General features: G+C 52.5%; 395 protein-coding genes and 4 non-coding genes across 399 annotated transcripts in view; 202 read left to right on the top strand and 197 right to left on the bottom strand.

The window, feature by feature from the left end:
* Positions 1-2,297, top strand: part of N0V89_010088 (uncharacterized protein) — a gene marked incomplete at both ends in the record, with an annotated part of 2,310 nt that extends 13 nt beyond the window's left edge. Inside the window, one exon of the mRNA XM_056218833.1 lies at positions 1-2,297. This exon is cut by the window's left edge and continues 13 nt beyond it. Within this exon, the coding sequence (XP_056068098.1) occupies positions 1-2,297 (2,297 nt within the window).
* Positions 2,298-4,170: 1,873 nt separating this feature from the next.
* On the bottom strand, positions 4,171-6,353 carry N0V89_010087 (uncharacterized protein; the record flags this gene model as incomplete). The annotated part of the gene is made up of 2 exons (XM_056218832.1): positions 4,171-5,722; positions 5,770-6,353. The coding sequence occupies 2 exons, from the start codon at positions 6,351-6,353 to the stop codon at positions 4,171-4,173; spliced, it is 2,136 nt and encodes a 711-aa protein (XP_056068097.1).
* Positions 6,354-7,779: 1,426 nt separating this feature from the next.
* Positions 7,780-8,859, bottom strand: N0V89_010086 (uncharacterized protein; the record flags this gene model as incomplete). Its single annotated transcript, XM_056218831.1, has 2 exons — positions 7,780-8,153; positions 8,202-8,859. The coding sequence occupies 2 exons, from the start codon at positions 8,857-8,859 to the stop codon at positions 7,780-7,782; spliced, it is 1,032 nt and encodes a 343-aa protein (XP_056068096.1).
* A 492-nt stretch (positions 8,860-9,351) lies between these two features.
* On the bottom strand, positions 9,352-10,122 carry N0V89_010085 (uncharacterized protein; the record flags this gene model as incomplete). Its single annotated transcript, XM_056218830.1, has 1 exon — positions 9,352-10,122. One exon carries the CDS (start codon positions 10,120-10,122, stop codon positions 9,352-9,354), a length of 771 nt encoding a protein of 256 aa, XP_056068095.1.
* Positions 10,123-11,204: 1,082 nt separating this feature from the next.
* On the top strand, positions 11,205-14,105 carry N0V89_010084 (uncharacterized protein; the record flags this gene model as incomplete). Its single annotated transcript, XM_056218829.1, has 4 exons — positions 11,205-11,425; positions 12,362-12,524; positions 12,572-13,788; positions 13,889-14,105. The coding sequence occupies 4 exons, from the start codon at positions 11,205-11,207 to the stop codon at positions 14,103-14,105; spliced, it is 1,818 nt and encodes a 605-aa protein (XP_056068094.1).
* A 368-nt stretch (positions 14,106-14,473) lies between these two features.
* N0V89_010083 (uncharacterized protein) lies at positions 14,474-16,007 on the bottom strand (the record flags this gene model as incomplete). Its single annotated transcript, XM_056218828.1, has 4 exons — positions 14,474-15,241; positions 15,291-15,353; positions 15,405-15,491; positions 15,549-16,007. 4 exons carry the CDS (start codon positions 16,005-16,007, stop codon positions 14,474-14,476), a joined length of 1,377 nt encoding a protein of 458 aa, XP_056068093.1.
* A 1,020-nt stretch (positions 16,008-17,027) lies between these two features.
* N0V89_010082 (uncharacterized protein) lies at positions 17,028-17,899 on the top strand (the record flags this gene model as incomplete). The annotated part of the gene is made up of 4 exons (XM_056218827.1): positions 17,028-17,210; positions 17,266-17,310; positions 17,379-17,831; positions 17,885-17,899. 4 exons carry the CDS (start codon positions 17,028-17,030, stop codon positions 17,897-17,899), a joined length of 696 nt encoding a protein of 231 aa, XP_056068092.1.
* A 675-nt stretch (positions 17,900-18,574) lies between these two features.
* Positions 18,575-20,005, bottom strand: N0V89_010081 (uncharacterized protein; the record flags this gene model as incomplete). The annotated part of the gene is made up of 1 exon (XM_056218826.1): positions 18,575-20,005. One exon carries the CDS (start codon positions 20,003-20,005, stop codon positions 18,575-18,577), a length of 1,431 nt encoding a protein of 476 aa, XP_056068091.1.
* Positions 20,006-21,151: 1,146 nt separating this feature from the next.
* On the bottom strand, positions 21,152-22,423 carry N0V89_010080 (uncharacterized protein; the record flags this gene model as incomplete). Its single annotated transcript, XM_056218825.1, has 1 exon — positions 21,152-22,423. One exon carries the CDS (start codon positions 22,421-22,423, stop codon positions 21,152-21,154), a length of 1,272 nt encoding a protein of 423 aa, XP_056068090.1.
* Positions 22,424-23,236: 813 nt separating this feature from the next.
* N0V89_010079 (uncharacterized protein) lies at positions 23,237-23,593 on the top strand (the record flags this gene model as incomplete). Its single annotated transcript, XM_056218824.1, has 1 exon — positions 23,237-23,593. The coding sequence occupies one exon, from the start codon at positions 23,237-23,239 to the stop codon at positions 23,591-23,593; it is 357 nt and encodes a 118-aa protein (XP_056068089.1).
* A 655-nt stretch (positions 23,594-24,248) lies between these two features.
* On the bottom strand, positions 24,249-25,825 carry ERG24 (erg24, C-14 sterol reductase; the record flags this gene model as incomplete). Its single annotated transcript, XM_056218823.1, has 3 exons — positions 24,249-25,363; positions 25,414-25,712; positions 25,761-25,825. The coding sequence occupies 3 exons, from the start codon at positions 25,823-25,825 to the stop codon at positions 24,249-24,251; spliced, it is 1,479 nt and encodes a 492-aa protein (XP_056068088.1).
* Positions 25,826-26,285: 460 nt separating this feature from the next.
* MRL1 (Cation-independent mannose-6-phosphate receptor CI-MPR) lies at positions 26,286-27,529 on the top strand (the record flags this gene model as incomplete). The annotated part of the gene is made up of 3 exons (XM_056218822.1): positions 26,286-26,626; positions 26,742-27,279; positions 27,371-27,529. The coding sequence occupies 3 exons, from the start codon at positions 26,286-26,288 to the stop codon at positions 27,527-27,529; spliced, it is 1,038 nt and encodes a 345-aa protein (XP_056068087.1).
* Positions 27,530-28,118: 589 nt separating this feature from the next.
* N0V89_010076 (uncharacterized protein) lies at positions 28,119-32,605 on the bottom strand (the record flags this gene model as incomplete). The annotated part of the gene is made up of 5 exons (XM_056218821.1): positions 28,119-28,424; positions 28,508-31,522; positions 31,619-32,101; positions 32,162-32,332; positions 32,447-32,605. The coding sequence occupies 5 exons, from the start codon at positions 32,603-32,605 to the stop codon at positions 28,119-28,121; spliced, it is 4,134 nt and encodes a 1,377-aa protein (XP_056068086.1).
* A 666-nt stretch (positions 32,606-33,271) lies between these two features.
* On the bottom strand, positions 33,272-34,069 carry N0V89_010075 (uncharacterized protein; the record flags this gene model as incomplete). Its single annotated transcript, XM_056218820.1, has 1 exon — positions 33,272-34,069. One exon carries the CDS (start codon positions 34,067-34,069, stop codon positions 33,272-33,274), a length of 798 nt encoding a protein of 265 aa, XP_056068085.1.
* Positions 34,070-35,270: 1,201 nt separating this feature from the next.
* On the bottom strand, positions 35,271-39,812 carry N0V89_010074 (uncharacterized protein; the record flags this gene model as incomplete). Its single annotated transcript, XM_056218819.1, has 3 exons — positions 35,271-35,864; positions 35,915-36,437; positions 37,543-39,812. The coding sequence occupies 3 exons, from the start codon at positions 39,810-39,812 to the stop codon at positions 35,271-35,273; spliced, it is 3,387 nt and encodes a 1,128-aa protein (XP_056068084.1).
* A 1,136-nt stretch (positions 39,813-40,948) lies between these two features.
* N0V89_010073 (uncharacterized protein) lies at positions 40,949-43,200 on the top strand (the record flags this gene model as incomplete). The annotated part of the gene is made up of 3 exons (XM_056218818.1): positions 40,949-41,400; positions 41,591-42,051; positions 42,161-43,200. 3 exons carry the CDS (start codon positions 40,949-40,951, stop codon positions 43,198-43,200), a joined length of 1,953 nt encoding a protein of 650 aa, XP_056068083.1.
* A 1,314-nt stretch (positions 43,201-44,514) lies between these two features.
* RPS7A (ribosomal protein S7A) lies at positions 44,515-45,325 on the top strand (the record flags this gene model as incomplete). Its single annotated transcript, XM_056218817.1, has 3 exons — positions 44,515-44,670; positions 44,826-44,908; positions 44,959-45,325. The coding sequence occupies 3 exons, from the start codon at positions 44,515-44,517 to the stop codon at positions 45,323-45,325; spliced, it is 606 nt and encodes a 201-aa protein (XP_056068082.1).
* Positions 45,326-45,567: 242 nt separating this feature from the next.
* N0V89_010071 (uncharacterized protein) lies at positions 45,568-46,508 on the bottom strand (the record flags this gene model as incomplete). Its single annotated transcript, XM_056218816.1, has 4 exons — positions 45,568-45,790; positions 45,843-46,123; positions 46,183-46,412; positions 46,463-46,508. The coding sequence occupies 4 exons, from the start codon at positions 46,506-46,508 to the stop codon at positions 45,568-45,570; spliced, it is 780 nt and encodes a 259-aa protein (XP_056068081.1).
* Positions 46,509-47,806: 1,298 nt separating this feature from the next.
* On the top strand, positions 47,807-49,673 carry N0V89_010070 (uncharacterized protein; the record flags this gene model as incomplete). Its single annotated transcript, XM_056218815.1, has 6 exons — positions 47,807-47,908; positions 47,960-48,103; positions 48,157-48,204; positions 48,260-48,557; positions 48,607-49,467; positions 49,540-49,673. 6 exons carry the CDS (start codon positions 47,807-47,809, stop codon positions 49,671-49,673), a joined length of 1,587 nt encoding a protein of 528 aa, XP_056068080.1.
* Positions 49,674-50,087: 414 nt separating this feature from the next.
* On the bottom strand, positions 50,088-55,307 carry N0V89_010069 (uncharacterized protein; the record flags this gene model as incomplete). The annotated part of the gene is made up of 1 exon (XM_056218814.1): positions 50,088-55,307. The coding sequence occupies one exon, from the start codon at positions 55,305-55,307 to the stop codon at positions 50,088-50,090; it is 5,220 nt and encodes a 1,739-aa protein (XP_056068079.1).
* Positions 55,308-55,882: 575 nt separating this feature from the next.
* Positions 55,883-60,488, top strand: N0V89_010068 (uncharacterized protein; the record flags this gene model as incomplete). The annotated part of the gene is made up of 3 exons (XM_056218813.1): positions 55,883-56,048; positions 56,107-57,188; positions 57,237-60,488. The coding sequence occupies 3 exons, from the start codon at positions 55,883-55,885 to the stop codon at positions 60,486-60,488; spliced, it is 4,500 nt and encodes a 1,499-aa protein (XP_056068078.1).
* A 928-nt stretch (positions 60,489-61,416) lies between these two features.
* On the top strand, positions 61,417-62,665 carry N0V89_010067 (uncharacterized protein; the record flags this gene model as incomplete). Its single annotated transcript, XM_056218812.1, has 4 exons — positions 61,417-61,748; positions 61,803-62,377; positions 62,451-62,501; positions 62,550-62,665. 4 exons carry the CDS (start codon positions 61,417-61,419, stop codon positions 62,663-62,665), a joined length of 1,074 nt encoding a protein of 357 aa, XP_056068077.1.
* Positions 62,666-68,537: 5,872 nt separating this feature from the next.
* YAT1 (carnitine O-acetyltransferase yat1) lies at positions 68,538-71,479 on the bottom strand (the record flags this gene model as incomplete). Its single annotated transcript, XM_056218811.1, has 3 exons — positions 68,538-68,665; positions 69,054-71,006; positions 71,134-71,479. The coding sequence occupies 3 exons, from the start codon at positions 71,477-71,479 to the stop codon at positions 68,538-68,540; spliced, it is 2,427 nt and encodes an 808-aa protein (XP_056068076.1).
* A 1,220-nt stretch (positions 71,480-72,699) lies between these two features.
* On the top strand, positions 72,700-74,072 carry rhp57 (DNA repair protein rhp57; the record flags this gene model as incomplete). Its single annotated transcript, XM_056218810.1, has 2 exons — positions 72,700-73,055; positions 73,112-74,072. 2 exons carry the CDS (start codon positions 72,700-72,702, stop codon positions 74,070-74,072), a joined length of 1,317 nt encoding a protein of 438 aa, XP_056068075.1.
* A 249-nt stretch (positions 74,073-74,321) lies between these two features.
* N0V89_010064 (uncharacterized protein) lies at positions 74,322-75,380 on the bottom strand (the record flags this gene model as incomplete). The annotated part of the gene is made up of 1 exon (XM_056218809.1): positions 74,322-75,380. The coding sequence occupies one exon, from the start codon at positions 75,378-75,380 to the stop codon at positions 74,322-74,324; it is 1,059 nt and encodes a 352-aa protein (XP_056068074.1).
* Positions 75,381-75,507: 127 nt separating this feature from the next.
* On the bottom strand, positions 75,508-76,852 carry N0V89_010063 (uncharacterized protein; the record flags this gene model as incomplete). The annotated part of the gene is given in 4 exon segments (XM_056218808.1): positions 75,508-76,496; positions 76,516-76,626; positions 76,675-76,707; positions 76,756-76,852. 4 exon segments carry the CDS (start codon positions 76,850-76,852, stop codon positions 75,508-75,510), a joined length of 1,230 nt encoding a protein of 409 aa, XP_056068073.1.
* Positions 76,853-77,085: 233 nt separating this feature from the next.
* N0V89_010062 (uncharacterized protein) lies at positions 77,086-78,791 on the top strand (the record flags this gene model as incomplete). The annotated part of the gene is made up of 2 exons (XM_056218807.1): positions 77,086-77,237; positions 77,291-78,791. The coding sequence occupies 2 exons, from the start codon at positions 77,086-77,088 to the stop codon at positions 78,789-78,791; spliced, it is 1,653 nt and encodes a 550-aa protein (XP_056068072.1).
* A 693-nt stretch (positions 78,792-79,484) lies between these two features.
* On the top strand, positions 79,485-80,353 carry N0V89_010061 (uncharacterized protein; the record flags this gene model as incomplete). The annotated part of the gene is made up of 3 exons (XM_056218806.1): positions 79,485-79,536; positions 79,778-80,191; positions 80,244-80,353. The coding sequence occupies 3 exons, from the start codon at positions 79,485-79,487 to the stop codon at positions 80,351-80,353; spliced, it is 576 nt and encodes a 191-aa protein (XP_056068071.1).
* Positions 80,354-81,304: 951 nt separating this feature from the next.
* Positions 81,305-82,645, top strand: N0V89_010060 (uncharacterized protein; the record flags this gene model as incomplete). The annotated part of the gene is made up of 1 exon (XM_056218805.1): positions 81,305-82,645. One exon carries the CDS (start codon positions 81,305-81,307, stop codon positions 82,643-82,645), a length of 1,341 nt encoding a protein of 446 aa, XP_056068070.1.
* Positions 82,646-83,210: 565 nt separating this feature from the next.
* On the bottom strand, positions 83,211-84,474 carry N0V89_010059 (uncharacterized protein; the record flags this gene model as incomplete). Its single annotated transcript, XM_056218804.1, has 2 exons — positions 83,211-83,652; positions 83,702-84,474. 2 exons carry the CDS (start codon positions 84,472-84,474, stop codon positions 83,211-83,213), a joined length of 1,215 nt encoding a protein of 404 aa, XP_056068069.1.
* An 853-nt stretch (positions 84,475-85,327) lies between these two features.
* N0V89_010058 (uncharacterized protein) lies at positions 85,328-85,843 on the top strand (the record flags this gene model as incomplete). Its single annotated transcript, XM_056218803.1, has 3 exons — positions 85,328-85,336; positions 85,389-85,644; positions 85,695-85,843. The coding sequence occupies 3 exons, from the start codon at positions 85,328-85,330 to the stop codon at positions 85,841-85,843; spliced, it is 414 nt and encodes a 137-aa protein (XP_056068068.1).
* A 945-nt stretch (positions 85,844-86,788) lies between these two features.
* PFK26 (6-phosphofructo-2-kinase) lies at positions 86,789-89,113 on the top strand (the record flags this gene model as incomplete). The annotated part of the gene is made up of 1 exon (XM_056218802.1): positions 86,789-89,113. One exon carries the CDS (start codon positions 86,789-86,791, stop codon positions 89,111-89,113), a length of 2,325 nt encoding a protein of 774 aa, XP_056068067.1.
* Positions 89,114-89,652: 539 nt separating this feature from the next.
* On the bottom strand, positions 89,653-91,378 carry N0V89_010056 (uncharacterized protein; the record flags this gene model as incomplete). Its single annotated transcript, XM_056218801.1, has 2 exons — positions 89,653-90,752; positions 90,805-91,378. The coding sequence occupies 2 exons, from the start codon at positions 91,376-91,378 to the stop codon at positions 89,653-89,655; spliced, it is 1,674 nt and encodes a 557-aa protein (XP_056068066.1).
* A 650-nt stretch (positions 91,379-92,028) lies between these two features.
* On the bottom strand, positions 92,029-93,639 carry N0V89_010055 (uncharacterized protein; the record flags this gene model as incomplete). The annotated part of the gene is made up of 5 exons (XM_056218800.1): positions 92,029-92,418; positions 92,469-92,801; positions 92,851-93,007; positions 93,056-93,565; positions 93,623-93,639. The coding sequence occupies 5 exons, from the start codon at positions 93,637-93,639 to the stop codon at positions 92,029-92,031; spliced, it is 1,407 nt and encodes a 468-aa protein (XP_056068065.1).
* Positions 93,640-94,495: 856 nt separating this feature from the next.
* On the top strand, positions 94,496-95,527 carry N0V89_010054 (uncharacterized protein; the record flags this gene model as incomplete). The annotated part of the gene is made up of 1 exon (XM_056218799.1): positions 94,496-95,527. One exon carries the CDS (start codon positions 94,496-94,498, stop codon positions 95,525-95,527), a length of 1,032 nt encoding a protein of 343 aa, XP_056068064.1.
* A 653-nt stretch (positions 95,528-96,180) lies between these two features.
* Positions 96,181-97,074, top strand: N0V89_010053 (uncharacterized protein; the record flags this gene model as incomplete). Its single annotated transcript, XM_056218798.1, has 1 exon — positions 96,181-97,074. One exon carries the CDS (start codon positions 96,181-96,183, stop codon positions 97,072-97,074), a length of 894 nt encoding a protein of 297 aa, XP_056068063.1.
* A 131-nt stretch (positions 97,075-97,205) lies between these two features.
* N0V89_010052 (uncharacterized protein) lies at positions 97,206-97,643 on the bottom strand (the record flags this gene model as incomplete). Its single annotated transcript, XM_056218797.1, has 2 exons — positions 97,206-97,306; positions 97,352-97,643. The coding sequence occupies 2 exons, from the start codon at positions 97,641-97,643 to the stop codon at positions 97,206-97,208; spliced, it is 393 nt and encodes a 130-aa protein (XP_056068062.1).
* Positions 97,644-98,191: 548 nt separating this feature from the next.
* N0V89_010051 (uncharacterized protein) lies at positions 98,192-99,133 on the top strand (the record flags this gene model as incomplete). The annotated part of the gene is made up of 1 exon (XM_056218796.1): positions 98,192-99,133. One exon carries the CDS (start codon positions 98,192-98,194, stop codon positions 99,131-99,133), a length of 942 nt encoding a protein of 313 aa, XP_056068061.1.
* Positions 99,134-99,778: 645 nt separating this feature from the next.
* Positions 99,779-100,381, top strand: N0V89_010050 (uncharacterized protein; the record flags this gene model as incomplete). Its single annotated transcript, XM_056218795.1, has 1 exon — positions 99,779-100,381. One exon carries the CDS (start codon positions 99,779-99,781, stop codon positions 100,379-100,381), a length of 603 nt encoding a protein of 200 aa, XP_056068060.1.
* Positions 100,382-101,633: 1,252 nt separating this feature from the next.
* Positions 101,634-102,449, top strand: N0V89_010049 (uncharacterized protein; the record flags this gene model as incomplete). The annotated part of the gene is made up of 2 exons (XM_056218794.1): positions 101,634-101,898; positions 101,947-102,449. The coding sequence occupies 2 exons, from the start codon at positions 101,634-101,636 to the stop codon at positions 102,447-102,449; spliced, it is 768 nt and encodes a 255-aa protein (XP_056068059.1).
* Positions 102,450-103,770: 1,321 nt separating this feature from the next.
* N0V89_010048 (uncharacterized protein) lies at positions 103,771-104,629 on the top strand (the record flags this gene model as incomplete). Its single annotated transcript, XM_056218793.1, has 2 exons — positions 103,771-104,097; positions 104,147-104,629. 2 exons carry the CDS (start codon positions 103,771-103,773, stop codon positions 104,627-104,629), a joined length of 810 nt encoding a protein of 269 aa, XP_056068058.1.
* Positions 104,630-105,563: 934 nt separating this feature from the next.
* N0V89_010047 (uncharacterized protein) lies at positions 105,564-106,063 on the top strand (the record flags this gene model as incomplete). Its single annotated transcript, XM_056218792.1, has 2 exons — positions 105,564-105,604; positions 105,658-106,063. 2 exons carry the CDS (start codon positions 105,564-105,566, stop codon positions 106,061-106,063), a joined length of 447 nt encoding a protein of 148 aa, XP_056068057.1.
* Positions 106,064-107,012: 949 nt separating this feature from the next.
* Positions 107,013-110,173, top strand: N0V89_010046 (uncharacterized protein; the record flags this gene model as incomplete). The annotated part of the gene is made up of 9 exons (XM_056218791.1): positions 107,013-107,044; positions 107,133-107,436; positions 107,485-107,943; positions 107,993-108,049; positions 108,163-108,203; positions 108,251-108,444; positions 108,501-108,526; positions 108,582-109,312; positions 109,360-110,173. 9 exons carry the CDS (start codon positions 107,013-107,015, stop codon positions 110,171-110,173), a joined length of 2,658 nt encoding a protein of 885 aa, XP_056068056.1.
* Positions 110,174-111,782: 1,609 nt separating this feature from the next.
* On the bottom strand, positions 111,783-112,296 carry ATG8 (ubiquitin-like protein atg8; the record flags this gene model as incomplete). Its single annotated transcript, XM_056218790.1, has 3 exons — positions 111,783-111,819; positions 111,875-112,107; positions 112,159-112,296. The coding sequence occupies 3 exons, from the start codon at positions 112,294-112,296 to the stop codon at positions 111,783-111,785; spliced, it is 408 nt and encodes a 135-aa protein (XP_056068055.1).
* An 864-nt stretch (positions 112,297-113,160) lies between these two features.
* On the top strand, positions 113,161-114,489 carry HEM13 (Coproporphyrinogen-III oxidase; the record flags this gene model as incomplete). The annotated part of the gene is made up of 2 exons (XM_056218789.1): positions 113,161-113,415; positions 113,467-114,489. The coding sequence occupies 2 exons, from the start codon at positions 113,161-113,163 to the stop codon at positions 114,487-114,489; spliced, it is 1,278 nt and encodes a 425-aa protein (XP_056068054.1).
* A 493-nt stretch (positions 114,490-114,982) lies between these two features.
* N0V89_010043 (uncharacterized protein) lies at positions 114,983-115,603 on the top strand (the record flags this gene model as incomplete). The annotated part of the gene is made up of 2 exons (XM_056218788.1): positions 114,983-115,216; positions 115,307-115,603. 2 exons carry the CDS (start codon positions 114,983-114,985, stop codon positions 115,601-115,603), a joined length of 531 nt encoding a protein of 176 aa, XP_056068053.1.
* A 2,911-nt stretch (positions 115,604-118,514) lies between these two features.
* On the bottom strand, positions 118,515-119,640 carry N0V89_010042 (uncharacterized protein; the record flags this gene model as incomplete). Its single annotated transcript, XM_056218787.1, has 2 exons — positions 118,515-119,474; positions 119,632-119,640. 2 exons carry the CDS (start codon positions 119,638-119,640, stop codon positions 118,515-118,517), a joined length of 969 nt encoding a protein of 322 aa, XP_056068052.1.
* A 515-nt stretch (positions 119,641-120,155) lies between these two features.
* LEM3 (alkylphosphocholine resistance protein lem3) lies at positions 120,156-121,541 on the bottom strand (the record flags this gene model as incomplete). Its single annotated transcript, XM_056218786.1, has 5 exons — positions 120,156-120,322; positions 120,375-121,140; positions 121,193-121,289; positions 121,355-121,391; positions 121,445-121,541. 5 exons carry the CDS (start codon positions 121,539-121,541, stop codon positions 120,156-120,158), a joined length of 1,164 nt encoding a protein of 387 aa, XP_056068051.1.
* Positions 121,542-122,471: 930 nt separating this feature from the next.
* On the bottom strand, positions 122,472-123,647 carry N0V89_010040 (uncharacterized protein; the record flags this gene model as incomplete). The annotated part of the gene is made up of 1 exon (XM_056218785.1): positions 122,472-123,647. The coding sequence occupies one exon, from the start codon at positions 123,645-123,647 to the stop codon at positions 122,472-122,474; it is 1,176 nt and encodes a 391-aa protein (XP_056068050.1).
* Positions 123,648-126,582: 2,935 nt separating this feature from the next.
* On the top strand, positions 126,583-127,701 carry N0V89_010039 (uncharacterized protein; the record flags this gene model as incomplete). Its single annotated transcript, XM_056218784.1, has 2 exons — positions 126,583-126,590; positions 126,801-127,701. 2 exons carry the CDS (start codon positions 126,583-126,585, stop codon positions 127,699-127,701), a joined length of 909 nt encoding a protein of 302 aa, XP_056068049.1.
* A 384-nt stretch (positions 127,702-128,085) lies between these two features.
* RPN8 (proteasome regulatory particle subunit) lies at positions 128,086-129,359 on the bottom strand (the record flags this gene model as incomplete). Its single annotated transcript, XM_056218783.1, has 3 exons — positions 128,086-128,706; positions 128,797-129,068; positions 129,176-129,359. 3 exons carry the CDS (start codon positions 129,357-129,359, stop codon positions 128,086-128,088), a joined length of 1,077 nt encoding a protein of 358 aa, XP_056068048.1.
* A 564-nt stretch (positions 129,360-129,923) lies between these two features.
* N0V89_010037 (uncharacterized protein) lies at positions 129,924-131,214 on the bottom strand (the record flags this gene model as incomplete). Its single annotated transcript, XM_056218782.1, has 4 exons — positions 129,924-130,047; positions 130,096-130,930; positions 130,980-131,015; positions 131,067-131,214. The coding sequence occupies 4 exons, from the start codon at positions 131,212-131,214 to the stop codon at positions 129,924-129,926; spliced, it is 1,143 nt and encodes a 380-aa protein (XP_056068047.1).
* A 673-nt stretch (positions 131,215-131,887) lies between these two features.
* N0V89_010036 (uncharacterized protein) lies at positions 131,888-132,583 on the top strand (the record flags this gene model as incomplete). Its single annotated transcript, XM_056218781.1, has 1 exon — positions 131,888-132,583. The coding sequence occupies one exon, from the start codon at positions 131,888-131,890 to the stop codon at positions 132,581-132,583; it is 696 nt and encodes a 231-aa protein (XP_056068046.1).
* Positions 132,584-133,899: 1,316 nt separating this feature from the next.
* On the top strand, positions 133,900-135,938 carry N0V89_010035 (uncharacterized protein; the record flags this gene model as incomplete). The annotated part of the gene is made up of 3 exons (XM_056218780.1): positions 133,900-134,467; positions 134,518-135,105; positions 135,331-135,938. 3 exons carry the CDS (start codon positions 133,900-133,902, stop codon positions 135,936-135,938), a joined length of 1,764 nt encoding a protein of 587 aa, XP_056068045.1.
* Positions 135,939-136,420: 482 nt separating this feature from the next.
* N0V89_010034 (uncharacterized protein) lies at positions 136,421-137,222 on the top strand (the record flags this gene model as incomplete). The annotated part of the gene is made up of 2 exons (XM_056218779.1): positions 136,421-136,682; positions 136,756-137,222. The coding sequence occupies 2 exons, from the start codon at positions 136,421-136,423 to the stop codon at positions 137,220-137,222; spliced, it is 729 nt and encodes a 242-aa protein (XP_056068044.1).
* Positions 137,223-139,145: 1,923 nt separating this feature from the next.
* N0V89_010033 (uncharacterized protein) lies at positions 139,146-141,465 on the bottom strand (the record flags this gene model as incomplete). Its single annotated transcript, XM_056218778.1, has 2 exons — positions 139,146-139,914; positions 141,290-141,465. The coding sequence occupies 2 exons, from the start codon at positions 141,463-141,465 to the stop codon at positions 139,146-139,148; spliced, it is 945 nt and encodes a 314-aa protein (XP_056068043.1).
* A 6-nt stretch (positions 141,466-141,471) lies between these two features.
* N0V89_010032 (uncharacterized protein) lies at positions 141,472-142,689 on the bottom strand (the record flags this gene model as incomplete). The annotated part of the gene is made up of 2 exons (XM_056218777.1): positions 141,472-142,298; positions 142,404-142,689. 2 exons carry the CDS (start codon positions 142,687-142,689, stop codon positions 141,472-141,474), a joined length of 1,113 nt encoding a protein of 370 aa, XP_056068042.1.
* Positions 142,690-143,264: 575 nt separating this feature from the next.
* Positions 143,265-145,148, bottom strand: N0V89_010031 (uncharacterized protein; the record flags this gene model as incomplete). The annotated part of the gene is made up of 3 exons (XM_056218776.1): positions 143,265-143,547; positions 143,677-144,226; positions 144,785-145,148. 3 exons carry the CDS (start codon positions 145,146-145,148, stop codon positions 143,265-143,267), a joined length of 1,197 nt encoding a protein of 398 aa, XP_056068041.1.
* Positions 145,149-145,744: 596 nt separating this feature from the next.
* Positions 145,745-147,677, top strand: N0V89_010030 (uncharacterized protein; the record flags this gene model as incomplete). Its single annotated transcript, XM_056218775.1, has 2 exons — positions 145,745-147,421; positions 147,477-147,677. The coding sequence occupies 2 exons, from the start codon at positions 145,745-145,747 to the stop codon at positions 147,675-147,677; spliced, it is 1,878 nt and encodes a 625-aa protein (XP_056068040.1).
* Positions 147,678-147,789: 112 nt separating this feature from the next.
* Positions 147,790-149,315, bottom strand: N0V89_010029 (uncharacterized protein; the record flags this gene model as incomplete). The annotated part of the gene is made up of 3 exons (XM_056218774.1): positions 147,790-148,764; positions 148,813-149,181; positions 149,229-149,315. 3 exons carry the CDS (start codon positions 149,313-149,315, stop codon positions 147,790-147,792), a joined length of 1,431 nt encoding a protein of 476 aa, XP_056068039.1.
* Positions 149,316-149,827: 512 nt separating this feature from the next.
* N0V89_010028 (uncharacterized protein) lies at positions 149,828-151,165 on the bottom strand (the record flags this gene model as incomplete). Its single annotated transcript, XM_056218773.1, has 2 exons — positions 149,828-150,947; positions 151,035-151,165. The coding sequence occupies 2 exons, from the start codon at positions 151,163-151,165 to the stop codon at positions 149,828-149,830; spliced, it is 1,251 nt and encodes a 416-aa protein (XP_056068038.1).
* Positions 151,166-151,760: 595 nt separating this feature from the next.
* N0V89_010027 (uncharacterized protein) lies at positions 151,761-153,782 on the top strand (the record flags this gene model as incomplete). Its single annotated transcript, XM_056218772.1, has 6 exons — positions 151,761-151,930; positions 151,980-152,079; positions 152,140-152,752; positions 152,805-152,898; positions 152,957-153,123; positions 153,175-153,782. The coding sequence occupies 6 exons, from the start codon at positions 151,761-151,763 to the stop codon at positions 153,780-153,782; spliced, it is 1,752 nt and encodes a 583-aa protein (XP_056068037.1).
* A 287-nt stretch (positions 153,783-154,069) lies between these two features.
* Positions 154,070-155,575, bottom strand: N0V89_010026 (uncharacterized protein; the record flags this gene model as incomplete). The annotated part of the gene is made up of 1 exon (XM_056218771.1): positions 154,070-155,575. The coding sequence occupies one exon, from the start codon at positions 155,573-155,575 to the stop codon at positions 154,070-154,072; it is 1,506 nt and encodes a 501-aa protein (XP_056068036.1).
* A 2,740-nt stretch (positions 155,576-158,315) lies between these two features.
* On the top strand, positions 158,316-160,081 carry N0V89_010025 (uncharacterized protein; the record flags this gene model as incomplete). Its single annotated transcript, XM_056218770.1, has 2 exons — positions 158,316-158,423; positions 158,477-160,081. The coding sequence occupies 2 exons, from the start codon at positions 158,316-158,318 to the stop codon at positions 160,079-160,081; spliced, it is 1,713 nt and encodes a 570-aa protein (XP_056068035.1).
* Positions 160,082-160,420: 339 nt separating this feature from the next.
* Positions 160,421-161,670, top strand: N0V89_010024 (uncharacterized protein; the record flags this gene model as incomplete). The annotated part of the gene is made up of 5 exons (XM_056218769.1): positions 160,421-160,445; positions 160,635-160,719; positions 160,770-160,869; positions 160,961-161,464; positions 161,515-161,670. 5 exons carry the CDS (start codon positions 160,421-160,423, stop codon positions 161,668-161,670), a joined length of 870 nt encoding a protein of 289 aa, XP_056068034.1.
* A 252-nt stretch (positions 161,671-161,922) lies between these two features.
* On the bottom strand, positions 161,923-163,826 carry N0V89_010023 (uncharacterized protein; the record flags this gene model as incomplete). Its single annotated transcript, XM_056218768.1, has 5 exons — positions 161,923-162,038; positions 162,090-162,177; positions 162,242-163,249; positions 163,343-163,570; positions 163,683-163,826. 5 exons carry the CDS (start codon positions 163,824-163,826, stop codon positions 161,923-161,925), a joined length of 1,584 nt encoding a protein of 527 aa, XP_056068033.1.
* A 658-nt stretch (positions 163,827-164,484) lies between these two features.
* Positions 164,485-165,252, bottom strand: N0V89_010022 (uncharacterized protein; the record flags this gene model as incomplete). Its single annotated transcript, XM_056218767.1, has 2 exons — positions 164,485-165,166; positions 165,215-165,252. 2 exons carry the CDS (start codon positions 165,250-165,252, stop codon positions 164,485-164,487), a joined length of 720 nt encoding a protein of 239 aa, XP_056068032.1.
* A 321-nt stretch (positions 165,253-165,573) lies between these two features.
* Positions 165,574-166,650, top strand: MED6 (Mediator of RNA polymerase II transcription subunit 6; the record flags this gene model as incomplete). The annotated part of the gene is made up of 1 exon (XM_056218766.1): positions 165,574-166,650. The coding sequence occupies one exon, from the start codon at positions 165,574-165,576 to the stop codon at positions 166,648-166,650; it is 1,077 nt and encodes a 358-aa protein (XP_056068031.1).
* A 1,358-nt stretch (positions 166,651-168,008) lies between these two features.
* Positions 168,009-169,967, bottom strand: TPK2_2 (cAMP-dependent protein kinase catalytic subunit; the record flags this gene model as incomplete). Its single annotated transcript, XM_056218765.1, has 1 exon — positions 168,009-169,967. The coding sequence occupies one exon, from the start codon at positions 169,965-169,967 to the stop codon at positions 168,009-168,011; it is 1,959 nt and encodes a 652-aa protein (XP_056068030.1).
* A 3,363-nt stretch (positions 169,968-173,330) lies between these two features.
* UTR4 (enolase-phosphatase E1) lies at positions 173,331-175,218 on the top strand (the record flags this gene model as incomplete). The annotated part of the gene is made up of 4 exons (XM_056218764.1): positions 173,331-173,363; positions 173,754-173,934; positions 174,339-174,656; positions 175,094-175,218. The coding sequence occupies 4 exons, from the start codon at positions 173,331-173,333 to the stop codon at positions 175,216-175,218; spliced, it is 657 nt and encodes a 218-aa protein (XP_056068029.1).
* Positions 175,219-176,411: 1,193 nt separating this feature from the next.
* Positions 176,412-177,971, bottom strand: N0V89_010018 (uncharacterized protein; the record flags this gene model as incomplete). The annotated part of the gene is made up of 1 exon (XM_056218763.1): positions 176,412-177,971. The coding sequence occupies one exon, from the start codon at positions 177,969-177,971 to the stop codon at positions 176,412-176,414; it is 1,560 nt and encodes a 519-aa protein (XP_056068028.1).
* Positions 177,972-178,001: 30 nt separating this feature from the next.
* N0V89_010017 (uncharacterized protein) lies at positions 178,002-178,860 on the bottom strand (the record flags this gene model as incomplete). The annotated part of the gene is made up of 3 exons (XM_056218762.1): positions 178,002-178,412; positions 178,465-178,490; positions 178,563-178,860. The coding sequence occupies 3 exons, from the start codon at positions 178,858-178,860 to the stop codon at positions 178,002-178,004; spliced, it is 735 nt and encodes a 244-aa protein (XP_056068027.1).
* Positions 178,861-180,210: 1,350 nt separating this feature from the next.
* N0V89_010016 (uncharacterized protein) lies at positions 180,211-181,389 on the top strand (the record flags this gene model as incomplete). Its single annotated transcript, XM_056218761.1, has 2 exons — positions 180,211-180,277; positions 180,338-181,389. The coding sequence occupies 2 exons, from the start codon at positions 180,211-180,213 to the stop codon at positions 181,387-181,389; spliced, it is 1,119 nt and encodes a 372-aa protein (XP_056068026.1).
* A 1,013-nt stretch (positions 181,390-182,402) lies between these two features.
* Positions 182,403-182,885, top strand: N0V89_010015 (uncharacterized protein; the record flags this gene model as incomplete). Its single annotated transcript, XM_056218760.1, has 1 exon — positions 182,403-182,885. The coding sequence occupies one exon, from the start codon at positions 182,403-182,405 to the stop codon at positions 182,883-182,885; it is 483 nt and encodes a 160-aa protein (XP_056068025.1).
* A 263-nt stretch (positions 182,886-183,148) lies between these two features.
* On the bottom strand, positions 183,149-185,263 carry N0V89_010014 (uncharacterized protein; the record flags this gene model as incomplete). Its single annotated transcript, XM_056218759.1, has 1 exon — positions 183,149-185,263. One exon carries the CDS (start codon positions 185,261-185,263, stop codon positions 183,149-183,151), a length of 2,115 nt encoding a protein of 704 aa, XP_056068024.1.
* Positions 185,264-185,647: 384 nt separating this feature from the next.
* Positions 185,648-187,098, bottom strand: N0V89_010013 (uncharacterized protein; the record flags this gene model as incomplete). The annotated part of the gene is made up of 2 exons (XM_056218758.1): positions 185,648-186,294; positions 187,044-187,098. The coding sequence occupies 2 exons, from the start codon at positions 187,096-187,098 to the stop codon at positions 185,648-185,650; spliced, it is 702 nt and encodes a 233-aa protein (XP_056068023.1).
* A 3,696-nt stretch (positions 187,099-190,794) lies between these two features.
* Positions 190,795-193,436, bottom strand: N0V89_010012 (uncharacterized protein; the record flags this gene model as incomplete). Its single annotated transcript, XM_056218757.1, has 2 exons — positions 190,795-192,411; positions 192,459-193,436. The coding sequence occupies 2 exons, from the start codon at positions 193,434-193,436 to the stop codon at positions 190,795-190,797; spliced, it is 2,595 nt and encodes an 864-aa protein (XP_056068022.1).
* A 460-nt stretch (positions 193,437-193,896) lies between these two features.
* N0V89_010011 (uncharacterized protein) lies at positions 193,897-195,300 on the top strand (the record flags this gene model as incomplete). Its single annotated transcript, XM_056218756.1, has 3 exons — positions 193,897-194,783; positions 194,844-194,967; positions 195,022-195,300. 3 exons carry the CDS (start codon positions 193,897-193,899, stop codon positions 195,298-195,300), a joined length of 1,290 nt encoding a protein of 429 aa, XP_056068021.1.
* Positions 195,301-195,393: 93 nt separating this feature from the next.
* On the bottom strand, positions 195,394-195,999 carry LOC1 (60S ribosomal subunit assembly/export protein; the record flags this gene model as incomplete). The annotated part of the gene is made up of 1 exon (XM_056218755.1): positions 195,394-195,999. One exon carries the CDS (start codon positions 195,997-195,999, stop codon positions 195,394-195,396), a length of 606 nt encoding a protein of 201 aa, XP_056068020.1.
* A 263-nt stretch (positions 196,000-196,262) lies between these two features.
* Positions 196,263-196,904, top strand: VPS68 (Vacuolar protein sorting-associated protein 68; the record flags this gene model as incomplete). The annotated part of the gene is made up of 3 exons (XM_056218754.1): positions 196,263-196,355; positions 196,414-196,778; positions 196,841-196,904. 3 exons carry the CDS (start codon positions 196,263-196,265, stop codon positions 196,902-196,904), a joined length of 522 nt encoding a protein of 173 aa, XP_056068019.1.
* Positions 196,905-197,397: 493 nt separating this feature from the next.
* VPS55 (Vacuolar protein sorting-associated protein 55) lies at positions 197,398-197,925 on the bottom strand (the record flags this gene model as incomplete). Its single annotated transcript, XM_056218753.1, has 3 exons — positions 197,398-197,531; positions 197,617-197,830; positions 197,890-197,925. The coding sequence occupies 3 exons, from the start codon at positions 197,923-197,925 to the stop codon at positions 197,398-197,400; spliced, it is 384 nt and encodes a 127-aa protein (XP_056068018.1).
* Positions 197,926-198,297: 372 nt separating this feature from the next.
* Positions 198,298-199,115, top strand: PRE5 (Proteasome subunit alpha type-6; the record flags this gene model as incomplete). Its single annotated transcript, XM_056218752.1, has 2 exons — positions 198,298-198,447; positions 198,498-199,115. 2 exons carry the CDS (start codon positions 198,298-198,300, stop codon positions 199,113-199,115), a joined length of 768 nt encoding a protein of 255 aa, XP_056068017.1.
* Positions 199,116-199,681: 566 nt separating this feature from the next.
* Positions 199,682-200,019, top strand: N0V89_010006 (uncharacterized protein; the record flags this gene model as incomplete). The annotated part of the gene is made up of 3 exons (XM_056218751.1): positions 199,682-199,713; positions 199,781-199,895; positions 199,945-200,019. 3 exons carry the CDS (start codon positions 199,682-199,684, stop codon positions 200,017-200,019), a joined length of 222 nt encoding a protein of 73 aa, XP_056068016.1.
* Positions 200,020-200,348: 329 nt separating this feature from the next.
* Positions 200,349-202,990, top strand: MAK10 (N-alpha-acetyltransferase, non-catalitic subunit; the record flags this gene model as incomplete). The annotated part of the gene is made up of 5 exons (XM_056218750.1): positions 200,349-200,424; positions 200,475-200,603; positions 200,745-200,812; positions 200,862-201,328; positions 201,388-202,990. The coding sequence occupies 5 exons, from the start codon at positions 200,349-200,351 to the stop codon at positions 202,988-202,990; spliced, it is 2,343 nt and encodes a 780-aa protein (XP_056068015.1).
* Positions 202,991-203,239: 249 nt separating this feature from the next.
* Positions 203,240-203,589, bottom strand: N0V89_010004 (uncharacterized protein; the record flags this gene model as incomplete). Its single annotated transcript, XM_056218749.1, has 2 exons — positions 203,240-203,348; positions 203,468-203,589. 2 exons carry the CDS (start codon positions 203,587-203,589, stop codon positions 203,240-203,242), a joined length of 231 nt encoding a protein of 76 aa, XP_056068014.1.
* Positions 203,590-204,133: 544 nt separating this feature from the next.
* QCR2 (ubiquinol-cytochrome c reductase core subunit 1) lies at positions 204,134-205,678 on the bottom strand (the record flags this gene model as incomplete). Its single annotated transcript, XM_056218748.1, has 4 exons — positions 204,134-204,229; positions 204,286-205,136; positions 205,186-205,360; positions 205,421-205,678. 4 exons carry the CDS (start codon positions 205,676-205,678, stop codon positions 204,134-204,136), a joined length of 1,380 nt encoding a protein of 459 aa, XP_056068013.1.
* A 296-nt stretch (positions 205,679-205,974) lies between these two features.
* Positions 205,975-208,078, top strand: RPC82_1 (RNA polymerase III subunit C82; the record flags this gene model as incomplete). Its single annotated transcript, XM_056218747.1, has 3 exons — positions 205,975-206,001; positions 206,054-206,110; positions 206,249-208,078. The coding sequence occupies 3 exons, from the start codon at positions 205,975-205,977 to the stop codon at positions 208,076-208,078; spliced, it is 1,914 nt and encodes a 637-aa protein (XP_056068012.1).
* An 844-nt stretch (positions 208,079-208,922) lies between these two features.
* On the top strand, positions 208,923-209,543 carry N0V89_010001 (uncharacterized protein; the record flags this gene model as incomplete). Its single annotated transcript, XM_056218746.1, has 4 exons — positions 208,923-209,027; positions 209,089-209,204; positions 209,263-209,349; positions 209,408-209,543. 4 exons carry the CDS (start codon positions 208,923-208,925, stop codon positions 209,541-209,543), a joined length of 444 nt encoding a protein of 147 aa, XP_056068011.1.
* Positions 209,544-209,911: 368 nt separating this feature from the next.
* Positions 209,912-212,091, bottom strand: N0V89_010000 (uncharacterized protein; the record flags this gene model as incomplete). Its single annotated transcript, XM_056218745.1, has 4 exons — positions 209,912-211,301; positions 211,355-211,442; positions 211,495-211,643; positions 211,787-212,091. The coding sequence occupies 4 exons, from the start codon at positions 212,089-212,091 to the stop codon at positions 209,912-209,914; spliced, it is 1,932 nt and encodes a 643-aa protein (XP_056068010.1).
* Positions 212,092-213,878: 1,787 nt separating this feature from the next.
* N0V89_009999 (uncharacterized protein) lies at positions 213,879-214,330 on the top strand (the record flags this gene model as incomplete). The annotated part of the gene is given in 2 exon segments (XM_056218744.1): positions 213,879-213,887; positions 213,902-214,330. 2 exon segments carry the CDS (start codon positions 213,879-213,881, stop codon positions 214,328-214,330), a joined length of 438 nt encoding a protein of 145 aa, XP_056068009.1.
* Positions 214,331-215,132: 802 nt separating this feature from the next.
* Positions 215,133-216,786, bottom strand: N0V89_009998 (uncharacterized protein; the record flags this gene model as incomplete). Its single annotated transcript, XM_056218743.1, has 5 exons — positions 215,133-215,341; positions 215,408-215,829; positions 215,880-216,224; positions 216,274-216,701; positions 216,754-216,786. The coding sequence occupies 5 exons, from the start codon at positions 216,784-216,786 to the stop codon at positions 215,133-215,135; spliced, it is 1,437 nt and encodes a 478-aa protein (XP_056068008.1).
* Positions 216,787-218,445: 1,659 nt separating this feature from the next.
* On the bottom strand, positions 218,446-219,118 carry N0V89_009997 (uncharacterized protein; the record flags this gene model as incomplete). The annotated part of the gene is made up of 2 exons (XM_056218742.1): positions 218,446-218,942; positions 219,001-219,118. 2 exons carry the CDS (start codon positions 219,116-219,118, stop codon positions 218,446-218,448), a joined length of 615 nt encoding a protein of 204 aa, XP_056068007.1.
* Positions 219,119-220,573: 1,455 nt separating this feature from the next.
* Positions 220,574-222,222, bottom strand: N0V89_009996 (uncharacterized protein; the record flags this gene model as incomplete). Its single annotated transcript, XM_056218741.1, has 3 exons — positions 220,574-220,789; positions 220,856-222,010; positions 222,148-222,222. 3 exons carry the CDS (start codon positions 222,220-222,222, stop codon positions 220,574-220,576), a joined length of 1,446 nt encoding a protein of 481 aa, XP_056068006.1.
* Positions 222,223-223,530: 1,308 nt separating this feature from the next.
* Positions 223,531-224,688, top strand: RFC4 (replication factor C subunit 4; the record flags this gene model as incomplete). The annotated part of the gene is made up of 3 exons (XM_056218740.1): positions 223,531-223,622; positions 223,673-224,516; positions 224,563-224,688. 3 exons carry the CDS (start codon positions 223,531-223,533, stop codon positions 224,686-224,688), a joined length of 1,062 nt encoding a protein of 353 aa, XP_056068005.1.
* A 1,432-nt stretch (positions 224,689-226,120) lies between these two features.
* On the bottom strand, positions 226,121-226,985 carry N0V89_009994 (uncharacterized protein; the record flags this gene model as incomplete). Its single annotated transcript, XM_056218739.1, has 3 exons — positions 226,121-226,627; positions 226,728-226,734; positions 226,981-226,985. The coding sequence occupies 3 exons, from the start codon at positions 226,983-226,985 to the stop codon at positions 226,121-226,123; spliced, it is 519 nt and encodes a 172-aa protein (XP_056068004.1).
* A 77-nt stretch (positions 226,986-227,062) lies between these two features.
* N0V89_009993 (uncharacterized protein) lies at positions 227,063-228,225 on the bottom strand (the record flags this gene model as incomplete). The annotated part of the gene is made up of 2 exons (XM_056218738.1): positions 227,063-228,162; positions 228,207-228,225. The coding sequence occupies 2 exons, from the start codon at positions 228,223-228,225 to the stop codon at positions 227,063-227,065; spliced, it is 1,119 nt and encodes a 372-aa protein (XP_056068003.1).
* A 1,458-nt stretch (positions 228,226-229,683) lies between these two features.
* N0V89_009992 (uncharacterized protein) lies at positions 229,684-236,106 on the top strand (the record flags this gene model as incomplete). The annotated part of the gene is made up of 13 exons (XM_056218737.1): positions 229,684-229,795; positions 229,847-231,278; positions 231,329-232,022; positions 232,073-232,164; positions 232,214-232,790; positions 232,837-233,946; positions 233,998-234,579; positions 234,850-234,880; positions 234,926-235,031; positions 235,085-235,097; positions 235,144-235,891; positions 235,946-236,022; positions 236,080-236,106. 13 exons carry the CDS (start codon positions 229,684-229,686, stop codon positions 236,104-236,106), a joined length of 5,601 nt encoding a protein of 1,866 aa, XP_056068002.1.
* Positions 236,107-236,231: 125 nt separating this feature from the next.
* Positions 236,232-238,474, bottom strand: N0V89_009991 (uncharacterized protein; the record flags this gene model as incomplete). The annotated part of the gene is made up of 3 exons (XM_056218736.1): positions 236,232-237,101; positions 237,618-238,132; positions 238,183-238,474. The coding sequence occupies 3 exons, from the start codon at positions 238,472-238,474 to the stop codon at positions 236,232-236,234; spliced, it is 1,677 nt and encodes a 558-aa protein (XP_056068001.1).
* An 8,220-nt stretch (positions 238,475-246,694) lies between these two features.
* MSS1 (mitochondrial splicing system protein) lies at positions 246,695-248,252 on the bottom strand (the record flags this gene model as incomplete). Its single annotated transcript, XM_056218735.1, has 2 exons — positions 246,695-248,181; positions 248,243-248,252. 2 exons carry the CDS (start codon positions 248,250-248,252, stop codon positions 246,695-246,697), a joined length of 1,497 nt encoding a protein of 498 aa, XP_056068000.1.
* A 499-nt stretch (positions 248,253-248,751) lies between these two features.
* On the top strand, positions 248,752-249,941 carry mak16 (the record flags this gene model as incomplete). The annotated part of the gene is made up of 4 exons (XM_056218734.1): positions 248,752-248,837; positions 248,887-248,938; positions 248,998-249,219; positions 249,270-249,941. 4 exons carry the CDS (start codon positions 248,752-248,754, stop codon positions 249,939-249,941), a joined length of 1,032 nt encoding a protein of 343 aa, XP_056067999.1.
* A 717-nt stretch (positions 249,942-250,658) lies between these two features.
* N0V89_009988 (uncharacterized protein) lies at positions 250,659-251,384 on the top strand (the record flags this gene model as incomplete). Its single annotated transcript, XM_056218733.1, has 1 exon — positions 250,659-251,384. The coding sequence occupies one exon, from the start codon at positions 250,659-250,661 to the stop codon at positions 251,382-251,384; it is 726 nt and encodes a 241-aa protein (XP_056067998.1).
* Positions 251,385-253,946: 2,562 nt separating this feature from the next.
* N0V89_009987 (uncharacterized protein) lies at positions 253,947-256,589 on the top strand (the record flags this gene model as incomplete). The annotated part of the gene is made up of 1 exon (XM_056218732.1): positions 253,947-256,589. One exon carries the CDS (start codon positions 253,947-253,949, stop codon positions 256,587-256,589), a length of 2,643 nt encoding a protein of 880 aa, XP_056067997.1.
* Positions 256,590-257,273: 684 nt separating this feature from the next.
* N0V89_009986 (uncharacterized protein) lies at positions 257,274-258,614 on the bottom strand (the record flags this gene model as incomplete). The annotated part of the gene is made up of 1 exon (XM_056218731.1): positions 257,274-258,614. The coding sequence occupies one exon, from the start codon at positions 258,612-258,614 to the stop codon at positions 257,274-257,276; it is 1,341 nt and encodes a 446-aa protein (XP_056067996.1).
* Positions 258,615-260,209: 1,595 nt separating this feature from the next.
* On the top strand, positions 260,210-261,259 carry N0V89_009985 (uncharacterized protein; the record flags this gene model as incomplete). Its single annotated transcript, XM_056218730.1, has 2 exons — positions 260,210-260,330; positions 260,385-261,259. 2 exons carry the CDS (start codon positions 260,210-260,212, stop codon positions 261,257-261,259), a joined length of 996 nt encoding a protein of 331 aa, XP_056067995.1.
* A 317-nt stretch (positions 261,260-261,576) lies between these two features.
* N0V89_009984 (uncharacterized protein) lies at positions 261,577-263,677 on the bottom strand (the record flags this gene model as incomplete). Its single annotated transcript, XM_056218729.1, has 8 exons — positions 261,577-262,092; positions 262,146-262,395; positions 262,555-262,562; positions 262,615-262,995; positions 263,045-263,108; positions 263,158-263,434; positions 263,493-263,543; positions 263,590-263,677. The coding sequence occupies 8 exons, from the start codon at positions 263,675-263,677 to the stop codon at positions 261,577-261,579; spliced, it is 1,635 nt and encodes a 544-aa protein (XP_056067994.1).
* A 945-nt stretch (positions 263,678-264,622) lies between these two features.
* N0V89_009983 (uncharacterized protein) lies at positions 264,623-265,699 on the bottom strand (the record flags this gene model as incomplete). Its single annotated transcript, XM_056218728.1, has 2 exons — positions 264,623-265,485; positions 265,534-265,699. 2 exons carry the CDS (start codon positions 265,697-265,699, stop codon positions 264,623-264,625), a joined length of 1,029 nt encoding a protein of 342 aa, XP_056067993.1.
* A 2,082-nt stretch (positions 265,700-267,781) lies between these two features.
* Positions 267,782-269,213, bottom strand: N0V89_009982 (uncharacterized protein; the record flags this gene model as incomplete). Its single annotated transcript, XM_056218727.1, has 2 exons — positions 267,782-268,963; positions 269,013-269,213. The coding sequence occupies 2 exons, from the start codon at positions 269,211-269,213 to the stop codon at positions 267,782-267,784; spliced, it is 1,383 nt and encodes a 460-aa protein (XP_056067992.1).
* Positions 269,214-269,618: 405 nt separating this feature from the next.
* N0V89_009981 (uncharacterized protein) lies at positions 269,619-270,552 on the top strand (the record flags this gene model as incomplete). The annotated part of the gene is made up of 2 exons (XM_056218726.1): positions 269,619-269,868; positions 269,972-270,552. The coding sequence occupies 2 exons, from the start codon at positions 269,619-269,621 to the stop codon at positions 270,550-270,552; spliced, it is 831 nt and encodes a 276-aa protein (XP_056067991.1).
* A 523-nt stretch (positions 270,553-271,075) lies between these two features.
* Positions 271,076-272,647, bottom strand: N0V89_009980 (uncharacterized protein; the record flags this gene model as incomplete). The annotated part of the gene is made up of 1 exon (XM_056218725.1): positions 271,076-272,647. One exon carries the CDS (start codon positions 272,645-272,647, stop codon positions 271,076-271,078), a length of 1,572 nt encoding a protein of 523 aa, XP_056067990.1.
* A 450-nt stretch (positions 272,648-273,097) lies between these two features.
* Positions 273,098-274,000, bottom strand: N0V89_009979 (uncharacterized protein; the record flags this gene model as incomplete). The annotated part of the gene is made up of 1 exon (XM_056218724.1): positions 273,098-274,000. One exon carries the CDS (start codon positions 273,998-274,000, stop codon positions 273,098-273,100), a length of 903 nt encoding a protein of 300 aa, XP_056067989.1.
* Positions 274,001-275,294: 1,294 nt separating this feature from the next.
* Positions 275,295-276,162, top strand: SEC22 (SNAP receptor; the record flags this gene model as incomplete). The annotated part of the gene is made up of 5 exons (XM_056218723.1): positions 275,295-275,331; positions 275,392-275,426; positions 275,473-275,582; positions 275,641-276,052; positions 276,100-276,162. 5 exons carry the CDS (start codon positions 275,295-275,297, stop codon positions 276,160-276,162), a joined length of 657 nt encoding a protein of 218 aa, XP_056067988.1.
* A 780-nt stretch (positions 276,163-276,942) lies between these two features.
* On the top strand, positions 276,943-277,764 carry N0V89_009977 (uncharacterized protein; the record flags this gene model as incomplete). The annotated part of the gene is made up of 2 exons (XM_056218722.1): positions 276,943-277,350; positions 277,417-277,764. 2 exons carry the CDS (start codon positions 276,943-276,945, stop codon positions 277,762-277,764), a joined length of 756 nt encoding a protein of 251 aa, XP_056067987.1.
* A 514-nt stretch (positions 277,765-278,278) lies between these two features.
* Positions 278,279-278,995, top strand: N0V89_009976 (uncharacterized protein; the record flags this gene model as incomplete). The annotated part of the gene is made up of 3 exons (XM_056218721.1): positions 278,279-278,385; positions 278,436-278,891; positions 278,950-278,995. 3 exons carry the CDS (start codon positions 278,279-278,281, stop codon positions 278,993-278,995), a joined length of 609 nt encoding a protein of 202 aa, XP_056067986.1.
* A 656-nt stretch (positions 278,996-279,651) lies between these two features.
* N0V89_009975 (uncharacterized protein) lies at positions 279,652-280,533 on the bottom strand (the record flags this gene model as incomplete). The annotated part of the gene is made up of 1 exon (XM_056218720.1): positions 279,652-280,533. One exon carries the CDS (start codon positions 280,531-280,533, stop codon positions 279,652-279,654), a length of 882 nt encoding a protein of 293 aa, XP_056067985.1.
* Positions 280,534-280,897: 364 nt separating this feature from the next.
* N0V89_009974 (uncharacterized protein) lies at positions 280,898-282,040 on the bottom strand (the record flags this gene model as incomplete). Its single annotated transcript, XM_056218719.1, has 1 exon — positions 280,898-282,040. One exon carries the CDS (start codon positions 282,038-282,040, stop codon positions 280,898-280,900), a length of 1,143 nt encoding a protein of 380 aa, XP_056067984.1.
* Positions 282,041-283,564: 1,524 nt separating this feature from the next.
* On the bottom strand, positions 283,565-284,970 carry N0V89_009973 (uncharacterized protein; the record flags this gene model as incomplete). Its single annotated transcript, XM_056218718.1, has 2 exons — positions 283,565-284,352; positions 284,802-284,970. 2 exons carry the CDS (start codon positions 284,968-284,970, stop codon positions 283,565-283,567), a joined length of 957 nt encoding a protein of 318 aa, XP_056067983.1.
* Positions 284,971-286,592: 1,622 nt separating this feature from the next.
* Positions 286,593-287,902, top strand: N0V89_009972 (uncharacterized protein; the record flags this gene model as incomplete). Its single annotated transcript, XM_056218717.1, has 4 exons — positions 286,593-286,598; positions 286,663-287,433; positions 287,499-287,603; positions 287,660-287,902. 4 exons carry the CDS (start codon positions 286,593-286,595, stop codon positions 287,900-287,902), a joined length of 1,125 nt encoding a protein of 374 aa, XP_056067982.1.
* Positions 287,903-288,867: 965 nt separating this feature from the next.
* On the top strand, positions 288,868-290,963 carry N0V89_009971 (uncharacterized protein; the record flags this gene model as incomplete). Its single annotated transcript, XM_056218716.1, has 4 exons — positions 288,868-289,170; positions 289,751-290,644; positions 290,697-290,784; positions 290,848-290,963. 4 exons carry the CDS (start codon positions 288,868-288,870, stop codon positions 290,961-290,963), a joined length of 1,401 nt encoding a protein of 466 aa, XP_056067981.1.
* Positions 290,964-291,851: 888 nt separating this feature from the next.
* Positions 291,852-293,802, top strand: N0V89_009970 (uncharacterized protein; the record flags this gene model as incomplete). The annotated part of the gene is made up of 9 exons (XM_056218715.1): positions 291,852-292,016; positions 292,071-292,188; positions 292,249-292,403; positions 292,456-292,512; positions 292,567-292,659; positions 292,718-293,069; positions 293,122-293,149; positions 293,217-293,312; positions 293,394-293,802. The coding sequence occupies 9 exons, from the start codon at positions 291,852-291,854 to the stop codon at positions 293,800-293,802; spliced, it is 1,473 nt and encodes a 490-aa protein (XP_056067980.1).
* Positions 293,803-295,543: 1,741 nt separating this feature from the next.
* On the top strand, positions 295,544-296,388 carry N0V89_009969 (uncharacterized protein; the record flags this gene model as incomplete). Its single annotated transcript, XM_056218714.1, has 2 exons — positions 295,544-295,694; positions 295,742-296,388. The coding sequence occupies 2 exons, from the start codon at positions 295,544-295,546 to the stop codon at positions 296,386-296,388; spliced, it is 798 nt and encodes a 265-aa protein (XP_056067979.1).
* A 1,125-nt stretch (positions 296,389-297,513) lies between these two features.
* On the top strand, positions 297,514-298,231 carry N0V89_009968 (uncharacterized protein; the record flags this gene model as incomplete). Its single annotated transcript, XM_056218713.1, has 2 exons — positions 297,514-297,773; positions 298,111-298,231. 2 exons carry the CDS (start codon positions 297,514-297,516, stop codon positions 298,229-298,231), a joined length of 381 nt encoding a protein of 126 aa, XP_056067978.1.
* Positions 298,232-298,807: 576 nt separating this feature from the next.
* N0V89_009967 (uncharacterized protein) lies at positions 298,808-299,961 on the top strand (the record flags this gene model as incomplete). Its single annotated transcript, XM_056218712.1, is given in 2 exon segments — positions 298,808-299,770; positions 299,782-299,961. 2 exon segments carry the CDS (start codon positions 298,808-298,810, stop codon positions 299,959-299,961), a joined length of 1,143 nt encoding a protein of 380 aa, XP_056067977.1.
* Positions 299,962-303,373: 3,412 nt separating this feature from the next.
* Positions 303,374-304,803, bottom strand: N0V89_009966 (uncharacterized protein; the record flags this gene model as incomplete). Its single annotated transcript, XM_056218711.1, has 2 exons — positions 303,374-304,075; positions 304,240-304,803. The coding sequence occupies 2 exons, from the start codon at positions 304,801-304,803 to the stop codon at positions 303,374-303,376; spliced, it is 1,266 nt and encodes a 421-aa protein (XP_056067976.1).
* A 3,599-nt stretch (positions 304,804-308,402) lies between these two features.
* N0V89_009965 (uncharacterized protein) lies at positions 308,403-309,175 on the top strand (the record flags this gene model as incomplete). Its single annotated transcript, XM_056218710.1, has 3 exons — positions 308,403-308,553; positions 308,611-308,784; positions 308,838-309,175. The coding sequence occupies 3 exons, from the start codon at positions 308,403-308,405 to the stop codon at positions 309,173-309,175; spliced, it is 663 nt and encodes a 220-aa protein (XP_056067975.1).
* A 1,226-nt stretch (positions 309,176-310,401) lies between these two features.
* On the top strand, positions 310,402-312,366 carry N0V89_009964 (uncharacterized protein; the record flags this gene model as incomplete). Its single annotated transcript, XM_056218709.1, has 1 exon — positions 310,402-312,366. One exon carries the CDS (start codon positions 310,402-310,404, stop codon positions 312,364-312,366), a length of 1,965 nt encoding a protein of 654 aa, XP_056067974.1.
* A 258-nt stretch (positions 312,367-312,624) lies between these two features.
* On the bottom strand, positions 312,625-314,055 carry N0V89_009963 (uncharacterized protein; the record flags this gene model as incomplete). The annotated part of the gene is made up of 1 exon (XM_056218708.1): positions 312,625-314,055. The coding sequence occupies one exon, from the start codon at positions 314,053-314,055 to the stop codon at positions 312,625-312,627; it is 1,431 nt and encodes a 476-aa protein (XP_056067973.1).
* A 430-nt stretch (positions 314,056-314,485) lies between these two features.
* Positions 314,486-315,016, top strand: N0V89_009962 (uncharacterized protein; the record flags this gene model as incomplete). Its single annotated transcript, XM_056218707.1, has 3 exons — positions 314,486-314,637; positions 314,744-314,849; positions 314,939-315,016. 3 exons carry the CDS (start codon positions 314,486-314,488, stop codon positions 315,014-315,016), a joined length of 336 nt encoding a protein of 111 aa, XP_056067972.1.
* Positions 315,017-317,580: 2,564 nt separating this feature from the next.
* Positions 317,581-318,651, top strand: N0V89_009961 (uncharacterized protein; the record flags this gene model as incomplete). The annotated part of the gene is made up of 2 exons (XM_056218706.1): positions 317,581-317,821; positions 317,870-318,651. The coding sequence occupies 2 exons, from the start codon at positions 317,581-317,583 to the stop codon at positions 318,649-318,651; spliced, it is 1,023 nt and encodes a 340-aa protein (XP_056067971.1).
* A 954-nt stretch (positions 318,652-319,605) lies between these two features.
* On the bottom strand, positions 319,606-321,252 carry N0V89_009960 (uncharacterized protein; the record flags this gene model as incomplete). Its single annotated transcript, XM_056218705.1, has 1 exon — positions 319,606-321,252. The coding sequence occupies one exon, from the start codon at positions 321,250-321,252 to the stop codon at positions 319,606-319,608; it is 1,647 nt and encodes a 548-aa protein (XP_056067970.1).
* Positions 321,253-325,986: 4,734 nt separating this feature from the next.
* On the bottom strand, positions 325,987-327,024 carry N0V89_009959 (uncharacterized protein; the record flags this gene model as incomplete). Its single annotated transcript, XM_056218704.1, has 1 exon — positions 325,987-327,024. One exon carries the CDS (start codon positions 327,022-327,024, stop codon positions 325,987-325,989), a length of 1,038 nt encoding a protein of 345 aa, XP_056067969.1.
* A 510-nt stretch (positions 327,025-327,534) lies between these two features.
* N0V89_009958 (uncharacterized protein) lies at positions 327,535-330,727 on the bottom strand (the record flags this gene model as incomplete). The annotated part of the gene is made up of 3 exons (XM_056218703.1): positions 327,535-327,781; positions 327,833-330,189; positions 330,281-330,727. 3 exons carry the CDS (start codon positions 330,725-330,727, stop codon positions 327,535-327,537), a joined length of 3,051 nt encoding a protein of 1,016 aa, XP_056067968.1.
* A 348-nt stretch (positions 330,728-331,075) lies between these two features.
* On the top strand, positions 331,076-332,968 carry N0V89_009957 (uncharacterized protein; the record flags this gene model as incomplete). Its single annotated transcript, XM_056218702.1, has 1 exon — positions 331,076-332,968. The coding sequence occupies one exon, from the start codon at positions 331,076-331,078 to the stop codon at positions 332,966-332,968; it is 1,893 nt and encodes a 630-aa protein (XP_056067967.1).
* Positions 332,969-337,504: 4,536 nt separating this feature from the next.
* Positions 337,505-338,180, top strand: N0V89_009956 (uncharacterized protein; the record flags this gene model as incomplete). Its single annotated transcript, XM_056218701.1, has 2 exons — positions 337,505-337,619; positions 337,681-338,180. 2 exons carry the CDS (start codon positions 337,505-337,507, stop codon positions 338,178-338,180), a joined length of 615 nt encoding a protein of 204 aa, XP_056067966.1.
* An 871-nt stretch (positions 338,181-339,051) lies between these two features.
* On the top strand, positions 339,052-340,854 carry N0V89_009955 (uncharacterized protein; the record flags this gene model as incomplete). Its single annotated transcript, XM_056218700.1, has 5 exons — positions 339,052-339,209; positions 339,271-339,558; positions 339,615-339,745; positions 339,848-340,203; positions 340,252-340,854. 5 exons carry the CDS (start codon positions 339,052-339,054, stop codon positions 340,852-340,854), a joined length of 1,536 nt encoding a protein of 511 aa, XP_056067965.1.
* Positions 340,855-340,896: 42 nt separating this feature from the next.
* Positions 340,897-341,804, bottom strand: N0V89_009954 (uncharacterized protein; the record flags this gene model as incomplete). Its single annotated transcript, XM_056218699.1, has 2 exons — positions 340,897-341,284; positions 341,332-341,804. 2 exons carry the CDS (start codon positions 341,802-341,804, stop codon positions 340,897-340,899), a joined length of 861 nt encoding a protein of 286 aa, XP_056067964.1.
* Positions 341,805-342,136: 332 nt separating this feature from the next.
* N0V89_009953 (uncharacterized protein) lies at positions 342,137-342,624 on the top strand (the record flags this gene model as incomplete). The annotated part of the gene is made up of 2 exons (XM_056218698.1): positions 342,137-342,484; positions 342,508-342,624. The coding sequence occupies 2 exons, from the start codon at positions 342,137-342,139 to the stop codon at positions 342,622-342,624; spliced, it is 465 nt and encodes a 154-aa protein (XP_056067963.1).
* Positions 342,625-342,656: 32 nt separating this feature from the next.
* N0V89_009952 (uncharacterized protein) lies at positions 342,657-344,438 on the bottom strand (the record flags this gene model as incomplete). The annotated part of the gene is made up of 4 exons (XM_056218697.1): positions 342,657-343,053; positions 343,103-344,089; positions 344,153-344,268; positions 344,343-344,438. The coding sequence occupies 4 exons, from the start codon at positions 344,436-344,438 to the stop codon at positions 342,657-342,659; spliced, it is 1,596 nt and encodes a 531-aa protein (XP_056067962.1).
* Positions 344,439-344,721: 283 nt separating this feature from the next.
* Positions 344,722-345,638, top strand: N0V89_009951 (uncharacterized protein; the record flags this gene model as incomplete). Its single annotated transcript, XM_056218696.1, has 2 exons — positions 344,722-345,095; positions 345,155-345,638. The coding sequence occupies 2 exons, from the start codon at positions 344,722-344,724 to the stop codon at positions 345,636-345,638; spliced, it is 858 nt and encodes a 285-aa protein (XP_056067961.1).
* A 1,089-nt stretch (positions 345,639-346,727) lies between these two features.
* Positions 346,728-347,696, bottom strand: N0V89_009950 (uncharacterized protein; the record flags this gene model as incomplete). The annotated part of the gene is made up of 1 exon (XM_056218695.1): positions 346,728-347,696. One exon carries the CDS (start codon positions 347,694-347,696, stop codon positions 346,728-346,730), a length of 969 nt encoding a protein of 322 aa, XP_056067960.1.
* A 2,329-nt stretch (positions 347,697-350,025) lies between these two features.
* Positions 350,026-350,923, bottom strand: EFM5_2 (Protein-lysine N-methyltransferase efm5; the record flags this gene model as incomplete). The annotated part of the gene is made up of 4 exons (XM_056218694.1): positions 350,026-350,249; positions 350,332-350,635; positions 350,684-350,846; positions 350,892-350,923. The coding sequence occupies 4 exons, from the start codon at positions 350,921-350,923 to the stop codon at positions 350,026-350,028; spliced, it is 723 nt and encodes a 240-aa protein (XP_056067959.1).
* Positions 350,924-351,122: 199 nt separating this feature from the next.
* N0V89_009948 (uncharacterized protein) lies at positions 351,123-352,072 on the top strand (the record flags this gene model as incomplete). The annotated part of the gene is made up of 3 exons (XM_056218693.1): positions 351,123-351,206; positions 351,257-351,269; positions 351,324-352,072. The coding sequence occupies 3 exons, from the start codon at positions 351,123-351,125 to the stop codon at positions 352,070-352,072; spliced, it is 846 nt and encodes a 281-aa protein (XP_056067958.1).
* A 178-nt stretch (positions 352,073-352,250) lies between these two features.
* On the top strand, positions 352,251-352,346 carry N0V89_009947. Its single transcript has one exon. It is a non-coding gene; the product is annotated as a tRNA-Ser (tRNA).
* Positions 352,347-353,544: 1,198 nt separating this feature from the next.
* On the bottom strand, positions 353,545-355,115 carry SHM2 (Serine hydroxymethyltransferase, cytosolic; the record flags this gene model as incomplete). Its single annotated transcript, XM_056218692.1, has 4 exons — positions 353,545-354,508; positions 354,562-354,926; positions 354,976-355,026; positions 355,080-355,115. The coding sequence occupies 4 exons, from the start codon at positions 355,113-355,115 to the stop codon at positions 353,545-353,547; spliced, it is 1,416 nt and encodes a 471-aa protein (XP_056067957.1).
* Positions 355,116-355,952: 837 nt separating this feature from the next.
* On the bottom strand, positions 355,953-356,869 carry N0V89_009945 (uncharacterized protein; the record flags this gene model as incomplete). Its single annotated transcript, XM_056218691.1, has 3 exons — positions 355,953-356,662; positions 356,713-356,781; positions 356,836-356,869. 3 exons carry the CDS (start codon positions 356,867-356,869, stop codon positions 355,953-355,955), a joined length of 813 nt encoding a protein of 270 aa, XP_056067956.1.
* Positions 356,870-358,906: 2,037 nt separating this feature from the next.
* On the top strand, positions 358,907-359,227 carry N0V89_009944 (uncharacterized protein; the record flags this gene model as incomplete). The annotated part of the gene is made up of 2 exons (XM_056218690.1): positions 358,907-359,031; positions 359,083-359,227. The coding sequence occupies 2 exons, from the start codon at positions 358,907-358,909 to the stop codon at positions 359,225-359,227; spliced, it is 270 nt and encodes an 89-aa protein (XP_056067955.1).
* A 2,015-nt stretch (positions 359,228-361,242) lies between these two features.
* Positions 361,243-365,867, top strand: N0V89_009943 (uncharacterized protein; the record flags this gene model as incomplete). The annotated part of the gene is made up of 3 exons (XM_056218689.1): positions 361,243-361,587; positions 361,642-363,987; positions 364,065-365,867. 3 exons carry the CDS (start codon positions 361,243-361,245, stop codon positions 365,865-365,867), a joined length of 4,494 nt encoding a protein of 1,497 aa, XP_056067954.1.
* A 3,135-nt stretch (positions 365,868-369,002) lies between these two features.
* Positions 369,003-370,867, bottom strand: N0V89_009942 (uncharacterized protein; the record flags this gene model as incomplete). The annotated part of the gene is made up of 2 exons (XM_056218688.1): positions 369,003-369,752; positions 369,803-370,867. The coding sequence occupies 2 exons, from the start codon at positions 370,865-370,867 to the stop codon at positions 369,003-369,005; spliced, it is 1,815 nt and encodes a 604-aa protein (XP_056067953.1).
* Positions 370,868-371,247: 380 nt separating this feature from the next.
* On the top strand, positions 371,248-374,016 carry COG3 (Golgi transport complex subunit 3; the record flags this gene model as incomplete). The annotated part of the gene is made up of 4 exons (XM_056218687.1): positions 371,248-371,352; positions 371,417-371,634; positions 371,681-373,097; positions 373,147-374,016. 4 exons carry the CDS (start codon positions 371,248-371,250, stop codon positions 374,014-374,016), a joined length of 2,610 nt encoding a protein of 869 aa, XP_056067952.1.
* A 973-nt stretch (positions 374,017-374,989) lies between these two features.
* N0V89_009940 (uncharacterized protein) lies at positions 374,990-375,783 on the top strand (the record flags this gene model as incomplete). The annotated part of the gene is made up of 3 exons (XM_056218686.1): positions 374,990-375,017; positions 375,067-375,420; positions 375,539-375,783. 3 exons carry the CDS (start codon positions 374,990-374,992, stop codon positions 375,781-375,783), a joined length of 627 nt encoding a protein of 208 aa, XP_056067951.1.
* A 6,845-nt stretch (positions 375,784-382,628) lies between these two features.
* Positions 382,629-383,576, bottom strand: N0V89_009939 (uncharacterized protein; the record flags this gene model as incomplete). The annotated part of the gene is made up of 1 exon (XM_056218685.1): positions 382,629-383,576. The coding sequence occupies one exon, from the start codon at positions 383,574-383,576 to the stop codon at positions 382,629-382,631; it is 948 nt and encodes a 315-aa protein (XP_056067950.1).
* Positions 383,577-385,000: 1,424 nt separating this feature from the next.
* Positions 385,001-388,739, top strand: N0V89_009938 (uncharacterized protein; the record flags this gene model as incomplete). Its single annotated transcript, XM_056218684.1, has 3 exons — positions 385,001-387,207; positions 387,263-387,957; positions 388,012-388,739. The coding sequence occupies 3 exons, from the start codon at positions 385,001-385,003 to the stop codon at positions 388,737-388,739; spliced, it is 3,630 nt and encodes a 1,209-aa protein (XP_056067949.1).
* A 123-nt stretch (positions 388,740-388,862) lies between these two features.
* On the bottom strand, positions 388,863-389,991 carry N0V89_009937 (uncharacterized protein; the record flags this gene model as incomplete). The annotated part of the gene is made up of 3 exons (XM_056218683.1): positions 388,863-389,708; positions 389,766-389,897; positions 389,947-389,991. 3 exons carry the CDS (start codon positions 389,989-389,991, stop codon positions 388,863-388,865), a joined length of 1,023 nt encoding a protein of 340 aa, XP_056067948.1.
* An 817-nt stretch (positions 389,992-390,808) lies between these two features.
* N0V89_009936 (uncharacterized protein) lies at positions 390,809-391,846 on the top strand (the record flags this gene model as incomplete). The annotated part of the gene is made up of 4 exons (XM_056218682.1): positions 390,809-391,061; positions 391,114-391,585; positions 391,640-391,720; positions 391,753-391,846. 4 exons carry the CDS (start codon positions 390,809-390,811, stop codon positions 391,844-391,846), a joined length of 900 nt encoding a protein of 299 aa, XP_056067947.1.
* A 929-nt stretch (positions 391,847-392,775) lies between these two features.
* On the bottom strand, positions 392,776-393,627 carry N0V89_009935 (uncharacterized protein; the record flags this gene model as incomplete). The annotated part of the gene is made up of 2 exons (XM_056218681.1): positions 392,776-392,818; positions 393,170-393,627. The coding sequence occupies 2 exons, from the start codon at positions 393,625-393,627 to the stop codon at positions 392,776-392,778; spliced, it is 501 nt and encodes a 166-aa protein (XP_056067946.1).
* A 1,155-nt stretch (positions 393,628-394,782) lies between these two features.
* N0V89_009934 (uncharacterized protein) lies at positions 394,783-395,799 on the bottom strand (the record flags this gene model as incomplete). Its single annotated transcript, XM_056218680.1, has 3 exons — positions 394,783-395,246; positions 395,383-395,392; positions 395,443-395,799. 3 exons carry the CDS (start codon positions 395,797-395,799, stop codon positions 394,783-394,785), a joined length of 831 nt encoding a protein of 276 aa, XP_056067945.1.
* An 810-nt stretch (positions 395,800-396,609) lies between these two features.
* On the bottom strand, positions 396,610-399,468 carry N0V89_009933 (uncharacterized protein; the record flags this gene model as incomplete). Its single annotated transcript, XM_056218679.1, has 3 exons — positions 396,610-396,936; positions 397,113-398,296; positions 398,346-399,468. 3 exons carry the CDS (start codon positions 399,466-399,468, stop codon positions 396,610-396,612), a joined length of 2,634 nt encoding a protein of 877 aa, XP_056067944.1.
* Positions 399,469-401,059: 1,591 nt separating this feature from the next.
* On the top strand, positions 401,060-401,873 carry N0V89_009932 (uncharacterized protein; the record flags this gene model as incomplete). Its single annotated transcript, XM_056218678.1, has 2 exons — positions 401,060-401,389; positions 401,445-401,873. The coding sequence occupies 2 exons, from the start codon at positions 401,060-401,062 to the stop codon at positions 401,871-401,873; spliced, it is 759 nt and encodes a 252-aa protein (XP_056067943.1).
* Positions 401,874-402,277: 404 nt separating this feature from the next.
* On the top strand, positions 402,278-403,956 carry N0V89_009931 (uncharacterized protein; the record flags this gene model as incomplete). Its single annotated transcript, XM_056218677.1, has 3 exons — positions 402,278-402,382; positions 402,428-403,722; positions 403,770-403,956. The coding sequence occupies 3 exons, from the start codon at positions 402,278-402,280 to the stop codon at positions 403,954-403,956; spliced, it is 1,587 nt and encodes a 528-aa protein (XP_056067942.1).
* Positions 403,957-405,922: 1,966 nt separating this feature from the next.
* On the bottom strand, positions 405,923-408,298 carry N0V89_009930 (uncharacterized protein; the record flags this gene model as incomplete). Its single annotated transcript, XM_056218676.1, has 1 exon — positions 405,923-408,298. The coding sequence occupies one exon, from the start codon at positions 408,296-408,298 to the stop codon at positions 405,923-405,925; it is 2,376 nt and encodes a 791-aa protein (XP_056067941.1).
* A 1,331-nt stretch (positions 408,299-409,629) lies between these two features.
* On the bottom strand, positions 409,630-410,184 carry N0V89_009929 (uncharacterized protein; the record flags this gene model as incomplete). Its single annotated transcript, XM_056218675.1, has 1 exon — positions 409,630-410,184. One exon carries the CDS (start codon positions 410,182-410,184, stop codon positions 409,630-409,632), a length of 555 nt encoding a protein of 184 aa, XP_056067940.1.
* Positions 410,185-410,826: 642 nt separating this feature from the next.
* N0V89_009928 (uncharacterized protein) lies at positions 410,827-412,428 on the top strand (the record flags this gene model as incomplete). The annotated part of the gene is made up of 3 exons (XM_056218674.1): positions 410,827-411,514; positions 411,565-411,741; positions 411,794-412,428. The coding sequence occupies 3 exons, from the start codon at positions 410,827-410,829 to the stop codon at positions 412,426-412,428; spliced, it is 1,500 nt and encodes a 499-aa protein (XP_056067939.1).
* Positions 412,429-413,490: 1,062 nt separating this feature from the next.
* Positions 413,491-414,159, top strand: N0V89_009927 (uncharacterized protein; the record flags this gene model as incomplete). Its single annotated transcript, XM_056218673.1, has 2 exons — positions 413,491-413,805; positions 413,905-414,159. 2 exons carry the CDS (start codon positions 413,491-413,493, stop codon positions 414,157-414,159), a joined length of 570 nt encoding a protein of 189 aa, XP_056067938.1.
* A 1,119-nt stretch (positions 414,160-415,278) lies between these two features.
* On the top strand, positions 415,279-417,093 carry N0V89_009926 (uncharacterized protein; the record flags this gene model as incomplete). Its single annotated transcript, XM_056218672.1, has 3 exons — positions 415,279-415,837; positions 415,890-416,027; positions 416,078-417,093. 3 exons carry the CDS (start codon positions 415,279-415,281, stop codon positions 417,091-417,093), a joined length of 1,713 nt encoding a protein of 570 aa, XP_056067937.1.
* A 286-nt stretch (positions 417,094-417,379) lies between these two features.
* On the top strand, positions 417,380-418,096 carry N0V89_009925 (uncharacterized protein; the record flags this gene model as incomplete). Its single annotated transcript, XM_056218671.1, has 2 exons — positions 417,380-417,385; positions 417,716-418,096. 2 exons carry the CDS (start codon positions 417,380-417,382, stop codon positions 418,094-418,096), a joined length of 387 nt encoding a protein of 128 aa, XP_056067936.1.
* An 804-nt stretch (positions 418,097-418,900) lies between these two features.
* N0V89_009924 (uncharacterized protein) lies at positions 418,901-419,470 on the top strand (the record flags this gene model as incomplete). Its single annotated transcript, XM_056218670.1, has 1 exon — positions 418,901-419,470. The coding sequence occupies one exon, from the start codon at positions 418,901-418,903 to the stop codon at positions 419,468-419,470; it is 570 nt and encodes a 189-aa protein (XP_056067935.1).
* Positions 419,471-419,747: 277 nt separating this feature from the next.
* On the bottom strand, positions 419,748-423,008 carry N0V89_009923 (uncharacterized protein; the record flags this gene model as incomplete). Its single annotated transcript, XM_056218669.1, has 6 exons — positions 419,748-420,008; positions 420,094-420,992; positions 421,036-421,196; positions 421,894-422,496; positions 422,548-422,723; positions 422,775-423,008. The coding sequence occupies 6 exons, from the start codon at positions 423,006-423,008 to the stop codon at positions 419,748-419,750; spliced, it is 2,334 nt and encodes a 777-aa protein (XP_056067934.1).
* Positions 423,009-423,551: 543 nt separating this feature from the next.
* On the top strand, positions 423,552-425,090 carry N0V89_009922 (uncharacterized protein; the record flags this gene model as incomplete). The annotated part of the gene is made up of 1 exon (XM_056218668.1): positions 423,552-425,090. The coding sequence occupies one exon, from the start codon at positions 423,552-423,554 to the stop codon at positions 425,088-425,090; it is 1,539 nt and encodes a 512-aa protein (XP_056067933.1).
* Positions 425,091-425,222: 132 nt separating this feature from the next.
* On the bottom strand, positions 425,223-426,795 carry N0V89_009921 (uncharacterized protein; the record flags this gene model as incomplete). Its single annotated transcript, XM_056218667.1, has 3 exons — positions 425,223-425,554; positions 425,623-426,474; positions 426,531-426,795. 3 exons carry the CDS (start codon positions 426,793-426,795, stop codon positions 425,223-425,225), a joined length of 1,449 nt encoding a protein of 482 aa, XP_056067932.1.
* Positions 426,796-428,924: 2,129 nt separating this feature from the next.
* N0V89_009920 (uncharacterized protein) lies at positions 428,925-432,246 on the top strand (the record flags this gene model as incomplete). Its single annotated transcript, XM_056218666.1, has 2 exons — positions 428,925-431,387; positions 431,449-432,246. 2 exons carry the CDS (start codon positions 428,925-428,927, stop codon positions 432,244-432,246), a joined length of 3,261 nt encoding a protein of 1,086 aa, XP_056067931.1.
* A 2,313-nt stretch (positions 432,247-434,559) lies between these two features.
* N0V89_009919 (uncharacterized protein) lies at positions 434,560-435,122 on the bottom strand (the record flags this gene model as incomplete). Its single annotated transcript, XM_056218665.1, has 2 exons — positions 434,560-435,025; positions 435,076-435,122. 2 exons carry the CDS (start codon positions 435,120-435,122, stop codon positions 434,560-434,562), a joined length of 513 nt encoding a protein of 170 aa, XP_056067930.1.
* Positions 435,123-436,985: 1,863 nt separating this feature from the next.
* Positions 436,986-437,668, bottom strand: N0V89_009918 (uncharacterized protein; the record flags this gene model as incomplete). The annotated part of the gene is made up of 2 exons (XM_056218664.1): positions 436,986-437,271; positions 437,325-437,668. The coding sequence occupies 2 exons, from the start codon at positions 437,666-437,668 to the stop codon at positions 436,986-436,988; spliced, it is 630 nt and encodes a 209-aa protein (XP_056067929.1).
* A 1,213-nt stretch (positions 437,669-438,881) lies between these two features.
* On the bottom strand, positions 438,882-440,015 carry N0V89_009917 (uncharacterized protein; the record flags this gene model as incomplete). Its single annotated transcript, XM_056218663.1, has 2 exons — positions 438,882-439,900; positions 439,991-440,015. 2 exons carry the CDS (start codon positions 440,013-440,015, stop codon positions 438,882-438,884), a joined length of 1,044 nt encoding a protein of 347 aa, XP_056067928.1.
* Positions 440,016-440,818: 803 nt separating this feature from the next.
* N0V89_009916 (uncharacterized protein) lies at positions 440,819-442,437 on the bottom strand (the record flags this gene model as incomplete). The annotated part of the gene is made up of 5 exons (XM_056218662.1): positions 440,819-440,904; positions 440,981-441,328; positions 441,385-441,625; positions 441,674-442,137; positions 442,188-442,437. 5 exons carry the CDS (start codon positions 442,435-442,437, stop codon positions 440,819-440,821), a joined length of 1,389 nt encoding a protein of 462 aa, XP_056067927.1.
* A 4,829-nt stretch (positions 442,438-447,266) lies between these two features.
* On the bottom strand, positions 447,267-447,992 carry N0V89_009915 (uncharacterized protein; the record flags this gene model as incomplete). Its single annotated transcript, XM_056218661.1, has 2 exons — positions 447,267-447,903; positions 447,958-447,992. 2 exons carry the CDS (start codon positions 447,990-447,992, stop codon positions 447,267-447,269), a joined length of 672 nt encoding a protein of 223 aa, XP_056067926.1.
* Positions 447,993-449,225: 1,233 nt separating this feature from the next.
* N0V89_009914 (uncharacterized protein) lies at positions 449,226-449,756 on the top strand (the record flags this gene model as incomplete). The annotated part of the gene is made up of 2 exons (XM_056218660.1): positions 449,226-449,231; positions 449,517-449,756. 2 exons carry the CDS (start codon positions 449,226-449,228, stop codon positions 449,754-449,756), a joined length of 246 nt encoding a protein of 81 aa, XP_056067925.1.
* Positions 449,757-450,533: 777 nt separating this feature from the next.
* LDB17 (pre-rRNA processing) lies at positions 450,534-452,154 on the bottom strand (the record flags this gene model as incomplete). Its single annotated transcript, XM_056218659.1, has 6 exons — positions 450,534-451,265; positions 451,311-451,411; positions 451,474-451,702; positions 451,751-451,869; positions 451,923-452,021; positions 452,103-452,154. 6 exons carry the CDS (start codon positions 452,152-452,154, stop codon positions 450,534-450,536), a joined length of 1,332 nt encoding a protein of 443 aa, XP_056067924.1.
* A 1,076-nt stretch (positions 452,155-453,230) lies between these two features.
* On the bottom strand, positions 453,231-457,152 carry MSN5 (karyopherin; the record flags this gene model as incomplete). Its single annotated transcript, XM_056218658.1, has 5 exons — positions 453,231-453,853; positions 453,958-454,702; positions 454,750-456,000; positions 456,049-456,243; positions 456,295-457,152. 5 exons carry the CDS (start codon positions 457,150-457,152, stop codon positions 453,231-453,233), a joined length of 3,672 nt encoding a protein of 1,223 aa, XP_056067923.1.
* A 649-nt stretch (positions 457,153-457,801) lies between these two features.
* Positions 457,802-460,214, bottom strand: N0V89_009911 (uncharacterized protein; the record flags this gene model as incomplete). Its single annotated transcript, XM_056218657.1, has 4 exons — positions 457,802-458,431; positions 458,483-458,801; positions 458,851-459,782; positions 459,831-460,214. The coding sequence occupies 4 exons, from the start codon at positions 460,212-460,214 to the stop codon at positions 457,802-457,804; spliced, it is 2,265 nt and encodes a 754-aa protein (XP_056067922.1).
* Positions 460,215-460,653: 439 nt separating this feature from the next.
* N0V89_009910 (uncharacterized protein) lies at positions 460,654-462,272 on the top strand (the record flags this gene model as incomplete). Its single annotated transcript, XM_056218656.1, has 2 exons — positions 460,654-461,631; positions 461,685-462,272. The coding sequence occupies 2 exons, from the start codon at positions 460,654-460,656 to the stop codon at positions 462,270-462,272; spliced, it is 1,566 nt and encodes a 521-aa protein (XP_056067921.1).
* A 3,712-nt stretch (positions 462,273-465,984) lies between these two features.
* N0V89_009909 (uncharacterized protein) lies at positions 465,985-467,751 on the top strand (the record flags this gene model as incomplete). The annotated part of the gene is made up of 3 exons (XM_056218655.1): positions 465,985-466,516; positions 466,566-466,915; positions 466,966-467,751. The coding sequence occupies 3 exons, from the start codon at positions 465,985-465,987 to the stop codon at positions 467,749-467,751; spliced, it is 1,668 nt and encodes a 555-aa protein (XP_056067920.1).
* A 2,545-nt stretch (positions 467,752-470,296) lies between these two features.
* Positions 470,297-470,997, top strand: N0V89_009908 (uncharacterized protein; the record flags this gene model as incomplete). The annotated part of the gene is made up of 2 exons (XM_056218654.1): positions 470,297-470,302; positions 470,494-470,997. 2 exons carry the CDS (start codon positions 470,297-470,299, stop codon positions 470,995-470,997), a joined length of 510 nt encoding a protein of 169 aa, XP_056067919.1.
* A 2,433-nt stretch (positions 470,998-473,430) lies between these two features.
* On the bottom strand, positions 473,431-474,402 carry N0V89_009907 (uncharacterized protein; the record flags this gene model as incomplete). Its single annotated transcript, XM_056218653.1, has 1 exon — positions 473,431-474,402. One exon carries the CDS (start codon positions 474,400-474,402, stop codon positions 473,431-473,433), a length of 972 nt encoding a protein of 323 aa, XP_056067918.1.
* Positions 474,403-475,095: 693 nt separating this feature from the next.
* On the top strand, positions 475,096-478,306 carry N0V89_009906 (uncharacterized protein; the record flags this gene model as incomplete). The annotated part of the gene is made up of 7 exons (XM_056218652.1): positions 475,096-475,307; positions 475,382-475,474; positions 475,533-475,901; positions 475,956-476,214; positions 476,264-476,504; positions 476,557-476,713; positions 477,103-478,306. The coding sequence occupies 7 exons, from the start codon at positions 475,096-475,098 to the stop codon at positions 478,304-478,306; spliced, it is 2,535 nt and encodes an 844-aa protein (XP_056067917.1).
* Positions 478,307-478,635: 329 nt separating this feature from the next.
* N0V89_009905 (uncharacterized protein) lies at positions 478,636-479,004 on the bottom strand (the record flags this gene model as incomplete). Its single annotated transcript, XM_056218651.1, has 3 exons — positions 478,636-478,876; positions 478,925-478,936; positions 478,988-479,004. 3 exons carry the CDS (start codon positions 479,002-479,004, stop codon positions 478,636-478,638), a joined length of 270 nt encoding a protein of 89 aa, XP_056067916.1.
* Positions 479,005-480,725: 1,721 nt separating this feature from the next.
* On the top strand, positions 480,726-482,047 carry N0V89_009904 (uncharacterized protein; the record flags this gene model as incomplete). Its single annotated transcript, XM_056218650.1, has 2 exons — positions 480,726-480,917; positions 480,971-482,047. 2 exons carry the CDS (start codon positions 480,726-480,728, stop codon positions 482,045-482,047), a joined length of 1,269 nt encoding a protein of 422 aa, XP_056067915.1.
* A 1,543-nt stretch (positions 482,048-483,590) lies between these two features.
* Positions 483,591-484,329, bottom strand: N0V89_009903 (uncharacterized protein; the record flags this gene model as incomplete). The annotated part of the gene is made up of 2 exons (XM_056218649.1): positions 483,591-484,076; positions 484,324-484,329. 2 exons carry the CDS (start codon positions 484,327-484,329, stop codon positions 483,591-483,593), a joined length of 492 nt encoding a protein of 163 aa, XP_056067914.1.
* A 1,961-nt stretch (positions 484,330-486,290) lies between these two features.
* On the bottom strand, positions 486,291-487,274 carry N0V89_009902 (uncharacterized protein; the record flags this gene model as incomplete). The annotated part of the gene is made up of 3 exons (XM_056218648.1): positions 486,291-486,334; positions 486,386-486,909; positions 487,105-487,274. The coding sequence occupies 3 exons, from the start codon at positions 487,272-487,274 to the stop codon at positions 486,291-486,293; spliced, it is 738 nt and encodes a 245-aa protein (XP_056067913.1).
* Positions 487,275-488,904: 1,630 nt separating this feature from the next.
* N0V89_009901 (uncharacterized protein) lies at positions 488,905-490,296 on the bottom strand (the record flags this gene model as incomplete). The annotated part of the gene is made up of 4 exons (XM_056218647.1): positions 488,905-489,308; positions 489,358-489,820; positions 489,953-490,069; positions 490,126-490,296. The coding sequence occupies 4 exons, from the start codon at positions 490,294-490,296 to the stop codon at positions 488,905-488,907; spliced, it is 1,155 nt and encodes a 384-aa protein (XP_056067912.1).
* Positions 490,297-490,535: 239 nt separating this feature from the next.
* N0V89_009900 (uncharacterized protein) lies at positions 490,536-491,261 on the top strand (the record flags this gene model as incomplete). The annotated part of the gene is made up of 1 exon (XM_056218646.1): positions 490,536-491,261. The coding sequence occupies one exon, from the start codon at positions 490,536-490,538 to the stop codon at positions 491,259-491,261; it is 726 nt and encodes a 241-aa protein (XP_056067911.1).
* Positions 491,262-492,465: 1,204 nt separating this feature from the next.
* Positions 492,466-494,469, bottom strand: N0V89_009899 (uncharacterized protein; the record flags this gene model as incomplete). The annotated part of the gene is made up of 1 exon (XM_056218645.1): positions 492,466-494,469. One exon carries the CDS (start codon positions 494,467-494,469, stop codon positions 492,466-492,468), a length of 2,004 nt encoding a protein of 667 aa, XP_056067910.1.
* A 466-nt stretch (positions 494,470-494,935) lies between these two features.
* SEC14 (cytosolic factor, phosphatidylinositol/phosphatidylcholine transfer protein) lies at positions 494,936-496,182 on the bottom strand (the record flags this gene model as incomplete). The annotated part of the gene is made up of 4 exons (XM_056218644.1): positions 494,936-495,628; positions 495,705-495,837; positions 495,891-495,940; positions 495,991-496,182. The coding sequence occupies 4 exons, from the start codon at positions 496,180-496,182 to the stop codon at positions 494,936-494,938; spliced, it is 1,068 nt and encodes a 355-aa protein (XP_056067909.1).
* A 943-nt stretch (positions 496,183-497,125) lies between these two features.
* Positions 497,126-499,531, bottom strand: CCR4 (Glucose-repressible alcohol dehydrogenase transcriptional effector; the record flags this gene model as incomplete). The annotated part of the gene is made up of 3 exons (XM_056218643.1): positions 497,126-497,966; positions 498,015-498,387; positions 498,439-499,531. 3 exons carry the CDS (start codon positions 499,529-499,531, stop codon positions 497,126-497,128), a joined length of 2,307 nt encoding a protein of 768 aa, XP_056067908.1.
* A 1,313-nt stretch (positions 499,532-500,844) lies between these two features.
* Positions 500,845-502,222, top strand: N0V89_009896 (uncharacterized protein; the record flags this gene model as incomplete). The annotated part of the gene is made up of 2 exons (XM_056218642.1): positions 500,845-500,850; positions 500,906-502,222. The coding sequence occupies 2 exons, from the start codon at positions 500,845-500,847 to the stop codon at positions 502,220-502,222; spliced, it is 1,323 nt and encodes a 440-aa protein (XP_056067907.1).
* Positions 502,223-502,857: 635 nt separating this feature from the next.
* N0V89_009895 (uncharacterized protein) lies at positions 502,858-504,177 on the top strand (the record flags this gene model as incomplete). The annotated part of the gene is made up of 2 exons (XM_056218641.1): positions 502,858-503,233; positions 503,684-504,177. The coding sequence occupies 2 exons, from the start codon at positions 502,858-502,860 to the stop codon at positions 504,175-504,177; spliced, it is 870 nt and encodes a 289-aa protein (XP_056067906.1).
* Positions 504,178-505,412: 1,235 nt separating this feature from the next.
* On the top strand, positions 505,413-508,404 carry N0V89_009894 (uncharacterized protein; the record flags this gene model as incomplete). The annotated part of the gene is made up of 4 exons (XM_056218640.1): positions 505,413-505,741; positions 505,776-506,347; positions 506,436-507,182; positions 507,233-508,404. 4 exons carry the CDS (start codon positions 505,413-505,415, stop codon positions 508,402-508,404), a joined length of 2,820 nt encoding a protein of 939 aa, XP_056067905.1.
* A 3,566-nt stretch (positions 508,405-511,970) lies between these two features.
* MP65 (Cell surface mannoprotein mp65) lies at positions 511,971-513,425 on the top strand (the record flags this gene model as incomplete). The annotated part of the gene is made up of 2 exons (XM_056218639.1): positions 511,971-512,037; positions 512,188-513,425. 2 exons carry the CDS (start codon positions 511,971-511,973, stop codon positions 513,423-513,425), a joined length of 1,305 nt encoding a protein of 434 aa, XP_056067904.1.
* A 659-nt stretch (positions 513,426-514,084) lies between these two features.
* APC1 (Anaphase-promoting complex subunit 1) lies at positions 514,085-520,245 on the bottom strand (the record flags this gene model as incomplete). Its single annotated transcript, XM_056218638.1, has 2 exons — positions 514,085-518,377; positions 518,434-520,245. The coding sequence occupies 2 exons, from the start codon at positions 520,243-520,245 to the stop codon at positions 514,085-514,087; spliced, it is 6,105 nt and encodes a 2,034-aa protein (XP_056067903.1).
* A 337-nt stretch (positions 520,246-520,582) lies between these two features.
* Positions 520,583-522,600, top strand: N0V89_009891 (uncharacterized protein; the record flags this gene model as incomplete). Its single annotated transcript, XM_056218637.1, has 2 exons — positions 520,583-520,626; positions 520,674-522,600. 2 exons carry the CDS (start codon positions 520,583-520,585, stop codon positions 522,598-522,600), a joined length of 1,971 nt encoding a protein of 656 aa, XP_056067902.1.
* A 988-nt stretch (positions 522,601-523,588) lies between these two features.
* Positions 523,589-525,456, top strand: smc6_2 (Structural maintenance of chromosomes protein 6; the record flags this gene model as incomplete). Its single annotated transcript, XM_056218636.1, has 2 exons — positions 523,589-523,669; positions 523,723-525,456. 2 exons carry the CDS (start codon positions 523,589-523,591, stop codon positions 525,454-525,456), a joined length of 1,815 nt encoding a protein of 604 aa, XP_056067901.1.
* Positions 525,457-525,579: 123 nt separating this feature from the next.
* Positions 525,580-527,185, top strand: smc6_1 (Structural maintenance of chromosomes protein 6; the record flags this gene model as incomplete). Its single annotated transcript, XM_056218635.1, has 2 exons — positions 525,580-525,597; positions 525,650-527,185. The coding sequence occupies 2 exons, from the start codon at positions 525,580-525,582 to the stop codon at positions 527,183-527,185; spliced, it is 1,554 nt and encodes a 517-aa protein (XP_056067900.1).
* A 791-nt stretch (positions 527,186-527,976) lies between these two features.
* On the top strand, positions 527,977-530,827 carry N0V89_009888 (uncharacterized protein; the record flags this gene model as incomplete). The annotated part of the gene is made up of 3 exons (XM_056218634.1): positions 527,977-528,246; positions 528,314-530,254; positions 530,309-530,827. The coding sequence occupies 3 exons, from the start codon at positions 527,977-527,979 to the stop codon at positions 530,825-530,827; spliced, it is 2,730 nt and encodes a 909-aa protein (XP_056067899.1).
* Positions 530,828-532,396: 1,569 nt separating this feature from the next.
* On the bottom strand, positions 532,397-534,293 carry N0V89_009887 (uncharacterized protein; the record flags this gene model as incomplete). Its single annotated transcript, XM_056218633.1, has 2 exons — positions 532,397-533,264; positions 533,317-534,293. The coding sequence occupies 2 exons, from the start codon at positions 534,291-534,293 to the stop codon at positions 532,397-532,399; spliced, it is 1,845 nt and encodes a 614-aa protein (XP_056067898.1).
* An 810-nt stretch (positions 534,294-535,103) lies between these two features.
* On the bottom strand, positions 535,104-535,925 carry N0V89_009886 (uncharacterized protein; the record flags this gene model as incomplete). The annotated part of the gene is made up of 2 exons (XM_056218632.1): positions 535,104-535,845; positions 535,897-535,925. 2 exons carry the CDS (start codon positions 535,923-535,925, stop codon positions 535,104-535,106), a joined length of 771 nt encoding a protein of 256 aa, XP_056067897.1.
* A 2,188-nt stretch (positions 535,926-538,113) lies between these two features.
* On the top strand, positions 538,114-538,724 carry N0V89_009885 (uncharacterized protein; the record flags this gene model as incomplete). The annotated part of the gene is made up of 2 exons (XM_056218631.1): positions 538,114-538,373; positions 538,433-538,724. The coding sequence occupies 2 exons, from the start codon at positions 538,114-538,116 to the stop codon at positions 538,722-538,724; spliced, it is 552 nt and encodes a 183-aa protein (XP_056067896.1).
* Positions 538,725-539,660: 936 nt separating this feature from the next.
* N0V89_009884 (uncharacterized protein) lies at positions 539,661-540,221 on the top strand (the record flags this gene model as incomplete). Its single annotated transcript, XM_056218630.1, has 2 exons — positions 539,661-539,666; positions 539,745-540,221. 2 exons carry the CDS (start codon positions 539,661-539,663, stop codon positions 540,219-540,221), a joined length of 483 nt encoding a protein of 160 aa, XP_056067895.1.
* A 56-nt stretch (positions 540,222-540,277) lies between these two features.
* On the top strand, positions 540,278-541,015 carry N0V89_009883 (uncharacterized protein; the record flags this gene model as incomplete). Its single annotated transcript, XM_056218629.1, has 1 exon — positions 540,278-541,015. One exon carries the CDS (start codon positions 540,278-540,280, stop codon positions 541,013-541,015), a length of 738 nt encoding a protein of 245 aa, XP_056067894.1.
* A 591-nt stretch (positions 541,016-541,606) lies between these two features.
* On the top strand, positions 541,607-542,283 carry N0V89_009882 (uncharacterized protein; the record flags this gene model as incomplete). Its single annotated transcript, XM_056218628.1, has 2 exons — positions 541,607-541,769; positions 541,829-542,283. 2 exons carry the CDS (start codon positions 541,607-541,609, stop codon positions 542,281-542,283), a joined length of 618 nt encoding a protein of 205 aa, XP_056067893.1.
* Positions 542,284-543,465: 1,182 nt separating this feature from the next.
* N0V89_009881 lies at positions 543,466-543,569 on the top strand. The gene has a single exon. It is a non-coding gene; the product is annotated as a tRNA-Ser (tRNA).
* A 735-nt stretch (positions 543,570-544,304) lies between these two features.
* Positions 544,305-546,099, top strand: N0V89_009880 (uncharacterized protein; the record flags this gene model as incomplete). Its single annotated transcript, XM_056218627.1, has 6 exons — positions 544,305-544,413; positions 544,461-544,691; positions 544,736-544,825; positions 544,876-545,207; positions 545,257-545,676; positions 545,743-546,099. The coding sequence occupies 6 exons, from the start codon at positions 544,305-544,307 to the stop codon at positions 546,097-546,099; spliced, it is 1,539 nt and encodes a 512-aa protein (XP_056067892.1).
* Positions 546,100-546,950: 851 nt separating this feature from the next.
* N0V89_009879 (uncharacterized protein) lies at positions 546,951-548,321 on the top strand (the record flags this gene model as incomplete). Its single annotated transcript, XM_056218626.1, has 1 exon — positions 546,951-548,321. The coding sequence occupies one exon, from the start codon at positions 546,951-546,953 to the stop codon at positions 548,319-548,321; it is 1,371 nt and encodes a 456-aa protein (XP_056067891.1).
* Positions 548,322-548,348: 27 nt separating this feature from the next.
* Positions 548,349-549,570, bottom strand: N0V89_009878 (uncharacterized protein; the record flags this gene model as incomplete). Its single annotated transcript, XM_056218625.1, has 3 exons — positions 548,349-548,540; positions 548,774-549,417; positions 549,474-549,570. The coding sequence occupies 3 exons, from the start codon at positions 549,568-549,570 to the stop codon at positions 548,349-548,351; spliced, it is 933 nt and encodes a 310-aa protein (XP_056067890.1).
* A 562-nt stretch (positions 549,571-550,132) lies between these two features.
* On the bottom strand, positions 550,133-551,032 carry N0V89_009877 (uncharacterized protein; the record flags this gene model as incomplete). The annotated part of the gene is made up of 3 exons (XM_056218624.1): positions 550,133-550,417; positions 550,489-550,711; positions 550,794-551,032. 3 exons carry the CDS (start codon positions 551,030-551,032, stop codon positions 550,133-550,135), a joined length of 747 nt encoding a protein of 248 aa, XP_056067889.1.
* A 3,663-nt stretch (positions 551,033-554,695) lies between these two features.
* N0V89_009876 (uncharacterized protein) lies at positions 554,696-555,462 on the bottom strand (the record flags this gene model as incomplete). The annotated part of the gene is made up of 4 exons (XM_056218623.1): positions 554,696-554,820; positions 554,870-555,064; positions 555,120-555,230; positions 555,285-555,462. 4 exons carry the CDS (start codon positions 555,460-555,462, stop codon positions 554,696-554,698), a joined length of 609 nt encoding a protein of 202 aa, XP_056067888.1.
* A 459-nt stretch (positions 555,463-555,921) lies between these two features.
* UBP2 (ubiquitin-specific protease ubp2) lies at positions 555,922-560,215 on the top strand (the record flags this gene model as incomplete). The annotated part of the gene is made up of 4 exons (XM_056218622.1): positions 555,922-555,934; positions 555,996-558,080; positions 558,165-559,755; positions 559,849-560,215. The coding sequence occupies 4 exons, from the start codon at positions 555,922-555,924 to the stop codon at positions 560,213-560,215; spliced, it is 4,056 nt and encodes a 1,351-aa protein (XP_056067887.1).
* A 609-nt stretch (positions 560,216-560,824) lies between these two features.
* On the top strand, positions 560,825-561,142 carry RPS21_2 (40S ribosomal protein S21; the record flags this gene model as incomplete). The annotated part of the gene is made up of 2 exons (XM_056218621.1): positions 560,825-560,856; positions 560,911-561,142. 2 exons carry the CDS (start codon positions 560,825-560,827, stop codon positions 561,140-561,142), a joined length of 264 nt encoding a protein of 87 aa, XP_056067886.1.
* A 1,252-nt stretch (positions 561,143-562,394) lies between these two features.
* SLM2_2 (phosphatidylinositol 4,5-bisphosphate-binding protein) lies at positions 562,395-563,830 on the top strand (the record flags this gene model as incomplete). Its single annotated transcript, XM_056218620.1, has 2 exons — positions 562,395-562,944; positions 563,001-563,830. The coding sequence occupies 2 exons, from the start codon at positions 562,395-562,397 to the stop codon at positions 563,828-563,830; spliced, it is 1,380 nt and encodes a 459-aa protein (XP_056067885.1).
* Positions 563,831-564,184: 354 nt separating this feature from the next.
* On the top strand, positions 564,185-565,414 carry SLM2_1 (phosphatidylinositol 4,5-bisphosphate-binding protein; the record flags this gene model as incomplete). The annotated part of the gene is made up of 1 exon (XM_056218619.1): positions 564,185-565,414. The coding sequence occupies one exon, from the start codon at positions 564,185-564,187 to the stop codon at positions 565,412-565,414; it is 1,230 nt and encodes a 409-aa protein (XP_056067884.1).
* A 747-nt stretch (positions 565,415-566,161) lies between these two features.
* On the bottom strand, positions 566,162-567,946 carry N0V89_009871 (uncharacterized protein; the record flags this gene model as incomplete). Its single annotated transcript, XM_056218618.1, has 2 exons — positions 566,162-567,757; positions 567,809-567,946. 2 exons carry the CDS (start codon positions 567,944-567,946, stop codon positions 566,162-566,164), a joined length of 1,734 nt encoding a protein of 577 aa, XP_056067883.1.
* A 398-nt stretch (positions 567,947-568,344) lies between these two features.
* On the top strand, positions 568,345-569,802 carry N0V89_009870 (uncharacterized protein; the record flags this gene model as incomplete). The annotated part of the gene is made up of 1 exon (XM_056218617.1): positions 568,345-569,802. One exon carries the CDS (start codon positions 568,345-568,347, stop codon positions 569,800-569,802), a length of 1,458 nt encoding a protein of 485 aa, XP_056067882.1.
* An 81-nt stretch (positions 569,803-569,883) lies between these two features.
* N0V89_009869 (uncharacterized protein) lies at positions 569,884-572,103 on the bottom strand (the record flags this gene model as incomplete). Its single annotated transcript, XM_056218616.1, has 4 exons — positions 569,884-570,478; positions 570,523-570,541; positions 570,588-571,912; positions 572,087-572,103. The coding sequence occupies 4 exons, from the start codon at positions 572,101-572,103 to the stop codon at positions 569,884-569,886; spliced, it is 1,956 nt and encodes a 651-aa protein (XP_056067881.1).
* Positions 572,104-572,467: 364 nt separating this feature from the next.
* On the top strand, positions 572,468-573,612 carry N0V89_009868 (uncharacterized protein; the record flags this gene model as incomplete). The annotated part of the gene is made up of 2 exons (XM_056218615.1): positions 572,468-573,245; positions 573,302-573,612. The coding sequence occupies 2 exons, from the start codon at positions 572,468-572,470 to the stop codon at positions 573,610-573,612; spliced, it is 1,089 nt and encodes a 362-aa protein (XP_056067880.1).
* Positions 573,613-573,895: 283 nt separating this feature from the next.
* N0V89_009867 (uncharacterized protein) lies at positions 573,896-575,192 on the bottom strand (the record flags this gene model as incomplete). Its single annotated transcript, XM_056218614.1, has 3 exons — positions 573,896-574,679; positions 574,731-574,796; positions 574,849-575,192. 3 exons carry the CDS (start codon positions 575,190-575,192, stop codon positions 573,896-573,898), a joined length of 1,194 nt encoding a protein of 397 aa, XP_056067879.1.
* A 27-nt stretch (positions 575,193-575,219) lies between these two features.
* Positions 575,220-575,504, bottom strand: N0V89_009866 (uncharacterized protein; the record flags this gene model as incomplete). Its single annotated transcript, XM_056218613.1, has 2 exons — positions 575,220-575,374; positions 575,423-575,504. The coding sequence occupies 2 exons, from the start codon at positions 575,502-575,504 to the stop codon at positions 575,220-575,222; spliced, it is 237 nt and encodes a 78-aa protein (XP_056067878.1).
* Positions 575,505-576,384: 880 nt separating this feature from the next.
* On the bottom strand, positions 576,385-578,099 carry N0V89_009865 (uncharacterized protein; the record flags this gene model as incomplete). Its single annotated transcript, XM_056218612.1, has 2 exons — positions 576,385-577,272; positions 577,341-578,099. 2 exons carry the CDS (start codon positions 578,097-578,099, stop codon positions 576,385-576,387), a joined length of 1,647 nt encoding a protein of 548 aa, XP_056067877.1.
* Positions 578,100-578,507: 408 nt separating this feature from the next.
* Positions 578,508-579,383, bottom strand: N0V89_009864 (uncharacterized protein; the record flags this gene model as incomplete). The annotated part of the gene is made up of 2 exons (XM_056218611.1): positions 578,508-579,257; positions 579,342-579,383. The coding sequence occupies 2 exons, from the start codon at positions 579,381-579,383 to the stop codon at positions 578,508-578,510; spliced, it is 792 nt and encodes a 263-aa protein (XP_056067876.1).
* Positions 579,384-580,225: 842 nt separating this feature from the next.
* N0V89_009863 (uncharacterized protein) lies at positions 580,226-581,622 on the top strand (the record flags this gene model as incomplete). The annotated part of the gene is made up of 3 exons (XM_056218610.1): positions 580,226-580,346; positions 580,395-581,033; positions 581,081-581,622. The coding sequence occupies 3 exons, from the start codon at positions 580,226-580,228 to the stop codon at positions 581,620-581,622; spliced, it is 1,302 nt and encodes a 433-aa protein (XP_056067875.1).
* A 43-nt stretch (positions 581,623-581,665) lies between these two features.
* N0V89_009862 (uncharacterized protein) lies at positions 581,666-583,103 on the bottom strand (the record flags this gene model as incomplete). The annotated part of the gene is made up of 2 exons (XM_056218609.1): positions 581,666-582,243; positions 582,296-583,103. The coding sequence occupies 2 exons, from the start codon at positions 583,101-583,103 to the stop codon at positions 581,666-581,668; spliced, it is 1,386 nt and encodes a 461-aa protein (XP_056067874.1).
* A 478-nt stretch (positions 583,104-583,581) lies between these two features.
* Positions 583,582-585,663, top strand: KEL3 (Kelch repeat-containing protein 3; the record flags this gene model as incomplete). The annotated part of the gene is made up of 1 exon (XM_056218608.1): positions 583,582-585,663. The coding sequence occupies one exon, from the start codon at positions 583,582-583,584 to the stop codon at positions 585,661-585,663; it is 2,082 nt and encodes a 693-aa protein (XP_056067873.1).
* Positions 585,664-586,779: 1,116 nt separating this feature from the next.
* N0V89_009860 (uncharacterized protein) lies at positions 586,780-588,240 on the bottom strand (the record flags this gene model as incomplete). Its single annotated transcript, XM_056218607.1, has 1 exon — positions 586,780-588,240. One exon carries the CDS (start codon positions 588,238-588,240, stop codon positions 586,780-586,782), a length of 1,461 nt encoding a protein of 486 aa, XP_056067872.1.
* A 2,344-nt stretch (positions 588,241-590,584) lies between these two features.
* Positions 590,585-590,728, bottom strand: N0V89_009859. Its single transcript has one exon. It is a non-coding gene; the product is annotated as a tRNA-Leu (tRNA).
* A 1,099-nt stretch (positions 590,729-591,827) lies between these two features.
* On the bottom strand, positions 591,828-593,354 carry N0V89_009858 (uncharacterized protein; the record flags this gene model as incomplete). The annotated part of the gene is made up of 4 exons (XM_056218606.1): positions 591,828-592,105; positions 592,160-592,365; positions 592,419-592,770; positions 593,087-593,354. 4 exons carry the CDS (start codon positions 593,352-593,354, stop codon positions 591,828-591,830), a joined length of 1,104 nt encoding a protein of 367 aa, XP_056067871.1.
* An 890-nt stretch (positions 593,355-594,244) lies between these two features.
* N0V89_009857 (uncharacterized protein) lies at positions 594,245-595,423 on the top strand (the record flags this gene model as incomplete). Its single annotated transcript, XM_056218605.1, has 4 exons — positions 594,245-594,401; positions 594,450-594,573; positions 594,628-595,006; positions 595,058-595,423. 4 exons carry the CDS (start codon positions 594,245-594,247, stop codon positions 595,421-595,423), a joined length of 1,026 nt encoding a protein of 341 aa, XP_056067870.1.
* A 680-nt stretch (positions 595,424-596,103) lies between these two features.
* On the top strand, positions 596,104-597,854 carry N0V89_009856 (uncharacterized protein; the record flags this gene model as incomplete). Its single annotated transcript, XM_056218604.1, has 2 exons — positions 596,104-596,365; positions 596,827-597,854. 2 exons carry the CDS (start codon positions 596,104-596,106, stop codon positions 597,852-597,854), a joined length of 1,290 nt encoding a protein of 429 aa, XP_056067869.1.
* Positions 597,855-598,395: 541 nt separating this feature from the next.
* N0V89_009855 (uncharacterized protein) lies at positions 598,396-599,427 on the top strand (the record flags this gene model as incomplete). The annotated part of the gene is made up of 2 exons (XM_056218603.1): positions 598,396-598,468; positions 598,523-599,427. 2 exons carry the CDS (start codon positions 598,396-598,398, stop codon positions 599,425-599,427), a joined length of 978 nt encoding a protein of 325 aa, XP_056067868.1.
* Positions 599,428-599,878: 451 nt separating this feature from the next.
* N0V89_009854 (uncharacterized protein) lies at positions 599,879-600,755 on the bottom strand (the record flags this gene model as incomplete). Its single annotated transcript, XM_056218602.1, has 2 exons — positions 599,879-600,665; positions 600,751-600,755. The coding sequence occupies 2 exons, from the start codon at positions 600,753-600,755 to the stop codon at positions 599,879-599,881; spliced, it is 792 nt and encodes a 263-aa protein (XP_056067867.1).
* A 2,172-nt stretch (positions 600,756-602,927) lies between these two features.
* Positions 602,928-604,738, bottom strand: N0V89_009853 (uncharacterized protein; the record flags this gene model as incomplete). Its single annotated transcript, XM_056218601.1, has 2 exons — positions 602,928-604,030; positions 604,132-604,738. The coding sequence occupies 2 exons, from the start codon at positions 604,736-604,738 to the stop codon at positions 602,928-602,930; spliced, it is 1,710 nt and encodes a 569-aa protein (XP_056067866.1).
* Positions 604,739-605,370: 632 nt separating this feature from the next.
* N0V89_009852 (uncharacterized protein) lies at positions 605,371-607,170 on the bottom strand (the record flags this gene model as incomplete). The annotated part of the gene is made up of 6 exons (XM_056218600.1): positions 605,371-605,530; positions 605,587-605,867; positions 605,924-606,453; positions 606,504-606,830; positions 606,884-606,969; positions 607,019-607,170. The coding sequence occupies 6 exons, from the start codon at positions 607,168-607,170 to the stop codon at positions 605,371-605,373; spliced, it is 1,536 nt and encodes a 511-aa protein (XP_056067865.1).
* Positions 607,171-608,976: 1,806 nt separating this feature from the next.
* N0V89_009851 (uncharacterized protein) lies at positions 608,977-610,031 on the bottom strand (the record flags this gene model as incomplete). The annotated part of the gene is made up of 2 exons (XM_056218599.1): positions 608,977-609,094; positions 609,151-610,031. The coding sequence occupies 2 exons, from the start codon at positions 610,029-610,031 to the stop codon at positions 608,977-608,979; spliced, it is 999 nt and encodes a 332-aa protein (XP_056067864.1).
* A 273-nt stretch (positions 610,032-610,304) lies between these two features.
* N0V89_009850 (uncharacterized protein) lies at positions 610,305-611,198 on the top strand (the record flags this gene model as incomplete). The annotated part of the gene is made up of 3 exons (XM_056218598.1): positions 610,305-610,357; positions 610,423-610,855; positions 610,908-611,198. 3 exons carry the CDS (start codon positions 610,305-610,307, stop codon positions 611,196-611,198), a joined length of 777 nt encoding a protein of 258 aa, XP_056067863.1.
* A 709-nt stretch (positions 611,199-611,907) lies between these two features.
* N0V89_009849 (uncharacterized protein) lies at positions 611,908-612,731 on the bottom strand (the record flags this gene model as incomplete). The annotated part of the gene is made up of 3 exons (XM_056218597.1): positions 611,908-612,001; positions 612,050-612,121; positions 612,178-612,731. The coding sequence occupies 3 exons, from the start codon at positions 612,729-612,731 to the stop codon at positions 611,908-611,910; spliced, it is 720 nt and encodes a 239-aa protein (XP_056067862.1).
* Positions 612,732-613,105: 374 nt separating this feature from the next.
* N0V89_009848 (uncharacterized protein) lies at positions 613,106-618,542 on the top strand (the record flags this gene model as incomplete). The annotated part of the gene is made up of 2 exons (XM_056218596.1): positions 613,106-613,241; positions 613,291-618,542. 2 exons carry the CDS (start codon positions 613,106-613,108, stop codon positions 618,540-618,542), a joined length of 5,388 nt encoding a protein of 1,795 aa, XP_056067861.1.
* A 114-nt stretch (positions 618,543-618,656) lies between these two features.
* Positions 618,657-620,460, top strand: N0V89_009847 (uncharacterized protein; the record flags this gene model as incomplete). The annotated part of the gene is made up of 4 exons (XM_056218595.1): positions 618,657-618,750; positions 618,817-618,880; positions 618,934-619,922; positions 619,976-620,460. 4 exons carry the CDS (start codon positions 618,657-618,659, stop codon positions 620,458-620,460), a joined length of 1,632 nt encoding a protein of 543 aa, XP_056067860.1.
* Positions 620,461-622,118: 1,658 nt separating this feature from the next.
* Positions 622,119-623,053, bottom strand: N0V89_009846 (uncharacterized protein; the record flags this gene model as incomplete). The annotated part of the gene is made up of 3 exons (XM_056218594.1): positions 622,119-622,309; positions 622,363-622,569; positions 622,621-623,053. 3 exons carry the CDS (start codon positions 623,051-623,053, stop codon positions 622,119-622,121), a joined length of 831 nt encoding a protein of 276 aa, XP_056067859.1.
* A 1,417-nt stretch (positions 623,054-624,470) lies between these two features.
* On the bottom strand, positions 624,471-626,294 carry N0V89_009845 (uncharacterized protein; the record flags this gene model as incomplete). Its single annotated transcript, XM_056218593.1, has 3 exons — positions 624,471-624,759; positions 624,807-626,191; positions 626,244-626,294. The coding sequence occupies 3 exons, from the start codon at positions 626,292-626,294 to the stop codon at positions 624,471-624,473; spliced, it is 1,725 nt and encodes a 574-aa protein (XP_056067858.1).
* Positions 626,295-628,478: 2,184 nt separating this feature from the next.
* Positions 628,479-633,550, top strand: BCK1 (mitogen-activated protein kinase kinase kinase; the record flags this gene model as incomplete). Its single annotated transcript, XM_056218592.1, has 2 exons — positions 628,479-633,379; positions 633,430-633,550. 2 exons carry the CDS (start codon positions 628,479-628,481, stop codon positions 633,548-633,550), a joined length of 5,022 nt encoding a protein of 1,673 aa, XP_056067857.1.
* Positions 633,551-634,477: 927 nt separating this feature from the next.
* Positions 634,478-635,194, top strand: N0V89_009843 (uncharacterized protein; the record flags this gene model as incomplete). The annotated part of the gene is made up of 1 exon (XM_056218591.1): positions 634,478-635,194. The coding sequence occupies one exon, from the start codon at positions 634,478-634,480 to the stop codon at positions 635,192-635,194; it is 717 nt and encodes a 238-aa protein (XP_056067856.1).
* A 3,158-nt stretch (positions 635,195-638,352) lies between these two features.
* On the top strand, positions 638,353-640,491 carry N0V89_009842 (uncharacterized protein; the record flags this gene model as incomplete). Its single annotated transcript, XM_056218590.1, has 2 exons — positions 638,353-638,808; positions 638,857-640,491. 2 exons carry the CDS (start codon positions 638,353-638,355, stop codon positions 640,489-640,491), a joined length of 2,091 nt encoding a protein of 696 aa, XP_056067855.1.
* Positions 640,492-642,096: 1,605 nt separating this feature from the next.
* Positions 642,097-643,830, bottom strand: N0V89_009841 (uncharacterized protein; the record flags this gene model as incomplete). The annotated part of the gene is made up of 1 exon (XM_056218589.1): positions 642,097-643,830. One exon carries the CDS (start codon positions 643,828-643,830, stop codon positions 642,097-642,099), a length of 1,734 nt encoding a protein of 577 aa, XP_056067854.1.
* Positions 643,831-644,455: 625 nt separating this feature from the next.
* N0V89_009840 (uncharacterized protein) lies at positions 644,456-645,912 on the top strand (the record flags this gene model as incomplete). Its single annotated transcript, XM_056218588.1, has 2 exons — positions 644,456-645,407; positions 645,476-645,912. The coding sequence occupies 2 exons, from the start codon at positions 644,456-644,458 to the stop codon at positions 645,910-645,912; spliced, it is 1,389 nt and encodes a 462-aa protein (XP_056067853.1).
* A 284-nt stretch (positions 645,913-646,196) lies between these two features.
* On the bottom strand, positions 646,197-646,685 carry N0V89_009839 (uncharacterized protein; the record flags this gene model as incomplete). Its single annotated transcript, XM_056218587.1, has 1 exon — positions 646,197-646,685. One exon carries the CDS (start codon positions 646,683-646,685, stop codon positions 646,197-646,199), a length of 489 nt encoding a protein of 162 aa, XP_056067852.1.
* Positions 646,686-647,980: 1,295 nt separating this feature from the next.
* N0V89_009838 lies at positions 647,981-648,116 on the bottom strand. Its single transcript has one exon. It is a non-coding gene; the product is annotated as a tRNA-Asp (tRNA).
* Positions 648,117-651,310: 3,194 nt separating this feature from the next.
* N0V89_009837 (uncharacterized protein) lies at positions 651,311-651,736 on the bottom strand (the record flags this gene model as incomplete). Its single annotated transcript, XM_056218586.1, has 1 exon — positions 651,311-651,736. The coding sequence occupies one exon, from the start codon at positions 651,734-651,736 to the stop codon at positions 651,311-651,313; it is 426 nt and encodes a 141-aa protein (XP_056067851.1).
* Positions 651,737-652,167: 431 nt separating this feature from the next.
* Positions 652,168-653,828, top strand: N0V89_009836 (uncharacterized protein; the record flags this gene model as incomplete). The annotated part of the gene is made up of 3 exons (XM_056218585.1): positions 652,168-652,936; positions 652,987-653,569; positions 653,618-653,828. The coding sequence occupies 3 exons, from the start codon at positions 652,168-652,170 to the stop codon at positions 653,826-653,828; spliced, it is 1,563 nt and encodes a 520-aa protein (XP_056067850.1).
* Positions 653,829-654,557: 729 nt separating this feature from the next.
* On the top strand, positions 654,558-655,907 carry cmk1 (Calcium/calmodulin-dependent protein kinase type I; the record flags this gene model as incomplete). The annotated part of the gene is made up of 4 exons (XM_056218584.1): positions 654,558-654,758; positions 654,808-654,898; positions 654,948-655,278; positions 655,325-655,907. The coding sequence occupies 4 exons, from the start codon at positions 654,558-654,560 to the stop codon at positions 655,905-655,907; spliced, it is 1,206 nt and encodes a 401-aa protein (XP_056067849.1).
* A 1,909-nt stretch (positions 655,908-657,816) lies between these two features.
* On the top strand, positions 657,817-658,646 carry N0V89_009834 (uncharacterized protein; the record flags this gene model as incomplete). The annotated part of the gene is made up of 3 exons (XM_056218583.1): positions 657,817-657,888; positions 657,949-658,443; positions 658,497-658,646. 3 exons carry the CDS (start codon positions 657,817-657,819, stop codon positions 658,644-658,646), a joined length of 717 nt encoding a protein of 238 aa, XP_056067848.1.
* A 293-nt stretch (positions 658,647-658,939) lies between these two features.
* N0V89_009833 (uncharacterized protein) lies at positions 658,940-660,919 on the bottom strand (the record flags this gene model as incomplete). The annotated part of the gene is made up of 4 exons (XM_056218582.1): positions 658,940-660,307; positions 660,358-660,632; positions 660,680-660,823; positions 660,874-660,919. The coding sequence occupies 4 exons, from the start codon at positions 660,917-660,919 to the stop codon at positions 658,940-658,942; spliced, it is 1,833 nt and encodes a 610-aa protein (XP_056067847.1).
* An 821-nt stretch (positions 660,920-661,740) lies between these two features.
* Positions 661,741-667,230, top strand: gpi1 (pig-Q; the record flags this gene model as incomplete). Its single annotated transcript, XM_056218581.1, has 11 exons — positions 661,741-661,953; positions 662,010-663,354; positions 663,401-663,862; positions 663,913-664,007; positions 664,055-664,349; positions 665,337-665,567; positions 665,617-665,796; positions 665,864-666,395; positions 666,458-666,780; positions 666,846-667,076; positions 667,133-667,230. 11 exons carry the CDS (start codon positions 661,741-661,743, stop codon positions 667,228-667,230), a joined length of 4,005 nt encoding a protein of 1,334 aa, XP_056067846.1.
* A 2,853-nt stretch (positions 667,231-670,083) lies between these two features.
* N0V89_009831 (uncharacterized protein) lies at positions 670,084-670,335 on the top strand (the record flags this gene model as incomplete). The annotated part of the gene is given in 2 exon segments (XM_056218580.1): positions 670,084-670,089; positions 670,102-670,335. The coding sequence occupies 2 exon segments, from the start codon at positions 670,084-670,086 to the stop codon at positions 670,333-670,335; spliced, it is 240 nt and encodes a 79-aa protein (XP_056067845.1).
* A 232-nt stretch (positions 670,336-670,567) lies between these two features.
* N0V89_009830 (uncharacterized protein) lies at positions 670,568-671,428 on the bottom strand (the record flags this gene model as incomplete). The annotated part of the gene is made up of 2 exons (XM_056218579.1): positions 670,568-670,967; positions 671,091-671,428. 2 exons carry the CDS (start codon positions 671,426-671,428, stop codon positions 670,568-670,570), a joined length of 738 nt encoding a protein of 245 aa, XP_056067844.1.
* An 848-nt stretch (positions 671,429-672,276) lies between these two features.
* N0V89_009829 (uncharacterized protein) lies at positions 672,277-673,929 on the bottom strand (the record flags this gene model as incomplete). Its single annotated transcript, XM_056218578.1, has 1 exon — positions 672,277-673,929. The coding sequence occupies one exon, from the start codon at positions 673,927-673,929 to the stop codon at positions 672,277-672,279; it is 1,653 nt and encodes a 550-aa protein (XP_056067843.1).
* A 312-nt stretch (positions 673,930-674,241) lies between these two features.
* Positions 674,242-677,178, bottom strand: N0V89_009828 (uncharacterized protein; the record flags this gene model as incomplete). The annotated part of the gene is made up of 1 exon (XM_056218577.1): positions 674,242-677,178. The coding sequence occupies one exon, from the start codon at positions 677,176-677,178 to the stop codon at positions 674,242-674,244; it is 2,937 nt and encodes a 978-aa protein (XP_056067842.1).
* A 2,218-nt stretch (positions 677,179-679,396) lies between these two features.
* Positions 679,397-680,762, top strand: RPT3 (26S proteasome regulatory subunit 6B; the record flags this gene model as incomplete). The annotated part of the gene is made up of 3 exons (XM_056218576.1): positions 679,397-679,551; positions 679,604-679,744; positions 679,793-680,762. 3 exons carry the CDS (start codon positions 679,397-679,399, stop codon positions 680,760-680,762), a joined length of 1,266 nt encoding a protein of 421 aa, XP_056067841.1.
* A 399-nt stretch (positions 680,763-681,161) lies between these two features.
* On the bottom strand, positions 681,162-681,659 carry N0V89_009826 (uncharacterized protein; the record flags this gene model as incomplete). The annotated part of the gene is made up of 2 exons (XM_056218575.1): positions 681,162-681,337; positions 681,512-681,659. 2 exons carry the CDS (start codon positions 681,657-681,659, stop codon positions 681,162-681,164), a joined length of 324 nt encoding a protein of 107 aa, XP_056067840.1.
* Positions 681,660-682,205: 546 nt separating this feature from the next.
* N0V89_009825 (uncharacterized protein) lies at positions 682,206-683,703 on the bottom strand (the record flags this gene model as incomplete). Its single annotated transcript, XM_056218574.1, has 2 exons — positions 682,206-683,637; positions 683,696-683,703. The coding sequence occupies 2 exons, from the start codon at positions 683,701-683,703 to the stop codon at positions 682,206-682,208; spliced, it is 1,440 nt and encodes a 479-aa protein (XP_056067839.1).
* Positions 683,704-685,048: 1,345 nt separating this feature from the next.
* On the bottom strand, positions 685,049-686,806 carry N0V89_009824 (uncharacterized protein; the record flags this gene model as incomplete). The annotated part of the gene is made up of 2 exons (XM_056218573.1): positions 685,049-686,725; positions 686,795-686,806. The coding sequence occupies 2 exons, from the start codon at positions 686,804-686,806 to the stop codon at positions 685,049-685,051; spliced, it is 1,689 nt and encodes a 562-aa protein (XP_056067838.1).
* Positions 686,807-692,241: 5,435 nt separating this feature from the next.
* SUI1 (Eukaryotic translation initiation factor eIF-1) lies at positions 692,242-692,665 on the top strand (the record flags this gene model as incomplete). Its single annotated transcript, XM_056218572.1, has 2 exons — positions 692,242-692,353; positions 692,424-692,665. The coding sequence occupies 2 exons, from the start codon at positions 692,242-692,244 to the stop codon at positions 692,663-692,665; spliced, it is 354 nt and encodes a 117-aa protein (XP_056067837.1).
* A 627-nt stretch (positions 692,666-693,292) lies between these two features.
* Positions 693,293-695,932, bottom strand: N0V89_009822 (uncharacterized protein; the record flags this gene model as incomplete). The annotated part of the gene is made up of 1 exon (XM_056218571.1): positions 693,293-695,932. The coding sequence occupies one exon, from the start codon at positions 695,930-695,932 to the stop codon at positions 693,293-693,295; it is 2,640 nt and encodes an 879-aa protein (XP_056067836.1).
* A 3,853-nt stretch (positions 695,933-699,785) lies between these two features.
* On the bottom strand, positions 699,786-702,307 carry prh1 (Salivary acidic proline-rich phosphoprotein 1/2; the record flags this gene model as incomplete). Its single annotated transcript, XM_056218570.1, has 2 exons — positions 699,786-700,130; positions 700,190-702,307. 2 exons carry the CDS (start codon positions 702,305-702,307, stop codon positions 699,786-699,788), a joined length of 2,463 nt encoding a protein of 820 aa, XP_056067835.1.
* Positions 702,308-702,746: 439 nt separating this feature from the next.
* On the top strand, positions 702,747-705,034 carry N0V89_009820 (uncharacterized protein; the record flags this gene model as incomplete). The annotated part of the gene is made up of 4 exons (XM_056218569.1): positions 702,747-703,870; positions 703,937-704,141; positions 704,209-704,353; positions 704,409-705,034. 4 exons carry the CDS (start codon positions 702,747-702,749, stop codon positions 705,032-705,034), a joined length of 2,100 nt encoding a protein of 699 aa, XP_056067834.1.
* Positions 705,035-705,151: 117 nt separating this feature from the next.
* N0V89_009819 (uncharacterized protein) lies at positions 705,152-706,687 on the bottom strand (the record flags this gene model as incomplete). Its single annotated transcript, XM_056218568.1, has 4 exons — positions 705,152-705,915; positions 705,976-706,255; positions 706,309-706,469; positions 706,516-706,687. The coding sequence occupies 4 exons, from the start codon at positions 706,685-706,687 to the stop codon at positions 705,152-705,154; spliced, it is 1,377 nt and encodes a 458-aa protein (XP_056067833.1).
* Positions 706,688-708,274: 1,587 nt separating this feature from the next.
* On the bottom strand, positions 708,275-709,628 carry N0V89_009818 (uncharacterized protein; the record flags this gene model as incomplete). Its single annotated transcript, XM_056218567.1, has 2 exons — positions 708,275-709,060; positions 709,125-709,628. The coding sequence occupies 2 exons, from the start codon at positions 709,626-709,628 to the stop codon at positions 708,275-708,277; spliced, it is 1,290 nt and encodes a 429-aa protein (XP_056067832.1).
* An 875-nt stretch (positions 709,629-710,503) lies between these two features.
* N0V89_009817 (uncharacterized protein) lies at positions 710,504-711,903 on the bottom strand (the record flags this gene model as incomplete). The annotated part of the gene is made up of 4 exons (XM_056218566.1): positions 710,504-710,880; positions 710,988-711,518; positions 711,566-711,664; positions 711,720-711,903. 4 exons carry the CDS (start codon positions 711,901-711,903, stop codon positions 710,504-710,506), a joined length of 1,191 nt encoding a protein of 396 aa, XP_056067831.1.
* A 351-nt stretch (positions 711,904-712,254) lies between these two features.
* On the bottom strand, positions 712,255-712,686 carry N0V89_009816 (uncharacterized protein; the record flags this gene model as incomplete). The annotated part of the gene is made up of 2 exons (XM_056218565.1): positions 712,255-712,473; positions 712,522-712,686. The coding sequence occupies 2 exons, from the start codon at positions 712,684-712,686 to the stop codon at positions 712,255-712,257; spliced, it is 384 nt and encodes a 127-aa protein (XP_056067830.1).
* Positions 712,687-713,342: 656 nt separating this feature from the next.
* N0V89_009815 (uncharacterized protein) lies at positions 713,343-714,848 on the top strand (the record flags this gene model as incomplete). The annotated part of the gene is made up of 2 exons (XM_056218564.1): positions 713,343-713,699; positions 713,745-714,848. The coding sequence occupies 2 exons, from the start codon at positions 713,343-713,345 to the stop codon at positions 714,846-714,848; spliced, it is 1,461 nt and encodes a 486-aa protein (XP_056067829.1).
* A 1,432-nt stretch (positions 714,849-716,280) lies between these two features.
* N0V89_009814 (uncharacterized protein) lies at positions 716,281-717,009 on the top strand (the record flags this gene model as incomplete). Its single annotated transcript, XM_056218563.1, has 1 exon — positions 716,281-717,009. One exon carries the CDS (start codon positions 716,281-716,283, stop codon positions 717,007-717,009), a length of 729 nt encoding a protein of 242 aa, XP_056067828.1.
* A 3,727-nt stretch (positions 717,010-720,736) lies between these two features.
* On the top strand, positions 720,737-721,287 carry N0V89_009813 (uncharacterized protein; the record flags this gene model as incomplete). The annotated part of the gene is made up of 2 exons (XM_056218562.1): positions 720,737-720,740; positions 720,911-721,287. The coding sequence occupies 2 exons, from the start codon at positions 720,737-720,739 to the stop codon at positions 721,285-721,287; spliced, it is 381 nt and encodes a 126-aa protein (XP_056067827.1).
* A 947-nt stretch (positions 721,288-722,234) lies between these two features.
* Positions 722,235-723,374, top strand: YMC1 (carrier protein ymc1; the record flags this gene model as incomplete). The annotated part of the gene is made up of 3 exons (XM_056218561.1): positions 722,235-722,337; positions 722,519-723,293; positions 723,344-723,374. The coding sequence occupies 3 exons, from the start codon at positions 722,235-722,237 to the stop codon at positions 723,372-723,374; spliced, it is 909 nt and encodes a 302-aa protein (XP_056067826.1).
* An 820-nt stretch (positions 723,375-724,194) lies between these two features.
* Positions 724,195-725,040, top strand: N0V89_009811 (uncharacterized protein; the record flags this gene model as incomplete). The annotated part of the gene is made up of 1 exon (XM_056218560.1): positions 724,195-725,040. The coding sequence occupies one exon, from the start codon at positions 724,195-724,197 to the stop codon at positions 725,038-725,040; it is 846 nt and encodes a 281-aa protein (XP_056067825.1).
* Positions 725,041-725,709: 669 nt separating this feature from the next.
* N0V89_009810 (uncharacterized protein) lies at positions 725,710-726,467 on the top strand (the record flags this gene model as incomplete). The annotated part of the gene is made up of 2 exons (XM_056218559.1): positions 725,710-725,857; positions 725,908-726,467. 2 exons carry the CDS (start codon positions 725,710-725,712, stop codon positions 726,465-726,467), a joined length of 708 nt encoding a protein of 235 aa, XP_056067824.1.
* A 559-nt stretch (positions 726,468-727,026) lies between these two features.
* Positions 727,027-727,559, top strand: N0V89_009809 (uncharacterized protein; the record flags this gene model as incomplete). Its single annotated transcript, XM_056218558.1, has 3 exons — positions 727,027-727,046; positions 727,092-727,263; positions 727,320-727,559. The coding sequence occupies 3 exons, from the start codon at positions 727,027-727,029 to the stop codon at positions 727,557-727,559; spliced, it is 432 nt and encodes a 143-aa protein (XP_056067823.1).
* A 7,207-nt stretch (positions 727,560-734,766) lies between these two features.
* On the top strand, positions 734,767-735,488 carry N0V89_009808 (uncharacterized protein; the record flags this gene model as incomplete). Its single annotated transcript, XM_056218557.1, has 2 exons — positions 734,767-734,806; positions 734,869-735,488. 2 exons carry the CDS (start codon positions 734,767-734,769, stop codon positions 735,486-735,488), a joined length of 660 nt encoding a protein of 219 aa, XP_056067822.1.
* Positions 735,489-739,271: 3,783 nt separating this feature from the next.
* N0V89_009807 (uncharacterized protein) lies at positions 739,272-742,073 on the top strand (the record flags this gene model as incomplete). Its single annotated transcript, XM_056218556.1, has 5 exons — positions 739,272-739,285; positions 739,393-739,539; positions 739,684-740,265; positions 740,321-741,645; positions 741,697-742,073. 5 exons carry the CDS (start codon positions 739,272-739,274, stop codon positions 742,071-742,073), a joined length of 2,445 nt encoding a protein of 814 aa, XP_056067821.1.
* A 4,452-nt stretch (positions 742,074-746,525) lies between these two features.
* On the bottom strand, positions 746,526-746,924 carry N0V89_009806 (uncharacterized protein; the record flags this gene model as incomplete). Its single annotated transcript, XM_056218555.1, has 2 exons — positions 746,526-746,629; positions 746,696-746,924. The coding sequence occupies 2 exons, from the start codon at positions 746,922-746,924 to the stop codon at positions 746,526-746,528; spliced, it is 333 nt and encodes a 110-aa protein (XP_056067820.1).
* A 2,151-nt stretch (positions 746,925-749,075) lies between these two features.
* On the bottom strand, positions 749,076-750,186 carry N0V89_009805 (uncharacterized protein; the record flags this gene model as incomplete). Its single annotated transcript, XM_056218554.1, has 2 exons — positions 749,076-749,963; positions 749,992-750,186. 2 exons carry the CDS (start codon positions 750,184-750,186, stop codon positions 749,076-749,078), a joined length of 1,083 nt encoding a protein of 360 aa, XP_056067819.1.
* An 877-nt stretch (positions 750,187-751,063) lies between these two features.
* Positions 751,064-752,745, top strand: PBP2 (PAB1 binding protein; the record flags this gene model as incomplete). Its single annotated transcript, XM_056218553.1, has 6 exons — positions 751,064-751,345; positions 751,401-751,640; positions 751,689-752,179; positions 752,223-752,373; positions 752,464-752,671; positions 752,723-752,745. The coding sequence occupies 6 exons, from the start codon at positions 751,064-751,066 to the stop codon at positions 752,743-752,745; spliced, it is 1,395 nt and encodes a 464-aa protein (XP_056067818.1).
* Positions 752,746-753,498: 753 nt separating this feature from the next.
* N0V89_009803 (uncharacterized protein) lies at positions 753,499-754,212 on the top strand (the record flags this gene model as incomplete). The annotated part of the gene is made up of 3 exons (XM_056218552.1): positions 753,499-753,557; positions 753,638-754,144; positions 754,191-754,212. 3 exons carry the CDS (start codon positions 753,499-753,501, stop codon positions 754,210-754,212), a joined length of 588 nt encoding a protein of 195 aa, XP_056067817.1.
* A 2,723-nt stretch (positions 754,213-756,935) lies between these two features.
* Positions 756,936-757,898, bottom strand: N0V89_009802 (uncharacterized protein; the record flags this gene model as incomplete). Its single annotated transcript, XM_056218551.1, has 3 exons — positions 756,936-757,504; positions 757,559-757,603; positions 757,649-757,898. 3 exons carry the CDS (start codon positions 757,896-757,898, stop codon positions 756,936-756,938), a joined length of 864 nt encoding a protein of 287 aa, XP_056067816.1.
* Positions 757,899-759,019: 1,121 nt separating this feature from the next.
* Positions 759,020-760,613, top strand: N0V89_009801 (uncharacterized protein; the record flags this gene model as incomplete). Its single annotated transcript, XM_056218550.1, has 4 exons — positions 759,020-759,461; positions 759,648-759,965; positions 760,019-760,208; positions 760,253-760,613. 4 exons carry the CDS (start codon positions 759,020-759,022, stop codon positions 760,611-760,613), a joined length of 1,311 nt encoding a protein of 436 aa, XP_056067815.1.
* Positions 760,614-762,016: 1,403 nt separating this feature from the next.
* N0V89_009800 (uncharacterized protein) lies at positions 762,017-762,971 on the bottom strand (the record flags this gene model as incomplete). Its single annotated transcript, XM_056218549.1, has 2 exons — positions 762,017-762,088; positions 762,159-762,971. 2 exons carry the CDS (start codon positions 762,969-762,971, stop codon positions 762,017-762,019), a joined length of 885 nt encoding a protein of 294 aa, XP_056067814.1.
* A 631-nt stretch (positions 762,972-763,602) lies between these two features.
* Positions 763,603-765,055, top strand: N0V89_009799 (uncharacterized protein; the record flags this gene model as incomplete). Its single annotated transcript, XM_056218548.1, has 2 exons — positions 763,603-763,791; positions 763,853-765,055. 2 exons carry the CDS (start codon positions 763,603-763,605, stop codon positions 765,053-765,055), a joined length of 1,392 nt encoding a protein of 463 aa, XP_056067813.1.
* A 111-nt stretch (positions 765,056-765,166) lies between these two features.
* N0V89_009798 (uncharacterized protein) lies at positions 765,167-768,630 on the bottom strand (the record flags this gene model as incomplete). The annotated part of the gene is made up of 6 exons (XM_056218547.1): positions 765,167-765,607; positions 765,700-765,710; positions 766,241-766,518; positions 766,572-766,759; positions 766,809-767,396; positions 767,449-768,630. 6 exons carry the CDS (start codon positions 768,628-768,630, stop codon positions 765,167-765,169), a joined length of 2,688 nt encoding a protein of 895 aa, XP_056067812.1.
* A 2,488-nt stretch (positions 768,631-771,118) lies between these two features.
* On the top strand, positions 771,119-775,629 carry SMC4 (Structural maintenance of chromosomes protein 4; the record flags this gene model as incomplete). Its single annotated transcript, XM_056218546.1, has 3 exons — positions 771,119-775,351; positions 775,409-775,534; positions 775,585-775,629. 3 exons carry the CDS (start codon positions 771,119-771,121, stop codon positions 775,627-775,629), a joined length of 4,404 nt encoding a protein of 1,467 aa, XP_056067811.1.
* Positions 775,630-776,951: 1,322 nt separating this feature from the next.
* Positions 776,952-777,475, top strand: N0V89_009796 (uncharacterized protein; the record flags this gene model as incomplete). The annotated part of the gene is made up of 2 exons (XM_056218545.1): positions 776,952-777,099; positions 777,156-777,475. 2 exons carry the CDS (start codon positions 776,952-776,954, stop codon positions 777,473-777,475), a joined length of 468 nt encoding a protein of 155 aa, XP_056067810.1.
* A 315-nt stretch (positions 777,476-777,790) lies between these two features.
* N0V89_009795 (uncharacterized protein) lies at positions 777,791-778,393 on the bottom strand (the record flags this gene model as incomplete). Its single annotated transcript, XM_056218544.1, has 4 exons — positions 777,791-777,904; positions 777,958-778,024; positions 778,074-778,214; positions 778,263-778,393. The coding sequence occupies 4 exons, from the start codon at positions 778,391-778,393 to the stop codon at positions 777,791-777,793; spliced, it is 453 nt and encodes a 150-aa protein (XP_056067809.1).
* A 437-nt stretch (positions 778,394-778,830) lies between these two features.
* Positions 778,831-779,240, bottom strand: MDM35 (Mitochondrial distribution and morphology protein 35; the record flags this gene model as incomplete). Its single annotated transcript, XM_056218543.1, has 3 exons — positions 778,831-779,060; positions 779,112-779,149; positions 779,200-779,240. The coding sequence occupies 3 exons, from the start codon at positions 779,238-779,240 to the stop codon at positions 778,831-778,833; spliced, it is 309 nt and encodes a 102-aa protein (XP_056067808.1).
* Positions 779,241-779,498: 258 nt separating this feature from the next.
* On the top strand, positions 779,499-782,015 carry RRP6 (exosome nuclease subunit; the record flags this gene model as incomplete). Its single annotated transcript, XM_056218542.1, has 3 exons — positions 779,499-779,852; positions 779,900-780,105; positions 780,152-782,015. The coding sequence occupies 3 exons, from the start codon at positions 779,499-779,501 to the stop codon at positions 782,013-782,015; spliced, it is 2,424 nt and encodes an 807-aa protein (XP_056067807.1).
* A 1,053-nt stretch (positions 782,016-783,068) lies between these two features.
* On the top strand, positions 783,069-783,965 carry N0V89_009792 (uncharacterized protein; the record flags this gene model as incomplete). The annotated part of the gene is made up of 1 exon (XM_056218541.1): positions 783,069-783,965. One exon carries the CDS (start codon positions 783,069-783,071, stop codon positions 783,963-783,965), a length of 897 nt encoding a protein of 298 aa, XP_056067806.1.
* A 333-nt stretch (positions 783,966-784,298) lies between these two features.
* Positions 784,299-784,888, bottom strand: N0V89_009791 (uncharacterized protein; the record flags this gene model as incomplete). The annotated part of the gene is made up of 4 exons (XM_056218540.1): positions 784,299-784,499; positions 784,537-784,576; positions 784,633-784,647; positions 784,707-784,888. The coding sequence occupies 4 exons, from the start codon at positions 784,886-784,888 to the stop codon at positions 784,299-784,301; spliced, it is 438 nt and encodes a 145-aa protein (XP_056067805.1).
* Positions 784,889-785,392: 504 nt separating this feature from the next.
* POL2 (DNA polymerase epsilon catalytic subunit) lies at positions 785,393-792,190 on the top strand (the record flags this gene model as incomplete). The annotated part of the gene is made up of 3 exons (XM_056218539.1): positions 785,393-786,003; positions 786,054-786,193; positions 786,243-792,190. 3 exons carry the CDS (start codon positions 785,393-785,395, stop codon positions 792,188-792,190), a joined length of 6,699 nt encoding a protein of 2,232 aa, XP_056067804.1.
* Positions 792,191-795,262: 3,072 nt separating this feature from the next.
* On the bottom strand, positions 795,263-795,808 carry N0V89_009789 (uncharacterized protein; the record flags this gene model as incomplete). Its single annotated transcript, XM_056218538.1, has 3 exons — positions 795,263-795,645; positions 795,694-795,722; positions 795,780-795,808. 3 exons carry the CDS (start codon positions 795,806-795,808, stop codon positions 795,263-795,265), a joined length of 441 nt encoding a protein of 146 aa, XP_056067803.1.
* A 948-nt stretch (positions 795,809-796,756) lies between these two features.
* Positions 796,757-798,155, top strand: N0V89_009788 (uncharacterized protein; the record flags this gene model as incomplete). Its single annotated transcript, XM_056218537.1, has 2 exons — positions 796,757-796,927; positions 796,980-798,155. The coding sequence occupies 2 exons, from the start codon at positions 796,757-796,759 to the stop codon at positions 798,153-798,155; spliced, it is 1,347 nt and encodes a 448-aa protein (XP_056067802.1).
* A 2,258-nt stretch (positions 798,156-800,413) lies between these two features.
* On the bottom strand, positions 800,414-802,749 carry GGA2 (ARF-binding protein; the record flags this gene model as incomplete). The annotated part of the gene is made up of 8 exons (XM_056218536.1): positions 800,414-800,614; positions 800,668-801,206; positions 801,254-801,668; positions 801,720-801,992; positions 802,043-802,336; positions 802,387-802,462; positions 802,515-802,602; positions 802,662-802,749. 8 exons carry the CDS (start codon positions 802,747-802,749, stop codon positions 800,414-800,416), a joined length of 1,974 nt encoding a protein of 657 aa, XP_056067801.1.
* Positions 802,750-804,037: 1,288 nt separating this feature from the next.
* N0V89_009786 (uncharacterized protein) lies at positions 804,038-806,072 on the top strand (the record flags this gene model as incomplete). The annotated part of the gene is made up of 2 exons (XM_056218535.1): positions 804,038-805,514; positions 805,570-806,072. 2 exons carry the CDS (start codon positions 804,038-804,040, stop codon positions 806,070-806,072), a joined length of 1,980 nt encoding a protein of 659 aa, XP_056067800.1.
* A 1,055-nt stretch (positions 806,073-807,127) lies between these two features.
* On the bottom strand, positions 807,128-808,583 carry ARP4 (NuA4 histone acetyltransferase subunit; the record flags this gene model as incomplete). The annotated part of the gene is made up of 2 exons (XM_056218534.1): positions 807,128-808,479; positions 808,532-808,583. The coding sequence occupies 2 exons, from the start codon at positions 808,581-808,583 to the stop codon at positions 807,128-807,130; spliced, it is 1,404 nt and encodes a 467-aa protein (XP_056067799.1).
* Positions 808,584-808,849: 266 nt separating this feature from the next.
* On the top strand, positions 808,850-810,899 carry GUP1 (glycerol transporter; the record flags this gene model as incomplete). The annotated part of the gene is made up of 4 exons (XM_056218533.1): positions 808,850-809,123; positions 809,170-809,237; positions 809,284-809,886; positions 809,931-810,899. The coding sequence occupies 4 exons, from the start codon at positions 808,850-808,852 to the stop codon at positions 810,897-810,899; spliced, it is 1,914 nt and encodes a 637-aa protein (XP_056067798.1).
* A 207-nt stretch (positions 810,900-811,106) lies between these two features.
* PUP1 (proteasome core particle subunit beta 2) lies at positions 811,107-811,994 on the bottom strand (the record flags this gene model as incomplete). Its single annotated transcript, XM_056218532.1, has 2 exons — positions 811,107-811,763; positions 811,821-811,994. The coding sequence occupies 2 exons, from the start codon at positions 811,992-811,994 to the stop codon at positions 811,107-811,109; spliced, it is 831 nt and encodes a 276-aa protein (XP_056067797.1).
* A 464-nt stretch (positions 811,995-812,458) lies between these two features.
* N0V89_009782 (uncharacterized protein) lies at positions 812,459-816,617 on the top strand (the record flags this gene model as incomplete). The annotated part of the gene is made up of 3 exons (XM_056218531.1): positions 812,459-812,512; positions 812,566-813,247; positions 813,301-816,617. The coding sequence occupies 3 exons, from the start codon at positions 812,459-812,461 to the stop codon at positions 816,615-816,617; spliced, it is 4,053 nt and encodes a 1,350-aa protein (XP_056067796.1).
* A 232-nt stretch (positions 816,618-816,849) lies between these two features.
* N0V89_009781 (uncharacterized protein) lies at positions 816,850-817,847 on the bottom strand (the record flags this gene model as incomplete). Its single annotated transcript, XM_056218530.1, has 4 exons — positions 816,850-817,257; positions 817,311-817,339; positions 817,392-817,454; positions 817,757-817,847. The coding sequence occupies 4 exons, from the start codon at positions 817,845-817,847 to the stop codon at positions 816,850-816,852; spliced, it is 591 nt and encodes a 196-aa protein (XP_056067795.1).
* Positions 817,848-818,251: 404 nt separating this feature from the next.
* On the bottom strand, positions 818,252-821,041 carry N0V89_009780 (uncharacterized protein; the record flags this gene model as incomplete). The annotated part of the gene is made up of 2 exons (XM_056218529.1): positions 818,252-820,868; positions 820,926-821,041. 2 exons carry the CDS (start codon positions 821,039-821,041, stop codon positions 818,252-818,254), a joined length of 2,733 nt encoding a protein of 910 aa, XP_056067794.1.
* Positions 821,042-822,487: 1,446 nt separating this feature from the next.
* On the bottom strand, positions 822,488-823,473 carry ASF1 (Histone chaperone asf1; the record flags this gene model as incomplete). The annotated part of the gene is made up of 4 exons (XM_056218528.1): positions 822,488-822,863; positions 822,917-823,225; positions 823,278-823,317; positions 823,365-823,473. 4 exons carry the CDS (start codon positions 823,471-823,473, stop codon positions 822,488-822,490), a joined length of 834 nt encoding a protein of 277 aa, XP_056067793.1.
* A 654-nt stretch (positions 823,474-824,127) lies between these two features.
* ATG22_2 (Autophagy protein 22) lies at positions 824,128-826,171 on the bottom strand (the record flags this gene model as incomplete). Its single annotated transcript, XM_056218527.1, has 2 exons — positions 824,128-824,325; positions 824,399-826,171. The coding sequence occupies 2 exons, from the start codon at positions 826,169-826,171 to the stop codon at positions 824,128-824,130; spliced, it is 1,971 nt and encodes a 656-aa protein (XP_056067792.1).
* Positions 826,172-827,140: 969 nt separating this feature from the next.
* Positions 827,141-830,406, top strand: RGR1 (mediator complex subunit; the record flags this gene model as incomplete). The annotated part of the gene is made up of 2 exons (XM_056218526.1): positions 827,141-827,830; positions 827,878-830,406. 2 exons carry the CDS (start codon positions 827,141-827,143, stop codon positions 830,404-830,406), a joined length of 3,219 nt encoding a protein of 1,072 aa, XP_056067791.1.
* A 728-nt stretch (positions 830,407-831,134) lies between these two features.
* N0V89_009776 (uncharacterized protein) lies at positions 831,135-831,511 on the bottom strand (the record flags this gene model as incomplete). Its single annotated transcript, XM_056218525.1, has 2 exons — positions 831,135-831,379; positions 831,436-831,511. 2 exons carry the CDS (start codon positions 831,509-831,511, stop codon positions 831,135-831,137), a joined length of 321 nt encoding a protein of 106 aa, XP_056067790.1.
* A 2,178-nt stretch (positions 831,512-833,689) lies between these two features.
* N0V89_009775 (uncharacterized protein) lies at positions 833,690-834,539 on the bottom strand (the record flags this gene model as incomplete). Its single annotated transcript, XM_056218524.1, has 2 exons — positions 833,690-834,162; positions 834,215-834,539. 2 exons carry the CDS (start codon positions 834,537-834,539, stop codon positions 833,690-833,692), a joined length of 798 nt encoding a protein of 265 aa, XP_056067789.1.
* Positions 834,540-834,782: 243 nt separating this feature from the next.
* Positions 834,783-835,472, top strand: N0V89_009774 (uncharacterized protein; the record flags this gene model as incomplete). Its single annotated transcript, XM_056218523.1, has 1 exon — positions 834,783-835,472. The coding sequence occupies one exon, from the start codon at positions 834,783-834,785 to the stop codon at positions 835,470-835,472; it is 690 nt and encodes a 229-aa protein (XP_056067788.1).
* A 1,506-nt stretch (positions 835,473-836,978) lies between these two features.
* On the bottom strand, positions 836,979-837,944 carry N0V89_009773 (uncharacterized protein; the record flags this gene model as incomplete). The annotated part of the gene is made up of 2 exons (XM_056218522.1): positions 836,979-837,347; positions 837,402-837,944. 2 exons carry the CDS (start codon positions 837,942-837,944, stop codon positions 836,979-836,981), a joined length of 912 nt encoding a protein of 303 aa, XP_056067787.1.
* Positions 837,945-838,689: 745 nt separating this feature from the next.
* Positions 838,690-839,191, top strand: HXK2 (Hexokinase isoenzyme 2; the record flags this gene model as incomplete). The annotated part of the gene is made up of 2 exons (XM_056218521.1): positions 838,690-838,750; positions 838,860-839,191. The coding sequence occupies 2 exons, from the start codon at positions 838,690-838,692 to the stop codon at positions 839,189-839,191; spliced, it is 393 nt and encodes a 130-aa protein (XP_056067786.1).
* Positions 839,192-839,459: 268 nt separating this feature from the next.
* N0V89_009771 (uncharacterized protein) lies at positions 839,460-840,584 on the bottom strand (the record flags this gene model as incomplete). The annotated part of the gene is made up of 1 exon (XM_056218520.1): positions 839,460-840,584. One exon carries the CDS (start codon positions 840,582-840,584, stop codon positions 839,460-839,462), a length of 1,125 nt encoding a protein of 374 aa, XP_056067785.1.
* Positions 840,585-842,119: 1,535 nt separating this feature from the next.
* On the top strand, positions 842,120-843,770 carry N0V89_009770 (uncharacterized protein; the record flags this gene model as incomplete). The annotated part of the gene is made up of 5 exons (XM_056218519.1): positions 842,120-842,195; positions 842,244-842,767; positions 842,817-843,040; positions 843,099-843,181; positions 843,307-843,770. 5 exons carry the CDS (start codon positions 842,120-842,122, stop codon positions 843,768-843,770), a joined length of 1,371 nt encoding a protein of 456 aa, XP_056067784.1.
* Positions 843,771-844,952: 1,182 nt separating this feature from the next.
* Positions 844,953-846,104, top strand: N0V89_009769 (uncharacterized protein; the record flags this gene model as incomplete). The annotated part of the gene is made up of 1 exon (XM_056218518.1): positions 844,953-846,104. The coding sequence occupies one exon, from the start codon at positions 844,953-844,955 to the stop codon at positions 846,102-846,104; it is 1,152 nt and encodes a 383-aa protein (XP_056067783.1).
* Positions 846,105-846,808: 704 nt separating this feature from the next.
* Positions 846,809-848,643, bottom strand: N0V89_009768 (uncharacterized protein; the record flags this gene model as incomplete). The annotated part of the gene is made up of 4 exons (XM_056218517.1): positions 846,809-847,084; positions 847,141-847,629; positions 847,676-848,426; positions 848,474-848,643. The coding sequence occupies 4 exons, from the start codon at positions 848,641-848,643 to the stop codon at positions 846,809-846,811; spliced, it is 1,686 nt and encodes a 561-aa protein (XP_056067782.1).
* Positions 848,644-849,960: 1,317 nt separating this feature from the next.
* Positions 849,961-850,681, bottom strand: N0V89_009767 (uncharacterized protein; the record flags this gene model as incomplete). Its single annotated transcript, XM_056218516.1, has 2 exons — positions 849,961-850,530; positions 850,577-850,681. 2 exons carry the CDS (start codon positions 850,679-850,681, stop codon positions 849,961-849,963), a joined length of 675 nt encoding a protein of 224 aa, XP_056067781.1.
* A 996-nt stretch (positions 850,682-851,677) lies between these two features.
* On the top strand, positions 851,678-852,510 carry NEP1 (18S rRNA pseudouridine methyltransferase; the record flags this gene model as incomplete). The annotated part of the gene is made up of 2 exons (XM_056218515.1): positions 851,678-851,959; positions 852,034-852,510. 2 exons carry the CDS (start codon positions 851,678-851,680, stop codon positions 852,508-852,510), a joined length of 759 nt encoding a protein of 252 aa, XP_056067780.1.
* A 1,353-nt stretch (positions 852,511-853,863) lies between these two features.
* On the top strand, positions 853,864-855,969 carry N0V89_009765 (uncharacterized protein; the record flags this gene model as incomplete). Its single annotated transcript, XM_056218514.1, has 2 exons — positions 853,864-854,030; positions 854,082-855,969. 2 exons carry the CDS (start codon positions 853,864-853,866, stop codon positions 855,967-855,969), a joined length of 2,055 nt encoding a protein of 684 aa, XP_056067779.1.
* Positions 855,970-859,160: 3,191 nt separating this feature from the next.
* N0V89_009764 (uncharacterized protein) lies at positions 859,161-860,901 on the bottom strand (the record flags this gene model as incomplete). Its single annotated transcript, XM_056218513.1, has 4 exons — positions 859,161-860,215; positions 860,271-860,491; positions 860,549-860,642; positions 860,745-860,901. 4 exons carry the CDS (start codon positions 860,899-860,901, stop codon positions 859,161-859,163), a joined length of 1,527 nt encoding a protein of 508 aa, XP_056067778.1.
* A 1,788-nt stretch (positions 860,902-862,689) lies between these two features.
* Positions 862,690-863,890, bottom strand: N0V89_009763 (uncharacterized protein; the record flags this gene model as incomplete). The annotated part of the gene is made up of 6 exons (XM_056218512.1): positions 862,690-863,251; positions 863,299-863,336; positions 863,385-863,407; positions 863,456-863,594; positions 863,659-863,681; positions 863,737-863,890. The coding sequence occupies 6 exons, from the start codon at positions 863,888-863,890 to the stop codon at positions 862,690-862,692; spliced, it is 939 nt and encodes a 312-aa protein (XP_056067777.1).
* Positions 863,891-865,303: 1,413 nt separating this feature from the next.
* On the bottom strand, positions 865,304-865,730 carry N0V89_009762 (uncharacterized protein; the record flags this gene model as incomplete). The annotated part of the gene is made up of 3 exons (XM_056218511.1): positions 865,304-865,390; positions 865,445-865,573; positions 865,623-865,730. 3 exons carry the CDS (start codon positions 865,728-865,730, stop codon positions 865,304-865,306), a joined length of 324 nt encoding a protein of 107 aa, XP_056067776.1.
* A 575-nt stretch (positions 865,731-866,305) lies between these two features.
* UNG1 (uracil DNA glycosylase) lies at positions 866,306-867,341 on the top strand (the record flags this gene model as incomplete). Its single annotated transcript, XM_056218510.1, has 3 exons — positions 866,306-866,637; positions 866,716-867,184; positions 867,231-867,341. The coding sequence occupies 3 exons, from the start codon at positions 866,306-866,308 to the stop codon at positions 867,339-867,341; spliced, it is 912 nt and encodes a 303-aa protein (XP_056067775.1).
* Positions 867,342-869,636: 2,295 nt separating this feature from the next.
* On the bottom strand, positions 869,637-870,176 carry N0V89_009760 (uncharacterized protein; the record flags this gene model as incomplete). Its single annotated transcript, XM_056218509.1, has 1 exon — positions 869,637-870,176. One exon carries the CDS (start codon positions 870,174-870,176, stop codon positions 869,637-869,639), a length of 540 nt encoding a protein of 179 aa, XP_056067774.1.
* A 1,534-nt stretch (positions 870,177-871,710) lies between these two features.
* On the bottom strand, positions 871,711-873,526 carry N0V89_009759 (uncharacterized protein; the record flags this gene model as incomplete). Its single annotated transcript, XM_056218508.1, has 4 exons — positions 871,711-871,950; positions 872,010-873,237; positions 873,283-873,364; positions 873,415-873,526. The coding sequence occupies 4 exons, from the start codon at positions 873,524-873,526 to the stop codon at positions 871,711-871,713; spliced, it is 1,662 nt and encodes a 553-aa protein (XP_056067773.1).
* Positions 873,527-880,400: 6,874 nt separating this feature from the next.
* N0V89_009758 (uncharacterized protein) lies at positions 880,401-881,912 on the top strand (the record flags this gene model as incomplete). Its single annotated transcript, XM_056218507.1, has 1 exon — positions 880,401-881,912. The coding sequence occupies one exon, from the start codon at positions 880,401-880,403 to the stop codon at positions 881,910-881,912; it is 1,512 nt and encodes a 503-aa protein (XP_056067772.1).
* A 4,854-nt stretch (positions 881,913-886,766) lies between these two features.
* On the bottom strand, positions 886,767-887,981 carry TRM10 (tRNA (guanine(9)-N(1))-methyltransferase; the record flags this gene model as incomplete). The annotated part of the gene is made up of 1 exon (XM_056218506.1): positions 886,767-887,981. The coding sequence occupies one exon, from the start codon at positions 887,979-887,981 to the stop codon at positions 886,767-886,769; it is 1,215 nt and encodes a 404-aa protein (XP_056067771.1).
* A 333-nt stretch (positions 887,982-888,314) lies between these two features.
* On the top strand, positions 888,315-888,813 carry N0V89_009756 (uncharacterized protein; the record flags this gene model as incomplete). The annotated part of the gene is made up of 3 exons (XM_056218505.1): positions 888,315-888,472; positions 888,560-888,712; positions 888,765-888,813. 3 exons carry the CDS (start codon positions 888,315-888,317, stop codon positions 888,811-888,813), a joined length of 360 nt encoding a protein of 119 aa, XP_056067770.1.
* Positions 888,814-889,555: 742 nt separating this feature from the next.
* N0V89_009755 (uncharacterized protein) lies at positions 889,556-891,898 on the top strand (the record flags this gene model as incomplete). The annotated part of the gene is made up of 2 exons (XM_056218504.1): positions 889,556-889,633; positions 889,685-891,898. The coding sequence occupies 2 exons, from the start codon at positions 889,556-889,558 to the stop codon at positions 891,896-891,898; spliced, it is 2,292 nt and encodes a 763-aa protein (XP_056067769.1).
* Positions 891,899-892,917: 1,019 nt separating this feature from the next.
* N0V89_009754 (uncharacterized protein) lies at positions 892,918-893,981 on the top strand (the record flags this gene model as incomplete). The annotated part of the gene is made up of 2 exons (XM_056218503.1): positions 892,918-893,320; positions 893,617-893,981. The coding sequence occupies 2 exons, from the start codon at positions 892,918-892,920 to the stop codon at positions 893,979-893,981; spliced, it is 768 nt and encodes a 255-aa protein (XP_056067768.1).
* An 8,623-nt stretch (positions 893,982-902,604) lies between these two features.
* On the top strand, positions 902,605-904,701 carry N0V89_009753 (uncharacterized protein; the record flags this gene model as incomplete). The annotated part of the gene is made up of 1 exon (XM_056218502.1): positions 902,605-904,701. One exon carries the CDS (start codon positions 902,605-902,607, stop codon positions 904,699-904,701), a length of 2,097 nt encoding a protein of 698 aa, XP_056067767.1.
* A 3,206-nt stretch (positions 904,702-907,907) lies between these two features.
* N0V89_009752 (uncharacterized protein) lies at positions 907,908-913,722 on the top strand (the record flags this gene model as incomplete). The annotated part of the gene is made up of 5 exons (XM_056218501.1): positions 907,908-908,007; positions 908,065-908,189; positions 908,245-908,394; positions 908,444-912,355; positions 912,406-913,722. 5 exons carry the CDS (start codon positions 907,908-907,910, stop codon positions 913,720-913,722), a joined length of 5,604 nt encoding a protein of 1,867 aa, XP_056067766.1.
* Positions 913,723-913,953: 231 nt separating this feature from the next.
* Positions 913,954-914,979, bottom strand: N0V89_009751 (uncharacterized protein; the record flags this gene model as incomplete). The annotated part of the gene is made up of 2 exons (XM_056218500.1): positions 913,954-914,734; positions 914,789-914,979. The coding sequence occupies 2 exons, from the start codon at positions 914,977-914,979 to the stop codon at positions 913,954-913,956; spliced, it is 972 nt and encodes a 323-aa protein (XP_056067765.1).
* Positions 914,980-915,691: 712 nt separating this feature from the next.
* N0V89_009750 (uncharacterized protein) lies at positions 915,692-917,169 on the top strand (the record flags this gene model as incomplete). Its single annotated transcript, XM_056218499.1, has 2 exons — positions 915,692-916,720; positions 916,780-917,169. 2 exons carry the CDS (start codon positions 915,692-915,694, stop codon positions 917,167-917,169), a joined length of 1,419 nt encoding a protein of 472 aa, XP_056067764.1.
* A 1,675-nt stretch (positions 917,170-918,844) lies between these two features.
* Positions 918,845-919,413, top strand: N0V89_009749 (uncharacterized protein; the record flags this gene model as incomplete). The annotated part of the gene is made up of 3 exons (XM_056218498.1): positions 918,845-918,917; positions 918,963-919,039; positions 919,093-919,413. 3 exons carry the CDS (start codon positions 918,845-918,847, stop codon positions 919,411-919,413), a joined length of 471 nt encoding a protein of 156 aa, XP_056067763.1.
* A 143-nt stretch (positions 919,414-919,556) lies between these two features.
* SKI3_2 (Superkiller protein 3) lies at positions 919,557-920,472 on the bottom strand (the record flags this gene model as incomplete). Its single annotated transcript, XM_056218497.1, has 2 exons — positions 919,557-920,103; positions 920,156-920,472. The coding sequence occupies 2 exons, from the start codon at positions 920,470-920,472 to the stop codon at positions 919,557-919,559; spliced, it is 864 nt and encodes a 287-aa protein (XP_056067762.1).
* A 320-nt stretch (positions 920,473-920,792) lies between these two features.
* On the top strand, positions 920,793-924,218 carry SKI3_1 (Superkiller protein 3; the record flags this gene model as incomplete). Its single annotated transcript, XM_056218496.1, has 1 exon — positions 920,793-924,218. The coding sequence occupies one exon, from the start codon at positions 920,793-920,795 to the stop codon at positions 924,216-924,218; it is 3,426 nt and encodes a 1,141-aa protein (XP_056067761.1).
* A 532-nt stretch (positions 924,219-924,750) lies between these two features.
* Positions 924,751-925,524, bottom strand: N0V89_009746 (uncharacterized protein; the record flags this gene model as incomplete). The annotated part of the gene is made up of 1 exon (XM_056218495.1): positions 924,751-925,524. One exon carries the CDS (start codon positions 925,522-925,524, stop codon positions 924,751-924,753), a length of 774 nt encoding a protein of 257 aa, XP_056067760.1.
* A 1,742-nt stretch (positions 925,525-927,266) lies between these two features.
* On the top strand, positions 927,267-927,798 carry N0V89_009745 (uncharacterized protein; the record flags this gene model as incomplete). The annotated part of the gene is made up of 2 exons (XM_056218494.1): positions 927,267-927,599; positions 927,661-927,798. The coding sequence occupies 2 exons, from the start codon at positions 927,267-927,269 to the stop codon at positions 927,796-927,798; spliced, it is 471 nt and encodes a 156-aa protein (XP_056067759.1).
* Positions 927,799-928,005: 207 nt separating this feature from the next.
* Positions 928,006-929,628, bottom strand: N0V89_009744 (uncharacterized protein; the record flags this gene model as incomplete). The annotated part of the gene is made up of 1 exon (XM_056218493.1): positions 928,006-929,628. One exon carries the CDS (start codon positions 929,626-929,628, stop codon positions 928,006-928,008), a length of 1,623 nt encoding a protein of 540 aa, XP_056067758.1.
* A 2,927-nt stretch (positions 929,629-932,555) lies between these two features.
* Positions 932,556-933,598, bottom strand: OLE1_2 (stearoyl-CoA 9-desaturase; the record flags this gene model as incomplete). The annotated part of the gene is made up of 3 exons (XM_056218492.1): positions 932,556-933,097; positions 933,179-933,448; positions 933,508-933,598. 3 exons carry the CDS (start codon positions 933,596-933,598, stop codon positions 932,556-932,558), a joined length of 903 nt encoding a protein of 300 aa, XP_056067757.1.
* Positions 933,599-934,731: 1,133 nt separating this feature from the next.
* RPS20 (40S ribosomal protein S20) lies at positions 934,732-935,134 on the bottom strand (the record flags this gene model as incomplete). The annotated part of the gene is made up of 2 exons (XM_056218491.1): positions 934,732-935,072; positions 935,125-935,134. 2 exons carry the CDS (start codon positions 935,132-935,134, stop codon positions 934,732-934,734), a joined length of 351 nt encoding a protein of 116 aa, XP_056067756.1.
* A 343-nt stretch (positions 935,135-935,477) lies between these two features.
* On the top strand, positions 935,478-937,510 carry N0V89_009741 (uncharacterized protein; the record flags this gene model as incomplete). Its single annotated transcript, XM_056218490.1, has 2 exons — positions 935,478-936,619; positions 936,670-937,510. 2 exons carry the CDS (start codon positions 935,478-935,480, stop codon positions 937,508-937,510), a joined length of 1,983 nt encoding a protein of 660 aa, XP_056067755.1.
* An 850-nt stretch (positions 937,511-938,360) lies between these two features.
* On the top strand, positions 938,361-938,761 carry N0V89_009740 (uncharacterized protein; the record flags this gene model as incomplete). Its single annotated transcript, XM_056218489.1, has 2 exons — positions 938,361-938,396; positions 938,552-938,761. 2 exons carry the CDS (start codon positions 938,361-938,363, stop codon positions 938,759-938,761), a joined length of 246 nt encoding a protein of 81 aa, XP_056067754.1.
* A 1,028-nt stretch (positions 938,762-939,789) lies between these two features.
* On the top strand, positions 939,790-940,176 carry N0V89_009739 (uncharacterized protein; the record flags this gene model as incomplete). The annotated part of the gene is made up of 2 exons (XM_056218488.1): positions 939,790-939,874; positions 939,926-940,176. The coding sequence occupies 2 exons, from the start codon at positions 939,790-939,792 to the stop codon at positions 940,174-940,176; spliced, it is 336 nt and encodes a 111-aa protein (XP_056067753.1).
* A 675-nt stretch (positions 940,177-940,851) lies between these two features.
* N0V89_009738 (uncharacterized protein) lies at positions 940,852-941,305 on the bottom strand (the record flags this gene model as incomplete). The annotated part of the gene is made up of 2 exons (XM_056218487.1): positions 940,852-941,066; positions 941,119-941,305. 2 exons carry the CDS (start codon positions 941,303-941,305, stop codon positions 940,852-940,854), a joined length of 402 nt encoding a protein of 133 aa, XP_056067752.1.
* A 1,020-nt stretch (positions 941,306-942,325) lies between these two features.
* Positions 942,326-942,957, bottom strand: N0V89_009737 (uncharacterized protein; the record flags this gene model as incomplete). The annotated part of the gene is made up of 2 exons (XM_056218486.1): positions 942,326-942,741; positions 942,861-942,957. The coding sequence occupies 2 exons, from the start codon at positions 942,955-942,957 to the stop codon at positions 942,326-942,328; spliced, it is 513 nt and encodes a 170-aa protein (XP_056067751.1).
* A 1,167-nt stretch (positions 942,958-944,124) lies between these two features.
* Positions 944,125-945,706, bottom strand: N0V89_009736 (uncharacterized protein; the record flags this gene model as incomplete). The annotated part of the gene is made up of 2 exons (XM_056218485.1): positions 944,125-944,606; positions 944,653-945,706. The coding sequence occupies 2 exons, from the start codon at positions 945,704-945,706 to the stop codon at positions 944,125-944,127; spliced, it is 1,536 nt and encodes a 511-aa protein (XP_056067750.1).
* Positions 945,707-946,139: 433 nt separating this feature from the next.
* On the bottom strand, positions 946,140-948,911 carry N0V89_009735 (uncharacterized protein; the record flags this gene model as incomplete). Its single annotated transcript, XM_056218484.1, has 3 exons — positions 946,140-947,114; positions 947,167-948,712; positions 948,769-948,911. The coding sequence occupies 3 exons, from the start codon at positions 948,909-948,911 to the stop codon at positions 946,140-946,142; spliced, it is 2,664 nt and encodes an 887-aa protein (XP_056067749.1).
* Positions 948,912-949,469: 558 nt separating this feature from the next.
* On the top strand, positions 949,470-950,240 carry OTU1 (ubiquitin-specific protease otu1; the record flags this gene model as incomplete). Its single annotated transcript, XM_056218483.1, has 1 exon — positions 949,470-950,240. The coding sequence occupies one exon, from the start codon at positions 949,470-949,472 to the stop codon at positions 950,238-950,240; it is 771 nt and encodes a 256-aa protein (XP_056067748.1).
* A 1,549-nt stretch (positions 950,241-951,789) lies between these two features.
* On the bottom strand, positions 951,790-956,001 carry VPS41 (Vacuolar protein sorting-associated protein 41; the record flags this gene model as incomplete). Its single annotated transcript, XM_056218482.1, has 5 exons — positions 951,790-952,738; positions 952,791-954,557; positions 954,609-955,618; positions 955,670-955,696; positions 955,762-956,001. The coding sequence occupies 5 exons, from the start codon at positions 955,999-956,001 to the stop codon at positions 951,790-951,792; spliced, it is 3,993 nt and encodes a 1,330-aa protein (XP_056067747.1).
* A 1,460-nt stretch (positions 956,002-957,461) lies between these two features.
* N0V89_009732 (uncharacterized protein) lies at positions 957,462-958,209 on the bottom strand (the record flags this gene model as incomplete). Its single annotated transcript, XM_056218481.1, has 3 exons — positions 957,462-957,738; positions 957,880-958,080; positions 958,136-958,209. 3 exons carry the CDS (start codon positions 958,207-958,209, stop codon positions 957,462-957,464), a joined length of 552 nt encoding a protein of 183 aa, XP_056067746.1.
* Positions 958,210-958,736: 527 nt separating this feature from the next.
* On the bottom strand, positions 958,737-959,482 carry N0V89_009731 (uncharacterized protein; the record flags this gene model as incomplete). Its single annotated transcript, XM_056218480.1, has 3 exons — positions 958,737-958,863; positions 958,915-959,128; positions 959,479-959,482. 3 exons carry the CDS (start codon positions 959,480-959,482, stop codon positions 958,737-958,739), a joined length of 345 nt encoding a protein of 114 aa, XP_056067745.1.
* A 329-nt stretch (positions 959,483-959,811) lies between these two features.
* ACO1 (Aconitate hydratase mitochondrial) lies at positions 959,812-962,678 on the top strand (the record flags this gene model as incomplete). The annotated part of the gene is made up of 6 exons (XM_056218479.1): positions 959,812-960,547; positions 960,641-960,764; positions 960,813-961,309; positions 961,460-961,632; positions 961,813-962,364; positions 962,415-962,678. The coding sequence occupies 6 exons, from the start codon at positions 959,812-959,814 to the stop codon at positions 962,676-962,678; spliced, it is 2,346 nt and encodes a 781-aa protein (XP_056067744.1).
* A 628-nt stretch (positions 962,679-963,306) lies between these two features.
* N0V89_009729 (uncharacterized protein) lies at positions 963,307-964,621 on the top strand (the record flags this gene model as incomplete). The annotated part of the gene is made up of 2 exons (XM_056218478.1): positions 963,307-964,217; positions 964,369-964,621. 2 exons carry the CDS (start codon positions 963,307-963,309, stop codon positions 964,619-964,621), a joined length of 1,164 nt encoding a protein of 387 aa, XP_056067743.1.
* Positions 964,622-964,727: 106 nt separating this feature from the next.
* Positions 964,728-965,507, top strand: N0V89_009728 (uncharacterized protein; the record flags this gene model as incomplete). The annotated part of the gene is made up of 1 exon (XM_056218477.1): positions 964,728-965,507. One exon carries the CDS (start codon positions 964,728-964,730, stop codon positions 965,505-965,507), a length of 780 nt encoding a protein of 259 aa, XP_056067742.1.
* Positions 965,508-966,463: 956 nt separating this feature from the next.
* On the top strand, positions 966,464-967,279 carry N0V89_009727 (uncharacterized protein; the record flags this gene model as incomplete). The annotated part of the gene is made up of 2 exons (XM_056218476.1): positions 966,464-966,822; positions 966,877-967,279. 2 exons carry the CDS (start codon positions 966,464-966,466, stop codon positions 967,277-967,279), a joined length of 762 nt encoding a protein of 253 aa, XP_056067741.1.
* A 162-nt stretch (positions 967,280-967,441) lies between these two features.
* Positions 967,442-970,295, bottom strand: N0V89_009726 (uncharacterized protein; the record flags this gene model as incomplete). The annotated part of the gene is made up of 6 exons (XM_056218475.1): positions 967,442-967,687; positions 967,739-968,815; positions 968,861-968,944; positions 968,992-969,455; positions 969,677-969,704; positions 970,188-970,295. The coding sequence occupies 6 exons, from the start codon at positions 970,293-970,295 to the stop codon at positions 967,442-967,444; spliced, it is 2,007 nt and encodes a 668-aa protein (XP_056067740.1).
* Positions 970,296-970,828: 533 nt separating this feature from the next.
* N0V89_009725 (uncharacterized protein) lies at positions 970,829-972,010 on the top strand (the record flags this gene model as incomplete). Its single annotated transcript, XM_056218474.1, has 1 exon — positions 970,829-972,010. One exon carries the CDS (start codon positions 970,829-970,831, stop codon positions 972,008-972,010), a length of 1,182 nt encoding a protein of 393 aa, XP_056067739.1.
* A 191-nt stretch (positions 972,011-972,201) lies between these two features.
* On the top strand, positions 972,202-973,552 carry N0V89_009724 (uncharacterized protein; the record flags this gene model as incomplete). The annotated part of the gene is made up of 2 exons (XM_056218473.1): positions 972,202-972,324; positions 972,380-973,552. 2 exons carry the CDS (start codon positions 972,202-972,204, stop codon positions 973,550-973,552), a joined length of 1,296 nt encoding a protein of 431 aa, XP_056067738.1.
* A 2,049-nt stretch (positions 973,553-975,601) lies between these two features.
* Positions 975,602-978,717, bottom strand: SRO7 (Lethal(2) giant larvae sro7; the record flags this gene model as incomplete). Its single annotated transcript, XM_056218472.1, has 3 exons — positions 975,602-976,040; positions 976,093-978,569; positions 978,631-978,717. 3 exons carry the CDS (start codon positions 978,715-978,717, stop codon positions 975,602-975,604), a joined length of 3,003 nt encoding a protein of 1,000 aa, XP_056067737.1.
* Positions 978,718-979,157: 440 nt separating this feature from the next.
* On the bottom strand, positions 979,158-982,068 carry N0V89_009722 (uncharacterized protein; the record flags this gene model as incomplete). The annotated part of the gene is made up of 2 exons (XM_056218471.1): positions 979,158-981,618; positions 981,866-982,068. The coding sequence occupies 2 exons, from the start codon at positions 982,066-982,068 to the stop codon at positions 979,158-979,160; spliced, it is 2,664 nt and encodes an 887-aa protein (XP_056067736.1).
* Positions 982,069-983,114: 1,046 nt separating this feature from the next.
* Positions 983,115-985,565, top strand: N0V89_009721 (uncharacterized protein; the record flags this gene model as incomplete). Its single annotated transcript, XM_056218470.1, has 1 exon — positions 983,115-985,565. One exon carries the CDS (start codon positions 983,115-983,117, stop codon positions 985,563-985,565), a length of 2,451 nt encoding a protein of 816 aa, XP_056067735.1.
* A 615-nt stretch (positions 985,566-986,180) lies between these two features.
* On the top strand, positions 986,181-987,560 carry N0V89_009720 (uncharacterized protein; the record flags this gene model as incomplete). The annotated part of the gene is made up of 4 exons (XM_056218469.1): positions 986,181-986,385; positions 986,451-986,698; positions 986,749-987,137; positions 987,197-987,560. The coding sequence occupies 4 exons, from the start codon at positions 986,181-986,183 to the stop codon at positions 987,558-987,560; spliced, it is 1,206 nt and encodes a 401-aa protein (XP_056067734.1).
* Positions 987,561-988,100: 540 nt separating this feature from the next.
* smd1 (Sm snRNP core protein Smd1) lies at positions 988,101-988,692 on the bottom strand (the record flags this gene model as incomplete). The annotated part of the gene is made up of 3 exons (XM_056218468.1): positions 988,101-988,417; positions 988,577-988,626; positions 988,679-988,692. The coding sequence occupies 3 exons, from the start codon at positions 988,690-988,692 to the stop codon at positions 988,101-988,103; spliced, it is 381 nt and encodes a 126-aa protein (XP_056067733.1).
* An 817-nt stretch (positions 988,693-989,509) lies between these two features.
* On the bottom strand, positions 989,510-990,274 carry MTQ2 (S-adenosylmethionine-dependent methyltransferase; the record flags this gene model as incomplete). Its single annotated transcript, XM_056218467.1, has 1 exon — positions 989,510-990,274. The coding sequence occupies one exon, from the start codon at positions 990,272-990,274 to the stop codon at positions 989,510-989,512; it is 765 nt and encodes a 254-aa protein (XP_056067732.1).
* Positions 990,275-990,457: 183 nt separating this feature from the next.
* Positions 990,458-990,992, top strand: N0V89_009717 (uncharacterized protein; the record flags this gene model as incomplete). The annotated part of the gene is made up of 3 exons (XM_056218466.1): positions 990,458-990,673; positions 990,728-990,827; positions 990,895-990,992. 3 exons carry the CDS (start codon positions 990,458-990,460, stop codon positions 990,990-990,992), a joined length of 414 nt encoding a protein of 137 aa, XP_056067731.1.
* Positions 990,993-992,651: 1,659 nt separating this feature from the next.
* Positions 992,652-993,269, top strand: PKR1 (SMK killer toxin resistance protein; the record flags this gene model as incomplete). The annotated part of the gene is made up of 1 exon (XM_056218465.1): positions 992,652-993,269. One exon carries the CDS (start codon positions 992,652-992,654, stop codon positions 993,267-993,269), a length of 618 nt encoding a protein of 205 aa, XP_056067730.1.
* Positions 993,270-993,819: 550 nt separating this feature from the next.
* On the top strand, positions 993,820-994,922 carry N0V89_009715 (uncharacterized protein; the record flags this gene model as incomplete). The annotated part of the gene is made up of 2 exons (XM_056218464.1): positions 993,820-993,942; positions 993,993-994,922. 2 exons carry the CDS (start codon positions 993,820-993,822, stop codon positions 994,920-994,922), a joined length of 1,053 nt encoding a protein of 350 aa, XP_056067729.1.
* Positions 994,923-996,177: 1,255 nt separating this feature from the next.
* Positions 996,178-997,211, bottom strand: N0V89_009714 (uncharacterized protein; the record flags this gene model as incomplete). Its single annotated transcript, XM_056218463.1, has 2 exons — positions 996,178-996,601; positions 996,679-997,211. The coding sequence occupies 2 exons, from the start codon at positions 997,209-997,211 to the stop codon at positions 996,178-996,180; spliced, it is 957 nt and encodes a 318-aa protein (XP_056067728.1).
* A 3,684-nt stretch (positions 997,212-1,000,895) lies between these two features.
* On the bottom strand, positions 1,000,896-1,002,533 carry N0V89_009713 (uncharacterized protein; the record flags this gene model as incomplete). The annotated part of the gene is made up of 4 exons (XM_056218462.1): positions 1,000,896-1,001,693; positions 1,001,773-1,001,889; positions 1,001,938-1,002,038; positions 1,002,086-1,002,533. 4 exons carry the CDS (start codon positions 1,002,531-1,002,533, stop codon positions 1,000,896-1,000,898), a joined length of 1,464 nt encoding a protein of 487 aa, XP_056067727.1.
* Positions 1,002,534-1,003,458: 925 nt separating this feature from the next.
* N0V89_009712 (uncharacterized protein) lies at positions 1,003,459-1,004,392 on the top strand (the record flags this gene model as incomplete). Its single annotated transcript, XM_056218461.1, has 2 exons — positions 1,003,459-1,003,532; positions 1,003,600-1,004,392. 2 exons carry the CDS (start codon positions 1,003,459-1,003,461, stop codon positions 1,004,390-1,004,392), a joined length of 867 nt encoding a protein of 288 aa, XP_056067726.1.
* A 9,189-nt stretch (positions 1,004,393-1,013,581) lies between these two features.
* Positions 1,013,582-1,014,851, bottom strand: N0V89_009711 (uncharacterized protein; the record flags this gene model as incomplete). The annotated part of the gene is made up of 6 exons (XM_056218460.1): positions 1,013,582-1,013,698; positions 1,013,782-1,013,922; positions 1,014,023-1,014,240; positions 1,014,294-1,014,462; positions 1,014,536-1,014,667; positions 1,014,780-1,014,851. The coding sequence occupies 6 exons, from the start codon at positions 1,014,849-1,014,851 to the stop codon at positions 1,013,582-1,013,584; spliced, it is 849 nt and encodes a 282-aa protein (XP_056067725.1).
* A 1,117-nt stretch (positions 1,014,852-1,015,968) lies between these two features.
* TMA16 (translation machinery-associated protein 16) lies at positions 1,015,969-1,016,558 on the bottom strand (the record flags this gene model as incomplete). The annotated part of the gene is made up of 2 exons (XM_056218459.1): positions 1,015,969-1,016,336; positions 1,016,387-1,016,558. The coding sequence occupies 2 exons, from the start codon at positions 1,016,556-1,016,558 to the stop codon at positions 1,015,969-1,015,971; spliced, it is 540 nt and encodes a 179-aa protein (XP_056067724.1).
* Positions 1,016,559-1,016,886: 328 nt separating this feature from the next.
* Positions 1,016,887-1,019,163, top strand: EXO1 (Rad2 nuclease; the record flags this gene model as incomplete). The annotated part of the gene is made up of 3 exons (XM_056218458.1): positions 1,016,887-1,016,899; positions 1,016,949-1,017,096; positions 1,017,144-1,019,163. The coding sequence occupies 3 exons, from the start codon at positions 1,016,887-1,016,889 to the stop codon at positions 1,019,161-1,019,163; spliced, it is 2,181 nt and encodes a 726-aa protein (XP_056067723.1).
* A 755-nt stretch (positions 1,019,164-1,019,918) lies between these two features.
* Positions 1,019,919-1,020,415, top strand: N0V89_009708 (uncharacterized protein; the record flags this gene model as incomplete). Its single annotated transcript, XM_056218457.1, has 2 exons — positions 1,019,919-1,019,942; positions 1,019,996-1,020,415. 2 exons carry the CDS (start codon positions 1,019,919-1,019,921, stop codon positions 1,020,413-1,020,415), a joined length of 444 nt encoding a protein of 147 aa, XP_056067722.1.
* A 2,093-nt stretch (positions 1,020,416-1,022,508) lies between these two features.
* Positions 1,022,509-1,023,588, top strand: N0V89_009707 (uncharacterized protein; the record flags this gene model as incomplete). Its single annotated transcript, XM_056218456.1, has 2 exons — positions 1,022,509-1,022,517; positions 1,022,635-1,023,588. The coding sequence occupies 2 exons, from the start codon at positions 1,022,509-1,022,511 to the stop codon at positions 1,023,586-1,023,588; spliced, it is 963 nt and encodes a 320-aa protein (XP_056067721.1).
* Positions 1,023,589-1,024,070: 482 nt separating this feature from the next.
* Positions 1,024,071-1,024,613, top strand: N0V89_009706 (uncharacterized protein; the record flags this gene model as incomplete). The annotated part of the gene is made up of 2 exons (XM_056218455.1): positions 1,024,071-1,024,079; positions 1,024,119-1,024,613. 2 exons carry the CDS (start codon positions 1,024,071-1,024,073, stop codon positions 1,024,611-1,024,613), a joined length of 504 nt encoding a protein of 167 aa, XP_056067720.1.
* Positions 1,024,614-1,027,283: 2,670 nt separating this feature from the next.
* N0V89_009705 (uncharacterized protein) lies at positions 1,027,284-1,028,721 on the bottom strand (the record flags this gene model as incomplete). Its single annotated transcript, XM_056218454.1, has 2 exons — positions 1,027,284-1,028,583; positions 1,028,642-1,028,721. 2 exons carry the CDS (start codon positions 1,028,719-1,028,721, stop codon positions 1,027,284-1,027,286), a joined length of 1,380 nt encoding a protein of 459 aa, XP_056067719.1.
* Positions 1,028,722-1,032,562: 3,841 nt separating this feature from the next.
* On the top strand, positions 1,032,563-1,033,642 carry SAM4 (AdoMet-homocysteine methyltransferase; the record flags this gene model as incomplete). Its single annotated transcript, XM_056218453.1, has 2 exons — positions 1,032,563-1,032,701; positions 1,032,750-1,033,642. The coding sequence occupies 2 exons, from the start codon at positions 1,032,563-1,032,565 to the stop codon at positions 1,033,640-1,033,642; spliced, it is 1,032 nt and encodes a 343-aa protein (XP_056067718.1).
* A 1,392-nt stretch (positions 1,033,643-1,035,034) lies between these two features.
* Positions 1,035,035-1,037,655, bottom strand: TAF5 (Transcription initiation factor TFIID subunit 5; the record flags this gene model as incomplete). Its single annotated transcript, XM_056218452.1, has 3 exons — positions 1,035,035-1,036,073; positions 1,036,124-1,037,130; positions 1,037,575-1,037,655. The coding sequence occupies 3 exons, from the start codon at positions 1,037,653-1,037,655 to the stop codon at positions 1,035,035-1,035,037; spliced, it is 2,127 nt and encodes a 708-aa protein (XP_056067717.1).
* Positions 1,037,656-1,038,378: 723 nt separating this feature from the next.
* On the top strand, positions 1,038,379-1,038,954 carry N0V89_009702 (uncharacterized protein; the record flags this gene model as incomplete). The annotated part of the gene is made up of 1 exon (XM_056218451.1): positions 1,038,379-1,038,954. One exon carries the CDS (start codon positions 1,038,379-1,038,381, stop codon positions 1,038,952-1,038,954), a length of 576 nt encoding a protein of 191 aa, XP_056067716.1.
* Positions 1,038,955-1,039,701: 747 nt separating this feature from the next.
* Positions 1,039,702-1,040,913, bottom strand: N0V89_009701 (uncharacterized protein; the record flags this gene model as incomplete). The annotated part of the gene is made up of 3 exons (XM_056218450.1): positions 1,039,702-1,040,292; positions 1,040,343-1,040,789; positions 1,040,890-1,040,913. The coding sequence occupies 3 exons, from the start codon at positions 1,040,911-1,040,913 to the stop codon at positions 1,039,702-1,039,704; spliced, it is 1,062 nt and encodes a 353-aa protein (XP_056067715.1).
* A 336-nt stretch (positions 1,040,914-1,041,249) lies between these two features.
* N0V89_009700 (uncharacterized protein) lies at positions 1,041,250-1,041,721 on the top strand (the record flags this gene model as incomplete). The annotated part of the gene is made up of 2 exons (XM_056218449.1): positions 1,041,250-1,041,261; positions 1,041,320-1,041,721. The coding sequence occupies 2 exons, from the start codon at positions 1,041,250-1,041,252 to the stop codon at positions 1,041,719-1,041,721; spliced, it is 414 nt and encodes a 137-aa protein (XP_056067714.1).
* Positions 1,041,722-1,042,014: 293 nt separating this feature from the next.
* Positions 1,042,015-1,043,175, bottom strand: N0V89_009699 (uncharacterized protein; the record flags this gene model as incomplete). The annotated part of the gene is made up of 5 exons (XM_056218448.1): positions 1,042,015-1,042,061; positions 1,042,117-1,042,258; positions 1,042,309-1,042,421; positions 1,042,475-1,043,059; positions 1,043,169-1,043,175. The coding sequence occupies 5 exons, from the start codon at positions 1,043,173-1,043,175 to the stop codon at positions 1,042,015-1,042,017; spliced, it is 894 nt and encodes a 297-aa protein (XP_056067713.1).
* Positions 1,043,176-1,044,219: 1,044 nt separating this feature from the next.
* HPC2 (HIR complex subunit) lies at positions 1,044,220-1,046,058 on the bottom strand (the record flags this gene model as incomplete). Its single annotated transcript, XM_056218447.1, has 2 exons — positions 1,044,220-1,044,487; positions 1,044,536-1,046,058. 2 exons carry the CDS (start codon positions 1,046,056-1,046,058, stop codon positions 1,044,220-1,044,222), a joined length of 1,791 nt encoding a protein of 596 aa, XP_056067712.1.
* A 1,483-nt stretch (positions 1,046,059-1,047,541) lies between these two features.
* nop56 (Nucleolar protein 56) lies at positions 1,047,542-1,049,373 on the bottom strand (the record flags this gene model as incomplete). The annotated part of the gene is made up of 7 exons (XM_056218446.1): positions 1,047,542-1,047,946; positions 1,047,996-1,048,098; positions 1,048,148-1,048,617; positions 1,048,668-1,048,715; positions 1,048,766-1,049,080; positions 1,049,130-1,049,192; positions 1,049,239-1,049,373. 7 exons carry the CDS (start codon positions 1,049,371-1,049,373, stop codon positions 1,047,542-1,047,544), a joined length of 1,539 nt encoding a protein of 512 aa, XP_056067711.1.
* Positions 1,049,374-1,049,724: 351 nt separating this feature from the next.
* CCT6 (T-complex protein 1 subunit zeta) lies at positions 1,049,725-1,051,841 on the top strand (the record flags this gene model as incomplete). Its single annotated transcript, XM_056218445.1, has 11 exons — positions 1,049,725-1,049,766; positions 1,049,813-1,049,866; positions 1,049,917-1,049,957; positions 1,050,007-1,050,028; positions 1,050,079-1,050,120; positions 1,050,171-1,050,191; positions 1,050,250-1,050,423; positions 1,050,473-1,051,168; positions 1,051,214-1,051,517; positions 1,051,568-1,051,758; positions 1,051,809-1,051,841. The coding sequence occupies 11 exons, from the start codon at positions 1,049,725-1,049,727 to the stop codon at positions 1,051,839-1,051,841; spliced, it is 1,620 nt and encodes a 539-aa protein (XP_056067710.1).
* A 653-nt stretch (positions 1,051,842-1,052,494) lies between these two features.
* N0V89_009695 (uncharacterized protein) lies at positions 1,052,495-1,055,458 on the top strand (the record flags this gene model as incomplete). The annotated part of the gene is made up of 3 exons (XM_056218444.1): positions 1,052,495-1,053,492; positions 1,053,540-1,055,111; positions 1,055,164-1,055,458. The coding sequence occupies 3 exons, from the start codon at positions 1,052,495-1,052,497 to the stop codon at positions 1,055,456-1,055,458; spliced, it is 2,865 nt and encodes a 954-aa protein (XP_056067709.1).
* An 895-nt stretch (positions 1,055,459-1,056,353) lies between these two features.
* On the bottom strand, positions 1,056,354-1,057,770 carry INT6 (eukaryotic translation initiation factor 3 subunit E; the record flags this gene model as incomplete). The annotated part of the gene is made up of 3 exons (XM_056218443.1): positions 1,056,354-1,056,567; positions 1,056,617-1,057,212; positions 1,057,267-1,057,770. 3 exons carry the CDS (start codon positions 1,057,768-1,057,770, stop codon positions 1,056,354-1,056,356), a joined length of 1,314 nt encoding a protein of 437 aa, XP_056067708.1.
* A 277-nt stretch (positions 1,057,771-1,058,047) lies between these two features.
* Positions 1,058,048-1,058,952, top strand: img2 (54S ribosomal protein img2, mitochondrial; the record flags this gene model as incomplete). The annotated part of the gene is made up of 2 exons (XM_056218442.1): positions 1,058,048-1,058,159; positions 1,058,210-1,058,952. 2 exons carry the CDS (start codon positions 1,058,048-1,058,050, stop codon positions 1,058,950-1,058,952), a joined length of 855 nt encoding a protein of 284 aa, XP_056067707.1.
* Positions 1,058,953-1,060,826: 1,874 nt separating this feature from the next.
* On the bottom strand, positions 1,060,827-1,062,803 carry N0V89_009692 (uncharacterized protein; the record flags this gene model as incomplete). The annotated part of the gene is made up of 4 exons (XM_056218441.1): positions 1,060,827-1,061,839; positions 1,061,892-1,061,975; positions 1,062,029-1,062,638; positions 1,062,696-1,062,803. The coding sequence occupies 4 exons, from the start codon at positions 1,062,801-1,062,803 to the stop codon at positions 1,060,827-1,060,829; spliced, it is 1,815 nt and encodes a 604-aa protein (XP_056067706.1).
* Positions 1,062,804-1,064,357: 1,554 nt separating this feature from the next.
* On the bottom strand, positions 1,064,358-1,065,276 carry N0V89_009691 (uncharacterized protein; the record flags this gene model as incomplete). The annotated part of the gene is made up of 3 exons (XM_056218440.1): positions 1,064,358-1,064,623; positions 1,064,676-1,065,152; positions 1,065,213-1,065,276. 3 exons carry the CDS (start codon positions 1,065,274-1,065,276, stop codon positions 1,064,358-1,064,360), a joined length of 807 nt encoding a protein of 268 aa, XP_056067705.1.
* A 4,253-nt stretch (positions 1,065,277-1,069,529) lies between these two features.
* N0V89_009690 (uncharacterized protein) lies at positions 1,069,530-1,072,743 on the bottom strand (the record flags this gene model as incomplete). The annotated part of the gene is made up of 4 exons (XM_056218439.1): positions 1,069,530-1,070,574; positions 1,070,659-1,072,500; positions 1,072,563-1,072,617; positions 1,072,674-1,072,743. The coding sequence occupies 4 exons, from the start codon at positions 1,072,741-1,072,743 to the stop codon at positions 1,069,530-1,069,532; spliced, it is 3,012 nt and encodes a 1,003-aa protein (XP_056067704.1).
* Positions 1,072,744-1,073,232: the final 489 nt, after the last annotated feature.

Below are 1,073,232 nucleotides of genomic sequence, written 5' to 3'. Positions count from 1 at the left end.
AGATTATCGCAGCGAGCCTCATATCCAGCCTTGTGCTCCTATTCATCATGGTCGTCGTAGCACGCTTTCTATGGAGCCACAAGTCCTCCAAGGACCGACCGGAAACTGATGGCGAACGGTCTGTTGACCCAGTACAGAAAGAGACATCCCTCCTCTCGCGAGCCCGTTCAGTCAAGTTGTTCTCAGCGCCGAAGAAGGAACGTGGACACTGGGTGCCGACTCTGTCAGGAATCATCAAAGCAGGAGACGAAGGCATCTTTTCCTCCTCACTACTCAACGTACAGCATGTTCAGCATGGTACGCCAGGCGAGCTCTCCCTTCAGGATGTATACGATGCTTTTGCGCATGAGCTGCGCAACCGCCCCGTAGCTGAACGTGGAACCTACACCTCAGAGATCAACAAGTTCCTTACGTCAACAAAGAAGGTGCAGCGGACACAGTCGGTCAGTGCATCACCACCAAGGCGGCCAGATTTATCCAAGCGAGCATCGCGGAAGTCAGTCGATGGTATTCGTAAGTCGATCGATTTGGGAGATCTAGGTATCGGTCGAACACGGTCCGTCAAGAAGTTATCATCACCGAATCTTGTGTCTCTCTCCAACAGTCTACCGTTCGAGGCTGGTGGTCCTGGACCTGTACATACACTGTGGGACCAAGACTTGCAGCACGCGCTTGTCTTTCAAGGACACACGTCAGTTCCAGTGACGGGCCACGAACTCGCGGCATTGTCGGTTGTACTAGGGAGCCCAGTGGATATCAGCCTCGATGCTCAGAACGACAAATGCGATACCTGGGCAAATACCTATAAGGGGGCACTCGGTGTTTCGATCGCGGCAACGGCGACAAGCGATGGATCATATCACATATCACTGGCATCAAACAAGCGGAACGTTTCTCAACTTCCAGCCAAAGGCTCAGGCTACTCCACCTTACACGCTAAGCATCTTGCATCTGGCTCGCTACCTTTCGCGTCTGACCGCAAGACCATCAACAGCATCCTGATTACTCCCGATACACTGTCGCGCTTGAAAACAGGAGAGTCTCTCTATCTTCAGCCAACCGGCGCCGATACCAAAGGTTCCCAGTTCCTTGCCCGTCTTCCCAACGCCCGCGCACCAAACTTCCACGCGTTGGCCCCTTCGAAAAGCGCAAACTCCACATCCCGCCTCCTCCATGCCGTTGGCGACCTTGTCTTCACAGGTGGCTTTACCCCCTTCGCCAGCATCCCTCTTATCCAAACCGTCCGCTTCGTCGCATCCGGCGGTCTCGTCCCAGGCCGCCTCCTCCAGCGCCTAGACGCTCTCGTCGAGAAAGTCCACCGCCAGGCTCCCCACCTCCAGCTCTTCGGACCTCTTCTCGAAAACACGAACGCCCACCTCCGCTTCCGCGTCAACGAGAGACTTTCCAGACTCGCCAGGGGCACCCTCACAGATGAAGCGCTCGCGGACAAAGTCGCGCGCATGAGCCGCTACACTACCCTACTGGAACGCCTCATGGCTCTCGTCCCCGACATGCGTCCCGCGGATGTTCTAGCCGCCGTGCGAGACGGTCTGAAGGCCGAGATGGAGCGCTCGTACGAAGACGCCGTTGCTGCGCATCTCATCGGGGGAACTATCCTTCCTGACTCTACAAGCAAGCGCAACTCGAGCGTCTCAAGGAAAGACACGCGTCGGAGGTCGAGACTCTCGGACAACGACTCTTCTGGGACGGCGTCGCCTGATGGACAGGCGAGCGGAAGACCTAGTTCTACGTTTCCGGTGCATAATCTGGGCAGACAGGTTGAAGACGTGCTGAAGGGGAGCTTGCCTTTGGACGTGCAGACTGTTGTTCATGTTGCGAGACTTGTGCTCGTGGCGTGGACGTTGAGCGTGGAGGGTGTGGCGTGGGGGCAGGGGAGGTTGGGTTCAGGGTGGTGGACCGGGGCGGTTGCCGGAGAAGATGTACATGTGGTGAGTGGTAGAATGTTAGTTATGTCTGTTTTGGGTGGGTTGGATTGGTCCGGATACGGCGTTTGGTTTGCTCGGGGCTTGCATTCACGGCGGCGAGAGATACCATTGCACTTTACGAACAGTATGATTTGCGGGACAAGGCTTGTACAAGTTTACACGGATATAATTCACTTCACCTCGTACTATGAGAGAATCAAAATGGGAGATCTATGGTCGACTGAGGCGACGCGAGGCGTTTCGTTTCTGGTCATTCCCAGCGATGATATGATGATTCGAGTGCGTCGTCCATCAACCGTGGCCCAAGCTCCCGGAGAAGTAAAGCAATGCCGCACCTACAAAAACAGGTAGATACCTGGGGCACAGCGCCTACTTCGACAGCCATTCCCCTTGCACGCCCGGTCATTTTCACCCGCGCCTGATCGATCGATGCCCTCTCTCTCCTCTTGTCGCCGCGCCGATCTCCCGGCCCGCCCATGTCATTCCGTTTCATTTCATCTCGGAACCGCAGCGTTTCCACGCCGAGTGCGCGAGGCGAGCGCTTCCGGAGTTCCGTACCAAAGGTTACCAAAACACCACAATTAGAAAATCTTTTCGAGACTTTGGGACTGGAGTTTATGGGATGCATGAGGAGAGTGTGCGGGGGTGCGAGAAGTGCTTCCGGGGAGTGTTAGTATGGCGCGTAGGTGAGTGGGCTGGAAAGGGTGGATATGCGGATGCGGATGCGGATGCAGGAGGGTGGAGCGGAGGGTGACGGAGGTTGACGTAGCGCGAGGGCGAGGGCGAGGGTTGGCGTTTGTGTGGTGTGGGGTAAGGGTAGTCGTTCTACGGACGCAAGGCTGCAGAGGGAAGGGTACATGTAATTTTACATGGTTGGTGCAATGGTGTAGAATTTATCAGACTGGAAGGCAGACGTATGGGCTCCCATTGGTCAAATCATAGTAGTAACGAGGGTCGAGGGTCTATCTGGAGCGAGCGTCCTCTTGCGTCCAGGTAGGCACGCTATTCCCACCTTGCCCAGACAATCAGCGTGCTGGAACTGAACCTCACGAGTAAAACTGACACACGATAGATCTGTAGCTGCGTCCAGCACTAAAAATGGACGTCGCCTATGAATTGAGGTCGTTGAGATTATCTGCATCGTTCTTAGCAAAGTCCGGAATGATCTGGCGGAGACGTACTCTATTTGCTACTTGGACGATCAATACACTATGTATATCGACGTCAAGTTCCATCGGACGCAGCATGCATGCAAGCGATTATGCATGCACGATCCTTCAAGTCCGTACCTTATCTTAAATGTCCGCATCCTTCTCGTGGGGGCTAAACGAGACCTTGGTATCGGATATGCACGGTCAGAAAGTGGAGTAAATGTTCCGTCTCAGGTTATGAATACATGGGGTTTGATGTGGGCCATGTGTGAGGCGATTCGTATGGCTGGCTGCTTGAGCAAAGTCCGTGGTGAACGGTGGCAAGATGATGTGTTTCGATGCGGATTTATTTTGGGGCTTGCTGCCGTGTATGTAGGGGAGAGCGATGATTTGTGGCGATTCAATTCCGTAGGATGTTCTCGGAAGAAGCATTTATTACAGTTTGAGATGATGGAAGTGCAATTGTCGTATAGGTAGAAGTATCCCGAACCTGCTCACATAACGTAAGGTTTCCGACACAGTTGGCACATTAGACATTTCGAATCCATAGATGCAGAATGGGCCCTCACTAGCCCAAATCTAACCAAATTGCAACGCTTGTAGGCTGACGTTTTAAGAGAGGTATCCACATTGCTCTGTCGATCTGCTTATTCTCCTACTCCATATCGTAAACTATATCTTGGACCCGTCTAACCGTCACTGCACCACCACGCATACCCCACCTGACCCACCTCCGCCGCATATCCGCCTTGCATACTCCATCTGAATCAGTCATAAACTATCTCAAGCGAGCTGACCTGATCTGGTCAATGTGAGGCTGAACGCCAACTCCGCACTTCTGACCGCCACGTTTTCTGACAACCAAGCGGACACTGCGAACGACAACTTTTAACAATAGAACATGGCAATAATCTACGTTTCTTTTCATAATGCATGCAAATTGCCTCGAAAGGGCAAATGTACGTAACAGGCCATGCAAGACCTGATGATGCGCACTAGCCAATGCGCATCTTCCACGCCATCCCTCAGATCCCCACGACCCAGCCTTTCTACAGAGAACAGTGAAGATGCGATCAATCACCCATAACTTCCAACCCCTTACAAACTCCCACCCACCCCATCTCCATACTTCCCCACACCTCCCTAACCCTATCCTCCTCCAGCCCATCTCTCTTCCTCTCTCGTCTCTCCACCGCATCACCAGTCCCATCCGCCATATTCAACCCTTGATTCCGGTCTCTGCTGCCCAGCCGCCTGTGCGTGACACCGTTGATGACGGTAGACGTCTTAAGCCCCTTCCCGTCAAGCTCGCCTTTGACCTCCCAGCCGCGGCGTACGGGGCCGTGCAGCGTGGCGGGCGTGATGTAGCAGCTATCGAGGAGGGAGTGCCAGCGCGAGAGGTACATGCCGGGCCCGTGGGTTGTGCCTTTGCCAGGGCTGTGTTTTGGTTTTGAAGGGGAGGCTGTGGTGTGTGAGGACATTATTGTTTCTAACCTTGACTGCGAAGTCTTCTTTAGCGATTGGAGGTGCTTCTCGTGCTTGTCGAGCAGCTTCTTCAATTGGTCCTGTTTTTCGGTCGAGAGGGTGGAGAAGAGCGATTGGAGGGGAAGAGTCATGTTGCCGGCGCCGTGGGCGGTGGGTTCTTCGGTGGGCGAGTTGTCGACGCGGAATTCGGCGAGGACGGATTGCGCGTACTCGCGATACTGGTTCGCGAGGTCAGGCGCGTTCTTGCAGATCTGGTGGAGAAATCTGTGGGAAGAGGGCATATGCTTCCTTAAAAGTTGGACGTAGTCTTCGACGGTAGGATTGTGTGTGTCCTTTGCAGTATCACTAATGCTAGCAGGACCGTTCGGGCCAGGCGAGCTTGCGCGACTGCTCGGCCTGCTGCCTGTGCCGGAGGGTTTCTTAGGCTTTGACACTTTGACCAGGTCGGTGAGGAATACTTCCGCGTCGTAGACTGTGCCCGAAAGGTCGACGGCGTTGTGCACGGCGCGAATGACGGGGTCAAATGCTGCGACGAGATCTTTCATAGCAGAGGTCAAGACGTCGGGTTGGAGCTTGCAGAGGATCTTGGTGAGCTCTTCACGGTCGCGGATCGAGAGGTAGTTGCTGTAGTATTCCATCGCTACAGTGTGCTGATGTTCGCTGAGAGAAGCGGGATCTATAGGTGGATCTGAAGTCTCGAGGATGACGCCGACGATGGACTTTGATTCTTCTAGCGATATGTTGCGCGCGGCATCGTGTTTGTCCTTTGAAGAGTAGACATATGCCTTTATTGCCTTGAAGACTTCCTTCTTAGGCGGATCTTTGCAGCTTTCGAGTTTCTGGGCGCGCTTCTGGAACTCTGACGTATCCCACGCCATGACCGTGGACATGATTTGCTGCATCAGGTTCATGCCGTCGTTTGTGTTGTTGGTAAGCCCTATCCAATTGGTCACGGCGGTCACCGAGAGCTTCGCGAGGACTAGCCGGACCATGCCATTGACCATTGTTGCCGCATTTCCTACACGCAGTGTCTGTCTTATCATCATGTATGGAATGAGTCGGTGTATATTCTCGAGGAGACGGAGGAGATATTGGCCGTCGGGTGACATGATGAAGACGTGGTGGAGAAATGATGCAAGGCTGCTTATATTAGCACGCTTTACCATCATAAAATTGAGGCGACTCACTTCAACAGAATGAATTCGTGCGCCGCCTGGACCAAACTGGAGTGCTGCTCCAGCTTGTCCGACTTCGCAACCGTCTCGAACAACTCATCTAGAAGGTCACCGTAGATCAGCTCCCTCATCCCATCGTCCCAAGCCTGCAAGACGTCTTCCGGCTTGCTTGTATCGTACTCTTTCTTGCCCTCTTTCCGCTTGCCCACGGGATATCCGCCCAGCATGCCCCTTGCCACATATTCCAGCAAGCTGCTTATCGCCGTCGCCAACGCCTTTCTTGCGCCTATAGATCCCTTGTCGTAGCTCTCGGAGAGCTCCGCATCGCCTAGCTTCTTGACCAGCACGCGCACTTTGTCTTGCCAGAAATCCAGTGCGACACTTTTCAGACCCGGTAGCCGCAGCACAAACTTATTCAGCATGCTCTGGAGCAAAGGCGACGTCGTCTGCACGCCATCGGCCTTGCGGAATGGGAACCCATATTGCTCGATAGCCTTGGGGTATTTAAAAGCTTCAATCTCCGAATAGAGCTGGTGGTGGACCAGGATGTCGAAGAGAGCGTGCGTTTGCGCGGGAGTTAGGGATGGGCTCGACATGGTCCGGGGAGCATGGCGGAGGCAGACGACAGCTTGGATAGACGCGTGCTAGTTGCGGATGTCGTTGATGCTGTGAATGCGGGACGCGTGGGTTGCGCGACGTCATGGTGGCTGGTGTGTGGCTGATGCACGCGCATCCTTCAGAGCACTTGACGCTCTTGAGCTTCCCATCATAAAAATTCATTGCACGTTGTATTGTAGTAGCGTTATCGACTAAACCAGCATCTCTCAGGTTCTGGTAGCAATGTACCACTTGATCTTTGTTGTACTCTCTTTACAACTCCTTCATTTCACCTTCTCGTCACCTCAGGCCCGCCCCGTCGCAATAATAGTAAAGAATCCGATCACTCTTCGTCCAAAGTTCTGTAAAAGAGGTGTAACCGTGGATGTTTGAATACTTTTCGAGGCCTCTACGTCCACAAACGATAGTTCTGATCGCTCTACTTCGTACTCCTCCCCCTCTTCAGCTGTGTACTTAACGTGATTGGCGGCTTCCATGGCTGCACCTCTCCCCTCGCTACGCATGTTCCATCCGTCCTCGAAGTCACAAGGTAGTACCACGCCTGTTCGTGTCAGCTTATATGGCTACTCCTACTGTGGTCTCCCCATACCTTGTTGTCTCAGCTTAGAGTGAACCTTCGCCCAATGGTCGTAATCGATCAAAGCAGGTTTGTTCCACAGGTCCGCAGGTAGCTCGGTCGGCAAGCAAGGTCGACACCGTTGACGCAGTGCGATATAATTTCCGTCTGGGAAGTACTCAAGTTCAGGTGGGTAATAGGCTCCATCACATTGTGGGCTTCGGTACGGGTCCTCCACGACCATCATCCTGCCGCAAACGATAAGTTGATGCGCAGCGATATTTTAACAAATTAATGTTGTAGTGATGCGACCTCAGTCTGTGTGAACAGTCGTATACATCGATGAGTGGAATTCGTCTTCAGTATATACGTATCGTTTGCGATTGCGTTGTCTACAAACGCTGACATTGTGACAGAACAGCACTCAATCAACGCTGCCAAAGTGACGTATACGCAGCATTGAAGTAAGAAAATAGACATATTGCATTGTCATTCAAGTTTCAGATTATCCTCATCAGAAGCGATGGCATTACTCATGGAATACGTCCGCCATCTGAGGCACTTACGTGAAGCAACCACACCCGAGTCACGTTTCGCGCACGGGAGCCTTGACGGTCCAACAAGCACCCGAATAAACACGCCCGGTTACCTTTGGAACCGCAAATGAGTTCACCCAAAAGCTCCGGCCGTTTCTATCTCAAAGCGCTCTCCAAGCCGCGTGTACTCGATAGCTCATACCTTGCGGAAACCGAATTGCAAAGTTTCTTGCGTAAGCGACCGTACTCAAAAACCGCTCTACTACCCTTTCGATGCCTTACCGCACATACCATGTCTAGCGCGCACTTCCTTCACACATACTCTACATCCACGAACCCCTCGTCATCCACGTCCATTTCCCCTTCAACATTCGTGAACTTCACATCGCCTACCACAGGCGAGGCGTCATCACCCCCTCGCAGGTGTGAACGAATCGCGCGAACCCCCCAAATGACCGGATACAGCTTGCCGTCAGGTTTGCGAACGAATAGCTCCTTGGTGTCGTGTCTGAAGATGATCACTAGCTCGTTCCGGGGGATGTGATCCAGTGGATGGAGGGCGGCCTGTTTATCGGCAGCGGTACAAGGTGCCGTTTGGCTGTCATGAGGAGTTTTGGCCAAGGGGTTAGGAGGGAGTCCGTCAATGCGGTCGCACTGATCGATATCGAAGATGCCTGCGAAGAAGTCTATGTACACGTGAGTAAATCGAATGCTAGAAGCAAGGGGCAACTTACCTTCGACACTGGGACTGTTAAGAGGGTTGCTGGACGTCGTACCACCGTCTTCCGCCTTCATTGCCTCTTTAGTCGCTTCCTTCGAGCTCTTGTAAGTCTTGTGGGGTGGTATAGACGCTCCATACACTGCTTCCTTCGAGCTTTGCTTGCGTGCTTTAGGAGGCGTAGATGCCGCTTCCGAGCGCTCCTTGACCATCAACACGACGGCACCCTTGATAACCCAGTACAAGTCGCGATCCCTTCCAACGGTCTCGTCGATAATATCGTCGTCGATCAGGTCACTATGCCGCAGCACAGTGTACTTCTCCTTGAGCAGCTTCAGTGATGGTGTGTGAACGGGGGTTCGCCCGATGTGAACGTGTGGTTTCATGAAGTTAGTGGACGGAGTCTGCTTCTTGTCCGAATCTGAAGGACTGGTTCCAAGCGAGGGCAAGGCGACCGGGGCAGCGGGTCTACGGGAATAGGCAGCTGCACGTGAGCTGGTGGTCTGAGGCGCTAGGTGAGTGTCTGTCGAATAGTATTTGTTGCCTAGGTAGGCACTGTCGGGATGAAGCTTGTACTTCGGCGGAGCTTCTTTGCCCTCGATATGGTCGAGGGCGGTTGTGGCGGCGAACTTGGCCACGTTGACGGCGACCTTGGCCATATGCCAGACACCCATATCGGCGTTTGCGAGAGGGGGTGTGACCCAGTGGTGGAGTGCTCGAGGCGACTGTGTTATTCGTTCGAGAGTTCAATAGGTGTCTCGGAGATGGCGTAGCCGGAGTTGAGTTGGTGTGGCTGCGTAGTTTTTCTTAGAAATTTATGAAGGTAATGATTCTGGGACTTGGCCAAGGGTGAACTAGGAGCTATCGTGCTGCTATAGGGGCGCGTGCTGCTGCCGCTGCGAGCTGAGGCCAAACATAAGGAGAGTGAAAGACTAGACCCGCGATTGGAAATTCACGTAGTTTCGAAATCTGGATTGGCACCACTAATTTGCATAACTGAGATGCTCAAGCATACAAAACATATATATGGCTATGTAGTGCCTTTGCTAAAAATAGCTCGATTAGGTGTATCTCCTGCGTTCATGGATCCCAAGCCTAGTATACAAGACAGATGCTCCGTCAACAATAATAGACAATGTGTGAAAGCGCAAAAATCAAATTTTTCCCTAGATCCAACTTATCCATGCACTAGGCTGGCCATTTCGTCGCGTTTCATGTCTCTCCGCAGTGACCCTTTCAAAGTCATCGTCTGAGCTTGCAGACTTGATGGATGATGCCGGGCTGTCTGGTGTCAGGTTGTCGAGGGCAAGATCTTCGAAATCTTCCCTTGAGTCAGTAAGTTTGGCAGGCCACTCAACTAGCTGGAATAAGACTTGAGGTGCATCTTGCTCTGTGGGGAACTCGGGAAGCGCTACTGAGGCATTGCCCTTCTCAGTGATATATTCAGTGACTTCATTGTCGTGTTCAATCTTGTCTAACGGAATTTTGTCGTTGTCGCCAACTTCCCTGGGAAGCAAGGCTTCTCGATGATTGCGAGAATCATCCTTGATTGGTGCTCTTGGGCTTACTCTATCAACTTGGGCATCTGTATTGGCAAATGTAGTGCAAGCTGTATCGTTGACGTGTTGCTTCGCCAAGGGGACGGATGCTTCAAAAGGAGGTAATGGAAACTGGCGCGACCCAGGCCTCAACCCAGAAAAGATTGTGAGGCCTTGCATAGCCTCAACTAGGTCCTGCGCGTCGGAGGTTTTTGCTGAGCTGTCCTTGTCGTAGGACTCCTGTAATTCAACTGCCTGTTCGCTTTGCGCAGCGCGCAAAGCGTGATGAGCCATCGTAGATTGTCGACGCTCTGCATCGCGAAGTCCAGGGGTGATGGAGAAAAAGCCGCCTTCTCTATTTGACTGCAGATCTTGCAATATAGGAGACGGCGGAGCCATTTTCGAAGGGGTGAGGGTCGATCCTGCCCGTTTATTCCGCAAGTCCTCAGTTATGTGCTGCCCGGCTCCCACTTCTGTCGGCAGGATGAGCAGCGTGTCTCTTGTCCTTTTCACTACACCGTCGACGTACGCAATGGCTTGTTGATACTTATTCTGCGGAGGATTTGGGAGACCCTCGATTTGATGCCCTGGGTAAGATCTTGACTTCTTTTTTCCACCACGCGATGGAAAGATCGAGCGCATTGCCCGTGGTTCGCGTGGAGCGTTGATAGGCGGATATGGCGATTTAGTCACAGCACTAGGGAGATTGCTTGATCCAGGCTCACGATAGGCTTGAGCTGGATTGACTGGTGGTGGCTGCAGTGGGTATGATTTGAAAGCATACTCCTGGAAGACTGTTGGGTTATCGTAGTTATCGTGGGTAGGAGGACGCGGTCTTTCGTGTGCGTGCGACGATTGCTGTCGGCTTTGACTTTGCTGCGAAGTTCTACGATGAGAGGGCGCTCCGGTATTATCGTCGTTTGGTGGATGCATTTTGAGTTTAATCGTAATGAGAGTTCTGGCCGTCGCGCTTGCGGAATTCTACAGAAGCAAGCGCGCAGACTGGTCTTAATGCTATAGATTGTGTGTCTGAAAGGTACGTGAATTACATTGGTTTCAATGGATAGACCAAATTGAATGTATAGCGAGTACAACCTCTCTGTTCTTTTTCGCAATTCGAGACTCGTCTTGCCCATCGTCATGATTCCCGCTTCACAATTCAACGTTGGCAAGCCCCTCATACGATCACCACCCTCCGGCCAGTCACAATGTGCCCTATATCCTCGTGACATACTGGAATTGCTTCTACGCACAGCTCATCTTTGAGTTGTCTCCCGTTTTGTTTAACGAATTCTTTGGATCCAGGGACTCGAAATATCACTATAGTCGAAGCGTGCTACAAATTCATTGTCGAAAAAAGGTGTGCTATGCGAACACAGCTCAATAAGCTGTAAATGGACTAAATTTCTGGCTCCAGTTATGAGATTCTGGAGGAAATATGCTTGCATGCATTACGTTTAACAATCCTAACTCGCTTGTAGATGACACTGGTTACCATCATAGGGTCAAAACACATCGAGATCGCTGGTTGGCATGGAAAGCCTGTGCACAGGGTTCTGGTGGGTATAGATGGCGAAGAGCCAAAGTACTACAATGGAACCCAATGTCGTGGGGAAGAACGCGGCAATAAACTCAACGTATATGGCCTCGGGAGTATTACGGAAGATAGGGCTTTTGCTAAGAATTTCAAGATCGTGTTCGAGTAGGTTTAGTTCTCACTCCATTCTAGCGCAGACGGGGCTTTCGGACATTACTCATTTTGAAGTTGGTTTTGCTTCTGGATCAACTTTCGACGTGCGTTCAGTCGGTGAGTAGCTCAACGATTATTGAGACACTGCATGCTTACATAAACGTATTGTTCAATATGCAGTCCATCTAGAAGGGAATCGTTTTACAGTGGCGGTGATGAGCTGAGCTTCATACGCCGTGCCAAAATTTGATTGGGGGCAGGAAAGGCAACCTCGAGTATCGTCAGCGAAGCGGCTTCAGCCGCACTAACAGCACCCAACGATAAGCACTTAGCGGTCATGGATAGTAGCATGTCATCGCACGCTCGCACGGTTCCACATTGTCCTTTTGGCCCCTTATTCGATCAAGGCCACCAATTTCCTTTGGGGGCAGTACTCGTAACGCTTGTGCCAGGCAAGCCCGTGCGCTCGGGAAAGCTATGAATATCTGACCACCAACTTCCCCAAAAATACGAACTCGAACCCCCTTGTGATCTAGTCTGCAGCTAAGTCTGCATCAAAGCTCTGCCATATATCATATCAGGTGCCGAACGATGCCGTCAGCTGTTTGCATGCTATCGCAATGGTGCTGCAAGCTTGAGAGTGAGATAAAAGAGCCTGCTTCCCAGAGCTTTCATTTCATATCTACATCTCTTACGGCGTCCCAGTGCGCGCGTAATCGCGTGTTCAAGACAATACGAGCCTAGTATTCATTGTCTTTATCCGTCTTTCTTTTCCTTTTGGGTAGCTTGCCTTCGTATCGCCAGGTACTTCACGATGACCATTTCTGGCTCTCTGATTCTTTTGGTCGTGTGTACTACTTGGCTAGGAAAAGCATTGGGGTTTACGATTCCAAAAGAGGCAGCAGATCCCGTACATCGGGCATTAGCCATAAACACAACACGAGCCAGCTTTCTCTACGGACCAGCCGTTGCTGGTGGACCGTTCTACCCAAGTGGATCTCTAGGACAGGCAAAGGTAGCTGCAGACATAGCAAATGAGCAGCTCGAGACGCAACCCAACACGATCTTGGTTGTAGAGGATACGGCGCGCGCTAGTAATTCGACTGAACAGGTATGCTGACTTCTTGATCCTCGCTTATTAGTTTAATGCTGATAGAGATTCTGCAGTTTCAAGGTTTAGACACTTTCGACGAGTATCTGCTCCTGTATCAAGGACAATGGGCCAAGACTTTGCCGAAAGGTCCTGCTCCAGGTGTGCTCACCAATTATACGCAGGATCTTTTCTTCTCCATGGAGCGGCTGGCCAATTCCGCCTTTTCTGTGCGACGGCTACCAAAGTCTTCGAAGCTTCCCTTCCAGGTAGATGCCTCGATCATATCTAAGCTCGCAGATACAAATCTCCAGAAGCTGCTTGAAGAGGGCCGGCTTTTCTATGCTGATCATCGCGCACAAGCATCCCGGCCAAAGACGACAAACAAGTTTGCTGCGGCGTGTGATGCCTACTTTTACATCTCTAGAAAGACGGGGCAGTTCCTCCCTCTCGCTATCAGGACCAACGTCGGATCAAACCTCATCTACACACCAGTAGACGAGGACGCCGACTGGACACTCGCCAAAATCATGTTCAATGTCAACGATTTCTTCTTTGCACAAACATGGCATCTTGCATCAACCCACGAGGTGGTACAGATTACTTGGCTGGCAGCAATCCGAACGTTAAGCGTTGATCATCCCATCTATGCTCTCTTGGATCGATTGACGTACCAGCTCTTCTCCATTCAGCCACTAGCGCAAAGCTTTCTGTTCGATAACGGTACAGCTTTCGACACTCTATTTCCTGTTACCGGTACCGGAGCACGTGATTTTGTCACTGAACTATATTTCAACGGTACTGGTGCATTTCAGGCCGGTTATTTTGAGGCCGATCTGAAGAAGAGAGGACTCATCCATGGCGACGGACCCGATTTAGCCGACTTCCCATACTACGAAAACGCCTCAACGATCCACAAGGCCATGAAGGGGTTCATACGCACCTTCGTCAAATCGTTTTATAAATCAGATCGTGCTGTTCGGGGCGACCGAGAACTTCAAGCCTGGGCTGCTGAAGCCAATGGTCCCGCCAAAGCCATCGATTTCCCGAAAAAGTTCGACAACATCGATGCGGTTGTTGATGCTCTGACCCACATTGCCCATTTGGTTTCGACCGTCCATCACTCTGTCAACACCAACAATCTGATTTCCATTTCTGCTACGTTGCCCATGCATCCGGCGTCGCTCTATAAGCCAGTGCCTACAATCAAGGGAAATACGTCGGTTGCGCAATACCTTCCACCTCTGCAAGCTGCCTTGGCGCAGTTCCAGGTTGACGGGATTTTGTAAGTCTGAACCCTTGATAGACGCCTCGATACTCTTTGATTGTTTTCTTCGCTGACGCAGGCTCTATTGCACTAGTGCGAGGCCGCTTATAGCGAACAGCAACCGCTCTCTTTCCTACATGTTCGACAGCCCGACGCTCCTAGGCGGCACGAACCGTGAAACGCGTACAGCTGCGGCGAAGTTCAAGGAGACGATGCAGTCGTTTAGCAAAGAGATCAAAGCTCGCACTTTCGACAAGGATGGACTTAGCCTGGGAGCACCGTTTATCTGGAGAGCCTTGGACCCGGAAGAAGCTCCGTTTTCGCTGTCGATCTGATCAGATTCGTTGCACCAAGCGGTCAGCAATTAGATTTTACACCGATCGCGTGATCACCTTACGACTAATCATAATTAATCATATCTTACATGAGGTTCTCCCAATAACATGTATCGCAAATTAAATTAATAATGTATCTACCATAAGATGTTCCATGATTCATAAACATTCGATCATGAGACCCGGACAACTGGACAATTGGCTGCACATCTCATGTCCAGGTCGCAAGTAAGCGTGCCGCCTCATATGTACGTGAATCAACGGTGACCATGCTGAAAACCCTTGACAGCAAGAAGCATTGAATATTCAATCAGGGAAGATTGGCCATTGCTTGCCAACCGCCTCCCAAGCTAACGTGCAGGTGCAATTCAAGCTCGCCTGCTAGACATTACTTCATCTTCCTCCAAAACATCGGCCAGTGTCCAGCCAGTCTTCCGGCGATCGTTGGGTTTTGGACTGTCCGGCTCCTTTGTGGCTAGCTTGGAGGTGAAGACGTTGCCAGCTTTGGAAGCCCATCCATACATCGTTCCGTCTCTACCCGAGGTACCACTGGACATGCTTTCAACCTTCTTTTCAGAGTCTGGAACCTCACTTGCATCCATCGTGTTCTCCGGCCGTAGGGTATTCATAGGCTCTGGTTCATCCTCTAGCTCTGGCTCGTCTTGTACCTCAAACTCTTCTAAAAGATCCCATTGCTCATTGTCAAGGTAACACTTCTCGCCGTGAGCACCCTTTTCGGGATAGAGGACTTCGTTGGGGACGTTAGCTTCGCGCTCTGCCTGAGCTGCGTTGACTTTGGCCAGTACGAGTTCGTGCTGGTAGCGCGGATCTTGCTCGCGATGTCGCTCTTCGTCAGCTTTGACCTGCTCTCGCAACCGGGCGAGCATGTCCTTCGGGAGGATTGTGGGCTCGCCTGCTGCTGCCTTCGCTTTGAGGTAGTCGTGCTCGGTGAAATCATCCTCCAAGTTCGGTTCCTTGTCAACGCTAGGACCGATGTCATGCGCTTTCGGAGTCTTGTGCTCATTCTCTGTACCGAGCAAGTTGACATTGCTTCCATCGCTTGATAGGTCTAACTTCGATGAAGACTCCCACCACGCTACAGGGCGGTTGGTGTGTAGGGGGAACACCACCTTCTCCTTCACTCTCTTCAAAAGCGATGTCCTCGATGTCGGACGCATCACTGACCTCATCGTTGTTCATATTCTCGCGATCGCACTCTGGGCCGGCTACCATGCCCTCGGGAGGCTCCTGATGGTCTTCATTAGCACTATTACATCGACATTTGCGAATGGTGCTTACAGAGTTCTTCAATTTGAATTTCTGAACGTACGGAGCCGGCTTCATCTTCTTGACACGATGGAGTGTGAGCTTTGCGGGCGTCGCCGGCTGCTTTTGGTCAGTTTGCGTGGTTCCAGGGTGTTTTGCGATATGTGGGATACTTACTGCTTGAGCGTCGGCTGTATGATCCATGGAGTCGAAGAGCTCTTCATCAGGAAAGCCCTCATCGCCTCCATACATAGCCCTCCACGCCTGAACACCTGCATTTCTAGCCTTGCTCATTGCTTTATGGTTCTTCGGATTTCTTCCTCGGAATGGCGCACGCAGCATGTCATCAGGGATATCATTCCAGTTGGACGAGGTTGCGGGCGGCTGTACGATATTGGTCTTGATTTGTTGCTGCTCAGACTTCCCGTCTGGTATCTTTTCCACTGCCTTAACTGACTTGTTGTCCGCCAGCCCCGACTGTGATGTGGTCCAGCATTGCTCGAGCTGAAGAGACCGTTCATCTGTGTACTTCATGAAGCTGCCTGGATGTTGAGAGCTTAACGTTAAGTCAGGTCGCGATCCAGTGAATCGGTTGGCTTGAGCATCTTTGGGGAACTGAGATCGATCCTGCGCCATGACGCACAAGGTAGTAAGAGCTGCCTTGCTCGGGTTGTTTAAAGATACTGTTTTTTTGCAGCTTGGAGTGCTGTTGAAGAAGTTAGGGTGTACCGTGTGTTTGGTCGAGATTTTATACGCGGGTGGTGATGAATGTCAGAAGCACGGGCAACCCGCCGTTCCGTAATGCCAGATTCGGATGAACTTTCACTTGTCGAACAACCAACCACGTCGTTCGGGTGTATCCAAGTTACTCGGTCCCAAAGTGAAACTCCAGATTATTGCACCGTACTCCGGTCATGTGTTTGTACAGGTATTAAACTACTACAACAACAAATATTCCAAGATTCTAATCAATTCCGCTGCGAATCAGCGAGTACCATCATATACAGGTGCAATAGAGACCTTGAAACATACCAGTCTCCAATGCCATGCTGATTATTCATCTCAGGGACGCTCGTGGATCATCTGTTTGATGCTGCCTACTTCCTTCGTGAATTACATACCGGTATGCAATGCTGTCTGATATGGTACGCGTATGAAGCAAACATTAGGATATACCACTCTACAGCGTGTCCTTTTACACTCCCAGCCAGTTGCAGGTTTGGAAGCATAGATGAAGCTTTGGTCATACACACTATAGATAATCCGTTGAATGACGCCCTTCGAGTACTTCCCATGCGCTAGCCGCATTGGGTAAGTCACTTTCTTGTCCAAGAACTAGCGCAAGAACGGACACATCAACTACACGTTGAAGGTTCCGTTCACGCTTGAAGCAAGTCTAAATGGTTCTATCGAATCGATTACTGTAGGGAACGGGTCGCCATTGCATCGGTCGTCGTTGCCGCACATATCCCTGCGAACGATCCCTTTGACCTCCGTGATCACCCGTCATCTAAACGTCATCAACTATATCCTTGCACCCAAAGACAGTGTATATATGAAGTTTGCCTTTGCGGATTTGAAGATGTATCGATCGAATTGATTGCACGTTTTCAGCTATCTTCACGCAGAGTCGCGCTAACTCAAAATTGACCCAACATGTCTCAAGACAAGCAACAGATCTTGCGCGAACACAAAGTCATCCCCGATGTCTTGCCGGAAGGAACGCAGCTTTCGTACGACCTAAAAGTCAAGTTCCCGGATACCACGCTGGATGCGCCTGGAAAGGAACTTGGTAGAGAGGAGACGCAGCCCGAGCCTGAGCTCTTCTTGAGCCCTCCAGTATGTTCTGGATACTTTAGGAAAGCAGTAACGTCGGTGTGACTGACGAACGTAGCCAAAGGAAGAACGTAGCGACTATGTGCTTATACTCACTGACCCGGTAAGCGCTACTTTGTGCCATGTCCGACACCGTCCTTCTTATTACATACATTCTGATAGTATGCTTAGGATCTCATGGCAAACAACGACCAAAACTTTGGTCAAGTCCGGCATTGGCTCTCAACCAATGTATCTGTGAAGGACGACGGTGGGCTTGTCGTCCAATCCAGCACCCCAAATGACATCTCGCCTTACATCGGACCTGCACCACTCCCAAACTATGTGTCACCTAGGCCTCATCGATACGTCTTCATCTTAGCTCGACCAGCTTCAGGTGGCCTAGATCAGGTCTCCGTGTCAGCGGAAGATTTGCAGAAGTTGCAGGAGCCCTATGCGGCTGCTTTCAAGGGCGCGCAAAAGGAAGATGTGCAGGATCTGAAAGACAGATGGGGTTTTAACGCGCAGAAGTTCCTGGAGATGAAGGGCTTAAAGGTAGAGGCTGCGACGTTCATGTTGGTGGGTGGAACGTTGAAGAGCGCTGCGGCAAACGTGATGATGTCAGGTCAAGCGATGGTTGACAAGGTAAGATTCACCCTCTCAAGGTTTGCTTAGGTGACTTTACTGACTATAAATAGGCTTTGGGTAAATAAACAGCTTCGTTCAAAGTCCATAAAGGCCCAGATTATCACAGTCAACTGCTTATAGGACATTAAATGAAAACGACATCTTTTGATTCGATATGAACAAAACCTCATTATTGCTTCCTTCGAAATCAGCAGGCAGTGTGAACGAATCGGTGATCGCCTATCAACTTTCGAAACGCCATTACGTCCACCATGACCGCCTACTCCCTATCCAGATGCCATATACACTCACGCGAAAACCAGACATCTCGAAACACGTCAATGCCATATGCGCGCCATATGTATGCAGAAACACCGATTCTGGTTGCAGTTGACATAAGTCATAGCCACAGACCGAGATTCTTGAAGCCATTTTCAACTTTCCCCCCACCCCGAACTCATGTTTTGAATTGGTATAACCAAAACTTTAGGATTACTTCGTTCAAGGTTAGCAGGCCGTGCGAAAGAGTCAGTAATCGCTTATCAACTTCCGCAAGACCCTTACGTCCACCACGATCACCTACTCCCTATCCATATGCCACATACGTTCACACAAGAACCTGAAACTTCGAAATAAAGCAACGCTTTAAAAGCCAAAAGAGTATCCATACGTACCTGTGCTTGATGCTGACACAATTCACAGCGACGGACCGAGATTCTCAATGCCTTATTCAACTTTCACCCCTATCCCGAGCCCCCAGCTCAACGTGGAGGCTTGTCCTCACTACCGTAGGTTGAGTCCGTTGCCTCGTCAGCGTCGCCCGGCGCCTTCTCGTGGGCGTCTACGATCTTGAGAACGACGACCTTTTCGAACTGAGGCCATGCAGCAGGGGCAATTTTGGGCTCATGATTCTTCAACGAGGTCATAGGCTTTCGAGGCTGAGGACGACCTTTATCTTGATCGTTGCGCGGACGTCCGGACCTACGAGTTTTGCCACGCAGCTGGGGCCTAGCGCTCTTGCCATGCCACTCTCCAGACATGAGCGTCTCGCCGTCTTTCATATTCTCCGACCCTGCCAACATCTGTTGCGTCTGAAGTGCGGCTCGCTGGCACCACTCCGTTCCAAAGAAGGGCCGATGTTCCTCGCGATCGTTGTAATCTTTGTCATCGAGACGTGCCTTGAGCTCGGGATGCTCTTCCAAGAATGCCAACACCTTTTCTGCATCCTTCAGCGCATTCGTGTTCCCACTCTCGTACTCGCAGCGCTTCTTTCGTAGATCCGCAATCATGCGATAGATGTACTTGCTATCTTTAGGCAGGCAATTCCAGATGGAAAAGATCTCATTCGGGTACATTGGACGCTGGTAATGGTGGTTGGCGATAAACATGTCGACACGGTTGGCGTCGCTGTGCAGACCAAACGCCGTGAGAGCACGCGCTAAGGACAAGGCAGCAAACAAGTTCTTCGGGATGCGGATCTGCTTCATCTCTTCCTTTGGTGTTCGGCACGCGCGGTGCATCCAAGCGATCACGATCTTTACACCAATATGATTGACGTGATGGCGAGGGAAACGAAGTTCTTGACCCACGGGACCACCTACCCACTTCTCGTTGTCCTCACGTTCAAGTGTGCGGAGGAATCGATTGAGCATTTTGCGACCGCAGAACAGAGCCAGCATCTTCTTCGGTACGGCAGCGGCGAACTTGTGGTCGGTGCCTTCCTCAACGATATCGAGCGTAGGTCCGAAAAGGGAATTCTGGAATCGTGCGGGCTGAATGTAGGGCAACAGCGAGCGCAGGCTGTGGTGATCGCGAATCAACTCCAGGTTGGGGTACTCGAGCATATCGCCACCATATTGGGGCATCAAGGGCAGACCAAGGCTCATCATGCCAAATGGCGAGCCACCAGAGGTTGGGGAGTCAAAGTAGCCGCCACCTAGAGGTTTTTCGGCTGAATCCGAATAGTAGCCATCGTCGGTCTCGTGCCACTCGTCATCCAGAGCTATACTATAGTCATCTGGGCCATGGTCGATCATGTTGTTGGGGAATGTCGGCTGAGCACCCATACGTTGCCAATGAGACTCTAAGGCGGAACCAGGAACCAGTGCGGTTGCAAAGTACACCGGTGCAACATTGGGAAGCACGCGGATGTACTCCGAGCCATCCGGGTTGCGGTAGAAGTACGTCGTCATTCTGTTGTTTAGTTGAGGGTGTGGGTGAGGGTGTGAGGGGAGCGATCTGAGAATGCGGTCTTACTTTCAGGCAAAGTTTTGACTTTATAGCCAAGTACGGCGTCGGGTCTGTGTTGATTTGGGTGCGCGCGGCTGGAGCATGGAGTGGTTGAGGGACCAAGCCGATGCGTGGTGTGGTGGGTTATGAAGCAGACTCAGCGATGGTCTCTTGTATATCGCGTGTTGTGCGTGTTGTGCGTGAAAAATTATTAGCGAAAGGATACACTGGCTAAAGATGACGGTTTGCCATGACAACAGCCGAAGTTGCTGGAAGCCAGAGCGCGCTGTGAGTGAAAGTGAAGGTGATCCAAGTGCGGTGCGGTGCGGGCTCACGAGCCTTCGTACCGTATCGGGCAGGCACCGGAACGGGTGAATGCAGAGAGCGCCAAGCATCGATCACGTGTATATTCATTCACTCGCTTGCCGGCCAAGCAAGCAGCTGAGCAAAAGATACACCAGAATGTTCGCCGACACAAGCCCAAATCTAAAAAAGGCCTCTCTACTTCAATGTTCTCTGATACAAGACCCCATCGATCCTTTTCGGCGTTGCGTGTATAGACGATGTTTGAGGTGTGGAAGCCATATGAGTCAGAAGTCCAGGCAGAGATGGTGAGCAACATCGCATACCGCTGGCACGGCTCACAAAGTATGACATCGTACCCAACAGATCTTACGGCACTGGTCAATGCGTCCCTCGTAGCCATCGAGCTGCCATCGGACTCGCTCAAGCATCCCGAGAGTTTCTTAATCTTTCACCATAGATTGGTATAAAATTCAGATAGGGACGACGGATCATATAAATTAAAGATGCAAGGGTTTTCGTTTGATCAGGCCGTCGACGAGATGGCGTTTAAACATGCGGGTCGTTGGCAATCGCAATAGAGAAGGGTACGCTAGTAAGTAATAGGTTTGTAGGTGATAGCACGCCCCGTAAGGTGCTTCTTTCCCGAAAGTGACCCCGCTATCCTGAATAGCGTCTTCCGCCAAATGTTCCCCGTTTCCTTCAAATAGTATCAAATAATACATGATTTCTGCACACCCCAATTGGCTCACCATATCATAGTCCTTATTCAACAGCCAGCCCAGAATCTCAAGAGTCATATCTTTCTAGCGCGTTACGATCTTTTTCAACCAGCGCCCAAGCCGTCCGAAGCGCTTCTTCTTGCTCCCAGTGCGAGCAGGAAGAACGATTGGTGGAGGTGGTGGCGTGGCCATCAGGCTCGAAGATCGGTCTTCTGGATGCTCCACTACATGGTCGCGCTCGACTTCGAGCCCGAGTTGAGCATCCTCACGCGAGGACTGACCTTCTCCATTGCCTCCATGGGGTAAACCCTGCAGGCCATCAAGCAACGACAAGATCTCGCCTTCCAACTCGTTTTCCGAATGCTCTGCTGCATGATTGCTCTCAGTGTCGGACCAGTGTTGAGCATCCGCAGGCGAGGGCAGTCCTTCTCCTCCAGTAGCAGCGGTTTCATCCCCCATATTGTCAAGAAACCATACGATGTCCTCTCCCAGCTCGTTGAACACCCCAGAAGTCCATGGGTGGACCTGTCGCTCTACCGCATTTCCATCAACGACATCTCCACGAGGCATCAATTGCAGGCGCACGGGGCTTTCCAAACTGGAATTATCTTCGGCGCCATGTCGTATTTCCTGGAACTGGGAGCGGCTGATGTCCCTCGCGTCAAGTATAAATGGCCCATTGCCTTCGAGGATTCTGAGCGTGTCTTGATCGTGATTCGGAGGTGCCCGTCCATTACCTGCAGCTTGCGGCTCATGTCGGTATCCTCCTGATTTTCCGGTCATCAACGTGTTGCTGGACGGTAGTGCAAAGTCTCCTACGGAAGATCTAGGATGAGAGTGCGCCTCATATGTATATTCAGCCGAAGATGCTACCAGATCCACCAACGAAGCATCGGGCAGAGCGAAAACGGTCACCTTCCGGCGACGTTGCTTGATAGCGGTACGACTATGCAGCGTTGCCGATTCTTGCACACCTGTACTGCTGAGACGTGGTAGCGATCCTGCAGTGTCCGTCGTCCAGCTTCGATCTTCATCATGGTCACCAGAACTATCTCCAGATGGTGCTGCAATCTCAAAGTCATCTTGGTCGATGAAATCCAGAAGCGTGGTGCACCACTCTTGAAGATCTGAATCCAAGGCAGGGAGCTCATAGGTTGATTCACTAGATCGGGATATGGTCTGCCAAGTTGCTTCTCGAGAGAAGCCTCGCTGCGATATGGGCTCAGAGGAGACTGCGCTCGGAGGATGTGATCCGTGGAGACTGGACCATCGACGCAAACTGCGCCGGTTTTCCGAAGACCCTGGTACAGTCGAACGGCGGGATAGCTCGGGATCAGCAGGCAAGACGAAGTTCATCGCTCGTGAGCGAGGCAACCCGCGACCACGAAGTACCATCTATCCATGTCAGCCAGTACAGTATTGTGAATCAATTCTACGCTTACTGGGCTCTGCATCTTGAGAAATGGATTGAAATAGTAATTGATCTGAAAGATAGCGATAGGTCTGGTGTACCGTCAAGTCGGGTAGTCCAAGGTTTACACAAGACTTGGAGGTCCGAATGAAGAGGGTTGAGAGAGTGGGTGGTGTTGATCTAGGGCTGTGTGTGCTCTCATACATAAACCTAGAAGGGATGAAAAAGATCAGTGTGATCACGTACTGACGCGTCTTCAACACGCTCTGGCAATGCGCGATACAGGAAACTTTCACAACAGCTGAACACGCTCAACCACTTTAATATTCAGAGTTGATTTTCTCGCCAACTACCTTGATAACCCTTTTCCTTTTTCACGCGAAAAGCTCGGATGTTGGCGATCGCGAAATGGAAGATGCACGTGCAGGTGTTAACATCAGCTATCAAACCGAGATACAACAGCACATCGTTAAGTACTTATACACAGCTTCCATATGCAACAAGCCATGCTTTACATGGGACGACTACCTGCATACCTATCCAGCAAACAGTGCACCCCTCTCATAGTGCTGCAGCAAACGCATACGCTCCCACGATAAGTTCACTTCACCGTTTTTCACCGACCACGTCACTGACACGACTTCACCACACCATTCACTGACTATATAAATCATAATGCCACACCACATCTTCTACCATAACCGATTACCCCACAACCCCTACCGAACGTATACTTACATCTCAGCTCCAGCTCCAGAATGTCATCCAACAACACCGCCTCCACACCGACCAAGGCCTCCAAGGCTTCAGCAAAGGCCCCCTCAACACCCACCAAGCCCTCCAACATCACCACCACCACACCACAACTCACTCCACCGGCTCGCAAGGCTCCCTCAATGGACGATCTCGTCGAGCACCTCGCGGACACGAAGGTTGATCACCGCAAGGACGAGCCAATGGACGATCTTGCGGGTGCTTTCGGACAGAAGTGGTCTCCTAACAGCACCTTTAAGGACATGCAGGAGGAGCAAGATCGACGGATCGGGCGGTACGAGTACGGCGCGTTGACGTACCGGCCTAAGGGCAAGGAGGAGGATGCTAGTGGGCGGAAGTAGTGTTGTGGTGGGGGGTTCGTGTGTCAATTCTACGGGAGTGTGAACGGCTACAAGGGAGAATGAGATGTGGAGGAGCGCGGTTCTGATGTTGCATGGCTTATTTGACGGATCGTTCACGCGGCCCTTGCGAGTTATACAGTTCAAGTTCGGGTAGAGAAACGTTGCGGTATTCAACGTGAGGCCGCACATATACAATCCATCTTGAAACCATAGTGCGCATGTCCATCATTGTGCATCACGAAAATGTGAACATGTAATGAGCGCAAGTCTTCAAATCAGCTATCTTCCAAGCTAAATAGCTAGGCACCCTCTCCCCTGCTCCTATCTATATTAGAGATTACCAGAATGCACGTCTTTAACCGCTAGCCAGCGATAGCGTTACACCTGCGTGGATGTATGTCTTCAACCGCGTTCCCAGCGGTAGCATCCCATCCCTATCTATGTTTTGATGGCGCATGTCTTCGATCGCTCAACGATAGCATGGCACCTCTCTCTCCATCGAAGCTCTTCTTGATGCATGTCTTTGATCGCTGGGTAGCGATAGCATCGCATCGTTCCTTATCAACCCTGATGTAATATACACTGATGTACGTCTTCAATCAGATCCAGCTGATCCAATAGCGTTACATCCTACTTCCCCTGTTCCTCATCTAACCTAATAGACATAAGGGATGATTCTGTACGGCACCAACTCGCAGTACCTCTCCCAGTCCTTGCCATATTTCCTGCGGCACTTCTCCTCGTCGCGGCGCTCACGGTGAAGAAGTAGAACAGCAAAGTACACCATGAAGAAGTACGTGACGATCATGCCCCAGCCCTTGGCCTCTCCGGGAACGACGTACTTCTGGTATGAGTTCTGGAAGAAGACGGCGTCTTTAGACAAAGCATCGACGGGGTGTGTCGCTGCATTTCGGATGACGTAGCCAGCGGCAGCGGTGGGAAGGACGTACGACCACGACATGAACCAGTCGCCGAGGTAGTTGATGTGACGCGCGGTGCCCCACCAGCCGGTAATGAGAAGCTTGGAGCCGGACGCAGTTTCGATGTACTTCAGGTGCTTCACGCGCGGGTCGTCGGGGTTGGTGCGGAAGCGGTTCTTCTCGTTGTTGACAGAGCGGAAGATGTAGTAGCCGACTGCTTGGACCGCGAAGATCGGTACCAAGCCGCGGATGCCAAGTTCCACGGGGTAGGTGGCCAGGTAACGCGCTTGCAGGCTGTATGTAAAAGGCACCCAGACGAGATCGCCAAAGGCAAGCATCAGTCCGAAGCCGTCGCTGATGATGTCGATGGTGGTCAGCATGGCGGGCTCCATGTAGTAGCAGTCAAAGACGTAGAAGGCCTGTGCGAATGTAACAAGAATGATAGAATCGGTGACTTTGCCGAAGTTGCGGTACTGTTGCATGATGAAAGCCAGATCAAGAATCACCCAACCGAGCATTCCGGGGCGGATTTCGGCCCAGGTCTTGATGTCAATTTCGCCAAACACGGGGAACGTAATGCGCGGGTTAAGCTCGCGGCCGATGAACCAGTCGTACAACATATTGCCGCTGTGCCCGCCCATGGCAAGCTCACGCAGGCTTGGGTCCTTCGGGTGTTGAACGGTGAAAGAAATGATGTACACATAGGTAGCCAAGGCATAGGAGGTCAGAATATTAGTGGTGAGAAGACCGACGTAGTTTTCCGAGATAAAGGTCCAAACGCGGAATTCGGCGCCTTCAACGATGGTTCCTGCGGCGAGGATGACCAGAATGAATATACCGGAGCCCCAGGCTGCTAATTGTTAGAAATGTCAGGTGACTAGGTAGTAGGACGTGACATACCATTGAAACGGTACTTGAGCCTTCCTCCAGTGCGAAGTTCAGTGCCTTCAGGCTCTTCAGCCGGGAGGAAAGCGTACAGAGCCAGACTGAGTAAGTAGTAGGCAAAGTTTCCTAGGACGGCATTCCAGGTGATTAAGCCTGAGAACCCAGGCCAGCCGACTTCTTTCTTCAGCTGTTCGAAGTCCAATGTTGATGGATGAAGCAGCGATGGTGCAGGACACCCTGAGATGTCATTGCAGAGAAAGGTGAAGGCATAACAAAGTACAGGCAAGAAGAAGGAAATGACGAAAGCACCAGGTCTAGGTTGGGTTAGCACCTAATTGTATGACATTGGAACATGCACTTACGGTCCGAAGAACTCATAGCCATGCGGCTTCTCAGCTGCAGGCTCGGCCTTGCGTTTGGGCGCCATGTCTGCAGAATTCGGGATGTTGTTTTCGAAAATTATCGTCCACACGGAAAGGGGTCTCGGCGACGAACTTTGCTCCAATGCAACACCGTCCAGAATGTAATTTTCCAACCAACCTTCGCGCGCCGCGGAGTCAATGAACAACAGCGTACAAGAGGTTATATAGCCAGGACTTGTAGCAAGATCATGGGACGATGTTAGCCCAGCCGGAGGACGCGTTCCCGCGAGGCTGAGGTAATGACGCGCTCATTTGACGGTTCCCCTGGTTGGTTAGACCGGCGCTAGGCCCGAGGAAGGAGCTGCCGGACAAGGGTCCTGCTGCAACAGCACCAGTGCTCCGGGCAAACCACAGGTGGCCTGGACAATCATCACTCTTGGTATGCTGATGCCTTCCACGTAGCCGACGCCTTTCCCTACTTTCTTTTAGCCACGCTCGCTATTGTCTTCCAAATACCTGCGGAACATGCGGACTTCCTATCTCTCCGCGCTCCTGGCGCTGCTCTGGACAGCAGCGGCCGCGTCAGACAAGAAGGCGCCGAAGCCGTGCACTGCCGTCTCGCCCACTACCGATCGCTTTTTCGATTTGAACCCGCTGCATCGGACGCCGCCGGAGGAAGGGAAGAAGCCGAAGGAGGGCGAGGAGGGCAGCTGGCATGCGCGGGGTCACGACTACGGCGCGAACTTTACTATCAACTTCTGCGGGCCTGTGGTTGAGGAGCTGGACGACGTGCAAGATTTGGATAAGGATCTGTGGAGGAACGTGAGCGCCTTCTATGAGAGGGACGGGAAGCAGTATGCGCTTGGGTAAGTCGAACCTGGAGGATGTTGAGCGGAGGTTCGGGGTGTTATGCGCCTGAAGCTACGCCGCAGACACGATTGTGATCTGTGGAGCATTGTTCGCTGACAACAACTGTTCCAGGCTTGAAAGCTATGAACCTGTCTTCCGCGGTCGCAAGCTGGTCCTGAACTACACCGGCGGTTCCCTCTGCCCCTCATCAAGCGACCGCCGCTCGCCCCATGCCGCTGTCGACCTGTCTTCCCGAGAAATCATTGATGACGATGACGACAAAGACAAGGATAAGGACAAGAACAAGGACGACGAGGACGACGACTCATCGAAGAAGAAGAAGCCTTCCTCGGACGGCAAGCGCCGCAAGACTACCATCATCTCTCTGCTTTGCGACAACGACCCGCTAGTCAAGACCTCGTTTTCCTTTGTCGCTGCCGTAGACGACTGCGTATACTTCTTCGAGGGGCGCTCTAATGCTGCTTGCGGAGGCGTACATATCGAGGAGCAGGCGTTAGGTCCCGGCGGCGTGTTCGGCGTCATCATGCTCATTGCAGTAATGGTCTACTTCATCGGTGGTTGCGTGTACCAGCGCGCAGTCATGCACCAGCGCGGATGGAGACAACTGCCCAACTACGCCATGTGGGCTGGCATTGGACGTTTCATTGCTGTATGTATTACATTGCCCTTCTCTATATACACGCTTGTTACCACCCCTGCTCTCCCGACCCTTTGGAGATCGCGCAACTGACGATACCTAGGACATGTTCATCATTCTCACCTCCTCTTGCGCACGCTTCCTCCCCTCGCGACGAGGCTACAGCCGAGTCTCCCTCGGCCGCGAGCACGGCCGCGGTGGCCGAAGAAACGAAGACGAAAACCGACTCATTGATAACCTCGACGAGGAGTGGGATGATTAAAAGGCTTTTCATTTGTACCTGTGCTGGCATTTGCATCTAGACTTGGATATAGCGGCGTTACTGGGCCGCACTTGGGACACGGAGTCTGACTGGGAACAAATGGGACGATTGATATCTACTTCGAACGATGGGTAGGACCCACGAATATCCACTTTATTGAACTAGCCGAAAACGCGGCATCAGAACCGGTGCTGAGGTGTACATTTGGCCGAAGCTCTAAAGCTTACCATGCAGTATGCCCATGCCATGTCTAAAACATGACCTGGTGTACCTACCACCGAAAAGCAACAAGACCCCATCCACCATGCCAAAGCTCAGTAATAACCCTGTCTGACCACTCCGTATGAATGCCAATTGCACTCCGAAAGGCCGAGCATGAGATAATGCATCCTTACCTCCACATGCGCCTTCGATCGCAGCAGTAACACTATACTGCTCTCCAGAACCTTGGGTATCAATAGCGCGAACAAAAAAATGCATGTGCCAAAACTCCATGTACTTCTTCGTATCAAGTCGTTACGCGTGACCCTGCTCCTCAAGCTGGTCGAATTCCGAATTCCTCGAGGACGTTGGTAAGCAAGGAGTCCGCCTAGAGCTCCCGATCTTCCTCCTCGTCGCCGTTGACGCTTACAGAATGTCGCCTCGAGCCTGATTTAGGCGCCGCAGGTGAAGGTTCAGTGAGCACGGTGTCATCTAGGACGTCGTTCAAGGTCTCGTCGTCCGGTGATGCCTCCTCCGCTGGTGTTCCAGAGGTGCTGGCCGCGTCGTTGTTCTCGAAATGGAGTTGCTGCTCCGCTTCCATGTCTGCACCTGGTCCAGTGTCGTCGCCCGGATCCTCGACGGGGTCGTCTTCAGTCAGGTTTCCGTTCGCGATACGCTCAAATTGTACGTCGATCTAAAGAAGGTTAAGCGTTTGTTCCTTAAATTTCAAATTCACATCACAAAAAGGGGACCACGCAGATGTATAGCATTACTCACCTGCTTAAGCTGAGCCATAATCTCAGCCTTTAAAGATCGTTCTGGCGTGCTAATCATCTGTGCCACCTGCACACCGCCCAGCACACGCATATAGTCGTCGCGCATCGCGCAATATATCTCGTCTGCCTTGTTGGCCATCTCTTCTTTCAAGCCGTTGCACATGCTCAGTAAGGCCATTTCGACCGTTCGGGTAGCGGCTGGGAACATGTTCGGGCTGTTTTGTTGTACGAAGGCCACCATGTGCTCCTTCATACGGTGAAACGATCCGCTACCGCTTTCATTCGTGCAGATATCGTATACTGTCATCATGACGTTGGCAATTACGGGAACGAGATGGCGACTGGCGTCACGTTGTGACTCAGTCATCCGAATCTTCAGCTGAGCGTTGAGGTCTTGAAACATATGCTCGTATGTATAGATCGAGCCTTTGAGCATAGCGAGGTTGGCAAGACCAACTCCGTTCTCATGCGCGCGGTCTTCGACCAATTTGTGGAAGGTATGCAGTATACTCCCTGCTTTCTTTGTGTAAGCTTCGAATGCTCTCGGTAGACGTTGCCGGAAAGCGCGTTCCCAGCCTGTGGCTAGCTTTCTGATGATAGGATCCAGGAGCTCCGCCTTGAAGTCCCGATGGCCGGACTTCGGAGAGTGATAAACGCCGCCTCTACGTACAGTCGCCTTGTATGTTGCCCAGTATAAGCCACCTTGGTCTCTATAGCCCCATGAGTTGGCTATGGTGGGTGCGGATTGGATCGCGTCGCTGATAAGTTCGTTCATCCGCTCAAAGATTTGCTCCTGAAGCTGTGCTTTCATTAAATCCAGACAGGTTATGATAGCCTTCTCCAGACCCTTCTCTAGCTCTCCAAGTCTCTTTAAGAGATAATCTGCTTGTTTGCGCTGATCGGTGTCAGTCATCTTAAGACCTGTACCATCGTTAGAGGCCCAGAGAAAGAACGTCGTGAGGTTTGAACAAAGGTTGAGAAGGAAAGTGCGACAGTTCTGGATTCTTCCACTCTCGGTCAGCGACATGCAGTGGGTCTTCAGCTGAGGAATTTCCGTCTCCTCTTGTGTCCGGAATCCAGGGACGGCCTCATCCTTCTTGAGACGCCCACACATCTTTTGATAGGCCCGGCTGCTTACGCAAAACACCGGCAGGGAACTGGCAACTTCCTCGTAATCGCGTAGTTCTTCATCCGGATTAAAGGCCGCCTCGTCTGCCTCCACTGCAGCCTCTTGGTCCAGCTCTTTGATGCCGGCGGCAAAGTCTTGTTGAATAGCACCTTTCGAGTACTTGTTGCGTCCTTCAATGCATATAGCCAATATTTGCGCCTTGACATCAGCGATTTTGCTTTTCGTTGCTCGAATTGTTGGCCTCAGATCCTGGATCTGATCTTCAACAACTTTCTTCTCATTTCGTGCATTCTTCTTTGTGTTCTTCAGGTCGGCAAGTCGTTGTTCAACGTCTTCCAAAGTCAGCGGCTCTTGGGGAACTTCAATACCATCCGTATCAGGTTCGTTCTCGGATTCGCTGGAGTCATCACCTCCAGACTCAACGTAATCAATATCAGATTCTTCCTCCACCTGCCGTCGCTTTCGAGAACCTTTCCCAGACTCTGACATCTTTCGCTTTGGCTTCGTTATGCTCTTCGGTGGGAACAACGTCTCAGTCTCGACTCTGTCTTTCAAATCTTCCCACGTCTCAATCTCTTCATCGGCTTCGTTAAACGCAGCCTTATAGACTTCCGCGAGATCCTTTAGCTCCGTAATTTTCTCTTCTATCCCCTTAACCTCCTGCTTATGCGCTTGGGCCTGAGTCTCCAACCCCATGACTTCTTCGTCCAGGCCCAAGCTGTCGACAGCCTCAGTTATGGAGATGTCATCTGTCTTCGAGCAGATGAAGGTGACAGCCGAGTAACTTCCGTCGTACTTGAGTTGACGTTTGAATGTGCCGCCGAGTAAATTCTTTGCTGCTTTGTCGTCCACCGCGCGTGTGATGGGGGCGACAATCCACAAACCACTGCACTGTTGGATATATCGTTCCGCAACGGCAGCTCGAGCGGCATTAGAATCGTGAACACCTGGCAAATCCACCACAACAGCACCTGTGGACAGAGCTTCCGATTTCGTGTACAACCGGACAACCTTGATTAGAGGCCAGTATTCCATCTGATTCTTCTGTTGCTTTTGTTGTTCCTTGTCCTTTTTGCTGGTCACTTTCTCTTTGCTGTCGACAAATTTTTGCAACTCAGCATAGAACGGCTCCGGGCGCGCTCGATGTATACGCTTTGTCGTTCCAAGGACGTTGAGCACCGCGTTCTCCCTCATTAACATCTCCACCGTACACTTTTCCAACTCGTCTTTATGGAATCTTGGGTAGACAGCGTGGAATTTGGCCCACGCAATGCCAGCGTCAGAGTTTGGGTCAGCAGCCTCTCGTGTCACGGTTCCATTCTCAGAGAGGAATTCCCGCATAAGTACTCGAAGGTCCTTCTCCCAATCGGCACGATCGATGAACTCGACTTCCGCTGAATATTTGTGACCTGGATCATCGTCCGCGTTCCATGATATCTCCGTCACCACGGCAGTACAAGCACGCATGCAATTCGTCGGAACCAAGCGTTCTTCGTCAAGAAGTGCATTGATAACGCTGCTCTTGCCGGCTCCTGTATTGCCAACAACACCGACAATCGTGCGGCTGCGTTTCGATTGCTCCTTCATTTTGTCGATTTGGTCGATCCAAAGTTTGGCATCCAGGCTAGCGGTTGCGAAATGCGAGAATGTCTCTCTTAGTTTTTCCAGTATATACATAGACCGAGCTACGCCGGCCTCGAGAACATCAACTTTCGATTGCTCAATAACATCGCGAATGTGGCGGTCAATCAGCTGAGTACACGCTTCTGAATCAATTTCTGGAGAAGGATCGCGATCGAACACGTCGTCAGGGTTGAAATTCTCCAAAGGCGGCGCATCTTCAGGATCAGGGCTTCTCGCTGGTGGGGACTGCTCAGGCTTTACCATCTGTATCACCAAATATTAGCATCAAGGCCAAGAGGTGGTGTAGGACTTGAGACTGCGCAACGCGCGTGGTAGGGTATGAGGGTTGAGAGGACTTACTGCCTGCGGAGGAATGCTAGACTCTGTAATCGGTTCTATTTCCGGTGCCGGAAGGATATCCGCTGGCACGGGAGCTGCAACTTCTGCTTGTGCAGGAGGACTAGGCCGGCGAAGAGGTTGCGCAGGTGCATAGGGTGGCACGTCGGTTGTGGGTTGATGAGAAGCTGTGGTTGGAATTGGGACGGAAAGGCCAGGAGAATGATCTTGGATCAGCGAGCTGGGGACATCGCTCAGCGGTGTTGAGTTTACGCGAGTGAAATGGAAAGGCCTAGCTGAGGTTTCAATAGATGGCTTTTCCTGGTCACGCAGTTCCTCCCACGGAGGCAGTGGTCCGTTCCTGTGCGCAGACCCGGGTGTCCGCGGTGATTGCGACCCAGTAGTTTGGAATTGCGGTGCTGGAGGGGGAGGTTGGAAGCTGCGTACGGCTGGTGAAGGCGGCGGGATGGTCCTGTTTGAAGAGGGCGACCGGAGCGCAAGAGCGGGCTGAAGAGAAAGTGTGTGAGTGTGAGTTTATCAACACCGATGCGTAAGTCGGTCACTTACTGGGCGTGCGGGCCTCTCCACTGCACGTAGAGCTATGACCGGGTCGTCGAACGTGCCCAGGTGCCTCATTTGTGTGTCCGGTGAAGCTATGGCGCCCTCGAACCACAAGTCGACGTCGACGCCTGGTAGTCTCGAGATATAGGTCTCGCGGATCTTTGCTATGGTAATTTTCTGTGATCACTTAGTGACTTCTCGCAAATAGGATAGAAGGTGAGAGCCTATTTGGTCCAATTGCCGTGCATAGCACAAAGACAGGTATATAGGAATCATACGTTGAGGACCTACACTGTGAGCTTTGATCCAGCGAAAATCAACATGACTGAGTTCCCCATTTGGATCTCGGTCTGCGAGCAGGACGGCAACGAAAAACCGTCTGGGCGCGAGCGCTTCACCTTCTGGTACTGCAGCTACCGCCTTCTGTCGAAAACGATCCCATTCAGACATAATGAGGGGTGTGAGTTCTGCGTCAGTTGGAATAGGCGTTTGCTGGCGGGGCTCAACAAGGACATGAATTTGCCATCGGCTTTTTGATTCGCTAGGAAAGCGCGATGAGGAATGTAAGTGTAACCGAAAGGGCGACACCGTAGAGGCAGACGCCGTCAGGACACACAGGCGCAGTAGTGGAATAATAGGAATAGGTAAAGAATCGTGCCCACCAGACCCACAGCAGCCTCAGGCAACTCGAGAGGGTAAGTTGGCAGGTGTACGATGCCGTTAAGCTAGCAAATGTGGAGAGCGACGCGTCGCGTTGACCCACAATAGTTACACGCTAGCGCCGCAGATCACGTGCGCGATTTCCGTCCGCGGGTCGTACATTAGAGAATACACGAAGAAAGCATATCAATCAATTCCGAATGCCCATTGTGTGAGAGTTTGTAGTCTAATCATAATCGTAGCGTGCACTTCTTTCGTTGACTACTAACATGTTCAATGACTGGATGCGATTCCAATCATCGCATTGCAGCTAGGTTTACCAACAGTAAATCAGTCTCGATCACCGCATGCTCCCATTCGGATCTCGTCCCTTCTTCCCTAGCCGAATCAAATAGACCACACAGTCAAACATTCGCTGTCACTAACAATTTCTCAAGCATACATCCGCCAGCCGCCCTAATCCACCTTTTTCTGCCCACTAGCACCCAATTCCTCCATCTTAAACTTCGTACCCTTATGTCCAAACCACACCAAATCCATCTTCCCACCCCTCTCCACCGCCCTCTTCTTCGGCTCCCTCTTCTCCACCCTCTCATACCAATCCCGCAACTTCGCGTATTTACTCAAGTCACAATACCCCCTCTGCACCGCAACCTCCATCCCCCAATTCATATTGAAATCACTAACGCCCATTTCCGCGCCGCCAAACCACGGCTTCTCCTCGCTCAGCGCATCATCCAGTATCTGAAACACAGGCTGAAGATCGGACTTGAAGCGCATCGTCATGGGGAGGCCCATGAGGCGATACAGCCAGGACAAGGGCCAAGGAGCGATTTGCCCGAGGATCTCGAAGATGAGTGTGAAGTCGTTTTTCTGGGCGAGCGTGCCGGTTGCGAATTCGCAGAAGAACCTGTTCCTTCGCTTGTCCTCCGGGGACGTCGGCGTCCAGCGTTCTGAGGCGTATTCTTCGTTTATGAATTCGAGAATGCTCTTGGCTTCGGTGAGGACGCCGGGCTCGAATTGGATGAGGGGTGGGGGACTACCGTCTGTTGTTTCCAGGGTCATGATGGGAGATTTGCCGAGGCGGAAGACAGTGAGGAGGTCTTTGTTGTAGGGAACCTTGCGTGGATAGTTCTTGAGGTTGAATTTGAAGGTGGGGTCAACGGCGGAGAGCTCTTCGAGCATCCAGAGGCAGCGGTGAGCCTGGGAGTGCGAGAGGCTGTGGAGGGTGGGAATGGTGGTTTGGGGGGCCATGGTGACGGCTTGGGAGTGAGCAACACTTGACACTTCTTAGACTGGATATGAGAATGTCGTTCAATGCGACTGTCTCTGTTGATTCTGACGCTCGAGATGAGGAGTTGTTGTTACACAAAACGTTCTGCCGCCCGTTCGCGCCGCTTCATACGGCACAGTGATCTCAACACAAAGAGAATCACCACACAATCTGAGCTGGACAATAAGACATTCCGCCATCCGTCGTCGATCCCTTTTATCTACCTTTCAAAACCAACTAACGGCTTACGCCCAGCTTCATAGAAACTTGCTGCGCGACGCTAAGTACACGCCGTTCCTACCTAATGCGGGGTTTAGCTTGCTCCCACAGGGATGCAAGTGGGGCGGAAACATGGCGAAGACCTGGCGGTCAGCGGTTTGGCTTCGTAAACAAGATTGTAACTCCTCTCTATAGCTTGATACTCACGGATACCTCATAACCTTGTAAGTTACCGTAGATGAATATATGCAAACCCAACCAAGCCAGCTTGTTACCTTGTCAGCTCTCAGTAGGTAGTACACTTTTAAGAAACCAAGGAACCAAAGAGAATACGCTAGCTCTATATGGTCTGTGCAGGCTCTCTGATACGTGCGGGAAACACACGCACGAGACGATACCAAGCATATCGCGACACTCTATCATCCCTATTCGCAAACATATGGTGGGCAGCACCACACAAATTGGGAAGATCGACGAGACAGGCGTACCATAACCCAGCCTAGGCCTCCTGGCATTTAAGCGAACTGTGACTCGGCAGTACGTCACCGAAGGAGTTCGACTGCGATACCTGTGGTTCAGTACCGTTTTCTCACTGTAGCACCGTAGAAGCCCCGCCCTAACAATGTGTGGCCGGAAGCAGTATACATGATTCGCTCTTGCTGGATGGCTAATATAGTACCTAAGAAGAGACCAGATCATTAGCCTACTCACCCTGAGCCATGAGTTGTGGCGAGGCCTTCTTCATGTGATGCATTCATGTTGTGTAAAACAGCTTCTACGGAAAATTATGCATATAACGCAGCGATAATACGTCTTAACAAATCGAAACCGCTTTACAAAGCGATTCCTACCCGAACGCGAGCCCCAAAATAAATCCATGAACGTTCGAAACTTCTTTGATACACCGACCCGAGCTCTCCAACGCCTTGCAGGGCCCTCAAGATCCGCGAGCCGGCCCAATAATTAGCTCGTGGACGTTGATCCTCCACCTCCAGAGTCACCGCCCGAGGTCGAACTGCTGAACCCACCGCTTGTAGAGTCGAAATTACTGAATCCACCGCCTGCAAAGTCGGAACTGCCGAAGCCACCACCTGAAGCGTCCGAACTACCGTAAATACCCACCTGCGAAGAGTTAGAATTGTTGAGATCCGTGCCACCATAAGGCGCGCTCATCATCGCCCACGGCGTCGCATGGCCTGTTGTGTAGTGCCATATCTGGGGAGGCAGCATCGGTCCCGCACCAGCTCGTTGTATGAGGTGGCCACGGAAGTACGTACCTGCAGGCTGACCAGCGTAGGGATTCGGAACCCAGCCGTTGCCTTGTTGTGGCTGCATTTGAATCTGAGGTTGAGGCTGTGGCTGCGGGATCTGTGTTTGTGAGGTAGGGCGCGCTTGAGGTACACAAGGGATGGGCGATAATGTTTGTATAAGTGGAGGTAGTGCGGGTGCCATCTTGTTGTAGTCCTCCCATGTGTGCTCTGGGAGGTTGGAGAAGGCTTTTCCGGATGTGAGGAGGAGGATGTAGGAGGATTGGTGTTGGGGGAAAAGATATAGGCCCTGAGCTTCGGTATTAGTAAAGGATATGAAGGGAAATGGAGGCTGCGTACGGCGACAGCACTGAAATCTGGTGCTTTGTCCAGGAAGTCGTTCGTCCCTCTCAACCCTTCCTCTTTCTCTTTGCCTTTCAGGTCCCAGCTACCGCCTCCTTTCACTGTGCGCATGAAGTAACTCCCATCAGCGCCTAAGCTCACGAAACTGGGCGCATCTCTTCCTTCTTCTTTCCATATAGTCTTCCATGCGTCTTGGCTAACGAGTCGGTGCAACAATGCTTTTTCTAATGATGGTGGCAGATTACTCCACGAAGCAGACGTTTTGTCATGTGCATAGTAGGAATCCCACGGCCCAATGCTGATTGATAATGTTGTGAGATCCCGTATTACGCGCGGATGTCCGCAATACAAGTACTCTGTTAGAGGGTTTGGAAGGTTGTAGTGGCGACATACAACCTCTCCGTCATGATCCCGGTAGCTCACAAAGTACGTCCCATTTTCACCCATAGCGAATTCGATGACATCTTTGATGGGAGGCTGTTTCGTAAAGAGTGCTTCGACGTCTGGTGGAAGATTGCGCCTACGTACAGTCAGTATCATTTATCGGAACGTTTGTATCCTTGAATAAAAGTTATCCCAGGATGATATAGACTAGTTTTGGTACGCATGAATGCGCAACTAGCAGCAACGAAAGGGCCGCGCATGAAAGGACTCACCATGCCCAATGCGTAGGACTGTTGAAAAAGTACGCATCCTTCGCCCCTATCACAAACGAAACAAAAACCGGCATCTTGAGTGGGGTTCTATGCGATAGGGCTGGAGCCTAGCGAAGGCGCGGACAGGAGGGAGCGTAAGCGAGGGTCCACGAAGGGGCGCGGCAGCACCGAAGGCACAGCAAAGGGTATCACAGAAAATCAGGGGTATCAGGAATGCGAAATGCAGTAGCTATAGTTATCTAGCGAGTGAAGTGCAGGTAGGATGTCAGACATTTGGGTGCCCGCGTCGTCAGCTTAGCCCCGACACTCGTACTCGCTTAATCTTGCCTGAGACGCTTGGGCGTAACCAGGCAGTGCGCGACTTCGCCCAAGACATTGTGATGTCACACTCTGAACTCATGGACATGTGAAGTTTTTGGTGTAATCATTTTGAACCATGTTGTACATAGGCAGAAAACTAGTGCCCACAGCCGCCCGTAGGCTGAGCTGTCCCAACTCCTAACCCGCGCTATCAGAACATGTGCAGTGCTAAGAGCGAGCGTCGCTGCATGAGATACTAAACCCTATCATGACACGCAATCCTCATCAACGCCATTTCCCTATTGATGCTCGAACATAATAACGCACGCAAACGTAGAGCCTTGTGTAGAGTCCATTTCAGACTCCTCAGTGACTCCAACCCCTCGGAATCTCAGTACGCACTTGGTCATGAACACGAGGAATGCCTACCTGTTTCCCCTTCGCCCCGGCAGTGGAGGTGGCACTTTTGGATTGCCGTGAGCATCGGTGCCTAAGGCCACCCTGCAATCAGGGCAATACCACTTGGCACGGCGTGCGGGAAGTTCGCCTTCCTTTAGGCCTACGCACGCGAAATGGAACCACTCCTTCTCGCACTGTTCATCGTTGGTATCAATAGGATCAAAGATTATACAGGGGTGACTCACATGATTGTCACAAAGAATCATCGACCCTTCGCTGATGCCATCACAAATACAGTATCGCTCTTCGTCTTGATCGATCTCTTCGGCAGGTTCAGACTCTTCCTCCGGCTTCTTCTTCTTCGCAATCTTGTTGCCCTGTGCCCGTTTCACATTCGTGACTGTCATTTGACCATCTTCGCCATGTGAAATTTCCCCTTTAGGTGGGGCTTTCCTACGTGTGCGTGTCCGAGTAGGAGCTGCGGTAGCAGGAGCCGTGACTGCGGACTGGCTGAAAATGCTGTGACGGCGGAGTTCGCGCGAACTCTGTCCTTGTTCGTAAGGTTTGGGTTCTTCGCTCTGAGCCTTGGGCGTAGGTACATGGCCGCGGGAAGAGCTAGGACGAGAGGACCGCGGGCGGGTCGCTTGAACTGAAGTGGGAGCAACAGCTTCAGGCGCGGAAGTAGGTACCTTTAGCTTCTTTTCAGTTGGTGCAGTGGCAGGGGCGGGACTTGTCGGCTTCTCTTTTGGTGGTGCAACCGACTCCCTCCTGGGGCGAGAAGAGGCCGCTGTCACGTTAGTCTGGGGAAGTCCTGCAGAAGCTGCTTGAGCTTCTGTGGAGACTGGAACAGCAGGTGAAGTGACGGCGGGCGTGCCAGGCTGGCTACCTACAGCTAGTTGTGAGATTCCGGGACTCTTCGGTGTACCGGGTCCTGCTGGGGCCAGAGGTACTTGCACAGTGGTCGTCTTAGAAGCTTCGGGGAACGGCATCGCGGTGTTCACGCCGGGCGATAGACCAATAGGTGTGAGGTCCTGTGGTGTGGAAGCTCCACCATTAGTTAATGTAAGATTCAACCGCGGCTTCTTCCGCTCAGGTGGCTTAGTGCCACTGTCTTGCGAGACTAATGAAGGCTCCCTGGTCGCCTCAGCCGGTGTCTCGCCCGCTGGTGGCGGCGTAGAATCACGCTTGCGCTTGTTGGAGAGTTTTGCAGCAGATTTCCTTGAGCCAGCACCAGTAAAGCTCAGCTCTTGCATCCAGTCGGCAGCCTCCTTGATCCTCTTTGTGGTGTTCTCCAGTTCCTGTGCGTCGCGAAAAGCCTGTCGACGCCGACTATCCCGCTTTGACTGTCTTGTGTCTCTGAAATCAGACGTATCCTTGGATGCATCAGCGTCATCGAAATCCGCATATTTGTAAAGCTCGATCGGGGTACGCTCGATGTCCGCGGGCTTTCGGTCGGTGGGAGCCGCTGCAGGCTGCGAGGGTGCAGGTGGGTTCTCCGCAATTCCAGGAGGGACAATCGATCGTATGGTCGGAGCGGCGGGCTCTTCATCAAGAAATGCGTCGCCTGTCTCTTCACAGCGTTTCCTTTCCTTTTCATATGCTTCTTGTCCGCGACCCCCCGCTTCCAGCTGACGCTTAATCATAGTTTCACTTGGAGTCCAAACAGCGTTCTTCTTCATTTTCTTCCTCAGAACAGCCATCTCATACTCGGTGAGCTTGAACCATGGCGCCCACTTGCTGCCAGGCCTGGCGTTTTCGGGCGGGGGCGAGAGTCTGGCAAGCGCGTTGCTCGTGGAAATGCCGGCGAATGAGCTGTGCACGTTGGTGCCAGAGCCTGGAGGCCGCACGCGCACCTTGGGAGGCCGCGGTGCCTTGTCCTTGTAATCTTTCAGTCTCTTGGGTGCTATAGCGAGATCAGCGTTGAATCTCACCTCAGAGTCGTCCGAGTCCGAGAAGCTTGCTGTGCGAATGCGCGCACCAGGCAACGGGACCCGGGACTTCTTGCGATCGCGGGGACGCGCAGTTGAACTGCCGCCAAAGCGACCGTCGAATGTCAGGCGCAAGTGCGGGGTTGTAAAGTTGCGATTCACTCCTCGTAACGCCTGGGGTGATACAGGAACAGGTGTAGGGTCGCGGGATGGTGGCTCTGGCTGCGCCTGAAGCTTCCTCTTGATTATGCCTATGCGATGCTTGTGGCGCTCCGCAACCTCATATAGTCGCGACGCTTCTGCATATGACGATTCCCGGGCGTATATTGCCTTGTCGAGCGCAAGAGCGATCTCTTTACGTAGAGCCACGGGGTCTGGTCGTTCGCCGGCAGGTATGGTGGGGAGCTTGCCATACTTGACGGTGAGCTGGTGGACTGTTTGCGTGGCATCGACGTAGGTCTGGTCAAGATCGCCGATCAGGCGCAACGAGCGCACGAGGTCGGAGGGGAAGAACTCGGTGTAGTCGAGGAAGTCGTTGACGGTGGTTTGGGCGTCTGGATTCGCGACGGGCGGAGGCGTTGCCTCTTCTTGGGCAGCTGCATCTTCAGCCATATTGTCGCAGTCGCATCGCGGGTCGCGCGTCGGTGGAGGATTGCCAGACGGGCGCGTCAGGCGCTCCAACCACGCGTCAATAATGTCGAGTGGGAGAGGGAACGGGGCGGACGGGGCAATCGTGATAGATACGGGCGGGCTAAGATGGCTGCTGCGTGGTCGTCGCTGTTGCATGGGCGCGCTTTGAGGGGACTACAGGACTAACCGCTTTGAGCGCATTGCTTGGCGATGATCGCCAGGTACGCGCGCAGTTCGCCAGCTCCACAACGCCTTTGCGGCGCCGATGCGGGGATGCAATGCCGGAGAATTGCTCACAGGTCGTATGGCTGCTCTGCTCTAGCTTCGCATGGTCTGTATATTCCCTGACCATGCATCAGTCTTCGTAACCTTCGCCAGAACCATTCATTTATTATACCTTTGTGTCGACGTGTCTGATGCGAGCCCGTCAAACCTGCAATGAATTGACCCTCGTCCTACGTCTGGTGCAAGTCATGTGAGGATGCGCTTAGCTTCATCACGAACATGTTCCCTCTAGAGTGTAATATCAACCACATCGCTCGCTGCCTCTTCGTCCTGGTCCTACGGTCTCAAGCGAACACAAATGTCTCGCTCACATGTTTCATGCAAGCTTCGCCTCTACCTAGTTGTTGTCTGACTTTGAGGTAGCTTGCGCAGCCGCCACGCCCCGTCCTCGTACCGTTCTGAGTCAATGGTGTGAGTACTGGCTTCAGTGCAATGCTCACCCTCTGCAACAGACACACCCACCCGAAGGCGGTCAAACAACGCAGACATTCTTCGCTTGAGATTGTCCTCGCATGTTTCCCGATTTCCAGCTACACTTGCCGGTGAACTCAGATCGTGCCTGCCTCACTCACCAATCGCCCGTCACTTAAGTTGGCCAGCAGCGCGCTTTGCTCTTTCAGTCCGCTCAAGCAAACAATCCTGCCCGCGCATTAGATAAAAACACACCCCCGCGTATCAAGTCGAATCGTCCTCGCCCCACTCCACATCGCATTCGTTTGTACTACTGCGCAGCATGGATTCCAAATTAGTTGCTCGTTTGGAGCGGCTCCGTGTGCTTTCGGAGCATGATCTCGCAGCGCTGCCTGATAGGGCCCCCTTTTCCCGAACCCTCCATGGACGATAGACCTGCCCCAGGTGGTGGTGTGGCACTTGTGCCTGAAGCCACTGTCGCTGAGAATACCGAGGATATACCAGCATCGTCTTGCGGCGACGCCAGCAAACGGAGTCTCTCACCTGACGCCACAATGGTCACGGAGGACGCGAAGGCAGATGCCTCTTCCACAAACGGACAGACCGAGAACACTGATCGTAGGTTCGTATGGGCTCAGGGCATAGAGAGTTCGTATAATTTGGGGTCGGATCCTCAGCTCTCGACTCTTCCTGCTCATCCACTGCCACCTACGTTACTCCAGCGAAGCGAGCAAGCGGCACCTCACGAGAAATACTTCACGCCTATTGTCGCTCTCTCAAAGTATCCGTACAAATTCTGCAACAAGGACTGCATGCAAGGCATTGCTTCAGCGTTTTTCGACCAGGGCAAGTTCTGGGCTCGTGAGTGGGATCTGTAAGTTATCTCTAGCTGATGTGTGATCTCATGAGTGGCGTCACCTCTCGTTTGCTCACTGCTCACTCTCACTCTCGCTTTAACTCTTACAAAGTGCCTTGTCAAAAGTTTAAATACCTTGTGCCACCACATGAGCGATACAACACCCGAAACTTTGACACAGTAGTGGACATTACGCTGACACGGACAGATACTATCTCTGGGACATTGAAGAGTCCAAGCCTCTCATCCTCGTTCGCGAGAGCCAGGTCCATGATCTCTTGAAGGAGATCAACTCGCATCTCAAGCTCGGACTCAAGATCACCGATTCACAGCGCGAAGAAGGACTCGTTCTCCGCTTCCCAGATCATCCTCGCTGCCGGCCCCGTTATCTCGGCAGATCGCATAACAGAAGCGAGTACAACAGCATGACGGATCAGGTCCCACTCGTAGGCGTTCACGCCGCTGGCGAATCCGCTACACCCCCGCTAGATGCTCAGACGCTTGAGGATTTCAAGCACATGATCGAGGAAGCATGGGAGGTCACGAAGAACAAGAGCAAAGCCTCAAAGGAGAAGAGCAGAGTAAACCGGTTGAAGAAGCAGAAGGTGTTCACTGATCAGCTCAAGAGGGCTCAGCGTTACCTTGGGCTCCGTCCAGCTGCAACTGATGGTGAGCACTCGTTCTGCACACAGTCGCATAACCATGGGCGGATCACAGTCCAGACCTCTGTTATCGCACTATCTTGAAGGTTTCAGATTGCTAATCTGAATGATCGCAGGACCTTCTGCACCCCCAACAATCCCAGCAGTTGATGTTTCCCGCTCTGCGCCCTTCGCATATGATCGCTCAGTCGTGTTTATCTGTGTCGACGTCGAGGCATATGAGAAGGGCCATCGAAAGATCACAGAGGTTGGTATGGCCACACTAGATACCCGCGATCTGATCCATGTCGCTCCCGGCAAGGATGGCAAGGCCTGGAGGGACTTAATTCAGACTCGCCACTTCCGCGTCACAGAATTTGCTCATCTGGTCAACAGCGAATACGTTGCTGGCTGTCCTGGAAGCTTTTTCTTTGGTGAATCCGAATTTGTGTCTCTCAAGGATCTGCCCACTTCCGTTGCGGCATGCTTCGAGCCGCCATTCTGCGCAAAGCCCGGTGAAACGCCTCACGCCGATAACATCGAGCGCGGCGACAGGCGTAACCTGATCTTTCTAGGACATGATACTCTCACGGACGTCAAATACCTTCAAGACATAGGTTTTGACCCGTTGGTCCTTCCCAACCTCCTCGAAGCCCAGGACTCGGCGAGCCTCTTCCGCGTCTGGCAGCGTGAGGATCAGACCACAAAGCTTGCAAGGATCTTGGAGAAGTTCGACATTGATTATTTCGGACTCCACAACGCAGGAAATGATGCAATGTACACAGTGCAAGTTTTCCTGGCCATCTGTGTGCGTGAAGCGTCTATCAGAAATTCGCCCGAGGTGCAGCAGATCTGGGACGCGAGGAAGGAGTCAAAGATTGCTTTTGAGCAGCAAGAGCTTCGGCAGGATGTCGAGAAGGATGCCAAGGTATGGGATGATCTTGAGGCCAATGGCGATGGCGGTGGGCCAGTCCCCATAGTGATCAAGAAACCTGCGTGGCCAAAGGTCACCCCGCAGACTGGTACAAACGGTACTCCAGCATCCGTCAATGTTGGAGATCGTGATCGAGGAGACGGAAGCAACGGTGCTTCTACTCAGAGTGACCGCGGAGGCTCTGATGGTGGACACAGCAAGGTGGACAATTCAGACGGTTGGGGTGGCTCTGCGGCCTGGTGAAGTAGGACACCATTCGCGAATCAAAGGGTAGCATGGCACGGGCGTATATGGCTTTAGATATCAGGAAATTGGCCTACTGATGGACGACTTCCAATGACAGGCATGAAGAGTAGACTGGTGGAGTCTTCTGACGAACACCAAAGTCATACCAGTAGCTTCTCTCGGGGAACACTGGTAGGGTAGTCAGTATCACAGTTGCTTCTAAGTTCCTGGAATAATTTGATAATGAAATATCGAGTTCCATGCTCGCACTGTGTTGTGACCGCAAGCGAATGCTGTCAGCTGCGGGTTCGCATGCAAAACTATCAATTATTCAGGAATCATTCCACGTTTCGACAGTGCTAACATTAACAGATCTCGCGTAGCGCGAACTATCGTAACGTGATAGAAGGCACATATTTACGGTCTCTCCAGCGAACACATGTCCAGAAGGTAAAAACTTCATTTTGAACCTCGCACAGGCTGAATCTCACCACCACCCACCGCCACTCGCCATGACCAGCGTATGCAAATTTGATATTCATTCAGATAATATCGTGCTAGGTTTTATTCAATAAGAAAAAGCGAGTGTTTTCCATAAGGCATACACATTCGGATTTCACATTATGAATATTGGGTCTAACTCCTTCACATCTCCTTTTTGAAAATAAACTTGTTCGTAAAACCGTTGGCATCTACAGCAAAGAACTCACAGGATTTTAATTCGAGGACAAAGTAACCTTCTAATTCCGTTTTTCACTTTGATGCATGTAAATTTCATTGGTTTGCAATCTCTTCCTAGCCGGGTACTCAATTTCTATAGAGTCACACCCAGCTTGTTGTCTCGGTCTCATGCAGCTGGCGGTGCGTACATCTCTACTGAGCTCTACCGAGACCGGAGATTACTCATTGACTGATTGGGGATTTTGAGTATTATTGTGTTCATTTAGCGGGTCCGGTAACAGCTGCGATCCTCATGGGATGATGATGTCGCGAGTAATTTCGATGCGCAAGCATTGATGGGTAGATAGGTGCAATCTGAGTACCTTGGGTATAACTGATAGGACCAATGCAATGGTATTACAGGATCAAGCTCCTCTCGCGATCACGATGATGATGATGATGATGCGCAACAGCTGCTCGAGCGCGCTAGAGATTGCAGTGCTGATGGGACCGATGGGACGAGGATTGCCAAGCCACTAGCACCTACACGGACTAGCCTCAACTAGCGCCCTCGCTTACCGTGCGCGGCAGGCGCGAATATTGCCCACACGCCATAATTGTTCTTCCAACTCCAGGACACCTTCGATTTCGACACATCCGCCAACCGCCAACATGTCGAACTACACGAAGATCGCTGCCAACAGCCCGTCCAGGAGCTCGCCCTCCGAGATCGAGGTCGCCATCAACAATGCCCTCGAGGACCTCCAGAACAACATCCCCGATCTGAGGAGCTCTCTGCGCCCCCTTCAGTTCGTGTCCGCTCGCGAGGTAAGATGAAGCAATTACCTCTACACAGATGCAATACACCTCTACCTCCCTCGATGCGCTCTCGGACGCCGAAGCCGTCGCACACCACACCATACACACTGTTGAACGAAGAGGCGGTGGGCACTGGGCAGCTTTGCTGACACCAGGATTCTTAGATCGAGGTCGGTCACGGACGCAAGGCCATTGTCATCTTCGTCCCGGTTCCCCTTCTCCAGGGCTGGCACAAGGTCCAGCAGCGGTAAGCTCTAGTCACTCATCTTTTTGCGACGTCTGTGCTAATTCTTCCAGCCTCACCCGTGAGCTCGAGAAGAAGTTCTCCGACCGCCACGTCCTCCTGGTCGCTTCCCGCCGCATTCTCCCCCGTCCCAAGCGCTCCAACCGCTCGCGCTCCAACCAGACCCAGAAGCGTCCCCGCTCGCGGACTCTCACCGCTGTCCACGACAACATCCTCACCGACCTCGTCTACCCCGTCGAGATCGTCGGCAAGCGTCTCCGCACCAAGGAGGACGGCTCCAAGCAGCTCAAGGTTGTTCTCGACGAGAAGGAGCGCGGCGGTGTCGACTACAGGCTCGACACCTACTCTGAGGTCTACAAGCGCCTCACTGGCAAGACCGTCAACTTCGAGTTCCCCCAGAGCGCTGCTTCCGACTACTAGATGTAGATGGTTGGTGGTGTGTTAGAAAAGGGCTGTTGGGCTTCTTCATGGGCTAGGAGTACGGCTTCGGACATGGCATGCGTTATGTGTTCGTAACGAGGCTTCAAAAATGACATGACGTGGGGCCCGCATTGGGGCGTTCAGATACCACTTCCAATTGACTTCTTGTGATTCACTTCAACTGGTATTTGTGTGGAAAATGTTGACTTTGACATGGAATTACGTCGCATATTATCTGGTATCTACTGACGGTCCAACTCAGGGTAGTGTCTGAAGATACCCTTGCTGTAAGGCTTCCTCCTGTCGCTCGACAGGTACTCCTTCAGCTGCCCATGCTCAGGCACACTAGGAGAGAACGTCTTGAAGATAGTCGGCACCTCGCCCGCCTCCTCTCTCGCCTTCATTTCCTTCGGGAACGCAAACTTCAGCCCGTGCACAACCTGCCACAGCGCCAGATCGGCATAGCTACACTCAGTCAGCACTGCATCACATCACGTCTAGTACCGGTCACACATACCTCAACTTGTCCCCAACCAAATACTTGCCCTGCCCCTCCTTGTTCCCCTTGAGCACGCGCTCAAAGTACCCAAGGAACTTCGGGATCCTCGTCTCCCGGAAATCAGTCGCCTTCCTCAACGACTCCGTCTTCTGATCCTCGTAGTATGCGAGCGTGGAAACGGGGTGATGCGTATCGTGTGCCTCATTATTAAGGTCTAGCGCCGTGAGCGCGAGGGCCTGGATCCAAGCTCTCTCTGCTGCGTCGGAGCCAGCGAGATCGAGTTTTTCGCCGAGGAATGCCTGTTATCCCACCAATTTTAGCGTGATACCAGCAATTTTCTTAGAGAGTGTTGGCTTACGAGTATAGCAGGCGTCTGGCTTATGACCAACGCTCCTCCCTTCTTGCCCTCGCCGTGGACGCGCAGCGCAGGTGGCGCCAGGGCGGGCGGGTTGCCGTCGGCATCCCAAGTCGCCTTCTCGTCTTTGAGAGCGAGGATCTGGTGGATGCCGCCTTCGACTTGGTTGGAGACGTCGAGGTAGGGCGTGCGTGTTGCTTCGAAGGTGAGGCGGACGAACTCGCCGCGGCCGGCTGGGGGGGAATGTTAATATCCACATTTTTGAGAGGAGAGGAGGACGTACGGATGCCCGGCCAGTAAAGGAGCTCGTACTTCTTGTCGTTGGACATTGTGGAGTGGTATGTGCGGGTGAAGAGAGAGAAGGGCTGTGTGGGTGTGAGTTTGAAGACTGATGTCGAGCGAGACGGAAGGGAACGGCGGAAGCACCAGCTTCACACCACCACGGGGTAGTACTTACATCAATTCTCTGCAGTACCTTTTGCTGCGGAATACCAGTGCACAGCGCAACAACAATCGCAGATCGTAAGCTCCTCGGAAGCATTCACAAACTATACAGTTTCAACGATGCAGCAGCGGTTGGCCTCCAAGCTCGCGCCGCACTCAACTTATATAGCGCTCCCGCATAACCGCGCCCCTCTTTTGCGCCGGAGTTCCTGAGACAGCTTTCTTACTGCTCCTGGCGTCATGGTGGGGCAAGCACTGGTTGAGGGGCATTGTTGTCTAGCGGGGCGTTGGACCCCTGCCGACGTGGATCCCGACGCCGCGTCGGAGAATGAGAAAGCCATACATCACACTGATTCGCGCTTACACAGTGCGGACATCACGCGGAATATGCCCGAGCGAGGCTTGGTAAGCCTATCGCACTTACAAGTTCATGTACCTCTTGATTGAAAGCGAAGGGCAGGTCATCGGCGTTGCACCAGGCATTTGTCAGTCTCGGCGCGAAGCCTGCAGTACGGGGCTGATGTGTATATGGGGCGCGTCGGAGCTAGAGGCGCGCGAGCAGATCATGTAAGCCAGTGGTGGGAGGATCCAACACGATGGTGATCAGATGGGGTTTAGGCGGGCTTACATGGTGTGGGGATATATCGGTTCACATTGATTGTTCGCCTCCGGTGAGGGGTTACCAGTGCCTGGAAGTACACTGGGATGGTTTGACCTAAACTCTGATTTGCGTATCAGTGTGTGGTTCGTGATCGATGGAAATCCAGTTTTCAATGTATCTCGTGAAGCAAGGGCTGTCAAATGGAGTTGGACTGCAGTTACACGAACAGCATGGCGAGGGCACAGGTACTGGTCTCTCGAGACGTTGCTGCCCACTTCTTCAGCAGATGAGCACGAGACATCTCGCGATGATCGACTGAAACTAAGAGGCGTGGCAATAGGAATACAGCTTTGCAACTCTAACGTGCGAAGATTCGAGAGATTCCGCTCACTTCAGCCTGACATGGTCGAAGATGCTGGCGTATTCCATGTCGATTAAGCGCGCGGCTATGCCTTATGTCATTAGCGCCGCAGCGATCTCTCGCTTCCACCTCAGCTTGCTGCCTCAACCCACGGGGTGGACGTGCCTGCCACTTCGTGCTCCAACATCAACCTCTATATTATTTTCTACGACCTGATAAACATGGTCGGTCTCGGTGCCATGTCTGACTTCAATAGTACGGATTTTGTCGCGCAGATGAGAGGCTTCCAAGCCTCGGACGATGCACGCCAGAAACTCTTTGCGGTAAGCCATTCCCTTCACGAATTAGTTTGGGCCCACCTGATCAACCTGCAGGATATGCTCGAAAGGTATACTGCTTTGCTAGAAGGGTACGAAACCTTGAACAATGACTATGCCTCCGAGAGAGAAATAAGGCGCAGCTACCAGCAGTCGGTAAATCAGATGCAGCGCGAGGTCGCCGAGACCAGACGCGAATTGGTGTGTTGTCCATTCCGCCTTGTGCAACCCAAACCCCAGCTGACGTTCCACAGGAAAATCACTCGTTCGTGCTAGCATTAATTGATGGAGATGGTGTTATCGTATGTTGCGCTCCCTGAATTATTCCAATGGTCCTTGCTGTCTGACACGTTACAGTTTCAGGACGCGTTGCTGCGAGCCGCTGGGAGCGATGGCGGGTCTGAAGCCGCATCTAGGCTTCAGTATGCCCTTCGCGACCACATAATGTCGCTATATGGCAATTCCGGAAATTGGCCTATCATGGTTCAAGTCTATCTCAGCCTCGATAAGCTGGCGCACAAGCTCGCGTCCGTCGGTCTGATCGATAAGCCGTCTGATTTACGAACATTTGCTCAAGGCTTCTGCCTCAACCAATCCCTGTTTTCTATTGTCGATGTAGGTCATGGCAAAGAACGCGCAGACCACAAAATCAAAGGTAAATGCCCTTCCTTTTGATTCTTCATGGGATGCTAACCTTGATACAGAAATGCTCCGCACATTCAGTGATAATCCCACGTGTCGGCACATCATCTTTGGAGGTTGCCATGATGCTGGTTACCTTCTCAATCTTGATCAGTATAAGCACCATGCTGCTAAAGCTGCACGCATCACGCTTCTTGAATCGACACCTGCCTGGAGGGGCTTCGCCGAGCTGCCCAACTTCAGGCGTACTCGATTCGATAACGTATTCAGAAACACAGAGCTACCAGAGTATGGTGGTTATGTGCCGCGTACTATTGCACCAGCCCAGTCTAATATCTCCGCGCCAATGCAGCCCCCAGTTTCTGCCCCAGTTTCTGCCCCTGTTCAACCTATCACCAGGACTATGACGGATCCTACTCCCCCACCCGGATTCAACAACCCTCCTCCCGGCTTTCCGTCTGCACCGCCGGGCTTTAGCAATAGTCCACGTGACACCCCTACTATATCCTCCCCTGCCACGACTGTTTCGTCGCTTGCTGCGACTAACCCAACGCCGGACCCCTCTGATTCCTCCTGGGCTGCCGTCGGTCAGACGAACGGCGTCCCACCTAGTAAGAACGTTTCCATCGCACCTAAGACGAAACCCAACAAGAAATGGGCATATTACAATAAAGAAGAACAGCGCCTCGATGAGCCCTTGTCACCAAAAGACAAAGCAGCTTATGAAGCTATCGAGCAGCGCATGAAGAGGACAGGAAAAAATCTCTGCAACCATTGGCATCTCAACAACGGGAAATGTACCAATGGTGCGAACTGCCACTTCCAGCATGAACCTCCGCTCTCGAATGCAGGCAAGATCGCGCTGCGCTACAAGACGAGGAGTCTCGCTTGTAAGGATCGTTATTGTCAAAATGTTAACTGCTGTAAGTCCAGTTTGTGATTTCCATTCGCTCGGTATGACTCGATGAGATGATGCTAACAAACACAAGACCTAGGCCACCAATGCTCGTTTGAGCGCGATCAAGGCTGGTGTCCCTTCCCCGATACGTGCAATTTGCGACATACGCACGGCATGGACAAGGTCAAGGCCACGCGCTGGGACGAGGATGGCAATTGCGAGGAGTTGTAATGCAAGCTGAGAATTAAAGTATGGGGATGCTCCATGAGCTGAATTGACTTAGAGCATGCTATATGGATGGCGCTGTCTTTATCTTGGGGATGTTACTTATCTCGCGGTGTCCAAAACTTGGAGCGAGATTCTAGAGACGACTGGAATTAAATGCAGATAGTATTTATATATGGTGTTGGGGGCGGAAGGTGCTTATTAAATGCATTATCGTAATAATATACTTATATGACCAAGCACTGCAACAACTATTTCGATAGCCCGTTGCGAAGACCAATACTGTAACCCCGTATACAATAAACAGAGTTGAATTGACCACATACGCCTACCAATGCCAAATCTACCGCCAAAACTAAACCTGAAAGTCTATCGCACTCGAATGCAAAATACGAATGCCCTCATCCATCCCCCACTCTTCTACTCCCCCTTCACATCCCTCACAAACCTCTCCAACACCCCCCTATACGCCTGACTATACTCAATCGCAATCTGACTCTGATACCAAATAAACCTCGCATTATGATCCGCTACAAGATTATGCGCCAACTCATGACAGAAGGTCAAAAACCAGCTATCCAGGGCGCGCGCCCTCCCCGCGGGCGTGCCATACTCGGCGCTATGCATCTGCATGAACCACCCGAGGTTGAAAAACAGCGCGCGGTTCTGATTGAATGCGATGGTGCGGGACTGCTTGTCGAGGAAGATGCTGACTGCGGCGGGGTTCGCGCCGAAGAGAGAGGCGAGGCTGAAGATGAGGGGGAGGAAGAGCGCGAGCTCGGGCTGGATGTCGGACAGGCTCTCGTAGTGGTCTTTTCCGTAGAAGATGTCGACGTGGCGGCCGGAGTAGGGGATGGAGAACGCTTTGTGGAGGTTCTCCCATTGGTCGTCTGTGCAGTAGGCGCCTTTGTCGAGCTCGGTGGGGGGATCTTGGTGGTGTTTCGAGTTGATGTTTTGCTGGTTGATGGGGCGGCAGTCTTTGATGGCGTTTTGGATGTTGTTTTTGGTGACTTGGTTGTTTTCCTTTGTGATTTGGCCGACGTCGGTGGGGGCGGAGGGCCTGTTGTTGAAGCCGAGTTTCTTGGCCCATTGGTTGAAGACGCTCTTTTCTGGGGGGCGCAGGGTGTTGTCGTGCGCGTGGTCGCCTACGGTTAGATCGTCGTTATCGGGGCTGCCGAAGGACCCGGGCATCTCTTTCTCCTTTGGTTTCTCGGGGGTTGCTGGTGTTGCTGGTATTGCTGGTGTTTGACCTAGACCTGGTAGAGGTTGACCTAGACCTGGCAGACAAGGAGGCATCCCTGCGGCGCCTTGCTTGGCTTGCTCAGCAGCATGTTGCTGCTCCTCGAATTCACGCTCCAGCTCCTGCTGCCTTGCAATACGAGCTTCGTGCTCTTTCTTCCGTAAGATGCGCTCGACGTTGATGCCTTTCTCTTGCAGGCGACGGAGTGGCTCTGTAAGGATTCGCTCCAGGGCAATGGCATCGTTCTGCTTCGGTTTCTTAATGAGAAGACGAACTAGCTGGCTGCTGACCTCGTAAACATCGTATGTTGGGGTGACATATAAGATTGTTCCCACACCACGTTTCCGACTAAGGTACGCGGTCCGTCGATGAGAAGTGGCTGCTCGATCTGACAGTGAGTAGCGAATCGAGATATCAGACACGCATTCCACCTTCATGTTCGAGCCGAGCCATTTTGTATCGTGCCGTATGCTCTTCGACGAGGCGTCTCGCTCATACTCGTGGAGGAAGAGCCTACTTCGCTCTAGAATATCGCTGCGCAGACGATGGGCCACACTCTGATCGCGTGTCAAGTTCCCAATGCGCTGCTCCTCCTTTACCTGTTCCGAGATTTTCTTGACCCCAAACCTAGCGTAGAATTCTTCGAGTGCTTCTTCCTGGGGTGCTGCAATAACATAGTCGCGGAATCTGAAGTAGAAGCCCACATCGTCGATGATGACGACTTCACTGGCGCTGTTCAAGGACCACTCGCGTGATACACCAGGCTCATCAAGATCGTCTAGGTTATCTTCTTGAGCGGCAGCAAGACTCTTTTTCTCATCTTTGATATCTCGGTACCCTAGCAGGATGCGGGAGGCCACCAATGTTTTCGCGAGGTCTTTGTCTTTCCATAGATTGTCAGCTTGTACAGCCAACTTGCGAAGAAGATCGAGGTATCGTTCTTGCCCAATCGTGTTTAGGAAACGGACAGGGTTTTTGCAGGTGAGATAGGCGAGGTCATGGCTGCTAGGCTCATGCTTTGCCCCAGCTTTCAGGAGAAAGTTCGTAGCTTCGGCTCCGTACTGAACATAATCTAAGATGCCCCGATACTCTTGATCTTGACCGACGAAGACCGTCTCTGGAGGATCGTGGTGATGGAGACGCATTTCAGTCTTCCCCGATTGCGGTCTCGACCGATCTTCGAAGCCGGCAGAGGCTGCGTCGAGATAGTACTTGCGGAACACCGGAACGATATGTGCCGTAGAGATGCTGGTCAACATTTGTCGCCGCTGATCCAGCTCTCCTAGTCTGCTAGCAAAGTAGGCAAACTGCATCTCAGCGTCAAGCTTAGTCTTCGGCGGGGACTTGATCAGACGTTGAAGACAGTCTTGAATGTCCGGGTTGTGTTGCACACCGAACTTCTCGGCATGCGGTCGAATATCGGCTCTCAGGATGGCGTACCCCAAGCAAGAAGCTCGCTCATTCGTGTAGCACTGGAATGGCCCTACTAGCGTCGGCCAAGGGGCTTGTTCCGTCGGTAGAATGGGCAGAGAAAGGGATGCGAGTTTCTTTGCCTCGGAAGCATAGCCGTGCTTATAGTGATTTTGGATGAAGTAATTTAGGACAGTGGCGTAAAGCGGCCCATTATTCGCCTGCCCAGCCTTGTGCATAATATTCGCAAGGACAATCGAGTCTGGCCACTGCTTCAACCCCAGTCTTAACAACAGTGTGCCTTCGCGAACGCTCTGTTTAAACTCAAATGGAAGCTTCACTTGGACAAGTCCCATAGATAATATAGCCTGATCCGGTGCGTACAGATCCGACGCCTTGAATAGCTGGCCATGTTGCACCGGGGCTCCTTCTCCGGGCAAGAACGGCGTATCTTTCAATCGATCAAGGTCTTTGTTGGGCATCTCATCTAAGACCGAAGCAAAGTATCGGATAAGATCGACATGATTCCATGTAGCTTTCTCTGACTGTGATTTCGAGTCTTGGTTCCGCATGCGATCGAAAACCACTGATAACTCAACCGTCTTCCTCACACCCAGAGCAACGAGGAACTTCTCCTTCGAACCTGGAAAAGCTTTGACTGTAGGGAGGTCGTCAAATAGTTTGACAGTAGGAAAGTACGACTCTTCTGGTTTGCGCATGCCCGTCTTGGTGGGCATGATGGGATGAGGAGTCAGGATATGAACAACAGCCTCCTTCGAGGATCCGTCAAGCTGTTCCCAGCATTTTGCCGTGAGGCTGAGCACTTGAGAAGCAATCTTTTCGGATGATTGGAACTCTTGAAGCTGTGGTGCAGTGGTCATGTGTCGCAGCCAGCGTACCATCGACAACTCGATCCATCCGAACATTTGTAGTTGCTTAGCTGGAATCGATTTCGAATAGCTGAAGGGAATGGTATCCGAAGGTACAGGAAGCGTTGGACTGATTCTTGCTGTGTTAACATACGTGCTCACGTCGCCTAATGCAAGTATTCTCCCTGTCTGTTCGTCGGCACTGGTCTCGATGTTTGCCACCGTAATCTCGAAGAGGCTACGAATGCCAGAACCATCGATTTCTCCGCTTTCTAGTTTCGCTCCGGACCACTTGAGGAACTCTGCCAGCTCATCTTCTGTCAAAGCCCGACTCTCAAGTCCTTTCCGGATATCACCCATGGTCAACTCAGATATGAAACCGCGGCGATGTAGGGCCACCATGAACGTGTAGGCTCTCGTAGCTAGGTCCTGGGGTACCATAGGCACCTCTCCTAGAAAGCTTAGAGTCTCCGCAGGCATTCGTACTAGCTTGCTTGCCATAATGCCCTTTGTCGAAAGCATCTCGATAGAGCGCTCCTGAGAAGAGTTCCAGAAGGCCTCCTCGATCTTTTCCCCTAGCAAGGTCGAAGGGTGCGAAGCGTTTGAGGTAAACTGCTGGAACACATAAATAACTCGCTGAATCAAGCTGTCCATGGGCTCTTTCCCATGTCGTTTCTGGATGTCGGCCATATCCGAGGCGTACAAGATGCGGCATGCCAGACCAGCCACACGTAGTAACTCAATGTTCCACTGGGATATGTACCGCGCATTTAAGTCGACGTTTTCACGCTCCACCGTGGGGATGAGTGAAGGTGCGGAAACATGCGCAAGGACTCCAGTTGTCTGTGCAGTAGGAAAACCAATAAAGATTCTCCCTGTCTTCGTAGGTAAAACTTCCGAGAATAGTTTTGCGGCGAGTTCTGCTGTATTCCCGGTGCCTGTTGATAGAGGAACAGTCGGATCCTGATATGGTGAAGTCAGAATAGCAATCCGTGTTTTGCGAGGTGGTGGTTTCTTCGTAGCACGTTCGATCTCAGCCGCAAAGCTCTTTGATACACGGGTATCGACCTCAACAGTGCAAACTTGGAGGAAAATGACACCAGTAGATTCTCCAGCTATGTCGTGGGTCTCGGTTGAGAATGTATCCGGTGCCTTCACTATGGGCTGAGATTTGCTTGCTTTCGGTGCTGGCGCTGAGAACTTGGAGAAAAAGCTTTTCAAAGCCGTACCAGCATTTCGCACCTCGGTTTGAACCAACTCAGCAGCCCGCTTGGGTGGGTTCTGGGCTGACGCAATGACATTGCTCCACTCCGCATCTATTTGAGAATGCTGTTGAGTCACCTGCGCGACGCGCATGAACCCTCCTTCTGTGTCTGTCCTTAACCCTCTCGGAACTTGCAAATCCGCAGCTGGAGACGTTTTCTTGAAAAATGATGCAACCTTGTGACTGTCGACGTGAAGCTCGAGAGACTGCAGACCCACGAAGGTTAGACTTGTGGCCAGGAATTGACATAGTGTTGGCAAATTTGGAACCTTCGCGGGGTTATACGATGGAGAGGATAGATCAGCTTGCCGATAGTCGAGTGAGAACGTCGTATTATTTGTCCGGTGTTCCTGCGGGACAGTCGCCACTTTCGTAGACAATGTGTTGCCCTTCCAGTAGAATGCCATAGTCTTGTCCCCAGAAACCACAAAAGGTTCATCGCAGTCAGCAAATACACTGTAAAATCCGACACCAAATGCACCAATCTTCGTCTCGTCGGGGTTTCCATCTGCGATGCTTTTGAGACGACTCCAATCTGCAGCTGTGAATGGCTGTCCATTGTTAGATACAATGAGTCGTTTTAAAGTGTGTTGTTGGATGATGTGCTTCAGCAATATTGACTTGTCTGAGCCTTGTGGCGTAGGAACTTCGAGAGATGGGTCGGTCTCGAATTTGATGACGACAGTGCTCGCGCCGGCGTCAGAAGCATTCTGAATCAACTCTCGTAAAGTTGTGTGTTCGCTAGAGTAACGAGCCAGCACTTTGTCTATGAGCGCCCTTGTATTCACGGTAACTTCAGAATCCTGGCCATCGGCCATCGTCTGGTTGCGCAGCCGCGCAAAGTCGACCGACGCCATGATGGGTGCGTGTCTCTTGTACAAGGTGATGATGAAAAGTGTCAAGCGCCCAACTCCATGTGTGCGACCCCAGGTCCCAGAAGATGCGCTTCAAGGAACAGTTGAACGAAAAAGAAGGTCGAGCTCAAGGACAAGGGGACTAGTTGGGTGAATGAGACGGCTGACGTTGTGCTTGAAGCCTGGGTGGCGAAGCAGGGGAAAGCGACAGAATGCAGAAGAACCGATGCTGAGTGCGACGTTTCACAAAGTAAACCCTGTCTAAGCCCTCGCTATGCAAACGATAAATGAAGACCGAGTTAAAGTCCAGATGTGTTGAATGTTATGGACAACAAAGTGACCACGGTCGGCCCCGTTTGTACCGCGTTTTGCCCTGAGACGATCGCGTGGCGTTCTGCACTAGTCTGGACTAGCGTGCTGTGGCTAGAGCGTCAGTGCTCGTGCCCCGTGGGAATCCTCACCTTCACCTACACTGTCCAAAATTCAACGAACCATGCGGATACCTGCGCGCCCAACTCTTTTACAACGATAGCACCTGAAATTCTGGCTCTGGGGGTTCTTTTCGTTCCCATGTGGCGATGGCGGTCGACCCTCTCTCGCCCATTGCGCCTGCGCGCATACGGGCGCTCCTCCTGCCCGTCGGCCGCATCAAGCGTTCACGTTTCCTAAACTTTGTCGAATTCCTGCAGCCACATTGTATGGTGCGCCTTGGAGACATCAGTCCTGATCCTCGGCCAGATAGGAGTACGACCCATCTCGCAACGCGGACACCCACTCAGTCGCTGATCTTGGCATTGCGCAGATATGTTCTCACCTCTAGCATTCCCCAACGGCACCCTTTTATATGACCTGTCGACGTCACTTCCACCCCCTTCGCATTTGTCACTGTCCCCATTTGAGCAATTTCGAGAACCACTCTCAATCATCGGTATTGCCGACGCCTCAGAATATCCTTGGCTTCATCAGTCACGTGCCGAGGCAGAAGAAGATGACACGCCGTCCATGTCCAATTCGCAGGATGATGATAGAGAAGGGATTTTATCAGCCGTGGATGATCTGAAAGAACAGTTCCCGAAGGCTTATCTGCACAGCCTCATGTTGTTTGATTGCGCCTCGCAACAGCCGCATCCTCAACTGCCTCCGGAAACGTTACTCGTGCCCCCGGCTCCTCAAATCAAGATGACCACAATGAAGACACTGATGTGCGATCTCACCGCAACATTACTTGCTGAGATGACTACCCTAGCAAAATCGATACAAGTTTTACCCACTGTAGCCTCACCAGCATCTCAAGCCGGAAACACAGACAATGTGCCCAGCTGGGCTAATGCGGACCCCTCAGCATCTCTGTTCTCCCGAAGGAATTCACAAACCCCCGTTTCGAGTAGACCTGAGTCACCTGTGTCGGCAAATCAGAAAGATCTGCATCGAATGTCCATGCCTGTGCTACCATCGTCCTCTGGAGGCTCACTCGCCAACAATGACCCCAGAGCGGCATCTCCCGCGACACAAGGAGCTCGCACCCCTCCAACAACTTTCGATGAGATATCGGGTCTTGATGCGGCCAATACTCTTCAACGAACGTCGAGTAATTCCTCAAAGCCAAAGAGTGCAGGAAGAGATCGCAGCGCTGATCGAGTGTCCATCCATGGTTTTGGTTCCGGTGGTGCCGGTGAGCGAGCACGCAACAAAGGACGTGGGCGTGTAGGCGTTATTATCGGAACGCTGTACCTATGCGCTGGGCAGTGGCATGATGCTTTGCGAGAACTTACCGAGGCAGCCACGCAAGCACGGACATTCAGTGATCACCTGTGGCATGGAAAAGCTCTGGAGAATATCATGGTTTGCCTTCTGCTGTTCGCATGGTCAGGCATGGATTTTCAGGTTTGCAATACCATACCTTCTACTCGATTGGCGCTAACCCTTCGTTAGATACCCGAGATCTGCTATCCCTCGCACGATAAATCGTCGGGCACCAAATCTCCCCAGCATACACCTGCTGGCAGCATAGCTGATGTAGCCTCTCCAACGTCAGCAAGAAGTTCCACTCACGAAGCCGCCCTTGAGAGCCTCAATACCATTCTTCCTGACCTAGTGAATATGATTCTGAACATCTATACCCGGGCCTCGAATTTTCCAGGGGAATCTCTTCCTCCACTTGCTTTCTCGGAAAGCGTCATACGTTTCTCCAAACTCTTGGCGGCCATGAACTTGTCCGCAGGATATCTGGACTACGATGCGCTGCAACACCTCGTTCAAAACAATCCATTCCGGCAAAAGCCACGGCTTTCTGTGCCACGGCTCGCAGTAAATCCCACAAGGAATGATATCGCTGCCATGCTATTCCGTGCGTTGCCGGGACCCCCCGACAGTTCGGGGATGAGCGGGACCGATAGGGTGGTTGTGTTGGCCGGGGTAGCGTCTGTATTGTCGTCGCTCGAGCTTCAAAGAAAGAAGGCCATTGTAATGAGAGAGTTCATAACTTCCTTGATACCAGGCCTAGTGCAAGCCCGAAAAGTCGGTGCGGCAGAGATGGGAGTGCACCCTGCTGCGGGTCTCGCTGCTCTAAATATGGCTAGTGGGGGCCATTCTGGAGCAGGCGCTCTTCATCTGGGAGAAGGTGAGATCGAAAACGGCATTGATGAGTTCCTAGGCATGCTGGGACGTGTCTACGGGGTCCCCGATACAAGAGCCACGTTCAATTTACCAGTGCTACCCTCAATAACGAACGGCGCAACTATACCCGCGCCAGGAAAATCGAGCCAGGATGCAGTCACAGAGATCTTACGGATAGCTTCTCTCAGATCGTTCGGGAGCCTTGGTCTGAAGGTGGACATTCTACGCATGTGTATCAACTTCTGCGAGGCGTTACCAGACTTTAACGGCGTTCTCCACTTCACTGCGCTACTTCTAAGGATCGCAGGTCCTGGCACAGCCCCCAAGCCAAATAGCACCGATGTCTTCGTCTCGTTACCGCGTGACGAACAAGTGCGACTTTTCGCCAACATCTCTCGCACGGTTGCTCAAGCGAACAAGTTGGGGCTCAAGCATATTGAGACTGACTATTGGGATGACTTCTTGGTTCGTGGTCTTTTCATAATGGAACCACCGATTCCCTTGCGTTTGACCCACCATCGTCCTGCAGAGTTGAAAGTTGCACCATCCAAGGAAGGACCCTTCATCCACAACCCTTGGAACAAGAACCCGCAGGCCAACGCTGTCGAGACTGTGCTTGTTGCCAACGAGGAATACAGATTTGTCATTGCTCTACAGAACCCGTACGACTTTGAGCTCGAAGTCGACTCGTTACGTATAGCTGCCGAAGGTGCGGAGTTTGTTGCGCATGAGGAGCTATTCATTTTGGGTCCTTATCGAACCCAGAAGTTTCCAATAAGTGGTGTTGCTCACGCAGAAGGGACATTGAATATCATTGGATGTTACGTCAAGGTCACTGGGTGTCGTGAGCGTTTGTTCCCGATATTCCCCGATCCTTGGCGACCAGAAAGAGAATTGAAGATGAAGAAAATAGGGCTTAAGGCTTGTCTCGGTGCCCCAGTTTCTCGCCCCACTTCAGCGGTTGGAACAGCAGCAGATGTGCAAAAAGCATCCTCGCCAAAGCCGGAGACGTTGACTTTCAACGTGATTCCAGATCAGCCCGTGGTCATCATCACTGACGTTTCTCTTCCGCAAGGAGCTGTCATGGTGCTAGAAGGAGAGAGGAGGCGATTTACTGTGACCGTGAGGAACACTTCCAATACCACCGCCGTCGACTTCGTTCATATTACATTTCAAGATTCGGCGACGGCAGCTATCCAAGCTGCTACGTCCAATCGGGACCTTCCACCCGCTGAACTCCACGAATTGGAAGTTCAGCTGGCGCAATTCCCCTCTTTGCGTTGGCTTAAGCATGAAAATGAGGAATCCATGTCTATAAAGCCAGGCGATGAGGCTCAATTCGAGATCGAAGTTGTTGGTCGAACACGGCTTACAGATGCGGTCGTTCAGATTGACTATGCTAATCTCGGCAAACGACGCTCGGAGATCCAAGACAGATTCTTCACACGGCAGGTTTCTGTGCCTATATCTGTCACAGTCAACGCTAGCGTTCAGCTACAGCGTCCCGACATAGTCCCACTTTCTGGCGATCTTGCGTGGTCCAGCCAAACGAAGGAGCTGACTATGTCGATGGAAAAATTCGGGAGCCACTTCCAGCAGGCTTTTCATCACATGAAGTCGCAAGAAAACAGTGACGAGTACTGCATGCTCTTACTGGACTTACGTAATTCATGGCCAAACCCTTTGCACATCGCTCTTCAGGTCCGAGGACGACCTGCTAGTGAAGAGAGCAGCATCGATTCATGGGCTGAAGCCCACACGGTTAACGAAGTTATCCAACCAGGCCATATCAACCGAGTCGTCCTCATTTTGCCCAAGATCTACCTCAAGGAACCCTACGCCCCCGTTCCGTCGCTCAACCCAGCGAATCAGCGGCAATTCGTAGTCAGCGCGAGCAAGGTGTCTCCCGAAACAGAGCGCGCAAACCGGGAGGCTTTCTGGTACCGCCATGAGATGTTGAAGCTTATCCGCGGGACATGGAAAGAAGAAGGAGGCGGGAAGACCGGGAGCATTGAGTTGCGCACCATGCGTTTCTCACCGCGCATGGTTGAGGCTATAAAGTTGGGGGATATCAAGATTGAAACTACTCTTGAGGCGGACTTCCCCTCTGACGAGAACGACAACGTAGTGCGACAGCTCGGTCACGCAAGTTTCGAGGTCTCTGTGGACGATTTCTTGACACTCAAGACCAAGGTTCATAACCGAAGTCCTGCCCCAGTCGCACCGCTTCTGCGATTGCAACCTCATCTCGCCGGTCTCCCACACAACATCGCCCTTGATCTCGACAAGCGCTTCTCCTGGACTGGCGTTCTTCAGCGCCGTCTGCCGACGATTGAACCGGGACAGTCGGTGGAGTCGGAGCTCGGCATTGTCGCACTGACAAGCGGTGTCTACGAGATTGGTGCGACAGTCGACGAGGTAGAGCTTCAGCAGACGGTCAGTGACGTGAAAGGGAACAGGCCGCGTAGCGGGACGGCGCAAATGCAGGCTGAAGTATTGGGTGAGCCTAGGTTGCGCTCCTGGCATATGAAGGAGCCATGTACAATTGTGGCGAGAAGGAAAGGGTAGTAAATCGTAGATGTGCTATCATAAAGATTCGCATATAATGGTGAATGCATATACGTCGATTACCAATACAGACAAGAAAACGTGATGCTAGCAGCCTTTTGAATGACCGTGACATGCCTCCTAGACCTCCTGCAGACGTCGCTGCTGCCTCGAAAGCGAAGACCTCCACGAGGAAAAGCATAGACAGTTTCAAACATTTCATGAGTCCATCCATCCATAATAGCCGCAACGGCGCAGCTCCAATAAATCTCGGAGTCCGGTGACAGCACACGCGGCTTACGGCGACAGCTTCTCTTTGCAAAAGGACCGTTCGACACCGAAGAAACACATCACGGGGGCCTCGTGTTGTTCAGCGGCGTGACCTCTTCACATCATCGTTGGACTTATCTCTCACTCTAGCAAGCTGCAGAGACGTCCAGCCGCGCCTCCGGGCTTCGTCTCAAGATCCCGGAGGTCTCACAGTCGGAGGTTCGGGGCAATGTGTGGGGCGTAAATCGCGGCTGGGGCGTAGTTACTTGTCCGGCAACATATCGGTCCACCTCTAACCAGAACACGTTTCCCTACCTCTAGATTACAACGCTTAATAGTGCAGCAAGGACCTGAAGAATAATTTAGGTGTTGTTCGGAGCAAACACGGGCTGTGCGAGCAGAAGAAGGCTTTTCCCATCAGACACTTTCTCTAACAAAACGCGTAAACAGGGATATGAAGTTCAGGGCGATATTCTCACTTTTATCTCCGTAGTGGTAAGCTGGGCACTTCAAAGGGTAACATAAGAATGCCGCTGTCGTCGGTGTGCTTAGACCTCTGCGCGCGAGAGCCCTTTTGTCTTCTTTCCTTTGACCAACTCATACAATCGTTTACTATCTAACATTACACTCGTTTGACCTATCTCGCCCGGAGGCTGTGCCTCGACTGTTGATTCCAACCATGCGTGCTCCAAATGTTGCTCTCTTCCTACTCAGTCTTCTGGTTCTTTACACCATTTCGGCTCCAGTTGAAGAGAAGAATGGTCTTACAAACTTTCTTGACGGTCCTGTGTTCGTAAAGAGCCTGCTCCCTGGTAGATCCGGTAATGGCGAGCATTTTCAGGCTAGAGACTTAATCTCTAAGGAACAGGATATCGGTCCGGATCTGGACAAGAGAAGGGGAGGTAGGGGAGGAAGTCGTTCGCGCACGAAGAAACCTGCCCGCAAAAGGCCTCAGAGGAAGAAGAAGCCGGCGCCAAAGAAGAAACCTGCTCAGAGAAAGAAGAAGCCTAGGTGAGTTCACGAAAAACATCAGCCCGACGTATGCTTATCGTGTGCTCCTTTTAGCACGAAGAGCCCTAAGAAGCCCAACACCCGTAAGCCAACCGCGAAGAAGCCGAAGAAGCAAGCAAAAGCGTGCAAGCCAGCCAAGGGAGTCAAAGGGAAAAATGGCAAGCTCAGCGGACGAGCACAGCCCGCAGGTGAAAGTTGCCCTCCCAAGAAGAAGGTCACCAAGACGCGTAACTACAAGATCGCCGAAAAGGCTGCGAAGAAGGCAGGACACAAGCTAGTATTGGGCGAGTCCTACCTCCTGCGATTCAAAAGTAAACCCGGCCTAGTGAACCATCAGGCACTCATTGTCGGTACTGTGAAGCACCGAAGAGTCAATCCCAACGATGGCGCACTCCACTTTGAAGCTTCCTCATCGGAGCTTACCAAGCCGCTAAATGTGCCAGTGGGCCGGATAGCAGCCGCCAAAGAGAAGTGCCGCAAGATGCATGGTGCAAAATGCAAGCATCGTGGCATCGAAAAGGTGTATGACTGCAAACAAACGCTGAATCACTGGGGGAAGAAGTCTGAGTTTCTGTTTAAGGGCAATGCCGACCCTGAATTTGCTGATCCGAAAACGTTTGTGCAGACAGGTAAGACATCCTTACACGGCCATGCATACCACAGAACTTTCAGAGTATGCAAATCGATGCTAAGTTGTTCCAGGCGAGGCGATCCTTGAGAGGGATACCACATATGACGTAGTCTACAACAACTGTAAGTGCATTGGATTCAATAACGAACATCAAGCTAAGCATTAGACAGGCGGAACTCACGCCAGGAAATTGGAAAACGTTGCTAAGCTCAAGAAGGGACAGGATCCCCTTGTGGATGTCGAACTACAAGACCTGGAGAATTTGACACTAGAGGAGGCCGCATAGTCTTCCGAACGGCGACTTGTTGCACTTCTAGGAAAACAAAAGCATGCAATGATATTGGTGTTGCTTTAGACAGAGAGGGATAACAGAGGAAGCGCTACGGTAGAATTAGAGTGTTTGAAAGAGAGAAGAAAAATGTCGCTTAAATAGGGTGTATGCACACATCATCACAAGCACACCCATCTTCCCACATTAGTGCGTTCGTTTTAATTTCATGTCCCCAAGCACGTCCACATGTCCTTCTTGATGGTATTTTCGGAGGAACAGCCCATGTAGGTACAGTGTCCGAACTTTTAGTCCTCGGGAAGAGGAAAAGGCGTGCAGGCAAAGGAGCATGCAGCAAGACAGAAATTGCTTTCTATGTGTGTTCGGCGCTTAGCACTGATCCATGCGCGACACAAAAGATCGTTCCTTGTTTCATTCGAGCTCGACGTCTGCCTCCACATGACTCATTTTGATGGATATTTCGATACTTTGTCAATTCTCTACGCACATCCACATGTACCCGTACGATCTTCAGTTTTAGAGACACTCCATGGAGCCAGAGATTTTCAATTTTAGTCTCCCGAGAAGGAGGGAAGACTTGTAGTGAGACGAAGTACACTGCAAAGAAAGAAAGATCTATATAAGCCTGAGACGCACCATAACACGGCACAGTAATACAGCCGCCTCACTGTGGCTTTTCGCGCTCCGCTTTTTTCCCATCCATAGTATTGAAGATGTATGCTTTCGATTACGCAAACAAGAAGGCACTTCTGACATTGGTAACGTCCACGGACGTTTGTGGTCAACAGAGGGCCGGTCCAGCTCCGCATGAACGTATGTCCCTTGATTTTCTAGTACACGGAGCAGTTCGAAGTCCCGCATGTGACATGTTGAAGCGAGCTTTAGTCCGTCGACGCCACTTTCTCACATACGTTGTGTGGCCAAATGTTTTTAGTGGTCGAAGTTCTACATCTCTTCTCTTCCTCATAGCCTTCCTCATAGCCTTTCTCATCCTGTATTTTTGAGACGCTCGAAGAAGCGCATAGTATTTGGTGTTCTGTTTTTTTGACCGACGCCCACTCACAGGAGGGAGTGCTCATGTCGGAAGGGCAGACATGCCGTGCCTCTTCCCCATCAAAACGTGAGCAGATGGATTCTAGTCGAGAGACGCCGAGCCCACCCCACCTTGGATCAATGAAACCATTATTGAGTCTTACATTTCCTCCACGTCCACTCGCACATTGTGTCTGCTGATATCATTTTTCACTCCCCGGACGAGCACATTATCTCGGCTTGTCCTGACTTTAAAGCGGCGCCCACTGGAAGACTTCAACGAGGAAGTACAACTTCCACAGGGTCCAGGCTCCTCCCCCATGTAAGGCTTGGAGCAGTCTTTTCTATAGGGGAAACGGTGGACACCTCTGACATGGAGTGGGCGAAGTGACTGTTCAGTCATACGAAAGCCTCCATCTCCAACCCCCACATAGTAGTGTTGGGCGTTCTTTTCTAGCTCGCATGGAAAGCACATCGGATTCTTCGCTGCCCGAATTTTTAATCGACGACTCTATTGATTGGGGTGGCGTAGAGCTCCAGTCTCAAATAACGACACTCGGGGTCACTCCGCCATGTATTCGCTACGTCTTGACTTCAGTTGCGGAGAATGCCAGGCATCTCTCGCATGAACAAGTGGAAGTAAATCGTGAGTCGCAGGCGCCATTCTGCTTACTCTCACATGGCAATAGATCACATAAGTTTCGATTTGACGCAAGGTAACACTTGCTTCTTATGCTTAATGCTTTTGAATGAACTTCCTCTAACGGACATGAGAACGGTTGTGGTCTTTAGCAGGGCGACACCCCATATTAGTTGACGCCGTTTGTTCCTAGTCCTCTCGGCGGACAACATCAAGAGAGACTGCATCCTCTTTGATAATACGATAGGCATTCCGCACAAAGAAAAACCGAACTGTGTTTGCGTCGCACAAGCCTCATTTGACCGCATCGCATAGCGTGATGGTATCTACCTGGACTCCACCTCAGAGAGACACATAGCCGATGGGTGTTTGGTTTTGAAAAGACATTATCGTCCGGAGTTCGAGTGTAAGAAGTGTCCCGTTATGATGAACAATGTGCTTTTCTTCGATCCGCTCAGAGAGGGACATAGCGCTTTGCTTCCCATCTTTGTGACGCCGAGCACTTCCCACATGTATATGAAACGCCATGGTCTGGTCATATAGCTTAGCGTACTCCCACATTAGTTGTATTCTTTGAGATTCTTGATCTGTCCGGTAAAACGCATGGAGCTTGAACAGGTCTACCTGCAGAGGGCGACCTAAAGTTCGACGGCCGTGCAACTCCAAAACCGGGGCAGAAGCTCCCCATAATCGGGAAGTGCATCCATTTCGGTCTGCTCAGCAAAGAACATTTGGTCAAGCTGAGTGTTGTTCAATGGTGATACTCCAAAAAGGTGTGTTCCTGGGATCTTGGTCTCCGAGAAGTAGCGTTCCATACAGTGAAAGATCCAAACTTTTGGTCCCTTCCAGGCTCATATGCCACCTCAGTTCTTATTTCTTGGTAAAGAGCTCCTCCATGAATAGTTTGCATCGTATATGGGTCTTGCAAGGGCAGTGCTTCTTTCGATAGCCACGATCCGGAGATGCACATGCTTTCTTCCAAGATTCTTTTCCAAAAGAGCGACAGCTCATATAACATTGCAGCCACTTCTTTCTGTCGCCAAAGGCAAAGTCCATGCAATGGTATATCTTGGGTTTTGGTGCGCGAGCAGGAGCACATTTTATGGTGGGTCTTTTCTTTTAGAGCACCACTTCGAAGAGACGGCATGATGGCGGCCGCATGATCCTTCAAAGTACAGCAGCTCATTTAGTCCAGTAGGATGTCTTTTTGGTCCGTTCCAAGAAGCACATCGTGGGAAGCATGTGCCTTTTGGAGAACGACACCCACGGCGTCTACCTGAGTGATTTTAGAACCGGAAGAAGAGCAAGCACTCCATAGCGTCGTATGCACGCGCTTTTTTCTGTCCGGTCCAGAGAAGCGCATTCACTGTTGCGTAGATCCTTTGAAAACCTGTACCCTATAGTGAGCCTTCAGTATGGATGTCGCTCCCCAATGAGATACGTTCACACATATTGTTTAGTCCAACCAGCGAAGCACATGGCCCTCAACGTCTTTTAATCGGAAACGGCAGCCCATGAACTACACAGCTGGGGATTTTGATATGCAAAGGGCAGGAACACCATGTAATCGCGAGGCCTCTCGATCTAGTCCGCCCCAGCGAAGAGCATGTGTCTCAACTTGAACAGTTTCGAGAGCGGCAGTCCGTGGCGGTATATCATGGTAATTGTTCGTTCTCGGAGAACAGAGCTCCCCATTTCGTCAATCAAGGTTGGTTTTGGTACATCAGCCGACACAGTACATGCAGGGTTGCAAGGCCACACAGCGACAGCTCATAGTCAGTGAGCACAAGCCTTTTGAGTGCTGAAAACGCAAAGACTCCATGGATTGCATGATGATAGCGTTATAGACCTTTCAGTCAGGCCGGAGAGAACCGCACTCCTGCATCCTGCATCACTGCCTGAAATAGTGAGCAGCATCTATGATATCGTTACGCATGTCTTTCGGTCTCAGCAAGAACACCGCATCGGCATGCATGACGCTGCTCTTTAGTCCGCCGCAAAGCACATACGCGGGTGGTCGAAAATTTTCAGGACCGGCGATCCATCCCTGGATCAGTCTTCGTTGTCCGTGTCAAGAGGGCAAACGAACCATTTCTAACAAACTTTGTGATTTTGATCCGCCAAAGGAGCACATGGAATTCGATGGGTTCATTTTTGAGATAGCCACCCCATTTCGAAGCTTGTTCCTCATTTTGATGCCCAACGGGGAGAAGCATTCCACTCTTCAGCTATTGCTTTCTTCATTCCGTCGTGGAAGGGCATATCGAAGGAGGCTGTCCGCTTGAAGAGCAGCACCCCATGGTGCGAATCCGGTCCATTTTCGGTTTCTGCGAAGAGCCACCCATGGCGACAGGAAACGTCGATTGTTAATCTGCAAGGATCACTCCATCGCACCGATTCCTAGCATTTTCAAGCCAAAGAAACCCCCTCATGAGGCAAATTGAGTAGTTTTTTCCGGACACTCGAAAAAGCACATAAAGTGCATCTTCTTCTTTTGAAAGCAGCAGCCCATGTATAGAAGAGGAGTTTTTTCTGGTTCCAAGGAGTGCCGCTCCATAGTCCTAAAGATTGTAGTTTTGAGTCTCCCAGCAGGGCTCATGTGTCTGATTGGTCGACACTTTTTTCCGGTCTGCGAACAGGAGGCACTCGGTGAGGATGTGAAAGAGAAGAATCGGGCAGTGACTCTCCATGATTCACAAACATTTCCACATTTGTTCCTTCAAGGGGCAGGAACACCCCATCCAAGGCAAACTATCCGGTTTTGTTCCGCCCGAGGAGGCACATAACCTCTTGAGTGCGCCAGTTGGAGAGCGCAGGCCCATCGGGAGCGGGAACGTCGGCTTTTCAAGGATCCAAGAAGCGCCACCCACACCCTAGGCAGCGTGAGACTTGAGTACCAAAGACAAAGCACTCCATTTGATTGCTCGCCATTGTTTTAGTCTGCAAGCAAATCACACTTTACAGGCCTTCAAAGACAAAAGCCTAGAAAAGTCACCCCATGGATGCTGAGCATATTCTTTTTGGTCCGCCCCAGAAAACCATATCTTGAAATTTCGCTGTTTTTCAGAGCACAGCAGAACGCCTGCCGCTGTGGATTTATGTCTCCTGGATCCAGCGCAACATGGCACTTCTCGAATTGGATTTTGGTCCCCAGGACGGAGCACACATGGCCTCCAGTTTTCTTCCTTTCTGATCCACGAGCAGGAAGCATAGATTATTTTGCACAAAGATATTGTGGCAGCGGAGGGGAAGCCAGTCCATACGAGAGCCAGCGTTGGATCTTATCTTCCACAAGAAAGCACCCCATAGTTGCGTATGATGATTAATTTGGTCCCGCGGGAGACATATGTCTTTCGGTTGAGCTTTTGAACTAGCTCAGAGGAAGGTCCTCCATGTTCCGGTACCATCCCTCTTTTGGTCTCCAGCACGAAGCGCCCCATCATAGATGGCACTCCTTATTTTGGTCCGCAGACAAAAACCATGCACATGCCCTGTAGGGCATTGTGACAACAGAAAGAGAGAAACACTCCATCTGGCCACAATGCCAGCACTTTTGGTCTCCACCAGGAGGCACCCCATATATCTTCCTGCGAATCTTTTGAGACCCGCAGAAGGCGCTTGGCAGAGTTTGAGGTTGAAGTCCAGGGGAAGACAAGCCATGACTTGTGAGATTTTGTGTATTTGGTGCCCGAGGCAAGGCACACCATAGAATATGACTTCTTTCTTTTTTTATCCACGAGGAGGCATAATGTTTCTCAATTCCATGTAGTTTTTGTCACCGCAGGAGGCGCGCCTCCATCAAGAGGGCGCCGGACAGTTTTAGTCCCCGTATTGGAGAATGAAAGAAGTGTGTAGAAGTAAATCCACGAGGCAGAGCGTAGGCTTTTATAGAAGTACCTGCGCCCAGGAGGGTTCTAATGATGGGGTTCGGTACCATGGTTCCACGGCATCACCACTCAACCAACCACCAATAAGTCAGTGATGAGCCTCATCACCATTTTCAACGGACACGTGCACAATAAAGCCACTGCATCGCCAATAAAGGTAGGACTTCTCGGTATACACTCAATCTGCTATGCACTGATATCATCCTATTGCATACACATACTCTGACACTGCTTCCATCAATGTAAGCTCCCCACAACACCCAATTCCATCCCCAAGAAGCGCTCAACCGCTCATTCCAATCTGGCCTCCTCAATACTCCGCCAACTTCAGCCTCCGTCCAATGTTCCTTCTGATAACATCGCGCCGGTCGTCGTCGGGCGCTTCTTCCTCCTTCGCCTTGAGCGCGCTCAGCAGCATGCCGGCGTCGAAGAAGCCATCTAAGAAAAAAGGAATCAGCAAATGGAATCCACACCAAGGAAATCGTGACAACGTGGTGCATAATGTGAAAGCGTGTAAAGGTCTTGTCTAATCAGGGTATAGGCAGTGTATATGGGGAATAGAAAAACATATATGCTATAAGGAAGAGACATGAAGAGGGCTAGGAAGAAGAGAAGGTGTTAGGGTATAGCCGCTTCACGACCGCGCGTGTACACTTCCTTGTCCTGAACGTTTTGATCTGCGGACGATGTGGAGAGCTCGCATGCACGGTCGTGAGCGGCTTGAAGGGCGGTGATTGGGGCGGAGTGAGTGGTGCAGCGGGGCGGAGCGTGATAGGAACAACAGGCTCTATTTCAAGGAAAGGGCGAGATGAAAGGGGAGTCCTACAGCCACCAAGACCATCGTCGTCGCTTTCCGTGCTATCCTCAACTGGCACGGGCTGCGGCTTTCCATCGCCTGTGATGATGCGACCACGGCTCTTCATTCTCGAGTTCTTGGGTCGATGGTGATCTTCTGCTTCGCGGGCGCGCGAGACCGTCTTGTCGGCAGAGGTGCCGCGGCGCTTGAGCTGCCGAAGAAGTTTGCGAATTTCGAGGAAGTAGGATTCTAGGGCGTCGATGAAGCGGGAAGTCTGTCGATGCTTAGATGAAGCGCAGATGGAGATGCTGCCATCCTTGATGATATAGCCGATACCGAAGCCGTCGCCTGAGGTAGGGCCGAAACCGAACTGTCTTAGTGAAGGGTTACCACAATTGGACGTGGAAAGAATTGTATTGTTGAGCTTGTCCCAGCCGGCATCAGCGAAGAGGGATGGCATTGAGTGTTGCACAGGAGCTGGAGGAGAACTGCTTATTGATCCGGTCTCTGAGAGCATCGACGAACGCTTTGGTGAGCCGACAGTGGAGTTGACCGCCTCTGGGCTGGAAGGCCGCGTTGAATCCCAGCCGTCACTGCTTGCCATCTCGGCGCCATCCTCGTCGATCGCTCGCTGCCAGATGCAGTAAAGGGCGTACATGTGTCTGTCGGGACCTTGAGCCTTCGCGCAATCCTTAGTTGTCGCGGTGTGCTTCTGGCAAGCTTTCCGTAGGGCGTCAATCTTTGCAGCTGCCGGATTCTCTCCCCAGAACAATTTTACAAATTCTGCGGATTCCTCAGAAACCGATCTTATCGCCTCTGTTCGGCCGTGATAGAAGAATTTGGTCATAGCTGGCTCGTAGACACACTCCATCCTGCCGTACAGGCCGTAGTATGCGGCTTGAAAAGCCATCTGTACGAAGGCATCCGGAGAAAAGCCCATAGATGTCATGAAGTTCTTGCCATAGTGCGGGAACTCTAAGGTTGCGAACTCATTCTGTTGGATCAAATCTGCTAATCGCGTCTCGGCGAAACGCAGAGCAGTGCTAAGCTCTGGTACCATGTCCCACTCCAACTTGTGCGGAGTGGTCTGGACGTCGCCGAAGCTGTCAGGGTCCCGCTTGGCTGGGTCGGGGCTGGTAGACGCCCAGAGACTGGGTGCATTTCCATTAATGGTCCTCGCGAATCGAAGAATGGTATCCGTATAGACGTCGGATGCAAATCGGAGCACAGTGTGACCATCAACACCGGTGTGTTCGAAGTTGATACCTGCACTTCCATTCTTGCAGACGATTATCTGCAGCTTGTCATACCAGCGGTTCGTGCAGGTACCGACTTGCACTCCTTGTTCCACTTTGCTTGAACCGCAGAGCATGTTCATGCAAAGGTCAGCGCCGGTTTGCGGTTCGGTATAATCAAGGCATAGAATAAACAGTGCGGAGTCGACAATGTTCAGGCAATCTGAGTTGTTCGAGCCTTCTTCCCGATGCAGCACATCCCTTAGCCCTGACCACACCTTGCGGTTCTCTGTGCTAAGGACGCCCAATGCGCCTTTTGCGGCCTCTCGGATGGGGATCTGGGCAGCATCATCGACAATCGAGGCTAGATTAAGTGAAATGTCCTTTTCCGTCATGATAAGGTCAGAATTGTCATCCAGAACATCGAACCAGTAGAACTGGCCATGGCATAAAACAGCAATATGTTTCGAGGTGGGATCCTGTCCTATTTGGCATCCATTCTCGGTGGGTATTCTAGCAGTACCGAATAACCTTGAGTACTGATACATGCAAAGGGGTTGGCCGCGAACGGTATCGGGCGGAAGCTCCTCTCTCCGGACTGCGCGTACGAAGGAAAGAGCCGAGACTACTAATGAGGCTGCGCGGGTGACTTGATTGTTGCGAGCCGGGGTGGGATCGTCCTCCAGTAGGAAAAACGGATTTAGATTAAGTACCACCGGGTTGTCAAAATTTAAGTACGAGTCGTACCCTAATGGTAGGTCAGCGCGTGCTCGATAACTGCGTAGTCTACTGCGCGATAGCACCGATTTAGAACATATTGAGATCTTCGGGCAGGGACGTGCATGATATCTCGATGATGCGCATGAGATACTTACAAAATTGCTCGATGTAGTTGGCTTTGCCGTTGGCGTACTTCTTCAACTTGTCCTGGAGAAGCGGACCGTCCGATCTGATGAAATCCTGAACAGCATGAACAGTGTCATGGTGTTCCTTTGGCGTCTGTAGCGGTTTGAGGGCGGCGAGGTACTTTTTGCATGAGCTGTCAAGTTCAGGTATGGGAAGCTTCGGTAGTTTGTCTTGATGGGCGAAAGTGATGCCAGGTCTTGAGTCTGGATTCGTGTGATGAGCGAGGGGGTTCCTTGCTTCGGATGGAAAAGAAGCTTGACTCTCTTTCGCTGAAGCCTCGGACCGGACGGAGCCGTTGATCTCAGAGGAAGACATGGTGGGTGTTGGGTCCGCCAACGTGCCGTTGAGCGAGGAAGGTTTGGTAAAGGTACGGGCTGCCATAGCGCAAAGAAATTAGTTAGGCGTAAAGAGGCGAGATGGAGGTGCTGATAGAGAGTAACCGCAAAGCGGTACGGTAAAAGTAATGACAATCCTCGTGACAGTAGGCCGGCATCGAGGTGCTGGGCGTCGACGGGCGAAGATTCCACTCGGAGCCGTACGGGGCCGGTGTAGGTCTTATATGGCAGTGGAGAAAGGGGAAAGTAACAGTGGGATGATGAGCCTGGGCGAGGCATGTGAAATACACAGAGGTGCAATCACACTAGAGGCAGCATCGGGCGTTACGGAAGATGACCCGCAAATAGACGGAATGGAGCGTATCGTATGGCCAGATGAAGGGGACCAAGGCAGTGGGCGGCAGACTTACTAGTAGTGTAGTGAGCTGATGCAGGCTACAGGCGGACTGTATCCGCAGTCGACGTGATGTCGGGCCTGTTCTGCGACTTGTCAATGTGATCTCCACCTACCTGTCACTCAATGGAACGATGTGACTCGCTGTCGGAGGAACTGAGAATGGGAAACCGGAAAAGCACAGCCGTCTGTTTGGTCGGGCAGGATGGTATCACACAATCTCGGCCAAGAGGATACGGTTACAGAGGTCTGAAGCGCCGAGGTGCTGCGACCCTAGCGACGGACAGCTCTCAGTTGCTGCGGGCGGGCGGAAGTATCAAAGACGTCCGGTGGCGGGCCAGACGCCGCACGGCTAATTGGGCGCGATCGAAGTCTGGGGAAGAGCAGAGCAACGCGTCACCAGCGCAGACGATCAGTTTCAAAGCCTTCGTAGCAGAGTGAGTGGTGATAGGAATGCGGTCATTGTCTCTTTGGGCGCGGGACCAGCTGTTCCAGTTCAGCATCACAGGACGTGGCACAGTGGCGGCGGAAGTCTGCCTGCAGGCGAACGTGCGGGGTAGGTACTTCTGGGCTCGCGTGGCAGTGACGTCCGCGGGGGAAGGGAAGGGCCCGTACAGGGAAGCCGCGTTAGTCAGCATCGACACCCTTCGCGTCAACTTCGCGTCTTGACAGAGAGATCGCGGAGGTGCAACAGATTAGCGCTACCTTCGGTACGTTCGACCAGGAACTAGGCATAGCCTCGCGTATGCGTATGCCTCTCCGCAGAGCCGCTGCGCGCAAAGAATGACCCTGGGCCCCGACGACCCATGACAGACATTCTCCACGTGCTGCCCGACTTCGACACCGCCAAGTTTGCCCATCTGCTGCCCTCGCTCGACAAGGCCCTGATCTCGACAAACGACCTCGTCACACTCGAGCCCGCCGATGTAGCCAAGCGCGCCCAGGTTCCCGCGGGAGAGCTCCGCAAGCTCGTCGACGCCCTTGTGCTCGCCCTGCACCGGCACCTCGGTTTCGGCGCAGAGGAACCTCGCAGCAGCGCATTTCTATCTGCTTCAGGTCATACTTCCGCCGCCCACACTATAAGCACCTTGGACGAAGAGCTCGACCAAGCGCTACTGGGCGGCATCCGTCCTGGCTACCTGGTCGAGGTCACTGGCGAAAGGTATCGATTTCAAATACATACCCTACCTGTGATCTTCATACACTGACCACATTCAGTGGTGCCGGGAAAACGCAGTTCCTCCTTACACTCCTGCTTGCGTCGCAGCTCCCTGCGCCTCGCGGCCTATCCAAGACTGCCGTCTACATCTCCACCGAGGCACCCCTTGCTACCAATCGCCTTACTCAATTACTCTCCGCGCACCCATTGCTCGCCTCGCTACCGCCAAAAGAGAAGCCCTCGCTATCGCGCATACTGAGCATTCAGACGCCCGATCTCGAGTCTCAGGAACACATACTTCGCTACCAGCTGCCGGTGGCTATCCAGAAGCACAATGTGGGCCTCGTCGTGCTGGACTCCGTCGCTGCCAACTACCGCGCTGAGTTTGATAAGATTAGCGTAAGGCAGGGCGCAGCTTCCATGGCGAAGAGAGGTGCCCAATTAGCGCAGCTAGGCGCTCTGCTACGCGGTCTGGCCCGCACAGAAGGAATTGCAATCGTCGTTGCAAACCAGGTGGCAGATCGCTTCACTCGACCTGCGACCCTCATCTCCAACCCTCCTTCTCGGACTAGTAGTCAGAACCAAGGAATCGAACGCCAGGACACGCTGCAGCCGTTGACAAATCAGGGGCCTCACTCAATCCCACCTTCGCAGAGGGAAGACGAGATAATCCTATCGCCAGATCCCTTGGCGCTCGACCACCAGCAATGTTGGTTCACAGGCTGGGGCGACATCCGCTCCGATCCGCCGCACACACTGAAGACACCATCGCTTGGCATCATCTGGACGAACCAGATCGCCTGTCGCATTGCCTTGAACAAGCGACCCGTCTACGCGCGCCAACCGTGGGTTATCTCACGTAACCCCGAGGATATTGGGATTGAAGACGAAACCCACATCTCGAAGTGGCGGCGGTGGTTCAAGGTCGTCTTTGCGCCCTGGGCTCCGCCATCGGAGGGCAGAGGTGTTGAATATGAGGTTGTAAGCAGCGGTATCCGCCATGTAGTGAAAGAGAAATAACATGCTCAAACCCTCAAAGCCTTTATACGAACGTGTCACGCGTGATGTGCTCTGGGAACTACCCGCAAGAAAATCGGCTGGGAGACCTCAGGGAAGCTGTGAAGCAGGCTAGACGAACGAGATTGATGCTTCCTGGAATGATAACGCTGAACCGCAACAGATGCAATGCTCGCCCTAAAATCGAAGTAGAACTCCACCTATTCATCCATTTCCGTTACCAAACCATCATCGACGCCGAAACAGCTCCTCCTACTCGTCCGCAAATATAAACCTCCCCCCTCTCCTCATCGCCTCTAAATACCTCTCCCTCACCTCCTGCATCCCCATCTGCACCGCCCTCTCCCTATCCTCCTCCGCCTCCTGGGTATTCGGAAAATCTACGCGCCAAAACCCCGGCGGCGTCTTCCGCCCCTCATACGCTTTCCTGTGCTTCCCATGCTCCGTCGCCATCTTCCTCGTCCTCGCTTGGAGGACGATCTCGTCCCTCTCAGCTTTGTCCATCTGGGTCAGCCCGAAGGAGTCGTACGCGTCGCCGAGGTAGTCCTGTAGCAAGGCTTCTTCCTGAGAAAGGGGGAGGGTGGGCAAGGCGGTTGCCAAAGTGCGAAAGGTCGAGCCGCAGCAGGTGGGTTTTGTGCAGCCGGGGAGGCAAAGACGGTCTTCGCGGCGGCGCACCGTGTCGGTGAAGGCGTATGTGTAGCCGCCGTTGTAGACGGGGTTAGGCTTGAAGTCTTGGATGCGAAGCTCGGTGACGGGTTTGTCGCGGAGGCGGGTGTGAGGAGCGTGTTCTTTGGGTGCTGGTGGTTGAGGAGCTTTACGTGCGGGTTCGAAGGGACTCATGCACCATATGGGACGGCCGTCGGGTACGAGTTCGGGACGCGGTGCTGGTTCTTGGGTTCTGCGCTGGGCTGGTCTAGCGGAAGGTGTGTACGCGGGCCGGTTGGAAATGGGTGGTGGTGTGGGTACTTGTGCAGCATTTGTCCGTGCTGGTGCGGTCTTTGGCGTCGTCGTGAGGGCATTCTTCATTGGCGATAGGCCGCTCTTAGCAGCTCGTATACGTTCATTGATGTGCGCTCGTGCCAAATTCGGTGGGAGTCGTTTCTTCCGTTCGTTAGTGGGAGGCGGCGCCTCCCCCGATTCTGCGAGGATATTGAACACATTCTCCTGTCGTGCTTCTTCCCTTCTTATCCGCTTGACGGGTGTGGCTTCGTTTGCTCTGCCAGCCACCACATTGGGGTCGATCGGTTGCAAAGCCTCTCTAGGCTCTACAATAGCGTGTCCGGGCTCACTCACCGCTCTCGCATCCTCCATTGTAACCGCGAGGTGAGACAGAGGTCCAGCCTCAGGCATATGTACTTTTTCGGTTGGTTCAGGCTTGATCAGATTGCCGCTGAAGGGAGCGCTGCTAGACCTCTGATTACGCAGTGTTCCGGTCTTGTTAGAGTGTGTAGAGTCCATCCGTCTCAGCCTCTGACGCCGCGGGGTCACGATCGGATTGGGCCCCAATTCCATCGAGATCCATCGTTTCTGTGCGTGAAAGCTGGTGAATCGCAGTTTCGGGTGGAGGGCTACTGTACAACTCTTCCTTGACCCGCACAGGCTTTGCTGGGGTGCCATCCGAGGATCCGTCATTAAACACACTAAACCCTGTAGATGGCTTCCGCTTGCGTTTCAGCGACCGTTCGAATACAAATTCGGGTTCGTCGTCATCGTCGTCTACTAGCCCGGCTGCGCGCGGAGTCGGTTCATTATCTTCCATAATCTCAGGGACTGTTGTCTGGCTTGAGGTTACCTTATCTGAGCTGAAGTGACCGATGATAGCTGCTCTATCGTTCTTTGAGCCGGAAATCGTTTCTCCACGGCCGTTTTCTGTGAGAGGCAAAGGTGATGAACGTCCACCGGATTCAACACGCTCACCACTTTCTTCGTGGTCTTCGTGCTCGTTTGCTTCAGCCTCAACCTGGACGTTCCCTTGTCCTTCATCGCCCACACCAGCCATAGGAGGAGAACGCGCTCGCGCTGTAGCATTCGAGAGATAGGCCATGGGAGCTGGCGACGAATTTTCTTGAGGTATCAGCGACCGCGGTGTAATCATAGCAGCCGAACCTGGGCTGGATGGTATGTGTGGTTTTGGTGCTGGTGCTGAGGTTTCAATCGCTAGGTTGCTTTTCGACTGGATCTTCAGTACTTTCGATTCGGCCTTTGCCTTCTTCTTCTCAATGTGTCGGTCACAATACTCTTGCCAGGCCTTAACACTGTCCTTCATCTCTTTGTTCTTCTGCATGACGGCAACATTCTTTCGCTCCAGGTACTTGATTCGTTGAGCCGCATCTTGATACCGCTTATTGAGCTCATCGAGTTGATCCGTAACTTGGTTGTATTCTGTGATAGACACTGTACCATCGTCCGTGCTGGTGAGTAGCTCTACTACTGAAGGGGGTACTACCGCGGGCCTTCCGGAGCAGGTTCTTGAGACGGTTATTTTCTTCAACAAGGTGGGCCTTTTCAACCACTCCATTGCTAATGTGGTTGTTAAGATGCTGGAGACGGTCATCTTCTGGGATATGTGAGTGAACAATATCGTCTGGAATGTCTTAAGACGTACTCTTCTTGGACTCCGCCTCATGCGTTTCAATCCCTAGTGAAGGTCAAAGATTGAATTTTGGACATGATCAAGGTGACATACGCGTCTTCCACTCCTTCTCGAGATCAGGTGTGATGACCTCATCGTAGACACGCGCCCAGAGCGCCTTGTTGTTCGCCAACCATGCGTCAAAGTCCATAGCAGCGGTCATTACACTGCCGCAGTAGAAGCCGTACCATTCATCGAAACTTTAGCGGGCTGGGATCCCCAAAGCCTAGGAGATGTCGAGCTGGCGTCTGCCTAGCCCGCCCGCGGAACGGACGCGACGCGCAGTCACGCGAAGCTTGGCACCGCCACCTTGCACGAGCCACAAATGCCGGCCTGAATCGTGTGGGGCAACTTTATGGGGACATTCACAATCACCTGCACACCATGAAGAGATCGCGGGAGAATGGCGACCACAGCGAGCGGCCTTCAAAGGTACGCCGGATACCAGCGGTCGACAGGCTCTCTCAACTCCCTACAGAGCTCCTTATTCGTATCTTAGGATGCGTTCCCGTATCATCGCTACTTTTATGTCAGAGGTTCGTATCCGCCACGTCAAGGTATTACAGGATATATGTTGATGCAATAACAGGCTGTCGAAGAAATTCAAGCGCCTCGCTGTCGACTCAGAACTATGGAAGGCTGCATACTACAAGAACTTCGTCTTACCACGGGCCTCGCGTATCCCAGGGATCAAAGACACGAACGCCACCTCCGACCAGTTGCGGTACTCTTCAAAGCTGTCAAAGTGGCTAGATGACGGACATCTTATTGAAGATGGGAGAAAGACGAACTGGAAACAGCAGTATCGATTGCGGCACAACTGGGCACAAGGTCAATGCGCCGTCAGCGAGATTGTGGTTGCTGAAAGTCCACCGGAACCTCCCTTGCTGGTAATGATGTCGCATGGGACTATCTTCGCAGCCGATTCGATATCTGGTCTTCGCGCATGGAGCACTGCCCACGAGCGCGATTTGATTGCGTCCATAGACCTGTCCAGCAGCACAGGTGGTCCGCAACTCCCGACCTCGATGGCGATAGATACATCTGACAGTAGTTCCGGCAACGAAAGAGTAGTTGTAGGCTTTGATAATGGTGTGTTCATCGTCTTCGAGCTTTGGGAGAATGACAGAGTGTTCAAGGTTTTGTTTGAACACGCACCTTCAACAAATGGGGCATTGTCCGCCCTCGCATACTCGTCGCCTTATCTGCTGACCATGACGGAGGACCAGTTGCTCTCTATCTACGTGTTCTTGGACCTCGCAAACTCAAATGCTCTTCTGGCCGCGCCACGGTTACTATACTCATTAAGGTCCCACACAGTATGGCCGCCTGTGTCCTTATCTATACGAACGGCGGCGACAAGTGTGACCGCTGCAATTGCCTACGCTCTGCCAACCTATTTGTCCGGCTGGACTGTGGGCATCCAAGAGATGCGGTTGTCACTTGATGGGAAGCTCTTGGAGTCTCGTTTGGCAACAGCCGCTGACCAAAATCACCATACACTTTCTGGACAACGCTCAATGTCCTCTCCTTCACCTCGTTCATCGTCCCCATTCCCAAGTAGGTCTCGTGAGCCATCGTTGGCCAACATGCCCAGCAACTCCAAACCTACTTCAATGTCATACTCGCATCCGTATCTCCTCGTGGCACATCCGGACAACACGTTGTCATTATACCTCGTTAAATCGAATGCGTCTTCCCTCTCGATTGGTCCCGGAACTCGTCTTTGGGGGCATACATCCTCTGTGTCTGGTGCCCATGTGGGTATGCGAGGCAAGGCTGTTTCGGTCAGCCGTTTGGGCAACGAACTTCGAGTTTGGGATCTAGAAGGAGGGATGGCGTCCTCCGCGAACCGAAAGCGGTCCAGGAACGGCGAGTTGAGCGTCCGAGTTCAACCTTCGAAAGGACTCGAGGCATCCAGTGATACTTCGGACGAGAAGCATAAAAATGGTCTACGATTTGCGCTTGAGCAGCGATTCGATGATTCAGCGATTAGTAGAGGCTGGGTAGGATTTGATGAGCAAAATGTGATAGTATTGCGAGAGAAAGGTGAGGGAAGTCAGGCACTGGTCGTCTACGACTTCACGTGAAAATGTGGAAGTAATCGAAATCAGACTTGAGAGTTGGTTGACATGAGCCTTTGATTTTGAGCCTCCTCGTAATTCGGCATTGCGCTCACACAGCAATTCGGGCCGCAGTAGCCGCGACGTTATGTGGCGGGGCAATCGGTTGGCACGAGGCTTTCTGCATCTTGCCTAGCCGCATCGGCAACAGCCCTAGGATCTGCATACTGTGAGGGGGCGGGACAAGCTGCAAGACAGAGTTTGCGGCAAACAGAAGAGAACCGTACCGTGTAGCCTAAGAAATGAAACAACATATGGTTCAGGAAGCAAACGAACGCTGGTCAAATCAGTATATTGCCCATTACAAGCTGCTAATGCCGCGGCAAAGCTCTCGGGACAGCTTCTTATTCACCACGTTCCAGTTACAGCGCTACTTCCTGATTAGGCTAGTCCACTCAGGCTCGCGCCTGCACTTTGCGGGCACACTGCAAAATATTCTCGTCCCCTCGCTCTGTCCTTCCACCACAACCTCGCGTGTTCACGACTCAATTGGTGGTTTGCTTGTTCAGGCACGAAATTCAGAGACGTCAGTTGCGATATTCACCTTCTCTTTGCAGTATACCTTATACCCCACCTTTCACAGGTCAGTATGCACGCCGCCGCGTAGTTGCCCTTCAGGTACTCATACACACCAGGTCTAACACATAATCTACTCTCGAAATGGACTTCCAAGCTCAATCCGGAGGCGCCGGCGGCCGTGGCTGCTACAACTGTGAGTTGCGCCCTCTTTATGCCCCAGGGTTCCTCGCGCTTGTCGAATTGTTTGCGCACCGCGGAATTCTGTACAGCGAACGTCATGGGTCCGATTCGGCACACCGAAGTTCCCTTTCGGCAACATCATGTGACACAAGCGCGGGACCCGGCAGCAGACTCTCGTCTTGCTTCAATTTGCACACATTCGCATTGCGGCGGCGGCGCACAACCTTTTTCGTGAGCTTTGGCTGATTCAGTAGGCGGCGACCCTGCCCATCGTGCGGCCGACTGCCCCAGCAAGGGCAACCCAACCTGCTACAACTGCGGCGACAAGGGCCACTTGAGCCGCGAGTGCACCGCTCCCCAGGCCGAGAAGAGCTGCTACCGCTGCGGCGAGACCGGCCACATCAGCCGTGAGTGCACCAAGGATGGCGGTGCTCCCATGGGAGGCCAGGGCGGCGGTCAGGAGTGTTACAAGTGTGGCCAGCGGGGTCACATCGCTAGGAACTGCACTCAGGGTGCCGCGGCCGGTGGCTACGGCGGCGGTTACCAGCGTGGAGGATACGGCGGTGGCGGCGGTGGATTCGGCGGTCCTAGGCAGACCACCTGCTACTCGTGCGGTGGTTTCGGCCACATGAGCCGTGACTGCACCCAGGGCCAGAAGTGCTACAACTGTAAGTGGCATGAAGTAATGGACACCTGAATCTAGTGCTAACAAACATCTAGGCGGTGAGGTCGGCCACTTGTCGCGCGACTGCCCCTCCGAGACCACCTCCGAGCGTGTCTGCTACCGCTGCAAGCAGCCCGGCCACGTCCAGAACGCCTGCCCCAACTAGACTATGATCGAGTGCTCGGGCCGGACTGATTTGCATCACAACGATTTACATCTCTACGACCATGGGATCCGGCGTTTCTTTTAGTCAACGAGCTCGATACATCACGATTTCTTTTCCTTGTACATGTTCTCATTTGGCGCGGCTGACACGCCGTCTTTCGACCCTTGCGCACGAAAAGCATCATTCATCGCCCGGCATAATTCGATACGGTTCTTGACCGGCTGGCCCAATCGTCAAGAGGAAGGTTTGAACGGAAACGTCGTCACGAACTGGAAAGATTTTGCATTAGTGGAAACGAATTGGGGAGGAGCGGATTGAAAAGCAGAGCAACGAAGTGGGTTGATGTTAACTTGATTCAAGGCGAACGCTCTCACCGAAGTTAAAAGTTTTGGTGGGGGCAGAGACTCGGTCACGCAGGAATTGGAATGAAAAAGCCTGTCCGCTCATGTTGGATATGGACTCACGTCAAACTCATCGTTCATTTGCAATCGTGATTGTGCTCGCGCCTTGTTCTTTTCTATATTTTTGTGTGCTCTTCACGCACAGTTTCGGGCAACCCACCGAGGACACTGATACTAGGGAACGTATATCGGGATACGAATATTGGGAAACAGGAAACGGAACTAGGCAAGTGTGTTCAAGGAACTGATACCAGGGAACTGAGACCTGAAAGCAAGCGGTGGCCGGGGACTGACGCATGTATATCTATCATTGAGTACGTGGGCACTGAAAAAGCGGTCAACCGCGCTGCACGACTGGCAGGTCAACGTGAGTTGATCTTTCCTACACTTTGCCGCGCCAACGATTCGCCAGACTCAATCCAACTTGGTACAAGGTCAAGTTGAAGTGAAAGGTCCGCATCGTGCACCTTCTCCGCTCCACTTCAATGCTTGAAAAGCACCTTCCCTTCAACGATACGCCCCGCCACGACACTCGCACCCGCCACTCGCCATGGCCGACACCCCTGCCCTCCCAACGCGGGACCATTTCCTCGCCAATCAAATCAGCATTATACAAAATTGCAGTATCTGCCAGGAAGACTTTGACAATAACAAACACGCGCCCGCCCGCCTCTGCGGCTCAGACAGCTGCAATCATGTGTTTGGCGCCAGCTGCTTGACAACGTGGCTCAAGTCTCAAATGCCCCGTGCAAACACATGCCCAATGTGTCGCAAAGAGCTGTTTGTATCGGAGAACGGCGAGTATGATAGCGAAGACAATTATGCAGAGTACTTAGACGATGAGTACGATCGGTACGACGACGATGACATGTATTCCGAGGCCAGTGACACCGATGAGGAAGAGATCGATTCGGAACTAGGCGAAAGGATAATCACGGCTATAATGAATGGCGAGCCTGTCTTGCGCCGCTACGGTGGCGATACACATGGTGGAGGACCTACTAACGTGCAGGAAGTGGTCAACAGTGGCCGCGAGGATGGACGTGCGGAAGACGAGATTGCGGGCGCACGTCCGACTAACCTGGAGGACGTAAACGCACCGTTGCACGACCGTTTCAACCACGAGCCCGAGCAGAACTCCCGCAACGTCGAGAAGGGTCGCGAGGATGACGACAGCGATCCGGTAGCCTGCGGCGAAGAGGTCAGGAATCGCTTAGCTGAGGACTTAGGTGAAGGTACGAGTTTTGCGCCTAGGAACAGCCCGCTGGTAGGATCGATGGAACATGTCACGCCCGTTCAGGTCAACGTAGTGGCACAGGACGTTATGGGCATCGAATCTGGTAATACGGTTCTCGATCTTACCACCAAAGACGGCGGATCCGAGAATCTTGGAGAAGTTCGTGACGAAGGCAGACGGTTAGGCGAACCACTGCTTCCCGTGCGCGAGCCAGTATTTCCTATGGTAGGCGATGAGGCCCAGCTGGACCATGATGAGGATTGTCACAGTTTGAGATGCTGGTCGGAAGCTGCCAACCTTACGTATAAGCTCTGGAGAGAACTCTACGAGACGTGCGTGGTTTGGGACAGCATTCACCCGTTCGACTTGGAGATTGCAATTCACAAGGCACTGCGACACAGCGATCCAACGAGGCACGAAAACACATTCATCGTGTCGACCGAGTTGCAAAAGGTTCTTGAAGTAGCGCGCGATATGATTCGCCAGCATTACAAGAACAGGAAGTACACCGAATTAGACTGCGAAGCCATGAAGGACTGGTTCCAGAGAATGAAGACTGCGATGGGCTGGGAATTGTGCGGTGAATACGGAGGGAGCTGTTTGTTCCAGGCCGGCGATAAGCCTTGTACAGGCCGTTTTGAGAATGGCTGGTGAAGCTCAATACCAGTGGCCTTCACGGCCAAGCACCTGGCAACAATGCTGAACGCGATCCTTTTCTCATACCTGGCAGACGGACGCCACTACATCAACACCTCTCGTCCGCGGCTATGTTTGAGCTTGATTTGGACAAAAGGAAGTCAAGGATTGGAACACCTACAATAGGACGTTGGATTTGGAGGCTGGTTCTGGCCCCATATCACTTCGATGGTACATAGAGCGATACTCTCGCATGGACTATATATCTCAGGGAGGGACGTTGCGTACCACCAAGCATAGCTTTTAGTGTAGATTTTAGCGGAGAATATCCAGCGCTCATGAAGGTCAGCTAGCAATGCGACAACGTGACGCATGCCAGATCTGCAACAGCGCTCTCGACGCAGCGCCATCTCGCATTTATGAAGTCTATATCGAGATAACATGAACCAAAACAGATGCCCTGGTCGACCTTCTTCCACGATACCGACCCAACATAGCCTTTATCTCATCATGTTTTTGCCATCCCAACTCCAATAAAAATGTCGAAATACAATGTCGAAATATCGTACGCCCAATAACTTCTTCAATACTCATCTTCCCCCTCACCATCTCTCTCCCTCTCCCTCTCCGCCTTCGCCTTAGCCATCTTCTCCATCTCCACCTCCTGCCTCTTCTCCTCCGCCCCCTCATTCGCCAACCTATCCGCCCCTTCATTCCCCGTAGTCCCATTATGCGCCTTCACCCACACAATGTGCGTCTTCGCTTTTGCCATCTCCCGTTCCCGTATCCGCGTAAGTATAGGCTCGATCAGATCTCGATTCTCCACGGGTCTGCCCGCCGAGTTCTTCCAGCCTTTTGCTTCCCAGTTCTGGAACCAGTCGGTCAGGCACTTCATGGAGTAGTGGGAGTCGGTGTAGATGCGTGCTTCGCGGTCGATGGGGGCAATGTCGATGGCGCGGGCTATGGCGGTGAGCTCGGCGCGTTGATTGGTTTGTCTTTCGCCTGGGAGGGGACCGTGGTCGTTCCTATGAGAGGATGAGCGAGGCTTCACAGTTGATTTTGGACATGACTGACCTTGGATCATTGGGACCAAACCATATTCCAAAGCCGGCGTATGCACCGAGCTGGCCGTTTCCCTTTGAGGCGCCATCGGTATATATGTCAAGGACACCCTCGAAGTCACCGGTAGGCTGCAGTTTCCGCAGGTTGAGCTCCTCCTGTGTCTTGTACTCCACTTCAGGGCCGTCGGGGCGCCCATACTTGATTCTCCTGTCGAAGCCGTCTTCTGCGTCTGGTGGCAGAGGGCCTGTACCTGGTTCATACTCGCCATTCGTCGCCGTTGCTAACGCTGAGCCGTCGTTTTGTTTTTGCTTCTTTGTACTCTTTCGCGATTCGACTACGGATGATGTTGAGTCGAGATGGCCGTTGAGACTAATTGGCGTACTAGTGGTGTGTGAGGATGCGCCTCCCTGTTGCGCTTCGTTCACGAAGGCTTGTGCTTCCTCCAACGTTTCGAATCGCTTTTGTTTGGCCCCCTTGAAGCCTGTTACTTGCTCCAGAACCGCAGGCCAATCCATATACACCCCGGGTGTGTGACCGACCTGCACTCCGTAATATTTCGTTTTCCCAGACTTTGGGACGCTAACGCTCTTGCCTTTCATGAATTCCTCCGCTTCAGTGAGCATGGAAAACTTTTTGAATATGGGATTTATGAACCCTGAGGTTTGCTGCTTGGCATCGTCCCAGCTTTGATATATCCCTGGTTGGAACCCAACCTTGACAGCATAGAAAGCCGGTGCTGCTCTCTTGCGCTTCGAGCCTGACGAAGCTGACGAACCACCTGCCATCGTATCTTCGGTATCTTCTGCGTCGTGCGAAAATGTGAATTCTTCAATAGGACGCGTCCCTAGGGAGAAGCTGCGGGCTTGCGGAGAGTGGTGGTAAGGGGGAGATCGAACGTGCGTCTTGGTGGAACAAAAAACGTGGCGGCGGGAACAATCGCGAGAGTTTGTCAACCTAGCATGATCAGTTTGAAGCTGAAAGGAGGTAGGTTTTGCCGAGCCCTGGGAGGTGAAGGTGAAGGTTAACATACCAGTGTGCCTCTCGTAGCGCAGCGTAGAAGAGCTGTTGGTGAGCAGCAATTCGCTTGATCGCAGCTCGCATAGGATGTCGAGATGAAAGAAGAGATACAGATGTGGAAAGCAGTTTTATCTAGACGCGGATTCAAGTGAGGGGTTTGCTGGGTTCATGTGGAAGTGACCCAGCGAAGGGGAGGGGGGTGGGGACCTCCGGAAAGATAGCTTGCGCCCGGGCCAGGGGCAATGAGAATGAGGAAGCGGCATGGCTTCGGGAGCAGTGACAATACGAGGACAATTCGGGTGAGTCAAGGTGAACGCATTGGTTTGCAAGTGCAGCGATTCGCCATGCGCTTTGACGTGGGGGCAGCGATGTGAAGGTGAACGCACGACGGCATTTGCGGGAAAGCGCGACCGGGTGCCATTCCGACCAACAATGTCTCCACAGGTCATCGGACATCCATCACACCACCAAGCACCCCAGATTCTCATACCCCGCGCTTCCACCGATCCTGCAGGTACCAACGTTTCCAAGGCCTACGCATTGCCTCCCACGACACAAGGGATCTAGTTGTGAAAACACCGTGGCCCGTTCAATACGCCTACGTCTACCGATCTACCAAGGATGTTCGAAGTACGAGACCACCAGTGTATTAGCCAAGCGTAGGCTGCTAACAATTCCATAGGGACGCCACGCAGCAGATAGATATCATCTACGCTTGCATCGAGCTCGCTCAGTAATACTCTCTGGGCCTGAGCTGGTCGAGATTCGTGCGGCTCAAAGGACGTTCGAGGGAGCCTACATCCGTACTGCCCTTGGCCAGTTCTCCTTCGCACTTATTGTGCTCAAGATCTTCACGGCCGAATTCTACTCTATCGGTGCCTTGTTTGCCGTGTACGGCGCGGGCATACTGTTCACGAGCCTGTTCCGACGCCAGCAAGGTAAAAAAGACAGTGACGTGACTGCAAACAGTAGTACTAACAGCGCATAGGAAACAAACAATTCTTCTCTGAAATAGGCGAAGATGGTTTGCATCGCAAGAAGTTCAGGACGAGTGGCAATGTTGTGTCCGTCTTGACTGCGCTCAGCATGGCAGCATACATTTGCCTGCTTGTCCTCACGCTGAGGCTCGACACCTAATTTGGAAGTACATGCGATGACCGCAGCTCTTCCGCCAGGTGACTTCCTGCGGAGCCTGGCACGGGAATCCGCACGCAGTGGCTCCCAGGAGAGACATACGAGCATTTTGGTCTCTTATTCAAGTCATCTGCCGTTTTGCCCAAGGAAACCGACGCAGCGGACTGCCATTTACTTCATGCCCAGACTGTCTGTGACCAGGCGGCATGTAACCGTGGCCTCGACACAGATTGCACGCCAAGGACTTGGGCGTAGTACCTCTATATTTCTGATGTTGGGTCAACCGCGTCAGAAGGGCCGCTCGATTGCAAGTCAGAGCGTGGAATGTGTTGCGGCGGTGTGAGAGGGGAGTTTGGTCGACAATCGATGAATACTCCGACTTCATGAGCGCACGTTGAGACAGGGTAGTGTATATGCTCTGCGATTAGGTCCATTGGAGGCTTACACTATGCACCTTCGGAGGCCTCTTAGGGCAACCGCAAAGCGTGCGCAGATTGATTAGGGCGGTGAATGGACGCGGGGAAGCTGTTCCCACGCACATCGTAACCTGCAGCGCACGTCTGACCACAAAGGTTACTGTTCTCGGCGGCATGGCTGCATACACGTGTATAAAGAGCAATCCGGCCGGACCGGCTTCCGGTGGGTTGTTGAGACCGCTGGTGGGCAAGCCGAACGGTGGTAGACCAGCGGAGTCATAATTCTTTTTCCACGTCGCCCTTGATAGTCCAACGAAGCGCGGCAGCTGCGACGTGCACCTTCCAACAGAACACACGCCAACCGCACCGCACACCCCAAATCGACGCGCCTCACCTACAATACTCAACATCACCTTGGCATCCTAACGCGGACATAGATACGGTTGCCCTCAGCGGATCCGTCCGCCAGCGTCGGCGTACCTGGTTAGGCTAGCTCCGTCTGGGCATTTCTAGCCCCAGAGCCTCATCGAGCATGGCTGCTCTACCGATCACGATCGCTGCAAGTACACCTCATACGCAAGAACGTCATCCCTCAACTTTCACAAACTCGACCCCACGCCGTACCAGCCAGCACTCCCAGCACTCCCTCATTGCCAAAAACGTGCTCATGAGCAAGCTCTCGACTTTCGAAAACGCTAATCTCGACGGCGAACCCCCGCGTCCCGCATCTGCGCTGCCCACGCTGTCCAGCACGGACAAGACAAAACCTCCTCCACCCAAAAATGCGGCCGAAGAGGGCAGTCTGAAGCCCCTGCCGTACGTACAAGCCCATCATGGACCGCGCCCGGCATTGGCACCATTCTCTAAAGATGGTGTTGGTGCCGCTTTGAGTGACACACCCGCGCCATCGCAACCAGGTAGCCCGCGAATGTCTGTCTCACCCTGCGCAACTACTTATATGTGTCACTCAACTGACGGAAACAGGCTCGCTGCCATGCGCATGACCTCCGGTGGCTCGACACCTCGCATACGTCCTACAACGCTAGACATCCCCGGTTTGACCAAGTCGAAGGTTTCCCCGGACGGCAAGATTGCTCAGCGAGATGTTGGATCAAAGCTCGTCATCGTTATGGTCGGCCTCCCAGCACGAGGCAAGAGCTACATAACGAAGAAAATGGCACGCTACTTGAATTGGCTGCAGCACGACACCAGAATTTTCAACGTTGGTGAAAAGCGCCGTGTGGCAGCGAGCGGTCACGGCATGCGCCTATCATCCGCGGGGCTCGAAAGAATTCCCTCCGGCCTTAGGCAAGCCGTTGAGAACGGAGATACGCTGCCCCAGATAGCCGCTAAAATTCTGATCAACGGCGAATCCTCGGGTGGTTCATACTCTCCACTCAACTTGCCGAGTCCTGCCGGCGAACGCAGCGAGTCAGCTGTAGTAGACGATGATTCGCAGGAAAAGACATTGTCGCCAGCAAAGACCCCGTCTCCAGCCAAGACACCGCGCGTTGAAGTATCCTCACCAGGACCAGAAGCACCTACACCTGCGGAAGGAGAGGAGAACAAGGAAGATGAAACCGATCCAATGGACCAGTCTGCGAGCTTCTTCGACCCTGCCAATAAGAAGGCAGCTCAAATTCGCGAGCAATGCGCCATGGAAACACTGGACGACCTCCTCGACTGGGTGGTAAAAGGGAGTGGCTCGGTTGGTATATTCGATGCTACGAACAGCACTCTGCCACGCCGAAAACAAATCATGAAAAAGATTCGTGAGAGAGCTGGAGATGAATTAAACGTGCTTTTTGTGGAATCGGTGTGCCAGGACAAAAATCTGCTCGAATCGAACATGCGCCTAAAGCTATCTGGTCCAGACTATGAAGGCAAAGATCCAGTCGCTGCGCTGGAAGATTTCAAGAAGCGTGTAGCCATCTACGAGAAGAATTACGTACCCTTAGGTGATTACGAGGAGGATCACAACATGTCGTATGTCAAGATGATTGACGTGGGTCGCAAGATGATCTCGCATCAAGTCAAGGGGTTTCTCGCAGGACAAGCAGTATATTATCTACTCAACTTCAATTTGGCGCCGCGCATGATCTGGATCACTCGACATGGCGAGTCGATGGACAATGTTGCCGGAAAGATTGGAGGTGACTCTGATCTAAGCGCCAACGGAGAGAAGTACGCCAAGGCAATGACACGCTTCATCGACAAGCAACGGAAAGAATGGGAAATTCATCGTGCTGACAAGATCGCGCACACACATTGGCCTCCGGTAGCAGGAGATCACACACCGCCTAATCCCTATTTTGGAAGCGATACTGAGCTGAAGAACTTTTGTGTGTGGAGCAGTATGCTCAAGCGGAGTGTACAATCAGCTCAATATTTCTGCGACGAGGAATACGAAGTCAAGCAGATGCGTATGCTTGACGAGCTGAACGCCGGTTTTATGGAAGGCCTCACCTACGAAGAGATACGAACAAAGCACAAGGAGGAGTACGAACGCCGTCGAGCGGACAAGATTTCCTACCGTTACCCTGGTCCCGGCGGCGAAGGCTACCTCGATGTCATCAACCGAATTCGTCCTGTTATCGTCGAGCTTGAGCGTATGACTGATCACTGCCTACTGGTCACCCATCGGTCGGTTGCTCGCGTTCTGCTAGCCTACTTTCGGGGTTTGAAGCGCGAAGACGTGGCAGACCTTGACTGTCCGCTTGGGATGCTCTACCAGCTGGAGCCTAAGCCCTACGGCGTGGAATTCAAGGCCTGGCGGTACAACCCGGATACGGATGATTTCGACCACCTTCCAGACTACAAGCTTCGACGCGCGAATGCGCCCGCCATTGAGATCTAAGACCTCTTATTCCCTTCACCTTCGCACTCAGGTGATCAGACTGGATTAGGATGGTTCTCGGGCCGTCATCTTTGTATTACTACGAACAACTTCCTTTACCACCTCCTCTCTTTGTGCTGCATATGGAACCAGCTTTATGATTCTTCCCCGCCTTATGACTCATAAGGCATTTTTGCTTTACATTTACGTTTCTTTTCATCCCCTGCATTGCCGGCGTTGGAAGATGTGTCGCAACTGGCAAATGAGATTATGAACTGGCATTGTGATATCCTCAGGCTTGGAACAACAATAGACTTTCTCTAGGGTATGGTCGGTATTAGTAAGACCTTGCCCGTAGCACGGATAACGAAGGGCTCTCAATCTCCTGCTTCCTTTGCACGTTGTGTCACCTCTTTATGCCGTGTGACTCTTCTGTGCATGCTCACGGAGAATACTTGATGTACTAGATTAAGCTGGATTTGGACGTATTACTTGGCTGCATTATGAGCCAACGAAGTTGACAGCTACTTCGACTCGCGTCTTTCCATATTCACACCACCTTACCCCACGATCGACCCAGCCCTCTGCTTCTCCTCGTACTGGTGGAACACGGTCGTGTTCTCCAAAGCCTCACCCTCGAACACATCAATGTGCATGTTCGCAAATTTCCTTGCAGGAACCTTCTTCTCAAAGAGCAGATCTAGCTCGGCAAACGTCCTCCCCTTCGGCTCCGGCAACCTGAAGTACGTATAGATAATGCAGCAGAAGCACAGCCCTGCCCAAAAGAAGCCGGTGAAATTCTGCCAGTTCCAATACTCAGGGTTAAGCATGTACGGCGTGACTACGTTGGTGACGATGGCAACGATGTTGTACAGGTTGCGCCCCAGGACAACGGTCTTGATCGCCAGACGGCGAGTGGAGAGCTCGGCGACGAGGGAGTAGCACACGGTGCCGACGGTGAGCTGGTAGAACGCAGCCCAGATGATCATGATGGAGCCGGTCGCCATGGCGCCTTGCTGGCGGTGCGATTCGGGAACCAGGCCGAGGAATCCCATAATGAAAAGCATCGTGCAAAGTCCGCAGAGACCACCGAGGTACAGCGTTCGTCGTCCGAGCCCGATCTTCATCAACCACCACGCGCCGAAGACACCGGCCATGTTGATGCCGTACTGGCCCATTGCGAAGTCGTACGAGGTCGAAGGCGGGAGGCCAGCTTGTTGCAGGAAGTAAGACGAATAGCCGGAGAAGGCATTGCCGCTGAGATTCTGGATCGCCCAGGCCATGCAGACGATTTCCGTGCGGCGCAAATCGGTGCCTTTGAAGCAGTCCAGGTAGGAAGCTCCTTGGGTGATCTTCTCTTCAAGTGCTGTCGTGTGGACCATCATGGCAATGGTCTCGTCGGCGTCGAAGTTGGTTTCTCGATCTAGGCTTGTGAGACGCAGGAGCGCTCTCTTTGCGTCGTCGATGCGACCTCTGCGGACCAACCACCACGGCGATTCCGGGGCAAGCCATACTCCAATAAGGAGAGGAACAGGCCACATCCACTGCAGAGCGTAGGGGATGCGGTAAGACCATTCGTCGTCGCGGTTGACCATAGATCGAATGACGCCAATACCGATAACCTGTCCCAGGCCCCAGCAGAAGTTGACATATGTCGTGACTGTGAGGCTGTTAGCTTCCCAACATAAATCCTCAGTTTGTGGTACACTTACGGTACCCACGCAGAGCGACCGGGCAGACCTCAGACGCATAAGTAATCGTCAATGTCTGAAAGACCCCCCACGGTATTCCGCACAAGATCTCGCCAACCAACAAATGCTCCACCGTCTGCGCCGTAAAGAAAATAGACGTAAACGCAATAATAAGCGTCAAGCAGGCCATAACCGTATACCTATACCCGAACCTCTCGCTCACATATCCATTAATCATCAACCCAATGATCTCTCCGCAAGTGACACCATTCTGCAACCCCGCCTGCCACGGGGCGGAAATCTCGTAGGTTCCATCCGCAAGCTGATGACCATACTTTTTCTTGAATTGCGGGAACCCAAAGAAGTTCGAAAGGAGGCAAACATCGTAGCCTTCCATGGCAATACACGTCGAGATGAGCAGCGACCACCCCACCGCCTTCGGATACAGCTTGATGCCCTGCCACAAGCTCATCGCATGCTCTTTCTCCGTCGCAAGCCGCGCATCATTGATCACCTTGTCATGCCGCTTTTGGTGCTCGGTCCGGCCGCCCACGGGCTCGTCCACGTCTTGAGGTTGAATCTCCTTCTCGGCCATCTTCTCTCAACAACGCGCAGAGTTCAACAAGACGGTGGGTCGGGTTCCAGTATCCAGGGCAGGGGGAGGCGCGAACCTGGGGAATGGGACATGGTGAGGTTGCACCGAACTTTAAAGGTAGCGTGCTAATTTCAAATTTTTGCGGGGTGAACGTTCGGGACGGGTCTCGTGCGTGCTTGCGGCGTGAGGGGTACGTGATTGGAGGAATGTCGTTGTCACCTTCCTGCTTTTGTGTTAGATCGCTGGGCCGCTAGTGCGTGCTGGTTGCCGAGGGCTCGGCGGGCGGGTACGTGCAGAGTCCGGTATGCTTTGTGGCTTTCCCTAATTTCGAGTGCGTAGGAATTGGCGGTGTGCGGGGTCTGGAGTCGGTAATTGTAGGGTTGATATTGTGTAGTTGACGCGGCAATCGACATTCGACTGAGCCAGGATTGTGGCAATTCACAGGTGTTTGCCGAAGTCTCGGAGAGTTCACGGCAAGACATCGAGGCAAGCTACAAGGTGGATCCATGTGGCTACACTACTATGTCAGAAGTTCGGGTACATTTTTACTCGTCTCACGGTGGTCATTAAGCGTGGATTTGGAGGCTTTTGAGGAGGCACATGCATTGAAGTAGTGCTCTTCAAATTGGACTCTATTTCTACGATAGGTGTCAAGGCACCTCTACTGGCACCTCTTTGCTATGCCGTGTCGATACTTTTTCGTTCGGCTTCTCTGTCTGAGGGATTGGCGACGATACATCCTCGCTACTTCGCTCCACCAACCGCCCTTTATCCCCATGATGACCTTGGGTACCAATCGTCAAGAATGGTACCAACACAACGCCCAAAGCAGCCATGCCTGCCGCGAACCAGAACGTCGAAACATACGGCTGTATAGGATCGTTTGCGTAGTAACCAGAGTTAGAAGGGCTCTGCTGCACTGCATCGAAGATGGCTGTTGCAATACCAAAGCCAACAGCTTGGGACAGACGAGTGAGCGTTTGCAGCAGCGAACCTGCGATTGATTGTTTTTCTGAAGGCATCGACGACATGACGTACATCTACCATTGTCAGCTCCATAAGAAAACCCAGAAGTCCTCCAGGTACTTACGTTGGTGACCACGAACTGAAAGTCGGCACCCACGACTATCAGGCATAATCCCGGAAAGGAGAACGCCCAATACGAATCCCCCCACCGTTGTACAGCTATGAGCACAAACGAGACGACGTAGGCAAAAGCCCCGATGCCCATCAGTAACTTATTGGACACTTTATGTTGGATGAGGGCCCCAATAATATTTACGAGAACACCGCAGACAAACATGGGTAGCATATGCACACCAGTCATGAGGGCATTGTACCCTTCAAACCTCTGGAACCAGAGAGACAGCCAGAACGTGGAGACAGGGAAGCCAATGAAGCCCAAAGATACGATAGCGAGCAACTAGATTGCGGTTAGTAATCGTGGTACAATTATACTGGGAAGGCCTTACGAGTGAAAAGTCCCTGTCTCTCCATATTCTCATATCAATCATGGCGTACGGGTACCTGATTTCCCAGAAGATGAATGCAATGATCAGGAGCGCGCCGAGGATGAGCAAAACCAGAACGTAAGGAGTCTTCCAGCCATTAGGTGCATCGCCACCAAGTCTACTTCAGATTAGTACTGCCCATGTACCCTAGAAATTGCGAACTTACGTCAGAGCTGCACAGAACATGCCGATGCCCAGAATTGTCGTCAAAGTCCCCGGCAGATCCAGTCGCTTGAGCGTCTCGCGATTGAATGTAACCTTCTTCGCATGATCGCTCGGCACAAAAATTGCAGCGAGGATGCTGATAATAAGGTACACAATCGCCAGTAGCCAGAACGCAGCTCTCCAGTTGAAAAGCTCGGTCGCAAGCCCCGAGAAGATGATACCGAACACGAAGCCCAAAGGATTTCCTGCACTGAAGCACCCGAACGCTTTGTTTTTGCGCTGCGATGGTTTGTCGTAGATAGTACCCAGCATGCCTTGAGCAGAGGGTACAGCAGACGCACTAAAAATCCCCAGTATCCCGCATAAAGTATCAAGCGTTAGCCCATCCTTAGAGAAGCCTGCACCAAGGCAGAACACCGCGAAGAGGAACATCGAGCCAATGAACATAGTTTTTCTCCCAAACAGGTCAGCGACACTACCAAAGAAAAGAAGCAAGGATCCAGAAGCAAGACTGATTTTGGGTCAGCAATGGGGGAGTTGAAGTCAACGAATGATGATAAGTACATACGAGGTTGCTGCATTCATCCACGTTATCTCCGCGTTAGACATATCCAAATCTCGTCCTGCGAATGTCGAACAGACGGTCACACTCCCAGACAAGAATGCCGACATAGCTACAGCCATGGTGACCGAAATCACGAACAACACCTCCTGTACCGTCGAACGAAAGCATTCCGGTCGCGCGTTCGGGTCTCTGATTGGTTGGGAGGTTGCATCGACAGGATTCGGCTCCTCAGCGGCCATCTTGATAGTATTTACAAAGGACAATGGCCGACCAACAGAGCCTCAGGTTTGCACACCAGAAACATTATATATGGGTGATTTCTATGACTCGCGCGAAAAAGGATAAATGTGGTTAGTTAGATTTCGTCAGCACGGAATGCGAACCGCTATCGGACAATCCTTCCATCTTTGGAGGCGACCAACACGTGTGTGGGGCGCTCACAGTGATGGGTTTATTGAATTGGCCAATACTGTACACTCTCTCGATTGTGCGAGATCCTTGTCGCTGAACAGAGACGTGGGACTGTCATTTGGTCAGTATACATTGAGCTTGAAAGTGTATGATCAAACCGTCATAGGTATCTTGCACATTCTCGCAATCTATAGGTCGCCCAGGTGTAATCTCAATTTCTGTACTGATCTCCTAGTCAAATCCACCCTACATTCGCGCCGTTACAATTGTTACACAAGGTCAAGCAGGAAGGAGGTGCAAAGGCGTTATTGTAGGGATACCGTGCGAATGAGCACACGTGATTACGTGATCAGTACTCTAACCTGAAGTAGGAATAGTTCCTCATTGTTCCGAATCTCGAATATCTTTCCGAACAAAACCTTAGCCTTCAGCCTGTGAGATTCACGTCCTGCAATTGAGCGCCTCATGTCTCGACTCTCTCGCATAAGGGGCCCCCGTCCTCTATACATATGCGCCGCTACAATCGCAGGCGGAGCAGCGTACCGCTTCCTCCAGCCCGAGTCCTCCAACGCGTCGCTACACCCGCACGACTTCGCACCATACATCCTTGTCGACAAACAACCCGTCTCCTCCACAAGCGCGATATTTACGCTACACGACGGCTTCGGTGTGCCAGAGCCAGACAGTGTCACAGAAGCTCGGAAACGTGGCGTATGGAGTGTGCAGGCAAAGCAGCCGCAGCTCCAGATCGCAAGGGCATATACTCCGCTCCCGAGCATTTCAGACGAGGCGGACGAAGTTGACGGGCACAATTTGCGGTTTCTGATACGGAAAGAGACTGGCGGGGAGATGTCCAACTACCTGCATCGGCTTCCGGAAGGGTCGACGATCGAGCTTCGAGGGCCTACAGTAGAGTACAAGCTGCCTCAGGATGTCAAAGAGGTCATCTTTCTAGCTGGTGGCACAGGTATAGCCCCTGCGATGCAAATCGCACAGGCTTTGCAGAGGTCGCCAGGGAGCACAATGCATCTGCTGTGGGCGAATAGACGAAGAGAGGAATGCGAAGGTGGGCTTAATGATGCGACGGTAAATACAAGTGGGCAGCAGTCTTCATGGTGGAAAGGCTTACTCGGTCTGGAACGAACCGCTGCGCAGAAGCTACCTGTAGGTACGCCGAAGACTGCCAACAAGGGTTTGATCGTGCAAGAAATAGAAGCTCTCAAAGAACGAAGTCGAGCCGCAACCGGGGAACTGAACGTACAGTACTACGTCGACGAAGAGAAATCTTTCATCAAGCCTGGCGATTTGGCAAGGCAAATGCATACCGAACCAGTAGATGGGGCCGGCTCGCGCCTGATCCTCATCTCCGGACCAGACGGCTTTATCGAGTACTGGGCGGGCAAAAAGCTCTGGGTGGATGGACGAGAAGTGCAGGGTCGGCTCGGAGGAATGTTGGCCAAGATGGACTTGAAGGACTGGAAAGTCTTTAAACTTTGAGAAGTACGTTACTTGGAAGATACCCCATTAGATTTTGATACAATGTACAGCATCATGTAATATAGCAGACGAACGATATCATCCATCGATGTCCGACGAAGCCGACTTGGACAAAAAGAAGTTCGAACTAAAATAGAAGAGGAGACGCAAGACGCAGCCGGCGCCGGAGAACGGTGTCACTGTGTCGTGATATCTAGCATTAACTGCGGAAACTTGCGCGAGCTGTTCAGAAGCCTATTTTTGCTGTTAACAATAGCCAAGAACCTTCGCAGAAACTTGGATAGATAATGTCAGAGACACTGGGGTTTGCAAAATAAAGGTAGAAGAGTAGAAGGACGTCGCCCTCGCTCCGCGGGACAATCAACCAATCGAAAACGATCTCTACGAGACACTCTTCCTATCGGGCAATTCGTGAACGCCAAGTATACCGTTTTCCATGGCGTTTCCTACAATCTGCATGAACGATACAACCACCTTCCTAATCTAGCAGTGATCGTGCAAATCATATCAGATCTTCACAATGTCGCGATATACTATTCTACGCACTACCCATGCACCTACATGGACACAAGAAATTGTTTGAATGAACATAAATAACCAGCTTATCGCAAATCAATCATGTAGGGAGGAGCAACCTTTGACCACCTCCCATCATGCGCCTCACCAGCCTCTTCTCCGTTGCTCTTGCAGCTACCACTGCCTTGGCTTTTCCATACACTAAGTCCGCAACTCGCGATTCAAACACGACCGTGGGTCCAGAAAATGGCCACCTCGTAATCGTCGGTGGCAATCTCAAGAGCGAAGCCATCTATCAGCGCATTATATCCCTTGCCGGCGGGTACAACGCCTCCATCGTTGTCGTCCCTACTGCAGGTGGCGAGGCATCCTACGACCAGAACTTCTCCACCGCAATTACCTTCCGCGAACTTGGCGCCACCAATGTAACCGTCTTGCATACCTACGACCCCGCTGTTGCCGACACAGATGACTTCGTTGCGCCGCTCAAGAGTGCCAACGCTATCTTCTTCGGCGGAGGCCGGCAGTGGAGACTCGTTGATGCATACGCCGGGACGAAGACCGAAACAGCGTTTAACGAAGTCCTCGGTCGTGGAGGCGTGATCAGTGGATCTTCCGCAGGCGCTTCTATCATCGGGTCTTTCCTCGCTCGCGGCGATACGTCTGGAAATGACATCCTGGTCGGCGACCATACCGTTGGCTTCGGATACCTCAAGAACGCTGCTATTGACCAGCATGTCCTTGTTAGGAACAGGCATTTCGATATGTTCCAGATTCTGGAGGTGCAGCCTGAGCTGTTGGGTATTGCAATCGATGAAGACACGGCTGTGGTTGTGCATGGGAACGACGCAGAGATTGTTGGGAGTACGTATGCATTGATTTATGATGGGGGTTTTTGGTCGAGGGATGGGAGTGGGGGGAAGTATGATCTTCCGGAGAAGAAGTTTTACTTTTTGAAGGCTGGGGACAAATATGATTTGGGAGCGAGGAAGGTTGTTGAGACGGAGGCGACTGGAGGGGATGAACTTTGATGGTCTAATAGCAGGAAACGTTACATTTGTTCCTATCGAGATTTCATGAAGATGTTCTCAGATCTGAGTCTATGTTGTAAATCCGGTTCTATTGAGGAACATTCCATCCTTTGATCAAGGGTGCAATGCTTTCAAGCCTTCCGTCGCTGCTTCTTTACCCTTGCCTCCGTTGTCGACGCAGAGACTGGCGTTCCAATTGGAGTTCCACCACGAGGAGTAAATGTCCCGTAACCTTGGAAAGGTGGCGACTTCATTGCTGAAATGGCAAAATGCTCACCGAGCCGCTCTCGGACGTATTCCTCCATCTTCTCCCGCTGTAGCTTCATATGATCTGCGTTCATTTGCATTGACTTGTCGACAGTGCTTGCGACCCAATGCTGCAGGTGCCTCAGCTCCGACCTAGTTACCCAGCCGTTCTGAGCCTCAACATCACTGTCGTCATTAGCCGAGAGTTTCTCGATGTAAATGCTTGCGGCAAAAGTGCCGATAAGCGAGATCACACCGCAGAAACCGAAGATGGCCAAGATGAGGAAGAGCTCGTCGTTGTTTTGCGAAGCAAAAGTATTCATGGTGGTATATTCGGGATAAAGTCAACTTTGAGAGCTTTTTTCTTACACCACAGAGTAATTAGTATGACAGGAGGAGCAACTTTTGCATTGTACACTTTCCTAGAGACTAATAGCGCACAATGTTGAAAATAGTAAAAATCGCTCGGGTCGAGTTGGCTGAGGTTACCCAAAATAGTCCTCGTATCTAGCTTCTGTGTGCAATTGTTAGGCAGGCAGGCGCATTTCCAATCATATCTGTTTGGGAGTGTCTCTCTCTCAAACGCGACAAAAGGGACGCACGCATCGACCCGAACTCGAAGTGAAACTTCGAGTCACAAAGTCTATTATTATTTGAAAGACCAATTATGCATATTGTCTAACATAGTGGTCCACGCTCCGAAAGCATTGGTGAAATTCGCACCGTATCCCGCACGTGTGTGCAAGTTTGGATCACTCGAGAGATTTTCATGCTCCGCTCTGCCTTTATAGGTATACGCTTCCCCCTTTGGCCTTTTCTATCAACCCGCCGGTGCGTGCATTGCAACCTCTTTCCAATCGTAACCGCCACCATGAGCCTGTCACGGCTTATTGGTTTCGTCTGTGGTCGTACTCGCCGCATCTTTATCTATATCAAGGAAGAGTTCAATGTCATTCTTCGGAAGGTTTTGATGTACAATGAGGCGAGCCATCTACCGGAGGTACTAGCTACTCACAAGCTGCTGCTAGGCAAGGAGTGCCCTCTTGACGTTCACTTTGGAAGTCTGAACATCCACACTGACCCGCTCTACTACCAGAACGTCGAAAATAGTAGCGCTTATCCTCTTACGTCTTCGAACTACTTACCAGGCATGGATGTCGATCTTGCCTCGAAGAACCGTCCGAACGGCTACGCAAGGATGCGGGACCTAAATCCTTACGAGCAACAAGAGCTTCAGAGCCTCCGAGCCGAGCACGATATAGCCAATGCATCATACACGAGCGCGTCTCCCATAGGCCGAGGCAGTCGATTCGGAGTGCCTGGCATGGGTGATCGCACTGGAGCCCACCGAACCATGGGAGACCGAGCTGCTACCCTGCACAGCTGGGACCATCGAGCGGCGAGGCCAAGTCCATGGGTTGCTCGCAGCACACAGAGTAACCCTATGGGTTGGGGAAATGGACCTGCTTTCAGCAATCTGCGAATTGGAGAGCAGAACACGTCCGCATCTCACGGGCAGACTCCCAGCACGCATTCTCGATATCCACCCGGCATGCAAGTTGATCATGATCGGGATGACTATCGTATGGGACGAACGGAACTCGATGATCTCTACTCACCCAACAGCGTTCGCCGTCATTCGCCAGTGTATCCGCCTGGCATGAACGTTGATCCCCTTCAAAGTGCCCAAAGGGCTTTCGGCGAGATGCACATTGGTGATGAGAGGCTATCAACTTCCAATCCCGAGGGCCCTTTCCTTCCGGGTATGGGTCCCCACCATGTATTTTCCCGTTATGGTACAGAGGTCATGTAGAATAAAGAAGAGAACCGCTCTCGGTGTGGTTCGTGGAGCAAGAGATATGCGTACCCTGCACCTCCGTTGCGAAAGGGCGCTTCTCTTTTGGCCGGGTTATCAAATTACTCGGATTTCTTCTGCTTACCTAGGTAGTTCTGTTGTCTGGTGGGTAACGGATAGAGAATGGCCAGTGCGCTGCGAGAACGGGTGCCTACAGTAGTATCATAATATGGCTTGCAAACACAACACAAAAATGGAACGTACACAAAGAAGTGCGTCCTTTATCTTTTCCATGCCCTTCCCTTGATTTAGAGGAAGACAGCGAGAGTTGGCGTCTGGCGTACAGCACCAGCGCAATAGTATGAAGATACGTCAAATGCGAAGTCAACCAGGTCAGAACATTCAGAGGCTCTTCTCCAATGCTATGTTGAGCCTGTGCACTTCAGCGGTGAGCAGGCACCCATGCGGAACACGTGGACCTATCAACAGTGAGCTCCTGAGCTATCAGAGATAAAGTTGATTTTTCTTTCGCCATCGGTCCCACCAAGCAACCCGAACTCCACTGTGGTGCGTACGCAGGCCTTGTTCTATTTATGCTCTCACGTCACACTCAAGGTTACCTCCCGCCACTCAAGATTGTCTCCACCCTCGACTATCTCAACCATGTATCGCGACAAATTGGCTTTCGAACTCTTCATCGAGAAGATGTGGAACGCAATCGGTATCAGCATCACCGAGCTCGTCAATGACACTTGGCTCGAAGTCCTCATTCTTGACCTGGTCGGCCAACTCGCCATCGTCGTAGTGATTGCTTCGATACTCGCTCTCTGCGTGGGACGCGTCGACTTCATCGGGAATGTTTTTGCGAGTACGGGTCTTAGGAACTTCGCCCCTTCCCACGGCGCGCCTATCCAGGGTAGCGGTGGAGGCGCGAATGGCGGCAACACTTCGGACGACATATACCAAGGAGACGCCGCTGACCACGACGATGATCCGCATGACGGGCACAATAAAGAGGGTGCAAAGCTCACAAACTGGCACCGGGAAGTGCACCTTACCTCGACACCAACGAAAGCTCCATCCATAGTGCCTCGTGCGCAGCCTCAGCAGGACTCCAGCATGCTCGTCGAACACGATGTAAACACTCTAGACCTCCTCAAATATCAGACGCCCCTTCGACAGACCGGCCATGCGACAAATGAGGGAGACACGGACACGATAAGGAAGAGGAAGGAGCAGTTGGACCGGCTTAGGATGTGGTCGTAGCCAGTGCGCTATTTCAGTGCATGTCTGTGTGATGAGAAGTAAGTTTCTGCCAGAAATACGGAGCGTGTCCTTTGGACTGCCAGGAGGATGAATTTGTTTTGACGTTTATAGTGCTCGAAAACAGGTAATCATGTTGGCCTCCGAGAGTCGACGATATGATAACAAGTTGATGGAAGTGAACGACATGCGGCTGTGGCACTTCCAAGATTGTTGGGCCGCATCTGGGCACGTTGGAATTAGTAGAACAAGCCGATAACTCCAGACGTACTCCAGATTAACAAACAAGATCCCGCTCGATTCTCTTTGAACTGTTGTGAAAATAACCCTTGCACTGTCGTTCTCGCTCATCGGACTTTTGCCTGCTGGATAACTCGATGTGTATGTGTATATTTTCCACTCGAAGCCCACGACTCTACTGACAGACCCTGAACAAAGTGTTCTGGGCCGCATAGCAAACGAGAATCCGTACGGTGACTCCGTTCTTTAAGGACCACATATAGTCGAGCTCACCGGCGACTGAAGCAAGGGCAAAGAAGAAGGTAATGTTGAGGGTCGCATAGAGAGCGATATAAAGGGTGACGGCCGCGGACCTTTATCTCATCCTAGACTTGCTCGCTTGGCGGGTGTCCATCTCTAGTACTATTGACGCATCCAAATCGGCTTCATCCTAGCTGCGTGTCCAATGGACTAGAGCTCTTTTTGACAGCGGATTAATGTGTTATTGTCTGCAAAATCTTCTACCTACTTAGGCAATCGTGTGCGGGTACGTTCGTTCGCAAGTGAGATGTTCCGCCTTCAACTGTGGCCTACACGAACCCTCGACATGAAATCGAGAAAAGAGTATCGTATAATGATGGCCACTTATTATTTTGGCCTACTGCTAGCTTGGGTCGTGCGAACGGATACCCAGGTGTGGTACTGACAAACAGAACCAAGGGTACGACATTTCCCAACCAAATATTACCCTCGTCACTCGTCAGTCTCAACCAGGTGCGTTCCATTGGTAGCCTGTACTCATCCACTCCGCTTCTGAGTTGGCTTGTTGGAAAAAAGAAGATAAAAAATAATCACTTTTTACCCTCCAAAGATAGGATGTATTTAAGGAGCCACGCGCCGGTCGCTTGTTGCTCTTTACAGAAACATCACCACACCAAGTTTTCACACTACTCTTCGGACTACCACTCTTCGGACTACTACTCTTCGGACATACCAGAAGTAACATAAGCACCCTCTTAACCTTACACATACCATCATGGGTGTCCTAAAGGCCCTTGCCGTTGTTGGCTTTGCTTGCACTCAAGCTGTTCTCGCCGTTCCCGTTCAAGAACCACAGCCAGCAGCCGACGGCCTCACCGAGCGCGAGTTTTACGCTGGAGACTTGGCGATGACCGAAAAACTCTTGTTTTATACGTCTCTCCCGGATTTCATGCAACATTGGCATGCACAGGACCCTGCCGACTTGTATTGGCGTTCCGATGCATGCTCCCATGCGCCCGATAAGCCATTCGGATTCAACTGTAGGTACTCCGGCCCTTCAATAACTGCCCTTTACTAATAATCTACAGTCAAAGATTCATGTCGCCGCCACGACTTCTGCTATGCGAACTTGTATCGACAGAACCGTTTCACTGACATTGCGAAAGAATATTGCGACGGTCAGTTCCTCGAGGACCTCGAAAACGAGTGCAGCAGCCATGAACATGATGAAATGTGCAGAGGCGTGGCCAAGGTGTATGCGGGCACGGCTGCATTGTTTGGAGGCGATTCCATTGGAAAACACAACGACGTGAAGAAGGTTTGGGACAAATTCGAGAGTATCCAGCCTCCAACCACGATGGTCTGCAAGGACGACAGCGAATGGAGTAGCTCAAGGCGTTCCAGAAAGCGAGCGATCCAGTGCAGGGAGATTCCGATCGACTACAGCAAGTCGACCTATTTCCCTTGCCGGGGCAACAGGGGCATACCTTGCGATCACATCGTCCCAGATAAGAATTACATCTACGAGGATTGCGATGCGAATGGACGCAACTGTATCGTGTCCTTGGCGCCTAGCCCTCCGCAAGATTAATGACAACACCAGTGGTCCTTTGCGGTTGCTGCAGTTGAAGGTCTTGCTCTCGATTCGCAGGTAACACTGCGTTCGACTCGATGGTATTCTGTTCTGTGTTTTTTCATTGGTTCGAACTCTTGAAGCAAGGCTATTCTTCTGGTTCTATGGTTGAAGTCGGGGCTAGGCGGCGTTAGTTAATGGAGTTAATATCTACTTGCCTTATGTACGCATTATTGTGCACCCTTTGCTTGTTGTCCGTGGCCAATTCTTGGGATGTGATGACGTATGTACCTTCTTCCCGTTGAGACAGCAGGAGGCTCCGAGGAGAACACCACAAACCAGTTCGTCGCTTTACATCCGGTAAGTTTATTCTCCACAAATGATGTCGGATGAGCGTGCACGACGTTCGCCGAGCGCCCACTGTGTTGTCGATATTAAGTTGACCCACTCGCCCGGTTTTCGTGAAACAAGCCCAGGCGAATAAAATGAATCGCTTGACGCCGACCATAGCCTTGCCGTGTTTCTTTGCAAGAGATATATGAAACCTGACTGGGGAAGTCGGCGTTCTTGACCGCATGGTTGGAAAGACGATATCACTACAAGTGAAGTGTTGTTGAGCTGGCGTGGAGACGCGTGTGCACGCTAGCTTCGTTGGAGCCTGGTCAACCTCGCCTTTCTCGTCTTGTACTACACAAAACGACCCTGCCTCATATCAAAGCCTTCGAGTCCCATCAGTCAAATCCGTCGCATCGTGTTGCCAGCGCAGCGATGATACAAGACGTCATCGAAAAGTCTAATTCACATCGACTTGGAATACCTCACCTAGGCCGATTTTCTTGACAATGAAGGTCCACCAGAGGCTCCTCATGCCATCGAGAGTTGACTCCAGAGCATGTGTCGATCATACAAGTGGGATCGTGCCTGCACTTGATGACCAGCATGTTGAAACAACGCACCCGCTCTCAGCCCTATCGATGCCTCCGAGAACAGGTCAGTGCCCTGGAACAAGCAGCCGTCCCTTCCACTGACAACGAAGCCTCGTGGGACCGGCAGTGGGACAGGGAAATGAGTGTGGGCATTGAACTACATGTTTGACATGCATAAGGGCTATTCGGCAAGCCATCATCATGTGCCTGTGGTATATAAGGTGCAACCTCAGCGCTACCTTCTAAATTCCTCACAGCATCTTGCAAGTCGCTCTTTTACATTCGTTTTCGACACTTCCGTTCATTTCGTTCTACTTCATCGACTGAAGCCAATTCTTCACACTCTTCGTTGATCTCGAAGCTTAGGCTATCCTTCCCCCACGCCACTCTCTCAAACACCAAACTCATTCGCAATGTCTTTCTCTAAGATCCAAGCCGCCGCTCTCGTCGGAGCTTTGGCTTCCTCTGTCTCCGCTCACGGCCATTTGAACGCCATCTCGGTTGACGGCACCGCATACACCGCTTACGACCCCAGCTTCCAGTACCAGAGCCCTGCTCCGGAGGTCATCGAATGGTCTTGCCCTGAGTGCTTGGACAACGGCTACGTCGAGCCGTCCATGTACGGCGATGCCACCAAGATTGCTTGCCACAAGGACGCCACTGCAGGTGCAAAGGTCGCCTCCGTCAAGGCCGGTGGCAAAATCGAAATACAGTGGACAACATGGCCTGACAGCCACAAGGTAAAATTCATGCAAGCTTCGGCTTTCCAACCCGCGCTCACTATCTTAGGGACCCGTCCTCGACTACCTTGCCAAGGTCGACGACGCGACCTCCGCTAAGTCCTCTGACTTGCAATTTTTCAAGATTGACGAAGCCGGTTATGAAAGCGACCAGTGGGCCACTGACAAGCTCATTGCCAACAACCAGACCTGGTCCGTCACCATACCGGCTGACATCGCTGATGGCCAGTACGTGCTCCGCCACGAGATTATTGCCTTGCACTCTGCACAACAGGAGAATGGCGCGCAGAACTACCCCAAGTGCATCAACATCGAGGTCACTGGTGGAGGCTCGTCCGCTAGCCCCACTGCCACAGCTGCCGACAAGCTGTACACCGAAACCGAGGCCGGTATCATGGTCAACATCTACACCGACGCTTCTAGCTACGAGATCCCGGGCCCGGCGCTGTACTCTTCCGCGGCTAAGAGATTCGTTGCCTTCGTCAAGAAGAGCATCTTCGGTCTTGGCCGTGAGCACCCGCGCGAGTTCTAAGTCCCCTAGACGATACCTGCAGCTTGTCCTAAGTTCTGGTCGGATGGCTTTCATGGGATTCGATCTGTTGCTTGGTGGTGATGAGATAGTGTCTTCTTCACTTCTGTTGTATATACTACCTTTCCAAACCTGCATGTTGGCACGACATACGGCCTCATTCATAGAATACAAATATGTTGCAAGCTCAATGACTTTCAGTGTTTTGCTCATGAGATAGTGACATGGTAATCGTTGTGATGAGGTTATAGCAATCAAACAGTCATGAAGCCGAAGCTCCCTCTGGTGTACATCGAGACTCATTATGGTATTTCCTCGTGCTTGGACTGAATGAATCATATCTCTTAATGCACAGATTTATGGCGACGATGTGAGCGACTGAAAGAGCCGAAAGCACTGTGTCTGGTGGAGGGTAGATTGAAGTATATGTTTGTCGAGGCAAATTACACACTCTCTTAATGCTCCGAGACGAATGCCAGTGCTGCCATGGAAATCCTTGTAGATTTAACTAGATCAGGAAGCAGAAGATTCTATCGGTTGAAGGGTCAGCTCACTAGCAAACGCAAACCCTTAACGGATAAGATACGCCGTGATGGCATCGTAGGGATCTGCATGTTGTATGAAGTAAGGCTGAAAATCGATTGGCCGTGTTGTCGGATAGTTTGTAAGCCCGCGCCATCACGTGGCTTAACGCCTGGGGCTGCACGCGGCGTCACCCGGGCGCCGCTTCCAGTCTTGGTGCCAAATTCACGACGCACTGCTTGGGCACAGCTTCGCCTTTCACCTTTGACCTCCCGCGACATATCCATATTTCCTACGCTCGCTATCTTATGGGCGCATCGCACGACCTGTTCGCCTCACCGATTCGTGAAACCTTCTACTTTCCACCGTCCTATCAGCCCGCTGCCGCGCACCTTCCAGCGCACGCGAGGCTACCATGTTCTGTCTACGGAGCTGGATTCCTGTTCTCTTCTTTCTGTAAGTCTGTCGATGCCGCATATCGAAGTGCGCATATTAATCTTATTGTCTAGGCTACGTACCAATGCCTCGCCCGTCTACCTTGTCCTCTTCATCTCCGCAACCTACTTCCTCAACCGTCCTTGCGTATACTGTTCGCTCCTTCTCTTCATTCTCGTCGTAGCGCTCTTCGATTTCCATACCCCTTGGTTCGAGGCGCCGCTGTCGACGGAAACTGCGGAGTTCGCGCTCAACGGCACGAGTCCGTTCCGGGACACCATATTTGAGACCGCGGGAGTGCTTGCGCAGGCCGCAAATAACACGGCACAGGCACTGCTGAAGGGCGCAATGGATAGCATGCGCAACAAGACGGCAGATGCGGTAGGGGCAAGCGGTTCAGGGAACTATGAGTGGGTAAAAGGTCTGGTGGGTAAGAAAGAGTGGAAGATCGAGTGCCTGGACATTTTGGTTCGAATATAAATATCTTTTGGCTACCCAGCGCATATATAAATGATGAAGGTCTGATTGACCGCGATACCCAGTTGTGAGTGCGGAGTCTCGTTAGGCCATGGCACAGGCGGTTGGCTTCAGCGTTGTTTATGGGCAATGTCAAGGCGCCCAGGTTTTGATACAAGGCATACACCTGGCGTTGGACAAGGCAGTGGGCTAGCAATGGCCATACGTGCCAAATTGCTTGTTATAGTACGCCAAGGTAGATTGGCACATTCGCTAGTCAAGACATCGAGTCCCCGCGGCTCGTGATGAATTTATCTTGGCTAGACGTATTCGTTGGAACGACAATCTGAAACATGCACTGAATACGCTTGTGAAACGTAGTGTATAGTATCTTGTGGTGGCCGGCTTCTCGTGCAGAGACTGACGAGATCGAATTGGATAGCTGGCAGTCGATTTGCGGAAGACACGCCGCATCTATGCGCTCAAACCCTCTCAAACAATACGAGACGTGACCTACACAATCTTCACAAGACCCAACCATCGATCAAGGGCAACGATATTGCTCTATCGATCACTTCCCTATTGCAGTTTAACGCGGGGTGGTTCCTTTTAGCGGGGCAGCTGCAGCCAACCGGCGAACGCGTGCGAGCTGCACCTTCCTCGAACTATCCCCATCATTATCTAATTCCGCGTCCGCACCCATTCCGACCCCTCCAACAAGCTGGCGACCCTCCTTCACATCGCGAGACGTTCTCGCCACGCGCTCTGGAAGCAGCAACTTTTCACACGACCGACCCCTTATTTTCTGTCGACTTCTACAGCATCTACAAGCTCTATCAGAGCCAAAGCTCGCGTCCCTTCTACGCTTCGTACTCGCTCGACCTTTGCATCTGCTCGAATTGCGACGCTTCAACCAACGCCTAGCACTGGAATTAGATTCTGTTCGAGTGAGGCCAGCAGTAGCCTCGTAGCCATGGCATCCGATAGAGATGTTCTGCCCTCCTGGTGAGTAAGACAACCAATGTTCAAGCTGGTCAACCTGCCCCAATTGATCAGATGGAATTGCGTTGAATGATTCTTACCTCGATGCTAGGGCGAAACCCTCCCACTACGACGTTTCCATCCACGACATCGAGTTCGGCGGCAACTTCACCTACCAAGGCACGGTTGCGATCAAGACGAACATCAACAAGGACGATGGCTTCAATGAGCTTGTGCTCAACACCCTTCAGCTCAAGGTCCATTCCGCTGAGCTGAAGACATCCAAGGGAAGCAATGACGCAAAGAACTTCTCGTACGACGAGAAGCGCCATCGCGTAACTCTGGACTTTGGAGAGAAGATACAATACTCCGGGGAAGCTACGCTGACACTGAAGTTTGAGGGAGCCATCAATAACGTTAGATGATTCACGTCCTCTCCTCGATTTCTTACTGACGTGCTACAGATCATGGCCGGCTTCTACCGCTCCAAATACAAGCCCCAGGGCGAGGTGCCAGCTTCTGTCGCCAAAGATGACGAATTCCACTACATGTTCAGCACCCAGTTCGAATCATGCGATGCACGTCGAGCCTTCCCTTGTTTCGACGAGCCCAACCTCAAAGCCACCTTCTCCGTCTCGCTCGAAATACCAGAGGACCTCACTGCGTTGAGCAACATGCCCGAGAAGGAGACTAAGCCAAGCAAGAGGGACGGCTTCCACACTGTAGTGTTTGAGCCTACTCCTGTCATGTCGACCTATCTCCTTGCGTGGGCAATCGGAGACTTCGAATACGTCGAGGCGTTCACAAAGCGACAGTACAACGGCAAGAACCTACCCGTGAGGGTCTACACCACCCGTGGGCTCAAGGAACAGGGACGCTTTGCGTTGGAGAACTGTCATAAGATCGTCGACTACTTCTCTGAGGTATGTCACCGCATCGCGCCGTACTATAGCCTGCTAACATTGTCTCCAGACCTTCCAGGTTGACTATCCTTTGCCCAAAGTCGACTTGCTTGCAGTCCACGAATTCGTGAGTTGGCCCACTGTGAAAATTGCTTGCGTGCAGTCCTTTGACTACTTTGTTAGGCAATTATACGTATTCTCCCCTTTTCATCAAATATTTAGCTGACCATTGCTTTCTAGTCACACGGCGCTATGGAGAACTGGGGTCTCATCACTTACCGGTCCGTCAAATGCATCTATCGATGTGCCTTGTTCTAACATGTCGCAGCACGACCGCTGTTCTCTTCGACCCCAAGACCTCTGCAGACAGCTACCGAAATCGCGTTGCTTACGTTGTAGCACACGAGCTTGCTCACCAATGGTTCGGTAATCTAGTCACCATGGACTGGTGGAGTGAGCTTTGGCTGAACGAAGGATTCGCCACCTGGGTGGGTTGGTTCGCCATAGACCACCTTTATCCCGGTAAGTGCCTATGTATCAGAGACTCATGAAGCTACTGACTTCTAAATCTTGTATAGACTGGAATGTTTGGGGACAATTTGTCGTACGTCGAAAATCCGCAGGTACTTTCAACATCTCGCAATGCTAACGTAATATAGACTGAATCTGTCCAAACAGCATTCCAACTCGATTCGCTACGAACGTCCCATGCTATCGAGGTACCCGTTAGGGATGGTCCAGAGGTTGACCAAATCTTCGATCACATCAGCTACCTGAAGGGAAGCTCGGTCATCCGCATGTTGAGCTCCCACCTCGGCGAAAAGGTCTTTCTACAAGGAGTGGCAGACTATCTCAAGAAGCATCAGTACTCGAATGCGACCACGAACGACCTGTGGTCTGCCCTCAGCAAGGCCTCTGGTAAGGACGTCAACAGCTTCATGGACAACTGGGTCCGCAAGATCGGCTTCCCTGTGGTTACTGTAGCCGAAGAGCCTGGACAGATCGGCCTTCGTCAGCAGCGATTCCTACTTGCCGGAGACGCTAAGCCTGAGGAGGATGAGACTGTCTGGTGGATTCCGTTGGGTCTGCAGACTGGCGATTCTATAACCGCAGCTTCAACGCACAAGACCGCTGCGTTGACGGAGAAGGAAACCACCATCCGAGATGTCAATGAATCTTACTACCAGGTCAACAAGAACCTCACTGGCTTCTACCGGACCAACTACCCCCCAGCACGCCTCGAGAAGCTCGGCGAAGCCCGCCAGAACCTTACCGTTGAAGATAAGATCGGTATCATTGGAGATGCCTACGCCAACGCTGTTGCCGGTTACGGATCAACAGCAGGCTTGCTTGCTCTTGTGAAGCGGTTCCAGGACGAGCAGGAGTACTTGTAGGTACAATGCCCTGTTTGTAACGGAACCATGCTGACTCTCCTAGGGTTTGGGCTCAGATCATCAACAATATCGGCACCGTGCGCAGCGTGTTCTCCGGTTCTCAGGATGTGAGCGATGCGCTAAAGAAGTTCGAGCTCGAACTACTTTCGCCTGCTACTGAGAAGGTTGGCTGGGAGTTCCCTGAGGGCGAGAGCTACCTCGTGGGTCAGCTTCGGGCGCAACTCACTACTACCTCCGGTTTACTCGGCCACAAGGCTACCGTGGACGAGGCTTTGCGCCGCTTCGACCTTTACATCTCTGGAAAAGACAAGTCTGCCATCAACCCATCGCTCCGCAGGACTGTATTCTCCGTCGCAGTCAAGGAACGAGGAGAGTCCGCCTTCGAAGCTATCAAGAACGAGTTCCTCACCACATCATCTATTGACGGCAAGGAGATCTGCCTGCGTTCTATGGGTCACGTACAGACACCGGAACTCGCGAAGAAGGTCCTTGATTTCATCTTCTCTGACAAAGTTGCGATGCAGGACAAGCATAGTGGCACGATCATTCTGGCCAATAACGCGAAGGTTCGCCCCGAAGTGTGGAACTTCATCCGTAATAACTGGGACAGCAAGATATACCCGACTCTATCAGGCAACTTGGTTGTACTTGAGCGCTTCCTGCGTTTCGGTCTGAACAAGTTTGCAGACGACAAGGTTGCGGATGAAATCGCAGCATTCTTCAAGGGCAAGGATAACCGGGGCTATGACAAGGGCTTAGAGGTTATCGATGACACTATCCGAAGCCACGCCAAGTACAGGAGCCGGGATGAGGGTGTCGTACGCGAGTGGCTCAAGGCAAACGGCTACATGCAGTGACTTGAAGCCAGACTTTGAGGACTGGAGTAGACGTTCACTGCATTATAATAAGCGATGTAGAGGTCAACAGACCCAGAAACGGGTACATGTAAAACACGGAAAGACTTTAAGACATACAATCCAAAAGGATCAGCGCAATGCAATGTATCGAACCTTGCAAGTTCCATTATTGGTCATATTCTGATCTCTGTGGTTGATGCTGAATGGCGGATGAGCTTCATGATGAGCGCCGTGTACGATTGCCCTCCGCAGATGGTGGGCCGCATTACCAGCGCTGGTATATCACCGTACCTGATGTTTAATCCACAGCGGTTTCGATAGCGTGTCCCCCGTTGCTTTGCTCTGTGCTTTCCACATCCTTCACTTTGGTCACTACAAGCCTGTTCGACTGCGTCCTTCTCCAAGTCCCCTGGACTCTCTTCCACCAACACGATGGGTATCTCATCTCATCGTCTCCATGTCCCCTCCTTAACCTCTCCATCCCCAATTCCCATGTGCTTGTACTTTTACACCAGCCAGTTTTATTTATTTCTCCCCACCGCTCCCGCTCTCCCACCACAGCCCTACCCTCCGCTTGAACACATCCATCGTCTGCCCCGTACTCCGGCCCTTCTCCCTCTCTTCGCGGTTGATGCGCGTCGCGGCGGCAGCGAGCCCGATGGAGATGGCGAAGATGGGATCGAGGCGTCTGTCTCGCTGTTAGCACTTTGTTGGTCGGGGGGAGAACACAAGAGGGCAGACCTGGAGATGATGTACTGGTATGCCATGGCTGCGGCCGGGGGAATGTGAAGTCCAGACGTGCAGTACGAGTATCGTTGCGACGATAGACTGGACTAGACTTTGGAGAATTAAGCTCGGCGGCGCGCTCTCGCTCGCGGCATGGCGTGTCGCATCGCCCACGTCCCACGCGTAGGGCTGTGCTCCGGCGGGCGGCCTCGGCTCTGGCTACCCCACGATCTACTGTCGCTCGGGCGCGCAGGTACGCAACGCAGGTACTAGTTAAGACACGCAGTAGTCACCGTGTTGGAGCTCGATTAAGCTCCGTTACGTTGGCCTACTGACAAATGAGCTCTGAGATGTGCTTCGCCGCGCGTGCTGTGGCGGGTGACTTGGGTGGTCAGCTTCATGCGATGGCGTCATTGTCTCAGCGGCCAGATGAGCCGCATGTCACGCTGGGCGATCAGAAGGTACCTATGTAGCTGGGTAGATTCACGAGATAGATGGGTACATTCACCGAAAGCTCATGGCCATGTTTCTCGGATCAGGTCCTGTTATTCGAACTATAGGAATGCAGAGGGTCGAGCTACAGTCAACAAGGGAGTCAAGATAAGAGAAATGAGCCATCGCCATGGGATACCATTAAACGGCTGTGTCGGCTCATGTATCCGGTTTGAAACCAAGGGAAACGCAAGATACATAGTAAGTGCGTCCCACGCCCAGCTGGAGCTTAACGAGAGCTGGGCCAGATGTTCCTCCCATGGCCTCTGCCTTCCTTAGTGTGTCAAAGTAATATATAAATAATTTCCCATCGTAAAACCAATAACGCCCTCACACCGCCATCGTGAACCGGGGAGAAAACGCAGGGAAGACTGATGTGACCGGTAAAAGCTCAGGACGACTCGCCGAAGGTGTTCTCACCCGAGTAGCTGCAAACGGTCAGCAACATGGCCCTACCGGGACTATGAATAACGCGCAACTTACGTGATGTAGAGGAAGCCGTCCTCGTCCTTGTGCTCCTCGTATATAGAGGACATCAGCGCGGCAGTCGGGGGAAGCACCTCATCGACGAAGATGAAGATGGCCTTCTCCGGAGAAAGCTTAATTCTCTTGCGGATAACATAGACGAACTGGCCAACTGTGAGGTCTGCGGGCACCAGGTACTTCTTCTTATCGATGGTCGCGATGTCCGACTTCTCGACCTTCTCGCAAATGACCTGCGCCTGTTAGTTTCTATGCGGTCTCGCAGCGTGGGTTCAGAGACGTACGGGAATGCGGTCGTTGTACTTCTGGCGGATGCGCTCGGCCTCAGCCTTGCGCTTCTCGAACGGGTGCTCGTCCTTAAACTTGGAGCGCATCTTGGTGGTATCGGTGACTGTGATGGGTGTGGTGGACTTCTCGGACATGCAGGGGCGGCAGGCTTTATATGAGTGTGCGAGCGGGTCGTTGGGCGGAGTTGGGCGGTAAAGGTGGGTTGAAGAGGGAAGTCAGAGCAGCGAGCGGTGAAGCGGCGTTATGTAGGCAGCAAGAGGCGGGAGCGGGGCGCAGGTGGTCACTACCTCATTAGTCACCCACGCAATCACCTCGCGCCTGCCAGCGGCGCCCTGCCTTCGTCTTGACAGAGACACTGTAGCTAAGGGGCCTAGCGCGATTCAGTCGTTCACAGAGCGAGTTCGTCATGTACAGCACCGCCCTTTGTTTCAAGTGGACTGAGTGACTCTTCGCCGCGAGTATGGCTGTGTGTCCATAGCATCAGCCCCCGAACTCCGAACGAAGTCACTTGCGCAGCTGCTCGTGACCTGCCCGCCTGTTGAGTCATCAACTTCACTGCTGCCGTCTGTTTGCATGTCAAGTACGTTCTGTGCAAGGGACACCATTTGCGTGTCCCGTTAGCATAGGCATCAGCGTTTGCCTCCAAGTCTTGCCTCGGATCACTACCTTAGACTCTGGATAGCTTGAATTCCCAGTACGAGACAAGCCTTCGAACTCACCAACGTGGCATCTAGCATGCTTCTACACACGACTGGTAATGCTACAATGCTGCTTGGTCGCCCTAAGCTATCGATAAGCACGTGATTCGGCGCCCCTCGGTACTCAGCCATAGCTCCATGCGCCGACCGTGGTGTGAGATCGACAACTTTTGCTATTTCTCTCACCACAGCGCCAAAAACGGACTGACCTCAAGTCATCGTTTCATAAATCGCCCCGTCGCTCCTTTTCCATGGTTTCATTGTAGACTTTTCGCCTTCCTTACCACAATCGCTCTCACAATGCCACCCTTCCGACCATCATGCCGCGCCTTTCGAGCTCTCGAGCTCCCCCAGACCGGCGCATCTAGACGCGCACTACATCCGAACTTCTTCACTTCGAGACAGAGCGCTTTCGCACGGAGATGCATGTCAGATGGGCCTCCAAAACCAAAAACAGACCCATTGGAGGAATGGCGGAACCCTAAGCCTAGCAAATGGCCCAACAGGATACGGTTCCTCATGCTGCCCTTCATCGGAGCTATAATTTACTCCATGGTATGTATCCTCATTCGCCAATCTCCGCTTGAAGTCTAACGCTGAAAATAGTACACCGATACAACAATCTACGAAGCCGAGCCTCCATCCATCGCCGAGAAAGATTCTGTTCTCAAACGTGAGAATGGCATCAACGAGCAGTCGCCGATGCGCTTGCGCATGGAACAATTCATAAAACAGCACCAGAAGGAGATCGTTGCCGAGCTCGAGAAGGTGGATGGCAAGAAGTTCATCGTAGATTCATGGCAGCGAGCAGAGGGCGGCGGAGGCATAAGCTGTGTGCTGCAAGATGGCAACGTGTTCGAGAAGGCCGGCGTAAACATCTCAGTCGTGTACGGACGTCTTCCGAAACCAGCGATTGCGAAGATGCGCGCGAATCACAAGGCGCTCGATCCGACCGTAGATTCCCTAGAGTTCTTCGCCAGCGGTCTCAGCATGGTCCTGCACCCGAAGAACCCCAACGCACCGACCGTGCACCTCAACTACCGCTATTTTGAGACCGCCGACGACCAGGGCAATACGAATGCGTGGTGGTACGGCGGCGGTTGTGACCTTACCCCGTCGTATCTCTACGATGAAGACGCGATCCACTTCCACAACACCATCAAGCAGGCCTGTGACAAGCACGACAAGGGCTATTACCCGCGATTCAAGAAATGGTGCGACGAGTACTTCAACAACAAGCACCGAGGCGAGACGCGCGGTATTGGCGGAATATTCTTTGATGACCTCGACGAGACAGAAAAAGACCAGGAACAGCTCTTCTCCTTTGTGCAGGATTGCTTGTCCGCGTTCCTACCCTCCTATCTTCCGATCATCAACAAGAGGAAGGACATGCCGTTCACGGAAGAGCAGAAGCAGTGGCAGCAACTCAGGAGAGGGCGATATGTGGAATTCAACCTCGTGCATGACCGAGGAACCGCATTTGGTTTGAATACCCCAGGTTCAAGAGTAGAGAGTATCCTGATGAGTCTGCCTCTCACCGCGAGATGGCAGTACATGCACGAGCCAGAAAAGGGTAGCAGGGAGGAGAGGCTACTAGATGTGCTCAAGAATCCCAGAGAGTGGGTGTAAATATGTAGCATTATGTGTAGTGGAAACGATACGTTGTAAGAGAGAACCAATGCTCTTGGCAAATGACCGCCCCATAAGTCTTTACAAATTTTTAGCTGATTGTCTGGTCACTCTAGTCCAATTACGGTCACTGATGCGACGAGCTTCGTAGACCGCACCATTTCGTACGCTCGTGTGTGAAGGCGTTTCTAGGCTCGATAAATTTGCACTCCTCCGGACGAAAGACGAAAGTATCTCGGATCGATAGACCGATCAGGGTACAATTGCTACGCCTTGAGGTCGCGGCAAGAACAATGCACACTCCACGCACACAGGATGCCGGTGTACAACTACCACAATTACCAACCATGTAGTGACCACCTCTTTCGCCTTATGACCGTATGAGATACAAATACATAAACACCTCCCAATTGCTCCCACCACTATCACAATCATCCCAACCTTCTCACACTCCCCTCCAACAACACGCTCCCTACTCCCCCTCCCACTCAAAATGAAGCTTTTCCCCATCCTATCCTCCACAGCTCTCTTCCTCAGTGGAGTGCACGCCATAGCGGCAGGACCATCCACACGAGAAGCCATAACCGACACCCTCCTCACCTTCTACCGCTCCCTCGACCTCAAAAGCGAATCCCTCCTCCGCTCAACAACCACCCCCGACCTCGTCTTCGACGGCACAGCCTTCGCCTCCATCGGGGTCGGCGCGCCAGATCCGATGGTCGGGCAAGTGAGTAGCCCATAATCACCTTTTCGTCTTCAAGACTTCAAACCTTGAAATAGTTTCAGACAAATTCCTGACTGACACGTGATCTATCAGGATGTTATTGCCCCGGCCCTCATAGCCTCCCTCCCGATGACCACATCGCACAATCTCGCCAACCTGCGCGTTGTCTTCCATCTTGAAGGTGCAAAGGCGAACGTCACAGCGTACGTGCTAGCGTACCATTATAAGCTTCTCTCCGAGCCGGCGGAGAGTACGAGCAATGTTTATCTGATGAGTAACTTTGTGGAGGGGCTTGCAAGGAGGGAGAGTGGGGTGTGGAAGCTGGAGAGGGTGAGGCTGGAGCCGTTCTTTCAGAGTGGGAATTTGGAGGTTATGGGGTTGGGAGCTTGAGGGGGAGTAGAGGGTGGAGGAATGGTTGGAGGAGCAGAGTGATTTGAGGGTGGGATATGAGGAGAGGGAGTTAGGAGAGGGAGTTAGGAGAGGGAGTTAGGAGAGGGAGTTAGGAGAGGGAGTTAGGAGAGGGAGTTAGGAGAGGGAGTTAGGAGAAGGTGTCTTGTGTGGTTGAGAGAGTAAAAGGGTTGAAGGGGAGGGAGGAAGGTACCTGCGCTGAGTGCGCAGCGCTAAGACAGGCGTAAATCACGGTGTTGGAACCGCAGTAGTATTCGATTGTAGTCTTCCATGCCATCTCGCCGATGAGCCCTATTGTTTTCATGTCAGGAAACAGTGAGGTACTCTTGTGTCGTAGTGATGATATTGAAGCTGAAGACATCCCTAGATCCTTTGGACGTAGTATCGCATATGAACTTAGACTCATCGCGCAAGGCATTAACTATGAGGCATTAATTAGCTTACACGTCAGCTTTAGTGGCAGCACAAAAATAGTGCTTTTTGGGGAACAACGGCCACTAGTTGGAGACTAAAGCTGTGCAACACTCCTTCACCCTTATTCACCATTGAATCACAAATACCGGGAATATGATTGTACAACTGGACATCATCATCATGGCTGGACATCCACAAGAGAAGGATGGATATCTGCTATAGGACGAGGCGAAACATAATCTCACTGCACTACGCACGTATCATCCACGTCCAGCCCGTCATCTTCACCCTCCCTCCTGCTTCTTCCCATCCTCGTGCCCATACCTGCATTCTTGAACGATGCAGTCACGGGACCCAAGTCTGTTTTCGACAATGCCCTTCGCACGCTGTCCGACGGTTTTCTGTTGTCCCCAAGAAAATGCTGAGATGGTGTAGACCCGTTGCTTACGTGCCGGCCTTGAGACCCAGGTCGAACGGTAAGAATCCCAAGTGCTACCAAAGCTGTGACGAGGAGAAGGAGGCCGATCTTCATCCAAGAGTCCAACAGTCTCATCGCCAGCATACCCATCTTCTCCTTCCATCTCAATGTAGGCAAGGCGGCTATGTTATGCTCCTTCTGTTCCATCGTCGGTATGCTGGCCAGGACTCAAGGCTCGTAAGGTGGCGGCGGTGTCTCGAACCTTTCTCCCTGCACAGCGAAGTACTCTCTCAGACTTGTCTGCGCTGTAGGCGAAGGTGGCGTGCTGCGGCTCTCGGAGTAGACGCTGATAGTGTCGATGTCCGAGACAGAAGGGCGTGCTTTAAGCAAGATGAGTGTGTAGCGGAAGATAGAGGGTGGTTTGGAGGAGGTGGTAGCGGTCGAAGAGGTGGAGGAGCCACGGTGGTGGTGGAAGACGGTAGGCATTACAAGGGTTGTCTTCGCGTAGTAGAGTGGCGTAGTTTTAGGTCGAAAGGCGGCGTTGTTTGTATGAATCTCGAATACTGATTGGGGAAGAAATGCGTTCGGCAGTTGGTGGCTGACTGTCGTATTGTCTGTTTCGTGTCTGTCTTTGTTCTCCGTCCAAAACTTATCCAAATATACGTATCAGCCAAAGATGTTAAGAGATATCGCTAATAGATGCCCGATGCACTGACTGCCCGCTCAGTTGGATTTCTCGTTAGATTATTCGCGTCCACGGACGTTGCTGTGTGATGCGCGTCCGATCGATAGCGGTGGATGTCTGAACGCGGAGATGATTGGGTGAAGACTTTTCTTTATACCGCGAAGGTGCACACCTACTCACTCTTGTTTCCTCATGCCTGCCCAACGCAGCTGCCATAGTCGCACAGACACTTCTGCATGCGGAAACAAAGGGTCGCGAGCGGAGGAGGTTGGTCATGGCCGCCGGGGATGTATGTCTAGCCTTATGAGGGGCTTCTGGAACTGACAGCTGTTAGACATTAATTGTCTCAGACATAAATGTTAGCTAGAGATGGGCTAGAGTGTCTATCCTTATGTATGGTAGCATGCAGGTACGCTGTGGAACGCCATATATGAGCCGAGGACGCGGGTCCGAAGCCAGACCGTTTGGACACGGGCTATTGTAGGTTTCATTCATGCGTGGACGTGAGACACATCGAGTAATCTGTCGTTACGAGGGATATCGCTGTCGCGGCTACCGTTCTCGTTCCGAGGGAAGCGACATCCGACGACAGTGAGCGGAGAAGGGAAAACCGCTCCTGATGCGGTGCGTACGATTGTGGCTAGAGAATCATCTTGCGGCCGGTGAGGCCGAGACAAAATCTCGCTGTGATGGAGGCGACAGTCCGATCGATGGTAGTCTCCTCGACTCGAGGTGATGGACAGAGCAAGTGACGTGAGCATCGATGTTCTGGAATGTGGTCGAACACTTCGCGGCATATCTGACGTAGCACAAGATCACTTCCCCCACATTGAGAATGGTATGCATCTGAGAGGCTACCAGTGGCTACCAGGATCATCAAGGGATCTGACAGTATACGGGAACATCGGGCAGGTAAGGGAGACCTCTTAGGAACCTGGTGGTCGGATCGAGGTTGATGGACGTCCACATGTAATTTCCGCAGAGGAATTGGCTATGGGGATATGACTCGTGTGCCGCAATCTGAGTGAAGGGATGGAAACCAGTTGCAGTGGTAGATGGATATCACCATGGGATCTGCATGCAAGCGTCGCAATGAACTGCCGGGAAGGTGTGCCGACCTAAAAATGTAATCATCAGTTGTACTTTGCAATGAAGAAGCTTTGCAGGATACTGCGAGCGAAGATATGCCTGGCATAAAGATAAGTAAATACAGTAAACAAAATCTATCAAAATCCAAGAAGCCAACGCATCGATCGTAAAATATGTGCAATTTACCCAAACCATCCATACATTTTCAGCCACCGAAAGAGAGAGACAAGCACAAAATAAACCGGTTTATACCATCACCAAACTCAAGTCCCTTGCACCTTTTCCTCTTAGTTTCCATCACGGTACAGATTGTACATATAATGCATCCTCTCTTTCTGCAACTGCGTGAACCCCTCGTAACAAGCATCCGTACTATAATCCATATAGTTGTGAATCGGATCATACGTATCACTTCCCTTTTGATTCGGACACGTCTGCTTCTTCGGATCCGTGGGACATCCATCCGTACTCTCTTTCTCATACGGCGTATCGTCGATGTAATCACCTGGTCCATCGCAGGCGTTGCCCTCAAAGGTATGTAGGAGGCCCATCCAGTGCCCGGTCTCGTGCACGGCAGTCATGCCAGAGTTGTACCCGTCCATGGCGCCATCAGGCATGGTGTTTGCATTGACATTGCAGCCGTCGCTGTAGTAGACTGTGGGGTCAGATTTGCCGTTCGCGACGTTCGAGGGGAGACTGCAACGGCCGAGGACGCCGCCACTGAGGTCCGTCTGGAAGTAGAGGTTGAGCGTGCGGTAGGTGCCCTGGCGGAGTGCCTTCTTCATCGCGGTGTCGTCATCTGTTGCGCCAACAGCCCACTTGTCGTTCTGGGTCCACGTGACGTTGATCAAATTGAAGGAGATACCGTAGTCTTTGTATGCTTTGTTGAGCGCGTCGATTTGGGCTTGAGGCATGTCGTTCGAGATGTCATCTTTGCTGGCAGGTGTGGCCACAATGTGGAAGACGGCGTCGACGCTGATGGCGGTGTTGTTGTCTTTTGCGCGGGCCAGGAGCTCGTTGCGCTTAGCCCGCTGCGCAGGACTGCCACCGTTGTTGCCGCCTTCGTGCAGACCTTTGATGGTATTCAAAAAGTGCTCATCAGCGTGCTGAGTGTTGGTGCCGCAGTCGAATGGTTTGGGGCGCGGAGGTGCATTTCCTGCTGCCCCGGCTAGCAGTCCGAGCCCCAGGGAGGCAAGGAGGATGGATTTGAACATGACGAAGCTGGAACCCCCACTATTTGACTGGCTCTGTAGTATCGAATTCCAAATGTCGTCGGATTGAAGCTGTTGTCGAGGCTTGTTTGTTGTGCCCGTGTTGCGAAGTGGTGATCGTGATGTTTGTCCTGGGCATTCTTGCGCAGCTTATATCCTCCTTTTCACTGTGTTCTGGATTCCGGAGTCTCACAATATCCATCTAGGCATATTTCGTCCACCGTCTGGGCGTCTGGCTGGGTCAATAACGTGGACGGAAGCGGGGACAATTGTCTCATGCACCGCCACAACGTTGACAGGCCGAATGTCTTGGGCGGAGTTAGCGGTCAGACAAGTCTGCGAACCATGTGAGCGATTCAATGCAATGATTTCATTCGAGCGATGCATATAGATGCGAATCGATTGGTCGCTGATGTACGCCTTAACTCCAGACACGCAGACCATTGTGGTACAAATACACATCCCGATACCCCGGCCCCATGATTGCGACTCAATTGCAAAAGGAAAAGAAAAGCATCGTATCGGAGATGATTCAGACCACGTAGCTACATTAGGAAGGACGTCCGTGAGGATCATGCACCTTCACCCGGGTGAGCGCGACCGGTCGTTGTTGCGGTGCTCGGCTGATCGTTATTCCAGGACAGGTACGTATGGTCGCCGAGTTTCCTATTGCCACAATTAGCCCGCATCTCTTTTGCACTCGAATATCTCGGCGCCTTACCTTGGCTTAACTAGATGCGTAAGAGTGAAGATGGTGCCGAGCAGTATGCAGAGACCGCCCACAACTACGTAAGCGATGCCGAGGAAGGAGTTTCTGCCACCGACGACTGTGCGGGTCGAGAAGAGGACTTCCTTTTTTCCGCCGTACTTGGTGGCTGGGAACCCTGCGATTATGAGTCAACTATGAAGTTCAGATGGGAATAATGCGATGCGTACGGTCATAGATCTGCAGCCGGTATGTACCAGTCTTCAAAACGTCATCATCGTTCCTCCCAGCTAGCTTGCTAAAGGTAGGTAGACCGGCTGTTCTCATCCATACTTGGAATGCCCCCCACGTGTGAAGATTAGGTAGAGTTGTCGAATCGTAGCCATCCTCGGGGTATTGATCTGCCCAATTGGGTGGAGGAACCACATCAGTGGGCTTGTACTTGGTCTCTCCGTAGAGATCGCCTTCGGAGCTCCATGAGATGCCGTTCTGGGTAAGGTTGTAAGTTTTGTATTCTTCAACATTCAATGCAGTCAAGTTGCCGTAGGTGTCGTTGAACATTGAGTTTGCGATCAGTCCACAGGGATAGTAAGGACGACCGTCCGGAGCGACATCAAGCGGGTCACATTCCCCGGATTTTATCTGTGCTCCGGTTTTGGCGTCCCCCTTCAGTTGATCAACATCGAAACTCTTGACATAGCGACGGTGGTTCTGGTAGAAGTTGTTCAGGCGGTAGTAAAAGTATATGGGGCCCTTGATGTCCTCTGGTACGTTGAACTCGAGTACGCAGACGTTCGCATTCTCCTCCTTTCCGGATTCCCACTTGTACGTATCTTTCGCGCGTGCCCACTGTGGCTTGGACTTCATATCCTTTTTGAAGGTCTGCGAAACAAGATTGGACGGCATATCTTTCAATGGCGAATCCGAACCGATGGGAAGTGTCGTGTTAGGCGCCTCCGTCGCACAGTTGGTGTAATCGAGCGCGATCTCTTGGACCTGGCGGGGTGTCAGCCTACCGTTTCATCCCATAGCCTCACAAAGCGCATACCTGAGAGCTCGCATATAAGAGCAGTCCACCGATGGGCGCGAATATGATGCCGACAATGAAGAAAATGGGAAGGACAGTCTTCGGGGTGAGGATAGGTCTACGGTAGCCTGTCAGCCAATACTCCTCACTTCACACCCTTCAACACCAGGAGCGCCAACATACTGCCATGCTTTCAATCGCTGCTGCCTGAACGCGGTATCTGCATCTTCATCAGCATCCTCTGTCCTTGCGCATCGGCCCGTCGCTGCTCACTCGGGGGTCGTCTGCTCTTTGTCTTCTTTGCCGTCTCATTATTGGGGTCCTGGCTCGATATCGAGTCGGTATGCTCGACCTGCTGCGTCTGCGACATAATGGGCGATCCGCGCTGATCCGCAGCGTGGGCGAGAGAGTGACTGAGGTTGCGGTTGGGGATGTTCGTCGTTGAACGCTGCAGCTGTTCGCGCGGAAGTTAGCTTGGCCGGGGTTGCGCGCCTCGCTCCCGCCAAATTTAGACCGACCAGCCGCTGAGTCGCTGACCCGCGCCACCTTCTGTGCGTTAACATTCCCGAATTTAGGGTTCAGGCTACGTATGTATGCTACATGCACCTAGAAGAGACCAGAAGAAACCAATGATCGTACAGCGTGTAGAACTGCACTGTTCTATTGATGAATTACAGAGCAATTACAAACTGTTTTGGCAACCATCTGCTGTCCATTAGGGGTTGGATGTAAACTGCCAATCGATGCCACATTCACTCATTATGAGTAATACGGGCTTAAGAGTGAAAGTAGTTCACAATTCGCGCAATGGCGACAACACTCAATTCTGCGTCTAAAGCTACGGAACAACACGAGTATCCAAGATGAAGACCGCTAGCCACCCTCCAAGGGGAGCAAAACAAAGAAAGAGACACATAAGTCTGTGGTGTAAGGGGGGTATCAGCATAAAGCATAAAAAGGAAACGATGGAGCGGCGTGATCAGTCTGACGCCGCAGTGATAATGGAGATTCCCAAACCCAACCGAGGGCACCAGCCCATACATGCAATATGCCTAACCCAAGAAAGTGAACGCCTATCGTTCGTAGATCATAACGAGAGTGGGGATGCATCCGCCGTCCCCATGCCCTAAGTAGAGTCGAAGAAAATCAAAAGAAATCCGTTAACGCCATCCGTGTCCGTGGCTGTGAGCCACACAATGTGAGTCGTAACTTGTGAGCAACCAAGTTGGTTGATGAGTTTGAAGTCAATTTGTGTCGTGTCGAGAAGATTGTGAATGCGCATGCCCATGTCCCAGAATGTTTAGATGTGGTGGACGAAATACTTGGGGTCAAACCAGCCAACCTTGTCGTAAACCGCCCAAAGCTTGGAGGCCTTGTTCACGTCAATCTTGCACGCCTGCTGAGCGTCAGTCTTGCGGAACTCCTTGCCAATCTTCAAGGCGTCGATGCGGGCTTGGAAAATGCGACGCTTGCTGCAAAGGTAGGTGGCGCAAGACAGGCGAAGTGTGCCAGCCAAAGGGACCTCAGCCTCGTGCAGCAGGTGACGGTCGGGATCGTCATGAAGCTTGAGAGCTGAGCCCTTCCACTCAGTTTTGAGTGCACTGCTGTTGCCTGCGCCGAGTGTGCTGAGAGGTGGTGAGTAATCCGGAAGCGAGTTGTAGTCGGTGTCATCGCGTGTTCCAGCCGGTCGTGCAGGCTTCGGTGAGGCTGAGCTGGGACCGGCCTCGGAGAAGGAGTCATAGACCTGGGTCCTGGGAGTGCGTTTCTGGATTCGTGGAGTCCGTGGAGAACGAGGGAGGCGCGGGATGCCAACCTTTGGCAGTTTGGCTTGAGACCTCGATGAAGGTGCAGGTGCCAGTTTCTTCAGCGGCTCCCTCTTGTGCACGCCGGCCCTCTTCTGACTAATCTCCCGGTCAAACTTCCGCTCTTGCAGGAACCAAGCGCGGGGGTTCTTGTGGTATAGGTCGTGGACATTGGAGACAAAGGTGACGGCGAGTTCGTAGTCTTCGCGGGCGGGCTTGCTCTTGAGAGCAGCAAAGTCGGCGGAGTTCATGTGCTTCGTGATGAGGTCTTGAGAGGCAGGGTCTACCTGCTCTTGGGGGAACAGTGGCTCGTCGGCGGCGATTGAGCTGCCAGACTCGCTGCGGCGGAAAAGCAGCGGGTCCCGCACATGATCCACGTCCATTCTGTCCATATTCTCTTTCTGTACGCAAGACTCGTAAGGCGAAATTGGTGGAGAAGCCAGGGCGTAGGTGGCGGTGGTGTCGCGCTTTGTGAAGGGATCCTCTGGTGTCCAGGGAAGGATTGAAGGCTTGGATTGCTGCGATGCCATAGAGGCGAAGGAGCCAAACGACGTGGCTGGAATTGACTGTGCGACGGAGCCAAATGACTCGGAGCGCTTCATCTCTGGTGGCGAGAGGAGCGAGGAAACGGGGATCTGTTGCGAAGGCACCCTCTGGTGTGAACTGTTTGCCATGGCAGATTCAATGGGTGGACTGCAGGTGAATTGAGTTGCGAATTGGTTTGTAGCAATGCAAGCGGGCGGCCGCCTGGATATATGTGTCTAGGCAGCAATCGCAGTGTGGGTGTTGGGACTCAATCGCCGGTGCGGACGGTGATTAGAAGGTGGGAAGCGGGCGGTGGCGACTTGGTACGGCCAGCGCTTTATAAGGCAGCGGCCCAGTCAGACTTGGAAGGCTGCGGAACGAGACAATGGGCGGACGAAACACGCTGCAAGACACCAGGCGGAGTTATCAGGAGTGCGAAAGGCGGCTGGAAGAAGGGGACGAGCAGGTTTATGAATGAAAGAGGGCGCTCCAGGCGGCAGTCAAAGGACGTGTGGGCGACAAAGCGGTAGCGCAACTGAAACCAGGGCACACACTTGCACAGGGTGGCAGCTGGCGCAGCGTCCCGTCGTCGCAGTCGCCCATCAGCTGGCCTCCCGGCCGCGCAGGCTGAACAATCACTGGTGAATCGAACGGGGGAGAATGATGTGGACGCGACTGCCACGGCCGCCGAAAGCGCCTTAGCGGGCGGCGCTACTGGAGGGCAGGCGCGCAGGGCACAGGGCACACCTTCCCGAACCGACGCATTCACTCTATCGCTCCCTTCTTGTACAGACTCCAGAGCTACACGACCGCATTGGCGACTCAATTGCGAGCAATGCAGCGCAATGCGGACGCCCTGCTGCTGTCGCAGAGCCATTGGGCGCCCGCGCCCGCTCTCCAGTCCGCAGAGCCACGTTGCTACCTAACCGCGAGGCTACGTGCCTCGCCCAAGGCGCCGTCATCTCTGCATCCCAGATCCCTCTTGTCCCCTCTTCGACGGTGGACCCCAGGACACCGCCTTCGTCATCTCTGTGCCTGACCTGCCCGCCGCAGCCTCCCGCCGGACCTTTGCAATGAATTGCTCCATCCTCCCTCTCCTACCACGGACGGAAGCGGACATTAGCGGACGTGTGATCACTAACTGTACGGACTCCTGACACCTCCTTCGCAACAGCCCGGATTAGCCGCCACCTCGCTCATTGCTCACCTCCCAGGCAGAGCAGCCTGGGTCTCGTGATGCCTGGCGCTCGCAGCCATGGCCCAAGCCACGCGGCGGGTCCTGAAGGGGAGTCACACCCAAGGCGAGTACACGGCGAGCCAGAGATTGATACCCTGGTCGCTCGCCCCCAATGAGCGCGCCGCATCCGCTGAACCTCTGCCCTTGACCCTCGCTGCAAAACATGCCGTGCAGCGGGAGCGACGCTGTCTGCAGCAGGGCCGGTCGCATTGGTTCCTTGCTGCCAATTGCCGTCTGACGCTCGCCGGACTGTGCCATTGAGGGCTGCGCGCTCGTGGGCGCTCAATTGGCATGTGATGGCGGCGACAAGTCTCAGCTGGACGGCGCGACGTTCTGCGGATGACCAGCCAGGCGGTCCCGTGAGTCATGCCCTGGCCGTACGAGCCACCTGAAGGCACCACGCGGTGCGCTCGCCACACCATCTCGCCGTGATGGTGGTGGAGGGGTAGCGGGGTGTGTGTGTCTTATCGTTATCGCGGCCCTGCGCGTGCACCCGCCATCAGAGTGTGGGGTCGATTGATGAATGCAGGGATGCTATTTCAGTCTAATTCTAGGCGCCTGTTCGCTGCGTGCCCAACGCCGCCGCTTACCGAGCCCATGCGAGATGTCGTCTTTGTTTTGCCCACGCGCTCTGCCATATGGAATTGGAATTGGCATTGGGCGAGGAATAGCGTCAATTCAGTCTCACCGATGTGGACAAGCCTTCAATTACTCTCCCATTGTCTTTGCGAAGCTGACTGTGCCGTCGGACTTCAAGTGCTCTCCATCCCGCACCCCTCACTCAATCTTCCGTAACCCCAATATGCGCTCCTTCGCGTCGCGTCTGTCTACTGCCGAGACCCCCCAGACTCTTTGTCAACATTGATCGTCGATGCAATCCACCAATGCCGAACGCCTGACACCTTCAGTCTGTCTCAATACGGGCATCAACTCGATACCCGTACTGTATCATGCAGTGAACCATTGACCAATGGCAGCCAGGCCTACCTTGCCCTCAACAGGCAAGTACCGCTGCTCTTTGACGGACCCGACCGACTCGTGCCCAAAGTGGGGTGGTCTAGAGAACCATAGCAATTGCGCTTCTTCAAAGCGGTGTGCTAGAAGCTAGGCTCCGGCTCCACCACAGAAGAACAACGGCCTGCAAGTCCAAGCGGCTAGAAGTATGACTAGACCAAGCTGAAGGATTCTCGGATAGATTCGAGCCGCTTTTGAGTATCTCACTCACTGCAAACTGCAATTGAAACGTGTCCTTGAATCCAGTCACTGATCTGGTACAGAGCTATGCTAGGCGTTGGCCAGGGCTGCTTCTACAACATACCCCTGCCGAAGGGTACCTTCAGAGGCACAACGATATGCACGTTATGCAATCGCACTGCCCACACGAGTAATGGGACAGCACGCTATGTTTTACGCAAAGAAAATTGACATTGTCTGGTTCAAACCACTTTAGTAGGCTCTCAGATGTCCGAGGTGGACCATTCGTGCGGATACGATTCCGCCTTCGGCCCTACATGTTTTGACTATCCTCGGTGACCGGCAGGCGATACCCCCATGACGCAATTGTATGCTATCTAGCAAAGTCGAGGACGCAATTGCTAGGCAGACCTACGTGACGCACATGACGAGATAGTGTGCTCGTGTTGCGAATGGAGACCTTTGTGACAATCCGGCTCGGAACGCCACACGGGCTTGACCGAACCACAGAACGACCAAAGTAGTCGCCCAGCCTTCGCATATCCAGAAGCAGGATTACACTGCAATGCTCACGCCTGGAACTTGTACCAGACAGTACGTCACGATACAGCCTGCTCAATTACAATTTCACTTCACACAATCATCGTGTCAACATGCCTCCGTCCCTGTTTCCGTCCTAGCGCTCGACGTCAAGATCGAAACGTGGGAGATCTACCGGGCGATCGCAGCATCACGTGCCCGCGCATTGGCCTCACCGCGTGTACGCTAACTCGTACCTTTTGCGTCCCCGCAAACCTGGGGAACTTTATTCCAACCGTCCCGTCGCGGGCCGTCGCCATGCGAATTCGTCCATCGTGAATCCCATCGCCAGCTTCGACGTCGAGCGGCAATATGCGGAGGGAGGAAGCATGTCTGCATACCAGCTTCAGTCGTCTCGCAGATTTGTGACGCAGCTCTTCGACGCACTCGGCGTGCATGCCGGTGGCGAGCACGACGCCGCCGTGGCACGGAACAAGAATCCCCTCGAAGGTGCGGGTAGCGAGGCGAAAAAGCAGATGTTGGCATTGCACGTTGCATTCCCCAACGAGCTGCTGCCTGCGCTGGACCTCCTCGACCGGTCACTAGTGACACGATTCCACATCCGCCGCGACACTCAGGATCAAGCGGAAGGAGCTGCGCCCCAGGACATACGTGGACACGTCGAAGCCCGCCCTGCAGGAACAGCAGGCAACAACGATAACGAACACATCACCGCCGGCCCGCACCCGCATGCAAGGCCGGCCCACGGACTCGGTCGGCCAGCCTCATCCGACGCCGAAATGCGCGAGGCGCCACCCCCGGGTGTACCGGACGATGAAGGAAGAAGCATGCTGCACCATGCGCGGAACGAGGCGCTGGACACGGTGTACTACGTTCGCTCCGCGCAGCAGCGCTCCTCCCGCTATAGCACCTCCTTCGACACGCTCACGTCCTACGAGGTCCGCCTCCGCGCGTGGAACTGCTCCTGTCCTGCGTTCGCGTTCTCCGCTTTTCCGCCTGTGCATCCCGAGCCGTCTGTGCCTATGTACGAACCGGGTCCTGGTAGACAAGCGGAGGGGGATGAATGGAGTTTTGGGGGAGCGAGCCTGGCGGACGGTATACCGCCGGTGTGTAAGCATTTGCTTGCTTGTGTGCTGGCGGAAAGGTGCGAGGGGCTGTTTGGGGGATGCGTGGAGGAGAGGGTAGTTGGCGTGGAGGAAGCTGCTGGGTGGGCGGCTGGATGGGGAGATTGAACGTATACACGATCCATGTGGCATATTGGGGTGTATGAATGTTTGAAGAGAAGCGGAGATACATGCAGGTGAGGATATAGCTGCATTGATACCCAGCCGGACGCAGCACGGCTCAGGGAAAGAAGTAAATGATACCTTTCACTTTCACCATCACTTTATGTTCACGTTCACTTTCACATGAATATCAGCATGACCTGGGGATGAAGATCATTCACATCATGTCGATTCTCTATCATGCCATTATGCCGCGACGCGGGCAAATGCAACCCATCTTTCCGTGAATGGGGCAGCCAGGATGGTGGTATAATACACTCCTATGCGCACATGCAATCTCCAAATGGGCGTCTAAACCCTCTTCCGCATTCTCTCTCCCGCGTCCGCTCATCAGTTCTTCTTTTCCGATTCTTTGCTTTTCTCTTTGTCACCCTCCTTCGCATCGCCATTGACCCCATTCGCCTTCTTATCCTTCTCGCCGTCTTTGCCCTCGTCCTTCTTCAGCTCCTTGTCCTCCGCCTGCTGCTTGTTCTGTATCTTATTCTCGATGAGGTCGTGGAACGCCGTTATCGCGCGGATCAAACTCGACAAATAGATTGCCATCAACTGATCGTTCGTCTTGATGCTCATCGCCCTAGCCAGCTCCGAATTATCCGTCGCGCCAGCTGCGCCACTTGCAGGCCCCACGCCGTTCGTCGCACCCTTGACCGGTGCAGGCTTCGGTGTGGACAGGTTAGGGAGCAAGTTGAACACGTCTTGGAGGTTGCCTAGGATAGCGTGATTGACGGGGAGGTCGCCATCAAGCACCTTTTGTAGGTATTGCCCGATGTCGCGTAGCCGGAGATGCAAGCCTTGCAGCGACTGGAGCTGTGAGGTTATGCGTGTAGAAAGGGTGCCGACGGCAACGTCACGGATGTCGCGGAGGAGGTGCTCGACACCGATCTCTTCTGCTTCTTCGGCTTCGATTAATGAGGGTGTGTGGACGAAGGTCTTGGAGGTAGTTGTGCCGTCCTGTGCCACTGCCATTAGTATTCGTCCTTCAAATAATACTGGCAATATGTTCTTATGCCAAAGTTCATCCCTAGGTATAGAAAGACTCACATCCTTAATCTCCTCCACTGCGAAGTATGCATCCGTCGGTACGCCCACCTCCTTCGGCTGCACGTCGATGATGACTAACAGTGGGTTCGGTGTGTATCTCTTGAACAACTCGTTGATCTCCAAATCCGACGCCCGCAGCTTAGGACCGGTGTGGTACCACCCAATGAGCTTCTCCCGCGCGTTGACCTTCTTGAACATGTCGTTCATCGATTCGACATAGTTGTGGTCCAGAAACCATACTGATGGGTCCTTCTCGTCTTCCTCAAACGGCACTGAAGAGTGATCAGCAAGTTGTGCGTTCGAAGGCCGCTATGTACAACATAGCATCAAGCGCACTGCGGCGGCGAATAAGTTCATGGCGGGGTGGCAGCTCACGTACCAGCGAAGCTGTTCGATACCCTCACGTTCTTTCCATCGTTCTGTCCCAGAAGCACACCGACTACTCGTTTCCGGGTTCCCTTTGCTTGTCGGCCGTAGTGATCTGCTGCGGAGAGGAGCACGAGCGGCGCAACAGAGACGTTGCGGGTCACGAGCGACAGCGTCTCTGCTGTTGTGGCGGGCATAGTGAGAATGTGCGGTTCGAGCAGGCGAATTTGTGTAGAGGTGCCTGCGACAGTAATGGAGACGGGTTTGGTGGGGTGGTGGATATGGTGTGTGTTGTTGCTGAGGCTCTAGCTCTCCGACGTGAGCTGGTAATGCCAAGACTTCTAATCGCCAGGCACGAAAATGCGCAAATGCCTTAGGCTGCGAGCAACACTCACATGAATAGGTCTTGAATCTTCAACGAAAGCAAGAAGGTAAGACGTTGCTCAATGATGATTTGCATTGTATCCGTGATATTGTTGATCTGGTGTTTAACATATTACTATTTTGCTCGAAGCTCTACCCACTCTAGCATAGCAAATGCGTTCAGAACAGTGAATTTATTATAAAATATACACAGCCTATAACACAAATTTGAAAGTGCGTAAGATATAAGACCAGACCAGACCAGCAGCTCTTGCCATCCTTTCAACGCCTTCCAGAAGATCATGCTCGTCAGACCTAATTGTCCATCCCCATGTTATGACCGGCCATTATCCCTCAGTCGCTTCAATGCTCAAAAAATACATAAGACCAAGGAGAACCTAAAGAGTGGCAGTGGGGAAGTAATACTGATCCCAGAGGAACTCGTAGTCCTCAATGACACCACCGACGATGTCTAGGAGTGGCTTGTTCCGCAGTTTCCGTGTAACGGCATGTATCCAGGCCCTGGGAAGTATTAGCTAATGCAACATGGGCTGCGCATGGGATACACACTTGGTAATGTTCTCATAGAAAGCGCCGCGCATCATCCACCAGCCTAACGACCAGCCGCGCTTTCTCAACTCTTCCTTCTCCAACCCTGTCAAGCCTCTTAGTCCACCAGCTAGTCTCTCCTGGAAGTCTTTCTTCGTGAGCTGTCTGGCACCATACTCCAGTCCAACTCCGATCAACCAAGGGCGCCAGCTCTTCCGGTCTCCACTGAAGTGCTGCATGGCCAATGCATAGACGACGGGACGCAAGATGTACAGAACCTCAGCAACTTCACCTTTTCCGCTAACACGGTGCAAAAGTGCCTTTGGCGGCTTGATATCATCGGCTGTGAGTACCTTCGATAGCAAATAGCTCGAAATTTCGGATGCATCCGGTATCTTCGGCATCGATAATCCTGTCCGTGGCATCGTCCAATTCTCCGCTTCCGCCTCTTGCTCCGTCGGGGGAGTGTCCATGCCGTTCGTTGATGCCGATGACTCCTCCAAGGAACTCGGGTCGAGCTCCCTCTGGGGTAGAGGTGGCGATACCAATGGTCTAGAGTTCGTCAACCGCAACAGGAGCAGTCGACACACGGCTTTCACGACCTCCAGTAGCACTATGACGCGCCACCGCACCTTCTCTCCCTTCCTTTTTGCTGCCATCTCCCACAGTAGTTCCGTGTATTGAATCATCTGGAGCACGAGCGCGATTCGCTTGTAGGTTGGTGACCGATCTGTCCAGAACTTTGTGTAGCGGCTGTGGATTGATGGGTGCTGTCGCTGAGCTCCAGGTGTGCGAGCAGCGGCTTTTGCGAGAAGGGAATCATGATACAGTGAGAGGAGTTGGACGCCGCTGTGCACTGCGCTTGGATTAGGTGGTGCTTCGCGACAGCGCATTGAAGTACCTACGAGATTCAGACGCGATCTCAGACTCGCGGAATCGGCCTAATTGGATTAGCTACAAGCGCTACAAGTACACACGATTAGGTTACCCACCGGGAATGATGTATGTTAGCGATCGCAGGGCTGACTCTATCTGCGATACGGCGCTGCTGTTCTTAGCGATGAAGTCGGAATACATCCCGAGCCATTTCGGAGGCAGCGACAGGACCTCGCCCGTCTTCTGTGTCGCCTGCTTGTACATGATCGAAGTACAGCCCCTTCAAAGGGCGCGACAAGTCGTTTGAATGCACGATGGGTGGTGATGCTGGAAGGTTGGGGTCGGGCTAGATGCGCCATCGAGGGGCGTCATGCTCGCGTGGCTGCCGAGGTACAACGTGAACGCGGATCTGCGACCGAATTGACTCCATTCCTTACCATAGCATTGGCTGGCCTATTTAAATCGGTAAGTGGAACATTGCAGGCATACCGGTCAATGCTCAAGGCCATAGGCTACAGAGCCCTTTCCTACTTTCTTGCACCATATCATGTCCATGCCGTGGAAGAAGGGCTGAGATGTGTACCGAAAGGGATAAAGGCGGCCCAACATGTGACCACGCGCGTCGACCGTATTCTACCTTGCCCACACGAGGAAGGCTACTAACATGTATTATCAAGCAGTGCTACATAACAGCCGTAACACAGCAAGGCATCAGTATCACGCCTTATAAAGACACGACTACCGACTGAAAACTCGAAACCGCGTAGTGAATCAAGTTACTCTAGGGTACACCGTACATCAAGTACTTCACGCTATATGCAGCGGCCATAGTTACGAACTAGACTTCACTGCCACCACAATCCGCAGTAGGACGGTTCGCTCTACGCATCTCTCGGCACAGTCCACATTTCTCCCTGTCTGTCAAGAACATCACACTATGGCCGCCTCGGTCCCAGTCCCCGCCATACCTATCCCCGAGGAGCACAAGGAACTCTTCTCATCCGTCAATACCTTCGTCCACGGCTACATGTCCAGCCCTGGTCACGACAACTCACACGACTATCACCACATTATACGCGTCCTCTCTAATGCCCACCGCATTGTAAATGCAGATCCGAAAAGCATATCAGGAGCCCCGTACAACGCATTCATCATCTACCTGGCCGCTCTGTTACACGACGTAGGCGACCACAAGTACGCCAAAGCCGGCGAAGACGTAGAGAACCAAGTCTCACAGATCCTGCTCGAACGCGGTGCAGATGAAGAGCTTGCCAACAAGGTTCAGGTCATCGTAAAGCACGTTGGATACACCAACGAGGTGAAGAACCCGCAGTCGGTCATCAATGTCTTGCAGAGGTACCCTGAATTGGCAGTCGTGCAGGATGCGGACCGTCTAGATGCTATTGGAGCGGTGGGAGTGGCGAGGTGTTTTGCGTTTGGAGGTGCGAAAGGCAATGGGAGACCGTTGGCTGGCGCGATTGATCACTTCGACGAGAAGCTATTCAAACTGGAGGACATGATGAAGACCGAAGCTGGGAAGCGTATGGCGGGACATCGGACGAGACTCATGAAAGACTTTGCAAAGGAGTTCAACTCAGAAGCAGGGCTCACCTTCGAAAACTTGTGGAGGTGAAGGGGTAATTGGAGGTATAGATCTGAAGACTTCAAGGCATCCTTCATAAAATATCACAATTTCATCCTCTTGTTCCTCCATGGATCGTGGTGTACCGCAAGGGGCTTAGCGTACGGTTTGGAGGCAGCCGCATCCGCGCGGGATGTGGAAGCGAAAAACGTCGCTCGCGACTCAAGCGAAAGGGTTGTGAACGCCATCAAATCACTGCTATTTGCACTGATTCTCACAACAAGTCCAACGAAGTTCTGGATGCAGAAACACGTCGTTGTGCACTTGCATGAACAAGCATGTTTCCGAACATTCGTGCTCTTCCCCTGAGTTTTGACCAGTCTCTTCCCTGCGCTCATCAACGCCGGCTTGACAATCAGCGAACGTCCGAATGCACCGCCTCAAACCCCACCGCGAGACGTCACGACGTCCTCTTGCGGAGGGCAAACGCCGGGCGAAGGTTCAGGATCCCACCGGGATCCACAAAAGGCAGGAAGGTGCCCTTTCTTTGTCCGAGGGCCATGTGCTCACTCAGCCCATCCCGCGGTCGGTGGTGATGGCGTCGAATCCAAATGTCGAGGAGTTGTACCACAGTGCGCCGATGACTTACAGCGCACGCTTTATCGAACATGTGCTGGCATGATGACCCGCGTGTATTTTTGGCAGTTCGTGGCACATCCAGCAACCGGGGAAAATGGACCAGCGCACTGGGGATATTGGAAGCTCCACCTTCTAGACCAATCGTGGTGGGTCCGCCAGGGCGCGATGATCAGCTTGTGGCTTGGCCGAATCGGGGCTTCCAGAATATTGTCAACAGTTGATGCTCTCTGCACGCGTCGTTGCTCTTGTTCGTTCTTTGCAGCATTCAAGGTGGACAAAAGCATGTTTGGTGTATCGCACCCAGTTGCTCCGCCCACAATGGATCAGTCCGAACCATCTATCCAGCACCTACGAGCGACAGGTATATTTATTGTTGATGAGGGACTTTCCGCATCCGTCCGCTAGATTGCAGTTGCAGGGCGGAAGGCGACGCCACGCGGCTGTCCCTGCCCGTTCCCCTGCATCGCTCCTTACCAGGCACCATCTCATTCGCTACTTCCCCTTGTCCTAATAGTGCTGCTTCCTCCATAAAAGGTGCCTCCCACGTCACTCCCCAAGAATCATCGCGCTGTCTATCGCTCGCGTCGACCCTCGTTTTCATCTCCTACCTCGTCCACCTCCCTCTGTACAGTTTTTAATCCTAATTTCTTGCTCGCGAACCTCTCCGGATACAACATCCCTCGACCGCTCCGCCTATTCGCTTTGAGTTTTTCTTGTACAGCAACATTATGCGTTTCTCGTCGAGCCTTTTTGCTGCTGCAGCTTTGCTGTCAAGCGCCGAAGCGGCATACAAGGGCTTCAACTACGGAGCCTTCTTCGGAAACAACCAGGCCAAGGGCTACAATGACTTCAAGTACGAGTTCGAGGCCGCCAAGGCCCTTCCCAACACCAACAGCCAGTTCACCAGCGCTCGGTTGTACACCATGATCCAGCACGGTACCACTAAGGATGTTATCACGGCGATCAAGGCTGCTATCGACACCAACACTTACCTCCTTCTTGGCCTCTGGACCTCGGCTGGTCAGGCTGTCGTCGACAACGAGGTCGCCGCACTCAAAGCTGCCATCAGCACATATGGTACTAAGTTTACCAACCTAGTCGTGGGCATCTCCGTCGGCAGCGAGGACTTGTACCGTATTACGCCTACAGCCATCGCGAACGGCGAGACGAATCCCGGTGTCCAACCTGCACAGTTGGTCAAGTACATCAACCAGGTCCGCACCGCGATTAAGGGTACCGGTTTGGCTAGCAAGCCTATTGGACACGTTGACACATGGACTGCTTACGTTAATGGCAGTATGTATCTACGTTTACTCGACTCAAACTCAATATCTAACTTTGCATAGGTAATAGCGCAGTTGTCAGTGCTCTTGACTTCCTCGGAGTTGATGCCTATCCCTACTGGGAGACCCAGCACGCGAACAGCATCGGCAACGCTAACGCAACCTTCTACGATGCTTACAAGCAAACTGTTGCCGCTGGCAAGGGCAAGCCCGTGTGGGTCACCGAGACTGGTTGGCCGGTGTCTGGACCTAAGCAGAACCAGGCTGTTGCTAGCGCCGCCAATGCCCGCATCTACTGGGAGGACGTCAGCTGCTCTTTGATGAAGAGCAACGTCAACCTCTTCTACTACACCCTCCAGGACATCCAGTACTCCACTCCCAACCCCAGCTTCGGTATCAAGCCGGGAGGCGACCTCAAGGCGGTCAGCCCTCTGTTTGACCTGTCTTGCCCCAAAGTAAGCTATACTGTCCCCCTCCTTCTTTCGTCTGTACTATCTCCCCTATTCTTGCTTCTCATGTACAATGTGTTCATCACATCTTGGGTCGTCCGCGCATCGTTCCCTGCAGCTTCATTCAAGGAGCGTCCATTGGCACTGTCATCACAAACTCTACAGCCTGCTGCACCCTACAATTGGATTGCACGGGCTAACGGTATGTGAAGTTCTCCAATGAGACGTCACCCTCGAGCAGCAGCAGCAGCAGTAGCACGGCGACACCGACGATTGGTAGCACTTTGAGCACGATTGGTAGCACTTTAAGCACGAGTCGAAGCACAATTGTGACTGCGTCGAGCAGCCAAACGAGTGCTACCAATCCGGTTTCCCCCACGCGTAGGAGCGTTCACACATCTATCAGAACGTGGCTAACATTTTCTAGTAACTCCCCGACCCATGAGCAGTGTTTTCGTTTGGCCGGCGCCTAGACCTTCAGCCGCAGACAGTGTAGCTGTCAACGGTCCAGCATCTACAGCCGGATCCACGTTTCCCGGATTTCCACAGCTAGATCAACCAAGAGGCCTTACGCCTCCATTCGTAGCACCTAATCTAATCGTGCCCATCGACTCTTCTGATCCAAATAAAGTCATTGGAAACTCGTACACTGCTCAAATATCTTCCACTCGCTCGACTCTTTTCCTTTTTGATGTGCCACTTTCGTCTGCCAAAACATGCAACCTCGTCTTCGCTCTCCCACCTACCTTCGATCCTACTTATATTGCGCCTATGCAGATCAACTCACCTGGTGGCATATCGATCTCTCGTCTCGACAAGCCAGCAACCACCGGAACGAGTGCGAGTTCGGCTACCGGTGGGACGGTTGTGGGTGCTGTGCCGGCACTCCAACCAGGCAACAAGTACACGATTGCGAGTGCGCCATGCGAGGCGGGACAGCAAGTTAGTTACAAGGCTGACTCACTGAACGGGTTGGATATGAGCTTCTTTCAGTTGACGTCGCCGGCCCTGGGTCTGTTCATGGAGACGGCTTGAGTATTGCGAGCGGGTTATGGTGTGATGAGCATGGGATGAGCTTTGTTCCTCGCGATAGAATTCTGTCTCGAGGCTAGTCGGTATACATGTAGTGCTTCTCAATTGCGCCGTTGTTTTTGCCCCCATCTTGACCCGAATCCCGTCACACAAGCATGGCCAACCACGAACCTGAACTCTCTACATGGACGTTCGCTGCCAGTATCATTTTGCGAACACTAGGCAGCATACGTCGTAGAACTTCTTGGGACTCACTCGGTGAATTCAGGATGGCCGATATGGCCGACTTGGCTGCTCCGTGGAAACTCCGTGCCCCGAAAACAACAACAGTATTTATACAGGTGCCTGTGAGTATACATACTGCTTTCAGAGCCAAGTCACTGCTCTACTCTCTCAAAGAAGTATCACTTACCAGTCTCACATATCTGGCTACCTGCTTCTTTCTCACGCCGCCAGCAAACCCTTCACGATCATACACCACCAACATGGCCGAATTCCTTCAAAAGATTGCCCAGACGCCCGGCCTCAAAGCCGTATTCAACTACGAAAACTTCCGCCTCCAGCCTGCCATCGATAAAAAAGCACAAGCTGCCTTCATCCGACCCAATGAGAAACTAGACCATGCGTTCAAGAACTCCATAGCCAAGGGATTGCCGCCCATCAATGTGCTTCCCATGGCAGCGCAGCATCTATCTGTCTTGACGAAGCTCGTTGGCGCGAAGTCAGTGTTGGAAATCGGAACGCTGGGTGTGTACCTTTCGCCTCCCTTTCCGTCCGGGACCGTGATGGGAGGATTAGATGGCTGACTTACCACACACAGGTGGCTACTCCTCCATCGTCTTCGCGCAAGCCGGCGCAAAAGTCACCTCCATCGAAATCTCGCCCACCCACCGGGACGTCGCGCTCGAAAACGTCGCCGGCCTCGACGTCGAGATCCTGCTCGGCGCCGCGCTCGACGTCCTGCCTAAACTCGCTGCCGAAAACCGCAAGTTCGACCTCGTCTTCATCGACGCGGATTTCGACGACCAGTGGGAGCACTTTGACTGGGCTGTCAAGCTGACAAGGTCCGGTGGGGGCGTTTTCCTAGACGATGTGGTGCCGACGATGATTAAGAATGGGGAGGTGGGATTTAAGGCTGATGGAGAGGTGGAGGAGAAGAGGAGTGTTATCGAGAAGATTGGGGAGGATGGGAGGGTGAGTGCGACGTTTGTGCCGATTGTGGCGAATATGAGGCCTGTGATGCCGGATCCGATGATGAATGGGTTTATTTTGGCGGTGGTGGAGTAGGAGGGGGTGAAGTGTGGTGTGTTGGTGAGGGCTGGTTGTGCGAGAGTAAATTCCACTGTTGTTCATGGGGTATAGCAACACAAGTAGATGAGAAAATTTGTGATGAATTTCCCAATAGTAATGGCAATCTAAAGAAAGTGGTATGTCTTTGTGGAAGAGGCATGGATCCGAAGCCTGATTCGCAGAGCAGCATGCCATCCGTCGAGTTCGGTATCTTGCATTCATATCCAGTGTGACCAGGTAGGTCCACGCCCTGTGAGAGCTGCTTTTCATCGGTGGGACATGCTCATCAGCATCTAACGGAATCTCACGATTCTTGAACATCATACTCTCGGGTTCAAAGATCGTTTATACCTTTGTTCAGTCATCAGAAACTGATGCATTAAAGCAAAATAATTCGACGAATTGTGTTCTCGTTGTGACGATAGCAATTCCTGTACACTGAAAGCTCATCGTAGGATTTACCAAACGTCGAGTCGAAAGGCGAACGCTCCCGGCGGAAGGCGGCGTAACAAATGTAAGGCAAGACCGGAGAGAACAGCACCCAGTGGTGCTCTGAAGCCAGCTAAGACAATAGGTGCAGGCATACCCCAGTTTGGACGGCGTGGAACGGTGAGATGTTGGCCCTCACCTGATGCTGTGTCAAATACCCAACTGTTAACATATTCCCTTGATCTCCATACCTGCAGGGATCGGGGACCATGCCTTCGGGGACCAGACCTGCGAGACCAGAAGGCCGATGACCATCGCAAAAATGCAGCAACGTGAGTTGCGTTATAGTCGCACAACTCTAGTGGGACTCTGTTGGGTTCGCACTCACGATCGCGTTCGGAGCCGCAAAGCCGCAAAGCGAACTAGGTACCTAGGTAGTCATACACGCGCGGATCCACGGTGAAACCATTGGGATACGTTCTTCGGTCGCAAAGCATCATCATCATCGTCGGACCTCAACGCCGGCTCCTGCTCGAATTGTAAGAACATTGGTTCCCCCTTATGCGCGCCGACGCGGTGTCTACATGCGCACGGACTTACCGTGAAGCCATCGGGCCGAATTGTAAACATTCTTATCTTGACCTTCCGTCGCACAGCATCCCCATTATCGAATCTCCATCCTAGTCTCCATACGCCGGCTCCTGCTCGAATTGCAAGAAATCATGAGCATGTTCCGCCGCTTCTTCACTTCGCCGGAGCTCAAAAACACCGGCTCGCTTGCACGCGACCTCCTGGCAAGCGAGCGCACCTTTCTGGCCTGGGCTCGCACCGGTCTTGGATTCATAGCTTTGGGAGTTGCTTTGGAAAAAGTCGAAGCTTTCGCGGCCATCTCACCCACTCTGTTCCATCTGGAGGATAGCAGGACCAAATTGGCGGCGGGAGTTCTGGTCGGCAGCGGGAGCTTGTGCGTGGGTCATGGGACCACGAGGTACTTCGCTGTGATGAAGCAGTTAGAAAGAGGCGTATTCAAGCCGAATGTAGCGGGGATCACGATGATGGCTACGATGAGCATTGGGATTGCCGTTGCAGGCACGTTGCTCGTGTTGGAAAATGAGGATGCGAAGAAGAGAAGAAAGAAGGTTGATGCCCAGGGGACGTGAGCGACGTCTACGTTCAGCGTGACAGAACCCCCTGGCTTAAGATACCTTTGAAAGTCGGACATGATATGTGGCCAGGCGGACCTCTTTGGGACATATCCGCTCGGTTCCGGCGTGTTGGCTGTGTCATGTACTCGATGCCAGAGTAAGAAACATGAAGTGCAAACGTCTCATGCCGAGTCCACATTATTATTACTATCATGAGCTCTATTCTTCCAATTGCCACGGCTGCTGCCATCAGGCTTTATGACAAACCAAAAGAGAAGGTGGACAAATGGCCCCTCTATCCCACTGCTGAAGGTGTTCGAAGTAATCGGGAGATGCTCACACAGTTTCAGAGCCACCAGCTACACCAAAAAGGCTTATTGAAACGAGCAGCATTGCTCTTCGGAATCGCAGAGGGCAGAATTTGGCTGTTGTTCGCGGCTGCCTTAGCCGGAATATAACATTCTGATGGTGAATCGACCTTGACAGGAGCTTGTCCCTCAGAAAGCGCGCAAAACACCTGAGGAGTGTTGAAGGACACCGTGGTGGGCGTAACGGTTCCGAATGCTGTGGAAGTGGTGCTGCGTGCCGTCGGGTGGACGCTATATGACCTTGAAGTAGTGTTGACAGCCGTTCTATGGGTACTCCAAGACAGTACAGAGGTTGCAAATGGCGCTGTGATACTATGTATTTTGTTTGACACGTGCGGCGGCTTGTTGATATTGGGATCATCTAGGTCCTGGGGCTCCACGAGCAGTCCCTTTCGGCCGGCCTCAGCTATCGCTTTAAGCCATGCCTCAGCTATCTTCTCGTACCCTTCGTCATTGGGATGCGTCCCATCAACCAGTTCCTCTGCTTTGACGACTGGATGCAGATCGGCGAGCACGATTCGCGCCTTTTTCTCTTGCTTGCGCTTCACCAAGGCTTCGTACTGCGGGTTGACGATTCTCTGGATGCGCTCATCTGCACCTTCGTGAGTGTTGACAATGAGTGTAGAAAGGATGATGGTGACATTCGGGATCTTGTCGAAGAGGTGGTCGATCAACTTGTTCATACGCTCGCCGATCTTGCTGATGGGATAGTCTGGAGGCTCATGGATGATATCGTTGGTACCGGCGCTGTCTCAAGGTTAGTTTATATCTATAGTAGGAGTAGAAAGCCTTACTTGATCAGTATCAGGTTTGGCCGCAGAGGTATGTCGTACTCAGCGAACATGACGACTTGATCCAGGCGCGCCCCTGGATGGCCTTCATTTTCCTGATCAGATCAGCGCTGCTCTTGCCAGCGTGCATCAGGAAGTACGAAAGCTTACGTTATCCGACATCTGCCCAGAGTGCACTGTGCCCACCATATCCACAACTGTATCGTGCTGCTCGAGCAACTCGCGGAGATGTTCACGGTAACCATTGCCATCTGACGATTCCTGGCCCCAGGTAATTGAGGCACCAAGCGGCAAGATGCGCAAGGGAAATTGCGGGTGATGGGGAACAATGGGGTCGTCGCTGCTCGTTTGGTGAGTGTTCGGGAACAGCTCCGCCCGTACTGTAGCGACAAGAAGCGGGATCGCAATCGTGTATATGTATATCGCCAGCCACATGGTGTATGGTATCAAGAATTGATAGCAGACAGCCTGCGGTTCGGCGATAGTGTGTTGAATGGGCGCGAGATCTAGAAGTGGGTGATGGAATGGAACTTCTGTAAAGGGCCACAGGAAGCCGCGACAAACGCAAAATTGTAGCCACACCGCTGTGGCTTGACCAGTCACTCTTCGAACACGCTACTTCGCATTGCCAAATGAGATTTCACTTTGTAGCTAAATTTCCCATATCAGCCAAGTGAGGCTAGTGATGTCAAGGCCCAACGAAGTCTGCACGCCGCTCTGGTAAGCTAGTTCACCATCGAACAGCACACCCGCCGCAGTTCCAAGAGCATCAACAGCCTCTCCGCAGGCAGAGGCAGGTAGTTTCTTGACCCTTGCGTCCATGCGTTATGTCAATTTTAGGCAATAGCACGGCCATTAGCCCCACGATCTTCGCAAGAAGTGATATTGGGCATGATTTTGAAAAACATGCAATTTATCAGTGACTCATTCTCCGTGCAAGATAAGTCTCGCTCTGTACCAGAGGATGAGATCACATATGCTTGATTCTACGCTAAACGCGATTCGTGCAAAGTTTATCTTGAAGTGACCTGTCTGTTAATATAAGCCGAATGGAACAGGAATTGCATTGACGCATAACACATGGAAGGGAAACGATTATCCATTAGGTAGGTGATATTCTTTCCTAGTGGTTCTATTGAAGCTCTTATGAATTCATGCACGCCATTGTATTCCCATTTCCACTTAAACGCCCCACTCATGCAGTCACCTTCCGAGTCGTACCGTGATCATCTTTCCAATATGGCCATCAACAAGAAGCCAAATAATAAGCATATGATGAACAAGTCGTTACATTCACCCACGATCCTCCCACGCCATAGTGTGTGCACTACGACTTCTCAAGCCACCGAAGCACCGCATCCCGAGAGTCTGTGCCAGTCGCTCCCTTAGACTTCTCAGGAACCTTCACGCGCCCCAACTCCGCCGCCACTGCCTCTACCTTGAGTTTTACCCCCTTCTTCTCGGACGCGACCATCGCACCTTCCAGGTGCGGGAAGGCCTTCTTCATGTCATTTTACAGGCGTGCATCGTGGAATCTGCCCTCCTTCCGCAACTTCACTGCATTTGCGACAATGCACTTCCACACCGGATCGTTGCTGTGATTCCGCGTACCCAAAGTGTCGTCCTCGCGGATGCGAGAGGTGGAGATCGCGAGCCAGAGGAAGTGGCCTGACTGGATCGTGTTCTTGCCATCAACTTGATACATTGTGGCGACGATGTCCTTGCAAATGCGCTGACGGAGAGGGAACAAGTAGCGGTCAATTCCAAGGACGCAGCCAGCGTGGTAGATGTTCATCGCATCGTGTGGGCTCTCGATTTTCATGGGTTGCATAATTACTCCACCTTGTGGAGGACCTCCTTCATGTATGGGAGGACTGACGCGGGTTTCGATGTACATGTCCCGGACAAACTCCAGGGCCATCTTCATTCCACTTGGATGGCAGCCGGAGAAGGTCATGGACCGATAGCGCGTGTAGTCGCTGTCCTTCTTGCGCATATTATCTGGGCCATAGCTTCTTCGGTGCACGCATGTGCTCAGCCGCGCGAGCGCACGTTGTGGGAAGCCCTCGTATACGAGCACCGGCTCCTGGTCCTGCCTATTCTTGATGTAGATATCCGGGTAGCCTTGCAGAGGCTCTCCCCAGATCTTTCGGCGAATCTCCTCGCTCGTAAGACGAATGTCACCGGCGTTTGGCCAATAGCCCTCTGGCAAAGAGCGCGGAATCTCAGGAGGCGGAGGTGAGCGACGGGGCGTCCACCGGTCGCGGTACTCCTCTTCAGTCTTGAATGCAGAACGCGGCCTATCACGGTAGAATTCGGAAATTGGCATGATGTTGCCCTCTTAATCGTACTGCGGATTGTCGTGATACATCCATGTACGGATGGTGCAGGAAAACTGGTGGAGGGGCACGCGTCCGCCGTCCGGATATAAAACCCACCACGAACCGTCCTTCATGGTGGTGTAGCAGCCTGTGGACCGGAGCTCGTCTTCCATCTTCTCAACCTTCGACTTCTTCTTCTCCGACTTCGGCTCCGGTTCTTTCTGAACCTGTTCCGCCGCAGAGATGAGCGCCTTGGTCTTCTCCTGCTGCTCCTTGATCGTGTTGAACTCATTCGCGCCGTTGAGGTGGGCTCCCAAGGATTCGGAGAGAATAGAGCTCTTGACTTTCTTCGGCAGCCTGCTCATGAATGCAGCCAGGTTCGCGGGCCGCGCGTCACGCTTAGGAGGCATCTTGATAGCCGGTTGCGTGCAGAATACGCTAGGTCAGTATCTTTTTGTAACGTGGGTGGTGTCGTAGTTCAAGCGTCGACGTTCAAGGTGGCCAGTAACGGCTCGAAGTGGAGTATGTACAGCTGTAGTACTGCTGGGGAGTTCTTATGGTTGTTGTCGTGCGGGCAACGCGACTAGAGCTTTTCAACTATTACTCGCGCTGGTGAAAGCGCAGGTCACTCAACCTTGCTGTGCTTTGGATGGAAGGTGAATTTACACTCGGTGCGGGTCTGATGTTATATATATTTACAGAATCCTTTTCTACAGTCTGATATGTCTGCCGTTCGGTAGCGAATTTTGTCCCATGGTTCAAATTCCACCAGAGCGTCTACGCTGCATCGCGATGGACCCCGCTGATAGGAACCGAGAAACCCTTGGTCGTTCCTGGCGCTTGAGCGAATAAAAGGGCCTTGAACTCCCTCTTTTATTTGCTAAGATTTCATGTTTGCCAATAGCTGCCCCTATGTTCAGTCGTAGAAGAAACCAACATTATGCGTGTGACCTTTTCCAGTTTGACGCACACTCTCCACCTTCTTTCAACCAAGGCTCATCTTGACAACCGAGCCGCCCCAACTCGACCACAGCTCCGGATCATCATTGCTATCTTGCATGAATCGAAGACACCTTATATGTACTTTGACAGGACTTTGCTGCGGGATCTCCTTCAACAACTTGCCCGTCCACATATTATAGATCTTGATAGCTGCCGATGAGTTGACGTCTTGTGCAGCTGCGATAAGCCCGAGGTCAGGCTGTACGGCGATATCTAGGTAGAGATCATCTGGGTTGGCATACTGGAAGCTCACGATAGGCTGCGACCTGTGCGTCATTGTCAGCATGTAACAACGAATAGAGGTGCTATTAACCAGGGCAACGGCCAACATGCGATTACATGGTACACCGAGCCTTGCCGCTATGATTCTTGTTTTGTGTTCGGGCATTACATACCAGTTGGCAGCAGCGGTATGTTTCATCTTCTTCCGCTTCTGGCGACGGTGGAAACCAGGATACTGATCATTGAAGAACTTATCACTGTAGTGCCCTTGCGCATGCTGTGAAAATGTATCTCGCGAGCGAATATCATACAAGAACAGGCTATCCTGCACACCAGCGCAAATTAGTCGTGTGGGGTCGTCTGCGCGTTTCAGTTTTGAAATGGGAAACGGGTTCGTCAGAATATGTGAGTGTCCCTTTGAGCGAGTGTCGTAGAGCAATATCTTGCCGCTTCGCTCACCAAGAATGATAGTAGTCGGAGATAGCCAGTCAAGTGCTAATATGTCGGTGTCTCTTTGTAAAGCGGTCGATGAGTTCCATTCGCCGGTAGGTGAACGCTCAAACAGTAGTAGAGAGGAAGATGCGGCTACAGCCAGGCTTTCTGTGCCTGATTGTGGTATACTGTTCGGTGCGAATGGGACTGTTGGAGCGGCCGCACCCCATATCGTCGAGCAGTTTTTCGGAGTGAATTGCTGGTTCACGTAAGGTCCGTCGATGTCCGGGTCTGACTTGAAACAGGTCAGCGAATAAACACATTATATGCGAAATCAGACATCAACCTGAGTATTCCGTCTTCCCCAAGCTGGACGAGGCACGAGCCTAATCCTATTGACGAATGTTATGAATATCTAGATTGCACTCACCAGATACACCACAGGAGGTCTATCGGACCCAAGTGTAGTCGCAGCTAAGGCTCCAGAGCTCGGTAGGTAGGTCAAGGATGATATGGATGATGTGAGCCTTGCAAGCATATCCCATGGCTCAAAAGAATACTCGTTCAAGCCTTCAGCGACCGAGGAGCCAAACGGCCTTCCGTCTGGCAGAGAAGTGGTTGCCATATTTTCATCGAAATCGGACGCTGGGACCGGGATACCCCTCGGTGGATTTCGTCGGCGTCGTCTAATAGCATTGTCTCCGTGAACAGCATAAAGGGTTTTGGTATTCGGGTCGCGATCAAAGAAGCGAATAATTCCGTGTGCTGGTTGTTCGACGACCTAGTTACAGGTGAGTCAGCACCTAGCAACTGCAAATGTTGTATTTGAAGATTGTGGTAATTTGTTACCATTGTATGCAATACACAGGTCAGTACACACCGTCTTCATCTTCTCCATTCCCGCCACACAAGCATCCGGCCAGATTCCATGCGTGTAATACGTTTTCCGTCGCCCCCCAATCTCCCTGTCTAGACTAGCCATCTGTAGCCCCCATCTGTTGCGGCTGTGTGGTCGCACAATGGTCTCTGCTTCTCTCTTTTCTTGTTGCTTCCTTGCCTGCTTTTCAGCGGTAGACTTTTTCTGCTCCTTCCTTACATTCTGAAGAGTGTATTTTGCTTGAGACGGTGGCGCAGAATGGGTTTTCGTGATCTTGAAGTATTTTCCTTTCTCGACATCGTAGTAAAAGCCTGGAATCACCCGCGGCTCTGCCATTGTTGACGGGGTGAGGTTGAGGACAACCCTGCTGTAGAAGCTAGTAGCACTCAATCTCTTGTCACTGATTTTCCTTCGGAATCGCAAAGTAATGCAAGGAGGGTTCAGTGCACGTGACAAGGCCGACTGAGGTCTCGAGCAGCTGCTCAGGTATGCGTAGCCATAAGTCGCGATCTATGATCTTTGGTAGATGAGGTCACAAGCTGGGCATATGTCAGCATGAGCCTCGAAAGTCAGCAGCGAAAAGCAGGTAGGCGACTCGAATGTCGAATTTCCGTTCGATGTTGTAGTCACTTGCAGTCCATGAACTACCTGCGGCCAAAAAGTTTACGCGAGTCAGGAACACGCGTCTTATCGATAACGCACGTTTGGCGTCATCCCTCGGCATGGCGACGCCACCGGCCAGAGCATCATTCTGACAAAAGTACACCCTGTAGTATATTGGGAAGCATTCCTTCATCCTTGATCCCTTCTTGGTACCTGTGCATTAATCTGACCTTGCCATCTGGCTCATGCTTTCACGACTCCCAGCCTGCAAGCTCACAAACCCCAGCTTCAGACGAACTTTCGCAACATCTATGCGCCTGAATCAAGTCATGGCGCACCTTGATGATTCGACAAATGGCACGAACGGAAATTCCACGCCCGGCGGCTCATACACTCTACAATCCCTCCCAAAATCCAACGTCTTCACCTCAAACCTCCCACCCGACCCCGCCTTTCCCACGCCCGCGGCATCGCACTCCGCACCACGCGAAACACTCGGTCCTCGCCTTGTAAAAGAAGCCCTATACACGTTTGTCCGCCCAGAACCTACAAAAGACCCAGAACTATTGGCTGTGAGCCCGCGCGCACTACGAGACATAGGTTTGAAGGAAGAAGAGGCGCAGAGCGAAGAGTTCAAGGAGGTAGTCGCAGGCAACAAGATCTTGGCGTGGGACGAGAAAGACAACGCGGAGGGAGGAGGCATATACCCTTGGGCACAGTGCTACGGCGGATATCAATTCGGACAATGGGCCGGCCAATTAGGCGACGGAAGGGCGATATCGCTGTTCGAAGCTACAAACGAGAAGACAGGCATAAGATATGAGATCCAGCTCAAAGGCGCGGGGAAGACGACGTACTCGCGATTTGCGGACGGGAAGGCAGTGCTACGGTCGTCGATCCGCGAGTTCGTCGTCAGTGAATATCTTAACGCCATCGGAATTCCGTCGACACGGGCGCTTTCCCTCACACATTGTAGGGGAAGCAAGGTTTTCAGAGAGAGGATGGAGCCCGGCGCGATTGTATCGCGTTTTGCCCAGTCTTGGATACGCTTTGGCACTTTCGACCTCCCTCGCATGCGTGGCGACCGCAAATTGCTCCGACAACTGGCAGACTACACCGCCGAGCATGTCTACGGAGGCTGGGACAAGCTCCCCTCTAAACTGCCCTCAGGCGACCCTAAATCGACACACGCTTCCACTTCCACCGGCGTACCCAAAGACACCACTGAAGGCGAGGCTCTAGAACAAGAAAACCGCTACACTCGCCTCTACCGCGCCATCCTCTGCCGCAATGCCGAGACAGTCGCAAAATGGCAAGCCTACGGCTTCATGAACGGCGTGCTCAACACGGATAACACGTCCATCCTCGGGCTATCCATCGACTTCGGACCCTTCGCTTTCCTGGATACGTTCGACCCTACGTACACCCCGAACCACGACGACCACATGCTGCGCTACTCGTACAGAAACCAGCCGACCATCATATGGTGGAACCTCGTGCGGCTAGGCGAAGCCCTCGGCGAGCTCATGGGCGCGGGCTCGAACGTCGACGACTCCGTCTTCGTCTCCTCCGGCGTAAAGGAAGAAGAAGCAGACGAGCTTGTAAAGCGTGCGGAGGGCATCATCGAGCGCTGCGGCGAGGAATACAAAGCCGTTTTCCTGTCGCATTACAAGGCGCTTATGACCGCGCGGCTGGGGCTCACTTCGCAAAAGGACTCGGATTTTGACGAGCTCTTCTCGGAATTCCTGGACTTCTTGGAAGCGCATGAGTTGGATTTCCACCATGCGTTTAGGAAGTTGAGTCATTTCAAGCTGGGGGAGCTGGAGACGGAGCAGTCGAGGAAGGACGTTGCAGGCAGGTTTTTCCGGTTCAATGAGGCGCCGGGACAGGAGGCGGAGTCTCGCTCGCGCATCGCTAAGTGGTTGGAGAAGTGGGCGGCGAGAGTGAAGGAGGATAATCCCGACGATGAGGCAAGGCAGAAGGCTATGCTTGCTGTTAACCCTAAGGTATGACACCACCCCAACAGACTGTTACTTATGGCCCATTGCTAACGTGACACAGTTCGTTCCCCGTTCATGGGTTCTCGACGAGCTCATCGACCGCGTGGAGAAGAAGGGCGAGCGCGACATTCTGCCTGCTATCATGAAACTGAATCTTGATCCTTTCGAGGAGAACTGGGGCTGGAACGAGTCTGAAGAAGAACGCTTCTGTGGCGATGTGCCGAAGTACAAGGGCATGATGCAGTGCAGTTGTAGCTCATAGGGGCGGGTTGGGGAAAGCTGAGACAGACAGGACAACGTAAGATATCGGGTTACGAAAACAAACGCGTTGAAAACTCAACTTTGTAAGATTGCATTCGAACGTAGTTTGGGGGTTAATCAACACCTCCCACGAGATATTCTCCCACTTCCAGATTTACACCACGCCCAAGTGACCGTGCATACTCCCACCCAAAATTCACTCTCCATTTCGCGCCGGGGTCAAGCACATCCGAGCTTCCAACTCCGCCAGTCCTTACCAGAAGTCGCATACTTGTCAGCGTGGCAATCTGCGTGTACAGATCCGCGACCTGAGGCACCGTTTCCACCAGCAGACTACGGAAGATCGCCAGCAGCCTGTCAAGGGGAAAGGGTGACGGCGTCAATAGATGCCGCGAAATTTTGCGATGCTTCGACTTTGTGACGCCTGCGGTCGCCGAGGGCGCTCTTCTCTTATTCTTCCGCTTGTCGGTGTGCTTCATGAAATATGTGACGTCTGTGCGAGAGGGGTTGTAGCTGGCGAGATAAGCGGCAATGAGAAGGTGTGTCGTATAGTACGGTAGGTCGTGTGCAATCGTTCTGGTCCTTCTCTTCGTGCTGGGTGTCGCTGGTACCACAGTCCCGTTGGTGACACCCGCAGTCGCACCCAAGTTGCTGTTGTCTGCTACGATCTTGTCCAGTACGCTGTCCTCGACCTGGAACAAAGCCCTCCTGTTCACCATGAGGCGCGAATAATCGCGCGTGCCGAATGTACCCTGCACGACGGGCTCGACGAACGGACGCCACAGTCGCATGGCCGCAAGACGAAAGCTAACGAGGTCCCGCCCGGTATGTTTGCTCAGCGCATCGTATACGGTCGCTATAAATCGTCCCCACAGCCAACTGTCGTCTTCAGCCGCGAGATCAGGCGTGTAGTCAGGATATTGTTCTTCGCTCGGCGGCTGTAGGAAGATCTTAGGGGGATGTTGTCCCAGGATGGTAAGAAGGGAGTTGCGGTTGTAGCTTGGGAAGTGGAGGTGCGGTGTTCCAGGGCGGTGGAGCGCATGCGGTATAGGTAGTGTGGTAACCAGAATGATCGAGAGGTTAGGTATCTTGTGTTCTTGTTAGAAACCTGACTGAGCCGAGTGATGTAAACGTACGCTTTCACCAAACCGTGCCAACGCAGGTAAAAGCGTGTGTGGTGCCTCTCTCTGGTTATCGATGCCGTCAAGCACCAAAACGAATTTCCCTCGTCCCTCTAACATTCTACCTAGCGCTACGGCCAAGCTGCTCAGATTCTCTGTCCTCGCATACGGCCTCCGATCTATCTTCTCATCGTAGTGTTCGTCCAGTGCATCCAGACAAGATGCGACAGTCCGCTCTAGTAGATGTCGTCCTGTTATGCATTCCCTCGAGTTTATGGTAGCGTAGGACAGCGAAGAGCGTTTGAGGTAAGAACGTATGATGGAAGACTTTCCGGTTGCCGTAAGGCCGTGAGCGACGAGGAGCGAGGGTGAGGGTAGCCGTGCCTGTGGTTGTTAGCATTTGTCTGGGGTTGGAGTCGGGTATCGCAAACATTGTACAGCGCCGCTAATTGCTGAATTTGCGATTCACGAGATGGGAAATCGGAGTTCAATTGCTCGAGAATCTCATCGGGCAGCATGTCCACGGTGCTTCTCCGTGTTGACTTTGGGCTACGATCAACCTAGATCGAGGGACAAGCGGAATGCGACGCGCTACGAAGTGACGCGCCGCGCTGGCACGTGCGCCCAGCTTTACAGAAGCGCAACAGTTGCCCAGGACTACTACAATGGGTCATATCGATTGTGCGGAGAATATAGAACTATGCATAGTTGAAGCTTTTGATAGTTTTCATGTTCTATTATTCCTTGTAACGGACTATGGGCAGCCAACTGTGAGACTCATAATCCCAAGGTCACCAAAATGAACTCGGCAATTAGACGGAAGGTTTGCATACAGTCAACATAATTGCTGCTCATCATAATCCAAGATACTTTAGGTCCTCCAGAGACACATCTCTACACCGATTGATGATTCCGTCCGGCACACGAGTCCTCTGATTAGGTACAAAATCATGCCGTCATAAGATGCTAAACGCCTACACAATGCTGGTGGTATCCAATTCAACGCCGTCCTCCATCCCGAAAGCGATTCCTAAACATGCACAGTATCCGCAATGCTTGCGGCCGAGTCGGCTTTGGCCGGGAATTCCCAAGCTAGGAACTTCCAGTTCAGCTCGGTCGGTCGCCAGAAGATGCCATGCTGCAGACCTTTTCCAGGGTTGGCGGCATTTCCAGCGGTATCGGCAGTCAACCCTCCCGTCAGAGGCATACGCTTGCTGAAAACACAACGCCTGAATCGAGAGTGTAGAATAGCCATAGTGCACATAACGCAGGGCTCATGCGTAAGATAAATGTCCAGATCCACGCACAGGTAACCGTTGGCCGGGATGTTGTCCTTGTCGTAGGGCGCCTTCTCAACCTCCGTAAGAGGCACATCGCAAAACAAGGATCGGTCCAAACGGGTAGGATCCGTGCCTGCCATTCGAAGTCGTTTCTTGGCTACCATGGCGATGGCACGCTGCACAGAATGGGCCATGACATTTCCACCGCCGGTATGAGCTTCGGCTTCGCCAAGTGGCGAACGCCAACGGCAATCGCCTGCTACGGCAATGACCTCGGACACTCCACGGGTGCGGTCTACGACGACACAGGCGACCTTTTCGCCGATTCCAAGCACGGATATCTCAGCCGCAGCGGTGGAGGCAAGCGAAAGCCAATTGCTGGCTTCGGGCTCTATTTCGGCAGTGTTGCGGGCGACCAGGCTTGGGTGAGGTCCGTAGGGGTTCGTGTTCTTGTACGCGATGGGCCAGTACTGCTCGCTCCACTGGTTTGCTTGTTCGGCCGACGTTGGCGCCAGAGCCGGGACGGTCACATACAGCAGCTTCGGGTATATGTTCATGACGCTGAACGGTGGATTCTTGCGAAGTATGGCGACCAGTTCGGCAGGCTTGAAACATCGGGTTGGGCAAAGCAGGAAGAAGCGCACTGTATCCACATCTTTAGTACTAGACTCATCATCGGATGGCGGAAGCGGGATAAATAAAGATGCAGGGGAGGGCTCGTCATTATCGCTACTGCAACTACCTCTTTGGAGCCTCGCGGGCGGGTAGAACTGCTTCTGCAGGTGTGCCGGCAGGTACTTGAACTGGACGACGCGGCGAAGGTGGGATATCTCGGCAGTCTTGAAGTCAGGAGCGGCGTCTTGGACCGCGCTGGATGCCGTCAGAATAGCATTCGTGACCGGTGTCTGCCCGTGTCGCAACGACACAGACAAGCGCAGTTTTGGCAGGGTAACTCACTCTTTGACGGCATTAGCGAAGCGGGCGGGAATCTCGACGACATAGACGGTGTGCGTCTCCAGGCTGGCTCGCACTTCGTCTTTGGTCCTCAAAGGGACGAGTTGCCCGGTGGCCGCGGCGGGAACAGCCATGGCGGGCTCAAGGTGCGTCGAGATAGAAGAAGCCGAGTTATAATGTGCAGCGGGTAGATTACGTGAACAACGTGTTAACAAGGGAAGAAGCGGTTTCAAGGCAACAGAGGATGCTCCTGTTTGGGGTTATTCTGCCAGTCGCCTTCCTTATGGTGCATGATGGGTGTTGCTGTTCGAAGCCAATTCGTGCCTGCCGTTCGTGAAATTTTGTGGGTGTCGGAACGTTGAAGGAAAGGAAAGCGCGACCGTTCCGAGCCTTGGCGCGCTGTCCTACCCCACGGATGGACAACCCCAACCTCCCCCGCATAAACCACCGAGTCATGCCCGTCGGAAACCTTCATCCTCCAATGGATGTGGCGTGTCCGAGGCTCCCTGTAAAGAGGCCAGGGCCGTCTATCACAACTGCCGATTTGCACCAGTCGCTTTCCTGCATGGCGGCACCAGCACGTGTCGTCTGGGGTCGTCTGGGGTCGGCCGGGGTACGATCAGCAATGATTCAAAATCCAGTCGTGCCCATGTAGGTCTCCAGGGTTTAATTAACTATCCTTTTCACTGTTGAGCTGGTTAAGCCTCTTCCATCGCCCATCCCTACAAGATGGATCCGAAAAGCGATGTCACCAACGTCGAAGATACAACTTCACATCCCCCCAAGCCCCATAATGTGAACGCGCATGTGGTTCCCATGCAGCAAGAGGCACAACAGGACCTCATCCACATTGATCTCACTTGGCGATCATGGGTGGTGGTTTTCGTGAGCTGCTTCGCGTGCGTATACCTAACGCTTTCGCCATTGAACCATGCTTACCTGATTTAGCATTATGGCACAAGTTTATGTTGTTGTGGCAGCTGGAAGTGTGATAGCCTTCATAGTTCGCGACTTAGGCCAGCCTGCTATATCGGGTTGGATTATCCAGGTATGTGGACCATTTGATTGCCGCGCTCTCAACATGAACAAGACTACTGACATCAAATAGGGCCCACTGCTGATGCAAACTGTGCTCTCCCCGCTCGTCGGCCGACTATCTGATGTTCTTGACCGTAAACTGTTCGCATCCATTCCACCGCTTATCGCAGTCGTAGGAAGTATCATCTGCGCCAAAGCTACGTCTATGGACATGTTAATTGGCGGTGGCATCCTCGTAGGCATCACGCTAGCCACGATTTCCATCGTCCAATCGATTCCGTCGGAAATTCTGCCTCTAAAGTACCGTGCATTGGCGAACGGTTTTGCGTTCCTTGGGGGTGCCGTCGGAGGTCTGGTTGGAGGATTGGGTGCAGGCGCAGTGACCAACGCGAATCCGACAGGCTGGCGAAACATCTTCTGGATAATGGCTGGTCTACATGGAGCTACAGCTGTGGGGTTTTTGGCATTCTACTGGCCAAAGAAACGCACCGAGTATTCTCGCATGAGCTTCAAGGAGTATGTCTGGGCTTGCGATCCCATCGGCAGTGTCCTGTTTATTGCAGGTGCAACGCTTATGCTCCTGGCACTCAACTGGGCAGGAGGAGCTTACCACTGGAGTGATCCACACGTGTGCGCTAATCTCGTTGTCGGATTCGTCTTAGTCCTCGCATTCTGCATCTACGGTAAGCCTACCCTCAAGATTCTCGAAGACGATAGACTGATAGCCGCCCGCAGAATGGAAAGGCCGAACGGACGGCATGGTCGCCCATGTATTCTTTAGCAATGGTCCCAATTTCTGGCTGGCAACGTTTGCTTTCGCAGTAGAGGGGTGAGTTCAAATAATTATCCACTTGGTTTGCTGATCATGAGCTTATTATTGCTACCAGGTGGATCTTCTACTCTGCAGTGAACTCGGTCACTCCACAAATAATCCTAAACTTGGGCTTCGAGAGCAACAGCTGGGACATTGCTGTTCGACAAATGTCCTATCAGATCCCATCTCTAACATTCTCTCTTGTTGTGACCTGGTGGGCAACGCAATTTAAGGATCTAAGTAAGTCCACTCTCGCTAGATATGCCTATCTTTGCTAATCTATGTGTGCAGAATCCCCTCTGGTTCTTACGTACGTTATCTTCCTTGTCACTACAATATGCTATGCGAACATTCGACCGTCATGGAATACTCCACAGCTCGTCTTCGCAGTCCTCGCTGGTATTGGCACATCAGGTCCTCTCACTCTGCTGGTTGCCTGCATCCAATTTACCGCACCCCATGCCTATCTCTCCACTGCCACAGGCCTTGCCTTCTCCGCACGCGCCATTGGAGGTGCTTTTGGGTCCGCGGTGATCAACGCTATAGTCAATGGGCGCCTTAACTCCCACTATGCATCTGACGTTGGTTCTGCCGCCATTGCTGCCGGTCTTCCTTCATCTTCAGTCCCGGCCTTGCTTGAAGCCATGGAGGCTGGCACTGGGCAGGTCCCAGGGTCAAACGCGAACATCATGATGGCTGCGTTGGAGGCGAGCCATTGGTCGTATGCGAGGGCATACAGGCTGGGATGGTGGAGTGTGGTGCCTTTCGTGGCGCTGGCAATCGCGAGTGTGGCATGCATGAGCGGTGTGAAGGATCTGATGACGGAGCATGTGGAGGCTACAGTTGAGCGAAATGTTGTAGATGATCACGGCAAGGAGAAGGGCTTGGAAGAGAAGTGAACACGCTTATGTCAGAGGGGCGAATACTAAGTTAGACAGTTGCGTCACTGGAGTAAATTCTAATGTACTCATGCAATGCAAACCAGTTGTGTAAGCAAGATTGATCTATCTGCTACCTGGATTGAACAAGCTTTGTGTTAACCCTTCATGGCGCTTTCCCAACTGGATGTACAGGAACGTCACCGCCCGACGTCAACGAAGTAGTTACCGTAACCCAAATCGACCATAATCATGCAGGGTAATATATAAGCACATCCCTGACTTCGGCCCTTAAGCGGAAGCGGTGTCTAGCCCCGACGGCGGCTCTTGAGGTAGGCCGACTTGGGGCTGGTGCCCTCACCCTCGATCACTCGCCGCTCCTTCTCACCCTGGTTCTTCTTGGCGACGTTGTCGTCCTCTTCTGCCACCTTCTGCAAGCTGCCCTGCTCCTCGCCCACTAGGAAGGCGGAAGAGGATGTCGGGGTGGCTGCATCTCCCATGGCCTCTTCGAGTTCCTCTGGTTCCACAACTACCTCATCGTGTACCTGATTGTTGCCATCTTTCGTCTCTTCGGCTCCGCGGGTATGCTCTCGGTTGATCTCTGCCTTTGCGTTCGCCCAGAAGAGCTCGTCCTCCGGACTAGGTTGGGTAGGGAAGAATATCTTGAGTAGCTTCTCACCGTACCCGGGGAATCGTGTCTCAAGATTCTTCAGAGCTTCCATGACATTGCCGTGGGACAACGATTCGCGGAAGGTGAGGTCGATGGGGCACGGCGATTTGATGACGAGCTGGTTCCGCTTGTAGGCACCGGGCAAAGTGTTCATGTATTGGGCAACGCGGCGGAAGAAGTCTGCAGGACAAGCGGCGGTGATGATGTTGGAGACCGATCCGAGTGCCAGAACCCCGAATAAGAGAGCAGCACCGCGTGTGAGGTGACATGCGACGACGGTGAAAGCCAGCCAGCCCAGCGTAGTACCGATGAGAATATACCCACCTCCGGTACCGAACCAGTCATAGTTGGATGTGCCTGCAACTGCGAGGTCCTCCAGATTGAGAGCTTTGCCGTGGCAGTTGCGGATGATGAAGACATGACGGTGGCCATCGCCGCGCGTCAAGGCATACACGTTCTTATCTCCTCCATCGGCACGGGCGGTGAACTTCTCAGCGCGCCAAGCGGAAAGCTGCGTCGTCAAAATGCTCAAACACATACCAAAGAAGACCAGCAGCAAGATCAATGCCGAGTCCTGGAACAGGTATTTCGGGTGAGAAATTCGGAACAGCTCAACAACAGTGATTGGCACGAACTGTACCCAGAAAGTGAAGTTGGTCAATGTGTAAGGACAACGGTCGCCCACAGCTCGGGTGTTCACCTTTCCAGCCTCGTAGACAGAAATGTTGAGCCCGCCGACGCTATCATCTGTCTCTTTCTCCAGGTCACGCACCATACTCGCCAATACCCAGCTCTTGTTCTTCCGCGACTTCCCAGACTTCATGTTGACAATCTGACAATCGATCTCGGGCTCTGGCATGAGGCCACGCACGCCCGCCAAGACAGGTAGAAGGGAGGTCACCGCATGGCTCAGCCACCCAAAGCTCAGCGGTAGTACGATCTCGTTAGTATCGCAAGATTTAGCGGTTGTTACGGCGAGAGCGGTGCGGAGTATGGGTTCGCCAACGACCATGGAGATCGCAATTAGACAGCCCCACGGGCTCCCAGTGAGGCTTCCGCCGGTGTACATGTAGTAGGCCTGGTACACGATGGTGATGAATATGGCGATGGCGGCGCCGAGGGTGGGGTAGATGTCGGTATTCATTACTTCTATTTCGTGGTGAAATTGACCTTTGACGAGTGCCGATGTGGGGTTTGTCGAAAGAGACAGTGTACCGTACTGTGGTGCTTATAAGCGCAAGCAAGAAGTCGACCCTGGTGGATGTTGCTCGAAGTTGCTCTTCGCGTCGAGTAAGCAGTGTTGAGGGAGTATGGGGAATGAGCGTAAGACCCGCGGCACGGTGTTTATAGACAAGCAGGTCTGGAGGTGAGGCGGTGTGGTATGTGCGGTTTTCCGTATGCGGGTCTCCCATCTGCAGCGTCCCGTGCTGTTTGGGTGAAAGTCGGCGGCGCGTGCCTGGCGCTCTTGCAATTCGCCAGGATTTCTGGCGGTGAACGGGAAGGAGACGTGCCTGCTCGATTCGCGAGGGTCATACCTGGACTCAAGGGTCGCGTCTCCGCCGCAGGCATGATGCTTCTGCTGAGCCATACCTCGGGGGCCAATTATGACTTTCAAGGTCTTCTTCACCAATTCTGCTGACGGTAATGTGCTGTCATCATTGATAGCTGGTCACCGAATCTTGACATATATCCTCTGGTCTTAGAATTCGCTGTGCAAATCGCACGCCCTTTCCCATGGCTATCTCTGCAACTATCCGCTGTACCCACAGCAATTGTTGTTCGTTCCGAAGAAATTTGGCAACGATCTTTAGCGGGAACAATAGCTGGAATGCTGCGTTGAAATGATGCTCATTTCGGAGAAGGAACTCGATTGACCGAAAAATCTCGTGTATGATATGCTCAATGGTAAGGCCCACGTGAGGGAGCAGCATTGGGTTCAATTGCTCTGGCGGAATGACTCCAGCCTTTGCCAGCAACGCTAAAGCTTGCTCTGGACAATTCGCAAGAGAGTGACTCCGCGCCAACTCTAAGACTAGGAGCAGCCCCGCGTTGTATCGCATGACATGTATAGCGGGAAAGTATTCCTTGAAATGGAGTACGGTGTCATATAAAGGTGGTTCTGTTGCGGACGTCTTTACAGTCACCTCGTAGGCAACTTTGGGGTGGCATCGCTCCCAAGACCACCTCCATTGAAAGAAATCGGACAAAACACTAATCAGGCGTAACTCAAGCTGATGGATAGAAACAGTGTGGTCGCCGTTCAACTGAGCTTGGTCGCTCTCCTGTAGTAGTCCTGGGACCTTCGCGAGGATACACCCGATGCGAGCTCCAAGTCTTGTGGGCTCATTTGGTCCAAGGTCGCCCAGAGCTTGCCACTCGTTCTTTTCGAGGAAGACTCGTTTTCTACGCGCTATTGCCCGTGGGATGACTTGAAAGGTAGCCATCTTGCTATAAAATCTTGCAGGCTCTGTCCGGGTCGCATCCGCTCCACGCATCTCTATCAATCTTTCCGAGCCCCCAGCGTGTTCCATCCAACCGCGCCCACTTCCGAATACCGCTAGTTCATATAAACCAAGCAACAACGTAGCAGCGACATTTGCAGGCTCATGCCAACGCGCTGCATCTTCCAGGTTCCGTGCCAGTTCTTTGAGTGCCCGTGAGTAATAGGAAGCGCTGTACGTGAGATCAGGTTCCATCATGCCATGCGAGCGCGCGAACAAAGTTGCGGACAGACAGCACGCGCTGTATAAGACAACGGAAGTTGGGTCTATCTGGATGGCGTGAACTATCCAAGAGGTTACTCCTAGCGGCATGGCATATTCTGATCCTGGAAACAGGAAAGTCGTCACAAACGATATCCAGATGTTTTCGCGAAAGGCGTGCAACGCCATGCTTTGAGGCGGCGAAGGTCTCGCTGAGTCCAAGGCTCGAACCGTTTCAAATGTGCTAACAGGGGCAGGCTTCTCGATTTGCCGTTCCTCAGCCGCAGTCTTGGAAGCATTGCATGGATTTGCGAACCGATTGGTTTCATCGACGAATCTGCTTTGTTTGACACCAGGGGGATATCCATCGCATATCATGTACGCATTCCGACAGCGCTGGCACGTCGGTCTCGCTTCATCACATTTCACCTTCCGCCTTCTGCACGTTATACAGCCTGCAAGTCGTCAAACACTATGGCGCATCTGAGGATGGCGGACACCGCTTACCTGTGGATCTTCCAGGCCTACCACCCATGATCAACGCATTGCATTCGCTCTTTGGAGAAGGGTCATCAGGGGTGCATCCATATCGTTATCATGAACCTGAGGAGCTAGTAAGTTCGTGGACGCATCAACCCATCAACCATGAAGAACGTCATCGCTTATTGCAGAGGAGGAAGCCGGAGTCACACTAAGATGACTTGTAAGGTACATTGACGTTTACGCTAGCGCGCACCTCGCACGCCATCCTGATTGGGCTAGCAGTTCCTAGTCCCTTTCCTCCCATCCGATGCGGCGGATCAACATCATCTACACTAACTCTACCTCCTAGAGGATGGCAATTTCCGAGCTCCTGCGCTAGAAAGCACCTCGCAGTCAGCCAGGACTGGACGGGACCACGAAGGTATAGTAGCTCTTTAGCCCACATCCACTTCATCTTAAATCGCCTTTTGGCATCCATGAGGGGTCTTTGAATTCTCCAGGCGGTGCAGACTAAGCAGGATTAGGGGGATGTGCACTTGCAAAGCCATGCCCCGGAAGGTGCGACATTGCAAAAGCCTGCCTAAGGTCATTGTGGCTTCGATCGAGGATAGATATAAAGCACTGGTCATTGTCCACGAACAGTATCTCTTACTCTGCCATCACCCGGAGACTTGACTTCTTTGCCATCGCTCAGACACTATGCTAAGTCGTTACCTCTATACCACGCTTGCAAGCTGCGTCGCAACAGCTAGTGCAGCTGCTCCTATTGTCGACCTTGGCTACGGACTTTGGCAAGCTACGCTTAATGTAAGCAGGAAGTGTGCGATTCGAAAACGAGCATCTGCTAACGAAGGTCATAGGAAACTGGACAATATTACAATTTCAGCAACATTCGCTATGCACAGCCGCCTGTGGGAGCACTTCGCTTCGCTGCACCTAAAGAACCGCACCTCAACCGTACACTGATGAACGATGGTCAGGACGGTCGGATCTGCATCCAAGGAGAAGTTAGCTGGGCAAAAGAGCGCGCGCTCTTTACGAAGGCTTACTTCTCCAATGCCAACATAAGCGCCTTTCAGCAGATACCGCCTCCAGGCTTCACTGGCAAAGCGAAGCCATCGCCTCAGGCTGATGGTCGCGCAACCGAAGATTGCTTGTTCCTCGATGTTTTTGTTCCAAAGAGTGTGTTCGATAATGGAACGTTAAAGAAAAGTGGTGGCGCTCCTGTCATGATGTGGACACATGGAGGAGGCTTCTACCAAGGCTACAAGGACTCTCAGGGTAACGCCGCCGGTCTTCTTGCGCAGTCCATGAAGAATCCAGCAACTGCACCTGGAATTATCTACGTCGCCATCAACTACCGTCTTGGAGCTTTCGGCTGGCTTGCTGGACCCAGTTTCGCTGGTAGTGGTGCTACTCCCAATGCTGGCTTGTACGACCAGCGCCTAGCATTGGAGTGGATGCAGAAGAATATATATCGCTTCGGAGGCGATCCTAACAAGGTCACAATGATGGGCGAGAGCGCAGGCGGATCTTCCACTTTGCATCAGCTGACAGCTTTCGGTGGAGCCAAGGGCAACGCTCCGTTCTCTAAAGCACTCATGATATCGCCGGCATTTAATCCGAATCCTTACGATGCAGTGCAAGAGCAGACGTTTCAGAACTTCCTCACCGCCGCAAACGTGTCAACACTTACCCAACTTAGAGAGCTGCCCTCCGAAGCCGTCATTGCAGCAAACTCGTTGACCATATTTGAGGCATCATATGGAAGCTCCGGCGGTTTTGGACCTGTGGTTGACGGGAACTTCGTGCCGCAGCTGCCTACTCTGCTGTTACAGCAAGGTCGATACTCCAAGAATGTGGGAGCCGTACTTGCTGCGCACAACACGAACGAAGGGTTTCTCTTCACGGATCCGGCGATACAGAACGATACCGCCTTCAATGCCGTTGTCAACTCCTCGAACTCTTCGCTTTTCCCAGAGGCACAGCCTGCCGCCAAGAATGAGATTGCCAGCTCGCTGTATCCGCCAATATACACCAACAAGACATTGGGCTACAATACCACGTTCTCCCGAGCCGCCACTTTACTTGCTGATATGTTAGTCAGTTGCAACGTCCAAGCCGTGATGGAGACATGGGGAGTGGACCAGTCCCACGCCTGGCTGTTTGGCGAAGGCGCTGGTCTGCATGGCGAAGACAATCCTTACGTCTTCTACAATAACGGTCCAGCGCAAGACAAATACGGCTTTGGCACTGTCAACGAGACAGTAGCGAAGACCATGCAAGAATGGATGTTAAATTTCGGAGCGACTGGCAATCCGAACGGCCCGGGAGTGGTACCGATGCCAGTCTATGGGTCAAACCATGTTATGGCTAGCCTATCGAACAAGGGTGTTGGGATTCCAACGCCAGACCCAGCGTTTGTCCAGCGATGTAATTTCTTCAGAGAAGCATTGTACGTTTAAGACATGTATATCTCATCCGCGGTTCTCATTGGTGGCGTATCAAGGTGTAGGGACATGCGCGCAAGGACATACTCTATCTAGCTCAGCGTCGGAATTAGAGTCTTTGCAATCCCACAATCCATATACAGCGAGTATAGAGTTAGAGATGTGAGTCAATTGATTGAGATAGTTGGGGACATGTCTTAAAGAACACTCAACACGATGTAGAACATCTTGCTTCTCCATCAATTTACAACATTTGCCCAGGTGTCCGGTTTCAGATGAACGGTCTAACCACTATGAAAACTGAAGAAAATTCGGACTTGATGTACGAAAACCACATTATATACCGGCAGTCACATGAAGAAGGACCCGTTCTCGCATGGTAAGGACATTTTCCCCTCCTTCACCTGCGTTTGCCTCGAGAACGGGGCAGTGCCATGGGCGTCACGTGATAGCGCGAGAGCGTTTGCACAGCTTTAATTACCCCACCGCGCGCCTGGATATCTCGATCCCTCTGACACTACATTCGATTCTTGTGCGTCTTTAATTGATAGTACTGACGTCGCAGCAGAATCCACGCACAGTTCTCATCGCAAGTACACACAGGACAAGATGAGCTCTTCTACCAACGAGATCGCAAAGGTCGCCACCGACATGTACGGCCCAGCTCTAATCTTTCGATTTCTCTTTGCTAACCATGCTGTAGCGGCTCCAGCTCCTCTGGTGCCCTGCCCGACATCAATTCTCTCTCCATCGGCGACGATGGCTTGACCACCAACACTCCCTCGGCTACCGCCGCGGGTGAGGTCCGTACTAACCTGTCTGCTTCCAGCGAATTCCCCTTCAATCACGTCATGCGCATGATTGGTCAGTACAATGCTAACTTGGCTACTTCAGACTTCAACTACCAAAACCTCCGTGCCAACCGAACCCGACAATTCCAATTTCCCTTCCAACCGTGCCGCCATGGTTGCCAAAGCCCAGGCCGCGAAGAACAGCAAAACTTTCACCACCCCCTCCGCCTCCGCAAAGCTCTCCGCCCGCCTTAAGACATCCAACTATAAGCCCATCCTGGCCGCGGGTAAGGGCTCTGCGTCTCGCCTCGCACAGATGCAGAAAGAGGCCGCCGAGAAGAAGGCCAAAGAGGAGGAAGAGGCCAAGGCTCAAGAGCAGGAGAACAAGGCGAAGGCGTATTCGTACATGTTGAACTACGCCAACGAGCTACTGCAAAGCCTCCCCGATGAGGCCATTTCGGACCTCCCTGATGACTTCTACAAGCTGGAGCTGAAGGTGAAATTGAAGCTCCTTCTCGAACTACGTGCCAAATATGGAGAGCAGGGTCCTGGAGAAGCTAGCGGAACGACCGTTGGGGAGCTGGAGGAGACCGGCCCCGTTCCTGGAGTAAGTTCAAGTGATCTCTTTTCGGATTGGACCAGGCTAATAGCAAATAGGAGCTTGATGAACCCGAGGACCTCGAGGGGTTGGAGAGTTCTAAGGAGGACTCGAAGGAGCATACAGAGTGCGTTTGTGACGAGTGTAAGGAGTCGCAGGGTGACATGAGTGGAGGAGCTCGTGGCCTCGGCGAGACTGAGCCCCCCTCCATCTAGAGCCGATGGGTTGTTGGTCTGGGAAGAGATGAGTTTCACGTCTGCATTGAAGACTGCGGTATGCACAGCCTTTTGGGTCGTGTTCTGAAAAAGTTTGGCGGATGATATATCAGACGTAGCGTAACGTGTGCGTCATGTTACGTGCGCACAGCAACTAAGCCTCTGGAGAAGGCCTGTCTCCAATTTCCACCGGTTGACTCCTATCAGCCTTCGTATCCATGTCCCATTTCATGTCGCTGCTGTGTCACAATTTCATTCCGCCAAGGTCTTCTCGACAACCTTCAATATTTCCATAAGCTCCTCATCTTTCATCGCTTTTCCCATGACTTGGACATGCGCCGGTAGTCCTTCTAGAACTTTCGGTTCATCTGTTCACGAGTCAGTTCTATACTCTTAAACTAAACTACAAGGGCACGTACACGGCGGTTCATAAGCAGCATCTTCTTTAACGAATGACCTGTCCAGCTCCTCCTCAGCTCTCAAATGCGGCAAAATGCCGGACGGGTACTACCACGCACCTTGTTAGCTTTCACGTCTCTAGTACCCCTCACACAACAACAGAGATACTCACGTTCAGCATATTCTGCAACACTGTAAATGGCGCCAATCCATACGTGTCATGCTTCACCGCCGTCGCCGAGTTTCCAGGCATCAGGACCGCATCCAGCTCATTCTCAACCATCACCTTATGCCAGGCATGCAAAACCTTGAACCGCTCAAGATTCATGTCCCACAGCCCGTCCAGACTTGGCTCAAATCCGCGAATCTCTTCCACCATTGTTGTGCCCAAACTAGGTACCACGGGCTCGCCCGCTTGCTTAAGGTAGGATATGGGAGTTTTCTTGGGGTCGAGAAGAAAGAACTTCCACGCCAGGATAGCGGAGTCCCATATATCGGGTACTTTGTCATCGAGCAGCACAACGGGGTGACCTTTAGCCTTCAGCTTCGTAGCGCAGGAATGCAGCGCCCGGGCTATGGGCGGATGCAAAGGTCTCTTCGGGATACCGCGAATGAGGCCAAATCTCAGGGGCCGCGTGTAAGGTTGGACAGCGCGCCACGGCACGCCCAGGACGTTCTCGTCGAAAGTCCAAGTATCGCTGTTGCAGATTGTCTTCATTGTGAGCTCTATGTCGCGGATCGAGTGGCCCATAGGTCCGATTACAGGCAGGATGGGGCCAGGACTTCCTAGACGACCGGGCGGTACGCCGCCTCCGAACGGGACCCTGCCTACGCTCGGCTTGAAGCTGGCCAGTCCGCAGCACAGTGCAGGTATACGGCACGAGCCAGCTACGTCAGTTGCTAGCCCTAGGATTGAGCCACGCATGGCGAGGAGAGCGCCCTCGCCGCCTGTGGAGCCCCCGGCTGTCATTGAGAGGTTGTGCGGATTTAGCGTGCGGCCGAAGAGGTTATTGTGAGAATCCGCAGTCATCATTGTTTGGGGTAGGTTGGTTTTGCAGTAGAAGACTGCGCCGTGCGAGTACAAGAGGTTCACAAGATTGGAGTTTGAGGTTGCTGGTGGGCGGGAGAGGAAGGAGATGTAGCCGATTGTTGCTTGTGTACCTTTGACGTTGAAGGAATCCTAGGTTATAGGAGTTCAGCTCTTGCACTTCGCAGTGACACTTACCTATGACATTGAATTTCCGAGATGTGAAAAAGAGTAGGGAATACGCACCTTTAGACTGATGGGCAGGCCATGTAACGGACCCATTGGCCGTCCGTTGTACTCAAGATACTCATCGCATTCCTCCGCCCTTGCTATGGCTTCCTTGAAAAAGACCTCTGTGAGGCAGTTCACGCATTGTTGCGCGATTGCCGCTCTCTTGCAAAATGCCGTGACGACTTCCACGCTTGTCACCGCCCTCTTCCGCATAAGCTCGACCAATGCAGCTATTGACGTGAGCTCCCTTGAACAGAGCAGGTTCAGAGGATTTAGCCCGTAAGTACTTACTGGCGTCGTAATTAGAGGTAAGTTCGACTTGACTAGATGTCAGGAGCCCGCATGTTAATGGTACGTCAGTAACGGAGATGGCGGATGCTTCTGTGAATCGCTCAGTCAACGACTGGGGTAGCCTCCACTTCTCTGGGATCTTCCTGAGATTGTCTTCTCGCTTTGAGGCTGCGAGGCCTTGCCAATCTGCGGCAGAAACTTCCGGCATGGTGTACAGGACTTGCTGTTACAGTACAATGAAAGCTAATCTGTCTTAATGTAAGATGCTAGCGTCATATATACTTTGTTTACAATAGGAGAAGAGGTTTGGGGAAAGGGCTACTGTGTAAAGATGTTGCTTTATGGAGCTTTGGGGATCCGGATGCCGTTCCGAGTCGGATTCCGAGATACGATATCGGGTACGACATATTCGCCAGTCAGAAGCGCTTAAAATCTGGATGAACTTCCTACCCTAGTAAGCTTGTTGAGTAAGTCATAATGTTTATTGGGCGTTGTGCAAAGCTTCATAGTGTGCAACGCTGTGATCTAGCTGTTTGCCGAGGACGATGCTCGATGTATTGAATCTGGAAGCACCTCAAATTTCCTGTGAAGGAACATAGATCTATTCCATCCCAGTTCAAAAGTAAATACTTGACTAAGGAAAGAGGAGGCCCCTGGCTTCTTGAGGACCACTTGAAGCTCCTCGCCAGAGGGCGCAGTGGTAATGGACCACAACGATGTACACCGCAAATCTACGTGGTAGGCAGCTCAAACTGCTGCTACTGACTTCACGACTGCCTTGCCAGGTGAAGACCTGCGGACGTTTCCAGCGGTCGCAGTCATCCGGGACCCAGAGTTTGTGTAGGATATGAACTTCGAGTTGAGACTCAATCTCGCCGCCTCTCATGCCTTTCGTATGGTGACCGGCTTTTACGATGTCTGTACCGCTCCTGTGACCGTGGTCGCTCATCGTCTCCGTGTCGCTCTCTACGCCGCTCATGTCGGTCCTCCCGCCGTAGGTGCTCACGACTCCGTGATCGATGGCGTCTCCTCTCGCCATCGCGATCCCTGTCCCTCCTATCGCGCGACCTCGAACGATCCCGTCGCTTTTCTCTCCGATCCCGCGACCTGCTTCTGGACCTATGCCTCCTCCTTCTATCGCGCTCACCGTCGTCCCTGGGCCTCCGTGACCGCTCCTTCTTCTCCCTCCTCTTTTCTCCCTCATCGCCATCCGTTGCTTTCTCCTCAAGAGCCTTCTCAACATCCGCCTCATGCGCCTTCTCCCCCAGAGGCGTCAAGTTTGCGTTCGTCGATGCGCGCTCCGGGACAGGGAGACCCATGGCGCGCAGCATGGCATCTTCTTCGGCTTCTTTGAGTTTGCGCCTCTCTTCTGCGAGCTTCTCGCCTTCTGATTTTTCTCCCTCCTTGTCCTGGTCACCCTTGGCATACCAGTTTAGATCGCGGCCTTGTTGCCACCGGCCTACGGGGGCCATGAGTGAGTGGCCCAGGTAGTTTTCGCGTTGGGTGTCTGCTTTGACATCTTCCCATTTGAAGTCGGCGCGGCCGCCGCTGGAGACATGTTAGCTCAGAAGCATAATTAGTCGAAAATGTACACACCGGCTTCCTTCTTTTCGCACTGTCTGTACAAGATCCATGGTCACGCTGTTGTGTGGTGAGAGGTGTGAGATGAAGTAAAGTAAAGCAAATGCGGAGCAAACGCGGAGGTGCCCAAAGGCGCTCATTTGGAGCTTTGGCCAGGTTCCCCCGCGACTTTTGAACTTCACGATTTCGAACAAAGCTTCCACAATCCAATCGTCCTTCCCGTACTCGTTCTCTCAACTCAATCGTCGCGTACACAGTAAAGAGAACCCACAGAACACAATTTCAACCACCACTAGGCAGTCTACAAGCTACATAGCGCGCGTACATTCCTCACTGACACGCTCACCACATACCCAAATCCCACCGTCCGCGCCATGGTCCCCCAACCAGCGCCCGAAGACGAACAGTTCTTCGATCGCCCCGACCTCCTCCCCACTCTCTCCGCAGCCGGTACCCTCAACTCCAACACAATCCTCTGGTACTTCTACAACTCGCCGTGGTTCGACCAAGGCTCCAACAACAACAGCCTCCTCCGCCAAGTCGGCGGCACCCCTCAGCAAGAACTCATCTTCAACAACCGGCTCGCCTTCGAGGAGCGCCTGCGCACAGACTATCCGTACGGCACGCAATACGTTGTCGCGTACGAGCCCAAGAACGACGGCGAGCCATGGGTGATTCAGCGCCAGGAGAAGAGCGTAGATGAGAACACGGGGAAGACGGCGAAGATCGAGGTCACGGCTACGTATTTTACGCAGGGGACGAGGATTGTAATGGCGAAGAGCGTCCTGGATGTGCTGCAGACGCGCTTGCTGAGCGTGAGCACGCAGCTGCAGGAGCTGATGGAGCTGTCCAAGGACCTGTCGCACTTCAGCCCCGCAACAGGACACACGTACGTGCCGCCGTCGTTCGACCTCGCGAAGGCGAGCAGCGGGAGTCGCGCTGGGAGCCGCGCAGGAAGCCGTGCAGGTAGTCCCGCGCCCGAAGCGTCGCAACAGCCCGGTGTGCAACCCACTGCCGCGGACCCCTTCGAGACCTTCTCAGACGCCTTTTTCCTCCGCTCGCTCGACCGCACGGAAGCCTACTTCGAGGAGTACGTCGACGAGAACCCGCTGCAGGGCGAGCCAGGCTCCTTCGTGCTCACGCACAGCTGGCGCAACACGGTGACGCGGCGCGAGGAAGAGAAGAAGCGCGCCGAGCAGGCTGCCGCGCACCAGGCTGCCGCAGCGCAGGCGGCGTCGCAACCAAGTCAACTGTCCATCTCCACTTCGCAGACGCAGAGCGGTCTCCAGTCTTCCACGTCCACGCCTAAACCCGCCACTCCCGCCACCGAGTCCTTCTCCCGCAAGGCCAGCATAGCAAGCCAGCCGAAGCCGGGCAAGGAGAAGCGCCGAAAGTCAAAGGGACCCGGCAGTCTTGCGAGCCCGGTTACACCCACGGGTCCGCAGATATAGCCTGCCTCCACGCCGACAGCAAGGTGCACCCTTAGACATCGCAGTGCATATCTGGCGGCGGGTGCGTCTGTCTACCGGTGCCGTTGTCGGTGCCGTCGAGACCGTGGACACAGACGGGCGGTGGAGTGAGCGCTCGCGTGACGTGCTTTTCGGATTCCGTTATTTTGATTAAGTGATACCCCCCGAAGAGCACGGCATTGGACGACCGGGTCCTCCATTCCACTCCGCTCAACTGCACCTGCATTGCATATGCGTATGCACGCCTATACCACACCACACCACACCACACCACGCCACGCCACGCCATACATCAAGAGCTTTCTTTCCGCAGTGTAAACACGGTGGCTAGTAGCGGACTCGAGATCGATTTCCGACCTTGGCGCTGTAGCCTAGTAATACTATACGAATGGCTTTGCATCATGCGGCCGCTAGCCATGCCACGAGACCATGTGCACATGTACCTTGGTGGCTGGGCTTGACATTGCGCGTGTGGGTACACACAACGTCGTGACGTTCGTTAGTGGCATGGCGTGATGGGCTACGAGTACACTACTGTCCATGGCCTCATCGACTATCGAAGGGGCTGGCATTGGAGTCACGCGCGTCGCCGAGGATAGGCAGTAATGTATGAGTTTAGTCAATGCAGATCTATCGTTGCTATCTACAGAGTATGCGATCAGGAGCTCAGATGTAAGGTTGTTGGGAAGCATCCACATACCGATACCGGAAAGTGGAAGCGCTGACAAGTGCAACCACGGTAGCTGCTAGTTCTTACCCAAGGTCTCTACCAGTCGCCAGCCTCTGAGATTATTAGCCAACTCGTCCACAGTCACAGCACACTCGCAATCAGAAGACGGTTTTTGAGTGGGTAAATCCCGAAGCACCAGCGCCGCATGGCAGTGATGCTTCTGACGGATACGAGTCTTGACTATCTAATCATCCCTTGGGAGAAGTACTGCGCGCCAAATCAATAAAAACGCCCTTCCCTTCATATCAGATATCAGTTTGAATCATCCCATCCAACCCCTTCCATATGCAGTTTGTGATGCACCCGAGCACTAACAAAGAGATACCAAAGAGTTGCTTCTTAAAATGATACAGTGTGCCAAAGTACATAACATCTATGTACTTCGGCGAGAAGCAGAGAAGTGAGACATGATTGGAAAGGTAATGTGGGTATCGGTTTGGTTCTGAGGAGAGGAGAGTAAGGAAATGGTATCTCTAGCGCTACAAACTCTTGTATGGTGGACGCTCCTTGCATCCTAGGGGTCCTCCGGTAAGATGGTATGTTGAAAAAGGGTTTTTTGTTTGTTCCCAATAAAGAAAGAAAAAAATTCAAGGGATGAAAAGAGTCAAGACTACAAGTGGAGGTCATTCCAACCTCCAACCCACTCAAGGTCACCGATGTCGTCATGCAAAGGTGCATGGTTACGACGCCAGTCTTTACTCAGGCTCCAGGTATCGATGTCCTTGTTTTTGGACTTGGACCAAATATCAGCATTCTCATGCTGGGGGCTGGGGCCCCAATGGATGGGGCGCCTCCAGCTTCCAGTCCGGCTACGCTTCCGGGCGGAGTTCGGAGTTGGTGGCTGCTGCTGCTTGATGGGCTTCGCGGGCGTCTTCACAGGCTTCTGAGGCGTATGTTGTGCAGACTGCGGAGAGCGCCTGCGATCACCAAGTGCAGCCCATTTGTCTGCGGCCGTGCGCTTAGAAGGTGGAGAGTAGCGCGGAGCTGCCGCGTTGTGCTCTTCGAAAATAAAACCAGTCTGCTCACTAACGTGGCTGGTGGAGATTGGACTCGGTTTGGGAGAGCGGCTCCTGCTGTTGTTGACCATAGCAGGATTCTTGAGCTCAGCGAGACCGCCGCGAGGAGTAGAGACACCAGAGCCAGCCTCTGACTGGACGAATGGCTTCTCTTTCTTTGGCGTGAAGCTGTTCTCGATTTCCTCGATGGTGATGTCGTCATCTTCTTCGTCCCAAAGGTCGCTCCAGCTCTTGGAAATGACGTCACGCTTCTTGCCGAACACTGATGCCATGCTGTTGAAGGCCTTGGCTGGGAGTGAGGCGGCAATTGGCATGGGCTTGGATCGAGCAATGTTCATGGGTGCCGGGGCCGGAACATCGAAAGGCTTGAACGAAAGGCCCAGACCCGAATCAATAGACTCTCCAAGACCCGAGTCGACGAAGGAGGCGTTGGAAGCGTTGGCGGGCTTGACATCATACCAGGAACGACCACCATGACCAGCATAGAGATCATCGGGATAGATCTCAGTATCCGGGATGACTGACAACTGACGAATAGGTTGAGGTGGGGACATAGCCAAAGCCTTGGCCCAAGGGAAAGAACCACCCTGGTCGAGCTGAGGAGTCGAGATGGACGGTGTACGAAGGGGCTCGCGGTTGGCGCTGGCAACGACAGGGTCGTATTCATCTGCGCAGAAATCGTCAAGAGTCTCGTCATCGATAGTGAAGCTGATGACACGATCAAGTGCTTCCTTGACAAGAGACAGGTCACGCTTCTCGGGATCGATGGCCAGGCAGTGGATCAAAACCTCGTACGTGTCTTGAGACATGTTGGGGAAGACATCAAAGAGGCTCTGGCGGTCAAGAGCGAAGTCGGCGTACAGGGGATCCGAGACTGAGGGAACAGCAAAGGGATTGCGCGAGAACAGGACGTTCAAGAGGCAGATGCCTATGGCCCAGATGTCTGCCTTGGCGGTTGAATAGCCGGCGCTGGTGGGGTCGTACTGCTCAGGCGCCATGTAGCGATCGCTACCAACAGCAACCTCCCAAGACCAGGCATCGGTAGTAGCAAGGCCGAAGTCACCGAGCTTCATCAAGCCAGACTGTGTCAGGAAGATGTTCTCCGGCTTGATGTCGCGGTGATAGATGCCCTTCGAATGCATGGCTTCCACGGCACCGACAAGTTGATGCATGAAGTCCCGAACATGCTCGGTTTCCAAAGGACCTTTGTTGAGGCGGATGGCTTCGTACAAGTCGCCGTTGGAACAGAATTCAAGAACAAGGTAGACGTGGTTGGTGGTCTCGAACGATTGAAGAAGATTCACAAGGTTGGGGTGCGAGCCAAGACGAAGATGGACACCGAGCTCCTCAGAGCGCTCGTCGATGGCAAAGGCGGTGGGGCAGGTGACAGTTGCGGTCGACTTGGTGATAACCTTGATGGCAACGACTTCCTCGGTTACGAGGTCCTTGGCCTGGAAGACCATACCAAAGGAGCCATGATTGAGGGGCGATATGGTTTCATACCGTCCATTGAGCACAACACCCTCGTAAAGCTGATCGCGCATGCACTCCATAGGGGGACTCTTGGGATAATAACAGGGAGCTGGCCGAGGGGATCCAAAGGTATACCCCGTGGCGGAGCGCGGCAAGGTCGATTGGGAACGCTGACGTGAAATTTCGTAACCAAACAAAAGGGTTGACGGCCGTCGAACCCGCGAAGCGATGATCTAATGGACTTTTAGGTGTTGCAAGCTTCGATGAAGATAGGAATAAATGGCTTATGATGATCGGATCCGGGATGGGGTAAAAGGCACAGAAGAAATGTCGTCAAGTAAACAGGTTGCTAGTTGTAGTAGGTCGCTCCGAGGGGAACTGGTAACAAACGGGCCGTCGGGAATATGCACAGGGGTCCGTAGGCTGCAAGGACAAGGAAAGTCTCAAGAGAGTGTGGTGCTCATTGGCTGTATTAATTTTGTATGGATAACCCGAGTCAACGAGCGGTCGAAAGAAAGGCAGGTCGGAGTGCTGGACGTCCGGGTAAAAGCAAGAGCAAGAGTATCGCTGCGTGAGGTGGAGACGGAGAGAGAGAGTCGTAATACGTGCAAGGCGTAGGTGTAGACAGGATCGAGTGTCTAGGGTGGGTTTGTTGGAGGCGTGAGTCAGCGGCAAGACTCAGTCGACTAGCAAAGGACTCGAAAGGACGAGGATGCTAGGATAGGCGGCTTTCACTGGCGGCAGACGACGGATGGAAGCATCAAACGTCTGGCCACGAAGCTAGGTCGGCGGATCTCGAAGCCGAGGCTGATGTGAGGATCGGAGCTCGGAGGTGCAAGGCGAGGCTGAGGCTGTGTAGTGGGTGATGGCCAGGAGCTTGCTTCCGCACTATCACATCAAAGACCAGCGGCGTTAGGTAGATGGTCCGTTATATGGTCGAGGCGTGGTTGGGTAGATGGAGGCGTGGGTGAGAGAGGCTTGGATGAGGTCGGGTGATGTCGTCGAGCTGAGCGAGGCAGGAGCGTTGCGAGGGAAACGAACGAGGAATGCAGGAGCAGTCGTATTAGGGAGGGAGGATGGTGTGAAGGTGGAATGCGGAAGGGACGCTGGCTGCGACGAGCAAAACGACGACGACGAAGGAGGGCGGATGGTGTGTTATCAGGACATGGCAAGCTTCGGTGAGTGATGGAAGGCAAAGCCGGGCAGCCCCCTTCACTTATGGCACAGCAGGCGCAGCGGTCTGGGAACGAAGGCACGCTTGGCCCGATATGGGGCGCGCATGACTAGCGCGGCGCTTGCCGCAAATGACCAAGCTAGCAGCCAGTGGGTGCTGGAAGGTTCGACCGGGGGAGGTTACGCATGTTTTCGTCCAGGGTGATCTGGACTCGCCCTCCTGCCGCCTGTTCCAGCGATGCGCTGGAACTCTCCACCAGCCTTTGTCCGCGTTGCGCGACGGGCCCACCTGCCATCTGGGAGCCTCTCACGTGTCTCTGCCCTGCTGGGAGCGGCGGGCAAAGACGGAGGCGGGCGATTATGACGCTGCCGCGAGGATGGGCTCGTTGCAAGTCGCAATCGCGATGGCGACGCAACTGGGAACTGGGCACGCAGTGGGAACCCAGAACTGGGCACAGATGCGCAGGCCAGCGAGAGCGCGCGCCGACCTGGCAGGCTGGACGCTCGCGGCGCTGATCCCGCCCAGAAGCGTACTCTCTCTTTGTCTAACAGCGCGGTGCCTGGTCAAACACCACGTCGCACAACATGACAGCTGGCCTCTCATTGGCCTCGGCTTGCGTGCTTCGTTGATCGCAGCCTCTCCTCCAACGCGCTGCCAAACTGCCGCTCTGCCGTTATCGTACCTCTGTCGAGCGCTCAAGCTCATTTCCCACGCCGCCGGCTCGTTGAGCGCGTCGTCGCACCCGTCTTTTGAAGCTGTAGGCCTCAGGGGCTGCTTGGACGAACCCCTCCCACTGAGCACGCAAGCGTTTCAACACGCTGGCGCTCGGAAACCCTTTGGTGCACCCAGCCATGTCGCTCCGTGTCCCCTCGAGTTCCACTCTGAGCACGGCCGGCGGGTAGAAGCCGCGACGTCTTGGACCTGGGGAAAGCTCATGCTGTCCGCCGTCCGCCACTCTGCTGCTTACTTGCCTCGCCCAGCGCGAATCGCTTCGAGCATCGTGGCCTCAGGACACTGGCCGGAAAGGGCATTGCGCGGAGATGAAACAAAGTCGGTGTACAGCCGCCTACACGAATGGCATCGCGGCAAGACCAATCCTCTCCGACCAACTGCACTCGCTGTCCGGCTTCGGGCAGGCGCCCAGCGTCCATTCCTCCGTAGCGCGTCGTGGCTAAGCCTGCGAGTAGTCCACAACAGGAACGCTGCATATTTCCTGCAGCTGGCAGCATCGTGCATGACCTTGGAACAAATCCTCACAGGTACTCGAGGGAAATCCGAACGCTACTAATGCAGGACAACCAGAGGTATCCACCCTGCCCCCTGATTTTGAGGGCGGTGAGAAGCGACAACGAAAAAGGCCCAGACAACACACTGTATTCGGCTTTTATCTAGCCTATAGCATACTGAACAAATCCATAGCTTCACGATCTGAAAAGTGGACTGCTCGTGTGGAGCGGCGGTCCGCTGCAGCAGCCGGGGGCTGTCAAGATGGAACGTGGATCGCGTTAGGAATCTGATACCCATCCAGCTTCAGGAAGTCTGTTTGTTTATTTACTTCGGGATCAATAGGTATAACAACACACACGTGTAAGCGGCGGACTTGGGTCGGGTACACAAGCACTCTGCTGCGCCTGTCCGATGGCATTGCAAGCTCGAAAAACACCGCGACAGGCATTTCTGCACAGCGAACACTGCTCCTGCCCACCGCACTTTCGCCATTGCCATGCTGTCTGAAAATTTTCTCTTGCACGTTCGACTTGTACGCCTTCGCATTCGTGTTTTGCTACCTGGCAGAGCCCTGCTCTACTAGCCCATATCACAATATCACACTGACCGCCTTGCCTTGTGTATTTCCACCATCTCTCAACGCACAGTACTGGACCAACCAGAGCGCGTCGCGGCACACCACCAGTAACACGTTGTTTGTATTTCTGAAAATTTTCCACTCACCGCCCTTCACCGCTTTCCCAATCAACACAGTCTGCGACGACAATGTCTCAAGCAACCCTTAACCAGGCGCGATGGGAAGACTCTCAGGTTGTTCTGCTCGATATTGGTGAGTGTAAAAACACCTGCCCCGCGCCAGCTGCTCGCCGGCAGTTCTTCTGGCGGCGCACTCGATGGAACCGCCCGACGAGCTTCTCTGGCCTGGTCTAGCCAGCAGCCCTCTCGATGCACGACAGACATGCTCGTATCGTAGGAACACGCGCTTCCATCGCGTGCGCGCTGGGTGGTTTTCCCGGGAGCTGCACCCCAGGTTCACGCCACCATGCCCAGCACGTCTTGGGGTCTCGAACCGCCAGTACATGCACGCAACCGTTACCCAAGACAACACTGACGCTGCTGTGTAACGCTTGCAGAGGGAACCATTTCTAGCATTTCCTTCGTCAAAGACGTCCTGGTAAGCCGTCTCTCCGTTTCCTGAAGTTAGTCGTTAGTTTCCGTCGTCGCAACGAGGTTGCTTCCCCGCAGTCAAGAGCGTGTGATCCATCACTGGCCCCAGACGGGCCGCTGTCCAGCCCTCTGTACCTCTCTCGGATATCGTCAAGCCACTCATTTCCTTTCTGGATGCAATCTGTCCTTTTCGGATTCTATCGCCATCTTTAACTTTCCATGACCCGTCACGCGACACCCCAGCCCCAACGGACGGACACTGTCCGCTTACCCCAGGGCCAATTGCTCACCAAAACAGTATCCGTATGCTGTCGACCGTCTCGCGAAGCTTGCTCGCGACTCGTGGCACGATCCGGCCTTCCAGGACCTGATCGCGGGGTTTCCTGAAGAGACGAGACCGAATGCCGACACGCTGCTCGCTCACGTGCAGGACTTGACGCGTAGGGACATCAAAGCCGTGTATCTGAAGCAACTCCAAGGTAGGTCAACCCTGGGTCTTGTTATCAGTACTGGAGCCGTTATCGCAAGCACATCCCCCATTCTTCAGTAGTCGTGACCCTTCACCAATCCGGGGGTTTCCTAGCGATCGTCGCCACGTCATATCCCCGATCTCTGCCTCATGTTAGCGGATATCGGTCTTGGTCATTCGGACCGTCGCAAGCAGCGGACCCTGCGATAATCCGCTTCGCTGTCGTAGCACTCTGGAGACGCGCTGCGTTGTCACGTTACGTAACCCTAGCCCATCCTCGTTAGTGCTTGCTTACCACAGCTATACCGAACATCCTCCTGATTACCAAGTTTCATCGCAAGTGCCTTCCGGGGCCTCCACTGCAACGTGGATTCGCAAACAGTGCTTTCGGCTTCAGTCTGACCACTTCAATAGGCAAATTATGGAAGACTGGATATGAGGACGGCGACCTCAGAACTCCTCTTTTCGACGATGTGATACCCACACTTGAGGCCTGGAAGAATGCTGGCAAAACTCTTGCCATCTTCAGCTCCGGCAGCGTCCAAGCCCAGCTGCAATTCTTTTCCTTCGTCCAGACTGGCTCAACCACACGCGACCTGAAGCCTCTCTTCGCAGCTCACTTCGATCCTACCATCGCCGGGTCCAAACTCGAGAAGGACTCGTATGAGAAGATCTGTAGTGAACTGGGCCAGAAGGCTGCTCAAGTGACCTTCCTCACTGACAACGTAAAAGGTACGTATCAACCTCAGTTGACGTCGTTTGCAATTCTCCCGCGATTTCCCCGTCACTCTATTCTATTCTCCGATTACGCGGAATGTCTACGCGCTCTACCCTGGGCGACTCGCTTGGTGTCTACCTGAAACCGTCTCCGATCAAGCACTGGCCCGTATCGCTCCAACTCCACGGCGCAGCAGCTCCGCCTCTATTAATATGGACCTTACCAACAACGCATCCCAACACCAACACCGGCAAGCAAACCATCTTGTTTCGGAGCCAATCCGCCAAAACACCCCATTCCGTCATTGCGCCCGCCCATTAATTTACCGAAACAAGCCAAGCATCCCAGCTCCGCGTTTGCATTCGCAGATCATTTCGTTTCGACGCTCGCCCAATCACATTCGCGAGCTGCATTATAGACGTAAACAACATGCTGACATGCAGGTGTACAGAAGCAGAAGCCGCAAAGGAGGCAGGCGTGTATGCGCTGCTTGTGGATCGTCCCGGCAACGCGGCGTTGGCTGCGCAGGACAGGGAGCGCTTTCCCGTCATCCAGCAGTTGACGGAATTGCCGTGATGCCGAGCGCAGCTGTCGATCGAAGCGACCAACGTGCGACGTCATGCTACGAAACATCGAGATCACCTCGTTTCGTTACCACGGATACAGATAGATACTCGACGCAAAGAAAGGCTGCCACGACGATATCTCCACTCCAAGCAAGGCAAGGCTACACAGTATGGTTCCAGGAAGGGCTGTGGCATGTTGGTTGGCGCGCTGTACCTAAGCCAGATTAAAGTAGAACCTCCTCTCGTGTAAACAGTTTCAGTTTCGCGGCCAAAGGAATGCATGCTCCTGCAAGATAGTACACATGCCAACCCACCACCAACGACTGCTAATGCACTCCTGCATACGACACGCGACACCTTCTCCACGTAGTTCCACGTAGTGACGTAGCAGCCCTGTCAGGACACGTATCCTCTTTTTCCCCTCTCACGTGCGCCCTTTCTGCTTGTGGTGACGAGATCCCGATGGGCTGCATGTGTATATGTATGCGTATGCGTATGTGTACGTAAACAAACATCCGACCATACCACTTTTACCCGCGACATGCGCGATTATCCTTTCTCGCAACGTGTATCGCTATCTGCGGCGTGAGGCGCAAGAGGTGCGATTATCTGGTGATCTGCTCCGTTGCATGAGGTCATGTGGGGTTGGAAAGAGTGGTTCGGTTGCGAAACGGTTGCGGCTTCAGATGGAGGGAGGGGTGGGAGGATAGGTGGTGTGGACGTCAGGCGTTCTCTGTGTTTTGTGTGACTGCGACTGCGACTGCGACTGCTGGTTGACGCGGCTGGTGGTCTACAAGTTTGGTGTGGTAGGATGAGGTGAGTGGATGATTGTTTGATAGTGTGCTGTCTGGATAGGGGTAGTGATAGTGATACCTTCTATGTTGCGTCTATCTTGAAGTTGGCAGTGTGTTTAATAGCGTTGCTGATCGTTCGCCGTCTAGATAGGGGGCATTTAAGATGGTTGAATGATGTGTCGTGTTTGCGCTGAAATCTTGCTTTGCTGGAAATGGTGAAAATGACTCCATGGGACTGTGATCTTCCGAGTAATAATGCGACGCTGCTACATCGCGAAGTCCATCAGTATCCGCGCCCACTGATTCTCATTTCCGGTAGGCAGTGCTGAAACTCTGGCATAAGAACGTTCACTATATAATTGTATAAAAGAATAATGCATTTGAAGATATGTAACTGATACACTAGAATCTAACAACTGATATCATCGTTCACCTCCACCGCGAGACCCCGCGAGATGTTCTTGTCAACATGCTCCGTCACAGTAGCAGCTCCAGTCTTCATAGCAGCGACGAACACCGGATCTGGCTTCGGCACACCGGCTTTCTCCAGCATCTGCGTCTGCTCTGCAATATTGTCGATACGCTCTCTCAACCCTTCCTTGATCTCGTTCTGCTTCTCACCAATAGTCTTCATGATAGCCCTAGACGCGGCCTCAGCCCAATTATTCAGCGCGTCGCGCTTCGCCCGAACCTGGCTCTCGTCTTTGAGCACCTGGCTGAGATCCCACACGAGATCGATGCCCTTGGAAACATGCTCCACATGCATCGTGCTGTACATGCGAGCGATGGTCTGTAGCAGCTCGAAGTACGCCTTGATCTGGAGCGTGCTACTGTAGATGATCTCAATGTCCATGTCTGTCAAGCGTAGGATCTGCTTTTTGTTTGCATCTGTGGCAAGGCTGGAGACGTCTTCGTCGAACTTCTTGACCTTGTTCTGGACGACCATGCGCACCATGGTGGACAGGGCGCCGAAGAAACTCTTCAGTTTGTTGATTTGGACTTTGAGCTGGACTAGCGTGGCGATGCAGTCTACGAGGATCTCCTTGACTTTCTCAAGCGTTTGTCCTTCGACTTCAAGACCCTTGAGCTTCGTTTGAATGGCGGTAAGTTCTTGCTGTACCTTGAGAGCGCTCTCGGCTGCGGCTTGATAGTTTTGCTGGGAGGATTCAAGAGCCTTCTGGTTGATGGCGAGTTTCTCGGTGGCAGCACTGAGCGCTGCATTCTGAGCCGTGTAATCCGTTTTCGGCACGTCGATCTTAAGGTTTCGCATCTGGGGAGTGCTTGTCGAAGTCCCAGGGAACGACTTGGCGGTGGTGTCGAGCTGGAGAACCGTTGCCTTGACTTCCTTCATATCCGCTTGCCAGGTCTTGATCGTATCTACAGAAGTCTTTTCGGATCCTAGATCGGAGGACTTGAGCACTTCAGCTTTGATGGACTCAATCGTCTTGATCGTCTTAGCAAACGCATCCTTGAGGTCAACGCTCGGCTGTCCAGTACCAAGTCGAGCCGACTTCTCTTGTTGCTTCACATTCGTGAGGAGCCATGTGATGCCATGGGCTTTTTGGATCTTGCCATCTGCATCCTTCTTGGAGTCTTTGAATTTTGTCCAATCGATACCATTGTCGGGACCACTAGTTAAGTATGCATAGAAGTCATTGATGAAAGGTGCAATGAGAGGAGCGGTCGAGTAAGCAGGGTCAGCGGGAGGTGCGACCTCTTTCGAAGCTGCTGCAAGGACTCCAGTTGATTTCGCACCGGTGCTGGCAGCTTGTCCCGCTACTGCGCCAATCATTGAAGACACCAGAGGATTTCCGCCGGGTGCGTTAGCGGCACCCTGGCTTGCGGCCTGACCGAAGGCTCCGGCTATGGATGAGACAGCTGACACGGGGTTCATGCCGTTGATGAGAGCAGGTAGAGCTTGTGCAATAATGGACGGACCTGCTTGGGCAATGGAGTTGATAGCGCCCATAGCACAAGTCTCCCAGGCTGTGTAAACAGATCAGTCAACGATGTTGCTCGGTTTGGGCTTTGTCGACTGCAACTCACCTGATGGCACATCGTCGTTCGCTTTCTGGAATGCATCTTCGGCTTTATTCAAAGACTTGAGCATCTCGTTGGCATACTTTTCTGCACTTTTGATCGTATCTTGAGTATATGTTGATTCGATCTCAGCTTGCAACCTCTTCGAGGTGTTCTCTTCGGACTCAGCCTCCGAGGTACCGTGCTTCTGAACGGAAGCTACATGAAACTCAGTGACACAGAGCAGCCAAATATCGAAGGCCTTTTCGGTATCATCGGCATATTTGAGGCAACTATCGGAAAGGCGTCGAAGCTGGTTCAATTTGTTGTCGAGGATGCGAGCGTAACCAGGATCAGGGAGCTTCTGGGTGCTTCGAATTACTTCAGTGACCTGCACAGAGGTCAGCACACCGTATAATTTGATCAACCTATATCACACTTACAATCTCGGTCAAGTCCCCAGCTGTACCTGCAATAGAGTCCATGTTAGTGGCCGCGATGCTGAATGCCTTCACGCCACAATCGCCGACATATACAAGACAGGCCTTCAAAGTAGGCTTCTGTGCGACCTGCATATGCTTCCAGCCGCCCTGTGGCATGGCCGAGCCTAGGCTTATGGCAGCAGCTTCCTGGCTCGACGAAGCAACATGGCAGGCTCCTAACAGCGACAAAGCAGTGGGTGCAGCGGAGAGCAGGTCAGCCCAATTATACTGGAAGAGCATGCTCTCTCTGACTTCCGCAACGAACTTGGTGCCAGCCTTGCCACTGAACTCGTTTTTCAAGCGCTGCTGGTTCGCTCGTTCGAGCTCCGCCAACGCGTCTGCTTGATTGAGAGCCATAGATAGTGGTGAGCGGACCGGTTTGAAGAAGAGGACGGTATCGAATCTATTGATTGAGGCAACGGAATTGTGGTCAAAAGAGGGCTGGTGAAGGGTTGTGATCGTACTGGCTTGAGTAGAAGAACCATTTATATATGGTTTTTTCTTGAACCTGTCCGTTCAACGTTCCATAGCTGATGGTATTAGTCTCTTCGCATCGCTTTCCTCAGCTTGGAGAAGAGTGAGACTCGCCAGCCATGGCTCTGGCTAGAGCACATGCTAACCGCTTCGCATGTGTGAACGGAGACGCGCATTGGTATTGCCGTGCTTGAGTCGAGACATGGTCTCATCTGCAGGAGCTCGCTTGGTCCAGATGTCTTTGTCCAGATGGAGTCCTCAGCTAGGCTTCACCCCTCTGCAGAAGCACGTTTGCCGTGTCGTTACTGCTCACGCACGATGCTGTCGATGGGTCTGACCTTGCAGGTTCAGCTTCCCCATCTCCCTACATTTGAAGCCTACTGTGGAGCCGCGGATCGGCACGTTGCGTGCGACGCGAGCTAAAACCCTTTGCAACCAATCACGCAACACAGGTACGTGCCATCGTCGCTTCTTTCCGTCCGACAGCCAGCCACAAACCCGTATCAAGTTCTTGAACGGTACATGATACTATGAAGCTCTCGGCCATGGACGCGTCGTAACTCACATTTTGGGGTGGACTGTGGCTTGGCCAGACCGTAGATAGCTGCGTCCTACGATATATCGCCCGAAAGTGTCTTAACAGTTGCGCATGGGCTCTTTTCGTCAACCCTTGACATTAGCTTGTGCTCAATCACATTGCATTCAGCTGGCGATCGGTTCTCTTCGCTCTTTTGGACCCGGTGCTCGGGCTCACTTAGCGAAGTTCGCGTCTTTCAGAGAACGCCCGGCTTCGCAAGCGACAATCAGTAGCTCCAAGTGCCGGCTCCGCCGATTTCTTACCAACACACCGTATCGCTCACAGCTCGCCACATCAGTTTTGTGCGTCAACAATGGGTCCGTGATCGATCAATTCCTGCATGGACGAGCAAGAACTACTGTAATCAGATCACACTCCACAATCCCATCCAGTGAAACCAACCCACTTTCACTCGGCTACTCCGAAAAGAAAGCTCGTGAGCAACAGTCTAGGCTTCTACTCACGACACCAGAATTCTCAATTGGGACACAGGCACTCAATGAGTCTTGTGGCTTGGGGTTGGCCATGCTGGGATGTGGTGCTGGAGGCACAGACACAACATTGAGACTGAGGACCCTTTTCCTCGATGTTTACCTGACTACGGTTTCCTACTCTGTCAGTATCCGAGATCTTTGCACCTACCCACATCGTGCAGCATGGGTGCCGTGTCTTCAACGGAAACAGGCTCTTGGGCCTCTGTCGATAAGTGGAAGAAAACCATGGGTAAGTCGTACTCTGCGCTTATTGAATAGTCAGGAAAACGAACAGGCTAATCTTCCACAGAGAATGTTAAGACCGAATACGATAACTTGGAGAGAGACACGCGCCAGCAGAAATCTGATATGGCAGCGCAAAGCGAAAGGCTTCAGGCCGCTGCTCGAGAAGCCTTCGAAAGGCGCGACAAATTGATCGATGCCGCTTATGAAGCTCTGGAATGCTTTGTACGTGAGCTCTTGACGTATTCCGATGGCAATACAGATATCGGGAGCAAAGCTGTGCCAACCCTCCCTGTGGTTGTGGATTGCTTCAAGCAGCTGGCGGAATTCTGCGAAGGCGTAGTCGACCAGCAGACCCTTGAAGCAGTCGAATCAACACAGGAGATCGGCGAAGATGGGCAGATCGCGGAACGGATCAAGAACGGTGGAGAGAAGTTGAAAGTTACATTGAATGGGTTGGATGCTGCAGTGTCGAAGGCTTGGGAAAATTTCGAAGTGCATCATGGCCACCATGAGAATGCACGAGCGGCTCTTAGGCAAGCCGAGGAACGCAGATCTGTAAGGACCTCTACTGTGTTGCTAGTAAACGGGTCTCATGCTGACACTCTGGAGGGATTTTTTTATGATGTTTTCGGCGACAGCGACATCGACAACGCGGTCAACAATTGTAGAAACAATGAAGACACTTGGCACAAGAGTGCAGACGATGCCTGGGCCATGTGGGACCATCTTCGCAAACTGAAGGATGAGCACCGCTCACTGCTCGACAACAACCTTGGCCAGCTGTGTTCGGAATTGACAATCTTAGTTGACGGTATGCGCGCGAACTACGCCAATATCGGCGCCAGTCGAAAGGTTGACAGAGAGTGTTGGCTTGCGGCTCGGTTGCTGCAGTATCACGTTACGACCAACAACGAGTATACCAGTCGAGACGATGCGTTGAGACATGTGTTCAAATTAGTACACACTGTCAACGACTCAATTGACAGTGACGATGATGTTATTCGTCTGAAGGGAGTTATCGAGAATAATGTTCGTCAAACACTCGGAGATACAAAAGCGGAAGAACTTCATAGGGAGAAGGTGTTCCTTTCAAATCCAGACGAGGTAGACTTTTGATGGTAGAAGCGTACGTTGTATAGCTTGTGCTGCTGCAGGGCAATTCGCAGTTCCAAATCGATAATCTGATTGCGTTTCCTTACCTACTTCCAACTGTGCAAATCGCTTGGATCAAACAGAAAGAGAGCACTTTGTCTTGGAACTGGCTTTGATCGATGGAAAATGACCGCCATCAGCCACCGTGCCGAGTATGTTCAGGCCATGACTACCGTACCAGGTTCAGCGATAGCATAATTGCGCTTTGCCTGCACCCTAGACCATATCGCACCTTCTAAAGGGGCTATTTCTGGGTCAGCTTCATTATAGTTTGTGAAATGCTTTAGCGATGAGTTTTCGGCGAACGCCGCGCGTCTCGATACTTCGGTTGATGCACGCTGTGAATCAATGCAAGCGAACGTGACTAGGCATGCATGGAGATGCTCTTAGCTGGTCAGTTCTTCTAGTGAGCGCTCCAGTGTGATAGATTCAAGGCTAAGCGAGTCACCTGGAACAATCTGGGATAGCAAAAAATTGTGGCATCGCTGTTTGAAGTAATGACTCGTTTGCACCTTACATCTGAAAGGAGAGTCCTGCACACGCGTCTGGGGATATGTTTAGTGTTCGGAATTGCCGATTTCCCCGGCACTTCAACACCAAGCGTACGTGTCCTGGCAGATCAATTGGTCGATGAGACACTTTTTCGGCTCGGTACTCCGCAGTGACGTTGGCTCCGTTCGTATGTACCTTTGTCAAACTGATTTTCGCTTACAGCGCCTTCCTATATGCACCTCTCAGCTGTGCTCGCACAGACACCAGCACTATCACGTCCAAGATCAGGCATATCCAGAAAGGCGGCAGCACCATTCCGGACATCTCTTGGCCTGGCGGCTTCTGAGGTCTAGAGCGTGTGTTGAGGACCCCAGAGGCATATTTAAGCTGCACGTTCGCACTCTGCTCTCAAAGTCATACCAACCCTCGCAATTCCTTCGCATCAACTCCTACATTGTCTCCTCCAGACTATCCCTCCAGAAACCATGGAAAACAATAACGGACCGCTTCTCGGAGCAAAGTTTGGCATCCCTCCTGATTCGGCCTTGGACAGAGAAGCAAAGGCTTTGTTCGCCGCTCGTGCCGTGGCCGGCGGCCGCTATGCAAACGACAACGCCAGACAGGCGGCTATCACCGAAATCACGACTTTCAATGCTGGAGGCTACGTCGTTCCGTGGAAACAAGAACGAGCGGCGCAGCGACCGGCGTTGCCGGCATGGATCGCTAGACACTCGGAAAAGCTTGGTGCATCCAGGGGGTTTCCTACCAAGGGACCACAACAAAACGCTCTGAATGATCTCGGTTATTGGTTGCTGGAGGCAGCGAAAGAGGATTACAATTTGGCCAACGAAGGAGTAATCCAAACATTCAACGGGTTCTTGATCAAGGCTGTCAACGACGGTTTCGATAAGACGGATGTCGGAGGCACAATGAACGGTGAGAAAAATCACGCTGGACTTGTTCCTTAGTACTCTGTAGGAGCCCACAAGCCTTGGGCAGTGAATCAAACAGCTACTCCCAACCAGAAGTGGAGTCGTGATTGTAATCGGTGAATGATGTTTTTTGGTGCTAGATGTTGTGTTTCGGTGCTAGATGACCGCCTCTAAATGCCCATTTCCAGATAGAGTATAGCTACTCTTTCTATTCATTGACCCCGTTTGGCTCAGAAGAATTTGTGCCTGCCATAAAAGCTCAGTGTAATACCTTTTCTCTCATCCAAACGTTCTTTCAGTCAGTGAATTATCACAGTCTGTATGTCTGCCGAATCAAATAGGTCTCCTATTGGATCAGCGTTATAAGATTCGTCTGAGTCTAAAAGAACCCCGATTCGCTCAAAAGAATTGTGGTCTCTGGGAGACTTCCTCAATACAAGTGATACCAACATGTCGTCGTAACCTTTTGTTACAAGGCTCATACGAAGGCACAGGACCGAGGTCAGAGGATTTGTCTGGCCAGGCCCTTCATGGTCCAGAAGATAGTCCGGTCTCATACGCGAACGAGCCTTTGCAGTAGAGACATAATATTCGGTAGATGCCGTCTTTTCCCTGGGGCCCATCTGTTGTTCAAGTGTTCCTTGGGCCACCAGTCCGGATATTCTGAGCGAACCCTGAGCAGATGGCCCGAATCCATCGACTATCGACCAACAGGACTCACAGCTCTCGACGACACTAAAATGCTCGCGGGGTGGATACTCGTCAATGCCTTCGCGCCATTTGCCATAGTTGGTCGCGTCGCTGTAATACACGGGTGATTCAACACTAGCCCAGGACCATGTGGGAGCGTTCAACGGGTATGGTCTTGGCCGCTCTTTTCCTGTAGATACAATCCAAAGAAGATCTTCGTTGAGATCTCGCTCCCAAAGCCCTGCAAGACACCTCGAATCTCTCAAGGGGGCCATTTGGTTGGCCAAGCCGCTGATAGCAGGTAAACGATCTTTCGATTTGGTCAGAAGAAGTGGTGTATAACAGGAGACCATTGTACGCCATATCCGTGCGAGTTTGTAGTACGTTTCTTCATCCGCTTGGTCCGAATCTTCATCCACTTGGTCCGAATCTTCATACTCTTGGTCCGGTTCTTCATACGCTTGGTCCGGTTCTTCATCCGCTTGGTCTGGTTCTTCACACGCTTGGTCAGGTTCGCCGTCGATGTGTTCAGCAATCGCATCAGCATATTCCATCTTGATCAAAGACCCGTCGTAATTACCGTAGGGGTCTCCACACTCGCATTCGATAGAAGATCTACATTCAAAGAACATCTCGTTCCGACCAAAGTGTAGAACTCTGGTCGATAGCATACGTTCTTGAAACACCCACGCTCTGGTCAGGAGAGGGAAGTAGCTTGCGGTGGGGTTCATCCTAGGATATGTTGTGCCCCAGGCAGCATACTTGTCCATGCGCATCTGGTGATCAATCTGTTCTCGGAAATAAAGCCGATAGTCTTCCCCATGTGTGGTCTTCCCACGAAGTTCAAAATCTCGTGTACTTCCGAAGAGACCGCCTTGACCATTGGGCGAATGAGTTGCAGCAATTGTTAAGAACCCGTTGCTGTATACGGAAGCCATCTTAGCCGACTCAATACCCCAATCGCGACCATCATCTTGTATGATGCAGAGAGAGTCGATCCAGATGTAGTCAAACCCAAGTTTTCTCGTCAACATGATGGCATCTTGGAATGTTTTTGACAATTCTCCCCAGGCTATACCCCTTTTGCGTTCTTCGAAAGTTGATTTGGTGGTCGTTGCGATTTGAACAAGACCCCAGCAGTGGCTGAGGCAGATGTATCTTCCCCTTTTTCCTTTGGGCTCCACTAGCTTAACGATTCCGTCGGTGAGGCCCACATCTACAACTCGAGTTGGCAGTTCTGGACGCTCTTGTTGATCGCAATGGCCTTTAGGGTGGTAGTGCGAGACAATGCACCGTGCAATCCAACTCTTGAGAGCGACAAAGGCCCGCACACTATCAGTTTGCTGCGATGTCCTAGGCTTAGTGGGAATGCAGTCCCAAGACTTAGGAATGGGACATCGATTGTCTTGGCTCGCGAAGAATTCCACATAGAACCACTGACTGTCTATCAGGGAAAACGACAGATACTTGTCTGCATGGTCCGTGTGCAAGTCCTCGTCGGCGTATGGATAGTAAAATTTAAGCTCTACGGAAAGTACAGTAGACTCATCAATTCCATGTTGACTAAAGCAACCACGGCTTCCAGACTGTAGGATGCAGCAACAAGGACATGACTTCGCCGACAGTCGCAAGTCTTCTAACGTGAACTTTGCCTCGTGCTGAGCCAAGAACTGGCTTTCCCGTTCAGTATTCCCCTTAAAGTCTTTGCAAATGGCGCACGACATGGTTTCAGGCTTTTCTTACTTAGTCGGTGGAGAAAAGGGTCCTTGGGTTTGAGGGGATGCCCAAGGGTAAGAATATCGTATGATGCTTGTTAACGTGGGAACTTAAGAATATCAGCATTGTTAAACGTTTTCGGCTGCTGCCTAGCTTGTGGCCTTAAAGATTTCTTAGCCTATACACCTCTTTCTCCCGAATAATTGGATGTAACCAGCCAGCATATCATGTCGAGATACGTGTCCGTTGCTGATTGCTCCCCAACTAGGTAACCCGCGATGGCGTCGCGAGAATTTGGTTAACTCTGCCATCTTAGGCTTACATGATGCTAGAATACGGGCTCGTTGCAGGGGTTTGGATATGGCCTCGGCACCAGCAGCGTCTGAAGTCAGCTACTCATCAACCGCAAATCTACCATCAACCTTAACTTCAATCCCCACATCCAGAGGCTCATAATCCCATTCACTCTTCTGCATCCATTCACTCTTCGCCTTCCCAATGTGCACTTTCGACTTCGTAACCGTCTTGTACGGCACAGCCTCCTTCACCAATACCGCTCTGACCTTGCTCGCTGCCTCCTCCTCGCTCAACCCGCCAAAAACCTCCGCGTAGTCTCTGGCCTTGCGGATCGCATGCCTCGCTGCTTCTTTACGTGCCTGGGCCTCTACAGTAGCTCGGGTCGACGGCGTAAGTATCCATTCTAGCGATTTTATTTTTACATTTTCCATAGAGCCGATTTGCGTCGCGAGACGCGCAAGAAGCGCGAAGTCGCGAAACTCGATGCTCAGGTCTGCGAATGCGGTAAATGTAATCTTGTATGAGGCTTTGGAGGAGAAGGACATGGTGCCGTAATCCTGTGCTCTGTCGCGGCCTTGAGAGGTTTCGAGTGTCTTTATTGAGTAGTGCGATATTGCGGCGTTGTTGTTGGCTGAGTCGGTGCTGGTCTCGTACGGGCAGTATGGCGCGATAGCGTCGCAGAGGGAATTCAGAATTGAGGCGACATTGGAGTCGGCCTCTTGTGGGTAGGGAAAGGCATCGACTGCGCGTGTAAGGTGAGGATGCTGCGTTCTGCTGGGTGGTAGGTGGTGCCCGCGCCTGTTACGTGAACGTCCAATGGAGCCATTTCTGAACGGTACTTCTCAGTCGCTCTTTGATGGCTGTAGTACTAAATTGTTTTCCAGTTGTAAGGAAGATGGAAGACGGGATCATTTATTCATGAGGCGCGCACATTTACGCCTTGTCGTTGCCTAAAATAAGCGCAGGACAGATTGACGGTACACTCAAGCTAGTTGCAGCGGCAAGTGGCAGTGCTGCTGCACTTCAGCCTGGACAATTCAACAACGACATTGATTGTATTTAGACAACTACCTAGCACTTCAATACTGAATGAATTACTATAAGCTTATCACACTTTTTTCTATAACGTAATTGGCTGTGCCCCACATATCCTTAAGGGAATACTAGTCTCATATAACTGTTCATTGCTACATGCAATTCATGTTGGTGAGAATGAAATCGCATTTTTTTCTTCTCCACATGAGAAGAGGAGAAAGGGTCGCCTCAGCGCTATCTCTTCTTCTTGTCACCTTGCCTCTTACTCGATACACTTCACATTAGCATGAAGGAGAAGATATAGACCGACGCAAAGTTTGCCATGCCTACAGTCCTAGACAGGATAGTCTATCTGTCGAAGCCAGAGCCACCTCAGCAGAAACATTCTAAACGCGATTACTTTGTACCGACTTCCGGAATAACCTTCTGCAAATCGAACTACAGTTTCTTCGACACCTGTGAAGAGTTGCCTACGCGTAAAGGACACCAAGACTCGGTCCAAGCCCGGCATTGCTGATGTCGAGTTCCCGACTGAGAACCCGAGTTCTACTTTCTTAGTGTTACTAGGCTACCTTTGAGTGCCCATAGGCTACCTTGTGATCATGTCGATGTAACGATAACTTCACTAACGTCTGCTCATTGCCAAATAATGTTCTCGCATGTTTCGTTTCTAATTTCGCCCTCAGACAGTCAAGCTGAGTTCGTAAAAAGCAGCAGCAGGGGGGAATACGCCATGCATAAGGACTGTGAACGAACAGTAGTCGAAGGCAGCGTTTGTGTCCATTATCTCACTTTCGAGGACGGGCACATGGCTCGACCAGTCGGCCATATCGACCATGTCGGGAATGTCGGCCACATCGGTCATTTCAGATAGGCGATCATAGCGCATAAGGAGAGAGAGATATCACATGCAAAGGCAATAGAAAGACCGGCAAGATACATACTCTTTCCCAAAGAAGAGAATCGGGGTCGTCCTATCGCGTTCTAGCCCACGGCAAGAATCGTAGACAGAGTACGATAGACCTTTAAGTAGAGTCAGGGCATTGTTATATAAGTCTCGAGGACTACAGCAGTACCGCACTTCATACACACATTTATTCGACAAGAGCTTCGGTGCTCGGAAGATAAGTCTAAGTATGCTGTGCCCCCGACCGTGCAATACGGAGACCGTAAATCCCGAGCTTGATTGGGTACTGCGTACCTTACAAAACGCGAAAGCGTGCGATATCTTCCAGTACGAGCTAGGTTGGGGTTCATTCTTAGTCACTTGCTTAAGAACCAGAGTATCCTCTCTCGATCCCACCCCTGCATGTAAGTGATAGGTAGGCCGAGGCCAAATGTGAGCGTTATAGTGATCAGCGCGAGACATCGCAGACTAACTTCCGCTCTGGGCTATGCTTCAGGATCTCAACGGAAGTACCCGTTACGCTTTGCTTCTGGCCGAAATGCTGGGATTATTGACGGTTCACGACGCGCGTAATTGCTGACACGAATCTTGTCTTCGTTCTAGGCGCTTCAAATTGACGCTTGATTGGAACATCGAACCATATACCAAAAGGGTATACAATAAGAGGATCTCGCGTGCAGATTCTGCCTCCGCAGCCCTTGTTCGGGGTTTATCAGTAGTACATGCATGGACTCGATTTGACTGCGTTTTACTGGCTTTCCTACGCCAATACTGAACTTCACAGGGCACGACCGACTGTGAATCCCCGTTTCCACCTAGCGTACGCGCCGTTGAAGGATCTTCCCGTAAGGCTGAGCTACAGGGCAGACACTACACTGATCACGATTTCGCATCGTATTGGGGGATCGGCGACAATCCCTACCATAGACGTGCCCAAGCTTCGGGACAGTTATTTCCAGATGGATCTCTATCCTTTCGCCGTGCTTGGCCGTGTTGGGGGCCACAAAGGGTCTCGCACGAGACTCCCACGTCAATCGACCAATCCGCTCACTGGATTCCCACTCCGTTTATCCAACGGTCTCCGCACATACATATCCGAATCAGCGGCACGCAACTCCGCCCCCGTCCGTAAGAAGAACGTCGTGGATGTAATGCCAAATCCGACCATTCAAGCTTTTCACTAATATCAGTGCGCGACCCAAGAGTCATCTACACCTAACGTCTTTTCGTACGATACCATTCCACTACTCCTGTTGAATGAAAATGAGGAGACTTGGGAACTGCACTATGCCGCAATGACTAAATCATCGGCGGTTGCCTATGGATGAACCAAGACTGCGGAGCCACACTGCTATGCTACGCAATGACCGAATGAACGGCATCTACCGCATCAAACGGAGAGCACCATTTGCATAGCGAAGTGAACATGTATAAAAGACCGGACAACTTCCTCTCGCAACTTACAAAATCCCGAAGCTAACCAACATTCGATCATATTTAAACTTCCCCACGCACTTTTCTATGTCCTTACAATTCACCCGTTCCGAAAAAGAAACTCTACTTCGAGCCGACATGAAGTTCTTTGCTATGATTGGAGTGCTCATGGCCTCTGTGGCTGTCGCGACACCGGATCCAGCTCTCCAAGCCGAAATTGCAGCCAACCGAGCCAGAGGCGTTTGCGGACCTATGCCCCCAGTAAGTGAAGCCCCTCTACAACCGAGAGCTTGAGCACAGCCTATGCTATTACAGCGTCAAAACAACACTGAAGACGTTTGGAATCACTGACAGCTTTCAAGTGCCGACCCTGCAGTACTGAAGCCGATGGATGCTGCTGCGATGGCTAGGAATCTGCCTTGCTTTAATGGAGATATGCATGGAATGCTGGTGCGATATGTACCTAAGACACGGACAGCTGCAGGAATGGGGGCCAGTTGAAAGAAGTGTCCTACGCTCGCTCTGCTCAATCTCTTCCTGCCATAAAATTGGAAATGCTCCAACCAATCTTCACATCCATCATTCTGGAAATATGTTCTTCATATGCATGATCTTCTAAACAAGGCCCTTCCTTTCATGCGCAGAGAACCTTCGATTCGTGATCTGTTGGACTCCATTGACCCTAATTCTCATATATCGTCCATCTCCGACTACCTTTTCATAGATGTATAGCTCTCACGTACAGTGGATCAAACCATGATCTGGTGAACGCAGATTGTGTATTGCGCATTGCGCTGCGGCACTGCTCACGCAACTAAAACCTTGCCTCGCATTCATTCAGCCACATCAAACCAACCAGTGTTCTAACCCTCCTTCTACTTTCCTATTGCCTGTCACCCCTCTCCCCCAATCCCTCCTTACCCCCTTGACCTTATCTTCCCCACCAATCCCCGTCTTCCTGCTGGGCTCAGCCTGATGATCCGGCTGCTTCGCCGGATGGTCATCCCCGCTCTTATGCTCCTGTCCTGAGGCACTCGACTGCTGGTCTGTATTCGGGGTATCGCGCCTCACATTTTTGTTGATGGAGTCGGGTTGGTTGGCCTGCGGGTTGGATCCCATGCGCTTTTGGTCATCCGATTGAAATTGAAGTGGCGTGGTGGAGAAGGGGCGTGTGAGGGGGAGGACGCGTGAGGGAAGGAGAATGCGGGTGAGTGGCGGCATTGTGTATAGGGCGTTGATTTGTAGAGTCCCGGTATTCTGGTGTGTGGCCTTTAGAAACTGTTTCTGCGATGGCGATCAAGTTGCACGGAATCAGATGATCATTGAATGTGGTTTCTCTTCGAGGCGTCACTAGACTATGAGTGGAGGTCGTGGTCGTGAGCGCACGTTGATGCGTTGGTGATGTCACTGACTAGCAATGTAGCGACGGAAACCTCTGACAACGTTTCTCATGAACAGGCGATCGCTGAAACGCGCTTGAAATAATGCAGATTCATCTTCCGATCAGAATCACAGATTGACGATGCTTATGAATCTATCAGCTAGGCCTCGCTGTAATGAAGCTTGTCAATGTTCGCCCTTCACCATGTGCGAGAGAACAAGTACATCGGGATAAGATCAACTCTGGGCTAAGTCTCGCTCTGTTGCGAGTACATGTAATTATATATATTTAACATATGGTTGAGCACCCATATCGGCCCAGATTATCGTTCGTATGCGACAAATAACACCGCATATCCTCAGAAAGCGCCTCCCCACCTATGACCCATGGTATAATGCCAGTAAACAATAATTCGTACACCTTTTCCCCGCATACCGTTTCGCAACAACAAACGCCGCCAAAATGCAGATCGTCTTATCGGAATTCTACTCGACTACGTCATCGCCATCCGCATCAAGTGCCTCGCCCCTCAAAGTCGGAGGCAATCTATCGCGAATCGCCTCGAATGCGATCTGGCAGTTGTGTGCGTCCTCAAGCAGGCCGTTGCGCTTGAAAGTATCGATACACACGCCCCAAGCGACGGCCCGCCAGAGAACAGGGCCCTGGCTGCTGACATTCCTCGCCGCCCGAGCACACTTGATGGGCTGGTCGCCCACCTGATTCGCGAAGAACTTGCTAGCCATGTAGTTCAGACACATTGAGACGAATTGAGCATTTCCGAGCCTCTGCGCCCTGTTCGTAGTCGTGTGTATCAGCGTCTTGTGGCCCTTAATTGACTCTTCCTGGGTGATGGCCTGGATGATGCGGAACGCGCAGTCAATGGATTGGTTTGGATGGTTGAGGCACAGAGGCTGCAGCTGCGCGAACAGAATTTGCGCTAGGTAATGCTGAGGGTGTGAGGGATCTCGAATGATGAGCATCCTGTTCATTGCTGCTAGCAGAGCGATGTCTGTATAAAAATTGGTACCGGAATCGGCACCCGGTAGGTCGAACTCGGGGCCTGAATAGGTGCCCAAGGCTGAGTCGAGCGATCCTTTGGCCTGGTCAACCATGCCAGATAGATACGTTAGGGCACGAGCGTAGGACTCCAGTCGTTTAAAGGGGAGTCCAGAAGAGCGCTCATGAAGCATTGACATGGCAGTCTGGGCCGTTGCAATGTCCTCATGGTAACATGCCGCGATGCCAAGAGTATATTTGATATGCCAATCGAGCACCTTGATCCAGTTTCGCTGTTCCAGGGACTTGGGCACCGAGACCGGAAATGAAGAGGAGCGCTGTATAGCAGCTTGAGTGAGAGCATGTCCCTCCTGCAGGTATTTGGTACCCTTGTCTTTAGTCACAACTACCAAGCCACTGAGATAATAGGCCAGCATCCCGAAGTCACTTTGTGGTAACCAAGCAAAGACCAACTCGTCGCGGCCATCGCCGGCCTTGCGAAAGACGCCGCCAGTGTTGAAGGTCAAGTTCGGGTTTGTTGAGCTTCTCTCGATAAGTACGGAAAAGGCCCCGTTGTCAGGTTTGACATTCTGGTCTACCTTGCCCTGCAGAGCTGTGAGCTTCTCCTGGCTGGGCTGCCCCTGCTGAATGCTACATGCAACGTCGATGTAGTCGATCAAAATGGTTATTGAACCCAACTGTTTGACAGAGAGCTCAAGCTGAAGGCTTCTTGCGGAAGCAATGGCACGTTGAGCTTGCTCCAGACGATCTGCAGCACTCGAGCGCAGGTGGATCATGGCTTCCAAGGCACAGCAAGTGACATAAATGGCTCTATCCCCTTGCCGCTCAGCGAGAGCGGCTACTGCATGTAATTGCTGAAGCGCCGAAGATGTTTCTGGCCGCCCAGGGACTTGGAGTGCAAGGGACACCTTCAAGAAACGAAAGGCATACACCCAAACTATATGCTTGAAGGTGTCGGCTTCACCAATGGGTTTATCCAGCAGTTTGAGGGCTGCGCGATGATTGCTCTTGAATTGATAGCGGGCTTGTAGATGTAGCATAGCATACTTCAGATCGGTCAATCGACTTCGGTTACAAAGCGTGATCTGCGAGTTGTTAGCTCTGCCTACTGCTCCTCTCGCCTCGCACCTACCCCTTTCGCCAGAGTCTCTTCAATATCTTGGGTATTATCCGTCTCTTCAACTAGAAGGCTAGCATACCTCAACCTCAGGATTGCCTCGTCCCGCGGTGTCTGGTTGTACTTCTTCAGGACGGTTTCCATGCAACCCATTGCCGTCGCCATGAGCTTGTAGTATTGATCCAGATCAGCGGGCCTCAATGTCATAGCAGCGGTTGATCCGAGACTCCGCGCCGCAGCAATGTACTCATCTGCTGCGGAGAGTATGAGTACCATGAGGTCAGCTGGGAGTGGTCTTGCAGGCGCATGCTGTGGTCTTGTGGGTGTCTGTAACTGCGTGGAAGGCTTGTTCTTGATGACGACCTGAGGGTGCGATCGAGCTTGAGAGGGCGTTTGGATTACGGACGGACTCCGTGACTGAGCGGTTGGTGTGCGAGCGTGGGCAGGCGTCCCTTGTGGCTGCAGCGGCGCACGATGTTGGTTCTGGTTCTGTATGGGAGTATCGACCGGCCGCTGCTGTGTTCTCGGGGTATTCTCTTGAAACGACTGCGATCTGTGCGCAGACTTCGCTGGTGTTTGCGCGGGCCGCTGCTGCTGTCCTCGAAGATCAATGGCCGCGCCGCTGCTTGTGCGCTGAACCGGTACCTGTCCACCGTGACCAGGTATCTGATTTTGCCGCATTTGCGGATACTGCAGCTGCGGCATCATGTTGGGATTTCGCTGCGGCATGTGTACTTGTGGTTGCATGTATCGTGGTTGCGGTGCGGTTTGCGGGGGCGACTGCTGGGTTGGACGAGTTGGGATGACGACTCTCGGATGCATCTGCCCTGGTTGCGCAGGAGGAAAGACCTGCTGCATTGGCGGAGGTTGCGACCCATATGGCATGCTGTATCCATTGGGCGCATAGCCGTTTGGTGGTTGCGACGAAGGCACATGCTGGCCATTTGGATAGCCCTGACGGGCCTGGGGCGGCCAGTTGTACCGTGGATCCATATGGTTGAATATCCGTCTCTTTCAGTCCATCACTGATTGAGGGTGGCTGCTATGACTTCAACATGGCTGCGGTCGCTGCGTTTTCTGGCGGTGGTCAGTCGCGATGCGGTTGAGGCAGGTGGACGCGGCGCGACTGCCGGCTTTGGCGCGCGCCTGAGGTAGCGAATCACATACAAAAGCCGAACCGAGGCGGACTACGACATCGTTGCTGTTTCACAAGCTTTTCTCAAATACAATTATTCAATCTTTCATGCAGGTCCAGACTATTCACCTAGAAGTAGAGAATTCTTTTTGCTTAGACTGAGAGCGTTGGTTTCTGTTTCGGGGAGTTCAGACCACCATTCAGCGTTCGAAGCGACCATTGTCCACCTAAGCGTCTGGTTCCTGGATATCGGACTTTCAATTAGGAAGGCACTCTCGAAAGGTACACATCAGACAGCAACCCGGGACCTCTGTGAAGATGTCGTTCCTCTTCGGCCACGCCAAAACTTCGTACACCCACCACGAAACTCCGATAACCCTTCCCACCAGATCCGGATCCAAGACCTCTTTCGCCGACCTGATAAAGGTTGCCACTCCACCATGTCGACTGAACCCCCTCCTCTTCAATGGCCACCTCCAAACAATGTGGACGGCCGTGAAAGATGACGGCCCCCCGGTGTATTACAAGCGCAAGATCTACGAGTCAACACACTCGGTTTACCCAGGCCAATTCACTGTTGATTTTGTTGTTTCGAAAGAAGAGGGCCTTGCTAGCAAGCTTGATGACGAGCTACCCGAGAGGACTACGTTCTATTCCGAGGAATATTGGACTGCTGTGGGGAGCGATGATAAGAAGCCCATGTTGGTGTGCTTACACGGTCTGAGCGGTGGCTCACACGAAGTCTACCTCCGACAGTGCGTAGCTCCCATCACGGCCTCAGGCTGGGAAGCTTGCGTGGTCAATGGAAGGGGTTGCGCGCTGTCGAAGATCACAACGCCGAGATTGTTCAATGCAAGGGCAACGTGGGATGTGAGACAGCTGGTTGAGCATTTAAGGGAGCTGTTCCCTAATCGTCCACTTTACGCCATCGGGTTTTCCTTAGGCGCGAATATTCTGACCAACTATGTGGCTGAAGAGGGCGAGACGTGCGTGTTGAAAGCCGCTGTTGCATGCTCCAACCCATGGAATCTCGAGATCGCCAACGTAGCACTCCAGAGAAGCTGGCTAGGACTAAGCGTCTACAGCACAGTCATGGGAGGCAACTTGAAGAAGCTGTATGAACGGCACCGCACTGATCTTCTCGAAGCTGAGGGACTCAATGATGAGAAGATCATGAAGTGCAAGTACTTGCACGAATTCGACAGGTAAGCAATGTTGTGGAAAGCTATGTGAATGAGGAGCTGAAGTACTAATGTTCGTCACAGAGCGGTTCAAGCACCAACATGGGGATATCCAACAGAGACTGCCTACTATCGCGATGCACAATCAGCTGATGCAGTTGTTGCTATTAAGATTCCGTTCCTTGCTATCAACGCAGAAGATGATCCGGTAAGTTCTCCTGCCACCTCTTGAGCCAGGCAACCCCCACTAACCTGAACCCAGATATCCAGCATGGAAGCGATACCCTACGAAGAGTTCAAACAGAACCCGTATACTGTCCTCTGCTGCACTAACTGGGGCGGACACTTGAGCTGGTTCCAGTTCGGAGGTAAAAGATGGTTTGCGGACGCCGCTGTCGCGTTTCTCACCAAGCTGCATGATGAGGTGGATATAGATGCATTGCCGGCGGGCAAGAAAGTAGAGGCGAACGGCGAGGTGCCCACCAAGAAGTATCCCATTTTCGACCCGTGTAATAGGAGGTTGGTATTGCCGCCAAAATAGACTGTGGCGAGACGCAATCGTTTATGCTGGGTATCAAGTGCGAAATAGACATAGACATAGAGAACCGAATAGATCATGATGCTCATGGCTCTTTCAACCAAACGACACCCTCTTCTTCTTGCTTTTTGCAGCCTTCGTCGGCGTCTCATCAACCATGGCTTCAATCTCTGCCGTATTAGAATGCCTGCTCTTCCTCTTCTTCTTCAGCCCCTTCTTTGTCTCCTCAAATTTGCTCGCCTTCTCCTCCGCCCTGGTCTCCATCTCCTTCCTCTTGGCCTCCCGCACCTCCTCCAACTGTCGCGCGCGCATGATCTTGCTCTCAACATCCTTATCCTTCTCTGCATTAACCATGCTCATTATTGCCATCATGCTCGCGGGATCGTCCACGAAGGTCTTGCCCTTCTTCTGGCCCTTTGGCTTTGCAATACCGGCGGGGATTATGCCATTGAGCTTCGGTAGGTCCAGTTCTGATTCTTTGTAGACACGCTTCTTTGCCTTGCCGGAAGGAACTCTCGATTTCGACTTCTGGGCGCCACCGGGTTTGGCGAGAGCGAGGGACTTCTGCTTCTTCTTCGAAATGCCTTCGGGTGCGCTGCCTTTCGGTTTCGCGGATTTCTTCGAAGGACCGCCGGATTTTGAACCTCCAGACTTGCCGCCCTTCGAAGAAGATTTGCCTTTTACGGATTTTGTAGGCGCCATTTTAGCTTGTCGTGGGTAAACTTAGAGGTATAGGTATTCGTGCGGAGGAAGTACAAGTGCGCTCGAACTTTTTTGGTGGAGAAGCTGCAGTCGGCGATTGCAGTTGCCGACGTGAGCTTGGCAGGCGCGACCAACTGACGAAGCCTAGCCCAGCCTCACAGGCGCAAGCGCAGCTCCAACATCAGACCTCCCAGCTTGCACGCAGCTGCACGAACACATCACAGGACGACTACGCATAGGGACAACAACACAACAGAAGCAGCATGTCGTCGCACCGCCTATTCCGCTTCCCAAAGCCGGCTTGGTTGAACAGCGCCAACACCCGGACCGCAGGCGTCTACGCAGCCGGAGCTCTGGTACGCAATACCGGCGTTTACTCACGAAATTCTGGACGCTGATAGACACATTTTATAGTTCTCCCTCGGTTTCTTTCTCCTGATCGATGTCGCCTCCTGGTCCCGCTCCCCCATGAACCCCTCCGACCCAGCCGTGCATGTAACCTTTGTGGATTGGATCCCCGGCATCTGCTCGGCGCTGGGGATGCTGGTCATCAACTCGATTGATAAGTCGCGCTTGTCCGCTGACTCCTTTTCGTACTCCGGAAATGGAGTTGCGTGGAAGGCGCGATTGGTGTTGTTCTTGGGCTTTGCGCTTCTGGCGGGTGGACTGGCTGGAAGTGTGGTAGTCTTAGTGCTCAAGTACATCGTGGCCGAGTATGTGTGGCCGACTATCTGGATGGGCGTGGGGAATGTCATTGCGAATGGTTTGGTTATGCTAAGGTGGGTTGAGGCTCCAGCTCCGACACTGATCTATATATGATTACAAGGCTAACGGACAACAGCTCTGCAGTGCTTTGGGTCGCTCAAAACATGGAAGATGAGTATACGTACAATCTGGCACTTTAAGGCGATGGAAGTAGTCCAAAGAGGGATTACTGGGGACAGTTGATTTGGATACGGAAGCGATGAGTCTGCGATGGAGGTCTTAGGCCCCGCAGCGGGTTGCTGGCATACGCGACTTGCAGTGCATGTTGTATGAATATTAGCTCGGCGTTGGGAGTCTCACAGAGGCCTGTGAGGAAGTTCTGCAATTGTGGGCTGTATAGAGATATCTCGATTCTTATATCAAATCCATTCGATATCCAACACAAGCGTATGAATAAGGCCTGTCCGATAAATGCAGCGTAAGGAAAGATAGCTTTACACGAACGCTCAAGATGATGAAACCCATGTGCAGGCGCCAGTCTATGGCGCGACCCAGCTTCCTTCCCAATATCTTATTGACGTCAGCCTGCTACAAGCCGAACAGTGATCCCAGAGGTTAGGCGGTGCTCTTTGCTTGCCTTCTCCTGCGGTATCCTCCGTAGTATATCTTTCATTCGTCGTTCCGGCCTTGTAGTCAGAAATCTTGATCTTCCTGGAAGAAAAGCGTGAAGCTGATGATCGTCCCGTAAATCAGCAGTCCACCCACGACTGACATGACTGCGGCTCCGGCTTGAATAGTGGCGGAATGGTATAGAAGTGCTGGGAGTGCTGTTATATCTGTTAGCACTGCCAACCAGCCATGTAAACGCAGGGCTGGCGCATCGAAACCGTGAGTTCACCCTAGAAGACGTACCAATGCCCATAACAACAAAGAATCCGGTTAAGAACCTCCCAAAATCCACGACTCCACTTCCCGAGCTCTCCATAAAATCATCTGGATTCGCTGCACGCCCGCATATCCAGTTTGGCAGTGGTGCGATCACGTACGTCGCAACGACGAGCAGCGTGAGATAGTTTTTGAAGAGTGCCGCGCTTAATATTACGAGGAGGAAGCCGATGGCAAGGACCTGTTGTTCTTCTGTTAGCCCGTAGCAACATAGGCGCGCATGCGACAAGGCAGTCGTACGAAGGAGAGTCCTATGATCGTCTTGATGCCGGCCATGGCGGGAAACGGTATCGGGATGGGGTACGAGATGATGTTGCGCAAAGGGTTGAGTCGATAGTCCGTATCATGCGACGGCGATAGTGGAGCGTGAGGATGCCTGGCGATGCTCGGAGGTCGCCCGCTGAGCTGCGGTTGCGTAGCGCCTGTGAGGCTGGACTTGTGCACGGGCGCTGTCTTGGCGGGAAGCTACAATGGAGCTTCGTAACATGGGCGCTGCCTACCCTCCCCCGCCAACCGTTCTCTAAAGCTCCCCGCAACACCTCGACGCTTCAAAACCTCCGTTGGAAGCGGTCCGCGCGAATTCTATTGCGGCTATAGGAACCTCTTGAAAATACACGGAATCAACGTCACACAACCCGCGCCGCCGTCATGTTCAGAAACAACTACGACAACGATTCGGTGACGTTCTCACCCCAGGGTCGTATCTTCCAGGTCGAATATGCACAGGAAGCCGTCAAGCAAGGTTCAGTCGTGGTGGGTGTTGTCAGCAAGACACATGCCGTGCTCGCGGCGATCAAGGTACGCATCGCACCTTCTCAGTCCGGAATACCTATATTAATCTCTCACAGCGAAACGCAGAAGAACTCTCGTCCTACCAGAAGAAGATCATTCCGATAGACTCGCACTTCGGAATCGCCCTCGCCGGTCTCGCTTCAGATGCCCGTGTCCTCTCCAACTTCATGAAGCAGCAATCTCTCTCATCACGCCTGACCTACGACCGCGCAATCCCGCTCTCTGAGATCACCTCCCGCATTGCGGACCGCGCACAGATCAACACTCAGCAATATGGGCGACGACCATACGGCGTGGGCCTGCTGATCTCCGGTGTGGACGCAAAAGGACCGCATCTGTTTGAGTTCCAGCCCAGCGGTGTCACGCAAGAAATGGTTGCCTGCGGAATTGGCGCTAGGAGTCAGATGGCGAGGACGTACTTGGAGAGGCACTTGGATAGCTTCGAGGGTTCAAGTCGTGAGGATTTGATCAAGCATGCGCTGAGGGCTCTGAAGGAGTCGCTGTCCCAGGATAAGGAGCTTACGGTGGATAACACTAGCGTGGGCGTGAGTGGCATTGGTGAGGACTTCAAGTTATTCGAGGGCCAGGATATCGCAGAGTGGCTGGATGCTACGTTCGAGAACCGGGAGGGCGGTGGTGAGGAGGGCGGAGAGGCCATGGAGACGGATTCATGAAGAAATTTGGGAGACCTTTGAATAGGTGGTCCCAAAGCTGACCGTACCCAAACAGACCCTCAGACGTAGGGTAGTTGTCCCAATGTGAGCTGAGCCAGTAGATTAGGCTGATGCTCCGAGAGAACATGGTTCACGAATAGGAACTGAATTCGATTGACCTTCATGAATCCCCTCATTTCCTGTGTCAAATCATAGTGAGCGCACAAAGTTTTCGTGCACTTTCACCATTGGATATTTGCCACACATAATTCCAGGACGTTTGACGCACACGATTCGACTTGACATCACCAATTAGCATAAGTCCTTCCCGAGAAGTCAATTAGCCCTGGCTCTGCGAATAGTAAATGGGCTCCTCTCCAATCACGTACAATACAGAGACAGTGCTTTTGTCGGTTGCAATCGCAGTCTAAAGTACAGAGCGACAACTAGACGCGAAGCGGTGCACGTGACCTTGATTTCGCCGAGCCGCATCCCGAAAGTTCGCAAGCTCCGCTCCAACCCTTCACGACCACCAGCTCCACCTTCCCACGACCTCAACGCCCGAAACTACACCCCCGACCATCACAATGGCATTCGCTTGGAAAGCCGCCGGCCTCTCGTACGCTTCCCAACCCTGCACGGCCCGAGGAAATCGCAATTGCACCTGGTTCTGACTGCTTGAACAGCTACAACCGCTACATTGCGGTCGCATCCCGCGCCGTCCGCCGCTCCCTCAAGGAGGACAAGAGGATCGCCGCCGAGCGACGAGGCGAGAGCGAGCTCAGGTTCGCCAAGTGGGAGGTATGTATACTAAGACATCAGGGAGTGGAAGGAGGTTGACACAGGTTAGAACGGCAAACAGGGCGAGGCCAAGAACCTGGCCGAGGCCACCGCTGCTTCGGCGGAGAGCGCAGCATCGTCCTAGATTTGGAGATAAGTAGCAATGGCTTGATGATGGGATACACGGGCGAAGGACACCCGGCGGAGGCTGCGAAGGAGGGCGAAGTGTATATTCTGTACTATCAACGCTGGTATCTTGGAGGAAATTCTAGAAAGCCAATGCACGACAATATCTGAGCCTCAATTGCGCTCTTCGGCTTACTTCACCTGTGATATGATGCTGTGGCGGACGTAGGGCCTCTGTTCGTAGCTCCTCTACAGAGCTTGTTCTAGAGGTGCAAGTGCACCCCAGCGCGCCGTCCTTACTTCCGCATCGGAACCACTCCACTCCCAACCAAAGGGCAAACGCACATCATGGCCGATCCTTCTCTCCTCCACCACGACGCGGCCGCACGCGACACCGATGCGCCAATAGCTTCTAATGGCACAGGTTCGTTGCATGCTTTCACGTCTTGTTTCCATGTATTGATGCGGCTTTAGGCCCCGCCTTTGCATCCGCAGAGAGCTCGAGCTTTGCGCAAACCAGCTTACCACTACGACAGGCACCGAGGCGTGGTGCGCCGCCTCAAATTCATGATGTGACGGAGAAATTTACGAGGGCTTGTCAAGGTAAGTGTTTCAGGCCATTTGGGAAGTTCCGACTTTCGGAATGCCCTCACACCAAAGCCACGATTGTTCATCCACGAACACGTGAAATTACGCTGCCCTGTGTACTTGCAGTCGAAATCTTTCACTAATGTTGTGTTGCAGCCCTCGATGTCGGTCAGCTCATCAAAGATGAATATTTTACGCTTTTCGAATCCATTGGAGCCATTGAGGTAAGATTTTGACAGTGATTCATCTCACTACATCTGACCATGGACGCAGATCATGGACGCAAAGATGGACAGCGGCTTCCTGCAACCAGGCGAGACCTTGGAAGACGACTTTGACCTACTTGCACCTCTCTTGCCCGAGGAATTGATTGGCATCATGGATCAGCTCTTAAGCTATGAAATGGCGTGGCATACAGGCTATCCCCTGTCCCAGACGCTCTTCACTTCAGTCTACATCGACAGACTACTTTACCCAGAACCTAAGACCATCCCTCAAGCGCAGTTCTACCGTGGCGACATTCCGGATGACAAGAGACCAGGCACATTGCTGGACGTGCTAAGAGCGTACTGTTTAGCCCTAATCAAGGGGTGTGACTATGTAATCGCAAAGATCATGGCGAGGGATTACTTCGAGGAGGAGGACTTTGCGACGCATACGTATAACCGAGTGTTGTTTGTGCAGGTGCCGATAGATGTGTTCCTGAGGGAATTGGATGCAAGCGTAGAGATGATTGAGGAGTGAGTCAGATCCTACATAAGTCAAAAGGAAGATCGAAAATATACTGATTATTTCATAGCTCCGATCTCAAGATTGATGACGAACTTCGATCAGCTATAATTGCCAGACTCCATTTCAGGAAGAGTTTCCTATGCGCTCTTGATCCTGAGTGTCCACTGGAGCTTTTATCCAACTTTTGGCCACCTGTACTTCCACATGTCGACAAAGTTAACGATACTCAACATTTGGGAAGGACCGTTCCTGGGTCCTTCAGCACCAAGATACAGCGGCGACTTGCGTCAACAGTACCACCACGGCCGATAGTTGAAGTCGAGTTCAAGGACGCGTTGCAGACATTGAAGCAGCTATGCGCCGATTGCGAAGAAGCAACTCGCTTCAAAGACTTGCCGACAGACCCGCTGGAGTACCAGTCTTTCCTATGGACGTTCGCTTCTCGCCAGCCAGCGCCTCTTACATACTCGCGGTCATACCTCTCGAACATCCTCTTTGACCCCTATATTCTGAATGCGCCTGTGTCATTGCCTCTCGAAGATGTCAAATCATTCGTCTTCCATGAATCTCCCATCTTGGACCCTGCCAACTGGGCGCTTTCTCCACCGCGCAACCCATTGATGCCCAAACCGCCAAGATTGCAGTTCGCCCTTCTGATTGACGAGTTCGTGGAGCGAGTGGGACAGCCCTATCTCGATCTGTGGGTAGCCCTGGGCCAGAATAGGTGTCGTCTCCGCCGAATGCTCACGCACGTAATAATAGCTTGGGATATGTTGCAACAGGATGCTGTATTTGTCGATGCCGATCTCGTGGTTCATGCCTTACAGCTCAACATCGCTGAGGAAGTCATGGACAGCCCACTTCTGACGTGGGTATACATAAAAAAGTTGTGGATGATTGAGAAAGTCATCATCCTAGGCTTCGAACAGGACATATACCTTCCCGACGAACACGCGGGCATGTATTACTTCCTATCACTTACAGCAGGGAAGCGAAAAGACGCATTACAGCGCTGTGCGGAACATCTCTCCGAGCGTTGTATACAATTTGTCCAGAAATCGCGCTATCAGGATACGAATGACACAGACAAGAAACTTGCCTTCATCGACTCTGAACTCCAACAAGCCACGGGTATCAGCGCGTTCGCAAAAGCACTTCACGGTTTCTACGTGATAGCGAATTACCTCCATCTCCTTCCCTGTCCTGGTCGACCTTTCTCTACCGAGGAGCTGCGTTACGAACTGCGCATGAAGCCTTTTCTTACGCTCCAACCGCCCGAGGTCCCACCCTTCGAAGAATTCCAGACTGCGCTCCAACCGTACGGCGCGTATTCCGACCCCAAACCATCAATCAACGATGATCTCAAGCAAGAACACTCGTTACCATGGACTAATATCGACGCTTCACTGAAAGCTGCTAAGGACGCCTTTGCAGACGTTAAGAAACGCGGTGCTAAGGGCGCCAAGGCGAAGGGAGTGGAGCAAGCGTGGAACAAGGAGACGCAGGGTATGTTAGCCAGCTGCGTCGCGTTGGGCGTTGCTGTTGCGGGGCTCAAGAGCGCTGTCAAGAACACTGAACTGGGGCGTGGGCCGCAGTTAAAGGTCGAACTTCCCACGGTAGATAAGAGGTATGTCGGAGGATGGGTGGTGCCGAAGATCGTGAAGGAGTAGACATCTCAGGTGGTGAGCTCTCGAATAGATTTTCCAAAGATGGATAATTCGAATTACGGCATCATGTACACATAGCCTCAGAGATTGAAAGCAATATCTATATCGAGTTGTAATGTCGTGTTACGATTACAAAAAGACCGCATATGGGGTATCATGACCGTGACCGAACGCCGTATTCCATACACATACTTCCTGCACCATCAATTTTCCTTGAGTCGCTCATCCTTCCGTGATATCTCCTCTCGCATCTCAGCCCTTGAACTTCCTTAAACACCCCTCCCTCACTTTTCTCACACTCCTCGCACTCACACCACGCTCGCCTGATCGTTTCGACGCAATACCCGCTTCCTTGATAACCCTGTATCAGTTTAGCATTCTGTTCACTACCGTCTCCCTCATTTCACCCTCTAGTCTTCTTTCCCGAACCGTCCTTCCCTTCTAGGAGCCACGCAAGAGCATGGTGGTGGGGAAACTCACTCCTGCATGAACAGCGCATATTTCAAGAATATCAGAATATCGGCGTTCTTGGAGAGCGGGCGGTTCGCGTGCGCTTTTACGATCTTCTTGACTGTGCCGCGAGGGTAGAGAGTTTGGGGCATTGTGATGCGTGGACGTGGGGAATGACCGTGGGTAGTGTTGATACTGTGTTGATGTACGATAGCGGTGAGCAGCCTGCGAAGATGCGGCAGGATTCGTAGCGCAGCCGGGTGTAGACTCGAGTTGCGGCGCGGTAAGCCTGCGCTATTTGTGATTGTTCGATGGTTGTGATGGACACGATGTTGGTTGGTCTGTGCGCTCAGACGTGCGCGCGGCGCGTTTGCACGTGAAGAGCCGGACATCTGCCCTGGGTACTTACTTGAGTTACTGGTAGTTCGATTGGCCGCTGATGAGAACATCATTCGTGACTTGAAGAGAAGCTGCTTCGTCTCAATAGAATCAGGCCATTTGGCTATGACCTCCCAGATATCAGAATGGGAGGCAAAACATAAGACACAAATTGTGCGTTTGGAAGCAGAGCAACTGACAAATGAGAAATCTTCATATAAGACACTTCTATCTGGGACTAATCACAGGTAATGTTACATCAAGCCCCTGACCAAGCAACGCTTCACACCAGAACCGCCTTCTACTTTAGGTTTGTATTTACACCTTGAGACCGAGGTCTTCCGCGAACGGCAGAACGTGGAGGTCACCGACGGCTGATACTGATGCCTTCTGCTCAAGTAATGACTTGGCGGCCTGCGGATACTGGTCAGTTTACTGTGTATTAAACATGAAAGACTGATTAGACTTACCGATTTGACAGCCTCCTCTGTGACGCCATCAATGGCCTTGGCAACCTCGTCGATCTGGTATGGCTGGTTGTTGCTGATGAGACCGGAGCCAGTGTAGACAAGACCGGCGGTTGTGTCTTGGCCGTATTCGAGCTCCTTGAACTTGGCAGCAGCCTTGGCCTTTTGGAAGAGCTCCTGAGGAATATCGCCGGCAGCGATCTTCTGGATGAGCTCGACGGTGGTCTTGGCAGTCTGCGCGACGTATTCGGCGTTACCAGTGATGGCAGTGTACAGAAGACCAGCGTCAGAGTAGATGGCGCTGGTGGTCTTGACAGAGGTACCGGGCGAGGCCTTTGCGTTTCCGAGCAGCGAGAAACCAGAGGACCACTTGATGCTAGACTGGCCACCGAGCAGCGATCCGAGGACGGCAATCTCGGGCTTGTAGAACTTGCCAGAGGGAGAGCTAGATCCAGGGAAAGCAATCACGAAGGCATTAGCCCTGTCGTGGGCAATGCGCTCCTGACCTCCGTGGTACTTGGTCTGCTCGGTACCAGTGGTGAGCTGCTCGATAGGTGACGCCGGGACGCCATCGAAGAACTCGCTTGTCCACTTGCTCAGTTCGCTGTGCTCCGCACCGTTGGCAACGAGGGCGAAGTTGGGCTTGGCGTAGGCGATCTTGGAGAACCACTCAGCGGTGTCGGCTTCGAGGTACTTGGTGTACGGGTGAGATGACGAGGAAGCGGTGGGGTTGCCCAGACCGCGGTGGAAGGCAAGGCCGTGTGCGGAGTTGATGGCCATGTCGAGCGGGTTGGCGAGGAACTGCTTGTGGGAGAAGTGGAGCATGGGGAGGACCTCCTCGAGGTAGACGTGGGCTATCCAGATTAGCACCATGTTCTATCTGTATTATTCAGGGTTGCATACGGAGGTATTTGGTCGACGCGGCAACCTCGCCGAAGAGCTCGACGTAGTAGGGCAAGTCATCGCGGAGGAACTTGGCCTCGAGAACCAGGGCCTCGCGGGTGTGGTAGGAGGAGAGCTGAGCTCCCAGAAGCTCGGATTCGCGAACAATGCGCAGCGTTGACCGTCTGTCGGTGCTCTAAAATGCAATTGAGCATTAGCAAAGCTCGATACATCTCGTAGGACCTCAATGGCGTACCCGGAACGCAAAGTGCTGTAGGGCCTCGGTCAGGCCGGGCAGCGGCTGGTATCGCGTACCGGCCTTGGCCACGAGGGCGAGAGTCGTGGTTGCACCGGCGTAATCTCTGCTCGCAAACTTGACGCCGTTTGCGTCGCCCGACTGGTACTGGAAGGATCCTGATGCGGGAGCTGCGAGACCGCGGCGCTGCGAGGGACGGACGGCAGCGTGGCGCGCAGCTCTCTGGGCGCCCCGGCAGGCGGTCGATCGAGAGAACATGGTGAAGCGGACGCCGTGCTACGGGGCTGCAATGTGTGAGGAGGCGGCAATGGATGGGATGGTCAAGGCGAAGACACCCGATGAAGCTGTGCAGTTTCCTCTGAATCGCTGACATAACCCGCTTGCGCCATGCCTGATTGGTCGGGCACTCACCACGATCCTCCCCGCCGCCCTCACTTTTTGTTGCAAGCTCCGCTTAGAGCCTCCGCTCACCACCCGCGCAGTCTTGCACGCACCCCAATGCCTCCACGGTAGCACATAAGACACCTAGATATCTGGCAAATATCTAGGCAACCATGTCGTACACTCAGCGCGAGACTCCGGTAAGCTGCAGCACACTGCGCGCTGAATGATTCATGACCAACATGCGACCAGATTCTTGCGGAGCTCTGCACCTTCCTCGTTGAGGATATGTATGGCGAACTTGCAGCGGTACGGTGACCTCCAGAGCACCCGCTTCATGGCGAAAGTCTTGAGTGCCCCATACATTGCGCAAACGCGACGATACTCAAAGCCTTTGTCTTTTGCTGCATCTCTCTCCCAGTCTTGCGCAACTCTGACTCTGTATAGCGCGTCTTCTCAGTCCTCGCGCGCTTTGGGCGGCAGCGGCGTGCAGAGATTTCCAAGGCTTCCTACCTTACTTCGAGTCAAATCAGCCTCGGTCTCGTCATCTTGACCCAGCAGCACCTCGTCTTTCATTCTCCCTCGACCGAGCCCATCGTCTTCTACGACATCGACTGGCAGCAGTCGTATTCCCTAGTCCGTCACGCGAAGATCGCCCATTTTGTTGAGGAACGCTTCGACAAAAAGTCTGCGAATGTCATCTCGAACCTGCTGACATTGGGTCACACTTCGGTTGCGGATCTGCGCAAGGCCTATTTCCCCCCTTCTCAAGGTCAAGAGGAGGCAGTAAACGGCAAGAAAGTGAATGGGACAAAAACCAATGGGGATGCCAGCAATGGAGACACGTCTTTGGTGAATGGGTCGTCGCATGATGAGCACGATGATGAAGTCTTGGGATCGCCAGAAGAGCTTTACAGCATTGTTCAAAATTTAATAGAACACGGCTGGGTTATACAAGTCGCCGAAGCGCAGTATCTATCTGCAGAAGACATGCACAACATTGCGCGCCAACAAGCTCTCAATAACGAATGGGGCGGTGCCGTTCCCACCGGAACCAAAGACAAGGACAGGCTCGCGCATCTCATAATGGCAAACAAACGTCGCATCCGCGATGCGTGGTTGGAGGTTCCGAACTTTTCCTCCAGGAAACGAAAAGCTAACGACTTCGACCACGGCTCTAACAAGCGAACGAAAGTCAATGGACAAGGTCAATATGGCAGCGCTGGCGGTTTCGATCATTCTCCTGAAGATGATCTGGTCATTCGCGTTAACCCAGAAAAAGCAGCCGTGGCAATGCGCAACCAGCACCTCGTCTCTCTGGTCGAGCAGCGCATAAGCTACACTACTGCGCGTCTCTACGAGATCTTGCTACGGTCGCTAGAAAAGAGCATACCTCGTTGCTTTGAGGACTATCCCGACCCGTTCCCTGCAAATATCGAGGACCAGCCACAGTGGGAGCCAAATCCTGATCACGTAGTCAATACCAAGGACATTGCCCAGCGGGCCAAGATAATTGGGTTGGACATCTGCAACGGTCTAGATCCGAATGCGGTTGCTCGTATCACCAAGAATACGGTTAGTAAAGATGGCGTACTCTCTCAGCCTGTGGATCCTTCATCCTTGAGTTTCCACGAGCGCTCAGAGATTGTAGAGGCCCACCTCAGCCTCCTCGTCGATCATCCCTTACGTTTTGTCACCTGGCACGCTCGAGGACAATATAGAGTTGACTTTGACTTGATGGCGAAGAGCTTGATCCAGCAAGAGATTGAGAATACAGTACTGGCAAGGAAAAGCACGGTCGCAATGAAGCTTCTCCGCGCACTCAAGAAGAAAGGCAAGCTGGACGAGCGCCAATTGTGCAACACCATGATGTCCTCTGCCAACGACGTTCGAGGCATTGTCAACGATCTCACTGTCCAAGGCTTCGTGCAGACGCAGGAGATCCCAAAGGTCGATCGACGGGAGGCGAAACTGTCGATGCATCTCATTTGGTACGATGTTCAGCGCGCTCGCGAGAAACTACTACACGATACCTACAAGGGCCAAGTACGGATTCTGCAACGCATTGCCTTCGAGCGCGAGAAGATTGAGGAGCTATTGTCTAAGGCGAACCGTACAGACGTCGCGGGAAACGAAACCAAATATCTGAAGCAGACCGAGCTTGACGATCTAAAGAAATGGAAAGAGGTGCAGGAAAAGCTGTTACTGCAGCTTGCCAGAGAGGATGACCTGGTGGCGGTCCTGCGAGACTACTGTGGACCACTGCTCACTGCTTGAGTATCTACCCCAGAAAGCGCATTATAGCGGTCGAAGTGCTCGAATATCTGTTTTCTGGATATCCCTCAGGTGGGCGTGTATCATATTTCCGAGATGGGCGGCGTTTTGATTGGGTGGTCGCACATTGTGGTCTTGGATTTTTCTACGAAAAGCATTAGGTACGGGAAAGATACCCCAAGCATGGACGGAGTTTTACCTCTCTCTTGTATAGCTTTAGCAGATAGGGGTAGTTACTCTGGCCAAATTCACGTTCACATTCACATCAACCTTCTTGCGTCGCTTATACTCCCTGTATGCGGCCCTTTGTTAGTATATTGTGCTTGCTGCTCTCGAAAACGCGCTGACTACGAGACTCGATTTGATAAAGCCTTGCATGGCATGAAGACGGTCGAATCAAGCAGCTGAACGAACGCCAATGGCGAATTTTGCGTACTGCATTGCTCACCCTAAGGTAACACAGGGTATCAAACTTTAGACATCGCACTGTAACGGCTCATACTCACCGCAGTCACGAGTGAGAGACTAAGTATGATGCTCATACAAAGTTCGCCTCACCAATTCATTTCGACCTCGAGTGAAGAGTCACTTTCCGGTGAAAGACACCTGTGGCTACCTTCGGCACATGCCCGTTTGCGGATCATCCTTCACCTCATTTACGGAGCCTACGTCACCCGTCCTTCAGCTCACTAGCCTCGCCTGGCAGCCATAAAATCCCTTGCTTCCGCTGCTCCAAGCTCTTGCCAGTTCTGTTCTCTCCCATACCGCTCAACCCCTCGCAAGTCCCGAGTCTCTACATCACTTCACACCTCAAACACCACTCCACTTAGCAGGACCAGCCGTCAATATGCGCTTCTTTACCATTGCCTTCGCTCTGGCTTCGGCCACCACCGGCCTCGCTGCCGCCGTCGCTCGCGCAGATGCTGTCGAGGCCACAGTCCCCGTCACCCTTGTGAGAAAAGACCTTTGAACTCTAACAGCCTCTCCAATTGCTGGTGTACTGATAGATATAGATCGAGGCCTACAGCGAGAAGAGCTGGAAGGGCAACCAAATCAACATCGGGACCGACAGGGACGTGACTGACCACCCCGAGACGGATGGCAGCACCGCTACCTGCTTCAACGTGGCGTAAGTGCCTTCCACTTGTATACCGCAATTGTGTGAGGATGCTAATCTCACTTACTAGGCACAACTTCATCTCCTCGCTCACCATGACGCCCATCCTGGGAGCGCCTTGGAGCGGTATGCGGCCGTATGGCTGCAATCTCTATGCGTAAGTACCCCTCTCATCGACAGGTGAGCTTTTGGAACATTGACTGAACATACTATAGCGAGGACAACTGCAAGGGCCAGTCGGTCTGGATCGAGCAGGGGACCTGGGCTGATGTTTCCAAGCTGTCGGACTTGAACAGCATCGCCTTCGACAAGCGTACTTCGTCCCTCAAGTGCTGGCTGAGAGACTCTTAGTAGACGTCTCGCTGCTATGCGACTCTTCAGCGCCACGGCGAAGAGAGTTTGAGCACATGGTGCTATGGCTGAGATGATTACGGATGAGGCATGAAATGGTATGGAGTACGGAAAATGGAATGGAGTCAATGGTGTTCTCGAGCCGTCGTAAAGTCGTCGTCGTGCTCCAGGATTAGTATCTAGCTCATATGGAGGGAAGTGAATACACGAGTGTCAACTAAATTCCTGTTCTCACATGCTGCGACAATGAACTGAGAGAGACTATGACTGACAGTACGACTTTTATGCGCACGAATGCGCGAATACTCAATACCTACCACCAGGCATCGCCAACCGGACCAGGGAAGCTTGTAATTTATTCACGCCCTCTATGCTTTTTCAATGTTATCGAGTTCCATCGCCTCCGCAGTTCGAATACTGCTCCTCCGTCTACTCGCACCCTCTGCGTTTCGTCTACCTTCTTCCACTACACTCTCATGTCTCGATAACCTCCTGCCGCTCCTCTCGCCCCTCTCCGCCTCGTCACTCTCTGATAACACATCATCCCCGCTAGTTTCCGGCTCGATAATTTCGCCGTGGTTCCCGCCTACACTCTCCATCGTGAACGGGCTCGCCGTCGGCGCATCCAACACCCTCAACTCCGCCTCAGTGAACCACCTCGGCATACCCCACGTGCGCATAGGGATATACAGCAAGATAAACACCGGAAACCCAATCGCCGCAATCGTCTGCGTGATCGCGAACGTCGCGCCGAATCCAACCAGCTCCAGCGCGACAAACACCCAAATCGCGGACCGCCGTTCGATGCGCATGAGCGGGTCCGATCGCGGCGTGAGGTGCTTGTCCCGCGCGAGGAAGAGCAGTTTGAGCGTGATACCGTTGCCCTCCAGGGCCTGGATGCCCATTACGAAGAACAAGCCTGCGAGCACGGCCTGCGGGATGAGGTGCAGGACGATGAGGAGCGGGCCTGTCATGGTGCCCAATGTGAGGAGGCCCTGCGCGAGGTTCGAGACGCGTTGTTCTACAACGTGGTCGACGACGCGGCGGGTGTGGCCTTTGTTTGCCTCGTCATCGTCATCGGAGACGGTACGCGTTACGCAGAGGGAAGTTGTGTGGAAGGGTGCTTGTGGGATGAGGCCGTTGGGGAAGGGGATCCCGAGGAGGCCGGCGACGCCGGTGGTCAGGCCCAGGAGGAAGAGGTCCCAATGGAAGCCGGCGGGTTTCCGAAGGGGGAATTCGGTGCCTTGGGCGATGAGGGAGGATACGTTGTGGTCGAACCAGAAGAGGATTGTTAGGAGGACTGCGAAGGGGATGGCCAGGAAGACATCGCCGACGCTGATGTCCCAGAAGTGGATGAACCACCCGCGGTCGATGGTTGGGAAGAAGGCTTTGCTCGTGGGCAACTTGAGGAGCTCGATGTTCGCCATCTTGCCGATGTGGACGAAGCCGGTGAAGAAGACAACTGTCAGGGGCGTCCCGTAGTCTTCGATGAACTTGCGAATGTGGCGCTGGAAGAGGGCAGAGGTACCTAGGATGCCGCATATGTATGCAACACTTGTAACGAGCAGCGCAATGGCGATGGAGAGGTAGGCTGAGGCGTCTGATATCTCCCACTGGCGGGTGAGAACCTGTATACCCTTTTGCAGGTAAATAAATGCAACGTAGAATCCGAAAATGTCACAGGAGAAGCGAGTCACGTAGCGGAGGGCATTGCACGAGTTTGTGATGGCGAGGATCCAGTGAAATATCAGGGACCATCTGCATCATGTCAGCCGAATTGTACTTTCAATTGGGAGATGAAATAAGCTTACATCCCGATCCATGCCATGAAGGCAAAGTAGTTGGTGCCACGGGGTGTTATAATATCGTACACTGTGTAATTGAACACGGTTATAGGACCTTTTTCGGAGCTTAGCCGTTGACCCCTGTTCTTAGCATTGTGATAGCTCACCAGTCACGCCCACAATGACGAGCGGTTGGCATGCGGCCAGCGAGAACACGACAGATGCGAGTACCGACGATAAAAGGACCTCATTGACACCAAAACTTTGGTCTGTCTTCACGAACATGTCCAGACTAAAAGCCAAAGCGGGGAGAATGCTGGTCCACTGTCAGCCTAGGTCTTTTTCTCACGCAACAGCGGCACCACGTCCAGATTGATGGCAATTGCTTCATCTCATCTGGGTGTTCATGTCTTGCAAATGGGCTTTGTGGTAACTGAGTGTATTGATATGTATACATACTTCGCAAAATACATGTACACGGTCGCCGGAACCACGCGATAGTCCCACGCGTCCTTGAAGTCGCTCCAGTAGAACGGCGCTCTTCTCCGTATATCATTGTACATGCCAGCGAACAGCCGCGTCTTCCACCACGCATCCTTCTTCTTGCTCGCGCCCGATCGTCTACTTCCACGCGAGTTCTCGCGACTGAGGTGGCCTTCGCTCGGACTTTGCCATGTTTTCCTCGACCGGTTCGGAGATACGCCGCTGCGGAGGGCAACGCCATGGCTTTGCGTGGGTGCGGTAAGCGCCCCGGTTGGTGCCATGATGGGTAAAGTGAAAAATCTCAGGAAAGCTATAACTCGGCCAGAGCGGGCAACCACCGAAGTTTTATTTGCGCCATGCGGCGGTGAGGTGAGAGACGTCAGGGTCCTTAACCCCGATTATGCATGCACGTTCGTCCAAAGGTCCCGCAAAAACGTGGTGTGGAGTGGAGATCGAGCCGTCTTGAGGAACCGTTGGCTTGGCGCGCGTCATGGTGAGGTTCGTTGTATTCCCCAGCTCTATGATGTATGTCCCTGGGAACGAAAGCGTTTGATTGCTTGAAGCCAAATACTGAGGAGAGCATACCTCCAACCTGGCGGGAGAAAGAACGTCTGGTGTAGCTCTGATACCCACGTAGTACGAGCTGTCATATTATCACGGCTTTCCAGATGCGGTTTAGTATGGGTCTCCACTCAGCGCAACTCTGGCCCCGGCTCCAAAGATTTCTGCCTGAGCATACAATTAAGGATAAAATGTGAGCAATCTCGGTCACTGGCATCGCCTAGCTTGAAACAGCGATTAGTGTCCACAAATCTGGCTAAGAAGAGTATAGCCCGAAGAAGCGTTACAGTATTACCTATAGTACCTACTCTCTACCAATAAGAATGAAAAACCCGAGGGCTGACGGGCGCTGCCACCTCCGCGTTGATTGGAGATGGACCTTTCCTATAAGAGAAGAGCTTGAAAGCAAGCTATGAAAGATCCAGGTTTATCGCAAAAAGAAGAAAACCGTAGCCGCAATAAGTCATTTTCACCCACGAAGGAGACGATATCACGATATCACTTCGGCCTCCAAGCTCGAGTGGGCGTGGCTGAAGATGTCCCCAAAAGAGCATCATCCCCACCGTTTGCCCAATCGGCCGGCTTGTATCTATAGAATGAATGAATCAGCATGGTCAGCAAAGCAAGGTTTCGGATCGAACGTACCGTATTAGGCACATTGTTTTCGTGTCAACCATGGAATTGAGGGCTCCTTGATGGCCTAGTCCCCGGTGGTACTCTTGCATCCAGCTCTCAAAGGTGGCCGATTCCCCATAGTCATTGTCGCGATCCCACTACCACTGCCGCTCCAATTCCTCAGACTCATCCACAGAGGCATATTTCGACCCCGTCGGATGTCTCCGAACCTACTCCTTCACTTTCTGCACGCCGCTGTGGTACCATGGTATGTAGTCCATGTGTAGAACCACATCTAGAGCACTGACGGTATGATTTGTTAGGTCAATCTCGGAATCAACTTCGAATAGCCGATATTGGAAGATGGCCTCTTCTCCGAGAACAAGAGGTACAGCACATTTCTCGAGAATCTCAGACGCATGAGACGGTTTACCTTTGTCCTGATCTCGTCGAACAACTTTTTGGTTTCTGGAGGGTGACAAGAGCTGACACTTCCCTCAGGATAGAGGATTGCCGCACTGTCTCGAAATATTGGGTCACGAAACAAGGGACCATCTCTAGAGATTCCTTTCGAGGCTGCTCCCGAAGTAGGCTCCCAGACATGGGCTTTTCCATCGCGGTCGCGTTGTCGTTTCTATGAATGCCTCGAGTGTGAGGCCAGCCAATGCTCGGCTGAGGAACAGCTTCGAATAAAAGTCCCCTTGAGAGGAAGTAAAAGGTGCCTACCCCGCGATATGAGATTTCGCTGTCGCCAAGAATGTGGCTGCGCAATACCGGTGAAGCCCTTCAAGGATTGTGCGAGGCACATTGATAGGCTGACATGGCCAGCCTCACGACGACATGGTCATGAACATCCAAACGAACAACTACATATCGTCACAAGTACTCTACTATGTCTGAAGTAATTGAAAGAAGCCAGGCCGAGTGCAAGATCCAGACCGCCTCGATGGCATACCGCTGCTGTCCACATTCATGGCAGCTGACGAAGATGCCGCCATCTTCCGCAGCTTCACACGACTTGGGATGCGAAACCTTCTGCATCTACAGAGTCGCCTGAACGAGTTGGAAGCCAAGTTGGACACCATGGACATGGAAGATACACAGGGACCAGATCTACATATGTACCTGCGACGCGGAGCCAAAGCCTACGATTCAATACGTGATGCAGCGGCTCAGTATGAGGCGTGGCTGAAAGGAAGAGGGGAGGGCATATCCGGGACATTTCCCCTCGAGATGATGTTTCCTAAGCATTGCTACGAGCGCGTGAAGGTTCATGAAGAGATTGACACTATTCTTCATCAGTACCGTACTACTATCATCACATCTATCACGCTTCCTAGCTAATATACATCAAGGCCGAGCAACTATCGACGAACACCAGATTCGGTCACTCCCCAAGTCATCGCAAAATGCATTGGCGACCTTCAAGCGGTACTTCAACACCGGTGCCTGACTTATTCTACTTCCCACCACGCCGCGTGCAGATCCTCAGCTACACGATCACTGCCATCCTGTGCGGCATCCTACTAGTTGGTGCCATGGTCTGCCTCTCGCTACTCGACGAACGCTCTTGGAAGCTTAGAATCGCCCTCGTGGCACTCTTCACATTCCTGTTTGCGGCCTTCGTAGCATTATTGACCAATGCGAAAAGAGCCGAAGTGTTTGGCAGTACAGCAGCGTATGCAGCAGTTCTGGTAGTATACGTAAGTGCTGGGTTTGGAACAGGCGGAAGAAGCGATAAAAGCGGCAGCATGTAGTGCGCTATACCGTAGAAGAAAAGCGAACGAACTATCAAGCACCGTTCAAGAATAATAGTGGAGCAAGCAGGGAGCTCTATATACCTTTGGCATCACAACATACCAAATGTTCTCGATGCCTTACAGGAGTTTCTCTAAATCTATGTACTAGAGGAGGCTGATTATTAGCTGAGTTCTGAGTTCTGTTCAATCTGGATTTCTGGGCTGGGTAGGACCTTTGAATTCAGCGCAAACTTGTCCTACTGAGGTAAACAGGCCAATAGCTAGCGATCTATACTACACATCCTGACTGAAAAACTGTCAAAAGAGTACCCAGAGCCGTGGAAGGTGGGCAAGGAAACTTTCGTAAGACACAACCATGTTTCTACCGCAAGACGTACACATCTACTTTACACAGCCAAGCTAATGCTAATACTCTTCGCCTGCAAATACGCATACAGCCCCTCCTTACCAAGCTCCCTACCCTGACCGCTCTGCTTGTACCCTCCAAACGGCGACCCAAGATTCGGCATGAAAGGCGCATTCACACCGACGGTACCAGCCTTGATCTTAGAAGCTACCCTTACCGCACGGCCTGTGCTGCCGGTATAAACCGTTGCTATTACGTGTCAGTCGCTTCACTCACAACTTCAGATCATGGCGTTCAAAACCACGAGAGACTTACCGGACAGTCCGTAACTAGTATCATTCGCCAACTTGATAGCCTCCTCCTCAGTCTCAAACGTCAAGACGCTCAGCACCGGCCCGAAGATTTCCTCCTTGTAGATCCGCGCATCCTTCGCTGGGTTCAGGAAGATGGTAGGCTGCACGAAGGTTCCCTTGTCGCCTTTGCGCTCGCCGCCAACGAGCAGCTTCGCTTCTGACTTGCCTGCCGCGATGTACCCCATGACGCGCTCCAGCTGGGCCTTATCGGCGAGAGGACCGATAAATGTGTTGGGCGAGTTGGGGTCGCCGACGGCGCCGTCGAAGCCTGTGAAGCGCGCTTTGAGGCCTTCGATGAATTTGTCGGCGATGGACTTTTGGACGAAGAGCCGGGAGGCTGCGACGCAGACTTGGCCGGAGTTGAAGAGGAAGCCTTGGGAGTTTCTGATGGCTTGTTAAATCCTGGGAAGGTTGTGAGGAGGGGAGATGCATACCCAGTCAAGGCGCTCTCGATGTCTGCGTCGTCGAAGACAAGAGAGGGCGACTTGCCGCCCAGCTCGAGGGTGACCTTCTTCAAGTTGCTCTTAGCTGCTGCCTCGATAACCCTGCGCCCACTTGGTCCACTGCCGGTGAAGGATATCTTATCGATGTCCATATGCGACGCCATGAGAGCGCCAGTTGTGCCGTCTCCAGAAACAACGTTGAATACACCAGCAGGGAATCCAGCCTCTTTTATCAATCGCGCGATGACAAGCACGCTGAAGGGCGACTTCTCTGAAGTCTTGTAGACAACCGTGTTACCCGTAGCCAATGCAGGAGCTACCTTCCAGGACAGTGTTCTGCCATCAGATCAGCTTGCAGCTCCATTATCACCTCATGAAGACTCACGAAATAGTGACATTCCAAGGCCCAATACCAGCACACACGCCAATCGGCTCATACTGAACGATATTGAGCCGGTTGTCCTCGGAAAGAAAAGCCTGACCCTCAATCTTATCCGCCCAACCAGCGTAGTATCTGAACGTCTGCGATGTGACAGGGACGACGAATCCGCCGGCAATTGAAGCCGGCTGGCCCATAGCTTTTACCTCTTCCTTGACAAGCTCATCCTTGTTGGCATCGATGAGATCGGCGAACTTGTTGAGCAGAGCTGCACGCTTGGCAGCAGGCGTAGCTGCCCATGGCTCGAAGGCCGCGCGGGCGGCGGCGACGGCAGCATCGACTTCAGTCTCGCGGGCGCAGTTGATCTTGCCGACAGACTCGTCGGTGGCGGGATTGAAAACCTCGTAGGTTGCGGACGAAGAGCCGGCGACCCACTGGTGGTTGATGTTAGCAATGGTTACAGAGATTCATAGGAACTATAGGTACCTCGTTGTTGATGAAGTGCGAGTGTTCGACCATGTTGCTAGTCTTGAGGTTCTTTGGGTATCACAAGGCGGAATAAGACAGACAGAGTAATAAGACCTTACAGCGCGATTCCACCGCGCCTCTTATACGCCGCAAGCTCCTCCACAAGCATGCATGCACGATACCTTCTAAATTCTGACTCGCTTCCCTTGTCGCATGCACATCGCAGGCTAGGCTAAAGGTAGCTTTCTCGATTGACCTACCGTAGCTACCGGTCTAATTTTGGGCCCGATTAGTATGCATCTAAGTAATCAAGTGTTGCGCAGAGCCATTCCTATACCATTTGGACGGCGGTATTCACGTTTACGTCCGGTGTGGAAGATCTACAAGAACTGCGGAATTACGTCGGTGTAAAGGCCGCTGGGCTATGTACGCCGTAGCGCCCTTGCGGAAATCGACCGTCCCACTATCTAGCTCTTTTCATTTCAAGCAATGGCTACATGTAGTATGGTGAAGTCCACGATGTAGTCGAGGCAAGGGTTGGGGTACCCCGCCTGTCGCTTGATTCCCTGCCATAAGCGCTTTTTTACTACCGTATTAGAAGCTGACGACAGCGGCAGACCGTCAGCAAGGCCTTCTTCTGGCTTTGACACCCTGGACGATGCATCTCGGATGTTCCAGATTTTAAGCGGTGTATGACTAGGAACTTGGCACAGCCGAGGTGTCCCAATTAGTGACTGATGGTATTTGAAGATCATTCAAGTTACACCAGAGCCGAGGAGCCTGAAGATGCAAAAGCGAATTCTGAACAGCATGATTAGTAGCTTATTGAAGCCGCCTGGTGCTTGGCCGTCCTCAAATGTGAATCAGCTTGTATCTGGACGATGATGTTTGCTCCGACTCCTGCCGAATCTCCAGTATACAATCTCCCCCGGCTCGGAGGCTTGTCGGGTATGCGTACGAAGGATCTCCAGGCTGGCAGTGGCCATTTTCCATACACATTTCGTTGTTGCAAACCCTCCAATCCTCCCGCCTTGGTCCGAAGCCTGTGATGAGGATAGAAATCTCCGAGCCACCACGACGATTGTGTCCCAAGCGTTTTCCTAAACGAGAAAAGCCCAATCCTTCGCCCTCGGCGGCTGCCTATGGAAGAGCGCAGTGGAAGTCCACCCCACGGTGCCTCCCACACGTGCGGAACGGAATGGAAACATCTAGCCATCCGGTTCTATGCGGTCCGATTCCCATCGGGACCTGGATTATAGTTCGGTGCGTGTGCGAAGTAATCCATCCGTACAAGACAGCTCTGTCGCAACAACCTTGGAAGAGCGGGAATCACGCGACGCAGGCACTGTAGCGTGCGGAATCGTTCCGCGGTCGAGTACCATGGTAGATGGCGCATCGTCAGGGATGTAGGTTGAAGTGAGGTGTAATGTCCAGAGTTCAAGGTACTGCAAGGAGTACGATGGCGTGATGACCAAATCGATGGCGGGTGAGATCTTTACCGGCAAATCCTAGCCTATCTGCACTCGCCTGCATGTAAATTTCTCTTATTAGGCATGGTCTCGAGTATCTATCTCCCAGCATCCAGATAACTGCATTTTGTGATTTCAATGACAATATACATTAAGCTATTTAGGTCGTTTCCCACGATCGTTTTGTGTCCCTCAAGACATTTCCGGTGACCTTACCGTGTAGATCCACCATAGCCATCCGCTACACAAACTCCCGATACACCGTCACCTTCTGACACGTGGGATTCTGCGGCACACCCTCGACGCCGATCTTCCAATTCAACGTGTAATAAAGGTAACTCCAACGCGTCAAACAGATGTACCAGTTCTCTACCTTCTGCGGCGTGTCCAGCCGCTGTGGTGGAGTCACCGTGTCATCGAGGTATCTCGCGAGGTACATGCATCCTGCGCTTGTAAATGATACGGATGTGTAGGATTCGTTGCCAGGGAAGAAGGTCGGATTCGAGACGTCGCTGAGGAAATCGTAACTGAATTGTAGGTACGAGGGAACGATGTCGCCGCCGTTGACGGTGAGGTTCCAGACAATCGGTCCGTAGGGGTCTCCATCGGCGCCTGGGACTGTGGGTTCGGCTTGCGTCTGCTGGTAGAAGGTGTCGTAGGAAGTGGAGTTGTTTGCGTGGGTGTTTCCGCTGGGGCAGAGTCCTTCGATTGCAGCGCCTTGGTGACAGGCTCCCAGGGCTGTGAAATGTCAGACGGCCTGTAAATAAGAGGGGAAGATTTTATGAAGAAGACATACTCTGGCCATCTAAAGTGGCATTGTCCGACTTCAGGAAGAGGCGGAAAGGCTTCGAGCTCTGGTCAAATTGAGCAAGGGCACCACTCGCAAGAATTGCGAGCACGAAGATTGACTTCATGTTTTCGGCTGCAGAGGTCTCGCTGCTATATGGCCTTCGTGATCAGGCGTTTCGATTTGGACTAGACAAGAGGGTGCAGTGTGGGCGGAATTAGGCGGTCGCGGTTGATGGTGCTGCGCGTTGGTAGGGTTAACAAGGACACAAGTAAAAGTGAAGAAGAAACAATATATGTAGTCCTACCGAAAAGCCATCACGAGGGAAACTGCGAGGGCGATATTGAATGACGTCTCGCAGGTGCAAGTCCTTGCAGCTTCCTCCGCAACGAGCTACCACGGTTACTTGCATTGGCGTCGAACTACGCTGCTACCCGTATAGGGCTGGTATTGTCCTATAAGTAGCCGACCTATTCAGGCTGCAGCAGTGTACAAGAGCGTTGGCTTGACAGTGGAACTTGCTGAATATTCGAGGGTTCAGGTTTGCGTGAAGCACAGAGGGTGCCTTATTCGGCAGTCTCGTCCACATGGCAGAGCTGGTCGGAAGACAACATCGAGTGGACTCCAAGCGACCGGATCGTGTGGAGACGTACTTACCCCTCTAGAATACAAGGGCCCTGCAATGCGGGTGGTTGTTGCACTAGGATCTGGGCGAAGCTGTGTGCGGGGTCATAACAAAGCCAATTGAACCCTCCATCCTCCTATGAGACCCTGAACCAGATTCCATGCGAGGCAAAGCGACGTCCTTATGGAAATTCTGATGCGGACGAAACCACGAATCGTTGATTCCATGCAGGTACCCACGGCAACCCTCGTGGGTGGCACGCTGCGTTAAGACGGTGCTCGTTGCCGGCGAGACTGTGAAACATGTTCCATCCACCAATGATTAATCGGTACGACGAGGCTGTACTTCCGTTCCACGAACATCGGGCTGGCAGGTGTCAGATCTCATGACATGATAGCGGGGCTGACAATGATGGGTAGCGTACGTAGTGGGCGTCGTCATCATCAGTGATGGTGGAAGAGCTAAGAGCTAGAAAGGCAAGCTGATGTGGCACGGTATGGCATGAGCGCTAGAGAGGTGGCAGAGAACTGTTTTGGAAGTGTTATGCTGAAAGCATCCCTGTGCTGCGGGATGCCTCAATCGCGTTTCCACAAGAAGTGAAAAGGACAAGATTTTGTGGTTGTGCTGCCTTTACCAAGGAGCCGATCCGGACAGGATGCAGAGCTCAGTAACAACATGTATCACATTCAATGACATCACATGCAGCGTCTTATGCCTCCAGCGAGACATTATGTGCTAATTCCTTCCAAAAGCGTGTACATTTACGCTATACAATATGCAACAGTAAAAGCTATGTAACTAAAATGCACCCATAAGAGGCCTAACAAGCCAATGTATCATGGTAATATGATTTCCGAATGCCCAATGTCTCCAAGCCTTTTAACACCGGCTTATGCAAATTGCGATCTAGATCGTGTCGTTAAATATTCAAGGAAATATAGTTGTACAAGGTTAGGCTCAAAATCCATTGAAGCCCATCATGAGCCCAGCGCCGGCGAGCGCGGCACCAGCAGCGTGCCATGGCATTGGAGTCGCGGCGGGAGATCCGAAACCACTTGATTCCGGGTTGCTACCGCCAATTGAGCCTGTGACTGAGGGACCGCCAATGCGGCCACCGCCGCCTTGTACACTCAGAGAGGAGATAGCGTTGGGGACTGATGTAGCGCTGGGTATCTAGTGCAAGGTCAGTCTTACTTCAAATGAATGAGGGAAATGGGGTAGGGCTGTTGTAGGACGTACCCCGTCTGATCCAGATTCAATCTCTTTTACATTGGAGGCCGTGGCGTTGAAAACAGTCTGTGCAAGCCCTATTTGGTTGTTCTCGAGATCGTAGACGACGTAGGCCGATCGCAAGAAGGTGTCGCCAAGGACTGAGATCGAGTCACCGGATGGACCAATTCCCAGGATACAAATAGGCTCGCCCCGCTGGTAACCCATGACCAGTACAAGCTCGTTGAGAGGAACCGAGATAGTGGGACCGTCGGATGAGAAGGTGAAATCAATCGATCCGTCCTGGTTCGCGAGATCACAGTCGCAGATAGCAGCGCCCTGTGAAGAGTCATACTCCGCATTGTACTTACTGTACAACGCTGTGGCGACGTTGTCAGGCAGATACATGAGAGACGATCCGGAGTCGAGAAGCACTGCCACACTCTCGTTCTCGAATATGGAACCCTTGTCGCCGTCCTCGCCCATAGCAGTCAATGCAATGATGAATTCGGCGTATGTGTCTGATTCAGCGATGATCGGGAGCGTGCTGAGAGTTCCGTTGAACTTGTCTGTATCGACGCCGCCGAAGAGGATGCTGCCAGTCGACGCATCCAAGTCATTGAGCCAAAGCGAGTAGGCGTTGGTGTTGATCGTCTTATCATCGACCAGCTTCTGAGGCAGATTCGAGTAGGGGTCCAAGCCTGCACGGTTAACTTGGACCTCGTTGACCCGGTAGCCGATGCCCAAGATGCCCTCCGGAGAGCTCGATGTATATCCGATTCCGAATTGCAGGTCCTCAACTGTCAAGTCCGGGTTGCTCAGTTTGAACGTGTCTGTAGCATAGTCGCCCGATGCGCCCGATCCGTCTACGTACGAAATGTTGAAAACACTGTTCACGTAGTTGTATGATGACGAGTCATTTGCGTTATAGGTGCCCGCTACGGAGCAAGGCTGGCCGATGTTTGAGCATAGGCGGGAGTTGGCAGCATTGACCCAGAGATCGCTGCTGCCTGTGTCAATGTGGAGGCGGAAGTTTTGTTCGGGTGTCCCTAAACTGGCGTTCATGAAGTAGAGCGTCTCGAGGTTGTCCAGCGTCACTTGGACGGTATCGCGCCTACGTAACCGATCGTGTTCGAGAGGGTTTACATTGCGGCGATTGATGTCGAATTTGACCACTTTTGGGTTCTGCAACAGTCAGCCTCTCTTGCGCACACATGGTAAAGTCAAGTCCCATGCGCGCATCCTGGTGCTCTTTGAGGCTGTTGCCAAGACGGGTGCGGGAGGCTCAAGGAAAAGGTATGGGGAAGCCAAGAGGCGCTTACTTCGCGTTGCACAAGCGTGAAGGCCGATGCCGACGTCACCAGCTGCGCGGCCAGCGCCAGCGTTGAGCCCTTCATTGTCGAGCTGTGGTAGGATGGGTGTGTGAGCGACTGCCTCGTATATACAATGCTGCCGGAAGGGGCACGGCGAGATCGACCTGACGCTCGAAGAGTTAGAGGCTTGCAGTGGGGACCGATGTGCAACGCGCGTACCGGGATGCAGCGTACCTGCGACAAGGGGCCAGAAACGATGTGCACAACCCAAACGGCGCAGACAAACGTAACGAGCAACTATCGAAGAGCAGGCAGGAGCAGCCACGGATAGATGAGGCGAGTAAAAGCGCTCGTGTACACGCAACCTGCCCAGGTCTTATGGGAAGGCTGAGGCGAAAATAGCGATGACGCGTTAATCCAGATCAGTTTGGTTTCGAGGCCGGGATGCAGCGGCACTGACTACGCCTGCCGACCATAACATTGGCGCCGGTGGATTTGACCCTGGGCAGGCCGCCATAACCAACGAGCTTTGTGTTCGGTGCGAGCAGGCTTGCGTGGCGCGTGGCGGTGCTCGTGTTTTCGACTTGGGCTGTGACGACTGCAAAGACATGTCCCAATAATCCAAATCGATCCGCTTTACCGCCCCGATGGCGCTACACAATTGTGCATCTCCGGTCGCAGAAGCAATCGCATCTGGTTACAGTTATAAACAGGTGCTCACTTGTCAGCATTTCTGCGCTCGTTACGTATCAGCGCTGGGCACTTGTGCTTCATCCGCGACGTGATCAGGCACAGACAGAAAGCACAAAGAGACATCTTCGTCCTTTTCTGTGCTTTCTTGGTGTGTAACGGCATGACCGCACCATTGCGCCTCCCCAAGTCGCCAGGCCATTCAGTCAGCGTTGCCTAGGCGAGTTGATGTAGCCCGAATTTCGTCTTTGTCTGCACGGAGTTACGCCCTATTCGTACCCAGTACGAGGCGCCAGCAGCCCGTGCTAAGTCTTTACGTGCGAGTGAGGAGGGCAAAAGGCAAATGTCCTGCCTGGCACGCCGTTTTCCAGGAGCTGGTAAATGAGCTGCACACGCTCCAGGCCTCAGATTGAGATCTCCGTGTAGTGGGCTGAGAGGCGAGGCTGTGAATACGTGCGCGAAATTAGAGGAGAGCGTTGTAAGGAGCACATTGGACTGAGGTTGGAGGGCAGACAGAGCGAGGTCGAAAGACGCTATGCAGCAGACTCCAGCTCACTGGGTCGTTGGAACGTCCCTTCGTAGACATCTGGAGGCTCACACGGCAAACTCGGGGCACGTGTGTGGTCGCCCAGAAAGGCCTAGCGCGGCATAGAACGCGCTCGAATCGATTTACGCGTCGTCCCGCGGCGACAACTCATCATCATGGCGAAAGCAGAGTCCTCCAAGGCGGCCGCCAGCAATGGCATCAAGGCCAATCCCAACGCACAAGGAGGTGCTAACTACGAGCTGCCATGGTAAGTTCACACTTTGCATTTACTATCAGAAGCAAGCTGAGACGGTGCAGGGTGGAGAAATACCGACCTGTGTTCCTCGACGATGTCGTCGGCAATACAGAGACAATCGAGCGCCTCAAAATCATTGCAAAGGATGGAAACATGCCGCACGTCATTATATCGGGAATGCCTGGTATCGGAAAGACGACTTCGATCCTCTGCCTCGCGCGTCAGATGCTCGGTGATGCATACAAAGAAGCCGTGCTCGAGCTCAATGCTTCCGACGAGCGCGGTATCGACGTTGTAAGAAACAGAATAAAGGGTTTTGCGCAGAAGAAGGTGACCCTACCTCCAGGCAGGCAGAAGTTGGTCATCCTGGACGAGGCGGACAGCATGACGAGCGGAGCACAACAGGCGCTGCGACGGACGATGGAGATTTACAGCAGCACCACTCGATTCGCTTTCGCTTGCAATCAGTCGAACAAGATCATCGAGCCTCTGCAATCCCGCTGCGCCATCCTGCGATACGCCCGCCTTACCGATGCCCAAATCGTGCACCGGCTTATGCAGGTCATCGAGGCAGAGAACGTGGAATTCTCGGACGATGGCGTTGCTGCTCTTGTCTTCTCAGCCGAAGGCGACATGCGGCAAGCTATAAACAACCTGCAATCGACGAACGCTGGTTTTGGGTTCGTAAATGGGGACAACGTCTTCAAGGTGGTGGATAGCCCGCATCCAATCAAAGTCCAGGCTATGATCAAGGCATGCCACGAGTGCAGGGTAGACGATGCTCTCACAACATTGAAGGAGCTCTGGGATCTGGGATATAGCTGTCACGACATCATCAGCACCATGTTCAAGGTCACAAAAACGATCGATAGCCTGAGCGAACACGCGAAGTTGGAGTTTATCAAGGTACGTGAACCGGCGGGTACCATTTAACAGGTCTAATTATGCGTAGGAAATCGGCTTCACTCACATGCGCATCCTCGAAGGCGTTCAAACACTCCTCCAACTCTCCGGCTGCGTCGCACGTCTCTGCAAGATAAACATGCAACCGCAACTGTTCGCACTTCCTTCGAAATAGATACGAATTATGCATTGCATTTAGCACGGTGTTGGGGCGTCAGTGTTATGTGCATGGTCATGGAAATCTTGAGCGGGTTCGGCTACATTTTGATGCAATATATTCCATACACCGATTTCTTCGCACGTGGTACGGGCAGCACAACATGTAAGGCAAAAGCTGCGAAGTCACTCCAAATTCGCGTAACACACTTGGTCCTGTCTTGAGCAGTGCCTTATGCGGTGTAGTCAGCTCTGCACGCATTGCTACAAAAGGAATTCATTGGGTCAGGTTGGAAGAGAAAGCATCTCATGAAATATTCACGAGCGCATATTCAAGAATACTGCAAAACATGCTTCGGTGTTTGACAGGACTAATGTTGCTACCAGATGCCTCGTTTCCGCTTGGCTCTTCAGTATTTCAAAGCATGCTTATGGATCCGCAGAATTGTCCAATGCCCAAGCTGATCAGGAAGAGACGTTTGTGAGGCGTTTAGGGGACAGAGGAGCGGCGGTCGGAAAGGTCTGAAGGCGGTAGATAATCACTTCAAGGATTGGCTTGCAGGTTCCGACGTTGAGCATTCTTGGAAGTTGGTGCTGTGGGTTCGAAGGGGGAAGTAGAGTCACAATTTGCATGGAAATCCAACCACAAGCACAAATACATTCGGCGATCCAACTGGTGATCATTCACACCCTGTGGGCAAGAAGAGATTGGTGCAATGCAATCTCAAGATGTATGAACAGAGCCAGAGACGGCGCTGCTATCCTAGTACCAAACGAACTTGAGAAGGGCGTCTTACCCTGCCATGCGCGAAACCACGCCCAAGCCTTGCTGTTGTTCATATACCCGCACATCCGTCTAGAGCTCTTACATGCACGCCAGCCAAGCCGCCCAGGCCATAATGAGGGTCCATCAATCCTCCGTCTCTTGCCGCCGTGCAAGCCCTTCAGTTTGAGCCCCTCCCGGCAAGGCCCACCCCTTTGTCCACCTCTGGTCATGACTGAGTCCCAGTGCCTTTGATCCGTCAGTACCTGCCCGCTGTCTTATGATTGGTTCACTGATCCGTCTATGTCTGTGCCCAGCAGGGGCTGGCTGAGCTGTGGGAGCAGGCGGAGTTGTCGTGGAAGCCCGAGTATTCTCGGTGCCTAATTCCGAAGCACCCGCTTGATTCGAGCTTGCGGACGCCAGGGTGACGACAACTTTGTCCGTCATACTTGCGCTCCCGTCTACTTGGCAAGATAAGGCTTTTGGAGACGAGAGCGTGCGATCGGCCGGGTGTATTGTTCGGATCAGGACTTTTACTCCCCCTTTGTTCAACTTCGTTGGTGGAAGTGGATCAACCATTGGCATTGGAGACGTTGGCCGGACTGGTGCCCTGCACTTATCTTTATTTGGGATCCCTGTTCGAGCAGAAAGTTTCATCCCATTAGCATCTGTTGGTTGAGGTGGAACGTCACTGAATTGTAGAATGGATGTAGATGGAAGGCTTTGACTTACCATCTACTCCGTGCTCTGTCTTGCAAACGTCCATGTTCGCCAGATCAAACAGTGTATTACAGTGTGCAGCGTCATCATCCACAACAGCATCGCCTTGATCTGTCGTAGCTGGATCTTGTGCTTTGGCGGGCTCTGCTTGTTGTTGATTGTTGTCTGTTTGCTCACGATCGCCTGCCGCCTCGGTAACAGTGGCGGTGATGGAATCTTCCGGCGTGACCTTGTTGTCAGGCTGGGTTGAGCTGTCTAGGTTTTTTCGCTGAAACGCTTGAGCCCATTCGTGCTGGGGCAAGCCCATAGCGCGCAGAAGGTAAGCTGTAGGACCAGTCTCATCGTGTGCGTACTCTATAGAAACCCTGTCGTCGGGTTCGGGGGGCGAATCGGGCACAGGGGTTTTCTTGCTCGGACGACCGTCAACGTCGCTATCCTCGTCGGAAACATCATCGAATGCATAGGGTTCCTCGATCTAGAGCACATATATGAGTTTGCCGTTGCTGTGATGTCGCCACGAACTTACAACCTTTGAACGTATATAAGCCTCCGCCAGCTGCATCAACAGCGTTAACCCCGAGCCTAAGGCGATGCCCACGCTGAACCAAGTTGCTTTGAGAAATTTCATTGTATTGAAGTTAACGATTGGATAATAATGATGCTTTGGTGAGGTAGAAGTAGCTGTATTGATACTCTAAAGCAAAGTAGCACTAAGCGGCCGCGAAGGTACATTAAGAAAGTGGAAAGAACATAGGGTGTTAATGAGCAGCCAGTGCTGAGAGCGTGCAGGTAGGCAGTCGCGACCGAATAACCGAAGGAACACCGGACCCCATGGCTGTTCAGCATAGCCAGCCTTCAAAGCATTCCTTCTGAACCAGATAGCTCACATCCGCCCCGCCCCGCCGTGAAGTTATACAGTCGACTTTGCCGGCGATTCTGTCATTTGCGTGCCTCGTGGCTTTGCGCCCGCTTTCTTACCCGTAAGATGCTTCCCGATATATCCTCTCGAACCCCAGAGATGGAACGGGTCAACTGCACCGGCGAGTACATTCCTCTTGTTACTCTTCTTTTCGGCTCGTAGGCGCGCCAATTCTTCATCGCTCATGTCCCAAAACTGCGTCTTCTCGTCACGTCCGGTAAACAAACCCCAAATATCGAACGGATCAAAGAGTGTCACAATCCAGGGTCGGTCGTCGGCCCATCCTGGTCCACGGCGTTCTGTTATGCCATCTCTGTCAAGGAATACGGAGTTCGAGCGAGGCAAACGCTTGCCTGGGTGGAAGACATTTAAGAGAGTCGTGTTGCAGAACATGATGACGGCTTCGAAGATCCAGAAGAAAATCTCGTTCTTGTATATGGTACTGTCCCAGCCCTCAGTGTATTCGACCAGACGGTATATGCAGCGAATTGTGACGATGGTAGCGGATACGTATAGGACGTATAGTACGATTCGAAGGTCTCGTGAGAGCAACTTTGCTTTGTTGGCGCGCATGTGGAACTGCGCAGCGAGGATGCCGAAAGAGCCAAACAGCGCTACTTGGAGGGACAGTGATGCCGTAACGAGGTTCGCTCCTAGTTTGCGCTGTTTCGCTGTCATGGATGAGTTCGCCATCCGCCATGCGCCTTGTCCGATGAGTATCTCACAGACAGCATCGAGGCCGACAAACGTGGTGGCGACGCGTCCTGGGTGCATTGGTGCGAGATATGGGATGTAGTATAGGATCCGGGATAGGATGAAGTAGTTTATGAGCGCATAGACGGGCGGACCGGACATGATGAGTACAGTGGAGGCGATGAGATACGTGAGATTGTCCGTATGATACGCCCCAAGCTCACGAATGATGAATCCGGCTATCATCACTGCTGCTGCCCATGGAAGTAGGACAGTCGTCCGCCAGGACCCGTGCTTGATCGTCTGCCAAGCGTGAATGATGCCTGAGATGAAGAAAAGGATTATGAAGACGATAGGGGCAGCTTTAGTTGGCGCGTAATACCAAATGCTCCCCGGTGCTGGATGCGTTAGCTCTGAGAAAATGCATCCATAGGGAACTCACAGTAATCTCCCATGCCCATCTTGGAGAGTTGATGAGACTTTTCTTAATCGCAGTATAGGGTCGTGCAATGGCGGATGCAACAATCAAGCTTGGTACAACGAAGCTCTGCTTGTGCGCTGACAATTTTCAAGCAGCAACAAGCTATATAGCATTCAGATACGATGTAAGGCTCACACAGTTAGCTGCAGACATTCGGTAGATAGTCTTTACAAAACATAGATTGTGCAAAGGCTGTGTACGCATTACAAGCCATCGAACAGGTCAAAGAAGAAGACTGGAAACGCTGAAGTTGCGGACTGCTTGACCTCCTGACGCGTAAATGGCAATACGAGCAATGCGAGCCCACAAGATTCCACAAGGCGTAAAACGCGACAATGCGTGGTGCCACCAACCACCAGGAGGCACCTCGCGAGGCATTTTCGAGTCGCGAGATGAGTTGTCGAAGCTCATTGGATACAGTTACGAGATAGGTAATAGTTCGCAAGAACCGCGCTGTTTTCGACAAAGACAGCCCTGTGACGATCGTTCACCGGCGCCCAGAACAAGCGTGGTCAGTGCGGGGCAGGAGCGCACCGCTAGCACCTTTACGGCAACTTTCGCGCATAAAACATCCAACATACTATGGCTGGGATACTCATTTTGTATTCGGTTGCGGTGCATCCTAGAGAGATATGACATCGTGTCTTGTCCCCATAGGAAGTATCGGTCCATTTACCTGTGCTCCCACGCGCGATTTCGAAGACCACGATTCACGTCGACAATCACATACATGCAAAAGGATTAACCTCGGAAGGGTCACTTGGTTTAGCAAGACGAGCTTCCTGCTGATTGGCTCTACCGTAATGTCCACAAGAATCTTCGTCATTATAGCGACGGTGGCGCCTGGCATGTCGAGACCTTTGCTGGGCTGATCTGTCTCACGATTCGAATTCTGTCGATTGAAACAAAGAACAGAATTTTGCAAGGACCCCGATCTTGCTGGAGAGATCTGTGAATGTACGATGGGTAGACAAGTTGCCAATACATTTCAAGACATCTCTCGTTTTGTAGCCACCCATCGTCCTCGGTAATCAGACACTGAATCTGGACCTTGATGTGATCTTAGCTGTGTATAATGCCTAGCCGAGCTTCCCCTGCGGAGAACTTAGACCTGTGGAGACCACCGGAATCGAGGTCAAACATGAGTTCGGACACTCAAACACAGTTGTAAGCATAAGCCTCGCGCTGCGCTAACAGAAGCCCGGAATGATTCGGGCCTGATTGGCGGGTTAGAGTCTGGCACGTCTGGCTGCCGAAGCCCCACTCTCAGCACGTGACTGGGTTATGATTCGAGTAAGCGTGGCCTTAGCGCGGTCTTAGCGCTCGAAGTCGACACTCGAGGAATCGTGCGAACACAAGCAACACACGCCAAGTTAGACAGACTTCCTCAAACTATCGAAATACAGGACCCGCTTAATCTCTTTGGTGAGCGCGGTTGATGAACACCCCTGGAAATGGTGCGCCAGCTGTGGGTGCCCCAGATGTTGCTTATAAGCAGAAGCAATCCGAAACTGCGATGATGGATGGGCTTTCCAGCTCTAAGGTCACGGGTACGACAGATGACTTTATTTTGGTCTCACGACATACTGATATTTCCGCAGTCGAGTACCACGATCCGTCAGGCCTTTTTTCGCTGGTTCGGGAGCAGCTCGTCTCACGTCTACCCCTGAGGAATCTCCACTGGAAAGCACCAACCCGTCCATTGCGGTCGATTGATTCGTTGCACGTAGATCTCGTGCCAAGCGCCGACACCGCGTCACAGGCAGAGATAGCTGCATCTACGCCAACATCGACCACTACAGATCATGGTAAAGGAGCTTCCAAAGAGCGCCGTCATCAAATTCCCGGTCTGCGCCAAACTCCATACTTGAAGGTGTACATTCTACGATGCGATGATTCTGACACTTACAAGACTACTGCACGGAAGCAAGTTAGGGAATGGGTAAAGACACATACGCCGCCATCACAAAGTAGCTCTTCCGCAAGTAAGCAAGAAAATCATGACGCTTTTGAGTGGATGATCATCCACGTGGTCCTGCCGGACACTCCGGCAGCAAGTCAGCCTCGTGGTTCGGCAAGTACCGCCAGCGGCGAGAAGGAAAAGAGCAACCTTGCTTCTCGATTCACCAAAGGAACCACTACTCTCCTGGAGAAATTACGTGCGGACTTCGACACTGCTTCAAAGTCCGCTCCGGAGAGGGTCGCTCAGGTACGGCTGCAAAAGGATTCCGTTCCACCTCATATGCTCCCTCAGGCACCTGTGACAAGCCCACCAGTCACCGAAGGTCCACAGGAGCAGGAAAGAGCGTGGACTGACGTTATCGTCAAATTTAAACAGTTGATACTCCGATCCTTTGACCAACGTGTCGGGCAATACGAGGACGATATCCGAGAAAAGGACTCCCAGCGCTCGCTTCCAGGTTGGAACTTTTGCACCTTTTTTATATTGAAAGAGGGTCTTGCGAGAGGCTTCGAAAGTGTAGGCTTGGTAGAGGATGCACTACTTGGCTACGATGAACTGTCAGTTGGACTTGATACCGTGATCCGCGAGCAGGCGACGGAAGGTAGCACTGCTCAGGGTGGCGTTATTAGCGACTACTCCAAGGACCTGTTTGAACAGGCTTCAGCACTACTAGACTACTCAAGAAAAGAGCTCGACAACGAGAACGGACAGCAGCCCCAATTCCACGACGATTCGCCGATCAATGCAAACAAGAAAGACTATCGAGGTCAGATACTTTCTAACAATATCTCAGTGTTTGACTTCCGGACATACATCTTCGCACGTCAGATGTCTCTGCTATTGCGTTTAGGTAACTCCCAATCGGCGCGATCTGATTTAGCAACCAAACTACAGCCGCGCCTCAACGCAGATGGACTCCAACGGTCCGTGGACGATAGTAATGTCGGTATCAAGTCGGGAAGCTTGTCTGTTGATTCTGAAGATTTGTTTTCTCTAGCCGAACTTTGTTCACGAGCCCTGAATTTCATCACATTTGCTGGACGCTTGTTGCGAAGCGATCTATTGAATGGGTATGTAGGTCCCTTCCAATTGCTAAAATAGGGGACTGACAATGGAGTAGAGCGAAAGCTCATGAATCACCCTTTCCAGAGCAATTTCTGGACAACATTGTCCGGTCATGGACTTTCTCTGCGTTGGATCAGATTCTACGGGAGACGACTACGTCTTCGCTCCCATTCACAAAATACTTCGGCGATGCGGGCACTGGTTCTTCCAGCAAGACCTTGCCATTTGGCAAGAACGCGAAAGAGCAGAAGATCTCGTTGTCGGAGCCGAAGTCCATGATCCATCCGTCGCGATCGTCATCGCTCAATAATGGTAGACCCCAGTCTGTAGATGTTCCATATGCGCAAGCTCCCGCAAGCGCGCAGACGATATTCGAGAATGGACAGTACCAGGATCGATCTACGCCTCAACAGGAAAGCAGCTTGCCGCAGGTTAAGAACGGTCAGCAAGAACTCGCTGGTACTAGGGCACAATTGCTGGCTATTCAGAGGCGCATATTGGAACATGTAGGAAAGACACTGGGCTGGACTGTTGGATGGACTTCTGTTCTGCCAACACTAGAACCGAAAGAAGAATTCAACGATGTCGACCTAGATGACGATAAAGTCGACTCGAATGAAAAAGACAGCTCAGACGAAGAAGAACCTTCACCTGATAATGTGATCGCTCAAGAGTCCGTCGCTGGTGTATCCGCACCCACACTTAGGAATGCTATGTCAGGCATCGATAAATTTCGTCAATTCTATGAGGTAACCTCCATCCCTTCCGCACCTCAGAACAGCAGCTTACAAAATCCAAGACTCTAAGCGACCTGATCGTGAAACACTACATGGCAGCAGGTCAAACTAAGGCTAGTGAAAGCGTTCTTGGCGATCTAGCTGCCTTGCGGTTGTATGTTCCCCCATACGCCTGCGCCCAGCTTCCTACTAACACAGTCTAGCGAACTCGGCGATGTTGCGGCCGCTGCCATGTATTTCGGACGCATGGCTTCGACGTTTGGGGAATCTAGGTGGAACACCGTCGAAACAACCATGCTCAAGATGTACGCCCACTGCCTGAAGAAGCTGAACCGCAAAGACGAATTCGTACGAACACTATTGGACGTGCTGGCTAAGTCGGCTGCGAGCAAGCGAGCGATCCGTATTCACAAGATGGGGGGAAATTTAGCGGAGCGTTCTCCAATCCCACACGATTGGCTCAATGACGACCAAGTCAACACTTCTGGCATTTTCTCAGAGTTGGTCGAGTACTCGCAGCAGCTACCCTATGATGTCAATGTTCAGATGGCGAAGTACTTCAACGATATTGCAGTGGAACCTTACGTACGCCATTTCGATGACAAAGATGGTTTCCAATTGCGAATTCAATTTAGGCATCTCTTAGAAGATGAGATCGAGTTCGACCAAGCAAGGGTTCGCCTCGTAGATGCCACGGCGCAAGGCAAGGATATTTGGTTGGAAAGTACAGAAGCTGCGCAGGTCAAGAACGGTATTTGCCGAACATGGCTGAGCTCAAATGTGAGTACTGATCTTTTGTTCACTTGCCTCCTGCTAACCTTGCTAGATCAATACCACAGGCGCATATATCGTCGACAAGGTCATCTTGCAAACGAAGCGGATTGCATTTGTGCATGAGCCGTTTACCAAGGCCGAAGCGACAACTCCACTGGGTATCATCACTTCCGTCTCCGCCAGTTCACTCAAGTCTGCGAAGAAGAATCGCGTCCTATGTTTCCCACCCAAGGAAGCCTTCGAAGCACGGCTTTATCTATCTCATTTTATACACATCGACAAGCCCAGGTATATCGAGATCACGTGCTCAAGCGGTTGGAACACAATACAACGGACCGAGATACGTCTGAAGGCCGCATCAGCTGGCCTGCGACTGCGCACAGCCAACGCAATCACGACGTCAGGGAATGTTCAGATCATGGAGAAGCCCAATCCAGGAGTCATACGCACTGGAGAAATCGCCGCGAATACCACCGTGACCTTCCAGATTCCTTACGAGACCGAGACACTGCTACCTGATCTTACGGTAAAGTTGGAGATTGACTACTTCACTGAAAACGGCCAATTTCAATACTACTCGTCTTTCACGATACCAGTTGAGCTACCTCTAGATGTCAACGTTCACGATCACTTCAAGAACGCTTCTCTGTACTCTAAGTTCAACATCAAGACTGCGAGCCAGGTACCGCTGGAGATCACGGATGTATCGCTGGAAGGCTCAGGCGAATACGACGTCAGTGCACCAAAGAGACCAAAGGGTCCTTTCCAGGTCTTTCCGAAACAGCCTGTTGCTGTCACATACAAAGTTACCAAGAAGGGTGTTGAGGCTGGCGGACGTAGAAAGAGCCAGGTTGCGAACAACGGAAGTCTTGCCCTCTCCGTTGAATACCGTTGTCTGGATGAGGAGGTCTTAGAGCGAGTACGCGCACTGTTCGGGCATGCTGTAGAGAACGGCCCGGTCCATCGCTTGGCACGCCTGTTGATCAGCACATTTACGGACCGGTTTAGGCACCGGATCTTGCCTCCTCAATTCGAAAGGATCGCACTGTTGCAGCAGGTTGATATGGGACCGTATGACGAGATGGGCTGGGAAGAATGCATCGAAAGTCTACCGCAGACGGTTCGAGACGACACTCGCAGTTGGCTGCAGAAGTGGTACCAGGTAAATCATTGGAAGACTGTTTGATATCGAATGCTGCTAACCTTTCTGTAGAGTCACAGATCAATCCTTCTGGCAAAGACAGTGGGTTCTGAACCGCCCATCTCCGGTGCTACTCCACCTTCTCCCTACCCGCCTCGGCGCATGACCATCACCGTATCTATACCACAAACGCATATCCTGCACACAGCATCGTTATCGCTAGTATCAGAACAAAATCCATCGTCACACGGCTCAAGAATCGCCGTGGTGGGCCAACCTCTCATGGCCGAACTCAGCATCAAACACACCCGCCGCTGGTGCACCCAAAGCAGCCTTCTATCAGCCGCCAACCTCTCGAACCCTGACGACAGTATTGACTTTATCTACACGCTAGAAGCGAGTCCTGATACTTGGCTCGTTGCCGGCCAGCGACGCGCTCACTTTACAGCCAAGGAGGACGAGACGCAAAAGTTCTCCATTATGCTGATACCTTTGAGACCTGGCACGGCGCTACTTCCCAACGTGGATATCCACGCAAGAATCGCACCTAAGAGCGAAGATGACAAGAAGAAGGATGGAACAGGAGAAGAAGAGCCTCTGAATTGTGAAACGGACTTCCTGACGTATGGGGAGTGTGTTGTGGTAGTGCCAGATGTAAGGAGTAGTACCGTGGGGATAGGAGAGATGAGCTCGCCTAGGAGCGCAGTATGGCTTGAGGCGGAGAGTAGATAGCTCTACATATAATATCCAGGTAGTAAGGCATTAGCGGGGCAAGTGGAATTTTGCGTATTCTGTAATGTGGTGAATGCACATCCCGTCGAAAGAGAAAGAACGTGGGCGGGGTTGGCTCGTGCGCCCCCGCATTTCCGTTTGTTGCACGCGTCGACGCGTCTCGATTCCAATGCCGCCACGATGCGCTTTAAGGCACAGATACATAATATCCATACCTTCACGAGTAAGTATGCGACAGAAGAAGTATTGGTCAAGCTAACTGCTCCAGAACTTACGGCATCCCTCAATTCATTAGGTCCGCTCGCATGGCTCAAGCTCAGCGACGACCAGGTATGCTTCACCATCATACCGGAGCAAGGCACACAGGTGTGGGCGTGAGTTACCATGCTGTGATACCCTTGTGAAGGCACATGTTAATTATCCGCAGTGTGCTCTCCATTGTAAGCCCATCCACGCTTTCCGCTCGCTCGACCTAACCGTGAGAAGGATACCATCTTTGATACGTATGCCGTCCAATCCGCCGCCAACAATATCATCAATCTCGAAGTACCACTTGGTCCGCTCAATCGCGCTCTCAAGTCTGCGTTGAACGCCACGTCGGCTCAGATACGCCTTACAAAGAAGGACAACATACCATTGCTTGCCCTTACCATCTCCACGAGCTCGTCCAGCAATTCGTACTCTGGCTTCCCCACGGGTGGAAACCGCGATGACGATACAATGTTTGACGACCAGTTTGGCGGAAATAGAGAGACCATCATCACCCAAGAGGTGCCCGTCAGGGTGCTGGCCCCCGATACTGTGTCTGGTCTCCACGAACCGCAGACGCGCGAACCGGACGTCCACATCATCCTGCCTCCGCTGATGCAGCTTAAGAGCATTAGTGACAGATTCACAAAGCTAGCCCTGGCAGGGACCAGGACAAGCGCAGGTACTGCGGCGAGCAGGACAAGACTAGAAATGGCTGCCAACATGCACGGCTGCCTCAGGATCAGCATCAAGACTGATGCAATGAACATATCCTCTGTGTGGACCGATCTCGCAAATCCAGAACTGGACCCTGGTCAGGTGGCCAACGGCGACATCGGCATTGCAGAACACCCGAGTACGCGTATGAAGCTGCTGGGTAGTGCAGACGGCCGCAGCGAGGAAGGCTGGGCCTCAGTGCGGATAGATGGCAAGGATTGGGGGAAGGTCATGAGTGTTGGAAGGCTAGGTGGGAGGGTCATTGCTTGTGAGTACACGCCCACGCGATTTGTGTGCATTTCAACCAACTGACACGGAGCAGGCTTTTGTCATGAACATGCACTGATCCTATACGTGTATTTGCCGACTGACGGTGGCGAAGATGAGTCGGTTTTGACGGTACGTTGGCATACCATCCGAAGTTCACGCTCATAAATGTTGCTGACCGCATATCAGTACTACATCAGTTCGTACAGCGCTTGAGCTGTCCGATCGCGCCATGAACTCACGCCTTACGATTTTACGATATAGATACCAACTCACGCGAGACTTAAATTTGCGAGCCACGTAGTATCAATCTATCAAGATTCTGGGAAGGTATCCTTAATTCAGATAATTGTAATACTCTGCGTATCGTGGACCACAGGAACTTCATCCATACTCGCTCCTTCGCCACGAAGCATAGTCGCCTCTGGTGAGCACACTCCTAGTCCAAGTCGTGTGTACACCTGTTTGGACTTATCCTTACAGTCCAATACCAAGAACAACGCATTTCGACTTCCCTCCTCCATCCTAACACCCATCCAGAAGCAGTATACTACTCTGATACACTGTTTCGTGCCGATGTAGTCTTCCTGCTTCATATAAAATGGCAGCTTTTCGTCCATGTCTTCATTGTCTGGAAGATGATAGACTTCGGATGCGTCTCCTTCAAAAACTTTCTGAGACCAGCGCGGCTGTACGGTTCTCCATGCACGATTAAACTCGCCTTCGTCTGGCTCGTAATCCAACTCTACGTCGTACATCCCTTCCCGGCCTGGCGCAAACACAGTGGACCGAACAGCGTTAGAGGTATAAAGCATGCGCAATTTAGCCTCAACAAGTTTCCCGTGCAGTGTGACTGCGCCTCCCCAGAGTCTCATGAACTCTAGATCGTTGTCGTGTCGAAACGATACCTGTTCAACGATTGGGGGGCTGCCAGGAGCCTGCCCTACATATCGCGATGTTGGATACTTGATCGGTCCGGCCACCGACAGCCACGACCAAGACGGTCCTTCAGACGGCCCAGCCGGACGGACCCTCTTTTCTCTGGGACAGGCTCGCTGCCATGTCATGCCTGTAATGAGGCTCTCCTCCCAAAGCCCTGCGAGGTATGTCTTGTTCTTCAACCCACGTCGGAATTGCTTTGCCACGCCTGCAATGGCAGCTACTCGATCTGATGCGAACGTCAGATCCAAAGCAGTGTATTCTTCAATGAGCTGAACCCATCGAGAATGTAAGCCGTGGCTCCGATCACCGTTGGTAATTAGACAATTCGCGTGCTGAGGTTTGATGGGATGTGAAATCGGATTGCGACTCCCGCTTGACTGATAGTATCCACAGTGACAGTGCATTCTTTCATTGCATTCCCAGATCAGGTCGACAGACCCAAAGTGTATAATGCGTGGCGATAAGAGCCGTTCCTGGAGCACCCACCCCCTCGATAGGAGGGGCAACGTGTTGGACGTCCAATAACCTGGGGTTTTGTGTTCTGTGTCTTGCCTGACATAGACGACAGGTGAATCGTCGCTAGCACGGGCTACAAGTTGCTTGATTCTCTGCTCGTTTCCGTCGATCAAGATTTTGGTCTTACCATCTGTCACACAACCTCGCAGGTAAGGTGAAGGTTCGACGAAACAACCTTCGCGTCCGTTATTGGCAACAGTTGCCTGAGCCGGCGATTTCCAATCAGCAAGGTACGTTCGAGATATTACTTTCATAAGCATACAACATACCGCTAATGTAACAGCTGCATGCTCGTAGATACCCGCCATCTTTCCTGATTGCTCGAACCAGTCCTCTTTACTGTCTTGGATGATACATAGCGAGTCGATCCAGATAAACTCAATTCCTAATTTACGAGCGAAAACAATCGCGTCTTGGAACGTTTTCGGCAGTGTGGACCATTCAATGTTCTCTCGGAATAATTCGAGGTTGTCCTTCAATAGCCGGAGCGGCTGTTCGTCGCCCCAGCGGTGACTCAGGGCCGCATACGGTAAATCTTCGTTGCACGTTTCGTACAATTTCACGTCGGATTCATACCAATTCTCATCCGAACAGGCCTGTGCGGAATCGGCTCGACCAATCTTGACGATACGGTCAGGAAGTGCACCATGCGCATGCACATTGCACTTCCGATGCGATTCTTTACAAGCCTTGATCTTATCAGTCACCCAGGCAAGGGAAGCGTCGGAGCCTGTATTGACAACTCCTGGAACAAGGATACTGTTGTAATCGGTCTCGCTGACACCTAGATTGATTCAGACAAGCAGATATCAAGACATCTCCTTACACACATACCAGCCAAAGTACGGATAGCGAAAGCGGCCCAGCTTCTTACTGTCTCTTTTCTATTGGGATAGTCCGACTTGGACTTCCAGGTGATGTTCAATACAATACTTCCGCGTGGAGCCCATGGCATCAATGCCCCCCAGTCGATGGCAGGTATGATGAAAAACGAGCTAATAGCCTCTATATCGATTTCTTCCAGAATGCAGACGATGATACGGCAGTACTTGCAGGTGTGGGCAGACGCTTCAAGGTCTGAAATTGGACGTTCGATCCTCTCAATCTCGCCCTTCGCAGGAAACATGAGAGCATCGTGACAAATAGCGCATGTCATTTTGACGACTTAGGACGCGGGATGGCCCGTCACTTGGCTCACCAACAAAGAGGTTCGACGCAAATAGCGGGGTTGCGGACACAAAGAAGCATCGCCCCCAGCCCCCACTTCGACAACCTTCGCTTCCCGTGTCCATTTCCACCAAGCCCATCCCCAATCTATGTCCTCCACGAATGACAGGAGAACGTAGGGGTTCTCCCCACCCTTCGTCGACGAGGCGCATCTCGCACAATAAGCCCCTTTAGGGCAATGTCGGGGCCAAGAGCACGCTCGCTCGTGGGTACATCGCGAAGTAACAATGGGGCCAGATCTTTGGAAATAGAGGCCAGGGGTCACGCAGCAGGCATGCCCACTCGCGCCGCTACATTGGGTTCCTGTCCATTTACCATGCGCAGTTCGGCCTCCTAACAGCCAACCAGCGCGCACGTACGCCCTGCCAACGGTGTTTATCGCAGACGCCCATTGTGCATATAGCACGTCTGACTGGCCTATCACAGCTCGCTGCTGCCATTGCCCGGATTGGAAACCTTCTAGAAGGTTGGCTGTCAGCTGCTGACGGCCAAGGGCGCCTGGCGGTCCTCGAAGGGCGCAAGGCCGAAAAGCCAAGCTGATACAGGTTTGAGCACGGATGTCCACGGCATTGCGAGAGACTGGGGTACGTTCATGGAGGGTAGCTGGGGGCCATGAGAGAGATGGTATGTGCGGCCACGTTGTGATGTGCAGACATGCTGCGGCGCGTGCTCTGCTATGGGGGATGCCACGTGTAGGAGGATTAGGCAGCTGAGTTGTGTAGGAGACGGAATTGTCACGACCCGCGGATTGAGCCAGCAATCACGAGTTGCAATATTGGTGTACACGCGTCTCCGTCCAAGTTCGTGGTGGAGGCTTTTGTTGCTCGAATCGCGAGACCATTGCAACGATGCGCTGCGTCACCTATGCGCCCCTTTTCTTCGACCACATTGCCGGCCTCATCCGGTTTAAACTAATCACCAGTCACATGTGCGCAAACCGGTCAAACGCCCTGGAGTACCGTCGTGGCAAGAACACATCATACAGGTACCGAGTTTCATGTGCTGCGCCGTTACCTCACTGCACGATTGCGCGGTCAGACGGTTGCCTATCTCTCGCCTGTTCCCAGGGCTACGGACACCGGACCCCGAGCGCTGCACGTCGATGTTTGTTTGGGTCGTAGGGCTGTGGCTGGCTGCTGACTGTGTCTCAGAATCCTTGGAGTGTCGTTCATCCCACTTGTTGGACGACTGTCTATAATAAACGGTCTTGTAGTACAAAGACTCGTCATTCGGAGTTGCGGTCCGGTGGCATGTTCGTATGACTTTACAACTCTTGGTGCTATGTACTGGCTCAATTGGGGCATGTATTGCGAGTTTTGGGGTTGAGGCGTGCAGCGCAGTGGGCTGCGAATACCTGAGGCAATGAACCATGCATCCCTTACTGTAGTCACATCATTGGCATCAGAGCTTCTGACCGTGAACGGGCTTGTCCAGTGCCTTGTTGCGCATGCTGCATGCCTCGCGCTACAAGGACACAAGCACACGAAGCCAGTGGAGATGGAGACATGACCGTGCTCACTATTATGCTTATTTGAAACGTATGGAGAATCAGTGTTGCAAGCATGTGGCTGAAGACAAATGCTGCGGCTGCGCTAAGGGCGTGTAACGAGAGGCGCTTGTAGTGGATGAGGAGATGGAGGCCTGAAACGGCCGACTTCATGGAGGCGAGGTGAGGCGAGGCTGGAGAAGCCTGGGAGTAGCGTGAAACATGACATGGGAGATGATGTGGTTCGGGACGGGCCGTTGCGATGCTATGATATGAGGACTGAACATTGTTGTCATTGTGCATGATATTCAGGAGGTGTAGATATAGAGGCTCTGTGAGTTGTATTTTTAAACACTGAACCACTGCAATGAAGCTTGATCATGCCTCGAACATTCGCTTTTGTACCGTGGTCCTACGGTCTGAGCACAAAACGTCAATGTTGATTTCATGCAAAACTACAAGATGGGCTGCACCAACTGCATATTCAAATCTTAGTGATAGTGGGGAATAAAGCATTTTGCAAACTTTGCACTCTGTCCAATCGTGACGTAAAATATCTCGTTGAGACTCTATGTAAGGCCTTTAAGATGTTTGCAGTGGTCACTTTTCGAAGTTTGACGTTGAGAAGTGTTGCGCCTTTGAATCTCTACAATAGTACAGGCGACGCAACTTCGAAAGAAGGCCTCGCTTTCAAAAGCTCAGATCTAAAGCAACAAAGAACGCAGAGGCTCCGTTGTGGTTGCCTTGGTCGTATGGGCCATGACCAGCTCGTCCGGTTCATCAGATACAGCGTTTGTTCGATGCGATGCGTGAACAAGCGTAGTATCCAATAGTTACCCTACGTAACAAGAACCTACCTCAATGTTCCTCGACGAAATGCCCAACCTAGATACCTATGAACTCCACACCTTCATTCGTCCAGCAAACCGTCCCAAGGCCACCACCTCCTCGACCAGTCAAAAACCCCCAAGAGCTCCTGCAAAACAACACTCAGCCTCGCGCCATACCAACCATCTCTCAAGCACAGCCCTTCCCCAATTGTGCAAGCCTCTCTACAAGTGCACACACTACGCAAACCACTCCGCTCCGTATGGGGCGACCCCGTGCGCGGCCCTCGGCTTCGCCTACTCGAGCAAAACGACGGTTCCCTAAAAGAAGAAAACCTCGCAGATCGGCGGCACTACAGCGCCGATCATCAGCCTTGCCCGCGATTACGTCTGACGGACGAGCCTCCGACGCGCCGTGCCTGTGACGCATCTCGCGCGCCGAGAGCCGACTCGGAGGCTCCGCGTCTGCGCATCGTTGCTTCTTGCGTCGAAACACTGCGGGAAAAGGGTCATAGGGCCAGCTGCGGGTTTGTTTTCCTTGCGCGGTGGAATATTGCGAGAATGGCACGGGCGAATGCTGTATGGATGGTATGTATGTGGCTTGCTGGGATGCAAGGGGGAGATGCAGGGACTGCGGGAGGGTGTGGAGAGATGCGATGGATAGGGCGTCTCGTGTATCGATGAAGAGGGTGCAGTGCAGTGCAAGGCAAGGCAACGAGGCGCGTGACAGACGATGCCTTGCCATTGACGCCGGTGAGGCGCCTTTTCGTGAAGGCATTTGCTGCTTGGAGTACGAGCGCAGAGTTGGGACTCAGTCATTGCCCTCTTCGACTCATTGCGTCGTATTCTTGATTGAGTCAATACTTGGCTCTATGGAAAGAGAGGCAATCGACGAGAACATTCTCCCGCGTCACCTTGCACAGCGTCTTTGCTGTGATCTTTTCGTTTCATCCCGCACGGTAGTGGGCATCATTGGTGCAGGCAACCGAATCGCCTTGATGCACGGGCATGGCGAGTGGAAGCTCAAGCGAAGCCGGCGGACGATGGATCGAACACCTGTTCGTAAACCAACCACCTACGCTAGCCTAGGCTAGCGCTCTATCTGCTCCGACAACAGGAGCTGGTCACGTACCCGCAGAGGCATGTCGGCGAGAACGACGCGCGCCCTATCTGAACGGAACAGAAAAAGCAAAGAACCGGAGACCGGAGGAAGGCGTGAAGGAGATTGAGGGGATTGCGGAATTAGCACGGCGCGGCGGAAGGCGCAACTCACCATTCATGCTGGCGCGAGATCACGAGGATAGAATGACTGCTTCCAGGGCCGCGTTTCCGATCGACGAGAACATGCGGGATGCGTCTGCATGAAGCCCTTGCATTTCCCCGTGTGCTGCCGGTGTTGATGCCGTCACTGTTGATTTCAAAGACGTGACAAAGAGGTGAGCACTGTGAGATACCCAGAACGCACCCGCGATGAGCATAGAGGTAGACCAAAGAGGAATGCAGTTGGACCCCAAAATAACCCTCATCCGCACCACACCTGTTACAAAGCGCACAAATAAGTCCCCTTTGGCGTTAGCAACGTGTGCTTATGCAGCCGAATATCTCGAGAATCCGCGAATCAGAGTAGTGCAGCTGAAGGGTGGTGTGCCAATTGACGGAGCTTGACTTGATTTGGCAAATGGCTGAGATGATTGCTGCGGCGCAGCCAAGCTTGGAAGCGTCAGCCCTACAATGCTAGGGTCTAAGCGCGGCTATCGCGTCTACGAGCATCGGAGGTGGGCCTTATTTTAGCATCTGGTGTGGTATCACAAGCTGAGAATCGACATGGTGGTTGGGATTCGTGTCAGGAGTGATTTGGTTCCTGCAGATGAAGCCTTGGTACCGGATCACGCCGTGGAATCAAAGGTGCGCACCGGAGGAGCGGGTAATGGCGCCAGAGGTAAGGAATGGGGCGGACGGCTGTATCCTGTGCCTCAAATGGGGTAGTGAAATCGGAGGAGGACTCGGCTGTGGAGCAGTCATGTTTCAAAACTTGTACCTGCCACACCATGTTCATCGTATCAATTCACTTCAGCCTTGCTTTTCCCAAGCACTGCGATATTGAATCGATATACCATTGCCTCGGGCTCTCGTCTTCACGAGAATACGGCATGTGTTTGCGCAATGCAGGGGAAATGCGCCGTATTACGTCTTGATACGGACAATTTCCTTGCTCTCGGAGTCGAAGTCGTCCAAACATAGACGTAATCGATACTGTCCACTGTGTCGGGACGGGGAATATGCGCAAGGCTCGTGGCATGGGGTCGCGCAAACGAGGCTCAATCCCGACGCGGGACGATCTGGTATCGATTGCGCTCTGCAGACGTAATCCTCGTGGTCATGACTGATGTGAGAGCGACTTGGTATATTTCCGCAGTGCTCTGTCCCCGGCCAAGGTTGATGATGCGGGCCCCTGCCGTTGCGCGTGCGCACGCAGAGGGAAGTGGGCAGTTCGTGGATTCGAGGATTAGGAACCCGCTTCGGTCCACGTCGCAACATGGATTCTTACCGGTACTGACATCGGAGGATTGATTGGATGGTGTTGATATGAGCTCGCAGAGGCATATTGAGATTATTTTCGGACGCGTAACGTGAAGTCACGATATTTGCTCGCGTTCGCTGCCTTGTTCTTCCACGAAGAGTCCTCCCATACGCCTTGATACCGGTGAAGCGCAAATACCACGGGGCCTCGATGTTCCGTTCAGCAGCTATTGTCTCCTTCATCGTGTGGAATGCTGCGCAAACACGGAGTCGCAGCAGGAACAGTGCTAGCTCGTATTCCAGCGGCCGCCTTCCCGCTCTTGTACAATGTTCTGTTGGAACGAACTGCGCACTGGCGTAGACGACGCCGTTGACAGCTGAGAGGGCTCCGCTCGTGCCCACGACTTGGCTGCTGAAGATGGGTCCTATGCGATGCTACTAGCCGTTCGCACTTCGGCTCGTTCTAGACAGCGCCTTCAAGTCCAATCGTCCGGCAGCCGTTCCGTCGTCGGGCGCGCTGGCGTGGGCGAGGCGTGCTCGGTGCCTTGCTCTGTCGACAGCTCCGCCCTGCGCTGTATTCCGCCATGGCTGAAACTGCAACTTGAGCATCATAATTCGCCGACTTGTGACATGTTGCAGAGCGAAGCTTGTGTCCCTGGCAGCCCGCTGCAACCTCGTACTGTGCTAGCCTGTAGATAGCATTGCACGCGTTGCGCACATGTTCGGTTCCCCTCGCCGCGTAAGCCCCTGCATCCACGGCATCCGTCGCGATCTTGACAAATGCGTCGCACGGCGATAATTGGAATCGCCAGTGCTCGCCTGAAGGTACTTTCAATACGCGCATTCGTCCATAGACTGGCTCGCCGCCGTAGTGCCCGACGACGATCAACGGCGCGCCCGTGGGCTTCCTGTGGCTAGTTTGTGACGAGAGAAAGGATACAATGGTGCTGCCAGTGTAACGGGCGGGATGGCTGAACGCCGCCCATCTCAGCGGTCCCTATTCGCGGTTCCTGCGGGTGCTGGTGGGTGGATGATGCGTGGTATGACTGTACCTCGCATATGCGCGTGCGGCGAATCACGACGGCCAGCGCGCTTGCGAGTGAACGGAGGGAGGATACCCCGGCTCGACTCGACACCCCACGCTTTCCGACCCGTTCGCGATGGGATCGCGAGCATTGGTGTTGGGGTACGTGGAGCGTCGGGTGGTGTCTGCCTGGTCTCCTGGTGGTCCCTCTGCTGCCACCCTTTCACCGTGGACCAGCCCCTAGCACATGAGTGTCGAATAACTCGTATTTTCATCGATTTTGACGCGGGTTTGTGAACGATGCAGTCCATCCCCATGCGGATGCGCTCTTACAGGGTCCGATGCTGCGATGGGCCCTCAGCCAGACGGGCGACGTGCGGCTCCCACATCCCTGCTCGTACACTGCCACGCCCCCATCCCTGCTGCCACGCTCCCCTCGACACCCAGGAATAGTCATGAGCATCAGTGCGCCCAAGTCCACTACCACGGCCATTTTCTCTTCCCGCTAACGCACCTCTGCGCAACGGCAGCCAAGCCCCTGCCCGAGCGCCCCGTCGCAGTGCCTAGCAAGGTCAGGGTCGCTGATGACTAGATGCCTGACAGTGGCTTGCAGCTCGCGAACGTATCGTTGGTGCTTTCCCGCCCGTCCATATGGTTTGTATATAAAAGAAGCCTGGCAGGGCACATGGGGGTCAAGGCAACTCAGTCTCAGTCACAAGCATAATCCAAACGCCTCTTTTTTACCTAATCTTCCGTCTTCAGTCGAGCGTTTCGTTTGTAATCACCTTCAAGCCTGTCTTTCAGTCATCACATCCAACTTCTCGACACTTCCACTGCACATTACCCTTTCACAACTCACCATCAACGCTTACCAATACCCTTCAAATACCACTCGTTGATATCCAACACATCGTCACCACCAACTTCTATCCGAACCCACTTCAACCATCACCGCTTTCCACACAGTCACCCACATCTTAAACACATCACCGCATCAATGGGTCGTGGCGGTTACAACTAAACTTTCGACGAACCTTTCCATTCTCTGAGTCAACTACCTCAGAGGCCACCAACAAGCTGCTGCAACACCCTCATCTTCACATCCAACCAACCACATATCAAACCAGCACCACCGTGACAATGGCCGGACGAGGTGGCTACAACTAAGCCCCCAGCGGCAAACGCTGCTCGCACCAAACCTGCGAACTCTCGAAGCATATTTCGACACCGAACCAAACATGGCTTATTCCCGGCCTCCGCAGGCCAGCAAGACGCTCCGCAAGAAGCGCGTCGAACGATGGCGCTAACAGCACCACCACTCCACACATTTCCTTGCTTCTGCCTGGCTTCGGCCGTGTATTCTACTCTCCTATCCGTCTTTCCTTGTCCTCTTGTACTTGTATTACTGTCCGCATAGCAAGCATTGCGATGGGTGTTTCGGTCTGTCTCTTTCCTTTGTCTGCTTTCAGTCGTTTTCTCGGTAGCATTTGAGCGTGGGAGTTTGATACAATGGGATGTACACGATAACGGTATGGTATGACGGATAACGGATCACGGATTACGGGCTACGGTCGAACTGTTCGACGTATGCAGGCATTTGGGGCGGCGTTTATATAGACGGACGAATCTCGCTCTTCGGTGAGCAGCGCTGGCGGCTATCTGGGATTCTTTAGATTTGTTTTCGGCGTTTCTTGCTTTTTCAATTTGAGATCTCCTTATTATTCTTTTATCTCGTCTCTTCTATCGCTTCGGTGTCTCCTACTTTGGTCGATCTGGCTGCGCCGGGACCAGTCTACCTACCCTGGTGGTAGCTTTGCGGAATCTACTCATTAAATTTGTCTGAAACGCGTGCGCAGTGACTTTCACCCAAGAATTTTTTAAAAGGAATCATCACTGTTCGCCTGCTATTTTCCAACGCAGAACCTGTTGTGGTAAAAAGTTAGCTTCAATAATCCTCGTCAATGATCACCGTCCCAATGCATGCAGCAACGGCACGCGGAATGTGGAGCCGAGACTCCTTCAGGAGGGCGGGACCGAGTCAGTGCCTGCGCCGCAACATCTCCCGCGAATGTCTCACATCGAACGTCATCCACCATAACTGAAGTGGCTTGGACGCACGTGCGAATCCGCGAGGACGGTGGCAAGGCCTGCTTGGGGCGAGAAGCGAGGCTCCCAATATTCATGGTAAGACATCGCGGTCCCAAGTATGGACCGACCTGCGAGTGCTACGCAATTTGACATATAGGAAGAAACCGAATGGACTTACTTCTCGAAAACGACACCTAGAACTTCTTCCACGTCACCGCCTTCGCCACGTCCAGTGATCCTAGACAGTGTATCCGCAGCTAGACGGAGTGACTCTGCAGCAACGACAATGTCAACTGATTCGGAACCTTCGTCACCTTCTGCTGTATCATCCGAATGATCTTGCGAAGGATTCTGCACGGCGTCTAGGAAGGATTCGAGATGCGATAGGCATTCCGACAGCAAGGCCCGCTGCCGCTCAGTTGCACCCAGTGATTCCTGCCAGATTGACGGATCAGGATCTGCTTCAGGAACGAGGGCAGCTGTCATTTCGGCAAATGTATTCAACAAGCCGTGAAGGAAGACCTGTATGCGACCGGGATCTTTAAGGTCTCCACGAGTTGATTGCTTGGCGTCCCAGCAAGAGACGAAGAATATTCGCTCAGTAGGAATTCTGAGGGAAGTATGAACCTTGGTTTTCCAACCTTTCGCCAGCTGTGGGTCGTCCAACTTGTCGACCTTGTTGATCGCAACAACGACGTTGACATTAAGATTGACGCATTGCTTCGTGGTTTCCGCAACTTCTGGGTCCATCTCGGCTGTGGCGTCTTGGACGACAATCAGGACATCGGACTGGAGGGCACGCTGTTTTGCTCGCTTGATGCCTTCCTGCTCAATAGCCCCTACTACCTCTGTGCCCACCAGACCAGCCTTTCTCAAGCCAGCCATGTCACCAATCTTGACGAGCCATCCGCCTAGATCGACTCCGACTTCGACAACATCCCGAGTCGTCCCCGCCTCTTGGGAGACTATTGCAGCTTCGCGGCCAACAATGCGATTGAGCAGGCTGCTCTTCCCCGCATTCGGCGCCCCCAAAAGTGCGACACTGATGCCGCTGCGCAAAAGCTCACCTCGGACCGCATTAGCCACATGAGCTTCTATGAGAATGGATAAGCTTTGGACCTGACTCGCCACAGATGCGCAAAGGGTTGCAGGCGACTCGTCGAAGTGCTGGTCCTCGGAGAAGTCAATCAAAGCCTCTAGCTCTCCACGCGCCTGTAGTAAAAGTGTTCGCCAATGCTCGTACCGCGCCGCGAGTGTCGACGTTGTCCCGCGCACGGAAAGCATGCGCTGTTGCTCGGTCGTAGCAGACAGAGTTTCACCCAGCGATTCGATCTGTGGGAGGTCCATGCGGTTGTTCGCAAAGGCGCGACGAGTAAATTCGCCAGGCTCGGCATACCTAATAATACTGGCAGCTTCCTTGACGCCGGTTGCAGACCCAGCACATTGTGGTATAGCAGCAAGTACTGCGCGGACGATAGCAGGTCCTCCGTGCACGTGCAATTCGAGTACGTCTTCTCCGGTGACGGTGTTCGGCGCAGGAAAGTATAGGACAAGGGCACCGGAGTCGAGCAAGGTAGAAGTAGATGGCGGCGCGTTGGGAGCGTACAGTTTCCGCAGAGTCGCAAAACGTGGTTTTGGTAACGGCTTATCCGGGCAGATACCTTGATAGACCTAGCCACCTAGTCAGAACAAGCAATCGCTACTGGTTCGTGGTCTTCATACCTGCTTGCATGCCGGTCCTGAGACCCGGATTACAGCAATGGCTGCTCTTCCGGAAGCTGTAGATAGGGCATATATAGTCGGTTCATCTGTGATCGGATGGTAAGATTGGAGGGATCGTTGTTGCGTATAGCTCAAGGAGCGCCGTAAATTTCCATTGAAGCCATCGCAGGGAATACATACTCCTGTGCACGGCTGTTTTGAATACACAGTGGCGCAAGGCAATTCGACAGCTATTTCGTACTGGATGAATGGCTCGTATCGAAAGGATGGGAGCTCTCATCACGAGAGCGACTTGACGATGACATTTTGGTGTTGAATGGAGCGTCGATGGTCGATTCCCCACCGCTTGGACCCACCTGCCGCTCACTAGCGTGCCAAGATTTCGAAACTTTTGGATGTTGCCCGCAAAAAAATAACAATCACCTCCGAGTCTGCGGGTTCGACAACCGCCGTGCAAGCAAGATCACGGATTCTCGTCCACATCATACGCGCTATACCACGCTTTCATAATGGCGAGTGACGACCTCGTCTGGAGTGTCATCGGCACCGATTTCTGCAGCTTCAAGCTCAAGACCACAAAAGATCAAGTCTTCTGGTATGCATTACTTTTGTGAACATGCCCTCAGTACGCTAACGAGAGGAAGTCGCAATGAGCACAACGTATCGGGTTTCTGTTCGAGACAGTTCTGTCCTTTGGTACGCTTGACTGCCCCCTCGCCGTCTTCGTCTTACCTGCAACTAACACGACTGCGAAGGCGAACTCGAGATACGCCACAATTCGATCTGACCCGGCAACTGGAGCACTATATCTGTATATTAAGGAAATTGAGAGAGCCCACACCCCAAATAAGTGGTGGGAGCGGATCAAGCTTCCTAGGGACTATACGAAAGCTTTAAGCCTTGTGGATGAGCACTTGCAATATTTCCCGAAGGTCCTGCTCCATAAATGCAAGCAACGTCTTACCAGATTGACTCAGGTACGCAGACTACTCGCTCTCCTGCTATCCCCTACTTACTCTGTTCTTAGGTCAATCTTCGCATCAAAAAGCTTGCGAAGGAAGAAGAGCGTCTTGGAGAGAGGCTAGTCCCGCGTCTGGCGCCTAAGGTCTGGAGGAGGGAAGAGGGCCGAGAACGCAAGGCACTCGCAGCTGCCAAGGTCGAGCGTGCGATAGAACGGGTTCTTATCGACCGCCTACGCTCCGGTGCATACGGCGATCGCCCGCTCAACGTCGAACCAAATGTGTGGAAGCGCGTTATGAAAGGATTGGAGAAGGAAGGCGCGCAGCGGGACGAAGATCTGGACGACGGTGTTGAGGACGAGGACGAAGTTGAAAACGAATACGAAATGGAGAATGGTGCGGCTGATGTTGAGTATGTGAGCGATATTGAGGGAGAGTCCGATGATGATCTCGAAGACTTCGAAGACTGGGTCGGCGGTGACAGTCCGGATGAAGCATCTGACGACGATGAAGATGAGGACGAGGATGAGGAAGGCATTCCAAGCGAGGACGATGATGACCAGGCGGAAGATGATACAGAGGCGCTCAAGAAGACCCTTGCGAATCTCAAGCGCAAGCGACCAGCTGGCGAGCCGCCGAAGCCGAAGAAGAAGCCGGCCAAGGACGGGAAAGGTCCCCGACGCGAGATCGAATACGAGATCGAAAGGGAGCCCGCCGCAAGGGAGCTGTTGCGCGCATAGAGGGGGACTCATTAGCATGTTTATGGCGTTCATTGATTGCAAAGTTGGAATATACCACACGGCCTTGTCTCAAAGCTGGCACAGTTTCTGATGACCTTACGCAATTAGAAATTACATCTTTTTGTTGATCTTCATTTACGGAACCGCCCCACGAAACCATTCTAGCAAACATTCTCAATTACCAGATTCCTCCTTGAATACAGCAGTACAATTTCGTCACCTAAAGTCAGTCCACACGCAACCCTATGATGTCCCAATATAGGCACTATAGCAGTCCATGGCATTCAAGCGTTGAACGAGTATCCTTTCAATAGATCTAGTGGTCTAGCTCTACGTGCACAGTGCAATCTCGTAGCTATACTATCCGCTTTTTGTGCCTAGCGTGTGGCTCTTAATACCCTCTCAACCTAGCATAAAGGTTGTTGCTTTACCGTGTACACCAAGCGCGAATATGTCGCTATCGAAGAGAAGCATTACTCCCCCCAGTCCTGCATGAATACGTACCATGAAGGGGTTCGATGCTCTGCGACCTACACTTCGAAACAATGTAGCTCTTGTAGGTGGTCGAAGAAATTCCAGTTTACGGAAGACTACCTGCATGTGTGACGTCAACTTGCGTCAACCACAGAACCTACCTAGGCACAGTTGTATAATGTCCACCACCATCAACCTTGTAGCACATCCCCACTCCTAAATCGACTACTCGAAATATACGACATGGCACAATCAGCTTCTTTCGACGTCATCGGGACATGTTTCGATTTCAACGTTCCTATCGAAGCCATCCACACACGCCTTGGCCCCAAACTTTCCACCGCAAACACTGATCCAAAGACATTATTCTTCAGCTGGTTCTACGCCGCTCAACGCGACTTCACATATGTGTCCCTCGCAGGCGCTTACAAACCCATCGCCGAAATTCTAAGATTGACGTTCAAGCGTGCATGCCGTATTGTGGACCTGCCTGCCGATGCAGTAAGCGATGAGGATGTTGCTGCGATCATGAAGGCATTCAAGGCTATGACCCCACGTGAGGGTTTGAAGGAGTGTTTTGATGGGTTGAGGGAAGTAGGCTGGGATGTTTATGGCGTTACGAATGGAGGCCTCGAGACGAGTTTGGCGTACTATCATAACGCTGGTATCGACCTTGATGAGAAGCATCTCCTGTCGTGTGATTATTTGCAGATTGCGAAGCCGGATGTTAAGGTTTATGAGAATGCGCAAAATCATCTTTCGAAACAAGGTCTGGGCACCAAAGATGATGGGAGGAGGTGGTTTGTTGCTGCGCATGCATGGGATTTGATCTCTGCGAGGAAGGCAGGTTTTAAGACAGCGTATCTGGACTTTGAGGAACATGACCCGGTGACTGAGGTTTTTGGGGAGTTTGACTTGTATGCGGACAGTATGGAGGATCTTTTGGGGAAATTGAAACAAGTCAGTTAGGTAGAGGCGAGCTTGATCGATAAATGCTTGATGGTCACTAATAGGGCGGGGGTGAGTGAGTATAATTGAGGCAACCTCTAATACATGCGATAGGATCATGCTCCAAGGTGCGGTGAAGTCAAACTAATTGCACGCTGACTCGATCGATCTTCTCCTGGCAGCTCTGCCCCCAAACCGCAAAGCAGCAGATTCCCACGTACCGACAGCCACTGAGCGTCTGTAATAGTGGAAATTGCCCTTTTGTATGCACGGTCTTTGTGACAGGCTCTGAACCAGGCCTCACTATGATGCCAAAAAATGGGCGACCTCTGTAAGGCCAGTAGATGGAATTAGCAGGACCTTGAGGGGGTACAACTAATACGTCTCCAGGCTGAGTGCCGCGGCAGACTCCTATGGCATCTCTTTTGCCACGGATCCCTACGATATCGTATGCGTCCCAAACGTCTTCTAAAACGGCCATTGTGGCGCGTTGAAGATTGTGTTTCGAATCAACATCAGTAGGTGGTTGGTACTGAGGTTGACTCCACGGACCTATAATTGAGAGGATGGAAAGTAAAGCCTCTCTCCAATATCTTGATCCCTGACCTGACACTCCTTCTTGACGCATCTTCTCTTCAAAGCGGTCCGTAGGTAGCCCGTGCGGGCGGAGAAAAAAGGACAATAACACCTCCGAAAGCATACGTATTCTGCCTTCGTCCCAGGAAATGTTTGCCCATTCATGTCGAGTACCTGCACTGTTCAGGTAACCCGCATAGTAACCTTCAAACACCACTGTTCGCGTGGCTGAATCATAGGAGATTTTGCTCTCGGCGAAGTTGTTCAAGCTTAACAGGACGTGATTGTTATCGGGCAAAATGACTGTAGATTTTCGAGCATTGTTCCAGTCAGGTACCCACGACGGGTACGGTACACCTTGGGGGTTCTTTCCCGACAGCGAACCAAAATGTGCGAGATGAAGCCATATGGACTTTTTGTCTTCTTGAAAATAGAATCCTGCTACTCGGGTAAACGTTTCGCTCCAATGTTCGGAGTAGGTCACTGAAGTTATATCTTTTGCATCCTGAGCCAGACCATAGAGCGCGAAAATCCTATCCTGCTCCTCGGAGCATTGCGACTCATGGAATTTCCACAGAAGGGCCAGTAGCTTATGATTCCTGGAATCTTGAATTGAGAGTATCGTACTTAGAGCGGTGCTGACCCTAGGCTCGTTGACAATTAATCCCTGGCCGATAGCTTTCTGTAGACCTCTGGCACCCTCAATGAACCATTGCCATGATAGTTTGTGTGGCCCACAATGCATAGTTATGTGGTGCCCGAGAGCAAGTTCCTGTAAGATCCAACGTCTTTCAAAGTAAGGTCGAATGAAGAAATCACTGATGAGGTGTTCCCAGGACGAACCACATATAGACTCAATAACGAAACGAGCCTCTCCCATTGTGGGTGATGTTTTGTTTTTGAGACCTGTCGCCATCCACTTCAACGCAGTGAACAGCTGGTCAACATTTTGAAGTTCATTCGAATTACCAACCCAAGCGTGTATCTTCACCGCTTGTGCGTATATCCCGCCCATCAATTGTACCTGAACCTGCTTTTCGCGGTCGTTGTGTTGGTCCAGACATATGGCATCGATCCACAAATACCGCTGCTTTTTTGGACTTCGTAAATGGCGTAACAGAACATCAACATTATGGGTAATTGATAAAACATGGTTCTCGTCCACGAGAAGTTGGTGCGTGGGCGTTGGATCACCCCAGCGGTAGGAGACTGCTTCGTAGAAGTTTGGAGTTCCTGCACCGAGTAGAAGATGCTCTCGATCGACATGTGCCAAATATGCTTTCAGAGTGTCATCTTGATTCTCCGCTGCATGTAGGCACAGGATCCGAATTGTTCTCGAGGTTTCCAATGGTCGATAATCGTAGGGGGAAAATGCAATGGTCATAATCGTGGATCGGGCAGCATCTGAGCCTATAGACGTACATCGATCGTTACCGGCTACACTAGTAAGAGAGTCGCGAATCTTCTTACCGAAACGCGAGCTGGTGTTACACCAAAAGTGTAGCCGAAATGATATGTATCAGTTGCTGAGATGCCCCTCACGCTAATGACGTACTAGCTCACATCAGGCCCCCTTGATCGTCGCTACTTTATCCGGTACCTCGCATCCTCAACCATTAACGATGGCATTTCACAATTGTCATTCTTGATGATACATATATATGTTGACGCGTCTAAGAATATCTCAATATTGTTTGTACGAGCTTCTAGAAGGTCAGCCGACCATGCCAGATGCCTGTAGATTGCGCATTCAACATGGTTATGACCGGGTGTTCGGGTAAACCTCTGCTTGATATACTCCTGCTAACTAACCTGCACACTATACCTAGGTCGAAGATTCGGTCAAGACTCGGATGACTTGGCAGATGGCATTCGGTAGAATATGACTCTCTAGTCTTATGTTACGGAGTCAATTACTCCGGTGTAAAGTGTACTTGAAGAGGACCGCGAACCAAATACAATGGCGACAGGTCCACGGGAGTGTTGTACGTTACCAGCTTGCACAACATGGCCTCCAAGGTTTGGAACGTCTTTTGCTTGGGCTTAGCAGTTCTCAGCAGCGTCAACACTACGATTGCTACGCCAATTGAAAGCAGACAGTATACCACGACCACCGGCCGAGAGCGCATCAGCATTGACAGTGACTGGCGTTTCCAGCGCACAGAAAGAAATCCTGATGGCTTATCTTACAGCCAATTCAAACGTTACGTGCTTCCAACGGCCAATGATTTCATCAAAGACGCCAGCAAGCACACAACCCGGCCAGGAAACCTCGGGGGCAATGTCAAATTCGTTCAATCCACGTTCGACGATAGCGCTTGGGAAAACGTAACCTTACCACACGACTGGGCCATCAAAGGCCCCTTCTACGTCGGCGACAACGTTCCTGTAAAGGGTGGCATGGGCCGTCTTCCAATTCAAGGCGTAGGTTGGTATCGCAAGAAGCTTGATTTCTCAACTTCCGACAAGAGCAAGAGAGTCTATTTGGATATCGATGGTGCGCAGTCGTACGCTGCTGTTTGGCTGAACGGCGAGATTGTTGGCGGATGGCCTTATGGGTATGCTTCTTTCCGTCTGGACCTCACGCCATATTTGAACTTCGATGGAAAGAATCAGCTGGCCATCAGACTAGGCAATCCCTTGGATTCATCGAGGTGGTATCCGGGCGGTGGATTGTATCGCAATGTGTGGATTACAAAGGTAGAAACCGTGCATGTTGCACAGTGGGGAACGTACGTGACTACAGAAGCCGTTTCGGAGGCGGAAGCCACTGTGAGGTTGGCGTTGAAGGTGGAGAACACAGGCAACTCCACCCAGTCAGTTGATATCGCGACAGACATTTTTGTCCTGGACGGTGAGACTGGAAAGACTGGAAACAAGGTCGCTTCGTTTCCACACGTCACCCAAGAAGTCGCAGGCAACAAAGTACAAACTCTGAACCAGAGTGCCAAAGTCGAGAATCCGCTATTATGGGGTCCCTGGACGTCCCAGAAGCCCAACCTTTATGTCGCTGTCACACGCCTTTCGGTCCAGAATCGAACCATCGACACTTACGAATCACGATTTGGTATTCGAACGCTCACATACAGCGGTTCTAAAGGCTTGCTAGTCAATGGTGAGCACATCCGCATCCAAGGCGTAAACCAGCACCACGACCTCGGCGCCCTAGGTGCAGCCTTCAATCTGCGTGCAGCAACACGCCAGCTAGAAATCTTGAAGTCCATGGGCACAAACGCCATCCGTATGTCGCACAATCCGCCTGCGCCCGAGTTGCTCGACCTCACAGACCGTATGGGCTTCCTAGTGATGGACGAGATCTTCGATGTTTGGAATAACCAAAAAACTGTCAATGACTTCCACCTTATCTTCGACGATTGGCACGAAGCCGATCTGCGTGCCTTCCTGCGTCGGGATAGGAACCATCCTTCCATTTTCGGCTGGAGCGTTGGCAACGAAGTCTCGGAACAGACATCGAGTTCCACTGGAGGGGTCACTGTTTCCAAACTGAGAGACATTGCGCACGATGAGGAGCCTACCCGCCCCATCACAGCTTCCATGAATGCTGCGCACGCAAATCAGCCTTTCCCAGCCGCGTTGGACTTCTTGAGCTTGAACTACCAAGGCGAGGGCATTCGGGATTCCCCAGCGTACTCGAACCTGAAGGGCATCACCACCAAGCCTGTGTATCCAGACTTTCACGCTGCCTTTCCCAATAAGCTCTTGCTCTCCAGCGAGACCGCCGCCGCCCTATCCTCCCGCGGACAGTACATCTTCCCGGTGCAGAACCTCACCAGCGCACCCGTCAACGATACCTCCGGCGGCAACTCCGCCACGCACCACGTCTCCGACTACGGTATCTACAGCGCAGACTTCGGCTCCTCGCCCGACAAAGTCTTCTCCGCGCAGGACCACGCGCCGTACGTCGCAGGCGAGTTCGTCTGGAGCGGCTTCGACTACCTGGGTGAACCCACGCCTTACTACTCAAGTCGCTCTGCATACTTTGGCCCCATCGATCTTGCCGGATTTCCAAAGGACAGGTACTTCCTCTACAAATCGAGGTGGCTCCCGAACGAAAAGTTCGCGCACATTCTGCCGCACTGGAACTGGCCCGACAGGCTAAGCAAGACGACGCCGGTGCACGTTTTCTCGAGCGCGGACCAGGCGGAGCTGTTCGTGAATGGGAAGTCTCAGGGGAGGAAGACGAGAGGGGAGTACGAGTACAGGTTCCGCTGGGATGAAGTAAAGTATACGCCGGGCACTGTATCTGTTTCCACATTCAAGGATGGGAAGGCATGGGCAAATGCGACGGTGCAGACCACTGGAGCGGCGGCGCGGATAGGCCTGCGGGCAGATCGGTCGGAGATTGCGGCGGATGGGAGGGATCTGAGCTTTGTGACTGCGGATGTGTTGGACAAGGACGGACTTGTTGTCTCAGTTGCTACCAACGAGATTACTTTCTCGGTAGATGGAGGAGGTGAGATCGTGGCTACAGATAACGGTGACCCGACCGACTTCACGGTCTTTCCTTCACACTCTCGCAAGGCATTCGCTGGCAAAGCTCTCGTTATCGTCAAGGGCTCTGGGTCTTTTACGATTACCGCGAAGGCGAATGGTTTGGAAGCAGGCAAAGTGACTGTCACTGCGGCTTGATGATCTAGTAGCCTGGTAGTAATCAACGAAGTGTGTAATCTATGGAACAAGGTGAAGTGTCTATCACAATGGCTTAATGATAGGTTAGCCTGATAGGAATCAAAGATCTTTGCAATTAGTAGCATCAGATAAGACACTCACCGCAGCGGCTTACTGATGAGGTGGCCTGGAAGCACTCAAAGACGTTTGCAATCCGGGAAATTAAGTAAAGTGGTCATGATAGTATTCTCAATGATAAAGCAGCTTGGTAATATTCAAGAATGTCTGCATGGCTTGGATGGACGAAGTTGTCGTCACTGTGCTTCAAAGTTACAGTAATCTGGTAGTACTAAAAGAGTTTTGCAATGCATTACAATTATAGACAAGAACAGCAAAGAAACATCATAGTGTCGTGAACTCATTATCTCATGAACATCCTGTCCTTAACGCCGTACAATCCCAAAAACAGACCCTGCCTGAACTCAAAGCCCAATTGATAAACAAGGAACCCAGAGCAATTCCGCTCATCGAACAAGAAAAAGTGAAGACCCGCTGTATGCAATGAAAAAGCCCGAATGGACTCAACACCCAACGCTATGCTGAAATCAATAGAAGTAACCCGCTGATGCTATCATTTCGCCGTACTTCTTGCCCAGCTTATTCAGCTCCTTCTTCAACTTCTTCTAAGCAAGCGAAGTCAGCATCTCAGAACATCTCATGTTCAAACCCCCCGTACCCATCATCACTTACTTGTACTCTCTTGCCCCGAACTCCAGTTGGAATGTTTGGGATGGGAGGTACAGCAACACCGTCCGGGACCACGGTAACAACCTGCTCTTTCTCGACTCTCTGTGTGGTATTTGTCTTCTTCTTCGTCAAACGCGTAGACTTCTTCCTGATCGACTTCTTAGGCGGGGTGATCTTGGTTCTCTTGGTAGATGGTGCGTCGGATTCAGATGCTCGAGCATGTGAATAATCGGTGTCGGTGTCTGTGTCGGTGGGAATGGGCTTGTATTCGCCATCGGTATCGCCTTCGCGGATGGCTTTGCGTTTCTTCACAATCTTGCCGATCTTAGCATCTGTGGTAGGAGTCGCACTTTTTACTTCTGTGGCTGATTGCGGTGATGCTTCAGAAGCGCTGAAGGAGGGATTGGTCGTGGGGGTCGGAGGTAGATTTGTAGGTAGAGTGGGCAGCGGCGGCACTGGGTTTGGATTGTGTGGACCGAGAACGATTGACAGTTCTTTGCGCGCTTCTTGGAGCTTGTGTTCTAGGTTGGAGACACGCTTGCTGAGTTTCTTCTGCTTATGGAGATCGCGCTTCGAAGGAGTCTTGTAGAGTGCAGGTGTTCGTGGAGTGGTAGCAAGCGTGAGGCCATTGGGCGTAGGCGTAGCGGGAACAGAGGAGGCGAGAGAACCTAGCGAGAGATTAGACTGATTGTTTCCATCTATACGTAGAAAGGAGGACTTACCATTAATTGGTTTCGCCCTCGACGCAGGCCGCACAAAGACCTTGGGCGTAGGCAGGAGACCCTGCTCTTTCGCGAGCCTGTACGCCTCCTCAACTTCCTTCTTGCGGTCATGTAGCGCCTTGTCCGCTGGACTATGCTCCGCCATCTCGCTGCCTGCCTTGCGCTTGCCCAACGAGCTGAAGCTTGCGCCGGCTCCGTTGAACCAGGAGGTCAGAGCACGGGAGAGGCGACTGAAAGTGCCTTCGGGCGCCGACTCAGTTGTTACGTCGGTTGATGTGTTGTAGCTGCTACCAGAAGCGGCGCGTGATGCAGCTGCGGGTCTCTTTTGTGTGACGGCGGAGATGGTTGGAATAGCGGCAGAGAATGTGGGAGCGGGCGCGCCTGCCTCTTCGTTGAAGCGCTCGATCATGTGTTCTATGTTAAGGTCCTTCCACAGCTCGTCTGGCGGCGGGTGGATGCTGGCCCTACTGTCCATTGTGCCTTCCTTGAACCTGGAGGTGTACGCGGTATCTGGTCGTTCATGTTCCTGATCCATGTGCTCGACCGTCTCCACGGGCTGCTTGTCTTTCTTTGGCATTTTGTGCCGGCGCTAGTGCGGCGCTTTCTTGTGTATACCTAATTGCGGGGTATTCTGGAAGGTGTGAGGTTGCAATCGCTGCAAGGGCGGGCGGAATGTGTAGAGTGTTTGGATGTTTGGGGGGAGCGATGGGACGGGCCGACAACGCGACTTTTAGGGAGGGCAGGTGCACGCGCGCCAGGTCACACCGGGCCAGTGCGCCGCTCGTGACCGGGGCAAGTTTACGCGCTACAGCGGGTCACTTCTACATGCTGATGTTCGACATGCTCTCCACTGCGAACGTCGCAGCGCTTCGAGGCGAATTCATCTCTGTGATTTCCAAGGCACTAACAGACCACAATGGGCCCATGCAGCTTGATTGATTCGGCGCTTGTCTTGCTGCCCCGTCGCTGCTTTCGCGTCATCGTGGAAGTCCAACCCTACGCTCAAGAAGACGCGTTAGTTCGGTTCATGCCCTTTAAGGACAACAAGACGCGACTCGTCCTGTAAAGCGGGTGGACTATGCGTAGCCGCGCTTTCAGTGAGAACGCCGCAGCTTCTCTACGAAGCGGTCTGGGAGACCACACCGCTCCACGACAAAGATGATCGGCTCACAGATGGCAATTAGCCATTCTTTTGGAGCTTTGGCGATGCGTAATTAATGCAAATCCCGCTCGACTCATCGGGAAGTAGAAAACCCAGCCAAATGGCTGGTATCATTGGATATCGTAACCACGGCGACTACACATTCGGCTGGAAGGACGATCATCTGCAGCGCGCTATGCACAGTCCCTGCTATGTCAACTGTCTTACATTTGAGACACAGGACAATGAGGCAATGAATAAGTGACTATCGAACGCAGAGTCGACGAGGAAATTGACGGATGTAGGTGCTCCGACTTCTGTCCGATCTACTTAGGGTCTGATTCATTCGTAGAAGTCACTGCTCTACCTGGCGGCCACCAGGCAAGCTACATCAAGAGAAGATGGACCTGATATCCTGGTTGCCGACAGGTTCAAGGATTCAGTCATCCACTTTGACTTTGCTAACCCTTTATAATGGTCGCAGCAACACGGATGTTCGAGCTGCTCCCCAAGATTCTTCGTTCAACTGCCTTTGTACAAAGTAAACTGAAGCAATACGCGGGAGATCTAATTAATTGTGTATTAGGCTGTAAAGGAGAAAGAACTTCGTGTGGCTCGTGTCGGAAGCTGGTTGTGCTTTGCGCTTTGCAAATGCCGTTCACAGCAAAAGAAGGGCCACTGATTCTCTGTTCGTAACGGCAGGCCGCCAAGCTAGCGCTTCCGGTGGATTCTTTCAAAGCTTCTTAATTAGTTATAGAAAAGGCCAAAGCTCAGTAACGCAAGGTGGGTAGTTTGCTGGAGGAGATTGTACCGATCACGTGGCGTCCTGGCGAGCTTCCCGGATAGACTTCACTGCCACAGAGTTGATAGCGCGACTTCACTTCACCGCAGTCAAAAGTGAGAGCTCTTGGCACTGTAAGCTCTGTCGCAAATACCTCTGCGTCGACCGGCTGGCTCTTCACGTCAACGCTCCTTCCGTTCATCACCCCCGCGCACGGCAGGTACAACACAACTTCTCTGATCTATCCGTCATGCCTTCGCTGGAGGATCTCTATATGGGGGCTTCGAATCGAGCTGGGCCGTACGGGCCTCGCAACGCCCCGCCTCCGCCCGTTGGGTCGCCGCCTGCTGCACCGCAACATGCGGGTACAGGTGAGTAGCGCAAAGGGACCAAAGATGGGAGCGTAAATGCTGATGAACCTGCAGGCGAGCATAACCGTCATCTACACCAGCGACGCGAGCGCGAACTCAGTCAGTCTGGGCGCCGTGCTCCTTCACCTTACTATGAGGCCGCAAATCAAGGCCGACAGCCGTCTCTGTCGCCCAACTACCACGACCCGAGGCCAGAGCATCGCCGATACCGCGAACCCTCCCCCAAGAGGAGCCGGAGTTCGACGTCGCCACGACAGTTGTACGAAAGTGAAGGTTCGCGACTGGCCCGCCAATCGCCGTCAGTTCGTCTTGATGTCGAAGAACGCTATCATAGCAAGCGGTCATCAAGCCCCCGCTGGCGCTCACGCTCGCCACGCCGTGACAGCCACCACTATCAGTACAAGGTCCACGACGAATATGAGGGGCACGAGCACAGCGGAGCGCGTAGCGAGTACGTCAATCGCCGTAGGCAGCGTTCACTCACACCCGTCCCCGTGCGTGAGCGACGTATTAGAAATACCGACATTCCCGAGACCGCATATCCCCTTCGCGCCTACACCAATTACATTGCCGATAACCATGCCGCTAAGCGTCGCAGCACATCTCAGAACCATCATTTGCCTGTCTTTCGCAACGGCGACGGTAAGGTGAATCCGTCGGCGTATGGCTCTGTCTTGCAGTATGACTTCGGCTTGTGCTACTGCACCTTCCGGACCATGTACATGTGCGAAATGGGCACGAGATGTCCGTGGAGACATCATCCACTATCGGCGCGGGAAAAGGAGTGGGTCAAGGAGATTGCCCGTGAGAAGGGAACGCACTTCATCCAGGAGGCCGAGAAATCTTGGGCTACTCCCGAGGTACCGGTCCCCGGACACAACATGATCGAGGTGATGCAGCAGGAGCGAGATGCAGATCGACCACGTTGAATACTAGCCGCCGTCGACTTCGAGCAGCTGCGACGAGATAGACGGGTCTAGGAAAAGAGGGAAGGCTCAGCGAAACTTCGCTAAGACGTACATTAGTGTTGCTTGCATGCTTTCTGCGACCAGCGAGAAATCACCATTGACTTTGCTTGACACTGTTTGGCATGGGTACCAGTTTCTGATATGCACACGCATGGAGATTTCATGCTTATCATGGATCATAATGAACGATACATCTCGTCTGTCTTGCTGTCCTTCACTATTTGTCTTTCCGCAAACCACACTTCGATCCTACTTAACGTCTTCTCTACATACGTGTCTTACTCCCTATGCTCTACCGCATCCTTCTTCTCTACATTTGCCACCCCAAGACTTGCCCCCCGTGTCTCCGCCGCCACGACACTGCTCCTCCTCCTTTCAGCATACAGCTGCGCCTCCTCGGTTTCCTCGTAACTGATAAGCAACTCACCGTGCTTATCATACCTATGCGGCATTTGCTTCGCAACCTTAACCACGTCAAAGGGATTCGTCGTCTTGTGGAAAATCTCATCCATCTCCTCCAGCGAGCGGTACGCCGTCTCGGGGAAGAAGAAGTAGACGCACGGCACCATGAAGGCGTTGATGACGGCGAAGATGATGTACGTCTGGTACCCGATATTTGCGAATGCAGGCGGCGTGACCATGACGACCATGAAGTTGAAGATCCAGTTTGCGGTTGTGGAGATGGCGTTTGCGGGGGCGCGGATGCTGAGGGGGGTGATTTCGGCAGGGTACAGCCAGGTCATGCCGAGCCAGCCGATGGCGAAGAAGGAGTTGAAGACGAAGAGGAAGACGGCCTGCGAGACTGTTAGAGAATGGGTGGTTGAAGGGGAGGTGGGGGAATGCGTACGGCGGCAATGCCCATGCTGTCGCTGACTTTGCTTGTGGTGCCGGCTAGGACACACATGCTGGCGGACATGCCTGCTGCGCCGAATATCATGAGGGTTCGTCTGCCGAATTTTTCAATGGTGAAGATGGCGATCCAAGATGCCATCCAGTATTCGGTACCGTTGCATGCGGCTAAGAGACGGCTTAGGAAGGGCGAAAGGCCTATGTTCTGCTCGAAGATAGTCGCGGCATAATACGTTATGATGTTGATACTGAGCAAAATCAGTGTTTGTTTCAAAGTGGGGATGGTACATTGCCTCATGTCTTAGCTAAGCGAAGGGAAGAGTCTTTCCTATATCGTAACTAGATAAAGACGGTCTTTCTTTTGCTTAGCAGAAGACACGCATCCACTTTGTGCCCGGGAGACTTACCCCGAGATCTGTGTATGATTAGCGATGCACTGCGAGGACCTCAAAAGGAACATAACATACCTGCTGAAACATCTGATTGACATAAGCCAAAGCCGTACGATGAAAGTTGCGATTCCGGTTCATCTTAAAGCAGTCTCTGAAACCACCCTTCTGCATCTCCAACACAGTATCTTTGACAGCCTGGAACTCGCTCTGAATCTTCTTATCCTCTGGTGGCAGATCGCTGAGTGCACACAGCACTTGCAAAGCATCTTCTTCTCGATTCTTAAGAACCAGCCAACGAGGAGACTCCGGAAGACCTGGGATCAGAGCCAGGATGAACAGAGCGAGAATGATCTGGAAGGCTATAGGGAACCGCCAGGAGATGGTACTTGGTTCTAAGAAAGAGAAGCCGAGATCAATCCAGTAGCTGAGCATAACGCCGAACACAATCAAGGAGCCCTATGCCTCAATTAGTGCTGTGGTAGTCTACCTGTAGTTCGTCGCATACCTCAATCATGACCATCTGTCCTCGGCGGTGAGATTTACTAGTCTCGGCTTGCCAAGTAGGTACTCTGTAGATCGCGTTAGTTTTATATCAGATGAGCGGTGCAACAGACGGACGTTGATGTGTTCATGCCATTGCCAAATCCTGTGATCCAGCGCCCTACAATGAGCTGTGGCAGGCCGAAGGAGGAACATTGCAATATAGCACCGACGACCATAATTGAGCTACCGACGAAGATTGTACGCTTGCGTCCAAGCATGTTGCCGAGCCATATCGTCGCCACAGCGCCAAAGAAGCACCCGAGCGTATATGCGCCGACCGTGATGCCTTGTATCGTGGAAGTGTAGCTTGCAGTGGTTCCTGCAGGGGGGTTGGCGGTATCAATTTCTGGAACTAGATGCATCCGTTAGCGAAACGCATATACACACTGCGCTCTCATAGGTGCACTCACAGTGTTTCAGAAAAGACCCCAGAGTGAGCAGACCGCCCATTACACCTTGATCTGCGATGCATTAGCTTACGATGAAGACATAGATCTGTCAACGCACCATATCCGAATAGAGCAAAATCAGTGCCTGCAATGACTGCAATGGCAATATTGAGCTTAGTACCGGTAAGCCCGTAGAATTTCTTCATTTTGACTGATCCTAATTATGGACGTTCGTCCACCGGAGATATAACAGTCTTGAAGCAATGCGCCTAGTGGCAGGGAATCAATGAGAACCAGAGGCGAGCGCGATACTGATGGCTTTACCAAGAAGTGGACCTTCTCGCAGATATATGAACTCCCATGATGGCAACCAAGACGAAGCTACTGAATCGCAAGCGACAAAGATCGACTAGTTGCCATTCGTGCTGGGATGCCTGACGATGACGTGAGGCTTTGTGTGGTTGAGCCGCCATGCGGGGTGCAGTAACTCCCGCCGAACGCTGGCTGCTCATTTGCCGAAAAAAGTCGCATCTCAAATCTGATCCCGGATTACCCAACTGGGTCATCCGGCACGTGTCTAGGCGGGCATAGCCTTCGGAGAACAGCTTGCACGTGTCCGGGGAATCCATGGGATAACTCGACTGTGCGCGCGCTAGATGTGAGACCACCGAGAAGGCGCCGTTGGTGACGCATCGCGGTTCACTTTCCCGATGCAAAACGTAGATCGAGGCGGAAGGACCGTGGCGCATACTGTAGAGGATGCTCTGCCCAGTCAGAAGCTGGCTTCCTCAACATTACAGTGCCATACGGTCGAACAGGTCAAATATATATGTGCCTTTCGCTTTTCGGGGTAAGCTCTTTAGGGGCGTCGACTAGAGCGTGGAGAACCGAGTTATGTGGAGAAGTTGTGGGCCTCACCACCGGCTCGGCTTGATCTTTACATCCTTGGACGACTTGGACAAGGCTTGACTGGACTGCCTGGCCACGCATATTGGCCGTTTAAGTGTTGATTCGTGAGTCTTTCATCAGCACTAAGAGCACCTCTCCTCGGGCGAATCATCCTCGAGCTCAATTCCGGGAGGTACAAAGTATCGAACCCGGGCCAAGAGACAGTCGGGACAGAGGCGAAAGCCCCTGACAAGCATGCATTATCAGACTCTCCTTTGAGTGTAGATTTCACTGTCAACCGGGACGAAATCTTGGAATAACGAGTTGGGCTGTAGTGGCAGTCGTGCCATGCGGTCGGCTGTAGATAGCAAAGCCACCTTGCAGGGTTCCGTCGATTGTTCTTCAATGGAGTCGGTATGTTCCCATAGAAGAGATGGTTGCGGGTCGATGCTGAATGGATCCAGGCTGAATTGCGGTAAAGTGTTGAATGTATCGGTCATCGTAGGTAGAAAGGTGTTATCGAGCATTGATGCTGACATTGTCCAGTCCTCGCAGGGAAATGTCGGTTGTTGCGAGTCATAGAACGAGCCAGGGAATTCAGATCCATGACCTAGTCGCCCAAATGGTGTACTGTATGCGTCTGCAGGAAATCCAGCGAAGGTCGTTGCCACGAGGTTATCTGTGGCCGACTGATGTAAGAGACCTAAGCAGGGTTGGTCTTCTATTTCGTCCTTCACGAAGTCAATAACATGGTCCTGCTCCAGATGATGTCTTGATTGCTCTGGATGATACATTTTAGGAGTTGCTTTGGCGAGGTCGTTGCTAGTACTCAATCCAGACGTACGTCGACGAGAAGCTTGCGGTTGTTGCTTTCTGCTGACGCCAACCTTCCGTTTCGTAGCAGAAGGTGGCTGATGTCGAGCGGCGTGTGCTTCTTCGATCAACTCTTTGCCGATGAAATCTTTGAGAATTCGCAATTCTACATCATGTTGGCTCTTCAGATGGTATTCAAGCACCCTTACCCTATGACTCAGGGGGACGCGTAAAAACGTCGACTTCAGCCGTTGCCGATAGTCATCCTGGAAAGCAGGGTCGTTAGCGCGGCTAAAGTCAGTTTCCTCAAGCTCTATTCCCGTCAGTGGGTGCCACTTTTGATTCGATGTGGTCAACTTACTATACGAAGGAATCGGTTCCGCAATCCCAAACAAAGCGGTGTACCAGTTTTGCCACACCTTTACACTGTCCGTGACATATGTCTTCGGCCTCGGACCTCGAGACTGTTCCTTGATCTGTGCAAATGTTCTTTGGCCAACGCCCTCCGCCGGGTAGTATTGTGGCATAGCATTACAGGCGGCTCTACATTCATGTGATCGTAACGATTGCTCGTCCGAAAGAACTTCGGAGCATTTTGCGCATTCGTGAAATACATGCGGACCGTCTGGTCTAGTCAGGTGTTGCCTACCTACTATAAGCAGGAATTCATGGTAGGGTAGGGTAGGGTAGTCGCTTACCTCAGCCGAGACAATGCATGAGGCTGCCTACAGCTCAAGCTGTGTATCCATCTGTGCGGATTGTGCTTGAAGAAAGGACAAACGAATAGAACCTCCTCGTCCCGACCAGGGTCCTGAAGTTCAGGGGTAAACGGACAAGCGCTTGGTCGATCGTGTGACTCTGATAGCTGCCTCTTCTGTGCGACTAATGGTTGTTCTACGTCGAATACGTCGCCCGGAGCTACATAGCCTGAACAGCTGTTTCTCAGTCTCTGATACGCAGGCAGATCTTGTTGTGAGGAACAGTAGTCAATCCCGGTCGGGGCGTCATTATGTGTCGTGGAGGCAGCGGCGGCACGTGCAAAGGGTGCGATACCTTCGGTGCACAAAACGTCGATTCTATTGAGATCATCAGACTCTTCATTAAACACTGGAGTGATCCCGTTATCCGCTGCAGCTTGCTCATTTGAATGACCACTGCGAGAACGTAATGAGGTGAGACCTGCGTTTGGCGCCGATGTCCGGATGGCAGGCTTGAAAGTCGCTGAGCCTCCTGAAGAGGTTTCAACCGTTAACGGACGCGTGGCTGGTGTCAATGGACCAACCAACTGTGAGGCTGGCTTCCCACAAAATCTATGGTCGTTGCATTTTATGCACTCGGGACATCCATTAATATTATGCGGCCCATCACCTGGAGCATGGGGTGTAAGGTCAATAAGAGCCTTCCTGAAAAATGCCCAGAACTACGTACCACATCGACAGCAGTACCACGAAAAAGTACCCCCAGCTTCCTCAATCCGGCAAGGCATAAGGCGGAGGAAAGAAGCCACCCAAGGGGAAGTCGGTTACACGAGCAACTTTGGAAGGCTGAAAGAACAGTCGCGTCTGCAACCATGATGATGAGGCTCTGGCATTTTCTATGAGCAAACACAGACAGCAAGTCCTACTACGGTGAAGTTGTCCCCAGAATTACAGGAAAATGAGTGCATCTGCGGAGGTAGCTGGCGTATTGGAGGTGCCGCTGACTGATTGGATCACGAACCGGTGAGCAATGTACTCTGCAGAAAAGAGGCGACGAGGCGCCCAATCGTTGGTACCATCATGCAACCACCGCGCTCTTGCAGCAACTGGTCGAGTACGCTGGCAAGCTGCCTCGTTGCCTGGAGTGCGCAGAAGAGGCATAGTCGAGAGGCGAGAGCTTCACAGAGACGACTGTTTCTGTGCGAAAGTCTGGGGTTCTTCTACCTCAGGCATCTCTGCACGAAACAACTTCCCCCGCAGTTGTTTGTCCAGCAATCAGTGGCTGTGAAAAGACTTGGCTACTATCACAGGGAGGCGAGCGGCCACGAGATTCCATGATCGTGAATTCCGGTCACCGCCTTTCAGACGCAAAGTTAACGTAGCGTCGCATGTACAGCGATCTTCTCGGCGCAGAACGCGTAAAGATATCGATACCACTGTTGTGCATGAGACATGAACACGCGCTTCAGGCTTTGCCGTGTCGCGGGGTGCGGTAGACGCGTCGAGCACACTAGGTAGGTAGCCTCGCGGCGTGGGGCGTACCGTTCTGTCGGTATCGAGGTACTTTGTCGCATATCGTGGGGAGTTGAGATGGCGTCGTTTGATTTAGAACCTTTCGCAACCTAATTGAGAAGGGTGTGTATCCAAGTTGTAATGCACTTGCTGTGGGTGCGACACCAGGCAGTCATGGGTTTCCAGGCTACGAGACGATTGAACGTGGCCAACCACACGTTAACGACTACAAATAGTCAAACTTTGATTGATAATGTTACAGCCGCTGTGTGTGCGCATGTATGCGCATTATAAAAGCCGCTTTATACAGACTAGGCCATCTCAACCTTAACCTACCACCCTGAAACGCCATTCGCGCGGTACCGCGAGTATGAAATGCAGTGGGCAATATGGATAGTCTCACAACTCCTCCTTGTCCTCCTCCTCATCCCAACCGTCCGTATCCGTATCCTTGATAGGGTCCGCCTCGGCATTCTCAATAGCCTTCAAAAACTTCTCACCGGACTTCTTGTCCGTTGCAAAGAGATGATCCACAACCATCTTCTTGGGCGTCTCTCCCATCCACTGGAACAGCGAGAAGTCCTGGAACTTTTCGGCGCGGAAAATCTCGAGGACCTCGAGAGGCTCGTCGTCGCTCAGGTTCTCAATGAAATGGCCCATGTTCTTGGGTACGATGCCGACGTCTCCAGCCTGGTAGTCGAACGTCCTTGCGTTTCCTTCACCGGCGAAGATGGTCACGCGAGCGCGGCCCTTGATGAAGTAGCTCCACTCGTCTGCATTAGGGTGCCAGTGCATCTCTCGGATTGCGCCCGGCTCGATGTCAAGATGTGCTGCAGCTACAGACTTGGACAGAGGGAAGTTGGTGGAGTCGGTGATGCGGACCTTACCACCGGTTGTGATCATGGGCTCCTGTGCCAGCATCTTGTGAGTGAAATTTAGCTTTGACTTCTTGTATCCTGGGCCATCGGGAATCTCTTTGTCGATGGAATCCACTTGACGACCTTGAAAGATGTACTTCTCCTTTTGAGGGATGGCGTTGAAGACCTCGGGATGGACGCGGAAGTTCTCAGCGAGTACGCTCTTGGGCGTCCGGGCGACCCAGTCAGTCAACAAGAAGGTCGACTCCTCGTTGAAGTTGCCGTCATCGAAGATAAGCAGAAATTCAGTGCCGTTGGGGGCAAGACCTTGCAGGGAATGCGGGTGGCCGGACGGGAAGTACCACAAATCGCCCTTCTCCAGATCGTCGACAAAACTGCCGCCTTCGGTGTCGAGAGCAGTGATGCGAACACTGCCCTCAAGAACATATGCCCACTCAGCTTCCTTGTGCCAATGCAGCTCGCGAATGACACCCTCTTCAAGACGCATGTTAACACCAGCTAGTTCAACACTGGTGGGAAGTTCGCGAATGGTCGTCTGACGGGTCCAGCCGCCTTCTTCAATGCGAATATGCGAGTCTGCGAACGACCACCTCATGTTCTTCATGTTTCCATGATCGGTGCTTGGTGGCCTGATCAGATCTGGGTTTTGGCGTTGTCGCTCTTCGTTTTGCGGGCCCAGCATGGTTGCTCCATCGCCATTTCTCTGTACCCTCATTAGCAATGGAGTTTGGATGTTGGCGAAATTGACTCACCCATGGCAACGGATTGAGCTTGTTTCCGATAGAGTCGACTTTTCGATCATACGGATCGCGATGGTCTGGTGTGTACGGCCGTGGCGTCTTGGACCTGAAGACTCGTGGTGCTCCATTTCCGGCTAGCGGTGCTTGCTCCACTGGAGCGGCCCAGACACCACCGCAGACGCCCAGCAATGCAAGGTACGACGAAAGATACATGACTTTTGGTGCAATTGACTCCAAGCCCGAAGTCGAAAGTCACTGTCCGCCTTTATAAATCATGCCGCAGGCGCCCTGCTTTATGCCGCCGCCGTCCCCCGCTCGCTTCCCTTTTCCCATGACGACACAACCGAGCCTTCCCCTTCTGACGCGCCCAGCCTCCATGTCTAACTCGAGGATGCGCATTCTCCGCTCTTCAAACACTGGTCATCACGCTACGGTGCAAGAACTCTGTCGCCGACCCCGAGATATCCTACATTTACCGCCGGGCTGAGATGGCACGTTAAAGGCACGGCCCCTGCTGCTGGTTGGAGACCCAGCAACACCACCCTTCGGACCTACTTCTGATGCCGAGAGGGCCCTGGACAAGGCAAATCCACAACAACGCGGAACACGGCAGCAACAATGAATAGCAACGCGCAAAACCATCGGGACCGACGCGCTGACGAGGAAACCCCGCTACTGGGAAATGGTCGGTCTGGACCTGCAAAGGATGCGGATGAAGTCGGGCTCGGGACGAAGCTGAAGAAGCACTTTGGTGCCAATGTGAGCAAGAATTGGGCGGATCTCGTCCTGCTGTTTTGCTATGTTATCACGGGGCTGCTTGACAGCTCTGCTGTCTTCATCTGGGGCTCCTTTGTGAGCATGCAGACAGGTGAGCTCCAATTCCCGCTTGTCAATTGGGTAGTAGAGTCGCAATCGACCTGCTATCTTGACGGCAAGATGCAATTGAGCTGGTATTCTGACGCAACGACAAGGCAACACGGTATACCTCGGTCTCGGTCTCGTCGCTCCCTCTGAAGGCATACGCTGGGTTAAAGCGCTCACGTCCATTGCCTCCTTCTGCGTCGGCTCGTTCTTTTTCGCACGCTTCCACCGCTTCCTTTCGCCACGCAAGCGCTGGGTCCTCGTTGCCTCATACACCCTGCAATGCCTGCTCATTGTCCTCGCCGCTCTCATCGTCACCTTCGGCCACGATGAATCCGACGACAAGGAGCGTCTGCACTGGCAGGTCCTCGTGCCGCTCGCTAGCGTCGCGTTCCAATCGAGTGGACAAGCTGTCACGTCGAGGGTGCTCCAGTACGGCGGATTGACGAGCGTGGTGCTCACGAGCAACTACTGCGATCTCTTCTCCGATCCGAACCTGATCAATGTGAACAACGTGGAGAGGAACAGGAGAGTGGCTGCGCCCGTCCTGCTGCTCATCGGCGCCATGTTCGGCGGGCTATGGGCACATAGCTCCATTGGTCTTGCGGGCGCACTGTGGACGGCCGCTGCGTTGAAGGCCGTCGCTGTATTGGCCTGGATTTTCTGGAGCGCCGACCCCGAGGAAGCTTAGTATGGTCGCACAACTCAAATCACGGGAGCCGCACTGTCCCCACATGCAAGCGAACTGTACATCACAAATTGTGGGAGGTAAATACGTGCGGTTACTGGTTGAGATTGTCATACAATGTCCAGGCAATCAGTTTACACGACAGAATTACCTGTCACGTCGTCGTGGAGTGGGGAAGTGGAAGTAGGACCGAGAACATGGTACAGTACGGAAGCATAGCTCTGCATTGCGTATGTAGCTTGTAAGCGCATCGGAGCGATAAATACTTGCACATATGACAATGAAATACAACAACGAATATATGTGTTTCTTTCGAATTGGAGGCTCCCAAGCCTGCGATAAACATCGCCTGGTGTTGCCCATTTGGCGAGAACACATGATACCCATTCTGTAAAGGGGAAACTAGACCTTGCAGCAAGCGGCACACGACGCCAAACGTTCTCCATGCTTACTTCAGCCGTCCTGTCACCAACTCCGGTCGGTCTCAGTGTATAAAGTCATCGATTTCAGAGCGTAAAAACAAATTCTACCCACTCACACTCGTCCTCACAAAAGCCTCCGCTACCCGCCTACTCATCCCATCATCAGCGGGGACCATTGCACGCTCGACCTTCATATCCCCGCCAGCAACAACATCGAGATCATCCGCAAACTTGGCCTCCACGTCCTTCCCCGCAACCCTCAACTTTATCACACACTCTAGACGGTACCCTCTCCATGCACTATATGTTTTAAAACTCGGCAGCACATCCTTCGGCAACGTGATACTCGCTATGCACACCTGGTCTTCAAAAGCACCTTTCTGAGGGGCGAACGTCGCGTTAGCAGGCGTTTGCATTGCTCGAATTTCGACGTTCTTGAGCGTTTCCCTCCTCACAGGCATTTCCGGTGAATTGATGTCGGCTTGAGATGCCACATGTGCGGGTAGAAGCGTGCGGATGCCCGTATACGACCGCACGACAAACGTCATACTCGCAACGGTGATATCTGGAATCGGAAAGTTGTATAGCTTCCCCGGTGGTGGGGCAAGAACGTCCATTGTCAGACTCATCTTGAGGCTCGCACCTGGCATGGATAAGCGCGGTGCGCTGGCCTTGACGCTGAAATAGAAGGTTGGCGCTGCGGTGTTGAATGCATCGCAGAATTGTTCGCGCAGGCGGAGTTTGCGCTCTTTTGCTAGGGCTGCTGTCTGGACGGACAGGTTGGAAGTCATGTGGTGCTGTTCGCCTTTCAAGAGGGTGAGCTTGGAGACTGCGAGGCGCAGTGTCGTGAGTGTTATGGGATAGTGGAAGGTTGCGTTTGGAATGAGTTTGTGAGTGCTAGGATCCGATGTGGAGCGGATGGCGACCAAGGAGTATGCTGTTGATGCGGAGCCCTGGATGTTGGATAGCTTTGACACGCTGCGTGGCCCCATGTACATTGATGGTGGTAACGGATGTCCTGCTTTGTCCTCGAACGGATTCTGATTCGGCCACCCTGTCGTCCAATAGCTCTTCCCTGCTTCATGACCTTGCGTGATGTCGTTGAGGTCCGCAGGTGGAAACTCGCACAAATGCGGAATGAGGAATTCAAACCTTGGTATAGGGGTTTGCGCGCCGGGCTTCAGGTGTGTCGTTTGGAAGACAAGCGGCGTGTGGTTGGTATGCGTTGTTTTGGGGTCCTGGATCTTCGTCGTAGTCTGCCCAGAGAAGATAATGTGAATGTGCTCTTCTGCGGTCGACCAGCCAATGATATATCCTGTTATCCAATCTCCTGGTGCAAACACTTTGGACGGATGGTCAAGAACAAGTTGAAGTTCTGTATTGTGATTTGAAGGCGGCGCCGGAATCGGCGCCGAAGTTTGAGCAAATTGAGCACGAGGTGGTGGTGGCGGTCCAGGCTCGTCGTAAAGCGAATCCGTGTCTGTGTCTGTGTAGTTGTTCGCAGGACCAAATGGAATGAACCCATAATTTGAAGGCCGTGGAGTGAGTCCTGGGCTTTGCAATGATAATCTAGCTGGTGAGCGAGGCCCGGGTGGAGGACGTGGGAAAGTGGCGATGAGTTCCAATCCCAGTGGCTCCTTCCGTTGGGAACGCAGTTCCTTCCGTCGGATGGACATAATCGCACGCAAACATTTAACTGGAGTGCTCAACCAAAGATAAATGTTGTCTCAGTGCAAGAATAACTGAGGTTCAATAAATAGCTGATCAATGCTATTCGAGGCTCATCTGCTTGGGCTGAGATAGAGAGATTGTTCCGATGACAAAATACACAAGGCTAAGACATTCCGTCCACGGGTAGAGCAAAGTATCCGGATCGTATCGTAGACAGGAAAGTACAATGCTGATGAGGATGTGTCGAGTTACATGTCTATTCCATAACGCCGGGACACCCAAAAGCATATGCGACGTAAGCGGTTTCGCTGTCGCAATACTCCAACCCTTCCATCGCTGTCGCATAACAACCCGCTTGCAACACGATATGAAAATTACATGCATAGGAGAATGCCTGCATCCTCAGTAAATCCTCGTTTCTCCATATCGTAAGACACAAAACCGTTGGGGTACTGTTAGTTCTGGCCCCACCACAACTCGGCCTCACTTTCCTTCCAGTCGTCGAAAGCACCTGCCGCGCGAGCCTTGATAGCCTGCTCAGCGGACGCCTGCCAGGTTTTGGCAAGATGGCCATTCTCAAGATCTTCCTTGAACTTGGCGACATCGGTACGGAACAGGTTAAAGTTGAGGCTCACTTCTCTAGGGCGGGCATTCTCGGCAGCGGTGCCAGCCCGAAGGTCGTTGGCGAGCTTGACGTTGATGGTGTTGGAGGGGAGTAACGCGAGGATCTTCAGCTTCTGATCAGAGGTGAGGCAGGTCCAGGCGTTGGCTTCGAGGAGCATGTGGAAGACATCGGACTTCGTGAGTCGACTGCTGGAATTAGTGGTAATGTGAACGGGTTCGTAGATTTTGCTTCCTGCCTTGCGAGGAGCTGCAGTAGCCTTTGGTGGCGAGGGAAGATCAGTGAAGCGCTCAGGCGCCTTTCGGGCGCGACCGCTGGAGCGAGTGCCGACGGGAGGTGCGGGAGGAGTAGCCTTCCCAGCAGCCTTTCGAGCAGCTTTTGGAGCAGTCTTGGAAGTAGTCTTTGAAGCATTCTTTGGGGCATTCTTTGGGGCAGTCTGTGGAGCAGCCTTCTTCACGCGCTTGCCTGGGGCCATGGGGGTTTGAGGATCCTCAACCTCGGCGTGAGCGCGCTTCTTGCTTGCAGTGGAGGTGGACGAGTTAACGGAGCCAGATGGAGATAGAGCACGAGTACCGTCCTGGGAAGGGTCGGGTTTGGGGGCGAGAGTAGGCTCTGCAGCGATAGCAGGGTTCGAAGCCGGGGCTAGCGCGGGCGAGTCATCAACACAGGCGCCAGGGGGTGTGGGGACTGAGTCGGCTGAGGACAGCGGAGAAGAGCCGTGCATATAAGGAGACATGTTCGTCAAGTTGATTTTGATGGGTGTGGTTGAGGGTGATTGTTGGGTTTGGTTTGGGGAAACCGAAGCAAAGTTTGCTGTGGTGGAAGCGTTACCAGAAGAGTCAATCGAGAGTTGGAGTTCGAGGGATGGGTCCTTGGGGGTAGGGAGCCTGTATATGTGAGCCCGTGGCTGGGAAGCGTGCGCCAAGTCCTATTGTATGTATCCGTGCGGCTGCTATTGTCGAGTGAAGGGTGGGTATGTGTACAATAAGAGCGTGCAGCCAATAGGCTTGCCGAATCTAAGATCGAAGGATTTCACCACTGAAAGTGAACGATTGGAGTAGGGCGTGCGACGATTCTCGGCCGCAATATATGGGGGGACTGAGGCGTGTAGTGGGAATGAATAAAAAGACGCGAGAATGCTTTGCCGCGTCGCGTTACAGAAGGGGAAAGTGACAAAGTTGAGATGTGAGTGTCGTCCAGACAGCTCCAATGAAAATTGAGCTCACATACGGTACAGGCAGAGACATGTTGCGAAGGAAGTAAGCGTGGCGACGCTTTGTCGGATCGTAATGTGGGAAGTCAATTGCCCTTCTGTAACAAAAGCAGCCCTCGAACGGCCCCCAACGCATACACAAGAGGTCGAAATCGGCTTCTCAGGACTCAATAGGACGCGAAAAGATTCGGCAAATGATGGCACAATGGCTCAACCCGCTGTAATGCTGATAGGGTGAAAAACATTTGAGCTTTCCAAATGGGCGTCCGCCACGAACGCAGGCTTCGAAGCACAATGACTGGACGAGCCAGTATGATCTAGAGTTCAGAACACCCGCTGTGGAACATTCGCGTTTCCTAGCGGCTTGCGATATGGTGGGATGAGGTGACAAGGTAGGTAGCGAAAAATGTGCCTGGCATCTTGTCTTCAGTGGTCATGCCACAGCAACGCACACAGTGACCACAGCGGCAAAGCGGATGATGGTTCTAGCGTTGAACCACCGGAAGCCGGACGAATGGATTATACATTACAATGTCATGGTCTAATGCTGATGATGTAGCTGGACTGTACCTCGTGCTACTCGTACAACCTTGGAACCTTGGAATGTTTCCGTACCCAAACACCGGCGGGCCCGTGCGTGCGAGCTCTCCACTTGGGTAGCCTACATTGCAGCTTCGCAGCCACAACGACAACTTTCCACATCGACACGTAGCCTCTTTGCAGCGCCCTTCTGCTGCCTCACTCGCCGCAACTACACCTTCCTCGCCCACAAAAACTTTTCCTTTTTGGAAATCCGTCGACGCACTGCGCACACACGATGATTGAGCACACGGTTGTGTCGCGCCTCGAGGGTAGTACGTCACAGCCTACAAAATGCGCCGCACATGGTAAAGGACAGGATTGACGATGCATAGGCTTGGTGCTCTGCGCCTCGCTCGAGACTAGAGAGGTATGAAGCACACCTCGTTTCTGCGCGCCCCGCTCACGCACCTCAGTTAGACCCTGAACTGAACGAGGTCATCAACAAGGCCAAGCTCGTACAGCGCCGTCTCAATCGGAATTCGGAGCCTCAGGGCAGCATCGAGAGCGGAAAATACACATACCAGTACGCCTTGCTTTGGTCCTCGAGCGCCGCGAAGACGTTGCTGACAATACAACGACAGCTACTCCATAAACGACCGTGGAGACCTCGCCTTCCTTTGCATATGCAACCGCGCCTACCCCCGTAAACTCGCATTCACCTATCTCTCCGACCTACAGACCGAATTCGAGAACAACTACAAGCCTGACGCGTACAGCAGCCCCACACTGCGACCGTATGCTTTGAATGGCTTCGACAAGTATATACAGCAGACAAAGGAGACGTATCAGGACGCGCGCGCGACCCAGAATCTGGACAAGTTGAACAGCGAGTTGAAGGACGTGACCAAAGTCATGACCAAGAACATCGAGGATCTATTGTACAGAGGAGACAGCCTGGAGCGCATGGGCGACATGTCGAGTCGATTACGGGAAGACAGCAGGAAATACAGAAAAGCCGCCGTGAGGATCAATTGGGAGCTGCTACTGAAGCAGGTAAGTATAGACACTAGCGACTGCTCGCTGGTACTAACGTTTGATAGTACGGTCCTTTTGGTGCCCTCGGCCTCATCATAATCTTCTTCATCTGGTGGCGGTTCTTGTAGCGGTTCTTGTATCGGGTTGATAAGATGAATAGGTTGGAGGTCCAACAAGGGTCACTGTTTGGAGCTCTTGCGGTATGAAGACAGATGTCTTGTACTATGTTTGATACAGGAACGAGCAGTGCAAAGGCCGGAAGACTTGGCTTCGATGCCATTTCTCATCGTTAGAGGTTGTCGGATAATATACCAGAATATCACAATATACCACAGGGATGTGGTCGCAAAATGCCATCTACCGCATCGCAGTAAACAACGTTCATCACGCGGCCCGGTCTCATGGTCCGTCGTTCTCAAATTTGGCTCAAATGGAACTTGACGTGTAAGCTTCCTAAATCGATTGTTGCAAGAGAGCGATTCCACTTTTCCACGTGGCACTTGTATAGTGAAGTGGCATTAGTCTGGTACGCTCAATAAAATACAGGGCCTCCCGTCTGCGTAAGCACTGGGCAAAAGGACCAGACTAACAACTCCAAACAGTCGTCAGCGTGGAGTGTGAATGCACCGTGCTTACTAGACTCCACTATTAGTGCACAGGGCGTACAACGGTACAACACTGGACGGTACGCCCTGGAGAACTAGACCTCGGAGCGGCACAGCGGTAATGCTACGATCCGACGGCGCGGCGGGATCCTCGGGCGCCCCACAGAGTTTAAGGCTGATACCTCAAGCTTCGGTATCTGGTACGCGTGGGTCTGGGTATATAAGCGGCGTATTCTCGCATTTGACTCTCATTTTCTTTCGGTTATTGGCAGCTTCTACATCTTCGTCGACCGTAACCCTCAAATGTCTAAACCCCAAATCGTGCTCATTCCGGGAGCATGGCACTTTCCTTCCTGCTACTCCCTCATCATCCCGAAGCTTGAAGCAGCTGGCTATACCGTGCACACGACCCAATTGCCCTCTGTTACGGACCACGACCCTCCAAAGGACCTCTCGGCCGATATCGCAGCTGTACAGACGATCGTAGACAAGGCCATTGGGTCCGGAAACGACGTCATTGTATGCCCCCACAGCTGGGGAGGAATCGTAGTGGGCTCCGCCTTAGTCGGATATAGCAAGAATGAAAGGGAAGCACAGGGTGGAAAAGGTGGTGTGGTTAGATGTGGGTACATGTGCGCCTTCATGGCGTCCGAGGGCATGAGCTTAAAAGACGCCAATAAAGGACAACCCACGACGTGGTGGACTGTAAAGGTGAGTTTTCCTCCCAAGATCATGTTAGTACGTATAAAGCGAAAATACGTGCTAACAGCAGCCTAGGACGACGAGTTCTCGCTCTTGAACGACAACGCCCGAGACACTTTCTACAATGACCTGCCGCCTTCCCAACGTGACTATTGGTTCGAAAAAGTCTCGCGCACGCACTCGTTACACTCCTTCGGAGCAAAGGCTACGGGAGAGGCCTGGAAACAGATCCCTACGTACTACCTTCTCTGCGAGGATGATATGGCGATACCGGCTGCGGCGCAGGAAGCGATGACCAGCATGGTGAAGAACATGGGCGGTGAGCTTTGGACTGAGAGATTGAAGAGCTCGCATAGTCCTTTTTTGAGCCATGTGGATGAGACGGTAGCATGGATAAGAAAGGTTGCTGGGGAGGATGTCTGATGTTGTGTTCGGCAATCAAAAGGCTTGGTACTCATCGTGTATGCTGGAACGACTTGAAATGCTTCGCATCCGAGAAAAGGACATGCAAGCAACACTCTCGTCGCTCATTATACCCTCAATTGAACCATATTGAGTCTCACCAGATGTAGGAAAATAACTGCGCATTGATGTTGACACGAATTCTAACGCGCAGTCGGTAGCAAAGGCGGCAAATAACTTGTAGCCGCCAATTTCTACATATTGCTCATGTTCACCGAACGCGCGTTTTTGCACGTGACCCGCGACACTTCATTCGACACCGATCTTCGTAAGTCTCCCAAGGGTCTCTGATGATCTTTCTCGATACATATTGCACTCTAGGTCGCGTCGCACATACTAGCGGGAGGCCCCCACACTCTCATGACAGCAATCAAGAACTCTCGAGATTTGGCCACATGTCGGCTGAAGTGAATGCTCATATATATACTGATGGCAGCTTGCAAAAACCCTGATGAGAGATGCTTCAGCTGCCGCTATGAAGTTCCTCGCATGGACGTTGGCATTGCCATTCTTTGCAGAAGCTGCTCCAACATTAGCCACGACTAGTGAAGCATGCACAATCAAGAACCAAAGAAAAGCTTGGTCGGTCTGATGCACCAGATCATGACCTTTCCTCTAATATATTCACCCAGGCACACGCTCACCCGCATCGAGAAGCTCGCCTACATCACCGCCGAAAAATGTCTCATGACCTTGCCAGCGAAATTAGGGCTCAAAGGACCTCGCACGCGCTTCGATGAGTTCCAAAAAGTACACGTCCTCGCGACAGAATCGGTCCATTTCGTAGGAGCGTTCTTGCCCTTCCACCGGTACCTCATATATGCGCATGAAAGCATCCTCCAAACAGAATGCAACTACACCGGCGCTCAACCTTACTGGGACGAGCCACTTGATGCCGGCAACTTCTCTTCCTCTGTTGTGCTCGATGCAGTGACGGGCTTCGGAGGAAATGGTGCAGGACTGAGTAATTGCGTCAACGACGGGCCGTTCAAAGACTACGTCAATGCTATTGGGCCGTTTCAGCAAATCACGGATCACTGCATTGATCGAAGGATCGACGACTGTGCGAGTGCGCAGGCCGCGTCGAAGTATGTCGACCAATGCATGGCTTCGAGTAATTATTCTACGTTTTGGCCGTGCCTGGAGGGATTTCCGCATGGTGCTGGCCATGGTGGAATCGGTGGACAGGTGAGCGATCATTGATGTTACTGGTAATAGGATAATTGTTAACTTGCTCACGGATGCTGAACGTGTACTCAAGCCCCGGCGATCCCCTCTTCTACCTCCACCACACATATCTCGATAAGGTGTGGTGGGAATGGCAAAGTCGCAACCTCTCTGCTCGGCTCGCCGACATCTCGGGTACGAATCGAGGAATGCTTGGAGGCTTCCCTGGGTTACCTGGAAACGGGACCTTCCCAGGTTTCCCCGGTAATGGAACGTTTCCAGGATTTCCTGGTAATGGAACAGTTCCTAGCATACCGGGAAATGGGAGCTGTGCAGAGTTCCCCGGAGGGCCATTCCCACCGCAGGCGGCTTTCAACTCTGGCGTCCCGCCTACGCGCTTCGTGGAAAGAGATGGTGATCCTGGGGACGTGACTACGCTGGGACATGTGCTCACGTTGTTTGGAATATTGCCCAATGTGACGATTGGAGATGTTATGAACATACAGGCTGGGCTATTTTGTTACGAGTACTTGTAGTGAATTGTGGTTCAAGGCTATTGACAAAGATCAAATCCGAATTGCAAAAGAATAAATCTGGAATTCTGGAAACGTACGATTTGAATAATTAGGTGTCTCTGCTTTCAGTCATCATGGCCTGCAATAATTGACTACATGGGTAGGTCTACGCGCCCCAGGCCCTCCTCTCTACGTCCATCCAGCTCTCGGCCGCATATTCCATATGGAGGTTCTTGACGCCATCCTCGTTCGCCACTGCGCCGCTGATTAGATTATGACTACGGTCACGGACTGAAGTCGGCTCGGTCTTCACCACCATAGGTACTTTTGCAGCCTCCTTCACCACCCGCGCAAGCTCCTCATGCTCCTTGTCAACAAAATTTGTCTTCCAGGCGGCCACAGCTTGCTTGGCCTGTTTACCAGCGCCTTGCCGAGCTGAAGCCAACCGCGAAAATGCCGTCTTGCCCAAACTCCACATACGCTCTGTGGACGTACCATGGCGAGCTTTAGCGGAATATCCGGAACCCGAGTCAGCATGGAAGAGAGGGGCGTAGTCATCGTAAGACGATGACTCGAATGACAGCAAGTTACCAAGGGCACTGTTCTCAGGAGTTAAGTCCATCGGGTGTAAGAAGGCGTCGACATTCTGCGTTGAGCGAAGATAGCCCCGAGGGAGAGGGGAAGGAGGTGGTGACATCTCGTTCTCGGAGTCTTCGAAGTTCTCCAAGGTTGGTCGGTGGGCGTACGCGGCGAGATCCGCCACCCCGGATGTCATATCCTCAACTTGGTTGTAGTTCACAGAGACCCAAGATTCGTCGTCGGTGGAGCTATTCACGGTCTCAAACTCACCAAAGTCTTCATCGTTGGTGGAACCGTCCAGGGACTCAATCTCGGCCGAAGCATCGTCATCAATGTGGGACACCGGATTCTGTTGAACTACATTTGGTTTGAGCTGGCCTCCAAGTTCTCGATCAGCCGTGAATGTGTTAGTGGCTCCCCAAACCTGCTGGGTAAGCTCCACTTGAATTGAGATTTGACCACTTGCCATCGTGAAATCTAGGGTATACGTTCACTCCGGCGAGTGCAACAGATGTGGCTGCTAGATGAACGTAAGAGCATAGCGTTGATATAGGCTAGACATAGGAGAGTGAACAATGTAGCGTCCATGTCAGGATGCATTGCGAATTTCTGCACAACGCTATGATGATAAAGATGTACTTGAGCAGCACACGCGTTGTGCATACACACCGCTTTGACTGAAGAAAGAAATTCTGAATTGATTGTCGGCTAACATAATAAGAAAATGGGGTATCTAAAATGGAGAAGAGGGAGCAAAAGGAATGCGAAAACGTTAGTTTCTACCTCTGTATTACCTATCGTGGAGGGTAGCATAGCACATTGGAATCCAAGTTCTAGCTCTTATCCAGTACTTGATATGGAGGTGGCGCGGTGTCTTCCTCCATTGACGGCGGTGCTTCGGCTGCACTTTCAGTAGCTTTCGCGTCCTTATGAGCTGGGGTTGGGGGTGGTGGCAGAGACGGAGCATTACCGCATGCTACGACCAAGATAGGCCCCTGTATAGGCGTAAAGCGGAACTTCTCCCTAGCACATTCGCCCCAGAGCTCCACTTTGAGCTTTTGTGTCAGTTCTAGACCGTACGTACTGAAAGCTGGGGCGAGCCGTAACGGAACTTCAGCTGTAGTTGCAGTCATGCCGTCATACATCAAGAGTCCTTCGCCCATATTGAAACTCTTTTCCAAAAAGATGTGCTTATCATTATGGCTCTCATCCATGTCGCTGGAGCCGAAGAGTGAGCGAGAAGGTATACGGACCCTCAAGCAGCTAGACAGTCTGACGCTAATCCGGCGGAGATAGACAGGCGGAGGATCGGGGATATCTTTCGAGCGCTCAAGATGGACGAGAGATAAAGACAAAATGACTGGCTGTCCAGAAGTCACCACACTAGGGCATGAGACGTCGATCTTATAGTTGGCGTAAGGCGTTGTGTCTTTATCCTTGTTCCAGCTGTGTTTGATCCTTGCACGCCAGCCTTCGTCCGGATCGTATTCTGGATGCAGTCGATGTGTGCGAGCGATTATGCCGGTTCTAGAATAGATGGTACGAGCGTCTGGGACCTGTGGGATAGGACTTGGTATAGACGGAGATGGTCGGTAGTTGAGCGGGCACCTGACTTCCTGTGCCGCGTTATATCTCCCGCCCGTATAGAGTCTCGCTTCTAGAAAATATTCCACCAGTTGCTCGTTCGACGAACCTCGGTAGTAAGTAGGCGGGAGGGGTCCTCCACATTCGTGCTCAAAGGAAGGATTTGGTAGCCATTTAGAGCCAGGCGATAGTTCTGTGCGTTCGGGCCATGTAAACTCGAAAGGCAGCTCGACTCTGTTATCCTCTGTGACGCCCTGGAGGGCACAGACGATGTCGTAGCTTTGGCCACCTGTGGGCGAAGAATAGAGCTCCAATGTCCGGCTAAAGAACTCTGGCTTTTCTTTGTAGGTGGTAGAACTTTGCCCGTTCGATCGAGTAATTGCGCATTTCATGCGGCCCCGGAACGTGATGTTGACCTGTGGTCATGCATTAGTATAGTATTGGTTTTCGGCATTGGTATAAGGTAGCCTGGGGTAACACAGGGCACTCAAAACACTAACTCTTTGAGGCCTCGAAGTGGCTTTCACTCTTACTGTCCCACGAACCACATCGCCGCTGGTCCAGCACAACCTGGCCTGCGCAGGTACTGAGACGTAGATATCTCGGTTAGGTTGATTCAAGCGGTTTGGCATCTCGAATAACGTGTTTTCTGTAGTTTTCGGGATCAGAGGCGGATCGCTGTTATTTAAGCTTGCAAGCCAGCATTTGAAGTGAGCACCGGGGTAGCCTGACACGAGTCCGTTGCACCACTAGCGTGGCAGCTTTCGAGCCAAGCCACAAATCATCGCCGGTAACACGGCAGCGGCAACTCTGCACAGCCACCACTTCAGCTTGTGTCATTCTGCACAATCGCCAGTTAACAGTGAATACGGTCCAGAATACGAACAAGGCGCAATTCATGTTCAGCATTGCACACGAAACCGGTTTATTAGACAACAATCGCTCCACGAAATAGCCCAGCCTCGGGCGACCAACGCAATCGAGTAGCAGGTCTTGTCTACCTAGGTACATTTCGCGTACGGGCAATGAAAGTGCATATGTCCATCTTATCAAATGTTCTTCCAAAGGTGTATCGAGTTTGATCAGTGACGGGATACGAGCTTGGTCGACCAGTAACCAGACCACGAATGTCAATTACTCTGCACACCACCTGGGCACTCTCAAATTTCCAAACAGATTTGTTTGGGGTGTACCAAAAGTTTGTTTGATTGACCGCTGATAAGCTCTGACCGTGCCAGGACCGAGGTCTCAACATAACATCGAAACACAAAACCCGTAGGAGTCACTGCCTTCTTCTGGAGGTTTTCTTGGAGATTCCGCTCTTTTAGAAGAAGGATCGCATTTCGAGGCTTATGGATTCCGGCACCTGTGGGATATAGCGCTTGGACTGGCTCAAAAATGATGATTCCATGGCCTTGTCTGCTGCCTGCGACGCCGGCACAAGGCCCTTAACACCAGCACCGCAAATGATGATCTTGGATTGGACGGGCATTTCGAAGGTTTCTTCGCCTTTTGAGTAGTGTTGATTGACCAGAAAAGATCTTGCATTTTCGTAAGTTGAGCCCCCAAAAAATCATCACCCATTCACTGTTACATAGAGTATCAACTCGTAGTGAGCTCTTGGAAAGCTCGTAGTGTGGACGTTAAGCGATTGGGAGGATCTTAGCTTTCGGAAGACTCCCATCTGCAGAGCCGCCACTGCACAACGGCCGAAGCGATAACTCGGACTTCCTGGCAGTAGGCGCTCTCGAAAGGATCTGACTTTCTCCTGCGGCCGTTGTAGCGTGACAATGAGCATGCGTATCCGACACTACGCGATCAGCCAGACCCAAAGCCTAGCCTGGATTTGAAGCTTTTCTCCACAATGGGAAGAGTCCTTGGACGGACACGTGCATGGACACATATCATCATTCCTCTCAAAATATCCCAAGCTCGACCCCTTTCTCTCTCGCAGCTTGATCGATGTCGAAGAATTCGGTGTCAGCCTCCCAAGCTTTTTCAAGTAACTCAAGCACGGTCTCGTCCACGATGGCGATATCATCATTGTAGAAGAAAGACGAGCGGAAGCGTGTCAGCGTAGATTTCCAGAGTGGGTTGGCTCTGAGCAGAGGAACCTCGAGGCTCGCTAGTGTATAGGGAAAAACCAGTCCTTTGTTCAAGAACATAGGTTCAAGCTCACCCGCTGTATCCATTTTGCGGACTAGTGCGTCGAGCGATGCGATGAGGCGGCAGAGGACCGCTTCGTTGTTGACGCCATGATCTTCACCAGAAGACGAGGAGCTCATGGTGGGCGAGGCGGCTATGTATCGACACCGCAGGCGACGGCGGGAATCAAGTATGCCAGCATACCGCCAGCTGTCCCAGAGATGGCACTGATCAAAAGTGCCCACGCAGCCCCGCCAGCTCCAGAACAAATCTTCAGCCTGCTGGTTTTTGTCGCGCTGATCGGCCACTTCAGCAAAAACATCCAGCAGACTCCGCGGCATGCCCGTCACAACCTCGATTTCACCAAGGAATTGATCACTGCTCCCGCTCCGTAGACTGCGCACACTCTTCCAGATACCGAGGCTAGGATGTAAGCGGCCTATCAAGAATGATGGCATGTCCATAACACCCAGAACCTCGAGGACGTGCTGCGAGGGCAGATGCACCCGGGGATCTGGCTGCAGACCTGCCAGACTGCCCTTGAGATCGTGCATATCAGCTAGAAGGCGAAGATACGGCGTAATCGGTCTATTCTGGTATAACTACGTAGACATTTCCGGCTCATTAGCACATTTTTCGTCTTCAACTCTAATTTTCCGCGTAATACTTACACACATAGTACAGATGAGTAACCCGCTGCAGATGGTAGCAGAGCGCCTCTCAGAGCCGAGACGCTCTAGGTCGGCGCGAAACGTGCGAATTGAGTGGTCCATACGCTCGATCGCGGTCACTGTCCACCCGTTCTCGTAGTAAGCCTGTAGAGCAGCGCCCACGAGCGGCAAAGCCCTGGACTCCTCCGATGCCGCTTTGAAGAAGACGGCCAGCCAGCTGTAGACTTCTGCATTGCATAAGTGATGAAGGCCTTCGGCCAGAACTAATCCATGGGATATGTTAGTGTGATCAATTATAGCCAAGTTTGTAGTCTTTACGGTGGCACTGTGCACGTACATTCTTCGAATGCGATTTGCTCCTCATCAGAGATGCTATCTGCCCCCGCCCTGCGCACAGCAACTGCCGAAGTTTCCAGTGGCGTCAGTGCCAGCTGTCCAACACGATCTGTGGGTGTGGCATCGTCGTGGATCTCTGTCGTCGTCGATGGTGCCGGCTGTGAGAGCATGCCAGGGTTGCTCACACCAACGAATCGGCCTCTGGACGCGATACCGTCGACCCACCGCACTGGATGTTCATAGCCCCCGCATCGGACATTTCGGTTCGTACACGCCCTGCATTCAGGCTTCTCCTCATCGCACTTGCGCTTGCGCTTCTTGCAATCGATGCAGCCCCCTCTCGTTCTCTTGCCGCTGCTGCTCATCTTCCCAGATTCTTCCATCCACAGCTGTACGATTGCTTAATGACGCTGTCGAGATCCTGGGAAAGGTGAGCGCTGATACTCGAACGCGATTGGACAACAGCATGGGATTGAGAGGAGGATGGAGCAGGAAGAGCGCATGTATTACCCCGATCAAGCTAAATCTGGGGACGGCAGGTTGTTTATCTGGGGTCAAGGTGCCGCCGATTTTAGCGGCCGAGGCGTGCATTAGTCTTATCAAGCGGCACAAGAGCCCCGGCAATTCGATTGTCACGTGCCCTCCATGAAACCTTCTTTGATTTGCTTGTCTTGTCCCTCGACAGCCTTCAAGAAAACTCGATTGGCTATATGTTGGCCCGCACAGGTACTGGAAAGCGCCGGACCCTGCTACACTCGGCGACTAGGCTCAGCTGCGCCAAATTCCGCCTCTGTTCCGCTACAGCTTATCACCCCGTGCCCGGATGCGCAAGGCCTGTACGATGCGCGTATCATCGTATCTGTAACGACATCTAAACGCGCTGCTGGGCCATCGGCGGCTGCACCTTCCTATATTTGTAACGGTGCACAGATAGTATTGTTCGACTAGTCTTCAACGACTGCTGCGGAGATAGTCACCAGAGTATTAGACCTTACGATATAAGTCGTGACCTGTGATGCTGTGGCGGCCTTCTGGGTGATTCATATTTATATCTGAAGTACATTTGATCAGAAAGCGCGGTCTTCCAGTTATGCCTACCGTCAATAACCAAAACGAGGAAGTGTTTCCTCCAGGAACTGTAACCCTCACACAATGTAAGTTGTCTCTCAGGCACCTCGAGATGGGTGCTATCCGCGATCGCTAGAATCACTGACCCTGATATCGTGTTGAAGATCGCGAGTCCGTCGCAAACGCGAAGATCGTCCTCTCCCCCCAGCCATCAGACGACCCAAATGAGCCGCTGGTGAGGCAGTCTAATTTTCACGATCTTCTGCAGCACACTAGCTCACCATTTTCTACAAACAATAGAACTGGTCCACATGGCGCAAGGTGACCAATATTACGCTCATTTTCGGAATGACATTGGCTGTGTTCACCAAGTGAGTCTTTCCGTCTCTCCAACTGCTCCCGCCTAGACAGCAATTCTTCGGATGCTAAGAGTCTTAGCTTGATGGTCCAGACGGTCTTTTGGCAGCAGATGCAAGTCGATATGGGCGTCAGCACCTCAAACCTTAACAACGCGCAGTCTGCGAATCTGGCGGGACTCGCCGTTGGTTGTCTCTTGTTTATCCCTCTGACTGTCAAATATGGACGCCGACCGTCCTATCTCATATCAATCGCGGTTCTAGCTGGAGCTACTTGGTGGACATCGAAAATGAATACAAAAGCTGAGCTCATAGTAACCGCAGTCATTAGCGGCCTGGCCGGCGCTATAAACGAGACTGCTGTCCAAATGACGGTAAGGTCAAATGACGTATGCTCTCTGAGATGCCTTCTTTGCTAATCTTATTCCGCCACTATAGATCGCCGACTTGTTCTTCGTCCACCAGCGGGGCGCCGCAAATGCTGTCTACTTTGGCGCCGTTATGATGGGCAGTTTCCTGACGCCTCTGGCCGCCGGCTCCCAGGCCGCCAGCCAAGGCTGGCGATGGTCCTATTACACTCTCTCAATCTGTCTCACCATTCTCTTCTTCCTCTTTCTCGTCGCCTACGAGGAAACCAAGTTCGTACCCTTGTACGTGGGTTATCCAACCGCGGATCCCACCACCCTTCCTTCAGCCCAGGGTGAGGATCTGAAGACAGCTGGTGGCAGCAACGAGTCTAAGAATCTCGACACACTCACCAAAATGGATTCGCCTTCAGTGTATGCCACGGCGTACACACCGCATACGTATCGTCAGCGCATGCGGCTATGGACGCCAACAGATGAACCGCTGGGGAAGCTGTTTTTGCTGCCGCTGCACGTCGTCACACTTCCGCACGTTCTGTTCACGGCATTGCAATTCGCTGCCGTTGTGGCGTGGCTAGTTCTGGTCATGGCCATGATCTCCATCATCTTCTCAATGCCCCCTTACAGATTCACCACCGCCGGCGTCGGATACATGACATTGGGTCCCTTTGTCGGAAACGTCTTCGGCACCCTCTATGGTGGGCCGCTGTCCGACTGGATTGTCGTGCGTCTCGCTCGCAGGAACGGCAATGTGTTTGAGCCTGAGATGCGTCTACATCTGCTGTGCGTGTCCGTCGTCAGCATGGCCGGTGGATTGATCATGTTCGGTGTCACAGCTGACCGGGTGAGAAATGCGATTTTTAAACCTTCTTATTTATACAGTGGAGAACCTGCTAATACTTATGACAGGGAATGCATTGGATACTTCCCAGTATCGGTGGTGCCTTCTTCGCCTTCGGTATGGGTTCCATCGGAGAAATCGCATTCACGCTCCTGGTCGACAGCTACCGCGATGTACGTCTGAATATACCATGTTCTATGGAAACTTACTAACTGCTCTACCACTGTAGATTGTCGCCGAAGCCTTCATTGTGGTAGCCTTTTTCCGAAACGCTCTTAGCATGGCTGTGCCATTCGCCATGGTGCCGTGGTGGAATAGCATGGGCCTCAGCAACATGTTCATCACAGTTGGGTGCCTGTCCTTCTTTATTGGGCTACTCTACGTACCGTTGCTCCTCTGGGGCAAGCAGATCCGCGTGAAACTGGCGCCCAGGTATGAGGGATTGGTGGCTAAGAAGAAACTCATCGGTTGATAAGGCAATTTCGAATCCACCGACCACAAAGATTCCGAAAGAAAGTCGTTGCGATCAATTTCAAGGGGGGCTTGGGGCATGTCAATGGTACTCTGAGTGAACTTCAATGTCATAATGTTAAATCGCATGGACACTTCGTAGCCTTGCAAGAGAATATCAACACTCCTAATTTGCCTCGATATGTACTCACGATAAAGACTTCTGATGCGTGTTACAACCTATTCAAGCCTGTATTCACTCGAAGCCCGCCCAGTCCAGTGTCTGACAAATGCTTCTAGGTGAATGCCACATGATCTTGGCCTGCCACGTTACCCGGTGGAGTTTCAGATAACGACGCACCTGATAACGTTGAGAGTAGAAGAGTAATGAATTAGCTAAGAAGGAAAATCTGCCCATATACACACTAACACTAACTCCTTCCGAACACTTGTGAACATCGCCACTGCTCCACGGCACCCCCGGAACCGTTCCGCTCGAACGTTTGAAGAGCCAACAATTCCCATCATAGTTTTTGAGTAGGGCACTGCTTGCACTTCGCATGGTCTCATGTTCAATCGCCCCACTAAGTTAGTGGTGGAGAAGCGCTAACATCGCGCTCGCTGTTCCGCGTGGGGCCCAGTCGGGCCACAGAAACGAGACTAAACCACATCGAGTCACTGTATGCGCCGGAAGCCTCCTCGTCTACTTGATCGCTGTTCCTCTCCGGAGGTGTAAGGTTTATCTATCAACATCTCAGCCGCAATTCCGGCATTCAATACCCCGGGTCAGTCGACATCGTGTTCCTTCAAGAGCGAGCTTGAGAACAGATATACGCGGAAGAAAACAAATCAAGATTCCCAGCACTGCTGATCTACCACTGCATCCAACCTCAGTATTCTTTTAGACCTTTTAGGGCGCTTGAGATTTACTGGTAGAGCTGCTTCTCTACCAACACAAATACTCGATATCTGTTTCCCACCCCAAGCATGGCCGTGACCTGGCAAGAACTCGCCGCAGCGCATCGAGCTAGGCAGCAAGCATCCATAAACCCGGAATGGATTTTGTCGCCAGAATCACTCGCGAAGCTCGCGGGCACCGGGCTTCCCGATGAAGGACGCTTGATTGAGCGCCGAGTCGTAGAAAAGTCAGGGCTCCTAACAGACAAAGAGCTAGGGATTACAGAACACTACAGCGTTAGGGCTTTGTTGAATATGATGGCGACAGGCAAACTCAGCGCCTTGGAGGTGACTGTTGCGTTTTGCAAGCGAGCTGCCCTGGCTCAGCAATTGGTAAGCGGCGATGGGAAACCTCTGATTACGATATGACATTTTGATTGCTGATGTTCTACGTGGAACAGACGAGTTGCTTGACCGAGATATTTTTCGAAGATGGCTTGCAGAGAGCCAAAGAGCTGGATCGCTATTTTAGTGAGCACAAGAAAACTAAAGGACCGCTTCATGGGCTTCCTATAAGCATCAAGGTACTTTTGCACGATTGTTGCCCAGATATTGCACTAACCGACGTGTGATGACAGGAATGTTTTCAGGTCAAAGGCCAATTTGGCACTTTGGGCTTTGTAAAAAGCCTTGCAGCAGGGTCGGCATCTTCGAACTCAAATGTGGTCGAGCTGCTGCTTGATGCAGGGGCTGTTTTATATTGTAAGACGAACGTTCCGCAGACGATGATGGTATGCATTTCCTGACATGGTATTCCTCCTCGATGACCGGCTCTCCAATTCCTCCGACTTACGTTGTTCGCATTCCAACACTTCCTGCTTCCTGCTTACTGTTTCTCACTCCCTTTCCCTATTCGAGCTACATTGTCCTTTTCGCTCTGCTATTGAAACATGCTAACTGGATTTGCTAATAGACCGCTGACTCGGAAAATAATATCTTCGGCCGCACTCTGAATCCACTCAGACCTAACTTGACAGCAGGCGGCTCTTCGGGTGGTGAGGGCGCGCTGGTTGCCTTTCGAGGCTCTCCAATAGGTGTGGGAACCGACATTGCTGGCTCTGTTCGTATCCCGTCGCTGTGCTGCGGCGTCTACGGCTTCAAACCTAGCATCGACCGCGTTCCGTATGGCGGCCAAGCTCCCTTTCCCTACCCAATGCTCCGCGCCCCAGGTGGAATCGCCCCAGCTGCCGGACCACTAGCCCACTCAGTCGACGATCTGACGCTCTTCATGCGGGCTGTTGTTGGCAGCAGCACCCCGAATGCCTCACGCTACGACCCCAAATCCATTCCTCTGGCCTGGCGCGAACTTGAGACATACGAAGAGAACAAGAAGCTGACTATTGGCATTCTCACTGAGGATCCAGAGTACCCTCTACAACCACCAGTACGCCGCGCACTTGACGAAGCCGCTGCCCGGCTCACCCGTGCAGGACACCGTCTAGTTACACTGCCTCATAATGCCGCTAGCAGCGCTGGGCTCGGTGGCCGTCTCAGTTTCCAATACTACACTATCCTACCTTCCCCAGATGAAAAGCCATTGGACCAGGTATTGGGCGAGCCACTCGTGGCATCATTAGCTAAGGGTGTGCATCCCTTCACAGGAGGTTTCCCCGTCGATCCGGCTCTGGAACTACCACAACGAATTCATGCATTGACGATGGCGCGCGATGCCTATGCTGCCGCCTGGCATACGCTGTGGCGTAAATACGAGCTGGATGTCGTGTTGGCACCCGGGGCGGCTACGACCGCCGTGCCACATGACTCTTACGGCGTGCCAGTGTATACATGTATGTGGAACCTAATCGATGTAAGTCATCCCAGTATTTATACAAATTGGATACGCGCTGACATGGTTATAGTATCCTGCTGGTATCATCCCATTTGGAAAGGCATCTAAGGACCTCGATCCCCATCCCCAAAAAGCGGTGGGACCCTTCGAGCCCGACTGTAAGTACCGTCCAAGAGTATGCGCAACATAATAAGACGAATGGGAATACTGACTTCAGACAGATGATCCGAACGCTATGGATGGAGCTCCGTGCGCAGTGCAGGTTGTTGCGCCACGACTACAAGACGAGGAGTGCCTGCAAGCGATGCGCATTATTGATCAGGCACTCAAGAACTAAGAAATCTAGCTCGTAGGGCCATCATAGATACATAGGATTGCAACAGATTACGACAGAGTGCGTCAGAATATGTAAAAAAAAATAAAAAATTCACAGAATGTGACGACTACGCAGTACGGCGCCACGGTACAGCAATCGTATGCATGGACAAGGATGGCCGGGTAGGCATCGTTTCCGACATGTGGCGATCTCGCGGACGTACTGATAGGGAAGCACACCAAGCGACCATCGGGATCCATGTTTCAGAACCCTTTAGATATTCGCCAACCGGCTTTAGCCGTTCAGGGAGTGTATCTTACTCAATGACCCATCCGCAATGTCCCTTGAAAGAGGAGATGGTTGCGCTCAATTTTCGAGATAACCGCTCGACCAGCATCGCAAGTCACCTTACTGTTTCGGCATAGTCGAAATCGATGTTTTGCGTTTGTAAGGCAGGTCCATTGCCAAATCTGGGTTTCGCTTATCCGCATGGCTAAGTCCGCCAATGAGCGTCAATTCAGGGTGTTCTTATGCAATGTTTCGTTATCTGGTGATTGGGCCCCGAGACCACGCGTCACGTCTTCGAGCGCTGTCAAAGTCAAGACGGCACAAGCGACCCAAGCAATTTCAAGCTTCCGTCCCGACTGCTAGAGCCCGGTTTGAATATTGCATAGCATGTCGGGATGTGACGCTCGGATAAGTCTGGCAAGAATAAAGATCGGCCACTTGCGGTGCTTGCATCGGTGCTTAAGATAGCTACTTTCCCCCAGCTTCTTCGCATCCATCGTTGGGGATTTGAGAAGCCACTGGAACGCCATCATGAGGTCTACAGGTATTCTTGTGGTGCTAGCCACGAGCTTGCTTCACGGTGCTCATGGATTATTCCCTCTTATGGGTGAGGTTCCACGCATGGGTCTCACTGCGGACGAAGAAGCAACTTTGACCGATGACGCCGTCCCTCTTGTTGGTAACGGAACTTTTTTCCAGCCTATTGACCACAATGATCCTTCGAAGGGAACCTTTTCCACGTCCTTCTGGTATAATGCTACTAACTGGGGTGGACCTGGTTCTCCTGTAAGACAGAAAACGGTATCCTTCTACGTGTGAATCCTGAATAATGCTTTCCAGGTCGTCGTGTTCACCCCAGGCGAAGTCGCAGCCGCAGGATACGTTGGCTATCTTACACCACGTACACTAACTGGTGCTATCGCCGCCGCCATCGATGGCGCTGTTGTCTTGATAGAACGTAAGGATTTATGATCGTAACCTGCAAATCAGACGAACGGACAGCTGATTGTCGCTGTAGATCGATACTGGGGCGATTCGAGCCCATGCGAGAATCAGACAACAACTTGCTTGCAGGATCTCACTCTCCAACAAGCTGTCGATGACTTCGTTAACTTTGCACAAAATGCGCCCATTCCATTTGATCCCAGCGGTTCTTCTAATGCTGATAAGGCAGTATGTGCGCCAAGTTTGAACTTTACAAATAACACTGTTAACCTTGAGATAGCCTTGGGTCTGGGTGGGTGGTTCTTACTCTGGTGCCCTGGCAGCTTGGATTGAGAAGGTGCGTTGCCCTGAAGATAATCTGTTCAAGAAATGGAAGCTAACCATCTCAAAGTTGTCCCCTGGAACCTTCTGGGCGTACCATTCCACTAGCGGTCCCGTTGAGGCTATCTACGATTATTGGGAATACTTCTACCCTATCCAGCAGGTATGTCCAATCGTAATACGAAAGCAAGTGCACTACAATTCCTAATACATTTAAAAAGGGAATGCCGAAGAACTGCAGCCGCGATTATGAAGCGATCATTGACCATGTCGACTCCGTCTTCCGTAACGGTACAGAAGATGAGAAGGCAGCCCTGAAGCAACAGTTCCTCCTTGAAGATCTCGCCCACGACGATGATGCTGCCGTCGCCATTTCATCTCCAATCTGGGCATGGCAGAGCATCCAATTTACCTCCGGCTATTCGCAATTCTACCAGATGTGCGATGCCATAGAAGGCGCAAGTGGTAACTCTAGTGGGAATTACACGTCTGGCTATGGCGACAAGGGTGTTGGCTTAAAAAAGGCGTTGCCTAATTTTGCGGCCTGGTTCACTACCAACTACCTTCCAGGATGTAAGTCCCAGATAGCACCTCATCATTCTTCAAATACTTGGGTGGCTACAAGCGTATACTGACTGGGCGTCTCTTAGATTGTGAGTCGTATGGGTACGATGACTGGTCTGGAGAAATGAATGTACAATGTTTCGATACGTACAATAGTTCGTGGGAACTCTTCAACGACTGGACACCCGATAATGCAGGAGACAGACCATGGACCTGGATGACATGCAATGAGCCTTTCTTCTACTGGCAAACGTAAGTGACGGTCCTCGAATTTGCCTCTACAATGAAGTGTGATGCGTCTGCGGTATACCATACTAATAGCATATATTCTAGTGGCGCACCTGAAGGAATGCCGACGGTCATGACTCGCCTGGCAACAGCCGAATACTATGAGCGCCAATGCTCACTTTACTTTCCACCCGAGGGAAACAACACTTTCCGCAGCGCTCTGGGCATCCGCGAGGACTACGTCAACGACCGCACAGAAGGATGGTTCAATACCGACGCTCCCCGCTTACTGTACGTGAACGGAGAATTCGATCCGTGGAGATCGGGATCCGTCGCCTCCGAGTTCAGACCTGGTGGCCCGTTCAATGGGACCGAGGAGACGCCCGCTATTCTTATTGCTGGCTCGAGGCATTGCAATGATCTCATCATGGGTAATAGTGTTCATCCACCTGTTGCAGCGGCACAGGAGGCCGCCATTAGTCAATTTGAAGCATGGGTTGACGAATGGAAATAGAATGGGAAGTTTAGCCCAATGGACGATAACGGGAAGAGATAATCGGGACTCAAGATACTCGATAGTCAAGCGTAGCCAATCTCGTTCACTTGCCCATACGAACTGTGAACTAGGATGGTGTATTTACTGCCTAGGTCAAGTTTCTTAACGTCTCCAGCGGTGTATCCTGGAGCAGGTGTTGGAAAACCAATCAAAGGTCGAAGACGGTGTTCAGTGTTAGATGGGCTTGGTGTAACGGCAGTGAAGATTTGTAACCTTGGTAGGCATGGAGCAAGACACTTGTTTCCACCTTCATCCAAATTTTTCTGCGTTTTGGACATACCATCAAAGGGGAAAGGAACCCGCTCTGAGGCCCTGGCCTTCCGATCCACAATCCTTCACTTCGGACGTTAGTCCGAAGTGCCATGGCATTGAACGCCCACGCCTTTATGCAGCTGCAATTAGTTATTGATCGGTGAGAAGTCTCGGAGGACTACCGGTGAGTTGCGCTCTGATAAGAAACGGACCTTGAGCACGTTAAGGTCACCAATGTCCAGCGAATTTAGTTTCTTAGCGCGAACCACAACTCCTAATGGATACAATGATTCCATTACGACATTTGTCGCGCCTAAGTCGTACGAATACGACTTTTTACAGTAATAAGGAGGCGGATCATCTTCATAACCACTTCCATATCCTCCATAATCTCATACAGGGAGCGATTACCGGCCAAATTAGTTGTCGAATACGAAATATCTAACGAATATTCGCGCAGTTGTAACTCAAGCTCCCGTACACAGGGCGGGCAGCTTTCAGTAGGGAACTATTCCACCGCTTCAGCATACCCAACCGCAGTTTCACAGCGTCTCTGTGGACCTACCAACGCCGCTCGCTGTATGCCATTCTTGCAAAATGTAGCACAGTCTAGACAGATTTATCTCTGCTCCAGCGCGCTGGTGGGGAGATCAATCGGATCTCGGGGAGATTGTGGGGTACATATAACTAGCGCGAATATCCCAGCACTATATTCCAAACCACAAAGTGGCACGTGGCGAACCTCTCCTCTACAATACTATCCTCACGGGACAATGAGCGCCGAAATGGTGCTTGCTCAAGACTAATGAGACATACACACTCCTGGACTGACAGGGAATTTGAGCAGTGTTCGGTGTCGAAGCGACATATCGCGCATTGTCGGCCGAACGGAGGCTTGCATTAGCATTTTGCGGGGAGCGACCATGTGGTACAAAAGTTGGGGGATTTTCCGAGCTGCGCGTACATCTTGTTGAAGCGAACACCAATTGTTCCGACAAATACAACGTCCCCTCGCTGGTCTATGGGCCGAAAGTCACACAGTTGGCCTTGTTTTCTGATTTGTCCAAGGCGCCAAGGGCCAGTTCGCCCGGATATGAACTGCATCACCCCTGGTTCAGATTGGCTCCTGAGAACAAATTATCCTCCTAATGCCCCAAGTGGCTATTCGTAGCCAAAAACTGTTGTAATCCGAGGTTCCGTGCCGGACTAGAGCGTGCTCCATGTTCATATATGGCATGGCAGGGATAGGTGGCGTTTCGCGCCGCCATCTCCAAATTTTTCCGTCCTTGAAATAATGACAGTTGCTGGTAGCGCGAAAAGGTAATATCACGAAGACTGCGATGAAACTGTATATATACCGACGTTCTTGAACCTGTAAATGCGTTGTTCAAGCTGTTCTACGAGACTACAGTTCAATCACCAAATCCTCAAATATCATATCGACAACATGAAGTTCTCATCGGAGCTATGTGCCACGGCATTGTTCGCGCTCCCTGCGCTGGCTACTCCAGTAATGGAAAAGAGGGCCACACCGACAATTTATCTTGCAGGCGACAGTACCATGGCCAACAAGGGCGCCAACGATGGGGCTACTAACGGTAGGCGTATTACTATCCGGTCATGAACTTCCAACTAATGAATGTAGGATGGGGCGAATACCTGAACAAATATGTCACTGTACCCGTCGTCAACAAAGCCCTGGGTGGCCGCTCAGCCCGCAGCTACTCCAACGAGGGGCGCTTCACTGAGATCGCAGGCCTACTTAAGTCAGGAGACATCGTGGTCATCGAGTTCGGCCACAACGACGGTGGTTCACCAACTTCTAGCACCGACAACGGGCGCAGTGACTGCCCCGGCACCGCCGAAGAAACTTGCATATCCGGCAAAGATGGGTCGACCGTGTACACCTTCGGACATTACGTCAAAGCTGCCGCTAAGACTTTCATTGCTAAGGGCGCAACTGTCGTCGTGAGCAGCCAGACCCCTAATAACCTGTGGGAAGGTGGATCTTTCAGTACCTCGGCGCCCAGATTCGTTGCGTACGCTGCGCAGGCGGGCAAGGAGATTGGCACTGGTGGATCCTTTGTCGACCACTTCCAAGCCGTTCTCAATGCGTACAGGAAGTTGGGTAATACTGCAACGAACGCGCTTTACCCCAACGACCACACTCACACTAGCCCTGCTGGAGCCGATCTGTCGGCGCAAGCTTTCGCGCAAGCGATCAAGTTGAATCTGAATGGGACTACGCCAATTGCGTCCTATCTGAAGTCAGGCAACCCCACTGTATGGTAGTCTTTGAGTTTTCTATGAAGTATTTGCGAGATTTTGTGCCAATTCGGATTCAGTGAGTGAGTGAACATGACCCGCTTGGAAATCGGGACTGCTGCCCTTACGATCACTCTTACGTGGCTGATTTTAGCATAACTGCCCTTATTAAGACGTACCTTTATGGTGGCAATCCAGCCCTTGGCTACGACCGTTTCCCTAATCGCTATGATCGAGTCCGAACTTGCACAATTCCGCCTCCTTTGTGAAGCCAGTGATTTTACCTTGTTGTGAGAGCGGAAGTACTGGCGGCATCATGTGCGAACGCCACCAGAGTACACCCAGTTATAAAGGAATTATCAACACCAGTCGCGTATAAATTGATCGCGATCAAAAGTGCGACCGAATCTTTGGTCGAGTCGTGACGTTACGAAGATACCATATGACGCGAACCCTACTAAGCCTACATGTTTCTTTGTCTTATTATCTATGCCATACAATAGATCTTCTTCATGAATGAAACTTCGACGCAATCCCATGATGGTCAGATCAGAAGCGTAATCATGTGTAAAGATCGTAGATCCATAAATTCTACATCATCACCTGCCGCCATTTGACAACGAGTTGATATTTGCGTGTGTGTTTGACAGTAAAATGATATAATTTACTCCAGCACATAGTGATTGACAACGTAAGAAAGTACCTAGGTAGGGTTATGTGACGCAGTTTCGCGACTGGACGTTGCCCGGTACATGATTTCAAGCTCAACTCGATCAGCATAAACAGATAGTGCAATTATAGACTAGGATGCTATCGGCTGAGTCCACTCCATAGCGAATAGGCAGGTAAAAAACCAACACGGCAGTAAATGCGAGCGTTCCTATCTCACCCTCCCGGGGGTAACGTCGCCAATACACGTTGGCATCGCTTCATTTACAATGGCTTATTCTTTCCTCTCTGCTCCCTCACTTATCGTTACTCACTCACAAAGTAACTCACCAGGTCTCCCTCACTCGATCAGCTCCAGTTCTCTTCGTATACAGGAGCCCCCTTCTCCCTTCTCCAACAGCTTCCTCACTTCTTACGTACAACTTCCATCCTCTCCCTAACACAATATACCCAATCAAATCACAACCACACCAGCCATCGAAGATGAGTGTCTTCAGTTTCTTCACGATCTTGACGATGGCTCTGCTCGGTGCTACTGCCCCTATCGAGCCCAAGGATATCACCCCCGCCTCGCCCCTCCTCGAGCCCCGAACAGACTTCTGCGCTCATGAGCCGCACTGCGCCCTCATCACGTTCGACTTCCAGAAGCAGATCGAGCTCGACAACGAGACCTGTCGCGATCTCAAGGACGGCAACTCGGTCACAGGCATTCTGATCTCTAAGTGCTATTGCACCCTGTTCAAGTAAGTACCTCCAAGCTCCAAGAGACAGGGAAGGAAAGGAGTGAAGAGTTGAAAACGGGTGGATGTTACGGGTGGGAGCTAACGAGGACAGGGAGTATGGATGTGCCGGGGCATTCTGGTCCGGTGGGAACTGCAATGGGCTTATGGGCCCGGACTTCCAGTATCCTGTCAAGTCAATCGCGTGCAGTGGGCAGTGAGGTGTCGGCGGAAGAATGGGTGGGTACATGAGGTGGCGGAAGCATGAATGACTGGAGTCGGTGGGAGTGGCAGAGGCGGGGCTGATGATGAATTACGATCGAGGGTTTCATACTAGCCATTCGGCATATCCAAATCTCAGCGAACTTGCTGGACGGCTTCTGAATGAAGAGTCCTTCGGAAAATCCATCTCTTTACACTTGAACCAGGGCATCATCGAGAGATCCTCTTCGACCGTGTTTGGCATGCTGAGCCAGGGGTGAAAGTAGAGTATGCCGAGCAGAGCTACGGTCTCTTACAGCCGGTTGGGTCTATCTCTTGTAGTGTATGGGCCGGTTTGCCTCCCAATCCTCCCAATCCTTCCGTTTGAGAGGGAGGTAATGGCTTGGGAATGGAAATGTTGTATGAATGATAGTTGAGAACGTGGACTTGGTATAATTACATGGAATGAGGGAGATACTGAAGGGTGTTCCTTCTTGAATGGCGGGTTCTTGTCGAGACGGCTTTTTCTAGACATGTAAGTTTGGACTGTCTACTGAGTCCGTTTGAAACGTAAAAATTCTTCGAGTCTTTCTTGCATTGTTCACCATTGATGCGGTAAAAGATGAACGTTATGGAAGGAAGAATGTCGGTGCACTTGGAAAGAGTGACCCCGCGTCGTGGACGCGTTCTTAAATCCGCACTACGTCCGTGTACGCGCCATTGCCACCGTGAACTTTGATGCATTGGACTTCACCTCTCACGCCTACCACACTCTCAACGCTCCTTTCTCCCACGGTTTGACGTTTCCATACACTCTCTATAACACCGTCACAACAAGCGCATGCGCGTACTTCAAGATGCCCCTCGGTTTCGAGCGCATCAACGAACGCACCCAGCGCCCGAATGCCCACATCAATTTCATTCGGCCGCTGCCCGGTGCGACCGCAAAGACCGCCGAAGAGATCCTCAACCGCGTCGCTGCCATCTGCTATCCCTTCATGAAATCGAACACGATCCTCGTCCAAGCCCTCGAAGAGTTTCCTTTCAACCGAGAGTTCGTCGGTCGCAACTTCAATGCTGGCGAAGTCATACAACTTGTACTACGAGATAGAAACGGCATGTGGCTTCCACAGAGAATGATAGAGATGGTTATGGTCCACGAGCTTGCACATTGCAAGCAGATGAACCATTCTCCCTCATTCTGGAAGGTTAGGAACGCCTATGCTGACGAGCTGAGAGCTCTATGGACCAAGGGATATACCGGCGAGGGCTTGTGGGGACGCGGCAGAGATCTGGACACCGGCGCGTTCCAGCAGGAAGGCGGAGACCCTGGGGATATGCCGGAACACATCTGTGGCGGAACATACGGCCGACGGTCCTCTAGGAAGAGGCGAAGGGGCCGCAAAGTCAATGAGAATCTCACCTATGCGGAGCGTAAGCAGCGCCGGATTCTGAGGAAGTTTGGCGCAGGCGGTCAGTCACTGGGATCAGATGAGGACACTAAGGTAAAGCTCGAAGGAGGCGTCGCGAAGAAGGGCAAGCCTAGAGTGGCGGGTAGCGCCCGAGGTCGAGAATTACGGGCAGCAGCAGCACTGGCGCGTTTCGATACACCAAAGAAAGAGCAGATTGAGGTAAAGAAGGAAGAGACATCCTCAGACAGCGAAACAGAAGACGAGGACACCAATTCACTTGACGGAGAGGCAGCCATCGACGTGGACGGCAAGAAGATGACCGACGAGAAGGGCCGTGCGCTTGTGAAGATTTGTGAAGACGAAGACACGAAAGATGGCAATGCACAGCGGGAGATGGACGAGCTGCAAGTTTTGCATAGGCCGAAGCCAAAGTCAAGCATGCCTGCAAGGTCGTCACTTACGAAGGCGAAGGCTTCTCAATCCTCCGCCCGGTCCCCAGAATCCGCGAAATCGTTGCCCGCCAAATCGAAATCGATCTCAAGCAGCACTCCATCCGCAAAACCGTCCGCTCAAGTTATCCACATCGACGAAATATATAAGCGACGTCCAGCGCAAGCTTCACAGCCTCCAGCTGCCCGACCACTTCCGCCCGCAACCACAACGTGCGCCGTGTGCTCGCTCGAAAACGAAGTCGGTTCTTTGACATGCATCGTGTGTGCTCACGTCCTGAACCCTCGTATGGATTCGAAACATTGGACTTGTAAGAGCGTGGCATGTGAAGGCAGCAGCTACATCAATGCGGGCGACGTAGGGCGATGCGGGGTTTGCGGCGCTGCCCAAGTAGGGCTATGAAGCAAGAAGGTCATCTGATTATTTAAGAGTTTTATACCCAATATGAGCGTTCGTTAATTTGATTTTCATCGTCTTATTCGCTGCTTCCTGTGAGCTGCTGTAAGCCGTTGCTCCTTCCCATTTACACAATGGCGGGGTCGTAAGCAGCATACCTTCCTGTGCGCATTTGCTCAGCCTTCTCCTCTCCATCTATTAATTCTTGCTTTGAAGCTCTGGTAAGAGCCACTGTCGCGACCTTCCCGCGTACATCTTTGCCTGATCTCACATTTGCGCGTGGCTGTCCTCGTCCTTTGGCGATTCGCTGTGGGCAACCCCAGGCTTGTTCTTCCATTGTGCCGCTCCAGTCGAATGTCCGAGGATTGATCCTATTTCTAAAGTCTACGACAGCGCTCCGTAGCTTCCAACACCGAGAGGAGCCAATGCAACCCGATCACGAATCGGTCGAAGCTCACAGTTGTGGACTTTGCAGAACATTCGGCCTTGCGCGGGACATCCCTAAGCGGATCCAGGCTGTAGCGGATGGTCAGTTGGGTCTTCCAGATTTCGACAGATCAGGTGAAGGGGCACATGTCCATAATCCGTACATATCGAAATCGCACTCGCTCACAAGAGAGGCCCTTCTAAAGGGATGTTCTCGCCAGTGCCCATTGTTTCAATGGATCTCCAACTCTCTAGGTCGTAGCCTCACCTCCTTTAAGGCAGAGGTGGCCCGAAAAGGTATCCGTGTACAGCCGCGGTTGCAGAATGTGTCGGGAACACTCCAGGATGACAGTATAGACCATCCCAAGCATAATTTGGATCTCATAGACCCTGCGAGAGGACTGGATGTGCGCATCAGCGTTAAAAGCAACGTCGCCGAAGGGGGTGAACTCACTATCGGGTACGATCCAAACCCAATCATCTTAGACAAACTCTGGACGGCCACTTCCAGACCACAACGGGAAATGGAATACGATGCGTTTGAAAGGGCGTATCGAGGAACGTGGAGGGCACCTCTTATGGGATACACAACCTCAGGTAGGTCTTGAGCCGGTGAAAAATGCGTTGCTGTCTGGGAGACGCTTCCCGAAAGACGAGTTGGAAGATTGATCAAACGCTCCAATTGGACACGCCAAACTGCGCGTCAACTTCCCCAGTATACTCTATTCTAGATAGTGATTTTCCGTTCATGACATCGTCCAAGATCTCACACAACATTATCGACGGACTTTAAAGGCCATGTCGCACGTGCGAAGTTGATTTCCAGCTGACGTCCTTCCTTAGATGACCCCACCGCGTTCTGTATCTTACCGCGTCCGGCCAAATCATCTCTCGACGCTGAAGAAAGCTTCCTCCTCGCTCGTCGCTGGCTCGATGAGTGCACCCATCTGCATCAGAATTGCGCAAGGGGGCCGGGAGTGTTGCCACACAGGGTCATCGATATTGGAACCCGCTTCCCTGTCCGTACGGTCAAGCTCCACTGGACAGAAGAGGGCGAAACAGGCCAGTACCTCGCTTTGTCTTATTGTTGGGGCGGAAAGCAATCGCTTGTTACTACGACTGCAACAGCTCAAGAATTCACGGACGGCATCCCAACCTCTAACATCCCCAGGACGATTTTGGAAGCGATCAATTTGACCCACAAGCTTGGGTTAAGGTATCTATGGGTGGATGCGCTATGTATAATTCAGGACGACCCTGAAAATGTTGCTCGAGAAATCAGCAAGATGGCGCAAATCTATCAAGAAGCTTGCATTACTATCTCGGCTGCTTGTGCCAAAAGCGTCAGTGACGGCTTCCTTTCCCGACAGCGAATGCCGACAATACCACCTGTCAAGGTCCCTCTCGGGTTTCCAAATGGCGTGGAAGGTTGGCTCTACCTGCAGCAGCCTCATGTTTACTCCAGTGTTGAGGATCCCATCCACCTCCAAGCTTGTGAGTATACCAGGCATATTGTATTAAGGCACGGAAAATTCAGGTCATATGTCCAGCACGTTGACATGGTCTCGATGACTGCGTCTCCAAGGGGGGTGGACGGAATACAGCTGCACCATCCGATGGTTTATTGCTGTCACCCTTTCCGAATAGTCATTTACCCCGATGAAGAATATATTGCTGACATTGCCTCCATAGGGACACTGCAGGAGCACATCCTCCCCTCCAGGATACTTTTGTTCGGCACACAGGGTCTCTGGTGGACCTGCTCATCAAAAGAATATTCCAACATCTCGAATACCATTGAAAACTCTAATGCGTACCCGCCCCAAATCATTCCCGGCTCAACAGCAACCACAATTCCGAATCTGACCTCCTGGCGTTCTATAGTCCGTGGCTATACTCGTCGTTTCCTGACCGTCTCAACAGACAAGCTCCCAGCTATCGCGGGCGTCGCCGCACACTACAGCAAAACGTTCAATGGCGCGTACCTCGCTGGCCTGTGGGAGTTTGACCTCATTTATGAGCTTATGTGGTGCTCCACTCGCTCGGATATCACACGTCCGGTCGTCCAACGGGCTCCCTCCTGGTCATGGGCGGCTGTAGACGGCGAGGTGCACCATGACTGGTGTCCTTTAACACTCGGCCCACGATGTCCACATGTTCGATTCTGCACTGCTACACCGACGTCAAGGTCATCTCCATTCGGCTCCGTAGACCATCAGCGGTGTGTCCTCGGACTGGAGGCTCACTTGGCGGAAGTGTACTGGCACGAAGATCGAAAGCGCATTCTCGTGATGCGTCCTGAAAACATGGCTGAATTGGAGATTGGACGGTCGCAGGCTGACGCGCTGGAGGTGAGCAATCACGGTGTTGGCATGAAGGTATGGGCGCTGGTGGTCGAGGAAAAGCCGTGTCGCGGATTGTTGCTGGTGCATGTTGATGGGATTACAATGAGAAGGGTCGGCATATTTTATCGTATTTGGAAGCCGGCCGCATGTCAATTCAAGCGAAGGCTCATCGAGATCATTTAGTGTACGCAATCGGGTAGAACCAGTAAGCGACGATTACAGCATCTGACTCCGTGCGAATGACGCTGGAGCATATTCATCTATATTCTAGCGCTTTATACGTGCTATTCTGAATTTCCGAGAAGTCCACCTTTTAGCTCCCTTGTTTCCAGGAGCAACGCAAACCCCAGTCAGGGTTAAGTCAACATACGAACACCCCTGAGACATCCGCCCTCTACTTCGAGATCATGTGATCCCGCGCCGGCCCAACTCCAATCCACCGCACCGGTACGCCAACGAACTTTTCCATGTACTCGATGTACTTCCTCGCGTTCTCGGGCAATGCGTCCCACGACTTTACGCCCGTCGTTGCTGTCTTCCACCCTGGCAACGTCTCGTAGTGCACTTCTACCTGTGAGAGAATCTCGGTATCAGCGGGGAAATACTCGAGCGTTTGGCCATTGTAAGAATACGACGTGGCGACCTTGAGCTCGTCAAAGTCATCCAGGACGTCCAGCTTAGTCATGTTGATCGCGGTGTAATCGTTGCACGCGTGGCTGTGCTTGACCACAACAAGATCCAGCCACCCACAGCGCCGTTTCCTCCCGGTAGTAACGCCCACTTCATGGCCCTGCTGCTGGAGCTTCTCGCCGACGGCGTTGAGTTGTTCTGTTGGGAACGGACCGGAGCCGACGCGCGTGGTGTACGCTTTTACGACGCCGATGACCTCGTGAATGGAGCGCCAGCCGAGGGTTAGGCCGGTCATGACGCCGCCGAGGCCGGTGTTGGAGGAGGTCACGAAGGGGTAGGTGCCGTGGTCGATGTCGAGCATGAGGGCGTTTGCGCCTTCGACGAGGATGGGGGTTTTCTTCTCTTTGGCGGAGGCGAGGAGCGGGACTTGGTCGACGACGTATTCTTGGAGCTTGGAGCGGTAGTCCTGCAAGGCATGTTAGTCTGTGAATGGACAGGGCCATGTGTTACCCCAGGATGCACTTCGCATAGCCCACTGTAGGTGGACTGATGCGGGGCAAGACATTGTCGTTTGGCCTCTGTATAGGACATCCTGGGTCGACACAGGGTATTGAGCAGCGCCTGGCTTACCTTGTATCTCTTGATCTCCTCCTCAACGTCATACTTCAGCAGGTCGCCGAATCGCTTCTTGTATCCGTCCGCCAGTCTCCGGAGACCAGCCTCAAACTTCTCCTCATTGAAGATATCGCACATGCGCATGCCGCTCCTAGTCATCTTGGTGCTGTACGATGGGCCGATTCCCTTCTTCGTGGTGCCGATCATACCACCACCAAGTTCCACCTCCTCCAAACCGTCGACCAGCTGGTGCACATCGAAGACGACCTGCGCCCGGTCACTGATGTATATCCTTCCATCTGTCTTCAGGCCCTTCGCATCCAAAGCCTCCAGCTCCTTGAAGAAACTCGGCACATGGACGACGCAGCCACTGCCGATGAGGTTGACGCAGCCGGGGTTCACGAGGCCCGATGGCAGGATGTGGAAGTCGTAGGTGACGCCATCGACGACGATGGTGTGGCCGGCGTTGTTACCGCCCTGGGCGCGGCAGCACAGTTTACTCGAGTGAGCGAGGATGTCGGCAAGCTTGCCCTTTCCTTCGTCGCCCCATTGGGCGCCGAGGACGACAGTGACGGACATGTTCGAAGAAAGACGACGAGAGCGGGCGGGGCGCCGGCAGTGTATTTAATTGCGCATCAAAGCGGGGAGTCACGGAGGCGGCCGAGGGGCGCTGCGATTCGGCGTGTCAGCTGTGGCCCAATGAAAATGTTTGCGCTGGGCGCGGTGGGAGTGAAAGATCGTAAAGAGCGGGTATCGGAATGGCTATGACTTGGCCGTGAACGGCATGTCTGGCGACGCATTGGAGACTCACAGCAGGCTCTTTCGTCCTCGGATTCTAGCAGGCGGAGCTTTGAGGTGTTGATGGAGCAATTGACCCCTTGAGTCTATGGATTTTCAAAGGCACAGGGCGTTGAGGCTCAAATGGGGGAAACTTTTTGCTCCGCGATTGCCATGTGCCCCGCCCCCACCAAATGCGGCCGGTGACGCGATGTCGCACATTTTGCATCACCTTGGGCGTCCAATCAGCGGGCAGTGATATGTCTTACGTAAGACGGCGTCCTTTGCACCACATGTTTATTCCGATCATTCTCGTTTGTCGTTCGCTGATACCTGAGATGTGGATTCTCCCTTTTTTCTTATTCGTATGATCAAATCCGTGCTATGTTCTATGTGCACACATCGCAGCAGTCATCTCAAGAATCCTCACCGAAAAGATTTGCGCGAAAGGGCTTGCCCAGCCCAGTATTCCTCTCATCAAGCACTCCAACTTGAATCAAGAAGCATGGTGACCTGCGGGATAATATGCCCCTCATCCGTGTTGACCCGCCCATACTCGCCAGATCGTGCAGACGCCCACTGGATGCCAAACGGAGAGGTTTCGTAGACGATTGTGGGATGGGGTGATTTGAGTTCTGTGGTGAGATTTTCTGACCAAAAGCATGTAGGGATCAGTAATGCTGTTTGAGGTTGACGATATTCATTACATGGCCTACGTGCCAACATTCGTTTGTGAGGCTGACAGAGCTGTATGTAAGCTTCAACCTGGAATTGCGAGGTCGTCAGCGGAAGTGGCAGAGAGGCTGACTTGTTAGAAACACGGCGAAGGCAGATGGCCAAGGTGATTTGATATGGTCGTTCACTCTGGACCTAGGGCTGCTCTCTCTCACTTACAAGTAAGCGAGATTAGAGACGGGCATTCGTACGTCACCACCACGTGTCCCTATACATCTTTCCACCATGCCCTACCATGTCAAGATCTTCTACCCGCAATCTTTTTCTCTTTGCCAAATAACCATCGCCAGTCGCCTTTCGAGTCTTTAGCTCTTACTCAGTACTCTTGTCGACTACTCAGTAGCTCCGATACACCATGAAGGCCCTCTCGGTTCTCAGCTGTATACTAGGAGCTGTCTCTGTGACTACGCTTTCGCATGAGCTTCGTGGCTCGGCACTCCCTTAGTACAACACCCTCGTGCGACGACCCAGACAACGATAGGGTTGATGATACACCAATCCATCTGTTGCATTGGGGTTCTAGCAATGAAATGTTCTATGAGTGCCTTCCTCCGGACACATGTTCAAAGCAAGAGGTAAGTGTTGAGGAAGAGGTCTAGTACGGAGGGCAGAGATGACAGAGTAATGATAGGGTTCGGATCCCATTCATAACCGCATGAACTATATCTGGCCCAAGTGCATGGACGATTTCACGCATGGTCAGGCGGTGCGAATGCACAATACGTGGGAGAATTTGCGGAAAGTGAATAACCAGAACTTGAAGAAGGGGCCCCCGTAAGAGCAGGATGGTGGTCAGAAGCTAAACTTTCGGCTAGGTACAATTGTGTAAACGATCACTCGTTCACTCGTAATACATTCAGTTGTGTAACCGCTGAAAATATACCCATGCGTATTAGACGTGGACATGGTCAGGTCCAGCCTTCGCCTGAGAAAGCTTGCATTCTATTTCCACATTCTATTTCCAGCAGAAATCTATCTTTCTCGTCAATAGGAAGTGTTCCCTTGGCCATGGCATCTCAAATCAGCAGGATGCTGTGCGGAACACTTACCGTAATTGGTATAGTCCCACAGACACAGAGCTTCCAACACCTGTCTTCCAACATTTGCATTCCCGCCCTGCCATGAATCTTACGTGCGTACTTGCTGCGCATCTACATTTGGCCGGGCTTTAACGTCCAGGATTAACTACCTCAGACTCAGCCCTTTGAACTGCACCCGCAAGAAGTTTCGGTACCCGCAAACATTTGCCCGGCTTACGCCCCTTATCTTCCAAACACTGGCAATAAATGGGATTCAGAGGGATGGGATAAGCAATAAAGCCAAGTCTTCTCTCGCCCGGGAGCGGAAGTGCTCTCCGGAAAGGCAAATCAGAGCCCGCCATTTTGGCCCCCGAGGCCGACATGCCTCGTTCATCGTTCCAATGACTGGCCAGCGGTACCTGGTCGGTCAATCAAGCTTACCTGCTCGAGTTTTCCCGTTGCTGTGGGCTCTGTCGTGCCTTCGGTTTGAGCCAACGAGGGATGCGTGCTTATGCTGAGCTTGTATTGCAGAGCCTCAAGCTGAGAGCATGCTACGGCACACTCGGTAGGGCGTTTGCAAGGGTGAGCGCTAAGAAGTCATACCCGCATGGTGCATGTGGCACAGTATTTTCAAGTATTACCAAAGTTCATAAACAGCGCTGCAACATCTCGCTCTGCCGCTTCCTTTGATCGCAAGACCACTTTCCCTTTTAGTGAGTTCATAGACGTTCGACAATGGCCTCACCACGCCCCTCGCTAAATCTGGAAGAAGGCCGGGCAAGTGTGTCAACATCAGAGGAGACTTTGATAAAAGACAAGAGGAGAACCCGAACGCCAACTTTCATCCCAGAGTCATTCATGCTTTCGGAGAGAAACAAACATCGAAGTACGCATAGTCACACTTTTGATGATTACTTCGTAGGTGCAATAACGATTCGGTTAGTGTAATGACTGCTAATTTTCTCGCCTAGCTCGGCCCCCGTGAGCTGGATAGACATTCCAAATGGCCCATGCTTTTCAGAATACATGGAAGCTGTCTGCCGGAGCTAATTCTTCCTCTGCTTTTTGTTGCCGCCTGGACCACTAGCATATGCTTGTTTTCGAGACATGTCCGTGACGGTGACTTCTATCCTCCAAAAGAAAAATATTACGTTGACTGACTTACGATTGCGTTCGCTGCGTAGTAGGCATTTCCTCGACTCTCCTCACTGTGCTTGGATTCATCGTTGCCTTGTCACTGTCTTTTCGCAGTTCCACGGCTTACGAGCGATACATGGAAGGGAGAAGAGCGTGGACGACGCTGACTATGGTGTCGCAAAACCTTGCGCGAAATATTTGGATTAATGCCGTCGAGAGAGAGGAGAACGCAAAAGATGATCTGCTTGCCAAAGTGTGGGTGCTCGAAACACAATAGAAAGTGTGTACAAATTTGATCTATCCTACAGGACCGCCTTGAACCTCATAGTTGCTTATGCACAAGCACTCAAACATCGCCTTCGTCACGAACCTTACACTCATTATCGCGATTTGAGAGATCTAGTAGGACATCTTGACACCTTCGCCAGAGAAGCCACCGAACTCGAGCCACATCGGGATAATGATCCGCCCACATTTTGGGAATCGTGGGGCGAGTATTTAGCCATTCCCATGTTGACATCGAACCCTCGGCAGATCATTAAGCGCGCCAAACATCCACTTGGTAATCTGCCTCTCGAAATTCTCAACCACCTTACGGTCTACATCCATACCATCATTGCTGCTAGTCAATTCAGGGCGAATATCTACCAGACACAGGCCTGTGAGTCTATTGCACCTTCCGAACAGAAACGTAGAGACCAACCAGAGGTACCATTAGTGAACGCAGTCATGACCTTGAACGATATCCAAGCCAACACTGACCGCATTCTCAACACTCCGCTTCCTCTCGCCTATGCCATTGCTATTTCGCAATTGACGTGGGTGTACATCCTTATCCTTCCATTTCAACTATACACGACTCTTGGAATGCTCTCTATCCCCGGAACCCTTTGTAAGCCTAAAGACCCCAGATTACTAGAGTCTAGTAGCTGAAAATAGCTTCAGTCGCCGCATACATGATCCTTGGCTTCGCCTCCATCGGTCGTGAAATCGAGAACCCCTTCGGCCACGACGTCAACGATCTCCCACTCGATGATTTCTGTAACCAACTCGCCGTTGACATCGACATCATCGCTGCGACAGCACCGAAGGACGCTGAGACTTTTGTGAAGAGCAACCAGAATCAGTTAATGCACCCACTAAGCCGAAGTGGGTATGGTCAGTGGGAAGAAAGCAGTATTGAGGAGATCAGGGATGCGTTAAAGAGGAAGAGTTTGCGGACGCAGAAGAATGTGCAACCGGGGCTTAGAAGGAGGAATGATTGGGGAAAGGAGGATGTATGAGAGGGTGAGGGCGAGCGGAGGTGAATTGGCATGAGCAAATCACTTCTTCCGAGGGCATGAAAATTTCATAGAAGACGACGCTACATGCGCATTGTAGACGAATTTCAATGTTGCAGAACAGGAATGGCTTTCGATCAGATCATCTTCATCATTAAAATCTTAATCTACAATTAATCTCAGGCACTGCGTGTTCCAATGGAGCTATTCCAAAGGAGCCATTCCGTCAGTTGATTATCACTGCTTTTTCTGGCCGTAGAACAAATCATCTCGCACAGAGGTATCTGTCAGTGGCTTTGTTACACCAGATAGCAGTACCGATCGGCTATATTGTGCACCACTCGCTGAGACACAGTTCTTGTACGCTACTCGCTAGGTTGATATCAAGCGATTATTCACCAAGCACCAAGCAGCAATTACAAGGCCTAATTACAGGCCCTCTAGACATCACCCTAATGCTCCTTACTAGAAGAAATTCAATTAACTTATCGCACTGAGCTCGTGCTCACCCGCCATCTCTCACTTACTATAGGTTTCTTTGTCAACCTCTTCTTGCGTTCTGTTTATCGACTTGTCTTTTCGTCGTTGGGTAATTGTTTTAGTTGCGACAGATTTGAAAGTTTCTTTTATTCATTTTACTGATTTGTTTTATCTTCAGTCTTACAAGGTAGTCCTCTGGTTGATTTATCGTTCATGGCATCTCTCCTATATACCCGAACCCCTTTTCGACAATTCCTACACCATGGGTAGCCTGCGCCTGAGCAAACCAACTACTTAATTCTTCTCGGAAAAGCTCAGCTCGATGAGGTGATGCCGCAGACCTGTAGTCTCCAGGTTCTCCAATGGCACCAATGGTACAAGGCGTCTACGCACAGTACCTTGCCATTGAGACAGCTTTCTATTACCGAGTTAACTCACGGCTTAGTAACATTAGTATACAGGGGCAGCTCAAATACCACATTTCACTTGGAGCGAGGTCAACTGTGAAATTACTGTCCAACATTGTGCAGTAATGACATATAATTTTCAACCAGCGTACTCACTGGGATGACAGGACAGTGAGAGGCGTAATAGTCCCCGACCGTATATAAAAACTTTCCCTGAAAGATACGCTAACATCGCAATCTCAACGGTCAATACAACCCAACTACGACTCCGGCCCTGACCCTTACCAGCACACTCACTTCGCAAGTCAATTTTTCTCGTCACGATCCGTGTCTACTCCCAATATGTCACAACCGACCCACGTTCCCGGCGCCTGCGCCTCCATTCAGCTCGCTCCGACGCAAATGGGCGGCCAAATCGTCACTCTCAACTTCCCAACTGAGGGCGGCACAATGTACCTTCCAGGTGGCCAAGCCATTACTTTCGCCCCGAAAGACGCCCAAGTTCCTCCATCTAATCGGCAGGTCGCTCTTGTAGACGAAGATGTTGCTCGAGCGTACGGCGTCTACGAGTCAGACTACTCTACTGCCTCCGAGTCGTCGGATTCAGTGCTGACAGCTGTGGAGGACAATGTTTCACCGGCTTCACCGGTTTCAACAGCTGGCGGCCACACTTCAGAGGCTGGTAGCAATGTTTCCGAGGCTGAAGACGAGGTTTCAGAAGTTGATACTGTCGAAAACCCTGACTCCCCGTCCCTCACGGAGACAGAGGCCATTTTTGGGGAGGCCTTCATGAGTGATGACGAGTGGGAGGAATACTATACGTCAAAGGCTTACAAGCACAACAATACAGAGGCTCCAGAGGGTAACGACCGCTCCTCGGCCTCGGACGAAGACATTGATCGAGTCATCGACGTTACACAGAATTCTTCTAGCGAAGACTCGGTCATGGAAGACGCAGATGACGCCTCGGACTCATCCGAAGATGCAGTCGTCGTGCCCGGCCGTAAGAGGGCTACTCAGCACAACACGCCAAAGTCCGTCGTGAAGGCACATAATCCACCTCCTGTCCAATATGACGGTCTCAACGAGGCAGGTGAGTTCGAAGGGTTGTCCGATTCGGACGAGGACTCAGACGAGGACTCAGACAAGGACTCAGACGAGGACTCAGACAAGGACTCAGACGAGGACTCAGACAAGGACTCAGACGAGGACTCAGACAAGGACTCAGACGAGAATCATTCGGAGTACATGCCTGACAAGGGTTCAGATGATGAAGGGGATACACGTGCACCAAAACACCGTACACCTGTGGTCAACTATGCGGAAGAACTTTCAGACGACGAAGAGATGGAGGACGCGGAGGATGACGCTGAGGATGATAATGCTTCAGTCTCGTCAGAGACGTCCGAGAAGACCGTAGTTCCAGAGAAGCATGCTCAAGATGGTGTCGCTTTGGATTATGATGAGGATATTGATGATGATCCCGTGATGCCCAACGGTCGGCGGGTGCGTGCTCGGTCCAACACCTCCAAACCTGTACCGGATGTGGTCACTCCGTCCGGCTCAGATTCTGATGCACCCACCCTTGTCACAGCAGATGCTGACCCCGTTAACGACGAGGCCTCGCCTGTTGAGCTCAACATGGACATCGACATGGAAGAGGACTTCGACCAGTACGTTGAACAAAGCTACTTTGACCAGCTCGCTGGAAAGCGCCCACGGTCACCCTCTGAATGGTCGTCATTCAAATGGACATCGCAACGCGCCATCGACGGGCGCTTCTCCGGAGCCGACCAAGGTCCGGGTAGTCCGTTTGCAAACTTTGATCCAAGCATCCCACGTGGGCCCATGGACGTTCCAGGCAGCCCATTTGCGAACCCCAGTCCCGATGGGCGCGACAACGTCCAAGAGATTGCCGGCGAAATTGGGTTCAAGCGGCACTGGGGCCAACGTATGCCAAACACGCCTACGCAAGATAGGCTCCCGATCCTGACTGATGAGCCCGCTAGGTTCAAGCTTACAAAGGGTGAATTGAAGATGCAAGCCTTGCGCCGCATGCACCGATACGATCCGCAGACTATGGAGCAGTTTCTGGAGATCCAGCCCATTGTCGAGGCGAAGGAGTCCAGCGTGAAGTCGGATATGGCCCGCGATGGGTCCAACGAGACGTCGGTTGAGGGGTGTTATGAGCATGAGAATGCAGCCTTGGAGAGCAATCACGGTAGGGAGTTTCAGGGAGTGAAGGGGTTTGATCAACTGGAGGACAGTGAAGAGCACGGCTCCGCCGAACTTGATGAGGAACTGTGAAGTACTTATTCACTTATCTCTACGCATCGTGGAGCTTGCTTCTTTCCCAAAATGGTATATTTTCTTGTCTATTCTTTGCTCGTGCCGCCTGGTCTCAATCGTGTCATCTGTTGAAATTCCAAAGTGTGTGGATCGAGCACTGTGCACCCTTTAACCTGTGTAGCATCAGCAATAGTGAATCAAGGGATTGAATTGTTCGTACGGAAGGTCGAAGCGAATTGCTAACTGGCTTTGATTGGTGGGGGAGAAAAGTCAAGGTCATTGCTCAACCACTGCAACGTTCAGATTTCTAATCGAATCGTGGTCCCCAAGCATCGCGACCCGCTCAATCTCAAGTCCCAGATAAAGAGAACGAGCTTCTGGCCCTAGCTCGAGCATTGCAAATATACCCTTTTCCATGTCAGGAGCTAGTGTGACCGTATATCGTGGAACCAGCGATTTCCTCCAGCGTTCGTGGCGATACTCAAATGTGGCGAGCTTTACGCTACCAGCACAGATCTCATGCACTTCGGTATGTTCAACGCGCTTAACCATAAATTCATCCATATCCGTTATAGTCCTCTCCTTGTTTGTGACGAGAGACTTGATCTGAAATTTGGTGTACGGTAGGGTCAGAAAGGCACCTTCGACGACGTACTCCCGAGTGCGTCCATACGATGAAGCGGAGAGTAGTAAAGCCACAGTCAGGAGATAGTCGCTTGGTGGCAAGCTTTCCGCAGCGGTAAATATTCCCCATAGCGGCGGAATGATGAACTTGAAGTCGTGAATATCCGCCATGCTGATGTGCCCGTTCAGTAGTTCTAGAACAGGTGTGACAAAGTCCGCTACCCACACTTTCCGTAGCTGCTCGACGAAACTCGTCTCAGTCATCCGACTTCGTGGCACGCGTCCAAGCCACCAATGGAGCACGCTCTTGTGTACGTACGTTCCTTGGCGAAGATGCCCAACGTACACAATCTTGTACGGGTTATACAGCAACTTTTTTATCTCGCTAAAGATCCATGGACGGAGCATGATGTAGTCGAAATCCAGGCGTATATCATCGTAGGCTACAATGACCGGTATAGTCGTGTATAAGTCGCCGAAGCGCGCAACATGTTGAATGAGCTCCCCGGTCGGGAGTGTCTGGTCTAGCGAGATGATGTCGATGAAGAGGAAAAGAATCCCGTGGGCCTTGGCATATTTGATGGCGTGCCCAACATTCAAAGATCGATCCGACGAAGATGCATTTGACTGCGAGAAGTCCCAGCGCCAGCTTAGGACTGCGACCTGAAATGGATCTTCCACGGGAAATTGGATGAAGCGACGTGGTAACGAGGGAATCAGAGCTCCATTTTTCAGCGTGGAAATGTCGACGGCTGCAATATCGATTGCGAGATACCCGCCAGTCTCTAGGGGTCGTGGGCGGATTGCGTGCTCTATGCGATTTTCTTGCACAAGCAATGGTTCTCTTTCTGCGGAGAGGTACTGGTGGCGAAGCAGTCTTCTGGTCTTCAGCCAACAAACGAAAACAACCTCAACGATTCCCTCGATGAGGAACACGACACACAGAGTAGGGTAGATCAGCACTAGCAAGATGGGCCAAATGGTGTAGAGGAAGATGGCTGGGAAGACCTCTGTTTCATCGTTATCAGGGAAGAAGAAGTCGGTCAGTTCAGGAGGCAACAAAATGTCTCGCACAGATGGCATGTTCGGTTGAGGTCTGGAGCTCCATCGGAGGCAAGCTGTTCATGACTGTGCGAATGATGGGGCTGTGTCGCTGCTTCGCGTTTCAAAGAGAGGCTGGTGGTCAGGCGCCCACCCCAAGGCGTCATATCGTATCATGGGGCCAAAGATTAGTATTAGGTCTGCCTGCATGAAGAAGCAGAAGACGTTCGTGAAGTGATGTGACAATGAAAGCTGCGAGATGAATGTAGGAGTGATTCAGGAGCTTGCCCAATGAGGCTACTCGGTCTTGGCGGATGGGGAAGCTGTTGAAGTGCGGAGCTCCATAGCTACAACAAACAACGTCACCAGCGTACCGCACGCCTGCAACATCCTTCAAGCACCTGCGTATATCGCATAACATATCGTTCGCGAAAACATACAACTGAACAGCTCACGCGAGCCAAAGACACCAATGGCATCACGATTCCTCCTGCCGGCAACCCGGACAGCTGCCCGCAGCATCCAGCAAGTGCCGGTCCGCGGCTTCCAGACAAGTAATGTGTTGAGACAGGAGGTGGTCGCGCCTGCCCCAGTCAAGAAGCCCGTTGGCGCCTTCCGTGGAGGGTAAGTCACATTGTGCGCGAGATGCGACCTGGTCCGGACGCATAGGAAATGTTTCGTCAAACAGACAGGGCATGGCAACGGAACTGTGCTAACCAGAATATGACAGACTATTTGGATTCCTCCTTGGAGCGACGACCGCCGGTGCCGGCATGTACTACTACGTTATCGACGAATACCGTGTTTCGAACGAGCTATTGACCGAGGACATCTATGTACGTTGTTTGCCCAACTAGGCCTTACACGTTTGCACACCACAAACAGTGCTTTGCGTGAGAATGAACGGAAATTGACTTGTGTACAGGCATTGCAATCGGCCGTACAGCGAATAGAGGGCTACGTGAAGACCCTCGAGGAGAAGGTGGATGTGCGGAAGAAGTAAGCGACCTTGCGATAATACCATGCGAGGGCAAGTTTGAGATGTCGGAACAACGAGGATGTGCAGGATGGTGGGACAAGTTGCACAACGTTGATATCGAGTGCACCGAGACTGTACTATCAGGTGATCAATTCTCAGCTCATTCTCTGGAGGGAAATGGGGCTAGGCTAACATATACCAATGAACTTTTTTTGAGTCTTCATGCTAACCTGCGTAGTTGCAACTGGTATTGAAAAACCGTGTCCCTGGGTTTCTCGAACGATGCTTGCACGTTACACTACTACATCCTTCAGTTTTGTCCAATCAGCATTTGCGTATACTAACATGGCGAACTTCTCTCGGTGTTCCTGCGCAGGCTAACTCGTATGATTTTCCGATGTCCGTTCCTACCGAAGATCATATGGCTAGGGTCCGGCCGGGGTCCTCGGGCCAACCCGTGTTGCTGCAGCTCATCCGCATAGGTCGCCTGGGCAGAGTCAGATCTGAGGTGTGGAGCTCTACATCTTCACTGGTGACAGGTACTGTCTTTTGGAGAAATCTCAGAGCCGTATGGAGTTCTTGGTGTAAACCCGGGCTACTAAACAAGAATCGATGCGGCAACCCTCGAAGATACGTCTTGCAGGTGCGAACGCCTCGTACAATTGGGTGACTCAAAATGACCACGCGGTGCACAAGTTGGGACAGGCATGCCTTCCGTTGCTATTGTGGGATCCGCTGCACGGGTCGCATCACGCGCATACACCATACCACTTAGGCAGGGCTTGCCGGTACATTAGAGCCCTCAGATGCATCCTGTGCGTGGACGCGCAACTTTCGCAAATCATCTCAATGGCGTCTGGATAGCTTCTTGGAAAACCCATACGTCCACTTTTGGTGCGGACCTGCAGCTAGGCATAGCTTGTATCGATTCCTCCCCCACACGGAGGCAAGCACGAGCCACGACTCTAATCTAGCATGAGATCGATTGTCGAAGAGTCAAGAAGGCGGAGATGCTCTCACCAACAAATATTACCATTGTACGACAGACCCTGCTTGGACACGCTGAGAGCCAATGAAGCGCACCTCAGCAAGTAAGAATATCGCCAAGCCTCCGCTCCGCTCTATGCTCTTCCTTTGAAGGCGAAGTCATTTGATAGACCGCTGTTGCGCTTGAATTCAACCAATCCTCGTGTTCGTCTTGTCATCAGCGCTTCGAAGCTGCATGTTCGCTGCACATATGTATTGGTTCGAAGCGCCTATGAAGAACTCGTGTTAGGCGAGCCCGTGCCTGCGGACAGGACTTGGCACAGGCGTTGCGTACCCGTCATGCTGGGTGTGGGATTTACCTCAGCTGCGGCTCAGGTGGTGGCTTATGCCAAGCCCGTACAACGAGACACTGTTCGAGAACAGCCAACACATGACTTGCGTACGCGCAGCTGTTGGAGTCGTCCACGGACGTCTTCACTCGGTTCTATCCGCAAAAGACGGACTTCAGCAGCACTGCTCCAATCTTGTGAGAGAAATCGGACGTACGTTGCGTTGAAGTGGCTTGTGGCGCCTCACCACACAAGGACCGGCGTCATCGGCTCTCCACGATACGATATACCTTTAGCGTGGAGACGGCGTGAGTCTGGCCACTCACTGTCCTCCACGCACTATCGTTAGACCAATATCTACAGCCTTTTGGTCAGTGACAAGATCGCTGTCAAGACTGTCAGTTTCAGGGTCACAACCTTCTATGAACACAGCCTTCATTGTACCGCACAAGGGCGAGTGTTGACACGCATCGTGAGCACTAATGCAATTATCTTATTAGCCCTATGGCTGCCGTGATACAAGTCGGCGGCAGATTTGACTACAAGGGGCCAGATTCTCTATAAGAAGAGATGGTAAGAAAACAACCTCGGAAGCGATCAAGTTACGCGGACTTACCGTGCGATGTGCCAATTTCACGCTAATCCTCGTGGTCTGATACTGTATGCGGAGCATAGTGGCGAGCTCGCCGACGCAGCAAGATGATAGCTCGAGGCACTCGTCTGCCAACGCACTTCGCTTTTGTTGGTGTGTGCAGAAGAGATTATACGAGAATGTAAGCACCATATGCGAAATATGGAAGCGACAGTCTGGTTCGAGACTTTCGCCAAGCTCACTGACCGATAGTCTGTTCCACTGAACCCTTATGCACGGAAAAGCTTGGCAGCTCCGGACTAGCATCGACCGCAGGTAGTCCTAGCACTGTGTTTCTCCGGGGGCTTGGGATGTAGACTTTGCTCCACTGATTCGGCTCGTCGCTTGAGTCGGTCGCTTAGCCCTTGGACAATTGCTACCTTGTCAGAGCTATGGCCTATTATTGGATATGTTGCTTGCATCGGCCAGTGCCCACCTCAGTTCAATCCCCGTAGCCGTGTTGATCCCACAGTCCAAGGCATCAATGTTGGAAACTCCGTTCCAGAATGGGTAGGATTGCCGAGTATATATTGGATGTCATATGCCATCTTCCCTACAGCAGCAGTCATTATTCCTTCATTTAGCGAAGACAATTTCATTGCAAGCTCGCATCATCTGTTCGGTCTCTTTCGTCAGGCATAATGTTCAACAAGGCGGTCTTGGCTTTGCCACTCCTCTACTCAGCATCACCTGCCTTCGCTACACCTCTTGAACAACGCGAAGCAGCCCCAGGTCTTATAGATGGACTACTCACAGGTGTCCTCGATCCTATCCGACAGTCCATCAAGGACATCTTGACAGGCGTCAAGTCCGGTGTTGCAGATGATGAGGTATCAAGCAAGCCATTGATATGCTTATCGACCGTTGATAAGTGCTGTGTCTGTAAGTATCATGTTCCTACACACTCGTCTATCTAACAATCAGAAAAAGGGTACGATGTCTCCACCGAACTCACAAAACGCTTCAAAGAAACCAACGGTCAATGCAACGATGCTGCCCGTGCCGCCATCCGTTTCGGCTTCCATGACGCGGGCGCCTGGGACAAAGACACCACGACCGGCGGCGCAGACGGCTCCCTCATGATGGACTTCGGTGAAATTGACCGCCCGGAGAACAACGGCCTGCAAAGCGTCCGCCTCCTCCTCCGCGAAGTCCAAGCCAAGTTTAAAGTCGGCTACGCAGACCTCGCACAGTACGCGCACAACCACGCCACCATCTCCTGCCCCAAAGGCCCTCGCATCCGCACCTGGGTCGGCCGCAACGACGCCACAGGACCTGCTCCTGAGGGCAAGCTGCCAGATGTGCACGACACGCCTGACAATCTAATCGCCCTCTTCGAGCGCAAGGGATTCTCCGCGCATGACCTCGCTGCCCTTGTCGGCGCGCACGCTGCGGCTAAGCAGCGCTTCGTCGACACTTCTCAAGCGGGGAAACCACTCGACACCACACCAGGCGTGTGGGACGTCGAGTTCTACAACGACACACTGCAAGAACCTCAAAACCCGGATATCTTTGTCCTCCCTAGTGATAAGGTGTTGAGCGTGCATCCGAAGATTCACGATGAGTGGCTAGAGTTCGTGGGCGATCAGCCGCATTGGAATGAAGATTATGCGAAGGCGTATATTAGGATGAGTTTGTTGGGGGTGCAGACGGATGCGTTGAAGGGGTTGAAGGATTGTACGAGGACGTTGCCGAAGAAGACGAATTTGTAGTAGATACTGGGGAAGAGGAGTCGCGGCATTGAGATCATGATACCAGAGTTACGTTTCTTGTTCATATGTTTTGGAGTTTGGGGGATTGACGAAGTTGGCTTAGGGCTGTAAATGAGGCTATGGGATTACGAAGGGTTTGCACATACTTCCCATCACTCTTATGTTTGCCAGCCTTTCTTAGGGCCATAACTTTTACTATTGATCATCCTCCTTCCACGGATCATGACCCAACGTTGACTCTACAAAGTAGTAGTGACCAGAGGAATGAAGAAGTGACCCAGCATGTGATGAGAAGTATCATTACTCAAGTGCAGCCGTCGAAGAGGAATAAAAGTTAGTTCCATCTACGGCGTGAGTCACTAAACCTTTAGATTGGGGGGGAACCCTTACTTCGGTGTGATCTTTTTGCTTCGCGTGTTCCACAAACATCGTGCATATCAACGCTAAGCGATATGTCAAGCAAGTACACTGCTGGTAGAGGCTTTGCAGAATGCGTGAGTTTATTTGAACTTTTCTACCTTGTTTAAATATTAGGCCAGGAGTGTATGGACAACGGCCCACGATACTGAATATTCGAACCACGTGCAGCGATGTCATAAGTCTCACCTCACACACAACTCGAATGTTTTAGGAAAGCAAACCGTGTTATCATATCCTTCAGCAAGCTATCTATTCACGCACTCATCCTCATGGCAGGCCAACACAACCTCCCACAGAGTTTGGAACGGGTTGGCACTGCGCAAGAGCGGCAAGTGAAAAACCTTGCTAAAAACGAATCATAACCCCAGAGGGAAATCTCGCATGTGAAGCCCAGATGCACGTCTCCCACGACAAATGAGAAGTCCGCATACAAGGTAGGTCGAAAGCTGCCGCGCCTAAGTAACCCCGCTATCACTCATAGTTCCAGATTGCTCTCACTTACCCTTTGCAGACAAGCAGCAAGAGCTTTCTCCTTCACTTCTTCAGCAACAGCCCACGAGCAGCCCACGCCTTCCCATCCCGCTCCTCCCAGTCACCTGGAACCTTAAACTCCCGCATCCACTCAAGAGTGACCCAACGGCGTCCGCCATCTTCACGCTCGTAACGCGGGCCGACTCTACCCTTACGAATGAGGTACATGAAATGTTGCTTGGTCTGGTCATAATCGTGGCGGGAACTGGCGTCCTCGCCCATTCGAAGATAAGACCAGTTGTTGAGATACGCGGTGAGCATCGCCTGGTTCTCTTCATACGTCGGGTGCTTCTTCCGTTCCTTGGTAATGGAGTTTGGACCAGATGCAGATGTAGCATCGTTTGTACCGGAGGGACTGTCGTTCTTCTTCGTTCGGCTGGTGATAGGAACGTCAGAGACAGATGCTGGGCGCTTTGGGCCGGACTCAACGTCATTATTCTGGGGCGCGAGTAGGGAAGGCGGTTGCTCTGTCGGAGAGGTCCGCTTTGTAATCTTGGTTGGCTGTGCGGTCTTGATGGCCGAGAACACGTGTTTGCCAGGGTGACTCCCACCATAAGATGCTTTGGAAATAAGGACAGAGCCTCCAGCTGCCCTACGTGCGGCAGCTGCTGCACCTACGGATGTGTGGTGAGCCAAAGTCATGTCATCGTCCGAGCCTTTGTCCCCGATCTTGTCGCCCCTAGCACGATACTTGGAAACCACGGAATTCCGAGGCCGGATGTCGCCGAAATTTTCCTGATAACTGTGGAAGTTCTTGAGTAACAAAGTAGCACGGCTGTCGAGGACCGTGGAGCCTCGAGGGTCTTGAGTGACCGGCGCAGTGGCATTGTCTGCTCCACCGTTACCAGCCCGAGGACGTTCTTGCCAGGAGTCCTGCGTGACATCAAATGGAGGAACCCAGCGCTCGGGGCCATCAGGGCCTATGTCGTCCGGAAGGTGGGACATTTGCCAGATCAGGGAACGTCCTCCGATAACTTCCTTGCGAGCCTGAAGAAACTTCTCTGTGGCTACAAACTCAGCAGGGTCATCATGGAATAATAGGTCCATGACTCTACGACCACCATGAGTGACTGGGGCAGTGGTGATTATCGCCGGAATTTTACCCGTCTCGACGCGTTTGCCGCGGTTCTGTGACTTTTCGGTAGAAGGAGGACGATCGGCAGCCTCTAAATCAAAGCCGGCAGAGACACGAGGGCCTTCATATCCTGCAATGATGGTATTGTTCGCTGGAGCTTCACTAATTCGGGCGCGTGTGTTGCGAGCCTCTGGCTCATCGAGAGGAGCTGAGCGCTTGGAGACAGAGCTCCTCAGCGTCTTGTCGCGTTGTGGCTCTTTGGTGTGAGTGAAGAGCTGAGCAAGCGAATCGGCGAATCCGTTGTGAATGTGCGGTTGGTACCTAGAATTCCAGTCCTCTCGAACAAAGGTACTGGACGGGTTGCTAAGCTGCGGCTCATCGATCGGATCAATCCCACGGTCGACTAGGCCAGTTGATGTAGCCGCGGTTTTGACACCAGCTTCGAACTTAGACATCGAGTCGGTGCCTGGGAGAGGATGTCGGAAACCTTGATCAGAGGCAGGCTTGAGAGGGGGCGAGTGGGCTTCAGGTGTAGTGTCGGAGCCCTTGTGCTGGTGCAGGGGCCGATCAGACATGACGCTATAGTTGGTACTCAAGGTTGCTGGTGAGATTTAAGTGGTTGTGCGTTTGTGGATGCGGGTACAGCTTAACCTCGATGGGAGAGATTTATAGGCCGTGTGGGGTTCTGTGGCGCGTCAGTGTCAGGTTGAGGGAGCAATAAGAGACACTTACACTTTCGGCAAACAATTGAGAGTGATAGACTCCTGTTTTGTTCTTCGACACCGGCTTAGCTTGAGTGGCTGTGAAGAAGGTGAATTTGAGGCTCAACCAATGCTAGTTGAAGCGGTCGAGTCGCGTGGAATATTAATTCAAGGTAGGTCAATTCGGTCTTTTATTTTCGCATTGTCGGCGTGGTTATGCCTTAGGATCGAAGGTGGCCCGTGATGTTGGACTGCTCGTCGTGAAAGTTTGCAAACAGGTCGAACCTTGGCCAGTGAAAATGCGAGGAGGATCCAGAAGTGCATACAGTGATCGAAAAAAGTGTGAGGATCTCTGATGAAACTAACGTTCGGCCTAAAACGTTAGTGAACAGCTCTGGACTCACGCTGTGTGTAGGTGGTAGCATTTCCTGTGTTGGCCCTGCACGAAGGAATGTGGAATCCCATGAAGATAGTGATGAAGTTTTTGTAATCGAGTAATGGACTGCTAGGGCGGAAAAAGCCGCCTATATGAGCTAGAACTAGTGAAAAGCACCTTCCGTACAGCTCAGGGAACACCTGCCTCAAGAGATAGTGCTTCGCGTAGGCGAATGCCTTTTGTTCATCTCTACTGGAATGTATTCTCCGCTATTCTAGTCTCGCTCGATTCTTGACTTCCTACCCTATTTCGAACGTATCTTACCATGATGACTCCAAGTTTGGAGCGGTGATTCTTAACAAGAGTGTCACTGGCCTTGTCCACTTCCCTTAGTTACACTATAACTAACTGCGCTTTAACATATATTTCCACCATTAAACAGACCTGCTCAGTCTTCTTCTTGTTATTATCTTGACTATTGCACAATGCATCAAACTATGAGATCCTGCTCTTCTTTTCATGTTGATGGCGCCGAGGTGCATTGTGACAATTAATAACCAGGGTCCAATACTAATTTCTCTAGTATCAACGGGAATTTCCCACGTGTAAGATAAGGCTTCGTATGCGATCGAGGAGCCTGATCTGCGATGATGGATTATATCATAATGCACAAAGCCGCCCGCACGCGACCACCCAAAGATGAGCATATCCAGTGACTCGCCTCGGTGGTCCAGCCAAGAATGGTCTCATAATCATTGAGCCCATATTCCTGTGCCAGGGAGTATCTTCTCCCTGAACCTACCAGAAATTTGAAATCAAGTTTGCAGCGTTCACCGATCAGCTCGACAGCGAGCCGCATTCGAGTGCTTACAGTGACCTCCCAGCTCGTGTCACCAGAAGCTTGAGTAGTCGGTACAAAGAAATCACATACTGACCTCCACGACCTAGGCAGACTCGATATCACTGCGGTACGTTCAAATTGAGCGATTATCTAGAGGCTCTGTCTGTAGTTGATTGATATCACGCAATACTAAGTCGTCGCTTCCAACACAAGTCTTGGCCCCCAAACACATCCTTGCATATGCAGTGGCAAAAGTACACTAGGGCCCTTAGATTCCCCACCAACTCTCAACTTTGGCTTTCCTCATCTCTTCATTACCTTCTGTCTCTTCTTGATATACCGTACATAATTCTTGCTTAGCCATTGCATCCGGTAGAATGAGGGCGCTTTACGAATCTCTATCAGCCCACGAAAATCCACATATACGCCTACTCACGCTGCTGCCGGCGAGGTCTGAATCTGATAAAATCCGTTGCTCTGTCTTCAAAGTCGAATTGGCAACCGCGCCACCTTTTGAGGGTCTGTCCTACTGCTGGGGAGACCGTACACACCAGCATCCCATCGAATGCAATGAGCATCCACTTACTGTAACCAACAATCTACAATCAGCTCTCCAGCACCTGCGATACCATGACAGAAACCGCGTACTATGGATAGACGCTATATGCATCAACCAGAACGATTTGGAGGAGCGCTCTGCCCAAGTAGTCTTCATGCGCGACATTTACCGGCGCGCAGAGCGTGTGCTGGTTTGGCTGGGGCCAAGCGCGAAAGACAGCGCGCTAGCGTACAGCACATTGCGGAGACTGAGCAAGTACTGGCCGGAGATGATGGAGCGTTGGTCGGTAGACAGAATGAGCGTGGTCAAGCTCGGTCCGTATCGAAAGACACTGCAGCGGCTGTGCGGGCCGGACGGCGTGGCGCAAAACGATGACATCGAGACAGACGAGCGCTTCCAGCTCCAGCCGCGGGAGTTTGCAGCGCTCCGCGCAGTGCTCGAGCGGCCCTGGTGGACAAGAGTTTGGGTCATCCAGGAGGTCTGCGTGGCGACAACTGTGACGATGCTCTGCGGACATGGCACCCTCTCCTGGGAAGATCTCTCCTCCGGATACGTTGTCGCGATGGGTGCGTGTGGGATGATGGCACGCATCGGCGTCATGCCTTGGAGTGCATGTTGCTCAAGTCTTTACCAGCTCAAATTCGCGTTTGATAGGATGCATCAGCAGGCAAGAAATTCTGCGGGGAAATCGACCGATCTGTGTCTTTGCGCGGGTTCTTCAGCACAATTGACATGCTTCAGATGACGCAGATCACGGGTGCATTCAGAGCTTCAATGCCCCATGATAAGATCTATGGCATCGTGGGTCTAGTAGATCTACATCCAGACGAAGATGGGCTTTCAATAGTGCCGGATTACGAGCTTCCTTTGACTGAGTGTTATCAGAACGCGGCATTGACCATTATGACAAAGTCTGGTAATTTGAGATTGCTTGAGGATGTTACTTTCTCATCACTTACACTGCGCCGACTGGATGGTCTGCCTTCCTGGGTTCCGGACTGGAGCTACGATATGGCCACGACGTGGGAAGGCGTCTCATGGGGCCCAGCGAGTCCCTTTGCGCAGCACCTGGCGATCGCGCAGATGTCCTATGCGCTCTCCCGAGACGAGGTATCATTTTTTGCTTGTGGAGAAGATGAGCGCTGTAATCCACGGGTAGTGGAAGGATCTGTCCTTGTGCTCGATGGGCATGTAGTGGATACGGTCGCGTCGTCTGGTCACATTCTCCATGGGGCATTGAAGGACGATGACGAAGAGAAGTGGAAGCTTTTCGGCGAGGAACGGACTGGATTGACCCTCTTCCAAAAACTCCATCTCTTCATTAATACTTGCCTTCGCGTCAGTGCGTTCGTGGCGGCGCTACTGAGCTGGGAGCAACTGGCTTTTGCGGATCCCTTGCATCCGACGAAGAGTGAGAAGAAAATTTTCCATGAAGTTATACAAGCGAGTGACTACATCCAAAGCCTAGAAACATCTATTCAGATATATGAAAAGAACTGGCGCTTATTGATTACGTGGTTGCGTCGTTTGGCTTTCCTGCGGGTTTTAGGACGGGAGGTTGGGACGCTTACAGCGTACAACTTAGCTATCGGTGTGGTTTCCTATTTCTCTTTTACCAGATCGAGGTCAAAGTCTCATCTCGTAACACTGCTACTGAGCGTGCACATGGGCTGCCGGCTTTCGCGAACGTCTGGCGGACGGCTGGCAAGGGTACCGCACATTGCTCGGGTTGGTGACAGCATCGCGTTGCTAAGAGGGGGGAAATATGCTTCTGTAATTAGGCCGATGGGAGACCGATGGGAATTGATTGGACCAGCGTACGTGGCTGGCATCATGCACGGCGAGGCATGGCAGCCGAGCGCATGCGAAGAATTTGAATTCATCTGAGTGAGTGAGGATACGGATTCAAGAGATGTAGAGCAATGTACGCGCGTACGTCGAAGGTCATTGTCAGTGTGTTTGAATAAGTAGCTGGCAGGCTAGTGATCACTTGCCGTACGCCCGGAAGCATCATCCTTGACCAGAAGGTGACCAAGGAGAGAACCTGGATAGTACGTGCGAAAACACCAATGTCACCGATGAGAGCAGCGAGTCCTTTCCCGATCTTAGACGCAGTGCGAGTGCTAGAAATTGTTCACGAGAAATTCGACTCCTTGAGATGACGGCTTTTTGGCTTGCCACCTCACCGTTTTCCAGCATCATGCTCACCTATCAAACCAATATAGCAAGCCACGCTGCTCCAAGGAACCCCCTAGTCCGTAGGGAGTCATTGTGTTGAAAGTCAAGTGCGGAAGGTAGAGTACAGCACTTGACCACGTGCTCCTTCACCCTTTTACACATTCTCTGTCCTTTAACAACGCTAGGATCCTAATATCAGCAGTCGTAAAACGCTACCTGGTCTATCCAACAAGGAGAGATTGCTCTAGAACTAACCAGAGCGTTTGATTTCCCGCATTAAGCCGCCAGTGTGAGCGTATTCTTGCAGTGAAAGCTGCAATGACTCCCAGCTTGCACGAAGATTTCACCTGAGAACTTTCCCAGTCAAGACCAGTCTCTTGTCCAACTATCGTGTCACTTTCAATACCTCTGGGCAGTGTTCCATAGTTCAGAGAATAATGCTGGAGCTGTGCTACAAAGTGCATTCCCAGAACCCCCACGCTGGCCAGACTTGTTTCAAGACATCTTTCAAGATGAGAGACATGCAGGAATGGAATGAGCGTATTGCATTCAAGCAGTGTAAATACAAGACTCTTGAAGGTTGGTAAAACAGACTCCGCTTCAGAAAGCTGAAAATTCTGCTCTTGTGCCATGCTACTATAACTTTTCTCGCAATCACGTACGGAGCCGCGAGTCGTCCATTAGCGTTGTCTCGGCTGAAGATTCATTGTCTTGATCATTCGGCGTTGTTGACTCAGTCTTGAAGTCAAAGTTTAGATGCAGAACATCCTGACTTGTCCATTTAGTAGCGGGATCATTATACTCATGATGAAGAGTGGCGCATAGTGGTGTTGGAGCAATATAGTGACGCGCAATACGGTCACGAATGAAAGTTTGGCCAGGTTTCCCGAAAAGTCCCATCCTATCCATGGTTGATGGTTCCATTTTAGCAAGGAAGAAGCGGAGCAAAACTTCATCCTCCTGAATAGTCCATTCTTGCGGCTTCTCATACAGACATCTTCTTCTGCTCTCATCGGCTGCTTGCTCTTCAGCTGTGGGAAGGGGAGTCAAAAACTCGAAATGCCCGTTCAGGACATCTTCAATCGTCCATCTGGTGACACGTTGATAACTGCCACGGCTATTTTCGCTACGGCGATTGTAGATTTCCAGAAGCCCGTGGTAAAGTTCCGATCTTGTTGGAAGCTCGCTATGTAGAGCGATACGTTCGCGGACGACGTCGAGGGCAGGATTGCCAAATAAGCCTAAGAGCTGAATATCTGTAGGTTCCATGAGAGCCAGGTGAAGGCGCAGCAAGACTTCGTCCTCTCTGCCGCCCCACCGAAGCGGTTTGTCTAGGAATCGTCGCTGCTTCACCTGGAGAGCAGCTTGCTCTTCATTTTCCTTGATGGCGGCAATGCGCCGTCTGATCAAATGGAAGTTCAAACGCATCTTATTGTGTATAGTGTTTTCGTCATAACCGGCTGCTAGTAGCCTGAGAAGCTCTCGTTCCTTTCGTTCGTCCCAGGGGTCAGTGCCCACAATGCCCTTTTGCAAACGTATATAGCGGTGCTTGGCGCCGGACTTGCGGAAGTTCGGTCCTAGATTATCACTCGTCTCCTGCCATGTGTAGTCGCCGGGACCTTCGCGCATACGGAGTAGCAATAGGTCTCGTTTCGGCGTCCAGATGTGATACCGGACGTGCAATGCGGCCATGTCACGCGTGTAACTGTAAAATCGTAACGCAGAGCAAGCTGGTGTCCTGTGGCCGATATGTGGTGGAATGATAGCAACGAAAGATCAATGAGGTCGGTGATGGATACAAATGCGCGCAAGTAAGGATACAGGAGAGTGAAACGTCAAGGCCAAACGCCAAAAGCCAAAGTCCAATGGTCAGAGACCAACGTCACCATTAGCGGCATCAGCAGCGGCGTTGCTTCCTACATCGAACTGTACGTAGGTGCGGTCGACGTGCCGCCTAGAAGCAAAGCACTTACTTGGTTCGCTAATTATGATAATGGAAGCCACGACCTGCAAGTCACTCGTACACAATGTCATCGAGTTGGAACATTGGAAAGCGCTTCACCATGACTTTTCATTCATTCCATTGAGTGAAATCACATTCTCGGTAGAGCACCGGTAACGCCCAACCATGCATAACAATACGCCTCATTGATGCTCAACACGCTGAATACAACAGTCGGACTTCAAATCAGTCTCCAGCCTCTACCTAGCAAAGCTCAGCTGCTGCCGCCCAGGCGTAGTCGTCTTTCCACTACGCCTCATGCTCTCTAGCGTCTTCACAAGCTGCGCGTGCACCTTGCGGTTGGCTGCCCACCCTTCGCTCCATTTTTTCATTCGTATTGCGGCCATGACAGCCAGGCCAGCTGCCTTCAATGTCGGCTTCTTCGCGTGGATTGAGACATCAGGGGTGATGCCCATCTCTGAGATGAGGTGAAGGTCTTCTTGATTGCTATGCGAGAATTAGCCGAATGATAATGGAATTCAGAGCATGTTCATATACCATTGATTGTAAACCTCAATCATCATGAGGAAGAATCGTTTCTGATAACCAAGGGATTCGCGGAAGCCTTCCGCGCGAACGCATCGTGCACGGAGAAATTGAATCTGCTTCGCGAGACCATTGATCTCTTTTACGTGGCGTTTTTCGAGAGCCTGGGTTTGGGCACCGACATCTATCGCTTCATTCACCGCCTTCTGCTGGACTGCTTTGGTCGAGGCTTGCAAAAGCCGGAATTGGCTTTCCTTTTCGCGAAGTTGCGACTGCAAATCACGGAGCTCGCTCTGAAGGTCTCGCAGCTGCTGCTCGAAGATGGACTTCTGATCGCGTTGTGAGGCTTTGAACTCGGATTGGAGCCGGCGATGCTGAGCATCTTTTTCGCGGATTGAAGATTCAAGGTTCCGGATCTTCTCATCCAGGGCAGTTCCTTGCTCGCGCTGTGTAGCCCTGGCTTCGTTCTGGAGAGAAATCTGCTCGCGTTCCTTGTCGCGGAGCATTGACTCGAGCACTGAGATCTTGTCTTCCAAAGAAGTCTTTTCATCGTTGACTTCGTCTACTTGCTCCTGGAGCACGTCAATCTCGTCATCCAGATCTTGCTTTTCTCGCTCCATCTGAACCTTGAGCGATTCCAATGTCTCCATTCTTTCGGTGGCCAACCGTTGTAGAGTGTCCACCTCGCCCTTACGGACATTCATCTCTGCTCGCAAAGATTCGAGCTCATCGTCCCGTTCTCGGAGCAGGTCTTGCATGACATCGAGCTGGGTGCCCGGCTCATCGGCATGGCTTCGGAGCGCATCCAGCTCTGCGTCGCGTTCCGAGATGGTCCTTCGTGCGTTTTCCAGATCGCGGGAACGGTCGCTCAGCTCACTTTGCAGCTGCTTAAGCTCTTGAAGTGTGTTGTCATGGGAGTCCAGCTTCCTTTGGAGACTCTGTGCATTGCGCTCGCTGGATTGAAGCGAGCTCTGCAAAGTTGCGAGATCGCGCGATAAAGCGTCGCGCTCACGTGTGACTTTTTGCAACGCTTCAATCTGGCTATCCTTGCTGGATAAGTTCGATCGAAGACCATTGATCTCTTGAGTGGCGTCATCTCGTTCTCGACGAAGTCTGTCCAAGTTGTCCAAGTCCCGTTCTTTCTGAGCGAGCGCTTGGCGGAGCTGCTGCACCTGTCGCTCGTACGAAGTAGTTTCTTGCTGCAGGCGTGTGGCTTTTTGGATCGCATCTTGAAGCTGTTTGCGGTAGTCGTCCAATTCATCCGCTTTGATCTCGGCATCGTCGACCCTTGACTGAAGAAGCTGGATCTCCACATTCTTCTCACGTGTAACATCGAGCACCTTTTGGCGCGCATCGCGAGCGGCCTGTTGCGCGAGTTGGACTTGGCCGTCGCCTTGTGATTCTGCAAGCTGTAACCTCTCATGCAATGCGTCCAGCTCGGTTTGCTTTTCACTCTCGAGAGTTTCCAGCTGTCGCCGCAGCGCTTTGGCCTCTACATCCTTCTCCCGTTCGATATTCCGTAGCCGCTCTTCGAGTTGGGATACCGCCTGCTGCTTCTCCTCTTCCACCTCGTTCAATTGCTTCTCTACTTCATCCAATTGTTGTTCAAGCTCGCGCAGCTCCTGGTCTTTGCCTTCCGACGCACTGTCGAGCTTGTCCTGCAGCGTATCGATCTCAGCGTCCTTCGAGCGCGTTGTGGTCTTGAGCTCTTCCTCCAAGACCTCAATCCGCTCAGCTTGCTCCTCGATCTGGCGTTGCTTCTCCTCCGCCTGTGTTCCGCCTGATTGTTCAAGCGAGCGCAGTTGTTCCTCGAGGATTTTGATCTTCTGGGCTTGCTCCTCTAACTGACGGTCTTTTTCCTGAATTGCCCCATCATCGGCACTTTGTGTCCTGAGCTCTCCTTCCAGCTTCTCGATCTTGTCTTCGTATTCGTCCAGTTCCCGGTCTCGATCAGCAAGCTCAGCTCTTGCGTTTTCCAGCTCCGAGTTCACTTTCTCAAGCTCTTCTTGGTCACCGCGCGCTTCCTCTAACCTGTCTTCCAATTTCTCCAATTCAGCAGCACGCTCGTCGGCGATTCGTCGCAATTCGTCCATTTCTTCGCGCATGCCTTCGTCAGCGTGCCGTCGTTTGACCTTCTCGGCGTATTCCTTCAATTGCTGTCTGCATGATTCGAGGTCCTTCTCTGAGTTCTTCAGGGCCTTCATGTGCTTCTGAATGTCGCGTGTCATCTGAACCTTATCCGTTTTCAGGTTGACATTCTCTTCCATTGTTTGCCTGTTGAAATCGGGTCCCATCTTCTTGAGGCCCTCTTCCAGGAAGTGGATTTTAAGTTTGAGGCCGAAATTCTCCTTGTCGATTTGTTCGAGACGCTGCTCTTGGTCAGACTTCCGTAAGTTTATTTGCCAGTGGGAGCGATTTCGCTAGCGCAACGAGCGCCCATCGAATCGGATAGCTACTTACAGCTTCCTGTTCCCTGAGTGTGAGACCTTTACCGTCGTCGAATTCGCCCTCAGGCCGCTTTCGCAGCGCCATTGGCGTGCTCACGTCGCTTGAGTCGGCTGCGAGAGGAACTGGCGTCTGGCTGCCAACACCAGACTCACTGAATGAGCTGGACATGGCGTTCAATGTACTTGCTTCGGGGAGGGGCGTGCCACCCAATTCAAACCCCTTTTTCAACGCAGCTGGCGTAGCGATGCCGCCCTTGATCACACCGTTGACTTGTCGCGTTCGATTGGCAGTTGCACTCTTCATGAGCGGTGTGAACTCGACTTTTCCGGCGGGATTGCGTAAGGCAGCGAGTGGATTTCGTGGTGTTCGGGCGCCATTTGGAGGTTTGAAAAGGTTATCGCGGTCAGCGGGTGCCTGAAAAGACTCGAGTTCAGTGAAGTCGACGCCGGTCGCGCTCATACGTGTCGCGTCGCCGCGCTCGGTGCGCGGTGTATCGAGAAAGTGCGCCATAGCAGAGATTCTCCTGTTAATTCATGAGCAAGAAATATAGGGTATGTGGCGCGCCGACAATGTGGGAGGGACACTTACTACCCTACGTGATTGCAGAGTAAACAAACATAGAACACGTCGGTTGTGGTCCGTGCCGTAGCGTATAGAGTCGCGCTAACTTGGGATGGGAAGGCGTGCCCGAGGTACGGGGACGCGCCTGCCAAGGCTGCATCAAGCTCGAGATTTTTGTAACTCTCCGTCCCAACTCACCGCAACCACCACCATCGTCAGCCAGTACTCCGCATTGTGGTCATACGCATGATCTCCGCTATGGAAATCCCAAAGGACAACTTCAAGTGGTTCGGTGAAGGCTTCGACGGCTTTCCGAAGCGGCTACCCGAAGATGTTGTAGAATACATGGTCTTCATCATCGACTCAAAGCTCTCTGAGGTCCAGAATAGAGAGCGTCTTCAAGCTTTCCAGCGCGCACTAACCGCTTTAGAGAAGAAGTTCTTGAAGGAGTACATTTGGCAACGCGACTCTATCAAGCTCGACCTCGTCCGGGAGGAAGGAAAATGGCTGCTGAAAGGCACCACAAATTATGGTGACAGCGTCGCTGACGAGTGGCTCATTGTGTACTTTATGCGAGAGCTAAGTAAAGAGTTCAAAGACGCTTGGATCAGAATCTACGACACAGATGGCGAGTTTTTACTGATCGAGGCTGCTAACGCTCTGCCAAATTGGCTTAATCCAGAGGTTGCAGAGAACAGAGTCTGGATCAATCATCATCGACTCCTTGTCATACCACTCTCCAAGTACCAGACACCAGCGCCGTTAGGCCTGACCGAAGCGCTGTCGATTGTCCGAGAAACACCCGGGCGGCCCCAACACCATCCTAAGATCGAGAAGGAGGCCTTCCATCGTCTCAACGGCTATCCCAATGCTATATCCACGAATCAACATCATGCGACATTACCGATGCCTCGAAAGGTGGCGCACATCCTGCATCTGAACCCTTCGTACATTTCCCCCGCCGTGGAGGCTTTCTACTTGCGGGACCCGGTTGCGCTACGGTTAATACAGCCTGACAAATCAAAAAGGGCGCTTTTCTTTCCTCCAGAAGACTTCGTAGAGATCAGCACCAGGTTTACCAAGGTTCTTTATGCGCAGCTCCTTGGCCAAAATTGGGATCCGCCTGCTGCTCATGATGCGGCTGTGAAAGACCTCAAGAAGCAAGGCACGACACCAGAGAAAGCCGAAGTCGCCGTGAAACTCGTCGCAGGCCTTGAAATGCTCCTCCAGCACGAAATCTATGCGGACAAGCCGGCAGTCAGAGAGATCCAACTGCTCCTGGAGGATCTGGACACAGGCGCTGATGTTTTACCAACAGATGCTGAGATTGCAGCCTGGCCCAAGCGCGACGATGACGAAGCTTGGTTGAACATCGACTTTGCGGAGTTCGAGCGCGAGCTGGCTGGCAAGGGCGGGAAGGAAGGCTTTGGGGACAAAGACGCCCAGCAGAATTTGAAAAAGATGGTGGAGCGTTTCAACGCGTTCTTGGCGGATGATGAAGCCGGTATCGACGGTGCTGGTGGTCTTGACCCCATGGACATGGATGATGACTCCGACGCAGAGGGTCGCGAGTGGGAGGACCCTGAGGATTCTGACTCATCATCTGACCACAAAGGCGCGGACGAAGAGAGCGATAACGCGGATGCCGATGCCGAATACGCAGAGTACGAAAAAGCTTACGAGACATTCATGACGCTATCTGCGGCTGAAAAGGCTATCTTGACGGATGACGCCCGCGAGTTGGCCCTTGCAGAAGAGGCAGATCGTGAGGAAGACGAGGAGATCAAGAAACTCTCGGATATGATGGAGGCAGAACTGTTTGGCCATGGCGCACTGAACTTGGATCCTGAGCGGGGCCAAAAGAGCGCCAAGGGCCAAGCGACCCAATCGATCTCGTCGGCCAAGGGCAAGGGTAAAGCGGAGGTAGAAGAGCTACCGGAGGAAGGCTCCGACGACAGCGATGGCGATGTATTAGACGAAGACTACAACCTAGCAGAGAATATGCTCAAAGCGTTCAAGGGGCAAGTCGGCACGGCAGGTCCGGCAGGCAATTTGATGGGGTTGATGGGTGTGCAGTTTCCACCGGACGCGGACGACGAGCAGAAGAGTCGAGGGCAGGGCAAGGCTCCGCTACGGTAAGCTTAGCGTCAATCACTATGATACACCTCTGATGCATCACGATGCAAGGCTTCGTGTTGTATCTCAGAATTCGGAAGTGCAATCGACGATCCAATACATTGGCCGAATACCAACAACGTCCATGCATCTACCATTGGTCAGATTGCGGAACCTCTATGCAACCGTCTACCTCCTACGCCCGTCTTGAATGTGGTCTTCTCTATCGTACAAAATTTTGCTTCTCAAGTCTATGTCTACAAGTCATGACCTCTTGTCTAACCGGCTGTTCGGTAATGCGTCAACCAATCCTGTTCCCCAATGGCCGATTCCCGCGCCGCGGCTCCACCAACGCGACAGCGATGATTCACACCTGTACTCGCTTCACTGAGCCTCATTCTGTGACCCTTTGAATTGCTTGGCGACTGACTTTTATGACCCTGGCCCTTTTCCTTTCCCCTGCTCTTGCGCCGATCCCGCCTTCTCGCCTAACTGCTCCCGTTTCGCTCCAGCAAACGGCCATGGGTGCGGCACGCGTGGTACCTGAAAAGGTGCCGTAATGGGATATCTTGCTGGAGGTGGCTGTTGCTGCGGCGCTGGAGGTTGGTAGTGGTGGAACTGTGTGGCAGTGGCAGTGGGTTGGCCAGCTTGCTGCTGAGGTTGCGCCTGAGGCCGTGGTCGTATGGTCTGGTATTGCTGCGCTGTCGAGCTTGGAGTGGATGGCGAGGTCATGGGAGCGCCGGTGGCGGATCGAGAGTACGTGTTGTGCCAGTTCGCTGGGTTGTGGGGATGTTTGCTCGGATCCATTGTTCGCTGGCGGTAGTTGCCTCTTGGAACACCTTGCAAAGTTCAGGTTCGGGATTCCAGGCCTCACGTGCTGGCTGTCGGTTGCTCTGTATGATCGAGTTGCTCGAATGTTGGAGAGAAAGAGGAGCCGACGAGATCAGGGAGATGTGGTGAACAACGTCTCCTGGACTACTGGAGCTTGTGAGGATGGCACTCGGGTTGTCTTTCCCGCTTGATTTGCACGTGCTATCAGGCAACACTTATATGAGATGAAGTGATTTGGCGAGCGGTTGTTGTTGTGTGTGGAGGAGCTGGAGGTATGTACGAGTGCAACAAGTCGAGACTGGCTCATGGGTCGCGCTGCGTATGGACAAAGAAAGCAAGCAACAGCTGGATGATAGAGAACATGCAATACACTGCGAGTCGTTTAGTAGCAATGGTGTTTCTGGTATGGTCAAGGTGCATCCATACTAGGTCTTCGCCTATGCGAATCCTGCGTACCTAGGTATACCTCCAGCCTACTTAAGGCCTCGCACACACCGACAACGTGTACTATTCTGCAATCTCACTAGCCATCGACGTTGCAGCGCAAGGTACGTGCAACGTACGTGCAACGTGCATGCATGAGCGAGGAAGTGCCACGTGTGTACTGATGCGGAAGGTCGCGAGGTAGCAATCCTCCCGCGTAGGCCCGCTCTGTTTTATTAGAGTATCTTGGTATGGCTAACGGTGCGGCTACATCTACCTTGACCGTATCTGGAAAGGAACGCGGCTGATACCCGTGACTCATGACGATGCTTCCAGTGAATGCTCACGCACCGCATACGCGGACTCTAGGGCTCAGGGCTCAACCCCACGCATGTAATACGAGGCTTGCTCACTTATAGTACCAACACATGCACGCCACAATGGCGGACGTCTGTCCGTCCACTAATCCATCATGGCGTCATCACCTCGGCAGTACTGGCAGACTTCTGGAAATCTCTTCGAGACGCCCCCAACGACTCGGCGCCCCTGGACACCCGATCCGGCAGCTGTCGCAGCGCATAGGGCAGCTACTAGCCCAGATATCCCTTGCCCAGCCGGCGTCTAGCTCCGCTCCCATCGGACATGCAGGTACAGGAGAACGGTGCCCCATACCACGCGGTCCGACCCAGATTCTGCGAAGCTCGCGTGGCATGGCCCCGGATCGAGCGAGACAGTTTCTAGAAGCGTTTTAGCGTTTTGGCGTTTCTGAGCCGCATTTAGTCTACGCATGGACATCTTCACACCTTAGCTTGGGGTCCATGGGCTATACCCCAATCTACACTCGGGTCGAACACCAAAAATGGTATTGCATAGCACTCTGCTGCGGTAAAGATTTGTAACCAGCCGGCATAGGGGCGAATCGGATGCAAGCGAGATCTTCAAACGGGCGGATTGGATACCATGTCTTTGTGAGTCAGGGGCATTGAAACGTGCTCTCTTGTCGTCGCACGGCGGTGAACTATGGCCGGCAGTGAGGCTTCGTATATCCGGACCTCATCGTCCTCATCCCTGATGATCATCAAATCTCACCATGCACTAGCGAGACCCGGCGCTGCGGCCATTCTGGCAGGGCCTCGCGTGCAGTAGTCCAGACATCGGGTAGCGAGCACTCCTCTTACCACTGCTGCAGTGCTGCTTACCATGCACTGCCGCCCAGGTACCGTTAGACTAAGCTGTACGAAATATGACGAGATGTTTCATAGTGGCCACGCAGTGAGTTGTTGGTCCAAGCAGAGGCTGTTACACACTACGGACTTCGACTAATTTACTAATCGGGTAATATCAGCACGCGATTGGCCAATCAGAAGACTTCACCACTAGAAAAACCACTAAAGAAAATCTCAAATAGACAAAGCGGCTGTTGGCCGTCGCGTGGCCTCCTTGCTGCGCCGTATGGTCGACCTTTTTTCGGAAACGTATGGGGCCAAGTCTAAGGTACGGTCGGAACGACGTTCCATGGAAGCTCTCTAAGAGGGGTTGATGCCCGACACCTCAGAACTCAGTTGACACTTGATCTTCCAGAGCTAGTTCAACAGTATGCAGTATCTTCGCGTCGCTCTTCACGTGCGAGATCGAGTATATTGATCGCTCTTCTGGTTTATTTGAAAGCGTGGGCTAACGTTATTCTTACGCCCTAAAGACTAATTGAGGAGCTCGTATATATGACCAACACAGGCGTTCTGGATCAGGTTTAAACCATGAAGAGACACATTGTAGTCATCATCTGCAGCCTAGACCTTTCAATCAGCGCCTTATTACACAAGAACCTACCATCTACTACAAATGCACTATAATTATCTGACCCCGGGTGATCCTCGTCGTCTCCCGCCCGCCCGATCTGCCGTGTCACACTGTGAAACCACTACGTTCCCGAAAATCGGCATCATCTTCATGCAAGTCATGATGTGCAACGAAGGAGCCAATCAGCGAGCTCCAAAATGACGCAGATTGCACAAGACAGGATCTTCCTCCAGGATTGACGCGGACTCTCCGGAAGGGCGTCGGAGATTATTATAGTACATTTGCCGGATGAAGACGGAACGTTGGTAGGTGGTGTAGTAGTACACTCGGGTACACTCCGATCACGTGTCGGGAGCGCCGAGATCTCGTGGATCACTACAGTTGGAGGCTTAGATTGGGCAGATTGAATCTTCTCCTTGGTATTACAAATTTCGAGTAGTAGATTGGCGTAGGTACATGAGAATCCAAGGGAGCCACATTCTTCGGGAATCTCCGCGTTTGGGCTGGACGTGTACAATTTGATTGCTAATACGAGGTATACGGAAACCTATTCGAGCACATGACCTTGCGAAACATAACATCACAATGCAAAGTGTAGCGAAAGCCCTGTTCTATTTCTATCCCACTGTGTAACCTTTAATGACAAGCGAGCGAGCAGACCATTACCAAGGTTTGCCACACAAGCATGATGGATCGCTCTTTCCCAGAGGTAATGTGGGCATGGAAGTGTATAAACCAAACATGCTTCTTTTCTCGATGACACGTGATGACTACCTAGGTAGACAATCCGATGAGCAATTTGCCACATTTCCGCTGTCACGTTGACTTCTACAATACTCAGCGGACCTGCTAGCAATTACGGAGTGAGCAAATAAGAGTGTTCCTTACAAGTATATAGTCACTTTTAGCTGCTACGTTTTCAAGGCCATGCGAAATTTCAGAATACTGTAAATTACTACGAGGCCTCGTCGCATTCGGATGATTGGAAGGCACTGTGAAACAGGCTGCTGACTCTATTCTCTTATACCACATTATCTTTCTCACTTTAGACCTGAATTGGATAGTACACGAGATTTTCAGCACTCTGTATAGTCACATCCACGCCGGCCTTAGACAAGGTATGATCATACGCTGTTGGAAAGTATTCAGTGGTATGTTGATAATTACCTAGTTTGCCTATCGTGCAGTGAATTGAGTCCACCCTCACGCCCTTGGAAGACAAGAAAGTATTCAAGAATATCGAGGTGACCGCCGATATCAGTCCTTGTTACTTCAACCAGCCACGGTCACCAGAATGACTCCTTGGATGTACAAACTCGAAATCTTGGTGAAGTGCAGTTGGTCGTCGAGTTTCTGGTATTCACCAAGTTTTCGAAAACACAGTTCATGTATATAAACTCCATCGCCCAGCTCTAGGGATCGGAACCTCGTTATACAAATCGGCAGGGACTGCTACTCTGAACGACATCACATCTACTCCTCCACAACAACGATATATACAAAACTATGGCTGCTTCTGCCTATTCAACTCAGGACACATCTGTGTTTCCCTTCCCAGTCGACCAGGTCCAGATCGACCCCACCAAAACCCCGGAGCCTTACAATAATGGCCTTCGTATTTGTAAGTATAAGCCACATAGTCTGAGAACAGGAATCGAGAACTAACATCAATCCCCCTCCAGTCCAGAATGCGCCTGTCAACTGGGTTGGCAACAACGAGTGTAACCTGCATTCTACGGCGATTATCACTCAATACGCCTACCATGACGTCAAGTTCTACTATATCATCTACGAGGTTTCTTCCAGCAATGGCGCCACCATGGAACATGGCTGGCTTCCCTTCGCCTACGCCGGGGGCTTCCTGGAAGGCGAGTGGGAAGATTACAAGAACGACAGCGAGGAGTTCACTCACTCCGGCATCATCAAGGACCTCCGCGATGAGGCTACTAACTGTTTTGCTGACCTCCTATCCGCATCCATTACCGATGGTGGCGACGCCACCCGCTCGCTCGCGGAAGAGACGATGATTCTGACTCTTTCTGGTCAACTCACTGACATCATGGACAAGCATATCGCAGCCATGAAGGCGAGAGCGAAAGGAATCAAGGAGTTGGACGAAGTTTTGGATGATATTCTGAAGAACAACCCCCCTGGTGCTCAGGGGAGTGCCAACGGCGCTTGAACAATGACGGTCGTACCCTGGACGAACTTGAACAATGCCGGCCGTACCTTGGACGAAAATCATTTACTGGGATTACTGATTTGGGGGTGCTTTTCGATACCTCCAAAGGCTCCACGATGCGAATTAATCATGTACGCAATCCACTTTACCCCCCAGAAGCCCTCAAGAAACCTATATGTTACCTGTTCCGAGGTGCTGAATGAAACATCGGCGGCGCTGTCACCAGCTTGCACCTCTCACGACTACCACAAGTGGAAGGCTCGAACATGGATGGATCATAGCTTTGAAGTTTTGTACTTGTTTTGTTTGCATTGCGGCAAATGGCGTTAGATAAGGAGCTTAAGTTCGACTGGACACTGGCACTGAAATACCTCGCTTTGAGGAAAGCATTGGGAGCATTTGTCGATACATACTCTGCTGAAATTCTACTTGGTAATTTGCGGTTGAAGATACTGTCTTGGTGATTGTTCCACGAGTGTTTGAACAAGCCATCACAGCGTCCAAATTAGCTCTAGCATTCTACACTGCATCCTAAAGCGGCTCATCGCGCGAGGTGGGCTAGCCTCCTTGAGCTAGTGCATCCCCATTGCAGGTCCCACCACGACTCCATCTTGAATATGAATCTCAGGAGATTTTGTCAAAACTATACGCAAAATGATATGGTACGTTCGCGCACCGAGCTACTTTGGGCGGCTGTGGAGTCAGTTTGTCTGATTAAGGACTAGCCATCTCCAGTCACTATAATCGTTTTCCACTTGTAGAATAGTGAGCCGGCAGATGGGAGTGTATAAAGTCGCTGTCTGATGCCTCGAAGTTGCTTTATATCCCATCTGTCTTCTTCTGTTTGAAAGTGCAGCTCTCCTTCTCAGTCATGGTGAAATTGCAAACCTCCTTCGGGTCCTTCAAAGGCATTCGTGGAGATGGTGTAGTCCAATATCTCGGCATCCCGTACGCGAAAGTAAAGGACCATTTGAGTGCACCGGCGACAGTTGAATGTTATGAGGGTGTTGTCAACGCTACGAAGTATGGGTACGTCTTCCACGTAATTCCATTCGCACCGACCGTGGCCTATGAAATTTAACGTATCCAGTCCCCGCGCTCCAGCGGCAGACGCAAGCCTTTTCGAGCAGCAGGTCCTCATCCAACAAGTCATGGACGATGCACCCTCGCCGCCTATGTCCGGCACGGAATGTCTCAACCTAAACATTACAGTGCCCTCATCTCTCAAAACAGAGGCGAGAGAAGCACTCCCTGTCATGGTATTCATACACGGTGGAGGGTATATCATGGGCAGCAACTCCGCGCCGTACTTCGATCCGTGTCGGTTGGCCGCGCTCTCCGTCGAGATGGGCACGCCTGTTATCGTTGTTAGCATCAAGTAAGCCACTATCCAAACCCAGTGCATCAGACACAGCCACTGACCAAGGTATACAGCTACCGCCTAGCCGTCCTAGGCAACCTCACGTCCGCAGAACTCCGCGCCGTAGGATATCCTGGCAACAACGCACTCAGAGACCAGAAGTGCGCTATTCAGTGGGTCAATGGGCATATTGCTGCCTTTGGCGGTGACGCGGAGAATGTGACGGCGTTCGGGGTGAGCGCTGGCTCAGGTATTTCCCTTCGACCGTTTCCTTGTCAGGTTGTGTTCCAGAGCTAATACGGAGCAGTTGCTGTGCTGACGCAGCTTTTCTCGAAGAAGCCGCTATTCAAGCGTGCGATTTCTATGAGTGGAACGCCACTTATGTTGAAGCCGCTGTCCTTAGACGTTGCCGAGAGTACGTACCAAGCCATCATCGCCGCGCTTGGGCTCAACGATGCGAGCGTGGAAGAGCGTATCCAGCGCCTGATATCGATTGCTCCGGAGGAGCTCGTCGAGAAGACAGCGATGAAAGCTCTGCTGGCGCCGTTCCTTGACGACGATGTCCTCCCCGAAGCTATCACGTTTGAAAAGCTTGCTTCTGGACTGGATGTCCCTGGTATGAAGTGGTGTGAGGAGCTCATGATAGGAGATTGTCGACACGATGTACGCCTACCTGACTAATCCTGATTGGTGCAGTACTCATACACACAGGGCAACGTCACCTTCTTCATGGGTCTTGGGTCCCGGACCCAGAACCTCGCCGCTGATCTGTACACCTCTCTCTCAGCCAGCTTGGGGGCTGCTTCAGCAATAGCAGTGTTAGAAGCGTACGGTATCAGACTTAGTACTTCAGACGACGCTGCACTCCAAGCTACCATTGATCTCGCAACAGATATCGTGTACGCTGCCCCCGCACTTTCGTTGGCGCAAGCGTGGCCTGGCAAAACATACGCGTACCATTTCAACGAGGGGAACCCGTGGGAAGGTCAATTCAAGGGTATGGCGACGCACATGCTGGATGCGGCGTTTCTTTTCCACAATTACAATGAGAGAATGGACAAAGGTGTGAAAGACATTGCGAGGGCATTTGCGAGAGCCGTTGTAGCTTTTGCCAATGGGATGGTGCCATGGAGAGAGTTCGATGAGGACCATGGGAGTGTGAAGATATTCGGGGGTGGAGAGGTGGACCGTATGGTTGGGAGCAATGGCTGGGCCAATGGGAGACGAGATACGTTGTTCAGGCTTGCGGAAGAGGGGAAGGTGGATCTGGACGGGCTGAGCGTGGCGTGGGATAAGTTCCTCGCTGGAAATTGAGGTGGATAGAAAAGCCTACTCATATACAAGAAGAGTTGTTCATCATTCAAAGTTCGGTCTCTCCGGCACTTTTTGGTATCCCAAGTCCCAGATGCTCTGGCTCTCCTCACCTATCCATCTCTGACTCTCATTCACCCAGTCCACGCATTTCCTGAAGTAAATGTTCTCCTGCGACAGCTCGATCGTTTCAGCCGTAAGGGTGTCGTCTGCCAATATTGCATCGATGGCTTTCAATGCCGTAGCCATGGGCGTGATGTGCTCCTTCGGCCAGAGCGGCAGGATCTCGGGCGGACAGAGGCCCGTTGGGATGAAGGCCGGGCAGATTGCGTTGACAGTAATGCCTTCTTTGACGAGGATTGGCCCGGCTGCGCGGACCAAACCCACGATACCGTACTTGGAGGCAGTATATTGTGGGTTTTGTGTCATGAAGCTATGCTTGTAAGTCCTTCTCTCTCCGCATGATGTCGGATTGCTTACTATAATCCCGCCGCCGAACTCGTTGCCACAAACTTTCCCTTTCCTCCACCGGCCTCTTTGCTTCGCCTTACGTAGTACTTGAACAACCACAGTCCCTGGATCACTGCCTCGAGATTAACTTGCATGCTCTTGGTGTTCAGGGGTTTGACTAGGCCCTCCGCGTCCACCTCCTCTTTCTCCGTTCCATCATACAGCATCTGTCTGTCGTCGATGCCAGCGTTTGCATGGAAGAAATCGAGGCGATTGCCACCCCATTCGTAGGCTTGTTTGAACAGGCGTGCTTGTGATGGGTACGAGGCGACATCGACCTGGATGAAAGTCGCATTGTCACCGAGCTTTTTGGCGGCTTCGGCGCCAGTAGTAGGATTGAGCTCTGCGATGACCACGCGGAAGCCTTTGCTATGAAGGTGCGTTGCTACGGCCAGGCCGATGCCTGAGCCTGCACCTGTTACTACCGCCACTGGTTTGGACATGGTGGAGGTTCTCGTGAGTTCAGTGTCGTTACTGTTACGCCTATTTACGTTACGGATCAGTCGGGAGGGTCGCCCAGAGAAGCTGGATGTCGACCGAATAAGATCAGATGCACGTTCATATTCAGATGGTGTACAGCTATTAGACGGTAGTTGTGGAGTAGAGACGACCCCACATCACTCCGGCACACTCGCAGCGCGGAAGAATGCCGCTAGCCCCGCACTAGGCCTCATAGAACGATGAGGGGTATCCATTTGACCTCGTACCCCATCTTCCCCCACCCCTGCCTCAATCCTCCAATACTACCAATCCTCAATCGCCAAGCCTTCCCAAAATGCCTACGGCTAAGGAAATCGAGCAAGCCCACAAGACGCTTTTCGAAGCGGGCATTGAAATTCGCCGTGAGGTAGCCGGAAGCGACTACGTTGATGCCGCCCTGCAGCGCTTCTCTTCGGACTTCTCCAAGCCGTTGCAGGATTCGTTGACGGAGATAGGCTGGGGCTGGATATGGAGCCGGCCGGGCCTCACGCGTAGACAGAGGAGCTTGCTGAATCTGGGCATGTTGTGTGCGTTGAACAGGAGCACTGAGCTGGGAGTTCACGTCCGAGGTGCGCTGAACAATGGGCTGAGCGAGGTGGAGATTAGGGAGGCATTACTCCAGGTTGGAGTATATTGTGGCCTTGTAAGTTATACTCTACGATGAAGTACATTCTTGGACACCGTACTTACCTTGCACAGCCAGCCTCCCTGGAAGCATTCAGGGTTGCCGAAGATGTCATCAACAAATACAAGAAAGACGCTAAACCCAAGGCGAAGCTCTGATCAAAACATAACATGAGTCAATATCTACCTCATCAAAAGTTTATCCCCTCCTTTTCTGCTTGTGCGAACTCCTCCTTCATGACCTCCGCCCGTTTCTCACTCCTCGGCACAATCTCACATTCGAACGGTATCGGCACAGAGAAGAAGCCCTTCTCCATTTCCTGCGTCGGTTCTACGAGTTCACCATCTGGGCCTTTCTTCCTCTCGATGTTGAAACCCCACAAGACTCGCGAGATGTTGATGAACAAAGAGCGCTCTGCTACATGTACGCCAGGACACACACGCCGTCCAGCTCCATATGTAAAGTGGTCGCGCTCGTACGGGTCAGGTGCGTTAATGTAATCGGCGGCAGAGAGGGGTTTGTCGAGGTACCGAGAAGGATCGAAAGCCTCCGGGTTCTCCCACAGATCTGGATCGCGATGGATGGCCCTAGTTCCTACTCAGTCGCTGTAGAATCAACATATAGGAATAGACTTACCACCAGTTCAGCACAGCCACCGACCCCTTCGGAACAAAGTACCCCTCGTACCAGTCGTCCTCACTGGTCGCATGTGTCATACCAAACTTGTTTACAGGCCGCCACCTCAGCACTTCTTTGATCAGGCTCCTCACATACGGCAGATTTTGTTCGTCTTCCCATGTCGGTAGCCTTTCGCTCCCAACAACACGATCCAACTCTTCCTGTGCCCTTTTCTGCGCATCCTGAAACAGCGTCATACATAGCATGAAATTGTTCAGCGTCGTCGCCGTAGTCTCCGATCCCGCCTCAATCAAGCCACCGCACGTATACGCCGCAGCCAGGTCGTCAATTCCGCTCTTCGTCGGGTCGTTCAAATAGAAGGTCTTGGTAAAACAATTTTTTGCCTCTCCGGCATCTGTCTCTCTTTTCAGCCTATTCCACAAATCTAAGTACACCTTGCTATCGTGCTCGAACGCGCGGCGTCCATGCGTACGCCAGTTTCCGAGCAGCCGTTCAGGAAGGAACGTCAGCGAGGGGAAGCTGTCGATTGCGTAGGCCCCTGGAGCAGTCATCTTTGTGAAGTTTTCTAGTACGTTATATATCTTCTTGATGAGCGGGTCTTCCCAAGAGGGGATGCGGTAGCCGTAGGTGACAAGCATGATGACAGAGGCTGAGTAGCGCCGGTTCATCATGTAGAAGTCCTTTGGGCTGGTAAGGAAGTCGACGAGCAGTTGTTTCGACTCGAAGTCTTGGACGGGCTGGTACTTGACAGAGGTGTTCAGGTTGAGGAGCGCGTGCGAATGCTTGCGAATGGAGCGCCAGCGCTGGCCGTAAGGCATAAAGAGTTGGCGGCGACCGGCGCTCATGACATCTTGGGCTAGAGGAAATGGTGCACGCGAGGAGTAGACGGAGGATTTCTTGTCCATGAGATCTTTTACAGCTTTCGGGGTCGAGAGCCAGATGTAGTCTGTGCCCCCGAGCTTGGTGTAGAAAATTGGGCCATACCTGGAGGGAAGTCAGTATGCCTTCTCATTGCGTTCATCTATTGGAAATCTTGCAGGTACGTACTGTTTGTGCCACGCGGTGACTTTGTCGCGCACGGCTTCGCTGTCCGCAAAGTCCAGGAGATGACCAATGAAAGGAAGTCCTGGCGGTCCCGGAGGCAATTTGCGTCTTCGCGAGTCCTGTATTCCATCAACGCCCTGATCTTTTTTATTTCAAGAACATGTCTTCAGTGTCATCCAGTTACAATACTTACTTTGATGGAGTTGGGCACGAGATAGAAGTACACCGTCAAGAACAACAGCACCGGCGCTGAAACAAGGAGCACACCCTGTATCAGCAACGAACCCATTATTGATTCTCGTCGAGATTTGATGTCGCTAGAGCTGTGTCGTACGTAGGTATACCTTCTCGATCTAGCTCATCCCCAGACGATGATTGGGGAACTGGGGGAACCCCTCTCCACTTCCCCGCAAAGTTACCTGCAGCCCCACAATCTACCACCTCCTAGTACGCTTTTTGTAAATAACGATCTATCAAGTCGAGATTTCACACGAAGAGAGAGGAAATAGACAAAAAGCAAGACCACATATTGTGGCTGCATTGAGCACATCGACTTTCCGAAGTGGTTTACCATGCCGCTCGAACGCGACGCCGAAGGCCACACCTACATCCGCCATCCAAACAACCAAGTCACGCACTACATCCGCGACTCCTTCGTTGATCCTTGGAAGCCAGCAGAAACTATACTGATACAACACGGTTTTGGTCGCCACGCAGAATTCTGGTACCATTGGATTCCCGTCCTATCACGAAAATACCATGTCATCCGACGCGACTTGCGAGGCCACGGACGATCTAGCTACGCGAAAGAATCCGACAATTACAATCTGAATCTCGATACCATAGTTGATGAAATAGTAGACACTCTCGACCAGCTAGGTGTGGAAAAAGTGCATTTCCTGGGCGAAAGCACGGGCGGAATGTTAGGTGAGATACTGGCTGCGAAGTACTTACCCCTTCTCCACGACTTCATCATCACAAGAACAAAATCTGAGTATCATCTAGACACCCAGAACGCCTGCATTCCCTGACTGTCTGCTCCACACCAACGCACCTCCCGCCTCCAGCCCTCAACCTTTTCGCCTTCAACCACGAGGATTGGCCTACCGCCTGCCGCACGCTCGGCTCCCGTGGGTGGACCGAAGCTCTTTCTAAAATCCCTGGCACTATTCCAATCACAGATCCTAATTACCTCCCCTGGTATCTCGACCGGATTAGTCTGAGCGATGGCGAGGGCTTAGCCCAGTACGCACAGTTTTTGATGACGCTGGATGCAAGGCCGTATTTGGGGGAGATTAAGGTGCCGACGCTCATATTGGCGCCGAAACATAGTGCGGCGACAAGTATGGATGAGCAGACAAAGTTGGCTGGGATGATAGAGGGTGCGAGATTAGAAGTGATTGAAGCGGTGGGTCATGAGATTTATGTCACAGGGGCAGAGAGGTGCCAAAGCGCATTCTTAGATTTCCTTGGGGGGTTGGGAAAATGAGACGTTATGTTGCGAAGCTTATATGTCGGGATCGTAGAGTATTTCGTACCCTTGGAACGTAATCTGAGGGGGGGAAGTTGCTGCGTGTCCAGTGGACGTAGACAAGTTAGATACTGCAATGCAAAGATCATTCCGCGAGAACCTGACATCATTATCACCGCCAAAACCTCACGGCGCCAGAGGCAGATGACAGCACGTCTAACCATGCAGTGATGGGACCATTACAGAGACGCCGGTTCAGGATGCTATTAGAGTCAAGATCATGGGTGAATAGAAAGCCTTCCCCAAGGCAGACGTAGGGGGACTGTGAATCGCTGTTTTGCATGGAGACGGCGACGAGAGGGCGGAGATAGTACTCCACAGTTATTGTGAAAGAGGAGAGCAGCTTTCGGATGGCAGCAACATCGCCTCGGAATGCACTTAAGAAGTTGAAGTGATTAAGGATCGTATCTGCAAACCCTTGTCGGTGGCGCAGTTATAGGTCCAATCCCATTGCTGCGGAACTGAGCTTACTGTCGTCGCCAAGCGGTTTTTACTGTTCGTTCAGCACACTCTCCCCGACCTCGTTCTTGAAAATTCCCGAAAACCAAGGTATTTGTCCTCCTGCATCTGTCTCGTACCCTGTACCTCAAGCCTTCATAAAGGCCACAACATGCCTCACATAATCATCCAACTCGATCTCAGTATTGGTTCGCGTACCGCGCGTCTCTTTGAAGCACCTTGAAATCACCGTTATGATTATCTTGATGAACGAGTCATTTTCGCCATGGTACGCGGTGACCGTGAAAAGAGTTTCAATGTGCATTGTCTTCTGTGAGCTCAATAATATGCCACGCAGCCATTGGCGTGCTGTAGCCTCGGCCACCTCGAGCTGACCTCGGGAATCTTCTCATCACGTGCCCACCGTCCCGCCCAGCAGTTGCGCAAAGGCTTAGTCATATCTAAGCTGGAACAATTTCCGACGTAGTACCTAGGGTTTCTAGCTTAGGATTGCTCGGTTGTGCGATTAAGTCGCCTGATGTTAGCTTGGTAGATTCGGGCTCAGAGTGGTCTTCAATTTGTTCAAGTCTCCTGTTCCACTTTTTTTTTTCATATCATCTTCCCATCCTCATACGCAGGTTGCGGCAGCGGATCCGAAATCCCATAATTCCCATAAAAATCTATCATGCTCTTCCTCTTACTCTGCATCGCCTCCTCCAGATCCTGCGACACGAAGATTTCCATTCCGCCGCTCTGATCGGTTCCCCTATCTTCAGACGAAAGCTTGTAGCCCACACCAGCTGAGGGATTGGGCGACATGACTGTCGAGTTGTTCGTCCGCAAGATTCGCAGCCAACGAGATTCCGCATGCCGCTTGAAGACGTCTTCGAGGTCGAAAAGATCCTGCATTGAGAGCATGTAGTGTTTGCCGGAGCGCAGCTTCCAGAAGAAAAGGACGGACAGTTCGATGTTCTCCACAGCTTCCAGCGATGTCAGTAGCGTGTCCATAGTCTTCATTAGATCTTTTGCAATCCTGATCTGGTCTTCGATACGGTCGTTCTTGGAGAGCACAGTGTAATTCCATTCCACGTAGAATCGGACATGGGTGACAAATTTCAGCATGGGCAGCTGCAGGATATGTGGCGAATATTCGAAATGGCCATTATTTATCCGCGAATTGCGCAGTTCGGCATGTAGTGTAAGCTTGCTGCGGCGGAAATAACTTTGCAAGATCTCGTTTCGCAACTGTCGATTGATCATTTGCAGATTCGGATGTAATCTGTGCTTTTTCGGCACGCCATGGCCGTAGCCGAAGATGTCGTGGCGCCAGGGCTCATGAACCATATCTGCTCCCCACAAACATGTATGCAATTCAGGTCGGTGGCTATTGGCGATGTCAGGGAGCGCGAAGTCGAATATCCGATCCCGTAGTTCTCTCGGTAGTGCCAGCAGGCTTGAGCTCAATTCCCTGGGGTTTAGGTCCAGTAGCATCTCTAGTTCGCGTAGGAGCATGCTTTGTCGCTGTACCGAAAAGTCCTCGCTGCCAATGGACATGACAGAGAGCTTCTTGTCGTTCATGGCGGCCATGTGGAGTCAGACAAGGCTGTCTGTTTAGAAGCGATACCAAGTAAGCCGGTCGTTATAATAGAGAGATATTAAGGTAATCGAGTGCGGGGAATCGTAAGCCCTAGAAGTGATGTGGAAGAAATGAACCGGCGTGGTGGAATCTAGTCGCGAGCAGAGAGGATTTTGACGGTGTCGTGGAGCTCCACGAGGCGGTATGCCGCCGAGCGAGTCATTGGTGGACGCTTCGGCGGTTGGCCGCAGGGGGGGTCGATCCGACTGTTGGTTCCGTAGATCATCACGTGCAAAACGGAGCGGCCCGTGCTTGAGTTTCGGTAGGGTTTTATGCTTGGGTGCGACAACTTCAGCCCCGCCCTGAACAATGGCATCGAACCCTCAAACAGCCCTCGAGACATTGTCGAGCGCACAGAAGACTCCGTGCGTGCTGAGGACGCGACAAGCCTTGACAAGACGCTTGTGTCTTGGTAAATCCCGCAGGAGTGGACGGCAAGCGCACGCGGCAGCCCCCACCCAACATGCAAAGTGCATTGAGGACTTGCGCCACATACAACATGAACTTGGGCTATTGTGTGGTGTGAACTCCTGCATATTGCCTACTTCACTATGGGGCGAGAGAGATGTACCATAGGTACCTAGGTAAGGAGCAGTCTGCGAGCGACATGGTATCCCAGCGCCAGAACGTATGGTCTCCTCCACTCACTCGGAGCCAATTGACGAGGAAGTGATGCAGTGGTTCAGGCTTTCCGACTGTGTTTGACACGCCGCTGAATAGTATTGGATCACGGTACGATGTGTATGATCTTCGCTGTCCTTTAACCAGATCAGGCCTCTGCACCCACTGCTTCCCGTCCGACTCCACCAGCGCCATAACCCAACACCCGGTCATGTTTACGCGTCTCAAGTCAATGCATGTGGCTAGGCTGAGCGCTGTAACATACGTGCAGCACCGAGCATATATCTATACGCTTGCACCAATGATCAAGCTGTTGTACAAAAACTGGGGTGATGATGTGGGCTGCATGCTGGTGGATTTTGCCAAACCGAATCTAAACCAGGGCACAATCATGGAATGTAAAGATAAGGACGCGGGTTGACCTGGATGAGGTAAAGCAGCAAGAACAGACGCGTGATCAATGATATCGTAGGCAAACTCCCTGGCACGGTGGAATCGGCTCAAGACAGCAGTGGGTTCAATTGAGCACCTGGAATATCAGACGAGCTTACATTCCTCGTTGCTATTTCGCGAAATCGTTTGAAGCAGATTTCTGTTGGTGACAGTGTAAATAGCCAACATAGACCGAAAATCTCAGAACGTTTTGTAATGTAAGGCTTAAAGCTAGCAGGAGGACGAGCCATTTCTTCGTTGAAAAATTCCTCACGATCCACGAAAGGACCACGATCACCGTATATTGAATTCCAGAACCCAGGATATCTACCGTTCAGGTACTCTATGATAACGAACCAGAACATATTACACAGTCTAAATGACGCATGACCTCTTGCCATCTATCTACCAACCGCTTTTCACGTCCACACCTCACAATAGAAATCACAGCCATCAACTGATCTCCATCTTCCAGAGCTTTTCCATCGGGTTTCCTTACTTCGAATCTGCTCTTTATCAGCCTTGCCTACAGAGCGCATACAATTAAAACCCACCTATCCTACTATCCATCTGCAACGGAACGTGGCAGCACCCTTCCCATCTTTGTTCTTGGGCAATTGGCTGAACAAACAATTGCTTCTGCTGTATATGATACGATTTGGTATCTGTACGGACAAAAGAGGTGACGCATGATTGGTCCATCTCAAGCCGTTGCGCGCGGCAGTGGCCAACGCAGGTTCCGGCGTGGTGGGCTAGTTGGATACCGTTCATCGTTTGATTGGCAACGTAGGTCAAAGTGTTGTGTGTAGTTGTTTGTAATTGTGGAATGTTTGTTGTCTGAGTAGTGTATGATGCTGATAATCAAAACGGGTACGTACAGCATGAAGACATTTTATAGATAGCACGGAAGCCCAACATGTTCTTGTTATCTCTCTGCATTATTGGGTGGCGTGGCAAATCGCGGTGGTTACACGAGATCGTGAACGTGATGTTGTTGAAGAGATTGCGGCTGAGGTTGCGTGGTTGGAGTTGCGGTGTGGTGACCGGCCGAGATCACCCCACCGAACAGACGATAACGCAACTTCTTCAAATAGGCCATAGCCCTTATCAAAATTATTATACGATCCCATATTCGTACGAGCAGGTTCGATAGTGTCCCTTATCAAGTTTTTTCCTTTTGTCTTTCCCTTTTTTTGCAACGTGTTAACTACCACCTTCCTAACTCTGCTCCACCCACTTCCAGTCCGTGCATTCGAAGTTTGCATAGCACCTGAACTCATTGCTCAGCCCCTTCGAATGCTTGACCTCAAACGTCGTGGTGCGCGTGCCGACTTTGGAGTACAATTTCTGAATCAAAGCCTCCATGCGCTCGCCCGTGCAGGCGATCAATCGCAGCGACCCCTCGTCCCAAGACCTTGCTAGCCAGCGCACAGTCAGGGCAGCTGTAATTCATCAGCATTACTCAAATAACTCTAGGTGATGTAGAGCGGAAGCGAGGAATGGGGAGGAAACGAGGGAATTTACCTTTCGTCTGACAATCCTGGCTCAAGAAAGGCGGATCTACGATGATGCGGTCGAAGCTGGCTTTGAGCTCTACGGGGAGCTTGAGTGGCTGCTCGAAGTCGTAGGGGACGAACTCTTTGAAGACGTTGAAGCGGGTGTCATATTCGAGGAGGGTCAGGTGGGGTTTCGTGGTGCATTCTCCAGACGCAAGTATATTCTTTAGCTGTATGAATGTACTAGGTGCTGATACGACTGCTATCCTCGATTCATTGGTGGCGCCGTCAAGGAGGTGCCGGGCGAGTGTGGTCGCTGTCTCGTCGCTATACTGTGATGCGTGAGTACAAAGGAGCTTTGTTGTAAAAATAGTAAATACCCAGAACTGGCTAGCATTCCAGTCTTCAGTGAAGGCATCCATGCTCAATTTTCCTTCGAAGTCATCTTCAGCCTGCGTCTTCAAGTCCTCGAATTGCTTCTGCCGTGCGTCGCGCTCGCCATAAAATTCTTTCAGCGCGTCCAACGCCCCAGCCGAAAGCTGTCTTCGCTGCTTAGTTCCGCATCTTCCGAACAGGAAAGATACTTACATTGGGCCATCATCTCCATCTAAGGATGCCATATCGCCTTATGTACACGAGCTCACGAGCAATGCGGGGAACCCGAAAAGTGATAGCCCACTGCGAAACTGCCCCTCGGTCTTATCGATAAAGCACATTCTAAACACCGGTACCTCGGCCTGGAGGCCTCCCCGATATGCAAGCATGCGCCTGCCATGGCGATTGCGTGCTCACACCTCGTTGTACAGACTATATTCCAACATGGTAGAGCCGCTGGCAGACCTACCCAAAGTCGAGAAGATGAGTAGCCGCGTCATACGCGTGCTGGGCGGGAATCCAAGCAAGGTACGCAGTATCGCATGCCTTTGTGCGACCGCGCGCTGACAGACGGACAGTTCACGTTGCAAGGTGCGCGGTAGCTCTCCTTTTTAACGGGTTACATTCGTCTAAATAAATTCTAAGGCACGAACACGTACATCGTCGGGCAGGGCGCGCAACGCCTCCTCATCGATACCGGCGAGGGCAAGCCGGAATGGATACAAAGCCTCAAGAGCGTGCTTGAAGACGAGAACATCACCATTTCAAAGGCGCTGATATCGCACTGGCACCACGACCACACGCAGGGCGTGCCCGAGCTCCTCGCGCACTCGCCATCCACCGTAGTCTACAAGCGCGACCCGCAGCCGGGTTGGGAGGACATCAAAGATGGGCAGACGTTCACGACCGAGGGCGCAACGCTGCGTGCGTATTTCTGTCCCGGACATACTACAGATCATATGGCGTTTGTGCTTGAGGAGGAGAACGCCATGTTCACGGCCGACAACGTTCTCGGGCACGGCACCGCTGTCTTCGAGGATCTGGCTACTTACATGAAGAGCCTGGATGGTATGGCTACGCAGTTTACCGGCCGGGCATATCCCGGCCACGGGCCCGTCATTGCAGACGGACCTGCAAAGGTGCGCGAGTACATTGCGCACCGGAAGCAGCGCGAGAAGCAGGTGCTGGATGTGCTCGGGGAGGAGCGCGAGGGCGGCTGGACGGCTATGGATATTGTGAAGATTATCTATAAGGATTATCCTGAGAATCTGTGGGCACCAGCGGAGAAGGGTGTATTGCAGATATTGAGGAAGTTGGAGAGCGAGGGGAAGGTTGTGAAGGAGGGGAATAGTTGGAAGTTGGTGGGGATGGAAGCTGGGAGGCCGGCACTGTAGCCCCACCTATCCACCGAATTTACGGCCAATTGACGCCCAATTGCTACGCCAGGTACCCCACAGTCCTCTATCACCTACAGTGAGAAGTGTGACGCTGTTTTGAGTGGTATATATACCATTAAAGAAAAAAAATATCATCAGTCCATACCAGATTCTGGTCCAGAACCACGTTCCAGAAGTCGCAGTGTCAGAGTGGTTAATGAGTTAGACTTGAATTACGCAATTCAGCTATCTAATGCCTTCGGGCGCGCAAGTTCGAATCTTGTCTGCGACGTTTAAGGTCGACGTCGGTGGTAACCATCTTTTTGGCCTTCGTCCGGAAGGCCTGGACCACGCTTTTTGCACGGAATACCACGTACACATACTCTGAGTAGGGTACCGTAGTTGTATCAATTGCATTGCTGTGTGGGGTGGGAGTTGCGGGAGGAGGGGTGGTCTCGGATGGCATGTCGCGGCTTCCATCTCAACTCGCCCTGCAGGCGACTGTAGGCAGTAGATCAACGTCGTACATGTTCTTTTTACTCTATTACTCTATTACTGTAGAGATAAAAGGAAATTTCAATGTCATGGCATTCGAGAGTCAGGTTGTGCACGGGAGGAATTTGCCCGTTGCTACTCGTCATCCTCGACGGCTGCGAATGCCTCCTAGACGCTAGCCATGCTTCTTTTACTTTATCACGACAATGGAAGATCCACATAATCGCTTGGGCTGTTGGCTGAGTCGATTTTATCGCAGGCGTAGGTCAGTATGCGAAAATCGCTACTTCATTGTGATCACTTCCGGAACCTTGACATAGGGACCAGATAATCCCTTGAATATGTTTGTAGCAACCTAGGAGCTCTCGGAAATGACACTGACGTATGAGCCGCTCGTCAAACTGCATAATACCGAAGCATGGCCCAGTAAATGTACGATCTTCAAATCTTGACTAGCAAGTTACACACCGTAGCGGCGCCTATGGCGAGGCTATAATTATTACAGTAATGGCTTGCCTGGGAAATCGTCGACGCGCCTTGCCGCAACTAAATGTAGGAAGAGCACAAAAGTGCCCGGGGTAAAGGCATCGGCTCCGGCGACTTTCATGTCTGTCGGCACAGTTCATGTACGCAGGTACCGGTGGTCGGGAGTCGGGAATGTATGACACCTACCGTACGAGTATACGCAGTCGCCGGAAAGCTTAGTGCGCTTGTACGCCGAGACGAGCACACGGGACTAGGTCTGATCATGGAATAACGCGAGAATTTATTGTTGGTTTTGCTTAACCGCACATGTTGAATTTGGCAGCTGGCTACATATCATCAGATGCTAAACGTCTCTAGCATCTCTTCCATCCGATCCAATCCGGGAGTATCATTAATCTTTCATTCCATTTCAGCCAGCCCAAACCAAATCGTCATGTTGAACTTTTCGCAAACACCATGTTCTAAACGCCAGCAAATGTCATATACTCATACAAATCGGAAGCGGTAACCTAAATGGGAAGAGGGAAAGTAATAGCCCAGGCAGCGATCTCCTTCTTGAGGCTGTTAATGTCATCAACGGAGCCGCTGGCGACCTTGGCCTTGAAGTCCTTGAGCTTGTTGGCCTCCTTAGGGAGCTCGCTTTGGATCTTCTGAGTGAGCTTGATGACGTTGTCGACATATCCAGCGATGCGCTTGAAGTCATCCTCGCCGAGACCACGCGAGGTCATGGCCGGCGCGCCAATGCGGATACCCATAGGGGTGAGCGCAGACTGGTCACCAGGGGTGGTGTTCTTGTTGCAGGTGATGTTGACCTGCTCGAGGACGGCCTCAACACGCGCGCCGTCGAGCTTGATGGGCTTGAGATCAACGAGCACCATGTGGTTGTCGGTTCCACCAGTAACGAGCGTGTATCCGAGCTCGGTGAAGGCTACCTCGAGTGCCTTCGCGTTCTTAATGACCTGCTGCTGGTAGGCCTTGAACTCGTCGGTCTGCGCCTGCTTGAGGGCCACGGCGAGCGCGGTGATGGTGTGGTTGTGAGGGCCACCCTGGTGGCCGGGGAACACGGAGAAGTTGATGGGCCCTTCAAGGTCGTAGAGGGTCTCCTTGCCAGTCTTTGCGTCGGTCTTGCGTACACCCTTGCGGAAGAAGATCATGGCACCACGGGGGCCACGGAGCGACTTGTGGGTGGTGGTTGTGACGATGTCGCAGTAGGGGAATGGCGACTTGTTTACACCCGCAGCGATAAGACCGGAGATGTGAGCCATGTCCATGAGGAGGTAGGCACCAACCTTGTCGGCGATCTCGCGCATACGGGCGTAGTCGATTTCACGGCAGTAAGCGGAGGTTCCGGCCACAAGGACCTTGGGGCGGTACATGAGGGCATTCTGCTCGAGCTGGTCGTAGTCGATAAGACCGGTCTTGAGGTCAACGCGGTAGGGGAAGGTCTCGAAGTAGGTAGAGACAGCGGAGATCCTGTCGATGGTAAGCACAGTACTCATAATTCGCAAGTAGTAAGCTCTGCGTACTTCCGCTGCGGGGTCTGGTAACCGTGGGACAGATGTCCGCCATGGGGCAAGTCCAACCCCATGAGCCTGTCGTGGGGCCTCATGATGGCCTGGTATGCCTGCAGGTTCGCAGGGCTGCCGCTCAAACATTGAACGTTGACACCCCATTTCTCAGAGTCGAGACCGAAAGCCGCGAGAGCACGCTTCTGGCAGAGCAGCTCGATCTCGTCAATGTGTTGGTTACCGCCGTAGTAGCGGGCTCCGGGGTATCCTTCAGAGTACTTGTTGGACATGGCTGAGCCAAGGGCATCGAAGACAGCGCGGGACGTGACATTCTCGGAAGCGATGAGGAGGATGGACTCGCGTTGACGCTGGAACTCTTTTTTCTACGCCAATTAGTGTTCACTACATCATTAAGAAGGCTGTAGATCATACCATAATCTCATCGACCTGGGGATCCAGCTCGACCAAGTTCTTGTGCATCAACTGTCGTGAGTCAGTAACTATTGTGCTCACGGTGCATTGTGCGGGGCACATACGTCCTTGTGGGACTCTGAGAGCGCGTAGGTAGACATGATGGCTAATGGGTGTGGAATTAAGGAGAATGGGTATCAAGCGGAAGACGGGAGGGATGAGAGCTGCTGGAAAGAACAGCGGCGCGCTCAGTGGAGGGTTTTGCTATTTGAACACCTGCACCAACGCGAGACCAACGGTGACTTTTTTGCGAGGGGCAGCAGCGCTAGGCGATATGCAGCCTGGCGTTCCCCGAATCGGAGCCCGACCCTGTAGTGGGCCTCCGATTTGTGAATGCAGATCCGGCTCGAGCGACCGGCGTGGAGCACGCAAGTCCCGAATGACATCTCTGTACACCAGTAAAGTCTCCGCTGATGTTGTTGACACTGAGGAGTAATGGAAGGCTTATACGCTCGAAGGTGCTGGTTCCCCAGACCGCGCTCCCGACGGAAAGCGCTTCTTCTTGCCCTTGCCGCGGGTAGGCTTGTCCTCACGAATGAGGAAAGCTCAACCATCACTCTCACGTAGCCTTACACCAACACAGTCTAAAGCCGCTAAAAGTTTGGTAAGACGGACTCGACTTTTTTCAGTCTTCGTTCATTCATTCTACATAAATACAGTCCATTTGGGTCCTCCAACACTATCCAATCCTTGTCTCGTCCATCGAATCGAATCCATCAATTGCTTACCATGCCGAATGCACACCAACGCCGAATATGCCAAATATGCTGTCTGAGCAGCACGCTGCTGTCGCATCGTGAAAGGGTATGTAACTAGTCTGAATCGAAGCGTCATAGGCAAAACTGCTCGGCGCCAAATATCCCCAATGCCATCAGCAACTCTCGTATCGTATCGTATTATCCTCCATAAAGTGAATGCGCAAGTATGACTGCAAGCGCTTAGTCGTTGTCGGTCAGGCGGTCCAGCACGATGATGCTCAGTATCATGACCAGCAGTCCGATAGTCACAATGATCAGCAGTACGAAGCCAAACCAGCCGAGTACCATGGCACTTGTTCCGACACCAGCTTTCACACTGCCATTCCCTAGGTCTTGCGCTATTGTTGCTGCTGCGACGGACGCGGTGTGCTGCCAAAGAACCGAGACGAGGACGAAGATGGAGGCGATGAAGATGAGCGCGAGGGCGACTTGAGATACCGGTCTGGACGGGAAGGGCTTGATGTCGACCTCGGAGCCGGTTTCCCTGTCGCGCTCTTCGTGCCAGCCGGGGAATGTCGCGAGGAGGACAAAGCAGAAGAATGCGAGGATGATGGCGACGATGAGCAGGTAGGGGAAGACAACGGCGTCCTTGAAAGTCGATGCAACCCACACAAGGTTGAGCGGGTCTTGGTCAACCGACACACCCTGCACCAGCGCCGTGGCATTGTTGGAGCAGATGTAGTCGCCGCCGTCCTTGTTGATGCAAATGCCAAAGTAGCCAACGCGCACGGCGAGTTGAGCGTTACCGACGATGTTCGCGATAGCTGCGGTGACTCCAGGATCGACTTGCTCTGTGGAGTAGGAGGGCGTGTACTTTTCGTACCACATGGAAATGAGGAAGATGCCGGGTATGAGTGGCGATGTGGAGGAGCATCCTGCTAATAATAATGCTGGAAATGGTCAGTCGTTGCTTGTTATACGCTGGCATATCGGGACTCACATAATAGTATTATAGCAATGGCTATCAAGATCATAAGCACGTGGTGGTAGCCAAGAAACGGTATCATCCCTGAGCAATGTTAGCAATGACTTTTCGTTGCATCGCGAGACAAACTAAACGCACGTTGCATGCTAACAGCGAACCGCATGTTCGCCATGGTGTGCTAATTCTCTTTCTGTCTCGTCTGCTCTGGAATGCGATCCGATCTCCTGGCGCCCAAGAGGGCCGGAGCGCGCGTGCGGTGGAACGCAGTCAGAGTCTGCGTGGGCGTCTCTGCAAAGAATGAGGAGCGAGCGAGTGAATTGCCTCAGTCCTAGGAATGTGGTCGGTTGTGGTATGCAGGTAGCGTGGGTCTCGCGATAGCGTGCGCGTGGTGGGTAGCTTTTGAAGCTCCGCTCGGAATCTCAACTGCGACCAACGACTGTCAGAATACCTCCTGTCGCTAGAGGAAGAATTGGGGGAGAGAGTAGGAGAGAGTGTTTAGCTTGAGATGTGTTCCAGCCTTTGTTCCAGCCCGAATACTTTTTGCTGCGCTGAAAATCGTGAGGTTGGGGTACTTGGTGTGGCTGGGCGAGATGCCAGCCTCCTCGAATTGTAAACACTGGCGCCCGGGGCAACCACCAACGAGAGAACGTCATCGCTCCCAGCCTCGCCAACGCACCAATCATCGGCACCAGCGCATTAATACGGACATTTTATTTCTGGGATTCGCGTGCAGTCGCGCTTCGGTTCCTGCGTTTCCGCGAGCTCGACTTCGGTGTGGAGGTCCATTTCGTCGACACGCAATCTCTCCCAGCCTCTTCTTTCTGCACCGCAACGTGGCATGGCAGTCGCGAGACGGAACTGATATCAACATGGCCAGACCGCTTCTTGCGCAAGGCCATTATTGCTCATCAGCACCGGCGCCTGTTCGTCCAGCTCACGGCCTCCGCGTTGTGCGATATTGAATCTTCTCGCATGTCTCATTGCGCCTCCCTCACCTCGTTGGAGGCTAATCTCGTCTGAGCTGATTTTCTAATGATGCAAACTCTACCAATACCATATACCCACACCCAGCCCGTTCTTCAACTGCGATGTATCTTGCACAACGCATACCGGATCATGCGAACGCCATCTTTTTCTGAGGATAGGATGGATTTGAGGATGGGTCCAGCGTCAATGACAGTGCAGCGGTCGCTAATGTCGAAGTTGACGCAGTGACTCCTGAGGATCTGCTGCCCATTCTTCGCAACGAGCGGCTACATGCCTGCTCACGCCGAACGAACGCTTTCTTCTGTCGGGTAGGCTGCGGATATGGCTCTCATGATAATAGGCTCTGTTCAAGCAACAATGATTGCGCTGCTCGATGCTTCTCAGCCTGCTGCTGGTGTACAACGATCTAGACTAGTACTCTCCTGCAGCGGGAGGGTCTTCTCTACCCGCCCCCGATCCAGTCTTCAGCGCCTCTGTAGCGCGTCATCGTTAGTGGGCAAGCTTGCAACGTGGTCATTCGGATCGTTCCCGCTGTCATATTGAGTAATGCCGCCTAGCTGTGGAGCTGTTCGCGATCGCAACAAAACCTCGATGGAGCAGCACGTCACTGTCAGCTGCACATACAGGCAAAAGGACAGGCAAAAGGCATCAGGCATCTGCCGAAAAGATCGCAATCCAGATGCGGCACCGCGTAAGATCGAATTGCTATCAGTTTCACATGCAGCAGCTGGCCGAACCCTGATTTGACAGGTTGCGCTTGACCGCATCCGTCGATAGCGCCTGCGTCAAGTCGCAACGGTATGACGTAGCGCATCGATGCCCAAACAAACACACGGAGGAAAACGCAACCTCACGCATGCTCTCGTGCAAAGCCGCCAATGAGAGCGACAGAGTTGCTTTGCCATCGAGATCAGAATTATCCGCGCTAGTATTGTACCCAGTCTTCGCCTTCGCTGTGACGTTCAGCGATCGACTTCAGTCATGCGCTCCATCCGCAGAGACTGTTTGTTTGTTCCAGGCTATCAGAACCCTGGAGCTCGATGGAAGCGGCGATGCAAGCCATGACGTACCTGTCATTCAACGGCTGCTGTCGAAGGGACCGAGAAGTACTTAAGAGGTCACCTCTGCCACCCCTCTAGCTCTCCATCAACGCCTACAATCGACTCCTACAACAAAGCAACTTCACACTCAAACCAAAACTTCCACCAAAACAACCATAACTATGTCTGACGCCGGCCGCAAGGATCTCCACACCAAGATCGGTGAGGGCATCACTCCCGACTCCACCAAGTCCACCCAGCAGAAGATGAAGGAGACCGTCACCGACACTGGCGACAAGTTCGCTCGGTATGCTTCTCTTTCCCCCTCATGTCCAACCACGCTAATGAACATCCACAGTGGCACCCAGCCCGACCATGACAAGTCTCTTGGCCAGGAGGCCTCCGACAAGGTCTCCCGCAGCCACGACCGCGAGGCCCACGGCTCCTCCGGCGGCTCCATCCTCGACAAGACCAAGGGCGCTCTCGGCCTTGACAAGCACTAGATGCTACGACTGTACGATGTTACGATGACTGGAGGATGGATGTTCAGGAACTGATCGGTACCGACCTACGGTTATTCGATATATGATACCAAGCCTTTTGGCTAGCTGGAAACAGTAATGAAATAACTCTACAAATCTTGGCGTCCTCTGTGCTGTGACTACTCTGCTGTGTTGTGAGTATACGTTGACTGTGTGGTGTCGGTTGTGCGTGAAAGAACGAGAGCCATGAGCTGTGCATGCGTGTTACACGGTTCATGCCTCATTTGAAGGCTGCCCTTGTTCTCGTGACACTGTCCGCACTTTGAACGCGATTTGCACTTTGAACGCGTTTTGATGCCGCTGGTATCATGTCTACAGTTCGGCTCATTTACATGCAAGTACCGTAACGTGCTAGAACGGAATTAACATCAGCGTCGAAACCAAGTCATTGACCCATGCTCACGTTGAGCTACAATTCTCATGGCAGTGACACTAAGCCGCTTCGGGACTTGTGACTGGCGTGAGAGCAATCATTCGTTCTTTTACTCACGTTTCGCTTGCAAAGACTGTCATGTAGCTTCTTTCGGCCTCACTTCGACATAGAACAGCACATTCGGATGCGAAAGGGGCAAAGGGTGCAAAACACAGACTGTATGTTCTCGTCACTATTCTTGCACTTGACGATAGGCTGATCACGTCGCTAGACGCTTCTAGTGGTGCGCAAGCAGACTGACCAGTCCGACATCAACCGCCTAGCAGAGCAAGAACCATTCTATATTGGACACCTGCCCAGTCATGAGGAAGGCCTAAACTTCATACTTCATATAGTTGACTTTCATTACTGAGGCGGCTGACAACGTTTTTGGAGGCGCAAGGCGAATAAGATACTTGCCCTCATGATTTTCCTGTGTAAAGCAACCGTTTTTTCAAGCAGAAGGGTGTCGAGTTGTACTTCAGAGTCCCAGGATTCGAACATTCTTTGTCGTACATAATCAGCTGGTTGTAGCGCAGGTATCAGTGCTTTGCAAAAGTTGTGACCCCCACCTCCTATGGTTCTTGGTATACCTTTTTATACGTTTTTCGCAATCTATATACTATAGGAGGCTGGTTATTAGCTAATTTCTGTTAAATCGTGGTTTCTAGGCCTGGTTGACGTTAGTATAGGGCACCAGGCTATCAAAACAGGCGTGCCAGAGTGACGTACCTGATAATCAGCCTCCTATAGTAAATAAATTGCTGGAAACTTATAGAAAGGTATCTCAAGAACCATAGGAGGCGGGGCTTTGCAAAGCACAACATCTCGCCGTGAGAAGAAGCGACCGAGGTCGACGGAAGTGACGCCTATTTAGCCGAGACAGATTTGTATACGAGTATCCCGCAATTGCTTGCGTGGCTTGAGCCGAAGCTGGACCTTCAATGAGGATAGACCACAGGTGTAGGTGATTACCTAATCGTTTTAGTACCTAGGTAACTTTCAGCACCCACCAAACATCCACTGTTTGAACAAGAGCACCATCTCACGAACTCTATGATTATACTCATTAACTCAACTGCCGATTTCCCTGCGGCTCGTATATGCATAAAGCATTGGTCGCTTTCTATTATGCTACATGTTCGTCGCCATACTCCGCGGTGCGGAGTACAAATCTGAAATCGGTCGACGGAACGGCCCCCAACTTCACAGTGTTGCTTACCGCAAGCCGCACTGCGCTAGCATCGCCGAGACCCCATTAGCTGCAGTAGGAGATGCCCAAAATACGAATGAGATGGATGGTGGCTGAAGCCAAACGATATTGGGCGAATGCTACAATGATCAGCAACCTCGACCGACATCTACAAGAAGGGGTCGAAGCCCAAACGCAGGCTACGAATGCATTCGACTCAATACAAAGCGCCAAGGCAAATTCAGTATTTTCTGTGTCGGCCTATTGCACATCGCGGAGCCAGGCGAAATACGGGCTTTCGTCCCAAGACCAAGCCCCGTACGATCGGCCTACCTTTGATGTGAAGGTGTGCGTGAACCACCGCCTTCGAATATGGCCGAGAAACCAGAAATCAAACGCATCAAGGAGGAGCTAGATAAGGACACCAGAGATGTATCGGATCTATGGAACGAGGCGCTACGAAACTACAAGGGTATTGTCGGCGAGGGTCTTGTGCCGACGTACACCAGTGTGGGCGAGATGATCAAGACTGGTACAGAGCAGATGAATGCCTTCCATAAGTTTCGCCACGACAGCAAGAAGGTGGATAAGCTGCGCAGCTTGTTCGCATCAAACTTGGATTATATTGAGAAGGGTGCGCAGCAGATCATCGCTGCGGCAACTCCAGCGTTCCCTCCTGCGGCCGCGATCGGGACAGCGCTAACTTACATGCTTACAGTAAGTGTGCCAGATATCGCTAATTGTGAAATCTAAAAGCTAAAATTCGATTAGGCTTGCAAGCAAGTCTCAGCCGATTACGATGTGGTGACAGCTTTCTTCGAAGACATGAATGCATTCCTTCAGCGCATTACAATTCTCGAGTCGAGGCTACCAAGTTATCCGGCGTATCGCAACTGCTTGATGGACGCTTTTACTTCCGTCTTGGAAATGTGCGGATTTGCAACGAAGTACATTCAACTGAAGCGCTTCAAGAAATGGATCTTGAACATGATTCGTGGGCAGGACGACGAACTTGCAGGCGCCCGCAAGAAGATGGACACGAAGATGTCGCGCTTGCAGAGTGCCACGGAATATGCTATTCTCGGCAACACGGAAAAGTTGCAGACAATGAGTGCCGAGTTGAAGGAGAACGAAGAGATGCAGACTCGAATGCTCGAAGAGCAAAGTAAAATGCTTACGACAGTGATAGAGAGTCAGGAAAATGTACGCAACGACCTCAAAGATATTCGAAAGTTGTTGAACGTCTTTCAAGAGCAGCGAAAGGAAGAATCACACGCTGGGAAGCAGAAGAGCGCAATCGGGAAACCACCTACGTCCAACCGCGTCAGGACTTTCTTCTACGACTACATTGACCCTGCTCACGAACATCGCAACATCAAGGAATACTTAATACCAGAGATGTCGAAATGGTTTTTGGAAGAAGATGAGTGGGCTGCTTGGCTCGCGCAAGACAAAGAAAAGGAAACTTCGAAATTGCTCTACATCGCTGGTCCACCGGGCTCTGGCAAAAGTCATATCGCTTTCACTGCTCATGAACGACTTGTTCAGTTGGCGCAACAAGACTCTGTTCGGAACACGTGTGTTGTGCATTACTACTTCCGCGAGACCAGAAATGAGACGAGGTGTTTTTATAACGCTATCAACTGGCTCGTCATCCAAATGGCCGAACGTAACAATCACCTGTGCGAGAAAATCAACATTGAGCTTTCCCGCGAAGACACCGACATCGACATCAACGACTGGAGAGACATATGGAAAAAAGTCATCGCACCGCTTTTTGATAGTTCATCGACGTCTCGCCTACAGATTGTGTTTGACGGTTTGGATGAGCTGGCTCCTGATGGCGTACAACGTCCTGCAGGACTTGAATTCCTGAAGACGGTCGCTGAGTCAGACCTGAACGTCAGTGTTCTGTGCACAACGCGTTCTACCTCCACGGCATCTATATTTTCGAAGCAGCTGGATGAGATTGGAAGTAAGAGTATAATGGTGACGAAGGAAAAGCAGCTGCCAGACTACAAGACTTTGATATGGCATCACCTTGATAATGACGCCAGGCTGAAGAATCTGAGTCAATATATGAGGCAGAGAGTGTCCAGTACACTGGAGGAAAAGGCCGATTGCCTTCTCTATGCGGAACATATCCTCCGAAGATTCAATAACTTGAGCCGAGAGCCGCTCATCCTTCGACACCTGGACCATGAAATGCCTGAAAATCTTGAGAAGCTATACAGTGTCATCTTGTCTGACCTACTACGCAAGACGAACAGTGAACAACGAAAAGCCTTGAAGACCCTGTTCTTATGGATCGCCTTCGCTGTGCGTCCTATTACTCTGTCCGAGGCCATGGTCATCGTTAAGCTCTCGCCAGGGAATCTCGATCTAGAAGAAGAGCTGCAAGATCCTCAACTCGGCCGTTTCCTACGGATTGCTGACCGCATAGAAGAGGTAGACCTGTCATCTCCCTCAGCGGATACTGATCTGGACGACTTGCAGGAGCAAGGAAGTCGTCATGAGAGCGCTTCCGATGATTGGAATCTGCCGCTAAAGTTTCAAGAGCGCTCTATGCGCGACTATTTCCGCGTCGCCAAATTTGACGAGGATCCTGATAGCTTGCGCACTACGGGCTTCGAGGCACACCGGCAGATTTTTGTTACACTTTCTCGGATCCTCTGCGAGAAATCTGACACAGGTATCAGCGATAGGCTGCGTGGATTCGCAGGGAGCTCCTGGTTCATGCATCTGGGCTGGGCGTGGTGGTATAATAAGCTTGGCCGCCCGACAGAAGAGCAAAAGATTGAGCTCCTAGAAGCCATGGCTGCGGTGTTCAATGGTGAAGGTGGATCAAGTGCCAACATTGAGAAGCAAGATATTTATTACGAATATCTCGGTACTAACGGCTTAGAAACGAAGGTGAAGTACTTTGCGGAGGTTGCGAGTGAGGTAGGAGAAGGAAAGCTAAAGGAAAGTACCAGCGCGTGGATCAGAGAGATATCGACCAGCTGGGAGAAAGCTTTCATCAATTTGGCGAAAGCTCACATCGGGAGGTGGTTTTCCGCAACGGATCTGAAGTCTGCTAAGCAGTCATATAGATTTGCACGGAGTGCCTTGGGCATGGTAAGCATCCCTTTATTATAATTAGTGTTCGAGCTGTAACCGAGTTATGGAGTGGACAGATACTGACGTCTCATTAGACTGACCTAAAGCATCTTAAACAAGAGATCGATTACGATGAAGACTCTGATGAAGAGACCTTGAACTGTGAAGAGATCTTAGCCATCTCTAAAGTATTTCCGGATATCACAGACAAGAACGCCTCTTACGCAGTTGCTCTGCTTTTATACGACTCTGAGTACTACATAGATGCCCTTCCAGAAGCCGAAAAGGCCCTCGAATTCGCGTCATCCGACCCAGTCAAGAAATTTCATGCGACTGATCTCCTCGCCAACGTCCAGTACGCGCTTGAAAAGTACGAAGCTGCCCACAGCACGATCACTTCCACACTTTGTGACACTGCAGACATTAATCCAGCTCAGGTCCGCCGTTCACTTGTCACTCGCGCCAAAATCGAGTCTGCGCAGTCGCTGGTAGAAGATGCTATGGCAAGCTATGAAGAGGCACGGCGCGCACTACCAGACACGCCCATGCTGGGTGAGGACCTGCAGGACCAACTTGGCTCCCTCGTTTCCAACAAGTATGATGATCCTGCTGCCATTGTCAACGCAGTCAAAAGCTGGACACCGCTTGAACGTCTCGCTTGGGCAACATGGAAGTACGATGTTGACGGCGAGCAGCATCTGGATTTCCAGCGGGCATGTGGTCGTGCAAAGGAGATAAACTTCATGGTCGCCACCTACAAGGAAATCATAAAAATGCTCGATGCTGTGGATGCCGGCGCACCCATGCGAAAGGAGCTTGCACTTACACAGTGGGAAGTATGTGGGGACTTGGCCGCTGCGAAGGAACTCCTTGACGAGATACTAGACAGGGAATCAGACGGGTCGGACTACAGGTTCACAGGGCAAGACTCCTCCTGGAACATGGTGCAGACCATCGATGCCATTAGTAACGTCCTCTACGAACAGTTCCGCACGACTGCCGATCCCAAGCAAAAAGCCGATATCATCGCAGAAATGAAGGAGGTAACGAACCGGCCGCTACCACGATCGATCTCGTCGTGGAAGTCGATGCTTAACAGCCATAGACTGATCTTAGCACGCATGGTAAAGAAAATGGGGCCCGTCTCCGAGTACCAGAACCTTCTCCAGCAAATATTTGACGTTTGCTATGATTCTTTGACTGATAATGTTGGGTGGAACGACTCGGATAATTTGCGGTCTTTGGCTATGGTGCTCTCGGTGATGGGTGGGTTCAAAAAAGAGGCGCAGATTTTGATATCGGCGATTTTCTCGAACTTGGATAAGACTCTGGATGCAAACGAAGATGAGAAAGAGGGAGAGCAAGATGTTGACGGCGAAGCCAGGCCAGAAATCGATGACCAAAATCATGAGACGCATGACCAGGACCATGAGAAGCAGGATCATGGAGATGACGAGACTGGCGATGGAGACGACGAGGACGAGGACGAGGACACCAGTTCCACCTCCTCCCTCCCCACCGACGAAGGTGACCTGCTAGGCGATAGTGGGTACTTCTGCTACGGAGAGTGCACCGACGGTACTCGCTACCGCGCCTGGAAAGGCCGTGCCCTGTATGTCTGCACCATTTGCGCGGACGTCATATTGTGCGAGGCCTGCTTCCAGAAACGCCAGGAGTACAATGAAGGCATCTCATCTCCAAGAACAAAGGTCGGGGCTGAGTATTGCGGTATAAACCATCAATATCTGAAGGGTCCAGTCGAGGGGTGGAAGGGTGTGAATGACGGGGTAATTATGCTTGAGGGAGAAGAGGGAGTGGGGCTTAAGACGTGGTTGGCGAGACTGAAGGAAGAGCGGTGGAAGGGCGCATGGGAGGCATTCTGGTTGAGGGAGGATTAGCCTTTGGTATTGTAGGCGGTACTCGCATCGTTATTGAATGGTTATACTTTTGCCAAAGCAGGACCGTCCTCCCCTAATGGACTACCATAGCTATCCCTATAGTTATGTCACGTGCGCAAAGACGTAAGCGCGCATGCAGGCTACAAGGCTGACCTCAGGCGCCGATTATTCTGCACATTTTGGCCGAAAAACATAACAGCGACACTATCCCTTCGTCACCTCGGTCGGCGTGCGACAACCGATGACAAAAAGAACCGGTGCTCCGTTCTCTACCATAACACAGTGCCCCGAAGCCACGCCAATACACTTGATCCATGATATCCTACCCCGCAGCCTGCGGCCGAGTCATCCCAAAGGTTCACAACCAGGCACCACTAAGGCTATCCACCTGCCAAGGCCCACCGCGACACAGGCTTCGTCATGGCGATACGACTGATTGATACCAAGACCCTCAGTATGAGCTCTTTCGTGGGGTCTTCTGTTCCGAAATACGCAATTCTGTCCCACACCTGGGGTGCTGATACAATGGAGATCACATTTCAGGACATGATCGCCTTGACCAGGGGATTTGAGCGTTCTAAAAAGGCGAGTTCTGGGTATCGCAAAATTTGGAAGACTTGCCAAAACGCTCGGTGGGCCGGCATTGGATATTGTTGGGTTGACACTTGTTGCATCGACAAGACGAGTAGCCGTGAGCTGAGCGAAGCCATCAACTCGATGTACAACTGGTATCGCGATGCAGTCATTTGTTATGTTCTGCTTTCTGATTATGAAGTCAGACCTATAGCGAATCACAACACACTGGGTGGTTGCAAATGGTTCACTAGAGGATGGTGTTTGCAAGAGCTCGTGGCGCCGCGACACGTGAAGTTCTATGATCGATTGTGGAGATTTATCGGAACTAGGGAAACACTGGCATCTTCTATCTCTACGATCACGATGATCAACACCAATATCTTGACTGGTCAGGTGCCGATCGAATCGCTTCCAATAGCACAAAGACTGTCGTGGGCGGCTAACAGAGAGACAAAGCGAAAGGAGGATATCGCTTACTGTCTACTGGGGATCTGCGACATCTACATGCCAATCCTATACGGGGAGGGATCGAGAGCATTCATACGTCTGCAGGAGGAAATCATAAAACGCTCGAACGACCTCTCGTTATTCGCAACGCGGCAACCTGACACGAGTGGAGGACCGGATCCATTGCAGCGATATCGTGATCTGCTAGCACCTTCTCCGAAGCACTTCGCCCATTGTGCGGACCTTTACTATACGAGCAATGACACTTACCAGAGCAGTGCATATGCCATGACCAACAGAGGACTTCACTTTCCCGAGGCTTATGTGTATTGTGATTATCATTGTGGCGTATACCTCATGGAACTGAACTGTAAGAATCCGGGAACACGGAGTAACGGCCAGCTAGTCCTTCAGCAAGTTGGGCCCAACCTTTTTGCGAGATGCCATGACCAGCTACTTGCAAGGGGAGTAGACCGTCTGCTTTTTAAGACCATTCTAAAGGAACATATATACATCATCTCGAATATACGACCTTCGCTGCAGGCGCATTTGAGCATAGCAGCCGAATACGCCATCACAGTGCCGTCTCGTTGGTTGAAATTTCCTCGCAAGCAGGTGCTGGAGGTTTTAGAGAGACCACTCTTCAGAGGACGCTGGGACATTGCTAGCATGCAGTTTCTCACGAACGGACTTTCTTACTTCGAAGCTATCATGAAATTCCACCCAAGGCGAGCATTGCATGGTAATGCCAACGAGATACGTCACCTACAGATCAAGAACAACAGTTGCTATTTGATGTTAGGGATTCGCAGCCCTGCTTCTGGTTCGGCGGCAACGGCATGGGTTCACTTAGTAGAAGAGACTGTCTGGCAGTTGTCACAGGACCATAACGACAAAATGAACCCCTTATCTCTGCCGGCCATGCTGGGTATCGATATATTGGATACTCGTGCCACACGAGCGAGGCTGCACCTTGGTGCACAAAAGACAGACCACGTGTACCTTGATGCTTCGATTACAGTAGATGATCAACAACGGAAGGTCAATCTGAAGCTGGACTTGAACTGGGAGGGTGGTACAGTGTAGTTCTATCGTGTTCAATCGTTCACTTGTTCGTATGTTTCACTCAAGGATGGTTTGTCGCCAAAGAGACTCACACCAGAAGTGTGAGCCGTGCATTCTTGAGACTCATATCAGCAAAGAAGCCGGGTCAGAGCTGGACCAGATAGGGATCCACTTGGTGGAATGCTTCATGATAGTTGCGCTCATGCACACACTTGCAGATGTTTTCCCTTTCCTATACTTTTTGTCTTGGATAAGAGCGTGTCCGCTAAAGTACCTGGGTTGCTACATAGCTAATTTCTACCTTGAAATCGTATAGTACCATCAGTTAGTGCCAGAGGGTTTAATCTTGATCTGGCCCTTTCTGAGCTCGACTATTTCATACTGGCCGGCGGCGTCTGCGCATTACATTGATATTGCCCTTGCCTGGCAAAGCCCTATACTGAACTTCCGAAGCGCGTCAAGCATTTTATCCCTAGGACATTTCTCGTGGCATTCTAAGATAGGGTGTGAGCTTCCACTTCAAGTCAATAACAGAGAAAGCGCATGATAATGAAAGACTGCTAGCCTAGGACTGATCTGCAGAGGAAGCATTTGAAACAGATGCGGGCTTCCTTCCGTCCAACACATTTAGGGGACTAGAAAGCTCCACTCTCAATCTGCCATAAGCTTTTCCTAGCAGAGCGCTAGAATGCGAAAGTGGCAAACACTGTCCATAGTGCTTCATACCATAGTTATTCGTAGATCAACAGAAAGACAGTGTTGTAGACATCGCGAGGAAGTAGAACTCGGAATTAGAAGCGGATGTGGAGGTAATGGTAAAAACTGGGTTGAGTGAGAGCTCGTTTGGGGATAGTAGTGTACAAAGCCATATGCGGCACGCGCTAAACTCCCGTTCCAAGTATATGCACAAGAAGTGAATGATCCCGGGCACAACCACCCGGCAGGCCTGAGCTAGGGCAATCCCTAGCATCCCAGTATGACCAATGATAAGTGCGTGGGGTGTAGCCAACTCCAACTTTTCATTTCCAAAACATGGTATCGCGGCTCCTAGACAGCAGAGTACACAGCCGTGCAACCCCGTCCACACTCGACCTTTTGTTCCATCTCGACATTCCTCCCATTAACCTTAACCTTCTGCCTCGGCGTAATCTGGAAACGATGCATCGCCTTCTCGCGCTTCTCCCCAAAGAATCCTAGTCCTTTCTCGCGCTCCGCCTCGGCCGCCTGGTCTAGCGGCTGGATATAGGTCGGGTTCGGTGCGTTGCTCCGCTTCCCTGTGCCAATCTGGTAGTACTCGTTATTGCCCCAGAAGAGAATGTCGCGGCCCCAATTTGTGTCATTGGGCGTCAATTTCGAAGAACGACGGGAGGTCGCCGGAACAGCGACGGAGGCGACGTTGTCCATCACGGCGGAAGCATGGTTCGCGCCGATGCTCATGTACGCGAGCTTGATTGGTATGACGGTGCTCGTGGGCTCGTCGTACTCATACAGCCCTGAAAATGTGGGCAGCTTGGTGGGTGAGGACTGATTGTGCGTCCAGCGGCCGTTACCAAGCTGGCCTGTGAGCCCGAATCCGAATGCCCAAACGTCGGCTTGCACGCGTGTGGAGTCGCGAGCGGTGGCGACAGGCTTGGTGGCCTCGATGGTAAGGAAAGAGGTGTTGCCACCAGCGAAAACGTTGGTTACAGAGGCTTGTTGGGCGGTGCCAGTGTAGAGGCGTTGTGTGGGAAGGAGGGAGGGCGCGTCGATGAACATGGCTTCGGGATTGAAGTCGAAGCCTAGCTGGCCGGAGGAGTTCTGTGGTGGTGAGTATGTAGTTTTGAGGCATGGGAGATAGTAAGACTTACGTCGCCGAAGCCAAAGGCTCGCCCGGCTGCATCACTGACAAGACTGTGGAAGTCTCCGGTTGCGATGTGTTGTATGGGAAAGCCTTTGAGGGTCGTGATCTCATGCGGATTATCGAAAGCACCCGCTGGGCGCGTTTCCCAGGTCAGGCCTGGGACACCGAGCTGGCCTTTGCGCGGGAAGTCTTCGGTTCCGGAGGCAAAGGAGAAGACGCGTCCAGCCGAGGTGAGCATTAATGCATGCTCTAAACCAGACGAGATTTGTGTAACGCGTTCGCTCCATGCGAGGTTTTGTGGTGTACGGAGGCGGTAGGAGACGTCGTTCGACGATCCCCAGAAAGGTATCCACGATGTGGAGGCTGGCTTGGGGCCAGTCCGTTGTTCTTGTTGCGAAACAGGAATCGAATATACATCGCCCGATTTGGAAAGCGCTATGATTCTGTCTCGAGAAATTGAGAGGGATGACAAGTTCTTTCCCCTCAATGTCGGTGTCGGCTGTGTCGTCTCCTTGGAAAAAGCGGTCCCCCATTGCAGCAGATCGCCTCTCTCGTCGATAGCAGCGCCAAAGGCTCTATCCATCTTGATATCCCTCAGCAATTTTCCATCGAAGAAAGGTATCCGTCGCGGTGATTTTATGAAAGTCTCATTAGAGTCCGGTGCCACCACCTTGCCGGAATTTGACCCCCATGCATATACTCCAGGATTCTCCCAGCTTTTTTGCACCTGCAGATGCTGCGAACTGATAATGTTCCTGTTGTCTTCCTCCGACTTCGCTTTCCGCCGGGGCTCCTCAAAGTTCAGCTCTTGCTGCTCCTGTGGCGGCTCCTCCGCATGCACCTCGCGGAGGAACTTCTCTCCATTATACCACTGCCATGCAGTTGCGGTGGCCCAGAGGGCTGTGACGGCGACGACGGAACGGACAAAGCGCTGCTGGCGGCGCTGCGCGTACGGGTGGGGTATTGCTCTTGCTCTGCTCGGATACGATGATCTGGAGGTAATGTTCCTACTGGTGCGCGGGGCCTGGTGAACTCGAAGTGTGGCGCGTGAGAGGCATCTGCTGCTGAGCATCGTGTTCTGGGACGATTTATGTGCTATGGAGGGAGTGGTCGGACAGTGGACAGGACGGATTAGACACAAGACATTGTAGATAAGAGTAATTGTAGTAGTGAGGTAATGGAGAAGCGCTGGTTGGATGGCAGTGGAGACGCTCAGTAGCTGCGATGCGGCGAAACCAACGGCGATGCGGCGAAACCAACGGCGATTTCGGAAGTCTAGAACGTCACCATTGGAGAGCTGCCATTGACGTCGTTCGGAGCGGGCACATTGATGGGGCGATTCGGAGCAGGGCAACCCCACGCTCCGGAGCTAGCAACGTAGTTTGGTCTTCGTGGCCGTGACCGACGCAAGGGCACCATTCACTCCCGCGGCAGGTCGTCCCTTCCTTCACAATGTACGAAGATGCGTCTTGGTATTCGTCCTTCGTGCCGCGGGCTGTCAAGCCCATCGAGAAGACCAAGCATCGTCGCCGCGAGTCGCGTCTCGAGCAGCCAAACGTAAGCCCACTCTCCGTCCCATGGGTATGTTGTCGCGTACGTGTATTGATTGTTTGTCATGTAGGAGGGCCCCACTGACGTCGAGCGCGCAGAAGCCATCGTCGAGTCCGTAGAAGACCAGCCGGGAAGCCTCAATGGCCCGCCGCCCGCCACCGTGGCCAGACGCGCAAAGTCGTACAGCGATTTCTACGATGTCGTCCGCGCCCATCTGAAAAAGGAGAAGGAGCTGGAGCGCAAGAAGTCACGCGAGAATATCAGCAATGAGCTGGAATTTGCAGAGTGGTGAGTAACCTCAAAGCAGACGAGAGTACCCACGCTCATGGCTCAGGTACAACGGCATCCACGAGGAGCTGCTGGATGCCAGCCACGAAGAGTACAAGCTCTACCAGGACCAGCTGCATCTCACCCGAACCCACCTCGACACAATCATGGCCGATACGACCGCCGCACTCGGAACGCTTTCGTCCCTCACCGCATCCTTCCAGGCCGTCGACGCTCAGACCACCGCCTTCCGTACACAGTGCGAAGGCCTGATAGATGACCAGAAGCGCATCACAAAGCTGGCAGAGGGCATGGAGCAGAACCTACGCTACTACCTGTACCTAGAGCCCATGACGAAGAGGCTCAATGCCCCAGGAGCTGCAAATATTGTTCGTGGGAAGGAGTTCACAGATATGCTGGCCAATCTGGACAGCTGTCTCGAGTACATGCAGGCTCATCCCAAGCACCGCGAGTCGGCCACCTACCGCTCCAGATACCGCTTGCTCCTCACTCGCGCCCTGACGCTCATTCGTGTACACTTCACGAACGCACTTCGTGAGATCGCCGCAGACGTAGCGAAACGAATAGCAGACCGGCAATTGAACGACACCACATCATCGGCCTTGTTGTATGCAAAATTCCGTGTGGGCGCACCAGAGCTTAAGAGAATGGGTCTAGAGATTCAGAAACGAGCCGTAGTGCCCGCCGGCGCAGAGCCTGGAGCGGAGGCCGAGTACCAGAGCTTGATGAACGAGCTATACCAGAGCTACTCGGCGACTCGCGGACGCCTGATTCTGCCCATGGTCACTAAAAAGATTGGCGAGATAGCCCAGGCGCCGAGCTCCTCTAACGATCTTGTTGCCTTTGCCCGCAGTAGCATAAGCTACATTCGCCGAATATGCTCCGATGAGTCCGATCTTTGGTGTGAGTGGTTCGAGGGTGAGCGCGGCATGTACGACTACTTGGAGGCCATGTGCGAGCCCATGTACGATCATCTGCGCCCGCGAACCATCCATGAAACCCAGATACTGAAGCTGTGCGAGCTGTGCACGTTCATTCAAACACAGTACATGGAAGAGGAGGACGAAGACGAATCGCCTATCGAGGCGCCCAGGTTGGATTTCCAAACGCTTGTGCAACCGGCACTGCACGACGCACAGGATCGACTTGTATTCTTGTCTCTTGCAATCCTTCGTGACGACATCGAACGCTACAAGCCCAAACCAGAAGACCTGGATTATCCACTCAAGAATAAGAAGCACGCTCTGTCAGGGTCCAAGTCGAACCAACCAGTGCTTTCAGGGAAGAAGGCACCCAAAACCGATCTGCCGCCCACTCCGCAAATGCCGAAGACGCCCACAGTGGTTGAAGAAGATGATCCAGATGCCAAATGGAGCTTCAACACCGAAGCTGCGTTCAAAGACTGGTATCCCACACTGAGAAAGGCAATCTGGTTACTCAGCAAAATTTATAGGCTTGTACATGTAAGTTGGAAATCGCTGTCACAACTCGATACCCCTAACATTCAACTAGTCCTCCGTCTTTGACGACCTTGCCCACCGCATTGTCCACAGCACCACTCTCTCCCTTCGCCACGCCTCAACCCTCATTACCAAGTCCGCTTCCCCTACGGACTCAGCCCTATTTCTAATTTCCCACCTGCTCCTCCTCAAACAGCAAATCGTCGCTTTCGACATCGAGTTCGTCACCCCAGAGACAGACCTCCAATATGACTTCTCCAGCATCACGAACACCTTCTGGGAGCTGCGCTCCCGCGGTAACCTCTTTAACCCCCGTGAGCTCGTTGGCCTGCTCATCCCAAAGGTGGTGGAGAATATGCTCGACGCCAAAGCCGAGGTCGATACAGTTCTGCGCCAAGCCATCAACGACTTCACCGGGCAATTCGTCACGCGCATCACCGAGCCTATCAAATCCAAGGACGGCAAGACAGTCATGAAAGTGCCGCCCGCGGAAGCAGCGCCACGCACAACGAAGATTAGGAAGAACCTCGAGCGCGAGACGCCGTTCCTTCGTTCTAAGCTTGAAGAGTATATCACCGACCACCGCACGCGCGAGATGCTTGTCGCCGCCGTTATGGAGGCCATCACACAGACGTACGAGGACTGGTTCGATACGGCGTACACTCCTAGTCTGAACGGTGCGGGACGCAGCGCGAAGGGCAAAGGGCCTGCGGACGGGGTCTGGGATCCGGATGTGTTTTCTGAGTGGTGTACGGGTGTTTTTAAGCTGGGCACCTTGGGGCTGGGCATTCTGGGCGCTGGTGAAGAAGAATATGACAGGGAAGAGGATGACAGTGACGCTAGTGATGCAAGTATGAGGGCGGTCAGTGAGAGGACGGGTACGGAGAGGACGGGCGGGACGGGCATCAGAATTCGGATGTAAAAGCTCTAGCAGCGGCGAGATACGATAATATAGCGATGATAGATCGCACTGAGAACATCATTTGATCAAAGCTAAGCTTAAGCGCTCCCTGACCAGCGATGTTCTTACTTCTCTGTCCCTTTGTTAGCTCCGACATACTTGCTTACACCGTCACCACGTTAACACTTCTATTCCCTCCAATTCCACCCCGACAACCCCCCAAACCCACTTTCTCGATCATACCCTCCGTACGCACAATTTTTTATTATTCTTGCTCCCTCTTTCTCTTTCTAACACCTATGTTCTTCTTGGTAGCACGCCTACTTTCATACCCCTTGCCTTTCCTCCTATTCTGCGCTTCCACTCTTGCAGCACGCTTCTCTTTCCCTGCATCTGTTCTAGGTCGGGCTACGCGGGTCGAGCGTTAACCGGCGGTGCTTTAGGTGGAGCCGTGGCGCTGCAGTGTGTTGCATTATTTGAAGAGCCAGCCGTCGGTTCCTTCGTTACCAAACCTTTGCGTCTTCTAGCTTCTACAACGCGATTCCTCGAAATCGAATCCAAACAATGCGCGAAGTCCCGTACTCGCAGCCATTCTCGTATAACACATTCTAAGCTGACATTAGTACTAATCCTTGTTACCTAGTAACGCAAAGAACAGAAGCAGATCCGTGTTCCCCAGATTCTCGGCAGTTCGCCCTGCTGCAGCCTAAATACCGCGTCTCGGCGGACACTTCACGTAAAAGGTGTTAATGTGAGACAGATGTGTAATTGGCTGCGCGAACTAGCCAGCTTGCTATGATAGGCTGTCAAAACATAGAAGCAATCTACATGCGTTGACATATTGAGTAGTGAAGCATCCGGACCGTTCAAGGAAACCGAATCGCGTTTCGCGAAGGGCATATATCATGGCAAAGGAGAACGTCTCGAGCTCTCTTGCATTATTGTCACGCATACGAAGAGAGTCTACGAGATGAAGTTCTTCACCACCCTTCTTATGGCCGTAACGGCCGTCCAAGCCCACTGTAAGCCATCTCTGACCACCCGTACCTCTACATTTCTCACTGAACCCAGATACCTTTCCCCGCCTCGTCATCAACGGAAACTCCGACGCCGCAGACTGGACCACGACTCGCCGCACCAAGAATGCCGATTCAAAGCAAGGCATCGAGAACCCGACTTCGGCCGACATCCGCTGCTATCAGTCATCGAACGCGGCCAGCGTAGCGACCGTCCCCGCAGGCGCTACCATCCACTATGTGAGCAGCCAGCAAGTCAATCATCCGGGGCCAACGCAGTACTATCTCGCCAAAGTACCTACTGGAGCGGACGTAAAAACATGGGACGGAAGCGGCGCGGTGTGGTTCAAGATATCGACCACGATGCCCAAGGTCGATGCGCAGAAGCAGATGACATGGCCTGGACAGAGTAAGTTCCACTCCTCCGCTACGCTCTCCTATTCCGTCCCGTCTCACTTGATCCTCCTCCCCGTTTAGAGGGAGTGCTCAAGTGGACTATGCACTAATGTGAAGGGGGTTTCCTCTAGATGGATACATAACCTCCAACGCAACCATCCCCAAGAGCGTCCCTAGTGGCGACTATCTGTTGCGCGTTGAGCAGATTGCACTGCACTTGGCTATGAAGGCAAACGGGGCGCAGTTCTACCTCGCGTGCTCGCAGATCACGATAACAGGCGGTGGGAGTGGGAGTCCAGGGCCAATGGTGACTTTCCCAGGAGCGTATAAGAGTTCGGATCCAGGTGAGTTGCGTCGATGGGAGGAAGTGGGATGATGGAGCATGTTTCACTGACGAGATGTAGGGATCCTGGTGGATTTGGGGAAGATTGCGAGTGCGCCGGATACCTATCAGCCTCCTGGGCCGGCTGTCTGGACGGGATAGAGGGACTGAGAGGAAGTTTGGCTGATTGCGTGGTGTGAATGAATCCTTTGCTCGACGTCTTGCATGGAATGAGATCGTAAATTCTGCAGGTATCTGCTCAGCAAACGCTCCTTTTCTATGATGAGTTCTGAGTCTTCCCACTGACATAAGCTGTTTGCGCAATCTACGGCGTTTGTGTTCAGCTTTTGCTGCTTACAAGAGCTTCTAGGCGGTTGAAGATATGGAGTTATGCTTGGGATCAATATTATCTATTAGATTATCTTTCTAGTGTGTAACACATTAAAGGGTATCATCGTAAGCCCTGCCACATCAATATTCCCACGCCTACAGCTACTGAGTTACTCCACGAGAGGTCTCTAGGCGCAGAACCTTTCGCATCCGCGCTGCTAGTAGATGAACCTTGAGCTGCCCCCTCGGCTTTAGCGCCATTGTTGGCGGAACCCGTAGCAGATGGTGAAGAACCGCTCGAAGACGAGGAAGCCGATGGCGACGAAGAAGACGATGACTTGGGACACGGGTTGTCATACACAAATTGCTCAGGCACACCACTGCAGGTACTCGCTTTGGTAGCGTCATACGTGCCATTGGGATATTTCCAGCAAGTCCCCGAGGCATACGGCGAGTTGCTTGGATTATCTGGGTTGAATACGGCGTAGCTGCAGGAGTCTGCATCTGCACATTGATTCAAGCAGTCCGAGGCACCGCTACTAGCAGCGCAAGTGTAGAAGCAGTCGTCATCGGGCGTAGGGTACCCGCAAACCGATGCAACAGCGGAAGGTGAAGCGGTGGCCGTGCATGCACCAGAGGTTGGCGTTGCCCCAGCGCACTCGGGCTTGTTGTAGACGGAGAGGTAGTCGCTGCCAGCGGTGCCGGCGCTCTCGTCGAAGGTTTCACCCGGGTACAGCCAGCATGTGCCGGTGCCAGTGTAGGGGTTGCCCTTCGCGAAGATAACGAAGTTGCATGGCTGATGGGCGTTGCAGTATTCCCAGCAGTTGGCTTTTCCAGAGCTGGCGACGGCGAATTCTGGGCCTGGCTTTTTGTAGTCGGAGAGCGTGGTGATAAGGGAAGCTGTGCAGTTCGATACTTCAGCGGTGGGTATGGGATACTGTTGGACGGTTGTAGTGGGTTCTGGGCCTCCAGTAGCTTGCCGCAAGCCTTGCGCAAGGACTGTGGGAGCACATGTTAGGGCGATCGATGCCCAGAAAGGAGTGATATTCATGGTTGCGAACGAGCGTGGTTGAGGAAATGGGAAATTACGCCGAAAATCTGGGGAAAAACCACATACTGTAGGTATGATTTATAGGAGAACCAATAAACTCGGCAAGGCTCATTCGACTCAGGGTTCGAATTGCAATAACGGAGCTGCCTAAGTAAGGCAAGGGCGATCCTACGAAAAAATATATTTGGTGTCATCTTGGCCCCCAAAAGCCTTGCTATTGGTGGGTGTCTTCAGCCTAGCCTCGTTCAGCCACCGCAACCTTATGACTGTGCCACGCTAGAACTATTGCAGAGCGCACCACCGTTCATCTCCCAGTCCACTCAACTCATGCATACGGCCGTAGTTCCTGATCGCTCCTCGAGAGCCCAGCCCCTTCACATAAAGACCTTTTAGTCCCTCATCACACGCAGCACCATTCTCAAGCATCGTTATTTATAACGTGCAGGCTTACTGTCGCCGAGTACAACTCTGGTCCTGCTCTATTCGCCGCCTTATACAGCTCTGCTTCTTGAAAAGGATCTCTGTTTTTAGCACACCGTTCACTGCACCCGATATACCCATCCAGCACAGCTATTGCCAGTACCGTTGCAGCCACTTCGGCGTTGTCTCGACGCTCATGTGTATGTCTTACTGCAACCTATTGTAGCTTGCTTAGGTACTCTTGAAGGCGGCAGTATTTGAAGTCGCGGATTGCATATACTATCGAAACCTAAGGGACAGCTTTTGGTACCGCATCCATCCATGAAAGCGAAAACGGCTGGCTACATAGCTTTGTTTGACTCGTCGTAAGGGCTCATCTTCTGTCGAAAAAAGACCTCTCTCGCCTCTCCCTGATATCCAAACTCCACCTGTATGGGAGATACGTTGCTCCTGCAACTGAAGAAAACGAAGATACTGCACTTCGAAGCACTGCATCCTACGCTACATATCTTGCTCGTTACTCTTACCATTTTGAAGCATACAGATCTTGTTGAGTCGGTGGAACCAACAAGTTTTAGCGGAAAAGGCCCTCGCAAGAAGCCGAAACACGAATTCGTGTCTGAAACGGCCCCAAACACATAATAAAGTATGTGAGGGAGGCAACCCACAGGCCGACAGAATGTTCATGCAAAGAAATCTCTTTTTAAGAAAACCATATGTAGAGTATTAATGATCTGCTTATGAATGAGAGCTGGGGACTGATTATTAAGAGGATGTTTTTAACCTTCGATGTGGTTATTGCCACATTGCGGTATATTTTGCAAGCCTCAAGGTCCTCGCCTAAGATTCGACTCCATCCGCTGGTACACCTTTCTCTCCGGGAAGTTTTGCCTTTTACAGTCACCGTTTCGGCTTAGGAAGCTAAAAAAAAGTGCGCTTCAGGCAAACTCTATCACGAGTGAGCAACAGACGAGGAGAAGAGACTGCCTTAACGTATTCTATAGTACTTTCCCTAGCTCAATGTCGAGAGGAATAATCCTCTCTACCATACCGCAAAACATCGACGGAAACAATCCCTACACTGTCGACAAAGGCTTAGGTACGCTGATAAATCTTTATCGCCCCTCCGAGCTGCAGGTTTGCGCTTCTGGTTCGCTAGTGTGATGATGTAGAGCTTGTCCTGGGTCTCAGAGAAGTTGATCCGTCCAGCCCGGAGAACTCTTGCTTGAGGAATGACTGTAAGTACTACTGGGACAAGATCTAGAATGAAGAGGCAATAGTGAATGAAATGTGACGCTGGCTAGGAAGGCACGCATGGAAGGAGATTACGCTTTAGTGCTTGGTATAGAAATCGGTACAATCGTTGGGCGAACAGCGGATGGCTTCAATACCAAGATGAGTTGAGAGGTGTGGTCGAAGGACAAGGATTATAGTTTTGGGCCAAGCAGAAGGGTGTGACTGCTATAGGCCTGGCATCGTTTCTCTATCATTCATTGAGAATGTTCGTATCGACATGTTGTAGTAGGAGTCTGTAGGTACACACACGATCGAGCATGCTGTTGTCATATCCACTCAAGATGCGTGTACCTAGCCTTGGCAAGGAGAATAGAAGACAACTATCCGTTACCAAACGTGAGTAAGGTTAAGCTGCCAGCATCTTTCCTTGGAAGTACTTAAAAGAGTCGCTCAAATCGCCATCGTTCGAAGAAAGATTTGTTTTGCTGAGCGGGTTGAGACCTTCAGAAGTTTGGAGTGACAAAGGCATTCCTATGAATTCACATTAGAACGTTTAACATTATGAGGAAGGAATTTATCAAGTAGCGCTGGAAACTCTTGAGGCTAGTGCGCTCGGTCATTGCTTCCACGCATTAACTGAGATCCTAAGTTACCTTCATGCATATGATAGTATGCCTGACGCAAGATGGGCATACCTATACAGTCCGTGAAGCCGTGGCGTGAAACAAAGATCAGTTGATACTGTGCGTATCAGTGGTCGCCGATTGACTTTCCTGCATGTAGCCAGAACTCCTGAACATCCACTACAGAAGTAGTAGATGGCTTCTCGACTTTTGACATAACGCGGGGACTAGTATCAATCGCAAAGTTGGTCAAAGCAAGCACGAGTAGGTCCGAGAAGCAAATGTGTGTGATGTCGGAGGCTCAGCTCGCGCAGTCAGCTCGCCAATCAATCAATAATGTACCTCGGGTGAAGATTGCATCTAGTTTTGATTTGGCCAGGCACGGCGAATTCTGGCCGATGTTGCAATCTACGATACCTAGGTAGGTGTAGGGCTGAAACGCCGCTATACCAGATCAGCGCTATCTACTGGGATATCGCCATGAGGCGTCGCTGACCTCATGGGATTGTTCAGATATTGTGGGAGGTCATAGGTGATATCTTGTGAAGCGAGATGGTCCGGTACGGCTCTAGCAGCCGTTCGCGCATCCATCGCTTGAGGCCCAGACGCGTTCGACAGGACAGGCTTTCGCCCCCAAATAGGTGCGCGAGATTCTGCAATACGGGATTCGTACGCTTTGAGCCCGCTAGTGAGATTATGGCGTATAGCAATTCTATGTCTGCAGCTGTGACATTTATCTGATTGTAGGCCGCCCACCTTTGTAGACTGCCTGTCCACTTACCAAACGGTTCCTTAGACTACACAATGGCCTTTGAATGGATATTCCCCTGAGGGCACGTCAGAGGAAGTTGTCACACAATCCGCTGGTATCGGTCCTGTATATCTCAATGACGGCTTCCAGCTCGAATGGAGACCAGCAGACCTGCGTGTCACCATTCTACTTGCATGTGATGAGGCCGGTGGAAGTAAGTGATTCTTGTTCAGATATGTATGGCACTAGATCCTGACAATGCATTCCATCAGCCTACTTCATCGGCAACCGATCCTACGATGCTTCACCGGGGTTTTGGCGCTTGACCGACCTACCTGTATACGACGAAAGCCCCAATTGCCATTTCGCATATGACGGCTCAGATGGCAATGCGAAGCTGTTCCGATACATGAACACATCAAATCCGAAGGGAAGCACGACGTGGAGCGCTTCCGCCTCAACAACATCATCGTTAGCCTCAACGTCATCAGCATCATCGTCGTCCTCCTCTACGTCAAGCAGTGCAACGTCATCCAATTTATCCGCACAAGCCACATCGTCCCAAACGACTGTGCACACGACCTCACACAGCGACATACCTGCAGCAACCGCGACGCCCGATGCGTCCAATGACAGTACAACTCCTTCGTCGCATACCAATAAAACAGCCATCGGTGTGGGAGTCGGTGTCGCCGTTGCCTTCATTATTGCACTCATCGCTGGGTTGCTCCTGTTCCGGAGACGCCGTAGGCAAAAAGTGGCAGAAACCTATGGTATGCCTGCTACAGAGCAGCTGGAGAAGTATTACATGACCGCGCCGCCAGTGGAGCTGGCTAGTGATAGAGCTTACGAATTGAACGGAGAGAATCAAAAGACGGAGATGGAAAGTCAGGACAAAAGGAAGCTTGGTGCAGTGGAGCTTGGATGACTGGAGATCACAAACTCGATTGGGGTCGTTCACGTAAGCAAGCTCTTTGGAGCGATGAAGGAAATTGCTATTAGATTTGCAGATTGACCAAAGATAACCAAGGATCACCGTCAGCAATAGTCGATGTTGTAAGTCTTGTGGGAGATTCGGGAAAGGCCTTCTCTAATTGAATCGAACTTGCGCAAACACCAGAGTCTTGTCCCGGATGCATTGCGTTCCACAATGTCTCACGCGCCTACGGAAGTACCGCTCAAAAATTCATGGGATGCTCCATCGGCAGATCAGCCTCGGACATCGCACAAAATTCCAATTGAGAAATTGCATCGCTCCCGTAATGAAACATATTTAAGAAGTAAGCGCGAATACAAGAGGAGAGATAAAGTCTAGTGCAGATGATATGCTGCGTCTAAGACGGACTGTCAAAGTGAACTTGATGGAGTCTGAAGAACGATATCTAAAGAAGATAAGCCCACACTAAAAACTGGAGGTGATGCGATCATCCGCCTCAGCACCTGCTCCCTAGTTCTCTTTGACCTCCAGATATTTGGAGATGGGAGTTGGCGATGTGGTTGGTTCTTGACCACGGCGATAGCGCCAGAGAATTTCTTTGTGAACTGATCCGCTGAACCAGGGTGTGATGGACTCGTCCATGCTGTCCAGCCAACCCTCAGATGCATAGTCAACGGCCATGTCTACGAAAAGACGATGAAGTGGGGTAAATCTCATGCGACAAATGCAGAAGCTCTTTTCGTCAGTGCACTGGTGGACGATACGACAGTGCAAAAGCATGGACAAGTCCGGGCACTGTTGATACTCCTGAAACCACTCCATCAAGGCTTGTGTGGCGTTATCCCTTGTCAGCGGTTCGTCGAACACATGCCCAACTTGCCACACGTTCACAATCCGAAGAAACTTTTGATCAGCGTCGCCCACAAGAACTGGTAGAGTCTGGTATACGAGCAAGTGGATGTAGTCCTTCAACATCTGAGGGTCAAGAGAACTCCCAAGATAGATGGATCCATCTGAGTTGGCTTGCGATTTTTGACGAAGATATGTCGACTTGGAAATGATGTCTGGATCCACGTTATAGGTGATCAGGGTCCCAGAGTCGTCGAGCCTCAGTTTTATCAGTTCCCTGTCGCTCAATCTATGCCTTTTTGTCAGTACATTGCCGGTGTGTCAGGAACTCAACTTCATTTACGGGGATAGTGAAGAGCTTGCGACTCTAATTGTGCGCTTTGGAGCCATGTTATTCAGGACGCTATGGAAAGCGAAGATTGGATATATGCGTGATGGAGCCGGTCCAACAACTCCTTTTAAGGCCAGCAAGGAAAGCAGTTTGTGATAGATTAGCAGTTTAAGGTGGCAATGTTGAATATTTATGATCTTTATTAAGGTTCAGGCCTATCTTCGTAATGATGTAGAGACTCGTTCTGAGACATGGTATAGACAATGAACTACTGAAACGGTGCGCAAACAAGCTGCATCCGCCCGTCGCTACCATGCTTGGGATTAGACAAAGCAACATCATGTCTTGAAGATCAAAGTAAGGAATTACGGCTAGTTGGTGGTCTCCAGGTTATCCCGGAGCTCTTTTACCCAGTTTAATCTTCCCTCCGCAAATATTTCTCCTGTAGCTGGCATCTTATTTCCGCCTTCGAGCAATAACGTCCGTACAATGACCTTCTCAGGCATGACATCTTGGTGGTGATAGATGTGACTGGTGCAAGTTTTGCAGAAGTAGCAATGCACGGATTTTCCTGTTTCATTCGTTAGCACGGTCGCCCACAAGCCCAGTTCGAAGTGTCTTGCAAACTCACCACTTGCGCCCTTGTACTTGTACTCGCCAACATTTCCTTTACCCAATACAATGCTAAGCTCATCTTTTGGAATGATCTGATTGCACGAGTACGGCCCGCCTCCAAGCTTCTGACACGTCGCACAATGGCAAAGCACATGCTCTGCGCTCTCTAAGCGTACCGTCCACCGCACTGTTTCACAGTGACAGCTTCCTCTCCATACGCCCTCGTTCTGTTTGAGCAGTGGATGCTCCGCCTTGGCGCCAAATAATACGCCATCTTTGATATCCACAACCAAGGAGTCTTCGATTAATGGTTTCGCATCCCGCGAAAACTGCACATGCACCGGCTCCGCTGTCAGATAGTAATCCAAATCATCTTGTGAAGCAAACTCTAGAATAAATGCATGCGTCATGCCCTTCGAGTGCGGCTCCCAAGATGTATTCTTTCCGGCGCGCAAGGATTTGATGAGTGGCAAGCCAGTTTGAGGGTGTAAGGAGCGGGTCTTCAGCGACATGAAGTATTTGAAGTGGTCTTCTAGGTCGCTCCATGTTATATCTGAGCGATATTTGAAGAGAACAATGTGCGTAATGGTTTCGGCGGCCATGATAACTTCGTCGATGTTGATGAAGGGTATCACAGTCGGGAGAGAGGAAATCGATGATGTTTGCGGCGTAAGAAGAGAGGAAGATGAGCTTGTGCTAGACATGCGATGGCATTGCTCAGACGGGCGCAGACTTTTAAGCACAGCTATTGACGGTCAATTGATGTGAGGTGCTAGGCTGACCAAATTGGGCAAAGTGCGGAGATAATTGCTACAATGGGATGCAGACAAGCGTAAACGGAAGCACTTTCCGCGCTAGTGCTGGTACCCATGGCAGTAGCGTCATCTTCCCCGTGGGGCGAGGATAAACAGTATCTCTCTTTCTGTTGCGAACGGGCAAAGCAGCTATTTTGTGCAATGGTTACGATCAAGACGACCGCAGACCGTTGCGCGGATGGTTCTGCAGGATCGCTATTGTAGACAATTTTAGTAACCAAGTCGATGGCAACACTCTCTCATACGTAAGAGTCAGATCCATTTCGTCGAACATGTACGATAGCGTCTGTTCATATCATATTCTTTTATTTGGGAATCGTTCCTAATTCGATCCAAATCCTGCGGAAGTCGGCCCAGTAATGGTAGGTGCGGACGAGGCTCGCTGGTCAAACAGGTCGATCGTTCTTCTTGGTCAACCATCAATCTACCTCTTTTCCAGTGATATTGTGAGAGATACGAGCGATCATGCCTTGAACGCAGTCATGGGCTAAAGGAGGGTGAAAAGTGCTCAAAGGCAATATTTCGGCGACTAGCGAGATGTAGCCCGTGAGGTATCATCTTGGGCACTGACAATGTCTTAAGAGGAACTGGACGATAGTCGGCTCACAGTATCTAATTCCAGCAAATAGTCCCAGAATCTAATATGGTTCTGTGCTGTTGTCATAATCATTTGTATGTGGCGTTACTACCGGCGTCGTGAGACAGTGAAGCCGGTCGGCAACAGAGAAAATAAACATGGGAATGAGAGGAAATGCTTTGTAGGGGTAACTTTGAGGATGGCAAGGGCATTATATAGGGTGTTGGTGTTAGCACTGTGATGGTCATGAGATGGAAGGGCAACCATAGGCCAGCTGCTTTAGGCAAGACGCACGGACCCGGATATGAAATCATCTGCAGGCATCATGGCGTCAACCAACCAGTCCACAGCCAACTCCTTTCTCGTCCATCAATTGTCGCATGTCTTGCTGGCACGAACGGTCAGTCTGATCATCCGCATTCGAACGTAACTCATGAACCGCCCTCTTGAGGCGCAGCGTCTGAACTTGGCTAGCGCAGATGAGTCACTTTCGCTCACCTACAGCGGCTCCACCCATGTAGTAGGAGTCATCGCAGATGCCTGATTCGGATATCAATCGTCACGGCATCAAATTTACTACACTCACATATTCATTACACATATAAGAAAGTGTAAGCGCCTCGCTTTAAGTGTCAATCAAATAGACTTTGCATATTGAGCGTTTCGTTCATGATATCCGTGGCTCACCACACCGTTTCGTTTCATCATTTACATCAAATTGGAAAAATTGGAAGACATGGCGGATTCCGACCAACAACACAAGCAAGCATCCTTTGCAGCAAATTCCTACGACACGGCGCTTTGCATCATTCCACCTCAGCAGTGGTGTGAGGAGATAGACAAGCTCAGGTCGTTGTACGACAAAGCATACGAAAAATGGCCTCCACATATCAATCTCATATACCCTTTCGTTGCGCCCGAACGTCTTTTGCAAGCAAAGAAAACAATTGAGTCTCACCTTGACACGAATTTCGACGGAGCTGCCTCACGTACGATGGCATTGGGCGGAGCAGGGCTTTTCAAGCATCGCAAGGATACAACTATCTTCCTTCGGATCAACAACATCACGGAAGATGTTTTGGTATCAATGCGTTCGGCAGTGCTGCAAGCGCTCGGCCTGAAAGTCAGCCCTTCGGTTTTCCATCTCACAGTCGGCCAGGCCCAAGATAACTCCGTTTCGGCTCGTCAATTCCTCTTGGATAAGGTGAACCTCATGCCGGCTTTCGACTTTGATGCCGGTTCCCTTGTGATCCTGATTCGAGAGAAGCGCGACCAGAAAGCGGACCCCACCAGTCAAATGCGTTTATGGGGCAGCATCAACCTCTCAGGTTCGGACGAAGCGGTTCATCCTCCCATGACCGAGTTCTGGACCAACTCAGCTTCATTAGAAGGAGCACCCTCCGATGTCAACCTTGTCAATGAACATTCGTCGTCCAATGAACGCCAAGGACAGCCTGGAACTACATTCGTATTCAATCCTCAAGCACAGAACTGGACGCCCGCGGCTGTTTCATCGGAACTGAGCAGACCGACTACATTGTCTGTATCTAGCTACAACGTACTGATCGATTCGGAATACCCACCCTCACGCGATCGAGACCCGCTTCTAGTCGAGACCATTCTTGCAGAATCTGCGCTTGCGGATGTAGTAGTTTTACAAGAAGTCTCCGATGGGTTCCTATCCCATTTGCTCCAAGTTGTGCAAGTGCGAGAAGCATTCCCATATGCCTCCCACGGACCGCCCAGCCAGCCGGATATTGGCCCTCTGCCTAGTCTTCGCAATATTGTTATGCTCAGCAAATGGCATTTCAGTTGGGAGTTTGTGCCATTTCAAAGACGCCACAAAGGCGCGATCGTAGCCTCATTCTCTTCTATACTCGAGAGCGAATATTCAAAGGAAGTGCCATTGGTAGTCGCCGGGGTGCACTTGACTGCTGGATTGACGGATGGCTCAGTTGCAGCAAAGAAAATACAGCTCCAGAATGTGATCAGTATTCTCAAGCGAAAATACTCTGCCAGCCCCTGGATTGTCGCGGGTGATTTCAACCTTCCGACTTCAAGGTACACGATCGATGAGGCTGTTAAGGAAAAGTCGATCTCTAGGGAGACTTCCCACATCTTGGAATTGACTGAATCTACAATGAGCGAATCTGGACTCCTGGATGCATGGGCTGTTGCTAGAGTAGAAGGTGTCGACAAGACCGCGGCGCTAGATGCGGATGGTCTCTTCGAAGGCGAAGAAGGTGCTACGTTTAACCCCCACGAGAATTCGCTTGCTGCATATATTTCCGGTACCCCAGAAAACCGACCTCAACGTTATGATCGCATCTTTATGCGTCCTCAAGACAAATTTGCCTTAACAGGATTCATCCAGTTTGGACGACCTGAAATTGCCAACGGTACTACTTCGGTAGCAAGCGACCATTACGGGATACGAGCCACCTTCCAGATTCATCCCGAAACAGTACATCAGAGTCTAGAAGAACGGGACATACTTCAGCGGCGTGTTGTCTACCACAAACATGCCCCTCCCCAGCTTTCAAGTACTGCCGTGTTGACAGAGGCCCTCTCTGGATGCGCGGTGTTTCCTACCCAAGAAGACGAGGAGCGCTACAGACAAGCTTTTGGAATCATCAAAGAAGTGCTTCTTGGCAGTGCAGGAGGAGAGTTGAATACTCCAGAAATACCTATGGTCATTGTTCCAGTGGGATCTTATGCGCTTAATGTCTGGACAGCTGACTCTGACATCGATTGTCTTTGCATTGGGTCCATCAGTTCAATGACTTTCTTCCAATTGGCTCGTCAGCGTATACTCAAGGCTGATGTGAAGGGTATACGCATACTTCGAAAAGTGGAGGCAAACACCGGGACGATGCTGGAGCTGTCGGTCAATGGAGTGAATATGGATTTGCAGTATTGTCCAGCCGCGAACGTGGTTCACAGGTAATTTGTCATTGCCCTTTGTGTGATTTCGATGTTATTCTGATCTTGCGCGTAGGTGGTCTCAATTTCCGACTCTGTCTGCTACCGACCCGATCTTTAATCTTTCTATCCTATCGCTACGCAAGCTCAAGCCCATCCGTGACCTCACATACCTCCAGCGCACGCTTCCGTCCCTGGCATCCTTCCGACTAGCCTACCATTCCATCAAACGATGGGCCGTCGAACGGGGAATCTACTCTGCCAAGTTTGGTTACTTCGGCGGCATTCACATCACTCTGATGCTGTCCTGGGTGTGTAAGCGTCTAGCTCATGACATGGGACACGTGAGCGCCGGCGACCTCGTCCTTTCGTTTTTCTACCACTACGCGAACTTTGATTGGCAGAATGACATGGTATACGATGCTTTCTTCCACAAGAAAAAGCCACGATATCAGCGCAGCGCACGGGAACCGATGGTCATCCTGGGATTCCATGCCCCGAACTCGAATATTGCGCATACGGCTACCGCTCCAGGACTGCAAGTACTGGTCAACGAACTCAAACAGGCAGATGCACGCTTGTCAAGTCCTGGTATGACTTGGGAACATCTCCTTCATGTTGATACACCGGGGTCGAAGCCTGCCATCGAAAACTTTCTGGATTCGTTCGATAGCTACGTCAAGATCGATATCCAGTACTGGGGTCGTACGCTTTCGCGAGGTAAAGGTCTAGTGGGCTGGATCGAATCGCGATGCATCAGTCTTGTTGTTGGTATGGACACGTTCCTACGACTGCTATTGCAGTTTTAGGCTAATTGAAACACAGATATCCACAAAGCTCTGCCGAAGCTCTCTTCCCGCATCTGGCCTGCTCGTTTCGCCGAGAATGAGGCGAACGACTCCGACACCTATTACCACGGCTCTTATCTCGTCGGCTTATCTCGAAGCAATGACGATACCTTGATTAGCCAGGAGGAACGTACAGAAGCGAGAGCGGCCTTGCAAAAAGTATTCGATCGCTTTCTTACACAAGTGCGCGCGGACGATAAGTACTACGACGAAAGCTCAGCCTGGATTGGCGTTGGCTTGGTCAAGCCAGCTGAGGTCAAAGGTTTACGACTTGACGCACGCGAGTGGGGTGATTACTTGCCCGACCTAGAGCCAGAATCAGATGACGAAGAGGAATTCGATGAGCTTGATGATGACTTGGCACTACCAACTGGGCGGAGGCTCCCAGTGCGTTCTGCGCCTTCATCAACCAGCACGCCCGTATCTTCAAACAAACTCCGACCTGCCTCTGACGTCCTCAATCGGTTACGATGGGACTCAAATCTTGATCCTAGTGACTACATTGTAGGATACGAGGACCGATTCCTGGGTGCGAAGGAGACAACGCTGGAAAGGTGGAAGACGGAGCAGACAGATGAGGAATTCATTCCTCAGCATCGGATCTTGTACTTCAAAAGAAAGAGCGAAGATGGAGGAGAGGTGGTATGGGAGCGTTCCACAAGAATCGACAGGATCTTCGGAAGCGGGATTGGGAGCGGGGAGTGATGGATAGTCAAATGCGTCCTGCATACATAGAGTCAGCAAATCACTGCGGTAACCCTCGAGCTGAACTTCATTCCAATTTAATGTTTCAGCATTAATTCACGCCTTGCAACATTAGACACTGACTCATTCCTTCTTCCGATATCCGCTTGAACCATGTTCCCTTCCCCATTTCCTCACTTTGGTATCCATCTCCCACCGGATGAACACCATTACCACCGCAGTAATCCACCCTAGCACCGTATTCGCCAGCCCTCTCCAGAATCCTCCTCTAACAGCACCTCCCAATACACTCGCCATCACCGCTCTGATGATCAAGCTCGTAGCCACCAGCTCCTCGCCACCTTCCAACCCACTGATAGCTCTCCGTGCACATTCTTCCGGCTCCAGAATTTGATCGCCCTCCTCGAGCGACTTGGTTAGATCGGACTTCACGGCATCTTCGTCAGCGCAGGACTGCGTATGCATAGTCGCAGGAAACACTGTATGGATGCGCATCCGTGGTAATTCCGGGCGCGATGTCGCGTAGAGGTTCATCTCTTGAGAGAGCGAATCTGACAGAGAACGGATGGCTGCTTTGCTAGGTGCGTATGGGGTGAAGCCAGCGAACGAGTAGAAGGACACAAAGGAACCTGTGAAGATGATATGGCGTGCTGGCATTGGTGCGTTCTTTGCGTCTGTTTCCACATTGCTCGCAGGTTTGGTTGTAGGTCGCAGCCATGCGTTCAGAGTAGCGTGTGCCATGTACACGCACGAGAAGTAGTTGCTGTCCATCATGGTCTGGAACTGCTCAACTGGCGTGTCGGCGAAGAGCGTGGGATGTGCGCTTCCGCTGCAGCACCAGACAATGTCGGGAGGCTGGCCATCATTCCACTCTGTTGCTTCTGTGATAACGCGCGAGCATGCTTCCGCGGTTGTTACACTTGCTTGAATGGAGTGGAAACGTTGAGTTTCTGGGTTGCGGGCGCTTTCCTGTACACATAGTCAGAACAATGAAACGTGGAATCGGAACTGCATTCCGAGGCTTACGGTGATGCTCTTAAGGGCAGTAGCTAAGCTTTCTTGGCCACGTGCCACAATGACCAGGTTGGCTCCTTTGGCCGCTAGCTGCTGCGCTGCTGCGAGCCCGAGACCTTTCGAACCACCAGTGATGAGCACGGTCTACATCAAAGTCAGCAATTTGATCCTATCAGGATCCTCAACCGCTTACTCGGCCTTCGACGGGAAACTCGTTCTTCGTAAAGAGCGCGCCCATTGTTAGCGCCGATGCACGTATGTGTCGTATGGCAGGTCGAAGAGACGATATATCACGCGATTGCGAACGAGCTCAGAATAATGCCGTGTTCACGATGCGCCATGGACTATTTGAGATGGATGGTGATGGGAATGTAGCGGTGTTGTGAGTTTTGCGGTTGCACGGCCCCCACGCCTTATCGCTCGTTCGCACAGCCGCTAGCATCCCTGCAGGCCATTTATATCCCCGAGCATGTCCCCACATGGGAGCTAAAAATATCTGCCACGCGACACGGTGATTATCAGCCTTGCGCACAGTGCTCTGCGATCCCAAACACATACTCAAGAGCCTCAACACTTAATTTATCGACCCAGAAGATGAAAAAGAGATGAATTTAAGATATACAAGTTTGGAACAACACTGACAAGTGTGTGGGGACACTTGAAAAACGGTGACCCACGTGTGTAGCGGCCGCATGGAAGCTTCCGCATTGCTCCCGCGGAACCATCCACCAGACCCTGTTCAGTATAGCCTCATCCAGATAACCTGATTTCCATTGGTGTCATTTTCCTCCATTCGAACGTGCATGTACAACGGCGACGCTATACCACATCAACCCTACCAGCCGCGATGCCCCACGTTACTCCGCCTCGCGCTGCCGTCCTGCCCATTCTACGACGCTCTACATTCCCGGGAATGCCTGACGCTCACTGCATATCTATAAGTTGTCGCACATGCCCACAATGGAATCCTTGTTGCGAATTATCATCACGCCCAAAGGCCCGGTATTCGGTAGTGATTTGAGGAGGAAAGCAAGAATACAGCTAACATGGCCCCCATGTATGCGCAAAGCCTAATGCCTCGCAACCATCCTATCTACGCGCAAAGCCTATTTTCCCGTGACCAGCAATCGAGCGGGGATTCGAACGCTACTCTGGCCGTCAGCGGCCTCGTTATTGCGCTTGCGGTTGTCTCAGTTGGTCTGCGATTTTACACCCGCATCTTCACGAAATCGGGACTGAAGGCGGATGACTGGTCGATCTTATCTGCCGTTCTCTTCACACTAGCAACCGCTGCGGTGACCCTTGCAGGTACATACCATCCTCTTCATCCTGTCAGTCTACCAGAGCTAACATCCACAAGCGAACAGCATCGCGCCCAACGGCCTCTGGGTCTCCGAAAACACAGACACCAGCTATACCTACACCGCTCACGATGTGCTCTATCTCAAGCTCGCCTTCGCAACTTCAATCCTCTACTTCACCATTGCGACCACCACCAAGCTGGCTATCCTGCTGATGTATAACCGCATCTTCAATGTATCGAACGCTTTCCGCGCGCAACTCTACATTGCCATATCCCTTGTGGTCGGCTGGTGGATCGGCTGCACAGTCGCATCCTTCACCAACTGCATCCCACTAAAGTGGAGCTGGATCAATAGCTTTGCGGACCCGAAGTACTGCTTTGACTATAACTTGTTCTGGATGGCGAGCGGCGCGTGCGAAATCGCACTAGATGTTATCATCTTGGCGATGCCGGTCAGTGTGGTGGTCAGAATGAAGATGAGCTGGCGAAGGAAGGGTTTGGTGCTGGGTATCTTTGCTTTGGGTGCATTGTAAGTGTTGCTGTTCTTGGTAGTAGAAGGCGGATGTACTAACATGGTGGACAGCACTATCGTCACCGGTCTCGTAAGAGTTGTACTTGGCTACAAAAAGGGCAGCCGCGTTCCTTCGTACTCCAACACCGAGGTGTGGACCACTGTGCACGCAGGCATGAGCATAGTGTGCGCCTCGCTACCCATCTTCCGCCCACTTCTAAGGCGTATTGGCAAGTCGGCATTTATGTCGAGACTCTCAAGCGCGCTCTCGATACGTAAGGGGACAAGCACAGGCCGAAGTACAACTGCGAAAAAGCATTCTCCAAGTTCGAGCGCCGACACGAGTATCGCGAGCTTTGTGCAGATCGAGAGGGGAATACCTGCGTTCGTGGCGACCTCGTTCATCACGCGGCCGGAACCTGCTTTCGTAGAACCCACTTTCTGTCAGCTACCTACTATACATGTGGAAGAGCGACATAACTCGCTGACAGCGCAGTGGGCGGGCTTTCTAGAGGAAACTGATAGGAAGGATAAGAAAGGCTCGTCGATAGCTTGCGAAGAAGTTTAAATAAGAATAAAAAATTCAAATTCAATGCGTTATGATAGCTACAGAAGCAGTTGAGCTCAAAACAATTATTGATCTACGATTTGAGCATGAGTTAGCATATCGCGTGGAGACAAAGTACAAGGAGCAATGGTGCTTGAACGTAAAAAGGAGCGTGACTGCACTTGACTTCTAGAACACGGTTGAGATACCATTGAATCACCTTTGCAATCAACAAGATGAGTGGAGTTGCTATGCATTCCTTGCTTGACCTAAACTACACCCTGGCATACCTCAATGCCTTGTGCATGAGCCAAAACTCCACCTCATCATGCTTCCGTTCTCATCCTAGAGAATTCGATGCACAAAGCCACTCCCTGAACGCCATAAACCCCAAAATAGCTCCTGACTGGACTCCCTTCACCTTGCCCGAGCCCAACAATACGAGCAGGCCACAGCCTCGCAAATCGTGCAGTGGTAAGACACTTGCACACGTGTCATGCAGAAGATGCAATTGGTCCTACCGTCCAGCGTCCGCCAACGATCGGGATTATGAGTGCACCTGTTCCTAGCAGCCGGATGACCAGCCATGCGGACTTCGAGGCCATGAGCCGTTGAGCTAGCGTGGTCAGTACGGTACATAAGACTTAGAAATAGAATAGACTTACTCTGTGTGATCCTGCGAGTAGTACTGGGATTCCGAATGCCTATACGAGAAAGTCGGTTGCTCTTGCGAGGAGTACTGGGATCCCGTATCGCTATACGTATGAGAGGAGGACGCTGGTTCGTCTCGCGAGTAGTACCGTGATCTTGTATAGCTATACGTATAAGGAGACGCCGGTTGCTGTTCTGAGTAGCACTGGGAGCCCCTACGGCTATACGTATTAGAGGAGGAGGACGGTTGCCCATCTGAGTAGTACCGGGATCTTGTATAGCTATACGTATAAGGAGACGCCGGTTGCTGTTCTGAGTAGCACTGGGATCCCCTACGGCTATACGTATTAGAGGAGGAGGACGGTTGCCCATCTGAGTAGAACCGGGATCCTGTATGTCTGTACGCGTTAGAGGAGGACGCCGGCTGCCCTTGCGAGTAGTACCGCGATCCCGTATGCCTATAGGTGTTAGAGGAGGACGCCGGTTGCTCTTCCTCGAATTCGGAGCCAACATCGTTATATCGGGCATTTTCGTTTGGCCTAGTATAGGCGCTGGTCTGACGGGGAACGTTGGCCGGATTAGGGGCGCGTGGGCGCGGGTTGAACGCATTGGAGGGACGCGTCGCGTTGTAAGCAGTCTCTCGCTGCTTGCGCATCTTCTCGTCATACTGATCTTCTGAGCTGGTATCACGAAGGGCCTCATAGGCTTCGTGCACCTTACGGAACTCGCTCGCAGAGCCTTGTTTGTCTGGGTGGTGAACCTTGGCTAGTCGATGAAATGCGGCCTTGATCTCCTTGGCCGTCGCATCCCGAGTCAAACCGAGATCGGCGTAGAAGTCGCGGGTAGGACTAGTGTTAGACATGTCAGCGGCTTGAATAGTCAAGCTAGGAGAAGCAAGTGGATAGTGTGAGTGAAGGAATGGAGGAGCTGAATTAGTGGAGTTGAAGTAGTAGAGAAGAAGTAGTGGAGAAGAAGACGGGGATGGTAGCAGAAAAGGTTTTATATAGACTTTGTAGATCTCAGGCACCCAGGCAACATGGTTTTCATGCTTTCGTGATGCTATTATATGGCGTTGCACAATAGGTGATTGCCTGTTGCTTTCGCGGTATTACATGACAGTGCACAATCAGGCGATTGCCTGTTGACGATGTGCAAGTCACAGGGGCAGGGGCACGACTTGAGTCATATACTATTGTTCTGAGCTAGGCATTGTGTAATAAGGAAAGAACGTACCTGAAGGGACAGAATACAGGAAAGCCTTCTGGTACACCAAATATCGGGGCCAGCATCGAACACGTGATGCTATTCTTAGTGCGCATTCATCCCAATACTAAAGTCCGGTGTATGTCAATCGATCTGGAGAACGTACATTGGAAACGCTCTTGATCCACCTGCTGGTCGTATAATGCACATCCAGACGACCATCAAAGCTGTGGCTGATCGGCTTGGCGGCTGCGCGTAGCTCAAGTTCACCGTCCACTTACCGAAGATGTGAGTCGGGTGCGCCTTTGATGCACAGACGATGCGTACGATTCTTACAAGAGGTTAAAGATAGAGCAAAGATAGAGTGCAACTTGACGGTGTACAAGAATAAGTCGGCGAAGGAACTTATGCCGTCGATCTTGGGAAGACATCTGAGCCGAGGAGTCGAGTCGCAAACGGTTTGGAAGGGAGGCCACCCACTCGGTTGAGACTTTAATCAGGCTAATCAAGAGACACACGGGCTTACCTAGGGTTCAAGAACGACTGTGGCCGGGTGGGCGAAAAGGCGCGAATGCGGAATGATGTTTCGACTTTGCCACCGTGAGCGAATCGATTCAAGGGACTGACACGCACGGAAGTATAACTACGCTGTCCGTCAACCATCTCGAGAGCTCACCACGCTAATGGGACGAGACGCCGTTCCTTTTTGCCATAGGCGCCTGGAACACTCAAGCACTTGCGCGTCCATGTATTGCCTTGTATATACCCCTCTCGACCGGCCGTGCTCTTTACATCGCAGATCATCAGAACCCTGCTAACTCTTCCACGGGTAATACTTTCTGACGAAAGCAGCATCTCCCTCGGACGGGCGCGTTGGCGGCTGTATCTGTTCCACACCCACTTTGACCCCATTTTGCTTCTTGATTTTGACCAGCGGGCATTGATTGAGGTCGCCTACGCAAGCTTGATTTGCGAGGGCGGTGGACGCGTACATCACTGCAGCCTTTGTAAGCCTTTTCTGATCACCTATGTCACATTTTTTGATAGACTCACTTATTGAATTGACGTCGAACTCTCTATCGCCGTCTTGTTTTTCTGCGGTCTTGATGTATTCCTCAGACAAGAATTCATTTTCACGTGCAAAGGCAGCATCGGTACATAGCTTGTTGCTTAGGTCCTGAATGCTGATGCCCTTGTTCTCGGGTTTTGACTGGGCTGTCATGAGAGCGACTGCGAAACCTTCAAGCTTGACGCAGCGGAATTCAACGTAGTCGTCCCCTAAAGTGTTTATCAGCAGGTGCACTCGAAAGATACGGCGCTTCCTTACGATCTTGGCGCTTCATCTCATGCTCCAGGCCGAGCACTAGGTACATTAGCGGAGCTATTCAAGTTGTCCGCATTCAAAAAGACTGACCATGTCCAATCTGCAATTCATTAATGCCGCTCTCTGCATCGAAAACTTGCCCACACTTACCTCGTGCGCAATAACCGCGGAATCAGCATTATCTGCTAATGTCAATGAGTGCCTGAACCCTATGTAGTTTGAGTCGGCGTGCTCTTTGGGCGTATAACCCACAGTCCCAGCACTGACGCCGCCAGAGTTTGCCGTATCCCTCCAGTAGATGGCCAGCACGTCATCAGAGACGAGTTTGTTGCGCTTCCCATTCCAATGGCCATAGTAGAACTCTTTGAAGCAAAGCTGAGTTACCCCCGCAAACGTCACTTCGGAAAAAGCGAGATTGTGACCTGTTCCCTTGCTGGCCCCGCCGCCGAGCGCTTCGTCCCATAGTGCGATTGCCTCCCTCAGGCGACATCCAATCTTCGCTTTCATTTCTGCCGTGGCGTAACAGTAGCGAACGCGATTGCGCTTCTTGAGGATACCACGAATTGGCCAGGGTCCGGAGGTGTCGCCGCTGACGAAGGCTGGAAATCAACCAAGTTAGTCATGCCTCAAAAACTCGCGAAAGAGTTAATCGGTTGAACTTACGACTGATCCATCTACTTTGTAGGGCGCTGGAAGCATTGCTGGAGGCCACCAGAGAGCCATCATCGGGGTCAGGCAATATTTCAGGCGAGTGCAGTTCGGGCAGCGGAAAGGATTGATCGGGGCTTATTGGAACCCAGGAGTAGCTGATCGTGACGGGAACTAAGAGGAGTAATAAGACTGCGATTCGAGTCAAGGGGGGCCATTTTCGTCGCATTCTAGGGTGTTAGAGATTTCGCGTGGGTGAGGGCGAGGTTTATAAGGTGACGCCATGCGGGATCGGGGGAGAGGGGTGACGAGCTCCAAGCGTCAACATATTTCGCCGCGAGATTAAAAGCATTCACTCACTGATCAGAAAAACTTTGCCCCGCACAGCTCTTGCTTGTATTCACGGCTGCAGGTGCTGCCGCAGCCTTGACATACCTAATCTTGAAACAATAAACCATTATAGCCTGTAAGTCGTTAGCATCAAGAGCGGCAGTCTCTAAGACGTAGGTTAGGCTTGTGAACACTCACATCTCTCAATGTCTCCACAAGCAGAGCGCTGTTTCCGCAAAAGGTGCGTGGCATAAGCATCTCAACGAGAACAAATGGGAAGTCAACCGGCATTCGAAATGAAGGATTAATAGGGTATCACACGATGACTACCTCTCACATTTACATCAAACCATAATCATTATCATCCAGCGGCTCCGGCTCCACCATACTCAACTCTCCAGACTCACTGCTAACCTCGTCGCAGCTATACTCTTCCTCATCCACCTCCGCAACAGCAACTACCGACATCTTCTTAGGGGTTTCAGTAAAGAGCTTCCTCGGCGCTTCGACAGTGATAGGAGTAGGCGGGGTATCCTTCGGGTACTTTAGCAGTTCTTCCAAGGGCGGCGAGAATTTCTGCGTGTCAAGATCATGCATGGAGATCTGGTGGGGGTCGGGGTCATATTGGGATGAGGAGGACCAGGTGGGCCGCGTAAGATTGGTCCGCTGGGGGCAGCGGCAGGTGTGGGGGCAGTGTTGGTGGGGAGTTGTTTTCGGCTGGTGGAAGAGGAGGGGAAGGTCGATTGACGTGATGGAAGAGAAAGGGCCGGGTCATCCATCTGGATGGAACCTGACAATGGATCCATGTCCTCCGCCGGGGCAGGCTTTGCTGCTGGTGCTACCGAGGGTGTGGGCGCTGCCGAGTCCGCTGGGGCTGTCGATGGCATTGGCGCTGTCGCCGGGACAGGCATCGTCCTTTGTCGCTGTACCAGCGGCTGTTGGCCTGATCTTGAAGGCCTCGATATCATCTGCCTGCGAGGGTGTGATGGCTCTGCAGGTGGCGGAGTTGGACTTTCTGTTGGGGGACCGGAGACGTTGATCAAGCTATTGGATGACTGCTGCGCTACTACCATTTCTGTAGCCCTAGAAGCAGATGGGTCTGGTTGCTGACTGTCTTTCTTGTGCTGCTGTACGTGTTTTCTGACTTGCTCTTTCTTCCTCTCGGCCATCTCCAAGGCGCGCTCTTGCTCAGCTACACGATTGAAGTCGATATCGCCGAAGCCGATCTTCGTAAGGATGCTACCAACTAGGTACCGGTATCGATCATGGCCACTGACGAGTTTACTCATGTCGACGTTCTCAACGCCAAAGACGCCTTTGACCTCTTGCAGACCCGCAACGCCAAATTCGAGCTTAGTAGAGCGGTACAGGAAGCCCAAAATGTAGTCTTCTGTGCTATACACATTGACCACGCGAGCAGCCACGACCGAGCGAATCTTTCTCCAGGATTTGCTGTCTGAGGGTGCTGGTGTTCCCATCAGTACGGCAGCTTCGACTAGGCCGAATGCGTTTTGTTCTGCCAACTCAACCAAGCAGGAATAAATGACACGTGCCCCAATTGAGTATCCCATGAGGGTAACAGGTCGCTTTCCTTGTACACCATCAATGAGGGCATGCGCTAACACTTTTCCAGCCTTGTCTGCCCTAGCGAGCGCGACACTGAAAGGGTTGTCGAGCACACTAGCAACTTTGACGAGGCCCAGCGGCCAAAGCCCAGCATACAGGGCTCCAAGAAGCGTACGGCTGACAATAGTATAGGTAACGCCATCCCAGGCGTAGCTAAAAAGGACGTCGTTGAGCGAATTGCCCATGCGAAGCATAGCATCAAGCTCGAAGCGGAGCGCAAATGGCTCGGTACCTGCACCATCAATGATCTCCCACGGCTTGTTAACATCGGACGGTGAGGTGAGCCAACCGCTGATGCCGATGGCTACACGAAGACGGTGTTGCTCGCGCTTCGTGGGGTCACGTGCGTCAAGTTCTGCTGCCCATTCATGGTCGCGCTGGGCGGATGGGCGTTCAGGGTCTGTGCTGTGTGAGTACTTATCCCATTTCAAGTTCTCACAGCGGCGTACCTTGGACGGGGATGAATTCAAAATCCTGTACTTCCCTGGCATATTGCTCCATGATCCTTCCGGTCATCTTAGCACCGTAGGCACCGAAGAGAGAGCCGACGAGGACCGAACTTCCCGCCAGTGCACCAAGGTATGTTGATACAACGCCCAAACCAAGACCACCCATGACGGTACCGAGGCCAGCGGCGAGCAATGGTGCTGCAAGGCCACCAGTGACACCGATGAGAACAGCACCGCCGACCGCAGCGAGGCCGACCTTCCATTTACGTGATGTCGCATCATTTGCAGCCTGTTTCTTCGCCGATTCTTCCGCGTCCATCTGAGAAGCTGCGGTGGCTAGAAGGCCTTGAGCGACCGATTTCTCGTGCTCAGCTAGCAGATCCGACTCAAGCTCTAGGCTACTCGTTAAATGAAGAAGCAGGAGCCGGGAGTGGGCGGAGTATTGCTCCAAGCTCAGGATGAGCAAAAGAAGACAATGCAGTATGAGCACCTTCTGTTCAGCTTCGAAAGCCAATAACTGGGTTTGAATGACCTCGTAACGTCCATGCTTCCGCTTGTTGCCCGTAAAACCCGTGCTACTGAACGGATCCCCTTCGAAGTCGAGAAGCAGAGGATTGCCTTGTCTGTGCCTTTCGCCTTCCTCGATCATTTTCTTTCTCTTGGTCTTCGCCTGGCGAACAACGTCGCCGCGCACGGCGAGCACGTCGCAGATGCGATGCATGACGCCTGCCCTCCACTTATCGAAGTACGTCAAGGCAGCTCTTCGCAAGCCAAGCATGTGTGTCGATTCGACCTCCCGTTGACGCGCCCTCCTCCTCCCTTCTGCCTCCAGGGCCGCTTCATTCTGCGGTTCATCGAAGCTTATGAGATCCCGCGTCGCCGTCTGCGGTTGTGGGGACTTTGGTGGGGCCGCCGCCGTGGAAGATTCGGTCTCGTGGGTCTTGTCGGCATCGAAGGTCGCGACTAGATCGCTGCGCATCGCATCGGTGCAGAGGAGCACCAGCAGGGCGAGCTCTACGCGCAGAGCGGGCGTTTCGAGGACCGACGTGAGGGAGGCACCTTCATCTTGTTTGGCGGCGCTCGGTCCCGCACCAGTAATGACATTGGCGACTTTGAAGAGCATCTTCGCTTGCGCAGGCGCCTAGAGACTTCACTGAAATGGCAGCATGGCTGCCTGTAAAGGAGGAACTGGTGAACGTGGAGTCGCTGTTTGGGGCTTAGACCGGGCCTGGCCCGCAGGATTCCACGAGTGTCGGCCCCCGCATACGCGCCTTATTCATCCCGTCAGATCTTGGCACTCGAAGCACTGGGAGCCTGTCACCGCAAATGTGATTCCTGGAGGCGTGAAGATTGGTGTCAAGAAAAGGAAATGACCCTGAGCGCCAAGAGTCGCACCAACGCGGGATCACGTTACCGGTACCATGGATCCACATTCCGCAACTTCCATCTCAGATCCACCATCCATATGACACTCCGTCCAACGACCCGCTTCCTAGCGGCGAATCGTCTCTACACGTCCTTATTTGGTCAATGTTCATTATGCTGCACGCAACAACCACGCCGGCAGACCCATCGCTGTGGACAGTGACATTACTGACAGAGCTGTGTAACAATACGATCGCGTGATTTACAACCAAAGAGATACTGCAAGCCTTCAGACATCTAACAACTCGCAATACGCCCACAATTCATACCTCCAGCGGCAGAATTGTCAGCCCCAGCCGTCTATGCCGCGGCATTGCTCAAGAGATAATTCACCGCTCTTGCAATATCACTAGTGTCCCTAACACTCCTCAGCAGTGGCGCTGCACCCACAGCAGAGAAGAGCTCTGGCTGCTGTCTTGCGGATAGCTGCATCGTTCCCGTCCGAATCAGACCCGTGGAGGTTGAACCCATTCTGACATTCCATGGTGTAAAGCTCTGATGCCATTTACGTCCATATTATGCCTACTGCCTTTTTCTTGGGCATACGCCAAACACGAAAGGAGGATGAGATAACTAGAAAGAGATATGGTAGATCGAGAGAAAGAGAATTGCTCGCACTGCGTTAGGAATGCTACTAGACAAGCCGACAGATCGTCAGAAAAACATGCGCAAAGCGATCCCAGAGCTGCAGAAGCCACTGCCCTCAACGAGTCGTCTTACGAACGGTCGGAGAGCGAGTCATACGATTACTCGGAACGTGAAGTTCAAAGTCGGCGTTGCTGAGCAGCTTCGAACGTCAGTCCAACTTCACGGACCTCACTCAAAGCCTCAAAGGGCTCTTTTTGACCAATATCCTGGCATCATGTGTCCGTGCAAGATAACGCCATTTGAACACGATTGCGTCAATACACTGTTCGGTAGGGAATACGCCGAAGTCTGCGCTAAGATCGCGGGGCCCCGCCACCGTTTACCCCATTCCAGGTACATCTCTAGAACACGACGTAGACCCCTCCCTACCGCTAAGACGATCAAAGCTTGTTCCTTTTCGCCGTTCCCTATGGTCGATCTAAAATATCCGGTGATGCGGAAAGGGCGACGCAATGGTCCTTCGATTGATGTATTCTAATTTCTCCGCGTCATGTGGCTAGTTGCGAAGGCTGTTGTGCGTCCTAGAGAGATGTTCCGACCTCCATGTGTGAGCTACGACGTGGCAGCTATAACTATAGATCCATGGTACGTTTTGTCTTGTAGCTTATTTCCCAAGTCATAATCTTGCGCATCTCCGCAAGATGTCTCTTCGTGCTATCGTGCGCAGTCTTCTACTGGCACCTCTCGCTATCGCGTTACCTGTTCCCGGACACAATGATGAGAAGCCAGCAGCATTCTTCCTAGCCGGCGATTCCACTACAGCTGTGCAATCCACTGGCGGTGGCGGATGGGGAGATGGCTTCCTGCGGACGCTCAAGAGTCCCGCTTTTGGTGTAAACAAAGGCCACAATGGCGCAACAACTGTGTCTTTCGTAAAAGGTGGCGATTGGGCCCAGGTCCTCAATCTCGTCAAAAACGCGACGGATAACTACAACGTTTATGTTACGATCCAATTCGGACATAATGACCAAGTCAGTGACCTCAGGTCCTTCCTTAAGCTGTGTATATAAGCTAACCACTATGAAGAAACCCGCCAACAACGTCAGCATCCCACAGTTCAAAACCAACCTAGCCTCTCTCGCCTCAGATGTCCAATCCCTCGGTGCCACCCCTCTCCTATTCACCTCCCTCTCCCGCCGCAACTTCAACGGCAACGAACTCATCCAGGATCTCGGCGACGTGGTGAACGCCACGCGGGAAGTCGCAGCCGCCTCTCACATAAAGCTCATCGACCTCAACGCCGCATCGCGCAAGTACGTACAAGCAATCGGCTCCGCTGACGCGGATAAGTACAACCTAGTTGAAGGCGATCGGACGCATCTTAATACGCACGGCAGCGATGTGTTTGGTCGCATAGTTGCGGATTTGCTTCTCGGGAGCGACAGGAGTCTGGGTAGGTGGATTGGCAGGAACGTTACGCTTAGCCATTTGATTGCAGAGGGGGTCTACGCCTGAATCACTGCATGACTAAACGGTCTTGAGGTTTTCATTGGCCGAACCGTGTATTTACAGGCCGTGCATTACAATTGTTAAGATCAACTACGACTTGGTGCGTAACAGTGTCAGCCCTGCAACGTGTTAGCGTACGTTTTGGCCCCTGCGAACACTCTGAGTACGCGACGTAGCCAATCAGCGACGCTTCCGAGTTACGCACTGCCATTGTATAGCGGGAACAGAGTGTTCGGGCCCAGTACAGAGTGCAAAGATGTGGCCGCGTCAGGAAGAGGCTTAGGTATGGTATCCACCATTGTTGAGGCTGGTGCTCTGAAGTAATCTTGCGTCCGTTGAATAGGCTGTATAAGAACGGCAGCAACGAACGATGCTGTGTCCGAAGCAGCCGCTACCAATCTCATACCACCATGGCACGAACCCTTATCCTAAGCAGTCTGCTCCTCGCAGCGTCATCTGCCAACCCAATCAGCCGCGATGCAGCTAACAATACCATGGTTTACTCCTTTGACGATGTCCGTCTCCCATCCTGTCTCCTTCCTGCCCACTAACAGCATCAGGTAACACCTTGTACCGACCTCATCTGGACACCCTGTTACACCAATTTCACTTGCGCCCGTCTCATCGTCCCCCTCGACTACGCCGAGCCTACCGTTGGCAATACAACGATCGCCTACATCAAGCTCTCTTCTCCCACCCAGCCCGCCGAAGACATCCTCTTCAACCCCGGCGGCCCAGGTGGCTCCGGGGTAGACTCCGTCCTCAACGCCAACGCCGAACTGCTCAACAAGCTGGGCACGTCGTACAACCTTATCGGATTCGATCCTCGCGGTGTGAACAACAGCGGGCCGAGTCTGAGCTGCTTCCCTAATGATCCCGCATCGGAGGAACTGTTCGCCAGTCAAATTAAGAGGCCTATCAATAGCAAGTCGCCTGAGTCTGTGGTGCGCGAGTTCGAGATTATGGGCGCGTGGGGCGATTGGTGCTCGAATGTGCATCGTAATGACTCAGCGAAGTACGCGAGTACGGTGGCTACGGCGACAGATATGCTAAACTACGCGGAGAAGAAAGCCGTTGCGGAGGGCACGAAGCCGGAAGAGGCGAAGCTGTGGTATTGGGGTGTAAGCTACGGGACCGTTCTAGGTTCGACGTACGCGGCACTGTTCCCGGATCGCATTGGAAGACTCATCCTGGACGGTGTGGTTGACGTTGAAACGTACTACAAGGGAGCTTGGGGTGATCTGAGCCAGTCAGATGAAGCGGTGTTGAGCTTCGCGACGGCCTGCCAGGCCGCGGGAAAGGACAAGTGCGCGTTCTATTCCTCGACCGCAGACGAGATCGCGAAACGCATGCGAGACGTGCTGGAAGACCTTAGGACAAATCCCGTTCCCGTGGCCGACCCGGCGATCAGCCCTGTACCAACACTTGTCACCTACGAAGATATTTCTTTCACACTCTTTGCGGGGGCATACGTTCCATTCAAAACCTTCCCGATGCTGGCACAGATCTTCGCAGATTTGGAACAGCGCAATGGTTCATCACTTGCTTTAGCTGTGCAGGCTCAGCCTCCTACTGCTCTAGATTATGGTGGCCTGCTCGCATGCATGGATAACATCAAGATGCCTGGAGTGTACAACATCTCGACAATGGAGCTCTGGGAGCAGCACATCGAGGATCTCAATAACCAGTCAAAATGGGCCGGTGATCCCTGGGCAAGCGTAGCGCTGCTGTGCAGAAAGATGGATATTGTGCCTCCGGAGAGCCAGCGATTCCTCCAGGTGCCGAGTGCGAACAAAACAAGCTTTCCGATTCTTTTCATTGGAAATACCGTTGATCCTATTACTCCCATTGTTGGGTAAGTTGATGCCAATCTTCTCCTCACGTTTGCTAATACTGCGACAGCGCACGGAAAATGTCTGGCCTCTTTCCTGGATCTGTCTTGTTGACGCAGGAATCAGTCGGTCACACATCCCTCGCCGCGCTTTCGGAATGCACGTCGCATAACGTGCAGCAGTATCTGGAGGGAACATTGCCCGCAGCCAATACTACATGTAAAGTCGAGAGCGCACCTTTCATCACGGAGGTTTAAGTCGGTGGAAGTGGTGTCGCGGTTTTCCGGAAGTTCGTCTGGTGGTTCATACAATATTCCCAAAGCTATAATTGATAGATTAATCTTCAGGCTCTCATGGCCCCGTATTCTTCCTTTTCCTGGTCCTGAGACTGGTAACCGATGCACTGAGGCGAACATTGACACTGTGCTAGACGAACAGAGGGGGGCCGACCTTGGAACTATGGGCTACTCGGTTTATACACCGAAAATAGGAATCGTGTACAGATGTTAAGCTATCTGCTCCACGCTTTCCTATATGTTTTGACTGCATATCTCGATAACGACAGTATCACCACCACGATGCGTCCACAAAATGCCTCCGTCATTGCGCAGTTTCCCCTGAGCTGTATCAAGCCGCGCAGCACTTCTGGTAGACCGTCTTTTGAAAGGGCCAAATTCCCGTCTTCTTGGAAGAGCAGCCGCTATCCCAAAGGTGCGAATATTTAGGAGCGACGCAGTTGTCGTAAGTGCAGGTACCATGGTAGGTCCTTTGACAGTTCACATCGGCCATGGCTTTGCATGAATTAGCTTTGCGTCAGCTGATTATACCATTGCACGTACAGCTGGCAGTAAGACTAAAGATGTTTCTTAGCGAAAGGTGCAGAACGACGCGATGGTATGAACTTACCCAACAATGGTCACAAGGATGGTAGAGATGTGCTTCATGGTTCTGGCAATTTAAAACTTGACTTAGAAAATTCAGCTGCAGTCACGAGCTTGGATTGAACGCTTGAGGCTGCGGTGACAATGGCGAGGCCATGGTGGTTTTTATATGTCGTTTGCACGACCCTCGACAGTGCCAAGTTGATGAATGACCATGCTCAGTTTCTTGTGCTCGGAGTTTTATCTTGGCGTTAAAAATGTCTCATGCAGAGGCGTGCTGATAGGCAGCTTGAACGTGCTACAGCTCAGCCGCAAGGGCTACGAACATCCTTCAGGTAGAACAAGGCTCGATCAGATCGGCAGAAAACCGTATTCTCTTTTCTTTTTGTAATATATTCCCGCGTCGTGAAGCCAATCAGACAAATTAAAGAACACGAAAGGTTGACCGATGCAGGTGCAGGCTCTCGCAAGGTGTCCAAGCCCGTATCCAAGACCTGGTAAAAAGAGTGATAGTGACACCAATGGTCCAGCCAAGGAACGTAAACGGTCACGCCTCGCATTCGTCGCATTCGCGCTTCTTAGTGCTGAATATAGCAATAGCTGGTGACCTGATTTCCATACCGTGAGGATAGGCATTGACATCCCCGTGTGGCTAGTGTTCTGATCACAGACTGAAGTGGCCTGCTTCAACTTCGCCTTGTCATCAGTATCCTTCTTTGGTACTCCCAATCGCATGTGTAGCAGATCTTTGCCAATTATTCTCACTTGCCAGCGCTTCCAAACATCTCTTTCGGCCAAGGGCCGCTCGTAGATGGTCGACTTGATCCAAAGATCACATTGATACCTATCATTGAGAACGAGTGCCCGACGATCTCATTGTTGTTGTATCCTTTCCGGCTCTTATGAACATGGTATGGATCAGAGAGCACTCCCGTTGAAGAGGTGCGTCGAAGACTAGGTGAATTTAATTACATATACGATGTTGGCTTGATCTCCGGGACAAACATTTATGTCGTAACCCTTGTATTATGGACCTCTCGCTCCGGACCTGTTTCAAACACTCGGAGGGTGTAACCTGGAAAGAGAAAGACTGTTTCATCTCGAGGAAACGGGACCATGTCCTCCTTAGTCCTGGTCTCGCGCAATACAGTCTAATGCCCTTTCGCAGCGCCGGATAGATTGCAATATACAGCGACGTCCAAACGCACGTAAGACAAGAGAAAACAGAGGAAAATAAAGATAATGTAGAACGTAGGTACAAGATAGCGATGGCCAAGTACAGCCATGTGGCTGCCACAACAGAACTGATGTACGCACAAGACATGACATCCGCTTACCCAGCTCATATCAAAATGATGTTGAATAAGCGCGAGGCCGAATTCCTTCGATCGACTGGACCATCCACATGATACTTCGCACCCCAGTCCCTATGCTGACACTGTCGTATATTCCATTTTGGTTCGTACAGCCCTCTTAGAGGCGATACCCAGCGCGTCGTACTCATATAGCAGCTCGATATGAGCTTGTACACTGGCGGTGAGCCTATCCGTTGCCTGTCCAATTCAGTCAGATCTACAGTCCGGTCGATAGCTTGGCTTAGAGCTTCTTGAGAGTTTGCAACGACTGGTCTTACGACTAGTGATCTCGCCCATAGTGTGGAACCCTTCAAGCTAGGTAGCGACATGATTCTGCAGCCTTCGATGACCGCGATGCCACCTATGCCCATGATTTCTGGGGCAAGCATATCTAGAGATGATTCGATTGTGTCGCACGCGAAAAGGCAGCGGCCCTCCATTGTGAAGGCGATCAAACTCGTCAAGGGATGCAGGGGCATTTCCGCTGCATCCGCACGAAGACGTTTGCGTAGAATACTGCTTACTTTCCACCAGTCGACCTTTGGCTTCACTCTCTGCTCGTATTCTGTGAGGATGTCAATATCTCCTTGCTCAGTACAAGCGGGTCGATGCTTCCTCGGGTAAGACCACTCTTCCTTTGATGATTCACATAATGCAGCCAGATCTTGCTGGTGTGTGACGCTTAAATGGTCGAAGAACTTCCCGCCAGCAGTGATTACCCAGACAAAACGATCGATCCATGCGTCCCAAGTGCTTTGATGGAGCCTTGTGTTAGCTGGTGTGGCTGTTTCATTGCCGAAGCCTAGTGCAACGAGATATCGATCCCGTATGCTAGAAATTGTCGAATCGATCCAAGTGAGAATATCGGAGTGAGCCGCTGAACTCGGGAAGTCTGTGCTTTTCCACTTGATGACCAACGGTGCGAAACTGTTGTTGTCTACCCGTGATGTAATTGTGGAACTTGTTGCATTGTTGGACAAATATTTGAAATTTTCGAATTGATTCTCACTGCAGATCCGCACAAGGGTTGATGCGTTACCAGGCCTGTCCCAGTTATCGGGGGCGGAGTGCAGATAAGGTACCCAGTGCTCCACGTACGAGAAATTCGCTCTGAGAAGATACTCGCCTGTGTTAGCGAGATCCCGGATTTGAGGCTCTTCGTGTAACCGGACGAGAGTGGGGTCATGATTTGCGTCTGTTTCGTACATTGGCTTTCTAACGGAAGTAGAAACATGTTCACAAAGTAAAGCGTTACCCTGGCGCGGGGTGCGCCAGTCTGGGACCCACGAAGGCAAAATGCCGTCGTTATTTTGATAACTGCGCATCATGGCTTGATCGAGAATCCATGCGAATTGATTATAATTCAGTATCATTCTGGCTGCCATCGTGTAAATGTCTTCGAGAGGGCTCTCGTAGTCCACTATAATGTGAAGGTATTCAGAACCGCGAGATGAGTGTTTCGTATCAGTATGGAGTCTCACGTCGCCAGCCAAGGCAGCCAATGTGAAAAGTCGATCTCTACTATCGAAGCACTCGAAATGGTCGAAATGCTCAATCAGTCTTTGCAAACGTGTCTCGCTCTGGGGCTTATTTTCTCTCAACGCCCACCTTCTCCAGAGGCGAAACATAGCGACAACAGCACGCAATTGCCTAGTGTTTTCGGAGGCTGTCTGGGATTGTGAATCCAAAACATCCACTACCAGACCTAAGCGCACAAAGAGGATTCGTTCCGCGCCGCAATGAAGTACAACGTTTGGGTTCAAAACAACCTCCTGGATGATCCAGCGTCGGCTAAACCAGGGAAGGTTCACCAAATTCGAGAGGCAGAACCTCAATGGGCCCAAATGAGGCTTGGAATGCGATTTGGATGGTAAATTCGCAAGGCGCGCAAGCCTATCGATGCGCGCGACAGCTCGGTCTGCTGTTGTGTCGTATCCGAGCCAAACAAGTACCGTAGAAGCAACCCGATAGATGTCAGTCATCAAAGTGATGTGCTTACTCTTCTCAGCATCGTCTTTCTGATTGATGCATACAGCATCGGCCCAGAGCAATCGTGATGCGTCCTGGCGCCTAAACATACAGAGCGCATCGAATAGATTTGCAGTGATGCGCATCCGGCTCGGTTCGTCTTTATGATCAACCAAGAGAGACTGTGAAAACGTTTCACCTCCCCACGTGTACGAGATCGCATCGTACAACGGTGTTTGTACGTCGTACAGATCAACAACATGGATGTGGCATCGCAGTTCGGTCGTGACGTCGCTAGCAGGCTGGAGCTCTAACAGGCGAGTATGCGTAGGCGAAGGCAGATCCGAGTACTGGTAGGTCTGTTCGGCCGTTAGAGGAAGTGCATAATGGTCCATCGTAGGCGTAGCTAAATCTTGTCGGTAGAACCGAGTGTGTTCGTAGAGACTGTCCTTGGCCGGGTTGGGTATTTGAGTGAGCGGCTATGTAAGGCACTGCGCTCCACGATTGGTCGAGGGATTGGCAGATACGCCCTATGAGCTGGCTGCAACAAGGCGCACATGCCCAGGCAGAACTCGACCGCCACAACCTGAGGGTTCCTTGACATCTTGTATGTGGCCCTATGGGGTTTCATAATATACGCGCAAGGGCGTGACTTCAAAAGAAGGAAACAAGAACAAAGCAGCGCCACGATCCATGCTCGGTGTAAAATCACCCAGTGAACGCAGCTCCTTGCATCTCCATTTCGACCTGTTCACGCATCCCAAGAACGAACATCAAGTGCACCCACAGGACCAACACGGCAATGAGCACGGCCTGCACCCCCACCACAACCGCCTTCCCTCTCTTCGACCACACGTTCGGATATGCAAGCACCTTGATTACATCATCTACCAGCGCCATATAAGCCGCGCGATACATAGCTCTATCGATGGTCCCCATCATTCCCCACGCCATCTCCCACGATGGCGGTATGAACCCAAATATCAGTGTACTGGCGCCCGTTAAGAGTGCTTGAATGAAGAACTCGCTTCTTCGCGGGGGTGCGCCGTCCGGTTGATCGACGATAGCATCAAAGCCATAGCTGGCGAATATGTCAAAGATGTAACTCGAAAGGTTAAATGGCGTGCGGAGGAGACGTCCGTATGTAAAGAGGACGGCGGCGCGGTGAAGGTCTGATCGGCGCGTGAAGCGTTCGTTTAAGCGGGGCCGGGGCCGGTGGACGAGCGAGGCGAGGAAGTATGTAGGGAGGGCGCTAGCGAGGAGGAGAGCGCGGTGCGAGAGGGGGTTTGGGAGGAAGAGGACGAGGAAGGCGCTGGTAAGAACCGGGAAGTAGAGGTGTGCAAAAGCGCGCCATGCTGGAGCAGAGGGTTGCGGGGTCAGCTCCGACGCCTTTGGTGGTGGGCCGTGAGCTGTAGTAGACATTGTCGGTTCAGATTGTCTAGAAGTGTGGTCAGGTCAAGAGAAAAGACACACGGGGATGGAAGGAACTGCCAAGCCTAGCGCGCGATGTCACATGGTAGCGCGTTTCGAAGGCTTAGCGTCTCATCTGCACTTTTGTAGAACTGGTCCCCACAGCAAAGGTGAAAGTGAACAGCAATCAATGTAGGTTCAAAGATTACCCTATTAGGAAGTTTCCCAACCTTCCCAGACAGTTGCACAAGCGCACGGCCGAAGCTCACCCAACAATCCCCTCTCTCGAACTTCCCGAAGCCGCCTTTCATACTCTTTATCGCAAAGCGTCTGGGAATGCCGGCCCCCTCCACTGCATGATAGCCACACCTTCACCCTTCTCTCCCTCAGCCGGTCTTTTGCACTCCAGCACGCTCATTTCCATCAACTTCTCATAGAATGGCACAGTCTTCTCCCAGCCGCTCGTGAACAGCAAACTCCGCCTCAGGTGCGGTATCTCCTTGATCACTTCTTGCACACATGTAATTAGCCAAGCACCAAGTCCTTTGCCTTGGAAATCGGTATCGATGTAGACGTCGGTGAGATATAGGAAGGTCGTGAAGTCGGTAATGCAGCGGGCAAAGCCTATGAGCTTGGATTGAGCCGTTTCAGCATTCGGCCTCGTGTCAAGGTCCTCGTACACGCCGAAGCAGAGTGAGTTTTCGAGCGTCTCGCGCAGTACGTCTTCCGGTAAGGCATCTGCCCAGTAGAAAAGGTCAGACGCGAAGACGGCATTGAGCTCGGCGATTGGAATAAGGGCTGTGTCTGTCGAGATGAAGTAGGTGTCCTTCGTCCAGCTGCGACGGGACAGCTTTTGCTTTGCTGAGGTCATGATGCAACGTTGTGTCCGAGACTGGTCAGATCCCTCTCGAGTCAAGTCGAAGGCAGTTTCACTCGGTGCTCAGTTGCCGCGGTGCCCAGGTAGAAATGAGACAATCACGCAAGATTGTCACTGATGTTAACGTGTACACAATGGAAACCTTTCGGAGACAATATCGCGTCGCGCGACATCGGACGCTACAATTTACCCCTCGAGCCGAAGTACAAGTGGCATTAGTCATTGATCGTATTCCTCGTACACTACATGTGTAGCTGTGTGCACTTCGGTCCGAAGAGTTACCAATCGATGGTTAGATGACGATGACTCCAACGCGGTAAACTCGCCCGCAACAACCCCACGTCGGCGCCAAGCAAGTAACGAGGCTAACTCGGATATAGCTAGCTGCGACGAACCTTGCGATATGCCGTGCCGAGTCACGTCCTCCGTCCGAACCATGACCTCTTCACCTCACCATGAGGATGTCAGCCTCGAACGTGATACTGTCGAAAAGGTGAAAACCCTTGTATACCTCATGATCACGATAACCGTCGCCTACATTCGATAGTCCCCGCGCTCCTGTTCAACCATCTTTCCAGATTCATTTCAAAACCCAGACGCTTACATCCTATCGAACACCAGCATAAGATCGTTAAAATGTCTTCCAGGTCGGGTGAGAATGAGCCTCTACTAGGCCATCGACATGCTGAATTTACGAAACCCGATCGTGGGAGATTTAACTACGTCAAAAGCCTCCTCTGGGGCCCTGCATCAATAGAACGATCTGTGGTGATGAAGCTAGATCTCACCATTCTACCCTACTTCTCGCTGATATGGTTCCTGTTCGGCGTAAACCGCGCCAGCTATAGCCATGCCTACATCAGCGGCATGAAAGAGGATCTCGATTTTCAGGGCAATCAGTTCAATTTGATGATCACGATTTACATGGTCTTCTATGCAATCTTCCAAATTCCGTCCACATCGCTCCTCACGTTGGCGCGTCCAAAGTACGTGTTCGTGGCTGCGAACGTGGCGTGGAGTGTTTTGACTCTGCTCACCTTTCGGATGCAACACGTCTACCAACTCTTCATACTAAGCGGCTTCGAGGGTGCGTTTTCGGCTGTTGCATATGTTGGAGCGCATTTCATCTATGGATCGTGGTACAAGAAGTCCGAATTGAGTACCCGAGCGGCAATCTTCTGTTGCTTTGGGCATACGGGAAGTATTGCAGGCGGATGGATCCAGGCTGGTTTGCTTTCTGCTTTCGATGGAAGGGGCGGGCTTCCAGCTTGGCGGTGGGTGTTTGTTGTTGTATCACTCATTACGATTCCTGTTGCTGCACTCGGTAAGTCATACTATCACACTGAGCTAGGTCGTCACTAACCCTTAGTGTAGGGTGGATTGTAATTCCTAATTTACCCGCGCATAAGAGCGCGTGGTACCTCTCAGACGAGGAGAAGGAAGTCGCCGTTACTCGTCTCGGCAAGACCAAGAAAGCCAGCTGGGACTTGACTGTCTTCCGACGAGTACTTTTGAGCTGGCAGTTCTGGCTCCTTCCCATGATATTCATGCGTAAGCCCATTCATGAATCAAACAAGATATCCGTACCTAACTTTCACATTAGTCTACTCCCTGTGCATCCAAGCCTGCGGCAACAACGTCATGCCCCTCTGGATGGCATCCCGCGGCTATACGACCATCCAGCAAAATACCTACCCCACCGCCATCTACCTCTTCGCCATTCTTGGCACGATAACCTATTCCCTCATTTCTGACCATCTCCAATCGCGCTGGCAGGCCTCGCTAGCCATCGGGTTGACCTTCATCATCGGGTCCTCTATTCTGGTTGCCGACCCCGCCGCGGATGGATGGCACTTCTTCGCCTTTTACCTGCTCGGGACTACGTATGCACCACAGGCTGTATGGTACAGCTGGATGGCCGATGTGACAGCGCACGATGTCCAGCTCCGGGCGATCACGACAGGCTGGATGAACAGCTTTGACTTTGCATTTGTGACGTGGTGGCCGTTGGTATTCTACCCTGTCACTGATGCGCCGCACTATGAGAAGGGTTACATCGCCAGCCTGGTTACGGGAGCGCTGGTTGTGCCTTTCGTGGGATTGATTGCGTATCTGGAAACAAGGGATCGCAAGAGCGGGAAGATTGGGCTGAGCTTTGATGCTCAGGGCGAGGAAAACGAAAACGTAGTAAGAGAAGACGTTGATTCGGGCTTGGTGAGTGTGCCGCAGATATCGTAGGATTGTTTCGCGTGTGTTGGGCAAGAGAAGTATGCACACTTGTACACCGCCTACAAGTAGGGCAAGGTATGTGATATGAGTTCCAGAGAAATTTGAGGACAGAGCAACGCGACCGCTGAACGGCTGATGCGCAATATCAAGGCAAAGCACAATAAGCCGAAGCAAGAGATAAAGAGGAAATGAATGTGTTGAGCGATGTTATTTCCGCACGCGCCAACCCGTGTCAGAGGTTGGGCGTGAAGCGTATGTGCTCAGTGCCGGGTGTAGGCCATCTCACACTCGGTCTAGAAGTCAGCCTCCCGCAGTTGAGAACCTCAGCGGTTTCTTCCGTATAGGACGTATGGGCTCAGCAACGCACGTGGCACGAACTTGATTTTGAGGCCCTGGTATTCGCAGCACTCCTCTATCACTACATCTTTCGTGTTCTCACAGCGCATGATCGCGCCGCATTAGGCGACCGGATGACGCCTGAAACTCAGCCCCCAGTGTTTCTCAAACACAATTGAAGACACCAGCGCATGATCAGTATTCGCTGGCACAGCCACATGTATTACGCGCCACCACTTGTACCGGCCCCCGCCAGTTCTTCGTCTTCGCATCTGAGTCGCTTCCGGTTATTCTCGGTCGCTTTCCTGACACGCCAGGGTGAATACATGAGTTGCGAGAAAGGCAACCTATCGCGCCTCGCATGACATACCTAGGTAGAAGGCATCGCCGCACATGACCATTTGGTGTAGAGGGCTGCTCCATTCCGAGGTATCGTGTTCACGCAATTCCCCCTGTCGAGCTGTGCCCGTAGGTAGGTCAGCGGCACGGCAGAAACTGAACACCGTGTCGTGAGATCACAATTGTGTGACATTTTCTTGACTTAACGCTACCCATCATCATCGCTGCCTTACGCCTTGTTCCCGCAGCCTACGTTGTACGTCCGTACGTATACCTATAAAGTATACATAGATGAGAAAGTATTCCAACATCTCTTCCCCACTGATCAATCCAAACACCTCAATCATTCATCCTTATCTGAGCATCATTATCCATCTCCATCTTCGAACCACCAAGATGCACATCCCGATCATTTTTCCTCTCCTCTCCCTTCTCCCTCTCACCACGGCCTTCCCTTCCTCTCCCTACAACACATCAACGTGCACCCGTACTACTCCTGACTACACCAACTGCTCCCCCTTGCAAGGCTCCAACTCCTCCTCAGCTAAGCAATGCCCGCACCACTACACGTTCCCCGAGTTCGCACCCGGCACAGGATCCAACCGCCAGCCGTACTTCCGTTTCCTGATTCTCTTCAAGTTGAACCCGGATCTATGCGAAGAGCAGGCGCACGAGCACTGGCAGACCGTACATGCGGATTTGACACTTGCGGTACGTAGGCCGGGTATGAAGTATCTATGTCTTAGATATGGATATAAGGTACCCTTCACCACTTTCCTGACTTACACTGACGTTGTTCCGCACGTCTAGGCAAAGAATACAGGCGTATTGATCGAGAGATATGTGCAATTTCACGCCGATCAAGAGCACAAAGATGCAATCCAGAGTCTCGTGGATACAGCGAGTGTGGAGGTTGCACCGTATGATGGGATTGCAGAATTCCATGCTAAAGACGCTGCATCGGTCCTGAAGTTCATTGACAATGCTTTCGGAGATGATCAGATTGTGAGGGATCAGGGGTATTTTGTGAATGAGGGGGATGAAGTTGCAGGTTATGGCTGGTAAGTTAAGCTTGAGGAGCTATGACAAGAGTGCGTTGGCTGACTGGACGATAGGATACGATACGCTGATCTATGGGTCGAAGATCGAGACATCTGGTGGTACTGATGGCATCCTGCCTGGTGATCCCCGCTTCAACAACGTGTACTGAGCAACAGGGTTTCTCGGTTCTGCTATTTGAGGAAGTGGCTTTAGACGTGATGAGGCGCTTGCGCTTTTCATAGAGGTTTCCCCATCTTCTATTGTTGGCTTTTTGTTATGCTTTCCTGGGCGATCTAAGCTGGCTTGGTTGTACTCCAGGGCTGTTGCGAGATTTTGCTACCTTACACTCCTTATAGGATCTTCAGGGCGCAGATATTGCCTATCTCGGCGAATCAAGGCACTGAGGGGGCTATTGAGCATCTTTTAGGCCTAGCGTAAAGAATCCGAGAGCCGAGTACAGTATATGCGTATATCTCATCCTAGATCATGCACTCTGCAACGTCGTGGTGGCGGAACAATAGCGCCTGTTACTGTTTTCTATCACAGTATACGAAGAACGAGCTCCACCTTTGCTTACTTTTAGGCCAAAGAGCGACGTCAGTTGGTGTGACCTTAGAATAGCAACAGTCGGGTCCTGCGGCTGAAGTGGCGCTAGTCCCACTACTGTAAGCCCTCAGAGCTAACCCCACAAAAAGGATCTCTGTGCTCCCGCTAAGATGCCACCTCCCGAAGACTCATTTCGGAAGTAAAATGACAATTGGCACCCCTTGAACGACCCCTTTGATACTATAGCATGCCATTGATGACGCCGTATGCTCAGTATGATCTCTCAGTATGGCGACTGCGCGGAGACTCGCCTTGAACGGAACGATTTAGCCAATGGCAAGCTCACCGAAGATATTCTCGCCTGAGCTGAAGCGCGCTGAAGCTAACGAATGATCTGCATAACGGGGGTACATCGTGCTGTTGACGGTGGAACCTGGGAAACGGCGTCCCTCGTACTCGGCGCACAGCTCTTCGTCAGGCCTCTACCTGGTACTTTGCCTCGCTGTACTCCGCCTGCTTCCGCGCTATAAAGTATGTAGCTGTCGCCCATGTCCTTTTGTCTCTTCGTCATCGGGCGCACTTCTACACTCGTTCATCATGAAGGGTCTTTCGTTCCTGGCCGTCGGCCTATTCTCCGGGGCCTTGGCCGCCACTATTTCGACGGACGCCACATGCGGGGGAACCAACAAATACACCTGTCTCGGTAGCACGTTTGGCAACTGCTGTAGCAGCGCCGGATGGTGTGGTTCCACCTCCGCGTACTGTGGAACCGGATGCCAGTCGGGTTATGGAAATTGTGGAAGCAACAATGGAGCTTCGAGTTCAGTGCTAAGCAGCACCAAGATCTCCTCCGCCACCTCAAAGACTTCGTCCGCCACTTTGTCACCGTCTGCAACCACGTCCGGCTCTGCTACGCAGTGTTTAAGCGGGAAGAAGGTGCCCTACAAGGTCTCATCGGACGCAGCCTATTCCCAGCTTGCAGAGCCCTATAACTTACGCCTGCCGTACAAGCCTGCTGTTATCGTTCTGCCGACAACGAACCAGCACGTTCAAGATGCTGTTGTCTGCGGCGCAAAGGCCGGCTTGAAGATTCAGGCGAGATCTGGTGGCCACTCTTACGCGAGCTTTAGCAGTGGAGGAAAAGATGGGTCGATGGGTAAGTCGACTTGGCGGGAAAAGTCACGCGATCGTAGCTGACGTTGTTCTAGTCATCGATTTAGAGGATTTCCAGACCGTCGCTTTGGATACCTCATCTGGCGTCGTTCAGGTTGGTGGTGGTGTGCGCTTGGGCAACCTTGCGGATGGCATTTACCAGCAGGGCAAGCGAGCTCTTTCTCACGGAACCTGTAAGTTCTATCCAAGTGTTGAAAGACTTCGTCATACTAATGCGTCCTAGGCCCTGGTGTTGGCATCGGTGGACATTCCACGCACGGCGGATATGGCACGACTTCGCGAAGCTGGGGTCTCGCCATGGACGCGATCATCGCTGCCGACGTTGTTCTCGCTAACGGTACTCTCGTCAAGGCTAGTTCCTCGCAGAACTCTGAGATCTACTGGGGCATCCGTGGAGCTGCGGAATCGCTCGGCATAATCGTCAACTTCTACATGCAGACGCGTGCTGCACCTGAGAGTGTCACTTACTTTGCTATCCCATGGACTGGAATGTTCAACAAGAAGGCCACCTTCACCAACGGCTGGCTGCGCCTGCAAGAAATTGCACGCAACTCTTCCATCATCGACAACCGCATCTCATTCGGCGTCTACCTCGACAACGCCGGCACCTTCAGTCTGTCCGGTTTCTTCTCGGGTACCGTGGACGAGTTCAACTCCAAGATCAAGCCTGAATTCCTGCGAAACATGCCCACAGCCGGCACCGCGACAGTCAAATCCTACGGTTGGTACGACTACCTCGTCCTTCTCGGCGGCAAGACCACGATCAAAGAGCCCACCGCAGGCTACGACGAGCACGACACCTTCTTTGCGAAATCGCTTACCGTCCCGGAGAAGGACGGCCTCTCAGCCGCTGCCCTCAACGCCTATTACGATTACATCAAGGCCGGCAGCACCACTTTCTACTCCATCATCAACCTCTACGGTGGACCTGGCTCCGCGATCAACAGCAAGGATACCAACTTCGCAGCTTATGGTGATCGCGATAGTCTGTGGGTATTCCAGAACTACGGCCAGGGTGCAGACACGGTAGATTACATGAACGGCATGAACAACGCGATAATCAAGGCGCAACCTAACACTAACTTCGGCGCGTATCTTAACTACGTAGATCCGAGCTATGATGCTGCCACTGCGCATAAGCTTTACTACGGCGACGCCTTGTATGCGCGCTTGTTGGCGTTGAAGAAGCAGGTGGATCCGCAGAATGTGTTTTGGAATCCTCAGTCTATTGGGGCTTGAGGGTGCCTTAGGTACGCGGCGGACGCATAGATAATGTTTACATATTGTTAATAGATTAATTGGCATGCAAATATTCTTTGTATAGCATTTCCAGCAGTATTAGAGACTTGACCCCATCAGTTCATCGCATTATGTGTGGTTATCTGGGAAAAGCCTCGTAAGTTCAGTGACACTGGATGTGCATTATACTGAGCCGTGTACTGCAAGAAATATTGCGTACCTATGTTACAATATCGTTCAATTTGATACATTCAACTTGATACAAAGGACAAGATGACAGCCAGACATGCAAGTGGGTCCTTTATCATCGCGAAGAAGAAAAGCTCCGCTGCATTAAACAAAGAGGCATTGATTCGAGAATGCACCACAAAGCCATCCCAACCACCAAGTCACAAAAGCACAAAGTCCGTCAATCAAGAAGTCTTGTGCATCATGGAAGATCTCGCTAATGGCCAGCCATTTCGTCTTCATGTGAGCACGTTTCCCATTGTCTGCAACGCCTTTATCGTCTGAATGTTCAGACCTCAGGCTGTCATACCTTCTTCCTAACTCATCATTTTGAGTATATGTCGATTTTCTTGTAGAGAATCTCCGAAGGTTGGATTTGCCATCAACAACGAAGTCCTTTACCATCGTCCTCACCCTCGGCTCGGCTCTCTTTGACACCAACGCAGCCCTTCCCATTGACAAGATTTCCCTTAGAACCTGGACCAAAACCTCCGGCGTACCCCTCTCCAACCCTACTGCTGAGGGTATCAAAGCGGGATTGGGTACAAAGCCCAAGACCAAACCGGTGACGAAGCGCTCTGCATATCCTGTCCCGGGCGGTGACGAGTCTATCATCTACTTGATGGAAGAGTTTGGCTGGGACAAGGGGCACGAGTTCGACACCAATACGCCGGCCGAGAAGCGCTCCGGAGGTGGCTCCAGCCTATTGTACCTCCTGAACAACCTCGGCGACAAAGTCATGCCCAATAAAAAGTACGGCGCTGGGGACGTCTGACTTTGAGACGGTGGCATCCTCTTTTGAGTTGGAGTAGGGGTCGAAGGCGCGTGTGGAGACCACTGTCGTTGGACCCTGTATCTTCGTCTGGAGTGATTGTTGTAACGAAGGGGTGCTGTGGTAGAAATTTCGAATCATCCTTTTAAAGTAGACTTGCTTTGATGGATATATATTGGTCGTGAACCTGTGTAACACTTTGAGGCTGATAAGGGATGTAATTTAGTCGCGACGGTAGTTGAATAACGAAGGTAGTGAGTTACCTTGCATTGTAAATCAGTATTTCCTTCAAATGTATTAACATGTTTAACTTTCAGAGTGTAGACAAGTTCAGTAACCGAGCCAGTGAATGTGTCGGGATAACATAGTCGTTCTGATCAATCTCAACTCCCAGAGCAGTTATCCAATTTGCAGATTGCGGTGCCGTCTCGATGATCACGGCAGGCTCGAAGTGTCGAACATATGGGGAACGATTGCCATCAAGACACAATTGCAGCTACTTAGTCCGTCTCAAGCTCTTTAGACTCAACTCGACTGCTACTTTCACTATGACAAGCGCATTCACCTCTAGCCATCCTACTTTTTCAACCTTCGATGTGGCCCCTGCTTCCCCTTCTCTAAACAATATAAACACCCACGACATAATGATGAAACGCTCTACACACCACACGCACAAGTCTCACCCAGTACCCATCATCAACAAAGAGTCTCATATCATACACCTAAAATACAAGTACACCGAGCAACCACCCCGACCTATACCCCCAACAACATCAGCTAACCCTATTAGTACCCTACCCGTCCACAATGTGCACCAAGATCTACACCCGCCACCGCCCCTGCCCCTGCCCTACGCCCTGCCTCTACCCCCTCGGCACGCTCACCGCCTGCCGCGCTTTCCTCGCCACAGGCCGCTGTCCTCAGAGCCGCGCTAAGTGGTCCGGAGCGTACGTCGACGTCCCGTGTAAGACTTACAAGAAGGAGAAGAAGGCGACGTTGACAATGCGGGGCCCGCGTGTTACCGGAGAGACGCAAGATGGTAATGGTGCTGGTCCTGAGCTGCGCGCTGCGCAGGACGAGGATGACGGGGAGGACGGCACGCCTGGCGTTGAGGTTGGGGATGGCTTTGGTGGGTACTCGCCTCATGCTAGTGATGAGAGTATCGATGGGGATGTTGAGGGGGAGAGTATTACTGGAACCGGAGAGGACGAGGATATGACTGAACCCGGAGATGACGAGAATACAACTGGAACCGGCCAGGACGAGGGTGCGGATAGCGGTAGTGGCAGCGAGCAGGTAGAAGGTGGTGGGTCGACTGGAGAGAGCAAGAAGGCTCGGAAGACGTTTGTCGACTATTATTGGGAACACAGCGGATAAATGAGGACACTAGCAGCGACAGATGCTGTTGGTAGTGGATGAGGAGGTGAACGTGATGGGTATATTACTTGTTTTGGTCTTCATAGGATCCCATATGGCGAGTCCGTCGACTTGATATGCGGTCGCGGATGGGCATGCTGAGGGTTGGAAGAAAGGCCCGGAAGCTGTGATCCCTTTGGCAGGGCGATGGTGTCTCCTGGATGCAATCTTCGGCTCCTCTGCACAGGCATTTGCGCGCTTGAATGTGAATATTAACGACCTTTCGATGTGGTTTTGCCTATTGCTCCTCCTTCTCTTCTACGTTCTCCTCTTGCTTCACTTCCTGCTCTGGTTCAGGTTCCGGCTCTGGGGGAGGTTGCCTCCATCCCTTGTACAGCGCATGTTCATGTTCGCCACATAGCCCATCCCACTTCAAGAGTTCTCCCTGATCAGCCCAGGCGTCTTCTCTCGCACTTTGCTTGCCATACGGCAGGTACGGTACCCAGTTGATCCCTTCGATCGTAGTGATGACCCCGCGATCAGGTTCAGCCTTCAGCAGCTTCTCCGCATGGGGAAAGAACCACATACGGTCCCACCACTCATCGCGGTAGTTCTTCAGGCCAGTAAAATGAATGATGGGAAACATGTTTTTTTGTCACCGTGTTGATGCCGAGGGAGACGTCTTTCCACGTTTTACGCTTCAGCCAGGCGTTGCCCCAGCCCCATTTGTTGAGGGCGCGGTACGGAGCTTTCGATTGCTCGACATCTTTGGGAAGCTTGAGCGAGAATTGATGGATTTCGTCTTTGGTGACGAAGGTGCGGGGCCTATCAAAGGTGGCCCACTGGAGGATATCGTAGAAGAGTGCAACCGTTTGGAACATGCGCGACTCGTAGTCGATGCCCACATGCTGCTCGGCCTTTCTCCGGTCTTCTGGCTCGGGAGTGAAAATGTTCGGTTTGACATCATCCGGGACAGCATCCGGGAGAGGGAACGTTGCGTTCTTGCCTGTCGAAGTCATGCGCACGAACTCTTGATCAGCCCACACGTCGGCCAGATACATCTGGTCTGAATTGCGTCCGTAAAACTCGGGGTCCCACGTCTTGTCGACCTTGTCCATGGTGGCCAGGAAAAGACGGCGCAAATCCTTGACAGGACCAAGGACGGTGCCGGAATTGAGCCAGCGGGGCCGTGTGTGTTCATCATCCTTGTCCGTCTCTGAACCGAACGCATCACGTGGCAGTGTTGACTCCGGTACTATCCAGCAGGCTGGCCGGCGGAAGTCGATAGGGTAGCATAAGACGTCGGGACCGAAGAGAATGGTATTGTACATGTTAATTTTCTTGACATGGTCTGCTCCGAATTGTTCTTCTAGCCGTGCGTTGGAGGCCTTGACCACCTCGTGGTAGCGTTGGAGCAGTACATCTGGGCCAAGTTGGAAGATGACATCGTACCCGTCGATGATCAGGACAAGGTCGTCATCACTCGATGCCGGAAGCGTGTCGAAGTAGCGCAAGGGAGCTCTGACCTTTGCGAGATGGGTTTCTGCGGCATCAAAGTCGCCTTCGCCGTGCCAGGCAAGGAGAACTGTTGGGGGGATAGGAAAGGACGGCGGCTGAAAGCACCAAGCGGCAGACGTTTAGGTCGTTGCCCGTTGCTGTTGTGAGCAAGTGGAAGCCACGCGTGTTGGCGGTCTTCTGGTTGATATCGGATGCGACGTCTATGTCAACATCGAATGTCTTCTCTGAACTGATCAAAGATGGACCAGACGAGAAAGAAAGAAATGTAACAACGGTGATAAAGACAAAGCCTGCAGCCACGAAGAGGGCTCTGGGCCGAGGCATGCTGAACATGGCGAGTGACAGAGGATAGATAGGAAGGGACCGACTGGACGAAAGCCCACAGGCCGGTGCGAGCACAGAGGCATGGTGTACGAGGCTTACGCCCAGGCTGTGGCGGCGCCGACAGCCGCTACCCTGGCGCGCCTAGATTCCGAGGCGCGGGTGCCGGGGTGGTGTGGGGATAGGGGCGCGTCCGCTGCCAAGGGGCGCATCTCGCTGCCCCGAAGAGGCAATGAACGATGATGGGGTTTTGGCCAACCACTCACCCCACGTGCAACACCATGGCAAGGCCGACCCCACCCTGCACGCGCGTCTCTGAATGCGTCCAGGAGAGGGAGTCGTCAGCGTCATGGGCGAGGAAATCATGTCGTCGATCGGCAGCAGATCGGTGTCTCGGTGCGACGGTGGTGTGCGAGCTTCCTGCGACGAGATTCACCTGGTTGCGACGTTCGCAGTGTGGAATGGTGGAATGACGCAGTGCCCAATGTATTGTGAGACTGCATCGATCTGGCTAGCTGTGGCTGGGACCCCGGCGCCGCTCCTTCCGCTGCCAAGCTCCGCCGCCCTACCGCGGCGTCTTTCCTCTGACCTCAATCGAGCTGTACCATGCCGCTCCACCCAGCGCCAACAGGATTCCCGCCCCGTTTACCGCGTTCATCCGGATGTTCCAGAATGCGGCGCCCAGCACTATCGTCAGGCACTGTTTTAGGTTCGCGCAGATGGTCATCGACAGCGCGCCTGCCAATTTGTTCGTCTGGAACGAGGCCACATTCAAGACAAACGCCAGTATGCCGTTACCCGCGACCGCCATAAGTCGGCCACCATCGAGCTGTCCTTGGCCCACGTAGGCCAGGAACTCTGAGAACTCGCCCGTCAGCACTGAGTAGAGGAGTGACTGCAGCGCAGCTAGCGGACCCATGCGAAGCAGCACCTCGTACGCCGGGAGCTTCAGCCGTCCCGTCATCAGGCGATTAGTCACCACCGTTTTGACAGCTGCTAGCACCACGCCGCTCAACGTTAGAGTAAAGCCCAGTGCGGTGAAGTGGTAGTCGCCGAATGTCGCAAGACCGACTCCGACAATGACCGGGACAATGGACGCGTAGATGGCAGTGGCGTACGTCCGCGCGTACAACACGCGATAGATGAGAATGCAAAACACGGGAGTCGTCGCTCTCATTACCTGGTGGAACGGTATCGACACCATTTCCCTGCCAGCCAGGTTAGTCTCAACGTCTCTGCTGCGGCACCGTTTCACTTACAGCGAGACGTTTGACATGGCGATGTTCAGTGTGAATAGCAGCGAAAACGTGACGAGAACGAAGTGTTCACGCAGAGTCAGTCTGCTCAACTGGAAGTGACCGAGCAGCAGCAGGATCGAACAGCCCAAGGCTGAAGTTCCGGTGTGTATCGCTGTGAGGATCCAGGGAAATGCAAACTGTTCTCGTCAGCTTCCGTACAACATCCAACAAGTTCAAGGACCAGCTACCGAGCCTAGAACCAGCTTGTTGTAGAAAGTCAGGCTCAGGTTGATCAAGAAGTACACCCCCAAATAAGCCAGTATTCGCGTCCGATTTGCATCCTGCTCTTGCTTCCGGTGTGGGACCTGGCCCTCGGTATCCGCCATCTTTTCTTCGTCTCTTAGGAGCGGCTTGTTGGGTTCGATATCATCCTTCTCGTCATCCAGCACAGCAGGATGCTGTTCGTTGTCGTTGCGCTCCATTTCCCCCGGAACGCGAATGATGAAGTCAGGACGGACGCGTAAAAGGTCGGCAATTCACAAATTTCGAGACTCACACGTGCAGACCTTCCTTATCGCCAATGACACTCCACTGCCCGGGCGGATGTGGTACGGCTAGCTCGGCCGGGTCACAACCTTGGCAATCTCCAATTTCGCCTGACGCGTCCGAAGCGGCCCCCTGTCTACAAAAGACGGTGGGTCTCGGTAAAACCGTCTAGCTTGCATTGTGGCTGAGGAGCCTATCACCAATGGCTGGTGCGTCGCGTGCTTTCTTTGTCCACCCGTGCGGTTGCGGACTGCCAGGGGCACACCAAGATGAGCATTGGCGCGTGGCTTTCTGAGCCGTCGACTCTATGTTGGGGCCATCTGCGGACCATTAATGGCCCGTTGGGCCTGCTGGGACATAAGGTTCCGTATTTCCGGGGCTGGAATAGTGCTATCGTACTCGCCGTCCTCGCAGCCTTGTTTTATCTATTGCCTTGCCGTCGACCTCACACGACAATGAGCCCTTCAATCTCGTTGCCAATGCACACGCAAAGGAGGAGTGACACGCCCATGGCAGCTTACCAGAACACTGAACGAAGCACCAAACCTATCAAGATAAGGAAGATATGCTGCATCGGCGCCGGTTACGTGGGAGGACCAACGTCAGCCGTTATTGCAAGCAAAAACCCCGAAATTCAGGTCACCGTCGTTGATTACAACCGTGAACGTATCGAGGCCTGGCAGACGGACAACCTCCCCATCTACGAACCTGGTCTTCTCGACGTCGTCCAAGCGGCACGCGATGCAAAATCCAAGCGTACACCAAACCTCTTCTTCTCAACAGACGTCGATCGATGCATCGCGGAAGCAGACTTGATCCTACTGAGCGTCAATACACCCACTAAGTCTTTAGGACGCGGTGCTGGTCACGCGTCAGAACTATCCTTCCTAGAATCAGCTGTTCGTAAGATAGGCGAAGTGGCCGAGAGCAACAAGATAATCGTAGAAAAAAGCACAGTGCCTTGTCGAGCCGCCGACACGCTTCGAGATGTCCTCTCCGCAACAGCAAAGCCCGACCTCCACTTTGAAATTCTTTCGAATCCCGAATTCCTGGCCGAAGGCACCGCCATCCCAAACCTGCTGAACCCCGACCGCATACTGATCGGCTCTCTCAAAACGCCACGAGGCCTCCAAGCAGCTCAAGCCCTCGCAGACGTCTACGGTTCCTGGGTCGACCTCGACCGCATCATCACCATCAATCTCTACAGCTCGGAGCTCGCCAAGCTCGCCGCAAACGCCCTCCTCGCGCAACGCATCTCCAGCGTCAACGCCCTCAGCGCAATGTGCGAGTCCGTCGGCGCCGACATCGACGAAGTCTCGTACGCCATCGGCCTCGACAAGCGCATCGGCTCGCGCATGCTAAAAGCCTCCGTCGGGTTCGGCGGCTCCTGCTTCCGCAAAGACATCCTCTCCCTCGCCTACATTGCTGAATCGCTGCACCTCTTCGAGGTCGCGGACTACTGGCGCTCTATTGTCGAGATCAACGAGTACCAGAAGGATCGGTTCACGAGGAGGATCGTGAGATGCTTGTATAACAGTCTGAGTGGGAAGACGCTTGCCGTGTGGGGTTTTGCGTATAAGAAGGATACGGGCGATACGAGGGAGACGGCTGCTATTAGTGTTGTGGATAACGTCCTTACTGAGGGCGCGAACGTGCGAATATACGATCCGCTCGTTAAGGAGACGCAGATTAGGCAGGAGCTGAAGAGCACGACGTCACGGCTTGACTGTGCGGAGAAGCAGCTCGTGGTGTGCGAATCGGCGTATGAAGCGTGCACAGGGGCGGACGCCGTCATTATACTGACGGAGTGGGATGAGTTTAGCAACCGAGGTGAGGTCGCGAGAAGGGACTCGGGTCATGGGAAGAAGACAGAGGAGAGGACTGGGAGGAAGGTAGACTGGGCTCGGGTCGCGGAGGTGATGAGGCGGCCGATGTTTGTTTTCGACGGGCGGAATATTGTAGATGCGGGGGCATTGGAGGAGCTGGGCTTCAGGGTAGAATGCATTGGAAAGGCGTAGAGTTAGCATTAGACCGTTTAATACCCCAATCCTTATGCATCTTAGAGATAGATAATCGACATTCATTTATCACTACCTGCTGTTTAATGCTTGTTGTGCATGCTTGAATCCGCAACGTGAGATGAGATGCCATCAAGATACTGTAGGTTCGACATCGTACTCGACATCCGTCCTAATAACGTACTTTGCGCCCTCGACAACGCCCGTCCCTTCGTGCAGCAAAGCATCCTGCGCCTCGCCGTGTGGGAAGACGGCCACGCTGCCCATGATGGGCTTAACGGGGTAGGCATTCAAGACGCCTTCTTTTACGCTCGGGATGAAGAAAGTAGTCTCGCCACCTTTGAAGTCGTCGTTGAGGTAAATGAGAAAGGTGTACAGTGAGGATTGCTTTGCGTCCCGTGGTGAGGCGTCATATTGGTAGGCGTCTGTAACGGGGTCGATGCCGGACGGGGGCCATGCGCCGTCTACGCTCTTCTCGTCAGTATCATTCTCATCGCAAAGCAAACATCTAGAAAACAAGGAACACACTCACCGATATGACACCTATACTCCGCCCCCGGCACATACCGATACACCCTAAACCTCCTATTAATTCCTCTCACCGTCTTCCCCTCTTTTTCCTTCGGCACAAAATCTTTCACTCTTTCCCACAGCGCATCGTGAAACGCCTGATCGACAATCCAGTAGAAGTTGTGCGCAAGCACGCTGGTGTCCTCGCCTTGTGGCCGCACCGGCGCGTCCGGGATGAACTCCATGGTCTCGCCCGCGGCGATAATGGAAGCGCACTCAGCGGGCGTGAGGACATCGCAGATGAGGCGGAGATTCGGAACCAGCGGGTGCTTGTGGACTGTAGTTTTGGGAAGAGGGCCGAGAGGGACTGTGTTGTCCTGGGAGGCAAAGAGGACGGCGGGGTGAAGGTTTGGTGGCTTCCGCTGTGGGCCGGGCGTTGTTTCTATAGCGCGGAATCTGGTTTTGAGATCTGGTGCGCAGGACGCGAAGATGGACTTGTCTTCGATAGTGTGGCGGATGTAACGCGTGGGCTCCGTGCTACTGCGTAGGTTCCAGGTTTCCTGGAGGGAGATACAGCCTGGGTATGCGTCGAGGCCGTGGGATGTTGTGTCCGTAGGACCTGTGACGCGCAAGATGGCATCAAGAACTTGGATCAGTTCGGCATTGTGCGAGTTCGTGCCTACGATGTCCTGGTCTGGTACTCGCACATGGATGGATAGGCCAGAGATTACGTCCAGGGTGCGTACCCAGCGGCAGAGGGCGCCTAGTGAGGGTGTTTCTTTCCGGATGCGCATTTCTGCGAGCAGGATCCGAGAGTCGAGATATCTTCCATCTGTGAGCGCGGCGGATATCCGTGCTGTGAGATTGCCGCCCTCTAATGCATTGCATGAGCGACATCTGGTCAATTGTGATGTCAACGGGACAACTTACCCGCAGCTATCATTCCGGTGGTGCTTGCCTGCTTGAAGGCATATACCGCTGTCCTGAGGTCTTTGCATGCTTTTGATTTGATAAGAGAGGGGTGCTCGGCCAGGGCTTGCAACGTCTCCACGGCAATTTCGACTTCCTCGGGTGAGGTAATCGCGTTAATGGTGGAGGGTCCATTCGTGGCTGACGAGTCTTGTGGTGGAGTCAATGGGCCTTTGGATTTTATGGATATCGATGCATGGGCATTGTTCCGCTTGCGTTTGGCCATGTTGGTGGTTAGTGGCGATGCGGTCTGGCTTCAGAAATAGGCAAGGGTGTTGTGCGCTAGGTATGCGTCTGCTATCTCCTGGAACAATTGAACCGAAATATCCTCTTCTTCGATCTTGAGAAAACGTTAATTGCTGGTTGCTAAGGGGCTTGGAAGAGTGGACATCTGAAGGGTAGGATCGTGAAATTTGACATCTTATCGATAAGAGGAACGCTAAGCCAGACTTGACAACGCTAAAGTGTCCAGAAACGCGGGGGTGGGGCAAGCGCACTTGACATGAGATGCGTTCCAAAACCAAGACAACTTGCGCCAATTTGCTCCACGGTATTTGCATCATCCTTCAAGCCGTGCTTCAGGCCTTGCCTGAAATCTGGTTAGTTGCAGTCCCCTTCAATACCTAGGCAGCCAACATGCGGCTGCTCCATTCCAACCTTTCAATGTTCCGCTGCTCTCACCCTAGTGAGGATGCTGGGAAAGCCCATTCTGGACCACACAACACGAAAGTAGTCGGCAACAGTTGCAGCCTTCCATAAGGACGTACTACTTCGTCTCGTCTCGGCATAACGTTGTTTGGCGATCCATCATGTACATCGGCTCCACAAGGCGGTGAGGTGTAGAGTTCGACACCGCCCGCAATGGCAGCGTGCTTTCGGTTTTTCCCCATCTGGATGGCAAAATTTCGGATGCTGAAGGTGACATCCCATCTCCAGACTCAGCCAGTACGCGCTCGTTGATAGTTTCGTTTTTCCTCTTCTTCAACCGCTTTCCCGCAATCTCTGGCAACGACGCACTCATGCCGCTAACTTTCGTGCTTTCCGGGAAGAAATGCGAACCACAGTTCCATGTGCTCTCATCAGCATCCACTAAGCTCCCCCGACATACTACTCCTCACCCGTTCTTTCGTACGCGTTATCAAGCATATAAACGTCGCAAGTCCCACAAGACAATTTCTGCACATTTTGGGGGAATTGGTGTGCCGTGAAGCGCTCGAGTCCATAGCCCGTTGCGGAATCGGAAGATGAATAGTACAAAGCATGCCAGGGACTTGCGACAGATGCTGCAATTGCAGGAGTACGCGATTAGTGGCAGGGACCTAGTGGGGATGGGGAAGGAAATGCACCAGGCCTTGCAGTGGCACGAGGCCCGGAGTGTTGCCGCATCTACCATCGGGGCTGTGTGTGCTATTGCTTGGAATGAAGAAGACTACTGCAACTATGACAAGAACGTAAGTTATCGGACTGCGCATATAAGCGAATAAAAGAAAAGCATGAAGCGGGGCTGCTAGTGTTGTCACAAAATATCGGCCAGCAACGACATCTTCTACTTATCCGCTTCCGTACATGGGGTTTCACATAGCACCATTAGTGCTAATACTACCTGCAAATTTCTGCAGATGTCATACTCTCGAAAGTGAAGTCGAAGAGTCAACAACCTGTCGCCAATGCACCGGTTCTGGCGGGCATCGTCGTGACCCTCAACGATCAAACCATCACTACTCTAAACCTCAAGCGTTGAAAAATCCAACAAAAACTGATACTGCCTCCGGTTTGTCAAACAAAATTGAACATCACGCTGTGCAAAGACGCTGTGGTCAAAAGACTCCCTGTGGAAACAATGGTTCAGTTGCTAACAGGAATAGCAAATTATCAGCAATTCCATCCACTAACAAAGATACGCCACAGTTCCAAATCCAAACGGACTCATTCGAGCTGACTGGTCCGCGGTAACAGAGTTATCCGGTTTACGGTGATGTCAAGCTGATTGTGTCTCAGGGGTACCCGTGGGAGTTGTCTCTCATTTGAAACATTGCTTACTCTTCTCCAATTGACCTAGCTCGTCGCTGTCAGACTCTGCTTTGCATCTCCTACCCGCCCAAAGACAAGAACAAATCCGTGTGCGGAGCTAATGGTTTCCTGGAAACCGCGCGCGCAAGCTTTGTCGCATCCTGCGATGTTTGTGAAGATACTTCGATGGTATTAATAAGGAGCTAAGAAGCCACCAGAACAGTTATCATTGCAATCCGATTCATCTCTCACAAGTGGCATATTTGAATTTCCTTTGGTCGACTTGTATCTCATTGACACTTGCTTCACTTACCCGTGTACTTTTTTATCGCTCGTTTGTTGATGATGAGTCAGTTTGGTGGTGGAGGTCGTGGCGGAGGTCATGGTACAGGCCGTCCTGGAGGACAGGATGGTTGTACGAACTGTGCCCTGGCCGACCATACTAGACCAGATTGTCCATACCCCGTAAGAGTGTGCCGAGATCATTTGAAGGGACAATGTAGACACGGGAGCAACTGTAAATTCAATCACGTTGCTCGACTCAACCACGTTGCTCGACTCCCGCCGCCTGCTCCAGTCACACAAGACGACTCCATTCAAACTGAACTTTTCGATCACAGAGACAGCTTCCAGAGCAAGAAGTTCCAGAGTTCCATCGAAAAGGAGAAGAGCCAAGCCGTACAGCAGGACGAGATTATCTACGAACTTCGAAAAGAATTCGCACAAAAAGACAACCTTGTTCTCACGAATCACTTCTGCCTGGGTTTGCCTGATGAAAAGAAAAATCCTCTCCACCTTTTCGTAATAAGTGGTATCGAAGATGAAGTCGAAGCGGACATGGAGATGAAGAGCACCGAGCAATCCGGAAAATCAGCACAGATGCAACGAGATAATGTTTCGCATGCGATTCCTAGGCAAGAAATCGTTGGAACTTCTTCAACTGCAACATCACTGCAAAATCATGCTACCAGTATCCCTAATTCGGTCTCTACGAAACCCTTGCCACGCGGGCGGAAAGAGCAACTATTCAACAAACTGGTCGAAAAGTGTTACACGCTTCGCAAATACAGAATGGACTACGCCACCGATGGAATGAGGTTCATTGTAGCTTGGAAAGACATGAAATCAGACTTCAAAAAGGAGCTCTCGCAGTCCGATCCAGAGTCCGATGTGGTATTTCAAACGACTGTCGATTTTCAAGAGGGGAGACAAGTAAAGCATAAGACTCTGAAGGTTCATTACAAGAACACGATACCTATTTCGAGGTTGACTGAATCCTCTAACGGTACAAAGCCCTACTTCACTGTCAACTCGAAGGATACCCAGTCTGAAATCTCTCCCGATCACGCCATAAATTTGGTTCTTGCAAAAGTTGCAACAGCGTCATCCTCCAACGTCTTTCGGATTGGTCGCAACAAGATCTACTTGGAAGATACGATGGAACGTCTCGCGCCTGGCATGGTCGCGTACAAGGGCTTCTTCTCGACGGTGAAGGTCGGAATGGGTATGCCACTTCTCAACGTTAGTTTGGCGAACAGCGCCTTCTGGGCGCCTGGCCCTTTGATTGCTTTTCCCCGTAATCGGGCCATAGGTAGGAAAGTCAAGGTCTGTTATGGCAGGGAACGCATCAAGACAATTCATGGTTTCGGATTGTGTCCAAAGCAACAGTTGTTCAGGTTTGAAGAGTACGGGCAGGAAATTGAGATTAGTGTTCTCGAGTATTTGAGGACAAAGCCTGAGATTCCGAAGAGGCTCTGGCACGAACTCAATGCCTCGGAAAACCATTGTGTAAACACACAGCCGAGAGGGAAGCAACCGGAATGGTTTCCGATGGAGCTACTCGAAATCGCGAAGTATCAACCATGTGGTGGCAGGCTTTCAGGAGATGCGACAGCCCGCATGATCGAAATAGCCCGCACAAGCCCTTTTGAAGGCCTGCGACGAATTGTAGGTCATGGACTAAGGTTGCTGGGAAATAACTCCGATGCTTGCGCGCAGTCAACTTTGAACAGCGCCTCTATTAGCATTCAACCCAAGGTCCTAAAAGTACCCGCCCGGCAACTTCCAGATCCAACTGTTCGTTATGGCGGAGGTGGTAACGCTCAGATATTGCCGAATAAGAAATGGAACCTCGCTAGAAAACGATTCTGCGACACCACAAATACCCTTCCGGAACAGTTCCTCGTCTTGGTCCCCAATATCGCTGGGAGATTGAGCATATCTAGAGACGATGCTTCGGCATATGGTCTGGGACTTGCAACCGAAATGCGTAACACTGGTATACGGCCTCGCGCAAACGTAGAGCCCCAAAACTGGTTCACTTGCGAATTGATCGATCTCAACACCCCAGCGGGACCCGAAGAAGGATTTCGAGCTCGCTTGCGGCAGCTCGACAAGAACAAGTTGGTCGTGTTTGTGAACCAAAGCAAGGACTCCAGCAACTCCATCTATTTCGACCTCTTCAAGCGTGTTGCAGAGCAGGAATACGGTCTACAAAACGTTTGTATTACCCACGCAGCCTTGGCAGCCCAAAGGAACAAGACACAATACTTCGCGAATGTGGCGATGAAGGTCAACTTGAAGCTTCGCAACTATAACCATGCTATCGCTACAGTGAATATTCAACGGGGCACTTCTGAGCTCGCTGGAGTGAATTTGAACGATACCATCGTTTTGGGTGCAGATGTCACTCATACCCAGAAAGATAGCGATCCCGGGTCTTTCTCTCTCGCCGCGCTCGTTGGTAGCATAGATGGAACCCTAGGCCAGTTCTACGGTTCCATGACGTATTTAGACCGAGATTCAGAAGTAAGTAAATTTTCACTCCCCTCCTGTATTGACATTGAACGGATCTAAAGAATTTCAATAGGCCATCGCATGGAATAACATGAAGACAATGACACAGCAACGTCTCATGGCCTTCCACAAAAAGTCCAACCGTCTTCCTGCGAACATCCTATTCTTTCGTGATGGTGTAGATGAGGGGCAGTATGCCCGCGTAAAAACTATGGAGGTGGAAGGTGTGAAAGCGGGCTACCGAGCTTTCGCTGAAAGCATCGGCAAGCCCAAGGAACCGAAGATCACGACCGTTATCGTGACAAAGCGTCACCACACGAGATTCTACCCTTCCGATGTTTCCAATGCTAGCGATGCAACCCGGACGAACAACTGCACACCTGGAACCTGCGTGGACTCAGGCGTCACGCATCCCAACTATTTCGAGTTCTACCTCCAATCACATTATCCACTTCAGGGCACTGCTCGGCCTGCGCGTTACTTTGTCCTCGAGAATGGCATGGGATTGACACCACGGCAGCTTCAGAGATTTACGTATGAGCTCTGCTACTCTTACGTCCGCGCCACGCTTCCTGTGGGTTACGCACCTCCAGCATACTATGCTGATCGGCTTTGCGAACGTGCTCGTAGCTACTTCTCTGACTTTCTCAAGTCACAAGATACCGCTGGAAGTAACTGCGATGACGCTTCGACCCAGGGAACAACATCATCGAAAGAAGCGCCATCCGCCACGGCAAAGACATCTACCAAAGACACACAGGTAGTAGAGTCATTCGAGCCTACTGGCAAATGGAAAGACAGGTGGGACATTCCCAAAAACCCCAACGGTCCATGGCACCAAAACCTCAACGACTCTATGTTTTGGATGTAAGACTTTAGGCCTTGAATTTGCATGGCACTCTCTTCTTTCCCCATTCAGGACCTGCAAACTTCCTTATGTTTCGTCAGATCCACCAGATTATTGACCGATCCGACCGGTACTTTCTAGCTCTCATTCCTCGCACCTTCAAGTTCTACAAGGCTTACCTTGCATGATTATTTCATTGCCATTATTGCTACTTCCGGCGTTTCCCATGACCTAGCTTTCATCTGGAAGAGCGGCGGATCAGAGGAATATCCTATCCTTTCATTAAATGTTGCACAGTCCTTCCTTCGATGTCATAGACTGGTTTCCTTCAATATTATAGACTGTTTTACTTGGCTTTTATGGGTTGTTCTATTTAGATGCAATAGACTATTTTGCTTCAGAATTTTATCTTGGTCTTGCAAACGAAATGGCTTATGTTCCTCTTTAGGTATTCTGAAAATCGATTTCTCGCAACTTCTCGAAAATCGATCCTTCCTCACGACTGACCTCCTGATCTCTTTACAGAGGCCTTCGGGAGAATAACTATTGTTTTCACCCATATGCCGATGAATATTAATCGTCTTTCGATATATACGCGCCGGGATGGGGAACGCTTCTACCAAGCTGACTCTTGATATAGAATCTTGGACTGGGTCTCCAAAGACTGGGCTGCCGAAGGTCCCGACGGCTATATCACTAAGCAAACCAGTTTGGTATAATTGCTCCGCGGCACGTACGAAGCTGCATCCATAGCTAGTTCGAGTATAAAATACAGATGAGTATGACCTTCATCTGCAATGTTGGAAAGCCGAACATGTCCTTTTCGAAGCCAGCAGAGCCGAAACTGCCCGAGATCATTGCTGATCGAGGACTAGGAGCGAAAGCAAACTATATGCGCATGATTCTTCACGACTACCCCGACGAGCAGTGTCGCGAGATTCTGTGATATACCTCGGCTATGACAGAAGATTTCCTTTTGATCAACGAAGTTGTGCTCCCCGAAGTTGGCGCAGCATGGAGAGCGATGCAGATGGACATGGCTATGCTGAATGCCTTGGCGGGTAAAGAGAGATCTGAGAGGAAATGATGTGCGCTATTGAAATCGGTGGGATTGCAGATCGTGAAGGTGTGGAAGTACACCGAGGAATGCGAGGATTGCATCGTCGTTGCGAAGCCGCAGAATTCTACTTGGGGTTAGCTGCAGTGATACGGCTATGTACCATATGCAGGTCGCCTCAGCTGCCACACAGGCGCATTTTTAAGTGTTTCGTCGATGATGTTCGCGATGTTGAAAGCGGTATTGGCGTAGTTTAGCTCGGTTCCGTACTGTAAAAGATATTCTTTGATCTCAGAAACGAAGGCAGAGTTGACATTGGAGCGGTCTATGTACTTGATAAAGGTGCCGAGACAGTCAAAAGTCAGAAGGGGCATGCTGAGCTGGGTGATCATTAAGTGCACTACAGGCGAGGTGGGTAACCTTTCAACAAAGTTGGACCCTGGACATATCTTCCAACTTTCAAGCCTATAAACTCTTTACGCCCGGGTACCAAAAACATTAAACTGGTCATAAGAATCTCATCAAGCTAATCAAGTCTATGCTTAGACTAAACATGCGCGAAGAGTTGACCAAATTGTCAAAGCGATAGCGCGATCACCGCGTGCAGTCTTTACAGATATCAGAGAATTCTTGTCAGCTAGACACTACTTGAAGCTTGTGGCAGCTGTCATTCAAGAGCGTGCCACACTTGAAACAATGTTAAGCAAGGAGGCTATTACGCGCGGCTTCGGTGATATCGAAGCTATAGCTCAATCGGCATCTCCTCCTAGGATTTGGAAAACTTATTATTATGCCCTAGCGTAATATAAAGGGAAGTATTCAAAGAAGATATAACTTGGGGACGCTGGGCGTAGGAGTTTTACGATCTGTAGGCACTTGGCATGTAAGCGCAATAGAGATACGTGGTGCGCGTACATCAAAGAGGAGCTATTATAGCGCTACTATGCACTAGAGGTTACAAGCCCACATAATAAAGATAGCAGGGGTTTTTTTAAGTGTGATGATGGTAAAGAGCATTTCTTTGGCCTAGAGGTGTAGATATGCTTACGGAGCTTATAGTAGGTAAACGCAATCGATTCTCTATGCATACAAGTGCTGCTCTCAATACTAACCTCATGTTACTCCCGATCCCGCAACAGACACACCTCTAAGTAGCCGCCTGGAGTTACTAATATGCATCGCTTTGTAGAATCGATGGGATAAGCTCATGCGTGTAAAGAAACTAATAAGAGGGTATCCTAAGGTAAACAAGCACAATGAAGAGCTCCTCTTTCCCTCGTTCAGTCCTCCAGATATGGGTCCACTGCCTCCACGATTCTTGGAATTCCATCCTTGCCCCCTGCACTCCTCAAATAACCTTCCGTGCACTTCTGGCGTGTCAACCCTCCAATCGCAAAGACCACATCGTTCCTTGTCTCTTTGTCATTGATCCTATTCGAGCGTGAGAGGATGTAGATTCGCGCCAAGTCGTGATAGAAGCGGACGACGGCGGGTTCTGAGGAGTCTTCCAGCTTGTAACTCAGGTTGGCCATACGGCGCTGTACGAAGTCGATGTAGAGTTCTGCATCCTGAACACTAGCTCCTAGTGGAAGATCAAGAATGGTGTTTTCGGTGCTCCTGTAGGAAGCACTCCATTTCCCACGGAGGAATTCTGAACGGAAGACTAGTTCGAGTGACACTCTGAACGTCTTTTGGCTCGGCCCACTACCGGCACGGATCTGGACGGCTCGAATATCTCCCATACTCCTGTTGAATATTAGCGCCATTCTAATGTTCACTTGGGCGCGTTGACCTACTTTTCTCCGGACTTGTCGAAGTGTACCTTCTTGCCCGATGAGGGCATTCTGAATCGAGGCTCGACCTCAGTATCCTGTGCCTTAAGCTTTATATCAAGCTTCGAGGTCAAGTTTCTGGGCGAGTATATATGTATCCTCGACACTGTGGTCGAGGAAAGTCTACCGACGATGCAGTGTTGAAATGCTTTCTGATTGGTGGGGATCGCGTGAGGCGAAGGGTCTGATGATTCTGAGTTAAAGCAAGAGTTCTGAGGAGAGCGGTCACGTATTATATAATCCCCCGTAGGAGCAGTAGAGGCTCGTGAGATACACGGACCCCTGGGTTGAAAAGAAGCAAGGACCATATTAACAGGGCATTAACCCTCCGAGTCTATGCATCAGCACGTGAGAGAATGTCCCATTATAGTAAAGACTCTGCCAAGTCTACGGGTTAACAATGCAGGGTTGAGAATATAATCCCAAGAACGAATCTAGCGGACTTTATAGAGTCAATAGTGTATTAGACAAATGCACAAATTGCTGTTTGTCAGCAATAATTAACTCTAATACTTAATTCCTGCTAATTGTTAGCGAAAACACGAGTAGGATCCGAGTTAATGGCGCAAATTAATCAGTCTAGTCAAGCTTGTGGTTACACATCTTCTAGCAAGTACTATACTAGGATCCAACTCGCAAAGTGCAAACGCACCAGTATAGTGGATTGACTTGCCATGGAAGTAGTAAGCATGTCAGGACTAGATTTCGTTTTTCAACCTGAAGTCGTGTTGCAAATTCCTCTACAAACCATCTCATTGTGTTTGGCTTGGATGGAAACGCGCAACGTAAGCTTGTAGGCAACTGAGCCTACTACGATAGAAGGCCAGTATAGGTTACGTTAGACGTATTAATAAGGACGACACAACTAGTAAGATCGTTTCAACCCTGTGTCTCTCAAAGCATGTCGACCAGAAAGTGGATCTCGACAATAATGTTGTATCGTTATGCTTGGACTGTTGCGGCCCTGCTTTCGTCTATAAGGATTCAAGATACAATTCAATTCAGAAGAGTCATCGCCAGATGCAGATGATGCAAAGTTTGACTCCTTTCCGTCCCCATCCATCGCACAACAGAGGAGTCCTGATCTCTGCTGGATATTTTCATCCCCATGAGGTCTCCCGGCCGGAGCAGTTGCCAACGATGACAGCGAGTATTGATATACTCCTGAAATTACTATCAGCCAGGTAAGTTCTACATAGAGCTTCGATTGAAGGAAGTAGCGCACCATTATCTTGTATCTTGGATGCTGTGGGATTGCTGGTATTTTCCACGCAACACCTCCCTACTTGGTGCGAGACGCAGGATTCATTCGAGATGACAGATCTCCTATGCTGATCGCGAGTCACCTAGTCTTGCGAGAGAAAGGCGGGCTGTGTGTTCAATGTCACTTCAGGTGAATCGAAGGAACAAGTTGCGGATAATTGACTGCCCAATTTCTAATTTTGCTCTAGTTGCGTCTGGATCTGACACAATAAAATTGAGTCTTTTCGAATAAGTGGAAGATAAGCGGCATAGTCGTCTGCATCAAAGAGACGCAGGGTTGCCCGATAGGATTCACTCTGGACGACAAAAGCCAGTACCCCTTCAAACTATGTTTAGAAAACACGCCCTGAGTGCATAGTACACGAATAGACAAACATGTTATAGGAGTGAAGCCTCGAATGCCCCTAGAATCAGCTATATTATCCACCAAGCATGTACAGGTACACGACAGGCTACCAATTACCTTCTCTTTGCATTGGAGGTACTAGACATGGATTATTGAGTTCATAAGCGAGTGACGCTGATAACCCATTGCCCTTCGGCAGCGCCTGATTCTTAACGTCGCCGGCTCCCCCACCCCGCGGGCGAATCTTGTCCCATCTTCCTGGCGGTTAAATCTGGTCAATGTACCTCTCAATGCCATGCTCGACTGCGATGTTCTTGTGCAACAACCCCGCTTGAACTCGCGTAGCGATGATAATGTCTTTGAAGAACTCCGCAAGGAGGTCGTGGGCCACTGAAATCTCCCAATTGTCGGCGCCTAACCAGACATCTACAAACAATCGCCGCATCGGGTCGTTATTATAGGTTCCCTCATAGACCGTTCTGACTGCCTCTTCGTCTGGGGCCAACCAGATCTCCGAATCGACATTTACTTGTAGTAGATCAAAGACGCGCCTGCACAAGGATTTAGTAGATGAAAAGAATTGTATACAGGGAAAAGATCTAACCGGACAGTGCATGTTTTAGTCGTGGTGTCTTGAAGCTTGTTCGCCAGCACGTAGACTTTGGCAAGATCCTTATACTCTTGCTCCAATTGATCCATGAGCGGTTCATTCGAATCATGTGGCAATTCCTTGACGTAGATGAACTGCAAGTACAGACCAACCGTGTACGGATCATCCTCGGACATCTCAATCGTGCGGGTGTCCGACTCGAGCCAGTTCCCGTTCATTGCGTTGCGGAAGAAGTCAGAGCGAGCGAGTATAGTTTCGTGGGCGACGAACGTCTCTTGATGCTGCACCTTACCGGCACGGATTCGGACGATGCTGGACTCCCTGAAGCTGCGAAACATTTGTAAACCACCCGATTAGGATCTAGGCGGTGACTTACCTGAGCGCTGCCGCATTCACGGGAGAATCTGCTTTTGGTGTTTCCATATTGATTGTACAATTCCAGGGATGGCTGTCGCTGGTTGCACGTTCGGATGCTGAAGCGCGCACACCGACCTGGTCACAGCTGCGAAGCAGAGGTAGTTTGAGTGGGGAAAAGCCTGCGCGCACCGTTCCTCTGTCTGGTTGTCTGGCCTTGTTTGACTTGAAGGATAATGTGAGTGTGTTGTTTGCCGGTAGAGTGAGAGGGCACCGGGCACAACAAATTGAGAAGGCGCGTAAGAGATTGGGACCACAGCACGCGCTAGTCCGAGATTGGAGGACAGAGTGAAGGAAGGCGCGAACGAAGTGTCAACATTCTACATTCAATATACAAGAACAGTGATGTGTCTTTTGAGCTACTGGTCTGTTGGTGAAAGTTTTTGAGGTCGGTCAAGTCGAACTTAGGACAACAAACTCGACGACCAAAGGAAGTCTAATCGAACCGAAGATCCTGTAAGCTTTCAATACATACAAGCTTTACTATTCTTACTTGATTACGCTTTCAAAGGACATAGCTGTGAGATACAAGTGGACGTCAAACCTACAAACCACCTTCCCAAGGATTGAATAATATCCTTCGAAACACGTTTTAGCAGGTATATGAAAGCGCCCTTGTAGCATGAAAAGGAGAAGAGGCACGAAATCTCTGAAGTGCAAAAGCATCGAACTATGTAGCTACAGTCAAGAATCTATCATATTTTTGAAAAATCAGAAGTTTCATACCTTTTCTGGAGCTTTTCGGAGTATGGGGAAAGGACGTAGACGAGAACCACCTTTAGCACATTGCTGTCCGTGCTCCTTTGATGCCGTCCAATAGAGCCTATTCTTCAAAACTAGATCGGAGGAAGCCTAGCCTTTGTAGCTTAGATGAACAGGACGTTTAAGAACGGCGATTCAGTTAGATGATGACGTTACATTCCGACTAAGCTACCTTTAGGTAACATCTAATTTTCAACGTGCTTCCGCACAGGTGAACGCCGCGGCGCACCTGAGACTGCGACTGAATGCGCGTCTCTTCTTCCGAGCCCATGACGCCAGACAATGCCCATCGACCCGTCATCGTTTCCTTGTGTGCTCTCTGAGCTATGTACAAGATGACACCATATCCTTTTAACATCACCATCATCTCATCATCTACTCCTGCCAAAGCACGCTGTTTTCGTCGCGCGCATTCACCAAGACGTACTCGGTGCATCTCGGATCCGTCTTGCGATCCGGGATTGTCATGGCCATGAGGTTGACCTCCATCCACGTGGGCCGCATGCCCATGGACTCCAGGCGCTCCCACCAGTTCCGGAACCTCTTGAAATCGATGCCCTTCTGGTCATCACCGACGTGGATCTCAATCATGATCTGGCCGATGGGTAGGACGGCATCGCCGTTGCCCCTCCACGCGGAGGTAAAGTAGTCCATCACAGAGTCGAATGAAATGTATTCCGAACCCTCAACGTCGATCTTCAGGATATCCATGTAGGTGTGGTTGTTCTGCGCCATGAGGGTCTGGAGCGTGTAGAAAGGCGGCGACTTGGCAGGCTCGTCCGTCTTTCCGATGCCGACTTTCTTGAAGAAAGCTCGGTCGTTGTACTTTGCTGCGATCTGCTTGCCCCACGCTTCGACGGTGAAGTCGTATCCCCAGATGCGCGCACTGGGAATACGCTCGAACATCTCCGCCTCGAATGATGACTCGCCGTTGATGCCGAAGCTGTAAATGACGACTCCTTCCTGGCCGCCGGTCGGTACGCCGCTCATCCAGGTCTTGGGTATGGGAACCGACTCGTAGACGCTCATTCCGCACACCCACTTTCCTCCATCGCCCAGTCTCCCGACGCGCTGCACGTCGTGTGGACATGTCCATGTTGGCGGAAAGAAGTCCCACAGTGTGTATGGGTATTTTCCGAACTCGTTGAGAGATTGCGCAGGAAAGAGCGGAATCTGAGGGTTTGTTGGGTGCGCCTCTGCCATCTTTCCTCGAAGCTGTACGCTCTTCCGCCACGCCGATTCTGATAGAGCCATTCGCTCTTTCAATCCCGCAAATTTGCGGCCCGCTGTCCGCTGTGGCAGGGGAAATGAGGGCAAATATGATTGCTCCTCTGCATTGTTGTGTAATACTGCGATGAAGAAAACAAGTACAATGATGGTAGCGACAGCACGCCCTAATGCCATGTTAGAGAATATAGAGATAGAAGTCGAGAGCAACGGTCAACGTTAAGTGAGATGGCGGGGTGAGTGGCGGCAAGACGTACCTTGGGGAGAGCGAAGGAAGGTCATTTTATGAGTAAGTATATGCAGAGTGTAGAAGGATTCGATTTGCGACTTAAAGATTGACTAGAAACTGCCCCGCTTTGATAATGTGAAGCAAACGAACGGAGTATGGAACGTGAAGCTGGGTGAAGGACTGAACTGCGGCTTGGTATGAAAAGCTGAGGAGGGAGAGTAAACAGTAGACGTATCGGTGGCAGATGCAAAGGATGCGGATCCCTCCCAGGGTCTGACTACGAGCAGGTACAGCCGTGTATCCCCTGATAAGCGCATGAGAGTGAAGCTCAACAGCAAGGATAGACAGTGCCAATATGGCCAATCTCTGCCAAGAGAGGGCAATGACGGTCTCATCCCAGAAGTTCACGGTCCCGTTGTTGGCAGCGGCAGCGCGGGCAATCGAAGCAGCTGAAACCAGCTCCACCCACTCGAAGCAGCCAGGTCTTAAGCCCGAAGAACGCTGCCGCAGGAGAGCTGCCACTTGAGGTAACGAAGCCCCACAGAGCCCATTGTCGGTCCCACAGTTGTCAAACGGGGCAAGCCACCTGTGCTTTGGGCGCCCAGGGATGGTATTCCGATGGACATGTCGATCAGTTTCATGATTGGTGTGGTAACTATGTAAGCAAGAGCCGCGTTTAGAGCTCCGCCTCAGGCACGATTATTACCCGATGCGGGGCTTTTGGCGACTGGAACGCTAGCTCGCCTAATCTACTGTGTACAAGGGTCGCGATCGGACAAGATATTCACATGATTTGGGATACTATCAAAGCTAGAGTATGTACAAGGGCGCCGAGCCGCCTCGGAGGGAAAATGGCTCACGCAAGAATGCGATAGACCACCAAGGCTGCCGCTAGCAGCAAGCCGCTGCAGAGCGTAAAGACCATGTTGCGGTGATGCTCGCCTAGGGCAATTGTTAGCGGCTGCGGCATACATGCTCCCCACGAGTAGCACGACGTGGAAGGGATGTGGAGAAATACCTTCCTGCGTCATACTAAGAGCCAGAACAACGAAGGCGTTGAGGGGTACTCTCAGAATGGTATAGACGCTTGCACGCATGCCGTCCTCGATTAGTTTGCTCTTGAGCGACCCCATGGATGGGTAATAGATTCCGCAGCAGACCTCAAAGATGCAAAAGCACCAGAGGACCACATTTTCCTCGCGGATGTGCGCGGGTAGGAAAAAGCAGAGCGAGGCAGCGACAAGGGTGTAGATGAGGATCTGCTTGGTCGGCAGTGACGACGCTGAAGCAGAGAGATTGCTGTATAGCATAGAGCCAAACATCATGCAACACATGAGGATGGCGAAGATCAGGCCGAAAGGCAAGTCTAGTGACAAGGATCAATATCCATAGCAGGAAGTCATTATACCATGGGAGTCTTACCGGTTGTGGATCCTGAGAGCTCATGGCAGAGTTTTAATGCCGGAAACTTGAAGAAAATGAACAAGAACAGTGTGCCCTCGAAGAAGCACGACGTCAGTGCCAGAGTGAGGATGTTTCTGTCTCCGAGTATGAGCTGCACAGCGGATCTTGCAGGCGCTTGCACATGCTCCTCCTTGGCCTCTTCTGCGAGCAGGCTCGTAGCCTCCGCAGAGCTTTCCTGTCGGGAGCCATAGTTCTCAGACTACCCATATTAGCAATGTAGCTTCGGTTGCATTGAGGGTAAACTCACCCAAGTCTTGGAGATGGCGATGAAAGCGATCGACATACATCCCAGCGAAGCCATGAAAGGTGCTTTAGCCGTGCCGACGTGGTCGACTAACCATCCAGCCACAATACCAGCGACGATCGCGACGAAGCTGTTCAGGGTAGTCATCATGCTGAAGATGCCGCTCAAGGCCGATCCTTCGTCGTCGATCATCAATTTGTTGTACTCTGCGACCAGCCAGCTCTCAAACACACTGTACAGCAGAGTTCCAGAGACTCCACCAAGGATGCGACCCAGGAAGAGAACCTCAATCCGGTCGGTAAGAAGCGTGAGGCAAGAACAAGAGTAGATGACGCAGTAGGCGAGACATCCTGCTTTGCGGCCAAAGCGATCCGCTATGGTTCCAGCGAAGGAGGCAGAGATGCCGCCTGATAGGAAGCCCACCATGAAGAGGAGAGCTACCATGCTTTCCGCGAGGCCCTTTTCATCTGACACGTAAATCAGTCACTGGTGGTATGAGTTTAAGTGGACAAATCACCTTTGTAGATAGGATAGATGTACGGTCCTTGGAGCCAGTCCGCGCCGTTGACCAGCAAGAACACGGGCAAGAATTTCCACTTTAATTGTCGTACTCTCTCCGCATCGTCGTCTTCTCTTCCTCGATGCTCGACCTTTTCTGAGTTGTTTGGCGCTTCAGCGAATGAGCCTGTCTTGGAACGGTAGGAACGAATGAAGACCACGCTGTTCAACAGCAGTAGTCCAGCGAATGTGCTACGGTAGAGATCCATGGTGTAGTTGTTGAAACACCAAGGTAGAAAGGTTGAGTAAGTATTGTTGAAAAGCAGTCGCCAGGACGTGGTTCAGAGTGAAGGCTTGCCATGCTCGGTTGGATCTTTGTTGTTCACCGGCCAACGCACGAGCCAGTGATGGACGCGGATCCCGCGCCCATGGCGTCAGACCCATAGATTCTTCAGGAGGTGGCGCAATCGGTAGACTCAGGGACGGTGCCTGTGTGATCGTGCGTTGTGAGAGAGCGGGGAGCCATGCCCCGGAAACGGGAGCGGTAGGAAGGCGTAGCCGAGCGCCACTATAGCGGGCCAAGTGGGCTAAGGCACCTGACACGTCTCACCTTTATTGGTCTCGCCAGGAACTCTTGTGAGATCTTAACACACTGCAGTGATGGATACCCCGAGACTTTGGTGTATGTTTGTGGCATGCCGATACATGTGCTATGAAATGGGTGGTGGCTGCAGCTGGGACCGAGTCCGAAGGACACCGGCACATTTGCGGTAAGACACGCGTTCATGTACCCACAACGACAACAACGATTAATTATACTGTAAGAAGCAGCGATTCGCATAGTACTATATTGGGATCTTTTGGTGGTGGCCCACCAGCCGACATTGATGTGCGAGATCTGAAACTGGCCCGCCCTGACAGGTCACGTGAGTATTGCATCAGTGATTAATGCCCCCACGCCCTGCTGTTTGACCAGGGGGATAAACGCTCTCGGTGGCACGGAGTCCAGTTCCGATAAAGAGATATGCGCAAAGGGTCCTCCATCGCTGATCACTACCGTACGGCGCGTCCAATGTTTGGATGAAGATGCCGATGATCTCCGTCGGTTCTGGTGGCCTGGCAGTGCACTCATCACCTGTATCATTCCCAGGGTTGAATCTGCTGACCTTTTACACAGTGGTCTGTTATACGCCCTCCAAAGGCAGGACTCTCGGCTTCTTCATCCGTCACACGCGTCGTTCATAGCTCGCAAACGCGGTTCAATCGACCAACTCAATGTAGCTCCCATAGTTCATTGGATGGGCTATTCTGGTCGCGCAGATCTGTCGAGCCCATGCCATTGCGCTTGTCAAATCGGAATCCTTCCTTATCTTTGGCTATGATTCGTTAGCAGATCACTGCATTTGAAAGCATTGTTCCGAACGTGCTTTCCACGATCGCCAGATAACCGTGTTAAATCGGTGGTTGAAGTACCAGATACCCCGTGCCTAAATCGGTTAAGTGTTTGGAAGTCTCTTCACATGAGGTGCTTGCATGTCTACCTTGGACGGATCCGACTTCTTCTCGTATTGGGCCATCAAAGTTACGCTCGAGGTGCGACGGGATGGACACGCGTTCCTCTTCGAATACGACCTTGAAGTCCGCAAAAGAACCATTGTAGTGGTTGTCTTTCACTGGCTTTTTTTTAGCACCGGGTGGGATGCTTCGTTTGTATTTATTGCACATGCAGCGCAACTGCTCGAATGCTAGCAGGTGCTTCTGGGCCACAACCAATGGGTTGAAGAACAAAATCAGTCTGACCAGGTATTTTCCGAATGATTGAACCTTGTTATCGTTGCAGTCGAACAGCAAGACGAGCAAGACGCGCATCCACGAGAGAAGTGGCATGCCGGCTGGAGTTTTGTCTTCTGTGACCCGGTATCTTGGGCGTTGGCGCAATGCATTGAAAATGCGCATGGCGTGGTCGATCAAGAATTGTGCGCGAGTATTTGCAAGTAGACTGATGATGATAAGGTGAAAAGGCATGTCGCGAGTCGGAGTACTGGCAAAGCTATGGTAGAACTCGCTTTCAAACACGGAAGGGGGACTGCATTTTTATGCAGAGCTTCTGGAAGTAAGGGAAAGAACACCAACATGAAGGTGTGTGATTTCTCTAACACTTTGCCCCTCTCGCTGCTTTCTGCCCGGGCAGGCATGCCTTTGCGAACCACAGATATGAATGAACACCTAAAACATAGCGAAGTTAGTTTGCACACCAGAAAAGCAGCCCAGCTTCTCCCATCGTACGTGCTCTAACACAGGTTGTCTATGCCACAGAAATCTCCAATCAGTGGAGAACCTCCGCACGATTGTCATTGAAAAAGCCTTGCTAATACCGATTTCTTTCCCTGCCCAAAGTAACATGCCCAAAGTAACACCTGGAAGATGTTACGCCGTTCGAATAGCTAATCCCTTCGACAGAAAGTATTTGATAGAAATCAAGTCTGACAGCCTCGGCTTCCGCTAGAACGTAACTGCTGCCGCCCGACAGCATAATCGCTTCCTGAGATACAAATACCAACGCCGATTCAAACACACCGATCATAGTACAGGAGACTGCAACCTCTGCATCCTGGAAAAGAAGCGCCGAGGGCAATAAGGCCGAGAAGCAGCCTAATCGTATCCTTGATCGCTGCTTACCTGAGAGCCGAGTACTTGGGTCGGTATTTGAAACATCTGCCGAGGCCCGGCATACGTCAATATATCTACCGGGCTTGGGCAGGTCTGCAATATGCTGGGCGTAATCGACCACAGAGAACGATAATCGGGATTACAGGTACGTCAAACGTGATGTTGCATCAGAACTCCGGAAGTTGTCAGAAGTCAAAATGATGATCGAACATAATTAATTGCGTGGATCGTGTCTCGCTTAGACGTCCACGAGTGATACTGCACATACACAGTACATCGCTAGCACGCGGTCGCTGTTAGTAACACTGCAATGCGTGCTTTTTCTACAAGCGGCATGAAAGGCGGAGAACATGAAACTGAAGAAGCCCACTGACAGGTTTGTTTGCGGCATGCCCACCGCTGGTTCATTGAGTCCTTGGCTTTCCCAGCTCAGCTCGAGCGCGAGCCTGGGACCGGAATAATCAACTGCTCATCTTGGTTGAGCAAAGCAAGGGTGTACGTATGACCACTGCTACAGCGTTCAGACGGTTCTCGGAAGCAGACAGTCATCGCGAGCTTTTCCTCCTGCTTCTCGACCTCGCCAATTAGTAAACCGGCTGTCATGATCATGAAGGGAATTTGGCACCAGTGCAAAGCATGTTGAGGCTGAAGAGTGTAATACGCAAATCAACCGGCCTCAGCATCTTAGGTTGCAAAAAAAAAAAGGACCCAGGCATGGCTATTGGACAGTGAAGCTGTGTAGCAATGCACGGGAATAAGTGGCATCTGTTCTAGCAATCCATAGAGCTTATGTGGCAGTACCTGCAGGTATATGTCGATGAACCGAAGACGCTCATATATACTACAATGTCGCTAACACTTTACCCGTAGCACGCTGTGCTGAGAAACGAGACGATATATGTGACGGGGGTCTCCTGGCTCTGTTGTTCTCCCTATGAGCTGGGTTGATGAACGTTACAAATAGATGTCGAATGAAGGAACCTTTTAGTGCGGATCAGAGTCTGCAAGTGTTCCCATGTGTCGTTGAAAGATGCGAGGTAGTCAATGAGGTTACGCTGCCAGGGACTGCCTAATGACGTCCCCTCATACACCAGAGAGAGACGCCTTGCAGAAGGTGAACAGCAACAGCCGTTGTACCTTGCTTATGCTCTCTTGAAACAGCCACTGTTGAATAGTTCTTTGCAGAGGTGCCCAGAAGTTCTCACCAAGTATATAGAGTTGGAACAAGTCTGCATATTGGTCCTGCATCTTGGGCTTGTACGAGGCGGCCTCCATGGCTGCCAGATCATCGAGATTTGCGTGTGTAGGGTGGATTTGACTGGTGCAGACGTGTCCAAAGTACAATTCGAGATCCTTAGACCGCCCTGTGGCAGATTAAATGTTCGATTCTGCGCTTCCTACCATGCGCTACCATTCAAAGTGGTGCGAAAGTCGAACCGGCTAGACAAGAATGATGAATGAGCCGCAAAGGTTTGCTACCCAGTCTCTGTACCGACACGAACGGTGACCATGGAATCATGGACAAAGCTGCCGGTCAAGTCAGCTCTGCTGATGTTTATTAGTGGTGGCGAGGATTCTGCATACAACTTCCTTTTCTTATTGCGAATATCTTGAGCGCCTGGCATTGTGGTGGTGCAGGATGATCGAAGAGCCTCACTGTTTTCTCTTCATTAGCACAATCTTCGTCCGGTTTCGGAACCTTCAACGCAGCTCGTGGATGACAGGCGTCAAGTCAGTCCGTTTGAAAGGGTGTGTCCACGAGTGGAGGAACTGCGCCGAAACCAACAAGGTCTGGCTCGATGATTGAAGAAAGGAGCAGGAGATTGGACATTTGCCGTACTCATGAAGATCACGGACCAAGGTGTGTAATTGCGCTAGTATTCGAGAACTGAGTTCGTATGGGCGAGAGGCAGTCTAAAATACCTTCTAGGCGTGCGAATTGCGGGCCATTATCGCGACAAGAAACACGCCACACCATCTTAGATCATCGGGTGATGGAACGGATATCTTTCGTTGTTCATATGCAGCAACGCTCAAATCTAACCAAGATCACAAACTTCAAGAATATGTGATTTTTCAGATTATGAGAAATCTCATAACAGAGGAAACTCTTGCTGGTACTTGATCATCTGCTAAGGGCAGCTTTCCATGCGTGCACTCCAAAAGCCCATAGCTAGAGTCTTGAAGCACAGGCTTGCCATACCTCATCATCTCGAGACCTCCTTCCTGCCGCCTCTTACCTTTCGTGGAGGAGATGTTGCGAGCTTTGCCCTGATCCTATCGAGCGCCACACCTCGCATCGTCCCAGCAACCTCAGAGCTCCGCGTTGTCTGTAAAGATCACAATGAAAGGTACTGCACTCAGGGCGAGCAAAGCCTCTGCTAGTGTTAGTATTGCTGGCCATTGTGGATGTAGACATGCAACCTACTTAGTCTTCCTTCTCCATGTACTCATCGATGTTTCTATAAGGACTTTTCTTCATGACATCCGAGCGAACGTCCGAGAAGGCAAGGGCAAGTTCGACTAGAAATCCTTTCGGGGCAAGCTCATAAAGTGTTTCGCAACCCTTTGGCTTTCCAGCGTGATAGGCGTAAAAGTCCACGACCAACCTCCGCATAGGCGAGTTCGGCATTGTTCCATTGTAGATCAATTCGAGACATGACGAATTGGGTAGGTACCAAAACTTTCCTACTCGTTTTTCTCTCACCGCTGCGTTCATGACCTTGATGGCTTCGTTCCCGCAACGGATATCCTGAATTTTCTCGGCAAACACATAGATACAACAGGCCATCAATTGTTCGTCCATTGCGGCGTCATGGTCATTAGATTTATCCGAGTCGCTAGACTTGACCGACATCTTGCCAGTGTAGAGGTAGTCCAGGTATTGGAAGAATGTCGAAGGGTCATCTTCCGGTAGATGAACAGCACGATCTTGAGCTTCCTTCCAAACGCCCGCGAGTGCATTCTTGAAGAAGACCGATCGTTGAGTGATGAGATAGGGATGCACGAAGAAGGTTTGTTTGTCGCTGTCCTTTCCGACGTGGATCTTGACGATCTCTCCATACCTGTGATCGCTCGTCAACGCAATCGAGTTGTGAGTCAAACAAACCTCAGCTCACTTCTCAAGAGGCTCATCACCAATCTGCGTCGTCATGATTGTTACAGCCGGTAGTACCGACTTGGGGCTTACTGGAGAAGGTGTAAGAATAAGAGGAGGCGCACCGCAGAACGGGTGATAAAGGACCCGCCTATAAGATAAGTTGAGAGTAAAGGCGCAACTATAAGTGAAAAGCAAATGGAAACCTCGGCATGTTTGTATCTATTTCACACATATGATATTATTTCAGACAGCGTAGTATCACCGATGTCTCATCTGGTCCATAAGTACACAAGACATGTCTAACCTGTGCAGAAACAGCAAACTCACCACGACACACAAATGTTTGAGTCAAGCCCTGATATCGATACTACGACAATTCAAATGCTGACGATGCTTTTCTGGTCTCCATTGTGGACATATTTGCTTCATAATGGAACCAGCGCCGTCGCTTTCTTCTTGCCAATACGCGTAGATGGGACGTGTTTCTTTAGAACTCAGGTGGACTCATATTCTAATTCTCATTTCAGGGAATCAATTGAGTGATCTACTAATAGAACACTTGTGTTACACCACGTTCATGATGTCCATGTGACCCTTCGCGAGCGGCGATGAGCGAGAATGACTGGCGCTTGAGTACAGAGCGTGATAATAAGGAATTAGATGTGCTGGATAAGCGCATATCTTTAGTACTAAGGGCTTGCCGCCTACAAATCTAAGAGTACGGAGTACGACTCACTGCTTCGCTAGGTCAAGCTACCTTAGTCTTCCAACTGGAAGCATGTTACTGCAGATCAGTCATCTATTGGCGATCGCAAATTTTTTCCCCGGTTATTTGCAGCTCACGGCTTGTCAACGTCTAAACTGGTTCATGCTATCTTTCGTGGTCCTTCTACCGAAAGTAGACTCTTTCCTCACTGTAATGCCCTGCATTCGTGCAAAGTCCGCCGGGTAAACGACTCTATCAAAATGTCAAAGTGTCGATGCATCGCAAGTCAGGCGCTGGATTTAGAAACGTGTCAAAGTGTGTGCTTGATAACTTCACCCACCTAGTCACCAGGTTCAAGGAATTTCCCACATATTCACTTCGTCACCTCGATATATGTCTGTACTCAAGGAATCGTTCCAGCACGACAAGTGCCTAGGTCGGATCCTTAGCTCTGCGTTCCGTTTCTGTTCCTGCATGCTTTCTTATATGCCAATGGAGCTGATGCTGCGCTTCTTCGTCAGCACCAGAGGTAATTAGACACCTTTTGTGTCGCATGCAATCGCCGAACGCAATCAGATACAATGCAAGTAAGTGTTGACTCATTTGATCACTTCGGTAACAGCTAGATATGCCTAAACCTTTTATCTCTTCACCTGGTGCAGCTTTAACGCCTCGTAAGCTGCAAGTCAACTCAGACCGCAGCATCTCACCTCCATTTCCGATACCGACCCTTCACGAACTGGATCTCCCGGCAGCGGCATTTCAATACCCCGTCAATGGTAGAAAGCGTAAGCAGGGACACAGAAAAACCACTTTCCTTTGCTCTCCGCCTCCATAAAAGGATAATACTGAATTACCCAATTCCAGTCCAGCAACCCAGGCACGTCCGCTCTGGCACCCTCACACTCGCACCCATCTCCTTCGCCCGTCATCATTTCTCGGTGCTCTCATCCTTACCACCCCCTAGCGCAGGTACCGGGACCGCCGTCGAGTTCGCAAACATCAACACCATCATGTCGCACCAATACGCCAGAGAAGTCGCGCTCAAGGATCTTAAGCGCATCCTAAAACTCACCAAGTGCCTCCCAAAGCCTCCCCCTAGAGGCGGGTGAGCCATTTGAAGACTATGAGATTAGCGCTTAACTTCGTCCACACGCGGGAGAAGTGAGAGGACGAGTAAGGCGGAATCTGAAGCATGAGCACAAGCGGGAGCGTTACGGTCAGGCCCAGTTAGTTATCGGGCGGTGTTCTGACAGGCATGGGGGTAAGGGATTTGACCTGATCATTGGAGAGCTTGTATGCGGGCATGGTGATAGCATTCAGCATCGGGGAGACGGCCTTTTATGATGACTTGCCGACGTTCCTTACCCACACAGGGGGCCACATTCCTAGCCTATTTATGTAGCACGGAATCAATATGCATTAAGTAGGAGAAAGTAGCGATGGTACCTTCCATTACCCCTACATAACCTATCAAAGCGAATTCCTCTGCGAACAAGCCGCCACGAAACGCTCATTCCTAAACGCCGGGCGAATCTGAGTATAAACGGGTTATCCGACAAAACGCTCAATTTACCATGTGAACGCCACCGATGCAATGCATATGATTTCAGGAGACTTATCCTGGGAAAGCCGGAAGGCGGTGGAGACTTAGTAGATGGAATGGACCAGGAGTTGTGCGCCGTGTGAAGTCTTTGGTGGGCATCATGTTGATGGTAACCCCCGTCTCAACAGTGCTACGCCCATTGTGGATGCTCATCGTCCGGTGGTAGTCCGGAGAGCGCGCGAAACATCCGCAACCATGCCGATCAGGACCATAACCCCGATAAATGTTACACCAAAACGTACTCATCCCCGGCCAATCCCAGCGAATCGTCCCTCACCTGCTCCTATGCAGCATCCTTCTCCTTCCCCCTACTCGGCGTCTGCACTCCTGGCTTCTCTGTATGACTCGCCACCTCAAGGACACTCGTACTACTCGCCTCTCCCCCCTCAACGCTCATTCCTAGCATCCTTCTCGCAAACTCTTTCTGGCCGTCCCCTACCGCACTCTCCACCGGACTTTGCAACGCACCATCGCTCCCGTTCGTCTCGCTCGTGTCTGTGCGGGTGATGAGGGGCGGCTTCAGCCATGGAACGGCGGTACACCGGGTTACAAGGCGCTTTGTGGTCTCGTCGACAGGAGCGAAATGGTTTCCGCTGGCGATCAGAAGGTTGAGAATTTGGTGTATGTCGTTGCGCTTATAGTGGGGTGGTTTGCTGATTTGGCTGTGTGTTAGGATAGGGTGGAGGACGCGGAGATATGTGTGTCGAAGGGCGTTGGCGGCGGGTGAGTCTGAGGGGAGGTCTATCAGGTTGCGGAGAATCACGTCGACGAGTACGTGAAGGTCGTTGGTGTAAAAGTACTCAGCGGTCTGGGGATTTCCAAAGATGAGGTAGAGCGCCTTGAGAATTAGCAGCTGGAGCGAGGTTTCGGATTCGCGGTTCAGAAGAAGAATCAGATTACAGCCGAAGGTCTTGTATGTCATGCCGTGAGTGGAAAGTGCTTTGATCACGCGGTTTGTTATGCGGCCGTCTTGCTGTTGTGTGGAAGCGACGAGGTATTGTTCGTTCAGGACCAGCTGCAGATGTTAGTGAGGGAATGATACGATGTGATGAGCTCGTACCAGAACGCGTATTACAGGGTAATGATATGGATCCTCGTGGTCGTCTGACACGCCTTCTATTACGCCAAGCAGATAGAGTATGAAAGAGTCGTCAATGGCCACTGTAGCGTGTCAGTGATATCGGTAGCCTTGACGATTTGCGCTATGATCGGGCATGGCATACCAAAGTCTTCCCACTTCAAGCGCTGGATACGCGAAGACTCGTACAACAGGTCGAGCAGCATCTGGTGCAGCTTGGGCTCCTCCTGCACGCTCTCCAACTGTATCAATTCGATAAGGCGTGCGAAGACGCCTTCCTCGTGCATCATCTCAAACGTAGCATCGTTCTGATTATTCCGACCGTCGAAGAGAAGGAAGGCGGCGACCATGTGGAGCGTGGGGTTATCGTCCTCCTGCAGAACATTAGCTATTGCGCGCAAACAGTCGAAAGAACAGCGTACCTGCAGCAGGCAGTAAATGATCTGCCGCCGTACATAAGCTTTGTGGGTCGTGAATAACTCCCCTTGTATCAGGCGGTAGACGCATTTTGCGACGCTGTATTCGGTCTGTAGGTACTCGGCTGCTCGCAGTCAGTGGCGCGCACACTATGCCAACGATTCGGCGGGTTATTACATTGATAGTTGGTGGTGACGTTGAGGTAGGAGCGTAGGGCGTTATCGATTATTTCGTGGTCGTGCTGCTGGCAGCGCGTCGACACGATGTCGTCGAGCTCTGTGGTGTGGCGCGTTAGCAAAGCCGTTGGATGCATGCATGGCGATGCATGGCGGGGTCGTCGCAGGAGGGTTCGCTCACCGTCCCAGAACTGCTGCTCATTTTCGAGGTTATACGATACCTCAAACGCCATACTTAGCTCTTAAATCGACCGCCAGACGCATCCTCGACCACCGTGGAGGCTGTGGCGGTGCGGAGTAGCGCGACGTTGTGTGTGGTGGTAGTGGTGTCGTTACTCGTCTCGGAGTGTGATCGTCCGAGATATCACCGTAAAAGCGTCATCGTACAATCAGGCGAGCCACACCTCCGACAACCGTCATATTGCCTATTGACAGCCCCAAGGACGTCTGTGCATCCGACGCATTCACTAACGCTCAGACGCATGGACAACCAAGCATCTGCACGCTCGTGAGTATCCTGGCTTGTGCCTTAGACCAATAAGACTTTTGTCGAATCTCCCCGATAGATACTCCGTAAGTCTGAACGTCAAGCCCCCAATGACTTCCTTTGATAGACATGTCCCTTTAAAGAAGTGAAATGTGGACTTTCCGTGACGGTAACCCATGTATTGTGCGAGCAAAGTCATCGAGCTGCAAACCTCCAAAACCTTCCCTGACCCATCATCCGCACTTCTTCTTTCAGCAACCGGAAACCATCAGCGTCCTGACGAGAAATCATCAAAGCGACTATTACATCTAAATACTCAGTAGCCCTCAATGACCATCATCATCAAAATTGTTTCCTATATCAGACTTTCATCCTTGCCCGGTTCGGCTACCCTGTCAGCATAAGAATAGACCATTTTTGGAACAAAATTTGATCGTATTAGCCCATGACGAGCAAATCACGATGAAGCCATGACGTACGCGAGTTGCACTTCAAGCACTCGACTGGTGAACGCATAGGCTGAATGGAGGACCTCCTCGCCACGCACCGGATGCTTTCTAATACCTATCTACACCTCAACTGCAAATCAGAGATTGATACCTGATACAATGCAATATAAACGCCAGCGCGAGACCGGACCGCGACAAACGCAAGCCGCGTGAACGACCAAATAAGAAACAGATCTAAGACCGCCCATAGGGAAGGGGTATGCAATGCTAAGTCCATGTCCAACTCCAAAAGCCGCTCCACCATGCTTCGCGCTACTCACACACCAGCACGCACATCGCTCTGTTTCTTCCTTGGCCTTCCTTATGATGCCCCTTACGAATCGAACATCCCCGCCACGCCTTCCAATCCCGGACTTGTCCCCCTCACAATCGTATTAGCACCCGGCTCCAAACTCATATATTGCTCTTGAAATGCAGTCTTCTTTTTCGGCTTCGCGCGCTCAATCCTGCCCTGCTCGTGGATGCTCACGCCTCGGACGCTGGAAAGGAGGTCGAGCACGATAGAGCGCTGTTGCCTCTCATCGCTCCTGTTCACACTCTTCAACTTCGCCAGCTTTCGGTCGACGCGTGAATCGTCGCCCATACCAGGAAGAGAGAGGATGATAGCGCGGGGAATGTCGTCGTCAAGATGTATTATACCCGCGATGAGCGAAGCGAGATCTTTCTGGCAATCAACGAAGTAGGGTTCGTGGAGGGAGATAATTGCGTTCTTGAGAATCTCATTGCAGAAGTAGTCGCGGATAGGCGACTTTTCCTTGAAGCGCGGGAGCAGCATGCGTAGCACGCGGACGGTGGTGTTTACAGAGCGCGTATCGCGGACGTGAATGCAGGTATTACAGAAGAGGAGGATGGGCTCGAGGACTTCTGGGGCGTTGAGGACGAAGTCGCAGATTGGGGGGCCTTCTTTGCGCTGATCCTCATCTAGGCGGGCGAATTCTGCTTGTTGTTAGCTTTCGAAGTATATGGCATCTCTTGCCGAGGCGGAACTTGAGAACCGGCACATATGTACGATGGCAAGGGCCGATGATCTACGAACTTACCCTGCCTTGAGTCAAGCAGCACAGCGACGAGCGTGACAGAAGAGTACGTGAGCTGCCGAAGGATGCTTTCAGTCTTCATCTCGTCCGTCAAATTATCGTTCTCCCTGGCATTGATAACCTGCTGGCTAACTTCGTCCCACTCCTTTGTGATCTTGCCATTTAGTTCGCGAAACAATCCTTGAATCATAGCCGGCAGGAACTGTGCTCTCAGATGCGGTGGACAGCCTTCAATGAGATGTGTGGAGACGGTGAGAAGTACAGACAGATGATGCGCCGTCAATGCATGTGCGTGTCCAAACAAGGCTTGACTCAGGGGTGCAGAAAGATTTTCTATACCATAGAAGTAATCACGGAACCGTGTCAAGGAGTATAAAATATAGTACGAGCTCTCCCGAATTTGTCGGACGGTACCTCGCACAGTGGACGCAAAACCTTCGTATGTCGACTTCGACCCACTCACACGAGCGAAAAAATCGTCGCGGCTCTCAGTGGATATACCAGCTTGCCAAAATCGGTCAGTCAGGACTCGTTGGATGACTTGCTGCAGATCCGGTGGGAGGAACGACCAGTTGGTCTCGATGTCGTTGAAGGCCTGCGCATGACTGACGAGTTGCAGGAGGTTTGGCAGTATTATTGGTATGACTTCGGCCCATAACCGGGCGGCCGATTCGTATGCAGCAGAACCATCGCGCAGCTTCTCGGTAGAGGCGGCCAGGAGTGTCTTAGTAAGCCGAAGCGGCAAGCGCTAGTAGAATGTCAGCAAAAGCATTGAGATGGAGCAGAGTGACATACTTGCGAGTGGTCGAGAATAGCGGCCTGCATGGCTTGACCATCATTGCTGAGTGGTTGTTCAGACCAGTCTTGCACGCCACGGAAGTTGTTGGCAGACAGGAATTCTGGTAGTTGTACCATCCCGAGGCTTTCGCAAAAGGCTTGAAATGAGGAAACCGAGTTTACAAAGTCATTGTCCTGCCAGGCGTCCTTGATCTGTGCCAAAATTTGCCGCATACGATTCTCCTGGCTTTCACGATCCAACGTGCCACACCGGTGAATGATGATGAACAAAAAGGCGGAATAGGCCATGCGCTGACGGTCATCAGTCGTAGGGTCGGCCATCATCTCGTTGACCTTATTCTCCAACTGTTCGTAAACATTCATGAAGTCGTCGGCGAACTTCATGGCGAGCTTCTGCATCTCAAGGCTACATATGCGTTCAAGGTCCTTCACCGTGTCGGCATACTGCGGATAGGCAGGGTTGTCGACGAGCTTGACGGTGATCATGTATTCAAGAAAAGAAAGAGCAAAGTTGGGACGGTCAGGGAGCGCTTTGGTCGAGAACGTCGACATGAGTTGAATGATTTTTTTCGCAATCTCAGGATCGTCGAAACGCGCCTGCAACACCTGCCTGCCCCACTGCTCGAACGAATCTTCCATTGCGTTACGTTTCCGTTCGTCCTCTTGCGGTTCGTTTCCATGGGTGGAGAGCCACTTCAGATAGCCCTTCAATGCTGCATCGATGATGGTGACTTGTGCATCTACTTTAAGCACGGGGGCTGAGTGTTTGGTGAAGTTTTGCGGCTGGAATGGTGGATTGTCGTTGTATAGACCTTGAAGTGTATTTGTGGCCTGCCCAAGAATATGCTCCATGGCCTCGACAGGCGTTCGCCGCACGAGGACATCAATAACATCAGCGCAGAATCTTCGATAATTGCCAAGGAAAGCATGTCGCTCTGGCACGGTGTCGATATCTTCACTCAAGAAAAGAATGGTAGCATCTTCGGAATCTTCAGGGAACACTTCATAACGTACCAAACGGGCGCAGCAGATCTCTAACAGGCCGCCAACCATTTGATTTACGACTGGAGATTCGCGAACAATGCGGGAGCGCAGTAGTTTGGTCCAGCAATGAAGCACGGGGATCGACACAACCAGACTTGGATTGCGTGCGACGTCGTAGAGGAATTGAAAGATTCCAGGAAGATCGCTGCCTTCAGGCACCTGCTGGGGCTTCTGCTCGATGAAAAGACCGAGGTTGTTAGCCAACTGCACAGGTTAGTCCGAGAAACAAAGCCATGCGTCTAGATTATTTACCTCGGAAAGTCTCTTGCAAAGATTATACTTCTTTTCATCCAAGTCATGGATGTTCATGTCGGCCAGAGTCCAGTTGTACACCTCACGCAAAAGCGAAACGCTACCGGGCGTAAACATGGGACACACAAGCTCTACAAACTCGTCATCATGGAGGTGGTGGCGGGTGTATATGGCTTGAAGGACATCGACAGAAGCCTGGAAATACCGTCAGCATGCAGATTGGAAGGTAATTGTGGTGGTACATACCACTTGCAGCTCGGCCACGGGTACGGCGAGAGCCTTGCACACATGCTCGATTACCTGAACAGCGGCAATTGCTTTCGGAATTACCCATGGCATGCAAGCCCGGAGAGCGTTCATGGTTTTCACTGCGCACAGTTTCACCGCATCTAGATTCTCGTAGTCCTGGGACAGACACCACGACAGATTATCGCACAGCCTCTTGAGCCACCCTTCGTCCCCATAGCGTACATTTAGGCTCTTGTCGCGCGTAGGCAGGTGCTCAGTGAGCACTGCCGTCGGTGTAAAAATTTCCACGCATGCCCGACCTAGGTCGCTACCTCGCAGACCCGCCGTAGGATCTTCACGGTTGAAAATCTCCTCGGACAGCGTCTCGAGCACGTACAGCACGACGGCCTGGTGGTGCAGCGACGATTGCCACAGCTCGACCAGCTGTTGGTCCATGTCCATCCACTCGGCGCCCCATGACCGCTTCGCAACCTCTGTCCACAACTGTGCCACTTTATTACGCAGGTAAACCGGGTCTTCTGCTGTGATGCTCTGTGCTAGCTCGACCACGTAGTTTCGCAGACCCGTGCCCTGCTCCTCGGTGAAGTCCTCCCAGCTGTATCTGATAGAGAATTCCAGCAGGGTAAGACCATAGTGGCGAAGCTGGGCGGGCTGCGACTTGTCGCGAGCGAGTGTGTGGCCATGCGAGGGCGCTTCGGGGTGCCTCTTGGCCTGTTCTAGATATTCGGTGGCCTGGCGGCGGGTCTCGTTGTTCGATTTGGGGTCGTAGATTGCCTGCAGCGCTTGCAATACTTGCGAAAGGTCGGTCGTGTGGCCGTTCGCGAGGTGTTGCGGGGTTGCAGATGCCCCATCCATCGTCGTCGCAAAGCTCTTTCGGGTGCTGGAGACCCTGAGCGAAGCGTCTAGGAAAGGCAACCGTCAATGAAGATCTAGCGGGCGAAGGAGGTCTAATCGTTGGGGGCGGTATGGCGGGGGCGGGATGTTCTTGGGGCGGTAGAAGTCTAGGGTAGGCGTGCGCTGGCAGAGAAAGCGGTGGTGCGCTGTGGGCGGCTTAAGAAGTCGGTGTAGAGTGTACGTGCCCTACTCATCGCCGACCAACGAGTGAATAAACGAGCGATCGACTCAGACACAAACAAAGCTGAAAAGAGTGACTGGAAAGGCGAGCTGTCACGTCTCGCGCAGTGTCACAGAACGCGTGAGGCAAGGCAGCCGCTGTCGCCTATTAGGTCGCGTCAACGCGCTGTCAGGTGGTTGCTTCCTAGGATCGGAGATATCGATGTGAGACCTATGTACCTGCCCAGTATGTACAATCCCTTCCACGAACCTATCTCGGTCACAATGAGGCTTCTCGCATCGCATCCATCCAAAAGCGCTGACATGCACCCGCTTACAACATGTGAGAACCGAACGAGTATTACATCACCATGCATGACGACCCAGTCAGCGAAAATGAACCACACCCTACTCGCCATGCGCCAAACTCCATGCAGTCATCCATCAATCTTTACATGATAACACACGCCTGCTTCTGGCACTGTTGGAGGTAGCCCTCGTCCTCTTCGGTGGATAGTGCGCCTCCCTGTTTGCGCACTACCCCTTTGACCGTCATCGACTGGTCACCCTCCGCATGCCACCATTTCAATATTTGCTGCACTGCACCGTTGTGTTCTTCAGAGGCGATGCTCCACTTGCCCCCGCTGACTTCCACTGTTGAAGTTGGGAAGTGGAATTCTGGGAGATACACAGTGGTTGGCGCGTCGTCTGGCGTGGAGCTTAATGCTGAGAGCGCCAACTTGAAGGTGGCATTCTTCAGGTCGAAGCCGTAGGATGTAAGGTCGCCGTGCGTGACGATTGGTGTCGGACGTATGAACGCTTCCGCAGCGCGAAGACCCCTCACATCACCATTTCCGGACTTGGAGCTCATGCGGTCTACTGATAGTGACTTCCTGAGATTACCAGGATCCACGTTGAGCGTCTCCGCTGACTGTGCTCTTGAATACGAGGGTGAGTTGACATCAAGAGATGCGCGAGATTGTGCCTCTGAGAAGGAGCCTGCGTTTGGCACAGGTTTGTCGTCCTTTGAGTAGATGGAAAGATCTTCACCATTCCACTGATCGCCCCAAAAGTGATTGTTCTGACGAGCAATTAGCAATAATACCGGCTATGGCGAGCAGGTGACACGTACATTGACGGTGTAGCACCACAAGGCAAATCCATTTGCGTGGCTTTGTTCTAGTGCGAAGTGGTTGGCATCCAGGGCTGCGATTTGACTGCTATAATTTCCCGTCTTATATGCAAACTTGTCGTCCATATCGTAGGGAATGCCGATTTCTGAGAACAAACAAGGATGAATACCCATCTTCTCGGTTGCTTCTTCTCTTATAGCGGTCAGCTGATGTGCAAAGCAGTTTCGGATCGCATTCTCTCCAATCTTTATTGCGAATGCCGGAGTGAGATATTTCCCTCGTAGTACTCCGAAGACATCAATGTTCCACACACGATTCCTGGTAAATTTTAGCAGAGGCGCGTTGAAGATTATTTGTTGGTGTTTACCATTTCTTGGTCAGTAGCGTGATGCCATCGTAGAAATGAGGACAGAAGACTATGTTGGCATCGTCATCCTCAGTACCTTTGATCGATGGCGGTATTTCGAGGACTGGAGCTTGTAGAAACATCAGCGAATCCGGGAATATTGCCTTGACCATCTTGCTGTACCGCCGCCAATGGTCCAGGAACCAATGACTGTTAAAGTACTCATAGTCAATCGTGGCTCCATCTCGGGGGTCCTTCGCAAAATAGTCCTTCTTCAGAAGGGTGTTGGTGGCCGGGTCCCAGATGCCATGCTGCGCCCATAAGCACTCGCCCAACCGCCACCCGGGATCGCGTTTCCAGCCGTATTTCGTATCATCGTAACTTGACGGAAGCCACGCAGACTTTCCTTCCGGATCGACTAATTGACTGCCGGACTTGTAGGGCCCCAAGCCACCGAAGTCCCATGTGTCTATTTCGCAAGCATTGCCCGATCCGGTAAGTATGGCTTGCCACGCAGTGGGCGAGGTTCCCTTTTGCAACTTCTGTTCACTTGGGATAACGGAGATATCCTGGTAGCCGATCATGCCGCGATTTGGCTCATTCATGCTCTCGAAGCCAATAATTGGGTCGTGCCAAAGATCGCCGGCCTCGTTGATGCGCTTCGCAAGATGCTCCACCGCGCCGATAAAGTGGTCCTGGAGGTAGTCCTGGATGTTCTTGCCGTCAATGATGGCCTTGGGGGCAAAATCCCTTCCGGCGAAGAACAATGTAAAGACGACCTGACAGACGAGCCTCGTATAGTTCGTTGCCCATATCATTTTGGGGTAGTTTTCAGGTTCTGGGTATACATTCTGAACGAGGGCAGCTTCGGTAACGTCGAAAGAGGTCGGATCTAGTCCGCAGGCATAGAGAGTCCACATGGGTGCGCCTGAGCCCCCTGAGAATCTTGACCACTGAGGGCTGAATTAGCAGGCGCATGAAGATGGCTCGGTCCTACGTACAACATCCTGATGGGGATCCATGAAAATATAGAAGCCATAGTCTTTTGCTTTACGCAAGATAGTGATGGTATGCTGTATCCACTCTTCGTCGTACCGTCCTGGTCCTGCGTGTTCTATTGCCTCCCATGTAAAGATGTATCTTATAGTGTTGTAGCCCCAGCTACGTAATCGTGCGAAGTGCGTAGCAGCGTCTTCCACAGAGAACGGTCTGTTAACAAAAGAGACGTTGTCGCCGTCGAAGAATTTGTCGGCAATATGCGAAGGTTGGTCGGGTGTGGCGGGGAACTTTGCGTCGGCAGCGCAGTTGATACCATGAAGCGTCACCTCGCGGTTCTCGCCGTCTCGGAACGTGCGCCCGTCGATGCGCAAACGGAGGGGGGCCATGATATCGTAGGACTATTGCTCTGCTCTAGGTATGAAATGGACGACAGTGTGAGGAAGAGCAGAGCAAGGAACAGCGAAAGAGTACGGAAGCAGAGGAAGCTATATGCAAGCCATCACAAGGCGGTCGAATGCTTGGGACCTGACGACGCGGGCGGCGTGGTTCTGCCGCAATGACAGGGTTGCAGGGGTGGCACAGACGCACTTGCAGGCCAATACGAGCCGCGGGCCAGGCGTGACCGGGGCATTCAAAGAGGACAACTTTCAACAATCGACCGCTGCGGTTACACGTCGCTCCTTTGAGATCGATATAAGCTCGCCACTCCCGCCTTCCATGCCCTAGGACGCTCTTATCCTTCGAGTCCCTCGTAGCTCAACCCTACCGGCGTCACTCATTCACAGAAACCGTCTAGTCCACCGCGGGCAGGCGACGCAGACAACCATGATTCTACGACTGTCCACGCTGGCCCTCGGCCTGGTCGCGACTGCTCCTCTTTCGCATGCGCTATCCGCCTCCGACATCTCGGCGGATACGCCGGTATCGCAATTAATCAAAGATGCCGGTGTGAAACTGGCCAGCGGAAACGCGCAAGAAGCCCTCACCTACTTCGACGTTGCCATCCAGCGCGACCCCAAAAACTATCTCACGTTCTTTCGACGCGGTGCGGCATATCTCTCACTCGGGAAGACCGCTCAGGCGCAGAACGACTTCGACAAAGTTCTCGAACTGAAGCCTGGATTCGAAGGCGCATTGGTGCAGCGCGCAAAGATAAGGGCGCGCAAGGCTGATTGGGCTGCGGCGCGTAAGGACTATGAAGCTGCAGGGAAAACAGAGGCGATTGCGGAGCTGGAAGAGGCCCAGGGTGCCGCTATACTAGCGAAAGAGGCGGCTGAGAAGGGCGACTGGGAGACGTGTGTCAGCCAGTCGGGTACAGCAATCTTGGTTGCCGGCGCATCATACGATATCCGAAAGACGAGGGCGCATTGTCGTTTTCAGAAGGGCGAAGTGGTCGAGGGTATCAGTGACTTGCAGCACCTTCTTCAAATCAACACTGGCGACATTCAGCCGCACCTCCAGAGCTCTGCCATGGCATTCTACTCGCTTGGTGAGACTGAGAAGGGCCTGAAGCACATTGCGCAATGTCTGCAATCCGATCCAGATTCGAAGGCGTGCATGAAGCTAAGGAGAAGGGAGAAGAATCTTGAAAAAGATTTGAAGAAAGTTCGGTCAGCATTCCAAAAGCAACAGTGGGCTACAGGAGTGAAATACCTCGTTGACCGCGGCGAAGAGAATCCCGGGCTTCTCAAGGAAGTCAAGGAAGACTTTGAAGGCTATATCAACGATGGCTACATCTTCAAGAACTCTCCTCAAGGTCTCTACAATGAACTCGTCGAGATGACGTGCGAGGCATACACGGAGGTAAGATTTGCCAATGCCCAACCCAAGTAGCGGAAACTGATAATATGTGATAGATGAACAACTTTAAAAAGGGCGCACAATACTGCGAAGAGGCTCTTAAGCTCAACCCCAACTCTCTCCACGGTCTCCTCCATCGAGCACAAAAACAGATCGACGCCGATGAATTTGAAGAAGCCGTGCGCACGCTCGAAGCCGCAAAGGAAAACCACCAAGCTCAAAAAATCCAAGATCTCCTTCGTAAGGCACACACCCTCCTCAAGCGCTCTAAGCAGAAAGACTACTACAAAGTCCTCGGTGTTACCCGCGACGCCGACGAGCGGGATATCAAAAAGGCCTACCGCAAGCTCTCCAAAGTGAACCACCCTGACAAGGCGTCAGCGCAGGGAATTACGCCTGAGGAGGCGCAAAAGAAGATGGCTGCTATCAACGAGGCGTATGAGGTTCTTTCTGATCCGGAGCTCAGGCAGCGGTTTGACAGTGGGGATGATCCGAATAACCCGGAGCAGCAGCAGGGTGGGCACCCCTTCCACGGCTCACCATTCGGCGGCGGTCAACAATTCTTCTTCCAGCAGGGCGGTGGTTTCCCTGGTGGTGGTGGTGGCGGCAATTTCAAATTCCAGGGCGGTCCGTTCGGCTTCTAAGAACGTGTATATTTCATGTCATGATATGTTCCGGAGTTCGCTCACATTCGAGCATGGGTGGGGTGGCATTTCTAGGCGTTTCTTTCTTTTGAGACTTCTAAGTACCCCGGGCTTCGGCTACATGAGGGCGAAGATAGGGACCACAATCATACCTGATCAATAACCATGTCGCAAGCTTCCTGCAACATGTGTCACACGATGTATCGCGATGGGGAAAAAAAGTGGTTCAAATGCTACAACAGCTCCGCGTAATCTTTCTTGCGTACGTGTTCAGCCGTGGCGGAGGCGTTCTACGACGGCGCTTCCCCCGCGCCCGCAGGCTGTGGGTCACAATGGCAGTCCGGTGGGGTCTTCCGCCTCAGCGCCAAGCGCAGTCCAAACACTGCCTACTGACGTCGCTCAATGCGCGTGAGACTACGTTTTGTATCCACAGCGGAACCGTACGCCGCTGCGGCACCAAGCAGCTAGTCGTGTCGAATGGCGGAGAAACAGTCAGAGCGGTTGGTTGCGGGCGGAAGTTAGAATGATAGATCAGAGTCGCGTATGAACCAGGTAGAGAGTGTAGGCCATCTCCCATCTACATTGCGGTGCTTTTCTAGACCTTGTAGGAGAGGCTGCTGTTGAGTCGGTTGCTGCAACAATACACATGAATGGGAAGCTTTCTTGGTGTGCTGGGATTGTTTTCATGTGAGAGAAGTCGGGCGATAAGGGGCCTGCTCAGAAGTAGGTCTGCTATGAGGTCAGGGCATAACGAAGCGCTTCCAGATTAGAGTTTTAAGATCAGTATACATGTATACATGTGACATAGGCCCCAGATCGAAGGTTACCACATATGCAAGGAGGTGTCCTCTGGACCTCCGAACTGCTGTTAAGTGCCATTTGTCATCAAGGCGAGCTCACACTGTCGACAAGCGTTTTGGCGGCTAGTTGCATCGTCAATATGTTCGGCTGAGCTGTCTGGTAAATAGCCGTGTCTGCGCTCGGAAATAGGCCGAGCAGTCTAGGTATAGTCGATATTCGTAGCGGCGCAAATGAGCGTCTGACTGACATCGCATCTCCACAGCGAAGGCAGTACCAAGACGCGCTACCTTTATAGAGAGTCAGAATTACAAAGACCTGCCCCAGTCCATGTATCCGCACGTTCTTGTTACGGTCCCCGTACCAAGGCGCTACTCTGGGAGAGAGTCAGAGGTCGCAGCGACGCATCGGTCTCAAGTGGATATTCGGGCCGCTGGTCTGACAGAGTACTGCAGCCCAAGCCTTTATTTTCCGACAACCAGGGTCCTAGGATAAAGTTCTCTCAAAAGTGTCCGTGGCTTCCATAAAGGGGATTCGTGGTTTGCTTTGTGTCCGCATGAGGGTTGTGTGTGGAGGCCGGGGTCTTGGCCCAGCGTACTAGCAAGGGATCTGCAAGATTGGGATGGAAGAGCGGATGTCGAGATTGCCGAAGATGGGCGCGTAGGAGGTGGGATGGATGCGGACTGTGCTCTTGCAAAGTTGTCAGTGTTAAGCGGATGGATAGGGGAAGTCGGGCTCCTGGCGGTGCGATCAAAGTAATTGTGTTCATGGTGGTTATTGCGCTTCTCCAGATGTCGGCTACATTGTGTCCCATAAGCGGCTCGGGGAACACTCGAAGGCGGTGTATCGTGGGGTAAGTCATACTAATCCATCGACCTTCGTTTCGAGGTCAACGATGGCGACGGGTTATGAGGCTCGGATCCCACATCGATCGATGTTTCCCCCTGCCGCAGATCCCACCTAGGCGTCTTGGCAAGCCTCAACACCAAAGACCTCACCAGCGATCGTCCCTCACCAAGCCTCCAATGCGTCCCCCTCCACGGCCGTGCATTCCTCCGGAAAACTCCAAGTCTGCTTATCAGTTCGCGTCATTGTCATACACACCAAGAGTCCTTCGGAACAATACGGGTTGCTGCGCACATGTGCGTTACCGCCCAGGCTGGGGAACGCTGCAATGAGACTGCGTCTACGCTCCGTGCGCTCCTAGACGCCATGACGATGATGTTATCTGGGCGCGTTGCTTCGTTGCCTTGACACAGCCTCACCCGCTGATGCAGCGGCTCCACTGCGAAGATAGGGATATCTAGCCCAAGAGGTGGCGGCTGCTTGGCATAATCTGCCTGTATCCCACGCCCAGACTGCGTGTTCCTGCTCCGTTCGAAGGGTTGCTCACTCAAACAACAGCAGATGGCGAAGCGGCAGCGCTGTATGACAGTGACTGGAGCTCGAGAGACGCCCCGCCGTGGCGACGGGCGTTTGGCGGAGTCCATCCGTATGCCCAAGACCGACTTCGCTGGCACTTCCTTGCGTATCAAAGTGCCATGACGATCGAAGGTTGGGATTGCCAAGTCAACCTGTATTGTTTCAACTCAGCCTCAGTGATTGATCTTCGCGTTCTAACCTCTTTCAAACCTTGAGGTTCCGCCAGTCTTGGGTGCATGTACACAATGCCGATGTGCGTAATTCTCGATGCCTGGAACTTTGCCATCTCACCAAGTCGGCCCTCTCATTCTCCTTCACCTGCTCCCGCGGGTAGGTGGTTGGTGTTTGACCTTATCTCAACGGTTGTACGGGCCGCAGTTGGCGCATTCTGGCCTTGAGCTGAACAGGTTTCACGGGGCCCCGCCAGCGCCCGCCAAGCGCCCCCGTGGCTGTCCGTCCCGCTCCGCTTTCCTCCCTAGGCGCACTATGCCTTCAGATCTGCTAGCATCGATATCTTTCATCACCGAATAGGACTCTGAGCATTCTCCCTGACACAAGCTGGTCACAGATATGGGATTCGTAGGGTATCTGCCTTCAAATCGAATCGTGCTATTCCTAATGTTGATGACACCCTACCGTGGTTGTTAAAGTGGATATCAAGAACTAGCGCTGCACACGAAAGCAGTGAGCAAGATAAAGACACTTTGCGTTCCCGGCAAACGAAAGCAGGCAGCACTGCCTCAGTGTACAGTACCTCAATGGGCATTATATGACGCCAAGCAGGAAAATTTGTGGGACAGCAGCCCAATTCACCAGCGCTTCCGCTTCGGGCGACTACAGCATATCGCCTGCCCGTGGAGACCGACATCTTGGCACAATCTAGCGGATGCCCGAACGCATCGACAAGACCCCTGAGACTGGCAAAGTCTAGAATGCTGCGTCAGTTGTGGAGCTTGCAGGTCTTGGCCCCTTCTTGGAAGCCTCTCCTTGCGTTGCTTGTGCTGCCGGCCTATCTAATACACTATTCACAACGGGCTTTGAGTAGCACGTCAACGCAGGTAATGTCAGCCACGCTCATGGTGTTTCACAGGGGCGATTATACGCGTGCTTGCCTGTGGGGCCCGCACTGGACAGCCATCAACGCATAGGCTTCCCGGGTCAGTCTCGTAGTGGGGAAGATCGCCTGAAGTATTTAGACTTTGAGAGGCCCCTACACCCTCGGCGAGCACACTCCGTCATTCTCACGCGCCTGTTGTGAGCGTACTTGTACAAGTTATTCATCTTCCACACTGTGCTTCTCCTCTAAGACATTCACCGCACTGTCAGCGTATCGCGTGCATAATCGATTTGTTGTGTGCTACCACCGTTATATCCAATCGACAGGACGGACCTGTAGCGTGTTGAGCGCCCTCCTTCTATAGGCGTCTACTACCAGCCGTCACCTCCCGTTTGCGATTGACGCTCAATGCGGAAAGTGTCACCAAATACAGCCATGGCAAACCAAGCAAGAGACGAGGAGAGTCAAAAGGGTAGACCCTCAACTCTGCCCTTATCGACTGCCTCCTCCCAGGAGACCGCGTCCGTCGAAAACGTCTCTGTGACATCTTCGATGGAGGACGCTTTCGAACCAAAGTGGCCTCGCTCGTGGCGGGCCTATGCTTGCTGGCTCGGTTGCTTCTTCCTCATGTTCAACTCGTGGGGCTTGGTCAACGCCTACGGCACTTTCTCCTCCTACTACGTCGGCAATTCATTACGAGACGTGGATCAACTCGAGCTAAACCTCATCGGCTCTACTCAATCATTCCTCGTTCTGCTCTTCTCAGCACCGGTGGGCAAGCTCCTGGATGCCGGCCATTTCCGCTATGTCGTGGCCACGGGCACCTTCCTCGTGCCTTTTGGGCTATTCATGCTCTCGGTGGCTCATCCGACAGGAGACGCTCCGGCCAGCTTTGGCTCTATCTGGGCCACTCAAGGCCTGGTAGTTGGCTTGGGCATGGCTTGCTTCTTCGTGTCTAGCTCTCAAAGTAAGTATACACGTCATTCGCATACAACATTCATCGCTAACATGACCAGTCGCTGCTACCTGGTTTCGAAGAAGCAAGTCCCTTGCGGTAGGCGTCGTCGCCTGTGGCGCCAGTATAGCCGGCGTGGTTTACCCTGCAATGATTAGATTCCTTATCCGAAAACTTGGTTTCAACAATGCTGTTCGCGGCGTTGCCGGCCTCGCTGGTGTCACCTGCATCTATGCGCTCCTGTTTGCGACCCCCAATCCTGCTCACGTGCATCCCAAATCCCAAAGCTACCGCAAACTCAGCACTTGGATTGACAAGGAGGCTTTAAACAACAAGGCTTTCTGTTGGTTTACTGCCGCAGTGGCTTTCCTATTTCTCGGCTTCTACCCGGTTTTCTTTAATCTTGAAGAGGTACGTACATTCACCATGGTTATGAAACGAAAAAGGCTGACTATTAACAGTGGGCTGCAGTGTCCGGCTTAGGTACCCGCGGCGGTAGTCAAACACCCGTCCGACCATCAGCTCCGACCACCGCACCCATGCAAACTTACTTCATGCTCATGATCATGAACGGTGCTTCTACCATCGGACGTCTTGCTTTCGCCTTCTTCGGCGACTATACCGGCGCCCTCAACATGCACATTGCCACGCAGATCATATCCTCGCTTCTCATATACCTCCTCTGGACGCTAGCAGGCTCTACAGCCGCTGCGATAGCATTCTGCGTCTTCTTCGGCATGTTCTCTGGCTCTGTCATCGGACTCCCGCCTGCCTCCATGGCCAACATCCTCAACTGCACATACACCGATCCTTCGACCGCGCACTTCGCGCACTCCAAGCTTGGCCAGTGGACTGGCATGATGTACAGCGCGGCCGCCATCCCGGCGCTCATCGGTCCGCTCATTGCAGGTCACTTGGTCACCGAGTACTCCACTTACATCACAGTCCAGCTTTGGTCTGCTACTAGCCTCATTCTCTCAGCACTGTGTATGATCGTTACGAGGTGGTACCTGCCTACTGTGGAGGGCACCCATATCAGTACGCATCTCTATCGGTTCTTTGGCAAGCATGACAGGGCAGATGATGCGGAGAAGAGGAGACCTAGCCGTGCGACAGTGGACTCGAAGAGGCCTCTCTCGCGATCGACTACTCGGGTAAACAGTAAAGCTCCATCACGGCAAATGTCCGAGGTGAAGATCGAGACTGCGCCTGAAGCCGCGGTTTTGGCTCCCCAGAGGGATATTTGAACAAAGACATTGACTCTCTTTTCGCTTTTAGACTGATTTTAGATGGTTTCGGGGTTGGGGTGGGACATTTATGATCGCCCAAAAAGGCGCGGGCACATTGCCTCATAGCGAGGCAAAATTCGAAGGCTTTCAGATACCCGGGCACTTTGCCCACCATACACGAATGTCTTCTCGATCACAGTACGGCTTCGCCCACGGAAATGGTTAGGGGCGTTCAGGTTTTTTTCTTCGATTTCGCTGCTAGGGAATATAGATTGGTAGACGCATGACGCTTCTCGAGTGCAGAGTTGAGCGTCCATCTACGGAATTTGAATCATACTTTGTTTCAGGATCGTCTCGTACTCCCTTACACTTGCTGCACCGTAAGATCATGTGGGGCAGCAGCGCCCACGATGAGGAAGTGAACAGAGTGGAGTCGAGCGGGGTAATATCGCCGCACATATAGCATGTCGTCGAAAGAAAACTTGCTCGCCGAGATCTCGGTACTTTAGATCGAGCAGGGTCGCGGAAACATTCCGGAAGGTGTTTCCTGACACAAGGCTCAGATCTCATATATGATGCGGCTCGAGAAGATCTGCCGGGTCGCGAAGGACCCGCATCCAAGATGCTGGGCGAGAAGTGTATAGTGGTCTGATAATACCGCAGTGGGGGGATGACCGCATACATCATGCACCTGTTCGATTTCGCATTCAGAATACCACCTTCCAGCTCGGGTAAGCAGCGTTGCACTTTCTGGTAAAGTGGTCTGACGATACCGACAGCGCCGGACACACACTGTTTGACCTGGTGCTCGGCGCCACGCCATGTGCCCTCACCGAACACAAGTCACGCATGTGAGTAGTTACACGATCTGCGGGTAAATCAGAGAAATTCCGTGGTGTCGATCGGTGAGTGTTTGCATGAAGAGGGAAATGTATGCGCATGCACTCAGCCTCAGCTCAGCCAAGGATTGCCCAGAGCTGATGGTACCAGTGAGCTTCGATTGCAGAGTTGTCGCAGTGTTGAGTTTACGGAGCAATTTGTCAGGCCAAATGATAGAGTTAGGTGCATTGAGGACACGCGGCCGTAGTACTAGTGCACATAATACCGCAAGATCGAAGCTGGCGTAGCACGTTTAGGCTCATGGTATTTGTATCGGAGAAGCAGGACGGGCTGAGTAGGTTTTTGACTCAGTGTATGAGGTGGGTGGTATGAGAAATGAGGTTATAGCGTGTTTAGATAACAAGGTACGTGCGAAGCGAGTCTAGATTTCCAGCGCTATGAAGGACATGCTTTCTCCGGGAAGATAATGGCAGACAAACAAGATCACGAGATCGGCACATGTTTCCCGAGTTAGATATCTAGTTACTCGACATGTGCGTCTGATGCGGAGCCACGCCTTCCATCGGAAAGGTGTATCCCGGCATGTAGGTTGCGTCAGAGAATCGGCATGGCAGCAAGGAGAGGTCTCATACTACCGGACGACATGCTATGTTGATGCAGCTTGACAAGGTACGGTGGTGATGACGGTGACTACAGTGCTCAGCTATTCACTTCATGCATCGCTACCGGTTGGTATGAATAGGTGCGAGAATCAGCGCGCACTATGTCGTGTGGGCGGGCTGTGCGCTATTGGGAGCATTCCAATGAGCTGATGTGTTGTCGATGTCTATGTATGAAGGCATGTGTTGGTTAAACAAAAGTTGTTGTATAGTAGAAGTAAACGAATCCATTGTCGCGATCGTATAGAATGTTTCGATGCGTTAGTCAATTGAAATTAGAGGGCACGAAGTGGTAGACAGACGAGTTGGTGTCTTTGCAGGGTTTGTGTGCTCCCACGGGATGTGCCTTGTCATGGAGCCTCTTAATTCACTCTCAATCTGCTGAGGAATACGCAGCGTACACTACCTCAATGAGTAAAACCTACGGGCTGATATAAAGGGATAGATGCGACGTTTCATGACGCGTTAGTTGCCGAGGGATTGAATGGCGAAAGGTTGCCCTTTGTGAATGACTGCTGCAGACGGTCCCGCACCGAAACAAATCGATGCTGTGAGTCTTGAGTACGAGAGGTCATGAAGTGAGCCTGTAAGTTGCTAGCATGGACGTGTACGATTGTGGTTCCTGGTTACGGCACACATTGCGATGCTGAACATGTCAAGTGCGGCCGTGGACTGGAGAGGTGCGGGGAAGTGGCGCGCTAGGACAAAGTCAAGTCCGCCGCGCACGAAGAAAATACCGCCCTTGTACTCTCTAAAATCCGGGGCGTATTGCAATGCCAGCATGGTTAGTGATCCACCCTGCCTGTACCCTAGAGTATTTCCCTTGGCAGTCTGGGTGCATGTTGACGCGATTGCAGGATGAGGGCAATAATTATCATCCCATAGCATGCGAAGCCTGCCGAAACAAGAAGTCTAAGGTGCGAAAGTACAGCTGCAGCCATTGTCATCAACTGACATCTTGATAGTGTGATCGTGATCTGTATGTTTCCACCCCGTGTTCTGAACCGATCCTATCTGAAACAGAACAGGCCGATCTGCTCACAGTGTGCTTCCTCCGGTGCAACATGTCGGTATCCCCCAACAAACAAAAGGTCCGTAAACACTGTTGAAAGTTTATGAATTGGATCTATCTGACCATGCGAGTAGAGGAATCCCGTCGGGCTACATCGCTTTAGTCGAACAACGTCTTCTAGAATCTGAAAACGTTATCTTCGAACTCCTCTCCGCTTTGTACAATTGCAGCGCTTCAATTGAGCAACAGAAACTGTCACTTGATGAGCACCGTGGTCTCTCAGAATGGTCAAAGGCACAGTCGAAATCTAAGAAGGTGGAAGAATGGACGAACTTCCCATTAGCTACAGACGATCAGCGAAGGAACTGGTGGTTGAAGAGGCGGGAAGCAATTGGTAGAGCCGATTTAAGTGATATTGTGCAAGCCAATAGCCCAGGTACGTTGGGTATCTTGCCGGATGCATCGCCTTTGTCCACTGCTTTCGACGAGATACACTCAGGCATCGGCATCAGTCCGCCCATGCTACCGAACCAGGCAGTAACGGGAACAAACCCCGGTATAAAACATGCATGGAACCCAGGAACAAACAGAAGACCTGATTACTATGCTGAAAATCTATTGCAGGGTTCCATGACACCAGGACCGCTGATAGCGGATGAGGAATCACAGCATCCTGCAATAGCTGGCCCGATTAGTCACACGTCGCCAGAGGGACGATCTTCGACGTCCGACCGATGGAGGAAGTACTTCTAGATATTTTAATCAATGATAGAAAAACGTAGATTCTTCTACCTATGTCTCCGTCTTTACGTGTTCGTGCCAGTGATGCTTGCAAAGTGGCGCTAACTCCATTAGGGAAGACTAGAAAACCACGGTGGAGACTCGCGCCTTGCTGCCCTCTCATGCCTCTCTTTACACCTTCTCCCTCACCAGGTCCCGTCTCATATCAGTTGTACCTGCATGTCAGAGTCAACAGCCAACAGCAAACGTCGTGCGCGGCATAGCCAGTCTGACCATGGCCCAGATGGAAGCGCTGCCGAGCTCAGGAAGCGCCGGGCTTTCCTCCAGACCATGGGCCAGCAACTTCGTGAGTTTGGCGCGCAAGGCACAAGTCCTCAAGACCATGCCAGGTTCGCCTTCAGTACAAGTCCTTCAGAACGACCAACAACGCGTGGGGGCGTAACGACAACAGTACCTGTTCAGCGTACTGATACGCCTGAAGCCGATGCTGCTCCTGGCGAGGATGATCAGTTACCAGCAGGAGCTGCAAAAAGCGCGGCAAAATGGCTTTGGGATACAAATGAGGTGTATCCCGTAAACAGTGGGAGGACCGACCCGCTAATCACCTTCGAAGATCTTTTAGACTGGAGTCAGAGTTACTTTGATCATTGGCATCCTGCCTTTCCATTTGTACATGCGCCGTCCCTCCTGGACTACTTTCGTCAGACAACAGTTCGGAGTCCAATGATATCTACACTCTCGCCTTCGGAGTCATTCCAGAACGTCATACTGCGATCAGTCATGTCGATATCTATTGCAGACCGACGGCAAATGAAAATGCCAGCTAGGACACTACCAGCGACGCTTGTCTTTCACTCATTCAACGACGCCATCAATAGCACCATGTTGGTTTTGACTGAAGAGAGCTCTATCTTGTCACTGCAGGCCCTTGTTAGCGTCCAGCTGTTTCTGCTTACCATGCATAGGTACAATGCAGCGTCTCGCTTGGAAGGCCTAGCAGTACGTATAGCATTCCAACTGGATTTACATAGATGTCCATTGCGTGCTCACCCCAAAGCGGGCAAAGAGGCTGAACTTTGCAAACGTCTATTTTGGTCTATCTTCTGCATTGACCGGTATATTTGCATTCGCTTAGGAAATCCATTGGGTATGCATTCCGACGATGTGGATGTTTGTTATCCGCATACCGAACGGCATGGCGATACCAATAGCGAAAACGAGGATACAGGTATTTTCTGGCGAATCAGGTGCATGGTGAATGACCTGTTAACCATCAATAGGTCGCGATGACAGGTTAAATTTGCTTGAGTTCCTTGCACAGCACGCCTCTATTAGAGGCTCCATCATGGAGAACCGAAGCAGGTCAACGATTAAACCCCACCGCGAAGACCATGATCAAGCTATGCAGATAGAAGCTGAGCATGCAAAATGGTGGAACGCAGTCGACGAGTATCTCTCTAATGACGAGCAAACACAGACCATCACCAAAATGCATCAAGTAACGCTCATTGTGCTACGCTTTGAGTCCGTCCTAGCACTTCATCGATCTTTATTGGCATCATCCAAAAAAGATGCAGCATACAATGCAGCGCTACAGAGATGCGTTACAGCCTCCCGATCGATCATCAATACCCTGCACAAGGCCCTGCAAGGATTCGGGGCCTTTGATGGCTCGCCTGGCGTGAATGGATACGAAAGTACACCTCTCCTCTGGCCTTCTTTCACATGGGCTGTGTGGATGAGTACATTCATAATCATATCCGCCGCAATGGAAGAACAAGTTCCTCGAGGTGTAGCATTGAGACTAGCCGAACGAAGTATTGCAGTGCTTCGACACCTTGCCTTGCGAGGGACAAGTTGGCCTGAAGCCTGCATCGTCGCTATCGAAAACCTCTCCGCGCGCTTAAACGGTGTTTCCACACGAAGCTCGAGTGTCGGGCCTCGTAATTCGTCGATGACGACTTTTTCCAATCTGCGGGAAGATCCAAGTGTGAGAAGTCATGCCCACCACCAAGCAATTGACCAAGCTGTGTCACAACAGCGAGCTGCCGGGTCTCGTATCCAGCCGGTCATATCTGCGCAGTTCCAGGGACCTAACACGTCGACGATGCAGTTCACTGATGTTGTACCCATGAACAACAGAAACTTTGACACTTCCCCACATGTTCTGGACTTCCAGGATCGCACAAGCCTTGTGAGTGCCCATTTGGGCGGTGCAGGCAACTTTCTAGGTTTGGCGCAGCAGTCATCCGACATTCCAAGGCCCGGCGATGACATTATGCAACTCTTCAGTGGGGAAGACTTGGCTTCATGGTCAGGGAGTAATCTTGGCTTTGGTGCGTTTGGATAGCTTTGGAAGATTCAACTGATACGTGATCTATATAAGAAGCTCGGTACCGAAAACTCTTCAAGAAAAATCGACAACCAGAACCACCGTGCAGTCGATCAATGAGACTTGGGAACAACGGCCTTGTTCAATGACGCGGACTTGATAGCGCTGTGGATTTCCTGCTCGGCACCATCCGGCAATGGCAACAATCCACTCCTCACTGTCGCGTGCTCCAAGATACCTCTTGCCACCAAAGCGTGCTTCAGCGCTACAGTGCCCTCCATGTGCGAGCCTCGGTGATAAACGCTCTTTGTGACCGGAAGCAGCCTGTCGTGGACCGCCCTGGCGCGCGGGTAGTCTCGGGCCTTTCCAGCCTCAATCATCTCCAGAAGCGGCTCCGGCGCAATATTTCCGTACCCGACTAGCATACCATCAACATCAAATGCTGTGTGTAGAAGGTACTCATCGTGGCAGGTCAAGATTGTCAGATCAGGATTCTTAGCCTTGATCACGGGAATCTCGGTGTCCCAACGTCGCATGTTGCGCACACCGTTCTTCATCGCAATGACGCCTGGCTGTGCGGCAATATCCAAAAGAGTCTGCAGTGAGTATGTGGCCTTGGTGTTGTCCGGGTATTGGAACAGAATGAGCGGTAGCCCGGACTTCTCATACACGGTCTTGTACCTGTCCTGCGGCGCGCCGGCTTGGTATCCAAATCGAAGCCATCCATGGCTCGGGTACAAAAGGCCTGCCTGAGCACCAGCATCCTTTGCGCGTTGAGCTTCAAGAGCAGCGACTTCAGTGCCTTCGGTGGTGATACCGGCAATGATTGGAATCTTGTTGTCGACGGATTTGACGAACGCCTTGATTACATCGACCTGCTCTTCTTGGGTAAGGAACGTGCCTTCACCAGCGTGTCCGAGGACCACCAATCCTTTGACGCCTGGGATACTGCCAAGCCATGAGCCCAGGCGTTGAATAGCGGCGTAGTCGATTGAACCGTCTCGATTGAAAGGTGTGACGGGAGCTGGGACAAGACCTGCGAGGTCGATACAAGGAGCTTTTTGAACTTCAGGTACTGAACCCATGGTGAAGATGTTTGAGGTTGGGGTTGGGAAGAGAAAGTGTGAATCTGTTAGAGGAAGTGAAGATGTTGAAGCAGCTACTGATCGATATGGTGGGATGTACTACAAATTATATTCTTCATGGAGTCTCTTCCACGAGCATGCTGAGTACTGTAGTATAGTAACCCCACGCGCTAGGCTCCGCTTCCACGTCGGCCGAATGCGTACATCTGAGGGGAAAAACCTCGCGGATGAAGTCAAGTCCGACCTAGACGCGACTGATACTCCATTACGTGACATCGATGGCTCTTGTTATTGGCCGGACAAAGTTTACTCCCCGCCCTGAGAACGCCTCCAGCGCCACCTACATCGGACTCACATATGCCCACCTTAGCGTGGAAGGAAATTGGCGCCCTAGTCAGGCTCGTCCCAGTTCCCCAGCTCCTGGATACTAATTCATCCCATATATTGAGTCAGTTCTTGACTTCTTACCAATTGAAACGAATCAGCTATAAATCATCTCACCTGTTCTACCCCGCACCAAACCGCCCATACTTTTCGTGGCTTGATGTCCTAAAATCTGGAGAAAGTCCGGGGTATCCTCAGGTCATAGGTTTCTGCGAAACACTCATTCATTTATATATATAGTGCCCGCCGTGCACTGCGCACAGTTTCTATCATCTTCTGTCGCGTCTCATTGCTCGCTTCAAATACATCATGACTGTGCCCGCGCTTTCATCTGACCTCGAGAAAAACTCATCTGTGCAAATGGATGATGTGGCTGCCTCCGAGAGAGACATGAAAACCTCTACGCCAATCACCTCCGGCGACTACAGTGGGGCGGTAGCGAAAAGTGACCCGGAAGAGATTGCTTTGGTCCGCAAATTAGACTATCGGATCATGCCAGCTCTGTTCTGCTTGTACTTTCTGTAAGTGTAGACCATCCATACCTATATCTTCATTGTTGTGTTCACGTGTTAAACCTATTCCTGACACCACCCAGGAACAAGTTGGATCAGAATGCCATCGCAAATGCAAGGCTCAATGGACTGGAGAAGGACCTAGGGTTGGAGGCTACACAGTACAATACTTGCATGTAAGCGGTGGAAACCACTGATAGCTGTAGAACTGCTTCTAACTTTTCATCCTACCAGATCCATCCTCTACGTCGGATATTTATTTGCTCAAATCCCTTCAAATATGTTGATGTCTTCAAAGAAAGTTCGCCCCTCATTATACATGGCCATTTGCGCAATCGTTTGGGGCTGTGTCGCATCTCTGACAGCACTCGTGAAGAATTACGTAGGGCTAGTTCTCGTTCGGTTCTTCCTAGGATTCGTGGAAGCGCCCTTCTATCCAGGGGCATTGTACATCTTGTCCCTGTTCTATACCCGCAAAGAGATCGCTACGCGTGTGTCGATCCTTTACGCCGGGAACATCTTCGCGGTGTCTTTCGCTGGGCTCATTGCTGCCGCTGTCTTTTCTACCTTGGACGACAAGCATGGGATGCATGGATGGCAATGGTATGGGAGAACTTGACGAAGGTATCGAGATGGACTCGCTGACTCTGCTTCTAGGCTCTTTATCATCGAAGGCGTACTCACGATAGGCGTGGCAATCATCTGCATCTTCCTACTCCCAGACGAGCCCCTCACCACGCGTTGGTTATCACCTGCCGAACGCCAGCTCGCGCATGACCGCATGCAGAGGGATACAGTTGGCTTGGAACAGAGCAAGGGAGCGCGCGCCGGCTTCATGCAAGCATTTCGTGATCCCAGACTCTATCTGTTTGTATTCATGCAGAACATGCACTTGAGCGCAACATCGTTCAATCAGGTAGGCTATGCCCAAATGTCTTCAGATCTCAGCGCTAACGCTTTGGCAGTTCTTTCCCACAGTCGTATCGTCGCTTGGATTTAGCACCACAATAACGCTTGTGCTCACCGCTCCTCCTTCGCTAGTTGCAGGTGTTGTAGGCATCGCAATCGGTATCTCATCAGGCAAATTCAATGACCGCACTTGGCACATCTCAGCGATGATGGGGCTCGCGACGGTAGGTTTCGTGATCAGCGCAGTGACGCTCAACGTAGCCGCACGTTACGTCTCGTGCTTTCTCTTCGCCTCTGGTTCGTTGATTCCTCCATTTCCATATGCACTCTCATTTTAACATCTCCACAGGCGTGTATTCGGTGAACTCCGTGATTCTTGGCTGGGTGTCCGGCACCCTTGGTCAGACGCCCGAGAAAAAGGCCGTGTCACTCTCCGTGGTCAATATGGTGTCCATGGCTAGTTTCATCTACACGCCGTACCTGTACCCAAAGAGTGATGGGCCTAAGTATGTGACCGCGATGAGCAGCAATGCTTCTTTCGCCTTTGCTACTGTGGCTGCGGCTTGGGGAATGCGGGTGTGGCTGGAGGTGCAAAACAGGAGGCTGAAGCGGGATGGCGGAAATGTGTTCTATGCTTACTGAGTTCGTGTCGTGTTGTGTACTGCATGCAACCTCATCTCAAGTTGCAAGGAGCACGTGCCTCTTTTTCTTGAGAGTGCGAGAACAATCAACATGTGCACCTTTCTATGTTCTTTGCAACCGTACACAGGCTGCATTTCGCACCTCGCGTGATAAATGACATACTCGGTCGCTGACGTCAGCTTAGCAATAGGATGAATTGCCCCACCAAGCTACGATTCCCTCATTGGTGTAACTGCACGTTATCGTTAAGCAGCCGCCGCCTTCCTTTCTTAGATGAGCGAGACTCCAGTTCACTTTCGACAAGAACCTCTTACGACTTCTACGTTGCACCACTGTTCAGCAGTGCTGTTCTTGCATGGCATTCGATCGTAAACATGGCACAATCCAACGGCACGTCCACTATACCAATCATTGACTTTAGCGCCTTCGTAAACGGTGTAAAGGAAGAGCAAGAGCGTGTCGCACACCAAATCGATGCCGCATTTAGGGAGGTGGGATTTGTATACCTCAAAAATCACGGAGTTCCTAAGGAGAAAGTGGAGGAGTGCTTCTCGTGGTCAAAGAAGTTCTTCGCACTGCCAATGGAAACGAAAATGCTAGCACCACATCCACCGTCCGGTGCTCATCACCGCGGCTATTCGTCACCAGGCCTAGAGAAAGTTACGCAGCACCAGTACGAGAAGGGCGAGATCGCAAAGTCGAGAGAGGTCCCTGACTACAAAGAGTCTTACGAATCTGGTAATGTCAATGACGAGGCGCAGCCCAACATCTGGCTCCCCGAAGACAAACTCCCCGGCTTTAGGACGTTCATGGAGTCGTACTTTGATAACTGCGCCACCTTGATACACAGGATCCTCGATGCACTTAGCATAGCGCTATCAGTCCCGTCTCCAGGCCTCTCACCTACACACTCTAAGTCGCTTTTCCAGCTGCGTCTGCTGCACTACCCATCTATTGAGGCAGAAGAGCTCAAGAACGACAAACGCAGTCGAATAAATGCACATTCAGATTTTGGCACGTTGACCCTTTTATTTCAGGACGATGTTGGAGGCCTCGAAGTCGAAGATCCCAAACGTCCGGGAAACTTCAGTCGCGCCGGCCCGATCGAGGGTGCGGTGTTAGTCAACGTAGGAGACTTGATGATGCGCTGGTCGAACGATAGGTGGCGGTCAACGGTGCACCGCGTGGGACTCCCGCCCCCAAAGACGTTGGCTATTCCGGGCCCAGGCGTGAATACCGAAGGTCAGCGCAATGGCGAGAAGGTAGTCATTTTGGAAGATGCGATGGGAGCAGTCGTCCCAGACAGGTATAGTATCCCGTTCTTTGCGACAGCGGATATGGATACCGTGATTGAGGCCTTGCCGGGTACGTGGGGCAAGGACAAGCCAAAGAAGTATGAGCCTGTCACCGCCTGGGGATACGTGCAAAAGAGGATGGCAATGACGTATGAAGAGTAGGTACTACAAGCAGCAGATATCTATGGTATGGCAAAGCCGAGCCCAATGATATGATAGCATGACCTCGTACACAAAATCAAAAGAGCTGCTGTGTTCTGTCTCACCCAATGCAGTAGCTACTTTCGGTAGTTGACTATATGTAGTCGTAGGGCAGGTTGCATAACCACAACGAAAGTCGGATCACGCCATATGACCGGGCCATTTGTCCAGAAGAGCAATTCATTCAGTTGTTCGGTTATGCGGCTACGTCTGCAGAACTCTATCGAGTCCAGCACACCAGCACATACCACCAAGCGCAACCATGCACAACGCTTCCTCACCAGCACAACCTAGTACAACCCTATAGTAATATCACCACGGACTCTAGCAGTCAGATGCACCTCTGCCTCGAGGTCGAGCTTGATTCCGACCATCAAGCTCGCATCTTTCAAGTTGCCGCTGGCGTCGGTGGCGCCCTTGAGCAAGCTTCCAGGGGCTTGGTGGAGGGCCGAGTGAGGGGGAGGCTTGATGTTCGCGAGGCCGCGACGACCGCCAGCAGCTTGACCGTCATCGTTGGCATTGAGGTTGGCACTGTTTCGTCAGCGAAAGATTGTCGCAATAGAAGAGTGAATGTCCTACGTGGTCACTGAGCTGCGACGTGTTAGTATGGAAAGATTGATGAAGGTAACTGGATGTGCTTACTCGCGAGAAGAAGACATTGTGAATGAAGGTGTTGCTGGATTGAGAGAAGAGCTGGTAGTCGTGAATACTGCTCAATCAGAGGAGTTGTTGAATGGAGTGTTGATCGAAGCGAGTTGATGGTTCATCAGGCTTTCTTACAGCTGCACTTATATACCTTCACTTGGCACATGTACGTTGCTTACCTGGAACTCTTACAAGCGGAGCCTTCGGTTACTCGTAGCCGCCCGAAAGCCTCATGACAACGTAATGTTGAGTTCGAACAAGGATGCCGTCGTAGGAGGTCGCCGGCGGGCATCAACTGCTGCATACCGAAGATACTGCCGATGTCTAGAGCCGAGACGAAGGAGCGCACACTAAGGATCGTGCAAGACCCACGGTGTTCTCTTGACTAGATCTCGAGTATTTTCGTGGTCGAATGATGTTCCTATTCTGCGATCGAAAAAGCAACCTAGGCGCTGCATCTGCGGACCGAGCCGGGGGATCGTAGCAACACCCTTGTCAGAGATCGTATACAGCACATTAGCCCCGTTTTAATCAGTTCATTTTGTAGCACAGGCGTCGTCTCGGGCGTCTGGAATTCTGGACCCCGCATCATCTGTTACACTTGACCAACAGCAACATCAGTTGGCGAGAATGAAACGGCCCGCTATGTGGCAGGTAATTCGACAGCTGTGTGCGGGCGTAGCCGCTCCCGCAATGGCCCCTGCATATCTTCCGGTTGACCGCTTCTACTAGGTCGCGAATAGTAAAAGATGGGGACGGAAGTCTTGTTGGGAGATGTTTGTTTGGGAGTCTAGTAGGGGGAAATCTCCCTTGACAAAACATCTATTCAATTTTGAATACACGATGGGGCGTTCGTCAACTGCAACTGTCCCCCTCCTCTCCAGCACATCCACTTCTGACTATATCATGTGTGGGGGGTTTCCAAGGGCCTCACAAAGCCATCGCACCAAAAGCTCATGTTCGCGCCTACAATAAGGCGCCCAAAGGTGGACTGATACTGACACCATATTTTCCAGTATGCACGCGAGCCACTCCCGCATCCGTCACACATGGGTTCTGTACAACTTTCGAAACTTGGCATGGCGCGTTCCTGTAACATACCAATCCCGACTTACAGTAATCACGATTTTGCTGGTAGACCCGGCTCAAAGGACTCACAAAATCTTCACAGAATCCCAGCGACGATTCCATAGACATCCATGCCATAGTCACAGCTCGTGCTGCCACACTACTGCGCCAACACTCCGGTCAGCCGACGGTAGCCTTTGTCACGGCAATATTCCCCAGTGACTTCTGGGATCAGCCTTCCATGGGTGTGGCCAGACGCAGAAACTCATCTACCGTGCCCCATTTTCAACAGCGTGAGTTGGCGATCACCCCATTCCTGCGCCAAGTCTAACTTTGTATGGCAATACGTTGTGATGCCAATTCAAAAACTGGTAACGATTGAAACTGGACAGGCGCGGTGAACTTGGAAAACCTTCACCTCCCCACGGACCGTTTCCGTGTTGCCGTCACGTTCAAACAACGAAAACACTTAGCGTCCTTGGGTGTTCCACCTGCAAAGAGCGCACGAATACAGGGCGCATAGCCAACACAATAGCGCAGGAGAAGCCCTGGCCCGATAGCAGCCGGATCCTTTCCGCCGAGACTAGTCACTGGCCAACCACCATCCTCTTGATACCATGCGCGTGGTGCTAAATCTACATTCCCGATTGCTACAAGCCTCCGCCTCATGTCCCTTCTGATCGCCATGATGACCGTACCAGGCCTTCTAGGAACCCAAGAAGCAATCCGACAAGCCCAGTCCAAAGACAAGAGAGAAGAGCACCGAGCTCGAAGATGCAACTTCATTGCACATTGCATAAAGCCGTCGCTACGGGCACGGGAAATAAACGATAGACCACTTGTTCTGCGCGATGGGCGGGTAAGTCACGCATGTCGCCATGTAAGCAGTAAAATCACTGACTATTTTCGTAGATATACATCCACTCCGGTGCTCAAGACGATAACGAGGTTGTCTTGGCTTGTGGCTACTACCTTCCTTACCCCGACAGCGAACATGAAGGTCTCGTTACGAAGACTTCTAAGTACCTACCAGTCATGAACTGGGTTTACGCGGACGCAACGACATATCAGCTACGTTATGGTATACGCACCGACGCTGACGGAAATATCACTGGGCCATTCGACTGCACAAGTCACGCCCGCAGAATAACCCTGTTCAAATGGGAAGGATGGTGCGCCGTAGAAGAGCAGCCTAATGAATGGGCCGTCTACTTCGACGTCAACGACGATGGACTGGCGGGCAAAGTTCAAGCTGGAACACGGGTGCTTGAGATCGAGATCGAGAGGAGAGAGGAGCGCTACAAGAAGGACGAACACGGGGGTGCCGCCTCAAAAAGCACCGAAACATCATCGTACAAACCAGAGGTTACCACGACGAAGATCACAGAGAAGCCCGCGCAGACGAAAATCGAAGTCCCTGAAGTATCAGCGGAAAGACAAGGAGACCAATTCGATGTCTCTCCGTCGGAAAAGAGATCAATCCCACAAGCAGATTCTCTAGCATCCGTAAAACCCTCATTCTCGCCTCCCAAGTTTCCACTCCGACACAAGACAAATGTACCACCTGAAGCACCGGAGCACACCCCAGGCAACAGTACGTCCAAGAGCAAGCGCTCCCATGACCGTCCTCCTTCGTCGCACACAAATCGGCCACCTTTCCGACCACTTGGTCCCCTTCCATTCGAGGCCAAGCCCTATCAACAACCACGCCCAAGAACACCCAACATGGAAGGACGACAAAGCCCACATCCACGTGCACCGCCCTCTGCCTCACGACGTTTCCAGTCCCTCGACCTCTCTCGTGATGATGCACCACGCCCGAGGAGAGTATCGACAGACTCGACTGCGAGGAGAGCTCTCCAAAGGTTAAGAGAGACCAGTTCAGGTTCGATTGGGTCATCGGAGTCAGTGTCACAAGTGCCGAAAAAGAAGTTATCCATTAGAGAACGAGCGTCAAAAGCATTGAAGAAGAAGAGAGAGTCGGGGTAAGTATTCAAGAACTCATAGTGATAGTTTGTGATCCTGAATAATTGCTATCGGAAAGACCAAGCCGGCTTCTCGTGTTTTGAACATTTCAAAATTCCCAAGTATTGCAACATTCGCAACCACCGTACCCAACGTGTATCTCTTCTTCTGTGACACTCCAGTCCACATCATCAAATGCTGGATCTGCCACACGACCGCAAGATTGCAATGTGTTGCACCAAACACGATACGATTCTTCACCATATAGTCTCGCTACCTCACTGGGCGTTAAGCGTCGATCCTTGAGGGATTGCGGCACTGCCCGACTCATCGCATTGCTCAACGCGTCTAGGTCTACTCCGTGCTGTATAAGAAACGCAACCGCCTCGAAATTACCTGCTCCTGCAGCAACGTGAAGTAAGTTCCACTTACGCAAGTCTACCATCTGATGAGGATCATCATAGATATTCCAGAGCTCTTTCATCGTCTCATAGTTGTTGTGACATACGGCACAGAACAAGGCATTCCAAGCTATATTGTGTGTTTCGACACGGGTCGATACTCTCGCTGCGAGCAATGCTTTGACATCTTCGCATGTGCCGAATGCGGCTGCTCGATGTAGGACCGTCCATCCACGCGGATCTTGGCGGTCAGTCTCCGTGAAAGAATTGCAGGAGATGATGTCGAGAAACTCGGTTTGGACTTCAGGTCTGCGGCCGAAAGAATATAGAAACATTGGGGCAGTCATGCCGTCGCGTCCAATGAAATTTGCGTCTACTCCATTACTGAAACAGAGCCTAGCAAGTTCTGGCTTTTGCCAGTGAGCTGCGAAGAGAAGCAAATTCCTACGCTTTCTTTCAGTCGGAGCCAACTTAGTGCATTGTCGAAAACTTACGGGAGTACGGCCGCGCCATTCTCTATCAGGTACTTCACCAATTCAGTCGAATCACTTTTAGCCGCGTACTAAAAAGGGTCAGCAGCGAACGACGTGTGGGCTGTTTGACTGACATACCCACAGCAATGAGTTTCCTTCACGTGATACGTCGGTCGGTGCGGCATTACCGTCTAAGATCGAATCTCGAACAGTCATCAGATCGCCCTTTAAACAAGCAGACACCACTTGGTCGTTGGCATAGCTAACAAATCGCAAACGACCGCCAAGTATGTCGAACTCTTGCCATTTTAAGCGCGATTGGCGCAAGGATACCATAATAAATAATGCCATGTGACCAGATAAGGTCGGTACACTGATCTTTGCTTGACATTGATAGGTCCTCTGAGAGCGCTCGGTGTGGTGGGTCACGACGAAGTCGCAATTCAAGAGTGACGTCCAAAAGGCGTTTAGTTGGAAGGCACCGAAGATAGATTTGCGAGTTTTCAAGTCCACGTGGTTCAAGGAGAGGGGTCTCTGCTGTGATTTTGGACAAATAGTGTGGTCTGGTTGACCTTGTCTAGGAATAGTGTTCGAAGTTATGCCCTTCAGACTGTCCCGCAAGGAAACAGATGTTCTCAAGTTTATCTTTCTGATTCAGGTCAGCGACGACTAGTCAGCTCCTATTGAGTTGACTTACAAGTTGGTCGACTGTAATATGATCGCGAGACTGTTCTCGACACGCTGAAGCTGCTGAAGGCATTCCTCAGCCTTGCTCTTTTGCATCAAGCTCCACCTAAGTCTACGCCTGCTTGCGGATAAATCGACACAAATTTTGGTGCATTCTTTCTTGACGGCCATGATCTCATGTTTCGCGGTTGTCAATGCTTGGTTGAAAATCCATATCTCTTCGTCGGAGAGGAGATCCTGAAGGCTAGCGTTGACGCAGATATCATCCAAAGACTGCAGGGCCAGAAAAACAAGGCAAGTGTGATTCTTCAGTTGAGCAAACTGTCTTGGCGCATCACATAGACTGTTAGTGAGCTTGATCGTAAGCTCCGACACCTCTTTCGCAACTGCAACGAGCGTTGCTACGGATGCGACCACGCCCACGACTTCCATCACACTCAAGTACAGCGAGGAATCGGAAGAGGTTGACTTGTTTGTGGAGCTCGGAAATGTCTGCGAACACGGATGTCATTAGTTGCCAATGTGGCCGGTCAGGCTGGCGACATGTACAGACAAGGCACATTTATATGAGTTGATCGACTTGATTGGATGGCGAAGAAGGCTGAGGCTGCGCGGGGCTCTCTGGGCTTGGTGTATCACAGCCGCCTGGGTTCTTAAAAGGCCTACACACGTACATCCCCAGTCGACAACAATTTGACCAGCGGTATCCCTTTTCCAGTGCTCATCATGTTTAACTTACCGACATCGCTACTGTAGGACAAATGATATGCGAAGATCACAAAAATGGACTAATGAGGTACAAGCAATTCGAAACCAACAACTATGATACATAGCGGCGGCTGCCAAGTTTCAGGTCCGAGCGACAGCTGCACGACATGCGGCAATTACAGTTCCTATTATCAATAAAATTTCGGTTCATTCATTGCATTTGTGCAGGTATATGAGGTAAGTTATAACACACCGAACATGACGTGCATCATGCTCAACAGATGTCGCAGACGTCGAGCTAGAAGGAGTGGTTCGTTATGCGAGCCATGTACTCGTTCGCGCTCGCGCTTTTCTTAGATGAGGACATGCAGTTAGTGCCAATATGAAACCCAATCTGTGGCTATTAGATATCGTATAGCTTCATGTTAGCTTATGGTCGATATTTCAACACCTACCTAGCACAGACAAACATATTCCAAACCGAGCTTGTCTTGATACTTGAACATATGTCGGAGAGCCATGGACGGAGCAATCGGGTGGCTGAAGACCCACAGGCGCGGATGTAGTACGTGGCATGATGCATACGAGGCGTACTCGCGCCTTAAGGTGAGTTCGATTGGGCAACGAGGAAGGCTGAGGCTGAGCGGGGCTTCGCGGATGTTGAGACAATCCGAATGATAAAAGACACTTCCCCGCGTCTTGGAGCAAAACATACAAACCTTCCCTCGCTGTTAAGTTCATCATGCATAGCTTTTCTGTATCTGAACCGCACTGCAATACCTTGTGAGACTCTGTTACCTTACGGAAAGAATTGCCGGCTAATTGTTTGTAAGAAGCGAAAAGCTGGCGGTGGCACACAACAGACCCCGGGGAGGAGACGGCGGAGACTGCGGACCAGGCTGCGGCGCAGGAGGTCCTGGGGACCGCGGTTGATAATACATACTTTGTTGAGCATCGTTGTGAAATGCGATGCCAGAGACCGGTGTCGATTACAAGGAAGCTTTTGTTTACTGGGAATTCTCCTAAGGCTAATTGTCAGTTCGGATACGGATATACGGATATACGGAAGGCTCAATGCTGGAGCAGGATACAGCTGAATCACCTTGTCAATTGCAATGTTCTAGTTGAAGGGTGTAGTCGGAGCTGATAGCGAAGGGCCATTTTCCGATTTCGAATGGATGTTTGAGCAGATTCCATCTTCCTGCCGCGTATTAAAGGCTCGCTGGGCTCATTTCTGACGGAATCCATACCATAGCCAGGCGAGGCATTCCTGCATCCGAAGGTGTGGATATCAGGCGACAAGGGAGGTCCATGTCAAGCCGGGTTGTCTGGCAAGGTCTGACTGCCCAGATATGTATACAGGACGCTTGTGCCTATGCCACGTTTTCAGGCGGTATCTATTTGCACCGCATTCACTAAATTTTCATCATGCATTCTTTGTCTACGTCCCACCATTTCAGGAAGAGTGAAACCGTCTTGCAGGATGTACATTTGATAAAAGGTCCTCCTCCACGACCAGGATAAAATGCAATATGCTAAGCTCCAATGCCAGTTTGATGTGGGAGCAGGTCAATATCGTGCTACGAGCTTTATCGTCAGCTGACATGCTTTTAAACGAAGACGCGCAGCCGGGCCGAGAGCAAATGTTACGCTTTAGTTGCCCCTTGAAGAACATGGCGTTATTTCGATAGTCCTCGAAAAAAAGTCATGTGGTGACCATCGAATAGGTGCATAGGCGAGGTTCAGTATCGTTGTCCAAAGAAAGAGTACTAGCAATATCCAGCTGTGCGCGAGAGTTTCTGTAGCATCCCTTGTAGTCTGATTGGCAGAGAAGCGTTGGTGAACGCTGAAAACTATGATGATTCGTGTCATCTAGTCATGAAGTTTTGGCACGTCAAACATGCCTCCTATGCAGGTAGATACCTGTTCCTCTCAAACGCCTTGATTCCCGCCCTATTCCGGTCGTGCCGCCCTCGTATCTCATTCACATGGTATCACTTAAGCTGGTTGCTCGAAAGCCCTCCTGACAACTCTTGAGAATTCTGCACATCATGTCAGCGCGGTGGATCATCATGCGAACTGTCCAAACTTACGATCGAACTTGACATTCTCCCTGACAACGGTGCCCTTGGCCTCATTGTCCTTGTTGATCGGCACCTTGATCTTGTCGCCGTCAACATTCCATCCGCACACGGTCCCGACGAAGTGCTCGAACTCCTTGCCATTGAGGTCCAGCCAGCTCTCCAAGATGCTACGCTCGACTTCCCTTATTGACTGGCTCACTGTCGCCGCAATGCGCACCCGCATCAGCTCCTCAAAGCCAGATACGTCAGCCACCAAGTCGGCATACAAGTCGTCAGAGTCTAGCGTTGACCAGAATGCAGCGTAGTCGGCACCCTCGAGCAGGTTCTTAAGAATGTTCAGCTTTTGCACAGCCTCAGATAGGGGTGCGTCGCCAGCTGCTGGTGTGTGTGATGATGTTGAGAGAGGCGCGAGGGTGTGGCTGGGGAGGAGGGCGAGGCCGAGCGAGAAGTCGGGCGAGGGGAAGACGGTAAGAGCTTTGACGAGGATGTTGGTGATGGTCTCGTCACGGGCGAGGTGCGGGTTGAACTGGTAACTACGAATTGCTGTCAGCTAGAAGCCGCAACTGGTATGCTGGTGACTCGGTTTGCGGGGTTGTTGCTTTCAGATAGAGCTAATAAAAGAACTTCAGCGGGCGGAGGGATTCAGTCTCCAATCCCTCGGGTAATAGGAAACGTTGTGGTTGTTTATTCATCCTGCAAGCACATATGAATACAGAGAAATGACGTACAGCTTCAACAATGCGAGGTTGGCGTAGCAGTCGTACGTCTGGTTTTCGCATTGCTGCATGACATAGTCCTGGAAAACCGCCGTCGTCTCCGGGTTGTACCGGTCGAGCCCATTGAGGATTTGTTCAATGTGGTCCGGCCTTTCCGGCGCAAAATCGAAGGGGGCGCCCATGGTGAAGTTGCCTGGCTTGGATGTGCGACGCTCGTTGAGGAAGAAGCGTTGGCGAAGTTTGCGTGCGCAAAACTCAAATTATGTAAGCGACGAGTAAGCCACAGCACCCCGCCAGCCATAGGTCACGTGCTAGTATCAACGAGTTGTTTAAACATATCCGTACTCTCTCTAGCGTAGCCAGCATCTCGTTTCAGCTCGAGCCCGATTGAGTTCAAATAGTTAAAAAGTACATCTCGATGTACCATCGTGACCGTCACTGCCACTGCCACTATAGACTAGAGGCTCGTGCCCTCTACTCGAATGCATCCATTACCCTTGTTCACCACATTCATATGCGACGGCAGGGTTCGGGTGTCTTCCAAGTTCTCACAGGTCCATTTCGTATCCAAGAGCATCTCTCTCTGGCCCAAGAATGTTAAAAACTTACGGGCAACTACTGCCTCCCTCTCCAGCTACTCCTCAGCGATGGCACTCCCAACGCTCGTTGCGACCCTCTCGCATCCAGAATTGTGCTTCCAGAGGATGCTGTGGTGATCGAACTCAATCTTGACTTGGCCGCACACATATGTTTCTCCCAATGCCTCAAGGATCTGAATCGTCTCTTTAGTCACAAAAGACGCAGTATCCCTCTTTGACAGCAAGGCCCCTAGCTCTAAGAGCGGCGCTAGATGCATATTTCACTCATTCTCACTGAACCTTATTGCCTCCACACCGACGATTGTAAGTTACTTCTCAATCTGCTTCCCCAAATTTTGACTATAGCCCTTGCCCAATCTGAGTGCCTGCATGTGGGCTACACAACTCGCAAAACAATTCGTCATAGCATTCCAGTCCTCTATTTATGTCTTTTCGCTGCATGCTCACGCGATGTGGGGGTGATAACCACAATCATATTAACACCAGCAATTCCGGATCTTGTTAGGTGCAGAATCAATGGTCCATTTCATAATAGCCATTCGACATGATTTCTGAACCTACAGATAAGGGGCAACAGCCTTCCAGTACTCGATCCTAACTTAGATCTCGGGCGTCATCTGCATCACCATCGACGAATGGAACTTGGCTACTGTGCTCATGTTCCTCTCTCTCGGGTGACCTTTTTTTTATTAGATGGCCGCAGTGGCGTACGCGTCGCCTTGTGTATTCTCTGCATTGTTCCCTTAGTGTGTGCGCTCTACTCTAGAAGTGCTGGAGAATGATATGCCCACAGGTCGCGTCTCGAAATGTTCGCAGTAACTATGGAGTCACTTCCGGAAGTGTCATTGCTGGACTGTTTCCGCGTCCAGGACCTTCATAGCCATATCCACCTTTGTGCTGTTTTGGGTCAGATTCCCTAGCTCGATTCTTTGCTGGGTTCATCAAAGACGGCATCAGATGGCATCCCGTCATGTAACTTGGCGCTACTATGCTTACAGCTTGCATGGCTATCAACGCCTTCTTCACAGAAGAGACATTGTAATTTCGCACCGACGTAGAAGGCGACGTGGATTTTACATCGTCCCAAGTCCTTCCAGCTAAAACGAAACGTAAAACCAGGTCATGCTCTCGCGTCGTTGTATCAAAGACTTAATATTCAATAGCATGCATGTACAGATTTCATTTAATGGACTCCATTCCATGACGATGATACCTACCACCCTTTCCATGGAATCCAAGTGTCGATGACGATGTCATTCTCGTCCACAACGAAGTACGCGTAAAATGCAGCTGCGGTTATGCATGAATGCTGGCACCAGAGATATACCTTCTCACCGACCGTGAAGATATCACCGGCTGTTTCCTTATCGTTCGAGCACCCCAGGATGCCATGTTCTTGCGACACACGTACAACGTCCCAAAATGGTCGATCCACGACCCTGCCGTGTCCCGGGAACCCGCTAGCTTCTCGGGCCAAAACAATGACTCCTGCGTTTATCAGAACTTCGTTCCGTTCAGGATAAACGCTGACGACATCTGCGCATACGCGAATGGCCTGCTGTGTTATCGGAATGACATCCGTAGAGACTTGTTGAAGGTCGTTCGTGGGGAAGTTGCCTTACTCTGGTCAGTTCAAATGATTGAGAGGTCGAAAAGTCACCATTACCAGCATGAAGCTCAAGTGTCACGTTCGGTGGTAGCTTTTCGTTCAGTCTCTCGATTACGTGTGCTGTGGGTGTCGCGCCAATTGACAAGATGAGAGACCTCGTCGTCGATACTAATGAAGCTGCTGCAACAACTTCTTCCACCTCAAGCTGCAGCATTTTGGTAACCTCTTCCTCTGTTCGGCAGCCGTATGAATGATTCGCGTGGCAATAGAAGCCTTTCAATTTCGCGAATTCCGAGCTCTCTATTGCTTGCACTAATTCCTTGAGTCGCGGTGAATCGGTCGTCAGTCCGGCTCTGCGTGCGCCAACGTCGATCTTGATGAAGACGTCCCATGCTGTTCCGGAGCTTTCCAAGAACTGCAATTGATCGCGGCTATCGAGAAGCAGATCAATCTTGATATTCTGGCGAAGAGCGGTCAAGCGAGGAATGACGCTCTTGTAGACTGGCATGCCAAAAATAGCCTGATACAAAGTCAGCGTACGGACCTCAAGGAAATATCGAAAAATGTGGCAACACAGGGTAATTCCGAACATGGACGTTTTTTAGACTCTTAGCGCATGTTAACAGGTGAATGATAGCAGTTAGTAATGTACCTCTTCCAGGAGACCCTCTTTGACCAAAGGCAGAGCACCGACAATCTCGGGTACAGTTGAGCATACAACCTTGCGGTACAATCCATTTCCCAACATCAGCCGCGTTACCTCCAGAGTCTGTGATGTAGCAAGTGAGCGCCTGAAGTATGGTATTATAATGCCTTGGAATATACCTTCAGCGTCTTCAAGTGTGGTCTAAACGAGATATTGAGCTTGGAAACATCGTCGTGCAACTTCTTGATATTTTGCTCAATGATGGGTTTGTTGACGATGAAGGAAGGCGTTGGGAGTTCAGATGCATGCCGACCCAAATAGTCTTTGTGATGCTCAAGTGCGTGATCCATTGTCTGCGTGCACAGGTGTATGTATGCATCATAGCAACCACAGAGCGCAGTCCATGGACCCCTTATCGGAAGCGCGTTGTGACGTGACGGCGCTAATGCTAGACGGGAACGCTAACCTCGCTCCACCACTTTTTTTTTCAAATGTCACTGCGACTTATTCGACACCTCCTTCGGGAAGTGCTTTGGATATTCAAGACATTCTCTGTCCCAAATCTCATTACGATTTCCAACCGGATTCCATGGATCTCAAAGGTAAACGTGATGTGCCTTTCAGGGTCCCTATCTCTAGCAAGGAGTTCGCCGATGTCAAAATTCACGTACCCGCTATTAGATCACAAGGTCTTAATCTGTTGCCATGGGCATCAACTTACGTACTCGCTGGCCAATTACACAATCTCGGCATTGAACCACCGCGGAAGAATGGGATTAATATTCCAATCTTGGAACTTGGAGCTGGCATTGGGCTCGTAGGCATGGTCGGCTCGATGATATGGCGTCAACCCGCCATTCTAACGGATCTCAAAGAGATTGTTCCTGGACTGGCAATTAATATCGATCTGAATTCGAAGCTCTTGCAGCACTACGGTGGATCGGCCAACGCTGGATCGTTAGACTGGAATGATCCGGACACCCTTACTCTGCACGATAATACAACTATATCCGCGAATGCGACCAAAGCGAACATCATCATAGCCGCGGACACAATCTATGATGACGAACATCCTGAAATGCTTGCGCGTACGATTTCGAAGTGGCTCGCTCCTGGGCGGGAATCAAGGGTCATCATAGTATATCCCCTACGCGTTGCATACCTTGATCAAATTCGTGAGCTATGGGAGCGTCTCGAAAGTATGGGATTGCAATCCATACACGAAGGTAGGGAGGAGGCCTCTGAGATCGACGGCGCCACGTGGGACGACGAGCGACTCTGCGAATGGAGTGTCTGGAAGTGGGATTCCAACTGATTTTGCACTCGGTAAATTGGGTCGAGCTACGCTTGATGTATTATCACAAGTTAAAGAATATAGAGTAAAAGGGTGCGGGCTGCGTTCTGCCAATAGATGATTAAACTTTGCTAATTTGCCATGGCTCCACACGTTTAATCTCGACTGGAATTCCCCTGGGTTGTTCTTGCCCGCGACGCAACTGTGAGCAGGACAGGGTGTAAAGTGTTTCTCATGCACAGCATTGCCCTCCGCAAAATCATTTATAACGGTTCTGAACACCGTTGCTTTGACCGCCAAGGCTAGGCTCGACTCCAGCTTCCAAACTTGCGGCGACATCTGTACGCATCGCTCCGCTTGCAACCCCATCGACAGCATCAAGTCGACGTCTTCTGACTCACTAGCAGTTAGCTTGCCGCTGATAAAGACAAGCGGTGGTGCTTCGATGGCCTAAGGCTGATGTCTTCTCAATGCTCAATCACTCAGGACATTCTCACTACAGGTATAGGGACCGATTACTATTCAGCCGTTAGTAACAGAGATTTTGAAGCAGTCATGATGATCTTTCGGTACCACGCACGGTGCCTCGAGCCTGCTTAAAGTCAGTGGCTACAGAGGGTTACTAAGTGGCAGATCTCATACCTTATATCCTGCTTCAGGAAGCTGCTTGACAGCGTTGATTGCCATAAATCCACTTATGCCAGTGACTAGGACACATAGGCTGAAGGAATGGCCAGACTATATTAAACGGGGTAGGATAGCGTTAAAGAGAGTCGGGGTTGAAGCTGTAGGATTCAATCTGGATAGCAGAGGAAGAAGAGTAGTTACGGCAATCAGTCCTAAAATCGCAATCTCTTCTACGTTATATTTCATGGCGAGAGAACCAGGGACCAAGACGCTATCGCGTGTCGACGAGGTTACGAAATCTTAGGTGGCGATCAAGTTGCAGGCTTGTTCCATATTTGCGACTTCCACGACATCCCGAGACGAAGCAAAGCTTCGAACGTCTTGCCCTCAGGCACGAATAACTGGCCACCCAATCAACTTGCGCATGGCGCATTCCACAAAGAACCAAAATCCTTCAAAACACGTGAAATGGAAGTTCTGCTGTCTTGAACCCTCGCCTGTGCCAGGAGGCATGTTCATACCTGATAAAACCTTCTGCGTACTCGGATCACGTACACGCTATCACAGCTCGAAAACGACCATGGAAGATGATTACCCCCTACCTTTTCCCGCTTCTGTCACCACCACTAGGATCGCCATCGATTCGATCCCTCTCCTCCTTCAGCCGTTTCCTGGCATCTTCTTCCGCTTCCAAGAGACTAAGCACCTTTGTCCTTCCCGGCACGGAGAACCCACCCGCGTACTCGTACCTCTCCAGATAACTCAGCCGGGTCTTTTGAGATTGCCGGTGTGCAGAACTCTTACCGTCTCCGGTATCTCCATCCCCTGCACCATGCAGCCCTCCCAACCCTTCCGGCCCTTCCCCATGGCCGCAGCCGCCTACGAACCTTCTCCCGTCCTCGTACCTCCTCCTCACAAAACCCTCCACCTTCGAAAAGGAATCATCCTCTTTCTGCTCCTGTACTCCAACCGTATCACCATCTCCAAGAAAACGGGCTACTTCGCTCTTCAGGACATCGATGCTTTGCTGCCCCACACGCACCCTTTTCGACTCCGTCAATTTCTTCAATCCCTGCATGGGCGTCTCTGTCGCTCTCCTTGCATCAATTTTGGTGTTGCTCACATATTCGTAAACTTCTTTGCGGTCGGTTTCAGAGGCGAAGTGCAGGATCGAAGAGAGGAGGGAGATGTAGGCGAGGAGGGGTCCGGCGTCGAGGCCTTGTAGTGGGATCGGCAAGTTGATCACAGAAACAGAAGGATGGGGATCAGGCGGTGGCGGTGGCGGTGAGGGAGGGAGTGATGATTGCGTGAGCTGTGGCTTGTGAGGGGCCCGCTGGGTTGCCGGTGTCTCGTCTCCATGCTCATTCTCAGACTCAGACTTGGGACCATTTGGATCTTTGTCGATACGATCGACTTGGAGACTGAGGCCGAGGGATAATCGGGTGCCCTTCTCGCATGTCGTCCTCTTCGCAATATCTCGTACTAGTCCGCCTCCCTTGCCCTCGTCCATCAGACGATATAGATAGTCGCACCAGCTAGTTCCCCCCTCGCCAAGTAGCTGCTCCCTTTTAAGCATGATTCCATTCTCCCAATCAATATCACCTCTCCATTCAAGGACCTTCTTGCGTGTGCGTCTTTCCCCTTCCTCTACATCTTCCTCCTGGTCACCTTTCGTATCTCGCCTAAGTTCTGTCCAAAGCGCTCGGTAGGAGCGCCGCATCTTCTTCACCTCCATAGTCGTAAGGAATTGGCTGAGTGGACGATACGTGAGTAGAAATGTTGGCGTCGCGAGTGTGGAGAGTTCGCGTTCAAACGCTGTCGTTAGGAGCAGGAGGTTTTGAACGGTGTAAGGATCCCACGGCGTTGGCTTGGTTCCGAACGAGGATGAGTGACGGAAGGATACGTTCGGGTAGCACCGTTCGGCCGCGATGATGGCGAATGGACGCTTGATCTCCGGGTGTTCCGAATGGTTGGAGTTTTCCGCATTGCTGATACGGGATAGCGCTTTCATGACGGTGTGGATTTCAAGTTCCCAGGCGTCTCTACGGGAGGCGAGTAGATTGACGCGCTGGAGTGTGAAAGGGAGCGTCCAGATGTGTGAGGTGGAAGCTACATGGGCTTCGGAAGGCGTCAGAAGGAAGTCGCCTGGGCGTAAGGTTGGGGGCATACCAACTGGTTCTACAGTAGGCAGATCGAATTCCGAAGTCTTTGATGGCGGCTGTGGATGATCAGGCATCATGCGGAGAGCCCAGTCAGCGCTGAGAATAAAGCCATCCCATCTTTTCTGCTCCGTTCTTCGCCATGCTGCTCTTCGCTCTTCGTACAATCTCGTCTCATCTTGCGTCGGATTATGCCCTAGTTTCTCCTCGAAAACAGTATCTCGCCATAGCTTGACAATGTATCCAGATCCGTCCAAAGCGTTGGCTAAGTTTTCGCATAAGTTTATGAGTCTCGTCATATGACGGTCCTCCCCAAAAGCGAGCTCAGGATGAAATTTCTCAAGGCCAAGCAGGACAAGCGGGATGGAGATGTCTAGCACTATCGGTGCAGTGGCGGTGGCGGAGTATGTGAAGGGTGTAGTAGTTGTTGTGGGGGTTCTCATTATGAGCACGGATGACGAAGGGGACAAAGAAGGTTACGAAGTAAGACTAGGCGCAGAACCGGAGAGCATGGAAGTGGATGCCGAGAGGTAAGCAAGACGGCGAAATTCCTCGTAATACAGGACGTGATTCTTGAGTGGAGAAAGTGTGGAAAATTGAGACAAGGATGAATGGATGAAGTCAGGGGAAGAGACGCTGTGCACGTGTTTAGAGGAATAAAGAAAGGAAGACAGGGCGGCGCGATACATCAAGACAAAGAAATCTTGTGAGGCAGTGTGGAAGGCGACAAGACTAGGTTCCAATTATGTGTGCTTACCTACCGTGAGTCACGGCCGTCTATACTGAATTTCGATTCTGGAGCGTGTAAAAAGACGCATAAGAGACAACACCTCGCCACACCCCATCCTTTCAAGTCACGATCCTTCTCAACGCCAACACAATGCTGCGCATATACCCCCACACGTCTCCTTATGCCGAGTTCGCAGTGTTAGGGTTCACAGCCGAGGCCGGAGCAGCAGCGGGCTCCACGCCCTCAGGACCAGCGCCCGTCAACGGCTGCTGACCAGCGCCTTCGGTGGGCGGCGCGATCTTCGTATTATCAATAACATCCTTGCTGTCCTCCTTCTTCGCCCACTTGGGCGGTTTCGCCCACTGCGCATCCTGCCACGGCCCTGCATCGCTCAACGCGCAGCCTCCAGGGCATTCACAGCTTCCGCCAAATTGCTTGGGCAGGTTCTCAGCGGGGACCTGAGCGATCAGTTCCTTCTGGTAGCCGCTGCCAAGGATGTGGATCTTGTTGACGGTGACGGGGTCGAGGAAACGCTTGACGACGCCCCAGACGCCCGAAAAGCCCCACGGCGCGTTGATGACGTACATCTTGCCGAGGCGCTCAGGGTAGTAATTCTGCGAGATGGCGGACACAGCTTGGAGGTAGCCGTAGACGGAGGTGGCCTTTGCGATGCCGACGCCCTTGAGGTCCATGATGGAGCACGACGTCTCGAGGAGGTAGCCAGACCTGCGCGAGCAGGCGGGCAGGCGCGGGTCGGCCATCTTCTCGTATTCGCAAACGAGATTCTGGATCATGCGTTCTTGCGAAGTGATCTTAGCCATGGCGGTGAGGTCGACGTTACCGAGCTGCTCAATGTAGACGGGGCGGCCATCCTGGGCGATGTAAGTGCTGTTTTTTGGAACCCCCCTTTTCTGCAAGGCATGTGTGGGGACGTAGATGATAACGCACCTTGTCTGTCTTGTGGTAGTACTGCGGATAGTACTTGAAGATCTGGGGCCTCTCCGGGTAGTCAAAGGTGCGAACTAGCTCCTCGACGCCCACACCCGCGTAAGATGCCCGCCACTTCTCGCTGTCGATGAACCTGCGCGAGCGTCAGTCGCCTTCATCCACCCTCTTGGGGGGTCCTGCACATACATCTGCTTGGAGAGCTCGACATTGAATTTCCGCGCACGCAAAAACCGCAGCTGTAAACAAATTAGCCCTGGCCCTTCTATTGTGGGTCTCTCCCACGCACCAGCGTCAAAGTGTCCAAGTTCTTGGTGTAGCCAGCTTGCTCTAGCATGGCCCTGAGCTGGTGAACCTGCGCATCCTGTTCTGGCGTGGTGTGGCCGGGGTGGCCGCTCTGGGGCGTGGGTGCAGTGGTGGGGTAGTCGTAGTCGTCGTACTTGGGGTCGAGCGGGAGCTCTTTTGCGGCTGGTGCAGCCATGACGGGCGTTCTGTCGAGGGTTTGAGTCGTGGCAGTGAAGTATAAGGGAGAAGGCAGGTTATCGGCGCCTCGAGGTTGAAGAGATGTTGAGAGAGAAATGACGACGAAGTTGGGCTAGGCGCACGTTGACCGCCGCTCAAGCGACGCCCGCCAATGGACCCTGGTCATGTCTTACCCCAGGATATGACTTTACGGACAAGCCATCGCACACAGTGCATCACCTATTGCATCCAATTAGGTTAACTTGAGCATTCACCATATTCACCCACGTGGTGCATGGAGTATATTCTACTGTGTAGACATGCGACCCTCTGCAGACGCCTTTTCCCACCTCGAGTCTTACTGGTGCAGCCACACCTCTCTAGTCCCACAAGCTTACGAGTCACTGACCGCAGGTCGATGAGACCACATATGAACAGTGAAGCGCTAGTCAATCCTACCCAACAGGGAGGAGACACGGCTCGTTTTGTAGCTAACTAACTCATACATCCGCAGAAGTAAAGACAAACATAATCCAGACCATCCATCCATCTCCAGCCAGATACACTCCTGCTCCACACACGCACCCTACTCTACCATCACCAACTCCTTCACAAGAGCTAAAACGAGCGTTGTCTAGGCCCACTACCCAAGAGCCAGAAGCAACGCACAAAACACAACAGTCGCACTGTGAAATTGCTTGAACACTGACCCGTTAGGCAGGAGTCCACCGTCACCGCACCGCCAAACACATTCCGGATTCCGTCATGTATACCATGAGAGACCAACCGACCAGATGAGAGTTGAAAAAGGACACAAACCGAACACCGCCTGATGACGCCCAAACATGACAGACGAGGAAAACCACGAACGCGCCTATGGACAGTCCAAGCAAAGGTCGAGAATAAGTCAACAAAAGTCGAGGCTGAGGCCTTCCCCTAGTGTTGAGGGATCATGGTCGTCACTACCGTTGTCGATCCCGGTCGCGGTCGCGTCCCTGTCCAAAGTCTGGCTCTACGATCGCCCTCTTCTCTTTCTTGCTCCTCACCACGTATCGAGCGAAAAGGGCAACGTGATCTGACGGGAAGTGGTAGTTCGGGAATCCGGGCACGCGCTTGAGGTAATCAGAGTCAATATCTCCGAGAAGCTCAACGACTTGCAACGTGTTTGTTGAGTACCAAATGTAGTCAAGTACACCAGTGAAGTTTGGAGTGTAGTTGGTGAACTTCAACTCGCCAATTGGTGAGTAGCTAGATTTCAGACTGAAGGGATGCGATACGCCGTTCCTCGTCAAGTTACCGTAGTTACGACTACCCAAATCTTCGTGCTGGTTTGACATGCTGCCCGATGTGATGAAATCGTAGATGCTCGACGTAGGCGTTGAGTTGAAATCACCGCAAAGTAGGAGCGGAATTTGGGCAGCGTCCGAGTATTCCAGTGAAGGCCCCGGCGTCTGCGTATTATCCGCTATTGGGTTTCCTTCCTCGTCATCGCCGTTCGCAAAGCGATAGAGTACCTTGTCCGTGCAAGGAGGATGCTTGGCCCACTTGTTTGCAAACTTGGTAATTGACTCCAACAAGATCGCCACTTGCACTATTTTGACATCCGTGAAAAGGGGGTTCCAGAATACGTGTACGTTACCAACAATCAGCCTTGAACCTGTTGCGCGGTTCTCGAGGAAGGCAATGACAGCAATATCGTCCCGAGGCATAACCCGGTTGAAGATGTCATGTTCTCCTTTCATGTCTGGACGATTGATGGCGATATTCGTGAAGTCAATGAGCTGTTTGTCCAACAAGACATACCTAACGCTGTCAGATTGATTCTCCATACCATATCACACTTGAACTTACTTGCTGTTCTTGTAGAAGATAGCACACCCATCGACAAGTTTAGCATCCTTCTCTACCATCGTTCTCGCTCGAGTCTTGGTCCAAAACATGCCTTTATAGTCGTTGTGCGCCAGGGCGGGCCGAAAGAAGTCATTATAAGATTCCTGATCAATCTCTTGCAGGCAGAGGATATCAGCATTCCTGTCCCGAAGTTCGGCGAGGATAGTCTCTCTTCGGTGCTCCCAGTCCAAAGCTCCACTTGCAGTGTACCCGTATTGAGAAGGAGTGCAGTACTTGTCGCAGAGGATATTGTAGCTGAGTGCAGATACTGTTTCTTGTTCGGCAGCTACTTCGTCAAGCTGGATGATGTCTCGCTCCATTGGAGCTTCAGGGCCTAAGCAAGTCAGATTCAGCTCGGATTGGCTACCATTGCTGCTTCTCTTACCTGGCGCAGTTTCACGGAAGTGTTCGATGAGTTTGGAAGTTCCGTTCTCTTCCATGATGATCTCTTTGTGTTCGCTAGGAATTGGGTTACCATCTACACCGAGCACTTCCAGGTGAAACAAAGACCCAAGTTCGGGCGGCAAGTAATTGATGTTGTTGTCGAAAAGAAGCAGTTGCTTCAGCCCGACAATCATACCGATTTCGGGGGGTAGTGTCCGTAGCTCGTTCAACGACGCATCTAAGTGAGTGAGGTTCCTGAGCCTTCCGACGCCCGCAGGGAGTGTGGAAAGTTTGTTAGAGTTTAGGTACAGCTTCGTAAGAAACGTGTATTGGAACAAGGTCGGTGTCAAGGTTTTCAAGTTTTGGCCGCCAAAGTCGAGGATAGTCCAGACATGGTTCTCTTTGCCATCCTGAATCATCTGCCCCGCAGGCCTGTTACGCTCCTCCTTATCAGACTCTTTCTGAGTGCCGCTGTTGGTTCCAGCGATCACGTTCTTGTTCACACTAGGGTGATTCCTCGCATGGGAGTGGGACTGCGTCATCTCGCGAGCCATTTGCGCTAACTTCAATTGTTCTGCCCAGTGTTCGCTGACCGGTTTATTGAGTCCGCTGTGCACACTTCCCGGGGTTCCGTTTTGCAGATGGTTTTGACTGAAGTGAGGCTGTACGTTCGAGATGCCTCCGCTAGAAACATTGTGCTGGTGGTTGAACTGATTTGCATGCGTGCCTGTTCCATGGTCCTGGTGTTGATGATGCGTTTGACCGTGATGCTGATGGCTAGGATTATGTTGGAACGGTTTGCCTAGGTTCATCTGCATCGTGTATCGCTGATGGCTGTTTCCTCCATTCATCATCACGTTGTGGCCCTGGTTGCTATGACCGTGGCCTTGATTGAACATGCCGAACTGCTGCGGCGACTGTGCGCCCGAGGAGCGCGACGGAGAGGGGGTGTCTGGGTTATTGAAGGGTATGCGGCCACTAGTAGTCGGCGATCGCACTCGGTTCGGGAGGTTTCGTGATTGAAGATGGTTTTGTGCGTGCTGCGGGTAGAAAGCGTGGCCTGGTCCCCTTTGGTAAGCCGAGTAATCGGCCATCTACAGGTATCGAAAGGTCAAGCGATGAGGAGCCCCGGGGCTGCAGCGGTGAGGGTGAGTTGGCGCCCGGGGGAGATTCGTGGTGGGCGTGGGTCAAGTCGGTGGAGGGGATCGGAGACGCGCTTTTCTTCGTTCTAACATGGGCGACTCTACAACACGCCTTCATATGCTGCGCTGGGGACGCGGGCCGCTGTGGGTCATGTATTGAGGTGCCGTGTCGCCGGGCAAGCTGTGGTCGCGTTTGTGCGGGGAGCGAGCGTGTGCGCGGAGCAGGAAGGGGTGTTGGTGGGAGCAGGGATTAAAGGACAGATTCGTTGTTCGGTGTGTGAATGTTTCGATGGTGCTGGCGCCTGTCTTCACCGTCGTTAGTCACTGGGGTGGGGAAGAGGTTGGTTGACGCCGAAATAGACGACGACCGAACCGGGGAGAAGGACGCGCACACGCACCGGTTGGGGCAGCGAGAAGCAGTGCAGCTATTCAAGCAGTCTCAATTGCGCGGTTTCGGGCGTGACGGGCGCCGGGTGCAGCGTAGGCAAAGAATAGAGAGTGTAGCAATGCTATCGCATGTCGCGAAGCTCTCGCTGGGTTCGCCTAGACCGGCGTTAATCCGCAACGTCACGTGGCATGACCAAACCGTACCAACGCTGCCACCAAGATCTCACGCCTATCTCACGAGGCCCCAGCAGTCCGATTGTCCGCGGTTGAGCGCGGCTCTCCACGCCGTCGCATGACAGCTAGACTAGAGTGTGGTATCGAGCTGCAGCGCTTGCATCATCTTGCGTGACTGTTCTTTCAGGCTTTTCCACTACCCATCCTACGCACCCATGGACGATCTCCGGGGCTCAAACGGGGTTGGCATGCCTGGCTACCCCCGCGTTTGCCCACGCCACAGTCGCCGTGTCTCGTGCTAGACATGCGGCTTGAGGCGGGAATACATGCCCTTTCTATGGCTGGCGCTCTGGGGAAGATGTGCAGAGTCCCGTTCTGATTGGAGACGGAGGCCTCTGGTCCTCGGTTGTTGCACGTCTGTCTGAAGCTGTCCGCCGCCCAGCTGAGGGGCACCGACGGTCCTTCATACAGCCGTCGGAGGTGCCTTCAGACCACCAACTGTAGGTGCAGATGCAATCTCTCGTCCTCCCGCTCGAAAGCCACACCCACCCTCGTCTCGTCCCGCCTGCGGCCCCGTCTTCATATCTGTCGCTCCCCCGATGTTCCGAGCTTACACGTGCTTATCGGACGACTTAGGAAAGGTCCAATATCGCGAGCTTGCCCGCTAAAAACAGTGGGGCAAGGGTTTGAAAATGGCCGAGTGGATGATGGTGTGCTCTCCTGCGGCATTCCGTCTCATGTCGATGCCTCTGACCTGATCACTAGTATCGCTACACTGGCGGCAACGCCAACGGTACACCTGTCCGCCCAAAAACTGCAGAGGCGAAGCAATGGAATTTGACCTCTACTGACGCCCTAGGACGAACCATATCAGCGAGCGCAGCCCCTCTTGCGCCTGCGCCCGGAGCTCTGATGGATGCAGCGCGGGGCTCAGTTTCGAGCGCATCAACTACCCAGAGCGCCAAACCAGAAGACTCTGCATTCCTCGCCAACCCTTTCGCATTGCGCCATGGCCGCCGCTACCTTCGAGACTTGCCGTATCCCCTCCCCTGCGACCTGCCCGAGCTCCAGCGCCAGAATCTACAAACGCTCCTTGCAACGTCAGTCTTCGGTCGCGCACTTGGCTCCAGCCCAAACCCTGAATGCCCACCTCGAAAGGTCCTAGAGATCGCATGCGGTAGTGGGTACTGGTCGTCGCTATGCCACGACTACCTAGACGGCTTGGGTTACGAAAATGTTCAATATACCGGACTTGATATCGTGCCCATCGCCGCAGACTTGCGCAAACAGCACATAGACTGGAAGTTCGTCCAACACGATCTACGCAAGGTGCCTCTACCTTTCGATGACGGCGAGTTTGATATTGTTGTTATGAAGGATATGAGCCTGGTGGTGCCCCTCGGCTCCGCATCACAGAGGATTCTGGACGAAGCCATACGAATACTCAAGTCCGGAGGAACGCTGGAGATCTGGGAAACCGACCACGTCATCCGATCTATCCTACCACATCCTCCGCCACCACCGGGGAAGAACCCCCAAGAGTATGCTTGTGCGGTCGCGACTGGAACCTTCATGATCTCGCCAATAACACCCTTCACTGAAGTGCACAACAAGTTCCTTGCGTCTTCGAACAGCTGGATAACGGAGGCCTTGGATAAGCGGAAACTATCGCCTACGCCGTGCGCGCGTATCTCGCAGATGTTGTTACAGGAGACTGAGACTCTCCAGGGTGTTGAGAATCGGCGAGTTGCCATTCCTCTGGGTGAACTGCGGTGGGAGCGAGAGGCCGCAGCAGAGAAACAGACGGCGAATCGTCGCGGAAGCGAGGCGGCGCGGATCAAGAAGAGCGGGATCGACAGCATGACGCTTACGGAGGAACAAGCAGCTCTGAGACACACAGCGTTGCTAGTAGTCATCCAAATGATTGAAAGTCTTGAGCCGCTCCTCAAGGAAGTCAGCGGCAAGTCCCAAGAAGAATGGCAGACCTGGTGGGGTTCGATGATGACGAACTTGTTGCAGGAGAAGGGTGGCTCGAGCGGAGAGTGCTTGGAGATTGGAGTCTGGTGGTGCCAGAAGGTCTGATTTGAAGGCGCGTGCGCATACCTTTTCATTTGAGATATCCCATCGTTGGCCTCGTTTTTGGCACTGCATTTCGCTGGCGAAACTTTTATACCTTATCATAGCGTTGACGTAAAGCGCGGTATCGTTTCAAGTAATACAATGCTTCTATCTCTGAACAACTCAGGTCAACTCGTATCAAAAATCGCCCATGATAGGTTTACCTACCTTTCTTTACAAATTCGGCCCGTTTAATGCCTTCCTCGATCTTTTTCTCGTCGGTCAAGTGTTGCTGACTTGCAAACGCTTTATGCAGCCGTGTCCTATAGTAATCGTATCCCAAGGGATATTCTCGACCGAGAAATAGTAGCTCTGTCGATGTCAGACATACAGGCGTTGTAAGAAGCCCTCCCGAACTCGCCTTTGTAGATATTGATCACCTGGTGACGGAGCGTTGGATTGATAGATGCCATGACTGCCCAGGGACTGAAGCAAAAGGGATGCGTTTGAGCTCCACGTCAGATTAGGATGTGCAAAGGTCCATTCCTATGAGGCCAGCGCTCAAAGACATGGATTTGGATGCAGGTCCTCGGCGTGGTGGGTCCAAGCTTCGGGTGACGAAATGGACATGGAGGCTACTCGCACACCTCGGCCCGTCGATGCAGCCGTGGGAAGGCGCGATTTGTCCATTCACACCCAGCGATGACACCGTAGTCGAACATTTGATTAACTCGTACTCTCCTGCCCTCGAGCATCCTGTGGTCGAACTGCAGAAGATGCGCCCCCTCGCGCGCGGCGTGCTGTTCGCCGACCCGTCGTCACTCGTTCAGCGCGTCTCGCACGCAGCACGCTTTCAATCGTCGAGCGCGTCCAGCAAAGATGCGACGACCGCCACACTGAGTCCACGGTGGCTCTCCGACCTGAAGGCGCGCATAGGCAAATGCATTATGTTCGGCATAGATAACGAGCAAGTAAAGGAAGCAGGCCAGATCTTGCACGATGTCAATTACAACTGGAAAGACCTGGTCGCAGGCAGTGAAGGCTACCTGACCGGGAAGGGTCGATGGGGTCTCCATCGACACCAGGTCGCGTGGGGAGAAATGGTATGGAGCTCTCCGTTCGATTCAATAATGTGGGATCGGTAGGCTAATGCGCTTCGGGTGGTACACAGGATAGCATGGTAAGACAAGCAGCGAAGGCGTCTTCCTACCTGCAGACTACGTGCTAATGTTTGCAAGGGTACGACGTTCGAGAAGTCCCGGTTTGGGAGAAGATGTTGACTGTGTGACAGGTCACGTCAATAACGTAACGTACAATCGATGGGCAGAAAGTGCTCGAGTCAATTGGGGCACGAACTTTGCCGCTATGGATGCCGAGCACAGAGATGAATGGAAGGCTCTGGTGACACCGACGGGCATAGGCATGATCCTGCGCAGCATCCGTACTGATTACAAGTTTGTGAGTGCTCTACCTCAATGGCAGCAGCCTACGACAAAGGCAGCTCCGCACGCATAACCACAGGAGTGAAGAAGCCAGGCTCTTTTCCTGCTGCACCAGTCGCTCCACTCCAGAAGTTCGCAGCTACAGGGCTCATACACAGAAACGTCGCTGACTATAGCACCACTCTAAAGCCGATCAAGTATCCGGACCGTGTCACGGTCCTGCATAAGCTTCGTTCGAAGCCGAAGGCGGACACCGACCACTTTATCCTAGACGTGCTCATACTCTCCGAGCTGCATCGGAGGGTTGCGGCGCGCTGTGTCGAAGACATTGTCATCTACGACTACAAAGCAGCGAAGAAGTCGTCAATGAAGCCATTCATGGTCGAGAAGCTGCAGGAGACATTCGAGCTCCAAGAGCGGGCCAAGGAAAAGTACGGGAATAAGGCATTGGAGCTCATTCGACGGGTGCAGGCCCTTGAGAAGAGCTCCTGGGATAGACCAGATGCCAAGGAAGACTTTGGCAGCGCGAATCCATAAAGCTTTTTCCAACATGCATCTTGCATCGACTGCGGCGGCTATCCAGCCACAGCACACCATGTGATGATCTGCATGCCCGTTACGCGTGACTTTCCCGGATTTCCTAATTCGCACGTCACGATGCAGGGCATTGGCTGTTCGCATCAAGCTTTCAACGGCGCCACCACGCCAAATGATGGAGGGGCGGGATAGTTTCCTGGCCAAACGACCATGACAAGGAGAAATGCTCCGACGACACAAACAGCCGGGCGATCCCCTGGCGATAGCATTTGGCCATGTTGCGCAGCTGTTGCTTACCCGAACCAGCTGGCTAATGTCGACGAGGCCCCCGAAGTAGGCGGCGGGGCTGCAGTATGCTCGTTGCAACAAATCAGATCATGAACAGCGGTGTGCGGTGCTACCCTCCCAGAGGTGCTGTTTGCTTGCCGATCGTGCCCGCGCAGGCAGAACGAGGCAGCGCACCAGGGGTTCCCGGTTCTCGCAAATGAATAAGCTTGGCTAAGACGGTTACCCGCTGCACAGTCATTGGCGTCTGATGTGTGTTTGCTGCGAGCAAGAGACGCCAGCGCAGGTATGAGTCCACGCCCAGGATGTGAGCATCAACGGCCAGCGAGCAAAGAGTGAAGACGCCCTACTGCTTCCGCGCAAGCGTTGCGAAGATGCGGCTAGGGCGGTGGGAGGACAGTCCCCATACAGGCGCGGGCACGCTGATCCCTGAGCCGGGCCCATTTCCGGCGCTGTGATCGACGGTACATGTGAGATGTAGGCGACAGGATGCTGAGAAGAGCGAGATGCAGCGGGCGAGTCGCGGTGCCTGGGCTGTTTGTCGTGTGCGCAGCGGTGCTTCACATGAAACGGGCCTCGGAGAGCAGGCAGCACCAGCAATCGTACGACGGCGGCCACTGGCGCATCTGTGATCCCAAGCGGGCCCGCACTGCGCCAGAACCGGAATTTTACAGTCTCTGCGCAGCGATTCCGTGGGTTCCTGGGTAGTCTAGTCGGCGCCTGACACTGGCATTCGGGCGATTTAGCATTTCTTGGCGCGTGCAAGCGTCTGGTGCAAGCGCAGTGTTGCTTGTCAATTTGCAGCCTGCCCTCCTCACAAGAACAACCTCGACTCACACGACAACCCGTAACCCGCAGCCCGCGCCGCCTTCACCCAGTCTGGCTCGTCCTGTGTCCCAGCCGAGCCGACCTGCGGTGTCTGCGCTCTCCGCCCGCTGCCTGCCGCGTACATGGTAGCGAAGGGGAGACGGAGCCAGGCGACCACGCACGACAAGAGACATGAGAATGGCCTCGCAGCGCCCGGGAAGCGCATCAGCAAGCAGCGCAGCAACCCGCACCTCAACGGCAACGCCAATGGGAAGCCCAACCCGCCGACGCCGCCGCCCACGAGCAACGTAGACAATCCCATGACGCAGCCGGCCGCCGCCGCAGCATCTTCTGACGAAGCCGCTGCCTTCGCAAACACCACGGCCGTCCCGGCTGCGTCCATCAGCACCGCCGAGGATCGCGCGCGCGCAGGCTCCAATGTGTCGCTTGATGGCCTCGAGGCCTGCCGCCAGTACGACACAGACCCCTTCGATTCAGCCCCCCAGCGCCCTCACGCGTACTGCTGCCAATTCTGCCAATGGGACAAAGACCCCGCCCGTCTACATGCCCAATATGCTCACCGTTGCCACCACCATTCTCTCGTCCTGTCCTCTGCGGGACGTTCTCGCCATACTCATCATCCTCCTTCAGCTGCCTCCCACCGTCTTGACCGTGGTGCAGTTCCTCTTTGCAACCCTCACCTTCGTCCCTCCCCAAGCCGGAACCCCCCTCTCCGCCCTCTCCGCTTTCCCTTCCTTCACCGATATCTTCCAGGGCTCCGGTGGGACACCTTCCCTTTTTACAATCGTCTTCGCTGATGCCCTCATACTGGTGCTCTGGCTGGTACTGTGGGTCCCTGTACAGAATTTCTTCTTGGACCTGGCGCAGGCCGTCATTGCAATAGCCCTTGGGGGTGCCGCAGCTGGAAAGAATGGTACGACCAACGGCATTTTCATCTGTTTCGTCATCATTCTGTCCAATCATCTCTTCAGATTCAGGCCTCTTCGGCAACACCTTCTCCACTTTGTCTATACGGGGCTCGCCCGGGGAGGCCTGGAATTCTTGTCGAGCCCTCCGAGTATGCCTTCCTTTCAGGAAAGCTTCTCAACCCCCCCACGGATGGCCCCGCAGCCTCCTGGGAATTCACATTTTAGCTCAAGGAGTAGTTCGTATCATTCGGCGATCTCTATCTCGACGTGAAGCAGCACAATCACTGCCCACCGGCAAGAAGACTGACCCCGAAGCCGGCGTCCACCTCCAGCGCGCTTCTACCGCCACCATCGATTCCAACGCCGAAGTTCCCAATTCTTCGAGTACCGATGGTCGTCCGCCTGGGCCGTCGCCCGCGTCGCATACACACAAGGACAAGGCGAGTAGTAGCCGGAGGAAGAGGAAGCAGGCTACACATGTTCGCAGTCAGCAGCCGTTTTGGGCTGCACTTGCTAGTACAAAAGTCACTGTTCTTAAAGAGATGGAAAGCAGCCGAGCGGCGAACGACGCCGGGGAGGCTAACGCAAAAGACGCTAATCACATTGGAAACGCTGTTTGGGGATCGGAAGACGACCGTGTTTGGATATCAGAAGTCGGACATTCCGACATTTCTTTTCGTGTCAGTTTGAGTGGGAGTGAAGATTACGACGACGTGCGGGAGCAGGGTGGGAGCAATGGATCGGGTATTGACAAGTCGAAGCCTTTCTATATACGTGTCAATGGTGCGGACTGGAGTTCGACCCGGATTCGGTCGACCCTGCCGGAGGGGTATCCGGGCAAGGAGAAGAATGGCATATGGGTGGGAGAAATCTTCGGTCTTACGGGCCTCTCAAACTACCACTGCGAGTTTGTGCGGACCAAGGACCACGAAGTCTTCTATTCCACTAGCCTGATTACTTCTCCGAGCCCGGTCACAGAGCAAGGTGAGCTTTTCCATGGTATCGTATAAACTCTCAAAACTCATATTGAATAGCAATCGCCTCCGTTGCATCTCCGCCACCACACCAGACTTTGAGACCTTCGTCGCCTACAACGACATTGAAGAACTCAATCGCCTCTGCTGACCAACAGTTGCAAGAGCAACGCAATCGACTGAAGCGGAACAAAAAAGACCACAAAGCTGCACTCACTGCCATCAAGAAAGAGGTCGATACCCTGGGTACTCGACTGGCAAACGCAGGAGGTAGTGACGAGCGCCAGCGCCAGCGAGTCATGCAATTTACACAGAATATCCGCCAAGCTGAAGATGCCGCTGCTGATATCGCTGTCAAGATCAGTTCCATGGGTGATATCCCAGCCGAGGAAACGGCTGAAGCTTCTGTGAAGAAGCGTGAGTGGAAGCAAGAGCGAGACCACAAGGAAGCTGTGTCGATCGAATTCGAGAATACCAAGACAGAAATCGAACGCCAGGTCCGCAGCGTTGAGTCCGACATCAACTCGGCCATCCAAAAGAGAGAACGCCTTCAACAGCGTCAAGCGAAGCTCAACGATCAGCACGACCGCCTCATAACAGCCAACAAGGAGGGGTACACCGCCAAGCAAAGAAAGGAGCAGGAACGCCTTGCGCTTCATCAAGAGAGGCTACAAGTTGAGGCCCAGTATCGCAGCAACATCAATAGCTTTGAGCGCCGTGCAAACGACTACTACATGGCTACTGGTCAAATCGAGCAGACAATTCAACACTTCGAGACTATCATTTCGCAGTGTCAGAACATGTCTGTTCCTGCTACGCCTGACGGTCCTCTTCCAGGTACTAACAGCATGTCTCCCCACGCCTACCCTTTCCAAAGCTTCACGTTCCCTCTCTACAACGATGGTCGAGTCAACAGCACTCCAGGTTCTATCCGAGGCGGTCGCGGACGCTCTTCATCCATGCTCTCCAACATTTCCGGTTTCACCGATGGCTTCGACGACAACATGCATTCACCTTCTGGTAATGTTCTCGGCAATCCTTGGAATGCGCCTGGATTGCTGAACGAACGTAACGGAAGTCATGGCAGCGGTAGTCTTAGTTCAGGAACGTCTAGTCAAAGCTCGAGTCAGCGCGATCCGATGAGCCCTGTGCCCAACGTCAAACCTATGATGGCACGGAGCGCAACGGGGGGTAGCGGTGCGTACGCGAGTCCGATTGGCACAGGTCGTTAGGTCCAGATTTCTAGGTAGCCGTCCTCCAATGTGATTTTTCGTTTTTGGTGTGGATTAAAAACGTTCCTCCTGCTGAACTACCTGAATGTGAACCGGAACTCCACATGCCCAATGAGAGCAACCTCAACGATAGCAGGTAAGTAAGAACACCACCAATGATGCTTTGTTCGTGGTATCCTGCTCCCTACATTTCTTCCTTGACGATCGCAACATCAGGCACCCTCCTATGCGCAACCTCCCATTTACTTTGCGTTTCTTCGTTCGGTAACATCGCCACATCTCATCAGCCCAGACACGTCATTATGTGCCATGCAACTTACCTATCGCGCTCCCCATACCCGCCCTCATGTCCTTCAGCAAACCCCCCATGGCTTCACGCACACTTCCGCTACTCTCCGCTTTCGCTAAGCACTGCCATTTCGTAAACTCCCCTGGCGACGTGTAGGTAATCAGAGCCACACCATAAATCGTCTGCGGGACTTCACGCCGCCCATCCAGTATGATGAAAAGGCTGGGTGGTACAGGCGCGGTGTAGGTCAGGATGTCGAAGGCTGAATTTGGGCAAGGGGAGGTAGTGCCATAAAGAGCGAGGGCGATGCTAAAGATCTGAGATTTCAGATGGTCGAAAACGCCGTGGGAGGGGTCTGTGAACGACATGTCTGGCGTGGAGGCTGGAGTGAGGATCGCGTCTCTGCACACCAACGTAGATATATTGTTGTATGTAAGAACTACAGGTTTGGGTTATAGGGAAAAGGAGGTTATGAGGTGCCGATAAGCGGAAAAATTCAACGTGGAGAGTGTTTGTGTATGCGGCAATAAGTGTGAATAACGTCATCACAGCCTCTACACTCTTGGAGCCGATATCGACTCGCACCATCTTCACAATAATCCTGCTCTCGTACTCGCAATTGATCCGCATCGTCCTCACTTCCGCCCTGATTGACACTTCACCTTCCCGCGTAGTCACGCATCCCTTCTTCACATATACGCTCAATGCCTTCTATACAAATACGCACGCACTACCCACTCATCAGGAAACCCCACTACAACGCATTGCAAAACGCGAAGAAACTACCAGAAGACAGTAGCGAACAACAGAACAGCTTTATCGCTAGAGGTACAATGTGTTGGTCCGGCGATGTCATTCACAAATGCAAGCACGGTGTAGCGACCATTATTGCTTGTCACCCAGTGCAGCTTGGAGGTACTTGCCTTGTGGGTACCAGGTATATAGACGAGCGTGCGTCAATGAGTCTCTGTCCTCAGTGTGAGGAATTGGTAAAGGCCGGGAAGGGAGCGTCAGGGGCTTGATGGGTTGGAGAGGTGTATGTGTTGCGGTATTTGCGACTTCGATGCTTTTCGTGGTTGCAGGTCAGTGGCTATGACTAGCTTGTGTATTTTAAACCCTCTATTGTGGTTATTGGAGCGTCTTTGCGCAACCCGTTTCGCATGCTGAGATTGCTCTCGTACTTACAAATTCCTCTGCGATGGCCTTAGTTCGCATACTCCCGGCCACCTCGAAAATTAGGAAGGGTTTATTGAGCTCGCCCGTGAGCTACTTGCTAATACAAAGATTGATATGAAGAGGTCTAAAGAGAGGGAAATGCATGGGAAAGGGCAGGAATCAGTTGCTCGCTATGCTGAGATCAGGGCAGCCGTTGAGGAACTTGACAGAGCGTATGAAGCTGAAGGAACGGAGTGAGCGGATGACGTGGGAAGATTGGATTATGTAGCGGAAGTGGATGATGCGGAGGGGACTACGTATGAGTTCTTCTTCAGCGCGTATATTATTCAGTATGAGAAAAAGCTTAGACAGCCAAATGATGCTGAGATGCTGGAAGTACAGGAGGCCGGGTTGCCCACGACCAACACCCGCGATGAGGATGAGCACCAAGTTTCATCGCCTTGTAAAGACAGCTTTCGCTCGTACTGATTTTACGCTAATACATGTCAGCGATATGCTTGGATTCTCTAGCGGACGACTGGGGCTTCCAAATTTTCATGTGACGCCTGGAGGGTGGCTTCAGATGCGCGGTTAGATGTAGATATCCTCATTGCAGCGAGGATACTACCGTAGTATCTGCGGAAACGTGAACATGGGCAGCAGACTTAGATCCTTAAATGTGGCTGCAGTTCCCTAGGTGATGATCTAGGAATACAAAAGTCACTTGGAAATGCTGCGCTGGAAATTTACGTTGAAATGGGCTTTCAGCCATGCACGCGCCATGTACAGCGAGGCGTTGACGTTAGAATTGTTAGTAAGCGGGTAGTGACCAATTGACGCCTCTAGCGCTCTAGCCCCAGCTCATCTCCGCGTCGCACTCCGGAGGTTCTCTTCATCACCGTTCGTAGACGAAGCCATCCTTTTACACTAAAAAGGCCACAAGGCTGCCTCGATCAGTTCCTCGCACAAGCTGCTCGTACGACATAGCTAATCCGAAATGTTCACCTGGATACAATGAGATCTCTCCAGCATCCGGGTTTTGACCCCTACCTACACAGCGACCTCTTCATAGCTCCATGACACGCAGGTATGAAATCTAGTTTCTCTGTCTGATCAAAACAACGCGCTTCCTTCTATTCACGATCGCGAACCTTCTCCTTGTTCCGTCAACAAATACACTCTTGCACCATTCGTCCCGTGATTGCTCTCTCATCGATGGTCCATTGTCCCATTGTGCCACGAAGCGCTTTCTGTGACAAGATGGCTTGTCCCTCAATTCCTAGCTTCGTACACAGTTCTGTTTCTTTTATCCTGTTCAGTCAGCGTCTTTGTGTTTTCGCGGGTTTGTCCCTTTGTGATTCATTTATATCCCGTTCCTCAGGCGAGGACAAGCGTGAAGGTGCGACGCATGGCAGTTTCAAAGTGGAGCCTTCATCTTACACACACCCCGCATGTTCTCTGTAGCGTTTCGTTGTTTAAAGCCATGCTCATCGCCGCTGGGCGCGCGTGCACGCTCGTTTTCACTTTCACATACTCGCACGCCTGGGCGTTGCGCTCGCGGTTGCTCCACGTCTGGAGCCGGACTTCACATACGCCATTTCCAAGATAGGCTAGCGCCAGGTACCGTTTGCTCCTTCCGTGGCACAACATCACCGCTGCCCTTGCTTTTCAAAACCTCTGTCGCTACTTTCTTCCTCTCAAACTTCCCTACACTCCTTCCCTTCCATCGGCTGTGTCCGATAGTCATTCCTTTATCCGGTTGCGAAAGTTTGGCAAGGCCATCAGGTATAGCATTCCTTCACTCCCTCCTTAGTAGCACAACCTCCATTCGCCACATACCTCCCCTCCACCTCGAAATTGCCCTGAATTCTCCGACCCACACCCCAATAACATTCGCTTCATCGGCGCTCTCACGTTGAACGTTGAGAAATTGCATTCGAGAGCCAGGTCTCGTAAGTCCTCCACTCCTGCAAATGCCCCTCTTATTTACGCATAACTTCCTTTGAGTGCGCGCTGTCTATTTGCGACTGTTTGACTGACGCCGCCGGTCGGCACCTGTAGTCTTTCATTCAGCCGTACATATTTTCCAGTTCATTTCCGGGGTTAAGTCGGCACCTTCGTCATGAAGCTGGGCTCTGCTCTCGCTTTGAGTGGACTACTCGTAATTGGCACGGTCGCGCATCCGCTCAGTACGTATTTCAACACCCTGAAGAGCTCTAAATCGCCGGCGAAAAAGATCTGAACCATGAATCACCTCAAGTTGGGCAGTATATGGCCACTTGTAGCCAGACTTTGGGTGGCTGGGGCCTGCAATCACTTTACATGCTAACGTGGAGCAGATGTCAAACGCGCTGTGACTACCGAGGTGGTTTTCGTCACCGAGACGGTTGCTGAAGCGGTTGTCTACGTGGACGAGAATGGCGCGCCGTACCTCACCTCGACTGTGGAGCGAGTTCCCAGCGTCCCGTCGACTTCAGTCGAGCCTACCTCCGTTGCGTCTTCCGCTGTTGTCCCTACCTCAGCTCCGGCCGAGTCTCCTCAGCCAGTGCCAGCTCCGCCGCCTAGCCCATCGTCCTCTGACGTACCGTCCTCTTTTGTTGTTGCAAACGTGGAACCCACGTCTAGTGCTGTGCTACCACCACCTGCGCCGAAGCCGACTTTTGTAGCTCCAGAGCCGACTTCTGCAGCTCCAGCCCCGGCGCCCACTTCAGAAGCTCAGGTTCCAGCACCTGAGCCTTCAGTACAAGCCCAGGAGGCTCCCGCATCGCAGCCAAGCACTAGCTCCAGTGACTCCTTCCCTCTCGGCATCACCTACGATCCGTACAAAGGTACGACTAACAACGTTGATTGCAAGACTACAGACGAGATAGCTGCGGACTTCGACACGATGAAGGATTATGGAATCGTTAGAATATATGGAAACGACTGTGGTCAAATTCCAGTCGCTGTCCGAGCAGCCAAGAAGAACGGGCAGAAGCTGATGGGCGGAATCTATGCGCCGCTTCAGGACGTCGATAGCGTCGTTAGTGCTTTGTCGGACGCAGTCAAGCAACAGAACGGCGGCAGCTGGGACATCATCAGTCTCGTTAGTGTCGAAAATGAGAGAGTCAATGCAAAGGCAATGACAGCTAGCGACGCTCAATCTACCATCGACCAAGCACGTTCAGCTCTCCGGAATGCTGGATTCAACGGACCGGTTGGGGCAGTGGAAACTGTCCCTGCTGTTATTGACAACCCAGGAGTATGTTCCACATCCGATCTGGTGCTGGTCAACATTCATGCCTGGTTCGATCCGAACACCAAGGCCGCGGACGCAGGAAAATTTGTCAAGGGTGAGGTCGCGCGCGTCCAGAAGGCGTGTGGCAACAAGCGCGTTGTGGTCACTGAGTCCGGTTGGCCGCATCAGGGCGACAGCCACGACCAAGCCGTGGCTTCGCCTGATGCCCAGAAAGCCGCACTCGCTTCGATCCGTGCCGAGTTCAACTCCGATCTCTTCCTCTTCAGCTCCTTCGATTCGCTCTGGAAGTCCGACGACCCTTCCACTTTTAACGCAGAGAAGTACTGGGGTATTTTGTGAGGAGTAGACGGGGCTAAGCCAAACCTTGGCTATTCTCTACACCACGGTACCCAGTCGAGGCCGTCTATTTTGAAGCTTTATCTTCGAGTGGGCAGCAAGGCCTGCACATCTTTTGAATCGTTTCATTTCATGGCAAGCATCTCGCATAGGGGTGGAATAGGCATTTTTGCACTATTACGAATCACGGGACATGGAGCATGTAGTTAGCATAGATACCACTTTCAATGATACGATCTTCTCAAAATCTTTATCCTTTGCTACACTGTTCTGCTTCGAATCCGTTGCTTTCCTATTACATTTTGTTTGAACTGGAACGTGGAGTCATGAGCAGGCCCAGTAGTTCACAGAGGAAACGTTCGGATTCTTTTAGTAGCGGCTCTCTCGCCTTAAGCTTACTAGCGAGGAAACGTTAGTAAGTAACATGAAATCTAGTATAATCGGGTAATTCACTATACATCAAGTGTTTAAAGTTACGAGTCGAAAGTACATGGCCGCTGATCACATGAGGGGCTGCTAACAACGAGACTGAGTTGTACCCTTGGCCACTGGGTTGGTGGTAGTTGAAGAAAAAAGTTCTGATCACTCTGAGACTATGCTATTTTCGCTATGCAATGTACAATATAACCATGATATTTTCCTACCAAACTCAATCGCACTCCTCATCCTTCCATTGCCCTGCCCCTCTCCAAAATTCCCACCTTCAACCTCTCCACCACTTCCCTGCCTAGCCACAGCAGCTTGCCGTCTCCCGTGCTCGCTACCCCCTCGGCCCACTGAAATACGCCCCTCACCTCCCACAGATCCCGCGCCCTGCTACTCTGCGCCAGCCTCTTCAGCACCAGTCTATGGTCCACGACCGTCGCCGCGCCATCCAGGAACGTGCTACTGTGCGGGTCCGCAGGTAAAATGAGTCCTACATCTGCCTTGGAGAATTCCGCCAAGGAGGGCAGAGAGAAGAGCCAGTTCCACATCGAGTGCGAGAAGCGAGCGGATTGCGCGTCATTGAGCGCGACGAGAGTGCCACTGAAGGTGGTGGCGTACATGTCGTGTGGGGCGCGGCGGCGTACGTTGAGGGTTTGGGTGGTGCGGAAGTGAGACAGGTGCTGTGGGTTGTGGGTGAAGTCGAGGGTTGTGGGCCAGTATGCGGGATCTGCTGTTTCTATCCTCGATATGCTTTGAAGTTCGGGGAGCAGACATGGGGCAGTCATTTGCCGCACTCGGTCGTTAGCTTTAAGGTGCACAAGGATGGGGGACGAAAACGCTTTCCCCGTGTCGACGTCACGCACGACGAGGCAGCGCGGTTCAGCAGCAAGAACCCAGAAGTGGCGGAAGGCTTGGAGGTGTGCGCGGCTGTCCTGGACATCGGTCGGGAAGATTGGGTAGAAGGCGCAGATCAGGGAAGCGAGGGCCTTGTTGGAGGTGCTGAAGGTGTAGGTGCCACCGCCGAGGAATAGGACGCCGATAGCCATATGGGCCGCAAGGTGCGAGCCGTAGGCTATGTCTGGACTGACCTGGGCGTGGAGGGCGCGGAGGCGCCGAAAGAGCTCGAGGTCGCCTGTGCCGGCCATGACGGTGGCGACGGAGAGGGCGAGGAGGTCCTGGCAGTTTCGGACTGTGTTACGGGCTAGTCGGGAGTCGTAGCGTAGAGCGGGGAGTCTGCTGATGCGCATGAACTGATCGAGATACCTGATGAGAAAGTCGCGGACTTTTATATCGCCCGTACCAGCATGTTTCAGTGAGATGCTCCAGAGAAGCCCACCCAGTATATTGAAGAATGGCATCTGCTCGCTGCGTAATTTATTGATGTTCTCAAGGTTGAAATGCTCATGGTAATCCCGAGGGAGGTTCTTGATGATCCAAGCATTGTCGACGTGGATATAGTTCCACATGATAAGATGCTTAGCAAGGGTTCGAAGCAGGAAAGTGTCAGGACGGACGTAGTCAAATTGCGGGAGAGTATCTGGTACGTCGATCTTGCGGGCTACTGTCTCGTCGTGCGTTTTCATAAAAATGAGTGTAATCGCTACCACTGCACCAGCCGTCGCTTGGTCGAGTATGTGAACGATATCGACTGGTTTGGGGGCAACAGCGACGGATAGAAGGCGATCCACGATCCGCATATCGTGTAGACCGAGCAGGTCTCTGCCCTTGCCGATATTGATAAACCCTAGCGCGAAGCCTGCAGCTAGCCGGTAGGCTTCATCCCGGAGACCGTCGGGAGGCTCAGAAGGATCTGGCTCATCCACATGCTCAATTTCCGACAACATCACCTCGCTCATTCGGCGGTGCTGGGTATCGTAGTAAAGCAACCCGATACCCATTAAGCCCGTGGTTTGGGTGTATGGAGAGAGATTAAGCTCTGCTGCTCCAGATGGTAGCATACGGGTTACATGGACAGACAGTAATCGTGTGACCAATGTATCCATCGTTCCCATGTAAGATGCAGACAGACCGAGCAGCAAGCCTACCGATGTCATCGTATGTTTGGGTGTAAGGTATTTGAAGGAGAGCCATTTCTCGATGGTTTTCAAGTGACCGTTCAGACCTAGACCGAGTAATAATCCGGCATGTCTATTCGAGACCTCGGCAGGCTTGTTGTACATGATCCAAGAAGTGTCAATGCCTTGCGCATCTCTCGAGATGCTCAGGCCAGCCGAAACTCCTTGGTTGAAGAAAGCCCAGAAGAACTTCTCTTCCGAGTATGTCGTGCGATCGGCTGTAACGACGTTACCCATTGGCTTCATGATACAAGATGTGGAAAATCCAGCTAACAAGAACTTCTCTGTCAAGAGAGGCTTCTTACTGCTGAACTTCAACATCGAGCTTCCAACGGGGAGCGCCAGCGTGCGAACCATAACCCATTGCACCAGTGTCTTTTGTCCTTCTAATATGGCTGCGTCATCAACTCTTTGGTCGTATCCATAAAAGGCGATCGATGGTTTCATTGGTTCCACGAGCGTATGTGCTTCCATGTAACGTCGGTCTTCCCTGAATATCAATCTTGTGATGGCGTGACGGTCAGACTCTGCCATGGATATTAGACCTTCTGCGCGTTCGGAATTTTCGCAAATGGTACGAATGTCTCGTGCAGCATGCGCTGACTGTGAAGTCGACTCCGCGGAACCGCTGTACAAGTGCGACTCTTGTGTGGAATCATGAAGCGGCGTCAACGAGAGATCAAGGTCCTCTCGCCCTATGAGACGGAGCAGTGACCCGGTCCAAGTCGTGGGTGGATTTGATTGACATCTCGTAATTGCTTCCATGAGGGGTGCTTGCGCAGCTGCTGGCAAAGTGGAAAGCACATCCGTGCCAAGACCGCAGTGTTCAATGAGCCTCACGGCTTTCCTGGGACCAGCACTTGCATCAAGATCTCGAAAGAACATTTGTAACGCAACTGTTCGAGGGGTCACGTCAGATATCACCTCGTCTATGTTGACTGACGAGTGGGGGGAGGCTTTGGATTTGCCGACGAGTCTTGCAAGTGTAGGGAATGGAACGTAGACTCGAGCACCTGCAACAGTACTGATCCATTCTAAAATCGAAGGTGGTGCATCCCATGGCTGATCATGCAATCGTACGTTGGGCAGAAAGCTCGACTCTTCATAGGTCCAATCCTCAGTTGAGCCTCCGTCTAGATCGTAGTAGCCGCCGTGTCTACGTCCACAGGAGTCCCAACGTAGCCAGTGCCCGAGTTGGGCAAGCACAGGCGCCAGGTTGCCAACCTTTGTGCTCGACGCATCCGAGGAAAGTACGCTCAACTTGAGTTCCTCGCGGAAGAGGTGCAGGATAACGACGACTTCCGAGAGGGTTGAGATGCGGAGATCCTGCTTTGCAGAAGGTGATAAATTTCGCCAATGGTCACTTGCTACTTTTCCCATCGCTGACTGATTGAACTGTCGTGCGAGTTCAGCACTAGCGGCAAGCAGATCTTCCTTGCATGCAATCTGCTTCGAGATCGGTGGTAATTGATCAAGGGAGCTGCGCTTGGATGGCGGACTCATGCTTGTACTGACAGACGCAGATTTTGATTGTTGAACCCACCGCCATGGGGCAGATTCCCAGCTCTTCGTGTGAGGTACTGTAGATTGTCGATTACACATTGACCTCCAAGCCGATGATTCGGTGTCTTCGCCATGATCTTTCGAACGACCGGTATTGCGTCTTAGACCGGATCTCCCACGCTGAGTGTGCTTCCTTGTCTTTTCATCTACAAAAGGTGTTGCCAGTGTGAAAAGTGTGGTAACAAAGGACAACCAATCTGCATTGGCCGCAGAGTGTTGCTGCTTAGCAAGGCTTCTGCGGATATCCCACCAGATATCAAGCAGAAGATCGCCGGCATGGTTAGGCAAGATGGTTCGCAGGACCCTGAAAAGATTTGCAACTAGTGTGTCTGCTGGTTCGAGACGGATCTGGGTCTGGTGCCTTCGACCCTCGCCATCCACGATGTCAAATGACCCATTCGGGCCCGCTGACAAGAGCTGCTGCAGTGGTTTAGAAGGGGCAATGGTTCTCTTGAGCCCTGCAGTCATTCTCGACTGTTCATCCTGAAGGAGTGCGTACGGACTGAATAGTCTTGCCGTGCCAATATCGAATTGAGAGGGTAGGTGAGTACCCCAGCCGGCAGAGACTGTGAGAGAAGGTTCATTTGAGTCATTTGAAGCAAGACACACGATACGTTTCACATAGCCGTCTTCGAGTTGAAGAAGATCCTGATAACCGACCATCTCCTTTACTTGGACATATCTCGGAACGCATGCGTAACGTGGGGGCGCACTGTTCGAACCACCAGACTGAGAAGCAGCAGCAGAAGGCGACAACCTCTTGCGAGTAATTGCGAGCTCGCACTCCAATGGGTGCTTTAGGGACGAATGTATAAGATACAGATACATCTTCCGCTCATGTAGAGTTGCAGAATTAAAAGGTGCTGCTGATAAAACCGCTTTTGATATGGTCTGCAAGTGCTTGTTAAATAGAGGGACTAAAAACAGCTCTTGAGACGGATATTTACCTGTGATGACGACGTCAGGTCCCTCAAGGCGAAACGACCAACTTGAAGATATTGCTGTACTGGGATCCTGGCCACTTCCGTCATTATCAATTCCTTTCGGAGCCCATCAATGGATCCTTGGTCAGTATTTGCCTCAAGTGGCGCGAACAGGTCATCAAGCTCTTCGTAGTCTTCTATGGTATCGAACGTGTCATCCATAGTCTCCTCGAACGTGTCGTCCATCGAAACATTACTCAAGCTTATCCGCGAAGTTATGCTTCCTGGCGTGGAGGCCCGATGGCGGTGATGCGAAAATCCGCCGAAGCTTGTGCGGTCATTGCCCAAAGAAAGCCGGCTTCTTTGACTGGCCCCAAAAGACGCCGAGAAACTTCCACCCAAGCTGTGGCGCTGCGTTGCCAGATCCTGGAATGCCGTTTTATCGAAGCTTGTGGAAAGTTCGGCGCGAGACAGCAAGGAGCTGACCCGCCTGGACTCCTTCTGTTGGCGCGTGGGATCGAAATCTGGGTTGAGCTGGGACGCGAGAGCATCTTCCACGGCCTGATCGGAGAGACGTTCTCTCGTCTGTGTGTTCTTCTGGAACGGCGTGGGCTGTGTTTTACTCCGTGCTCCGCCGAGGCTCTCCCTCACTCTATCGTGCCCGCGAACAGCTGGAGTGGTTGCACCGGTTCCAGGGGCAGTAGGGCCGTACGAGCTACGGCGACGCGATTTCGAATTGGCTTGGGTAGCATTATGTTTTCGTGAATGGGCGATGGATTTGGGCTCAAGATATGCAGCAGACCAGATGGTAAACACGTTCGTCTCATAGTTGGCCGTGACAACCAAAAGCAACGGTTTATCGTTGCCGCTCTGATCGAAGTGCACCTCGTTTTGCGGCGAAACATAGACTATTTCCTCAGCTTTGTCAACGGCTTTCAATTGGCGATGACCGGAGCCGTTGATGGTCAGAAGACTAGCCCTCTCATTGCCCGAAACAACATGGACTACTAGGCCTAGCTCAGCGAGCGGATCAGTGAACGAGTAGAGTCTCGGTAGGACATCCGTGTTGGATGCCGATGATCCCCTCGCCAGCTCTTCCAGATACCATGGCGTCTGAGCCTGTTTAGCACCCAAGCTCAGTCGTGACGGCCCTAGAGAGGAGCCTTGACGGCGAAAGGGCTGACTGAAGCTCTGTGAAATATTTTGGGACAAGAACGACTGAGGGTTGGACAGGAAAGAATTGGGTGGGACGGAGGGTATTTGCGGGCTTGTTGGAATAGGCTGCGGAGGGGCAATCTTCCTTTGCAGCAAGAGGCCGCGGGCGGCAGGGAATGCCCTTTCGACTTCGAAGGGAAGATACACTACATGTGTGGCCCCCGAAAGAAAGAAGACGTGGGCTTGCGATTTGAGTATAACGACCAGCGCCCGCGTTCTGCCCTCTAGAGTGCGCGGGGGCTGGTCGGTGGGCGAGTTAGGGTCGGTCGCCGGTTGTGTCCCCTGGGTTAGATGACTCCAGGTGGAACTAGCATCTGAGGTGGACGGTGAGCCCTGCGAAGCCGTAGAGGTGGCTTCTTCAGTCGCAAACCATGTGAGCAGCGCCTGGACGACTCGCTCTTTGTCGATGGTGAAGTTGAACACTTTGCGCACGACGCCTCCGCGGGCCCACACGGCGTGATATTCGGTGGTCACCACCTCATCTTCAGGCGCATCGGGGCTCTCATGATATGTCTCCCAGACATAGTCGCGTTCGGTGGCATCGGCGGGAAGGATCGACTCAGCGATGAGGTACGGCAGTGCCGCGGGCTTGCGGACGCCGATTGAGTGTAGAGCAGCCATGCGGTAGCTTCGTTCGCGGCATGAGGGATGCGTGTGCGTGGTGTCGTAGGCGGGGCGTCAGTGGGATTGCTCTTCGCCGATTGTTTGGCGGGGCTGCGCGCCCACCCGATCCAGGTGGTGAAAGGCGACGCGGTTGTTTGGAACGCGACTTCCCGTGCGCCCAGAACTCCACAGAGCTCCGCAATAGCTCCGCTCTCTACCTCACGACGCCCACGACGCCCGTGCCCAAGCACACCAGCCCGCACCTGCAATTGAGCCCTATTGAGTTTCTCGAGCTGACAGATACCCAGCTGTCGCAGTGCTGCCTTGTAGCGCTACGCAGCGCGCCAGGCGCAACATGCAGCCCATCATTGCGACCAAGGGCAAAGTAACCCAATTGAGGTGGGCGGACATCGTTCAATGTATGAGTCTATGACTGACTGAAGTAGGTACGAGCTGTCTCAGCGCGCGCACGCCAGCACGATATACCCCGTCAAGGCGCCAAATGGCTCTACCATCGTTCTATGCGGCAGCGAGAACGGCCTCGCCATACTTTGGAGAGGCGGACGCCCGCTGAAGCAATCTGTGCCTGCCCCTAAAGCTCCCGCGAAAGCTCCGCCGAAAGTCAATGGTACCAAGGATGCCATTATGATCATAGACTCAGGCGATGACGAACCCGCAAAAGTGACCCCACAACCGCTCCTCAACGCAGAGTTCGAGGAAGAGGAGGAAGAACTCGATCCGGGTCGTCCCTACCCTTCGATTATCCAGCACCTGCGACTGCCCCTCAACACCGAAGTTCTACACATCGCCGTTCCACAAGTACCGGCGCCCTCGGAGCTGCAACCGGGCCAGGCCATACCTCCCATCTTCAAGGAGAAAATCGTCTTTGCAGTAGCATGCACCGACTTCACTGTGCGCATCATAACCTTACCGTTGAGTCCACCACCGGACGCAGCTAAGGAGCGACCGTCTACCGGCAAACCCTTGTTCGGTGAAGAGGTAGTCAAGATTCCTACATATGCCGGCCACCAAACTATTCCGAGCGGTGTGAGCGTAACGTGGACGTCCAAAGCTGAACAAAGTCATGGAGAGCCATTGGAGGACGAGATGGAAGTCGACGACAATAGCGCTACTGCTCCAAGTCGACGAAGTCCCCGGAAGAAACAAGCCCCATCGCGACCTGCAACAGGAAAGGATCCGAAAGGATTCGATTTACTCGTTGCATCACATTCGGCAGAACTAGGTGGTCTCTTGAAAATCTGGCGATTCAGCCTTACCGAGTCGTCAGTGAAAACTACAAATCCTATCTCCGCGTATCAGACCGTTATTCTCCCCAAACCGGCTGCGAAAATTGCGTTCAATACGGCACCATACCCGAAGAAACGCCACTCTCAGCTTCTCGTCGCGGATTCAGCCGGTGTTGCGCGTATCTACGACCCATTTGCAACTCGCAAACGTAACAACGCTTCTGGTGCGTTTGTTGCACTGTTCAGAACGCGGTTCGAGAACATCAGATCTAGTGCCCCATCTGCGCCCACACTTGCTTCAAGGAAAGCAATCCTCGACGCTTCTTGGGTGTCCGAAGGTCACAGCATTCTTGCTTTGCTTGCTGATGGGGAATGGGGCATATGGGACGTGAAGGAAGACGATTCGAAATCTTCTGGAGACCCATCTGCGTTTTCTTTAAGACATTTCGTTGGCACCTCAGAAGCCGACAAATCTAGCAGCGGGGCCTCCAGTCCCAAGTCACGCAGCGGCCGCAGTTCTCTCATGCCAATGACACCTAACACGCGCCGCAGGACGCAGGAAGTGCTTTTCCAAGGAAACCCATCCAGCGCGATACCTACACGAGGCGGCGTATCGCTTGCTTCTCTCGCTTTCAGCAACGGTGACCCGGCACTAGAATCAGTCGTTATCTGGTATGGTAAAGATTTATATCGGCTTACCGACCTTGCTAAATACAGGGCACGAGCTGCTTCGAATATCGCGGGTAATTCACTGCCTGGACCTGGCTTGACACAGGTGCACGACGTACCCTTACTAGGGGGGTCCATTACGTCTGTCAGCCAGTTTGATATTACTAAGAGAGAGGCTCGTATGGCTGTCTCGAGGGATTTGCTCATTTCAGCTGAGTATCGCCTAATCATCTCGACATCAACCAACCAACCACCTGATCGAGATGCCATGACAACTTCTTCGAAAGAAGATGGGGAAGAGGAGGATACTAGGCGCACCGACCAAGCGCTATTGGCTCGAGGTGAGCTTGGTCTTGAGGGAATGTCTAGACTATTGGACAACATGAGTGGGAGCGGGTCGCACAACGCTTTGACGTTGGGCAACCCACGCAAGGTCTTGTTCCAAGATGTTGTTTGAAGACTCTCTTTCCCGAAGAGGCTGAAACATGAGACGATTGATGGCAACATAGCAGGGAAGCGGTCTAGTGACGCTGTAACATCTGAAAGCGAAGATGAAATCACGTGCCCTAAGTCTTGGCGATGTCTGCCTATTCTACTACCCTTTTCCTTCCACCTTCCTCACACCTTCTTTCTTACAAAAAGCCACGTTCGCGGCCTAAGGTGGAGCTCAGAGAACAGACTCATTCCTGCTGCTCAGTATAGCCTTGCGATAGATCAAACAGACAACAGCCAGTCGCCGGCGACGTCAGCTTAGTACACCGAAAGGTCGGAACGGCGTTGGGTCGTCTGGATAGCTGTAGGTTGTCGTGCGCCTCATTTCTCATACCCTGCCATACTTGAGCCTGCTGCGGCTGCGTGAGGACGGTGCGGTGTGGGGCACATGGCGTTGGAGCCTCTCGATTGATGGGCAGAACGTTATGTGTGGGAGAGGCGCGACATGTAGTAGTATGCTGGTTTGCTCGTGTATAGTTGCCTTGGGCTTCTTCGTAGATTTATCCAGTTCTTCATTTGCTGCATCTAATTGCTAGCGATGGCATCGCTTGTCTCGTGCGATGAAGGTGGCCGGGGGCTTCGGAGCCGGGTGGGCGACGCGTGAGCACGTGATGACACCCATCCATGGATGCAACAACTCCATGTTTGCCCAACGGCATGTATAGCGAAGGTACTACCGTAGCTACGAACACCTTTCCTCACTCTAGACTTGCTATCTTCCCACCCCTCTCTGTCACATCAAATATGAAAGGGCAGGACTGCTAGCGACTTCCAGGGCTGTTCCGAGTGCGTGGTACAAGGTAGCGCGCATCTGCTCAAGTTCGGCGCGCTAGTAACGCGTTACAGCTCAACCCCATCACCCCCGCGACTTCTACGAAGTAGACGACTCTACCGCAGTACAGCATCACCGCCACCAGCTCGCTCAGCTCGCTGTACAGCTTGCGCCTGCATCTATGGCGCAGGTGCTGCCAGCCAAGCGCCCCCATGGGCTGTCGCATCGCCACCAGGTGCCGGTAGACAGCGTTGCGTCCCGAGTAAATCATTGCCAGTCGTCGCTCACGTTGATCCAATCTGACACTAAATACAGAGGAAACGAACCCGCCTATCTCATGAGCCCTCCGTAGAACCAAGCGAGGCTTCTTACGCTCAAGATGTCGTATCAGACGCCCCTGCTGACGAACCGTCGTCTGCAGAGTCCGAGGCCGAAGAGGACGATGAGGCTCGCTTCTTCCGTGCCACACAGATTGTGGAGAAGACCTTCCGAAGAGCCACGCATGTCGATAATACACCCGCGGAAAATGGAATTATTGAAGAGATCGGGTGCATAAACTTCATGTGTCATGAGCAGCTCACGGTCAGACTAGGGCCGTTGATCAACTTCATTATTGGCCATAATGGAAGCGGTAAGAGTGCGGTGCTGACTGCTCTTACGCTGTGTCTTGGCGGTAAAGCGACCGCCACCAACCGTGGTCAAAGTTTGAAGAGTTTCATAAAGGCAGGCAAAGATTGGTCTACTCTTTTCGTCAAAATCAAAAATCAAGGCTCAGGCGCATACAAACCCGATCAATTCGGCGATTCTATTATTGTCGAGCGCCATTTCACACAAAACAGTACTTCTGGCTTCAAACTAAAGGATCGGAACGGCAGAATCGTCTCTACTAAGAAGTCCGAGTTGGAAGACATCATCGATCACTTCGGGCTGCAGACCGACAATCCCTTGAACGTTCTGACTCAGGATATGGCACGCCAATTCTTGAATGACTCCAACGCCAAGGAGAAGTACAAGTTCTTCTTGAAAGGCACGCAGCTCGAAACCTTGGATCGTGATTATTCGCAGATTCAGCAAGAGCTCGAGGAGCAGATGGCCAAACATCAGACGTTGGATAAGGACGTCAAGGAACTAGAGAGAATATACAGTCGTCTCGAAAAGAAGGCACAAGCTGCGCGTGGTCTGGAGAAGTTGCGTGCTGATGAGACCAAGCTCGAACGGCAAGCAGCTTGGTCATTTGTTGCCAATACCGAAGTAGAGCTCGCTGACTGTGAAAACAAAATATCAGAGTTGTCCAGTACACTTGAGCAGCGACAAGTGGACGCCGATACTGCGTCAGAGAAGTTTGCGCGCCACGACAAGGCCGTGAACGATGCAACAATGGCTGTGGAGGAATGCCAAGCCGAACTACAACCGGCACGGGACGAGGAAAAGGAGGCCAATGCCAACTTTGCGGAGGCACGGAAAAAGCTCATCGAATTCAAGAATAACGAACGCAGTGTGGTTGGGGCGATCAACAAGACGAAGAAATCTATGCAAGACACCCAGTCGCAGATCGACGAACAAAAGGAACGGCGAGCGCTAGCAGATGGAGGGCTCCACGAGCAAAAAGCTCGCGAGCTAGAGGACGCAAAGGCTGCATACGAGCAGCGGAAGGCGGCTTGGGAGAATCACGATCAAGCCCTGCCCGCTTTAAATAGGGATTCGCAAGATGCCAAAGAGCACTTGAAGCAAACGATGACTTTTCTGGAAGACAAGAAGCGCGAGGAGACGCATATCTTGGAAAAAATTCGCAGGCTCGAGCAAGGTCAAGGCAACTGGTTTGACTCATATAGAAACGGGAACAACCTGGAAAAGCTGCTACGTGCACTTCAAGACGACCGTAGATTTCGCGCTCGACCAGTCGGACCTATAGGTCGCTACGTGGAACTGAAGCATCCAAGATGGTCGTCTGTACTCGAACAACAGTTGGGTGGTGCTCTGAATGCCTTCGTTGTCACAAATAAGGCCGACCATGCCATCTTGTCGGAGATGATGCGGAAGTTCAATTAGTGAGTGGACTTCGAAAACCAATTGAGCACCCCTGACTATTACAGTTTTGCAACCATTTACATCTGCTCGAAGACCGAACGATTAAATACAACGGGTAACACGCCAGGAGCCGGGTTGCTGACAATGGACGAAGCGCTGAATGTAAGCTTGCATGACGAACCTGTGTCAAGCGCATAGCTAACTGTGATACAAGATCAGCCATGATATTGTACGCAATTCACTGATTACCAACCAATATATTGAGCAGGTTGTGCTCATACAGGACCGCAAAGAAGCTTCGGAGCTAGCTCATCGTTCCCCCCTTGCTCGACCAAACGTGAAAGCGATATACTGCTGGTCTGATCAAGGCCACAGACTGGGACATCAATTCACCATGAATAACAGAACGGGCACTACCAGTATGGGTGCGATCCAAGAACACCGCGGAGCCATTCGGATGCAGGCAGACAAAGGGCATCAGATCCAGGAGGGGAAGGAAAGCCTTGCTAGGATTCAACGAGAAAGGAACGAACTAGAAGCGGCCGTTCAAGCCGCACGTGAGCAGTTGAACGCTTGTCAAGGCAAGCTTCAGGATCATAATACAAGCAAAAAGAGGCTTACCCAACAAATGGACCGCGCTCATGAGGATGTGGACACGCTGGAGGGAGAAGTGGCCGCGGCAGTGCCAGATACAGCACAGCTAGAGCAACTTGAGAAAGAGCTTGAAGATTTCCAGGAGCAGTTGAAACTGGACGAAGAGCAATACGAAGACCTGCTAGGGGAACAAGGCAGTGCAGGCATGACTTCCAAGGAGTGCAAGGGAAAAGCAGATGAAGCAATGAAGGTTGTTAAGGACCTCGAAGCCAAGCTTGAGCGATGCAGAGCCCAAGTACACGCACTCTCGCAGAAGCGCGAGCAGGCGTTGCGTCGCAAGAACCAGGCAATAGAGCAAGTACAGGAAGCTGAAGAGATCCGGTCCAGTTGGCAACAAAAGCTCGATGAATTGCAAGTCGATTTAGAGACTCATCTTGAAGATGCAGGGAAGGTCTGCGAGCGGGTGGAAGTGCCTCGCGGTGCCACGTTCGAAAGCTTACAGCGGGAACTCGAAGAAGCAAAGAAGAGACGCGCCGGTTTAGAGAAAGAACTCGGAGGCTCCCAGGCAGAGCTTCAAGCTCAGGCACTTGCGGCCAAGAAGACATGGGAGGAAGCGGCGGTATTCGTAAGGAATGGCGAGAAAGTGAGGAATAGCCTCTCAAACGCTCTCAAGCATCGGAGAGCTCACTGGCTCCACTTCCGCAACGATATAGCACTTCGCGCAGAGGTAACTTTCAATTACCTTCTCTCCGAGCGAAGGTTCCGTGGGAAGCTCAAGGTAGAGCATAAAAAGAAGGCGTTGGAGATGACCATCCAGCCGGATAGCAACGTCGACGGCGAGGCTGCCAGGCAGACAAAAACCCTGTCCGGCGGCGAGAAGTCCTTCTCGACGATTTGTCTCTTGCTCGCCTTGTGGGATGCAATGGGATCGCCGCTTCGCTGTCTCGACGAGTTCGACGTCTTCATGGACAGTGTTAATCGTGACATCAGCATGGAAATGATCATTGGCGCTGCGAGGAACGCGAGAGGTCGACAGTACATCTTGATCACGCCGCAAGCGATGAATAACAAGAACGTGAAGAGCATGCAGGATGTCACGGTGATCAAGATGTCGGACCCCGAGCGGGGCCAGACAGCGCTCAACTTTTCACGGTAGAAAAGGGTGGTGGGACATGGCGTTTGGTATGCAGGTGTTCAATGTTGGCTTTGATGGCTTTGTCATGATGTTTTAGACCAACATACCCATACGGCGTTTAGGGCATATGGAGGATACCCTGTGGGCCACACAGGATGGTTGTCATTTTGGTAGTCGCCATAAGTCACGATTTCATATCATGTATCAATGCATCCCCACTTCCCGTGCGAGCAACGTGACGAACGCAGCGTTACACTCGTCTCTAACGCTCCCAGGAAGCCGGCTCGTGGTTGACGCGCGGTCAGACAGATCTCATCATGAAGGGCCAAGGCCCCCTCGTGGTCTGGCAGATCTCATTTCCAGTGGCAGAGGCGGAGGAGGGCAGATAGGCTTCAGTAGTGACGAAACGCAGAGTCGCACTCATCTCAAACGCTCCCAGCCCGTCGGCTTGTGGTCGACGCGTGGTCTGACAGATCTCATTGCGAGTGGAAGGGCCTTCTCGTGGTCCGTCTGATCTCATGAGTGGCAGAGGCCGTCCTTGCATCCCCGTCTCAGAGGAGCAGAATGGGTGTCACATCGGCTAGAGTGGTGGTGTTCAAGCCTCGGAGTGGAGTGTTCGTCGATCGGCGCCGGGGGGGACCCTGGAAAGACAGGCCCGCGCCGCTGGTTGGCTGAACAGCGCCCTCTCACATCTCTCCATAAAACACCGCGACAAGCACCTGCTGCGCTGTCCAACGCTCGGCTCCACGTCTCTCCATGAGGGCTCGTAGCGTCGCGACCCTCGTGAGGCGCGGCTCTATCTAACCAACACCATGGACTCAGTACCCAGCTCGCGCCCCGCCAGCCCCAGGACACGCTCGCCCTCGCTCTCTGACGATTCGCTGCGGCTCACGGCGGCCTCACCCGACGATGAACAACATGCCGCACCGCCGCGGGAGCACCACGAGAGCGGGCGCATGAGCCGCGCGGGGACACTGGCAACCAAAAGCTGCGCCAGCCCGCCTGATGCGACGGACAAGGCCAAGAGCCCGCTGCGGCTGCTGGACCTGCCCGTGGACATCCTCAAGGAAATTATACATCAGGTGAGCAGCCGCCTGTTACTCGTTTGCCCTATCCAGCATGAGCCTCTAGAACTAACCCTGACTGTAGCTCCCCCACACAAACGACCTCACTTCGCTCTCGCTCTGCCACTCGGCCCTCCACCGCCTGACTGTCCCGTGCATATACTCTCGCTTTGACATTGTGTGGCCCGATGAAAGCACCCACACAGAACCGCGGTCGGGCGTCGATGCCCTTACGTACGGCCTCGCGACGCTGGTCATGGGCGACGACTGCTTCCCCCACCAGAATCGACTGCGGCACCATGGCGGCGTCCCTGGCAGTGCCAACAAACGTGCGACACCATACCCCATTACACGACGTCGATTCGGCAACTACTACGCCCAGTTCACCAAGAAGTTCTCCCTGGGCAACGGCCCCGCAGCCTGGGTTCAAGAGTACATGATCACAAAGGAAGGCGGGAAGATGCTAGGAACACTCGTGGCCCTCGCCATAGCTCGCATGGTCAATCTCGAAACCTTTGTCTGGGACATGCCAACCGGTGTGCTTCGTGACGTGTGGCTCGCACTTTCCAGCCTGGCCGATCGCACTGATGGGGAGGACTGTCGCCTTGAACGCCTGTGGATACGATGGCATGACAACAGCGTTGACGCGCCGGTCCCCCCACCTGCGCCACCGATGATACTCAGCAATGTGAACGTACCTCCGCCGCCGAATCCGGGACATCCTAGTGGAGCTGCCGCTATCCAACCGTCACTCGTAGTCCCCCAGCATTTCCACTCACAAGTCACTCCTGCGATAGAACGGGTGGAGCATCCCACGTTTTCTGTAATTCCTCCGCTGAAGAGCCTCAGTGTCCTGGATATTGATGAACTGCCGTATCTGGATGAGATGAGCATTCTCATTGCTCGGTCTCAGAACAAGCTCCGGGAACTCAGGATCGGCATTGCACCGCAAGCGCAACAGCGAGACTGGGTCACTGCTTGGGAGGGGGATGGCATTCAGCAGGTAGACTACGATGCTTCTTGGACTGGCGCGAGTGCGATAGGAGAAAAGAGATTAGGTGGTGTACTGGGCATCCTCGTTGGCAGGGTCCATAACCTGCGACACTCGGAGGAGCAACACGTTCAACACCTCAAGAGCGCCGCAACTAGTGGTCGGCCACTAGGGTTGCCAGTCAAGTTCGGAGTCACTGGTGCAACACCTGTTCCAGTGGCTCCGTTACCGGATCGGGAGCTCGACAATACCACGGATCACTTTGGACACCCTCTAGAACCATTGGTGTCCGAAGGCGTTAGCCTCGTGGAAGAGATGCAGTCGCTCAACATACACCCACCTGTGGATCCATGGGATGATCCCTACGCGCTGGATCTCAAGATCGGGAAGCCCCGTGCATACTCAGCATCAAGTAACGAAAATGGCAGCGGTAAAGAAGAAGAACAGCTGACGGGGAAACTGAAGTTGGAGGTGTTAGAATTGGAGAGGGTACCAATATCAGTCCCAGTCCTCTTGAAAGCATTCGACTGGTCGATGCTGACGACTCTAACCTTGCTCAACTGCAGTAACCACGAGCAGTTGTGGAAATCTCTCCGGAGAAATTACACCCCTCGCTCACCATATCCCAACGGCTCGCCATCTTCCTCGAAAGCCTACAAAGCCTCGTACACACTCCGAACTGAGTACAGCTTAAACCTCAAGAAAATACACACAAACACCGTATCCCCTTCGTTAATATCATTCCTCAAAGAGACGCTCGCTCCCAACAGCCTAGAAGTCCTATTCCTACAGGAAGGTCGCTCATACCAGTCTTCTGTCACCGTAGACGCCATCTATCGTGGTCCCTTACGACGGCATCGAGCCAGTTTGAAGAAGCTGATGATCGATAGTAGTGAGAAGGGTCAAGACGGCCATGCGACAGGCAGTTCCCGCTGGCGCCGCTGGATGCTAAACCACAATATTCTAACCTTCATTACCAGCGGTAAGATGAACAGCCTGCGTGAACTCGCTGTTTCCATCGACTATAAAGATTGGGTAAGCCATATCCCACCCTACAGCCCACGAATATGAAAAATCTGACTTGAACAGCACCACTTCCTCCAACGCCTCCCGCTAATCCCGCACATCCGCTCCCTCTATATCCCCTTTATCGCTGACCACCTACACGGCAACAATATCGACCCGCGCGAGCTCGCTTATCAAATCCTCGACATTGTGCACCTGCGGCCTGAAATCGAGCTTTGCTACATGGGCCTGTCGTCCAAGTGTTTCGAAATCTTAGAAAATCGGCCGTCGAACTATGATCTTAGGCACGATGCTGGCACTGGGAATGGTGCGGGGATGGGAGGGGGCTATACGGTCGAGGATCCCCTGCTGTCCGACGACGAGTCGGAAGCCACCGAGGACGAAGACGAAGACGACTTCGATGCGCCGGTAGAAGAAGAGGAAAGTGAGGAGAGCGAGAGTGAGGAGCAGGAAGACTTCAGTGATGATGAGAGTTTTCTGCAGGACGAGAAAAAGGCGCCTAAGCTGCGTGTGCGGGAGATTCTGTTTTATGAGGAGAGGGTTGAGGCGTTTAGACGGAGGCATGGTGTGCTGAGGCCGTAGTGAAGCTGTAGGAAAAGGTGTACGTGCAGGGTAGAGCCGTAACGGAGCAAGGGAACAGGTATTCATATGCCACGCGATACGATATTGCATTTTGGGGGAGCTGGTGGGATCGGTCTGGCGCATTTCAGGGCATATTCCCCTTTTCCTTGTTTGGTGGGTTTGGACACCTAGGATCGGAATGGGTCACGCGAGCTGGATTGCACATGCGGAGTATACATACATTCTTTTCGGCCTTGTCAGGGTAGTGTAGGTTTAGATGGACGGTATCCTTGCTGTATCAAGTGCATGTTCCGCCCACTAATTGTCAACTTGTAATATCTGTGCGTTAGCACTGAACTATGCATACAACAACAGGTGAAGGCAAGGTACACGCGCGTTTATCCATGCGTGTTAGAAAGAGAAGAAGTCAATGATTTTGAGTCGTGACAAGCTCACCCAACAATAGTTCGAAAATTTCGATTGTGCTGCACGCTGAGTATCAGTTTGCTTGCTCATCTCAGAAAAGGTGTGGTGAATTAGTGTGAGAGAGGAGGCGCAGGTGAGGGGGTGTAGATTGCGCTGAGGTTTAGTTGAAGGAGCAGAGATATAAGCATCTAGACTCGGAGATGGATCAAAATCTATGTTCTATCTTCCACGCATGTAATCCCATCCATCGCCACCAGAACTCGGATACCATAGGTTGTTAATCGGCTGCTGCTTGGGGTCGCATCCCCAGCATAATCCTCCTCTTTCGCTCTGCAAGTAAAGCGGGACGCAGCGAGGTGCGTTGCGGCAGATGCGAGGATGAGATAGCGAGTGAGTGCAGCCAGTATAGTAGAGAGTGAATACTGTGCACATTGTGCTTTGTATTGGAACGAAGATGAGATGATGTAGATATTAGAAACTGACGTGGGTCTGCCCTTCAATTTGTAGTAGATACTATGTGGGAAGGGTGATGTGTAAAGAGGAGACGTGTTGTACAGCTCAGTGTATAGGGCGTTTGCTGTTGAGCACCATGGTGCGCGTACAAACAAAACAAAGCTCTACAGCGAGAACGAAACATATATGTCAATGAAAAATTCCATGCTCATAACCTTGCTTTTCTGTACCCCAATGCTGATCACCCTACCTTGTGTATGCAGTGGTCGTCAGGTTGAAATCTTCAAGATTTACGTGTCGTTCGTGAACTCAAAAACAACGTGCCGTAGTATGACGCGGCGAGCGCAAATACTGTGCGCTCTGACCCTCTTCATTGTTTCATGACAGTGGGACTAGGTGAAGCAGTACAGTAAGGTTACGATCATTCTGTTTGTAGGCTTGTCCTGATGTTCCAGGCTCCTCTGAGTTGCCTATGAAGGCATAAGAGCCTGGCGTCGAAGAGCGGTGATGGCGTGTATGGAACGCGGTTGTCGTATGAGATGCCCTCTTAGTTCGCGCCCTAGGGGGCTGCGCGTCGTATTTTATACCGCATTGGCACAATACTCGAGCTAGTGGAGATATTGTTGTCTTGATACGCTCGTTCGTGGTAGTAACAGAGGCTCGCCGGATCAGTATGATCAGTGTAACCTTTAGAAGAGTCGTATCGAGAAGTCATCCTAGCTCGGAGAAGCCCGGGTAGTCAAGACTCCCGTTGACAGCAGAGATAAGGCTGAATTCGTCTAACTGAGCATTGAATATCGCACTCCACATGTCCTCATGGCTTTGGTTGAATACATCAATTCTATCAGACCTAGTGGGGTCCGTGTTTAACACCGTTTCGTGCACGAATGTATCGTCGTTCGGTAGATCCCCAAAATATTGGGTGAAGTCAGGTGACTGTTGCTGCCAGAGCATCTCCCATTGTCTCATTTGGTCGGTCAATGGTTCGGTTGTAGGGTGAGTCTCGATAGAGGACGTTCGTTTGTGTAGTCGAACGATAGCACGCTGCAAGGCGACGACGACACGCGTTTCTGCGCTGGCTTGGCCTTGACCGAGCGACATCTGCTGGATCAACTCGAGACCCTGTTTTAGAAGATCACTAATGGTGGGTGCCATATCGGTGATGCATCTCGCTATCAAGACAAGCATTGCCGCTCGTAAAGAGGTAAATTCTGTGGCGTACGAAGCACGAGCGAGACCAATGTTTTCATGGACGAGCTGACACAGCTGAACGATTTTCTCTGCAGCATGCACAGCATCGTGGCGCAATAGTGTGCTAGAAGAGAGACTACTTGATGGTGTCTGGGCCGGATGTCTCAAGGGCTGCTCGTGTGGTGATGGTTGCTCAAGGAGGAACGGGCGCCCGACGAACAAACGAGCATGCCAATAGTGGAGATGGAGATGTATGTCCAAACGCAAGCGACCTTTGTCCTCTTGAATGTCCAGATGAGGTAGCTCGTCCTCGAGCTCTAACATGTTACGCCTGTGCACCAGAAGGTTCGCAATATGCGCAGGCTTCCGCTCCTTTCGCAACAATGCGCTATATTACATCAGTATGCGAAGTACATAGTAGAAGAGTAACAGATTCGTACAGTTCATACGCAATCTTCTCAAGCGTAATGGTGATCTCTATCAGCGTCACTTGGTTGAGAAAGTTGGACGGACCATTCCGAGGCTCAAGCACCGGATCTAGGCGTGGCCGACGAACTTCGACCTCACCATAAGAGAGGGTCTTGGGGTAGCCATGGATAATTCGTGCGCGCTGGTAGAAAGTATATAACGTCCACCAGACCCTTACTTGTACTTCGTCGTGGGCATGCTTATGCATCTTGTTTCTGATAGCCATGTGTAGTGCTAGACCAAGGTAGGTGTACGCAGCCCCGGAATGATCGATGGGGAAAAGAAATGTAGCAATCAGAAGACAAGCCCGAACACTTTCGAAATCTGAGCGACGTATCAGTTCAGGAAGCATACTGATCGTCCGCTCATATAGAAGCGGACCAAGTGATTCGTGAGACGTATCAGCGGAGAATTGTGTCCCAAGTGCCATGATCATCATGATCGTGGCAAGCATGGGGATGTTCCTTTCCGAGAGTGTTGCGCTGGTTAAGTAAATGTGATCAATTTGCCTCTTTGCCCAATTTTCGTCAGCATAGAAGCTGTTGCATTGCACTCGCGCGAAGCAGACTTCAGCAAGACAGATTGCGACAGCTTTCGAGGGCAGAGTACCCAGGACAGCGACCGAGATCTCGCTATCAGAATAAACGCCATGGTACGGCTTCGCGCACTCGTGCTCGCTGTTCCCTGTCTCCAGGATGTCGGCGCCCGCATCACCAAGCTTCTTCTCAAGCTGGCGAGAAAATGTTGAAAGAGAGTTCTCGGTAGCAGTAGAGTGACTGATATTTCCAAAATCAGTCGATTCAGGTATTGAATCGGACATGATGCGTAGCTCTTCGTTGTCGAGGGAGGAAGTCTCCAGTATATGTTTGATCACTTTCTCTAAACGTTCGCTGCGCTCTCCTTTCGTCATGCGCTCGCTGGAAGAGGCATCGCCTGGCTGGCAATCCATCTGGAGGCGAACACATCTTTGACAGGGCAAGATGCCCGTGCATTTTTCCTTCTTTTGACGGCAGTTCCCGCAAGCATGGCGTACTCTTTTTCGTCGCTCATCCGGCACATGCGGTCGAATCCTTTTCGCTTCATTTCGAGTAATCTTCGCATCGCTCTTGGGAACAAAGGGTTTGAAAACAAGACCTTCGCTTCGGACTGACATAGTACAATAGAGACATGTTTGTGATGGAGGTGAGGCAAGGATGGGGGAGTTGCAGATAAGCAGATGGCAGTTGTACCTAGCCGAGGTCTGATTACGTCACGCGAACCTTATCTTCCAACTCACTGCGATTGACAGGATTCTATTCAACAGTAATCGTGTTAACCTTCTTCCTGAGTGCTTAATGAAATCCCTCCGCTTTATACGTCAAATATTCAAGGTTACAAGACCCCTCATAGTGATGAAATATACAATCAAATACGATCATCATAGTGGCTCGATGGCATGTAGTCCTCCAGACACCGCAAAGAATGCTTCAATCTACAGCTTCGCTAAAGGCGACTCGTACACGTATTCGTCCACGAGGTCGCGAGCCGCCCTTGCTATGCCAAAAGAAAATACATAACCTCCGCCAGCTACTCCGTAAGCATGTACCACCTTTTCCCCGTTCATTATTTCTTTCTCTATTCTGACTCCCGTTGTGCGAGATGGTCTAATGCCGACATTGTGACCCACCACATCATAGTCCGACAGGTGCGCTGGAAAATCATTCGGCAAGTCCTGATGCACCCTACGGATGATCTACACAACAGTCAGCAACTTCTCCGGTCACTTGCAGTTCGAGAGATTTACGTCTTGTTGCAATTCCATGTCGACCTCGGGTTCTGTCTGTTCGTATTGCTTGATGCCACCAAGGATGCAAGTTCCGTCCAATCGGGAGATGGCATAGGTATAATCCCTCCCATGTCGCATGAAAATCTTGTTGAAATTACTTTTGACATGTACAGTCTGGCCTCGAACAAGCTGAACATCCTGATCCTGGATATCCTCCAGGAATTTTGGGCCGAAGCCAGTGGCGTTCACGACAATGTCATGTCCCTGCGACTTGACTTCAGCGAGCGAACTCAAGTTAATCCGCTTGAATCTGACGCCAGAGCTTTCCAATCTGTTCCTTAGCCAAGGCAAGAATATCTTCGGCGTCATGACTACGGTCTTATAGCTCATGCCAAGCTTCACACCTTTCGGGAGCTCGCTGTCCTTTAGTATGCGAAACTCGGGCAGTTTCCCATTGTACCATATTTGATCTATGGTCTTGTCATCGTGAAAATCATTCATTTCGATGCGCTTGATGCTCGACTCCGGATTCGATACGGCGAGGGACCACAGGACGGCGAAGGAGTCTAGTTGCATCTTCTGTTCGTTCGGTTTCGACCCATCAAGCCCGAGGAATACTGCGCCAGCCCATGGACTTGCCCATTCTCTGCTCAACTCATCCCCGGGAAGGTTCTTGGCGACTATTGTGACTTCGTGGTTTCGCGATAGCAGGCTAGCAATGGCCATACCGGTGATGCTATTCGCTCTGGTCAGCTCGAAAATCCGATATTGCGTTGCAACACCTTACCCTGCACCAACGATAGTGATTCGAGCCATGTTTGGCCAGGCGGGAATCTCTTTGCAGACACACAAACAACTAAATGCTGAAGCCAAGCGGTCGTCAGGAGGAACAGAGTTGGTTGTGTTGCTCAATGCCACAAGCCTATTGATGTGTCTTCAGCTCCGGATATGTCTGCTTAAAGAATGTTTTGTTGCGCATTGGGGGCAAGCGAAGGGCGTGTTGCCGGCACGCCTACGTCTGCAGAGGAGATCTAATCCCCACTATAGCTCCACCCAGTTCGCACTGCTTCGGCTCTACAATGTTCACCGTGCAACATCTCAAAAGGGGAATTCGACAGATATCCGGTATCTTGAAGTGAATAACATCATGCTACCGACGCCTTTCCAATGCTGGTTTCCAACAGAAAGAGACTAAACCAAGAGCGGTGATTTGACATACATCCGGTCCCGGATGCGAGTTTTGTGGTCTGTCCTCCTCCTTCGCGCTCTATACTAGCGTCAGATAGTCGCAAAAAGCCAGACCAGACCCTGACGATTCCCCGCCGGAAAGAGGATGGGGAGCTGCGTTCACCCCGCAATTGCCACACAATGTGGCGCTAAGCTAGGATAGGGAATTTCTGACACCTATCCGGTCCCGCTTTTCGAGCGTTAATCGGCCCACACAATATGATAGCAGTGAATAGCGCGCCAGCTGTTGCCAGGCCTTCCCCAGCAATACTCCGGCTCCTATCACGGAAAACCTGAGCCAGCAATGGCCAAATTAGTGTTCATTTTATCTGCGATTCAGAGGCACATGATGGATACAGAGCGCGCTGCCTTCATGCTCCTGTCTATCAGCTATAACTAGCTGAGAGCTCAGCACATGTCTTCTTACGGCTTGCAACGACTTCGAGTCGCAGAGAAACTTCAATCGAGTCTTCGTCTCTCTTTCCGACGATGGTAGATATGGAGAAGACGATTTCAAATGCCGCTCCGTCCGAGAAGATGGTAGTAGGACAGACAACGTTTACCACGACGTCCGAGTACGATGAGTATCTTGGGCTATGCGAGGTCATGACGGAAGACAGGATGAAGAAGCTGGTGCGGAAGATTGAGTAATTTTACGGCCCCTATGCTACGGAGCTGAAACTGATAATACGGGCCAGTCTCCGCGTGTTACCGCAACTCATCATCCTCTACCTCATGTCATACGTGGACAGAACTAATGTCGGTAAGTTATAGATGGTGACATAGAATTCAACTCAGCCATTGACAACTGTAGGAAATGCGAAACTGTTCGGCGCTCTCACGGACATGGGTTTATCGGGACAAGACTGGAACACAGCTCTATCAGTCTTCTTTGTTACATACGCTCTCGGAGCGGTACCTGCGAACATCCTGCTTCAGAAACTTGGACCACGCATCTGGTTGCCCACGATGATGCTTTCGGTGTCTATATGTTTGATCTGTTGCTCTCTGCAGAGCACGTTTGGTGGATGGATAGCTTTCCGGGTACTTCTGGGACTGGTTGAAGCAGGTGTTTTCCCTGGCTGCAGTGCTGTTCTAACCACCTGGTGAGTCCTTGAGGCATCCCTCAACAAAAATGTCTCTAACGAGATTGCTGCATAGGTACTCACCACACGAGGTTCACACCCGCATGACGATCTTCTACATGGGCGCGTCGGGGGCTGGTGCCTTTTCCGGCCTTCTTGCATACGCAATAGGTCAGCTCGATGGTACCTGGGGTTATAGAGGATGGCGTTGGATTTTTTGCCTTGAAGGTGAAGAATGAGCTCCATGTATCTTGGAACTCCTCTAATAATCATAGGTGCTTTTACCGCGCTACTTTCAATCGCTGCCTTTTGGGTAGTCCATGACACGCCAACGAAAGTGGGCTGGCTCACTCCAGAGGAGAAGCGGTTTGTTGTGCTCCGTCACAAATTTGCAGCCGGTGGAGAATCAGGCGTTGCTGAGAAGGAGGAGTTCTCCTGGAGCGCTGCTCGGCAAGCGTTCAAAGTAAGCACACATTCAAAAGTTATGTTTACAAGCTTCGCTGATAGCACAACAGTCATTGCACGTGTACGCGTGTGTCGCAATGGAATTCACATTATGCGTGGTCGTATATGGAGTATCGTTCGTCCTACCTACCATGTAAGCCTCTTCGATTTGGAGCGCTCTGTCAGCACGACGCTCACCTTACTTCAGCATCGCGAACCTGGGGTACTCGGCTGCGAACGCGCAAGCGATGACAGTTCCGCCCTACATTTTCGCCTCTCTCGTTACGGTCTTCTCCGGCTGGGCAGCGGATCGCTATAAACAACGCATGCTCTCCGTTCTTCTCCCTAACCTTCTCGCAATGATTGGCTTTATCATAATCATTGTCAGTGTACGATACAAAGAACTTCCGGGCGTGACGTTGTTCGGAATTTTCTTCGCTATTGGCGGACTATACCCCATCTCGCCAGCTGTGACGGCGTGGACGGCACTGAATCTCGCGGGCTCGATGTGAGACTCTTTCCTTAACCTTAATTCAACCTTTGCCATGAAACTGACTTTGGGCGTAGGAAACGTTCCGTGGGTATAGGCGCCATGATTGCTTTCTCGCAACTCGGTGGCATTGTGGGATCCAATATCTACATCTCTTCGCAGTCGCCGCGCTATCCCGTCGGATTTGGTATTAGTATCACTATGCTGGGTCTCTTTGGCATCATCTGGCCAGCTTGCTATTACTTCATCCTCAGGCGAATCAACGCCAAACGTGCGCGCACCCCAGTAGAAGAGGTGAAGGAGAAGTACACGGACCAGGAACTTGCAGAGATAGGTGATGAGAGTCCATTGTTTAGATACTCTACATGATCCCAATCGGTTGGGGCAGCCAGTGTACTGATTGCAACGTCCGTAGATGGTTGGAATATAAAATGCAGAAATTGAATATCCTGACAGGAGGACCAAATGTCTAAAGCGCCTAGATGGAACAACTTTTCTCACCAAGCGTAGATATTGTATTCGATTTTACGAGAGAAACATTGCACGTGGGCATACAAGTTCTCGAATCGCTTGTCTTGGAAGCACGTGTCTTCGAATAGCATACGGCTTGTGCTCACAGTTACCACTTCCCAGGTTTGTATGAGACACTTAGAGCTGCATGATATCGAGCATGTTGTTACCTTCTGGCATCAGGAGACAAATATCAGGTAGATTATCGTAAAGAGTTTAGCCCGCAAGTCATAACAAGTCATGGAATCTGGTAGGCGCGCGGCAGATGTCTCATGCCACTGTGAGTGAGTGCTGCGTCACGTTGAACAGACGCATCGTGCTTATTGACAACGAGCCTTCGGTGGACCCAAAAAGAGACGCATTGTGAGGCATTGATATCTATAACTCATAACTCATTGATCTGATAAATGATCGTCGTTCGACAGCCTGAAGCCATGCCTTAGACTACTCGGCACGGTCCTTAGTTTTCTGTTAAAGAGTGGAGCAAGTCGATTTATTAGATATCAGAGTACGGCATTCGAGTACTTCTCTGCACACATCAGTCTACCTCCTTGTAATTAAAAAAAGTGCTCCACATCTTCTGTCTGGCGCTTCTTGTACGCTGAAGTTGGCATGCATGCTTCATCAATGCTATCCCATTTCCGGTTTAGCCATCTCGTCGCTAAAACAGCCTCCTGTTACACTCACCTCCATCTTCTTCACATCTCAATTACACGACTTGACTTTGGGGCCTAATCGCTTCGCCCTTTCCATTCAGGGTCGTCCTCCTATTATTCAATCAAATTGTGTGAAGACATGACTGTGTTCGACGAATTAGCTGAAACCGACGGAGACGATGAGTTTCGGACGTGGGTGTCTAAGGTGATCGACGCGAAGCAGGAAATTGTTGAGTTTGTTGCCTCTCAAAGGCTAGGAAGCCCTCCCGGAGAGTTCGACAGCTATCTCAAAGGCTCTTTCAATCTCAGCCTTGTCGTCAAATTCAATGATGGAGGACCGAAAGCAGTAATTCGCTTCCCAAAACCAGGCCATACAGCCAAACATTTGTGCGAGGAGAAAGTCAGGAACGAGGTCCAGGTGCTGAGTTTCCTAAGTGATCAGGCCACTATTCCTGTGCCCCGGGTCTCGAGCTGGGGAACAATTGAAGACAGCCCTCAACACTTGGGCCCTTTCATGATCATGGACTTCATTGACGGTACTTCGTTAGCGACAATGTTGAAGCAGCCAACCGAAAGTGAACGGGATGAGGTTATCCTCGCAACCGACGTGGACGATACCAAGCTGGAGTATGTGTATGAGCAACTTGCTGATTACATGCTGCAACTGTCTCAACTCGATTTACCTCAATCGGAGCTTTAGCAAAGGACCCATTTACCAGTGAATGGTCTGTTTGTGAAAGACCACTTACCTACAATATGAATGAGCTGGTGACTGTCGTCTCCAAATACCCCACAGAAGGATGGCCGAGCATACCGTTTGTCTCCGCTAAAGAGTTCCTTCACTCTCTCGCTGATGAGCACATCGTCCATCTCCAAGTCCAAAGAAACCTAGCTGAGAGCCGAGCGGATGCTGAAAAACGATTTTTAGCTCGTCATAGATTCAAGGATCTCGTCTCCCGCCACTGCTTGGATGATAGCGGACCTTTCAAACTCTACTGCGACGACTTGCAACCCACGAATATGCTTGTAAACCCAGAAACCCTTCAGATAACCGCGATCCTCGATTTCGAGTTCACGAATACAATGCCAGCACAATTTGCCTACGACCCACCTTGGTGGCTTCTCCTCTTGGGACCCGATATGTGGCTCGAAAAGCACTCAATGGAAGAATTCTTGATTCGCTACGAGCCCAGATTGGAACAATTCTTGCGCGCCTTGCAACAAATAGAGGCCAAAGCGAACCTAAAAGGAGAATCGAGCGGTCCGCCTCTTTCTGCTCGAATGCGCGAGTCTTGGAAGACAAAAAGGTTTTGGTTTAATTATGGTATTAGGAAGAGCTTCGATGTAGATGCTGTATATTGGGCTGCACTTCATGAGGATGGAGACGACGTGCTTGACGAGGGATCGAAGGAAGAAATGCGGAAGCTGGTGGACTTGAAGATGGAACAGCTAAAAGCTTACGATGCTGAATGCAAGCTTCGCTTCGCTTCATAGTTTCCAAAAGCAAAGAGTGTTGTATTCGACAAGAGGGCACAGAAGCTTCGTAGGGCCTCGGGAGTGGTAGCTTGCAAGATGGGCCTAGCGTCTCCTGAGCCCCAAGCTTCCTCTTCCAATGTTTGGTCGATCAATTCTTCCCGGCATCGGCTTTCATCAGACCGCCTTGCCATAAAGCTTGGAGAACATCACAATTGAAAGAATAACGTGCACTTCTTCGCATAAATCAACCATAACGAGAACCCATCTGCGATGTCGCGTTCTCTTGGCATGACGCGTAGAACTACCTAGGTACAATTAACCCAGCGTCATCCATACTGGTACCCGCTGCGGACTGCAAGCGCGCGAGCATGTCTTAATGAACACGTCACTTTGTCCATCTGACTGTGCTACTCGGTCGCTTCGGACTCCGACTTCTAAACGTGTTACTGACTTGATATTTAGTCTGCAAGCATGTCTACTAGAAACGTTTTACTACGTTCAATCTGCTCTTCACGCCCAACTTCTACCTTTCAAAGAAAATCACTCCTGATCGTTTCCCCTACTACCTTTAACAGCCAAAGGCATCTTTCAATCACATCAGTCTACAAAATGCCCGAGCCACTCAAGCAAAGCGAGGTCAATTCCAAAACCGATCCCTCAGTCGCAAAGCAGTACGACAATGAAGCGCCAAAAGAACAGCAAATCAAGGACCTGTTCAACATGATTGATGGAAAGAAAATCGGAATGCTGAACACATACCGCAACGGAGTCGGTACGCATTCTCCTAATTAATGTTCCAATATCTCCCGTCCGTACTGAAAGCGACAACAGGACCCGTCGGGCGCTCCATGGCCGTTGGCAAGCGGTCTGGCCTCGACATTCTCTTCCTTTCCAACGCGCACTCCCAGAAGTTTTCCGATATCGAGCAGAACAAAGAAGTACAGATTACCTTCCAAGACAGCAAGACGCAAGACTGGATCTCCATTTCCGGTACCGCAACCACAACGTCGAACACTGATTCGCGCATCAAGGACATCTGGAATAGTGGTATCAGAGCTTGGTTTGGAGACCTAGGCGACGGAAAGCATGATGGAAGCGCGGACGATCCGCGTATGACCCTGATCGAGGTGAAGGCAAAGTACGCCACATATTATTTGACGCAAGTGGGGTTGTTGGGGTATGCGAAGGAGGTCGGAGTGGCGGCGATGACGGGTAAGGTCGCTGATACTGGCGTATTGAGGGAGTTGAACGAGCAGGATATTGAGCAGGCAAGGAACATGGAGTAAGTTGACTGCCGAGATGATCGGGATGTACGATACTAGCGATTGCAACAGCCATCGCTCGAAGCTATGAAGACTCACAGGATTCGGCAACAACCTTTGAGCGACAGTTGTAACCTAGTGGCAGTATGGAAATGCTTTTAGCGCATCGTATCCGGTGATTCCATGTGTAGCAATACACGTGAAGTACTCAACAGTATTTCTAATATGGGCGCTGCATTTCCATATTGCCACTTAGGAAATAATCTACTGGCAATTTCGAAGAATCTCCTGGCTACCAGAATGTGATGTCACGCAAATGGTAGCGTGATCCTACTTTATTTAGCTCCTCGTACGTAATCTACCTTGCCTGTAGAACCCGAAGAGTGACTTTAAAGAAAGCTTTGATATTGCCGTGGGCGGAGAACTTAAGGAGCGAACGTCAATGCTACATCCTTCTCAATCCTCCTACTTACAACCACAGTCACTTGTAATTAGGCCATACGGATATAGACTCAATGTAGGGGTAACGTCAACGAGTCCTCAGATGGTACATACAACAGCTTACAATATGTAGTCCATATTCCAACGAAGTGCATAGGAGCAAACAAGAGACCATGGAGACAGTGTCCATCCTTCTAGTATAATAGCAATATCCCATCATCCAGAGGAACGTAAGCGAAGAAGAAACCCACTGTGCATAAGGTTACCACAACGCCGGACTCCTAAGCTACCCAAAACACACTTGAACTCAACGTATTGCAATGCTGACATCTCTTAGATTTCGGTGTTCTGCAAGTGCGAATTCCGCCGAGTCCGCAGAAATGAGGGGCCATTCCACCGTTACTTCGACACTGCATGTGTGCGACGATCTGCCTTACGATCTGGCTCAAACTTTCAAAGAAACGTCGACGCCTGTAGGATTCTAATCGAATGTTTCTTATTCGACGCTACAGGGTGATAAGTCTTTTCAACTGCCGTTACAAAATCAGCGTCCACCCATCACACTCCAGGTCGAGTCTTGGCATGGATTGAGTCCGACCCACTTCGCTACCCCACTCTTGCGCTACGTTAGCTGCTAGTCTGCTGCGGGTTCAGTGGCGCTGCTCGTAAGCGGCCTATTACCCCTTCCAGATTTTGTAGTGGTATATATATGTCTCGGCCTCATGTATTGTTATCGATAAATCGACTTTACATCGTGAAGTCTAAGGCAACGTGGCGGAGTGGTTAACGCGATTGACTCGAACTGTCAGTCAGACTGACATAGACATCAATTTCCTTCGGGAGCGCATGTTCGAATCATGCCGTTGTCGGATTTCTTTTTGCAGATCTTTTTCATCTTATCATGATGAATATATGGATAGATTGTATGAAGACTAGATATGTGTTCAGCTTCGTAGGATTTTGCTTTGCCCGATTATTTTGCTTGGTGGAGACATGCAGTCTCAGCATCGCGGAACTGGTCAGATAGTTATGCACTTAGGATGTGTTATCTATGAATAAGTCCTGCACATGGTTCTTGAGCTTTGGCTGTCTGTCTATACATCTCAAAGACGGAGCCTCCAACCGTGAGACCATTTGGCCAAAGGCAAGCTTCTGCTAACAAATCCTAAGAGGCTCAAGGCGACTCTCATGTTTGTCATCCATAGTTTAATCATGCAGAGGAACCGTGACTCCGGCCAGACATAACGCACCAGGCGGCGATCACACACTGCGAAGAAGCTTGACTCCAGTTCGGCAGCAGTTCGTACCTTTTGCACGATCTTGGAACGCGGGAGTTAGCGGGGCGCGGGCGATCTCCGCTAGTGGCACTTTATCCGACAAGCCATTGGTTTCATGCAGGTGTTTCCGACGAGACAAGCTCCAACGGCCGTGGGACGTACACACGCAGCCTTAAACAGCATACAGCGTGCGCGCGGTCTGCCTGTTCACCGCGACGACACACGCGGCGGAAGGGCTGCCGCGCCATGTAGAGGCTTCACCTCGGCCCATCTCTTGTCAGCCTTACCCTGCACGCAGCAGCACGCCGGAATCTCAACACCCAGATCATGGAAGCAATTGCGAAGACGCCGGCTCTGGCGAGCCCGAAACTTATCAAGAATGCGAAGGGTGCCGTTGTTCCTAGTAGTCAGATGGCGCATATTGCGTATGGCTGCGGTGCGTTTCCCCCCAACTTTTTGGCGGCAATCGCTGACATGATGCAGAGCACATGCGCACCATGATCGAGAATGCCCGCAAGCCGACGTTCGGGCATTACCGCGGGATATTGCAGAAGATATACGAGGAACCGAGCGTAATCGCGCAAACGTACAATAGCAAGGCAGACGGCCTGTCCTTGATTTCGTTGCGCCCGCTGTATCTGTGTCTACAATGTCCGAACATCATGACGGAGACGGATCGCGACGAGCATATTGATTCTAAGCGACATATATTCTGTGCGTATATCCGCTCACCGGCACAAACATGCTGACAGGTGTAGCGGTGGAGTCGCGGAGCGGGAACGTTTACTGCGGCGACTGCCAGGACTTCATCTACGATCCGGATCTAGAGGAGCGAAGGTTGCAGAAGGGTGAGCTATACATGCATGGCAGCAGAGGGAGTGCCTGCTAACTGGAGCAGGAAAGAAGCGCAAGTACGAAGACACGACCACCACCGAGGAACACAAGCTAGTGCTGAACAACTCCACCTTCCTACCCTGCCGCGCGATAGGCCTCCGTGGTCTTTACAACATGGGCCAGACCTGCTTCATGAGTGTCATATTGCAGACGTTAATACACAACCCTTTCATACGGAATTTCTACCTCTCTGAAGGACACAAGACGGTGGATTGCGAGCGGGAGTCATGTGTGAGCTGCGCTCTGGACGAGATGTTCGTTGAGTTCCACTCAGTCGAAAAGACGGAAGGCTTTGGTGCCGTCAACATGCTCATGGGCAGTTGGCTTGCCGGAGAGGTGTGTATACCACTCTACACAATCTTCCAAAAGCTGACTACATAAACAGGCGCTAGCAGGATACCAACAGCAAGACGCACATGAGTACATGCAATTCATGCTCAACACACTACACCTCCAGAATGGAGGCTCCACCGACTCGGAAGACTGCGACTGCATCGTGCACCAAACCTTCTACGGCCGGCTCTCTAGCACCGTGACATGCGACAATTGCCGAAACACAACCACCGCGCTAGATCCATACATGGACCTCAGTCTCGACATACGGAATCTTCCCAAGAAAAAGAAGTCCGAGGCCGCTAATTCCGACGAGAAGTCAATCGCATTGCAAAGCTGCCTGGACCGTTTCACAGGGCGTGAGAAGCTCGGCGCTGCAGAATACACCTGTCAGAATTGCGACAGCGGGCAGAACGCCACGAAGCAGCTAAGCATCAAGCAGCTCCCGCCTGTGCTGCCTATCCATCTCAAGGTACCTCCTTCCACTCCCCTCACCCAATTCCCCTTTCTTTGTTAGACATACTAACGATATGATTAGCGCTTCGAGCACGCCAAATCCACATCCACAAAAATCGAAACCAAAATATCCTTCCCGCTCTCCCTCGACTTGTACCCCTACACGACAGAGTATCGCTCCAAAGCGCCCCCGAAAAACGTCGCCCCGCCCAATACAAATCACAACATCAACTCTCCCGCCAATACCCTGATATATGAGCTGTCCAGCGTCGTTGTTCATAAGGGGAAGATCGATTCAGGGCACTATATCAGCTATTCGAGGGAGGGGGATGATTGGTTCATGTTTGATGATAGTAAGGTTGTACTGGCGAGTGAGAAGGAAGTGCTCGGCGCGGAGGCGTATCTGTTGTTTTACATGGTGCAAGCGCTGGAACTGTAGGGGGAGCGGGCCAGCGAAGGAGGTCTCAGCAAAGCAGTTGTTGTATTATACCATTACAGGGCGATACTGGGTAAAGAGCATTCATCGGCGTTGGACATCAAGACCGCACTACATCTTTGTTTTGCGAGCGGCATGGCGTGGGGCGCTTTTCGTTCGGTCTGGTATGGATAGTGGTGCTTTGTATGCCTCGACAACATGCATATTATATCTGAGCTCGTGGGCTGATAGAAATATTCGAACGCGCTCGATATCTTGAAGTCGCATTCACAAGACAGTCGCCGCATTGCGCAACGCACGTAACTATTCCATTGCTTCTCAGGACCTTCCCAGATAGGTTAAGCGAGATATGGCTCATAGTGACGATGCACACAAGTAATCGACTCATACAGCACCGCACTATAAGCGACCAACGTAGCCGCCCTTTCGTATAGCACTCTACGGTGAACCGGCTGCAGATATGGTGCGATGTATCATGCAGGAATGTTATTGCTGTGGGTTAGTACTATAATGGTTGCGATCACCGATACAGATATAACGCAAGTAGCAGTTCCAGCATGAGCTTTTCTTGAGAGAAGTCCGAACAATACCAGCCTCCCATATCGCTATCTAGAGTCATGGGCCCTCCTAAGGTTGAGGTCGTGTCTTCGACCAAAGTCCAACCCGCTATCACGCACTCACCGACGATAACACCCCTTTCACTGATCGACGCTTCCGTCGCTCGTTTTACCCCTTGCGGCGCGATATGGTACTTCTCCACTCCCTCTTCTCCCGCACCCCTGTCCCAGGAGAATCTGCAGCGAAGTCTATCCCACACACTCTCCGCATACCCGCAGTGGGCAGGCCAACTCCGCATGACGCCTCACAAAATTGGATTGGATAAAAGGAGAAATGGTGAGAGATACGGAAGGATGGAAGTGCGGTACGGACGAGAGGAAGATCCTGGCGTTGTGTTCGTTGTTGCAAAGATAGATTGTCCTCTCCCTGCCGCACTCCCTACATGTGAAGAGAAGGGGGATGGTGTAAAGATATGCGATGGCATGATCCGCGAAGATGTACTCCTCCCAAGTGTTCCGCTTGCTGGATACAACTCCCTACCAGGCCATACGGACTCCAGCTTGGCGGTACAGGTCACGAAATTCGAGGATGGTGGAACAGCCATTGGGGTGCAAATCGCACACTGCCTAGCCGACGCAATAAGTTTGTCGCGGTTCGTGCACGATTGGAGCGCTACCCACCGATCCCTCATAACGAACACGCCATTTCCGGACTTGCCTCCCGTGTTCGAGCCGTGGATCCTCGACCAGAGAGCCGCGAGGAGCGTCGACGACGTGGCGCCAGACGAGAATGTGCTGAAGATGGCGTATGGGCTGCCGCTGCATCGGTACGATTGGTGGGCGTCTGGCGAGGAGTCAGGGTTTGGTCCGGGGGCACATAACATTCCTGAGGCGTTGAAGGACGAACCTAAGGCGCGGGAGCTGGCACAGGAAGGAGAAAGGATGCCTTGGGACACGTACAACGTCCGGGCACCTGTGTCGCATACGATCATCCACTATACTTCAGAGGAACTGGAAAGAATATGGAATGCGGCTGCGGCGAGCCCCGATACGTATGACAACACGAAGGCGAGTTTGAGCCGGCACGATGCGCTAGTTGCACACATCTGGACGCTCGTGAACCGCGCAAGAGGGCCTGAAAACGGGGACGTGGATAGCGAAGTCCACTGTGATGTAACGATTGGTCTTCGGACAAGAGTCAATCCACCACTCCCTACATCCTTCCTAGGCTCACCGCTACAAATCGTACACACGACACTTCAATGGTCCGTCGCCAGCTCATCAGCCGCTCTCTCTAGAATAGCATTCAGCACCAAGGCCACGCTCTCGCGGTGTACGCCTGCAGCGGTAGGAGCCCAAATTTATGCCATCGCTCATGAACTTGCACCGCAGAGGTTGTGGCAGGCGTTTCTGGGGAGAAAGCATCTGATAGTGACGAGCTGGGCGCATACAAGACTGTACGAGTGTGATTTTGGTACCGGACGGACGCCAAGGTATGTGCATCCTATCATGCCGCTGGTAGATGGTTGCCTTCAGATTATGGAGGCTCGGCCGAAGAATGTTAAGATGCCAGGAGGAAGATGGTATAATGACGGTGTCGACGTTGCAATTTATCTTGAGAAGGAGGCTATGGGTCGGTTGGTCAAGGACAACCATATATGGCGTTGAGATCGAAAGAGTCTTTTTGTGCTTTCTTCAAGAGAAAGTAGGTACCCCGGCTGCGCGTAGGATATCGCTTGGATCGTCCTGGTTCCTCCCAAATCTTTGTTGCAATACACGTTCCGATTCGGGTAAGATGCTCCAATGTGGGCTGGGTTCTGCTTTGAGCCATTTAAAGTCGTCGATCTGGTCCCACTGGTTCTTCTCGCTTGGTGCGTCGTCCGTTACCTGTTATAGATGTGAGCCGTGCTTCAATGGCTGAGAGATTCAAATCTTACATAGATATGTGGTAAAGGCGCGAACCGGATGTCCTCGCAATCTTCGATGATGGGCCGGCTCGAGCAATGCAAATAGACGTCCACCTTCTTCGACCCATGCATGCGGAATTGGCGACAGCTCGTGACAATAACACTGTTCTCTACACCCGTGATGTGTATCGGGCCGGCTATGCGCCCACACACGATCAAACTCCTCTCGATATTCCTCAACGTCAGCGTCGCAAAGGTATTTCCGCTTGTCGTGCGCGCAGATACATCAACGACGCTTCTCCGAAGGTTTGACAAGACGCCCGAGCTCCCCGAATGCACTTCAGACCCCGGCAGCGCGATATGCTCACCATCTTTATTTGACACAGTCACACCCACAGCTCCAGCCCCATTTTTCACCTCCCCAATCTCCAATCCAAGCGCTTCTAATTCCTTCTTTTCCTCCCCTGGACTCAGTCTCTCCAATGGCGTCGGACTAAACGCACTGTTCACCGCACTGCTCTCCTTGGAACTATCCCACGCGCCACCTCCCGGCCCCAACAACCTCTTATTCTGTGCTAACTCGGCCGCCTCCCCAATGCTAATCGCGCTCTTATTCTTCTTGGTCGTGAACTTGAACTTCTTCGGGCCAGCACCCAATTCGTTTCTCGTGTTTTGAAGTTTCTCTTGCAGGGCTTTGATGGCGTCGCCGTAGGTGCGCTGGTCGTATGCCGGGATATAGGACGAGGCGTCCTTGACTTCGGAGGAGAGGCGCGATATGCCGGCGAGGCAGTGGTCAATTGCGTCGGGGCGTTCGGTGGGTGAGGTCGAAGAGAGGCGGGACATTTGGGCTTGGAGGGCTAGAGGGGAATTAGATATCTCAGAAATAGGAGCGTTGGAGAAAGGAAATTTGTACCAATGACTTCATGCTGGAAGTAGCGAAAGAAACGCTCTTTGGAGACGCCACCTGAAGATCCAGGGCGAGCTTGTGGGGGGACTTCGACAGGCGCCATAGTGAATTTCTAATGTGTTGTTGCGGTACTGAATGGGTACAATGAAGCTGTTGTAATCACGGCTGCTGTGAGAGAAGCAATCTTCGTGTGCTGCCGAAGGTATGTAAGGCGAAGCGGACTAGGTCTCGTGGTCGATGACGAAGCTCGTCGGTCTCTGCAGCTTGGTGTGGGGTAACTCGAGGTCTAGACGGGAAGGAATCACCTTCATCTGCAGCGTCAGGCAGGACGACTCGCTATGCGCCGTTTCGCCATCGCATCCATGTTGTCTATGATGTCGATGGTGGCGGATGCAGTATCCGGTGTCAAATTGAACCCTGGATCGATCAATTGATCGCATAGTTCCCGCGCTACCCCGCGGCTAGGGCCTAATCTACGCCAGCTCGGCTTTGTACCATCACAAATCATCTGGACTGTGTAGTGTCATCTCAGAACATCGTCTTAGTGCAATTGTAGTAAAATGTAAAGGAGAGATCGTTGAATCATCAATGTCGATCCGAACAAGGAGATCCTGTACGCCCATCACCTAACCAGTATCAAATCCCCACGATAGCAACAAGAATGTCTAAGGAGCCGCCTGCTGTGCATCTAATACCTTCTTTCCGATCCTCGCCAAATCCGCGTTCTCCAACGGCTCCTTCTCGAATCCATTCGAGACTTGATCCACCATCGCAGCAGCAACCTCCCTGATGCCAATTTTGCCCGCAATCAAGCCAGCGACGGCGCCGACGACTGTCATAAGCAGCCCAGGCGGGTTGGGGAGAACGAGCCCAGGCTTTGCCGCAGCAGCTTCCCAGCCGCTGGCCTTGTGCTTCTCGGCAAACTCAAGGCAGTCGACTTCGATGCGGCCCTATCACAATATTAACATCCCAACATGTCATGGACAAGAAGGAAAGAGGGGCAAACTGGGTAGGAACGCACCTTCAGCCGGATGTATTCCTTGAAGACGGGTGGCGTAGGGCCGTCGGGCGTACGAGGCGTATCCGGGCCACTGATGTATAGAAAACGGAAAGTGCCTGTCTGTCCCTTCGCCGCACGCGCTTCCTGGATCTGCTCAAGCGCTTTGAGCGTGTATGTCTGGTTGATTTTCTTGACTTCTTCAAAGGGCATGCCCCGTGTATTCTGGGGAAGGACGGCGAGGGCCCTAAGTATCGCATGTCAGTATCGTTCCCACAATTTCTAGTAGCAAGGACAACAATGATATATTGGGCAAAGGAGGAATTTACCAGATAGCACCATCAGCATCCGCAAGCTGCGCCTTCACGTCCTCGGGATACTTTTCAAAATCCTTCACTACCAAGCTCTTCAACTTGCTTGTATCCGCGCCAGGCGCTGTGCCTGACGGCACAGTGATCGGTTTCCTGCCCAGCGCATAGATGGTAGTGATCTTAGGATTCGACAGGCTCTGCTTTATGATCTCTGTCGCGACGAAGCCTGTTGCGCCGCCGATGATGAGCTTCACCATCTTGTCTTTCTTCTTTGTTGGTCGAAAGGTGTGCCGCGGTGCAGTGAAGTGCTGGGCGTGTATGCACGGGAATGGGAAGGAGTTGAGGTTAGAGAGGAACAAAGGCTGCGTGGGATGGACGAAAACAAAGATATTTCCAAGGAGTAGCTCAGAAAGGCACGCATTATAAACTTGGGAAGGCGCCGGGGATTAACGCGGGATGTTTACACGACGAGCTCGGTGTTCGGCGACCAAGCACCACACTTGATTGCCAAAGAGCGCATGCCGCCCGTCACAAATCACGATTAGAACCCTGTAAACCTGCTTTCGACATCGGAGCCTGTCTTAGACGCGTACATGCAATAGTGAACACTATCGGTGATGCGGGACTACAGCGCCTCCGATTGGCTCGCTTGCAGAGGGTGAATAGAAGGTGATTGGATGCCTGGTAAGTGGCTGCATCGGGCGCGTGGAATGAATACGCCTTCGCTTTGTTTGATGGGGTGACTAGTGCCACCTCATGGATGCTATTTTGCGGCGTAGTCGCTGAGTCTTTCGCCAACCCAAGAATCGGGCTGTAAAAATCCGCTTGTGAACTTGCGACTCATGACAAAGCAATGAGAAAGCTCATGGGCTAGGCGAGCAATGTTTTGCGTAAGCCTGTGGGAAACGCCTTCGGATCAAGTTCCTAGCCGACCTGGCAAAAGGTAAAACGCCGTGGTACTTACCTCCTACCGAAAGTCAAACCATCGGCTTAGCTGTTCCCAATGTATAAGTCGGCATAAATGTCTTCCCCACAGGCAGCCACTCCTCCGCTCCCTCCACCCATCCCATCTCACAACAAAAAGCGATTTCGCACCTGCAAGGCGCACACACCTAATCTCCCTTCCTACCCGCCCTCGGACCAAGCCCTATATGTCCCCTCGCCGTGCGAAACAGCGCCCTCCCACTCGTGTAGTGTAGTAAGCGGGTCACAAACGCGGCACACTCGTGCTCGATTTCTTCGCCTGCTACAAGTGGGATTTTGTTCTTATTCGTCCATCTAATAATTGTCTTCATTGTTGGCAAAGCATAGTCTATCGAGTCAGTTATGGAATGCTCGTCAGGCTGGGCCCAAGCATACCTGCACCTAGTTGTACTCTTGAGCGCAATTCCGTGCAAAAGACAGTAGTAATACCCTCGTAGATGCGGTTCCACAGCTGAGGCCCTTTTGCAAATGCATCACGAATAGGAATAGGGGTCATTAGCATGCGGTTTAGATCCTCCTATACGGTGTCTTGTGCATCGCATTATATTCGAACATGTTTGGCACATGTCTCTTGGACAACCCAGATGCATTGGATCATTGTCGGTAGAAAAGAGGCCTGAAGTAATTCCATTCTTTAAGACTCACAAGGAGCTTGTGCTTGCCTGTCCGTAGGTTAACCATCTTCTCGTCTAGCAATGCCAAAACTGTCGATCGAATATGATGCTGTCGATGTGACTGCCACCAATTAATCAAATTAGGATCGAAATTGCTCTCAAGCCCTTTGAACTTGGATGAGCGTAGTTTGATAACCTTGCATATCATCTAGGCAGCTGTTCTCGTGCTGTTGTCATCCAGTCCCAACTGTATCTGAATGAGATAACATTAGCATACCTTATAGGCCTTGTGAGTTTTGATCACAACGTACGTGATAAGGGCAGCATGGCAGTAAACACGGCTCGTGAGATTGATCAGGATGCATTTTCTGTATTTTCAGCCTGATTGATGGACACAGCGTTAATCTAGAAGTGTGGCAAAATTTTCTCCTTGAGTCCCCTGTCCACAACATCAGCCAGATGCCTTAACCATAAGCCTAAAGCAGGTTGGAATACCCTCGTTTGTGTTCGCTAGATCAATAGCCACTCCTATAGAGTAGGTCGGATTCCTTGGTCGTGGTGGAGAGTTAGTCTCTGCCATGTTCCCCTGCTTGCAGGATAGGCTCACGGGCCTGATCTATAATGAGTTGCCGTTTCATCTATTCCTGCAGCATGTAGAGGCGACCAATTTGTCGTATGATTCTTGAGGTGAAGGTTAGTACCTCTCTCAAGTAGATACCGCACTACGTCTAAAGTGTTGTTCGCCGCGGCGTAATGTAGCGCAGGGCATCCCTCTCCGGCCACAGCATTCACATTCGCACCGTGTTCCACCAACAACCGGACGGATTCGATGTCTCCTCTCTCTGCCGCACTGAGCAACAAGGGTTCCACTCATACGGTCGATGGCTTTGATCTCGATGTTCGCTCCGCTTGTTAGCAGCACTCTAGTTATGCCTGCGTACTTTCTCCGGACCGCATCGTGCAATGCAGTCATGTTATTGTCCTGCCTAGCCTCAAAGTTTGCACCTGCATTCATAAGCGCTTTGGCTATGGATATGTTCCCAAGTGCGGCAGCGATATGGAACTGTGTGTACTCGGGCATGTACACTTTCGCACTGAATCGTACCTAGGTAGGTCTAGGCCTGTGTCCGCACCACGGCAAAGTAGAAGAATACAACAATCTCGTTCTCGATATGTACAGCAAGGAAAAGGGGCGTCCTGTCCATGTCATCGCGGTCACTGATATCAGCGCCGATAGCAAGAAGATTAGCCACCACCTCTATATGGCCTCTATGAGCCGCATAATGAAGGGTACTGCCTGCACCCGCGGCATCGCCGGCGTCATCGTGTCTTGAATCATAGAGTCGGAGAAAGCCATGCAGGTTCTTGCTGACGAGCGCAACCATGCCGTCACAAAACACAGGCCACTGATCCTCCGCTCGACATGACACATTGTGTTCGGGGGAAAGGGCTACCCCATGTGCATGACAGTGCGATGTAAAGAGGGGGGTTTCCCGACTTCGGGTTCCTCTATGGGGAACGATGGTATGTCAGACGCGTTTCGTCTCTGTCGTTTTCGCAACGAATGGAGGTCCGTGTTTCTAAAGGATTGTTTAGAATTCTTCGAAGTGCTCATGCAGCCTCGGATGTAGAATTTCGAAGCGGACGCAATTCGAAGGATTCGGTTGTGAACAAGCTTTGAAGCGCTGCAACCGGCATTCCGTGACCGTGCTCCTGCTCTTTCAGCCCTTAGGAATTTTCTCGTGGGTCTAGGCGCGTGCAAAAGTGGTTCAAGGTGTTGGGAAAGTATATGGATCTGTCATCCGCAAATTCAGACACCATCCCCAACAAAAGGCGGTCCAAACGATAACGCCCACGAGCCGCCCGCTGCACGATGTCTTCGCCAGCCATGAGGAGGGTGAACCTCTAGCTCACAAGGAAACGACATGTGTGGAGTAATGCATTTTGTTGCCCGACGTATCGCCAGCAGCCTGTGAGGCGAGAGGCGATGCTGGAGACGGAAACAGGAATGCGTCGACCAATAAGCTCTTACTCATTCAGTTTCGCTAAGCCGTGCAAGGGTACGAAGTAAAGGAAGAAACACCTCGCGGCTGCGTGTAGTGTGAGAGTTCGAGGTTTTAGTCCAATGTAACTAGTGCATAGGGCGCAGTATTTCATAACTGTATGATCAAACGAATTGGCAAGTGAGAAATGTTGAGAGTGGTCGATGAACGTGAAGTACTAAAGCAGGGGAGCCACGACCATGAGACGACCATGGGACAAAAGAAAGCACCCTTTGGTAGCACATTCAGTGGATATATGTACAAATGCCTGCAGCTTAATCTATAGGCTGGCCGTGGTGTCCGCGTTCTTCTCTCGGAATTGCTCTTGCGCCGCCTTAACGTCGATGCCATACTTGGCAAGTAACCGCTCCCGCCTCCGCTCCTCATAACCGGGGCCGTAGATTCCTATTGATGTTAGCAGCGAGCACTGTGTGCCGTACACAGCGCAACGTACCTCGGCCCTCACCAAGCTGCTCAAGCGTCTCCTGGAGCGGTCTCCGGCGCATCTTGCGCATTTCCTCTTTCCGGGCGACCTCGTCTTCGTCATCTTCCTTGATCGCATAGCCGTTCAGGCCGTTGGTATATCTGAAGGCAGCAGTGGCAACGCCGAACGTAGCGCCCGCGCCGAGGACCATCGGAATACTTCCCCCTACAATAGTCAATGTGGGTTCCCAAAACCGAGCTGAAAGATCTACTTTGGATACCAACCGCAGTGCCGCCCATGAAACCCGCAAGGGCCTCACCATAGGTGTCGTCCTTCTGTCGAAGGTTCGCGGTTGCGTCCTTTGTGAATTGGTACAGGACTCCCACACCCGCTGTAGCCAATTAGCTTCGCCAGGCCTCCGACACATTTCCTAAGCGGCACGCACTGAAGACTGCAATTATGCCGCCCGAGCGGGTAATGATGCCCATAGCACCGACATTCTGCTTCCGAAGGGTGTTCTGCACGCCCGCAAAGATGGCGCCGGCAACGGAGAGCTGGAGGGCCGTTTTCGACGTGTTCGCGAGCGTGTCTCGCGGATGGTAGGTATCGTCGTGGGAGGCCATGACGGGCGCAATTGGGCGGTGATGTCGTTGCGGAGCTCTCGCGAGGTTGAAGTTGAGTCGCGGCGACGCTAGCGACAGCGCAGCTTCCACGTCTCTTGGCGCGCATCACTGTTTGACATGAGCAAATGTCTTACCCACAACGCCGCTTTGGGGGATTGCTGGCTTTTCGCCCGGCCAGACGTGTGAACTCTTCCTCGTTACGAATCTGATCAGTGCCGGACGTGGGCCTCCGTTCTCTCAAAGCCGTGGTGAGCGAAGCCAACTTCACTCAACCCGCTGCGCGACTGCCGCCTAGAGACAGCAGACCACGCCCGCACCTTCCACTTGACGGTGCCCGCTCCGCGCCTGCCGTACTCTCTGCCACGTAGCCCCGTCCAAGCTGTGCGGTATTCGAGTCTACAGCTCCACGCACCATATTCTTCAACATAACTCCACCAGGACGCCTCCGTAGCGGCAGCCATGGTTGGCCCAGGTCAGTCGTACGAGAACTACATGTATCATGCATCAAGGTAGCTGACCATGCTTTCTTATAGGCAAAACGGCACCCCTACTGCTACAGGACCTTCTCACATACGACCCACGCTACGAGCACGCAGCGGGCAGGAACCTGCTTACATCCCCGCCGCCGCACCATGACCCCCGTGCTGCTCCGATCTCCTCCGTGCCTTATCGAAACTGCCGTCACGATGTGCAGTTGAAGGAAGAGCAGAGTGCACTTCCACAGAGTGGCTTTGCCCCCGACGAGAACACTATATACAAAGTCGCCGTCTATTGCAAAAAGTGTCGCTGGCACTTTGACATCTGGGTCGACTTCCGCGACGATGGCCCGCAAAACGTTCCATGCAGGAAGTCAAACCCTGAATTCCCGCTACATCACTTCATATTCTCGGGCGAAGACGACCCGTCAAGATCTGAGAGTCTAGGCGGCCATAACAAGTCGCGGCTGTATACCTTCTACTGTTCAGCGCCTAAATGCCCAGTCGCTCTACGTATACGCATATCGCCACCTCGCCTCTCCGATTCCGACATTACCTTGCTGACAGACCCGGCAAACTTGCGGAAACGATGGGAACGCTCAAAAGAGATCAACGGAGACCGTGCCGATCCCGAGATGGCGCAATCCATCGATGCGCCCAATTTCTTGAATACCTATCTACACGACAGTTTCAATCCAACAAAAGGCAAGTCTAGGATACCACTCCTGAATAGGAAGTTCCTTAAGACATTTGGACGAGACTGCGACGACATTTTAACGAAGCTGGGCTTTACCTTCGCGGTAGAAGTGGACGCAGACGGCAATAGCACGGACGGATGGTATCTGCCGAAACCTTCAGAGGCTCAAAACCCTCTAGAGAGTCTCGAACCCACGGCTCGCAACATCATCGAGGATGCGCGGTTTGAATTAAATGCTATCATTCTACGCTATCCGGAATCAGAGCGTTCTACGGCGCGTCGCAATCCTTTGGTTCTTACACCTGCCCGTAATCACATCGAGCTGGCGCTTGGCTGCGACGACTATGAACTCAGGGAGGGCGGTCGTAGGGAGACGCGCAGTACATCTCGCGAGGAAGACCATCCCTATTACGCTGGCCTCGGCGCACTGGCGGATTTTGCTGATGGCTTGTTGATCTTCGCATACCGTCGCCAAGTCATAGAAGATGCAGTCAACACATCTTACTATTTCGAATGCTTAAAGGATCTGGCCAAAGGTCGCAACAGTGAGGCTCTGTTGACAGAAAGCGCGATACTCGAGTCCCAAGGATTAATCACGCGACAAGATGTTATTCAAGCCTATCGCACGCTCGGTATAGATCCTTCCCATGCCTCTGCTCTTAGTGATGAGATCATCACCAACCAGTTCAAGTCTCGACTGTCAGATATCGGCCCCAGACAGGTCGAGGAAGCCCGGGGTGCCCTGCAAGTCATCGGTACAGCCAGAAATAGCGAAATCATCAAACGAGCGGCATCAAACTCCATTGAAACGTACGAAGAAGCGCTCGCTTGGCTCAGTCTTCCGGAATCTGTAGAACTTTCTGGCGATGACTTTGTCATCACCATGTACACATCGAAAGTAAATGACAGTCCTCAAGAAACTGAGACTGGAAGAAAAGCAGTCAAAATAATCGCAGACTATCGCAAAAGTCAGCGGTTGTGGCAATGGCTGGAGACAGGGCAAATGGACGCGGCTGAGATGGACGCGGCTGAAGCTTATGCCACCCTAAGCATCACAGACAGATCATCGAGACTTGACCCGAGCGTCTTGCAGACACTGTACGAAGGTATGCTTCTAGATGCACCGGAGAATGCGCAAAGACTAGGGACCGCTCTCGCAAAGGTTCGGCAAGATCAGCAAAATTCATATGGAATCTCCTATGCCGATACAACGCAGCAGCCGAGCCATAATTATGAGCTGGATGAGTGGCCCGTTGGTTGCTGTAACATTGGTAATACTTGCTACTTGAACAGCGTATTGCAGTTCTTGTTCACCATCAGGCCTTTGCGCGACATGGTCATCGATTGCGACACGCACTTCCAGGACCTGTCACCCGAAGCTTTGGAGCCGAAGCGCGTGGGACGAACGGCTGTTTCCCGCGCGAGGGCCGAGACTGGTCAACAATGTGAGCACCGGCCCCTGACAACTTCGAGACTCGTGCTTTTGCAAACCCAACCCCTGTTTCAATAGCAAGTGCTAACCTTAACAGTCGTTCGAGAACTGCAAGCTTTGTTCAAGCATATGATTACTGCGAATACACACAACATCCGCCCGGAGCGATCCCTTGCTGCTTTGGCGCTGACGAGGGGCGAAAGCACGGATATTGCGAGCGAGGCACCAACTCGTGCGCCCTCGAGACTAGGCAAGATAGGCGACATGCCGGTCAGTGGGCCTATGCTTCCGCCAGTATTCCTGACGACGTCGATGCCTCCTTCTCCTGCTGACTCTGTGATGGGCGATGCCGAAGGCGATGCCGATAGCATGCATGCTATGGACCTGACAGCAACAGCAGATAAGCCCAATGACACTGCCGCCACTCAACCGGAGCCACCGTCGCGGCCTCCTCCCATTCCTCCTCGGCCACAGGCCTCGGCTGACATTGGCCTCAAGAAACTCGAGGACGTAGCCCAGCAGCAGGATGCCGCTGAGATCTTGAACAACGTATTCGACCTATTGTCTTGTGCTTTCAAAGGGGAGGATGTGCTACAGGATGGTGAACAGCTGGATCTGATCAAGAAGACTTTCTTCTCTAACGTCACAACCGTGCGGAAAACAAAGGATAAGGACATTCCGAAATCCGATCTCCAGGACAATGTTCTCGTATCGACGAAGGGTAGGGACCGATCGATCTGTGCCGCCTTGGACGATGAATTCGGCCTCACCGAACTTGAAGGCGGCGTCACCAAGTACGAGTTCTTTGAAAACGCTGCCCCAATCCAAATTATTAACGTTCGACGCCTGCAATTCGAGAATGGCCGTGCGCGAAAAGATGAATCACATCTCGCGCTAGATAAAGTCCTGTACTTGGATAGATATCTAAAGTCGACCAGATCGCTTTCCGAGGAACAGCTACAAGAGCTTCGAAACCAACAGTGGCAGCTCCAGGCTGAGTTAAGAGCTCTTGAAAACCGCAAGAAGCTGCTCAGTGAGACCGACTTTAAAGATGTTGATCTTCCGGGTGTTCTGGCTGAGACTGCTTGCCTAGTCACGAAGCTTGAGGAGCAGTCGCCAGAGTCCAACAGCAACAACGAGCCTCCACAGGCATCTCAAGAACAGAGTAGCACCAGCCCGGCTTCTCGAGAAGCGATCACGGGCCAGCTCAACCAACGCGCTGATGAGCTCCGTCCGGAGCTTGCCGAGATCCACGAACGTATGGACAAGCTTGAGAAGCAGATCGACTCCGTCTTTAAAGATTGTCAAGATCACCCGTACAGACTACATGCTATATTCATGCACGCAGGCTCGCACAGCGGAGGTCATTACTGGATATATATCTACGATTTCCAGAACGACATTTGGCGAAAATACAACGATGAAACCGTCAGTTTGGAATCGGAAGAAACCATCCTTAAGCGGGTACAGCAGGATCGACCGCCCACGAGCACAGGTATTGTGTACGTCCGCGACGATGTGGCGATCGAGTACACGGAGGCTGTGTACCGGAAGCCGAACAAAGGGACGGATGCGCAGGATGGCGAGACTACGCAGCGAGGCGACATCGAGATGACGGACGCCACCCCGGCGAATATTGTCAACGTGGAGGATTTTACGAACTTGGAGGTCTTACACGGGCAGGAGCTGTAAGAGTTGCAAGGCGTTTTACCTCGATCTATTTTGCGATATGACGCACGATTAGCACTTTCATGGTTGTGCTAATTGTACTCGTGTCCTAGGCCTAGCCCACTCTGTCCGCCTGACTCCCGAACTGGTTCTTCTACTCTGCCTTCTCTCCTTTCCTGCAAAGACGGCGATATGTCCGATGACCACCATAAACCATTTACTTATCCGTTCGATCAGCGCTCTTCAAGATTCGAGCGCGAGCGCAGCGACTCGGGCGTATCCAGCTCTTTGAATAATCTGGTAGCCGCAGTCCAGCTCAATCGGGAATCCGGCAACGCTCCCATCAAATCTCCTGGTAAACGGGCTACGAGAGACTTCATCAATTTTGTATCGACGTCCCCAGAGAAGAAAAGCAGGATTGGGGAATGTGGTACGAAGGACGTGTTTGTGGGGAAGTTAACAGATGGAAAAAGGACATAAGATGAATATTGGGCGTGGAAAGCAAGGCGAGGCAGGCCCGCCTCAAGCGTCTCTCTTGCAAGGGGGGCGATAGTGGCTAGTGAGCGACACTAGAAACCTCCGACCCTTTGCGTATTCAATTGGTGTGTATAGTGGTGTGGATGGCTTCTTTCCGATATGTTCATTGTTGTGGCATGGTCAGGATTGTGATTTGTCTCGTATGGTGCAGACGTTGGTGTGCAGTTGCATTAGCGCATGGCGGATCGGAGCAGGAGGGGGATAAGACGTTCATAGCATTGCGCGGTACACAAGGGTTGCATTACGTCCTGTAGATACCCCTTTTCTGGATAGGAGAATATAGACATAGCGAGGCCTTTGAGCTTCGAGCGATGTTGTACTACCACTAACCGAAGCGTGAACGTATAAATGTGTGGCTGATGTGGCGGTGCAGAATCTCGCTTATCTTATCTTTTTCCGCACTCACTGTGCGAAAAGAACCCTGGGAAATCCGAACACCTCACACGCTACACGCTACAGTCTACGGATCACTCTACGTAAGTACGAATGCTGCTAGATCTGTCGCACTGCTAACGTTACTCGTAGCCTACCAACTTCCCCCAAACCGACACAATGGAGAACGAAAGAGGCGAGCTCGTAGATCTGTAAGCCAACCTTTGCCCTTCGAATCGAAACCGTGGATATCTGATACCTCACAGCTACATCCCGCGCAAGTGCAGCGCAACCAACCGCCTCATCCGCCCCGATGACCACGGCTCCGTCCAGATCTCTGTCGCCAACGTCGATGCCAACGGCCGCGCCATAACGGGAGAGAACACTACCTTCGCGCTTTGTGGTTTCGTACGGGCAATGGGCGAGGCGGACGACTCGCTGAACAGGCTGGCACAGCAGAGCGGCCTGCTCGAGAAGGTGTGGAGCCCGGTCAAATAAACAGCTTGGGAAGAGTGGGCGCGACGTAGACCGAGGAACGATACCATACGAACTGCATGATAGACGGATCGCATTGGGCTTTTGGCGCATAGGAAAGCTGGGAAGGTTGGACTGAGCGGGAAGCATCCCCCGTCATGGGAGCGCCCGGCCATCGAGACAATCTGCGCAAAGTAGAACGGGATTCACTTCATGTTCAAAATTCCGCAAGACCCTTGCCACGAATGTAGCAAAGGAAATGATTAAAAAAAACGGGGAAATTCTGCTCTCATATTCTTTGAAGCGACCTATGTCTCTGTGAGAGTGCTCCTTGCCCACCCTCAGGGACGACTGATGTACCAAGTGGATGTTAATGGAACAACTACAAGGAGACTAGCGATGGCACGACAGACTGCGCTGCGACTTTCAAGCTTTTGGTCCCTCGAAATCTATCGTCGCAGCGCTAACATTTGTAAACTATGGCTCAACGCCATAGAATCCTCGCCGGGCCGGGCGGACGCCTCAATGTCTGCAAGGCTGTCGTCAGATCCCGGCAGAGCCGGCAGATCATCTCCACACTTGCGGGCTAGCACGTGCCGAATGCATTCAATTGTGAAAGTGTGGCTAGTGACACCCCGGGACCAGAAGCTGGCGATATCCATGAGCACCCCACGTCTTGCTCTGGATGCCACGAGGCTAGGCGGGCGGCGCTTCTCGACATGTGACAAGGCAGTGAGATGCTCTTGCGCCGCCATGAGCGGTAGTAAAGGGGTACATGTGCTCGGAGCAGCGCAAATGTCAAGTCATAGGAGGAACGCGTTGCCGGAAGAGGCTAGAGAGCAGCGCAAGGTGTTCGGTGGACGGTGCTACTGATGACGATCCGTGGTGTTGAACCAACTGCCAAGGCCAAAGCCAGCAAGCTGCATGACATCACTGCGACTTCTTATGCCTGTTTGGCGACAACATAAGGGCCTCGTTAGGCCGCAGCTTCCCCTTTGGCTTTTGTTTCAGCTTCAGAGAGCCATTTCGGTCCCGCGCGCATTTCTTAGTCGGAGTGATCTACGCGCCTAACTGTGCGGTAATCTCGCTGCGCACTCGGGCATCGTCTGCGTGACTGCTCCGCCTCGGGCCTCTCCTTTCGAGCTGCAGACGCCCGTCTACACGTCATTCCCGAAGCACTCCGCGAGAGCTGCTGGAGCTTGCGACCTACAGCACCACAATTCGACTCCACTGTATTCGAGGACCGCAATCGTGAGCCTTGCAATAACCGCTCGCCATGGCATCCCAGCGACCCATCACGCCCTCGGGCGGCTACAATGGCATCCCTACACCTAGCGACCCTACGCACCTGAGCAGAGGATATGGCGCCAATTCGCACCTGGGCGTCGACGGCAACGACTTTGCGACCACCCCCTCAGCCCCTGTAGAATCCTCACCACTATCGCAATCGCTCAACCCCCACGACAGCGAAAGGTTGGGCAGGTTCAATGAGAACTTTGATGCGCAAACGCGGGGTTCGTCAGTGATTGGAGATGGCGAGCATTTGCCTGCCCGCTCCGCCTCGCGCGCATCTACCTTGGGTCATGGAGCATCGGGGGCAGCTTCAGGAACCCCCTCGCGCAGTGGCACGCTGAAGAAGCGAGCCTCGGTCAAAAGGAGTGGCAGTCTCAAGCGTAGCAGCAGCAGACGAAGCGTGCGCGCGGGGAGCATCAAGGGCGTCGAGTTTGCCGACGAGGATGGCAGTGGTGTTAAGCACAACAGTGTCTTTTATACCCCCGTCCCAACTTCAGGGTCCCCTACCGACATCCTTGCAAACCGCTTCCAAGGTACGCTTGTCTACGCTATGTTGGCACCATGCAGCAAATGACTGATAGTTTGACAGCTTGGCGGAAACTGCTCAAGGACCTCATTTCGTATTTCCGCGAAGTCGGCGCCTCCTTCGAACACCGCTCCAAGGCCTTGCTCAAGGTCTCCAATGTCATCAACAATACCAATGCGCCCGCGCTATTCCTCGCTGAGGGCGGCCTGAACGATGCGAACAAGATCCTCCGCGACTACCATAAGCAAGCACTGTCCGAGTCGAACAAGGCCAAGGAGATCGAAAATGAGGTGGTCAACCAGCTATCTGGGCTTCGAGCAGACCTGAGCCAGAAGATCAAAGAGATCAAGTCTCTGAGCGGTGACTTTAAGAACTCCGTAGACAAAGAGAAAGAAAATACCCGAAAGGCTGTCGGTGCTTTGGAGGAGTCTCTGGCCCTGATCGACTCTGATCCCGCAGCTGTTGCCGGGAAAGGAGATCCATTCGTGGTTCGCTTGGGCGTAGATCGACAGGTCGAACGCCAGATTGATGAGGAAAACTATCTGCACCGCGCGTATCTGAATCTCGAGCACTCTGGGCGCGAGCTAGAGTCGATCGTTGTTGGAGAGATCCAGAAAGCCTACAATGCGCTCGCAAGCATCATGAAGCGTGAAGCCGATGAGAACTACTCCACAATTGAGAAGCTGCGAAGCGGACCTGTGGGTATGCCTCGGGATCTAGAGTGGAACCAGTTCGTTACCAATGACCCGCACTTCGTAAATCCAAATCTGCCTATGAGGAGGTTAGAGGATATCGAATACCCTGGCAAACACCATCCCGCTGCTGCTGAGGTAAGAGCGGGCATGCTAGAGCGCAAGTCAAAGTATCTTAAGAGCTACACACCGGGCTGGTGAGCGGATCCACATCTGTTCTTTCGTTACTTCCTTACTAATTTGGTACAGGTACGTTTTGTCGCCTACTCACTTGCACGAATTCAAGAGCGCGGATCGTATCTACACCCAGCCACCAGTCATGTCCTTGCTTTTGTCTGATCAAAAGTTGGGGAGTCACGCTCAACCCAACAGCAGCTCCTACAAGTTCGGTGAGTTGACATAACTCGTCACCCTTGACTTTGGCTAATGTTCGCAGTGATCAAGGGCCGACAAACTGGATCCATGCACAGAGGACACACATGGATTTTCAGGTGCGTACAGTGACGATCTTCGAATCTTGTACTGACATTATACAGAGCCGAAACCTATGACACCATGCTCGCCTGGTACGATGATATCAACAGCCTTATCAACAAGACTGGCGAGGAGCGTAACCAATTTGTAACCCGCCACAAACGTAGCTTGAGCACTGGCAGCGCCCGTTCAGTCAGCTCAGACGGAGGCCTAGAAGAAGACGAAGCGGACCGCGTTCCTTTCTCTGCAGCCCAATCAATCCAGCACCAAGCCGTTGCGCAGGAGTCCGAGCTTCCGTCTCGACCGAGTCCAGGTGGGCGATTCCCAAGTGATCTCCAGGTCGACCGAAGCTTACAGGCACGTGGCCCATCCAGTGGCAGCTCATCGGAAGTCGGGCTTGATTTAGCGACCGCAGCCGGAGGCCCTCAGACAGCGCATGCTAGTTATCCAAACGCATACGACGACCGCACCCCTTATGATGCCGCGTACGGTCCGGGCAATCCCTACGAGTACCACCCGGACAATCCGCCCCAACAGCTCCAGCAGCAGACCTCATACTATGCGAACAACTTACCGGCAACGCCAGGCCAGAACTTTGCGAATAGTCAACCTACCGCTCCATCTGCCGTCCAACCCGTACCGTTCGAAGCCTACCAACCTTCAGCGCCCGCCCAGGCACCTGCATCTCAGCAACAACCCCAACAGCAATACCCAACATTCGGTCAAGGCCAGCGCCACGCTAGCAACTACGGCGACTGGATGGCTCCTACAGCAGCGGGTGCAGGAGGCCTCGCCGCAGGAGGCCTCGGCGCAGAAGCACTTCACCGTCACCGCCAGAACCAAGATCAAGACGATCAGACAAACGCCGCGCTCGCCGGTGCTGGCGTCGACGGTCGCGCTGGACCAACTGCCTCCCAAGACTACGCGTCGCACCCAGCCTCGCAGATCGTCTCCCAGCACGAGAACGCCGCCCTTGTAGGCGGCGTAGTCCCTATCCCCGTCCCTCCCCATTCCGGCCACGACCGCGCCGATGGAGCCCAGGCGCCCTCAGTCGCGCACGAAGCCGTCGTTGGCGTGCCAGCCCCTGTGGTCGCGACGGCAGACCGCCTCCCAGAGTGGAGCGCGCGCGAGTTTCCGCAGGCTACGCCAGCGTTGGCCGCGGCTGAAGAGGGAAATCAGTTGGGCAATTTTCAGGGCAATGGCGAGCCTGTGAGCCACATGGCCCCCCCGGGCGTGAAGAGGCAGAATACGGATTTTAGTGTTAGTGATCTGCATGTGCCGGGGGAGTACCCGAAGCAGAGGGGCGTGTAAACCACGTACGTGGGGAATGCTCTGTGCACGAGAGTCCTGTCAAGGTGCGGTTACGGCCGGGTCGACGTCTGCTTTGCTTTGATTTGCTTTACGTTGGCGCTGCGTGAAAATGGAAATGATATCAGGTTGGGCTGGGTGGGCTCTTGGAATGGAACGGGATGGGAATGGAATATATGGTAGGCACGGCTAAGAGTATGTGGGGAAATGTGTCTCAAGGGGTACTCTTGTTCAGTTGTGCTTCTGCTGTCTTGACATACAATATGATTCAGTCACATGCTTTCGTATTTGCTGCTGTAAACATTCCTCGCTTCTAAGAGTCTCACTTCCATCATTGACTGTCTTCGCTTCTGGAGATGTTAGTACACTTCAATACTATGGATGGGTTTCAAAGTTCTTGCGAGACGCTCTTGCAGATGAAGAGGATACAGTTGAAGAATGGAACGGACATGCAACATCATCCGTTCGCCAAAATTTGGAGGAAAATGAAGCTGATGGGTTCTTCGGTCCTGGTTATATTCTAGTGGAATACCTGTGACGCTTAAAGAAAGATGGTTCATCCTAGTTTGCAACATAGCCTCGATCTTCAGAGATGGTATTGTATGTTGTCAAAGACGTGACCTCTTTGAAGCGCACCGCTGCACTGGAATCACGCACGGTAATTGTCGTGAAAAGGATCAGGTTCTTGCTATCAATGGCGCGGGCACTCCTTTATTCTACGATGAATGGGCGAGATCAATAGAGACGGACTCAACCAGCTTTCGGCTCGCCGAGCACAGGATGCTTCCGCTCGTCGCCATAAGTTGCATTAGGCAGCCCACCCTTATCCCTCGGCAATACCAGATTCAAGAAAACGCCCACAATCGCAGCGATGACAAAAGGAGTCTCAACAGCCAAGTTGATGCCTTGTTCAAACCCAACCAGGTTCGCGTTGGGTCCGCTGTAATCCAATATCTGCGCGAACCAGTCCGGCTGACAAATGTCCATGAAACCGATGCCTAATGCAACCGTGAGAATGAAGCGGTCGCGTCGGGTCCAGGCGATAAGGGCAAGCACGCGAACACCAGCAACGGCGATGGTGCTGTAGAGGAATACTTGCATACCACCGAGGACTGACGGAGGCATGGAAGCGAAAACAGCGCCGAACTTGGCAACGATACCCATGAGAACGAGGAAGCCGCTTGCAGCCCATCCAGCCCGTCGCGATGCGCAGCCGGTAAGGAGAATAACACCGTTGTTACCGGCTTGCGACACCATTGGTGGCCCAGTCGCGAGCGCACTGAAGAAGCTACCAATCCCGTCACACAGGATGCCACCTTGGATTCTGCTGTTGAATTCCGTGCCTTCGATATCAACATCCGAAAGTTCGGCGGTAGCAAGGATATCTGGGATACAGCTGACCGCTTGACAGGCGAACATGATCATCATAGGAAGGACCAGGGCGCCATCAACTGAGAGCTTAAATGTGTGCACCCACAGGAACGTGCCTCCAGGCGCGCGCTGAAGCTGCTCAGTTGACCAATACCCTTTAGCACCGGAGATGATGCATCCAACCGCGAGCCCGATGATGACGGAGGCGGAGCGCATCAAGGGAGCTCCGATACTTTCCACAGCAATAATGGTTGCAAATACGCTGAACCCAAGACCGATCAGCTTCGGGTGACCCCAGACCAAGGGTCGGGGAGCTGCGACATCTGGACACAACGCGTAGAATCCTTCGCCGCCATGGCAGTTGGAGCTACCTCCCCAGTTTTGCAGTCCATTGCCAACCAGATAGACTCCGACAAGAGTCAGTAAGCTGCCGGTGATAAGCTTGGGGAAGATTTTGTTGAGGAACTTGGGCGGGACAAAAGCCATTGCTATCTGAATCCAGACGCAGCATAGCATGGTCCCTAAGCACGCACCCCATGCATCGAGGCATGGGCCTTGCGTCCCATCCGCGTCGACGGGGCAGGTACCAGATTTGTACCGCAAAGCAGCGTAGTTGAAAACGATCGGCAGGATATCAAAGGTAGGACCGACAACGGACAGTAGACCTGTACCGATGAAGAAGGGTGTCTTCATAATGTGGAGTCGCGTAACCTGAAGAGCTGTAGCAAAACCGGTAACAATGAAGGCTGTAGACACGAGGTATTCGGTCATAGCTGGATCGAAGTTGAATGCGCCGGAGGCAATAGCAAGCGGCGGCGAGACGATGGAGCCGATCATGGTAAGTGCATGTTGCAGGCCGAGCAGAAGCGTCAGCAAGACGGGTACTCGATCGTTGAGACCGTAGAACGGTGCCCTGTAATCCTTGTATTTCCGATTGAGAGGCCATATGTTCGGAGTGATCAGGTAGACATAATCCTGAGCCAAGTCAGTGAGACTACTCTGCCGAGGACCTCAATATAGACATACGTAGTCACCGATCCAGCCATCCTTAGTTAGAAAAGTATGCTTGAGTTCGTCAAGCGTCGTCTGCCATTTGGTACGTACGGCGCCTTCGTTGACCGATGGCGTGTAGTCGGCGGTGTCAATGACCTTGGAATCGGACATGATGAGCCAGCTTGCTGCGATGGGCGATTGGACTTCTACGCTGGGTCACGCCAGAAATCTTATACATGCTGCGTCTGATATGGTATCCTTTTCGGGCGCCGGGCTCCTGCTATGGAGATGGTAACTCCGCTCTTGTACCCCATGCTGATAGCCAATCAGTGGGAGGCGATAATCATATCGCTGGTGGGAACTTGATCAGCACCCTCGGCCGCGCCGGGGTGGAACACTAAGATAGAGCATTGCTCCGGCGCCGGCCGACGTAAAGCAAAAATTAATGGTGAACAACCGCTCAACATCAGACTTGCTGTTAGGTAATTGACACAGTGTCGAAGTGTTTTGTGAACAATTCAAACATTCCTTGATTCGGTCCAAATTCTCAAGAAAAAGAAATCGCGAAAATGCCTGGAAGCCAGCCGAAAGCCAAATCTCACCTGTTCATCCATGCGACCATCGTAACAGTCAACAAGAGCAGAGATGTCATCCTTGACGGTGCACTGCTTGTCGAATCTGGTCGCATCAAGGCCATAGGGAAGACAGCAGAGCTTCTACAGCAGTCGCAAGGAACAGGTTCCAGTGTGGAAATAACCGATTGTACAAACCAAATTATCATTCCAGGACTCATCAATACACACGCACACCTGGCACAGTCATTGCTGAGGGGGCTTGCAGAAGACTTGCCGCTTCACGAGTGGCTGTGCGATGCGATCTGGCCAATGGAAGCGAACTATGACGAAACGGACGGCTATGTCGCGGCACTGGTGACAATCGCAGAAATGTTGAAAACGGGGACGACTTGCTTTCTAGAAGCTATGCTCACGCATCGGAGCGGTCTCGAAAATATCGTGCAGGCTGTCGAAGAAACCAGAATCCGCGCATGCCTGGGAAAGCTCATCAAAGTGACCGAGACAAATTCGGATCTAAAGCTGAAAGACGCGAGAGACCGCGACGTCTCTTCCATGTCCATTTCCTCAGCTCTCAATACTCATAAAGTGCATCATGGGTCGAACAATGACCGTTTGCATATTTGGTTTGCAGCTGGTACACCGAGAGGATCGCCCAGTTCTGCGCACACAGCAATAGGGGAGACTGCGAAGAAGCACGATATCGGCCTCACTATGCATTGCGCTGAGGCACCGAAAGATCTTCCTATTTACCGCCAGTACTACGATTGCAGTCCGCTGCAGTTCTGCAAGGATACTCAGTTGGTTGGCGAAAAGAGTGTCTTCGCGCATGTCGTTCATCCAGATGCGAAAGCAGGCGATCTTGACATCCTCCGCGAAAGCAAGAGCACAGTATCTCATAATCCAACGAGCAACCTCAAGCTCGGCTCTGGTGTGTGTCCAATCCCAGACATGGTAGAAGCAGGTGTGAACGTCGCGCTCGGCACCGACGGAGCGCCTTGCAACAACACGTACGACATGTTCCGCGAGATGCATCTGGCTTCAATACTTCACGGTGGTGTCAGAGAAACCGCAGGGCTGCTAAGTGCGTACCAAGTGCTCGAATTTGCGACCATCAATGGCGCCCGTGCGCTAGGGCTTGATGGCGACATAGGAAGCTTGGAGGTGGGAAAGAAGGCTGACATTGTGCTGGTGGCACCCAAGGGCGCAGCAGTCGCGCCATGGGATGCCTCGCAGATAAGCACTGGTGGTGTAGATCCAGTCTCGATCGTTGTTCACAGCGGTGGTGATAATGTCGACTCTGTCCTCGTGGACGGTGAGTTTCTTGTAAAAGGTGGTAAGTTGCTGTACCTCGATGAGGCTGCGGTCGCGGAGCGGGCCAGAGATTCCGTGGCTGGTATCCGCAGTAGGAGCGGAATTACTGCACGAAACCACCAGAAGCTACATTACATATAAAATGTATGCAGTTGCAATCTTTCATAGAGAGGCGTCTGGGAGTGCTCGATGTCCGACGGCCCAAATTGGTTGCCTGCGCATTCACGTCGTATAGAAGTTTTCGAACAAATACTCGCCCTCAAATCCAGCATGTGTGCCAAGAAGATCCATAAAGGAGTCCCAGGAGTCGTCTTCAATGACAAGTGCTTCTTCCGCAACGGGTGGAGGAGGAGAAGTGACGCCAAGGTTTTGCGAGGCATCCTTGATGAACGCTTGCATATTCAGGGCTCGTTGTCTCTTTCGGGGTAACTCTGGCGCTTCGCCACCTAGAGGCCTATGCCGCTTTTTTGAGCCATCTGAGACTGTCTTTCCAAGTTTCTGCTGCAGAAAGAATAGCAATTGAACACCGCGCATGGCAATCTTGCTATGACTGAAAGCTCGCAAGTAACCAATTGCGTCCGCCACAAGCTGCTTGTGTTCCTTAAACTCCCTCTCGCTTGGTGCTCGGTGAACACTATCTAAACTCAGAATGATACCAGCAGCTATAGTGAACGCCTGCTCAATCCAAATGACAGGTCCATGCTTGTCAGGGACAGCGAGTGCTTCTCTCAAGATGGTTTTCGCTGCTGCGAGGCAGGTACGACGGGTAAAGGCAAATGCCGAATTAGTAAAAGACAGGCCCACAAACTTGCGGTGACTGATTTCGTTAGATAACAGTCCAGCAAGCTCAATGATACTCACATCATGATGATTTTGTGCGCTGAGGTCTGATTAGCATAGAGATAATTATGATAAGAGATTCTTACCAGCACAGATCGTCAATGACCGGCGGCCCCAGTTGGTATAGTTGGGCCCTTGGGTATGAAGGGGAGCGTCCGATGAAAGAAACGTGGGAATAGAAGCGGTTGCTAATTTGCGCATCTTGTCATCAAATCTGAGGACCTGTTCGTATTTCGTGTACAGAGTGTTGCAGTTGTTTGTTGCGTCCAGGAGCTCCGGCATCAACGCGGCAATATCGTATCGGAAGTTACAGTAGCTCGTTTGAGTAGGCGCAGACAGGGGCTTGATGGCCATGTCTTCGTCGTTACAATTGAGAGGCCGGACAACACGCGAGTAGCTTGAACTCAGGGCGTATGTCTCCGAAAATGGAATCTGAAACCAATCCTGGGTACAAAGTTGAGTCAAAACACGTTTACCAGCCTCACGCTTCCGGAGTTGTTCAATGGACAGGTCTGTCGATTCGGACCCTAGTCTATGAAGACCAAGGGTTTGCGCTATCTTTCCAGCTGAGGCTAATAGCACGGCTTGACTGTTCGATTTCCCTATCACATGAGCTGATATGGTCAACGTGGCAATGGCCTGCACGGAGTAGATGGTATGGATCTCAATGTAATTGGAAAGGTTCAGGCAGATGACAGATGCTTCGTACCACTTCTGGGAGAGGGTCGGTTGCTCGTTCGAAGAGAAACCCCACTTCTCGAGCGTTGATGAAGAGGCGCAAGTCATGCTTCCAGTAAGTATAGCGAATAAAAGTGCGAGCCACTGGAGGTTAAGGTGCTCATAACGGACACTCCCGTGGTACCGCTCGATGAAAGTGTTGAGATCATCCAACAAGATCTTCGATGAGTACGAATTGTGATACCAAAGGACAAAATCATTATGATAGCGAATAAGCTGATATAGGTGACTCCGATTTGGCATGAGAGCTTCCAGGAAGTCGAGCTGGGCACGAGTGCTAGTTTCGGTCAGGATGGCAGCTTGTCCCGAACTATGGTCGATTCTCAAAGTGTGCTGTAAAGGTCCACTTTGATGCTCAGGAGCGGTAGAGAAGTCAACGTCTTTGTGACGCCCCCAGGCAAGAAACTCAAGAACGGTAGCAGCGTCGCAATCATCGCCGTCTACAGGGGGTACGGTGTCGTTGTCGACTTCACTTTGAGTTTCTGCTGCATCTTGGTAGTCGTGATCACTTTGTGGAGTGCCTTGCTCTCGTAGTTTTGCTTCGAGGTGAGCAACACGCTGCAAGAGAGCTTGAACAACGCCATCAGCAGTCTGCGAGCCCTCCCCGAAGGCGATTGACGGGTTCTCAAAACATGGAGTAGTGTCCTCACGAGCACAGGATTCAGCCAGCCCTCTGCCTCTTCGTCAGTGGCTGCGCGACACTAAAGCTCAGGGCACTACCTCTTGATACATGTGCCACACGGGATGTTCTTATCACACTTGATCTTGCGCCGATGACAGTGGACACATGTCAATCGAGCACGGTGGGGTCGCGTGTTTCCTGCGTCTTCTTCCATGATGCAGCAACGCGTGTCGCCGTGGCATGCGCGGATTGAACGTTGTGTTGACTCGAGGCTTCGGCGGCCGCAGTGTGCGGTGGATGCAAGTTGGGACGGCCGCCGCATCTTTAGCCTTTAGCGCGGCCAATCAGTGTCCGTGCGCTTATCCTTATCTGTCCGCACCTCGGCCGCGCCTGCCCCACCTCGATTCTGTCTGACCCTGGGGCGGCCGCACGCCGTGTCCATCACTCGGCCGCAGTCAGCAATGGAGCTGGGATCAACGCACTCGGCGCTGGCAATTCCAGCCTACACCTTTGTTCCAGCCTACACACTTAAACCTATAAAGGGAAACAAGTACAAGCTTCACCATGGCAAGCCAAATAGATCAGACCGTTCTGAAACATCTCATCATGGCTCCTACCCACTACGTGAACCGTACCGTTCCAACCATCTCCCTACGCGACTTCGAATCCCGAGCAGACGAAATCACTCGGGAACTCGTCGATGCTGCCGAAAATGTTGGGTTCTTCTGTGTCGTAGATCACGGCATCTCTCCATCTACCATTGACAACATCTTTGATCAATCTGCACGCTTTTTCAACCAGGCCGACGAGGTGAAGGCTCGTGTTCCATTCTCCCCACAGCACAATGCTGGCTGGGAGAAGAACGCCCAGATTCGACCATCAACTGGCTCTGCGGACCGTAAAGAATCATACCAGATGCAATTCGGGTCTGGAATGAATGGTATGCCGAAGCATGCTGTCGGCGAATCAGCGCTAACGGAAATAGGACGGTGGCTTGGGGAAGACACTCTTCCCGGTTTCCAGAAAGGTGCTCTCGACTTCATGCATCAAGCTCAAGGCGTCAGCGAAAAGTTGATGATATGCTTTGCTCGCGGGCTAGGTTTTTCGGATGATTACTTCATCAAAGCCCATGACGTTGCTCAACAGAAATCACAGACCGTGTGCAGACTATTGCACTACTTCGAGACTCCTCAAGAGGCCAACCCGACAGGCGAAGTATTCCATCGTGCTGGCGCTCACGCTGACTGGGACTTCCTCACACTGCTGTTCCAGAAGGCCGGACAGTCTGGTCTGGAGATATGTCCTGGCCGCGAAGTCTCGACCTCTTTCGGCTATGGAGACTCGTGGACCAAGGTGGAACCTGACGTCGAGAAGAACGCCATCGGTAAGGGTAATCTGTCTGAAGGAATGATTGCAACACAACGCTAATTCCCGTAATAGTGTGCAACGTTGGTGACCTGCTAATGTCATGGTCTGATGACCGATTCAAGTCAACTTTCCACCGTGTGAAAGCACCTTCCGAGCCTGGAGATTACTATGGCGAGCGCTACAGCATTGCATTCTTCAACCAGCCATGCAAAGATGCTAAGATTCAGGGACCGATGAAGAAGTATCCTCTGGTGACTGGCGAAGAATTCACGCGCAATGCCATGACGAGAAACTATAAGGCAATTCAAACAAAGCTTCAAAAGGAAGATGATCAAAAAGTGGCTGCACCGGAGAGTTCCAAGGCTATAAGTGCACAGGCGTGAAGATGACAGCTGTATGGTTAGGGAGTAGAAGGCAGTACCCAAAATGCATACCCATGTTTTTCTTCCATCCTTCCATTTGTTTTAGACATATGTTGTTTGAGGCCGCATTTCATTACAACTTTAGGCTCTAGGTAATGCGAGGCATTGCATACGTTTCAATATGAACTATAGGTACAGATCTAAATACACCACAGTTAAACCATTGCACAAGGTCTGAAACTACGTCGCACTTCGAAGACTCTATGATGTCTCATCTACGCGCACCAGAACCTTTACAAGGTGTTTAGCCGCTCAGCTTTATCATGACCGCTTCGCTTGCCTCAATCCCAATCTCCACCATCCCGCGATCCACGGGTACCGTTGTAGTATCATTCAGGACCTTCACTTCCTTCCCTCCGCTATTTACAGTCCACTGCACGCCTCCCCAAGTGATGTTCCCAACACGCGCCGTCCCACCCATCTCACTCGTAAGCCGCTTGATACTCACCTCGCTGACTCCAACCCCAATATCCAGCGTGATCTTCTTCTCCAACCTGTTTCCATCCCCTTCACTCCACAACTCCAGGTTCACTAACGCAATCCTCGCTAGCCTTCCTGCATCATACGCCGCATACCCCGCCAAGAACGGTCTGCCCAGCTCCAGGTGCTTGACCCTGATATTGCTCGTCTTTCCCACGAACTCTCCCGCGAATACATGCCCGTAAAACGCAGGATGCACACTCGCAGGCACGGTCTTCCCATTGTGTTCATACTGCGGGTTCCAGAGTGCGAAGGGAAACCCCAGACCAGATTGCCAATTTATACGCTGCACACCAATGGACATGCTGTAGAGTGAAAAGTCCACTTGCCAGAGGGCAGAGCCAAAGACGGCTGCGAGCGCGTTGTTCTGCGAGGCATTTCCGCTACCAAGAATGGAACCGACTTCCGCGAGGGCAAGTGGAATCGGCGCGATGATGTTGTTGAGGAAGACAACAGCGTCTTTGACGAAGGAGGAGCCGTGGACGACGGCTGTGTGGTTCATGATGTCGCGTTGAAGATCTGAGTCCGTGCGGACTTTGGTCTGGTAGCTTTGGGGGTTAGGATACGTGCTGCGCCCATATGACAAGATTAGATCTTACTAGTGCATGGAAACTGTCCCGATGCGAGACTTCACATCTTTCAGACCCAGATCGAACAACTCAGGTCTATGTCTCGTTAGTATGCATTCATACATGAGCAGAAGCCTGACCGACTTACACCCTCCAGCCACCAGGTGCCCCAGGGGATCCTGTCTTCCCGGTCTGACTCGCCAAACACACTGCCTGGAATATTTTCTCCTGCTCCCCCAAACCTAGTGTCTGCAATATCTGCGTCGACCACTTCTTCCACCTGCTCACATATGCCTGCTTGCTCAATCCATAATTGTCAGGCTCATTTCCGATCTCCAACCCCACAATATTATCCGCGCCAATCTTGTTGTAAGCAGCCTTAGCAAAGGCCTTGCTATTTGCAAGCTTATTCTTCTTCATCGGAATGTCAACTACATACTTTGCATCCGGGATCGTGGCAAAAGCGTCAAAGTACGATGGACCGAAGGTCATGTTATTAGGGATACCAGCGTTTTCCTCTCAAGGGGGGATTTTGATAGGGTCTGGCTGGGAGGGGTCGTATTGGGCGTCATCGAGAGATGAGCCGCCGACTCGTATATTGGGTGCTGCATTAGTCTTTGATGTGATAGCGTTGAGTAGGTTCTTTGAAAAGGCGTTCGGGTTGTTGGGTGTTCCTGAAAAGCTTTTAGTGCAGGGCTGTGAAGTGGCGGATTGTTACATACCGAAGTAGTAGTAGAATGATCGTTCTTCGAAAGCGAAGGCAGCAAAGTCGCGGCTGATCGGTTTGACATCAGCTGTGGGCATGGATGCGGGTACGGATATTGATAGTGCTTCATTTTGATGTGTTTCAAGAGCTGTGCCTGTGGCATAGCCGCAGTACAACAGAATAGCAAAGAAATTGTGTAAGTCCATTCTCATTCTCTCGATATGTGAAAGATTCAAATAGTTGGTAGCTTATGGAAAAGCATCCAATTTAGCTAGGAGAGCGTCTAATATATACATATCTAATTCCGTTACGGAGGACATGATCTCGGAGCCAGTGTATCGGCGATTATGCATTGAGGCATCCACTTTCGAGCGGCTACTTTTAGCTGACATGCATTGTTCAAGCCCAGCTGTAGTTCCGGGCCCCGTAATATGGAGGTGTCCGTATGAAAGCTTCTGTTTGAGTGAAGAACGTACAGGCGTGATAGGTGCCAGTGACAACATCGCCTTCGTGCATCTTCTCAATCGCCCCATCGGCCAATCGAGAATGACAGTCTTGCTGTTATCTCGATTCAAGTTGAGATAAAAGCCATGGGAACATTTTGCGTTGCGCAAAGAATTTGGGACGATCTCCTACACGTGGTTACCGCGTGGCGTTATCAGGCGCCCAATGGGTTGACTGGTGGCCTGTCTATCTTTAGACTGGACCTGCAGCTGGCACCAAAACAGCAAGGCTTCAGTCATATCCCTGAATATGGTCCAGCGCTATAACGGACCAAACGTAGCAAACGTAGCGTCTCTATAGCCTCTCTCGTATCGTGTTTGCCTCGAAAGCAAGCTAGCTTACGTTTAAATTCAGCACCCAGATCACAGCGTCATACCAGCATCTATTGTAAATCTTTCAAGCGCTATTACAATAAAGTTTAATCCAAGCTTATTAACCTGAGCCGTACCGGGCAACCGTCACGAAGCACGAACTCTAGGCCGGCTCTGCATACTTGTCAAGCTTTTCCACAATCACTCCAATATCCTTCCAAATCCTTCTTCTGTTCTGCAGACCCTTCAAGTCCTTCCAGTTCCTCGTGATTTCAACATAAACTTTATACCAATTCGTCTTCGATGCAGGCAGTCCTATTACCATCTTCTCCAACGCATCAGTGCGTCCCTTGGCCAGGAAATCATCAGTACTCTGCGAAAGGACTGTTTGCACGTCCGCCTCCCAAGCATCGAGAATCTCGGGTAACTCTGTTTTGATGATATCTCTTGTCTTATCGAGCCATGCTCCCATTTTATCCGCTCTCTTTTCGTGTTGAACAACGTCTTCCCAGGTGCTAGTAGCCCAGATGAATGGGAGGTCATCGCTCCACACCTCCCATAGATAGGGCATCTCTTTCAGTAATAGGTCACGCCAGAGTAAGATAGGCAATTGATGGAACGTTCGCGAAGCGAGACGTAATTGTGCAATGTCTGACGAAGCGAGGTAGGATACTGTCTGCAGGCGTAGTTCTAGCGGAAGGCTGCTGAACACGTCTCCACTCCATTCTTGAACCGGTATGTCAAATGCCCCATTTCGCGGGTCAAAGTTGTTATCCCCCTCGATTGCAGCTTGCAAGATGGGCGTGAGGCGCGGGATTAATAGAGGGTTTGCAGCGAGATATTCGCAGCCGTCTCGATGTGCCCACCACTGTTCGGAGCTTTGTCGGACATTAGGGTCGCTTGAAACTAGGTCGACATCCTCATTGGATTCAAACATCCAGTTCCCGAGGGCTTCGAGATTAACGTACCCAAATCGCTTTCGAGACAAGCGGGAGAAGATGTCGAAGCAGGCGGTGTGGAAAGGAACGGCGGTGTCTCTGTCGCTAAGGTCCTGTTGCTGCTTAGCAATCCCATCTCACTGACCGGAAACAAAGGATGTGAGGAAGTTGTTGACCATACCCAGCTGTCTACATTTGCGTCGCGTATTCCATGGCGGGAAGGTACAAATTCTTCGCCGCCGCAGTCCCTTGAGCGTACGTGTCCACAGAGACCGGACAAACAGAACTGGCCTCCTCTTTCGAAGTCTTGATCGTCCGGCACTGCTTCTTCGGCGCCTAAGTGAGCTTTACTAAGAAGACACTGAGCTGTGTTACAGCCCCTCATTTCTTCGGCTGTGATGAATTTGCCGTTATAGCCTGCTCCTCGGAAGCACTTGTGCGTTGGTGGCAGACCAGCCTTTTCAGGTTCAGTCGTGTACAATGACAGATCCGCAGCGTCGAAAAGGGTATATGTATCGTCTTCCGGATCAGAGTCGACATCCATGTGATCGTCCTCGTCCCCAACTGCCATTTCATCGTCGGAGTCGAACTCAAGTGGCTCTTCTCCGTCCGGCTCTTCATAATGATAGTCGTCGTCGTCTTCCCCATCAAGCATCTTCTCGACATCTGCGTTGAGTGCATGTCCTTCGATTCTATCCACATCTTCACGCTCATTGTCGTTCTCAGGCGCTTCACCACCAAGTTGTTCCTCCTCTTCCTCGCCGGGAGGGTCCTCATCCACACACTCGTCTAGCTTTCTTCCAGTCCCAAGCTGGCAGCCCACTAGCTTAGCGTCGCCCGTACACTGCCAGCCCATCCATGCCGGCTCAGAGCGCAGACGCCGGCGTCCAATGTTGAATGTGACGCCGCAGAGGCGGCAAGCGACTTCTGAATAACCCATAACTGGTTCTTGCGTTGGAGATTGATGAAGAATCAAGATGGAGATTTCAACGGAAATATGTCGCGAGATGTATGTTGTCGTGGGCTAGCCAGATGGAAGCACTAGTGTAGGCTGCAATCGTCTTTGATTGGCTAGAACATTAGCAGTGTCAGGCTGCCACCGCTGGAAATGTCACTCGGCATTCACTTTCCGCTGGCACGAAACGTTAGCGGTGGAGCGCCCTGGAGTGAATAGATCAATGTGTATGACATTTAAGCAGAAAGAGTTTATCACATGTTGAGTTTCTGAGCACCAATACGTACACGAGTCTGGATATACCATATGCAACGGCCTCCGCATGATGAGATTATTTCGCAAATCAAAAGACAGAAAGCAGAACACCCCAAAAGTTCTTTTCATATCGCCGTCTCAAGCAAAGTTCACGTCCATTCCCGCGACAACTTCCAGCGCATCTTGCTTCGCTACACGTGCACTCCCATCAACAACGCCAACCTGCCTCCTGCTCTCCACTAATGCCTTGATCAGCGCGATTGCGACGTCTCGTCCCACTGCCAGCTTTTCGTCGCTGCCGCTCAGATCGGGCACGTGCATGAATGCCACCGGCCGCTCATCTTCCTTCTTCTCAAAATAATGCGCAAGGCTATTGTAGTAGATGAACCCACACATGAAATTTCCCGCATCAGGACTGATCCTCACATCCGGCGCAGCTCCGAGCAAGAGGCCCGCCTCGAGATGGGGATGGCCAAGACCCTCTCTCCACCGCACGAGCACATCGGCAGTGTCGAAACTCGTGTGCAGGACGGGCGGAAAGATGTCTTTTGGGAACCGCGCTTCGGCATCCTCATCTAGGAATCTCTGGCCGTCCACATCGGGGATCTTGCCGTAGCCTCGGCCATGGGAGCCTTGCTCGAGCGTGTAGAAGGTCCGGCCCGCGGCGAGGCCGATGTGCAATATGATGTCGGGCGCGGGGTGCTGATGACTACCGGGTGGGAGGAGATGCGGAACTAGGTCGACGACCTTGTGGTAGGCTACGCGAGTTGGTTCGTGATGGACGTGGATGTGAATTGGAGTCGGGTTAGTTGGTGATGCTGGAATCAAGGCGGGGAGGGTGGAGGCTATCTCCCAGCTTGAGTTCTTGGGGAATTTGTCTAGGAACGGCTGAGGTGGTCAGAAACCTTTCCAAACGATAAACATGCACAGCGTAAACAGCAAGGTTGGTAAGGTGGTGGGAGTAACCTCGACCTTGTCCAGTGCTAGCTCTTGAGTGTTCGACAACAACGACATGGACCAAAGAAGACGGTCTGCAAAGTTCTAGACGGCTTGAAAACGAACTGAAACATAGCACAGCAGATTCGGGGGGTGGCGCACCCCAAAGCCAGTGACCAGCACCGTAACAGGTTCCTCGCCTGCGACTGGAAGCGGCTGCCTCGCGGTGGAGGCCCAAGCTCGTGGCATCACACGATGTTTGGAAGCGTGACTATCAGCGGACAATGTGTATCTAGCGGAACAATCAGCCACACCTCGCAGATCATGAAGACAGCGTTGCCGGGGGGAGGTAGTTGAGACACTCGCACGATGACGTCGCTGCGCGTGCCGAGAGACTCGGGATACTGTGCCGCCCACTCAGAGGCGAAGACGCCGGCAACGCTGAGACGGATGTGGTACTTACGTTGCGATGCGACAACAGGGTAGAAGATGCAACGATGCTGCTCAGTGTTTCATATTGCGAGGGCAAGACAAGAAGAAGAGGAGTTCTCGCGGGCACAGTAGGTGTAGGTGCAGGTCGGCTGCATGTAGCCAATAGCGCAACGGCGAAAGCGGTATAATTCCTCGTGACGTCTTCGCCTGATGTCAACTTCCACCCCTCCTCGCAATAGAACTCTCCCGCCGAACCATAAAGAGCTCATAGTGACAGTTGCACGGCTGATACTACTCTCCGAGCTTATTTCAACTCTTCTCGAAGCTCGCATCAGCACGCCAGTAGTTCCCCGCGGCAGCTACTGCATGATGACGATGCCGTCGGAACGCGCCCCTCCACGGCACTACATCCCGGGTGTTTACCATGGTCAACAACAACCTCCGAAGCGCGTCTTGTCATCGCTACAGTCCCTACAGTCAGACTCATCATGGCTACTTCTAAGTCCTTCAATATCGCCATCATTGGCGGCGGCATATCCGGCCTCACGCTCGCAATCGGGCTCCTCCAACACAACATCTCCATTACCATCTACGAAGCTGCCCCTCATTGTACCATCACACCACCTCGCCAATGCACCCGCAACTGACAGCTTGCAGTTGGCGAAATCGGCGCTGGCGTCGCCTTCGGTCCCAATGCCGTCCTCGCAATGAAAAAGATATCCCCCACCATCACTGCCGCCTTCGACAAGTGCAAGACCGTCAATCAAGGCCCCAGCAAAGCAAACAGCTGGTTCACCATCCGCGTCGGCGACGCGCGGAAAGCCGACGCGGACGGCTTCGTCAAGCCCGGAGTCAAAGTTGGCGACGCGTGGTACGACGTAGAATTGGATACAGACCGGGGCAACGGCGGCGTGTACCGTGCGCATTTCCTTGACGAGTTGGTCAAGGCTATACCGGATGGCGTCGCGCAGTTCGGCAAGAAACTCAAGCACCTGAAAATTGTAGACGACGGGTCGCGAGACGTGATATGCACGTTTGAGGATGGCACACACGCTCGGCACAATGCTGTCATCGGGTGCGATGGGATCAAGGCAACGACAAGGCGGTGGTTGCTCGGTGAGGATGACCCGGCGGCAAAGGCAGTGTTTTCTGGAAAATACGCATATAGGGGGCTCATCCCGAGCGAGGAGGCGACCGAGATGTTGGGTGAGGAGGTCGCACAGAATAGCTCGTTCTTCTTCGGATACCATGGACATCTTCTTACGTTCCCTATCGAGCAGGGCAAGACGATGAATGGTGCGTTGTCACTTGGCGGGAATTCGGCTCTCTACTAACACTGGCAGTTGTTGCGTTTGCCTCGTGCAAAGAGTGGAAGCACGACCAATGGGTGATCCGCACGTCCAAAGAAGACATGAATGCCGACTTCGCCGAATGGGGACCGCACGTACAGAAGATCGTTCACGCGATGCAGAAACCGGACATATGGGCGCTCTTCTACCACCTACCTTGCGATACATATTACAAGGGCCGGGTGTGTCTGCTTGGCGATGCAGCTCACGCGTCAACGCCGCACCAAGGCGCTGGTGCCGGAGCATGTATCGAGGATTCTCTCTTCATGTCAGAATTGCTGAAGGAAGTCGAGAAGAAGGAGGATATCGAAAGGGCATTCAAGGCGTTCGATGAGGTCCGAAGACCGCGAACGCAAAAGATCGTAAAGACGAGCGAAGAGGCTGGCAGGCTTTATGAGTTCGAGCTATTAGGAGATGATCTTGACAAAATTGAGCAGAACCAGACAAAGAGACAAAGATGGATCTGGGATTATGACGTAGATGAGGAACTCGCCAGGGCGAAGAGTATATATCACAGCTCAAGCGCTCAAGCATAATGCGCACAGATGCTGCCTCAAATTTACCGGATCTCGAGTCCGCCTAATCAATAACATCATCTCTGAGCTCGAATATGGCCTTCAAGACATCATCGGACTTCGCCGAGACAGCATTGTGGTACATTGCGTTCGTCACGTACGTCTTGCACCCCTTGATCGTCCTCGCCGTCTCCGTACTAAGCTCGAAGTCCACATACATATCATCAAGGTACGTCGCGGCGTACACAGGCACCTCGTTCTTCTTCAGCTGCTCCACATCATACAGCTGCGGCCACTCTTCTCTGGCAAGCAGCTCCCCAACCGTCTTGAGCTTCTTCAGTTCGGGGTACGTGTCGAACATGAAAGGGTAGATCATTTCGCCGGTGAAGTATATAGGTTTGGAGGGGTCATTGACGGTGGTCGTGTGATGGAAGGCGGGGTACTTTGAGAGGAGGCGCTGGGCGGACCAGTTGGAGGCGACCCCTGAAGAGTAGCAGGCTTCGTGGAGGAGGGCGTAGATGACGTTTGTATCCCATGGCTGGGTGCGCTCGATATGGAGGACGGTTGGGCGTGTGAGGTGGCCAAAGAGAGTGAGATCGTTGTCTGCGCGTAGAACGTGCTCATGGACACGGTCGAAGCCGCCTAAATCACGTTAGGGATCTACGATGTTGTGGAGAGGGGAAGAGGGATGTACCGTGCGCCCCGAAGTTGATACCCAGCTGGAGGAAGCGAGCCGCACTTAGATGCCCTTCACCACCCTGTACCCGTACGGTCTCATCACCAAACCGGCTCAGAAATTTGACAATCCGTCGTACTCTCTCCACATCCTCGGGATACTTGGCGTAATACTGCTCATTCCTCTTCTCAACCCTCGGATAGATCCTGTCATACACCTGATCCGGCCCACTGGTCAGCGGAGGCAGCCCTCCAAACACAAACGCTTCCTTTACCCCCTCAGGATAGAAACTCAAATATGTCACGCTGCAGAATCCGCCAAAGCTCTGTCCCATTATACTCCACTTCTTCTTCTCCTCGGGATAGTCAGCAGTCAACGCCTTCCGAATAGCTTCCGCATCCTTGACAATACTGTCGGCCTTGAAGTGCTTCATGTACTCAGCCTGCACCTTCTCGTCGCCCCTCAATTGCAGTGAGGACTGCGAAATTGCAGTCGATAGCCCGGTGCCGCGCTGGTCCATGGACAGTATTTGGTAGCCTTTGTCTAGGAGGAAGGAAGACCATTTGCTGTCTTGGGGCGGTGCGCATTCACAGCCGGGCCCACCTTGGAGGTAGAGGAGCCATGGGAGTTGCGATTTTGCGGGGTCTTCTGGGGTGGAGGGGTCTGCCGGTTTGGACAGTTTGCGGGCTGAGCGGGCGAAGAGCTGGATTGTTCCTAAGGAGGGGTTGGAGTGATCACGGGGGACTTGGAAGAAGTGCTCTGTTATGCGGAGCTTTCCTGGCACGAGATGGCTCCGTTGCTCGAGGATTTTGGCGGCTTGGATCATGTTGCCTCCTGAATGTACTGAGCCGAAATATGGGTCCTTCAGCCTTCTTGTTCACTTTTCTGGGATTTACGAGAATATTAGTCCCAGCCACGTGGTCTGTGTTTGTTTTCGCTGTGATCGTAAACAGTGAACGTAGAGGTAGAGGTAGTGGCGTGCTGACAGTTGGGTAACAGCTTTATCGATAAGGGGAGGGGCTCCCTATCACGACGCGGCAAGCGCTCCCAAAGATTAGCGGGGAAGCCAAACTCGTCAAATGACAATCCTGGCGTGAACGACGGCAGAACCTAAAGCTCGATCGCACACTCGTAAGACCAAACTGTATTTCTTCACCACAAGCAGGTCCTGCCCTCACAGTGAGTAAAGGCTAGATAAGCCCTAATTTCGAGCTGCAGGAATCGATCCACGTGTGGCGAGGTCGAGGCGTGTCCACAATTTGATCGAATACTCCTTTTTCGGAAACTATTTAGGCCAACATATTATGGCAAAAGACAAGAAGAAGAAATCGGGTGACAAGGTCGCCGCGAAAGCAGCAAAAGCAGCAAAGCAAGAGAAGAAAGCCGGCAAGAAAGACAAGAAGCAAACAACCAAGAACAAGGATGTAGACTCAGATGCCGAATCGGTAGATCTCGATGAAGTCCTTGCACAGTATGCAAAAGAGCAGGAACAGTATCTCGCCATCACTGAAGTGCCGTGCGACCCACCATCAGCGAGAACTTCAAGTTTGATAATAGGCAACCCGGCAAACGAGAATGAGCTTTTTCTGTACGGCGGCGAATACTACAACGGTGCCACAGTCAACTTCTACAGCGATCTATTCGTGTATAATATCAAGAAAGATCTTTGGAACAAGGTCACCTCGCCGAATTCGCCTCTTCCGCGTTCTGGACATGCCTGGTGCAGAGCCGCGAACACGAAAGACATATATTTGTTCGGTGGCGAATTCAGCTCTCCAAAACAGGGAACGTTTTACCATTACAACGATTTCTGGAGATTGGACCCGCAAAGCCGCGAGTGGACGCGTATCGAGATTAAGGGCAAGGCTCAGAATCCGCCAGCTAGGAGCGGGCATCGTATGGTGGGATTCAAACAGTACATCATCCTGTTTGGTGGTTTCCAGGACACGTCTGCTACCACAAAGTATCTCAATGATATTTGGATATACGATTGTATTAACTTTGCCTGGCACACACCGAAGCTGCAGTCGGCACGCGCTGTTCCCGATGCGCGTTCGAGCTTTACGTTGCTTCCACACGATCAGGGAGCTGTGCTTTACGGAGGTTACTCTCGCGTTAGGACAGAGGCTAAAAGCAAGCAACAGCAACAAGTCAAAGGCAAGAAGCAACAAAGTGTTGGCGGAGGTGCGCGCATGGTCTTGAAGCCCAAAGTGCATGAAGACACTTGGTTCATACGCATTATCCCTCCCCCAGCGGATCAGCCCTCGACCACGCTACCAACCATATCCTGGGAACGCCGCAAACGCCCCGCGAATACACCAAACCCGTCTCGTGCAGGCGCGACAATGGCCTTCCACAAAGGCCGTGGCATCATGTTTGGTGGTGTTCACGATGTCGAGGAGAGCGAGGAAGGCATTGACTCTGAGTTTTTCAACCAACTCTTCGTATGGAACATCGACCGCAATCGTTACATGCCTCTCAACCTGCGTCGTCCGAAAGCAAATGCGAACAAGAAAGCCGCACAACAAGCCAACGTCAGCCGTCGCGACCGTGCGCGAGCTGATGAAGAAGAGCTCCTCGCCAATCTCAAAGCTCTTGAAATGAAGGCGGGAGGCGTCGCAGCACCGACATCCGACGATGAAGAAGAGCCAAAAGAGAAGGAGCAGGAGGAAGAAGAAGAAGATACGCGCCCTGAGAAGCCGCGCCTCTACGAGTTCCCACATCCCCGTTTCAACGCTGCTCTAACCGTGCAGGGCGATACGCTCTACATCTACGGCGGCACTTTTGAGAAAGGCGACCGCGAATTCACATTCGACGAGCTCTGGTCACTCAATCTGAACCATCTAGACGGCGTGGTCGAGATCTTCAAGCGTGAGCTAGAAGACTGGCAGGGCAGCGAAGACGAAGCCGACTCGGAGGAAGACGAAGACGAAGACGACGACTACGACGAGGAATATGAGGATGAAGAAGACAAATCTGCCTCCGCCTCCACAGCTCCAACCAGCGTCACCGATTCGCCCGTCGCTGTTCCCACCAAGGACACGCCCGAAGAAGACATCGGCACCACGGAGGAGATCTCCGCGCTCACGGACACGTTGCCTCACCCGCGACCTTTTGAATCTCGCCGCGCGTTCTATGAGCGCACTTCTGAGGCCTGGCAGAATGTCATTCTGGACGAGATGAGCTATGGAGCCGCGGGCCAGACGAAGTCACCCAAGGAGATAAAGAAGGCGGCATTTGATCGCGCGGAAGAGAAATGGTGGGATTGCAGGGAGGAGATTCGCACCTTGGAGGATGAGCAGGAGGCTGCGGGTATCGGTGAGGTTGTCAGTCTGGCTGACAAAGAAGGTGGTGCAGGTGGTGGTGGTGTCGGGAGGAGGCGATAGAGTGTTACCAAAAGATGGGTTCAGATGAGACCTCGTGTCGTAGCCTAGCAAGTTTTCATTTTAGAGTCAAGTTTGTGGCCCATGGGCCACCGCGGCCGAAACTAAAACTATAATTGATTCTCGCACCAACATGAAAGACGACTATGCAGTATCAGGTCGCAGGTTTGAGTACGCACTATGGCGCGAGTTACCTTACGCTATGTGTTTATATGCGTATAGCTAGCCTCAAGCTCAACAGGTGATATTTCAGGAGTTGACGCTGAGAAGTGATCGCTACATTTCGAGACCTAACCAAACACATTTAAACAAGCTATTTAGAGGCCACAAAAATTTACTAAGCAGAATAGCAATCGAGCTCGTCAAGATCTCTCAAGACCATATGAAAACTCTGACTGGCTCGAATTAGTCCAGTATCACATGAAACACACTTGCCCTCCAACCATCTCCCCCTCCTCCCCAGCAACACCCTACAGCAAAGCCAAATATTGCATCGGCCGGGATAGAACCACGGTGCAGAACTCACTTGTATCCTATGCGCTAGTCATTTACAGTCGAAGGACAGATTGGTAGGTTCGTAAGGCGTACATCACCATTGTTAAGAACTTCTGGGAAGCGTCCATCGACAGCACATCGGTACCGCAACATAACTCTCTACCAAATATGCAGTATACTGCTACTTACTTCAACATCCTTCCAGTATTCATTCCGTTTGCTCATTTGATACCTACCCTTTGAAGCAGCAGAGGGAGCAACCATTTCAGCCTATCCCACATCTCCATACTTCGATCGAAACCCGCACGTAGCTATAGTCAACTCCAACCACTACTGGGCTTTCAAAGGGGACGGCAACAAATTTCCCTTCCGCGCAGCTCCCCGGTCCGGAAGTAGGCTGAACCGAACATATGGCCTCCATGCATTTTCTTTCGTTATGGAAATGTAGAGTTGTAGAGACTAGCAGGAAGTGGTCAAGCAACCGACAGCTGTAGAGACGAAATGCTACGTGCATAGCAGCATCCAAATGAAAGATCACAAATTGTTTGTCGGATTTGACAGTTCAAATTACATATCTAGCTGTCGCAAGGCTAGTGGCGGCACGAAGGCCCATGAGCCAGTATCTCAAATATGTCGCCTTCGAAACTGCAGTATTGGTCCATCCCTTACAGTTATGTACGCATCTTGCAGCTGGAACTGCGGAACCTCCTTTCCCCCGATCACGCGCCTGTGCCGCAAGCCTGCACCTTTGGCCCACTCCGATGCAAGCCGGAAATCAAATCGATGCACCGTTTTAGCCACAACAAGCATCAGCTCCTGCAGCGCAAAATTCGTGCCTGCACAGTTGTGTGGTCCAATTCCAAATGGGTGGAAGTTTGCCCTTATTCGCGAGACGTCTTCCGCGGAATTGGTGTCGTCCACAAGCCAGCGCTCCGGTCGGTAGACAGCCGCGTCGCCGTACACCTGGTCATTGAACCCGTCACACCAAGCCGCCGTTCCGACGATGGTGTTCTCTGGAAAATACTCGCCATCAATCTCTGTGCCACCGGGCAACACTTGCCTTGGAAGCTCGGACAGCCCGGCAGGCGACATTCGCATTGCCTCATCGATTGCGGCCCTTAGATACTTGCAAGACAATAATTTAGAGCCAGGCGCAATATCCTCTGCCATGCCGAAAGTGTTTGTTATCTCGTTTCGAAGGCTGTTCAGGGCCTGCGTGTAATGCGATAGGTAGAAGAATAGGCCCGATAGAGTGACCGAAGTACTGTCCGAACCAGCAATTACGAGAAGTCGACATTCGGCGACGAGCCGCTCATCTCTGAAAGCCGCTTCGCCTGTTTCGTTATCTTTCGCATTGTAGATGAAGTGGAACATATCCTGGCGCGCCTCGGCCGAAGATCTAGCGGTTATCTCCCGTGCGATTCGTTGCTCAATGCTGGAGTCAACGAAATCATCGAATACTACTATTTGCTTGGGTCGAATTGCTCTGAATAGGCGTGACAGTCCTCGCGGCCTCAAATATATCACAAGATGTAGGAAGGGTGACTTCGCGATGGCGTACAGTACTGTCGTTAGCCTGACTGCTGCACGCGGGATAGCCTTGAAAGAGTTCTCGCCCGGTTCCATGGTTCTGAACGACTTTCCATAGCAGATGTCACCCAAGATATCGAATACCAGGAAGTTTACACGGTCCGTGAAGTTGAAAGGAGGTGTCCAGTCGTCACCACTGTCGATAGTCAAAAGCTCATGCCACCGATCGATGTGCTGTTGCATGAAGTCTGCGGAGGCTCTGAGAGACTTATTCGTGAACGCCAGATCTAATAGTCTCCGACTTTTGTGATGGCTAGCATTATCCATATATGTGATCGTACTGTATTGGTTTTCCTCTCGCTTCAGAGCATCGTAGAAGTCGGCCCGCCGCACGTTCGCACGGCTGCCATATATGTCGCGATAGGCCGTGGGGCTGCGAAAGAGGACAGTGTCAGGTGCTACACGCACCTTGTCCCCATATTCTTTGAAGCAGTGCTCCAGCCATAGATGTCGGTCACCTTTCCAGGCATGCAACGTCGAGGGCCACGGCGACATTCGGCCAAAGAATGGTCCCGGAATATATGCAAGTGGGTGGATGTATCGATTGTAAATGTGATAGAACAGTAGCCGGCTGCAAAACAGTATGATCAGCAGGACCAGAAGGTCAGAGAATTTGAAGGTCAAATTGATGAAAGTCATGTTGTGATCAGGCCTGAACATTGCATGCGGAGTGCGTGGACGCTCCTTTTGTAACGCTCACATACCACGCGCTGCAGGCATCCGTATGTGGTTCGGTGGCCCTGGGCTTATTTATATTACATGCGGCGTGAACAGCGGCGCACAACCGAGGCTTGTCTTGATAAGCCCACTCATTGGGTTGACTTTCTCCACCAACACTCCCTCTCGATGGATCTCGTAGAAAAGAGTCAAGCTCTTCAACCCACCATATCTAGGCTTTTAGAGCTTAGCGGCGCCCCAGGGCTCTCACTGGGAGACTTGCACCGTGGTTCTACCATACATACTGCTCACTTCGGCTGCAGGAATGTGGACTATGCCGCTTCACCAGACGATGACAGTATCTGTCAGTATATACCAACCCAAAGTCGAGATGTGTAAATGCTTATGCGATGAACTAGATCACATCGCCTCGCTAGTAAAGCTTCTGACCGCAGCCTAGACGAACGAGTGGGTGTCAAGCATGCCCAGCGTCTGAGCGGTGAGCTGGAGCTCCTTATCCCAGAATCGTATGTCGCGGGGCACAGCTATTATCGTTTGCGCAAAGAATGTGCCACCTCCCACGGCACTGGAATAAGAGATCAGGAATATTTGACCAAAAGTTTACTATAGGAAGTGAAGTATTGGCCTATCTACTCTGGTACACTTATTTTGACAGTTTAGTACTCTATTTTAGGCTCTACCAGGCCCAAAAAGACGAGTTCAACAAAATATAGCCTATGATTCACCGCCTATAGTACATGTATTGGTTGATTCTTAATCTCTTATTCCAGCGCCGTGGGAGGTGGCATATTCTTTGCGCAAAGCACCGATAACATCATGCTCTCCGTAGCCTCTGATTTATTTCAATGTCCTCTGTGAGTCGTAGAATGAACAAGTTGCTATCAGATTCGGAGATTCCGGTTCGACCGCAATGTCCGGAATCGCCAAAGTATCTGACCTAGGCCATCGAACGCTGCGTGCAAGAGTGGACCTGGGTCCTCTTCGAATGTAGTACTTCTCACAGATGCGTTCTCGGTTCTCAGCGTCCTTGAAAAACCTCGAGCGCTTCTTGTCATCGGGCCGGACGACCAGGGCTGGTAGCATCCAAAGGATATTTGACGCCATCTTGAGCATCTTGCGGAAGTGTAAGAAGTTTTCTGCATGGGGGTTATGGAGTAGTGGTTTAGTCGAGCTGTCAGCAGCGGTGCTGAGGCCCTTGTCCGTGGTCATGCTCGGTAGTGTCATAACTTCATATCCATGCCACCACGCCACCTGCGCGTAAGGGCTGCGGTTCGAAAACGTTGCTGACATGCATGAGTTCTCCGTTCCGTACCTGGATACGACTACCTGTTCTATCACATACACGGTCGGGCTAACATCGATGATGTTTATATTTGGTGAGTGTGTGTGGCACAGCCTGCTCGACCTCCCAATGAGGCTAATCCAATTGTCTCATCTGCATGTGTGTTTGTGGCACAACTCTGGGTCCCTGGTCGAACGAGACCACCACATCCGTACCCGCAGGTAATCTCATATTCCTCGCTCTACACGACCACGTACCACCGAGACAACGGGTTCATGGCTCTCTTTGCGCCTCACTGCCGCAACCATGGTCAAAGACGTGATCATAGTAAGTCTGTTTACGTTCTCAAAGTCATACCTGATAATGACATAGACCGGCGGCTCGATGGCAGGGCTTCTAAATGGTGTCATGCTCAAGCACCACGGATACGAGGTGAAAATCCTAGAGCAGTTTTCCGGTTCCAGGGACGGCTACGTAATTTTACTATTTCGAGGTACAGGGGCTCTCCACACTCACGCTTCAGAGCCAAAAAGGATCGCGACAACACCATTCCAGACTCATCGATCGCAAAAACTCCAAAAAATGCATCGGCCGGGAATCAAACCCGGGGCTATGTTGGATGGTCTAGATTCAAAGATGTATAGGAAGGTTGCCAAAAAGAAAGATGAATGATGATATGCATCGGCCGGGCTGATTAATTGTTAGTGAATGCATTTTTAAGATAGGAATTGACCAGACTCACAATCGAACCCGGGGCTAGCCGATGTTGTGAATCAATTCAATGAACTGTTTCTGGCAACGGCTAATTTTACCACTAAACCACCGATGCTGAAAAGATGGAAGAAATCCCGAAACCCGCTCTGAACGAGCAGACGATAGTGATGAGAGTGGGACTCGAACCCACGCCACTTTCGTGACCAGGAAATGATGTTAAGAAGACCTTAACCTGGCGCCATAACCTTTGGAAGTTAGTACCAGAATTGTACAGATAGGCGATGAACGTACCAACTCGGCCATCTCACCCTATATGAGATCATGTGATTGATGAAGTTACTCAAATTTATACAATTAATATACCCGCAAACATATAAAACACTAGATACAGGTTGTGCTATGTACTCCGCACCGGTCCGCTGTGTTAGACTAGCTGGAAGATAGCTCTGCGCTAGCTACATTACTAGTGACCACCTCGCTAAGTTGACTATGGAAGAAGACTTTTTTCCTTCTGCCCCACTATGTGGGTACCCGCTTCCAACACGCGAGCATTTCTACTCCAGCATTTTTCAAGGCTTGAGTCATGTCTAGGTATGCGTTGATGGGGCTTTTGGCCGAGAAACGTGCAGTGTGCGCGGTAAAATATCTCCCTTACATATCTAGTCCATCTCCGGTACAAACCTCGACTTCCTATTCAAGTGTACCCACAGCATATCATTCGGACTCCGCTCCTATGTTGGGAGTATTGTAGGGAGTGTGGACTGACACGGAGTAGTAGAAGATTAAAGTCCACAGTGGCCGACACAGACAATTGAACTACTCAGCGCCGACTCATCCTAACATACCCTGTCGAGCTTGAGGCTGGCTAGTTCTACGTATATGATTATATAGCGTAAGGTAACTTACGCTATAGTGCGTGTTCAAAGCTACGACCTGATACTGTATGGACGTTTCTCATGTTGGTGCGAGAATCGTTTCAGGTTTCAGTGTCGCCCACTGTGATGTAAGCGACGTTGCTGATGCTATCCGGACACTGTCTCATCAACTCACAATGGCCTTGTCCACATGATGTAGTCCCTCCATAGACTAGACGAACAGAATGAGAATGGTGTATTTACTTTCCCTTTTGAAAACAACATTTGAGTTGCGACATTTTATACGAGACTGTATGATTTCATTGACTCGTGTACACGAAGAACTTAGATTGCGTATATACAGCCAAAACAAGCGAAGTATGACGCAAAAGCATAAAGAGCCGCCATCTGACATAAAATCAAATCGCACATCCCTCTGAGTAATGGATTAGAGAAAGACAGGATTCCAGTATACAGATACGCAAGACGACAAAAGAAAGGTGTCCCCCTAGTGTGTACAGTTGAAACAAAAGCACGTTATGTTAATACCGAGACTACGCTTCTTTCCTGATCAAGAAACCGTCGTTCTGAAGCGTCTGCATGATACCATTTGGGTCGTACTTTTTAGCGGTCTTCTTGATGAAGTCGAAGTTCTTCTTGCCGTAACTGCTCAGGACCTTTGAATGAGCGTTGGCATTGTTGGCATAGATGTAAGGTAAGAGGACGCCCTCGTTCTTGGCTTTCTTTGTGACAGCAGTAGTCCATTGGTCAACTGCCTTTTGTGCGAGTGCGTACTGGTTCACATCGGGGAATGTGACGTATACGTCGTGCCCTGGTACACTGTTAGCATCATCTGTTCATGCAGAAGCCATAATACTACACTCACAGAATTGAGGACCTTCGAATAGTCCCATTACGTTACCGCCATTGCGCGCTCGACCTGATCTGACTAGGCCGGATGTGAAGCCCTGGGGCGAAAACACTAACCTCATGCCAGGTTCCAGGATGCTTGCAGCGGCGAGGTATTCGTTGTATGCCTCAAGCGTTAGGTTCGCATCTGGTACCTTTTGTGCAACAGAGGTGCCGTAGTATCTGTATCAGAGTAAGCGAGAGCATTTGGGATAGGATTAATAGCGCAAACTTACGAGCCAGGGCTTGCACCGTTTGGCCCTTGTCCAGACGAGCCTTCGGCAGCGAACAGCAATTGGGCCACCGTGCCATTCGTTGGGGGGATGAAAGGCGTCATGACAGGGATCGAGCGGAAGGGTGCGAATTCCGGGGCGGAACTGACATGGCCGACGTGACCATAGAAGACCAGGGTGTGGTCCGGCGTCATCTCAAGCTGTATGCTGGCATCACCGGTGCCACCTTCGACCTCGTGAAGAAAGTCGACATATGCTTTCAAGATAGCTCTCGTCGAGTTCGGGGCATATAGGCTGACTTCGTAGTTTATGTCTACGATGTTCGAGGTCATGACTTCGAACTCCGTGATGATACCTTGGGGAGTGTCCCGTCAGCATTAAAGACTCAAAGTATACAAGCGGGAATCCCGTACCAAAGTTGCTCATGCCGCCTTTCAAACTCTTATACAAATCCGTGTTCTCGTCGATGGTTGCATTGACCAATTTACCACTTGGCAGAACGATCTATCAGGTCAGCTTTGTCCATAACAAAACAGGAGCTTGCCAAAACCTACTTCGTATCTAACAACCTGGTCCATCCCTAATCCTTGCTTGTCATTGAACAGAGAGATGCCACCTGTTTCACAAGCTGTCAGTAAGAGTGCCTGAGCAAAAGTCCTGAGGTCTCATACCGCCAAGAAGGAAGCCACCGACTCCAACTTGAGGCTCGCGATTTCCAATGATCTGCACATCAAAATCTTCAATCCATTTGTAGACAGACCTCCATTGTTGGCCTGTTCCGATAGTTGCATATTTCTTGTCGGCGCTCAGAACCTTCTTGTCAAGCTTTTCAAGTGCAACGATGACGCCATCGCTTCCGACAGCATTCCAACCGGGAATGTCCAGATTTCCTGCACTGCGGACGGCGAACTTGGTGTTTGTCGCTGTCAAGACACGCATGATCAGAGACACATCGTCGCTTGTTTTTGGCGTCACAAAACAAGCAGGATCCTTCCAGCATACCTCGGAGCTGTAAGATCGAGGTTAGTAACAAGGTTTGGTACAAAGCAATAGGTCAGCCTACTATGGAACTTCCACCAAGGGCTGGTAGTACTGTGATCCGCCTGTGAACGTTTCATTGCTTGGGAAGAGGAATTGTAAGACGCCGCACGTCTGACGTGCATTTCCCGAGCATGTGGTATTTCTCGACCAAGCAGAAGGTAGTCCAAATGAACCCAGGGATTTGGAACAGGCGTTATTGGACGCAGTAGGGTACGACCCTGTTGGACCTGCATATGCAGTACCAGCAATGGCTAGTGCCGACGCCCACGTGGTGATGGAAAACATGGCAGCTTTAATTGGAAAAGAGAGAGCAGATATTGGAACTAAGAATGCAGAGAAAAAAGATCGAGACGATCCAAAGTCCTTATGCTCTTCAGAAGGCCCCCAATCCATTGTCCGAGAGCCTTCAAAAGCCACATTGATCCATCGCCTGAGCCCTCAAACGCCGCACTGATCCATCGCCTGCGCCATGCCTTCGCATACTTCGCCGTACACGAGGTACCACGCGATGAAAGTGGTACAGTGACATTCCAAGAATAGCGTAAGCTTAGAACAAACCCTGGTAAGTGATCACACTTCTCGAAGTTTCAGCCCAAGTCGTGGTTCGGCCGGGTCCACGTGCGGCTGCCTGCGGTGTCTTGGACTATCTGTGGTACGGCTATCGGCCGAAAGCACCATGTTTGGTAACTGTCAAGCTAAAATGAACCTGGAAATCTGGAATAGAAGAATAAATTTCATATATCGAGCTGAACATGCATTTCGAAACATATTATCATTTAGACAGCATCATGGGTAACGAAACCAACACAGTCACTTTAAGGAAGCAACAGACCGGCTCTGTCCGCGTAATACCTAATCAAGAATCGAAACGAGATCTTCGCAAAGGAATTTGGCAGTTGGCTCGGTTGCACACAAAGGAAGCATGGCTGTGCTGGTACCCAGCTGGTCGGTTTAAATTTTTCCTCCACGTGGGCGTCGGCTGATGTATTGCAGTATGGGGATTATGTCTTTCAGCCGGCACACAAGATATCCGCCTTGGTATTCTACAGATGGCGCGGATACTCTTCGGTATCTGGAGCAGCGTGACAGTAACACACTGCGCTTTCTGCACCTGGGAGTAAGAGATGGCTCCCTAAGAACGCACGGAGTCTCAGCTGACCACTATTCCTAGTGATATCTGCGACGTCGAGTTCGATAAGCAGGTCGAGCGCTGTAAAGTACGCCCTCTACCAGCTGGTATGTTGACCGTCGGAGAAGCCTATGTTGCATTGCTAGCGTGGCTGCCGGTGGTATTCGGTGTGACATACCTTACCCTCGGAGAGGCCGGTGTATGGACCTTCGCTCCTGTGTGGGTTCTCAGTATGATATACCCTTTCATGAAGCGGATAACTTCTTTCCCACAAATCGTGCTTGGTGCCATCATTGGCGCGGCCGTGTTTCCGGGGTGGGCCTCTGTCACCGGCGATTTGACCACGCTCAGCCAAGGATTGCCCCTGTTTTTTGCTACGGCAAGCTGGGTTGTTTACTTTGATCTCTTCTATGCTGAACAAGTAAGTTATCATCACTAGCATTCGTCAATCTCTAATGAGCATTTACAATAGGATCGTCCGGACGACATCAAAGCCGGTGTCAAGTCCCTTGCAGTGTTGCTTGGAGAACATGTCCACTTCTTCCTAGCTTTCTTGGGTCTTCTCCAGATTGCCTTCTTCACCCTGACCGGATTGAGGGCGCAGATGTCGCCTGTCTTCTGGTTTCTTGGCTTGGGTGTTTGGGCAGTGAATGTAATCTGGCACGTGGCCTCGTTGGACCTCAACGACCGCAAATCGGGCGGGAAGATTTTCAAGGCAAACATCATGTTGGGGCTTTACATGACAGGAATTTCCGTGCTTGAGCTAGCTGTCTCAAGGCTCTCCATTTCGGACCTAGGGTATATTGGCGAGTCCCTGATCGGCATGCATGTGTCGTGAAAGAAGTGCCGGCGGAAATTCTTGCAAATTGAAAAAGTCATCCGTAGCAGTCTTGGAGAAGTCGTCATTTGGTCGAATTGGGTTTATCTTGCTCGCGTATGTAGATAGCAGTTTCTCGGCCGGTAGAGCGTGATCACGTGCGGCGCCCTCATAGAAGCCTGCCCAAACTACTATACACCCCCCATAGATAGATATTTTATTCATTACACGTACTCTGGTAGCAATTTATTTGGCGGTGTGATGTACAAGCTCTTGATGGAATGCACGTGGAAAAGCACCCAGTGGAGTTGACTGGTCCCCAGTCGCCAAAACTCCACGAGGAACAAAGTAGCCTTCAATATTTTTCGCGCCCATGACATAATCAGCTGATAGTGGCTGTGTCGTGAGCATTATTCAGACGTTGTGTTGACTGCCTTGGGGTGTCTGAGACGCAGCTGCTTTATGTGAGGATGCAAGCAGGTAACACGTGCAGCGTGTTACACAAAGGCTCTCGCCCGGCCGAGAGACAAGAAGGTGCGCTTTTCGTCCACAAGCAAGCGGTTCCAACTGCTGCGGCTCCCCGGAAGCTAGCAGATCCGTTTGCTTAGGAATGATCTCTGCTACTCTTTTATACCTTCGCGCCAACGAGAAAATAGGAACGCGACGAACCACGCAGGTATCTCGATCTACCGCTTTGGAACATGGCCGACACGAACCACGAGCTAAGCAGCACAAAGGAGCTGCACGAAAGACCCGCCGATGCACCCAGCGAGCATGCAAGCGAATCCGACATCGTGCACATCTCGCCATTTGCCCTTCTCTCGCTTATGGTGGGCATCAGCCTTGCTGCCTTTCTCGTTGCACTTGATCGTACTATCGTCGCCAATGCGATACCGTACATCACCAACGAGTTCAAATCGCCAGATGATGCAGGATGGTACGGGTCTGCGGCAAGTCTCGAATGTCGGCATTACTCTTGCTTCCAGCGCTAATCATTTGTACAGTATTTGCTAACAGCGTGCGCTTTTCAGCCTACATTCGGTCGCGTATTTGCGCATTTCGATGTCCGATGGTCGTTTCTTCTAGCACTGTTTGTTTTTGAGTTAGGCAGCCTGATATGCGGCGTAGCTCCCAACACAGATGTTCTGATCGTGGGACGAGCCATTGCAGGCATCGGTTGTGCAGGCGTGTTCGCCGGGTGTCTTGTCATTATCGCCGTGACAACGTCTTTGGCTGCCAGACCAGTATATATGGGCGCGATTGGATCAGTGTAAGGAAGCACTCCCATGCATGTCCCCCAATAGCTTAGCTGATATGTGCGTGTAGCTTCGGCATCGGGTCTGTGTGCGGACCACTGATCGGTGGCGCCTTGACCAGCAATGTCACCTGGCGTTGGTGTTTCTACATAAACCTGCCCGTCGGAGCACTGACGACGATCCTGCTTCTTCTATTCTTCCATCCTTCAAAGACGAATCGCGGGCAAGAGGGCAGCTTCGTAACGCGCATCCTACGGCTTGACCTGATTGGCAACCTCATCCTCACCGCCACGGTGGTGATGCTCCTGCTGGTCCTCCAATGGGGCGGTATTGAGTACCGCTGGGGCAGCTCAAGAATCATCGGTCTTCTCGTCGCATCAGGTGTTGGCTTCGTGTTGTTTGGGCTGTGGCAGCACAAGAAAGGCGCTGAAGCACTGACACCGCTCTCTATCATGGCTAATCGCGGTGTTGCCGCCAGCATTGGTGTCATGTTCTTCCTCAGCGGCGCGTTCCTCGTGCACAGCTACTATCTGCCATACTGGTTCCAAGCGGTACGTGGCCGCACGCCTGTCCAGTCCGGTGTCGATCTCACTCCCTATGTGGCCACAAGTTTTGTGTTCTCCATGATCGCCGGTATTGCCGTCAATAAGCTTGGCTACTTCACCCCTCCTACCATCATAGGCTGTGCAATAGGCTGTGTTGGTTGCGGGCTGCTGACAACGCTACATGTCGACACCAGTACTGCAACATGGGCTGGATATCAGGTTCTGACGTCTGCGGGCATGGGCATGGCAATGCAGCAGCCTATCATCGCGGTGCAAGCAATTCTCGAGCCCGACCTAATCTCTATCGGTAGCGCAATAGTGCTCTTCGCCCAGGGCCTATCTGGCGCCATATTTGTTTCCGTGGCCAACAATGTCCTGCGAAACGAGCTCGCGCAGAACCTGGTGAAATTGAGAATCCCCAACGTGAGCGGGATTCTGGCAGCGGGTGCGACGGACGTGCGCGAACTTGTCCCGCAGGCATTCAGGCTGCCGCTCATTGAAGCTTACAATGATGCATTATCGAAGGTTTTTATCATGGCCATCCCATTCTGTGGTATAGCTCTGCTGTTCGCTTTGGGTTTGCCGTGGGTCAGTGTGAAGAAGAAGCAAGCCGAGCGGGGAGGACAGGCAGTTGTGGCAATGGAAGGTTGAAACGTCACATATTCTGGGCTAATTAAGCGACGCTAGTTCTCAGATGGCGCTAGGGGTGGGCCAGATGCAACCTCACTTGCGCTCCCAGGGCCTCAAGGCAATGGGTAGTCTTGTATTATACGTCTCAATTAGGATCTTCTTCCTTAACACCTCATGCACAAGGCTCACTACCTAAGGTGACTGTTGTCCACGTGCTTTCTCCCAGCCATGCAAAATAGAAGAGCGGCGGTGCATGTACACCTGCCGCAGGATCCATGGATGATTTCACATTGTTGAGGGCAGCATAATAAGCCAAGAGCTTCTCACGCCACGATGTAATTCACAGGCAATGATTCTGCTTATCGCGGTGCGCTGTAAGTTTACGCTTGAAGTCTTGCCTGAGACCTCGTCGATTCGTCTCGGCCGAGCAGCCACTGAATGTTCAATCAGCCTCACGTCGGCCGGATGACTCGGCGTACAGCTTGAGGGCGCAAACTAGATGAAGATTGAAAAGGACTTGGTTACGATGGACTAGGTTCAATCATCAGACTCGTCAATCACTATGGGTCCGATCACAGAAGTACCGCAAGGCATCGACGTCCACCATCATTTCATTCCGGAATGCTATGCAAAAGGTATGCCGATAGACCGAGGGACGGGCGTTTCGCAGAGCTGATCAGTGCCTACAGCGCTCGCTGAGACTGGGGGCGATCCTTCGGGCTGGAAGCTCCCCGCGTGGTCTGTCGCGGCATCTAAGAGCCTCATGGAATCACATGGCATCCGCACCAGCATCCTCTCTGTGACGGCGCCCGGCTGCAGTATCCTCCAAGGTGCACCAGCGGCCGCGCTCGCACGTGCTGTCAACGAAGAGGCTGCGGCCATCCGTAAGGCCGACCCCGAATCGTTCGGCTTCTTCGCAGCACTACCGCCCGTAGAAGATGATGCGGACGCTGCAATTGCCGAGATCAAGCATGCGCTGGACGTTCTCGGTGCCGAAGGTGTAACATTGTATACGCGGTACGGACCGGGCGCCCGGTACCTGGGCCATGAGGTATTACGACCCGTGTGGGCGGCACTCAATGCACGCAAAGCCGTTGTATTCGTGCACCCTACACACTTAGCCGACACACGACTAGTCAACGCATCCCTGCCCCAGCCGATCATCGACTACCCGCACGAAACGACCCGTGCTGCCGTCGATATGATCACCGCCGGGGTGGTGCGAGCCTTTCCCGACGTCAGGATCATTTTACCACACGCCGGCGGCTCATTGCCGTATCTGGCGACTCGAGCTGCACATTTGATGGCTGATGCCGGCCTCACTCAGTTCAGTGCCGATGACTTCCTCCAAGATGCTAGGAGCTTCTACTTTGACACAGCGTTGTCCGGGAATGACTTTTCGCTGCCGTTGCTGCTGGACTTTGCTGCGCCCGGGCATGTTCTGTTTGGCTCTGATTTCCCATATGCGCCGACGCCGACTATCAACACGCACACGGTGGCTGGGGCGAAGGTACTGGCGGAAAGGAAGGGTAATAATGGGATGGACCTCACTGCCAACGCCTTGCAGTTGCTCCCGCAGCTCAGATCGAGATAATTTTAGTCTTCTGAGGAAGCGAATCGTTATAAATTCTATTAACAGAAGTCTGAGATGTCCCACGCCGTCAATTAGTATGCCTGTAGTGATAATACAATGTTGACGTCAATAGATCTTCAGCTACGTGAAATCACTACTTGTGAGCTCACTCCTCACTACATTCCGTCACTGTCTTCACACACCATTTCGATAGCCTAGCGTACCTCCTGAAAGTGGCATTAGGGAATACAGTCGTATCTACGGAAGTTCTCTTGATAGTGAATCTGTACACCTCCCTTGTCGTGCTTGTGCAATACCCTTTTCGTTTCAATGACTGCTTTAGCCCTCCGGATTTGCCACTAGAAACCTTGCTTCTATGATGAAACAACATGAATGTCTAAATCACCCTTCCAGAGTCTAGCCTAGCCGAGTGTCTACCGTCTATCCTTTTCACAATCATCCTCACTCACACTCACAGCCGTACAGGTCCAGCTAGTCCATCCAAAAACACCGCGTCCCTTCCGCAAGACTTCCCCGTCTCGCCCCTCCCCATCACATCCCTCACCTTCTCCTCCAATTTCCTAACAACCATAACGCGAAACTCCCCTTCCCCCTCCCCCTTCTCGATCCTCGCTCGAACCAACACGAGCACCCTCTCCAACCTCGCAAGCAGCATCTCAATCAGCGCAGAAATGATGCTCGCCCACTCCTTCTGCGAATCGACGGAATATGCTCCGACTGCTATGCGACGGGTGGAAAGGTCGTCGCTGACTAGCAACAGCGGGACATCTTCACTAGAAATGTCTGAATGTTGAGAGCGAGACGGAGAGTGAGCCGCGTTGTCGAGCCACGATCCGACCGCGAGACGCAGCCGCGAGAGAGATGTCACCAATTCGTCGCCGACAACCAGTGCTGTTACTGTCGCAGACGTAGATGTACTGCAGCGCTTGCATCGTAGCACTGCTTCGTACGTTGCAAGCGTCCTCTTGTAGGCTGCGAGGGTGTACTCGACGACTGAGGGCGCAATGATGTCGGCTAAGGCTGGGGTGTCTTCGAGCGCGGAGATGGCGGTCTTGATGCATTGGCAGCGGGGGGTGAGGATGTTGGACATCTGGGTGTGGGTGGTGAGCGACAATTCGGCTTTGGAAATCATGTCGAAGTCTGGGTTCGGGTGCCAGGAAGTGTATGAGGGGTCTGCAGGAGTTACTGCGGAGGTTATGGGAGAGAAGTATGTGTCAAGGTCGTAGGAGTCGGAGGGACTGGATAAGTCATGCGCGTTCACTGCTCAGAGTCAATGATATGTTTAGACTATGGCAACAAGGAAGATTTACTCAAAGAAGGCACGCCATCGCTCGTGTCGCTCCCCACGCTGAAATGATTGTTGGAAGACTCAAGCAGCATCAATTCGCTCTCTTCAATACTCAAGTCCGGACTGACCTCAAACAATGAGGTAAATTCGCTCATGGTCTGCTCTTCGACGGTGGATTGGAAATCTCCGTTGTCGCTTTCGTTTGCAGATGCGAGAGCGTGTATCGGACTTTCGAGAGACATATCGCTCACGCTTGCGGTCTCCCCACCAGTCCATGTATCCAATGTTTGGTCTTTACTCCTTGATTTCGGACTCCGGTTATCCTTCCTGTCTCTTGCTTCTCTAAAAGTGGCCGATTGTTTTCTCTTCGCGGGCAAAGTAGGTTTTCTTTCCGGGTACGTGCATTTATTTACGCCTTCGGATTGACAGCGCGCGCATGCTGGGCGATCACCACTGCAGCGAAGCTGCAACAGTCAAACTCCGTTTCACATCGAAAAACGGACTGTTAAAATTACCTTTCGCCGCTTGCAATGTATGCATGCAGAATGCTGATACAGCGCATCCCCTCTCTTCAATGGGCCCTTGCCCACATCCTCCATACTGTCCTTAAGTCTCAGTGTCGTGAACATGTTAGAAGCCGTGAACACTGCGGTATGCACCCTGTCCACAGAATCCGCGAAAACATAGGCTTCCCGAAACGGTTATACCCGATATAACGTTCACCTTGGTGTTTTTTGGGTTACACGTGGTAGAGCCGCAGGCTGTTTCGCTTATCGGCCGGTACAGCCGTCTCAGCTAGGCTACGGTACGGCCCAGGGCTGGACCTCGCATTCGACTAAGGACCCACAGGGCTGGCTGACAGCTCCAGGGCTTGCGCGCGAGAAATGGACCCGGCGAACGGGTGGGCATTGACCGCCACGCGGGCGAGAAACATGTGTGGGGGGCATGCTGAGTATTAGGAGCAGTCACTTCTCGGCGAATAGCTGGTCGATGCTTCTTAAACACTCAAGGTCTTCTTCGTAGACATAAATTCCACAAGCCCGTTAGTGTTTCGTGTTTCGTGTTGCCTGCCCTTTCAAGGACTGATTGGCAAAATTCGAGCCTAGGCTCGGTAATGTAATTCTTGGTAGATAGTATCTACATAGGAAACGCCACCCGATAGACCGAATAAACACCAAGCATTGCAGCCACTAATGCGTCGCAAAATTCTGAGCATTTGGAATTTACCACCCAAAAAGAATAAGATAATCGTGTATGGTCTAACATGATAAAAGAAAATCGTATTGTTCGCATAGCCAAGAGCGGATGGCTGCCTACCGTTCGAACTATCCGTTCGGTCTGCGTGCATAAAAGTGACTGTATCAGAAGCCTAAGACATTGGATCCGATGGATCCGATAGGGTCTGACCGTAGTACCAAGGCGCTGATAAGCTGTGAAGCAGAGTGCCATGCTCTACTCTGACAGTATGCCAGGTAGAGGAAGGGTGCATGCTTGGTGCAGCTGGGCCGTCGTAAATCAAGGACATCGGGTGGTGAACCAATGTTTGCGTGCTTCGCCCAGATGATTGGGTAACCGATACGGATGGACGAAACAGGTTGGCTGATACAGCTCTGGCAAACTTTATAGTCACAAACGCCGGAGAATGTGCGAGCTGAGCTGAGTGAGATTGCATATTAAGTATCGGTTAAACCTTCGAGCTGTAGGAAAGAGGCTAGACCTTGATCCATCCCACCAAGATCGACGACGCTTGCCTGGTCCTTCTGCCACTGACCGTTCTGAAAGCTTGGGTCCAAGAACGAAGAGTTGAAGTCCGCAGAAAACCAAGAAAGGTCCGTGTGTGGGCGCCGAGGTAAGTGTTCCTTCAGCTCATTGAGAATGGTCCAAAGATTTTGGCGCAACGAGGACGATACGCCAGGAGGTTGCTGATTCTGAGCCTGCTCACTGTTGTAGCACATGTCAAGTACTTCTTCACCAAAGTGCTCAACAAGGTCAGCCTCAGCTGGGCACGACTCCGTCTGCAGGTATGTAAGCAAGATAAGGGTTTCTTCCAGGGGTTGCAGTCGGCTCAGCAGTGCCCATTTGTACACGCCTGCGGCGGACCAACGCGTCAGGCGAAGATATGTTTGGATGAATTGACAGCAAAGGCGCACAAGACTGGATCAAGAAAGCTTGGTAAGCCTACGGATAGAGTCTCTGACTGAGAAAGGGGCACTTACGTTTTCCACAATGTTGCCTGGCGCTGGCCGGTGAAGTTGTGAAGGAAGCGTTTTTGTAGGAGTATCAGTGCCCTCAAGTAAAGCATGTGAAGAACTGATCGGGCCCAAAAGTTGAAGACGGTGGTAGTGCCGGGGTCGTCCCTGTAGAGTGTATTGTGGGTAGCAGGCCCCACGTTCGCTTGGAAGGAGGACACCAGGCCCTTCTCGGGCACGCCTTTGGCTGGTAGGCGCGCAGAGATGGCACGGATGCGGCTATTGAGAGAGGAGAGCATGTCGTTGAGCTCGATCAAGTCACGCTGATTAGGTTTTTGTCGGTCATAGGCCCTCACTACGATGTGACGCATGGCTGAGGCGATCTCGGCACGGCCGAGGGCAAACAACAAGAACGCTGAGGACTTGGGCGTGTTCTCGCCGGCTAGCACGTTCTGATCTTCCAAGAACTCAACAGGCATACGCGTGTCGGACGAGCCCTCAACGCGTGCCGCCTGCAGCTTGGTTCCTGCGGCCACAGCCGATTGAATGTCCAAGTCGACAAGGTGCCACCAGATACGCCGACCTAGCTCGCTCTTGACCGTGCCCAAGCCCTTCCGTGATGCCTCGCGGTGTAGGCCGAGTTGCTGGGCGGCGCGGATGCACGTGCTGGTAATCTGCGCGGTCCGCAGCTGGTAGATGTCCTCACGGCCGAGGCCGCTCTGCACAACCAGTGCGGCGACGAGTGAGTCCATAGTAGGTGTTTCGGGGAAGTTGGAGGCCTTCATGGCGCTCGTAAAGGCAGAATAGAGACTGTCACGGAAGGCAAGCGTGTCCGGGACTTGGGCAGACGCGGCAAGGGGCGTGCCTGAGGCCGCTATCGCGCCGGCGTACATGACACCCCATAAGAGGGCAACAAAGCCGGCCTCGGACGTGGACACGGAGAGGGGGATGATGTTTTCTTGCTCGCCCAGCAGCTGCGCGCATAGCTGGCCGTAGCGTTTCGCCAGCGTTGGGGCATGGACGAAGGGCAGCAGAGGATGTACACACAGAAAGAAGCACTGCAGTAGCGCGCCGCAGACATGTTTTGGTGGCAGCGTCATGTGGTCGGCAGAATTCAGCGAGGGAACTTTGCACCGGTCAACAGCGCTCTGGGTGCGCAGTATACGCTCGTAGACATCTTGCTGTAAGCACGTCAGCCAGCGTAACACAGCAGGTACGAAGGGATACTCGCATCGCGGCTGACCAGCGCCCAGAATGTGCGCTCGACGAAGAGCTTCGACCCATCGTCCTGGGTGGATATGTAGCCTTCAAACGGAGAACCGGCACGAGACGAATCCCTTCTGTTGGGCAGAGGGTCCAGTGGGCAGGCGCTGTCGAGTTGAAATGAGTGAAGTGAGAGACTGGGAGTGAGCAGGCCGAAATCGAAGGTGGAGTCGAAGTCGAAGTCAAAGTCTAGAGTGGGAGCGTCCCACTGGAAGCCTAAGCCCAAAGGAGGCGGGGTCGTCCACCCCACGGCGGGCTCAGCGTCTGCAATGGGAGAGTTGTCGCGACGGCCCGCTTCGTGGGGCTCAAGAGGGTCGAGCGCGTCGTGCGAATCGTGGACATCGTGGACATGTTGGTGTTGGTGTTGGTGTTGGACGTCTACCAAGACCTTCCGCTTCTTCGCCGCAGCCTTCTCGCGGTGGTCGGCCTCGCTCTCGTACACGCACTCGGACTCGCCCAGCCGCACGCAATTGGCACACGCAGGGCGCTGTTTCTCGCACTTGATCTTCCGCCGGCGGCATGCCAAGCAGCTCAGCGACGGCCTGTTGCGAACGATTTTTCGGAGAGCCATGGAGCTGTTGCAGCAGTGTTGTGACCGGTGGGCATGCACGTTTATTAGCTGTCCATGTGCGGCGCGGTGCCCCAGGTGTCAGCCAGCTCACAGGTACTCTCGAGCGAGGGTGGTAAGCAAGGCCAGGTTCGCTGACGATTGTGCTACCGACGGCCGTAAGCGTGGGATTATCCCTTGTCTGAGACCCATTTGTAGGCCTGGCCGATGCAACTTTGCCGTAGGACTCTACTATGGTCTGATTCGGTCTCAGAATCACTTATCGTCGACGTTGACGAGCGTGGCTTTTGCCTGCAGTGTTCCTTCAGGCCCCAGGAATCTCACCACCTACAGGATGACTTGCATTGGCATACAAGCTTTCGCTGCTCGCGGCCCGATACTAGCATCCGCCTCCTAGACCAAGCCCAGCGCCACGCCTCAAGAGCAGTTGCATCCGGCTCGAGCGAGTTTATCGAAGCCTTATATAGTCTCACTGGTTTACTTGCACCGCAGCCACTCATCAATCATCAAGGAAAACGAGCGGACGATTCACTATGCATTTCCTTACTAGTGTTCTATGCATCGTACATCGCATTCTTAGGACGCGTCCTGGTTCGTGTGGTATCCGTTTGTAAATACGGCCCCACAGGCAGCCCTCAGCTGTCGCGTCGCTTCGGTACCACGAGGAGCTCCCCATGGAACTCCGGCACTACCATGTCGTCCCATGCCATGTCTGCAGGGGTTGTGCCCGCTAATTGGAAGTCGAAGCGGCGTATCAGGTAGCCTATAGCCATGTACATCTCCATGTATGCGAGACTAAACAGCGGTCAGTAAGAATATTCCTCCATGCGGCAAACGTTGCAGGCACTTACTTGATGCCTAAACACGATCGGCTGCCGCGTGAGAAAGCTACCATGAAGCGGCTCAAACGCGCAACTTCTTCTGGCGCTTGTAACCAACGGTCGGGATCGAAAGTGCGCGGATTCTCGAAGATAGAGTCGTTGTAGTGTATATGATAGATGGCCATACCAATACGCGTACCAGCAGGAACATACCGTCCATCAGGCAGCGTTACACCGCCAGGCGGCACCAGTCGGGGAGTACGCGACGCCGCTGGGGAGGAATAGCGCAGCCCCTCTTTGATTACTGCGGTCTGCGAGCACGCAATTAGTTCCAAGGATGCCAATGTCTTGTCCCACCAAAACTTACCAGATAAGGTAACTTTTCAAGCTCTGGGTACGGAGCATGCGACTCTGGTTCAGGTAGTACTGTTTTCAACTCCGCCAGCAGGCGCGAGTGGATGACAGGATTGCGGACAATGTTGTACAAAGTCACCATATTCGCTATCCCGGTGGTATCGTCACCAGCAGAAATCGTTGTCAAAATCTCGTCACGCAACCCCTGCTTGTCCGGTACTATGTAGCCCTTCTCGGGGATAGGAATAAGCAATCGCTCCATGATGGTGGGGAACGACGGCAGCTTGCCCGCGTCCTTCTGTGCTACGAAGTCGTCGATGCGACGGGCCGCGAATTGTTCAAGCTCATGACCCATGGCAATAGAACGCGACATCCGGTGTGTCAGCCAGCGCGGCAGCTTGTGGAGCAGCCGGATGAATGGGAACGCTTTGATAATGTGTAGACTTGGCAGATATTGTTTAAATACCTGCACCGGCAGCGACTTGAATTCGGGGTCATCCAATGCCCCCAAAGACTTGCCAAAGGCGAATTGGGAGACCATATCTGGAATTTCATTGTCAGCTTCACGCGTGAATACACTGCGGAGAACGCACCCATGGCCAGCGACTTGAGCGCCCACTCCATCGAGACCGGCTTTCCAGCGTCGTAGAACTCGTCAAAGCGACCGCAGCAGTGGTTTACATGTTCCATCAGCATAGGCTCGAGCGCCTGCATGTTTCTCTTTGCAAATAATGGCTCAAGCGGCGCTTTGCGCTGCTTATGCCTAATAGGATCGCTTTCGGCCAAGGTACTCGTAGGCGCCCCCAGTACCTTGTGCATAGACGGGTCTTTGTAGAACTTGCTATTTGGGAAATAGAGTTTGTGGTAGAACTGAGGATCGTACACATGGACCTCATTGGGCCCCATACGCAGGGCAGCACCTGCAGGCGCATGTTAGCTGGTCCAAAACTCTACTTTCTGATTGAGCACGGACCGAGTCTCTTGTGCATCTCTTCCAGTTTGAAGAGCGTCTGACCCTTCTGGCCTGGACGCGTCCCGATATTCCAGTAAGCCTCCCAGCTGGCGGGCGTTAGCGGGAAGGGCGCTGTGGCTAGAGCATATCACTTACTACTCCCCAAGGGCAGCCCATTTCGAGCCAGGGAAAATTGCCAAGGGGCTGAGGTAGATCAGGTATACGGCTCTTGTCGCATGCCAACAGAGGAACACGGTCAAAGCAGCGAGCCATGGGTGGGCTAGCAGGGTTTGCACAATTGCATCCATTGCTTCTGTGGTTTTGCTGGTTCTTTTCATTCGGCAAATGGTTACATATAAGACTGCCAGCTTCGGAAGTTGCCGTACTCGGCCGATACGCGCTCTCGCCCATTGATGAGGCGGAGCAAACAACGGCCGACAGTACTCGCATCAATTCATGGTGTTTGATGATTAGACCACCATGACCGATAACAGTTCTGCCACAATCAAATCCACATTGCTGCACCGATGTCAGACACTCACGCGTTCCTCCCTTCGCTACCCACAATATACAGTTATGCGTTTCCGCAGCTGGATTTCCAGACCTGCTTCATACTCTCCTTTACCACAGCTGTGCTGACGCCGTGCTTTCGTCGCGGCTCGGTAGGGCGTTCCGGAATTCTTGCGCTGCAGGTCTACTTCACCATACAAGCGTACCTTGCGCCAGTCAAACCAACGGGAAACCTAGCCGTGAGCTACTCATCTGGTGTACTATTCGGCAATCTGACATTACGCTACCTCGACCGTCTTTATCTTCATGTCCCAGAAGAAGTATTTCACCGTATCCAAGAGGATGGCGCTGAGGAAAGGCCAGACACGCTCTCCTTGAGCCAGAAGCTAGGGTGGAGCGCCGAGTTACTCCTCACCACGCGCGGCGTCGGATGGAATTGGCGCGTACAAGGCACTCCCAAGCCTGTCAACCGCACGCGTACGGCTTTCGTCTCTGACAGGTTGATCCGCTGGGTTGCGATGTACGGGAGCATATTACTCGCCGAGCGCGTCTGCGAAGGCATCCTGAACGAGTGGGCGCATCTGCCGGATAGTCTGGTAAAGAGCGGTCTGCTAGCAGTGACAAACAGCACTGTGTTCTTATATGCTTGGATCGTGTTCGTGCTCGGCTTGACCGTTTACACGCACTTTGCCATGATCACACTGCCGCTATCGCTGGTATGCGTTGGCTTCGGGCTCGGCCCAATCCGATGGAGACAGCCTGATGCTTGGCCGGCCACTTTCGGTTCGCTGACTGAAGCTTACAGCCTGCGTCGATTCTGGGGGTAAGAGCTTGCTCCCTTCACTGGTGATGCCTTCCGCTAACAAGCATTCAGCTATTGTTGGCACCAACAAGTCCGCCGCGTCCTCGGCGTGCCCCCAGCGTTCGTGCTTGCCAACCTTCCTAGCCCCTTGCGCTCATCGTCCCGCTTGCCTGCCCGTCTCTTCCGCCGTTATCTTAGCCTGCTCCTGGCGTTCTTGTTGTCCGGGACATTTCATAGCGTCGGTCACTGGACAGTTCTCCGAGAGCGCCGCGGCTTGGGAAACGATGGTACACACACCAGTGTCTTTGGGGAGGTGCCGTTCTTCCTGGCGCAGGGATTTGGAATCATGTTTGAGGATCTGATATATCGCTTCATAGGCATTGATAGCCGTCGAAGGACGCTCGTCGGTTACTTGTTAACAGCGGTCTGGTATACATGGACGAGGGTGCAATTGAAGACGATACCAATGGCAACCACTTTTGGGATCAGCGACGGTCGCGGTCCGCTCTTCGAGGCAGTGGAGTTGCTACGGCTCGGTCTGGTAGCAATTCCTGGCAATTTTGTGAAGATGGGCATGGAAAGGTGGGCTTAGGGAGTTTGGGAGTTCATTGCGAGTTTCCGCCCAGCCTGCTGAGTAAGAGAGCTAAGTGGGGCAAATGAAAAGCCGAGGTTGCCACACGTTGCTTGAGCCAACTCCAGATAAAAGAAAAAGGTATCAACAACGTCCATGCCATTACCATCCCTTCAAGTCCTCAATGCTTGGAGGAAACCGATAAGAAATCATGTGATCGCACATCGTCCATCACGCCTTACTCATCCATGCCGGAATCGTGATCAGTTTCGACATCTCGTCCACCGTCTCGTTCCACAACATCTTCTGCACTTTCTGGCCGTCTGCAGACTTGACATAGGCGGCAGGCCTGATAAAATCACATAGTCAGCAACAATCGAGATGAATGATGGCTTGCAAACTTACTCTGCGATTTCCTTATCAACAATAAACTGGCAGTGACTCTCTGGACCGACCACAACCGCCGCATTGAGCGCAATCCAGCCCGCCGTCTCAATGGATCGCGCCCGAATTGCCTTGATGAGGTTCACGGGAAGACGAAGATAGATGGGCAGTACGTCGCTCATTCCTGTAGCCACCTGGCCAGGGCAGAAACTGTTCACAATGACTTTGTCGCTGGACAAGTGTTCCCGCAGCTCGAACAGGAACAGTAAGCAGAGCAGCTTGCTGTCGCCGTAGCGAGAAAAGGCGACGAAGCTCTCCTCACTGTCGAAATGGCCGAGCACCGTCTCGCCAGGCTTGAGGGGCACCTTCCCCTTGGCCAGGGCGCTGCTGCCGTGCATGCGGCTGCCGGTCCAGGTAACGCGCGAGGGTTTGCCCGTCTTGTCCGCCGTATCTTCTAGTACGGGAAGCAACTCCAGCATCAGCAACACATTGGAGAGATAGTTGACCTGGACGTTCTTCTCGTGGCCGGTACGCGTCAGCTCACGCTTGAGAGTGCCGATGCCGGCGTTCAGCAGAAGCAGATGTAGCTCCGAGTGCTCGGCAAGGAAAGTCTTTGTGAAGCTTTGGACGCTATCGTAATCCTCAGTGTCCAGCTTCATGACCTTGACCACGGCCTTGGGGTTTGCCTTCTTGATGGTATCACGGGCAAGCAGCGATTGCCGTGCGGTCTCGCCTTTGGCCACATTGCGAACGGCGAGGATGACGGTGGATGCCTCGCGCTCCAGCAGCTGCGCCGCGATTTCTGCTCCTATACCCTGGCTGGCGCCGGTGACGATGGCTGTCTGACCGCGTAGGCTTATGCCGTCAGGCAGCGGTGTGACGGGCGGCTGAATGAAGGGCATTGTCAGTTCAAGGGTAGCGTCGACGGCGGCAAGTGTGTTGTTCATGGGGTTGGAGCACCCAGTGGCGTGACAATAAGCATTTATAAAGAAACAGCATGCAAACGAGCAGCTTCCGCCGTTTCTCGGCCGGGATAGTGCTACCAGGCAGGCGTGCCATCGTCTCGCCCGGAACGTATTGTGCGTGGTCGATAAGTACTCCTCGTTCCTTCCTTGTTCTGTGGTGCTCACGCAAGTTTCGTCCGGAAGTAGTATTGTTTAGGTCGTTGTTTTACCATGGCACCTGCACAGCCGCAAACGTTCACCGCAGGCGATGATCCGCTAACCAAGTAAGTGCGGCAGGGATCACCTCGACGGCCAGCGAGCTAATGCAACGGCCCGCGCCGATCACAAGATTCGGAGGCGCCATCGAGATGGCCAGTCTGCCGCGCGCCAAACATCGACAATTCGCATTCCATGGCTTCATGCGACCGTGGTTGGGAATATATGCGCAGCTCATTGCAGGCGGGAAAAAGCCACCCACCCACTTCCACGTGAACCAGACCGAGTTCTTTCGCGTTTTGAAGGGCAATCTTAGCGTCGACATGAATGGGCGGCGTGTCGACCTCAGCCCCAGCGACGGCGAGTACACTGTGCCGCCCTTCACACACCACGTCATCTACGGCACCCCCGGCACAGAGCATAATGAGGTCGAGTTCGAGGTCAGCGCCGAGGAGAAGCGGGACGGCGGTTACGCCATGGATCAGCCCTTCTTCGAGAATTGGTATGGCTACCAGGAGGACGTGTTCCAGCGCGGCGTCAAGCTGGACTTCATACAGGTACTTGCCGTACGTCATCTCCGCTGCATTGCTTTTCAGAAATGGCACATAACACTGTTAGATGTTCGACGCCGGGGACACTTACCTCTCACCGCCTGCATGGGTACCATTTCGTACCTTCCTCAGCATCTGGCTCACCGTCATCATCGGACGCTGGATCGGCGGCTTGCTCGGGTACGCGCCTTTCTATCCCGAGTGGACCACCGATTGGGAGGCTGCCTGTGACCAAATGGATCGGCACTGGACGCAGAGGCGTTTCGCCAAACGAGATGCACAGGAAACGGCGCGCCAGAGATTCGCTGTTAATGGCGCAAAGGATACACACATCAATGGCAAGAAGAAAGCTCTGTGATGATGATGTCGGCCCTGTTAATGGGGGTGTTTAGGTACATCTATTACAGCACTAGTTACATCGCACCGCGCACGCCATCGAGGTCTGGAACCTTATGATACCAGTATCCTCAGTACTCAATGTCAATTACATCTACGTTTGCAGGCGCGCTTATGTCAGCCAGATCAGCATGGTAGAACTCAGTCTTATCCACGAAGACATGCATCGTAAACGATGCGACAGCGCCGGCAAATTCAGTGGCGGAGCGAGTAAGCGATAGACGCCAAATCTAAACAAACCTCTCATGAACCATGGAAAGACACTGCTATCATCAGCCCTTACAGTCTTTGCTGTGAATATAGATGTACATCATGGAAGACGCAGAAGCTTGTGATCAAGTGCAAGGGCTTGACTTGGGAAGTGCCTCTAGCGCTGTCTCACGGACGTCTCCTTTGGATCAAGTCGCTCGAAGGCAGATGCGTTCTACTCGAACACCAACTCGTCTACTCTTTCCGAAGAAAAAGGGCGAAAGATCAAGACTGAGCTACAGAGTACAACAGAGATCACATTGATTCCTTCACTTGGCAAGAACTAATACTCGTATGTGAGAGTTTATATGCAAATGGCGACACGCGTAGAAAAGACGCACTTCAGCTATCATTCGTATCATCGTATCAGCCTGTTGTCTGCTGACACTACATTTCACAAATGTCTCCTCGCGCTCAAGCACTCAAGCAGACTTGCCGTTGAGCCTACCCTGCCTTCCACCGCCATATTTCCTCACATAATTTAGCGCAAACGGATACGCTAAGTCGGAAATATGGCTCCCCACCAGCAAAAGCGCTCCATATGGTGTCCAAGCATAGCCATACCTTTCAGGCCAATAGTAGATACGCCAGTAGAAGCAGCACCCAGCCGCAACCGTGCCGAGGAACCTTGTCCACCTACACACTCACTTAGCATATGAATAATGAATGTGTGAAAGAGGTGAAATGCTTACCAAATAGCCATGGACTGCCCAGCATCGTGTCCCCTCGCAAGCACCTGCGCCACACACCCAATCCCGATGATAAGCTGCATTGGCCACGCCGTGAAGAAGACAACCTGTCTCCCCACCACGGGCACAAACGTGCTTGCAACCGCAAGATGCAACCAGAGACACACCGCACACCCTACCACAATGATCCAGCTCAGATTCCGCGCAACAAGTGGATGGTGTCTCCACTCGTTGGGACCAAACTTCAAGATCGAGTGGAATAGGAAGACATCCACGATCATAAATTGTGCGAAGACAATCTGGTTGACGAGTCCCGGCCCGTAGATGAAGCCGAAGACGAATTCCCACGTAATATTCAGGCAGAGGCAGTAGATGGGCATGGCGTAAGATTTGTCTTTGTAACCCTTGATCGTCATTAGGATGTAGGAGATGGACCAGAGGATGCCTGACACCGCAGTGAAGATGTCAGGCACCACTTTCGCGTGCCAGTAGGGAGGAGTAGCATTTTCGTAGTCGGCATTGGCTTGCGCCCATTCTTCGAGTGCGAAGAAGCCCATGGTGGAGAGAAGTACACAGGGGAGTAACGTGCTCAGGGAAACGCCACGGGCTGCCTAGGATTACATATATCACAAAGGTAGGAGTTTCTGGGTAGCTGAGAGTCGAGACTTGATCGGCCCGTGGCTCTCGGCCGATTCCGGCTGGTCGTAGATACGCACGTGGGGGGCTATTCTAAGATGCACCGTGTGCCAGTCGGCCGGAACACTAGCAATGCACATTATGGTCACACTGGAAATAACCTAATCGGGACATTACCAGCGATTCTAACGCAATGTACTGCACCAACCACTAGTTGCCTATCTGCTATCTGAACCCACGTATCGGGCCCTGGATGAGGCTGAGGGCTTAATATATATACTTCGCTACCAGCATCATGGTCATCTGCAGTACCGAAGACACCGCATGCAACTTCAATATGGCAAGCGATCATTCGTCCTCCGATGAATGTACGGCATCTGCAAGCCCGTTCGTCGAAACGCCTCCCGACGCCGACCGCAGCGACGATAATGGTGAGGAGCACAAGCACTAGTTAGGTTAGTGTGCTAACAGAGATCTCAGATATCGCGGTTGTCGGCTACGCTTGCCGTGTAGCGGGTGACAACAATTCTGGAACCCAACTATGGGACTTCCTGATGAAGAAAGGGGATGCCTGCGGCGAGATGCCAGCAGAGCGGTGGCAATCCTGGAGAGATCGACAAGACATGGTCGACAAACTGGACCAGACCACGTCGAAAGGATATTTTATCAATGACATCAAAGGCTTTGATGCTCAGTTCTTCGGCATTTCCGGCCGAGAAGCAGTACAGATGGACCCGCAGCAACGCATCAGCCTGGAGGTTGCTTGCGAAGCTCTCGAGCATGCAGGTATCTCACTGCAGAGCCTTGCAGGCTCAGACACCGCCGTGATTATGGGCGTCAATTCGGACGACTACTCTCGATTAATCATGGAGGACTTTCAAAATCTAGATGCGTACATGGGCATCGGGACTGCATATTGCGGCATCCCCAACCGCATATCACACGCGCTCGACCTCGCTGGCCCTACCTACGCCGTAGATGGAGCGTGTGCGTCTTCTCTCGTTGCCATTCACCAAGCCAGGCGCTCTTTGCTCGCGGGCGAGACGTCTCTTGCCATAGCCGGAGGTGTGAACGCGCACATCAGCCCGTACCTGACTCGCGTGCTAGACATAGCTGGCGCCGTTTCTCCTGAAGGCCGGTGCAGATCTTTCGATGATTCAGCATCTGGCTACGGCCGCGGTGAAGGAGCCGGGATCGTTGTCCTCAAACGACTCTCGGATGCGATTCGCGACGATGACCGCGTCCTCGCTGTGCTCAAGGGGTCCGCGGTGGGCTCGGATGGCAAGACTCTCGGCATCATGGCCCCCAACCAGCTTGCACAGGAGCAGGTCGCGAGGGATGCGCTCAAGGAAGCACATCTCCCAGCCAGCGCCGTAGAATATATCGAAGCCCACGCGACGTCGACCCCAGTGGGAGACAAGACCGAATGTGCGGCCATGGCGTCGGTGTACGGTTCAGCACGACTGTCTAGCTCGCCGGATTGCTTCATCGGCTCGATCAAACCTAACATCGGGCATTTGGAGGCCGGCGCCGGTGTCATGGGCTTCATCAAGGCTGTCATGACCGTCGAAAAGGGGATCATTCCGCCGCAAGCAAATCTGGAAAAACTTAGCACAAAGATAGACTGGAAGGCTGCCAGGATACGACCGGCCACAGAGCCGACGCCTTGGGCAACAACCAGGAGGAGGCGCACCGCCGCTGTGGCCTCATACGGCTACGGTGGAACAGTAGCTCATGCTATCATCCAGGAAGCGCCCAAATACTCCTCTTTCCGCGACCTAATGGCCAGCAAACTGCCGTCAGACCAGCCCACTATGCTACTCCTTTCGGCGCCGCATGATGAGCGCATCCGCAAGCAAGCTTCCACCCTCGCTAATTGGCTCCAGCAGCAGCCAAGTGAGCTTGACATGAATTCCGTAGCGTGGACGCTGGCGGTCAAGCGCAGCCAACATAGGAGGCGCGCGGCAATCGTGGCGGAAAACAAGGCACAGGCTATTGAGCTGTTGTCGTCGGTGGCACAGGGAGCCAAACACCCACAGATCATTCTTCAAGAAAAGGGTTCTGTCAAAGCGCCCGATTCCTCCAAGAAAGAGGGTGCCGTCTGGGTCTTCAGCGGTCACGGCGCACAGTGGAAGGGGATGGGCCGCATGCTGCTGGAGACGGACCGGGCGTTCATCGATATTGTCAAAAGGCTCGAGCCCGTTGTTCGAAAGGAAATGGACTTCTCTATCACCGAAGCGCTGCTCGCTGGTGACTGCGATGAAACGGCTAAAGCGCAGGTCCTGACGTACGTTATGCATATCGGCATCGCTACGGTCTTGCGTGAGAAGGGAGCGCGGCCAAGTGCCTGTCTCGGCCATTCACTGGGCGAACTTGCAGCAGCTGTTGTTGCGGGTGCGCTGACGGCAACCGAGGGAGCCATCATCTGTTGCCGACGAGCCGTGCTCTACAGGCAAGTCGCAGGTGCAGGCGCCATGGCCCTTGTGAACTTGCCTGCTTCGGAGGTTGAGAAGGAGCTTAACCGCGCCGAAGACGTCGTGGTTGCCATTTACCCTTCGCCAGAATCGACTGTCATTGCCGGAACTATCGAGGCCGTCGAGGCCGTCACCACACGCTGGCATGCAAAGGGCATCCGGGCTAAGAAGATCAAGACAGATGTCGCCTTCCATAGCCCCGTTCTCGAGCAGCTGGTTGACCCGCTACGTGCTGCTCTGGGCGAATCTCTGCGCCCGAAGGAGCCGCAGATAGCCATATATTCAACGTCGCTGGACGAGCCACGAGCTGTCCATGCTCGCGGAGCCGACTACTGGATCGGAAACATGGTCAAGCCAGTGCAGCTCGTTAGGGCCATCGAAGCGGCGACGTGCGACGGCTTCCGACTTTTTGTCGAAGTGTCGGCGCACCCCATCATCGCCCACTCGATCCAGGAGACGCTCGACGCTGGCGAGGTTGCCGATGCAGCCGTCATCCCCACTGGCATGCGCAATCAGGACGAGGGAAAGACGGTGTTGCTCGCACTCGCCAAGCTGCACTGTGCCGGTGACACTGTTGCGTTCAACGAGGGCTTGCCCGGATGGTGGAACCACAGTGTGCCAGGCACGGCGTGGCAGCACCAGCCCTTCTGGCCAAAGATCGAGAAGCCCAAACAACCCGTCGGCCAGAACCGTTCAGTCGACGTCAAGGGCCACAAACTGCTCGGGGCAAAGACGAGCGTCAACGGCACAAACATGACGCTATGGCAGGCGTACTTGCATGCGGGAGCTAAGCCTTTCCCCGGATTGCACCCCCTCCATGGGTCTGAGATTGTACCCGCCGCTGTTCTTCTTAATACCTTCCTTTCGCTAGCGCACACCAGGTCGCTGCGGAACGTTGGGCTGCGTACGCCCGTGGTCGTAGAGCCACCACGTGAGGTGCAGGTGCTATTGGATGACGGCAAGATGTCCGTCTCATCGCGGCTCGCGGCTGGTGAGGATGAGGAGAATGGCCACTCGTGGCTGACTAACACAGTGTCGAGCGTAGGCCCACCCACCGCCGAGTCTAAGCTGGGACAGACAATCGACCTAGCCAGCATCAGGGAACGACTCCCAGAGACCTTACCATCATCCTTCTCAATTGACTACCTCGCCAATGTCGGTGTCTCCGACATGGGCTTTCCTTGGCAGGTGATCGAGCACTTGCGCAACGATGAAGAGTTCCTGGCCGTGGTCGACGCAGACCCGCAGACCACAGGTACATCGCCTCACTGGGGCGGACAATCGTGGGCCTCGGTGCTAGACGCTATGACTTCGGTGAGCTCAACCATCTTCTGGAAGCAGCCGCTGCTGCGTATGCCGACCAGTATCGACTCTGTTACCCTACTACCAGGCGCCGTCGCGCCCAAGATCAGCTACATGTACGTTCGCAGAAGAGTGCAGGATGAAGACGAGTTTGCGGCGGATATGCTGGTGTGCGATGATCAGGGCACCGTGCTAGTCGACGTGGAGAACCTAGCATTCGCGGGCATCGAGGGCAATCCGGACAGCATCAAGAGCCACGATGGCCTGGTCCATCGCATCGCATGGCCGCCGGTACAGTTGGCGGAGGAGCGACGACAATTCGATGAGGTCGTCTTCCTGGCGCCTGAAAGCGCGACCGAAACCGTGGAGGCGTGGAGTATGGACCTAAGCCGCCAGGGTGTGCGATCGCGGTTCGAAGGCGATCCCGACGCCGTGGCCATTAGCGTTTGTCCAGCGTCAGTAGTGGTGGTGGTGGCTGAGACTACTCAAGAGATGGACAATGTTGCCGCGGTATCGTTGCGTAACTGCGCACGGCTGGCGACCACTGTACAGCAACTCTGGAAGGCAAGGACCGCGACAACACTGTTCTGCGTGACAGAAGCCGCGTACGGCGGCAGCGATGCGGCAGCCCTTTCGCAGTCAGCACTGATAGGCCTCGCCCGCATCGTACACAGCGAGCACCCGGAGCTATTTGGTGGACTAATCGACACCGAGCATGCCGCCGCCGCTTTTCCACTCCAGGCGCTCAAATACGTGCGCGGTGTCGACGTGACACGCATAGAGGATGGCGTAGCCCGGGGTGCGCGCCTGCGCCCCTTGCTGGAGTCTTCCCTGCGTAGGACTCCACCATCCGACCTCACTCCAGGTGGTTTGGCCCAGCACCATGGCAGCGGGAACGCTAGCAACGGGACGTTGCGATTAGTGCCCCACCACGCGACCTACCTCATCACTGGCGGGCTTGGCGCACTGGGAATCGAGACAGCGCGCTGGATGGTGGAGAAGGGAGCAACGCATATCGTGCTGGCGGCGCGGCGAGGTGCTAATGCAGCTGCCGTTCGCAGCATCGTCAAGCTACAGAAGCGAGGCGCCTCAATCCATGTTGTGGCGGTTGACATTGGCGCGGCTGACGCACAAAAGCAGCTGCAGCAAGCTCTGGAAAGGCTGAGTCTACCACCAGTGAGGGGCGTGGTGCACGCAGCTGGAATGCTGGCTAACGAGACGGTGGCCGAGCTAACTACCGGTGCGTTGAGTGCGGTTGCGAACCCAAAAGTCGCTGGCGCGTTAAACCTGCACCAATTGTATCCGCCTGGGACGCTTGATTTCGCAGTCTGGTATTCATCATGCGGTCAGCTGCTAGGTTTCCCCGGCCAGGCTTCGTACGCGGCCGCAAACGCCTTTTTGGATTCGCTGGCTACCCATCGCCGCCGAATGGGCGACGCCTGCTGCGTCAGTATTCAGTTCTCCAGCTGGCGTGGGCTGGGCATGTCTACGAGCACCCGCTACATCGACGCCGAACTAGAAGCCCGCGGAATCACCGACGTGACTCGCGCAGAGGCGTTGTTTGCGCTGGAGTTGCTTCTGCGTGCTGACATGGACCACGCTGCCGTGCTGCGTGCCCGCCCTCTGGAGACCGGCGATCCTCTGCCACACCCCATCCTACGTGATTGCGTTTCCTATGTTGCGAACCCTGTCAACTTGACAGCCGTGTCGCCCGACACGGCGGCCCCCAAGTCGCTGAAGGATCGGATTACCGAGTGCGTGGCGGCGGTGCTGTCGCTCTCGGTCGACAGCATCGATGAGCACACTGCGCTGGTCGAACTGGGCGTAGACTCGATTATGACGGTCGGCCTGCGTCGACACCTGCAGAAGCTGGGGCTAAATGTGGGGCCGACCTTACTTTGGAATTGTCCGACAGTGGCGCATCTGGTTGCGCACTTCAAGGCTGAGGGTTCTTGATTACCGGCCGAGTGATTTCCTTCCCCGATTGCCCCACTTGTTCTTCTTGTATGTGCATAGAAGTTAATAGATGCGTGCTTTCTCGGGTGCTGTCCACTGTAATTAGATCAAACAATGGCTTTGGCTGGCTTCTTCCTTGTCCTCGCCTTTTCGGCAGTGCTATCTCTTCTGATCCCTATAGGTCGGCGGTCTAAAAGCCTCCCGCCAGGTATGCAATGATGCTCTAGCCGTGACAAGATGATATTTTCGCCAGGCTGACCGTCGCGAATTCCAGGACCACCAACTCTCCCGTTAGTTGGCAACCTCCACCAGATCCCAAAAACGGGTGCTCATTACAAGTGCGCATGCAGCTCCCACTTCCGAATACTCGACGCTGACTGAAGCCGGCCAGATTCACCGAATGGGCGCGCATGTATGGCGGTATTTTCTCACTGAAGTTGGGCCCAGCCACAGCCGTGGTCATCACGGACCGACGCCTGGTAAAGGAATTACTTGACAAAAAGGGCAACGTCTATAGCGCCCGGCCGCAGTCATATGTCGCGAACGACCTTATCACCGGCGGCGACCACCTACTAGTGATGCAGAACGGCACCAAGTGGCGACTCTTCCGGAAGTTGGTCCAAAATCACTTTAACGAGGCGCGTTGCCAACAAGAGCATGTCGAGCTGGTAGAGGCTGAGGCGGTGCAGATGATGCACGATATTATGGTGGCGCCCGAAGGCCTGATGTTGCACCCAAAGCGCTTCAGTAACAGCATCATCATGAGCCTGGTTTTCGGCATCCGTACCCCGTCGGTGCGGACCAAGCACATGCTGCAGCTTTATGACGTGATGGAGAAATGGTCGGCCGTGATGGAAACGGGTGCAACTCCTCCCGTGGACATCTTCAGCTTCCTGAAGTGGGTACCCGAATCGATGTTTGGTAATTGGAAGAAACGCTCGCTCGACGTCAACGTGATGATGGTAGCACTATACGCGAGCATGGTCGGAAGAGTGCGTAAGCGCCGTGAAGCAGGGCACCAAAAAGCTTCTCTACTTGACGGCGTTCTCGACGCGATGGCAGCTCCTGGTAGCGGTAGCGAAGGCCTCAGCCTCAACGAAAACGAGATCAACTTCCTCGGCGGCGTACTAATGGAGGGTGGGTCCGACACGAGCGCCTCGATCCTGCTCGCTTTTCTTCAGGCCATGATCAAGTACCCGCATGTGCAGCAGCGCGCGCAAGCTGAGATCGACGCCCTTCTCGGCGCCAATAGTACCGCCATCGAGCGCTCGCCTCGATGGGAAGACTATGCTCAGCTCCCGTATGTTGCCCAGATTGTCAAGGAGACGATGCGTTGGCGTCCCGTCACGCCACTGGGATTTCCGCACGCGACGAACGCCGGTATGAAACCAGCACAGTCTGTATACCTCTTTTTCTAACAATAATTTTCTTAGATGACGTCGTAGACGGGTACACGATCCCCAAAGGCACCACCGTGCTCCTCAATGTGTGGGGTCTGCACCACGAAAGAGCTGGCGCGGATGGGGCTCTCTCGCCGTTCGCCTTCGATCCCGACCGCTTCGCAGGCCGCACCGCGCCCGCCCCCACATTCGCCGCTTCCAAAGATTATGAGGCGCGCGATCATTACGGTTACGGTGCCGGCAGGCGGTTGTGTCCTGGTATTCATCTCGCCGAGCGGAACCTGTTCGTGGGCATGGCCAAGCTGCTGTGGGCGTTTACGCTGGAAGAGAAGCCCGGCGCAGTACCTATCGACGTTGATCCCAAGACTGGGTATTCCGAAGGATTTTTGCATTGCGCTAAACCGTTTGCGTGCGAGGTGAAGGTTCGGGGGAGGAATGAGGCGGAGAGGAAGAGGAGAAGGGAGATTGTGTTAGCTGAGTTTGGAAGAGCGGGTGAGATATTTAAGGTGTTCGAATGAGTAGTTCGTTGAGCACAGTGGCGAATTGGCCATGATGAGCTTGAAATTGGAAAATGCGAGCCTGGAGAATGGTGAGGATCGACCTTGGGATGCACGCATCCGCGTGACTTGCAGCTACAATATGGGTTCGTATCACTATACTGAGCTTCAGTAGCGTTCTCCTTAGGTAAAGTCGCGAAATATATTCTAAAAACTGGTTGTCTTTGCGGAGCACCAAATGTGTGGTTGAAGTGTGAGTAGATGAGTTACATGTACCAGATCGGAATCGGAAAAAGATTTCCCCTAGTGTCCACTCCCGTGATCGCTAGCGGCTGTTACTGCTCTCCTCAACAACCCATTCACCACCATTGTACTATTCTGATGATGGTCGACTTACTCGTCAGAGTCTTCGCATATGTATCGTGTTCGACACTATAATACAACATCACTCCTCCAAGGAAAGCAAATTCACCCCAAAACACATTTTTGCGGTGGGAATAACGCACGGAGAGGCCTACAGGACACGCCGTAGCCTTCTATCCATGTTAACCATTTTCCAGCGACTAGTAGTCAAAAGCGATTAAGCCTTCGAGTAGAGGTACTTCTGATGATTCAAGATTTGGGCAAAACGTTCTCCCTTCGGATGCTGCATTCTATAGTTGGGATCGATCTAAGTTTTCCTTGGTGAGTGCACGGTCTATCTCGTGCAGTATACTCGCATGTTTCTATCGTCGTATTTCGGACGATGCATACATGCGATATCATTTAGTAGGGAAAATGTCGCCTCAGCGTCATGGACGCCAGGTTGAATTGTGATAAGATCGTTCTCGTCCACTGCAACAAAGTCAACTTCGTCTCCCCTCGCCTTTTGATAAATGATCGCCCATTGATTCGATAGCCATACTCCAGTAGAGCAACGTTTGTGTGCGGCCATTCATGGGTACATGCGCAGCCCGAACAAAGCTCATAGAGGCAACAAGCATGGGTACGAGGAAATGCACAAAGATCAAATATGCGCCTCTGCAATCCAAATTATAACCAAAAATCAGGAGTGCACCACAACTTCACGTCCAATGGCCCTTCTGGACCTTTACACATGAGAAATCTACCACCTCATATTCCGGGGTACATTTTTACAACAGGGAAATACAGTAGTAAGTGGATCAACTATGCTCGCAAACATGGCCAACTTATTCTACCTACTTGTACCAAAGTCATCTTAAGTCTGAAATCTCTTTACTACGTTTCTGTTCTTGACTTCTCTATTGACATGGCTTTCCTTATAAATTGTAGACACTCTGGGAGAGAATACACGTATATCGAGCAGAGTCCTTTCTTTCCTGGTCTACTGGTTTGTAGGTTTTCTGCATGGGGGGTTGGTCTTGGAGTATCAAAAATTGGTCTTGCGTGGCGCCCTAAAGGGCTATTGAAGCTTTTGATTCGATGCTTAACGGTCGTAATTCCATAATCCTTACCACAAGCAAAAGGTATGTATCATGAACAGCCATATATGCTTCTATTCACACCAAGGAAAATCCTGATATTTACATGCTCAAAGCACAGGCCCGAGCAACAGAAGGAGTAACAGTCTCTCCGGGAGATGATCGCTATTCACAAGCTCGGATGCGAACACCTAGTCTCAGTCAAGAAGTAGGCGTTGCACTATAGCTAAGAGATGCTTATGCGACGAAGCGCTTAGCAGTAGCGCCCTTCGCAACCTTGGTGCCCTTGGTGGACGCCGTGGACGCAGTACCAGCAGTACCAGCAGTAGCACCAGCAGTCCTCCCGGCAGCAGTGGTGTTACCCGTAGCTGCGCCGCTGCCCGCCATCTGGAAGGCGATGACACCACCGAAAGGGCCAGCGTTGTTGGCTGTCCCACGTCAGCATCGTTCTTGCACCAATCCACAAAACAGGGTGACTTACAGTTCGCAATCTTCATGAAGCACACGTTCTGCTGGCCGGCCACAGTGCCAGAGCAAGTGGTCCCCGCAGGTACGGCGATGTTGATCGGGAAGTCCATGTTAACGTTTGACGCGCGCTTGACGAGGCCGCGAGCGCGGAGAGCCCAGTAGCTGAGGCCGCGGGGAACGTTGCCGTTGGGTTTGATGTTGCCTCTATTACCGGGGACATCTACTTGCTATCAGCTTATGCACAGATCAGGGGAGAGGGAGCACAATTTACCAGTGACGACATTCGCCTGCACACCATCCGCAAACTGTCCCGTCGCAGTAGGATCAATCATAGCCTTGACTGGGCCCGCACCATCCGTAGTAACAACGTGGAAAGTGCCGGTAATGTTTCCGCCGTCGCTAACCTGAGGAAGAGTGGCACCACTCTGGTCCATGGTCGCTGCGACCATGGCCGCCTTGTTTTGGCCTTGGCCCTGGGTCTTGCCCAAGCCGTTGCTTGCGATCTGGGTCTTGCCAAAGACGGTGGTGTCAACCTCAGTGACTTTGTTCTTTCCCGGACCGGGGACAATCCCGCCCTGGATTCCGATGGCGGTGCCGTTTCCGCCTGCATCACCTGCGACGGCGGCGACTTTGCCATGGGCAGAGATGAGGGTGGTAGCGAGAGAGAGTGTGGCGAAGAAGATGGTGTGGGCGTTGAAGTACATGGTTGCCACTGGACTGCTGGTGCTAGGTTGGAGGAGTGATTAAACACTGAATCGAATGATAGATAATGGAAGAGCAACGAGTCAATCGCGCTTTGATAAAAATAGGCGAACCGGTGTGAGAAGAGAAGAGAAGAAAAACTCGCTGAGCTGATATGTCCCCTGGAATTGTAATCGTCCCGCTCTTTATACACATCGACCTTCGTACTTTTGCCTGCCACGGCGGAACTCTTGCGCCGCTAGCGGAGGACTCAAAACCTCAGTCACGTCCGTGCTACTCCGCATCGTCGTGGGCCAAAGGCGCAGGCGGCGCGCAAGGGTTTCAACTGTTTGACACCCAATATCTGCGGCAGCAAGGCTCGTTGCTGATGGGTTGAGGCCAAAAGTGATGCTATGTGAGCTAAGCTTTTGTCAAGCTTTAGTGCCGCTGCTTACACTAGTTTGAATGCTAGCGGATTTGAAGGTTTCGTAAACGCCCAAAATGGTCCATATAGTTGTACGAGACGAGATTCATTCTATCAGTCAGAACGGTCTGGCGGTTCCACTCGAATGAGAGGGATGGATCTGAAATGCAATAAGATTGTAAAATAAAGAGTCCCAGTCTATCGGTATCTGTCAGCCTGTCACTCCAAATCTGCATCGTCTCCTCCCCAACACAGTTAGCGTCCCGTCTACACCTGCGTGTTCACGATGTTCACGTTTTCACCAAGTTTCAACACCAAGTCCTCGGCATTTCGAAACCAACACTGACCCAAGTAGATCACGCAGCGAACAAAACAAGCCATCGTCCTAAAACGACTTGCTTTGATATGCATCTTCTGCAATAGCGGAGTCTTTTTCACCTTATTCGGCGCTGGCCCATCGGATGCTGAAACAGGCGAAACGCCGACCTCGCCCTCCTTCGCAACACGCTTCTCCCCACGACGCCATCATCGACACTAGGATGCGTTCATCTGGCAGCCTTGCGCATACCCGCGTGCCACTTGGCGGCTGTTCTCATGCGGTGCTTCGCTAAGCTTTAAGAGCCCGTTAGGTCCAAGCAACGCTGGTGCGAAACTCAAATCAAACGCAAAGAGAACGGTGGCCGAGGTGTGAAGACGCTAGACTTTTGCAGGTGGTGATGGAGGCTTCAGAGGGGTGCCGAGTAGAGGGTTAAAGCCGCTGTCAAGTTTCGACAGAGGTGACATTTGACGGATTTGAACTCCGCCGTGACATTGCCTTGAACAGTGACAGCGAAGATGGTGAAACTTGTTCTGGAAGATCCGGTACGATGACACTTCACTACCGCGTATGGAGTTGTGGAGCTATCGGAAAGGAGTTTGGATTAATTGCTTCATTAGCATATTCTAGGATAAAAGACATAATTCGTTACATGCGCCATTTGCTTTTGCAAACCTTTGAAAGCTTCCATCACCTTTCCTTACGAAGCCTCGGCGTTCCTCTTTGCTGCTGCTTCTGCCGTGGACTTCAGTGCTGCAGGCGCGTCATCCCATGGCATCACCAGTTCGACGAAGCGCAGCTTCTGGGTGTCGCCGCTCGAGAACTCCTTGTCCATGAACAGCTCTTCTACCTGCTTCTTCGTTTCCACTCGGTAGGTCAAATACTGCTCCTTTGGTGCGCCAAACGCTGCTGGCAGGTCCTTGTACTTCCACTCTTGTACGTCATTGTAAGGGTCTTCCATGCCGTGGATGAATCTTTCAATCGTGTACCTAGGCGAAGTCAGCAAAAGTCTTACATGTTTCAAAGGCTTACTTACCCATTGTTGCAAATGACGAAAATTATGGGGTTCAATTTGTTGCGAAGCATCGTGCTGACTTCTTGCGCAGTGAGCTGGAATGAACCGTCGCCCGTGAACAGGATCGTGCGCTTGATGCCCTTCTCCTTCGCGGCAAGAGCGGCACCCTGGCATGAGCCCGTGGCGTAGCCGATACTGCCCCAAAGGACCTGCGAGATGGCAATCACATCATCCGGGAACCTCGTCTCCCAAATACCGAAGTTCGCCGTACCAGTCTCGGTGATCACGATATCCTTCTTCTCAAGCCACTGGCCTAGGCGTGGCCAGAACCACGCTTGTGTGATGGTCGGCTCCGGCGACTTGACCTCATCATTTGGTATCTCATTGTCCGGCTTCGGTCCGCTCTCGATGTTAAGTTTGCCCAGCTTCTCTGTAACCTTCTTCAGAACACCGTTCATCCGCACACCTGGGTATTCGGAATACCGCACTTTGATGCCGTAGCTATGGAAGTCGATGGTGTTCAGTTGGGAGACGCGGTACGTGAAGCCAGCAGTGTTGAAGTCTGATTTGATAGCGCCAATGGAGATTACGAGATCCGCGGATTCCACACGCTCACGCACACCCTTGTTGCTGCCATCGCCCGCGTAAACACCACCATAGTTAGGCAAGGTTTCGTTCACGGCACCCTTGCCCATAGGCGCGACAAAGACAGGGATGCCGGACTTGGTAATGAATTCGTGTGTCTCTTCCAATGCTCGGTGGCGAATCGCGCACGCGTCCACTAGGATGACGGGGTTGCGGGCTGCATGGAGATATTTGAGGACTACATCTACAACGTAGTCCTCTTTCTCGGGGTCATTCGAAGGGTAAGCTAAATCAAGGGGTGTCTTGAGCCGATCGCCGTCGACTTTCTTCTGAACCATATCCGTGGGCAGGGCGATGTAAACGGGCCTCGATTGCAGGATGCATTCGCGAATCGCATTGTCGATCAAGGTAGCCGCTTCATGCTGCTGGTTCAGCATGGAGACTGCGCACGAAATCTGAGTCGACATCTTGGAGAAGACGTTGAAATCTCCATTGCCGAGCGTATGGTGAAGCAAAAGTCCGTTCTTCTGGGCCGCTGTGGTGGGATAGCCGACAATGTGCACAATGGGCACGTATTCGGAATACGCGCCCGCAATGGCGTTGACTGCGGAAAGCTCGCCCACGCCGAACGTCGTCACGATGGCGGAAATGCCTTTGACACGTGCATAGCCGTCGGCGGCGTATCCGGCGTTCAGCTCATTGCAGTTTCCGACCCAGTGGAGGCCGGCAGGTTTGATGTAGTCAAGAGCTACAAGATTGTAGTCTCCTGGTAGACCATGGACTGAGCGGACGCCGACTTCGTGGAGGCGTTTGAAGAGGTACTAGCATGCGTCAGCATGGACCACACTGAGGCGCTGGAATGGGAATGCTCACCTCAGCGACATCTATAGGATTCTTGATTTCCTGTGTTCGAAGATCTGCCATGCTGACAGTTGAAGCCTGTGAAGACTGTGGAATCGAGTGAAGGAGGAGGTGTTGTTGTTGTTGCGATACTGCAGCACTGCGGCAGCTCGCGGGCGCTCTGTGTAAATATAGTCGGCCTATGACGAAGTTATTGCGGGACTTCACGCGTTAGTCAGGCACGGCGTGGGCCGACAACTCGCATGTGGTGTGATCGGTAGTGTACTAATCCCAACAACATGGCAGCTGTCGACATGAAAGTTCGCCCATGGTCAGTTGCGATTGCAAGCTATGCTTCACATTTCTCTTGCTGCTGATACTGCCAGGCAAGATCTTCCTTGTCTAGCACGCTGGGTGGTTCACGTCGTGCGTTCGTAGCGAGATTTGACGGCATCTGCGTCCGACATTGTTGGGAAAGAGGTTATCGCAGACTGACGGGTTTGACGCGCAAGTCACCGCATCTGTTGCGCCTGCGGATAAGCCCGGTGCAAGGCCTGCAATGCTATCGCGCACTGCGACGCGAGCATCGTCCACAGTCGGCCGAACCACATCCACTCAAGGCCAGACGAGCTTGCATTCGGTCCGTAGGCTCCTGCGATGAGCTGATTGAAGAGGGAGTGGCATGGCTTTGACCACCAGAAAGATGATACGTGTGCACGGAGTGACTTGGCGTTGCATGCGGCGGGTACTTCTGAGCGGCGAAGAACGGTCCTTGGTCCCAGAACCCGGCAATTCGGTCGCAGCTGTTCAGGGTGCACAGGTATGAAAATCTTGCGCTCATGGGCCATGCGATTATTCCGCGACAATGAATCGAAATGGGAAAATGAAGAGTCTGGAACGTGCGCGTGGTAAGAGGGCGTAAAGATGGGCCGCGCGAGCACAACATGGAAAGGTTATATCTGCACTGCGCCATAAGTATACGTTGTCGTTGCTCATGTTGTTTCCTCCCCCGAGAGGTCAAACATCATGGCCAAAGCGATGTGTAGGCGTCGGGCCGACACGTTTCCACCATCCACACCCAAGTCTCGTCTCACCATGGATGATGATGAGGCGCAAAGCCACGGCCACAGCCAAGAACTTCGGATGGGTGCTCTGCGCGAGCTGCGGGAGAGAGGCACTTTACTACACATGGCATATGTGAGAGCCCAAAACGTGATGATCATGCACCAGTGAATGCTATCCTGCCTCCGCTCGTTGGCCGTCTTCGAAGTAGCGAGGAAGCAGCAGGTACTTCTAGCGCCGCCCGCTCAGACCACTACTAACGCCTCTCCACGGTCCACCCATCATCTCTGGGCGCACTCCAGCTCACCAGCCAGGCTCCAGAAGCCGCCCTCCTCCCCGAGCCCACCCAGCACCCTCGTCACCGCCGCTGCCTCCTCCTCCCGTGTGTCTTCCCGCGAGCGCAGCACCCGCCCGCCGTGTCGCTGCATCCGCCTTCCCAAGTCCACTGCGCCTTTGTTATCGAGCCTGGCCTCGCAAGCGCCGTGCCCAAATCAAGTGCTGCCGGCCGCATTCCTAGACACTGCTTACGCCAGATCGCGCAGCGACTGGCCTCTCCTCTCGTGCCCTGCACCGGCTGCCACTTCTGTCGCGCGAACCCTTTGCGACGTTGACACCGATTGTTGCAACACCACCACACGCCGCCGTCGCCGTTGCCTCTGACCAAGCTCCGCCCTCCACCAGCTGCCCACGAATCAGACTCGGCAAGCTCGCGAACATTGCGCGCAAGACAACGTCCGGTGCTGGTTCAGTCGCGCCGGGCTCTAGAACGCTCCGTCGCATCGTCATGCCGTGACGCGCAGTGCCATCAACCACAGCACTGAGTAGCCTGTCCTCGAGGCCTCGATAATGACAATTGCTTCGCGGCAGCGCTCCACGTCCAACATATCCAACACCTCGGATCGTTCAGGACGCCGCGGACCTCCCACTCCCCTCGCTGGCGTTCGCTCGAATCTCGGCCTGCCCGAGCACGACGTGCAAAACTTGGTCTCACCTCCTCTCCTCACATCCAACGGCGGGACTGGCTCGCCATACTCGCTGCTTTCTCCTGGGAGCTCCTACTCGACCAGCCCGCGGGCTCGGGCGCATACAGTTGCAGACCCTAATCTCATTCAGAGACAGCCCAACTACTTGTCGCAATCCACCATGCATCAGTATAACCTTCCCCCGCCGCCTCCGCAACCCACCTCGAACCCCACCTCCCATAACATGAACCTCCCTCCGCCGCCTCCACGACCGCCGACCAATCTCAATGGAATGATGAATGCTCCGCCGCATGCAGGGTATAACTGGGGTGCACCGCGACAACAACAACAGCATCAGTACAACCCGGGTTTATACCAGGGGTACCACCTTCCTCCTCCGCCAGGGCCTCCACCTCTGCAGCAACAGCAAAACCAGGAGGCACCGCTGACCTCTGCGACTTATATACCGGGTGGGGAATCGTTCGGACCAGGAGTTGGCATCCCACCGCTACATACGTCAAGACATTATCAAGAGCCGGCGTTCTATAGTGAAGAATCATACTCGGCCAACACTGACACCTCCGCGACCAGCTTTCCAGTACAAAACTATGGAGCCAACACTTCTTTTCCTACGGCTACGAACCGTAGCCACCTCAACATCCCCACCGAAAGATCTCTGGGCTACGACCCTCCCGGACCACCCACCGCGACAATGCAGAATCCTATACCGCAGACACACGGCAGCTTGTACTATCGCAATGAAAATACCGGCACGACCCCCGTCTCGCCGAATGACGCGGCCTCTCAATGGCCTGCGGAACGAGTTCAGATGTGGCTGGCGAGTTACGGTTTTTCAAGAGATTGGCAGGAAACGTTCAAGACGCTGGGTTTAGAGGGAACTAGGTTTTTGGAGATCGGTCGCGGTCATGGTGGGAAGGGCAACGTTGGCATGATGCATCAGGTCATCTTTCCGCAGCTAGCGAAACAATGCACAGCGAGCGGGACTGGTTGGGACCAGAATAGAGAAAGAGATGAGGGTCGAAAATTGCGAAGATTGGTTCGTGCCATCGTTGAGACTGGAAGCGCAAGCAATGTGCGGCTGCCGCAACGACAGGATACAGGCATGACGTTAGCCAGCGCAGGTACTGAGGGTACACTCGAGAACTCCCCATACCTAGGCACAGGTCGTGACCAGTTCGGATCCACGCCCACAACTGCTGGAGGCGGTGAAGAGAGCCCAGGACGTCAGATGCCTCTCACTTCGCCTGGTTCTGCGACTATTCCTCGCCAACGGAACTTCACCGTGCCTGGACTTGGCCCACCGCCTGACTACAACGAAACATCTGGCCTTGGCGCATACTCCAAGGAGCATCGTGAGATGCTGCGCGACTTGGACGCCAAGCCCAAACACCGACACAGCCCTAATGCTTCTGGTGAATTTGCTCCCTCTTCGTTCAGCGCTTCGAATCACCGCGATGTGATGAGGCAAGCAAGCCCACAACATAGTCCCGGCTTACAGTCGGCACGCCTCGCGACTACTGGTCAGCATAGTGGGGGGCTGAACTCGTCAGCGAACAGGTACTACAGCAACCATATTCGCGGCAACAGTTCCGAATCAAATCTATCGACATTTGCTACGGCAGGGTCCGTGAACGGCGGGGTCTCCGGCCCACCTTCGGGCAGGTCCGTTGAACCCAGGTCTGAAAGTCGCACCGAGAAGAGGTCTGGCTTCGATGCTGGTTCTCGGCCAGGTACTGGCATGTCCAGGCACGACAGCGCAGAGATTCCCACGAGTGCTAAAGAACACAAGGGGTTCTTACCCAAGTTCATGCGGAGAGAAAAGAAGAAGGAAGAAGGACATCCTTCCCCTGACGACACTAGTCTTGACTCTCCGACGAGTCCAGCGAGCCATAGGAATATCGCTGCCGGATCATTCTTCGGTAAAACAGGACTGAACTCTAGCGAAACGTCGTTGAACGAACGCCCATCCTCTCGTCGTTCCGCGCAAACTGATTCGGATAGTCGGACCGGCATTCGCGGCCGAGGCTCGTCTGTCCGAGAGAGTGATCGGAAATATGCATTCGTTACCCCAGATGGTTGGAATTACCGTTTGGTTGACATCTCCAATGCCAGCAGCGCGGCGACGCTACGAGAAATCGTATGTGAAGAGCTCAACCGAGGACTCAGTCAGACGCCTGGTGTGCAATTTCACTTGACGTCTCCGGGACAGTACGAACACAATGAACCCCTCACCGACTCTAAGCTGCTGAACGCCCGATCGCAGTACGGAAATAAGCTGGGCGATCTCAAGATCTTCGTCAAAATTCCCCGAGAAGCACATGTTCCAACCTCTACAGGTCTGGGTGTATCTATTCCTCCTCCGGCTGAAAAGCGTATTGACGAGGGCACATACGCTCGTTTGAACGAGTTGGACCCGGATGTCAAATCTGGTGAATCGACCCTTGTTCCGGACAAGAATGGCAAATTACGAAAGCTGGCAGAGAGACAGGAGCTGACCCCTGAAGCAGTAGCGGAACGTCTGAATGGCGGCAGCAGCAGATTACCAGAGCCTTCCTGGGCTGTAGGCGATGATCTCCCGGAAGAGGAACGCCAGAAGCTTCTTCAAGCTGCTTCAGAAGAGCACCAGCGGGAGACCAAGCGCAAGCAGGCAGCTTACCTAGCATCTCGTCAAGAGAAACTGAAAAAGGAAGGCTCCACACCTTCTTCGGCTAAGGATGTCGGAATTCACAGTCCAGGTATCATTGACTTCGATGAGCCGCGCAACTCACCCTATGAAGCACCGAAACCATTTGATGATCGGAGAAAGAGCAAGCAATTGGTGCCGCTCAGAGAGCCACCCCCTGTTCCTGGAGATTCAAATACGTTGATTAAGGCTAATTCGCTGTCGAAGACTAAGAAAGACCGCACATCATGGCCTGATGGTGAAGAAGCCCAAGCAAAGCGATCGTCGACCGATAATGATATATCCAAACGAAAAGCCATACCTCAAGGACCCAGTGGTCTATCTAGTATTGCTGCTGCGATAATTGGGGCAGGCAACATCGGCAGTTCAGTGGGAGCTGCCAACAAGGCGCCTAAAGTACCTCCTAAAGACTCAACTGAGAACGTGCGTCCTTCGCAGCGCATTCTTCAAGAAAATGGTTTTGGATCTGGTTCTGGGAGGAATAGTCCAGGTGGGTCTCCTCGCAGTCCTGGGTCTCTGACCATGAGCAAGGGCAATGTCCCGTTCTTTATACCTGACTATGAGGAAGATGTTCCCGATGATGTTACGCTTGACAAGCCGCTCCTCAAGCTCAAGATGCCAACCGCGCCAAACCCGACGATTTCCAAACTTAAGGATGACCTACCGTCACGAACAAGGTCACCCGATGTTAGTCCTCACTCTGCGCACCCCCCGGCCTCGGCCTTGTCTCGCGATTCCTCAAGAATTTCCATGTATGGAGGGACGATCGATTTTGATGAAGCTCGAGTATCGTTCCACTCCAAGAGTACTCAGGATCTGGATCCCGTCAATTCTGATGACGATTCTGATGACGGACTGTTTGCTATGCCTCTTGCTAAGACTGGGCCTCCTACGCCTGCCAAGAGTGGATTATCATCGACGATCGATTCCCGTGGTCAACGGCCCAATCTCACGCTGAAAACTTCTCGGTCAAAGAACTCACTAGACAGGGTCCCGGAAAGGTCTGGCGATGTTAGTGCAGCTACGGACGACAGTCGCAGCACCCAGCCGAACGATTTAAATCCGGAAACTCCTCACTCCAACACCTGGACGGACTCACCTGATGATAGAGGTGGGTTTAACAATGTCCTACGCCGGGAGTCATTTGCTTCTGATCTCTGGGCCAATCGACCTCCCGCGGAAGCCCTTGTGGAGCACCTTGACGAATTCTTCCCCAACGTCAACCTCGATCAACCAATGCTTGAAGAGGATGCCGATGACACCGATGCTTCAACCGAAGTGACAAGTGACTTTTCTAAGGACAGTCGCTCTGTCACGCCAGCGTCATCTTTTGAAGATACTAGCACCGTTAGTTCCACCCTCAACAGAGCATCAGTCCAGTCCATGGCGCAGCGCAATATCCGCAAATCGGGTGTTGGCCTTGGTCGTACCAAGTCTATTCGAGAAGTGGTCAAATCGCAATATCAGCCGTTCGAGAAGCGGCCTCAAATTCCTCCTGTCGTGGCAGGGCCCTCGCGCGTTACTACACTGCGTGGTGGTGGAGATATTGTCCGCAGGAAGTCGACAAAGATGTTCCACGCGAAGATTGAGCAGGTCAAGCCTCCTCGTGGCTCCAGGTTGATCCAGCTAGAGACAATCCCACAGGATCACCTACCTCTTCCGCAACGTCAGCCTACCTTCAAATGGATGAAGGGTCAACTCATTGGCAAAGGGACGTTTGGTCGCGTGTATCTTGGTATGAACATTACCACGGGTGAATTGATCGCAGTCAAGCAAGTGGAGGTCAACCCAAAGGCCGCTGGGTCTGACAAAGACAAGATCAAAGAGCTTGTGAAGAGTTTGGACCAGGAGATCGACACGATGCAGCATCTGGACCATGCAAACATCGTGCAATACCTTGGTTGCGAGAAAAAGGAGTACAGTATATCGATCTTCCTTGAGTACATCAGTGGTGGCTCTGTCGGCTCCTGTATTCGCAAGCACGGGAAGTTCGAAGAGAGCGTTGTGAGCTCGCTCACAAGACAGACGCTAGGTGGCCTTGCCTACCTGCACAGGGAAGGCATTCTCCACCGTGATCTCAAGGCGGACAATATCCTGCTCGACCTTGACGGGACGTGCAAGATATCCGATTTCGGCATCTCCAAGAAAACGGACAACATCTACGGTAACGATGTCACGAACAGCATGCAAGGATCCGTCTTCTGGATGGCGCCAGAAGTCATCCGCTCTCAGGGTCAAGGCTATTCCGCGAAGGTCGACATTTGGTCGCTCGGCTGTGTCGTGCTCGAAATGTTCGCGGGCAAGCGACCGTGGTCGAAGGAAGAAGCCATCGGTGCCATCTACAAGCTAGGCAGTCTGAATCAGGCACCTCCAATCCCGGAAGATGTTTCAAGAGTGATCGGGGTAGAGGGCTTGAGTTTCATGTATGACTGCTTCACCATGTAAGTGATTGTGTCCATTGCGAATTACATGCATGCTAATGACGATGCAGCGACCCGGCCGAGCGCCCGACTGCCGAGACGTTACTCCGTTCGCCGTTCTGCTTTTCGGACCCGAACTACAACTTCCTCGACACGGAACTCTACGCCAAGATTCGGGGCGCATTCCAGTAAAAGCGAGTCTTGTGGTGCATTCCGATCTTTCGAATTTCATATTATGTATTGGAGCAGCACATTCTTTCTGCGAGTTACGACGCACCTATACCCATACTGGCTTTCCTATATCAGTTATTCTTGCTGTATTACTCATAGCTGCACGCGGTCTAGCGCTGTTCACGCTTATGAATCTCTTCCTTGGGCTTCCAGCGCGGCGTCATGGTGGGTTGGGCTTGGGAATCAAGGGCACGGGACCCCATGGGCTTGGGACCCTGAGCGATGCATGCGGGCGCTTGGGACTGAAATGCATCTCGTCACTGTTCAGTATGCGTCACCGCCTCAACCTGCCTGCTTTTGGTGAGGCTGGGTGGCGGGGCGGCAGGGCGGGGTAACCGATTCCTACTGTTGTGGCTGTAGCTAGATGCCAGGCCGTTGCGCCTGTCGAATGATAGCAATATTCTCTGACGCTGCGGACTTTTTCTTTGCCCTGCAGAGAGGCGGCGGGAACCACGGTGGTAGCGCGCCCGGGCGAAGTAGTGGCATGACGCAGGGTCGGGAAGTCGCACGTCGGCGGGCCGGTGAAGGCGTGCGCTCATCATCAGATGCATCAGGTGATGGCTCGAACGCGCCCTGTACCAGAAGATGTTTGCGCACCGGGGGCAGTGTAATGCACGCCCAGGGCGTCGGCGCTTGGATGTGCCGCTTGTAAGAGGAAGGTAGGGCGCTGGGTAGCGGGCTGGTTGTTTCCCCACCGACAGCCTATATAGGCGGCCGGTGCCTGCCACTACGCTGCATGTACCATTCATCCCATCCTACCTACCAAACAACTTACATCGAAACAAGTGCCTGTCTAATTGTCCACCCACGGTTCGCAATAGGCAATTGTTCACACAACCTCGGTTTTGTGCGAGCGCAAACATATAGTCAAGAGGAAGGCCGCCCGTTATGGACACGCCTGCGTTCACGCCTGAGACTCTGCATTCGTCGCTTGGATCATCCTCCACACAACCACCGCAGAAGCCGGGAAACACCAACAACAACGGCATGGCCTTCTCCAACATGGACTTCTTCGCCAACGCCCTTCGCCCGCTCTCCCCGCCCGAGTCGCCCTTCAACTTCAACGCCGCGTTTTCAAATTCAAAGCCTCCATCCAGGACTTCGACTGCGCCGGCGAGCCCGCACTTGGATCTCCCCAAGCCTGTGAAGAGAGCATCGCCTAACTTAAAGCTGCAAGCCCGGGCCCGCAGCGTGCAACCGCAAAAGAAAACAGAGGTCAATCCGTACTTTCCCTCCATCGCTGAGCAACAAAGATCTGAGAGGTGGATGCGCGACGCTGCGCGCTTGCCGCAGGGTTCTCCACCTAGCACGAGCGAAGCCCCACTTGAGGCTCCACGTCCATCTTCACGTGAAAGAGCATCATCGGATGGAGCCCTGACGCTGAAACTTGATCTCTCGTCGGCGCAGCGGCGCCGCGCGCTCAAGATATGCACCTTTGCACAGAGGGGTGGGGGGCTACCTGCGAGTCCAGAGAGTCTGCCCGAGTCCTCATCGGGCCAGAAGGTGGCAGAAGAGTACAGTAGGAATATGGCGCAGCATTTGCAGGAAAAGATGAGGCGGAGGAGTGTTAGGCCTACGCCTTGGGGAAAGGATTTTGAATGGTGAGGCATAGTAGGCACGTGGGAGCATTGTAGCGAAGGCGTTTGGCACAGTCACGAAGCACGATTTACGATATGCATTGTCTCGGGGTTGGAAAATAACTCTCGATACCCGAATACTACGGTTCTTCTGTTCGCTTGATTTTATTCAATGCTCGCGATTCAAGCTGTGAGGCTCTTGTTCTTTGCCATGGGAAGCAGTAAATTTTCCTCTGCCGCGGGAGGCAGTAGGCAGTCGTGAGACCAACGACTAACGCGAGCAAGCATTTCGATCGCGAGCCAATCACAGCTTTCCACGCGCGCCGCATGTGGTTAGTTGCCAGCCAATCATAGCTTGCATATGTACATGTGCATGTGCATGCGCATGCACGAAAAATCTAACATGTCAGACTACTCATGACTTAAACGGGTGTGTGTGCTGGCAAGCTTGCTGTTGTGAAGGCATGCGAGGAGAAAAAGGGCATGTGAAGGCGCAGAAGGTATGATGAGAGTAGTAGTGCATGTGAAGATTTTCCATTTTTGTAAAAGATGGCCGCTGTTCACTGTATATCCTGCCGTTTTCGCAGTGTCCTTCTGAATGTAACAGTGACTTGTGCTTGTGATTTGAGAGGAGGCGAGAAAGTATGACGAGGTGATGATTTATTGCGAGGCCATTTGCGCAGAAGATTCTCCGAATTAGGAAGATATTCGGTGTTAGTGGGTAATGCCGGTACGAGAGGGGCAAGTTGAATGTTCCTAGGGCTGTGGCCGGGTACCAACCCTCAAATTCCCCGCATGCGACAATGAATTGTGGCGAAGGCGATGTAAATAGTTGAGAAATTAGGAGGGTATCTTCTGTGAGGCGTATTCGAGTACCCCACCAGCGTGGTAAGGCACGGTGTTGATAATGACGTATGCGATGGATGCGGTGGTCACTCACGTGCACTCAGTCTACAAGTATTTTTGGGATTTTCCGGTTGACGACGAGTTGGTAACGGGACCGGGACAGAGTGTTGAGGACTCACCTCGGGACCGAGTGTTTGGAAGATGCGTCTGGAGAAGATTTGCATAGCCTTAGATGGTGCGACGTAGTAGTAGACCCTTTAAATGTTCTTGAGCCGTTCTTGAGAGGATCAGCGCACGTAGAGGAGGACCCTTTGTTCGCCGTCCGAATTCGACGGAAATGTGGTAGTGAGGTCGTCAGCGTGACTGAGCGCTGGCTGCGGTTAGCTTCGGCGAAAACAAGGTCCGATCGTGTAGAGAACCCCTGCTGTTATCATCCAAAGTACACAGTACGGCTCCAACGACGGTCCGAATAGTGCTCCCTACAGTCCTGGCGCTTGCCATGCGGTACGTATCGACTGGTTGATGATCGATCTTGGACGCTGAGCTCTTCTGCCAATAGCAAAAGCACAGCTTCTTGAACTCTAGCACACGGTCGAACGTGACGTGTGCAGATCAAAACATTGCACAGCCGCTCCGCTCTGTGATTCGCCGGTGCCGCCACCTACAAATATTCCAAGTAGCGAACCACCGCTTACTCGGCGCAAACCACAGCTGAAGCGCATCTTCGCAGATGTACGAAATGAACTTGGAGCCGCCGCGTACGAGGTGGTCCTGCGCCGGCGTGACCTAAGATGGGCGAATGTTTGCGCATCTCCAAAGTCCGGCGGTGCACAGCCGCAACCATCGAGTTGCGCGAATGGGGCAACGTGTACGGAGATCAAGCTGTGAGACATGCGTGGATGCGGAAATTCGTGGACTGGCCCGTGGAGATAAGACCCGAATGTAGGGCGGTGTCTAGTCTGCGCAGGCGTAGAGGCGTAGAGGCATGTTTTTGTGGACAATGGGCGATGTGTACTTGGTGGTGGTTCATGGTGACGGTACAGTAAGTAACGGCACGGCGAGCTCCTGGTGCGCGGCGCTGAATGATGCGGCGGCGGATGGATGGATTCAGTGCAGCAGACAACACTCGTCAAGCGAAACACGTTCCTTTCTCTTTTTCAGCTTCCAAAGTCAGCATGGAGGCTACAGGCGGGTATCGGCATCGGCATCGGTATTGATATGGGAAAGTCTATGGACGGGCGCGCAAGGCTCGACGAGGGCTGTTCAGATGCATGTTTGGCGCACGGGCGCTCTCTCGAAACATGCGGAGAACGCACCAAGTGGATTGGTGGTAGCGGCGCATGGATGAAACAACTTGTGGCTTGCCGCATCGGGGCGATCTACCACACAACACTGGGTCGCAGCATCGCCAGTGGCCTGCAGCGAGCGCAGAGATGAGGATGCGCGCCCGTTGCAATGCTATCGCTGCTAACAGACACCAGTGACGACACGGAAGATTGAGAGCGTCGCGCCTGCCCTGCGAGTTGCCGCGCTGGTCGCGCCTGCTCAGTGCTCGCCTCTCGTCGTGTCCTATTCCCGACGACTGCGGACTCCGCTGCTCAGCACACACTCCTCCGACCTGTGCTCAGGCCTCCTCCATCCTGGCCACTTTCTCTTTGCTCTACCGCACGCACAGTCCTGCATCCTCGCGGCACGCTGTCACCGCGACGCCCTGGAATCGATAGTCGCCTCTAGGGTCGCGCGGGCGTGTATGCCAGTTCGAACGGCACGCGGCAGAGCAGCTGCATGTGAAGCAACGTCGACCACGATGCAGCGTTCCTGGGGCGCCGCGGACCAGCAGCTCGCCGCCCCAGTTTGGCTTCCGACGCCGTCGCTTCGAGCTTAGCCAGGGGCACGCCGGCTGGCAGATGGCTCGTTGTTTGCTCGTTTGGGCGCGCGCACACCCTGCAGGCCCGCCTCGGACCTCCAGGCATCCAATCGCGTAGCCACCCCTGCTCCTCTCCCATGCGCCTTCGCACCCGCAGCCACCGCCCGTTTTCCAAAATGGAAGGCCCCGGAGTCAGATCCAGAATTAGGCGCTGTATATGACCCTGAGGCCTGCCCAGACATGCTGAACCACACACCGTCACTCCTCTCTTAATTGTCCATCTTCGCCGTTGAGGCCTCTTTTGGTTCCTCACTTTCCTTCGCTTGACTGAGGCTTGTCCAAAGTCGTCCAATCTTTTCCAAAGCAACCGCTAATTTTTATTCGTTTCTTTCGGGGCATTCACAGTCCCCCTTCTCTGGCATTGGTCCATCCTTTCCGGCACATAACAACACAGCAAACAAGAGGTGGCCAACATGGTCGCCTACAGCAAGCCCCAGGGCTTCATGAGCATGCTGCTCACCGTTTTCGTTCTTCTACAAGTTACTGCTGCCTTCTCGCACAATGCACACTCGCACCCAGCCCACCGGTCACCAGCTGCCATGGATGCTCACCTCCAAGACACTCGTTCGATGCTCACAGCACGTGCCGGCAGGGTCACTACCAAGGGAGCCCCTGATGGCCAGTACCCTCGTCTGGAGATTCGCGACCTGAAGAAGAATGCCGACCAGTGGAACTTGTTTCTCTTGGCCATGGAGAGGTTCCAAAACAAGCCCAAGACCGATCCCATGTCCTACTACCAGATCTCTGGTATTCACGGTCGTCCTTTTGTTCAGTGGGACAATGCCGGCCTGAAGCACACCGGTGGATACTGCCCACACAGCCAAAACGTCTTCGGTTCCTGGCACAGGCCGTACCTTGCCGTCTATGAGGTATGTATATTACCGAACGATTGGCATTTCCGAGCTGACAATACGTAGCAAGCTGTATACCTGAACGCTCAAGAGGTCGTCGCATCTTTCCCTAAGAATCAACAGCAGCGATGGCAGAAGGCTTTGACTGGTCTGCGCATTCCCTACTACGACTGGGCTGCAGAGCCCCCGCGTGGCGAGGCTGCTATTCCGACGTCCATGCGTGACCAGACTGTCAGTGTGACAAAGCCCCAGGGCAAGGTCACCATCCGCAACCCGCTGTACTCGTACACCTGGGGCGCCTCCCTTCCCAGTGAGATGGGCTGGGGCCCTAGCAATGGTTTCGCGACCACTCTTCGCCGTCCCGTCTCGAACCCCACTCGCAGCAACAACAACGCCGTGAACGCCATCTTTGGTCAGGCTCGTGTCGGGTGGCGCCAGCGTATCTTCGCCATCTTCTCCAGCAAGCAACCCTGGGGTTACGCATCTACGGCTGCCTATGGTGTCAAGACGAGCCGCAGCAACGCCGACAGCTTCGAGTCGATTCACGATGACATTCACGGCACCGTTGGTGGTACTGACGGACACATGGGATACCTCGATGTTGCTGCTTTCGATCCCTTCTTCTGGCTGCACCACACCAACATTGACCGTCTCCTCTCCATGTACCAGCTCATCGTTCCCAACACCTACGTTGTTCCCGGGAAGGTCAACCGCGACATGGCTCAATGGAACGCCGGTCAGACGACGGATGCCAACACCCCTCTTGTTCCCTTCACCAAGGACAACCGCGGCGGCGTCTACTCTTCCAACGATGTCAAGGAGACCCGTGTGTTCGGATACTATTACCCTGAGACCCAGTCGCGCAATGCCAAGCAGGTCATCCAGGCTGTTAACAAGCTTTACGGCATGGGCGAGCGCCAGATGTCCAAGCGCGACGGTGAGGATGCCGCTCCTATCTATCCTGGTCGTCCTTTCCAGGCTGGTGACTACGACACTGTTCTCTCAGTTGTTGGTGACAAGTACGCCATGCCCGGATCGTACCAGGTGCACTGCTTCCTCGGCGCGCAGCCCGCAAACGGCACCGCTCCCTCCCACCTGCCCACTGGCCTCGTCAACGGCACTGCGCCCACTGTGAAGCCCACTAACGGCACTGCTGGCAACGGCACTACTGGCAACGGTACCGGCAACTACGAGTACGGTTTCGACTCTAGCTACGTTGGCTCTCACACTTTCCTCGGAGGCTCCGTCGCTGGCAGCGGCAACGGCACTGCTCCTACTCTCGTCGAGGGTTGCATCCCGATTACTGCTGCACTCCAGGAGAAGCAGGCCAACGGCGAGCTTGCCTCCCTGCACCCTGACCACGTCGAGCCATATATCAAGGAGAACCTGAGCTACAAGATTATCGGTCCCAACGGCCAAGAATTCGTTCCTGGGGACGTCGCCAACTTTCACGTCCAGGTCAAGTCTTGCGAGGTCCAGCCCACCACAAGCGACGACGAGCTCCCTGAGTTCAAAGACTACATTGAGCTTCCTCGTGCTCACCTCCCCGCCTCCACCCCGTGGACCTACACCCCTGGTCCTCTTGACACCACGCCCGACACCCCTGCCGAGACTCCGGAGGGCTACTGTGTCAGCCAGCAGACGATCCGCTACGTCGACCCTGCAGGCAACTTCCTGTACGAGGAGGTTACCGGCATGTAAATATAGAGGAGGAATGTGTATGCTACGTATATTGGCACGATATGATACGAGGGTAGTATAAAGCGGTGTTTGGAATGACTATCCCTTGTGCAGGGAGCAAAGATTCCACTTTTTATTCTTAGGGCATTTACGGCGTTGATATCCCCATCCCCATGTGACGTGGAGACCTTTCCTACTGTTTAGACTATACCATCTAATCGAAAATATCCTGATCTTCATTGAGTTGTCTCCGTGGTGCAGATCCTGTCTTTTTGTCATGTGGTCCCATCCAAGCTCACTATCGATTCTATCCTGGCGCCTTTCCAGCCTGCACATTCCCGAACGCTCTGACTAACCTACGTATGTTTTTTTTTCGGAAGATCTACCAACGTATTGCATCCGCATATCATTCAAATGTTGTTATTCCTTTGTTATTATGGTCATGGCGGGATCTCTGCAAGTCTATCATGTTTTGGATAGCGCTAACAGTAATACCAAACGTGTGGTGATATCACGTTTAGGTTCATTTAACCTCCCAACTCATACCGTCTTACAGTTATACTATCTTAAGTATTCATACTTGGATTTCATTTTGTCTTCAAAATAACAGTCTTGGAGAATACACTCTTATGAATCCTTTTTTATTTCGTCCCCCTTTGAAATTCATTTCACATAAGAACTATCAAATAATTACCAGTTTATCTACAAATCTACAATTTCTCTTCGACGTCCTACCTGGCACAGAAGTCCTCCTCATGAAGCTGCTGTAAGATTGAAGCTGTTCTTGCATCTCGTAATGGCTGCAGAAGTGATGGTCTCAGGCGTTGTCGGTCGACTCCTGAACCGCTAGCTTTTCGAATAGCGCGGATGCATCGACCTTAAGGTGACTCTGTGTAAAGACGTTCAGAGAGGAGTTAGACCTCAAAACCGGCACCTGCATGTGAAGGTCGATGCATCCTCATGGATTTGCCTGAGTTGGAAATTATCACGAGACCCACGATATCAAGGAACGATGCCAACGGCACTTGAGAACGACCCACATGCAACTGTCTCTATCGCGCCTGCAGCTACCACTCCTCAGCCTACAATCACTATACTTCAAGTTGTGACTGCCTCAAGGCTGCCTGCTACCATGGCTTCTCTGCGTGCCACTAACGCATTTTACCTGCCCTTGCCGCGCTTCAGCTTACCGCCGCCACGCGCCGGTTGACGACTCCCACGTCTGGACCGAACGCATCTACCTGGACCCTTCCTCCAGGTGTTGAATCGAACCGTATTGCATTATTGACTCAAACACGAACGCTGGAAACAGTGCAATGGCAATCGGTGATGCCAGACGTGACTCGAACACGCACAAAAGATGTAGGGCTACCAAGTTTTGTGTCGCCTGGGACAATACGCCCAGCAAGTTTGTCGCCTGCCGTTCTGACGACGCATGCTAAGTCTATCCATTTGTGTGAATACTGATGAAACAAAACGCCGTGCTATGCTATGCATACCCATCCATCCTTCGCTGGTATCCTGATGCATGTCAAACTCGTCATCATTCGTGAAATCGTCGACCGTCTCTTCTATGCTCCGCTAAATGCAAATGCAGCCTAAGCCTACTATGACCCATCGTCACACCTACCGCTTCTTTCCCTTTTTCCCACCCGCGCCCTTGGTTACGCTTACAGGCGCAGCATGGTTCGTTTCCTTGATGTGATCAAAGAGCTTTGTCTTGCTCGGAAATCCAGCTTTACACCGCACACACTTGTGTGGGAGATCAGGAGAATCAGAACCACCCTCCGCCTGCTTCGCCGCCTTCTTCGCGCGCTTCAACGCCGCTGCGCCGAGTTTCTTTTGTAAAGGCTCTGTTTTTTCGTCTGGCCGATCCGCGTGGGGAGCTTCTGAAAGTCCGTCTGTTACCGAAGTGGCGGGCGTGTCTGTCGATATGCGGTAAGAGGCGAGGCGGGCTTCGATGTCGGAGCGGGAGGCGTATTCGTCTTCGTCGTCTGAGTCCTGCGACCGCGAGTCGTCAGATTCGCCTGAGCGTTGGGAGGCGGGACGTGGTGAGGGGTCCGAGTCAGGTGGTTTATTGTCGTCTGTGCGTTCATCCTCAAGCTTCACGCTTTGGAGCTTGTCGCCGAGATGCGAGGCTGGGGTGTCTAGATCCGAATCGTCCGATCTCGCGTTCGTAACCTCCTCGTAATTAAGGTCTTCCGCGGCTTCTACATGGTCAAAATCGTCCTCTCCTTCGGCTGGCGTGATGGCCCCGCTGCTGGGAACGTCCTCATCCAGGTTGAGAAACTCGTTGTCCTTCTGCATCTTCTTTTTCAGCGCGTAGATGGCTTTTTGATGCTTTTTGCTCTTCTCATGGGCTTCCCATTGGCGCTCGCTTTTGAACGTCTTGCGACAAGCTACACACTCGAAGTGCTCTTCCTCAATCTCCTCTTCTGACTCTTCGAGCAGTTCCTCTGGGTCCCGCACTTGTGCCCATTCGGGCACGGCGTCTGCCTCGTCCTGTATCTTCGCCGCGTTCGCAGCACGCGCCCGCGCCTGTTGCTGCTTTCTCGCATCACGTTGCGCTTTGGCCTTTTGCTCTTCTGTCTGCATATTCGGTGTGTACCGCGGATCTCGTTTTCGCACAAAGGCTACCAGTGTCTGTACCGCGACATTGAACTCTCGTATACCCCGCTCGCGGAGCTTCTGGTTCTCCTTCTCCATGAGGCGACGCACGCGGCGGTCGGGCGCGTCAGAGGTGCGGTACAGGTCCAGCGATGCGAACGACTTGACCGTCGCAAAGCCACCCCACACGTTGTAGAAGTTCCGCACCACGCCTCCGCTCTCATATGTGTCGTGCTGGTGGCCGAAGGAGGGGTAGTCGTTTACTTGGACGCCCTCGTAGTCTCCTGCGCGCTCCTCCTCGCGCGCCAGCTGGTCGAAGGTCTCACGCACGAAGCCAAAGAAGCCGGTCGGTGAGTCTGTGAAGTCGATGTTCGATCTGAACTTGCCCATCATGCGCGAGATGTCCTCGGCGGTGGTGACTTTCATGTTGTACTCGTAGTGGTCGCCGCCGCTACCCCCACCATCGCCTCCCCGCAGTATGTCGCCCTCGTGCGCATCGTACCAGGCGCGCTCTTGGGGGTCGGAGAGGACTTCGTAGGCGGTGGAGACGTCAGCGAAGAGGGCAGTGGTGCGTTCGACGTCGCCATAGTTGCGGTCGGGGTGGAGTTCGAGGGCTTTTCTGCGGTAGGCCTTCTTGATCTCCTCGTCTGTTGCCGTGCGCTCAACGCCGAGCAGCTCGTAGTAGCTGGTCTTGACCTGGATGCCCTCGCCGTTCGCATCGCCAGCGGCGCCAGTCGACTGCTGCGCGCCCATGTCGTGCTCGGCGGAATACGATTAGGGGTGTGACGCGCTATCAGCAGAGTTTTGCGGCCACGTGCGTCTAGGCGGTGGTGTTTGTGTTCGCAGATGGTTTATGACTGGCGACGCGGGCGCTGATTGGTGCGCATACGAGTCCGGCAGGAACGGCCAGCAATACACAGACAAGTAGTCAGAGTTTGCCATGTGAACTAGCCACAGACGCCGCAATGGCATCACCGCCCGGAATGTGTGAAAGATACAAAACCATCAGGGTCTCCTGCATGTGTTCTTCTCGATCCCCAAAGGCCTCGCCACCGCGTGTTCGACCCTGCAACCCCACGCCCCCCTCCACTGCACCCACATGACTAGCCACCACGTCTTGGAGCAGGACACCCGGAGCTGCCATCACGCGCCTTGAGCGCAGCGCCACTGCGCACCTTCGCAGCGCCGGCACACCACCAACGAGACACTCCAGCAGCCCTGTGGGAGAAAGGCGCGCCTGCTCAGGGTCCCGTCGCACGTCATCCCGCGTCGCCGTAGGGCCACGCCTGACAGCCAATCACCCGCCCACGTGCAGAGTTTTCGCTCTGCCACAGGCTGCCCTTGGACCCCGCTGTTTCTGTAGCACCGCTCCGCTACCATGAAGTTCGGCCAGCTCTTTAAGGAAACCCTGCGCAACGAGGGCTTCCCGCCTGAGTGGATCGAGTCGGCCCTCTCGTATAGCCAGCTCAAGAAATGCATCAACCGCCTGTCTACCGAGCTCTCAGAGCTGGGGCTGGATCCCGACACCCTGGGAAAGCTGCTCAAGCACGTTGAAGACTACAATGCGGCCGCCGACCAATCCGACGACAGGGCCCGTCCGTTTGAGTACATCTTGGACGACTCAGAAGACGAGGATGGCACTGGCGAGAAGAAGCCAAGGAAGACGTTCCAGCCAAAACTCGTCTTTCACGTCGATGAAGTGACGGGTGCGCTGCATAGTGCGCAGCTGGACGAGAAGACGAAGAGGAAACTGCAGATGCTTGCTGTCGAAACGGGCATGACAGAGTTACGCGTATTTGAAGAACCCGATAATCAAGAAACACCATCCCACCCTACCGTTGCCTCGGCGAATAGCCCAAAGAACCGCCCGGGCTACCGCAAAATAGAAATCCCCCTAACCTCCGACACGGAATTCTTCACCAAACTCACTGCGGAACTGTCCGGCCTGGAAGCCCTCCAAAAGCGCGAAGAGCAACGCATGCACGGCGAAATTCAAAGCTTAGGTAGGCAGATAGCGCACCTGACGGATCCTGATCGGAGGTCCAATAAGAAGCTACTAAGCGTATGGCGCCAAATATTCCAGCTGTATCTTGAAGAAGGCATCTTCTTCGGGACTACCGAGAGCGACCATTCTGCGCACGATGCGGCAAAAGCTCAGGAAAGGTTCAACGATTTCTGCGAAAAGCTGAGGACAAGCGGACTGTCCGAGAGACTAAAGAAAAAGGAGAACATCGAGGCCTTCAACACGTTTATGAACATCAACCAGGAGATTCTACAAGGGCTGCGGTTCGGGGAGATCAACGAAACCGCCATGAAGAAGATCCTGAAGAGTAAGTTATCCACTTCCTTGCCCCTACCCACTCTAGTAATTTCCGACACCATTTCTAACTTCGAACAGAATTCGATAAACGCACCGCCCTCGGTGTAAAGGCCACCGTCCCCAAACAAATCACCTATCCTTCCTTTAGTTCCCATCTAGCCAAAGCCGTCTGCGCCGAAGTCTCCACCGAAATCCTCTCGCACGTCCCGCAGATAGAAGACTACGCCTGCCCCATGTGCATGGAGATCAAGTGGCGCCCTGTCCGTCTCGGATGCGGCCATGTCTTCTGCATCCGCTGCCTGATTGTCATGCAGAACAACAAGCAAGACAGATGCCCGCTGTGCCGCGAGCAGACGGTGGCGAATGCGAACAGCGATAATTTAGATGAGGAACTGGCGCAGTATCTGAAGAAGTGGTTTCCGGACGAGGTCAAGGAGAAGCAGAGGTATAATGAGCTGATGGCGGGGGTCGATCAGTATGGTGAGGTCTATAAGGAGAAATGTTGTGTCATGTGAGACGGCGTGGGAGGGGGGACGGTGGATTGCTTGTTTACTTCATTCGGCGCCGTAGGAGCGCTTCAATTGTGATACCCCTTAGCTTTACTTCGTATTCATATCGATTCTCTCTAATGATTATGATGCGCTATGTGAAACACATGCTATCCCTCGATTACGGATGAAAAAGAAACGAAAGGTACGGAAACGCTAGACATCGTCTTGATGCATTCATGCGCAGTGCACCTGGAAATCCCACACCCCTCTCCTCTCAAGCACACGCCACTCCCACAACCTCACCCCCCTCACCGCTCCCACTCCTCCCCATCCTCAAATTTCTCCACCTCCCATCTGTCTCTCTCCTCTTCCCGCGCCTTCCACTCCCTGAACAAGGCCCGTCGTTCTGCCTTCGTATACACGTTCACATACAACTGCTCCAGCTCCCTCTCCAGCTCCTCTGGGCTCGGGGCCTGCTCAGTGCGGTGACGGCGCAGCAGGCTCGCCAACTTGGACCGCGGTGGGGCGGTTGTGGCCGCGGGAAGGCCAGCCGTGTGCGCCCGCGAGGGTGGTGCGGGGCGGTCCATCTCAGCTGCAGGTGCTGCTTCTAGGCTTGCGCGTGACTTTGAGCGGTGGAACAGACTGCGTTTTGGTTTGGGAGCGTCGGTGGACGCGACTGTGGAGGTGGACCTTTGGGAGTCGAGACTGGTGCTGGTGCTCGAAGGTGAAGGTAGCGGAGGTAGAGGCATTGTGTACACGCCGCTGAAACCGCGGAAGGGGCGGTTGATGAGGGACATTGTGTTCGGTGCGGCGCCCTGGTGCGCTCGAGTTACGGTGGTGGTATGATGTGACGAGTCCAGTCCAGAGTGTTATGTACTCAGAGTGCGGTGGTGGGAGTATGTGTTGGGTCCAATCCGGCGTCCTCGTGAGCTCTTGCTGGTGGCGGCTAACGCGGTACAGCGGTCTGGTGGGAAGTCGGCGCCAATTGGGAATGTTGCGTGTAGATGTGTGCCTTTGTTGTGAAGAGCACTTGCAGAGCGGAGGACTTTATTATAAAGCCATTGTCGTTGAGGTGGAATTATGTTTTTACAATGTTGGGGATGAGAGAACCTGGGCACGGATGCGCGGTTTTTGGCGGCGGTACGGTGGGTGTGAGTGGGGTCGTGGACCAGGGTTGTGGTGGCCCCGCCCGCTCAAGCCGTTGATAGCAAACGTAAAGAGAAAACGTGAAGGCAATGGAATAGGGATGTAGACAGGCACCGAGGTCGTCTTGTAAGGTTGAGTTTGTAAGGACTGTGAAGTGCAGTGCAGGGCTGAGGCGGAGATGAAACGTCCTTTTGAGTGCGGAGCGTCTGGGGTTTTACCTTCGAACTGCAAGGCGCGGCCCTTATCTAATGGTCAAAGTCGGCGGCCGCCGCCATTAACAAATAATAATGGCCAAGTGAAGTTGACGCTCGCGCCCGCGCCTCTTCCGCTTCTCCCAAGGCGATCAACACTACCTCGGCCGCTTGGCAATGCGCTGGTGTCCTGTCGGAGCGGAGCGTGTTTGTGTAAGCCACTACACAGACGCAACGTTGGGACTGACAGAGGCCAAGCGAATAAGGCGCTTGCGTTGCTCGCGAATCTTGCGCGTCTCCTGGAGAAGATCAACGATTCCAAGATTCTCTTGTCGCTTGGCAGCTGGGAGGCTCTGGCACTGGTGCAGAACAAGGCTGATTCGAATGCCGTTTGTGATAACTTGGCATGATCAAAAAGGGATGCTTGCGTTGTTCGCGTATCGTGCGCACTTCCTGGGGAAGATCAGCGTTGCCCAGGTCCTTGCAGCTTGGCAATGAACTCTAACCTATCGCCGTACTGCCTCCTTTTCGAATTCCGCATAGTCTGCACACGAACAACAAAAGAACAAAAAGAAACTCTCCCTCGGGGAATCGAACCCCGGTCTCCCCTGAGACCTGACAGAAAGGTTTCAGGGGTGCTACTAGTCCCGACCCTGGTTCTGTCATAACAGGTTAGTGGATATAGAAGGAACCCACCGTAAGAGGCAGCGACAAGGAGCGACTGGCCAACTACCCTCCCGAAAAAAAAATATTTGCTCTCCCTCGGGGAATCGAACCTATGCAGGATTAGCTAGGATTACAGCATTCAAGGCGATGTTTACGTACCCCGGTCTCCCGCGCTCGTAATCACGTGATGACAAGCGGAAATCATGACCACTAGACCAAGGAAGACGTGTTTCGATACAGATTGAGGAAATAGCTGTAACTATATACCCAGAGGATATCATGGTGATGTCGCTGGAGGAACCGCTGGCGTCTGTGAGGAAGCTAACATACTAGCAAACGAACTAAGCTTAGGTGGGGTTAAGAAGCGGCCAGAGTGCGAGACATTGAGCCGAGTTTGAAGATGGCCGCACTGGTGACGTCATGGATATCTCTGTACTACCAAGCGCAGCAATTCCACGAGAACTTTGCAGCAGTGAAAGGTATAGAGTTATATCAGGAGCGCATCCCTGAAAATATGCGCCGATTCGTGAAGTGCACAATCCAGCATTCGAGGCAATCTCGTGCAGTATACTTCAATTCATGATTTAACCGACCTCGCGAGTCTATAACTCGTGAACTCACTCTGCACAGGATACTCGCTTTCGTGTATGTGAAGAGACGATATCAATTTCTCATGCTGATCAATATGAAAGATGCGTCTACGAACGGGTTGCTGCACTTGAAAACATGGAACGAAAATGTTCGTCTCGGTGGCTACCCGCACAGACCCGAAGCTCTGTAGAGTGCACTACCGAATGAAGCCTTTGAAAAAATGCTGTCGCTCATGCAGACATTGTGCTTGCAAGATCTGCGCACGAAACGTCCACGATGCAAGCCATGTAGCAATACCATAATCTCCACCAGCAAGGTTCACCGGCTTGGCTCCAAATCCTACGCATGCCAGTCGTGCCACTGCAGCCTCCACCCCTCAATCCAAGTGTCGTCCGGCACGACGATCCAGTTCAAACCACCCACATAAAAGCGTCCATTTAGTCTGCTCATGCAATCATCAAAGAACTCATTCCTGGTCTCTGGGCCGTGCAAAGCGGCATGAAGGTCGGCGAGCAACCCAAACAGATGGGTTGCCCTGTCGAGCCGACTCTGAAGATGGTTTTGGTCATCGATTTGGGGGGCAGCCTGTAGACCTGGGATGGGTCGGCGTGGGCGTCGGACACCTATTACTGTTATTCAAGATGATCCTCTTTGAGGTGAAAGACATTGACCTACATAGTGTCGCACGGCATTGTGGGCAGAGATTTGCATTGCGAGCAGTGGAATTGACCCATCTTGATATGCAGCCTTTCCCGAAGGTGTGACCGCAGCGGGTCAGGCTGAAGGCGCCGTGGCCATCCTTGTACGACTCTGTACATATGCTGCAGTGCCGGTTCTCGTCGTCCTCGTCGTCTTCATTGTCCTCATCGTAGTAATCATCCTCATCGTCGTCCAGAAAGGCATTCCCAATAATACCATTGGAAGCAGATACGGGTGAAGGGGGAGGGGTTGGGAGGTAGTCATAGTTATTACCTTTTATGCTCTGGACAATCGCTGTGTTACCCACCGGGGGGTCATGCAATGGACTGTCCACTCGAAGCTCGCTGATGATTTGTACTACAGTCTCACGCTGAATCTTGGGGCCTTCGACGTTTTGTCCAAGGCCGCTGATGTCGTGGTCTGGTCCCACGTTGACCAGCTCGTGATCTTCAAGAGTATTCGACGAAAGCTCTTCCCAAACTGTCAATATGCGTACAAATTCATTTGCCAGGGATACTCTTAGAGTCGAGATATCGGTGTTGTATTCTCCTCTCATTTGCATTGCTCGTAGAGCACGTGGACTGCACGTCGACATGATCCACCGGCTAGAAAACCGATTCCGAATATCGATGATGCGAATGTTGACATATGTCAAGATATCGATCCCGGAGCTGCGCTCTGCACGCCGTGCGATTTGGCTTGTCCTGGATATTGCCCTCCACATGTCATCATGATCGTGGTAGAACCGACTTAGCGATGAGCCCATATGGAATAGACCAACTGCCGCTACGACACGCAACCGTCCTTGATAACTTTGGTTCATCTCTCCCAGGGCGCGAGCGTGCCTTTGAGCTCGCCTTAAGAGCACAGAATCAGTCTCTCGACTTTGTGGCGCAATCCGTGCTTCAGCTTCGTTGCGAATGCGTTGCACGGTGCCAGCTGGGATGATATCAATGTGGACTCGGCTCGGTGGCTGACGCGACGTTGCGGTGATGGGACAGGTAGGACTCCCGCGAAATCTGGGAGGGGCCATGGTCGCTGATCAGGTGGCATCGGACGGCGACGTCGAGTACCACGAGATATGGGTGCGGTGGAATAGAAGTGAGCCGAGAACCGATGCTCAGATTGGGGTCCGGAGAGAACGGGGTCTAGATGGTTGTCAATGCTGTGGTCCATGGTGAGGCCTGATAGGCTGCAATACCTCGACTCACAACAACCAACAACTGCCGTTTGTGCCTTGGTGCTGTTTGTGGGTTGATGCGAGGATTGTGTGAACTGCAAATCGAGGAGGTTGCAATCTCTGCAGCAGGAGTTGAGCGAGTGAGTCGAGCGCTATATGTATGGAAGAGATGTCTTGAGGGGGACAAGCCACCTGGGCTTTTTCGGTAACGCTGCTCTGATGAAATTATACTGGTATCCTAGCAAACGATCCATGGTCAGTGCGGTAGGAAGTTCAGGTGAAAGAACACCTACATCCAAATGATGGTGAAGGCAAGTTGCAAGGTCCAGACGTGTGGCTATGTGATCATATCCATGCCGTCGCTTCACGCCGCAATCTGCCTCAGGGCAAGAGCTGACGTTCGTAAGGCAATATCACCTTCCAAGCCACAAGTATTCCTGCTGCATCGAGCCCGCCATCGTTACCGGAAGGATGGAGAGGGAGCGTCTTCTTTCCGCGCAGGGATCAGTAAACTGTTGAAATCTGGGAACATGCACCATCTTCGTAAGGGAGGAAACTCTCCGGTTTACCCACTGACATTTGCATTGTCTATCAAGATTTTCTACTTCGAGGGTGATGCCCGGTATCAAACTTCTGCACACCGAGAAGTATGTTCAGCCACGCCTGGTTAGTGTCCAGCTCTACAGCCTCGCTCTTCGCTCTCTTGGGACGCGTATAGGGTATCATTAGATAGCTGTAAAGCAAAAGCGGCTAGTCGCTTGAGTAAATGCATTCGAGCTACTCTTCTAGGCTCGTTTTCGACTCTCTAAAGGTTGAGTTAGCTTAGCCCCACGCATTGTGAGGCGGTCCTACCGACCTCTCCGTTCATCGTTAGCCAAGCGACGATACAACGCCTGCATGCAGTCCGAGTATGGGCCTATAGGGGATCAATCTTCGCCAACTCAGAGTCTTACCCCGTCATACTCTGATCAACATCCTCCGCTTCCTGGGATGGCTTCCCCAGGTCCTGCAGTGCCGACTTCAACTTCGCAATGCGCGCCTCAAGAAACTCGATCTCGTCCTGCTGATCCTCGATGGAGCGATCAACGTCGGGCAGCGCCATGACGGCCTTCCGCGCCTTTTGTAGCTTGAGTTTGACCTCAGTGGCTGCGGTGGAGACTTGCTGTATGTCGAGCGGGCCATCGGCGGAAGGCTGCCCTGGAGGCTGGATGGAAGTGTTGATAAGGCGACTAAGGACGCGGTGCAGATCGGGGAGGATGTCGAACGTCGATGGCGGCGGGAGGGCAGCCGCAGCCGGTTGCGGTGCCTGCGCTGGGGTAGGTGCGACCGATGCCCTTCCCGAAGTGGGCGCGTGGGGTGTCGCGGCGCCGGACATGGCGGTCTTGTCGAGTCGGGGCGTGCAGTTGAGGTGGAGCAGGTGTTGAGCTTTGTACTCGGACCAAGCGCGTCTTCGTGCGAGGCGGAGGGCTGCAGAGCCGTACCGCGTCGAACGTCGGCTATGAATGTACGTATCCAGACGTGTCGAACGAATCACAGGATCGGGCTTATGCTTTTTCGCACGCGTTATCTGCGCCGCGTGAAAGGTGGATGGTGTGACGTTCAGGCGCAAGGCTTTTGATGGGAACGAGCCCCGCTTAGCCTGGATCCTACCCCTCCAACATCTTCTGCAGCACCTGCGCAGCACCTCAGTCGCAGTCGCCGTCAGCACGCACTCATCTTCGGTGCCCGGCCTCCAATTCCCCTCCACCATCATCGTTAACGCTCTCTTTCGCCCGCCCCAACTTTTCCCAGCAATTGGCCTTCACCATGGCGAAGGTCGACCAAAAGACGGTCCTCATCGTCATTGACGGCTGGGGGGTTGCCAGCGAGAAGTCCCCCAAGAATGGCGATGCCATTCTTGCTGCTGACACGCCATGCATGGACGAATTCGCAAAGGACGGCTCCAAGACCGCCCAGGGCTACACCGAGCTCGAGGCTTCTTCGCTCGCAGTCGGCCTTCCAGAAGGTTTGATGGGGAACAGCGAGGTCGGCCACTTGAACATTGGTGCTGGTCGTGTTGTCTGGCAGGATGTCGTGCGAATTGACCAGACTATCAAAAAGGGCGAGCTCAACAAGAACCAGAACATCCATGAGTCGTTCAGTCGCGCGAAGAATGGCAACGGCAGGCTGCACTTGGCCGGTCTGGTTTCAGACGGCGGCGTCCACTCGCACATCAATCACCTCGTTGCTCTTCTCAAGGTTGCTAAAGAAATTGGTGTGCCGCACGTGTTTATCCACTTCTTTGGCGATGGTCGAGACACCGACCCCAAGTCGGCTGCTCGGTACATGGAAGATTTGCTGAAGGCTACCAAAGAGGTCGGCATCGGCGAGATTGCCACTGTCGTCGGTCGTTACTACATCATGGACCGTGACAAGAGGTGGGAACGTGTTGAGATCGGTCTGAAGGGTCTTGTCACTGGAGAGGGCGAGGATGCGGAGGATCCAGTGGCTGCCATCAAGGCGAAATACGAAAAAGGAGAGACTGACGAGTTCCTGAAACCCATCATTGTGGGAGGAAAAGAGCGAAGAATACAAGGTATATAATCCAAGCTGAGCACCCAGATGTCCATGAGCTAATTGGTGCAGATGGCGACACTGTCTTCACTTTCAATTACCGATCGGATCGTGTGCGCGAGCTCACCCAGCTTTTGGGTGGGTTTGACCGTTCACCACGGCCAGACTTCCCGTACCCTAAGGACATCAGCCTGACTACCATGACTCAGTATAACCAAAAGTTTCCATACCCCATGGCTTTCCCGCCACAAAAAATGAACGATGTGCTCGCAGAGTGGCTGGCTAAGCAAGGCGTTAAGCAGTGTCATATCGCGGAGACAGAAAAATACGCACACGTCACGTTCTTTTTCAACGGCGGCGTCGAGAAACAGTTCGAAAACGAGGAGCGTGATATGATACCCTCTCCCAAGGTCGCTACTTACGACAAGGAGCCCAAGATGAGCGCCATGGCCGTCGCAGACAAGACTGTGGAGCGCATCAAGGAGGGCAAGTTTGAGTTCATCATGCTCAACTTCGCACCTCCGGACATGGTCGGTCACACTGGCGTTTACGAAGCGGCCATCGAGGGAGTCACCGAGACCGATAAGTCTATCAAGAAGATCTACGAGCAATGCAAGGAGAGTGGATACGTGTTGTTCGTCACTGCTGACCATGGGTAAGTTCACAAAAACACTTCAACCCTTCGCAGACTGACACCTTTCAGCAACGCAGAAGAGATGCTCAATGAGGAGGGTAAGCCAAAGACGTCGCATACCACCAATAAGGTTCCCTTCGTCATGGCCAATGCACCCGAAAGCTTCTCTCTCAAGAAGACGGACGGTGTGCTCGGGGATGTTGCGCCTACGCTGCTAGAAGTCATGGGCCTATCGCAGGCCGATGATATGGACGGCCACAGCCTGCTCGTCAAGTCGTAAAGTACCACCTCTTTCGACAATTCTACCCGTCTAACGCATTTGAGGAGCAGTGGATCGAGCCCACCGCCCAAGCGTCAACGTACAGACTAGATAGATTTCGCTTCCTTGAGCAAGGGCTGTGTCAGTCTCGACCGGCATTCTTCTCAATGAATTGCGGATACCACTTGATGTAGATAGAGAAAAGTTTATGAATAGATGATGATGAAGATGTACGAACACCTTTTGACAGTTCCACCTGCCAAAAGGGACAAGCCAATGACAAGGGTCCTAACCGGTGCGCACCCCACCACGCCGCCAGAACACCAGACGGAACCAGCCCGGCTTCACTTCACTTCACCTGCCACTCTCTGTCCGCTGCTGAGCAACGACTTACTTACGTCTGGCCTGCTGCCGAATTCTTGCGTGTATTCTAGCTTGCTGCATTGCCGACGCCGCGCTGCTGTTCGCCCCACCGCCGCGGGGAACCTCAGGAGCTGACGAACAACTTACCTTCATTCAGACTGTCGTCGCCCCGAGCACCTTGGGAATCTGCTGATTCTAGGAACGGAGGCTATATAGCCCTCCCACATTACTATCTCATCGATCGGCTTCGAACGCGCACGCCCTCCGCATCGGCCCGAAACATCAGGTCAGCAGCCCAAGGCTGAACATCCCACCAGCACCGTCACGCCGCTTCGCCGGCGCCGACGACCGTTCGTCTACGCGTAACGGCTCCTCTACAAGTCTAAGATGGCCTCAAACGGCGGATCGGGCGCACACACGCTGCAAGCACAAGCACAAGCGCAGGTACAACCATGTCGGTACAAGACAGGAAAGACACTGGGTGCGGGCAGCTATTCAGTTGTGAAGGAGTGTGTACATATTGATACCGGGAGATACTATGCGGCAAAAGTTATCAACAAGCGACTCATGGCGGGAAGGGAACACATGGTGAGTTTCCGCTATATACATACTGCACACTGGAGCTTATGCCCGCCAGGTGCGGAACGAGATTGCCGTCCTGAAGCGCGTGTCCATGGGACATAGGAATATCTTGACGCTCGTCGACTACTTCGAGACCATGAACAATCGTACGATCAGTCGAAACGGCTCTGGAAGCAATTGCTAATTCACATTCAGTCTACCTGGTCACTGACCTTGCCCTAGGAGGCGAACTATTCGATCGCATCTGTCGAAAAGGAAATTACTACGAGTCAGATGCTGCTGACCTCATTCGCGCCACCCTCTCTGCCGTTGCGTACCTACACGACCATGGCATCGTGCACCGTGATTTGAAGCCCGAGAACTTGCTCTTCCGCACCCCTGAGGACAATGCAGATTTGCTCATCGCGGATTTCGGTCTCTCGCGTATAATGGATGAGGAGCAGTTCCATGTATTGACAACGACATGCGGTACACCTGGCTATATGGCGCCCGAGATCTTCAGGAAAACCGGACACGGGAAGCCTGTGTATGTAATGTAAGAGATATGATAGTAACTTGCTAACAGAATTCAGCGACATTTGGGCCATTGGTGTCATAACCTACTTCCTCCTTTGCGGCTACACTCCATTCGACCGCGACTCCAATCTCGAGGAGATGCAGGCTATCCTCGTTGCCGACTACTCCTTCACGCCCCTCGAGTACTGGCGCGGTGTCTCCCTCAAGGCCCGTGAGTTCATCCGCCGCTGCCTCACAGTCGACCCAGCCGCGCGCATGACCGCCCACGAGGCACTCTCGCATCCCTGGATTGCAGACCTTGGGGAGATCTCCGCTGAAGGCGAGGAGGATCTGCTCCCGACCGTCAAGAAGAACTTCAATGCCAGGCGCACGCTTCACGCTGCTATCGACACTATACGTGCTATCAACCAGCTACGGGCCGGCGGTGCAGCGGGCATGATGGACGGTGTTAGATCTGGAGAGCCGAGACGAGGCGCGCCTCCTGTGAACGTACCGCAACCCGTCGCGGACGAGGATCCCATGGACATTGACAAAATCGATAGCCGCGGCAACGGCCACGGACAGACGGACGAGATGATCAAAGAGCAGGAGCGACGGATCCACGAGACACAGCAAGGACTCTGGGCTGGGAGGAGATGAGTAACTGCGGTTGCTCACGAAACAATATCTGGCCATGTAACCGGGTTCATGTATAGCATTAGCAGATACTCAGTACCTGCTTAGGTATATCAGCGCTTAGTCAGGAGACTAGAGCGCCTACGATTATATGACTTCTTCTAGCACCGAACCATATGTTATCAACCTTGGATAGAGGTTGATGAATCATCCATTCAGGGTCTCTTAAGACCATTTAGTGTCGAACAGTAAGTCGTACTCTCGTACAATGCTAACATCGGCCTGTGTCCTACACTTGGTGTATTCTTCCCTACAATACCTTTCGTCATGCACATCTCATAAGCTCGCGGTCGTTGTCAAGTATCTCCGAACAGCGTCATTAGGGTCCAAGGCTGAAGCGCGCGGGTGCGGCGGACAGGCTTTCCGTAAGCGCGACACTTGCGAGCATGGCATCTAACGTATACTAGGTCCGTACGTCTCCGTCGGTTTCTTGAGCTCGTGCGATGGTATGAAGCCGACTGAGGATGAGGTGGTGAGCACGCAAGCATGGAAAAGCAATAAAGGGCGGTGATATACGCTCAGCTTATCTATCATTACGATACATTGATTCACGTCACTCCACATCGTATCAACATGCCCACCGAGCATATATGCTCTACCCCTCATTTTACAATTCAATCTTCCAAATCTTCACCATCAAGTGTATCAAATAACATCATGTCAGCTCCGTCTTTCCCTGTATAACGGACTAATCCAACCTCGAGATAGTCCTACCTCCGCTGAAGTCAATATCCCTCCTATCAAACTCATGAGTTGCGAAATGACCTCCGCATTACCAACGCACTCACACAAGTACATTGAAATCGATACCAGAGCCGATGCGTTTCATCGAGGGTTGGGTCAAGCGCGAGATGCATAGTATCACCATCCCCGATCCAGAGAAGGATCTGAAGGCGCACAGCGCGCTTCATACCCATACTACAACAGCGCCACTGTCCAACCGCCGTCGGACCCAACTATCTCGTTCTTCGAAACTGGCGTAGATGTTCAGGCATCTTGGACGTGATCTCATGCGCCGGCGGATGACAGCTACGAGCCCGCCTCTGCTTGGAGTGCTATTTACCTCGGTACGAAGAAAGGCAATCCGTTCCTTGTTCGCCATTGCCTGCTTCGATTGCCCGCCTCACCGGTCAAGGCAAGGGTCTCTGCTTCCTCCACCTCCAGAACAGTACCGGGATCAGGCTACTATCTCGATCTCTGCCTCAATTGATTGCATCTCTTTCCATTTTCGGTCGTTCCATGGAACACGCCAACTACACAAATAAGCTTTCACCATTGCTGACAATCTCTTAGCATTGGCTCAACCTTGTACATGATGCTCCCAACCATAGGTTTTTCCGATCTATATTTGGCGCACCCATCCCCGTAAGCCGATCCGCCCCCACAGTTTCACCACCAGCCATACTCCTGTTCCCGCATCTGGAAAGACGTATGCACGTTACGTCCCAGCGCACGCTTCGTCAGCAATGCTTCGGGCTTGAGACGGTCAGCGTGGCTGCAGTAGCCGCATCGCGGAACAACATCATTGGCTCTGTTGCTCGACGTGTTCAGTCCCTGGACATTAGCTGTGCGGGAGCTGATGATGGCGAAGCTGTCAGTAAAGGATTGAATAAGAGGGCAGTTCCGTAGTTTGATGAGCTGCGAGGGTGACTAACGTGACGTATATTTGCATCTTGCGGACTGCACTAAGAGGCTCCAGGGAAAGGGAATGGACCATATGGCTACAAACACTTATTACGAGTCGCACCCGCTGTCGATGGACCAGCAGCAACAGCAACACCTTCTTTCGCCGCCAATAGGATCACCAGGAAACCATTCAGGACGCTCGTCCGGACAATCAACGCCGCTGAAGCCGCTTCACGTAGTTACGTCGATGGACAGCGCGACGAAGAGACAGAGCCTCGTGGACTTTGACGGGCTGAGGAAGGCTCACAAACAGGATGCTGTGCGTACTTCTCGTAGTATCGATCCTCTGAAAGATACAGCAAAATACTAACCGCCACAGGCCCTCAAAGCACGCATCCGCCGCCTGCGTGTCGTCTCCCGCGTCCTCGCCTTCCTCATCTCCATCGCAGTCTTCGTCCCCATCTCCCTCACCCTCCACAAATTCCTCACCACCCAGAACGTCTACCGCGACGTCACCAAGGACGGCATCACCACGCACCGCACCGCCTGGGCAAAAGACTCCAAAGTCTGGCCTACGTGGATGTACTTCCTCATCGCTGGAATCTCAGTTCTGCTCAACTTCGCCATCATCTTTGCGTACAAGTTCGGCGTTGAGAAGGCGAATAAAGTGGCCACGGTGGCGACGGCGTTCACATGGGTGGTTATGCTGGGGAATTTGGTGGTGTGGTGTGTAGCTGCGAGTTTGTACCGAACAGAGAAAGACAAGAATGGGAAGAGCAACGATTTGTGGGGCTGGACGTGTAGTCCGGCTGCACGAGCGATACAGAAGGAATTTGCGCATGAGGTAGACTTCGACAAGTTTTGCACTGTTCAGGTGAATTTGAGATGCCGTTGCTATAAAGGCGGCTCGCGCTGACAGTAGATTAGAGCATCTCGTGGTACATTGGACTTGTGCAGGTTGGAACCGCGGCGTTGACTGTGGTGACTTACGTATTTGTATTTGTGAGAAGGAGCGGGAAGAAGGATTTGAAGAAGAGGCACTCGCAGATGGCCGGGCAGTATCCGACGAACTACTAGAAGCGAATAGGGTGCAGATACGTTGTGATTAAATTCTCGACTTGGGTCAAAAGTCTTCTTGATGATCCAGGAGCTTATTCATTGTAGTGACAGTAAGCACCGTTTGAGTACAAGCTGCTAGGAGTGGCACGAACTGTTTTATAGTGCTGACCCTGAACCGATCTATGCCGCTTGAAATCGTGAGAAAGCCCTAGAACACTGTGGGTACATCTCCGCCGAAGCCCATTGAACGTCGATGCTGCGAACTTCATGTACGCCACCTAGGGAAACCATCTTACAGATGCAATAGAGCACTAAAGAGCCACAACCCACTCAGATTTTGGAGGTACGAGTGGGATATATTCGTTAGGGTTGAAGATGCCCATCTGTGCAACGCGTTGGTATATCTGCTGTAGCTTCCGACCCTGCTCGCCCTCGTAGTCCTCTGGCCTACCCTCCTTGAAGGGATCGGCGGCACCAGCGGCACCAGGTGGCTGGGTGGCTTGCGAAGGAGCTTGCTGTGTTGCTGCTTGGGCGAACGGATTGGCGGGCTGGGATGGAGCCCCGAAGGCTGGAGCCGCAGGTGTCGTAGTCTGCGTGGCGGCTGCGAAGGGGTTCGGCTTGGGCATTGTGGTTGTCGTATTCTGTGCAGCAGGGGCAAATGGCGATGGTTTTGCCAGGCCTCCTGGCTGGCCGAACGCGGACTTTTGCTGTGCGGGTGCGCTACCGAATGGGTTTGCGGGCGCTGGTGAAGTCTGCGTTTGGGTGCTGCCGAACGGATTGCTAGCTGGCTGTGCCTGACCCGCTTGTGCTGCTTGGCCGAATGGATTCGCGACGGCTCCTGCTTGTGAAGTCTGACCGAAGGTTGATTGCCCGAATGCTGGCTTGCCAAAGGCGGATGTTTGGCCGGGCGCTGAAGACTGACCGAAAGCAGAAGTTTGACTCGGTTGAGAAGGCTGTCCAAATGCAGAGGTCTGACCCGGCTGAGAAGGCTGTCCAAATGCAGAGGTCTGACCCGGCTGAGAGGGCTGTCCGAATGCTGCTGTTTGACCTGGTTGTGAAGGCTGACCGAAAGCAGAGGACGCTCCTGGCGCCGAAGGCTGGCCAAAGGCAGATGCGGTCCCCGGTGCTGAAGGCTGGCCGAAAGCTGACGGCTGGCCTAGAGCGCTCGTCTGTCCAAATGCAGAGCCACCTCCAAACGCAGACGGTTTTCCAAAGGCAGGACCTCCACCTGAGGCAGACGTCTGAGCGAAGGCGCTCCCGCTCCCGGGCATAGACGGTTTGCCGAAGCCGCTACCTGCGCCTGCGCCTAGGGCTGATGCCTGGCCGAACGCTGAGTTGCTTTGACCTGGAGCAGAGGATTGGCCGAAGGGATTGGCGGGCTTTCCGAAGGTGGAGGTTTGCGACTGAGTACCGCCACCAAAAGGATTCCCTGAAGCAGAGCTCGGTACCTGGCTGCGAGCAAACGGACTTGCTGCCGCAGCACTAGAGAAGGGATTCGCATTGGACGGTGCTGGTGCAGCTGTTGAGCTAGATGGGTCGACCTTGCCTTGCGCAATGTCTAACCTGTTGGGATGAACATCTGCGCCGTCTTCAACGTACTTGATTGCTCCATCCAGGTCGCTCAAGATCGACTTCACCTGCTCTTCTGCTTTCGAATAGAGCTGGGCTTCTTCATGTTGCTGATCAGTCGTTAGCTGGGTTGATTTTCCACAAGATGGAGATTGCATACTCCCGCAGCCTCGTTACCTGATGAGCGCTGTGTGTAGTACCGAGCGCGCAGTTCTTCCGGACTGATCTCTAGCGGTCCTTCCATGAGCTGGCGTGGTGCATCGCGTCCCGCTCCGTAGCACGAGAACGGATAGGCTGGGCGCTGGTCCGTAAGATCGGTTTTGATCTCATCTTTTGACAAAGTGTAGCGTGGAGTGCCTGTACGGTTCCCTGGGGGTAGGATGAGCGATGGCCAGATCAGGCAAAGGTAGAGTACAGCGTTGCACTGGATGTATTCTTCACCGAAAAAAGACACGTTGGTTGCGCAGAATAGATGCACATACCTCCGAATGCTCCGCCTCCGCCTCCGCCTGAGGGTCGGTAGCGATCACCACCACCCCCGAAGGCATTGAACCCGCTTCTATTTCCGCCGCCGAAAGCATTGCCGCCATCGCGCTGACTTCCTGGGTGCTCGTTCTTGCATCGGTCTTTGACGTGTTAGCCTCATAGTCAGGCCTATCGCACCGGAAGTGATTACCTCCGAACTTGCACGTGCCGCGCTGGTAGAACGGGCAAATAGCCATGCTGCCGTGACCGTAGTCTAGATAACAAGATGTTGCAAGTGGTGAGATGCTGACCGTTGGGCCGCCAAACAATCTATTCAAAAATCAGGAAAGGTGTACAAGTATGTTGGCGCTCGCGTCGAGCGATGAAGAAGCAGCAGGTTGATGGACAGAGCGTGAGAAGGGCAGTTTCGCGTTCGACAGTGCGCTTAACCCGATCGAGACTCAACCATGGACGCGTAGTCACGCTTCAAGCTGCAGTCCACCGGTCGCTGTTACGTTACCTTTGCCTGCTGATTTCGAAGCCACTCCCGTAGTTCCTAGGAGGATTGTGCCTGCCCAGTGGCGCCCATTTTGACAGATTCATTGCAGGAGGAAGTTCCGGATGCTGATTGGTGGATGCGATCTTGCAATGGTGCTGGATTTCTCTTGTGTCATGGGAAAAGCCTCGCTTGCAGGCGTGAGTTTGGCAAGAGGATCCAGGTGCGAGTGAATCTCAGTCTCCTGTCACGTTTCGTAGCTATCACCTGCACTGCAGACGACAAGCACGTTGCCGTCGAGGCAGGCAGGAAGTGACGCTAAGTCCGCTTTCGGAGTAGCTCCTGCCGTTGAAAACGAACGTCCAGGTACAGCTCCACGTAGGTATCAAGGTCGCGCCGTGGACCATTCCATCGCGTATACGACACGATGCGCAAAGTGAACATCGGTTCCTTTGCTCTTCGATCCCCACCGACGACCCCCAAACACCCTTCGCGGTGCGTCTGTTGATTGCGACGTACCCCGCCGTCCCAGACCTCGCTCTCACGCTCTCACACTCTCCCACGCGGCTCGGTTCTGTGTAGATGCACGCCTTCTCTATCCTAACGCTCGGCATCTTCGTTGCCGGATACTCTACTGCGCGCTGGGACCTGGTCAACCGTCTATACGAGCTTGCTATCTTCGCCTGGGACCACGGCGTCATTTCGAGGGTAGTGCAGGGCATCGCAGTCCTGTCAATCCTCTTCTTCCTCGTCATCCTCCCCATTGAGCGCCTCGCCTCACACGAGGTCGGTCTGGTATGTTATTAGGTCCCAAAGAAGTGCGATTGCTCACGCGCAACAGCATCCTCGAGCAGCCGGCGGTGGCATCTCTGCTCGCGAGCAGCTCAAGCGGCGCGGATCCTTCTGACGCGAAACACTATGTTGACATGATTACACATAATGTATTGATGCGCATATTCTGGCCATCCGATGCGCCTAAGGGTCCCGCACCCGGCGTACTCGTTGGCTTTCGTAACTCGGAGCTCGATATGTTCGTTGTAGCTATATTGCAAGAGGTGGGGTTGCCCAGCGTCGAAAATGCGCTGCAGGTTGGGACATTACTGCGCCAACAGCGTCGTGACATCCAGGAGCTCCTCAAGCTGTGCCACCACTCGTCGTTGCGCGCTCTTGGACGCATCAATCCGCCAGAATCGCCCAAGCATTTCGATCCACACCACCTGGTCGCTTATACCGAGCCTGGGACCCGTTTGCCGCGCGTATACTGCCCCATCGATACGGATATGACCCTGCAAGTCATCGTGTACGATCGCCCAAATCCTAAGTACATGCAATACTTGTCCCTGAATCCAATATCACTTGCACTGGGTGACAAAGCGGAAGGTGAAAGATGGGACTCAGCTTTCGAGGGCGTCGAAGAGGAAGAAGAGCGTGAACGCAAAAGGAAGGCAGAGCTGGTGGAAAAGCTGACGCTTCATACTGTCATAGCACACCCGGTCACGCAGAAAGAACTCCTACTTCCCGTGCTCATCGATCAGATTAACTGCTCCTTCGAGCTGAACACTGTGTTGCAGAAAAATATTGACGTTATCGGAAGACGCACCAAACGAGCACAAAGTGTGAGTGAGCATGTATTCGAATCTGCAAGCACCTTCTGGGATTACATTCGCAATGCCATCGGGTATGTGTGGCGTGTGCGGATGTACCCACTCATCGCACAGATTCTCATCCTGGTCTTGATGACCCAACGCTTCACAAGCGAGATTGCCCTACGAGCCTTGGATTGGCGGCCGGGCTCCACCAACAGTCCTGCTCTCAAAGACGTATCTGCGACAGCTCAGCAGCTTGACATTCGTCTTCAGCAACTCTGTTATTGGCCTATCCAGTTCATGACGCTGCGGAAGCGCAAAGAGAATTGGGGAAGCATCACCAACAGCCATCCTGAATATATCAGGTTCTATAATAGCCTTTGGTTGGTTGCCAACGATGTCATCATTGGCGTCGCCCTTGGCTCTTTCATATTCGATAATTCACTATACGTCGCCGCCCAATTTGATACAGTGTTTCATGAGTGGTCGATCGAAGGTCTGCGCCGCATGATTGTCTGGCTCTCGGAATGGCCTGGCGGCTTGAAGCTCAACACTGAGCTTGCAGACTTCCTGGGTGATTTGTTTCTCTGGGTAATCGATTATTGGGCTGGTGTGTATCTCTCCATCCTTGTCTACATTCAGACTGACTCGACCAGGATGCATGAGTGTTCTGCGACCCCATCTTCCTACCTTCATTCGCCTCATAGGGCTTTCAGCATTCGCAGGTGCTACTATGCCCATCTCACTCTTCTCAGACTTAACGTCACTGCTCACTTTGCATATTTATTCCTTCTACGTCGCATCAGCTCGCATTTTCAACTGGCAATTGAACATCCTCTTGTCGCTCTTCCACCTGTTCCGAGGCAAGAAGCGAAACGTGCTGCGAAATCGTATCGATTCGTGTGATTACGATCTGGATCAGCTCCTGCTCGGGACCATCCTCTTCACGCTGCTCTTCTTCCTGCTTCCGACCGTTCTTGTCTTCTACTTACTATTCGCATCCGCGAGAGTTGGTGTCATTGGCCTGAAGGCAGCCCTGGAAATGGGTTTGGCGTGCCTCAACCACTTTCCGCTGTTTGCTATTACGCTTCGTATCAAGGATTCGAGTCGCCTACCTGGTAAGTTTCCGTCTTGTCATGTTGTATGCTCGAATCTGATGTGGTTGCAGGAGGTGTTTGCTTCGAGCTGCAAATCCCGAGAAGCATCGAGTTGCACGATCCAGATGGTTCGGCCTCAGCGCCCGCTTCGTATATCCTTTTGAAGGTAAGGCGTTCACATATGATGCGAATGTGTAAGCTGATCTGCTCTAGCCGATACCTCTTTCTTTCCGACAAATATTCCATTCGTACTTTGAGCTGGGCGACCGCATACGTAAACACTACTTCTCACCAAGCGTCTTCATATGCCTTGTCTATGGGCAATCTGTTCCTCCGATCCACAGGCGCAACTTATACAGTCTACAGTATAGTATGCTGCCGGCTAAAAGAACGGAAATCTCAGAGCTATGGATGCGGCTCACTGGGAAGGAATCTCCACGCGCCGATCGATCAAACGGTAATCTCACGAAACGGAAGGTTTTGACGAATGATGTTGCCAAGACAGATAGTAGGTAGCAACATTAACAAGGGCTACTAGACCTCAAGTCTTGCCTAGTCCACACAGTGAAGAATGTTACTTGAATCAGACACCATCTTTCCCTGCATCACACCACTGAGCTTATTGGCAGGGGAAAAGCCCATCGGACTAGGAAAGGAGGCGCTTAATCGTAAGCAGGGTATGAGTGAGCCATTCCAAGAGCTGATCGCCTTATATTGACTCACGGCATCGAAAGATCTGCACTACCAGATCACGCAAATGATTCAAAATTAAAGCCGCCATACATGGTTTGGTAGAACAACTATACTTCCTACAATAGCACTAGACTTCACCAACAGGCACCTGCTCACCCGTTTTGCTCCGATTGCGGACTCCAAAGGAATCAGAAAGCTGCATGTATGCCTCCCTCGGCAACAGCTGGCCGTGCTCATATAATTGCTAAGCGTGTCTCGCGATCGCGCGCAGACTCGCCCGAGATACGATGGCGATCCGGGTAAACTCTGTCTAGGCACCTCACGCCGTGGAAAGATCTTCTGGAAGGCCTCCACTTGTCCACCCGCACGAAGGTCGGAAGGACGGGACGCTCCAAGAAGGGCAAGTGCGGACAAGCTTTGATGGCGTTGCAAAGCTTTGATGCGGCTATATTAAGCTCTCAGCTAATCGCTTAGTTCCCCTACGGCTCCTTTCTACCGTAACGCTAAGTTTTGCTCCGGATTATAGTAGTGACAAGGATGCGGTGCAGCGGCCCGCCAAGCGCATCATTGGATAGAAATGCCGCATCACTAACGCGCAATATAGTGATGCCTGTCGGGCACTTTGAACGAAATGGTTGTCAATGGTGCGGCATATCACGCGAATGAAGCCCGCGTGGCTGGAGTGGAGGCATACTTTACGTGATGCAAGGTATGTGGAAGTGGGGGATATAAGGTATAGCAGGTGCCCTGGACAGTGTCTTGAGTCTTGGGTCGTAACACCTTCGCTTTTTATTGTCGCAAGAGAACGACACCAGAATGGGCATCACCAAGGGAAGCAGCAAGGCCAAAGGGCAAACGGCGGATCCGGTCCTCACCCGCCTTGTCGCAGAAGACACCGTATCGTGGGCTCGCAAACCGCACCTGCGGAATCTTTATTTGTTGCTCGTGCCGGCTGCTATTGGGATTGAGATCACGTCTGGCTTCGATTCGCAACTTATCAATGCTCTGCAGATTGTTCCCTCATGGATTACTTGTAAGATGGCACAATGCCATTGACGTGTAACTCATGTTGACGCGGCCAGACTTCGGCCACCCCGAGGGCTCGCTCAAGGGTATCATCGCTGCGGCGTACTCTCTTGGTGCTATTCTCTCGCTTCCTTTCATTCCCATGGTGGATGACCGGGTCGGACGTCGAGGCTCGATCATGGTCGGCTCGATCATCATGATCATCGGAGCTCTCATCCAAGGATTCTCGCAGAATGGTACGTCTAACGAGCCTATCATTATGCAATGATCTATTAGGAAATGATGTTGATCTTCCACAAACAGTGACCATGTACATCTTCGCCCGACTCATCCTCGGCTTCGGCATCCCCGCCTGCATCGTGGCCGGCTCCTCACTTATCGGCGAACTCGGCTACCCCAAGGAACGCCCCGTGCTCACCTCTCTATTCAACGTCTCCTATTTCGTCGGCCAGATCATCGCCGCCGGCATCGTATTCGGAACTAACAGCATCCCCAACGACTGGGCATGGCGCGTTCCCTCCCTCCTTCAGCTCTTGCCCTCGCTCCTTCAATGCATATTCGTGCTATTTCTCCCAGAGAGCCCGCGTTGGCTCATCAACCACGATCGGATTGAGGAGGCGGAGGCCATATTGGTGAAATACCATGCTGAGGGGAATCCCGAGAGTGAATTTGTGAAGGGGGAGATTGCACAGATTAGGGCCACGATTGAGTTGGAGAGTGAGGCAGCGAAGAGGGGGTGGATGGATTTGCTGAATACAAGTGGGATGCGTCGTAGAACTCTTATAACAGCTAACCTAGGTCTGTTCACGCAGTGGTCGGGGAACACGCTCATTTCGTAAGACCTCCCACCTTCTCCGTTGCTCTTCTGTTCGCATTCACTGATGCAAAGGATGACAGCTACTTCTTCGGCGACCTCATGAAGATGATCGGCATCAAAGACGCGCTTACCAAGCAGAAGCTCAACGTCGGCTACGCGGCATGGTCCCTCGTAACTGGCGGCGTCATCGCCCTTATCGTCACGCGCTTCAAGCGCCGCACCCTGTACATGCTCTGCACGCTGTCACTGCTCGTTGTGTATACCGGCTGGACCATCGCCTTCAAGTACGCTGTCACTGCCGACAAAGCTGGAGGACACAATGGGCCTGCTAGCGCTGCCAGTGCATTCTTCATCTTTGCGTATCAGCCGTGCTATAATATTGGATTTAATGCTCTAACGTACAGTAAGTTTCCCTACTATAAGAGATAGGGAGTAGGTTAGGATGAGGGAAAGGCTAATACTACGTAGCGTATATGGTCGAGGTATGGCCCTATATGGAGCGCTCCCGCGGCATTGCCGTCTTCCAGCTGTTCGGCCGTCTGGCGGGTTTCTTCACTACCTTCGTCAACCCCATCGGGCTTGACAACATCTCGTGGAAGTGGCTCATCGTATATGTCGCTTGGCTTACCTACGAAGTCGTCTTCGTCTGGTTCTTGTTTCCCGAGACGGCGAATCGTACGCTCGAAGAACTTGCTTTCTGTAAGTATTTGATCACGGTGACTGGATGGGGAAGAACCAGGCTAACGTGAATGCAGTGTTCGAGGGTGAGGAGAAGAACATTCGGGCTAGTGAGGCGGTGGAAAAGGTTGTTGTTGAGAGGGAAGAGAACGTTGTTAGTGATAAGAAGGTCTGAGGGGTACGAGGGGTCTGGAGACAGAACTCCATGCTTCGCGAGATACTCGGTCTTTGGTGAAAAGGCATGAAACAGGCTGTGGGACGGTGACCCGAGGGTTTCTCAATAACGAGTAGTAATGGATTCGATGCTTCCTCTTCTTACTACACGCTTCACCCTTAAATGCAAGATGTAGATAACCAAAACAAAAGGTGCTAGGTCAGTAGGTAGTCTGTCTGTTAAGATCACTGGACGACAATCACCAGTGGGCTTTGATGGCATCATGTCCCATCTTTGTTGGCCTCGACCTTCCGTCACAAGGTTCGGTTTTTGTTGCTACAATGCAACGTCAGCAACACCTCTAAACAACAGAAAGTTTCCTCACATTAAGACCATTTATATGCTTTCTCACTCTATAGTCCGGCCATCAACACCAATCCTTTGCCCATCCCAGCCTGTCGAGAAATTGACATCGTCCATGGCACTTAGCTCCAGGCACCTCTTCGTAGCAGTCTCATGCTCCACTTGATGCGCAAAACCCACCACCCATGTCATCTTTGGTCTCTTTCCCTGTGCAAACTCATTTTTCACATATTGCCTTGCTTGTTCAATGCTGAAATGACTGGCATGTGGCGATTCCCATCGCAAACCATCGATTACCAGAACGGAGCTTCCTTGCATTAACGCCGTCGTGGAAGGTGGTATAGCATTGCAATCCGAAATATACGAGTAATTCCCTATCCGGTATCCAAGACTCATATAGGGCATTTCCAATTGCCAATTGTAGCCATGCTCAACCGGCAGCGGCGTCACGTCGACATCACCGCATGTAGGTATCTTGAACGATTTCCCCTCATCAAAGACATGCCACCTAAACTCTGGGACGTCGCCTCCACCAGTCGCAAAATTCTTGTTCACGAGGTATGGAAATGTCCTCTCCACCTCTGTCAAAGTAGTCTGCGAACAGTACACATCAATCCAAGGTTGCACGAACCCACCCAGTGTCCAGCTCCTCAGATCATCGAGACCGAAATACGCGTCGGCGTGCGCATGCGTCAATATCAAGGCGTCTATTCGTCTAATCTTGTATTGTGGAAACCAGCGGAGTGCGGTTGGGTAGAAGGTCTTTCCGCAGTCTATGAGCAGATTTCTCGGATCTTCAGACGAGCCGAGGCGGAAAAGGGCGGAGGTATTGAGGCGCTTATTTTGAGGCAGGGGTGAAGTGCAGGTGCGGCAGGTTGGTGGATTTGCAGTCAAGCAGCCTATTACTGGGATGCTACCGGAAGTGCCTGTGCCGAGTAGGATGAGTTCGTGTGGCTGTGCTGAGGTGGAGGCTGAGCTTGCGGTCATCGTAGGTAGATGAGCAAGAGCAAATGAGTGAATAGTAATGTTACGAATAACAATGTGGTAGGCAAATGATCTTCGGTTTGCAACGATGACGTCACCAAGCAGCTCGCGAAGCACGCTCAAGACGCCTCATCTTCTGTCTAGGTCCGAGGTGTATCTCTATTATGGTCTAAAGCTCATCGCGCTTTAGACTTCCCCGCTCACTGCATCCTGATCGTATACCAGGAGAAGCGACTCATGCCTTTCTTCACCTTAGGGAGCCCGGGACATCGTCCCATCGCCCGGTTCGTGCGCTCTTCTCCACGTATTCGAGATACAATATGGAACTCTACTAGTTTACTGATGTTGAAACAAGATGTGTTCGATCAGTTGTCTGGCGGGCGAGCCGAGTCGCTCCACAGTGCATTGATATCGATCACGAACCTTAGATTTCCTCCCCACAATTGCGAGTTCACGCCTGTCAAGATGGCCAATACCGCGATGAACAACTTCATGCCCATCAACCTTGAGATGTCGGAGAACCCTCCAGACGCAAACAAACCGTTGCCTTTGGCCAACCATCTCAGTACCGCAATCGGGGTTACTATACCATTCCTCGTGTGTCGATCTTTATTATTGACAACTTCAGCCGACATACTGATGAGAACAGGCATTCAATTTCGTGGCCTTAAGCCTTAGGCTTCACACTCGACTGCGCATTGTGCGTGAACCAGGCTGGGATGATGCAGTCGTCGCGTCAGCCGCCTTCTCCAATCTGGTCGGTCAACAACGTTCTTAGGAGGTACCGCCCGATCACCATCCAAGCCCTACTGTGTCCGTGCTGATGACTATCAGGTGTCAAAGCTGGAATCGGACAGCACCTCATGTACATACTCAGTGCACTGCCAAACGCAATGAAGTGGTTCTACGTAACGAACGCCACGTATGCTTCGACCACCGTCTGCATCAAGCTTCTCTTGCTTTGCCAATACCTTCGACTCTTCCGCGAGAGCTACTGCCGTACTATTACCCTCGTTGTAATTTGCAGTGGTAGTTCTTTGGGGCAGCGCCTTTTCCTTCATTGCGTGGTTTCGCTGCTTCCCCATCTCTGGGTTCTGGAATAAGACGATGGTTCCGTCAGCTAAGTGCTATGCTTTTGGCTATCGCACTGCACAAGAAGTCAAGAACACTTTACTTGCTTTTTCCGGCTCGAATATACTCCTCGATGTTCTGGTTTTCTGATACCACTCACGGATTATTTTCGGCCCAACCTGAACAGAAAGCGAGTGCTAGCAATGACGGGGCGGTTCGGTGTAGGGCTATTGTGAGTAACCAAATCGTTTCGCCCGATTTGTGGAAACCTGCTGACGCATCCAAAGCGTTGTTTTGATAGCTATCTTGCGCCTGTGGAGTGGCCACAAATACAACAACCGCGGCATTCTCATGAACGATTACACGTTCTGGTTACCGGAAGTTCTTATCTTCTCTCGTCTTGAGATTGATTTTGCAATAATATGCGCCTCCATGCCGATTTTCTGGCCTACCGTCATGGCCGTATGGAACCAGATCTCTGTTACGGAGGGAGTTATTGCGACCGTCGAGCACCGCGACCCTACCAACATAGGTGACCTAGAGATGGACAGGCCCACAGCATGGCAGAATAATGAGAGCACTGAGGGGCTGGTAACCGCTCTTTCATACCGCCGTCGGCAGTCATTCTACAAAAATGTTCTGCCAGCACCGAAGATGACGAAGATCAGACCTCTCGAGGAGACGGTGCGCGTATCATTGAACAGGTAGTGACCTCTACGATGAGACTCGTAATCTATGGTAGCGAAACATCTCACCACAGCCTCAAGGTAATATTGCAACGATAATGTTGACCAAAACGTTTTGTTTTGCTGTTCAATGTCCTCAAATCACGCAACTTTCGCGCTCCTCTTGTGGGAAGAACGAAACTCGCACGATTGCATTCAGGTTCTCCCAACCATACTCTCGCATCACGGGCTGCTCCATATCATGCAGATGATGACTAGAATCCGGCTGCCCTGGCAACATCCTCCTTGCTCTCACCAATTTGCACGTCATACACAAAAGTATCTATATCGATTTCCTCTCCACGGTAAGCGCCAAACTTCGGATCCGCTCTACCAGGAAACGTGTTCGCGGTCAGCCGTGTCACACCCTCACCGTCGCCGAGGCGCTGCTGCTTTCCATCAATGTAAAGCTCAACCCAGCCTGGAGAACCGGTATTGATGGCAATACCGATCTTGTAGCGTTGGTTGGGGATGATGGTCTTCTGCCACTGCCCCACACGGCCGACACTGCCTGACGCCTGGTACTGAAATTGCAGGTGCGTAGAATCGATGAATTCGAGAGCGAGCGGGATGTTGGCACCGTTGTCGTTGGCGTTATTGGCAACGTATTCTTTGCTGTAGTATGTTGTCAGTAACACATCGGCAATCAAATAAGACTCTTGCACGGAGCGTGTACAGTCAACAGAGACTCCAAAGGCGGATTCTTAGAACAGGCAATCCAACATCCGGGTGACTCACAATTGCCAAACCATCAAGCTTTTCTGGATCTTCGCGACAGAAACATCGTATCCTATCCAGTACGTTTTGTCCGCCTGAGTCTGCTTATTCAAAGCATGGTATTCAGCCCTGATGTTGTCCTTTTTACGGTGAAAGTGCGCCGCGGCAGTGCCGCTTGCGTCTTTGTCGGATTTGATGTAGAGATCAGCTGCATTGTCGCTCCTAGTATCGCCCCGCGCGGCTTCAAGGTTGCGAAGGCCAAGTACCTTTGGGTCGTCGCCACGTGCAGCGTTAAAGTCGACGAGCAAAGCGCCGAAGGTGATCGGGATTATCGCAAGTGCTTGGATGAAGAACTTCATGACGGCTGAATTGGCTATGGAGCTATGGAGCTGAAGATGCTTTGTCGCTTGAAGGCCTGGCGATAGTCAATCTGAGCGGGAATGAAAACGCGCAGCTTTATACCGAAGCAGTACGGACTTCATGGCTGCCGACCATGACCGGCTACTGCTCAGCCATCGGTATAAGATCTACGGATCTACAGGAGCCTCCAAGATTCCGGCTTTACTTTGGCCCCAATAGAGGGGCATAGCTTCTCGAAGGGGACAGAAAGCTGAACTATCCTGGTCGAGACGTGCTGCGTAAGCGCAAGCTAGCCTTGTTATGAGACTATAACCACGCGCCAGGTGTATGTCTTTCCATTGCAGGAGTTATTACGTTCCCTATGTAGCCCTATGTTGCGAGCTGGGAATCTGTCAATATGAGCCTGCGTGCATCTAGGCACTGCAGGACACAGTAATTTGTAGGCTGCAGCATTAGAGCATCGGTTCGTCATACGCCCTTCTAGGCACGACAGCGGCGTCGTGGGAGATGATCTGATTTGACGATAAATGAGGGAAGGTCTCCGTAGCCGCCTGCTGCTAAGGGTCCGTTGCAGGGAGAAGATGCGAGGGTGAGGTAATTGACGAGATAACCGTGGCAACGCAGTCACCTGCGCGTAGCCTGTAGCATTGTCAACGGTCATCGTTTATTCAACGAGAGATTTAAGTTCACAAGGGCAGGACGGCAAACCTCTAGACAACATGATGACTAAGGTACAGTGATGGTGCTTAGATGCGTGATAAAGTTGAACCGATGCTCACAGTATGCATAACTATGCAAGGCCTTCAAAGGGGGTATCATATCAGCATTCTCGCGTTCCGACCCGACCTCAAACGGCAGCCCTCTTCCTCCCCCCACCCCTCCTCCAATTCCACAGCGCCTCCTGCGCGAACGTCCGACTCGTCAAATGCCCCTTGCTCTTATTGGCCTCCTCCGTCAACGTCTCAACCACCTTTCCACTCTCCACCTCTTTCCAGAGCCCGCTTGCCATAGCACTCCCCGCATCTTCCATATCAACCTCAGTTTCATCCTCATCGACCTCTTCCTCTTCTACATTGGGATTCTTAACGACCTGCACCGGCCCATCCGTCTTCCGCCTGACCCTCTCAATCCCAAACTCGCCCCGCCCAAGACGGTACAGAACCCGCCCGAGCGTTTGGAACGCTACGCACCGTTGGGCAGCGACGCTGCTGCGCCCCATGATGGCGAGCTCAGCGATGGTGTAGCCTGCGGCTTCGGGCGCTTCGGCGTGGTGGTGTAGGCCCTGGTCTACGGGAATCTCGCGCGCGACGGAGGGTGCGAGGAGAGCGCCTTTGAAGTCGAAGCGAAGGTCGCGGGCGTTAAAGGCTTGGTGCGAGGGGTGGTAGGGCGATTTTGTATCGGCTGGGTCAATTGGTGTCATCCAGGAGAGCGTTGAGGGGTCGTAGGCGAGGTTAGGGAAGTACTTTTCGTGGAGGTTTTGGAGGAAGGCCCGATCGTTAGGGTCGAGATCGGGGGGTTGTGTTGGGCGGGGGAAATGTATTGAGCTGTGCTCCTCGGCGAGCTCTGCTCCGGGAACCGCGGGGTCTGTTGAGGTAGGCAGTTCAGATTGCGCTGGCGACGGCTCTACGAAGGCGACTTTCTTCGTAGACACTGCCTTAGACTCCCTCTCCCTTGCCACAGGCGTCTCCGACCCCGTTTCCTTTGGTGCGTCCCAGTCTTCCTCATTGCTCCCATCCGCAACATCAGCTCTCCCTAAGAGTTTTTGTATCTTCATAGACTCTGTTATTGCTTCGTTCTCTCTGATCTCAAAATTCTCTGGCACCGAATCTTTCGGTACATCCCAGTCCTTCTCATTACTCCCATCCGCTACATTGGCTCTTCCCAAGAGCCTCTGTACCAAGCTCGACGGTAGACTCATTAACAACTCCCTCTGCTCCTGTTCAATCTCTTCATTCGTCATATTCGCCAGCCTCTTTTTATTCTCCTGATCAATTTGCCTCTTCTCATCGTCCTCTTGTCCCCTCGCGCCCGTGATGTGCACTCGTTCTTTCTTCACGTCCTCTGTCCGCTGTATCGCTTCCTTTGGCTTTGCATCTTCATTCGCAAACCTCTCCCTCTTAAACGCAGACACCCTAGGTTTGCGCTTCTTATGTGCCGGGAATCCGTTGACATTTGCTATGAGCGACGGTGCCACGGGCGGATGCGCGACCTCTCTAGCGGGGCGCTCGAGAATGTCGCCTACGAAGGCGGATGTAAGCGCGGGCCGCGGTGCATCGTCGATTTCTTGTCCCACGCCTGCAGGCTCGATATTTCCGTTATCTAAATCAAAATACACGCGTTCTCCTCGTGCTAGAGACATGGTCGCGGTGGGGTTGTAGAAAAGTTGTTCGTCAAGCTTCGTCCCAGAAGTGGGGTGCACTTCCGAAGGCTCGCCTAAACCTGCCGTTTTACTCGCATAGCCGCATCCGGTAAGCGCGCCTCGACCAAAACCTGTGAACATACTAACCAAGGAGGGAATGTGCGCTCTACACAGCAAGTCATGTAGTGAAACAAGAGAAAAAGTATATAGGTCGTAATACAAGCAGTTGGAAGGTACAGTGACCGAGATACAATTCATAGTATCACACATGAGAATGGTAGAAATCAATACACAGAATCAGAGTGCATATCACAATCCCACAGACCATCCCCTCTTCCCATCCTTTCCAAATCATGCCAGCATAAGCTGCCCAATCCCGCTCAAGTGCCCGCAATGCGCCTTAAACATCTCTCGTGTCTGCAATGGTGTAGCAAAATGGTATACAATGAGCGCTCAGTTTTCCGCAAGGTAACCGAGCCCGCAAAACTGTCGCAAAGCCCTCGCATCCAATTGATGCATCAGCAAGGCGCCAAGCACTGTTTCTTTTCGAGGCAGAATGTCTGCCTTGACTTTCCAAGTCGTGCCTCCGACATCAAGTTCTTCCATGTCATCTACCCAATCGTCTTCTTCGTTGTCATAGCCAGTCCCGTTCGTTTCAACGCTTTTGACCAGTGATTCTGCGCCTTTAGACTTATCACCAAGCCGCTTGATCATCGACAGAGCTCGATTGACAATGAGATGGTACCCTTCCCGATCCTGTTCCATAGGCCTTTGCCCGCGATGGTTCGGTTGTGGTGGGGGTTGTTGCATTCGGGCGTCCAGCGAGCAGAGCGACATGGCGAACTTCAGCAAGCTGTTCGCCCACCCATCCTCGGCTTCTAGCCAAGAACGACAGACGCCGCTTTCAGGCCCAGGGGCTAGAGAAGCAAGGATATCTGCAGCAAGCATGCCTTGCATCAGATATGGTTTTCGAGCCTCTGCGACCCGTGCCTCGTAGTGTTGCACTTCTTTAGGTCGGGTCTCAGCTAGATCGTGGAGTTTCCCTTCGGTTCTATCCGGCACAACTGCGATCGCGAGCGCGAATGCACGGGTAAGAAGGTCGTATGGAGGATCGGACGTTGCTTCGTTGATAAATATCTGTTTATAATATGTCCGATTGGGATCGTCGATAGCAAGCAGCTTGGCCATGCTGTCCACAGCCGACGGAAGATAGCGATGGACTTTGGGATTGTACGAAGTGAAACGCACAGGGAGTCCCGGACGAGGGCTGGGGGCGAATGCACATAGGAAATGGAGCACGGCGTAAGCGTCCTCTCTGGAAGGTAGCGCAATCCTGGTACTCGAGTTGGAGAAAAACGTGATCAGATCCTTCATGAAGTCCAGTGTATGGATGTAAGACCTGAGAAAGAGCATTCTGGTGCCGACCAGTCGTATCGCATTCGAAAGGAACTTTAGTACGGGCGGCGAGGAGAGGCGGGCGTGGTTGATTTCGAGGAAGGATAAATTCCGAATTATGGATGTTATGGCAAGCACCCGATCTGCGGTTCGGTCGAGGTCATATGCTTTGGTGCCGAACTCCGGGAGATCCTGAAGCGTATTGACCTCTGTCTGGCAGTTGTGTAGGATATCCTCATAAGACATAAGCTCGATTATATCGGTCACTTCTGGGTTGTCAGTGCCTAGGATCTCGAGTTGATCTTCGGCGTAGTCTGCCAGCACTTCCACTAAGTCGTCGCACTGCTCCAGGTCCAGTTGGATGTTATTCTCATGGGTCAATTTGGACAGAGTATCCAGCGCCAACCTGGTCTCCGCGTGTAGGCCAGAGCGGATACTCATGGTTAGCGCGCGTATGTCGACCACTCCCATCTCCCGCAGTTCTGGAACGTTGGGCATCCAATGCAACTTCTTGCTGACCTCTTGCACAAGCTCATCACTTAGTTCCAACACTCCCCATGTGTTTTTGATGGTCAAATTAGTCGCAGGTCTATAGTAGATTCCATCTTCTTCTTCTTCGATGTGACGTTTCTGTTCGAGTGCAGATTGAGTTACGGCAGCGTCTGGCTCGGCTTTTATGGGCGTTCCGCTCGGTTGCGCTGGATCTGAAGACGGAGCCGGGGTTCCTTCGAGTGGACGACTCATGCTTTTGCGATGTTGTCCCACCAGATTGCCATCGGCTTGTGGAGTACTCCGACCGTTAGCTAGGGCAGGCGTAGCGTTCGTTTGCAATGGGGTCGATTGCGGCTGCTGTACTGGCTGTTCGAACTGTTGCTGCTGCTGTAGTCCAGCATCAGACTGGCGTTGGGCCTGTTGCTGCAACTGTTTCCTTTGGAGTTGCTGCATGTACTCCTGTTGCGCCGCCGCCGCAGCAGCGTTCGGGGCACCGGCCATTGGATTCCTTGTTGGCGACATCTGCTGTCCCATCTGCTGGCCCATCTGCTGTCCCATCTGTCCCATTTGTGCCATAGGGTTCATCTTCATCTGCTCCTGTTGTGTCTTGCTACGTATGTACATTTGCTCGTACAGCCCAAGGTTCGCCTCGTAAACTTGTCGCAGCTCTTCCGGTGCAGTGGGGAACTGCGGTACCGGAATTCCCAGGTGTTGTGCGATCCGCGGCCATGCGTTGTTCGTTGTAACGTTTCTGGAACCTCGAAATTTGATGACAATTGAATATAGGTTGAAGAGATCGATTGTTCGGCCGGCGACTTGCGGTTGGGGGTTGAAAGGTCGACGATTCTGGGCCATGAGAGAATGCACGTTCTTCAGGAAGGTCTGAGGATTTGCTTGGGGGTTCTGCATTTGTTGCCCCGGCATCAGCTGGGGCTGCATGCCCGGACGCTGGCCCGGCGCGCCGGGTGTTTGTCCTGCCTGGTGTCTTTGCTGCGCAGCCATGTTGCTTGCCGCTAGATTTCCGAGCTGCTGCTGCTGCGCTTGTAGTCGCATAGCATATGCTCTTTGAGCCTCCTGCTGCTTGTGCTGGAGATTCTGAGACAGTTGTATCGATTGCATTGGTTGAACTGGAAACTGGCCGCCAGCATTGGGATCAAAGCCCTGGCCCATGGGAGAGCCTTGCGCGAAGTTCATGGGAGACATCTGAGGCGCATGCGGATTCTGCGCCGGAGAGGCCGTCTGCATCCGTTGCGGCGGCATTTGACCGGGTCGGAAATGTTGGTTCTGCATAGTTGGGGAAGGTGTGTGAGCAAAGCCTTGCTGGAAGAATTGTTGCGATGGTGTCTGGGAACGCGACATGGTCGCGCCTGTCGAGTCCCTTTTCTGGGGTATTGACGACATTGGGTACGGTCGCGTGCCGTTCATCTGGTTGCCAGCGATGGCGCTGGGATCGATGAAGCTCGAGGGGTCGTACATGCCGTTTTGCGACGACTGGAAATCCATGGCGCGCGGTCACCACGAGCGTTTGCGGTAGGCAGCGAAAGACGTGACGGGGACGGAACGAGCGTGGAGTTCGTGGGCTTGGTATTAAAGAGGCCAATAGTAGCACGCGAAAGCATTCGACCGGCCTGTGTGAAAAACATAAGCAATGCTGTTGTTGATGTCGGGGCAGGCGCGACCATGAGGGTCATGGCGCCTGCCTCGAAGAGGAGTCTTGGGGTGGGAGAAGGAGGGAGGATGGCGACCTACGCGTATGACAGTTGAGCGCTACAGGCGGCTTATCATCAGGCGTACGGGAGACGGACCGTCTGGGATGCGGGCAGCAGCTTCACGTTACCGCAGGCTCTCGGACGCGATTTGCGGCTTATGGGGTGGAGAGAACAGACATTGAGGCGGTGTTTTGGCGCTAGGCTCTGATTTGGTCACGTGCAGCGACAGAGGCAGTAGGACCCAGAGAGCAGCAACAGCGACAACGCGCGCCCGCAGCAGAGCAACAATTGAAGCTCTCGAGATTCTCACGACGAGCAAGGTGTCTGCATGAGGACCAGAACACGCGTTGACGCGCGAGCCAGTTGAGTGGCTGCTTTGCCGGATTCGCAAAAGCCTAGTCTAACTTAATCTTACCACTCCGGGAGCCACGGGTCGTGTCGCCGCTGTGTGACAGTGGGAACACATGCTCTCTCCACTTATTACATCACTGGAGCCTACAGCAGACGTTGTGCTGTTATCTCTGCGTTGCGTTTGGGCCGAGATCGAGACCGCCTTCTTTCCGGGCGCCTGCCGGCTTCTGCCATGCGCAACCACGGCGCCGAGCCGAAGCCACATTCTTGTCTCAAATGCGACCGTTACTGGGACCGCTGCTCCTTACTCGGGTAGAGGAGTCTTTCCTTGACCATACGGACTTTCCCAAATCGTCATCAGCATCGAAATAAGGGAGACATGACGGTATCTCCCATGGCCTATGCTATGTGACATGGCGAGGATATGTACTGTATACCCGCATCAGATTGAAAGCTAGGTTGAAGGATCTTTCTCAGCGACATAACCCACGGTGGGACCGGCACCTGATGTCTCAGCGCAATGACGACGTTGGCGGAGACATGGGTAGTTGTTCTCGAGCTTGTCGTCAACGGTCAAACTGCCAGGGTGCTTCTTATTGGCAGAGTCCCGTCCCATCGTAACGGCGCGGGGTGCCACCATGCCCAGTCGTTTAATTTCTTCACGTATCCTTCCGGCCTGCATAACACCTGGTAATGATCAGGGAATTGCCTCAGCGCTGGTTGCGCTCAGGGTCCATGCATTCGGCCCAGCGTCTTGTGGTCCTCCTACGAACTAGCCCGTGCTGGCCAACAAGCACGAGCTGATCTCCGACTGGGGCAGTGGAAGCTAGAAAAGAACCGACATTGAACGAAAGCGAAGGGGAGAATCCGTCACTTGAGCACCTGCTGTCCTTCGTTTGCATCGCATATTCATCTGTTGTATGCGATACTCGCTAGCAAGCAAGCGGGTTTACAGGATAGAAAACATTCCTCGGCGTAGGCGACGCTACCTCACCCAGACATGCTAAGAGGCTTGAGTTACAAAGTGAGAATACCTCTCAGAACTAGGCTCCGCAGAAATTGTTCTCCTTCCAGCGATGGCAGGGTTTCACGCTCTGCGACACAATGCAGATAGACGGTCAGGTTGCGGTATGAGTCTCGGTCATGCGATTCTTGCCGAGTCGCAATAGGTTACAGCTTGTACAATGGCTGTGTTGATATCTGCTTTACCAAATAGACGGTTCTTCTCAATATCAGAGGCTACGAAGGTATACCTTCGTACTAATAGTAGGATATGGAAGTACACTACCTGATGTCAGGGTTTGCACCTTCACCGATGTACCACTCATAGCTTACGAATTGACCCATGAGTAATGCTCTCAATACTATCGATCCCAGTGTGCATATACGTCTGTTGCCATTGTACCTCTAGAAACCCACAGTCAGATTCAGCAGTTGCGGCGTGTGAGTGCCCAGGTGAATGAGCTTGCACGTGACATCGGGCTTGGCGCCTGCATGGTTGCCGATCGTCACCATGAGATGGCGAACGAACAATCAACGTCAACATACGCGCCTATCCACCCACACTCCCTCGGCACTTACCTTTCCAAAGCTGAAGCTCGCTCTCATCGCTTCCGTGTTGCACCACGCAAAAAGGCCGGCCCCCAGAAAACCTCGCAATCATGGCTGACGCCGCCGTGGAGAACCCGCACAACACAATACCGCCTCACAAGAAGCAGCTCCCCTCGTCGATACCGAATTTCGACACGCTCGAGGGCTTCAGCACAGACGGAAATGATGACTACTCAAATTTCAAGAAGCTCCAGCGACAGCTAGAGTGAGTGGGAATGAAGCGATGACGCTGCGGACAGCAAGCTAACTCGCGTCAGGTACATTCACCTTCAGGAAGAATACATCAAGGACGAGCAGCGGAGTCTGAAGCGGGAGTTGGTGCGCGCGCAAGAGGAGATCAAGCGCATTCAGAGTGTGCCGCTCGTCATAGGACAGTTTATGGAGGCGATAGACCAAAAGTAAGACACCGATGCGAGGCATCGCTTTAACGTAGCTAACATCCGCAGCACTGGCATCGTGCAATCATCTACCGGCTCGAATTATGTCGTCCGCATCCTGTCCACGCTCGATCGCGAGCTGCTCAAGCCCTCTTCCTCGGTCGCTCTCCACCGCCACTCGAACGCCCTCGTTGATATCCTACCTCCAGAGGCCGACTCCTCCATCGCCATGCTTGGCCAAGACGAGAAGCCAGATGTCACATACGCAGACGTGGGAGGTCTAGACATGCAGAAGCAGGAAATCCGAGAAGCTGTGGAGCTTCCACTCACACACTTCGACCTGTACAAGCAGATCGGTATCGACCCACCACGCGGCGTTCTGCTGTATGGGCCTCCAGGAACAGGAAAGACGATGTTGGTGAAGGCAGTAGCGAACAGCACTACGGCTTCATTTATCCGCGTGGTAGGCTCGGAGTTCGTGCAGAAGTACCTAGGAGAGGGTCCGCGCATGGTGCGCGACGTCTTCCGAATGGCCCGAGAGAACTCACCCTCCATCATATTCATCGACGAGATCGACGCTATCGCCACAAAGCGTTTCGACGCACAAACCGGTGCCGATCGAGAAGTCCAGCGTATCCTGCTCGAGCTTCTCAACCAGATGGACGGTTTCGACCAAACATCCAACGTCAAGGTCATCATGGCGACCAATCGTGCTGATACACTCGACCCCGCGCTGCTCCGACCCGGCCGTCTCGACCGAAAGATTGAGTTCCCCTCGCTACGAGATCGCCGTGAGCGCCGTCTCATCTTCGGCACCATCGCTGGGAAGATGAGCCTATCACCCGAGGTCGACCTTGACAGCTTAATCGTGCGAAATGACCCATTGTCGGGTGCTGTCATTGCGGCGATTATGCAGGAGGCGGGATTGAGGGCTGTGCGGAAGAACAGGTACAACATCATCCAGAGCGATCTGGAGGAGGCGTACACGAGCCAGGTCAAGGGCGCGACGGAGGCGGATAAGTTCGATTTCTACAAGTAAGCATGGGTGGGAGGTGATGCTTGCGCTGTGTACATTACGATGGAAGCCTCGCAGTGGGCTGAAGACTCTGCACTCATAATGAAGCATTCATCAAGAAAACCCGCCCCCCTCCCCTATAGACCTATGACCGTGATATACTTTTCCGGTGAATTGATTCCTTAGTATTACCGAGAAGATATGCATCACAATACATATTGACATCACAAGCAAGCGAAGCCAACGTAGTGGCAGTGATTTATTTGCATTCCCAAGCTCTCACTTCCAAAAAAAAAAACAGTCGTAAATTTGTCGACTGGAGCAACGCTAAAGTATTGGTACACGAAGCGTACATGCATCCGTTCGTCATACATCCTCCGTTCTCCGTTCAAGTCAAAGCAAGGATATCTTTAGGTGTAGCACTTAGATCTGGTTTGCCTTTGCCTTAGCCTCGCCCTTGAGCTCCTGCGTCTTGCCCTTGGCCTCGCCAACCAACTCGCTTGCCTTGCCCTTCGCCTGGCCCGCGGCCTCGTTGGCCTGGCCCTTGGCTTGGCCGGTGGTCTCAGGAGTGGCTTGCTTTACTTTCTCGGCGACTTCCTCTGTTTGCACATTAGCATGCATTCAATGATAAACTCGGAAACATGTTCAAGATGGTGGTGCTCGAACCTCCTCTCTTAACAAAGCCGGCTGTTGTTTCTTCGACTGCACGGCTTGAGCGGATGCTCAGGTAAGGAGTTGGCATAATGGAGAATGAGGGATGAGAAGTGACATACCGCCCTTCTCGATGCCCTTAACGGCAGCGCCAGAGATCTTTGCGTCTACGGCCTTTGCGGCATCCTTGACGGTCTCGACGGGGCTCTTGCGAGCGATGGGGGAGGTGCTGAAAAGGCGAGCCTGACGAGCGATCTGGGTGCGAAACATGGTTGCGGTTGTGAGTGTGTGTTGGTGTAATGGGGAGGGTGAATTGGCTGTAAAATCGATGGCTGGGAGTGATGAGCTGTTGTATACTCAAGGCCTCAGAGCTTGCAAGCAGAGAAGGTTTATAAAGGGCGGAGAAGCTTGTCGGATTGGCTGCGCAGGTAGCATGTACCTATGACGTCTGGTCCTCGTCACAGGTGGTGCCCATTTGGGCTAGATGTGGCCATAGCTCCCAGCACATCGCGATGCGCTGCACGTTGCAATATTATGTGCACAGATTCTGTAGCGCATGTGGATATCCTGCTATTCGCATGTCTGCTAGTGCTGCACATGGTCGATGGGCGGCGGTGCCGCCACAGTTGGGAGAGGATCCAGCTACACAGGGTAGGCTGGTTGAACTTCAAGTATGATACAGCGACAAGTCCCGATCATATGCATATAGTGCTGAGCCCGCGCGGAGTGCCTGGTTCGACTTTGACATCTTCATTATTGCATTACTTCGTATCTATGATCACCATAGACATGATAAATACGTGATGCGCAGCATAACTACGACACCAGCGCCTTCTGCCACCAGTTGCAGCGCTTGCTAGCATTACTATCGTGGATCTCCTCAATACCAGTAATATTCAGTTCTAGCACCTTCGCATCCGGCCCGTACATCTCGAATTTCTTGACTCCCTCAGCCTCCGGCACGCCGTTCTTCGCGAAGCTCGTAATGAACTCCTGCAATGCAACCGCAACAGTACGGTTCGTCACCCCAGTCGGTAATAAGGTCGTAGCTCCGCCAGTGTAGTAAGTATAGGCTACGTCGAATCCGTGGTACGCGGGCGGTACAGCGAAGAGATAGGAGTAGGTCTTGTTGTGGAAGCCAGTGGAGAGGTAGTTTGTGTTGCAGGTGAAGATACCTTCGGTCACGATGGTAGCGGCACGCGTGTAGTTGTCGGTGTAGCCCTGGCTGCCGTCGAAGACTGCAGGATACAGTGTGTTCGTGATATAGTCGATGGAAGACTCAGGGATGTTGTATAACGTGGATTCGAGTTGAGAAGCAATGCGCTCGGTAGAGTTCGCGTATGGAGGCGTGAAATAGGTACCTTCATTCGTGTTGTGGCCGACCATGACGCGTATGCTCTTGTCAAAGCGCCCTTGAGCGAGGAGTTGGCCGGGCTGGAGAGGAGCGAAGAGACCGTCAACGACCGGGCCGTAGACGTAGCCACCCCATGGCGGATCGTATGTAATTTGCTGGGCGTTGGCTCGGATGACAGCTTCAGACGAGAGATTACGAAGTTCCGCCAGTGAAGAACTGTTCGTCAGCTTCAAGAACTTCTGGTAAATGTTTTCTTGATAAGACTGCGACTGTACGGGAATCCAGCCAGGAGATTGCGGCACTGCCTGTTGGAAAGGAGCAGGTCCTTTGTTGCCTCCATAAGCAGTGATCTGATGCATGATGCTGCCTCCACCGGCGCTCTCTCCAAATACGGTAACCTTGTCTTTGTCTCCACCGAACAAATGAATGTTCTTCTGGACCCACTCAAGAGCGAATCGTTGATCGTAAAGCGCGAGGTTGCTGACGCCGCCTTCAGCTAAAAACGATGGACCACTCGTAAACCCTAGAGCACCCAGACGATAGTTGAGCGCAACATAAATGACCTCTGCATCACCAAGCTTTCCAGATTCAGCGAGCAGACCGGCCGGGTTGTTGTATTTGTTACCTCCGACATATCCGCCACCATAAATCCAGACTAGTACTGGCGCTCCATACCCAGAGGAGTTCGCGCGAGCGAGGATTTGCTCCGGAACAAATACGTCAAGAAACAAACAGTCTTCTGTCTCCAAAGGTCCGGCAGCTGTGACGTTGGAGGTCCAGTTGGCGCCCAGTGGGGTGTAAATCGGCGTGTTGGCAGAGCTGATCCCCAGGAAAGAGTTCGTCAGGACTTGGGCGGAAAGGGCGCTCCAAGCCGGGGTAGCTTGAGGGCAGATCCTGCAAATATGAGCCAATGGACGTGTACATTGGGGGTTTGGAGAGCATACCGACCAACACCGCCATCATTGATGGCAGACCTATTCTTTGCCGGGGCTTCAGGAAGAGCGAGTCTTAACTTACCGACCGGTGGTGCTGCATATCTGATGTTAGAGAAATTGTAGAACCGGCCAGTGTCCTGTCAATTAGTCAATATCCATTTGGCCTTTCCAATCATTTGCAGAAACCTACATTGTATCCAGAAGCTCTGTAGATCTCATACCCTAAGTCGACGACTGGCAAACTCGCATTTCCAGTGTTTTCACCATTGTTGTACTGAGCTGACACCGCCCCCAGGGCAGCCGCAAAGCCCAAGAGCCCCTTCATACTTCGTAATCAATAAAAGCAATTTTCGTACTCACGCCTTGCGAAGAGACCAGCAACCGAAAGCTCGAAGAAGCCCTCTGAGCGGAATTGTCGCTGTACAAACCGGGACAAAGAGCACACGGAGTACCACTGTGGCCGGCAGGCACACGGCCTTAAAGCAAGCTGATCCCAAGCTTGTATCACTCCCGTCCGCTACATCCGCCCCGAAAACGCCATAGCATCCCCAGCCTCGGCGCCAGGGACCCACGGTAAGCGACTGGGGAGTCCTTTGTATGGACGACACTGCGCTCGACCCGGCAAGCCCATCCATGGCACCTGGCCTAGTCGCTGATGACGTACATCAATTCGGCGCGACAATTGCCCGCGGCAACGCGTCGTGCGGAAACGCGGGGGAAATCGATAGACTCCACGGCTTGGGGAACTCTAAGTGCTTCGATTTCCTGCGGCCACGGCGCGGAGTTGCCGTATCAGTGTGTTGGAACGCTCGATGGGGGAAAGGTAGGTGAAGGATGGGCTGGGGAAAGTGGCAGGGGTTGGAAGCGAGCCGAGGCTGTGGATTCGAGCTTTGGAGGATTGACGTCTTCGAGAAAGCGGCTGGAGATTAAGAGCGGCACATGTGAGTGGGCTCGTTTCGTTCAGATGGATCGTACTGTCCAAAAATTGCCGATAGCGTTTCGAACGATTTTACTGGCCTGGCTGAGGCTGTACAATAGTGCGAATACACAAGCAAATCAAAATATGCAAGGTACATCCAACAGCGCGTGATGCTCATCCACGCTTGGACAACGCGCTGTCTCCGTTGCGTACAACATTGCACTTCGGCCTTCAGACGGGCACCTGCTTCGATCCTACGAGCGTGAAGTATGAACAATTTCTTCTTGCTACTCAGAAGATGTCTACGGCCAATACAACGCCAGCATCGCTCCCCATGTACTACAAGCTAAGACAAAATCCATCCCAAATCCCGGGTATCTGTGCCTGTATGCTAATGCCAGTGCTATGCTCAATCACAACGACACCGCACCGACCAGCTGCTTTTTGGACCCTACGATTCCCGGTCAAAGCACTGACAGTCCTCTATGTTCCCACCGACCCTATTTCCACTCAACAAGCTCGGACATCTCCACGCGATCTCCATGCTATTGCACTGAAACAGCAAGTTCCACATACGCTCCATTGTGTATCCGAAAACAGGCGCGTCCATCGAGTCCGGTCGACCCTGCAGATACTCCTCCTGATGCGCCCAGCTGTCCCGATTCACAAACGCATCGTGTAGATCTTGGTAAACGGATTTGTCGACTCCGCGGATACGTTTTGCCGAGGCGATGAACTGGCCCTTGTAACTAAGGAGCACTTGATTGCATGTCGTAATGTTGCTGATGCGGTTCGAGATATCGGGAAAGAGATGCGTTGTATCCCACAAGTTGAAGCGATCACCACAGTTCTCGCAATTACACACCTGGCCAGACCATCCGAGGCTGAGCATACCAGTCTGTCCCGGCACAAAGTAATTCCGTATGCGAGGAAACAATTCGCGTGGGTTATGGACATCGGCTTGGAGGAAGACCGTTTGCGCAGCAAGCGTGTCCCAGCTGCCCAAGATGTGCTTCAGGTATGTTTCGCCCTCGCGTCCGATGTTGGGTAAAGGCGTTACTTGGTCAGCGCCTGTGCCTTTCTGTACTTCTTCTACGTTTGCGTCCATGTCTTTAATGTAGATGTGTATTTTCGCATCTCCTCCTATGTTGGACATGTTTTTAAGCGTGGAAACTAGATGTGCCACTTGATCAATGGGCTCCTTGTACATGTTTATGACGGCTTCAATGTCAGTATGTGGAGTGTAGGTAATGTCTAGTATCGGCCGCGGTTCAACTATCTTCTGGTGTGCATGCTGGGAGAAGTTTAGAATGAAGTGCGCGAGCCACGCCCCAGGGAGAGCGATAACGATAAAAATAGTCCGCAACAAGATGTAATCCCGCCTTTTGGGGACAGACGCGACGCGCGTGTCATCGGAGCCCTCAGATAGTTCCGATGCAAAGGTATCCTCACTATCAACCGACCGCACATTGACGTCGTCCGGTACGGCATCGTACATGGTTATCCATCTGCGTCCGTGTCTTGCGGCCAGGTCCCGACTAGATAACAACGCAATTACGAAAACGAAGAAGGTATACTGCGGCCACGACGTGTATGATCGACGGAGTTTCGCGGCCGAAACGGATCCTGTAATTCCCGTTATCGCCAAGAGAGAAAATACGTCGCTGATGTTATCGGCGTATCCGTTGTAACTCTTTTCATTCTTTCCATGGTCGATAGGTACTAAGAACGATTTCCCAACCCGTAGGGCTGTCGCGGTGGCGACAAGGTTGACGGCCAGTAGCGGCAGGTACCTATACTCGAAAGCGGAACTAAATCGAGCGACTGTCTCATCGTCTACATCTCGAAACACAATGCAAGCAGTAGTTAGCAACAAACCGACGAAACAGAGGAGGCCATCGGCCTGTCGAGCGGTTACAGGCGCATCTCGTGAGGAACGGCAAGCCATGTACCAGAAAGCCCTTGCAGCTCCAGTCAACAGCACTGCGGGTATGGCCGCTTTCAGGGTTTGTGGGAGCAACCTGTACTCCCCTAGAAGAATACCGGCGCAGCACAGGATTGCGATGATGGTGCGACCGACTTCGAGGCGTGAGCGCGAGTCGTGACCGGTAACGATGAGAATTACTGCCTCGGTACAATAACAAGATGCCTAGTTGGTCAGTATACCCTATGTTGTAGGATACGACGAGGCACTTACTGTGAGCATCATCAGTGTAGGTAGATTCTGAAAGTGTAAGATCGACTGAAGCCCGAAGATCATGGCTGCGGCCGTCAACACCAGCGCAAGAGCAAGCTTGATCCATCCTGCGGTAGTGAGGCTTCGTAAAGGAGTCGATGCTACATCAGGCTCAATCGCATACGATATCGCGACGCTGAATGTGATGGCTACCAGTTGAAGAAGACATAGGTGGAGCGGAAAGTTGACATTCAGTTCAACGAGCAAGTACCCTATAGTATGAACACGTTAGAGCCGCTCCTAGAGCTGGAGTTGAATGGAGAACGTACTAATCACAAGTTAGTAGAATTCCTGCCTGTCGGTGAAGGCTTTAGAGTCTTCATTCATGCCGTTGCGCCATCACCAGCTTTAAGCCAGCGTCTCGACAGCGCGCGAATGTGTACCCTTGAGGAGATGCAATGGGCAGCTACTCACCTGGAACTGCAGATCGACACGCTGGTGGCTGCTACCCATAGGTATCTTTGCGTCCGCACGGCAAGCACGTTCTCACGCAGCCAACCGCGCGGTTTTTCTGCCTTCAGGTCGGAACCTTCCATGCTTGTAAGGAGATTGGGGTGGAGAAAGGGTAAAGGCGTCCGAGGAAAACACAAAGGAGGGTCGAGTCCAGATCAGCGCATGCTATTGGGCAAGCGCAGGGCTAGGTGGGCAGTCACGGTACGACAAACGGCAACAACGACCGTCGACCACACCCACGGCAGGTTGAATAGTAGAGCGCTTCTTCAACCTCGAGGACACGAAGGGGAAAAGGTGCGAGAAGCGATGCTGACAAGGTGGGGCGGGTGGCCTTCACCTTCGCCCTGCTGCCTTTGCTGCAGTGAAGCACAGCCGTGCCGCTCAGGATTAGTCTCACATCTTCTCTGTTTGACTGGATTGCAGGCGGTGGCGCGATTGGAAGGCCTTGCCAAGGGAAGGATGGAGCGAATGAGTGAAGTGAACGGTTGTGTTTACCACACTTGATCTTTGATCATCGAGAGTCCTATGTGCTGAATGAGTATCCCACGCCTTGCAGGGTCCTCGCAGATGCAATCCAGTGCGCAGCAAGACGCGTGCGTGCGTGACGTTCGTCGGGGACATCTTTGAAACGGGGCTGGTGGGTTGGGATTAATTTAGCGTACGTGACCGAACGGACAATTGCTTCCATTGTGGATAGCAGCACTGGATACAAGCTCGCAGTGACCGATGCGCTCATTTCTCCGACCCTTTCCAAACACTTTTCCATGACTCTGATGTGGAGTACAATGCGTTTGTGAGGACTCAGCTTCGCGAGGCGAACATACACTGTGCCATGGAGTGCAGGGAAGGGCATCCAGGTTGGAAGGATCTGCTGCCACAGACTCTCCCAGTTCGGTACGTCCACAACATAAAGAAGTTGCAAAAGGGCAGCGCAGAGAACCATCGTGACCACTCTTTGGCTGGTCAGAGATTGATGCGTCGTCTCAACTCGTTCGCAAGGCTGGCGGGCTACGCACCAAGGCGTCCCAACTATAACATTAAAGGGAAGGTGTCCGTCGGGATCTAGCCGAAATGGGTAGGCTACAGATTCTTCCGTTACACGCGATAGGCGAGTCACCTGGGCACGTCGCCGTTTAGGGTCCACTTGAAAACCGTCGCACAGCACGCCCACGTAGACATTTTCGTAAGCCATGTTTACGTCTGGTCCCACGTTCTCCATATAAACACCATGAAGGACACTGTCAATTACAGCCTGCGGGAGGGGAAACACCTTACCCCATCTACACCTGGGCACATGCATGTGCTGCGTCGATCAATCAGGCGCATTGTGGGACACCCGATCCCTGACTGGGCCCAGAATCGTGAAGTACATGTCCGGCTCGGCAGCACATTGCGACGGAAATCTTTGAGCACTCTTCTCACTTGTGTTCGTACTTTCCGGTTAAGCCGAAAGTGGCACTGCTTGCGAAACGTACCATAAGTTGTGAGTAGTCTGTGCCTACCGTACGAACTCCTGCAGTATGCCGAAGTGCCGCATCGGCAGTTACCTCACCGGCGCAGGTGGGTCTGACAGTGATGATCCCTACGTGGGTGCACTCCTGTAAGGCTGCATTGGATTGGGTTGTACATACGTAGCCAGCGCAAACCTAATCTGTAAAAGATGATCGAAGCATATCAATAAGCAAGCGCTGGAACACCATATAATCCCACATGCCAAGCTAACACCGAGTATGCCGTATGAGACTTGAGCTTGGCGGGGTCGCAGATTACTGCCTGGAAGATGCGCCCCCCTGTTCGGTCCAGCATGCAATTCTCAAGCTAATAAGCCCTGCGGTCCAGAAAGGTGCCTCTTGTTTCTTACTCTAGGCAGCTCGTACTTCGGGTGTTGCTCTCCTCAAATATTCATGATCTCAGCTCTGCGGGTCTTGATAGGAATGACAGAGGGACCTGGCTCACGCTCGGCACTAGCAAGTGAACAAGTACATTGGCAGATTTCATCGGAAAGTTGGTGCATGCCCTGGATTAGCGCGGCAAATCGTCATTTCACAATGCATATTATCCTTATGAAAAGCATGTATGTGTTCAACCTAATGCATGTATACTGTGCGTGAACGCATGGCAATGCGTGCTATTCCAGCCAAAAGCGCACCTGAGCAGACAGCGTCGCGTCCGAAGTAGCGAAAAGATCCGTAGGCCGTACGTAATTTGACAAGAGTGATTCATCATTCTCGACCGATCTGGCCTGTATCGGACAAGAAAGCAATGCGGGCCCCACTACTCGGAAAGAATGTACTGGTAAACGTGGGGAAGTCGGAGGCGTACTTGATTCCTTCGCGCACAGAGTGGAACGCATGACTATTGCTGATATCGTAGAATCCTTCCCCACTTGGTAGACCGGTCTTGAATCAACAAGGAGCTGATCGCCTACTTGGATGCCGCTGCTGGTGATACCATAGAAAAAAAGGCGGCCTTGCCAGGCATCCGGGCGCGAAACCAGCTTTTCCCTTTCATGGCTCCAAAAATAGCATTCCGAAGACGATAACATGTCTCCCATGGATTGCTAGGAGTTTCGATAGGGTGATACTTCAGAAGATGTTTCTCGAGGGCGTCGCTCACGTCTGCTGTGAGCGCCAGGAGCAATGCAAGAATACTGGCAAAGAACTTCGTATCCGAAACCCACCATATCCTGTAAGTATCACTCACTCTCAAGTATAGCTTCATGATTGTGCGAAGGAAACTATCGACATTATCCGCTATGGCGACACTGGGCCCGATAGTGTCGATGCACGAAAGGTCCATCGGGGAGTGTATGCGATGCGCTCGAGCAACAGAATTTCGACAGAAGAACCAATCTGTATTGGTCATGATTGATGCACTTCAGTGGTCCCGACTCTGGTCCTAGTTGATCTTGCGTGAACCAGGGCGCTCTGAGCGTGGGCATAATCCGCCAATCAGGAACCTACTCAAGTCTGAGTATATCCTTGACGATAATCATCGAATACGCACCCAAGATGCCCACTTGATCGAAACATCGGAGCTGAGACGCTCAATAACTGCCTGCAATATGTGTGCAATACGATCAGCCTGGACGTAAGCGAAGGCGAACGTGTGATACGTGTCTTGGACATTCAAGGAGTAGTCGACCTCGAATGGCACATGCGACAACGAGTAGCCTTCGCCTATATTGTTGGTCCACGCGCGTTCCATGTCGGTAGCCATATTGTATAGAGAGTAGATGCGATCCCTCTGGTCAGAACATTGATAATAAGCGAACTGTCGTAGCATGTCTAAAAGATTCAAGCGATTGCTCTGCCTGCGACTATAATCCACTGTCACCAAATTAGTGACCGCATTAATATGGCAAAAGAAAAGTGTTCGAATGGCCTAAAGATTTTTCTGTTTTGTTAACATCGAAGGATATCCCAGTCCGGAAGGCAATGCAAGGGAGGTGCTGTGCCTAGACGATTATTCGCGCGTGCATTGCTGCATGGCTGGGGTACTGGTGCAACACGAAAGGAATTCATTTACGAGCAAATTTCAGATCCTCGGTACATCTAATCGGTCGTATCGAACGAGCGGTAGGGGACCTGAACCTGGCCTTGGTACTTGGCAGGGTGTACTTACCGGACATGGAATGCAGCTGCCATAAACTCGAAATCATCGTAACGGTTTCTAGTTGCTGGTCTAATTTACCAGAACGTCTCATTGCATGCCGAATCATCTTGTAGATACCCAATGCTGTGCTGAATCTAGCCCACGACATCATCGTGCCGCCGTAGATGAGTGTGACATCTATGTTGAAGACCACCTCTTGTATGATCCACGTACGAGAAAACCTGATAATCGAACAATTGTAAGCATGTATCATAAGACATCTTGGTAGGTTTACCATGACAAGTTCAGGACAGCTGCGATATCCTCCTCTCTGGTGTTTTCATACAGCTTCTCGAGAGCTTTTTGGTTTCCGAGTTCCTCCTTCGGCCACCTAGACAGCGATGATAAACGCATCAGACCATCCTTTTCGGCCTTCCCACCCGCACCTAGCCAAGCAAGTACCGTTTTCGCAGACCGAAAGATCTCATACATGAGAGGAATCTGATGCGACTTTTCTCCATCGTCACGTTGGTCGATGCACAGGGCGTCTATCCAGAGCCTCCTTTTCTCAGTTCTTTGACGCAGTCCTCGCAGCGCCTGGTTGAGATTGTCTGTAATCCACAATGTGTGAGACTTGCCAACGACAACCGGATGAATCAATGTCGGTTCTCCCCAGGTATATGACAGCGCCTCGAAGTGGTCATGGAACCCCTCATCTCCGAACATGGACACTCTTTCGAAGGATACTTGCAATGGAAATGCGTGCTCCCACGATGGTTCGAGGACCAATATCCGTACCTCGCTGGATGCATTCTGTAAAGATTCATATGTGTATGCCGGAAGATGCTGCAAATCCTCGAGTCGGCTCATCGTAAAGTTAATCAAGTATGTTGAAAACGAGACCATCGTGGTGTCGTCGAAGAAAGTTGAGCAAGGCTGATAGCCCCACCAGCCCGTATCATCCGCTTGCTGATTGGCTTCGTCTTCCGAGATGGCAAGGAAGTGAGATATAGCGCATTGGTTGTGAGTTCACACCGGTTTGGTATGCTTGACCCTCGCATGATGGACGTGTGACCCAGTCTGTGGAGTCCAAAGTGAAAGAGATTTCGGAAAGGGAAAGGACCATGTTGGGAATGAAAGAGCCACGGTCCCGCCCGTGAAACAGGCGCGGCCGGATCTTGATGACATAAGAGGGCTTGGCGGGCAAGTGGCGAGCGCGCAACACAGCCCGCACTGGAGCCCCTCTTAACCTAACTTCTTCCACAACTCCGCCCGCACCCTCAGCCCACAACACCACTGCGCCCGTACACCGCACGTACTCTCTCAAACCGCGCTTCAGCAGAGACTTGTCAACCAGATTCATGACCACGGACATCCAGAACCTCAAGTCCTTCGACCCGTTCGCGGAGGCCGAAGACTCAGTCGGCGACGTCAAGACAACCAGTCAGAATTACATTCACATTCGTATTCAGCGTAAGTGCACTCTGCCCCTCCTCTGCGTGCTTATCGCGTCGTCGAATACCTGCTAACCCGCCCGCCTTAGAGCGCAATGGTCGTAAGACGTTGACCACGGTCCAAGGCCTGCCCAAGAAATTTGACCAGAAGAAGATCCTCAAGGTGATCAAGAAGAAATTCGCCTGCAATGGCACTGTCGTCACCGACAGCGAGATGGGCGAGGTGATCCAGCTGCAGGGCGACCAGCGCAAGGATGTCCAGGAGTTCCTCACCGACAAGAAGGAGGGGCTGGGCCTGGACGCAAAAACCATAAAGGTCCACGGTTTCTAAGAAGCCCCTGCCGGAGCGCACCGCAGACCCGCCGTCGCCGTCGCAACGAGTCGCTCAACATTCCAGGGTTTTCGCCCTGATAGCGATATTCGCGCGGCTGGTCACAAGGCTGGAGGCACAGTCAGCCGCGGGGTTGATCATGCGGCGCCGCGCCGGTAGATACCCATTTTGAACGACTCTTTCCTCGCGATTTCGACTCTGCTTTGGGAATGCGATGGAGGGAGGACGCGTATTTCTCTCGAGTCATGGTTTTTCACTCGGACTATGACTATGGTATGAAAAGGGCGGGCTTGTGTAGAGCAGCCGCCTGCCTGTGGGGGCCAGCCTTCTCGATAGTCAAATCAACAGGTTCGCTATATTACGCTTCTGTGTGCCTATCGTTGCTTTGTGCTATGGCTCCAATACTTTCTGTTATCTTTTGTGTCGATTGTGCGATCTGCGCGCCTTGGATGGTGCAACCGTGGTTCCGCGTGGGTCCCGCCTTCCGTCTCGGTACGTACCTAGAACGGCGTTGCGCCATCTTAGGTCCACCCCGCCTTGCGCAAGCACAATTAAACATCGAGTAGTTCTTTGAGTGAAAGTCACAGCACGGAAAATTATCAAAATCTACATCAAATCCGGTGCATCTCACTCTTCTTCCTTGTCCCTACCACCTTTGTCCGCCATCGGCCCCCTCGCCTCCTGCTTCCTATACAGCTCCGCCAAATAGCCAGCCTCAGTAGCCTCATCGATCCCTTTATCTTCTCTCACCTTCAAGAACCTCGGAAACCTCGTACTCAGCCCCCTGTCCTCGCTCACCAGCCCTATAGCAGCAGTATACGTTGGACTCAGCGTCAAATCCGCAAATGCCACCTCCCACACTTCCTGCGGCTCGAACCAGACATCCGGCGTCCCGGCACCGCCATTGTACTCCACATAACTCGGTTTCCCGCCTATTACGTTCACACATTCGGAATCGTCCTTGTCGTATTTTGCACGGTTGGCTTTGTAAAACGCGTCGGTGAAGCCGGACATGCATTTTGTTACTGCTTCCAGTTGACCTGTTTCAGCGTTGCGGATGGCGAGCAGGATGGGGGACCACCAGGCTGCTTTTCGGCCTGAACCGTGGAAGCCGGCGATCGGGATGAGGTCGAGGGTTTCGGAGGTCGTGTTGTAGTCTTTTTTGACTTTGAGCCAGGAGTCGAGGCGTTTGTCGGGTTCGTAGGTCGAGAGGAGCGCTTTGCGGCGACCGTGGGATTTTGCGGGTTCGTCCGGTGCGGTGTCAGTGTTGCTAGTGTCTTTGGAGGCTTTTGACTTTGCTCCCTTCTTTTTCTTTGGAGTTGGTGGGGCAGGGGTGGACTCGGTGTGGATGTCGTTGTCATCTAAAAGATCGGGGTTCGGGAGGTTGTCGAGGATTTTGACCATGATGCCTTCGCATTTGATGTCGAGAGCGCTCTTGAAGAATGCTTGGACGGCCTCCACGTCGGCAGATGTCGCGTCCATGCTCTTGACCCAGGTGAAGTGATGTGGTATCTCTACGAAGAGGCTCCGGAGCAGATTCCTGCGCTCCCGAAAAGGGCGATCGAGCAGCTCCTCCCCGTTGAGGTACATGAGATCGAAGGAGAAGAGACACACGTCGATGGTGACACTGCCTATGACTACGTCTTTTCTGGCTCGGTTGGCTAATGTCTGGAAGGTTCTCAGATCGCCAGATTCGCGGTCAATAGCTACAACTTCGCCTTCCAGAATGAAGCTGGAGACGCCTTCACCACGTATCTCGGGCACCAGGGCGACCAGATCTGGATACTTGTCCGTCATGACTTCCAAATGTCGCGAGAAGATTGAGACCTTGCCGTCCTCATCGCAGTGTACCTGCGCTCTCTGTCCGTCATACTTGTATTCGCAACTAAAATCTCGACCCTGCAACTTGGTGATCATCTCACCCATATCGCGTGTTATTGAACCCAACATGGGCCGAAGTGGTATATGTAGGGCCAGACCACATCGCACGAGGAGTTCATCGCAGACGCCGATCTCAAGAAGCGATGGGATGAGATCGTTGTAATTAGGGCGCCGGGCAAAGCATGCCTTGACGACCTCCTCGTTCTTTGAGTTTATTTCGGCCAGCTCTTCCTTCTTCAACTTCTGCAATGCTGTCTGTTCACGAGTTTGGAATTCGGCATTTGGGGGCTTTGATAGCATGAAAGCCCGCGACAGAGCGATGAGCATAGTTGTCTTAACAGCTCCAATCCTCAGATGCTGTACCAGAGTTCTCACGATGTATCGGCTTTCCTCTGCACCTCTCGCATCTTGTACAAGCCTTTCCACAATCCTTTGTTTGTTCTCCACGCTTCCGTGTCCCTTGCTATTCGCTATTTTGACCAACGAATCAAATACACTTATGATCGTAAGCGGCTTCGGTTTCCTCAGTGTGAACGACTGCCGCTTCTTCGCCTCGAAAGCTACATCGCCCGGATCGCCATATTTATTGTGCAAGGTCTTCAGACCTGCGTTGTCCAGTCCGCAAACCTTTTTCAGCGCCTTGGATATCGCCGACCCGCCCAGTCCCAATTCAAGGTCGATGTACGGCGGGGAAATCGCGTTTGTAGCTAGCCACACCGCGGGCAGCAAGCTTTCGGGATCGCCCTCGATAATCGTTCGTAAGAGGTTTACCAGTGTATCTACGATCTTGATCCGACTCGTGGTGCTGTTGACGAGCACGAAGCAGCGCGTAAGCAATGCGTACGTTGCATGCCCACCCTCTGCTGCCCAGTGTTTCTGCAGATTCGGTATGTACAACGCTGGATCGAAGTCAAGAGAGCTTTGGTCGAACGGTATATTGGCGGAAACAGTGTCTTCGGCCGCGGCGGCAGATTGGAGCGAGAGCGTGTTCTTCTTCGGTGCGGCGTCCATAGAAGATTCGATGGTAGGCTTCTCCTGGCCTGGTAGTGTAGGTGAATCCTCCTCGCCATCTGCATCGCCGTTCGTCTCAGGCTTGGTGGCGTTCTTGGGTTCATCGTCGAGGCCGCTGGAGGTTGGTGCATCCATGCTGGCTTGCTGGTCTTGCTCGTTCCACTCTGCCTGCAACTTCCGCGCATACTCCTCATCTGTCAGAGTTGATTTATCTTGGTCGCCATTCAAGTCATCTTTCGATCCTATATCTTTGAAGTCTGCTCCCTCTGCAGGTTTCGTCGCTTCTTGTCTGTGCTTCGCAAAGAAGTAGTCCAAGCTGCGGACAGGCTGACTGGATCCATCGTTCTTCTTGCGACGCTTCGTCGGGGTACTCATCTTGTATATTCACGTATATGATGTGCTCTTGGATGCGACGAGGCCATGTTTCTGAAGTCGCCGCGGCGCAACACAGGATGCTTTTGGTAGCACTCATTCACGTCATGACGCGCTCGGACCACCGGTTATCTTCGCGTTTACGCGACGCGACGGTCACGCCTGCATATTCTGCTGGCCACCTCTTCTACTCCCACCAGAACGTTTAAAGCGTATAATTGGCCGAAGACATCTCTAATTATATGCAAACCAGGTGTTGATCTCCTCTGCTAGCACTTTTCCCGGCCACATAGCTCAAACATCGATTGTGGACTGCTCTAACCTAGATTCGGTGTAGTGGCTTCATCCTGGTTCACTTTCAAGAGTGTCCCGTAAGAGGCCTTAAATTCGTACCCTCCCCTCAACGATACTACGTTCAGTGGAGTGGCCCCGGTCATGATCCGATCGTACAGGCTTCGGGGTTTCGACGAAGCCACAGGACAAGTGTACGAAGAGACGCAAGTACCAGTTACATCTATGGTCTCAGCATGTGAGTACCAATCTTAACGTGCAGCTAGATCTGTGATCATCTTATAACCACTTTCAGGGCCAACCAAATGTAACGGTAGAAGGCAAAGGCCACGAGACTATCGTCATTGCGGACCAGGTAGCTCTTCGTTGTACGACATGGCAATGCGATCATGTGCCTGGCATATCGACTTGTTCCTGCCTAGCGACTTGCAATGTGCAGATTGGCATTTCGCCAATAAGATATACCACCACCTGCAGATAAACCAGAACTTGACAGCCAATGCATGGTCTCTGTTTCAACAAGCATTTCCTGGCGAGGAAGAACTCAATCACACTTACCCCATTCGCATACCAGCTCTCCATAGTCAAGCTGCTACAGAACTGCCGTCCATCCAGCAGTGGCTGCAGCACCTCCCGTTCGCACACCTGTCGTTGCTCAACATACAAAGCCTATGTCTCCAACTCCACCACTTGTTGATGCTGACAAACCTACCCAATCTTGGGGTGCTGTTGATTCGGCACGCCTACAACGAGCTCCAGCACCTCGATGATAAGGCGATGAGGGACTGGGGTCGGGTTGTGCAAGAGAAAGGTGCTTTTACAAAACTTCGAGTTGTCGGTCTCCATTATCACCCGGCAAGTCTTAGAGCTACTCTGAAAAGCCTGGCGTCCTTCCCAAACCTGCGAATATGTACCGTCGAGCCACATACGCCGATACCCTCTTTACATTTTGCTGCGTCGGAAATTGCGAGCGCCGCGCTACCCTTTGACATGTTTTCTCCTGATGACGGCGATGATCCCGAAACCATCTGGTCGCGTGGAAACGTTTCTGGTAAGTCATCTGGATTGTGGACAGCATGAGGTCATTGGTCTCTGTGCTGTGTCACACCTCTAGCTGCGTTTCACAGCAAGGACTGCTACGGAATACTGGGGGCAACACAATCTTCACCCTTGCGAAGACAACATTCTTTTCTATACGCTCAAACAGGCCGATCTATCAGAACTCCCTGCCTGGCTGACAGCCTGCCGTCCCAAGTCCATGACGGATGACGGACAAGCTTTTTTGAGTCTGGATAACATCTTGTCACACGCTACAGAGATCCCTGACCGATTCCACGTCTCCTTCGTTGCCCTTAGGGCCCTCGCTAACGATACAACTGCTCACAGGCCACGAAAAGATGAAGATGCTATATGACCTAGCCAAAAGGCTACAATCTTCGCAAAATTCACCGGAAGCACCAGAACCAGCTGTACTTTCAGTATATTACGGCGCAGAATGCGCTTTCGCATATACTAGATACCCACTTTGGTTCAAACGAACCGTTCATGTTGAAGCAGAGCATCAAGATGGCCACCGACCTTTGAAACGACCGCAGGGCAACGACGAGGGTGAGAAGAGGACTGGGGGCGCGGAGAGGAAGAGGAAGATCAGGGAAACGAAGCAAGTTGATGTTGGATCCTTGTTGGGAAGCTTTGGCTAGGGCACGGTGGGGAACCACGTCGTGAATCAAACGTGTACGAGATACACGACACGCATGATACCCCATCCGATACAACTTCGTAGCTACAGGTACCGTACTGCACTACAGCAGCGCACCAGTCTATGACTAACTATCAACCAGGTTTAGATTCTCCCTCGGGTTTCATCGCACTTTTTACTTCAGAATCGTCCATGTTCTCGCCAATGCAAGGATTAATGTCATTACAAAGATAGATCGATGACAAGATTTCTCAGTATGGACTAGGGATTGTCTTGAATGGAGAAGGAGGGATGGGGATGTAGCAATGAGGTGTGAGAGTGAGGTTTTAACGCACGCGTGTTTCTCCATAGGGCTAGCGCGATCGCAACCACCCCTGCGCGCATCCTCCACAGTATTGGGCTTCAGATGATTCGACTGTCTCCATTGGTCACAATGGTTCTTCTTGAGTTGCCCTATGTACATAGCGTTCGCTGGTCAGAAGCAATTCCAAATGTTCCCGCTACCACCTTTGAAAAGTTACTGATGTCCCTATGACGTAGATGATCACCCAATGCTCAAAAGTATGAGTATTCTATACCAGGACTCCACCATAGACAGTCGCATTACAATCATGTCACTAACAGAAGCCTACAACACCGTCAAGAAGGCTTTGTCTACCGCACCTCCCAATGATGCATATCTCAAGTGGGATGCGCCGGGCGTCGAATCACAAGAGCCCCACGAGACGAGACATCACAGAAGATCGGCGAAACAATGAACAAAATGCAGCAACACAACTTCGAAAAGCATCGGCATGCCTACGGCGCAACGCATGTCAAAACGCAAGGGATCGTGAAAGGGAAACTAACGGTACTGCCTAATTTGCCAAACCATCTACAACAAGGCCTCTTCAAAGAACCAGGGAAAACCTACGAAGTTGCAGCTCGCTATGCAAATGAGTCAGTCTTCCTTCAAGCAGATCAAGACCCTGGACCTCGCGGTTTGTCTATGAGGATCTTTGACGTCAAAGAAGAGCGTCTCCAGATGCCGATCCGGCTGGCACCACGCAGGACTTATTCTTCAACAATGCGCCCAGCATCGAACTCACAGATGTTGACATATGCCTAGACCTCATGCAGATGCGAGAGAAACATTTCGATAGTCCGACTAAGCTCGCTGCAGCTACTAGGCTGAGGACCGATGGTGTGAAGCAGGTCACGCCGTTTCAGCTGCCAAATACCAACGTGATAAGCCACTCGTTTTACACTCATAGCGCGTTTCGGTTTGGCGAGTGGTACGGGCACATGGGATTGTTTCTTGTGAAAGAAGAGATGAACGAGAGGAATGAGAAGGTCAAGAGTGGGTATAGCAGAGAGGTACTAAGGGACTGGTTGGCGGCGTACTTCGCGAAGAGCGGTGCACGATATGAATGCAGGGTAAGACTCTACCCTCTCACAATCTAATGGGGAGTGTCGACAACCGCAAGATTCAACTTGGCACTGCACCAGATCATCATCCTATGAAAGACGGCTCGGTGGTTTGGGACGAGCTCACAGCACCTTACCGAAAGATTGCGACTGTTGAGTTCCCACCGCAAAACTCTCTTACGTCAGAGCGCAGAGTGTTTTGGGAAGATCGGATGCGTTTGAGCCCCTGGGACTCATTAGCTGAGCATCAACCTTTGGGCGGTATTAACCGGCTGAGGAAAGCCGTGCATGCGATGAGCAAGCAGAAGAGGGAAAGGGTGAATGCGGCCCAAACGATAGCCGTTACTAGCGTTGACGAAATTCCATAGACACGACTTATGAGAAATATGGGGGTTTGAACATGTGCGGGCACTGCTACACTGGAAATAAGAATGGTCGTCTTATTCTTCGAACGCCTTCTTATATAGGCACCACCTCCTTCATGACGTCTTCTATCCAATTCATCTGTACTGCGCTCACCTTCTTCGCGTACGACTTGTTCGTATATAGAAACTCACTGAAGACAATTGCCTCAGCCTTGTTTTTGCGTCCATGCATCACACTGCCCGGATGAACAGCCACAAGCTGATTGTGGAAGAACGTTTTGTAGCTGCCGTCGGGGCACAGTCGCGCAGTGTTGGAAATGAACCCCCGGAGTATGCAGGCGAGTATTGCGTCGGTATTCGGCGAGGAGCTCGATGTAGGCATCTCTGGCGTTAGCAGCTTGAGCGAAGTGCATTGTTGCCGGAGTTGTTTGCGGATGTTCTATATCGTGTTGGTTTTTAGTCTTGTTCTACGACGATTTTGACACCCCGACAACTTACCATGACGTTCTGCATAGCGCGGTGAGACACGAAGTGTCTCTCACACCATGCCTTACGATCCGTCTGCTCCTCCGCATACTGTTGGACTGTCACTAAAAACGTCATGTGATCGCCTTCCCGGCGGTAGAGATTTTTCCTCGCTTCTTCTGCTTGCTCTCTTTTCTCCTCGGTGGCGATGTTAAAGAAGATGCTATCTTCCGTGCTGAGTGCGGAGATAATGTCAACCACATCCAGTAGACAGTCTCGTTCCGGCCTTGCGGCCTCCACGATAATCCGAGCAAGCGTTGGTGTGACAGGTAGCTTGGCCATCTTGATACCCAGATCGTTGACCGTTCCGTCCTCGTTCAGAGCGCCGAGGTGGAATAGCTGCATGAGTGCTTTGCCAAGGGTTTCTTGTGGTGGTCGGTCTAAAAAAGGAAAATTGAGCACATCGTTAACACCGCGCGCTTTCATAGTGAGCAAAGATTGGCTAAGATCACACCGAAGAATCTCTGGGGTTGTTCTTTCTTCCAGCGTCTTATATTCATCCTCAGTATAGAGTCGATAACACTGTCCTGGCGCTTCACGACCAGCACGACCTTTGCGCTGGATCGCGGCTGACCTCGAGATGGGCTTTGCTAACAGTGACTCCAAACCAAGGTTACTGCGATATTGCTTGATCTTTGATTTTCCGCAATCGATGACAAAGCGCACACCAGGTACTGTGACCGACGTTTCGGCGATGTTGGTAGCCAAAATGACCTTGCGAGTCCGGTAGGGGGTCGGTTGGAAGATGCGCTGCTGGGCATGCTGGGGCAACGCAGCGAACAGAGGGAGTGCAAGCAGCTTTGGCATATCTTTGTCCATTGCTGCCGCGTAGTCGTTTACCAGCTTTTCTAAGGCCTCAATTTTGTCTTGTCCTGTGAGGAAGACGAGGACGTCGCCAGGTAAAGGCTCCTTGTAGTGGATTTGGAAGATGATTTTTAAGGCGGATTCGACCCAATCTAAGGTGGGTTCAGGTAGGTATGTAGTCTTGACTGGGAATTGGCGACCTTCAACAAAGCAGGTTGAGATGCGATCGCGCACTGCTTGCGATATGGCTGTGGGTTCGCTCAAGGTTGCGGGAGTCTTCCGGGCTTCGTTGACGCCCTCAGCGAAGAAGTCAACCAGACCCTCCACATCAGCTGTTGCACTCATGACAACTACCTTGAGCGGGTGCTTCCGCGCTTCCTTACCATTCTCAATTCTTGAGACCACGTTCCTCAGAAACCCAAGGATCAGATCAACGTTGACGCTCCTCTCGTGGACCTCGTCGACAACGACCGCACTGTACTGTTTCATATCTGGATCTCGGAGCATATCCTGGAGTAGCATACCCTCGGTCAAGAATTTGATCTTCGTCTTCGGGCCGGAAGCATTGTCAAAACGAACGCTATATCCGACCTTGGCTGCGGGACTCTGTGTACCAAATAAACTTCCCATCTCTTCAGCAACTCGTCTAGCGAGCGAGATTGCGGCCACGCGACGCGGTTGCGTGATCGCAATAGTCTTCGTACACCAGTCCTCAGATTGCAGGAATTGTGGCACCTGCGTGGATTTGCCAGAACCCGTCTCACCGGTAAGCACGAGCACATTGGTTTCCCTTAGGCGCTTTCGAATAGCATCTGCTTGAGACCAGATAGGCAGGGCTTGCCGTTTTGGAAGAAGCTCATCTCGTCTCTTGATTAAATGAGGGCTTTGGTAGAAAGTATGCCCACCAATTAGAGTGTGTCTCGGCCCAGTATGCCCTTTGGTTGACTGATCAGTAGGCTTTCTGTGGTCATTTCGGGGCTTTTCTAGCCGCTTTTCTTCCCTGCCCTTTTGGGGCTGCTCAGATTTCGGTGTTTTAGCGATCTGAATCTGCGGTTCTTTGCTGGCCTCAGAGAGCTCTCGAGCCTTTGCTAGCTTGTTTGGATCCTCTTTGGTTTCATCTTTCTCAGTCGGTTGTTCGTCGTTGTCAAACTTGGTCACCTTGCCAGCACTCTTTCTAAGAGCAACACCTGACTCGCCACCCTTCCTCTTTCGCTTCTTGCCTCTTTTGAGCTCTGTGTTCTGAATGCCCTCGTCATTGTGGAGATCTTCAGGTTGCGTTTTCGACATGTTGTTGGTCGCGGCTGCGCCTGAACAACGCTGGAACATTTTTCGACATCTATGCCCTTATCGATAAGGACCCCTTGACACTAACCTGTTTGGGCCAGACGCGTCCTACCGTTGACACAACATCTCGACTTGTAGCGAATCAACTATCCTTCATGATATAGTGTAGCGAGCGATTCACTAGCTTTTTGCATCAGACATCATGCTGTATCGCATGTGCATTCGGCGCACATTTTCCCGCGCAACGAAGCGACTCTGCCGATCGCGAAACCCCGCTGGAGTTGGCGCGCCGCTAGAAGGTTCATCAACCGGCATTTATCCATCAATGTCGGACACCTCCAGGAGGCTAGGAACCGAAAAGACATAATGAAGCCATTTTCGTGACCCGAGGAGTACAAGATGCTTCCTATAGCTGCAACTACCCTCCAAGTCGACCATTACAATGTTGATACCCACTCCCCACCTACCAATATGGGTAGCCGCATTAGTGGTGGTCGGCAATTGTGAGATCGATCGCGAGTCCATTGTACGACAATACAATCTTAAGCTCAATCAATCGCATCCATATAGCCCAGTTCAGATCGGAAACGGGAATTTTGCATTTGGTGTCGACGTTTCTGGACTGCAGACATTCCTCCCACATAACACCCTGTCATCATGGGGCTGGCACAACTCGTCTCTGCCAACGACGCCAAATCAGACCGCTATTTCCGACTTTACCGGTCAAGATTGGTGGACACATGGTCGGCTCGTGAACTACAACCAGCCCAACCCTGCCGAGAAGGATATCAGTCAGTGGCTGATAGCGAACCCTCATCGCATCAATCTTGGAAGAATTGGTCTCTGGTTCGGGGACAAGAACATCACCGAAAACGAGCTCGCGAAACCATCTCAAGTATTGGACCTCTGGGAAGGAACAATATCGTCTTCGTTCTCGTGGAACGGTAAAGAGGTGTACGTCAAAACCGTCGCGAGCCCAGATACAGACACTGTTGCTGTAGGAATCGAGTCACAATTGCTGGGCAGTGGTGACCTAGGAGTGTTCTTTGACTTCCCGTATGCCAGCGGCAAGAACAAATTCGATGCGCCATTCGTGGGGCTGTTCAATGCCACGTCTAACCACACCACGACGTTGATAACCAAGAAAAACAGAGCTACCATCTCTCACACGCTAGATGCGACCACTTACGACACTCAGATCGTGTGGGAGAGCGACGCGAAAATCACGCGAACGCGTAACGCAACTCACCGTTACGTTCTTAAGCCTGAGAAGGGGTGCGAGACGCTCGCTTTTACTGCAACCTTTGCGCCCAAAGCGAAGAACAGCCGAGTGTCTTTCGCAGACGTAGAAGAAAGTGCGGCAGACTGGTGGAGTGATTATTGGTCTACGGGCGGCTTTGTCTCTCTTCCCACTTCGACTAATTCCTCAGCCAAAGAACTTCAGCGCCGCATTATATTGACGCAATATCTGCTTGCTGTCAATGGGGCTGGTAAAGACCCTGCGCAAGAGTCAGGTCTGGTCAACAATGGCTGGTACGGCAAATTTCATCTTGAGATGGTCTTTTGGTGAGTCGCACTAGGTCCTAACCTGTGGGTTTTCTTATGCGTAAGCTTACGATACCAACTTTTCAGGCACCTCGCTCATTGGACTGTTTGGGACAAGTGGGACCTTTATGATCGCAGCATCGGTATATATGACAGGTTTCTAAAGTCTAGCTACGACCGAGCGAAGCATCAAGGCTACCAAGGGGCACGCTTCGGCAAAATGAGTGACCCAAGTGGTCATTCTGCACCTGGTGAGATAAATTCCCTCCTGATCTGGCAGCAACCACATCCTGTAAGTGCAGTGACCCCCATTTGGAATGATTTCGACTTTCTGCAGGTTATGAGACTGACAAGCATAGATGTGGTTCGCGGAGATGGAATACAGGAAATCACCTACACAGAAGACACTCCAGAGATGGGACAAAATCTTGACCGGAGTGGCTGAGTTCATGGTGAGCTACGCTTGGTACAATCAATCCACGGAAGCATACGATTTAGGACCACGTAGGCATTCTGCAACTTCTCGGGTATACCATTAGCTAACAGTGACACCGTGTAGCAATGTACCCCGTCTCAGAGAACACCAACCCTAACCAAACGATAAACCCAACATTCGAGTTGGCATATTGGCGCTTCGGCTTGGATGTCGCGTCGAAGTGGCAGACGCGGCAGCATAGAGCCGTGCCCGCTAGCTGGCGTACCGTGAAAGAAAACCTTGCGCCATTCCCCATTCAAGACGATGTGTACGTCCTCTACGAGGGAGTCGAGGACATGTGGACGTCACCAGAGATAGCAGCAGACCACCCGGGCTTTTTGGGTCTATACGGTTGGCTGCCACCAGACTCACGCTTCAATTTGACCGCCTTCCAGCATACTGTGGATAAAGTGTATGCATCGTGGGACTTAGCGAACCTGTATGGCTGGGACTTCCCACTTATGGCCATAGCAGCAGCGAGATTGGGCAATGGAGAGCAGGCAATTCGGTGGCTGTTAGATTCGAATAACCAAGTCAATGAGGTGGGAATGCCCGAAGGAGGAAACAGAGTGGCCACGCCGTACTTTCCTGCAAGTGCGGGGATGCTGCTTGCTGTTGGTATGATGGCTGGAGGCTGGGATGGGCTTGAGGGCCCGGTCTTTCCGGAGGGCTGGAAAGTCGAAGTTGAGGGGTTCCAGAGAGCTATGTAGTTAGATTCGTCAGATAGCTAACAATTTGAAGAGCGAATGAATTAATCATGTATGTCGGGTACAACTACGAAGCTTCTTTGGTAGAATTGGTAAAGCGCAGATCTGGCAATTCGGTGACTATAGCTCATCCCTCTTCCTCGGATTTGCGTTTCCCTGCGACCTCAGGCGAAATACACCAACCGAATGCCTTGCAATCTCCGCGCTGAACGGACCGCTAGGCGCAATACTGCCGACATGCGCACCATACAACGCAGTGTTGTTATTTTGAAGTCCATCTGCGTAACTCGTTGCCGTAGCATTATACAGCCCCGTCCTCGTTCCGTTAGCAGTGGTACCATTACTACCGCTCAGGATTGACTGAGCCTCTTCATTGGACATGCGATTAGCCCACAAGTCGTACACGTTCCAAGTCTCGGAAAGCTCAGGGGGCGTTTTGTACGCACCCGCAGTACGCTGGTCGAAGAAGATGTCGTTCATTGTAGCGTTCATCGTCCTGCTAGAGTTTCCAGCATTGAGCAGCGCAACGACGATATCACCATTATCCATAATGCGCGTCCATAGCGCAATTTCCCCTTGGCCATTGTCGTCGGGCTCTACGAGATAGCGCCATTTCCTGACTGCTGCTCCAGCTGAGGGATCCTGATTGAGCGCAATGATGGCGGGGTTGGAAAGGATGGCGAGATTAGCGGGTGATAAGGTGGGGATATTGGTGCCTATCATCAGCGGAGATGAGTTGATAGCCCACATAGAGAAGTGACTAACGTATTCGTTGTCGTCCTGTCCTCCGTTGCCTACTTCGAGGCCGTCCATGTCGTTGAAGTAGCCACTCATTGTGCGACTCGTGATTGAAGGAATCTTGTTCAGAATGTTCATGATGGAGCCTGTAATCGACGACGAATCAGCAAGTTGTTGCGGCTTTACTCAAGTCGTTATGTGCTCACAGTGAAAACCCGGCCATGCGCAACCAGGAGCTTCAGTGCAGGGACAACGATCGTCGGGACGGTTGAATGAATCGTAAATATCACCGGACATACGTCCAGAATTCGCGATCAGGTATGCCCAATCGTACGGATCGTCATTTCCCCAGTTACACATGGCGTATATAATCTCGCGATTTGTCGCGTTCAAAGCTTGAGACATGACATTGTACCTATCATACGAGATCTTCGGCGTCCCAGACTGTCCCTGGTTGAAGCAGTTGTCGTACTTAAGATAGTCCACCTGCAACATAACATATTAGCAGTCTTCAGATAACGATCAGGAGGCTGCCTAACCCCCCAACTGGCCCAAAGATCTGCATCCTGCGTTTCATAGCCAAGCGAACCAGGATGTTTGGCGCATGTGAAGGTCCCAGCAGACGAGTATATCCCAAATTTGAATCCCATATCATGGAGTTGGGATATCATAGATGGCATGCCATTGGGGAACTTGATAGCTAGGGGCTGTCAGTAGCGATATACGAGTGCCATTATCGTACGTACGACTCTCAACAAGATATCCGCTCGAATTTCTTCCGATCGACCAGCAGTCATCCAGAGAGATGATATTGTACCCTAAGTCGCGCAACCCAAAATCAATCAGGCTCTGTGCTGAAGTGAGCAATAACTCTTCATCGGCATCGCACCCAAAGGCGTTCCAGGTGTTCCATCCCATTTGCGGGACAAGGTTGAGACCATTGTAGGATGAGGCTCCCGGGATGATCACTTCGGGGATACCAGAAGAATTGTCGATGTATCTGCGCAGGTTGTACGCGGTCGTTCCGCTTAGCAGAGTTGCTGTCGTCAGCAATTGAGTTGTCGTTCGATGCATCATAGCGACTTGGGGCAGCTTTGCAGTCGGTACCTTGCAGAAATTGCACCGAATAATGTTGTATTCGGTCACTGGGGCATTGGAGTGATCATATGCTGGACGCATGCGTGTAACCACACTTTCGACCTCCCCCGCTTTGATTCGCTTCGGAGACGCGATGCTGTGTGCATTTCCATCTCGAGAGAAGCTCCCGCATGATCGTTATCTTGCTTGGGGCTTGTGGGGCGTTCCGAGAAACTTTGCGAAGCTTTGCGGGGTCCCGAAAGACGGTCAATCATCCGGTAGTCCTTATTGGTAGATTGTCGGCGTTCCGGCGCCGCCTAGCCTTCTGGTGTGCAATCGATGAGAGCCGTAACATTGTCATGCTGCGATTGAGTGCTGTAGCACACAGTCTACGGCGTTCTCGTGGGGCTCCATGATGTTCAGGCGAGTCAACGAGAGACGTTGAGGCGGGAGATCGTACGCTAGTCCATGACAGGCAGCACATCCTTATTCTCCAGGCTCATTAGGAACATTAAGCGACGCATCGAAGGGACGACTGTTCGAGTACCCTCGCGCATTGTGGTGCAGGACAACACTCAATGAAGAGCAGAGCCGCACTGGGGCCCATCGCAGCTTCCGCCCAACTGATAGGAAAGCTCCACAGCTATCAACATCTTACAACCATTAAGCCGTTCGGTCGTGACGAGGCCGACACATCCTTTGTTAATATCCAAAAGGTCTTCAAGAAGTTGAATTCCAACGAATGGATCACGTGAAGGTGGGCGGTACAGGAGGCGATTTTGCCTCCCGTAGTGCTCGTATATTTCGAAGAAACAGTTACGAGCCTAGATTTTCTCTCCGGTGCGATGGACAGATATGCGTGGCACGTTGACAAGCTGCTGCACAACATCTGGCCACCTTACACTTCTTCGCAATATTCGTGGGTTTCTGCTCCAATTCCTGTATATAAGTATATTCCGGAACAGACGGGCTACCGAAGCACACATTTAGACCTCCGCCGACTCTTTGCAGAGCGAGAGACATCATTGGAGGCTGATTGGGTATACTCGATGTTAGGTCTCATTGATCCATTCGTAAAGATTTCCCTTGACTACACTTTGCCATTACAAACTCTGCTAAATGAGGTATGCGTAGGTCACATCAACCAAAAAGGTTCTCTATTTACTTGCATTCAGATACCCGATCGCCCCTTGCCAATGATCTTGAAGGAGATAAACCTGCAGTCTACGCTACGGATCGTTAGCTCGTGCTGCTTTCATGGGTGGATGGACGGTCAAATTGCAGTCGCTCCTGCAGATCTTTTGAGATAAGATGTTATTTGATCTCCGAGGATAAGGAGATAGTTGAGAAAGTACAATCAACTGCTTGGATGCAAAGTTAGCGGAAGGTGAGATCTTCTTTGTCTGTGTTGATGTCTCATTTGCGTTGCTACGACCTCCCATCCGACATCCCAAAGTACTCCTTGCAGACATCCGTCATCCTACCCGCATCCAACCCCGCCGCGCTTCCCGGAATCCACCCTTGACTCACCGCCTTCTGGTAACCCCATCTCGGATTATCCAGCTGCACCTTCCATGTCCAAAAGATCCATCCATTCGTCTGCTCATACAGTCTCTGCTGCGCAATCCACCACTGTCTGTAAAACGCCTGGTTCTGCCCCGCCTTCCAGTCAAACTCACTGTTTCCCTCGATCCCAGGATCGACTGTAAGACTGAATTCCTGCACAACCTTGGGCGTATCGTTGTCCGTGAGTCGATTGTCCGTGAAGCATGTGTACCACATGTAGTCGGCCTGCTTGACGTCTTCGGGGTGGCCCGGATGGCTGGCTTGCGTGACTGCGCCGCCGACGTAGTTGTGGTCGTCGAAGACGATGTTGTTATCGGACGGAAGATTCGACTTTGGGTTTCCGGCGCCCCACTGCGAGTCCATGAACTGTACGCCGAGTCGCTCGTTGGTGGGGATATTGAGAGCGGCTTCCGCGTCTCGCACAGCTTTTAACGCTTGCGGATAATACACTTGCGTGAAGGTATTGATTTCCTCTGGCGGCCTGCCTTCGCGGTCGGATTGGGGCTCATTGACGACTTCGAGGATGCCGACAGTTTTCTTATAAGATGGCGTGTTGTGGATTCGCCGGGTCATCCAGTCGAGCCATTTGCTGGCTCGATCGTAGTTGCGCTGAGTGAAGAAGCCTGGCAGCCATTCTTTTGGCAGGCACTGTGGTTGGAGTCAACAACATTCACAGTGCTTATCCATCGAAAGCACCCTCAACGAGGCTTACCTGTCCCGTAAAAGCATCCATCGTCTTCTGCGCACCCGGCGCAGCATGCAAGTCCATAACAACAAACATGCCCAAATCCGCAGCTTTCTGGATCACGGCGTCTAGATATTTCAAATTGATATTCGGGAAATGCTCGCTACTATCCACAATATCCCTCAGACTCCAATACCCAATCGGAATCCTTATCGTGTTCAAACCCGCATCGTGGATCTGCTGTATATCGTTCACCGTAATCCAGCCCTCGTAGTGCTTGTCGAATCTTTCATCGGCCACAGACTGCCCCAAGGCGCTTACACAGTCGAATTCCGAGCACTGTCCGGAATTGCAGTCCGAACATGCCGCGCAGCCGATGACTTGCGTCCATTCTTGCTGCATCATCCATGGCTCGGACACGAGCCAGCCGCCGAGATTGACGCCGCGAATCTTGCTGGGCAGCGAGAGTGCAAGCTTGCTGTGTGATTTGTGGGTGCGATTGAAGGCTGAGAGGTCGCGGTCCTGAGGCATCCATGCATGAGCACTAGTGAGGAGGAGACCAGGGAGGAGAGTATGTCGCCGCATGTTTAAAGACAAACAAGCTCAAGCTGAAGACAAGTAACGATCGAATCTTGATTAAACTCGTTACCAGGCCTTGAAAGGAGCGGCATCTTATATACTCCTTTCTTCTCCTCTGTCTCAGCCAACCTCCAGTCTCATGCAGTCTCCGGGCCAGCCGCAATCAAAAAGAATCATTAGGAGATGATCAACAGCGACATGCATCCCACCATCATGTTTTGTGCCGTATCTGGAAGGTTAATTCTGCAAACGGACAGCTCGCCGGTCCTGGTTCGCTGATGCATAAGCCTACTGGTGAGTAATTTGGACCCCTACAAATACTGTAGACTAGGAGAGGAGCTAGCTGACGCCATCTGGCACGCCCTACTCACGCATTACGACGAACTGTAGGTAAGAGATTCTGCCAGTGTGTATGTATAGCGAATGCGAGGATGACTGACATCGCGCTGATGCCTTGCTCGAAAGTGCGGCGGCCGTGCGACTGTTCGATGGCTGAAATGGAGGACATTGTCGCAAACACAACGTCACGCGGGACCAGTAAGTGGAACTCTATTTGAGAAGCAAAGTCTGTAAATCAAACAAGGGCATTTGGTGGGGATGGTGGAGGTGTGCGAGTTAAGCTCTTAAAGGAAGGTGGTGGCATGCAGTGCCTGTGCGGATAATAGCTGCAATGACCTAGTGTTACTACGTTATTTGGATATGCTCGACAGTCCTTCACTGGAACACTTACCGCGGCTACAAGATTCCTCCGATGCTGTTGTAGGTCCCCAGTCTCTACACCTTCAGAAGAGCATGCAGGCATCAGTCATAAATTCATTACTACATCACTAATTACCCGGCCCCGTAAAATTCCCAATGAACACCACAAGAATAGCGCAATACGCCGCAGACGCAGCGAACAATTCATGTCTCGCAGCCTTCGTCAAAAGTGACATCGCCGCACTAAACAGCAGCGTGAAGACGATCAGCAAGCCGACAGCATTGAGGGTATCCCTAGTATTAGAGTCCATAGAAAGGACGGAAGAATCCGATGATCCTGAATCGTTACCGCTGTGCACACTGGTGGATGTGAGCAGGTACATCGCGACGACTGGCACAACCAGGAGAGCAAAGATGATGAGTGTGATGAGGATGTTGGCTAACTTGTCGATACGCGTAGAGCTGTAGAGGGTGATGTACTTGTTTGTCGTTTTGGCTCGAAGTTCTGGAGATTGAAAGTATTGCTTCTTACATTAACAGCTTTCGGATTGTTGTGGAAAAGGTGTTTACGTACCCCGAGCGGCGAGCTGTTTACTTTGACGCCGAACGTACGAAGCATGACCCCGATCCACTCATCAATCTTGAAAATAGTCTTCTCTAGGCCGCCATCAAAGCTACCCCCTTCCCGCCCACTGTTGCGCAGCGAGACGGTGTCTTCCTTACTGCGTATAGATTCCGTCTCGGCATCCATAAGCGGCTTGTGGTTGTGGTGGAAGCGTCGTACACTGCGATAATTACGGTCACTGGGTTTCTGAAAACTATCTAGGGTACGAGCTTTGATCAGGACTTCATCATACTCCATCAATTTTGTTCTGATCTCTTTGAGGATTACCCTTCGGTTCCGCGCATCGCCTTCGTCACCGGCTTTTGCGACATCGATCTCACGTGAACGGAGACGTTCGGGTTCTTCATCGAAATCATCCCAGTCTATTTCGTCGAGTTCCTTTTCTAGGTTGGCGATCTCGTCCTGCAAGTCGAGCAAGACGCGTGAATGAAGGTAGGTGAAAGAACGATAGAGAGAGAAGTTGGTCTCTGATGACTGGAAAGCAGCTAGCCTGGGATATCCATTGGGCGTGTTGTCCACTTTTATAATTAGTTGAGAGTGGTGGCGGTCGAGGTGGGAGGCTTACACTGGCGCGTTTTTATTTCGGTGACTCCAGGTGGTTCTGGCTCGGATTTGAAGGAGCCGGTCACTCGCCGTAAAAACGTTGGTCGACTTTTCTCGTTTTCTGAACATGTTTTAGTTGGTGCCTCGTTGCATTGCTGAAGGAACGTGATACGTACGAGGGGGCTGTGCATGCGCGCCATTTGTCGATGATCGGTAGCTGGAGTCCGATGAAAAACGGCCTGTAGAGGCACCCTCATGCTCGCCGATTTCAATGATAGCATCACCCCCAAGGGTGTGCTCGGTATCGGTAGGAGACTGAGGACCTTTCTCAATATCGTTGACAATGGTATCATCGGTCATGGCACGTGTGGGGGCCATCTCCAGGCTGAGCAACCCGCGCAAGAAACTGAACCAGCGAAAAGCGACAGACTTTTGGAATCCGGTGGAACGGAACGACTTTTCTTAGACCGACATTGAAGAGATTGATAGACTCAGAAGTGGCTGAAGTGCGAATGAACAGTGTGGCGGGTGAGCCGCCGTCTATGTACGTTCGCAAAGCAGGCCCCGCCGGTGAGGGCTCGCAAAGATCGCCGGCACCGACCGCCAAAACGCCAGATGCCAATCAAATCCTGCCGCCTGAAGATCAATCTAACCATCCCGAGCCACATGCGCCACAATTTGCACGAACACAGCCACAACCCATGTTGCGTCTCAGCGCCGTTGCGTGCTTTCTGCCTTCAACTCTCTTTCTCGGACCCAGGCGCCGTCCTGGTACAGCCTGCCGTTGCCGTCGATTATCGACAGCTGATATTCCCAGTAGCCTGATGCAGTGAGACGGCCTCGTTTGATCTTGAAGGTGCCTTTCCTGCGTGCACCGTGCTCGATTATCGACATATGCACCGTATTGCCCTTCTGGAAACGTCCGGAAGCCTATCTGCAATGAGCAAGTGAAATGGCAACGAGTCGGATGCCACTCACATGAGTAGCCATCGGGTCCACATAAACGCCGGATTTTTCCATTGGCACAGTCGTCTGCTGCTTTGGAAGCTCTTCTTCCGACCATGACGGGTCCACTTCTCTCTGCAGAGAGGAATCGTCAGCCTGATGTGGCGAGGCTTCAGACGGCGTACGCGACTTACACATTGGGCCGGAGCTGGCTGAACTTCATCTTGGGTGGAGGCCATTGTCTCAGCGACGATAATGAGGCGAGGCGAGCGGGGTAGCAGGTGTGACTTGATAGCCTTGAAGAGAGTGCAATGCGTGCAGGGAAGGCTACAATGATAATATGTACTTCGTGACTAGGCTGTTGCAGGCCTCTCAAACGTTGCCTTGCACCTTGAAGACTGACCGTTCGGAAGGCTGATGGTGAACCATCCTTGCACAGCCGCAAGGATGGTGGTTTCACCGTCATCAGCGCCTACACCCGGCGGCACCTGAGCTGTTCAGCATGTGCGATGTCGCCTGGCACTCAGCCTGTCAAAGTTCCTCGCCATTAATAGGTGACATGACAACGGCCCCCGTTCTGATCAGTGTTCAAGCTGTTTTGACAATCCCACCATTCTCTCTTTGATGAACCGGCTGCAAGTGGAAAGAGGAGCGGACGGAAAGAGGGATGGTGTTGGCCCCCAACGCGGTGGCCCAGTTAGTCAGCGAAGATTGCCTCGCCTAAACTGTTTCTGTGCCATCGTCCAAGCGACCCGTCCCACCATTATGGGGGCTGAACTACTGGAGAACAGCGCGCAAAAGATGAGGGCACCTACGATCACTCCTCTCCTAAGGCCCGGCGACGCCTCTGAGCCATGGCTTTGATTTCACATGCACATCAAGGTGTCGTTGACGCCATGGAATCCGTTATCGCGCCGCACGTTCCTACGTCCATTGATCTAAGAGACAAAGTCTTCCATCTTAAAACGCAGATCGAGTCGATCGAGGATGCCCCTGGACACACCTCAGAAGCATCTGGCGAAGCCAACTTGATCACTGAGAGCGATGCTGAGCCCCAGGATATCGCGCGACGGAAGCGCGCCGCAGAAATGCAGATGTGGTGGGATGAAGCGATCGTGCGGAACATGGATCTGCCTGACGGATACGCAAAGGTTGCTGTATTGCTTGTGAAATGGGAAGATGAGTTGGACGAGCTCAAGACGAGAGCTGAGGTAGATCAGGCCATTGCTGTCAAGGATTGAATCTGACGAATACAGGCTGAAGAATTAGACGCCGTTTTCCGCGAACGGTTCCATTTTGTCACCAAAACAGTCGAGCTCAATGTCGCTACCAAACCGCAACAACAGATGCGCACTTACATGAGTGCCTTCATACAAAAGCATGACGGACCGCACAATCTCTTGATTGTATACTACACCGGGCATGGCGTTTATCGAGAGGACCACAAACATCTTGAGCTCACAGCGAGTCTAAATTCCTTGGTTAGACGCGGGTTCAGTCAGGAAGCCAGGTGCAATTGGAACAAGATTCAAGAAATCCTTCAGGAGGACGATGTAGAATCGGACGTACTCACGATTCTGGACACTTGCTATTCGAGCAATTTGGCAAAGGGTGGGAAAGAGGAGACTAGGACATTCGAGCTTCTAAGCGCTTGTGCCATTGATTCAACGACGGCTGCACCGGGGGACAACAGCTTCACCCGCGCCCTGATCGACACGCTAAAGAGACTTCACGGGCAATATGGTGAGAAGGGCTTCACAACGTTCCATCTGAACCAGGGGATTGCTCTCGACAAGAGGCGCCATGACACGCCGTCGCAGCTATGGTTCCTTAAACAGCATCACGGGCGGCATATACACCTTGCCCCCCTCAAGTCACAACCGACACGCGAGCTGAAAGCTCGGCGACTCCATCCCCTGCCGCGCGGCTACCTCACGCTTCGGTTCGCGCTGCGCGATGAAACACTCACGCAGGAACAAATTGAGTTTCTGACGCTGCAGCTGTCTAAAGCGTTTAATAATAAGCTACTCGTTGGCTTAAGTCGTATAGACTGGCTCGGGATCAAGCCAGCGCGGACCACATACTTCGGCAGGGCAGCACTTGCCCTGTTCGCGATCGCGCAATGGAAGAGAGTCGTCGAGAAGAGTCGTCAAGGGGAAAGACCACTGGATGAAGTCTCGTTACCCGTCGATTTAACGATCGATGAGCCACCAATTGTTACTCCTCGGAAACGTTCTCGTGACAGCTTCAGTAGCGAGCCTGGACCTGAGCGAATGCGCGACTATTTTGTCGCTCCACAACCGCCCTCACCCCCAGTATCTGATTCGTCTAAAGCCCAGCACGCAACATCAGGCACCTAACGCACCATGTTCGAAAAGATTACCTGTCCATATTACCTAAATTGAGCCTCTGTGCTAGAAGCCGAGTGATCCATCTTAACTTGTAGTACCTGGATGGAGTGATCGACAAATTCGGAAAACATTCACGTTCATGTAAGCCCCCGTATTTTCTGACGACGCTCAATTGAAACTTTGGGTCATGTTTCAAGCAACGAGCGACTCGAACAAGGACTCAATTGTTTCCTTGCAGCAAGAGCTATTCCCGTCCGCTGAGCTCAAGTGCTGACGGTATGACGTTTTCAGGGTCATTAGAGTAGTCTCCGTTCACCTTAGAACGTGCGCCCGACTGTTTCTCCAGACAGCCTGCACACGTATACACCACAAGTTTCGACGCATATGTTCAGTGTCTCTTGCTAGAGCTCTCGGTCAGCTCCCATTTGTTGGAGCCGAATCACCGCTTTTGGGCCGTGTAACCTCCGCCCAGACCTTTGATTCAAGGTACGACATCACATATAGCTTAGTGCCCAGCTGCGAACACAATGAAATGTCCTGACAAAGCAGGCCCAGACTTAGTAGACGCATGTGGGGCATGTCTTTGGGCCTTGGTCCCAAAGAGATTACTCGATGTTGTTCCGCCGTGCCTCCATTGGCCGCGTGTGTCAGAAGTTCGAGAATCCGACATAGGTGCCATCGCTATGCTTGGGGCCTCCACAGTTACCGGAACACCAAGGATCTTGCATATAGACTGCTCCTTTCATCGATGCTGAACAGCCGGTTCCTGCATAGCATCGTCAAGCGCCTTCTAGCATTGCGAGATCGCGGTCCTTACTGAGGCTATCACATGCAGTCCTATACTTGGGTCTTACTATGCTTAGGGCATCTCAGAAAATTGTACGTAAAGAGGACCGAGATTTTGGCCACGACGAGGACGACACGGAGGAACGGAGGAAATGACGGATCTGGTGACAGGAAGAGATGACGAACAATTTTTGTGCCATATGAAAGTTCCTCCGCCATGATGGCTTGAATACCTTTCTCATAGAACTTCACCCAATCTTTGTACTATAGGAGGCTGATTATTAGCCAGATTCTGTTGAATCCAACTTTCCAATAGTTTAGTGCCCTATTTTAACGTCTACCAGGCCCAGAAATTCATATTCAACAGAATTTGCCCAATAATCAGCCTCCTATAGTACATAGATTGGCTGAAGTTCTATGAGGTAGGTATTCAAGCCATCATGGCGGAGAAATTGTTGTAAAGCACCGATACTACGACAACTACCGCGCCGGAGGGGTATATAGAACCTCGGGCACTTCAGGTCAATACAGATCAACCTCCCGACCCTCATCAACATTTAAGGGCGTATCACATGTACTTTGTTCGATACAGATCACGTTGAACTTGTTTGAAATTTACCACTCACTCCTACCTTTCACAACACAATCGCTCAATATGCGTCTCACTCAGGCCGCCGTTGTTGCTATCTTAGCATTCACTGGAGCTGCTGCTCCTTTGGCTGCTGAGAATAGCCTTGCAGTCCGCGGTGGTGATAGCTCAAGCTCAGGAAGCGATGCTAGCACGTCGTGGTCAGGATCGGGCTCCGGCTCCAAGGGGGGCGACTCGGGCTCTTCTGGCGGCTGGGAATCGTCTGGATCAGGAGGCGACAAGGACTCCTCTGGCGGCGACGATAACGACAAAGATACGGGCTCTTCCGACGGCGACAAGGGAAGCTCTGGTTCTTCTAGCTCATTCGGCTGGGGTGGCGACAAGGGAGACTCTGACTCTTCCGGTTCGGGCAGCGGGGCTTCCTCTGCATCATCTGGATCTAGCGATAAGGATTCGTCAGGATCTGGTTCTTGGGGCAGTGACAAGGGAGCGTCAACTGGCGGCGACAAAGGCAGCTCTGACTCTGGCTCTGGCTCTGGCTCTGGCGCTGGCGCTGGCGGTGACTCTGGCTCAAAGTCGTCCTCTGGCTCTGGATCTGGCTCTGGCTCTGGCGCTGGCGGAGAAGGAGGCGACTCTGGGTCCAAGGGCGGTGAATCTGGTTCAAAGTCGTCCGCCGATGATGACTGTAACTCTGGCTCTGGTTCTGGCGGAGAAGGAGGCGACTCTGGGTCCAAGAGCGGCGATTCTGGTTCCAAGTCTTACTCGGGTGGCGACTGGAAGCTGTTGAAGGTTTAAGATCAACATCACGAACTTCTTGCCGCATGCGCCTGCAGACGAGCTTGCGTTGGGCCATACAAGTTGTCACCAACAAGGCGACCGCGCTGGACTCTGGAATCGCAGGCCATATGAAAAATACATCCGTACTTTACGTCGGTAGTGATAATGAATACACTCCTTTGCATCCCAAGCTTTAGCCACCCCATGAATTGAACATTATGGGTTTGGCATGTTGCCTTGGGTGATATTGAACTTATCTCATCACTGTATCAGGATCATCTGCTCTGATACCCACACCATCAATCCAGTCGGAATGTCAGCGCTTCATATAAAGGTCCTTCTATGACTGTCTATCAACTATAACTATCAGAAGACGAAGTCATATATGTTTCGCGGCAAAACAATTTCACAGATGAAAAGCATGGGTGTCCTCATACGTACTACAATATGATTGACCGAAGCGAAGCCATTAGAGAGGCCTTGGTTAATGGCGCCGTCAGCCCCGGCTCGCACGTTGTTCCCTTCTCTGAGCTGCCTCCACCATTCAGATCGTGTTGATATAAGCCCATGAACTATCTTGTTATATTCTCGAATATTAACAGGCTTGCAATAAAGAATCTGACAGCAATGGATTGGTCTTCCTGTGCTACAAAATTCCGAGTCAGAGATTAGAAAAGGGCTTGTTACTGCGTGCCTCCGTATCAAAAGGCGATGTGGCCGCCGGTACATGCAACGATGATGCAAACATTCTGCTGACGAACGCATCTGCAACGACCGGGGAACCCTCAGATGGAATTCCAAATATTCGAATGTTTTTTTGCTGCAGAAACGCCTGACCGAATCAGAACTTGAACTAGACGTCCTTTGTGCACACGCTAAACATCTTCGCTGCGAACGGTGATGCGAGCGTATTCCTCGATGCGGAATATGAACATGGTGATTGTGGTTGGATTCGTCCAAAGATCCATCTGAATGAGTATTTTAGCAAAAAGGACGGCAATTCTGAGTGGATGGGGCATCGGGTTCTAAAACATTATCAGCCACCGAGTGGGTGAGCATGAACGTTTTTAAAACCTGAGAATATCAATAGGCATCCTTTGCGGGCAATAGCAAGAAATCATAACGAATGTCATGGGCGATGTCCGTAAACAGTCAAGCATGTTGAGCGAGAAAAGAACTCCAGAGCTGTACACGTACGCGGTGGCCTCTTTTAGTGACGTATACGTATCCCTGCCGATGTAACAAAGCTCACCCTACCAGACAGCCCTAAGTTCGCAACAAGGGTAGATTTCACGCATGAGCGGAATCTGATGTTTCTTCTCCATTGGATCCTGTCGCGCAATACGCAGGGCGTCGATCCAAACTACTGAGTTTTAAGCTTCTTTGATTGTTCCGCTGGCAGAGGCAGCGGCGGAGCTGCTAGCGGAGATGACATCGAACGGTGCAGAGCTTCATGAAAACTCTTGAATATGGATACTGCGCGATTATGATGCCAATGGCATATTTCTTTCCACCGCTAGTGTTTCCCCATGCTTATGAAAGCGTGATGAACGTCACATCCTGGTGAAGGCTAAGGATGCTGAGAGTGCTTTTGATCTCAGCGTCCCATTCGTCTCGCTGGATATGGAGGAGCCGAATCTCCTGCTTTGCGTTGTCAGGCGGATATATCGCATAGAGCTGTTCCATACGGAGCGAACGGCGTTCGAAATAGATCGAGAGATCCTTTCTAACGTCAGCGCGGAAAGTTTGTTGAGTGATACATAGGAAGTGAAGTGAATGGGCTGATCATAGCCCTTCTGTCCATGTTCTTCCAAATCAGCTTCTCGCTGTTGGCAGAAAATTTACGAGGATGTGATGGAGATACACTGGCGATGCATGACTGATTGGCCGAGTCGTACACTGTCGCTTCTTTAGCATCTTAGCGCATGGCAGGGAGAACACTGCTTTTCTTCCGTTCTCCAGGGGTACCGTTGGGATACTTCCACCTTCGTATAACCCTGCTCCTCGTGACCGAAACTGTTACGCTTTTGCTGCGCAGGGTCGTCATTCATAACGCGTCATACACCTTTCTTGGATATTGGACCTCAAGCATAGCTTCCTCTTTTCGCCCGCTTCATCAGAAGCGTTTCGTCCGACCCTAGAAACACTATGAAACTTCCAGTCACCTTGTCCAAAGTAAGCATCTGGTGCCACTTCGCTTTGCCTTTGCCTCTTATGCAAGATCGAACTCAGATGCCATTCGGAGCAAATGTAAGCGACATTGCTAGGAACTCCATTTGATGTTATCAGTGGGCGAGTCGGGTTCGCCATGATGTTAATCTGTTGCGCTGCTCTCAGCAAACGTAGCCCAGCACCACCGGGAATCAAGCGTTCGAATAAGCTATACAACCCGTCCTTGGCCCGATCGTCACCGAGCACTGATGAGTGCAGCATGTTGCAGCAAAACCCGGACCAGTTTTCCAGACAGAAATAGGCTTGAGCGCCACTTAACGTTGCTGATGTGGCAATCTCGGGATCGATCTACAGTCTCTCGATCTCGCCTTTGCAATCTGGTGGGGTCAGCTGACAGCATCTCACAGCTTCGAGAGCGTCGAGAGATGAACCCAGTGCAAATCCTCAGTACCCTTGTGGAGCGTATGCCCACGTGGTATCGATATCGTACGTTAGCCTCGCCGACCTTTCTGATGTATCGGGCATAATGATAGACGATCACTGTGCAGAACGGGCCGAGGTTTTTCGCAAGTGTTCCCCTTCGAGCCTACGAGGAGACTCCCGTCTCTCTAAAGATGGATGCCTGAGCGCGTTGTACGGATAGAGACAGCTGAAACGCAATCCAACCGCAGGGCTGGCGAAGGAACAGCTGATTGGGGTGATGAGTTGGCCTGGGCGCATATGTCATCCTGCGTGAACGACCGTCCTTTGGATGTGCGATGTAGGTCTAGTCCTTGCGTTACGCATGCATGGGGTATCCATAGCTCTCTCCTCACTCTTGCGCTCTCATGGTGGACGTAGATGGCGAGATGGCGATGAGCTGGCAGAATCAATCGCAGCGACAGCCCCGGGAATGCGCACGCAAGCATGCGCACGTGTCTCCCGATGAATGCCAATCTTAAATTAAGATTTGGAAACCCCAGCATCGTGGGCGCATGAATTCGGCAGCGAACCACTTGGGTAGGGTGGTTGCAAGGGTCGTCGCAGACCAGACGTGCAACGTGCCGCTTTTCTTCAAACGCTCCTAACGTCGCCTCCCGCCTCGCTCTTTCGTGCCCGCCGACACGACACAGAGTGCAGTTCCTGCGTACGAACATCACCGAGACATTGAAAAGAGGGCTTGTCCGAGACATTTTGACAAGGTTGAGGCTCAAGCTAGGTGCGGCGGAGTGGTATCGAAGCTCCGGCTGCCATCATTGGGCAGGAAGCAGCGCGACCCGACAACAAAAGTGCCGACAGCGACGTTCCAAGGTTAACAGCAACCGGGACCGGCCCCCCACACTCGCTACATTCCTCTCGGACGACGATACCTTTCTTGTTGATTTTATTGGGTTTGGATTTACAGGACCATGGATCCGGATAATAGAATAACGATCACGGTGTGCGGGGATGGCGGCTGCGGTATGTCTTTCCCAGCCAAGGAAAGGGCTGAACACATCAAGGAGGGAATGCGCATGCGCGGATGAGCCCGAGGCTGATGCCGAGACAGGAAAGAGTTCGATTACACTGCGGCTAGTGAGGAGCGAATGGACCCATGAGTAAGTCGACATGTGGGCTTGAAGTGTGGCATTCCAGGCATGGTGGGCTGACGAAGCGCGCAACAGCTACGATCCGACAATAGGTACGTCCGTTATACCGCGCGCATAATGCCGAAGCGCATGCAGGAAGCACACGCCCGTTGACTCCCGCACAGAAGATTCATACTCAGTGACCCGCACTGTCGATGGACAGTCCTACTTCCTCATGCTCACCGATACGGCCGGCCAGGAAGAATACCGCTCGCTCTGGGCAGCCTCGAATTTACGCTCCGATGCCTTCCTCCTCGTCTACGATATCACGAACCAACACAGCCTCGACGGCCTCGAATACTTTGCCGAGATGATCGACATGGAGGAGGAAAACAGAATAGATCAGGGCAAGGTGCCGCCAGTGAAGCTTGTTGCAGGCAACAAATGCGATCTGTCGGCCGCACGGGTGATCAAGGCCGCCGAAGGGTTGGAGTGGGCGCGGAAGAGGGGCTGTGGGTTCATGGAGACGAGTGCGAGAGATATGGTTAATATTGAGGAGACCTTTGCGCGTAAGTGATTGTTGATAAACTCTGAGGAATGTTCAAGCTGACGGAGAAGTGCTTGTCCGTCGCGTGGTCGAAGCCCGCCGGCTAGCAGTGTCCGGAGCAACCGCGGCCACACATGAGAGAACCGCGGCCCTACCACCTTTTAACGAGAAGGATGGCTCGCCATCGCCGTCAAACGAAGAAAACGAGCCGAAAGAGAGCTTCTGGAAGAAGTTACGGTGCTGGTAGCGTTGGACATAAACACTGGAGCAGCCATTAGAGACCAACTCACACGAGTCTGTAAGATACGGAGAAATGGAGACGCCGAGATGGGACAAAAGCTTGGTAGATTGCTATTGGAAATGACTTTGGGACAATGAGCTGTCTTGAAAGCTGAGGGTACCTGAAGTTTGGCCGCCAGCTTGGGACATCAGCTCAACCGCAATGACGGGAGTACTCGGCGTGTATAGATATGCTGCGCTTGTGTAGCAGCTTTGCGTTCATCGGTGGTCGTTTCGGCGCGGCTTTCGGCTTACTGGCACCTTTCTTATATAAGCTGGATATCTACTACCACATACTAATACCTTACATCTTCTCAAGATTCGTAATAATACTGATCCGACCTCGCATCGGTCGCAATATTTAGCAGGCACTGAATTTGGCTTTACTCACGCTGACACCGGACGCGATACACGATACGTACGGCACCTAGCGTCTTGGCACAAGCACGTCAACCAAAGAATTCGATTCGCCGTCGGAGACCAATCCAAACTGCCCGAGTTCGGCTTTCATAACCTTCAATTGCCGACCCCATCCTCGACTGAACATTGTATGATTGTTCCTCACCTCTTACACCTTCGCACGAGCTTGAAAGTTCGCGATTGTGCTCGCTGTGCCCCGCTGGAGGCTCGTGCGTTGACTTGAGAAGACAAGGGAGATAGGTGAGGAAATTCCGAGAGCAATTGTAAGAGTCGCAAAGATGGGAATTGAGGCCGAATTGGAGGTTCCGGAGCATGGTCTCCAGAGGACGCTGAAGGATCTCTTTGCGGGCGCAGTTGGTGGTGTAGCACAGGTGCTCATTGGTATGTAACAGAATCCTCTACGACTGGCTATATCTTCCCGACAAGCTTTCACAGAGGGTTTGACCTAAATGTCTTCGTAAACTCAACTCCAAGCGTCAGCTTGCATAGTACGAGAGCGAACCTCTAAAGTTGATGAATCATGTACTCCGATATCGGGTGGAACAGCACTAATTCGGAACAGGACAACCGTTTGATATCGTCAAAGTCAGGTTACAGACGACATCGCAATATTCAGGCGCCCTGGATGCTGCTACCAAGATCTACAAGAACGAGGGAGGCCTCGCCTTTTATAAGGGTACCTTGACGCCGTTGATCGGCATCGGCGCCTGCGTGTCAGTCCAGTTCGGCGGATTCCATTACGCTCGTCGCGCATTTGAGGCGCGGAACCTCGAAAAGACTGGCTCCGGTGATTTGAGCTACTCACAGTACTACACAGCGGGTGCGTTTGCAGGGATAACGAACACAGTACTGTCAAGCCCCATCGAGCACATCCGCATCCGTCTGCAGACACAGCCTCATGGTGCAGCTCGTCTCTACAACGGCCCCATCGACTGCATCAAGAAACTCACAAGCCACGAAGGTATCCGGGGTGTCTACCGCGGAACAGCTGTGACTTTCTTGCGTGAAGCAAATGCATATGGCGCCTGGTTCGCAGCCTTTGAGTACATGATGAACAAGGATGCGGAGCGTAACAACATCAAGCGGGCCGAGATTAGCACGCTCAAGGTGGCTCTGTATGGCGGTCTAGCAGGCGAGGCACTCTGGCTCTGGAGCTACCCCTTCGACGTTATCAAGAGCAAGATGCAAACGGATGGGTTTGGCGAAACGCAAAAGTACAAGAACATGCGCGATTGCTTTGCTCAGACATTCAAGGCGGAAGGCCTCGGTGGCTTCTGGAGAGGCATTGGCCCTACGCTCTTGAGGGCCATGCCTGTTAGCGCAGGAACGTTCGCGACGTAAGTTCTACGGGACATGCCGTCGACGGTGACTGACTGACACGCTGCAGGGTCGAACTTACTATGAGACTTATCAACTAGGAAGATGGCGCGATAATCACCTGGCACAAAGTATGGAGGCATTAAGGTTTCGATAAACAACGCCCTGGCAGCTTAAGCGAGCAGCGGGCTCGCAAATTTGGCGGACTGGATGGCACAATCGTACCGTGCAGACGGCCATGGGTGCGGAGGTCGGGAGCGTGGTTGACGGACTCCGGCGGCGAGGGATAGAAGATGTACAAACCCACCCTATCAAGAATTGTCTGCAGTAGCACAACCGACCCCTTCGGACGCGCCAAGGTCCTGTGTACATGCACGCACTTCAGCCTGCCACGTCTCCCTGGCCCATGTCAACGACACATGTTCCTCCGCCCACGCTCACATGGCACTACCGAAGCCTATGTAGACGGCTGCACACGGCGTGCTCTTTATGCATGCCAACCCTGATACATAACAGCAGCGAGCGCTAATTAGCGTTGTCCAGGCGTCGTCTTCGCAGGCCTCCGTGCACAGGTGCCAATAATTTTGGCCCCAGTCAGACATGTGCACGTTCGCTCCCCACGGCCTAAAACCTTCCAGAAGCGTTAGCCGAGTCCACCCATGGCCTTGGACCCCTGCATAGCCGACGCTCCATGAACCGCTTCCAGCTTCCCCGAAAGTTAGGCCAGTGCGGCGGGCCCGCTGTGCTTGGGACGGGTTGCTGTGATAAGAGGGTGCGTGCCGTTGCGCTGCCCTTCCCACGTGGAATTGGCTTCCGTCCATCGCGTGTACGATAGCTCCAACGGGTACCATCACGGTATTTGAGAAGCTCGATTCGAGCCAGCGTGGGTGTTGGCCGTAGGAAACGCAAACCATGTCACACATGAGCACAGCTTCGCAGCCTACGAGCTGCTCGACCGAGGGTACGGGAATCCGGAAAACGCTGAGGAGGTGGAAAGACAAGTGGAGGACGAGTTCGACACCCAGCTCGCGCACATCCAGTCCCAGAGCGCCATTATCACGACTCCCATCAAACGCATCGTCGGCGGCTCCTTCACATAGATCGAAGCCTGCGACAGAACCGCTCCCTCCCATTCCCGCTTCACCGCCCCCGGTCCCAACCGCTCTCTTCACACCCACCACAGAAACCTTCATACACTCGCCGGCAGATCCTAGGAATAGGTCACGGAACTCTTCCAACACGTCGAGTACCTCACCGCCTGGCACGCTGAAGAAGCCGAGACCAGTGTCGAGGAGGAACACAGCGCCGTCCGACTTCCTCACCAGCGCGCTTCCGGACGAGAACCGACTACCGGATCATCGAGACTTGCCGATGAATGTAGTCACCACCACCATAGTCGCAGGGAACGGCGGCGACAAGCGGAAGCGGACTTCACGACTACGACTGTCCATTTCTCGAAGGGGCTCCATACTATCGTCGTCGCCGTCGAGCCCGTCACTGAACAGCCAGTTTGAGCGGAGCAGCAGTCGAGCGACGTCGCGCATGGAGGAGCGCAGCACGAGTCGAGCGGCGAATCGCGTGTCGGTAGTGCCCGAGTCGTGGTCACCAGTTGATCGGGTGGACAGCGATCGCGAGACGCTGTTTGAGGAGACGGAGCTGATCAAGAGGAGACCGAAGGAGCTGAAGGAGTTGGCGAACGAGAGGGACATAGGGACCGTAGAGCTGGCGTATCAGTATGTGGGCAGCAGAGACGGACGGACGAGCTGAAAGGAAGAGGGCACACGAGCCGCATCCCGGCGATTTCTTTGGAGTAGACTTTGTCTTTTGCTGGAAGCTATAGGGACAGTTCCCTTTCTTTTGCTCGATACCCATGCATCGAGGACGTTCGCACTGGGCGATTCCTCCAGCGTCCACAAGCACGGCTCCCGCGACGCTGTTTCGTGATGGTGATGAGTCGTGACCCCGACGGTCTAGACGCAGGCCCTGCAGGTACCCGGCGAACCATGGCCGCGCAGCCGCTCCCAACGGGTTCAACACGTCCCAGCAGCCAGCAGCCAGAAGCCTGCAGCCGGGGGAACGCGCGCCTCTTCAGGCCATGCGCGTCCTGTCCTCGTCTCGCGCGACCATGTCGTTCTCTCGGGCGGCGCGGGACGGGACTCGGTGGTTGTCTGCGAGGCCCCCACGCGGCGGCAGCTTCTGCAGTGGATTCCGGTGGGGCGTTCCTCGTTCCCGTGGCAAAATCAATCATCCAAGCCATGGCCTGACGGGCCCTAGCGCGGTTGCTGCAGCCTGAGGCACCGCCCCTAAAACCACTCACATGTCGCGGAGCTGAGCTGCACTCTCGACACTTGCAGCTGCCCCCCAACAGCCAATATCTGGCATTCCCCGATACAGTCGTTCCTTCCGTCGTTATCGATACCGCTTTGTACAATCATCATGGTCAATTGGACTTTCTGCGCTGCCCTTCTGAGCGTCGCCGGTGCGACCGTCGCGCCTGGCTTCCCTGTAAAGGGCGCGCCGGACCTCAATGTCACTTGGGCAGACAACAACGTCAGCCCGCCCGGCGAGCTGCTGTCGCGAGCAGGTACGTCGTCTTCCTCACCCTCCAATGCTTGTGCTGATCCACATGTACAGACACCGCACAGCCTCCCACACAAATCTCCTCGCCCGTCTGGACACCGGGCGGCTACGCCATCCTCATGCTCGTCGACCTCGACGTCCCCCGCAACAACACCCGCGTCCAGCTCCTCCACTGGCTCACCGCAAACGTCACCATGCCCTCGACCGACACACAGACCCTCAAGCTCGCCGACTCCTCCCTCGATCTCGCCCCATACCGCCGCCCGAGTCCCCCGCTGAACGACACAGCGCACAAGTACACTCTCCTCCTCTTTGAGCAGCCAGAGAACTTCACCGTGCCCGCGAGATACAGGTCGTTGTTGGAAAGCAGGGTGGGCTGGGATGCCGCCGGTTTCGTGAATGCGACGGGACTGGGGAGCGCCTTGGCAGCGAATTGGATCAGAGTGCAAAATACAGGCAACGAGACTGGCAATGCTACTGCTAGTGCCTCCCCGACGGCGAGTTCGTCACCTACTTCCACGCCGACAGATTACTCGGGTAAGGCGGGTGCCATCACGCCGAGCGCGTGGTTAGGCACCGCTGTGGTGGCGGCGTTGATGGCAGTCATGTTGTAGGAGGGAAGAATGAAAGCAAGCGTGGGGGACGAAGAGAGACGCGTCAAGATAAGATATGATATCCTGGGTAATTAAAATGGGAATGATACCTTTTTCTTTCACACGGCAGCTGTCTTCCTTCCCTTCTGCCGCCCGACCAGCGACTCACATGTCCATTCACATGATTCTCAACAACTTCTGTTGTTCGGTCCAGCAAGAGACCCACCGCAGTATAGGTTACTGCAGGAGCACCTCTACTGGACACCTTTGCCTCATGCGTACTTGTCTACCACCTACAACGTATGTCTTCATGTGCTTTCTCTTCGCTTTACTGAAATACAGCACCTGATTTGTACGGACAACAGTACCAGCGAAAACACGCCGCTAAGGAGTGCACGAGTGACATCTCCTTGGTGCTTGCACTCTGCGTTCCCAGCACGACAAGTCCACTTCGTAATTCGCTCTTTTTTCGAGTGATTGGACTGAGGACGATGCCTAATCTTAAATATCAATAGAAAGTAATATTGCATCTTCCGTTCCGGACATAGCACCAAAGAGTCCTCCTGCCTGGAAAACTTATATGGCTGCACAAGCGCTTGAGTAAGCAACAAACTATATATTTGATCCAATAGCTAACATCAACAGCTTCTCCGACGATCTCGTACAATTGAAAGTGGATGCTGTGCGTGCTACGTTCAATGTCAACAAAAAAGTACTCTCCGCATCTTCTAGGTTTTTGCAAGCTGCGCTCAAGAGAGAGTGGGCTGCCTCCCGATCAGAACCAAACATCGATCTCTCGGATAATAAAGGCGTGATCGTGCATGCCTATCTTCATTGGCCTACACTCAACAACTTGTGACTTCTGCCGTGAAGATGCTGGTCCCACCTTACATTTTCGGAGAGAAGATTATGGACATCAAGTACAAGGACGTAGTGCTCCAGAAGATCATGGGCGAGAGGATCCCAACAAGGGAGATCGCGGCAGTTGCAAATCAAATCTACGGGGGCAGCACTCCGTCTTCACCTGCACGACGTCTGATGGCCGACATGGTTGCGGATCTCGCTCAAAAGGGTGACGAATGGAACTTCGTCATCGAGAGACTCAACAAATAGGTGCTTATTGATGCCATGAAAGCCATGGCGGAGGTTCGGCGTGCTCCAAATACACGAACATGGATGATCTCAAAGGTCAAGTATCTAGAAGAGGAGTAGGATGCCTAGGCGTTAGTCCGAGCTTCTCGTGCTCTACTGAAGGAGCACAATCTTGTGGGAAGACATGCTAGGGCGGTGAGTTCAGGCTCCTCGATTCGAGTACTACGATCTTGAAGCCCGGAAATTTGGGATCGAATTTTGTGGTTTGATCAGCTGAGTGGCTTCGAAATGTTAAGGCGGAATCACCCACTCAAGTGTAGCAGTTATAGAACGCTTCTATCCTTGCAGCGATAGCGAGGCACCTGTGGACAGTCTGCAAGGGTTTAATTAGTCCAAGCAAGCATTTCATTGCGTGACAATCCAGAGAGCGAGCTAAAGATTCAAGTGCGCTAGGTAAGTTGATCAAAGGTAGAAGACCGACAACATGACCCGAGGTCGAAGTGGATAATTCTTATCCGCAATGTGAAGTCCGCGTTACAGCTTCCTACAGCTTCCGTTCAATACTGATGGATCTTGATGACAGCCTAATAGGGCGCACCGTGCTAGACTGCATATCGGTACCCCGGCTTCTCCTTCCCACCCCTAACATGCACCATTTCCCCTTTTTTTCCAGTTTCCACTCTCTTCTGTGATGCTCCTTCAACCCCAGAGAAGCCACTAGAAACGCCGCCTGACAGCACGCCACAGTGATCAAAGCCGGCTTATACACCGGCGCATCATGCGCTGTTAACACCAAATCCCTCACACTACCCGCAAAATTCTGGGCCATGAAGTTCAAACCCAAGCCAAACGCTCGACCCGTCGTAGCTGTGGTGTTAGATAGGAGACACACCGGGACCCAGTATACCTGGCGTGAAGGTACTAAAAGTGATAAGGTAGGTTAGAAAGTAGCCGGCTTAGACGTGCGTGACTAAATTAAGCGTAGCGAGCAATGAGCAATATCCACAGCGGAGGGAGACGGAGAGCGCCGGTGGCGATGTAGGCATGTTGCTGGAAGAAGTCTGAAACATAGGTTGTGGTTAGTTGAACGGCAGCGGCCATGAGGTTGGGTCCGAAGGTGTAGAGATTCGCCTTTGAGGGGACGATGGCAAGACGCTTGACCATGGCCGGCAGAAAGTTCGAGCTACTGGCTACGCGGACGCCTTAGAGGAGCGGTATTAGGGTATATGGAGCAATGTCAAATCCAAGCCCTCCCAGTGCTGACGAGAGCTTAGCTACGTATCCAGAGCTAGCATAAGAAGCAAGTCGGTCTTCCGAATCAGAATCCTCTCTGCAAATTCATCGAACGCAGCTGGGGGGATCCGCAAAGACAGTCACATCGAAGCTGGGCTTTTCCTGGTTATCCACCGCTGCCAGATGGGCAAGATCCTACATGAAGGGAAAAGGAAAATGGAGGATCGGCATGTGGGACGATGACAGAAATGCCAACTCAAGGCTTGATGGTACTTATCACTGCAGGCAGGCGATTTCAGTATCACACCTATATTCCATAGCTGATTCGATCTTACAATTGAGCTGGTCAACGTTTGGACTCACTCTCGCCAATCACTAAGAGCGAGCTCGCCATCTGTATCCACTGCGTCGATGTGACATCTTCACGTGCCCGCCTTCGCCAAGCGTAGGAGTGTTCAGGTCCATGTTGCCGGCACCGAAGATGAAATAGTCATTGAAATATGCGCAAAGCGGAAAGGCTACAGCGATAGTGTCGCGCGGTGTGTTCTTGAGTTTCAGCGTCAGTCTGGGCGGACACATTATAATCTACAGCGGGGACAGGTAACTCGTAGCACGCTGTAGACGTGCAACGTCTAGATATAGACATCATGGATAGTACTGACTCGGCGGTGGGGTAGCTTCGGATTTGCGCGATTCGCTTACACAGTTCAGGGTTCTCTGCTCCTTGTATAGACACTCAATGTTTTCTTCGTTTCGAAATTGGAACGCATTGATCGAAACAAAGTCTGGAACGCGTCACATTGTGCCTGCCGACATACCTAAAGAAGACGAAATAAATGATTCGACAACCTCTTCAAGGCCGACTAGGAAGTCACCCTTGATTCACTATCCCAGCGCCCAAAATACTGCCTTCTTCGCCTGATGGCGCAAGTCATTTCTGGCCGTTGGCTTCGCGAATCTACTGCCTCCTTTGTCACTTCTTTGGTCAGGAGAGGCACCAGTCGATCTCACGGACTACACAGAACGAACGAAGAGGGTTCTCCGCACCCACACCTTTGGTCGATGGACGCCATGGTCTTCCATGGCACATGTGTGAATAGGACTCCACAATCGTATATACGACTCTGGTCTGGACTTGAATAAGCGTTCTCTCGATCACGTTGATCTCCAATGAATGCGACAAGGAATCATTGGTGGGTAAACTCTGGAGTGAATATGTTGATTGCAATGCCAATTAGCAGCATTTCGGAGGTCCTTAGGTAAACCAATTTTGACGCATGCAATAGAGGTGATGATCAATTGACTGAGTAACGCTATAATGAATCGTTAGAGGCACCCTTGAAAAAATCGACTTTACAAGCGTTTCATTGAGGAATATCCAGACAACCTTCAGTACTGCGATACTCCTTCCTGTGCTCGATCCGCAATCAAGAAAAGTCGGATTTTAAAGCATGATCGAAATTTTAGGCGGACTTTAAGTTGGTGGAAGCGTCGCAAGCATACGCCAGGGTTTCGAGCACTCACGATTGCGATTAATCTTTCGGCACATCGCCCAGCACTATAGCCGCTGTTGGCCCGGATTAGGGTCTACTCAAGCTCGGCTATGCCGCGGTCAAGGAGATGAATCGTCCCGGGATGATGGCCAACTTGTCCCATGTCTCCCACCAAACAATGCGGGATGTAATGTCTGTTGCCCAGGCGCCCATCATCTTCAGTCACCCAGGCGCATACAGCGTGGAGAAATACTTGTGGCACGTCCCAAATGACGTCCTGCGTTCCAAAAAACAAATGTGGCATTGTCATGGCGGTATTCGTGAACCGCTTCTCGAACATGAAGGACCCTGATGAGGCAGCCATCAATGACGTTGTGGAACACCTTATGTAAAGCGGACGTCTGTAGTCGATCATGTCCCAGGGCAGAGTCAGCAAAGCAGTGACGAGCATCGGTACGAGTCCTTGGGATGAGAGTTGTAAGCGACGTCACAAGGCAGCAGTTGGAGACTTGAACCGGACGGTAGATAGCTATGCGGGGTTAAGTCGGATCAAATTACGATCCATCTTCAGACTCACTACTGATTCCGGAACCAAATCCTGAACTTGGAGTCTCGCGGGTTCCTGAAGGGTATCTTCGATACGACTCGCAACGAAAATGCCGCAGTGGATTTGCGGCCCGCAGTAAAGCGGTTCGCATTGGATTTGAGCTTGACCCTCAATTACGGCACCCGCTAGGCGGCTACCTTGAATGAGCCTAGAGTTGCCAACGTGAAGAACCTCACAGAGACCCGCCTTTGAACGAGATTGTTCAATTCGAATCAGAAATATCGCCATACCGTGAGACGTCGGAAAACCACTCAGATTTCTTTCCACTCTGCGGTATTTGGGGTCCAATCGCCTCCTTGTTCGGTTTGCTTTTTCGGTTTGCGCGAGCAGACGAGCCATGCAGCTGACATCGGTCGCAGTTGTCTAGGTTATAATGACGTGCTGTTAAACAACTTGAGCCGCGAGTTGAAGATAGAGTCGATAAGCCCTGCATCCGAGGCGCTGTCCTCCGAGACTCCGAGGCGGCTGGGCTCACAAGGGAGGAGCTCATCAGCGTAAGTCTAAGCTTGATGTTGGTAAATATGTCCTGTCTCTCGTTGTTGATCAACTGAAGCGATATACTGAATACTGTACGGGGCCGATGCCAATCAGCCCAATCTCGCGTGGGCTATCCTGCTGTTGGCGCATTCGCCTGATTTGCAAGGGGAGGTATACGCAGGCATCCGCACTGTTAACAATCTACAACTACCCTGTAGTGCATATGCATCTACTGGGTTCCCGTACATTGACGCGCTGACCAAAGACATTTCGCGATACTACGTCGTGCTGAAGCTGGGATTGCCGGGTGTGACCTATACGGATTCGAGTACAACGACGCCTTTGTACGAGCAAACACGGTAGTCATCCTAAATTCATGGGCATTTAACCGAGGTATTAACGTACGACGAGCGAGAAGCTGCTTTGAGCTAAATCAGATGAGATCCTAACCGCTTCGCTCACCCGTGGTCTTTCGATCCGGACCGCTGGCTCGCGATGGAAACTCGGACAAGGAAGGCTCTAGACCGCATGCAAACCAGTTTGCGTTCGGTATAGGTGGTCGTATATGAGTGGCATCCCATCTGGCCCAGGACGCGTCGTTTACCGTGTACTTGCATTTGACTGCGAATTATCGCGTCCTACCCGCTGACGGTGAGGGCAAGGAAGCCATCGCTCTGTTGAAAGGATTGAAATCTCCAAATTCATATGTCGCTACGCCGAATGGATTCAAGATTAAGTTTGTGCCACGAGAACGGCGGTAATTGCTGGAATCATGGATGGAGAGGAAGTGATGTCAGCGGAGACTTCGGACAAATCAAAGTTGATGTGGCTGTGCGTGAGGCTGCATGTGGCTGGTGAGCCCCCACAAGGAAAGTGCATCTCCCAACGACCTTGAAGTGTCTCTCTTTAACTCTGAGTGACCAGCAAAACGGCTCCCAAATAACTTCTGTCGAAAGAGATAAGTATTCAGATGAGGTTCCAGCCCATGTGACGGAGCTTAGATTTCGGTGTGGCTATTCTTCCACCTCGTGTCTCAGACCTGGTTTGAGCACCGTTTCAAAAGTACCTGTGCCAACGCGATCTACAAAAACACAGCAAAGTCATCCTAGCTTCGAAAACAAGCTATCGCTAGCGACGATCTTAAATGGACTAAAAGTCAGCGGCCTGGTGCGCAGTCATGTCTCTTTGCAGAGACTCAAGCTGTGTCATTATGGTATTCCACCCGTCCAGCGGTACTTTGTAGCTTGTAGCTTATCACTACGTTTAATATTGTCTTCACAAAACATGGCGCGCTTCACTGTCTCTCACAGAAGCACCGATATGGATTTGGAATCTCCCGAGCCGTCCTTGTTACGCGTCTTAATGATGAACTCCGGCCCACCTGAGGCATCCCCGGACCAATCTCAGGACTTGGCGAGCCATGAGGCGGCTATCTGCAATGGCGATCCCCGTGCACAGTTCCTTATGCAGCGGCAAAGAACCTCAGGAATCATGACCATCCGGTTTCAGTACAAGCCTCTTGTTCCAGGCATACATCCTTTGCACAAGCAGTATGATGCTCGTCTGCATAGACCTCCATGACGAGAGACGCAATCGTATTAAAGGTAGAGACGCCCAGGACTATTGACGACATTCAGCCGCTCCCTCTTTGAAGAACAGTCAAGTCTTTCTTAATTACACTTTCCTAGCTACACTCCTTTGTCGCCGGGCGACTTGCTTTCTCTATCCACATTACGATTCTTGATACCCAATCTCCCATAATCATCATGAAGTTCACCGCTGTCATCGCTGCTGTCCTCTCCATGGCGGTCGTCACCATTGCTGCCCCAATCGCCGTCGCCGAGGCAGAAGGTATGTCAAAATCTATAGGCTGTTCTGATTTCCTCGTCTGACGGACCGCTATGTAGCCCAGAACCACGGCATGTGCGTCACGAGTGATGGCACAACAGTTACCCAGATCACGAACTGCTAGACGGCTCGAGGAATTCGATGTATGGGTTTCAAAGTTGAACGGGACAAACACATTGTTTTCTACGAAGGATGTGGAGCGAATAATCTCCTATGACTGTTCATACCCTTCCGAGTGAGCCTGGCGTACTATTGCCGAGCCCTCTCCCTGATGTCATCAGCTAGACACTTTGATCGGTCGCTAGGGCGGCTCGAATGAATACGTAATAAACATAATCACGACTTCCAATACATCCATGGATGTATCGATGCACGTCATTGTTCGTACCCTACTCGCAATGATATAATAGTTCGTGCCGTGATGCAGAAGACCTCTGGATGGATTATGTACAATCTAAAGCCGAAAACGTTCGTGTAGCTTTTGATCGTGTAGTGTGCTTGCCGCGTATACATGCACCGTTTGCTGCAGTGTGATGGCGGTCGTGATACAGGCTAGTCTCTATTTGGCAGTGTCGGCCATCGCGCCACCACAGTTGATAACGACTGTCAGGACGTCAAACAATAGCGAATTATCTTCCGCATTGTGATCTAGCAAAACTGTCTGCTAGGACAGATCATTGTCCATGAGCAAGTGTACGGTCTTGGGAATCGAACATCGACACTGGATCGAATGTTCGAGCCTGCATTGCGTCATGAACGCGCGCCCGGTTCCCCAAAATAACCTCGTTCCAGGTTTCTCGACAGAACATCACCTTTTGGAATTCTTCTCGCTCTTTTGTTTGTCAACATCCCTCAAATCATTCTCATTCACTGTTACGGAGTCTTTTCCCAGTCATCGCCTTTGTTCTGGTTCTCCTAGTCTATATCTATCCCTTGGACTGTCTTGCACATTATACTCACAACAAACCGTAGTAGACGGTTTAAACTTGTATTTGAATATTACAGAGGAATTTGAAGCCCGCTATCGTAGGAGCGGTACAGACGTTCCTTACATGAGGGCCTAGGGACAAGATGCGAAACATGCTCAATTGCTCCTGTTTTCAATAGAGACACAGACACACAAATACGTCGACGCAGGGGTGAGAGGGCAAGCGAGATGCCTCTCAAAGTGTTGAGAACCCAAGATAAGGTGGTTGAGGATGTAGCCGACCGTTGCAAGGATACTAAACTGGGAGAGATGGGAGAGATGAAAGAACACTGTGAGCGGCTGTAGATGGTTGAAGAATGCGTAGCCAGGCACATTGGAGCTATCAATACTGGCCAGCAGCGACTATATATCACGAGCTACCGTCAAAGAGCGAATGGGGCGCTCTTGCCGTTTGCGCTGGCGTAAACACGGCAGGTGCGAGGCACTCACCTCCATTCCTGGCTCTCAACAAACTTCACCTCACCTCGACCACCCACTTGCTACCGAACTCTTTGCGATCGTGCGGCTCGTTAACTGTCCTTGAGTCTCCTACACCCGCTCACGAATACTGTTTGTTACCTTCACAAGCAGCAGTTTGGCGTCATGCCCGAGAAAAGCGGTGCTGGCGGCTGGCGCAAGAGGAGTGAGTGATCTCGAAACCGCACAGCGTCTTTCACACAAATATACTGACCATTTGTTTTGCAGTACATGCTCGACCCGGCGCTGCAAAGTTGAATCCCGAAGACCACGTCTCAGCCGAGGCAGATACAGAAAGCCTTCGGCCACCGTCAGAGCGGTCAAGCTGGAGGAGCACCTTCCACAGCCGTCCAGCAACACCCAGCAGAACACCGACGCCGACCGTCTTCCAGGTCGACACAGATGTTTTCCGCCGCGAGATCACCTCGGATGCGCCTAGCCCGCGCAAAGCAACGAAGCCCAAGTTAGCACGGTATCTTTCAGGCTACCTGTCAATCAAAGATGCATCAAAAGAGCCCGATACATTTTCGGAGCCATGGGTTGAATTACCACCAACGTTTACAGAATACGTAGATCCCTTGGTCTCTCTTCAGTCCGTGTTTTCGCATATGACAAGCAATCCGTCTCAGCCAATACCACTTCACTACAACAGCGGTATCTTCCGTATCTTTGAGGACTATCGCAAGATTAGGGAAGAGAGTAAACGTCTGGACAATCTTTTACACGAGACCTTTGAGGGATACCGAGCGGCGGAGAGGTTCTACGACAAAGCAGAGGCTGAATATCAAGCGGAGATTCGTCGACTAGAGCTTCTCATTGCTCGTGGTACATCAGGCATGGCTGGGTGAGCAGTGACGTGCGCTTTCTGAAGCAAAACAGTTAATCAGGTCGTGCAGAGTGATAAAGGCGAGACGCGACTCTACTGTTGAGAGGGCACGGACTCACCGGAAGACAATCTCATACGACCATACACCAATGTCCCTCCCAGCGGCCTTCGAGAATGTGCCGACGGGGCAGTTGGACGAACAGATCCGTATGCGGAGTCAACAAGGTATGTATACTATGTCGAGCATAGAGCATATGTTCAAAGCGACTGTGCTACAAATTGCTTGTATGGCTAAATGCTATAGAATAGTCGTGTCTCCGTAGATAAGCTGACGATCATTACAGTACTTTTACGAAGGCCAGTATCTCCGTCAAGCAGGATGACTATTCTATCTAGATGCCTTGAAAATGCTCAATCTGCGGGCGACTTTGCTGTTGGCACGCCGCCGACTTTAGGGAAGGTCACATTGTCTCGCAAAGTGCATAGCGAACTCAACCTCGCGCGCCTTGGAAACCATGGCATTGACGGCTCACTCCCTCACTCAATCGACTCGGGCTTTTCCGGTAACGGCGATCCATTGCCAGACGAGGTCGGGCCTCCGCCGGTTTTGGTAGAGCCTGCAGTCGATCTGGAGGCTTTTGTAGCCCTAAAGGAGCTTGGGACTCTGGTTGCACGAAAGCGAGGGATCGATACGGCCAAGTTTCTCACAGGGCTGATGCAATTGTACTCGATGGTTTCGGAGAACATCGAACATGTGCCCAGCTATGGAGCGCCTGGTCAAGAGATCAACATGAGCTCTTTCAAGCCTGCAGGAAACCTTTCCACAACCCCTTCCAGCCTAGAGCACATTGTACGACAAATCCATTCACAGCCACAGATCGGATCTGCTCAGCGAAGCCGAAGACATTTCTCATTCGAACCAGGCGATGATCAGGTCCCGGCAATCGAAAGGGAAGTGGAAGCGCATAAGACGGAGGACTTGTCTAACTCAGACGAGCTAGAGACGGCATCCGATGGAGAATGTAGGTCCTCACTGCGTAGTTCGTCGCGCCATGCCGACACACAGAAGCCATCCAAGATTCTGTCTCCGATACAACGACCGGGGCTAGAGAATGTTCGCCACGAAAGCTCAAACTCCAGCGTAGGGAGTGCGCTCCAAAGATCAGACACGGACGAACGACGTGACAGTCGGTCGAGTGTGCTGACCGCATTCCGTCAAAATTCTAGCGGAAGCTTGCAGCCTATTACGCAGAGCAGAAGTATTTCTATGCATACCTTACGACACGGCGAGGGTCATTCATCCAGCTCTGTTGGCAGCCTTGGGGTGCGACGCAATATCGCAGCTCTGGCTGCAGCTAAAGCAGTCGACCAGGCGGACAAATCGGTGCCCAAAAGCAACGCCACCCAGTCCGCCACGATAGCTCCTGCCTTGGGATCATCCGCACGAGCTAGTCGTCTATCTGGGAAGGCACAGATGGAGAACGCTTTACCTCATGAGCACCCATGACAACGTATTCGTATGGCACTAATTCATCGACATCCTAATCTATTCCATGTTGGGATGACACGTTAGTGAGAAGGAGTTCTGCGTTGGCGAATAATGGCGCTTTCGTCACATCTTGAAAGAGGCCCTAACATACCTAGCTTGAAGATGTAACCACGGGACCATAACGCCGCGTTGTGAAAGCCGCGGGCTTGATTCCATCACAATACACGGATTCTTCCTGGTGCAGCTGTCTTCCTTCGCATATCATCATTACCCCGTACATATGCTATTGCAGGGGTATGCGTCAAAGTTGGGGAACATTACATGGCGAGCAGAAGGGCAACAGCTTATTCGGTCGCGTCAAAAATTTGGGATGCACCCGGTATCGAAATTGGAGTTCGCTCTTTTCGGACAGATTAAATGGCAATCCCCCAAATCTCACCTCAGCAACCTCGAATTACCGCCATGTGGTGTAGCCGGCGGACTGTGACATTTCTGCGCTTCACATAATGATCCGAATAGTTCGCACGGAAGCCAGCTACTTTGACTTGGTGAAGAGATTGGTGTTCGATTATCACATCCTGAGTTGCTAACAGATGATGAAGTCTACGACCTAACCCAACCGGCGCCGTTGTACCTGACGGCCACATTCAATCTCCTCTCCGGTTAATGCATTTTCTTCCTTGGCGTCCAAACATGCGCTAGAAAAGATCAACCTCAGTTCACTGTGGCTGGACAGCATTCATATCCGATTCTCTCGCGAAGTCGGCTAGCTGTCCCACGAGCACACGCGTTCTTTGAAGTCCTGAACGAATGATATCCAGGGGAGGACGTTTTGCGCCACCGCTCCCGTGTCGATCAACGCCACAATTGTGGCGCTCCATACATCGGCTAAATGCTCGGCGAAGGGCAATCGGCCGCTGTGCCACAGCCCTGAGCCCTGAGCGAATCTGCAGCGTCTCATCGCGTGATGATGTGCAACAGATCGCGCTCATCAATTGCTTCATCTGTCCGGCTACCTTGGGGCTCGCCACACTTATTTTTATATGTGCGGCTCGGCTTTGACTCCGACGCACGCAGGCGGTAACTGCCGGGTTCCATCGATGGCGGGTCGGTGTGACGATAGCTCTGCTGGCGGTCATGCGATTGATTGTCGAATCAATCACCGAAACACGAAATCCATCACGTCGGCGGCAGAGAAGTCGATTGTGAAAATGACAAAGTGCTGGTTTCGCATGGCGACGGGAATACGCACGTTGTGGAGCTCCTTAATCTCGGCTCATTGGTATATGGAAGCATGTTAAGATATTTTGGGTCAGGCTAGGCGCGCAATGGGCGAGTTGCTATACTCCCAAGCGATATGGCTGATTTAGTTTCAACCCACGCAAGCCACCAGATTGGCCGTTAGGAGAGATTCCGGGGCCCAATCCTCGTCGGTCGAAGACGGTCCCGGGGCGGTCACGCAGGAGACGATGCACGGATGGGCCACGGGAGGGCTGGACGCTTCACTGTACTGCGTGCCAGCAAAGGCGGGGATGTTGCGAAAGCATAGCGATAGACGAGGACGGTCAACCGTCAGGTGGCAGATGTCATGGAGTGCCAGCGCACATGGTACGCCGCTTTGATACGTACCGCGGGTTCAGAGGGGTTTAGTGGGCCTCGGATGGGCTTCTTTGGGGGGATAATTACCGGGGGCACAGGATTGGCGTGCCACCGACCTCAGAGCCACAAAAGCCTCGTACAAACAATAATGGTGTGGCAGTTGGAGGACGGATTCGAGAAACGATGGGGTTGCCGCGTGGCACAGGCCCTCGGTGCGGGCGCGACGACCATCACCGCCTATTCGGGCGTGCTGGGGCTTCCAGAGCTTCGCGGAAGACGTAGGGCAGTGGCTGTGCACTGCACGTCGCCGTCGCCAGAGGGACGTCTGTGGTGGTGTTCTCGGGCGCTCTTTGGCCTAGCGGAGGCGCGAGAGCAAAGGTGCAGCGGCAGCGCGACGCAGGGAGCACGTCTAGGCCTCTGGCTGTCGCTGCGCGCCGCTTTTGCGCTACTGAACCCATCGTGCGGCGGCCTTGTCCAGCAGACGCGATGACCGGGCCCCCAAGCGCTGCCGTTTGATCCAGTGAAAGCTCGGTCGGCTAGCCTGATAAAAGACGCCTGACCTCGCAGCCCATGCACCGGCCCTGTAGACACCTGTGGCTTGACCCGTGTGGCATCTCTCCCGTTTCATCAAGTCACCTCTGGAGCCTCCCCATCTTCCAACCTCACCTCTCTCGATGCTGGTAGACACACCGCGCTGCCGCTCTGAGCTTCCCCGCGATGTTTCGCAATCGGTATGTCCTCGACGCCCGTCCTCGTCCCGCACGCAGCTTCTTGTTGTGTGCTGCGCGTCGCGCCCACGGCCAGCGCAGCTCCGGTACCCATGCTGACCGCTCCCCAGCACCAATTCGCAGAAGCCCAATGAAGAGCTTCTAGAGAACTTCAGAGCGACCTTCCCGCACCTTGCACACACTTCGCGCTCGCAATCCCTCAACAATGCCCAAGGACCCTCTCTCACGGATGCGCTCGACGTAGCTCAGACGGCTCGGTAGGTTTCCGCCCCGGCGCGCGCCAGCACCCGACTCCCCATGCGTTGCCGACCACGCGCCTTGCTCAGCAACCCTCGTATTCAGCCTCGAGACATCATCTTCTGCTATGTGCAAGGACTCTGCTAACAGACCATCTATTCCAGCAACTTTGGCGACCAAGAGGATATCAAGGATGCAGACCCGACGCCGCGCGGGAATAACGAACCATGGCGCTTTACACCATCTCTTCTCGACCCAAACAGCTTCGCATTCACCACCTTTGCTAACCAACCGCCGGGATATTATACGCCCACCCCCGGTGGAACCAACACCCTCTACCACAGCCAGGCTGGCGACCTGCACACTCCCGGTTTCAGCTTCGGCCTAGGTACTCCGCTATCTCTCCCCACTTCAGAAGGCGCTTTGCATGCTGGACAAACGGCACCTACCACTCAGCTCCATGGCTTCAACCCACATGCGCTTGGCACGCACCATCACTTTACGAACCAGAACCCCTTCGCTATGCAGGCTCAACATGCGCCTGCTTTTGCGCCGCATCAGTTCACTCATCAGCCCTCGGTCTTCGAACAACAACATGCGCCACTAGCTCAAACCCACGAGAATTCTCCTATGGACAACATTGTGCCCGACATAGAGATGCAGGAACAATCACCTTTGATTGGCTATGCACCTCCGACGTTCGAAGAGAATGTTCCAGCTCCCGCTGCTCCGTTGCCGGGCGAGAAGTAGGTTTTCCTAGTCCGTTCAAATTACTTGGTGCACTTGGCTGACTCCGCGTAGCTTCCGGTATCACGTTACTCTGAATGCGCCCACGGCAATGATCAAGCATGCAGATGAGATTCCAGTAACATACTTGAACAAAGGACAGGCGTATACGATCTCTTTAGTTGATACGGCGCCAGTCCAGAATTCACTCATGCCTGTCAAGTATCGAACATTCATCCGGATTTCGTTCGAAGATGAACAACAGCGTCAACGCCCGGCGTCGTGTTGGCAGCTTTGGAAGGAGGGTCGCGGTACGAATGAAGCACATCAAAGAGGTGGCCGATTACAAGCTGTTGAGTTCGTCGATCCAAGCCAAGTGGGTGGTGGTGAGATGCAAGGACGCCCCAAGATCGAGCTTGACACCGCTTCATTCGATGGTTTCGCCGTAACGTGGTCGCCCGTTCACAATACCGCTCCTGAATGCTCACTCGCCGTTCGCTTCAACTTTCTTTCAACGGATTTCAGCCACTCAAAGGGTGTGAAAGGCATCCCAGTCCGATTATGCGCCAAGACTGAGCTGCTTACGAACGGACCCGGATCTCCAGGCAATGGCAAGCAAGCAGAGCTTTGCTATTGCAAAGTGAAGCTGTTCCGCGACCATGGTGCGGAGAGAAAGCTGTCCAACGACGTCGCACATGTCAAGAAAACCATCGACAAGTTAAAACAGCAGATTTCTCAGGTTGAATCTGGTATGAAAGATTTCGGAAAGCGAAAGCGCAGTGGATCGATTTCCAAAGGTGCGCCCAGCCAAAGACCTGGGAAGGTGCAGAAACACAAGAGGACGTGGTCCATGTCATCTAACGGCGAGTCTGGAGGTCGACCTGCCGCCGAAGAGGACCTCCATCTCAAGCTGGCCAGCCTGCAGGACATGTTCAGCTCCACGAGGCCAGTCAGCGTACTATATCTCAAAGGAGAAGACAGTGATGACCCAGATCTTCACCCAGTACAGCTGACAGGCTCACCACCGGATCTACAAAGGGTCGACACGAACGTGAGCACCGACACACAAATGTGGGAAAAGCAGAGCTCGCATACTGGAGCTACATCTTCAGTCGTTTCGCCAACCCCTAGCCATCAATCTCTACATTCCGAAAAGCGGAGAGGGTCGACATTCAAACATCCTACGCCTTTCCCCCCCTCTCGAATGTCATCAAACGAATGGCGAAATCTTCCTCAGACTGCGACGGGCGACATTAAGCCTCACGGCGTCACTGCTGGTTCTGATGTGCCCACGAAGGTCCAAAGACCATATGGCGATGATCATACCCTTTCTGGGTGGATCGAAGCTCTAGGGGTCGATCAAACGTACCAACCGCCACCCGAGCCAATTATCAAGCCAGGTAAGTAATGATCGTCGTGTTACTACATCATATGCTAATTAAAGCGTCAAGTGGCCTGTTTCTTTGTGCAGCCTCGCATCGCGGGTAAACAACCCGACGACAACTACTTCCGAGCCGTTTATCTCATGGAACGCACCCTCAAAGAACTCGTCGCCGGTATCGCACGGAAGATCAATATCGAACCCACCAAAGTCACTCGCACCATCCGTGTCAATCAGAAGGGTCTGCAAATCCTTCTGGACGATGCTGGTGTCCAGGCTATACCGGAACAGCAAGATATGGCTGCTGAATTCCAGGAAATTATACCGCCAGCCCAACCCATGAGACGAGAATGGGACGCAGGCCCAACGGACATTCAAGTCGACGGCGACATCAGCGTAATCGAGAACGTGAACTCTACTGGCTACGAGCTCCGACTTCTGTACTAAACGCCAGCCGTTTGTCGCCAGACTGCACTCTCTACGCTCGACCTCAGTCTTACCACACTAATGATCCTACGTAATGATATTGTACTATTTGTACACACTCGCAGTGTCAGCGGCAACATTCGGAGATACCTCAACACTGGTCCATTTCGCTTCACTTCTACTTCACCTTTGGCGTCTCTACATCTTCTTCCAGATACCACAGCTCCCTTGCGAGCCTTTGATACTACCTTTCTTATGTTGATTCGTTTTACGATACCCATTATTCTCCTTGTGAGAACCTGCTTCGGATGAGATTGGATTTGGAGAGCGGTATACGCGCGGACAGATCTTAGCTTGAGCTTATTACCCGTACACACTACTTTGGACGCGACCGGAGGCCGTATTTGTTAATGAACGGATGAGGGAAAGGGAAAGGGAGAGGGAATATACACGCGTGGATCGTACATGTAGCCCATGGAGACGGGCTTTCGCTATCAAGGCGTACTCGAGTCATTTTGGCAGAGATTGTCTCTTCCTGCTAAAATCTATCAAAGACATAACAACGTCAAACTTTACAATCCTCAGTCTTTCAGTCTTCACATCACTGACTCCAGTTCACATCTACCGTTGGGCAACTACCTTTACCGCCACCTCGAGACGAAACCAACCAGTTGCTGAGCCGAAATTCAGATCAATTACGCCGGATTCGCAAACGGCCCGCCAGCGCCAACCGCTAGCAACTGTGATACGGTCGGTCTTGATACGTATAGTCGCCCTTTCGACCCAGTCCAGCCCAGCCCAGCGCACCTACTACCAATTTAACGAGTCAAGCGCCAGTACCCCGGCCGCGGGCGCAAATTCGCATTGCGCCATTTCACAGCACACAAACGGAACGCATTACCGAAGTCTGACCAGCATTCATGTTGCGTACAAGACGTTATCACAATTTTGCGCATGGGAAGAAGCTGGTGATTCGGAGCCTAGTCCGAGATCGGGCTACGCAGACGGGCCTTCTTTGTAATTGTCACAATGCGGAACGAGAAAGAGGTGTTTTTGCTAGGTGTGGCTGGGGAGGTTTGGACTAGGATTGGAGGGGTTTCCTAGCGCGCGTGCTGTGGGGATGTCGAAAAGGTACCAGTTAGGGGAAACGTTTGTTTGATGGAGCGAGCTTGATGTCATTGTGCGTCCCCACTCTGACCACTCACATGGATGAGTTAGGGGTTTGAATGGGGATGCGCTGGCCTTTTCACGGTACTTTGTGCTGTCGCGGGAGCGTTTCGTGTCAACTTTGGGCGAGTGGGTGAACTGGCCCTCGATCAGTCTACGCGTTACTCCGTTTGACGCCGGAGAGGCATTCGAAGCGGCAAATAGCAATTGGCGCGCAATGCCATTGACCATTAGGCGTTGTAAACCTCATGCGCCGAAGCACCGCACAGAATCATGCCATGCTGCGCGCGTGAAGAGACACCGGCGGTGTTGCTTAGCACTACCACATGGCAGTCTCCGGGACCGTTTACAGTCAGTCTGGAAGGCGTCAAGCGACACCTACTGCAAGGCTAATCCGATAAAGCGTGCTGGACCGGCCCCTGCGAGTATCAGTCGGTCAAGAAGCAGCGTGCATCGGTGCCCGGCCGTGCGGGTTCCACCTCGGTACGCTTTACATCATGCGTCTGCACATCTTAATTCTCCTCTGCCCTGCAGCGGGCGTGGAGGGTTCCGATGGGTCTCGGAGGGGATTGCTGAGGCTGGAGCGTATCGCGGTCGCCGACAAACTAGGGAGATGTCTCCAGACGCGTACGCCGGTGTATGCTAGCTCTCGTAACATGAGGCTGGTACCAACGACGGGCCAATTGAAGCACAGAAGGGACCGTTACACGGCAGTTCTCGATGGTTGGAGATGGGAGTTTGAGTTGCCGATCACGAAGATCATGCTACTGTGCCACAGTAGAATTTGCCACCCCGTGTCAGAAACACGGGAACTGTGGCGAGTGCAGGAGCATTCGCCACAACGGCTCGGGAAGATGAGGCGTACCTACCATGTGACCGTGACTCAGAACTACGACCATGGCGGTGCGTGTGCGGAGACTCTGTTTGGTGAGTGGACGGTAGATAGGTCTGTCGGTTACAGCACGCTTGCAACACGCTTCTGTGAAAGCCGAGAGGTGCTTCATGGCGTCTAGGGTACGCGTCCTTGTTGCCACACGGTACGGGAGGTGTCTTGGGCAATGCTCGGTGGTACGACCATTCTGTAACGATTGCGTAGAGCAAGCGGTGTGAAGCAGTGAGCTGTACAGAATACTGTTACTACGCTCTGGACATGTACGCATTGGGCAAAGCGCAGTGCCTGTCCTTGATTGACGACACCACGCGAGCAAGCGACCCGAATGCGTGGACGTACGTGGGGATAAGCTCAAGGCGTGAGGGAGCTAGACTTGCACAGGAAAGTGGTGTTCCAAACAATGTATGCTCATCCCGAAGACGTATCTCTGCACTGCCACAAGGCATCTGGTTCGCCGCCGGTCGCTGACCCGCAGGCGCTCCAAAGAGGGGTACATGGAGGAAACTGGCCTTTCGGGATGTCCGTGGAAAGAGCTAGATGCGAGCTCCTGCACCCTGCACACCACACGCTGGCCCCTCGGCGTCGTCTCCAGCGCAAGAGCGCAATTGCACGGAGACGAGAACAGTGACATGGGATCGCCAGCACGCACGGCTCGCTTTCGGTTCGGAGAGATCACCGATCGCAGCTCGATATCCGCATCGTCGCCATCCCTGCAGGGACGCTGCTTTAGCATCCACGCCCAGGGCAACCGTTTGATCGATCCCGTGACCAGGCCCTTTGGCGTACCCTTGCCAGTCCTCATTTCAGCGCGCAGAAGCAGGGGCGTCGTAAGCTCTTCTTGTCGCCATTTTTGCGTGCATTCTGCCCCTTTCTTTCAACGCCAGCCGGAAAACCGAGTTTGGCATGCACGCTCGTGCCTGAATGCACAGCGCTGCAGAGCTTCACGCCGGAAATGCACTTGGCTCCCGTCCCGCCCGCCAGCGCAGTGTTTCAGACGCCCATCTGCAGCCATGGCACCACGTGACGTCAGAAGCATGCAGAAAGCATTTGTGTCGTGGCCCAATAGTCAAAATGCCCTCGTCAAAGGCCAACCTTGGGATTCATCACTCGGCCGAATGGGTCCTCGTGGCGTAGGCACTCACTGGGCTGCATGCCATCACATGCAGCCCGACGCGCAGGGTCAGCTGGGGTGAGCTGGAATGCTGCCGGTAGGTCGAATACCTCGCAGCACCGAAATGCCACGACTATTGAATGCAATGGCAGCGCATCAAAAGGAACATGCATTTGGCAAGGCTGGTGGGTCGTGCATACCGCGATAGACTCTGAAGAGAACTTCGTTCGGGCCTTTTTCTCCCGTGTTGATGTTCGAAAGAGACCTTACGTGCGTGTCGCAATGTTCGCCACTCCAGAGGCGGCAAAATTGTGGTGCAAGTGGCCGCTCCACCGGACACGGCTCGGTAGAGGCTTGCTCGATGAAGGGTATAAGCGAACAGATAAGATCCTTAGACGAAAGGTGGAGGAGCGGAGGAGATTCGCAACTAGGGTGTGGCGCAAACTGCCTTCATCTGAGCTGACGGGATAGGAAGGTATTGACTTGCTCAGGTTCTTGGCTATCTATTGCCAATAGTAGATCCCATCGAAGAGTTGAGAATATTCTCCGTGGTGATGTACAGATCCTACGAGTAATCGGACCGCAAGGCGGAGATTTTCGTCGCCATATATCTTCCGGGCAACAACGGCGTACGGAAATATTATCGAAGCCTTTGTTAAGTGGCGCGGCCTACATGGTCCGCAATGCATTACTCACGATCGTTGGGTCGGCGATTCAGTAACTCACATTGTACCGTAAGCAGTAGATAGTAAACTTATGAGAAATCATTACCTATGCGCATGCAATTCAACTTTGGAGCATGGTACGGAGATGTGATTGGTGTTGAGGTTTGCAATAAAAGATGGATATTCGTTGCAGAGAGGTTGACCATTTGGCTCCGCGATTTGACTGATTTCCTCCTATGCCCAGGTGTTGTTCTAAGCACGTGAATCATGTCGAGCTTGGATTTGCTCGACCTGTGGTGTCTCCGAAGCTGTGTCTGTTAGAGCCATCTCTAAGAGAAGTAGACGCAGAGCACGTGCAAGAGGCTTGACGAATTAATTCTCCTTAGTATTCGTAGCTGTCACCTGGACCAAGATTGGACGAGGCTTGTGCCATGCACACCTAGAGAGAAGAATTGAAAACGCATAATTCTTTCTTGATAAGTTTTTGATTGACATGGCTATGCCAATAGTACGTAAGTGATAGCACACAATCGAATCGACCCCATCACCATCCGAGCCTCCCTGTAAGACCCCTACCGAGAAATACTGAGACATATCTCGCCTGTGTGCGGACGCACGATTTGGACAGAGGCCACTAACTAGCAGCAGTCGTACGAGAAGGCCTTGAAATTCCCATTGATGAAGTTACCAGTGGGAACCTTGCGTTTTCCCGTATTGCAGTTGTCGTCCGTGTAGACCGTGACTATGGGAGATTTTTAAGTCAGTCATCAGTATTTGTCAATAAAAGGCCTTAGCCGTGCTCACTCACAGCAATAATCGTGTCCATTGACATCATGATCCACATGCGCGGCCTTCACACTCTTTTCCGTACCGGCGGCGAATTTAGCGCATCCGCCATTGCAGTTCTTTGGGGGTACAAGGCCTGTGATAGTCGTGCAGTCGGCGCCATTGTTACTCTTGCAAGCGGTGATGGAGCCGTTGGCTGCGACTTGCGTGGCGCAGAAGGCTAGGATGGAGGCAGCAAGGGTGAGCTTCATGTTGGGTGAGGTATGGATGTAGGCTGGTTGTTTTTGAGCTGAGTGCTTCTGGAGAAGTTGGTGGTCGATGGATAGTATAATTAATGGATGGAGATAAATAGGATCCTTTTATATATTCAAGATGGACACATTTTTGCAATTCAATCTCTGCGATTAGTGTCGTACGCTCGCAACATTGTCACCGCATTCGCCTATCACGATAGTAGATTCCAGATTTGTAGTTCAGCTCACATTGTGTCCGAGAGACCGAAGAGTATGTTTAGAGACATATACTGCGATTAGTCCACGAAAGAGGACAGCAACAAAGCCAATGGTTATGTTCGATTCCCAGCCCGCGTACAATGGTGATTTACTGATCGTACTCCTGTCCAGTATTTGGCGTATGAGGTAAGCCTCAATCTACTCAGCCAATGTAATCTCTGCTATTTTTTTCAGCTACTGTGAGTGACTCGCAACATGCAACCCAGAATGTACTGTGACACTCGAATTAAGGCGTGCAATGTAAACCCTATTAGCAAATTTACGGCTAAGCTTCAACTGGAGAGGTACTTTATGCGATCGTAATGGCCGGCAAGTACGAGAAAAAGCTCAGCAACGTCGATCTCCTGAACCTGGTGTCACTGCTCAGCTGCGCCAATTCCATGCAACACCTAGCTGTCGCTATTGCCGGTCACGATTTCGTGGATCGTGGGAGATCGTAAGCAGGATATTCGATTGTGTGTTGTTCGTCATTGCATAAGACGCGTTGTGAGCAACTGAGCAGCACTTACGGCTGGAATCTTACTGAATTGGCCTTTCGGAGTAGCCTTAATAGGGTCACTAAGGTGAGAGCGCCCCTGATGATTCGTGATCGAAAGTACAGAAGGAAAGTGATATAATGTGGGGGAAATGGACTGCACAAGGAGCACCTGCGCCTTCCTTCACACGTCATCTGTAAATAGGGAATGTTACGAATGCGCACAGTGTGGAAGCAGTTATTTACTTGTATCTACGATTTGCCTCGAGGAAATCGACTGAGTACATCGCGATGCATGTGACACTGACCGACGAATTCAGAGCCCTTTAGAAGGACTGTCTTTGAACGATCCACATTATGCCAGTCTACGAGGAATCGAAGCTACAACTGAACTTTAGATGCAAATGTTCCTTATACATCATGTCGTCACCCGTGACCCATGGCCCCAATTCTTCATGCCGCTGCTTTTGCGCCCGTCTACCTAAACCTTATCGCTACGCGTGCTATGCGGCACAAAATAAGACCGCCTAAAAGATCATGGACTAGTCGACGCATGAAAGAATGTCGTCGAGGGCCTGCGTGGACACGCAGTCCAGGGGTTGCATAACGTTGAGCTGGGCGTGGGCGGGGCGATAAATCTTGAAGACGTGCTCAAGGTACTCACTGCGTCTGCAGCGTACACATCCTTATCCTGTGCCTCGACGTCAACAGCTGCCGGAAGCTCAGTCGCAGCAGCATGCTTTTCGCTAGAGCGCAAGGCCTTGGAATATGTTGTCACATGCTTGTGCAAGGCTGCATTGTCTGACCGGGTGAAACACAGCTATGACAAGGTGTTGAGGAAGCGGTCAGTCGGCTGGGCTTCGTGAATGAGTTCGTCGATGAGCAATAGAACGGTGGTGGTTATTGATGAATCGTATTAGACAACCCACCAAAAGGCGTTCAGCATGTCTCAGGCTGTTCTTCTTAAGGCGCCTCGGTTCGCTCTTCTTCCCTGTAGGCAAGTAGATCGTCTGCCTCGGGAAGAACACGCATGTGACCAGACGTCGAGCGAGGGTACCCCAGGCCAAGACCTTATGCTTGATCTACTTCAGGTGCTCGAGAGGCTTAGGTGCTCCAATGGAGCCATGGCGGACAGAGCTGGCGGCGGCTGTTTCTCTGAACGGGCCTCGGGTTGCGCTACTTCCTCGGGTAGTGTATATCGTGAATATTGGCATGGCGAAGGGGAGGGGTGTGCGTCAAAGAGGCGTAACATGTAAGGAACAGACGGACGGTCTGTCTTCGGACGAAGACACCCATAACACGACCTCGAGCCAGCGCGCTCTCAGCGTCGTGTGCACCGTGCATATCGGTAATGGCAGGGTCAAGGTACTTGGCGAGGACTGAACCTGTACTGTAAACCTCGACTATCCTGGCTCTCAGTCATCCAGCTCTCTTCCGAAGTCGATGAGCCGCAACTTCTGGGCATCTTTTGGATGGAACTGCGCGATCTTCGCCCTCACGAGGAATCGCGAGGCAGCAGAGTCCCTTTCAAGCTGATGGTAGGCCCTTCCACCGCCAGGCCCGGTCAAGGTCTTGAACAAGATCCCAATGAGCTCACGCATCTCGGCGTCGGCAGCTTCGGCTTCAGTCAACGGCTCTTCCTCTTCTTCAACAGCAGCTCTGCTGCCCCAGATTTGATCGATCCTGCGTTGCCGGATGTTGTCAGACACGGGCTTTTTCGCAGCTTTCGCCCTTCCTTTCTTCGTAAAGCCAGCTGCGAGAGTTTCGTTCTCAACGTTTAGCATGTCGCCAACGACAGGACCGCCAAGCTCTTCCGCAGCAAGCATAGCGGAGAGGTAGTCGTCGACGAACTCGTTGAGGGCATCACCAAGACGCTGCGTTTCCTCGTCGTGCCTTTTCTTTTGAGCACGCTTAGCAGCGATGAGTTCCTTTGCAAGCTGTGCAGGTGCTTTCTGTGATCGGTCCTCGATCTGAGCTTCCAGTCTCACCGTCCGGTCGCGCAGAGCTTCCTCGATTAGATTTGCATCATGCAGATTCGCCTCTTCCTGCTTGAGTAGAGCTTCGCTAGATGTGATCTGTGCCTCAGTGCTGGCTATGGCTTGTTTGGTGCCCCGGACGTTCTGCTGTAGTGTACGGGTTGCGAGCAAGGCGGGCAGCACGGAGTCTTTTGACGGCAGAAACGGCGCAACTGGCGTGAGACTTGTGTACGCGGCCTTTACTGCGCGCAGTTGCTTCAGCTTGTCACGTGGGTTTCCAGAGGCGTAGGCTGCTTGCTGTATATTGACGTGCGAAGAGCGGCGTAGCTTTGGTGTGTTAGCGAGCATTCTTTACCTTTTGGTTATAGATTCTGACCTGATCCAGAGCAGCTTGTTGTTCGTCGACGCGTGCTTGGAGTTCCCGCACCGTCTGTTCGAGACGCGTCTCAGTGCCGGACGCGTCAAGGTCCATGGCGCCACGCTGTAGGTCGCGCGTCTCCGCAGTAGACTTCCGTATGCGCGCAATGGTATCGGTGTCTGGCTGCACCATTTTTGCTGCGAGCAGAAAAGGGAAGATCAGACGGGGACTCGGTGCCGCGAAAGGAAGTCGCGACCGGGCAACGGATGAAGGTAGCCTGTTGTTGTCCAATTTCACCACAACCTTGGAATGCGTCCCGTCACGATTCAAGAATAGTATAAGTCATGCGGTGCGATTAGTGCTCGGTAATACTGTGACGCGTAATAGTAGACACAGCACCGAGAGCCCGCACCTGCAAAAAGCGGTCCACGTGACGAGTGCAACTTGCCAAGACGCCAACTCTCCACTAGGCTAGCAGATCTCCGCCTCCGCTTCTCTTTTGGCTTGGACGGCAGCGACGACTCTTCTTTTCACTTGCGCACACCACCTGCACTCACTGACCCCTCCCTTTCCGCACTTGGCTTCGCTTCCTTCCCCATATCTGCTTGCTCTTACTTCGAGCATCGCGCAGACGCAGACGCGCCCTCGAATCTGAGACGCCGGCTGCTTGTCCCCCAGGAAGGTTTGACGAGCGAGCTTTCTCTTTACTTAGGCCAATTTCTCCTCTACGTCGACGCTTGTTCCAAGCTACACCCACTCCCTTCGACACATCGCTGCACCTGCACAAGCCCCCGCGGCACCTCTCATCGAGACGCTGCTCTCCCATCCGACTTCTATCCGCCCGCTACAGCACGCTTCCCAGCCTATCCCAGCTTCCGACGACCCTGCCTCTCGCCCCTCGCCCCGTCGCAGTCCCATCCCTCGCCAGCACCAGCACGTTTTCCTTAACAGCCCCCGCTGTACGTAACGTGGCTAAGAATTGAATCAATTTCAATCAATCCAATTCCAGCTTCGCTTGAGCTCGTGAAGAAATACTACCCATAACTGGACTCCACAAGCCTTAGAAAAGATGTCTGCGTCGCCAACCATCGCGACCTCCTCCACCAAGCGACCCCTCGAAGAGCCCTCCTCGCCCTCCGGTCCCAATGACCAGCCCGATGCCAAGCGCCCTGCTCTGGACAAGGTTGTCAATGAGCCGGCTGCCGAGGACATCGACACGGCGCAGCCAGTGAAAGCTGAGGACATTGCGCCCGAAAACATCAACGCTGAGGGTGACGCTGAGGCCGAGGTAATTGCTGAAGGAGCTCTGGCCAACGAGAATGGTGCTAAGGAAGATGCGCAGACGGACACTGTGCTCCCCGACGCGCCCGCCGTCGTTCCCCTCGCTTGATACCCAGCCCATCCAGTCAACCTCCGGTGCCAATGGCCGTCCCGCTGCCCACACCCAGCACCAAGACGAAACTAACTGGCTGCATCTGCGTGCTTGCATTGGTACCAGCGAAGCTGCCACCATCATTGGAAAAGGTGGTGAGAATGTCACCCAGATTCGACGTCTCTCCGGCGCTAAATGCACCGTGAGTGACTATGCACGGGGCGCTGTAGAGCGCATCCTGACGGTTAGTGGCCAGGTTGATGCTGTATCAAAGGTAATTTTCTCCGTCATGATGCATTGTAACGAAAGCTTACTTGTCCAGGCTTTTGGCCTCATTGTGCGTACTCTCAATCAAGAGGACCTTGAGACCGCTTCCACGGGCACTTCTAAGGCTTACCCCATGCGTTTGCTGATCCCGCACATTCTCATTGGCTCCATCATTGGCAAGGGTGGAGTTCGCATACGCGAGATTCAGGAAGCGTCCAATGCCAAGCTAAACGCTTCAGACACCATGCTGCCCAACTCCGGCGAACGATCCCTTGTCGTGCTGGGCGTCGCCGATGCTGTACACATTGCTGTATACTATGTGGCACAAACTCTTGTAGAGCAACTGACGGAACGTTTCGGCGGTCCAGCTGCATCCCAGTATGCCACTCGTAGCGGAACTGCGGCGAACGTTGTGCCCGGCGGTATGTCTGTTCAGCCCTACATTCCCCAGCCCGCTGGCGGCCAGTACAACTACCCCGACAATTATCGTCGACAAGCCCATCCTGCGCAGCGCACTCCTGTGCATGGTCAACACCCCCCAATATGGTATGCATGCGCAGGCTCCACAGCAAGCATACGGCCAGCCTAGCATGCCATATGGTGCTGGCTCACCTGCGCGTGGCCACTACGGCGCTCCCACACCGCAGCCTGGCCCCTATGGTGGACACCACGCCGCTGCCCCAGTTGCACATGGACATGGTGCAGTGCCTAACCAGCCTCCTGTTCAGGTACCCGGTCAGGTTAGTTCTCCAAGTTGTCTCTCTGGCGCAATAGGCGGAGGATGGCTACATGCCTACCAAATCTGAACAAATCCGCTAATTACGCTGCAGCCGCTCACACAGCAGATTTACATTCCCAACGACATGGTCGGAGCTATCATTGGTAAGGGCGGTGCTAAGATCAACGAAATTAGACAATTGAGCGGTAGCGTCATCAAGATCAACGAACCGACCGACAACAGCAACGAGCGTCTTGTCACAATCACAGGCACTCAAGAGTGCAACCAAATGGCGCTGTACATGCTCTATTCTCGACTCGGTGAGATGCCCGGACAGCAAAGTCACGGACGTTGAAGCTTACTCAAGCTAGAATCGGAAAAACACCGAATCTAAGCTCTAAACGGAACTCTTACTTACCCATTACCTACGACCACTTTCGATACTTACAAGTGTGGATTGACCGGTCTGATAGGCTCCTGTCAAGACCTAATTGTATCTGGTAGCACGGCGTAAACGGATTTGGATTCCCGGCATCTTTAGCATGCACGGTCCTTCACTTCATTACCGATTGGCGAGTGCACGCACTTCTAACGGCCTGAATGCTCAGATTTTCATAGTATGGTGGAGATGGTGGCTGTGAAACAGAGACGATTGTATTCTAGCTGGTGAGTGAGCAGTGCCACTTAGATTACCTACCTACCGGGGCTGCTCGATACATCAAATCTTTGGGCAATATCATGTAACATCCCAACACTGCCTCTTACCGCTGTCTTTATTTATCTCGCTACGTTGGTGGTGGCTTAGAATCGTGTTTGAGGTGCTGTGTTTGTGCTTTCCGTTCCCGGAATCAAGTTAGCGCGCTCGCCCATTCTTTGTCTCCGCGACGTAGCTGCGCGCGTCAACCACACGGTAACCAGATCCTCGACAATGAACGCTTCTGTATCCGATATAGCTCGCGATGCATTCCTCAGGCTGTGAAAGACTTCCGCTCGCGGACGGGGTATATGAGGATGCTCAAATGAAGGCAAATTCCCTTCACTGCCCTGTTCGACCGACCTAATCGTACCTCTCGTGACCTGTCACGACCTCACCCAACGCCCGTCTTCGATTATTAACTTTGGAAGAGTATTGGTGTTGGAGGATAGAATGACACGCATCCCGACAACGTTGCCGCCGCCATACACGGTGAGCGCTGGAACTCTGAGGTAAGTCCAACATTGTCGAGCGAACCATACAATTTCACAAAAAACCACATCCACTTTAAGACGGGCTAACGAAACCCCAGAACGACTGCCGACCACTTCACCAGGACGTCCGAGATCCTCGTTGGCGCGGGCTCCAAATCCACTCGCTTCCTCCTGCATACCTCCCTCCTCACGCAGCAATCGCCCTACTTTCGCGCCGCTCTCACCGGTCCCTTCCTCGAAGCCACAGACCAATCCATCCGCTTGGACGATATCTCCGTCGAAATCTTCGAACTCCTCGTCACATGGCTCTACACAGGCACTATCAAGCCTGTCCCCTTCAAAGATGGAAAACCCGCCTACTATACCATGCTCCACCTGTACATCCTCGCGGACCGCTTCTGCTTTGAAGGCCTGCGCAACCATATTGTGGACATGATGGCAGATCTCGCGGACTCAACGAATAGCGTGCTCACACCTTCCGACACGAGGATCTTGTACAATGAAATTGATGAGGGTGCGAAGGTTAGGCAGCTCGTGCTGGACTTGTTTGCGTTCAAGAAGACAGATAAGCTGCTCGCGACGCATACGGATGCTTGGCATGCGAAGTTCCTGAGGGATCTTTGTGTAAGGCTGAAGAAACCGTGTGCGCAGACGATGCAGAGACATCGGCTGAGGGGCTGGTTGCCGCTGAGTTGGCATGCTACGCGTTCTTGTGAAAGCTGTAGGGTTATCTTGCCGCCCAGGATTGGGGCGGTGGGGTGTGATGAGTGTTGTTGTGCGTGGTGTATACGATGTTATGAGGAGGGGGTCGGTGTGCCGAGTTGGGAGGATGGGAGGGGTGGTGTCTTGGAGGACGAGGAGGCAAAGGGCGTAAGGAGGAGGAAGGTGTGTTATGGGAGGAGGTGGGAGAGCTGTAAGCCGTGGAGGGGGAGCAGGTGTGTGGTTTATCATGAGCACAAAGAGACGGAGGCTTGTGGGGATTTATTTATGGGAAGGTGACGAATGGGGCTGGTGATAGGTTGTGGGGCTGCATTTCATCATTCCGTACGTGAACTCGGTCGCTTTTCTCTGCGTGCATAGCTTTGAACTTGTGAACCTGTCAACCTATCTGCCGCTTGTAAAAATTCCCTTTCTTCTATTCGGCTGCTTTTTTTTTAAAGCCATCATGCCTCCCACCGTCATGCTCACAGCTCTGTTCGTTATGTTAGGGAGAGTCCGGCAAAGGCCAAGACGCATGTCCGACCTCCAGTTTTTGGGTGAAAACGAAGCGAGCCCAGAAAAACAGGCCACTACTTATTGTATCTGCCCCGTGGCAAGCGTCGATTGTCGCAGCGTCGAAAGAAACAGATATGTGGCTTGGTGCTTTGATCCTGAAGGAGAGAACCCAAGTCATTCTAGCGTCTCGAAGACTCCTCTCGCAGCGCCTTGTCTTTTGATTTCACTTCCTGCTTGCCAAATCGCATGTCAGACCAGAAGCATGTTTCCTTTCTCATTAGTGGAAGAATCTGATTGACGGCTGAAATCGGTATACTCACTCATTGATCCACAACAACATGTCGATTTATATAGAGAGTTGGTTTCAAGGCAGGTTTTAGACAACACGCTCCCTCTCAGCAGTCAAAACCGGTGAACATGGCATCTCAACCAAACATGATTGGCTGTGATGGACCAATAAGAGTGCACCCATGCAGTGACAGCTGCACTTGCGGACCATCTTTCCGAGCGAGCTGCAAGTCTGGGAGGGGCACATCCTGACCTTCTAAATCCACTACTTCTGGTGCATACAAGCTTGGGTTTTCGGGGACGGATAGATTTCCCTCCGCTGGCATTCCCGACTTCCGTTGATTTTGTACTCCATTCCTCAGCCTTACGTTCGAAGCCCATGCGATCTCCTGCTGGCCGCATTGAATCATACCCTTAGCACAACATGAGCGCTATAAGGCGCTGTGAGTGTTTCTACTCTGCTGGATGTTACGTTGAAGCTAGACAAATTCGCATCCACTCTCAAAGGTGCACGCAGGACACTTACCAAATACATGTACGAACTAAACGACATTAACATAGTAAGTTGGGAAAAAGGATAGCTCGCTTCTATCTAGCTCATACACATTCCAGCTCCATGGATCTATCAAAGACTCCACATCGAACGTGTAAGGCCTTCAAGACTTTACCCTGGTCTACAGGGGTCGAAAGACGATTGTCTTTGACTTCTGTAACGAGCCCGTGCATAAGATCATCAATGAAGCGGAGTCGACAATCAACAGCATGTACTCTTTGAGTAGCATGTCGCGACTCAAGAAGAGGCTTAGGCTTCTGCTATTTGCACTTGGGAGAGATGTTATTAGGGGCCTGAAGAAAATCCCTTTTCAGTACGCAAGAGATGCACTGATGATAGCACTCGCAGCAGCAACGGACTACAGAAGCAGAGCTAGCAATTTGCTCAGATAATGATTATATAAGTCCGGGGTGAAGGGGCTTGCTTGTGTACTTCCAGAAGGTGTTTTTGCAACGCTGACGTGTGTGAAGTTCTCGATAACTGCGAGCATCCATGATTCAGATGGCCGAGGCATTTTTGGGATCAACGTTATGTGAGCCATCAGACAGACAATTTGATTCGGAAAGGATTCGACGAATAACTTTCCAGGATACGGAACTTCTCAAAGACTACGGGAGTCAGCTAGAAGAGAAAGTGAGAGCTCTCGAAGCTGGCCGTGTGGCCAATTCTAATTTAAGCGACAGCAACAACGCCGATGATTCACCGCATCATACTATAAGACAGCGCTCGAACAGTGTTGTTGAGTTGAGAGAGGATCGCAAAGGAGGCGTACCATCGAGAGATCTAACGAAAATCCGTGGCGTGCAGGAACGCGTAGAAGACAGACCTGTACCCACTTTCGAAAACGACAGTCGAAAGAAGATCAACTGCAAGCGTCGATAGTAAAGATACAGCTCCTATCAGCGGACATGCAAGTAAAGAGGCAAGGACGTTCACACCGTCTTGGGAAAGCTGTTCAGCCATTCCACATAGGAAGGCATGGACAGACGCACAATGTAATTGGCACTATCCACTGAGCTACCCCTCGAGAAATGACGTAAAGACGGGCGCCACTTAGAAAATTGACAGAATTAGGGTTAGTGTTAGCACGAGTGACGAGGAATGAGGAGTGGGCAGCATGGCCGGCATGTAAGAGTTTTTTTGGTATGAAGAGAGAGGGCTGCGGGCTGCTAGAAAAACCTCTCCATTCTGTTGGTGCGAGCACTCTAAGTACTATACACATCGTCTTCTTGGACCCAATCTCTTTACCATATTTTCGCCATATTCTGTAATGCGAATTATCACTCAGACCGTCTAATGGGATCGAGACATCGCTACGACGTTTCCTCTACTGCTTGCCGTTATGCATAAGGATTCTTGGAGTACTTGACGATCAAGCCCGAGACCTCCTTCGGCTTGCTCAGCATCGAAATATGGTCAGCATCAAGGTGCTCCACGGTGAATTTTGCACCTGGCTGATCAATGAAAGCCTGCGCCCACTCAGGTGTAACAGACTTGTCTTGGCTCCCGACCACATATACAACCTCGAAGTCGCCCGTGTAAGGTATGTATGTCGCAGTGGCATTCAAGGCGTCAAACGAGGAGAAGTCGAGCTTGCCGGTCCAGTAATCAGCCTCTCTCGGCGGTAGAAGATTGTAGAAGGCCTTCTGGGGTGGGAGAGTAGGGTCGCCGTCAGCTGTGACCTTGCCCGTATCGTCGTGGTAATTGAACAATGCTGGAGACACGTCGTGTATGTCTGGTTTGCTGGCGGGATGCTCGACCTCCTGAATGGTGGGAATGTAGCCGGCAAGGTAAATGAGGCTGATGATACGACCGCGACCTACGGAGTCGGTAGCGACGGGGCTAGCTGATGAGGCCGAGTAGCGAGGAGCGCCGTTGACGGCCTCTCCAATGACAGTGCAGCCATAGCCTGATGAACGTCAGTTTCCTTTCCAAGTCTGGCGCGCTGTCCTATCTAGCTTACTGTTTCCAACCAGGACCACGTCCCTACCGGCGTTGAGATGCTTGTCTGAGCAAGGTCAGCAGTTGAATCTTACGGTTCTGAGATACTTACAGAGAACCGACTTGACAGCGTTTGTATCAGCCTGTCGACCGACCAGGTGGCCGACTGAGGGTAGAGCAACAGCGTCGAGGAACTCGTAGTCGGCTTGAGCTAACTGACGTGTCACCTTCCCGAAAACCTCAGGCGAGTGGAAAGCTCCGGGGACCATGACTACGGCCGGCTTGTTCGAACGCGCATCTGCGGCCAAACCCAAATTCAGGAAGGCGCATAGAGAGCACGAGATGAGGAGGGTGAGCTGCATCTTCGCAGGGTGTACAGCGGACGTGGTCGAAATTCGTTCCTGAAGTGCGAGCAAACGGATGGAAAGATGTGCTGGAGAGACTGGCGTGGCCGTCTTTTTATACCAGGTCTAGTCAAAGTGCGTGGCCGGCGTGAAGGTGAAGGTGAGATCGAAAAAGGATAAGAGCCATGTCTACGCGCGAAGTAAACTGCCATGGTGGAGTCAAGGCTCCCGATTGCGCCTTCTGTGATAGCTCTTAGGCCGTGGAAGCAGCGCCATCAGGGCGATAGCGTAGTAAGCCCATTCCTTGACAAAGGATATGCATGTGACTTAGCCAGCCACAAAATTGAAAGCGAAGAAGTTGTGATGGCGGATTCTCTGTGCTGGGCCCTAATAGGCGGGAACGAAAGATGTTCCTGTGAAGCATGTAAGCCAGGGCGATACGATGCGGCGTAGTCAGTCCTGGGTACAATCCCTGAGCCCGCAGACAAAGGGAACCTACGGTAGCGAGCCACGCATGGGTACGAAACACTACATCGAGGGAACAAGTACGAGTCTCGGGGGAGACATAGTGTGCACTGTCAGTACGTATATCTCTAGGGGTTTCCATGACGTAAGACAGCACATTGAGGCACGCCGTCCACTGCCCATTATAGCATCTATTCCCCGAATCGACGAGACGCCGAAGCGTCGTGATCGGGCTGACCAGAGCAGCCACGGAGGACCCAATCGGCTCCGCTCAGTCATGTCCTTTTCTTGGCCGCTGGGTTTTCTCCATATGTACCTGAGTAATATTTGCCAGTCTGGCATCCGAGCTAACCCACTGCAGCGTATTGTATTTCTTCTGAAGTGGCCTGCCAACGTCAGCACCAATAAGAGCAGCTGTATGACAACTTTCCTGGACAAAAAGGTACCTCCTCCCGGACATGGGTCTACGGCGGGTGCGGATGGCGGAGATAGTGGTGGACGCTACGGCCGGCCAGGACCACGATGTCTACGGCATCTCGGGTACACACTGATTCCTATATAAGTGACCGACAGGTCCTTCTCGACTGTAAGTCTTCATTCCCAGGCACAATATCTTCTGCATATCCAGGAATCACCCCCCAATCTAGTACTCTGTAAAGGAAAGAGGAGAAAACATGCCTTTCATCACGCATCCTCTGTCGCCCGACAACCTCCCAGTTGTTCCGCTCTGGATCAACGGGGCTGCACATGCTGCTTCTGAAGACGACAACCTCTTCCCCGTCATCTCTTCCGTTCAAGACAAGCCTGTCCATTACGCCGTCTCTGTTTCCCCCAAAACAGCTGCCCTGGCCGTCGAGTCTGCCGCTTCAGCCCTCGTTCAATGGCGGAAAACAACGCCTGCACATCGCCGAGCACTCATTTTGAAAGCCGCAGATGTACTGGAAAAGAAAGGTAAAGAGGTGATGCAAGCACAGATGACGGAGACGAGCTGTGCGGAAGCATTTGCACAGTTCAACTTGCGATCTACGGAATGGATCCGAGAGGTTGCATCTGCGACGACTGAATTGAGAGGCGTTGTGGCGCAGAATGCGAGTGGAGAGGGTGGAGAAGACGTTGGTGGATTGACGATCACGGTCCGAGAACCGGTGGGGGTTGTGTTGATCATCCCACCGTAAGTAATCATCTGGATAATCCTACTCATTGGGTGACCGAATCTCGGGACTAATTGTTACAGATGGAACGGTGCAGTGATACTCCCCGTCCGAGCAATGAGTATGGCACTCGCAGCTGGCTGCACTATAGTTGTCAAGGCCTCAGAACTCTGCCCTCTCACACATCACTTGCTGCTCGAAGCATTCGAAGAAGCAGGCATTCCACCTGGTGTAATAAACATGATCCAGGCCCGGAGAGAGGACGCTGCTGCCGTTACTGAAGCAATCGTCGCGCATAAGGCACTCCGAAAAGTAGACTTCATCGGCAGTGCCGCCGTGGGTAGCAAAATCGGTCAGTTATGCGCAAAGTATCTCAAGCCTGTGTTGATGGAGCTTGGTGGAAAGGGTCCAGCATTGGTCCTTGAGGACGCCGATCTGGAACAGGCGGCGAAGCTTTGTGCTATGGGTGGTAAGTCATCTCCCGGTGCCCCATATAGCATAAGAGGTATTAAACGTTGTCAGCGGTTGCGGACCACGGTCAGCTCTGCTTTTCTACAGAGCGGATCATTGTTCATCGAGCTATCTATGACGATTTCGTGAAGCACCTCACCGCCGTGTTCTCGCACATACCTGGCGCCGGCGACGCTGTTACCAGACAGTCTGCGAAGGCAAGTCGAACCACCGAAGGCATAGGACGTGCAAACTTTTTTTTGTCGTATTCAATAACTTGTATTAGCATGCCTATGACGTTCTCAGCGATGCAAAGGAGAATGGTGCTACCTTCCTGGCCGGCGGTCTCCAATTCATCAGCGAAACGAGCCTTAAGCCCACCCTCGTCACCAACGTCTCGCGCAACGCTCGCATATTTGATGAAGAGACATTTGGGCCATCTGCGACGGTATACATGGCCCAGAACGACGAAGATGCCGTTGCAAAGGCAAATGATTCGGCGTACGGACTGAATGCAGCGGTGCATAGCAGGAGCTGGGAACATGCGTTTGAGATGGCAAAGCAACTGGAGTATGGACAGGTGCATATCAACAACGTTACCTGTACAGATGCTCCTGGAGTACCGATCAAGGGTGTAAAGGGCTCTGGTTGGGGGAACTTCCAATAGTATTTGGGGTATTGAAGAGTTCAGCGTTCAGAAGTCTGTGTACTTTCACACTACGGGAGGATCAGGCATGCTCGCCAGGCATTAAGCACAGAAGGATGGTATGAGTGAAGTTTTAGCAAGAAGTGACTCGCGGTAGTTTAGAAGGCACAATCATATAGCGTAATATAATAGTGCATATACGAGCCTACAAGAGACAAGCTCAGCGGTTACCTTAAAGAACGGGACCTACCGATGTACCTTATGAAGGCGTGTGTAGGAACTAGGATCATATTCCGGAGCACAACCGTAGAAAAATGTTGGCGATGAGGGTAGAGTTATTCGATCAATAGTCCTCTTAGCCGCACCTGTGCCGACCAAGGCAATACCGAGGAGAGTCGTGAATATGTATGGTAGGTTGGTGATCATTCGAATCGTCTATGCGCCGATAGAGAGCAAAATATCTAGCAATTACTATCGCTAAGACTCGGAGCCCTACCACCACGATGTGGCCAGGCACAAATTAATAGCTATCACGAAAGTAAGAAGATCTTTCCAAACCAGAACAGTCCCCTTCGGGCGAATAGGGTCCTAGATAAGCGGAGATCTCAAGAAAGAATCCATAACCGTCATTCGAAAGATGTGGGTCATCTAGATAGCCAGCCGTCCTCTATTTCACGGCAAGGAAGCTCAGTAAAAGCCAATCTGGGTGTCCCATAGCGATGGCGTTTCTAATTTTCCATGCGTTGTTGATCGACTGCGCTGGCTTTACTGGAACAAGTTATATACGCCGTACGGCAATAACTCCATAATGTGTTGGTACGTATTTCCTATTCAGTAGCTCAGAAAGCGCGCTGGGGGAACTTAGAAGGCATGTTTCCTTTGGAGGATTGGGAAGGACAGGTTCCTGGAAGATAGCATAGCGACCAGGAATTTTATATCCGCACTCAGCCCGTGAGAGATGTATATCAGGCACAGCTCAAGCGCAGGTGCTATAGTGCTGCCTTGCTCAAGCATAGTATGAGAGAGACAGGCGCCATGGGCCGAAGTAAAGCTCAGGTGGTCTTTCTTGAAAATACGAAGGGCAGTGCAAACGTGACTTGCAACCTCGCCTAGCGCTTGTATGCGCCCAGCTGGAGCATGTTTGGTAGCTCGGGGCCATCGTGAATTTCCCTGAAAAGCGAGAGAACTATAGAAAGTTTCAACGTTTGAACAAAGCACGTTGATGACACAGACGCGGAACGGGTGGTCGGTGGGCAATATCGCAATCGTTGGGGTTTAGTGCGGGTGTATGTTCAATCATCAAATCAGCTTTCCAGATTCTCCGTAATCTTAGTTGCTGGCAGATGTCCAAAACTCTGGACGCAGGATGTTCCATTGCTTCTCTGTAGAGAATTATCCAAGGGTATCTGCCACGCTCATCAGCCTCACGACGGCTCTTCGAATCCATAGCGCACGGTCATCTTGATGCTGTCGACTTCGCATCGCCATTGTGGGTACTACTTGCTGTCAGCAACTGCCGTTATCTCCAACCCATAGCACAGTGAGGTAGGAATTCTGGCTACTCACCTTTGCTCTTGCCCACACTAGGACCGAATCACCCTCCTTCAAGACATCAAAGAAACGCTCACCATTGCCAGTGCCCTGGTTGCCTTCCCAACCGTCCGGAGTCCACACCACTCGGTAGTCGATATTTTGCCGCTCTGTTACCTTGTTCCCTTGCAGATACCACGCAATGGGCAGCTCATCTCCCTGTGGACCGACTGATGCACTCACAGGCCGTTCATCAACAAGCCTATGTCCCATAGGTAGCAAGTGGTTCTGCAACTCTTGTGGGTTATCATACTCCCTATCCCAGAATGGAAGCTTGTCCAGGGCGGAGTATAGCGGACCCGGTCTGAATATAGATACCTCCAGCCAAGACGAGGTCTGGAATGTGCCGATTGTGTTTTCGCTCGTCCATCCTTGATCTTTGCTCTTGATTTCGAAGTCGATCTGTTTGACCTTGAGCACCACATTAGGTCCAGAGATGCGGCATATAGTGTTGCGACTGAAGACTTCGGCGGGCAAGCAAACGCGCGCGCTAGTAGCGGAGCCCATAACTGCCTCAGCCACTACTCGGCGGCCTTCGCTAACGAACTCAAGAACAGGCTCGTATTGCGCGTAGTCTAAGATTTCGAGGACCAGCTCCGTGGGTAGACCCAGCGATTTGAGCAAGGCGCGCGAGACGCAGATATCTGCGTAAGAAACTGTAGCCGCTATGTCACGTTCCTTTTGGCGACTTTGGCGAGGTTGAAACATGGAAGTTTGAGGTGGTGTATTGTCGCCGGGAGAGGTCAGGTAGTCGAAGCCGGCGCTCAGGAGGTTGAGGAGGCTGTCCATTGTCGGGATGTAGTGATGTAGTGTGCGTGAAGTGTTGTTGAAGGCGCGTTGTTGTTCCTTCACAGTGAACGCGACAGCCGGTGACGTCGGTCCTTCTTGAGCATTGGGCGAAGTGGACTAGCCGTGAACAGACTAATGCAATTCCAAGCGAGACGTACATCCATGGATTGCGATAACGCACCTCTGCGCGCTCACTTTGAGAATCCCCTTCTGATCTCCATCCTCTAATGCAAACACAAATGTCCGCAAGATTAACCTCGATGGAGACAAAACCTCAACGAAGGGGTCGCATCAAGATCCATGACTTTGATCAGCTACCACCTGTCCTATGGCGCATAGCGTGAGCTTGACCGGTGAAGCGCGTATGTACACTCTCCCTTGCATCGGCATATCAAAGCTCTAGGAAGGTACGTCTCGGCGACATGGTTGATTTAGGTTTCGTCATGCGGTGTTGTTGATCAGCTTACCGATCGTCACAGTTGGGTGGTTTTGGCGTTGCCAAGAGCGACCATGTCCGTCAGCACAGGTCCGGATTATACAACCCTCAGCCCTGCAGGGCTGTACGCGGTGTCTCTGCTAGCTGAAAGGCAGCATCTTCCCTAGGATTATGGTCTTTTTCCATACTTCCAATATGTTTCGAATGCGAGTTTCTGCAATCAGCCTCCTAGTGCTGTTCTTCGCCGGTTTTGCGCACGCAAAGATAGATGAAGATGGTTTCGAACCGGAGAACATCATACAAAGAGACGTTGTGATCGTCGGAGGTGGAGCGTCTGGTACATACGCCGCAGTCCGGCTTCGAGAGGACCTCAACACTAGCATAGTAGTGATTGAGCCAAAAAAACCGCTTGGGTGGTCACGTCGATACATATACGGTGCCTGAGACCAACACAACACTCGAGTATGGTGTACAATCGTACATGCACTATGGCCCAACCGTTAGCTTCTTCGAGCGCTTTGGCATCGAATTTGGGCCATTTACATCACGACGTCTTACAACGATCAACGTGGATGTCGAGACAGGCAAGAGACTGGATTATACGCCACCAGCCGCAAATGAAACCACGGAAGCACTTAGAAAATGGCTGCAGTTCGTGGAGAAGTACAATGACTTAGTCGAACCAGGCTTCTGGAACTTTCCTCCGCCAGACCAAATACCCGCAGTGTTCCTCACGCCATTTGGCGAGTTTGTACAACACCAGAAAATTGAAGCTGCGGTACCTCGGATCGTCACGATCTCTGGTGTAGGTGTTGGCAGCCTGCAGATCCTCCCAACTCTGCAGGTAGTGCAAGCTTTTGGGCTCGCGGTTACCAAAGGCGTGGTAGAGGGTACCTTCATTCAACCAAAAACCTCAAACAGTCTTCTGTACCAACGCGCATACGAGTTGCTCAAGGAAGACGTTCGACTCAATTCTACAATCCACGAAACGGAAAGAGACCACTCAGGCGTCCGCATTGTCGTCAAGTCCGGAAGCGACACCGCTAAGACACTCATCAAAGCTAAAAGAGCCCTCTGGACACCTTTCCCAAGCCAGTACAACCTGAAACCATTTGGACAAGACGAGAAGGAATTTCAGGTATTCAGATCTTGGGTTCCGGAGTGGTCCTATGTCGGTGTAGCCAGTATACCCTGCATACCGGAGAACTCTTCTATTCAGTATCTACCGAGGGAAGTGGAACCGTCTAACCACCTGGCCATTCGACACTATCCGCACAGCCTCAGTCTTGGTACCACTGGTCCATCTGGCCTTGATCTGTTTCGAGTGATGTTAGGAGCCAATTACTCCGTCACATACGAGGAGGCGGAGGAAATGGTCACTTCAGGAGTGCAGAAGTTGATCGCAGCTGGGACATTAAACTACACAGGCCACTGCGAGGTAGACATGAAGGCTTTATCAGCCCATAACGGAGTTCTTTGGCCACGGCAAGATGATACATTGGAGCATGGCTTTGTACAGGAGCTGTACAGCCTACAGGGCTACCGGAGTACGTGGTGGACTGGGAGAAGCTGGTGCGAGGAGTACTCGAGCAACGTCTGGGCGTTCACCGACACGGTCCTTGAGAGATTGTTGAAAACTCTGGAGTAGCGCGACAAAATGCCAACGCTCAACGGCAATAAAGTCCAAGTCGTCGTTCCGGTAATGTTCTGCAATTCTGGTCCTGTGCTTTACGGACTTTGCATGAACATAATCTTGACGCTACTCGCCATAGGAAGGAATCAACCTGCCTGTCCTTGTTCGTCGACCGGACAAGATCGGTTGTGTAGGCTCGTTTTTTGATACCGTCGCAGGGACGGGCGAAGGTTTTTCCTCCACGTTGCGCTCTTTACGCGCCAGTGTTTGCTTTTCCGGTGTAGGCGTCTCGCCTCTCGCCAACGTCTCGATACGGGTCCGGATCTTCTTCTCTCGCCCAGCAGTAGTCTTCAGGTTATTGAGTCTAGAATACATGCGCCAACGGTTGCCCTTGTTCAGTTGTCCCCACGTCGCCTTAGCTGCTGGTACTCTCTTCAATGCTGCGAGGTCCTTGTTCGCATGTCCATACAAGCTGTGTGTGCTTACGGGATCCAGGATGTTGTGGAGTAGGATCAAATAAGCACAGTGATTAATGGCAGAGCTTGCTGTGATCGAGCCGTCGTAGAGCTGGTATACATTTGGTGGTGGTCATTGCTGGGAGAGACACTCGAAACTTTTTTTGATGCAGAGCCAGTATCAATATAAACTTTTTGACGTACGTAGCCTAGATCTGATCATTACGCTTGTTCTAGAGATAGGCCATTTGGCCGTTGTATAGCACGAGTGTAACAAAAGAAGCGTCCACTGCTTTGTAAGCGAACCCAGGGGGAGGGCAGAAGCCGAGAATATAAGAGGAATCGGAGATAGAGTAGTTCAAAATGCTCTGCAGTCGATTTTTGGATACGGCATAGTTGCTGACAGCTGCTTAGACAGCTCAATACTCTCGACTGGATCCTGTTCCCTTCAGCTGTGATCGTCCAACAAGAACGTAAACACTTCATAGAATGCTTTTATACGGTAGTAAAGTACGTACATCCATAGTGATTATAAGTCCATCTCAACTCTATGTCTACAGGCACACCGCAAGACCTAGAACTGCGGCCACACCTGCCCACCCCAACCCACTCACACTCCACCTCCACCCAGCACCCTGAAACTCATCAGTCCCTGCCCTCGACGGCGAAGGTACGCTCCCAGCCTTCGTCTGTCCCCCTCCGCTGACGCTACTCTTATCACCCGTACTCCCCTGCACACACTTACTTGTGCCATTCCTGAACATGCGATCTACGACACCCTTCCACACCATTGTTACATCGTTAATCATAGGTGCGGTGTAAAACATGCGACAGTCAGCAGCCTCGTAAATGAACTCGAGCGGCGTTTTAGAAGGATCGTCGCGGCGGAGGTTGTCCTTCAGGTTGATGCCGCCAGCAGGTCGGTCGCCGCTATAGGCGGTGCGCTTGAACAATTGCTCTGCGAAGGCGGTTTTGCCAAGAGAGGTCTGGTTCCACTGGGCTTGTTGTTCGGGGGAACCGAGGCTGCGGTGATTGTCAGGAGTTTCGGATTGGTGAGAAAGTGAATGCAGGCTTACAAGTAGACGATCTGAGTGCGGATTTGTACATCGTCGTAGGAAAAGGATTGGGCGCCTTTGGTGCCCCCAATGCCTTGCATGGGGCCAGCTTTCGGCTGACCGCCGACAGTGATGGTACGGACGCCACCCTGATTTTTGAGGAGTTCCGAAACGATGGTGCAGGTTGAGGAGCACATGCCGTCGTGGAGCTTTTTCACATGAGCTCGGTGGCCAGGATTAAAGGAGAGTAAGGCTTACCATAACAATATCATTCGCATTGAAAGGCTGCGGTGTCTTCGTCTCATTCGCATTCTTTAAGAAGCCAATGACCGAGAAATCCGGATATGTATAGCTCACCTCGTCGGTGAAGTTGTATCTGAGCGTCGTAGTGAACTTATCAGCATTGACCATCACAGGACCGAACATCTGCTCCCAGCTACCGAGTGCTTTGTTGTTGATGTCAAGTTGGTGCTGGAAGCTGAAACCACTCGTAAACAAGGAGATATCGCTCATAGTGAGCTGCCCAAAAGCCTCTTTGAACGCCATCGGGTTGCTCTGCGCGAATGTCTTGTTGGCACTGAAGTCCCGAGTCATCTGACCCACAACGTTGAGAGCATCGTTCGCGCGGAATCGTGTACCCCCGAATGGATCCTGGTCGGCTTGCGGGAACACCTGCTTGAAGGAGTCATAGCCAAGAATTGCATTACCTCCGCCGTTTCCCCGAAGGTCGAGTATCATCTTGGTCTTGCCAGCTTTGACTGACATGCGGATGAAGTCGCGCATAATATTCTGATAAAGCTGAACATCGGGCGATTCGTAGGAAGGCATGCTCATGACAGCAACGTCCTGGGGGTGTGTGTGTTAGTTTTATTCCACTTTGACGGACGAGGGAGCTCACATTATAGCCAGTATCATTGATCCAGTAACCGCCAAGTGACAAATTCGGATGTATGAGCACCGCCTTCGGATACCCAACATGCGACGGTTTAGGCTTTTGTGTTGGGATAGTCGTGTTAGTACCATTGGCGGCAGTGGTAGTAGCTGTGGTCGTTATGGCAGGACCGGAGCAGAACTTCTTAAAAAAGGTCGCCCCATCGGTGACGCCCGTAAAGTTCCCAAGAACAACCGCTACGTTCATGTTGGACTTGGCTGTACCATTGGCAAAGGCCATAGTTGTATTGGGTCCTTGATACATGCCCGTTCGGAAGGATCCAAGGAAAGATACACCGGAGGCAATGAGCGCTTGGCTGGGGAAAAGGGCATTCCAACGTGTGTCTGCATCGTGGAAGTCGGCTTGTGTAGCGACTGTCTGCAGATATTCCTCAACTCCTATACCATTGATTGTTCGCACTGGGGAAGGTTTGAACGAGGTGTTGTTCTTCGCAAGCTCGAGGTCTCGGTAGGCATAGATTTCTGGCAATTGACTCCCATCAGATGAAACAGAGACAAGTTCTGTTCCAGCCGGGCGTTGGAACTGCACCACACCGGCGAGGATGTCAGGTTGCCACGCAAGATGATTGTCATAAGCGCGAGTAAAAAGCTTGTTCAGCTCTGATTGAAAGTCGTACTCGTTGTTGAAGCCATTGGCGGCCAACTGCTTCTTCATGCTGTCCATCTCTACCATAAGGTCCACTGGCTGCTCTGTGTATTCCGCTGGCGGGTTTTTCAGAAATGCAATATTACTTTGCCACTCAATATACAGCTTCAAATCATCGATGAGCTGCATATTGCCTTTCTGATCCAACGGTACCGACTGCAGACACTTGACTGCCAACTCTGCCGGGAGGACCTTTCGGCTTCCTGAGGGAATGGCTTTTACCGCGCTACTGACAGCAGCGCATGGTTCTGCGAGACCTGGAGTGTTTGGCATTGTGGGTGTAGTGGTCTTCGGAGGTTGCGTTGTATTTGAGGATCGAGTGCTGTTGTCGACTGCTGCAGAAACTACATCGAAGGTCGCCATGTTTTCCATCTCGTCGATGTCAATGCCGGGACCTTTCGGCACTCCGTACAACATGTATGGGCTCGACTTGGCCGCCGTGAGGCCGAGCGAAGCGCTTAGGAGCACTATGATCGGAAGCATGGTTGCGAGTTTAGGTACGGTGTGTAGTAAGTGGAACGTGTATCCAATGGTTCAGTAGAATCTCTTAAAGCCTCCTCTTCTCGCGATCGAGCTCGGGAATAATTAGTATATTAGTTGTCTATAGCGGACCGGCGCTGTCAGTGCAAATGGTATCTATAAGGAAGAAGTCGACGCGAGATCTATCGCTATCACAATTACAAAGGATAATAACAAAAGCAGACTCCGCGCAAGGCTATACAGTGCAAGACCCTCTACGCAGAACAACAGTACCACCCACGAAGTCGTAGAGATAGCGAACCAAGCTGTTATTATCAAACTCAGTAGGCATCCGGGTCCTGAGACCGTTCCCATAGATAAGGTAGTTTAGCCTGTAGCATGAGCGTCGCATAGTCAATGCTAGAGCTTGCGATGCGCAGCTAAAACGCGAAGTCGGATGATACGAAACTCTATACGCGCCATCGCTATGAGCGCAGCAATAGCAGGAGAATCAAACATCTTGCGTGAGCCCGTCGAGGGCGCCACACAGCTACGACAGGGTCGCATTGCGATATATCGGATGCGCTGCATCCATGTTTTTGGGCGGGCTTGGATATCCTTGGAAAGGTAGTGGTGAGGTGGTAGGTGTTGGACGATGATCGCCACTTGAAGCACAGCGACTAACCCTTTTGGGAAATTCAGCCATGATAGCGTGGGTAGAGATCCCAATCAGGGTATCTGAATTCCCAATCGTCCTGGGGTGCGAAGTGACGGGTCCACGACCCTTTTTATTCACTACAGTGACGTGTGGTTGTATCTGACCTCCGCTGAAAGAACCGTTGTACTCTACGAGAATCTCTGCATCTCTTCAAGGCTTACAAATTGCCAGCACAAACAGACGAAGATGCTAGTTGAGGGAAGCTTGGAACGATTGCACCATTATACGACTCTCATAGGTATCGGATCATCATGCCAGAAAATCCGATTCGTAGTGTCAAAGTCTCGTGGTGTTCTGTCCTTAGTGCTATCACTCTCCTAACTCGCCCGCGTCTCATATCTTTCACAAAGCTGGTCTGCAAAGTAGTCTAGGTTCGGAAAGCACACCGTGATTTGAGTTTGGGGAACTTCCGCGTGCTGTGTCATCCGAAATCTAGACTACTGCGTCGCTGCGAGCTAGGCATACGCGTAAATGTACTAGTAATCGCAAACAATTTCAACTGGTAGGTAAGCTACGACTGTCGGCATTTGTCTCAAAAGCTATGGTTACGAAGAAATCCCAACCAGCAGTATTTCACAGACTGCCTACCTCTGACGCATACCACTCGTGGCGTTGTCACCGTGCGATGGACGGCCGTAAAGGTTGTGTCAGGATGATTATAGCTATATTCTGTATGTTAAATCTAATTGCACAAGATCTCTCCTAGTTCAGAGGCGCCATAATATCACAGGAGCAGATGGTTGTGGGTCGAGCGAAATTCCTGCTTTGAGTTCGAGCGTCTCCATATAGTCCAAGCAGAAATAGGACCAAGGCGTGACACACGCGATGGATGTACTCGAAAGCTCCGTAGTTCATCAGTCTCGTCATGGACCCAGTCCGTAACAATCTCATACAGAGTGCTCCTTGGGGCAGGTGGTATTGCAGGTGGAGGATATGGGGTAATGTAGATAGAAATCGTGCGGGGGAAGATCATGGATGCGGTGGGACTAATTGTGCACTGGTATAGCTCCGAGGCGAAGTGAGGCTACGATTGCGGTCCTTATTGGGCTACATGTTGAGCCAGAGAAAACTTTTAAAATGTGGCATTCCTAGCGGCGGACTTCGCGTACACACAATATAGAGTGTGTTTGTGCTCGCGTAGATTTGACTCTCAAAGGATACGGTATGACTACGCGGGTGTAGGTCGGCCGATGCAACCATCGAAGCTATACTGCACTAAAGAATCAAGTAGAAAATGACGGTCGACTGGACATGTGAATGGGTAGTTAGCACTTATTTGACTCTCGTCTAGTAATCTGAAGCTCTAGCTCTTTCTACTCATTACCTAGGTACGATCAACGTGAAGCCTTCAAGCCTTCAAGCCTCTGATCGCTACTGTCACCCTTGTTACAGGTGTAATTGCTGCGCCCGTCGGAGTTAATTCATCCTCAAGAGGCTCATCGATAACTGCACAGAGTTGTTGTATCTACTTGGATTGCTTTGCTTCAGCTGCTTCGTCCGAAAGTACCTAGGCAATGGCCCACAACTGGTGTGTCACAGCTCTTGCAATATCACAAGTCATGAGGCGTTGAGTAGGAAAGGTTGAATGTCCTCATGGCGCAACAATATCACACGCTACCATTGGCACTCCGGATGCATCTGACGTTAGTCTCAGCGGGCAGTCGAGAGAACGCGACGTGACGGCGTGGGGCAACGCACGTGTCTGGCGCGATGTGATCCGTGCACAATGTTTACCAACAGCACCACACAAAGACGGGAGCGCACCACCGACTAACCACACTCAAAGCAGCGAAAATGTCGTCCGCCTCGCCGCGGAAGTCGACGCGGGCTGCCGCGACGCGTCGAAAGGCGCCCATCATTGACGACGACTCGGAAGGAGATGAAAACCAGGCACCGAAGCAAGAGGCGGATGAGCAAGACGACTTTTCCCCAGCACCCGCACCACAGAAGCGAGCACGAGGGCGACCAAAGAAAGTTGCTGGCGCGGCAGCGACTCCAAAGCCAGCAGCGACACGAAGAACACCACGGCAACCCCGCGCAACGGAGTCGGTCGAGCCAACAGAGTTGATCGAACCGACACAGGTGTTCAACCCACCCACGGAGAGTCCCGCGAACCCCACACCGGCGAAATCACCACGGAAGCGCATAATGGCGGCGAGCAGCCGCAAGTCGCGCGTATTGGTAGCGGAAGATACGACGGTGGAGGACTCAAACTTGCCTACTCCACAGCCGTCAGAGCCGTCAGAGACGCCGGATCAGAGCTTGCTACAGTCGGAAGCAACTGTGATTAAGTCTGAACCTCTTGAAAACCCGGAACCCGCTGCAGAAGCTGAACCCCAGCCGCCACCCGAGCAGCCTACTATCGTGCCTGACGCACCCCTCGCAGATATCACCGAGACCGCTGCCAACGAACACATACCCGTGCCGCGGTCACAAGCCGATTCCGACGCCCGACCCGACGCTACAATGGCGTTTATTACAAAACACACGGTGCTGGAGAAGCCAATGGACATTGTGGTGCGCAAGAGGCTCGCAGGCATTCCTTCGACTCATCAGTCGGATATTCCACAACAGCGAACCGTGATCGAGTGGCTAGTCCTGACCAACTTCAAGAGTTACGCTGGGGAACAACGCGTAGGACCTTTCCATCGCTCCTTTTCCGCCGTTGTGGGGCCAAACGGATCGGGCAAGTCCAACGTCATTGACTCGTTATTGTTTGTATTCGGTTTCCGCGCGAGTAAGATGAGGCAGGGCAAGATCTCAGCTCTCATTCACAACTCGGCCGCATTCCCTGACCTCGAGTATTGTGAAGTCGCAGTGCATTTTGAAGAAGTCAAGGATCTCCCTGAAGGAGGTTGCGAGCTCATCCCGGATTCCAAGCTGATCATTTCTCGGAGAGCCTTCAAGAACAACACCAGCAAATACTACATCAATAATAAGGAATCGTCGTTTACAATAGTAACCAGCCTGCTGAAGGGACGCGGTGTTGACCTCGACCATAAGCGATTCTTGATCTTGCAGGGTGAGGTCGAATCGATCGCACAGATGAAGCCAAAAGCCCAGGGTGAACATGACGACGGCCTCCTAGAGTATCTGGAGGATATCATTGGCACATCCCAATTCAAGACACCTATCGAGCAAGCCATTACCGAGACAGACGAACTCAATGAAACTTGTCAAGAAAAGGAGCGACGGGTAAAGATCGTAGAGAAGGAAAAGGATGGCCTCGAAGACAGGAAGAACGGAGCTCTTGCCTACATCAAAGATGAAAACGAGATCGCAGTGAAGCAATCGGCACTCTATCAAATATACGTTTCTGAATTCGATGACCACATTCATGCGACCAGCGAGTCTGTGGTACAGATGCAAACCCAGCTGGATGACGAGCTCCAGAAACATCAAGGAAACGAAGAAGGCATTAAAGAGCTCGAGAAGCAGTACAAGAAGGGTTCAAAAGAGTGCGAGCGGTTAGAGAAGCAGGCCCAGGAATTGCAGAAAGAGGTTGCTAAGATCGACAAGGAGACTGTCAAGTTTGAAGAAAAGAAAAAATTCATGACCGGAAAACAGAAGAAGCTCGAGAAGACAAAGGAAACCAGTAGGCATGGCATTTCTGAGGCTACGACGAATGCGAGACAGTATGCTTCTGATCTGGAGGGCTATGCCGAGGATATGGTAACACTAGAGGAGAAGATGGCGGCCGAAGAAGAGGAGCTTGAGGCTATCCGTGCCAGCCTCGCAGGCAAAACGCAGGACCTATCAGACGACATCGCAGCGAAACAAAAGTCTCTCGAACCTTGGACCGCCAAGATCAACGAAAAACAATCTGCGATCGCTCTCGCTCAAAGCGAGCTTGACATCATCCGCGAGAAGGAGAACGCGGGCGCAAGAGGCATTACAGAGGTAGAAGCCAAAATCGCTGCCTTGCAGGAAACCAAGCAGAACAAGCTCGGTGAGCTAGAAGAATGCAAGGCGGAACATAAGAAAGCAGAAAAAGAAGCTCAGAGAGTGCAGTCGAAACTCGATCAACTGACACAGCAAGAGCCTGTGCTGAGATCCAAGCTATCTGGTGCCAGACAGAATGCCAATGAAGCGCGTGCGAGCCTCTCGGAAACTCAAAATCAGGGCAACGTCCAGGACAAATTAATGAAACTCAAGGACCAAGGACGTATCAATGGTTTCCATGGACGACTGGGCAATCTCGGTACTATTGACCACAAGTACGATATTGCCATCTCAACAGCTTGTGGTCAGCTGGATCATTTCGTTGTCGATTCAGCTGAAGTTGGAGAGCAGTGCATCGACTACCTTAGGAAGAATAACCTTGGCCGAGGCACCTTCCGTCCGCTCAATCGTCAACAACAACGGGACCTTTCACCTATTGAAACACCCGAGAATGTACCACGATTATTCGATCTAGTCAAGCCGAAGGACGACAAGTTCAAAATTGTTTTCTACAATGTTTTACAGGATACACTTGTTGCAAAGGATCTTGATCAGGCCAACCGTGTTGCATACAGCGCAAGACGGTGGCGTGTCGTCACACTTAATGGCGAGTTGATCGAGACAGCGGGCACAATGAGCGGGGGTGGCAATCGTGCATCGAAGGGCAAGATGTCATCCAAACTTGCGGCCGATGTCACAAGCACTCAAGTCGCCAAACTTGAACAAGATCGCGATGCCCTTGAACAGAGCTACGCTGAGCTTCAGGAACAACAGCGGGACCTAGAAGCGCAGCTTCGCAGCTTGAATGCGCAAATACCTCAGCTGGAGACAAGAGCTCAGAAGTTCGCCCTGGAGTATGAGAGCTTCGACCGAAACATTGCTGACTCCAAGCGACGGATCAAGGAACTCAGCGCAGAACAAGCCTCAGTAAAGTCGGATAAGGCTAGAATCTCGAAGCTCGAAAAGAGCATTGCTTCAGCTGAGAAGGAAGTCTTGAAACTGCACGCGGAGACTGCTGAGGTAGAGGCTGAAATCAAAGAGCTCCAGGAAAAGATCATGGAGATCGGTGGCTCCAAGCTGCGAACCCAGAACGCCAAAGTTGCTGATGTAAAAGGCCAAATCGACTCTCTTGCTGATATGACGTCGAATGCAGAGGTGTCAAAGTCAAAAGAGGAAAAGCAGCTTGCCAAGCACGAGAAGGCCCACGCTGATGCGGTCAGGGACCTTGAAAAGCTTGCACAGGATGCCGAGAAGATAGAGGAGGACATGGAAGCACACAAGCAGAGCGCCGCAGGTATCAGACAACAAGCTGAGGAAGCCCAGGAAGCCTTGGAAGCGACCAAAGAGGAGTTACAGGCTCTCAAGACCGAACTTGACGACAAGACGGCTTCACTGAACGAGACACGTGCCGTTGAGATCGAGATGCGCAACAAGCTCGAAGATAGCCAGAAGACCCTCAATGAATTCACGAGAAAGCAGCTAGCATGCCGTGAGAAGCTGTCTAAGCTGTCGTATCAAAGCATCAGTGATCTCGGGGGGGATCAAGAACAGGAGGGTGCAGGTCTCACCGAACACACCAAGGACGAACTTCGGGACATGGATAAGGACGAGATCAAAGATGAGATCGCCGCTCTCGAAAAGAAGATTGAGAACGTCACCGTCGATCTCACTGTACTAGCCGAGTACCGCAAGCGCACCGAAGAGCATGCGGAACGCACTCGCTCACTGGATGAGGCTGTCGCTGCCCGCGATAGTTCGAAAAAGAAGCTTGACGAGCTCAAGCAGTTGCGCTTGGTTGGCTTCATGGAAGGGTTTGCTATCATCACCTCAAAACTGAAGGAGATGTACAACCTCATCACCAACGGCGGTAACGCGGAGTTGGAGTTGGTCGACTCGTGGGATCCTTTCGCGGAAGGCATCAACTTCAGCGTTATGCCGCCCAAGAAGAGCTGGAAGAGCATCTCGAACCTTTCGGGTGGAGAGAAGACGCTAAGTTCGTTGGCGTTGGTTTTTGCGCTACATCACTATAAGCCGACGCCGTTGTATGTAATGGACGAGATCGATGCTGCGCTGGATTTCAGAAATGTAAGTCTGGCGAATGGCAAGGAGACCCTCCCGAGAATGCCAGGCTAATGTGCATAGGTCTCCATCATTGCGAGCTACATCCAGCAGCGCACGAAGAACGCACAGTTCATTGTCATCTCGCTGCGCAACAACATGTTCGAGCTTTCCGCGCGTCTAGTCGGCGTGTACAAAGTCAATCATATGGTATGTGCTTCAACCCTTCTGTCTCTACAGCGTCACTAACAAGCCTACAGACAAAGAGTGTGACGATCGAAAACAAGGACTATATAAAGAGATAGCATGCTTTCCTTACCATGCTTCCTCTGGTAGCGTCGGCGTTTTGGGTACATGGAAGTCGGCGTTTAGATGGGGTCACAGCATTGGGTATCGCACGGCCTAGATGGCACAGCATGACTAGTCATGATGGGAATGAGGGTTGTTGGGGTTGCTTGGAATCACGATATCCCCTAAATGATGTTGTATATTGCAACGATACGATATGAGATATGCAAAGGCTACGTTCGCGGGCATGGTGACTAAGTAAGTTGTCGAACATGAAGGTGCATAAATGATGCGTTAGCCACTAGCTCTCAGCTGCAGCATCCCATACTTGCTTGTCTGTCTGGAAGTTCAGGCATTCTGACTGTTCTTTGCACAAACACCCGCACATCGAAATTTGGGGTGTTAGTGCTTGTGGCCGTGGAACTGTCGCGCGCTGCTAGTAGGTGGACTTTTCTCTCAATATATCCTTGCAGTGATCAGTAGGGTACAGTGCAACACTGCGGGTGAAGTTTCGAATTCTCCAGAAGACTTTGTTGTCTTCAGCTTCAACCGTACAATCAAATGAGAAATCCAGTGTTTGTCCACACAGCAGCAAGCGAATGCTTACGACGTGCGTGCCGTGGACCCGTAGTCCGAACTACTGGCACTCAGCCACACCACGCCTTGACTACACAATTACCGCAATCTATGGCAGATAGCAAACGTCCTATTACGCCTCGGCAAGGCTTTTGCCTTTTTCCGCAACAGCAAGCGGGCGTCAAAGCGGGCCAAAAGGCGCTGGGAAGCCTTCGCACCCAAAACGGTCAACATGCAATCGGCTTCCGCGCATGTACACGCAACGAGCCCGAAGCGGTGGCGCTACAATGCTGCACCTTGCGACTCGTAGAACGGTCTTACGTGCCACTGTGCACACTTGGCCTATGTGAACGGTCGGCGGTGCACAATGACAGCCTTGGCTGCTGGCCGCCTCGCGCGTCCTGATTGGCACGCAGTGTCCGTCGGACATTTGGCGACAAATACAGACCCTACCAAAGACTCCGACACTGCCTTCTACCGCTGTACGGCAAAGGCGACAGCTGGGCGACGGAGTCGCAACGGACTGCCGTACGCTATGGCGCCTCTGCTCCAGCACGAGAGGGCGCAGTGATATAAGAGACTGTCCCTCAGGCAGTCCGATTCTTCATCAGCACACACATCATCGGCCTCGGCTTCCTTTTCTACAGTTCTTTGCTCTCTACAGCTTCATCAGCAGTAATTCTTACCGTCACTCCTTAATCACAGTCTCTTACTACATCGCATTCCAGTCCATTCTACATATTACTTCAGACTTCTTCTTAACATGCGCTCCTACGCCATCGTCGCTCTCTCCGCCCTCGTGGCCTCCGCTGCCGCCCTTGGCAAGGCAGTCGTCAAGAACAACGGCGAAGATACCATCTACGTGTGGTCAGTCGGTGCCGAGATCAGCGAGAAGCAGACCGTGGAGCCTGGTACGCCCTCGTTCTCATTCAGCCCCCACCGCTCCCAGCACTGACATACCCAACAGGCAAATCCTGGTCCGAGAAGCTCCACACAGACCCCACCACCGGCGGCATCGCCATCAAGATCACTACTAAGGACGAGGGTATCTTCAACGGCGCACCGCAGCAAATCTTCGCATACAACCTCGTCGACGATGCGGTATGGTATGACCTCAGCACCGTGGATGGAAATCCCTTCGAGGGCCAGCACATCACTGTTACCAACCGCCGCAACCCGACCATTGACTGGCCTGAGGGCACCAACCCCGGCGGCGAGTTCAGCCAGATCAAGGCTGGCGACAGGGAGAAGGATGTTATCTTCCTTGTTGGTGCGGGAGAGTCGTAGGACAGTAATGGTGGAGAGATGATACCCTTTCTTTGGTCACTACGCCCGTTCTTTGATTTAGCTTCGCATGGTTAGGGTGTTGGTCTATTCGTGTATATCTACTTTTTAGGCATCTACTTTTTAGCAAGCATTAGAGAAACTTGATCATCAGCATCAACGCACAATAAAAACTGCATATCGAACTCTGATCAACGCTTCCAAGAAGCCGTGAGGGACAGGTCGCAAGGCTAGTGACGTCTTAAATGGAGCCAACCTCTACGAATACGACATCTGGAGTCTAGAAACCTCTCACCGGTACAGTCCACCATCGTTGAATTACATGAAGTAATCCTTGACAGTATAAAACAGGTACGCCGTCATCGTCACCAATGATGCCTGCGTACCGTAGTACCCAATAATCCTGCCGACTCCTTTACTCTTCGGTCGCATCTAAGCCCCTCATTAGCAAGAGCTCTTGCACTCGTTCGCGATCATGTACTTACCAATCCAAATTCAACATGAGAGATACGGAAAGCCAACATAGCGCCAAGGAAGTAGTTGATGTATTTCCTACAATTTGATGAGGTATTGCCGAAAATATTTTATGGAGAAGAGTTACCGTTCGGCTCCATTGAGTTCCGCCAATGCAGCGATGATTAGCGTGAGCGGAATGTTCTCGTTGAAGTTCTGCTGCGCGCGAGTGCACACGTATAATGGATCTTCGTTGCCCTTGGACGCATCTATCTTATCTCCGAAATACCTTCCTTCGAATTAGCTGGACCGTTCAGTATTCTATAGATCAACATACGTCGCGGTAGTCAAGCGGTGATATACGATTCGGTTTTGGAGGAACAGGTAGTACGCCGCGAAGGGAACGGTCCATGATGCCGTTGCCGGGGTCAAGTTAAGGCCGATGCGGCTGGTCGGGAATGAAGCCATTGTTGCTGTTCGTGAACAATTGAGATTGAGAAGGTGTGAAGTGCAACGGTAGAAGAAGGGATGGCAGTGACGAATGAAGAAGATACATGTGGACCCTGTGAGCTAGCGTGAAACGAATCCTTCGGACTATTACCGAAATCATCCGCACCTCGTTCAGACTGGGATTGCTGAATAGGGCGAGTGAAGTTCCTAGCCATTCTGGAGCTGCAAACACAATTGCATGTGCGAACACTAGGGCCTTCGCCTGCCTTCCTATGCTTCTATAATATAGGCACCTTTCGAAATGCTGTGTTCCGCTTTGGAAGAAGCAAACGCGTTGCCGATGAGGGAGCTGCTAACCATAACCATGCGATATATTACACCCGGATGCGAACGCCGTGTACTCCCAAGGTTCTTCTGTTGGTGCTTATCGTTTCTGGCATCGTAAGTTATGAACTCTACGAAGGTGAAGATGGTACACTAACAGGCTTCATGTGCTCCGCATCGTTCTCCCGGTTGTCTTCTCGTGCTTCTTTGACCATCTTGTCGATCCCCCTCTCTTTCAATACTTTCTGATGGTGATGAGTAGGGCGGACTAGTGAAATGGGTTCACGTACCGAGAGACACTTCTCATATTGCTTGAAGAGTGGGTCACACTCATCCGTAGTAGCGGTGCCTCGGAGAAATTCTGGGAATGTCAACCAAGTGTGATGACCATTAACGTACTAAGGGAGCTTACTCTCACTGTACCATTTCAGGAAGCAGTTATCGTACCGCCTGTAAGCCATTAGTTATCTCATCTAGCCTCGATGTCACATAACACATACTCTTTCACTTCATTGCACTCTGGTGCCAGTGAGGCCGACATTCTGCTGATCTGCTTTGAGGCAGGAGGAGCCTAGAAACAGCGGCGTGAGCGGCAAAGTGAAGGTGCAGGCACGGGAGCTAGCTTTATCGATAAGGTCGCGCCAAGATTTCAACATCTCGAATTTCCTTTCTTCGAGCATGGATGGTGACAGACTTCCTCAGATACACGCCCTCGTTCTCAAGATATACCCCCGAGACGCCACTCAAGATCAATCGTTTGGTAGTTGCGCCATGGTAGTCGACCGCAGGTAGCGCCACCATGGACTTCAAAACTACCCAGGAACGGATTACCAAAGCGCTCATTGCAACCACGCGCGCTGCAACGCGTATCAACGGTGCCGACGTACCTTTCCAGCGCTCGCTAAATCCTGCGGCGGGTGTATCCCTTGACGGCCAAAATGCGCGGCTTCTCCAGCTCGCGCGACGCCTTCTGGAAAATGCTGCAGCGGGCTCGGACGCTGTAGGTCCCGATCTACCCAATGTCGAAGCCCTCGACGAGGACGACAAGTGGAGGGGGTTTGTTGATGTCATCGATAGCTTGCTGGAGAAGGCTGACACCAGCCTGGACGAATACTCAGGCGTTGTGAAGCGCATGAGCCCCGGCGCGGAACAGGTGCGTTGTTTATATTATGTATGTTGGACCCAGGCTGACTTGCGTAGGCCGCCGCTGCTGCCGCTGTTAAGCCTCGTCCGAACATCGCCGCTGCGCCGGGAAAACATTTGCCAAAACCGCAGGTCCTGTTCGAATATGTGCCCAAGAACAACGAAATGGGCGGCTTCCGACCATTGCTCACTTCGAAACCACATGCAAAGGTCCCCTTGGAATACTGCCTGCAAACTTTCAAGGACAGCCGGAACCGGGAACAGTAAGACCAATGTATGTAGCTCACTACCAGCATTGACAGAAAGCAGGTATCCACACCCTTACCAAACCGAGATCGAAACCTACGAGTACCCCGATTCCATGTATCAGCGCATCGGACCGAAGCCTTACAAGCCTTTTGAGAGCACCACCGCAACCTTTGTCGATACCCCAGAAGCACTGGCAATTATGTTGTCTGAGCTCAAGACAGCCAAAGAAATAGCTGTCGACCTGGAACACCACGACAATCGGTCGTATATCGGCATGGTCTCGCTCATGCAGATTAGCACACGCGATAAAGACTGGATCGTTGATACGCTCAAGCCTTGGAGGCGCCAACTGGAGTGCTTAAATGAAATCTTTGCGGATCCTGACATCATCAAGGTCCTACATGGAGCTTACATGGACGTTGTCTGGCTTCAGCGAGATCTAGGCCTGTATATTGTTGGACTCTTCGACACGCACCATGCCGCTCGCTCGTTGGGGTATCCGGGAGGGAGTCTTGCATATCTTCTCGAACGATTCATCAAGTTCCAAGCACAAAAACAATATCAATTAGCGGACTGGCGAATACGACCATTGAGCAAGGAGCTCTTCGAGTACGCCCGAGCCGACACACACTTCCTTCTATACATATTCGACAACATGCGCAATGAGCTCGTCGAGAAGTCCGATTTCTCGAACTCCAAAACGAACAAGGTGCTAGAAGTTCTGACCAAATCGAAGGACACGGCGTTACAACGATACGAGCACCCCATTTACGATTCCGAGCTTGGACTAGGGTCGACAGGCTGGTATAGACTTGTTTCAAGGACACCCGTACAATTCACGCCTCAGCAGTTCGCCGTTTTCAAAGCCGTACACAAGTGGAGAGACGACGTGGCTCGAGAGGAAGACGACAGTCCCATCTTCGTCATGCCGAACCATGCTTTATTCTCGATTGCAAGAGATATGCCGAAGGATAAGGCAGCGTTGTTTACTGTCGTGGTCCATGTCTCGCCTACACTTCGCAACCGAGCGGAAGAGCTGGTCAAAATCATTCAGGAGGCGAAGGCTGATGGATTGAATGGCCCCGATCTTTACGTGACGTTACAGAGGATCGAGAACCTCCGAGAAGCGGATCGAAAGGACCGAACCCGGACTCGGATTCAGACTCACGCTCAGTCGACTCCTGCTCCACTGGTCGTTGCTCCTCCAGCCCCGGCTGTAGTCATACAAGAATCTGCCGTACCCATCCAACTCGACACTTCAGCACTGCGTGCGAATGCCTCACAGTTTTGGGGTCTCTTAACCAAAAAGCACACTACGCCACCGAAGTCTGCGCCTCTACCGGATATCTCCTTTGCACTCCCACTACCACCTCTCACCGCAGACGTCTTCGCCGACTCCAACGACACCACCAACTCGCCCGCCCCCGTTCAAGAACCCCCCAAATTCGTCGCAAAGGAAGACCGCCCCGCCGAGGACGCCCGCACTGACATCTTCGTCGTCAAGCAACTCGGCGGACGCAAACGCAAAGCCGAAGCCCTTGAAGCCGCCACATCATCCAAATCCGACCCCATGCTTGACGACGAGATCATGCTGGAAGAAAGTGACGAGACAATCCGGCGCCGCGAAAAGGCCACGCGCAAGGAAGTCCGGAGGGCGGAGAAAGAAGCTAAGCGCGCAGCGAAGCAAGCCGCCCGGGACGCCGCGCTCAACGACGATGACGAGCCTACTTTCGACTATGCGAATGCGCCTAGCGTGCTGCATGCGAATACGCCGAGTGGGGACAAGAAGAAAGATAGGAAGGGCAAGAAGGAAAAGAAGAAGGCGGCGAATTTCAATCCGTATGCGAAATTGGCGGATGTGCCGAAGGGGCTGCCGCCCAAGCAGAGGGAGAGTGCAGGACGGAGCAAGACGTTTGGGTCCTGAGGATGGAGACGAAGGAAGGTACTCTTGATGAGGCTGTTTGGTCGACTTCTGTACATAGTTCGATGAACTAGACCCTATGACATGCATCATGCTTTGATCCGAGCTGGGAAGAAGGCTCGAGGGACGTATAGGTGACCACCATTGTTTCATTATGTACCCTGCTACGTTCTAAAAACTATTTGTGCTATTGCCTGCAATTTGTCCTTTCGCCGCACTCAGTGAGAGGCAATGCAAACGCTAATACTATACCTGCTCAGGTGATTCCTCGGTGTCGTGATCCATCACGTCCTGCCCGTGGCTTCCATCTTCAAATCCAACTCAGCCGAGAAAATTTATATAGTTTTCTCTTCTCTTCACTGTGTCCATTACCGCAAAGACCACCTGATCCCACCAGCCGCCCTAAAACTCCTTCTCTTGGAGCACCTCTAGACAGGCTTTTGCCACGTCTTTCGGAGGATTGTTGAGCTTGCCGCAGAGCTGTCCATAGTGTAATGGATGTCGGAAAGTCGTGGACATGAGAGCAAGTGTCGAATACTCCAGAAAGCGGAAGTAAACAGAAGGGAACTCATTGCTGTGTGGACCTGCCTTGCGTGCAGGATGTCACTACGCCTGCCTCTAGCATCCTGCTGGCAATGCAGTGGCAGCGCGCAAAGGAGGCAAGAACCATGCCCACGTAGTTAGTTCATTTGTATACACTCGCCATCACACATAACGTATGCGTCCCATGGTAATCGAGCCGGCTCGATATGTCCCAATATTTTTTGGATTTCTATGAATAGATCCAAAAGTTCAGCCTCGCCAAAAGTTGAGCCTCGCCGGAGCATGTGCCGGAGCATTTCCCCGCCGTCGGTCATCGAGGGTCATTTCACGTGGAAGCGGACAGGGTTCCGTTCAGCCCTACGAACATGGAACATGCATTCTGCCCCACATCTAGGCGATCACCAAAATGGGGACCATGCGGCCACTTTCCCGTCAACAAACACCCGCCCACTCCACACTGACAACCAGATTACAAGTTATACGCAACGTCCTCATGTAACCGTCACAAGAAGTATGGCTCCCACCACGCTGTCCGCCTCCCACCCCTCACCCAAACGCAAGCGCGATCAGCCGCCGTCCATCCCGCTTCTAAACACCGCTCTCCGACCCGCCTCGACTCCACCCACCGGCAGCCCCACGCTCAGCGGAAGCGACAGCCCAAGAGATGGTGTCGCCGACCAACTGCGGGGCATGACCTTGACTGGCATCACCGCGATTCCCATGAATCCGCTCTCGCCGACGGACGACACAGCGCACAAGAAGCCGAAACTGGAGGTGGGGAGAGCGAATGGTGGGATATCGCTTGCCGGACAACTCAAAGGACCAAAGAACAATATCGTTCAGGCGGCAGGTGCGGAAGATACGAAAACCACCACAGCATTGAGATCTGGCGAGAGAGAGATACCAGAGACGCCTCAGGCATACACACAACCCCGCATCCTCTCAGACATTGCTGCTTTCGCACGACCCACCGCTTTCGTTTCGTCACCCATCAATACATCATCGGACAAAAAGCAAATAGCAAATCAGGGTTCTTCTGCAAATGACACCGCATCGCTACCCCGCCAACGCAAGAAGTCACCATCGCCCCCGCTTTCAACGCTCACGTGGCAGGACAGTGAAATCACCGGCCATCTTGCCGATCCCTCCAAGGACCCCGACGATGACGGGACTGGAATAAACGGCATCGGGTTCAGGCCTACACCAGCAATTGCCTATGTTCGCGCGCAGAAACGAAAACAGCAAATTCTTGACTGGAAGGCACGAGAAGCGAGGGAAGCCAGAGCTAAGAGGTCTGAGAGACGAAGAAGGGGTATTGGAGGGAGGTCCTCAAGAGAGCCGACGATCGAAAGGGAAATGCCTGCGAGTACGAAGATTGACGCTCGTCGATCTGTGAAGTTCGCCGTATGATGGATTATGACGGATGTTGCTAATCATAATGTCGAGGGGGGTTCCAGTTTCACGATGTCACGATAATTTTACGATGTACGAAGGCAGCACTTGAGGGAAGCGTTCTTTGGGTACGAGTTTATCGGGTTCCGGAAGGATAGGCGCATCATGGTCCTCTCGGGCACCTGATGCGCTCTTGAGGTTTTCTTGGCACTCGTAACAGGAGGGTGGCGCTAGATCAAACGTCGAGTGGTCTTAGCATCTGCATTGCCTCGCATCGGTTTCTTATACTTGTACATCTTTTCATACACGGTTCTGTACATAGCTACCTTCGCCTCGAATCATACCACGCTCCTACCAAAACCGCACGTTCTTGTCGAACCAGTGACCCCATGATTTCCGCCTTTGCTCTTCTAATCGCCGCGCCTCTTCCAGCTTGTCTTGTTCTTCGCGCTGTTTTCTTCGCGCCTCCTTCTTTGCTTCGATGGTCGCGCGTTTCTTTTCCATCAGCTCCTGCGCTTGCTTCATGCCGTCCTTCTCCTTCCGCCGATAGTACTGGCACACTTGGTAGTGTACACATCCTGTCACGCACCACGCCGCTACCGCATAATTCGAACAAGTTATTACCGGTCCTGGCACACGTTAGCCCGAACCATCTCTCCACACGCACTTCAAAACATCCACGTACTTGACATCACAGCCCCTATCATATATCCAACGAACCCTGAGCTTATACCCGTCAATTGACTGTCGCGTACGCACGGCCGCTTGTAGAAGTTGAGGTAGTAGTCTGCGGGGAGGTTTCGGACCACGTCGACGTAGGAGACATTGTCATCGGCCTTCTGGCCGCCTGCTGTATGGGCAGTACCACCAGGCATTATGTTTGCGGGGGCGCGCGGAGGCGGGGGTGTGGGAGCGGAAGGTTCCCGTGTGTCGTCGGCCATTGTGGTGATGGTGTGGACGTGAGGTACTCGAGTCGGATGGTTGGATATTCTCTCCTCTATCTTTCAGTGTCTGGGTCCTCCTCTTGCAATTCAGGCGCAACGTTCGACGGCGCGTGTGAGGATATGAATCCGAATTGCAGTGTTGTAGCGATGGGTTCCCGCAGTGTGGTTCGATCCGCGTGGACTGGCATCATGGACTTTTCTGGTAGGGCTAGGGTCGCCAAGCGGCCCGCTTTTCAGCCCGGACCAAAATCAATTAAGCAGGGAAGACGCGCTGCGAACGCGAACCAACGCGTACCGTCGAGCCGACGCGCTTGCACCCGTTTGCAGCACCACGCCTCGAGCTCTGCATCAACACGACCGCGACCACTTCCGCCCCAACTCTCAACGCCAGTACTCGACCTTGGCCTTGTTCCTTCATTCCTTCATTCCACTGTTTCAATGATACCCTGATTCCATTCGCATCTGCTTTTAGTCACCTTGACCTCCCTACCCACATAAACAATGCCGCCGCGACGGCCAGGGCAGCCCTTCCGCCGAGTAGGCAAAGGCGGCAATGCCTCTTATGGCCCTCGAAAACCAAAGACAGTCGAAGCCTCCTCATTACGCAGCACAGAAGCCACTTCACAAAATGAGAAACTCGAAGCCACACGCCTCGCGAACCGCATCGATGAGTCCATGGGCTTCCCCCGCTACGAAGCCGGCAAGAAGCGCATTGGCTGGCTCTGCAACATGCACTCTACCACCATAGAAGACGAGAACGTGCCTGGGGGAAGGGCGGGCGTGGACTACTACTTCATTGGCGAGGACGGCGACACATTCAAGGCGACGCTCGAGTACGACCCGTATTTCCTGGTCGCTGTGCGCAAGGGCCGAGAGCCGGAGGTAGAAGAATGGTGTAGACGGTCGTTTGAGGGCCTTGTCAAGAGCATGAAGAAGGTAGAGAAGGAGGACTTGTCCATGCCGAATCATCTCACGGGATACAGGCGGACGTTTTTGCAGCTGAACTTCGCCAACGTTAGCGACTTGCTGGCTGTGAGGAAGGTCATGGGTCCGATCGTGGAGAAGAACAAGAAGAATGTCAATGCCATGGACACGTATGCCGAGGTGGCCAGGTTGGTGTTTCCATGTGCTGTTGAAAAGAAGAGGTGCTAATGTTCGGTAGCACAACTGCTGGCTTCGACATCTTTGACGACGATTACGATTATGATAGACGGCCTACTGCGACGATTGATGCGAGCGATTTCATTCTAGATATACGGGAATATGACGTTCCCTACCACGTACGAGTTGCTATCGACAAAGGTGCGTTATCCTGCCTTCGCAACAAAGGCACCACGCTGACACTTCCCAGATATCCGAATCGGAAAGTGGTACACAATTGAGGCGAAGCACGGCATAATATGCTTGACCTGTATAGACGACCGTTTGAAAATGGCCGATCCGGTCGTCATGGCGTACGACATAGAGACGACCAAACTCCCTCTGAAGTTCCCCGATGCAGTCATCGACCAGATCATGATGATTTCGTACATGATAGATGGCCAAGGTTTTCTTATTACCAATCGAGAGATCGTATCAGAAGATATTCAAGACTTCGATTATACGCCTAAACCGGAATATCAGGGCCCTTTCATGATCTTCAACGAACCAGACGAGAAGGCGGTCATAGAGAGATTTTTTGAGCACATCAAGGAAGCCAAGCCGACAGTCATGGTTACGTACAATGGTGACTTTTTCGATTGGCCCTTTGTTGAGGCCAGAGCGAGTGTGCTTGGTATCGACATGTACCAAGAGATTGGCTTCCGAAAAAACAGCGAGGACATCTATCAGTCTGACCACTGTGCACATATGGATGCCTTCTCGTGGGTCAGTCGAGACAGTTACTTACCGCAAGGTAGTCGTGGTCTCAAGGCGGTTACGGTGGCTAAGCTTGGTTATGATCCAGACGAGTTGGATCCTGAACTGATGACACCGTACGCAAGCGAGCGACCCCAAACACTTGCCGAATACTCCGTCTCCGACGCCGTGGCCACCTATTACTTGTACATGAAATATGTGCACCCGTTCATCTTCGCTCTATGTACTATACTTCCTCTGGGTCCCGACGACACGCTACGAAAGGGTACCGGTACCCTCTGCGAAATGCTGTTGATGGTGCAGGCTTACCAGAAGGGCATTGTTCTTCCGAACAAACATCAAGCCCCAAAGGAAGCTTTCTGGGAAGGCCATCTACTAGAATCCGAGACCTACGTTGGTGGCCACGTCGAGAGTATCGAAGCTGGTGTCTTCCGCAGCGACTTTCCGTACAATTTTGCTGTTGATCCGAAAGCCATCGACGAACTCCTCAGCGATTTGGATGCAGCGCTCAAATTTGCCGTTGAAGTCGAAGAGAAGAAAAAGATGGAGGATGTGACAAACTATGACGACGTCAAGGCTCAGATCACCGAGAAGCTGCTGCAATTGAAGAACACACCGAATCGGAACGAGCGGCCACTTATTTATCACTTGGATGTCGCATCCATGTACCCGAATATCATGACGACAAATCGACTGCAGCCGGATTCTATGATCAAGGAGTCAGATTGCGCGGCGTGCGACTTCAATCGTCCAGGAAAGACTTGCGACCGAAGGATGCCGTGGGCGTGGAGAGGCGAGTACTTGCCGGCCAAACGTGATGAATACAACATGGTCCGGAACGCGCTAGAAAACGAGAAGTTCCCCGGCCGATTTCCCAATTCACTAGCACGCACTTTCCAGGAGTTGTCACAAGACGAGCAAGCTACCTTGATCAAAAAGCGTTTACAAGAGTACAGCAAAAAGATTTATCACAAGATCCACGATGCGACGACTATCGAGCGAGAAGCCATCATCTGCCAGCGCGAGAACCCCTTCTATATCAACACCGTACGAGATTTCCGTGACCGACGATACGATTACAAGGGGAAGCAAAAAGTCTGGAAAGGCAAGACGGAGGAGTTGAAGTCTGCTGGTGCTCCTGCTTCTGAGGTCGAGGATGCGAAGAAGATGATCGTTCTCTTCGACTCCATGCAACTGGCTCACAAAGTTATCTTGAACAGTTTCTACGGTTATGTCATGCGGAAAGGTTCGCGGTGGTACTCGCTAGAGATGGCGGGTGTGACTTGTTTAACCGGTGCTCGTATCATCCAGATGGCTCGTCAGCTCGTGGAACGCATCGGACGACCGCTCGAACTAGACACTGACGGAATCTGGTGCATCCTGCCAGCCACGTTTCCGGAGAACTTCGCTTTCAAGATGAAGAACGGCAAGAAGCTCGCCATCTCGTATCCTTGTGTCATGTTGAACCACCTCGTCCACGCCAAATTCACCAATCATCAGTACGAGACGTTAACAGATGGTGAGACGTTCCGTTACGAGAAGCATAGTGATAACTCTATCTTCTTCGAAGTCGATGGTCCTTACAAGGCTATGATCTTGCCTACTTCCAAAGAAGAAGACAAGAATCTGAAGAAACGATATGCAGTCTTTAACCACGATGGTAGCTTGGCTGAGCTGAAGGGGTTTGAGGTCAAGCGACGTGGTGAGCTGAAATTGATCAAGAACTTCCAAGCTCAGCTTTTCAAGTTCTTCTTGGATGGTACTACGCTTGCGGAAACGTACGGCGCTGTCGCCAATGTCGCCAACCGGTGGCTCGACATCTTGGATACGCGTGGTGCCACTTTGGCGGACGAAGAGTTGATCGATCTAATCGTCGAAAACAAGAATATGACGAAGACACTAGAAGAATACGGCGCGCAAAAGTCAACCGCGATCACCACTGCGAAGCGACTTGCGGAGTTCCTTGGCGAGCAGATGGTCAAAGACAAGGGCTTGAATTGCAAGTACATCATCTCTGCGCGACCGAAGAACGCTCCTGTTACTGAGCGCGCCGTGCCTATCGCGATCTTCTCCGCTGAAGAATCTGTTAAGCGATACTTCCTGCGGAAGTGGTTGAAGGAGGATCCAAGCGATATGGACCCTCGAAGCATCCTTGACTGGGAATACTACCGGGAACGTCTGGCATCCGTCATTCAGAAAATCATCACTATTCCGGCAGCTCTGCAGAAAGTGCGCAATCCTTGTCCTCGTGTACCGCATCCGGATTGGCTCGACCGAAGGATACGGCAGAAGGAAGACAAATTCCAGCAAAAGAAGATGACGGACATGTTTGATAAGGCTCTCACGGACGCTGATACGAATGTACTTGGAAATCGAATCGCCGTGGACCTGGAGGACTTTGGAGGCTCTGGAAAGATATCGCCGAAATCACAAGCCAAGAGGGGCATGGTGACTAAGATGGCCACAAAGCGGAAAGAGCCTGAGCCTGCGGTGCCTGTCCAGACCGACCCATACGCCGCCCTACCGAAAGTCATGCCCTCGATCACTGAGGACTACCCAGGATGGCTCATGTATCAGAAGCAGAAGTGGAAGATCCAGCGGCAAGCACGAAAGCGCCGCCGACAGCTGTTCGGTGAGCGAACAGGTGATGCCGTTGATGGTATCGGAGGCCTTATCAGAAGCCAGAATCAAATGGTGTTCATGAGCACGTGGCAATTGGTGCAGTTACGACCGACAGCAACACCAGGCAAAGTCAAGGCTTTCGTGCTCATTGACAAGAAGATTCGTTCGCTTGATATCAACGTTCCTCGCCACCTGTACCTAAATCTTAGGGGCGAAGATCTACCCGATGTTTCAATCAGCGGATGCAGTGTCGAGAAACTCATCAACCACACCCTTCCGAATGGACATCCTTCAACACATCTCTTCAAGCTGGAGATGTCAGAGCAGACGTACGTCGATGAATCGAAGAAGATCGCTGCGCTGTTCAATCACCCCAGTGTGGAAGGTGTTTATGAGAAACAGGTACCTCTGAATGTTCGGGCGATTCTAGAGCTCGGAAACATCTGTACCTTCGACGAAACCCAAAAGGGTGTTCTGGGCAAGGGTCTTGCTGAAGGTTTTGACCTGCCAATCCTCAGAAAGGTAGCTTCAATTTCCCCTTACCTTTCAGAAGCGCCGCTCAGCTACCTTTACCTCTACCATGTTAGCAGTGGTGAACGCAACATTTACGCTTTATTCTCGACCTCAAGGAATGAGGCCCACATTATCATTCAGAACAAAGCGAAGGATTCTCAGGGCATGCCGAACATCGACCGCATCTACCGCGACGCTCTACGGAGGCGCCTGGACGAACATGGTGGCGAACAGTGGCAGAATACCATTGAATACCAAGACGATGTACATTTTCGAACGGTTTCTGTGACAACACGACGAAAGGCGCTTCTGGAAATCGGCGATGCTGTCAAGCAGATCAGGCAAGCAGACAAGGATAAGCCGTTCATCATGGTTGTACAGTCACCCAACCATGCCCTCCTCTCGCATGACATCCCTCAACTCCAGGATATACCTACCTTGCCACTACGGGCGGATGAATCAGACAAGCAGCTGCCTCAGCTGAGCTGGCAGTCGGTCGTTGCTAAGCGTCTTGTCGGGCATTATCTGGACCTTGGCTCGTGGGTTTCGCATCTTACGGAACTTGCTCGATACGGAGACGTCCCTCTCTGTAACTTGGAGTCAAATGATCCGCAATTCTTGATTGACGTTGCGTATGCCAGACGGCTGCAGAAAGAGCGTGTGATTCTCTGGTGGTCTGCGCAGCCCAAGCCGGACCACGCTGGCTACGAAAAGGACGACATCCTAGGACCTCTTGACACCGTTGATATGCCTTCGATCAATAATCCTGGCACTTACTCCTCCGTCTGTATCGACCTCAACCTCCGCCATCTCGCTATCAACACTATTCTATCGTCTTCGCTTATCAACGATCTCGAAGGCGCAGATTCATTTTCTTTCAACCCTGCGGCTCCTTCGTTCGACAGCAGCAATGACGGAACGAACGTCATCTATTCCGAGAATGCTTTCGCCACCGCGGGTATCACTGTGCTGCGAGAGATGGTGAAGGCGTGGTGGAGCGAGGCAGCCAACGGTGACTACATGGCCGATGTCATGGTACAGCATCTGGTGAGGTGGGTCAGTAGCCCAGGATCTTTCCTCTACGACCGCGCTCTTCACTACTACGTACAAATGATGAGCAAGAAGGCGCTGCAGCAGCTCATGACCGACTTCAAGCGCGTGGGCTCACACATCGTTTTCGCATCACCCACGCGCCTGCTCCTCCAAACGACCAAAGCAGAAGTCGGCAACGCCTATGCCTACGCACAGTACATCCTCAAAACCATCCAAGCAAAGCCCCTCTTCAACTTCCTCGAGCTGGAGATCAAAGAATATTGGGATTACCTTGTCTGGTACGACGAATTCAACTACGGAGGTAAAGGGTGTGAGAAGATCGTCGAAGAAGAGAACCAAACCCTCGACAACATAATGCACTGGCAGCTCGCGACTTTTCTGCCCCCAGACCTGCAGAAGGAATTCGACGCCACCATCGTCGACTTCATCGAACTGATGCACGCGCGCAAACGCCCTGGTCCTGGCCCTGACGGCAGCACTCCGCGCTTGACGCAGATCCCGCTTAAGCCTCTCACGGTGGATCCAAACGAAATGACACACATTCTCCCCAAGACCTTCACCAAGCCGCTCTTCAAGCAGATCTCTACGTGGCTGCGTCGCCAGCACGCCGAGATGCGCGTCGCAGACCTTGCGGACAGCTGGGCTTTCCCGAGGTTGCCAGGCAGCCATCTCAACCTTTCCAATCCCGTGCTGCAGCTTGTAAAAAGCATCATGCAAGTCCTCAGCTTAGACCGGAGTATCACGCTCGAAGTGCGCCTGTTACGCAAAGAACTCCTTGCGCTCTTCGAAATCCGCGAGTTCAGCGCCGATGCCGCGTTTCAGAATCCCAGCGCGAGTCTGATGCTACGGGGTGTTATTTGCGAGGAGTGCACTGCGGAACGCGATATCGATCTTTGCCGCGATGCCTCCCTTCTCCCCACTTCTACTAACTCATCGACCATTGTCCTGCCCAAGTGGAATTGCGAAGCCTGCGCCACACCCTACGACCTCCTTCGCATCGAGGAACAGCTCGTCTCCGATGTACAGCGCCTGCTGCTCGAATGGTCGGTGCAGGATCTCAAGTGTGGGAAGTGTAAGAGGTTGCGCTCTAACGAGTTCATGGAACATTGTGCTTGCGCAGGGGAGTGGGTTGCCACGAAGGATAGAGCAGACGTAAAAAGGAGACTGAATGTATATTGGGGTGTCGGGGAGTTTTTCGGATTGAGGATGTTAGAGGGGTTGTGGGGAGTGTTTGGGGATTTTAGGTATGGTTGACGGGGTAAAGGAGCGGTAGAGGGTGTTCTTTCATGTTGTGACATTAAAGGAAGAAGCATTTTTTGGGCGTTCTGGGGCTTAAGATGACTTAGGCATGGTTGTGAGGGGTTTTGAGCTACGGGTCTAAGGTGGACCATATGCGTAAGGTGATGTTTGTGGTGCTTTACAAGCGAGCATAGCTCGATGTTTTACGATATCAATGCAGTCTTCCCCATTTTGCATCTCAAGCTACAAGCGACTTACTTGACAACGCTCTGTTCTTGAAGCATGCGAGCTCAATGAAATACGTGCGTCTCGATGGACTAATTTCAAGCGCGAGAGATTGTCCGTGTTGATTATTCTGGCAGAGGTGAGGTCAAGACGGAGGTTCTATGCTCCAGGTGTCTTCTCAGCAAGCACTAGCGTGGGTCATGGCCTAGGAGAAGCTCATGTTCCCGCGTACATGCATCTATACATGTACATGCAACCTGTATGCACGTAGCAAGATAGGTGATATGTCAAAGAACATACAAGAGAAGGTTCTAGGTGCACAGAGCGATTTACCATGAAGCCTTTCTATGCGCACTAGATTGTCCTCTTAGCAGTATAGTTTGTGTCAACAACGTAGCCAGATCGTCCGATTACTACAGGTGTTGTCTACCGGCATTTGCTGCATGCTGCTTTAGATATCGTCCACGAGAAGACTTCGGTTAATATCCTCACGCTAGAAAGATCCTTGACAGAGACAAAACCACACTCCGCGTGCTGTGTGACTGGAGCCGCACAATACATCCGCGGAACGGCTTTGGACAAGTGTCAAAGCCGTGCTTGTGGCGTTGGTGAGGGTGGGGTTCTGCAATTTTCGCGCCACCGAAGGATGCCTGGTAATAGGTTCCGTGGAACAAATTCCATCTGTTAGCCATTGATGACTCATGATCGAACTCTAAGGCACTACAGGTATTCCATTTTTCGGTGAAGAATGAAGGTGCTGTCCATTTTGAGGAAACCCCGAGAGCCTCGATGAGCCTGTAACACGGTCTGTTCAGCAGGGCTTTGCCTTCCAACACTGTGCAACTCATGACTCAAGCTTGTATCCCGCCAGATGCCAAGCCTTGAATTATGCCGAAGCCAATCAGTGCTGATGACGAGATTTCGATGTAAAAGACTGTCATCACCGACCAACTTGATTGGCGAAGTTTGCAAGGTGGTAGGAATCACCACGGCACGAAAAGAAGGCTGGACGCTGTGTGGTTGCGGTACGACACACCGAGATACATTCGGCTCAGGGATCCGATTATGCAAGCGAGACCTGAGTCGCGCGTAGTGTCCGACCCACTAAAATGTAACATAGTAGTGTGATGTCAGGCTCGTGCTGCTTCGCTTGGAAGGAGATTCTTATCATACTGCTTATCATAGTTATCAAGTCCAGTTTCAGGTCCGAAGTCGTATCCAGATGTCAATTTTCGTTGAGCCCTGTAGATGTAGATTAGGAAAGCTCTTCTGTTTGGATCCATTTGGATCCGTTATGATACCTCGGACACACCTGGAAAACGAGTTCCTGCTATTATTGATTAGTTGAAATTGTGATCCCTAGATTGACCCAGTTTCTTGCCTATTGTTGTCTGACTCAAAACAAAAATCTCAACATGATGTTGCTCCTCTTTCATAACCTTTGAAGCTGGACATATCAATTGTTAAATGGGGTATCGTGTAGTTGTGTATATCGTGACATGTTCGCAAATCCATCACCATGATTCCATTCCCCATTCCTGTGTGAGCGCGTTAACAATCCACTCGGTCGGCCAGCGTTGGTTGCCTTCGAGATTGGCAAGTATTTCTAGCACTTTTGTTCTTTCTGCTTGGTCGGACAGCAGCGGGCCCCAAATGAAGATGGTATGGCAAAAAGTGATGAGATTTGTGACATTTTCGAGCGAGCTCATGCAGGAGCCACATATTGCTCGGGCGTGCTCTAGAATTTTCTTCTGATATAATTAACAAACGTAGGTCGTCACTTGGAGATAGGTGAACGTACGTCTGTCTCCGAGGGTTTGTGTCCTGCGAAGCGCATTGCAAATTTCGGACCGGGCTTATAGGTTAGCAGGAGGATACAAGAGAAATTGTAATAACTAAAGGCCACGGCTGAGAGTAGTTAGTCTTGATCCAAGAAGTTGTTCGCAAGACATACCATGCCAGTCGGCGATAAAGTATATCTCAGGGAAAACGCTGTCGCCATGAGGACCGCTCCAGATTGGATCGAAGCTATGCGGACGACTTGCCTCCCAGCTTTCGATATCATTCCAAAGACCTTGCCATTGTTGCAATCTCAGAGCAGGTTCTACTGTCGTGTATCTATCGAAGCTGAAATTCGCAACACGAGCACAATTCCACGTCGCCTGGTTCGCCCATGCTGTCTCTATTTCTATACTGGCCAAATGGTGGTGATCGTTCATCGAGGGTGGCGAGGGATGCAGCTGTAACGTAAAGTCTACGTTTGGAGGTGACTGGGTGATGGTGGCATTGTACAAGCACTGGCGGACGTAGACAAAGAAGGCTGCCTCGCGAAGAGTAGGGGTTGATGGATCAACCGATTTGTTCTGCGACGAACGCAGAATGGCCGAAGTACCGGCCAGATGTTGTTCCTGATCGGCACCTGAGCTGGAGGGTACATTAAGTTGTTCGAAGAAACGTAGAATGACAATGGCACAAAGCAAGTCGTCATCGTGTAGAGCCGTATTGAGGTTGAGTCGTTCGATGACAAGAGCAAGGCAGGCTTGATATGCCTCTTCCGCAGTGGCATCGTCTCGCAGATGTCGTGCGGCGAAACACACGACAGCATGGAGCAATATCGAACAGCGGCCGACTTGCTCCGGCACGCGTAATGTAAATTGACGTGCGGGGTCCGTTCCGTCTAACCATCTGCCTAAATCTTGTGCCTGTGAGTCGAAGATCAATGGAGGGTGGCCTATTGCCTTACATTCAACGTAATGATGGACAAGCTTTGCATCACGACGAGTGACTGACACACAATATCTGCTTATCCTCAGTATCTGCACGAAACGTTTCCATGGATGTGAAGGATGAAACCTTCAAAGCTTACTTTGGTAATGCTGTGGAAAAGGCTGCCGGCACTGCAACGCCTCCGCTGGCCTGCGTGCTTGCAGGTGAATTCACCTGCGATAGGAACGGGGAAGTAGACGGCTGCTGAAAACCTTCGGTAGCCCTGCCGGAAGGACGCACGTGTGTGGTGGTGTTTTGGCCGGTAGTAGCAGTCCTCTGGCTTCTCTGACGTCGACTGGGCGCTAAGGCCACATGCTCATCATCCCCATCAGCATCCACCTCTTCTGTTTCGGTCTGCGCTGTTGCACTCGACGAGCCTGTGTCTGGGTGATAGCCCTGAAACTTGGTCTGCGGCGTCGCCCATTGACAGTCGCGGTTTTTCTTTGCGCAATTTCCACAGACTGGTTTGACCTCGTCGCCTGTTCCTGGTCAGCAGAGACGGGTCCAAGGGCATTGCTGTTGCTCACATTTGACGCGACGTTGACGGCAGGTCGAACTTTGACTACTCCTCAGCAAGCCGGTCTACGGTGATGGACTCGAAGCGGGCGCTCACCAACCGCTTTTGGAGCGGTATTTGCCCATTCGGCACGGAACTTGAAGCAGCCCCAGCAACGCAAGGTCTAGGTGTTCATCGAGCGCACATTGCAGAAGGTCGAGTCGATACCGCGACGCACGGGGACGGTCGATACGATGGAGAGCTCACTCATGCCGTGGAGCGATGATGTATTGGTCACGCAGGCGCTCCATGTCCAATCTGAGTCGACGTGGGAGTTCGGTGAAGTGCCCCGTCACCCCTCCATGGTGCGTCATGGGCTTGGGTCGAGAGGAGAGTCACGGAAGTTTGAGCCGGCCAAGTCAGGGGAAGGAAGGGGAGCTCTCGGGCCGGAATGGGATGGCCCAGGGTGATCGCCTGCCCAACCCTCGGTGCAGGCACAGGCTCACGGCTCGGCCCTTCCAGCCGTCCAATTATAGCGTATGCATCCAATTGAAACAGATATCCGCATGGTCGGTACCCAGGTCCACTGTTCGCAGCCTGCGTCCACCAGGCCTCCGCTGACGAGATTCAGGGACACGCAATGCCTGACCGCGCTCGACTTGGACGCCCTCCCCACTCAGCTACCCCCGAGCATACCGAGGCTCCATAGTACCTGGCAGCCAGCAACCGGACGCAATGCACTAAAAGCAAAATTTTTGTGTCGTCACTGGCACGGGCTAGCCTGATACAGAAGATCGAATCGAGGTTCCGCGCCCCCAGACACTGTGCATCACACGTGGCTACTGCTTCCACTGACCGGGCTTCGTAGCGAAGAGGAGCTGTGACATACGCCATGACCTGTGTACATCCTGTGTAAGCCTTTCTTCTGCACCTCCTCTGCCTGCTCCCGATTGGTTCGAGTATTTGACCTGTACATCTAGCCGCCATGCTCCTCTCTCAGTCCACGACCGCTCTGAACTTGATGTATGGCTCCTGTAACAACGCAAACCACCCTGATCCGGAAAGACTCAGCAACGGCGCAGCCTCTCGTGGAGATGGTTGCGTCGGAGAAAGGCCCGAAACCTCAAACTAAGCACAACGATAATCCATTGGACATCACCGTGCTAGGTTTATGCTCTGGGGCGGCCTTGGACGGAGTGTCCTGCGCTCTCCTTCGCTTCAGACAGAAGAGCCCTAATGAACCCCTCCGCATGTCCATGCTTAAGGTATCGTCTTGTCGCTACGAATTGGGAAGTCACAATCTGACAACGACATCAGTACGAAGAAACCAATGTACCTCTCCGATTACGAACGCAGATCCTTAACCTGCTTCGAGACCATCCAAACAATCCCCAGGCCATGGTACGCGTGCACAGCATGCTCGGCTACATGTACTCGACCACAGTCAAGTGCTTCCTCAGCAACAACGGCATATCTGAAGAAGCAATCCACCTGATAGCGTCACGAGCTGACTGTATCTCTCCATCTGTAACACCTCCGCTGCCTGTCTCCGTGACGATTGACGAAACCGAACCGGTCTTGAAGAGTTGGACCGCTGTGGTCGCTGCAGAAACAAATATAACGACGGCATCAAACCTGCCAGTAACACCAAGACCAGTCAACAAACACGACCCGACTGCGGAATCTCCAGTAGAGAGTCTCTTGCTTCAACATCCCACAAAGTTTCGCGTCTGCGTAACCATCAATGAGCTGCTCAGCATAACCATGATCCCACCAGCCGATGGCAACCCCAGAACCAAACCACCTAGCTCCGTGTGCGGTCCGGGCACCATGTTCATAGACTACACGATGCGCTACGCAACGTCGAACCGCGTCCAGAATGACTACGACGGCACTTACGCTTCCAAAGGCATCGTCAACCATGCCGTTGTCGACCGCGTACTCAAAGCCAACGATTACTCGGCACGCGTGCCCCCTCTCCAGATCGCCACCGAGATGTTTGGCCACCACGAAGCGCAGGACGTCATCGACGAGTGTCTGTTTCTCGGTATGACGGACCACGACACCATCGCCACCATCACACGTATCACCGCGGAGAATATCGTGCTTCAGTACCGCAGACTCGTTGCTGCGTACTGTCCGCCGGACCAGAACATCGATGAGATCTTCATTTGCGGTCGTGGTGCGCGCAACACGGACATTGTCGACTACATGGAAGAGGTGCTACCCACGGAAGTCATCACGAGACCGCTCGACGACATTGGCATACCCGGAGATGCGAAAGAGGCGGTATGTTGCGCGCAGCTGGGGTTGGAAACCATCTTGAAGTATGCAGCGAACGAGGATGGTCCGTTTGAGCGAAGCCATCAGAATCCTATCATGGGCGCCGTTGCAAAGGGGAAACACTGGGATGAAGTGAAGAAGCAGATCATGATGTTCAGCAATGGGGAAGAAGTGCCTGCTGTACAGCGCGTTGTGGTGGAGAAGAAGTGAGCTACAAGCACGGGTTCCTTGGATGGTTCCCAATGCACTTGGGGGACGCAAGATGTCGATGAGAATTGGGCGACAAGGCTGTTTCTAGTTCGACGTACTAGTCTTGTTAGAACTCTCATGTCAACTATGAAACATAGAGCCTTGACTTCTGTCATTCCCACCCGTTTTCGAGGACCCCTCGTTCAACACCCACGCCCACACTCACGTCCCACTTGATAGCGTTCAAATGTTTTCGCGCAGCTGCAGGGACCACAACGGCGGCCTTTACCGCATTCGGCTTGCATTGCCACGGCGTCATTGGTCTCGGCGATTTGCGCCGTCGCACTAACTTGCATGCGATCCTCAACGGATGCGTCCTCCGGACCCACTTACACTTGTCGTCCGGAGTGGCACAGCATCGGTTCCCGCCTTTCGAAACCCTGCTGATCCGTCCCTCAGCCTGATTTACGTCAGACGTGCCACAGGATCGGGTCAAAGAAAACAAGGCGGGAGGACTTGGGGGCGGCAAATGTGAGGCATGACTGACCGCATCGTTGTATACATCGAAACATCCATGACCTCCTGTTTTGACCGAGCTTCGGCTCATTCTGAAAGAACGCTGTGTCGACACTAGAACCTCAGATTACACATTACATTACAGTCCTGAAGCTCCCATGTTTTCTCCCACTCTGCTATCTGCTTACTAACACAGGAAACCATGCTCAGATGAGTTCTTGAACAGCACAACTGCCCATCATTTCACCGTCACCCCTCTCCTCTTGCCACTGCAGAAACTGTACAGCCTAACCATGAAGCATCATCCCACCTTATCGAAGCTGCACATCCCAAGCCACATCTCAAACCCCGACTCTTCTTCTCAACTTACACACCAACTTCCTCTCCCTATCAACCCCCTCCCTGTCAACACCCCTCCCTATCAACAAACCCCCGCCCTATCAACACCCCTCCCTACCCATACCCCATCAACCCCAACCTCGACTTCCCCATCCACCACACCCACAACAACAACCTGCTGCGTCCCCGCAGCGACCTCAACCTTCCCGCCAACCCTTACCCAGCGCCTGGTCCCGATTAACGCCCTTGTCCCACAGCTCACCCCGCCTAGAAAAACCTCGAAGCTCGCGCCTCCGTCGCCTTTGATCCATGCCTCACACTGTACCGAGGTGGATGAAGACAGCGAGACTGATTGGGACAAGGTGATGGTGGACGTGGACGTGCTATTGCTTTGCGCGGCGAAGAAGTGGTTTCCAGAATGGGCGGCACCCTCCACCACATCTCTCGATGCCCAGGAGCCGGTGGCGTAGACGGCCCACGGAGTGATGGTATTCGCTTCGAAGGACGCGTTGAGAAGAGAGTTGGAGCAGCTTGCGCGCCGTTGCGAAGATGGCGCTGAATCGAGTGTCTTACTTCTTGGCGCCAGGGTGTTCAAGGAATGGGCGCCTGCAGTCGTGCTTTGAGCGAGGAGTATCAGCGTCGAGAAGATGGATATAGAGAACGAAATAGTGCGCATGATAAGAACAAAGGTGGAGTATTTCGAGGAAGGAACGGTCTAATAAATGAGGAGAGGTAAATCCAGAAAAAAAGAATCGAGACAATCAGTACAAGTACAAAGAATGCCAAGTGGTGTAGAAGAGGAGGTGTAAAGGGTAGAGTCATGGACATGAACAAGATGGTGCAGGGACGCTACGGCCTATACTCAGACTTGAGCACAAGCATATCAAAATCGTGCGCGCACAGATGTTGCACCACAGGAGCTGCCTCCTGGCACCATTGCGATCAGACCAAGAACCATCGCAAGTGTCAACAGGCGAGGCTGAAATAAAGGAGGCGGCCATATATGAAAAGGGTGAGATCAAGATGGTGAGGGCCGGGGGCGTTCTCTGGAATAAGGGTTGGGCAAACGAAATAGCTGCGTCGACCAATAGCAGCTCCGAAACGGGTAGACGTGGTGAAGGCTGAGAAAGCTAGCTAGTCCCAGACCAACTAGCGCGAAAACGCAATCGGAGAAATAGTGCTGTGGAGGATCGACTGGGCCACATCAAACGGCGGCGAGATTTAAGAAACCATCTGCGTCAGGGTCAAGGAAGGCAAGGGTCGGCGAAGCGACAAGAAGATGGAGAATACAGTGCTGATGTTTCGCACTTATCTATCAACTGCAAGCCTCCTTCACGCCACGCACATAGCAACCATGCCGCTGAAATGCATCGAATACCAAAGCGTAGATTCAGACCCAACTCAACACTTCTGCCTTGTTCCTGTCATGGTACGCTAAGGAAGGGAATCTCGCCCATCTCGTTCTTGCTTTGACCTCCTACCGAATATGTCACTTTCCACCTCATCTTGATGCTGCTACCAGACCCTCGTTGTACGCCGTTGAGCCGTATGTTTTGCGTGATGCCATTGCGCTGGTTGGGAGCGAGTGTGACACCTGATTGGTGTTCTAATTGCAACTGTGCGCCCTGATATCGAAGTCAGCCATTGATCCCATCAACACAGTGGAAGTTAAGCATACCTTCGATGCTGCTACCTGAAAAGTAAGGTCTGATATGGGTTGAGGAGTATTGTTCGATATGTGATTTTGTATCAGGAGAACGGTGTCTGATTCTCTAGAGACCTTGAAGACCACATTGATGACCGTGTTGTTTACTGTGATCTCCGTCGAAGTGTCAGGCACAGCTGAGGCGAATGTCCATTCATCGTCATCGTTGGCGGCAGCCGTGCTGCTTTGTGCCAAGCTGGAAGTTGGTGCAGGTAATGCCCCTCCAAGAAGATCAACAGGCGCTAATGCCGCAGGTGGAGGCTTGACGGATTGCTGGAAGTTCATAGGCGAGCTTTGGCGGGGTGTCGGCGAATTCAGAGCGGCGAAAGGGTCAGGAGTGCGAGCTGGTTGCGGCAGGGGTTGAGCGCGTGCAGATGGTAGAGTTGAGGGCATCTGTTGAGAAGAGCCAAGATTCGATGTAGAACCGAACAGGTCGACAATCGACTGCGCAGTGGTTTGCTGTTGTGGGGGATGTGGTGACTGTGGGACTGGCATGCCAGAGAGTCCAAGTACTGTTTGAAGGTTAGCTTATATCCGAGTGTAATTCGAACTTGCTTACCTGAACCATTAGATCCGCCCAACGATATACTACCGCTTTGACCGTAGCTGGGGCCGCCCAGGGAGAGACCCAAGAGATCATCCTCCAGCGCGTTACCCTTTTGCGCAGGCTGTTCTGAGGTGACAGGTGCGGAATCTGAAGCTGCCGGTGCTGGTTCAGGGTCACCAAAGTCGATCAGATTGAGCTCATTGTTCGGACCCTTGGAGACACCAGCTCCGCTCGTGCCTAGTGTGCCCTGAGGAATCCTGTTCGCCGCTTCGATATCGCCCTTTCTGAATAATCTATATCGCTCTATTGTTCGATTTATGCTGTCGTTGATTTCGAAAAGCTTTGCAACGGCCTCGGTGTCTTCCGACTCTTCTTCGCACATCTTCTGGATCTTCGGATGGGCGCTTTGAAGTGCGTTGGCCAGTTCCTTTACTTGTTAGTGGTTTTCAAGGCGTCATGATCTGTCTGTGTGCCATACCTCGAACACGTCGCCCTCTTTGATGTCGTCTCCGGGTTTGTACCCTTGCAACATCTCCTCAAGGATTCTGGCCTTCTGCTGTATCCGTGAAACCTCTTCTGCAGCCTTTGCGCGCCAATCTGTCTTGTTTCTGGTGTCGTAACCCGCCATGACCTTCATCAGCTTGTTGGCCTCTTGCAGATCCTGTGGGCCTCCACGCCGAATGAGCTCCTGCAGTTTTGCGGACTGTGCCTCTCGTTCTTCCTCCTCCATCTCTTCGGCTGATCTCAAATTCTGCTCCACGATTAGCACAATACCCAGTGTTATGACTTGCTCAAACATACGTCGCTTGGGTTCAGCACAGCCGCGTCTTCTTTTCGGACTTCAGGAAATATATAGCCCTTGTAGCTGAGTAACCGGTGCATATCCCGTATAAAGCCTAGATCCTCCTTGTACCGTGAGGTCTGACATATGGTTTGCCGCCATTCCTCTATCAGCTCAAGTATCCGATTCTGTACACGCGACGGGTGGACCGGAGGACGTTCGGGGAAGCGGCGGACTAGCTCATTCAGGAATTCTTTGGTGCTAATCTGAAGGTGAAACGGATATCCGCAGTTTTTGACGCAGATGTCGAGGAGCTATGTACTGATTAGCCTCGTGTGGATGAGCAATAGGTACGCAGTCGTACGTTGAGTGCGAGTAAGGCAACATTCTGATTGCGATGATTAACATAGTGAACTATGGTAACAGCGGCTTCCCGAGGCCTAAAGTTTGGTGTCAGCGGTTCTCCATTGACCAGAGACTCCTCTATCGTACGTAGATCCCTTCTTCGTATTAATCAGGTCGCTAATCTCGAGGTTCAAGGCCAGATTGGGCTCGAAATTCTGCGGGTCGCACGCGTTTACTGTCCATAGCCGTCAGCGATGATGCTCCCGCGCGTAAAGGCGAAGCACAGTGTCGTACATATGAAGCGCTGCAGCTGTGAAGTGGGCGCCTCCCCCCACCCGCCGTAGCGGTCGCGGGCGGCCATCCGCGCCGATGCCGCCTCCATTGAGACCGGTCGAGCTTGTTCAGCTTGTCGGAGGAAACCAGGGAGAGCCGCAGTTGGTTTCGGTGGCTGGGCGGAGCGTCGAGCTATGTCTTGCCCGGTCTGAGGTGCTCCGTCCAACAAGTTGATGCAGGCGCGGGGCCTACGCCCACGAGTAGCGCACACAGCCATATCTTGGCGCCACATCTACTTTGGAGGGTCCGACCCCAGCTTGATCCCACCAGCCCCAGTTTTCTCCTGCAAGACCGACTTTCTTTCTCTCTGCCAACAGTCAGCGGAATTTGAAGATGTAGTGCTTATACATGGTATACAAAGCACGCGTACTCTACGTCTGTGCGGTGCTCAGGCTAACTCAGAGTACCTACCCATAGTCGCCTGGCCCTCATACTGTCGGACTTCCAATGAAGCACGTCAGTATTTGGCATTTGCCTTCCATTTCATGATGAAGCATTACTCTGATCACCGTCCTCACTGCGTATCAAAGCCCCGGCCAGATGCAAATCAGGTACTCTACACTCTAACTAGCTTGGTTGGTTCGAAGCCCTTCGAAATGCTCACAGTTGATCGTATCAAGGATCCGTTACAAGGAAACCCAGATTACGCGACGATTCAAGCTTGATACTGGTTGTTGAAGAGGAGGACAAGAATCAATTTTCCTGGTCGTTCGGCGCGAGTCATGCTCCGCAGATCAGCCGCCCTTTACCATGCTGCCCTTTTAGGACAGGGTACGAAATCACCTTCACCGACTCGAAATCCTTTCGTTCGACTTCATCCTGCACTGTAATGGCCCTAGCCCTTCTCGCGTTAAAGTAGAGTCTCTATGAAGCCCCTTCTTTCCGATTGGCCGTTGAGGCACAGGCAGCCATAGCCATGCCTTCCAACTGGATTACCCTGTTGCAAGCATTGGAAATATACAATAGCAGCGAATATGTCGCACTGCAACAATCCTACTCAGAGCTCATACAGGCAGCAATCACCGCTGGAGACAACCTGACCCAAAAATTCGCCACGCTGCCGCCTGGGATTGTGGTGGTTGGAGTACTAGGTGGGGCTAAATGTTTGATGTGCAGAGGAGCGCCATGCGAAGGGCGGTGGTGCAGAGGTAGAATATTGATGCCTTGAGTGCCATGTAGAAAATGTCAGTGGTATAAGTATGGACTTTCTTGTCCTTTTCTGTTACCCAAAGCAGAGGGATCCATCATCTCACTTGCCCACCGTTAGCTGTTATCATACGAAGTCTTTTTTCTTCGCTCCCGAGCCTCTTCACGCATCTCTACAATAAGATCACACGATGGCTGTGCTGGAAGCATCGAATGGCGTCAATGATGTCGCCAACAGGGCCAACGGCACCAATGGCAAAGCCGTCGCCCCAGAAGGCACTATCCCAACCACCACAGCCCTCTACCAAGGACCCCAAGACAACAACCGAAAATGGACCTGGCTCGACAAAGAGCCCGACGACGTTGCAGAAGCAGCCGAGAACGCGCAGACCGCCCAACACGCCCTCATCACGCGCCTGCAAAAAGCGCAAGACTCGCGGAAAAAGTACGAGATTCACAGCCTCATTATTCAATCGCCATGGCTCAAGGAAGTGCTGGAGAAGCATATCTTGGATGGTTACCCCGGAGTGTGCTGCTCGTTGAAAAGATTGGAATTTGAGGCGCCATTCGAGCCGTTCGTGCATCGGTGGGGAAAGCTGTGCAGATTTCGCAAGAGAATGGATTTGGATGAGCTCACCCGGGAGCATGTGAATCTTCTTTACGACGTTCTACGGGAAGAGTTGAAAGACGTGATCAAGACGTTCGAAGACTACGTCGAGAAAGGTATTGTCACCTACGAGCACGCCTGGACTATCTTCCAACCCGGCGATATTATCTTCTCTAGTTCTCACCAGGGCGCGGTGATGGCGATGAAGTTGAGGCGTGCGAAGTACATCGAGACGCAGTGCGGCAACGCCTATCAGCTTACCGCTGAGGCCGTCGACTGGAATGGGAGTCATTTTGGACGAAGTGTCGAGCGGATCAACATTTGGGAATTCCTTGGAACGGCAAGAATCATAGGGTTGGCGGCGTTCCCATTGAGCTTCCACCCACAAGAGAAGGAGATTCGCGAGGTGCTCATACAGCGCGGGAAGGTGTTTGAGGAGCTGGCTGGCTGCCATTACAAGGAATACGACGGATTCGCAGTGACGTGGGACAAGGAGGGGAAAGAGGTGATGACCAACTGCGCCGGTCGCATAATCGTCGATTCCGACACTTTCCGTCATTACTCACCACGCTATGTAGGCTACATTGAGCCCCTCGCTGCGAAAGAGGGACTCCCCGAGCCCGAGTGCGCTCCAAAACCCTTCACCGTCGAAAATTCCAACGCTGCGAAGTATACCTTCGGCCAGACCGAGATAACAAGCAAGCGCCTTCGCCTAACTCCCGATCTCCAGCTCATCTGCCTCCCCCGCGTTCGAGGCTACTCGCTCAAGAAGAAGCAATGGCTGCTGTTCTACCTTGACATGATATCTGCTATCAAATTCGACAACAACGCCTTCTCATCGCTTGTTCTCCCCGAAGACCAGAAGGAGCTCATCCTCTCCTTCGCAGAGTCGCAAGCAATGAACCAAGGCGTCTTCGACGACGTGATCTCCGGCAAAGGACGCGGGCATATCACCCTTCTCAGTGGGCCTCCAGGCGTAGGTAAGACTTTGACGGCAGAGTCAGTCGCAGAACACATGCAAGCGCCGCTGTACATGATGTCTGCGGGCGACCTGGGCATCAGTAAGTTCATCGCAGATCCACAAGACACGCCTTCCGTACGCTAACTGTTCGGTAGATCCCGATCGCGTCGAGCAAAACCTCACCAACATCCTTGAGATGGTCGCGAAATGGCGCGCCGTCCTCCTCATTGACGAATGTGACGTCTTTCTCGAAGCTCGCTCCACGCACTCCCTAGAGCGCAACAAACTCGTCTCCATCTTCCTGCGCGTACTCGAGTATTACGAGGGTATCCTCTTCCTCACGACTAATCGTATTTCCAATATCGATCCGGCATTTCAGTCGCGCATCCACATCAGCATGTCATATCCGTCTCTCACGCCTACTTCTCGGCGCAGGATCTGGGCGAATTTTGTAGAGGGGCTGGGTGTACCACAGGAGTGGAGCGAGAAGGATTTGGATGAGTTGGCGACGGTGGAGCTTAATGGAAGGCAGATCAAGAATGTACTGAAGAGTGCGGCGTTGTTGAGTGCGAGGAGGAACGAGCCGCTTGGACGGAGGTTTGTGGATATGGTGCTTGCGATTGAACGGAGGCGACCGGGCGTGCAAGAGAGCTTCTAAATGTCGAAGCACCACTTCATGACATAATTCACGATGTTAATACACACTGAAATCTTAGCGGAATAGTGTTTTGACGTGCCGGCATCTTTGTCTCATCGATTAATGACACTTCTTTGCCCTCGCACACGAAGAAGAAAATGCATTGCAGATATCCCCAAAACACATAGAGAGTCAACGTTTGTCATCCTATCCTATTAATACGTTATGAAGGATGTAAGAAGGTGTCGCGGGCAAAAAGATACCTGTCCGGCACGAAAGCAAAAACAAAACAGAGAATCGAACCCACGCAACTGTGAGCGATGTTGTTTCCAAAGATTGAGTAAGTGCAGTGAGGTGCGGGACTCGCGGCCACTTCTGGTAAAAGGCAAGAAATGGGTTCGTACAAATCCTCGCACTGCACAATTGGAATCAGGAAACAATAGATTATATATAGGTAGCCGTGCGAGTAGCGGGTCTGACTTGGGCAAGACGCTAAGTAAGCGAGTGGCTCGGACCGTGGGCCGTGCGATAGCTGGAGGCAGGAGGTAAGTGCGCTATTGTCGACGAAGGCGCCGCTTGTTGTGCAAAGTTCTCAATGTGCGGACTCAGAAATCGTTAGTTTTTCACAAAAGACTTTGCGAGCGAGTCAAGGAAAGATTGTAGGAAAGACAACCCCGCAGCCTACGGAGACTGGCCCGCCATTTAGGCTCGCTTAAACAGTGTGCTTCTCTGTACTACTGCGCGGGCTACTCTTCAATCATTTCTCAGTACGAGCTTTCTCATCTGGCTTGGCTCTGCAGAGCTGCCCTCATGACTAGTAAGGAACACATCAGCTGTCATTTCTGATATCTGGAAAGCCCAAGTCAGAACCGTGAGGACGTCATAAAACCATTGAGCAGACAGAACTACAACATGCAACGCACACGAGGTGGAGATATACTATTTGAACGCATGTAATCCTACAAGAGTACATATATTAAGACCAGAGCACGGACGTCCATTTTAAACCAGAAGCGCCTTATGGTATTGAAGCGCTCGTACTCCTCACACTAAACCCAAGAACCCCAGTGCAGATTCTACCTGCATCTCTTCTCCACGATGTTCGCGCCATGCTCCTCGTACTCCTTCCTGCTTATCCATAGCTGGTGGAAGCTTCCCAAGCTCGCCAGAATACTGCCTCCAATCCATGCCGCATATTTCCTCTCCACAACCGGCCCGGGCGCAATCAACTTGTTTCTTGTGCTCGGGTAGATAGCGTTGATCTCGTAGTTCAGACGGTCACCAAACTTGTACAGCAGCGTGGAGCCACCTGTGACGACAATGTTCTGCAGGAGTAGCGGACGCTGGTCCGCATCGACGTGCTGCACAGCGGCCTGCACGAGGCGCGGGAGCGTGTGCTCGTCCTTCGGCCGGGGATTCGCGTCGTCTGTGAGGGCTGCACTGGCGTCAAAAAGGCCCTCTGCAGCTCTGAAACGATCCACCCCGAAGACTTGATTCCAGCCATCGGGCATCTCGAAGGGCCGACCCGGCATGCTCTTTGCGATTTCCTCGTTCGTGCCGTTGGAGAGGCGACCGGGACCTGGCCAGATCTCCACGACAGACTCTTTGTACTCGGTGAGCACGCGCTCTTCTTGGTAATGGCGGAAGGAGTCAGTTGGGGGGACACTGAAGGTCTTGTAGATGGCTTGGGCGGGGGAGCCCGCATCGACGGGCGTCTTGGACTTGACGAGATAGTGGGGTGTGAGTGGGATCTCGGGCTGCGACTGCTTGAAACCGAGGCGGATCTGGTTGGAGACGAAGTTTCCTGCTAGAGGCGACTTTTGCACGCCCTTTTTCAAGACCATGCCGTCCAGGACGGGGGTAACGGAGGTATGTGATGCACCGACGTCGATGATTATGCCAGAGGCTTTGCCTGATGCGAAGGCCGCAAGCACGCCTGTCTTTTGGAGGTAGAAGGCGGGTGTACCCCATTCCTCCATTGCAATCTCAATTGCCTTCTCGCGCGCCTTTGTAGGGTTCCAGCCCGGCTCCGTCATCAGCAGCGGGCTCTCTTCAAGCGGCTTCTCCTGGTTCTCAATCGTCTCCATGTCCACGTCCGTAGCTTCTCCGTTCTCTTGTTTCGGATCGTCATTCAGTCCGTTCCTCGCAGGATCCCCAGCCCTTGCGCCCGTCAGCCGAGAAGTTATCGCATATTCCCAGACCTTGGCTGCCGTGTCCCAGTCCTCTACGATGCCGTCCGACCCCCAGTAGTTCTTTATTTGCAAGTTGGATGCTGGTGTGTGTATCGCGTTCTCGCCGAAGAGGTATTGTGAGCTGTCCTCGATTTGGCCATAGAAGCTGGGGCACACGGATTTGGGGACGTCTTCGCCGGCAAAACCGGCGCGAATGGTTGAGTAACCCGGGTCAAGCACGATCGCGGAGACCTCGTCTGCAGATGCAATTAGATTGCGCAAGCCAAGCTTGGTGCGCGCGTAGCTTACCTCCGGCGTATTCGCCTGCCGCAGGCGCGGTCGATGAATTGAGAGTGTTCATTGCGCGCAAAAGTCGCGACTTTGAAAGCTTCGCAAAGCTCTAATCAGGGTCAGTACAGCTTTCGACGCGTGGTGCCTGGCGGCTTATGCGCGTGCGTGGGGAGGTGTCGCGGGGATCGGATCTGGTGTAGGAGCTCAAGTCGCATCGCGGACCTTGAACTTTTGTGGTTGGTTGGCGAGAACGTCAAGCTGTCCTCCCTCGCCGCAGCGGCGCCTTCCCACACCAGGCTGCAGCAGAACATGTCTGTCTGGCCACACTAGGCAACGATGGCACTACGATATCTGCGCCAGCTCTATTCGCTGGAAACCCTGGATACACGCTTCGTTGTGCCGGCCAATGCGCCACCCAAAGAGGCCCTCGAGCTCGCCGAGCTGGACCCTGCGCAACCGTTGCCGGTCAGGAATGGCCAAGTCAAGAGCAGGGACTCAGTAGAGTGTGTGCAGCCTTCAAAATGGCACACATTGGAATTCAAGACCTATCTTGGACTCGTCAGCCTGTGTGTCTTCTTCATGATCAAAGCGGTAGTTGACGTATCACAAGGTTGGTGAATATAACACATATCATTTCGAAATTGACACTCTCACAGTATCGCACCCAAACTATTCCACGTTTGAACACTTGCTTTCAGATGGCTGGATACCTGGGCGCAAAGTCGTAAGGATCCTGTTTCCACAATTATGCGTCCACTAAATACTCGTAGGACAATACCGACCTTCAGTACTCCAGCTTCAGATCGAACATCATACCTCTCTTTTTCGTCGTGCTCCTACATCCCGTCCTTCGGAAGCTCTATGATGGTTTCTGGAGAGCAAACACTTACACCCAGGTCCGGCCTTCTGGTGCAAATGGCCTGACCATGGGGCTAAGCGCACCTGCAGCAGCAGATGCGCGTATGAACCAAAGGATTTCTTTTGATGTGCCATTCACCATCATCTTCATTATAGCTCTACATGGCTTCTCCGCTTTCAAGATCGTGGTCATACTATATATGAACTACTGCCTCGCGAAAAAGCTACCGAGGTCCTATGTGCCCGCAGCAACCTGGATCTTTGGAGTAGGCATCCTGTTCGCCAACGAGTTTGGAAAAGGCTATTCGTACGCTACCATCCTGGAGACATTCCTCCCCTTTCCCCCTGGATCCAAAGAAGAGCAACCAGTCACCAACTTCGGCCACACACTCGACAACTTCGGCGGCCTCATCCCCCGCTGGGAAGTCCTCTTTAACTTCACCGTGCTGCGCCTCATAAGCTTCAACATGGACTACTACTGGAGTATGAACTCTCGGATCGGCAATTCCCTCGAGGTATGGCTTCCTCTTCCTTTCCCCGTCAAGCTAATAACTCCAAGAAGAAACAACTCGACCCCTCAAACCTCTCTGAACGTGACCGCGTTGCCATACCCGCAAACCCCGCCGACTATTCCTTCAAAAACTTCTTCGCTTATACGCTCTACTCACCGCTCTATCTCGCCGGGCCTATCGTAACCTTCAACGATTACATCTCCCAGCTGCGGTACCGACCTCATAGCATCACGCCAAAACGCACAGCGCTCTACGCCATCCGCTTTGCCATCGTCCTGCTCACCATGGAAATCATGATTCACTACATGTACATGGTTGCCATTTTCCACGCTCGCCCCCCTTGGGACGCCTACACACCGACTCAACTCAGCATGCTCGGCTTCTTTAATCTCAAGCATATATGGCTGAAGCTGCTTATTCCGTGGCGCTTCTTCCGTCTCTGGGCGTTGATGGACGGAGTCGACCCCCCAGAGAACATGGTACGCTGCATGAGCGACAACTACGCCGTGACGCACTTCTGGCGCGGTTGGCATCGCAGCTTCAATAAATGGGCCTTACGCTACCTGTTTATACCTATGGGCGGCAGCATCGCACCAGGAGTGTGGGGCCAGGTGCGCAGCGTGCTGAACAAACTTACTGTCTTCTCTTTCATCGCTATTTGGCACGACATCCAGCTCAGGCTGCTGATGTGGGGCTGGCTCGTCACTTTGTTCGTGCTTCCCGAAGTCATCGCAAGCCACATCTTCCCTCCCAGGAGATGGAAAAACAGACCAGATGCGTATCGCTACCTCTGTGGTATTGGGGCTGTGGGCGAGATTCTGCTGCTGATGGTGGCGAATCTAGTGGGGTTTGCGTTGGGCTTGGATGGCTTGAAAGATCTTGTGAGTGGGATCTTCTCGAGCTGGTCGGGCTTGGGGTTCTTGGTGATTGCCTGTGTGGCGTTGTTCATGGGGGTGCAGATTATGTTTGAATGGAGGGAGAGCGAGAAGAGGAGGGGAATCAAAATGAAGTGTTGATCAGTCAAAAGTAGTCACCAAAATGTAGTGTCAAAGTAAATATAATCGTAGGAAGATCTGCGAGTGTCCATTGCCTCGATTTCTGTTGTCTATCCGTTCCTCATGAGCGACCTCTTGTGATCCCGCAGTGAGCGGGTTATCATACAAGCAGCCATATCAAACGCCGCTATGTGCGCTCATCCCTCACTTCCCCTTCCTGCCATCCATTCATGAGTCCACATCCATTGTCTCCGCCGTTGCTGTGACGCTGTCATCCTGCAGCTCGTGCACAGTAACGTACTTGCTGATCTCCTCCCTCTTGATGATCTTCTCGTTGAGCACCGCAGTCGTCCCCCTGTCGAACCTATAATTCCGCTCCTTCCTGCCACGCTCGTTGGGTGTAAGGTGGTTCCTCATCAAGGTTGTCTTCTCCTCTGTGATAACCGCCACGTCCACGTTGCTACCAGATCCCAGATCGTTCCAGATACCCGCCTGAATCGCGTCCGCGCACAGCTTCACGGCATCATCCCTGGACAGATTCCGTTTCCACTGCGTCTCGAAGACAGACATGGCGGCTAGCGATCCCGAACCCATTGTGACGTAGGGGAGCTTGTCGGTGGAGCCGTGGGCGTGTACGGTGAAGAGATGTGAGCCGGTGGGGTCGACACCCGCGATGACGAGGTAGGCGCCTATGTGGCCCTGGTAACGGAAGAGGTGCTGCTTGAGCAGAGTCATACAGGTGACTACGCGCGGCTTGCGGCCGGTGGAGAGAGCGTGCAGCTCCAGGTTGGACGAGATGATGGCGGTGGTGAACTCGGTATCGGCGGCGGTACCGGCACCTGCGCACCAGATCTGGGGCGCGATGTAGTGTAGCTTCTCGCAGTTCTATGTAGTCGTTAGATGTCCGTCTGGTCGACTCAAGGTAATATGACCGCGGCCCACCTTGTCTGCTACTATGGGTCCGCTTGTCGCTCGGGTATCTGCTGCAATTACGACGCCGCCATCAAATAAACATCCAACAATGGTTGTTCCGGTGCTCGTCGCTTTGGGGAGGGGCACACCCTGGGCGTGAAGTGCCGCATTGCGGTTATGGTTGGAGAAGTCAAAGCCCGCCATGTCAACGTCGATGTGATTAGGTCGCTGCGAATGTTTTGAGGATTTCCCGTCAATGCGTGGAATGGAGTCAGGTCTTTAAGGTGGTGATGTAGGCGTACGCAGCTTGTCGATTGCCTGGAGCTCAAGCTGGGGTCGCGGTAAGGTAGCGTCTTGGCGGTTCCCAAACATTCGACGTGAAAGAAGAAAGTACGGGTACACAAGCTGCCACTGCTCAACCAGCTTGACGCTCTTCTCCACCAGAGCGCCAGGCCTTGTATACCTCGCGCGCCATTTTCAACAAAAGCTTCGAGCTCTTTCGCCAGAGCCCACCCCGGCTCTCACGTTCCTTATCCTCTGCGTCCGTCGCACGAAGATCGCCCGCAAGCTCCGATGCGAACATTCGACCTCAACTACTAAGAACCCCGTCGCGCGACATCCGACCCGAATATCTTCTCGCGCGCACCGCCTTTGGCCTCCACCACTCGATGTCGAGCTCGCAAGTACATTCGGGCGCGGAGCTCGAAGAGATCTCGCCAGAGGTAAATTTGCGCATTTGAACAACTTGAAGATGGATGCTAATTAAGATGAACAGATCATTGGATTCTCTCCATTCAGCGCTGGTCTCGAAGGCCCCAAAACACTCAAGCTTCTCCCTTCACCGTGGCCCACAACCAACCTCCCTCCAGCTTCCGCATCACTGCTGAGTGTTGGATCAAGACGTGGGCTTCTAGCAGCAGCCTCCCCAGACAAGCTTGTCATTGCTTCGACACAGAAGATCCGCAAGGCTTTCCAAGAGAAATCGGCAGAAAAAGATGTCGTGACCAGCTTTATACCTGATGCGACGCTACCGGTGCCGCAGCTACGCCAAGTAGCATTCTCTGCGGACGAAGACTTCCTCGTGACGAGCGCAGAAAACCGTGGTGGGCTGTCAGTATACTCGTTGGATGACTTGCTGAAAGGCAATACACAACCCGGAGTACAGATCCCCACGGAAAACAGCCCCGTTCGAGCCCTTCTACCGAATCCTGCTGCGGAACAAGCACATTATATGGCCGTAATACTGGACTCAGGCCGATTAGACATAACAGACATCACAACGGGAAACGCGAGAACCGTCCATAGTGTGGGTGTCACATGTGCTTCGTGGAGCTTGAAAGGAAAGGCGTTCGTGGCCGGCTTCGAGGATGGCACTGCTTCAATCCACCTAGTCAGCTCCCTTGATCAGGTCAAGGGTCGAGTGCCTCGTCCGCCTGAGGTTGGCGAGAATTACGAAGGTAAATATTCCCGCCGTGACAAGTACAAGTGCAGTCAAAGCTAAATCGAACAGTGTCGGCAGTCAACTGGTTGAAAAATGAGGAGCTCTTTCTAATATACTCCCCCCCAGCAAACAGCGGGGATGACACACTGTACTATTTCGTTACTACCAACAAGACATACAGCAGCTTTACATTCCGCAGAACGCCCTTCGAATTGATCTTTGCCAGCATGGACGGGCCGGCACGCAAACCTCCACCTCGCTTTTCCATGCAGCGACTCCGAAAATGGGAACCTGATCTGGACGACATGATCATTGTTACCGCTGCTAACTCCGCAGATGTTGGGGTGGTTTTGCGTTCTCCGAAACCGCTAGATCCAGCAGTAACTACCGTCAATGAGTTCCAAATGACCAACCTTGCGGATCACAGGAAACCAACAGTTCCAAGGAATCATGAAAAAACGGCAGACAGTGCTCTGATCGGAGAAGCGCTGGATCTGTCAGCCAAGGAGAAGGCACCACAACCCAGTCGCCGGCTCGAGGAGATCTCTGAATCGCCTACACCTCTACCAGCATATTTCCTGCTCACACACGAAGGATTGTTGGCCGGGTGGTGGGTCGTTTGGGACAAAGCGCTTGAAGCTCGGACCGCGTATCAAGGCATGGTTATCAACGAAACAGCACCGGCGGCTCCCACGTCTCAATCACCTCAGCCATCACTCTCCATGTTCGGACAGGCCACGCTGGCCCAGAGCTCTTCATTCGAAAACCCACAAGCAACACCAGCTTTTGGAAAACCATCTTTTGGCGCACCAGCCTTTGGAAGCCCGTCGGCTCCTGCTGGCAGTGTAGGCTTCGGCAAGCCCAGCTTTCCAAGCACTACACCGTCCGCTGCGCCGGCGTTTGGAACACCCGGACTTGGGGGCCAGAAGTCGCTTTTCGGAACACCTTCACAGATATCTTCAAAGCCAAATCCATTCGGTTCTGGAGGATCGGCCTCACAACCTTCTAAAATAGCCAATCCTTTTGCAGCTGGTGGCTCTGCCTCACAAAACGACAAACCAAATCCATTTGCTGCCGCTGCAGCTAAATTTGGCGGTGGATCTCCTGGGGGCGCGTCCCCTTTCTCCAGCTTCAGTAGTAACAAGGACGGCCAGTCAGGGTTCGGCGGTCTTGGTCAAAAACCGGCATCAGGTTTTGGCGGCCTCGAGCAGAAGCCGCTATCCAGCTTTGGCTCAACAGTCACAGTGGACTCGAAAGCAACGGGTACAGGTTCCACACTACCTTCCTTGGGCAATACACCTGCGCAACAAAACAGCTCCCTGTTCGGGTCTGATGCAGCCTCGTCTTTTCCATCTTTCACATCCACGCAGTCGGGTTCAACAGACGTAGGCAACCGAGGAAGGGATGAAGCGACCCCCACTCCTCAGCCTCAGCCACATCTTAAGGAAATAGCTGGAGTCTTCGGTGGAAAATTTGAACTCAAAAGCAGTTTCAAGGGTGACGGATCTGCGAAGGATGATCTACCTAAGCCCGACGCATCATCTGAGAGCCCGCTCTTCGGCAATGGCTTTGGTTCCGCATTAACCAGCGCGAATTCGAAGCCGCCCGAGACCCCAGCCAAAGATGCAAATAAGGCCCCGCTGTTCGCTTCCACTACTCCAGCAACCGCACCTAGGCCCTCGAATGGACTCTTTGGAATGAGGGCAGATAGTGCAACTCCCAAAGCTGCTCCACCACAAGAAGCCATACCAGAAGAGGCACCTTTGCCTCCAGCCTGGCCAATTACCAACCCATCCAAGACGGACGATGAGATCCCTCCGCTAGCTGGCAGCCCTCCCGTCAAGATTGAGGCTCCATCTTCGTCAGGTGACATGGATGAGATTCCATCGTCTCCCTTAGAGGACGATGAAGATGAAGATTTGAGCAACCCAGATGATGAGGAAGAAGAAGAAGAGCTTTCCGAAGAGGAAGAGCAGACGGGCGATGAAGATTCAGAAACAGCGGTACCATCACATGTAGGGCAAACTCCACAGCAACCTAAATCTAGTCTATTCGGGGCCAACGCGGCACCTATCGTTTTTCCTGCTGCACCAACGCCTCCGCCCCAGAAGATCGAAAGGCATCCTCCAAAGCAGAACCTGTCATCAAGTTCAATGTTTAGCGGGACGCGACGGGATCCGTTGACCTCATCAGCTCGGCCACCATCTAAGCCACCTACGCCTCAGCCTATCTTCTCGGACCTTGTGGACGACGAGGACGAGCGGATACGACATGAACTTGAAGCCGAAATTGAGCCTACTAGGACGTTGGCGCCATTTATCGCTCGACAAGAGTACACCGAAGCCGCATTGAACAAAACCGGTCATGCTGCCCAGATCGAGATCGTGTACCGGGACATCAACAGCATGGTAGACACACTGGGGCTGAATTCGCGATCGCTACAGGCATTCATCGACTTCCACGAGCAGCCGCAGCGAGATTCTCAGCTTGATCGCTCGGCGTTAGAAGAGGTGCTAGATGAAGGGCAAGATGGGCCGTGGTTCGAGAAGTGGTCTCTTTGTGAGATCGAAGATCTCATAGACCTGGAAGGCCAAATCGCACACGAGCTGAGCACAGGTGGCATCGGCAAGGTCGTCGACAAGCTCAGCAAATCCGTCCGCTTGATCCAGGAAAATGCAAAACTACAGTCCAAAGTCAACGATGAGCGGAGACGCATCATCAACAGCAAGGATCCCGAGAAACTCGAGGCGCTCCGCAAGGCCGCGCTGCCGAAGGAGCTTGCAGACCAGCAAAAGCAACTGAGGAAAGACTATGCCCAGTTGTTAACGCAGCTCGGCAAGGCGGAGGACGCGCTGATTCTCCTCCGGAGCAAGCTCGCGTCGCATAATGCGAAGAATGGACACATGGGCGCGGTGCCGAGTGTGGAGGCTGTCAAGAAGACGATTAATAAGCTCATCGATATCACGAAGGAGAAGAATCACGACATCACGCTCCTAGAATCACAGCTCCGCAAGGCCAGCCTCACAGAAACCAGCAGACCGGTCTCCGCATCGTCACGCACTGCTGCTACACCCCTGCGTAAGTCTCGAGCGGTTAGGAACGAGACAGTGTTTGCCACCCCGCCCACATCTAAGAGCATGAGCTTGAGGCAGCTGAACCAAGTCGCGATGACACCAGAGCAGTCTGACACGCCTAGTAAGGGATATGGATTGTTCTACACGCCGGAGGGAAGCCCTTCGGGCTGCAGGAACTTGGCCAGTCTCGCGGATATGGTGGATGACGATTTGGAGAGGCTGAGGGAGACGGCGAAGAGAAGGAGAGACATCGCGGCCAGTCTGGCGACGGCGCTGAAGGATCGGGGGGTAAAGAAGACAGTTGTGGCGTAGGTGGGCCCACTTGTACGAATAGGCGCTTGAGGTGTTTGGATATGAGGAAGGTTTGAGCGAGCATCAGCGTTTTGGAACGGAAGATTGCAGGATGGATAATCGTATTGTCTGGGAGATAATAGCATCGAACATCGAAATCAACACCACGTGGATTATTAGCACGCAATATTATCTCCCCATCCCTTTAACCGCCATACGTAAAGTGTGCGTCGACATCCCGTAGATCATCTCATTACTCATCCAGCCCCAAGCTCTCCCTCACCTCAGCCTTCTGCTCCTCGCCCTCGATACATGGCTCAATTGTGTCCTTCCACATCTCCGAGCTAATTTTCTGCCTCTTCTTCACTAGCTTGCCCCACTTCTCACATTCCCTGTCCACCTCCTCCCTCTCCCTCTTTGTCACCTTCTTCGCCTTTCCCGCCTTCAGCACTGCCAGGCGGCCCACAAGCTCCATTCTCTCTGCTTCAAGGGCTTGCACGTTTGCAACGAGGTCCGCGGTGCTCAGCGTGGTGGTGAGGGAGGCGAGGGTGGTACGGAGGGTCTTCGCAGTAGCGTTGAGAGCGGCGGTTTGGTCGCGGAGGTCAGAAGCCTTAGAGTCGAGGGCGGCGAGGGCTTCGGGGGTGACAGAGTCTTCAGGATTCTGGGTTGAGGAGTAAGCGAGACGGGCGTACGAAAGGGGAGGGAGAGCATCACCTGAATAGCGTGGTAGACGATCTGTTTCCCTAGTCACACTTTAGTGAGAGGCATTGTCTAAAGCAATAAGAGTGTATGTACCTGCGGCTCGGCCTTCAATCTCGTTCCGCTCATGGAGGTCTTTGAGGATCTTGGCTGCGGCAGCTGCGTCATGTGAGCTGAGCGGCATAGTGAGGGAGCAAGTCCACAACCTTTGGTCACTTTGTTGTGAAGGTTGTTGGATACATCGATGGCCTGAGTGAGCATCAATATGTGTGTGCATTGATCAGTGAATTGAAGGCACGCTTTACTCACTGAGTATGGGCGACTGTGCACCACACGGACGTCAGCCAGCAGCGACAAGCGGATGCGAACCCACTCATGTCACTTACTTCTGCGTGCCTGTGGTATCGTCAGCCATCGCTCCTACATCATATCGTATTCATCTGGTAGCGGGCAACACTTACGCAAGTAGTTGAGAATCATGCCAGCAGCTTCATCTGCTGTGGCCTTCGCTGCGGGCTTCTCTTTCTCCTCGACCTTTTTGCGTGGCGCCATAGTCGATGCAGCTAGCAACACTCGTAAAGCGAATGGATGAGACAATGTGACGGAGACAACCATTGGGGAACGATGGCGGGGGAAGATGTAGAGAGGGCTAGCGCCGCGGCGTAACAGCTTGAAGAAGGTACGACCCAGGGCAAGAGCTTCGAAGCCGCTGGAGAACGCGCCGAGGATACTACGAAAGCTGGAGGCTTTCCATACAACACAGCGAATAAACACAGATCAGAAATGACACATCTACATTGACTCACGGAAAGCCTTTCAAGAAAGCAATGCAATTGGGTATAGGGACAAACGCAGTGTGCCAAAGAAGTGAGCTCTATCCATACACGCTCGTCAAGAATAAACAGGACTCCGCTATGCAGAAGAAAATGGCTCGAAGCGCGCGCTACATGCTTATACTACATCACGATCTGGGAAGACTCAGCGCATGGCACAGAAGCGAAGATGATGGAGCAACTTACACAATCACTGTCTTTGGGTGCTTGCCCAATGCCCATTTCGTCGAAGGTCTTCGGGCCCTTGCCCGGACCGCTTGGTGCAGCGGCAGGTGGCTTTGGAGCTGCAGGCTTCGACGCCTGAGCAGGTTTGGCTGCTGGCGGTGGATTTGTCGTCCCTGGTCGCGGTTGTGGTGTGGTGGATTTGCCTGGTTTCGGGCCTTGCGGGTGTGGGTCTTGTGCTGAAGGTCGTCCAGCAGATCCCGGACGAGACGATGGTCCTTGCCCAGGCCTAGGCCCTGGCCCTGCGGTGCCAGGCCTGTCTGGGCGGGAAGACGTTCTGCTCTCCAGACCCGGCACTGTTGTTGACGGACGTGTATGCTGTCGCGGCTCCAACGGCGCAACATACCCAATATCAGGCAATGTGTTTTGCTTCTTGAGCGGGCCACCTGGCTGGCCGACGTTGTGTGCCTTCTGGAGCTTGTTCGGTCCTCCAGGCGCATTGAAACCGACATCAGCAGCAGGTCGTGCTGATCCTGGTCGGTCGTACTGCTCGGGACGTTGTGCACTTGGTCCACCGGGTTGTCTGTATGCACCAGGCCCCGAGGGAAGCCCACCACTAGGAATCCGTCCGCCACCGCGGCCCATGCTGTCAACGCTGGTAGCTGGACGGATAGGGAGAGGACCAAGATTGGCTCCATGTGGTGGTCTTCCACGACCGTAGGGGTCGTTCGGACCCGGGCCTTGGGCGTACACCTGTGGATTGATGTTGAAAGCTTGAGATGGCGGACGGGCACTGGCCGAGCGCAATTCGGCAGCGAAACCACCTGCCATGCTGGGAATTTGTGCATCGATCCGGGGTGGACCGTCGTTTGAAGGGTAAGGTGCTACGGATTGAGAGCGCTGAGAAGGTGCTACCATAGGCGGCTGATCCGACATAGGGTATGGCGTAGTAGAGGAATGTCGATCAGGGAATTGGCTACTGGGCGAGTCTCCATAATCCGAGGGGCTACTCTCGATCGTTGGTAGGTTAGGTGCGGCCAATTTTTGCAGCCTCGCTGGTCGTTGGCCTTTCATAGAGCCATGCTTTGATTTGATAGCGTTAATCGCGACCTTCTCATGGTCCTTCTTTGAAAGTGTTCGGTGCATAGTTGAGATACTGTCAATGCGTGCCTCTGCGTCTTTGTTCCCGTTCCGAGCAGCCTTCTGGTACCACTCCAAAGCCTTATCAATGCTAACAGGAACATGCATACCAATTTCGTAGAAATAGCCCATGGCAAATTCCGCAGTTGCAAGCCCAGTGATTGCTGCACGCTGTGCGTATGTGAATGCAAGCTCCTCATTCTTCGGGAACTCTCCCTCGTACCCGCACAAGAACCACTTGCTGATTGCCATGTCAGCCTCAGCTTCTCCTTGCCGGGACGCTAGCGCGTTGTAATGCAGTGACAGGGTGGGATTGAATTCGCAGCCAAGACTGCATAGTTCGTAGGCGGATCCCATCTTGAGCTGGGCTTTGGCGAATCCCAAGTACGCGGCCTTTTCGATGTGCTGCTTGGCAGCCTTCTCGTCATATGGCAGAAACATTTCTGGGACGTTGATCTGGGGCAGCTCTCGCGCTTGAAGCATACCCAGTACGTACGCGCCCTGAGGAGCATTCTCGTCAGCCGTGGCCGCGGCCTGCTTAATCAACTGGATACCTCGGCCGAAGTCTTGTTGTTGCCCATGCTGACCTAACAAAGTCATCATGCCCAATCGGTAGTTCGATGCTGAGTCTCCAGCCTCCGAACCCTGTTTGTAGTGTTGGAGAGCCTTGATCGGGTCGTTTGATTGCTCAAACTGCATACCCATGCGGTATTCTGCCCTGGCATATCCCTTCTGCGCAGCACGAGTGTAGCTCCGGAAGGCCTCCTTTTTGTCTACGCGAAGCCCGAACTTCCCGAACTCGAGCCACATGCCCCGCATAAAGTCGGCCTTTGGGTGGAACTGATCCGCCAGAAACCCAGTGACATTCATAGCATCGACGCGCAGTTGGTGCTCGACCGCGGGCGTAGCAGGGCGGGCGCCCTGAAGTTCAGCGAGGCGCTGCTCGTTCAGCTGCGCCATGTCGACGTACTGCAGGGCATCTTGGGCCCAGGCCAGCTGCATCTCCGGATCGTTTGAGTTAAGCACCGGCAGGCGTGCATTTTCCAAGACTGCCTCTTTCTCATCGTCTGACGGCGGGACGTTTGGCGCTCGGTTCGGGAGCTTGGGAAAGATGGAGAAGTTAGGAGCTTCGCTCGGTTGGGCGAAGCTGTGGTAGTCGTGCGAGGTCTGCTGCTGCATGGCTTGCGGTTGCACTGCGGGCGGCTGGTTAAAGGAGGAGGAGATGCTCGCCTGTCGCGAAGGCCACTGCCCCTGGCCGCCGTGGGCAGCTTGGTCGTTGTTGTGGTAGCTGGAGCCGCGCGGAGGGAACTGGGGTTGCGACTGCAACTGATTGTAGCCCTGGGCCGGCGGCGACATGGGCGCGTTTCGCGGACCGTGGGCTTCTAGTTCCATGTGAGCGATGTTTTCCTGCATGTTCTCGGGCACCTCTGGCATGAGCCTACCGCGTGTCAGCAGGAGTGCAATCTCATAATGCTGGATGCCAGGTCAGACTAACCGCTGCGGTGCCGGAGAAATAAGCTCTGGATCTGGCGCGGGCATGTAAAAATCGTCATAGCCACCCGGCACGAAGGTGGCCCCCAGAGCTGGGGGCTGGGACTGCTGATAGCTCATTGTTCGCAAGCGGTCCTAGCCAGCAGCGCTGCGGAGCTTCGACGGTCAGTCTTTGTCTGGAAGCAAGCCGGCCTGGAGCAGCTCGAGGGCGCGCGTTGTAGACTCGGGGAAACAGCGCATGGATGGTCGCAGGCGGTGACGGAGGGGTTCACGTACTTGGCGGGGTATGCGCGGAGCTGTCGCCGGTCACGAAGCTCGCCTTGAGGCGCTCTGATTCTGCTGTGGTAGGTTTCGTTTCGAACGCGCGAGAGAGAACGCCAGTGTTGCGAACGTGCTGTCTCTGCTGCGTTGCCCGGTTCTAGAAAACAACGGCCGGAGGTAGCGGAAGGTCCAACGAGGGGCTGTGTCTTGGGCAATGTGCCTGAGCAGACGCTGGACAGTGAGCGTACAGGGAAGCGCCGTTTGCTACTGAAACAACTAGGCAACGTGAATCGACGGGGGTTCTCGAATTATGACATTGGACTATCGGCCGTTGGGTCTCGCTGCATCTAAGGCCTTCACAGCAGGCTCGTGGGCGTCATCCAGTGCCTCATCCGTTGACGCGCGCTCTCACAGCAGGGCACCTGGATTGCTCTAATTGTTCCTTGGTCGGCACCTCGGATCGTTCCTTCCTGGAATCCGCAGACTGCGCCGCCATCCCAGAGGCTGAGTCGCGTCGAAGACCCAAATTTCGCCTTGAGCCACCGCAAACAGCACTGAGCTTGTTCCGTGCCGTCCTAGTCTCGCAAGCAGCTACTCCGTTTATGTAGCTGAACGCTATACGGCGGTGGAAATGAGATTACGTGTTTGGTGTTCGGATAGCTCAGCTTGAGCTTGCGTGGCCGTAATGAATGACTGCTGACGCTGCGCCATTTCGCATGCAACCATTGTCGTGTTTGCTCTCTGAGGTGTTACCACCGAGAACATTACTTCATGCCTATAGAGGGTTCCACATGTGCCTGAGTAGCACCGTACTGGGACGACTTATCCATGCAGTCGCTCCACCAGCTAATCTCCCAAGTAGGGTAAGATGTGCGACTGGCCATCATAATACCTGGCCGCACTGAAACAATTTGCCAGCAAGTAGAGTATGAGGTTGAAAAGTTAATTCCATGCACCTCTCCAAAGCTCAAGAGAGAAGCCTGCATCGTCCCACCACCTGTCACAGTGCCACCTAACCACCTCACACCGAGGTAGTATCTATCTATCCCAGTAAACAAAGGGGGTATGGAAATGTATCTGAAAAGCATGAGACTCAATGAGGATAAGAAAGCCCACGACCAGTTACACTCCGAGGTTGCTTCAAGTAGCTTCCTGACGTTGCTTTCGCGGACTGCGATGGACCGGCACAGTCATTGTAGACTTCAGATCAAGATTCGCGAGACGCAACGAGACTTTCACCGATGGTTCTGGAAGCGACGAGGTACCGGCGTCCTCATCAGACTTAGGAGCCGTCGATAGACCGTCCTAATGGACCATGACGTCTGGGTTTGGCTTCGCAGGCTGCTTGGGGTGGCTCTGGTCGCCGGTCGCATCATCCATCTCCATGTCGTCGCCGCCCTCCTCCTCAGCCTCCTCCTCTTCCTCGTCCTCGCCTTCACTTTCCTCAATATCTTCGCTGCCAGCGTCTGAAGCAGCGTCGTCCTCTGCAGCTGGGCCAGCAGTGTCATCCGCGCCGGCCATGGCGGCGTCTTCGCCCTCGGCAGGAGCGGCGCCCTCTGTCTCTGCCTCCTCGTCCTCGTCCTCCTCTTCCTCCTCGATGCCGTATTGGTCACCATCCGCGTTCAGATCAGCTTCGGGCTGTTCGGGGGGAAACTCGGGGGGAGCCGTCTCCTCAGAATCCCTGCAACTGTTAGTGCTGTTGCCTGGACTACGATTGTATTGCGCGAGTCATACCACTTGATCGCAAAGCGGGTCACTCGAGGCTTCTCAGCCAGAATATTTCGCCGCACTTTCTCGATGATGGGCTTCGCTGGAGGTTCGAGCTGTAGTGCCTCGTCTGTATACTCGTTGTTGACATAGTATCCAACTCGTACAAACTCGCGATCGTCGTAGCTACAGCTGAGGAGAATGACAGTGACGCCAATGATCTCGTTATTGGGGATGCGCGACAGATTTGGAGGGTCGGCGCGGAATTCGAACTTGTTCACACCAACGGGAATGGGGCCCACGAGAACGGAGTCAAGCTCCTGGTCGTGCTCGTTGCTGTTGGAATTAGTGATCCCGTTGGTAGAGACGCTCAAAGCGGGGCACGTACGATGTTGCAGAGCCAACATAGGTGAGTTTCCACTCGAGATCTGCAGCCGATAAGCGTATGTTCCAAAACGCAACAAGTCGAAATCACCTTTCTGCAGCGACTCGTGGCACTCAAAGGTGATTAGAAACTCATATGGCGCGTCGAACGTTGCCGGGTTGTTTTTCACCTCGACGCCGAGCAGCGAGACGATAGACATGCTGAGGGATGTGGGGCACGTAACGCAAGACGGGGTATGTATGCAATTACTTCGTAGAACGTTGCTTAGATGCGGGTGGAGGAGAAGTTGAATGTTTGTTGTGACGGGAAAGTGGCGATGGACGTGCGGCATAAATACAGAATCGGCGGGCCCGCCTCGGCGCGTCTCGCTCAACGCGACGCGACAAGTCAAGTCACGTGCTCCATGTGGTGAATGATCCACGGGGTGAATGATCCATGGATGTTCAAAGATGAGAATGACCACACGATGAGCCGCAAACTGTGCTGAATTGCCTGCGAGGCCTGTTCATGAAGGGCAGAAGGCGCGTTGGGGGTTGCTTGAAAGTAAGAGCAGTAAGAGCAGAAGACGCGTCCGAGGAAGGTGCAAGCCCTATGTTCAATGCTACCTTCATTTGATTATTGCAATCCGACAGGTTCAGCTTGTATTATGCTAGGTGGTGAAGATACGGACATGCTATATCTCTATGACTGTACACTGTACGTCACATCTGAGGTGACTGCAAGAAGTTGCACGGCAACTCTTGTCTGGCGACTGAAGTAGGAGTCAAACAGCGCTCAATTCCAATAAACGCCGACCTAGGATGGAGGTAAGGTCTCAGAACTCATGCAAACGCCACAAAATGCACCTACATGCTCACTGATGCTGGTGTCCTTGCTCATATTCCTGATCCGCCACAAAATTCTCTCCCTGGCTGTTTCCGGTAGCCTCAGCGGCGGCTATGTCCTCCAGCTTTCGAGCCAATGCGATGCCTTCTGCTCGACCTCGCTCTACGTCGACGAGCATCATGATCGGGAAGGGGAGACCGATGAGGATGGCAAGGAACCAGAATGCCTAAAGATATCATGAGCATGTATTCCGGAAGCGAAGTGAATGGTACAGCAAGAAGCGCAGCAAACAAACTTACGGGTCTTATCTCGCCATAGCGATCCGTGATAGCCCCCACAATCGCTGGGCCAAAAATACTGCTACCTTTGTCAGTGATGGCGTACAGCGCATAGAACGCCGCCTCGTAACCAGGTGGGATAAGTTCGCCGAACAGACTCCTGCAGTAACTGCTCAGCCCACCTAGTACAAAGCCGTACACAGCCCCTAAGGGATACATTTCCCATTGCTGCTGCAAGCCGAATACACCAAGGCGTTTGATGGCTGGAATATACCCGAGGAGTCCGTATATGGGGATTAGCTCGAAGAGGACAATGCATGCGAGAATTGTTTGACTGGGACGGAGGCGCATATATATGCTGATGCGAGACCAGGTGAAGGCTCCGATGACACCGGAAATCGTGGCGATGACGTTGATAAGCGCAAGCATGGCGTAGTCCATTTCTAGAGTCGTCTTCGCGAACAACACAGCAGTACCAGAAACAGTAGCAATGGAATCACTTAAGAGAAACCATGCTGCAAGGAATAGCAACACGTCCTTAAGGTACTGTGCGTGCTTGACTGTGCGGCCGAGCGACTTCCAACTGTAGGTAAAGTAGGCAAGCCCGGTGCCGAAATTCGATTTCGACGGTGCGATGTGTAGCGGTGGTCCGGGACGCGGACGTAGCCACATAGCTGTTGGGATAGTGAACACGAACCACCACGCGCCGATGATGAAAAGGACCAGGCGGAGACCAAAGTTCGAGTTTTTGAATGCGATGACGACAAGTATGCCTATGGTCTGAACGAGCAGCGCGGCTATGTATCCGATTGCGATTCCATACGAGGAGATCTTGGTAGAAAGTCCAAGTTCTCGGGACGGTGTCGCTTGCGAGACGGGGTTAGGGACAGTAAGGTCGGCTTCGGATTGCATACGCGGAAGGAGTGCTGTTGTTGCGTCGACAACGTTGTCCATAACGTTCTCGTCGTGAGCAAGCTCGTTGGAAAAGTGAGTTTCATGTGCAACGTCTGGATGGTCGAGGTCCTCGTCGTCCAGGTAGCTCGAACCTGGTGATATGTCCGCATACTGGACTGTTGGGTGGAATCTCACTAGCAATGGCAAGAAAGAGTTGAGGAGTACAAAGCTAGCTCCAAAACACGTGTTGGCAATGATAGCCAACACCGCACCCAACACATAGATCTTGGGCACAATCGGCAGAAAGAGCATGGTCGCCGTGCTTCCTATGAAGGCGAACCACAAGAGAAAGGTCTTGCGGAAGCGGCCATGATCTGCCGCGCCAGACATGCTGATTATGAGCAGTGCTTGGATGAGGACGGATATGGAGAAGGTGTACATGGCGAAACTGGCCGTATTTATGTCAAGGCCAAGCAGTCTGACAATACACTGTCCGTTTCCTTCTTTGGGTGAGGATATAGAGTATGTGAGTGTTGTTATGCGGGCGGCTTTGCATGGCTGTGTAGGGTCGTGGAGGAGGAAGCCATTTTCGCGGGCGAGCTGTTCAAGAGTGACGGGAATGAAGCTGCCAATGCCACATACGACGAAGACCTCTGCGGCCCAGCCATACATGTAGAAACCAGACAGCTCTTTGTCGCTGGTCAGGCGAACGTCCTCGCCCTCATAATGCGGCGGGGAGCGGTCGGAAGACATATCTGCGTAGTCGTCGGAGATACTCTGCTCGTCGTCCGCTTCGTTGCTAGGTGACAGCGAGGGCGTTTTCGCGGAAGCTTTGGACTGATGCGACGCATCGCGGTCGAGTTCTGGGCGAGGTATGAACTCAGGCGCCCGGGGCACCATTTTGCGGCGCGCTGATCGCGGAAGCTCGCAGGGCGGGCGCTGATTGGCGGTTACAGGGCGTGTGACCTGGAACGAAACATGGCGACTCGGTCAGTGGATAGGGAGGCAGCGAAGCAAGGAAGGGTAGGCAAAGGCAGAGTGGACTCGGGGAGCAGCAAGGCGGTTACTAGAGAGGAGGTGTAGAGGGGCTGGCTCAGTAGACATGGGACCGGGGAGGTTAGGGTCATGTAGACTCGTTGGGGAATCGATGTGCATGTGACATGGGCCAAAACACGACGTCTACACGCATGTTCACACCCGCGACGGGGCATCCGAGAGTTGTGCACGCCTCGTTGATCGCACGCGCGGTTATGCAGGGCGGGCGGCAGCGCCAACTCAGTCTCGCTCGCGCTCGTGGCTTATTCACCCGCCCGCCGTCCGATTGTTTGATGGTGCCAAGCAACGATTCAGGGCTTCGTCACGGCTACGGCCCGCTCGTAAAGCCTGCATTCTATCATCTCCCGCCCAGCACACCACACCACACCGCCACCACCCATACACGCGCCCGGCGCACCTCCACCGTTGCGACCGCCCGCTGAGTCCATTCTCCACCCACTGCATCGCGCAGGCGTCGTCGCCGCCCGCCGAGCCCAACCGCGACGACAATGCGATAGCCGCATCCACGGGCCCTCTCACCCGCCGCAGCTGCACACACGCATCCCCCTTCCCTAGCCAGCGCCCGAGGATTTCCCACGCGCCTTCGCCCCACCTTTGAAGGATCCGCTTGCGACAATTACCCGCGCGACCGCAGACGCATCTCTGGAGGCCGCCCGCAACTCAACTCTGCAACTCCCAGGTCTCCGGTGATACAACCAGCTCAAGATACAGTCGGCGCAGCCACCTGAGCGGGCGGAGGGAGACAGTGGGGAGGCTGCAGAGAGCAGCAGGGGCGGTGCGCGCTCGGAAGGGCTGCAGGACCGCGGCCAGACTATGCCAGGCATCTTGAAGATGAACAGCAGTGTGAACGGAGGTTCGGGCGCAAGAGATGTGGACAGCAAAAAGCGGGCTCATGACGGCAAGATGGTCAATGGCGAGCGCACCATCGTCAGGAAAGACTCGCCTGCGAGCGCGCCCGCCGTGAGAACCCCCTCGTACAATGGCGGAGATGCACACGGGGCTACACCCGCCGTCAACCAGATGGCACAGCTACCACCCGATCTAGCCCACGTGCCCTCGGAGAATTACCACTCCCTCTCGAAATTAATACAACGGATCTCTCAAGAAACCTATAATGAGCTAAACGAATGTCTCTTGCAGATGAGAGAGTTGAAACCGCCTCAACTCAATGGCAATCTCCCGAATGGACTCGGGCTGCCGAATCCACAAGATGCGGAAACCAGCAAAAACAAAAAGCTCCTACTGCTGAGATTTGCGCACGACAATAGAGCAAAGTTCATCAAGTTGTTGGTACTTACCGAGTGGGGCAGGAAGGCATCAGTCGATTTGTCTAAGCTGATCGATCTTTTCAGTTGGGCTAGAGCTCAGAGCTACAGCCAGGACCGTATCAACGAGCAGATCGAATTCATGAAATTTGTCATGAATGATGCAAGGCAGCTGAACCCTGATATCAAAACCGCATTGGAGATCTTGGGAACAGGGAAGGCAGGATGGATACCTGATGTCAATATCCCCTTACGCCTGCTTAGGGAGATGCTAACAATTTCTAGATGGGTTTCATTCCGCCTCCTCCGATGTCGGCAGACAAGGCGCTCAAGCTGTTACGGTATATGAACGTATCGCTATCTACCCGCTTAATCATCCACGAAAAGATCCCACACCAGCTGTCTAAATGGCGGATAGAGAACGGTCGCGTAACATTTATCGTAGACGGCGAGTTTGAGTTTGACCTCATGTCCTTTGTCGAAGATTCCTCAGATCAGTTCCACTTCATTGATATGAGGTTTCTATTTTATCCAGCGCCATCGATCGCGGCAGACAGTCGATTCTTCAACCGCCTCAAATTAGGTGTTGATAATCTGCTTCGAGAAGAAGGCCTGGAGGCTTGTTTCGGTTATCTTCACAACGTTACGCTTTCCCACAAGATTTTCATACTTTCCACACAGGTGAATGATTTACTACGGACTGGATGGGCAGGTTCACTTCGGTCGGAATTCGCGCATCGAGTGTTGTGGATCCAGTACTGGTTGAACAGGCCTGGAAAGAAGAGCTGGATTGAGATTGGTGTTGCCAGCAACAAGCCCAAGGACGGAAAAGTGTCGTGGCGAGGCCCTCCAATACCGTCAATAACCGCGCGTTGGTTCCGCGAAGGCGTGCACGTCCAGGACGTAGACCTCAAGCTCGATTGGAACAACTTATCCGTGGAGCGTGTGATCAAGCGGGTCATAGCCCTTCACGTCGGGCACCTCTTGCGGACTACGCACCAGGCCTTTGGTGCCAACGTGAGCGCACAAGTGACCTTGGCGGATAATGAACCTTCGAACTGTCGATTGGCTGTTTCCATTGGTTCGAAGGAAAATACAACTTCCCTTTCTATCGAGCCCATTACCGGTAGATACACGCTAAGCCCAGCGACTCCTCTTTCGAACCCCGCAGAGATTGCGATCAACCGTTCCCTCGAGCCAACAGTAACAAGAAACACAATTACGCAATTCCTAGCCCGCTCAATTGCAGAATCAATCCAGCGGTATTCACAACAGCTTGGATGGCAGCCTGTTGCGCGTCAAGCTCTGCGCATGGAGGTTGTAAAAGCAGCAGTCAACTTGAACGTTTTGAGATTCACACTCTTCTGGCCCCGGGGATGGTCAACAAACACAGCTCTAGCCGCAATTGTGGACGCTACTGGTGAATCGTGGTGGATATGTGAAATTGGCGAAAAGGGATCCACTATCGTGCACGCACAAAAGATCGCCATTGAAAGTATGGATGGTCGACCACCTCCGATTAATCGTCCAACACTATCACGCATCGAGCGAGTAGCGATCCACCAATTGGCTTATTCTATAACATCGCGTGCTCTTGGACAAGAAGGCAAGACATACAGCCTCCGGTACGAAATCGAACCGCCACGGCGTCCAGCGTCGTTGGACGGCGTTGTAAGAGGCTGGGCGTTGCATGTCAGAACTTCGGAACTCCTTGGCACAAAGCCTGGAGACGATTCTTGGCTGGAACCTGCGATGCAAATTACAGGCCATGGCTTCCGCTCTGATTATCGCAATGTCTGGCACATTGTAACCGGTACTATGGTCTCCGAAGCTGCGACCGATATGCAGAAACTCATGTCCGCATCACCACAAACCAACTTTACTTTCTCAGAAGGCGGCAAGTTCTCGGTTCTCTTGTCTACGCCATTTGGCCATGAGGTTGTCAGTGAACTGAAAGCTCGCTTGCGAGACCTGAACCGCCTACGCTCTTTCGCGACGACCCTTGAGAAGCGTAAGATGCTGCTCAAGTCTTCGTCGCTCCAGCAAGTTGAGTTTCAGTACAGTCAAGGGCTCTCTGTGAAGGTCCTTTTCGGGCAAGGAACGGACATCCAGGTCAAGTTTGGAGACAGGAACCCCCACAATCGCATACACAGCTTTCTCACGGACATAATCAACGATCGGTCACCCGGTCTCTCACGTTCGTCCCATGGCGACAACAATGGGTTGGACCGATTCTGTACGTCCCTCATTTGGACTCGGCCCCTTCTAACGGTGCTCAACGAGCTCGAAAACCGGACTCCTGGCAATGTCGACAACCCTGCTGTACACGTGCATGATCTGCGTACATACCGCATCACGTATACCAACCCGCCGTGCTCCTTCGACTTCAAACTCAAGCCCAAGGACGATCGGATGCTATGGGATATCGAAGACAACGAGGGCAAGCCAGCAGACCTGCGACCGAAGACTGAACGCAGCCCCCATTTCAAGCGACTAGGTACCTTGAAGTCGGCGCTGCAGAAGCTGTTCAGGGAGAGGGATGTGCGCTGGTGGGGAGTGCGCACGGGAATCATCGCTGATATTGACGGGATTCCGGACGCGCTGAGGAGGCTAAATGAAACGGTTATTAGCTGCTATGTTGAGGGTGGAGTCAAACAGGAGGTCGGCGACAGTGCTCCAGTTAACGCACCACCTGCCAGGCAACCGAACAACTCCAGTACCACAAATCGACCTAACGGGAACAACGCTGCAAACGCCAAACCTCAACCCGGACGACTCGGTGGTAATCAGCACGACGTGATAACGATCGACTGAGGAGATCTTGCTTCTTTTCTAATTTGAGCGTGTACTGCATTTTTGGAGCGGGCTGGGACTTTGACGGAGTTTTCTCGATTGGCAGCGGCACCTTCGCTCAATTGGACTTGGATCGACTCGGGATACCTGGGGGGAAGGATCAGTCAGCCGCCGGCACCGAATGCCTAGCTTTTGGGCGTTGGCAATGTATCATAGACTTCTGGTTCATGTGCAAGGCTTTGTATTATAGAGTCTGAATGGCCGAGTCCAATGGACTGTTCGCTTCCTGAATGAACAATATTAGCGAATCTCATCAACGCTTCCAACATTATTGCATAGGCTTGCATATGTCCATATGCCTAGCTCAGTATTGCGCGCTCATTCAGAAGATGATTGACATACTGTGTCTTGCATCAAGAAACCGGACGGTCGTACGTTGTCAGGTATGCGGCGCTCGTGCTAGAAGTGAAGACAATTGCGGCATCATCAACTGCTTCGCTCACAATTTAAACCAACTATGACATAATGAGGATATTCGCGCTATTTGAAGAACTTGGTCGCATAAAATTCGGCAGAAACGCATGAATAAATTACAAACGCTCTTACGACACCAATAATAGATCAATCCTGCTATCTCCTTTGTAAATCATCTTGTACAGCCTTGACCATACACCCTAACAAATTGATCAAATTCCCATATGCGACTTCTCCGCGTCACCCTTTCTCCTCTTCGCCTTCACCAATATACCCTATCTCAGCGTCTGCCTCAACCTCCCCGTCGTACTTCCCTCAAGCATACTCGTATCCAACCCCTCCTTCTGCATCTCCACTATCCGGTCCTGCTTCCTCTGCTCCATGCGTTCAATATTCTCCTTCAGCGCCGGAGGCACATCTTCCTCTTTCTTCCCCTTGTGGAACGGCTTTTTGATCGCGTCGACCATCTTGCCGACCGAAGAGCGGCGCTGCGGGATGCTGCTGACATCTGACTTTGGCTCTGCGGGCAATGGTGAGAGCCATGTTATGTCGTGAGATGTGAGGGTAGTGAGTTACCTAAGAAGTCAGAGGATGGACCGGCGGAAGGATCGGTTGTGGTTTTGCTAATGGTAGTCGCTGGCGTATTGTCCATGACGAGAGTATATACAAGCAAGACTTTCATACAAAAGTGGACTAGCTGTCGGAGCCAGGCGCACGCCTGAAACGGTGGCTTTTTATACTGCGTTGGTGATAATTAAGTACTATGATGTCATAGGGCTGTGTAGGATGCACATGCCCAGCATAGCGACGTCTTGAGGCTTTGTGATTAGCAGTCCGGAATTGCGGGGTAGCTATAAGCTTATAGGTTTCTCGCGCGACATTTGGTGGCTGAGACGGCCCGGCTTGTATGGTTGCACGCTTGAGGGCATGGAGGGCATGGAGTCGACGGAGTATTAACGGATTGGGTAAGAGGTTGCGCGGCAGGTACTGTGCGTCAAACCGTTCTGGTCGTCTGCCAGCCTTCGCCAAATCGTCTGCCGGGTTGGGGTGGAAAAAGTATGTGCGATCCTAACGGTAGCTCGAGATTTGCTTCCCTCTATGCCCCATTCAAAAGAATGCTCAATGCGCCTGAACACTTGATCTGTATCTACCAACTGGAGGGTCAACATCGAACCGCACAGCTTGGAATCAACGGGAGTGAATTTGCCTTCAGCAGACTATTTGTCTCTATACTGTGCATGCGGAGCATGCACTGGCATGAAATAGAAGAGATGCCGGCTATTATTGAGACCTAGGGCGTCCTCAATCTGGTCGAGAAAGTTGGGGGAAAGCTCCCGTCGTCCGTCATGGCAAAGTCGAAAGATACACTGCCCTCACTTAAAGACATTCGTATGCGGACGGGCCTCAGGTATCCGTGAATGTCCATAAAGCGGCCAGTGACTGCTCCTGTGGTGTTGTCACCGGCGTATTGCAATTTTGTGTCCTTTACGCGTACAAAAGTCCGCTGCTGTTCGAATACTGTCTATATGATAACCCCGTCGATTGAGGCTCAAGACCACGAGGGTGCACAGTAGCGTGCTGGTCATTGAGGTGTCGACCCATTAGGACGGGGGTGAGCCGTCCACATCAATAGAGTCTCGAGATGCCCGCTACATACTCGTCACTTATGACCTGCCTAGATCTTTTCGCAATATCTTCAAGCGCGCGTGAACTAGCCGAGATGGTCCATCCAACGTGATCATGCATCCTCAGTCTGGTCATTGGCGGCTCCGGTCAGAGCTTCCTTGGTATTGTATTTCTGAATCGCATGTTCATATCAGCCGCAATGATTATTGGCACAGCATTCTCAACAAAGCTGTTGTCTTCTGAAGTGAAGTGAAGGATATAAAAGGTAACGACCCTGCAACACCTCGGCTCGTTTGTTCAGAGGAACTTCTGCCACCTGAATCTTCCAGAATCTGGGGTCGAAGATTTCATACGCCTGTTGCCTCCGTTGGGTAGCCGTTTGCACATCGACGCTGATTCTAGTCGCCAGAATGCGAGGACCGTCTTAGAAGGAAAGGCCAACCGAGCTGTTTGCTGCCGCCGCCGATATGTTGCAATACCAGTGCTCGTAGACTTTGTGCATGTGAGAAGCTTCGATGCGCCATTCGGTAGGCTTATTTCTATTCTGAAGTATGCAGAGTGAATCGAACCATATGCAGGAGTTCACAAGTTGACGTATCATGACAGCGTCCTGGAACATGTTTGGTGGACTTGAGGAGATATGTTAGTTGTGAACGATTCGATGTTTAATTGTAAAAGCTGGACGTGCTGAGCGTCTTCCCAACAACGGATAGCGTCACGTAACGACCTGTGAGGTGGTGCTCAGAAACACAAATTAGTCGTATATCGTCGCGACTTCCAGGCCGTGGGTCAACATGCAGCAAACGAGTGGAGAACCAGGAGGCTGTGTTCGCATTGCAAACATCATGAGACGAGAGGCAGTTCGACCTCAGCATCGTCTGATATTTCCACTTCGCTTCCATATCCGCACACCCTTCAGTCTTTGCCCTAAAAATATCAGGCAGTAACGAGCGAAGATGTTAATTGTAAAGCGGCGGAGGTGGAGATCCGTCATCATTGTGAGCACACCCTTCCAGAGTATGGAAGGGTCTGCAGGAAGCCCAGCCCTTGAGACACGTTCCGTGGGTGAAGTCAAGGTACAGTACCTTGATATTGACGGTTGCAATGAGGTCGGGATGTGTGCCTCCAGTTTTGACGGTGTCCAAGCGTAGAATCATACATCGCTTCTCGCATTCTTGACATCATCTCGAGGTTGGAAGCTGCTTCACTCGGATTCATCCTCCTGCATGATGGTCTCGCACTTTTGCCTCAGCTCCTGTACACCCGGAACAGCGCTCCACTTGTGCAGAATCTGGCTGATCTCTCCCCACTCTTTCTCTGCTTCTTCGTCCTGCTCCTGGTCGATCATCTCCTGTAGTCTCCGTGGAGTATCCAGGACCCAGCGCACTGTATCCTTCTGCTTCTGCTTCGTAGCCACCTCCGAGACGTTGTTATCTTCGTCCTCGACCTGTATGTCGATACCCAAGCCCTGCGGCTTTGCGGGCAGTGCCTGCATCGAGGATGACAATGAACCGGCGGTCTCAGCGATGTGTGCTATGGCAGGACCAAGGGTATGCGTGGTAGGTGCAAGAGGGTCCATATTGCCGCGCATGCGGCGGATGGTGCTGGTTGCGGAGAGAAGCTTGGAATAATTATCGTAAACGAGAGACTTGCGGTCGCTGTCAAGGTTTCGTATCTCTGCAGCATTATTAGTAGGACTTGACCAGCTGGAAGAACAAGCGGTACGTACGCGATATCAAATCTGCTTCCACTCTCAGCACGCCCTTCAAGCCTTCCTTCGTGAACAGGTTATTCACATATGCGTCTGCATCGAAATTGGTGGCATCAAGCTCTGTCAAGGTTTCGTCTTCTTCAGGGCCTAGTTCTGTCCTTGCTGATTCTTCTGAGATCTTTGCTTCGTTATCTTTCGCAGCTTTTAGACCATAGTAGTCACGTAGAGCGGCCCGGTTACGTCGCGTAGTCGAGGGTGGACGAGCAGAACCTTCGAAGGATGCGCGGGTAGAGGAAGGGCTCCGTATGGAAGAGCTTGGACGCGGTGAAGCTATGGTAGACATTATGACCTTCTGTACAATGCGTGAGCGTTCCAATTCGTTGCGCGGCGTGATGTATGGTTTGGCGTGCGTGAGGACAAGGAACATTCACAATGCCGAGCCGCGTAGGGCTGATCTAGCAAGAGCTACCCGCGTCATTGCTCGACGTGTCGTGACCCCCACTTCAGTCCACTACGCATACATGAGCGGCCATCATCCTGCACACATGAAGTAGTCGCACAGTTGTACGACCAATTAATCGCCCGTATGGCAAATAACCTCTCAGCAGAGCTCACACAGCATCTTAATAGCCGACACTTCTATCCCGCCGCTGCATGGCTACAGAGCTTCGTCTCCGGCACGCGCCCGAACACGGCCCTGCCTGCGCTCAAACAGACAGCTCTCTTCCGCCTCCTCGCAACCGATATTACCGCGTCGCTGCAGGCTCCAACGCATACCATGTTTCCTCAAGATGCCCTCAGCCCAGGGACGCAGACGCGCACCATTGCTGGTCCCATTATCTGCCAGGTTCTCGACATCGAAGAAATTGGTCTCTCACGCTGGGCACAGGTCGAGCAGATCGAAGCCAAAGAGCGCGGCGAGACGACCAAAGGCCGCGAAATCGTGCGAGTCGTCGAGGATGAGAATGAAGGTGGAACAGTCGCGCCTGCTGTGCACAGCAAAGGCCCTTTCAAGCTACTTTTGCAAGACGCAAAGGGTGCCCAAATCTATGCCGTTGATCTGCGCGGCATTGAAGGTATTAACACTAGCATGGCCATGGGCACGAAGCTTTTGTTACGGAACACAGACATCAGGAGGGCTGTAGCGATGCTGGAGCCTGGCAATGTGCAAGTCCTCGGCGGCAAGATAGACGCGCTTGACAAGGTATGGAGAGACGGGAGGAAAGAGCGGTTAATGAACGCTGTTAAGATCGCCGGTGAGGGTGTGAACACATGAAATGTACGCGATGGCATGAGAAGAACGCGCGAAATTCGAGGAGAGCGCGTGACTTATAGGAGAGCGCGGCGGACGTTGCGCTGGCGCTACGTGGTCACATGAACTCGGCGTGGCATGATTGATACATGCAAATCGCCTTCCAACTTTCTTCCTGAGGCTTCTCCAGATCCTGATACCCACCCAGCCTTACTCGACAGACACCCAAATCCAGATCACTATGCTCAATTCCCAGGCTTCGTTTGAGGGAACCGGCACGTGTGACATGGCTGATTCCGATGCGAACGTCTCTGATGGCGAATATGTGTGCAAACGCTGTGACCGCATATCGTAGGCGCGCCTAGCCAACGGCGAAACTTCTGAATATATCCGGGTCGTGAGGAATTTGGTATTAATTTTGGAACCTTTTGGTGGTGATGAAATTACTAGACCTGTGGGGCTACCCCCCTCCTTTCCACTACTGTCCTTCGCATTCAGCATTCTCCTTGACAGTTATCTGGGGGGAGATGGACTGTAGGTGAGCGTGTGAAATTGCGGTCATCACACTCATCAAGTAGAGAAATCCACCGCACGTGTCAGCTATTACGTCTCCTCTGCGTCTCATATACTAGATCCTTGCACGCAACCAGTGCTGGTTTGACTCCAAGATTACGGTCACTCCCGAAGCCCAAAGGGGAATGTGGAAAATCTGATTGACCCTGGGCGACTGGGAGAATTGATCGGCTGTCATGGAAGCCAGTTATCGTGGAAGTGATGAAGTTACGGTAGAGAGGAAACCATAAGAAGATTCACGGCGAACAGCCCTTTATCCATCTAGGCAAGGCTGTAGCAAGTTCCAAGAAGATGGAGGTGCAAATGGTAAAGAAAAGAGAATCACGTGCTAGGCCTTTCACATCAACCCTACGCACTGGTGAGAAGCACTCCTGGAGCAGCGTAGCTGGCAATCCAACGCTTCCTCTATTGTGATATGTCTATGACCCAACGTACATTCCATCTGAATTTTACCGCTTACTGACACCTCAAAGCAGCGTGTGCTCAAATTCCATCGGAGCAGATGTCGGCTGCTTCCTAATCATCGAACGTTCGTCATCGTCTAGTGACTCATGTGTGTCATTCGACTAGCAAATGGCTGAGCTGACTCTCACAGGGCAGTTGGCGCTCCAGGGGTACATGGCTGCTTGTGCAACGAGCATCTCAGCCTTGCCTTACCAGCAACATCGTTTCAAAGGCACTTTCCTGTGAGTGCAGTGTAGCGAGAGTAGGTAACCATCGAAGAAGAAACGCTGCGCTGTCAAAATTCTGCAAGAACTTGAATTATCAAGTGATATCTGTCTATAAATGATGAGGCTATGCGAAGCCAGTGGTATATCCCCCATGTCGTAAATGCCCAGAACGCCGCCCATATGCCAATACAACAAAAGAAAACTGACTGAACTTTGAAGGTTGGTCGGACCTGGCGAGGTACTATTCCTCCGATCCGACTCTGTTGCGGAAGCAATACTCTGCCATTTATGCGGCACATTTCTCTTTATCTCTACCGCTGTCATCCTCGCACCGCCTGATCGAGAGTGGCTTTGCATCCTCATGGCTGTGCTCAAGCTCTTCTTCAGCTGCAGCTCTCTGATTCAATAACGAAAGATAGGTCTGCCATCCGATCGCGATGACACCGCCGAATATGCTGCGGTATTCGATAGGTATGAATGCAAACGAAAATGCTGTGACTGCGGGCCAGAGCTTGCAGCTGTTGATCCACGACACAGGCACCGTGTTCTTTATGCGCTCAACGGTCTCGGTGATGGTCATACCGGTGAGGAGCGATTGCATGCCGAAGAAGTACGAATTGAACAAGGGCGTAAAGAGGAGCTGGTTGACAGTAACCTATATATGCGTCAGCTTCAATCGCACAGAGACCGGGAGGAGAAAGAAACGTACCTTTGTCGCCAGCGACAGCGTCTTAGAGCTGTAGTTGAAAGAGTTACTTAACCACAGAAACCACTTGTATCCCGGCACTGCTGCCGCACCCCCGATCAAAAGCGCTCTTCCTGTCCTCGCCCAGTCCCTCTCTTCAGCCCACGCCTGCACCCAGCCCTTCTCCACCTCGTCCTCTCCGTCCACACTCTCTACAACCTCAGCCGGTAGCCCAATACTCTGCGCAACAAAGTCGCCCACCAAATAGATGACCAACGAGCTCACAAACTGCGTCATGTACGGCCTCCTCCTCTGCACCCTACCATAAGCGCGGAACGGCTCGTAGATGGGCTCGAGCCACAGCCAACTCGGTCCAGGAATGGTGGTTACAGACTCTGGCGCCTGCTGCCCCACGGGTTTGGGCGACGCATTCCATCGTTTCGTTGTGTTGGTGGTACCGCAGCGGATTTCGCGCAGTACGTTCGCTGTGCGACTATGGCAATGCGGGGTGGTTGTGCGCCCAAAGCCTGCGCCTGCGTGCAGAACCCGGGCGCGCGACGGGATCATCATGGTATCGGGGCGTGGTAGTAGTACATAGGTCATGGCGGAGAAGCATACATTGTGAGGAAGGTTGCGAATGAAGAAGTGTTGAATGTCATCCGGCTGCGCCTTGTGACAAAAGCCGCTGCGCTTTCGGCTTTCGGAAAGCGAGACCGGAATGGCGACACGACACGACAATTCGACGGAAAGTGGCTGAGTCAGCTGCTGTCCGCCGTGAGCCTCCTCCTGCATACATCAACAGCCTCCACAACGACAACAGGTGAGGAGAGCCGCAAGCTTCAAGAACCGAGGCTCGCTTCTGCGATAGCCCGCTGCGGCGAGTTTCCTTGTTCCTGGACAATCGCCCAACGAGGTTCGGGCCGAGGCCTCTTCCTTTTTGCTGCATTTTGCCTTGGCTTGAACCCATGCGCGATTGGATAGATTTCGCGACTCACTATGCCGACGTCAAAAGAGCTCGTCGCCGAAGACAGCAGCTGGCGCCAACGCTCGGAGCTGGAAACCATGGCTGAGTGTCACCACAATTGGAGCAAGACTTGGAAAGATCGAACAAGGAGATGTGGGTCTCTGGTGAGAAGCTGAAGGATATAGTGCAGCGCTTCGAGGAGGAACTTGAAGAAGGTCGCAGTTGATGGCCATCTGCCCCTTTCTATGTTTGTGCCCATCTTCGGTTGACGAGGAAAGCCCGAGACCTGGGCAGCAAACGTTTGAGAAGTTATCTGCGGGTCTGTACCTGGGAGAGATCTTCCGGCTAATGTTGGTCGAGCTCGCTGATCGAGGCCTTGTGTTCAAGGGACAGGAGAAGAACGGCAATGGTAAGCTGCGAGAGCGATCTCGATCGATACTGGCTTCCTCTCACAGATCGAGGATGATGAGAGTCAAGGCTTCACCAAGACTCGGGACCTAAGGACGTGCTGGGGCTAGACGTCAAGGATGGGAAGCTGGAGCTTTCACGAAGGTTGGCGGAGCTCATTGCTGTCAGGGGTGCTCGTTTGTGTGCCTATGGCGTTGCGGCGATATGCCTGAAGCAAGGCAACACCGAGGGTCATGTTGCCGCGGATGGTAGTCTGGCGAACAAGCATCCGAAGTTGAAGAAGAGGTGGGCAAAGGCTTTGGGTGAGACATTAGACTGGGACGGGAAAGTCGAGAACGAGGATCCCATCATCACCACTAGTGCGGACGATGGGAGCGGAGTCGGGTGTGCAATCATTGCCGCCATGGAATTGGGGAGGAGAGCAAAGCACGAGGAAGCCTAAATACAGGATAGAAATGTTCACGTACAAGCACAGCGCAAGACCATCACGTTTCCACGCTAAGGGGAGAAGTTTAGGTAATCTCGTATCATACAATGAGCTTTTCGATTCCATTCGTCATGAAATGCTATGTACACAGAAAAGAAGCGGCCGCCTCGCAGCACATGCAAAAAGATAGGACTCAGCCTATATCCAAGAACATACTCTCAAGTAACCAGCCCGTCTACATGGTAGACGAGAATGCAGAAGATCGTGAAGCAGGGTGACACGCTTAAGCGAAGTCACGGGCGTGAGCGCGGCGGGCGAAAGCGCGGGCGAAGCGCTTGGCGGTGGCAGAGCCAGTCTTGGTCTCGAGCCACGAGATGAACTCGGAGATGGTGAAGGTCTCAGGGAGGGTGGAGCCAGAGCCAGATCCCTCGTTGTTCTCGATAGCGGTGGCAGTGGGCTGAGCAGCAGACTGGGTGGCAGAGGCACCGGTGTCGTAGCCGGAGCCGATGGTGGGAGCAGGGGCAGCGACAGCAGAAGAGGTAGCAGCGGGAGCAGAGGAGACGGCGGCGGCAGAGGAGGTGGCGGCGGCAGAGGAGACGGCGGCGGAAGAAGCGGCCGCGGTGGCAGTGGGAGCAGCAGACGAAGCCGGGGCAGCGGAAGAAGCATTGCCAGAGCCGGAGCCGCTGGAAGCACCATCCCAGACCTCCGGTCCAGGGACATCGTAGCCAGCGCTGCCGGAAGCAGTGCAGGCAATGTCTCCGCTGTAGATGTTGCACAGAACACCTGGGTCGGTGGCAGAGTATGCGCCAGGGAAGGCAACACCCGAGGGAAGGCTAGTCGAGCCAGAGCCAGTGACCTTGATCTGACCACAGCCGTTGTAGAACTGAGTTTTGCCCTCAGTGCTAGCCTCGTGAAGAGCGATGATCTCAGGGCGGATCAAGTAGTCACCGGCAGCAAGGTCGGGGATCTTGACGTTGACGAGACCCTTGTTGGTGATGAAGTTGTCAACACCCCAGGTGGTGCCAGTCAGACCATCCTGCTGGAGCTTGACCCAGACGTCACCGTCTCCGTTAGACTCAGCAGGAGCAATGTAGACGATGACAGGACCCTTATGGGAAGAGGCAATGGGCTCGTCGGCGTCACCAGAGGTGGAGGCACCGTCGTTGTGGTGCCACTGGAGTCCGATCTCTGAGCCAGCAGCAACCTCGATGGTATCGGCCGCCTCGGTACCACCGTTGCAAGTCATGGCGCTGGAGGTGACATCGAGGATGGGGTTGTTGCCGTTGGAAGGAGTGCGGACACCAGTGTGCTGGCCCTGGTCCTTTCCGTCGATGACGAAACTCTGGAAGGTAGTGTGGGCAGCGGCGAGCTTGCCAGCAGCGAGAGCGAAAGCAATAGCAGTTTTCATTTTCTTGACTGGTTGGTCGGTTGGTTGAAAGTGAGAGTATGTTTCAAAGGATGAACGAAAGAAGGGTAGACGAACAAAGGTTCGGAAACGAAAGCGAGTGAATGCTAAAGAGCGTGTAGAAAATGAGAGTGCAGCTTCAAGCTTGTCCTTTCCGTGAAGCAGAGGCTGAGGCTCTTATACTCATCCCACCACCTTCGCGGGATTGCGTCCAGGAACCAGGAAATGACAGCCCTAGTGCCATGCCTGCATCGTGTTACCGAGCATTAGTGTACGGCCAAGCAGTTTCTCAATCAATCTCATGAGAACTAGCACGAGTATGGTCATGGTGTTTATTCATTAGCTGCCGCAGGGCGACGAAATGGGGCTGGCTCAACCGCGCCGCCAAGCAGTTTTGATGAGTTCATGACCGTGCAGGAACAACAATGGCGTCGCTTACATGCATGTCCATGAGTTCCATCCGCTGAACGTCTGGGTCGTCGAATGACAGTCGGTTCTCCAAGGAAACTGAAACGCCCCGGTAAGATGCGCCATCGCATGAGTGGTCTGGATAGCAAAACACCATGCCTCGGCGACAAACGAAACGTCATGCATTCATGGCGTTATTAGAGGTGTTATCAGAGGCAAGAAACATCAGGCCATGCGCCATGATACTGCAAACGCAGTACCTTCGCCACATGCACGCAGTATATCAAATCGAGTTGGCAATCTCCACTGCAGCGAGACGCTCGCAAAGATTGCGATGCGTGGACTACGTGGACTCTCATCTCGGCTCAAAAGGCGTGGGGCGAAGGGGGAGCGATGGACGCACGCGAGGTAGCGTGTGGTGGAGTCGATTTTTCCGTTCGTATGTTACAGGTTTGAAACGGAATCCTGGTGGAGCAGATTGCCGGACCATGCCCGCTCGGGCCCCGAGCCACGATATCGCCAAGCGTTCGCGAGAGCGCTCCGGTCTTCATCGCCAGAGGAGCGTCGGGGACAAAGCGGTTATGCGGTGACAAAGGAGGCTTCCGTGTCGTGATGTTGGCGGATGACTGCGTTCTTGACTCGTTGGAGGCGTGCCTGCTTGTCGGTTCTCGGCTCGCACTTGGCGCGCTGGCCGAGAATGTCGCCCCTGCAGACGTGGACCTCCTCGTGAGCCAGTTCGCTTGCACCACCATGGGTGTGCGGGACGAGAATCGCCAAGGTGTCTTGGCCGCTCGTGTTTCGAACGCGGTGGTGTCTGCGAAACTCAACACCATGGCACGCCTATCGACGAGTTGGCGATGGTTTGCTCGACGTAGACGTCTGCAATGGAGAGATACGCCTTTCAAAGGCAAGCGAACGACTGGTGGAATGAAATAAGCCGGCGCCGCTCAGATGTGGGTACTACTCGCGGTTAGCACAAGACTAAACGTGGGGAATCGGGGCAACAATCCCTTCTCCGCTCTGGGGAAGAGGACGGCGGCAACTGTCGAAGGCTCCCCATATGTAAAAGGCCATCCCCGGACCAGGTTCGCTGTTTGCTAGGCAGTCAAGAAAACTCAGGCTTGCGCAAAATGCCGTCCCAATTCTTCAAGAACCGCAGGGTGTACCTGCTCACCACCGTGGCCTACATGGGCAGTCTTTTGTTCGGTAAGTGACGTGATGAAGTGGTGCGCTTTGTTTGCCTGACCTCCGTAGGCTATGACACTGGAGTAATGGGCAGTGTCCTATCACTCAAGGCTTTCAAAAAGGACTTTGGACTTCCGACAGACTCTTCTGGTTTCGCCAACTCCAAGAATGCGTACGTGTCGTCCAACGTAGTGTCACTCTTGACAGCCGGATGCTTCTTTGGGGCCATCGCCGCGGCTTTCCTCAACGAGCGCTTCGGTCGTCGTTATTCCCTTATGGGTTTCTCCGTCATCTTCCTCATTGGTGCAGCTATCCAAACGGCAGCCCACCATGAGATCGGAATGATTTACGGTGGTCGTGTCATTGCTGGTCTAGGTATTGGTGGTATGTCATCTATCACACCAGTATTCGTATCAGAGAACGCGCCGCCCGCAGTCCGTGGACGTATTGCCGGGCTGTTCCAGGAGTTCCTCGTCATTGGATCAACCTTCGCCTACTGGTTGGATTACGGTGTGGCCCTCCACATCCCGGCATCTACTAAGCAATGGAGGGTACCGGTGGCCATTCAGCTTATCCCGGGCGGCTTCATGCTTGTTGGGCTCTTTTTCTTGAAGGAATCCCCCTCGTTGGCTCATGAAGCAGGGACGGCATAGTGAGGCCGCCGAGTCTCTTGCTCACATCCGATGCGAGTCGGTAGACAACCCAGATGTCGTAACAGAGCTTGCCGAAATCCGTGCTGCGATCGAAGAAGAGCTAAACGCCACTGAAGGGGTCACCTGGCGCGAATGCCTTATACCAGGAAACCGTTACCGCTTCATCACCGGCTTCGTGCTGATGTTCTGGCAACAGTTCAGTGGAACCAACAGGTAAGCTCGTCCTCGCTTGTTCGTATCGGTGGAGGGTGGATACTGACTTTTATTCCAGCATCGGTTACTATGCGCCCCAGATCTTCCAAACTGTCGGGGTATCGAAGAATAACGCATCCCTTTTCGCCACTGGCGTATATGGTACAGTCAAGGTCATCACGACCGGAATCTTTCTGATAGTTGGTATCGATTTCATTGGCCGCAAAAAGTCCCTTATGGTGCAGCCTGGATGGCAGCAATGATGTTCATCATCGGAGCTGTCTTAGCAACCCACCCACCAGACCCATCATCAGGCTCTGTCTCTCAAGCATCGATTGCCATGGTTGCCATGATCTATCTCTATGTCATTGGGTACTCTGCGTCTTGGGGTCCCGTACCTTGGGTGTACCTTTCTGAAATATTCCCTACACGGCTTCGCGCATATGGTGTGGGCATGGGAGCGGCGACTCAATGGCTGTTCAATTTCGTCATCACAAAGATCACGCCCGAGGCTATAAACCACATCGGGTGGAAAACTTTCTTGATGTTCGGCATCTTCTGCTTGTGCATGGGTATCTTTGCGTTCTTCTTCATCAAGGAGACAAAGGGTCGCACGCTTGAGGATATGGACGTTTTGTTTGGTGCTGTTTCGGCGGAGCAGCGCGCGCAAGATGTTGAGAAGAGCATGGCAGTTGAGAACAAGAAGATGGAGCTGGAGGAGAGGGAGGAGGCCGGGAAAGCGAGCAATTGAGGGATCCACCCATGGTGCTAAGTGTGGCTGTGGTTCTGTCCCGAAAGGTGTTTTGTAGCCCGTAAAATAGTATGATTGGCTGCTGGTGAGCAGATTTGCGACCGTTTCCTGAGAGCAGCAAGTGCCAACCTTGAGTGACATTCGCTGACATCTAAATTACTGTTTAGATGTCGCGCCCCTGCACCAGCTTGTTGAATTACACAGAGCAACAATTTAAAATTCGTCAATCTGCTGTATCAAGCCAAGACTTTCGGTCAGTTGTCTTCACTTGACAAGTCTGTCACCACGCCACTCTCACCGCGACTGCTTACATTTAAGGTCTTGTCTTACGCTTCAGTTCCATGTTGGTCCTATCAAGATTGACGAGAAACATGCCACCTACCGTCTGGTAGAAGAGCTAGATCAAGTGCTGCGTAAGGATAGCTTCGCTAGCAAGACCCTTGTTTATCTGGTCGCTGAGCGGGCAACCACTGAATGATACAAGCCCAACCATGCTGAGCTGCTCATATCTTTCTGGCTCTTTCCCCCAAGAGAAAACTGCGAAAAACTCCTTCGATAAGCCTAGAAGTGATTCAATCGACGTTTCGTATTACGATGCGCAGCCCGAGGTGAAGGCATCGAACGACGAGGATGAGCGATGAAACTGACGCAGCCCGTTAGAGGACTGGGATATGTATGTGTGGATGTACTCATTATTCCGAAAAAGGGCCGCGAATCAATCCTGAGAAACTCTGGGGTTTCTTGAGAGGCAGTGGGCGATTTGTTGCATACAAAGACGTCTGGGGGTGTTTTCCGATGGCTTCAGCATACATTGTGCGCGACCTTCTTCGAAAGGACGTTTCTGATATTCATGCCAACTTGTATCATTGGTATCATACTCGACTCCCTCAATAATCACGCTTTCTACGTTATTCCATTCACTCGTGTCAGTCGAGTATTCGCAATCCAGACCTACCAATGACGTCATGCAAATTGACTTTGACTTCGACTTGCCGCATTCGCGATGATGTATTAGGACGCCGCTCTGAACATGCCATAGGTATGCATGTGCATATACAACTCACAACGCATCCCACCAAACAAAAGATCAAAGTCGGAAACCAAGCCTAAAAGTTCGATCCCGATCGTGAGAGCGGCTGAAGTTTGAGTCGTCAACTGAACCAACACATTACCCAACCATCAATGGCTCCATCATCCGCTAATTTCTCCTGGCACCCTATACCCTCTTCGCCAAGTGGAACAACGTGCAAAGTACACCTCCTGCAAGCCGGCGGCCTCCTCATCCCCTACGACCGTGTTCTCCTCCCCAGGCCAAAACAAGAAAGCCACACCCTCTCCCCAGACTACAGCCCCTCAAAAAGCGAAAAGTACTACGTCCCAGACTACTGTTTCCTCATCGAGCACCCGCCCACCGGAGACCACTACATCTTCGATCTCGGCATGCGCAAAGACCTCGACGCCCTCCCGCCCCTGATTAAGAAGACCACGCTACCAGTATTCACCCCATTTCCCAAGAGCCCAGCGGAGATATTGAAGAAGTATGGGAATCCGCAGCAGCAGCCTGAGAAATTCAAGGCAGTGCTGTTCTCGCACGTGCATTTTGATCATGTAGGTGACGGAGCAACAGCGGGTTTTATACACGCAGAGCTTTGGGTTGGCCCAACGACGTGCACGTACGCAAGGCCTGGCTATCCTGATTATGAAAACGCGCCTGTCTTGTCGGAGAACTTCCCTACGGATGGAAGTAGGAAGATTGTTGAGGCGTATGTTAGCGATGGGCGACTGGAACAGGACGGAGATAGCAGGGTGGGCAAGGTAGCGCAGGGGAAGAAGGCGGGGAAGTACGAAGCTGTGGAATTAAGAGACGTAGGGAATGACGGATGGATTGGCGTCGGGTCATTCGACCGCGCATTTGATGTCTTTGGGGATGGGTCGGCGTATTTGATTGATGCACCGGGGCATTCGCCGGGTCATCAGATGCTACTTGTGCGCATGACTGCGTCTTCGCATGCAGATTCATCGGCTTCGTCGTTTGATGAAGACAGCTTTGTACTCCTCGCTGGCGACTGCTATCATCATCCGGACCTCTTAAAGGATCCTGAACGTACAGCGCGTCCGCCATATTCTAAAGGCTCGATGCATACCGATCCTGAAGTAGCGGTCGAGACTATACATCGTACGCAAGCTTTTGCTTACAAGGATAATGTATGGGTCATGGCAGCGCACGACTTCAGTGTTGGCGAGGCTTTGAGGAAGGGTGAGAAGGAGATCGAGGGTCTCATTCTGATCAATGACTGGCGGGGGAAGAAGTGGAAGCCGGATGTGCATTTATAAACTTATGTGGTATCGTCAGTGACCACAATACGTGTATTCATAGTACGTAGCGGAATTTGAAGAGATTGATTCTGTTCGGCATTGACATCAACATCACCTCGACGTCTCCATCACATCGAGTGACCATCTCACACCAGACGGAGACTCCATTTCACCGGTCAGGCAAAGAGAACAAAGCACTCTGCCGTGCAGCATAGCCGAAGCGATATAATCCGGCTACGACTGCCCGCGCGTGTGCGGAGCCCTAGGACAGCGGCGCGCAAAACGTCTCTCAAAAGCGCAGATCGGTTCAGCTGCACGCGACGGGTGGCGTTTTGAGTGGCAGCCCGCATGAACAAAAGTGGCGTGTTCTACCCTGTTTACAAGTTGGGCTGATACACCGCAGAATATGCGATTCGTAAGCTCCCCGAAACCGTCAGGCGAAGGGCAGAGGCCCGTAGTCAAGTGATCTGAGTCTTTGATGGACATTTTGAATGTTTTTGCTTCATTGTTTACATGATGGTTTTTGGTTACAAGTATCGTATCGTGTCTTTCGCCTTCGCAGCGCGGCTGCGCAGGACATTGGGGTACTAGGTCCTAAGGTAGGTATGGTAATAATACGCTTTGCAGAATTACATAAAACGCCTCCACCACCACCGCCAAATAGCGGGTTCGAAGAAATATGTACTGGGTGATGAAGTTGAGGTGCAATGCAGATGCAGCGTCTAGAAGTTCTCCTTACCCCACACAAAGTTGAAGCCGGGTTCGGAGTACATGTTGCACTTGATGTGGAGGGTCGAACCGAGGACTTTGGGACCGCAGAAGAAGACACCGGCTTCAGCGGGCGCGTGTATCTTGCGGATGGATTTGAAGATCATGTCCCAGTTGGGGCGACCGAAGTTTGTAGGTGCACGTAGCCCGGTGATGGCATCTTGTTCGGCGTTTGCGTCGTTGATCATGATGTTTGTTGCGTCGTCGGCCTTGATCTTGGCGGTTAGGTACTGTGCAGCCATTAGCGTCCATGCCATGTTTGTAGAGAGAATGCTCGGGCACTTACGGTGTGGATCTCGATGTGGTCGTCAAGATCCTGAGCCTCAATAGCCAAGAGCAGCGATCGGAACCACTCAAATGAGCCGAAATCTCTGCAAATCCAGAAGAAGTAGACTTTTCGTAGTCGCGTTCGGCCTTGAGGGTAGTTCATCCGGTACCAGATACTCTTGAGGATAGAAGCGAAAGGTGTCACACCGATACCGGCACCGACCAGCACAGCGACTTCGAACTTGAACACGTCCTCAGAGGCGGAACCAAAAGGACCGTCGATGTAGACACGCGGAAGAATTTGCCGAAGTGCGACCTCGGTGGCTCCGTCTTTTTCGCCCTTCGCACCGCCCTTCTCGAGATTGCAACCGAGTGCCTTTCCGAGCGCACGCGTGAAGTCACCGACCATACGAACGTGTACGGAGATGTAGTCCTCCTCAGGAGCGCTAGTGAGCGTGAAGGGGTGGTATTGCCAGATAGAAACCTCCGGGCAGCACAGGAAGATGTACTACAATAATTAGCCATGCCTCGATAGTGATTTTACAGTAACCTACCTGACCGGCCTGCGTTTTCGTGTTCTCCTTCTTTATTTGAATCTCGCACACGTTGCTAGGATGCTGGATGACCTTTGAGACGTACGTCTTGTGGCGTCCACGGATTTCACGTGATGTACGCTCAGCAAGATACGCAAACCCGCCATACATCCAGTACTCCCAGAAGACACCGATGCCGTCGCAAAAAGGCGCAAAATCGGGCTTGATCATACAGAACGCTCCATGGATGGACCAGAAAACAAAGAAGATGATGAACAGGTGGTGGGTGTACCAGAACCGCTCGAACTGTGCTCGTCGTGGCTTCTCAGCAGCCGTCCAGGCCATGGCAGACAGCGCAATCAACATAATGTAACCACTCCATCCAGGTCCGGTGGCAAGGTTGGCAATAAGGAAACCGACGAATCCCAGTTTGTTGATCTGAGCGAAAAGCCACAAATTCCTCCAATGCGCAATGGTGTGTAGCCAGGAGAAGAAGAGAAGGGACCATCCGACGAGCTTGTGGAAAGTGATGTTCTTGTCGAAAGGAATGATGCCGTTGAGGGGTGTTCGACGCGCCATGGAGATCAAGTTACGACACACAGGGAACAAGATAAAAGCTACATCGACGTGTAGCGTGAGAGCTGCTGAACGGGCGATTGGAAATGTTATGCCAAACATCTGTCGCGATCCGATCGAGCTGTCCTTGAAGCCGTAATGTGCCATACCGAATCCAAAAACCATCAAATGTAAGATTCCGAAAGTAAAAACGAAACTGGAGTTGTCAGTACATAGGCACTGAGCAGGGAAGGCTCGGCATACAATCTCCGGTAACCCTCATTGACCATCCATCTGTCGAACTTCTCCTTCAGATAGAGCTCTCGTGGTTTCTCGTCCGACATCTCTCCAGACATGAGCATTCTCGTGAGAGGCGGCCATCTCGATCGCTCTCGACCTGAGAGGCTGTAGCCTGCGTAATCAGATTTGTCCATGGTAAAGGCGGTGTGAGTGCAGCAGCCGCGAAAGGCTGGAATTAGGTGAGGCGAAGTTCAGATCCTGCTGAATGTGGCCAAGTATGTCGAAAGTTCAAAGAGTGACCAAAATCTGGACCATGGTGAGCACGCGTGGTGACACAAGAACGCGATGGCGAGAGTGGTGTAGACTTACTAGCAGGTGTGCCCGCACTGAAGAAGAGAAGGGTTGGGAGAGGTTACTTGACCGGCTAAAGAGGCACCGGCATGAAAACGGAGGGTCTCCAAAGGGGAAACAACGACTATAAGCACATGCACAGTTGGAAGGACTTCGGAGGGGGTGGGGGGTTGGTTCAGGATATCATTGCGGCGGCCGGTGGGTACGAGACAGGGACGCGTGGAGTAGAAGAAAGCTTAGCAAAACGGTGGCAGAAATCGAACCATTCTCACAGTCGGCAAGCCCAGAGCTGTGACAGGACGTATCGCAAGGGTGAGGTGCGGCGCCCAGAGCCGCGCAGCAACGGTCAACGACCAATGATGGACAGAGAGCGAGTACAAGCGACCTAGCGCGGTGCCGAGAGGGGAGGCTGAAACTCGTCTCGGCATGGCATTCTCCTCTGGGCGGCGAATCGTGAGCGCTGGCCAGTGCGGCCGTGTGTGAGAGGTGTGTCAGGAGGCCTTGTGAAACCAAGCGAGTTTGGCGCGGGCGCTTGGGGTACCTCCAACTGCGACTCCACAATCCCCCTCCGACGTCTCGACTCTGCACAACAACTCTCGCGCCACCGTAAAGGCCGATGCCCGATACGTCCGGACGAGGCTCAGACTGCTGCTTCTGCATGCGTGCGAACATCATACGAACGCCGGTGCAGAGTGCTTGACGCCGCGTCCGCATGCTGTAAAGCTGCACTCTCGCCTCAGAGCTTGCAGATCGAAGGCATCACTCCACGCGTCGGATGCCGGCAAAGGCATCGCGATTCTGAATCTGGTATGATTGGCAGCCCGCATGTTTCTCATAATACACCACGTTATTCCCGCCGCCGCCGGCACGTCTGCACCGGTTCGTTCCGCAATGTCAAACATCTGCAGTCTGGACCTCGTAGACCCGAGCAGGGAAACCGATCTTCCAAACGATCGAAGAAACACAGTAAAACCGTGTCATTGCCTCGCGCTCAGTACATGGTGTACCCGCCACTCGCGGAAATCGTCTGACCCGACACCCATCGCGCACTGTCGTCTGACAGCCAGGCGACGATCTGGGCGATATCATCGCTTTAGGAAGTCAGCATAATCCTCCAATACCAGATACAGCCATGGCCGCTAGGAGGGTGTTTGCAAGACTCACACTGTTCCATGGCGATGTTCGACCGGAGTTGTTTTTAGCTGAACCTCCACGAGGTCCTGCGGCACGTCGTCGAGCATTTCTGACTCCACAGGGCCAGGCGCAACCGCGTTCACGGTGTGTCCCACATGCCCTAGTTCGGCCGCCAGCCCTCGCGTCAAGCCCTCGATAGCAGCTTTCGATGAGGCATACATAGCCAGCGATTCGAAACCTTGACGTGCGCCGACCGAGGAGAGGTTGATGATCCTTCCCGGAGCGCGAAGATACGGCTCGACAGCCTTGGTCATCAGCAACGGCGCCCTAACGTTGACATCGAAGATGGCAGCGAAGTCTTCTGCGGTAGTCTCTTGCAGAGATTTGCTCAATAAGACGCCCGCGTTGTTTACGAGAACGTCTATCTTGGGACCAAAAGCCCCCAACGTGGCTTTGACGATGCGGTCGGGCGCATCGACCTCTCGCAGATTCTCCTGTACGACTATCGCTCTGCTGCCGTTATTGAGCTGCTCTATCTGGGAAGCCACCTCTTTCGCTCCTGCCTCGCTCCTGGGTGAGGTGAACACAATGGTCACCTGATTCAACTTAGTTATTGTTTCTGGGCTGGGGTGTCAGACGAACTTTTGCGCCTTTCTTGGCAAGCTCGAGGGCAATGCCAGCTCCGATACCGCGCGATGACCCGGTTACAATGGCGACCTTGCCTGAAAGGTGGGCTTCACTGATCATCTTGGTGCAGTTGGTGGCGTCGGGTTGCGTTATGTTGTTCGATAGTACTAAAGTATAGACACCGCATGTGCTGTAGACCTGAGACGTAAGGTATCAAGTCTATATACCACAGTGAATCGCTACGTCATGCTGTCAATTCTCATGCGACGACTCAAGGCTCCAGCGACCAAACTAGAAGGATGCCGGAGGTATAAGAGCATTGGTGGTACCGTATGTACGAGACTCTTCGGAGCACCCGATATTCGTCGCTCGACTAAAATAATGTCCGAGAAGTTCGGGAAGATGATCATCGACCGTCAGGCAACCAAACCATGGGTCCGTGCGCGGTTACTCTCCTCCGAGAGAGACCACACTGGCGCCGAGGGCACCCGAGAGCTGTCGAGGTACAACATGTCCACGCAGAAAGTACGTCTAGGGCTGGTGCTGCAGATTGTTGGATCCCAAGAGAGCCCGCAGGCGCAATGAAGTCAGGTCAGGTTGCTTGGTGGACGGTGATGCGATTGGTGGAAGGCAGTGAGGGGGACTCGCCAAGGGGACCGGGGCGGGTCGTCGGCCAGCAAGAATAATCTTCACACCAACACCTGCCATTCACTTTCACACCCAATTTCCTGACGCCAACACGTCTAACGCGCTCGCCTGCCTTCGGACTCCGGTCACCCTCCTGCTGTTGTATAAGAACTGCTAACTTCACAGGCACACTGCCCAGCGCGCCTTCTCCAAGCTCCCGTTTCGCATTGTAGCGGTAAGAAGGACTGAACCTCTATATCACGCAGTGCAGCAGCGAACAGCGTCATCGACCTCCAATATGGGCGGCCTTCCCCTACGCAACGACAGCCCGAGCGATCGTGACCGCAAGGCTATCCGCGACTCTCCCGAACGGGGCACGAAGAGGATAAGTCAGTCGCCCACAGTCCGCACGCAGCCGTGCTCCCACCACCGCACTGCACTCCACCGCGTCCTCGGGCATTCAACCTGCTCAGCATTCAACCTGCTAACATGGCGCTTCAACCAGGGACGCAGTCGCTGCCTCCGCCCGATCTACCCAAGCTCGTTGCCGAGCAGAACCAGCCCATCCCGAGCAGCGACAAAGACACGCAGCGCCTGATTGTCGTGCTGTGCAGCGCGACCCTAGAGACGTACAAGGCATCGCACAGCGTTGGTCGCGGCGGCGCCGGCCGCGAAGACAAGTTCAACTTGCTCAACAGCGACGATCACATTGGCGTCATGCGCAAAATGGGCCGCGACATCAGCGAGGCCCGGCCCGACATCACCCACCAGGTAAATCGCCGACGACGCGAAAGATCCCGACGCTTCGCCATCAAAGCGACGCCAAGTACTAACAGCCCATGTAGTGCCTGCTCACCCTGCTCGACTCGCCCATCAACAAAGCGGGCAAGCTGCAGATCTATATCCAGACGGCCCGCGGCGTGCTCATCGAGGTCAACCCCACCGTGCGCATACCCCGCACCTTCAAGCGCTTTGCGGGTTTGATGGTCCAGTTGCTCCATCGCCACCAGATCCGCTCCACCACTTCCAATGAGAAGCTTATCCAGGTCATCAAGAACCCCATCACGGACCACCTTCCGCCCAACTGTCGCAAGGTCACCCTCAGCTTCGACTCAGAGGTCGTGCGCGTACGCGACTACATCCAGGGCCTTCACACCGACGAGAGCATCGCAGTCTTCATCGGTGCCATGGCAAAGGGTAGCGACGACTTTGCCGACAGCATCAAGGACGACAGCATCGCTATCAGCCAGTTCAACCTCAGTGCCAGCGTTGCCTGCAGCAAATTCTGCCACGCTGCTGAGGATGTCTGGGGCATCATCTAATTGCACCGATGCCTAACCCATCCGTAGCGGGCACGCCGCTGCTACTAATTGCCGATTCGAGGAAGAAAGGGGACATCAAAAGCATTGGAACCCAGGAGTGATTCAGGATTCAGGTCGTGGAGCGCGCTCACGCCGAGATCACAACATCGACGCGTGAGCGTGTCACCGCTGTGTTTTTGAGCGTCTGTCTGAGTTTTCTTTTACAACAAAACAATACTCCGACTCAACGTCCAAAAAATACTCAAAACGAGTCTCGCGGAGCACTCAACGTGCTCCGCCTCTCCTGTGTTTCTTTTGTTGCTTTGCGCAGAGGAAGATGCGCCGAAAGTAGGTCCGAAGCACCTATGGGTACGCGTGTAATGTCTTGCCTGGTCACAGCCTGCAGATAGCTAGATAGATACTTGGAGCGATGTGCGGCAATACGCAGTTTGTATCGACGTCAGCCTCCACATGCCCCGCGAATGAGAAATGTCGCACCTCAGGTCGTCACGTTTATGACAGCGCGCTTTCGGTCATTGTACAGTCGTTGAGGTTCATGCTTACGAGACACAGGAACCTGGTGGGGGCGGCAGCGCGTGCGGCGGGAGAGCAACAGGTGCGTCAGTGATGCCGACAGTTCGTCGCTTTCTAGTGCCGTTTAAAAAGATCGAAGAAGCGCTCCGGCATCACAGCCATCGACAGCCCTGCCTCAGCAATCGGTGGCCGGCGTGTATACCGTTGCTGACAGCATTACTGGGGCTGCCATCGGCATTGATCAGATCCTTGGATTGTACCCCTCCATGCCACTTTGCCGTATTGGTACCGATGAGTCGTCACTTCACTTTACATGTTGCTCCTGCAGCGCGGGGACAAGTGGTGCATACATATTGCTGTGCCGTCAACTGCAACCTGCGAGATGGTCCAGATCCATCTAGCGCACGGCTCTGCTCGAGTCACGATATGAGGCGAGAGACTGCAGCGGATACGGGCCGAGCAAGCATCCAATCGCTTCATTCGCTTGTGCCCCAAGATTAGCTGCAGGCGGTGGACATGTGGCAGCACGAGGGCACGACTTGACAACGGAGTCCTTGGAAGCCAACGACATCAGTGGGGCGCACTAAGAACGGCCTTGCCGCAATGGTATGGACGCCTCGCCAATGCTTTCACGATGGATCGAAAGGCTCATACCGCTCATGGGTTGGATATAAACCTCTGGTGCTACCTCAGGTGCATTCTCTACACTCTGTCACGCCTCTTGTACCCACCCTAGCAATTTGCAACTTTGCTGTGCTTTAGACGCAGCATCATCTTGTATTCTTCTTCTATTGTATACCTAATTCCTTTCGTTTCCGTCCTTCACCGCCTACGTGGAAAATGCCTGTCTCTCACATCGGTCTTACTGTTTCGCACCTACCAACGTCATGTTCATTTTTTCTTTCAGCATTACAACCGCTTGGATACCGCTACATCGGACAGCAAGGCAATCAGATTGGTCTCGGCATTTACGATGCCGAATTCTTCCTGTGCCAAGAAACGCCTGGGTAAGGAACCCTTAACGATCATCAGGAGTACCTACACTAACAGGACTACAGCGTAAAAGCCGGCGCAGCGCACATTGCCCTCACCGCTCATAGCAGGGCTGCTGTTCGAGACTTCTACGCCGCTGCTCTGACCGCTGGCGGTCGACCTAACGGCGCACCGGCCTCTCGTAGCGACGAGGATGGTCACTTCAACGCCGCGATTCTAGACCTTGACGGCAACAGCATCGAAGTCGTGTTCCGAAATGGACCCGATTTCAGGGACGATGGAACTGTCATCGAGCATAGTAGGGTCATCACGTGGCGGAGAACTGTGACAGAAAGCTTCCGGGATGACAGAAGCGTACTCAGTAGTCGCTCCACCCAGTCGTTATCGAAGCAGGCATCCGCACCTGCTGCTCCCTCAGTTGCACCCTCATCGGCATCCAAAGCGCCCAGCGTCGCGCGAAGCGCCTCCGAACCCGCTATACCCCAAGCCCCTGCAGCCTCAGAGAGCGGCGGTGGAGCTGCAAAGCAGATCATTGGCACTCTCCTCGGAGCCGCAGCCGGCGCAGCAGTCGCTTACGCAATGGTCGCCAGCGAGCGAGACAGCGCAAAGAAAGAGAAGGAGTTCGAGGCTTTCAAAACGGCCAAAGCGGCCATGGCGTCGGTAGCCCAGTTCGCTCAGGGCAGCGAACAGCCAAAGCTACCCCAGCAGGGCCCACAACCCGTTTACGAATCCAAGCAACTACCACCACCTCTACACCGCAACACCAGTGACAGCGATTCCCTATACTCGTCGCCGCGGGCTCGTAGCATACGTGCCATTGAAGCCGCTCCTAGCGATCATGGCCCACTGTACACGAAGGCACCCACTACGATTAGCGCGTCTCGGCAGCTCGAGTATGCTCCAGCGCGGTCGATTGCACCTTCCAGGGTTTCCGAGTATGTCCCTGCGGCTTCAGTGGCACCGTCTAGGACAGCTTCCAGGGCTCCCGAATCCAGGGCTGTCGAGTACATGCCAGCTGCCTCCGTCGCACCTTCCAAATCACCTTCCAGGGCGGCGGAACTCCGGGCTATTGAGTATGCCCCAGCTGTTTCGGTGGCACCGTCTAGACTGAGTCATCGATCGAAGACGAGCCCTGAACTGGCGACTGTCGAGAAGGCCAGGAGCACTGTATCCAAGGCGCAGAGCGCAGCCCCCAGCTCTTTCATCTCGACCTTTGTGCCGGATGAGTTCGAGCGCCGTAACACTGACGGCGGGAGCGTCGCTTCGCACCGCTCTAGCAGGTCAAAGAAGTCCCAGCATTCGAAACATCGTAGTAGTAGTAGAAGTAGAGCTCATTCACCATCGCCCTCAAAAGCACCCTCGGATGCGCCATCGAAGGCTCAATCGAAGGTAGGATCTGTTTTAGGTAGCATCCTAGGCCGCGGCGGTGACGACAACAAATCCATCATCAGCAACCCCTTCGGCGACAAGTACGAAGTCGACGATTACACTGACGACGACGATTACACGATCGCCCCATCGGACAGCATTTCGCAAGTTTCGTCTTCGCACTCGCGTCGCAAGCACCGCTCGTCTAAGCATAAGGACAAGGATTCGGTCGCCGGTTCCTCCCATAGTCGCTCCTCAAAGCACTCTTCCAAGTCGCACAAGTCTCGCTCGTCGGCGCACAGCTCACAATACCACACTGCCGAGGAAGAATTCCGCAATAGCGTGATTAGCGAGCCTAGTGATACGAGCACCATCAAACCTAAGAAGTCGAGGCATCCGGAGCGTAAAGATAGCGCGACAGAGTACGATGACATGTTTGATCGGGTGCAGTATGGGAGTGGGAACGTGCCTGTTAGGGGGATTACACCGAGCATGGTCAAAGGAGGTAATCCTGAGGAGGGAAAGAGTAAGAGCGTCTTGGGGTTCAAGATGGCACAGCGGTTGAGGGCTTTCGAGGGGAAGTAATTGTGTGTTTCTCGTGTTTTGCAAGGCTTTTTGTTGATCATGCATTCTGGCGTTTGAATAACGGATGATAATTTTATGAGGCAGGATGATGTATAACGATAGCATAAGATATAGAAACTCAACGGTCACGGCGTTGTTTGAATTGGAGAAATGCATCTGGCTGGCATTCCTACGAGTTGAGATACAAGATAAGCACGACTGATGCTCGACCAGGGCGACCCAGCACCGTAGATGATCGGCATCCTTACTATGCTTTAGCAAAGCTCGCCACGTATCGAACGTAGGCCAGGACTAGTTCGTAATGACCAAGCGTGTAGTTTCTGATGCGTAAATGACCGTCTACACGCAGTACGTTTCTACTACGCTCAACAGCCGCTATCGAGTTAGTGTTCTAAATCAACATCTATACCAAAAAGACATTTCTACGTTTCAGACGTGGCTTCAAGTTCATGCTATTTCTACACTTGACGGCGTTAACGCAAAGACCTAAGTCGAGGCAAAATCTTCACTGGCGTTATAGGCATCGGACTTGGCCCAGTCGTACACGGCTGTAACGTCTTACTGCTAAGCCGCACTCACTCTTCGACCCCATGGCTCTTGGCAAGCCCAAATAGAATAGTACGATGATGCATATGCAAGGCAATCACTCGATAATTATCGCACAACAGACATCTGCAGCTCACGGGGTATCCAGACACAAAAGCGCCATCTTCGGCCCAGCCGCACATGTCACAAAGGTAGCGCATCGCCTGCAAAGGCTATTAATGGCTACGCACTGAGCGGACATCAAGACTCACTGGACTGTTTGCGATCTTGAGAGGCTGGTCTCCATGCCGAACCGTTACGCACCACTTTCCCGCCCGCATCTTTTCGAACGAGCAATTGCCGTAATCAACATCAAGACGCCAAGCCTATCAAGCCATTTATCAGTCGCTACCTGTAGCTGTTACCGAGCCAGTTTAGGCCGGTCCAGCGGACTTAGCCATGTAACGTAGGTCAGGCGAAATCAGTGGTGACAGTGTGCAATTTGCTGGCTCAGAAAGTCGCCATCGACGCCAGCATCCTGAGAAAACCATTCCTTGGCTATATGGCTGCGCTTGGTTTAGCCATAGGGGAAGAGTCGACACTAGTTTGAAGACGACTTGCCTACGATGGAGTCCACTACTTTGTCTCGCAGGTCTACTGTTTATCAGTGGCAGAAGCGTCGGCGCCTTCATATCAACTCGTTCAAGCACCAAATCCCGCCGAAAATCTTCGACTAGCTGCAGCAATCTCCACCGTGCTACCGAAACCCACTGTTTCTTACTCGTCCGCAACCGAAAACGAGCTGCTGCTTGATAACCTGAACGACGACGTCCTAGCCATCATTGTCGATTTCTTGTTTGAGATGGGTGAACTACCTAGACAGCATGAGCGAGGCGGCCTGCATGGGCCAGACAGCCTGCACTTGCGTCTGTCATCCCAACAAGGACCTAACCCGTTTCGCTTTCATAGAAGCACCCTAAACTTTTCTTTGGCCAATAAGCGACTCCGCTCTGCGTGCATTCGCAAGCTATTCAGGGACATACATAGATACTCATCAACAATAGGTTGGCTGAACCGGCAGCTAAAGGACATTGAGCTCAACCCGCAGCTGCTCTCGAGTGTCAAGTGAGCGCAATACCAGTGGCGATGCTTCATCGGCGAACACCCTTTTTCGATTAGTATTTAGAGTCTACCAACCCTATGTAAGCTAAATCCACTCATAGGACCTGTGAAATCGTTACATCTTCTCGTTTCGATTCCACTCGTCAAGACTCGGCTTCCGAAAGTCTTAGCGAACATTCCCAACCTCAAGGAGCTATCTTTAACTCATAAGTATCAGTCGGCCATATCCCACGATGCCATATTCCTGATCAATATCTGTATGGATGCATACTAATTCTGTTGTAGACCGAAAAGATGTTGATATCTCGGCTTTGGAGAAGACATTCAGGAACGTCGCGTTCACTTCGATAGCCTGGATGCGTATCCGATCTGCTGGTGATTGGCATTTCCTCGTAGCGGCTTGCCCAAATACCGAGATACTGGTTCTGCATGACAATTTATATTGCGAGAGCCTGATGAAAGTCGCGCGTGACTTGCGGAAGCTACGACATCTAAAAGTCTACCGGAAAGGATGGCACCAAAACGACATCAAGCGTATTCAAGAGATGTTCTTGAAACAGAGAGCTTGTGCCTCAAAGGCCCAGCTGATTTCTCTGACGATGTTGCTGTAAAGTCTACAGTGTCTTCGTGAGTGATGCATTGTTGGACTGATTGGCCATATACCTGGGTTGATACCTTCAAACTATTTCCTCGTCCTGATTTATCGTATCCGAGTTACATCAGTGCCACTGTTAACAGTGAATGTCCTATGTAATGAACACATTGGCGGTCTCACAAGAACGGCACGCAAAAGATTGCGAGGCAGAGAGCAGTTTTCCCGACGATACAATTCATGCTTGCAGTATACTGGAAGAAGTACAATCCTGAGTTCGACATTGATGGCTATTCAATAGCTCTTAGCTTTCCTAAAGCAATCATGACGTCCCGCACCGATATCGATCTCCCACAGTTCGGCAGGCCAACCGAGCCGCCCAAGGGGACTGTGACGGACTTCTGGGAGGTCCAAGAGGCTGGGGTAAGGACCTCCTTTAATTGGGTTTCCAACTGACTGTTCTGCAACCAGGAGCAGACAAGGTGGTATGCAGAGCCGTGGCTCCAATGGGAACGACTCGACAACGATTACTAAACGAGGCGCAGCCATTACCACAGCGTCTTCTCGAAACCTACGCATTGAACATTCAAGCTGACCTCCCTTCCACTACGATTGTCATGTGCAGCGAGAAGAGATGGGAGACGGCAATCAAAAAATTAATGCTAGCGTACTTTTTGGGGCCACTATTGACGCACAGTGCCCATCGTAGAACAGACATCTTGATCAAGCACAGGACTGCGGCTTTCGCTGCAGCATCTTACACTACGGAAGTGGACAGCTCAGAGTCCTGATCAGCGACCCACAATGATCATGAGGGAATATTATATTATCATGCTCTGTCATAATGTGTAGAACTTCCATAGCATCATATAGCAATAACAGTGATATCTCGCACCATTTTCAAAATCACTCAACCCAGAACGCCGTGCGCAACCTTTTTTTAACCTTCCCTCTATCGTCCGCCAATCTGCCCCTTCGGCACAGGCCTAATCCAGCTAACTGCAAGATTGATCCCAATCGTCATAACCCCAATAATCCAAAACACCTTACCATATGCCTTTCCGTTGTACCTGAAAATGATCGCAAAGACAATTCCTCCAAAATTACCTGCGGCGCCTGTGAATCCACTAACAACCCCATTTGCATGAGGATGCACATGCGGCACTAACCCAAAGTCCGCGCCGTTGCCTCCCTCAAGGAAGAACGCCATCGCAGCCACAAGCCCGAACATTGTAGCCTGGCTCTTACTATCCAGCACGCCAATCAGAATGAGGAAGACGCCAGCGAGGATGCTATAGGTATGCAGCACAACCTTCTTCGCCCACACACTGCCTGCTTTGCGGTATGCAAGATCCGACACGAACCCACCCAATGGCCTCGTAACGCCGTTGAGTAGGCCGAACATTGCCGCCCAGTTACCCGTTTGCTGCAATCCTAGTGCAGGGAAATTCTTCATGTAGTAGTTACCCAGGATGCTGTTTATCGCCAGCTCCGCGCCGAACGTACAGAAATAGCATGCCGCAGGCACCAGAGTCTGGAGACTAAACATTACACGTAGGATATTACTGGCAGAGGGCTTCTGTATGATTTCGCCGCGGGCGGTGTCGATTTTCTGCAATGGGGAGTCCTGCGCTTCGGCGTCTTTCCAGGATTTGGACTGGTCTTTTTCCGAGATGGGGGTACCGGGCGTGGTGTCTTTCTCCGGGAGGGGCGCGTCGGTGATGCTGCCCTGGATGTCCACAGTAGTGACCGATTGCCTGCGGAGTGTGTCTTCTGCTGCTGTGACGCGAGAGCTCCAGTGGCCGGTGGGCGTATCGTCGCAGAGGAGGAGGAGGCATGCGGCGACGAAGACGATGAGGATGCCGGGGACGACGAAGGAGATGCGCCAGGCTTTGTGCGGAGCGATATTTTGGTTTTGGACGAGGGAGTTGTAGACTGCCGGCATGACGAAGTAGGTTATGCCGCCGCCGAGGTTACCCAGGCCGCCGGTGAGGGCGTTGGCGGTGCCTGTAGAGCGTCAGTGTCGAGGTCTCGGGGAAGGTTAGGGTAGGTGGCGGCGTACCGACGACATTCTTGTCGAAGAAACCCGTCGTCCACACTTGACAGGGGACGAAGCTGCCGCCTAGGATACCGATGAAGAAGCGTAGAGCGTAGAGGCCGCTAGCGTTGTTCACGCAGCCTGCGAGAAAGGTGGGTACGGCGCCGGCGAGTAGACACCCAGCAAAGGTAAGTCGAGGACCGAAGTGGTCACAGCAAGGTCCAGCGATAAGTCTAACAATCAAGCTGGTATGATGTAAGCTATTGGGGTTTCTTAGCATGATGTGGGGAGACGGCACTTACGTGGCAGTCAAGGCGATGATGTTCGAGTTCGCAACTTGGTAACTCTTCATGCCAATGTCGCCAGCAATGACATCAGCTAGAAGAGGCGGAAAAGCTGAAGACCCATGTCAGTCGTGCTCTCAATGTGGTCAGATAGAGCTGGGGGCATGGTAGGGCTGAGAATAAGATAAGCCATATGCAGGCTGAGGTCACATACCATACCACGACCAGAAAGCAATCATGAAGCCGAACCACGAGAAGAAGAAAACGCGTCCATAGCGATCCGTGACGGGGTTCAAGAAAGGAATTGAGCGTGCTTTCTTGTTGAGGGGGTTGATCTCGGGGTGAGCCCAGAGGTGTGAGATTCGAGCCATTGTGGATGAGTATCTGCGTCTTTGTCTAGACCACTGTAGGGTTTTCTCGAATAATGGAAGAGGATCCGGGGTAGCTTCCCGTTGTTCAAAAAAGTATGCTCGCGGAAGATGCCAAATTCCACATCTGCGAGCAAAGATGATATTAATACCTGACCGAATCGACAATGATGTCTGGCGATAAGCCAACATCTCCGTTGAGCTTCTCAGACGTGCTCAGAAGATTTCCGCGGCGTAGACCCTCCCCCATACAATAGCCCCGGTCCCGCAACAATGCCGTACCATAGCCTCGCCTGGATCCACAAAATGAGTTGTTGTGCTCGGACAAGCGCTCCCTCCTTCGACCCCGGGGGTACGGTGGCTGCGATCTGGATGAAGCGGGTGGCTTTTTGGTTTAGCTTTTGATCCCAGATCTCGTGGGGTGGTGGGCACAGAGATGGCGCATACGGAGCAACATCTGCCTCCAGAAGCCACCCCAGAGCAGACGATGGGCGTCTCTATTGGCCCAAGAGGCGCATGGTGCTTGTTGATCCCCTTATCTGCCGCAACCGGTAGTGGCAAGGTGGCGCGTATTTTCTGTGGGCCTTATCAACACGACACAGTGCAGCACACCCAGACTACCTATCTATAAAGGCAGTCCTGCTTTTCCGCGGTGTTGCGATGCTCAGAGCTCATGCTGAGGTACCAAAAATCCGATCCCGAGTCAATGGCACATGCGTTCCTACTACGTAGGCGGCAGACATGCACTCTACCCTTATCTTCACCCAACCAAACCTGACGATAGCCAAGTAGTGACTGTTGGCTTGTCATTGGCAGCTACGGCTTATCCAAGAGTCTTACGCGAAAGAAGCTTTTCGAGAGTTACCCTGTCACACAGTACCCTCAGCCTTCGCATTCAAGACGATACAACCCGTCGCTTGGTGTTGAATAGTCCATTGTCTTACTAGTAGTACTGTGCCTGGGAAGGTCGTTATCAGGGTGGGGTTTAGCTCCCGTCGTAGCGCGGGATGATCAATCGTTTTGGCCTTATCTCTCCACTAAAGTAAGCACCCAATCAGACGCACCTTGACTGTCCGAGGAGAAGCGCGCACGTCATGTGATGTCTAATCTGATCGCTGTCAAAGTTGTCGTGTCTGCGAGACATTGTTTTACATGCATTCCGACGACCCATGGAAGCCGCGTCTCCAAGAGGTCGGGCCGCACGATAAACGATCCTCGATGCACGTTGCGGAACGGACCGATGCAAGGAAGAACGTCAGAACACGAAGAGCGATGAAATGATGGGACGAATGAGAGTAACAGAGCCTTAAAGTAGCATTGGCGGCGCTTCAGATTCGATGGCACACCGTATTTGCTCGTCTTGCGTTCGCGATACCGCAATTGTTCTCAAACTCCAGAGCGGCCCAATATCCAACAGGACCGAAGTCATCATGTGGCCCGAAAAAGGCTTTTGCAACAAAAGCCCACCCAATGTGTTGCCGCGCTGTATACAGAAGCCCGATGGACGCCCAGCTTCGCCGATGAGGAAATACACAGATGACGAAGTGGCGATATCGCTGCACCTGCTTCATTTTTGCATCGCTCGCTGAAATGCTCGAGATAAGAAATTCGTGACGCGTTTCGAGGGAAAAGGGAAGAAAAGGGTGCGTTACGAGGCGGGCTGAGGGGGTTGTGGGGTTGGATTATCGGGCGCAGAAATCGGAGCAACCACCTCGTCCTCGTATGGTTTTCGTCCCCAGACCACATAGCTAAACTATCAGTGAGAGCAACACGCTTGGCAGAAGCATTCACTTACATCTTGTGGTAGCCATGGACAGCACGATTCGAGATGGATTTTCGAACGTTGACTAGGTAGACCTCAATCTCATCTTTGGTCCAACCCAGTGCTCTCGTGAACATGAACAAGCTCCATGCCTGGATGCCTTCGATGTAATTCTCCTCGTTGAACTTTCCAAGCATTTTAAACTGTGGGTCTTTGGGCCAACCGTTGATGGGCAGTTTGAAGACTTCTTCATGTACATCAACAAAGCCTGCTTGTTCATACCAGCGCTTCAATTTGTTACCAATGCGCATAGGCTTGCCTAGTTTCATGGCGGCATCGTCCTGAGTCTTGACCCATAGGGAAAACGGATAGTTTTGCGGCATGGTTCCATCATCACAGTAGACAGTCGGCATGATGTCCTGTGACTCCATCCATCCGCCAGGCTTCAGCGAGCGAAAGCCCTTGGCAACGATTACTCGAAAGTCCTCGAAGCAACCGAGGAGAAGGCGAGTGTGGATGTAGTCCTGGGGCTCCACCATCCAATCCTCCTCGTTGGCATCGTCGATGATGAACTTAACATTGTTGGGGACCCTAGGAAATCAGAAACGATAAGCTAAGAGTTGCTGCATGTTACTCACCACTCTGGCTGTATGGGCGACAGGTCGGTGCCGATTACCTATCGAGAGTTAGCGGAGTCTTGGAGAATATCTCGCACGCGACTCACCAACGCCTGCGGGAACTCGTTGCCTGTCAATGTTAGCACCATTCTCCATAGAAGATGCAAGTGCAACGTACCCATCTCGATAGCCCATTTACCTGTGCCACAGCCGATATCGAGAATTCTCCGTGGATCCTGGAGCGGTGCAAAGTAGTTCCTGAACTTGAAAATCACCTTCCATATCTCGTGCTGCGTGTCCATGCGATCATTCTCGAGCTGCACACGGATGGTCAGCAAGGAGGGGCCAGCTGTGCTCGTGGCGGGGTCTGGCGATGCGTACCTGATCGTTGGGGAATGGGTATACTGTCGCACAGTCAGTGGCGGGTCCTTTGACGATTCGCGAATGTAGATTGCTTACAGCCTGGCTTGTAGCGATGGTAAGTCCTGCCATGCTCGCGGACATAGTCGAAGATGCTCTGGTTGACCGACTTGGTGCTCCTGCTCAGCGTCAGCACGGCCAATTGAAGAATTTGCTCGAGGGACGACCGACGTGTCACAGCTCTGCGCTCCATCCGAGGGGTCGGACTGCACAGGTACCGTCGAGTTAGCAGGAGTCGCAGCATCGCAACTAGGCTGGCGGGCGGCCTTCACGTACGTCGGGCTCGATAATGTCGCGCGGGCTCTGGGGCTCCGACGAGGGGGGGCTCGTGTCGCGCGAAGGCAGCGGAATAGTCAGCGACATGTCTGCGGCCATGTCGCGCGCGCTGCGTGTTTCTGTGTCGGGCTCGAGGAGGCCCAGAGTCGTGGGTGGAGCCAGAACCACGGAAGGCGCCTGGGGCGCTCCTTCCCGAAGGAGCGCCCACGGAACCGTTCCAGCTCGCTAAATTGCTTGCTTCGGGTGAACTGCCCAAGAACACCACCAAAAGCGTCCTGTCCTCTTGCGATGCAGTCCCGCACGCAACCGTCTCCCTCTGCGGTCGAATCAAGGCCGACTGCTCCTCACCGTGCGCACTTGTCTGCGAGGGTGACTGTTGTTGCTGACAACCGCCTCCCCACTGGTGGCATCTGGCCATCGCCCGGCCCTTTGGTGGCGCACCTTCTACGTGTCTTCGACCACCGCCTGGGAGCGACGGTGCGAGAGCCTGCATGCGCCGACCTCGATGGCTCCCGCTGTCTGGTCCGCCGAAGCTTAGTCTGACGTGGCAGCTTGTCAGGTACTCCGTCCGCATGTTCGCTGCCAGTAGCGGCACCACGACGAGATGCGAAGAGAGGGAAGAATAGAGTGCCGCGCCTCGGCAAGCAGCGCGTCAATGACTCGAGGGCTTCGTAAAACGATGCGGGCATGCCGCAGTCTCATTGGTGACTTCTGTTGAAGGTGCCCTTTTTACTACAGCATCCGAAACCCAACAAGATGACTTCTGACTGCAAACGACACCGAAACAAGACGGTCGTGTATGCTACCGGGCCGACACTGCGTTGAAAGAGCTACGCTCAAGACGCTGACCATGTGTGCTGCATCATGTGTTACGCTCCCGACACCGTTCCTTCCTGGCGCGGACTACGATTCGACGGTCCTTGAGATATACGGTGCATGTTTGGCCTCTGCAAGAAAGGAAGGACCTCCGAACCCGAACAACACGGTCTATCATATCGTCTAATCTATCAGAGAGATGGGTTTGCCATGGATTCAAGTGGACGATCCGAAAAATTGTGAGGCTCCCGTAGAATCTGATAACGCACGTCGTCCGGACGGATGGGCTATCTCTGGGGCGCGTCCTTTCTGCTATAGATCTTGATGCAGTGGCGCTCTGCATCGCTTCGACATCTCAACGTTATTGTCCATACTGCAGAATTTCCGAGCACAGCTTGGAGAACATCTCAATTCATATAGATTCCATTGATTCGCATGTCATGAAGTCGTGATCGTCAGCTACGCCATGGCGCCCATGCTCATATCTCCCCATGTCGCATCCACCCGCACATAATTACTTCTCATGAGCAGCATGTCCGCCCTTCTCACCAAGCTCCTGTGCCAACTTGCTGCCCGCCTTGAACGTGCCGTCGGGGTTACGCTGCGCGCTCGGTCAGTCATATCCTACAGCCCATCGACAAAGGTAGGAACTTACACCATCCTGCTCGACAGCCTCCTTCTCAAGGGCATGCTCATGAGCTACATGGCCGCCCTTGGCACCCAGCTCCTTTGCGAGGTCGGAGCCCTTGGTGAAGGTGCCATCGGGGTTGCGGTCGGAGTGGTCCTGGGAGCGTTGTTAGCGTTGTACCAGTGATATGGCTTGAACAGCAAACCTCAGCATCGTTGTTGGAACCGTGAGAGGCATGCCCGCCCTTGGCTGCGATCTCGCGAAGCTCGTCCTTGGGAAGGTTGGCGAAGTTTGCGGGGTTGGAGTCGGCCATGTTGATGGTTCGGGGTGGTGTATCTGGTACGGTTGAGATTTGTAAGTTGATGGAGATGTGACTGAATTGTCGTGTAGATGGAAGAGCTCTCAAGTGAGAGAAAATGCCGCCTTTATATCTTCACTTGCTTGCTCTGGTGGCCTTCTGACGTTATGTTGCCTGCAGAAACAGCAGGCACGCCCGTGTCTCAAAGCAATAAGCAAACAACTCAACAAAGACATCTGCATGCCGATCCTGCGGTCTGCAGCATGCCATTTGCTGCTCATGCGCAAAGTCTGGGCCCCATCGCGATGCCCCCTCAATGCTGCCTTGTCACTTCCCTGTAACGAGGACAGCCGTTACTAGATGACATCATGCTACGCGACGCGAGATCACGTAATCACGTGCAACGCGTGACGACCGCGCTGGATTGACCATGACTCGCGTTGACCGCCGGGATCGTCTCCGCCTTACCCCAGCCTCTAGAACCCCTAGACGCGTCTGCCTGTTCGTTCAGCACATCCTACTCCACATAAATTGCTGCTGACGCACCTCTTTGCTCAATTGAACGTCTCGCCACCATCGCCACCGCAAGTATGAGCCTCAAGCGCAAGGCCGCCGACGCCGCTACCGACGCCGCTAAGAAGACGAAGGTCAATGGCAGCATCACGTCGTTCTTTGGCGCGCCCAAGCCCAAGGCGGGCGCGACGGCCGCGGCGAAATTTGACAAGGACGCGTGGATTGCGAAGCTCACGGATGAGCAGAAAGAGTTGCTGAAGCTGGAGATTGACACGCTGCATGAGAGCTGGCTGCCGCATCTGAAGGAGGTCCTGCTCAGCCCGACATTTCTCAGCTTGAAGCGGTTCCTGAAGCAGGAACTCGAGAGTGGGAAGACGGTGTATCCGCCCATGCAGGACGTCTATTCCTGGTATGCCCTTGTGCGAAGCATCCGTGACTTCTTTTCACGGCTTATCAAGCAACGCAATGGCTAATTGAACATGCACAGGTCGCGTCACACGCCGCTCAACACCGTCAAGGCAGTCATCACAGGTCAGGACCCCTACCACAATCCCAAACAAGCCCACGGCCTCTGCTTCTCCGTCCGCCCGCCTACGCCCGCTCCACCCTCGCTCAAAAACATATACACCGCTCTCAAGAAGGACTACCCGGATTTCAAGGAGCCTCCGAACAGGGGCGGTCTGCTGACACCGTGGTCTGACCGCGGCGTGTTGATGCTGAACACGTGTCTCACAGTGCGGAGAAACGAGGCCAATTCGCACTCTGGCAAGGGATGGGAGCTTCTTACGCAGAAGGTGATTGACACTGTGGCCAAGGTGCGGACGAATGGCGTGGTGTTTTTGGCGTGGGGCTCGCCGGCGCAGCAGAGAGTCAAGGATGTGGAGAAGGTTTACAAGGAGAGGCATCTCATTCTGAAAAGTGTGCATCCTAGTCCGCTAGCTGCGCACAAGGGTTTTGTAAGTGTTAGGCTGCAACATCGGTCTCAGAGCTAATGGTGTGTAGTTTGATTGCGGACACTTCAAGAAGGCAAACGACTGGCTGCAGGCGAAGTATGGGAAGGATGAAGGCATTGATTGGAACCTCGATGTCGACCCGGAGGAGGCAGGTGTCTAGGCTACGGCCAGCTACTCGTTCTAATGTCTTCGATATCTTCGTATGACTTTGTATGGTCGGCGTCTCGCGGTCGAAAACGGCAGTGGTATGATTTGGCGTCGCAAACTGGGTCTAGGCGTAGGATAGGCGTTTGGAAAAAGACATCATGGTACTCGCAAAATGCTGCGATGAATTCTCAAGCAGCTGTTCCTGGGCCCTAACATACACGAACAACTATACAGTAGTAGGAGATCATATCCTGTCGGAACAAGGTGTCTCTCCCTCCCTTCATCCTAATCTTGCAAGACAGTAGAGGTGAGCATGACCTCCAACGGGAGCAAGCTAAGAAGTCGCGTTCTTGCTGTAGCCTATGCCTCCCAATGAGATCGCCCCGAGGGACGTCAATCTACAACTTCTAAACCGTTTCTCAACGCGCTGACGGTAAACATCACCGCTTCAATGTACTACGCTCATGAGTCGACAATAGTCGGGCCCTGGGAAACGGATCGTTCCGAAGTCAACGTCGCTGACCCCGATACCGCAAGGCAAACCAGACTAACGGGTTCCCGCCTTCGACGCACGGCGAGATCGTGAATATCTAACAAGCCTCACTTCCACAAGTATTTCTAAGCCCCTAAGCAGAGGAGCTCCGCGGACATCGCCTCTGTGTCGCACGGATCGATGCAAAGGATTGACAACCCCTAGGAAGACATAGCTGCCACATCCACTTCTGATCTGCTTGTGCATGGTGCATCCTGACAACACAGCAGGGTATATAGTACGTATACAGCGAGGTGTGCGGCGTCTATCATTCTTTACCATGTTCTTCTGTGGATGACTCTGCTGATATTCAATTCGGGTAGTAGCGCGGAGTCTCGTCCTCCAGAAGCGATGCTGTAAAGTACGCTACTGTCCACCATATGACCTGATGTTGTTGTTGGTTAAGAGCCCTGATAATTGTAGTGCATATTTCACTCCTCGATTGTCCTGCGAATTTCCCTCTACTACCATAAGTACTCCGTATCAGTCTTTACCACGCTATTGCTGACTTGATATTGAATCCCGAATGACCATGCGTCTCTCCTCTACAAGCTGGTGTTTGATCCTGCCATTAACGCCCTCAGAGTCAGTAACAACGCTTGTTGCGGCACCTTATTCGTTTTGACGTGCTAAGCTAGTAAGGATGGAAACTGGTGCTCGGAGTACAACTACGGTGGCTTGTCTTTAGGCTATTGCAGTAGCGACAAGGGGTATTAATTGGTATTCGGCACTTGCAGCAGCAAGCCTGCCTCCTCCTTACCTGGTCTACGCTCGAGCTCGGGGCCAGCAGCTCCTATACTCTTGATAACAGTGCGAACTTTCTCTTTTGCTCTGGGGGTTACCCCACTCACAGTTGCTCAGGTCATGACTAGTGCAGGCGCTACCTCCATGTTAACCGCTTCAACCAAATATTGCCCTCCCCGCAGAACGAGTCACCTCCGTAATCACCGGTATGAGCACCGTCACTGCAACGGCGACCGTCACGCTCCCTGAGAAGAAAAAAAACTCCTTCATTACCACTGTTGCCACAGTCGCACCATGTGCCGCCCCTGACCCCTCTGTCACTTAAACCGTGCCTATAGGCGACTCACCTCGACCTTGACCTATGATATCAGATATTCTTTCTCCTAAACCGTGGAAATTGTTTCCTAACGCCGTATATCGGCTCAACGTCTACTCAAAACAGAGTATATACCAAGCAACTGCCCGTGGACACTGGCAAGTCTAGGCAGCACCTACGCGCTTAGAACTGATTTATACCGCAAGTAACAAGTCTAAAGCCGCCTCCCTCCAGGTCCCGACCATTGCGCGCCTGGCTGGTGCATTGCTTATTGGACCTAAATTAACTTTCTACTACTAGATCCCGTGGCCGGGCAGACATCGTCGGCGCTGTTAACTATCACTGGGCTCTGTGCTAAGGTATCACCGGGGCAAACGGTGGCTCTTTATATCGGACACGTGGCTTTGACGATGAAGGGGTTCTACTCGCCTCTCCAAGCGCAATGAGGATCAAGAGTAGGCCAATAAGCATTGCGAAGACGTGCTGACCAATGCATCGTTACCTACCGTAGGTAGGTAGCGTGGTCTCCGGTGAAAATCTCAAAGCATTGGGAGGGGTGAATCAGGAAAACGAGATCTGACATAGGCCGCGGCACATAGCTCACGAGAAGAATTGTAATAATACCCAAGATAAAACGCCAACGCTATGCTCAAGAGAATGTCGATCGAATGCGCCAGTCAGCCCATTACCCACTTCAACCTCTTACCATCCACCTCTTACAAAGGCACGTTCTTAACAATCTCCCCACCTCTGAACTCTAGCTTATCCTTACTCGGCTGCTTCGTAACCGCACTCTTGGCCTTCTCCTTATACGCCGCGAGCGTCTTCTCGCCGTCGAAATTCTGGTTGATAACGCCACTCATACCCTTCTGGCAGTGATCTCCAACCGTCTGCGAACAGTAGTACCAGAAAGGCTCCTTGCTCTGGACCAAGAAGGTGAAGGCTTTTTCGGCCTCGCCGCTCGGGGTCGCGAAGTTGAAGCCGGAGAAGATGCCAGGGCCGTCGGCCAGGGGCTCGCAGGGCTTGTCAAAGGTAGATTGCACAATAGTATGATTCTTGGGGAGGAAATGGAATTCGATGAGGTCGCCGACTTCGGCGACGACATTTTGCGGCTCGAAGTGGAGACCGTTGTTTTCGACGGTGGAGCCGGCTGTGATGCGGTGGACGACACCGGTGGGAGGGATGGAGTTAGGTGCGGCGGTGGTGAGGCCGAGGAGAGTGGTGGCAGCGAACGCGAGGGTAGCGTAGGCAAGCATTTTAATAGGTTTTAGTGGACGAAGTAGAGAGTAGAAGTTTGTTGATGCTGTGTGATGGTGGTTCTATCGTCGTGAGAATTGTAGGATATATAGACTGGTTCTTATGCACTGCATCGTCAGATTGTCTCTTCATGTTTAGAGACATGGGCGCGGAAGAGGTTGCTGCCGGATGGCTGCGATCTGTTGGTGAGTTGGTGTTCAGCCTCCACAACGTCCTAAAATGCGAATCGTAAGAAACCTTGGCCACGATCGCCGCAGCATGCTTACATATGCTGAACTCATACTAGTTTCGTTCATTCGCGAATCATAGGTTCTGTCGTGCTGTTAGTTGTGGTCGAATTAGGGACAAAACTCAGCCCCATTTGCTCAGCCGCACAGCTCCCCAGATGCTGACGATATTACAAATATTTGAAACAGCCGCCACTATTTCCAGACGTCGAATCTCTCTTTCTCTTCTCCCGATGATTTGGCAGACCACGTGCTATCGGTCTGATATGCCTCACGTAGGTCGAGTTGAGCAATTGGGCCTGTGTTTCGTTTCTCCACGGCTGACAATCCTGCGTCATCCGGAGAGAGGTCTCTCCGCGCGCAGCAGTGCTGTCGCTGACGATGAGATGTACCGAAGTATCATGGAAAAATTTAAAGCGAACACAGCAGCGGCCCGAAGGAGCTAGATCGTGTATATGCGATGTTCGTTTTTCATCGTGGCCTAATTTTAGAGCCGGCATCATGGCAAGAAAAATCGTCCTTGAGCGCGAGAGAAATGTAGAAAGCGCCTTGATCCACACATGGATCGCTTTGCTGATTACACATGAACAGACAAAACAAGCCTGAGTATCTGAATCGACCGTCCCAGGTCTAGCTCGCCGCCCAAGATAGCGTCCGGGTCAACGACCAATGATTCACATGCCATAGTCTCGACCACTATGGCTCGTAGAAGTAGTCCTCGATGAAGACTTTCAGTCGGTAACTAGGCTTCCCTGAACGCTGCTTCGACTTCTCGTGACTCCTCTCAGCGAATAGTTGTAAATAAGTCGAAGTTATCGCTGAATTCATTCAGGGAGTTTACGAAGAGGCAACAGTGGAATAATTCTGAGAACGAGCTAGCGTCCTCGAAATTGAAGAACCGGATCTCTTTTGCCTGCAAGTTTAACGGCTCGTTCATAGTCCAGTGACTGCAATGGCGCCTTTACTTGACTGCGTATCTCAATCGGTCTGGTGTGCGAGGACCAGCAAGTGCATCCAGATTTGTCGAAACGGAACTGCGCGCTCAGTCATTACTCAGCCGCTCTCAACGTATCTCTCCGCCTTTCTCGCCATGAGGAGGCTGAATGATGGCGGGTGGGGACTAATCATGAGTGCCCTGGAAGAGGCAATTAGTTCAGCGGCACCGGGCTTTGGCAAGGTCTTCTGTTGACATTTTCAATAATGTGTATACAGACTCGCATCACCATACGAGAACTACGCCGCACCAATGTTTACATTTGTGAAAAGCTCCATACCATAGCCGTCACGTTTCTTCCCGTTGTCCGGCTTATGGCTTCGCAGCATCGTTTCGCTGCTCTGCCATAATCTCCCGTTCAATGCGCACCTTCCTCGCCTCCTCAGCCTCGCTACTGACGTCTCCAAAGACCGCATCCATCTGCTCTAACGTCTTTCCCATCGTTTCAGGGACACAGAAGTACACGAAGGCGAACGCAAGCAGACAGAAGACCGCAAAGAATGTGTACGCTCCGTACCCGGTGTTTTGTACTAGTATAGGAGTGATCAGACCCTATTTCACGTCAGTGTTCCAGTCTGGTGTGGGAAAAGGAGAGATTAGGTTTAACTAACAATGATGAAGTTGTTAAGCCAGTTCGAGCACGTGGACAAGGCCACACCCTTCGCCCTCAACGTGCTCGGGAAAATCTCCGACGGCATAGCCCACGGCACAGGGCCCCACGTCCCGCCAAAAGTAAACATGTAGAAGAAAAGGAAGGCGACGGCAACCCAACCTTCGGTTTTGTAGTCCGTCCAGGCGTGCCCGAATTTCCCGACCATGACGGCGATGATCAGGTGCGCGATGAACATGAGTGCTGCGCCGACGAGAAGAAGGGGCCGACGGCCGAAACGGTCCATCAGCCAGAGAGACGGCATAACGCCGACGAGTTGCGTGCAATTTATGATGCCGGAGAGGAGGAGCTGCATTTCGTAGCCTTGGCCGAGGGTTTTGAATAGAGAAGGAGAATAGTAGATCAATGCGTTGATGCCCACGAACTGTTGAAAGAACATGAGGCCCACGCCTACGAGTGTCCTTCGCCAGCATCCGTGCCTGAAGCAGTCACCCCAAGCAGCGACCTCGAGCTTAATGCGGTTCGCTCTCGTGTTTTCTTGCAGCTGCGGATGCTTCTCGGCATTGACCTCCTTTGTAAAGGCAACCTCGGCTCTGATCTCGCACCATTCTTGGAACACGCGGGAGTCGCTCTCTGGTAGACGTCTAAGTTGCGAGAGGACTTGCAGTGCTTCCTCATCGCGGCTTTTGGAGGACAGCCAGCGAGGCGAGTATGGTAGGAACATGATACCAACGCCGAGAATGATACCGGGAACCATCTGTAGGAGAAAGGGAAGACGCCACGACCATTCGCCGGACATGTAGCGCGTACCGTATGTTGTCCAGAAGGCGACCACAATACCAAATACGATGCTGAATTCCTGGAGAACAAGAAGGGTGCCACGGATTTCCGGGGGAGCAATCTCTGAGATGTACAAGGGAGAGATGGCAGCAAGCATGCCGATTCCTCCACCTCCGATCAAGCGACCGACGGTAAGCATTGCGTACTCTTGGGCCGCGGTTTGGAGAATGCTCCCTACGGTGAAGACAACGACTGCAACGACGATGGAGCGCTTCCTTGATAGCCTATCCGCAAGATATCCGGCGGATAAGGCTCCGAGAAAGGCACCTAATTCCAGCATAGCGGTCATAAGGCCCTTCCAAAAGCCAGCGCCAGAAGCAGTCTCGGATACGCGCGGGAAACGGTTGAGAAATTGGTCCATGACAAGTGTTACGGATATGAGACCCTGGCTACACTACTGTTAGTAATTGCAATGCTCACTCTTGAGAACTTACTCATATCCAAACAGCAGCCCACCTATGGTGGCAAAGAGTGCGCATAGAGCAACATAGTAGTTGCTCAAGAGTCCTTTGAAGCCTACAACAAGTAAACGAACCGAACACGCCATATCTGCGATGACGACAAACCACTCGGCCCATAAGGCTCCCGCGTCGTCCACGCTCGCCCTTCCGAATACATGCCGGTGATCTCTTGATGTCGCTCCCCAGGGACAAGGTCAACCGTGTCGATCTTCTCCATTGTCAAAAGTACAAACGCGGCGTCGAAATGCCTTAATTGCGAGCACTCTCCGTCGGCGAAGTGTGCATTGTGTCGGGGTAGTGGGTGAGCCTTATATGCAAAGACTTGGACCATTAATTGCGGAGGTGGAGAAGATGTTAGCGCAAGTGCCCGCAACGCGCCAGTCGAACAACCAATTCACGTCCTACAAGCCATGGACTCCAGGGGAGAATTGCCGAAATACTGGGATAGATGCAAGGCGTGCCAAGTGTGAACACTAGGTCGCGTGTAATCGGTCCGCTTGGGTTGGTCGGGCGTTGCAGCTGGAGTGGGACTTTGCGATGGTCACGAGGCAGCAACGTGCAATGTATCCACTCGCCGACGAGCAATGAAGTTTCTGGCTGTTGCGATTCAATTCGAAGTCGTCTGTCGCAAGTGGGCCTGAGGTGGTATGACGCTTCAAATGCTGGATGTCTTGGATCAATTGCAGCCATTTTTGGCCATGGACTCCGCAACTCCAAGGTCGATAGTTTGATTGAACTCGAGCAAGCTAGGTTCAACTGACTTGGGCCCTTCTCTGGCCGAGTACATGGGCAATGCTTCGTTTGCAGAATGCACGAGATGACGTCACCCTGTAGCAAAGACCGCGGTCTTTGAACTGTCCCGCATTCCCCAGTCTTCCCCAGCTTTCTCTCCACGTCTCGTTCCGGCGCGTCCTCGGTTCCTGCCCCTGCTTGTCGAATTCAATTAGTGCAACCTTTCGCTGTCGAGCTGTCCCTAGTTCGCGGCGCGTTTTTCCTGTGCGGCGCAATAGGGCAATGCAGAGCGGGTGCGCTAGCTGCTTCGGCAAGCCGTAGCGGCGGGTCTAGCTGTCCCGAAACGCCAGGGCGGACGCATTAACTGATTGGGGCGACACAGGCAAGTCGTCCCGCCCCTAGTGCGGCTTTTGAGGGTTGATTGTGGCGATGCCGAACTTTGGATCAGACTGTCGAGCATGGGGAAGACCGGCCGGATGACTTACTACGCAGTCCCAGTTGGCCGAATACTCGTCGTGCTCGCGATCCATGCGCGAGCATTTCTCAGATACCAACTCAAGATATAACACGGACATACCATCATTGTCCCGAACATCTGCCCGCGTTTGCAGGACACGAAGCAGTTTACAACTAACATCACTTCTTATGCATATGTCTTATTGATATCCGCCAACTGGCAACATGTCTTAGTGAGATCGGGTAGGAACGCCTTCCATCATGATACAGTGCAGCGCTTACTCACTCCCAGCAGGAGAAGACCACAGCCTTGTCAGCGTGACTGACACGGTGTTCCGTCTCTCCTCACAACTCAATAGCAGCACACACACCAACTCAGTGGGTCGGCATCGCCATGATACCGCCCCACCCTCCCCTCCGCCTGCATCGCCTCCTCCACCAGCTCTTCGGTTTCCACCGCCGTTTGAAGTCGTCTTCCTCGAATTGCCTGCTCCGCCAGATTTCCTAGCACTGGGCGCTCTACTCACTCCTCTCTTTTTGACCCCAGCGTACGAATCACCAAAGCTACCGGACCCTCGCTTGCGATAGTTCTTCTTCCTGAAGGGTGGTTTTGAGGAGCCAGCTCTCGGAGCAGCAGGCCTGGCCGCGCTGGGTGTTTTCGGTCGGGGGTTTGATGTCGTTGCGGCGGCTTGCGAGAAACGTCTGTTGAACGCCTGCACGTCTGGGTTGACTGATTGACTAAAGTGATGGCTTGTATGCACCTGTCCATCATCGTCTTCATCGTCTTCGAAATCACCCATTGAAACCTCGCTCTCGTTGTCCGCTTGGGCTTGCACTTGTCCTTCGCCGTCGCCATCGCTCTCACCGAGGAGATCGATCTCAATCCGATGATTGGGATCTGCCGGTCTTTCCTCATCGTAGTCATGTTTTTCATCCTCCTCAGTCTCTTCGCCGTCCTCGGCCGAAACTTTCTGCAGAAGATGTCTCGGTACAGGCAGGCAACCGGCCGACGCGAAAAGCCCTCTAGTATTCTTGATGAGAGGCAGAAATTTCTTCCCATAGAGTCTCACCATTTCAGGATTGATACCGGGAATGGCAAGCATCTCTTCAGTGTTGCTGGGAAGATCAAGTCCCATTTCGCGGAGGATGGTGTCTGCAAATGGCGCAAATTTGATGCCTTTCTTGAACTTGATATCCTTGATCGTGTTCTTGGCGCCAGTCATGTAGTCGCCCAATATGTCTCTTTGGAGGTCATCCAAGCCACTTAATCTCTCGTCCACAGTAATGGGCGCGCTATGCGTCTTCTGCCTTGTTCGCCGAGGAGGAGGCCTTGCTTCGCGTACGGGTGCGAAATCACTGTATTCATGGTAGTCCTCGTCATCATCGTCGTCAGGTATCACGAAGTCGTTGTCATATCGTACTCGACTCTTTCCACGCGCCGGTTGAGGAGCGGCGGCACGGTCGTCCTCATCGTCACCCGGCTTGTACGTGTATGATTTGATACTTCGTTTGGGCGGACCTCGGATCGGTGAAGAAACGTTGGTGGAAGGATATTCCGGTCGGGTTTTGAGTGCTTTCTTTTGCGGCTCTTTCTGGGCGGCAGACTTTTTGCGAGGGGTCACACGAACTTGCATACTAAAAAGTTTTGTGCCACTTGCATAATCGCGACTTCTCGGGCCAAGCTGTCATTCTTAGCAGACATCGCCAAGCAATACGATCACACTTACATGAATATAGTTGGTCGCGAATCCCATCTTGTTCGACACAGAAGTCTCTTCCAATGCCCGAGACTCTAGCAGATGGTTGAAGACACGTTCGACATCGCCTCTTTCCAGATCGGCACCAAAACCAAAGATGTCGTCGCCAATGTCAGCCTTCTTTACCTTGGCGTTCTTTGCTCCACGGAAAGCATCGACACATTGCAAGACCGTGACGTTCGACTCGTGTACTTTCCTTACCAACTCGATAGCCTTCTGTGCATATCGAGAAAGGTCTCTTTCCTCAAAGGTGGCGTCTGACGTGCAGTTGTCACAGGACTCATCGCAATCCTCCTTCTTGAACGATTCGCTGAAGTAACTGAGCACTTGTACCCTGCGGCAGTCGCTCTTGTTCTCGCAGAACTGAATGACATTTCTCAGCATATCATGCTGACGTTGCTTTTGCTCCCTGCTGCCTTCCCCCTCATCGATCATCTTTTTGAGTATTTTGCAGTCGCCATAGTTGTAGTATAGATAGCATGCTGACTTCTTGCCATCTCTCCCAGCGCGGCCAGTCTCCTGGTAGTATCCTTCTAAGCTTTTAGGCAGCGAATGATGCACCACGAATCGCACATCGGCTTTGTCGATACCCATTCCGAACGCGATCGTGGCAACGATGACATGGTACCTGTTGGTTTGCCACTTTCTTTGAACGTCCGATCTCTCCGGTGGCTCCATTCCGGCATGATAATGATAAGCTGAGATGCCCAGATCGGTAAGTTTCCTAGCAACAGTCTCGCAGCTTTTGCGGGACAGGCAATAGACAATGCCGCATTTGCGAGGGAATTCGGATTTGATCAGCTCTGCAATATTTTGCACAATGTTCTTGGCCTTGGGCAGGACGGAGTAGGACAGGTTCGGGCGATTGAAACTCTGCGATATCAATCGAGAGCCACGGATACCAAGGTTTGCCATAACATCAGTGCGCACTAGTTGAGTTGCTGTAGCAGTGAGAGCAATTATCGGTACGCCGGAGAACTGTTTCATCACTTCGCCAAGCGCCTTGTAGTCAGGTCGGAAGTCATGACCCCATTGACTGACACAATGCGCCTCGTCGATGACTACTCGGGCCAGACGATTGCGTCGATGAAGTTGCTGAAATGCGTTGATCATCCGTTGATTCTTACTAAGCATCTCCGGAGTCACATAAAGCACCTGTATGAAATCCTCTGGGTTGCGTTCTCGGAAGCCGTTCATGATGAGGTCCTTCTCTTCTGCAGTAGATTCGCCGTTAATAAGAAATGCCTGCATGCCAAATCGGTCTCTGCACGCCGCGACCTGGTCTTCCATCAAACTCAATAGAGGGGAAACCACGATAGTCACGCCCCTCGTCTTACCCGATTTGATTACCGAAGGCAATTGATAACACAAAGATTTGCCGCCTCCAGTAGGCATGAGAACGAAGCAATGATCGCCTCCCAGAGTGGTATTGACAGCCTCCAGCTGCCCTGGACGGAATCCTCGAAGGCCGAATTTGTAAAGCAGGGCATCCCTAACTTCTCTCGACCATGGATGATTCATGCCTGGCGCATAGAGCTGTGGTTTCTGGGGAGAAGGCGGACTTTTGCGATGCTGTATTTTGTTCGCGGAGGCTTCTTTGAGAATTCCTTTAGCTGGTTGGACGCTTCGTGTGTCCACTCTGTCACCCTTCCAATCGTACCCGCCAGGCGGGCTTTTCTCATCAACATTGCTGATCTCACGAAAGATATCGTCATCATTTTCGTCGCAGAAGTCTTCGTCGTTGGCACCGATTGCTTCTGGCACCGCGCCCATCGTGTCACTGATCGAATTGACATCGTCGTCGTCGAAATCATCTCCGAATTCATCGTCAGATATGACAAGCGATTCTACTGGATCGGTTCCGAACCGCTGGGGTTGGCGCACTCGCGAAGTGGGTGAACCACCTTGATGCCGCGCCCTAGCTGGTTGGTCCACTTGCCGTTTTGACGAGAGACATGTGTTCTTAACGGGAGCAGAATGCGTCTGTTTTTCTTGCTTCCAGTCGAGACGTGGAGGGGTCGATTCAATGATGCGGGTTTCAGCGAATCGAATACGTCGCGACGGTGTCCAGACTTCGTGTCTGGATATCTGCGTCTGCTTAATATATTGTGTTTGAGGCACATGATCCGGACTTGGGACATCCACCATCTTGCTGTTATCCGATGTCGGGGTGACCTGAGTAGACTTCACAACAACCCCACCTTTGATCTGGTCGGTAGCGTCGATGGAGGTGTCCATGTATCTCGCCAACCCGGCGTCTTTTAGAAGGAAGTACATCTGCACGTGAACATCGTCAAGATCCTTGGCAAAAGCATTCAACGCTTGAGTATCGTCAGCGTTGAACTCGTCATTGTCGAGATCTTCGGCGATCTTTTGCCTCAGCTCGTGTCGTTTGGTGGACAGATCCTCATATTTACGCTTCATCAGAAGAAGCTGCTCTAAAGCTTTCTTCTGCGTATTCGCGCGCTTGATAGCTTCCTGATGCGCTGGTGTCGATGTGCCAGCTTCCGCATGCTTGAGATACGTTTCTTTGGCTTTCGCCCAGTTGGCGACGGAAGATTCGATATGTCGCTTCAAACGACATCCTTCCAGGTCCAGAAACGTCTTGATAGCTTGAAAAATGCTAGCCTTCTTTTCGTGGGATAGTTGTGAGGCGGTAGGCGCGGAACCAAACTGAAGTGTGATTGCCGCCAATGGCTGCGTTGTATTGGGAGACAGACGCGTTACCTTGGACGATTGAGATGTTTCGGGTGTGATTAAGGGGTCGTGCTGTATCTGGGGACGCCTGGGTGCCTCTCGAGGTTTAGAAGGCGATCGAATAGGGAGCTCCATCTGCGACGAACGAAAAGCGGTCTCGATTTGGACTGACCGGGCCATTTCCGGACTGGCTTTGGGAATGACATCAAGCTCAAATCCGTCGAAAGATTCGAAATCATCTTCAGAGTCCAAAACTGCATCTTCGATTCTCCTCTTGGATGTCTTGTTACGTGTGCCCTGACTTCCTTCACGAGGCGAAGGACTACCTGTTGACCTCCCGAGCTTTCTCGCAGGTACCGCCGTCCCGGACGGTACTCGACTCAACGACTTGCGCTTCCGGCTGCCCTGGACAGTTTGGCCAGTCTCACTCATGCGTGTATCTTCCTCTTCTACTAGCATTGAACGTCCATTGGGCACAGTTGTCGAGTAGGGCGGAGGCGGGCTTTCCGGTACAAAGGTCATCATATCATCGATATTCGCAAACCCATCGTAATCCGTGCTGGAGCTCGACGCAGGTATTGTCCTATCCGGACGTGGGGATTTTGTACGACACAAGTCCGCCGCGTACTCCTCGCTTTTCCTTTTCTTTCCGCGACTTTTGTTTGGGGAGTGCTGTGCATCGCCATCGGTCAGATCTATCGCCTCAATGATCTGTGCCTGAGCGCGTTGTTTTTGGGCAGTCGATTGCTCAGCTACTGACGTAGTTGAAGCTACCAAATTTCTTGATGGAGCGATACTTCTCGGCGCCGAATGCGCATTATCCGATTTCGAGCCGGCGACTATGAGCCGAACTTTATTTTCTTTAGGCGTAGCCCTTAGTCGCGCCATGTCTTCCGGTCCTGTCTGTGCCGAGGGCAATCTATGTATGTCGACCGTGCGGGCACGAGCAAGTTGCGATGTCGATTGGGTGATGCCGCGTACTGGTCCCGAGATTGGTTCATCGTTCGGTGGAGTTTTTACCGAGAAGGAAGAAGGCTGCGAGGTTCTCGCTGAGCTTGCTGGGGCATAGGGATCGTATGCAACGAGCGAAGCGACGGGCGGTACGAAAGGCTTCGCGGATAACAGCCACTTGAGTTCAGCGCTGATATTGTTCTTGGTAGGCATTAGTGTATCGCCTGCTCCGCGATAAGGTCTGCATCGGTAGGCGGCGCGTGGTCATGCATGCGGCGGTGTGTTAAAAGGTGTTGTAGTGGCGATGTGGGGGCTCGGATGGGATCGTGTTGTGCAGTCGCGTTCATCGCGCCCGCCTCGCGCTAGGTCCGCAACCGTCTGTAGCCCGGGCGCCCGGGCGCACGCCTGTTCACGTGACCGGGGTCGGAGCTCCTCTGGGAGCGATGACTCCTTCACTTGACTTCTCTCCAACAAATTTGAAAGCAACAACTATTCGAAATGCATTCGGATCCAGAGACCTTCTCACAGCTCGCTTCTGCAATTTCTGGCCTTCACCTCCAACCACCACCTGAACGTGTCCTCCCGTCAGAGAACATTGTAACTCAAGCACGCGAGAAGTTACAGAAAAATCTCTCTACCTCTGGCATTGGCTTTGAGGAAACGATCAGGCATATCCGAGACGACCTCGCCCCGGGCTTCAATGGTTCCAGCCGCTCGCCCAACTACTACGGCTTCGTGACCGGCGGCAGCACGCCTGCCGCGGCACTTGCCGATCATATGGTCACTATCTATGACCAAAATGCCGCAGTTCACCTTCCGCAAGAGTCGATAGCAACAAATTTGGAGGATGCTGCTACTTCATTATTGGCCCAACTGCTGAAGCTCGAACCATCACAGTGGCCGCACCGTGTTTTCACTACCGGAGCAACAGCAAGCAATGTGTTAGGTCTGGCATGTGGCAGGGAGTATATTATTGCTGAGGCTTCCGCCCACCGAAGCGACACTGTGAACAGTGTAGGTGAGCTGGGTATTGTGGAGGCCATGCATCGCGCTGGCATCGACAAGATTCAGATCTTGACCACCGTGCCGCACTCTTCACTCGTCAAAGCCGCTGGTGTTCTGGGCCTGGGTCGCACGTCAGTAGTAGATATCGGTCTACCAGGTGCCTCGCACAGATTCGACGTCGCTCAGTTAAAGAAGCTGCTTGAGCAACCTGGCACTGCTTCCATTGTAGCCATCTCTGCATCTGAAGTGAACACTGGATTGTTCGCTACCTCAGGATTAGAAGAGATGCAGGAGATCCGCAAGCTAGCCGACATGTATGGTGCCTGGATCCACATCGATGGTGCATTCGGTATCTTGGGAAGAATCCTTACTTCCCCAAGCTACGCCGACATCATCGCTGCCTGTGCAGGTCTCGATCTCGCAGACTCTATCACTGGTGACGGGCACAAGCTACTGAACGTGCCTTACGACTGCGGCTTCTTCTTTTCGCGCCATCGCGAGATACCGGAACGCGTCTTCCAGAACCCTAACGCCCCGTACCTCAGCACCGGAGCGGCTACTGATGCGATTGTGTCGCCCTCAAACGTCGGGCTCGAAAACTCGCGCCGACTCCGTGCGCTACCTGTATATGCCAACCTAATATCATATGGTGCAGATGGGTATCGGGACATGCTTGAACGGCAGATTGACCTGTCAAAGGGAATCGCCGAATACATCATCGACAGTCCAGACTTTGAACTACTTCCGGAGTCAGACCGCCCCAAGGAGGAAGTCTTGAGGGGCATCTACATCATTGTTTTATTTAGGGCCAAGGATGAGGGCTTGAACAAAGAACTCACTAGTAGGATCAAGGCAAGTCGCAAGATCTACGTATCAGGCACTGCATGGGACGGTCAGCCAGCGTGCAGATTCGCGGTGTCAAACTGGATGACGGACGCGAAGAGAGATCTGCCGCTCATCAAGCAAGTGTTGGCCGGGGTTGTTGAGGGCTGGAAGAAGGCATGAAGAGGCAGTGGTATTGAATATCATAACACCATAGTCGGCGGGATCAACTTTTTGTCATACTATCCTATTGCTGGTCAAGGTGCTACGCACCGAATCCATCTGCTCGCACATTGCCGCCCATGTCGTGAGTACCTTCAGAGATCCTCCATCTTTTATACTTCGTAAGCAGGCTCCTCATAAGGATTACGTGCGGATTGGTCCCCTCCTCTGATCTGAACTGCCCGACACCCTTACTCATGAACGCGCACTTCGTGTACGTTCCCTTTCCAGGGAAGCTCCCCGCGCCGGCAGTGAAGATGGCGGGTTTGTAGGCGGAGAAGGCGGCGGGCGGGACGAAGAAGACGAGCATAAAGCGCGTGGAGAGGGAAATTATAGGATTGGAGGAAATCAAGTTAGCCTCGAGTGGGGTCTGAGTCGAATCAATTCGAATTTGAGAGTGATAGCGTCGATGTGATCAAGGCGATTTGTAGTGCAAGTGATTAGGCGGAGGTGGGTGTAGTGGAGAGAGTTTTGCATAGACCTGCCGGATTTAGAGGGGTACCTAGGTGGGAGCTCGGTGTATGGCATGGATGGTTGGTAGGGTTTGTGCAACAACCATCAACGAGACACGTAGGTGCTAAGGTGTTGTGAGGTTTGTCAACGCAGTGCTGGCCCCTTCATTGAGATGCAACAAAAGATATCGCGCCGAACGCTGCATTCAGCCGTGCGTTTTTCATGTCGACGGCAAGCGCTGCGAATGCAAAGAAATAATAGGACAGGGCCCTCTGCGTGGTGAACGCTTGATCGTCGAGCCTTGTACTGGAAGACTACCAAAGGCGCCGAAATCTTCACGGTCGTGTGTACAGCCGCCAGGTTACCGATTTGGAATTGAACAAGAGCACGAGGTCCATGCTGAAAGGCTCAATAATCAGCTCACTGGATAAAATGAAGGACCTAGTACACTGCCAATGCTGAAAAGTCTATTGCTTTATCTATGATTGTCGTTCGACGATGCTAATTTTGGTGTCTCTGTCCTGCTATACCCAATTTTATCTTAATGGGCGAACGCCGACAAGGAAATTGAACTGAATTGATTTGACACTAATTGTGCTATGGATGGAGAGAGAAACACATTGCTGATATGGAAAAGCTACATCACGTCGTTGACAATCGATTCCAACCTGCTTTGCAACCAAATTCACCTGAAGATACCGACATTGACGGCCGAGCACTTCGATAACCTTTTTCCGAATTTAAGCTTTTGCTAAGAACCCAACGGTGATCTCCAATAAAGAAACATGCCGTTAGACAAGTTTGTTAGGCTACATTTTACCTGTCTGAGAACTTTTGAGTCGTCAAAATGAGGGCCATGTTCTTCGTTCTGTCGCAAGCACTGGCACAAGTATGTAGGCCAAGATGACGTATTATCGACTCAACTCAAGGTAAACCAGACTGGTTTGTGGATATTCCTCACTACAGCCCCAGACTTATACGATCGGCTAAGACGTCCATGAATACCATATACTTCAACACTGCCCTTTACGGCTTATTACCTTAACATGTCATCGTTGAGATATGACAGGTACATTGTGTCTCGAATCCTATCTCGCAATGCGGAAATAGTTTCGGGTCCGATGTAGAGTCCTTACGCTTTTAACGCAAGCAACGAAACGTGACGTTTGGCATTTCTCATATGTAGACATATGCCCAAATTGGAACCAACGTTCAGACTCAATCGAGCTTTCATTCTAGTTCTAGAACACTTCCTTTATAGTACTGAATGTACCCACAACATCATGCCTTCCGGTAAAGTATTTCTGATTTTCACCCTTCCGTTCTCGCCATCGCCGCGGAAGTCGCGGGGAGCCTTCTAGCAAGTTGTTGAAAGGTTTTACAACAGGCTAGCCCCCCTTGTCATCCTTCACCGCAATTGTCTCTTTCCAATACTCCGTAGTCCATCTAAGTGAAGAAGGAAGGCATTCTCGGAGAAGGAGTGCAACAACATGCGGTAGTGTACAATTCACTTCCAGGTGCGAAGGTGTGAGTCCAATATTGTTTCGCCACCACAAGCAGTTGCTAGATACTTTCCCAACATGGTTTCGAGTACCTTCTGAACGTTCTATACTCGCATCGTCTGCGCACTGATGTATGATATGAGACAGTGCAGGATGATATTGCCTTGCTTACCAAATGAACACATTTCTTTTGTTGTAAGCTCGTCGACCGCCTACCAAATCTCGCTCCTTTGTTTTTCAGCTATGACTTCCATCGGCATAGCCATGGCGTGCTCCGTGAACCATCGGCATCCTACACGAACGATTGGAAAGTGTCACCAAAGGCTTCAGTGAAGATGTGGTTCAGTGAAAGTTTGGACTAAAGATATTCCATCAGAGCTTGGCTCAGTGTCTGATTGATGACATCCCCGTCAATGGTTGCGTCATCATAGTTATATGATGAGTCGATAGCAGACACGTCCAAGGCTCGCTGATAAGTGTCTTCGAGAGGTGTGAGCATCTCATGAACTAGTGGCGCTGTTTCATCTAAGCAACGCCTAAAGCTTTTGCGAATGCCATCGTGACCTTCTGGTTTGCGCTTTGCAGGACATCTATCGAAGCTCTCGGTATAAGAGACTGGAGCGTCTCCGAGAGTATCTGCTAGGTGGAATACTTCGAAAAGAGCTCTGCTTAGGATTTGGCATGCATCCGATATAAGTGAGGTCACTTTCATTGGGCCGTCTTTCCATCCACAAGACCTCATAATGGTAAGACCCCGATCTCTTACAATTCCTCTTGAAGACGTAGTCCAAGGATTCTCTAGTTGCGTCTGTTTGGTTGTGCTACGGTTCGTTCCAGCTTGAAACAGACCTTCCTTGGGTACCGTTGGTATCGAAGCTCTACAAATGACAGAGCCTACAGATGTAGCATGTTTTCCTTCCTTCGGACCTACTAAACGACAGACATAACCAGCCCAATTGGAGGACGGCACAGTCATGCGCCCTAATGCGACCTCAGTAGGTTGTTTCTCGATTGTATACAGATCTCCGAAGAAATTCGACAGCTTTTCTTGAATGGCAGTCTGAAGTCGTTGCAGCGGAGTCTTGAGGATTCGAAACCGGACTTCATATATGGTGCTCTTGCTCTGTCGGATAGTCTCCGTCCAGCTAATACTTGGAGTCACGGCCTAGCAGGGCGATCTACTTGTTTCGAATTGTTCCATACCTGATACGTATTCAATATTAAATGACTTTGCAGTGCATAGACATGGAGAAAATCGCGGATTCACATACTCAACACGCCCTCTGGCGGTAGTGATACGGTTACTTTCCAACTCCCGACGAATCATTTGAGGTGATGTGTGATCCACCAGCATAATAATACGCGAAGAAGGGTGCGTACTTTCTCTCAGGTATGGAATGTTCCTATTGGCGGCATGCTTAAGAGAAAGTGGAACCTTGGAAGTGATGGACAACTGCCGTTTCAATAATTTTACCAACTCGAGCGCAAATCCGGACGTGGGATCTCCAGGACACTGCTTCGTTCACAAATGTCGCGCAATCGAAAGCTGACATGCCTGCGTTGTGAAATACTGTATGGAAAGACGCACGAGAAGCTGCTCTGTGTATTGAGCATGGCATGAGTAAATGACGACTCTTGCCACGCTGCGCTCTGTTATCTGTATTAGCTTTAGCTTATACAGGTGGAGGTAAGGGACTGGCCGGCTACTCGTGGTTGTCTCTTTAGTGATTCATTCGTAATAGCATTAGTAATAGCAAAAGGGTCAGTTTGCGTACCTGCCAGATCTTCTTTCATTTCAGCCTTTGCCCACCAGCCAAGCCCCACTCACCAGATAGAAACAAAAAGCAAGACCACAAAAAGAATCGAACAATCACAATGGTATGGCAGCCCGCTTAACACAGTTTACCTGTGTAGTATTGAAATGTTTTTAGACGACCTCTTCATGTCGCATTCTAACCATTGCCCCATCTGGACCGTTCTGCTACGTTGAGGGGTTTCGGTCTCCCACAAATCAACGTACTAGGTCCTGCCCGTGAGGGCGTGTATTCGATAGGAATATCTTGAATTTGAAAATATACATGCATGGGTGGTGCGTGCCTGAGGATGCGCGGAAAATAACACGTTGCGCGTGAGCCTTGCGTATCTGCAGACATTTTCAGTGAAGGTGGAGCAACATTGGTGGTTGTCTTACTATCTGCGCTCCTAAGCTCATGGCAACCTTGAGGGTTCTCTAGGACAGCCGCATGACCACTAGCATCGATGCAGCTGATGCGACGCGACAACCGTACGATGGAAGGATGATGGTAGGGTACAGCGGGAGTGCGTACTGAGAGAAGTCAGATTCTCACCAGCCATGCGGGCGAAGGCCGGTCCGTGTCTGGCATCGAGGAGATCAGAAGACGAGCGTGAATTGCATCAGCAGATAAACACGGGTACTAATCGTGCCCGAACGACTGAAGAACTTGGATATCAGCAGAAGAACGAGCATTGAAAAGCCACAGAAGTAAAAGAGCCCTAGCCTACTACAAGCGGCAAGAGCAAAGGACAACGGTGTTTGGTCGTTCGAGCGGAAACAGGTTTTAGCCATGCATAGGCAAAGAAGTAGTAGGAGGGAGCATTTACATCGTACTTGGTGGTAAGAGGAGCACAGGTTGTTCTAATGATGGTAAAAGTATGTGAGGATGTGTCACACATTGAGAAATGGAGACAGCGGCGCGCATGATAAGCAGCAAAGAGAAAGGTATCTTACATGCATAAGACCAAGTGGGAAGAACGTTGGTTCAAATGATCCGGCAACTATCTGTTGGTGATCATGACGTCGCAGGTAATTGTCATTACATCAAGTCTGCGTAGACTTAGCCTAAGTAGGGCCCTGGTCGCTGTCTCCCTCAGCGCAAACCGCCTCAACTGCGGCCGTCATCGATTGAGCATCTCCCGCTTCCTCCACCGCCGCCTCTTCCTCTCCGTCCGATGTCCCCTCTTCACCTTTTTCTTCCTCCGTCTTCAAGACGCCACCCTTCCGCTTCGGAAGCACCTGAATGAACGCCTTGCCCCAATCATCGTGCTCCAGCCACTTGAGCATGATCTCAAGCACATGATTTGTGACGAGCACCTTTCGACTGTCCATCTGCAAAAATTCGCCAATTGGAAGCTTCGCCGTCTTCATGCCGCTGTCTAACGCTCGCTTGTAGCATAAGCCTTTATGCCTGTTCTTGTCGACAAGGCCACCGATGATGTATGTGCTGTTGGGCTTTAGGCGTTCCAGCGTATTGTCACTCTCAGCTGAGAGATAGACGATCTCACCCTCTTCGTCTGCCTTTTCATCTTTGGCCGTTGAGTGCTCGGCGGAGTCTTTGGCCAACGCGCCCGCAATTTTGCCTCCCTGGGGACCCTTCATCCACTCCTTGCTCATCTCACTAGTCTTGACGAAATCTTCTTCACAGAATTGGAAACCCTTCCAGCTCGTGTACTGCTTTGCTAGAATGCCGTCAAATCTCTCTTTCATCTTGCCACCCCAGCTGCTGATGCCCAGATGGAACCTGAATGGGGCTTTTCGGTTGTCGGAATAGCTGCGAGTGATTTGCAACCCCAGACTCTTTAGCTCGTGATCGTGCATGTACTCCTCGAAGTTGCAGTCGAAGATGACGGTGATCGGGACCTGTACTCCTGGCGGGTCACCTCGGCGAGGTGCTCGCAGGGGCGGAGGCTGCGAGATTGATCCTTCGGCGCGATGCTCTTCCCACTCTGCTCTGCGACGCTCTTTCCGGGCTTTGATTTTCTCTTTGCGCTTGACTTTGCGATCTTCGCGGCCAGACTCCCAGCGTTCCCAACGGCGCTGCTTCTTAAGCTGATTCTTGGACAACTTGGGCGCAGCCTCGTCGGGTTCTTCGGGTTCTCCTTGTGGTACGTCTGTTTGTTCTTTCTCCAGTTTCCTGAGTGGCTGGGTCCCAGGTGCATTGTCGTTCTGCGCTTCGACTTGGCCAGCAGTGGGGGTAGGATCAGTCATGTTAGTATCTTCCGTCTCTTGTGTATGCTCCAACTTTCTCAATTTCGCTGGCCGCTCTTTCGGATCCATAGTCATGTGTAGTGGAGAGGCCGAGCGTGGTGAAACCTGAATAGAGTGGAGAACTCTGACGCTGACAGAGCCGATCGCCAACGGTGATATCGGGGTAAACGGTGAAGACCTCACGTGCTGGGACCACCTGAACCAGTTCCTGGCTATCGCTGGCGTGGCTCTAACCATTCAAGTTTCTGCGGTAGAGGTCGAAATCGAGCAGGTTTTTCCTGACTCAGGCGTGACATAAGCGCCAAGTCCCGTGTCGCGATTGGAAGCTGCGAAGCTCCGCAACCTCACCTCTAGCTTTCCCCCTCCGACCGACCCATTGACGCCGCAACACACGACTTCACTATGCCGCAGGATATGCCGCCGGCCGGCGGCTACGGCCCCGTCCAGTACAAGCGCAACCTGCCCGCCCGCGGCTTCCGCCCTGCCATGTATCTCGTTGGAACCGCCGCGCTAATGACATATGGATTTTGGAGGGTCGGCCAGGGTATCAGGGAGCACAAGTGCGTATAGCTGCAATAGCCGGAGGGCTTAGTCAAACAGCTCTTAGGTGGAGCTTCAATCGTGGCCTTGAGCTAACGCGGGCACAGTGAACTGGCACGCGAGAAGATGTGGGCGCGCATATACCTCATCCCCGCCCTGCAGGCCGAGGAAGACCGCGATCAAGTGCGACGATATTTGGCAGATAAGGCCAGGGAGAAGGAGCTTTTGGGCACAGAGACCAAGGTCTACCACAGCGACAGGCATGCTCCCACGGTTTCGCCGTACTGGTCCGTAACGCTAACTCAATTTCAGATTCGTACGGCCGACCTTTGCTGTGACACCTGAGAATCAACTGAAATAGGGGACGAGATGGGATTTTGGGCAACAGCAAGACCGAATTGTACATATACAGCGTGTGACGAGATGTTTCAGTCGGAATATGGCGCCTTACCGTGCGCGACACTGGGAAATGCATACCTCTCTTTGGCTTGAAATCAGGTTTCCGCTTATTTCTCCGATTCGCGAAGCCTTTCATTCGATGCGTACTTAAGTTCGCATTATGGACGAGAACGCGCCTTAGCACCTTTCACGGATTCTTGAACATGTTTCGTCGTATCAGTCACTTTCTTTCACTTCGACTAGCTATCTTTGGAAAAAGCACTGTCCGCTTAGGTTTAACGTTACAGGAGCGTGCGGTGTGCAGCTGCCGCGTCCTCATAAAACCCCAAAGGCTTACTCAAGACCACCCACTACCTCGTAGCCCCCGTCAACAGCCTGACGTCGACACACTTGATCCCAGTGACCACCAGAAAGGTACAGAACGTCTGCTTTACTCAGCCCATCCAGCTAGACAGGTAAGCCAGCACTTTTCTACGCTCGCTTCACCCGACATCAACTAGCCTGCCTTCAAATCATACACGTCTGTTCAATCTCTAGTGAACTTCCAGCAACCCACCTAACGCCATCAAGTTGAAAGCAGGTATTTAAACACTCGCTCGACTTTCAGCTCACTCTTGTCACCCTTAGTATTAATCATTAACTACTTATTCCACGAACAGGCTTGCGCGCTTTGCAATCTCTGCAGCAGGTACCTTTCAAACATAATGTATTTCTTGAGAAAACTTGGCTTCCGATCCTCCTCCTCTTCTTCTTCCGGTTACGGCTACGATGACGCCCAGAAGGTAAGTTCTGGACATTTACTTTTCAATGTTCCCTAAGCTGACCAAATGTAGACACGAGACGAGAAGTATTTCGAGCAGTACAGCGAGCAGGTTGAACAGATGCTGAAGGGTGAATGCATTCTCGTCCAGTTCGGAGAGAATCTGGAATCGATGTCCATCAAAGCCGGCGATATCAACCCGAATGCAAAGCGTCTCGTGCGTGCGCTCCATACGTACGGCCCTAGAGATTCCAGCATCAAGCTTGCCATCACGCTCCCAGAGGTCAGCAGGTCTATGTACGAGACGTATGTGTCTTGGGGCATGTCTGTGGAAGTGACCGCTCTTACCTTCAAATGGGGTAAGCTTATCCTTCTGGCTCAAACCACCAAGCTCCTGGAAGATGCAGAGTCCCACCGTAAAACTCTGGACAGCATGGCTGCCAAGGGCGAACAGTGCAAGTACATCAAACACCTCCTGTTCCAGCCGGAGGACTGGTCTCTGCTACGGAAGACTGTGCATGCAGGTGCGCGCTGCGACGATCCAACACGGAAGGTTGTCGCCGAGCTCCTCAAGCGTTCCGATGGACTGAAGGAGCTCTTGCGTATCACTGGCAAGGAGCTTGAGCAGATGGGCATCACATTGAAAGAGACTTGTGTTGTTGAAGACATTGTAGACGGAATTGAAGTCGAGCCTGCCGTCACACGCGTAGACAAGAACAAGACCGTTACTGTATCTGACGCGGAATCTGTGAACAATACCGAAGTCGCGTCTATCACAGCCCATGAACAGGCTCAGGACGAGGACGATGACGAATGGGAGATACTATCGATTAATAGCTCGCATTCGGACGAAGGATCGATCGCTTGTGACAGCGACGATTCAGAGGAAGAAGATCCTCCGGTAGCCGAGCCAGCTGTCGACGCTGACCACTGGGTTGTGGCACCTCAGTCTCTGGCCGAAGAGAAACCCGAATGTCAAACCGACGAATCTAACAGCAGCAGCCACAAGTATGGCCCTAAGACTCAGGTTGGCAACGACTCAGCGAATGACGATGCGAACGCGTCTACCCAATCTGCGGATGACCTCGCGAAACAGCTTCGAGGGCTAGCGGTGGACGAGGCCGCTGTCTCTGTCGAGGACGTAGAGGAGCATGACACTTGTCAAGAGAAGGACTCCGAAGACAAGGACGGTGGTGTCGCGATCCGAAAAGATTTTGCTCCTGGGTACGAAGGTGCTTCACCTGTCGAGACTTCGGAGAATAACTCTCTCTCCGCAGAGTTCGATCATGCGCAATACCAACAAGGCACAATGATCAAATGCACTGTTTACACGGAGGCTGAGATGCAGTCGGCTCTTGCTAAGCTCCCCGGGTTGAAGACCTCAAAGTGGGCTTCCACTAAGCAGGAAAAGCCACCGTCTCCCTTGAATGCCGAGATGATAACGGACCTGACAGAATACATGAACTCCAGCACGGCAGTAGAGAAGCAACTTCGAAATGAGAATGGCCCCACCGAAGCAGTTGGCAAGCTGGAACGCGATCTCGCGTTCGCTGCAAAGAAGGAAATGTCAGGTCTTCCTTCCCACCCCCAGTTGCCCGTCAACTCCAATGCGGACCAGGCTGTCCCTGCTGAACGTCCGACGACTGCTGACCCGAATTGTTTCGCCGGTTTTGTAGCAACAAAAGATCTCCCGCGCACCGTGCCTGCTTCGCTGACGAAGGTCGAGGCCGATGACAAGACGGAAAATCCTGTAGATGAAGAGAACGAAGAGGTCGCCCTTCCCGGAGTGCGGCGGAAAGTGCCAGGCAACCGGCGGCAGGGCCACAAGCGGAAGGTTTCTGAGGACGTGAACCTAGATGGCAATGCTGGTCGAGAACACGCGCGTCGTCATCAGACCAAGGGCCCGACCTGGAACAAGAAAGGTGAAGGCTTATGGACCGAATACAAGAAATCCGCCTTGAACGCCTTGCGAGAGAAGCAGGTCGCATCTACCCCGGCCTCCGCCTACACGACGAACAGGAACTCCCAGGCTTCGGCGAGCACCTACTTACGCCAGCGGGAGGAACCGGACCGCCAACCTGAAGGTGTGGCAGGAGCGGACGCCGGTCGTGTGACAGAAGGCCCGCCAGCTGCAAGCAAGGAAATGAAAGAGGACAAGAAAAAGGACCCGGAGGAGTGGCCGGAGAACTTCGCCGTTGGTGCACCACCTCGCCCGAAGAATCGCCCTGAGACGCGCGTGCTCGTCACTCTTGAGAAGGGTGCGCACTATATTGATTGGAACGCTTGAATGGTGGACGCCAATCAATGACCAGCTTTATGGTGGGGCTACCAGTGAGGCGGCGAGATAACGAATTATGGACTACTGCACTGTGGTATACAGGATTTGTAAGTAACAGTGTTGGAATCGAGTACTAAGGGTCTGCGGGAAGACGGCGTTGGACGAATATATCTACACGGCACACGCATTTCCATCTTAGTTTCTAAGGTTGAAGGAGGAACCCAAAAAGTTTCTGGTTCCAACACGCAAAGGCATTCTATGGCCTTGCGAGTTTTGTGATTCTAGAGAGCGATTAGCGACATGCTAAAGGCATTTGTTGTTTCTTGTGGCACAGAGGCAAGTACGCACTAGTCTTCAAAATTTGTGCTGTATGATGGTTAGCAATTTCCAAAATGAAGACAAATCTCTGAGTATACTGTATATGTGATGTGCGCGGACGATGCCACCATGACAAAGCCTGGTCATCGAGTTTCCGGCTCCTTTGGCTGAGCTCAATCACGTGATTGCCAACTACCTGTACCCGTGGACCCAAAGTTTTCAACCTTGGAGTTCATGACTAACTGTATAACTCCCCTAATATTACAGGCGACATTCAGTAATGCTATAACATCTTCTTTGGGGCCACACTGACATGTAGCCTTTGTTTGTGGCGTGTAAGGAACTTTTGCGGTTCTCCTTTTCCGACTCCGCACTGAGGTGATGCGGGGAGATTTCCCTCCATACCCGGTGAACTTACAGACAATGGCCAACGACAGGCTCATGAACTAGCGAGTTGTCTATTTGTACGGTCGCTTTGCTTTCTGGAGCATGTTCTGTTTTATTCATGACTCAGGCACATCATATTGCAACTTGATTCCAGGGAAGCGTGCGAGTAGTGAGGAATAGGATAGTCTGCGTAAATATTGCCGCGATTGAATCAAGGAATCAAGATGTGCAAGAAGGTAGCGTTGATCACCGGCGGAGGTGAGAGCCGATAAAGGAAACCCTTTTGAGACGCATATCCATCTAACACACATCCAGCCTCCGGAATGGGCCTCGAAGTAGCCACGCGCCTTTCCAAGCTCTCCACCTGGGACATCCACATCCTTGACCTCCCCAGCTCCCTCGGTTCCTCAGTCGCCTCTTCTCTCGGCGCTACGTTCCACCCTACCGACGTCACCGACGAAACCGGTCTCAACACCATCTTCAAGATCGTATTCATCAGAAACAACAGAATGGATTTCGTATTCGCAAACGCGGGTATCGCGGAACACGCGAGCTTTTTCGAAGAGCAGGACACCAATGGGGACGTGAAGTTGCCGGTTAAAGGACTGCACGCCTTGGTGGATGTTAATCTGAAGAGCGTGATTACTACGAGCTATTTGGCGTTGCAGTATATGCGGCGGAGCCCGGGCAAGGATAAAAGCCTAGTGATGACGGCGAGTTGTGGCGGTCTTTATCCTTCTTACTACTCCCCTATGTGAGTCACTTGACCTCGCAAACGTGCATCATAGCTAAGAATATGATCAGACGGGAAGCTGACGAATCGAAACAGATATACAGCGACCAAACACGCAGTCGTCGGCCTCACTCGTTCTATAGCACCTTACTGTACGTAATGGTACATGCGTGGATCTGCTCTCGCGAACGTTTGAAACTTCCGGACGTTAGCGGGCAGCTGAAACGACTACTTTCTACTCATTACCCCTGTTTGCGACCATTGGACTGACTCTATCATCCTCATCTAGTCAATGCCCACGCCGGCATCCGCGTAAACTGCATTTGTCCCGGCACGGTAAAGACCAATCTGCTCACCTCCGATGAATGGGCCAACTTCCCAGAACAATATTTCACTCCTGTTGACAAGATCGGAGAAGTAGTACTCATGCTTATCGACGGAAAAGACGATGGAAATGGCGAGGTGGGTAAAGAGGTGGAAGAGGCGAGCGTGGAAGAGTTGTTGAAGAAGGGCGTGTATGGAAAGGCGGTGGAGGTTAGTGGGAGGAGGCATTATTATAGGGAGATGGTATGTTATGCGGATGAGGCGATGGGGTCGGTCATGGGGGCGACGAATATTGAGGTGTTGGAGAATGCGGTGGAGAGAACACTATGAGAGGGTGGAGGTGGCTAGGTGTTCTTCGGATGGGTGTGTTTTCGGACCACGTGAGGTTTGTTCTGGGCTGTATTTACCTGTTTATGCTTTAGCGAGGTAATCTATACTGTGAGTAGTAGAGCGCCTTGGTCGCCAGCCAGGACAGGTTTTGGTCATTGTTCACAGAGTGCAGCTACAGTGCACAACTACGATGACCAAGTATGAAGACTTGCATTGGCATTACTATCGTAAACTCGAAGTGTCTCCATAGAAACGTTCAGGTCGTTCCGAAAATAGATCCGTTTTCGGAGACAGGGTAGGTTCATCAACGCCAAGTGAGCATCCGAGAAGAAGTCAAGCGTGTTGCTGCCGTGATGTATTATTAGAAGATGCGGACAAACTCGAGTTCACAAAGTAAGCTAGATCTTAGAAGCTGCAATCTAGATGAAGTGGGAAACATGCTCGGATTGCATGACGTGATAGGGATAGCTTGGAATAGATCCGCACTGCCCACGAGTCAATACCGTCTACACCTTGATCACTCACGTGCTGGTATGCCAGGAAAACACACCAGAGCGGCTTGCGTGTCCGGTCAATTTTGTCAAAATGATTCATCCTCAATCAGGTAATGGTGGGTTCATCAAATATCCCTATTCGGGCCTGCGTATGCTTGTCGTAAGCGTGGTTGTTACCATCAAAGTAATTCGTTGTTAGAAACTCTGGTGTATCGCAAATGCGAAACTTGGTATTCTAGCGACCTTGCGAGGAAGGACGAGGCAGTGCTCTCAAGCCAGGATCGTTGTCTCGAGAACACCGCAGGTGTGATTCGCTGTCTACTATTGAGGAAGCATCCGGCCTCGCACTCCTCTACGCTTGCATGACAACCCACGATTAACCAAGGGTCCAGTAACGGATCGTAGAGTGCAAACCTCTAGATGGATAGCCTGATGGTCTTGTCAGGCGCCTGAGAGGTAAACGAGGATATTTTAAGCTTCGTAGATCCTACCTGGGCCTGCTTTCTGGCGGGTGTCGAAGCTTGCCTGCGCCCCATGTCTCGCCCCCACTGTCACTAATGACCTCATTGACGGGGGGAACTACGTTGTCCTGCGGAGAATTGATCGGATACTTTCCCCCTACGCACAGTCTGACAACATGCCGCGGGCCACTGGTCGATTTCCGGACAAGGTGCAGTTGCGCATCAAAAGAAGTTAAAAGCACACAACGTACGTAAGCAGTCGCGCGTTTACACCGTCGTTAGCAAGGCTGGCGTCTGGATGACTGTTCAGGGTTTACGAAACAAGTATGTTGTGATGGCTCGAAGTCCGCTTCGTCTGAGACTTGGGTGTCGTGCGTACGAGGCAACAAACGATGCTAGTCCAGCAGCTCGACTGGATGCCATCATGTGCGCTCAGGATCCAGTAACTCTCGGAAAGTTCGGAATGAGCGACCGAAATAGCAAAGTGGAGCATGCATGGTCCGAGAGTGGAGATGGGACGATGCCAGCGCAAATCCTCGTGGAGCATTGAGGACAATTTTTGAGTTCTGACTCGCTGGGGTTGGCGTCGTGCGGCTCTAAGCGAACAGAATCTGCCTTGCGCAATGATCTGCTCTGAAGCCGGAGTTGGGTATCTCCTTCGGAAGAGCGACTGTTTGAGGTCCAAAATAGGTGTCGTTCGACCGCGCGCATGGTCCTTTAGGTGGGACGGTGGTCTTTGGATCCGATGGGAAGATTTCCGAGCTTGACAGTCTCGCTCTGTTGCAGACGTGTTGCTACGGCCACAACAGCAAACAAGACGGACAGAGGAGCGGTAATGCGTTGAGATGTCTTGGTGCAGCACGCAAGTGATGCGTCAGTGTGGTGACGGGCCCGGGCATGCTGTGCTCAGTGGCGAGAGCGAGTCTCGGCACAATGGCTGGCAGCAGGCCCGTCGCAAGGTGTATGTCTTGAGGATGTTGGAGAGAAGGGCTTCGTTCGTCGAAGGATCGAAGAAGTGAGTGAAGGGACGGGTGACGAGGGGGCCAGGAACGACAGGACCCCACATGCCTGCTTTCCTGTTGCGGCAGTCGCAACCTAGCTCCCTCACCCTGTTTTTGGACGGACAAGATCCGACGTGCTTCTCCACCCACCTCACCTTGTCCATTTTCCTGGGCGCCGGCCCCGACACATGTCGGCTGCGTTCTGCTAACCTCTTCGTTCTGCCAACCTCTGCGTTCTGCTAGCCTCTTCGGGCGCACTTGCAGCTCCATGTTGCGAAACACGCTCGGGCATGAGCATGAACGACTGCACGTCGACCAGCCCGGATCCTGAGCCTGGGGGAGCATCTGGACGACCAAGGCGTGTTCCACCATGGGGACGTCTTCGAAGCTGCTTTGCAGGGCTTGTCATGATGCGAGAGGCCCAGCGACGACGCCGCGTGGGCTGTGGTGGCCATGTCGAAAGCCTCGCCCTGCGCCGTTGGCCATGTTCCTCGATGCGCCGCAAAGCGACCTCGACGTCGACGTCCGCCCGCGTCGCATCCACTCGTGCCGCCAACGCGTGCTGGGCCCGTAGCTGCGTGGCGGCACGCTGGATTCGACCATTGACCGGTGCAAGAGACCGAGTCGCCGGCCCCGAGCGGGGGCTCACGTGAAGAGCGTCGCTGTCCACCGCCCTGGCGAGCGAACGAGGCTCGATGAAACGCTCTGACTCAGACATCAAGTGAGCAAGAGGGCCGGCTGTGGGCTCGCTTCTCGGTCCTATCAAGTCCTAATTATACCTGGCTCGCTGGCGCGTCGTTGCCCGATGCGGCCGCTCTGCACGAACGCCGTCCGGCTACACTCTGCCGGTGTTACGTGCTTGAAGTCGACCGGCCTTTGCCATCTGGCCTGGCACGGGCAGCGCGCTAGACTGCACACCGACACTGCTCTTTTGCGTGCGCGATCGTCGACGCTACGGCCCTGCTGCTCTGGGGAACCGCTTTTTGCCCCCTGCTCTGCCCTGCCCTGCCGCCTCTGATGTCGTCTTACAGCACAGCAACGGGGGCTTCCATGTGTCTGTCCGTCACACAGAGCACCGCACTTCAGCTCCGAGAAACCTGAGGCAGTCGTCCCAGAAAGCGAGTCCTTCTAGAAACCTTCCATCACCGACGCGCCGTTGTCCGGCGCGCAGGGGCAGGCGTGAGCTGCCGCCCGGCTGCAGATGCGCTCGTGGACGACAGTTTGATTGCACGCGCCCTGGGGTCGACCCTAGTCGGACCCGTCAGAGCACCGGGCTGGAGCCAGAGCTTGTTGACTCCCGTCATGGCGGTACGCACCCCAGTCGCAGGGATCTGCTGGTCACTTCCAAGGCTCACTCGACCGTCCACCGCGTTTGTGAACACTTATGCACTCCTGCTGCAGCGGGAGGAAGCAGCCACGATGCGGTCTCCAAAAAGGAACGCCATTGTGAGCGGCCCTTGTCCACTTTTGGGGCCCTCTTTTAGTTGGTCTTCTATTTATCGGAATAGCCTCCCTGAGTGAGATCAATCCTTATCGTGCCTGACAGTACCATCGGCTCTCTCTTTTGCCTGCGCCCTGGAACCATCTCGACACCATACTTCCTTGACTCGCTCCAACATCCATCTTCGGTTTCTAACTTGGTCAACGTTAGGCCCATCCCACGGGCCAATCGTCCCAACCCAGCAACTGCGAGACATCGCGACTCCGCCACTGTCCGCCACACTGCTCCACGGTACCAGCCTTATGTCGCGGAAAAGCATCCATCACTAGACCCTCCTTGAGCTAAACTTACACTCGGACTATTCAGTACAGCCCTACTTGCGCCCTAACCCTCTCCGACTTGGCCCACTTGTTGAAACACACCCGTTGTCACCCTTCACCTAAGCATTTCATTCAAACGCACTGGCCCTCTTGACTGATATACCGTCGCCTCGCCCACACATCGCATCAGACTTCTAAGCCGGTACACAGCACTTTCGCAACACTTTCTCTCCACCCGGCACCACAACACAGTCATGACGAACTTCTTCTCACCGGAAGCCGAAATGGTGCTCATGGCACAGAATGATGGCATGGGCCACCTCTTCCCTTCAAGTTCATGCCAATCGCCTCCGAGCATCATGTACTCGCCGCCTCTACACCACATGACGCATCGACCACCAACAACACAATCTACGAATGGACACGTCTACCCGTCAGGACACGAGTACGCTCAACCTGTGGTGAGCTCACCGTACCCACACCAGAGCTACTGGACATCACAACCACTTCCAATCCCGCAAACGCATGTAACCTATTCGTCTTACCCTCCACTCACCGCAATGAACACGCCCCAGACACTTGCCCCGGACTCGAGATACATGCCACAATCCATGGGCGGCGTTCGCCCTTCGAGATCACTCTCGGCTTCCTCTAGCCTCGGTGTACCCTCAACTCGCGCCGCGGAAAGGTCCCCACCTTCCCTATCACGCTCGCTATCACCAAGCTCTCCAGACCTGAGAGCATACGGATTTCCTAACAAGAACGGCACCTGGAGCTGCGCATATCCTGGTTGCACCTCAAGAGCGGTCTTCACGAGGGGGTGCGACTTAAGGAAACACCACAAGAGGCACACAAAGTCCTTCTTCTGCCGCCATGAAGGATGTCCCTAAGCTACCGGTGGTGGCTTCTCTAGCAAGAAAGACCTCGCGAGGCATGAAGCAAAGCACAATCCAGGCGTTTTGTGTGACTGGGAAGGCTGTGATAGAGTGTTTAGCAGAGTCGACAACATGGTAAGTCAGAGCACCTTACGAGGAAGCGGCAAAGCTTACAGACTAAACAGCGAGACCACGTCAAAAGGATACACCTCAAAGCTTCCAGGAACGGCTCTGGTCCAAAATCGATTGCGGCGTAATCAGCTACTACTATTGTTCTTCTCGGTGGCAATCGTCGCCTTCTGAGACGGCCTGGAGACCCGGTCTCCCGGCGCAGACGATGAGCACGCACATATCGAACCTAACATCCAAACATTGACCTCTGGCCGCACCTGGACCAGGCTGTCTGGTGCAAAAGAGGCTTTGACATTGAAACCTTGGGCCGAGCTCGAAAGTCTGGTACTATTTCCTCTACGATCATTCACGATACCCGATTGCACGTTCTCAAAACATTCACTCTATAGACGTCCAGGACACTGGGCAATGCATAGCTATGGCGTTTCAAGGATTTGCAGGTGGACTGAAGAGGACGTTTGGTCCTTCGGGACCCTTGCAGTGTTTCTGGAAGGTATGGGGTGGTGCCCCAGCATATCATTTGTGCAAGCGTTTTCAGCATTTTCTAGCTACACAGAATTACTCGTGTTCTCTTCTGTCAATATCCCCTGTCTCTCAACTTGTCCGCTATACTGATGACAGCCTGCTCAAGCTCCTCTCACTACTGCAGACCACCCCGCCTCTAAGTCGACATCCTTCCCAGGTCGGCATTGGCGGGCTCGAACGTCATGCCAGGTCTTGGTTGGGTAGCCGCTTAGATCTGAAACGACCGCAGTTAGTGTGGGTGGCCTGACCTTTCGACAAGGCTGATTCGACGCGTCTTACAAATAGGTAGGCATCATTCCCGCACGAATGACATTCGACAACCACGCTACCGCGATAGCTTGCGGAGCTGGGCGTCAATTGTCTCCACGGTGGCAGTTGCTTGGTGGACTGATGCACAAGAATGCATACGCGCTGTTGGCGATTCCTTCGAGTCAAGGGACACTGATTCGATCTTCAAGAACCGCCTTCGCAGTTTTGTTCGCTCGCATTCGATGCCACAACTTGGCTTACATTAGAGCAACGACGCAATCGGACCACGCAGGTTGACGAAAGCGCCAAGGCAAAAAGAGGCGAGCTACCCAACGCCACGGCTTTTCTTGAGCAGCTGCATTTCTTCTACACCGAGGTTGACAGTGCGACACGCATCATACAACAGCACAATGGCCAATGGATTGTTTTCGAGACCAAGAGCTCACTGAGGCTGCCCTGTGCCACACAGATGGGATACATGGCACACTCGACAGCGCCTTCGATACTACATCGCACGGGATACTGCAGCTCTATGTTGCAGGTGAAAATGCTCGTCCCTGGCGGCCTGTGATAGGCCATGCAACACTTGTGGTCGGCGCTTAATCTATACATTGACAGCATATCTGTGCTTGACAACCTTGTTGAGGGGGTACCAGTCGGCGAAGGCAATATAGGTTCCCTTTTCAACCCGGAAGTAATGTTGCGGCTTACGTTGGCTGGAGAAACTTCTTGCTTGGGCTCGCCTGCAGGCACTGTACGCTGTACATGCCCTTCTTGTCATCCGTGAGAAAGCAGGGAACATACATGGAGCCGCGGACAATCTCCCATGCCCCACTGATCCTTCACTGACCACGGTTTGACGCCTCAGCACACGGCAATCGTCGGGCTTCTCGCTATGAATAGGATTAAGCATAACGGCACCTCCCACGCAGCGGGTTTTCCTCCCTCATGGGATGGCCCAGCACAACGGGGCGGATGCACCCGCGGATGCGTGGTCGGCCTGATGAGTTGCCAATCGTTGATGACGGGTCACGTTTTGCGTCGCGTGGCTGATCCTTCGCCTTGGTGATGGTCAACCAATGAGAAACGTGTATGATGCATCCAACCGCATGGGCGGAAATTCCATAGCCTCACGGCCCCACGTCTGAGGAGGAGGAGGAGGAGCATGCGGGCAGCGCCTGGCTTCGTCTCACCCATCTTTCGCCCCATGCATCCCCGTTGGGGCGGGTGTAACTCACGATTCGCTCTTTAAGCGAGGACTTGCACGCGTACGCTATACCTCTTTTGCTTAACCTGCATTAGCGTCGATCATCTACCATGTCAGTTTTGAAGCGAAGAGGCCTACCACCAAACCTACACAGTACCAGACGAGTCTACAGCAATCAGCTATTCACCGTGCGCGAGATGCAGTGGCCCCCACAGTCGTCTTTGCTTCCATCGTCACGGCGAATACAAGCATCGCTGAAGCCGAGCAACGAAGAGCGCAGACCGTGAGACTGTGCGCGCATGAGTGGACAGGGCTGAGTCTGACGGGCCCAGGGTCGCGCAACAGGACAAGCCCTGCTGATTGAGGCTCAACTGACCGTCCGGTCTGCAAGGCGCGGTTGTGTCGCCGCCTGCTTGATGCTGTTTGTGAAATTCCAGCATGCTGAGACGTGTAGTCGCGCAATTCTGAGTATGGGGCTTCGGATGATGCACCGGCGACATGCCGTCATTTGCATCTATTAATATATCACGTCTCTGCGTCGTTAGTCTGCGAAGGCGGGAGGTGGCTATGGAAACGGTCGCGTTTCAGAAAATCAAGCTTTCGAGATGCCGAGAGGGCAATTTACTCGAGTAGCCCCCCTCGGTCGCCGTCCAACATGATCGCCGAACTTCACTTTACGAACGCTTGGCCGTCAGGTCTACTGCTGCGCAGTATTGCCTGCATGAGGGTCTTCGTCGTCGCCGACTTGAGTTTGGACGACAACGCAAGAATGGGGCGACAGCTTTGCAAGTAGGGCTGCATACTTTACGATATCGTACACCTTACTGCGTGGGGAAACTGTCCTGACACTGTGTAGACCTTGAGCGCAGTATACACTGCACACGGACACAGTGCTACTCGTAGTGCGACAGGGCTGAAGTCTCGGGCCTGCGCCGGAACGGAGGATGCAGCCATTCGACATGCGACGACGCTGTACTTTCGCATGGTACTCGTACGGTCTCCACAGGTCGCTTCACTTGTACGTAGCATGCGGACTTTCGCTATGTTCCGAGGTCTCAGTATCTACTCTAGGACCCAAAGAGTAAGAGGCGCGTAGACTGGAGATCTGCAAAATCGGTGCCCCGAGAAGGTCGTGGCATGTCGCTCGGCGCTTCCGATAAGTTCTCTGGGCAGTTCCAATTTGCGCGCTGCAGCGCTCGCAAAAGCTGGTAAACCTTCAGCCCTGAAGTGGAGCTCCCCGTCTTGGCCGTAACGTGACGGCCGGCTTACTCGAGCACGTACGCTAGTCCCGGATTCGCTCTGTGCGACTGTACCTAACGTACTGCGCACTCCACGTCCACCTCACTGTGTAGAAACTTCTCCTCGACATTGCTCAAGCGCAAAAAGGGGCCTCTTCGTGGGCGCATACGCACTCACACGCGCCCAATAGACGGGAATGGTCTTATCGCTTGGGCTTAGGCCCATCGCGGTATGGTTCCCCCTCCATCCAGAAGGGACGCGTAACGAGGCGAACCCAAACAAGACATCGTGAAAAGCACGAGTCGACATTGCTACGTGATCATCCCCACTGCCTCGTAAGACCTCGCAAAACCTCGTAAGGTCCTCGTAAGCTTGCCGCGGCAATTGTACGAAACTTCTGCTTGTTGTCGTACATGCGACAAGTGTAGATTCTGGTTAATACAAGCCTGCAGCCAGGCCGATATCGCGCTACCGCCTCTGTAGGAGCGGTGACTCCAACATGCACTCCCTAGCTTCTTTCCTTTCGTTGTCTCTTCTCGCATTCGATCCAGTGACGGCTACACCTATTTTAAAGAGGGAGCATGCAATCCATGGCAATGCGAACTACATCTTCAACGCGATACACTCGTCGGTGCGCCAATGGGGGTCCTCACTCAATCACAATGGCATGTCTTTCTTCATGGCCACCGTACCAGTAGGTACACAGTTGTACCATGGAACATCAAAGAAAGAGGAAGTAAAGGGCATGGAGTGGCTGGCCTTTGAGCCAGAGCATGCGCTTGTGTTTGCGAGACCGAGAGGTCCACCTCGAGGCAAGCGCCCAGGTCAGGGTGACGAGGACGACCATGAGAAGGAACGGCAAGAACTACGAGGCCGGAGGGCAGCTGAGAATGAGGACGACTGTGAAATGAGGCCCGATCCGTGGTCAAGACAGGGTCACGCCCATATGCCTGCACCGCCTGAAATTCAAGGTCCTCTGCATCATCCACCGCCTGGACACCCCCACGGCCCAGACAACAACTCCCCTCCCACCGGGCCACCACGAGGACCGCCGCCGCATCACGACTCGCACCCGCCACCTCCACCTCCTCCGCACCATGGCGAGCAATCCACCGCACCTCCGCCAGTACACGACGACGAACGTCAACGCCTACTGACAGATGACGAGCCACCACAAAACCCTCCCAGCCGTGGAAAAGGTTACCTCCATACCTACATCCCAACGCGCCCCTTGCGCCTCCTCTATGTCGATGGCCTTTCAGCAGGCAAGACCTCAAACGGCACCCTAGACTCGCAGGACATCCTACTCCTGAACATGACCGCACCGCCCGGCTCCCCTATGGGCGGTGAAATCGCCCGCGCGCGTAGACTGTGTCATCTTGCCTCCACGCTATGGGATAAGAAGATCGACGGCGTCCTGCGCATGGAAGCTGGGTTTGAGATTATCCTTTGCGAGTTTGAGGGCACGGTCAAGAGGAAGAGCGTCGTGGTGTATGATGGAGAGAGGGATGAGAGTCCTGGAGGGCCTCCTGGAGGGAAAAGGGGAAGAGGTGTGATGGGTGGGTGGAGGTATATCAAAGCTGTCAGCGAGCGGTTTCATGGGATTGGCGGGAACAGAGTGACGCTGGACTACGAGAGGTTCGTAAGCGTGTTTGCGTATGATGATCAGGAAGAGGAGGGGATGGGCCTGTGGGACAACGATGTTGTGAGCGACACGCCGCATCCAAGACTTATTAATGCATTACCGGAGCAGTTAGAAAAGGTCCGGGACGCAGTCACTAGGATGGTTCTTGAGAAGAGCTGGGAAGAAGAGGGAAGAGACTGGCAGGCCGTCGCAGACATGGTGGTTAAGAGATATGGCGAGGCGATACATTATCTGCATACCGATGCTTCCGTCCGTCGCAGCAAAGAGGCCTTCGCCACCTACCTATCTGCGCTACTACGGCCCTTTGTATCTCCCTCAGCGCGCAACGCTACCCTCGAAACTGAGCGTTGCGTCGCTCAGGTCATTCCGCCATTCCCGCTCCCTCCGCACAAATCCGCATCGCTCGCACACACGACGCTCCATACCGTCACAGCCCACATCTGCAGCACGCTCATTAATGCGCTCGACGCATCAACACTGACACTCTCGCGCTCTCTTGCAGCCACATCTAGCCCGCCTTATCACGCGCTTGACCTCATCGATGGGCTGGTTATCCGTTTACAGTGGACGATGTGGAAGGAGTGCGGTTCGTGTGCCGACGATGAAGTTTGCTTCATTCCGATCTGGCCAATGGGCAGTTTAGAGAACCATAAGAACCCGCAGTGTGTTAAGGAAGATGGCGTAGGAATGGGCTATTGGGGTGGTCGAGGGGGACCGCCGCCGGGAGAGGGCCGCCCTGGAGAAGGTCGTCCGGTACATGATGATCCTACGCATGCACGCCCGGGACCTGAGGGACCGAAGCTGAGAAAGCATCAAGGTACGGAAGGATCGGGTCGCCCATCTTCAGCTCATGGTGGCCGAAAGCATGACGATTGGGAGCATGACGGCTGGGAGAAAAAGGGCAGGCATGGCGACAGACCATGGCACGGTGGTCGAAAAAAAGTTGAACATTGTACTCCGCGGAAGCATGGTGTTCCTTTGAACCACGCTCCCGACCGCTTTCACGGCGGCTGGGACCGAGGAGCATGGAGCCTGTTCAGAGGAAGTCTCATGCAGGTGGTAGAGTGGTTCGGTTCAGAACCGCACAACGTTGAAGTGAAGGTGAACTTTGTAGATACCCATACTCGGTAGTGGTGACGCTGGTTGTGCAACGGCAGATGAAGACGGCAGCTACTTCTTCGCCCGCATCCCGCCAGCTTACGGCCTGTACATGTCGCATAATGTGCCTTTTTCTAGGCAGCCGTTTCATTTGTTTGAATATACCTCGCTTCCAATTTCTTACCTATTGACAGACCGGTCGAACGTCCCGATTCGTATGATGTGCAGTGAAGGGCGTTGAATAATCACCAATTAGATGAGATATGTGGTTGTTGAAGTTGCTGCTGACCGGACCATGCTACCTACAGTATAGAGCATAGGCGTAGCGTACGGGCCATGAAGCCACGTGGGGCACAAACGGCGGAATCTCATACCCTATACAACCATCGTGCATATGGATTGAAGTAAGACATCTCAAACAGACAAGCTCAATGCTTGATCGCAAAGGTCTTCGAATCAGTGATCGTTGAGAGAATACCGAGGCTAGTAGCTAGGATTAGACGAGCGTAAGACGGTTGTTATTCCACCAAGATCAATATCCAGCGGCAGGGGGGCTCTTTACGAGGGGACAACGATCAACGGAAAGCCGGGCGGTCAGCTCTCGATGCGAGGCAAATTTCATGATCGTGTCTGGATGCTGACATTAACAGCAGACTGCTGACCCGCCGCGCAACGTCTGGTCTGGTACGGGTAGGACCGTAGGTACTATGGCCTTACACAGTACATGATCCTGACCACCATCGAGACATGACGAAACGGCAAGCTGCGGAAGGACCCGAAAACCAAGCTGCTTGTCAACACATACGTTCCCAAAATTCTGCACATAGGTGTCAGACTACAGAGATAGCTCGTGTGGCCCTGGTATCCTGGTGTCTTGGAGATAGACTGCCAAAGGTGGATGCGCCTGGACCACATGGTCGCGCAGCATGCTCAAAACGGAAGCCGTTCGTCGGTATCTCAGTACTCCGATAGCGTACCGATATCGACAATGTCATACTAAATGTAGCGGTAAGACTAGCTATTGCGAAACGGCGTGACCATAGATGTAGCGGTGGCAGTGATACATCGTCAAAAGAGTTGGTAATCTTGGTGTAAATCCATGGTACGCCATCAGCTAATGGAAAAGGTCCACGAAAGTCATTATGTGGCGACGATTTTTCGGCGTCCGCAAAGATCAAGCAGTGCGTATGATCTGTAGTCCAGCGGTCAAACCGAGGATCTGGATGACTTGCATCTGCACCGTACAGAGACCCAACTACTACGGCAGAGCTGCGGGACGATGATTGACATAGAGTCGGTGTGGACACTTTTGGAAACTTCGGTCGTGCTTAGTGGTGAACGTCGGAAACATCATCGCGCCAAGTTGCCTTGCGAGTGAGGTGGGCAATGATCGCGCGGGTTCCACAGCGCCTGATTGGTTGTCTCTAACCATAGATGCGTAGGGCTGATTATAATTGCAAGCTAAACTAGAGCCAACGGTACCTGGCGGTGTCGAAAGATGAAAACATGATCATGCAGTCGCGTGGTACCGTTGGAGGCGTCGGCACTGTCACCGAGGCGGACATTGCAAACAACGGCGGAGGCACGACCGAGGGGCTCGCAGTACTGAACTAAGGGTGGAGCAGTCTAAACACTCAGAAAGAAAGGTTTTTTGATTGCTAAACAGTTCTTGGTAAATGCCATTGTTGGCAGGACGGCGTCACGGCCTCGCGCTCGAACTTTGGAAAAAGACCCGTCAAACTAGAACTCCGTGCTAATGACTCTCATCGAACGCGCATGAAGCTAAAGAAATCTGCGTACAAAAGGGATTTTGAGTGTGCCGGGCGGGTATGTTTGATCTGCCGGCTTTCAGTGATGGTAAATCCAACGAGCACGTCTTTATGCTCCATCATGAGTACGAAAGGATGACCCAATGAGGGGTACTGTTTCTCTTTCAGCTGGGATTGTTCGGCGCCAGGATTGAGTTTTGGGCCCAGTGAAACTCGGTCAATCGCGTGTCCGGGTGACTGCAGGTGCAGGTGGAAATGGAGAATCAGTACTGTGGGCCATCCTTTGATATGATTGTCTGTTCCAATGTGCCAGCTCAGAGTAGATCGCGCACTCCGGAGGCTCCAATCTTTACAGTGAGAGACTGCATGCAAGAGGAATGCTCATTGAGCCTTCCTATCATTTTCTGTCTATGCTGACCGCAGTGCGATGCAGCCCTTAGCTACTAACATATTCCTGCAGCTGCGACAACCAAGAGTATAGAGGCCTAGCGAACCAGATAGCTTCTCTTTGGGCGTCCTTTGGCTGATCTGTGCGTAAGGATATGCCGATTCATCATCCTGGGGCTAGCATCCCACAATTCCGTAGAAAAGCGGCGTGGCTGTGATGTGGCCTGGGGTGACTCCCTCGTTGAGATGGCTTCTAATTTTGGCATGGCATTGCCTCAGTGATGCGGTCGAACAAACGTCGATTCCAGAGTCCATGCTTCAGCCAGGACGAGGACGACCATCAGGGCCAAACCCCGGGAAATGGTTGAGACCATCAGGTGGACTGTTGAGCAATGACCAAAAGCCATATATTATAGCAACAAAGAAGGATATGACGACCAAATGTCCTACCCATTCGTGCAGCCCAGTGTCAGATGCTGATGTTTCGATTTCGGTGCTTGCCGTAGATGAGTCGTCTCGCTCTTGCCAAGTGCCGTAGTTGTATGTTGGGGGAACCCCGCCTAACAGTGGATTCGTGGCATCATCGTAGGATGGAGGGGGCGCATCGGGCCCATCATGATATCCTGGCGGATCATGGTGACCCGGCAGAGGGCCGTCATGGATGGGGTGGTGATGATGTGCGGATGGCTCCCACGCTGGCGGGGGTTCAGGGGCAGGGCCATGTGAAGGCTGCGACTGTCAGTATCTCTGGGCACAAGGCGATGGCATGGTCAGGTTATAGCATACTGGTGGATGATGGTCCATGGAGATGGCGGATGGCGCGGCTGCAAGTAGCCGGAGAAGCTGCGGGATCCGGAGCTTGTGTGGGGTCAACCGTCAAGTTGCTGGAGGCTTGAGGCTCCTGCCGCGCATACGCCGGGACGGAAAAACGAGATGCCGAGCACTCGTGTCAGGAAGGCGCGACGGTCTTTGAAGCTCACCTGCCACCAGGCAGACGCGAGAAGGACGCTTCAATTGCTCCAGCCAGCATGTCCAGTGCGCCCGATCCGCTCTACAGACATCGCATATATTGTCCGGCCCAGGATGGCTCATGATTCTTCTGCTAATCTCCAGATATTCTCGCCAACGGGCTCCGGTCGCTCCTCACCCTCGCCCCGCGTAACGCGCAACCACGCCGAAGACGGTACGTCACAGTCAACAAATGGCTGCTTGTACATGCAAGCTTACTGAAGCTTGACAGCGCTGCAGAAGAAGGACAAAGGCTTCCGACGCTATGCAGCTGGTGTCGAGCGCGCACTCGCACTGTGGGACACGGCACAGCAGGAATGGGCTGACTACATATCGTTCTTGGGGAGGCTTTTGAAGGTCAATATGTCCATCTGGCTCTTGGAGGAATTGCGCTCATGTGGCTGTGTTCCAGGCTCTGCAGTCTCATCCTTCCGAAACAACGGTTATTCCCCATAGCGATGCAGTCGCACTCCGATTAGCGCAGTGCTTGAATCCAACATTACCCTCTGGAGTACACCAGAAGGCGCTGGAAGTGTATTCGTACCTGTTCGCAACCATTGGTGTATGCCAAATCCAGTTCCTGTAGCCTACGTATGCTGACCCAAGCCCAGAAAGATGCGCTTGCTCGTGATCTTGGTCTCTACTTCCCAGGACTGTCCTCAGTGCTCTCTTTTGCCTCGCTCTCGGTCCGGCCACTCTTCCTAACCGTATACGAGAGCCACATTCTGAAGCTCGACGGGTCAGCCCTTCGCCCCGCGCTCAAGGCTGTCATCCTGTCTTTGCTCCCAGGGTTGGAGGACGAAACTAGTGAAGACTTTGAGCGCATGGTATCTGCGCTCGACAAGCTACGTGAGGCTGTAAGGAGTCGTTCGGAGGGAGTCTCAGATGCAAAGACCGAGGCCGGTTCGTCGCACTTCTGGCAATGTTTCTTCTTGGCGGCCATCACAAACGCATCCCGCAGGCAAGGTGCTCTTGCCTATCTTGTGCGGCGCTTGCCAAAGTTCAGCCTTCCACAACGGCGTGCATCCGTTGCGACAGACTCCGGTGCGCTTTCCGAAGGGCTGTTGGTCGAAGCTGAAGCCGCCATTACTCCAGAGCCGGGTTTGCTTATTCGATGCTTCGAAGCTGGTCTTTCTGATACTCAGCTATTGATACAGCGAGGCTTTCTCGATTTGCTTGTTACGCATCTGCCTCTAGACTCTCCCGTACTGCAGGACCGAATCGGCAAAGAGGATCGAGAGCGGATTGTAGCTGCTGCTGCAGGCGTTGTTTCGCGGAGAGACATGAGTCTGAATCGAAGGCTGTGGGCCTGGTTTCTCGGCCCCGAGCCGGCACCCGATCTGGATCGCAACGACGCTGTTGCATCACCGATGCAAGACAAACACGGCCCAGCATCCGACCCAGCAGCCTACCATGCCGCCTATTTTTCGCACTTCGGTCTTGAAGCGCTGACTCAGAGTGTGTTGAAGATGATCAACAAACCTACCAAACATCCTGCTGAGCGCGCAAAACCGTTTCGTGTGTGTCTGTCTCTCATGGACCGGTGGGAAGTCGGAGGTTTGATTGTGCCGGAGATATTTCTCCCCGCATTACAAAGCATCGAGTCTTACAGTGAAATAGCTACGAAAGCTCAAGTCGACGAGGTCTTGCGAAGCGCAAGTACGTTCTTTGATGGCGTCGACAGCGGACTGATCTGGGGCAAATTGATCCAATTAGTCACGACCTCGCTGGAGCCGGACTTTTCGAGCCCACGAGAAGCTCTTCGACATATGCGATTAGCCAAATTTGTCCTGTCCCGCTTCAATCTCAAAGAAGAAGACATGCTGCTTCATCACATGCCACTGATGGTCTTCTCCGCACTCGCAGCATTGAACAGTAAATCCGGCAGTGCTTCGAGCCTATCCACCTATGATCGAGAAGTCGTAGATCTTGCACTTGAAATCATCGACTCGCTCATTCAAATCGTGCCTGATCGAGCGATTAGGGGATCCCAAAAGCACAAGAGCACCGATGGCACAGACCAAGCAAAGAGTGTTGCTCTCGAGAAAGTACAAGCCTTCTATGATGAATCCCAGGGCAGTCTGGATATGGTAGAACCCCCTTTCACCGCCCCCCAACTTGGTCACTTGATTATCGAAGAATCAACGCGAATGTTTTTTGCCTTTGTTCAGCTCCACCCCGAGATCTCTGCGGAGACGCCTTCCAAGATACTGGCAAATGCTATCGTCAAAGTCCAGCAATTCGACGTCCTGAACGACATGGAACCGTTCGCAGTGATTCAACACGTCCTGTCAGCGCCTGCCAGCAAAAGCGGTCCACCACTAGCATTTTCTCGCCTAAGTGCAGTCACCACCGTTCTTACTGGCCTACAGATTGCGAAACCTTCGGACCCATACATTAGCGAATCTCAGATTGGTGAGATCATCCACCCCTTGGTTGCTGCCTTTTGGCAGTATCTTTCACCGTTGATGCCGAAATACCATGTAGAGGCTGTGAGGTGCATACTGCAGTTACACAATATGTCGCCTTCAAATCGTGTTGTAGAAGCAGCTTTGTCATCGATTTTGGTGCATCACACGCTGGAAGGGTCATCAAGCCTTCACTCTGCTGATGCCAGTCGTCGATTTGCGGTGATCTGGACCCATACTATGTATGAGCTCAGCTTGCAGTCGGAGAAGCGCGGTACTTTATCACGTCGCACGAGTGCAATGAGTCTCTCGAGCCTCGCCACCCAGGAGGTCAGCTTCCACTCCGTGCTCTCAAGACCGCTAATGCTCCTCCTGGATCTGCTTGGTGAAGAAGGAACTGAGGCCGTCGCTGTGATCAGCACTTGGCTTGAAGATCTTCCAACTCTCAACAAGGTCTTCGAGGTACTAGTCACTCATTTGAAATCCCTTCGATGCTTGTCCAACACCGACAGTCTGGCTCCTGGTATAGCGCAGCATCCAGGAAGCTCACAATTCACGGGAGACGACAGCAAAGATTGTCTCTACTATCTAAAACATATCCACAACATACTGAAACGACCCTCGCAACACACTTGGGCGACGCTAGCTGAAGAAGCCGGTCTACGTCTCAATGAAATAACACCTAGGATATCATTGCAAGAGTGGATCGTAAGGAATTGCCTGAAGACTATCTCTCTGGATAATAAAAAGGAAGATACCAGAAAGCCAGCACATTTGGAAGAGCTTTACCATGTGTCCGTTGACATCATCTCTAGAATCTACGGCAGTCCATTCGCGCTAGCTTTAAGGGACTTGGAGCTTGAGATTCCTCTGATGGCTCGTCTAAGGTCAGCTGGCCCTTCGCTGCAAAGTCTGCTACTCGGCGCCTCTCTACATGCACTGCGACTACGTCTCACTCGACAGAAAGAGGCCCAGATACCAGAGCAAAGACTCCAGAGCTCTGCATCTCACAAGTCAAGGCTATCTCTGGCTACCAATAGGGACTCCGTGGAAGTTGAACCTGTGCCTGTTCCGCCACCGCCTCAACTAGTAGACATTATCAAGTATGGATTCTCTTCCTCGACAAGTCGCCTTGTTTTAGACGATTGGGTTAACTTCCTTGTGGAGGTGCTCCCGCTCTTTGCAGATGCCATTTTCCAAAATCTACTTCCCCTAGTGGAGTGTTTTTGCAAGGAAATCCAGAATACGTTCGAGCAACTGAAGGGTGTCTTTTGTATCAAAGAAAACGCCGAACAAATCTCGCCTGAGACAACTCTCATATCCCTCATTAACGGATTGGAGCAGATTCTTGCTAGGGCACATGACCGTCTCATGATGCAAGAGACAAAGTCTGTAGCCAACAAATCACCAGAGCAACCTCAAGGCTTTTTTGGCAACATGGTATCAGGGGTATTTGCATCAGAGGCACAGCAATCACGCACGCCGACAGCTAATAGCAGACTAACCGTGTTGCTCTGTTTCCAAGACACTGTACGCATATGCTTCGCTATCTGGTCGTGGGGAGGTTATGCGACGAGCGGCGGACAACACGATCCGACATCGGCTTCTTCATTTGGTTATACCTCCTTGCGCATGCGAAATCGAGCGAGACGAATATTGGAACATTTATTCGCTGCGGAGGCGCTGGAATGCTTGGAGACGCTCATTGTGTTGTGGTCCCATTCTCCCAAAGACGATACCCAAGTAGAAGCCATCATGGGTCTTCTCAACGTATTGAATGGTTCAAAGCCAAAACACACCATTCCAGCAATCTTTAATGCTGTATACAGTCGAACAAATCCAAACGCCCTCGACCCCAACCGCATGTCTACCCTGACATCCGACCTTACAGATACGGACCTTGTTGCTTTCTTGGTTGACTACACTAAGTCCCTAGAGGATGATGCCATGGACGAAATATGGCAAGATTGCACTCTTTTCCTGCGAGATGTTCTCGCAAATCCACTTCCTCATAGGCAAATATTGCCGCTGCTCCTCGAATTCACGGCCGTCATCGGGCAAAAGGTCGACAACACCAACTTCGGCGAGCAACGAAAAATGAGGAAGGAGCTAGCAGTATGTAACTAAAACATAGAATTTGATCGACAATGCTGACTTGAGCACAGGACATATTCCAGCGTATACTAACTGCTGTCTTCACCACACGTCCAATGGGCCACTTTCAGGAGCCCAATTCCGGCCAGGGAAATGCCAAAGCGTCAGAGAAGCTTTATATTTCCACAAACAGCGCCCTCTCGCAGAAGCGTGCTGCGGACATAGTTACTGTATTGAACGCCATAGTTCCACATCTTCCCATAATACTTGTGGAAAACGAGCGCGTCTCAACCGTGGCGACAAACATCGCCACTTCGGTCATTGGCCCTACCTTTCGCACCAAAACTTTCCCCGAAAACGTATCGAGCGGCGTCCTAGACCTGCTCCAATCATTAGCCAGAGTCGCACAAGGCAACAAGTTTTGGAAGAAGGAACTCTACGACGCTTTCAACGACAGTCGATTTTTCAGCACATCTTTGCCCCTGCTCAGAGACTCCTGGCTGCCCATTTTAGCTCAATGGGCACACTCCGATAAAGATCGTTTACCAGAATTGCTAAGTAGACTGAGTGCGCCCACGACAGCAGGCATAATGTTCGGCGTAGGCGCGTCTTCTGCCCGTCAAGAAGCAGATCGCAAGACGCAACTCACGCTCCGCCGCATCGCGCTCCTTGTCTTGTCCAGCGCCGAAGATGCGTTCACTTCAAACGTCCCAGCCATCATGTCCTCGGTCACGGAACTCCTAACCGCGACCCCCGCGTCCTCACCATCTTCAATAACCCGCGCAGATGTCTTCATCCTTCTCCGTGCACTCATCCTCAAGACATCATCTATCCACCTAGCCTCCTTGTGGCCGACTATCAACGCCGAACTTACATCCGCCTTGAGTAGTCTACTTCCCGATGCGACGAACAGAGAGCACTACAACAATGCAGGCATCATACAGGCATGCAAATTGCTGGACGAGCTCGTTATCCTCAATCCAGATGATTTCCAGCTCATCGAGTGGCTTTACATCTGCGACACTATTGACGCCGCATATCCGACTGACGCCGCCACCTCTTCGTACCCTGCCAGTCTTGCAGACGAGATATCACAAGTGCTACAAGCCACCGGATCTTCGATTTCACGTCCGATGACACAAAACGCGACCGAGGACGGTGGCGAACCGCAAAGGATGCTGTTCTTGGATCCGCTCATTGAAGCGTTGGAGAGAGAGGAGGGTGCTGAAGTGATCGAGATGGCGAGGGGCGAATTGATTGATAGGGTTGTGCGACCTTTCTTGGGGAGCCTGGGTATGTTGGCTTTTGAGTCTACGTATGGAGGTGGGGAGATAGACGTGGATAGTGTTTGGGCGAGCGTAGTAGCTGATGCTAGGGGTGTAGAGTAGTTACAATAATTATGGGGAGATTGCGTCCCTTTCGTGTACGGGTGAGTTGATGCCGTTGAATGTTACATCAGTATACTTGTGAAGTTGTACAAGAAGATATAGACCAGGAGTAGGTTCTGTCTACTCATGCACTAAAAGAAACGAGCTATGGAGCTCTACTCAATATCACGACAGACGTACATGTCTTGCGCCTCGCGGCATGCTCCATCTATCACCAGCCACTCTCGACTACTACTCCCTCACCGCTAATGCACTTTTCATGTCCTCCACCGGCCAGCCCTTTTCATACGTATACTCGGTAGCCACATCCGACTTCATCCAAGCTCTCTTACTCGTATATAACTCAAGCAACCTACAACTAACATCAACCACAAACTCCGCCGGCGCCCCACTCGCCACCCTCCTCCATTCTCCCACCGCCTCATCTGCCCAAGTCAACGTAAAATCCACCACGAATTCCTTCAACAAGCTCCTCCTCACTGACCCGGTATTCTCGTACACCCAAGTAATCGCCTCTTCCTGAGGTGTCCCCGCATCACCGTCCTTCAAGATCACAGGTACGATGTTGGCAAAGAAGGTGGCGTCTTTGAGCTCGAGAGCGAGGAGGAATGCTTCATAGAGATAGATAGTGAAAGACGTGCTGGGACTTGGAATCGTGGAGTCGAGGGAGAGGGAGAGGGAGAGGCGGTCAGGTGGGTCTATGGTCCAGAGACAGTAGAGGAACAGGGCTTTACGGTCGACGTTCAAGTGCACGACCGGGTAGCGTGGGTCAACTGGGGTGGATGGTACTGTCGTAGCTGGCTGTAAGGGTTGCGACAGGGTGCCGGTGGGTTGTCTGCTGGGTGCGTCATTCTTATGAGTTGCACCCTTATTTCGGTGGAGTAGAGCGAGAGAGGGTTGAGTCTCGCGGAAGAGCTTGTGCTTGAATAGTTCGGACGTTCTGACCAGCGTATCTGTGTTTATCTTGAACACTTCGTCTGTGTCGCGTGCTTGTAGCTGAATGATTCTACCACTGCGATAGTCAATTATAGTTTTCACGCCATCGAGATGTGTAGGCGCAGCATACCTGGGAGCGAGCTTCGTTGGTAAAGGTGTCCTTCGCTTGCGGGGAGACGTCGCAGTGTCCTGATTAGTGTCCGCGAGAACATCGGTACAAGATTCACCTTTCCGCTTGTGAGAAGACGATCCTGCGGGCGGGGTGCGTACATTGTCCAGTGACGACTCCTGCCTGGATATCGGAGCCGGGCTTGAAGGCATTTGAGTTCGTGCCATGGACTCGTGACTTAAAGTGCTACCTGAGCTTAGGGTATCCTGAGTATGAGGCGTGCGTCTTGGGGATGACATGTTGGAAATGGTGGATCTCCAACGACCTATAGTGTTGAAGATTGTGGCTCTAGGGAATCCACGGTGAATGAAAATGCAATGCAAGGATGTGTTCTATCATAAGGGTGCGAACGCCGCTTTGGCCTGTGCTAAGCATCAAACTTTACTCGGGTTGAAAGCAAAGCTTCGCGCTGTCGTAGACATTTTGCTTCTACATATCATGCATCGGATTCCATCTGTAAAAATTCAGAATGAGAGTCAATGACACAAACAAATTCACAGTTCTTGATAATATAGGTTCGAATGTGATCTGGTTGAGATGACCTCGGGACCAAAGAGTATATTGTGTGGCCTGTTGAAGTTGATGGCGCAATCAAAGTTGCAAGGCGGATAGCCTGCGGCACTGTCTTTTCGAGATACCTTAGATAAAAGAAATGCCAGATTAGCGAAGAATCGAAAGGCCGTGGTCCTTTGTCAATAACCCAGAGTGGACTAGATACCACCTGCCGCCTAAACTATATGAGCCTTGAGCCAATCACCACTCGTGATAATCTTACGTGATCAAGCTCCTACACTATAGTGCCATCTCATCCCTTCTTCCTCCCAATGCTGTTTCTCACCAACGAGTTTCCAGTCTGCCCAAAAGATGCCTCTCAACTCACTTCCGCCCGAATTGACTGTCACTATCTTCGAGCTGCTGGACCCTTTCTCATGCTTCGACTTCGCGCTCACCTGCAAAGCTCATTGGAACCTCAGCAACATCCTCCTTCAGAAGCACCAGCGACTATTCGCCGAAAATCGTGTAATCGATGCCAGAGACTCGGCATACCCATATCAAAACCACGTCCTATGGGACAAGTTGAAAGAGATATTGGACAACCCGGTCGTTGGGGAGTACGTCCGCGAGATCAGTTTACCCAGCTCTCGCGCGACATATTTAGATGGAAACGCATCACATGATTTCCAGCTCACCGCCCAGAGTGCACGACTGCCACAAGAAGACTTTGGTCGATATGCTGTGGCGGGTCACCAGATCGAAGAACTATATGAGTCGGCGAACATAGGTCTCACACCTAATGGCAGCACCTGGGACGAATGGGTTTCGAAAGGTTCTTCTGAGCCAATTGTTGTAATGCTTGTGCATCACATGCGCTACCTCAAGACGTTCCGCTTTACGGATCTGGAGATGAGTGCAGTCTTCATGAGATGTCTATGCGCTATTGCAGTGTCATACGGCGCCTCCGGCAACCCTGCACTTGCTCCGAAACTACCCCTCCAGCACCTTACAACGGTAGCAGTTGCGCACTGGGATACCGAAATGTCGTGTGACTTCGACTGGTGCATAATCTTCTGCGCTATACCTAGCGTGCGCAACTTCATAACGCATGCTATGGGGGGCGATGATGTCGGGCCCAGTCTTTTTCAACCTGGGTCATTACCAAATTCGAATGTCAGGGAGCTGGTATTTCATTACTCGCGTTTCGGCACATCTGCCCTTGTAGCAATCCTGGAAAACACACCATTTCTGGAAAGAGTAAGCTATGAAATTGCTAGTACAACTGTGGATGAAAGTGTGATGCCTACACCAAGGCAAGATCTGAAAGCTCTTGTGGAGCATGTCGGCCACTCATTGCAGCATCTTGTCCTTGAGATTCTTGATTATGGCTACGAGGAAGTACGTCTTCCCCAAAATGTTAATGAGTAGATGTGCTGGTGTATTAAACGATTGTGTAGTTTGAAGACGATCTTTCACAAGTGTCGCTGCGCGGATTCCAGAAGCTCAAAACCCTGCGAATCGACTGGCGCTTCCTTTGGCCTGTGGACATGGTTTCATTTTCTGAAGAGGAGAAGTCCGATGGTGGCTTTTATGAGGAAGAGCCGAATGCGAACAACGACTTCGACCCACGAAGTCTGCTTCCAGCGTCGCTCGAAAAGCTCTATCTCACTGGTTCTTTCACCAAGGAGGAAAAGGAGGAAGTGTCTAAGATTCGAGAAGGGCCCAGCGAATTCACGCCGTTGCTGAACAACATAAACATCAGAGATACGTCGGTACGATTCGAGGATGAGGATGTCCCGGGAATCCATGCAAATCCGCTGATGAAATATCTAGAGGGACAGGGGTGAGTGCCCACCTCGGAAGATGATGGTTCAAGCTAATCGTTCCAATCAGCGATCACTAAGAGGTGCAAAACATCGCAAACCATATGCAAAGGGTATATACCAATCGCAACTCGAGCGAAAGCTTCCATAAGAGCCCTTCATGGCTGAACGACGTCTACCCTGTGTGACTCCGGGCTTGACTAATCAAATTCGAATGCCCATGATTGGACCGAAAGCTACGGTCTCATCGCTCTTGTTGACCGACCACCACAACTCGCAAGTATTCTCGCATCTTCAAAATGTAATGATCAACCTGTCCAGGGTAGCGGGCGTACAAGATTGGCACCTTCTCAACATGTACGCAAAGTGAATCGGCATCTATGGAGCAATCCGTAGTTGAATTAAACCAAGCAGCCTGTGAACATGACCACGTTCATCAAGGCAGTGGAGATTTGCAGACTCTCTCATAATGGTAATGAATTCAAACCCGGGGGTTCCGTCGGGATCTTCACTAGATTTGGATCGCCTCACGAATCTGTTTCAGAATAGTTGTATGGCTGGGGCCCAATGTATGTCGTCACGTTCAGACCATTTTGGAGGATGAGATCCACAATCTTGGAGTCGACGCTTTTGCTGCCGCAGCAGATAACTAATTTCTCTGCAAGGATAAACTCTTGTTGGATCCATAGGCTTTTCCAATAAGCATGCAAGAGTAGATTGGCCAGGCCAGACCTCTATAGTCCTTTGATTCACAGAGCTAAGGATCCTCTCGGAGTTGTGCAACAGGTCCTGCAGATATCCGATTGCCATGTCGGTGACCTCTGTGCCGGGGCCAAGCTAGACCACACCCTTGGCAGCCTTGCGATGTATTTGGTCTTTTAGAGCGACTTGATGATTGCGCTCCTCGAAGTTCTACTGATCGACCGAAATTGCCTTAATCCAGAGGTTCTGAGCGTTCCCCGTTGCTCACTTGGTGCAAAGAGTCCCATAGACTCTTACGCACAAGGAATCGTTACTTGTTGAGCGTTATTTCGAAGGAAGATATCGCTCTCCCCATGTGTAGGATAGTGTTGTGAATTCTCGTTGTTCCAGCTGCACGTTCCGCAACGTACAAGCTATAGTAGTTTGGGAAGACCCGGAAAGCAGCTTGATCAGACGGATATAGTTCGTCCTCGAGTGTCTTGTAGAGGTTCTGTACACGGAATATAGGCCGTGTGACGATTAGGTTGCATCGTGATATGGGATGGAAAGTTAACGGCAACCGACTTGAGCGGCGGCCTGTAATGTGGACAGAGGTGAAGCCGGAAGGCGAAGGCCAGCGCAGCCAACACTATGACAAGAACTTGCTAGAAGACGACATCGAAACTATCCAAAGAGCACGTGTCAAATATCTACTTGCCCCCGATGTAAATCATAAGCTGAGTGGCTGATCAAGCTGATGCTCGGCGTTCCCGTGGCCATTGGGCGGCATTCTGGCTGGAAGTACAGGGAACCGCTTGATGTAAGGTCGAGAATCACCAAATGTAGTTTCTAAACGACTGGATGACATCAGTGTATTCGATGAACCACAAACGGGTTCGAGTCACCTTTGAGGATCCCCGGCCGGACCCACACTATACCCGAACCAACGATCACGTGTCGATAAGATAAGCCAACATTCATCCCCAACTTTTTTCCACCTCTCCAAAAACATAACAACATGGCGCCAGCAAGAGGAGCAGTAGGCGCAGAAAAAAAGGGCCGTAAGAAGAAGAGCAAGAGCCGGACGCAGAGTAAGTTATGCGCAAGTTTGGACAAGGCATTGCTGATCATTGTAGTCGAAATCTCGTCTTCAGAAAGCGAGGGCGACACGCCACAGCAGAGCAGCAAGAAGTCCAGCAAAGCCAGCGCAGTGGTGGGTCCATGTGTCCCATATCTTCTCTGCTGAGACGGTTCTTACATAAGTAGCCATCGAAGAACCAGCAGAATGGCGACATACCTATGACAGACGCACATGATGCACCAACATCATCGCCATGTACATCACCGTCACCAGCAACTTCAGCGCCAACACCATTAAAATTCAAGACAACTCAAAATGATCCAGAAGAGTTTTCGTCCATTTACCTGAAAAAGGTCACGGCAGAGCTTGCGGATGACCTTGTCAAAGTTCGCGACGCACAGGATTTCAAGGCGAGCAGTTTGCCTATGCTTGTACATGCGTTGAGGCAGGGGTCGAGCATCTACTCGGCGGAGGAGAAGAAGAGGATTGTCAATGCGACTGGCTAGTGTAGGGAAGCATGCATGGGCGGCGTTCAGGAATGGGATATGAGTTTCGGCCACCGGATTGTGGCTGCAATGCAATTTCGCAGTATTATATTGTCAAAGATCAAGAAGGCTTTCAAGTATTCGTGTTTGCGTCTGGGTGCATCTCAATGCGCCTCCACCGCAAGCCCCGACCTCCACTCAAGTTCTATCTGCCAGGCAAGCAGGTACGGATGCTTGATTATAACCATATCTTGCGCCAACTTCATCACCTTCTCCCTCTTCGCTTCCTTTTTCCCAGCCGATAGCACAAGCAGCGTATCGTACGCCCTCTGCAGTAGCTTCTCCTCATACTCCCTCCTTACCTCATCGTCGCTCGTCCAATCTACAACGCTCTGGTATATATCCTCTAGTGGACTTGCTCCATACACTTCATTCTTGACCTCTATCGTCGTGCCCTCAAGTGTCGCGCCGAGCCTCGACCTGCGCTCATCGATCTGACGCTTGATGATGGATGCCTCTTCGGCTTCGTGGATCTCGGCAAGGCGCGTGTAGACGGCGGCGGGCTTTGGTAGGCGGCCTTCGAGATAGGAGTAAATTGGAGAGGTGGGTAGTTGTGTAGCGAGAGCGCGGGCGTATTGTAGCTTTGTGCCGTGTCTTCTGGCGTGGTCGACGAGGCCATCGATGGCGGTTTGAGCTTTATGTGCATCGTCACTATACTTGTTAGCAGCTGCCCACAATCGCACCTTTCATGAGAAGCACATACAGCTCTGCATATATCTGCGCCAACTGCACTTCGACGTCTATGCGTTCGTCCACTTTTGCGTTTCCTTGTCTCAGATACAAGCCTCTCAGTCCCAGCCAGGCCTGCGGATCTTGTGGCTTGACCTTCGTCGCGTCGTTATACGCTTGTGCTGCTGAGTCCATTCTCCCAAGCCCTTCCAACGCGCGTCCTATGAACAGTTTCGCGAAGTAGTTTTCTGAGTCCTTCGCGAGCACCGTGTTCGCTTGCTCGATGGCTTCATCCCAGTTTTTAGAGTCGATTGCCGACTTTGCGGTTTTGAGTGCAGCCTTGGTGGACATGGTGGCAAATCGATGCGGCTTGGAGAGGGTAGAGAGGGCGCAATGCGCGCAACGGGATTATCTGTCTGCCATGGAGGTGCAGAGGCGCGCGGGACGGGTGTGGGTTGTAACTCTTATGACGTTCCCCGCACTAGGTAGGCAGAGCTTAATTCAGCCCTGTGAGCCTCATTAACACTTGAACACCCCGCTACCTTGTCACGCCTACTATCTCAACGCGCCACGTCCTTGCAGGACATACGCACTTTGTCTAGTGCTCTTTCATTCCTTGCTCCCGGGTCGACGTTTCTCCTGTGCTGTCCTTTTCCTCGATTTCGCCGATAATGGCGTCACACGCAAACAGCGCACATGACTTCCTGGATTTGGACATTCAAACACTGCGTCAATTCGTCGAGCTTTTTCCGGACGAAGGCCTCTCCAAGGTTGTGACTGGCTACTTGAGCAGTGGCCTGTCGCGATACCCGCTCAATGTCGAAAGTGCCGACGCCCCAGATTTGAGCGAGGGCGGAGTATCGCTCAGCCAGAATGAAGCACTAACACAAGAGGACTGTTTGATGATGATGACTGAGGGTATCGAGGACGCGAAGGATTCATCACTTGCGCATTGTCTTCTTGGGGAGTTCTATTTGTTTCTGGAAGAGTATGAGAGCGCCGTTGAGACCACGCGGAAAGGCCTGAAGCTTGCGGCCACGGAGGCGAAGAGGACGGATCTATCATTCCAAAGGATACGAGACGCGCTGAACAGCACACTGGCGACTGCAATGGTTTACTATCAAACTCCAAGGAATCACCCTGAGGCAAAAGGCATCTTCGAGGCGATATTGGAGCGACAACCCCAGTTCACGGCAGCTTTGATTGGTATCGGACTCATCCTAGAGGAGGAGGAGGAATATGCTAATGCAGTCGAATTCCTTGAGCAAGCACTAAAGCAGGATCCATCAAATGGCCGCATCGGCGCAGAGGCAGCCTGGTGTCAGGCCCTCAGTGGCGACTACCAGACCGGTCTCTCAAGGCTTCAAGATTATCTGGAGTACCCCCAACTAGACGCATCAAAACCGCGAGGCCGCGAGCTGCGGGCGCAAACACTGTATAGGATAGGTGTCTGCATGTGGGAGCTCGATTCTTCGAAAGCAGCGCGTCGCAACCGTGAAGGACCTTATGCGATGTTCCTGGCCGCCATCAAGGCAAACCCTAACTTTGCACCAGCATACACCAAGCTCGGCATTTTCTACGAGGATTACAACAGGGACAAGAAGCGCGCAAGACAGTGTTTCCAGAAGGCCTTCGAGCTATCACCGTCAGAGATTGTTGCGGCGGAGAGATTGGCACGTCTGTTTGCTAACCAAGGCGAATGGGACATCGTTGAGGTGATATCGCAGCGAGTAGTAGACTCCGGCAAGGTGAGAACTTCGCCGGGCTCGAAGAAGAAAGGCGTTAGCTGGCCTTTTTCCGCGCTAGGAGTCGTGCAGATGAACAAGCAGGAGTATCAGAAAAGCATCGTATCCTTCCTTTCGGCTCTCCGCATCAGCCCTGATGACTACCATTCGTACATTGGTCTCGGCGAGAGTTACCACAATTCGGGCCGCTACAATTCCGCTGCGAAAGCCTTCAACTATGCCGAGAACCCCTCCGATAGTGTCATAATCAAGAAAGCGAACAGCGAGGGCTGGTTCGCGAAATACATGCTGGCGAACGTCAACCGCGAACTTAGTGAATTCAAACAAGCTATTGAAGGATACGAAGAGGTTCTGAAAGAGCGGTCCCAGGAGTTCGGCGTCTCAATTGCACTACTACAGACTCTGGTAGAGAAGGGGTGGCGTTGTATTGAGACCGGTTTCTTTGGAGAGGCGGCAGACAGCGCGATAAGGGCTGTGGATGTTGCCCTGACAATCACGGAATATAAGCCTGACGCGTTCAATTTGTGGAAAGCCGTAGGCGATGCTTTGAGCATCTTCACTTGGGTCCAGGAAAAATTGGGGCAGTATCCAGGAAGTCAAGTGTCGAAATTGCTCAACAGCCAGTCAGATATTGAGCTCAATTTCGACACTCACAAAGACATTGATGGCATTGGAAGTAGCGATCTAGCTGCTCTTGCATCAGAGAAGTCATCAACTTTGACAAACATACTCCGAGCATCGATACTCGCTCACAAGCGAGCGATTGCGAGTTGTGTTCATGATATCCATGCGCAAGCCGTTGCTTGGTATAACTTGGGTTGGACCGAATATCGTGCCCACATTTGCTTGGAGCAGGAAACTACTGAAGATGCCAATCTCACCACGTACCTCCGGGCAGCAATGCGGTGCTTCAAGCGAGCCATTGAGCTTGAAGCCGGCAACTCTGAGTTTTGGAACTCCCTCGGCGTCATTACTACCACATTGAACGCCAGGGTCGCTCAGCATGCCCTTGTTCGCTCCCTGCATCTGAACGAGCGAAGCGTACGCGCATGGACTAATCTGGGAACGCTCTACCTCCTTCAGAATGATACTGAGCTTGCCCACCAAGCCTTCTCTCGCGCGCAGTCTACAGATCCGGATTACGCATTGGCATGGGTAGGAGAAGGCATCGTCGCCTTGCTCTTCGGTGACACCACTGAAGCGCTCTCGCATTTCACGCATGCATTCGAGCTGTCAGATTCCTCATCGTTGATCACAAAGCGCCATTACGCCGTGTCGACCTTCGACTTCCTGGTCTCTTCACCCTCCGCATCGAACAACATCACCAACCTCATACAGCCCTTATTCGCCCTCCATCAGCTAGGCTTCCAAGCCCCGTACGATATCCCACACAAACACCTCGCGGCCCTTTTCCTGGAGCGCATCGGCAACCACGATGCCGCCATCCAGGCCTTGACCACCATCTGTGAAGTCGCAGAACAAGACTATGAAACCTCTGAATCGCTCTCTGCCCTTGCCCGCTTCTCCAAAGCGAAGAACGACCTAGCACGCAACCTCCTCGCCACTGGCTCATATGTCCCCGCCATAGAAGAGACCGAAACAGCCCTCGAGCTCCTCTCCGACTTCGACGCCCAAGCAAACACTTCCATCCTCTCCCAGTCTGCATTCGACAAAACCATGCTCTCAGCACGAGTTACTGCCGGCCTGGCGCACTATTTCCAAGGCGACCTGGATGCCGCGATTCCCTACTTTCGCACCTGTCTGAGCGCGACGAACTCCGATCCAGATATAATTTGTCTCCTAGCGGAAGTCCTCTGGGCGAAAGGCGGTGAAAACGAGAAAGACATTGCGCGCGAGCAGCTCTTCTCCGCTGTGGAGACGCACGGGCGGCACGTGGGTATTGTGACGCTGCTCGGTGCTATGGCTGTTACGGATGAGGACGAGGATACCATGGCTGCTGTAAAAGAAGATCTCGATTCTTTACGCACGTCGTCAGACATATCGGAATCCGACCTCTCCCGGGTGGAAAAGGTCATTGAAGCAATTTCTCTCTTCCTCGGCGGCGAAGAAAGCGAGTTGGACGAGGCGAAGCGGAGTGTTATGCTCGCGCCGTGGAAGCACATGGGGTGGAAGGAGTTGGCTGGTGCGACCGAGAGGAGCACGTTCGGGGCTGTCATGGCGCGGGAAACGGCGGGGCGGAGTGTGCCGCCTTTGGGTGGGTTGGATGCGAAGGATCTAGCCGATGCTGTGGCAGGCACTGGGAAGGTGGGAGATGCGCAGAAGGGCGTCGTGCTTGCGCCGTGGCGCAAGGAGGGTTGGGGTGCGCTGAGGGAATGTGTGTCGAAGGCTTGATCGCTCACCGTGACATGCTAAGAGGCCTGACAATGGATATCAAGAAGGACAGCGATGAGCGCTATCATACGAGAATGTAGTATAGCGATGCAGTGATGCATTATCCTAGCTGTGCCTCAACTCATTCAAAGCCGCATTCGACAGTGCACTGCAGCGCCACAAAATGTTGGGGAAGGATGTGTAAGGAGTACATCGATAATGATCCTACATGGGGTGTAGGTGGCCGCTGGTATCGTTCGTGAAGGGTGTGTATTAGACGAATGCCAAGTACAGGTGCAGACAAGTGAATATGTGCCGGTACCATCGATGAAACACTGGTAAGGGAGATCGCAAAGCGCGATCGTGGCAAAAGTGAAAGAAAATCTCGTACAAATAGTGCTTCTTGCACGTATTACAATATTGATTGCTCTTCATTCTACCTCCACCCTTGTACTGGGGCGCTTTGAAGCTTCTCTCAATGGCTCTGCACCACTCGTGGCCCAATTCACCGACGCCTTAATCTTCGAGTGTCGCCTTCAGTGAGCTTGGTCGGCTATTGGTGTTCATTGTCTCCACTGGCATAGTGTCTGATGATATCTTCCTCGGATTCCGTGCCTTTAGAGAAAGCTTGTGGTTTCTTTGCAACCTGGACCTGGCATTTGCTTGTGAGGAATACAGTAATGGCGGCTTCCTCCTCGGCGGTAATTGTGTCATCTGTGAGTCTCGCTTTGAGCGCTTGCGCGATGAGCTTGCCGACCACGTCGTAAACCGGCACCTCGCGATCGTTTTGATATACGGTTACAGTAGAATGGCGGACTCCCATCGCCGCTACTTGGTCTTTGGCCGACCATTTCATGACTTCGAGGGTGTGCGACTCGATCAGCTTCGTGGCTCGAGACTGGGCCTCTTCCAGGTCCAATGAATCCCTATCAAACACCGGACTCAGCATTGTGTCCACGGCATCGAGAAATTCAGTCCATCCTGTCACACTCTCCCTTATTTTTCTCATCTTTACCCAAAGGAAGTCAAGATCTACGCCTGTTACCATGGGATGTATCCCCAGCCGACGCCATGACTCAACCTTTGGCACGCCAAACAATGATACATGTTTTGGAGAAAGGGACACAGTCAGAGCTTCCACAAAGCGGGCGATAGCAATGCGGACTTCTTCTGGCGAGAGATGGTCCCTGATGTCGACTTTCGGTAGAGAGAATCGTTCAGGATACGCGTCTGTTGTGATACGAGGGCGTATGTGTCTCAGGTAGAACGCATCGTAGGATTCCTCCCCTTGAACCCCGACAGCCTTCTGCAAAGCCTCTGCTTTCATAAGATGTGTGTGTTCATAAGAAACAATTTTGAAAAATTCGAGCAATCGATGTTCGACCTGCTTTAAGTGTGACATTGTAATTTAATGCGCTCGCTATCAGAATCTAAGGTGTTAATGATTTCATGGCTGCGCAGCTCAAAGGGGGCGATCAAGGCTTCTTTACGCAGAGGCACAAGTATATCACTCGCGAGCAGATTAGTACGATAATTATGAACGTCCAGCAATCCTAGAAATCTTATATGATTCAGGTCCAAGGCCAATGGATTGTGTTCAACGAGAGTCTTCGCCCGACATGCTATCGTGGTAATATCGGTCGTACTTAGCTGTCCGTAAAAGCGATGGGCAACGGGGGCATTTTGCGACGTTCGCCCCAAGTTGGGACGTAAGCCGAGCTCGACCCTGCATTGGTCCACGAGCAGAGGGAGGTTTAGACCAAATGTACCAGGGTCTGTGCCCCATCCTTTGGAAAATAATTCAGAGCTTTGACTGGAATTGCATTCGCGGAGCTATTCTCGGTTCTGTTTCACGTACTCTTTGGCTCGAGCAATGAAGACTTTCTTTTCGGCTTCCCCTGGGAACAATGGATAGCTATAATGCAGATCATGACCATTGACCTTTTGACTGCTATCAGAAGAGGCGTGCTGGCGCAGCTCAGAGCCGGTATAGCTTTTGAATGATCCTTCATGGTACAACAAGGCCGCGGCGAGGTTATCTCTGACCGAAATTTCGTTTACTCTTGCTATGGCGACAACATGATCAGCTACCGTAGCTTCCTGTACCAATTGACAAGTGATAGAGGCAAGAACGCCACGAGACGTGATTTCTGGGGGTAAGGGCCCTTGTTTTGCGTTGTGATCCCATTTGAACCGAAACGATTTGTTTCGCCTCTGCAAGGTATCAAGTGAGTTCCCTTCTGTGAAGTTTTGAGCCAGTTTCATTGATGCGACTGAGTTGTCGAGGAAATGGACACGGAATAGACCTTCCGCCTCGTGGATAGCATCGAGGGTTTTCGATGGGGTCTTGATATTGAAGGATACGTGTGGCGGATCAAGCGTAATGGTGGTCAACGAGGATATGGCGCTACCGACGGGAAGGGGCTCAGTTACGTTCGGGTGAGTCGCGTGGACAGTAACGACGGCGACCGTGCTTGGTACGCGGCGCATAACTTCACGCATGGCCATCTTCATAGAGTCAGTGTCTGAGGTTGTCGTCTCTTGATGTGCCAAGGTGGCGGTCTTGTCCAGGGAACCTGAAGCAGCTCCATTGTCGCGCAGATGCAGCCTGGTAGTTGAACATTGTCGGTAAGCGGGAGGGGTTATCTGAGAGGATGGGCGCCGGCATAAAGAGCGGTTGCAATGCGACACTCGCACTATGAAGTTTTAGCAGTCTTTCTTAGGCAGGAATGGAATGAAGCTCACCCGCAGAACGACTCCATCGATAGAATGCAGCGTAGAAGCGACCCACCGGGCGCAACGCAGGCGCCATTGAGGAAAGTAACGACTAGTACTGCGCCATAGAAACACGGGAACTGGAGAGAACTCTGAGAATGGCAAAAGCCGAATAAAGAGAGCGGAGCAACCTTGAAGAGGGCGAAAGACGCAATCGTCGTCGAGAGTTGACGTCGCACACCTGCATCCCTCACCCCTGCCAGAAAAAGTTCCGCCGAGCTTCTCCCGCCCGCAACCACCCAAACCACACGTCCATCTTACCTCCCTCACGTCAATCACCCACCACACACGAATATGACAACACCCATTCCCTCCCCCAGCGCCCTGCGCGCTCTCCGCGCGCTCTCCACGCATCCCACCCCAACGCACACCCAAGTCCGCCACGCGACGCTCCTCCGCCGACCCAAGCGCCCCTACACCTTCACCCAACTCGTCACCCTCTCCGATGGTAGCACCTTCGTGCAGCGCACTACCTCCCCGGTCTCGGTCTACAAGGCGACAAAAGATACGCGCAACACACCACTGTGGAACCCGAGTTCTCAGAAGCTCTTGAACGTGGAGGAGGATGAGGCGGGCAAATTGGCCGCGTTTAGGGCGAAGTTTGGACGGGGCTGGGATGCTGAGCAGGTATGGTGATGGTCACTCCAGATACTGAGAGGAGCAATTGAGGTGCTAACCAAGGTTACAGGGCAAGGGAACGGCGAAAGCGGATCATTTTATGGATTTGATCAGTGGGAATGCGGGTAAGGCAGACGCGGCGAAGGGGGCACAACCTGCTGCTCCTGCGCCCTCGAAGTCAACGCCTGCAAAAGCTGGGAAGAAGTGAATGCAAGGCGTGGGAATCGGTGCGTTATGGGCGGTAAGACCAGTGGAAGCAGGCAGTATTTGAACAAAACTGCAATCGCGACGAGCACATCTTGCATTCTGGATGAATTGTATTCATGTTACATATTTGTTACATTATCTGTACAAAAAGAAGTATAAGGGGCTTTTGATGTAGGAATACATGACGCCAAATGTGGTGAAACCTGTCTTACGAATCCCTATTTGTCCTGCCCCGGATCTTCAGCTGAAAATACCTCGAGTGCGTCGCCGAACCGTCCCTGAACGGCCAGTCCATGTACGCTTGGTGCAAATCCGTAATCATCTCGTTCGTCAACATACTGACCTTTAGATGGTCCAGGTCTAGTCGCCCGCCTCGTTTCGGGTCCCTCAGACTCGATACTTCGTCACACAGTGAAGATGCCCCGGGCTGCATCGTATCGAGCGCTTTCTTCACAGAGGCGTTCGGCGTTTGGAGCAGAGCGTATGCAAAGTCTAGGATCCAACTCCACCAATTGGCACCACGCCCGGGTGGGAAAGGGCGAGGTTCGCTATCAATCAGGCAAGCGCGCTTCATGGGCCAGACCTCATCCTCGTGCATGACAAGGGGTTCGTATGGTCGATGGTCCCATTGGAGGCGGGGAACAGGTGACTTGAGGCTAATGCGCTCGTTTGCTTCTGATATTGCACCAGTGCGTCTTATCGACGAGAGGTCGATCAGGGCGGCTTCCATATTCTCGTTCATGGTTTCCAGCACCTGGAGCGCATGCTCTTTATCCGGACCGTCCTTCATAGCGAGAATTCTGCATTCCCAATCAAAAATCTCTTCCAAGCGATCTGCGACTTCTCCAGCCTGGATTCTCTGCTTCCGGTTTGATTTTAGCGTAGCCTTGCGTTGGGTGACTCTTCGACCCTCTGCGCTTGCTCTTAGTTGGCCTTTCTCGTTTTCGCACATGCGAAGATGAGGATTGTTTTCTAAATTCATCAGGGCCTTAATAGTCCTGATGTCCTGTTCGTAATCGATTCCAACTGTTGACTTCCCATCGCGCACCCGCTTTTCCAGATACTGGAACATCTCGACCGTAGACAGCCGAGCATCGGCAGCCTTTCCCCGCTCTATGTTGCACTGCGCTATCTCGTCGGCCATTTCGTGAACACAATCTCGACGATGCTTGGGAAGTTCCATCCCGTTGTCCTGACCACGCTGCATCGCGCGAATCACGCTCTGGATCTCATATTGTGGTAGACGACCAATCGTAGAATAGGCAGGGCCCTTCGGTGCATGTCTAGGCGTTACCACCTGGACGGTTTTGGCTAGGTAATTCACGAAGAACGAGTATTTGCCGTACATGTAGTGGGATCGAGGTACAGCGCCCTTGAAATCTTCCTCGGTCATCCACAAGAGCGAGCGTACCGGTCCGTATTTGTGGTAGCGCTCGTTGGTCAAAGCACTTTCGGTCAAGTGCACCAGCAGCTGCTTGCCCAGGGAATCATATGCCATGCCTTTGGCTTTGGGGTCCCACATAAGCGAACCGGTGACCAGCAAGTTGTTGTTCGGTTGCCGAGCCTCCAAGCTCTGCGGCTCAACGGGGTTTTGACGGGGAAGAATGTCACTCCTAAACAATCCATCAAACGCGTCCTTGTCCTTGATATCGCTCTGAAAGAGCCTGTATGTCGAGCCTGGCTTGTCCAGCAAAGGTCGTTGATAGTCGCTCCACATGGAAGGGGTGGGTTCAAAGAGCACATGCGTCCGCGGTTGGAGGAAGTCATGCAGCTTCTGCGACCATAAACAGACGCCGGGATTCAGGTCGATGAGATCGCATCCTTTGTACATTTCCAGAGAAGGACCAATGTATTTGAGCACATCATCTGCACGGCAATCAGCGACGGAACGTTTGACAATTCTACAGCTGTCCCGCCAGCGCCAGAACTCAACGTACCGCATAGGTCTGGACTTACTATCTGTGTGCGCACGCGAACGTTCGATCTGTTGCTACGCACCGGGTCACCTCGAGTCCCGAGGGCGGCAAGCTCGCGCGACAACGGGTATGCGTCGGGAGCTTCCAGACGATTTGCGCCTCTTGGGTGCCGCCCATCTGCACTCGGCCGATGCCTTGTTGCAAGGAAGCGTGGGTGATGCACTGAAAGGGACGTCCGATAGGGCGCCCGAAAGGCGAGCCACGTGCGCCACCGGGTGAGGGAGCCTGGCATACGTGCGAAGGATGGTGCTTGCGGTTGCGAACATCGAACATCGAGCGACAACGAGCCCAGTGCGTAGGCGCGACGGGAACATGCTGCAAGGCGGGAGATCTAGCCTCATATGGTTAGTTTGAAGGTGCAAGAACTACGTGCGAGTGTTCGGCGTCATGTTCAAGTTCAACTTTTTTTTTTAATTATGCTCCTCATGATTCAGCGTCTGAATTATGAGGTTCTGTATGATTCATTGAAGCCGCCTTATAAGTGCTGAAGAGGTCTCCAGTGAAGAAAGTTGGCTCTGAAAGGCCTTGTCCTACGAAAGTGCGTTGGCAGTCTTTAATCCCCACAATGCAGTCACCACCTAGGCAGTGCATGATGAAGCAGACCGATTATACGATGCATCATCCATCAATCGCTGCCGTTGCAGGAGCACATAATCAACGTGTCGAGCCTGGGACCACTTCGTAGTACAGCGTGTTATCGTGACCGACGGGGAAATGCCCGGACAGTCTTGGACGAAGAGACACTATCGCCTTTATTGCATCCACGAGGAACGTGATGGCAACTCTTGAGCTCATCAGTGCAGTTCGGAAGGGTTGATGAGTCTGCTACTATTTCAGTGTACCACAGTTGGCCAGAATTCGAAGTGTATCTGTGTGATTTGCTTGGTACAAGTAAAAGAATGGGGTAAACTGTTCAAAGCGCCTATGGGTGCCGTGGGGATGAGATGGTCATGTAGAGCGTCCACGACGTTGAATGCAATACCAAATTTTCGGCTTTGTGATTTCCGAACGAACAACCTCTCATTCCCTCAGTAGTTATGAAAGAAGTAGCCGCATCTGTTCGTTTCTACACTTTTCTCTGATCGTGCCTGCCTAAACAATTGCACTAGCTACTCTTTCTACCAATACTTGCCTTCCTTGACACGATTCTCTCAGACTTGTAGAGTCTGCTTTTCCTTCAATGCGTTGCAGCTTTCTGCCAGCCTTTGAACTATTGATCTGGCCGCGACAAAGTTCCACATATGCTGTCATGGGCACATTTTGGGCACCCATGCTTACGCTACGGCCTCCAAATTGTATAGTGAGATCTGATCCTGCATGCCCTCTTCAGGAGTCTTTGACCTTATACTGATATAGTATCTCATAGGCTGCCGCTTTTTTTTTCCTAATCTTCTTCCTCACTGTGATACTCCTCCACGTCCAGTCAAGGAATCTTGTCCTGGACGTACGGCCTCAACTTCGCTATTAACCTCGGATAATTCGGCATCGCTTCCTTTGGGAAGCATTTAAAGTACCAGGAGCCTTAAGCACGAGAAGCGTACATCTCCCCTACCATACGTCGCATTGGAGATTCTTCACATGTTCGTAAATGATGATGAAAGTCGGTGTCTATACAGCAACGAAGTTGTCCACGATAATATATGTGAAGCGAAAGTCCATTATCTCCTCTCCCAACACGTAGAGCTTGACGAGGTACTCATAGGTCTACCAAGCAGTGGTTGAAGAGTCATTCACAGTTTGAGGAATGGGGCTAAAGTACAACCAACGTGCATACGCTTTGACTAACTCCGGTTCAAAAGCAAGCCTACCAATTTGCTTCTAATCCCGCAACGCGTCCCAATCACTCTTCGTAACAGCTTGGAAGAACTTAGAGGAAGAACAGAGCACAGCCCTAGGTATCCAGGTCTCGACTTGACCTTCCTGGAGTTTGGCTTTGATGCAGACCTCTTCAAGAGCCCACTGTCGCTATTGTGCATGAACTCGTCGACATGATCTAGCGCTGATGCGAGCTTCCCCTCCTGCTTGCCACTCTGATTTGCGTCTTGAATGCTACCGTCCTCCAGCTTCCTGTCTGGTTCGCTCGGATGTTTGAGCACTAGACAAATCATTGGGTTGGTACCGATACTGTTTAATAGTGTGAGTTTGAAAGCTGTGGCTCCCTGTATCTACGACTCGAAACGCGTAAATACGGTTGAAATTGAATATATGTACTCTTTGGTATCACACTCTGAAACTGTTAGAGACTGTACGATCAGTGCTTGAGGTTCATAATTTCATTGGCTTTGAAGGTACTCGCTGAGAAGGTCTTTTGGCGGCGCCTTTTTGACGGCTCGTTGCAAAGGTCAATTTTCGAACGCTAGGTTCAAACTCCCTGCGTGATTGGTTTGCGGTGAAGTCATTGAGGTAGAGTGATGGCTCTCGAGGGACTTAGGGCGCCTGAATATAGATGCGGAGCGGTGGTCATATGCCCGAGCTTGAGGAACTGGGGCCCACGTGGAAAGAGCAAATAGCCGCGGAGATGCTGGCATGATCAGGGCCAAAGTCAACGCAAGTGAAATCGGGATGCTGCAAGGAACAGAGAAAATACCGGTCTTTTTAGTGGCGTACCAGGCCATTTTATGCAATTCTGTCCTTTTTAGCTCGCCTGCGTGCTTTAGCAACACGCGCATCTATTAGCATTAGCAGAAGCTCTTTTTGAGAATATGAAACGAAGTACCGTCAATTTCTATACGACATATAGTGGGCTAGAGCCTCTTCTATGAACAAGTAAACGAATACTTTGTCAAGCTGCGTCTGCTGTCGCCACCAGCGGTCTCACATTCGTGATGAGCTGCCCAATCTTATCCTTGACATAAGTCTCCCTCTCCTCTTTCCAAACCTCGACCTCCTGCCCACCCCTCAATACACCAACCCTCATCGTACACAACAGGTTGTGCGCTGCGTTACTGTGCATATACACTCCTCCGTTGAACACCGCCGTCGCATCCTTCCCTATCCATCCCTTTATCAACGCTCTACCGCCAGGGTGCTCAGCAATGAAATCCGTCACATCGTGGATGATCCCTGCGATCGCTACGAGTGCGCCTTTCCCAGAGGTAGAGCGGAATTGAAATTCATCCCATGAAAGGACCGGGAGCCGTGACAGGGGCACACCCCAGTCGAGGGTGGCGCGGCGAGCATCGAGAGCTTTTTGCTGCTGTTGGAGACGGCCCTTCTCAATCTCGTTGTGGCGGAAGCGTTTGAGGTCGTAGGCGAGGGTGGTTTTGGAGAGGAGGAAGATGAGCCATTTTGTGGGATCGTATTGGTACCATGAGATGGCGTTACCTGTGATATGCTTAGCCGATTCCCTAAGTATGGGGGATGCTCATGGGGTGAGAGCGATCAGAAAGATATAAGAAAACGCACGGTAATCGCTGGGGAACTCGTGGTGGAAGTTGTGATATCCTTCGCCAAGCGTGACGATGGCGGTGATGAAATGGTCTCGAGGCGTCCTTCGATCATCGAATGGCTGCTCGCCCAACCAATGAGCAAGAGAGTTGACACAGAAAGTGGCTTGCTGGACGAAGCATGCTCTCATAATGCCCGCATAGACAAGTCCTCCCCACCAGTCGCCCCAGCCTAGACCGGCGACGCACATGGGAAAGAGCCACGCTGCGATGAGAAGACTCTTGCCATCTGCGAAGAGTCAGTATAGTGAAAAAAAGGTAATTCGAAGTATCCCAAGACAGACTTACAATGTTTATGTTGCCACACAACAACAGGATCCGCGTCCAGGTCGGAGATATCGGTCCTCCCGATCTTCTTGGGATCCTGCTGCAAAACCATCCAGCCGATATGGGCATGGAAGAATCCTCGAAGCGCACAGTAGGGGTCTTTCGTGGTGTCTGTCCATCGATGATGAGCCCTGTGTTTGCTGCTCCAAAACCTGATAGAACCCTGAATAGCTCCCGCCCCTACAAAGGCGAGGAACAGGCGGAGAGGCAATCGTGCGTTGTAGCAGCGGTGCGACCAAAGCCTGTGGTAACCGCCGGTGATTCCAAAACCCGTGAAGAAATAGTATATGACTGCCCAAATAGCGGTGGCGCGCGTGAGGGGAACGGATCGGCAAGCGTATAGGCCGTACGTTGGGACAAGGACGACGAGGGTAGTGGAGAACCAATTGATGTGTTTGTACCAGTTTTGGAGTGTGACTGGTTGGTCACTGATGTGCACCCTGGGACATCAGGTAAGTGCAAGCCCATAGCAATCCTCCATAATGATGGGTGTACTCACTTTAGATTAGGTCGCTTTTCACCCATCCTGGGATTTTATTGACTTGAAGATGGAGAAATGTTTAAAGGATAGGTGGTACGATGCGCGACTATATACTAGCCAGGAAGAACACATAATCGGTTCCTTTAGAATCGTGCCGAAACTGCATTCAGTGGCACGATACTAGGACGACTGCGGTCGAAATTGCGAGACACCTAGCAACAAACCTTCCGCATCTACGTCTCTTTGAGTGGTTGGGAAGCGGCGGTGGGTTCGATGTAGGGCGAAGGCTAGGAAGGAGCATAGCCCTAAACCGCTTCCGGCGATCCTTGCGAAAACCCTTGTCCAGGTGGTCCTACAACCACACGACCCTCACGATTTGGCCAAGCCTAGACTACTGGATCTGATGACGCTCGAGCAGGTCGATTGCTCGATATTCATGAGGTCCTAGCACGCGAGTGATTCATGCACGTCGCTTATCATTCTACTCCAAGTATTGCTCCACCTCATGAGATATGCCTGCGCCGATCATGTCTAACGTGCAATGTTAGCATTCAGGTACTTTCAATGTCTTCACGAGGCATGCATCACGGGCAAAATTCTAGCACAAAATTTAGCCCAATGCAAAGATTTCCATTCAATCTAATGCATGACCACGTATCTGCTCCGACCCTTCGTACTCTTAAACTCCATCCTCATGTCTACGCTTAGGCAGCGATGGTGACCTCAACCTCAACACCGGCCTCGATGTTGATGATGATCTGCTTGACGACCTCGGTGGGGGCGTTCAGGTCGATGAGGCGCTTGTGGATGCGCATCTCGTACATGTCCCAAGTCTTGGAACCCTCACCGTTGGGCGTCTTGCGGGTGCTGATCTTGAGGTTCTTGGTGGGCAGACGGACGGGGCCCTTAACGCGGAGGTCCTTGCCCTTGGCACGGTCGATGAGCTCGGTGCAGACCTTCTCGAGGCTCTTCACATTGCGGCTGGTGAGGGTGATGCGAATTTTGTGGATCTTGGGACCCTCGAAGTCACCCTTCTCTGGCTTGTCTGCGCGTTTGGTCAGAAATATAAGCGCGCTCGGTGAACGGAGGGCGCGTACTGTAAGACATGGCGATTGTCGGTGTTGTTGGAGATGGAGGCGAGCGATTGAGAATGGATTCCAGTCACGACCCGGATGCTTTGATCACTGTAATGTGATGACTGGTGTGGTGTTACGTGCGTCGGCGAGATTGTCGATGGCTTCCCCACCGCCCGCCAAAGAATTTCGAAAGTGTGCGCGACGCCAAGAGTTATTGACGCTAAGCCTCTTAGAGACATCCCGCTTTCCTCATCGACTCACGATGACTACGAGACATATTCAAAAGCGCGCACTCGCCCAGCGGTATTCGGGGCATTTCTGAAGTCAAAGAAAAGAACATCAAGATCGAGGGAGTCGACGAAGCCAGTCGTACAATGTCTCTCCCGCGGTTTGCCCCGTTCCCTGACGTCGAGGTCCGCCAGCACATATTACCCGTTGAATGGACAGTTTATCTGGATACCTGGACGTCTCTAGCAGAGCTGCATCTTCGGCTTAGCGACTCTCAGTTCCGGAATGCTATCATAGAGGATGCATCTTCTTTGACAACTTTTCTTACCTCTTTCTTCCACGAGCTGGCCAACGATGACAGCTTGTTGCCGCAGACTCTTTTGCTACGAAAGAAATGCTTCTTCCTTTTACATCGGATATATTCTGAAGACAACGTGCCGGCACCGCTGCTCGGCTGGTCTCTCTTGTCGGATGCATGCCGTATCTTTTCAAAGAGCGCCCAATTCCGGTCTCTCTTGGAGCGTCTGTGGAAACGAAAAGCTGCATCAATTGAGAATAGTCTCCAACCCGCGAAGATTTCACTGATCAAGTATCTGGATTCAAAGATACCAGAAAAGGCACAAAGCACGCTGGAAAAGCTTGCGGCTCTGTTACGATTGTCGCCTGATGCAGGGATGTATATGATTACGGGATCTGATTTTCTGGATTCCTTATGCAATGCACACCCCAAAGTGGACACTTCTTTCCAAACGAAACTTACTACGACTGCGTATCTAGGCCTTATATCTCTTCTTGGAGGCGCCAAGCCCAATTTCTCTGCATTATCGGATCATTTATACAGTCTTAAAGCGAACGGCGAGCAGCAAGCGAAGATTGGTGCCGCTCAGACATCGCTCATTGCAGACCTGGTGACGAATACTCCTCTCCTGCACAAAATCAGAGATAAGGCGACTGTGCCTGAAGCTGCGAGGGTGAAGAACTTCGCTACTTCGCTGAGTTCCTTTCAGCAGTTGTCCGTCGCCCGGCCAAAGAAGCTCGTTCGTCGAAAGGTTGATAAAGGCAAGAGTCAGGCAACCGAAGACGAGCATGGACACGGTGCATTTGACGAGATACATGTTCATCGTATGAGCATGATCAGCCAAATACAGGACCTCTTCGCAGACTTGGGCTCCGGTTTCGTGGTGAAGCTGCTCGATGAGTATAATGACAACATTGAAGAGGTCACTGCGCACCTCTTAGAAGACTCCTTGCCTCCACATCTCGCCAACGCAGATCGGAGTGAGCCAATGTGAGTGCACACTCCTCATTCTCACCACTATAGCTGAGTAACGTATCTAGTCCTTCCCTTTCCGCCGCAAAGCCACACTTCACGCCACGACCAACGCCAACCGCTGTCGAGCGCCGCAACATCTTCGATAACGACGAGTTTGACCGCCTTGCTGTGGATGCATCACGCCTTCACATTGGTCGCAGGAACGCCAAATCCACGGCCGATACTATCCTCTCTGACCGCACCGCCGCTCCTAGAAAATCTGCAATCATCTCCGCCCTTGCAGCCTTCGACTCGGACGATGATGAGCGCGACGACACATATGACGTAGAGGATGTCGGTGGCACTGTGGACTCTGCAGCACCAGGACCCGACGAGGCCGATGTTGATCTTAGGGATAAGAACGAGGAAGCGCTGTTTAGAGCTTACACTACTACTCCGGATCTTTTCGCACGTGACGCAGAGAGCAGGCGAGGTAAAGCCAGAACAGCACTGAAGAGCGAAACGGGTATGACGGACGAGGTAATCGAGGGTTGGGGTCTGATGATGGGTCGTGATCCTAAGCGATTCCGGCGTTTGCGGGCTAAGTTCTCGGCTTTCTACGGACAGCAGACGCAACTTGCTTCGACCTCGTGGCGGGCAACGCCGGCTGGCTCTGATGCTGAGGTAATAGAGGCCAGCGGGGAAGGACAAGGACAGCGCGGCGGAAGAGGAGGCGGGAGAGGTCGTGGTCGAGGTAGAGGACGAGGCGGTGGTGGCCGTGGCGACGGTAATGTCGCTGGGCCCAATGATGAAAAGGGCACACAGGTTTCAAGACAGAGGAAGGAGGCGAACAAGAGCTCGAGAGCGAATCACAACCGGAGAGATCAGCGGGCGAGAAAGATGGCTAGGGGGGGTTTGCCGGGATGATCGGACTGTAATGTACTAAGCCCACCTCAGACGGCATCTACTCTAGGCTTGCAGTGTGTAAGAGACTATATCGACAAGAAAGAGACCCCCATCCTTCTTGAGCCACGAATGCGGCAAATTCCCACCTCTCAAAGTAGCCGGAGCAAAAGCATTTAACGTAGTCGGTCACAGGGGACTTTGGCCTTAGAATATCCAAAGCCTCAATGCGGAATCGAGCGCCCTTAAGTTCGATCGAGCCAGGATTGCATCCCCTTGTACCGCGAATTCAATTTTCTCAACTTCACCTTTACTCATTTTGCCCCTCTTTGTGCAAGAAGCGCGACCCCGGTATACCTATGCTAGAGCTAGAAACCTGGTGAGCTTTGAGCAAGTGCCTTGCTGCCATTCGCTCCAGACTTAATTCAAGATTACACCATCTTTCACAGTGCCCCACCCCACTGACCACCAAATCCTGCAGTAACCAACGGTCGACCAACCGCTTTGGCCCATAACCTCGCTGCTTTCCGCTCTGGTGTCGACATAGACCCACGCGAACTGCGGCTTTCCGGATACGAAGCAGCCCAACACTCCAAGCTCCGAACATGCCCGCGCCGAAAGATAATCGCAGTAAAACATCTATGCTAACTCAACATTTCGAGACACTTGTCAAGTCCCGTATCATTTTCTACCCACAGTCGTGCGCTCATCCCATCCGAACAGTTCTCGAGACCGGGTCGAGCAGTACGTGATCCTGATGAATATTATGCAAAGTTGCCTACGCATCCTGAATGCTATCAAAGTCTTGCCAGGCAACTAGATTTCGACCCGGTATACTGAATTAATGCTAACTGCGAGTACATTCAGCGACGCCATGGTCAAGATCTTTATCGAGTACGGCGACGAGCAAGTAACATCGGCAAACTAAGTCAAGCGAGATGAATTCTGAGTCCCGCTCGATCTGATGCGGCACTCCTCCAAGTTCTTTCAGACGGGGACAAAACCAGAGTGGGATGCTATGGTCGACGAAAGGCAATGGTCAATATCGAACTCAGAGACTAATAGCTTTCTAAGGCATACTTACACTGGCTCTACGAAGGCACAATCCCCTGCACGGACAGCCTCGATAATGATCAAGGCCATACGTTTCTTGCGAAGCTCTACGTCATGGGCGAAGAGCCGAGGGATGCGAAAATCAAGAATGCGATCCTAGACATAATCGCCGCTATTGCTGCGATGTACATCCCCAGCTCTGTTGCTGTCAATATCATCTAAGAGGGTATACCTGCAGGATCGCCGGCCCGACGTCTGCTTTCCGGCTTCTGTGCTTACGGTGCACATGCCGTTGATGGGGGAGAGTGGTGCAAGGGATTTGACATGTTTTCGCGTGAACCCTTGTTGGGTTACTTTCAAAATTATATCGAATGTAAGGGACTCTACCGATGGGCGCGTGGGACACAATCTGAAAGAGTACCACGAGGTTGTCTGAACATAGAGATATTGGTATCGGTAAGTCGCGTGCCTTATCTAGAGGGTCTGCAAACCCAGGCTAGATAGATCTAGGTACTAAGCCCAATACAGGATTATCCTAAACAGATTTATGAAAGACTCCATGAATCCCAGACCATTCTGACCGACTTACTGACTTTAGATATAAGCGCTACAATCCTCCAACGATACTATTATTAGTCTCCTCGCTAGTATGAGCGAGTATTGATAGATGAGTGGCAAGAGTCAATCTTGTTTAGGATCCGGCCATGGTATGATATAGCAATAGCAAGAGCTCGCATACGATATGAGTCAGAGCATACACCAGACTCTTCTACTTGGCTGTTTCGAATGACCTTTTGCTTTTGCAACTTTTCTCACAAATGGCAAACATCGATTCCGAGACTTTGTGCAGCTATGGTATCGTGACGGTGCCCTTTCATGAACACACAGTGATTTGGTTCATAATAGCAGAGCGCATTAAGATTGATGCAAGAGGACTTCAAATTGTACGAGAATTACACCTGTGAGTGGTGCATATACAGACGGCTGGTCTAGACCACAGTTTGTCAGATTGGTATCCGGTGACCTGATGTGACTACACCCTGGAACATTACAAACAGCCCGGTACAAGCCTCAACGGCTCCCCATCAAAATGGTCCATCTCCAACCACGAAAGAGGACTCCCGCAATAGTATCAACGTGAGCTTGCGTCATATCCCCAAAGGCTTGACGCATGCGGAACCCAGTCCCCTTCATCTCGAACACCCCTCACCCATCCACCTCTCTCCTCAACCATTCTCCACCCCATCAAAATGTCTTCCACCGCTGTGGCAAAGCCAAATCAATCCCCGAAAGAAACCCTTGACATCTTTTTCCACCTTAAAGCACTCATCTTATGTAAGTGCTCTTCGGTGACTTCATGACGCAATGTCATCTAATGTATCACAGCGAACGCTAAGATGACACACGGCGGGTCCATCAATGGAAGACCAAGAACATATGATATCATCACCACTAGCCGGGTGAGAGGCCAGGCGCAGTACAAGGTGCAGCTGGTGGGATATGAGGAGAATCAGAAAGTTGGGGGGAAGATTGATATCGACAGCAAGATATTGCTGAAGAGCTCCGTAAAACTTTCTCTCAATTTTGCTATGGAAGAACTTTTGAAGAAGACACAGGAGGAGCTGTGGAAGGATTGAGGTGGGGTGCTCGGGAGTGTTGGGGCCGGTTTGGGGATGGCGCGGTACTGCCCTTTTCGCATGTGAAAAGTGGCAATTCTATTCCTAGACGATGCACGTCCTAATATACACACTTGCAAAGTCTTTATATAATTCCTCAAAGTTGTCTTGCTCGCAGGTTTCTGCGAAAATTCGTCGAGCACCTTAATGATAACAACTCCGGAGCTGCAAAAATCGGGCTGGCCTTGCGGGGTTTTGAACATGCCATGAGTGACTATCACCTGCAAGCATTACCCCAATCTTAATCTATGTTACCTCCTGAAATTTTACCAGGACGCGCTGTTATGTTCCTGACTACCTATGGTAACCCGTGGAATCCAGAATCATCGTTCCATGCCTCCTAGTACTCAAACTACAACAGAGAAACATAGGTTGGCTGCAAGAGATGCTATTTTCGAAGGGGCTATGGAAATGCCTGTCTGCAATGCCGATTCATCGATCGTCTTTTCATGATTTCCCGACCGCTTGTGGGCTAAAAAGCTTTATCAAAAGCACAGAAATTCTCAAGAAAGCTTCAGTCCTCTGATGTCCAATCAAAACGTCCATATTCCCGGCTCCCCCTTGCACAATCAATAGTATTAGGGTATGTCTCGCACATTCCGGACGGTAAGTCTCCCTCCGCATCCAATGAGATACTCAGTAGTCACCGTCACGACAGTGCCTCTTGCGGTCGGCAGCTGGGCCCCGGGGAACGCCGTCCCTGTCGTGCCGATACTCCGGACGAAGAGTCCTTGTGTCGTCTGCAGGTCCAGAGAAGCGGTAAACAGCTTTGTACGCGTCGAGGTGAAATTTGCCATCCGCTTCGCGATAGCCCTGCTGACCGTGCAGCTGGTCGCCTACGTCGGCTTTGCCTGTGAATAGTTAACGACCATCATAGTGTGGATATCGTCCAGGGATACGAACCGAAGAGATCACCGGAATCATGAATCAAGCCGTCGGCAAGAGCGCGCGCGGCCTCCAACGGGCAAGCGTGTGTCTCCTTACGCAGGATTCGGGTATAGCCGTCCAAAGAGCACACGAGCACGCATATGTATTTTCCCCCAGCGTTGCGACCGGTCACGAAGTCTAATTTAACATGAGCCTCGCCCATATGAATGTCGGTCGAACTTTACCGAAGAACTTCCTCTGCTCACTGCCGTAGAGGATACGAGCATTGCCGAGGACTGACTGCTTCACCTCTAGGAGAGCGGTGACCTGCAAAATGATCAGCGAATACATCATCATGATTGGAAGAACCAGCTCGCCGTAGAGATGTTCTTGACAGGACTGTCTGAGGGGACAACGTTGCCACCGTTCATAGCCATGGCGTTCATCAGCTTGTTACCATCCACCATATTGTAGGCTGGTCCGAGAAGGTTGGAAGTATAACGGTCAGCTACGAGGTTTCTGAAAAGAGAAAACAGAACAAAGTAGGCCCCTAGAGTTATATAGTGGCGGGCAGAGGCAGATCAGGCATGCAAATCTCTCAAGGTAAAGGCAACTTAAATGATCCTCTCAAGAGTAAGTGATCGGTCCGTGGCTGAATAGGCCAGGGTATCTTACTCTAACTACAACCTTGCATGAGCTGTAAAAGATGTCAAGTTTCGAGGTCTTCGAGATTAAGGGATGTGTAGATGTTTAGCTATGAACGCACTCGATGGAGTGAGCATGGGACTTCTAAAGGCAACTCGTTCATGGGTGAACTACTTGTCCTGCCACTTGGTGCAGCTTGCCCTGTCCCTTTTAACAACCGTGTTTCAAATCTACGAATGAGCCGAAGTTGTCCCTTTAGAGTTGATACCAGCAGGCACGTGCAGACGTAGGTACTCTAGATGTTATCCTTCACGAATGCTTTCAAGTTGAATAACGAAACGTCAGCACTGGCAGAGAGGATGAAGACAATGTGATGCATGTTCATATACAAGGTAGGACAGCTAGCTAAGCCTTAACATCAAGCCCGCTGCTATCAGGAACGCCGTGCTCCTGTGGTGCGTGAATTAACAACCACACCATCAATTAGCCCAAAGCAGCCCAGACGCCCGACCCATTCGCAGGACGCATATCATAATCAAACATGATCGACTCGGACCTCTACATGCCATTCACTTTCTCCCTTTGGCCGTGAAATTATTTAGACACCCTTGATCGCCACAGTCCGCTCATTATTCAACTTCATCGCATTCCGCTCATGGCTCTCCTTCTTGCAGTCCTCCAGTCCCTCGCACTTGTGATCCTCCAGCAGGCGGTGCTTCCCGCAGAAGTGGCCCGAGCAGAAGCCGCAGTCGCCGACGATGCGCTGCGCGGCGTCCTTGCACTCCTTGAACGAACACCGGATCTTCTTGGGCGGCATGCCACCGCGAAGCGGGAGCGCCATGTGCAGGGTGGCGTTGGGAGGAAGGTCGAGTGTGGAGAGGGTGGCGTTGGGAGAGGAGAGGTGCTTGCCGGCGTGCACAAGGCGCAGGTCGGTTTCGGGGAGGTTGTGGCGAAGGGCAAGGAGCGTGGAGAGGGTCGATATTGAGGTTGAGGAGGGGAGGTCGAGCGGGATTGCTGTTGGTATGTGTTAGCATGTGGTTTCGTTGCAGTAGAATGGTTGGCGTGGTGTCAGGATGACGGAAACCGCGGTTCCGAGGGTCGGAACCAGGCAGCCACACGGCGGGAGTACGTACTGGAGGTTCCAGAGACGTTCTTGACAAAGATCTGCATCGTCTCTTCGTCCGAGGCCTGCGAGCTGATGCTCGAGACACTGTTTGTGCGGCGCATCATGGCGTGTGGGTGTGCGGACAGGGCGATGACGGTATGAGTTGTGGCGCTGGGACGGTGTTGACGGTGACAGACTACCAGATGACGGAGACGGCGCTAGCTCTGTGCATGCGAGGCGAGGGGAGGGCCGTCTGTGGTGACTTTGGCGAGGCGTTGGTCGGTGGTGAGAGGCAGGTGTGGCAGGTGTGGGCGTGGTTGCGGAGTGCAGATGGGTGGTGAGGCGGTAGCGGTGACGGATGGCAGCGTCGGAAGCAGAGCCAAGGTGACGCAGCAGGCGGTTCGGCGTCTTATAAAGAAGGCTGGCCTGGCGGACGCACGCGCCGCTGGTGCTTGGGAGCTGGGCAGGCTCAGGGCTCGACGCCTCGCCTCGTGCCGGGTCCGGCGCATGCCCTGGATGGCGACGTGCACAAGGTCAGGATGCCAATCACTGGCGGCGGACGAGGCGAGCCAGATCCGCCTCAGCCGCTGCAGCTGCGAACACACATCATCTCGGCGCTGGCTCGGCGTGGTCGTGTGCCTCGCCGACAGTGCCAGTGACTACGTGGTGGTCCTCTGCAACCCGCGGCTTCCATGGCCTTCGACGCGGGCCCTGCATGGTCATGCTGCAGGAACATGGTCCATGGCTGACTGTACATCCGCCTCGCTCGACAGCTTCAAATGCTGGATTGCATGTGCCACGTCGCTCCTCCGTCCAGCATGCCACCGCCATCTTGTAACACGTGGACGACCTGACAGGCGCCGTGTAGGACGAAGCGCTGCCGCTGCCATTGGCCCGCGCATCGCCCAGAGCATGCATAAACCCTCGTTCCGGGCACGACGCTGCGATGCGGGTTGCCCCTTGGAGACGTGCGACCATCACCTTGCGACTGCTTGATGCCGACGCCGGTACTGTAATCTGTTTGCGCGCTAGCGGTCATGGTGCCAGAGCACTCAGCGTCAAGACATCGATCAATGCGCCGACTCTTCCTTCGCTGCTTGGTGTCACGCTTGTTTTACGTCTCCTGAACTCTGCAGTAGCATCTCCCTTTCGACGCTTCATCATCTGCATCCAACTATCCTCCGATACCACATCATCTACAAGGCCGTGCCAGGGACCCAGACACCCTGTATCACGGTGCCACAGGCAATGTTGAACTGGTCGTCGAGTACCGAACACATGCTACGGTACAACTACAACATCGCCTTGGGAAAATGCCGCATAGCTTGCCTGACACCCAAATCCGCCAATATCTCCTCCGTCCCACCCAGAATCGCATCGAACTTATACGTCCGATGAAACATCTCCACCACCCTTCCCATACCACTTTGCGTGAGCCCCCTCCCTCCAAAGATGTTCACAGCCTCGTCCGCAATCTCGTGCGCCGATCTCGTAGCATGGCTCTTCAACAACCCAATCGGCCCACCCAGGTGCTTCGACTGCTGCGCATAGCTCATGTGCGACATCTGGTAGGCGATGGACTCCAGCCACGACTGGTTAGATTCGACGTGCGAGATCATTTTGGCGAGTTTTTGCCGGATGGCGGCTTGTTCCACCAGTCTCTTGCCGAAGACGATGCGCTGGTTGCACCATTTAAGGCATTCTTCGACGACGCTGCGGGATTGCCGGATCACGGCGCAGGCCATCATGAAGCGCTCGTGGTTGAAGTTGCTCACTTCTCACGTTAGCATTGTCCATCGTAGGCTAAAAAGGGGACATACTGATGACGACGAATCCCTTGTCCTCCTCACCCAGCAGATGCTCCGCCGGCACAATCGCATCGTTGAATTCGACGAACGCCGTCCCTGCCGCAGTCGAGTAACTCGTCTTGATCAACTTGGTCTCCACAGCATCGCTCCTTTCGACGAGCATCACCGAGAAGCCCTTCTCAGTCCTGCACCCCACGACGAAGTAATCGCACCACATGCCGTTTGTGATCCACTTCTTCGTACCCCTGACCACGTAGCTCTTCCCATCTTTACTCTTCGTAGCCGTCGTACGTAAGCCGGCGACATCACTCCCCGCAAATGCCTCCGTAATCGCCAGACAGATCTTCTTCTTCCCGGCCAGTACCTCGGTCACAATCTTTTGCTTGAATGGCGTGTCGGGCATCCACTGCAGCACGGCTGTTAGACTGATCATCATACCCGCCATGTTGCCGTCCTGGAAGCCCCTCGCGTTCGCCCTGACGAACTCCTGCGCCTGCACAAGATCGTGAAGATAGTCGAACTCTTCGCCCTTGACCACGCCCAGCAGCTTCTTCCCGCGTAGATGCTTCCCGGGCCCGAGACGCATGGCTAGCATGTCGTTCTCCGCCATCCGGTCAATCAGCTCCTGACTGATGTAGCTTCCATCCTTCTCCTTCTCTTGCGCCTCAGGCGTGACGTACTTGTCTACGAACTCGCGCACCTTCCTCCTCAGCTTATGATGGCTCTCCTTGAAATACGGAGACTTGAACTGCGGGCGCAGCCAGAGCGGTTCGGCATACGGTACAGGAGATAGGTCGCCCGCCTGGGGCTCGATGACTTCAGACTTCTCGCCTTCGATTGTGCCGATGCATAGGTCCGAGTACTTTGAGAGAACTTCTTGTCGGTGGAGGTTGTAGAAGGCCGTTGTGGCGTCTGTGCCGGCGACTTGCTCGAGAACGACTGAGCCGCCAGGGTGCGCGTCGACGAAATCGGTCAGATCGTATACTTTGTGGTCGATTATGCACCACAGGTCGTCTGGGGCGTTGTGCGAGGCGACTGCTTCGCGGGTCAATGTAGCCTCTGCCATGGTATGCAACGGTGAATGAATGAAACGTTGAGTATACGAGAAATGGACGCAAGATCACAGCACGAGACGAGTAGAGAGAGGGACGGGTTTGATTATTCTACAGACAGTGGAATGGACCTCGGCCGATTGGCCGCGGAGGACTCCGCAGTGTTGTGGAGGCGGAACGTCGCGCGCTGGGGTGCATGGAGCCGAGGCATCAGCAAATCCCCGAAGGCTCCTATTGGTCGTCGCAAAGTACGCTCCATCGCGTTTCGCATGCTGTCTGTGATGGACTTCGGTTGTATCCTACTGTTGACTTTCAATATCGCGTCTTGACTCAAAACCTACCATGGTATAAGATATGTTTCCAGTGAGCGCCACAGCGTGGAAGTTGCCCATACCCACTAGCAAACGCCATACTAAAGCAAAAGATGATACGCCCCCACAACACAGCTCAGATCTGCTCCTCCAAACGGACAGTCATTCCCGTAATAGGTATCTGTGAAGCCGCTTTCTGCTGCTCCAACTTGGCCTCTCTTGCCAGACGCTTGGATATCGCATCGCCCTGAACCTCCATCAGTCGGTCCAAGCTCTTCGCTAATGCCCCCGCGTTGTCGTTGCCCAGCAGCGCCTGTAATTCGCTTTTTGTAGCCAAAGCAAGCTGATCTTCAAGACATTCTATAGCCTTGACGCGGAGAGCCTCGACATCCTTCTTCAGCTTCTCTTCCGCTTCCTCACGCGCCTTCTTCGCTGTCTCCTCACGCTCGGCCGCACCCGCTTCATCAGCCTTGCGTTTGGCGGCGCGTTGGACATCACGTTTCGCTCTCATGGCGATGTAGCGCGCCGAGTGACCCAGAGCTTGGCCCTCTCCCTTCACAAGACCTGGGTCATTGGCCGGAGGAGCTGTGAAGAATAGAACGCGGCCTTGCTCGTCTCGCTGGAATTGCTCCCGAACATCTGCAGGAATCGAAGCATTGGCATGATCCGGCAAGACGTACACCTCGACTGGCTGTGGTGCTCTGTACCCACCGGGAGGCTGCTGCATAACCGGTTGTTGATACGAAGGGGCAGGCCGCGGGGTGGCATATTGCGGGATAGCCGCCGGAGGCTGTGGCGTGGACAATGGCAGACTGGGCGTGATGGCCTGGTAGCCGGTAGATTGAGGGACAGGTTGATAAGAAATCGGGGCGGGCGATTGTGAGTGAGTGTGGTATGTTTGAGGCGTGGCACTGTATACACTTGCCATATGAGGTAGCTGTGGCGTCGGTGCAGGCATAGGTGACGGGGAAGGAGCCGCCGCGAGCGGATACTGTTGTCGCGTATCGCCGTAGCCGTTCATTTGCGGAGTCGGTATCGACGGAGTAGGCATGACTGGCGCTGGCGGGGGCTGTGGTGGCGGAGAAGGTGTGGGCTCAGGAGGTGGGGAGTCCTGGACGGGGTGGTCAGTATTGGGAGAACATGAATTTGTTATTGGAGCTTACTTTGGGATCACGCGGACGACGGTGAACAGCACCTATTTTTGGCGGGGCATTATCAGCGCCCCACTCTGGCTTGGGCAGGTCGTCCGTCTCTTTTTGTTCGTCTTTGAGTAGATACGCAATTGGACTGGGGACCTTTTTGAGCTTCCGAGGTGCGTCAAACAGGTCCATAACGTAGTCCTTGTCGCGAACCTCGTCCGGCAGACAACTTGCCCACGTCTTGATCTTGTTCAGCTTATGATTTTCTTCATTGTAGCGTGCCTCGCAGACGTAGATTTCTTTATCCGTTGGAAAGTCGCGCGGGCGACCCTTGTTGTATCGTGTGACAAACATGACGAAACAGCGGTCTACGACCTCATCGATGGGGTGGTCGCGATATTGGCCAGTCTTCACCACTTCGTTCTCCAAGAAGTGTCGGTCGAAACGGTGCACGGTCTGCTCGGGTCTGTAGTACCAGCATGCGTTCACCCATTTAGCCCCTTCCGCATCCTGCCAGGTTCGGTAGATTTGGGCTACTATGGGCTTCGTCAGGTCATTCGCGTTCTGTATGTGTACCCAGTCTCCAACCTTCCACAGCTCGCCGTTGTGCAGGATACCGTTAGGCATGGGTATGCGGCCCTCTTCCATGACGAATTCCGAGTCGTCTTTCGCTTTCTCTTGCGCGGCAACTTTGCGCGACTCTTTTTGCAGGTGCACCGCATCCTTGTAGATCTGACTGTCCTCCTCGTTGTACTGCTTTGCGTTCTCAAACATAAGCTCGACATCCTGCATGAAATGGTCTACAGAGTTGTATTTCTTTCGCTTCAGCTTCCTCTTCAATACATCCATTGCCATCGGACTCTTGATCTCGGCGTGGTATTCAGGCATGACCGCTTTGTCTGGAACACGCTCAAAGGCAGACACCATGAGCTTGTTTTGCGAGTTCCTCGGCTTCCGGATTGCCTTCATGATGGCCTTGATTCGAGCTTCCATAGGCGTATCCACCCGGGGCGGCCGTCCACGCTTCTTTCGCGACTCTGGATCTTCCTTCGCTTCGTCTTTTGCCCCTCGGCCAGATTCACGCTTCGTGATCGCAGCAGTCGAACGAGGCCCGCGCCTCTTCCTTCGTTTTCCTTCGTCATCGTCGTCATCATCATCGACATCGACTTCTTCTAATTCCTCATCCAAATCTTCCTCATCGTCTTCCTCTTCCTCTTCCTCCTCTTCTGGTAGCAACGGATCCTGCTCAGGAATCTCGCCAAGGTATGGTAGCTTCGTAACTTCCTCGGTCACGATCTTCGTATCGACCAGCTTCTTCAATTCCTGCTCGAGCGCCTTCTTGACTTCCAACGCATCGACGTAGGCCTGCGAATCCTGCCTGTTGTAGACCTGCGCGTTGTGCGGAATGAGGGCAAAGTCGTGTACGAATTCGACAAACGACTTGTATTCTTGTTGCGCAACTTTCTTCTTGATTTCACTCAGGGCCATAGGCTCCTTGATGACCTCGTAGTAATCGGGCAGCGCGCGCTTGTTAACCTTGCGCTGGAAGAGCTTCGTGGGATCGTAGCCGCTGCGCAATCCGTTAGTGTTCGTAACGTTCTCGCCGCGCATAGCATTCAAACTCACTCGTCGGTCCTAAGCGCATATACATTAGTCAAGACGTCGGTCATGCCCTTCCATTCCTTGTCGGTGACTGTCGAAGTCGCGCCATCGTGGGCAAACTCCGTCGTCGGCATGGGCGTGTCGCTTTCAGCGCGTCCCGACGCCATCTTTGCGGGATCGTCGATTCCTCTTCGATTGTGCGATAGCGATGCGCAGGTAACGTTGATGTGCACTACTGCTCGGCGCGTCGCGAACTTTGGAAGCGTGAGGTTGAGAATGGGCCGTGCGCTCGTTCCTGTCTGGTCACGTGACTGTACCGGGGCAGTGGTTCGGTGCAGGGGAGTGGCGTGTGACGTGCCTGCCCGTCTTTGGAGCTCGCCGTTTCCGCAATTTCACCGAACCCATCAACCTTCGCAATAGTGTGATTGTTAAGCACGCGTTTGACATGCAATCTGTTTAGCTCTAGCACGTATCCATCAGTTTACCTTGAGCTCTTATAGTTTTCCACCCCATTTCTCGAACGTTCCGATCCAACCACTTTCCCGACCGGGCGTACGAGTATATAGCCACTAAAACCCCTCCCTCCAACTCGCGCTTTCTTATTGCGAACCTCATCTACCGCACTGGACCGCACCACGCGATCCTAGATCCGTGCATCACAATAACCCATCTTCACAAAGTGAAGTCGCGTCAAGACAAGTCTCGTTGCACCTCCATAACCCAACATGCCGATACGGATACGTCTGCGTGCGCCAGACGGCCAACACACCATATCCCTTGACGACAACGCCTTCGTATCAGATCTTCTCTCGTCGATCGCTACCACCACAAACCTGCCTCTGTTTGATCTGAAATGGGGCTTTCCTCCACAACCACTCGATCCGGCATTATACGGCATGAGCACGCTACTCAACGAGACCGATCTCAAGCTCAACGGCGCACAGATAATCGTACTGGGTCAAGCAACCGGTGACCCAAGCGAAATCCACGCACAACAGCAGAAGGAGCAAGAACAGAATAGATCGGCACCGCTCTCGCTAAAGAGCAAGCAAAGCGAGGCACTGAAGGAGACGCCGGAGATCCCGCTCCCTTCACGAGGCGGTACTATGGTGTTAAGAGTCATGCCTGATGATAACAGCTGCATGTTCCGCGCGCTTGGCACCGCCGTCTTGTCTTCGTCTCTAGACTCAATGACCGAACTGCGATCACTTATCGCGCAAGCTATACAAGCCGACCCAGAGACCTATAACGAGGCGGTGCTCGATCGGAAGCCGGACGAGTATTGCCAATGGATTTCATACTCGGATTCCTGGGGCGGCGGTATCGAGCTCAGTATTCTTTCCAAGGAATTCGATGTTGAGATTGCAAGCATCAACGTGCAAGACCTACGAGTCGACACGTTCAATGAGGGGAAGGCCGAAGCGGTGTATACTGGTGTATTCGGGGATCCACTACGATACGATCGCATTCGTTCCACAAGGTGCCTCGACGCTTGATACGGACAATGATATCAAGTTGTTCGAGTCAGCGGACAATGAGTATCTGGAGGCGGCTAAGCTGCTTTGTGCAGAGCTCCGGAATAAGCATTATTACACCGACACGAACAAATTCAGTGTCAAATGTAACGTCTGTGGGTGGAAGGGTGCTGGAGAGAAAGGCGCCACGGAACACGCCACGGCGACAGGCCACTACGAGTTTGGCGAAGCGGATTAGAAAAGTTACCCTAATGTATAGCGAGGGTCGGATAGACCCATCTCGAAGTCCACCATTGCGACATGTATATAGGTACTGGCACGATAGCACATATACCCAGGCGTAGAGCATTGGAGCGATCCAGCGTTAGCAAGTAAACGAACCGGGTGCACGTGGTCCCACATTCTTGTTTTCGTCATGCTTCGCTTGCCTGCCAACAAGACTCATCAGCTTCTCGAATTCTTGGATGTCCCTGCCTATATCAAGGTTCTCTACGATGCTCTCATTGTTGGGCCACCGGTCGCCATATTTGCCAATCAACGTAGCATTATAAAGGAAAAGCTTCTGCTTCTGACACTTTGCTAGCTCAGCTCGCAGGCTAAGCGCGCGAAGAAGCTGGGGACCTCGGTGGCTTATAAGTAGTGTTAAAAGGCGGATGTAATATGCACTATGTGGCACTGTCTATGCTTTCCAGGTCAGGGGAGGTCCTATCAGTTGTCCGCTCCAAGCTACTGTGCATAATCGGCGATATAGTTCGTCCGCACGTCGTCTCTGTTGTCGAGATTAGTAGGAATCTATAGATACCGGATAGTAAGCGTAAAGGCGTGCTACGCACTACGTGATGCGGCAGATATTTGGCGGCCTGTGGCGACACCGCTCAAGCTCATGCCTAGACGCACGATTAGTATAAGCGAAGACATATCTGAAGAACAGGCGTGTTCCTAAAGGAGCGAGTGCGGAAACGCGCTGTGTAAACTGAGCGTATTAGATGGACTGCAGGGCGACGGTGCTGTGAGGGCAAGAGCCTACGCGAACGGTATGGGTGGGCTGTAGTTAGAGTAGTGACAGTATTGCAAAGCTTTCCTGGATGTGCATACAATTGCTGATATACTTGACGAGTATTTCATCGTCGTGCTTAATGTTATATTGCTGTATTGACTAGTGCATTCTTCGTTGTTGAAGTTGCCAGTGTTCTTGATCACCATCTCACAGACGAGCAAGTAGGCATGATGTCAATCTAGTAGCTTCGGTTCAGCCCAACGAACCGCTGCACAGCGATAAGTGCGCGATGTTCGTTCAATGCATAGCGACATCATTACGAATTCTTGATCTCCCGATCCAAATTTTGAGCTTGCAGATCCAACGCTAATACTCCCGTCGAACAGCAACGACAAATGTGAATGGATTGCTTTACCCTCTCCAAGCTATGCTATGTATCAGAACTCCTCACACATCCTGCTCCCCTTATAGTTTACTAACACACTTCTCAAGAAGTGCTACCCTGGTATCCAGAATCTACACATACAGCCACATTTCAAACCCCTCCCACGAGCTTACCTATACGCACATCCCTCACTCCTCCCCAACATCCCTCACCCTACAAACCACGCATCCCGCCCCCACCGCTCTCTTGATAACATGCGCATGCGCTACCTTCGCGCCCACACTTCTCGTCCACCGTTCGCTATCCTCCGCATCGCTCGTAAGCTGCTGCTGCAGCGTTGCCGCCACGCTCGCGCTCGCACTTGTCTTCGGCAGCAAACATGAAAGATGGAACGCGTGCCCGCACGCAAAGCCAACAAGCGTGTCCCGGGAAGGTGGAACCGGGTCGTCAGTAAGCGCCTCTTCGTCTGCGGTGGGGAGCGCGAATGGCTTGTGGCAGCCTGTGCAGTGTCCAGGGGGAGCTTCGCCGGCAGGTGGGGCAGGGTCGGGTTGGAGGCCTGACTGGACAGGCGTGTGAGAGGAAGGTGCGGTGGTGGTTGTGTCGTCTTTGGCTATTTTTGCTGCAGTCGGAGGGTCGACGCCTTTGGTCTCGATGTCGAATTTCTTCCCAAGCTTTGTCTTGTCGGACAGTCCTGACTTCTGTTTCTCAAGTGAGGGATCGAAAGAGTCCTCGTCATCGCACGGTATGACTTCAAACTTGACGCCGCGTTTCTGCCCTGCTCGAAGGACGTCCATGCCTGTTGCTACCTCGCCTCTTAGCACCTTGGCCACACCCTCTGATATAGAGTACTGGATCTCGTATTCGCGCACCATCCGACCAATGCCGTCTCTTAAGCCCTCAATTTCAAGGCCCTCAGGTATGCGGCGGACAAGTCGAACAGGATCGATGGCGGTCCCGACTTCTGCGAGTAAGCCGCGGATGAAATGAGGCTTGTCCATCGAGAACTCGAGGAGGTCGTTCCATAGATCTGGGTCGTCCTGTTCTTTTGCGAATGAGATCGCAAAGCTAACGTCGGATAACCTGTCGATGATAAGGTAGAGCGCGCGCTTGGTTTGACCGGTCTTCGAAAGGATGTAGCTAGATTTCGGTTAGTCTTGGAGCAGTCGTAACTTGATAAGAGAAAACTTACACAAGCTCAGGGATGTACTGCCTGCTTTCGCAGATGCTGGTCGCTTTACTGAGGTCGTATGCCTGCGACTCACGCAAGTACCTCAAAAGTAGCTCGCGGTCGTATTCAGCAAACAAGTCAACCATGAGATCGGCGAATTCTTCCGCAATGTGCTTGCCATCCACAGCTAGTCTCCCTGCATTTACACGCTCCCTTGCCGTCCTACCTTTCCGCTCTTGGCTCTCCGGTCTCCACAACGATCTCAGGTAGAAGAACAGGAATGGTTGGAACGATTCGCCTTTCCGCTTCAATTGTTCAACCACCTCAGGCGCAGGCACGTTGCCCCGGGTTGCTTCGTCTGTTAAGACACCAACGGCTTCAGAAGATGACTCTTCTAATTCTGCAAGCGAAGCGGACTCCATCTGCTCTTTCGACACGCGGAGCAGTATGAAACCTGGAATGTCATCTCGTATAGCTTCCACAAGATGGAAGTCCCTTATCAAGCTCATAGCCGCATCCGCGTTCTGGAGTCGAATATAGCAGCGTAGAGCCGCTCGTTGATGCCCTTTAGCCAGATAGAGCTTTGCAAGCGCATCTTGTAATATCCGCCAATCTCGGCCCTGCTCGTTGCCTTCAATCGAATCTTCGGTTATGTCGCCTCCAGCCAATTTACTTTTGATGGCTTCAATAACGATACCTGTGTCGACGAGGTCCGTGTCCCAGGCTTCCAGTAAATGCTTGAAACGTATCCGGTCGTGGATAATATAATGGCCGAGAACGACTTCGTAGATAGTAGAGGGCAGCATAGGCTGCGTTTGCTTCTTAGGCATATAGGGTGCAATCTCATTGAAGCGATCCTTTTCAGCGAACTTCCACACCCAGTGTTCCCATCGTTGCGAAGTGCCTAGCACGCGCCCAGCAACTTTACCAGCTTGTTCCCAATTTCCAGACTTGACCAATTGCTGCACCCACAGGTCGCCTATCCGTCGTTTCTCTTTTTCCACTGCAGAATTTTGATTTGCACGCGTGGCAGATATGGTAGTCTGGGAAGCATCCTCATCGGCGAAGAACTCTTGTAAACTGCCCGGTCTTTGAGGAGTGCTGGCGGGAGAAGTGTCGGAGGCAGTTTGTGTGGCAGCCGCGGCAATTTCTGGGTGGTCCTCAAGAAGCTCCCACGCGTCTTTGTAGTTTTCGTGCTCGACCTCCCAATTGAAGTGGTCCGACAAGTCTCGTTTTATTGCTAGAACGCAATCGTATGGGCTCTGAATGAACACCTTGAGGCCGGGTCCCGCGGCATTTGGATGTGCTTGGGACATTCTCTTTCCTGCAACCGATGCAGATATGTTTCCAGAGGAAGATATCGAGGGTGCCCTCACGTCGGTAGTGCTTGGCATACTAACCATGCTTGCACCAGAGCTAAATATACGGGCAGCTCCTAGGGTTGCGTCCCAAATGCCACCGCCGATCGCTTCGATCGCACTTCTTTGCGCGGGAGTCATGGTCTTCGGATGGGGCACGTATAGCGTCCCGAGATGGTAGTCGGCTGCGGAGAGATTCTCAAACCTGCTTACAGTCAATGAATCTACTTCGACCTCGTCAGAAGTAGCTGCATCAATCAACTTCAGCTCAGGCGAGAGACCGTTGTTGCGCCTATGCATCCCGCGTTTCGGGGTAGTATCTGGAGAAATAGGGTTGTCGTCGTCATCGCGAGTCCGATACGCAAGTACAAGAAGTAAAGAAGGGGTATAGAGCGATATGCCGGAAACAATGCAATCATCGAACCGAAGGCTGTCGTTTCACTGTTAGCATTTGTTGTATCTCCAAGAGTGTGGTACGCACAAATGGATAATCTCGGCGCTTCCCACAGATCTCTCGCCCACCTCCCTACCGACGCCTGCGCCTCCAGGACTGACGTGTACTATCCAAGCCGCATCCCCCCAGCCGACGACCAACTTCTCAAGCTTTCGGTTCTTTTTGGTTGCCTTAGACTTTCCTGAACTGCGGTGATGCGGTAGCGTAGCATCTGATCTCTCTGTTGCATTGCTGCCGTTCATTTTGATGATGGCATCGTCGTCTGACTCTAGCTGTTGATCGTCGACCCACTCCAAGCGCGCCTTCCAGACACCCGCCATCTCTTCCCAGATCTTGCGATTTGGCTTTTCAATGAAGCCTATCCTCTTCCATGCAGCATCGGAATCGGCACTGTCGAGATGCAGATCTGTTCGCATTATTCGAATGCCATGCTCGTTGACCCATGCAACGAATTTTCCGGACAGTGACCACTTTATTGTACTGATGGTGCCTTCACCCGAGTGCAGTATGTTGTCCTTGCCACTGTTGCTCCCCAAACCAATAGCTCCGAGCCAGCCCTGGGCTGTGTGAGCAGCATGACTCGTGTTCGCGTTGGATCGGACGCCCGCTTGCCCGCCGGTCGTGAGGATAAGCTCGCCGGCCAATCCTCCGGAAAGGTATTGTCGATCAGACTTGTATTTGGGCGACAAGGCGACCGCTTGTACCGGACGAGCAAAATTCCGTAATGTAACATCTTTCGGATCGATCAATGATGACACACAGACATGACCATCTATTGACGCAGATGCGATATATATCTGATTCGAAGGGACTGCGGGTACGAGTGGCTGCTGACGAGGCGTGCGCGGAGACTGGCCAGGCGCAGGATGCTGTGGTCGCTGAGGAATTTCGGGAGGATCGATGCTTTTAGTAGGGGAACTTGACTGGAGGATAGGAAGTGGAGGCGGGAACGGCGATATGGACAGGGCGGTGATTGAAGCCGAAGGGTGGGCGTTGTAGTTGCGGAGCGGTTGGTAGGTGGGGATGGCCAGGATGTGCTATTACAGTCAACATGTACGTCTTGAAGCTTGGAGAGCATTGCGACTCACGATGTTTCCATTATGGCTGCCTATAATCTACCTAGAACTCAGCTTGTGCTTTGCGACAGATGAAGGCTTGAAGCCTGTAGCATGCGCCCTACCATTTTGTCGCCAGCTACCAAAAAGGTGCTTGTCGCGTCGCCATTTCTGTACACGGGCGCCAGATTGCTCGTCAGGCGCGTGTATTTGAGCTTCGGCTCCTCGTCTGCATCCTCGTCCTCATCGTCATCTTCACTCTCAGAGTCGTGCGCGGCGGGCTTCCCGTTGCTCACCGTGCGCTCGAGCTTCTGTTCGTCGTGTGCGGCCGCGCTGGGCTCGTCCTGGGTTGATACCGCAGCCATGCCGAATGCATGAGCTGCGGATTGTGTCGAGAAGGCGCCTTGAAAGCTACGGTGACTGTGAGTTTCGAAGCTCGGTGATGCCTGGCAAGCTCACGTAGTTGGATTGTAGATCTCAAGTCACGTCCAATGATGTCGTGTGCCAAGCGATTTACCCCAGGAAGTGCCGCGGCCAGGCCTCGCGGCATCCCCGTCGCCTTAGCTGAACCCACAACTTCCATCGATATGCAACATGACCGGAGAGCTTGTCTAGGGGAGGCATCCATCTACGAGCACACATATCACCTTGGTGTTGCCCGAAATTCTCGCGCAGCACTCCTGGGCATTATCTAGCCAACGAACTACAAGCTTACTATGAATGTGCCCCATCGGAGCACAATGTTTAAGATTAGGGATGACTGTTGTTTACTATGGATGGTACTTCGTTAATCTGATGTGCATTTAATACACCAAGACATTCCTGTCTACTTGTCCGTAACGACGAACCCGACAGTTACGGTTCCAGAAATTTTTCTGGCCGGGCGTTCAGCTACATCCTTTTCTTTCAGCTTGTGACATTCATCCCGATATTGTTGTGGGGTTCATTCCAACGATGGTTAGTCAAGGACATGTGCAATTGCTACGGGACCCGATAGCAGTTTTGTGTGAACAATAGAGGACACCTGGGGCTGGTGAGCAAGCCCAAGATGCAATATCGACCGATATATGACCAAATCTGACCCTGCTAGATTACTTTCAAGAAGCGGTCACCCACGTGAGTGTCGTACTTAACGCCTCACGCTTTTTCAACTGTAGCATGTGTCCGGGTGAATAAGGAGTTCGCTGAGCCATGGATGCTTCATGCCAACCACATCGTGGAGTTATATGAATGGAACGAGTGCAAATGCCAGGACGGAATAGGGCGAATGGTCGGGATTCTGTTGACGTGGCATGTCAGTGTGACCAGACCAAATAGTGGTTGGTATTCATGAGTCTAGGCAGGAGGCGAAACGAGTAATACCTGTCATAGCAGACTGTAGAAGACCAAGCTTGACTTGACCCGAGAGATCCTGAGATATTGAAGGGTATGTGAATATCTGGCTGTCCACCCAAGTGCCGTTAGTTGGCCGCATCCAGATCATGGACTCGCACTGGCTCGGTTTGGAGGGTGTTCTTGCATGATTTCATCAAGGCCCGTTGTGAGGACCCTGGATGGACTGTCCCGTGGTGGGCAGCCCACCGATGGAGCTCTGAATGCGATGACTATATGTTCCGGGAGCTCAGAGAACCCCTGCCACTAGTGGTGCTGATTGAAGCACTAGACGAGATGATAGTCCTAGAAAGCACCTTGGGTTGGTGAGTTTATTGCATTTATGATGTGTTATGCGCTTGTGTCTGACAGATCATTTACTTTGGGCGCGCTGTTGTAGCAATGCGGGTTTCTTCTACCCTGCGACACGTCTCTATTTCAGCCATAAGAGCCCTCATCCCTGGAACAGTCCCCACTCCTTGATATCAAAGCTCTCCAATACCTTCTTTGCTATCTCATCACCTTCCCTCATCAAAGCCGTCTTCTCGCCTGCTCCAGCCTTCTCATACTCGCCCGGATAATGAGGGACATTGATGGTGATCATGATATCCGTACCTTGTTCCTTTAGGCGAAGTAGCAGCAAGTGGATAGCGACAAAGTCGGGAGTCTTGCGCGGCCGGTCTGGCGGCGGGGGAGTCTGGATGAATGAGAGAGTGTGGGCGGGTTTGTTACTAAGTTCATTGTCAGCTTTGCAAAGTGCATGGCGGTCTTTTCATAGCGGTAGCCAGGGTGTGAATGCAGCGGGCACGTGACTCGCTCGTCCCCAATTCGCGTGCACCAACAGCCTAGAAGAGTGAAAACAGCAAACTTACGGCATTCTCGCCATGGAAGCATGCGATTGCTCTAGCATGTTGGTCTCATCGCCCGTGCCGTCGACTAAATCCGTGAAATGATACTGCAGCGCTTCGGCATCTGTGGGTTTCTCCACATACTCCAGGATCTCGAAAATGACGCCGGAATACCCATTCTCGTCTAGATACAGTTCCTGGTGATCAGGTACTTCTCGAATCTGGCTGCGAATAAGTGTTAGCGATGTGGTGGTGGGGGGCGAGAAGGGGAGGTGCGAACCTTGCGTCGCCGTATGCGGTAGGCAGGTCGACGGTGATGGCGCCACCGTAGAGCTCGACTTTTTTGTAGGGCATTTTCGAGGTTTGTGCGTGACTTGTGTGCGTGAGGGTCTAACAAAATGGCTTGTTATCGGTGATGCATGTTCAGGTGCGTGGTTGTGGTGCTTTATATGTGGCGGCTGTGAGGTTCTTGAATTTCTCGAAGTAGCACCGCGTAGGTAGCAATCAGGCAGGCTCAGGCACCATTTGTATGGTTACCTAATTCACCACGCGAGCACTTTGAAACATGAAGTAGGATTATGTAGCATTTTTGAGCCTGTACGACTGGCTGTGGGTATCATTGAAACTTTTGCGTATCCTCTATGTGGTACGTCCCCCGAAAGTTGAGCGCCTTACAATGCAGATGATGATGTAGGCAGCCAGGCAGCACTCTGTGCCCGAACGGCGACTGAGATGCTTCTTGATTGCGAGTCCGCCCGACGCTCTCCCAGACCTGCCCATGCGTTCCCTTTAGGCGTTCCCACCTCCTGCCTATCCGACCTTCCTCCCTCTATTGGCCTGCTTCATGTCGCCATGGCGCGAGCGATGCTCCGAAGCTTTTCCTACGCCGCCACCGCAGTGTTGTCCACCTCCATCAGCGTTGTCGTGCGCTTTCCATTGTCGGTCGCAAGTCCTGCGGCTGCCTCTGCTTCCTTCTGCGAGTACGGCTCTTCCTTCAGTTGCTTGACTCTGCTCGGCTGTCAGTGCCTCCTCGGTCAACAGTGACGGCACCTTCCTCACCTTCGCTTGTGCACCTTGCCCTTGTGGTGGGCCTCAAAGTTGGCCTCGCTCTCAAACCATTTGGCGCACTCTTTGCAGTACCACTGGCCCAGCCCCGGCAGGTCCTCGGTGGCCTTTGCGTCCTTGAAGTGCGAAAGGTGCTTTTCGTCGCGCAGGTCGGCGTGGATCTGGTCGAGATCGCGCGTATGTCGCCGCGTCTTCTTCTTCGAGTTCTCTCCCCCGAATCGCCGGCATCGTGATTATCTTGATTGTCGATGTGCAGATTCGGCCGCGGATGTGGGTCGCGCTCGGAATGGGACGTGCGGCGCGCGCGAGCTGTCTGCAGGTTGACAGAATTTTTCGGAGCCTGCAAACGGGCTTGGCGCTGCAGCAGCAGTGCAGCCTGTGACGACAGCTGGAGCGCGCACTGAGCTTGCGAGTCGCAGTGTCTGGGACGGCCTTGTGTGTGTTATCTGCTGCCAATCAGCCCGTGCGAGGCGGCCAAAAGAAAGGCGCACGCGGGGTCATTCCTCCAAGCTCGCAGCGCTGCCGGGTGACGACATGGCCACAGCCGCCGTCGCCAACTCATGCTGGAGTGCGCCCCAACCGTGATATACATGGCAAAGACAAAGTGCCGCGGCGTGTTCCGCGCACCAGCGCTTCGAGTGCGAAGTGCGCCTTTTGTCGCGGCTTTCGCACGCCCGCACGTGAAACAAGCAACGCGGACGACGGGGAAATCACAGCCGCCTCGCTTTTGCTCTGGCGCCGAGGTAGCTCTATCCGTGCGACCCGCCCGCCAGCCAATCAGCCGAGCTCTGATCTCCATTAGTTAGCGGCCAGGTTGCGGGCCAGCTTCTGACGTTCTTTTCATCCGCCTCTCCGTCTCTCCAACTCTCCACTCCATCCCTTTCACCCACCATGCAGAAGTTCGCGAGGCTTGGCCGTGTCGGCCAGAGTCTTGTCCAACGGAGGCAATTGGCCACCGTCAGCGATGCGCCGCTTTCCAAGAAGGTCGAGATGACCAACTGGGAGAAGGGCCACTACATCAACTACCAGAAGATGAGCGAGAACCTGGGCATAGTGCGCAAGCGTCTCAACCGCCCGCTCGCCTTCGCCGAGAAGATCCTTTACTCGCACTTGGACGACCCTCACAACCAGGAGATCGAGCGAGGCACGAGCTACCTCAAGCTCCGCCCTGACCGCGTTGCTTGCCAGGATGCCACCGCCCAGATGGCAATTCTGCAGTTCATGTCGGCTGGTATGCCCTCCGTGGCCACTCCGACCACTGTGCACTGCGACCACTTGATCGAGGCGCAGATTGGAGGCGCAAAGGATCTGGCTCGCGCCAACGACATCAACAGGGAGGTCTACGACTTCTTGTCCACCTCTTGCGCAAAGTACAACATTGGTTTCTGGAAGCCTGGCTCTGGCATCATCCACCAGATCGTCCTCGAGAACTACGCTTTCCCCGGTGCTCTGCTCATCGGTACCGACTCACACACACCTAACGCCGGTGGTCTGGGTATGGCTGCTATCGGTGTCGGAGGTGCTGACGCCGTCGATGTCATGGCTGGTCTTCCTTGGGAATTGAAGGCTCCCAAGGTGCTTGGTGTCAAGCTGACAGGTAAACTGTCTGGTTGGACTGCTCCCAAGGGTAGGTTCTGTCCGAGCTTTTCCTGTCACCGGAGATCGACCATCTCTAGTGCACAGAGTGCGCGAGTCTAAACAGTGCTGATCATAGCTTTAGACATCATCCTCAAGGTCGCCGGTATCCTCACCGTAAAGGGTGGAACTGGCTACATCGTCGAATACCATGGTCCTGGTACCGAGAGCCTGTCTTGTACAGGCATGGCTACGATTTGTAATATGGGGTATGGTCTTCGCTTCCGCGGTGCTGTACTTGGCTGACGATCCCAAAGTGCTGAAATTGGTGCTACCACATCTTTGTTCCCCTTCAACGACCGCATGTACGACTACCTCGCTGCTACCAAGCGCCAGTCTATCGGTGACTTCTCCCGCGAGTATGCCGCTGAGCTCCGTGAGGACGAGGGTACGCAGTACGACGAGCTCATTGAGATCAACCTGGACGAGCTCGAGCCGCACATCAACGGTCCCTTCACACCCGATCTCGCTACCCCTATCAGCAAGTTCAAGGAGGCTGTCAAGGCCAACAAGTGGCCCGAAGACCTCAAGGTCGGTCTCATCGGTTCGTGCACTAACTCCTCATATGAGGACATGTCGCGCGCCGCTTCGATCGCTGAGGATGCCATGTCCCACGGCATCAAGTCCAAGTCTCTCTTTACTGTCACTCCCGGCTCAGAGCAGATCCGCGCCACCATCGAGCGCGACGGTCAGCTCAAGACCTTTGAGGAGTTCGGCGGCATGGTGCTCGCCAACGCCTGCGGTCCTTGCATTGGTATGTAGTGGATCCTGATACTGATTCCGAGGATGACTTGAATGGTCTTCCCGTGTCATCATTTGATGGCGCCTATGATTTCCATGGCCTTTCTTTCTTTCTTATCTTTGTGTCGACTGCCTTCTTGTAACTATGCTAACTGTTGCATAGGTCAATGGGACAGGAAAGATGTAGCTAAGGGCGAGCCCAACTCCATCATCTCGTCCTACAACCGCAACTTCACCGGACGCAACGATGCAAACCCCGCTACGCACTCTTTCGTGACATCGCCTGACCTTGTCGTCGCGATGTCTATTGCTGGAACGCTCAACTTTAATCCCTTAGTGAGTCTACCCGAAAAACTTCGAGTGGTACCAGGATGGGCGATGCGCTATCCAAACTCTTGACCTCGTCCTTATCTTCCCTCTACGATGTACACAGTACTTGTGCTTGAGGTCTGGGTACCTTGAGTTACCCCAGGTTGCATCGAAATTTTTTCATAGATATTGGCTAACTTAGCATAGACCGATACATTGAAGGATAAGGATGGCAAGGAGTTCAAGCTTAAGGAGCCTACCGGCGACGGTCTCCCCGGTCGTGGGTTTGATGCCGGTTTGGATACGTATCAAGCTCCTCCCGAAGACCGCAGCTCCGTCTCCGTCGCTGTGTCCCCTACCTCGGACCGCCTCCAGCTATTGCAGCCTTTCGAAGCCTGGGACGGAAAGGATATCTCCGAAATTCCAGTGCTAATAAAAACTGTTGGAAAAACGACGACTGACCACATTTCCATGGCCGGTCCCTGGTTGAAATACCGTGGACATCTTGACAACATTTCCAACAATATGCTTATCGGTGCCATCAGCGCCGACAGCGGCGAGGCAAATAAGATCAAGAACAACCTCACTGGCGAGTACGACGCCGTCCCGGCTGTTGCCCGTGACTACAAGAAGAACGGCATAAAGTGGGTTGTCATCGGCGACTGGAACTACGGCGAGGGCTCTTCCCGTGAACACGCTGCTTTGGAGCCCAGGCACTTGGGAGGTATTGCTGTCATCACCCGATCCTTCGCTCGTATCGTAAGTAGTACTTTCCGCAGACAAAAGGAAACTTTACTGACCTCGCACAGCACGAGACCAACTTGAAGAAGCAGGGTATGCTTCCCTTGACCTTCAGCGACCCGGCCGATTACGAGAAGGTTGGCCCCAACGACAAGGTCAGCATCGCTGCTACCGAGCTCGCCCCCGGCAAGCCCATTACCCTCACCGTCCACCCCGCGGACGGCAGCAAGTCTTTCGACATCAAGCTGTCGCACACCTTCAACGAGGGCCAGATTGAGTGGTTCAAGAACGGCAGTGCGCTCAACACCATGGCTAAGAAGTCTGGTAAATAAATGCATCATGGCAAGAATTTTGGGACATGACATGTGAATCTGGGGATGTACATATTAAGGCTAGCAGCGCCTGGATAAACCGCTGATGGTGAAGAATGAAGTCACGAAGTCTGGGAAAGAAGAAAGTTGGATTGTGATTGGTCGTCACGAACACGAAATGGGCTGGTGGCAGAGCGTTTGATATCATACCGGCTCGGCAAGTTCGGGTCTGGACTGTACTTTTTATGGTGTTTAGCATGCTATCTTTGAAATTAATCTGCGGCATTACTTCACCAAACAATCACAATATCTTCGGTTTCAAGCGGAAGCTGATTACTTGCGCTACAAAAAGCGTCATTCAAGCGGTACGCTGTAATCAAATCATGCTGAGGCACAAAGAGCACAATTTCATTACGTGGCGTATCAAAGCGGTCTTTTGTGATATTTTCAATTCAACTCTCTCTTGACATTAGGTTCCGCATTCTACTGACGCCGTGGCACTACCTGAGACTAACGCCCGTTGCGCGCGGCACGTTCGCGCTAATGGTCGCCCCAACAACCATCGCGAAAACAAACTTTCACCAACGCAACTCCACCGTCCTGGAGTCGAACTGCGCACCAAATTCTGATATCACTACCCATATACACAATGGCGCGTCTTCGGAAGCCTAGCCCTACGGAGCAGGTCATATTTATACCACCACCTACACCCACCACGCGATCCACCCGAACCAGTCCCCGCAAGACTATGTGCAAATCGCCCTCGACCCGCAAGTTGCGATATACTTCGCCAGAAGACTCAGATGAAGGCTCATTCCTTGTTCCGAAAGCTCCCATAAATCAGTCGCCGGTTAGGAAACAGCGTGTGCTACGGCCAATGGCAAGCAATGCGAGTCTGGTACAGAGGCCCAGTACTGAGAGCCTGCGCAGCTTGGTAGCAACGCCGGATAAGGATAGGAGGCCGAGGAGGCCGCTGAGAGACGGTGGTAGCGCGGCAAATCATCTGTACTCGAAGACTTTGGCGAAAATTGTGGCGAGGAAGAAGGGACCATTGAACATTGCACCATCAGAGTTCGAGGGGACAGTCGTGGATGAGAGGGACGTTGAGCAGAGCATTGTATGTGGAGATACCAATGAAGCAAATGATGAAGACAAGGAGAATACGCCGAAGAAAGAAAAGAGTGACGACGATGTAGACGACGAACCTGTGGTGGACGCGAGGAGGAGGCGCAAGCAGCCCCGAGCGAGAAGGAGGGTAGTCTCCGATTCTGAGGAGGATGAGGACGAAAACTACGATGATGCTGTGATGTCCCAGCACACACAGACTCCAGTTCCAGAGCCTGCATGGAAACCTTCCGTGGCCATGCCACCTCCACCACTAGTATCGAACAGGCCCCCGTTTCGAAAGGGTCATAGCATTATCTCAAATTGGGCACAAGACGTCATTGACTTGACGGAGTCTCCAGAACCGCAATCGTCTTTCGCAATTCCCCCCACCTGCTCGAGCACGCACCGCTTCTTTTGCCGCTTCGTCTCGTACAAGCAGCAGGACGTCGAACCGTGCAGATGACGTTCTGATCTAGTGAGTTCATCCTTTTCTTTTGTGCGTACAGAGATTGACTTCGTTCAGCTCCCCAACTCCTACGAAACAGCGCTCACCTTGCAAGGCCCCTCCTTTAGCGCGCCCAAGCACGCCGACTCAGTTACTTAGTCCCTCGAAACTTGCCTCTCCATCGAAGAAAAATGCTCGAATACCGAACTCGGTGAACCTGCGACCTAGTATCGATGCGTTCTGGGACCCGGAAATAGTCAATGACCACGTTGACAAATTCTCGCCTTCGAAGCCGCTGCTTTCGCCACGCAAACAGAACCTCTTCAAGCAGCTCGAGAAGCAGACGAATTCCATAACTCTATCCGACGATGACAGCGACTCGATTCCATCCCCCCACAACTTCGCCACGTAAGAAGAAAGCAAAGTCTCCTACGAAGAAAGCATCTGCAGAAGCCTGTTCGCCCACGGTAGCGGTCCTGCGTGCCCAACGCAAAGATTTCGCAGCCCGCAAACATGCAATGGCCGAAGCCTTCCTTGCCGAGGTAGACGCAGCTATTACAAACGGCCGTATCGCCGAACTATCTAGCAACAGTGGTGGCATAAAGCTCGTCTGGTCCAAGACTCTCAAGACTACCGCTGGCCGTGCCAACTGGCGTCGCGAGCAGATCCGCCTTCGCAGCGGTCCTCTTCCATCCGATACGCGCGTCGAAATTCGGCACTACTGCTCTATCGAGCTTGCCGAAAAGGTCATCGACAACGAGGAGAGGCTGTACAACGTGCTTGCGCACGAGTACTGCCACCTCACCACCTTTATGATTAGCGAGGTCCGGAATAATCCGCACGGTGCGGAGTTCAAGTCATGGGGCGCGAAAGTCACGGCCGCGTTCAAAACGAGGGGCATAGAAGTTACCACCAAGCACTCGTACAAGATCGACTACAAATACATTTGGGAGTGCGTTGCCTGCGGCTACGAGTTCAAGCGGCACAGCAAGTCCGTTGACCCTGTCCGTCACTCGTGCGGCCGGTGCAAAGGTTTGCTAGTGCAGACTAAACCTTGTCCTCGCGGTGGCGCTGTCGATAAGGACGGGAAGAAGCAAAGTGGCGAGTATCAGGTCTTTGTCAAGGAGAACTTTTCCAGGGTAAAGAAGGAGATGGATCGTAGGGGAGAAGAGACGGCCATGGGGAAGGTTATGGCAGCAGTTGCGAAGGATTACAAGAAGATGAAGGCGGCGAAGGCGAAGGAAGTCGAGAGTCAAGTGGACGACTTGGAGGCTGCGATCGAGGGACTGATGATATGAATTCGAACACGGTCGACTCTTGATGATTTTCTATGGGCTGGCGTTCGGAGCTGGGCTTAGGGGCTTCTTCAGCCCTCATTTCTGCTCGACTTGGGTAAATGTGCATGTTCCCAAAAGCATTATCTCTGCGCTTTCAACCGTCTTTTCGATAATAATGATTGCGACGTCTCTCTCCTCACTGTAAGATGATTGGGCTGTTGATGTGTTGAATGCAAACCACAGTGCGCTCACCGAGCGTTCTCAACGGACCTGAAGATTTGGTTGTAGGCCGAAAAGCAAAGTATTGTTTCATGCGTCGCAACATTGGAGTGGTGTTGTACGAATTCACCAAGCTGAAAACGAGCTAGTCCCAATTTCCGAGCCAATGACGTATCATCCCAATGCGGTCTCTAATAACCGAGCAGGGGCAATGCTCCACCACGCGTCGACGGCGATCCAAAGGCTCCGTACACATGTTCGCTTGCTCGCAGTAACACTTGGCTAGGCACTGTAGGAAATGCCACCAAGCACAAAGCGATCCCCTGGGCACGAAGACGTCTTGGCTTCAAATACATACCAACCGACGCTCGCTTTCCCTCGAATAACCACCGTTTATGCATCTGTACCCCATACTTACAGGGGTAATCACAGGGCCACCCTGTCTAGTGTTGCACAAATTCGTCAAGTACCGGGAAATTTATTCCCCACCGGCGGCACTTATACGAGGGGTTACACCGTCAACTCGAAACACGCGGTCGAAACACATCAAAAGAATAGGGCCGATGCTTGATAATTCGCGGAACAACAATCTCTATAGTGCTCGGTGCAGTTCGGGCGGACACTGCGGAAGCTCAACGTACATAGGGGACGCAGTATAAGATGACTTGGCTTCCCAAGCTTTTTATGTCCCACCCGCGGTCTTGCACTCTCTACAATCCTTTCGATTCTTTCTCTACCCACCGGTGTATATCTTCAACATGAAGTTCTCCACTTCTCTAGTCTCCTTGGCGTTGGCTGCCTCAAGCGCCTTCGCTGCTCCCCTTGATGCTACCCGTACCGTTGAGAAGCGTGACACGACCATCTCTTGCGACTCTTGGGGCTCCCTCCAGACTGGTGGCTACACCATCTACCACAACAACTGGGGAGCGTCTGCTGCCACCTCTGGTTCTCAGTGCACTTACTTCAAGTCACTGAGCGGCAGCACCGTCGCTTGGTCCACGAAATGGTCCTGGGCTGGTGGCTCATACAATGTCAAGAGTTATTCCAACGTAGCTCTCGAGAACGTCAACAAGCAGCTGTCCGCTGTTTCCTCTATTCCTTCCGTCTGGAAGTGGTCGTAAGTATCATCCTTGAAGAGATCCAGATGCGATTGACCTAACATGATGTGCAGGCAAACCAGCAGCGGCACTCCCGTCGCCGACGTCGCCTACGACCTCTGGCTCGCCCCCACTTCCGGCGGCTCGAACGCCTACGAGATCATGGTCTGGCTCGGCGCCTACGGAGGTGCTGGTCCTATCTCCTCCACCGGCAGTGCCATTGCCACCGTCACGATCGGCGGTGCTAGCTACAAGCTGTTCTACGGCCTCAACGGCAGCGTCAAGGTGTACTCCTTTGTTGCCTCCAGCACCAACAGCAACTTCAATGGCGACCTCAACCTATTCTTCAAGTACCTTACCAGCAGCCAGGGTGTGCCCTCCAATTACTACATCACCTCGCTCCAGGCTGGTACCGAGCCCTTCACTGGCTCGAACGTCGTTCTTACCACCTCTGCGTACAGCATCTCCGTTAAATAAGACGCTTTTTGGAGAAAACTTTCTTTGTATATATTGGCTGATGCCATCCTGAACATATTTCTACTTCATTAGCGTAGTGCAAGACATATAAGTTGTCCACCAGAGCTGTTGCTGCCGTGAATAATAGCCCACCCCGTATGCCATCTATGAGGATCTAGCGGTTTATCGCGATAACGGCACTTCTGCTCTTTTGACCATGAATCGCTCTCCAATAACGACCCATTGCGCAACAGTAAATGCGAAGCGCATGGCATTAGCGTTCTTCAATTTGAAAGCTTTCTCAACCAGCCCTTCGACCTTGTCCCACGCGATGAATCCAAGTCTCTTTACTCTTTCTCTGGTCAGCAGTCCAGAAAGCAACTTGTGCAATGGGCCATTCTCCGGATAAGTTGTCGGCGCAGAGTATGGCTTCAATCCGGGTCAGTACGCGCTACGTATTTGCGAAAATAGCATACTTACGTGTTTCTTCCTCTTGTACAACTCATCCGTGATGAATGGCTTACTCGCCTCCCTCAAAATCCACTTCTCGGTAAACCTTTGTTCCTCACTATCCCATCTTATTTTGACACTCGGTGGCAGAGCGTTCACGTACTCAGTCAGATGGTGATCTAAAAAGGGCGTCCGAGCCTCGATCGAGTGAGCCATTTCCGTCCTGTCACCCAGGCATGAGAGAAAAATGTTGGAAAGATGGCCTTTCTGCCAGACATACAATGCTGAGTGAAGCGGATGCCACTCGGACATGATCTTGTCTCTAGCGCGCCCATCTATCGAGTGCGCGCTTGTGAGCTGTGGATCGCAGGTTGCGTAGCACTTCGTCCAGTCTGCAAAGAGCGTGTCCGGGGAGAAAGCTGCCATTGACGACACGGTCGTGATATCGTTCAGCATACGTCGAGGCAGCGATTGTCCACGATCGGAACCATCGGCACCGATAGAGTTGTAGTAAGCGCGATTCTCCTCTTCGGTCTTGATACACTGTGTTTTTCGCGTTTCCTCCGGTAGCGGGTTCGAGTATGCGAGGTCTTGCTCGCGAAGATAGTCAGGTAAATACATCGGATAGCCACCAAATTGTTCGTCTGCACCCTCCCCAGTGAGAACTACCTTGAAGCCCAGCTCTTGCGGTACCTCAGACAGAGCATATTTTCCAACATAATTCAAGTCCGGATTGTGGTGTTCGCAGTGCCAGGTGGCATCTTCAAAACGTGCGGCAAGTTCTGCCTCGTTCATGTGCTTCTTGTAGTACTTTACACCTAGGTAATCTGCTGTTCTATTCGCTATGGCAGACTCGTCAAAGCCGCTGTTTTCATCGAATGCGATACTGAAGCAACTGACGCGCTCTGTCTCGTTGTCGTTGCCCATGCGTTCTCCTTGCTCTTTGACGAGGTGCGTCACCATACCGGCAATCACTGATGAGTCGATGCCGCCACTGAGGTAGACGCCGACCGGAACGTCGGCTCGGAGTCGAATGCGTATGGCTTCCAACATCTGGGATCTCACACCTTCAATCATTTCTTCGTTGGATCGTGGATCTGATTGAGTCTACTCTGGTCAGATTACCGCTTCTGACAGGAAGATGTGTATTACCTTGAGCGGGTATTCCATGTCCCAATACGCACGCGACTCTGTGCTGTCGAAGGATTGGCAGATGATATAGTGGCCGGGCCGCAACTAACTTGATCAGTCGAAATCATAAATTATCTACTTCCGTTCCATACTTTTTTCACGCCTTTAAAGATAGTCCTCGCATCATGATTCCACCCCGCCTCTTTCAAGCTCGCAACGTCCCACTCCGGTTCCCATCCCAGCGGCAAGAAAGCTTTCGCTTCAGCAGCAACTAGCAGTTTGACTTCTATAAAAGTGTAGAACAACGGCTTAATGCCATAGCGATCTCTTGCTGCAATGAAAGTCTGTGTTCGTGCGTCATAGATGCAGAGCGCGAATTCTCCGCGCAGCTTGGACAGAAACGATAACCCGTAGTATTTGTACAGCGCGATTACAATCTCGCAATCGCTGTGGCCTTTGAAGGAATAATTTGTCTTCTCGACCAGGGATGTACGTAATGAGTCGAAGTCGTAGAGCTCGCCGTTGACAACAGCATGCACGGTGTCTTCCTCATCGTGGAATGGCTGCGCGCCATCTGGGGACAGATCGTTGATAGCCAGTCTTACGTGACCGAGCGCTATATGCAATGTCAGTGAAGATGACCGAAAGGACGTACATGATCGATTCGAAGGATAGCTAGGATAATGTACCAACTTTATGGTCCGAGCTAATCCATTGGCCTCTGGAATCAGGCCCTCTATGCTTGATCAATTCGAGACTCTCATCTAGCTGCTTTGGCCATGTTTTTGGATTGCTGAGACAGCCAGAGGCTTCCCTTTTTGCGTGGTCGAGGCTGACGATGCAGCTGATGCCACACATGTTCCAGCTGTTGCAATTAGAAAACAGAGAGTCATGTGCAAGACAATCTGCATATGCAGTTTGGGTATTTCGGTGCCGATTCAAGGCTCAATGACGTATTGATGATCCTTCGTGGAATAGCGACGGCGGGAGTCCGTTACGAGCTAGCACCCGCATCATCCTTAGTGTCTCCTTTTGTTGAAGCATTCCCTCGTAGTATGAATCGCCTCGAATGGTTAATGATAGTTACAAAGAAGAACTTATCCGGCCAACATGGCCTGCGAAGTAAATCACGACAACGATCTCCGATTACAAAGCTCGCTAACATCTACTGTTTAGGTGAGCTTAGCAAGAGGTCATCGGTCCACCGCTGCATTGTTTCTCAGGTCACCCCAAGAAAAGAATGAGCGCCAATCCCTCTTTTTAGGACCTTCTTCAGACCATGCTGAGGAGGCATTGTCTTATAGTCTGACTTGACGGAAGTGAGCAACGCAACCGCCTTAAAGCAGACCGGACGCGTCGCTGCGATGATGCGGTCCAGCTGAATAACAACATCAGAAGTTAGGAAAGCGGATTGCGGCCCAGACATAGTCCCTTTAGCCATGTCAATCGCCCGCATGCTGCGAGGTATGTGGCAGCTAATGTGTGTTGCCACGGTACCCAGAAAGCCGCCAACGGTTGGAGATGTGCGCGTTCATCCGGAGTTTCTTCATGTTCATAAATAAGATGAAAGTTCGAAGGCACTCAAGGGAAGAAGCCTGTATGGTCAATTGTACTGGACCACTGTTGAGTAAAAGCGGATTGGGAGAAGCGTTGAGTTTTGCCCTGAAGACACGGAGGGGATGAACTGAAACATCGCGTTGGTGATGCAAGACATGACAGCAGCACCGTCCTCGCCCTCGACCATGTTTCAGAGCAACTAGAGAGGGCTTATCCTTATCTTTTGTTTATATTCTCATGCGTCATCTTCTAGAGAAACTTCTTGGGTGGGCTGTCTTCGAGAACTCCTCGTTGCCACCAATCTCAATTGGGACATGGTCTTTGTCTCTGCACCACTAACGTCCTTCTACATCAAATTCGAAGCACAAGTCGAACCAACTTTCTGGGTCAATGTTGGGACCAGAAACATCGCACAGGTGGCATTCTTAAACCATGATCGAGTATGCGTTGCGTATGAAAGTGCTCTTGGAGCGGCCCGAGCCGCAAACCGAGTCAGGCGCAGTTGCCGAATCAGAGCTGCGCTGTCAGGACTGGCACAACGATTTCCAACACCAAAAATCCGCGAATATGGCAGCTGACCTGTTACGAAATTTACCCAAAGATGCGCCTGCTAAGGCGAAACCAGAATTGCAATATGCAGATGTGAGTGTTGCACCAAGGTCAAAATCACGGGCGAAGGCGCTGACAATCGACCAGGTCGCTGTAACAGCCACAGCAAAAGAATTCGCGGGAATATACCGCAATAAGCAGTACCATGCGCCCGACTTCCCGGCTGTACTGGACCGTGCCTCAGAAGCCAATGTGAAGAAGGTCATGCTTACCGGAATGTCTCTCTCGGATGCCCAGTTTAACGCCGATATCGCCCGATCAAGGCCAGATCAATGCAGCATCACTGTAGGCGTGCACCCATACCACGCTCAAGAGCCTTACGCCAACGGAAGCGATGGTAGCGAATACTTCTCGGCCATGGCAAAGACGATCGCCGACCTGCAAGCAGAAACGCCCGTGCTGGTGTCGGCGTTTGGGGAGCTGGGCTTGGATTACGATCATCTGGAGTGGGCGAGCAAAGATGTGCAGATTCGGTGCTTCAAAGACCAGCTCGAATTGCTTGTGAAAGAGAAATACGACCTGCCTCTTTTCTTGCATTGTCGCGCATCCTTCGATGACTTTGTCGCGGTTATTGAACCGTATCTTGCTCAGTTACCTCGTAGAGGGCTGGTGCATTCATTCGTCGGCAGCTCGACGCAGATGATGAAGCTCACGGACATGTGCTTCGACGTAAGTGTCAACGGCTTCAGCTTCAAGGACCGAGAATCACTGGAGATGGTTGCAGCGGTGCCGCTAGAGCGGCTGCAGCTTGAGACGGATGCGCCGTGGGGTATCATTCAACCAAGCTCAGAGGCTGCGAAGAATTATCTTTTGAACGCGGCGCCGCTGCCGGTGAGCAAGAAGAAGGACAGATTCCAAACCGGTATGATGGTCAAGGAGAGGAATGAGAGCTGTGCCATGAGTCAGGTTGCTTTTGTGGTAGCGGGTGTGAAAGGATTGGGTGTCGATGAAGTGGCACAGGCTGCATGGCAGAACAGTACGGCAATGTTTCGCCTGGACAGCTGATAACAAATATGTAAGCACTCATCTATTCTTGAAGATGTATTTCTCTTACTTTATGTGGACTGAATTGAAGCTCAAACGTCACTTGTGATGTCTTATGTCCGGACCTCTGTTCGCGAAAACATCTTATCGATAAGCTACGAAGTTTTTAGGAAGTCGCGGGGTCGTTCTAGACACACTACAAACAACCCATCATGCCTCCTGTCGACAGCGATTCCTCTGACGAAGGCGAGGATTATACCGAAACCAACACTCTCCTAGGCTACGCGTCGCAGAGTGCATCTGGAGACGCCATCTCTCACCTGGGTGGTTCTCCGGTATGGCTAACTTCTCATTACCCTTGCAGGAGCTGCGCGTTAACGTGAATGTTAGGCATGGATCGATGAAAAGACGGCTCCTTCGGGTGCATTGGCAAAATGTAGAGTCTGCAACGGGCTTCTCACGCTTCTACTCGAGCTCAACGGCGACCTCCCCGAGCACTTTCCTGGCCATGAGAGACGGCTGTATATATGGAGCTGTCGTAGGAAGACCTGCAGGCGGAAGGAGGGCAGTGTGAGGGGTATACGAGGCGTGAGATTTGCGAAGGGCTGCAGTAAGGTTGCACAGAAGAAGATGGAGAAGAAAGTAGTCAAGCAAGAGGAGCCACAGCCGCAACTTGGCGAATCTTTATTCGGAGTCAAAAGCGTTGGAAATACTGGAGCAGCAGCAAATTCGTTCGCGAACCCGTTTTCAGCGGGCTCTAATGGGGCAGCACCGGTGAACCCGTTTGCTTCAGGCGGCGCCAGCGCAATCCCTTTTGCGAGCGCACAGCCGCTATCGAAGCCTACGCCAGGAGAGGGTAAGGATGTGGCTTCGACAACACTGCCTGAAACATTTGCATCAAAGGTTCGCGTCTCGTCACCACCTCCGTCGGCGCAGCCCGCGCGACCGCACGAACCATGGCCAGCAGAGTCAGAGTTCCCTCCTGCATACCCATGCTACTACCTCGATGCCGAGTATGAGACACTAGATGCACCCTCCACCCCCCAGATACCTGCGAACGCGCGGATGGATGTAGACGTTGAGGGTGGTTACAGCGGCGGGGGCAAAGAAGACAAGGAAATATTCGAGAGCTCGCTCGACAAGACGTTTCAAAAGTTCGCAGACCGCGTCGGACAAAACCCCGAGCAAGTCATCCGGTACGAATTCCAAAGCAAACCGTTGCTATACAGCGACGCCGATGCTATAGGCAAGCTTCTAGCCGCACACTCAGAATATGGGTCATCTTCAAATGCAAAAGTCACTACCGCGGGCTCCAGAGGAGGGTCAGGGATGCCGAGGTGTCAGAACTGTGGTGCTGAGCGTGTGTTTGAGGTGCAGCTTACGCCCCATGCTATCACGGAGCTTGAGGCTGACGAGACGAGTATTGATGGTATGGAATGGGGTACTATTATATTTGGTACTTGTAGCAAGGATTGCAAGCCCAGTGACGTGCCTGAGGGTGAGGTTGGGTATGTGGAGGACTGGATCGGTGTGCAGTGGGAGGAGGTTGCGAAGAACCACTGAGAGTAACTGTTGTCATTCGGTCCAACCATTTGCCCATCCTAGCAGTACTTTTTCGAATGATACCCGCTCGAGAGCTGAGGTCGCTCCCGCTTTTGGTTCAATCTTGCCACGCCGCTTCTCCCATGTACGATTGCAGCCTCAAAGCGTGAGATACGAGCAATATGTGACGGCTGTTGAAGTACGCGAGTCACTGGTGCATCGTGGGGACAGCACCGATCCTCCCCGAAGTTCGAACCCCAACGAACATGTATCTCGCACATCATTCGCGTGACATTCAACGACTTTATCACTACCACAACGAACCTGCCCCGATCACGCACATTATCTCCCCTCGGTCGGCGAGGGCCGGGAGGGGGGCGGGTGGGAGGAAGATCACTGCAAGGGCATGGCATGATCTTAAGGTGCATGCTGCCAGTAAAATGAGCTGGGGTGTGCCGGTCACCAACGAGCATGTGGAGTCGCACTTCAACATAAGGGCCGAGACCGCCACGTACCCGAGACCGCCGCCTACCCGAGAGCGAGACTGACGCGTGTTGGACCAGGAATGTCCCCCACAAATCCGCGAAGCCTTGGTTCGTGTACCCTCGAGAGGCTGGCGCGAATTCGCCGCCTTTGCCGGTCCAGAGTTTCCCACACTAACCGCGTGGTCAGCTCGCATCGTCTTCATAGGTGACTCTTCGCACGCGCTGTCTGGTGCATTTGGCTCTGGTGCGGGCTCCGCTATGGAAGATGGATAGATCTTGGCTCAGGCGTTGGCGTACCATTCTAATGACACTAGCAGAGCCCTGGACTTGTTCAACGCCATCAATCAGCAGCTGAGAGAGTGCGAAGAATTTGGAAGTTATTGGGCACCCGACGTTCGATGAGAGTGTGAAGAGCAAGGTGATCTGGGATGGGGTCAGGAGGTTGGATTGGATATATCACAACAACATCGAAGCCGTCTGGAACAGTGCAGTTGAGGGAGGCAGTGCAAAGGTGTCAAAACCTGGAACACTCCATTCGAACACTCAATTAGTATCCTTATTATTAGCTTTTGTGGACTTTAGGGCGCTAGAATACCACCCATGCATAAAGGACGGGAGGAGTGTAGCTCCAACTTGTATGTGGACAACTCTTTTCCGATATCGCCCCAACCCTCAGAGAATGTTACAATCCGCGACACGTTCCCTTGCTTTTATTTTGTGGAAGGCTAAGAAGATTGCAGGGTCACGAGTCCATTCTGCCAGAGTGACCTTACCTGTCATCAGTACCCCCCCTCGCTCCCCATTCAACCACAGCAAATGATCACTATCGTCGGGCCCACCCCTCCTAGATCCTCAAAATCACAGTTCCCTCCCCAAAACGATTCCTGCCAATCCCCCTCCTTCCAACTAGCTACATTGTAATAGCTCAAGTTCCAGAACACCTCCATTCCATTCGCTGGGGCCTCCCTCACAAGCTGCCCCCGTCGGTCTGATAAACCTGAGCGACACAAATCTCAATAACCGCGAAAGCCCTGCGCCAGTCCGGATGCACCACGTTAGCATTTGCAGAAGCATTGTTCACCGCACCGGCAGCGACGTTCTGCCGGAGCCACCGAACTTCGGGTGGAATGTTGATGATATAGTCTCCAATTTTCTGTACGGAATTGGGGTCATGTATTGCGGTTTCAGCAATGAGGCGGCTCTGAGAGGTAACTGTCTCGCCCAGTTATGCGGCGCCGATGAGTATGAGGGGAGGTGCTTTAGGTAGGCTTCGTAAGAGCTTTTTGGGGGCGCTTGGACTGGCCCTGAAATTACAGCCGTCTACGAACATGGAAAGGGAGGGCGGAGGAAGAGGAGGAGAAGAGCCGGGGGCTGGTGGGAAGGAAGGAAGTCTTGATGGAAGATTTTTGTTGCTGCGTTCTGAGTGTAATCGAAGCAGTTGCGAACGCTCACTCCAGAACATTGCAAAGGTATACATACCGAGGGGTCCGATCTCCGTCTTCATTTGTCCCTCCCTATCAAACCATCATACAGTAAGTTATGTATATCAATACTGCGATGCCTTTTTTCACTTATACTAACTACCTCAGAACCCGAATTTACTCTTCACGGCCCCCATGACCAGACCTCTCTTCTGTTTCGCCACGTACTTGTTCACGTCATCTGCCCACCCCTTACTATTGTTGCTCAGATTGTCCATGCTATCACCCACAATGCTCAGCTTCTCCGTCCGTTCGTTCAGCGTCCTAGAGGCCCACGCACCCCAACCTTCATTTGCAAGCGGAGGCGCAGAAGAAGCAGCACCAGGCTGGCCGGAATGGCGCGCATCTCTGCGACGCTGTTCTTCGTCCGCGCGGGCTTGGGCAATCATGCGCTTCGAGGGCGGTCGGTCGGGGCCGCCAATGAGGAGGTCCATGTCTTCGAGGGTGACATACTGGGTACCGGATATCCATTGTATATTCGAGATTGTAGGGCGTGGTGGGATGAGGAGTTCGGGATTGAGAAGAGTATCGCGCGTTTGGTCACTGTGTGAGTGTCATTAAACGAACCTGGAGAAGCTCAAGTTTGACGACTTACAGCTTAAGGTTCGTACCAAAAATGTTTATCAGGGCTATTTCTGCTGGGCCTGCCCAGCCCAATACGTCACCTGTGCTTGTGATCACAGCCTCGGATAACCGTCGCGGATCTAGGACATCTGACACTTTCACAGCTCCAATCTCTTTCAAGGCCGGTATTGAGTAGCCTCTCGCGAATCCATCGCCGTAGATTCCAACAAGAGCGTAACCTAAATCTTCATAGCGCACAACCGCAGCCGAATCACACAGGAACTCATTCCAGGTCTTGCTCGCACCCTTGTGGGTTGAAGGCTGGAAAATTCGAGCCCCGTTCGAGGTGACAGCAAGCAAAACGCCACTCACCTTCGCACCATTTCGTAAACCGGCAACAGCAGTCTGGAACGCGTATGCAGGGCGTCCTGTATCTGTATGCATGGGACAGATGCTGATGACTTTATCGTCTAAGTTGCAGACGCCAGCAACGCTGACAGCATAGCGCCCACTTGCTTCAGGGAGCAGCTTAAAGGTCGCAATATGACCCATGTTGGTGCCCACATGCAATAGGATGCTTGAATAGTCCTCGTGTTCCAACGTCATGACACTAAACTCAACACTTGTTGGCCACTCCGGCTTTGTCGCAGTTTGGGAAGAGCTTCTCCGGAAACTACCTCGTTTGTCGGCTTTCACAAGATCGGATACACTCGCGTGATAGATTATGGCTGGACCTCTCAGATCGATGATAGCAAGACTTCCGCCTTCAAACCCAGCGGCCACGAAGCCAACATCTGAGTGCTTCAGAGCCGTCACAGGTCCGTTACCTTCAGCTAGTAGTGTCAAAGGCAGCATTCCCTCCTTCAAAGACGCTTCGGTCCGATCCTGCACATCCGTCAGAGCACCGGGCAAATTCTCGCCCGGAGGTAGTTCTTGGCCAAACTGCTTGTTGATACCCCAACGAAAAACTACCACCTCGCCAGATCGTAACCCGACCGAGAGCTCGGAAGCTGCACCGGCGTAGGAGATTTTAGTGACCTCAACGCGATCTAACCGACCAACAGCACGCGCTACATCTAATTGGAGCAGTGCATCGTTCTCGATTTCATCCGCATGACCAGCATCCCACAACCTGACTGTACCATCTGCGTGGGAGGTCTGAACGATGTTGCGATGTTCAAATCGCTTTAGAGGGTAATTTGCTTCGCAGCCTCCGGTAATGAGCTTCGGTCCATGTTGCCGTTTCTCGGTCATACCTAGCCACCTTGTGCGTTCAACAGGAGCCAGATTCACATGGCTCACAAAGGGATGTATGAGTGTGAGAGATAGGTGTAACTGGTTTGTAGGTGTTATGGGCATCCCGCTCGGAAACGAAAGTGTTATCAGCTCGCCAGATGCTAGCAGAGCGATGGCAGCAATTGGGTCCTGACATCCCGCAAAATGAGGACTCGTGCGAGGTATGAGACATAAATCTATCACCTCAGTACCCGGCGGACAAGGCAGTATCCTTTGTCGCTTTGGATTCTCGAAGTGATCTGAGAGTATCTGCCACGAAGAAGTGTTGTATATGGGTGTGCGTCCAAGTTCGAAGAACGTCAGGCTCTTAGCTTCAATGTTGGAAGGCTGCCCTCCAGCAACGAGGATGCCAGTGTCGTCCGGGTCCTCATTCGCACACCAAGCGATTTTGAAAATGGGGCTTTTGAGCGCAAACGTACCAGGGCCAGCACCGGGACTGAAAGTGCCGGGACCAGGTTTGTCAACATGGGTGTCGGTCAAAGTTCTGGCTTGGATGACTCTACCATCTTTTGGATCCCAAAATACAAGACTGCCGTCCTCGTGTCCAGTCAAAACGAAGGTCCCCGTGGGATGCCAGACAGCCTGCGTCAAGGGCGGACTTCTCTCCTTGAAGATAGATCCCGGGTCCGAGTCTCCCCCAGGTGCGCCTTTCGGCAGCACATAGTGGAAGTGCCTGACAGCTTTGTTCTGCTTGAACGAATATATGACAGCGCCGGCATTGTAGCCAATCAGCAAGGTACCAATGTCGCGCGGGTGCAGCGAGAGTGTCACTACCGATGTCAGTCTCGACGGAGGGAATTGCTCTCTCCACAAGTTCGTTATTCTAAATTGTGTAAGCTGTTCTCTATCCAGATCATAGGCCAGAACGTCTCCGTTTTGCGTCCCTAGCAGCGCGTAATCGAGCGTCGGGTCGCTGTGCAGCGCGGTGATCTTGGCGGGCGGAGAATGGGCGTTCAGCAACTTCTTTGTTGCCAGCGAGAAGACTGACAGGTCATTTCTTGAGTCCACACAGAGGAGCTTCTCGGCGCAGAACTGTAATATCTTGACCGACCCACGATGCGGGAGAGGGAAGACGACCTCGACACGCTTCTGCCCAAAAATGTAGATTTGCCCGAGCCCAAACTTGCTTTCGTTGGTGCCGACGGCGAGGAGCTTCTGCACGGGGTCGTATGCGATCTGGGAGATCTGGCTGTTGATTCCAAAGTTCTTGATCTACGCGCGAACGTTAGGCTGCAGCTCTTGAGGGTGCCGGTCGCAGCGACTCCCAACATACATGGTCCAATACAAAGAGATCAGGCCCCAGTCCAGTGGAGAGATCGTTGTGGACGCCAGCTTGCTTTCCACGCAGAAGGTGCGACATGGCGGTGTCTCATGTCTTTGTGTCGAGGATAGGGCTGTGGTCGACGCCGACTGCTGTAGTGTCTTGTACGCGTCTGCGGGACCCTGCAGCGAATGACGTACTAAACAAGGGCGGGGCGGGGCGGGCAGTCTTATTAAGCGAGCATTCACCACCAGGTGCAACTCACAGCATTTCGGTAATCTCCAGAATTACTTAATGAACTACTACTTTCCAGACCGCATTTTCTGCTACCATGTGTCTGTAGTGGTACAATATCCTCAGTCCAAAACATCGCCCTACTTTTGGACGGACTGAGAATCCAAAAAGGTTTAGTACACACGGGTCATGCTCTGTGCCTTGGTTCCTTTGGAAGACGATATAGAACGCCATGGATATGCTCTATCGATATCCGAGCTCTGTCACCCAAACGCCACAACACCTGCTTTCATACAAAGATAATCTTAAGTCGCCATTGGCGTTCCGTTTGCCTGTCCACCATACTGCCCGTTTGGAGGAGGCTGAGGAGTTCCTGAGCCTTGCCTGCTGAAGCTGTTCTGCGCTGCGAGTCGAGCTTGCGTCTGTTGTGCTTGTTGCCTATCCAACATCATTTGCTGAGGATTGGTGCTGATACCGGTCGTCGAAGGTGCAACTGGAGTGTGTGGTTGCGTATTGCCGTACTGCGAAGGAGGGTAGTAGGTACTGCGCATCTGACCACCAGACCCATGACCTGGCCGAGCACCATAGCTCGGCTGGGTAGCCGACGGGGCTGCCTTGAGCGGCGATGCAGTGCGTGTCTGACTATTTGGTGTTGCTCCATACATTGGGGCTACGTTCTGAGACCGTTGGTAGTAGCCGTTTTGTGTTGGCTGTGAATACCGATTGTGCGGCTGGCCCTGCGGAGTAGATCCGTAGAATTGAGATTGAGCGCCTGCGTAGTTGCTGGACTGGGAAGAGCGCTGCGAGTAATATTGACCCGGAGGGTTTTGCGTGAAAGACGTTCTTGTCGTCTGTTGGCCGTAAGCTTGAGCAGCGGGAAAGCTTGGCCTGGGGGTAGCGTAGGATGACGTGGGAGCTTGGTATACCTGCGACCCGGAAGAAGAACGCTGGTAATGCATTGAAGGAGATCGCGCGACAGACTGTTGCTGGGGATAGTAGTTTGGGCCGGATTGTACAGGCCGAGCACTAGTATGCATCGAAGGTGTCGACCGGCCATATTGGGTGCTCCCTGGAGGGTAATGCGAGTGGGTACCCGAGCCACTTGAGACCATACGATTCAGTGTTGGGGTTGCCGCTGGTGCTGCGACCGGCGCCGTTGCAAGCCTAGACGATTGAGTATCTTCGAGGACTCCGCGGGCAGCTCTGTTCTCAACGATCAGAGTCCGGCTGATATTTAGTTCCTCTAGTTGATCACCATTGAGCTTGGCCACTGCGTATGGCGGTAGCTGTGAGATCATCAGTGTGAGCTGCGACTTGAGCATTTGATAGACGTCGATCTCATCGGATGATGGCGTCGATGGGCTGCCTGCCAGTGAAGCCAGTGAAGAATTCTGTATCACTGGTGTGCGCGAATTAGTGGCCAGCGATGAGTTACGTATCCTCTGGTGCGATGCCAACGTCTCAAGAAGCTCAGATATCTCGTGGAGCACATCTTCGGTATCCTTGTCAAGTTCGGTCTTTGCTTCTGCGTCCGCGAAAAGACCTCCTTCTACTGGCTCGAACGTATCCACAGCTTCCTGGAACGCCTCTTCTTCATTATCGTCCGTAATATCAATCGCTAGATCCGACGATCCGTCCAGGCCTAGCAATTCAGGGTCAATCGGGAACACCTCGTTAAAGCGCTTCTCGCCCACTTTTTGCCACCAAACCATGTTCTTAGTCTCCTCGGGAACGACGGCCGTAGTATCATCACGGCTGGGCGCAAAGCTAGAGTATGCGCTGCGAAAGAGTGCGTCTTCTTTTGCCTGCTTCACGGCCACAAGAGTTGATTCGGAAGGTGGTTGTTGCGCTTCGCCCATGCTAAGTGCTCGTTGCCTGCTCTTCTTCTTCTCATTGGGAGACGTAGGATCTTTTGGCATGTCAGCCCCGCCATATCCCAACCAGTTGCTGGTGGCAAGATTCTGGGTAGCGTAAGAGTGTGAACCCTTGCGACTCGGTTTAGGCACTTCAGGTGGCGCAAAAGTGACTACGTTTCCCTTGGTGGTCAGAGCCTTTGCAAGCTTAGGCGGGTTGAGCTGCGGTAGATGGGTGGGTGCCTTGAACACCTTGCCGATCGTTGCATTCGCCTTCCTTTTGTCATCTACATCATCTGGTAAGGGAAAAACTTCGGTGGTAGAGATGATGTTAGGTAGGGTCGATTCACGGAGTGGTAAAGCAATCTTTACCGATAGATCCAGTGCAGAAGCTCCGTCATGAGGCGCGACAAGACGGGGTTGTTGCAAGCTCGAGAAGAGCTGTTTCGGTCCTTGAGCGCTTCCAAAAAGTGTGAGGACGGTTCGGCTTTCCGGAGATTCTACCTTGGTTGAAGCCTCCTCATCCTGACCTTCTGTGTCTCCCGGTGTGCCATCCTGAGTTTCTTGCTGCGTCTCAACATGAGCTCTTCGAATCTCTTCCCTTGCGACCAAGCTCTTCGATAGTTTGCGGAAAGCTAACACTCCTGACTGCAACTGGGTTTCCTCGAGCGTAGGAGGTGCGGTAGCCAGTTCGCCAACGCCGGAACAGGCTAGTATATCCGCAGTCGCTTCTTCAACATCCTCTGCGAACGCCTCAAGTGAGGTATACGCGCCGTTCTGCACCAGAGTAATTATGTTAGATGGGCTTGCTGGGGAAGACAGCTTTGCGCGCTTCGTATCGGCCTCACCGGACGCGGCTCGAGCAGCTGGCGACGTGACTGGATGTGCAAGTATGGAAGGTTCTGTATCATAGCTATTTCAAGTCAGCAAACTTTCCGTCAGGTGTACTGAATAATGCCGGTTCTGGACAGATGACGGCCACCGCCAAAAGACGTAGACTTGAGTGTATTAGGACACGACGCCAGCCTTCTGCCCCGGTACTACCGTGTTTTGCGCATGAAGTTGTAGGCTGTTGGGCTTACGCCGAGGGGCGTAGTGATTCGTAATATCAGACAAGCAAGGAAATGCGGGTGCTAGATAGCGCTTGTGGTGCATCCTACCTCTTCAGTATCGAGATCATATCCTCGAGCGCGGTCTGTAACGAAGGCGCTGCGCCGTTCACGAGTTTTGTAGGCGCGACAGGAGACGCGCCATTCGTGATAGGTACGTCAGTCTCGGTGCGTTTCCGTTTCGCGAGCGACGGCGATGTTGGTGCAGGCGGCAGCGAAGGCAGGGACAGTGCGCCGTTGATAGTGGTGGACATGGTGATGGGGACGCCTTTTCGCGACGAAGCGGTGCGTAGAAGCGTGCAACGCGCGAAGGAGGTCCGATGTCGCGGGTGGTGAGCAGCCCGCGGGAAGCCTCAACGCAACTCGACCGTGTGCTAGAACAAGTGCACTCAGGCTGGGCGTCTGTAAAGCCGTGTGCACGTCGGTAACTCGGGGCTGGCGTGGATGGGTATCTCGGGGTAGTTTTGATGAGCGTCGACGAGGAAGGAACGCAGCCGCCAAGGAATATGCAAGGCGCCTCAATTACACGCCCAATCGGCACCCCGCGGTCCACACACGGAAGCTTTTTCCAATGCAGTCGCTTTGCAATGTTTCGATAGCTGCAGTATCGAGTAGTCTGCGTTTCGCAAGATCAAAGGTTGAGTTGAAGCCAGCGCATCTGATGCTGCTCGCGGCAGGCGCGGCCTGAAATAGGACTAGTGTGAAATGGAAGAGGGAGCTCCGATACTTTCACCGTCTCGCTGCACCTGCTTCCTCCCTCAGCATTGCCCGTCGCCCATCCTAAGGCCGCAGCTCGCCTGTCGATGAATGCCCTTGATTCTCTCCCTGGCCGTCCCAGGTAGCCATTGCCGCTTCCTTAGATGCAGAACGCGTCTTCCTTGTGCTTCACAGCCAGTTAGTAAGACATGAATGTTCTTGAAACCTATTCTAAGTTGTTCAGCACCACTACATCCCTGAATTTCGTGCGATTACAAAGACTAGGCTACAATGCCTCGCATCGACACAGCTCCTTTCACGTGCGTACTTCACGAGTCATCAATGTCGGCCGATAGGTGCAAGCGGTAGCATTTCGTATACGACCCCTCGTCACTCCAGTGACTATCGGAGAAGCTATGCTTCAAGCGATGTATTGCCTGAGAATGAACAGGATTTGTTTGCATCTATTCTAGGAGTTGACGTCGCCGAGGAACCTGCAGAGATAATTGACGAGGGATCAGAGGGCGCCACTGGGGATTCGGATGGTTTGAAACCAGCTCCGTCAAGGCGGACCAGAAAGCGCCAGCGATCCAGTCAGGCAGCTATGGTTCTGGAGAATATCCACAATGAAAGCCGCGATTTGTACTGGTCGGCAGGCGCGAACAAGTTGGACCACTCCTACGTCAGTCCGGCACCGAGACAACACGGCGGGAAACTACGTCGCGATTCTCGGTCCATGGTCGCGGATAACATCAAAAACCCAACGGAAGGCCCTATATCTCTGTACACTATACTGTCCCGTCAACTTCATGTCCTGACAGGATCACCCTGGGCGGAAATAAGCTTCACACATCAGGAGATTGCACTACTGCAGTGTAAAGGTTATTCCGAGGAAGACGTGCACCTGTGGGTGAGATGTCTCGTCATCGGTGACTCCATTCATGCTTGTGCAGTGTTCAAACAAGATCATCGCCGTACGCCTCTGTTCCTGTTGCTACTGTATCTTCGAAGGAACCGTATACGAGCATTCGCACTTGGGACGGTGATTAGACATCTAAATGCACGATTGCGAGCAGAGCCTATAGAGTGGCCCTCACTCCAAGTGCTAGTAATACGATTACTGCGCCATGCGCGGGCAGTCTGGCCCGAAGCACTACCATGGATTGCATCTCTGTTTTGCACCGAGGCCACCCGGATGTACCACCAGGACAAGAAGAACGCGTCTTTTTCAACCACATTTCAGTCAACTCTAACTCGATTCTGTAACTCCATGTTGTCGCTAATATCGCTGCCTGCGCCTGAGCACCCTGTGCTTGTCGGCTTCCACCAGGAAAAGGCACAGTTCATCGTGTTACAGTTTATGGCTAACTGCGAACCGGCTCTTACCGTAACGCGATATGGCTTCCAAGGAGCTGTTCGTACCCAGCTTACACATGCGAAGACAGCCCAAGAAAAGGAATGGGCTAGGCTTAAAGGGCCGTCATGGCCGCCCTGGAAAGAGAACAGGAATGCTATGGATGAGGATAAGGGTTATATGTTTGGTGCCTCGAGAGCATCCCGCCTTCTTCATCGGCTGTATGAAGCAGGATATGATGGGCGCGGATGGGAAAAGATCGCCGAAGTCTACGCTGGTTGGGATACGGATTTGTCTCCGACTGTGCAAACCAGAACTTTGATGCCTCGGACGCTCGGAAAGAAAGACCCTAGTCTGAGCAAGGCACAACTCTGGACCGCGCGGATTCGAACCACAAGAACAAGACGCGAAGCATGGGCCTGTTTTCTGGCATACGAAGAGTCGAACACTGGAGATTCCTCGGAAGTTTATTTGGCTATGTTCGAGAAGATACATTTTCCAGAAATCGGAGTCCAACAAAGCGAGAACGGAGATGCACAGTCTGTCGGAACCAGCGGATCACTCGGAACAAATCTTTTACCTGGAGACATGAAGGAGGTCTTGCCGGATCCCAAATCGCCACTACACCTTGTGTACTTGAGTGAGCCAGTGCCCTCATATAGCCAGCTTTACCAAAGAATGCGGCACAAACGGTTGCGGCCGAGAAAGAGGCTACTCGCTTTCCTACTTGACACGCTTCCCGACTTCTCCACCTGTCTGCATCTACTCGACGCAACGCAAAACAATTTTGCTGGCGGAGTGCGGATGCTTATCCAAGGATCACCTTTGAGTGAGAAAGCCCGCTCATCTATTCCAGATTACTTCATCGTCTCTTTCATTCGTTTCCTTTGTCGATTCGGTCGCTTTGGGCAAATGGCTCCAGATGAGCCCATCCAGGTGTCACCAGAGGATCACCTACAGCGACTCAAGCTCGATCGAACATATTTGATCGACTATGCCTATGCTCTTCTTATGCACTTGTGCCCAGCATGCCGCCCAGCATGGACTGCATACATGCAGAAGGTGCTGTACGGATACGGCAAGAAGAAGACTGCAGAGAAACAATTCACCATAATGCGTAGACTATTCGACAAGCTGACCGAGATGAACGTCGATCCAGACGATGATCAATTCCAGCTACTGTGTGCCGTTGCGCGCTACGCAGCACGAACAGCATACAAAGGGAAACTCTCGGCGGACTCCACAAACCACATACTCGCTTCAGCTCCGCCCCTCCTGCGCACCAGTTTTCACAACCTGGTTGGTGCCAACGTCGATTCCAGGGTCGCAAGCCCAGCAGGTTCCGTTCTGGATACACCCCCCCCTCATATTCCCGGTCCAGCCGTCCTCCAAGCGTACGTCCGCGCTCTAGGATTCTTGAGAGACTACGAAGGCCTGTACTCGTTCTCTATCTGGCTCACAACATATCACAAGGAGGTCACAGTCCGAGTTAATGCCCAGCGTGGAGGGCCACAACTTCTGTATAATACCCTAGTGGCATTGCGAGCTGCGTTAGAAGGAGCACTCGACAGTAAGAACGTCGATGAGGGCGCGCCGCAGGAGATCATGGAGCTAGTCAAAGCGCAGATTGAGGGCGTCCAAGAATGGGACTGGCCGTCTGAGGAACATACAGATACGTATGTAGGGAAGCAGTCAAACTAAGATCTAGGTCGCAGTACTAAGTGTAGTATCACCTGTGATCTATGTAGGACAGATAAGAAGCCTAAGGCGGACTCATAACTACGTATACTCTGGTGCAAGGGTTGTGCCATAGGTGTTTCATATACTGCACAAAAAATAAAGACACTTCACCAACCTGTCCTATACGTACCCTTAGTGCAGCGTCTGCGTATCTCGGCCTTAGCAACCGCCTCTCTGTTCCACTGAGCATCCCTCCCTCACTGCCGATAGATCTAATCTAATCTGCACCTGCACCATTCTCAACTTGGGTCGCCCAGCTTCGTTAGCGGGACCGAGTCTACGCTTGCGTCAAGACGAAACCCTGTAGTTTCTACGCTCGCGACCCCGCTCTCTCGGTTTACGACGACGGAAGCTCAGGGTTGCGAGCACGCAATCTGGACTAAGAATCACAACAGGAAGCCCATTATGGGTTGTTGGGTTTGCGATGTGCGATGGCGTGCGTGTCACGAAATTGTGCTTGTATAGAAAGGACATTCAAGCCACTTTCTCAAGTACCCAAATGTTGACCATTGCTCTGTATACCCAGGCGGATACGTATCTCCGATATAAGAGTCTGCAACAAGGTACCATCGAACAATGGCTCCTGCCTTGACAGCCCAGGCGCCCACAGCTCCTCACGAGCTCGGTGCTAAGCTCAGCCACGAGGCTCCCAAGCACATCTATCCTGATGGTATTAAGACCTCGGGACAACACCCACCGCTGTACGATCAGTTGCGCCCATACGAGGATTTTCCCAAGGAAATCACTGGCCCCACAGTGTGGAACGTGGAAGATTACAAAGGTACGAGGCTCCAACTCACATCCTTCGCTCCCACAATCCGATTTACTGACCGAGACAACGTCCAGGCCATCCCGAGCAATGGACACACATCTTCTCTGACGCCGAAGTCAAAGAAATCTCCGACACCGCAGACGCCTTCATCAAAAGCGGTACGCCACTGACGGGTATCTCACAAGAGAATTTCCGCCTCGAGGACTTCGCGCAGTTCCTCAATGTCCTGCGGAAAGAGTTGATCGATGGCAAGGGCTTCATCTTGTTCAAAGGCCTGCCGGTGCAGGAATGGGGGAACCACAAGAGCGCCGTAGCATATATGGTAAACACAACCCTTCTCCCGTAGCCTTGACGGGATGCTAACAGGCATAGGGCCTCGGAACCCACCTCGGCTACTTTGTCTCCCAGAACGCCCACGGCCACGTCCTCGGCCACGTCAAAGACCTCGGCGAGGACAGCAACGCCATCGAACGCGTGCGCATCTACCGCACCAACGCACGTCAATACTTCCACGCCGACGATGCCGACCTCGTTGGTCTGCTATGCATTGCGAAAGCGCTCGAGGGCGGCGAGTCGGACCTCGTATCTTCGCACGCAGTGTGGAATGATCTGCAGACCAACAATCCCGATGTAGCGAGGACGTTGACGGAGCCGATTTGGTACTTTGATAGGAAGGGGGAGAAGAGTGTAGATGAGGAGGACTGGATTAAGACAAGTGTGTTTTATCTTGAGAAAGGGGATAATCCGAGGGTGTACTCAAAGTAGGTTTCCAGTCATTTCACTTGCTGATACGTGTACAACGATGTCTAACATACCGTAGATGGGACCCCTACTACATCCGCTCGCTAGCCCGCTTCTCCGATGCTGGACTGATTCCTCCACTATCAGATGCCCAACAACATGCCACCACAGTACTCGAGAAGACCTGCCAGCGCCTTTCCCTGCATATGATCCTTGATGTTGGCGACATCCAGTTCCTCTCCAACAACCACATCCTGCACGCCCGCACAGCGTACAAGGATTATGCGCCGCCGGCGCCTCGTCGCCACTTGATGCGATTGTGGTTGAGCACGCCGGAGGAGGAGGGCGGCTGGAAGCTGCCGTTCCATGATAGCGCGGAGAAGAAGAGAGGTGGGATTCAAGTTAACGATAACCCCCCTGTGGCGCCCCTAGATGCAGAGTAGGCGGAGAATAAGTAAATGTCGTTTATGTAGTGAGGCTTCGATTGCGGGAGAATGCTATGAAGCCTGGCAACCGATGTAGTGCGTACAAGACTGTAGAATTAGTGGACAGTTTCTGTGCTAGATGGAAACGAACTTTTCGAGTTAAAGCCATGATGTCTGCTCGAGGTTTTGGTTGAAGCGAGCGGATGCACGATACATACTGTAAGCGCGCACCGCAAGATATTCACCGTACAGCAGAGGTGAGAGATGAAATCTGAACTCGAGAAGACGAAGAAGTACATGGTATCAATTCGTTCTTGGTGCTTGACTTCGACCTCATTTATCCACGAGCCAAAGTACGCCGAGTATGGCGATTTCTTTCTGGTTTCGTACGCTCTTTTCAGCCCGGCACGGCCCTAACAGATCTCAATCTCGCGTTGATGCAGATTTAGGAGTCCCCGTACCCTGTGGTTTTGCTCTTCAAACGTAGGGCCTCTCTTGCGCATTACTCCTGCCTCGCTGTCCCATTTGATCATTAAATCTTCAAGATCCGGTAGCTCTTCACATGCCCCGACCACGTCCCCTGCCGCGACCCCGACCACCACGCCCTCTTGGGCCACCACGACCACCGCCGCCACCGCCGCGACCACCACGGTCCGTTTCCTTCCTCGCCTTGTTCTTGGGCTTTGGTGCATCATCGATCAGGAGTGTGTCGAGTGGCAGAGAGTCCGGAAGGATGATATAGCGGACAGTTGAACCTCGGACAGTCATGGTGTCTAGGGTAACTGTATCGCGGCCCCGGGGAGTGTATTTTACTGTTCGTAGTGCGACGTTCATGAGCGGGGAGACAGAGGCGATTGTGCCATTGACGATTGTGCCTATACTTTGTCAACATTGATCTTTCCGATTGTAATAGTTACGAAGAGATGGAAAACACGTATGCTGCGTTTGATGTCGTTGATTGCGCAAAGCTATCCGGCGCGCACCAACATGGCAGCGCAGGTGTGCGCCAAACGGTTAAAGGGAGATATGCTCACCATTCTTGAGCTCAACCGTGACCGTCTCGTTCTGGCACTTCATAAGAAACCTGCATAAGATGTCAGTCGCATGGTCAATCATATCCAAGGGCGTCTACTGACCTGACGAGCTTCATTGTGGCGAGATAGGCCTTACTTTAGTTTTCTGGGGCCGTAACGCTTGGGATTGAGGGCAGAGAGACCGTGCGACGAGCGTGCGATGTGCTGTTGGCATGGAGCGGTGGGGAAGCTCCAGCGTCAATTAACGCAAGAATTAGGCAAAGCTCGCGCTAGTGATCCGAGCTTTTGTCACGTGCAACTACCTTCACCTGGCGCACCCTGGCACCCTTGTACCCCGCGCTGCTTTCAGGTCATGAAGAGGCTCCCATGAGTCCAAACAATGTTGAGACTTCGGATTATTCAAAGAAGCTAGCACATGTCTATTGCACTTGCATAGCAAGAGGAGGGTGGATGCAATTCGCTCTTGAAGTAACGTAGGCTAGCGGCACTTACTAGACGCACATGCCAAAGGGTATGTATGTAGACTTATGTTATTTTTGGCATGTTTTTAATGCATTGGTCATGTCCGACCTTTCAGTTGATATTAAGCAATTTCTAAGCCTTTCCTTGTCTACTCTCATGCATCTTCTGGTGCAAACGGTACTCAAGCCTCCTTCGGTTGTGCTTCGCTTCGAAAAACCGTTGAGAAATAACTTCTCCCGCATCGGTCCTTAGGCGGAGACGTGAACATATCGCTTTCTCGTAATGCTGAGGCGGATGGAGCCTCTCTCCTCAACCAGGAGCAAGGGGTAGCATCGTCTCCTGGAAATACTCGGACGTGATTCCATGTTTGTGTAATGCTTGGATGAAGTATGCCGCAGGTCCCCGGAATCCAGCGTGGACAGGCAGGCGAGCGCCGGCATGGGTACACGGAGCGATTCTGAACGATGACCCTCAAGCCTGCTCTTTCCATATCCTGATAATCTGCAGCTTCTCCCACCCAGCTTGTTTTCCACTCGAACCCACAGCCTCAGCCATCCAACCTGGGTACCACTGCCGAATACGCTCCTTGACCTGCTCTGGCTTATTCTGCGCGCACAGTAGCACATATGCGACCCCTCGATCGTCACTCAAAATCTCCGGTATCTGCTCCAGCATCCTATCTGTCACCACCATTCCGTCTTCTCCTCCAGCGTATGAGAGCTCCAACAAGTATGAGTCCTGTTCGAAAGTCGTCTTCTTCTGGCCCTCTGGCAGGCTATTGTAGCTTTCATGTCGCGCAAAGTCCGGGAGCTCAGCGGGTACATATGGCGGATTGAAGATGAAGACATCTACAGAGTGCGGTCGCAAGCAGCTGGCCAGATCGCCGTTGATCACATCAAGCGATATCGATGCGCCATGCCCATGTTCTACGATTGCAGTCCGAATCGTCTGCGCGGCGGCCTTGCAAGCGAAGCTGTTGATGTCAGTACCGATGGTTAGCACGTCTTGACGACCAAATATACGGTTCCCATTCACAGCTGCGAAGGCGAGAACTACTCCAGAGCCAACGCCAACTTCGAGGATCAAAGGCGGGGTGCTTTGCGCTTTGCTAAATCGCTCTTGCAGGAATGCAACTTCTGAACTTGACGAGAGCGTGTCCAGGAGCAGGAATGAGTCCTCTGCTGGCTCATATACGCGATCGAAGCAGACGTGGGAGGTCGAAGGTGTCGGCAGCATGGCAGAGAAGAGGTAGAGGTTGGAATTGGGTTTTTGTATGGAGCAGTTACAGAAGGCTGCCCAATGGGAGATGTGCGATGGTGCTTAGTCATTGGGCCGAGGTAGTCTTCGACAGCTTTCTTTCGCGACCTCGAACCATGCCTTCCCTTTCACATCATCAATTTGAAGTCTTTGGCGATCAAGATGAGGGTCTATAGCCGCCTACTAGCTACTGCAACGGATGCTGGTGCATCAAAACCTTTCCGGCCGGCACCAATGGCACTTCTACCACCAATCCCGCTCTACCGTCGTCTATTACGAGCTCATCGGAAACTTCCTAGAGAGGAACGTACGCTAGGAGACTTATATGTCAAAGCTGAATTCCATGCACATAAGGATATCGACAACCCAGTCCATATTGTAAGACTCATCATATATACTCAGTTCGTAATATCAGCTAACTCGAACGGACAGGTTGGGTTTCTGACCGAATGGCAGCTATATGCGCAGCAATTAGCAGGCGATGCATGGAAAGGAGCTAAAATGGACAGATCTAAGGTAGAAAAGATGAGTGGTACGCTACGTTTGCGCAAAATTCACGGTTCCGACTATTCAAGCTATCAATACTGACGTTGAATTAGACCAACAGATTGGCCAGTTGTACGAGTTGATGAGCGCTATTCGCAAACAAGAGCTTGAGGATAACGATCCGGAACATGGGTCTGGGAATGACAAGTAAAGCGTTTGGCTCTCAGTCTTCGCAACCAGGAGCAAGTCCTCCGGGAAGTGCTTCCACTGTCACACGTCTAGTGGGATCACCAGCAAACTTCAATGCTTCGATGGGGCTTGAATGACACTCATGTCACCAACGAATGTGAAGGACCGCCTAATCTGCAAGCGTGGAGTACAGCCAGCAATCATAAGTAACATTTACACTGCGCATCCGCAACTTCACTCCTTCCGAAACAGTCTCTTCTCTTCAACCAGGACATCAAAGCCGTGCTCAGGAGGACTGTTTCCTTATCTAGTCCCGAACAGCATTCTCAAACCCACCACGAGCCGTCTCTCACTCTCATCAAATACCCACGGAGGACTGGCGCGAATGTGTCTCTGCACGCAATACGATTCGCCAACTTGTGGACACTCATGGACCTCGATGACCGAGTCGTGTGGGTACGGTCAAGATCTCCTCAATTGCCCCTACCGACAGACTGTTCAATATCTTGTCGCACCACCGTACACTTGCCCTACATGCAATGGCGGTTTCGCCGATGGAGAGACGCTTCAGATGATCCAGGGCCCCTGGGGCTGCAATCAGTTGGTTCGCAATCATTATGGCGAAGACTTCGCAGTCGGTAATGACTGGGCTGGCTCGCTACCAGTACCGCAACTCTGGTCTGGTTATTCCATGCGTGGTGGTGGCTTTAATAGAGGGGACACTAGGTCTTTCGGTCCGTACAGTGGTGCTGTACTCACATGCAGACCGTCAGTCACTACATGCGCATCTGTGGGAATTGTTTCCAACCCGCAGATGCTCTGCAACGAACCCCATATCGGTGCATGCTACGATGACGCTCTTTACGACTGTCAAGATGACGGTCGACGCAGTCGGTACTACGGTGGCTATGGTTACGGTGACAGGAGAGGGCAGCGGAAGCACGACTACCAGTACAAATACCGCAGGTCGACACGCGACGGGCAGGGGTGCTCTGTCATGTGAGTGCTTCGCAGCCCTGGTTGGTTTCGACCTGTGCGGCAAAGGCGGTTCTTGTTGTGTTATTGGGACAGGTGGATGTACCTTTGTGGTGCTAGAGCCTACCTCACTGCACGCTGAAGATAGTCGGCGAGGATGCTTTTTCTGTGTAAAGATTCTTGAGGGAGTGTTCTGCTCCTGGGGGACAGCGAGTCAGCTTGTGGCCTTTCTGTGTCGCTGCCATATGTTCGATTTTGTGAGTACATTCGGTACAATGCATCCACCTAACTGCTCTTCTCAAGACGTGCATTATTTAATCTAAGGATCATCTACGTGACTCTCGCTGAAGGGGCTAATTCTGCGTTCGGGATTTGGCGCGATACCAGCCCCGCGCGAAACATCAGACACGTCAGGAAGCTGAGCTACTACTTTCCAGTCCCCACCCTCGCCTGGGTTCTCGGTGACGCGCACCTTGCACTCTCGACCAGCCTCTATACTGCACATCCTTCGCAGGCAGCAATCGCGCATCCGAAACGTAGTATCTTCACACATTCCAGCTGTCCTGTTTGCTAGGCATCCAGCGGGGCAGACGTGTCACCCCAAGTACAAAGCTCCTACTTCTAGCTACCCAGGCCCGGAGCTCCAAACAATCCACTGTGCTTTACAGACTAAACTCACCACTATCCGCGCGCCCAAACAAACACCATGGCGTCCGTCGCTACCTTCTTCGAGAACCTCTGGCTGTCAATCTTCGAGCCTGGCCCGACAACCACCCTCCTCGTCGCAACAAATGCCTCTTTCGCCGCGCTCCAGCTACTTTTCTTCGCCCTCCTGATCGCGACGAACAGCATACACTTCTACATCCTATCTGCACTTTGCGGGGGACTTTGGTACGCTATCAACTGGTTCGCGACCGAGATCCGCGCTGCACAGGCCAAGGAGGAGGAAGCGAAGCGCATCAGAGAGGCGAAACGCGATAGAGAGAAGGGCAAGGCGAACGCGCGGAACGGAGATGCTATGGACTCTGGCGACGACACAGAGGTCGAAACCGAAGTAGAGGAGAAGCAGAAGCCCGTTGTACGAGCGAACCCACCTCGCACGTCTCGCTCCGAGACGGAGAGCACTGTGTTTGTGGAGAAGCCTGTGGAGAGCGTGGCGACGCTGAGAGGCAGCACGCCGGTTGCGAGCTCGGGCGCAAGCTCCGGACTGAAGCCTGGGCCGGACGACAAGGTCAAGCAGAGAAGGAGTTTGGGCGAGTCGACGGGCGATTTGAGCACGGACAGCGAGTGGGAGAAGCTGTCGCAGGACTCTGGCGATAGATGATGGATTGGATACCCCGGAGTCCGGCTAGAAGAAGATGGTCGACTCAAGTGTTAGTGAGAGCTTATTCTGTGAACCACTTAGGCGCGCAATTCATTCGTGGTTATCATCACATGACAGCGCGATTGTCCCAGATAAAGTTGGTCCTGCACCGTGCAACTCGTGCGTTCCAAGGTCTTGCCCATTACGACGTCTACGAGGAAGACTTGGAAAGGTCAGATGCTACAGGACAGTGAACATTCCAAAGCGCAACGGCAGCAGCATAACGGATGCAAGCGCAGCTGCCCAATGTGGCTCGCCGCGTGTCTGCTCGCCTAAACCAGCGATTGCTGCCCCGCGGTGATGCACAGGTGCAGCCGCCCGCTGATCCATCACAGTCCGCGGCTCCTCGAAACACACAGTCTGCCACGCCAGATGTGAATTGCGTACGCCACCCAAATGAAACACCGCCGCCTAATTCTCGACCGCTCAAGTGATCCACGGCTCCCATCTCGAGCTCGTCCCTGATTTCCCTGCTGTTACATCCAGCAACGATACCCCTCCAACCTGTACCATGGCATCCCTCGGCGCGCCTCTCAGCGTGCAGGAGCTCACGGATCAGGCGTCAAAGTATGAGTACAATGCGTATATTCCCCTGCGGAACTGGCTGCGCACGGCGAGTATGATGCACAAGCAGGTGCATAGCTCTACTGGCTTAAACGTAGTTGCGCCAGCTAATGGCTCCAGGCGCAAGTGTATGCAGCAGAAGGTAACGATCCACAAACATATCTACTGTTGTACAGACACGCGAACCTTGTCCTCGAACACCTCACGAACCATCCTGAGAAGAACCTCCCTGAGAATCGTAAAGCCCTGAGTGCTGCGACGGCGGCTGTAGGCTCCGACATCCAGACGTTAGAAGATATACGACCGCGCATAAAGAAGAGACATGAGGAATTCCACGCAAGACGACAAGCACAGCAGAACGCTTTACAATCGTTAGAAGGGAAGAGCGTGCGACTTGTCGCCCAGGAATTGGATGGTCCGTCGCGGGCAGCAGACGGAAGAAGTTATGAGAAGCAAACCTTGGATGCTTTGGAAAACCAGACGCTGGCGGCGAAACTGGCACAGAGGGAAGTGAGAAGAAGAGATGCTGCGCGGAGAAGTGTCCGGCAAGCTGGCGTGTCGGAACAGGAAGAGAGTGAGAGAAGAACGGCTGGCATGTGGGGAGATTGGGAGAAAGAGCTCAGGCATCATAGTGCGGAAGCGGATGGTGATCTTTCGGCTCAGCTCCAGGAGGTAGCACGCATGCAACAGAACGGGCATCAGGTATTGAATTACACGGTAGGTCACTGTTCAAGATCAAGACACGAAACTAACATTCACAGCGGCCATACCCGGAGACCTCTACCTCGTACCACTACCCTTCAGTACCAGGGAAACAAGATCGGTGGGCAGAGTCACATTCACAACACATCTCAGAACCTCACGCACCCGCTCGACCACCAAAAGAGCACCTCCCCCCCCGCCCTACGATCCCTTTGCTATCCCACCCGCTCTCCCACCGAAACCCTCAAGGCAGCTCACTCCCAGGTCACTTTCCGAACAGCAGCCACAACCACCCCCAATACCAGGGAAATACGCCGACACTACACCCTATACACCTCCCGTGCCTAGAAAGATACCTTCCACCCCGCAAGCCGATACCCCGACCACTGACCTAGACGAATTCACCTTTAAGCCCGCCGCCTATCTGGAAAATGGAGTTCCACTCCGCACCATCTTTCTCCCCACACCGCTACGCAAACATTTCCTCGCCGCCGCGTCCGCAAACACCCGCCTCAACCTCGAGACGTGCGGTATGTTGTGCGGTATACTGAAGAACAACGCGCTGTTCATCACTCGTTTGGTAATCCCCGCGCAGACGAGCACCAGCGATACATGTGAGATGACAAACGAGAGCGATCTGTTTGATTACTGTGATAAAGAAGAGTTGATGGTACTGGGCTGGATACATACACACCCGAGCCAGACGTGCTTTATGAGTTCGAGGGGACCTGCACACTCATGTCGGATATCAGGTGATGATGCCTGAATCTATCGCTATCGTGTGTGCGCCATCTAAATCGCCTAGGTATGTCCTCACCTTGCTTACTCTTGTTTTGTAATGATGTGTGAACAATGATGCTGACGAGGACACAGCTGGGGATGCTTCCGCCTTACCGATCCGCCTGGCAAACAGGCGATTCTGAATTGCAGTCGCCCCGGTATCTTTCATCCGCATGATGTGGATAATATATATACCGAGGCGTTGAAGCCGGGGCATGTGGTGGAGCTGGATAATGGGCCATTGGAGGTGGTGGATATGCGGCCGAAGCGGTAACCCACCGAATTACCAGGTAATCAATGGAGAACCCATTTCCGATGTGACATCCAAGGCTTCTTGACACCCGTTCACGTCACAGATCACATTGGCACATCGCATTGTATCGCTCATTAGATAAAGAGCATTTATAGCGTGTATAGCGAGCTGGTCAGTCGCAATCTGCAGCCTAAAGACTACTGCCTTTAGCAATGAGTAATGGTCTGGGGGTGTGCAAGACGCAAACGAAAAGTGAGAAAGAGTTGTTGGATTTAGGTCACTCAAGCTACGCAATGCTAGAGCACAATTGCGACATTATGGTAGAATGAGTGCTGTTCGAAGGCCCTTGTGTATTAAAGAGAATGATGTATCAATAAGGGTGGCATATCAAAGTGTTTGCGCTTGTGTACATCATGTCAAATTGAAAAGTCATATGGTGATACGCCCTGAACGTCTATGTCCCTGATGACCTACCCTGTGTCCCTTACTCCAGGTATGAATTCCCTCCACGACGCCTCGCTAGCTCGTATATATCATCCCATCAGGTAAAGCAACGTAACGTAACAATCATCACTTCCGTCTCTTCCAACGTATCTGAGACTCCCAACCCACCTTTACTCCTCCATCCCCCTCAACCCACGCCCTCCACTCCTCCCAGTCCCGATACTCCAACCTCACTTGCCTCCCCTGATACCTCACAACGCTCAACTCGACCTTACTCCAATCCTCTTTGCGCCCGCTCCACCCCGCCTTCCGCATCAAGCTCACCAGCGTCTCTTCCTTCGTCCAACCTTGCTCCTTTGCGACGTCGGGCAGGTACGTGGAGCCGTAGCGGCGGCCGTGGTACGTGAATGAAATGCGCAGGCCGTGCGTGCCGACGGTCCAGTCGAGCGGGTCGGAGACGGGCTCAAAGTTTGTGAGGAGCGTGACGCCGCATTCGAGGGTGGGGAGCTCGGATTTGGAGATCGGGTTGAAGCGGGTGTCTTCGAGGGCGCTGTGAAATGCGTCAGTCTCTTTCTAGTATGTTTCCAAAGCTGTTAGTGGTTTGAGAGCCAAAGAAGGGAAACTTACGATATGATAGCATACTGGCGCAGTCCCCTGTCGAGTTCCTGCGCCTCAAAGGTCCCGATGCAGCCTCGTAATCTCTTCTCCTTCAGTCTCGTTCCATTCGATCTATGTACCACATTCCACGTCACGAATAGCGGCGTCGCTGTCTCGCTCTCTTCTTTCCCCGCGCGTCTGCCCAAGGAGAAGAAGCTGCTGCGACTACTGTTCTTGCTTGTTGCTGAGCTGGCCTCGCTTGCGCCACTGGGCGTGGAGCTCGTGCTTTGCACGCTTGACGAGCTGGTGGTTGCTGGTGAAGGCGCGAGGAGGCGCGAAATAGCAGCAGGGCGATATGGTGATCCGTCTGTTGCCGTGGGTGCGGCATCAACGTCTTCGTTTTCGTCGATGTCGTCTTCTGGCGCGTTGGGATCGGGTACAAAGGGCTCGGCGTTATATTTGTTCCAGAGCTCTTCGACTTGTCGCAGGTTCAGTGCCGCGCGCTTCTCTAGGTTTGCAGACAGTGTCTCAAAGCAGTAGGCGCAGTGGGCTTGAGTGGCCATGGCAGATGTGGGAAGCTTATCGGCTGGTAATGTTGCTTGTGTATTGAAACAAGGGTGACTATAGGAGGACAGAGACTGAAGGCAAGGCTGCAAAGCCTACGTGGAGAGGCAAAGGTGAGATGACGACGAGAGGCCAGGCACCACAGGCTAGCACGAGTGCTTCAGGGCTTGGTTGTCTCGCCAGGAACGGACCGGCGTGGGGTCGGCGCTGTGCGTTCAGCCTGTCCGGAGTGCAGACGGCAAGAGCATTAGAGGCTTGTCTGTCGTGTTGCTGTTGTCGGATGCTCTTGCGTCACGCCCAGGAGGATGTAGGGGTGGGAGGGAGGAGTGGCGGGGTCGACGATGTGAGCGGGTTGGAGTAGCTATACCCCCACCCGAGCCCGGCGACAACAAGAGCGAACTGCTTGTAGGAGGCAGGCTAACTCACGTGTAACGTAAACATCCAACACAGAGACAACTTATGCACGCGACGGTCATATCGGCTAACAGACTTGCATTGATATATCATCCTAGCATAGAAACTGTGTCGAATTCCTTTGAGCGGGAAAGGCGCCAACGGTCGAGCTCAGTACTTCTTGCTTCCGTTGTCGACTCCCAGAGGCCTCGAAAGACCTCGAGTCTAGATTCAGTAGAACAATGTGTAACGCCATCTCCATGCACTCCGCTCCTTACGGAACAAAGGGCAAGTGTTTGGTAATGATGGCGTATTAATCTTGGCACGAAGATTTTCCTTCAGCAATTCGAGCATGGGAAAGCTCTGGTGCTGTACACACAAATGCCATTTGGGAGTGAACCCATGCTTTCGAGAAGCCATCGCGAGAGACAATGAAGTGGAGCAACCGGGGTAGAAGAGCCTATATGTTAGTGGAGATACATCACATACTCGTGCCTGTTGGGTTTTGGACTTGTTCATTGCCGCGTCATCCTATCCTGAACCCGCTTCCCGATGTCAGCTCGAAGCCGTCACTGAAGACCTTTATGCCATTGACGCCAGCCAAATGTTTCATTGTGAATGGAAAGCCGTTCCCGTCGTCCGTCATCGATCATTCCTTATGCCGCATCGCGCTTGCCCTCCTTCACCTCCTTCTGTGCCGGATGTCAGTGTCAAGTACGATACGTGAGCTCCAGAGAGGGCGCACCAGAGCGCGCATGGTGCCGTGCAGAGCATGCCTGTGGTTACGTCGGAACTTGGGGTCGGTTCCCTTGAGCGAAGGGTATCTGTGAGTCTTGGGCTTCTTGATACTGTAGAGTGCAGTCCCGTCAGCAATCGTGTAACATTTTTCAATTGTTATTGCAGGCGTGTTATGCAAGATCTCGAGAGATGCGCATGGTGCTCGCGACGCAGAGAGGCGGAGGCTGCGTACCCATTCCTGTGGTTCTTCTTCGACTGGTTGTGCTGGGACGAGTTCTTTGACTCTGCGTTCTGTCAGCCTAGCCACCTCACGGTGTTCCTCGCCTGGACGATAACGTACTGGCCATGGCGACAGTGTTGGTGGTCGAATTGGCTGGATGAGTTCGTGAACGGGGATTGGTGTCGCGAGAATCAATGACCGCGCTTGAGTGTGGCCGCTCGCTTAGGAGGCCACGCCAACTCCTCAAACAGCTTAGCGCCACATGGTCACAACTGCTACTGGGTGCTCGTTCATCTTCCTTCAATGATAGTTGCCTGTTCTTAACACGCTCCTGGAAAGGCGTACAATGAGGCCATGCGCAGAACGACAAACGCTGCAGCTTGCACAGACTTGAAATGCTTTCGTGTCTTTCAAGAACTTCAGGCCTTCATCTACAACAATCATCAGTCTTCTCCGTGTCAGTCTGGCCTGCTGGGTTGCCCATTCACGAAGATTTCCTCCGCTAAAACTATATTTGGACATTGGTCTGAAAATTCTCCTCTGATTTATTCCGATTCGACGAGTGTATGGCTTCTTAACTACACATATGTCTTCTTCGAATCACAATCGAGTCGATTTCGACGCTTCAATCCGGATGAATTTGAGACTTACACGCCTGCTGATCTCAATACGGTGGGGACCAGATTCCCCCATTGCGTCGGTCTCGTGCAGGAGGTTCACTTATCTAGATTTGACGCCTGACCATGCTCGGTTTCTGCGTCAAAGATCTTGAACCATCTATCATCCTCATGATGCGAACTTGGCGGTTACATAGACCATAGCCGAGGTCCTTAGCCATCTCATAAAGCTTGTTGGGGCCGATGTGACGATTTGAATCGATCAATCTTGTATCGACTAAACTAACAACGGTGGAACGATCGATCGTATCAGCTTCTTGGGCGGGTTCTACTACCTCGCACAGTAAGTCGTGATATGGCTGGGACCAGGCGCTCACCACAGCGACATTGTCATGAAAAACCTGTACGGCACGCAGAATATTCTCGACGATATCTGTGTGATTAGCTGCGCTTTGTAATTACCGATAGTATGGTTCCTTGTCGACTCCGAAGAGCTATATGCATACGGACGCTTCTTGGTTCGACCGTGGTTCTTGAGGCTTTAGACTGGCCAAGCGGCGCTACTTATCCAGTACATCTCTGTCGCCTGTGAAGAGTGCTTTGTCCAGCGGCGTTACATAGCTAGCCTTTCTGACGGCCTGGTGTACTCTCAAATACGAGGCCGCGTTACGCCGCCTGAGTGGGAGTATAGACGCAGAGGATATCTGTTTAACCCCCTTCTACTACTAGCATGATCAGGAGCTCGGTAACAGGAATGCCTAGATCTGATCAGAAGTTATAGTAGTTCTTCGACCTTGTTAATATAGCAAGCTCGCTCTATTGCTCGCTTTACTTGGAGTTGCTGCGAAGCTGATTTATACGCGAATGGTGCGATGCCTAGGCTCTTATGAGAAGAGCTGTATATAGACTGAAGACTGACTAAGTATACCAATACCTAGGATCTGTATCTCTAAAATGGAGGCCGGATACCTTGCGGTTCATGTGTCCGAACTTCAACTCTCTATATCTAAAGATGCGACGTTTCTATCGTGAATACTCTGCCTTTTATGGTGCCGAAGCCAAGGGCAGGATGTCCGTGACATGGGACATCTAATCTCGCATTGTCGCTATAGCCAGCTTTCAACTGGAGCGATGGAAGGTCCTGAAATCCGTCAATAGCATATCAGATCGCTGCCTCGCTGAATGAAAGCAACGGCAAAACGCCTGAGCAGCGGCGGATTGACAATGTAGCATGGGATCAGAATTACCTCACCCTTGTACGATCTGTTAACAGGACACGTTCCTGACGTATATCAGTGAACTCTTATAGGTAGCGGGGCTACTGGCTTTACAGATTATCCAAGCGTATACTATTGAAGGAGGTTAGGGACGGGCTTGAATCACTGCCCACGGACAGGGGTGCTAATCTCTGTTACTACAGTGGAGGCGAGGGAATAGTATGTACGGGAAGGGTATTTATTGGTACCGGAGGAGACCGGCCGGTACTAGGACTGGTGAAGAGTTAGCAAGGTAATATTGTGTGCATGTTCTATGGCGCTGCTGTATCTTTCGTGCCAAGTCCCTCTCTTACTGTGCTCAGAAATTGGCGCTTAGTAGACACATTGTACCACATAATATTGTTAAGATTCTACAGGTACTAAGCGAGCTGAAAGATGTTATTATGCTATATAATCGCAGGATCTCATCGCGGTCTCTCTCATGCACACCTCTTCGCTCTATGTCGTGAACTTGAAGTGCGGGTGGTCGTCTCCCAGATTCTCACAGTCGTCCCCTTCCAACCTGTGATCCCTCTCGCCCCTCGTCCTCTTCTTATTCTCTTTCTTGACATAGAAGAAAAGTACCATGCTTGCCGCCCCACAGATCCACAGCATTCCAAGACTGACTCCGTAACCTGTCGGGTATCTCGCGTTTTTTGCCTCGCTTTCAAAGAATACATTCGACGCGACGATTCCACCGATATTACCGAGTCCCACTTGAACAGCAGACGAAACGGACCGCTTGTAGTGCCCGGACATCAAATTCGCCACCCAGACCAAAACGATGGGCTGTGTAATATAACCTCCCGGGACAATAAGGAAAAGCGCAAAGTATTTCACGCCTGCACCCAACGTAGCTCCACACAGCAGCAGGATGTATCCCACGGATGCAACCACGAGGCCGCCTATGCAGAACCAGAACCTATGCCGGAAACGGTCCGACATCCACGAAGCGACAACTGCTGTGACCGTAGCAACAACGAAAATGGGTATGGATCGCACTTGTGCGGCAGAAGATGTATAGCCCAGCTCTTTGATGATGGTCGGGATAAAGAAAGAGCCCGCATAGCCCGTGTTTACGATGCCAAAATACATGATTGTGCCGAGGTATATCTTGACGTCGGAGAAGATGCGGCGTGTTGCGCGTTTATCGAGGTGGTTCATGGTGGCCGGACCAGTGTCGGCTGAGAGACGGGCGATAAGAAGGGCGCGTTCATCCTCGCTAAGAAACTTCGCGGTTTCGGGCCAGTCTGGAACCTTGGGGTTTATCAGAATAGCGCATACACGAAGGTTACCATAGAGGGAATCGGGGAAAGGGAGGAGATTTTTTGCATACCCAGAATTTCGAGATGACGCCCAGCACAATGGTCAAGATTCCTTCAATTAGAAAAATCCACCTCCAACCTGCATAGCCGCCGATACCATTCATTTTGGCCAGAGCGAAGGCGAAGAGCTGGGACAGTCAGTAGGTTTACACGCGGAGCAGCGGAACTGTGCGTACGCCACCGAAGCCTCCAGCTATGATACTGGCAGTGAAGAAAAGAGTGAAGCGCCATTGAAGCTCGTAGCGCTTGTAGTACATGGAGATGAGGTACATGCATCCTCGATCTGTCAGCCTGAGAAAGTCCAAAAAGTACTGTTGCGCTCACCAGGAAACAGTCCAGCTTCGAAGAGACCTATAAGCACACGAAGTGCTACCAGGCTTCCAAAGTTCCTGACCAAGCCTTGTCCCAGGGTGCAGATTCCCCACAGCACCATGATGGAGCTCAGCCAGGTTGACGGAGCCATTTTCTTCAAGATCAAGTTGCTGGGAACCTCAAAAAGGATGTAGGGGATAAAGAAGACGAAGAGTGCAATGTTATAATCTGACCCCACCATTTTGAGATCGGTCGTCAGACCTTGGATTTTCGCATTTCCGATGTTGGACCTGTCAAGGAAAGCTAGGAGGAAGAGCACAAAGAGGGGTGGTAGGACGCGGATATCGAGTTTTCGAAGCAGTTTCTTTTCTGCGACAGGGTCGATGTGATTTCCTGCGGTGTCGTTGATGGCCTCGATTTTCTCCTCGGTAAGAGCAACCTTGTTCTCTTCCGTGGCCATGATTGGAAAGGCGGTTGTCGCAGCGTGGTGGTTACAGGTATGAAGGTGATAGGACTGGCATTCGATTTAATACGACGGCTCTCCGTGAGTGGGACGGGGAGTGAGAGACGCGGGCTCCAACGCACCCAATCATCAACGCCTGCGATACCCGTCTTTCTTCCCCGGACAACTTCCCCGCAAACCCTGGGGTAGCATCTGGGAGGCGAGAGGAATTAATTCCGCAACGCATTCCGCGACATGTTTCCGACGCTAGACGAAGGGAACAAGATGCTGGAGGATGACAGAAGGGCGGCGAATGCGAGGAGACGAAGTGGTGTTATACACAGTAGTTTCGGTAGGTGCAGAATGGTACACAACAATGAGCATGTCACGACGACCAGGGGCTGTGATCCAGTGGTGCCATGTTGGTCAAATGGGTCGACACATGCACGTCTGGGCTTTGAGAGCGAGCAAGAGCCATCTTTGTGTGGGTGCTCGCAGGGCGCGCAATGGCCAAGCTTCGTGACGGAGGCGGCGGCCACTCACGTGCAGACCCTCTAATGGAACCTTGGAACCTTGGAACCTCAGCTTGGACCCTCGGAACCGGTAAGCGAAGAGGAAGAACCCTGCGTCGTCATGCCAAGGAACCGGCCAACTCGAGCAGTGAGGCTTGCCTCGACTTCTAATTCAGTCGCAGGCTGCAAGTCCGTTGCTCGCCTGTGGTTTCAGGGGCTCACGAAAGCACCTCTTGTCTTGTTCGGTCGAGCCTGCATGCCCTCGTGACCCGCCCTTGCATTGCTTTGACGAAGCGAACCTCGTGTGCTGCGAGCACCAGTGACGTAGCCCGGTCTTGATCGAGCACCCCATGCTCCACCCAACCAACAAGACTCACCACCACCGATCCTCAAAGAAACGCACTCTCAGCATCAAGCAAGCTCGACTCACCATGACTGCGAATCCACCCACGCTCATCAATCTGCCTCCCCCGCCCTCGGATCCCGCGACACCCAACGATGCCCCGTAAGCCAGACCTCAACGCTGATGCGACGCGCTGGCGCCAACATGAACTAATCTAACGCTTCTCTAGGGGCACCCCAAACTCGACGACTACCTCCATGTCCGAGCTGTCTACTGTAGCTATCAAAGATGGCCACCGCGGTCACTTTCCCCATCACCAGCAGCCAGCCGACGCCGAGCGTGCGGATCGCATCTCACGCTTGGCGGGGTTGGAGCGTGTAGCAGTATCTGGCCGTACGCCTCAGGGTCTTGCGCCTGGCGCCGCCAACAATCCTCCACCGGGCTATTTCGACTCGAACAACCAGCCTCAGATATTTCGCGAGCGCAGCACTGTCGGCAGTGCAAGCGCAACGGGCAGTGTTGGAGGTCGAACAACCTGGGCGAGCGGCAGCGATGTCTACGACCCGGATCGCATGAGTGAGGATCAGGATGTCGACACTTCTAGCATGGGAGGCTTCAGTGACGAGGCTGCCTCCTTGGTCGGCTTTGGCGAGGGCGCAAGGACACCTGCGAGACAGCACAGCCAGCTGGGAAGCCCAGCCATCGGTAAAGTAAGTGCTGTTCCTCCGTATCTCCGCGAACAGCCGCCACCAAGCCCAATGACCGGCGTCAGTGTCCCCAGCAGTTCAGGAACCACGCAAACTACTTCCAGCGTCGAGCAGCAGAAGCAGGACGCGAAACAATACGATGGCATGACATATGACGACTCTGTGACTGATACCACAGACCGCACCCCGCCCTTGACGGGTCAAGGCGCAGGAGGTGCGACCACTGCGGAGCAAGTTATCCGTGAGCGGATGCGCCAGCGCCAGGCCGCCCAAGGCGGAGAGGTCATGGAAGTGGAGCCGCAGAGGGAGAATTAGGTCGAGCGTGCAGTTGACGCGAGCGTCTGGAAGAGTGTCTCTGTCGTTACCTTGAACGATTTCCTTGGGATTTCTGATAGGTGAGTCGATAAGGCTATGATGGGAAGCTTTGCTTTGTACGAAAACGGGCGGCTGGGTCGCTGAGTTAGCAGCATGCAGTTCTTACGATGATATCATGAATGGGAGAAATTTGAACGAAAATCGCACAATGGCATGTGGCAGGAGCTTTCAACACTGCTTCCATTCTATGATACTCGTTTTGCAACTCCTAGAGGCTTGCATAGCGCTTCGATGACAATCGTAGGAGGTCTCTTCGACATTGCCTTACATGTCAGTATTTCACACCATGCCTCTTCCATATCGAGGATTCGAATTCATGACAGTAAATGTAAGCACCGAAGTGTAAAGCGCAGTAGCAGGTGTATTGCATGATGCAGCATCGCGCTTGCTGCGGTTACACGCTGTACAACGTTCCGGATGCGGCGTTATGCGAGATCCCAGCTCCTAATGTACGTACTATAGAACACAGTATGGCTACTCGGCGAAGCACAAAGCTGGGGAGCTTTAGCAGCCACTACAATCCCGAAGACGCTCGGCCCTTACAAGGCGGCAATGCTGAACACACAATTCATCGATCACGCACATAATGCGCCCTTTATTTCCACTGCTGGGATGCGCGGTGTCTATGGAACTCATCTTACGACATCGAATGACACCATAACTACACCCTACTCGCCACCACCCAACGCTGCACAGGAGACTGTCGAGCAGAACGGCTTTGGCGTCAACATCACCTACCACGGATTACTCGCTTTGACCGTTCCACTGGCACCACCGAACACCAGCATCGCCACCCTTCCTGCAAACTCCTCGTCTTGGCCTATGCTTCTCTTTTCGCCAAATCAGCAGCCATGGCTTCCTCGTCGTTGCACCTGATACGGCTTACGACGCTAATGTATTCGTTTTCGCGAAAGGAACCGTTGTCGAGGGAAATGCCAACGATACGCTGGAGGCCACAATGACGCCTTTTGAGGTGAGGTCTCGGGGCGCTTCCTTCATTCTCGATCATGTTCACGACAACATCACTTCGCTCATTCTTGGTTGCAAAGACACTTGCCTCCATACTACGCACGTCGCTATGATTGGGCACTCGATCGGCGGTGCTGCGGATACAATCATGGTGTTGATTCGATTTCGCGTACTCAGATGCATTACAACGCGTGAGCACAATGTAAGAGATTCCCATTCCGTCTCGCCATACCTTATTAAGATATCACAATATGACGCAAAGAGCACCGATAGCCACTCCAAGCGTCACCAACCACGCCCCCAAGGAGCTGAACAGAGTTGCGCTAACCCTTCCTTGGCCACCAGCGCCGCCAGTAAACTCAGCGACGCTGTTTGAGGACGAAGCAGAAATGGCAGAAGAAGCGGAGCCCAGAGCCCCTGTGGGAGTTGGTCTGCTCCTGCTAGAAGTAGAGCTCTTGTCATCAGTGGAGGATGTCTCCAATGGTGGAAGTTCGGTCGCTGATTCAGGTGTGGGGAGAGATGCGGTAGCGGTGATGTCGTCAATGGATGACTGGGCGTCCGCGCTGGCAGAGGCATAGACGCTGGTAACGTACGTGGTGGTGACTTCGCTGGAGGTAGATGTGCTTCGGGTAAGAGCTGGGACGTAAATCCAGTAGTACTGGTAGTACCAGCTGCGGTTGATTTAGAAGCGAACTTGGATGAAATCTGGGGTAGTGGCTCACTAGGTGATGGTGAAGGTGTAGTAAGTGTAAGATGCAACAGATACCGTCACCGTCTGCTCTGGAGGTGGTGTCGTGAGCGGTGCTGAGCTTGAGCGCGACGGTGCGACGGCACTCGTGGGTGCGTTGCCGTCGTCAGGTGTGCAAGCAAGACATGTCTCTCCAACTGGACATGAACCACCACCAGAACAGCAGTAATAGCCCGGGCGAGCGTATGTGCCTAGGTCGCAGCAGGTCGCCGCTTCAGGCGCACTGTAAAGGATTGAACAGCACTTCTGACCCACTGGCGCGCAGTACGAGGTGAGGCCTATGGTTCCGCAAAGGGTCTCTCCGGAATCACCTATCATAGATGATAAGTAGGTATGTTTGCATTGGAGAAAGCAAGATTACTCACAAGCTCCCTGTCGCTTTGCCAATGCAGAAAGAGTCTCCTCACGCTTCGCAAGGGCGTTGCACTGAACAGCAGCTGCAAAGACAGCAAGTGCGCATAAGGTCTTGATCGTTCTGAAAGCCATTAAAATTTTGGTAAGATTGTCGTTTAGTTTTGAGGAGAGGCTTGCAAGACGTTCATGCATCGAGGTCGCGGCCTCGCATTTATCTTGCGTTGGTCTTTCTGCAGCCTGCTTTTACTTTTGCCCAGGCACGGCACATTGATACGAGATTGTGTGAGGGTATCGTGGAGTGCGTGGGAAAGTTACCTGGCCCCCACCCAATCACTGCGACAGACGGGAGCTTAGCGTCTTGAAACTACGCGTTCTCCGCATTCTCCGCATTCACTGCCTTTCGCGGTCGCGCGCTTCGTATTTGGAGTTTCTTGGTCTGTGGGGCGGAGCGAGCGATGGAAGCCACCTGGCACTGAGCGACCAATTGACCAGCCCACGGTGTTGTGCAGGCTCGTATCGCAGTGCGCATTTGTTCCTATTCCTGTTCAGTAGATGAACAGTGCACTATCTATAGAACAGCCTTTTCCTTTTGAAGTTCTTGAAGTTCCTATGTTCATTGTCGGGTTCGCGTTGAGATATCATAGTGGTTTGTGGACATTGTGCTGAAAACACTGCGTCCCCTGACTAATTTGCGTCACCCTGTCGAGCAGCACGAGGAGCATCTTCGTTAGGCACGAGAATTTGAGGCTCTCTTTCACAGCAAGAGGAGATTGACAGACAGAACAACAACGGTGGTTGAGTCGGACAGTAACAGCCAAAAACCGGTGAGTGCCTGCGGCGCTAACCCAAGCCCCCGCCTTCCATGCCTGACACCTCTCGCACTCCCATACCACTATCGTCAACATTGAGTAACCCTCAGACCATCCACCCCAAGTTCCATGACTCATCTACATGACAATTGCAGCGGAACTACCACTCAAAGCTTCCAAGGTTCGGTTTCCAAGCTTCAGCTACCACTACAATCTACCATAGTAACCTATGCCTGTACTCCCGTTGCAGAGAGCGATGAGGGAGCAGCGGCGGACAATTGATTCTGGTCCTGTATGGCTTAACTCCAGGATTACGAATACAACCTTTAGATATCATTATCGGTGCTTGCGTAAAGAATGTGCCACCTCCTACGGTGCTGGAATTAGAAATTTAAGAATTCCCGACAAACATATTTACTATAGGGAGGGAATTATTAGCTAGATCTTGTTAAACTTATCTTTTTAGACCTAGTAGAGCCTAAAATAGGCTACTAAGCTGTTAAAATAAGTGTACTAGAGCTAAAATAAGTGTACCAAAGTAGATAGACTAATACTTTACTTCCTATAGTAAATATATTGGCTGAATATCCTTGATTCCTTGTTCCAGCGCCGTGGGGGGTGGCACATTCTTTTTGCAAACGATAATATTACCACCTTCTCCTCTTCTGTAAAAGGCGTTGTTAGAAAGACTTCCAAAATCCGGGATGCGACGAACAGCCACACACAGGTTCGCAAAGCCCAGTCTACACCGTCAGAATTGAAAGTACACCGGCACATTATCTTAGAGACCAGGCTCTAACGCTGCCATAGCTTATCAGCCATCTACAACTTGTAGGATGCGGTCTCTAAATCATGATTCCTCCCTTGTAATGACTCCATTAAATGACTGGTTGACATACCCAACGAGCAGCATAGGAACTTTGTATGTGTTTTTTATGGAGTACTTTGAAACGACCTGTATTTCTTTTTCCAATACTCGACCTTGGCAGCAGGTGTTCATGATGCGGTCTTTTCCTATAGTAAAGATCTAGTCGGTCTTTTTGTTGTTACTGTCAGGTGGCACCGTTGTTCAGCGATGCATACCTTTCCAAGAGCCTCATGAGTCTACAAATCCTAAAAATCGTGCACTAGACGGGGCGACGCGTCAAAACACCACGGCGTTGTTGTGCCAGACTCGAACCTCACTGTACCGTTGACCCCGTATTCAGACTACGCGCATATGATGCAGTGAGCAGGCCGTTTTTGCTGGATGAAGGTAGTGAGGATCAGTACAATACGTGAAGTTGCTGAACAGGGAGGCTGCGTTTTACGTTGATGCTAGTCGGTTGCCCGGCGGAATGAGTGGGAGACTGCATCTCGTGGGTATAGATGTGGACGATCGATTGCCAAGGTATCAGAATAATGGAGCTGGGGCGAGGTACGGCACCGGCTATTGTGATGTGAGTTTTCCGACGAATACGAGATCCACTCTGGAAAGGTTAGAGAGCTGCACTATAGCTGCTCGTTCTTTATCCTAATGACTGATTGATACCTAGGCCAGTGTGCAGGACTAGGAACCAAATTCTATCCACATCACCTACCAAGGCATGGGGAAGTATGGTCCTTGCTGTCCCGAGATCGACGTCTGGGAAGGAAACACTGCGATCAATGCACCGTCCGCACATCCATGCTCAATGGACAATTAAGTGAGCTGTCTAGGTGCCACATATACCACCATATGTGATAAAGACCGCTGTGACAATTATCGCGTAGGTAACACTTTCTTGTACGGTCCTGGCAAGACAATCGACACAGCGAAATAGTTCACGGTGACAATATGATTCCTGATACACGACAACGCCGACAGTGGGACTTTAGTCACGAATTAAGGAAGAACCTCCAGAAGGGCGTTATTTTTTCTATGACATTAGATGTGTATCTTTATTTCCCACTGTTCAGGAGCAACAGACTCCGTTTACCGCCAACACAGGGCCGCATTCAATCAATGAGATACGTTCGCTGCAGAGGGTGGACTTACCTCTATCAGCAAAGTGTTAGAACGCGCCATTCGTTGTGTTCATTATTTCGGAAGATCAAGAGGTACATATGCTTTAGTTCGGTTTGGATTGGCCACTGGATGTAGACTCAACTACACCAGAATCCAGACACCTACAAGTCTTGCTATACACTAGAGCAAGCGCACAAGCCAGGTAGTTGGCTAAGGCGGCTTTGTAAAGTTAGAAGACGTTAATAACACTGCTTAAATCTCTTTAGTCCGCATTTCAGGTGAATTGTAATCAAGAGCAGTCATTCCGACATGTGAACAAGTGATCCCATATGACATCTTGGTAGATCGTTGTGCGCTCAAGGCAGGTGAATTGAGCATACCTAGGTATCGTCCAACACTGCTAGCTGGGCGCAAAACACCAAATAAAGCGGAATGTTGTCCAGTACTTAAGAAAAACATCCAGAATGTATCAAGCAATATAAGCTGACCTTGCGGTCGGCGATTACTCGTTTACCCTCATCGGCCGATACCCACAAATTAGCCTCATGCCGCCTCACGCAAGCGAGCATGTCATCTTAGGCATCAATTGGGGTCCGTACCCACCGCCAGCGCACATCAGGCGCACACACTCATATCCAGACCATCGTCGCGTACAGCGAATCTTTGAAGGATTTCTACGCTCATCCTACAGTTAAGTTGCCTTCTGCCGGCCGTAATACCCTCGCAAACCCTTGCATGCACTTTCTGTATATCATCTTACATACCTCCAGGTGGCCTACTCGCTCTCCCCTAATCACTTGATTTGCCCTGCCATGACCGTGTTTTGCACACACAGCCTCACATCGTCCGCATCGCTCGGTATTGCTCCCGCTCTAACCTCGATAGCGTAAGTCGCCGCGCAAGGGTAGGCGAACTGCTAGAACAGTCTCAGATGCGATTGGTGATATGATCAGCAAGGGTATGCGAAGGACCACTTGAGTCGCACGTCGCTAGCCGGATGGGCGTGGCACGGTGAATGGTGAACGTGCGACAGATTGGGAACGGGTCGGGGTAAGCGAAGGATGGGGTTCTGGAAGGGTTCGCTGCGTATTTGCAGGGATTGTTTTGATATTGGTGACATCGATGCTGACTGCCCAGTGACAATTGGACATTGTTGTTAAATTATTATTGCTTGCCTGTAGCAGGCAGAGGCCGGCGTCAATCCTAATATTCCAGGGCTAAGATGACGTGTACTTTGTTCAAGGTCTTTGCGCCTTCGGCTAGCCAATAGTGATCGATTAGTGACGGAAAGGGAAGTCATATCAGATTTAGGGTTGTATTTTGCTGGTCGAAGGACCGTGTCATGTTATAGGATCTAGAACACAAGATGTCAGAAGCGTGAAGCGAGTCGTAAGTTTTAGTATTGTCATCGCCCATGAGCATACAAAGCATCACAACCGTACACAACCCAAACTCACTACCAGACATTCATAAGCCATGTGCTTCGCTATCATTGTCTGAAATAATCATTACCGCGATACTGCTATTCAGAGAAGTTCAAAATGAACAGACCCAGAGCCTGCCAGCGTATCGAACGAGAAGGGAATGCAAGGATCGCCATTGCAGCAACAAACCAACCAAAAAAGAAGAGGCCAGGTATTGAATCAAATACACGAGGAACGAGCAAAGTGTAATATCGTAAGTTCATACAACTGTTAGCCGAAGGACCAACCCTCTGCCGAGTCCGCACTGCGGCAAGCACAACAGCAAGAGACAAGGCGACCTGTATGGGCATGCAGTAAAAGTGAAGACTTTCCTTGTAGTCTCGTGATATCGGCGAAACGCAGAATTCGCTTAGTGAAACCAAAAAAGGCGAACAACGACCCCAGAAAACACGGAGTTGGTAGACCTCCCAACGTAACGCTGCATCCTGACGTCGTAGGGCGGCGTTCGTCTAACGATGCCTGATTGGGAACGTAAGACCACCCAAAAGGTATGAAGAACGCAGGTTTATCTCAGCGCTGCAAGGGTATTGACCGCATAGGTCAGAGAACGGCGAGCATCGATGTCGTTCAGGCGGGGTTGTGGACGATAGTGGAGCGAGGCTATCTGAACTGTCGCGCGGTATATTGCATAACTAACTGTATCAGTTTGATCGTGTTGGAGAGTCGTACGACTTACATCAACTGTCGGACATATGGTGCCCCCGCACGCGGAGGCCTCTCTCCGTATCCTTCGAAAAAGGCATCGCTTCCGTTGGAAATGGCCTCATTCATGAGAGGATCTCCCCAGATCACATTTGAGAAGCCGACTAAGCCTGTGACCTGCTTGGTCTGTTCATGCACTAGCACACTGTGAGTGTCACACATGTCTGTTGCGACCATGCACGGTGTTTGGACTTCGTCAAGCGTGTGGATTTGTTGTTCGACGTAGTATCGAATGCTGTCGTATGGTAGCGTGATAAGCATGTCCTCGCAGTCGCGCAGTACCGATTCCAGGAGAGCGCGGAACGCCTCACGCCATGTTCTGCTACCCTTGTTTGTAAAAACGTTATGTGTCATGCCGAATTGCTGCGCATTGAGCATTGTGATAGTTCGCATGTATGAACCTAAGGTTCGATCGATCGTGCCTCGTTCGTGCGCGGAGATATACGGTAGCATGTCAGAAAGCCTCCTTCCGTGAAGGAAGCTCATCAGTAAGAATGGCGACCCGAGAACTCCACCATGCTCTTGATATTGATAGACTTCCGGCACTGGTAGCTGTCCTTGGCGGTATTCGCGAAGATAGCGGAGTGTCTTTAGCTCGGTCTCAAGACCATATTTCTCGTGCCTGAGAGCTCGACTAGAGACATGCGGCGGGCACTTCAGCACGAAGGTACTGCCATCGGCAAGTTTCGCTCGGTAGACCTGATGGAGACGTCCAGAGAGGCGCTCCGCTTGCTGTACGGTGATCTTGGAAGAGCGAAAGACGCTTTGAATAGCCCTTTGGATACCCGAAAAGTCTGCGGAAAGGGCACAAGTGGGAGAAGATGCGGACGAAGAAGAAGATATGCTCGAGACTGCTGATGAGCCTCGAGCTGACCTGCTGACGTGTCTGCCGTGGCTCATAGTGACCACAGGATAGACAGCCACATCAAGAGGAGGCAGATGCATCTCGATTGAGATTTGAAGCGAAAGACTTAGAAGTAAGAGACAACGTCAGCAAACGAGCAAGCGACTGGGTAGTGCCTGGATAATTACATCTGCATGGCGAGACCTTCTCGCTGGATTTGAATGAATTGTAGGTGTGGTAAGATTGAAGCTTGATTGCCAGAAACAGATGAATCGGCGATCAGAGTAACATGTGTGGTGTCGAAGGCGTCAGAACCACGACTTGATCAGATAGACCGAGCAAGCCCGAAGAAATTTGAGTTTTGTGAAGTGAACATGGGCATGTGCCTGTCATCGATATATCTGGCTGTTGACATCTCCGTGAACACCGCCATACGCCTGTAGGCTTGACTAGGTCCATGCTGCGCAAGATTCCCCCCGTGCATTAGGGGTCGGATCTAGATACGTAGACCTAATCGAAAAGCAACGCAGCTGCGCAGGCCTTGACGAGCAGTGCTGTCATTCGGTAGACGGCCAGCCCAATGGAAGGATCTCGAACAAGGCCGCGGGAGGCGTTCTTAAGTGATGGGTCGGCTGCATCAGTGTTCGTCTAACGTGACCTTTTTGGGAATAAGTGCATTGCTTGGGTTGTCGGTTAATGCGTGCTCTCATTGGTGGAACCATTAGCCAAACAACCTGCAGTAGAGTAGTTGTCTAAAGCCAGAAGAGCCATGCGCGGCCTATGTTCATAGAATCTTCAGTGTAATTGTAAAGCTGGTTCAGATATGCAGAGGTTTGGTAGTCAGGCTCGGCTTACGTTGAAGCTAAAGACGGGGTTTCTGTTCACCGCAACTTCACCTCCAGCTGAACCTCCGTACATCGCTTGGTCACACACTCATCAAGCGGCACTCATGGAATACTTTTGACGCCACGGTAGCCTTGGCGCGACCCGACCTGCTGGAGACGACATCTGTGAAGAATGTCAGGCCAACCCCTTGGAAACATGCGTAGTCATGTAGTGTGCACTGTTGGTTGGATTTACCTCGTATGACCACACCTGCAGCCAGCAATAACTCACATCGGAGCATATCCAGTTTCAGGTGCTTCGCGCGAAACGTGCGGCAAGTTCAAGGCGCTCTGGCGCCGCAGGCTGCGTCATCTTATCGTTTCGTATGATCTATGGTTCGACGTATTTCAGCCCTCTGGTACTTCCTTCTGGTCCTTCGTGATAGTGTTGTCGCGCAACTCAGCCAGATTGTACTTCTTGAGACTGTCGTAATCTGAGCCTACTACGCTCATGCCTACGAGACTCTAGATTGTGTGAGCACCAATCATGACCAGAAAACCGCCACAAGCCTGAGAAACATGCCATGCGTACGCGGAAAGTTTCATACCTGATAGACCTCCACGAGAATGAGTAGATCATACCCCGAAAGATCGACCTTGTGCCCCTTGCCCACAAGGGATGCAACCTGCTGGATGATCTCATCTCGGGAAATTTGCTTGTTATTGCGAATATTCACTCGAATAGCAAACTGCACAATCTATTAGTACGCTTTGGTCACCCAGTTGCACAGGAACACGGAAGCACGCGTCCTATCCTTTTGACTTTAGATTAAGATAGTGTCAACTTACTTTTTTGCCGCTTTGCTCAGGTGCATGGAAGTGCGGAGCAAGAACCTGGGTAGCGATGTCCTTCAAGCCACTTCCTGCGACTTTACCAATGGCTGAAAGTGGCGTCAGCCTCTTTACGAAACGGCAACGCTGGTGCTCAACACCGTCTGCAGTATCCTGACAGATCTTGTGGAGGAACGAGACGGGCTCAACGGGCGAGCGAGTCTTGAAAAATATCACTGGTTACTCTCAGCATTCTGCACGTTTGGGCAATGATGTTGGTACAGCTTACAGCATTGCCCAGACAGCTTGACATTCTTGAAGAGAGGTTCGACCTTCGGCTTTCGAATGCCCTCAACCTCTTTCTTGATCTCGCTCTCAATGTCAACGTCGCTCGCTCCGGATTCTTCACCCTCAGCTGCCTCAGCCGTTGAAGCATCTTTGTACAGCTGCGAGGCATACTACGTAGTTCTCAGCGTTTACTCATCAGCACCTACAGAGACGCGCATGGCAAGTGCCGTGGCGTACACTCACCTTCTCAAACAAATTGCGCAAGTCGGCGACTGATGGTGCTTCCTTGTTCATGGCGCATGTTACCCAGATGCCTACGTCGCCTGGCTGAATCCCCCGAGCCTCGGCACCTGGCATCGTCCATTTTTGTTTGCCCTGTGATTCTGCTTAGCACCGCAGACAGGGAGTCAAGGGAAATGCGAGGCGAGAAAGGAACCTTGGTGCCAAGACCAAGCTCCGCTACACACAGTAAGGATCGTTTGCTAACCTTTGATCTCTTTCTGTTGCCTCCATCCCGCTGCTCTGGCCCAGCTTTCCGTTTCTTCGGGCCGGTGTCCATTCTGGGCGTGAGGGTGTAAGACGGGTGGAAGGCCTTGAAGCGTGACGCACAGCGAAAACGATCTCTCGGATAGATCACGCTAATCGTTCATAGCATAGTCTGCACGCTAAGGAATCCCCTATCGTTCCTTCAATGGGTAGTCACTCATTCAAAGCTGAGGGACTTTCTCGTTCACTTGATGTGATTTTGAGTCTACTAACCTATGTTGCAATCTATGGGCAGAGGTTTTGCTATGGCAGACGCCACAAACCCGAAGGAATGGCTCTGTATGACAACAGTTGCGACGCGCAAAGCTGGGTCAGATTGCATGATCTTATCGTACACTAGATCTTATGCATGATAAAACGTTGTCTCCGGCTCTCGGTGGTGTTCACTTCGTATTGCGAGGCATGGGACATGCTCGGGCGTCACAATCCATGTCTTGAAACGCTCGTTATCCATTCCGTCTGACCAGGGCAAGACAGCAGAACAGCTAGGTTCCTCAGCCTTCTTCCCATACAGTCCCTCCGCCGGCTCGGAAGCCTAGCTTCGCACGGATGTACAGGGTGGTGAAAGGCCATTTTACATACAAATTTCGTCGTAAACCTCCACATCCGTGCGAAGCTAAGCCTCCGAGCTGGGGACTGTACATATTCTGGATCAAGCACATACATCACTTGACGGCGCGACTTCAACCCGGCTCCACTCGGCGTTGCCTTTTGGAACCTGTGAAGATGATTCATTTAGCACGACAGACGAATCGAGAGTCCCGGTTCTGGGTATTGCTACATAACGTGATCCGGTGCGACCTATTGTTCGCTTCATCGCTCCCGACGAAATAGACCGGCTCGTAGGTCTGACCGGACGTTCGGCGACGTGTCCGACGCGACTTTGAAGCTTATGCGTTCATCCTTTCAGCAATCGGTACCTCTATACTTTGACAGATACGTAACGTGCCTAGCGAACTCTGGATTGGGTTGCGCGCAAGTTCCTCTGGGTGGTTGCGCACGAGCGTTGAGTACTTCTCGAAACTGTTGGTAAGCCTCTTCAGAATTTGTGCGGTTTGCCAATCCCGGAGTGTACAACGTATTGAAGTCGTTTAACTATCCTGCGCTTTGACACCGCCGTGGATGAGCGCTCATGAGAGTCCTTTGGGAGGGAAACTCGATTCTCGTTTGACTCCATCCTTGGAAATGCGGGCGAATTGAAGCGTGGGTAGACCTGACCATTGACCATTCCAAATTTTCAATTTCTGCAAATTATCTGCGTTCTCGAGATCAGGGACCCAAAAGCCAGAAGCGTATTCGCCTTGCTCCATAGACTGGTTTTGCTTGAGAAGAGTCTCGCGTGTCGATGGCGGTCTTCCAGGACGGCGTTCCGCCTTCAAGGTCGCTAACTCTTCATCATCGCGGCCAAGGAAATCCTCGATCATGGCCTGGATTTCGGAGATGGATAGTGGAGCTCCATGTTCCATGGTATATGATTGAAACGATTTGATGCGCAGCACTTTTTGGAGATCAGCGACTCGACCCAAGGGGTCAGAGATGGATACTCACGGTACGGATGATTCTGCTTTTCTCTCACTGCGGCCAGGCGGTTGAGCTTGTCGTCACGTTGAGCAGCGCTCTGCAGACGGCGTGTATCCCGACTGTTCTCGTGGAGGGCGACGTTTTTGCCCTTCTTTTTGGTTATGTGCTTCTGCACCTTGCTCAGACGGTTGCTCGGCATTCTTCTGTGGACTTCTTCGAAGGTCAATCACGGGTTCTGAAAGCTGGTCGCCGGCCAGAAATTTTGTCGCAAAAGGGCAACAGAACGCTTAGCGCCGGTGGCCAAGTGTGACGGCAGGCACGACCCTGGACCGTCCCGCCTGGCTCTGGCGCGTACCAGCCAGCTCGACGCGTCGACGACCGGCTTCCCTCACAACCAACACTCATTGACGACCGCCAACAGCGCCGGTTCCTCTTTCGCCTGAAGCCCCACGAACGGCAATGCTACAGTAGCAGGCGAGCCCAACAAGCCGTTGCAGGCTTCGACGTGCCACCGGCCCCGCGGTAAAATGGGCATTTCTGGTGAGACCTCAACCAGCATGTTGTCAATTTGCCTGTTGACATTGCGTAGGCCTCTTGCCGCTTTTGAAGTCAGTACAGAAGCCATGCAGCCTCAAGAAGTTTGCTGGGCGAACGATTGGTGTGGATGCCTACGGATGGCTGCACCGCGGCACAGCTGCGTGCGCCATGGAACTGGCCCAGGATAAGCCGACAACCAAGTAGGCAATCGCGACCTAGCATCATGAACAGCAGCTCATAGTTGTAGATTCGTCGACTTTGCTATGAACCGCGTTCGCATGCTTATCCATTTCGGCATAACCCCTTACCTCGTTTTCGATGGCGATAACTTACCCAGCAAATCCGGCACAGAAAAGAGTCGGAGAGAAAGGCGGAAAGAGAGCAAGAGACTCGGCCTAGAGCTACTCAAGGTGGGCAAGACCTCGCAAGCACACATGGAGCTTCAGAAGTCTGTCGATGTCACGCCAGAAATGGCGCGCATGCTGATCGAAGAGCTGAAACACCACAACATCCAGTACACCGTCGCTCCGTATGAAGCAGATTCACAACTGGTCTATCTGGAACGCAAGGGAATCATTGACGGGATTCTGTCCGAGGATTCGGATCTGCTGGTCTTTGGCGCCAAATGTTTGATTACCAAGCTCGACAAGTATGGCGAGTGTGTGGAGGTGAACCGCGATCATTTCACAGCCTGCAGAGAGGTCAGTCTGGCAGGGTGGAGCGACGCCGATTTCAGACGCATGGCCATCTTGAGTGGGTGTGACTACCTTCCCGGCATCGGCGGTATGGGCTTGAAGACAGCTTATCGAATGTTACGGAAGCATAAAAATGTCGAGCGCCTCGTCAAGGCTGTTCAGTTCGACGGGAAGTTCAAGGTGCCCAACGGCTACTTAGAGAGCTTTTACCAGGCTGAGAATACATTTCTCTACCCGTGGGTTTATTGTCCATCGTCCAAGCAACTGGTCAACCTCACCAGCCCGGGGGCTGAAATCGACATCTCGCAAATGACGTACATCGGAGAACAGGTACCTTCTCATCTTGCGTATGGTGTCGCACGAGGCGAACTGCACCCACGCTCGAAACAGCCAATAACGCTTCAAACGCAGACTAGACCAACTGGCAAACCTCTCCGACCGGCGCGAACGAGTTTATCGACTTCACAGACACCTACAGGTAAACAAAGTCGACCGATAGATTCTTTCTTCAAGGCAAAGCGAACTCCTTTAGCGGAACTGGATGTTAACCTCTTCACGCCATCTCCTAGCCAGCAAGCACTTCTAGAGCAGCAGCGAACCAACATCGGATGGGAAGCAATCCCCGCTCCACCAATCAGCCAACGCCAACAGATTCCACGAGTCAATTCCGCACCTCAGCCAGCTAGGCGCCTTAGAACAGACTCGAAAATGTCAAGACAGACCCAACCAAATCCCTCAAAAAGGCGGCGATTGTGTTCTGATACTGAGGCTTCTACACCCGCTCACGATGAACGCGAAACTACGCGAAGCCGCTTCTTTCCATCATCGGCTGCAGAACCAAGCCCCTCTCTCCGCCCGAATAAGAGTCAAAGGAGGTCAAGCAAAGATTTCGAACTGCACTCTGATGATTCTATTGAGGAAGCTATGGCCGGCCTAGTGGACCTGGAAAGAGTTGGTCCGTCTCCTAAAAAGAAGTTGAAGGTCTTCAAAGACAGCTTCATCTCTAGCAGAGCCAGTGACTCGCAGTCGACTGTTCTGTCACGATCTACACTAGAAACGTCACAAGACGCCCAAGACGCTGGCGGAATTACACCTGCAACTTCTTTTGGCAGCCCTGAGCCAGAGTCTATCTTCAATGTCCCGCTTGCCAAACAGCTAGACACTCTCCGTGCAAAATTCTCGTACAGTGCGGCTACCTCTTCACCTTTGACCCCACCAACATCGTCAAGCTCAACATGTGTTCGAAACACAACGTCGCTCAAGGTTCCATCTATCAATAAGTCTGTTCGCGAAGAAGATACTCTCTTGTTCACCGCTACCGAAACGGCTGCGGTCGGGGGCTTCGAAGACGAGATCTTGGTCGAGGCCACTACTTGTGCTACTGCTGAAACCGAGGTTGAGGTGCCTGCCAGCGATGCAGGGGACATTCCACCTAGTCCTTCAACACCACGTAGGTCGCTGGAAGTGAAGGGTAGTGAAGAATTGCTCGTACCAGAGTCTAGCGATGCGGAGAGCATATGCTCGCCCCGCAAGCCGCTACTCAATCTCGGACGATTCGCATTCGGCCCATGATCGAACTTTTGATACGATTATTATTGATGCCCATCCCCAGGTCGCGAGGTTTTGGACATGGTAATTGTTATCTCAGCGACTTGTATATCCGTCCTATGTGAACACATCCGCATGAATTCGATTGAGCGGCAGCGTCGAATTCACGCCTTAACGTCCACCATATTTCTGCATAGCTATATACCCACATCAATTGATGGTCTTCTTCTCAAGCATGTTATTTCATACTGAAGTGTTCTCCCGATCTAGTGACGCGTCGCAAAACACCCTCGTTCCGAGACCTACGGCAGAGACCGCATGCCTGCAACACTCGACCTCCACAGACCAACTACCCACACTCCCGGGGGTCCAGCGAGACCCTGAGTATCAAATGTTTTACCTGTGGCGTATCTACCAACACAAAGAAAACGCGTTGTCTCGCAACACCTGACTGACTTCGCTTTCACAATACTACGGACAAAGGCATCTCGAGAACTTCGGTGGAACTCTCACTGTGGCCGTCTGCGCGCCCAACTGCGTGTTTCTTTCGCTTCTTTGTCCAGCTGTTGGTTTCTCCGCATTCGGCGTAGGTCAAGATATGGATGGTATTAAACGTCGGCCGCCTTGACAGAGAGGACGGATGGTTCGTTGAACAGACACCACAGTTCAGGCTCTGATTTCACCACGCGACAATCCACAGTCAGCATCCATTTGTCGCATTACCTCTCAGCGCAATATAAGTGCTGCTAATCCAAGTACCACTAAGTACCACTACAACGATGCCACCACGCAGGAGCGGACGGGTAAGGAGACGATCTCTTGTCCGCAGAACGGAATCTGTGCTTACCCAACCTAGAATGCTGCTAAACCTGAGGGCTTTTTCAAAGAGCTGGCGTTGCAAAAGAGGGCCGAAGAAGCCGAAGAAGTAGCAGAACAGGCGCCAGCCCTGAAAGCGCCCAAGAGGAAAACCGCCTCTAAGCCTAAGAAAAGTCCACCTGCTACTAAGTCCGGTCGAGTCAAGAAGACCAAAAAGAAGGCTGCACCCAAGAAGCCTGCTGCTGCTCCTGCTGCCACCAATCCGAAGAGTTCTTCCAAGACTCCGTCGAAAAAAGGCGCGAGTAGGGACCCAAGACTGCAGCTGGATTCCACCATGAAGGAGCCTATTCCCGTATATGTACCTGATGATTTCGAAGGTGACGAAAAGACACCGTCCCCACCCTCTCACCGCAAGATCAAGATCAAGAATGCAAAGGTCAGTGCTTCCAGCTATACGTAGGACTAGCCCCACTACTCCCAAGTCACAGTCCCAGATCTGGTGTGCGATGAGCACTCAAGACCTGTGCCCGCGAACGGAACTCTATCATAGACAAAGCTTCTAGTACTGACGTTGCATCTGACAGAAGTGATCGTCAAAAGTCTAGGCCATCAATCAGGACAACTATCGACGGGCCTTCCTCCTAGGCTGGAGAATTTGGCATAAAAATATAATTTTGAATCGAATAAGACCAATACCGGTTATTACTCTACTAGCGCAAGGCTTCTTGGGAATAAGGGAAGGGAGGTTTGTAAGATATTTTTAAAGTCGTAGCCATGTTCTCATTGAGTCTCTGTAAGGTAACGTCTGAGAGTTGATTTGTACATACGCTTTCTTCCTAGACCGCACTGTCGTCCCGATAACAATGCTGGTACCGGGGAATTACCGTTGGCGAATAGATAAAGCTTTGGAACCGCTTCTCTCCAGCTCAGAAAGTCCTGCAGCAAGACTATGATTTTCTGATTGTTTGTGCATCCCAGTCCGATGGGGTCATCTGTCCCATCACGCTGCTCCTCTCACTCCTATCTTTCCCTACAACCGTCTTGAGCAGTACTTCACTATTATGCAGTTCACCTAGACACAAAGTGATGGTCAGGACTAGTATAACCAGAGTAGAAATTGAGGCTACGTACTTAATCGTGCCGCAACCAGCTGAGCAATATCCTCATGCAACCCTACGATCGCAGCCCGATATGGGACGCTAGAATTCCAGGTCTTACTAGTAGTCTTTGAAAGCTTGACCTTACAGTCGACGCTGCCATCAGCATTGGTGACATAGGCGACCAGAATCGCGCTGGTGGTGAAGGTGCCAATGGTATCGTATACGTGTTGTGGACCGTAGAGTGCTTTGGCGTTGGCTAGGGGTCATAAGTTAAAGCGAGCAATAGGAGAGCAGAAGATGAATTGTACCGATTATGCATTCTCTGTGGAAACGGAGGACTTTAGTACCGTCCTTGGTCAGCATCGCCATTGGGAGAAGCAGGTGGGTAGCCGCGGGAAATTTACTGATTTAAGAGTGCTTTTGTAGTGTCGATGAGGTTTGCCTTATCTCCCTTTTCTCCTCACCGGACGCTGCGGTGTCGTGCTAACGCCCTGGAGGATGGGGCTGTGTGTACGCATGCTGACGAACCCTTGAGCTGCGGTCCGCCTAAGCGTGAGAAAGTATCAATGATGGATTTCCTATGGTATTTCTTGACTGTACCGACTTTTGATGCACGTCTAAGCATGTGGCGTGGAGAGGATCAATCGACTTGACAGATGTCGTGGTCGAAACACTAGCCTTTTAAGGCGACGCCATTGTAGAGCGAAGTTAACATCATACTCAGTGTCGTCAGATGGTTACAAGAAGCGAGCGGAAGTGAAATTTGCAGATGTGGTGAGACGCAAGGTGTAAGACATGTGTATCATTCCATTCACTTTTCTACCACGAACCGCAAAGGAGAGTAGAGGGGCCCGGAGGCAACGAATTGAAGTATTAAAAAGGACCCACAGGACAGGCATCTAGGGGCAATGATTGACGAGAAGCGAAAGTAGCAGATACGATAAGACGAATGTGCTAGTCTCGTAAGACGCCTGCTGCAATGCATTCCCGCATTGTCCACGTTTCATGGACCCATCTTATGCCTGATCTTGTTACCCTAGCACTGCATGCTAGCTGGGCGTAGCAACAGCTCCATCTAGCCAAACAGCTTACCCAACTGCTATAGGTCAGTTTTGCATTATTATTCTAGAACGACTTCCAACTCACCACACCTCTTCTCGCCCGCTCTACTTCACCAGTGTACACCGGTGGCGGTGGCGGGTAGTAGTACCTACTTCTGGTACTAGTTATCAGCGTCGACGGTGCGCTAGAGTAAGACGTGCCCTCCGTAGTCACAGATGGTTCCGTGTAATAGCCAGATGATCCAGAAGTGGAAACAGATTTAATACCTTCGGAGGAATCTGAGACTACCGTACCATCGGTATTACTATCAGTAGACTGGCTAGTAGAGGCGTCTGAAGAGAAGCTCGTGCCGATAGTTCCAGTAGAGGCGGTAATAGGCGTGAGGGTGGGTATGGAAAAGGTTGAAGAGGTAACAGAGGGAGTCTCGGTAGTAATTGGGATGCTTGAAGATGTAGTAGATGACGACGTCGTCGAGCTAAGGCTCCAACTCGAGTGAGACGAAGACGCCGTTCTCGAGCTGGCTGAGGACGATCCTGGCGTGGATGTTGCTGACGAGCTTGACTTTGAGCCTGTCGAGGAATATGTAGACTCCGTTGTCGAGCTCCCTGAGCTGGACTCCGACGATAAGCTCATTGAAGAAGACGAAGACGAGCTCGCCGAGCTAGCTGGCGTGGTTGAGACGGTCGAGGAGCTTGAGCTGAGGCTTGACGGCGAAGAAGCCGAAGTTGAAGATACAGACGTGGGGACTTCTGTCATGCTCGAGCTGACACTGAAAAAGGTCGAAGACCGCGTGATTGAAGAGGTTGTGGTAGACGATAAAGTATCTGAAGGAAAGGGAGGAGCTGTCTCCGACTTGCTCGTGCTTCTACTGGATAGTGAAGACGGAGAACCTGACGTCACACTAGCTGACGTTGAAGATGCGCTTGTGAAACTTGCCGAAGTGCTTGACAGACTGGAGGATGATGACGACGATTCCATTGTTGAGCTTGTCAAGGTCGACGACGACGACATTTTGGAAGAGCCTGAGGAAATCGAGCTTAGAAACTTAGAGGTGGCACTCGAGCTAGATGACGCAAATGAAGACGTTGCTACTTCTGTTGTTGTCCCACTCGAAAACGACTCTGAAGAAGAAGTTGACGACGACAAGCTTTCTGATGATGAAGACGATACTGGCACGGTTGAGCTTGAAGAGTCGGTGGTAGACGAGGCAGAGCTGGGCGACCCAGTGGAGGAGCTTGTGCTAGACTCCGATGTGGGCAAGGACGTAGTTGATGCCGTGGTCGAAACGCTTGACGATGACTCTGAAGTCGCCCTCGGAATTGAAGACGAGCTAGAAGACTCTGTTGTGGGGGAAGGTACTGAAGTAACCGTAATCGTGATGGTAGAAACTCTTGTTGACGATAGGCTGGAACTTATCGGCTCAGGCGTCGGTGTCGATACATTCGACGAAGTGTCAGACGTGAAAGATTGAGAGAAAGTCGTCCTAGACACTTCTGTGCTGCTAGACGATGAAGAAGAAGAAGAAGATTCGGTGCGTGTAGATGTCCCGGGCACGGTTAAATTTGCAGTGGAGGTGACCGGCGGGCCATAGCCGTAGGTGGAAGCCGGTAAGCTTGAGTAGGAAGTACCGAAAATTTCAACACCGGTCGGAAGCTCAATGACGCGGGTAACAAGGCGTGCTATAATAGAATAGTGAGTATAATGTTCGATAAGGGGAGGGAAGACGATAAGCCATGTTAAAGAACGAGCCAAGGCCTGGGATGGAACCTACTCGCGATAAGTGTACTACAGGGCTTCTTCGGTGCACAAGAACGCGTGGCGACGTTCAGAGTCTCTATAACTGTGGCATTTCTGCATGTTGTCGTTGTTTTCGGAAGAGGCGTGCTAGTAGAATTACACGTAGTGTCCATGCTCGTCGTAGACACAGCCGTGCTAGAGTTAGACCACCTCGTGATGCTTGAAGTACGCGGGGTAATAGAAGACGACTGAACATCAGTCAAGGTCGTTGCCATGCTGCTGGTGGCGGTCGAAGATGGTACGGTCGAGTTAGTTGAGGAGAAGGGAGTGGGCTTTTCAGTAGAGGAAGTGTTCCAAATACCGGTGCACGAAGTGATGGAGATGATCGTACCAGACGCGACGGTTCCGCTGGACGTCAAACTCACACTAGTGTTGGCCATCGTAGCAGTAGACGAGGTGGCATTCAGGATGTTGCTGCTGGTCAATAAAGTTATCGTCGAAGTGATATTAGCAGTCGAGGTTGATTCATCAGTGCACGAAGTCGGAGAAACAATGGTGGTCAGGTTGGTCCAAGTTGGTCCGGTCGATGTAAAAGTCAAGGATGTCACAGGTCCCGTTCCGGAGAAGCTGGATGAGACGCCAGTCGAGCTAAAACCAATTCCTGTATTGGTAAAAGACGAAGTCGTGGAGATGGAAGCAGAAGAATTGCTCGAAGCAGTGGATGTGACAGTGGCCGCACTCGTGATAGTGGTACAGTAGAAGCGGCTGAAAGTGTCACGGAAACATGTGACTGAGGCGCTGGCGGTCGTTGATATCGTGCTGGTGGTATTGAGGAAGTCAGAAGACATCGACAACGTAAATGTTGGTGCAGACGTCGTATTGTTGATAGTTGTTTGAGTTGCAGCTGTGCTCAGCGGTATGCTTGATGCCGTCGAGCTGCTGGTTCCAGTAGAGAGCGAGCTGCTTGTTATGCTAGTCGAGCTCTCTGTCTCACAGGGCTCAATCGTGCTAGACGAGGGCGACGGTAGCGAAGAATAAGATGTCCCATGTTTGCCTCTTCGGAGATTCTTTGGGACATGATCTGGGAGGGAAAGCTCAGCATCGATAGCAATGCTTACAGATACCGCGAGAGCATCATGCAGAACACGAGCTTGCTGTAAAATGGAGGCCCTTGGCATGGGGATAGATTGGAGACTTACACGGCAGAGGGTCTGCGGCGACAACTGTCAATACCGCAGTGAACGAGAAAATGTTAGCGACCCTCATGATTGACGCCTTGAGCGGACACTTTCTGGTCTATGCGAACAAAAACGAGTGAGTATCCAAGTAACGAGAGGATGTCTCCAGAGAGACGCACTAGGATAGCGAAGGCTGATGGTCCACCATGTGTTCTTCAGTGTTTATATGAAGACGCTAGAGTAGTACTGTGAGATGATCCAGAAATCAATGGCGATGACACTGCCATACTGACGTTGGCCACACCAATATACACAAGAGCAGCGCATCGGGAAACTGGTTCCTTTGCCCAACGGACCCGTTGACATGGTGCCTAGGCCGCCGATATGGGCCGCGCTGTCGCAAGCCGAAGCCGACTCCGTATAGACGGATGGAACTTCGCACGTTCCGTTTGTGGCGAATACTTGAGGTTGGGAATTTTGGCGAAGGTGGTGGCAGTGATTCTCATCAGAGCGTTTCTTGATCGCATCGCAATCGTGATCTCGAGGTTTGGGCGATAGATCGGAAACCAGCTCCTCCTCGCGTCTGACGTGGAGAGTTTGAGGGAACCAAACAAATGTGCTATTGAAAGCGTGATACAGCAACAACTCACTCAGCCACCTGTAGCGCAAGCCGAGTACTGGCAACGTCCAATATATGCGACATAGAAGTAGAACATTGAGACGACGAGGCTTGTTCGACTTGTGAATAGACAAGATGCACAAGCTTGATAGGCAGGGCAAAGCGTTGTTGCGACCCAATCAACATGTGTTGGTCGAGTCGGACGCAGATTGCCGTTCCGTGCTGCATCAGAACGACTTGGGTACTCCGGAACTCTGGTAGCCGTGGCACCAAAAGACCAAATTTTGAATGACAACCGACATGTTGACAGGCACCTTTCATGTTGTCGCCTCAAGGGACAATTGGCCTATTCAGTGACTCCATGCTCCAGTGTAGCTCAATGCGTCAGCGTCCATGTTTGCGACGACTGAAGCGAGACGTCAGTGTCATTGCCAGATTGTAGGGGCCCGCATACATTTGTGTAGCGTATATGAGAGAGAGGCAATGCAGGTTTATAGAGGTTGCAACGGTATTGGATTGTATGTAATTGTAGCGGATGTTGTACGTTTCGCGTAACGTACGCGACAAAACATATGAAGATTCCTGTCCCAGCGCACCTTGTCAATAGCATTGTTGTTGATCCATCCTCATCGACAGTGTCTGGAGATTGTAGACACTACTTGAAAGCTGTGTGAGACTATGCTAGCGACGGTGGGTTCCACTGCAGTCGGGTCTGCTCGAGGCTTGCGTGTCGAATAGCATGACCAGTCGGAGGAAACGTACGAGCTCCACTAGTGATGGCCATGGCAGTCGGCAACAGGAGACGGGTCTGTCTGGCTTGTGATCGGGGGTTGATGGGTAATTACAAGCATGTAGGACAGGAGGTCGAGGTCCAGGCGGCGGCAGGACCTTGCGGCGCTAGTCCGCGCATGGCGTTGACGGGACACGCGCAGCCTCGTACCTTGCCGTGGAAATGTAAACATGCATAGAGGATTGAGAATGCTGGAATCTGGTGCGCTTGACTTGGCGCGCATTATTTGCTCCAGACCCCTGGGGTAACGTTGCACCGCATCGACGGGCCGTGGCCAAGTGCGCCAGGGACAATATCACACCCGTTCAGGTGCAATCTCCGCATTAGACAGGTATGGAGCGTGATTCCGGGCACGATGGAGATTGATGGCACTAGCCTACGGTAGAAGACGATGCACGTCTGTACAAAGGAATTTTGTGGCACGTCTTGAGAGGCGTTTCCGATATGTCATTAGATATCTCAGCATAGCTTACATTTACGTCGCGGAGATGACCATCCAGGCTGAACAAAAGCCACCCTCCATGCAAGGCAAGTATACTGTTGCCGTTTCTCACCGTCAGACTCCAGGTGTATATATTCTCCCACGACTCGTTACCTTGTCGTTCCATAACTGCGGAATGTAGCACAGGTACCCTGCCCGCGCAAAGATCATAAAACCGCGGAACGCCAAGTGAGATGCGCAGGCTAGTGACATTGTGGCACAGCTGCGAGGGGGACGGATGCCCCCTTTTGAACGTTAAGAAAGTGCTTCGTAAGGTAGAAGCGCAAGATAGATGTGTGAACACCAAACGCCTTTTGGTATCATGATTCCAACAGCTACATTGGAACACCACACGCATCGATCACTGATCCCAGTTCACGAAGGAGTTATCTTCGAATGGCTCGCCAAGAAGAGTATCGTTAGCGCGGCGACTGCCATCCTGAGACGAGTATGAATCGAAGAAGTTGGAGTATTCAAAGCCCGTTGGCGTGAAAAGCGGCTGCGGTGTGTAAAGATGGTCTGACAGAGCTGACGGTGGGGTGGTCGAGGTACTGTCAGCCATAGCGTCAAGCTTGATAGATTGTTCCGGAGCCAGCGTCTGGGCGATTCCGGGCTGAGATACCAAAGCTCGAGAGGATTTTGGCGATAGATTAGGATTATAGGTATAGGTGCCAGTGAAAGGCTGTGGCAGATTCTCACTCCCTGCCATGAAAAGTGATGTACGCGGGTCGCTCGGGTCGAGTGCAGAGCCGACGAACTGCTGTGACTCCGGTGGCAGGGACATGGACAAAGGGTTCATGTCGAGAACTTGGGACGAGCCGAATGGCAACGCGCCAAACTGGTAAGAGATCGGAGAGGTATGCTCCGACTTCAGCTGCGGAGTGGCATGTCCAGACGACGAGGTGGATGGAGTGCCGGCAGGCGCACGCTGAGGTGATACAGATTGATGTTGCAGGCTTTGGGCTGTCGAGCTCCTTGACAGTGGCGGGCGCGCTTGACCGTCAGGCGTCTGTTGGGCCGAAGTTTCCAAAGCATGTTGTGGCAGCGAAAGTCGTCTGTTGAACTCTCCTCGTGGAGTGGTGACATGCGAACCAGGCTGATTGACGGGCGCGAAGTCAGTCACCACATGCGGCGTGGCGATGGAAGCAGAGCGTTGGTGCGGCTGAGGTCTCTGGGGGATGCTGTAGGGAGCATGGCGGTAACCTTGCTGCTGGTGCTGGAATCCCTGAGGGCTGAATGGCTGCTGAGGCTGGGTGAAGTCTGGGGTAGCAGCATTGAAAGCCTGGGGAGGGAGCATGGAACCGCTCATCATTGGCAGCTGGGTGGCATTTGGCTGGTACTGGGAGCCATAAGGCTGCAGCTGGTGGCCGGGGAACTGCTGGTTGAGAAACATGTTTCGGACGCCATGCTGCGTAGCGATGTAGTCGTGAAGCTTGCGGTTGAATAGCCACGAAGAGGTCTGCAGATGAGCGTTCAGTCTCTGGTACTGAGTGGGCAGGTCATCGTCTTCCTCTTCGTACATCTCCTCATTGACCACATCTTGCTCGGTGACGCGCAAGGCACGCCCCGTGCGCTTCTTGTGAATCTCAGAGGCGCGACGGGCAGACTCGATGCGTGCCTCGAGGCTGCGGTCACTCCTGCGCGACGCAGCTATGTAGGCACTGCAGGCTGTCAGCACGGATTCGGCGGCAGCAAGGGGATGGGTCAAGGACGACATACCGTTCCTGGTTCTCCTCGTGGGTGCGCTCCGTCTTGACGGGCTTCGCAGTAGGGAAGGTTGCTCGCCTGTCGGCAGGCATGGTGAGGGACGAGGCGTGGGGTGGTCGAGCGGTGGCAAGAGCGTGGGGTGGGGCGCGCTCAGACGCGGGAAGGCGCGGACTGGTTCGATGTCCACGGGCGTAGACGAGACAACGGACAGCTAGCACTGTCTTCTGCAACAACGAACAGCGGCGTCGACGACAGCAATGCGTGTGACGCGCGAAGGGGAGAGAGGAAGCAGCGGTGCAACGCGCGGGGAACAGTGGCGACGGGCCTGGGCGGGCGTGACGGGCGGAGCAGGCCTAATAATGGGCCGAAGGGCTGGAGCTAGAAGCTCACTGCTTCCGAAGCCAGGGCACAGGCGACAATTCACCGGGCCCGATCCAGACGGCGACAGGAGCGCGGCGCCAGCAATCGACGTCGGAGCGCGACTGCTGCGGACGGGGGCTGGAGATGGCGGATGCAAAAGCGCACAGCGACGGAGAGGCAGGGGTCGCGCCGACGAAGGACCGAGCAGAGGAATGCGGATCGAAACGTCTCTCGAGAGCAAGGGCACGCGCGAGGACGACAGTGCTGATGCAGTTTTGCTGGGGGTCGGTGGTCTGGACGGAGCAGGCGGGCGTGGTGGAGGGCTACCCGCAGCGGTCTTGTCTAGCAACAAGAGGAAAGCAACGAGGGCTGGCGGGCAGCGAAATTGGTGTAGGTCTCGGGATGGCAGAGCGGAATCAGCGGGCAAGGCATTGATAAAAGGCGTGCATGGGCTTGGGGACGGGGCGCATCCAGTCAGCGGCGTCTCTTGCTGCTCCGCGCAGGCCGTCCCAGCAGATGTTTGGCGGGTCGGCGAGGTATGGGAGGGGACCAGTTTCCCACGACCGATGCGGCCTAGCACTCGACACCCTCAGCCCGCTCACAGGTGCTGTCCTCGGCCGCCTGCCATGGACCATCTTGTAGCACACGCCGCCTCCGATTGACGAGCCGCCCGCATCACAGCCCACCTACGTCGCCCGCGCATCATGCCCAAGACCCTCGCCCCAGCCGTCGAGATCCGACACGACCGCTCTCTCGGAAATCGACAGGTCCCTTTGTGCAGCAACCAACCCCCCGAGCGTCCGCTTGCCCATTGTCGCCGCCCACCCCCTACGCCCAGCACGACGCTCAAGGGCCTTCCACGAACGCAACAGACGGCAAAGGCTTTGGGGTAGCCAAGGGAGGCAGGAGGCAGGACGTGGTTCGGGGACACTTCCGCCGCCGTGGCTCGGCCAAGAAGCTTCCGGCCCACAAAACCGTCGCGCCCCTCCTCCGCCGACCATGGTTACCCTCTCAGTCTACGCTTTCTCATACCAAGTGTCCTGACGGCTTGCGGTGCAACGCGCGACGCACGCCCATGCTGCAAGCTCACCATGCGATCCCACGCACACAATGCAGGCGTAAGCTGGACATCATCGGCTCTTCCTTGTGCCAGCCCTCCAGCACAAAGACAAAGTGAAAGTGGACTCGGGCAATCATCATTTGCGATACTCTGCAGCGGCGCGCCATGGATGGATCCGAATCCGAAGGTCTCGAGTGTCGCGCGGGCCCTCGCGTATCGAAAAGTCCCCTGTCGGCCCTTGTCAGATCGATCGTACAGGGGTTTGAGTTTGGCTTAGGCGCGATCTGGGTGATCTGACATCGCGCTTCCCCACGCGCTTGACCGTGTCGTTTCAAGCTCCATGCCTGCTGCTCCTCCACCTTGAGGCCTCAGCGTAGCGCCGTGCCCGGCCTTATTGGATACGAGCCTTTTCTCGCCCCGTGCTGCAGTGCTTCGCCGATGTGGAAGAAACCCGCTGTGAGGAGGCGTGGCTTGGTCCGGTAGACGCTTCCGCCTGCCACCGTGGACGGCATGACGCAGTGGGTACAATCGCCGCCCAGGAACGGCATTCGTGATTTGCATTTCTGTGAGCAGAATGCCATCGCTTATTTCACCCATGTGTGCTGCCAGGAGCCGTCCAGCTACGTCACCCCACTAACCGTCCAAGCATAGTCATCGCGGACATCGCAGGAGTCGTGGCCATGCCCCCTCAGCCATCTTCCTGTGGTGCGCACCGATTTCATGGGTCCACGCAACCACGTTCCAACCACGTCGGCACGAAAAGCATGCATATACAGCTTTGAGCTTCGTCGGTCTTGGGAAGGAGGGCCAGTTACGGTTAATTACTATTATCCACGTCGCCTCCTGTACCCTAGCGCAAGCATTGCAACTTTCGCACGGCTATAGGATGTGTTGTCGGGCGTGTTTAACAGCGGTACTATGGTTGGCGGTTTATCGTCCCGCCAGCCACCGCGGCGCCGTGGTCTAACAAGATCTGGACCCTCAACTCACTGATACCGTTGCCATGGGTTCTACAGTACTAACGGTCGAACACAACAATACACGAGAGGACGTCGCAAGAACCGCTTCTCACGTTGGGAGCAAGAACCCAAGTACAACAGTGACGCTTTTAGTAACGCCTTTTGCGACAAGCTATCTGTCTGTCCTCGAACCTTGAACATGGGAACGCCAACCCAACAGGCCGCTCTAGCATTACAAAGACAAGCATCGGGTCCATAAATATCTGGTTTTTCAATGTCGGAGCATTGACACGTGATATCGCGTCTTGCGGCATGCGATATGCGCCATGCCTAGGGCTCCGGGAAATACTCTGTATCATTGGTTGCTTGCACAAGGTTGCGCATTCGTTTGCAGAATACATGCTTTGATCCGCTATCGTTAGATGGTCCAGCTCGGTTCAGTCACCGAGACCAGTGGAGAGAGATCACAACGAGCACGTCGCGCTTGTCTTGTCTGGCGCCCCAACAGCATGTCGAAGCACGCTTCGAATGAGAGCCAATACATCAGCCGTAAGGTAACGCTAGAATCGACAGTTCGATGGGCTGCGAATGCATCAAGTACGAATGGTTAGCTGCAAGATGAATATGTTCTCCGATGCTGTTGAGCATAAGGTATGCGCGACTGAAGGCGCATGCATCGCAGCGGCTTCGTGCAATGTTTATGGTGCACCTTAATTCTCAACACAACCCACTTAGGAGACACGGTAACCTCGACGGAGAACTGAGGTTCCACCCTGGCACCTCCTTCTCTCACATGGGCAAGGCCAATCCATTAGTCAAGCCATCAGTGGTGATTCACAAGTGAGCTAGACTCGAGGGCACAGTTCCCTGAGTCGAATCACCATTAGTTGGTGTATCACACTGTGTCTGTGGAGTGAGTGCAGAGCCCCATCACAGTAGCACCGATAAGGCCACTGGCTTGGACAATGCCATGCGTGTGCACAGCCAGGAAACTGTCGCTGTGGTCTTCGCTTCGAGGAGAATGCTATCGCCGCATTCACCCGAGCCAATACCAGCAACGGCCAGATAACACAGCACTGTTAAGCCCCCATGCGAACATACATGGTGGCCTTCCCCGGACATAAGCGCATCTCTGGTCCGGACCACGTCGGGTCCGTTTCGCCACCGCCCTGCCCCACCCGCTCATCTCTCGTTCCGTTGCCTGTTCCGAGCCGTTGCACTCCAGTCACGCCCCAGTCCACCGACCTCGGCACTGTACTTCACTGTTGCCAGCGAACGGCTCACCTCGAATCCCCCAAGCACGGCCTTCTTTGCCGTGACGCTGCTGATTCGCCCGACGATTGCTTTTTGCCGTGACGCCGCTGATTCGCCCGACGATTGCTTTTTGCCGGCCTGACGCATCGCCGGGTAGATTAGCGAAGGCGCATCGCAGCGTTTTGTGGAGAGTGCGAGGCTGAGGACGTGCTCGAGGACCGGGGCGCGATTGGCTACCAAGACTTTGCTCTCTGTTGGTGGCCGTATTGTTCTCGCGTGGCGGATATCGAATTGGTGGACATGGACGAGGGTACAGCCACAGGGTTTGGAGTGCGAGGCGTCGAGGACAAGGCTGTCAAATTATCGACGCTTCTTGCTGAAGGCAAAGGAGTGGTGCTTGATGGAGCCCTGGCAACCTATCTTGAGACGCTGGGTGCAGGTACGTCTATACTTTCTTTCCATCTTCCTATTGATTGACACCCCACAGACATCTCCTCCGCCCTCTGGTCCGCCTCCCTCCTGCGCACCAACCCGTCCCTAATTCAACAAACACACGCCACCTATTTCTCCCACGCCTCTCAAATTGCCACAACATCCTCCTACCAAGCCTCACTCCCTGGCCTGATAGAACACCTCTCCATCACCGAGTCAGAAGCCGTAGAGCTCGTACGAGAGAGCGTTCTCCTCGCCCAGAGAGCACGCGATGACTATTTATCTTCTACCAAACTCCACGTTGAGCATGCCCATGGAGCCAAGGACAGATTACTGGTAGCAGGCAGCGTCGGCCCGTACGGCGCCTACCTCGCCGACGGCAGCGAATACACAGGCTCCTACACGCTTACCTCCTCGCAATACCAATATTTCCACCGTGGCCGCATTGCCGCCCTGGTAGATGCAGGCGTGCATGTCCTGGCCATCGAAACCATCCCTAATTTCGTTGAAACACGAGCACTCCTTGACCTTTTGCAGACAGAGTTTCCACACATAGAAGCGTGGTTCGCCTTCACATTGCAGCCCTCAGATGCAACACGCATAGCGGACGGTACGCCTGTAGCAGACGTTGTGGCGCTGCTCCAAGGTTACGACAACGCTGTTGCCGTGGGCGTGAATTGCGTCGCGCCTGAGCTTGCGCTGGCTGGGCTGAGGGAGATGCGTAAGGGGACAGGGAAGCCGCTGATTGTGTATGCGAATTCGGGCGAGAAGTGGGATGCGAAGAAGCGCGATTGGAAAGGTGGGAAACCGGGCGGTGGCGAGTTGGCGGTATGGGTGAGGGATGCATGGGATGCTGGCGCGAGGATCATTGGGGGTTGCTGTCGGACCGGGCCCGAAGATATGGCGAACGTTGCGCAGACTTTGGGGGAGTTGAGCAGGTTTGGGTAGCTGTGTTGAATACATCGTCAATGAAAGGAACGTTATCAATCAAATCTTTTTGCTACGACAGCATAGCGGCGAGTATCGACCGTGCCGGCAATGTGTATCAAGTGTGAGCTACACTACGGTATAATACTGAGGACTGGCATTGTTCCGAATTGGAACGTAGAGGTTTGCCAACCATACTATGAAAGGCTGTGCGGAGCCTGCATGGGTCGAAACGATTCCGCTCGCGTCTAGGAGCTCACGCAACCGGCTTCGTGAAAGGAACACTTTCGCATCGCCTATTTGTTACGGTCAGTACCTTGCTTGTGGGATTTCCTGAGTTGTCAGGTATACGGGTAGCAGATAGCCCGAATTTCTCTTCTCTCATGTTGTAGATAGCAAGTCTTGGTAGCGTAGTCAAACCTACGATGTTTCGCGTCACGACATTCTTGTCTACACAGATTTTCATAGCCTCAGTGGAGTGTGCATCACTCAATGACTACAGAGGTAAAAGCTTGCTAGACCGCTAGGTCGTTGTTTAGGATAATCAGAGCCATGGCGCTGACGATTTGCACGCTTTTTTACAATACAGCACGCATCTTCTGTGATAAATGTAGAAGGAAATAAGCAAAGATCGGCTGACAAACCACCAACATGCAAGACCGCCTATCGCACAGATAGACGGACTGTAGCCTACCTTCTCCAACCCCCCTTCGTCTCCATCCAGGGGTGTCAGACAATTGTTTACTTCCAAGTAATCTCTTCAAAGGTACGGTTGGTTTTCGAAGTCCAAAGGAATATAGTAGCACAGTCAAGTAGGCCGTAAATAGTTGCATGTCCTACCATAAATAGATGCTTTGGGTCGCCTAAATCTGTGTCTCTCACACGTGGCTGTGATAGACGCGCCTCTGAGTTCGTATTTCGATGTCATACATAATATCACCACTGGGAGATTTCAGTAGCGGTACTGAATGGATGTTTTCTCGATGAGAGGGAATATTTGCTGGTAGATCTGTTGCGGTATCACGTTAGTAAGTAGGATGTACCACTACCATAAAGCTTCGTTGACACGCTAGATTTCGAAGTAACTTAGCATGTTACATAGCAGCACATGTACACGCAGTCGTATACTAGCACTGAACATTGAACCCTTCAAATCAGTTGGGTAAAGGCTGGGCAAAGATTGTTGTGCCGTTATATGCTTTGAACTAGATTCGATCTGTACCTCTATGCAGTGGAGCAGAATACTATCCGAATAAGCAAGAATCCAGTGTTGGTATATAATGCACCCCAAAACCGGCCCACGCTCATACTTCTGAAATGCATTGCTGAACTGCAATTTTCCCAATCCTGAAGAAAGAGCGCCATTCACCAGCATTTGTAAGACTCCCCAACGCAAAGCAATATAAAGAACCCCTACCTGGTCGGCCGAGGCAGGTAAGCACCACCCGCGAGCACCAAGTTCATCCTGGTAAATTGCACCTTATAGACAGGACTCTCCTTCGTCTGGAACGCGCTGATCTGATCTGCTGTAACACCTGACTCTTTGGCACTCTTTTTCGCGCCTGTGACAGGGGCCCCAGATGCTCCCTTCGTAGTCAAGGCTCCATCCGCTTTCGCCGCAGCAGTGCCGTCGGCAGCTTTGGAGGTCGACTCGTTAGTTTCCTGTACAGCGTCCCAGACGCGCACTGTCTGATCGGCGCCGCAAGACACGAGAATGGTAGACTCGACGCTCCACGAAAGGGACCAGATGCCGCCCTTGCCGTGACCACGCATGCGCTTCTTTCGGCGACCAGTTTCGAGTGTCCATAAGATGATGTTGCCCATGTCGTCTGCGCTGGCGAGTGTCCTACCATCAGGTGAGCAGGCAATAGCTGTGACATTCCCGGTATGTCCAGTGAACAGGCGAAGACAATTGCCACCAGAGGTGTGCCACATCCGCACTGTCCTATCGCAAGAACCGGTGAAAATGTAAAGGTTATTCGGGTGGAATGCTACGCAGTCGACGTCGTTCTCGTGTCCGACATATATCCTCAGCGGTTCAATGTGGTCAGTGGCCCAGAGACGGGCGGTACGATCGTTTGAGCCTGTGAGAAAGTAATGACCGTAGGGTCCCCATTGTAGGTCCCAAATGGGGTTGTCGTGACCGCGGTAGGCAACCAGGCACTGCCAGACATCGAGAGACCATAGTCTAACACTCTTATCTTCTGATGCGGAGAGGAGGTATTGTGATGATGTTGGAGGGCCGCTGGGATCTGGGTTGATCGTGGCAGGGGAGAAGGCGACTGCGTAGATGGGCCCCGAGTGACCGACTAGCCGTCGGGAAGAAGCGGGTTGTGAGTTGTCCGAGGGAGATATGAGGGCACTGCCGTCCATTGTCCATACTCGAATATACGACTCGGCCATGCCAGCCGCAACGAGCTTGTTGTCTCCGGAGAAGTCGATGCAGTTGATACTGATTCATACATTAGCGTGAGATAACATCATATGTGGGGTAAGTTTTACCTGTCGTATGTGTTGTGGAAGGTGTACATGGTGACGCTCACTCCAGGACCGACGCCGCCTGTCCTGGTACCCTCTAGCCTGTAGCGATCCCGATGTTCAACCACTTTCTGCACCTCCATTGAGACGTCTCGGGCTAGTGACGGAGGAAGAGGTACCATGTCACGAGAGGGAACGTCGTCAGTCGGCTCGCGTTTTATGCGCGCCTCATATTCATCCACAAGTGAAGGCTGTCCTGGCCTTGGCGCGTTCTTGGCGTCCTCGTCTTGGAGCGTCGCACGCACATCTTCCTGCAATTCCTGATCCAGAGGGTATGGGCCAAGTGTGAGCCGAATCCGGGAAGCCTCAGCTTCAGGGTCGTGGCGCGATGTGAGCGGGTGACCGGGGTTATGACCGGGTATGCCTTCGTCTTCCGCAGGAAGCTCTTCATCATTCTGTCCGCTAGCGAGGATTGCGGCGATGCTTCTCTCAGTCGTCGCTGTCCGATCTACAGTGACGATGTTCAAGTGGTCTCGTATGACGTCTATGAGGGCTTGTCCTCCTTCAAATATCTTGGATTCCAAGAATTGGATCAAGTTGTAAAATGGCATCAGCGTCATGGTCACGCGGTACTTGTTGTCCAGATATAGCTTTGCGAGACTGTCAGTTGTTAAATGTACCGGCAACCGCACGGCGCTGAGAGTGTTAACATCCTGCGGGTGATCGCGCTCGAAGTTATTCCTGTACTTCGCGAAGAAAGCTTCCGCGTCTTTGGTGAAGTATTCGCGCACGAGATCCAGGTACGAGTAGACGAAGACCGGCCATAATAACTTGCGCAGTTCGGGCTTGTACACGTCCAGGATGTCGTCCATGTACTTCCGCAACAGCTCGAATGCTTTCGTCGCTTTCGCGCCGCCCTGATCAGAATTTTGTGCAACGAGGGAGGCGCCATTCGTGGTAGTAGGTTCAGACTCTTTGCGGAGCATGGCCTCGGTGCGGACATACCCTTTCTTGCTCAGATATTCTAGCACCTGCTATCGTTAGTTAAGCACACACGGGACATGTCTGAGCCAAGGAGCTGTGGATTCTGGCTAACTTGAGGTGTATCTTGGAAGGAACGCATCAGGCTGGCTGGGCTGGCTGGGCTGGCCGGGCGTAACGAAGCGTGCGGGCTGGGCATATACTGCGACTGCGGCCCTATGTTTGGCATCTGCGGCCTGGCTTGAAATTGCTGTGACCGGCGATCGCCATATGAGGGGACCTTGTGAATATAGCGATATGGGTTTTCAGACATTTCGTCGGTTTTGACCAAACAAAGTTTGCGAGCATGCAGAGACAAAGAGCGGATGAGAGCTTGTAGCAGACAATCGCCTCAACAAAGTTATGGTCGTTCACCTCGCCCAGGCCCCAGCCACTCATGCATAAAAGGAAGGCAAACACCAAGAAAGTGAAGGTGCAAGAAGTATCTCACTGACAATTTGGTTAAGGTTCTGCTGCGACTGCGGCCCTGCTGAACCACCAGCCGGTGGAGGCACCGAACTTTGCTGCGGCGGCATTCCATTATGTGGCGGCAGTCCCGCACTCGGTGGTCCAGTTCCTACGCTCATTGCGCGCCCAGCCCCAGGCCCTGGCGGGGGCCCGGACATGGTACAGGTTTCCTTGCTCTTTCACAGTGCGCCGGACGGTCGCATTCACCTCGAGGTGGATTCAATCGCGTGGGACATGGAGCGTTTGCCGACGTGAAGGTGATGCACGTTCGAGTAAACGGGCGGCTGGCGATGGAAATAGGGGTGTGTTCAGGACGTCGTATGCTATGGGAAAGTTGTGCGCTCACTCTTCTGTGAGTCGCGGAGGATGTCGCGACGGCGGTAGACCGCGCCTGTGGCCGTGCGCGCCAAGCTCGTGGCGGGGAGCTCAACACCATAGTTAGCTTAGAGCTCTCGCGCGATCACTCCAATGTCGTGTCGCCATCACCTTACACTCATTTGCAACTTGCTCTTATGTAGACAAAGAGCTGTATTTCCGATCGACACTCGATGAATTGGTGTCAGTTGCTCTTTTGGCCAGCCTGCCCCATAGCTCCTTCCACTGTCCCAAGACTCACACGCGCCTGCTTCTCCCGAAGCGTCAGCACCGAATCTACTGATACCTCATAGCGGGAAGTTTCCGCCTTGTTCCATCGTCCTAACCTAGCCAAAGCGTTTCGGTTATAGCCCGCAAACCACTACTTGATTTGGCTCGGCTCTATCCAATTTCTCGATCGACCCGCTCCTCCCAAAATGGCAGCAGAAAAGGAAGACTACCGCTCCGCCGCATCGACACATATCCGCGCCCTGTCGACCCTCTCCTCGCGCGTTCCTCCCATCCTCAATCATGCGGCAACCACGCTCTCCCAACTGACGAATGCGCCGATTTCATCCTCCACCACTGCAGACTCATCGCAAGCCCGCCGCAATGCTATTTCTTCTTCCGCGAAAGAATACTTCACCGCCGTGTTTGACATCGCAAAAGACCTACATAAACAAGTCAGCGACCTGGAAGAGGCAGGCGTGATTCCCGCCGAGGAAGTCCGGTATATCGCACGCACAGTCAGGGAAGAGGATACGGCGTTTGGCGGCCAGGGTGGTGTATTAGCAAAGACGGGAATGCCGCAGACGATGCCTAAAGATAGCGAGGTCACTATTACCAATGGCGGGTTAGGCGAGTTTGACATCGGGGTGCTGAATGCGCGCGCGGGTATCCGGGAGAGTGGAGAGGGCGAAGTATTGGAGAAGGTCAAGAGGCTTTTGGAGGATTTGGACGGCCGGACGAAGGAGGACAGCAAAGAGAGTGGCGAGAAAATGGATGAAACATGAGGTTGCATCGCTGACCATGGACTCTGGCTCCACGATGTCGAAAACAATTTGACGTGGGAGGCAGCGCCCAGTAACGGCCACATCTGAAATACCGCTAGTCTGATGACTTCCACGCCTGCGATGCGGCTTACAACATCGAATATTGTCGATGACTTGCATGACAGGATTCCTATGGAAAAGGCTTGTTCGACTTGGACACGGGTCCGGAAAGTAGAAGACAAGAACGAGGTTGAGAGCGAAGGGTGAGGTAAGCGTTATGAAGATCAGAAGCAGGGCGCAAGAGAGTCAGTAACAACGTTGGAACAGCCGCATCAGAGCCGCATCAGCACGGTCAACACATGCTTAATTACAGTCTGGGTGCTTGATGCTAATGGGAGGTTTGAAAACTAGCGTCATAGATGGTCAATCAAGTCGTCTTTGGCTGCAGAATTAAGTCTAAAATCTTGTTCACCATTTGAATCTTCTGACGTGTCATCCATGTGCAGGAAGCATATGAATGTCGAAATTCAAATAATGCTCTTGTATTAACATGCAAAGAAATGGTCGTGCATATACGCAAGTTCTCTTGAACCCTCCTCTTCTTCCTCCTCAAACGGCTGATATGATTGTGCACATACAAAAGTGGTGTACTTAGGTCCAGTCCATGCTATCCAACTCCACGCTACTCCAGGCCCTAGTTTTCGATTGAAAGCGCTGGCTACCACGAAGAAAAATAGATAAGAAGAAAATACCAAAACGCCTAGTCGCCTAAACGCTCCTCTCGGGGCTCTCGCCCTCGGCTACAATAGCCACGCCTAGCCCCCGATCCGGTGATTGTAATACGAGCTGTTCATGCCGCCTCGCCCTCACAAAATCGCTTATGCTCTTGATCAAGATGAACCAGCCGACAATCATGAGCCCGTACGCAAGCCAATCGCTACTGCTTATTCCTGAACTGGTGGGTGTTTGCTCTCCCGCATTCCCACTGCTTCCCAGCGCATTCGGATCGAAGTCGTGGCTATTCGGGTCACTGGGTACGCCGCCATCGAAGCCACCACCTGGTGCGTCGTTTCCGGGTGACAGATTTGAAGCTGACTTCATCGTGAAACCATACTGGACCAGCGTTATTCCGAGGCCTGCGCGAGAGCCGTTTTTGGCGGCGTGGGTGGTGTGAAGAAGGTAGGTGAGGAGGAAGCCAACGAGCTGGAAGGACATGGATATCATGGCGTTCCAGATGAAGGAGAAGACGGAGCCAACGGGAAGGCCTTCAACGAAGACTTCGTCACCGAAGGTGCCCGGGGCGAGGATCGTGGTTTCCCAGTACGGGGGCGTAGCGTCTGCGGCGGCTTGTTCGTAAGTCTGCATCATTATTAGTATCCAAACTCTGTGAAATGCAAAGATGTACATACCGGAGGCTTCTCCTCAACCTCCTCGCCTCTTGTCGGCTTCGCGCTGAGGTTCGCCCACACGCCATCATTCTGTCCTCCGCCATATATTCGACCTCCGTTTGGAGTCACTGTGTTGAAGACAGGCAGCTGTGTGACGCTTCTTTGCCTGCCTGGCCTCACTGACCTCGGCGTGCTGTCGTCGGTGTCCCGTTGCTCCTCTGGGCTCCCCCGCATGAGCCGCTGCCGATCATCGCTCTCATCCTCATCATCATCCGTATCCGTATCAAAAGTGTCGGCTAGCGTGCCGTCTGCGTCGTTGGCGAGCGGGTCATCGGACAGGAGGCGGCGCGAAGCGGCGGCGGGTGATGAGGCACGGCTGTGGAAAGATGGGGGTGGCGAGGCGGGGATAGAGTATGGCGCTTGAGTGCTTTGAGGTGTGTCGATGGTATCTTCGTCGTGCGCTGCTACCTGTGTGTATCGCATCGTCAGTCTTCTGTTCTAGGTGCGGGTGTCCCCGGCGCGCGGAGGTGCTGTGTCGAGGTGAAGCCTCGGGCGGTCTGATACGTACCCGCTCATATCGTTGTGGGCCCATTGTTGCGCTGCGGCGGACTGCTGCGCTGCAAATGTGAAAGGCTGTCGTGAAAAGGAACAGAAAGGAAAGAAGCGAGCGAAAGGGACGGTAGGCGTGGTAGGTAACGAGTGAGTGTGTCAGGCGCGGGTGTCAGTCACATCCATAGGCGTCGCAGCGTTGGCTGGGCCAAGTCCGTGGAAGCCGCAGCAGCAGCGCTTGGGGAAGGGTACCCGCCCTAAAGGGGAAGGCTCAGCCACTGCTTTGTCACACTACGCGCGCCACCGCGAGCCTATCGAATGTCATAGATGATGCGAGCATGTTTGCGGACGAACAATTGCGCACTTCACAACCACCGCCATGTCGCAGCCTGTGAGCACTCCCAATTCTGTGTATTTGTGTAGCTTGAGGACTAATCCGGATTCTACAGACAACAGTAAAGCACTACACGCGCATCCTTTCTCTCTGGCCTAAGGATTCCCTCCGCCCAAACCTTCCCTTCACACGCACAATCGAGCGCCGCGCAACACCCTATGGCGTAAAACCCGTATCACCGCCCGTCGAGGATGCTAAGAATTCCGATACATCCGCGGGAAAGCCTGCGCCCATTGCAAAGTCAAGCCCACAGGCCGAGTTGCCACAGATCAATGCGCTATACTCCCTGCTCGAAAACCGATACAGCAAGAAATACCCAATATCGCCCGGCCTGCTGAAGCCGACATCGAATCCGGAGCACTATGATCGCCTGATGGAAGAGATTGAGCGCGCGCCTAAGAAGAGCTGGCTTCAGGCAAAGATGGATGAGTGGAAGATGAAGATCAGATGGCAGTAATGTGGACCTGGGGTGTATGATAAACTAAAAGGTTAGAGCTCTTCATGTTGAAAAATTGGGAATAGGCGCATTTTGATTGGAAAGGGCTCTTGAATTGTAAAATAAAAGGGATTGTGATAGATCATCCTTCGCAACGAACAGCAGGTCCCCCCACTGCTGGCTGTGAACAAGGGCGGGCTGTACTCGAGGTGGACATCAAGATAGAAAGACTACTAAGGGGTATCATGCGTCAGACATATCAAACGCCTCAACGCCCCAATACCAAAAAGACAGCTGTACACGATAACATCATATTAATTCTTCAAGAAGAGCCGCGTAGACCGCCTCTTGGCTGGGACATCTGACATCGTAAGTGGTGTTCCGTGTCATTCTATGCGTATAAATAATCGACTCACCGACGGCGGAATCAATGCTACCGCTACGAGCCTCCGTCTTTGTGGAGCGCTTTAAGTCATCCTCGCGGTTCTCATGGCTTGCAATCTCAGCCTCATGCTCCAGGTCCGCTACCGGGGTTTCCGCGCGATATGAGGACTTGACCTAGACACGAGTTGGCGAAGTGTGTGTATTGTACACATAACCAGGCTTACCTGATCCTCGACTTCCCATTCAGACAAGTCAGAGGGGACATCCGAGAAGGGACTGGATCCGAAGGGAGATCCGAAGGGAGATCCTTCAGCAAATTCAGCTTCTTTGGCATCCACTGATGTTTGTAAGTGAATGTACGCTTCCTATGTTCGTCACCGCCCAACATACCTGCTCGCACGCCATCTGAAGTCGTCTGGGCGTTTTCCAAGGCAACCAGCTGACCAGAGTCCTTGCTCACTGAGTCTGGAATTTTTCCGTCGATGTGGCTTGCGGCCGGTTTCTCTGCTCCTGCACCCCTAGCTGGATCCAGAGCATGACCGTCAACTTCAGCAAGCAGAGCGGATGACATCTCCGTACCGCAGAGCTTGTAGTTGTGAGCTGGGTACTGCCCTTTCACCAGCACATGTCGCCCAACAATCATGCCCTCAACTTGGCCCAGCAGCCGCTCGTGGTCGGGATGACCTTCGAATAGGTCATCTCGCAGCAGCGTCTTCCTGTTAACGTTGCCATTCATGGGGGTGGCTTTCGAGCCCTCCCGAGTAGACTTGCCGAGAAAATTTACGTGGTCGAGGTGCATAGGCTCCTGCGTGCCACCATGGAGCAAAGCATCGTTGGAATCCTCGGGAGCAGGCATCTCGCCAGATGCGTCCTTCGCCATCTGCATATCATCCTCCTCTTCGAGCCACAAACCCACGGGATGCGGCGTAGGCGGATATGCCTCTGGATCATTTGTGTCATTGAAGTCATGGTGAACTGCCAGCATCAGTACCAATGCATGTGTCTTCTTATTCTATTTGCTTCCGTCCAGGGTGACTCACTGCCGTTATCATCCCAGAACCCTTCTGTGCCGTCCCAGGTGTACGTTCCATCGTAGAACAAAATCGACCTCGCCGTGAGTAAGTCGTCCCAGTGAGCGGGATGTTTGCGTTTTCGGGTGGTAGCGGTGCTGTCACAGGTGTGACTATTTGCTTCGGCCATGACTGATCGTGAATGCAAGAACACCTCCAGGGCGCACGCTGGTCTGCGTGATCCAAAGGGCAAGTGGGGTACGGTGGGACCTTCAATAAGCGGACGCAAGCTGGCGCGCACTCGTCACGGTCAACGGGTTGATAATGGGGTGACGTCGTTGCTGAGAGAGAGCGAGTGAAGGCAGGAGCGACCGAAAGCACTCGAGCATGGCCACTTGCAAATGGTAACAGGAGACAGGAAACGGAGAACGGAGAACGGAGAACGGGCGGCGCGGTTGAGCCATCATAAGTGAAAGGGAAACATCGACGTACTGGTTTAGAACATAAAGTCAAAACCTGTACGACTTCGGGGTACGAAGATTAGAAGCCGGAACTGATGATTATGCTTCGCCGGGAACGAGAAAAAAGATCCGGCAAGTGTACTGTCCAAGCAAGCGTACACGAGCTGAATCATACTTGACTAGACGCAATGACTATTTGAATATCGCTGTCGCTAATGATGTTCGTGTCGAAGTCTAAGTACATCATCAATCTCATATGTGAGAAATGTAAAACGGAATCTGATCGTCACAGTCCTATAAAACGAGAATCTGAACTCGAAGTCAAAGTTGCTGGAAGAAGTAAAGGCTGGACATAAGTAAGATTACAGACACATGCAGGCTGATATTACATCTATCTTTTGGTAAGCTAAAGATGCAAGCTCGTACGCAGGCAAACTCCATAACACATGCTAGGACAATAGAACAACACCATACGTACCCGTTCCCGTCGCTGTAACACCATGTTCGCCTTAAATCTGATAACGCCACTTCGTAATCGCAAACGTCCACCCTTAATAGGTACATCGGCAGAAGAGCCGTTGAGGATTTCTATCGTACATCGCCATGCATCTAACGGAAGAAATAAGAAAGAGAAAGCTGACATGATGCTGGCATCGATGTACAGTTATAGCGTTGGATGGACGGTACCAGCGTGCGCGGCGACGGGCACGTTGGCATTGTTGTTGTTTCCGAGCTGCTGGCTGAATTCGATCCGCTTAGCCTTCTCCTGCTCCATCATGGCTCGGTCCGCTTTGGTAACGCGAGGCTTGCGCACAGTTTGACCACCGCGAGAGCCTGGACCGCCGCCGCGAGCTCGACCGCGACCTGAGGTTTCTCCCCGGCTGGCTCCACCACGGCCGCGACCACGACCGCGCTTGACAGTACCATCGGCCCTATTTGCTGTTAGCCTATCACAGTGACAGAAATCGGCAAGAACATACCTCTCAACAGCAGGTTTCTCCTCGGTGATTAGAGGACCGCTATACACGAAAAAGCCGTCCTTGGCCATAAGCGCCTGTTGCTCCCAAGCCAACTCTGTGTCGTCGATGAAGTCGTCTTCCTTGTCATAGTCTTCTTGTTTTCTCTTACGGGGCTTCTTCGTCTTGCCAGCAGCGGAACCCTCGTCGTCCATGCCCGTATTGCCACCATTGCTCTCATTATCCGACAGATCGACCGACATGTCGTCAGCGGATCCGGCGAGACCAGCAGCTTTTTCTAGAGCAGCGCCCATGGAAGTGATTTGCCGCTGACGCTCCCGACGAGCTGCAATCCGAGGGTGTAGGGCAGCGAATCCATACTTCTTCTCCACCTCTTGGGCAAAGTTAATGGTGACGTTGGTCTGACCTTTCAAAGGGAAGGTGAGCCAAATGTTAACGCCCGTGGGCTCGGTAGAGCCATTGCCGTTCGCGTTGACGGCAGGACCAAATGGAGTGCCTGAGAGCAGACCGCTTCCTGTCGGCAAGGGTGGCGGTGCCTCTTTTTGGCGGGCTTTGACAGGTGGGGTCGGCGCGTTGGAAGGCGTGCCCGCGCTTGCGGAGTCCATCTTCTTCATGGGCACGGAAGTCCTTGGATCGGAATCAACATCCATGGGTGCGGGACCCAGAGGTGGTGCGGGCCGAGGTGGTTGCTGGTTGTCCTGGGCTGGAAGGAGCGGCCCCTGTCGACTTGACAGGGCGGCAGGCGACAACGGAGCAGAGGTGACGGACGTTTGCTGCTGCAGCCTGGCCGGCTGTGCGTAGGGTAAGCTGGTAACCGTAGGCGGATCGATCAAAGACGTGATGGAAGGGGAGGCGCTTGCTCGATTAAGAGGCGGCGAGATGGGCGGCGGAGGTGCGGTCGCTGCAACGAGTGGTTTTGACTCGTAGATGCCGCCACGGATGGGATCATACCGTTGGCCCGAGCTCGCGGGTCGAGGAGTTGAAGGCGTCGGAGTGATGTGTGAAAGGTTGGGATTGCCGTGAAGGGGCTCTGCACTGGCGCCGAGCGGGCGCAGAGGTGGAGGCTGCGTAACAGGAGACGGCTGCTCTGGTTGGAGTACCTGCGCCAGCTCTGTGGGTCTTGCTTGCGGTGCGGATTGTTGCTGCGGTACATTCACAGCGGCCTTCTCCTCTGGGGGCGCTGGCGAGGCATTCTGTGCCTCGAGCGAGGCCTTGGTCCTCCTCTTGCGCGGCGCGGGCGCTGCGTTGGGGTCCTTTGGCTCTGCGGCCCTGCGAGGCTTCCTGGGCTTCTTCTCCTCTGCATTTGGATCTTTGGGTTTTGGCTTGGGCCCGGGCTTCTTGCGGACGGTGCCAGCAGCGGTAAGTCTGGGTGTGGGCGTTGTGGATGCTGCAGGGGTGGCATTTGCTGCAACACCATAACCACCGCTCGCGGGCTGGATCGCGGAATTGTTGGGCGTGCCCTGTTCAGGCGAATGAGGGGGCGAGCTCAGACTACCAGGCGACGATGCGGCCTCTGCTGCGTCCATGGCTCTCGAAAACCAACACTGAAAACGCTGCAACGCCAAAAGCCAGCAGAAGCGCGCGCTACGGGACTACAACGATTATGGAAAAGGCACCCAGAAGAGAAGACGTGCGGTGGTCGACAATCCACGCGCGCAGGCGGCTCGATTGGACTGGCAGCTGGGGACCCGCGGACTGGCTGGCAGACAGACTCAACGCCAACGCGGTTGTGCTGAGATAGACGACGGACGCTGGCGACAACACCAAAACCGAAGTGCAGGCCAGACGCCAGGCGGCCAGGGGCTCAAAGAGTGACTGGGGCACGCGGACGAAGACGATGCTGCTACACCCGCAATTAGTTCGATGGCGGCACCTGTGGACGGCCCTGGATCGATGGATTGACGGCAAGAACGTGCAAAGAAAAAGGTGGAAGAGGGAGCGCCGTCGACGTGTCGAGGGGGCTTCACGTATAAAGGGCAGCGCAGCAGACTGGGAGACGTTGGGCGGGCCAGTCAAAAGCACGGGCAACGGTTACGAGAATATGGAGCGAGCATACGCCAGAAGGGAGCGACCTTCTCGTAGGCAGGAGACAAGCAATGCCGGGAGCGAGCCTGGAAGAGACTTGCCGCTCGTTTCGCAGGCCCTGGGACGAGAGACGCTGGCACTCCGAGAGTACACAGTCGACGATTGCTCCATGAAGCTGGCGTTGCTTCCGCGTGCCACGGTAGGGCACACGTCTCGGAGAATGAAGCAGATGGCTTTGAGAAACCGACATCACGTTGAGATTGCTCTCCAGCCACTGCCGCTGCCACGCATGCAGCTCAGACAGCCGAGAAAGGCGTCACAAGCGCCTGATCTCGATGCCACCCGCCCATGTGCATCCTTGCTGATTCAGACGGACTCGGCGCCGTCTCGCTTCGAGCATCATGGTTTGATTGAGCACAGGGCGGCGGCAATTGTGTTTACACCTGGCCATCTGCTCTTTAGCCAGACCAGACCTGGTGTTGCATGGCCCGAGTATCGCGTATGCGCTTGATTGGCCACTGCGCTACCGGCTAACTGTTTCAGTCCAACGACAACGTGAACATCGTGAGGCAACCAACTTGAAACGATACTTGCGGAAGAAGGAATACCATCCCTACTCTTGTTTTTTTTGAAGCAACCCATCCAATCCCTGTGCCAGCGGTGTCTGCCCTACAATCAATGGCATCACCTCGTGCACTCACAGTAAACGGCAACGAAATTCGAACAGATGACCGTTAACTATCGGGCGTGCCAAAACGACTTGTCCCAGTACACATGATATATTTTGAGTCCAGAAGCGATCAACAACCTCTCACTGCATACACAGCTCGAGTGAAACGTTTCACTGCGGTGCATGATCGATGCAAAGCCAAAGCTCCCCAACAAACGCCTAGCTGCACAAAATCCGTCGTACATAACCGGAACGCCAACTGAAGGTATCATGCCGTCGAAGAGAGTGGAAGCATAGCTCGTGCATTACCAAGTCTACGCTTTGCTCTTCTTCTTCTTCTTCTTGCCTTCGCCATCCTCATCGGCATGTTTCCTTTTCTTGTCCTTCTTGGACTTCTTCTCAGATACCTCCTCCTCGGCATGCTTTGCCTTCTTCTCCTTCTTCTTCTCGCGGATCGCTTGCTCAGTGGCCTTTCCAGTGACGCCGTCAGCCATCACAACGTCCTCTGCAGCATGCGCAGTGGGATCTTCGGTGTCGATGTCAGCCAGAACAGAGTCCATAGCTGCCTGCATGACGGCAGAGTTCTTCGCGGGAGTGGCACCAGAGGCGTAGAATTCTATCCGTTCTTCGACCTGGCGTTTCAACGCCTCTCCGAATTTGGCTGTCGGAGTGTCTGAGAAGTTATCTATGCGACTTGCGATGGACACTTTATTGGCAAGCTGTTGATGTCAGTGAGACTTCTAAGCACGAATTTTCCTTGTCACGTACAAAGCGTGAAATCCTGCCCTTCGACTTTGCGCCAGTCTTTCCAATGAAGGAAGAGTGATAGATCAGACCGTACTTGGGCGTGTTTCCCTTCGTCTTTAGTGCACTATGATAAAGTCAGTAAGAGTCTCGACCATGGTCGACGCGAAGCGTACCGGAAGAGTGCCTTTTCAGCACCAAGGATCTGTACGGTTGAGGCAGGGTATTTCGATAGATTGGTCAGGGAACCAGCCTTCGAGATTAACCTAGCCGCAACGGTATCACCGATGAGCGCGGCTGTGTTGGGCGCTACCGAGTTAAGTTTGTCAGAGAGATAGCTTGCCAGCTGTTTCCTGTAGGCGCTCAGGGCATCTGTGCGCTTAGCAAAGGACATGACCATCTCGAGGTCCGAGGACGAGATCTCCCTGCCCATACTCGTCCTGGCGGCCTTGATGATTGCCTGAGAGACCGATTCATCATCACCCACCACAGCAGCAAGATCGTGAAGCTTCTCCTCTGATAGCCCACTCTTGTCGCCGATAAAGAGGACTGCGCTTGCGTAATGATCGTTGGTCAGAATTTTGCTAAGCTCCGGGAAGTGCCAGCCGTAGTTCTCCCTGAGCCTCATGGTGAAAGTATTCAAGTCCTAACTATGTCAATTTGAGGTGCTCTAAACAGCCCGATCTATTGACGCACCTTATCGACTTGGTCCAAGGTTGCGATTGCCTGGATAATACTTTGATCCTAGGTTTACAAGTCAGGCCTATCCTTGAAAAGCTCGATGTACGACTCACATTCTTCGCAACTGAAAACTTAACCTTGGCGCGGGAGTATGCGTGCCCGAGACCCAGAACAGACCGCTCAAGATCTCCGGGCTGGAGCTGCTTGACTAATTTGTCGCCATGTTGCCGCAAACCTCTCAACAGGTCGCCCACAGGAGGGCTCGACTCAGATGTCTCGCATTTGATATTCGCAAAGACAGCCTTGATACTGCCAGCTAAATTTTTGTCCCATACGCCTAACTTTATTGCCTTCTTCTTAGACGATGTGGGAAGATTGGACTCGAGTGTTGATCGTAAGAAGTCAGAACACAAGCCCTCGCTCACGTCCTGGAGTATCTAGTCAGTGCGGGTCAAATACCCACGACGTCTTGCTTACGTTAATCTCTTGCAAAGCTTGTTGGGTTCCTGTGAACGGCGTCAAACCGATAATTTCAACCGTCTGTCAATGTCAGATATGGACGGTGCACAGCTATAGGTAATTCTACCTTTCCAAATCTGGCAAGGTCCTGAACAGCTTCTTGAACTTCCTTCAACCGATTGCCAATGGTGTCAGGTTGGTTCACAACCTTGAAGATTGCATACCCGAGAGCGGACTCGTGTAACAAAAAGTCCACCGACATGTTTGCGTAGTTAACGTCGAGTTCCCGTGGTGCGCAGGCGGGCGGCAGGTCTTGCAAAGCCGCTGTTGAGTGTGTGAAAACAAGCAGAGTTGTACTGGCAGTCGATCGGCGTTCTTTGCAGCTGCTGTCGAGGGCCGTCGAGGTGTGCGCGCGGACGACCGTTCTTCGCAATGGGAAGCGCAAAGTGGAGAGCTAGCTAGAACTTTTTCTCTTCGGCGTTGGAACAACGTAACGCCGACAAGCGCGAACTTTCTATCAACGCGACATACGCGAGGACGACCAGGCTCCCGGCAAAACGACACACCACGTCCTTGCCTTCTTTCCACCACCACCGAAGGACTTGCCGTAACAATGTCGGCTGCACAGCTTCTCAATCCGAAGGCCGAGTCGAGGGTCAGTTGCGCTTGCTGAGCTCTCCGATTGAGCTAACTTTGTCCAGCGGCGCGGGGAAGCTCTCCAAGTGAACATCTCGGCCGGTGAGGGCCTGCAAAAGGTGATTAATTCAGTTTTGCTTGTTATTTCACCATGCTGACTGTAGAGAAGGTCTTAGCATCCAACCTTGGACCCCGCGGTACTCTGAAGATGTAAGTTAACCCCAACGAAAGCATAGAACTGCAAGCTAACGTTGATCAGGCTTGTCGATGGTGCAGGTGCCGTATGTCAAAACGCTACAGACCGCCATACGTAAAATTGACCAGCTTGCAGATCAAGCTCACGAAAGATGGCAGCGTTTTGCTCAAGGAAATGGTGTGTTACAGACAGAAGCGAATTCCATTACGTCGCTGACACCAGTATAGCAAATTCAAAACCCCACAGCTGTACGTAATCCGAACGAGAGCGACGATCTCACGGTCTCAGATACTCATCAGCCCTCAGGTCATGATCGCGCGAGCAGCAACCGCACAGGACGAAATCACAGGTGACGGGACCACGTCGGTCGTTCTGTTGGTTGGTGAACTGTTGAAGCAGGCGGATCGATATATTGCAGAGGGCCTTCATCCGCGGGTGATCACGGATGGTTACGAAATAGCGAAGACGGAAGCACTCAAGGTTTGTGGAGCAATGACATATGGCTTGGATAGATATTGACGTTGACCAGTTCCTGGACGAATTCAAGCTGAACAAGGAGGTTGACCGAGAGCTACTTCTTTCGGTTGCTCGAACGTCATTAGCCACAAAGCTGGACAGCACCCTCGCCGAACAATTGACCCCGGATATCGTCGATGCCGTTCTCGCCATCTACCAAGCGCCGGCGAAGCCAGACCTGCACATGGTTGAGATCATGACGATGCAGCACAGGACTGCCGCTGACACACAGCTCATTCGCGGCCTGGCGCTAGATCACGGCGCAAGACATCCAGACATGCCCAAGCGTGTTGAGAATGCTCACATTCTGACACTCAACGTCAGCCTGGAGTATGAGAAGTCTGAAATCAACTCTGGGTTCTACTACTCCAGCGCAGAGCAGAGGGAGAAGCTCGTTGAGAGTGAGCGGCGGTTCGTAGACGAGAAGCTCAGGAAGATCGTGGAACTCAAGAAAGAGGTTTGCGGGAACGACCCTAAGAAGGGCTTCGTGATAATAAACCAAAAGGGCATAGATCCGCTCAGTCTAGATGTGTTGGTCAAGAACGGCATCTTCGCGCTCCGGAGAGCCAAGAGGCGGAACATGGAGCGTCTGCAGCTTGTCTGTGGAGGTATTGCCCAGAACAGTGTCGACGACCTAACCCCAGATGTGCTTGGTTGGGCAGGCTCCGTGTACGAGCACCAACTAGGCGAGGAGAAGTATACTTTCGTTGTAAGTAATTCTAGCCTGACAAATGACCTATCTGACACTGCGTAGGAAGACGTGAAAGAGCCCAAGTCGGTCACATTGCTTATCAAAGGACCAAATTCGCATACAATCACTCAGATCAAAGACGCAGTTCGAGATGGACTGAGGAGCGTATACAACATGATCGTGGACAAGAGCGTCGTTCCGGGAGGAGGAGCCTTCCAGGTTGCTTGCGCATCACATCTATTGAGCGAAAGTTTCAGGAAGACGGTCAAAGGAAAAGCCAAGTGGGGGGTCGCTGCATTCGCCGATGCATTGCTTGTCATTCCCAAGACTCTGGCAGCCAATTCGGGTCATGACATCCAAGATTCACGTACGGACACGATGCGTATATAACCTCACGCGTGAGCTGACGATATACAGTGGCTGCATTGCAGGATGAACATGCCGACGGCAACGTTGTCGGTTTGAATCTCGCCACCGGAGAGGCTATGGATCCCATGCAAGAGGGCGTTTATGATTCATTCCGAGTTCTCCGCAACGCCATCGCATCAAGTACCGGCATCGCGTCCAATTTGCTTTTGTGCGACGAGATGCTCAAAGCACGACAAATGGTAAGTCGATCACTGCCCATTAAATCGCACTTGCTCACTTTGCAATTTAGGGACGGCAAACGGGGCCAGGCGGGGAGGAGTAATGAAGTCACGAAGTCTATGCGGCAAGTAACTATACCACGACTATGACTGTATAATTGGGAACTACGGCTAGATGCGGGCTTTTTACTCGAAGTTTGAGGTAGACCTCGTGACTGGTCGTCAATATAGCTGCGAGCATGGGTATTCCCCACAGAATTTAAGCTTCATGTGGATCATCCACATTCGGTAGGACCCTGAGCAACCATGCATAACGATAAGAACGAGTCGTTTGCGAATGTGTCTGTAAATTACGACTAAAACTCATCGAGGTAGGGCTCGATCGGCAATGCGAGGTGTTGTTCGACATTCCATGCCGCATTCCGACCTGTCTGAGCGTGTGAAAGCGGGGTGGATGTGCGACGAGGGGTTCGTTTGAGCTGAGCACCAAGCATTTGCTAGACTACATTTGGCATTCGAGATTCCGAGCCAAGCCCGTGGAAGTTGTCCACCTGCATAATGTAATAACTCCTCCTGTTAGTTCTCGGTGTCCTTTTGAACTGCTTGCTCCGTCGTGACTGGTCTTCTCCTTTTCCCTTTTCTGCGCGCTTCTCCAATGGCAGCGACGACGTAGCACCTTCACTCGCAGACCGCTCAGTCTCCCAGCGGCTCTCTCCACGTACTCACCCGACACGGTCGACCGGACTGTGCGCCCACCATGTTCCGTCTCCGCAGATACCGCGTCTTTCTCGCTTTTACTGTCATCGTGGTCCTTGCGCTATACAGATTCGGGAGCTCGAATCCATCGTGGAGGGATCGGGCTGCGAGCTTTGCACAGGGTCAGGGTCAGCGCGAGGTTGAAGAGCCGCAGGTGAAGTGGGAGCCCAAACCGCAGGTTGCGAAAGAGACGAAACAGTTTGACGTCGAGGTGCCTGCTGCGAAGAACCCTCAGATCAAGCAAACTCCTCCGCCAATTGCGCCGGTAGAGCGACCTGTCGAGCAGACGTCTACAACGGCGCAGAGCAAGAAGTCAATACCTGTGGGCGTCGGACATGTGGGGGCTGGCAACGCTGTGCGTCCAGAAGCGACACCTACGCCGCGTGCGGATGGAGGCGTAGTACACGCCGTGGTAGGCGACGCCCTATCTTCCGTCGAGGAAGTTATCCATTGGACCAAAACGAAGGAACAGTATCCTATACCGACGGAATCGCTCATCGCGCTGCCCACCGCGAAGGCAAAGCCTATACCCAAGATACAAGCCGATTTCAAGAAAGAGACGGCTGCGGAGAAGGTCGACCGTGAAACAAAGTTAGAGACGATCAAGGATGTATTCAAACGCTCATGGTCCGGGTACAAGGAGTTCGCATGGCTGCATGATGAGGTCATGCCGGTGACCGGGTCGAAGAAGGATCCTTTTGCCGGTTGGGGTGCGACGCTCGTAGATGCTCTCGATACGCTGTGGATTATGGGACTGAAGGAGGACTTTGAAGAGGCTGTTCAGGCTGTGGAGAAGATTGATTTCACAACGACTTCTCGTGCAGATATCCCCCTCTTCGAAACCACGATTCGCTATCTTGGAGGATTCCTTGCGGCGTACGACATCGCCGGAAAGAAGCACGAAATTCTGCTCACGAAGGCAAAAGAGCTGGCTGAGATCCTAATTGCTGCCTTCGATACACCGAACAGGATGCCACAGACGTACTATTACTGGCGACCGTAAGTAACATCATTCCATGGAAAATTGCAGATTTGACGAAATACAGGGATTTCGATTCAAACTCTCATCCTGCGAGCAATCGTGTTGTCCTTGCTGAGATCGGCTCCCTAGCCATGGAATTCACTTATCTTGGGCAACTTACTGGCGACGATCGATTCTACGATGCGATTGCTCGCATTACAGACAATCTGGAAGGATACCAAAACCACACGAGGCTCCCTGGTATGTGGCCGACGTACTTCGATGCCTCGGGATGCGTGAAGCACGACTATAACATAGACGTCAGCAAGCCTCTTCAGAGACCGATTTCTGCAGGAGATCCAGGATGGGAGGAAGCACTTAAAAATGGCGCGTATGTGAAGGCTGACCCTAGCCGGCCTCTAGTTATGGCCGCTGAAGACGGTTCAGCATCTACGAGTGGAGAGGGATTCTCGCCTGATGGGAAGAAGTACATACCATTGGAGAAACCGGAGCCTCTCAAAGTTGTACCCAACGGACCGAATCCGACATGGAAGCCGCCACCTGAGGAGTCATTTGTTTGGCCTGGGCCTGATGGCACCAAGGCTGCTCCCAAAAGGCGTCAGCTTGCCGCTGCGGGTTTCCCATCCGATCCTGAAGTACCCTTCACTAAGCCTACCTGTGACAATCCTGGGTTTGGGCCATCATCCGACGGAGGAAGAGAAGAGTACACTCTCGGCGGGATGTCGGATTCTACGTACGAGTACCTCCCGAAGCAATATCTACTCCTTGGGGGTCAAGTCGAAAAGTATCGTACCATGTACGAAGTATCCGCAGAAGTCATAAAGAAGCATCTCCTGTTCCGCCCCATGCTGCCTAACAACGACGATATCCTCTTCTCTGGAAAGCGGTGGGTTTCAGCGCAAGAGCCAGGCGAGCCTTTCCCCAATGAACTGGAGCCCGAATACGCACATTTGACCTGCTTTGCGGGTGGCATGTTTGGCATCAGCGCAAAGATCTTCAACAGGCCCAAGGATCTCGAAATTGCCGCCAAACTGGCAGAGGGCTGCGTTTGGTCGTACAATATGACCGCAACAGGTATAATGCCGGAAGCCTTCGAGAGTGTGGCTTGCGAGAGTCGAAAGGATTGCCCATGGAACCAGACACTTTACTACGATATCCTTGATCCTAACTCCGAGAACAGGCTTAAGCAGTACGAGGAAGCCATGACGAACTATGAAGTCAGACTTAAGAGTGCAAGTTTGTGGTATGACGAGCAAATGCAGGCGTATATGGAATCTGCCACTCCTACGCCTACTCCTATCCAGACTGGTGTCGCTGCATCTGCAACCGCCGCTGCTGAAGGCGTACAGGACAAACGACAACTACCGGATTTTGAATCTGCTGCACCAGCACCCACGCAGAACAGGGGCCTACATGTAGGCAGCGGTTCCGTAGACGTCGAAGCGCCTCCCACAGAAGTCAAGCCCGGAGTCGAAATGCTAGAAGAGCCTCTACCCAGCAAAGTCATGCCCACCTTTCCGGCCATCTACTCGCCCCAGGTCCCCCTCAACCACGAAGATTTTGTCAAGACCCGCTTAGAAGAGGAACGTCTCCCGCTTGGTGTAACTAGGGTGAAAGCCCGGGAGTACATTCTCCGGTAAATCATTCCCCTCTCGTCCAGCTCTCGGCTCCGCTAACAACCCCTACAGCCCTGAAGCCATCGAATCTGTCTGGTACATGTACCGCATCACAGGCGACAACTATTGGCGCGAAGCCGGCTGGCGCATGTTTGAAGCCATCAACGAGAACACCAAGACGGCGCACGGCAACTCGGCAATCGACGATGTCACCAAGACGTCACCCAACCTCAATGATTCGATGGAGAGCTTCTGGCTTGCGGAGACGCTGAAGTATTTTTACTTGCTGTATAGCGAGCCCGGGGTTGTGAGTTTGGATGAGTGGGTTTTTAATACGGAGGCGCATCCGTTTAGGCGGCCGACGTAGATCATTGTGAGCGTATTGAATTATAGATTGAGTGTGTAAATATTGTGCAGCATTCGAAGCTGTCTTTTTCTGGTCTGTACGTGGTTTGGCGCATGGTTGTCCATTGGGGTGTCAAGAGATACCGCTTCGACTGGGTTTGGAGTCTGGTGTTCTTTGGTATTGAAAGTTAGGGTGTGAGGGCTTGACTGTTAGCGATGGTGCACACGAGGCAAGCGGTAGCATCATAACGGAGTTTGTCTTTATTCTGAAATGGTCGTCATAAGTGGCTGATCGTCTGCATCAGTGAGTGCCCGGGCGAAAACGCTGCGCAAGTTGTGACAGCGCTACGCAGCAATTGAAGGAGACAATGTCTGAGTTGAACAGAAACGCAAATTCTTATGGAGTGATTATCACAAACTTTCGCATCGCTGCAAATAGCCTTCGATTACAACAGGCGAGAGGAAGGATGGTCGACGTTTACAGGAACAGCTTCCTGTGTTGTCCAGTGGCACACAGTCCAAGGAAGTATAGGTCAAAGAATAGATTCCACATGCCGACTAAATCATGTATCAGGCGTTGTAGATTACTCGGTCATTTGCTTCAGAAGTATTCCGGTCGCCACCCTTCAATCGGGCTTCTCATTTCAGTGCGGCGAGTAATTTCTCCTTTCATTGCTACCAAGTATGACTGCATCATCTTGTATTCCAAGTGCACCTCCGATCCGGAAAATAGTAATCGTGCCAAATCAAGCATGTTTCATGCTAGCAGTTCTGTGACGCCAGTGACCCATGCATAGTCGTCGTACGTGACCACGTTCGTACCATCATCACATGACCCGATCTCTTCCCCTCATCCCCACAAGCATTCCTTTTTCTGCGAATCACTCTCTACTGGAAACCCAGGAAAGTTACTGAGCTCATTTCGCGACCGCCGCGCTCAAAACTTGGGTCCTAAAGAAGCCGCCCTTCGTCCGCTCGATGACTTGCTGGTAGACTGATTGCGGCGGGTGATTCATGACGACTGTGCCGGCTTGATAATCGATCTTTGCGTCTACTCGTGTGTCCCGGATGAGGTTAACAATCCACTTCTCACCCTCGTCTTGCGAAAGGCCGAGACGGGTGGAGAGGTCCCTAAGTCGTGTTAGGCAGCTGCTTCAGATTAGGCGCTTGAGAGACTTACTTGATATCGATTCTCTGGTGAATCTTGCAGTAGCTCTCAGAGATGAGATGCCTGGCGGCATCGACGAAAGGACCAGCAGACTGCAGCAAGAAGAAGTCGTTCTCTAAAATCTGTTCCGACTCGCTGAGCTTCTTTTGTGCCTCCTCGAAGTCAAAGTCAATGTATAGCGCCTTGATGAAGTCCGTGACAGGGTCGCTGTACTCGTAACCCTCTTGTCGCACTATCCGTATCAGATCCTTCAACTGCTTCTGGTACGCGCCCTGGTTGCGACCAGCGTTACGCGCGGTGATGACGGAGGTAGCGAGATATCGTAGGATCCAGGGGCAGTTTGTCTGGATGGTGTTTATGTAGGCGGGTTGGAAGAAAGTCTCGGTGATCTTTTCGCGGGCCTGCTCGTCATTGAAGAGCGGAAAGAGCGACCAGTGAATCAGCCAAGTGCGCTGCTGCAGCTGGGCGAGCGGGTTGGACATAAGACGGCCGTCAATGAGCTCCTTGATCTTCTCAATTTCCGCGATAGCAGATTCCCACTCAGTGGAGAGGATCTCACAAGCAAGCTTTCCCCAGGTGGCTTCACGCTCTTTGTCGTTGTCGGTAGTCTAGTCGCACATTAGTACAGGCGCAACCCAAACGGAATGAGACTCAGAGCGCACCAGGATACGGTAACGCGTCAGCAGGTCGGCGGCATCGCCGTACAGCCCGCAGCCGTACTTGAACTGTGCCTCCTCATAGAGCTGCTCCACCATCTGCACAGTCACGCCATGCTCCTTCTCCAAAAAGGCCAAGTTCTGCTGCTTGTCGCTTCGCAGGCTGCCAAGCACAGTCTCGTCGGTCAAAAGCTCCATGAGCTTGCTCGTAGACTCCTCGAGCTGTGCAAGTCGCTGCTTCTCCTGCTCCTGCTTCTGTAAGTATTCCTGGGGGATCTGGTCGAGGTTGTTGATGTTTTGTGCGAGTTGGCCGACGTAGCCGGTCATGTAGGTGGGCTTGAGGAGCTCGAAGAGGACCTTCTGCTTCTCGATGGGCTGCTCCTCATCTTCGGCGGGCGGGGGAAAGTTGAGCAGCGGGTAGAGCAGGTGACGGTCGAAGTGCGGCATCATCTGCGGCAAGAGGCTGTACTTGTCGGCGACGGACTCGCTGTTGGTCGCTGCTGACGCCATGGTGGGCAATTCTTCGCGGAGAGGTGTCGCAGGGACTGTGTGCGAAGAGGCGCGATTTTGGGTGTGCAAGCGGGTTGTGGGCAGTGCGGGCGGAATTTCCACGTCGTAGTGGGGGAAGGAACAAAATCAAATGTGGAAGCGACGACCCCTACCGCGCTAAAACTTTGGTGTTGACGGTCGCATGAACTCCATCGCAGACCTTGCATCATTCGGATCAACGCGCCTGCCCATTCCTTTCCTTATTTTTTGTTATATTCTCGACATTGCCAGTGCCATAATGCCACGAATACAGCCTCTGCTACCGCTCTTGAGGCCATTGGCTGCGCCCAGGCGAGCAGCCTGCGAACAGCTCTTCCGCTTCTCGAGTGCGACCAGACTGCGCGCGGATCGTACGTGTTGATGCCATCTGAAAGGGCTCGAGAGCTAATGGGTACCCAAGAACCGGCAAGAAGTGGCGCTGCGTCTGCCGTCAAGCCGCCGCCGAAAGCACCGCAGACGTCCCCTGAAGCTCCTCCAGCAAACGCCAGAGAAGCCTCGCGCGCCGCAGACCTCGCAGCAGCAGAGGCTGCAACTGACGCAGATAACCCGAACGGCCCCGCTCCGAAGCCCGCTCTCCCTTCAAATCGATCCATACCATCGTCACCGGCCAAAACCCAAGCCGCAGATGACGTCGAGCCATCGTCTACACCCGCCGAAGCCTCAGATGCGACAACCGACCTCAACACCGTACAGGCGAAACCGTTCAAAGGTGGAAAGCAGGACCGCAAGACCAAGTCCGTAGATGATGTGCAGCCACCAGTTGGCGACGCACTGGATGTAGCTACCAATCTAAAGACTGTCAAGCCTAAGACCTTCAAAGCACCTTCGAAAGCGGCAAAGACTTCAAGAGCAAACTCTGGTGCGGCTCAGAAGATTACGCTAGAACTTCCACCAAAGTACCACGTCGCGCGCTCGTCTTCGAGAAATCTACCCATCTACACGGACTACAAGCGAGGTGGCAATTTACATCTGACCACGGTGCGCAAGATCACTGGAGATTCATCGGCGCTGAGGGATGAGCTGAGGGTGTTTTTGAACAAAAAGTACGAAGATGTCAAGATTAACAGCCTGACGCAGCACGTCATTGTGAAGGGTCACCACGTACCGCAGATTACCGAGTTCCTGAAGGCCAGGGGTATGTAAAATTGTATTGTAGTTCGAGGGTACACACATGTAGTAGTATATGTAAGATACATGGTGGCTTGGGACGAGCGAATAAGATCCATTCAGACGTCTACCGAGACTCTCTGCTGATTGTTTACTTCTTCCAAATATCACTTCTGTCTTCTTCCGCCTGTCGTTTTGCGATGATGCACCCGATCAGCCACGTTACTGCATGCAATAGCTTCTCAACGTCACGAGCGCAAGAAAAGCCCTTGCTGTGCGACAAATCAACCTCGAGATCATTGTACGTGCGCATGTAGAAGATCATCAGGAGTAAAGGTACAATTCAAATGTTCTGTAACCCCGGAAAGAAGCTACCAATGCGCCTTCCTGCAAGTGACCATTCGCTAGCACCAGCCCTACCACGTGTGACGTGTCAAGACCATCTCCGTGCCTTGTCTCAATGGCTCTACCCTTAAGTCTGCGGGAACCAGGGCCCAAACCCTCTAAGGCACAAAGCACAATCCAAAAACTTTCTTACGTCAGTCCCTCTTCGACTGACACAGAAGATACGAGAGATGGATCTTACCTTTGGATAGGATCTACAAGCATTGGGTGGGACACCCATGCATGAGATATCGCATCCAGCGTTTGAGCCAATGTCACCTTGATAGACTTCGACATCGTCACGGGCCTTGGGTGCGTCTGCCGCGACCTTGCCCTCAGTCGAACGGCAGAAATTGCAAGAGTGGCATGAGAATTCGGTGTTTCCGATGCTGCATATCTCCTCAGCGCAACTCGCAGGGCTGAATTTGCACTGGGCAAAGCTGTCGGCGCACTCGGTCCGGCAGAACTTCGTCTCGGATTGACGTGTCTCGCCCATTGGGTTCGTGCTCGAGGTGCGGCAGAAAGGGCAGCGATCACAGAACGGTTGGGTCTTGGTGCAGACTTGTTCGAAGCAAGTCGAGTGGGTGAATTTGCACTGGGTGAAGTCATCGGCACATGCGGTTGGGCACAGCTCCGACTCCAAGACTCGAGGAAGAACGGTCATCGCGGAGCTGAAGGCTACGCACCACAAAATGAGGCTGAGACTGGGGACCTTCATTCTCTCGGTGTGACTTGATTGAGTTGGTGTTCGGAATGATTGAGTCGGTGTTCGGCGGTCGAGTGAGGGTAGAGAGGCAAAATTAAGGAGCAGAAGGAAAAGTGCTGGCACCAGAATTTATAGTCTTGGAGTGCAAATGCAGGTGCAGCGGAGTCTGAGCACCTACCTTACGGGTCACGCTTAGAGCCAGCAAAATCTCAATTGAAGATGAACCAACCCCTTGGAGGTAAACTGTGGTTACTGACCCAAACACAATATAGAAGTCTTGTAATTAGCAGCCCCTCGGCCGCCATTATCTGTCCACTGCAAAGACTCTCGCAGTTTGCCCATCGCCGCTATTCAAACTGATACGATAGGACTATATAGTGCAAGACACAGGTCAATTACAGCGGCGACGACCATCAAAACGTACCAACATTTGAAGTCACTGCCCACAGTTCTCAGGGTATATCCTTTCGAAGCTAAACAACACTCGACTCAATTCGTGCAATAACTTCCAAAGGCGATACGACATCTTCCATCTTCTTGATCAATTTCTTTGCCACGCTGGCTGCCTTGCAAGCCCTCGGAACTTTTGTATCACAGACAGATTGGGACAACATATTTTAGATACAACTTCAAGTGGCACGTGAAACGTTTCTTGAACCAAGCACTCTTTCTTTCTATTGACGAACATTTGCGTCCCCACCCTTCCACCGCTTCCCATGCTGAAGTCTCGTTCAACTTTGACAAGCCGATTAGGCCATATCATCATACGACAAGGTGACACAACACAGCGCTGATTCGATCTTATATATAACTCCACCATTTAGGCCTTGGCAGAACCGTTGTTAGCCATGACGTACTCGCTCATCATCTTGGTGATGGGCGCGTTGCCACCCCAAGCTTGCGAATCAACCATGCGATTGACCTCGCGCATGGTGATGAAGACCTGGCCCTTGGCGGGGTTGGTGTCCTCGGGTGCATCCTGGCGCTTCATCTTGGGCTCAGCGGATGCAGTGCCGTTGGCGGCCTCGGGCTTGGGAGCCTCACCGGCGGGAGCAGCAGAAGGTTGGGCTCCTTCGGCGGGCTGGGGCGCAGCGGGTGCGGCACTGCCCTGAGGAGCGGCAGGGGGGACAGCACCTGATTGAGCACCGGCGGTCTGCATCGTGAGGATGTACTCTCCGTCAACTTGGGAGACGGGGAAGGCAACGCGCATGTTTACAGTGTCGAGGACGAGGTTGGCCTGCACGGGGGTGAAGGTAGGCGCAAGTAAAAGCTGGGTAGCAACAGGGTTGTTTCCATTAGTGGGAGTGCCCTGCTGTTGACCAGTGCCCCCAGTGCCCTGCTGAGTCTGCTGTCCCGTGCCAGTTTGTTGTCCAGTGCCGGTCTGTTGTCCAGTGCCCTGCTGAGTCTGTCCAGACTGACCTTGCTGGGTCTGGTTGGTAGTACCGGTCGTGCCAGTCTGTTGTCCGGTGCCAGTCTGTTGACCAGTGCCAGTTTGTTGACCGGTGCCAGTCTGTTGACCAGTGCCAGTTTGTTGACCAGTGCCAGTCTGTTGACCAGTGCCAGTTTGTTGACCAGTGCCAGTTTGTTGACCAGTGCCAGTTTGTTGACCAGTGCCAGTCTGACCCTGCGTAGTACCAGTCTGGCGACGAGTGAGCGCGGCCCTGAAGGCCTCACGGCCGCGTTTCTGAGGGGCTGCGCCAGCTCCAGTCCCAAGGTTGGTGGTAGCACCACCAGGGTTGCCGAGCACGCTGCGCTGGGCAACACCGAGTTGGATCTGGCCGCCGGGCTGAATGCCAGCAGCTTGCATCATGGTCTGGATTCGCTGAGCGTTGACTATGGATATGTCAGTTTGAAGTTGATTGGTAGATGTGATGAGATGACTCACGGGGCATCTGGATGACAGTGACCTGCTGGTTGAGGTTGGGCTGGACACCGGCAAGGTTGGTGGTAACGGAGTAACGGTAGTCGTCTACCCGAAATAGTTAGCATCAGCTCGCAGCTCGGAACGTGGGATATACTCACTGACAGATGCTTGGCCCTGGAGAGCAGCCAACATGCTTGAGTCGATGCCCTTCTTGACATCGACGTTCATCGTCATAGGTTGGGTGGCCTTGACAGACATGCGAAAACCGTCCTGGAACTCGTTCTCCTGCAGTCCAGTTCCTGTGATGGTGACCTGGGAGGCTTGGTCACTGCCAAAGGTGGTGAGCTGGGTCTCAGTGCCCTGCGTCTGACGCCCCAACATCATGTACTCGCCATCAATGTTCAAGCGCTTGACCATGCGTACAGTCATGTCGGTGTTGTTAATGCTCCTCACCGTCTCTTGGATCATCCAGGTTTGCCTATCAGGCGAAAGCATCGCTACATATGTGTTGTCGGGATTGATCTGCGCCTGCTGGAGCGTCTGCGCGGACATGGCCATCTCGATTTGTCCACCGACAAGGTCCGAAGCACCGTTTGTGCTGATGACCATGGAAGTCTGCTGGAGAGCCACGAACGGGTTACCGGTGGAGCCCGTGACCTGGTTGGCGGAGATGGAAGGCGTTTGTTGATTAACAATTAGTTGTTGCTGCTTCTGCGAGAACGTCTCCACCTTCGATCCATCCTGGAACTGGAAAGAATTAAGCGTCATCTGAGGTTGTTAGTATCATGTTCAGGGCCAACAGTTTGGTGGATAGAGGTCACTCACGTCGCCATTGATATTAAGTACTTGGTTAAACTGTGCCTGTTGCTGCGCCAGCGCCGGCGAGCAGCTGAGCAGAAGGAAGAGGAGAGAAGAGACAGTACCAGACGTCATATTGGAAGTAGGAAAACCACCTGGGTTTGTGTAAATAATTAATACAAGAAAGAAAGGTTTAAGTTCTAATTACGAAAATTAGGAAGGAACGGCGAGCTGCAGATCAGGCTGGCTGAGCAGTAACGCTGATATACTATGCCAGCAGTTTAAATATGAGGGAACAATGCTAGACGTACAGCCACCGGCGTGGATTACTTCCGCCGAATGGTGTCCCAGAGTCATGTTCTATGCGGGAGAGGCGAACTCCTGGATCCGGTCGGGCCAGGCATCGATTCCTAAAGTTCTGTCAGAAGCCTAGTCGCATCGCTAGCCTTCCGTGGCAAATACGCGATAGTAGTTGCGAACTTGGATTTTTCTCTTGTCGGTTGCTGCCAGTCCGACTTGGCAAGGTATCCAATGTGCATGGTGTCTGTTTCATGCGGACTGGACTGTTTGGTTTGACACTTCTGAGGCGCAAAGCTTAGCCGTAGATCCATCACGAGACGATCTTAGAACTAGTGAAACTCCCCGTGCACATCGTGAGTGGTCCATACCCCCATGTGAGGGGGCAATAGTCTCGATCTCAAGGTTTCGACAGTAAGAAGCATTGTGAAGCATATGGCGACAATTTCTAGCTTCGGCGGTGTCACTGGTTAAGCTTCGTCGGATTGATCCATGCCGTTAATCAAGAAGACAAATGGAAGACGCGCTTCCACTACGGAATGAGTCTGGTCCCCAATTGTGTGTGTGATGTGTACGAACGGTCTCCTTTCCTAGAAATGCGTTCACTCGCGATTGTGTCTTTAGATGCGAGTGTGGTAGCTCGCAACTCGATAACTCTCAAGAGATGAGGTGATTCTACGCTTGAGCAGATCTATAGTTTGGTGGTCAAACGCAAACGTCTGGGAGATGTTTCGCAAACATCGACCGAGGAACACCACTGCGACAGTGCGTCAAGCTAGGCCTGGGACGGCTAGCGCAGCTCCCAAAAAAAGCAACATCAGACCCATGTCACAGCTCCTCCACATCAACAATTCAGTGTTTGTCAGTAGACGCTCCGTAAGATCTTCACAAGAATACACTAAGGGGTTTCGTATCCAGAGTAAACGGTCGCGTCGTGCTTGGCTCTTCCACAATCGATTGAGCAAGGCAGTACCCGCAACTCGGAGGACGTGTGAAAGCAGTCTTTTTGTAACACGACTTAGTTTTTGGACGAACGTGTGCTTACGTTTGCCTTTCCACGCGTCCATGCACAGTTCACCCTTGGCGAGAATCTCGAGTTTGCTAGCTTATGGCCGGCATTCGTTACATGAAATAATATGCGTTTGCATATTGCAGCCAGAAAATAGGCTTTACTCCCTCCCTGCGATCGAAAATGCCATGGGTCACGCAGTAGGTTACAGGCTCTAGTGCGCACAGTCATGGTTAGATTTCCACCAATTTCAAGACAGTAAGATGGTGATAGTAGACCTTTCGATGAGATTCCTTTATCTGGTACTTAAACGCCAGATCATGCCGAAGACGCATAATTACATGATTAAAATAGAAAATGCGCCACAGTCATACCACAAAATATTACATGCAAGCAGCACCGTCAATACCGATGATCTTGCCGTTCACCCAGTCACCATCTTGGGATGCCAGGAAGCAGACAACGCGAGCGATGTCGAGGGGCTGGCCAACACGGCCGCACGGTGACCAGGTAGCAGCGTACTCGTCGACCTGGTCGTCGCTGAGCTGGTCACCTCCAGGGATGTACTCGCGGCACACAGCGTGGTACATGTCTGTCTTGATACCGCCGGGAGCGACGCAGTTGACAGTGATCTTCTTCTCACCAGCATCTGTGCAGCTGTTAGTAATGGCTCTCGAAGGTGTGAGTTTCGGCAAACATACCAATAGCCATGCACCTGGTGAAGGTCTCGATAGCACCCTTGGAACCGGAGTAGACGGCGTGCTTGGGCACACCCTTGGCTTGACCAGTGATGGATCCCATAAGGATGATCCTGCCACCAACAGACATCCTCTTGTACGCCTCCTTGGCTACAAAGAACTGTCCACGGGTGTTAATCTGCATGACACGGTCGTACTCCGCCTCTTCGACATCCTTGAAGTGGCCGAAAGAGACAACACCGGAGTTCGAGCAGCAGATATCGAGCTTGCCAAACTGCTTGATGACCTCATCCATGAGGTATTGGGTCTCCTTGACGTTGGCAACATTGGCCTTTATGGCAATGGCCTTAGCGCCAGTCTTCATCGCTTCGATCTGCTTGACGACATCCTCGGCGGCTTCCTTTGCATTGGCGTAGTTGACAGCGACACTGGCACCACGGCGGGCAAGCTCAAGAGCCATCTCCTTGCCAATGCCACGGCCTATCAAAATGTCAGTTTGCCAGAACCTCTCACATACAGACATGGCGAGAACAAACTTACCAGAGCCAGTAACGACGGCAACCTTACCCTCAAGGCTCCAGCTGGGGATCTGCGTGTTGGCCATTGTGATATGTGAGGTGGAGGTGGAGGACTGGACAGTGGGTATTTGTAAGTGGGCGTTTGCTGGCGGGGTAGCTGTTGAGCGAAGATGTGATGGTTGATGGGATGATGATTGAAACTGATCCAGAAAGGGTTCAGATAAATACTATGTTCAGCTTCGGTACCGCAGCGGATAGCTGGGTTCAAACAATAGCTTGTCCGACTGCTTTCTCCTGTCTTCGCCCCATACGGCCACAGAGTCCTCCACACAAACTTTCCATTGACATTCTCCGTGACGGCACCAGGTCGGGACAAGCTGCCCTTCCGAGCATGCTAAGCCCTGAACGAGCACTCTCGCGCGCGCTCCCGATTCGGAATGCTTAGCACCCGTAGGAGAGCCAGAGCCGCCTGTGTCAGGCATCGACTCGTATCAGGCATTGGAGGGAAATTTCGGACATGTGCGGGGCCGAAGACCCTTGAGGCGTCCATGTTGAGTAGAGGGCGTAGTCAGCGAATGCATTTTCGCAATGACCAGCCATCTCAATGACAACAGCGATGATCGAGATAACTCGTCTTTGCGTTCGCGCGTTGACGTGAGGTTGTCGCTCGAATGACGGAACTCTCGATGGTGTAGCGCTAGTCCAACGCGAGCTAGCGAACCTGTGTGAATGCAATCGGATGTAATGGCATGTTCCGTTTGCGTGTCTATCGTGTGGCAGACAGCACGATGTGAGGACCGCGTCTTGTCATGCATCGCGCTCCTGATCGGTCCTCAGCCCGAGTCTCGTCATTGGCTGCACGACCTCGTTCCTGCTTTTTCTTCATCGCTCCAACACGCTGCACACCTCAAGGCGTAATGGCTCCCCGTATTGATGCTCATCAGCGCAATTCCGAACAACACAAACGGCCGGCTGCCTGAGTGCTCGGCGAAAGGAGGTGTTGCGGTCGTATCCGGGCGCCTTCGGCTCCGCACTTCCACCCTCCATCGCATCGGAGATGGCACGTGCGCCCAGACCTCAACTCCATTCCAGCATCGCGTTCAGATTGAAAGAGGTGGTGAAGAGCGCAGCGTGCTGTGCTTCGTGAGCGTAATTACCTTTAGAGAGTAATGATCGTTTGCATAGCACATTGCTTGTTTTCACTTATCTGTATCGACGCGATAACATGTTGTGCGACCGAATGCCAAACAGGGAGATTGGTATCGTCGTTGCTTGCAACTCGAAGTAAGAATGGTATCTTCCCAACTAAAGACGAAATAGTCTTCATATAGATCTTTCTGTGCGTATTGCGTTTTGATCGGCGGTAGCCTAGCCCAACCGCGGCGTCCAAGGCACGAATGCACCTACCCGGAATCAATTCACCGCTCACTGGAAGGTAGTCGCTTTTCAAGAAGAAGGTCATAGATTAATCTCCAAGTTTGGGGTCATATAGCGGGCTTCTGCCCTCCGTGCGGCGGCAGTGTTGAAAGGGAGACCTGGTGTGTTCCTCTGGGCCATCTACCTAGGGGAACCTAGCAACTGGGATATCGGTCAATCCCGAACGAAGGCTTGTAAATTGAGGAATCATGAACTGGTAGGAGTTCATGGTGGTGTTATGCGCTGCTCTTGAGCAAGTAGAGCGCTTCTTTTGATCGCTTCAATGAAGTCTCAGTCGGGCCAAACGGCATCTTCACAAGCCAGAGCATCTTTTGTTCAGTTCGTAGGATCAGGAGACCGATAAGAATTGAGACACTGTGTGTCAGTAGCTGTTCATTGCGAGCTAGCACGTCACTGATTGGCATGCGCGCTCACGCCTCTATGACCGTTACCTTTTGTACATGCCGGTTCTTCCATTCCTCGTATCGATTGACGCCAACATTATGCCTTTAGACCAAGTTCTGCTTAGTTACTGTAGATTTAACCCACTAATAGTGGTTTTGAGGCCCGCTTCTCCCCTCATTGTCCGTAGCCTTAGGCTATACCTTGGGTCTGTGACTTTTGGTTGGAGCCGAATCACGGTGTTTCATAACAACAAGCTCTCTCACATAGCAACCGTATGGTGTCTGGTTCGTTGAGTGTATTAGTATTCGAGGAATCAAAGAAGCTAGTGAGTCTGAGAGGGATTTGCTGTAAGTGCGTGTCACTACCAAAAGAAAGAACCCGAATCTCGTTTCGAATTACTGCAAAGTAACAAGGAGTTGAACCCGGTGCGAAATCATTCGTAGCTATCATACTTGGTCACACTGTACGCACGTCCACAACATAACAGCAAAGTTGCTGTTGTTCCCCGACGCCTAGCCTAGCCCACATACCCCAGACAAGCTACACCCCTAACGCACTATGATGTACGAATTTCATTTCTTTTGTTCCAATCGTACCCCTCAATTCCCGAATACAGTGCCCTTCAAATAACGGTCTATGCACCACCGGCGTCACCAACCGCCGACTCACCGTCGTCTAACCAGCTTTATGCTGATCTACGTCAAAGCTTGTGATTGAGTTAAGCTTCGTGTGCGAGATTCCCGGCCGGGATCTCAGTCTCCATAGGGATCTTGCTTGTAGTGAGGGTAGCTCTTACGCATACTCGGTGCCTGCGTGATCTTCAGTGATACAGTGGCCGGTCTGTAACTTTCGGCGCAAAGGCAACAGCATGTAGCCTCACAATAGTGTCTTCTCTGAACCACAAACCTAAGATCTTCCCGCGGAAGATCGAAGATCACATTCCAGACTCTCGCTCTGGTTGTACAGTGGAGATAGTTGTGTCGTAGAGATCAGATCAACCTGGTGCTTGGCCCACACACCGACGCATTCTTTTGTCTAGCTCTCACATATCGTATAATTGTACATACGCGAGTATTCTAGACAATAATAACCCCATAATCTCTCTTTGGCCTGCTTCTGCAGGCAAACATAATGTTACGGAGAATGATATTGCCGTCTGACCAGAATCGATGCATTGACTGTTAATCTGTGAGAGTCGCACAGCGTCATGTAGTACTGACCACACGGTGACCATTTTTATTGCCTACCGGATAAGCTTCGTACACTCATCAAATACTTGTGTTTGACTTGATAACCGGAAATCGGTGGGTAGACACAAAAGTCTAGATACGCGCCATCTTACCATCCCACCCGCTCTCTCGCCTTCATTTTCCTCTCGAGCATACCTGCATGACCGGGCCGCCGCCCCTACTCCGTCCCCTCTAAGCGCCGGGACGGACAATTGCCAAAACCACAACGGCCTGCACACGTGCGACAAAGTTGGAACAGGCATCTCCATAACGGCTCTTTGGGTCCGGAGTACGCGCTTCCGAGTACCTAGCTACGTCAGGTGCATCCCTACCTACCTAAGTATCCTTAGTCTAGGCATGTGGAGCAAGGTTAAATGGGTCACCTGCCCATACCACGACCATTATTCTGCGACACCGTCGGCGATCCCTTGAACAATCTCCAATGTCTGAATTGTATTTACTCGACCAGCCTGGGTTAGCAGCCTCACCGCCATATACTACTTTCGATCGACCTTGCCTACATCACCGCCTAGGACCAACCACGCCGCCATCGCCACCCATCGATATACGACTTGACTGGCTACCCGCCGCCATGACACACCATCTACCCGACCCGCAGGCAGACATCGGACCCCACCATCAGCCGTAAACGCTTGTGAGACCGTTTTATCTGCCATCTATACCCACGCTATAACATCTGAAACGCAAGCGCACATTCAATTACCGAAGGACGGAAACATGCAAGAGGATTGGGCTCATACTCGTTCTTTAGAAGGAGCTTAGGAAGAGTTGTACATGGAAAGGCAAGGGCAAGACCGTGATGATCAGGACGGTGCTTTCGGGCGTTAATACGATGGGAACTGGGGTGTAATGCTTGGGAGAGAAAGAAGCGGGATGGGATGGATGACTGTTGGCATGGGAACAACAAAGGAGTAACGCTGCCTCGTAGAGGTCAAATGTTATACGTTGGAAAGCAGAGGTAAGAGAAGACCGAGAGAAAAGTTGGAGGCGGAACGGAAGTTTGCAGAAAATACGTTGATGCTATTAACGTGTTGGGACTATACATTACCGAAGGGCCGTTCCATCAGGGCGCCGAGTTATGAGGCGGCCTACCCTCCGAAGCCATTTATATATGGCATCAACAATAAACGCGAACCGCTCGCTGAACGCCAATCAAACTCCGGTCGACCCAAGGTCAAATGCTGCCCAAAGATCCAAGAGCACTTCCGGATCGAGTGTGTGAACGCAAAATCTATCAAGAAAGCGAGAAAGATGAGCCCCCACTTAGTCTAGCCCCTGGCTAACTTTTCGAGTTTCCCGCGTATACCATCGGAGAATCTCGTCGCAACACCCTCATCGATGACATCAACGCAGTGCGAAAGCACTCTGAAGCCATTGTCGATGCCGACCGGCGTGCCGTCTCGCTTACTGAGTGTAGGAATACCCTCTCTTCGCGTGACGTACCGGACAATGACAGGGTCATTCGCCTGCAGACGATCGACCGGCACCGAGGTGCCTGGTGGGGTGTATTGGCCCTGCTGGTTTGGACTCGTCGACTCATTATGAGTCAAAGCGTCTGTCCAGAGCACCAGCCCAGCGCGATAGATTGCACCAGGCCACCATGGAGGTCGAATGCCCTTGGACATCTCCCGAATGATGCGCATTATCTGTCCGGAGTGGAAGATAGCTTCGTGCACATCCGAGATGCACTTTTTGTGAATCCAGAGCATCTGCTGATATGTATCAACGCCTTCCCTTCGAGCAAGTTTCTCGATCTCTGGGAAGTTAGTAACAGCATTCATGCTGACGAGATGGAACATGACAAGATTGGCCTGCATCATAGGACACATGGGGTTCATCGCCATGTAGCGCTCTGCCAGCTCGAACCATCTCTGCAACAGCGACTGCACCTCTTCGAGCCGCACACGAGTAGACGCGGCCGTCACAGCTCTTGAGCGCTGTCTTGAAGCCATGCTGTCGGAGAAGCAACTTAGTAATTGACAGTATTGGCACACCAGAGTCTGCAAAGGATGTAGCAGTAGACGAAGGTGCAGCGGAGTAAGCTGGATGTCTTGTGCAACAATCTCATCATCAAGAAAATGGCGGAATAAGTCCCTGAGACTTAGTGGCCGAGCACCAGAGCCCACGGACGAGTAGCCGTTCGAGAATTCGTGCACCTTGCTGAACATTTCAGACCATTCTGAAGCGTCCGCTGTCTGCCAAAGCCCGTCGGCATCTGGCATAGGTGCACCAAATTCCGTGACGGAGAACAAAGGAGCCGTATCATGGAACAACGATAGGTCCTGATCCACCATCACCCACGAGTAGATGAGCCTAGATGACAGGTTAGTAAGCCAAGTCACGTGGTCAGGTCTGCACCTGCGTGGGGATCCGAGGCTTGCGGGATCTTGCACTTACCGACTTCGACCTTCCTGCTGAATCCAGTCTTGCCACAGAGCATCCGTCCTGTTTCCATTCTGATGAGGTGTCGAGAGTCGCTGAGGTTCGAGAATGCCCGAGTGCCGCAGCATTGCGAAGTACATCCCGCGCTGACCCATGGCAATGTCCATCTGCCACTTGTCCCCGCTCCACGCCGCCTGTACTGTGAAGAGAAGAGCCGCACGCAGTACGATTGGATCGCCGGCCATGATGATGTTCTTCTCAACAAGGTCGAACAGGGAAATGCGGCACGCCTCGGTGATACCGCCGGTCAACCACCGCGCCTCCATCGACGGAATGTTGATTCCGCCCTGTGCGATCATCATCAATATCAGAAGACTCGATGCTTTGTCGTTGTAGTTCTGCATGAGTTCATTCGCATCCAGCATTCCACGCGAAGTGGTTGGATAGAAGCGCTCGAAGGAGTTGGCATAAGAACGAAGAAACAGATCCAGAACAGGAGCAGGTGGCAAGAGAACAAAGTTTGACGCCGTTGATCCCGGCGAGTCACTACTAGAACTGGACATACCGTCTTTGTGGATGTCAAGGGCCTTGTGCAAAAAACTCTGTGTAATGGCAAGCAGCTTGTCTCGCGTGGATTCGTAGATCTTCGCAACGCCCACTCGTCCGCTTTGCTGGAAGTCGGTTTCGTCCCAAGAGGGCCGCCAGTTGCTCCATCCCTCGTGGTTCTTGAGGCTTTGCTCAAGACGCTCGAGATTCAGTCTCGCAGTACGAGGACAGGAGCTTGATGGAATGGAGGGGGTGCAGCGAAATACAGACCATCCATCGTGGGCCGCAATGATGGCTCCAAGGTCGGGAACGCCAGCGTCGACGATGGAATTCTGTCTGTTCGACGGGTAGAACATGGAGGCGGAGCTACCAATTTGCAAGTCGGAGAAAGACTCGTCCATTCTCGGTGTCTGAATAGGCGTTTGGACCGGCCCGAAAGTCTGGGAAGGTGACATCTCGGGAATCATGCCCAGGATGCCATCAGTCGGAGGACCCATAGTCATGTCCATGTTCATTGACATTATCAGTGACGGGTCGATCCTCATGGGGTCGAAATCCTGACCCATTGACATTGTATTCCAAGGATCCATGAAAAACCGTGGACTGGGCTCATCCGAGTGGTTCTGTACAGTCCCAACGAAGTCCTCGTAACCTGACATTGGTGTTTGCGAGATGAACCCATTGACTGGGGTGGGCAGCGGAGACAAGACCGAAGGCATCGTCGAAGGGAGACCATTGGGCGGTGACTGCTCGAAGAACGGTGGTGTGGTCGTCGCGATGGGTATATGCAGTGGCTTTTCCTCTGGAGGGGGATTTTGCAACTGTTGCACAGGCTGGGAGATGGATGGATTCCGCGAGTGTGCAACTGACGCAGGCTGTGGTGACTGGCGCGGCTGCGTCTGTCCATTCGACACTTGTTGTGGCGACTGTCCTCGCGGATGCACTGCCTGTGCTTGCGCTTGCGTCGACGTTTGACCGTCTCGCACCGGAGAGTCGCCACCAGAATTGTCTTGGGATTCGTTGTTACTTGCCGATTCGCTTGATCCACTAGTGGCAGCCTCGCCCGTCGCTATGATCCTGTTCACATTCTTAGATGCTCGCCGTGTAGGACGCAAGGTGCACTTGAGATTCCGCTGTGCACATCGGCTGCACGGGAACTTCTTGTCGCACTTTGTCTTTGTCTTCGCGCAATTACTGCATGCAATGGGTGTGCGGCCTGCCGACTTGGGAATGATGCCAGCGTTCGGAGGGAGGCCTTCTTGATTGTTCGTGTCGCGACCGTGGACTGTGTAATGTCTCTGAAGGAGATCCCTGGTGTTCAATCAGTACTCGTGTCGGTCGGTCTTGGCAAAAGCACTCCCCTGAGTACTTACCGGCGGGCAAAGCTCATGTGACAAGTAAAGCACTTGAACGGTTTGACATTGGTATCTAGAAGAGATGGTCAGTCCATTGGGCCAGTTCAACATGTCCAGAGCAAGACTTACGGGTAAGAATGTGTCTTTCGAGGTGTTCGTCTCGGGTGAAGGACTGCCCACAATAGGTGCAGAAAACCATGCTGAAGAGTCGATGCTGTAACGACTTTTGGCGAAGAGCGAAGGTTGATTTTACAGTCGAAGAAGGGATGAGAATACGCAAAACGAAGGTGTTGTGGTGGTGATGAGTGTTAGCGTTGAGAGCGTACCACAGACATGAAAGTGTAGATGACGAAGTTATGGTACTGCAAATGGCGGGAACGAGGACAGACGGGCGTTGAGCGGTTCGACTCGGGGCTGCGGTGTATAAGGCTTGGTGCTCTGGCTGGAATAGTCGCTGTCCTGGGTGGGTAAGGCGCGGTTGGGGTGAGCAGCGGATAAGTGGGAGCTAAACGACAATAGCAACCTCAGACTAGGGTCTGAATTTGGAAGTTTCAAGAGGGTGGTTAGCGGTGAGTCTTTGTCAGGTAGGCTGTGGGCCTGGCTGGCGGCCGTGCTGAGGATAGAGAATGGAAGGCAGAAGCAGAGGGAAAGGGACAAGACGGGCAGGCAACGTGAGGGCATATCAGAC

Source organism: Didymosphaeria variabile, assembly GCF_027946475.1.
Source record: "Didymosphaeria variabile strain IMI 356815 chromosome Unknown scaffold_7, whole genome shotgun sequence".
Taxonomy (NCBI): domain Eukaryota; kingdom Fungi; phylum Ascomycota; class Dothideomycetes; order Pleosporales; family Didymosphaeriaceae; genus Didymosphaeria; species Didymosphaeria variabile.
Note: the sequence above shows the minus strand (reverse complement) of the source record. Positions and strands in the feature narration are given on the sequence as shown.